At 43.0% G+C, this 1089916-nt stretch overlaps 21 protein-coding genes, 4 long non-coding RNA genes, 3 other non-coding genes and 2 pseudogenes across 121 annotated transcripts; 17 read left to right on the forward strand and 13 right to left on the reverse strand.

Moving 5' to 3' along the window:
• The first annotated feature begins 7278 nt into the window (after window positions 1–7278).
• RFLNB (refilin B) lies at window positions 7279–13634 on the forward strand. The gene is made up of 3 exons (XM_037880626.2): window positions 7279–7588; window positions 9799–9908; window positions 11512–13634. Exons 1-3 carry the CDS (start codon window positions 7400–7402, stop codon window positions 11840–11842), a joined length of 630 nt encoding a protein of 209 aa, XP_037736554.1. The 5' UTR covers window positions 7279–7399; the 3' UTR covers window positions 11843–13634.
• Window positions 13635–16314: 2680 nt separating this feature from the next.
• On the reverse strand, window positions 16315–46765 carry C17H17orf97 (chromosome 17 C17orf97 homolog). Of its 3 annotated transcripts, none has more exons than XM_043531326.1 (3): window positions 46433–46765; window positions 20263–20536; window positions 16315–17053 (listed from the first exon to the last, which is right to left on the reverse strand). In XM_043531326.1, the coding sequence occupies exons 2-3, from the start codon at window positions 20495–20497 to the stop codon at window positions 16524–16526; spliced, it is 765 nt and encodes a 254-aa protein (XP_043387261.1). In that variant the 5' UTR covers window positions 20498–20536; window positions 46433–46765; the 3' UTR covers window positions 16315–16523. The 3 variants fall into 3 exon arrangements, with proteins under 3 accessions (XP_043387261.1, XP_037736553.1, XP_037736550.1); XM_037880625.2 differs by lacking the exon at window positions 46433–46765 and adding an exon at window positions 21524–21659; XM_037880622.2 differs by lacking the exon at window positions 46433–46765 and adding an exon at window positions 21168–21222.
• Window positions 21664–148457, forward strand: RPH3AL (rabphilin 3A like (without C2 domains)). Of its 8 annotated transcripts, none has more exons than XM_043531322.1 (9): window positions 21664–21775; window positions 56354–56466; window positions 59662–59805; window positions 61891–62020; window positions 68356–68442; window positions 88251–88422; window positions 106936–107049; window positions 108046–108219; window positions 117846–121373. In XM_043531322.1, the coding sequence occupies exons 2-9, from the start codon at window positions 56390–56392 to the stop codon at window positions 117878–117880; spliced, it is 933 nt and encodes a 310-aa protein (XP_043387257.1). In that variant the 5' UTR covers window positions 21664–21775; window positions 56354–56389; the 3' UTR covers window positions 117881–121373. The 8 variants fall into 8 exon arrangements, with proteins under 8 accessions (XP_043387257.1, XP_043387254.1, XP_043387256.1 ...); XM_043531319.1 differs by lacking the exon at window positions 21664–21775 and adding an exon at window positions 21827–21952; XM_043531321.1 differs by lacking the exon at window positions 21664–21775 and adding an exon at window positions 22954–23049.
• LOC122463205 lies at window positions 124386–126347 on the forward strand. Its single transcript, XR_006286360.1, has 2 exons — window positions 124386–124791; window positions 125604–126347. It is a non-coding gene; the product is annotated as an uncharacterized LOC122463205 (long non-coding RNA).
• A 16959-nt stretch (window positions 148458–165416) lies between the features above and the next one.
• DOC2B (double C2 domain beta) lies at window positions 165417–291810 on the forward strand. Its single transcript, XM_037880618.2, has 9 exons — window positions 165417–165856; window positions 195013–195092; window positions 218363–218437; window positions 232358–232467; window positions 261549–261675; window positions 264209–264366; window positions 284228–284309; window positions 285536–285632; window positions 286820–291810. The coding sequence occupies exons 1-9, from the start codon at window positions 165541–165543 to the stop codon at window positions 286954–286956; spliced, it is 1182 nt and encodes a 393-aa protein (XP_037736546.1). The 5' UTR covers window positions 165417–165540; the 3' UTR covers window positions 286957–291810.
• Window positions 224458–224557, forward strand: LOC114018992 (annotated as a pseudogene).
• Window positions 278569–383163, reverse strand: TEX14 (testis expressed 14, intercellular bridge forming factor). Its single transcript, XM_043531309.1, has 41 exons — window positions 381665–383163; window positions 380575–380711; window positions 363072–363186; window positions 361370–361535; window positions 360287–360423; window positions 359280–359361; window positions 358535–358665; window positions 356864–356977; window positions 356270–356393; window positions 348742–348920; window positions 346383–346534; window positions 343627–343817; window positions 343274–343424; window positions 341123–342120; window positions 339317–339423; window positions 337201–337280; window positions 335469–335741; window positions 333893–333993; window positions 331683–331802; window positions 331040–331118; window positions 330046–330136; window positions 327902–327964; window positions 325799–325926; window positions 325159–325349; window positions 318245–318344; window positions 317733–317819; window positions 316531–316608; window positions 314801–314918; window positions 313488–313586; window positions 312244–312353; window positions 310039–310102; window positions 304140–309538; window positions 303530–303598; window positions 298698–298762; window positions 296565–296614; window positions 294460–294575; window positions 292702–292913; window positions 286780–291088; window positions 281965–282037; window positions 280911–281068; window positions 278569–279316 (listed from the first exon to the last, which is right to left on the reverse strand). The coding sequence occupies exons 2-32, from the start codon at window positions 380708–380710 to the stop codon at window positions 309502–309504; spliced, it is 4602 nt and encodes a 1533-aa protein (XP_043387244.1). The 5' UTR covers window position 380711; window positions 381665–383163; the 3' UTR covers window positions 278569–279316; window positions 280911–281068; window positions 281965–282037; window positions 286780–291088; window positions 292702–292913; window positions 294460–294575; window positions 296565–296614; window positions 298698–298762; window positions 303530–303598; window positions 304140–309501.
• LOC102932505 (pinopsin) lies at window positions 295892–301579 on the forward strand. Its single transcript, XM_007057737.3, has 5 exons — window positions 295892–296320; window positions 297753–297935; window positions 298619–298764; window positions 299064–299303; window positions 300408–301579. The coding sequence occupies exons 1-5, from the start codon at window positions 295972–295974 to the stop codon at window positions 300546–300548; spliced, it is 1059 nt and encodes a 352-aa protein (XP_007057799.2). The 5' UTR covers window positions 295892–295971; the 3' UTR covers window positions 300549–301579.
• LOC114018996 lies at window positions 366362–366578 on the reverse strand. The gene has a single exon (XR_003564163.2). It is a non-coding gene; the product is annotated as a small nucleolar RNA U3 (small nucleolar RNA).
• LOC114018997 lies at window positions 373104–373320 on the reverse strand. Its single transcript, XR_003564164.2, has one exon. It is a non-coding gene; the product is annotated as a small nucleolar RNA U3 (small nucleolar RNA).
• LOC114018998 lies at window positions 375971–376187 on the reverse strand. The gene has a single exon (XR_003564165.2). It is a non-coding gene; the product is annotated as a small nucleolar RNA U3 (small nucleolar RNA).
• LOC114018999 lies at window positions 377532–377733 on the reverse strand (annotated as a pseudogene).
• A 681-nt stretch (window positions 383164–383844) lies between the features above and the next one.
• Window positions 383845–404120, forward strand: RAD51C (RAD51 paralog C). 4 transcript variants are annotated; one of them, XM_037880611.2, is made up of 10 exons: window positions 383846–384046; window positions 386557–386815; window positions 387090–387256; window positions 387887–388020; window positions 390441–390572; window positions 392747–392813; window positions 396704–396764; window positions 399931–399991; window positions 403246–403374; window positions 403580–404120. In XM_037880611.2, exons 1-9 carry the CDS (start codon window positions 383929–383931, stop codon window positions 403348–403350), a joined length of 1104 nt encoding a protein of 367 aa, XP_037736539.1. In that variant the 5' UTR covers window positions 383846–383928; the 3' UTR covers window positions 403351–403374; window positions 403580–404120. The 4 variants fall into 4 exon arrangements, with proteins under 4 accessions (XP_037736541.1, XP_037736539.1, XP_037736537.1 ...); XM_037880609.2 differs by lacking the exon at window positions 403580–404120 and having other exon boundaries at window positions 383847–384046; window positions 403246–403575; XM_043531318.1 differs by lacking the exons at window positions 383846–384046; window positions 403580–404120 and adding an exon at window positions 386226–386381 and having other exon boundaries at window positions 403246–403575.
• Window positions 404121–408602: 4482 nt separating this feature from the next.
• LOC114018975 lies at window positions 408603–416251 on the reverse strand. The gene is made up of 2 exons (XR_003564151.3): window positions 416112–416251; window positions 408603–412685 (listed from the first exon to the last, which is right to left on the reverse strand). It is a non-coding gene; the product is annotated as an uncharacterized LOC114018975 (long non-coding RNA).
• A 232-nt stretch (window positions 416252–416483) lies between these two features.
• Window positions 416484–535445, forward strand: PPM1E (protein phosphatase, Mg2+/Mn2+ dependent 1E). Of its 4 annotated transcripts, XM_043531314.1 has the most exons (10): window positions 458395–458532; window positions 497641–497697; window positions 518175–518274; window positions 519181–519365; window positions 519470–519588; window positions 525769–525968; window positions 527921–528109; window positions 529802–529945; window positions 530335–530428; window positions 530731–535445. In XM_043531314.1, the coding sequence occupies exons 4-10, from the start codon at window positions 519307–519309 to the stop codon at window positions 531795–531797; spliced, it is 1872 nt and encodes a 623-aa protein (XP_043387249.1). In that variant the 5' UTR covers window positions 458395–458532; window positions 497641–497697; window positions 518175–518274; window positions 519181–519306; the 3' UTR covers window positions 531798–535445. The 4 variants fall into 4 exon arrangements, with proteins under 4 accessions (XP_037736535.1, XP_043387249.1, XP_043387251.1 ...); XM_037880607.2 differs by lacking the exons at window positions 458395–458532; window positions 497641–497697; window positions 518175–518274; window positions 519181–519365 and adding an exon at window positions 416484–416950; XM_043531316.1 differs by lacking the exons at window positions 458395–458532; window positions 497641–497697; window positions 518175–518274; window positions 519181–519365 and adding an exon at window positions 486127–486381.
• Window positions 535446–537662: 2217 nt separating this feature from the next.
• Window positions 537663–584989, reverse strand: TRIM37 (tripartite motif containing 37). 10 transcript variants are annotated; one of them, XR_006286355.1, is made up of 27 exons: window positions 584754–584868; window positions 584553–584650; window positions 582035–582136; window positions 579574–579614; window positions 578350–578466; window positions 575669–575756; window positions 575052–575174; window positions 573556–573679; window positions 570987–571054; window positions 568471–568595; window positions 566290–566340; window positions 564058–564139; window positions 560996–561072; window positions 558086–558265; window positions 557290–557404; window positions 556793–557005; window positions 556227–556363; window positions 555442–555533; window positions 553733–553933; window positions 549568–549879; window positions 545692–545823; window positions 544389–544575; window positions 543380–543498; window positions 540260–540513; window positions 539700–539927; window positions 538944–539028; window positions 537663–538416 (listed from the first exon to the last, which is right to left on the reverse strand). XR_006286355.1 is itself a non-coding variant. In XM_043531312.1 (26 exons), exons 2-26 carry the CDS (start codon window positions 584571–584573, stop codon window positions 538413–538415), a joined length of 2955 nt encoding a protein of 984 aa, XP_043387247.1. In that variant the 5' UTR covers window positions 584574–584650; window positions 584862–584989; the 3' UTR covers window positions 537663–538412. The 10 variants fall into 10 exon arrangements, 8 of the variants coding, with proteins under 8 accessions (XP_043387247.1, XP_043387246.1, XP_037736530.1 ...); XM_043531312.1 differs by lacking the exon at window positions 539700–539927 and having other exon boundaries at window positions 540260–540412; window positions 543374–543498; window positions 584862–584989; XM_043531311.1 differs by lacking the exon at window positions 539700–539927 and having other exon boundaries at window positions 540260–540412.
• A 7188-nt stretch (window positions 584990–592177) lies between these two features.
• Window positions 592178–614117, reverse strand: SKA2 (spindle and kinetochore associated complex subunit 2). 2 transcript variants are annotated; one of them, XM_027820148.3, is made up of 7 exons: window positions 613943–614117; window positions 600123–600212; window positions 599067–599243; window positions 597484–597570; window positions 595703–595742; window positions 593280–593412; window positions 592178–592489 (listed from the first exon to the last, which is right to left on the reverse strand). In XM_027820148.3, the coding sequence occupies exons 1-7, from the start codon at window positions 613973–613975 to the stop codon at window positions 592363–592365; spliced, it is 687 nt and encodes a 228-aa protein (XP_027675949.2). In that variant the 5' UTR covers window positions 613976–614117; the 3' UTR covers window positions 592178–592362. The 2 variants fall into 2 exon arrangements, with proteins under 2 accessions (XP_027675949.2, XP_043387263.1); XM_043531328.1 differs by lacking the exon at window positions 613943–614117 and adding an exon at window positions 600560–600921.
• A 220-nt stretch (window positions 614118–614337) lies between these two features.
• Window positions 614338–648684, forward strand: PRR11 (proline rich 11). 3 transcript variants are annotated; one of them, XR_006286363.1, is made up of 11 exons: window positions 614339–614751; window positions 617496–617610; window positions 618093–618240; window positions 618980–619102; window positions 620722–620964; window positions 621101–621196; window positions 623300–623412; window positions 623537–623596; window positions 623681–623777; window positions 624841–625762; window positions 648634–648684. XR_006286363.1 is itself a non-coding variant. In XM_037880889.2 (10 exons), the coding sequence occupies exons 2-10, from the start codon at window positions 617501–617503 to the stop codon at window positions 624907–624909; spliced, it is 972 nt and encodes a 323-aa protein (XP_037736817.1). In that variant the 5' UTR covers window positions 614338–614751; window positions 617496–617500; the 3' UTR covers window positions 624910–625941. The 3 variants fall into 3 exon arrangements, 2 of the variants coding, with proteins under 2 accessions (XP_037736817.1, XP_007057707.2); XM_037880889.2 differs by lacking the exon at window positions 648634–648684 and having other exon boundaries at window positions 614338–614751; window positions 620809–620964; window positions 624841–625941; XM_007057645.4 differs by lacking the exon at window positions 648634–648684 and having other exon boundaries at window positions 624841–626159.
• On the forward strand, window positions 626592–636731 carry SMG8 (SMG8 nonsense mediated mRNA decay factor). Its single transcript, XM_007057732.4, has 4 exons — window positions 626592–628362; window positions 630051–630196; window positions 631707–632582; window positions 634974–636731. Exons 1-4 carry the CDS (start codon window positions 626607–626609, stop codon window positions 635169–635171), a joined length of 2976 nt encoding a protein of 991 aa, XP_007057794.4. The 5' UTR covers window positions 626592–626606; the 3' UTR covers window positions 635172–636731.
• On the forward strand, window positions 637888–682998 carry GDPD1 (glycerophosphodiester phosphodiesterase domain containing 1). 11 transcript variants are annotated; one of them, XM_037880892.2, is made up of 11 exons: window positions 638347–638608; window positions 651233–651275; window positions 661383–661518; window positions 662039–662084; window positions 664234–664352; window positions 669021–669110; window positions 671198–671331; window positions 672539–672598; window positions 673633–673684; window positions 674840–675005; window positions 675424–679084. In XM_037880892.2, exons 1-10 carry the CDS (start codon window positions 638470–638472, stop codon window positions 674960–674962), a joined length of 942 nt encoding a protein of 313 aa, XP_037736820.1. In that variant the 5' UTR covers window positions 638347–638469; the 3' UTR covers window positions 674963–675005; window positions 675424–679084. The 11 variants fall into 11 exon arrangements, with proteins under 11 accessions (XP_043387280.1, XP_043387281.1, XP_043387277.1 ...); XM_043531345.1 differs by lacking the exon at window positions 638347–638608 and adding an exon at window positions 637888–638133 and having other exon boundaries at window positions 674840–679084; XM_043531346.1 differs by lacking the exon at window positions 638347–638608 and adding an exon at window positions 637888–638109 and having other exon boundaries at window positions 674840–679084.
• On the reverse strand, window positions 658416–672392 carry LOC122463206. Its single transcript, XR_006286365.1, has 3 exons — window positions 672166–672392; window positions 670533–670816; window positions 658416–658475 (listed from the first exon to the last, which is right to left on the reverse strand). It is a non-coding gene; the product is annotated as an uncharacterized LOC122463206 (long non-coding RNA).
• A 15387-nt stretch (window positions 682999–698385) lies between the features above and the next one.
• On the forward strand, window positions 698386–792173 carry YPEL2 (yippee like 2). Of its 20 annotated transcripts, XM_027820226.3 has the most exons (10): window positions 698396–698553; window positions 706907–707058; window positions 709365–709513; window positions 710339–710692; window positions 716129–716224; window positions 717906–718004; window positions 718215–718527; window positions 748605–748648; window positions 749496–749604; window positions 750529–755929. In XM_027820226.3, the coding sequence occupies exons 7-10, from the start codon at window positions 718411–718413 to the stop codon at window positions 750616–750618; spliced, it is 360 nt and encodes a 119-aa protein (XP_027676027.1). In that variant the 5' UTR covers window positions 698396–698553; window positions 706907–707058; window positions 709365–709513; window positions 710339–710692; window positions 716129–716224; window positions 717906–718004; window positions 718215–718410; the 3' UTR covers window positions 750619–755929. The 20 variants fall into 20 exon arrangements, 15 of the variants coding, with proteins under 15 accessions (XP_037736466.1, XP_043387285.1, XP_027676027.1 ...); XM_027820227.3 differs by lacking the exon at window positions 716129–716224; XR_005222652.2 differs by lacking the exons at window positions 706907–707058; window positions 709365–709513; window positions 710339–710692; window positions 716129–716224; window positions 717906–718004 and adding exons at window positions 755962–756012; window positions 792124–792173 and having other exon boundaries at window positions 698386–698553; window positions 750529–750645; window positions 752336–752374.
• An 8087-nt stretch (window positions 792174–800260) lies between these two features.
• DHX40 (DEAH-box helicase 40) lies at window positions 800261–858518 on the forward strand. Of its 8 annotated transcripts, XR_006286362.1 has the most exons (22): window positions 800261–800390; window positions 832413–832502; window positions 834306–834402; window positions 836612–836819; window positions 837168–837313; window positions 838210–838329; window positions 840184–840414; window positions 840665–840731; window positions 842036–842167; window positions 844406–844505; window positions 845139–845225; window positions 845743–845925; window positions 846501–846581; window positions 847346–847503; window positions 850590–850704; window positions 850984–851092; window positions 851434–851528; window positions 852141–852210; window positions 852994–853222; window positions 854629–854854; window positions 856416–856799; window positions 856980–858518. XR_006286362.1 is itself a non-coding variant. In XM_027820222.3 (20 exons), exons 2-20 carry the CDS (start codon window positions 832423–832425, stop codon window positions 854766–854768), a joined length of 2448 nt encoding a protein of 815 aa, XP_027676023.2. In that variant the 5' UTR covers window positions 800261–800390; window positions 832413–832422; the 3' UTR covers window positions 854769–858518. The 8 variants fall into 8 exon arrangements, 6 of the variants coding, with proteins under 6 accessions (XP_027676023.2, XP_037736455.1, XP_037736456.1 ...); XR_006286361.1 differs by lacking the exon at window positions 856416–856799; XM_027820222.3 differs by having other exon boundaries at window positions 854629–858518.
• Window positions 858519–864493: 5975 nt separating this feature from the next.
• On the forward strand, window positions 864494–917573 carry CLTC (clathrin heavy chain). 2 transcript variants are annotated; one of them, XM_043531329.1, is made up of 33 exons: window positions 864539–864912; window positions 883646–883853; window positions 886272–886540; window positions 887048–887209; window positions 888502–888615; window positions 889116–889289; window positions 891665–891862; window positions 893116–893316; window positions 894439–894591; window positions 895159–895281; window positions 895768–895905; window positions 896514–896678; window positions 896848–897028; window positions 898686–898849; window positions 900779–900904; window positions 901679–901821; window positions 902334–902568; window positions 903147–903269; window positions 903395–903540; window positions 903827–904010; window positions 904570–904762; window positions 905435–905592; window positions 905917–906081; window positions 906277–906384; window positions 906582–906749; window positions 907119–907268; window positions 907720–907851; window positions 908044–908154; window positions 908425–908595; window positions 908855–909076; window positions 910682–910702; window positions 914183–914258; window positions 916128–917573. In XM_043531329.1, exons 1-33 carry the CDS (start codon window positions 864871–864873, stop codon window positions 916250–916252), a joined length of 5049 nt encoding a protein of 1682 aa, XP_043387264.1. In that variant the 5' UTR covers window positions 864539–864870; the 3' UTR covers window positions 916253–917573. The 2 variants fall into 2 exon arrangements, with proteins under 2 accessions (XP_007072724.2, XP_043387264.1); XM_007072662.4 differs by lacking the exon at window positions 910682–910702 and having other exon boundaries at window positions 864494–864912.
• Window positions 907559–927735, reverse strand: PTRH2 (peptidyl-tRNA hydrolase 2). 7 transcript variants are annotated; one of them, XR_006286364.1, is made up of 3 exons: window positions 927472–927608; window positions 926767–926895; window positions 907559–909214 (listed from the first exon to the last, which is right to left on the reverse strand). XR_006286364.1 is itself a non-coding variant. In XM_037880252.2 (3 exons), the coding sequence occupies exon 3, from the start codon at window positions 925350–925352 to the stop codon at window positions 924834–924836; it is 519 nt and encodes a 172-aa protein (XP_037736180.1). In that variant the 5' UTR covers window positions 925353–925373; window positions 926767–926895; window positions 927600–927735; the 3' UTR covers window positions 924694–924833. The 7 variants fall into 7 exon arrangements, 6 of the variants coding, with proteins under 6 accessions (XP_037736180.1, XP_043387284.1, XP_037736181.1 ...); XM_037880252.2 differs by lacking the exon at window positions 907559–909214 and adding an exon at window positions 924694–925373 and having other exon boundaries at window positions 927600–927735; XM_043531349.1 differs by lacking the exon at window positions 907559–909214 and adding an exon at window positions 924694–925373 and having other exon boundaries at window positions 926756–926895; window positions 927600–927735.
• On the forward strand, window positions 927732–1017875 carry VMP1 (vacuole membrane protein 1). 18 transcript variants are annotated; one of them, XM_037880248.1, is made up of 16 exons: window positions 927878–927976; window positions 931329–931437; window positions 931604–931778; window positions 934123–934259; window positions 936388–936540; window positions 940648–940749; window positions 942030–942165; window positions 944906–944996; window positions 947217–947327; window positions 963306–963473; window positions 968023–968154; window positions 992322–992402; window positions 997485–997601; window positions 1000103–1000164; window positions 1013486–1013588; window positions 1014919–1017875. In XM_037880248.1, the coding sequence occupies exons 6-16, from the start codon at window positions 940674–940676 to the stop codon at window positions 1015060–1015062; spliced, it is 1221 nt and encodes a 406-aa protein (XP_037736176.1). In that variant the 5' UTR covers window positions 927878–927976; window positions 931329–931437; window positions 931604–931778; window positions 934123–934259; window positions 936388–936540; window positions 940648–940673; the 3' UTR covers window positions 1015063–1017875. The 18 variants fall into 18 exon arrangements, with proteins under 18 accessions (XP_043387270.1, XP_037736177.1, XP_037736173.1 ...); XM_037880243.2 differs by lacking the exon at window positions 936388–936540 and adding an exon at window positions 933161–933230 and having other exon boundaries at window positions 927885–927976; XM_037880240.2 differs by lacking the exon at window positions 936388–936540 and having other exon boundaries at window positions 927876–927976.
• A 2766-nt stretch (window positions 1017876–1020641) lies between these two features.
• Window positions 1020642–1033987, forward strand: LOC122463207. Its single transcript, XR_006286367.1, has 2 exons — window positions 1020642–1028373; window positions 1031267–1033987. It is a non-coding gene; the product is annotated as an uncharacterized LOC122463207 (long non-coding RNA).
• TUBD1 (tubulin delta 1) lies at window positions 1030156–1041819 on the reverse strand. Of its 2 annotated transcripts, XM_027820167.3 has the most exons (9): window positions 1041581–1041819; window positions 1039400–1039594; window positions 1038459–1038606; window positions 1037730–1037946; window positions 1036426–1036657; window positions 1034154–1034318; window positions 1033229–1033369; window positions 1032081–1032264; window positions 1030156–1030497 (listed from the first exon to the last, which is right to left on the reverse strand). In XM_027820167.3, the coding sequence occupies exons 2-9, from the start codon at window positions 1039569–1039571 to the stop codon at window positions 1030395–1030397; spliced, it is 1362 nt and encodes a 453-aa protein (XP_027675968.1). In that variant the 5' UTR covers window positions 1039572–1039594; window positions 1041581–1041819; the 3' UTR covers window positions 1030156–1030394. The 2 variants fall into 2 exon arrangements, with proteins under 2 accessions (XP_027675968.1, XP_037736785.1); XM_037880857.2 differs by lacking the exons at window positions 1038459–1038606; window positions 1039400–1039594; window positions 1041581–1041819 and having other exon boundaries at window positions 1037735–1037861.
• Window positions 1041820–1041875: 56 nt separating this feature from the next.
• Window positions 1041876–1066177, forward strand: RPS6KB1 (ribosomal protein S6 kinase B1). Of its 4 annotated transcripts, none has more exons than XM_037880853.2 (15): window positions 1041876–1042200; window positions 1046416–1046465; window positions 1047448–1047568; window positions 1047896–1047964; window positions 1048407–1048554; window positions 1049033–1049090; window positions 1050116–1050216; window positions 1051488–1051578; window positions 1051785–1051875; window positions 1052529–1052636; window positions 1053256–1053318; window positions 1054932–1055009; window positions 1056593–1056700; window positions 1058183–1058295; window positions 1062995–1066177. In XM_037880853.2, exons 1-15 carry the CDS (start codon window positions 1042129–1042131, stop codon window positions 1063032–1063034), a joined length of 1311 nt encoding a protein of 436 aa, XP_037736781.1. In that variant the 5' UTR covers window positions 1041876–1042128; the 3' UTR covers window positions 1063035–1066177. The 4 variants fall into 4 exon arrangements, 3 of the variants coding, with proteins under 3 accessions (XP_037736781.1, XP_007057696.1, XP_037736782.1); XM_007057634.4 differs by lacking the exon at window positions 1062995–1066177 and adding an exon at window positions 1058864–1062949; XM_037880854.2 differs by lacking the exons at window positions 1056593–1056700; window positions 1058183–1058295; window positions 1062995–1066177 and adding an exon at window positions 1056407–1056556.
• Window positions 1066178–1074656: 8479 nt separating this feature from the next.
• Window positions 1074657–1088664, reverse strand: RNFT1 (ring finger protein, transmembrane 1). 3 transcript variants are annotated; one of them, XM_007057633.3, is made up of 10 exons: window positions 1088544–1088642; window positions 1086673–1086713; window positions 1085408–1085838; window positions 1084986–1085062; window positions 1083949–1084049; window positions 1083151–1083304; window positions 1081830–1081988; window positions 1079786–1079851; window positions 1078747–1078848; window positions 1074657–1075684 (listed from the first exon to the last, which is right to left on the reverse strand). In XM_007057633.3, exons 2-10 carry the CDS (start codon window positions 1086711–1086713, stop codon window positions 1075550–1075552), a joined length of 1266 nt encoding a protein of 421 aa, XP_007057695.1. In that variant the 5' UTR covers window positions 1088544–1088642; the 3' UTR covers window positions 1074657–1075549. The 3 variants fall into 3 exon arrangements, with proteins under 3 accessions (XP_007057695.1, XP_027675885.1, XP_043387012.1); XM_027820084.3 differs by lacking the exon at window positions 1086673–1086713 and having other exon boundaries at window positions 1088544–1088664; XM_043531077.1 differs by lacking the exons at window positions 1086673–1086713; window positions 1088544–1088642 and adding an exon at window positions 1086035–1086640.
• Between the last annotated feature and the right edge of the window lie 1252 nt (window positions 1088665–1089916).

Raw genomic sequence — 1089916 nt, forward strand, 5'->3', positions numbered from 1 at the left:
TAAACTTTTACAAACCTTTCTGTATCTCATTTCTTCCCCTCTCTTAGCAGACGGAGTTTCCCTCTTATCTTTCCACCTCGCACATTTCTATGGCTCCAGCAAAGTGACCTTTCACAGACAGTATTTGTATTAGTAGCAGCAGAGCCAATGGGATGCTTCCCTGCCCAGCCCAGGTGGGAGGCAGTCCAGGAAAGTTAATCTTGTGTTTAGTCAATAATTAGATGATGATTTGTAACGTCTCTGCTGTTTACCTTCCAGAAAAGACTTCTCGGGGAACCTCCTGTTTCAATTATTAATAATGAAAAGTCGGTGACCTTTAGAATACAATAAATATTATTTTATTTTAGTCCACTTCTTTTGCTCTGAGAGTCAGTGGTTCATTTCTCTTTCCAGTATGTTTCCCTTTGCTCTTCCTCCATCAAGTGATCAGCCAGAAATGTGCACCTCTTTCACCAAATTTGCAGTGATGAATGCGACTCTCTGGGTTATATCATGTGAGTTATAGTGAGTTTCTCCTGATTGCAGGTTGGGAGGGGTGACAGAGGTGTTCCCGTCAACAGGCAATTTAAGACAGGTTGGCTCTTTAACATGCTGTACTTACATGAGCTGAAATGTTTTATTTCCAGCTATATGACAAGTTGTTTGAACAAAACACATTCCTCTGTGTGTGAGTTGGTATAGGTGGGGCTGGTAGCACCACCTATTGGCTATCATTAAGGTTGCCTGACATTTCCCATTATAAGACCCTGTTTTCTATTCCTTATACCTTTGCCAAATCCTAACTGTTTGGGCTGAAATTTTCTATGCCAGGTGTCTGTCTCATCATCGCTCTGCTGTAAGCAAATGTCTATGAAACCCAGCAAAGTGTCCTGTATCTCTCTAGAGCTGTTCCCAATAAAGGATGACAGCCTACCACTGCTAGTAGTTACTCCATTAGCTCTGTCAGGTGGATCTAAAGGTTCCAACCTTACTGACGACCCATGTGGTGTTGATATAATGCTTCATAATGGATTTTCTGTTTCTTAGTTAGTTTTTTGGTGTGTAACTTCCTAGATTTTTAAAAAAGCAATGTTAAAATAACATGAAGGTTGCAAAGTCAAGCTCTCAAAAGTTAGGAAATGCCAGGACTAATTCTTTTTCTGTGCAACCTTAATTCAGCACCCTCGTGTGTGTGTGTGCAATATGATACAATCTTTAATTCTGTGATCCCTTACTATTTTTTCCAGAGACAACCTTAATTCTGGCGTTTCCTAACTTTTGAGTTCTTGACTTCGCAACCTTAATAATGTTTTTTGTATGTAGTTGTATGTGCAATGTTGTGGTAGCCATTGGCTTTTATTAATGAAAGCATGCACTGCAGAACATCAGCCGCAATCCTCCCGGTATGGATATTATATATTTTCCAAGACAGGCTTGCCCGAATTCAGGTAGTACAAGGTGAACATGTTTTAGTGTTCTGTTGGTTGATTTGTTAGCTCATCAGGCTGCAGATAAAAAATCCCTTTCCTGTTTGTGTTGATTTTGTTCTGTCCAAACCACCATGAAACCCATTTTCTAACGCTGCAAAGTGATCTATGCTGACACTGATGAATATGTCACTGAGTTCAGTTACAGCACCAGAGGACGTGGACTGGTTCAATGTTCTGACTCTGTCTTGTCTTGTGTTGAGATGTTCTTTCACTGGGTCACCTCGTAGGCTCTCAGCAGGTTGTGCATCTCGTGACCTTGTTAAAAGGGCCACTTTCTTGGGGATCTTTTCTTCTGGAGTGCCCAGGAGGATACAGTTAATAAAAGAAGCAGTAATTATCATTCAGGGCAGGAAATAGTGAAATCGAAAATATAGCAAACATTTCTGTTAATCTCACCAAACCCTTTGCTTATTTTCAGCTTTATTGCCAACAGAGCTCACAGTTTTCTGCCTGCTGGTAACGCTTAGCACGTACAGAGCGCTTTACAAATGTTAACTGAGCTTCCCAAGCATCTCTTTGAGGTAGGTGAATGTTGTGTCAATTTTACAGAGGGGGAAGGAGAGGTACCAAAATCTTGTGACCTGTTCAAGACCACCCAGTGAGTCAGTATAACACAGAGGAGTTCGTGGCTCCTGGCTCCGTGCTGAGATGTCACTAGACCACAGTGCTTTCTTCATTTTGGTTAAAAAGGGGCCATATTAGGCAGCAAACAGAAGTGAACCTGTTGGGTGCCGTGAGGAACTAGATCCAATTGCTAAGGGGAAGAGTGAGCCACCTGCCAGAATCCCAGCTGCTACCAGCAACTGAGAGTGGAAGAGGAGTGCATCCTCCAACACTGGGTTTAACGTGTTTGGAAAGGTGCTCCACCCCAGCAATGACACAGCAATGATTCTGTGCTGTGCAGCAGAGGGGACTGCTGGAAACTGATCAGGACTTCTAATAACCAGAGTTACATGCAGTCGATGTTCATGAATTTAGTCTGCATCCCAGTGAAACAAACATTTATAGAGCACATGTTAAATCACCTGCCTTGAAGTTTAACTGAGTGTGATTCAAGCACCTTATGTTTTCACAGACCACCCTGGGGTGAGAAGCCTGGAATTTCCCATTGTTTGGAAATGATTTTTCCATCATTATCAAATAACTCAGATTGCTCCTGTTGTGTTTTCTCTCTCATTGATTTCTCCTCTGGACCAACATCATTGTAACTAGTGTGATGACTGATTAAGCTCAGAAAGCTGGGCCTGTGTGGAAAGTCCCCTGTGGAACAAGGGTCCTGATAAATTACTTGTATCCTGGATGCATGCAGGCATCAGTGGAGACAAATGAGATGGACAAACAAGCTGTTACTTACACACACTGGCAGAGATTTTCAAAAGACTAGTGATTTTGGGTCCCCACCCTGAGATGCCTTAAAGGGGCCAGGCTTTCAGGAGGGGCTGAGAGTGTGGGCTCCTTTAAGGGATCTCACAATGGGCATCTAAAATCACTAGTCACTTTTGAAAATAATTTCCCTCCCATCTTACATGGAGCGACAGGAGCATTTGTGACCCACACTGGAATTGCACACTGCACCCACGGTCTCACAAACCTCTTCCTCTTTGGTTGAAGTTGAGCAGTAACTTGGTGCTGTGTCCCATCAGCTCTCAGCGCTGGGCTGGGTCAGCCCTTGGATGGGAAACGTTCAAAGACAACTAAGGCACTTGATGAAGGAGGGGATAGTGATTCAGGAGATGTGCTCTGAGTCAGTCCTGAAGCCAGACCCCCATATAGCACTTTGGTGTCTTTCAGATGAGGGGTAAAACCTAGAACCTGGTGACTTGTAGTTATTAAAGTTCCCATGACACTTTTCATAAGAGAGGGTTCTTTAACTTGCATTATCAGTTGGGTTTGATGTTCTTTACCGTCTGTTCTAAGTTAGAACGTAACACTGCTGTGCACTGTCTAACAGTTGCCACATTGCAGTGGTAGGTGAATGGTCCCCAAATGCAGCTTGTAGAAGTGCTTTGGGATTCTTCAGGGTAAAAGGTGCAATATGAACATGAGAGACTCTTGCTCCAGGCTGTCAAATCAGGTTTAGCATTTGATTTAGTGGACTTCAATAAAGAGAAGGCAATAAACACAGGACACTGAACTCTTCGGCTTTCTGCAAGGAGTGGAGGCTCTTGGGACCATGACACTGGTGCTTTTACTACAGCTGTACAGAAAGGAGCAATCTGGTGTGTTCCTGCCTCATCTCCAGTTTAGCTCTTTATGGAAGTGTTGGCCTCTACTGAATGGACCAAAGTTCTAAATGAAATAAATCCATCATCTCTCGGCAGTTTTAGCATGTTGTAAATTCAGACTTCTTGATAGTGGAAATCTAGCTTCCCCCCACTCCACCCCCATTACATTTCTCTAACTACATTATCGGCTGAGTGGCCTCTGATCTGAGGAGCTTGGTGGCAACTCTGAAATAATAATCATGTTAGCTTGGACATGGCTCCTTGAGCCTCTCGGGGCCTCTCATTTCATAAAGGGTTTTTGATGGGAGATTTGGAAGTTAAAGGTGATCTGCTTTCCCAGTGTTAGAGAGACCAAAATGTCTGGCCTTGGGTGTATTTAAAACAAAAGCAACAAACCACCTGTCCAGCACTTTTGCTCTGATTTGATTCAGGTTTTTAATGTACTTTTTTTAAATCCACATTTTTCAGTGAAGACAAACAACCTAATAGCATTTCTTCAAAGGAATGTAAATTCCTTTAGGAATAAGTATCCGGAGTTCCCAGCAGTACATAGCTGCAAACCACAGACGCCTCTGGCTGAAGGCTCTGTTCTGGTTTTAATTTGGGGGTAGTGGAGGAATTCTTTTGAAGGGTTTGGGTTCACTTGTGCTAGGCCCATCAGGCTAGATTGTGTGTTACTGTACAGCAATGTGTTTGCTTTGGCTGCCAGCAAAGCTTTTCTTTCCCCTAGAGGAGTCTTCCCCATCAAATCTGATGATGCTGCATGATTATTTAATTAGGATTTTCCAAAAGCCATTCCATTAGCCTTCCTAGTACTACAGGAATCTGGAGACCTTTCCCTCCGATCCTCTGCCCCCCCCCCCCCCCCAACTCTGCCTCAGTAGCAGTGGCCATTCAGAAATTCAATTAACCAGACAAGTGCTATTTATATGGAGCAAAATCATACGTGGAAGTTTGCCTTGGAAAGGATTGTGGCCTATACACAAAGTTGCATCGCTTTAATAAAAAGTGTGCCTTTAAACTGAATTAGTGCAACTTTGGTGTGGACTCACTCATATCAGTTTAAACCTGGTTTATAGTGGTGTAGCCTGCCCTTGTAAATTTACAAGGGCAGGCTAAGCTGCTAGACAAAATGTATTTAAGACAATATAAGTGTGCCCACAAAGGGGTTTGCACCAGATTAACTAAATCATTTTTAAATAGCATCTTTAAGGCCTGGCCTACACCTAAAACTTTAGGTCAACCTAGTTGCATCACTCGGCTTGCAAAATTTTCACACCCTGAGCTCCATAGTTAGGTCGACCTAACGCCCTGCTGTACATGGAAGGATTCCATCGACCTAGCTACCTTCTCCCAGAGAGGTAAATTAACTACACTGAGAGAAAAAACCTTCTGTCAATGTAGGAAGTGTCTACACCATTGCGCTGGTGCAACTTCTGTGTGCAGGCAAAGCCCTACTGGGCCTTGGTCCCACAAACCCTTAACACAGGTGCCTAACATCATGTGTGTGACTCCAGTGGGACTACTCCCAGGAGTAAAGTTAAGCATGTTCAGAAGAGTTTGCAGGACAGAAGCCTGAATAAGGAGCTCAGGTTTTAGGCTCTGGGAATGCGCACTGCTGGCTGCTCTGAATAAACACAGGGACATTGCCAGAGGATCTCGGAGGTTGCTGAAATTAAAGGAAATCATATCCACTTGACTCCTTATAAATAAACACCCACCCACCCCCTGGGCTCTGATTGAATTATGTAGCCAGATCTTTTCCCCGGCAATTCTAGATGGAGTAACAGCACAGCCATATTTTCCCCCTCCCTCCCAAGCAGTGACAATCAGGTGCTCAGAAAGCTCTGACTTCGACCATGGCTTCTTTGAACTCCTCCCATGTGTGCTAGGGCAGGGGAAATGTAAATCTAGCTCAGGGTTTGCTGCTCTGAACTACCTTGGCAGGGCGGTTTCATGTTCCATGTGGCTGCGTTTTTCATGTTTCTTCTGTGGTCGTTGAGATTTTTCTCCAGGGTGTATATAAACAGTTTAAAGCTGGAAGGAGGGCCTAGGGCAGCAGCCTGTCTTCAGACCACCTCTGGAGTACAGTACACACGTGCCCTAGCTAGGTACCAAGCCTCTGTTTTATGATCTGCCTTTATGAGTTTAAAAAATGCAGTGACACCAAAGATAAATAATCCCTCAGCAGTTATATTTCACACTTGCACATGGTTTCAGTAAATAGGCTGCTCCCCTGGAGTCACAAGATCTGAAATATATAGCTAAATGAGTGCTCGGCTGTTTGCGTTAATAACTAAACCTACTTCCAAGCTGATAAAATCAGGGGAGTGACTTTGTACAGGGACAACGCAGAAGGGTGTCACTCCCGGGTTCAAAACTGTGACTCAGCCCTCTCTTGGGGTGTGCAGGATGTACAGTCATGCACCGTGGGACTGGACAGGAGTGAATTTGAGTTAAATGAGGGGATGTGAAGATGTTTACACCATAAATTATGCAGGTTGCATTTGGCCCAATTTGAAACTGTTGGAGGCAGGGAGTGCTGGCTGCTGGAATGTGACTACAGTGAAGTAGGGGCCACTAGCCCTTTGGGTCCCCAGTAGGCCAGTGTAGGAAAATCCATTTGTTTCCTCCTCTGAGGGAGACCATAGGCAGATAAGTAACGCCCTGGATTAACAGTACCTTCATTCAGGCAGGCAGAAGGGTTAGTGTCAAGCTCTGGAAGGACGGGCAGGGCTGTGACCCTGATGGCTGCCTGGCTTGTGTAGACAGGAACAGCACTAGATCTTACTCCTCTTCATAGCAAAAGCCAGGACAGACTCATGGAGTGGTACTGACAGGCAGCTGCATCAGCACAGGATCTCCACTTCCACTATTGTACGGATTTGCTGTCTCTCTCAGCTCAGCTCTCTAGAAGTACTGACCCAGTGACTGGTGGGTGGAGATGCTCTGGGTGAAATTCCGGCTCCGTTGAAGTCACTGGGAGCTTTGCCATTGACTTCGGTGGGGCCAGGGTTTCACCCCTTATTCCTAAAGTCCAGTCAAGCAGAATTCCTTGCAAATTTAATAACATATAACAACCTGAGAGTCACAGAGCAGAGTGGTGTCTTAGCTCAGCTGGAGTGGGACAGAGGAGAGCTGGGTGCTACAGAGTAGTATGCATGAGTCTCGACCACTGGTCTGCTGGGTAACCTAGGGCAAGTGACTCTGCCGGTCCGTGCCTCCGTTTCCCTACCTGTGAAAGGGTGGTAATGCTACTTCCCTGCTGTTGTGAGGCTTAAAGTAGGTGTGTGACCTGCTCTGAGAACCTTACCTGCAAGGCGCTAGAGAAGGGAGAGCGCTGTTTAGCCCATAATAGGGCCCCCTCAATAACTGGCATTTTTGTCTCCATGTGCTGCCCCGGAGACACGTAAAGCAGAGGCGAAGCAGGCTCGCTGTAGGACCGAAACAACCAGAACCTCAGGGCTGGGTGAGAACCCCCTGCCCCAGTGCTGGCATGTTCTGGAGGCGGCGCCTGGGGATTTCAGAGGGGCAGGGTCCCCCGCCCCCTTCCCAGGCTGGTGCCCCAGCCCTCTCCTTACAGCCGGACGGGGCGGAGGGGTGGGACTCCCGGCCCCGCCCGCTCCAATCCCCGCGCCCGGGGGCGGGCCCTGCTGCCCAGGAGCCGGCGAGCCGGGAGCGCGGCCAGTGCTGCCGGGCCGGGCCATGGTGGGGACGCTGGCGCTGCCCGAGGGGCCCGAGCCGCTGGACAGGAAGCGGCGCGGCGAGCGGGTGCTGGACAGCCCCGACTCCGGCCTGCCGCCCAGCCCCAGCCACTGGCTGCTGGCCGCCGGCTCCGAGCGCGCTGCGCCCCCCGGGCTGCCCGAGCCGGACGCCGCGGGCCAGGCGCCGCCGGTGAGTATTGCACGGTCCGGGGCAGTGCCGCTCGGGGCGCTGGGCGGGCACTGAGTTGGGGGTGCGTGCCCGGGGCTGCCAGGGGGCGCATGGCTGCGTGCACGGGGCAGGGACCCGGGGCTGCCGGGGGGCGTATGGCTGCATGCACGGGGCAGCGGGACTCGGGCTGCCCGGGCAGGCATCTTTGCTGGGGGTCGCCGAGGCGTATCGGTGCATGCCCGGGGGTGTGCTGGGGGTGCTAGGTTCGGGCTGTGAAAGTTTCCCTTCCGGATGATAGTGCATCCGCAGCAGGGCTCGTCCCTGCTTCACCCTTCGCAGTGGCTGCACCTCCCGGTGTGACCGAATGTGGGTGAGGGCAGCACAAAAAGTGGCTGGTTCTGGGGATCCCGGTGCGCACACCTTCCCCCTCCGCCTGTCCCCTCTCCGCAAAGATGCGGGTCCTACCTGCGGAGCGATGCAATTCTTTGGCTCTCCTGCTCGGCAGAGTAGACAGAAACACAGGCGAGCTCACAAATCCTCTTGTGTCTCGTCTGCTTGTGGTGTGCAGAGATGCCCTCGGCCAGTTCTCTCCCCTCTGGCTGGCGGCGCAGCAGCTGCTGGAAAGCGTGATCCCTTTGCTGACAGTCAGCGCCTCTCCGGAACGGTTTGCGCATCTTTTGGTAACGTCTCCCGAAGCCAGAGGGCAGGGGGCAGGTGTCTGCCATGAATAAATTGTAAAGGAAAGGCTGGGTTGTTTAGCTGGCTGTAGATTGTTTTTATTTAGATTTTCGTCTCAAATCACACAAAACGGCATCCATCCAAGCCCTGAGCCTACATTTAAAAACTCAGTCGCATCAGCGTTACAGTTAGAACTGGTACAGATTTTCACCTGGAAGAATGCACCTGGACAAGAGAGAGGTCGAAAACAACTGATCTGATTTCCCCTCCCCTTCACCCAGAACTGCTGCTGCTTTACTGTTTAATTTATCTGTGCAGGGGCTGTACCCACAAAGTGCCCAGCACACTCTTGGCATGATGGAAGTACAGACATCAATAACAGTGGCTGGTGGCGGAACTGTAGAATCATGAAACTGAGTTATTCATTTACAACACCTCCCAGCTTTCTGCCTGAGACAGGAATTCCATACGGCCTGTCACTCTTGCACTCAGACTGTCTAGAGTTGTTTTCCACCAGGCCTTTTTAAAGGTCTGTCACACGCTCGGGTCTTGCCGGAGTGAAAGCCGCAAAGTGGCATCAGCAGGATAGTGCCCTTAGAATACCAGCCTGGGCTCTGGGGGCTGACTTCTGGGGGCTGATTTTTTTTCAAAGGTGCTGAGTACCCGCATCTCACTAATTTCACTTGGAGTTTGGGGTGCTCAGTACCTCTGAAAATCAGGTCTTTTATTGTAGATAACGGATACCTCACTGGCTTACCTAGATCAAAGATGTGTTTGTTAAGATGGGAAAAGGGAGAACAGCTTAGACATGCCAAAGATCAAACAATAAGATTCTCGTAATGTCCAGGGGTCTTAAAGGAGCATTTCCAAAGCTGTATTAAAGAAAAGCAGAATTCGCCTGCTTGGAGGTGCTGTGCTAGCCTCAGCATGTGACCGTTCTCCTCCTTCCCAGCTGGGGGGCCTTGGCAGAAGGGAAAGCATCTCACAGTTCATATGGTCCCATAAGGGACCAGACGTGGGACTTCTTCACTCCTGAGAAACCCCAAGCTAGAAAGAGTTCCCCCTTTCCTGCAGTGCACGTACATACTGGATGCAGCTGAGCTTGGGAAATAGGAAGCTGGGAAGGCTCTTCGGAAGTTCATGCAATTTAATAACCCATGAAGGTTTCTGTTGCAATTTATGTACAGAATTGACGGATGAATCCAGTGCTGAGAGGTTTCATACACACTTTTCAAAATATTAATGATAAAAAAAACCCAAACATAAATCCCCGAAGCAGTGACACCATACTATCCATGGAGGATGTACTGACTCCAGCCCCTCATGGTGGGGAAGGACTTTCTCTGTATGAATGCCCCAGAAGTACCAGGCAAACCTATTGTGTAAATCTGTGGGTCTCCATGGAAGTCCATGGAACTGTCAGTCATTTACAGATATGTCTGTTTTGGGTAATGTTAACCTTGTCCTTGACTTAGGGGGTGACTAAATAAACATCCCCTCTTGGGATTGTACCGAATTGCTATATTAAAGGCGCTCTCTTTGCACTTTTGCAGAATGCTGTGTTCTCCCCCAACCCTCTGCTCTCCAGCTGCCCTGCGAGGTTATGCCCTTTATCCTTTGGCGAAGGAGTTGAGTTTGACCCTCTGCCACCAAAGGAAATAAGGTAAATACAGTGTTACAATCAGTTAGTGTTTAAACTTCCCCTTCCCAGGGGCATAGGAAGCAGTAAAGGTTTAACAGAGGTACTGTGCAAAGGAGCAATAGGATTTATCAATTTGTGCCCGAGATTCAAGCTCAGTTCCACCCCGCCAGTACATTCCTCCACTTCTGCCTTCAACCAGCCCTTTGCAAAGGAATGTTCTGTTTCCTTTAACCACCTCCTAGAAGAATTTTCAAGGGAAGGCTTCCCGTGTCTCTTTATTATGCTTCTTAGTTCATTGTACAGCTGCTAAATCTTGGGTTCTGTTTAATCACTTGAAAGGTAATCAGGAGCAAAGATCTTCAAAGGGAGTAGCTTTCTAAAGGGTTGTTTTATTAGCAGAAAGGAATTCCACTTTCTTAAGCTGATGGTTTTATAGCAGAAGGTTCTAACTTATCAGCAAGAGGTAATCCTGTGAACTGGAGGGAAAAACTAATATTTTGAGATGTGGAATTTTTTTAATACACTGCCTTAGTTCATAGCATGTGAATTGTTCCTTTGGACATAATTTTGCAGTAAAAAGGAACAAAGTTTCCCTTTCTATAGGCATAAGTAGAACAATTGTATCGCTCAAACAGCATGCTGATAGATAGAGGATTTAAAAAATTTTCACTAGTGTTGACAAAGGACCCAATCCTGAGGTTGGAATTGATGCTTGGTACCATGCAGGATCAGGCCTGGTGTGTAGCAGAGGGAAAAATCTTTTTCGGTACACACAGGCTTCAAGTCCCATCTCATATGACAAACCCAGACATTCCTGATATTAATTTCCACATCAGAAATGCTCAATACACTAATTGTATTATTTTCTGCCAGTCGAGTCCATGGTGGGTTTTCTCATGGAAACAAGTGGGTATAATTGCATTTGCCTTGGCTGATGACCCCAAGGATGGGGAAGGATAAAGAACTCCCACAAGATCCGTGATGGATAAGAATGCAGAAAACAGCATCTGCTTCCATGGAAGCTCCAAGGGGTCGACAATTATGAAAATCAGGCCACAGGGAGTCTAAATATGGATCTAGGTGCCTGGCTGTGCTGCCAGAGTCTGAAAATGGTTGTCTAGGCCCCACCAGGCTAAGAAGATGGTTAAACTGATGGCATTTCTGGAAATTCCAATAGAAAAGGAGATCCTGCCTAGAGATTGTGCTTGGACAAACAATGAAAACGCCAGGCGTGCTACAAACAGAAGGTGGTTTTCCTCTTCCCCTAAATGGAAAGAGATATCAGTGGGAAGATGTGTATATTTTAAATAAAAAAGCCTTTGGACTAGGAATCCTAGTGTTTATCCGGCACTTTTCATCCGTGGATCTCAAAGCACTTGACAAAGGAGATCAGGATTGTCAGCCCCATTTTACAGATGAGGAAACTGAGGCCCGGAGAGAGGAAGTGGCTAGCCTGAGGTCATATTGCAGAGCTGGGAATGGAACCCATCGAGTTCTAGTCCAGTGCCCTAGCTAGGAGATCACCCTGCCTCCCGTAGTGTCTTTGGCTAGCTACATCTCCCAGTGAGCACTGGCTGCTGGAGCAAAGTGAGATTCACACTAGGGTCTCTCTTCTGTGTTTCAGGTACACCTCCTCAGTGAAGTATGACTCAGACAAGCACTTCATCGATGATGTCTATATGCCGGTGGGGTTAGGCGTTTCCTCGTGCAGCCAAACGGTCGTCTGCATCCCTGATTGCACATGGCGCAGTTACAAAGTCGAGGTCCACTTTGAGCCTCGGAACAAGCCTCTGCGTTTCACCAGCACCACCATTGTCTACCCAAAGCACACCAAAACTGTGTACACCACCACTCTGGATTACAACTGCAGGAAGTCCATGCGGCGGTTCTTGTCCAGCATAGAGCTGGAGTCTGCAGAATACCCTGGGAACGATTACCTCCTGGATGGCTGCTGACTGACATCTGTCTCTCTTGCTATGATCCATCCTAGTCCCTTTCTACTGTACTGTACTAACTCTCCACTAGCTAAAGTGGGTAAAAAAAAACCCTAATTGCCCAGTCACTCTAAGGGAAACTTACCTGTCGCTACCTCTGTCCTAGCTCATAAATTCAAAATGGCCTGCATTTAATTTTCTAGGGGAATTTAGCTTTTCAAGATATCAGTTTATCCTCCTTTAGAGCTGCTGATTTCCTTCCCTGCTCCCACATTGCAGTATTCAGGTGAAAATAAGGGAAATGTTTCCAAAGAGGAAAAGTTAATTGCTCTTTCACAGATAAGGGAGAGTCTGGGACAGTGGAAAAATGTAAGATTCTTCATGCTGATGTGTAAAACCAATGACAATTCTCTTGCTGCAGAAAATTTAGCAGATAATTCAGCGATTTGTAAACAGAGAGCCATAATTAATGTCAGCTTTGGTCACAGGACCTTGGTAAAGCAGAAAGTGCTGACATCCTTTGGCATAGGCTAGCTGATGGGAAATCCAGAATTTTATATTTAAACAGATGTTTTTTAATCTAATTCATGCCTGTTTTTAAAGATGTTCCTTTAAGGCGGGGGGGGGGAGGAGTTTTGATTAGAGCAAGAGTTAAATTGCATTTGGGTAGGCATAGAAGGAACTGGGTTATCTTTCTTCAGGCTCCCCTAATCTTACAGAAGATCTTGTATACTTTTCAGTTAGTTAACCCAGCCTCAAACTTGTGCAACTATTTGTCAGTGCAGCAGATACTAGAATTTGCCCGCACTGTACTGTAACTTGTGAAGACTATTACGCAGAAAATTATCTCTGAGGGGTAATTAATTTTGGAAATCCAAGTGTAGACATCCGCTAGTTTCAAACCACTAGTATCTGTTATGTGCTAATGCTGGCACTGTTTCTCACTCAAGGGGAGCTGCAACAGTGGAAAAATGTTAGGAAATCCACAGGGTGGAAGTCATAAGGTGGAAGCAGAAACCTGGGAATCCAGCAGCATCACCTAGGGGTATGTGGGAGTGACTTGCCAAGGAAGGCACTGCGACAAAGGGAATGCAGAACTGTCAACTGGCTAGATCCACAGCTATGCCTGTGCTTTCCCTGTTGGACTTCACAAAGATCATTATTCTGTCTAAGTTTTCGATCTGATGGTGTTGATGATTCCACTGGGGCAAGGGAGGTCTTCCATACCCGGAGCTTCCTGAGTAGCCCTGCAGTAACAAACCAGAGTGCATTTCAACTGGAGATCACTGGGGGTTGGGGAGTGGGCAGGAGAGAGGTGGTGAGAATAATCACTTCAGAATAACCTGCACCTTAACATTGTCTTTGTCTATCATGCACTTTGACCAACCAGAACATGTGGCTTTCTAAATCTCCAGAATTGTTGTTTCTTTGTTGAAAGAGAGGAGAGCAGCATGGAAAGTGGGTGCTTTTGAAGATGTGGCTTATACTCTTTGTTGGTGTAGTACTGGTATTGTGGATGTTCCATAGAAGCTGGCTCTTGTCTGTTTTTATATATATCTCCCCAAACTCACATGGGACAAAATTCATCCCCTGTAGAGCAACAGCCCAAGACCACCTCTCAAAAGGGGACTTATGCAGGGCATAGGGACAAGGGAAAATGTCATCAGTGGAGAGCAAGGAATGTAGAATGTGTTCTAGCTGGAGATTATTATTGGGACTGCAGTAAAATAGATCCGGCAGGTGTCACAAATGGCCTGTGTAGAGGTATATTCTGCAATGTGGTACTAGTGTGAGCTGAAATGATTCAAGAGACTGAAAGTGTAATGGAAGAGGGGATTTTTTGGGTTTTTTTGTACCTGTTTATTCCCTTGAATCAGTAGTTTCTTTGTTTCCTGCCCACAAACCCAGATGTGCTAAAACATTTCCAAGGGAGACTTGGAATGCTGAGTTTAAATAGCTATCCCCATAAGAGACTATGGGTCCTGGAATTCTGACAAGACCTTTGACCCCACTGAAGCTATTGGAACTGCCTGGGATGTGAATCAGGGCCAGAACTACCAACATGAGTAGCATAGCCTAGTACCAATGCATTGAATCTAGTCTGTACTATTTAAGAAATGCTCATTACATTCCCACTAAGACCATTCCTTAACGTTTGCCAAAAGTGCACTTATGACAGGGCATAAGCCACCCTCTGTGTGTAGGGGTTTCAAACATAACTTCTCCGTTGGACAGGTTATTCCATTATTGCTAGTTTGTACTTTCCTCCTGCCACTGTAGGAGACACGATACTGGACTAGAATGGATGCCTGGTTTACTCCACTATCACTTTTCCCCTGAGTTTATTACAAGATTTTGGAGAGAAGTTTTATTTTAAAATTGTAACCATGACCTGTTCCGAGTTAACTCTTACACTATGGTCTAGGACACAACACATGCTTTAAAAACACAGATTTATTGATGTTCCTCTTTAAAAAGATGGTAACTGATAGAAGATGCTTTTTAAAAAATTCAGGTCACTATATTGCAACACCTTGGTTCTCACTGTGCAAGATCCAATATGTTCTGCTCTCTGTGACATGATTCCTCCCCAAAAAAAACAAAGTTTCAATTTGCTTTTTCTCATTTAACTAGTAATAAATTATATGAAAACCATAATTGTAGGGAAGTCTCTTTTTAATTCAAGCCTTATTGGTGGTTGTTTGGTCTTGAATGCAAACTAGAGTCACAAATGGCTGGTTCATCTCTACTGCGTTAACTCTGGCTGGCTGGGAGTTATTACTGAAATTAGTGGGTAAGTACTATGTGGAAGAGTTAGATATCATTTATTACATGATTTACTGAGAACTAAAGACTTAATATATTCAACTGATCTTAGATCTTCTGTTTCTTTTATCAGACTTGATTGTTGCTAAATTCTCTAATAAGCCATATCAAGTATAAAATTCCCTATAAAAATATAATACAAATGCTATGGCTTCATGAGTTTAGTAAGACACTTGAAGAAGTGCTTTTAAGACCATTGGAAATCCTCTCCACGGCATGTATTTCACATCTGGTACCATTTTATTCCTAATGAGCTAGTTCTGGTTTCTGATATGTATTTTGGCACATACTGCAAACAAAGCAGTTGTTGTTTTCAAATGAACTTAGTATTTAAACAGACAAAACTCTCTTTTGATTGTGGATTTACAAGTGGGGGGGAGAGTTCAGGTGCTCAGATGCCACAGTGATGGGCACGGTATATAAAAAGTTACTAGAATTTATTATATATTAAAAAAAAAAAAATTTTGATTTGTGACAAGCTGTTCTTGTCAGAGAACTTATGTGTCTGGATGCCTACTGTCTTGTTAAATGCTTCTGAATTTCCAGGCTTATGGATTTTATTTTTAATATCAATAGAAGGGTAGGAACTGATGCAACAAAATACCAATTCTTTAATTCCTAATAGAGTTTTTTGTTTACTTTTTTTGCTGCTCATTTGTCCACCCCTTTGCAAAAGCGCTTGGTTTTCAAATAATGACGTTGGAATCTAGTCTTGAAACGGAATATATTTATAAAGAACCAACCTGCCATTGCAAAAGTGCCAGTGGCATGCAGCCAATTAAAGGCAATAGGATTAGAAGATCATTCAGTGATAAAATATTACAGAAAACAGAGGAGTCCTATGCATATAAGACAATAGTTGTTAGAAAAGACCAATGCATGCAAACAGGGTTTAAGAAGTGTTTTAAAATCAAAGGAACATATTTCTGAGCAGGTGGAGGGAAGTTACGAGAACTTCTTGTCTCTCTCCTTTCAGATGCTTGGTCTTTTTTTCCCCAGAACATCTCCTTTTGTCTGCCCTTGGCTATTTTAAAATATTCTAATATTGTAAAAGTATTCTGAGGGAGTTTGTATGAAAGACATTACTGTGTGTGATGAAAAGCAAGGGCATCTGAGAGGCTGATGGATTGGGCAGGGAAGCCTATTAAGTGAAAGACTAATTTTTTTTTTTTAGTTCATTTTTGTCACCGATGCACGTTGCTGCAGCAATCACGATACTGACAAGGACAATCCTGTCACTTGAGAAAAGGGCACTTTTCAATTTAGTACACTTTGTTTCTGATTTAAATCTCCAAGTTCACGGAACAATACAATACGTTTTTGTAACAGAAGAAAGTAGTATTGTCTAGCAGTTAGAGAGCAAAGCAGGCACTGAGACCTGGATTTTAATCCTGATTCTGCACTGTATGTGACCTTAGGTAAGCCTATCTGCATGTCGGTTACCCTCTATGCACAGTATCAAATCACTTAGCTACTTACTGCCTCAGTTTCCCCATCTGCAACATGGGCTAACACCTGCCCACTTCACTGAGGTACTGTGAGGTTTAATGCATTCATGTTTGAAAAGCAATGAGATAATCCAGTAGGACACTACTATTTATGAATAACATATAAGCAGTAAGAGGGTACTTGAGGGCAGAGTTGTAGGATGTAGAGAACCTTTAATAAAACCATCAAAATAATTGTTTTATTGTCCACTTTCTATGTAGTGTTTTATAAAAGGTCTGGCAGAAGTAAACAGAATACCATGTTAGTATGGGGAATTAATCCCACTAACAACGTGGCCGTGAACAAAGGTATATACAAAGTTTAAAAGTAATGGTTTTGTTGCCGTTACTGTTTTAAATACAGATATAAAATAGAGAACAATACTGGTTTACACAACTTCCTGAGAAATATTTGGTAATGCTGCTGGTTGCAGTTCAGACACTTTTGTAGCTAGCTCAGCATTCATGACCTCTTCATCTTTATTTTCCTGAAAATAAGAACTGGAGCGATCCTTTTGACATGCTGTCTGACCACTATTTGTGTATGGATCTTTGTTTTGAAGTAATGGGAAATGCTTGAGAGTCAGACGTGGCTCTGTGGGTAGCTGTTGCTGGACATATAACCCATAGCGTTTCCTTCTGTTCAGTTTATAGATACGCAGTCTTTCTTCCTCAGCAGCAGGATCTTCAAGAATCCCATCCCATCGAAGGCTCTCATTGATCTGATCAGAAATGTCCTGCTCTGTTTGGGTAGAGCCTGAAGTAGTGGAAGCTGATAATAAAAGCTTATTAATTTCTGCATCAATGTGAATCCCCTTTACAGCACCTTGTGCTGGGTCACGATCGTTCCTGAGGCTTAGTATTTCAAGTAACTGAGCAGAGAGGGTCTGATGCTTCTTGCTTTTGCTGTGATGTTTATCTGTTGCAATGATAAATATTATATTAGCAGAGAGCTTATATGGCATCACTGTCACCTCTGGCTTTACTGTTCACATGGTAATGAGAAAGTTACAGATAAAAAAATCATTAAACATAGCACAGACTCACTGTCAAGAAACCAGATTTATTAACAAAATATCTATCACATAAAAGCTCATTGTTGAGGGGAAATATGTATTTAGCTCAATGACTGATGCCATTTATAGAACAACTGTACTCATATAAAATGTACTTAGGAATACGTACTCATAACACTTTGATACAAGCATCATGTCCATTGGACCAGTATGACTATTGCGTTTTTGTAAAGTAGTTGTGTGCACTTTAGTGTTGTATTTTTTCCAATGTGAATGTTAAACATTTGAGTTAAAAGAATGGCAGAAATTGAAATGAGAAATTCTGGCCATTATTTGAACACCACCTCAGGCTTTTAATGCTCTGCCAACCAGGGAAATGAGATGGTCCCTGTGCCAAAAAGTTTACAGTCCTAAACGAGAGACAGTTTTCATAAATCCTCCCTCAAAAAATCAGATTGAGAGTTTGTTACCTGCTACAACTAGGATTAATTTCAGTTTTAATTTGTCTCTCCAGTTAAAGAGCTAGTGAAATGATACCACTGAGAAAAATTTCTCTTGCAATCTGTGCTAGAGCTATTTTTTAAAGTCTTGCTCCATTTAGGCCTCAGCTTCCACCAATGGTTATAGTAACTAACTTTTGTCATTGTAATAAATTAATCCTGCTCCCTTCTAAAGTTTAACTTCACAAAACAGTCAGATTTTTTTTAAATCCCTGATGTTTTAATAGTGTGAGTAATGTTATTTTAATAAGATGCCTGACATAATTTTAACAGGCGTTCTACAATTGTACTGAACTGAATAGTTCTGTTTCTTTACATGATTGAAGAAAACCTCCCCAGTTAAGAAGTTTTGAAATTAACCCCCACTCTGTTGATGTACCAGCAAGCCAAATACTGTTCATTAGAGGTTAGATAAATTTTGACTTGCATCAATTAAATGTTGAACATTCAACCAACTGCAGTTCAGCTCTGTGAAAGAAAATCTAAAATATATCCAGCTACCTCAAATCTTGCTACAGTTTTGTGAAACTACCTACTCTCAGACAGATGTCCTATGCCTCCTACAGTCCACATGAGGGAGCTACATGTACTTCCAATAAACCAAAAAGAAAAGGAGTACTTGTGGCACCTTAGAGACTAACAAATTGATTTGAGCTCAAATAAATTTGTTAGTCTCTAAGGTGCCACAAGTACTCCTTTTCTTTTTGCAAATACAGATTAACATGGCTGCTACTCTGAAACCTTCCAATAAACCATTTGTTTAAAAAAAATAAAAGCAAAGGCTACAGCAAGAAGTACTAACAGTCTATAATTCTAGGTGGAGGTTCTAAAATGCACAAGATTCCTTCTCACCAAAAGCCCAGATTTATTTCCTGGGATCTACAGCAGCCAATCTCTTCTTTTTTTCCTATGATTGCACTGTAGAGAAAAAGGATGTCTAATTATCCCAGTATAATAGTAGTTTTCTACACTATGAACAGGTACGTAAATAGAGCCAATCTCAGCTCAAGACTGTGTGTGCTTCTGTATTTATAGCTACCCATTCCAAAAAGTACGCACCAAAAGTGGTGTTATCTGGACCGATGATCTGCTGGGTCACTCCAATCCTCGACTCTGGGAGCCAGCGTTACCCTACTCTGCTGTGAGAACCCCCACTCCTGGGCTGTTCACGCACAGCCTCTGGCACATAAACTGCTTGGATTATGCAACTGAATGACACTAACCAATATCTCCGGTCCCAGACACAACCCTAGGAATCTCCCTCTTGCAGTATCCAGTTATGCCTGCTGGACGCTGCAAACTTATATGAGTTCATCAATTTAACAAAGAAATTGATATGTACCAGGCTTGTTATCCCAAGGGGAGTTTCTGACATGCTTCAAACCAAACGCACTCTTTCAGGTAGAATAAACAAACACATTTATTAACTACAAAGAGAGATTTTCAGTGATTATAAGTTAAAGTACAAGAAGTCAGATTTGGTCAAATGAAATAAAAGCAGAATGCATTCTAAGCAGATCTTAACACTTTCAGTGCCCTTACAAACTTAGATGCTTCTCAGCACAGGCTGGCTGGTTGCTCTTCAGCCAGGCTTTCCACTTTGATCAGTGCTTCAGCGCTTGGTGGTGATGTCTGTAGATGGAGGAGGAAGAGCATGGCAAACATCTCCCTTTTATCATGTTCTTTCTTCCCTCTTGGCTTTGCCCCCTCCCTTCAGGGTCAGGAGAGCATTACCTCATCGTAGTCCCAAACTGACCAAGGGAAGCGGGGTTACGCACTCAAGAGTCCAACAGGTCCTTTGTTGTTTCCTAGGCCAGTGTCCTTTGTTCCTGTGAGGCTAGGCTGGGTTTGTCCCTTACATGCCATGATGAGGTGTGAACTGCCTCTCTGTTCCTGGAGAGTTTTGCCTGGGCTTGTTTTAAGCCATGAGGACACATTTTCAGCCTCATAACTATATACATGAAATTACAATCTATAACATTACTATAACAACAATGCTCAGTGCATCATAAGCCTTCCGAAGACACCCGACATGACAAACTTTGCATTGGATACCACACAATCATATTATAAGGATGAACATGGGGGTGTAGGGTGTTTCCCCGAGATTCAGAGCCTCACACCCTCCAACATACACACACGGGTATAGCAGGCAATCTGTACATATGCTGGCTGATAGGTAAGCACAGTCAGTAACTATACCCATAACTTCTAAAGGTGATAATGCACTTCCCTCACAAACAGCAGGGACAGCAAAGTGGAGACAGACTCGATTCTCCACTACCTTACCCTTTGTGTGGTCACGTGCACCGGGCAAAGAGGGCATAAATCTGCCATTCTCATTTGGTAGCATGTTCCATTCACTGTGCTGGTGTAAGTGATGGTCCAAGGCACTGGAGCACTAGGCCCACTGGAGCACTGGGCCCACTGGAGCTAGCAATATGTTATGCAAAAGCCAACCTGACCATAGCCAGAAGCAGTGTGGCCTTTGAGCAGTGACAGCTGCTTTCCACCATGCACACCTGCATCCCATCCACTTCTTGCAGGCTGTGCCCCCATCCCTCAGGTGCTGTGCCCACTGGCACCCATTGTTATGACACAGCTTTGCTAACCTGTCTCCTCAGAGGTGGAGGGGCTGCTGCCAGGTCCGCTGCTCCTGGAGTTACTGTCATCCTGGTCTGCTTTCTTTTTCTTCTTCTTTGGCTTCTTCTTGCCTGTGGCCTGTGGTGGGGATGAGGATAGCGTAGGGGTTAGGAACCCCTTAGCCAGCTTCTTGCTGCTGGCCTTGCCTCTCTTCTTGCCAGGCAGCAATTTCTGCACCCCTTTGCATCCTGGGCTCTTCTGCATGGGGCACACCCTGGCTGTCACACCGAGCTACTGCTGAGCCTGCAAATAGGGGGAAAGACTTGTTGAAGGGCCTTTCGGTGCCCCCTTCATCTGCTGCACAGTCCACCATCTTCCTAGCAGAGGGCCCACACAACCCCCCTCAGCCCCCCCACCCCCCATTGCTACAATTAGTCCCCCCTAGTCCACTCAGTTCATCTCCTCCCGCATCACCCTTCCCCCAAGTCTGTCCTCCCTGCATCTTACTCCCCAGAGCCCCCAGGACCTGATGCCAGAGGCCCCCCTGCACAGTCCTCAGTCCCTGCCCTGTGGACCCTATGCCCCAGAGCCCTCAGTCCCCCCAATCCCTGCCCCCTTGATCCTACTCTCTAGTGATCTCTCCTATATCTCTACCCCCCCCCCGTCCATGTCGCTCTGGCCTCTACCCCCCAGGCATCTGCCCCCAGAGACCCCTGTTCTCCCCAGGCCCTACCCCCTGGATTCAATTCCCCAGAGAGCCCCCAGCCCCCCACTCCCCAGAGTCCCTCCCCCCGACCCCTATTCTCCAGAGAGCCCCAGAGACCCTGCCCTCGACCCTACTCCCCCATAGCCCCCCGTCCCTGCTGGCCCCTGCTCCCCAGACCCCTAGTCCGGCCCTCACAGCGCTCCCCCCCCCCGGGGTGCCGGAGATCACCTTCCCCCCCGGAGCCACCGCCTCTCCCCAGGGCCCGGTCCGCGCCGCCGGCTCCCCCCCTCCCCTCCGGACGCGTCTCCATGGCAGCGACTCAGCGCCCGCCCCCTCCGCGAGAACAAATAGTCCGCGCGTCCCCGACCCCCGCCTCGAGCGCCGGGCCCCGCCCCGAGCCGGGCGCGGGCGGCAGCGGCTGGTCAAGGGGCTGTTCCGTCTCCAAGGCGACGGGCCTGCCGCCCTGCCCACCACAGCCCCCAGGGGCCCGGGTCGGGGCCCGCCAGCCCTGACGGGTGTGACCCGCGCCCGACCTCAGCGCCAGAGCCCATTGCACGGCCCAGGGCGAGCCTGGCCTTTGTTACCGAGCTTGTCCGAGCTGGCTGGTGACCGCTTCGTGTCACAGGCCACTTGCCATCCTTCTCTGTGGGCGCGGCGCCGAGCCCCGCAGGCCCCCAGCGGGGTCGAGAGCAGCGCGCGGGCCTGCTCCGAAGGCACGGAAGGGGCTCTCCGGTAACGCCCTGCCTTTGCTCGGGTCCCTGGTTAGCCCTCGCCGGAGCAGACAGGGCTGCGCTCTGCTGGCTAGTGTCCGTGACTCTCATGCTCCTGTGCAAACGGTACATGGGAGCAGTCGTGACATTGCTACAATTAGTCTCCCCGGGCTGAACGGCGGAATCCCGGTTTTCCTTTCCTTTCCTTTTAACAGATTTAATAATTGTATTGAGATGACGTTGAAGTGGAAAGAAAACGGGACAGAGTTAAAGCACAGAAGTTTCTGGTTATCAGGGAATAAGGTACAGATTATCAAGGGGTGCGAAATTCGGTTTAGGAACGGGTGGCCTACGGAATACATAATCTCCAATCTCCCCGATTGGGGGTAAAAGGTTAACGGGTCAAAGTACAGACACTGAGATATGGGGGTATGTTGTTCATATAATGGCTATGTTCAGGTGTGGAGTATAATGAGTGGATACCATGATGAGGATGGATTTGCCCCCATTTGGTGGGATTTAATGTTCAGGGAGTTTATGGTCAGTACTCCACAGGGATGACGCTCAAACACTGTAATTCCTCTTGCTAACTGGAGTTCATAGACTCTGGTGATGGGTGTGGTAGAAGAACCTGAATAGAGTCTCTGTTGGTGGCCCTGATCCTGCAGAGATTTGCACGTGGGCTTAATTTTATGCTCTGTGAGTGTGGAAAGGTCACCACATGCTCATACCGGGTGTAAATTGAAGCCTGTGCCTAAGTCTTTGTAGGATCAGGGACTAACTAACTCTGTTATTATAGTTTGCTGCCTGTCACCCTGCAGCTACCTGTCCCATTTGCAAAGATCTCCTGCAGCCTTTGCCCAATCGCCTGGTGTTTTAAACCTTTTATGCCTGTTACAAAATCATGATTCTATTTTCATATACCCGAGTTAGTTAAACCTCAGCCTCTCTTAACCACTGCCACACCCCCTTGCCCTGTAGTGACCCTGTAGCTCTGCTTCTCTACGCCCCATCATTCCCTTCACCTACTTGGACTTTTGCTACACAAATTCCCCTCCCGTCCAGGGCTCTTGGGCCAAGGTCCTCCTGGTCCATGTAGTCACAGTATCCAAACGCGAATGCTGGAGGCAATCCTAGCAGATGTATAGTGACCAGGGGCAAGCTTGGCAGGCTTTCAGGCACTCACTCTCTCCTACGTGTGGCCTGCCTGCTCCTCTGCTGCTAACAGGCGCTTTGGGAAGGCTGTTTTGTCTCCCCTCTGCTGAGTAATTGGTTGGATGGGAGGGAGGAGAAGAGCCTGTTTGCAGCAGCCTGTCAGCAAGAGGGATGATTTATGCAATGTGGAGAAGTCGGGAGGTGACACAAGTTGCCATGTGAGCCAGAAATTCATCTCCATAAAGGTCTGTAAATGATGCATAATTCCTGATGTCCTAAGAGAGTAAATGATCCTCCTGTCTATAACTCATTACCTAACATGGGTTTTCTCCCTGAGAATCTCGGGCTAAGCCACATGAATTTAGGTCTTACTCAGTTTTCTCTTCCCTTGCAAATACGAGTAGAATTGGACCAATAATCATGTGTTGCAATGATGTGTTTAGTGCACCGTGTTACTGTAGAGTATTATTTTGAACTAGTCTCTGTGCCTCAGTTTCTTCACCTGTCAAAAGAGGAGAATAAAGCCTTGCCTTCTGGGGGAAAGGAGAGTGATGAAGAGGCTTGTGGGGGGCTTAGCTAACTAGTGTGTATGCTGGCAGGCACTGAGTGTTGGTCCCTAGCATTTGGAAAGTGACAGAAGTGTTTACCAGTCACTCTTGGAGCTCTCAGCAGGAAGGGCTCAGGCATTGCTAGTGTTACAAGGGAGAGGTATTGTCAGTACTAAACAGAAGTGTGTTAGCAGGGTATTGTAGCCAGAGACAGAGGCCACTCAATGAGTCAGTGGCAGAGGTGGAAAGAGAAGTGCTGATGGCCAGCCAGCCCTGTGCTCAGTCCACTACTCCAACCTCACAGGAGTTAGCTGGAGAAAGGAAGTGGGGCCTGTTAGGGAATGACCCCTGTGCAGTATTGGCAGTTCTCACCAGGTTATCAAAAATCTTGCGACGTGGGTTTTTTTGGTCTTACCTGTCTCCTGAAAACCTGCTGAAAAGCGCCAGCCTACGAATGTTTGCTTTCTCCTGTTACTGTCAAGGGGGCTGACACCAGCAACGTGGCCGCTGTTTTCCTGCAGTCGAGCCATGTGTGGAAGTCAGGCTGCCCTTAGTAAAGCTGGCTGCTGCTTCCCCCTATTTTCAGTGAGACTAAAGCCAGCCTACAGGCGAAATGGGTGCCGCTCCATCATCTGTGGCTCAGGGGACTGGATGCAGGAGCTGGGAGGAGCAACAGGGACACTGTGAGAAGGGGCAGGGAGAGAGAGGGGGGAGCAGGAGACAGATTTATGGGGTGTAGAAGAATGGAGGGCAGGAGGGAGACTAAGGAGGGTGCTGAGTGTTCAGATGGCAGCTCTGCCAGCCAAGGGGGGGAAGCAGCCATTTTTGCTCTGTTGCCAACTCTTCTGGGCTGGCTGTGGGCCATGGGATTTTGTCGCCAGCAGGAGGAGCTGTTGTGATGAGTTTTTCCCTTCCTGCAGATTGCAGGGCTGGGTACGTGGGCAGAGCCCTTTGTGAGAGCTTGGGGGCCTAAGGTCGTAGACCAGCCTTGCCACTGATCACTCCCTTTATGTATGATCCTAGAGCAGAGAGAGGATCTGGGGCAATGGGAGCTGGGGACTTGGTGCTGCTGGGACCCAGGGATAGGTGAATTCCCAGGTGGGAGAGTCAGGGAAGTGCTGCTTCTGACTCCTACGTAGAGATGTCCCCCGGCAGCAGGACACAGAGACGTGTTGCTGCTCAGGCAAGAGAGTCACAGGGAATGGCTGGCAGTTCCCCTGCCTTAGAGCTGAGAAGGGTCAGTGGAGACTGTCTGAGCAGTCAGGGATAGGTAGGCATTTCTGTGTGCATTAAATGTTGACTTTTCAACAAGAAATTCTCATACACCCATTGGCAGGGGAGTTCAAGGTAAAAGACAGACTGAAAAACATGATTGAAAAAAAATCATATTTTGTGTTGAATGTTATTGTTTTGGGTGTCAGACTCACCCAATACTGCCTATTTCTCTTCTCCCCCCCTATCTCAAAGCAAAGGGTTTCAGTGATGGTTCGTGGAGTGAGGGAAGAAATGTGTAGCACACCTAAGCAAATAAATATGAGATGTTTTTGTGATGTGAATGCTTGTGCCTTAGGAACAGGACTGAGACCACGTTCCAAGCCATCCGCCAGTGATGGTCAAAACTCCGTCTGGTTCAGGGACTGCCAGCAGGCTCTGCATCCCTCCTTATTACTGAGCAAGCAGCAGCACCAATGCCATTGCATGGGGCTGGCAGAGCTGGGCTGAGTCTCCTTTGCAAGGAGATCCCTTCAGCGGCACTGGCATGTGAGGAGTGGGGGAAACGGGCAACACTGGTCCCAGTCTGACTCCTTGGGAAGGACTTAAAAGCAGATTTCCAGCAGATGAAGCACTTTGCAAAAGGTTCGAATTATCATGCAAAGTCTCCCATGTCCCTTCTTTTCAAGTGTCCCAACTTGAGAAAACCAAGCAAGTAAGGTAGACTATGACCAACTCAGCCAGCACTGGCGTTTCTCTGCAAGTGAGCCATGGCTCAACTCCGCATGCAATTTCCAGTGCTGACACTGCTGCATGCACCCTGCAAGCAGGTGAGGCTTTGCCCAGGGCTGCAATCTGCACCTCGTAATGCTCTCGCAGCAGTGTGTGACCCCTGGGCCCAACTCTGCACGCACGGTGACAGTTAACGCCTGGGCTCGTGCTCCCAACTCTGCACAGCCCTGGGGCTGCCTCCTGCTGGGATGCTCTGATTGGCTGGGCCGGAGCCGGGGCTGGCGTGATCTCGCTGCCTCCCGACTCCCGCTTCCTTGCAGTTGTCGCTAGAGGGCAACGAGGGTGCATGGGAAGGGAGCAGCAACCAACGTGTATGCACGGTAAGAGGGTCGGGGGACGTGGTTACTTGCAGCCTCCAGCCTTCAATTAAGCAATCAGTGAGCGCCAAACACAACAGCCACACTTGCAAAGAGCGTGCCTGGTGGTGAGGCTTAGCAGTAGCTCCTGTTAGATGTGGTCACGGGGTGCGGGCATTTTTCAAACAACCCCCTCTCCCCCACAAAAGAGGAGCTTGCTGAGGAGGGGGAATGTGGTTGTATTTAAATCTACCAGTGCAAAGTGCTCGTTGTTATGGGGTGACTGGGAGCGGCTCGGGCTCAAGCCGCTTTTGCAGGAAGTTTTTGTACTTCGCAATTCAGAAAAGAAAACAAAATAACCCTGGGCAATAATCGCTGAGGGTGTGCCAGCCTCCTGGGACAGTGTCACTGTCTGCAGCAAGCAGGGTGGGTGGGGTGGGACAGCGGTTTAGTTTAGGACGGTGGAGCAAAACCAGAGACAGGCTGCGGGGCGATTTTTATTTTTTTTTCATGGTCTGTGTGTATAAAAACATCTGTATTTTCCACAGTATGCATCCGATGAAGTGAGCTGTAACTCACGAAAGCTTATGCTCAAATAAATTGGTTAGTCTCTAAGGTCCCACAAGTACTCCTTTTCTTTTTATGCACCATGTTAACGTGGATATAAGCAAAAGGGTGAATCGACCTTTCCCACCCTGCTCCCAAAAAAGAATCAACAAGCAGTTCAGGATTAGAGGCGATGAGGATCCGTCTGTTAAAAGGCTTCTAACCCTGGTGATAAATCATTACATAGACTCTGGAGTTGGTTCAATGCTAGATCTCTCTGCATTTGGTTTTATGGCATATGAACTGTTTGCAGGGGGAGCGGGGGGTGGGGTTTTTTTGTAATTTTTTTTTGGTTTTTTTTTTTTTAAAGCTGAACTGATTGTGTCTCTAATCCAGACGTGAACCTGGGTGAAAAGCATTTACAATGTAGTTACTGAAGCAAAAGCAAAATGTTCTCTCACTTCCCTGACATGAAGGGGGATTGAGTTGCATTCTGCTGACTTCTCTCTCTTTCCCCCACTTCCGGAGATTGAGACGCTTCAATGCAGAGCTGATGCTAGCCCATTTGGGGGCCTTAAACAGGAATATTTTGCCCCACCATACTAATAGTTAATAGGGGGCCCCCCTGAGCTGCTCAGGGCTCTAAGCAATTATGCCTATTCCCAGCTCTGTTTAGATGCAAAGTTTGGCAACAAGCATTGTGCTCAGGCAAGTTGTTATGAAATCAGACTCCCAGGAGCTGTCTCCTAAAACAGACCTCGAGCTACAGGCAGCTGTTCTCTGACAACAGTTAATAGTTTTGTTCTAGTTTCAAAATGTCAGTAGCAGGGATTTCTTGATGATGGGTATTCCTGATGCTGCACAATAGCTAATAGTTCCCTGTGGGATCAGAAGGCGGGGGGGGAGAAGGGGAATGGAAAACAGGAGCAACTGCGGTGATCTGATATAAAATAACTCAGAATATAAGAGTTTTGTGGACTGTGTGGCCTACAGAGAACTGGCTATTGCTGTTATGCTTGATGTGCATTACAATAAGGTCTGGGGACTCCAACCAGGAGCAGGGCTCTGTTGTGCTTGGTGCTGTAGGCACACACAGCAAGATGACGGTTCATCTTTCTGACAACTTCTCTCCAGTGAGCTGTTTGTTCAGTCCATCTGTTCCCTGCCATCTTAGGGCTGGTCTATGTTAGAAAGTTAGGTCAACTGAGCTACATCACTCAGAGGTGTGAAAAATTTAAACCCCTGAGAGACATGGTTAAGCCGACCTAAGCCCTAGTGTAGACAGCAGTAGGTTGACAACAGAATTCTTCCATTGACCTAGCTACTGCCAGTCGGAGAGGTGGATTTACTACCGTGATGGAAGAAGCCCTTCCATTGCTGTAGGGAGTGTCTAAGCGACAGTAGTGCGTTTCTAGTGTAGACAAACCCTTGGTATGTATTTGCACTGTGCTATCAATATACACTCCTAAGGAGTGTGTGGGGGGGACATGGTTAAAATGTTTATTATTTTGGTTAAAGTTTGGGGGAGAAGCTTTCAGAGCTTATAATGATGATAAAGATTGTGGGGCGAATGGACTGTGGGAGATACAGAATGAAAGTTGGGGAGGCTGCTTTCAGTCATTTTGGGGGAAATGACTACAGTATTATTATACTGTACTTCTAGGCTTGCTAGGAATTACTTAAGCAAAGCAAGCAGTCATGGGATAAGAGTGAAGGTCCTCTCTTGGATTGGTAACTGGTTAAAAGATAGGAAACAAAGGTTTGGAATAAATGGTCAGTTTTCAGAATGGAGAGGTAAATAGTGGTGTTCTCCAGGGGTCTGTATGGGGACCAGTTCTGTTCAGCATATTCATAAATGATCTGGAAAAAGGGGTAAACAGTGATGTGGCTAAATTTGCAAATGACACAAAACTAGTCAACATAGTTAAGTCCCAAGCAGACTGCGAAGAGCTACAAAAGGATCTTTCAAAACTAGGTGACTGGGCAACAAAATGGCAGATGAAATTCAGTGTTGAATAATGCAGAGAAATGCACATTGGAAAACATCATCCCAACTATACATATAAAATGATTGGCTAAATTAGCTGTTACCACTCAAGAAAGAGATCTTGGAGTCGTGGATAGTTCTTTGAAAACATCCACTCAATGTGGAGTTGCAGTCCAAAAAAGCAAACAAAATGTTGGGCATCATTAAGAAAGGGATAGATAATAAGACTGAAAATATCATATTGCCTCTATATAAATCCATGGTACGCCCACATCTTGAAAACTGCATGCAGATGTGGTCGCCCCATCTCAAAAGAGAGACATTGGAATTGGAAAAGGTTCAGAAAAGGGCAACAAAAATGATTAGGGGTATGGAACAGCTTCCATATGAGGAGAGATTAATAAAATGGACTTTTCAGCTTGGAAAAGAGACGATATTAAGGGGGGATGTGTTTGAGGTCTGTAAAATCATGACTGGTGTGGAGAAAGTAAATAAGGAAGTGTTATTTACTATTTCTCATAACACAAGAACTAGGGGTCACCAAATTAAATTAATAGGCACCAGGTTTAAAACAAACAAAAGAAAGTATTTCTTCACACAATGAACCTGTGGAGCTCTGCCTGAGGATGTTGTGAAGGCCAAGACTATAACAGGGTTCAAAAAAGAGTTAGATAAATTCATGGAGGATAGGTCCATGAATGGCTTTTAGCCAGGATGGGCAGGGATAGTATCCCTAGCCTCTCTTAGCCAGAAGCTGGGAATGAGCAACAGGGAAAGGGGTCACTTGATGATTACCTGTTCTGTTCATTCCCTCTGGGGCACCTGGCATTGGCCACTGTTGGAAGACAGGATACTGGGCTAGATGGACCTTTGGTCTGACCCAGTGTGGCCGTTCTTATGTACTCTGCCTGCGGTTTCATCAGTCTCATAATAAATGTACATGTCATAGGATTGACTCATGAGTAAGGTAGTGGATTTTGACTCTGGAGAAATGGGCTCAGTTCCCATGCTGCCTTTGATACTTCTGTTGAATTCCTGCTTGTAAATGGGAATAATGGTACCCCTTTCCCCCATCTGTTGTCTGTCTTGTGTACTTCAGGCCCTGTTCCATTCGGTAGGGCTTCATGCAGGTGCAGTGATCGGCTTCAGCCTGGATGCTGGAATCATGCAGAATCAGGTCCTTTGATTGTAAACTGTGAGAGGCTCTGCCACTGAATTGCTGGGTGACCTTGGACAAGTCCTTTCTTCTCTCTATAGCTCTGTTTCCCTCCCACTCACTCTGAATCTTCCTTGCCTGTTTAAACTGTAAGCTCTTTGAAGCAGGCAATGTCTCTTAGTATGAGTATATACAGCGCCCTGCCCAGTGGGGCTCGATCTCAGTGGGCCTCTATGCACTGCAATAATACAGATAATAAATGTTTCTTAATCCTCGGAGGGTTTCAGCATGTATGGGTGCTCTTGAATACTCATTTCCCAGGGTAGATCTATAAAATGTTGCTGAGTACAGAAAGAATGCACCGCTGTAATATTTTTTTGACCACTCGGTATCCAAGACAGATATGAAGATAGTCTGGCAGATACAGTGTAAAACCCAGATTAATTAACCAACTGCTCATCCCATGTTTTCCATGTATTCATTGAGTGTTGGGTTGTTTAGCTAAAAGACAAACTAACATTTCTATAAATGGATGTTGATTATATTAATCAAAATGAAATATGAAAATAAAAAAAATACCAGTGATAGAAAAATAAAGTTGGTTCTATAAGAGAGTTTGCAGGGTTTAAGTGAATGCATTTAACAAAGGGTGTTAAAATTTACCAAGGTGTTATAAATCAAATCCCAGTAAATCCAAGTTTTATTGTAAACTCATTCTAATCTTCTGTTCTGGAGCAGTGCCAATATGGAATTATGGATCCTTAATACTGGTCCACTCCTTTATCAATATAAGGGTAATTTCACTGTAACTAATCTAACAGTACTATTTGTAATATGCTTATCGGTATATGTGTATGTAATAAATATTCAGGTTGTGTATATTTTACATGGAGGCATAAACGTTTTTAATAATATAAGATTTTAAAATACTACAATTTAAGATAAAGGCCCATTCCTTAAACCTTGCTCTCATGAGTAGAATCACTCAAATCAGTTGGAGGACTAATGGGAGTAAGCATTACTAGATCAAGCCTTAAATTTGCTTAACTGTTCCCACTGTCTCCTTTAATCTTAGCTGCCTGCATTATTAATGTAAAATGAAGTAAAGGTAGCAATGTACTTGTCCTCTTTGAAATAGGGTTGTCATGACGACCTACAGTTCAGTATGAAATCTGATGAATGCAACAGGCCGGCACCTCTGACTGTGGAGGTTTGTGATTAATTCCCATATCCTGATCATTCGTAAAATTACTAGTTTTTCTGCCCACTAGAATTGTTGCTACTAGGGAGAAAAAATTGCAGGCCCTTCATCCACGCAGAGTGGAAGTACAATCTGGCTTTGAAAAGTGACTCCTCACAGAGACCATGTATGTGTGTGTGGATGTTTTATTAGTCCATCTAATCAGTGACTTGGGCGAAGGCCCAACTATTTTAAGCAAGTTTCAGAGTAAGTGTGTAGAATATTTAATGTAAACTGGTGCGTGGATGGTGATGTTTGCTGAGATCTAAGTATAGTAGTATTTCTGCGACCAGTAAGGAAAAACCATTCCAATTACTCAGCAACAACAGCACAGTCTCTCATTGCCTTAGTTAGATCTGCTGCATTAGGGTTCCTGTGGTAGCTGAAGTCAGTGGCAAAATTCCCCGTGGCTTTAATGGGATGGGGATCAGCCCTTTAATATATTGTAGTAGCCAAATCAGACTTCATGGTTGTTGCTATGACCATTTGGTCCTTCACAGGAGCTGCAGGTCTTACTGCTCTAAAAACAAGGGTTCTGAACAAATGAGATCCAAGAGAATCTCTGCTCGCAGTACAGGGCATATGACACATTTGAGCAGTTCTTGTATCTGTCCTGTAGACGGCGGCTGGTAGGGTAGTGAAATGCAGCCTTGCAGAACTGGATGCTTGCTAAATGGCATCCCAGTTGATGTCCTGGTATTTGAATTGTGGTTGTGATCTGATGTATTAGTGTGTTTACTGAGCATCGCAATGCAGTGGGCCAAAGTGTGATCCAACGGGCAGAATTTCACCCTTTCTTAATGCAGGACGTCAATGTACTTCTCAGCTTTAGATACAGCCATGCAGAGAAGTCACTTTTGGATTTCTCCTAAGGGTCTAATTCATACCAAAATAGGTCTGACTTCTGTACTGCAAAAGTGTGGGAGCTGGACTTAGTGTTATCAAACTGAGCCCATAGAAAATCACCCTATGAAATGTTTAAAATGCCACTAGAGACCAATCCAGATTATGGAGGGGAACATGAAGACTACGATAGCTGGAACTGAAACACATGTAAAGAAAACAGTGGATCAGAGTGGGGAGTTGGTTTTTTCAGGTGGTGAAACGGGAGATTTGTTGGCCAGGAAACCTAATTGCTTTTTTAAAAATTGTTTTGGCGTTATTACATTTTCCGGTGGGCAGGATGAGTTAGTTCAGTCGCTAACCTGAAAGAATCTATCTCTTTATGAAAAAAAACAAAACACAGTTCTCGGGAAGAGTAAAAACTGACTGGCTGACAGCTGAAAGGATCAGAGTAACATTTTTGTAAAAGGGCTGTTTATGTGCTATAAAGCAATTAGCTTAGAAGGGATGGATCACATTAGGAAGGGGAATGGAAGTTCAGAATGACTGTGGCTTATAGCAGCATTCACCAGTTCTGACCCTCATGCTTTGTAGAAAGTTCCCAGTTTGTCCTTTGGTTGATGATCAGTGTAAATCAGGGAGAATTAATTGTCTCCCGTTATTATATGTGTTATAACAATTCCTTCTGAGTTCTCTGGTGCCACTGACTCCCTGTGTGACCTTGGGCAAGTCACTGCACCCTTCTGAGCACTAATTCATGTTTGTTTGGCGCTTTTGAATTGTAAAGCGAAGTGTGTGTGTTGCAATGACCTGCTAGGGAGTGGAGACAAAGCAACAGAAATAGATAATATAAAAGGAACCATTCTCAGCTTTTGCAGACCTGTGAAACAGACCAGCTGAGTTAATATTGGCCTGTCATGTACACGTACTTTGGGCATGAAACTTTACCTGGTTTACAGCCCTTCACACAGGCAAGGGCTCCTATTGACGTGGAAAAGCTGTAGGCCAGTCCTTTTATAGTATCAGTGGGATCCAAATATTCTTTTACTCTGTTGCCAACAATCCAGGACAGGAGGCAAATCTCCTCTGTGCTTTCATCTGTGTAGTAACTGCACTTTGAAAACTCCAACTGCTCCTGCATGGGAAGAATTCTGTTTTTTAGAATGGGGCCCTCTGTTGTTCAGTGGCTAATTTGCTGGTTGAAATATTTTTTTCTTGTTATCCAAGGATTTCCAAGTATTTTACAAATGTAACTGAGTTCTCACAGCCTACCAGTGGCTATTTGACAGAGATACAAAAATGACCTGTGCAGAGTCACGCAGGACGGCAGCAGCTGAGTTGGAAATAGAACCCAGGAGTCCTGAGTAGCAGTCCCCTGCTTTAAAATCTAGATCTCCCAGAGCTGGAACTAGAACTTATGGGTCATCCTGACTCCTCATGCTTTATTTAACTTCTAGATCAGGGTTTCTCAACCTTTTTCTTTCTGAGGCCCCCCTCAACATGCTGTAAAAACTCCAGGGTCCAGTGGTGGGCGGGGACTCAGGACCAGGCCCGGTGGTGGGCCCTCGGGCATAGAGATAGTTTGACTTCTATTTTGGGGGGGGCAGGGGCCAGTGCGTTTTGGACCAGCTCTTCACAGCAGTGTCCAGGAAGGCAGTGCCACCTCCACCCCCTGAATCACCTCAGCAGACCACCCAGTCTGTCTGGGTTGTGTGTGGTGGGGGTTCAGCTCAAAAAGTTTGAAAACTGCCCAGGATGTAGGGAGGGTTTAGCTAGGGGCTGTATGGGGGCAGGGGGCAGCTAGGGGCTGTGTGTGAGCAGGGGGTAGCTCAGGGTGCAGGGAGAAGGTAGCTGGGGCTGTGTGCGAGCAGGGGGGTAGATCTGCATTGTCTGCCTGCCAAGAAATATACTATGGATCCAAAGTATAGTCCTGTGCCACCTGTTGCTGCTGTTCCATAGAACGGTCATCTCTGATGTACTGTCTGAGGGTCTTAGCTATTTCAGAAAAGGGGCGTCTTGACTATAGCCCTAATTTTTTATGTGGCCTTAAGATGAAATCATGAAGTAAGCTGTACTGATGGTTGCCTGCATGCAGCAATGCAGTCGGGGCCCTGGCTTCACACCTGATCGCCTCGGGAGCAATGCCCGCTGGGACCGAAAGGTTGGAGGCTGGCATTGATTAGGTTGCACCGGTGATGATACGAAGGGCAGAGTCCGTCACTGAGTCCAGCTTGCCACACTGATGACTGGGTCCTATGCTGCCGCAAGGCAGGTGCAGAAATTAGGGCATTGGTAGATGTCCATAGAGTTGTGTGCTGGTGCCCCGTGAGTGGCCAGCAGTCTTGGAGAGGAGTCCAACTCTCGACTGGATTTTAGCATGGGTCTTCTTGATGTGTTGTCAGAAGGACAGAGTGCTCTCTGTCAAGTTTTATCCGCAAGTATGTAGAGGGCACAGTTAAGAAATGATTGGCTGTTGTAGTAACTTAATGTTATTAAAGGGTGGTTTTTGCTCTCGTTTCATTCTGTTGTTTTATTACAGTGGTGCCACGGGATCCCAACTAAGATCAGGGCCCCACTGTGCTAGGTGCTGTGTACACAGGTAATGAGAGACAGTCCCTGCCCTAAAGAGCTTAGCGTTGAAATGGACAAGACAGACAAAGGGGGGGGTCTTTCTTTCTCTCTGTAACCTTCTCCCCATTAAAGCAGAGTGTATGTAAACCAAGCCAGCTCACTCGCTCTCTGTATCGGAGCAGACTCTTGCCTTGCGTGTTTGTTTGACCACTGCCTTCTGTTCGTGGTTGATTCGTTAATATCAGTATCTGATGTTATGGAAGAATCTTTAAAATGACCAATCGAAAATGTCTGTGCTGTGTGTGTTTTCTCTGGTCACCTGGAAACCTGGGCTGCAGCGTATTAAATCTTCAGCTGTGTGCTTGGACCTTTACCCTGTGTGGTTGCTGGCTGGCCTTGGGTGATTGGCGGGACGACACAGAGCTGCAAAGTAATGGGATGCAGGGACTGCTAATAAAGGGCTGACGAGACCAACAGAATACATAGGATCCGGTCAGTCAGTACTGGGTACAGTGGGCCATTAGACCATGGGGGCGAGGGGGAGAGTAATTTTGGTCCCATCAGTGCCTCTTAGAGAATTGTCAGGTGTGACTGCCTGCCTTCTGATGAATGAAATCATCAGAGGAGAGGGGGTTCCCTCCGAGGGAGGGAGGGTCTCCCCGTGCCGAGCACTGGAGAGAAATGCCCCTCTGCTTTCTGCTCGACACGCAGTTCTTGTACCAGTATAACCATTTCAGTGAGGAGTGGGGTGGTTTTTTTTTTTTTTTAATGGATATCGTTATACCAGTGTAGATGCGGTTATACCAGTGTAAAGGTGCTTTAGCGGGGTAAAGCGATTCCTTTACTAGCTTTGAGATCAGCACCTCGATAGCAGTGCACTTGCGCCTATGCTTGGGGTTGGGGAGGAGGGGTTTGTACTGGTTTCAGTGTACTGGTGTAGTTAAAAGAAAAGGAGTACTTGTGGCACCTTAATGACAGGTTTCAGAGTAACAGCCGTGTTAGTCTGTATTCGCAAAAAGAAAAGGAGGACTTGTGGCACCTTAGAGACTAACCAACTCATTTGAGCATGAGCTTTCGTGAGCTACAGCTCACTTCATCGGATGCATACTGTGGAAATTGCAGAAGACATTATATACACAGACACCATGAAACAATACCTCCTCCCACCCCACTCTCCTGCTGGTAATAGCTTATCTAAAGTGATCATCAAGTTGGGCCATTTCCAGCACAATGGCCCAACTTGATGATCACTTTAGATAAGCTATTACCAGCAGGAGAGTGGGGTGGGAGGAGGTATTGTTTCATGGTGTCTGTGTATATAATGTCTTCTGCAATTTCCACAGTATGCATCCGATGAAGTGAGCTGTAGCTCACGAAAGCTCATGCTCAAATGAGTTGGTTAGTCTCTAAGGTGCCACAAGTCCTCCTTTTCTTTTTGTGGCACCTTAGAGACTAACCAATTTATTTGAGCATAAGCTTTCGTGGGCTACAGCTCACGAAAGCTTATGCTCAAATAAATTGGTTAGTCTCTAAGGTGCCACAAGTACTCCTTTTCTTTTTGCGAATACAGACTTACACGGCTGTAACTCTGAAACCTGGTATAGTTAAGGCGGTACAACTGCTGTATGTAGACAAGACCTTAATGACTCCTGATTAGTATCCGTAGTCCAGCTCCACCGTAGCTGCAAATCCAGGCCTTTGTTTAGCTCCAGCTGTACAGTTCACTGATTGCTGCCACATATTTATTTAAGGGCTGAGTAATGCAAGTTGTCTAGAATGCACCTCATGTTGCCCGGGAGTACACAACAGCTGCCTCCTCCGACAGATGAGGACGCTGTCCCTGCCTGCGGGAGCTGGCAGCTAAGGAGCCGTGTGACCATCTCGGTGGGCATGGTGAGTCTCACCGTGGGTCTTCTCATTCTGAGTTGGCCACTCTTTACTTGTGTGTGCAGAAAGAAGATCTTAGTTAGAATTCCAAACACCCTGCTTTGCTCTTTGTTGTTTCCCCGTGGGCTCTTCCGAAAGGCCTGTTGTTTCCTGTTGGCTCCCCTGAATACCTGAGCATGTTCCTTCTACACAGAAAAACACACAGTGTAGCCCTGTTACTAGTGGTAGTGTTAATGGGAAGCATACTGCTGTGCACAGTGAAATAGCACGGACCCCTTCAAAGCCCTGCTGACAGTGGGATAGAGCTGCACACTGGAGTAGCTCATTTCCTGGTGGGTTTTGATCCCTTGGCCATGCCTCCCATGTGAGCGTGAGAGTTTGTAATGGAGCAAAACAAGCAGAGATGGTCTGCGAAGCGTGTGGTAGGAAATGCAGTAGCAGAGGGAGAAGTCTGGAGCTGCTCACAACTTCCATGTTGCTCCACGGATTTTCCCGAGTGATTTATTATTCTTTGTCCCATATTTGTTCAAAATGTAAAGAAGCAAAGATCTGTCACCAACAATAAAATCCAAAGCAGTGCAGCAGAGCTTGGTGCTGCAGGGAGCTGAGCACTCTGGCCCTGATCCAGCAGAGCCCTTGAGCGTGTTCTTAACTTTAAACGCGTCATTAACTCCAATGGGTCTCGTGCTCAAGTCTTTTTGCTGAACTGGAGACGTAGGATCGACCCCTGAAAGAAGGAAAAATGGAACTTCTGATGGATCTTGTATATGTTGTTTTGTGTGTGTTCATATGGCTCAGGCCCGGAGCCTGCAGCCACTAGAGTGGCTTTGTTGAAGTTGCCTGTGTGAGTAAGATCTTCTCCCAGGAGCATGACTTACAGGATTGGGTCCTTGATCAGCGCCATCATCCAGGCTTCTTCTTCCAGCTTCTCTTGACATGAAGAGTAGAGTTTCTTGGCTCTGTAGTTCACCAAAGCAGGCGACCGGAGCTTGAAAGGTCATGTTACCTATTGTCGAATGAAAAGTTCTAGCCAAAGCTGGGAATTTCACTATCAGCTACAGACTTTGAATGTTTAAAACTAACTAGTTATCTTAGTCTGTCCACTTCCCTCCATCCTCAGGGCTGCTGATAATATAGCATTTCAGTGAGAGCATAGCAGGGAAATCCTAGAGCAGAAGCAGAGCCTGCTGCATGTACATTACACTGTAAGGTCCTGACTTCCAAAACTCAGCCAGGCAGGTCCCTCAGCTGTCGTAGGCTGTCGTTGCTCCATAATGGAGCAATGATGATTTACACTACTTGTGGATCTGGCCTGGGAGGCTAAGATCCCATGTAAAATGTGTGTAGTTAATTTGCACTGACAGCTATCATGGTTGAACACGAACTGGATATTTGCAGGCCAAAAGAACAATTTAATTATTTGTTTCAGTGTGTGCAAACACCTCATCTGCATGCACGGTCATAGCATCTGCAGTTGCATGCACATTTTTGACTTCTGCCTTGGACTCCTGGAGTTTAAATGTTTATTAATTAGACTTTTACCATTCACATCACATGCTCTAGGCTTGTAAACTGCGAGTCACATCAAAGCCAAGCAGATTGGTTACTTAGCAAAGCTCTTTTACCGTGTCTATGTGAACTTGGCAGCTTGGGCGTAATGATCACCAAGTGTGGAACTGGCCTGTAGTGAGATTTCCAGATCCTTGTGTTAAAGAAACAAATAGTCCTCAGTTCCAAAAGGAAGAAACAGGACCCAAAAAGCAGATCAGCCTGTGATCAACTTGGCTGTGATCACTTCATCAGTCCTACAGCTATTTTCCTCCATAGCTTATTCAGAATTAATTTAAAGTAGGCCAGGTGTGATGGCTGATCCCCATTAATGGGTTTGTATATTTGCTATATAAAGCTTCAACCCCTTTCCGTATGAATTCATCCTCTGCCCCCAGCAGTATTTCATGCAACCCTTTTGTGTCTTTGAGAGATACTTGTTTCCATTCCTGGTCCCATTCAACTGACACGCTTTGCATGGGGGCAGAGCATGCTGACTTTCTAAAATTCAGAGGACTCTTATTTGGTTTTGGAGTCTGATGTGTTCCCCCGCTGGTTACTTAAGGGGGGCTGCAGTATACAGCATGATGCTCAAGTGACCAAGACCTGTGACTAATTAAAACATTACTGAAAATGTTCCAGTAATGCTGCAAGGTGAATTGCATCAGGTTGAGCTTGTTTTCTGGCTGCTTAGATGGATCTTAGCTTAATTAAATTAACTGAACACAAGTGAGAGGATTTGGAACAACTGCATGAAAAATAATAAGTAAGGGGTCAAAAATGGCACCGGTAGTCTTAATGTTGGCGAATGTGGCATGTTCCCCAGGGCTCTTGTGCCCAGTCATCTGAGCCGTTTTAACACTCTATGGATGGGTGTGTATCATGGAGGAGCCATTTAGGGCACATCTGCACTGCACACTGAGCCCGAACTCTGACTCGGGTCTAAGGCCCACTTCTGTCCACACACAAATCGGTCTGAGTCGGGTCAGCAAGTATCCAGGTTCTAGGACCCTGTGGGGGCCTGGGTCAGAGCCTGAGTCTTGTGGTTACTCAGGTCCAAGCCCTGTCATTTTGCAGTGTGGATGCAACTCAAGCCACAGACCCAAGTCAGAAGGTCTGCATAGGGCAGTATGGCTGTGAGACCCAGGTCTAGCAATTGTAAACCCAGATTTATGATGCAGTGTGGATGCTCAAACATGGGGTTGGAAACACTGGGGGTACATCTGCACTGCAATAAAAATCTCCCCGCGAGAGGGGTGGGTCTTAAAGCCTGGGCTCCAGCCTGATCCCAAACATCTACTCTCCAATTGTATAGCCCCACAGCCTGAGCCCTGCGAGACTGAGTCAGCTAACCTAGGCCAGCCGCAACTGTGCTGTGGGACTTTTATTGCAGCCTAGACATACCCTGAGTCCACAAGCCTGGGTCCCACAGACCCAGGTTTATAGTGAAGTGTAGAGATAGCCTTAGAGCCAGTGGAGCCTTGCAAAGGGTTCCCAGAAACTGTAGTGATGGGCAGCTTTTAAATGTGTGGAGCAATAGCTTGCACTGCACTCAGCCACAGACTTTAGTCCAGGATAGCCCACGTTTCTCCATCAGCGCATGCTGCAAAGCTCTTGCCCATAAAGAGGGGGGTGATGGGTGATGTGTAGCCATGTGTGTGAGAATTAAATGTTGTTGCTGGGGTCTCAGGGTAACTGATGGATCTGTTGGTTTAGTGCATTTTTGAAAGATCACCAAGGGAGCCCCAAGGTTCTCATGTAGAGTAGAAATAATCCAAATCAGTAATTCATTCCCCAAATTGCCCATGTCTCATCAAAGACCTAACAGCCAAGTGGTGTTGTGAGGTCTAATTACAAACCCTAGGGTTCTGAAAGGTGCTCGAGATGGTTCATCCTTGGCTGGGCTTGAAGTTAAACTACTAGGTGCTGGTTCATGCGGGCCTGCTGTCAGTAATGGACATGCTCTTCCTGGTTTAGACAAGGCTCCAGGTGAAATAAAGACCCCGCGAGCGCTCCCAGCCAGCAGATTTCTGGACAAGGCCAGCCTATTGTGCACACTCCTGCACTGGTCCAACTCTTTCTCAGAAACTCGAAGCTAGTCTGCAGCCTGGTCAGTGGGTTCTGCTGACCTTCCACAACCCAAGAGACCCTTGGATTCATTAACATATCAAAACAGGGACAGGTATCTAACTGGAAGTTTATAGGCTAATTGGCATCTCCTGAGCCTTTCCCAGAGAAGCCTGTTCACCGGACATGTGACTGGGAAGAGCAGAGCGTGATGCATTTGTGAATGATTTACTTAGCACGAATACACCTGGCCACAGTGAAGCAGGGCCAAGGTCTGAGAGGTGAGCTTAGTAGGGACAAGTCCTGGGTAGGGTAGAACATCGCAGCAACTCTCCTTCTCCTTGAACCCCAGGGATGTCCTGTAAGGACCCTTCTGTTTGGCTAATGGAATGTTCTTTACAGCGTGACCTTGTTGGTACTAACAGAAAAGCCGTATGGACGTGTCTACTGCTTTCCCAGTGGAGCTCATTGCTCCTTGGCTCCGATGAGATCCTTGTGTGTGATTTTGCCCCTCTCCTTGGAAAGTCATGCTCAGTATGAGGACATCAATCAATGGCTTTGACCCTGTTGGCATGCTGTAGAGAGTGAAACCCCTGACACTCTCAAAGAGAGTGACCCTGGGCTCCATTTGACATCATGGGTGTTTCTGCTTCCTGTTGGACATGTGAAACTCTTTATTTTGAAGTGTGAATCAGCCCCAGGATAACAGATGCTGCAGGGATCATGTGGAAAAACGAACACCAATGCTGTGTAGCCAGAGAGTAGCATGAATTGTGTGTCTGTTAGGTGGCGCCTCACATCATCAGATTGAATCCATTTTGGGCATTTGGTTCTGAGCAGTTAGATTACTAAAGAACAATCCAGGTCTCCATTAATATTCAGATAATCTGGGTATCAATAGGGGACTAGACACCTTGGAATTCTTGGTACTTCTCTGTGTGTGGAAGTCCAGTAGTAAATCATTTGATAATGAAAATAGAATCCCACCCACCTAGCAATGGGTGATCCAGGTGGCTCCCTGTGGCAGCTCTGGTAAAGGGACATGCTAGAATTGAACCCGCTCATGATATGTGGTGTGTCCCAGGTGCTGCATTGCAGCTCTTTATCCTCCAGCTGGGACAGAGGATGCTGGGTTGTCAAATCCAGTCTTCAGTGTGGAGTGGTACCAACCTTTTTCCATCCAACTCACCTGGGTCTGGCAAATCCCAGTGCATTTAGCTCAGTTTTGTTTGATGTTCTTGGGTTCATTTTGAGCTTGGAATTAGAGCTGGACCCAACTCAGCCCCTGGATTCAAAGATCCTCTGAACTTTGCATGTATTTGCTGTGCAACCCAAACGTCATAGCTGGCCAGTAACTGCAGTGGGACAAACCAACCCACATGCGCCCCTCTCCTCTCCCAGATCCAAACTTGTCCAAAGTTTAGGGAAGTTTGCATCTGATCTCTGCAGTCTGGACCCATCTCAACTCAGAGCTAAAGGTCAAGCTCAGCTCTTGTGACCCCAAACCCATGGGCTCTGTGTATTTCTTAGGTGGTGTCCTGCACAACGCAGATCCTTTGATTTAAAACCCTCTTGAATGTCCTAGTGGCAAAATATCTCTGATCAGGAATGAAGTGTCGTGTAAGCTAGCAGATGATGATTGTCAGAATTTCCTCTGTGCACCTCCTGTGCCACTTATCTTCAGCCTGATATGCTTGGCCACCCACTTGGGTATTGCCTATATAAATGCACCGCCTCTACCAATGCAGCAGGTCTGAGGGAACCGAGACATAGTACTGTGGGTTTGTTTTCACAGCCTGGGGTTGGGAGTTCTTTGCAAAGCTGCTAGCTCGGAGATGAGTGATGGCAAAGAGGCCTGCTTTTATCATGCTGTGTCAGGTTCACTTAATATCTCTACTCTTTTTAGTGTACAGTTGAGGCCAGTTGTACAAACCGGCTCTTGGTGTTCAGACCATGGTGGCTGGCAAGTTTCTGAGCCAGCCCTAGCTGTACATTTTGACTCTGGATTCCCACCCCTCCCTTCTTTGTGGAAGTATTTGTAAAACTGAATTTAAAATAAAATAATTCTTGTTCATGTTGCACAGCTTCCGTGGATGGAGGAGCCAGAACAATCATATGCTATTCTTCATATTTAGTGCTTACCATCCATAGATCTCAAAGCAATGTGCAGAGGAAGGTGAGTATCATTATCTCTGTTTTACAGATGGGGAAACAGAGGCACAGACCAAGGCAGTAACTTAACCAAGGTTGCCCGGCAGTCCAGTGGCAGAAGCAGAAATAAACACAGGCCCCCAGTCTGGTGTACATTTGTCTGGCCCGTGCTGCCTCAGCTTGTTTTGCTGTTAAGACCAGGATCTTGTTTCCTGTGGAAGTGCTGCGGTTCTGAGTCAGGCCTGTAGAGTTAATTAGGTGAGTGCTTGGTTTATGGAGTTAATCATGCATGGAAGTAGAGGTCTGTAAAGCCTTCTTGTTATTAGGTTTTACAGATCTTGGCAGTGTGGGTTACTCCAAGCGTGTAACTTCCAAAGGGCACCAGCACTGCAGCCTCCTAGCTACATTTGAAACTTCTCAGAACCAGCGTGACACGTGAGGCGTTAGGGTAGCTGCGTGCTCGTATCTGGTTCTAAGTGTAACCCAAATGACAGCCGGTGCTAGGATGCAGTAGTATCGCACAGGGCTGTGAGTTACATTGAAGCAGCCGAGCTGTGGCACGTGCTGTGCCCTGCTGACGTGCGGGAGGGATTGCTCTGGAGATGTGAGGGCACAATGGTTATCTGGTTTGATCGCTTTGGAGACAGCTGCTAGCTGTGTTCTGTAAACCAACTTTTGCCTGCCAAGTAAGGTGGTGGGAGATGGGGCCTGCCCTTTTAATACGGTGATTGTCTCACAGCAGGCAAGGCATGGAAGAGTTGTTATGAGGCTCAGAGGAGCGATAATGAAAAATCAGCCCACTGCTGGAATAGCTGCAGCTGATGTTCAGAGAGATCCTGGTCATGTCGTTCTGTATGGATGCAAGGAGTGGGGTGACTTGTTGTCTGATGAAGGTTCATAACCATGTACACACACCCTGTGAGTGCAGGGAGGGGGCACAGGGGCTCAGCTTATAATGGGAAGGTTTGCAAGTAAATGAAAGAAAAACCTTAATTGGGGCTGCTTAAATCAAGTCATCATTGTGGGAGGGGCTTTGAGGAGTTTAATTTGACAGTGGTTTTCTAATGGGATTGACTCAAACTTGAAAGGCTTCCATGGAGGTTCATTGGTTCGGCGTCTGGCTGCACAGCTCTCATTCTCTGCTGACTGAAAAATGGAGCGTGAGTGTGTCCTAACCCAAAAGCACCTGCATAATGTTAGGGAGATGGTCAGTCCAGTCCTAACGGCTTGCACTAGCACTGGGGACTATTGTTGATAGGTACTTACCGTCATGGAGGCCAGCTGCATGGCCAGACAGAAGAGAGACAGGCCCATTTTAGCCAATCCTGCCTGCCCTGCTGCCCCTCACAATGGTGCATTCTGACATTATGGAACTTCATCTAATCTGACTGCTTGATCGGCTTGAATGTCCCTGGCTCTCCTGCGAGCTAAGAGGGCACTTCCTGCTGTTGTTGGGCTGTTCCGAACTCCTGTCAGCTTGTCGTGCGACTGCTTGCAAGCTGCTTAACCCCAGGCTGGCTTATTTGTAAAATATGGACACTTGCCTGTTTCCCTGGGGGGTGGGCTGAGATTGTGTGTGTGTCTCAAGTGAGATCCTGGGGTGTGAGTTGTTGTATTAGACCCTGGCTCAGTCAGGTACTTATGTACCTTGGGGCCTGGGATTTAAGCACGTCTTTAAAGATCAGCTTTGGTGGAGTGCACTGTCATTAGGCACACTTGCAATTTTAAGAATTTGGGATTAATCTATTGTTGCAAAGGCCCTGAATTTGGAAATACTGCTGCGACGCCAGGAGGGGAGAGACCCAGGTCTGCAATACATGCTGTCAGTGCTGGGAGAGAACAGGAGGCAAGGATGTGGTTTAACCTTTTCTTTCTTTACTAGTCATTTACTTTCTGTTATAGCAACTTAGTGAATGTTTGTTCTTTGTTGCTAAGGTTTCCTCGGGATAATGGGTGCTGGTGTGTGGCCTCAGAGACTAATTACACAGCATCACTGAGCAAGTGGCAGCTAAAGGAAAACCAGGGTAGAACTGCACGTGAGCTGAGCTGGTGGTCCTGGGGGAAGCAGGGCATCCCCCATAGGTAGCTTGCTGAGCAGGAGGCCTGTTAATTGCATTAGCAGGACAGATGCTCCAGACCAAGAACTTGGCTCAGGCTGGCCCCTCGTGTCTTTTAAAAAAATAAATTATGAATTGCCTAACTAATTCACAAATTTGATATAGGTGTGAGACTGGTTAGCTAAGCTGATTAGCAAATCAAAGCCCATCAGAGATCTCCTGCAGCTCGCTTGTATGGCCATATAGGACATTTCTATATGAACTGGCCTGCTAGGATTCATGCTGTGTTGGCCAAACTACATGTGAATGAGTTCCCCCTGAAGGCCGGCTCAGGCTGTGTCTTCACTGCAAAGGACGGTCTGTTTCTACATTAAGGTAGCTATCTCAATGTAAAGACCTAGTGGAAAGAAGGCCCAGGTAGGTTGGACCTCCATGTACTTAATTGAGGTCAACCTCAGATGTGGAGCAGTATGGGACTGACCTGGACCAGAGACTGAAAACTACAGTGTCTTGTCTCCAGTTGGGTTTACACTGAGCCAGCTGCCACCTTGTAAAAACACACCTTTCTTTGCAGTGAAGACACAGCCTTCACCCTTCTGTGAAGGGCCCGGTGTCCAAGGCTATATCATTGTACGTTGCCTATGGCTGCATTCCGCACGCTGAGGTATGAAGGTGGTGACACATCCCCCCTGCATTCCCAGCTTTCATTGGTAAGTAACACGTTGGTTCATCAGAACACATTTCAGGAGCTGTCTCCAAGTGCCTAACCCACGTAAGTGATTCCAAAGCCACAGTGTTATGCTGAATGAGGGACATATGCAATGCTTTAGAACAGCCTGGACTAATTGCCTGCATTTAGGAATAAAGAGGGCAAAAATCTCTCTCTGTAGAATAAACAGGCCGTGACAGAGGAGTGAAGTACTAAGCTGATTCCTCTTGAAGGCTAGAGGCCTGTGACACTTAACGTGATCACTATTAGTTGTAAACTGAGAGATGGCTTTGTTCTCTACCAGCACTGCCAGGAACAGAGAGAACTATTCTCTCCCCCCACATCCCGTCACAATATCTATCTGCAGCGGTGGCCTGAAATCCCGGTCGTAGAGCTTCCATCTGCCCTTTGTATTCTGGGCCAGCCTCTTTGCATTTAGCAGGTGAATTGCTTGGAGTAGAGGGGAAGCAACAGGCCAGTGTGTGCTGATGCTTAACGCCCAGAGGTTCACTGGCCAAGCTGATCGGAGTGGAGGGCGTCTGCGCACTGAGTCCTTTGTGCCCATTAGCCCTATCCACTAGCGATAGGACCTGCTTCTAACAGATGCTGCAGTGTTAGCGAGGATCATTAGCTCAAAGAAAGATTCCAAGCCAAACCCCTTGAATACAACATTCTCCTCCTTTGTTTCCTGAGCCTTGTGATTCTGCTTTTTCTCTAGTAGCATAGGCCCACATCCTTAAAGGTATTTAGGTGTCTAATTCCACACTGAAACCATTGGGAGTTAGGCACCTAAATACCTTTGTGGATCTGGGCCATAGTCCTTGCCAGGCTGGATCCAAGCCAAAGCCAATTTGGTTCGGTCTCCTGTCTTTCACAGTGGCCTCGGAGGAAAAGCGTATGAACCCAACGGTAGGCAGGTGTGGGTGTCATGGTTCCAGGGCTGACTGCACCATCCATTGTGGTCTCTTTGAATGCACCCCCTCTGGTGTCAGGCCTCATGCCTTCACCTCTTCTGGGGCAGACTGCCACCATTTTGCCACTCCTACACCAGGCCTTGGGTTCAGTGCCCTGGGTGTGTATCAGTTGTGCTTACGCAGCAGGTCTACCTGGATGCAACACCTGGCATTGCTCTCTTTGGCAGTCTGTGATCAGAAGATACAGCGACCAGGCAGCCTCCTTAAACCAAAGGATGGATTATTTCAACAGCAGAGGTGGAACATAGACAGAAAAAGGGTTTTAAACCCCTGTCCATCTCTCTTACCCAAAGGTTTACCATCCCCTGATGAGAGCCTTGGCCAGGCCTGGCTTTTCCAGATGTCCTACCAGGTCCTGGGGGGTCAGCTGTGTCCCCACAAACATCTCCTTTCCCTCTTGAGAGAGGGATCCCTTTGAATGTCAGTTTTTGGGCTTTTGCCATGCACAGCCAAACCAATTTGGTAAATTGGCTGGATCCAGGAGCTAGAATCTGCAGAGCTTATCGCTGGGGCAGGGTCTCTTAACAACCCTGAAGTGTTTACCAAGGCATGGCTTATTCTGAGCTATTGCTTTCATTCTTGCTTACAGCCCCCTAATACTAAGCCAATATGTTCATGCAGTAAACATCCCAGCAACCCGATCAACATACCGTATCCATATGACACTAGAGAGCAATTCCAGTTTTGTCACAGGGGGATAATCTGCCCTCTGCGCAGGTTTCTTCCCATTGCTCAGAGATTGGTCTGTGCCCTAAAGGCGGCCACTCTCTTCACAGACACAGCCGCTGCCCCACAGAGCTTACAGTTGAAACTAACAAGACAGACACAGGGTGGGAGACAGGTGATATTCCTGCTAGTTTCCTATTGAGGTTCTGCATAGGTAACTTCTCTTAATAGGTTTACATTGAGAGGGCCCAGGAGACATTTAATAGCCTCCCCCAGCCACCTTTCTCTAGTTGCTCCCCGCTTCCCGACAAGCAGCATGTTTTATGTTTACCTACAAAACCAAAAACCTTTTCCTCCCTGCCTGAGGTGAGATCCTACCTTCTGCCATGTCACATCTAGCTGCTCAGCGTGGCCCTGTGGTTTGTCTCGTCATACGCAGGCTTTCCCCAGGCTCTGCCTGCTCCTGCAGAGATGCATGTCACCTGCACAGCACCTCACCATGGTGCGTGAGATTTGTTTGCACCGTGACAGTCATCGGAAGGGTCTATGTGTTGCCGGGGATCCCTTCCTGTTGAAGGTCTGCTCTCTTCCCCTGTTTCCGATGGAGGCTTCTGTGGCTCATCTTTGGAGAGGCATGTGCAGAGTTACATAGAAGTCTCTTCTAATCTAGACTTGGTTGATTGAAGCGCTCTGTGCAGTCTCTCGCATGAGTGACTGCCTTAGCAGGGTGTTGTCTTCACGTGGCCTCCTGTATCTCTCTGCTTTGAGCTGTCCTTGAGAGGCTTGGCTAATTGAAAAGAATCTTTGGCTCTTTGCCATCTGATGGGTGTTCTGCAGGGAGTTCATCTGAAGTACAGATTTTTAGCACTGTGCGGTGTTGCTCACTGATGCATGTGACTCATCTGGAGCTGTTCCCCACTCCTACACACACGCACATGCACGCGCACCCTGGGTCCAGCCTGATTCATGCTCTCTAGGCATCTTATCCTGTTGCCAGCTGCGCCGGCCATGTCTGCTCACCGAGGAGCAGCATCTCGCTGGTGGCTCTGTAGGTGGAAAAGGGCTTGGATCATACATACATAGTGCATTCCCAAGAGATTCACAGAGAGGAACCAGATTTAAGGAAGTGAAATTGTACTATAGGCAGAATGAAGTTTCACCATGTAAGGAGCAGGGCCCATTTACACAATGCATGAGTTCTCTCCTGGCTCTCAGTGTGGTCTTACCTGACCGTGTTCCTGATGAGCAGGCTCTGTTGTACACCCTTTTGTGCTGAGATACTTGGGACACTACTCAGACCTAATTTCAGAGTAACAGCCGTGTTAGTCTGTATTCGTAAAAAGAAAAGGAGTACTTGTGGCACCTTAGAGACTAACCAGTTTATTTGAGCATGAGCTTTCGTGAGCTACAGCTCACTTCATCGAATGCATAGCATAGACCTAACACCTCATGGCTTCCCAGAGCTAATCCTGTCTCTATGGCAGCGTACAAACCTGAGGATGTGCAAGATACCAGACTAAGTTCTCTCCATGCTCCCTTGCTTCGCTGCTGGAAATAGCTGTGTCAAACCATGTGAGGTCCTTCGTGGATCTGATTTCTCAGAGGGAGAGATGTTGAGCCACCCACAACTCCAGGTGAAGTCAGTGGGAGGACTAGATCCTCGGTACCAGTGAAAAACCAGCAGAAATAATGAATCCACTGCAACTAGTGTATAGAATAATCCATCTAAAGACTAGTCCTGGGTCTTGGTGAGTCCCCTGAGCCATGTCCCTACTCCCTTCTCCCCTCCCCACCCCCCCGCCCTTTCTCTCTCTGCAGGCAGTGTTCAGAGAACTGTGGGGAGCCAGACAAGCGTTACGGGTAATGAGAAGCAAAAGAGCGTGATGCTATGTGTTTTGATCAGTCATGCTGGGAGAACATTCCTTATTTTCTCTGGTGTGTCTAGAGAACATGCTCAGATCTGTCCTGATGAAAGCCTTGATCGAATGCTGCTTTATTCCAACCTGTCATCATCAATACCAAAGGAGCTAAAGCTCCAAAGATAAGGGGCTTATGGGCCTCTCCACCCTATGGAAAATACAACTGCCAGCAAAGCAGGCTTCTCTGTCCCACCAGGAAGGACTGAATCCCAGGTCTGAAGGGCATTATGCTCTTATGGGCTCAAGAGTTGGTCACTGCATATCAGTGTTTCGTGAAATCAGTGGAATTACACCGGGGTGAAGTTGGTCCCCTGTGTCTAACAAAACTTGCCCCCTTAGATCTCTTATTCTGAGTGTGAGTATAAAAGGCCTGGGAAGCGAGATCCAATAGGCAGCTGCTGCGTGTATCCTCAATCTGCACCTCCGTGGTTGACCCAGCAGCCGGCATAGGGGAAATGTGGGTGAACTCCACCAGACGCCAGCGCTCTGCCTTTAAACCTGTCACAGCCCGAGGGTTGGCTCTAAAACAGGATGTTTTTCTGCTGAGAACAATTGTCATGTGAGCTGCAAAAGGACGTGGCCAGCTTTTAGAAGCAAGGGAGCAGCAGCTCTAGTCTCTGCAGCAGTGTCAAGTTCAGTAGGTTAATGCAACAGTGATGCAAGTTGCCCTGGTCTGTGTATTTACACAGAACTCCTGTGAATGCAGAAAGGGAAGTGACACTGGTTTGGATTTTAGAAGGAACCAGCTAAGGTGGTTTTCTCCCTTTGCTGCAATGTGCATGCTTGTTACTTCACTTGGTCTGCACAAGGCCTGATGGTGGGAGTGAAGTTGCTTTTAGACTTCCCGAATGTACGACAAACCCTTACGGAGTAATCACATTACTGACTTCTTCAGGCATCCCTGTCTGAAATCAATTGGCCAGCACAAAGTGGAATAATAAATCTCAGATTTAGTTTCTAATTCTTATCCCACAATACTTTAAATGTTCACTTCAAATTCTTAAATTTTATTGCACCGTCAGTTGCACACGTGGGAATAAAGAGGCAGGCTGAGGTTTTCAAAGCTGTCTAGGGAATTTGGACACCCCATTCCCACTTGTGTCTAAATCCCCTAGGCAGCTGCGGAAAACTCATGCTGGATTTGGAAGACTCAGTCGCTGCAGTTGGCTGGCCTGCGTTTGGATGATCTTATAACTATCTGATCTGCTGCCCTAGAGAATGTAGCAGGGGAGGAGGAGTTGACGCATTTCCTTACTTTCTGCTCCCTTTCACCATGCAGGGAGCATTTGACAGAGATAAGTTGTGTCACTGACCCAGTGCATATGCGGCATCTGATTTATGATCCAGCTAAGGGGCTGTAAGTTCCCTGAATGAGCCAAATCCAAGCTCTAGAGTCTAGTGTGTTGAATGGTATATTAATGAAGCCTCCTCTCACTCATCACGCTACTCAAGATGCTGCTGGCTCTGATATTTTTTTTCATGTGTTTCATGTAAGTGTAGCATATCAGGATACTGCGAGCAAATGGAAGATCATCTAGCTGTCGTTGCTGGGAGTTCAGGGACTAAGTCTGATCTCTGTTATGCTGGTGTTAATCTACTGTCTCCAGATTTGCACCAGCATAGCCCTGGTTCAAAGCTGGCATGCAGGCCCTGATTGAGCAAAGCATTCAGCAAAGCACGGAAGCAGGTGACTTCAGTGGGACTTAAGCGTGTGCTCTAAGTGTTTTGCTGAATTTGGACCGGAATGATTAGATCTGGAGCCAGTGATCTACAACAAAGCAATTCCTGGGGAGTTCTCTGGCTTGTCTGAGAGGGCTTCTTGGCTTTAGTTACCACCTTTTGGCTACGTGGGCACCCGTTTGTTCAGGGCCCCTCCTGCAGCTGTGGCCAGATGGATCAGCCCAGGGTCTGATACCCTTGATCTGAATAGAATAAGACAATGGTTTTGTCCCAGGCTCAATAGCATTGTTTTGGACCAGAGCATGCATACAAAATAACATCAGCCAATAAACATCTGCTGCAGCATCTGCCGACAAGGGCATGTGATGCCCTTCATAACATCACCATGGGACTGTCGCAAAACAGCTGGTTCTCAGACTGATTCCAGCTGTGACGTGCTGAAGTGGTTATTTTCTGATAAATGTAGATGCAAATCAGTCTTGACTATTCTAGACTTCTGCCTGGCTTGGGTGGCTTTGCATTACGTTGGGGCTATGGGAGCCGAATCCATGTATCTCGCATGTTGGGGTCAGTCTGGAGCCCTCAGTATTAGCCTAAAAATATTTGCATGTTTCTGTAGCACCTTGAACTGATCAGACTTACACCAGTGGGAATCGGATGTCTGGGCTGTGTTATCTTTCAGGTGTGTAGAAACGTAGGGAGTACATGTGGTGTGTCTGGAAAGCTGTTTAAAGTGTGTGCCTAAGTGAGACAAAGCATGCACACGATACCTCTCGGTGTATGTAATCCTTTAAAGATGTGTCCTAATCTTGGAAAACATCTCCACTCTTCAAAGCCAGGGGTTCTGTAACCCTGATTTAAAATTGCAGCTTCTGTTTGCTTCCCCACTCCAGGGATTCTAGGTGTAGAAGGTTTGACCGCCCCCTTTGCGTGAGCAGGCCAAGTATTAAAAGTATACAAGGCCCTGCTCACCAGGCCCTCCAGGGTCATTAAGAGCTGTAAAAGAAATGCAAGTGTTACAAAACAATCAGGGTAAGTGACCATGCAGGGAAAGTGCCCAGTGGTATGAACTTTAAGATTAGAGCGCTCATCTTTGTCCTATCATCTCAGATACCAGGATTTCATCTAGTAAATATCACCTATTTTTTTTTTAACTGGGTCATCTTTTTGATTAGTGTAATGTAATGAATAAAATCGCACAGCATTTCTCTCTGTCTTCCCTTCCTGGCTCGACTTCCTGAGGTCCAATCTCGCAGCTGAATAATTGTTGCAGTACCTCTCCCACTGCTGGCTGTGCCGTGGGATCAGACGCAGCTGATGAGCGTTATGCTGTGTTGGTATAGCCTTCACCCTGCTGTCCCACTCACTGAGCTTTTCCTAAACACCTCCTTTCTCCGGCACCAGCAAAAATCCATTCTTTTAATCTCTTCTTGTTCCTACACTTGTACTGTTGGGTAACGAGTCCCAGCTCAGCTCTGGCAAGGAGGAGAGAATCCACTGGTTGACTTCAGTCCTTATTGTTTAGGTTCGCAAAGCTCAAGGAGAGTTTGGAACAAAATAACTGTTCTGTTGCGTGGCTGGTATTCCTGTGCCTCGAGGTGGGAGTGCTGTGAAGTGCATGAAATACTCAGCCAGTGCTGCACTGGTGAGCTCAGTGCAGGGGAGTGATCTGTTTGCTCAAGCTGTGTGCTTTTCTGTGGAAAAGGGCCAAGGCCATGCTGCTTGTGGCGCATCTGCGCCTTGCATGGAAACAGCAAGCTGTGTGTATCAGCAGCAGAAAGGGAGCGTAGGCTCAGCCAACTGAACAGCAGCGTATCGGGGTAAGTGTGCTATTTATGGAGACTGGAACATGTGTTTTCTTGGGTTTGCTGCACTTTTTGTCGGTGATGTGACTTGTTTGGTATTAACAAATGGCAGATTAGTATTTGCCCATTGTTCATACATTTAAATAGCCAGGTTATCTCTGCCCAGCAGGTACAGTTTTAATGCTAGGAAATGTCGCCACCAGGGCAGGTAAATATTGATATGTGTGAATCTATATACTTAATATTAGTGCTTATGCAACAGCTGCTTTGCTGGAGAGACCTGACCACAGGCAGCTCAGTACAGCAGGTCTGACTTTGTGTCCGCCAAAGCTTTTTCTGCTGTTCAGTCCCTCTGTGCTTTCGGCTGAAGAGGCACAAGGTTGCTTAGCTGCAAAGAGGCCTCCAGAAGTGCGATGAAGTGGAGACCTTCTCTTCCTGTTGTGGTGGTGGCACATTGTGATCTGCGTACAGTCTTATTGTAACTGAACAGCAGGAGCCCCTGGCGTGGTCATACTGGTACAGGACAGGGGCACTAGAAGTTCTGTTGACAGATGCTATGGCATCAAACATCAGACATTGTAAACAAGATGATTTCCCTTGGTTGGGGGTGGTTAATATCATCTTAGATAATTAACATGGAGAGCGTTTTGCAGAACCAATAGTCTTGGTCCTGTTTATGCTGACGGTTTTAATTTTTGCATCTCAGGACTGTGAAAACCATCAATGTCTGTTTTATTTTTCTTTGTAGACAGTCAGCTTGGCAGGGCTGCAATGCTAGCATTGCAAACACGATAGGGCATTTTTGTTCAAAACTAACTGGATTAGAAGAAAAAGTCATGGTAAAAATTACTAGCATCTGTGGGGTTTTCTTAGTTTTTATAAAATCAAAACTTCAAGCCACATCTTAAAATGGAGGGTGTTTATTGAAGGGTTGAGTTTTGAAGTGGAGACCTGTAATGTTTTTATTGCCAGGTGCAACTGGAAATCTCACAGTGACACACACAATTTGTGGTATGTTTATTGTTGTGGAGATTAGCACACAGCGGGTGAAATCTGGGCCCCATTTCAGTCAGAGGTAAAACTCCCAGTGTGCTTTTCACGTCTCATCCCTATGTAGCTGAGGTAACTGGTGTGTTGGCAATGTGATTGCTCGTTAATGCAATTATTCCCCAAAGGGGAAGCAACCTGTAATACAGCTAGCAGTTGCTTGAAGTGCTACCACATTTTGTATCGTATTGAAGGTCATGTGCTTTGCACCATGTCCTGTATTAATCCAGGCAATAAAGTGTTAACTTGCACGCACATGAGTTCAACTGGAGTGAATCTGACTCCTGAGTTGCTGTCTGTTTAGAAGCCTGTGGCATTATTGCAAAGTGTAAGTGGTTTAATGCTCTTTGAGCCCTGCCCAGATTGTACAGGCAGCCTGACTACAAAGCTGCTAGTTTCTAGGCTGGTCAGACCTCAGAGCAGTAAGGTAATCCACAGGGGTACTTTGCAGTTCTTCAGTGTGAAGCATAAGTTGTGCTTTGTCCCATTGCTTACCTACACAACAGAGTGGGAATTCTGCAATTGATACAAAGAAGAAAAGGTCTACTGGATATGGATACTTACTTGTGATCTCTGAAACAGCTGGTGATTTGGGTGGATTTTTACTGTAGCCAACCTGGCTTGGTTCTCCTAGCCCTGGTCCTTCCTTGCTAGCATCTAGCTGAGGATAGGCAAGTCTGACTATCCCGCTGGAGACGTGTGTGGGGGAATGGAGATGGAGAGGGGTCACAGCTTCTTGCTCAGACATTTTTTGACTATAGAAAGGGCATATGTTCCTGGCTGCGTGAGATGAACTATGAGACAAGTGACGATGCAGTAATGACATGAAACACCTGACAGTGCTCCAGCTCGTTACCTTTGGGGTCTCTGTTTCCCATGCCATTCTACAGGGTGACGTGCAGCCTTCTGAGCTTGCTCTGAGTCACCCCGTGAATTATCTAGGTAGGTTGAGCAAGTGTGATTCCGTGCTTCTTCCTGTCCTTCCGCAGCCATTATGCTGCCTCTCATGTGGCATTGCTCTGTAGGAGCAGAAGACGACATACTCCCAGCTGCTGAACCAGGGACGATAAACGTGAAAGCTGTAGGTTTTGGCCAGTGGAAATGAGCGTGACTGCCCTGCTTACGTGCATCATTGTGAGTCTTCCCAGGTGATGAGGGTAGATGTACCCTCTGTGCCCACCTCTGAAAATGCAGGCTACAGACCTTGCAGACTACATTGGCTTCTCTATAGGCCTAGATGTCTGTCTTTCCATCCCTCTCATACGGGGCCTATCTAGGTTAGACGTGAGAAGCGGGCTGATTCCAATGCAGAGGGAAATATTCTCTCCCCACTTAAGCAATGGACATTCCACAAACTCTAGTGAAAGTTCCCACATGTAGCCTCCCTGCTTCCCTGGTGCGGGGTGCCTTCGGCTGTGCTGTGCACGGGGCATCGCTAGGCACACATGTCATGTTTACTTTGATTTACCACTTAGAGCAGTCTGTGGCTTTTCTGCCAGCCCTACTGGGATGCGAAGGTGAATTCCCTGTCAGTCACTGGCACCCAAAGCCGAGCATAAATGCTGAACCCAGAACTTGCTGCTATCAAGCAGCTAGCACAAGGAGCCCGCGCAGGCACTACTGCTTTGCAGTTCAACCTCAACTGTTAATATGCATAGCAGTGAAGACCCTGCCTTCCAGAGTGCTGGTGCGCTCTGCAGCATGCTTGGTCTGTGAGCAGATTCCACACCTGCTGTGCAGTTCTTCTTCCAAGGATTGCACCCCGGAATGCACTCGCCCCAAGATTTATATCTCGCTTTAAAACTCCTTTAGGGTTTAGAAGTTTACAGCAAATGATTGCAAACTCTCTTCCCATATTTAGTCCAAATAGTCCATATTTCCAGTGAGAACGTGGACCCATGAGACAGGACTCCTGATTGTTCAGTTCCCCTCTCTCTGCCTCAGCTTATGTGTCAGTAAAATGGGGTGATGATATTCACCTTCTTCACCAGGTGGGGGGAGTTGTGAAGCCTAACTAATATTTGCACAGAGCTTTGAGCTCACCTGATGGGAAGTGCCACTCTACGTACACTATATACTGTCCAGATAACACCTCCCTCCCCCCTTGGGTCTCTGCAGCAGCTGGGATCAAGCTAACCGTCCCCAGATGCAAACATCTGCACACACATTCTCAGGGGAAGCCCCTTGACTCTGCTGGTCTGATAGAGCAGGAGTATATTGCATTGAAGGTGTAGTGCAAAGTTGGGAGGATCCAGATGGAGTCAGAGAGTGGGGTTTTTTTGTTTGAACACTGTTTATAAAATCCAGTGCATTAAATGAAGCGTGCACTCCCTGAGCTACTGGCATCAGGCATATTTTGTAAATTAAAAAATAAATGGACCCGATAACTCTTAAGTGCCAAGTGGTTTTCGCTTCAGCAGGAACTGCAAAAACCTACCGGCACTTTTACAGCATTTTGCTGGGGATCCAGGAGAGCAAACAGCTACGCGCTCTCGCTCTGAAACTGCTGCTTGGGGAATGTCTCGTGTCGTCTGGCTGAGAGCACTTGGATGATAGACAAGCTTGGTGAAAAGACTTGGGAGCTTTTATTGACTGTAGACAATGTACTTTGATCAAGAGTCTTTCAATGTTTTTCTTTCTTGTCCCAGCTGGAATCAAAACTATATAGATCAAGCCAGGAGGGACATAGAGCCAGCAGCTGTTCACATTTCCTCCCCTCTCATTGATTACCCTGGTGTTCCTGAAATGTTAGAAAACCAGTTCAAGCTTAAATCACTTCTTATGAAAGAGTTTGTCTGTATGCTTCCCTGGGCCAAAGCAACAAGGTTTTGCAATATGATAAGCGAGCCCCTGTGTATAAAATCCTCAGCATCCACAAAGCACAGACTTCTGATGAGAGCTGTAGGTGAAAGCAAGTAAATTACAGCTGGAGAAAGCTGTTCAGTGCAGCATGTTCACCTGTTAGCCAACCTACCATCTTGATTAAATACATTTCCTTATGTAGATCAGCTTAAAGCCTCAATTGTTTTTTTGCCCAGAACATCTACAGGCCTATAGCAGCTGTTGAAGACAAATAATTTCCTCCCCTGGAGCAGCAGAGAGACTAGAGTTAACTAGTATTGTATCTGTGTGGATGCATTGGTCTGGAATTAAACAGTGATCACTGATTATGGAATGATCTGCAGTTCATCGCTGGCTATTCCATTGGAAGGCTGTAATGGGTACACAGAGATGGTCTGGCATGTACAGGGTTTGTGTCTAAAGCGATCACATGCTGGTGTTTTGAGCGGCAGCCAACGTTCATTTTGTGGAAGGACAAAGAGGCCATGATTCTTGCAGCACAGATCAGTGTGGCAAGAAAGTTTGGCGTAGATGGTTTTCCTGGCTTCATGCTTTTAGGACCATCAAAATGCAACTTACTCAGTCGTGCAGAATCTGTCACCAGCCCTTTACTGGCCTTGGGCAATAAGAGTCCAGGCACAAAAACAGAATGCATGTCTCCTGCATGGCAGGGCAGAGCATTAGCCTCCTGGGCCTGCCCATTTCCAGCTTCAGGTCCCGGCTCTCCAATGCGCTGCTCTGAGGAGTGAGTTTCTCCTGAGACCTTGAGTCTTGCTGTGCAAAGGTACATGAGCGCTGCCCTTGGTTAGTGCCCTGATGTGTTCAGACCACGAGCCAGGCTCTGCCCTTGGATCTGAATGCTGAAGCTCTGCTCCCATGTTCTGTCGTCTGCTGCTGAGAGCAGTACATGGAGCTGGGCTCTGAGCAGAGCCCTGGGCTGTGCTCACTCTAGGCAGGTGTTGGTTAATGACTGACTTAGTGTTTGGTGCTGTTTTCTTTTCTTACAGGTGTGATTCCTCCGGCCTTCTCTCCAGTTTCCTGCCATGGCTGATACTATCTTTGGCAACGGCAGTGATCAGTGGGTGTGTCCCAATGACCGGCAGCTGGCGCTGAGAGCCAAGTGAGTGCTTCCTGCTGTTCCCCCTCTCTCTGTTAACAGCAGTGGCCACAGAGCGTGATCTCTTACAGCGTTTACTCTTGCCCCCAGGCTGATTCTCAGGCTGTGGGTCTGGGGCAGAAGGGACGGTGCTAGTTGCCTGTGAGGCAAGGCCCCTGGATCTCAGAGCATCCAAACTGCAAAGACAAAGCCTGTAAGTGGGGAGGAAGGATTTCCCAGTGGTTAGAGCAGTGGTCTGGGGCTTGGGAGCCCTGGGTTCAATTCCTGGCTCTCCCACAAGCTTCCTGTGTATTCTGAGGCAAGCGAGAGGGGTGTTGTAAGGATACATACATTAAAGGCTATCCGGCACTCAGATGCTACGGTGCATATAAGTACCCACATAGATAGGCCAAAACCCAGTTTATTATTGGCCATGCGAGAGGAAACCAATGGAACACCCCCCCCCCCCCACACACACAATCCATCCATCCATCCATCCATCCAAACTGGCTTCCCTTGCCAGGCCTGCGAGGTTTTTCCTTCACCAGACTGACTTCCACCCTGCCCAGGCCTGGTCCACACACAAACTGGAACTGTTTTATGTTCTCCCCATGCAAGTCTGAGTGTGGGATTAGCACATGAAAACCAGAGCCATTCAGTGGACATAGGACACTTCCATTCTGAACAGCTGCTGCCCACGGACACACTTGCAGCCAAGTAGGTAATGGGGCGGATCAAAACCCAGTTAGTTACTTTCTTTCTGGTTTGTGGGTAGCCCAAGCCCTAGCTCTCATTCCAGACCTTGGAGGGGGTTCCCAGCCTGCTCTGCTCATGATAGGGTCATGCCCTGTCTCTTTGCCTGATCTAAAGACTAGGGGAGAGCTGGGTCTCTCCACACCCACGGCTGTGGCTGCTTTTCAGACCCGGCTTGGGCAGGAGTAGGAGGGGAGAGGTCTCTCCTGCTCCCCGTGAGACCTGAGCTTCCTCGGAGTTGGTGGCTTTGCTCCTGTGCTGAGGAGGGCAGGTGCATAATAACATCCTGCATCGCTGCTATCGCTCCTCCCTGCCTAAAGGGATTGAACATGCTCTAAAATCTGAAACTGATACACAAGCTGTGCAATGATCAGTGTGTCACTGCAGTGCAGCCCCCACCCCAACCCTTTGGGCCAAACGTGGACCAGCTGGTGGCTTGCCCGCCCCACTGAGAGCAGTACCTACCTGCCCCAGCCAGTCTCCCATCCAAGTAATGACCTGACCTTGCTTAGCTTGTGAAATCTGCCAGGACCCCTAGTGCTGCCCTGCTCCAGGTGTTATAGTGTCAATGCAGCTGCCTTGTGGAGGCCAGCTATGTCATTTGGCTTCCCTGAGGGCAGCCACAGGAATCGCTGCTCGGATGCCTCTTGAGGCGCAGCCCTGTGCTTGGATGCTGTCTGGAGTTTCCTTCCTGCGCAATAGCTTGCAACCCCCACCCTCCTTTGAGTTCCCACCACTGACCCTATATTTAATAAGCAAAGTTGGTGGATGCAAAAGCCAGTCCTAGCAGCGCCCCATCTATAATTCATGGCCTCCCCCAGCTGGTGCCTGCTCTTTTGTTTGGAGGCACATGTCATTTGATCTTGTTTTGTCCCTCAAGTCAGATTGCTGGTGGGGAGGTGGGATAAGTCAGTGGCTTGAATTGTATTTGTTCTAGCTGCTTTCCTCTGGCAGCAGCCTGCGCCTTGTTGCCCCCAGTCTTGCTCCCAGCTGAACCTCCTGAGGGTCAGCTTCAAATGGCTTAAAAATGTAACAGTGCCCAGCTGGACAGGACTGTGGCTGTAAGCGTTGTATGGGCGGGACAGAGCCTCCTGTAGTCTCTGCTGTGGAGCTCCCCTTAGGGTCGGCTATCTGGCACTGAGCCGCATGTTATCATGGGACTCTGTGCTGCTCGAGCATATCTAAGGTCATTTAGTGGTCTCAGAACCCTTTACTGAGATGCTGGTGAGTTAGGCCTGTAAGCCTGTGAGGGGTAGGAGAATTAAATCATTGGACAGAGAGGAGGGACAGTGACATCCCCCAGGTCACCCCGCAGGTCAGTGGCTGAGCTGGGGATGAACTCCCAGGCCTGTGGTTCCAAAAGTGCCTAATAATGTTGGATGCCCAGCATGAGATGCCTTAAAGGGGCCTGTCAGCGTGTGTGTGTGGCAGGGGCACTCAGCGCTTCTGGAAATCAGGATCCTCTAAGAAAGTGGCTCTCAACCTTTCCAGACTACTGTACCACTTTCAGGAGCCTGATTTGTCTTGTGTACCCCCAAGTTTCACCTCACGTAAAAACCACTTGCTTACAAAATCAGACATAAAAATACAAAAGTGTCACAGCACACTATTACTGAACAATTGCTGACTTTCTGATTTTTACCCTATAGTTATAAAATAAATCAATTGGAATATAAATATTGTACTTACATTTCAGTGAATAGTACAGGTTGAACCTCTCTAATCCGGCACTCCCTGCTACAGCATCCCCCACTCCTCCTTCCTGCACCTCTGGAGACCCGCTGGCACTCTGCATTGACCTCCTGTGGGTCGGCAAATTCTCTGGTTTGACACCAGTCAGGTCCCAAGGGTGCCAGACTAGAGAGGTTCAGCCTGTATATAGAGCAGTGTAAACAATCATTGTCTGTATGAAATTTTAGTTTGTACTGACTTCGCTAGGGCTTTTTCTGTAGCCTGTTGTAAAACTAGGCAAATATCTAGATGAGTTGATGTGCCCCCAGGAGACCTCTGTGTACCCCTAAGGTTACGCATACCCCTGGTTGAGAACCACTGCTCTAAGGTGTCTTGGGGCAGTGGAAAATGGAGGTATTTAAAATCACTGGTCATCTTGGAAAGTTCAGGCCCAGACCCCTGCTTTAACCACTAGACAATGCTTCCTTCTCCTGCTGACACCCCACCTGGGGTAATGACACTCAGGTGTAAAATAAAAACTAGACCTGCTCAAAAGAAGGGGAATCCAAGGGTGGGAGGAGTTAGGTTAGTGGCAGGAGATCGGTTCTCAGCCCTGTGGGGAAGGTGAAGTGCAGGACGTGAAACAGTCGTGTCAATAGATTCCTGCTTGGGACCCAGCATCTCTGCAGGCAAGTCGATGGCTGTGGTTTTCTAGGCTCCCAGACTCAGCACCTGGGCGTGGCAGAGGCTTTCTGTGCTGTTCCAGCCTTCAGTGTGACACTGCCCACCCTGCAGGCTCCAAACTGGCTGGTCGGTGCACACAAACCAGACTGACAAGCAGAGGAAAACGCAGGTGCTGAACCCGAAGGAGCTGGAGGTCATCCTGGAGGTCATCCGGAGGGCAGAGAAGCTGGACCTTGTTGAGCAGCAACGAATCGGGTACGGTCGCCCCTCCCAGCTAAGGACTTGCTGTTTATTTCTCCCTGGAGGAGGGCATAGGATCCATCCTAGGAGGGTGGCTCTCCGGTCCTGCTGTGGTCCAATCACCACACAGGCTGAGCATCAGTTCGGTCAGTGGCTCCCTCACCCAGTCTGTCTAGCTTTGGTTTGGGCTGGGCGAAAGGCAGGACAGGGGCTCTCTTCTCACTCCCATACTTGGGTATTGTCTAGACCAGTAGTTTGCTCTGACTACAGCCACTGGGGCAACACCTCGTGTAGCTGGGGGGTGAGCTTGGCCTGGCTACGTTAGCCACACGCATGGCTCTGGCCAAAGCCTTAGGAACCAGACTGAACTGCACAGCTGCCGTTGGGGCTGCAGTCAGAACTCCCGGGTGACCGTCTCTGGCTGCCCAGGAATTCTCTGGGGTTGTTTGCTCGGAGCAGTGAGTGTGGAGTGTTCTGGCTGGCTGACTCCTTGGGAACGGTTTGTTAGCCGGAGTCATTAATTCACTGGCACCATCCTCGTCTGTCGGTATCTTCGCCGCGCCATGTTTCATTTGACTTTTGGCTAAGCTGAAGGACTGGCCTGGCAGACGGGACAGTGTTAACCCTGCACCTGACTGTATCAAAGCATGCGAGTCGCCCAGCAGGAAGCCACTGGGGGCTTGTTGTTAAAGGGTGAGGAGAAAGGAAGACCCCTGGATTAGGCACAGCTTGTGCAAAATTCCCCCAACGCCCCAGAACCTTTCCCTGGAAACTGACGTGCCCGGACCTCGGGGAGGCTGCTATTTAGTGCTAGCCATGGTGGTGTTTTGTGAGAGTGTGGTGTAAGCCCCATCATATGTGAAAGCTACTGTGCAACCATCAGATGGTAACCACTCCCTCTTGGCTGGTGAGCTAAGGGTGGAAAGCCCTAGGTCCCTCTGAGCACCAGCCCCTTGCTTGTTAAAGCCCTCGCTGAAGTTCTTCTACTAACTCTTTAAAGTTCTGTTATGTGGAGGCCATGGGTCACAAAATCAGCAGCGATGGCTCCTTATGGCTCTGCTGTCTGGCCCAATCTCCTCACTATAAGGTGTGCACCCCTTCCAAACAGACCTTGCTTTCCCATCGGTGCCTAGCTTGCTTTATGAGGCTCTGGTCCTAATGAGAACGTAGGTGGGTAAAAAATGGCCTTGCCTTTTCTCCCTTAGTGCACCCACATGCGCGGCTGCTGCTGGTTTCTGCCTTTGATAAACTGCATTATTATTGTTTTGCTCCATGTATAAATAGAAGCAGTGCTGGTGAGCTAGCGCCATAATCCTAGCTCTGTACGCCATCCACGTTCTGTAGTCAAGTTGACAGCCCCTGCATTCCCACTCCAGCTGCTGTGGAACCCTCACAAGCAGACTTTTGCTTTTTTTGCATGGAAAGCAGCCTATTTATTAATGCAAAGGCTCGCTGGTGTTCTCCATCCCGCTTGGGGTCCTGTGGCCTCAGAGTTTGGGCTTCCCACCTCAGAGCCAAGCATAGGGTGGTGTCTCCATAGCTTGCACCCTGCACTGGCAGCCCATGGTAATGTCCTAGAACCTGAGCTGTTGCCACTGGGGATTACCCAGCTTCCTCTGTGCCCTTCATTTTGGGCTGGGTTGTTTTCCTGTAGGAGCCCTGCTTTCTGACATACGCATTTGAAGCCCATCTGGGTCCCAAAGGCGCGAAGCCTTTGCTCTGTGCTGCAAGCTGAAGGCCATACAACCCGTGTGAAGCTACCCTATTAGCCACCCTTCGTTAGAATGCTGAAACATCCCCTGCATGCACTGTGAACATAACTTCTCTGCTCTGCACTCACGGGTCGAGCCAGGGATATAACATGGCTGTCCCCGGTTTGATTATATTATGTTAGCTGGGTGTTGTTATTCCCATTTTGCAGGTGGGTAAACCGAGTCACGAGGATTAAATGATTTGCTCAAAGCCTCACGAAGAGTGGTGTGGGGCCAGGAACAGAACCCAGGTGTCCAGATCTAACCACTAGCCCATGCTCCTCCCTACAGAGTCTGCTTCACTGCAGTAATTCCAAAGTCGTCATCTCTAATCTCTGCTCCCCTACAGGCGCCTGGTGGAGCGGCTGGAAAACATGAGGAAGAACGTGATGGGGAATGGGCTGTCTCAGTGCTTACTCTGTGGTGAGCTGCTGGGGCTGCTGGGGACCACATCAGTCTTCTGTCAGGACTGCAAAAAGGTGAGCTTCCTGGCATCTTGTTTTCCGATAAATACCCAGGAGGCTAATCCAGCTCGGGTTCATCTTGCGGGGGTGAGGGTGGTAGTTGATTGAATAGCGTTTAACTGTGGGGTGCTTTGTCATAAAAACCCAAAGTATCTGGTCCCTGCCCAGTCCTTAATATCTCTCATTTCCCTCAAGATCCCAAAAGAGCTTTACAAGCCCTGTGTCTAGAACCCCAATGAACTGCAGCTACATCTGGGGTGGAAGATATCAGTTAGGTAAACAGTGGGGGGAGGGGGCAGCAATTATGCTCAATGGGGAACTCTCACAGCAAACTCCATGCGCCTCATTATCGAGGTCTCATCCGAACGTCCGCCCTGTAACTGCAAGGTGCTCAGTTTCTCTACTTCAAATCCATCCATTTTGGAACTACAGCTATTTCAGGGCTAATATGTAGTCCCCTGAGCCATCCCCCTGGCTGGTACATGGTTAAACCTTTGCTGCAAGCTTACAGCATGTTGCTGTCCCAGTGACATCCATGGTGTTGAAATAGATGGTGGGCTTCAGTTTGCAGGGTTTTTGCTGCAGTGCAATACTTGGATGGGAGACCACTGCTTGTCCGGACTCCAGCAACCAAGGGGTTAAGCCGGAGAGCTGTGGAGATGACGATCTCCAAGGCAACCACCACATCGTCTGAGAGCCTCTGCTGGGATGTTGCTTTTTTCATACACTTGAAACCCATCTTGCCCTGGGAGAAATCTCCCTTTTCCATAGTTCTGCTTCAGTGACATGCACAGGGAAGCATGAGCATAGGTACCTGGCTTGGAGCAGCTGTCTATTCAGGGCCCAGCTCAGCCTTGCAAGCAGGCTGAAGGGAGCCACCCATATTGGCAATATCCCCTCTAGGTAGCAGTGGCTAAAGTGAGGCCTGTGTGGCAGCTGGAGCTGCCCCATGGACCCCAGTCCCACCACAACAGGGGAGGTGGCCACATGGAGCCCACAGCATGCAACCCATCCAGCGGTCCTCTCGGTCTTCCTTTGGCCTGGGCAGGTTCCAGCGCTGTCTCTCTGGTCCCACTGGCGCACACCTGGGCACAGACTCTCTGTTACCCCTTCATGGAAGTGGGACCTCACGGTCCAGCTGCCTGAGGCCCCAGGACCAGTGCAGACCCCCTAAGACATCCCAATAGCTTAAGCAGATGCTGCTGCAGAGCTCCAGCCTTGTGGGTGCCCTGGGTTACTGTTCCTCTCTCCAGGGACATGTGATAATTGAAGCACAGGACACACAGGCTTTGCAAAGGCTTCCAGAACAGTTACTCTTTTCTTTAGACTGCACGCAGGCTATGCCAAGTTATACCGCATGCCCTTCCCTGCTTCAGTTTCCTCACCACTCCTAAGCATCCTTTGGGATTCGATCCCCCTCCCGCACATGCCTTCTCCTCCAAAAGTGCACCCAACAAAGTCCCCTGCTAGGCAAGCTGTTGCTTAGTTACCAGCCCAACTGGACAGAACTCCTTTTCTTATTTTGGCCATCTTCTTTAACATACCCATTGTATTGCACTGTTAGATCTAGGCCGAATGTCAATAGTCCACTCACCCAACCCAGGTGCCACTGCTCTGCCTCCTTAGCACAACAAGAACTCAGTGAAGTTCTAAGACGTAAGGAAGGATACAGAGAGTTAATAAAATCAAACTGGAATTCAGAAGGGGTATGTAGATTGATTTTCCAACTGTTCGCAGCAGTGCTGGGGTGAGTGTGTGCCAATATGTGAACCACAAGGCCCAGATTATTTCAGAGAGATCCTCAACTCGGAAGGCAGGCAGAAGGAAGGAGATAATCCCCCTAGAAGATGTAACGAAGGAGGCACCTGCACGGTGGAGGTGGTCCTTGAGCTGAGAAGGCCTGGTCACATAGATCCTGGGCACAGAGATGGGGCAAACTGGGTCATCTGAGCAACTGTCCTTGGTGGAGCAGAGGGCAAAGGTCACTCGGGTAGCTTGGGCACAAATCCTGCAACTCTCTGTTGCTCATAGGGAGATAAGGGCCAGTGGACGGGAGACTGCTATTTACTTCCTTCATTTCAAGTGAGGAGAATAACAGGACATGCCGGGCTCCCCACCCTCTTCCCCTGGAAAATCCTGCTTTCAGCACATCCACAACCAGCTAGCTTAGAACTGCAGGGAAACATCTATTTACTGGGGCATTTTCTGGTCCACCTTCCAGTGAGTCCCACGTGCTGAGGATGGGGCAGAGGGTTGCATGAACTGTCCCTCAGCTACCCCCTCTGTGAAACAGGGATAATAACTTTACCTTCACTGCAGGGCACATGGGTGTGTTGGGAACCCTAAAGCACCTTGAGATCCTTGCATGGTAGGCCTGTCCAAGGGCAAAGTTATTTGTTTTTTCCAGACGATTCCCCTTTAGTCAGGAATTCACGGGACACTGATCAGAAAAGGTCAGCTGGAATTCAGGGAGGAACTCTAGTGAATTTCACAGCAACTGTATGGTGATAGGAACCTCTTGCTGTGAGGACTCCTGAGGCTTTGAGCGCACTCGATGCCACGTGTTTGAGGGCTTATGGTTGGTTTCTTTTACTTCACTTTCAGCAGCGTGGTGGGGGTGGGTAGTGACCAGGCATAATGTACTGCAGACTCTTAAGCCTCAGCAGGTAGAAAGATGTAACATAACTTCATGCTCCCTCCCCTAAGGAGAGCTCTGTCACTTGTTCCATGTTTTGTGCAATAAGCAGTGACTTGTCAGGAGATTATGGATTTCTGAAGTTCATTAATTTCTTGCTAATGCTGCCATCTCATTGGAATCCCAACACCCTCCACATGTAGATCAATAACAGGAATTTTGGTAATGAATGCAACATAATGCATACGAAACAGAGCAATGAATACATCTTAAGTGAGTTGCCGCTGCAAAATATAGAGGCTTCCAGCCCTTTGAATCCTGTGGGTTTTCTCGGTCCTACCTTCTGGTTTAGAATTTGTTTCTTTTCAATATTAAAGAGTTTTTATTATTTCAGAAATAAATACAACACAACAAGTGTGAAATCAGCATAGCATTTAAATGCATAGTCTACATGCAGCAATAACAGCAATGACACCCAGTCTGATATTCCACGTACTGAGGGTGTGTCAATAATGACTATCGTAAACATATCATAAATATAAACCTGTAATAGATGAAGAAGAAGAAAGAGTCTGGCATTTCAGCTAATGAATGACAGGGTTTATTTTTAAGTGTCTGCAAATCCACATACCTATTTATTTGAGGCTTCTGCAGAACCTGACAGTGAGGTTTTTGGGTTAAGATTCCAGTTTTCCAGCAAGTCTGAGAAAAACAAAACACAAAAACAAAACCCCCAAACTCCTAGTGTGTTAAAATATGGAATTAAAATTGAATAAAAGTTCTGCAAATCTCCACTAGGGGGAGCATTTGAATGCATTATGCCAAGTGGCATTTTAAATTTGCCAGTGTACTAAAGGCTGAGTTTCTGAGTCAGTCTTCAGAGAGAGGAGGAGGTTGGGGTGCAGTGAAATGGGCGACGGGTAATGACTGCACCCTCTGCTGCTTAAATCTACTGTCCCTGTTAGTTTGTGCGGCAAGACATTGAGTCCTGACAGCCCCATTCCAAGTGGGGACAGCCAGTTGCTAGTTATTTCACAGCAGAGGGGAGGGATGAGAATTGGGGAGAAACAAAGAACAGTATCTCTGTGGAATTGTTTAGTGCTTCCTCCAGTTAATCTCCCCCCACCACCACCCCCAGCCGCCGCCATGTCGGCTGGCTGGCCGGCCATGCAGAGCACAGCGTACAGGGCACAGTTGTTTGTTCCCTCCATTGTGGGCGGCTCCGGTACCTTGTTCTGGAACCGTGGAGTGGAGTTTGGTCTCTCGGGCCTGTTTGTCCTCAGCTGACTCTGCCCACAAGGGGCTGCATTTGCATGCTGGTTGGGTGATGCTGCTGGAGCGATGCCGGCAGAGCTGCCTCCAGCCTGTATTATGAGCCATATAGTGAACAGAAGGGGGCTCAGAGAAGAGGGGGACGTGGCCATGCTGTTTTCATCCACCTGAAGTGTCGGAGATGCCCTGTCCCAAACTAGCTGGGAGCGAGTTCGGAGTCCTGGGCCAAGGGTAAGATAGGACCGTCAGCAATGTTCCCATCACCTGATGCTCTGCAGGGCTCTTCGTCAGCCTCTTGGATTATTTTTTACCACTCTGGTATCAATCGTGGAGTTGGGCCCCTTAGCTCCAGTGACAGAGGCTCATGTTCAAGCCCCACTTGTGGCTGGAATAAGGGTAAGTTACGTTATCGGCTCATTGCCAATTTAGACCCTGTCAAGGTTCCTTCCCACTCTGGACTCTAGGGTACAGATGTGGGGACCTGCATGAAAACCCCTAAGCTTATTTTTACCAGCTTAGGTTAAAACTTCCCCAAGGTACAAACTATTTTACCTTTTGCCCTTGGACTTCATTGCTGCCACCACCAAGTGTCTAACAGATATATAACCGGGAAAGAGCCCGCTTGGAAACGTCTTTCCCCCCCAAAATCCTCCCGAAACCCTACACCCCCTTTCCTGGGGAAGGCTTGATAAAAATCCTCACCAGTTTGCATAGGTGAACACAGACCCAAACCCTTGGATCTTAAGAACAATGAAAAAGCAATCAGGTTCTTAAAAGAAGAATTTTAATTGAAGAAAAAAAGTAAAAGAATCACCTCTGTAAAATCAGGATGGTAAATACCTTACAGGGTCATCAGATTCAAAACAGAGAGAGTCCCTCCAGGCAAAACCTTAAGTTACAAAAAGACACAAAAACGGGAATCTACATTCCATTCAGCACAGCTATTTTATCACCCAATTAAACAAAACAGAATCGAACGCATATCTAGCTAGATTACTTACTAAGTTCTAAGACTCCATTCCTTTTCTGTTCCTGGCAAAAGCATCACACAGATGGAGAGAACCTTTGTTTCTCCCCCCGCTCCAGCTTTAAAAGTATTTTGTCTCCTCATTGGTCATTTTGGTCAGGTGCCAGCGAGGTTATCCTAGCTTCTTAACCCTTTACAGGTGAAAGGGTTTTTCCTCTGGCCAGGAGGGATTTTAAAGGTGTTTACCCTTCCCTTTATATTTATGACAGACCCCAAGGTAAAAGATTCCATATCCCCATCCCTGGCCAGACTATCTGCTCTCCCCGTCAGTGGCTCGCACCTATGGCAGAAAGCTGTGGCTCTGCATGTTCTCCTTGAAATCCCAACTCGGGAAGGAAGAACCAGTTGGAGTTGTTTTGTGTAAACTAATAGAGTGGGTTTATTATCTCTATTACAGTAGCTGGGTCCCATTGTGTCAGGTGCTGTGCAGACACATAGTCAGAGTGCCTGCCCCAAAGAGCTTACGCGTATATGGACAACAGATGGGAAGGAAAACCAAGCCGCAGACCAGGGCTTGAGGCAGAGCAGAGGAATATGTAAAATCCCAACTGGGGGCTTTAATTTGCATGGCTGTAAACAAGATTTTGCTCTCCTAGGCCCTTGGGTGAGTGGCTTTTGCTGTGATGTCCAAAGAGGCTCAAAGGCTCCGTCCCATTCCTCATTTAAACTGTAGACCAAGACTGAGGTGCATCAGCTTTGTTAGAGAATATTAGATGATTCAAGCTATAAATGACTTGTTATGCCAGTGGAGACATGCAAGTTCCCTTGTGCAGAAACAAATTCCATAAAATGCTATTCAGGTGTTGTCTCCAGGAAATACACCTGTTTGTATGGTCTACTCCATTTCCAAATCAGCAGAGAATCAATAACTGCCCAGCCACTTTCTGAAAGGGAGACTGTCAGGTTAAAAATCACATAGGGAGGGGTGGGGTTCTTTTACCTGACTTACTCAAATTGAAAGAATTTTAAAACTCTAACAGTTTTTCCCTGTTTAACTTTTATATTGCAGTGAAAATGGATGAGATCATTTCATTTGTGTTTCTTGTCAGTTTCAGTGCTGCTATGTTTGGGTCTTAGAGTTTGTAGGGAAATGATTACTTCATTTGGGGATCATTTAAAAAAAAACCCAACTTGGGAAATATTTCTGAGGGTCTCAGGTTTTGTTTAAATGTTTAAATCAGGAGTAACGCAACTGGAGGCAGTGGGGCAGATTCTCCTCTCACTGATTCCAGTGTAGATCAGGAGTGACTCCCCTGGGATCACTAGTTACGCTGGTGTAAATGAAAGGAGAATCAAAATAATTGTTTAGGCAGAACCTAAATTCTGTGGGGAAACTTGCCTTCAGAGTGGCATTGTGAGGAGTTGGAGCTATTGACTTTGTTTTGTGTCCTTCTCTTTCTCTCTCCTTATTTTCAGAAAGTCTGCACCAAATGTGGAATTGAAAGTCTTGGGACCCAGAAACGCCCTCTGTGGCTGTGCAAAATCTGCAGTGAACAAAGAGAGGTAAAGAGCCACAAGGGAGAGCGGTGCCTTTCCCCAACATAAATCTGTGTAAGAAATAAATGCCTGGTGCCAGAACCTCATGTGCTGTACCTCCGAGAGAGAGGGAGGGAGGTGGGGTGGACTTGCGATACTAAGCTCATGGTCAGATTAGCCTGACGGAGGCACACTGAGGCAAGAGGTCTAGCTTCTGAGGGAGACGGGAGGAGTAGTGGTGGTGGATCTCTTAATGCTTCCTTTCTGGTGAGTCATTGGCCATAGGGGACACCTAGCAAGGTCTGGTGGGTAGGGCACCGGACTGGGAGTCCGGTGATATGGGTTCTGTTCCCTGCCCTTCCGCTGGTTTTCCGTAGGCAGTGTAAACAAGACTACCACTTTGCACAGTGCTGGCCCTTACATAGTGGTAGAGAAAACCTATCACATAGCTGCAGTGGTATTTGTCCTACTTGTTCCAGAGCAAAAGCACTGTAATTTCTTGGGGGCTTTTTGTTGCAGAGTCCTAGATTGCTTCCACGATTATTTAATGTCTGACATCCCCCAACCATGGGCCTCACCCAGAGCCCATTGAAGTTTATGGGACTCTTTCCATTGGCTTCAGATCTGACTCTCTGTCTATCAAGTGCCTTTCACTGTGGTATCTACGCGTCTGCACCTATGAAACCCACACACTGTCCCAGTCCCATTTGAACTCTAAAGCCCAGCCAGTGCTTCCCTTCTTGTCATCTGCTTAACACTCTGGGGTGTCTACACTGCAGTCAGAGGTGTGGTTGCAGAATGTGTAGACATACCCAAGCTAAGCTATGATCTAGCCAGTTCCAGTAATAGCAGTGAAGCTGCAGCAGGGTAGGATAGTCGCTCAAATACATACCCAGGGTCCCAGGTGGGCATGTACAGCCAACCCTGCCGCCCCTTGGCTGCTATGATTATTTGTGCTAGCTGAATTGAAGCTAGCTCAGCTGTGTCTATTCATGCTCCAGTCACACCTCTCTTTGCAGTGTAGATATCCCCTTAGTTGTATGGCAGTTTCAGAAGCATCAAACTGCATCTAGTTCTTGGGGGATCTTTGCCCCAGCCATCTCTAGAATCTGTTTGGCTCTGAGTGAGGCGTTTGGGGTGCAAAGTCTCTGCAGACAGCTCTTCCAGAGGTTGCTTTGGTTGCATAGATCAGAATAGGGCCTCTTAAACTGCAAAAACTAACCCCAAAAAGTGTAGATGAAATTTTGAAACATGGAACTGTGTCCGATAGGTGAAGATGCCCCAGTGTGGCAAATTGCAGAACTAACTTGGCCCAAGAAAACCCTTCTTGCAGTCGTTTGGCAGCTGCGTAACTCCGTGTACCTAGATTTTAAATGGAAAAGTTGTTTCTGTGCGGGTGTAATTGGCAAGCTCACATTTAGCTCTAGCTCAGTGTCCGTGGACACCTTGTGTGTATAATTCTGGGTTCACAACAGGAAGGCCATGCTGGGTGATGAGGCTCTAGTGATCTCCAGGGAGGTAATTCTCAAGCTAGTGAGCCATCCACATGTTCTGTTCCCCAGACTCAGGTCCAGGTTTATAACGTAAGTCAAGGCATGCTTTGTGCTCTACAGAGAGCCGGGTGCTGGAGCTGAACTGAAATCAGTCTCTGGCTTTACTCTCTCTCTTTCCCGTGCATTATCTTTTCCCATCTTGGTTTAACTGCCTTTTTAAAAAGTCTTTATATAAAAATAATAAAAGCCATGATCACTAGACAGAAAAGAACATTAAAATGTCCAGTAATAAGTGTTATATGTGCCCAGCATGCCAGGTGACGATAACCTTCAGAGCTTTCTCTGTAGCTGAAACCACAGCTCCAACCAAAGTGCTTCTCTGTCTAATGAAAACTGATGGAACCTTTCTTCTTAGACAAACAGTAAAATAGCCTTATCTCCTCCTCTCTCCCCCCTCCCCCCCCATTCTGTCTCTTCGGTTTCTTTTCGTGTTGCTCGCCAGTGAAAAGTAATGGCTTGGGCAACCTTGGACAGCAAAGTGCCAGAACAGATAGTGACACAGCAAAGAGCACTGGAGGGGGACTCGGGAGCTCTGGGTTCTATTCCCAATGCTGCTGCTGAGTGATCTCGGGCAAATCACATCACTGTTCTCTGCCTCAGTTTCCCTGTCTGTAAAATGGGGACGATGATACTGACCTTTGTAAAAGCGCTTTGAGATCTACTGATGAAAAGTGCTATGTAAGAGCTGGTGTTCTGTATTATACGATTCCTCTGCCCCTGGTGACGTGCCTTGGGCTACCAACCCATTTTGCGATGTTCCTCCCCTGCCTCAAAAAGCAAAGGAATTAGGGAAAAATCTAATGCCCAGAAAACAAGTCCTTCTTCCCTGCTTTATTGGTACTGCAGTGAGAGTGGCGCTGTGGCAAGCAGGCTCCTGCAGTTGGCAGTGCTGGGGTTGTGCCTAGTATGTGCCATGCTGGAGCCAGTCCTAGAAGGTGGCTCAGGGGCTGTGATATCATGGAGCTGAGAGCTACTGTAGCCTTTTGCAAACAGCAGTGAATTTCTACAGTCCCCTGGTGTGGGAGGGAACTATAGATCCCTGTTTGACAAGTTGGGAGCAGGCAAAGAACTTAAGGCAGCTTCAGCAATGCACTTAAGCATGTGCTTATCTCACTGAGTCAGCTGGATTTAAGCATGTATTTAACTTTAATGTCACGCTTAAGTGTTTGCTGCATTGGGACTTAGGTGACTTGCCGAAGGCCCTGGAGAGTTGGTCTCAGAACTGCAATCAAAACTCCTGGCTTCCAGTCCTGTGCTCAGACCACTCCCCATTCAATCCACGTCTTAGCAGACCCAAGGGTGGGTGGCCTGTAATTATTACACCACTCTGTGGCATTCAGGAGACGTGCCCCCAGCAGACACGCTCCATATGTGATGCCTCCAGCTGGCCAGCTCTCGGCACCTCATCAACACTCTGGTGTCAGCCAGAGCCATGGCTCAGAAAATTACTGGCTATCTGTGCATGATATTTATGGAGTTCTTAACCTCATTGTGCTATGCTGACAAGTGAGAGGGGGAAGGAATTTGGATCCACTGTGGGGAACCTTTATGGACTAAATAGCACAGAAGCCGATTTAGTAAATCTTATAAACCTGGGCTCTCTTCCCTGCCAAACAAAATTTTCCCTTCAGCAGCCTCTGTGTGCAGAGTGAGGGAGTCTCCGTTAATTGCCATGTGCTTCCATGCTCAGGATGCTGCCTGTGTCATCGTTGATGTCGCACAGGTGTCCATCACAACAGCACCTGAGTATGCCCTCCCCAGCCTCAGACAGAGCCACAGCCCAGCACTGGCCACGTAGGGAGAGATCTTGCACACACCCAGTGACTGGTAGGGCTGCAACTCAGCTGAGTCCCTTCCGCAGGCTTGGGCATCTGCTCCCTCCTTTCCAGTTCCCAGGAGTTCCTCGCTGGGGGCTGCTGGTTTCCACTTCCATGGCGGAGAGCCTATAGAGAGCCCATCTCTGAGATGGCCGGGGCCCTGCCAGGCAGCACCTTCAAGGTCCGCCCCGGGATTTAGAGCTGGGCCAGCTCTTAGACTGGCATGCAGAGCTCTGGTGCAGCACCTTATCTATCTGGATGCCTGGCCTGACTGGTGCTTACCCAACAGGGGTGTTACTGTGGCCTCCATGGAGGAATGCAAATTGAGTGAATTACAGTACTCTGTCTGTCTGAGCAGTGTAACGAGGAACAAGAGAGATACTGGACAGCGAGCTTTGTGTGTTGTTGAAAGGGCTCCATGGAGCTCATTTTGCTGCCTTTTGTTTTGTTTTGCTGACTCCCTGCTCCTTTGCTGGATTCTCTACGTATCCTTGCCCTCGTGTACTGGTGAGCTCTGATGGGGCCCTGCCCTACCACCTCTACTGAATACTGGCCCCCGTTTAGGCGTGGTGGGAGCATTAGCTCTGGTCTACACTCAACATAGCCCCCAGACAGCTGTTGGTGTAGCAGCACCAGCACTGGCCCCATGTGTAGACCATGGCAAGCCAGGGTTTGCATTAACTCAGTCAGTGCATGTCTTTGTCTACGCTGAAGGGACAGCTCCAGAATAGCTGCACTGATTGCTCAACTGGAGGTGTAGCATAACCTTGGAATAGACAAGGTGCCTTTGGCTGCCTGTGTTTTAGCACTGTGTTGTCTGGTGCTGCTATCAAAGCAGGACCAATCCCAACTAAATCATCCCAGCCAGGGCTTTAAGTTGGGCCTTAAAAACCTCTAAGGATGGAGATTCTACCACCTCCCTAGGTAACCCATCCAGCGCTTCACCACCCTCCTAGTGAATAGTGTTTCCTAATATCCAACCTACACCTCCCCCACTACAACTTGAGACCATTGCTCCTTGTCCTGTCATCTGCCACCACTGAGAACAGCCGAGCTCCATCCTCTTTGGAACCCCCCTTCAGGTAGTTGAAGGCTGCTATCAAATCCCCCCTCACTCTTCTCTTCTGCAGACTAGATAACCCCAGTTCCCTCAGCCTCTCCTTATACGTCATGTGCCCCAGCCCCCTAATCATTTTTGTTGACCTCCGCTGGACTCTCCCCAATTTGTCCACATCCTTTTTGTAGTGGGGGCCCCAAAACCGGATGCAGTACTTCAGATGTGGCCTCACCACTGCCGAATAGAGGGGAATAATCACTTCCCTTGATTTGCTGGCAGTGCTCCTAGTAATGCAGCCCAATGTGCCATTAGCTTTCTTGGCAACAAGGGCACACTGTTGACTCATATCCAGCTTCTCGTCCACTGTAATCCCCAGGTCCTTTTCTGCAGAACTGCCGCTTAGCCAGTCGGTCCCCAGCCTGTAGCAGTGCATGGGATTTTTCCGTCCTAAGTGCAGGACTCTGCACTTGTCCTTGTAGAACCTCATCAGATTTCTTTTAGCCCAATCCTCCAATTTGTGTCAGTCACTCTGGACCCTATCCCTACTCTCCAGCATATCTACCTCCCCACCACCCGCCCCAGCTAAGTGTCATCTGCAAACTTGCTGAGGGTGCAATCCATCCCATCATCGAGATCATTAATGAAGTGTTGAACAAAACTGGCCCCACGACAGACCCCTCGGGCACTCCGCTTGATACCGGCTGCCAACTAGACATCGAGCCGTGCATCACTATCCGTTGAGCCTGACGATCTAGCCAGCTTTCTGTCCACCTTATAGTCCATTCATCCAATCCATACTTTTTAAACTTGCTGGCAAGAATACTATGGGAGACCATATCAAAAGCTTTGCTAAAGTCAAGATATATCACATCCACCGCTTTCCCCATATCCACAGAGCCAGTTATCTCATCATAGAAGGCAATCAGGGTGGTCATGCATGACTTGCCCTTGGTGAATCCATGCTGACTGTTCCTCATCACCTTCTTCTCCTCCAAGTGCTTCAAAATGCATTCCTTGAGGACCTGCTCCATGATTTTTCCAGGGACTGACATGAGGCTATAGTTCCCCGGATTCTCCTTCTTCCCTTTTTTAAAGATGGGCACTATATTTGCCTTTTCCAATCTTCTGGGACTTCCCCCGATTGCCTTGACTTTTCAAAGATAATGGCCAATGGCTCTGCAGTCACATCAGCCAACTCCCTCAGCACCCTTGGATGCATTAGATCCGGCCCCATGGACTTGTGCATGTCCAACTTTTCTAAATAGTCCTTAAGCTGTTCTTTCACTATTGAGGGCTGTCACCTCCTCCCCATACTGTGCTGCCCAGTGCAGCAGTCTGGGAGCTGATCTTGTCTGTGAAGACAGAGGCAAAAAAAGTATTGAGTACTTCAGCTTTTTCCACATTGTCTCTCACTAGGTTGCCTCCCCCATTCAGTAAAATGTCCTGGTGGTAAAAACAGTGATGCCCTCTTGACGCTAGCTCTTCCACTGGTGGAGCTACTTTGATGCTAGTACAGTGGTGGGAAAATGCTGGCACAAGCAAAGCCTGTGGTTCAAACCAGGGCCGTTTTGAATCACGTGCTTAACTTGCAGCATGCCCAGAAATCCCAGTTTAATTACTTCCCCAAAGTGGGCGTGCTTTCCTGACTTGGGGCTGAGTTTGGGAGCAACCACATAGCCTTTTTATGTCGGTCTGACCCAGAAGCTGCATAAATCACCTTGATCTTGTATAAAGCACTCTACCCCCTCTTGCCCAGTCATGTGTTCTAAGTGACAGCAGGACAAAACCATAACTCCAGGCATCCCAAATGTTCCCCTTCCTGCTTTTCTCCCTCCACTGCCTTACCATTTAAAAGCCCGCTAGCGCATTAGGCTGGAGTGGTGGATTGCAGAGAAAATGAATTATTTTACCATTGTTCTCTTTTAGAAATGCACAATGGTTGCTGTGTGTATCTGTGCAGAGGAGGGGACTTTCAGTCATTCCTTGCTTAGCAGTGTTCTGTTCTTAAGGCGTTTTTGTGTGTTTTGCAGCTTGAGAGACGCACACCGTTTACCCGGAGTTCTGTTCTCTGAGCAATCGGTTATTTGTGTAGGTGGGATTGGGAGGTGCAATGGCATGTGCCTCTCTGCTGCTATGCTTGGGAGGACGATGTCTATCAGCCTGTGGTGACTGAAAATGTCCTTGTTTTAAATCCCTTGTGAAACGTCTTGGAGCATGAGATGTACAGAATGAACTGCAGCACAGCCCTCAAGGAATATGCTTCCTTGAGAAAACAACGAGCCTCTGTACTTTTATGCCAGTCTCTTCAGCCAGGCTCTTTCCCAGCATCGATCAGTGTCCACTCTGAACCCCCCACCGCCTGGCAAAGTGGGCAAGTTCTGTCACCCCATTTTACAGACTTATGTCCTCAGGAGACTAAACTGTTGTGTGTGCCACCGGCAGAGAACGAGAGAGACTGAGATGGCACGGATGCCCCTGCAATGGCAGGAAATCGATTAGGTGGGCTATGCCCGGTCGATGACCCGTGCCCCATTCTGCAGCAGAAAGGGCGCACACACACAAACTCACACACCATGTCTGTGCCAATCTGATCTAGGGGAATATTCCTTCCGAAGGGATCGGTAGCAAGGCTGGGACAGGAGCATGCTGCTGGGCAAGTGATGACACACTGTTCTTAGCCATCTGCCTAATAATTGAACAGCGAGAGATTGGAGGGCTCAGGGGACAAAGGGAGGTTTTTGCTTCCAGGTCATTCTAAAGCTGCTTCCTTTTCCTAAGGGCTAGTGCTCAACACAGCACATCTTCACACCTCCCTCCCTGCTTAGCCCATTGAGAATCCTACAGATTTTTTGACGTGTGCTTGGAAACGGGTTGCTTTTAAACAAAAGTCACTAGCCCAGTAAGGACATGAAGCTTAGTTTTGTTTATTAGCAGCATGTGGTGCTGTCATGTCAGCTGAGTGCTTGTTTTGGGGGTGTGGTGGTGTGTTAATTTAACGCATGTGGCATAGCAGTGCATTGCTTCCTATATGTACAACATCAGTGCTTTCACGCCCATTGCCTGTGTCACGGTTCACCAAGGCAGGTCTGTAAATCCTCCCTTAAGATTCAGTGGGTGAAGGAGAGCCAGGGGTCTGCACATTCAGCCCCACGTTTTGATCTGCCTTTGAACAGTGGCTCTGGAATAAGAGCATTAACATGGCCTTTCATGTACCCATGCTGGTTGAAGGCCAGAGCTATGGAATTAGCAGTGGGTCCAAAACTGAATTCCAAATGGATGCTTGCCGTGCACAGAGGTGGGTTCCACAGAAGGCTTTTTGCTGTAACTGAGCAGCAGGCATTGAGAAGCTAATGGGAATGGAAGCTTTGCTCTCTGCTGCTGATTGCTTCCAAGGTAATACACGGAAGTGTCCAAATTATCCATCCAGAAAGCCAACAGTGCCGCCTTGGGTGCACGTCCTCACTACACGTGTGGCATAACGCAGGCAAATAGTTTCCCGTAAACCATCACCTGGTCCCAGACATGCCATAGTAACACACAGGAGAATGGCTCTTGTGGCCCAGTGGTGGGCACGGTATTTCGGCAGTGGCGCAGCACTGCTTGCTCAGGGCAGGAGCATGACTGTGCAGCTCTGCACTTTGAGTCTGCCTCAGACTCGCGAGAAGTGGTACCGGGGCTTGTGTGCGCCCACTATGGTTTGCCTCGCTGCATGCTAGTACTGGGTACCTGCCCTTGAATTAGCAGCTAGGTGATATGGTGAGCCACTGGGAATGCACTTGCAGAAGGGCGTGGAGGCTGGGGAGGAGGGCGACACTTTGTCAGTCGGGACATCTGGGACGGACAGCAGCAGACTGGGAGTCGGTGCCCCTGGTTCTGTTTCTCGCCCTGCCACTGACTTGCTGGGTCACGTCACTTTGTCCTGGGCATTACTGGAATCACACTCAGAGGACAGTTTATCTCAAGTCAGATCTCCTGTACTAAGAAGACTGAGGCTCCCCTGGCTGCCTGGAAAACGTCCCTTTTCTATCAGAACCAGCCTGCTCTGGCTGGGTGCTGGAATGGAGAAGCAGAACAGGTTAATTCGGTCTCTGACTCTGATGATTTGGCCTAGAGAGCATCCTCCTGCTGCACTGAGGAGGCCGTGTAGTTCTGCAATGGTACCTGTTCTGTCTCACTATCTCCCTCCTTTCCTTCACGCACTGGAGCCATTCACAATGCAGGGGAGATGGTATCTGCACTGCCACGACTGCAGTTAGCTCCCCAATGGGCCTGGGCCAAAAACAAGGCCCAAATAACAAAGGCTGGTATTTACATTGACTTTTAATGGGAGTTAAGTGCCCAACTCCCCTAGGCCCCTTTGGAAATCTCAGACACAGTCATTCAGAGTCCTCATTGCTCTGTTTCCTTGAAGCATCTGCTGAGCAGGCTGCTTTGAATAGCAATAAGGAACAAGTTCCTCTGACACAGTGTCTTATTTCTGGAGAGCTGCGGTGATTAATGGATTCTGCCTGCGGCTGGTGCCCCAGCCATCCAGAAGCAAAACACCATGTTCAGCAGTGCTTATTTTACTAAGTGTTGTGTGCAGAAATAGCACGCATGCACGCACCCACCCATGAGCGAAAGTGGTGCTGAGCAATAACACGGGCAGGTAAACTGGATGGAGCCTGGATACAGTTCCTGATCAAAGATCAGCTGTGCAATCCGCATTCCCGCCCTGCCGTGGAAGGAGAGGGTTTGTGTCTCTTGCCGTGAAATGCGGTTGATCTGATCTGCCTTAGGCTACGACTGTTCTCTTGGTGACACACAAGCAGCCCCAGCTGTGCCACTGCCCCCCTCCCTGGTGGTGTTTACTGTAGCTTAGCACTTGTGATAAAGGCACTGTTCTTTCTGGGCAAGTTTTCCTAACAGATGCATCCAAGGCTACAGATGGATTTTAAATGGGACCTGGATGATGTGTACAGCCCACAGTGCCATCTGTAGCAATGCGGGCTCAGATAAAGGCAGGCCAATCTCATGTTCCAGAGGCCGAGCTCATCACTGTGGGGATCTGAAAGCAAGTCTTACCCTTCACCCCTGCACCATGTGCAGCATCACAGAACTGGCAAGGAGCATTAGCCGGAGTTACATCTAACCTGCTTCTGAGGAGTCCCCAGACAGGAGACTGGACAGGACAGGCCCATGGACTGATCCAGTCTAGCAAATTTCTCTCCGTAAACAAGCATGTAATCTAGCTATCTCCATCGCCTGGCTTGATAGGGCAGCTCTCCCTCTTCCATCCAGACTGGTGTCAGCAAGGGGGTTGTAACAAGGCCAATTGCTAACCTGGCTGAGGTTGGTAAAGCAGTAAGCCGCTCTCAAGGATGCCGGGGTAGTGCAGATGCACAGCCGGCACAGTTGGCTCACTGGCAGAGGCACAAGTGGAACTTGTTGTGACAGCTATCAGTGGAATAAGGCCCAGGTCTTGAGGGCTCTAATCAGGGCTTTTGTGGCAGCAGGTGTGGTTCCCAGAAGCCTGTGCTGTGACAACTCGAGTTGCCTGGAGGCCGTCCTCCATTGCTGGAAGACAGTTTGGTGTGAGAATGAGAATCTTCACCTTGTGATTCCTTGTACCCACAGTTCTGTGGGTCTCACGATTTCCCACCCAGGGCAGGGCCAGGGGCTGTCTATCAACTGGCATGAAATATCCATCTTGATGTGTGGGGGAGAGGCTGCCCCAGCTCAGCACGGTGCCTTTCCGTGCCTGTCCTGGTGGGCAAACGGCCTTCCTTCCTGTTATTTTTCTGAGTCCTGCATGGCCCATTAGCGCTGTACTTTGGCTGGCTTTGACTTATCCTGCCAGGTTCTACCAAGCGCCTTCCTGAATTACCACTTACTTTATATCTCTCTATATTTATATATCAATAATTAGTGATGCTATCATCATAATTAAAATCCTCTTGGAAGCGTTCATGCACATTTACATCTGAATTGACACAGCCATATTCGCAGTGATAACGAAAACAACTTAAGTGGGGGCAAAGGGGGAAATCTTTAAAAAAAAAAAAAAAAAAAAAAAAGCCCAGCCATTCAATCTCAAGGAGAATGAAACACCATCAGGAACCTAACAAAAGCTCCATCCTGCCTTCATCAACCCCCTCTGTTTTTTTACTTCTCTTTGCTAAATGACGTTTTCAAGGCTGGCTGCATCTCTTGGTTTATCACAGTAAAATCACACATAGGTGGAATTTTGCTGCTCTGGAAGAACATATTTCATCTCCTCCCAGGCTCATTATAAATGGCCATAGCTAAGGGTTATGCCTTTCCCGGGGTGGTTTTTGGCAAAATACCCCGCTGACAGAGGATCATTTATTTTGGGTTACTCTGGATCCAATCCAAGGACCACGCACCTGTTTGCTATTGGTGAACTCCTTTGAAATACAGAGATGCTATTTTGGGGGCTGAGAGTGAATGTATAGAATTAAAATAACATCCTCCATCACAGACCCATGACATAATGGAGACCTGATTGAGGGTTCAATGCAGAATAATTGAAGCCCAGCAGCCACTGCATTGTAGCAAATGCTTGGGTCAGAGATGCGATTGATTTTGCTATTCAGTAAGCAATGGCAGAATGGCGGTTTCGCTGCCCTTCAGTTTGCTTGTCCTCCAATGCCTAAAGGTAGGAGTAAAGACAGCTGGGTGTAAATAATGGAATTGGAAATCTCCGCGTTACGGAAGAGCAGATGAAGGCAAACAATGAAACTAAAGAGCACTCGCTTGTGTAGCTTATCCTCCTGGTGCCGGGCCGTAGGGTTGGATTGAAATGAGTGTTCAGGCACATCCCATACATGGGCATCAATAATAAATGTTATCCCAGTGCAGTGTAATACAAGAGCTCGCATTTACATAAGGCTTTGCATCTTCCGAGAGTACCACAGATGCTAATTAAGAAACCACTGCCATCTTTGTTTTACGCATAGGCATATTGAAGCCAGGAGGCCCAGAGATGCTCAAGGCCGGCAAAGGAATCTGCATAAGAGCTGGGACTAGAACGCAGGTGTTGCTGCCGTCCTTAGAGCAGAAGAATGTGTGCATTAGGTACAGATACACCCTCTTCTAGTGCAGCTTGGTCCCTCCTCTCTGTCCCCAGGGTAATTGTGCTCTACCAGGCAGTGCACTCTAACAAGAGATGGCCTGTCTAGAAACCTGGCTCTTTCTCTTCACCTCCTAACAAACCCCTGCACTGGCACTGGCGGGTAGGTGGCCTCTGGAAGGCTGCATCAGTGGGCTGCATCAGTGGGTTGCAGCTTGGCTGCCCCAGCAACTCTGTGCTCCTTGGTGGAGCAGCTGCTGAGACAGGAGCCAAGGATTCCTCCTTGTCCTTTCCCCACCCCATAGGAATCTAGTGCCAGTTGTTCTGTTCCAGAAGAGGAAGGGGGTGGTGCTGGCCTTGGGATACCAGGGTGGAGAGTCATTGCCCCCAGCTTTGAGTGGATCCCCACCACATGGTCCTGCTGTCGCAGCAGTCTAGGCAATCACACTCCATCTCTGGACAGTTCTGTGTAATGTGCCCAGGCTGGGCACACCTTAAGCATACCACATGGCTTCCCTTCTGCAGGCACAGCCTGACCCAATCACACCCTTCTCCCTCCTCTTGCTCTCTGGAAGCCCTTTGCAGGTCCAGGTGTAGCACCCCAGCACCCTTGAATTGGCTGGGTTGGGATCGCTTCTCCGCCTTGAGTCGCTTCCAAGTTTCCCAGCTGAAGCTAAATTGACTTGGATAAAATAGACATTTGTCTCCAAGTACCTGGTTGCAACTCTCCTCCTTGTAACGTGAACAAGTACTTGATGCAACTGCAATGGGAATAGCAACAGAGCTATAAAATCACAGTGAATGTTCTGGGCTTGTGGCAGACATGGCTGTTTAAATCGTTTTCCATAATGAACAGCTGAATCTGCTGTCCAGTATTTTAATTTGGTTAGGGTGAACAAAATCTCCCCAGAGGCAGGTCTACCTGAGCCCAAATAGGGCCAGTGTCATTGTTCAACATCAGCTTCATCCTTCGTGCGTCTGCCCACAGAAACACAAAGCCATTTCTCTTACAATACTGTGGCCCACAAGCAAAGCCTGAGAGTTCAGGGGCAGGGAGGTAGAGCAGCCCACAGGATAGTGAACTGGACTGTGGGAGGCAGGCAGCCTGGGTTCTCTTCCTGCTGGCTGGGTGATCTTGGGAAGTCCCATCCCATCTCTGTGCCTCTGTTTCCTTAGCTTTACAATGGTGATGAGATTTACCCTCCTTTTTAAGCGCTTTGAGAGCTGTGGATAAAAATAGCAATGTACCAGCTCAGTGCTATTAGATATTGAACAGTTTCGCTATCTTTCTCTCCTGGTAAGCAGCCCTATGGTGAAATCCAGATCCCACTGAAACTCTCATTGACGTCAGTGGGGCTAGGAGTTCCCTCCGAATGTTTGTGTAAGCAGCGAGAGTAAACACTGCTTTCCTTGGAAAGCATAAAGCTCAGTATTAAAAGACCCAAACTGAAGGATTATATGCTGTCTTTTATTTTTGAAGCATCACTGCAGGTGTATTTTATTTAAAGTTAATCAAGAGTCATGCTCTTTCATCTTCATCGATTGCACTGCTGGCCTGTTTGCTGTGTCCATGATTTTGATTCATGGCCACTAGAGCTAAACGTCATGTGTCCTGGCTCGAAAAGAATATAAAGCATAGACTATTTCAGACATTGTGCCTGCCAGTAACACAGCTGAATGTATGGAATTAATAGTGGATAAACTCTCTTGTCTTCATTCTGTGTTGGGATTGGTCTAAACACAGGTTTTTGTACTGCTATAACTAGGTAGGTGGGGGTGTGTGTGTAATCCATGGCGTGTTGTACCTATTCAGTTTCTAAGCCAGTCTAGTTATAACAGGACAAAAACCTATGCGTAGATCCACCTTTACTTACTATGATCCTTTCAGTGTGTACTTCAGTGGGGGTGCACTTGGGACTGTACGTTGCTTGAAGGTATTGGCTCCCCTTGCTGTTGGGTATTTTACAGAGACCTGGCATATTCAGAGCTGAATGAATAAAGAGAAAAGCGGAGTACTTCTGTCTCCCACAACAGATACATGGAAGCACTCTGTATCATCAATCCCAGCTGTTCGAAAATCATGAGATTGGCTTAGGAACCATCAGGTTTTTTTATTTAAAAGAAAATTGGGGCTCTGTATATTTGATCTCTGAGCCTGTAGGAGACACCCTAGAGTGAGCGCAGGTTCCATTTTCATACTTTTTTTTTTTTTTACAGCTATGAGAACTAGAAACTTCTTTTAAAAAAAGAAAGAGAGAAAGCTGGGATTGTTGTATAATCACCTGACTCCAGGAGCTGGGGCTTTAACTTAAACATCAGATGAAACTTGCGATAAAATCATGAGAGTTTAGGCTATGCCCACACTGCAATCAGAGGTGGGATCGCAGTATGTGTAGACATAATTGAGCTAGCTTTGATAACAATATCAGTGACCTCTTCAGCACGGACTGGAGTGTGGGCTAGCCACCAGAATAGTTATCCAGGATCCCTGGCTTCCCCTGAATCCCTTGCTGCCACGGCTTTGCTGCTCCTGGTGGTGTTGCTAGCTAGATTAAAGCTAGCTAGCTGTGGGTATGCCTGCAGTTGTAGTGTAGAGGCACCATGGAAAGAGAGTGTGGGCTGTTGCTTTATGTTAGGTCATAGCCCCTAATACAGGTGAGGGGCACATTCTTCGTAGGCTGGACCTCAGAGGCAGCTCTGCCCTTTTGCAGCCAGCTGGGGAGGCTTTCTGCAGACTCAGCTTCCGCTGCATGAAACTGTATCCACTCTGACTTTAGGCCCATGTCTGAGGCCAGGTCTACACGACAGACTTGCATCGCTATAACTGTGTCCCTTAGGGGTGTGAAAAATCCATACCCTTGAGCGACATAGTTCTATCAGCCTAACCTCCGGTGTGCACAGCACTATGTCAGCGGGAGAGCGTGCTCTCGATGCTGGCAGCCCAGATGCTACCTCCCTCAAAAAGTCTCCACTCCCTCTTATATTTATCAGCAGAGACAATGTTGTAGGAGCAATGTGAAATGACAAACATGTTCTTTATTAGCTAACAAGTGGGGGGCGGGTGTCAGAGATTTGGCTGTCTGGAGCATAACTCTGCTTAATTGCTATTGTTTTTGTCGCTATGCTGGGGAAGGAATTGGGAACCACAGTTCTTTAGCCCCTGCCCTCTCAGAATCCACCTCTTCTTATGGAGGTGCACAGTGGCTCAGCTCACGACTCAACCCAGGGTCAGTCACGCTTCAGAAGGGGGTTTCTGGTCCAGTCACTGGCGGCTGTTTGCTCTTGTGGTTCATGTTCAGCCCTCAAATCTTTTCACATTCAAGCATGTTAGAGGCCTGTGCAGCTAGCTTACTAAAAATAATCAGCACTACGCCGGGGCTGACCTGGTGCAGCAGCATGGATCAGCGCAGAGGACACTGGATTGAGAATCAATAAACTTGGGATTTGTTCCCCGCTTGGCCTCTAACCTACCATCAGACCGTGGGTAAATCACTTCACTTCTGTGCCTCAGTTTCCCCATCTGTGAAACAGGGATGATGCTGATTCTTCCCTGCATGTAAAAAGTCCTCTAGCAATGCTAAACACTGTTATCATCATCGAGCATTTCAAGCACCCCTTGATTATGCCCTGTTGTAAAAATGCAAGTTGCAGAATCCCTGGTGAAATTAAGTGTGCCCATTATTGCACCTCTGTTTGTATTGAGACCCACATTTGCAAAGTGTTTTGAGAACGCCAGCCGAAAAGTTCAATAAGAACCACCAAGCATGGCTATTTCCTCTGTCAGCTGCACCAGCTCCAAGCAGAACTGCAAGATTCACATTCTGCATGAAATATTTAAGTATTTGATCTGTACTTGATTTGAACAAGTACTTGATGCAACTGCAGTGGGAATATATCTGTAATATATTCACATTTTCTTGGACAGCGTGTCTCGTTAGTTCATTATTCTGTGTGCTGGGAGGCACAAATGAAATTGCATTTTCCGGTATTTATTCTTCTCCTCTGAATCCCCACACTTTATGTTAAATATGTTTAACATGGTTGCTTCATCACAATGTTGGTATTAAAAACTAAGTTGGAGAGAGATTACAGGTTACTGCCCTTTCCATGCCAGCAGCACATTTGAATTGTCTGAGCTTTCTCCTCTTTTAACACTACTGCGCCTGCAGTAAACCGATGCCAACGAGTGACCCCCATGACTCAAGTCTGAAGTGTGTATGGGGGAGGCACACCAGACAGAAAGGTGCAAGATCTGCACGGCTTTCCGCCCCAGGACAAAAAAGATTTCCGACGTAAGCAATTGCTCGTGGAATCTGCTCTTTGTCCCCAGTCTGCTGAGGACCACCAGGGCCCGGCACCGAGCGCGTCCATACGGATTGCCCCGGCATTGGTACTTGACACGGTGCCGAGAAAGGACTCTGGTATAAGAGACCCTCGGCACTAACGCGCTCTGGCACCGCACACTGAGGAGACAACCCGGCACCACTTGCACTCACTGATGCCATACAAGCAGCATAGAAAAGCCAAGAGGGGGCGCTCCCCGGTGCCGAAAACAGCGGGACCAGCAAGCACCGCACTAGTGCGTCCCTTGAAGGAGCACCCAAGCAGCAAGAGTCGGCACTGTCGACTTCGGTTCCCCCAAGAGGACCGTCGAGTCTGGTGCCCAGCAACTCACTGGAGGGGCAGTGCCAGGTGGAGGAGTTAGAGCTACCCTCCACCCCAGACACTTTTGAAGCTGCCAGAGATTTAATTGCCATGATGGCTCCTCAGCCCCCGGCGGTCAAAGATAAGCCTCGGCACCGTCGCAACTGGCGCCATCTAGAAGCAAGCCGAGCATGATGCAGCAGTCACCCTCCCCTGCCCGGCACCATTTGCCTGGGCACTGCTCCAGATCACCATCACCAAGACACCAGGCTCCGGCACCGGATTCCGTGCTGGGTTCCCGACACCAGTGGGACGTTGCTTCTCTTCCCTGGCACAGAGGACGGAGCGGCACCAATCCCTGGCTCTGAGAGAGGACCGGCACGGGCCCCTCGACACCAGTCCTCTGCATCATCAGCTCAGCACCGGTGCCTGGCACAGTACCCTTCGAGCACCAGTTGAGATCTGTCTCATCAGACTTGGATGGTGACTCCTTCTATTCCCATAGCAGCCGACACAGATCTGACAGGCGATGGAGGGAAGAACCAATGGCTTGGCACTTCCAGTGGCAGCCTCCGGCACAATGGCCCTTTTGGACCCCCTGGGCTTACCATCAGGCCCAGAGCTCCTTTTCCAGGGGCTCCCACTCGGTGGCCTCTGAGCACCAACCACTCCAGCCAGCCAAGGACTGACCTATGCCCTGGGGATCCGAGGTGACTTTGGCACAAGCCCCACCGCTGGCCCACGTCGCCACTGAGGTGACTCCAAGGCAAGACCCATTGCAAGGCTGGGCTACTGCCACCCTGGCTACGGTTGCCACAGAGGCCCCAGACTCTGTCCACGGGGAGGTCAGGGAGCCCAAGGGCCAGGAGAACCCCGTTCCACCTCTGGCCTCCTCATCTTCGTCCCCAGACAAGGCGGTGGCAGGAGCTTCAATCTCCAGTTGATCATAGGGCCCACCAGGACCTTCTCCAGAGGATTGCCCACAACATGGGGTTACAGGCAGAGGACCCGAGGACCCCATGGTCGACATCCTCGTGTCAGAGGGTCCATCCCATGTAGCTCTGCCACTAATAAAGACGATCCAGAACAATATTAAGACTCTGTGGCAGATCCCTGCTTCAATCCCACCTATAGCCGGGGGTTTTGAGTGCAAGTACTTTGTCCCCTCTAAGGGGTACGAGTATCTGTTCTCTCACACGCAACTATGCTCTTTGGTAGTGTTGGCAGTTAATGAGAAAGAGAGATGGGGGCAGCAGGGGCCAGCCCCTAAATCCAGAGAGTCGAAAAGGATGGACCTTTTTGGCAGGAAGGTGCACACAATTGGTGGCCTGCAGCTGAGGATCGCTAACCTGCAAGCCTCAGTAGATATAACTTCAACTTTTGGGACTTCATGTTGAAGTGTAAGGAACTAATTCCACCAGACTCCAGAGCCGAGTTCTCCGCTATTGTTGATGAGGGGAAGGCAGTGGCGTGGACCTCTTTGCAGGCTTTGTTAGACTCAGCCGACTCGGCCACCCACACTCTTTCCTCAGGAATAGCCATGAGGAGGAGCTCATGCCTACAGGTGTCCGGGTTGCCCCGGAGCTGCAGCAAACTCTGCAGGACCTACCATTTGACGGCACAGGGTTATTTTGGAGCAAACAGACTCCAAGCTGCACAGCTTAAAGGACTCCCGGGCAACTATGAGATTGTTGGGCATGCACACGCCGGCAACCCAGCGAAAACATTTCACGCTCCAACTGCAGCAGCAGCGCCCATATCCTCCTCAGCCGAGGCAAGATTTTTATAGACACAGGGGCAGAAACGGCAGACGTAAACCTTCCAATCCCCCTTCTGGGCAGGGCCGAGGTCCGACCAACCTTCATTGGGCTCTAAGCAGGCCTTTTGAAGGGGTGCCCGAAGACAGCGCACCTGCCACGACACCGGATCCTTTCCCGTTGTTTTATGAATCGTCTATTCCATTTCTTCTGTGCTTGATTCCAAATAACATTGGCCCGCTGGGTCCTTCACATGATAGAAGTGGGATATTCTCTCCAATTCTGCTCCTCCACTCCCTCCCACTCCCCCTTCCCGTCCCTCTTCAGGGACCCTTCTCACAAGCAACTCCTTATCCAGGAGGTGCAGGTGCTCCTTGCCATAGGAGCAGTGGAGGAGGTTCCTTAGGAGCTCAGGGGCAAGGGATTCTACTCCCATTATTTCCTAATCCCCAAGGCAAAGGGGGGTCTCAGTCCCATCCTAGACCTGCGAGGACTCAACGAATTCATGGTGAAGTTATCCCTTCCCTGGTTCCGGGAGACTGGTATGCTGCCCTTGACATGAAATACGCATACTTTCACATAGCCATTCAGCCTGCGCACAGATGATTCCTACGGTTTGTGGTCAACCACAAACATTATCAGTTCACGGTCCTCCCATTCGGTCTATCAACGGCCCCCAGAGTGTTCACCAAGTGCATGTCAGTTGTAGCAGCCTTCCTCCAGAGGAGGCAGGTGCAGGTATACCCTTGCCAAATGGTGTCAGCTGGAATCCCTCTTTAAGATGAACGTCAAGCCCCCACAGTGCAGCACCAAAAGCCAGTTGTTACTACTGCAGAAATATTGTTGCTCGCATCCATTTTATATTGGGGTTTGTTAGCATTGTCCCTTAGGACTCAAAAGCAAAGTGGTCCTGATGCAGCAACACTCTTTGGCCATTTATTACTTTAAGCGCATGAGTAGCTGTGTTGGAAGCTAATGGAACTTGCCCGTTTGAGCCGAGCATGCTCTTTCAGATCTATTTGTTGCAGGAGGTTTGTGTCTTGTCATAGATTTTTGAGGCCACAAGGGACCAGTAGACAATCTAGTGAGAGCATGTGTACAGATAGGGGATATCCCAGACTAGGTACTGGTAGGGGCTTCCATTTGTTATACTCAGCAGCAAGAAAGAGCGAGTGGAGATGGGGCAAAGGGATGGGAGGTTCGCTGGAAAGAAACGTGGCCCCACCTGACAGATAGCAGTTTGTCCTCCTCCTGGCCTGGTGGGAAGAGAGCTTGGGGTATAAATTTTGGGCATAGGATTTCATCCTGTTTATCCTGGAGTTTATTTGACTAAAGCACGTCCCAGGAAGGCATCCACCACGATTTGAAGACCTCAAGAGACAGAGTATCCACGGCTTCCCCTGCTAGCTGGTTGCAGTAGCTAATCAGCTAACCTGACCTCGCTGTTATAAAGTTGTGCCCTATTTCTAATGTGAATTTATTTGGTTTATTGAAATCTCTGATAATCTGTTGCTGCCATGTGGGGGAGGTTGTTCATTGCAGGGGGCGCCCCGGGGGTCACCGAGTTCTTGCAGTGGGTCTGACTGGCAATCCTTGCAAAGCGTGCTGAGTCTGCTCCAGATGAGCCTTTTGAAGTCTCCTTCCTCTGGTGTTTGTCTTGGGAGGAGAGAGATGGAGCTTCAGAGGAGGGCCGGGGGAGAGGAATGTTGTTCTAGCAGTGATAGGCGTTATCCCCACAGGGATGTCCTGATGGTCACACAATAACTTGCTCCAGGGAACTGGTGTTACTCTGTCACTACAGGTCTCAGTTGGGCGGGGGCTAGCCAGCCAAAGCCTGCTGGCCTAGCACAGTCGATGGGGCAGTCTCTGAGCCCACATGCTCCCGCTATGAACACACACTGGCCGATGGGTAAACGCGTCTCTGTCTCTGAACAGGTTTGGAAGAGGTCCGGTGCATGGTTCTACAAAGGGCTGCCTAAGTACATCTTGCCTTTGAAAACCACCAAAGCCAACGAACTGCACCTGCGGCCTCGACAAGCCGAGCCAGATGTGCAAGAAGTGAAGGGCGTCGGGACCAACCGCTCCTACACCTGGGCCAGAGGGAGAGGTCAGTCGTTAATTTCTTCCCTGTGTTTTCCTGTCTCGGGAGGACGGGGAGCGAATCAGTGGTGCAGTAGTGGGTGTTTCCTAGTGATTAGCATATGGAACTGGGAGCTCTTGGTTTCTGCCACTCGTGCAATGTGTGACTCAAATCCTTTCCCCAAACTCCATGCCTCAGTTTCCCCCCTGTAGCTAGGGGATAATGATACTGCCCCACCTCCCACAAGGGGTTATTAGTGTGTGCAAGGCAAAGCACTGCTCATCTCAGCCGCCTCCCCCCCCCTCCCCCCCGCAATCCTTGCTAATAATGATTGATGACAGGACTGAGAGAGAGGCCAGACGGGGCGTGGCTGCTCTGTACATGTGGTGTGCACATTGCATTTATTACAGGCAGGAGAGCTCGCTGTCGGAGGCAGATGAGTGGGATCATTCACTGATAAGAGATGCCTGCTTTTCCAAACGGGAAAGGCTGGCTTCTGTTGTCTGAGACCCTGTATGCTTCTCTCTTCCACGCCAAAGTGATCTAGATGAAGTTAAAGGCTGTTCTGCTAGGGGTTAGAGGGGTGTTCAAACCTCTGTGGTCTCTCCCAACGTTTCTCACCCTTTCTGATAACCAGGGACCGGCTTGCTGCCTTCATAAACTGCATCAGGAAAGTCTCAGGGACCGGCACCTGAGAACCGCTGGGCTATTCCATCCTTGAGCCCTCTGCCGAGGCTGCAAATAGAAGGATCGGTTGTGATGTAGCACCTATCTGCTGAGACCTAGGCTGCGGCATCCCATCCGTTCCACCAGCTCATTTAACCTTTCCCACTGATTAGCTGGTAGACGGTGACCATGTTCAGTGTCTGCTAATTTAGCCCCATGTCCAGAGGCAAAAGGCTCTGCGGATCCTCCCGAGCCATCTGCACCTGCTCATGTTTGGGCAGGATAGTAACTGCTGCTGGAGTGCGGCACGGGTTGACAAAGGTTTCCAGGCAGACGGCTCAGAGAGGAGTTGAACGAACTGTCTCAGGCTGGGTGAAATGAAGCTGTTGGCCTTCATTCCCCTGGAGCTCGTGTGCGTCGGTGGAGTGCAGAAGGGGTTCACAGCACAAACGGATAGGTATGAAAGTACACTCCTCCCCAGCCCTGGGATAGCAGCCTACAAAGAGCTTGGGATTTCTGCCATCCTCTGAAGCATTGGTCATTGCCAGAAGCAGATAAAGTAGACGGATCAATGTTCTTATCTGGCCTGGAGGCTCCTATGCTTTAGTGTGGGTGGCTCTAGCAAGGCCCACACAACAAAGAAAATAACAGAACGCCATTAGTTATCACCTTCAGCCCCCAACTAAAACCTCTCCAACGCATCATCAAGGATCTACAACCTATCCTGAAGGACGACCCATCACTCTCACAGATCTTGGGAGACAGGCCAGTCCTTGCTTACAGACAGCCCCCCAACCTGAAGCAAATATTCACCAGCAACCAGAACCACTAACCCAGGAACCTATCCTTGCAACAAAGCCTGTTGCCAACTGTGTCCACATATCTATTCAGGGGACACCATCATAGGGCCTAATCACATCAGCCACACTATCAGAGGCTCGTTCATCTGCACATCTACCAATGTGATATATGCCATCTTGTGCCAGCAATGCCCCCCCGCCATGTATGTTGGTCAAACTGGACAGTCTCTACGTAAAAGAATCAGTGGACACAAATCAGATGTCAAGAATTATAATATTCAAAAACCAGTCGGAGAACACTTCAGTCTCTTTGGCCACTCGATTACAGACCTAAAAGTTGCAATTCTTCAACAAAAAAAATTTCAAAAACAGACTCCAACGAGAGACTGCTGAATTGGAATTAATTTGCAAACTGGATACAATTGACTTAGGCCTGACTAGAGACTGGGAGTGGATGGGTCATTACACAAAGTAAAACTATTTCCCCATGTTTATTCTCCCCCCCCCCCACCCGCCACTGTTCCTCAGACGTTCTTGTCAACTGCTGGAAATGGCCCACCTTGATTATCACTACAAAAGGTTCCCCCCCGCCCCTCCCCCCGCTCTCCTGCTGGTAATAGCTCACCTTAAGTGATCACTCTCATTACAATGTGTATTATAACACCCATTGTTTCATGTTCTCTATGTATATAAATCTTCCCACTGTATTTTCCACTGAATGCATCCGATGAAGTGAGCTGTAGCTCACGAAAGCTTATGCTCAAATAAATTTGTTAGTCTCTAAGGTGCCACAAGTACTCCTTTTCTTTTTAGGTAAAATGAAAGACTCACTTTCTCTCTCCAGCAAAACTTAACAGGTACTGAATAAGGCCTTGTCCACATTGGGGAATTACTGATATAATTATACTGCTATAGTTATATAGGAATACCTTCCCTTGTGGAAGCTCATATTCCAGCAGAAGGGAGCATTTTTCCAAGTTTACCTTATATTGCCTTGGAAGTGGTATAAAACCCTCTTCTGAGGGAATAGGAGAGGAGCTGGAGTCACCGGTAGTCAAGGGGAATCCAGGTCCAGGCTGCCTATGCCAAGCTAATGAAAGGGCAATAAGCCCCTCTGGGTAGTTCATTGAATAACAAGCACCTGGGCCTGCTAAAAAGCCATCAGGGCTCAGTTTCAGGGTAGTCCTCAGAGAGAGAAGCTCCCACAGACCTCAGGTCTCAAAGAGGAGGGCTGGGCATCTCATCAGCCCAAGGGGTCAGACTTTATTTCATGTTTAGTTGGCTTTAATAAAGTGGAACCCCAACAGGGGGATAGTCTTACACCTCTTCGGATTGTGTGGAATTCTCAAAGGGCCCTGAGAGAAGAGAAACTGAGGCAGGAAGGGGCGTGCCTGCCCTGTCGCGGCCCCCCAGCACTGCCATCCCAGCATATTGGGGGCAGTGGGCCTTCTCATCTGGTGAGTGGCAAGGAGGTGTCAGGGCCTCAAGCGGTAGTCCTGCCCAGAAATGGGCCCCAGGCATGTCTCAGTCTGGCCCTGAGGCCATCAGCAAATAGGATGTGTTCTGTGCTGTTCCCCTCTGAACGAGTGTCTGGATGTGGTAGCTGTGGGGCAGAAGCGCCTCTTCCAAGGCTGCAGAACACACATTCCAGCACTATAACGCTTCCCCTGTCCCCCTCGCATCCTCCACGTACGCAGACGATCCCCAGTCACTGCCTTTGCTGTGTCGAGCCGCCGCTTTTGTTTGGTCACACCCAGCTCTGCTGTTAATCACAGCCACAGCGGAACTTGGTTTCCCTAGTGTCATTGGGGTGACAAACAATTGGGCGGCTTTGGAGAGCCAAGCTGCCGGGTTCGTTTGTGGACTGGCTGATCAATGCTGCAGAACTAAAGCACCACCATGTTGTGTTGGTTCCTCTCTGTTTGTTTCTTTCCAGTGCAGATGAGCAGAATTGCCTGCTCTCACTGTCCCTCTGTCTCTTACCATTAAGCCTTCCAAATCAGGGGAACTTTGAAGTGTTCTTAGTACTCTTTCTCTCATGCTTGGGGCTAAATCTCATCAGTGTTGATGCAGGAAATAGCGTTTTTAATAATGAGTCTTGGGAGTTTGATATTGCTAACATCATATTAAGGCCCAGGCTAAGGTAGCGCTCCCAGCCCCTACTGAAATTTTCCTAATTAAAGACAAAATTGATCAAGAGCGGCCGGTTGTGTTTTCTCCCAGGAGAGGGTTAGAGGAGGTTGTCTTGGCAAATGGACCAAGTGATGTATTTAAGGACGCCGAGTACCTCAACTAAAATGTTCTTCCTTGAAGAGGTTGGCTGATCCAAAGCTTATTGAATTTGGTGGGAGTCTTACCATTGGCTTTAGCAGGTTTTGGATTGAGCCCAGGGTGCCTAAAACCAGTACCCTGGAAGCTTATTCTTGTACCAGGTGTCTTGTCCTGGATTGTAGCAGATAGGATACGGGAACTAAAAAGGTTATATTTGTCCTAATGAAATAGTAAGCAGGCAGGGTTCTACCCTATTACACTAGTGTAAATCTGGAGGGGCTCTGTTGCTGCTAATGGGGCTACCATGGAATTATGCCAGAGTAACTGAGAGCAAAATTTGGCCCAGTGACTTTTCAAATGATCCCTTTGGGTACATCTACACTACACAACAAAACCAAACCCATGGCCACAAGTCTCTGGGTCAGCTGACTGGGACTCATGAGTCTTGTGCTACCGGACTAAAAATAGCTGTGTGGACATTCCTGCTGGAGCTGGAGCCCGGACTCCAAAATCCTCTCCATGTTTCAGAGCTTGGGCTCCAGCCCTCGCAGGAATTTCTACACTGTTCTCTTTGGTCCCATAGCACAAGCCCTGTGAGCCTGAGTCTGTTGACTCAGGTGGACAGGGTCCCCCCCCCCCCCCTTGCAGTATAGACATACCTGTAGGCTCTGGTCCTTCTCCCATTGGAGTCAGTGACAAAATCTCTCCTTGGTTTCAGTGCAAGGGAGATCAGACCTCTAATGAATTTAGGCTTCCCTCTTCTGAACGTTGTTCACAGTGAAGATATAGCTGGCTTCCTTGGGGGTACCCATCCTGTCTATCTCTGTGCCAAAGCCTTTGGCACGATCAGCATTGCTCTCTTTTTGAGGTGCGTAGAAGGTGCATGTGAAATGAGAGGTGGAAAGCCACCATTGGTGAAGTAGAGGAATCAGCCCAAATGAGCTACTCATCATTTATTTCTTTAAAGAGAGCTGTGATCTGAGCACAGGACTGTGAGTCAGTGGCACTGACTCTGTCTGCGAGCCAGTGGCTTAGTCATGATGCCTCAGTTTCCCCATCTGTTAAATGGAGGCAAAATGGTGTTGGGAGTCATTTTTCGCAAGGATGCTGGGTACAGTTATTGGCCTTTCTCCAGAAAAAATAATTGCAAGTGTAAAAAAATTACTAATATGTATTTGCTTACCGCTGTCATCGTCCGTGCATATTGTGCAGAAACCATTACAAAGACCCTACCCCAAAGAGTTTTCAGTCTAAGAGATGCAACCAGTGTAATAAAATCCTACCCAAACATACTCCATCCTTCCTACATTCAGACTGATTCTACAGACTGATACTTATTAGTACATTTCTGAAGCCCACTGCTGTCAGCGAAGGCCTTTCTGTTTCAAGTGCTGGTAGAAACGTCAGAAGAGAGGCAGGAATGCTCAAGTTGGACGTTGCTCTCAGAGGAGGCTGGCTAGTTTGTTTTAAATAAGGAGCTCCCACAAATACCATACAGGCACCAGCAGCAGTGAAGAAGCAGCCCAGGAATAACAAAGCCACTTTGATAAACCGGGCCCCTTCACTGATCCAAGCGGTGCTGTTCCTTTCTTGTGTGCTTACAGATCTATGGTTTGTTGTGATTTATGGGAGAAATAATCTCAAACTGGTCCTTACCGCATTTAATATCCTGTCACTTTCTTCCCTTGTTCTTCTCCGACATGCCTCTAGTGCTGTGGTTGCCACAAAATCACCATCTCCAGTGTGGGTACAACCTTCCTTTCCCTGATGCAGGCTGGGTCTTGCTGGGGATCTGCTTCCCCTGGCCCTCTTCCCATGTGTCGTAGGGTAGCTGCCCTCCCCAGCTGTAACAGACAGTCCCCCCACCCCTAGGATGCTAGCCGCTGTGCAAGCACACAGGGAGAGGGAGTCCCTGCCCCTAAGAGCTGCTAGTCTAATTAGACTAGGCAGACAAAAGGGATGAGCAAGGAAGGGTCATTACTCCTGTTTTACAGGTGAGGAGCTGAGGCCCAGGTAGAGGAAGTTCTCCAGGTCAATGAGTTGAGCCATAAATCATTTGCACTCTGATTTCCCGCCCCTCTGGTGCCCACATGTTAGCACTCTGTCCCTCTCTGCTCCTGTCGCCAGGCCCCTCTTGCTCAGATGTTTAACCCACTCCCTTCGGCTCTGCCTGCCTCTTTCAGTGCAGCCTTTTCAGATAATCAGGCTGCTAGGCCCTGTGCTGAGCTGGCATCCGCTAGGCACCCAGCCATGAGCTGCAGTTATGTCGCCAGCATGCATTGAAAGCCACACTTCGTCTGGGCTAGGGTATGGAAGGTGCTAGGTAACACATGTTAACAGCCTGCTTTAGACAAGACAATGCCATTGGCACATGTTCAGCTGGCAAACTTGACCAGTTTAACACGTTAGTGGCACATGTCTTACCGCTACCAGGCGGTTAACGTGTGTTAGCCAACACCTTCCAAAGCCTGGGCATACAAGACCAGTACGGCCACCATATAAAATCCCACCTCTATTGAGCAGATGTGCTCAGAAAGGAATCGTGGCATTAATGTACCTGCCTCTCTAGCAAAACCAGAGAGGTTAACTTCTGAGGCTGCTCCTAATGGGCTTTTTGTTCCCTTGGGCGACAGTAAGAGGAAGATCTTTGGCTTAAGGCAGACAAATGCCTCTTGTGAGGCTTTGCAGTGACCTCAGTCCTCCAGGCTTTTGAAGAGCTGAAGCAAAGCACAGGAGACACGGGATCAAGCCTTGGCATCAAGGTGAATTAAAGGAAAAACCTGGTTGGCAGCAGGAGCATAATTAACCTGCTCCCGTAGCTGGGTAGTTTGACAGCTCAGGTGTATGCAGCAGCAAGTCTGGAAGCTGAAATCTCTCATATCCCAGCAGAAGGGGCTCCTCATCCTGGCTGTCAGACTGAGGTGAACATTTGTCACATCATATTTTACATACCCCAGAGGAAGGTTTCTATTGGTGATTCTAGCTGTGTATGTTCCAATACTCGGGTAAAGGCCCCTGCAGCAGAGCACATCAGGCAGTTGCTGTGGCTGCTGAATAACGTCACATGGGGATTAGGTCGGTTGGCTGATTTTTGAGTCCCATGCGCTGATCCGAGGGGAAGGATGATCCAGTGGGTCTCTGGAAACCTGGGTTCAATTCCAGGCTCTTCCACAGACTCCCTGTGTTATGTGGAGCAAGTCACTCGGTCTCTCTGTATCTCAGCTCTCCATCTGTAAAACAGGGATAATAGTCTTGCCCTACCTCGCAGGGGCATTGAGGGAGATGCAGTAGAGGCCGAGCTGCTCAGATACTACAGCAGTGGGGCCACAGAAGGACCTAGGTAGAGCAAGCTCCCGCCTGTCAATGTGATCAATCCCCAAGCAATGACTTGTTCTTGCACTGTGACTGCTGAGGGGTGAGGGGATGGCTCAATGGTTTAAGCATCACGAATGAAATCCTTAGGCTTGGTGGAACCACTCGTGTGAATTCCAGCAACGTGGACCTGTTAGCTGTGCATGTGGCTTTTCAAGGAAGAGTTTAAAACCCCATGTCCAGCCTGCTCTACATGGGCATTATAGGCATGTTTCAGAAGATCAGGGGTTTGTCCAAGTATCCTTGGCCAACATCTGCATTCAGTGCCAGTCGGCTGCTGAGCCTCGGCCCAGAGCAGGCTGCATTTTGGCAGTGCTGGGTGTATGAACCTTGGGATAAAGGGCACTGTGTAAATGTGAAATATTGCAACATGTGACCCACGTTTACCAGCTCTGACGGCCCAGCTGAATTGTGAACAAGTCCGTCCAACACCCCAGGACTTGAAATGTTCCTTTTAACACAAAAATAATTCTAGCCTTCCTGGCTGTGAAGAAACTTTCCCTGCGTGTGACCCTTTGTCCTGCCCTCTGAAACAGGAGCTCAGACAGGAGCAAGCTACCCCCGTGCTCACACTTCAGTGACTCTGAAGCCACGTTAAAGCCTTTGCTTCCCCTAACAGACGCATGCAGCTTTTTTGGGACAGTGAGTGAAGCTTACTTCAGTGGGTGGAGTTCGGGATCATGGGCGGAGCGTAACTAAAATGCCATTCCTCATTTCCCCCCCCCCCCCCCCCCCAACTCTATAAGGGATCTGTGTAGGATCCTGGTAACTGTATATTGTGTCCTGTGCCCATCTATGAAGACCTGGGGTGAGAAGGAGAAAGCCAACCAGAAATGGACCTCTGTTTGGGGCATTAAGCTGAAGGGGGTGGTGGGGTGAGGGAGGTACAAAGCCATTGAAACGGGCTTGGTCACTGCTCACGGCCTGACACTTGCGAGTATGCTTAGTGGAAGAAAAGCAAGAGTTTGTGCACACCCATTCTCCCTCGCTGACACCAGGATTTGTTGTTGTTTTGTGCACACCCATTCTCCCTCGCTGACACCAGGATTTGCTGTTGCCTTTAGTCTTTCTGTAATAAACAAGCAGTTGGCGTGGGAACTCTGCTATTATTTAAGTCACAAATATGTATTGTCACCATGAGAATGGCAGGCACGTTTCCTGTCCTCGAGGACAGCTCTGCTAGCTATGATGAAGCGTTTGGGTGTTTGCAATGGGAAAGGAGGGGCCTGGGCAGTTAGGGGAGAGGTGCCAAATTAATAGCAGACGCTTTCTTCAGGCACCTTTGAAGCCTGCAGGAGAAAAATTAAAGGAGTCCAAAATAAGGGTCTGGTCCCTAAGCAGTGGCATCGTGTGTGGTATCAGAATTTCACACAGCCATGTTCTCCAGCTCTTGTCTCTTCTAACAATGGGCACAAGTCCTGTTGCCATGGGACGTGCTGATGTGTCAGTCACTCTGCAGGCAGCACAGAGCAGCTGTGGGCCCAGACAATGCAGCTTAGTGTCCTGCAGCGTCTTTGCGCAGGAATTATATCCCCAGGTTGTGGCACTCAATTAATGCGTGTTATGCTCAATTAAAGAGTGAAAAATCATTTATTATCAACAGGACTTAACTCCCCCAGAACATCCCTTTTCCCCTCACCCACCACACCACTCTTTTGCCATCCCCCCCGTCAAACCCTCTACCTGTCCCCTCCTTTCATTCCACCTCTTCCTGTCCCCTCTCCACCCAGGTACTGATATGGCCTCCATCACTGTAGTACCCACTGCCTGTGGCACACAGATCAAATGGCTTCCTAAGGCCCCATGCGGGAGTTGAGAGTTGAACACCAATCTCCAGAGGCCTGATTTGGTGATTAGGGCACTAGCCTGGGATGCTGGAGACCCAGGGTCAGTTCCCTGCTCTGGCAGAGATACGCTGTGTGACCTTGGGGAAGTCGCGTAGCCTCTCCGTGCCTAACAGCCCTGCCCTGCCTCACAGAGAAGCTGTGAGGAGAAATACATTAAAGATTGGGAGGGCCATGGAAGTGCCTTAGATTGACTTACCCCAAGATCAGCCTCCCTGCCTCCCTCTCCAGTGCCTGCCACCTTTGCCTCTTTCCATAGAAAACATCCCTCCTGTCCTTTGCAGTCGCAGCACCATAACTGCACTGGGCACAAAGGAACCTGGGGTCTAACAATGGCACAGGGCACCTTGCATGGCCCTGCACCCCTGAACGCGTCACTCGTCAGGGCTGCCCCCAATGGCACTTGCAGTTTGTAGTTGGTCTTTTCCTGTGAGTGTGAGCTGAGCAGGTGTTTTCTCTGCGCCTTTCCCCTGATATTTTATGGGGGTTTGTTGTTGTTAGACACTTCTCCTCCCCCACAGTACCTGGGGCTGATTGCTCCAGGAGAAAGAGCTCAGAAAGTGCTCTTTAAAAACATGATGTCAACACTCAGCTGCACTCGACTGGTAAACACAGCTCGAATGCATGGGACTTGGTGCCCACCTCCGCTGTGAAGGATTTGCTTGGTAAGACCATCCTGTTGCAGGCAAGAGGGTACAAAAGCAGTCAGGGATTTGTCTGATTTATCTCTCTGAGACTACAAAACCTTGTGCTGTCCTCCCAGGCCAAACAGGGTCTGCCGGGCCAGCACTTGTTTGAGAAAGCATCCGGGAATGGTGTGGTACTGGTGAATCAGCAGGAGGCATTCTGCTCTTCCCACTCAGTCAGATTTCACAGTGGGCTCAGAGGGCGCTGTGCCTCTGACAGCAGCCAGGAGACAGAAGGCCAAGCTCCTGATCACCTGTTGTCTGCTGCTTTTTCTTAAGAGTAATGGTGTTGACTCTGCTGTCTTTGCCAAATTTCAACTGGCTTCTGGTCTGTCTACCTAAAATCCTCCTGCAGTTTTAATTAGAGTATAGTATTCTTCTTCATTTCCTGACCTGTTGTGTAGTGTTGCTATGAGCTGTTAAAAGAGCCACTGTGTTCTGCTCCAGACGTGGCTGCAGGAGAAGTAATCCCTATATTTATCCCTTTTTAACAGTGTGTTGTCTTAGTTACTTAATGTTTGTAAAGCTCTCTAAGATCTTTCGGTGACAGGTGTTATCCAAGTGTCAGGTATTATCTTTAATAAGAGCTTATTCACAGGGCTATCGAAGGGAAGGAGCATGTTGACTTTTCATAAATGTCTATCTGGGTTCTCCAACCTCCCCAAAATCCCTCCTGATTTCTCTTCCTTCACCCCAGATTCAGATGTCCTGGTGCCCAGGAGAGTGTGGATAGGAGTCAGTCTTTCAGATCAGTAGACAGCAACAGAAACTGTTGGTTTATTATGTTGACACCTAGAGACCCCACACAGCTGAGATCCGGGCCCCATTCTGATAGGCTTACAGTCTAAACAAGACAAACACGGGGTTGGAGGGGAAACGGAACCAGAGAGAGCTCACCCAGGTAACTTGCCCAAGGTCACACAGCAGAGCTGGGAGTGGAACCAGAGTCCCTGTTCATTGCCTTATATGCTGGGCTGGGCTGCTGCTCCCTTTTAATTTGACTTCCAGATGCTGAGCATCTGTGCCTTGTGACGCCTCTTTGCTGTCTTGCTTGGCCCCAGCCCTCGCTCTTTACAGGCAATCTTGGAGTTCTAGCCCAGGGATTACCTCGGATGATTTATTGCTGTTTGCAGCATTTCTGAAGCCAGCAGTGACTCTCCTCTCCTGTCGTGCTGGGAAGGCTTCATTCAGGCCTTTTACATTTTGTCACGTTACAGCCAGATAGCTTAGCCTGCACTCATCTGTTTTCGTGCATCAACATGAGCCACAACCAGTTATCAAAGGAAAACCAGCTAGCAGCCCTCTGCATCTGCCAGGGCTCTACCCAGCACTCACGGGGAAGGCTCTCGGCTTCCTTGGGGGGGGATGTTTGTCATGGATCCCCACACAAGTACTTTTGGAAAATGGGACATGAAAAGCACTTAGTACAGGCCTTTGGTGGACCATAAATAGAAAGAATTGCCTTTGCCTCATTGAGACATAAAGCTAGTTTTGGCTTTGTGTTCAGTTACAAGTAAATCCTAGGGAAGGACGGATTTCAAACTCTCGTTCTCCTAAGTTTTCAAAATTCTGTCTCTCCGGGCAGACATGTACGTGCACTCACCGGACTCTGCACCTACTTTAGAACTGTGCAGAAAGAGCGAGGGCTAGTGTACGCTTGAAACTCTACAGTGCATCAGTGTAGACACTCACTACAGCGACAAGAGGGGTTCTTCCATCAGTGCAGGTAATCCATCTTCCATCAACCTTCCGCCCTGGGTGTAGACCAGTGGTTCTCAAAGTGTGGGTTGGGACCCCGTTTTAATGGGGTTGCCAGGGCTGGCATTAGACTTGCTGGGGTCCGGGGCTGAAGCCAAAGTCTGAGCCCCACCCCCAGGGCGGCGGAGCTTTGGTCCCCCTTCCTGGGGTCATGTAGTATTTTTTATTGTCAGAAGGACGTCATGGTTCAATGAAGTTCGAGAAACCCCTTGGTGTAGACAACGCTAGGTCAGCTTAACTACGTTACTCAGGGTGTGGATTTTTCAGACCCTTGAGCAACGTAGCTGGGTCAACTTAACTTTTGAGCATAGACTTGGCCTAAGACGTAATCTGGTCCTGAACTATTGGTATTCCTGCTACACCCTCAATACCTAAAACCAGCTTGGATGCTCTTGATAATGTAAAGACCGTCTGCTGGGATCAGGAGCAGCATCTGAACTCAGGACTATAAAACACCACAGCACACATCTCTATCACAGGAGTTAAAGGAGTAACTCCATGAGCTGGCAGCAGTAGTAGGCTCTTATCCTCCATGTAGACAACTCACTAGGAATGTATGGAACATCACACACTTCACAAGCGTGTTGAAGCAACAGTTCCTAGCTGTGGGGTATTATGTATTCTCTTCTGTATAGGTTCTTATATTGCTTTCCAGTGTCTGAGCGCTTCCAGTCAGGCATTCAGCAATGTAACCAACATCTGTCATGTGTTCGTTCTCTCATCCTCTCTCTGGGTGTCCGGTGCAGTAGGGTTTTAGGTTTTGTTTTCTGAAATATACATGTGTTAATGTCAGAGACGGCAGGTCAAAGAATTGTGCCTGGCAATTGGAGTGGGAGGTGGAGAGGTTTGGGATGGTCTTTAGTTCCCAGAGGAGTTAATTGCTCCATCCCAGGCTACCCCCTGAGAATGCCATGTCTCCCACGCAGATGAGCTTCACCCTTATTTGTAGAGAGTTCCATTGTGCCAGAGGAGTGAAGTTGTTTACTACGGCCTTCATCCCCAGAGCTTTTGGCATGGAGCACCTGCAAGATTTTACTGACACTTAGAACTTGATTGTCAGCGGAGGCGGCTCTGCTCTGCAGTACGGTTCTCCTGTTGGGGTGGTGAAGCCAGGATTTGTTGAGTTTCAGAGTAACAGCCGTGTTAGTCTGTATTCGCAAAAAGAAAAGGAGTACTTGTGGCACCTTAGAGACTAACCAATTTATTTGAGCATAAGCTTTCGTGAAAGCTTATGCTCAAATAAATTGGTTAGTCTCTAAGGTGCCACAAGTACTCCTTTTCTTTTTGAGGATTTGTTGCATTTCAGTGCATGCTACAAGGCCCTTTTGGGCTCTCTACTCAGGCTTCTGCATGGGAGGCATTTACTGAAGGGGGAAAAATTGGAGGTCCCAGAGTCTTTTTATTGCCAAAACTTTCCCTGCCAGCCAGAAGACAGCACCTGCCGATCAGAGGGCAGTAGGGGAGATGCTAGTTCTGGGGGCTACAGCTCTAGTGTTCACAGATTTCCTAAGCATCTGAAATGCATGCGGCTCTTGTTAGTTTCATGATTGGTCACAGGGTTTGAACAGGCTCAGTAAAACTGACCCAGGTCTGCTCAGGGGGGAGGCTACGAACCCGAAGATCCTGGAAGTGGAGCGGAGGGATAGAGGAGAGTGGAAGATGGCAGAGGCTGCTAGATGGGACACTGATGGAGATCTTTAATTACCAAAAGCAGATTAGGAGCTGGGTGTCCATTCTCATTCGAAAGGCAGCAGAGGCCAAATCTAAAGGATTGCTTAAAAACACAATCTCAGTCTGAACGAGATGATGAAGGACAAAGATAGCTATCACATGCTCTGAAAATACAGCCACCCCGAAGACTCCTAGTGATATATCAGCATCTGCTTGAGTGCCAGATTTATGTTGTCTGGGCACTGCAATGCTCCAGCAACAAGCCAAGCAGCCTTGGGAGAAAAATTACTTCTAAAAAGAAACATCAGCACTATGGGTAATATCTACACTAACAGCAGCAGTGGAAACTAGAGCAGAGTGGGCTGCTCCTGCCATCAGTGGTGTCTTGCAATCATTAATATCTGTCTCATCCCAAGCAATCCCTCTCTGGAGCATTTAAAGCCAAACAGGTTGGCAAGATAAAACCATCTCCCCTTGATTCATCAGTGGGCCCTCCTTAACAGTCACCTCTTCATCGTGCAAGACATAAAGGAGACCTCTCCCAAATAACCCCCCACCCGCTTTTCTTTTTAAGTGGCTGTAGGAGGCAGGAGCAGAGATGGAAGAATTTGTTAATCTAAACACCTTGTTAATAGACCTCAAAGGGTCCGCTTACTTTTCAGCATGGGGGAGGGGATTTAAGCTACGTATTAGGATAAGCTTCCTGACTTGAAGGGTATCTAAACTCTGGAACAGGCTTCCAGGAGAGGTTGAAGAATCCTGTCATTGGAGGTTTTAAAGAACAGGTTAGACTAACACCTGTCACAGGGATGCTGTTGGTTTATTTGGTTCTGCCTCAGTGCGGATGGCTGGACTAGGTGACCTCTCAAGGTCCCTTCCAGCCTGATATTTCTGTGATTATAAAAACCAAGCAGTAGAATCTGGAGAGTGGGGTGCCTGAGGGAGTTAGGTGACTGTCAGTGGGAACTGCATGCCTAAATCCCATGGGCTTCTGTGAAACTCCCCACCAGAGGCAATAGAATAGGAATGGACAATTAGCTGAGTTTATAGTGACTGACCTGTGATTTTTCATTCCTGGTTGATTCTTGGTAATGACTTTTCTTAACAAAATAAGCCCCCTTGTTTTAAGGCTCTTGGACAGAAGATCCATGCCTGCTGGTACATTCCCATTTGTAATGCAGTTGTGGTCTCTGCTGTGCATGGCTCCTTTCTCAGCAGAATTTATTAAAGCAGATGAGAGGTGCGACTGACTTCTGACAGCACGGTTAGACAGCTGAAGTCTGGGGCAGTCCGGGAGGGTGAATCGTAAACACAATAAGAGTTGCTGCAATTGAGGAACAAGCTGATTGGAGTGAGAAAATTGGCTGGCGGGCTGCACTCGCTCTTCAGCTCCGCAGAGACATTCCGATCAAGATTGCCCTGCGAAGATAGCTGGCAGCGAGGTCAATTTCTATAGCCTTCCAATAATGCCAGCAGCCAGGTTTAATATACTCAGAGATGATAACTCAAGAAATGCTTTATTTTAGATATTAAAATTTTTGTAGTAAAAAAAAAAAATTCATGTCCTACAGCGAGCTGCCTGTACGCGATAATGCTCGCAGAGGACCTTGGTGGAACAGTTCAACAGCCTGCCTGCATGCGGGGAAATATACTAGCCCTTGTCCTGCCTCTGTCCCATACAATGTAAATCAGTGTGTAGCTTTGCAAAGCACGTGTGTTAATCTGAGTGCTGGTGAAAGGTGACAACCCTGTTTTAGGTACTTTATATCATCCATTGCCATAATATCTGAGCATCTCACGGTCTCTGAAGCACTTATCTTTCCAATATCCCAGTGAGGCAGGGCATTTCCACTGTCTCCATTGTACAGGTGGGGAACTGTGGCCACGGACCAAGTGACTTGCCCAGCGTTATAGAGAGAGTCAGTGGCAGAGTAGGGAATTGAATCCCAGACTAGCACCCTGACCACTGGGCTCTTCTTCCTCTCTGCAATGGGCAAAAATGTCCTTTCCTGATCTGGAGAATAACTACAGTGCACAGTTTGGCAGCAAGGCAAGCTTCTTCCCCCAAAGACCTGGGGGAGGGGGAAGCTCCATTTACCCTCCATTATATATTTAGTCCTTTCTGTACCTTCCAGACAGCTGAACTTTTCCTTGTGCTGGGATGGGGCTTGGGGTGAAATTCCCCCCTGCGCAGAGGGTCAGGCCGTGGACCCATCCGTGGGATTGAACTGCTGCATAGATGTAGTGCTGGTTCTTGGCACAGGGCTGAAAGCCACCCACTGTATGCTTTGTTTTCTGGGCTCACTTGGGTTTCTGGTGAGGGGCAGGAGGCTCTGGAGGAACTTGCCCCCGCGAGGACCTGTCTGGGCGTTGCTCTTTCTCGCCCACGCTGTCCGAGCGTAGCTAGCTTACCAAGAGCCTGATCCAGCAAAGCACAGAGCACCCTTACCTCCCTTTGATTTCAAAGGCGCTTGGCCCGTTGTGAGGCCCCAGGCCCAAAACCTGTGGCTCATTAATATTCTTCCTTAGGCTGGACACATAACTTGTGTCCAGTTCCTTGTGCTGGAGTTCTGTAGTCACCTTGCTGGTACCGGGGTTGAGGGACTGGGACCCAGCAGCCCTGGATTCTGCCACTAACTTCTTGGGTGATCGTGGGCCAGTTACTTAATCTACGTGCCTCTGTTTTCCTGCCTCTCGCTGGGGATAATGATAATTTCTTACCTCGCAGGGGTGACTCCCTGCATGTTTGGCAAGATGTTCAGATATTATGGTGATAGAAAAGCTTATCAGAGAGTGTTTTCTTTATGGGGATGTTTCAGCTTGTCACTTTGACTCTCTTAAGGCTGAGATGAGCTAATTTCACACTTGCCACAAGGAATTTTGAACCATATTTGAGAATGAGACAATGGTTATTGGGCTGCAGATATACCTGCCTGAATCAAATGAGCAAAAGCCACCCAACCAGTCCAGGAGACAAATCCATCCCAAAGTCTCTGGGCTGGGGTGAGCCAGGAAGGCTGTCCTTTGCAACAGCTCCTTTCTCACTTGACATAAAGCAGCTGGCAGCTACAATGGATTTTCTTATGGGACTGAAGGAGCAGAAGTGCTTGCGTATTCCAGCTGGAAAGTGGGAACGCTTTACCCCTTCAACGAGCGCCCTTTACAAATAGAGGCTTTCTCAATGGAGCTTGCGAAACACTGGGGAATGAAAGCAGCCTTGAATGGAGCCCCATTCCACTCTGTCCCTCGGGTCAGGGATGCCCTTGCTGTCCAGCCTTGGATTAGCCTCTCACGGAAAGTGCGAGGAACCCCATTGGGTAGATGTCTAGAGGCAGGATAGGCAGAGGGCCAGAACAGACATTGCAGGGAGCACTCCTGCCCTGGGCAGGGGATGGGCAAACAGGTCTCGTCCAGCGACGATTTCTGTGAACCTGTCAGTAAGTTGAACCTGAGCAAGCACGACTGAGGTGATGCTGGCAGGCAGAGGGAAGCGTTCTGAAGAGCGTGCCACCATGGTTCAGTCTCCACTGGTTGAAGATACACACGCACAATTGATCCGTGCAGGCTGTAGTCTAGGAGTGCTCTTGGATTCCTCCCTGATGCTGAGCTCTCACATGATGGCATCCGTGAGTAATGCTTTGTGACATCTCTGCTTGCCTCAAAAATGCCATCCCGTCCCGGTGACCCAGACCTGGCCTCAGTGATTCACGTTGTTGTCACTACTTGGCTGGAGTACAGCCATGTGATATACCTGGCACAAAGTCAGCAGCACTTAGAAAACCCCAACTAGCGCAGAAAGCTGCGGCGTGTTTCCCCAGCAGCACGGGCTACTAGGAGCGTGCCAGTCCGTCGTTTGCTCTCTACACTGGCTTTCCACAGACTCAAATTAAGGTCAGGGTCTTGTGCCTTCTCTTCAAGGAGCTCCCTGGAGCGCTCAGGGCATCTAAAAGGTCATTAAAGCTCTGTGATGAAAACCACGGGCAACAGCTGTGGTCCTCTGGCCCAATGGAACTCTGAACAATAAGGGTGAAGCTCACCGGTGCAGGAGACAGAATCTGCTTTGGGGGTGGGCTGAGCCGATGGAACGAACGAACTCCCCCGGGAACGAAGGACCATCCCAAACCTCCCCACTTTCCACTCCAAGTCGCGTTTCTTTGATGTTGCCTTCTCTGATATAAATACACAGCAACAGGTTCAACCAACCAACCAACCACACCTGCCAAAACAAGACACTCCTCTGCACACAATTTTTCTTCTGGGGAGAGGATGAGAGAATAGACGGCATGTGATAGATTAAGGTGGCTGAATGCATGACTGGAATGTGCTCGGATCAGATACTACCATGATGAGCATGGGAAACCCTGTATAGAATAGAAGCGAATGTGATTGACATTGTAATACTGAGGATTTAACTGGCACTTTTCATCATAGATTCACAAAGGAGAGTTAGGGCTCGTCTACATGTGGAAGCTAACTCGAATGGAGGTAGGGTGTGAATTGAAAGCATTGCAGCTGTTCCAGAATAGTTCCCTATGTGGACGCTCCTATTCTGGAATAAGAGTGTCCACACCCAGAGTCATTCAGGAACAACTCCATGTGAAGACAAGTTCTTGGTATCATCGTCCCCACTTCACGCATGGGGAACTGGAGAACAGAGAGAGGAAGATTCTCACAGGAGCAAGTCAAATGGGACTAGAACCAGCTCTCCTGGCTCCCTAGCCTGGTCACCACTCTGCCTGCTAGACTGTGCCGCCTCCTCGGGTGCTTATGCAGCACGTCCATCGCTGTTCATGAGCAAAGCACTCCAGAAATAGTAACCGTGGCCCACACTATGATCCGCCGAGTGGCACGTCACTCCACTGAAACCAGGGCGGCTGCTTGTGTTGTCAGTGCGGGTCAGCATGAGGACAGGCTGTGGCTGCGTGGCCCTGTATGTAATCTGTGCAGCCGTGCTGCAAACCAGTGGCAGGGGGCGGGAGGAGTGCTAAGTGACTGGGCCAGTACTTGAACTGAGTCTGTAAAACCCCTACACTGCCCTGAATCGTAAAACCCCTGTAGAAAGGAAAGCCCAACCGAGTGTGAATAGCTGCGTGGGAGCTACAGGTGAATGGCACCTTGGAGAAGGACGCAGCTACTACTGCAGCTACGCCACTGTAAGGTCTCCTGTGTAGCCGCCCTATGCCAGGAGGAGAGAGCTCTCCCGCCAGCATAATTAAACCACCCCTAACGAGCGGCAGTAGCTGTGGCAGCAGGAGAGCATCTCCCGCTGACATACCACTGTCCACACCGGCGCTTTTGTGTTGTTTTCACACCCCTGACCAACAAAAACGTTATTGACAGACGTGCTAGTGTAGACAAAGCCTTCAAGTCATTAGGTTCCTGTGTTGTCTTTTGGCTCCATCTGGCCCTCTGCGGTAAGGACTGTGAACGTTGGGAATGGCTCTGACTCCCCTCCCTCTCTGTCTCTTGCAGTGGTTTCTAGTGACAGCGAGAGTGACTCAGAATTCAGCTCCTCTAGTCTGGATGACAAGTCCTTGCCTGGGGGGTCCAAAGGCTTGAAGATCAGGAAGCATCAGGCGGAATCAGGTGAGGAATCGGCTGTTACCCCTGAATGTGGGCACGGAAACGGGTGATGAAAATGTAGCGTAGGGTGACAATTGTTACTGTGCACCCTGGACCAACTCCTCAGCTGCTGTAAATTGGCATCATTCTGCTGGCTTCACTTTACGTCAGCTGAGGGTCTGGCTACCCCCAGAAATTATGGGCTAGTGCTGAAGTTGAGAGCCTGCTTGGGGAAGGACAGAGTCTCCATCATGTGTGTTTGCAGAGTGTATGGCACAGCCGTACCCTGAGCCCAGCTGGGGCCCTTGAGTGTGACTGGACTAGAGTGGTTAATTAATAATAATGGGAGACAGGATGGCTCGGCAGGACTGGCGATGGGAAGGGTCGTCCCACCGTGGTGAGGTTGCTGGTTTGCTAAAGGGACCAGCCTCCTGCCACTCCAATCCCTGCAGCCACGAAGCCTTTCAGCTCTCACTCCCCACCCATATGTGGGAGTGTGTTGCAAACCTGTGGTGTATGGTCTCACATCAAAACAGTGGCACTGCTTTGGTGTTGGCCTCTCCACCCCTGAAGCTGGGTGCGTGGCTGCCTGTTGGGTGGTGAGCTCCGTGGGGTAGCATATCACGCCGGACTAGGGCAGGCCTGGCGCCAGCCAATATGAAAGAGCGATTTGACCCAGGAGTCCCTCCCGCCCAGGCTGGCAGTGAGGGAATGTGAGTGGTTCCCATCTGAGGGTGGGTTGGGCACCTGCAGAGCTCAGTCTGGTTCCTCGTGCACATGACTCTACAGTAATCAGAATTACCACTGGAGCAGGGTGGCCAGGGAGACTGAGCTCCTGGCGATGGGCCCTGCCGGGGTCAGGAGGAGGCATGCTGGCAGGGTGGGTGTGGGAAGCTGGCCTCGTGTCTGCTCTGTGGATGTCTAGGGCCGGCAACACAGCCTCTTGCACACCCATAAACCCCAGCAGCTCCCCCAGATTGAGACAGCCCTGCAGCAAACCTCTCCCCTGTGTCTCTGCAGTGGCTGGCAGCGACTCCCCCAGGACTCCCAGCGGGAGTACCCACTCCAACGCCCTCTCGGAGAGCCGCAGCAGCCTGGGCAGCGAGCGCAGGGGAGGCCCAAGTGCTACCGAGAGCTGCCAGAATGACCTGCTGGCAGAGGAGTACGACAGCGATGCCAGCAGAAGTGCCCGCGGTGAGTGAAAGGCATCAGTGCCCCCAGGCTGGCTTCCTCTCTAGAAGCACATGGCACAGCACCCCTCCTGAACCCCCCAGGCAGGCAGCCCGGCCCACTGAGCTGAGAGAAGGCTGCTGAGAAAACCCCCATGCGCTTCTAATTGGAGTCCATGCCCAGCATTGTCAGAGAGGCGCGTGTGGCCCTTGCGTGAGGTCAGAGAAGCCCAGGGTTTAGTGGCCAGATGCTGGGTGGTGGTGGTGGCCTGTGATATAGAGGAAGTCAGACCGGATTATCCGGTGGTCACTTCTGGCCTTGAACTCTATGATTCTAAGCATCTTGTCCAAGGTCATGGCTGACTTTCAGGCTCTGTTCGTCACACTAGACCTTCCCCCAGTGATGGGACTTCCCCAAACACTCCTACATTTGCCCATTAAATCCCAGCGTTTGCACCTAACCTGCAGCAGCATGGATCTGAACTTTGTTGAAGCAAAGTGCAAATGCAGGTGTTTTCTGGGGGAATAAAATGCTTCGTATTTGTCCGGCTGGCTCGTAAATTAAAACATGTCACTTCCCAACCCTCTGCAGTGTAAACTCGACCTCCCCACTCCATCCCCAGCAAGCTCAGAGGAATTAGCTGAGTGTGACAGCAGATCTGCACGCTGCTTTCACTTCTGATCTGGAGCAGCTGGAAGCAACGCATATATTTTCTCTCTGCAGTTCACATTTATATACACAGTAACCCCGGAGGTTGTCATTTAACACCTTTCCCTCCCAGCTGTTCCTGTCGCCCTTCTGGCAACCGTTCCTTTTGGTTCTTGAGTCAGTTTCATGGCTTGTGTGTCAAGGTATAAATTAGGTTTGAGAGAATAGTGAAGAGGTTGATCACTCAGTGCAACAATAATTCCTATGCCACCTCCTTCCCGCACTTGGCCTGCTGGGGGTCATCAGCTTAAAAATCCTCCCTCCCTGCTGTATAAAATCGGACCCCGAAATGCGGGGGTTAACCTCTCGCGGTCAGGTCCTGCACTGCTGGCAAATGAATGTTCAGGGTGACATATGGCATGTATCTAGGACTGCGACTTTCTCTGGGCTACTAAAGCGTGTGCCCCTCTAAAATAGCCGCCTAAGGTGTAGGTGGGATCCTGGCTCAGAGGAGGGGCAGTCAGGTTTGCATGGCCAACTAGAAAACGTTTTCAGAGTACCTTCTTTTTGGCCTGGGGTCGTTCACCTCCCATTCCTGCCGCAGAACCGTGCGTGCTGGAATTCTTTCATTCAGACACTGGTTCTTTTGGTGGATGAGTTCTTTGCTGTGACTTGCATAACCCTGGCGATGGCAGGGCGGGGGAGGAGCAGTAGCCGTTTCTGCCCAAGTCTGTTTGATTTTTGTGCTTGATTTGATTGTGGACAGCTGACCTCAGGCTGGTGGCCCTGTTGGGAGCAGAATGCAGCATCTCATGCCAGTGTGGGAGCCTTGTGGGCCACAAAGCATCCACCTCGTCCCGTGCACTGGATTGTAGGGGTTAAATTAGACAGGCCATCTAAGCAGTGACCTGTGCCCCTCGGCATGGCATTTGGAGGACTACTTCCACCATCAGGGCTAATTATACCAGGGATCCCTGCTCACTCTGGCTCCACTGCAGTGTGTAGGGGCACAGCAGAGGCGCTGCCAGGTGTGCCCAAAGCAAGCCTAATCCAAACGGTATGTGCCCTTGGCAGCACTTGGGTGTGTAGACACATATTGTGTTACAGGCATGTTGGGGGATCCTGCCCCAACGAGCACATCAGCTGTGTCTAGAGCGAACGGGCTCGGGCTCCATTTCTGTCCTGCACTCATGCAGATACCTCAGTGATCCCAGCCATGTACTAAACTATTCAGCTGCTTCTGTTGATTGCAAGAGACAGTCGGTCTGGCATGTGTATGGTCTGTTTCCTTGGCTGAGTACTTTATCCTCACACCCCCTGCCGGGCCTCTCTCATTTGAAGGCATTATATAAAGCACAATCTGCAGGTTTGGGAAAGGGTTTTTGCTTTAATTTTTAAAGCTCTGTTTTCCTTCCAAAACAATTCTGGGCTCCAACCCTCCAAAAACAATTTTCTCCACTGTGCACAGATGACATGATCCTAAAATGAATGGCTCTGCAAGCCATTAACATGACGGTAGCATTCCCAAAACTAGGGAGATGCTGCAGCAATGTGGTGTGTGCAGAGTTTAATGGCAATCGTGGTACATTATGCATGAACACAGCTGTCAGTAATATACTGTCGTACACATATGATGTCCTTGTGTTCTGTACAACACCTTCATGAGTAGTTTAAATCATACATTCCATAGTCCACAATAATAAATGCACAAGCCCCACCACCTCGCCAACCATGTGGTGTAAGTCAGTGGTTCTCAACCTTTCCTGACTACTGTGGCCCTTTCATGAGTCTAAAGCCCAAGCCTCACCTCCCAGGGCTGAAGCATGTAACTTACCTTCATGGGACCCCCTGTGGCATGGTTCCCTGGGCAGTTGCCCTGCTTGCCACCTCCTAATGCTGGCCCTGCACTTCTGACCCACAACCCATCCTGTGACCCCCCTGCCCCTGAGGGTCACGACCTGCAAGTTGAGAAACAACACTGATCTAGATAAGTTGACCTACCCCCTGAAAGACCTCGGCATACCCCCAGGGGTACATGTAAGAGAACCACCGGTACCTGGTAAACAAAGAGAAAAGGAGAGAGACACCAATACAATGCTCTATAACACTCTAACGGTACCAACTTGTGTCTCATAGCAGTAGCTTAAGTGTTGTTCTTTTTTTATTTTATTTTTAATGCAGATCTCATTCTCGCCTCTTCTCTAATTCTGTACCAAAGTGCAACTCTCAGCTGCCTTTCGCATCCTAAGAACAAATCCTGAGTTGCTATCTTGCTGAAGAGTTCCTGTGATGATTCCAAAGCAATTTTACCCTGACAGTCTATAGCTCTCCCACTCCGGCTCTGGGAAGGGGGAGGCGAGAGGGCTGGGAAGGGGGCATGGCGAAGGGTCTGGTTGTAGGGGAAGACAAGGGACTGGTGAAAAAGGCCAGGAACTTCCAGTGTATTTGTAACATTTGTGGCTGAACTTTTCCAAGCCACATCATTTGACTGCCTGATTCCCATTAAAATGACTGAGTGTCCAGATCCCCTCCGCAGCTTTGAGAATCTGTGCCTAGATCTCTAAACACAGGGGTCTACATCTTCAGAAGCGATGAGTGAATTTGGACACTGCGGTTTTGGGGCATCCAATTTGAGATGCCATAAAGAGGCCTGGACTTCAGAGAATGGGTGCTCAGCACTTTGTGAAAACCAGGCTCCTTTGAGGCATCTCCAGTTGGCACCCCAAAACTTACAAGCAGCTCTTGAAAAGTGTGGCCATTACCTGTATTTCTCTCTACTCTATGGAGTGAGCGTGGTGACATCTGTGGAGGCTGCTGTTAACAGAACGAGGAGGGGATGGGCGCGTAAGACAAGTGTCGAAGAACTGCATGTAGGGGAGAAAGGAGGTGTTCTGTCTCTGTGGCCAATCCAGTCCTTGATTTCTCTGCTGGGAGTGGCAGCAAAGGATACATCTTAGCTGGGATTGTGAGCTGGACGCTAGCCCAGCAGGAAGTGATCTTGGACCTTAGGCTGCCTGGTGCCTGCTGGGTGGACCCTGCTGCCATTCCCAAAGGTCTCGCAGAGCCGCCTAAATCAGTGGGCTTTTGCTGCTGCAAGTGCGTCTTGAAGCGATTTATTCCAACAGGTTTGTTTAGCTAGCAGGAGGCTGAGCGAGCAACTGGCTCCACCAGCAGTCCTCCTGTGACAGCCATGGCAGACACTTCAGCGGGGCGGTGCTTGCTGCCAAAGCTTCACAGAGAGAGTGCCCCACTCTATTAGCCAGAGGCAGTTCTGTGCCATTCACGGCCAGCCAGTGGGAATGCATTACACCAGCCAATGCACGGGCTTCCTTAGTGCACCGGCTGCTGACCTTGGGACGCGCAAGCTAAAGAGGAGGGGCAGCTGTGAGGTAGTGCTGCTCCCCCAAGCCCAGGAGAGGAAGGGCAGCTGCCCTCTGCTTCTAGCAGGATGTGGGCTGCACTTTGCCCTGCTGCCCCTTCTTGCAGGGCTTCGGTTCTGGCTAGCAGGGTCAGTCTGTCTGTCTCTCTTCGTGATTTGCCATTCCAGTCAAGGTCACTGGGACAGTGGGCAGTAATGGAGTCTGATCCTGAGAACTGCCGAGACCCACAATCCCTCTGGGAGCTACAGGTGCTTTTCAGCCCATCTGGAAATCTGGCCCCTAGTGTCCTCTGGGGCTAGGGCTGGGTGTGGTCTGTGCTCAGAGGTTCGGGCGAGGGGAGCCCCATAAGTACATGGGGACAGAGGAGGCTCCAGTTCCCACTGCCCTGGCACAGTAGGTTGTGGGGGCTTGGGGCTCCTTTTCTCTAGGAAGTGTAACGGTGGTTTAACAATCAGGTTAGCTGGCCCCAGGCTGCCCACGGCTGTGGGGGCAGGGCAGACAGGACATGCCATGTTCAGCATCACCCAGCTCAGTGGGCTTGGGATAACTTTCCCCCAGGGATGGCTTCCTTCTAACACTGCCTGCTGCGGGGTTCATCTGGTGCAGGCTGCAGTCAGAGACAGGTTGCTGGGCTATAGGGACCTTGGTCCGACCCAGGCTGGCATTTCCTCTGATTCTAGTCCTGAGTGAACGCTGGCTGACCAACGACTTGGCGCTGAGTGTAACTTGTTTGCACTGACCAGGCAGCGGCGTGCTGCCTGGCTCAGGTTGCAAATGGTCAAGTTTAGATGTGATTAAATCTCGTGAGGATGCTGCCTGTTAGGGCCCAGTGCTAGGCCCTTTGTCTTCCCAGAGGAGGATCAGGGTGGCCTGAGTTCTGGGGAGCGATGACTGGGGTGGGGGGGGGTTAGGTTCTGCAGATGCACCCTGAGCCGTGGCATGTATTTTATAAATGAAGGGGAGGAAAAAAGCCGCAGTCCAAGCGCGGCCCATAGGGAATCTGGCTGTTCTGTGCCAGCCCTGGCTCTGTGGTGCCCTGGGGTTTGCTGATCACCAGAAGGAGGTTCCCCCTGCAGAGAGTGGGTTGTGCAGGGCTCCACTGGGTTTGTCTCATGATTCCCATTTTGTCCCCAGCCCTCCAGGAGGGCTAAATTCTATCTTGGCAGGATTCAGTGCATGGACGGCTCATATCATAGGGTGGGAGAGGCTGAGGCTCCCCAAGCACCCCGGCGTGGCCCCACCCATGCTCCACCCTGAGGCAACTCCTGCTTGCCCTTGGCCCCAGTCCAGGTGGGCTGCTCATCTTCCATGAAGCTGGCTTGGGGCTGGGGCTAGGGCTAGGGCAGCCACCACTGGCCTGCGGCTGGGACTTGCAGTGGCTGGGGCCGCCCACCGCTGGGGGGCCCCCGGGTGCTGGGGCCATGCCACCTGGCACTTGGCCGTGGGGGGCTGCCCACCCTGATATCTGCTGGGAGAACAATACAGCGGTGCACAGACAATCCAGGAAGTTTTTTGGAAAGTGTAGGGGACAATTTCCTGGTGCAAGTGCTAGAGGAACCAACTAGGGGCAGAGCTCTTCTTGACCTGCTGCTCACAAACTGGGAAGAATTAGTAGGGGAAGCAAAAGTGGATGGGAACCTGGGAGGCAGTGACCATGAGATGGTCGAGTTCAGGATCCTGATACAAGGAAGAAAGGAGAGCAGCAGAATACAGATCCTGGACTTCAGAAAAGCAGACTTTGACTCCCTCAGGGAACTGATGGGCAGGATCCCCTGGGAGAATAACATGAGGGGGAAAGGAGTCCAGGAGAGCTGGCTGTATTATAAAGAATCCTTATTGAGGTTACAGGGACAAATCATCCCGATGTGTAGAAAGAATAGTAAATATGGCAGGCAACCAGCTTGGCTTAACAATGAAATCCTTACTGATCTTAAACTCAAAAAAGAAGCTTACAGGAAGTGGAAGATTGGACAGATGGCCAGGGAAGAGTATAAAAATATTGCTCAGGCATGCAGGAGTGAAATCAGGAAGGCCAAATCACATTTGGAGTTGCAGCTAGCAAGAGATGTTAAGAGTAACAAGAAGAAAGTTTCTTCAGGTATGTTAGCAACAAGAAGAAAGTCAAGAAAGTGTCGGCCCCCATACTGAATGGGGGAGGCAACCTAGTGACAGAGGATGTGGAAAAAGCTAATGTACTCAATGCTTTTTTTGCCTCTGTCTTCGCGAATAAGGTCAGCTCCCAGACTGCTGCACTGGGCAGCACAGCATGGGGAGGAGGTGACCAGCCCTCTGTGGAGAAAGAAGTGGTTCAGGACTATTTAGAAAAGCTGGACGAGCACAAGTCCATGGGGCCGGATGCGCTCCATGCGAGAGTGCTAAAGGAGTTGGCGGATGTGATTGCAGAGCCATTGGCCATTATCTTTGAAAACTCATGGCAATTGGGGGAGGACCTGGACGACTGGAAAAAGGCTAATGTAGTGCCCATCTTTTAAAAAGGGAAGAAGGAGGATCCGGGGAACTACAGGCCAGTCAGCCTCACACCTCGGTCCCTGGAAAAATCATGGAGCAGGTCCTCAAGGAATCAATTCTGAAGCACTTAGAGGAGAGGAAAGTGATCAGGAACAGTCAGCATGGATTCACCAAGGGCAAGCCATGTCTGACTAATCTAATTGCCTTCTATGACGAGATAACTGGCTCTGTGGATGAGGGGAAAGCAGTGGACGTGTTATTCCTTGACTTTAGCAAAGCTTTTGACATGGTCTCCCACAGTATTCTTGCCAACAAGTTAAAGAAGTATGGGCTGGATGAATGGACTGTAAGGTGGATAGAAAGCTGGCTAGATTGTTGGGTAGTGATCAATGGCTCCATGTCTAGTTGGCAGCCGATATCAAGTGGAGTGCCCCAAGGGTCGGTCCTGGGGCCGGTTTTGTTCAATATCTTAATTAATGATCTGGAGGATGGCGAGGATTGCACCCTCAGCAAGTTTGCAGATGACACTAAACTGGGAGGAGAGGTAGATACGCTGGAGGGTAGGGATAGGATACAGAGGGACCTAGACAAATTAGAGGATTGGGCCAAAAGAAATTTGATGAGGTTCAACAAGGACAAGTGCAGAGTCCTGCATTTAGGATGAAAGAATCCCATGCACCACTACAGACTAGGGACCGAATGGCTCGGCAGCAGTTCTGCAGAAAAGGACCTAGGGGTGACAGTGGACGAGAAGCTGGATATGAGTCAACAGTGTGCCCTTGTTGCCAAGAAGGCCAATGGCATTTTGGGATGTATATGTAGGGGCATTGCCAGCAGATTGAGGGACATGATTGTTCCCTTCTATTCGACATTGGTGAGGCCTCATCTGGAGTACTATGTCCAGTTTTGAGCCCCACACTACAAGAAGGATGTGAAAAAATTGGAAAACGTCCAGCGGAGGTCAACAAAAATGATTAGGGGACTGGAACACATGACTTATGAGGAGAGGCTGAGGGAACTGGGATTGTTTAGTCTGCGGCAGAGAAGAATGAGGGGGGATTTGATAGCTGCTTTCAACTACCTGAACGGGGGTTCCAAAGAGGATGGCTCTAGACTGTTCTCAGTGGTAGCAGGTGACAGAACAAGGAGTAATGGTCTCAAGTTGCAGTGGGGGAGGTTTAGGTTGGATATTAGGAAAAACTTTTTCACTAGGAGGGTGGTGAAGCACTGGAATGCATTACCTAGAGAGATGGTGGAATCTCCTTCCTTAGAAGTTTTTAAGGTCAGGCTTGACAAAGCCCTGGCTGGGATGATTTAGTTGGGGATTGGTCCTGCTTCGAGCAGGGGGTTGGACTAGATGACCTCCTGAGGTCCCTTCCAACCCTGATATTCTATGATTCTATGCTCGGGAGGGACTGGGGGGGCCACATCTCTCACGCAGAGCTCGGGGACTAGGGGGGCCTTGTGCCGGCGGGGGGGGGGGGGGGGGGGGGGGGGGGGGGGGGGGCTTGGGCTTCGGGGTCCAGCAGGGGAAGGGGAAGCGCTCTCAGTGCTGTGGCTAACAGGGGTATTGTGGTCCTTGGATGTGTAAAAGGGACTATCAAGCAGAGTCAGGAAGTGATCTCCTTACACAGCATTGGTTAGGCTACTACTGGGATACTGTTCCCAGTCTGGGGCCTTGAAGTAGGATGTGGAAATACTGGAGAGAGTTCAGAGGAGTGCCACAAAGATGATCTGAGGGCTGGAAATCAAGCCGTATGACATGAAGTTTAAGGAGCTCAGTTTATTCAGTTTATCAAAGAGAAGGGTGAGAGGTGGTTTGCTGACCCTGTGAAGGTGCTTGCGCATGGAGAAGAGATCCGATCGTTGGGGCTTTTCAGCCTTGCTGACAAAGGCATAACAAGATTCAGTGGCTGGAAGCTGAAGTCAGAGGCATTCAACCTTGAAATAAGATGCAGTCTCCTAGCTGTGAGGATAATTAAACATTGGAACAGCTTACCAGGAGAGGGGGCGGACTCCCTATGGCTTGGAGTCTTTAAGATGGAGCTCTTTAATCCAACTTCTAGGAGAAGGTCTATGGCAGGGGGTGGTCGGGCTGGGTGGTTGCAGTGGTCCCTTCTGGCTGTGGAGTCTGTGAATCCCTCTGTTCATTCCCTTCATCCCTGCGCCTTAGAGAGAACCAAATTGACTGATTAAGACAGTAACTATAATCATGCTTCAGGGCTTGAGCCAGTTGCCTGTAAGGGTCAGGAAGGATTTTTTCCCCAGTGCACAATTAGCTAGATGTAATCTGCTGGAGGTATGGGCGGGTCGCTTTCCTCTGATGCATCAGGGTGCAGCCACAGCTGGAGATAGGACACTGCTGGCATGGGCCAATGTGAGGTGGTACAGAACGTCCTCTTTCTTAGATGTCAGGCTGATGTCTCTTGCTTACGTCCTCCGGGTCAAAATGATCACCAGATGTGGGGCCGGGAAGGAATCCCCCCCCCATCAGATTGGCAGGGATGTTGGCGTGGGGGTTCAACTTCCTCTGCAGTGTGGGGCAAGTCGCCTGCTAGCATCCTCTGGGTACATCTCATCTAATCAATTTCATGCCATCACAGGGGCCTGAGGGAACCTCAGTTTCTCCTGTGGCACACATAGTAGCTTACTCTCCTGAGGACTGAAATGCTTTAGTCTAACTGAAGTCACATGGCTCAATGTAATGGTATGTGGGTAAAATTTAATGGCCTGTGATATGCTGGAAATCAGACTACATGAGCTAATGATCCCTTCTGGCCATAAACGCTGTGAATCTATGAAAGTGCTGGACATCGTAAATTCCTTTTGAAACCTGGGAGTTGAGGCTCGGCACCTCCCAGGAGTTCAGTGAAGAAGGCAGCTCAACCAATTCTCCTGTTCCATGAGCAACCCTTCTGTTTTCTTTCTTTCTCACCCATTCTCTCCTTCCTCAGCTCTGCTTCCTTTAATAAAGTTTAATGGGGCTAGACTGCTGATGCAGCCCCCCGTAATGATCCACAGTCATTCTCATCACTGCTGTTCCTAGCGAGCTTTTCAAATGACGCCGAGGAGGTGAAAGCAACACAAAATAATTGTGTCAAGCTGCTCCCCCTCCCACAGCCTACCAAATCTTTGTCTTTATTTATTTCAAAGGCAAACGACGCATCCACCCGAGTCCCTGGTGTTGATGGGAGTCGATGTCTCACTGCTTCACCTGGATCCAGCACGATTGTCTGACACATCCAGTCTTGTACTCTCCACACGGATGGAGCGAACCCCAGCATTCTGTGGCTTCTGAGTCGCCATGATTCCACGCAGACCTTAATTTACTTGCCGTTGGCTGGAAGGAGACATTGCTGTCCACTCAGCGTAGTTTGTCCTGCTTTTGTTTTTGCCTCCTGCTGGCTGCAGGAGAATGGGAAATGTTTGTGTTGGAGGGATGCTCTTCTGAATGAGGAAGGGAGCAGGTGACACCATGGTAACCAGCCAGCTGTGTATTAGTATTTCTACTGAGATTCATTTCTCCAAACCTTCCCCCCCCGCCCCCCGTACAATGGAGAGCCCAACACTTACCCACCTTGGTAAGGACATCTCAGTGCAGCGTGGTTAGAGCACTGAACTAGGGTCAAGATGCTTGTGTTGTATTCCTGGGCCGCTGAGTGACCTTGAGCAAATCACGTTGTGCATCTCTGTGCCTGAGATTCCTCGCCTGTAAATGGTTTCTGTAAAAGAGTTCTGCCTGCTTTTTGAGAAGTGCTTTGAGATCCACAGGTGAACAGCGCTACGTGAGATTCACCCCCACACACAGGGCTGCACGTCACTGACCCGCAGGAAAGCCCTTGAAATAGAGCGTGTGAGTGACACGTAGCTTTGTGCTGCTTCTCTGCACGGGGTGAACTTCCCTAAGAGGGGAGAGTGAAATCCTGGCTCTCTTGAAGTCAATGAGAATTTTGCTACCAACTTCCGTGGGGCCAGGTTTCCATCCCGAATATTATCATCAGAGTTATTGCTGGGTTTATTACTGTTTTAATTGGGGATCCCCATTAGCTGGTGTGATGACACTCCATCCTCCTCCCTTCCAAGGGACCTTCTTAACATGGCTGCCTGCTGGGGATAGTTGTTTATTTAGAGAGGAAGGGAGCTGTGGAAGAGGATGGCTGGTGCGATTCCTTTAATCTGTCTCTGGTAGGATGTTTCCTCTCCTTTCCGGTCTCTGGTGTGTTGTGTTGTGAGCAGCCTCTCTCTGTGCTGCCAACTGTGTGTGTTTTACCTTTTAGTGGGAGACTCCTACTCATGCCCTGCTGGCACCTGGATGGCACTGGGCAGTCAGCTCAGCCATGTGTTCTAAAAAGAAAGCTACTTTCCCTTGTGAAGGTGGAAGGAGCCAGGTCTGTGTTTTCTCCTTGCTGTCCCCAGATCTCATACATCTGTCTGGCTGCAGTTTCTTACGCGCTAATATTTGGGTCTTTGGCATTGATCTAACCTGGAGAGAGCTGCTAGTCTGGTGCCATCCCCACCTCTTCTCTGAGCTATACACTCTTCCCCAATGTCTGGCAGATGCCTAGAGGCCAAGCCCATGACTCCTATAAAGTGATCAAGCATTTTAAGGCCTGAGCCAAAGCCCAGAGATGAATGGGAGTCCTTCAGTTGACTTCAGAGGGCTTTGTATGAGGCACATATTCTGCGAAGGGACCCAGAGACTCCAAAGAGTGCTGTCCAGGGACGACTGATCACTTCAAAAGCAATTCACTGTCACTAGTGAGTCACCTTCCCCTTTGTAAACTAGCCACTCTGATCAGTTTAAACAATTTCTCCCCCCCCTTCCCAGCTCACTAATTGATTGTAGAGTTATTTGAAAATATATATATATATATCAGTTTGTTTTTGTAGGGTTGCTCCTGCGGAGCAGACTTGCAGAAATTGGTTTATTTATATGAGGTTGGGGTGGTGGGGGAATATTTGTTTTTAATAGGAAAATACCCTGCAATGTGCATATACACGCATTGGATTTTACAAATGACTATAGTATAAAGATAAATGAGATCAGGTACTGGGGCTCCCAACCCCAAGTGGTTTTGCATCCAACCAAGCATCCTGCTGTTGCTGTTTGTGCTGCCTGTTGGGGTGATGTGCTACAGGACGGGCATTTTAACTTTTGGTCTGGGTTATGAGACTAAGACATGTAGGGCCAGATTTTCAAAGGTATTTAGGTACCTAAAGATGTAGATAGATGCCTAGGTGCCAAATGGGATTTTCAAAAGCGCCTATCTCCATCTTCTTGTGCCTAAATACCTTTGAAAATCTGGCCTTACGTGCCTACGTTACTTCTGAAAATGGGACTTAAGCATCTAAGTCTCTTGGGCACTTTTGAAACTGTTACCCCAGATTTTTAGAACCCAGTTTCCTTCTCTGTCTTATTTACCACCACTTTGCGTTAGTAAGGCAGAATCAAATTTTCCTTTTCACCATCCATCCTGTTTGTTTCCTTGTTATACTTCACTCAGCTTGGACAATGAAAACCGCCGAGTCAGTTTTGTTGTGTTTCACAGCCACTTTTGCTCTTTGGTTCTTGTTCACCAGCACATATAAATCGCCAGCACTACAGGGTGGATGTTTTACTCCTGACATACTCCTCACTGGTTTGTTGGGTTGCTTTAAATCCTGAAAATGCTTCAGTTAACATTGTTTTGTGAAACACTCTTGCTTAAGCACAGATGTGGGGCTGATACTGTCCCAAAACCCTATTCACCCCCCTTGCTCACACCTGTGTAATTCTGTTGACTTCAGCAGAGTTGTCCCTGATTCAGAGTCGGATCTGGAAACTGTTGAAGTGGATACTGGATCCAGGCCCCAAGTGAGAGAAGACCCAGGCCCAATCCATGTCGATTGTCGATATGTCTACACTTGGAGCTGGAAAGTGTAAATTTCAGCTCAAGGAGACATACCTGCACTAACTCTCATCAAGCTAGCATGCTAAAAATAGAGGATAGCTGCTGCAGCGCCAGTCTGCGATCCCACATACATACTCAGGGCAACTGTCCCACAACTGTGAGTATGCTCTATTTTTAGCATGCTCCTTGAACTGGAATTAACACCTTCAGCTTGAAGTGTAGACGTCCACCCATGCAAATGTGGTATGCAGACATGCACAACTCCGTGCTAATACTTTTCACGATCGAGATTTTTCATCTCAAAGGTGTACTTCACCCTAATGTGTGTTTACATGTCTTCAACGAGGTCTTTATCTTCTTTGTAACCTGTAACAGATGCCTGTGTTTTTAGTTGGGGGGTGGGGAGGGAAGGAAAGGGAATGTGAATGGGTCTCCATTTAATAGGATGTTGTGTGTGTCCCTCCCTTCCCTCATCGTGTTGTGTAACATTTCAGAATTGGAAATAATAAAGCTTTGACGCTGCACCAACTGCCTGGCCTTCCTGAAATAATACAAAATTTCTCTGTTCCCAAGTTGCAAATATTCTTCAAATCTTCAGGCTGCTTCCAGCAGGGAGCTAATTCCACCACCGGGCTCGTGAATCACAGGTAATTAACAAGAATGCTGAACCTCAAGGTCCTGTTTTCTGTATTCCCACCTCTTAGATATCTAAATGTGGCAATGGAAGCTGATCCACAGGTACATTTTTAGCCTTTTTGTAGAGTTTCTTTCTCTGCTGAAAGCACTAAGCATAATACAGCAGTAATTGCCAGTCTGCAAAGAGTCGTCATTCTTGGCCTTGTGAAGCTTGTCACTCGTCTGGCAATTAGGGTCTATTTAATATTCTCCACCAAGAAACATCTACAGTATTGTTCAATAAAGCTATATATCTAGATATACACGTGTGTTTTTGTCCCACCGTGCATTTAATTTCAAGGTTTCAAATGGCTTTTTAATACCTGTTTTGCTTTTCCGTTTTAAACTCATCTTGCAAATTGCTGTTGCGATTGTTCTGACGATGGTGCCTGGGCGCTGTCGTTGGCTTGAGGATGCAGCTTGTCAAGTACTATGCAGCTCCTACAATTCTCCCCTCCTCCCTCACCCTCCTCTCACCATGCGGTCAAGTATAGAGGGGTGTCAGTTCTGCCATCTTTGAGGTGGGAAAATGCTGGCCGTGAACTACCAAACTTAAGTGTTTCCCTCGTTGTTCATTTTAAAGCAGTGAAGCTTCAGGATCTAATCTGGTTGAAAAAAATCCCCACGTGTATATTATAGTTACTTAACATGCTGAAGCAAATGGGCTGCCAACTAGGATTGCTAATTTTGGTTGAATGTCTTTCTAGAGGTTTCATCACATGACATAATCTTTAATGAACGATTAATCTTTAATTCCTGGAGACTCCAGGATAATTCTGGAGGGTTGGCAACCCTAAAGCATATTTTGTGAGTGCTCATTAATAAATCAGGTACTGAAGACGACAGGCTGACAATCAGAGCTTTTTGACTATTCCATTTTAACACATACAGGTGGTGGTGATTACCATTATTGCCTTAAAATGGCAGATAGTCTCTGGGTAGCTTTTATAGTTCATTTGAAATTGAAGTCCCAGTATTAACTCTGCAAATGAGATCATTTCTCAATCACAGTAGCAGGGTGTGAAGTGTCGGTCACCATCCCAGGCCCTGGCATTTCTTGTAAGGTTCCTCTTCTCTTCCTTTACATGCAGCCTTTCCTTTCAGTTTCTATCCAATGCTTCCATCAGTTGCTTCGATTCCAGTATGGAAAACGTTCTTCTGATGACACTCCTCATCTCCACAGTACGTGTGGTAGAAAGCGTGCTAGGCAGTGGGTTTGACTGACTGGCTGCTGAGGACATTACTTACATTGCAGTTAGAGGCAAGGTGGGTGAGGTAATATCTTTTATGGGAGCAACTTCTACAGTTGAAAGAGAGTCTCTTGAGCTTACACAAAGCTCGTCTTCAGAGTGTTACAGCTAAATACAAGGTGGGACCAATAAGAAGTTAACACAAGAGTCCAGTCAAAGTGAAGTGGGCGGTTAACAGCTGTGACACTGAGTACCTTCCCCAGACCTGAAGATGAGCTCTGTGTAGCTAAGCTTGTCTCTTTCTCCAACAGAATTTAATCCACTGAAAGATATTACTCCACCTACCTGTGTGTCTAATATCCTGGGACTAAAGTGGCTACGCCAGCGCTGCAAACAAGAATTGCAGTTAAATGCAGGTAAAACAGCAGGGGCTGGCTGGCACGTGGTGTTAGTAATGGCTTATGTGGAACTCCTTGCTAGAGGATGTTGTGAAGGCCAAGACTATAACAGGGTTCAAAAAAGAACTAGATAAATTCATGGAGGATAGGTCTATTAATGGCTGTTAGCCAGGATGGGCTGGGATGGTGTCCCTCGCCTCTGCCAGAAGCTGGGAATGGGCGACAGGGGATGGATCACTTGATTATCTGTGGTGGTCATTCCCTCTGAAGCACCTGGCATTGGCCGCTGTTGGAAAACAGGATACTGGGCTAGATGGACCTTTGGTCTGACCCAGTGTGGCCGTTCTTACGTTATCTGCACTTGGTCACAGGTTCAAAGGCAGCCCAGATCATCATCATTGTTAGTAGCATTTAATATTTAAATCACACCATAAATGTTCATGGTGCTTTTGAGGAAAAAGATGCAGCCTTTACTCTGAAGATAGACTAACAAAGGGAATCTCCTACAGATTTCTATGGCCCCCATCATTCGAGTATCTGAGCACCTCACAACCTTTTAATGTATTTATCAGGGCACTGCTATTATCCCCATTGCACAAATGAGGAACTGAGGGACAGGGAAACCAAGGCCCAAATCCTCAGTGGGAGTTAGGCACCTGAATACCTTTGATTACAGTGGAACTCAGGGGCTTAAATGCCTTTGAGAAATTGAGCTGAAGTGACGTGCTTGGGCCAGCCAGCCCTGTGCAATTAGCCCTAGGTCACTGTACCTATGCACTGTGTGAGACTTAAAAGGAGGAAGAGGAAGCTTGGAGGCAGGGTCCCGGGCAGGGAAACCCTGTCAGAATCCCCAGCAGGGAAGAGGCAGGCTAGACTAGCTGGGGAAGAGCAGGAGGTTTCTTGTGGCTGTAGCTAGTCTGAGGAGAGAGGGCAGCCAGAGAGGAAAAAAGGATGAACAGCTGTGGGAGAGGGTGGACTAAGAGGAGGGAAGCCCAGGGGTTGGGGGTGAGTGCACAGGATCTTCTGAGGTGAGGCAAGAAGCCAGGTTGGAGCTCAGAAGTGGTTGAGAGCTGTGGCCTGACAGATGCCCTGAGGGGAAGGGTAGACCGGGCTCCATCCCAAATGGTTGGAACCCAGGCACCAGCGGTTAGGCTGTTGCCACTGGGAGCCTGCCTGTAAAGAAGGGTCTGAAAGCTGAGTCCTGCAGGGCCCAAGGTTTGCTTTGATGTTTGTAACAGATCACTGGCCTTCAGAGCAAGAGGCCCTTTAGCTGGCTTCATGGTTCCAGGGAGGCAGATTAAGGCTGGGAAATAACTGAAGCAGTTGTTGGAGCAGTCGGCCTCTGGGAGAGGGAAGCCATGGGGCAACCCCTTTCGCCCCCATTGTTGCTTTATGGGCCTGGGGCCTTGTAGGGTGGATGGGGCCCAGCCAGTGCACATAAGTGTAGGGGGGTAATTAGGCCCACCTGGGAAGGATTAAGAGACTGATTAGCTGACAGGGCAAGTGAATCAAAAGGAGGCTCCCAGCCCAGAGTTTCTGAGGGAGCCATCTTGCCAGCCTGGGAGGAAGAACTCAGCTGGGACACAGCCCCCAGGAGCAGAGCTGTGAAACTCTGAACTGAAGAGGGGCCAAAGGGCCTCTCTTGGGAGGCGGCTGCTGTTTAGAGTCCAGGAAAAGGGGGATGATATTTTAAAGACTGCAGCTGTGAGTTATTTTTGGAAATCGAGGCAAGGTGCCTGCAGGGCCACCCAAGCCCATGAGTGGGCACCCTGGGCCACACCTTTCCACAATACTGTGTTTGACTTGGACTAAGGGACTCTGTTACCCTGGAAGGGGTTGGATGCTTTAAGGTGATTTGACTGGCAGAGGCTGAAGATCAGAGTGGGGACACAGAGGCAGAAGTGCTGCAACACTGGGTCTGACCAGAAGGGGGTGCTCCAGAATGGTGAGTCATGTAACATGCTGGTATAAGTTCAGGTGTGAATTTAAACCTCTGTAGCCAAACTGATGCTAAAGGCAGTATGGACAGAGTTGTTCCAGTATGAGAGTGGCTTATTTTGCTTTTGCTGAAGCTGATTAGGACCAGGCTTAACTGAACCAAAATAAGCCATTCTTATACTGAAACAAGAGGGTCCACGTAACCCTTTGGCAATGGTTTAACTTCATAAAGTGTAAATTTAATCCCAAGTTCTGCCAGTCCCCCTGCCTTGTGTAGACACAATCTGGTGTTAGACTGTGTGTGAAATCTCCTCCTCCCTGTGCGTCTTAACTCTAATTTATCCAAGTAAGTCTTCTCCTAGTTTAGCACGCAGATCATTTCCAGCTGCCATTGGACTCTGCACTGTGTGAATAACCCAGTTGTCCTTGATTTGACCCAAAACTCATGGCTTTGAGGGGGAATCTGGGGTTGATAATAGGGGAACTGATTGTCACTTGGCTCAAGTTTCCCAGTTTGGACTTGTCCTCAACATGAGGCTCCACCTTTTGATTACATGGAGGGGCTATTAGGAATGTCATGGGGGAAACAGGAGGAGAACTTAGATCTTCCTGTTCCAAAAGCACAGGCTCCTCCTGCTTCAGCTAAGGGAGACTCTCCAGTATTAATTGCAGAGGCCATATGACACACAGTTGAGCAATTCCATCCATAGAAGGCAGGTGGGACTCTAGGACACACAGTGAGTTCCTTAGGGTGAATTTTCAGGAGGGTGACAGTTTTTTGGTTTCTTTTTTTTTTTTTTTTTTTTTTTTTTTTTAAAGGGTGAGTCTCGAATGATGCAGTTGCATAAACCCGAAATCCTGATTCCCATGGAGCCATGCTGCAGTTTAAAGATTAGAACACCAAGATGTGTGTCTGCCAGTGAAGCTTAGCATCAGAGACACGCGCACAAATATTTATACACATCCCACTCCGCCTCTTTCATGGGAGAAATATTTCTTCTTATCTTAATGGTAAAAATCCAAAGCTAATGTACTGTAATGCTGCTTTTTTAACATTTCCATCTCCTGAGCTGCTTTTCCATGTGTCCCTTGGAGAATATTATGTAGCATGAAAAGTTGGCGCTCTGCTCCAGTTTGACTGCAAGTTGCACCTTGGAGTAAATTAATTCAAATCCCCTGGAGAAGGAGGTTAGGTGCTCATGTGTTGGAGCTTTGCAGAGCTTCTGTGGATTTATTTGCATTCATCAATAGCATTTTTTTTCTTTGCCCTCTTTCTGTGTGACATATAAAGCTGTTCAGATAATCATGGATGGATAATGGTGCTTGCTTTTCACTCAGAAGTGGGTGGCGTTTTGTATTTATGTGGGGGGTTGGAAGAAGCAAGTTGCATTTGAAAGACATTTTGATTGTCGTTACGTTTATCTTGTGCACAATGAACAGCCTTCATTAATTCCACTTCTCTCTTCCCACACACCCTGCACCTGTAAGCATTTTGTGGCATTCTCTGTAGTCCCTTTAATCAATAGATCAATTTCTTTCTGATTAAAAATAGAAAGGCTAAGATCACTTGGTTTCCATCTTTGTGGCTCATCCTACCAGGTGCTGGGCATTGTGACCCCAGTCCAACAGAGCACTTAATACACACGCTTGTCTTTTGGCACTGATTTCGGTGGGGCTAGTCATGTTGTGCTTAAATGCTCTGCTGGTTTGGGGCTGGAGGGCTCAGCTCCATGCAGTATGCAGAAAGAAACTCTTGCTGAAAAACGACTGGCATCAGCACTATACGCTACCAGGTCTGAAGGGCCAAATTCTACTATTACAGCCGTGTAAATCTGAAGCAATTTACCTGAAATTAACAGACTCCAGTGAAATGGAGATGGGAATCTGGCCCTCTGGTACTTTATTGCTGGAAATATTTGTATTTTCGAAATCCTGAAGCTGTCTTAGTTCAGCAGGGCAGAGTTGATCCTGAACTAGCCAAGCCTAATATGCAAGTCACTCCTTGTATGCTCTGATTTTAGGCGAAATAATTAAGTTAATCTGGTCACATTCTCCATTGATAATGTAAAGGGATGAATAAATAAAGGCCTTAGTTGCTAAGTGTGGGGTTTGTACCCAGGGCCCAAATTCTGTTCTCTCAGATACTGGTGGAAATGCAGAATAATCCAGTGCATCTGAAGAAGTGGGGTTTTTACCCACGAAAGCTTATGCTCAAATAAATCTGTTAGTCTTTAAGGTGCCACCGGACTCCTTGTTGTTTTTGTGGAAACAGACTAACACGGGTACCCCCGATACTCAATAATGCCTTTGACTCCTATGGAGTCACGCCAGATCTACAGCAACCAAGAGCAGCAGGTGGCCCCTCTGTGTGCAAACCATTCTTAGCCGGTTTGTAACTTATTCTTGGAAATTGATTAAGCCTAATGTAAATGGTCTATTTAATACCATTTTATGACAGAACAGAATTTGGCTCTGTCTACATCTGCTGCAGCCCCTGATAACTTCAGTGGACTTTGTATCCTCTGTAACTGACAGCAGACTTCTTACTAAATCCATTTAAGTTCCAGAGAGGATGGATGTGTCTAGCATCCTTTTGCATCACAGGGCATTATGGACCTCTTACTAACAGGAGCATAGCTGAGAGGCAAGTATGGGGTGGATGCATAAGAGGAACTATTAACCCTTTAAGTAAAGGTTAGATTGTAAGTTAGTATGTGTTGTAGTAGTGGAAAGAGCAGGGGTCTGGGAATCTGGACTCCTGGGTTCTATTCCCTGATCTGCCCCCAATTTACAGTGTAATCTAGGTGCAGCCAATAAACCTCACTTGCCCAGTCTGGTAATGCCTAAGGCTAAGATTTTGTCATGGATATTTTTAGTAAAAGTCATGGACAGGTCAAGGGCAATAAAGAAAATATCCGTGACAAAACGGGGAGCTCAGCTCTGGGGTCTTTTCCCCCTGCCTGCCTGCTCAGAGCTCCAGGGGATCCTGCAGCTCCCAGCTGCTGCAGGCTGAAGTTACGGAGGTCTCAGGAGTCACGAATCCGTGCCTTCCGTGACCTCTGTGATAAGATCGTAGCCTTACTAATACCGTTTGTCTGGGTCTGTTCCTTAATACGGTGGTTCTCAGCCTTTAACAGATCTGGATCTCCCTCCTATATAGCAGGGCTCCAACTGGGGTGGAGGGTTTAGCAACACAGGATGGTCTAGCAGCTGGTCGAGACAGTCTGACTTAATGACTGTTTGCTCTCAAGGTATCCTCATTAGAATACCCTGTGCCTCTGCCCTGGAATAAAGCTGTGGAGGCAGATTAGCTTTTAGAAACACTGGCTGTGACTTGTTCCCCTCTGCCCCCCGAACCTGTTTTCCCTTTGCTGGTCCTTTGCTCCCCTGATATCTCTCTCCCATCTAGCCTGTGATGCTTCTCTCCTTCCCTTCCAGGGTTCCCCTGCCCCCCTTGTTCCCCTCCCCCCCCACACACACATTTCCGCTGCTGCAGAGTTGAGTGTAGCACACTGCAGCAGTTCAGCACACCTCTAGCAAACACCTGCAGCCTGGACCACGCAGTCCCCAAGCTGCTGGCGTCTGTGCCGAGGCTCCAGGGCGAAGAAGTGACAGTACGGAGGAGAAGTGGCGGCATCAAGTAGCAGGAAAGGGCTCTAGTTTATTGTCAGTGATAGCACAACATAAACGGGGGCTGGATTCGGTGCTGGTGGTGCTGGTGGCATGAAGCCAGTGGCGTTACCTGAGTAACTGGACAGCAGCTCCATTAACCCTCCCAGCCATGGGGCAGATTCTGTTCAATTGCCTTCAAAACGCAGAACTTAGGTTTGTGGCTGTGGAGAGTGTGGTTGGTGCTAGCTGGTGATGTCAGCTGAGCGGAGGCTCTTGCATCCAGCCCATGCGTGGAGGCAGCCTGTCACCCTACATCTTCCCTCAAGGTGTTTTACGGTTTGATAAGTGAGTGCTTCGATACTATGATGGGTGTGGCAGGCAGAAGGATGGTCCAGGGCTTAGGGCACTAGCCTGGGACCCAGGTTTTATTCCCTGCTCTGCAACAGACTTCCTGTGTGACCTTGGGTGAGTCACTTAGTCTCTGTGCCCGGTTCTGTAAATGGGGGTAATGCAGTGCTTCTGTTCCTTACGGGGATGTTGTGAGAATAAGTACAAAGACGGTGAAGTGCTCAGATATTACAGTGGTTGGGGGAGGGGTGCGATAAGCACCTGTGATAGCTAGGTCTGCAGAGATCTAATTGTAGAGGTCCCTACAGAGTCCCAAACTAGCCTGAACCCTCTGGCTCACAGGCTCATGTCCTCAGGGAAGTGGGGGGTTCTACGCTCAGTTGGGTGGATATCCAGGGCTCCAGACCACGATCCCTTTTCATGGCAATATTTTCTAACTGCCTTCCTCCCAAATGATGCACTGTACAGCTTTGTCAAGGTGCCAACACACTGCTCACCTCCGAAAGGCCTGCATCAGAGCTGTACAAACTGTACAGGGCTCTAGCCCGAGGCTCTGATCAGACTGATTCCCTGTGGGCTGAATGGTAGCAATGTTTTCTTTTGTATTCCTACTAGTCTCTTGCACATCGAGAGAACCATTATTGCAGATCCCTTCAGAAAGCAGCCTGCCCCTTCCGTACACGTAAGCAAGATCAGAGGGGCTGTCAGTGCCCAGCCTGCCCTTCTCTGCTCCTGCCTTTTATTCTCAGTGGTGTGGCCAATGGTAAAAATCCCACCCATAACTGAGATGGAAGAAGCTGATGCCATAGCAGCCATTTTACATTGCAGAATTTGTTTGCCATTTGACTTTGCCATTAAAGCGAAGCCTTTCATTCCAGACCCTAAAAGAAGAAAACCTGTCAACAGGGAGCTTCCTAGACCTGCTGAAAGATTTTGCTCAGACTTCCTGATCTTGAATCTCTGAAGCCCCCTACAAACATAGGTTTAAGAGAGCATGTTTGTCTCAGGGTTACAGCGTAGGACTGACAGGCAGGACTCCTGCATACTGTTCCTCGTTCTGCCACTGACTTGCTGTTTGACCTGGGGAGAGTCACTTGATTTCTCTGTGCTGCAGCTTCTCCATATGTGAAATGTTGGTACCCATCTTGCCAGAGTGTTTGAGACTTAATCAGTGTTTGTAAAGAGCAGGGAGATCAAGATCATTGGACAGTGCATAATATTAATTAGCTACCCCCAAACAATAGCTCAGTACCATTGGACTATAGGATGTGACCTTTTCTTGGCTTCAGGATTCCTAGAGCTGACTTCTGCCTTCACCTATAAAAGTCCAACTCCTGTTGGGAGCGGTGGTGTAGTTTAAAACTCCCTTCGTTGTATCTCAGCTGGTCCACTAGCTGCATCTCCAGCTGCCACAAACTATAGAGAGTTGTGGATGCTCAAGTTGTGCAGTGAGGCAGCCAGCTTGCCTGATGTGTGTGTGCAAAACACCGGGCTTGTTCACCTGCATGCGCAAATAACTGCATGGGTAGAAATGGGCTGTACAAAATCAGAAGCTGCTTGGGAAGGGAATTCTTTCACCCTGACCTTGAGAGGCTGGAAAATCTGTGCATGTGGGTCTGATCTTTCTACCTCTTGCAAAAAATATAACCAAGCCTGTACTTTAAGCTTGCCTATTAAATAGCAATGGCCCACGAAGAATGGCGAGTCACCTGGGGAAATGGGCTGCAAAGAGCTGTCATTCTCCTCTGCCTTTCAGACACTTTAACTAGCTTTAACATCTGGTTTGGGAAAATAAAATATTGATGCTCTTATGGAAACAGTTCTGCATCTGCAAGTCTTGGGTGCTGGGCGGAGGCCTAACCATTGCTAAGCTCGGTGCAGATTCTCCTAGTTGCCCATGTATGCAGAGGGCTGATCTCTGCTTTTAGCACCTGCTAACCCTGACAGTCAGATGCCCCCGCCCCAGCTCTCCGGCTCCATCATTTTTGCTGGAGTCTGGTTGCCCCAGGGGAGGAATGTGTTGTAAATATTCTAATACTAAAAGCCTTATAGCCAGAATGTTCCCTGAGACACAGAGACAGCCGAAGATCAGGATGGCTGCTTAATATTAGCCGCAAGGCTTAAAGACAAAAATCTGTCTCTGGTTTGTAGGGTAGAATGATAATGAGAGTCATCAGTTTGCATCAGCCTGGGCTGGAGAGTCTGCCTAGGAATTGCAGGTTAAAGCGCCATGGTCCACTCAAGTCAAATCTCTAGCATCACATGTTACCAGGCCAGCCTACCAATTTCCTACCTTCACCCGTGATCCCCTCCTTTCATGATGGCTGAACGCCATCTCACGCTGGTGAAAGGTGCCAGATTGATGGTCCTGGAGAAGGAAGCCCATGCTTGATGCCTGATTCTCTGCTCACGCTGGTTTAATACCGCTGCCATTCTGACTCCAGAGAGAAGGTTCAGGATCTTTCCCCAGAAAAGGACAGGCACCAGTGGTGCAAGCTGCTCCTGCTGCCGCCCAAGTGCTGCAGCCCCTCACCTGGAGGGATCACTGCTAAGGGCCATGGGTGGGGAGGAAGGAGAATCCATTGGCCTCCCTAATGAGACTTCCAAAAGGCATCTAGCTGGTGCCACTTGTAGCCACGTCCCAGATCCACTGCTACATGTGATGACCAGGAACTGGAATGAGAGCTGCCAAGCTTGTCTTGTAGGCCACAAAACAGCCCTCTGTGGTAACACGGTTCAGTCACCTCTGGCCAGGGCTCCCTTTGAACCGGTGGCCTGCAGGTGAGAGGCTGCGCTAACTCAGTGTGCTTTCATGTTGACCTGTAGCTTTTGCTCTACTGGGGGGTGGGGTGTCTTTCCTGTCAGGGCTCCAAGCTGTTTGTTAAGGTTAATCAGTGTAAATAGCTATTATGTTGTGTATGAGACTTTTTTCTATTAATTACATCCTCATTAGAGCTGTTTTTAGTGAAGGGGATGGGGGAGGAGGGGAGAGATGAGGTTTTGTGCTCTCAAGGCTCCGTTGACTGCTACTTATTGGGATAGTTCAGTGTAATTAGCCCAGTACTGCTGCCAGATGAAATTCCTTTTAATCATCAGTGGCTTCCCACTTCCCATCAGAGCAGCCTCGTTTCCCAGCAGGGGCTGCTCTCGGAACTGCCTTCTAGACGCTGAGATTCTTGCTGATTAAACTGGAAGCCGGGGAGGAAGGATGAGAATTAGCTGCTTTGTGGCTGGTGCCCGCCCCAAGGTGCTGCCTTGCTTTGTAATGACTTTACTAGCATTGCACAAGCAAGCGGTGGCACTGTTGAGTAGTCCCTGTGCCACGTCTCTAAAAACCCTTGTCTTTACCCTCCAGAATCCAGGCTAATATACAGGATACCCCCCTGATTTAAGCAGCTGTCGGACCATAGAGAGTCGAATCCCACCATTTACTTTGTGTTCTCCTGGTCAAGGAGCCAAGCTCATGAAGCCCAGCAGGGCCTATCTGAGCTCTAGTGAGGGGGAATTGAAACCACCTTTCCCAATGGGACGTCTGTGCTCCATAGACGGGTAGCTGCATCCTGGAGCCCAGCAGAGCCTGAGTGTGCATTTAAACACCATGGGTGGGTGGCCCTGCAGAACCTTTGAACCTTGGCACAATCTGCCATCTCACTTCGGCATTTCGAGGGGATGGAGCTAATATTGTGGGTGAAGCATGGAAGAGTACCACCACCTTTCCACCCCCACCCCCAGTGCGAGATAGTAAGGCAAAGGGACACTAGCTGCATACGCTAATGGACAAGCCCATTGCTTTGCCATCTCTGCATTCTCTCTCTCATCCACAAGATGGAATCTTCTCAGGGGCAGGTTCTGGAAAGTCCGCTTGCATTCGGGCCCTGGTTTAAATGCTCCTGAGGGCAGCAAGGGGACCAAGTGTCATTTCTAGATCGCTTTCAGGCAGCCAGTCTCGCCCAGAATGATGTGCTGCCAAGCAGTCATGAAACAGCCATTATGGCAGTGCCTTGGGGGAAGGAAAATAAGCTAAAAAGTGCAAATGAAGAGTATCCATCTTTCTAACTCCACCTGTGAGGGATCTGCATGATTCACATCACCGGGGAGCCTTGGCGTAAAAGGTACTAAATAGGAAACTTGGTTAGGCCTAGATTTTGACCCCAGATGGCTCCTATTTCAATTGGCTCCCCGCCACCTTGGCATTTTCCCTTATTCCTCACTATTGCAGGATTGCCTGGTCATGGGTGGCATGAAGAGTAAGCTGCTGAAGCTTGAGCTTGTTCGATGTTACTTCTTTATGTGGGAGCAGCCGGCTGGCTCAGGCTAGTCTGGGGTGGTGATTGCTCCTGCTGCAGTTTTCAGAATCTGGGATCCTGGGCCATCAGGAAGGGACTATTTGCTCTCCACAGCACGTTATAAGGTTGACACCCATCCAGGATTTGACTTCTGTGTCTGCGTACCATTTAGGGTTGCCAGGTGCCTGGTTTTTGACCAGAAAGTCCGGTTTAAAAGGAGACCAGGCAGTATCCTGTCAGATGTACTGGCCGGACACCGAAAGTCTGGTTACTGTGGGAGGCAGGAGGTGCCTGGTCATTAACCCATGCCAGCCCCTGCTCAGCAGGCTCTTTGTCAGGCTGCAGCAGCTCCCATCCCAGCCCCAGAGCAGAGGGAGCCTAGCTAGGGTGGGTGGGAGATGGACACTATCCAGCGTGGGGGGAGGAGTGAGCAATGGAGGCGGGGCCTTGGGGAAAGAGGCAGGGCAGGGGCAGGGTCTTGGGGGTCCAGTTACCAGCAAGCAGAGAGGTGGCAACCCTACCCAAGGACAGCCTGGGCAATGACACACACTGCTCCACCTATGGTATTACTGCTGAACCGAGCATCCCCAGTCATGGACCAACACTGGGCTAGGCACTGTACAAACACAGAACACAGTGCCTCAGCCCTGTTCTGTTGGCATCTCTTCTAAGACTAGGAGGGGTGTTTAGTCTGCCTTGTCCTCTTGGACAATTATAGTGGTGTGGGTCTACATGTTTTTAGTTTTTTTTGATGAGGGCATTCCTCCCGTAGGAAGCGAGCTGAGAATTATCCAAGTCATTAGATGAGGCAGGGATGGTCCTGTACTGTTTTGTACAGCACCTAGCGCTATGTGGGCACTGGCTGAGGCTTTCAAGCACTACTACAATATAAATATGTTAAATAATACATGTGGGTCACCAAACAATTGGCCAAAGCTGGATTTGAACTAGTAAGCTCGAGGCTCGGTCTCTCACTTACCAATTGTTGTACCATCGCAATGGTTTATAGGCTGTTTTATTATTCTGCAGGCAGTTGCACAATGATATTCATCTGATCGCTACTCCCAATCTGTCCCTGCTTGAGGCTGCGGGGTTGGAATGATGAGTGTTTTATAAAGAGAAACAACAACAGTGCTACACTGGTACAGCCTGAATGATGCCTTTTTTTGTTGGCTTGCCATTGAAGTGTAATAAGACCAGTGAAGATAATTTGTGTATTCTCACAAACAGTCTCCCCCCTCCCCCTCATGTTTTACCAGCTGCGGAGCAATTGAGAAGGCAGAGTTGCACACTCTCTTGCATGGCTGTGAACCCCGGCAGCTGTTTTGCTAAGATGGGAAGTGAGAGCAAAAGAGTTGGAGGGCGAGGAATCCTGCAATCTTGACTCCCACCCATTCAGCTTTAACTGCTAAATACTGCATCATTTCCTTCCACGTGCTCCCATGCAGAACCATCATGCTGTTTAACCCACACAGACCCGGTAACTTACACACAATGTAGTTAATACATCAGAGGGAGCCATTCAACAAATGAGCCAAGGAGTCCATGCAACAACATCCCATTCCATCCCTTCCCTCTGATGCCGAGGTTCTGTTCCTGGCTCTGCCATTGATTTCCCTGGGTGACCTAGAGGTTAAGTCACTTTCTTCTCTCTCTGTGTGCCTCAGTTTCTCCATGTGAAAAATGGCAGTTTCCAATGTGAAAAATGGGTTTGATAACAAACTTGCATACCTCCCAGAAGGAGCAAAGTGATTAGCACTCTTGGCTAAATGCAGTGTGCTGTTATAAACTCATCTCATGCTGTACCCTCTTTGATCCATTTACAGATCCCTCCTCAACACTGCCACAAGACACCCATCATGGCTACTTTATTCCCCCCGCAAATCTATCCACCAAACTCTGCTGCAGCTTGCACTGCTGGAAATAAAAATCCCCATCTGTGCTTGGCCTCCATTTCTAATGTGCATTACTGACCTTGGCCCATCCACATCCTGGGGTATTAATAGCCATAGGCTTTAATGACTTTCAGCTTCACTTTCAGCCAGCAGCCCTGCCAGCTGGTCATTAAACCCCAGAAAATGCCTTGGGCCTTCATTATTCAACCTTAATTACAGTAGATTCTGCTTAATAGCAACCGAGATATTGACAACTTCAGGTTAATAGCAACATTTTGCCAGGAACCAATCCCGTCCCATCCACTTTAATTTGAATGGAATTTAGATACTGGCATGCCCCTTCTTAACACCACTTTTTGGAAGGAAGGGCCTAGTTGCAGGCAGGTTTGTGAGGCTGCAGCCAAGGAAGGACGTGCTGGGACATCCTTCCCTAGATGCAGCTCTGCAAACCTCCCTGAGCCCAGGGACAGCACAGCAGGTCAGGGGCTGTGGGCTGGGCAGAGTGGGGCTGCAACCCAGAGGCCAGAGCTGCCCTCTTCAGGCTGCACCCAGGGAAGGAAGCACTGGGATGTGCTGAGGGAGAGGTCCTGTGCAATCCTACCGGGCCCCTGCTCCCCATAGAAAGCCCTGGCATCTGGGCTCCAGAGCCTTTCCCTGCTGCTGCCCTGCCTGCAGGCAAACGTGGGGCTGCAGCCAGGGAAGGCACATCCCAAAGATTCCTTCCCTGACTGCAGCCCCACAAACCTGCCTTCCACTTTTTAGCAACTGCTGGATAATGGCAACTTTTTGCTGGCATCTGAGGCATTATTAATAAGCAAAATCTACTGTATATGTTTATTTAACACTTAATCAAGGCTCCAACTGGCCGGCTTAGTGCTGAATGCTCCCCAGGTGGCATGTTGCCAGAATCAGATGCTCTGTCTGTATGGCTGTCAGGCTTACGAGTAATGCTGCTGATCAGTGCCTCTGTGCGCAATGAAAGACTGATGCGTTTACGAGGCTTGCTTTTTATTTGGGTGTGTTCTGCCTTTGAAAGCTGCAGTGCAGGACGAAAAGGAAAACAAACCCCGAGTGTGGGTGCTGCCTGTGGGAGACTGAAAGCCAGTGAGCATGGCGGGGGTGGGGGTGGGGGAAGGATGTGATCTCTTGGAAGAGATTCATGACTTACGCGAAGGGTCTGCCCTCCCAAGGCTAGACTGGGAAGACACAACAGCCAGTGTTGGGTGAGAGCACCAGAAAGGCCTGGGACTGGCAGACAGAGCTGCTCTGTTCAGACTAACCCATGCAACCCAGCAGATGCACCTAAAATGACAGAAGGGGGCAGCGGAGAGAGAGAGAGGCTACATGCACCCTCTGAAGGTCACTGGGGTTACTTGCACTGCGGGTGAAGCTGCTGTATTTCAATAATCTCTAGTGTGGAATAAACTGAGTGGGTCTCAGGTCCAATTCCCAATGGACGAGCGTTGCCTTGTTTCCAACGGCACTGTCTTGGCTCTGTTACTGTCTCCGTGGGACCTGCGTACTGAGCTACCTTTCTCTCACCCTCACAAACGGGACTGGGCGGCTAGTGTGGGGGAAGATTGCATAACCACACAAGGAGAGGATGGGCTCTTTGTCCTCGTAAGAGATCGAAGAGCACTGCAGTGGCTAGGGACTGAATCCTTCAGCGCCAGAGGCTCCTGCAGAGAGCACTGTGGGTCCCAAGTTCAAACCCTGCTGTTAGAAAGTCTGGGACCCTTCTGCTACTGCTGCCCTGTAGATAGATGGAGAGGTCAGAGGAAAGGGCTGGGGTAGCAGAGAAGAGCTGGCACAGGGGAATCCGGAGCTGCATCTGAATGGTAAGCTCAGGGGCTGGAGTCTCCAGGGAGGCAGGTTCTCCTGGTGTTAGCTAGTCACAAAGGCTGTTGTAGAAATCTGCATAAGGTTAATTACTTTGGCAGAGATGCTTGTATTTCGCCAGCCACGCTGTGTGCACTTTAATCTGCAAATGTATTTTGTCAATGCTTTCATTTCCCTTTTCTTGTTTGTAAAATAATTCAGCAAAATGGGATCAGCGTCTTCTGTCCTCCAGATAGTGCAGGGCGTTTGTCCCCATTCCTCACACTCCAGTTTGTTCTGAATGGCAAATGCAGCTTGTGTTTGAGTAGTAGAGCAGGCATTCAGAAGAACAGAGGCCAGTTGTTCGTCCAAGCGGCAGTCTAGTCGCTATGTGTGAAACATTTCCTAGTTTAAAAACCAAAAGCTGGCTGGCTTCCTACACCACAGGGCTTCACAGAGCCTTCTGTAGTCTGGACCACATCTTCACAGAGAGACCATCTCATGAACACTTCCCCTCCTATACACAATTCTGGGCACTAGCGCCCTCTTGAGGTTGGGTTTCTCTGACTTATCCTGTGCTTATTTTTTTGTTGTTTCTTTTGATTTGAAGGTCTGAAATGCAGCTAATGCGTGTATTACACAATAGTTTTATACTTTGTTACATTAAATATAAATATGTGAACCAATAAGTCACTGATGATTCATGGTGCTTCTCAGTCACTCTCTGTCCAAGGACCTCACCATGCTTTCCAACCACTACCATGCTATCCGCCTGTGGGGTAAGTAAATATTCTCCCCCATTTAACTGACTGGGAACAGGATAAGTGAATGGCTCTAAAGCCTCTCAGGGAGTCAGTGACCGAGATGGGAAAAGAACACAGCTCTCCTAACTCCTGTGTTTGTGCCTTTACTATAAGACTCTGTTCCTTGTCCCTCTGCTGAACTTCGTGCTGTGAGGTTTTGGGGGAGGGGGATGTTGATGTTGATCTTGCACATCCAACTGCTTGCATCTGTAAAATTGGGTATGTGGTCACTGGACTGGCTTGAGATTGGCTAGCTGAACGTGGGGGTTCTTTGTGTCCATTATGAAGAATAATCTCTCTGCTTTTCCTAGATCTAAGAGGTGGGAAAGGACCCAGTCAGCCACTCTGATCCTTGCCTAGGCAGACTTGGTCTCTACAGCATGCTTTGTGGTGGTTTGGGTTTGTTTTTGTTTTTTTTTAACTTCCCTAAACTTCGTAATGTGCAGGAAACAGATGCTGGTGGAGGGGTGGGGATGGAGAGGAATCAAGGACATGTCGGTTTAATTGGATGGACAGATGCTCAGGTGTCAGACTATCTGGTTTGAGCTCTGGCTTGCTTTCAATGGAAAAATCTTTTGTTTGCACTGATGAAGAGGCACATTCTGACAAACTTCCCTTTATGAGTCTCTTCTCCCTCTGCTGCTCCTGCTTATCTTGGGCATCTCTAAAGCATAGGGATAGTGCAGCATGGACAGCAGAGTAGCCATCTGGGTCACGCAGGCCAAGAGCTAGCAACAAGTCTCTACAATTTGCAGCAAAGCTTTCAGTGGCTTAAAAGATTTTCCTGGTCTGAATCTCTGGAGATAGTTGGGACTTCGGCATGATCCTTTGTCCGTCTTTTATGTCTGCATTTGCGAATAACATGTAAAGAAAATATGGGCCATTTATATAAGTGGAGATGTCTGGAGAATGAGTACAAACCTCCTGGGCACACCTGACACGATCGTTAGGGCCTGGCCTGCCAAAGGGCTCTGCAAATGGTCTGTGCAGTGTTCTATTAAAAAGCACTTAGGGACATTTAGTCAATCAGACAGCTGCTCTGTGGCTGGTTAAATGCTCCTAGCCGTGTAATTTTGCAGGTGGGCTGTAGGACTTTCTACTCTATTACCGTTGTTCCATTTTAATAGTGGAATGGCTTTATCTGAAGGTTACACTGTGAGTCAGGGGGAGAAGGAGCCCACTTAATTTTTATGGTAGCATAAATCTGATGCTGCCGCTGTATTACTCCAATGTGATTTCAGGGCTTTATTGTGCCCAATCCTGGTCCCATGGCAGGGATCCCGTCCGTGGGATGATGTCCTCAGTCAGGGGCTGTGGAGCATCATTTAAAATGTGGGGGGGCATAGATTTGCCTTCTGACCCCAGACCCATGAGCTCCCGTCCCCATCCCCTCCAAATCTGAGTGCATGGCACTGCAATTCAGCACACAAGGTTGCGGTGCCTCTCAGGTTTGGCCTAGCCAAAAATTAGTTGGGCCATGGCCTGGGTGATCCCCCTGGCTCCCCAGCCTGTGACCTCAGTATTGCCAAACCCATGTGTGAGGAATCAGGCCCCCAAAATCATGAGATTGGGATGAAAACTATGAGATTTAAAAAAAATCCGTGTTGGGTTCTCTTTGCTTGCTGGCTTCTGAGCCTTTGGGGAGCTCTTGAGTCCCATTTTCCAGCTTTTCTCCTCAACCACGCGTCCTTAATAATTGAGGAGATGGAGCTAGGAAGCTGATACCTGACTGAAGGGGAGGCTTGCTCACTGCCTCAGGACCTGCGGGACCCAGCTTTAAACCGTGCTGGGAAGTGCCAGCCGGGAGTTCTGTCTCGCCAAAAGGGCCTGACGAGCTTGACAGGATGAAAACAGCATCCCAGCCCGAGTTCTTTGCCCTCCCCGTCTGATATGCTCTTCTCATTTCTCTGCCTTCCTGCTTCCCCTCAGCGCGCTCTGCCCTCCAGACCACCCTCTGAGACGTTGAGTCTGGGAATAGGTTTTCATCTCTGCTTAAACTGGTGTGAATCTGGAGTCACTCCTTGTCTGCAGAGCAGCGGCTGGATTCCTTGGACTCCTCAGCATGTCAGGTGTTGTCTGGGGTTCTGTGTTGGGTGTCCCGTCACTAACCCTATGACCTGCACCCCATCCCTTTTTTGTTCATTTATTTTTGTCCCCCATACATATTTCCTGTAGCCCCTCCCTCCTCCTAAGGCATGACCTTCCTTTGCTTACTTTGGGCTCCACCTATCAGCCCCAGGACTTAATAGGCTGTGTTCATACAGCTGTGGCTAAGATCCAGGATCTGCCCTCTGCCCTTTCCCACTTGGCATGTGCTGACTGGTATCTTCCTGCAGCTGGAAAGCAGCAGAACCTGTCCCAGGCTGCTTTATGCGTGTCTTCACTTGGGTGGCTGGGAGAGTTGCTGAGAACACGCACAGCTCTGGGAGCTCTGCTTGTGTAGGAACTGCTTCATCTGGGGCAGTGATTTTTCAGTCTGTGGTCCGCAGACCCTGGGGGTCATGTCTAAGATTTCCAAAGGGGTCTGCATGGCCATTTTGAGATTTTGTAGGGGTCCTCAAAGGTGAAAAGGCTGAGAACCACTGGAGCATGCCCATTGCTTCCCGTGAGCTGAACCCACCTGGTAGCTGTTGTGTACATTAATATACTTAGTGGTGAGAATGGTAAGCAATCTGGGGAGATTTTGAAGGGATTTAGTAGCCCCGCCCTCAGGTGTTCTCTAGGACCTGTGCTCCCAAGGCCACTCAGTCAATGGAAAATGTCCCTGTGAAGTGGGCGTGGATGCAGAGGAAGTTAGAGCAATAGGCTGGGACTCAGCAGACCTTGGTTCAATTCCCTGCTCCACCCCAGGCTTCTTTGGTGACCTTAGCTGAGTCACTTAGTCTCTCTGGGCCTCAGCTCCCCATCTGTAAAACGGAGAAACTAGCCCTTGCCAGGGCAGTGGAGGATAAATGCATTAGAGCTGGAGGTGCTCAGATGTGATGTGATAGGGGTCATGTAGGTACAGGGAGATGTGTATCTACCTCCCTCGGTTGGGGGATTAGGGCAGGAGGCTTCCATTCCCTCCTGTTGTACAAGCCCCCTCCAAAGCATACCCCACATTCTGTGCCACCGTCGTCCGACCGCTTCTGTCCAGTTCCTGGGCTTTGGTCAGTTCCCTGAGTGCTCCCTTGAGCTAGGATTCGCAGATGATGATTTACATAGCATTGTACATTGAGCGTAACACGCAGAGGAATGTGCTGAACCCTCCGGTCCAGCTTTTCTTTATGGCTTGATAGAATGTGTCTTTCTGCGGTACCGGGGGGTTAGCACTGCATAGACGGGTTGAACGCTCAGTGGTTGGTTCGGATTTATCCTGTGGGAGGGCCTAGGAACCCCTCTCTGTGCCGGGCACTGTGTACGTGAATAATGGAGGAGACAGTCCCTGGCCCAGAGAACAGACACTCGGCAGGCAGGAGGCACCCGAGAATCAAAGCAGGCAAATGGAGAGGGGAGTAGCAGGATATGGTAACTAGCAGAGTTTAGCAGGAGTCCAGCTGGCCGCTTGCCTAGATGCTGCCACGCTGTCGTGATTTGTGTCCTTATTAGCTCTCAGTGCCACTGTGCACAGAACAGATAGGAAGAGGGAGGGTTCTTCCTACCCTGCACAAACACCCAAGCAGGGTTGCTCCAGCTCTGGGAGCATGTCTATTCCCTCTGCCTAGCCGTGACTGTGTTTGAGTAGGGAGTGGACATCACTGCTCGAGCTTCGATACCCAGTAGCCCATGGGCAGCACTCTGACTGGAGCCCTATTGTGTGACAATGTGTCGTGTGTCCCTGGTAGCAAAAGGTCTCTGAGTTCAGCAGTTTCCATAAAGAGTGGGGTTGGGAGGGTCTGTGCAGCACCATTTGGAAGAGAGAGGTGCCTTGTTTTGTGGAAACTCCTGGAGCTGCCACGTCACTCCTGATACCCACTTGAGCCCTTCAGTGAATGGCAGGTAGCTGGATTGATTTTCAGTTGTGAAGCAAGTGCCGACCTGCTGTGGGTGTCGTTGTGAGCCAGACCTCTGGTTGGGAGGAGGGGTAAAGCTCCACCAGGGACAGCTGGAGGCAGTATGCCAGCAGAGGTCAGGACTGGGCATAATGTCTCCAGGAATGCACCTCTCCTCCAGCCCGCCATGCCCCCCCACAACCCGACTGCTGCCCCATGGCTGCTATGCAATGGAGGATGCTAGGGTTAGCCACAGCCCATACCTAGTCAGCCATGGACCAGGTCCCCACTGGAGCCTACAGCATTGCTGGCTTTGCTAGCCTGTCTCCTCCAGTAGCCAGACACAGTGGAGGGGAGGGGTACCCAGGCACTGTTTCCCCTCTTATGTACCCTAGCCAGGATTGGGACCTCTGTCTGTACCATGCACAGCAGGACACTTTTGGACTCAACAGGGGCTGGATATAGGTGTGTTGGTGGCTTTCCATACATGTGAGTAAGGGAAATGGGTGCATGTGCGGGCAATCTGATCTCGTGCTTCAGGGCAGTAACCTTCACAGTGGGCTGGATTCTGCTCAGTCTCACAGGAGTCACTGGGGATCTACACCATTGACGTGCCTGGAGCAGTGGTTGCTACAGCAGCACTGCATTTCGCTTATGCTTAAGGATGCTGTCGTTCTGCCTGATGCCCACCCTGGACATAGAGTACCAGTCTCCAGCAGTTAAGCAGAACAGGACAATGGTAACCAGCTGAAAAAGACAAGAGCCCTTGTTTATTCCACCCTTATTGTGTCCTGATGCTAGCTATTGCATCAGTGGGCATGGGCAAGGCAAGAAGTAGGAAGGGGTAGCGGTCCGAGGGCTTGATCAGTCTTGGCAGACGCTCCGTCACATCCTGAATTCTAGCTCCAGGCAAGCAGCACACTTGGGAGTGGTGGTCGTGGAACCCCTATCCCTAGGACTAGGCATCCCATGCCTTCTGGTCAATGGTGTCTCCTTCTGATCCCTTCCCTCAGATGACTCTTCCAAACCATTCTCCACCATAGTACCTGTGCTGAGAGCCTGAAAACGGTTTCTTACCTCTATCTGCATTGGGGATACATGGGTTCTCCTCTTTCTTCCTTTTGGAGATCATATGCTGCCAATTTTCTTCCCCGTTCTGCACTGCCTTCTCTGATTCTTCAGCATGCTGTGCCTGCAGTACCAAACACTAACTTCTATCCAGAAAGTCTATAAGGTGGATAGAAAGCTGGCTAGATTGTCTGGCTCAACGGGTAGTGATCAATGGCTCAATGTCTAGTTGGCAGCCGGTATCAAGCAGAGTGCCCCAGGGATCTGTCGTGGGGCCAGTTTTGTTCAACACTTCATTAATGATCTGGATGATGGGATGGATTGCACCCTGAGCAAATTTGTGGATGACGCTAAGCTGGGGGGAGAGGTAGATACACTGGAGGGTACGGATAGGGTCCAGAGTGACCTAGACAAGTTGGAGGATTAGGCTAAAATAAATCTGATGAGGCTCAATGAAGACAAGTGCAGAGTCTTGCAGTTAGGACGGAAGAATCCCACGCACTGCTACAGGCTAGGGACCGATTGGCTAAGCGGTAGTTCTGCAGAAAAGGACCTAGGGATTACAGTGGATGAGAAGCTGGATATGGTCAACAGTGTGTCTGTTGCCAAGAAGGCTAACTGCATATTGGGCTGCATTAGTAGGCGCATTGCCAGCAGATCGAGGGAAGTGATTATTCCCCTCTATTCGGCACTGGTAAGGCCACATCTGGAGTATTGCATCCAGTTTTGGGCCCTCCACTACAGAAAGGATGTGGACAAATTGGAGAGAGTTCATTGGAGAGATGAAAACTATTAGGGGGCTGGGGCTCATGACTTATGAGGAGAGGCTGAAGGAACTGGGCTCGTTTAGTCTGCAGAAGAGAAGAATGAGGCGGGATTTGATAGCAGTCTTCAACTACCTGAAGGGGGGGTTCCAAAAAGGATGGAGCTCAGCTGTTCTCAGTGGTGGCAGATGATAGAACAAGAAGCAGTGGTCTCAAGTTGCAGTGGGGGAGGTCTAGGTTGGATTTGGGGCGGGGGAAAACTATTTCACTAGGAGGATGGTGAAGCGCTGGAATGGGTTACCCAGGGAGGTGGTGGAATCTCCATCCTTAGAGGTTTTTAAGGCTCGGCTTGACAAAGCCCTGGCTGGGATGATTTAGTTGGTGTTGGTCCTGCTTTGAGCGGGGGTTTGGATCAGATGACCTCCTGACATCCCTTCCAACCCTAATCTTCTATGATTCTAAGGCTAGCTCTTCTGGAGTCCATGCACTATGAGGTCCTGGGGTTGATTGTCTATCTGTAAAAGAGAACTGTCTGAGTGGGGACAAAGCTCTCTTTGTTGAGACTGAGAGCTGCTCTGTGCTGGGAACTTACATTGTCATAGCTGCATCTCTCGGGGTGTGATAAATCCTCACTCCTGGGGGATGTGGCTATGCCAACCTAACCCCCGGCATAGACAGCACTAAGGCAACAGAAGAATTCTTCTGTAAACCTAGCTACCGCCTCCTGGGCTTAGGTGATCCACCTCCCCCGTCAGCGTAGGTCGTCTCCACACTGAAGTGCTGTAGCATCACAGCTGTGCCACTGTAATGGTTTAAGTGAAGCCATAGCTTGAGGTTTGGTCTTTCATTAGTGACTCACACCAACTCGCCATTAGCGTTTTGTTTTCTTTAAAATAAAACGTTTATTGCAGATTCTTAAGGTTATTTGAGTTGTGCATGTTGGATTTTTTTTTTCCCCCCTTGAGTGAACACTAGCACCAAACCAAGCAGTGAAGGAAACCAAGCCCACAGCTCTGTTGCAATGCTGCCTGCCAATGCCAGTAATAAATAGCCAGATGAATGTTCAGGGTTGCCCTGTGGTGAGGGGTGCCCCTACCTACCGAGGGCATCCGTATTCCAGAGGTGGGTGCTCACATCTGCATGGACTTGTCTAAACACCCTCTCAATATCCGTGTAACCTCCAAGCTTGGCAACTCGGTGGGAGTTTCCATTGCTGCTTTTGGTGCTGCATGTGTTCTGTAGGATTTTGTGCCCACCCCAAGCTCATTCCACCAGCTTTCAGGTCCACTAAGGTACTAGCCACCTGTGAGGATGGGATCTGGATCAGAACTTTCCCCAGCTCGAGGTGGGTTTGGGCCTGCTCTGGCTCACAAATAATAAAGGAGAAGAACTTGCTACTTTTTTCTTTTTTTGAATAGAAAATGCATCATGGTGGTTGTTACGCTAAGCCCCATTGCTTAGCAGAGCAGCAGCCACAGTCTCTGGAAATAGCTTATTCCCTAATATCTCCACCTGCCGCTTGTTCTAAGAGCCTGTTTAGACGCAGCCACCAGGTGACTTGCATTCTCATTCACCTCCTCTTGAACTCGCTGGCCAACTGAATTCCCTGTTCTGCCCCTGAGCTATCTGGTTCACTGGCAGCAAGGAAGGTGTGCCCTGTTGTGTTAATAGCAGCCAGGTGGCAGCCGGAGCACTGGTTTACTGTGCCAGCCCAGTTCCCTTCCCCTGTAAATCTCTGTTCTGACAGTGGGTGCAGGGGATGGAGGGCTGCACATGCGGACACCAACGGGAGCAAAGAGCAATGACCCTGACCCTCCTGTGTCACCTTTGCAATCTAGGAGCTTTCAGATTGCCATCTGCCTGAGCTCGGTTACAATAACACTGTACAGCTTAGCCCACCCTAGCCCACAGCGTGAGTGAGACCCACAAGCAGCTATCAAGGTTAACCCTTTCATGTCCAGGGATTCCCTGAATGCAGGAAGGATGGTCGAGTGGTTAGGGTCCTGACCTGGGACTTGAGGCCTGGGTTAAATTCCCTGGTGTACCACAAAATGTTTGTGTCCTTGGCAAGTCATTTAATCTCTCTGTGCTTCCATTCCCTATTGGAACGGTGAGGGGCTTGGCTGCTACAATAGTGACTTATACCCAAGATAGACGTAGTGTGCCTTTAGCACTAACAGCTAGTGCACTAGCCCACAAAGCCCAGGAGTGAAATGATCTAACAGCATAAGGCTTTATGGACCCTCCAGTCCCTAGCACCTTAAGGTGCCACGCAGTGCTAAAGCCCACCAATTTAGGGCACAAAGCACTGTCCTGCAACTGGGATTGCCTTAAATTGCTTACTTCTGTTCTACTCCTAGCAAAGGTTTGTTCTTTGGCCCTCCCTGTGTAACGGCTCCTCTTGGGACCATCAGATCCAGCAGGTAACTGCTCCTTAGTTGAGTATTATCTTGCACACAGCAGAGTAACAAGCTGTTCGTCTGGGCCATCATCCCCATGCAAAGAAACCACTCTTAGATTAACTCTGTCCACCCTGGAGTAATTGTTCCTAACTGAGTCATCCCTTCCCACTCCCGCCCCCTGCGTAATTGTTCGTAGTAGATTTCTATCCACTCCTACTTGAGCCATCTCTTTCCCATCCCACTGCATCATTTCTACAAATGAGCCATGTCCCTCCATCTCCGCTCCATCCACAGCTTTCCTTGCAGCCCTGGCTGAATCAGGGCCTGTGACTTTGCCTGGCTTTGAAGAAGCACGAGGGTCCCTGCAGAATGCCTGTTTGGATTCCCGGTGGAAAAACTATGATAGAGATCATGACCCTCCAGCTTAACAGTAGTGGCCCAGGCAGTGGCATTTACAAGTGCTTGCGAAAAGCACATTCACCATTACTAGCCATGCCCTAATAGGAGAGCAGCTTTACCTAGTTAGTCCTGCTACGACTGAGCTGGAATTAAAACCACTCAGGACTTTGCAGCCTGTAAAAAGGGATGGTAAGTGTGCAGTGACGGGGAGATTAATCAGCCCTAGCTCAGCCTGTATTTCCGTAGCAATAATTTCTGATGAGGAAAGGCAGGAATCATTGGGGAAATTTCCAAGCGCTCAGCAGAGGAGGCGGGGGAAAAGGAGAAAGAAAATGTCCCTGGATTTGGCTGCCTCCACGTGAGTGCTGCTCAGTCTTGGAACAGATGCAGCCAGATGCTGTAGTGCTGTGTAAGTGGGGAGGGGAGAAAGCAATCAGGGCCTCCCCTGCTTAGCAGTCAGGGCCTTCCCCACTAGCCTATATATGCCCACGTCATTCCCACAGAAGTCGGTGGGAGTTTTGCTTGCTTAAACCTGCCAGATTGGGCGCTTTGGATGGTGTCTCATCCAGTGGCTGCCCTCACTGGTGAGCAAAATTCACCCCTGCACAGAGGCCTATGCACCACCTAAGTACTTGTGTTGAGAATGAAGGGGTGCTTGAGCCTTGCGCTGTTCCCGTGCATGGTGGGTTTCATCCTACATGTAGCTATGCTGCACGTGGGGACTGGCACCTCCAGGAGCGTCCGCGCTGGCTTTGTCGGGTGAACTGACAGAATGGAACATCTTGGAGCCACACTGAGCTAGCCTGAGCTGGGCAATCAGAGACCTGCCAACCTTGCGTGTTCCTTGTGTATCCCATCAAGGGAAACAAGGGGAAGGCGCTTCCGAGACTACTGATTAGGTTCTGCCCTTACTCAGGCCGAGTAGTGATGGATAGGTCTGAGCTAACCCCAAGTGAAATCCCTGGGTGAGGCTCTGCCTTGGAGTAGTTTGACTTGAATGGTGGTAATGTAGGTGGGCAAGGCAGGCAGGTTTGTGCCCCCAACAATTAAATGACTGAAGGGGAGTAAAGAGATGTGTAATGTCCCTTTTATCCTGGCACCCAGAGGGCTGTTCCTGGGCAATTTAGGATACTGACACTAGATGTCTACTCAGGCCTAACTTTGAAGCCTAGCCCAGACCCGAACGCAAGCCGAGCCTAGCTGACCCGAACCCAACCCACGAGTGTCAAGTCATCTTCAGACCCAACCTGAACCGGACACGTCCCCTAGAACCTGTCAGTGCTGCTGTCTTATCCTTAGGGCTCAGCCTGGTGGGGGCTTCTCGCTCCCCATGCCCATTGCCCATCTCTGTCGGCCTTCTCCTTTTTTTGTTTTGAGAGAGTGCAGCAAAGGGGGGATGGCCAGCAGAAGCAGTACATGCAGCTGCTGCCACTGGGTCGACCCCCTGGGTAGGAGGTGCTCAGAGACCAGCTCGGCCTGCGTGGCTCAGGCTCTTTTCAGATCCACCCTGGCCTGAATGTGACACTTATAGTTTGGTCCCGTCCAGTTCAGGATGGGTCTCGAGGCTGTAAGTGACAGCGTCCCACTCTGTCTGGTTAATGGCCCATATGTTGGCCTGGCTGGGCATAAGTACAAGCTTCTAAAATTGCACCCAGCCAGCCCAACATACAGGCCAGTCGCCATCCAGCTGGAGAAAACAGGGAAGGAGCTGCTGGATCCGCACTGGAGAGGCGATATGCTGCTGGGGCTGATGGTTTGTAGCAGACCATCCTGGCCGGTGACACAACAAGACCTGAGCTGCCTTCTCCGCTCCCAAACAAGTGGTTCTGGCTGGGTGCGTAGTCTTAGAGGCTGGCATGTGCCATGCTGGGCTAGTCACATTGACAACAGGACTGTGTGGAAAAACTGCAGGGCTGTAGTTCTGCAGACAGCATGTCACCAGGCAGCTGTCAGAGGGCCAGGGATATGTGCAGCTTCTGCTCTCTCCTCTCAGCTCAGACACTGAGAAATGAACTCTTCTTCCTTGCAGGCTCCTGATGGCCCCCACGCCATGTGCGGGAATTGCACGATCTTCAGACTAAGGATGATGCATGTGATTGGCACGTCGACCCCCAGGCTAGTCATGAAAACACTGGTCTCTGCTAACCGTGTGGCAAACAGCTGTGGCTCATTCTCCTTGCTGCCCCTGGAGAGGTGCCACTGGTGGATGATCTTATCGGCCAACACACCCCTGCAAGTGAGCCCATACATCCGTGACTGGTACCCAGGCTACAAAACGCCCCAATTTCAGCTCTCCCTGGGTAACAGGTATGGAAAGTTCTTGGGGGTGGGGTGCGGCTCCTGAGTCTGAGTGGATATTGTACCATGTTGACTCACTGTGGTTGACACAAGATAACAGATCTAAATATATTGTAGATCTAATCGGAAATGGAATGGGCTCAGTGCCCAGCCAGCATCGCTTCTGAGGGTGACTCACTGAACCTGGGAGGTAGGATAACTGGAGCATGACTTTAGGGCAGGGTAGAGAATTTCTCACCACTGGCTAAAATCCTCCAGCTTAGAGGTTCTCAAGCCCTGGTCTGTGGAGCAGGCAAGTCACGTGGTGCTGGCTCGTCATCCTTTCCGGCTGCTAAACTGCATTAAAAGAAACTACAAAGCCATTAGCCATTTTCCCATGGAAGCAATCCTGTGGCTGCTGCGTGATGATGGCCAATGGGAGGGGAGGTGGCTCAGAGCTTTTGTGAATGGGAGGGGGAGGTAGGTATGAGATGACCTCTCTGATGAGATGTGATCTATGCTCTGAGTTAGTCAGAGACCCCTCCTCTGGCTCACCCCCCTTCTGGGATAGAAACAGCAGAGCTAGAAAAAATGGAGTTTGTCATTTAAACTTAGGGTGACCAGATGTCCTGATTTTATAGGGACAGTCCCGATATTCAGGGCTTTGTCTTAAACAGGTGCCTATTACCCCCATCCCGATTTTTCTCACTTGCCATCTGGTCACCCTATTTAAAGTTACCCTTCCAGGTGGCTTGTCAATGACTGACTATGCAAGGCTGTGCTCTGAGGCAGGGGCTGGATTTGCAGTGCGGGAGGAGGTGGGCTTCTCCAGGGAGGGGAGCTGCCTATATTTTGGATGGAATTAAAGCTCTTAGGGTTGGCCTAACTGTTCTCCCATTGAAGTCCGTGATCAAATGCACATTCACTACACCAGGAGCAGAGTTAGACGCATGGTGAAAACCCTGCTCTTTGGGCAAGAGGGAGGTAAGATTGCTCCAGACACGGAGCATGTTCAGTGGCAGCACTTACAGCTGCTCTAGTCCACATGGACTGGGAGAGTGGGGGCATAGAGATGCCCCTCCCTGCCCAGCTGTACCCTCACAGGACCTGGAACTCTGCCAGTAACACAGGCCAGCCTCCCTAGCCCATGCTTCAGGGGCTGTGCTGGGGGTAGGGCTCACTCCAGTCTCCAGCTCCCTTGCCCAGGGCAGCTATAATAGTTGATGTAACAGAGTCAGGTAGTGAAACACGTTTGGTAGTGAAACCCACTCCATCCCTCCTCTTTAGCCCCCTTGTGATATGAAAACAAGGGGACCATGAGCTTGTCCCAAGTTAATTTACATGTATGTTCATCCTGTGAAACTCATGGCCACATGATACTAGCAGATGAAACGGTTTTAAACAGGGAGATGAGATTTTAAGCTACTAATATGGCCTGTTCTTATGCAAGGTGTAAGTGTAATCTTGGAGGCAGAAGGTGATAGTGTGCCGGGGTCAGGAAGGAATTGAGCTAAGTGTCTAAGGTGAGGGTTTCACTTTATACTGAAGCGTGCGGTACAGGCTACCACCAGAGTCAAGACCCCAGATGTGAGGGGCTAAGGATCCTATCCTGAAAGGCAAACCCTATGAAGGAAACCTCAGTCTGAATAATAATGTTTTGTCCTTATCCATTGATCTCAAAGCACTTTAGCAAGGAAGCCAGTTATCTTTTTACACATGGGGAAACTGAGGCACAGAGCACATGCACACAGCAGGTAAGTGGGAGAGCCTGCACTGGAACTCTGCTCTCCTGACTCCTAGCCTGGAGCCCTAGCCAGGGGCCTATACTGCCTCCCTTTTATAGTGCTTTGAAAAAAGCCAACTCACAGTGGGATTATTCCCAGCCACGTGCTAACTTCATGTCCGGGGCAGGTTACGATGTCAACTCTCAAGCGCAGCCACAGCTTGGTGTCTTTGCCATAGAATGCAATGAAGAATCGCTCTAACTCCCTTTCCTCATGAAGTCTAGGATGGCTGTTCCTGCTCGTTGTCTTTCCTCTTTCCGTGCTGTCGGGCTCCGCTCACCTTGGGCAAGGTCACTTCTTCAGGGCTTGCCTGTCTGCCTCCGACAGAAGCCATTTATCAGCGGGGTGTATTGGCAGCCTCATGCCGGTAGATAGCAGTGAAGAGTGCAGAGCTGTGGCCAAAGAAGGCAGGGAGGGGAAAAAGCCGAGGGCCAGCTCCCTGTGGTACATTTCCTATTCCTAGTGTTTATTTTCAGGCTAAGCAATGGGTCTTCCTCCTCCTGCTCCTTGGGGAGGACTCCCTCATCTATGGCCTAATGTAGTAGATCTTGCTGCCAGGAAGTTTCTGTTGTACCTTTTCTCTCCTCCTACTTACCGTCTCCAAAACCTACAACAGAGGGAGAAGTGTATCTCTGTCCTGCCCTTCTCTCTAATCACGAGGGGCCAGATCGAAAGCTGGTATCAATCAATTTACACCAGCTGAGGAGCCAGATTAGTGTATGAAAAGCATTCCAGATTTACACCACTGGATCTGGGAGCAGAATTTGGTCCCTTCTTCTTAGCAGCTCACAGGTTTTTAATATGGAGATACACCTATCTCATAGAGCTGGAAGGAGCCTTGAAAGGTCATCAAGTCCAGTCTCCTGCCTTCACAGGAGGACCAAGTACCATCCCTTATTTTTGCCCCAGATCCCTAAATGGCCCCTTCAAGGATTGAACTCACAACCTTGGGTTTAGCAGGCCAATGCTCAAACCACTGAGCTGTCCCTCCCAACAGGTGACATGGGGCATGAAAACGGTATTTTCAGAGTGGTTTTGCATGGAAAAAATCCAGTGTGAGGCGTTCCCTTGCCGTGCACCCCAACAGCTTCCAAACGGGAAGGGCTCACTCAAGCACAGCCAGGATTTGCTACCACTCAGCTAGTCGATGTGTGTTTACAGCTTCCTTGTGACGAAGGCAGCAGGACAATTACCCTCCTGCCTGGCAGGGCCTGGGGAGAAGTGGGTAGGGAAGCACTAAGGATGGAGGTGTGCAAACGTTTTCAAGGCAGTGACAAGCACTTCTACAGTAATAAGTAGCAGTTAGCACGTAAGCAAAGTTTTGCTTGGATTGCTTTTGACAGGACGTCATTAGTCTGATGTATATGTGGCTGAGGAGTATTTATAATGTGCTCTCAATGCAGCCAAATTGCTCTTTAATTTGGTGAAACCAATAAGTTGTTTTTATGAATCCCCATAGCTCAGCATGTGGCATTTTCATACTACAGGAGCATTGATGGTCTTTTCTCTGCAGCTGTGTCTATGCCCTGAAAACTCAGTGAGGAGTGTGCAGGACAGGCGTTTGTCTCCCTTGTAGTGTGTGTATTCTTAGTGCTTGTGTCTGCTAAGGGGGCTGATCCAAATCAGGAAAAAGATTCCCTTTGACTTCAGTGGGTTTTGGATCAAGCCTGGAATTGGTGCTAATGTGGCATGGCTCAGCTCTGGTTTTTACTCTGGGTTTCCATATGTCCTACTAGCAAGCTGTACCACAATCACGGACACAGAAGGGTCTGATGGAAGCTGTGTCCCCTGCCAGGACTTTCTGGTGGCACCAACAAATTCTGCACACTTTAAGCATATGTTTAAAAATGAAAATTGGACCAACACCTTCCAGAGTAGTCACTAGTTTGGGGTGCATCAGTTTTGGGGTGTCCAGCTTGAAACCAAGGGCCTGTTTTTTAGAAAGTGCTGAGCACCTGCAGCTGCCATGGATGGAGTTGTGGGTGTTCAGCATCTTGGCAAATCAGAGCCAAGAGACAGACTTTTCAATTGCTGAAACCTCCCAGCTGGGGCCAGATTTTGCAAGGAGCTCTTCTGAAAATCTGGTCTAGTGACTAGAGTGCTGATTGGCACCCAGGCTACATTGGTTCTGTTCCTGGCTCTGCCATGGATCTGCAGAGTGATCTTGGGCAAGGCGCTGCCTCTCCCTGTGCCTCAGTTTCCCTATCTGTAAAATGGGGATAATGACCTCTTTTGTAAAACACTTCGAAAAGTACTGATGAAAAGTGCAATATAAGAGCATGGTGGTAGTGTTGATTATTCTGGGGGAGGAGACTCAATCCAGTAAAGCATTTAAACATACATTTACGTTCCATTAAAGTCAATGATGCTTGAAGTTAAGCATACGGTTAAGCGCTGTGGTGAATGGAGGGGCATGATGCCTTCATGGGACTGGGCTTTTTGGGGAATCTGGTCCCAATTTGTGGAGCCAAGCACTTGAAAATGTGGCCCAAGAGTCTAATGTTCAGATCTCCCAAAACGTCAGGTTTCTAAAATCTGAGGCCATTATGGAAAATTTCAGCTTTCCTTTCCAGCCCTGCCAGAAGTGGTGGACACCCTTCTCAATGTGACCCAGGGCTGGTCAATTTGAGTCTGGAAACAAACAGAAAGAGCCCTCAGAGGGATACATTGACTTCATGCCCCCATTCAGCTCAATGGGTGTTGACTCTTGAAGTCTAATGATAATCACATAAGGCCCTGGTCTTCCATGGCTGCAGGGCCAAGCCCTAAATGTCATTGTTAACTCTTTGGTTGCTGGACATCCAGCAATTCTGAACATTTGGCCGTACCCACAATGCTATGCTATGTTTTATGGTACTACTGTATCGCTTCCCAATCTGACTCTGGGCCCTGTGCACCTGTATAAAGACCCTGCTCCTTCCAGAGTGCTGCTATTTATCTGACCCACACCCTGTGGGTGGTATTGATTCCAGAGTAAATGTGGGGTTTCTATCCCTCCTGCCAGCAAAAAAATGGAAAAATGGTGCTGTCATCCTCCTGGAGTGAGAGTGAGAGGGGAAGGCTGGAGGATACGAGGGAAATACAGGAAAAAAACTGCTCAGGGAAGTCAGCTGGATAATCTCACTGAATGCTGACTCGGGCTGGCTGATGCACTCAGAGCAGATGAAATTAGCCTAGCAGGAATTGATGCTATGCAGTACTCTCACCCCACCCTTGGACACACCAGGTTTACTCTGCAGTTTAGTTTACAGTTCCATAAGGAAAGGAGACACAGCAACTGAAAAGAGTGAAGCAGACAGACTCTGACAGCAGTTCTGGCCAGCAAAGCCATTGCTAAGGATCTAGGGTCAGGGTAGGGTATAACTGAGGGGGACACAATGAATTGAAATGGGAACAAGAGGATGGCTATTAGGAAAATATTCCTACCACTGAAGATCAATTATTAGACATGGAACAGTCTTCAATGGAAGACATTTCTTGGGCCATTTAAAATTGGGCTGGACAAAGGGAACCATTGTGCATTGACTGAGAGCTGGATTAGCTGATGAGAGGCAGTGTGGTCCAGTGGGTAGCCACTGGAGTGGGAGCTGCCAGGAATCCGAGTTCTATGCTTGGCTTTGCCACTGACCTGCTGAGTGACCTAAGACTTCCCTCTCTGTGCTTCTGTTTCCATTTCATCTGTCTTGTGCGTTTAGATTGTAAGCTGTGGGGCAGAGACTCTTCTACCTAGCGGAGTGAACCTTCTGGATACAAATAATAAGGTGGGGAGGAATGCTCTCTCTCATTCTTTTTAGAGATACACCTGAACAAAATCCCTGATCTGATCAGTCTCTTTTGGTCTCTAAACTGATTTAGCTACCATCAGTGCTGTAGTGGATAGGAATAGGGTAATGTCCCTTTAAATAGTTAGTGAGGCTTAGAGTAGCTCTCACTGTCTTCTACGTGTTAGAAACCTCCAGAATCCTGCCAGAGCAGCAGTGTGTACGTAACCAGCCTGGCATGTTTGTGTATAGATAGGTAACATGGGTACTTGGGACCTGGTTGTGCCGTTGGGGTCCTTCATGTTGTGTTTGTTGTGTAAAGAGCAAAAAATCCAACAGCTGCTCTCAGCAAACTTGGAGCCTTCCCAGACAGTTCCCTGGGCATCTTGGTATGAAGCTACTTTGAAGGTACCATCTTGATGTCCTCTTTGCCATGAGCTTCCTCCAGCCTGCCCTCATGATCGATTTCTCTTGGCTTTAACCTTCTCTGTGACAAGCAATGCATGCAAGCCCATAAGAATCAAGGGCCAGCACACACACTCCCCTCCTCTGTACTGCAAACCAGTGAGGCAGTGTTTAATTAAGACTTCATTGCCATTTCTCCTGAGCTCTTCAGCACTGATAATTTGTATGTCATAATCCAGCCTGTCTCAGACTGAAATGGCTGGGCAACTAAAATCTTAACAAGGAAACTTCTTCCTGAAACACTCTCTCAGACCTTCAGCTGCAGCAAAGCTTCCAGATCTTGTCGTCCACACACATGTAATAGTGCCACTGATGTCAGTGTAACGCACACAGGCTGGAGCCTGTCCTCTGAGAACCTTCCTTCCGCCTCCCGGCCCTGTATACGTGATAACCTGAGGCACCTTCTGACTATTGACAAATAAGCACTAAAATTCAATACATCCATCTCTTTCAAGCTCCCTGGCTGCATGCCTCCAGTCCAGAAAAGCAAGATAAGGATGTTTGTTGGCTTGTGGGAAAGGAACTCAGTGAGAACTGAGATGGTATCTAGCTGGGAGGTGATGGAGCACCCACTGTCACTAGGGGAGCTAGGGCATACGTGGTTGCCTATTCACATACTAACTAAACCCACCCCACTTAGTTTTTGAGCAATGCTGTGATCATATGCTCGGAGGGGGGACTTGAGTCAGGAGTTGGGTTTCATTGCAGAAGGATTTCTACATGAAGGAGGAGGTATTAAACTGGCAGAATATGTGCTGAGTATTGCCAGCTCTGAGCATTCAAAAATCAGGAGTGGCTTAAAAATTATTAGGTTTTACAGAATCTTTGGGTTCTTTATCATTGTCTTTTGGTTTTTGAGCCATGAGGGTAAAATTGGGTCACAGTTTCAAGCTTCTCTCTGTAATCAGGAGGGCTAAAAACTTAATTTTTAAATGGAGATCTGAGATTCTCATGTAATCACTGGATTCCAGATGCTCCCACTTTAAGAAAAGTACCAAATATTGCGAGATTCACAATAAAACTGCGAGAGTTGGCAACACTGCCATTAACCATATGGTCATAGTGAGTCACAGGCTAATCTGGGATCATCCCAAATTGCACTGAAAATGCAGAAACCAGCATGTCCTCATGCTTTTTCCCATGTCCTTGCTGATGGATCTGGTGGTAGGAAAGCAGAAAAAAATCCTCCATCCATTCCCATGTTTATGAATCTTAAGCAGTGATAAAGAGAGCAAAGAGGGCTCTTTCTTGCAGCAGTTTGCATTGTGACTGGCTTTTCAAAAGGGTTTTGTTTGTGTCTGTTTTGCAAAGGCGTGTGGGCTGTATTTTACCACAGTGTTCACAGCCAGTAATTACTGGTTAAATCTGATCAAATGATGGTGTTTAGCTGGACTTGCTTGAGAATGGATAACCTTGTGTATTACTTGCACAGAATAACAGCGGAGGCCAGGATGTGCCATGTATACAATGCTGCTGAGGAGCCTGAATCTGCCCAGCCTGTAGTAAGCCTCTTGGGATGATTTAACCAAGTTTCCTACTTGCTCTTACTGCTTTATTTAGCAAATGCACGGCACATATCCAACCTGGTTAAACACTCATTGCATGTAAGGGGCTCCGTCAAGATACCATTGTAGTGGATGGCCGAACTCTCATTGACTTCAGTGGAAGTAGGTTCATTCCCAACAGCTGAGCATCCACTAGGAAGTAGTGCACCATAGTCAGTCGTGGAGGAAGGTGCACACTGGCTTTCAGCTCACTGCACCCCCCACCCCCACACACTGTAGTGAAGCTCACTAGAAGGAAAAAACAAATATGCTCATGTCTAACAGCAGGGCTGGATTAAGGCAGGATTAAGGCACCTAGTCACACCACAGCACCCAGGGTCTCACCCCACCTTCCCCCAGGAGTGGCAGGGGTCCCCTCCCCCACACAGGGCTAGTGGGGTGCCTTCCCCAAACCCTGCAATGGCAGGAGGGGTCCCCCTCCCCTTGAGAGTAGTGGGGCAGCAGCTAGGGTGGATCTGATTGGGAGGGTGGGTCAGGCTCACTGCACTCTTCTCTTCTGTCCAATTGAATCCTCTTTTGGGTTGGCACCTCCAGAGCAGTGGATCTTGGTGTTAGTGCCCTCTGCAATACGCTGTGAAGTTCACACATTTCAGAGATATTATTTCAGGCTCTCTGCGGACTCAGGCAGACAATATTGCAGCAGGCATGCTTGGATCACATTTTCAAGATTTTTCTTTGCAACCACAAGAGCTAGACACTCTTTTAAGGAAAGATGAAATTCTAATGTTACCACCTGGCTTCAGGAGCCACTGGCCTAAAGTGCCTATGCCTTAATCCAGCCCTGGAAGTGGTTAGAGCAGGGGAGTGGGATATAGGATTTGCTAGGTTCTGTTCTCAAGTTCTGACACTGACTCACTGCATAATCTTGGGCAAGTCATGTCACCAGTCTGTGCATCAGTTTTCCCAGCTGTAAAATGAGGCGAATGCTACTTCCTTATCTCACAAGCGTGCAGTGAGCTCTCCTTGACAATTATGTTTCAATGTGCTTTTGAGATCCTTGGATGGAATGTAAATTATTATTTGTAGTGATGTCTTATGGTAAACTTTAACATGGGATCAGTTTTGAGCAAATCATTCTAACCATGTGTGACCTTGACTAGCCCTGTCAAGCACAGCAAGAAGGTGGTTTCTTGGTGTGTATGGTTTTGTTTTTCACCAGAGAAGCTGATACCCAGAGCTTATGTCTAATGCAACCATAAATAAAGATCCCTTAGAAATGCTACTACCTCTCATCTCCACTGTAAGTGGTAGGATCATTTGTAAATGCCATAACAAAGAAATTAGTGGACTAGATTCCACAATCAGTTTCACTGGTGTAAATCTGGAGTAACAGAGCAGAAATTGGCCCTACTTTTTGAATGAGAAGATTAGGTTGAAATTTGCCACAGAGATATTCTTCATTTAGGAAGCAGGCTTCAGATGAAGTTTGCTCCCTCTTTGGGGCAGGGATGGTCTCTTCGCTCTGTGTTTGTATAGAGCCTAGCACAGTATGGTCCCAGTCAATCACTGGGGCTCCCATGTGCTACAGCAATACAAATAAGAATAACAGCAGCCTTGTAAGGTATTTCCAATACTTTTCAGATGAGGAAACTCAGCTCTGGTCTACACTAGGAGTTGAGGTCTAATTTAGCAGCATTAAATCGATTTAACCCTGCACCCGTCCACACGACAAAGCCTTTTTTTTCGACTTAAAGGGCTCTTAAAATTGATTTCCTTACTCCACCCCCAACAAGGGGATTAGCGCTGAAATCGGCCTTGTTGGGTCGAATTTGGGGTACTGTGGACACAATTAGATGGTATTGGCCTCTGGGAGCTATCCCAGAGTGCTCCATTGTGACCGCTCTGGACAGCACTCTCAACTTGGATGCACTGGCCAGGTAGACAGGAAAAGGCCTGCGAACTTTTGAATTTCAATGTCCTGTTTGGCCAGCGTGGCAAGCTGTAGGTGACCATGCAGAGCTCATCAGCAGAGGTGACCATGCAGAGCTCATCAGCAGAGTGATGGAGTCCCATGATGGAGTCCCAGAATAGCAAAAGAGCTCCAGCATGGACTGAATGGGAGGTACGGGATCTGATCGCTGTATGGGGAGAGGAGTCCGTGCTATCAGAACTCCGTTCCAGTTTTCAAAATGCCAAAACCTTTGTCAAAATCTCCCAGGGCATGAAGGACAGAGGCCATAACAGGGACCCGAAGCAGTGCCGCGTGAAACTTAAGGAGCTGAGGCAAGCCTACCAGAAAACCAGAGAGGCAAACGGCCGCTCCGGGTCAGAGCCCAAAACGTGCTGCTTCTATGATGAGTTGCATGCCATTTTAGGGGGTTCAGCCACCACTACCCCAGCTGTGTTGTTTGACTCCTTCAGTGGAGATGGAGGCAACACGGAGGCAGGTTTTGGGGACGAGGAAGATGATAGCTCACAGCAAGCAAGGGGAGAAACCAATTTTCCCGGCAGCCAGGAACTGTTTCTCACCCTGGACCTGAAGCCAGTACCCCCCGAACCCACCCAAGGCTTTCTCCTGGACCCGCCAGGTGGAGAAGGGACCTCTGGTGAGTGTACCTTTTTAAAATACTATATATGGTTTAGAAGCAAGCATGTTTAATGATTAATTTGCCCTGGCATTCGTGGCTGTCCTGGATATACTCCCCAGAAACCTTTTGCAAAGGCTTTGGGAGGGCAGCCTTATTGCGTCCTCCATGATAGGACTCTTTACCACTCCAGGCCAGTAACACGTACTCGGGAATCATTGTAGAACAAAGCATTGCAGTGTATGTTTGCTGGCGTTCAAACAACATCCGTTCTTTATCTCTCTGATATCACTCTCCTGAGGATAACATTCATGGTCGCCTGGTTGAAATAGGGTGCTTTTCTTAAGGGGACATTCAGAGGTGCCCATTCCTGCTGGGCTGTTTGCCTGTGGCTGAACAGAAATGTTCCCCGCTGTTAGCCGCGGGGAGGGGGTAGCCACGCGGTGGGGGGAGGCAAAATGCAACCTTGGAACGAAAGCACATGTGCTATGTATGTAATGTTAACAGCAAGGTTTACCGTGAAAGAGTGTACCCATTGTTCTATAAAATGTGTCTTTTTAAATACCACTGTCCCTTTCTTTTTCTCCACCAGCTGCATGTGTTTCAAGGATCACAGGATCTTCTCCTTCCCAGAGGCTAGCGAAGATTAGAAGGCGAAAAAAATGCACTCGCGATGAAATGTTCTCTAAGCTCATGCTGTCCTCCCACTCTGACAGAGCACAGACGAATGCATGGAGGCAGACAATGTCAGAGTGCAGGAAAGCACAAAATGACCGGGAGGAGAGGTGGCGGGCTGAAGAGAGGGCTGAAGCTCAAATGTGGCGGCAGTGTGATGAGGGGAGGCAGGATTCAATGCTGAGGCTGCTGGAGGATCAAACTAATATGCTCCAGAGTATGGTTGAGCTGCAGGAAAGGCAGCAGGAGCACAGACTGCCGCTACAGCCCCTGTGTAACCAACCACCCTCCTCCCCAAGTTCCATAGCCTCCTCACCCAGATGCCCAAGAACGATTGCCCAAGCAACAGAAGGCTGGCATTCGATAAGTTTTAAAGTGCTGTGTGGCCTTGTCCTTCCCTCCTCCACCACCCCTCCTGGTGCTTCTCTCCTCCACCACCCCTCCTGGGCTACCTTGGTAGTTATCCCCCTATTTGTGTGATGAATTAATAAAGGATGCATGAATGTGAAGCAACAATGACTTTATTGCCTCTGCAAGCGGTGATCAAAGGGAGGAGGGGAGGGCGGTTAGCTTACAGGGAAGTAGAATGAACCAAGGGGCGGGGGGTTTCATCAAGGATAAACAAACAGAACTTTCACACCGTAGCCTGGCCAGTCATGAAACTGGTTTTCAGGGCTTCTCTGATGCACAACGTGCCCTCCTGTGCTCTTCTAACCGCCCTGGTGTCTGGCTGCGCGTAACCAGCAGCCAGGTGGTTTGCCTCAACCTCCCACCCCACCATAAACGTCTCCCCCTTACTCTCACAGATATTGTGGAGCGCACAGCAAGCAGTAATAACAGTGGGAATATTGGTTTCACTGAGGTCTAACCGAGTCAGTAAACTGTGCCAGCGCGCTTTTAAATGTCCAAATGCACATTCTACCACCATTCTGCACTTGCTCAGCCTGTAGTTGAACAGCTCCTGACTACTGTCCAGGCTGCCTGTGTACGGCTTCATGAGCCATGGCATTAAGGGGTAAGCTGGGTCCCCAAGGATAACTATAGGCATTTCAACATCCCCAACAGTTATTTTCTGGTCTGGGAATAAAGTCCCTTCTTGCAGCTTTTGAAACAGACCAGAGTTCCTGAAGATGCGAGCGTCATGTACCTTTCCTGGCCATCCCACATTGATGTTGGTGAAACGTCCCTTGTGATCCACCATAGCTTGCAGCACTATTGAAAAGTACCCCTTGCGGTTTATGTACTCGCCGGCTTAGTGCTCCGGTGCCAAGATAGGGATATGGGTTCCGTCTATGGCCCCACCATGGTTAGGGAATCCCATTGCAGCAAAGCCATCCACTATGACCTGCACATTTCCCAGGGTCATTACCCTTGATATCAGCAGATCTTTGATTGCGTTGGCTACTTGCATCACAGCAGCCCCCACAGTAGATTTGCCCACTCCAAATTGATTCCCGACTGACCGGTAGCTGTCTGGTGTTGCAAGCTTCCACAGGGCTATTGCCGCTCGCTTCTCAACTGTGAGGGTTGCTCTCATCTTGGTGTTCTTGTGCGTCAGGGCAGGGGAAAGCAAGTCACAAAGTTCCATGAAAGTTTCACAGCTACTGGGAATCGTCCCAGACCCGCAATACTATGTGGTCCCATCAATCTGTGCTTGTTTCCTGGGCCCAGAATCAGTGTTCCACCGCAAGAGCCTGCCCCATTAGCACCATGATGCCCACATTGCCAGGGCCCGTGCTTTGAGAGAAGTCTGTGTCCATGTCCTCATCACTCTCGTCACCGCGCTGACGTCGCCTACTCGCCCAGTTTTGCTTTGCCAGGTTCTGGTGCTGCATATACTGCTGGATAATGCGTGTGGTGTTTAATGGGCTCCTAATTGCCAAAGTGAGCTGAGCGGGCTCTATGCTTGCCATGGTATGGCGTCTGCACAGAAAAAAGGCGCAGAACGATTGTCTGCCGTTGCCCTGACGGAGGGAGGGGCAACTGACATGGCTTACAGGGAATTAAAATCAACAAAGGGGGTGGCTTTGTGAGAAAATGAATGGCCCCCTCAAGGATAGAACTCAAAACTGGGTTTAGCAGGCTGTTGATTTCACAGAGGGAGGGAGGGAGGGAGGAGAAAATGAATACAAAAGAAATCTGGTCTATTTCTTGTTTTGAGCCACTTCATCTATCTTTATACATCTTGTTGGCAGCAGACTGTGCAGTACGACCACTAGCCGTCGTCATCTCCTGGGTGCTCGGCAGAAGATGGTGCAGAATGACTACTGGCCATTGTCTTCTCCTAGCTGCAGACTAAAAGACAGTGCTCTGTCGGTAGGACTCAATCACCACGAGATGAAACAAGGGAAATGACCTGGCTGAGTCACTCCCATGTTTGCCCAGGCGCCCGGTTAAAAGAGCACCCAGGACTACGTCAATGATGGCTACCAGTCATACTGCACTGTCTGCTGCCAAAAGGCAATAAACTGCCGCTGTGTAGCAATGCAGTACCATGTCTGCCAGCACCCAGGAGACATACGGTGACGGTTAGCTGAGTGGGCTCCATGCTTGCCGTGGTATGGCGTCTGCACAGGTAACTCAAGAAAAAAGGCGCAAAACAATTGTCTGCCGTTGCTTTCACGGAGGGAGGGAAGGGGGGCCTGACGATATGTACCCAGAACCACCCGCGACAATGTTTTAGCCCCATCAGACATTGGGATTTCTACCCAGAATTCAGATGGGCGGTGGAGACTGTGGGATAGCTCCGGAAGTCGACGGTTGCCTCGGTACTGTGGACACACTCCGCCAACTACATGCACTTAGAGCATTTGTGTGGGGACACAAACAATCGAGTGTATAAAAACGCTTTCTACAAAACTGACTTCTATAAGTTCGACCTAATTTTGTAGTGTAGACATACCCTAAGGTACAGAGATGTTAAGAGACTTGTCCAAGATCACAGACTGAGCTAGTGGCAGAGGCTTTGATTTGGGATTTAAGCACATGTGCTTTCAATCTCCGTTCAGGATAACACTTCACTTTAACGTTAAGCATGTGCTGAATTGCTGTCCTGAATCAGTGCCAGAGATGGAGAGATGACTGACTCCCAGTCCTCTGCTTACTAGAGGACCTCTTTGCTTTGGATGTCAGCACATCGATCAATGCCTTGATCTGAAATTAGTTGCTGAACCTTGCTTTTGCTTAGTGTCACTCTGAGGAGCAACACAAGTTGCTGACCTGCAAGACCGTGTGTAGTGAGTTGGTGCTGTAATTGCCAACAATATACAGCTGTACATTAGGTTTGATGTACTTACTTGGCCATCATGGGGTTACAGCTTTGATGTCAGTTTAGCTTTGGTCAATTTCACCTTCTCAAAGGGATAAAGGTCCCCCTCCCCCACTCTTCCCAGGATAGGATCTCTCAGTGCAATAGCAGCAGGGAGGGTCTGTGCTGAGAGTCTCTTCCTTTCACTGTAGAGTTGTCGGGCTGCTGAAGACCGCTCTGTAATATTTAAATGATCACGTATCTTCCTCCCTTTCATTAGGAAGGGAACATTCACCCCTCTCAGTAAAGAGGGAACGTCCGTGCAGTACGGTAGCAGTGAATCATGCTGCTGGAGCTAGGGGTCAAATAATGTTACTTTCCAGGCATTAGACAGACGGTGGGAATTAAAAGCTTTACCTGGAAACTGGTTCTCTATCCCCAAGCCTGCTTTTGTCTCCTGGCCCAATTAATACCTCTCACTATTTTTGTGTCTCTACCTACTGTATTGTTGGCTTGTCAGCATATGTGTAGGTCAGGTCTGCTACCTGATTATGTAGCAAGCCTAATCCACACTCAAAGAAGCACATGGCAAATCTGGTTGAGTACAGTACTCCAGTATAATCCTGTATGCTGTGGCCTGGAGATTCCAGCCTGCGTAAGTGTGGGCAAGGGAGTGAAATGCTAGGGAATGAGTTGGTTGGTAGGAAGAGTTTATTGTAAATAATCCTATACTTTAGTTTCCAGGTCATAAGGTCTGATCCTAAGCACATTAAGATCAATGAAAAGACTCCCATTGACTTCAACAGGCTTTGGATCAGTCCCATAGACTATAAAGCTATTAGGTTATCTAGGCAGTTTCCAGCAAGAGATTTTTCTAATACTTTGTCCAGCCCAGTTCTAAAGGCCCCCAGGACAGGGCTCCCATCTCTTCCTTCTGGAAGATAATCCCATAATTTAGTAGAGCTGGGACTAGTTAACCTAAACTTCCCTTTTCTAAATTTGATCCCACTCCTACTTCCACCCCCTTTGTAGAACCCTATCCTGACCTTGGTGCTGTTCATACCCTTCCAATCATGGTGGGTAGTGACAGTCCTATCATGCCTTAGGGCCTGATGCTGACAACCTCCTCTGAGTTTCTGAGCACCTGCTGCTGCACCTGGGAGCTTGGGAGTCCCCCATTTAGCCCCTGATCCTGGCTTTGCCAAGTTGGTTAGATTTCCAAGAATCATAAATTTAGTACTCTAGGTTACATGGAGATACAGGATGGCCTCTTGGTTAAGGTTAAACCAGGTTGGGCCAGTCATTCACCTCTGTGTGTCTGTTCCCCATTTGTAAAATCCTCCCTTTCTTGTCTATTTGGAAGGTAAGCTCTGTGACGAATCACTGAGAATAAGGGGGCATTAGTAGTACAAATAATGATTATTTGGGCTATATATATAATGAATGAGAGAATAGCTGCATTTTCTGGACATCAGGCCTAATTCTGTCTGAAGTCCAAAAGCAGCCCCTATGTTGCACTCAGAAATGGGCACTGGATAAATGAATACATACTGCCAGAATCAAGCCTAGAAGCAACTCCCCTTCCTGCTGTTTGTAATGTTCCTGTAGTTTGACCTTGTCTGTTTGGCCCCTAACCATAGGGTCGCTCAGTCTAAATCCCCTAAACACAAAGTATATATCTGAGGCTTCCATGTGGACAGTGACCGAAATGAAAATATTCTGAGTCTCACAGCAGTGCAGAAACAGCAGTTGCAGCCCAGGCTGTTGGGTAGGGCCCAAAGGGCAGCACTAATTTCTTTACGCTGAAACCACAAACCATCTCTGTGCAGCAAGCCAGAACAGCCTTGAAGAGGAACCCCCCCCCCCCCCCCCGAGAGCAGGAGATGGGGGTAAGGAGAGGATCGCCTGTTTTCATGTTCTGATATTCATCCCCAAAGCATCAGCTAGGTGGGAACAAGGGCAAGTTTGGTTGTTGCAGGCGAGGAATATGCTCAAACGTGTAGCAGGTCAGTTAGGCTTCGTGGGCGTGGTGTTTGCCCTGTGACTCCAGGACACTCATGAACGCTTCTCAACAGCTGCCTGAAAGCTGAATTGTTCGTTAGGCAAAAAGGTCGAGTCGTTTCACTAGGTTTCCAGGGCACCTACCCTGCAAAGCTTCTCTGAAGGCGCGTCTAGGAGCCCAAAAGGCCACTAGTGATCCCAGCCCAGGACCGGGAGCTGAGTGCTAGGCCTGCCTGGACCACACTCCCTCTGGGGCTTTGGGGGCGAAAAAGGGCTTCTCTGTCTCAGCTTCCCTGGCTGGACCCTTGGGCTGATCTGCGGTTTCTCTGCAAGGAAACCTAGTTTCCCTTCGGGCCTCCCTACCTTGCCCAGGTGCTGGGGGGACGCTCAGGGCAGGCTGGGGGCAAGAGGAGCGCGAAGGGTCCTTGCTCTCTGCTGCGGTGCGCTGCCCAAGACCCGCTCCGGAGCGGGGCTCCGTGTGAACGCTCCCCCCCGTTGGGCGCTGCAGCCCACCTGGGCCGAAGTCCCCCTGCGTCTTCACAGCCCCGCTCCCCCAGGCTGCAGGGGAAGGCGAGGCAGGACTGCTCCAGCCCGGGCACCAGCGGGCGGGCGGCCCCACCCCCCACCGGAGGAAGCCGCGAGCTCCGCTCCGCGCGGGAAGGGGCGATCCTCGCCCCCGCGCTGAGGCTGGCGCGTGGCTGCCCGTGTGGGGCAGGGGAGCGGGAGCCGGTGCCCTGCCCCTGGGGGGCGGGGCGCGGGGCGGGAGCGGCCCCGCCCGGGCACGGCGATGGGGGGGCCCCGAGCCGCACACCTGCCCCGGCCGCATTCCGGTGCAGCGCTTGGCGGCGAGCCGGTGACATCACCCGCGTGCCGCCCCCCCTCCTCGCCGCCCCCCCCGCCGCTTCGGAGCCGGCCCCCTCTCCCCCCGCGCGCGCACTGTCTGCCAGGGCGGCCGGCGGCAGCGGCGGTGCGCGGCGAGGCTGGCAGGGGCGAGAGCGCCCGCCCGAGCTGCCCCCGGGAGCCCGCCCGCCTCGCCTCTCCTCAGCCGCCGCCGCCGCCGGGGGGGCGCGTCCCGCCCGCAGCCGCCTGCATGACACTCCGCAAGGGGGAGAGAGCGACCATCAGCATCCAGGAGCACATGGCCATCGACGTCTGCCCCGGCCCCATCAAGCCCATCAAGCAGATCTCCGACTACTTCCCCCGCTTCCCGCGCGGCCTGCCCGCCGCCGCCAGCCGCCCCGCCAGCCGCCCGCCCCTCAGCCCCGCCGAGCCACCCCGCGAGGAGGACGAGGACGTGGACCGGCTCTTCGGGGCGTACGGCGCCAGCGGCCCCGCCGAGCAGCCGGCCCCGCGCCCGGCCGAGGAGGAGGCGGCGGACGCCGAGGGCTACGAGTCCGACGACTGCAGTAAGTTGCCAAGTCCCCCCCCCGGTCCCTGGCCGGAGCTCCCCGCCCCACGGCCCGGGTCTCCGAGCCCGCCCGCGGCGCTCCCCGGCCGGCCGGGCCCTGGGCTCGAAGCTCGCCTGGAGAGCCCGCCCCCCGGCAGCGCACGTAGGGCTGGAGGGGGGACCGCGCCTCCGGTCCCCTGGTCCCCGGCTGCAAAGAGCCACCAGTTGCCGCGGCTCTGCCTGGTCGGGGCGGGGGCTCCGCGGCTCAGCTCGCTGGGGGGTGTCGGGCTCTCCAGGCTCGCGGACCGGGGCTCTTTAAGGGGCCGCTGCCCAGCAAGTCTCCGGCCAACCCCCCTCGGGCAACTCCGGAGCGGGAGCCGCACGGGCTGAGCATGTTAAGTGTTTCCCTTGCAGAAGGCACCGTTTCGTTACATGCGGGTGTTTGCGGCTAGATTTAACCCCTCCCCACCCGCAGTGTCCTTCCCGCCCGCTGTTAGAGCCGTGGATGTCTGGCTGCGTTGAACAGGGTGGCTGGATCAGCAGCTGCCTGTAGTTAATGGAGAGGGGCCCGATCCTGTCAGGCGTTGACGCCTATGGGAGTTGAGGGTGCTTGGCTCCTTTCAGGCTCAAAGTTTGAAACAAGGAGATGACTAGGGAAGGAGACCAGTTAAGAGCCGACATTGCCCGGAGGTGCTGAGCCTCACTTGGAGGAAAAGAGGACCCCCCCAGGAAGCTACAGATGCTCTTTAGGGTCCTGCATTGAGAAGGGTGTAGTCTTCTCTTTGAGAAATGTCAGCCGTCTATTGTTGCTTCTATGCTTCCTTGCCAGTAGCTGGCTAAACTCAGGCTGCAGACGTGAGCCAGATCCTGATCACCCTGGAGTAACTCCCTTAAAGGCACTGTAGTTACCCTGGAAATTGTACAGCGACCTCTGAGATCAGAATCTGCCTAGTATGAATCCAGTGGTCCAAACTGCTGGCAAAGTGGCAGAATTTGGCCTTTGGTGACTCTGAGCAAGTGTGAACCCCAAACTACTCTTTTCTGTGTTCATGGCCTTGTAACCCGGGTTTGGTGACACATGCCCTCTGCTTGGGAGCTGTCTTGCTGAACCATTCCGATCTGCAAGTGATGGAAGTGCAATATTAAGCTGAGTTCCCAGCCAAACTGTTAATAACAACTTTAGCCGGATTTGGGTTATTTGCTACTCTAATAATTGGATCATCTTTGTTCATCCTGACAATAGAAATTGGAGCATTTAGTGGTGGGGGCAGAGATGCATGCAGAAGCAAAGTGCTAAGGGGCTCTGCATCTCTTTTCTTGGCTACTGGAAGATCAGCTGCTAGGATTTCAGGATGTTCGGCTTTGGGCTCTAAAACCCACTTCCCACCCCCCACTAAGTAGTCATTTGGAAGGACTAAGGGCGTCCTGGTCCTTCTCATTGACACCATGGAATCAATTAAACTGGTTTCCAGTGGGCCAGCTGGTGTTTGTCTTGTTGCAGCTAAAGTTAAAAATATGTTTCTTACAGTATAACAGGTGGCAGCAAAACTGCTGATGCTGGTTTGCCAGATGTGGTTATTTTTCCACTAGTAAAGATGCAAGAACTAATAAGCTCTTCCTGCTGGTGACAGAGCAGTTAATGCTTGGTGGTTATTTGTATGACAGCAGCACCTAACCGTCCCAACCGAGTTCGGGGCCGCATTGTGCTAGGCACTCTATATACACATAGTAAGGAACACCTCCTCCTTCTCAGAGTTTACAATCTAAATAGAAAAGACAGGTGAAGGAAGGATTATTATCCCTATTTTAGGGATTGGAAACTGAGGCACAGTGAGGTTGAGGGACTGGCCCAAGGTCCCACAGGAAGTCAGTGTCAGAGCTGGGATTTGGACACAGATCTCCTAGGTCTAAGTCCAGTACCTTAACCTCACATCTTCACTGACTGATGCATGAATCTGGAATGCCCTTGAACACCTAGATTAATGTCTTGGCATAGAAATAACAGTGATGATTTAGAAGTGTTGGTGCCTTTACTCCTGGAGCAGTAAGTGCTGTGAGCAAAGTGTCTGTGCAAGATACAATACAGGGACCTTCTGGGGTTCCAAAGGTCAGAACACTTCCTAGCTGACTGGACTCTCTACAGGCTTTTCCAGGGAAATAACATTACCACTGAGACAGCATCTCGCCAAGCCCTGGATGATCTGAGTGAAGAGACGTCAGGCATCATCTGCTCAGCCCAGAGGAGCAAGGTCACTGCCCCACATGGGCCTCAGTGTCAAAAGCTTCCCTCCTGGCTTGTGAGATTCCTTGCTGACCATGACAAAGCAATGCTAGTGATGCATCAGGTAGATACAGGCTGCTGATCACATCTTGCACTCAGCCTCTCTTGTTGAAATGCAAGTCTTGCCCTGCAGGAATGCTGCAGGAACTCAGGGAAACGTCTATTACTAGATATTATCTCCCACAGAGAGGATTCACAGAGCTCTCCCTATGGCTGCACTTCTCGCCTAGCTCCAAGGAGACACTCCCAGTGATGGGTAACAGCATTCAGCCTTCACTGGGGATGAACTGTGGGTATTGGCACAGCCTGGAGGGGAAGGATGATGGTGTGGATAAAGTCTGGTCAGGTGATGTGGCTCCAATTCTTGGCTTGGCCAGTGATTCACTGAGTGATTTTAGGCAAGTCGCGTCACCAATCCGTGCCTCAGTTTCCCTACCTGTAAAATGGGAATAATGAAATTTACCCACCCTTCAGGGGGTAGTAACTCCCTTCTGTTTGGAAGGCCCTTTGGGATTATCAGGCAGCCTTGTTCTGGAGTAGCCCAGAGTCTCCTTTCCAGCTCGGTTTACTTCTCTAGCCTGATGTTATTTCATCATCACCTTTCTTTTTTGCTCTTCTCAGTTTGACCGTTCCCCTTTGACACTGGGGTGTTTCCCAACCCTGCCCCCCAATAGTTCCAGAGGTAGCAGGAGGGGGATTGGAGATGGCAGGAGGTGGCCAAATGGACCAGCAAGCTGCCGCCCCCCACTGAGATCTCTGTTGAAGAATCAGTTCAGACAGAAGAGAGAAATGGAACAGACCTGTTCAGCCTTCTGGCCTGCCCCCCAACCCTGTCACCCATATAGGAATGTCTCCAGTGTGATCATAGAAAGAGACATTCTAGAAGGACCTGCCAGGTCCCCTCTGGTCCATTCTCTAGACAGTATGGGTTTGCTCCTTACAGTGGAGGTTCCAGCCCTCAGTCCAATCCCATTTTAAAACGCCATCAGTAATCTACTCTAACCTATCTCCTAGACACCCCCTTCAAACCATCTGCTTCTCTAGCAAGCAACTCCCCTCCTACCAGAGGAGTGCAGCCCTCAGGCAAACTCTTACTGAGGTTGGGGGAGTTTTTTGCCTGAGCAAGAAGGGAAGAAAGACTGAGTAAGGACTCCACTGGGGTTTCACCCCAGGAGGCAGAAGCCTTCAGTTACATCTTGTCTCCTTCCTAGAGATTCTTCTAAATTTCCAAAGGCTTAGAGAATGCAGGGAGAAAACCCGCTGTCTGTATCATTGCTTTTAAGAGCAGAACTGTGTGTTTAATTCTGGTGCTTTGCTAAATCAAAATCATAAGGAGCAAAGAGGAACGAGGATTCCTTCAAGGGAGTGATGCAGACACAAGGCTTAGGGGTGCAGAGAGAAACCACTGGGACTGGAATTTCCAGCTGCCGGAGATGGTGCATACCGGACGGGACCTGCTGCACTGGGTCTTCTCCACCAGGAGAGAGGGGCCCAAGGCTCAGCCTGGGCTTTGCCCTGACTGGCAGAGAGCAAGGAGGAATAGACCAGGGAGAGAGCCCCCAGAGGAGGGAGCAGACGCAGATTGCAGTGAAGGGGAATAGAACAGTGGCCTGGTTACAGCAGCTCTTCAGGGAGCTGTGGAAGATTTCGGAGGAGCTGAGGAAAACAACTCCAGTCCCCACAGACCAGCGAAGGAGAGGCAATAATCAGCCTGTTGAATGCCGGCTGCGAGAGCTGCAGTGAGCGAGCAGGCCTGGAGGGGCCCAGTGGAGCGGATAATGAGGGGGAAATGTCAGGAAGGCTCCGGGAGAGATGGGAGTAGCATGGAGCCAGCCCTTACCATCACATACACAATGGACATGCTGGTCAGGGCAGGGGGCACTTGCAAGGTCCTTTATCATACTATAATGACACTTGGTCCTTCTGCAATACCAGTTATCCCTGGATCACCAAGTACTTTGCAAACTGGGGTGAAAGAAGCCTCACAAACCACTGACAGGCAAGTGGGCATGATCCCTGGCTTACAGGTGGGGATGCTGAGAAACAGAGAAGGGAACAGCAAAGCCCAGACCATGTCTCCTGCCCCCTTGCCCTGTACTCTGGCCACAGGGAAAGGTTGATGCAAAGGCAGGAGAAGCCAGTGAAGTAGCTATGACTGAGGAATAAAGTCCCTGATGGATCAAAGGGGTGAAGCTAGAAAGTTAAGGCCAAAGGAGAAATCTCTCCCAATGGGGTAGTTCGTGGCACACCAGGCAAGCTGGAGGGAGGAATAGCACTAGACAATTATACTCTGAGGGCCACAGAATTATTATTATTTATTATTAATTGCGTTATTATAGCCTGTAGGAGCCCCAGTCATGGACGGACCATGACCCCATTTTGCAATGCTAGGGGCTGTACAAACACAGAACACACAGACGGTCTCTGCCCCAGACAGCTTACAATCTAAGTATAAGACAAGAGATGGAAACAGACAGGGAAGCAAAGGAAAACATTGAGACAACGTTGGTCAGCATGCTCAGCAGTGGTCTCAGCACACCAACAGCCTAACATTGTCAAGAAGTGGGCTTTAAGCCTCAAGTGCAAATGCTGATTGTCATCAGTGGCCCTTGAAATGTCTGTCAGCCTAGGGGTGGAAGGGAGCCCTGAACTAGGACTCAGACAAATTCGTTGGTTTTATCACTGCTCTGAGTTTCCCTGAGACCTTGGATAAGTCACTCCCCCTCCCTGTGCCTAAAGTGTTTTGTAGAGATAATGACACTTCCCAGATGAGCTTGTGCATGTTTAGGAGGTGCTGTGTCCCTCTCTCTCTGTGGGGTCTCAGTGCCAATGGAATATGCCGGATTTTTATTCCTGTACTCAGGTTGCTTGCTATACATGATTCAAAATCTGGCTGAGACTTTGAGACGTACTACCCTTTGTTCCATTGAGTTTGTTTTCATCAGATGGTTTTCATTGTTCATAATTGAGCTGCTAATGAGGTGTCAAAGCACTTATACCAACTGAGGAGAAGAGAGCGTTAGGGGGTGGTGACTGGAGGGGAGAAAAAAAAGCAAACACCCAAAAAATCACAGTTTGGGGCATTTTATCAGATCAGAAGTAATTGTAACATAATGGCTTTTTGACAGTGGGGAAGGAACTCATTATAGATTTATTGGAACATCATAGTTCTCTCATCTACTTCCCAGTAGCCTGCAACCTTCCAGTGAAACAAGTCTGTGTATTGCACCCATTACCATGGTGTCTGGGCACCAACATAAGTACAGAAAGCAAAATAGATTGAAAAACTGTCTTCTATGGTGTTTCCTTTATAATACACTGCAAAGAGTGCATGTACATGGATTTTATTATCAGTTATTAATTATTGCTATAGTATTTGCTGTTCTTAGGGAAATTATGCCAGATCATCTTTCAGGGCTGCATTCACATTGTTACAGCTGTTGCTCATGTTTCCTTTTGCTGCACAATCAGCTCGCTAGTCCAGAGTAATTGGTTATTCCCAGACGGTCTGTCAAACACTAATGATATCTTTGTTTACATATAAAGTAAGCCAATCTTAGCAGCATGGCGTCGTGTTTGGGGCATAGGGCTGGGAGCCAGGGAAACTGGGTTCTGTTTGTGACACCATCACTGACTGACTGTGAATTCTGGCAAGTCCCTTATCCTCTGCTGCAGTTCCCCACCTGTAAAACAAGCATGATAATACCTAGCTACCTTAGTAAAGTGCTTTGGGATCCTCTGATGAAAAGTGCCATATGAATGCAATATAGGTAGGCATTATAGGAACACTGTAACTCTCAGAATTGTTAAGGCAGGAGTCACCGGAGGGCACTGTTACACATACTTTAATAATTCTTTTTCACAGTGTGTGAGTGAGCTTTTAGTTTTTGAAGAAGTGCTGCGTTGTTGTTCATGATACGCTGGTCTTTGCCAGAGAGAAGCTGTGGCAGATACCGCAGAGTTTGCTCAGTACTTTATTTTTGAAGGCAGTTCTTGCGACGAGGTAGTTTCTTGGGAACATGGGCATTGGCAGGTGGGTTGAGATTTCTGAAAGAGGAGGCTGCTGATGCTACTTGTGCCTGCCTCTGTCTCATGGTGAGTGTGTATGTGTAATCGAAGGAAATTACATTTAGAATATACCCAAACTCCTCCGACAGGAAGCTGACCTGCAAGGCCCTGCAGAAGAATTTTGCTTCCACGCAGCTCAGCCATGATAGTGTTATAAATATCAGCTGTAGAAAATATTATTTCTAGCCCAGATCGCAGGCCTATCCTGATGTATTGCATCTTGTGACATCTGCTACAAGTGATTCACTGAGAGAGGTTTCTTAGGAAGACACTTATTTTGGGTGAAGAAAATCATTAAGCAGCCAAGTCATAATGAAGATATTAACTACCAGCTGTTTAAAGGTGGTGATAAGAACAAAAGTAGCAAGGGATGCAGAATCTACAGATGACATGGCAATGTTAGCAGACAACACAGAGTTGCTAACAAAGATGCTGAGAATAAGCAAGGGGGAGAGAAAACAGTTTGGAAATGATCAGGATATTTACATCCTCAAAGCAGCTCCTTAGCATATGTTGCTGCTGCTATTAATAACCTTTCATTTGTCTTTGCGATCCAGATTATGCAAAAAGAATATTTTTACTACACAAATTGCCATTGATTTCAACAGGTGTCTGGATAATATTATAGTAATTTTATTGACACTGTATCAAGTCCAACTTGCCAGCAGCCCATAAAGGCAATGGAAGTGTTTTATACACACAAGTGAGATGTTAAATCCAAGGTTTAAGTGCATTAAAGAGCTTGTGACCCTTTTTGCAAGTAGAGAGGTGTTAAACCTAGGGGGTTGGCCAGCTTCCAGCTTGAGTAATGAACCAATCAGACCTGGAAGTCCTCTTGCAGTTTCACTTGAGATATTTTACTGATTGAAAGGCATTTATATGGGATAAATATATGTCTTCTTTACTACTTACCCTGAGACATAGTGCAGTGTTGCTGCATATTGTTGAAAAGCTGCCATGTTCCACACAAGTGGTGGCTGCATTTCAGTGGTGGGGAATGTGATCTGTGTACATGTATAATGACAGGTTTCAGAGTAGCAGCTGTGTTAGTCTGTATTCGCAAAAAGAAGAGGAGGACTTGTGGCACCTTAGAGACTAACACATCTATTTGAGCATAAGCTTTTGTGAGCTACAGCTAACTTCATCGGATGCCTTGTGGCACCTCAGAGACTAACAAATAGCTCACGAAAGCTTATGCTCAAATAAATGTGTTAGTCTCTAAGGTGCCACAAGTCCTCCTCTTCTTTTTGTGTACATGTAGTTCACCAAGAGCTCCGGTACCCTTTGGGCTCAGAGCTTTTCTTTGGGAGTAGGGCATCGTTCCTTTCTGAGGTGTTTTTGCTGCAGTTTTCAGGGGGCACTTGTTGGCACTGTAGCTACTGTGAGAGGCGTTCAACAAAACAGCTCAGAGGTGAATGGATTTTGTCTAAGCTAATCAGACTCTTTCCTGGTAGAGAACTGTTAGGCTGGGACCAGGCTGGAATTCCCATCTGTCTGAGGTGCTTATTTGGCCCCCATTATCTTTGTGTCTGAGCACCTCACAATCTTTAATTCATTTCTCCTCACAACACCCCATAAGGTAGGGCAGTATTATTATCTCCAGTGTATAGAAGGGAACTGAGGCAGAGAGAGACTTGAGCCTGGTCCACACCTAAAACTTAGGTCGACCTAGCAATATCAGTCAGGGCTGTGGAAAAATTTACACCCTTTGTGATGTAGTTAAGTCAACCTAAACTGCACTGTAGATGCAGGTAGGTTGTTGAAAGAATTATTCCGTCAGCCTAGTTACCCCCTCTCAGAGGAGAAAAACCCCTTCCGTCGACATAGACATACCCTTGCCAAAGGTTGCTCAGGAAGTTTGTGGTGGGCAAGGACTTGAACCTGGGTCTCCTAAGTCACAGGCTAGTGCTTTAATCACTAGACTGTTCTTCCTCTCTACATACCAGCTACATCTTCTGTCCTGACATGTCCCCAGCTGTTTTACAGTCCGTGAGCCAAACTCAGCCCCCAGAGAAACCAGGTGCTATTACCATGTAAGACTGTGGGAGTTGCCTCCACTTACACCAGGGTTGAATTTGCCCCAGGACATCTTCTGTGTGAGCTAAGGGTGGCATGTAGGAAAGCTTGATGTTATCTGCCTCCACAAAGCGGCAGGGGTCGGGGATCAATCTAGCTTGTGTTCTGTCTCCCCAGTCCTCCTCCTGAGACCCTAGGAGGGGAGACTCAGGTAGGATCTCCGGGGGCAGTCTGCACACAATGCTCACGTCTGTCCAGGTGTCCATCTTCGTCCTCCTTGCTGCAGTGAAGATCTGAGCACAGGCCTGCCACAGAAAGGAACCATTTTGCCAGTAGCCTCAAGCAGTTCAGGCTAATGAGTGGACCATGTGGAATCATCTTAATAATAGGCCTAATTTTGAGTGGGCTGGCACTTCCCACCCCCTGCAGTGTGCCATTTGTTAACCTTTTCATCCCATCTCCTTCAGAGCAGGCTGTGTAGGAGATCAACACTCCAGACAAGCTCCTTTCCAAGGCAATTGTTAGTAGCAAAATAGGCAGCCATGGATCAGAAGGGATTCTGTAACCAAACTTGCTGACTGGAGATAATCATCTCCCAAGCCATGGATTTTACTCCCATTGGCCATGAGCCAAAGCAGAGTGGATAAAAATCAATGATTTTTAAAAAAATCGAATTTTTTTATTTAAATCGGATTTTTTTGGTTAAAATGCTTTTTGAGGAAAAAACCTATCTAAAGATAGTTTTAATTAAGGTAAATTGTAGCTCAAAGATGTCTCATCATGGAATAGGGATTATAAATTCTAATTCTATAGTATGAGACAATATATTCATGTAATGTTTAAGAAAAGCTTTGTAAATGCGTTCCAATAGTTCATGGATTAGGGACCCAATCTTATGGGGTTCCAGGGGCTTCTGTATAGTTTATTTAGGTTAATCTTTCTATCTACCCAATGGAACTCAGTGCTAAGACTAGAAGATACCATCAGAGATGCTTAGTTTTGCAGTTCTCAAACTGTGGAGTTGTGTCTCCAGAGATAACATGCTTGTTAACAGCAAAAATGTTTTAAAATAAATAAATAAATATATAGCGGTGAGAAATAACAGACCACAACCTCAAAGTGTCCCTCTGCAAATTTGTGTACACAGAGTCCATCCCTTACCTCGCTCTAAAAGTGCAAAGTTTCAAAAAGTTCAATGAATAGAAGATTGTTGGGGGTGGAATAGATCTGGACAAGGAGAAGAAGTCTGGAGATAAATGTGAGACGGGAGGGACAGGCAGTAGAAACAAAAGTGAAACTGTTTGAGCAGCATATTCCAGAAGTCTTGAGGTCTTTCTGAGTGTAGCCTTCATTGATTTGAGATCTACCATACCATTCTCTCACTAGACCCCAGTTTGGGTCTCATCTATCTCTGAGTTGTGAAGAATATGTATTAAGGTTATAACAATCAACGAGAATGCACTTTTATGTAGAAATCCATAATTAAATAGTCTTCCTGACTAGTGATTTAAATCATGATTTAAATCAAATCCACCCTGAGCCAAAGGCTACTGGAGTCAATGGAAGATTCTTGCCAACTTCAAGAAGCTTTCAGGCAGGCCCAGGTAATGCAGCTTCCTCCTTTCCCCCTTCTCAGCTTTTTGCACGTGCTCCTGGGCACAGCATCTTCGTTAAGCATGCCTGCAGCGATGGCATGGGTGATCATTAAGGATAGTGCTGTATTTTATTAGTCCACCAAAAATAGCTATTAAATTGCATCTGTGTACAGTGAGACCACTACTGCGCTGCCAGCAAGAGACTTCCCAAGGATATGGTCTTCCAAAATGTGTCATAGGTCCAGTGCTGAAAAGCAAAATGCCCAGGGTAGCAGGATGTGCGCACAGGAAGGAGAGTCACAGTTGTGACTGCAGCTGCCTGTTGACCCTGAAGAGAGCTGGAGTTAATGGGAGTTGAGGGCACTGCAGGAACAGGCCCTATGGGCTGCCAGGTGCTGAGTGTCCTCAACTCTCATTTGGCTTGTAGAGACTGAATTTCCACAGGCAGCTCCTGGAAGACCAGTCACTTGGTTTTGGTTTGTATGAGCTTGTAGCTATCAAAGATTTCCTCCTCCCTACATTTCTGCAGGATAATTTTCTGTCCTTTGCAGTTATTCTCTTGTTGCTCAGCAGTCAAACGCCATGGAAGGTAGGGCTTTAAAAGCATCTCCTCTCAGTGTGGCTCTTAATGCTGAGAAGAGGTCAGTGACCCCTGTGCATGGTGGTGAGCCTCTCCTCTGGCCCCTTAGTACAACAGCAGTGCTGCTTCTGTGTTGGTGAGTCATATTGCATGTGTGCAGGGACCTCCTCTTACCAGCCGCTCCATGACTGATCTGTTCACTCATCGCTCAGATATTCCAAAGCCCAAGTGCTTGCTAAGTTCTTCATCTTTATATTTAACACTAAAGGCAATATTTTTGGTTGTTAATTGCAATGCTGAATTTCATTAAAAAAAGAGAGCGAGAGAGAGAGATTTGAAGGCCATTTCTAAATTGAAATTGCTGAAAGTGTAATTGCTCATGACATCAGGGACCATTTAGTACTGTAAAACATAATTGCATCTCTGAACTGTTCCGAGGAGATAAGTGAACGCTCCTAGTTTGAGAAGATAGAAGACCTATGAGCACTCCATCATCTGGCTACACAAAGAATGGGCTCAGCAGGCGGGAGCCCGTCAGAGGTTCGACACTATCTTGGTCCGTAACCTCTGGAAAATGGAGAAGTAGTCATTAAGCCTGTAGGCTTAAGCTTTTTGGGGGAAAACAAACAAACAAAAATCTTCTGAGAAGGTGGAAGCTTGAAGAGTTTTGTTACTTTCTCACTCCTGATTCCACTGAAGTCAACAGAAAAACGTCCTTTGTGGCTGAAAGGAGTAGAATCCGTTCCCACAGGCAGGAAAGGACCCCTGCCTTGTGCGGTAAATGCTGCTCTCTCCTGTTTGTTTGAAGGCATGCACTGTCTGAATTGAAATGTTTTCTCCTGTGTCCCAGAGAGCCTGTAGCCAGCCCACCTTGGGCTCTGACCTTACCAGAGCTCACCAGCTCAGTGGAGTAAACCAGGGGCAATCCAGGGATGGGAGACTTGCATGGAAAAATCAGGTGTTGCAGCAAGGGGAGGTTGGTAATCCAGTGGAGGGTCCTGTCCTCTGAATCCATGCTGAACCCATTCCCAAGGATAGTGCTAGCATGCCTCTTGGATAGTCTGAAGGGCAGGATTTTCAAAAGCAAGCAGTTTCAGCCTAACTCTTCCCCCCCTACTGCCCCCCATTTGGAGTCAATGCTAAAACTCACATTGACTTCAACAGGAGCAGTTAGACCAATGATAAGTCCCACCTTAAAGCCCTGACTGCTTATGGTCATCGAGGTCTAGAGGTGTTGTGGGCACACTCCACACCTTGCAGGATCTGTCCCCAGAAGTCCTTTGAAACTTTTCACCAAGGTAGACATGTTAGTTGCAGTGTCATATGCAAACTGTTCTCGCTCCCTAGTAGCTTCAGCTCCCTTACCCACCACGGACCCGCAGCAAGTGCTGTGAGACCATGCAGCGGTCACTTTTGGGCTGGAGAGATCTCCCTGTATACTTTAGTCTGGAAAGGGCCTGGGGTTCCTGTCTGGATGAGAAGCTCTATAGATGTAGAGGGTGTTACTGTTCTGACTGTAATCACAGCTGCTGTGGAGAAAGCAGTCAGCTCTTCCGTCATCCCTAGTAAACTGCTGGGCTGGATTACACAGTGTAACTCCATTAACTCCCATGGATTTATTCCTGATTTACACCAGTGCAAGCCGGGGCGAATCAGGCTTTGCAGCTATAAAAAAAACCCTGTGGATGTGCAACAGATACACGAATGCACCTACATGTCAGCTCGCAGCATGCAGTTGATTCAGAATGTAGCATTATCTCACCCCCCAAAAGCCCTTGACGAGCTGTAATTAGATTACAAACGGAGGCAAGAGCGCCTGAGCCTCTACCTGCTGAAGAGATCTTGGGTAATACTTGGCTGAAATTGCAGTAAATTATCTCCATTCCTTCTGAGGAGTCATGTACTGACATTTGCATGGGGCTCTAAATTCACAGCTTTACTTGTTGCTTTTCGGGGCCTTAAAAATTAGTTCCAATGCGGGGAGGAATTAAAGCAGCAGCAGAACAGGGACCTATCTTTTATAGTGCATTTTAAAAACCCAGTTTCTGAAGAAGGTTACTGAACCTGTGCTTTCTCTGAGGGTGAGCTAATCCAGCCAATCCCCTGGCAGTCTTTTCATGGCTCCTCTGATCTGCCTGGCACAAAATCCATGAGCAGATTATTTTGGGAGCAGTATTGCTGATAAGTATAGGGACTTAAAGCTTACAGACTCCCTTGTAATTAGTTCTATAGCATTTTTTGGTACACACCTCCCTTCTCTCCACCACACAACCTTGTGGGTTTTTTCCCCAATAATCGTTAGTCCCTGAAATGTAAAACTTAATAGGAATGGCAGGGGGGAACCCCTCTCAAGTCATAAATTCCTTCCCCTTTAGTTGGAGTAAGACTGTTCCTACAATTGCTTTGCTAAGTTTGGTCCAGTTATCCAAACAATAGGGCTTTGTCCGCATCCCACCAGGGAACTATTCCACAGCTGAATAGATCTCACCATCAGGAACGTTTCACCTTTGCTGAATAGCCTCCCATTTGAGGGGAGATATAGCTCAGTGGTTTGAGCATTGGCCTGCTAAACCCAGGGTTGTGAGTTCAATCCTTGAGGGGGCAATTTGGGGCAAAAAAACTGGGGATTGGTCCTGCTTTGAGCAGGGGGTTGGACTAGATGACCTCCTGAGGTCCCTTCCAACCCTGATATTCTATGACATAATGTCAGCACCTTGCACTGGGCTAAATAATTCTTCTTCCTTTGTGTCATGGACACCCTGCAGATAGTCTGAGATGGTTCTAATATCCTCCTGCTGGTTGCTGCTTAAGCCAAGTAACACCTGTGCAAGTTCTTTCCATCTTTCCTAGGCAGTCAAGCCCTGTAGCCCTTTAATTGTTTCATTTGCTCTTCTCTGAATTCCCTCGTCTCTCTGGTAATGAGATGCCCAGAACCAAACCCAGTATGATGCCTATCCATGTCCAGCTGCATGGCCAAGGTTAGCCAGTCAGTTCTGCCCTACGCGGTCCTGGTTAGCTGCTGTTTATCCTCGAGAAGGTTGAACCACGATGCCGCCAGTTGAGCATGTAAAACATTTTGTTTGCATTGTTGTTGTCGTGTTGGTCCCAGGGTATCAGAGACAGAAGGTGGTGGGTGAGGTAATACCTTTTATTGGACCAACTTCTGTTGGTGAAAGAGACAAGCTTTGGTGCTGCACTGAGTTCTTCTTTGGCATTATACAGCAAGAGGGCACCTGACTTATATTGCAAGGGAAGCATTTTGGTCCCAAGATGATAGAGGGCCTGTTTAATGTCTAGACTGAGGTGGGTCAGAATGGTTGTCCCTTTCCCTTGGGATGCTCAAGATCCAAATCTCAATTCTGTGGCAATCTCTAGCTTTAATTGATTCTGGCAATATTCCAGCGCCCTTGCACCTTTCTGACCTGTTGGTCAGTGAAAGCTGTCTGAAAGAGCCCATGCATTCTATCATCCCTTATAAACTGAGGCCCTAATAGTTTAGGAGACAAATAGAGATTTATCGTTGTACTTGCCTGTTATTCAGAGGGTATAAATAGAAGCCGCCTGCCTCAGCCTCTCAGTCACCCAGCGTGCTGATAGGAAATGCCAGCAGTAAACAGTTTATCTGGACTTTGCCAGTAATAGCCATACAAACTGCCACTCCTTGACACCTCATTGGCTGGTAGGTTCCAAAATAGATGAGAGGTATCTCAAGGCCAGGTTCCGAGATGCATCAGCATTTTATTCCACCCTGTAAATTATTTTGTGGCCTGTTGAATTAATCCTAATGTCCAAGGACTGGCAATAAAAGAGACCACGTTCCTGTACACATCAGATTTATCTCCCTTTTAAATCCTGTGTTAAATGCCAAACTTGGCTAGCACCTTCCCATCAATCTTTCATAGTTTATAGATGGAAAAAGGATCAAAACCTGCTAATGAGTTCAGGTCTCCTAATGGTTATTTTATCGTAGGAGCAGAATTATAATGTAATAATGTATCCTGGCTATTGTCTTGAGATTTCTATGTGCAGTTTTATAATTCCTTATGGAGGCCTGTTTTGTTTTATTTTAATTTTTTTTATTTGCAATCTGTATGATTAAAGGTCAGTGCCAGGAATAGCCCAGAACTTTTTCTAAAATATGTCTAGTAAGCAGTATTTCCGGTCTAATGCTGTCCTTTCATCTTTGAGAAACTTGCTTCTCAAAAGCACCATCCTAGTTTTCAACTCAAATGTGACGTTTGGTAAGAATCGGGGGGCGGAAAATAACAAAGCAAGCAAGAATTCTGCTTAGCTTCATTAACGGCCCCATTCAAAGCCTACATAGCCATTGGGAGTCTTTCCATTAGAGTTGATAAGCTTTGGACTCTAATTCTGTCCTCTAATAGAGGAATCCTGCTGCAGGTCCTGATATATGAAGGCCCATCACTTAAAGGTGACTTGAAAAAAAGGGGTGGAAGTACTGAGGTTGAGTGCACGTTGTGGATTACCTGCTGCTTGTCTGTGGTATAGGTATTTTGGCTGTGAATGTTTGCACCATCTGCTTCCATTGCTGGGTTGGGGATATTATATTCCCTCAAGTGCATTTGCGGTCTCTTGGCTTTGAATAGTTTGAATGCAGAGGCATCTCAATTGCATTCTCTCGCTTGAGATCTAAATTTGATGGCATCTTCTAAGTCCTTATCAGAAATGCCAGCTATGATTTTATCCCAAATGTGCTCACTTTTACTGGCCTCAAATTCCCAGTGTTCCTCTTACTCCTAATAGACTTCTAACACATGCTTTGACTGGTTCTCCGGGCTCTGTACTGCACTGGTGAAAGTCCTTTCCTGGATGACGGTATGTTTCGGCTGACAAAGCAACCATCAGACTTCCTAAGGACTGTGTCTCAGTCCCTCAGATGTGTTTGTTCCTCCAGCACATAAGTGCTGAAAACATACTCAGCTTCTCTATACAATGTATAAATGAGAGAGCTCACCTGGAAGCCACCTTTCTCTCTTCTGAGCTTGATGGTCACCTGAAAGCATGTGTCACGCTGCTTCCATTCTGGCCATTCTGCGAGTCTGGTAAAGTTTAGATGCTCCAGCTCAACAAATTTAGGCATCTTGTTTACAGTCATGAACACTCAGTCTTTCACAGGTTTACTTCTGGCACCAGGTCCTGATATATGGAATCCACATGTTTTCTGAAACAGTAGGTATTTATTAAAAAAAACAGCTACAGACACAATCAAACAGATACCCCCATAGCTTGAGTTCCAGCTTTTTCTCCTTTGTTTACCACACCCTGCTTGGAACTCTGTACAGCACACAGAGACCTCTAGTGGCTGAATAATATACTGCAAATAAACATATAGAACTGTCATCCTATCCACTATAAAGCTCTTTTCTCAGAAATATGCCATTATAATTTTCTGCCAGGTGGGTTGCTGAGGGTGGAGGCATTAGGGAGTCTTTCACAGAGTCCTTCTCATGTGCACCTTTTAGAGCTGTACAGTCAAACCCTTTCATGGGAATGGTCTGCATACAGGGGGTAGGGTCTGGATCCTCAGCGTCACGTTCTGACCTAGAGAGGGGAGTTTGACTTTTACCCCTCTGCACTCCCAAAATGTGGGGGCTGTGCTCCAGTCTGAGCCCCTCTCTAGATGAAGACTGATGTGTTATTCCAGACTTTGTGCTGTTACCCTCATAGAAACCCCAGTAAAAAGGGGAAAATAGCCATCCAAAGACTAAACACATGCCTCATGGAGGGTCCTTTAAATTAATTACTCCAAAATGCTTTGGGGTCAGGCATATAAAATTCAGTAATTTCCTGTGGGTATACTAGCTCTTTGTGTCTTGTCATGTGAGACAAGATGATAATGCATTTGCGCTCCTCTGTTAAGAGCCCAAAACAAATACAGCTGGATGTCACCCGATAGACCTATTGCCACAGCCAGTGAAACAGGATAACTATCTTTAATCTTCCAGGAACTTCTTTATGGTGGGTCCTTTTTTTTTCTCCCCTTCCAACAAAGAGGATGCTGTATACATGAGAGTTCTGGAAAGTGAGGCTGGCTGTGTGGACTGCTCCAGACCTTTAACTTTGAGTCGCTGGGTAAAGGAGGCTTTGCAGTGAGTGGAAAGGGCTGTGGGAACCCCAGAGGAAACAACTGATTCAGCACCTGATATCAGGGAAGCTGAGCTAGAGAAATTGGGTATGGATGGGGAAGGAACACACAGACAGCTGATGCTAATAAGGTGAGCGGTATCTTGTGAATGCTTAAATACGTTAGGTGGAGCAGGTGAGCTGGATCTGTCGGGATGAATGATTCTCACAGAAGGCAGAGAACTAGTGTAGTCCAGTGGGTGGCGTACTGGGTTGGCAGAGGGGAGACGTGGGTTCTATTCCCAGCTCCACCACTTACCTGCTGCATCCTGGGGCATGTCATTTCAACTCCCTTTGCCGCTGTTTCCCCTTCCACTCTTAGCCTGGCTTGTCTGTGTACGCTGTCAGCTCTTCCTGGGTGTCTGGGCAGCCCAATGGGATGCAGCTCTCAGCTGAGGCCTCTAATAGCTGTTCAATCTGAATGATAACATTTGTAGAGCAAAAGCTGTTTCTAGATTGGCATCTGTGCTCTGACATGGTGATTGTTAACAATGGGGGAGTCTTAAAGCCACTAAAGTCAATGGAAGGACTCCCAGTGACTCCAGTGAGAGCTAGATCAGGCCCTAAAAGGTTCAGAGTCTGAGGATGATCTGCAGGCCTGTTTGACCTGTAACAGAGGTGCCAATATGGACAGCTGCCTGCCAAGAACTGTGCGGAGACCTCTGACCAGCCTTGAGATAAAAGGTTCCCTATCCCATTGTCAATCACCACATAAGAGTTTGACTTTTAAGGCCAGTCGCTTAGCTTGAGGTTCCGCTCAAGCACATTAGTAAGGTGATAATACCTATCTCTCATCTTCACCCAGCTTTTCATCTGTAGCTCTCAGAGCCCTTTACAAAAGAGGCTAGTATTATTAGCCCCATTTTACAGATGGGGAAACTGAGAGGTGAAGTGACTTGCCCAAGATCTCGCAGCGGCAGAGCAGAATAGAACCCAAGTCTCTGATTCCCAGTCCAGTGCTCTGTCCACTAGGTCATGCTGCCGCCTCTTAGAACTAACTGTATGGTGCAAAGGTGCTATAGGATGTAGACTGCAACTTGTCTGCAGACAACCTTTATGGAACAGTAGTGCTGAATGGATACAAACAAAAGTTTCAGGCCCTCTCGGCAGAAAGTGCTGATCTCAGTAGTCATGATAAAGAGGAGGCCAGATTCTTCCACCAAGGAGATAGGCTGCAGTTCTCGGCATGCTTCACTTGTTCATTAAAAGAAACGCAGAAACATATGAGCATCTGCTTCAGTGTTTTGGTTCCTTTAAATTTTGTCTGCCTTGCTGGAACTAGGATTTCTGTGCTCCAGCAGCACCTGAGGGTGAAGAGTCATTTCTGGGAGGATGATTGGTTTGTTCATTTCCTGGCCAAATTCCGGTTTCAAGCCAAGCCTGTAATTTGTTTTTTAGATTACAGAATCAATCAGGCTAAAAGTTCCCTTCATGAGATTAAACTATTCTAGCTGAACTCAGGACAATTAGAATTCAGGGATCTCGGCAAATGAATGATTAAGGGGCCTTCTCAGCAAACACATGGAAATAAGCAAACTCCAATTCTGGGAGATTTCTTCAACACCTAAGGTGACCTGAAGACTTGTGAAGTTCGGCTGACTCAGCTTTAGCAGATGGGATAGTTGGCATTAGAAAATGGGAGCTATGTGTCTCAATCTGCTGCTGGGACGCGTGTTTGTCATGGAGGATTCAACTAATTATAGCCACAGCTTGGAGGGCTGTGCAAGACTTGGATGGAGCCCACCGTTTTCTGGCGTCTGAATAATAATGATCTTACGTCTCTATAACTCCTCATCTCCAGGATCCCAACATGCTTTACAAACTATAAGTAGAAATCGCTTACCTGCTCCTGAAGTGCAGCCACCAGTAGTTGGCAGCGTCGCAATGTATGATATAGGAAGTTAAACGCTCTAGATAATAACTAGACTCTGTGGGCCAAATTCAGAAATAATGTGCAAGGTGATGTAATCTAGCCCTCCTCCTGCTTTAATTTACATCTACGAGCTCTCTGTTGTATGTTATACTGATTTAGGGCTCTTCTGCAGTAACAGTTCCAGACTAACTCCCTGCATGGATACAGTATTCTGGAATAAAAGTGGATTTGGAAGCACACTAATTATTCTGCAATAAGTTGTGGCTATAATTAGCTGAATCCTTCATGGTAAACGGGCACCCCTGCAGCAAACTGAGAGACATAGCTCCCATTTTCCACTGCAAACTAGCCCAGTTGCTAATGCTGAGTCAGCAGAACTTGACAAGTTTTCATTTTAATGTAGGGGTCTGTCGTGGGCATGCTACTGTTCTATATTTTCATTAGGGACTTGGATAAAAGCATGGAGAGTATGCTTATAAAACTTGCAGGTGACACCAACCTGGGAGTGGTTGCTAGCATTTCGGAGGACAGGATTAGAACTCAAAATGACCGTAATAAATTGGAGAATTGGCCTGAAAGCAACAAGATTAAATTCAGTAAAGACAAGTACAAAGTACTACACTTAGGAAGGAAAAAATCAAACACACAGCTACAAAATGGGAAATAACTGGCTAGATGAAAAAGATCTGGGGGTCACAAATTAAATGAGAGTCAGCAATGTGATGCAGTTCCGAAAAAGGCTAATATCATTCCAGGGTGTATTATTATGGATGTCATATGTAAGACACAGGAAGTAATTGTCCCATTCTACTCAGCACAGGTAAGGCCTCAGTTGGAGAACTGTGTCTGGGCACTACTCTTTAAAAAAGATGTGGACAAATTAGAGAGAGTCCAGAGCAGAGCAGCAAAAATGGTAAAAGGTTTAGAAAACTTGACCTATGAGGAAAGTTTTAAAAACCTGGGCATGTTTAGTCTACAGAAAAGAAGACTGAGGAAGGGGACCTGTTAAGTCTTCAAGTATGTTAAGGGCTGTTATAAAGAGGACTGTGGTCAATTGGTCTCCATGTCCATTAAAGTAAGTAACGGATAAGAAGTAATGGTATTAATCCCCAGCAAGGGAGTTTTAGGTTAGATATTAGGAAAAACTTTCTAACTATAAGGATCATTAAGCTCTGGAATAGGCTTTCAGGGACGTGTGGAATCCCTGTCATTGAAGATTTTTAAAAACAGGTTATATAAATACCTGTCAGGATGGTTTAGGTATACTTGGTCCTGCCTCACTGCAAGGGGCTGGACGAGATGACCCCTTGAAGTCCCTTCTAGCTCAATATTTATATGGTTAGAATCATGTAACTGATTCTCTGAATAAAGTCACTTTTATTGCAGAATGGAGTGTCCACATAAAGAGCTATTCTGGAATCACTGTTGTGGAATATCTCATTTTGCAATAGCTATTCTGCTTGATTTCCTTGTGTAGACAAGCCCTCAGATTCCTTTGGATATCACTCGAATGGGTACAAGTAGGCCCGATTAAACTCCCTAAATTACACTGCTTTACTCACCACCTCTAAATTTGTGTGTATGTGAAAGTATACGCATGTGGAATATACGTGATGGTTGGGCCTGGATGACTGCTCGTGCCCTCAGTGGTCTGTGAGTGACAGAAGCATCCTAATTCGAGAGAGGGATACTGTGAGTTATGCAGTTCTTTCCTCAGCGGTCAGGTCCTCTCAGCACCTGTAATGTGCGCATTGCTTAGATTATCATTGTTTTAGCTATTCAGAATTCATAGATTTTAAAGCAGAAGGGATCATCTAGTCTGACCTCCTGACTAACACAGGCCACATAATTTCATCAAGTAAATCCTGCTTCGAGCCCATATCTTGTGGTTGAGCTAGAACACATCTTTTAGAAAGACATCTGATCTTGGTTTAAAGACTTCAAGTGATGGAGAATCTACCACCTCCCTCATTTAATTGCTCTCCAATGGTTAATTACTCTCACTTAATAATGTGTGCCTTATTTCTAGCATGAACTTGTCTAACTTCATCTTCTAGTCACTGAATCTTGTAATTTTATTGAAAATGCTTTGCATGTTGGTTTTGATTCTTTCCGTTATCTGAATCCTGTATGTGATGTCGAGGAGAGTGCTGTTACTTAGGAAACAGTCGTGGGATTCCATTTTTTGATTGGGTGTGGTGTTAGATCAGAGGGTGGAGTTCGAAAGGATAGATGTGCGTGTACAATGCACAAACAGAAAACATGCCTGCTGGTGAGTTCATGTCCCTTTGAGCTTGTGACCTGAAAGAAACTTTGTTGAACTTGAGGGACTGCTGGCAGGCTCTGCTGTACTTTGGAAAATATTGTTAGGGGATGAGTGAAAGTGCTAGAATCCAGGGCTTCATTTGGCTGGAGTAGGGGAGATGGTTCTGAGTGCTCTGAAGAAGGACTATATTAAAGGGACACCTTAGGATAACCATAGAATCCTAGAAATGCAGGATTGGAAGGGACCGTCACCTAGTCCAGCCTCCGCCCTGAGGCAAGACCAAGTAAACCTAGACCATTCCTGACAGATGTATAACCTGTTCATAAAAGCCTCCAATAACAGGGATTCCGCAACCTCCCTTGGAAGCCTGTTCCCGTGCGTCTATCCTTAGAGTTAGATATTAGGAAAAAAGCTTTCTAATTTAAATTTCCCCTGCTGCAGATTAAGCCAATTACTTCATATTATATAAGTATTGTAAAGGACAGACGTCCAGCTCTGGGTTAGTGACAATCCATCTGATCATCCGAAGAGAAAGGAATTTAAAAATCCAGTTTGCTTTTCACCAGTCGTGCTGTTTGTTTGCTGTATTTTGCATTCCACTCATCTGGGACCATGAAACTGGGCCACTCATTGTCACTTTGGTTTCCTGTCAGCTTTACTTTCTTATTCTTATGCACTTTACTGGTGCTGCAGTGTCTTGGTTGCATGTACTACAGGTGAATGTTGATTTGTTTAAAATATATTGTGTTTCTATTTATTTAACCCCAAAATATTTATCTCTTTCAAGTTAGTTTTACCTTTGGGGTCCAGCAGAATATGAGAATGGTGCCCATTGGTGGATCATTTGGCTAGAGGGGTTAATACACAAATGTGCATTCTGTTTATGCCAAGAATGGTGGAAATTACAGCAGGTGTGTGGAGCAGTTATTTCAGCCTACTGTGGAGTCGTTTCCAGCATGTGTATGTGGGAACAGATCTGATCCTACCTCCATGGACAGGCCATGTGGTCAGTGCATGGACAGGATCATATTTCAAGGCATGGTCTCTGGTGCAGAGCATTCTTTAACTCTTACCAAGATGGAAAATAATCAGTTTGGTTCTCTTAACAGAGCGGCTCGGCGGAATTTTGAGTCCATCTTAATATAGTGCTTTCCTCTCATGTAGGGAAATGCCAGACTCCTCCTGACTGAAAATTACTTATTGGAGCTCTGTTTGCTTGGAGCCTTGTGGTGTTTGCAAAGACTCCTGGCAGCAGGTGCACGTTTAAGACCGGGAGCGGCACATTTCAGCTTGAGGCAATGGACGCTGCTGCCCATAGTGCACCTGCCTCTGTCCGATTAAGAACAAGCACCACACGGAATGGCATGCACAGCAGTGCTAATTATTCTGCACCTGGGGCCATTAAAATCTGCAATAGCAAACGACACGACGGCACGGCCACGCGCTGTTTGCTTCCTTCAGGGCAAAAGGTATAATACTAAGAGCAGGAATGAATTCCTCTCTCCAGGCTCAGCAGCCATCTCTCTCTGTTTCTAATCTCTTGTCCGTGTTGTATCTCTCTGACGATTCAGGAGCAGTGTTGATGGTAATTTCCACTCCATTTACCCAAGGGAACGGTGCCTATAGCTGGAGTGTGGGTCACCTCCTCCTCCAGAGGATGTAAATCAGGGGGTAACGGGGTTGGGGCAGGGTATTCGGGGCTCCAACATGGGAGGCAGAACATCCTTGGAAAGGGAAAAGGTATTAGTTATCGTACAGTGCAGGTTCTGTTTTAAAATAACAGCCAGGGATGTATTGTTACCTGGTGCGTGGCAGGGATGGGGCAGGCCAGTGAGCCAAGTCTGTGGCAGTCTTCTCTAGCTTAAGGGGTAGAGACTTGTGTGTTTGGAGCAGAAGAAGCTGGGTTGTAATCCTGGCTCCCCAGGAGAGTGCGTGGCTTATTCAGTAGCTGCATCTGTTGCATGCAGCAGATGGATGCGCTGTGTGAAATTCTTTAGCTTACGTTCTGCAGTCTAGACAGTCGTAAAGATATTTGTGGCTTTGAAATCGATGAGGCTATCAGGTTAGCTGGAATTCTGTGGAGACACAAGCTCCGATTCCAGCAGCGCTGGCTCAGCCCTTCATCCTTCCACAAGAGATGAAGTGAGCACGCTGCAAACAGTGTGTGTGGTCTTTGGAGGGGACCTTGCAGAGTGAGGTCCTTTCATTCGAGATCCCCCCCCCTTCACCCCAGAGGTGGCTGCATTTCAATGTTAGTGACTCTGGGATGCCTTTGTGGGCACAGTAAGCTGTAATTACTATTACACCTGAACAGTTCTTAGGCTCAGTGGCCAGGCAGTGAACTGTACCAAGGGGATGGTGGTTGTGCAGTGGGCACGCACAATTACTTTGTTGTGCTAATTGCTCTCAGTTCTTGCTGTTTCGGCAAGCCGAACGACACACAAGCCCCCACTTCACCTTGCCCCAGTTGCATCAGGAAGGAGTAAAAGATACTGGTGTCCAGGAAGGATGTACATGAAACTTAGCAGCAGTTGTGAGGGAAAAGCCTCCATGTAGGAGACTCGTACTTAGCACACAAGGTACAGAGAGAAGTAGACTTTCCGTCTTAGCATGAGAGTCAGGAGTATGGGGAACAAGGAGGATCTTGGGGGTGACAGTGGATAGACTTTTTTTAAAGAATTTGGGACCAAATTCTTTGCTGGTGTAAACTGAAATCAATGGAGCTACATCAGCCAGCAGAGAGCTTGACCCATGAACTGTTACATTTGCTGATGAAGTTGGCTTGACAATCAAGTAAAGAAACAGAGAGGGGGACGGGTCAGCGTTCATGCTGGTAGCTGGAGGGTACAAAGCCTACAGCCTGCCTGAAAAAGGGCATGAGAATGCAACTGTTTCCAAAGAGAATGAACAAGAGCCAGACAAAATTGCTGGCCCTCCATAAACAACCATCTGGGTGACCCTGTGTAAACAAAACACGGGTGTTCTCTCAAGGATTACAGGCTCAGCTCCCCTGAAAAGCAGGCTGTGAGCAACCAGCTTGAGGGATCAAACCTGCATCTCCCATGTGGCACTACAGAGCAGTGCAGCTAAGCCAGGCCATCTGGCTCTGACTTGTTTTAAAGAAGCCGCGGTGTAAATAATACCAAGGCAAACACCCTCTACAATTTCCACAGGTGCTGAAATCCGGATGGCATCCTCCTGCTCATCCGGCTGGAGCTCTGAATGGAACGCAGATTTCCTTTGTGCCCTCAGACCCGCCTAGACTCCAAACCAAGGCACCACACAGAGTCAGAGTTTAAAAAGCAACAACAACACAGGATGTTATTCTGTTCCCATTAAAGCCTATTCACCATTTTCCCCATCTCATCATTATTATTGCTGGTGTTCAAATTATGCTAAAACCAGTTAAATTTAGCAAGTCAGTTCCCCCTTGTTTTTAATCTTTTCCCTGCATTCAGCTATGGCCCAATCCAAAGCTGCTTGAAGTCAATTAAGGTCTTTTCACTGATATCACAGAGAGAGCGCAACCCCTGTCGCAGAACATACTTGGTGCTGTGTCTGGAAAACCCACTCCTTAGCTAGTACGGCAGTCACAAGCTCTTTAACACGAGTCCTCTAAACTCCTGGGTGATCCCAGGCTAAGCTGATGGGACGGATAGTTAGGAAAAACATCTTGTAAACTGAGTCTGATCTGAGAGGCACTGAATATGGGACCTCATGGTGCTGTTTATTTGGTGATACTGTGCGCTGAACGTCTGTTTCCTCTTGGTGAGACGAGTCGATGGGTGGTGCTGTTAGGCTGAGTAGTAGAAGGTGGCAATGTGGTCTAGTGTTTACAGCCTGAGCCTGGGAGTCAGAACTGGGAGACTTGAGTTGTAATCCCAGCTCTGACACAGGCTCAACGTGCGACCTGGGACAAGTCATTTAACTTCTTGGTGCCTGTTCTGTAAAATGTGGATCGTAAGGTGTGAATTCTAATGTGCCTCTGTTTAAACCATCTGCGATGGCTTGATAGGTCAAAGGTAAGTACACAGCACAGTGTTTAAAACATACCTGTTCTTAGCCCCACATTGTGTGGCTCCTCCTCAGTGCTTACCTTGCTTGAAAGGGGACTGTCATGGGGCGCCTGCCCCTCTAAGGGCCAGGGTACCTGGGGCGAGCCAGCCCGGTTCAATTATCAGACCCAGAACTGGGAAGGGGTTAGGTCAGGCCAACGGGAGCTGCAGGGGCAGTGCTTGTGGTGGTCGCGGGCAGTGTATGGAGACTTGCTGCCCTCCTCCCCACAAGGGGTGTGCAGGACGTGCCAGCAGCAACTGGCCGCAGACGCTTCTGGGAGCGGCATGGGGCCACGGCATGCAGGCAGCCTGCCTGAGCCCTGCTACGCTGCTGGCCGGGAGCTGCCTGTGGTAAGCTCCTCCCAGCCAGAGCCTGCACCTCGCACCCCGTCCCGCACCCCAAGCTTCTGCCCCAGCCCAGAGCCCCCTCCTGCACCCAAACTCCCTCCCAGACCTCGTACCCCCCCATTAATATAGTAGAAATGTGTGGCCCGTGACGACTTACCAGAATTTGTGGAGTGGCTCCCCCTGCAAAAATTCTTGCCCACCCCTGGCTTAGGTGATCCCTATAAAGGGCTGAGGGAACTCAGTTGAAGGGGGAGCTGCTGGAGGTTTGCTTCTGTGGCTGGCCCTGGAGCAGATAGGGGTGCACAGGGCAAGGTCTCTGAGCCCCTGTAGCTTGTGGGGGAATGGGGATAGCTGTGTTGAGTGTTTTTAATTTATAGACCATGGTGTGAGGGAAGGGTCTGAAAGAGACTTGGGTTGAGGGAGGCAGGCCAGGAGGAGCTTTACAGGAACTAGAAGGGTACAGAGATTCAAGTGCATCTTATGCTATGCCTAGGAGGTTTGTATGGCAGGAGCGCTCTGAAAACTCACCCAGGGGTAGTTATTTATTCTAGTGATGGGCCAAAATCAGAACGGTTCATCCAAACCCTCACAGCTTGGAGATGTGGATAAATGACATGGAGATGTGGATAAATGATATCCAGATCCCAGGAACTCCAGTCTGGGTTTTGTGGAACAAAACTTGCTCTGAACAGATTTGGGGAGAAAATTACCCCCCACTCACTGTACCATAATTATCCATTTGCTGCCCAGAATGCTGTGGGACACTTTTTCCCATGACAAACCTCAGAAAGTGAGAGAAACTAGACTCGGGTGATGGGCGCACGAGGGGTTCATAGATAGCTAGACTGATGGAGGAGATTAGATTAAACTGGATGAAATAGAGCACAGAGCGTTTGGGAAACCTTGGGGAGCTTTGGCTGTTCTGAGCTCTCAGACTCTTGGATGCTTACCCAGGCCTCTTGGGTCTGCGGAATTAAACTGGAAACTGTGGTGTTTGGGTTGGAACCTGGGAGCTCGGCGGCACAGAAATGCTGAGCAATGTTACCTCTGATCTTGCTGTGTTCAGGGAAGCTTTCCCAGGTGCCTGGCTTCATTCAGACCTGGGCCCTCGTCTGCACAGTAGGACTACACTGGGGCTGGTGTGCCTGAGCAGCCTTAACCCCAGAGGATTGGCTACAGGTCGCCTCAGCCTCTGGGAATCCTCGAGTGGTGTGAAGCCACCATAGTTACTCTTAGGGCTCTCCCTCCCTTCCACTGACACAGAGTGGCTGGGAAACGGGGGTGAGACCAGGGCATCCTTATCCTCTGGCTGTCAGAACAGCTCCTTAGGGCTGTAAGCAACGTGGTTACCCACTGGCTGCTCTAATTTATGCTGGAAACTGGCCCAGCTCTCAGGTGGCCTCAGGACTGGGGGTAGGGGGATGTGCAAAGTGGGGTTTAGCTTACATGCACATATGTACACAGGTGCACAGGCATACATGGACTTGTGCTGAGAGCTGCTTGGCTGCATTAAGGGGCCTTACTGAAGTCCCTGGAGCTGCAGCTGCTCATGCCTGTTCTGGATTTTACCTATCACCTGCAATTATCGTTGCCCTTGGGAGCCAGTAATCGATGATCCAAGAGCCACACCCTGCAAACCTCAACACATGAAAGCTGCACGATATGTGCTGTCTAGAGACAGGCCTGGAACAGAACCTCTCCCTAAAGACTGGGAGATCTCGGACCTGCTGTGCCCCACTAGTACTTTAGAGAAGGAGAAGGCTTTGGATTGCATGACTGAGAAGCCAGGAGATTTTCCGTTTATCAGCACCGCTGGGCATTTGCTGCCCTTGCTGGTTCCTAATGCCACTTGTGGTTGATAAAATGGGGATCAGTGGTCAAACAGCACCCTTAATGCAGCTAAGGCCTCTTGTGCAGGCCTGATCCCTGAGGGTATGTCTACACTGCGTCTGGAGGTGAGTTTCCTGGCTCAGATCTACAGACTTGTGCTGGCAGAGTTTGCGTTAGCGTGCTAAAAATGGCTGTGTAAATGTTGCAGCTTGGGCTGGAGCCAAGCCTGGGGAGATGAGCCACAATGTCTACATAGCTATTTTTAGTATGCTACCGCGAGCCCTGCTAGCACAAGGCTATGGCCCCGAGCTGGGCGGCTTGCTCCCAGATGCAGTGTAGACAAACCCTTCATGATTTTCTTTTCATGGGCCCCAGCGATGGCAAACCCAGCTGGAAAAAGAGCAGCATTAGGAGGTGGCTGGCAAGAATGAGTTTGTTGGAGTAGATGAGGCCTGTGAGGTTGCAAGGGGAGGGGGAAGTGAGAGTAGGATCGGGCCCCCCTCAAAGGCAGCCGCTGTCATGGGTGTTAGTTTGCACCCATCTGCTACACCGACTGTTGAAGCTGCTGTGCAGCCAAGGTTATTCTGGGTTTCACTCGTTATTCTGGGTGATCGCAGATGGCAGCTCTGCGGTTCTATCAGCTGGTCTCCCATTTTCTCAGCTGCAAGGAATGCTTGGGGCCAAACAAGGCAAGCAGATTCCCATAGCTGTGGGTCAGTTGCAAACTGCCAGCCCTCGCGATGCAATGGTAAAGCACATCTTTCTTTCCCTGAGGGTGGAAGGGTGTGCGTGCTAGCCCACTGACTCCCAAAGGTCAGGAACGATTGTTTGTTGTTGTATTGTGTGTTCGCTACCTGCCCCGCACTGTAATATTCAGGCACCTTGACCTAAATTGAAAGTGCATCCAGTGTCCCGTCAAGGGCTGGAGCCAGTTCCCACAGCACTTGCTCAACGCTCGCGGGAACAGCAAGAGTTTCATGGTCTGGGAGGTGCCTGGCAATCAGCGGCCAGGGGGTTTTTGTCTGCAGTTCCCGCTTTGGCCACTAAAGTCTGCTTGTCGAGCAGAGGGCTGGGGTAGCTGCTGCCCGCAGTCTCTGTTTGCTCTGAGCAGGGCACCCTCCAGTAGTGAGAGCACGGCGGAGCTGCCCCCTGACACTGAGCTCAGCAGCAGCTGCCCTTTCTCTCCATTACACTGCAGTAAGTTGGGGGGATCCCAGCAGGGTGCCTCCCCTGTTTGCCTCCTGCACAGAAGCCTCCGCTTGGTGGGAGTGGGGCTGGGGTAAATCTGGAACATGGGATTTGGGGGGGCAGTGGAGCTGGCTCTTTGTTGGAATCTGGGAGGAAGGCAGGGTGGGGGGTACAGCTGAAGCCTGCCAAGGAGTGGGATTGTAGGGTGGCTGGACCCTGCCAAGGTTGGGTGTGAAGGAGGTGGGGGCTGTTGGGGCAGGGGAGTGAGGAGTAGGATCGGGGTGGCAGGAGCTGAAGGCTGCCAGGGGTGGGCGGAATCAAATGGGTGGAGAATTAGCAGTTACATTATGTTAGCCAAATTCAGCCATGGCACAGGTGGGCGGAGCTCCCATTACGATGGAGGGGTGCTATGCCCGCTTGGTGTGGGTTGAACTTGTGCCATAATACGCAGTGTTACAGGAGAGAAGGATTGGGACTTATTCCCAGTCCAGCAGGGGTGACCAGCCGTCCTGCAAGGGAGACGGCTTTATGAGAGTGGGAGCTCAGTTTCCTAGACCCAGCTGAGGATGTCCATGGCCTTAGGCGTGGGTGGCTGAAAGCATCAGTGTCTTAAGTGTGATTGTATGTGCTAGTGTCCGATCTGGTTCCAATGGGAGTTTCGTGAATTGCTCCTTGGAGTTGTACGTGTCTGGTCCGATTGTCAAAAGTGCTGAGCACCCACCGTGAGTTCAGTGGCACCTGGGATTGGTCAGCATCTCTGGCAATCAGGCCCTGAGTTTGCAGGGTATTTTACACCAGGCTTGTAGCAAAATCTTTTGCATCTCCCTGGGTCCCTTTCCCCAGCAGTCCTCCACTTTATTCCCCTTTAGTGAGAGTAAAAACAGCATTTGCTGGGCAGCTCACATTAACAAGGCTCTTTTGTCTTTTTCAGCTACGCTGGGAACACTAGATTTCAGTTTGCTGTACGACCAAGAAAACAATGCTCTCCACTGCACAATCAATAAAGCCAAGGTATGTCTCAATGCTAGTCTACAAGCAGCAAGAATTAAATATGCATAGATCTAATGACCTCTACTCTGGCTCCTATCTGTTACGGAGACAGTGACTCGTGGATCTGTAATAAGCAATAGGCTGCGATGCTCTGTGAATTTCCATTGCATGGGCTGCAGCTAAATCCCTGGAGTTCTAGGTTCTCTCTTTTGAAGTATTTGCTAAAATTAAAATGCAATGTGGGAGTGGTGCAGGGGCTGAACATGCTGTGGCATTCATGGGAGAGTGGGTGGTTAGATGGCTGGTCTCCCTCCAATCTCCAGGGCAGCACTGAGGGGTTTCAGATCCAAGTTGAAGGGAGAAAGGAGCGGGGAGGATGAGTAGCTATCCCTCGCCTTGATCTATCACTGTCTCTCTATCTTGCTTTCCTTTACCCTCATCTCCCTCTCTTTTTTCTTCTGGCCTCATCTCAACTCGTTCCTTTTCCTGCTTCCCTCCTCCTCTTTCTGTTTGTGTTTTTGATGCTCCTGTATATCTTTTCTTTCCTTTGCCCCCTGGTCTATGAAAGATTTCTATGGGTTTGACTCTCATCCCATAGCATTTGCTGATGTTAATCACCCCACTGGCCAATGGCCCTCTGCTGATTCAGCCCTTCAGGAGGTAGGACTCATTGACAAGCAGTGATATGTCCAATGGTCCTGACTTGGCAGAGAAAAAGATCAGTGGACTCCCGAAAGCTGATGCTCAGGTTGTTCCTGCTGGGACATGTGATGCCTTTGGCCAGGTATCCCATAGAACCCAGTTCACGGGTAGGTGCTCATTGACCCTTCCTGTACTGTACAGCACCTCAGTTGAGCTGAGAGGCATTGAGCTGCCATGATCCCACCGTGGCAGACACAAGCTATGCTACTGGCAAGCCCAGGGAATGTACAATTCAGAAGTAGGGGGGAGTAGGTGGAGATCTCATGGTAGATGGGATCTAGTGTATCCTATGCGAACAACAAATCCGGTTGCTTAAACTTTTGATTTGTCTGTTTTCAGAGGTAGGAAGTGCTGTTGGCATAGTCACTGGGCCTGTTCTTAGTCTGAATTTGCCTTCGCAATCCTATCTAACCCCTGGCCTCTTTCAAAAGATTCCTCATATGATGGAGTGGCTTGAGTTAAAACCTCTTAGCTCAAATCTTGAGACAGTTCATGGCCAACTGGAGTAGCTAGGCCATCGGTATTGACAGCAACATTGCCCTGCTTAGCATCATGCAAGCAGGCCCAGATTCTCAGCTGGTGTAAATTGATATCCATGGAGAGAGACCCAGTTAGGCCATCTGGTCCCTAGGCACCTGGATTTTCCTGTGGTGTGTAAAGAAGCTGTGAAATGGCAGTGTACAGATATGAGCAAGAGCAGGGATGGTTCGGTGATTAGGCCACTAGATGGGTTCAGTTCCATTGCAGTGAAACCCTTACCGTTCTCATGTGTAAGTAACTGGAGGAGGAGGGTAGGTGTCTTTGCAGGTTCAGAATTCCCACCCAAGGATCCTAACAGTGGCTCTGCTATTCCAGTCACCACTTGCGCCAGCCCATGCAGCCCTTCCCCAGCTCCCCGCCCTCTGGCTTTGTTGTTCTCATTGTGGCATTTTCAGAGAGAGATTGATGGCCATGTGCTTTTAATGGTTTTTAAACTAGCGCATCGAGGAGGTGGTTAGAGCTATTAATACCAAAAAAAAAAAAAAAAAAGAGAGAGAGAGAGAGAACTAGAGAGAGACCAATCCAACATTATGATTATTTACTTGACGCTGTGACCGGCTGTCAGTTTATAAACGGCTCTGTTAAATGCTGCTAATCATTGCCACAAAGCACTCTGCCTCAGCGCCTTTGCTGTCAGGGTAATTGAAGCGATTAGGTTTTTATGCTCATTTTTGGAGCAGAAACTGCCTACTTAGGGCCTGATTCTGTTCCTGCCGAAGTCGGTGAGAAAGGCGATCAGTAGGTTTTGTGAGAGGACTATGATAGCCAAGCCTAGAGCAGTGCAATAAATAATCCAGTAAAGACGACGGTGACAAGCTGGCTAGGGGTATGCCACCAAAGGTGGTGGCTGCGGTAAGTGAAATTGTTGCCTTCTCTCTACCATTCCATTTAACTCCTGGGGGTCAGTGTCTGCAGGCAAACTAGGGCTCAGTTGTGATCACAGTAGGGATGAATTTGGCCTCCTACGGGGTGCCATTGGTCAGTACATTGTCAGCATATTAGTTAAACTGCCTGCGCCCGAGCAGGGGGCCATTTCAAACAGCTGGCAGCCTAGAAAGAGCATCTCGAGAGAGGATAGATTTTCTCCGTATTGCAGCTGATTGCTGCTCTGTAGAGTGGAAGAGAATGTTGTTTATGATTTCCTGCCTGCCTCCTTTGATTGAAGGTGATGAGATTTTCACAGATGGAGGGAGTTACTCCCTGCTGTGAGGAGCACAAGGTCTGAAAGGGGACAGTGCCAGAGTGCTAACTTCCTAGTACAAGCAGCTCTTGGGCATCCATTGCAAGTTGAATCTGCCTCGTGGGTGCCAAAAGGAATGAGTTAGTCTCCCAGGAGTAAGTGGCGAAGTGGGACTGAAAATAATGGGAATTGTTTTATAATATTCTCCCCACCCAAGCCTGATAAGGTTTTTATTTATTTATTTGTACTTTATGGTCATGGGCCAGAACCTCATTGTTCTTGGAGCTGTACAGATGGAACAAAAAGATGGTCTCTGCCCGAAAGAGCTTACAGTCTTAAGCAGGATGTTTTCTGGCTGACAAGGATCTAGGATAGCAGGACCTCATTTAAGGTGTGAATCTGGCAGGATTGTCCCTTGTAATCTGGGCTATCCAGAGAACAGCCACCCTGCTATCTACCTATGGTATGCGTCCCATCCTTTGCTAGTCACCCAGCCTTACCTCTCAAACAGCTGCAGTGAAATCAAGTAGCTCCCGGTATTCCTAACAAGTTGCCTCCCAAATTTTGCTTGATCCATTGTATGTGGTGCAGTGCTACATTTGTTCTGTCAGCTTTAAGTCAAAATGACAAGAAAATACAGGTTTCAGAGTAACAGCCGTGTTAGTCTGTACTCGCAAAAAGAAAAGGAGTACTTGTGGCACCTTAAAGACTAACCAATTTATTTGAGCATGAGCTTTCGTGAGCTACAGCTCACTTCATCGGATGCAATCCGATGAAGTGAGCTGTAGCTCACGAAAGCTCATGCTCAAGAAAATACAGCTTCCTGAAGCCCTGAGGAGGTAGATTTTGACCCTAAGAAAAACACTGGGAAGGAAAAGGTCTTAATTTCATCCTGCAGGTGGATATTCTATGAACGTGTCATGATACGTGTTGCTTCAGCACTGTGCATAGTGGAGCAGTGCTGTGTCTTTCTGGACAAAGGCGACGATCCGCCCTGTGCACAGAACATGCCCAGATATTGTACCCGCTATGCCATCTCCAGCTCTAAAATCAGTTTTCCCCTCAGCGTGATAGGCATCAGAATTACTGCCTCCCTCCTTAAAAAAACCTCCTATGAAACTCTGGGTCGGAAGATGTCCTGTTGTCTAATCAATATCCCATTTTTGATCCTCCAACACCTTTTTTTTAATATGAATGTGTAACATACAAGATGTTATTTGTCCCCCCTCCCCCCACAGCGTAAATGCTTGAGGCAGGGAAAAAAGAGAATGTGGTTGAATGAATCTCTGTGCTGTGTGAGTCAGGTGGCTGAATGGAAAGCATGGAGCTGCATTCCTATAGCTATAGAGAGGTGTAGCTGTAGAGGCAGAGTTCGGGGTGGTATTATAGATCAATAAGAGAAATGAATGGTGGGATTTCTTTTCCTGTCCTCCTAGCCATAGTGAGTGAATTTAAAATGCTGACGCTCAAGCAGTCCTCATTGTCAGGCTGCTCCGTTGGTTTATTTAGAGAGCTGTGCTGAGGAGGATATTTATAATTGGGTTTGTGGTGGGAGGAAGACAAGGAGGAAGGAGACCTCAAGGCAGAGAGTGATATATACTGATGGTGAGACTGAAGGAGAAGTTGACACAATTTGCAGGTATGGGAGAGGGGAACCCATTCCTGTTCCAGAACGAAGCCATCTGGTAAGGCCAGAACTTATTACCTGCCTGCTCAGTCTCTTTCAGCTCGTTCTGACAGCAGCCATTGCACTCTTTTACTGTTTCCTTTAGTGGCCATGGTTGGGTTTTTTTAGTTTTTCCTCTTCTTGATGCTGCTGCCCAGGCCTTATTCACCTGATCAGTGCAAAATGAGGCAGACCCAGCACACAGCTGAGCGTTGAAGGGGTAAAGACAGACACACGTGAAGCCCGAAGTTACCAGCTATGAGGACTGATTTGTCTATAGAGCTCATCCCATATCCCCTGCTCGTGTCAATTGGCACAGGTTCATTGGAATCAGTGGGCTCAGATCCCCAACTTGTGTAAGTCAGCACTGCTCCATTGGAGCCAGTGAGCCAGATTCGCAGCTGGTGTGAACTGATGTCGCTCCCATGTGGCGTTTCAGCACAACCATAATACAGACAAAGAAGAATAAACCCTCAGGTGCGTCTGTGAAACAAGCCCAAACTCCAGGCCATTTGAGGTGCCCCCATTGTTAGGAAGTGCCAGAGCCATCCTGCCTGGCGAGGCAGCTGGAAGGGACCCACCTGCAAACTGCAAAAGGCAGGCCTTGTCTACAGGTGGAAATTGACTGGAATAGCCACTGCAGAGTCATGTCCTGTGTGAACACTCTCCTTCCTGAATAGCTGTAGCTATTTAGATTCACCCCCTGCCTTATTCTGGAATCAGTTCTCCATGTGGACAAATCCACAGCGAAAACAAAAGGTTTCATTGTCATTGGCCGCGGAGAAGAGCAGTTGTGTCTGTGACCAGCCAAGAGTGGCACAGCATAGGCCATTCCCCGCCTGCTGTCAAGTTGCCATGACCTTAGATGGGCTCTTTGATAACTGAACAGGGCCTGTTAAGTCTGGAAAGTGCTTTTGATCTTACCACCAGTCTCTCCACAGGACTCAACTCCCTGTACCAAATTAAGCCCATCCCAAATCACAGAGGGTTTGTTTTTCCTAGCCTGTCTTGGATCTGAAACAGAGGGGTTTGCTTCCCCCAACTGATCTTGTGGAACCGTTAGCTGGGCAAAAAAGGATTCAGAGCCTTTTTAATTTATGCTGAAGGCTGTATAAAAATATGGGCCCCCTTGAATTTTTCCTATTTCTCTGGCTCTTGGCAGCTCTTGAGTACCAGCAATGACCCTTGTTTACACACAAAGGGAGACGCGCACAAAGCTGCCCTTCCATTTTCCCTGCATTGAGCACTCTTCGGTTTGTGAGCTCATTGTACAATAATAAAGGAGAGTGAAACATGAGTGAACCTATTAAAATATGCTTCAGGAAAGGGGCAGTGTGCAGTGGGGCAAGACATAATGCACCCAACCAATCTCCTGTGGCTGGAACTTTCCTATCAAATGCATCAAATTACCTGCAGTCAGGGGCTCTCGGGAAGCCAAGTTTCAATAACTCTACTGGTCTGGAGCTGCTGCAGCTGCTCTTGGCATCCCACCTGAGGGGGGTGGGCCTGGGGTCTCACCTGAGGGAGCTCCCTTCGAGAGATGAAGCCTTGAAGCTGCCGTTTTGCCCCTCTGGTTGATCCTGTATGTTTGGGCTAGTGAGGGGCAAGAGGTTCACTCTGAATAAGCACCCCCATATCCGAATGCTGATTGACAGCTGATCCAAACTGCACAGAGTACCGTGGTCTGGGCTGACATTTTCTTGAGAACCAGTTGTCCAGGGACTTTGAAAAGCCCCAAGTGTCTGGGTGGGTTGGTCAGTGATCTCCTGGGAGGAGCCTTTCCTATGTAGCCTGATGCTTCTGTTTCCAGCCCCTTACTCCTGTGGCTGGGTCAGAAATAGCTTTGACTCATTTCCAGATAACTAGCCGTATCCTCCTGCTCCCTTAGAGTGGATTCATGCTTCCCCCTTCCACACCCTCCTTTGCTCTCTGCATGCACGACACTAGGTCCTTAGGAAGTGAGATTGAAGCAGTCATCAGAACACCAGGATTAACAGGAGGGTTGGGGGAGGTGCCATCCTTTGACCCCTGTGCAGGGAAGGCGTCTTGCTGTGGGTTGCCTGAAAGGATTCAGGTGTTGTGGGTGACGTGTAAGCTCTGTGGGGCAGGGATTGTCTCTTTGTTCTGTCTCCTTTAATACAGGAGGCCTAGTGCCATCCTGTGAAATTCAGGCTTGGGGCGGGGGGGTGCATTGGCAGGGAAGGCCCAGTAACTATACAGGCAGTGAAAGAGGCCAGATCCCCAGCCGTAGAAGGGCTCCCACTCTCAGTGCCTCCATTCATGGACCCAGGGAGGAATGATGGTCTTTCCCAATGGCTATAGCTGGGGAGATGTCCCAGCTGCCTGCTCAGTGAATTGCAGATACCCTGCTGGGCATCCTGGGACGACTCCCAGACATAAGCACTGCTCCACCAGAGTAAGGGTTGCAGATTCTCCTCTCCTATTATTCTCCTCCCTCCCTTGCTATGCTGTGGGGAGCTCCTGTTCTGATTAACATGAGGGATGCCCGTGCATCCTTATTTGTACTGCAGTCGCTGCTGGCAGCCTCAGTCAAGATTGGGGCCCTGTTGCGTTTGGTGCTGTACAGCACTGTGAATGGTGGGAACAGGCCTCTTGATCCTGGGAAATCACTTTAAAACTCAGCCTGTTTGTGCCATGACATTCAAACGTTACTGTTCTGTTTATTTCTATCCTTCTCTCACTCTCTCCACTTTTCTGTTTTATTTGTTGTGCCATCCATCCGCTCTCATTTCATCTCTTGGCTGGGGAAAGCTGCCAAAACTCACTCACAGAAAGGTAAGGATCAGGACCCCCATCTCCTAGATGTAGCTTTTATGTAGATGCAGAGATGTAAAACTAGATGTAGACTTAGAGCTGTAATTTAGTTGAGCTGCACCCAGAGCCTTGCTAATCCAGTTGAAAGGTGTGAGTGGTATTCGGTAATGAATTGCTCTGATAGCATTACAGATGCAGTTTGCTGGATTGACCCAGTGTGACTGTGTGTAGATATTGGGAGAACCTTCACGTTAAAGCTTGGCTTGGATAAAGCTAATGGAAAGGAGCATTCTCTTGACTGCCAAAGCTGCTGAAGCCTATTACAGGCTCCTGTCTGTGGCACTAATACGTATACGCTAGTCTTCCTGCACAGAGAGGGAGGGAGGCTGAGTATTAGCTGTGCTGAGATGTACAGGGTTAACAAACACATGCTGCACTTGGTAACAGTTAAGGCTTCAGCAGGACACACCCCATTCTTCCCAAGCCTTTAAGTCCTGGAAGTAAGTGGTTACGTGGCAAGACTCTTGCATTCTTGGCACCTTCCAAGAGCCTGCAGTGCTGTCAAGTATGAATTCCAGCATGCCCTCAGGCTTCCATTTCCATCTCCAGTGCATATCCAAAAGCAGTGTGTACCCCCAGCATCATTCAACTCACATCCCAGTGACCTCACTGCTTTTACATCTGCTATCTCAATACATCATCAGCACAGCTGACTGTCACATACTCCATGCATTTGGGAAGTGCTGTTAAAGGTTTTGCCTTCGAGTGTGATCAAATCTAGACAGATTGTGAGAGAATTGGGGGCAGGGGAGGAACGGGTAAGTCGATAAGGAGGGAACCATTCGGATGATTTGTGTTTGTACAGCGCCTGGCATCTGGGCACTACCGCAATACAAATGAATAGTAATACCACCTTTGGCCAGGGAGATTGTTGGGACAACTCCATGTATGTCCATTGGCTTCAATGGAGGCTCCACCAGGGACGAGTCTAGTTTGTTGTCTCTCCAGCACGACACATCCTTGAGGCTACATCTCTGCTTTTACAGTCAGCATTTAGAAGCCTTCAGTATTTCATCCGCTCTTGGAACATGTCCCACCCCCTCTTAGATAAAAACTCCTTCCCCTTTGATCTGCTCCTGCTATTGTCTATTTATTTTGATCTTCTGCTGTTTTATATCTGCTTATGAGTATCTCCTGTGTCCTGATAACCGCTCCTCGCTGGGGCTAGGAGGTCCTGGCCTGCATTTACTGCAGGTTGAATCAAATAACTTGAGATGTATTGAACCCTACTGCTGGCAGTTCTTTCCTCTGCAGCCTTTGTCCATTGAACTCATTGGAAGGTTAGGCCATTCAGCCAGCACAGTGCATGTGTTCTGTGGTACATTTCCTGGTACAGGTTAGGGGGCTTGCTTTGTTATTATTTATTGACAGCGGGACCATCAGGATGCTCGGTGCTTTCCAGGCATTCAAGAAAAGGCACTACTGATTTCCAGGGGTTCCCAATGTAAACGTGCCGTGAGTTAGATAAATGGGAGGTTTGGGCAAGTGGAGAGGTGGAGGAAGGGTTTTCTGGGAGTTAGGCAGGACTAGGGCATGCTTAGATGCTAAGAGTCCTGAAGCTGCTTAATTTACAGTGGAAGCTCGGCAGGGTCCTTCATGGGTCCTGAATTGTCGGAGTGCGCAGGTGGCTTAAAGTCCTCCCATTCCATCCCTTCCACCAGCTCAGGACGCGAGTAACTGTGAATCAGGCCTGTTGTGTTCTCAGTCATACAGAATGTGCCTCTCGGGAGGCAGCTCTGGCTGGACTAAGAGTCTCTCTTCCTCCATGCTCCACCCCTGCCTTCTGGCCTGTGTCTTGGGCAAGTCACTTCTTCTGCGGGCGGCTCAGTTTCTCCATCTGCAAAGTGAGATTCATAACGATACCAACTGGTCTTTGCAAAAGCGTCTTGAGACGGATGGCTGAAAAGTGCCGCTTGGTGGCCAAGCGTCATTGTTATTGGCAATTAGATGGTAAAAACGCTCAACTCTTACACAGAGCCTTCCAACTCGAGAGCTCCGCTTGTTTTGCATAGAACAGCCAAGTGTCACTGTCCCCATTATACAGGCAGGAGAAGTAAAGGACAGAGGGGGAAGTGACTCATCTGTAGGAGCTACTGGAAATGTGAATAGATAGATAGATACCCGGGCACTGCTTGAGCATTTTAAAAAACAAAATAAATAAAAAGCGCTTTTGAGTGGTATCGTTTCCCAAAATGGCCTGTGGGCTAGATGGAATTTACTAGAGCATGGGGCGGAGGGGTTGGGCAGAAAGTGAAATGAAAACCCGATAAACACTGCCGTTCCATCTGGCATTGCTCTCCCTGATGCCCCAATCCTGCAGGAAGCGCCACGCTGCCGCATGCAACCCCCACTGACTGAAGCGGGCCTCACGGGACCATACAAGCTTTCACCAAGCTCTTTTCCTCCAGAAGTTCCAGCTCAGGGAGCTGACCTCTGCACAGACCAGTCTCTCCTTAGTGTCTGGCAAAAAGTTGCCAGAATGAATTAGAGAGTTGACTTCAGCAGGTTGTGCTTTGTATTGAGAGCACAGTTATGAATAGTTTATAAAGGATTAATAAATGATTAATAGCTGTTTAATTAAATAGTTAATCAACTGACATAGAATCCAAGAGTCTAAACATCTAGAATACTTTCTACAGATGTCTTCCAGCCAGCTGGAATACAGACTGTTCAGGTCTGTAACATGCTTGTAATGTCTAGCAATTGTTTATTAACACTTTCTCAGCTCTTTATAGGTGTAACCTCAATATAAATTGTGAGCATTAAAGGAATTAGGCCATGATCCTGCAATTCTACTTAGATTGTTAGCTCTTTGAGCGAGTGTGTCTTTTTGTTCTGTGTGTGTCACCACCTAGCACAATGGGGTCCCTGTGTGGATCCCGTTGCATGATTGGGGCCCTAGAAAATTGTTTTTAAAAGGAGATAGAAAAATAAAACTAGCAGAAACATGAAGGTCCAATTCTCAGACAACAGTGGGTAGGAGTTGTCTGTCAGTCTGGAATATGGTCTTGGGACACAGTCATGATAAAAATCATAATTCCATTACCTTTGTCCTTGGTCGAGATGCGTTGCTCATGGCTGTTCCATTCTAAGTGTGTGCGCGCCCACGTGCACAGTCGTCAGTGTTTGTCTCAGCAGTGGCACCCTCTGGACTGCCACAATCATGCGTTGGTGGTATATTAGGAGCTGCCGGCCCTATGCGCTCTCCGTTCCTTCTTATCCCCTCCCATGACAGCTGGTCAGAGAGCCTTGTCTTGCATTGCAAGAACATTAGCAGTTCTTAACAGCCCATTGTTATTCTCTTTGTATATAGTTCTTAGGTACTTAGTTAGCCATTTAGTTCAATGTTTGTTGTTAGTTTAATTGTTACAGTCGGGGCTGGACTTTGCCCTGGAGGGGGCATGCCCCGTTCCCGGGCTTCAAACCATGTTCTTCATGCAACAGGCTGATGGCTGTTAGAGACTGCCTCTAACAGCAGCTGTTTGAAGTGCTTGGGGGAATCCCAAATAAAGGACAAGTACAGAATTTGCAAGAACTGTCCCAGAACTCAGAAGGAGCGGGATATCCTCTTGAAGGACCTCTTCATGGAGGCTGCACTCCACCCAGCGTCAGAGCCCTCTTGATTGGACTTCACTCCTAGCACCTTGGCGTTGGTGCAGCGCTCCCTGCCGGCACCAGGCTCTGTCTGGCACCGTTCCCCCTCACCAGTGCCCAAAAAGCTGGAAAAGAAGAGGCTCCCCAGTGGTGTTTTAGGAGGGGAAGGGGGCTCAAGGGCAAAGGACCTAGCTCAGGGCACCCACCTGCCCCGGAGCTACAAGGCGGTACTGCTACAGTCGGACCCCCTAGCCCAGTGAGGGATCCGACTCCTGGGAGTGGCAGGGGACCCTGGCTGCTATTGGGACCTTCAACACCCAAAGCTGCCCAGGCGGCCAACAACCTCATGGGCTTGCTGGTACCGCCAGCCATGGGACCCCTCCCCCAGAGAGCGGTGAAGCACCATCAGTTCCCGGATCACAGACATATGTCCCCATCCCCACAACCTTGGTCTCTGGCCAGAAGACCCAGGTGTCCGGCACCACGCTGTCCTTCCACGAGGCATGGAACACTGGAATTGAGGCACCAGTCTCCATATTCTCGGTACCAGCCAGCATCTTGACAGAGATCCCCCCGGTGTAGGTCCCTATCGCCTAGACAATCTCCCAGGTGTCGGTCTTGCTGTTGCGGCACTGGTCTCCACTGCTCCGGTACCACTTGTTGGACAGACGCCCCTCTCTGCCCCCTAGGCATTGGTCTCTGACAAAGGTCCTCCTGCAGACTCAGTCTTCCACAGCCCCGCCTTGGTCACCGGAAGGGGAATGGTTCGAGTCGGAGCCAGAGTTCAGCCCCTCGCTGAGAAGAGGATCCCCATTGGCCCCAGAAACCGGCCCAGCATCCACCACGGCATCAGTGTGGAAGCAGGGCCAGTGGCCTGCTCAATGGCCTTTTGGAACCTTGAGGTGTGCCCATGTTGCCTGTTCCATATTCCCACTACTCCTCCCTGGCCACCTCAGACAAACCATCTCCAGCATTTTGAGGTTACACTCCCATCACATTCCAGGATCCATCCTCCTGTTTTTTCCTCAATCAACTGCTCCCCTTTTGGTCGGCATATTCACAAGTAACTTTGGACCGATGGGTGCTTGACATAATATCTTCGAGTTGCACTCTACAGTTCTGGCCAGACCTGCTGTCTCAGAACCAGGGCAGCCTTCTGCACTCAAATCTGGCAGTGTTGCACCTGATGGCTTGGTTGCTGCATGGTTGAATGCGGAGGAACAGGAATGCTCGGCCCATGCCCAACAAGTCCTGTTGGGGAGCAAAAAGCCCTCCTCCAGGGCGACCTACATGGCCATGTGGAAGCAGTTTATGTGCTGGACCGTGGACCAAGATATTCAGCCTGTGCGGGCCTCACTGCAGTCAATCCTGGACTACCTTCTGCATTTCAAGCTCCAGGATCTGTCTCTATTAAGGTCCACTTGGCCACCATTTTGGCCTTCCATCTTCTGCTTCGGGGGAGGGGGGGTTGGCTTTCACTCAGGACATGGCAGTCAGGTTTCTCAAGGATCTGGCGCATCTTCACTCCCACGGCCAGGACACCATCCTTAAGGCAAAAATAGTCGCCGACCGTGCATGTGGGCGCGCACGCACCTAGAAGGGAATGGACATGAGCAATGCATCTCGAAGAACAGCAGTTACAAAAGGTAGGTCACCATTTTTTACTGCAGATGTTTTAGATTATTAGAACTGAAATGCGTTTTGCAGATTTGAATATTGAAGAAGCTCAAATAGCGCAGTGTTGCCATTAGGGTTACATGCATTATGGTAGCTGTTGGGGCCCAGCTCAGATCTTGGCCCCATTGTGCTAGATGCAGCATACACACATAGTATGAGACAGTTCCTGCCCCAAACTGCTAACAGGCTAAACAGACAAGAAGGGTGGGAGAAGGGAACCTATGGCAGTGGTGAATTAGGCCCTTTGATGCCATCTGGACAGCCTTGGTAGATGGATTTCCCCTTCTCTCCTGCATCGGGTCTGCCCCTTTGGCTCTCTGCAAGGATCCAAACTCTAGCACTTCCAGGCGGTGAAGAATGGGTGTCTAGTCAGGAGAAGCAGCATGTCTTGGATTCAGGAACTCCTCTCTTCCACTCCTGCTCTTGTCGCTGATTTGCAGTGTCACTTTAGGTGCCTAAAGTTGGGTTCCTAAATCCATAATGGGTGGCTTGATTTTTCAGAGCTGCTGTGTACTATGGGAAGCTGGGGGTCCTCAGTTCCTTTGGAAATTAGGCCTGTTCTTTACATGCCTAATTGTGGACTTGGGTCCCAAACAGTTGAGCCTTCCCATCTCCATGCCTCAGTTTCCCCAGCTATTGAATGGGGAGAACAGCACACACCCACCTCGCGCGGATTTTGTGCAAAGGAATTCCAGTTTGTAAAAGAGCTTTGAAAATGCAAAGCACTTTCTGAGAGCTGAGCATGATTCCGAATGTATTAGCAGAGGGCGTTGGAGGATGGAAGTAGTAAAAGATCTGGGTCGAGAGAGCAAGGAATGCTCTCAGTCCAGATCTGTCTGTCTGATTTTAGAGGATGAGTCACTCACCAGCACTCCAGGGGGCTCTGCATTCTAATTTAATTTTAAATGAAGCTGCTTAAACATTTTAAAAACCTTATTTACTTTACATACAACAATAGTTTAGTTATATAGTGTAGACTTATAGAAAGAGACCTTCTAAAAATGTTAAAATGTATTACTGGCACGCGAAACCTTAAATTAGAGTGAATAAATGAAGACCCGGCACATCACCTCTGAAAAGTTGCCAACCCCTGCTGTAGAATATAACAGAGAATTATACCCCTGCTATAGAAATTCTTTTGGGTGTCTCAGTAGAAAGGGTATAGTTCTATGTTAAATTCTATACAACCCTATTGGTTTCATTGCTATTAAATGCCATAGAATTTTTTCCTAAGTGTTGGCCTTTCTAGTCTTGTTTCTCCTCCAGGACAGTGGTCACTGTCTTGATGCTTCAGAGGGAGACCCATTCATCCCTATTGTGAACCTTGTTATTTCTGCCATGCTGGAGAAGAGATTGAATTCCTTCTGATCTTTGCAGCCCAGCAGCTCACACCCTGAAGCACGAGCTCTGATGATGAGCCTTATCTTAGCATGCATAGCCACAGATGTTCTTGATGGTTATAAAAATTATCCAGCTTTTTCTCAATGCTCAGTAGGGTTACTGTTGTTTGCTTAAGCCGATGGGACTGTTCCATTTGATGAGGCACCAAATGTTGTTCCTATATTTTCAGATAAGTTTATTTATGAAACACGTACATCAGCAGAAAAAGCGGATCCAAACAGCTGCACTTGCCTTAAATAGATGCCAAGGTTTGTGCCAGCAAAGGGTTTTTCATTCATTCACTTTTATCTCATTAGGATCCATCTTCTCATGGCTGCCTCCTCATCCGTTCCACTTTCAATTACCCCAGCGTAAATTCAGTGAGAGTCACTCTGAATTCACACTGGGTAAATGAGAGCAGAATGTGCTCCCCTGTGTACAGACTCCGGTCAGTGTTTGATGTGGAAAGGGTTAACGCACTCTCTCCTTGAATAGAGGAAAGACCATATGAGCCCAGCTGTAGTGAATCAGGCAATTGCCTTAGCACTAGCTTGTAGGGAAGAGGCAGTGTTAGCTGGAAAAATCCTTTTTTCAGCCAGCTCAGACTTTGGCTGTATAAAGTTGGCTCATTTCATTGAGCAAGAGGCTGCAGGGAGCCTTTTGAACTCAGAAGTGCAGAGACCTGAATTGTGAAATTCTGAGTCATTTTGAGCAGGCCTGTAAAAGTCTGGTAATATCATTTGGTTGGACGTCAAACTCCTGGGATATTGAAACTGCCCCCAGCCAAGGCTTGCCTAACTTGTCACATTATGGTGACTTCCCATCTTTGGAAGCTGCAGGCTCAGCATGCTCACTCCAGAATGACATGCAAGGGGCGACACTCACTACAAATGAAGAGAAATAGGCAGGAAAACAATTAGGGATGATTTCACCCCAAGGTAAGACTCTGGGGCTGGATGTTTCCTTTATTAAAATGCACAGTGCATCCTTGTGCAAAACTACATTTGGAACTGGGGTTGGTAGCACTGTAGAGCCCATGCTGGCTGTACAAAGGGAGTATGGTCTAATGATTAGAGCCTGGCAGCCTCTCATTTTCATGTTGTCAGGCGGTGGGGGTCCATGCAGGGGAAGCCCTATTATCTAGCAGCCAAAGCAGGGGACTAGGAATTGGGAGCGCTGTGTCCCATCCTCAGCTCTGCTGCTGACACTGGGCTTGCCCAGTGACCTTGGGCAAGCCCCCGAAGGCCTCCTCTGTGGAGCTGCTGGTCACCTCTAGCATCCATTGAATTATGTGGGAGGCCAGGACTTCTGGAAACCAGGCTCTTAATCCCTCTGAGCCTCCATTGTTAGTATGTCTTCCCTACCTATACGGGTGATAATTCATACCCCCGCCTTACACTGCTGTAAAATCCTGTGATGGGAAGGGCCAGGAGTATGGTTAGATCTCTAAGGCAGTCTAGGGAACTGTTGTGGTAACTTGACTAATGGCAGGAGCCCTCAGGCTCTGAGAGAGTGGTTGCTAGGCTGCCTCTTAACTGCCCAGAGTGCTCACCGGAAACCACCTTGTGTGCGTGTCAAGGGTGGTGGAATCGATCTGTCTCCTGTGATTTCTATACAGTTCTAACGTGCAGTTAATAGACTGGCTGATTAGCGCTGCTGGTAATTAAATGCTATTGATCTGCCGTGAGCTACGTGTTGCGGGTGCAGGGAGAAATTGGCAATGGCTAGAATGCAGCGAGGCCGTTGATCTCTGGAGAGTTGTGATGTGTTTTTTTGCAGTTGGAAAATGAATCTTTTTCAGGAGAATTCCTCGCAGCCTGGCAAGTAGCATGGTAGATCACATTGTTATATTCATCTGGGCTTGAATGGATTTGAGTTCTCATGAAAGTGGGGGTGGATCCAACTTCTGTTGAAGCCAATGGGAAACTACATTAAAGTCCATAGGAGTTTGTCCACTGATGTGTAAAAAGGAGATGGGTAAATAGGATCACCTAGATCCATGCAGAGTGTGATCAGCCAGCTTTGTGTATGCAGCTAAACTCTTCTGTCCTAGTATACTTTGGTCCTAGGCTCCCTCTACACAGCCCTGCTGATGCTGCTCAATTTCAACTCACAGCTCCCCACACGCAGCTCTGTTGATGGACATCCACCCGGACTTGGAGCCCCCAACCTCTGCCATTCCTGTCCTACGTCTTTTTCCTGAGTAGTCACGATAGTCACATCAAATAGTGCATTGACCTTGTGATGCATGACAAAGGGGCCTGGGAGGAGGTCAAACATGTTTTCACGTGTTGACCTTCTAAACCAGCATGGAGACTCAGATTCCGAGACGTGAAAGCTGCCTTGGTGACCCACTCTCCCAGTGAGGGCAGTCAGTATCCTTACCATCTAACTTTTTCTCAGCCTGTTTTGATACTGCAAACCCAAGTGACGTCACCCACCGTTTGCATTGGAAGGTATTATGCTGATCGGATTGTATCGCTTAAACACTGATCCGGCTGCAGCTGAGTCTGCACTTCTCTGTGGGGATGCAGGGCTGGGCAAGGCACATTCATGTTGGAGCGAAAGCACCTCTAGGGTATGCTTCACGTTAATTACTTTGGGGAACTGAGCAGCCCAGATTGCAAGCTGCATTTCAGCAGGAACTGACCCCAGATCTGCCGATCCCTGTCCAGAGCCCTAAGCTCCGGACTCAACCTGTACCTTGAGCTTTTCTAAGGCTTTGTTGCTCCAGAGGTGGGGCAGCGGGAGCTGGGATGTTACCCGAGAGCTTTCGTTGTGGCACTGCTTTGGGTGTCTCTGAGGGCAAGATTCTGCCGTGAGGATGCGGATGGGCTGGGTTCTCACCTAGCACAGCAGCCGGCCCTGCTGGGTGGTGTGTGCGCGATGGACATACCTCCACACAGGCCACTGGAGCATTTGCTGGGAGCAGGGCCTGTGCTCCCCAGTGGGGTTCTGGCCAGCCCTTGTGCCAGGCACAGGAAGGTGGGGGAACTCCTTGTGCTTTCTCCCCTGCCCCATGCATAGAGGCTGCCCAGAATCATCTAGCCTTGAATGGGGATGGAGCTAAGGCCTCTGGTGGGTGCTGCCTGATCCTAGTGCTGGATGCACATTAGCCCAAGCTTCGGAGCTGGGGGTGTTTGAGGCCAGCTGGAAGAGGACTCACAGCAGACATGAACTGCAGCTACTGGGCTGTAGCAAGGGCTTGTCTATTTCATGCTAAAATTAGCCATACCATGTGCCTAAATCACATCAAGCAGTTTGGGAGGGAGAGAGGAATGACATCAGGAGCTTCTGACCATTTTCCAAACCTCTGTCACTCAGCTTTCCTGGCTGCATCTGTTTAAAAAGCCCTTAATAGCCTGCTCTGAAGGTAATTTAATTGAAATGAATCAGTGGGTGAATTACAAAGTGGCTTGTCTTCCTCCATCTATCTTCATGAGGGATTCACTCATTTACTTCTTTATTTGCAGCCTGGCATGACGGGCAAGTGCAAAGCACCTTAGAGAGGGAGGCTATGAGCAAGGTTGGCCCCCAGGGCTGGGACTATCAGTACTAGGGATCCCCCTTGAGAGCAGGAAGGGCGTGTTGTCTAGTGATAAAAGGCAAGCAGCAGGAATCAAAGCTCCTGAACTTTGTGCTTGTCCAAAACCCAGTAATGTCTCTAGAAAAACTCTGACTGAATTCAGCAGGCTACAGCTCAGGTTCTCTGTTCTCGGCAATGCCTTCTTCCCTCTGTGCCTGCTGTTGGGGTTCCCCTAAGATCTCTTTCACTCGGTTCCCCAAGAGTTTGGTCCGACTTGAGTCTCGTCGCTCAGGTTCCTTTATTTGGCATACAACAAGGTAGGTGGAGTTGATCAGTGGGTATAGGGCATACCACACATTCAAAGTTACACAGCAGACCTCTTCCTTTATATACATTGACACAGTACATTGCATTTCCCATACATTGCATCACACGTTTTGGGATTGGCTTGATCACTTTGTAGGAACCAATCCTTGTACAGTATGCTCTGTCCATGCACGACTTACTCTTTACCTCATCTTTGCATTCCTGACTTCTCTTGTCCATTGTGAACAGTTCCCTGGGGATTCCTCCCTTATCTTCACTAGTACAGACATTCTGTTTCCAGCTTGCTGCTCCATTTACCTCCTTAATCCCATCTCCCAAGAAATGAGCCTCAGCCATGTGTCAAGCTAGGCCTACCCCTGCATTAGCCAGTCTGTGAAATAGGGATAATACTGTGCCCAGTCTCACAGGGGCTTTTAGTGTTTGGGAAAGGCTTTAGGATCCTTGATTGATGGGAACAATTTGTGCAAGGAGGGTGCTTACCCCTGTGTATTTTATTAGCTAGTATAAATGGGGGAGCAACTGCTGTCAGGTGATGAACACCAATGTTGCCTCCATCCCCAAGTTAACTCCATTGTCTTCAGCAGAGCAACTCCCGATTAACGGGGCAAGTGGGGGCAGAATCAGGCCATTCTCTTCATTAGCACAGTACTTCATGCATAAGTAGCGAACTTCTCTGGTTAAGACATGGGGTTAAGGAGAAGAGATTATGGCTTTCATTACCTGTTTTGCAGTAGCACCGGGAGGCCTTGGCCCCACTGAGCTACACTCATGCCATTTTCTATTTCAATCACCTTCATTCAAGAGGAATAGGGATAAAGCCATCATTTCTCTCTCCTCTTGCAGCTGGATTCTCAGCAAATTACCAGGATCCAAGTTGAAACCAGCATGGGGTAGCTATGGTATGTTGTTGTAGGTTGGTCTTCCAAATTGGCCTAGAAACTCCTGAATTTGGATTCCCTTTTCTGTGCTCCTGAGCAGCTGCTTCTAGGCTTTATATTGCAAATCCTTCAGGACCGAGATTGTCTCACACCGGTGTTTGTGCGTGCCCTGAGGCCCTGATCCCAACTGGAGTGTTCGGAAGCTCCCGCAAAATAAATATTTACTACTGCTGCTTCTATCTCCTGAAAGAGGGCAACCGAGCTGGGCAGGAATTATGGGTTTGAGAAGGAGGATTTTTTAATTTGATGGGGAAGAGAATGGGAATTGATGGAGTTAACGGTGGGTTGGGTTAATGCAAATGAGGTGATGCATATTCATAAAATATTCCTAAAATTGGATCATGGCATCATTTGCAAAAAGTATCTAGACCTGCGGCCTTTGGGTGTAACAGTAACAGCTTTGTGGGTTTGAGCTCACATGCATCACAAGCACTACTGGTTGCTCTCTAGTTCCCCCCAAGCTTTACTCTCTGTCAGTGAAAAAATACTGCAGAGAGAATGCTTCTGCACCCCCATCCCCAGCTCTGAATCTTGTCTGCTACAGTGTGTTGTCAATAAAGCTCAGTGCTGGCTCAAGGCTCTCTTGCAGCCATCTGCTTGGAATAAACAGTCTTATATACCTCCCTAATTATAACCCCATGAATTTGCTTGGTAATGTCAGAGGCTGAAGAAAACGGTGAGTTTGGTTTACGAGGTGGATTATGGCATCGTCTTGCTCTGCTGAGTTCACATTTGACAGGTGGAATGGTGACAAACTGGGAGAGGAAATACCTTTTATTGGACCAACTTCTGTAGGTGAAAGAGACAAGCTTTCAAGCTACACAGAGCTCTTCTTCAGGTGAACCAGTAACGCGTGCTGTCAGAGATTGGAGACTCCCCTATCTTATCCCACTCCAGCGTGGTCTCTCCCATCCTATTCTTTATTATTATCAGTGGAGATTGGGGCACCATGGTGCTAGGCGCTGCACAAACACACACGGCTTGTCTACACAGGAAAGTTGTTGCAGTGGTATAAGCGAAGATGTGAATTTAAACTTATTTTAGTTAAATTGGTTCAGCCTCTGTGTGGATGCTCTTATTTTGGTTTGAGTGGCTTTTCTCAGTTTAAAGGTTAAACCTGTTCCCAATTGACTTTTCCTTAAGTCGACAGAGAACAAGTTTAAACTAAATCAAAGTAGGCCACTCTTAAGCCAAAATTAAACTGATGCAAGTTTGTGTGTAGACAAAGCTATACAAAGAGACATTCCTTTCCCCAAAGCACTTACACTCTCTAAAGAGACATGACAGACATAGGGTGGGAGAGGAAACAGGGGAAGAAAACCCAGCTCTTCTAATTCCCAAGCCAGTGCCCTACCAACTAGACTATGCTGCCATCTGTTATTTTCTTCTTGAATCCATAGGCTCAGATCGTTGACTGGTATAAATTGGCATAGAGCCACTGACGCTAAGCCAGTTTGTACTAGCTGAAGATCTGGCCCCAGGTTTTACAATAGAGGAGATCTGCTGTTCTGTAGTGTATCATGAGCCTAACTCCGGAGCTGGGAAGCCTATCAGGCAGTGGCTCCATAACTAATGTAATCGCCTTTCTCCAGTGGTTCTCTTTCCTTTTGTTCCTCACTTGCTGGGTTGAGGAGATTAATTGAAATGCAACATTGTTAAAGCAAATCCATTTAGCCTGTGTTCACCAATGATATTTTCATCCCTTCAACTGGCGGTTATATGGCTCTGATTTAGAAGCAAAATTCACTTTTCTGCAGACCAGAATGCTGTTTCAACTTATTCCCTGTAGGGTAGAGAGAGGTCTGCATGCACCAAGCCCACAAGAAGCATCATACTCCTTGCAAGAACCCTCAAACCAGAGACAGCCAGAACTCTTGCTCTGCAAATCCAGGATATGTGAGAATAAAGGACCCCTCCACCCCGAGGTCATGCACAATGTATGGAGCTAGGTGGATTATTCTATTGTATCCCAGTGATTTAACCTAATGTTTCCGCTTTGAGTTATCCACAAGCAGGCTTTGATCTCCACAAACCTATTCATTGTGTGCAATCACTGGACCAGTAGTTGATGTGAATATGTTTCTGCTGGTGGTTTGCTCTGATTAAACTTGGACAATACATACTTTGTCATGCAGGGGGTTTGGTGGGTTACTGGGTCACATGGTATGGTTGCTGCTGCCTGACTGGATGATGGGAGGAGAGTGACCTGTTGAATACCTTGAGCTGTGTGCAGGTATAAAATAGTTCCTCCGAAGCTGTTAGTGTGTGGGCAGAAGCCATGCACTTCAATGTTCATGAAAAGTAACAAAGAAGGACTCACCATGCTCAGATGGTCCCTAGGGCTGTTGGCAGCATCCGCCTGGCTCCAGCCCCCACCCACATATTCAGCTTTCCAGCAAATGCCTGTTACAGGGTCCATGGGGTTTGCAGTATGGGAGGTGGTCAGGGGTTTTGCCCCATGTACATGATCTGCTTGCTCTGTACTTCCAAAGGTCACTGCTGACCTTTGCTGTTCTGTAGTTGTTTGGATGGCCAGGTGGCTTTTGGGAATACAGGACCATCTGGGCTGCACAGCCTAGCAAGGAGCCTGACTGGGGCAAGTGAGCAGAGTGGGGAAACCACATAAGAAAGTAATCTGAGAGCGGTGCTTCCATGGGGCCTTTCCATCTCAGGAGGGGAAGCTCCTTGGAATGTACGGGGATGGTTTATAAGGCCTGGAAGGGGACATGGTATCAGGGAAGGACCTAGGTAACCTGCGTGGGTAGCTGCGTTGCTGATGTCAGGACTAGTGAGGCTTCCGGCATGGGAGCATGCACCCATGCTCTCTCCTGGTCAGAGATAATGGGCTTTGTTCATCCCTCTGTTGGCACAGGGGCTGAAGGGAGGCCGATTGGTGCCTGTGCTCTTCGGCGGCTGCGGTGCCTGGTGTGACCATGAGCAAAGGGCCTGAAGGGTGGACATTGCAAATAGCCAGGAGAAGAGAGAGCGGACAGGAGGAAGTTCTGGCAGGAAAAGGAGAGGGAGATGCACCAGGACATAATAGGGCTTCTCCAGCAGCAAACACAGATGCTGCAGACTCTTGTGGTCCTGCAGGTTCAGCTATTGCAGGCTCGCCTCCCTTTGCAGTCCATGGAGAACTCCATTGTAGCACCTCTCAACTCCCCCTTCAACCTTCCACATGGCATCAGGGGCCACAATTCCTGCCCATCCCACTCCACCCGAGGGGACATTAAGGGGAACCACTGCTTCACATACACTGACCTGTGAGACCCACGGTTGCTAGATGTGTAGGTAAAATGGACAGGAATGTTCTTTCCCCTTGTTAAATTCTCTTCCATTAATTTACTAAGTTTTTAATGTATTTGCCTTTAAATTGCACAGATTTTTCTTTGTGCTGGTTTTGTTACTGAATAAAATTCTATTATTTGGAAAATAAGTCGTCTTTATTAGCTCCCAACGTACGCTGCGGAGTGCCTGGCAGTTCTGAAAGCACCCACTTATTTGTTACTGTACAGTGTGACACAACTCACAGGATCAGTAACAAACACAGTGTAATCGTCATCAATGCACAGTAAGCACCGGAAAATTAACAAGAGCACTGACAGTGTTATATTCACAGATGTACACCAAGCACCACAAAATCCCTAACAGGCTCCAGAACAGCAGGGCCAGGTAGAGCACAGTGCACCACAACGCATGACTGTGGCTCACTGCCCAAGTGTTCTTTCAAAGCCTCCCAGAGCTCTATAGCTCCGTGCTGAGTTCTTCTAATAGCCCTTGTGTCTAGCCGTTCAAGTTCAGCAGACAGTAGCTTGCCCTCCACCCCAGTGGCAGCTTCTCCCCATTTTGCTTCACGGGTGTTATGCAGGACACAGCAGGCAGCTGGAACCATTGGGATGTTTTTTCAGTGAGATCCAGCCTTGTGAGTAATAATACCAGCGTCCCTTCAGTCTTCCAAAAGTGCATCCAACTGTCATTCCTCTCCTGCTGAGTACATAGTTGAATCTTTCCTCCACGCTGTCAAGGTGGCCTGAGCAATTTGTTTCTGCCCCATCATACATTGCCAGACTTCCCAAAAGACAGCGCACTGGATGGCGGTGGGTTACACAGTGGGACACTTACCCATAGTGCACAGGACTGTACATTGACACGAGCACTCCTGGTGAGTCCTTGCATCGGTGCTGTGTAGCCGAGCATGCATGCACAGACGCGATGTGCTAACTGGCGGCTTCATGCCAACATCACTTGTGTCAACCCAGATTTGTAGTGTAGACCTGGCTTTTCTGATCACAATGGTCCCCTCTAGCCTTATAATCAGTGTAAGGGCTGTGAGAGGTTCATTACTTACATACTCTCTTGCCTCCGGGGTCTCACTGCAAATAAAGCATCAGGCGGTTGAAAGCAGCTTCCTGCTTGTTTGAAGGCTGTTCTTTCCTCACACGGTGCTTTAATAACGGGGATTAGATAGGTGCCATCAGCCCCTCATCGTGTGCACTGAAGTACCGCCACAACAGCAGAGGTGGGTTTGCACATAAGCAATTATGGAACAGCAGAACCCTGTTATTTTATCTCCAAAATTGCTGAGCTGAGTTACCTAACTCTTGAATTAATTGTGATTTGGGTGCCAGGATTGGCTACTAAAATAACAGCAGAGATGTGATACAACCAATGCTAAGTACTGGGAGTGAAGTCTTCCAGAGGCTCTTTCTTGCTCAGAATTGCACCCTGCATTCGACTTCCGAATGTCTGGCTTTTTGCTGCACAGCTTGGGTTCCCTGGCATTGATACATTTCTGTCAACCAGTTCTGGGGAAATGAGATAATTGTTAGGTGGGTATATTTCTTGATGTAGAAAATGGATTAGTAAAGAGTTGGCCTCTGTTGTAATTTTTGTAACCTTTCTTGCCTTTTTTTGTCTCCTCTTCAGGGCCTGAAGCCAATGGATCATAATGGTTTGGCTGATCCATATGTCAAATTGCACTTACTCCCGGGCGCTAGTAAGGTGAGTTGTTTTTTAAATTCCATCTGAAGTCTGTGTCGTGTGCACAGTTCAGCTATGCAATTCTGCCTGCCTTGTGAAATTATACCATATAGTGACTAGGTATAGCAATACATAATGCTGCTGTTGTGGGTTGGGATTTTCCAGTGCAAGTTGGCTATGTAAATAATGTGCTGTATTTTAGGGGGGAGATTTTCAGCAAGCCTCCTTTGAATATGGCATGCACAATTTGCAAGTACATCCATGTTCTAGTATTGCCAACGTGCTTGGAGCTGTACCGTACAACAAAAGAGAGAGTCCCCAAAGAGTCTCCCTCCTTAAAGAGAGAGGGGCTGAGCTAGCACACTGATGAATGACCGTGTAAGCAATGGTATCAGTAGAGAGACATAGGTGAAAGGGTGCACGGATTAAATTGTGTACACTCAAAATGTACATTGACCTTTTTCATTTACTATCTTAGCAAGCATCTCTGTCAGAAGCACAAAGGGTGATATCCTGGAACCATTGAAGTCAAAGCTACCCAATCAAACGCGTCCTCCTTTCCAAAAACCAGAGAGGCCTAGCAGACTGAGCATGGGAGTTTTTGCCATTGACTTCAATGGTTCCAGGATTTTCACCTTTGGGGCTTAGTATAGCATCCAGCAAAAACTACAGAGCTCGGATTTGAGTTTAGGGTATCCCTCCTAAATGTCTACTGGGCCTAAACTCTCCAATCAAAGAAAGAACCAGGCATAAGCAACAAGGTACAGTCAGGGCAAAAGTCTGCACAAAAATGTAGTGTGATCTGGAGTTCATGGGCAATCTGAGTAGCGAGTGGAGCTGGTCGAAACAGTTTTCTGTCTTAAAATGTCATTTTGACAAAAACCAATTTTTTTTGCAAAATTCTATAGATTTCAACAAAATCTTGTTTAGAGGAAAAAATTGGAAAAATTTCAGAAATGTCAGTGTCCCATGTTGATGTTTTCAGAACAAAGCTTTTTTATTTTTCATTTTGAAATTTACTTTATTTATGTATATCTATATGTCTGTTTTGATTCTGACCCTTTAAAACAATGTGTGTGAGTTGACCCCAAACAAACAAACAAAATTGCAAATTTGTTTTGTGAAAAAAATGGATGTGACTGTTTATTTAGAAAGTATTAACAGGTTTACAAATCCTTGCCATGTAAATATCTGAAAGAAAACAATAATCCAGTGAGCTTTTGTTTAGAGAGGTACTACACAGGAATATAGTCATCAGATCTGGTTTTCTTTCTCTAATGAGAGGCTATTAGTAGTCTAAAGTAACTAGAAATTTTGTCTTTCATCTTGATCCAGGATGAATTTTGTTTTCAAAATCTCTAAATTTGTCACAGAGAAAGAAAATCCAGTTTTTGACCAACTCTAGTAGCAAGTGCTAACAGGAGAGGGAGGCCTTTAAATGAGACTGTGCCACTACCACCATCGAAAAGCTCTTGGCTTTTGCAACAGACGCAGACACACTCTTTAATAACGGGGTCCCAGACATGCTGGGCTTTAAAGATGATCCCTAGTACACTGAATTTCACCCAGGTCTGGGATGGTCACCAGTGAGATGCATAGATGTTATACCTGCATAGTAACCCACTCCATGGAATCATTGTCCATGACTGACTTATCTTGAGTGATGGAAGTGCTCACAAGCTTCCTGGGCCCAGTAAGAAGCCTGTTGAAAACGAGCTGCTGAGTGACAGTAGAGCAAGCTGCCAGGGAAGTCACTAATACAGATGCTTATGTCTGTCATAGTTCACAACTCTGCAGAGACTCCCTTCCCTCAGCACGGAAAATCCTTCCCACAGTGAGCCTAGAGTTGCATGTTCACTCATGCAGTGCTGGCATGACCAGCAGAGCTCCTCTAGCTCACTACTGGGGCTGAGTGGATTGAGTTCAGGAGCTCGCTGGAAAGCAGCTGGGTGTGGAAGTGTTGTAAAGCCTATGCAAGCCAGGCAGAAGGGCGTTTCTGGAAAAACAGCTCCTTTCTCTTCTTCTTTTGCATTTTAAGCTCCGCAGTCCATAATAAAACAGATTACAGACTGGAAGGAAAATTTTCCATATATGTATGGTTTGAATTTGCTGGCGAGCGATGTAATTAATGATGCTGCAGTGTAGTGAGAAGTCAGTGTAACTGATGAGGTAGGTGAATTTAAATACTGTATGCATATATATAATGAATATTAATCTCGCTCTCCTTTTCCACCAAAATAGCCAGGCCTTTTTGGGGAGGTATATTTTTGTTGCAGTTCAGTTGAATTAATTCATAATTCCCAGGGCGTTAGAGGGAGTTTTTACCATGGCGCATTTCCAGTTTCATTAAAGATAAGGAAAGCCATGAGCACTTTCATTAGTATATATTATCTGTCCCTTTTATTTTTGCAAACCCACTGATGGAATTTCTGCTGTAGCTAGTGAAGAGCAAATGGAAGTCTCCATACTTTCCTATCCCATTTCCTACTCTTCAGTAGCAGGGGCAAAGTAGGAGCAATGGAGCGGTCTTGAGAATGGCTGAATTTAAAAACGACGCAGCTGCACCTAGAATAACTTGCATTCTGAGTGTCCCGTTTGCTGCAAAAAATTCATGTGCCAAAAATTTCTAGTTTTTATAAGGTGCAGTAGTACTGTGCACTTACTGTATGTAGGGCCATTCATCTACACAGCTCAAAGTGCTTTGCAAAGATGATTAAGCCTCATTATGGCTATTTACACATTGTGTAGCTGAAGCACACAGATGGTTTAGAAAGTTCAGCCCTAAAGCTCTGAGTGTTAGGCCTCTAAACTCTATTACCCGTCAATAGGACGTAGGCACTTAACTTCCTCCAGAGTCTTTTAAAACCCACCCCTAGTGACTGGCTCAAGGTCACCCAAGAAGTCAGCGGCAGAGCCGAGATAGAACCAGGAGTCCCTGCTCTGTAACTGTGTTTCTGCACTTGCGGGAGACTGAGTTGCTACGAAAGACACTGGGCAGAATTAAACTTGCTGTGTTTATATTTTGGAGGTGGGAGAAGCAAGTAGAAAAAGTGACCCAAATAGGAACTTGAAAGTGGGGGGAAAAGGGAAGTTGAGCCTCTTCCATTACCCTCACCCAACCACCCCTGGCATGTCTAAGTTAGATTCTACCTGTGCAGACAGGCAGGGTAACTGTCATGCTGCTAGGTGGGCTGGCTTGCCCCCTGAACCCCCCCTCTTCATAAAGCAAACCTCTTCCGAATCTTTTGTACAACCGCTGTGGGAAGTGAACCAGAAACCCCCGGCATGAACCAAACAAACCAGGATTAGTCATGGGCTGGGGCTTAACAGCGGGGCACCTTTTAGCTGCTGGGTGATGAGTGATGACTGGCAGATTTCCCCCGTCTCTTGCTGATCTTGGTTTCCTTGATGAATTAGTAATGTGTTGGCTCACAGCAGGTCAGGGGATGGTGGTGGCACCATGACAGCACTGGCTCTCAAGGGCTGGTCTGATGCTTAGCACACCGCCCATGCTGTTGTCACCCTGCCGCAGCTCTCCTGGTTACTGTGTTCTTTGCAGCTTCTTCCACATCTGTAGGAGGAAACGCTGCCATCCGTTGTCTAAGTATCACTGTGCTTCAGGGGCTAGTGATGTGTCCGTCACCACCTGATATCCAAAAAGCATCTCCTTAGCACCTGAGCCTGGGAAGGGATCACTGGAAACCCAGCTCATTACAAACAGATGCCCCCTCTAGCTGGTTCTGTCCCATCCTGTGTGCTTTTTCTTTTTCCCTTTCTCTTCTCTTCCTGCAGTGGGAGGGTGCAGGTAAATGCCTCCAGTGCAGCAGCTCTCAAAATGAGAGCCACAGGGCCACACTGGTGACGCACAGAGCTGGCTGGGCGTGAGGTGCTAGCTCCTCTTTGCCTCTGGCTGCTCCTTGCATTGAAAGAAGCTACACAAAGGCATGGGAAAGGTCTCCTGATGTTACTCTGCCATGCAAGCAGCTGCGCGGTGATGTGGGGTTGTAGCAGAGAGAGGCGTGGTCTGCGCAATGGAGAATGGGAGAAGAGGTGGGGCCAGGCCATTGTGGCTGGCACGCAAGAAAACTTCTCTGTTATGGTGTGCGGAGAGTCTGAGACAACTTGCTGTAGCAGATCAGACCTCCCAAGGCAAGCCAGCCAGCTAGCCGAGCGATCGCTAACTAAGCGTCGGAGGTGCCCTAGCAGGAGCCTGACTATAACTGTGGATGGTATAGTCTTTAGTAAGTGCTTGGGAGAGAAGGCACAGCATGTATTCACTGCCTTGCATGGTGACAGGTTTCAGGGTGGCAGCCGTGTTAGTCTGTATCAGCAAAAAAAACTAGGATGGCACTTTAGAGACTAACACATTTATTTGGGCGTAAGCTTTCGTAGGCTAAAACCCACTTCATCGGACACATGCAGTGGAAAATACAGAGAACATGAAAAAATGGGTGTTGCCATACCATAATTAGCATGGGGAAATAGTTTTTACTTTGTGTAATGACCCATCCACTCCCAGTCTTTATTCAAGCCTAATTTAATGGCGTCCAGTTCGCAAATTAATTCCAATTTTGCAGTTTCTCGTTGGAGTCTGTTTTTGATGTTTTTTTGTGGAGAATTGCGACACTTAGGTCTGAAATCGAGTGACAGGGAGATTGAAGTGTTCTCTGACTGGTCTTTGCATGTTATAATTCTTGATGTCTGATTTGTGTCCATTTATTCTTTTGCGTAGAGACTGTCCGGTTTGGCCATCTACATGGCAGAGGGGCATTGCTGGCACATGATGGCATATTTTTTCCCGTACCGTTACTCACACCTTCTTGTCAACTGTTGGAAATGGGACATCTTGATTATCACTACAAAAGTTTTTTTCTCCTGCTGATAATAGCCCACCTTAATTGATTGGTCTCATTACAGTTGGTATGGCAACACCCATTTCTTCATGTTCTCTGTGTGTATATATATCTTCCTGCTGTATTTTCCACTGCATGCATCCGATGAACTGGGTTTTAACCCACGAAAGCTTATGCCCAAATAAATGTGTTAGTCTCTAAGGTGCCACAAGTACTCCTCATTTATTCACTATATACTGACTCAGATCAGCTGGCTCTCCCCAGGTTTCTGGCAGTGCCCATTCCACTACGTGAAACAGCCAGCCTTTGATCACTGTCCGTCGGAAGATAGGCCCAAGTTTCAGGTTTATAATGAAACCCAAGCCTGGATGAGCATTGCCTGCTTTTGAATTTCCTCCTGTAAGCTTTACTCAGGTCCAGGATCACTGCCCAGGGAGAGCCTGGGTTTGTGAAGTATGTTGGAAGAGCCACAGTGCTACGGGATGGTGTGTGGGAGAAGGGTTCGCACCCTAGGACCTATTCCAACTCCCACTAAAGTCAATGGAAGGAGTCTCTTGGATTGCGGCTCTCATCACCAGGCACTAGTGTGGAGATGCTGTACAGTAAGTTACATACAAAGGCATCAGTTGCATTTCCCTCCCAGTCAGCTGATTGGTGCTGGAATATTGGCCCTAGCGGAGCTGCTGGTCAATCTGTGTGGCTAGAACGTGTCACGTTATTGACAGGAGAGGGAGGAGGAACCCCCAGAATGATCCACAAGATCAAGAAATAACCTTCTACCTCCCTCCCCCAGCCAGCAGGCATCCATGTGTTGGTGGGCCTGGTGAAGCAATAGGAGCCGCTTCTCTTGAACCCTCTGCCTGGAGGTTCAAGGGCCCTTCAGGAACGGTGCCTCAGTCCCAGCCTACCTACGTTTCAGGTGACGCTAGGAAAAACTGGCACAGCACCAGCAACCCCTTCCCCCCATGGGGCCCTCTACAGGTTGCTAGTGAAATGCCAGCCCTTTCCTCCACTGATGGATAGAAGCCCATGCATGTTTTAATAACCCCTTCAGTTTGCCTCTGAGAAATGAAATAAATACTGACATCTTCAGTGAGTGTGGCTGAGAGTGGGCCATCCCTCCCACTCCCGTCTTCCGCCCAGTGTTCCCACTGAATGGTGCTGCTCGTGCAAATAGGGGAGAGCAGGCTCAGGCAGGGGGATATCAAAAATCGGAACGATACAGAGAAGATTAGCATGGCCCCTGCACAAGGACGACACGCAAATTCGTGAAGTGTTCCATATTAAAACAAGAAAATTAACAAGCAGGCAGAGGAGTTTAAGTTTAATCCCAGGTGATCATTAATAGCCAGGAAAGCCCCAAACCGCAGGCCACTGTTGTTATTGTAAAGCAAATAAAATCTCCACAGCTGGTTTGTCTCCCTGTTGTGAGTGATGCAGTTTTCTTGAGTTGTCTGTTCTGTTCTCTTGCTAACGGTTAATGCTCTGTATGGGGAACCTTCGTGACCTCCTCCTGTAGTGGGTTATTGCAATGCGCTTCTCCTGGGAGTCTGATGGGAAGCTTCAGTTAGTGTTGCCAACTTACTTGGCTGTGTTTCATGCTTGGGTCCCCAGTCAATTGCTGGGTACAATTTAGGATGTTATGTTTGATCTACCATATAAAACACTGTGCGTTTTAGCTCCTTGGAGGCCACCCCTCCAGCTGACAGTCCCTCGACTCACTCCTCTCTGGACATTGGGAGCTGAACATGTCCTTGCTCCCCTCCCTTGCTCTGACTGAATCCTGACTTTCAGCGGATGCTGTCAGGCCTGTTAACCCAGGGCTTTCCTGAGGAAGTGTGTAGTTCCTTGCCTTGTCCGGGAGATTTTCTGTATCATTAGCTGATGAATGATCAGAGAGTTACTTTTCTTGTATCCACACCTTGAGGACATGGTAGATGCATTTTCCTATATATTGAAAATGATAAATAACCCCCCCAAGGGTTGGGGGAAGCAGAACTTCAGTATCACTGGCCTGTTAGGTGCATGATGCAAACTAGCAGCCAGAGATCAAAAATATTCCACACACACGAACTGTTTAGCATGCGTTTTCCTCCATGCTTGTTTGGCCGTTCTGTCCTAATGCAATTCCTGCCTGCGACTGAGTTACTCCATCTTTCAAAACACGCTGGTAATCGGCCTTAATAAACAGCTTATCTTGTGCCAAGCGAGCCTGGAGACTTACAGCCAGTCCTCCCCCTGGCCTGTGGCTCCCAGACATGCCTGGTGCCGTTGATAATGATACTAATAAAATGAAAGAGAGACGGTCTGAACTCTGCCAGGAAGACAAATGGCTGTCAGTGCCTCCTTAAATCTCTCTTGCGAGGACCTGTCTAATTTTGAAACTATTTTACACAGTTGGGAAACATTTAAGGTGAACAAGGCATACAATCGACCTCAGCTGAAGCTGGAAAAGATCATTCCTTTTTGCAGTCTTGTGGGGTTTCATTCCTCTCCTGCCCCCCATGGAAACATCTCCTGCAAGGCAGTGATTGTTTTCACTTGGGCTTCCTTTCGAAGAGCTAAGCTGCCTCCTGACCTGACAGCCATACTAGTTGATTCACTGATTTTATTTTATGCTGAAAGGGAGCTCTGCTTGAGTGACATGAAATACGATTGGTTTTGCAGGGTTCATATAAATCAATGTTCAGATGTTCATATAAATCAATTCCCTCCCTGTGTTCCAGGTGGAGCCGAAGGATCAAAAGAAGACCCTTGAAGGTGGGAGGGGATGGGAAGTGACTTAGCCAAAGTCACACAGCAAGTCTGTGGAAAAGGCAAGAACCAGAGCTCAGGTCTCTGGACTCCTCTCCTAGCCCCCTGCCTGTTGGATTTTGCTGCCTCTGGGTTCTGTCTGAATCATGGGTGAGGTTCTGTGCAGTATAGTCAGCAGTCTCATCCCACGATTGCTTAGGCCTGGTCTACGTAGAAAATTAGGTCATCTTAACAAGTGAGATATTTAAGTCCTCCTAACCCCCGGCATAGACAGCGCTAGGTGAAGGAAGAAGTCTTCCAGTGACCTAGCTACCATCTCTCAGGGAGGTGGGTTATCTGTGCCGGGAGAGAACCCCTCCTGTCAGTATAGGTAGTGTTTACGCTGCGGCCGTGCCCCTGGAGTGTTTCAAGTGTAGACAAGCCGTTAGCGTGTGCTGAGATTTAGGGGCACCTTGTTAGTGACACCAGACAACGAAAGATTGTATTTGGTTTGTCAGGTTGCTAGGAACCAGAGGGAACCACAGGGTCTGTCTATCTCTGTTCAGAGGTCTTGATAAAATATCCCTTTGTATATTAATTACAGTAGAGTCCTGTCTATTCTCTGCTGGGAGGGACATTCCAGTTTGGTTAGGAGACGATAAAGAAAGAATTTTGGTTGTTTTTAACCTATTTATCTACGCCAAGCTTAAAGCCAGATTACTTGATGAACGTTGGGTGTTTCTGGTCAGGAGGCCTTCTTTTAACCCTTGGATAAGATAATTGAAGGGTGATTTTTTTCTGTAGTTTCTTTGAAGGGAATGAAAAACTGCTCCGGAATCTGGAATGCCTTTTGTAAAGGAGCAAGTCCATCTGAGTAGCAAGACTGGTTCTTAAAGCATGAGAGAGACCCTTTACTTCCTTGTGTGCTAAGTGCCCTGCTTACCTCTAGCGTGGAGCTTGCAAAACAAAGATGATGAATGTAACAATGCATCCAAAATACTCTGCAGACAACTTTTACGTATTGATTTAATCAGAGCTGATTACGCTGAGAAATGGCCAGAGTGAGGATTGAACTCTCCCACTTTACACCCAATTACAGTGGAAATTGTTGCTTGCTCAGCCTGTCCCTCTGCCAGGGAATTAATGGAAAAGCCCTACCTGAAATCAGCAGGCCTCTTCTACAGAGTGATGTGTCATTCTCCTCCCCAACAGGGGGAGGAAAAAATGGTCTAAATTGTATTAAGCTCAATCCATCATTATCACTGTGGGGGGAGGAGGAGGAGGCAGACGGAGAGAGGGAACAGAGCCTGTCTTAAAATCGATTGTACTTTCAGCACGGGGATTCTGCTCTCTTCTTTCGCCCAGAAAGCATTCTGGGCTCCAAGATGAAAGCTGGTGATGGAATGAAACTGTTCAGGGAGCACTCATTCGGGCTACGTGAACTCAGCACTGGTGAGAGATGTTGGATCGGCAGCCTGGAGATGAGGCCCCTTCTCTCTAGCTCCTGAAGATGATTAAAATGGTAGGGAGTGGTGCTGCAAGGTGCCCCACACTTTTGCTGCCCCACCAGTAGGAAGAAAGGTGGCTTGTTCTCCAGGGCCTGATCCAATGGCCAGTTAAATCAAAGGGAATCTTTCCATTGACCTCAGCAAGTTCTGTCTCAGGCCCTCATTGAGTACTTAGCCCCTCTCCAAGGGGACTGTCAGCTTGTGCAGGTTGGGATGTGCAGCATCTATGACGTGGCCACCTATCCCCATGGATGTAGCCTGAGACCCAACAGACTCGTTTCATGCAGGTCCCTGGCGGGAACATCTTTCAGCTCAAGTTTAAAGCAGGCTGTAGAAAGGACCATGAAGGGTGGGGATAGGTGGGACAATTTGCCATCCAGTATTCCTCTGAAAGAGCCTCTTTTGCTCCCAAATGGGCTGTGCGCAGAGGTAATAAATTACCCCTAGAATAAGGGATGAAGCCGTCTTCCTCCCTCACTTGGAAAGTGCCGGCGTTTCTTTCATTTGTGGAGACAATTGGGCACAATTGTCACACCAGTTCTCTGCTGCTTGTGTTGCATGAGCCCGGCCTGGGAATGTATTAATAAACATCATCCCTCTGGATCCCCCTGCCAGCTGGAATTGCGGGGCTGCGACACCTCACTTTGTGCTGCCAGCAGAGGGGTACATCTGATGCCCAGTCAAGGAGGCTGTTCTATGTGGGAGATGTGGGTGATGAGGTGTGTGGCTTTCTTCCTAACCCTTGGGAGGTCATGAGTTTATGCCCCAATGCATGAGGTTTGGTTAGTCCATCTTACACCCAGCAGCAGTATTTGTGTCTGTGATCCCCGCTGGCTGACCACACGCTGGGCAAGGAAGTATTGCCTTGTATTTGTTTGAATTTACATTCTGTTCGTTCGCTGACATCCCTCTTCCCCTGTACCTCCCCCAAAAAAGCCTCTTTAGCCAACAGACCCAAAAGCTATGTCTAGCTTTTTCTAGGGTCTCACTGTACTCACAGGCTTGGCTTTCTTGCTTTTGCCTCTCTCTCGGGGTTTGTCTGTTCTCAGTTTCTGTGTGTTCTGCCTTTCTTCACACCCGCTTGGTCACCTTACCCATGCGGTGCTGGTTTCTGGGCAGAATCTATTAGGCCTTGTTTTAGGTGTTGCACCCTAAGTGTTTCTTACAAACTATCTTAAGCGAAGGGTGAGTTCACACATCAGTTTGAAGGTTTTACCTCAGCCCATAACAAGGTTTCACCCAGCTCTGAACATGTTTTCTCTGGTGTTGCGTCTTTCATTATTTGTTCCTGTTACTTTGTAAGTTAAAAAATAGAAATAAAAAGCAAGGCTTAATTTATGCCATCCTACAGCTTGATAATGCCTCTGCTTTTCCTGTCATCTGCTTTTATTTGCTACAGCAGCACTTCACATCAGCCTTTGCTTTGGCCATGTGCAGCCTTGCCAGGAGTGTGATAGGATATCCAAAATGAAGAACAACGGAAGTAACTAGTCCGTTAGTCTAGATGGCATTGTTTAAATCAGGCTTTGTTTGGCCTGTGCTGCCATTGCTGCATATTCTGGGCAGCTGAGAGCCTGCACCCAATTTATTCCTGCTCTGTATTTTCCTACCATAGCTAGAAATTGTTTTAAGTGACATGGATTATGTATCCATTCCCTTAATGCTTTATAGTTTTATTGCCTGTCTTCGTCGCATTTTTGTTTTATTCCGCTGGATAGTCTTCCTAACCATTCCATCTACTGTTACCAATGGTTATACAATGGCAGCATATGTATTTTCTTTTGGTTACCCTGGTATTGTCAATTCCAAGTGCTCAATAATTACAGGTCAGCTCCTCCTTTCCCGCCAATATCATGAGATTTTTTTTAAAAATGTTGGGTTTTGGGTGGGATTTTCCCTCCTACATTTTCAAGCTTTTCTATGCAACCAGAAGGGCTAGAAAGTTGCATGGAAAAAAAAAATCTGAGGTTCTAACATGATCACCTGACTCCAGGAGCTGGGACTTTGAGAAAAGCACCAACTATCGCAAGAGTTGTGAAACAATCATCTGAGTTTACAATAGTGCCCTGAAAGAGCAATTATAAGAGAGAATTGACAAGTCTCACTTTAAGATGATTTAAAAGGACTTCAGAGCTGGGGAAAGATGCAGGGTTGACCGTCCTAGAGTGTGAAGTCCCCTCTCTGGTCGTGATTCTAAGCAAGTGTTTGCGCTTTTAAAAAAATGCTGAGGTTCATCCTGTTACAGCATATGCACAAATCCCACTGAAGCCATTGGGGGTCAATCATTTGCTTGCAGATAGGTATGGACTTAGGCCCTGATCCAGCATTCTCCTTTTCTCCACAGAGCAGGTACAGCATGGGCAGTGGCAGGCCAGACTGCCCTTCAGTTGCCCCCGGCTTGTTCTGAAAAGGACTGCCATAACTTAGCAAAGCCAATGGAAAGAGTCCCTATCCAGGATGATGCTGGCCCTTTAAGAGGGAGCAGGGCCAGTGTACCTGTGCCGCATCAGCTGACCCAAATTATGCTTTAAAAGGGGGTGCCTGGGGTGTGTGGGGGGAGACCTATTAATGAGAGAGATCCAGTGAGTCAGAGTTAGGAAGCTATAGGCACAGGAGCAGCAGGACAGTGAGAGTCCTGGGAGGGGAGGCGGTGGGAGCCTGAAAGGTAAAGCCTAAGGGAACCATCCTCGGGTTTGTAGCCCACAGGAAACTGAGGATATGGCTTTGTTTTGTTTAGGTGGGACAGTAAAACTGCCTAAGAGAGCCTGTGGGTGTGGTAGTGGATCCTTTGCAAACTGGGGAGAAGCCCTTTTTACTGTCCCGTCCACCCACTGCAATGGGCTTTGGATCAGACCCGTAGTTAGGAGATCGGTGTCGTCTCCATTGCCTTTCTGTCCTGGGCACTGCTACGGAAAGTGCCGGTATTCAAGCCAGCTGGGGAAGTGGTTCATGATGTGGCTTTTCTCTGTTCTGCAACTTACAACCTGTAAACGTCCCGCTGCTCAGCAGGACTGGCCAGAAGCCAGTGCAGGGAAAGAGACAGACTCTGGTTGTTTCACTGTAGTGGTGTGGGGCTACTAAGTACAGATTTTCCACCATCTGGATTTGGACTCGGACACTTAATTTTGGCTTCTACATTGGCAACCACTGGGTTTATTCAAACTCTAGAGCAAACTGAATGATCTGGCAGCCTTTTCATCAAGTGGTTCAGCCAAGGGGTATGAAAATGAGATCCTAACAAGCCTGTTTTCTGGCAAGGCTCCATAGGACTTATATGCTGACGAGAGACCCTTAAACAAGCCAGGGCCTTGACTCATTTCATAGGCAGAAAGCAGCTGGGATGCTCTGGTTATCTCCACTGGGAGTGGAACACATTCCCAGTAAGCTTCCTAGTGCCTGTTCCAGGCTAACATTTAGGTATTGGGTAACTCTGTGCCCTAGGATGTGGCTAGTGCACGTAACAAGGTGGAGCAGACTTCCCACGAGGCCTTGCAAGGAATGAGCAATGATTTAATAATGTGCACTGAGAGAAGAACAAAAAAAGGAAAATAAATCCATCCAGACAATGGCTCTTGGAAGCATCTCAATAATGCATTAATAAAATATACTCATTGGGATGGTTACTTATTTTCAGAAATGGATCTGATGTACTGGTACAGCATTTTGCTTTTTAGTGACACTCAGTTATGGTGCCAGTGCCTTATGGAAAAGGCCCTGTGCTGTTTTAGAATTACATTCTAGTATCCTGCTGCACAAGGTGTTGTCCCTGGTTTGACACTGTTCTGCAGGAGCTGGACTGAGGGTTTCTAGCTGTTATGGCCTTTTCTGTGCTAGAAAATTGGACCACCACCATTGAAACTGGTGGGTTAGCATCCCTGTCTGCGTAGTCGTGCTGCTTTGGGTCCATTGTGTTTTTCCCCATGCCCACGTTAGTCCTGTGTGACATTTTAGCTGTCACAATGTCCCTTGGGTTCCTAGGTTGTGCTTTCCAGCGCAGTTTCTTGAAAGCAGTGTGCTAAGTGTAGTGAGTCGGTCAGGCCTGTGAGGAGTTGCTGTGAACCCTTCGCCAGCTGGTCCCAAAGGGGCTGTGTTACACTTGGGGACTCTGGAACTGAGTGTGGAACTTGGTAGAACACCATCACTGTCCCTCACAAGCTCCAACACCAAGCCTTGACATGTCTCTCTAGTTTCCTCTTGCCTTGTTAGGAAGGTAATTGCCCTCTGCTATGGCGCTGTGTCATGTCCCTCCATTACAACCTAGCACTGTATTAACAGGCCACGTTGCAATTTGGAGTTAAAACAAGCTGCCACATCTAATAAAATGTGCATCCAGGAAACGGTTCTGGGTCTGACAGGAACTGTAGCTGCACTAAACACAGGGATGCACATAAACATCCAGACTAGCAAACTGTTGGTTTTTTTTACATAAGCCTGAGTTAATTCTTCCCCCGTCACCCCCCAAAAAATGAAGTCCCTGGTCCCTTACTGCTCTCTTCCAGGCTGCCCGTGATCTTGCTGCTTATCGTACAGGGTGTTGGGTGGATAGTTGGATTGCTCTATAAATGACCCACAAGGCCACTGCCTTTATGCACCTCCAGATACCTGCTGCGCCAGCCTGGTTGAGGGGGATTTTCGCCATCCCGTGCAGGGGGGATCAGCAGTATAGTGCAAAGTGGCTAGATATGTATTGGAACTGAGGGCCAAAGGAGAGCTGCTCGGGTATGTTGTGTCATCGTTTCACGGACTGTGTTTCGTTTCCCAAGGGTTTATTCATTGCCTGCATCCTGAAACCAAAGCAGTTACCTGGGGCAGGCTAACTAACCAGGTGTATTATTTGCTTTTTCCAGGCAAATAAGCTAAGAACAAAAACTTTGCGGAACACTCTGAATCCCACCTGGAATGAGACCCTCACTTATTATGGCATCACAGACGAGGATATGGTTCGCAAGACGCTAAGGTAGGCGTAACCCTGGGGACATCTCGTGGAGATGCAGGCGGAGTGGGTTGTATGTCTCATTATTTGGAAAGAAAGCTTTCTTTGTATTCACTTGAGCTATGTGTGGGAAGGGAAAGAATGCATATTGCAGTGATGCGTTGAGAGGGGAAGCCAGTAAAATCCCCACTCCATACTCCTGCTGTCACCAATCTGCACTGGTGTGAATGGCCAGCCAAGGTGCAGAGCACCAGAAAACCAGGCCCATTGTATTTCAGCTAAATCTGAGCACCTTCAGTCAGCCACGTAGCGCATTGCACCCAGGTGCCCACCAGCTGAGAATAGACGTGACATTCTTTGAGATTACCGGGCATCCAGCTTCAGAGGTCTAAAACTTTCACTGCTAGCAGCCGTGGCTGGGATGCTCAAAGGAGCTGAAGGGAGGTAAGTGCCCAGTTCTCACTGAAAATAATTGGAAGCTAGACATCTTATCATCTTCAGACCTCTTTGAAAATGCCAGCCCATGTAGCTAGCAGATCTTTTAGGCTATGCCAGGCCTGGGATATGTTTATAATGGAATATCAATAATTAGGGTACAACACAGAACTCTCCCTTTGGCCTGTGTCAAGCTGTCACCTGTGCACGTGCTCTTCAGACGAAATCCTGATAGGACATTTATAGCTCCTTCTCTCCAGCGGATCGAGAGATAATTATTATTTCCCAAGGCCCCGCATTTGCACACTCCTCCTGCAGGGATCAGTCGCAGCCCTTTGGTGACAGACATTTGATTTATAAACTGCCTGGATTTGAATAGCTGGTGAAGAGCCCTGTAGCATTTCATCATTATAAGCTTCGTAATTGATCAACTTGGGGTCTGAGCTGCAATTTTTTTAACCTTATAATTCCCAAAGCTGCTAAACATACCTTATTTATTTATTGCTTCTTGCTGAGTTGCTGATCTCTATTTGAAGATGAGTTTTGGAGGAGGGCAGAAATGCATTTGTAAATTGCTGTAAAACTAAATGGAACTTGGTTTAACTTGGCAAAAATGAGGAATTTTATATCTTGCAAGCAAAGCAGCGTCCTGACTGGTCAAGGAGCGCAGGGAGTGGTGGCAGTGTGTTCAGTAGATGGTATTCCTTTTTCTGAACCTGGCATGGCACTGGCAGTGTGGAAATGCTGCCTTTACGATGGGATGCAACACTGAAGTCCCTTTAGCCACTCAGAGATGTTTGCCACAAAGTCTTGGCTAACTTCCAGTTTAACTCCCTGCTACCTAACTACATCCCCTCACTTCAACTGGCTCTGCTTAACTGGGACCCACTCATTTAACCCTTGCTCTTGCTATTAGGGCCTGATCCAAAGGCAGCTGAAATTAATGGAGAGACTTCTATTAACCTTTAGCTCTGGCCTTTTAAACCATTGCCGTGCTCAATCCCAGTGGTGGGTGTATTGACTCCTTATGTATATGATCTGTAAATCTCTTCGTTCTAGCAAGCTCCTCCATGTAGAAGGAAATCAATGTAAGATATATTAAAATAAAGAAGGATTTTGCATATCGCATCTAGGATTGACAGCTTTCTAGCTCCATGGCTGAATTCTGAACGTCGTTACTTAAAGTATATGCTGTAAATTTATTTTTGCATGGAAGCAATGAAAACATATCACTGTAACAAAGTTATTTACTAGTAGGTGAATTTGGATTCTGAGCTTGCCTGTCATCCATAACTCACTTACTGATGAGAAATTTATCTCCCTAGATTATTAGTTCACATGGAAAATATTAGTCATGCTGAAAGTGCTGTGGGTTTCTCAGGCTGGAAAGCCTGTGTTTCGTTATTTTTTTTCCTCCATGCCTTTGAAGTTTTCAGCTAGTTCAAGTGTGAAAATTGGTTTATAGAAAGATGCCTGGCTGAGTTGTTTGTTGAAATGCACTGGGAAGAAAAAGTGTTTTGGATCCAGACTTCACCTTTCCATCAGCTCTCTTAATTGTTTCTTGCCGAGGAAATGCCATCTGGCCAGCCCCACTGGGGTGGCGTGATCATCTCTTGGGATCAGACAGGTGCAGTGTAGGAATGGAGCCTCTGTGTTTGAAAGTTTTTAATCTCTCCGTTCTCCTCCTGGTGGAATTACGATTCCTAGCACATCCCTGATCTTGGGATCTGACACAGCTATCATCTTCCTCGTCAGCTGGCGATGTGTTCGTACAGCCTCTAGCACAAGGGAGTCCTGGTCCGTGATGGGAGCTCCTATGCACTATGGCAACACAAATAATTATTAGTAATAACTGGCAGAGAGGATTATCTTCCTCTTTCCTCCACTCTCTGGCTTTCCTCAGCAGGGGTCGAGAGCCCCAACTTCCACGTGTGAGAACGGGCTTTGTTACAGCTTCCTGCTGCCTTAAGCTGTGTTCTCCGTTCCAGGAGTCTGGTAGCAGGGATGCTATAAAGAATTTGAACCACAGAGGTGGGATGCTTAGGGGGGAAGACGTTAATAAAACGTGGGGAGTGGCACCGTCTCGATCTGATGGCAGGCCCAGTGGCTAGAGCATTGGAGTAGAGCATTGGAGACCTGGGTTCTGCCGCTGGCTCACAGTTGGACCTTGGGCAAGTCACTTTCCCTCTCTCAGTTCCCCCATCTGTAATGAAGATAATGATATTTACTAAAGTACTTTTGAGATCTATAGATTACAAAGTGCTGTGTAAGAGCTATGTGTATATGTTGACGATTTTCCTACATCACATCTCAGCACGTAATTTACTGCCCCAGGTGATACCAGATGCTCTATTACCCCCAGATCCTGCATTCAGCAGTAGCCGCCCTCTGATGCTTTGGAGCGCAGTTAGAATCACCGGAGAGTGCAGCTGGGTGTGCAAACCCCTCTGTGAATTCCTTCCCAATCCCTAAGGTGGTCAGCTGAAAACCTTAATCATGAGGCTCTGTTGCCCTGCTTGAACACGTGCAACCTCACATGTTGTTGGTTATTAAATTATCCAGGGTTGGTGAGTCCAGATATAGGATCTAACTATAACTTCCAGCAGCAGTGAATTCCACAGGCTTCTGAGCATGCATTAAGCAATGGTCTCCAAACTGTGGGGCCTCGGGGGGTGTGGAGGAATGTCTGGGGGTCACGGTGGGGCCCGGGTCAGCCTCCATGGGGGGCGGGGGGGAGGGTGCACCCTGGCCAGCCCTTTTCTGCCCCCTGCTCCGCTCCGGCCCTGGCAGCAGCTCCAGCCCCCGGCCCAGGGGGGCGCAGACACATTGCATTACTGGTAAGAGGGGGCATCCAAGGAAAAGTTTGGGCAGCACTGGCATAAAGGGCTGATGAGGGCTATCTTGATACTTACAACTAAGGCTGCGATTCTGTCACGGAGGTCGCAGAAGTGGCCGGTGCGGGTGACCCCAGAGCTGCCTGAGCTGCGGCTGGCCCTGGAGGTCATCGGGAAAGCAGTCCCTGGGGGCCTTGGAGCAACAGGCTGCCGAGGGTAGTTAGCCCCCACCACTGGAGCAGGGGTCCCCAGAGCAGCAGAGCCCCAGGGTCAGAGATTTAGTCATCATGGGTTTTTATAATAAAAGTCATGGACAGGTCACAGACAAAAAATAAAAATTCATGGCCCCTGACCTGTCCATGGGTATTTTTAGTAAAAGTCACGACTAAATCTTAGCCTTACTTATAACCACACCAATGAAATGACAAAGAGAGACAAAAGGAAATGACATGAGGAAGCAGAGGAGTGTCAGTGACTGGTGAGATGAGATATCTGGACCCCATGTAACAGCCTGAGAGGAGCAGAGCTGGGGTCTTGTTTTGTCACCGTCTCTTTGCTTAGGAGATTCTGGACCACGTCTGGGTTGGAGTCCCAGTGTCTGGCTGATGAGATTCCAAAGGCGATCTTTGGTTTATTTTACCACCACTTTGGTTCCTGTTTAACAGGCACCAGTCTTGGGCAACACACGCAACGCAAAGATTTTTTGTTTTTCCTCTCTTTTCCTGGGCAAAGTTTGACATTACTCCCTCTACGTAACATCTCCGACTCTAGCCTATGGCGTAAAACTTCTAATGCTGCTTGATTGCACCCTGCTAACGTTATGTAATAACAACTACAGTCTTTGCTAGCTGACTGGGAGACCTGTAACACCTCTTAGACAGCAAACCAGACCCTGTGGGGATGTGGTCAAGCAGCTGAGACCCCTCTGAGTACCATCTGCGCTAGGAACCTAGATAGGAATCACACCCTGCAGTTGCATATGGAGAAGAGGAGTCTCATGTCCCCCAGCGCATCCATGCAACATAGCTCAGGATTTGGCCACAGAAATTTGAGCCTCCTGAGCCTGATTCTGATCCATGTATACTGGTACAAATTGGGAGTAACTCCGCAGAAGTCAGGGAGTGACACAGGTGTCAGTGAGAGGAGAATCAGTTGTCTTGTCCATGCATGTGCCAGAGAAGGATCGTGAACAGTAGTGGCAGCAAGCACATCCGCGTCCTAGCCATTGTCACTGAGTGTTTTGTAGGTGTTACAGGAGAGGTGAATTTTCAGGGTTTTAGTGCTTTGTGGTGCACTTATGGCATTGCCCTCCACCAGGGCGAGGTTCCGGCTTTATCTGTGCATCAGTTTGCTTTCTAGGGATAGCTCATGAACAATTTGGATGCCCAGATGGAGGAAACCAAAGCAGATTAATTCTCGCTTTTTGTCACTATGGTAAACGGGGACCCCCTAGAATTCAGGCAGATGGAATCTGAATGTGAAACACAGTTATTCTCCATTTGTGTTAATTAAGTTTCCCTTCCCCCTCACTGCTGCAGGCAGAGAATCTCTTGTAGCTTGAGTGTTGTCTCATTGTGCCAGGCCCCTTTTCTACTCCATAGGATGTGGGAGAAGATTGCTCCACTACTGATACTTAACTGATCTAATTAGATATCACATCCCACAATTTGCTGCACTACTGGAGCTGTCCCTTTCATATACCAGGTAGAGGCAACTCCTCTGGGAGCTTCAGTGGTGAGTTTGAATTCCGGTAGCCGATTATGGAAATCTCATGTGTGCCATTAATGGGCAATTACACAGGGTGCATTCACATTGAGGCTATGTAGCCATAACCTATGCTACTGGGTCAAAGAAAAGACCCAAGTTTTGGACAGGGTGTGAAATTCAACTGTGTGTGCGTGCGCCCCTGCCTCTTGATAAGATATCCAGAGATGGATATAGTTGCTAACTATGCTAAGATGATGGTAAAGCTTTCTGAAAAGCTGCAGTGGATCCTCTAGTTAAAAGCAACCCTTCAGCTAGGAATAACATCTGCTTGGCTGAAAGCACTCTATACAATTCAGAATCTTAAGCCACTTGCTTATGTGACATTCTGAGCCGCCTCCTTTTAGGAAAAGTTAACAGCCAAACTTCTGAAAGTTTGTTCTTCTCTTCCCCGTTAGGTATTAAGATCACATCTTTGCAGCTGCAACTTCGTCAATTAATTAGGTGATAATTAAGGATTGAAATTGTGTCTCTTCTTAGCTCCACACTTCCTAGGAGCACCTGGAATACAGTTCTCACTTCTTGGTGTTTGCAGATAACTGACTGAAAACCTTTCTGGGCTCCTGCATCATGAGGAACCATAAAATATGCTCGGGGTAACGAATTGCCTACCGTCACTACTGTAAGGGTGTGCATTGAATGGTAAACTGGGCACACCATAATGGGGCCAAACTTCCCCCAACTTTCAGATTAGCTGCATGGCATACCATCCCTCTCGTTTTGGAGGGAGTGGAGTGTGCTTGGAGCGTGGGAATTGGGAATCATAGATACCAGTCCCAGCTCTGCCACTAGTGCAACATGGTGAGATCTTGGGCAAGTTCCTTGCACTTCCGTATCTGTAAAATGGGAGTAGGACTTCCCTATGCTAGTGCAGTGGTAGTGGAGAGACCCCCACATACGGGGCAGGGCTTCCTGAGTCCCCAGCACTGCTCCCAGGAGCACAGCTCATGCTGGGCTGTTTGGCTCAACACAGAGCCAGCAGGGAGAGTGCCCCACTGCTGAATCGCTTCTCTGGTGCTACAGAGTGTGACAAAGAATTTGGCTTTGGATGTTGTTGGTCCTGGAGAGCCTGGCTTCCTGCCAGAGAGTGATGGAAAATCCAGAGCAAGTGACCTTTATTCCACGTAGCCAGGCTGTCAGGAAACGGGGCCATTGCATTGGTGCCCAACCAAAGCTACCCAAAGGTTAGAAAATCTGCCTGTCTGTGGGGTATGTCCAAATCGATTAATAGAGTTTAAGGTCAGACAGGACCATTAGATCATCTGACCCCTCCGTATAACACAGGATTTCACCCAGCTACCCCTGCACTTAGCACCCTAGCCTGCTTGTGGACACAGAGAGCAGGGACAGCCACTCTCCAAAGGGTGTTAGTGGACTTGTGCAAACCGATGCCCCGTGTTCCTGAAGGTCTAATGCCACTGCCCTTCTTGCCCTCAGACCTTCTAGGAAGCAGAGTTGCATCCTGACGGCTGGAGAGGAGGAAACGTTACCCATAAAAGTCAAAGAGCTTGGCAGGGGAAGCTAATGACAGCAGCTTCCAGCTGGGGGGGATCAGCTGCAGCAAGCCCCATTCTGTAATTCTCTTTGATACTGGAGCACCACAGTACTGCAATTGGGGAAGCCGGGCGGGCGCTGGGTTACAGCTGGCATTGGGAGTATTGAGTCCCTTCCGCCAGGGAGCAGTTCTGCTTATTTTAACTGTGGTTACATCTGCACTTGGATTTGAGGGTGTAATTCCCAGCATGGGTAGATGTAGCTGCACTAGCTCCCATGCAGCTAGCAGGCTAACCACAGTGTAGCTGCGGTGACGCAAGTCGCAGGCCTGGCTCGCTGCCCCAAGTCCGTACCCATCGGAGATGCTAGGCAAGTGCATGGGGCAGCCAGCCTGTCCCTCCCCTGGCTGCACGCTAGCTCAATGAGAGCTAAGCGCAGGTACATCTCTCTGCAAGCTGGAAATTTCACCCCCAGATCCAAGTGAAGAGCAGCCTGTTATCTATTATGTAACCCCGCCCCCATCCTTTGCCCCTTTGGAGGTATTGTCTGTCCTTCCACCTCCATTTACTGAGGGTGGAGTTGTATGCATAGGAATTACCAGGGGTCCCTTCCAGTGTCCCATCACCTTCAGCGACAAGCACCATATGCCACAAGGGGAAGATATAAGACGGCCCGCGGGAAGTTCCTTCCCTTCCACCTTAGTTAGAGGGTGACTTATATACCTGCAGCTGGGAGTGTGTGTGTGAATCCACACAGCTGAATTCACTGCAAATCTATCCCCACCGAAAGCTGATGTGACAGCCTGCGTTGAGAGACTACAAGCCCACTTGCCATCGCCTGCATGCCTGGCATGAAAAATGCTCCCAGCGAAGCAGCCATTTGGAAAGGAGCAGCTGGCTAAATGTTGCCCATCCTGAGTCACTGAGGTGCCCATCCTACCATCATTATTCAAGGTTCAAAGTTTAGAAACCCTCACCGGCATCCCTCTTCCTCCCCCCCGCATGCACTTTAAGAGCTCTTTTCTGCATTGCTGCACCAGCAGTTGGGCTGATGGATTAGCATTTTATTGCATGGGATGGAAGGGGGAATTGCATTCTTGATATGTTACTATGGCGACTGGAGCCACAAAGATAACCTAAACCTCAGAATGAATATACCATGGTTTAAACAGGCTTAGATTCTCCACCGTGTCTGCCTGAAGATTTTGTGAACAAAAACTGGGAAAGTTTGACTAGCCGCGCTTTGTTTGTTTTCCGGAAGAGGCTCAAGGAAGGAATTAAAGAATTGCAGTCCCTGAAATCAGCAGGACAGCACTGCTCTTTACAGCCACAGCTCTTCACACCTGCAGTGAGCAGTCTTGTTGTCTGGCCTGAGGTTTGTTCTGGTGCCCCACTCTTTCCATCCCTCCTACCATGACACTAGTCTACAAGTCGTGCCAACATTAATTTATTCATTCATCTAGGGTCCGTTCACGAAAGCACTCATCATTCAAGACAAGCACGTGCTTAACTTTAAGCATAGGTTTAAATCCTATTGAAGTCAATGGGATTTATGCACCTGCCTAAAGTTAAGTATGTGCTGACATGCCTTGCTGAATTAATTTAGCAAAATTTCACATGGAAACGTTCACCGTTTTTGGTGGCCAACACATTAACATGGCAGAGTGAAGTTTTCCATCACAGTGATCCTGTTTATCACGTCCATGGGGGAGCCAAAAAAAAAAAAAAATTCAAGTAGCCCTCATTTTCCTTAAGAATATTTCCCAACTTGCTCATTCCTTTCCTATTGCCTTGTGAGTGGGGAATTCAGTCAATACGGTTTTTATTTAGTGAATTATCTTATTGTGAACCTGCAGATGAGATCAGACTTCTCACAGATTTGCTACAACATGGAAATTTTCCTTTTTCCCCTCCACAGCTTGAGTTTTCATGGAGGATGTAAAATAAGGTGAATGGGTGTAAGGTTGTGAAATATTGCACCTCTGCATGCAGCAAAGGTGTAAACTGCATCCTCAGGCCATATGCTTGAAAGATCATTTGCCTTTTCCGTGAAGAGGAAGGACAGCCGTGTGGTTAAGGCGCTGGATGGGGCCTCAGGAGAGCGGGATTCAATTTCAGGCCTTGCCATAGACTCCCTGCATGACTTTAGTTGTTACTTTTACCTCTCTGTGCCTCAGTATAACAGACATAAAGACACCTCTTTTGTCACGTCTACTTAGAAAGCACAGGCCAGGGAAGAGACTGCCTCTTACTATGTGTTCGTACCTAGTGCAATGGGATCCCAATAGGGCCTCTAGGCACGGCTATCATACAAATAAATAACACCAACTCAGCATGCAAAATAAGATGCTGGAGCTTACGCACCACCACACCACATACAGGGTGTGCGTGTGTGTGCAAATCTAATGTGAAAGTAGCACTTGCTGAATATTGCCTCTCTCCAGTTCTTTGTATGACCATAATCTAATGAAAAATGCCTGGCGCTCTGTGGGTAACCGTGCGCTTCAAAGCAGCAGGGACGGCGGATGTGCTCATGCTAATCAGCCCAGCTTCGTTGAAAGGCAGCTGTAACAAGTTGAAAGCACCTGGGCGACGCCCCTTTGGTTTGAGAGGGGATCGCTTGCCAGATGCCTCTTTGGTGCTGAAATTCACCACCTGGCAGGGAAATTGATGTTGGAGTCTCTTTAATGTAAAAAGAATGGACCCAATCAAAGCTGCCGCCAGTCCCCACCTCCCTGCCATTTGGGAAGCTGGGTGACTCAGCAGAGCAGGAATGGAACAGGAGCCAAAAATCTTCCTCCCCTCCCAAGGCAAGTCCTCCACGGGCTAGTGGACTCCACACTTGGCTTTAAAGGTTAATGGACTGGATCATGCCTTGGTCTAATGCAGCAGTGCAGGGGGTGAACATGCTTCCTTCATGGAGGCATTAATGCTGCCTGGATTGTCGCTCCAGACCCTCAGGGGGAGAGCAGGGGCTGTTTGCCTCATGCTTTCCCTCCCACATGCTCCCACCTCATGAGTGGGAGCATGTAGAGCCATGGCTAACCTGCCTCCTACACACCCCCAAATGATCAGAGTAGGGGCACCTCTGCAAAGGGCTGTACCAGATTACTCTCCCCCACACTTCACGCCCAATGCAGCAGAGACATTGTGTCTCCAGGGTGGCAGAGGAACATTGCCGCTTGCTGAAGGCTGGGCACCAGGAAAGTACAGGTCATTGTCAGCTCAGTGTGTCAAAATTCAGCAGCGCTTCTGGGGTGGCTCTGCTCTAACGAACTGAGTCACAGGAAGAGGCAACATTAAAAGAGAACAACGACGCTTTGAGGATGTGCTTTGGCTTCATCCAGCTCCGCAGGCCAGTGCAAGCCTCCACAAAAGAAATAAAATGAGGAAACAGCCTAGAAAATTCCCTTGGGAGGGAAGGTTTTATTAATGAATCAACCCCCTAAAATAACACTTCTACTTCATGGACTGCCTTAGCACTCAGGATTTTGAAGGGCCTGATCCAAAGCCTGTTCATTGAATTCAGTGGGCTTTGGATCAAGGCCAAAGTGCTTTGCTAACGGTTAACCCATCCACCAGCCTGGGATGATAGGGAAGTAAAATTCAGGCCTGTAACCAAAGGCACGGAGAGATTAGGTGACTCTTTCAAGGCTATGCAGAAAGTCAGTTGCAGAGCAAGAATAGAACCTAAGGAGTCCAGTTGTGTGCTCTAACCATTTGGACAGTGCCACAGACTGGTGCAGACAGTGTGCTGAAAGCTACCAGTCATGCAGTATCCAGCCCGGGCAGCTTTTTGCAGACAGTGGGTTGTTTCATGACTTGCATGACTCTCGTAAACCAGGTGACCACCCCCGCTGTCCTGGTGATGCCTGGGGTTGATCACCGCTCTGGGCTGGCTGGCTGCTTGCTGTTTTTAAAGTGCTTTTGAATAGTGTGTTCAGGGCGGGGCCTTGCTCCTGAGAACCTGGCACTGAATGGAATTGCCGCATCTGTAGCGATGTCGCTGCAGAGAAACCTTCCTTAATCAGCCCTGCTCCCCCGCCCCCCTTCTGTCTCTTCCCAAAGGACAGTGACATTGGAGGATGAGGAATGAGAGTGTCTCACTCACAGGGGGAATATCCCGTAATGAGCCAACTCTCGTCGCTTGCTCGTCAGTCTGATCACTTCCCATGGACCAAGGGAGGGGGGTCAGACTTGGAGGGGGGTGTAAGCACGAGGGGGGATTATAACCCTTTTTAAAGAACAACGCATGGGGCTAACAGGAGAAACTCACCACTTGCAGATGGGTCCAGTCCAGCTGACAGACCCACGGCAAGTATAGTAGGACAGGGATGTTCTTCGGCAGCCCAGTGGTGCATGGAGTGTGTACTTACCCTCCTAGAGATAAGGACACAGACACTAGTATTAAGGAATCAACCCTCCAAAATAAGACAGCCACTTCGGACTTCTCCTAACACCTTGGGTCTGAGGCTTTTGAAAGGTCCGATTCAAAGCCCCTTCGTTGAAGGCGTGGACACTGGTTCCTGTACCATTCGCAGTAGTGGGAGGTTTCCCCTCCCCTTGAATAGGATCAGGGTCAAGCCCCAAACTATTATTTCTATTTTTTTTAATTATATGTGTATTACCTGAGACTTCAGAGGTACTCACTTCAACAGGCACAATTATCCCTTGCCCTTACCCACCATTAAAAGTCAGCCCCCTCTGGGGTGTAATGCAGCAGCTTTTTACTGTTTTGAACAGTGTAAAGCAACACTACATGTCAGGAAGGACTACCAGTGAAGAATACTATACTCTGTTGAAGCAACAGCATAAATGTAGATAGGCAGACCACATTGCCTAAATTAAATCTGATATGCAATAAAATAAATCCTATACCCAATACATATTAGAACTGGTCAGATATTGGGTAGTAAAATTAATCTTCTAAAAATATATTGAAGAAATAATGCATTATTAATTGAATGTAATATTCAGCCACCTATAGTGCTGGTCTACTATGCCAATAATCTTTGTTTAATAATAAATTTGACAAGCAGCATTACTCATCAAAAGCATAATTTTACAAATGGGAGCAGTTCATAAGAACATACATAAGAATGGCTATACTGGGTCAGATCAAAGGCCTATCTAGCCCAATATCCTGTCCTCTGACAGTGGACAATGCCAGGTGCCCCAGAGGTAATGAACAGAACAGGTAATCATCAAGTGATCCATCCCGTCACCCAGTCCCAGATTCTGGCAAACAGAGGCTAGTGGCACCATCCCTGCCCATCCTGGCTAATAGCCATTGATAGACCGATCCTCGATGAAGTTATCTAATTTTTTAAAAATCTTTTTATAGTTTTGGCCTTCAAAACATCCTCTGGCAAAGAGTTCCACGGGTTGACTGTGTGTTGTGTGAAGAAATACTTCCTTTTGTTTGTTTTAAACCTGCTGCCTATTCATTGCATTTGGTGACCCCCCCCCCCCCCCAGTTCTTATATTATGAGAAGGAGTAAATAACACTTCCTTATTTACTTTCTCCACACCAGTCATGATTTTATAGACTTCTATCATATCCCACCTTAGTCATCTCTTTTCCAAGCTGAAAAGTTCCAGTTTTATTAATCTCGCCTCATATGGAAGCTGTTCCATACCCCCTAGTCATTTTTGTTGCCCCTTTCTGAACCTTTTCCAATTCCAATATATCTTTTTTGAGATGGGGCGACCAGATCTGCAGGCAGTATTCAAGATGTGGATTTATGTAGAGGCAATATGATATTTTCTGTTGGATTATCTATCCCTTTCCTAATGATTCCCAACATTCTGTTAGCTTTTTTGACTGCTGCTTCACGTTGAGTGACTGTTTTCAGAGCACTATCCACAATGACTCCAAGATCTCTTTCTTGAGTGGTAACAGCTAATTTGGACCCCATCATTTTATATGTATAGATGGGATTATGTTTTCCAAAATGCATTACTTTGCATTTATCAACAATGAATTTCACCTGCCATTTTATTGGCCAGTCGCCCAGTTTCGTGACATCCTTTTGTAACTCTTCGTAGTCTGCTTTGGACTTAACTATCTTGAGTACATCTAATAAATAACATACATTTTTAATGTTTTATTTGTTACTGTAGCATCCAGGAACCTTTGTTATGGCCCCTGACCCCACTGCTATTGTTAGGTGCTGCACATTACAATTGGTATTTATTAGGAGTATTACAGTAGTGCCCAGGAGCCCCAGTCATGGTCCAGGACTCCACTGTGCCAGGTGCTGTACAAATATCAGACAAAAATCAGACCCTGGCCCAAAGAACTTACAATCTAAATATAAGACGAGAAACAACAGATACAGATGGAGAGGGGGAGAAAGAGGGTATGTTTCTGGAGTATCTTTCACTTGAGGTTCCCAAAGTGCTTTACTGACTTTAATGGGGATATCCCTAAGCCTTGGTTAGTGGAGCCCTTGGTAGTGGCCCATGGAGTCACAACGACACCTTGCTGTTATATCACACACAGATCCCAAAGTGCTTCACAAGGCAAGTCCGTATCATTGTCCCCAGTTTACTGGCTGGTCACCTGACACTGGCTCCTCCTCCCTGTTTCTGGCTGGCAGATGTCCTTAAAGGACAGCTAGGCATAACCTGAACACCTACTTCTCCATTTAAGCACCTGCTGAAATTGCCACAGAGACACAGAGGGACTGCAGCTAGGAAGGGATGTGTCCATGAGAGGCACTATCTATAAGATGTGAATCACACTATGAATAAGTTTGAGAACCCCCATGGGAATGCACTAAGTGCCCAAGCCTATCCCCTCCTTCCCAAGCTTACGTAGGTTGTTACATCCATTATACAGTTGTGCGTTCTGATTTAGAGGTGGTGATGAGCCCGGGATCACATAGTAAGTCAGCGGTAGTCAGAAATAGAACCCAAAAGTCCTGATTCAGTGGGAGGGAGAATAAAGTTTAATGAGCAATGATTGTTCACTTGCTTCTTCGTTTTCTCCAGAGATACTTCTTACCGTTACTAAACCGAGGAGCCAAAGACAGGAACAAGTCCCTATTAAAAGCCATCAAACCAAAAGGGAGACTCGATGGAATATGATTAGGGTTAGGGGGCTGGAATTTTTTTTAAAGGACTCATAATGGCCAAGTCAAACTTTCTGACAGATGCTCTGCTACTGCGGTTTGTCATGGATCAGATTTTGTAACCCACAGTATACAAAAATCCATTACATTGATTTCTTGTAATAAAATTCAAACAAGTGTAATTGAATTACATCTGTTACCAAAGGGAAGGGCTAGGTGGGGAGCTGCAAACAGATCTGACACTCTCGCTGCAATGAAATACAAGACTCATACACTTCTAGCATAGCATGTTTAAAAAGCCCTGATAGGCAGAGAAGATGACATTAGCACACTTAACATGCACATCCCAACCTGCAAATAACTCGGGTGCACCGAGCGGGTCAAAGGGATGGTGGTTGCTGATGTGAATTAAAGAAAGATCCTGTTTCTACTGGCATTGGAGCTTTCTTGTAAACGTTAACATGTCTCCTGTGAAACCGTTAGCCTCTGTTCAAAGGCACAAACTCTCCTGATACTCCTTGATAGATGGCTGTATCCCAACGAGAATGTCGACGGGACCTCATCCTGTTACATCTGTGTCCATTTCCATTGCAGCCTCTGCTATCTTATTAACCCAGTTCTTACTGACGGGCTAATAACTGCATCCTTGGAGGGAATTGACTTTGCAGCACTTACGATGAATAGCTTTAATTCTCTTGGAACCCAGAGGGAATTCCCCACCCTGCCTCTGTTTTTTTACAAAAGCCTAGGTTTTTCTAGCTGTCAGCCAACAGGATCCCTTCTGCTTGGGTGAAGAGCGTACCTGGTCGGTAGCAATGTGATATGGCTTGCTTGTGGGCGGGTTGACTCTCTCCACCCGTGCTTGCTGTCTTTGTCCATCCTGATGAGTTGCTCAGGGTGAGAATTCAGCTTTAGTGGGACTTGAGTTTGAATAGTTTTAATGGTTTGGCATCATTCAACATTCGCAACACAAGGAAAGAGGGCTTTCTGTCTGTCCAGTGCAGATTCAAGTGCTGCCTCCTGGTGCTCGATGCTATCTCATGTCCAGTGCTCTGATAATGGAGTAACTAATGAACAGGTGGTTGGTCCAACTTTTCCCCTTTACTGGTTAATGGAGGGACTGGTTTTAACTTGGTTAATGGTAAATCTCTTAAGACGCTGTCCTCTTAATTTAAATAAATAGGTTACATATTTTCAGCCTCTTGGGGATTGGTTGAAGGTTCCTAAACTCAAAAACTTGACACACAGAATTTCAGTTTTCTAAAGGGTTTTTTGCCTCACACTGTGACTGTCAGAGCCTGGATTTGCCAACCTTCCTCAAAGTAAAGAGTTGGCTGCATTTTACTGGTGGATAAGGTGTTAACTGTCCTTGGGCATTTGAGAAAGGGACAGGCTGAGGACTGGATGGGGTTCTTGATTGGTCAGGGATAATTGGGTTTTGGCACTGAACGTGATGGCTGGATGGGCAGTGAATTTAAACAGGATTATGATTTGTTATATGCTTGCACTGTGCTTAGTGTTGGGAGCCTCCTGCCTCTGTCACAACGGTAGCTTCTATTATCTAACATATACTTGTACTAAGAAAGCTGAAAGCACTCTCATCTGTTAAATGCTTCCTTCCCTGCACTTCTAGTTCCCTTTCCCATCCTGGCATACACATAGTAAGGGACAGTCTCTGCCCTGGCCTGTGCTTGCTAAGTAGACAGGACAAAGGAGGTGTCATTATGCCTGTTATACTAAGGCACAGAGAGGTAAAGTAACTCAACTGCAGTCATGCAGGGAGTCTGGCAGAGCCCAAAATTGGTATGTGTTAACATTGTGCAGCTTAAAAGGTGTTCCAACACAGCATCCTTTCACAGCGGTGACAGGCCCTGATGCTGCATAGTGGACACAATTGTATACAACCTAAGACTAGTTGTGGCACCCTGCCAGTAGCCCTTGCTCCCATCCTCTTGCCCAGTGTCTGTGGACACACAATAACAGAACGAAGCATCCCATGTTCAGCCTGAGACGCTTCCTTCCCTCCAATGGATCCGAAACTCTTTGTTCAAAGCCGCTTTTGCTGAGAGCGCACAGTCTTGAGCTGTTTCTTTCCTACCCAAAAGGGCTCACGTTCCTTCTTATGTGTGCTTTGCCCTCTCCCCGCTCCTTGCCATTTTATCTCTGCACTCGCTCTCTTGCAAGGCTGCCTCTGTCACGCACTTCTGCAGGCTGCGGGCTCAACAGGGGGCTGAGACCATTGTAAAGCCTACTTCAGACCACGTGCCATCAGGCCAAGACATCCTGATATAAGCAAGCATGCACAGCCTTTGTCGGGAGCATTCAGCCCTCACAGCGTGAAGCATGGACCCATGGCCTTAAGTTGATTCAAGTAAACATCCATCAGTTTTGAGAGCATCACAGTTTAAGATGCAGCAAGGGAACATGATGCTCCACATGCAGTGAGCATTTATCGTTCCACTGGTTTCCTCCTGAAGCTCAGAGTGGTCTCTGCAAAGTAATGAAGACATGACTCATTAACTGCCAGTGCGGAAAAGGCATTTATAGATTTAGCATGGAGATGAAAATTCTCTGAGCACCACTGAAACTCTGTAAGCAAATTATTGCCATTATGTGCAATCAGCCAGCACCTCTGTTTGTTTGCTGTTAAGAGAGCCGTGTAACTGGAGATACCTAATTGGTGGAGGATCATCTGCAGGGTTGGAACATATTTGGGATGTGGTTGGCCATGTCCAACATTAAACTCACTCTGAACTCCAGACCCCGAGAGGAAACTCTCAGCTTGCTCCCCACAGAATTCTTGGAATACAAGAAGGTGGATTCATGGCTCAGCAGAAGGAAAAACTTAATCACTGTCAGTAAGGGCTTTTCCTGAAGGTCTGGTACAAAAGAGCAAAACCATAAGCAGAAAGAAAACTGATAGACTCCTCAGCTTGTGTGCAAGCTGGTCCTATGGGCCTGGCTGTGAAAGCCTGGTGTCCCAAAGACATTCCCCCTACCTTGTTTCTCGGGCAGCCCATGCCCTCTAAGGTGGGAGAGCCTGAGGCAGTGTGTATCTTTGCTCCTGTCCCGGTGTCCTCCTGGACAGCACCCTTGGCACCTCTCCGCCTGCTTTACCTCTGTTTCATGACTTGTTACAACTCACACTTGCAAAGCAGTTTAACTGCACTGTGATAATATTGGGGGCAAATCCTGTCCCCCTGCCCCAGGTTTGGAAAGCACTGATCACTGGGAGGCCTGTTGCTTCAGCGCCTGCAGTTTGAAATGAGCCATTTGTTAGTTAACTGGCTGGAGCCCTCTTAGGAGTTTATAGCTGGAAAGACATGCAGTCAGCAGACTCCTGGTATTAGCTGGATGAAAAGGAATTAATTTAAGGCAGTCTGCAGTCTCTGTTCAGCCGGGGTAACTTCATTAACGGCAGTGGGTTTACTCTGGATTAACACTGGTATAAGTGAGGTAGCCTGGGTGGCGAAGGTCTCTCCAAAGCAAGACATTAGGAGCTGCACTTGTGCAGACTTCATTAAAGTTTAATAAAATTCGATCTATTGCTGAATGAAATCATGGTTCTCCTGCCCCTGGCGTTTGAAGGCAATTTAATAAGAGCCCTCTCTGGCAGCATGGTCAGGCAGGAGAGGAAGCAGCCAGCCTGGCTCTTGGCTCAGAATAATTTTATTTTAGTCACAAATGACTTGGGTATTCCAATAGAGGAAAGGTAACAAGGCGACCAGCCCGGAGTTGCATGACTGCTGCTCGCTGTGCCAGGCTGCAGGCTGCTGGAGTCAGTTTGCTCTTAAGATATCTTGGGGGGCTGCCTCAGCTCATAGTGAGTCTTATCAAGTGCGCTGTGTATGTCAGGTGATTTGTCCCACTGACCACCCTGGTAGGTGTCCATTGCCAACTGCATTGTAGTGCTTTCCTGCTGCCTTGTCCGTTTTTCTTAATTAGAGCTCTTTTAATGAAGCCGCTTCTGCAAAGGTATTGTCGCTACTCAGTAAACTGCACTGTTGTCTGAGAAATCTCTCTCCACAGCTGAGGATTCTAGTGTCAGGAGCAGCTTAAACCTCTAACCAGCTAGGTACTAGTGTTTGATGTCACCTGGTAATAGCTGGGAAAGAAAGACCTTGCAGGCACTCGGGGCTCCCAAGTTGTGTTTTTTTTAGGGTTACCTTATAGAAGATGTTGGGGTAGAGGAGAAGCATCCTGTGGGTAGAAGTGGAGACTGGGAAGGAGGGTTTCTAGATTCTTTTATTATTTAGTGTTTGCATTGCGGTCACACTCAGGGCCCCCATCCTGGCCTGGGACCCTGTTGAGCTAGGCACTGTATGAACATATGCAAAGAGATCATCCCAGCTCAGCTCAGTTACTGACTCGCTGTGTGACCTTGGGCAAGTCACTCAAAGATCCCAGGAGGAGGAGGTCCAGAGTTGTCATGGTTAGTGGTGGTAACAATTCTGGAAGGGATATTAAACCTCATGCTTCAGGGGCTTAAGCCAATCTAGAACTATCAGAGACCAGGAAGAGACCTAATGGTGAGGGGGTAGATTATCCTACATCTATTATTGTGGGAGGCTTCCACTAGGGATGTAAATATCGTTTAAAAAGTTAACTGTTTAAACCATTAAAATTATATTGTTTAATTGGTTAACTGATGAAAGGGCGAGGGGCTGGGGTTGCTCCGGCCGGCCTGGGGTCGCGCCGGCTGCCTGGCCCAGGGCTCGGGTTGGTGGGTTGGCCCAGGGCTGGGGTTCACGGTTAGGGTGGGTTAACCAGACTCATGCTTACCGGTTAACCATTTAACTGTTTAATATTTTACATCCCTATCTTCCACCTCTCTCTGAAGCATCTGGTGCTGGCCTCGGTCAGAGACAGGGCACTGGACTAGATGGACCTGGGTTCTAATCCAGTCTGGCCATTCCTATGTTCTCTGTGGCTACATTGCCCATCTGTAATAAGCAGGCACTGAGTTATGGTTATCAACATATGTTGACCTGAGAGGTCGTTATTGACTGAGGCTTGGTCAATATTTTCTTCAAAGGGTGACAAACACTGATGTTCACTGAATCCTGAAGTCAGAGGATGGATTGTGACCTGCATTCTGCATGCCTGCAGCAGGAGTGTCTGAAAATCTCTCCAGTACAGCCATGAATTTCAGAGGCCTAACAGGGGGTTTTAGTTTAGAAAAAAAACATAAAGAAGCGTTAGTGGAACTTCTGAATCAACATTGTCAAAGGCAGGTCAGGTCCAAGGACCAGAGGGAGCATTACCTCTTATGAACTAATTAGGAAGTCGAGATTTACGTAGACTATTTAGCTCGTCGGAGGTAAATACTCATGTTCACATAGATTCATGCAGTGGTGTTGTAACCGTGTTGGTCCCAGGATATGAGAAAGACAAGGGGGTGAGGTAATATCTTTTATTGGACCAGCTTCTGTTGGTGAGAGACAAGCTTTCGAACCACACACAGCTCTTCTTCAGGTCTGGGTAAGCTTGAAAGTTTGCCTCTCTCGTCAACAGAAGTTGGTCCAATAAAAGATATCACCTCACCCACCTTGTCTCTCTGGTTTTCACATAAACAGTCCTACTCTGAATCTCTCCTGAGAAGATCTGAGGTTGGAAATAGCTACATCTCCTCCTTTTGGTAGTGGCTGCTTGTGGATTTCTAGCACCGAAACTAGGTTGGCTCAGTTGTGTATTGAGTGTGGGTGTTATGTGTCTTTCCTCATCCAAGCAATCTTTGATGCCTTGCGATTCAAGTGAATTGGCCTCGATGTCATTACCAGACAGGGCTGGCTAGGGAAGGGGGTTTCATTGGATTCTGTGGAGATGAAAGGCTTTTGGAAATGGTGCTAATGCAGCTCGATTGAGGTGGAAGGAGCTCTGCATTGATCTCCAGCATCCTCTGACAGCCACGGGCACCATGAAATAGAAAGGAGCCCGGCGATCACACTGCTAGAATTGCCTATAAAATATCGCACCCATCCCTGCTTGGGGATGGCTGGGTGGGGGCACCCCAGTTGGATGCACCTTTCCCTCCCCTTCGCCTTACCCCATCCACAGCTGTGATTAAAGTTAAGGAGAGTCGCCTACATAAACCCCTGTGCTTTTCATAACCAGGGGCTGGGCTCAGCACGTGAGCATTATGGGGGACAGCAGCGTGTGGGGTTGGATTTCTCTCCCCCTGGTGGAGTTTATCCCCTGTTTTGCACCTGTGTTCACACACAAGCCAATAGGGACTGACTTATAATGCTGCCTCCTGCGAGTCCTGGATGCATCAGTTGGGATGTATTGGGGAGGATGTCCCAGACCTTACCAACCCCCAGGTGTCAGTAGGGTGCAAAGTATCCAGGCTGGGATTTTCAGAGAGGCCTAAAGGAGCAAGGTACCCAAAGGCATGAGATTTGCATGCCCTAGCTGCCCTCTTCCCACTCCACACTGGCCCATGCTAGGTTCAGCTGTGGTGTAGCTGAGCCCTGTGTGGGTGTATCTGGAGGATTGGGGGAGGTGATTCGCAGGCCACCGCAGAGAATGCTCCGACAATTCCAGCTGGTGACAGATGGCCCAGCTGGGCTGTACCAGGGAACAGTCCTGTGCTGATGGCAAGAGGCTTAGGGAACCCAAATGGCTCTCTTCTGTCTTTCATATCTCTGGGTCCATGGTGGGAAGATAAACCCCTAGCTGGGAGGCTGCTGCGTTTGGGAGCTTAGCGCTAGCCTCTGGAGTGAGGACCAGCCTCACATGGATAGTAGTAACTGGTAAAAGGTTAGCATTTGTACAGGGCTTTGCAGCTCCAAAGCGCTCTGCAAACAGAAACTCATTACTGAAGTCTGCCACATTAATTCTTCAGAGGATGAAATAAGCAAACAAATAAGCCCACAGCAAGGTTAGATATGTAACAAATCCTGGCTTTCGTCTCAGGTATCGCTCCTCTGCACACCCGGACCACTCAGAATCCGAGGGCAGATTCTAGCGGGGCTAGAAGGCAGATCCAGAATTACAGTCCCCATCACTTGAGCGCAGGGAGATTCCTCGCTAGCAGTACAGGGCCTGTGACAGACAGCTGAGCAATTCTGTTTCCATCCAGTAGAGGGGGGTGATGCCCATACATGCTAGGCCAGTGGTTCTCAATCTGTGGGTTGGGACCCCAAAGTGGGTCAACCCAGAGCTGGCGTTACACTTGCTGGGGCCTGGGGCTGAACCCAAAAGTCCGAGCCCCACTGCCCAGGGCTGAGGGCTTCAAGCTTTGGCTTTCTGGTCCCCCCCCCCCGCCCCCGGCTTGGGCTTTGGCCCCTTGCCCAGGGCGGAGGGGCTTGGTCTTCAGTCCCCCTTCCCAGAGTCGTGTAGTAATTTTTGTTGTCAGAAGGGGGTTGCGATGCAATAAAGTTTGAGATACCCTGCGCTAGGCAGTTCAGACCCTTATTCTTTATGGGCACTTCTGGCTGCGCTTTCTGTTTTTACTCAGCAGCTGAGGGAAGTGACTTTTGCAAGAGGTCAGCTATAATAATTGCTTAAAGAAAGTACATGGTAATTAAGTTACTCTGTTAATTTGCTGCCGGGCAAAGCATGAGACAGGTCTGGGAAGCTCACTGGGCTCCTGCTTAATGGCAGAAGCAGCCAATTACCACAGGAAGAAGGGGAGGGTTAAAAGAAGGACCGTAGAATCCCGTGGCCCATTAAAGTAGCCACAGACTGCCTGCATAGCCCCTAGTTAGATGTGACTTTTCATCTTGCAATTGAAATGACTCCCCCGGCTGTTGTAGAGGGAATAACATCATGGCAGGCTGTGATTCTGTATTGCATCAAGGAGGGCTGATTTTGTTCTACCTGCCTGCTGTCCCAGAAAGGAGCAAAGAGGGACTGAGACATGCACCTTGGTGGCTTACATTGTCTGTATGTACATGTCTAGGCTCAAGGGAAGGACGGACCAGTGGTTAGGGAACAGGCCTAGGACTTAGGAGAGCTGGGTTCAATTCCCTGCTCTGCCACACACTTCCTGCGTGGCCTTGGGCAAGTCACTTACCCTGTTTGTGCCTTGGTTCCCATCTGTGCAATGGGAGTAAGAGCCCTGCCTCACGGGGCATTGAGCGGATAAATCCATTAAACATTGTGAGGTGCCCGGATGTCGGGGACAGATAAGTACCTTAGATGGAAGCAGCAGGGGAAGAGAAGGTGCAAGGAGCCACATGCAGGCAAAGCCGACCAGAATGTCAGAGATTGAGCAATCCCAATGCAGAGCAGGAGTGGGAAGATAGAGGCTGGTGAGCTAGCCTGGCATGAGTCAGAGCAGGAGGGCTTGGGGCGTGGCTTCCTCCCCACCTGCTAGCACCCAGAGGCATGTTCTAGGACAGCATCCTTGTAGGTGCTGTTTCTGCACATGCAGCCCTTGGAGATGAGCCGTCCCCTGGACCCATTCTCACACCAGAAGTTCCCCATCTCCTCCCTCCCCAACCCCTAGCCTGGCGAGTTGCAATGTTTTGTAGCTGCATCTGCACTTGTGGGTGCTTTGCTTTAAGTCCATCTCTTCTAAGAGGGTTCTCCCTCCCTGGGAGCAAAGCGGCCCTTGTTAACATGGGGACTTTCTTCAGGGTTCCCTTGGGGTCCTTTCCTTGGCATTAACCTCAAAAAATTCTATCCAAATTCAAGTTTATTCTAATGGGAAACAATAGAGGGGGTGAGGTGGGGGGAATCTGTCCCCTGCTGGATTTGTGCTGGATTCTGATAGTAATTTGCTCCCCAGCACGGAATGGAGAATAGACTCCAGTATGATAAACCAATCTCTGGTGATTTCATTAGCTGCTGATACAGGCTCTGGAATTGTTAGCATACACATTTATTAGCACTCTTGCTGCCTTGATCGTTTAGACTGGTCACGTTTTTTTTAATTGTTCTTCCCTGTACAAAAAAAAATTTATCCTCCATGCATGGAAGCACTCGTCGTAACATTTAAATTACTCCAATTATGTTGGTTTTGGCCCCAGTTCCTCATGGAAAAGAACACTGAGCCACTGTAATTAAAATAAATGTGACAACCTTATCACATCAACTATCTCCGCGACTTGGAAACGCGGGAGTTTGTTCTCATCTTGATCCACAGGGAGGGCTCTCATCCCTCTTCGCCTACACACAGAGTGAGAGCGTTCTCTGAAACCGGAGGGAGAGGAGCAGCAAGGTCCACGTGCATTGGCAGCCCAGGTGGGATGCCTTGGGTAGAGCGAGAAACCCAGCCACGTTGTCAGGATTTTGTGCATGCGCTTTGCAGACAGTCTGCATGGACTGCAAGGCAGCCAAGCTATGGGGATGAAAGCCCGGTGTTAATGGCAGGTGTCTTGGAACCAAAGTGGGTTGGAAACATTGTTAAAGCAAACAGGTGCCTGAAGCACTCACCTCCAAAGGAAAGGGCCGACACCCAGAGCCACGTGACCTGGCCACGTGGCCCAGAGGGGAGTGTACAGCTAATGGGGTTTACTGGATTTCAAACTAGGGGGCTGGGACCAAATTGGTGTGTGGGCAGTGAGCAACAGAGTGTGCGTGTTGCTGAGTGTCTGTTGCTTGATGATCTACACTTAAAAATTGCATTGCCTAGCCACATCAGTCGGGGATGTGGAAAAACCCGACTGACACGGCTCTGCTGGCAAATCCCCCAGTGTAGACACAGCTGTGTTGGCTGGAGAGAGCTTCTGTCCACATGGTGATGCTCCTACACTGAGAGACAAAATCCTGTTGTCATAGGCTGCCTCTCTGTTGAGGGGCCATGCCTGTGTGGATCCTTGGAGAGTGAGAGAGAGAGAGAGGAACAAGGCCGAAAGGCACCTGGCCTGAGACTCCGGCACAAGGGAGCTGTCTGCAGGCAGGCCTGTTCCCAGTACCATTCCAGGAAACAGGAGCTTGTATCAGCAGAGAATGTTCACAAATCACACAGAGGAGATTCCTCATCCAAACAGCAGTTGCCTTCCCAGGCCCTGAATTCCAGCCAGAGGCAGCGCTTCAGAGAGGCAGCGAGCCGCAGCAAAGGTGCCCGGCAGGTGTTGCAGCTCCCCTGCCTGGGTGCCTGAAGCCTTGCACACACAACACCGCAACTTCTGCACCTCGCTGGTCCAACGTTCCAGCCTAGCGCCAGCCACAGCACCCTGAGCCTCATCCCCCTGTGCCAGTGACTCACTTGGACCTTGGGCAGGTCACGGAGGGTCCGATCCAAATCCCGCTGAAGCCAATGGGAATTTTTCTGTTCACTTCAAAGGCGGCTGCATTGGGTCCTTGTCTGCTGACTTTCAAACCTGCAGCTGCCACTGATTTGCTGGGACTTGTGGATGCTCAGCATCTCTGACAGTGGGTCATTAACCTTGGCCTTTCGAAGTCTGCCGCTGTACAATGGGGGATCAGGCTCTGAGGCCGGCAGGCTAGGTGGTGGCTCATTGCCAAGGTCCCCAGGCCTCAGTTGAACACTGACAGTTACAGAGCTGGAATCAGTCTGGCTCAGCTGTGTGCTGGTGTTGTTAAAATAGGTATTAGAACTATAAGAATGTGTTTAGCGTTTAGACTTCATTGAATGCTTGTGAGTTGCTGCCATCTATATCCCATATTGTAAGGCATAAGGCATATTTGAGCATCTGCATTGTAAGCCACCAGACAGGAGAGACACATTAACTCCTGTGAAATGCTGGTCCCCAACCAAAGGTGTTGTGTCCTGCCTGACAAGGAAGGCCTATCAATGCCAGACAGGCTAGACTGGAACATTAAAGAGGACAAAAGACTTTGTTGTTACTCCCCCCCTCCACCCTGCTCCCTCCTCCATACACACATGAAGATGTGTCTTGCCAGTTAATTCCTCCCATCAGCTGAGTTTGCCGCTCAGAGCAGAAGGGGGAACAAGGAGGAACTGGACCTCATTGCTGCTTGACTCTGGGGGCAAGGGGTTTCTAGGCTTATGCAAGGGATCCTCAGTTGCTTAGCCTGCGTTAGCCCTAAAGGACATCTAGAGCTTGCTTCTATTACCTTCTGAAACTTATGACTTTAGCTCATTTGGGTGTGTACATTTACCTGCTTTAACCTTGTAAATAATTCTCTTATTTCCTTTTCCTACTAATAAATCAGTACATAGTTTATTATAGGATTGGCTACTAGCGTTGTTCTTGGTGTGAGATCTAAGATGCAATTGACCTGGGGTGAGTGACTGGTCCTTTGGGACTGGATATAACCAGAATATTGCTGTGATTCGTGGGGTAAGGGCCCATCACTCATAAAGACAGTCTTGTCTAGATGAAGAGACAGATGGGGATGCCCAAGGGGGCTGTCTGTGACTCCATGGTTTGGCTATTATACTGCCTGAGGAATATATCCTGGATACTTGGTTGATGAAATCTAAATATAGAACTCAGCCCACTTGGGGGTTGTGCCCTGGGTCTTAGCAGTCTGCCCTGAGGTTGGTACTCATGCTCTTGAGTCTGCAGGACAGCTTGATCCAGGCTACCCTGTTTATTGTTAGTTACCTGAATTGTGGTAGCCTTGGGGATGATATGGGGACTGTGAGCTCTCCTTTCAGGAACTATTTTTTATTTCTATGCATTCAGCACAATGGGGCCCTGATCCAAATTGGGGCTGCTGAGCACTAGTGTGATGCAAATAATTATGAACAGTGTGTTTGTGTTTTTAAAGCACTTTGGAAATGTAGGACCCAATCCCCACTCAAGTGAGGAGTCCCATTCACTTCAGGGGGCCAGGCTGCAGGATTGGGCCCATAAATTGTTTGTTTGTTTCTATTACCATAGTGGCTAGAGACCCACACAGAGGCTGGGGCCCCATTGTGCTAGGTGCTGTTCATACATATAGTAAGAGGCAATCCTGCAAAATTAAATAGTTTCCATAAGAAGAAATACCTGGAGATCAACGATTGGGAGCTGCACGTTGGCGGCTGGGAAAGTTTTTAATGTCAAATGTGAAACCTCTCTGAATGCATGAATTCTTTAATTAAAATTAATGTGGCCATTTCTGCTCCTGGGCTCTAAAATTCTAATAAAACCCACATGATAACTTCTCTCATACACAAAAATTAAAGTGTTCTGGATACAGATGGATTTTTCCCCTCAATATTTATTATTTCTTTCCACTCGGAGCCAAGGAAACCTTAAGAAATAGGAATTTATATGGCACCTTTTAAACTGCAGGATCTCTTCAAACACCAACTCAGATACAGGTACCACTGAGGTGCAGGACAGAACCAGTTTGCGACAGAAAGTGAAGCAGAATCCTTTACCCAAATGAAACGAGCAGAGGATTTAGCTAGGCAGAATGTAATGTTCCAGAGTTGAAATGTGAGTAGGCCACACCAATGTTGTTGTTTTATTATTTGGTCGGTGGTCATGCCTAGGAGCCGCCAGGACACCATTGCACGAGGTGCTGTGTGAACAGAGGTGGTCTCTGTACTGAGGAGCAAACAATCTGTTAGGGCCTTATTGTTGCCAATAGTGCTTTGCGATCTTTATGGCTCAGCCTCTCCCCAAGAGAAATCTTATCTGAAGGGGACCAAAATACGACTGGAAATAAAGCATACATTTTTTATAGTGAGGGTAATTAACCATTGGAACAACTTACCAAGGGTCATGGTGGATTCTCTATCGCTGACCATTGTTAAATCAAGATTGGACATTTTTCTAACAGATCTGCTCCAGGGATTTTCTTGGAATGCTGGTTCTCTGGCCTGTGCTAGACAGGGGGTCAGACTAGGTGATCACAGTGATCCCTTCTGGCCCAGGAATCTATGAGTCGGTGAAATGCTACTGCCAAAAATACAAACACAGCTACTTCTGGCTGAGTTGCTGGCTGGGATTCAGGCTGGCATGGCGCCATTCCAGCCCTGCCGCCGACTCGCGATTCTGGGCGAGTCACTTAGGGCCAGAGTTTTCCAACGCATTCATAGTTAGACCTACTTGGAGTGCTTTTGGAAATCCCACTCAGTCTCTGTGCCTCAGCTCCCCACCTGTCACATGGGGATAGTAACACATCTCCTCCCCCTCCCCTCTGTCCTTGGCTGCCTTGTTTATTTAGAGTAGACTGGCAGCTCTTTGGGGCAGGGACTGTCTCTCCCTATAGGTTTGTGCAGCTCCCAGCCTAGTGAGGCCCCGATCTCAGTTGGGTCCCTCTAGGTGCTACTGTAATGCAAATTGGTAAATATTAATAGGAATAAATTGGCACTTGATGGTGCGTCTCATCTGTAGGTCTCAGAGTACTCTATAAGCCTGGCCCCAAGCATTAGGTGAGCATGAAGTTAAAAGACTTGCCCAAGGTCATACAGCTAATCGGTAGCAGAGATGGGATTAGAATCCAGGAGCCCAAACTCCATTGTCCCTGCAGTGCTTCCTGCTGCTCTATGGCCTGATCCTGCAACTCCCGCTGACTTCAGTGGAAATGCTCAGGATCAGGCCGGTAATCTGCTGCGAACGAGCATGCCTCCTGCAGTAGCCCATGTGCCAGTGCAGAAGTAGGTAGTTTTCACCTGTCTGTCTCAGGCAATGGAAGAACCCCTCTGCTGTGCATCCCGCTCTGGGTATTGATAAGATGCCTCAGAATTGTAGGTGTGGATTTTCTGTCTCTCCGAGCCACCCATGACTCTGTCTGGCTTTGGCCTTGTAGGCTATATCAGAACAAGTTAATGTGTGTAATTTTAAACTTAGAGCAACCCTGACCAGAATGATGAATGCTCTGCAGCTGCCAGCAAATGAAAAGTGGATCGAATTGGCCAGGCATATTGAATGAGCCATCAAGGGGAGAGGCAGCGAGCCAGTGCCCTCTACCCTGAGGTAGGGCCATGCGAGTGTGTGTGTGTGTATGGGAGAGCTGGCCAGGCGGATTATATTGTTCTCTGCAAGCAGGAGTGTTGCATGCATTAGTGTTTCATTGCTCACAAGGGGGGCTGAGGATGGGAGAGCCTTATTCCAGTTCACGCTCTGGTGCCAACTGGCACACGCAAGAGCGAGCGTGAGTCCCACGCCTGCTTTGATCACCAGCCTGCCTCCGCCGGCACGTATTGTTTGAGCGCCGCAGGTGGTTCCCTTGACGCGGTGGTGGTGCTGTCACTCTCAGGAAATGAGCTATGAGCATAGTGTAACTCGGTCTGTCAGGTACGGGGCTTGGAGCTTTGAAGCCCCCACTTGGAGCTGTATCCGCAGCATCGCCCCTGGTCAGCCTGCTGAGTTATTCTAGCTACATTTTGGATCTCGTTAGCTGTTTAAAAGCAGCGCCGCAGAGGAACAACATGCAAGGTGACATTTCCAGCTGCTTTAACTTTCCAGCATTGAGAGCATGTGGCGGCGGAGTGAGATTCCAGCCTGGAGGTGCCTGTATTTGCTCCTTTTACTTGGCTGAGTTTAAAATTTGCAGTGAAAAGTTTGACTGGGCGGCAGTCAGCTAGTTCGGGCCTCGGCAGCAGGACTTGTGTTAAGCAGAGAAGAGGGGAAGGGAAGAGTTCATTACCGGAGGTTTTGTGTTCTGAACAGTGTTTAATGCAAACTATGCTCTCATTCCCTGGCACTCCTGAGCCAGCTCCCCCACCCCACCCCACCCCACGCTGTGCTCCTGTTCTCCCAGCGCTCTGTCCCCAACACCCATTAGGTTTGTTCTAGGCCACAGGAGCCGGATAATGAAACTGACCAGCCTTGTTTCACCATCCAAGCAGAGTGAAATTCCAAAAGTCAAGAACTGGCACAAAGCTGTCAGGGGTGGCTTCGCAGTGTAACCATCAGGGTCAACATAGCTGCAGCCAGGGTCCAGCGCAGAAGCATTGACTGCAGCCTTCCAGCCAAAGTGCATACGCTCAGTTCGCTGTGTGCGTGGAGGCTCACGTTTAAACCCTGAGGCCTTCCCGCTCTGTGAGGGAGTTACAGATCAGACAAGCTGGTGCAGGACTCGGTTTGCCCCAGGACTTCTGCTGACATTGTCTCACCCTTCCATGGCTGTACATCAGCTGATGCCCCCCAAACCAGAGGTGGCTCCATTTTAATGGTGGTACATGTATTCACTCTTTGTAAAGTGGTCTGGGATCCTTCAAGGAATGCACTTCAGTGATCCTGGAATGTGCACCTATGGCTGCTCTGCTTCCCCTCTCTTTCTGATGGGGAGGAGTCGAGTATGGGCCCCCTTCTTTGGAGCACTGAAGATAGCTTCCCTCACTGCACTGAGAAATGCTAAACCTCTCAGACATCCCGTTTCTGACAGTGCCCGCGTAGCCCTTAGTGAAGGATCTGGCTCATGTTGGGGTGGCGAGTCGCTCATTTCAGTCTCTGTCTGGGCCGTGCTTTGAAGGCTTAGCCCTGGAGAACTCTTTGCCCATTGGGAGGGCATCATGGAGGAAGATTGCTCTGAAGCTGACCCATGCCATACCGGGTCTGGGAGGAGCAGAGGGTTTGAATGTGGCACTCAGTTCACCCCCCAATTAGCAGGAAATACAGATTGGCCCCTCCTCTTTTGCCAGCCTGTCTCGGGACTGATTCCCCTGCCCCCGGTGTGTGTTTCAGAATTTCTGTCTGCGATGAAGACAAGTTCCGCCACAATGAGTTCATCGGGGAGACGAGAATCCCGCTGAAGAAGCTAAAGCCCAACCAAACCAAAACCTTCAGCATCTGCCTGGAAAAGCAGCTGCCGGTGAGTGAGGGCAAGGCTCTGGGATGGGTGACCGGGCAGTGGAGTAGAATGTAGCTTTGACTGATTAGCTCTGCTTTTGGCCTCGTCTCCTTTTTGCTTCTTCAGCCCTCCCTCAGCTGCTTAGGGGGCGCTTTGGGGGCCCCTCTCCCCAAACGGGTGTGGAGGGAGTGCCCCCTCGCCAGCCTGGCCATTGTGAGTTCTGCCTCTAAACAGCAGAGCTGCTGCTGAGCCTCAGGGCTGCAAAGGGGCCAGCAGCAACAGCCTGGTGGAGGACACCCTCCTCTCCCCCATGGCAGCTGACAGGCTAAGGCAGCCTAGAAGGACTTGGGCCAGCCAGAGGGGAAAGATGCAAAGCCAGCAGCCCTCCACAGCACCAGGAGGGAAGAGATTCCAGCTCACGTGTTAGTGCAGCGCAGCCTGGTTTGATGGGATGGGCTCCAGAGCATAGCTTATTTAGCCTTGGAGAACTTGTGTAAGTGTGGTCATGAGCAGGCTAGGGTGCGCCACCGCTGCCCCCTATTGAATAGAATCAGAACGACTTGACGATGTGCCATAAACCCCGCATTGCTAATGGAGATTCTCCTTTAGCTCACATGGCTGGGGTTTGTGCTTTTGGAGTGTGTGCATCTGAGGGGGGGTCTGTTCACCTGCAGTCCTGTGTTGCATGGTGTGCAATGGAAGTGAGGCTTGTTACAGTAGGATAAACAAACTGCTAAACTCTGATCACCTAGAAATGCTGGCTTTGCAGCTCATCCCACTCTTCACATTGGAAGAGTGTGGGAGGAGAGGTCATCCTGCCCGGTGTCCTGGCTAATTGCTCACACTAGCACCTTTGGATAAGAGGAGCAGAGCTGCAGGATGTTTCCCTCGGCAGCGACTCCTTTATCAGTGCAGATCACTTCTTGGGGATATTAAGCCATGTACTTGTGCAGGACACACAGATCACAGATGCTGTTGTCCTTTAAAACCATCCATCCTTTTCTTCCCCTTAAGCAGCCCTGACAGCCAGCCAATCTCTTTGTCCTGCCGATCAGCCCAGCAAGGCTTATTGGCTCCTGGGTCTCATGGCAGATGTCCTTTCTCGGGCCTGGGGGTCGGTTGCAGATGACTGCAGTCTCTAGTCCCGCTGGGGTGTCCAGGCAGGTGCACGCAGAGAGCTGTGTATTTCCTTGGCGTGTAGGCTCAGCAACGAGTGGTCCGTGAAGGATGTTGATACACTGAGGTGTGCAGCCACCTCGGTGTCCTACCCTCCCAATGGCAGCATTGGCTTCAACTGAGCGTCTCCTGCTACTCGCTGCAAGAGAGAGCGAGAGCCGTGTCAGACCCCTGGAGTGAAATCCAGGCCATTGAAGCCAGTTTGGCCATTGACTCTGATGGGGCCAGAGCAAGCAGGCTGCCTGCAGGCTGAGCCTTTCCAAACCACCCGCTTCTCATTAATTCTCCCAAGTCCTTAGGCAGCTGGAAACCTCAGCCTTCCACCTCCCAATCCGTCTGCTGATTGGATCATTAAACTCCCTGGGTCCAGTTCCCCGCGTGCCCCTGTCACACCCATTTAAAATGGGAGATGCTCCATTGAAGCCACTAGCTTATCCCAGGCTGAGCAAGAGCAAAGCCAGGCCCTGGTGGAGGGTTGCATTCAAACAGAGGGGTGGTGGCCCAGTTGCACCCACCCCATCCTTGGTCATCACAGAGTACCAGGCACATCCCCTTTGTGCTCCAGCAGCCTCATCATGCCCAGTCCACACATTGCTTGCCTTGGGGTGAGTCATCTCCAGATTCCCTACCCAGGAAATCCTTGCCCAAGAGTGCATGGGGGAGGCACCGTGACTGAATCTAAAACCTCCTTAGATGTGCCACTAGGTATCATTTGGGCTGCTTTTAATCCCGGCTTGCAAGCAGGGCCTGGCAATAACAAACAAGCCTGAACTGCCCTCATCGTAGCTAGGCAGTGATTTATCACCCCAGGCGAGCGCTGTCGGCCGAGTTTCATGCGCTTTGGCTCTGGGCCCAGGAGAGTTTCCCCTCCCATGCAGCACTCCTGAGCAGCCCCTGACTTCCAGCCCATGGAGCTATGGTATTAGTAGCTTTCGGACCCCAGGCTGTAGGCAAAGAGCCACTGGGATGGCTCCTCGCCAGAGCAGGGAACTGGCCCAAGATGGGCCCGTCTGCAGCGGGTGTAATTGGTGTAGCCGCATTTCCGGGTCCATCAGATGCAATGGGCAGCCCAGACAAGGTGGCTGAAGGCTAGAGCTGGGTTCCTGGTGAAAAATGTAGTTTTGGTGACCCCGAAACACTGTGTGAATCCGTGTCCATTTCGCCAGATTGCTTCAGTCGGAAAAAAATCTGAAAAAATCCAAGTGTTTCAATTGTCCCATTCAAAATGACTTTTTGTTTTGAAGTTTCCTTTCCTTTTAGTTTTTAAATTATTAAAAAAACATTTTAAAAATGCTCCAGGTGGCAATGGGATTTTCACTGTGGATGGAACAAACAGCTCACTGAGTTGTGCTTGTTTCTCTTCCCCCAACTCCCCCAGATAGATAAAACAGAAGACAAGTCCCTGGAGGAGCGCGGCCGGATCCTCATCTCCCTCAAGTACAGCTCCCAGAAGCAAGGTCTCTTGGTCGGCATCATCCGCTGCGCACACCTGGCTGCCATGGATGCCAACGGCTACTCTGACCCCTACGTGAAAACGTAAGTACGTGATGCGCGATTTGAAGATGGAGGTGGCCGATCCACTCCAGCGACCAGGCAGAAGGGCCAGGGCTTGCTTCTGGCTTCGTTTGTTGCAGGGGATTCCAGCCCCGGTCCTGTGCAGAGTTGGCTTGGAGAGAAGGGAGCCTTGAACTAGCCTGGCCATGGGCTTATGTGCTGGGACCAGAAGACGATGCCCCGTCTCCTGACTCGGTGCATGCCAACGAGGCTGGGGGAGTGGAGGGGGGTGTTAGCTGCCCCAGCCTGGATAGATAGCACACGAAGACTGGGAGTGTCACAGGAGCCAGAGGTGCCCAGCGCCTAATGATTCCTCAATTCCAGAAGGAGCCATTACAATCAGCTGGTCAGACCCCCTGTGTAGCACAGGCCTGGGAGCCCGCCCAGTGAGGAGGTGACCGCTGGACGTGTGTCCTGTCTGCTGTATCGCAGTCAGGCGAAATCTTGGCAACTGGACATGGTCCTGATTGTCCCTTCCATATCCCTGACCAGGACTTTGGAATAACCCGCTCCCCTCCCCCATCCTCAGCCGGAAAAGGCTTCCCATGTGTTACAGTGAGCCCAGCACCTGGTGGGTGCTAAGTCTTCTAAGGTCAGATTTTTAAAGGTATTTAGTAGCCTAAATATGCCCACGGGCACTGTGGGGGGGGTTTCCGAAACTCTTGTGGAATCCCAGCTGCCTGGCTATAGCTATAAGACGATGGGGCAACAGGGAAATAGCCACTTGAAAGGGCAGAGGCAGTTCGGTGCCGCCCGCAGCCGGCAACATCCTCTGGTTCTGGTGAGCCGGAACCGCCTCACTCTTTGAGTCGTAAAGACACAATAACAGATGGGGCGAGGCAGTGTCCCACATGTGATTTTAGTTGCCAGTGTGAGGACAGTGATCAGGCAATTGCTTCTGACATGATCCAGTGACTTTCCTTGCAAGCTAATGTAATGATTTAATTGTTCACAGTTAAGTCATTATTCAAGGCAGTCAGGAAACATTATGCAGGGCTGGTGCCCATATCATGAGACAGGAAGATTTAACCCCTTGAGAGGAGCCTGAGGAGCCTACAAGAGACTGTCCCCACCCATGCTCTGCCTTCTGATCCACCCACACTGATGAGCATTTGAGCGATCCAGTGGCGCACGTGTGGTCAGATCAGGCAACTTGGCACATGCTCTGGAGGCCTAGAGGGTTAGATCAGGGGACTGGGAGTCAAACGTTCCCGGGTTCTGTTCCCAGCTCTGCCTTTGACTCACCTGTGTGGCCTTGAAAAACAGTGGTGGCTTTGTTTGCCTCCCTCAGAGAGACAGTGTAAAGCTCTTTGAGATCCATGGGTCAAAGTTGCTATGGCAGAGAAAAGTGTTCTTAGTGCTGCCAGGTTCCTCATCCGGGAGAATAAGCAGGAGTATTCGTCTGTGCGCTACTTACCTGGCCAAGCATCTGCACTACGAGGGCGTGTTAGCAAAAACCTGCTAGGGCTGGTGCTTCCCAACCTACGGCATGGGCCATTAGCCACCAGTCTGCAGAGCAGAGTCCTTCCTGGTGGAACCTGGGAGATAGTATTTTGCGTACCAAGCACTGAGTGGGCTAGGGGAATTGGTGCAGGGATCTCGGAATGGGAATGCTGACTCACTGTGGTGCTGAAGGGTTTAGGGAGGCAGCAGAATCTTCTCAGTGAGTGGGATTGCGGGGGTCCATGCACTGTAAAAGCACCAGAGGAGCTGCTGGGTGCATGGAGCCTTGAACCATGGGGAGGATGGTTAGCAGAACAGCGTGCATGGAGTCCCCCATCCGCACTCCCAAACAGCACGTGGTGTAATGCACCATGCCTGGGAACGGTCGCGGTGGTTCTGGCTTTGCATTGCTCCAATCTGGCTCCCTCATTAATGCCCTGCAGATGAGTAATGAGTCGCAGCTTCCCTTTCATTTGTTCCTGTCCAATTCCTGGAGCAGCGGGGGGGCCTGGGAGTCTGATTGGGAAGCTGTGTGAGACTGTCAGCAAAGCTGGGGGTAATTATCTCTGGGGCAACAGATCCCCCACCCCAGGAGTCTGCCCGGCACTGCCATTTGGCTTGGAGGCTTCCCATCATCACCCCATGGTGGCTGACAGCTACAAGCAGCTGCAGCCATCCAGTGGCAGTGGGGGGCATGTGTGTGTTTGTGGAGCCCCAGCACGGAAATTTCCTCCCTCTCTTTCATATCAGGGGCCTCTGGCTGTTGAGAAGGGAGGGGAGAGTTTGGGGGAATAATTGAGATGTCTAATCTTGATTAGGGCCCTAATTAATTCAGCAAACCTGATAGTTTGCATAATACGAGTTCATTTCCCTGTGCTGGGGAAGCCTGGAAAGATTCAGTCCAAAGAATAACTCAGGCCAGTTCCCTCCCTTACATAGATTTTAAAGCATAGGACAGGGCTATGCAGCAGGCTGATTTTGAGTTGGGGGTGAAAGCCAGTGCCTGTGAAAGGGAGACAGCAGCCAATGGAGCAAGACACGATGCAGCAAACTTATCCCCCACATGTTCTCTGAAGGTTCTTCACTCCTGACCAGCAGCCCCCCTACTGTTCCAGCCCTTGGCTCCCCCCTGCACACGTAGTTTTTCCGATGCTCCTCAGTTGTGACCCACAGCCACTCCTGGGATCTCTGCCAAAGCACCTCCCTCCTAACCTCTACCCCATTGGTGTCTCAGCCCTGAGCTTCCCCTGAGGAGAAACTTCCCATGTGTCACCGGGGGGGTGGGGGGGGCGGGCTGTGTGATGTGCATAGGTATCTGCTAAGGACAAGGCTGAGGCCAGGACACACCCTGTTGTGGACTGGGAGCGAACTGGGCATGATATTGAAGCCCTGATGTAAGAGTGAATCTTATCTCGGAGCCTGGGCAGGAGTTAGGGGGACTGGGAGCCGGACATGGAGCCATTCACCTGCTGGTTCCAGGTAAGAACTCGGCCGTCCGGGGTCCCATCACAGACAGGTGCCTCCTTCCTGGTTTACGATTTTGGCTCCTGCTCAATTTCCCGCCTCCCTCCTCCAGGGCCCCAGGCCAGTAGCCTGCAGGGCTAAGAGAGCAGCTGGTGATTGTAAGTAATCAGGACAGTGCTGGCTAAAGGGAAGCTAGAGGAGGACGTGGTGATTTCTTTGCTTGCGACTCGGCATCTGTGAACTGTACACACGGCTGGTCTCTTCTACAGCCTCCGGTTTGTGCTGCTCCTTTGTCCTGTCTGCCCACAGCCCGATCCTCTCACCCGCCTTTTCTGTCTTCTCGCTGCCTCGGACACCTCCCAGGGCAGGGATGTGTTTGTGCAGCACCTGGCACGGGGGAGGCCTCTGTAGAAACAGGCTGAGATTTTCCGAGCCATTGGTAGTGTGACATCCGGTTCCTGTTAGATCTGGATGGGCATTGGGCATCCCCAGCCCCTTTGAAAGTCTCACCCATAGCAAACCAGGGAGTCCTGCGTGTTTCAGACTGCGCTGGCCGTGATGCAAGGAGCCCGCAGCCATTGGTGCGATAGTGTATGCTGAATTCCAGTTCAGGCTGGTTCATGTGCAGAGACAGGTCGGGGGTGAGAGGTGGCCTGAGATAATCAGCCAGGCTGAAAAAGCCAAAAGCCCTGTATCCCTATGATCTCCCCCCACCCCTCCCTGCCATAGTGCATGGGCAGGTAGCGTGTAGTGGACCAGTTCTGAATGATCCTCCCTGCCCCCCATTCAGCTCTGTCCCACCACTTAACAAACAATTGGATCAGCTGACCTGTAAACAGCAGGCAGCTGCTGCTGCTGTTCCAGCCCAGGATCTGCAGACATCAGAATTGTGTCTTGGCAGGGGCACGCGGCTGGCCGAGGAGATGGGCTAACGGAGCCTGTTGGAGAGGGTAGATTGCATTTGCTCATCTCAGAAATACAGCATTGCTGAGACATGAACTTCCTCCTAGCTTGCACTGTGCCTGTTGGATCCTTAATTCTACACCTGCCTGCGTTCCCCCCACTCCTGAGTCCTTGCCCTTTGGGGTGCATGTATACCCAAGAGGGCCCCAGGCGCACTGTGCTGTTGAACATGTGTTAGAGGCGTGGTCTAAAGAGCCTGTGGTATTTTTATTTTTGCAGAGCAGGTGTGCTCACGCCGGTATCTATGGCTCAGTCCCAAAGTGGGTAATTACATTCTGCCTACCCGCCCACCCCTTTCAGTTCAGTTAGACAGAGGCTTCCTGTCCTAATTGGAGGTGTTGCTGTGCACTACTTAGCAGCTGGTGTGTTTCACTCCAGAGGTGGCTGCAGTTCAGCCAGTGTATGAAGTGATTCCTGTCTATGCCAATGTTGAGGTTTGCAAAATGCTATATAAGGCATCCTTATTACTATTGCCTGACCCAGCCTGAGCCAATTGTATTGTTGATAGGCAGCTGGAGGGACTATTGGGAACTATTTCATGTGTGTGACTCTGTTGCAGAACTTACAAGCTCACCAGTTTCCTGAACAGAGAAGCAGGTGGTTGTAATCTATGGGAGGCCCTAGATGTACTTGCACCTCGCTCTTGGGCTGGCCTGTTGGCACATTTTGTCTTGCACCTTGAGAGCCTGTGATTGTTCACTGGGAAAGAATTGTTATTCAGCAAAGCCGGACCCAGCTTTTTGCCCTGTAAAAGACTGATGTCTAAAAGCTAGAATGTGGCCCCCGCCCCTGGAGAAATGGCCTGTTTGGGCAGAGTCGGAGTACACCCACATGAGCTCCCTGACCTCATTGCTATTCCACTCCATGCTTGTAGGGTGACAGAGCACCTGCAATAGCTTCTTATATGAATCCCCCAGTGGTCATTATTCTCCTAGGGGAATAGCTTTCAAAAAATAGGGAAACTAAAGGCTCTTGCCCAGGGAAACCACGCCGGTAACGTCTGGAGAAGGTCCAAACCATTTGTGCACCATAAACTCGATGTGGCTAAATTACAGAGATGTGAATTGAGATGCTTCTTTCTCTCTCGCTGTGTCAGAGAGCAGGTGCAGCATGCAGCGTTAGCACAGGATTGGCTTTTATTTCCTTCCTGCCAAAGGGATTCTGCAAACCATAATCACAACAAAAAATAAAAAGGCCCAGGCCAGGGTCGGGGGGAAAGGGTGCTGGCCATGGAGTGCTGCCCTGGGGTGGATGGTTCTGTGACAGCCACCATCTTGTCCCACACCAGGGACTGAGCGAGGGGCCAGTGCTAAACCCATGAGACTACAGCTTGAGCTAAAGAACCGGGCTAGCACTAGAGCTGCGCAGACCCTATGCTACAGTTAACACTAACCGGGCGTTACATCCGTATAGGTATATACAGTGAGCTGTGCAGGGCAGGGGCTGTCTCTAGCCTGTACATGTGCAGTGCTCAGAACAACAGGGCCCTGATCTCTAATCATGACCTTTAGTGCTACCATCATATTACTAACGGGAGCTGGGTAGTGCTGTGCAACCTAACACTCTGTAGCTCTCACCATACGTGATCAGCCCCGTCCAATGCACGGTACTCAGGTGTTATGACATGTTGTGGTTCCATACTGAGACACAATTATGTCAGTAGCAAAACCAATCTGCATAATGGTTCTGTACAGGCAGTGATGCCAACTGTGAGCAGCCTAACCACTTCTAATTACATGAGAATACCTCTTGGTCACCTCGCCATTTGTACTGCAAACACTTGCCCAGCGATCTCTCTCAGTGCGGCTACATCCTGATAGTCCCCTATCAATCCAGTGCCCCGGTTTATCCCTTAAGGAATGCATTCTGGGGCAGGTAAGCAGGATCACTTTCTAGCAATGACTGATGTTTCCACTTTGAAAGGGAGACTTCTAAAATAGGGGATGATGCTTGTCTGTCTCACATGGAGCTGTGTGGGTTAATTACTGAGAGAGTTTGGAATCACTGGGTTAGGGTCTCTGGCCTGTGTGATGCCCCTTTTGGCCTTAACATCTAAGGCTGAAATTTTTCAAATCCATCTGTCAGATTTGTGCAACCAGTTTTCATAGGAAATTAACAGGAACTGGGGGACCAAACGCTGTAGTTGTTTTGGAAATTTCAGTCTGAGTTTCTGCTCAGCACCTGGGGATCCCAGGCTCAGGGTGGAAGAGGCTAAAGGAATACAAAGAACATGTTGCCAGATTCTAAAGTTGTTTTAGAAATCTGCTACCCTATCGCTATGATATTGGTGCTGGATACCCCATAGCTACGGTCTAACAGAAACAGTAACTGTCTTAGGCTCTTCACTTCGGACAGTAGATGGCGCCCCTGTTCACCAGGGCACGAATACTCCTTCAAGAGGAGGAAGAAGGTAAAGCCTGTCAGCCAGAGAGAAACAGTAGCTCTACCTTTGCTGATGGCGTTTTGTGTGGGCTTGAGATGGACAATAACACCTATGGGTCTCCTTGACTACCTTTCTGTGGGATTGGTCGGCCTTGGCAGCTTTCATTCTGTGTGTGGTTCTGAGTGCTCTTGTGTCTAGCTGGAGACAACAGAAAGGGGAACTCTGTGCATAGGTTAGGTGCTGCTTGGACAAAGGCAACTGTGTCCAAGAGTGATGGGAAAACAGATGGAAAAGCAGGTACAAAGTGAGTGATTCATCCTAAGAGAGCATCGCAAGAGAATGGGAGCAGAGGGGGAGAAGGGTTTGTCAGATCACATGGAAGGCCTTGGACTGTGATGCAGGAGAGAGTTTATAAGTTTCATCTTTACACTCTGTAGATAGCCATTCACCTGGACAAGCACCGATACGCACATGGGAATTCCCAGACTGGATCAGACCAACGGTCCATGTATCCCAGCACCAAGAGAGGTCAGCACAAGCTGCTTCAGAGGAGGATGAAAGACACCCTGCAGTTCTGGGACAACCAGCCTCCAGGGAGTTTCTTCCTAGTGTTTGGATTTCCATTTCTCTGCCATTTGTTGCTTTTATTGCTGTTGATAATTCCCAAACCAGTGCTCACAAAGGTGAATCACAAATGGATCCCTGTCTGCTGAAAATCCTTGGCAAACAATGACAGCAAATGCAGAAATCAGGAAGGTTCAAAAGCTGTTACGACCAGACATAAAGTTTAAATTCACTGGGCTATTTATTTGCATCCCGATCTAGTTACCCTGTAAGATTTGTTCCCATACAAGGTTCTGGATGATGATGTTCCCCCCAAGAAATATTTTTTTTCTCTTGGAGAATGTAATGACGAAATCAGCAAAGTGGAACAGCTGAAGGGTCATTTGTAGGTGGGGTTCATTTATGCTGGTGCCAGCCCATGACCGTCGTTGACGGGCATCCCAGTCTTATCTCCTCCTCCCATCACCAGCAGTGGAAAAGGTGAGCTAAGATAGCTCAACATGGCCAATTTAGGAAAATGTTCCACATTGTCTTTACTATACAAAAAGCCGCGTAGCCCAGCTGGTGTGTGTGAAGTCAGTGTGGAGAATCCTGCTCCACTTCCCAGTGCCAGCGGGACACAACCACTGTCACAAACTGCACTAATTGGCCCCATTGCACAGTTTCCTCTGAAGCCAAGGACTGAATGAGCCAAGGGAGACTGAGCTCTCCCTTCTGTCAGCCATAGAGGGAGCCGTCTTCTAGATGGGCCTTGGGGAATGGTGGCAGGGCAGGGTTGTGAGTGGCTCCCACTGCCTCCGGCTACAGTTACACTGTGGGGGCTGGAGCAGCATAGCTATGGCACCAGCTGCACTGGCATAATCCCGTGATGTAGATGCATCCTATGGTGACAGACGGGGCGTTTCCATTTCTGTAGTGACTCCACCTCTGTGAAAGCATTCTTCCGTCAACCTACCTGTGTCTACGCCAGGGGCTAGGTTGGCGTAGCTTCAGTGCTCAAGGTTGTGACATTTAGTGAGTGATGTAGCTATGCTGATCTAGATCAGTGCTACTCAAAGTGGTGGTCCGTGGACCGGTGCCGGTCCGCGAGCCATCGGTTGCCGGTCTGCGCGCACATTGGAAAAAAAAAATTGCCAGTCCCCCACATCAGATAGCTTCAGAAGCACGGCTCTAGATTATAAGTGTAGGCCTCTGTCCTGTGACACAGTAAAATACTTTGGTTGCCAGGTCTGTCATTCCTTAAACTCACAGCAGAGCAATAAATGCTAATATGTTCTGGATGGGCTTTTTGTTTAAATGCAAAAGACAAAGGGGTTTGGAGAAGGAGACAAAGAAGTAAATGTTGGCAGAGCTGTTCAGATGTGACTGCGCTTTGTTTTACCAACACAGTTCCAGTGCCAGGTGTAAAGAGAACACACTCTCTGTGTCTGTGTCCCAGCCAGTGTTCCCATTATTCATGGCTTGGCTTTGCAGCAAACAGCCCTCAATGTTGTAGTGTTGTTTTTGGAAGTTTACGCAGTAGGAACATAGACATTTCTCATCTAGTCCAGCCCAGAGGAAGTGGGTGGATGAAGAGGGGTGAAATGTTTAGAGCAAAGTGGTGAAAAGCAGAGTTCTTTATAGAACAACTGAATGTGAGCCTTTATGTTGCGCTTGGATTCTAGCCACTACTGTGATAGGTGCATTAGAAATGCTTTGCCCTCTGTGCCCAAGCTGGGCACTTGTTCCCTCGATTCTTTCCCATTCACTCTGGGAATTCCATTGTCACTAGAGAGAACCTGTCCAAAACTACCTGTGATTGTTTCCCTGCTCTGTGGAACATCATCCACTTGAAGAAACAAATGCACTTTCTCTGCTCTCTTAACTGGTCACATATATTCTCAACCTCCTGTATTTCTTCTAGGTTTTGCATTTGTGATCCCAGCTGTTGTCTAGCTCCTTTCCTTCTAGCATAGCACAAGGCAGGTCAGCTGCTACCTGTGAATCTTGTGCCACTCTAGGTCTTGCAGGCAAGGCTCGCCATAGAATGATGCGTGTGCCTATGCTAACCTTGCAGACTGTGCCTTTACCCTATAGATCCTTTTCAACCTGCAGTATGTGGGCCCCAATTCAGATGCATGGCTGCTAGGTCTGTACAAAATGCCAACTAAGTTCAGTCTGGCCAGCCTATGTTTGGAAACTCCACCCCCACATAATTGAAATTAACGGATCTCATTAAGATATGCAAATGAGGACATCATGGTGGCAGATTGCATTTCTTTACAAGCATGTTATTCCCCAGTGATTATTTTACAGCGCATCAAAATAATTTACATGGAAACCTGCCTTGTGTAATTTAAACCTCTGTTTCTTGCTCTTTTTACCCTTCACATTTCATGGATGCTAATTTATTTAAAAAGGGGAGAGGGGAAAAACAAAATTTACCAGATTCCCTGGTCTTGGGATTTTTATTACAGATGGGAATTTCTAAGTAGCTACATGATTTAGGAGTCAAGTGCCAATGAAAGTCCACTGGGATTTATGCTCCTAATCCCCCGTAGCAAGATGAGAAGTGTTATCAAAATTATGCCAGAATCTGAACACATGCTTCTCTCCTTCTCCCCTAGTGGCTAATGTAGAAGGAGCTGATCAGATGTGCCCATAGTGGGTAAGTTTGCAGTCCCAGTCTATGGCCTTGCCTACACTGGAGTTCGTCAGGGTTACATCAGCTAATTATTATTTATTGATTTATTGCTGAAGCACCTAGGAAACCTAGTTATGGACCAGGACCCCGTTATGCTAGGGGCTGGATGAACCGGACAAAGAGGGGTTTCAGAGTAGCAGCTGTGTTAGTCTGTATGTGCAAAAAGAAAAGGAGTACTTGTGGCACTTTAGAGACTAACAAATTTATTTGAGCATCCAACGAAGTGAGCTGTAGCTCACGAAAGCTTACTATCAAAACCCCGTGTGTAGACAGGCAAAGCTGCTATTGCACTGGTGAGTGGAATCAAGGGTCAACTGCCATGGTACTAGTTGTGGTTTAGGAAGGGTTTTCCTGTAACTGGGGCAAATTCCCAGCGTGGGCAAGGCCTGTCTAATCCAGGTGCCTGTGAGTCCAGCTGTCGCTTAGCTACAGACCCAGCAGTTCATTATGTCTCCCAAATAGAGCTGTTCCTCTCCAAGGCAGGCAGAGGAGGATGGGACGCCCACTAACTATCCGGAACTCTTCCTGCAGCACGATTCCATTAGCTCATTAAATGGCTTTATTCTCCAGGCCAGCTGTGTGCAGGTCTGACAGTCCAGATGAAGCCAATACCTGCTGTTCCCGCTTTTCCAAATGACTGTCTTCTTGAGTGTGATTAATGCTGGACTTTAGTGAGGTGGGGTGGCTGTGTTTAGATAAGCAGAGTGTCGAGTATTGCTAATAAACGGGGTTGAGCATGTGCACTGCCTGCTTAATGCAATACTGCCTGCCCTGGTCCCTGGTGTGGCCAGGACTGTCTCTGTTGCTGTTGATATGTATTCGGGTGGTGTGTGTAGGCCCTCGTAAAGGTGGGGGACCTCCAAGGTGCCAGGCGCTTTACAAACAGACTAGAATGGATGACAGTTCTAGCAAAACAAGGCTGACAGATGTGGACAAGCAACAAAATAAACAACCCGCCAACATTTTCTTCTGGGTTAGTTTCCCCCATGGAGTGTGCATGTGAGAATTTAGCCAGACAAATAGCAGGGCTGGCTGGCAATAATTAGTGCTGGACATTCGGTCAGTAAAAAGCAGTACAGCAGCCATCCCTCAGGACCTGGCAGGCTCGGTCCAGAAAAGTGCTGCAGGTTAGGCCAAGCCTGTGGAAGCTTTCTAAGCACAGGTCTGCACAGTGCTTTATCAGTCGAGATGTAGACTTTTCCTTCCCACCCCACCCCAGAGCTCAGTGCTGCATGTGGAGGTGGGAGCTATGTTGTTATTTCTGACTTGTACTGCCCATCAGACTCCAGTCCCTGTTCCCAAGCAGGATCAGGGCCCCATTGTGCTAGGGGCAATACACACAGAAGGACAAGGCAGTCCCTGCCCCAATATAATTCCAGTTACCCCAATTCCCTTTATCTGAAAATCCTAGTAATCCGAATCCAGTGTGTCCCCCATGAAGCCCTATGTTACTTAATCACCTGCTAATAACTTCTCAATTAGCCTCTTAGCACCTGCTAGTGCTAATCAGTGGCTTTGTATTTGTACAGTAGATGTGAGCAGTCAGCTGCACTTACTGAGGCTTGGTCTACACTGCCAGAGCAACTAGTTCTATCAGCCTAACTCCCAGTGTAGACAGCCCTATGTCCACTGCAGGGCTTCTCCTGTCAACAGAGCTACCGTCGCTCCGGGAGGTGGAGTGCCTATGCCGACAGAAGATGCCCTCCCAGCGGTGTAGGTAATGTCTTCACTAAGTGCTACAGCAGTGCAGCTGCAGCGCTGCAAGTGCAGACCTATCCCATTTCAGCAACAACAGGACAACTGATAGCACAGCGTCAATAAAGTGAGTGTTTTACACTTTAATACAGTACAAGGTATTAAATAAATGTCAGCATTACTCCCTCTATTCCTCTGTCAGTGAAACTGCAGTTCAGCCTGTCCAATTCTTTCAGATACCTGGGCGTGGGATAAACGGATCTCCCACGCCATTTGGATAAACGGGGATGTACCGTAAATCCACTGGCTATCTGCTATCAAACCTCTTATCTCAGAGACATGGACCACACCACACCTTGATGGCACATTCTGTTGTTCTTTCTCATGGTCTGCAGTTCCCCACGGACAGAGACCTGTGGGCATCACCCTTCAGTTGCCACAGGGAGATCTTAGTGAAGATTTCAAACCCACCTCATTGGCGGAGGAGGCCACCCCATCCTTCAGGTGGTAGGGCTCACAGGGAATGGGGAGGTATTCAGATGCCTGTCACTCCTTGTGCCACTTCAGTGGGGCACAAGGATCCACACAGGGCCATCAACAGGCTCCACAATGGCTCCTAGGTTCCTGCCTTATCCCTTCTCCCTGTTCCTCTTCTCTCCTTTCCCTGTTCTGTTCTAGTACCCCACACACACACACACACACTGTAATTGTAGCTCTAACCCCTCCCCTCCGCTCACCTGGTTTCCCCCCTCGCCAGACCATGTGCTCCTGACATTCACAGTTTGCTCTGTTTCAGGAGGCAGCTGCTGCTGGACCAGTCAGCCCAGCTGCCTATTGGCAGATTGTGCAGTGGCCTCCGGGTCAAACATTTGAGCCAGGCTGGATCTTACCACAGTGGGTTGCCCATCCCTGATGCAGATCTTGTGGACAAAGGAGCCCAATTCTATTGCACAAGCTGTTCAAACCATCTCTCACCCCAGCCCTTTAATGCACCATTAACCATCAAGCCTATAGTCCCAAACTGGTTTCAGCAGCAATGAGCTGAACGGGCTCCCCCGTCCTGTTTTCACCCTGGATCTGATCAGATATTTTTTCCCAGTGCTCTGTTGCAGCTAAACTCAGTAACATATTGCAGCAGAGTGAGCAGGGCTTCAAGTGCCAGCTCTTTGCTGGAGATTTTGCCGCACTGTAACACACCACATACCCTTTGCAGGAGCATGCAAGTGCTTTGCTTGCTGACAGATGCCATCTGAATAGGAATTTTTTCCCATTCCAGAGATGTTGCTGTCTGGCTTCTGGCCCTGATCCCGCCAGCATCAGACTGGGTGCTTTGACATTGAATAAAAGCGAACGTGCCATGAACTAGCATGAATGAAATTTTTTTTTTATTTGCTCCCCTTAGCATGACTGCAGTTTATTGGAGGGTTGGGAGGATGGGGACAAAAAGCTCACCAGCTGTGAAGAGCAGAAAGCGAATGCAGTCTCCTCCAAACTCAGAGCCATTCCTCCAGGCCTACCATTGGAAGGACCACTGCATTAGCTGCCTTTGGTAGGATATTCAGTTTGGTTTATAAGGTGAGTGGCTTTCAGGCACAGCAGCATTCCTGTGACTCTCCTTGTCCTAAATGCACCAGTCCCTCTCCCTCTGAGACATCCACCGAATGCTCTCAACATGCTTCCTTGTGCCCCCTGCACAGTGATGTAATCGGGCCCCCAAAGACTGGGCAGCAGCAACAGCTGAACAAAGGTGGAAAAACTTCCACTATCAGACCAGTAGATACAGTGTATGGCATGTGCATGCGTCCAAGCACCCCTGCAAATAGCTGTGCCCACCAGTGGAGTCGTATTCAAGGACTGTTAGGAGATCTAGGAGTGGTTAATAGGCAGAGGCCATTGGAGCGGACCTGGCAAACCTGTAAGGAGTAGTGAGGGGCCTAATGAGGTTTTGCTTCTAAGTGATTTTCCCATGTTGGAAGTATGTGGGACCAAGTTGTGGGTCCCCTGATGAGTACGGGCTGTGGCAGCTCTCAGGGGGCCTGCAAGAGGCTGTCAGCGACATAACCAACCAGGACATCAGGGATCTGGCCAAACGAATGCACTTCCAGGGTGATAATACATGGACTCTGAGAGACAGTAGGCTTGTCAGGAGCAGCAGCCTTTTCAGATGCAGTGCAGTTTTTTCTCTGAGAGATAATAAAATCAGTGACTCCTTCATTTGCTGCAGGGGATGGTGGGTCGGGGTTAGCGATGCTCTTGGCTCCGTCAGGGAAGAGAACCAGGGCAGCATTTCAAGCAGACAGTTTTTAGTTTTAAGAGTTATGATTCTTCAGGACCAGACTTCTGGAAGAGTAAAGTGCTGGGTGTAGCCAGAGAAGTGCACATATAAAATGCCACCTCCTAACTGAGCAGATCCATGTTCCTTGTGGGGCTGAATCTATACCTGGCTCTGACAGGCTGCTGTGGAAATGTCTAGGAACATGGGAATTGCCAGACAGAGTCAGATCCAAGGCCCACCTAATCCAGTGTCCTGTCGCAGCCAGTGGCCAACACCAGATGCATCAGAAGAAGGTATAAGAATGCTGCAGACAGTGGGCACATGGGGGAATGTTCTCCCATGTAAATCTGTTCCCTCATAGTTAGAGATTCCTATTCAGATGACACCACCTGCCAATGAGCCTATGGCCCAAGGATCAGACTCATCAGTCACCAAAGGATCCATAAAAAATAAACACCTGTGAAAGAGGGATTGCCGCCACTGATAATATATTAGCCATTTGCTATCTAATCTGAGCTATTCTTGAAACATTTAATTATCTACATAACATTAATAGTTAAAATATAAATCAATTGTTTGTATTACACAATTTACAAACAAAATTTATCAAAATCTAATTAAAGAAAAATTATTAAGAGAAGATAGAAAATTAGATCTGGAATCTTTTGTGACGCAAACCAAGTCTTCTCTATGTTATAACTAAGAGAATTAAGACGTGTTGACTCAGCATTTATTTCAGCACTTTCTGGAGAGGAGGTAGGGTGGGTGTATTGTGTGTGTGCATCCACACCTCTCTCCTAACCCCCTGCAAAGAGCTTTCACATGTTTAGTGCATCATCAAGTCTACATCTCACTCCCTTCTAAGTGTGATCCCATCCAGGTAACAATGTGTCATTTCTTCACCAAAGGGAGATCAGTGCATTCCCTGCTCCCTACTTAATTGGTGTCTCACTGGCAGACTGTCTTGTTTTCCTTTGTAATAGCCATGCCATTCTCACAGTGGCTGTCCTTGCCAAGCCCTTTCCAGCTGTGACAACTACAAACAATTAAAGGAGAGCGTGTAGAGCAGAGATGCCAATTTCATAAGTCAGTGGCATGTGATTTAGCTGGCTTCCTCATTCCTCAGGACAGATTCCAGCAGGACAGAGTAGATTTATTTCCGTGAAGTTTTACCTTCCAGTCTCTAACTGATAAACACAGTAGGCTGCAGGATTTTGTTCCTCTGAAAATGTACTTTGATCCAGGATACCTGAAATGCCCTTTGGCTGACTTTTCACCTAGCTGTATCAGCAGGAGTGTTGTAAGCAAGAATGAGAAGTGATTCTTCCGCTCTACTCTGTGCTGGTAAGGCCTCACGTTATTGTGTCCAGTTCTGGGCACCACATTTCAGGAGAGACGTAGACAAATTGGTGAAAGTCCAGAGAAGAGCAAGAAAAATGATTAAAGGTCTAGAAAACATGACCTATGAGGAGAGGTTGAAAAAATTTGGTTTTAGTCTGGAGAAGACTAAGGGGGGACATGATAACAGTTTTCAAGTACATACAAGGTTGTTACAAGGAGGAGGGTGAAAAACTGTTCTTGTTAGCCTCTGAGAATAGCACAAGAAACAATGGGCTTAAATTGCAGCAAGGGACTTTTAAGTTGGACAATAGGAAAAACTTCCTAACTGTCAGGGTGGTTAAACACTGGAATAAATTGCCTAGGGAGGTTGTGGAATCTCCATCATTGGAGATTTTAAAGAACAGGTTAGACATTCACCTGTCAGGAATGGTCTAGCTATTACATAGTTCTGCCTTGATTGCAGGGGACTGGACGAGATGATCTACTGAGGTCTCTTCCAGTCCTACATTTTGTTTTAGACAAGCCCTTACTTCTAAATAACATGTACTCTTTTGAAAACTCTCCGCCCCCGCCTTAGCACTGTCTCTTGAAGTTGCCAGTCTTAGGCCTGATCTACACTTAAAAGTTTTGCCAGCATAGCCATGTCAGCTGGGAGTGTGAAAAAATCACTTCCCTAGCCAACATAGCTGCACAGCAAACCCCCCGTGTAGACTGTTATACCAGCAAAAATGGCCTTTTGCCAGCATATTTTATTTCATTTGGGGAACTGGTATAAGCGAAACCAGCAAAATAACTCTTTAGATGCTATAAGCTGTCTCTCCACTAGGAGAATTGGCCGATATAGCTGTATCAGTATATCTGTACTGTAAGCCCTTTCTTGTGTAGACCAGGCCTGAGAAAATGAGATTCCAAGGAGCTTCCTAAAATATAAAACTATTATACGAAGACTCAGATCCAGAGTTTCTAGCATCCAGAGAACCAGAGCTCTTTCCCTGCATAGTAAATGGAGCAGTGGAAATATGTGCATGGTACAGAGCAATCCAATATTAAAATATTGTCTGGGTTCCATGCAATATTTGTGTGCTACTGCTTACCCCTTTGGAATAGGAGTCAGGATACAAATACAGCACATGGGGAATACAGCCCTCAGCTTTGGTAGCCTTCCTAGTAAATCATGGGGGAAGTGGCAGCCTTTGCAGTCCAATCTGGGTTCTATTTGAGTTTTAAATCTGTATCTTTCTGAATGTGATTTGACCTCCCCTTTCAAAAACAACTTGATTAGTGCCTGACTGATCTATTGCCCTGCTGGGGCTCTTCAGATTGTATGTTGTCTCTTATCAGTTGGGCACAGGCTGTAAGGGTGTAGGGACTGGGGACCACTGATAACTTGGCTTAACTTTAGATTCCACTGTGGAGTTCTGTCACTGAATTTCTACTGACAAGTGCTGGCATAGCCATGCGTGCTGTGATAGCCATGCATGCTGTGCTGGCTAGCACCCATGTGCCGATCCCCATCAGAGGGTGGGCTCTCCCTCCCCGAAACACACTTCTGTTATTGGAAGACCCAAAGAGCTGTTTTAAAGTGATGCGACACCCAAAACAAGGCTCCTGTTGATAGAATTGTATCGCCTGAATATAAGGGGTCTGACAAAAATGCCCACGGCCCAGGGCTAAAGGTATATTTCTGCCATTTCCTATCCTTGTTGACTGCATACCTGTAGCAGCAAGCAGAGTGTGGACTGGAAACCAGATGAAGGCATTTGCACAGGAGGGGCCATACCCTGTTCCTTAGCTGGGATGCACACAACTCTTCTCTTGACGTCTGCTGTGGGTCACCTGTGCCAGTCGTGGGTGTGACTCCTGCTCCACGCCCCTGTAAAAGGTGCCATGGCATTAAAGGGGGCTGCTATACTCCTGTGTATTTTACTATCCGATGCAAATCTGGTTGTGGGGAAGCACCTGCTTGTCTCCTTGCAGTTCTGGGAGATGGTCCCTTCGAAAGTCAGGCCTTGAAAATCACACTGTTAGCTCTTAGCTGATTGGAATCCAGAAAGAGCCACTCACCTTTTGGACTGTTTTCATACAAAATATTCAAAAGGCTGCTGGCTGCCAATGCCCATGGTGATGTGAGAACACGCTGCAGGTATGGCCAGGGTCTCAGGACTATGTAATGACCCTCCTCCTTTTCAGCAGAGGATGATCATGGCATTAACCCTTTTTAGAGCAGGTTGGATATACTTAATTTCAAATGGCCTTTGGCTTCATTTAGGGTGATACTACTGATCTAACTGTGTGAGCTGAGTCTATTCTACCAGCCTGTATGCATTTTGGGCATTTAGGGGTAACCCATCAGCTAGAAACATTTCATAGCTAACATGTTAGATACCTATCTGATGGTCATCCCCAACGTGGATGGAGATGCTGCAAGTGGTGAAGTTTTTCTGTACCACTGGATGTTTAAATGTTATTGGGCATCCAATCAACCACAAAAAAATCATATAAAGGGGCAATAGCTTGTAGAAACTTAGTCTAATTTTGACCAAAATTGGCAGAGAGCTAAATACAACTGATGATGCAACTATGTAATCAAAACAGTACTGCTTTGGACTTAACTATCTTGAGTAATTTTGTATCATCTGCAAATTTTGCAACCTCATCGTTTAGCCTTTTTATAGATAATTTATTAATATGTTTAATAGCACTGGTCCGAGTACTCACCCACCTCCCACGCAACTTCAGAGCGGGACGTCCCTGTTCAAACAGTCTCACCTTCTCTGGGACAAACATCCTCCAAAGAAAGCCAGGAGATTCACACGGCGTTCCCACCTCACTGAGAAGTTCCCTGGAAGGCAGGGAATCCCACTGCAAATCCCTTTAACAGGCAGAACCAGGATTTGAACCAGAATCCCCTACCTCCTAAGCAAGTCCCCAGCTACTGGACTAGGGAGCGTTTCTAACTCTTTGGCTGGCCCAAACACTACTTAAGTAAAGTGGAACAGCTCCAACAGGCAAGAAGGGGGGCTCCCACCATCAGTCTCGCCCATCCTCCAATTAATTAATTAAAGCTTCAGCAAGAGAAGAGGAGCAACTCACACCACAACATCCCTTAGCTGATTAGGAAACCCACTCGAGAGATAGAAGTCTATTCAAATCCCACCTCAGGAAGCGACCTGGGGAACTGAACCACATCCTAGGCAAGTATCCAAACCACTGGGGTAGTTTACGTAGAAGGCCTCTGGCTCCTTCCCCCTCTCTCCTCAGTTGGTTGAGTGTGTTAGGCAGCTGCCTAACTCTCTCACAAGAAACAGTTTAGGCCCCAAAGTCCCCTGGCTCCAGGAGAGGGGATCCTGTGTGGCTCACAGGCACTAACCTCTGTGAAAGGCAGGACTTAGTACCCACCCCTCTCAGCATCTCCCAGTGGCTAGCTCAGGCAGTCCCCTGCCTAGAGCGCTGGCTTTTGTGGGTCCTGTTTTTAGGTCACTATCTTTCCCCCTTCAGTGAAGAGGGAGCCTAAGTGCCTAACTCAGTCTTTGGGGAGCCTGTTGTTGCTCTAGTGATTTTCTGGGCATCTAAAAGTTAGGTGTGGCAATATTCAGCGTAGCCATCCCTAAGTCCCTTTGTGGATCTGGGCCACAGTGCTGAGACCACTCTAGGCACTGGAATGAAGCTCTTCTTTTGGCCAACCCCAGTTTTGAAATAGAATTCATCTACCATGAGAATAGAGCATCTTCAAGTGTTGCTTTGGTAATGGTGTTAACACAGCAATCAATCACATTTCTGTGCAATATGTTTTCTGCTTTTTACTTAATTGCTTTTTATGAATGGAGTGTTTTTCATAAAAATAAATCCTTGCATTTTTTTTTTAAGTGCGCATCAGCTTTGGCTGCATATTCTCCAAAGTAACATAAGTCCCTGTTTATTACCACACAGTCATTTTGGCAGTTGCCTATTGTGCTAACACAAACAGTAGATTATGGCTTCAGGGCATGACTAAGAAGCAGGAGCCGTTAGAAAAGTATGCTGTTTTCATGCATAAATCCTAAATCTGAGTGAGATACAGAAAACATGAGAGGAAAACAGAACTGATTTTTAAAGGCGCAGTGTCAACTTTAACTACGTTTAACTCTTTGTGAATCTTAGAAGATTTCAGTCTCAACATCTTCTTCCCGTATGATTTTATTTTTCTTTGCTGTGTGAAACACGCACATAAACAGCAGAGCAAATTGGCTACATGCAAAGTGCTGTCCAGATATTTGTTCCTGCTGCCCTCTTTGAGTTGAGGGGATGCTTGTAACATTAGTAGGTAAAAAATGGTTCAGGCATAAATGTGGGTTTTTTTAAAGTGAGTATTTCTTTAGAAGGCACCGTGATCTTTAGAAGGCAGCAGGACAGAGCACTGAACTGGGACTCTGGGAACCCAACTCAAGATTTTTGAATGCTTGGGGATGGCAGTACTGATGTCTAATCTCTCTCATTCAAATGTTCTTTGTATCTCAGCAAGGATCTAGATTTGTGCCACTGGACGTGGACTGGTACTCTACTTTAGAGTCTTTGATGCATGGCTACCTAGGATTTAAGCCAGCATTTCTGGAGGCAGGAATTATTCAGAGCACACTTGTGCTGTGCATGCAGTTCTAGTGGCCTCTAGGGACTGGAGTGTGGTATAACCATTGCACTATGAGAAGGTGTATAGTAGAATCTGAACAGCTGCTCAGCTGAGTTGAAGCAGTGCCTCTTTTTAACGCCAGAGGCCAATGTACTACTTTCCACCGCTGCAATGACTTTCACGCAAGGATCTCAAAGAACGTTAACCACGGTAGGTAAAAAATAATACCACCGTTTTACAAAACAGGAAGGCATAGCTCAAGGCAGGCCAGTAGTTTACCTGTGGTCACACAGTGAGTCACCAGCAAAGCTGGGAATACAATTCAACTGATTGTGGGAACAACTTAGGTCAAACTTGTAAAAAAGAGATTCTGACTGTCAGCTAGATGGCTGTGTGTTCTGATCAAGGTCTTTATTATAATTACAGCTACTTGAAACCAGATGAGGACAAGAAATCAAAGCACAAGACTGCAGTGAAAAAGAAAACACTAAATCCTGAATTCAATGAGGTACTTTTGCACCACACTGTATTTGATAGCTGCTCTCTCTGATGAGCGCCTCACATATCAAGAGGATAGGTCTATAAATCACATCAGTTTCCCCTGCTGTGGGACATCCAATCATATTCTGCCTCTGCTTGCCTTACTAAATACTTCTATTGCAATCTGAGCAGTGAATAAACACCCTTCCTCTGGCACTCCTGGCTGGGATCCTTGTATCTGCCACCCCAGTGGGTCTGGTGTAGAGGCACCTTATCCCCATCTCAGTTGTGGAAGTGGACACAAGTCTGGTTTATGCAGTTGTATTTTTCACAAGAGCTCAGTGAGGATGAGGGTGGTTATCTAGCCTCGCTCATTCTGGTGCAGCAGGGTGCACAGGATTTGCTTTATCTGCTTTGGTACTTCTATGGCCCCACCTCCATCACCATCACCTCCGAGCACCTAACCATCTTTAATGGATTGATTCTCCTCACTTCTGTGAGGTAGAGAAGTGCTACTATCTTCATTTTACATGCTGGAAACTGAGCCCCAGATCCTCAGTGGTATTTAGGTGTTTAACAGCAGGGTCAGGGCCTAAGTGACTTGCCCATGATCATGCAGGAAGGCTATAGTAGAGCAGCAAATTGAACCCAGGTCTCCCAAGTCCCAGGCTTGTGCACTAACCACTGGATAATCCTTTCTCTCATTCACCTATTTCTGTTAATGCAGGTGAAAAAGAAACCTTGCTGTGCACCACTTGCTAGGTCTCTCCATGGTAGGACCACCTGGAATGGCCAATGAGTGTTAGTCATATACAATTAAAGCCCTCTCCTCCTCAATCGCCCGTGACACAGAGCATAAGCATTGGCTCATGATTCACCTCCCTTTGCATATGTTCAGTCGTTAAATGAGAATTTTCCTGGCCCAGAAAACAAATGACACCAAGGGACATATGCAGTGATCCCAGTAAGTAGATGCAATTCTTTATGCACTAGCTCCTCAGAGCCAACTGCTTCTATTCCTGGCCTACCGCTCCTCTGTTCCATCCAGCTGACATGCTCTGCAAGCCACTCAGTCAGTCCTATTAAATAGCACCTTCAAACCTTCCTTGTTGCTGTAGCTTACAAGCATTTCCTGTGAAACATTTTGATCCTGCATTGAGGATGCTCTGTAAAACCACACTGCACTGCGCTAGCATAGCTAGGGTTTTGGAGATGACATGTTGCCTCCTGAATTCGATCTCTTCTCCCCAACAGGAATTTTGTTATGAAATAAAGCATGGTGACCTGGCAAAGAAGACCTTAGAAGTCACTGTGTGGGATTATGACATTGGAAAATCAAATGATTTTATTGGTAAGTAAGATGCTCTTGAAGTAAGTTTAAAGCTGCTTTGGGCATGTGCCCTTTAACATAAATCAACTAAGGGCTTGTCTGTATGACCACTTAGCTTATGGCAAGCGGGGGTAGAAATCTGTCGCACACTAGCCTGCCCACATGGACCCTGCTGTCACACACATAAATTCTGTTGTGCACTTTGCTACCTTGCTTTGAAATGGGATTAGATTAAAGTACCACAGTGAACTTGTGTGGCAGGCGGGTGTAATTCCCATGCACTAAGCATTCATGTAGACAAGCCCTTACGCTCAGCTCTGGCTTCCCACTCTGCTGTAGGACGAGCCTGTCTCCATCCACCTTGACTTTCAAAGCCTTTTCTTCTGAAAGCCAGAGATGAGTGAAAGTGGAGGCTGAATATGTCTTTGTTGAATGCAAAGGCTTCAAACCACCTTTGCAGTATTTAGAGGTCATTTTGTTTGTGGCCATAATGATTTATGGCCAAGGAGAATTCATTACCTCCTTATGCCTTTGGAATGAGAGGGGCATTTGCAGTCCCGCTCTGGGCCATCCTTAAAAAAGGACAGGCTGTTCCAGCTTCCATGTTTGCTTCCCTGAGCATAGAATACTTTGGCATGTGATTTAACTGGCTTTCCATTTCTTGGTCAGATTCTAGCCCAACCCCTCCCCCCATGCTAAGAGACCTGTTAAATCAAGATGGATACTTCTAGGGCAACAAATTAGACAAACAAATCACTTGTAATTTGACATTGTCAAGAGTATTAAACTCAGAGGATGGGGGCAGCACCATAAAGGCAGTATGGGACAGAGCCAAGCCCATTAGCAGTGCTTGAAAGATGTACTCCTTCCTCCACGCCCAGCTCCAAGTGAGTGGGGCCAGGATAATCTAGCCAGGAAGCTTTCATCTACCGATGATTGTGCCCGCTAGCAGCCGCCACCCATCCACCCACACTAAAAGGAAGAAAATGTACTTGTGTGTGAGAGTGAGGACTCCCTTGCCACTTGCCCTTCTAAACAGCTGTTTCTAATAGTTACCAAGGAGCATGGAAAGCTTTGCAATGTCACACTGCATATATCTCACTGGATAGCTGAACAAATGTCAGTAACAGACTTCTCTGTCTGTCTTTACTGGCATAGCTTGGCTTACCTCTGTGGAATGAGCTGACTGTCTCTCTCTCTGTGCTAAGGTGGAGTAGTGTTAGGAATTAATGCCAAAGGTGAGCGGCTGAAGCACTGGTTTGATTGCCTGAAAAACAAGGACAAGAAAATAGAGCGCTGGCACACACTAACAAACGAGCTGCCAGGGGCCATCCTCAGCGATTGACCCTAAAGACAGGCCCGGGACCCTGAAGATAGCCCAGCTCTCTCTCTCACAACCAGAACCAGGAACAATTCATGCCTTTGGACTTCTAGTTTACTTACTACATTTAAAAGGATACTAAGTCAGCAAGAAAGAGTGGCTTGGTAAATTCCAACTGATGGTCAGACTGCAGGGAAATACCACTGAACAAGATACAACTGATTTTCTCTGTTCAGTGGGTGCGATCCCCTCGGGTTTTCTCCCAGGTGTCTCTGAGCACCCCCTCTCTCCAACACACACATACACACGGTCAATTGAGAGAAAAAATGGCCTGCATGCACTAGAATTGTGACTTATTTACTAACTATTTGATATACTGAATTATCTTCTTGCTGCCTTGCAAAATGAATGGATCACTTTTTGTTTGTGTAGCTACTATGGGCAAAAAGCATTATTAAATGGAACTGTTTTACTAAGGCGACTGTGCCACATTTCTGGTTGTCAGTTTCTGTGGTTTGGGCCCGAACAGTCGAAATGCACTTAAACATCACGGTTTGAAATGATCATCTTCTCCAATAATCGATGAGGACTGTTTGCTTTTCTTTCAGAAATGTAATGCTTGTCCTGTCTGATAATCTATATGAAGTATACCAGTATGCTAAAAGGGCTGTGCAGCTATATAAGGCTATATATAAATATATATATATACACATACTTCCTTATATACAGTAGGCACTTGCAGCCTCACCAGGAATAATATAAGGCTTCACATTTGCTAAGAGAAGTTTTGATATTTAAGAAAGATCAGAAAATCTACAGACCATTCCATTCCAGCACTTACTCTTGCTCTGTTACAGACAGTGGGACTTCACACTAGCACTTCAATGCAGCTGCTATTTTTAGGAAACCATGAATCTGCCTTTCTTCCTGTCAACTACACAGCTGGTTTGAACAGGACTGTTTTTCAATGAAACTTATCTTCAGATTTTACTTTTAGTGCAGACATTTCATTCAGGTTAGTGAGAATGAGCAGAACCCCCAAAGACTTGCCACCAGCTAGAAGGGCAAGAGGAGGCAGATTTGATGCTACAGTAAGTGCCATGGGTCAAATTCTGCCTTTGATTACATGCACACAACCTTCATGGACTCCAGTGGGCATTGCACACGTGTTAGGGACAGAGAATTTGGCTTTGTCTCTTCCTTTATTCGGCCTTCTTAACAGTGTATGTAACTCCATAACTCCCCAGGCAGGCCAATTATCCATTCCCCTCTACAAATCTGTTCTTTGCATCTGGGCTGGCTTCAGTCAGTGTCCAAAGACTTAGGCCCTGATTTTGCCCTACTGACATCATTGGTAGTTTTGTGGGAACATAATCAATCCCTGGTGGAATGTGCAAGGGACAACTGCAAGTCTGAGTTATTGAGAGTGATCCAATCTAATAAAAAGTTGGTTCTAGAATCTCTCCCGCTACCAAACACATAGCTCCCAAACCAAAATTCTCTACTCTGTCACAGTCACACCATACACTGGATCAAAGTTTCCTCTCTTCCTTTCATTAACCACACTGTTCTATTTTCCTAACCTTGTCCAAGACAGTTCACAGGTTTTTCTGCAAACACAAGAAGTCACAAATGAGCTAAACTAACTGCAAAATGCTGCATGTCAGAATTTTCAGAAGCCTTTAACCCATGCATTATTGAAAAGGTCCATAGTTACATTCAAGTCTTTACTCTCTACTACGTAGTAGTTAATAAACATGTATTTTGGGGCTGAAGGTCACTTTTTGGCAACAATCAGATCTGTTTAGACCTACATTTATTTTTCAAAGTTATAATAATAGTACACCTTGTTAGATATGGGAAAACCTTCTTAGGGTCTTTTTAACAATGTAATATTTGTAGTGAATTATGCAGATATGCATGAATTTTATTTGAATGCCAACAGTATGTCAAGTTAGATGATCTCACCAATTCTCTCTTGCCCATGTATGTTACTTTTCCAGCACTTTAAAATATAGCAGGATATTTAGGGCTTGATTTCAGAAGTGCTGAGCCCCCACAGCTCTCACTGGCGTCCATGGGAGCTGCATGTGTTCAAGGGCTCTGATAATGAGGCTCTTAGAATGGCCAGGAATAATAGGGACTCTCCCTTTTTGTCAGTTATTTTAAAAGTACCATTTGTTTAAGCATATATTTTGCCATAACACTGGTTTATGCCTAATGTGGAGTGGGACATAATGTGTGCATTTTTTCATTTTGTATTGAAGTCTTTTTTAACTGGGCTGTATATATAAATTGCATGCAAGATGGTTGTTGTCATGCAAGAACTTGTTAAATGTTTGATACCAATGTTTTGCTACAATGTGAAGGCTGCAGTAATTGTCCTTAACTGCATCCTACAACAATTTTGTATTTCAGTATTATCTATGTGTACTTTTTGTTGGATTTGTTAATATTTATAAATAGAACCCAAAATAAAAAGGAAAAAAAAGGTGAATTCTAAAGGTTCAGCTCTGAGTCTCCCCCTATTTGTACAGTTATCGCTCAGTCCACAATGCCGCATTTTAAACTCTCAGATGCTGGAATGACAACGAACATGACAGACTTTCACCTCCTTTGAGGTCGTCAGTTTTCACAGGCACTAGACGAATCGTTTAGGACTTTATGCACTTTTTTTTATGATCTTAACTTTTCAGAGCACTTCAGGGGCAAAAATTGCTCAGCAGCAGCTGATTCTACCTGGAAAAAAATGTTTCTTTTGCCAGTTGTAAAAACCAAGGGCCAAATCCTGCTTGTTTTACTCATGTGGTAATCCTACTGAAGTCAGCTGAGTGAAGAGCAGGATCTGGCTTCCAATTTGTATTGGGACAATGTTGGAATGTTACAAGTGCATCACGAAAAAATGCTATTGTTTTGCTTCCTTAGGATTGTTTTACAAGGCATACTGACCCCTGACAGAAACTCAGAGTAGATATTCTCTGTGACATTACAAGTACCTGCTGGGTTCAAAAAGGGTTATGAATCCACATGGGGGATAAGCAGCAGAAGCAGATGAACTAAGCAACAAAGAGGTATTTCCTAGTGGGGGAAATCAAAGGTGCAAAATTAAAACCCAGAGTAGAGCTAGCTAGTGGATTTATTTTTGGAGTTGGAACATCTGCATTTTAATCTCAGCTCTGCCTGTGGCTTGCTGTGTGGCCTTGGGCAAAGTCACTCAGCCACTCTGCCTCTGCTTCCCCATCTGTAAAACGGGGATATTTATCTACCTCACTGGGGCCTTGTGAGGTTTGTACATTGCTTTGAAAATTTAAAGCACTACAATTGTGTGGAAAAACCCTGAGTGGGGTTCAGAGGTTTCCAGTAGTGTCACTAAAAGAAGTTATTTAGTAACGTTACCAGGGAGGCATTTTAAAAGGAATATGGCTGCTCTGAGAGTGCTTCAGTGCATGGGGTTTTTTTAGCCAAATGGTACAACACGCTCTGTGGCTCTTAAGATGATTGATAAATAATATTTCCAATATGCATCAAGGAATGCAGTGACAAATTTGTGAATTTGCTGTTCAAATAAAAGCTACATAAAGGAGCAAGGAAATATTTCTAAAGTCATTTTATCCAAAAGATGAGATTACAGCTACCTGTGGAATTCCACTTTCAGCTGAGTTCTGTAGATTTGGAAGATTTAACTTTATTTGCCAAAGGTTTATATTCAGAGTTCAAGACGGTGAGTAGCTAAATTGGTACCAGAGGTGAAGATCCTATTTAAAGGGTGGCATCTAGCTTAGGGAGCACTGGCTCTTTAACAATACTAGCCTTTTTTATTCAGCATCTCAAAATGAAGGCAGTAGCTTTGGATTTCAAACCTCCTACTGAATATTCCCAAGAGTCCCTTCTCATGAGTCCTTCTTTGTTACCAAATATCAGACTGCATGTGTTTTCCCATCAGTGTACATAGGACCAACTTATCAACTGCCTAGCCTAATACAGGATATGCAACTAAATGTATACTAGATTTGGACACTTATCTCATCTTGGCTAGCTGTCCTCTGTTTGTTGCAAAGTGCGTGATTGTGTTCTTACAAAAAACAGCTCCAGTTGCAAATCAGAAGTTTATGTGGCAATGCTCAGCACTGTTAACTGCTTCCTGTATTCATGCTCTCTATAGACAAAGAAATAACTGAGCATTAAGTTTTTCCTGATATTGTTTAAAATGAGCTAAATGACGACAAAAAAATTCAGTGTCTATGTTTACACAGCTGCCCCAAATGCATTGCAGTTTCTAACAGTTAGTGATTTTCCAGCCAACCACAGCAGATTCTCAGCTATTCAATAGTCAGCTCCATAATGCAGATATTTACTGGATTTTGCAGTAAGTATGTTTTTAAAAACTGACAGACTGAATGGGCATTAACACTGCTCCAAACCTTGTTTCCGCTCCCATCTGCCCCGCCCAAAGTGTCTGCCTTTCAGCTTTTAATCCAAAACCTGTTTTGGTCTAAGGACAGCTTCATGTACTAGAATTCCCCAGCTAGTACCTTGGGACAAATTTACCACATACACCAGGAGAAGGTTGTTTTTTGTAATTTTCTTACTTGTGTCTAATACTCCTGCACCCTTATTCTCTGTGACCTCCATGTTTCTCCTGAGAATAGGGGAGATGCTTAGGTCTTGACTTGCATAGTAAAACTGGTTGGCTGGCGTTTTTATTGCAATCCTCTGTGTTTGTATCAATATTTGGTTGTAACTTCAAAGGTTTTTGGACTGAATTTATGAAGTAGGGAAGAGCATGCATTGTATTTAATGTACTAGGTTTGACTTGTCTTTTTAACAAAGTTAAAATAAAGAATGCTTATGCATTGGCTTTGGCATATACTATTCAAATCAAGATCTCCCCTCCTACAGTCCATTTTGGGTAATGCTCCCATATACCAAAGTTCCCAAACCTATTCCTGTTTCGTATTTGCTCATTCACACACGAGAATTAATATTTCCAGTACAGAACATGCGTGCCCAGGACCAGCACTACCTGCTGTATATCAGAGCCACTGAAAATATATTTCATATGTAAAAAATTACTGAGTGCCTGTTTCACAGTGTCATACCTGTCACGCTGGTGAATAAGATGCTACATATTAAATGTCACAAATAATTTGATAAAGTCACCTTAAAATATCAGATTATATTTAATTCCATTGCACAATCACAACTCCATCTGCCAGATCCTCAGTTTGTGTAAATCAAAGTAGCTTCACTCAAGGTAATTGCACTGTACCTATTTACACCTGCTGGGGATCTGGCTCCTGGGTAGACAGAACTTAAAAGGCTTAATTAATAATATTAATGATATTGTGGTAGCACATAGGAGCCCCAGTCCTGGATCCCACTGTACTAAGCGCTATATAAACACAGAACAAAAAGATGGTCCCCACCCCAAAGAGAAAACAATCTAAGTACACTGTACTGCATTCCCTGCCTACTCAGCCCCACCAGAGACTTTGAGGGTGCAAGGCAGTCAGAAGCTGACCTTTCAGCTATGTAAAATGTTGATTTGTGAACATACAGAGACTCAAGAAATAGACCCTACCTACCTTCCATATAGCTAATGCAGTTAGAGACACTGTTGCCTAGTGGATAAAGCACTGGAATGAGACTCAAGGGACCTTGGTTCTATTTCTGTCTCTGCTACCGACCTACAGGCTGATATTGGGAAAGTCACTTCCCCTATCTGTGCCTCAGGATCCCCAACTGTAAAGTAGGGACAATGATACTGACCTGTTGAGATCTATGGAGCTATTATTCATACAAAGCCATGTTTTCAAAGCAGCCTTTGGCACTGAATAATTTGCAGGCATTTTACAAGCCTGTTTGCAGAAGAAAGTCAGTAGAAGCACCAAGTGTGTGTGCGTGGCGGCGGGGGTTGCAATTTCAAATACAGGGTTTGTGACTCCGTGCAACGACTGGTTTGCAATTCAGGAGGGGAATCACTAGAAGAGAACATTTAGGCTCAATAGCAGAAAAAACACCCTAACATCAAGATCTCATTGACTGTGCAAAACTCTCCAAGGGGAAGTGGGAGAAGCCCCATCACTGAAATATTTAAAACTGTACTAGACAAGTAATAATAGCAGTGAACACGCCGTAATAGTGGGCGGGGAGCATTAATGTTGCAGATATCTTTTCACGTGCCCATTGACATTTTCACAGTACAGTAAGGAGGATGTTTTCAATAGTACCCAAGGGACTTAGGCGCACAAATCCCATTCAAAGTCAGTGAAGACGTTGCTTCTTTTGAAAACCTCCCCAACTAACGCTGCCACGTTGCATTTAGCTTGTATTCTGCTCTGTCTCTCTTTTCCTCCCCAGCAGGTTTAGACAATAAATCTCACTTTAATCAGATCATTAGAACAGCTCCCTAGATCTGTAGTACCCATGTCAGTGTAGGTAATGCATTTCATATATATTCTTTTCAATTCAGTTCTAACCTGTGACCTCTATTAAAAACATTGAAGGCCCAACCTTACCCACCTAAAAGTCCCATTTACATCATTTGGTAGCTTTGGGTGTAGAATTGGGCCCTCTGCTCTGTTCTTTCCTTGCTGTTTGTTAGGGCTCGTCCACACTGGCAAGTAGCAGCACGGAAACTTTCTCGCTCAGGGATGTGAAAAAACACCCCTCCGCCATGAGTGCAGCACGTTGCAGCGCTGTAAAACGCCAGTGTAAACAGTGCCCCAGTGCTGGGATCCGTGCTCCTCGTGGCAGCACTTTAGCATTGCCAGTGTAGACTAGCCCTTAATATACAGACAGGAAGAAACTGAAGGGCTTCAAAGGAAACTATACATTGCACAGTTGTGAGATACAAAGGAGAAGATGGTCTAATTAAGGCACTGAACTGGGACTCAGCAGAGGTGGATTGGCTGCCTGGTTCTGTCACGATCATTCCTGTGTGATCTTGGCCACATCACTTAAGCACAGTGTCTCAGTTACCTTCCCTGCCCTGTAAAATGGAGACAATTGTTCCTTTCTTCACAGGAATGCTGGGGGCTAAGATCAGTAACAGGTGTGAGATGCTCAGACACTACAGTGATGAGCATCAGAGAAACATCTAACAGTAAAGATAGACATCTACAGTTGCAACCAGAGCGCTAGTGGCCATTTAGAAACCTAACTAGGCCCCAAGTTTGAGCACTGGGTCCACCGAGACCAAAGGATTAGTGTGTGTTTCACTATCCATAGCTTCTTGAATAGCAAAACTGATTTACCCAACCTCATTTAGCTCTCTCATTAATCTTATACCTACACTGGTATTAAAAGACAAATACACAGTCAGCAAGAGCATATTTCCTGGCAAGCACTTGCGGACTACAGTAACTCGGCCAGAGGTTAGAAGTCTATTACAGGGATGAGTGGGTGAGGTTCTGAGGCCTGCAATGTGCAGGAGGTCTAGCTTATTATGATGGTCCCCACTGACCTTAGAGTGAGCAGGCCTGCTTTGGGCTCTCTCTCTCTCAGGCTGGACTCTCACACACATACCTCTTATTAACACTCCTCTCACTAGAGTAGGAACACTCCAATCCAAAACACACCAAGGTTGTTTGATTTAGCTGCAAACCCCTCAGCAGCTGAAGCAGGCTCTGTTCTCAAAAACCCTATTAAAAAAAAACACAAAAAGGAATCTGCATAAGCAATGGCACAAACCAAAGCACACACTATATGGGACAGCCTTGTGTGCCCAGCTAGTTTATTACCAAGCTATGAAGCCAGCCCTTCCCTGGTTTACAATTTTGGCCATTCTTATGAGCCATAAACTGCTCTCTGTGCCTGACCTTTCAGCCAGAGAAGAGCTGAAGGGCTTCTTTCCACAGTGGCCCCTGAAAAGAATTCACCCCAGTGTTAGTACATTTTGGGGCTTCCTGGCATCAATTCCCAAATGAGCCAAATGCAGTCACGGCCTCTGATTTTGGGATGGGGTGGCAAGTGGTAGGAAATGGAGAATCCAGGGCCTGCGTTAGAACATGATGCCCCCTTTAGAATCACAATTACCCTGTTGCAGTACAGGCAGGCCAGAGAGCCTCTCTGAGCCAAAACCACAGAAGCTCATTTGGGCCCACTGCAGGTCAATATATTGAAAGATGATGTGCTTTCATTTAGGAAACTCTGACCTTCTTGATGACCGTGTGTTCTGTGCAGTCATCAGGGTGCGCCAGCCTAACTTAACACCTAACAAAGGGTCACTGGTGCACAGTCAGCAAGACCATATTTCCTTGCGAGCACTTTAAGTAAAAAAACTCCACTGTCTTTCTCATTAGAGACCAACTGTATTTATTCACAGCCTTACAACAGCCAGGACGATTCTGCTCCCTGCACCCTTAGAGGGACCCTTAATGCTGATTGGTCTAATCTCACTGTTTCCTACTTCATTCCCCACAACTGTTGTTTTAGCCACCTGTTGTCTACAGTTTTATATGTAGATTGCAGACTCTTTGGGGCTGGTCCGCTCTTTGTGATATGTCTGTATTGCACCCAGCTCAATGTGGCCCTGGCCTATTAGGTGCTACTGTCAATACAAATTAACAATAATAATATTACCAGAATTCATGTATTTTAATCCCTGCATTCAGAGCCCAACCCCTGATTGAAATGCAAGTGAAATACAACACTGACCATAAGCACACAAGAGATTGTGATCATTTATATTCCAGGAAACTCAAACACAACATTGGTGGGGATTAGGCTCTAAAAAGGCTGTGTTTATAAAAATGTGTCTGCAGCCATTTAACTACATTACTAGAAAAAGCACAATCAAAATCTACTCATTTAAATGATGTAGCTTTCAGCCATCAGATTGTGAGTGACTCTCTATCCCCTTATGATTAAAGAGCTGATTATAAAAACTCTGTATTAAAACACCTTAAGCCTTTTTAATCTACAGATCCTCTTTGGGGTCCCTAAGCCCCTGGTTTTATAAAGAGGGTCCACTGTCCTTTCAGGTAGGTCACCTGCTTTGTCTTTGTGGGTGTAAGTTTTTCATCCCCTTGAAGAGAAATGTATGTTTCAAACACTTCTCAGGCTCCTCTGCAACATGGAACTCCCAGCGCCTTTGATGGTCCACAGTGGCCTCACCTAGCGCCCAGAAGCATCTACACGTCGGTGGCTGTGCTCATGGGCATCGTAGTGTTTTCTGCCTCCTTTGTGAACGGTTTGGTCATTGTGGTTTCCATCAAGTACAAGAAACTCAGATCCCCCCTGAACTACATCCTGGTGAATCTGGCTGTGGCTGATCTGCTGGTGACTTTCTTTGGAAGCACTATCAGTTTCTCGAATAACATCAATGGCTTCTTTGTGCTCGGCAAAAGGGTGTGCAAGTTTGAAGGCTTCATGGTCTCTTTAACAGGTAAGGACGTTTACAGAAATCAGCTGGCTAGTCTCTTTCTCTGTCTTCTGCTCGTGCAACTGCACTTGATCTAAAGCTGGTCTAAGACTAGAGACTATGACATAGCAACTATGGCTCATTAGCTGTCCTTGGCATCAAATGTCTCCTTGCCTCTTCTCAAACCATAGAACAAAGACAGGGCATCATTCATGTTATCATTCCACATGCTCTCAGGCATGGAATGGGAGAGCAAGTGCTTACTCACCTGGGGAGTTCAGAACACACTGGTTGAGCAGAGCCTCAGGTTTGGTCTTGCTTAAAACAGGAAAGGAAGAAATAGAACATTTTTATATCACATGTAATTTATCATAATGCTGTATGTCGTGATTGCATCACTTACTGCTGCCCAAGCTGCTAGGTTGGATGTTCATGGGCTAACAAGGCAGAATGGTCAGGTTTTTGGTGATGATATTGGTATAAAAATGAAGACACAAGCTCTCATACATTTTGCTGTGAACAATCAGTGGCCAGCAGAGGTGTGTCTGTGTAGGCAAGGGGCCCTGAAACAGGGTGCATGGCATTTGCCCTGATGCCATTCCACTCTGCAGCTCTTTTATATCAATTTTTAAAAATATTTCTATGAGCATCAGGAACATGATTCACCAATTCCAGTGTCATGATGGAAACACTCCAGTGGAGAAATTGCATTTCAGACACTCCTGCAGCTGGCAAATCAAACAGAGTACCATACATGGTATTGATATCTGTTAAGGCATCCTAGCTAAACTCCATTGAGAAATGTGAAAACAGCCTTTAAAAATGGAAACTGTAGGAAATACAGTGTATCCTTTCAGACACCCCCCAGATTAATTAATAGGGAGTTAAATAAACAAGAAACGCTGGGGGTACTGGGTGCAATCATAAAATAAATAAGAATAAGACTCTAGATAAAACTAGATAAATTCATGTAGGATAGGTCCATCAATGGCTATTAGCCAAGATGGGCATGGATGGTGCCACTAGCCTCTGTTTGCCAGAAGCTGGGAATGGGCGACAGGAGATAGATCACTAGATGATTACCTGTTTTGTTCATTCCCTCTGGGGCACCTGGCATTGGCCACTGTCGGAAGACCAGATACTGGGCTAGATGGACCTTTGGTCTGACCCAGTGTGGCCGTTCTTATGGTAATCAAAATACGATGTTATTGTGAAAGATTTTTTCCCTGCTGGTTTTGCCCGCTTGCTTGAAATCTCTATTTCAAGCACCTGCAAGACAGCTGCTTGGAATATAGCTCATTCTATGGAGCTGTCCTTACATGGACAAAGTAATATAGCTCAGGAAAACCTGGCACTTCAGATTTAGCAGTTAAGCACAGAAAGCTGCTAGATTATTTAATAGCACAGCAATTTGAAATTTATTCCACACATACTAACCATTAGTGATCTCTCTCAGGCATTGTGGGGCTTTGGTCCTTAGCGATCCTGGCCTTTGAAAGGTATATCGTCATCTGCAAACCCATGGGAGATTTCCGATTTCACCACAAACATGCAGTGATGGGCTGTGCGTTCACCTGGATTTGGTCACTTCTCTGGACAGCCCCACCAATGTTAGGCTGGAGCAGCTATGTGCCGGAAGGTATGAGTGTCACATTCTTCAAAGGAAGCATTCAAGTCTGTAGCTTCAGCAATGGCTGATGGGCACAGTTTTTTCTTCAGTCATTGGTGGAATTTTTTTTTTAAGTGTGACATATTTGGGGAGAGACCACAATGATTTTACAGCTGTCTTTGACTGTGTGGCTGTCTTTGTTCTCCAAGTGCTAAGATTCCTTGTTTTCTCATTAATTACAGGGTTTCCTTTCATATGTCACTCTTTAAAAGTTAGCTGCTTATTACAATAAACTGCAGAACATCTATTTTCTTATTATGCATATGCTTAACACAACATCTGATGAACAGAGGAGCAGCAGAGTGCTGTCGCTGACTACAGTCACTGCACCCAGAGTAGCTCAGCAAAATGGCTAAAACGCAGAACAAGCCTATTAAAAACCTGTTCATTTAGAAATTTACTTTAATTTTATTATTATGACTCATTGTGGTTTGTTTGTAAATTAATAATAATGGTGCTGCCAGCCAGAAATCATCATGGCTGATGCCAGCGTTGTTCGTGTGATTTGGCTGGAATTTGGAGAGCTGCTCTTGGAAAACAGGCACAATTCAGCAAGAACAGTAGATGGTATTTGCTCTCTGTGCCTTTCCCACTGAAGTCCCTGATCATGCTTCAGGATTGTCCTAGCATTGTTTAAAATCTCATTGTTCTAGGTCTGAGAACTTCCTGTGGTCCCAACTGGTACACCGGAGGCAGCAACAACAGCAGCTACATCATGACTTTGTTTATTACCTGTTTCATTATTCCTCTCAGTCTGATCCTCTTCTCCTATACAAATCTGCTGATGACACTACGAACTGTAAGTACAAAGACATTTCAGTCTGAACAGTCACATGTACTGCTGACACCATTGCAAGCGCAGGTTTTCAGTGTAATTTTTCATGGCTGTTTGTGTGATGTTAACATAGGTTGATCTCTACACTACAAACAGGCAACTAAACAGGAAAGGAGGATCATGTGGCTAACAAGTGTACCACATACCCATTTGTCCAGCAAATTTTCCCTCAGCCTATGCCATTTTATAGGACATCAGTATTTTCTATAGAATTAGGCAGTGACATATTAAAGAGCAGGCTGTTTCCCTTATATTGCCTGTAGGTTGCAGCACAACAAAAAGAATCTGAGACAAGTCAGCGAGCCGAAAGGAAGGTGACACGAATGGTGATTGCTATGGTGATGGCCTTTCTTATCTGCTGGCTGCCCTATTCCACCTTTGCCATGGTGGTTGCCACAAACAAAGACATTCCCATCCAACCAACTCTAGCATCACTGCCTTCATACTTCTCCAAAACAGCCACAGTTTACAACCCAATTATCTACATCTTCATGAACAAACAGGTGAGAGCATGAAGATTGTCAGAGAGCAATTGAAAACGAGCCTTCACAGAGCTAGGGGCTTATAGGAATGAAGTGGAATAGCAGTAATGGGGCATTCTAATATAGCATAGCATATCTATCCTATTGGGATTCCTGTCAAATGCTAGATCCCACTGATTGCTTCTTTACAATAGGCAAGGCTAAGGTATAAAATTGAGATGGAGCTTGATTTTCAACCTGGCCTTAACCAGCGATCCTTTTGCATACCCATTATCTTGTAGGGGCGACTAAATTTTGGATCATGAATTGCCTGATTGAGCTTGCACAACAAACAGACAGACATTTATCAATCAGTTGCCAGTGCCTGCAAAGAGCAGGATCAGGCACTAACCAGTCTGACCCCAACATTATTATTTGCATTCCACGCTAGGCTAGGTATTGTCCATATAGCCCCTGCCTTGGAGGTTTACTATCTACAATGTAATGCAGATTATAAAATCATGAATGGTGTGGAAAAAGTGAATAGAGAACTGTTATTTCCCCTTTCCCACAATTAAAAAACCAGGTGTCATCTGATGAAATTAAATTCAATACAAACAAGAGGAAGTATTTTTTCACACAATGCACAATTAACCTGTGGAACGCATTGCCATGGGATGTTGTGATGGCCAAAAATACAGCTGGGTTCAAAAAAGAACTAGATAAATTCATGGAAGGTAGATCCATCAATGGCTATTAGCCAGGATGGGCAGGGACACACAACCCCATTCTCAGGGCAACCCTGACTGCCTGAAGCTGGGTGAGGGGGAGATGAGGGTGGATCTCTCCAGCATTGCCCTGTTCTGTACATTCCCCCTGAAGCTCTGGTACTGGCCACCGTTGGACACAGAATACTGGGCTAAATGGGCCATTGGTCTGAGCCAATACAGCAGTTCTTATATGTGTGCCAAAAGCATCCAGGCTGCATCTCACAGGAGCACCACCAACTCACAGGTTACAGCATCTGGGTAAAGCAAAACCTGGTATAGTAGTTTGGCATAAAGGGACCCAGGAGAGGTGTGTTTAGCAGCCTGCCTTCTCTTATCTAGTGAATTTTCCTGTAACACATGTGCTTTCCCCAATTAGTTCCGGGACTGCCTGCTGAAAATGATGTGCTGCAATCGCAACCCGTCAGGGATGCAGGAAACCTCTCCTGCTATGCCTGGTGCCCCCAAAGGCATCTCATCAGCCTTGGAGGGATGTGGAAATAAGGTGACTCCATCGTAAACAGTGCAGATGCTTCAATTCCTGCATGGAGGAATGGCAGCTGCCGGCTCCATACATTCGTCTCAGTTTCATTTGGCATAAACACAAAGAGGAGCAAAGAGGCTGGCTATTTTCTAACAGCCCAAATATACACCAGAAAGTAATAAAAAATTTCTTCTTAGAGCTCCCAATAATATTCACTGTACTCTGCCCTGTCACTACAAACTTAGATAGAAGGTAAAACACATTCCCTTCAATGGCAGGAAAGCAACCATATTAGAGAGTAAACATCAGAGAGAACAGTTCACACTCCCAATGGGAATAGCCCCCATTCGTAGTTCCTTACCCCCTGGGGGAAGTGCTAAAGCATGATAATGGGGAACCTTTTACTAGGCCAAGGAATAATTAAACTACCAGCATTAAAGCCCAAAAGAGCACTTCTGCAGTAGTAATCCCATTAGGAAAAGCATAGGCTTCATTTCATTTAAATATATATTTCACTGCACAGAGCAAAACAGGAGAGAGCCCTGCACATTTTCAATACACATTATTTTATAGACACAGTAGGATTTGTGTTGGTTGATCCTTTTGTGTAACTTCAAGACAGACTGTGAACCAATGAAAATTTAACAGGTGTGTTCAAGTGGATTGGGTTAATAAACATCCAGACATTTAAACACCACTGTCTCCTTGTCATGGGCAGTCAATTAGCAAATAAGCAATTAGCAAAGGGCCCCAACAGACAGCAGGGTGTAACCTCCAGTGACCACAACTGGAGTTTTATTTCACATGAAAAATGCCACACTCACTGAGACAAAGGAGAAGATCAATAAGGCAAAAACAAGGGGCCTGAAGCCCAGCAAATTTGTATTTCATTTATAGCTGAGGCAATCAGGAAAGGCCTTAAAGTCATTGATTTTGCAATAAAGGTGAAACAAAGCCTGTAAAAGATTCTGTGTCACGTAACAAAAAAACACAATAAAGCCACCGGGGCCATAAAGGCTTAGACGATAGCAGAAAGCAAAAGATGCACAACATGAATAGGGAGAAATTCAACAACATTAAACGGATGCGATTTTTCCTCTAATAACCATTACTTGACCTCCTTCATTACATCTAGTGGCTCGAGAACATTGCAAGCACTAGTGTAACATTTTCCAACGTGCTTAAGTGACTTAGGATCCTAAGTCCCACTGAATAAGGGTCTGATTTTTAAAGGTATTTAGGCATCTAAAATGCAAGTAGGAATTTTCAAAAGCACCCAGGTGCCTAGCTCCCAAATACCACTAGACACCTATCTGCATCTTTAGCCACCTAAAAACCTCTGAAAATCTGGCCCAAGGTGCCTAAGATCACTTCTGAAAATAGGCCTTAGGCTCCTCAGTCACATTTGAAAAATGTTACCCCTGCTCTCAAAGGAATTTCCTTTCTGTGTCATGTCATTATGGTTTTTCCTGACAAGAAGATCACTGACCTTCTCTTCCATGACCTTCTATCTAAGGCCTTTGATGTTAGAACACATAAATGAAGGAGTCAGAGGGTAACTGCATTTATAGGTTCACACAATTAAATGGCTCTTACCCCATTATTAGTAATTCCAAATCTGCTGATAATAAGCAGCTACAATGGCAACTGCTAAGCCTTTCTCGAGGTGCACAGATTATTATGAAATGTGATTTTTTTTAACCTCTTTAAAAGCGTTAGGAAGGAAAAATTATTTCTATTGCCATGACGTATTATAATGAATGCCAACTGCACCCAAAGCTGTGTTTCCCTTCTCCTTAGTGAATACAGGTAGGGAACAAAGAGCAATGAGGTAACAAGTGCAAGCGGTAGTTGGGTTCATACCCTCTTTGATGCCACCATTAGATCATTTGCTTTTTCTTGCTTTGCTTCATTCTGGGGGACTCTGGTTATCACATGCCTTTTGCTTAACTGGAGACCTTCTACAATATTATGGCCATGCTAGCTAACCCTTGCAACAAAGCAAAAATGATGCTACTCCATGCATATACTAGATATGTATTTGTGATATTACGCGCTTGCACACACACACACAAATATATATCTGTATCCACACACATCCATATGCCCACATTTACCTATGCAGGTATGTCAAATTCAATCCAAATAACTCCTGAATGAAACACTGGGCCAGGTCCTCTGCTGGTGTAATTTATCATAGCTCCCGTGAAATCAAAGGACACTTTGAGTTACACCAAAGGTCTTAATGAAACACTTGACCCAGATGGAGCTATGCCAATTTACACCATCTGAGATCTGTCTCATTATAGTTCATCTTTCTTATGTTAATCTAATTGGGTGAGAGCTTGTGAACCCAGTTTAGTGCTGGCAAATATTTTATATGTTCTCAGACTGGTTCCAGAATCTGAAAAACATTGAGATAAATGCTGATCAGAATGTGCTAATTTAAACCATATCTCCTCTAGGAAATGGACTTTAGTCAGGGGGATTTTTCACAAAGGTTACATCCTTCATCCTTCTTCTGAAGATCCATCACAGTGCATTAACACATGGGTTCCAGATCCTCAGAGGTATTTAGGTCCCTAACTCCCATTGAAGTGAGGCACTCAGAAGGAAATTAGAATGCCTGGAGGGATAGTGTACAGGCAAATCCTTCTCTACACAGGGCTGGGCTTGGACTAGATGACCAAAGAGCTCTTTGTCAGTCCTGGCAACTAATGCTGTTCATACTGCACCATGAAAACAAAGGATCTTCTCAAAAAGGAATCCTGGAATTATTTTCCAGAAGCTGTGAACAATCCCAAGGATGCTAAAGAGTGCAGAGCCAGACAAATATGCAGCTCTTAGAAAGACTGGTTAAAGCTGCTGATTGTACCATATTGCCAGATTTTTAACTAAGATCTAGCAGGCAATCACAGCATTGGTTAAATCAGACCTCTCCCCCACCAAGAGGCTTCTAAATAGAAAACCGCAGATTGTGAAATCCCAACAGTTAAGCCAGGCTTGCAGTAACTTACCTTGGGTTTGCACCATTCTCTGACAGGACATTGACCATCTCTCATCTCTGGCAAGCTGGCACATGCAGCCTGTGAGAGAGAAAATCGATAGCACTGGGTAAAGGATAAAGATGAGTCCGAAACTAAAGCATCAGACAAAAACCCCACAGTTGCCTATTTATCAGCAGTAACCCTAAGCAGCAGCTTCCTACCAAACAAACAGTACACACCACAACCATTTGTACCGTCTTACAATGGGGCCTATTCTCCCATTCACAGACCCAGGTCTTCCCATTGATGTTTATATGAATTACAGGCACCCAAACTTCATCCAGTCATGGGCCACATTGGCCTTTTGCAAGAAGCCTGAGGGGGTGCAGCTTGTCTATGAGATGGAGCTACTCATCTATGAGATGAAGCTGCAGCCATGACAGATGACAGGACAGGTCCACACAGACAGTACTCATCTGCCAGGCTTCTTGAATCATGATAGAGCACAGCACGCTCAGACCAGTAGGTTATCTGCAGATTGCACTTAGGCACTGAAGAAAAAGGCAACAGGGGAACATGCTGTGGAACTCCATGAGCCACACTGCATTAGAAGGGCAGGTTCTCATGAGCAAGCTCTTACCACATGGAGAGGTTTGGCCATCATAATTGTGATGATTTAGATATACACCTCCAGCACACCAGGCCTCCATCTGTATAATGTCATTCATATATGCAGCACTGAAAAATAAATGGGTCAGATCACTAAATGGGGCCTGTCAGGTACTATGGACTTTCAGAAGCAAACAAGGAAGTTACTCATCACTGGGGCTACTTTATAAGTGCTCTCTCTGGAAGCAGAGTGAGAGATATTGTAAACTTAAAAAATCCTCAGGTCAAAGGAACAAAGAAGAATGGTTTAGAAACCTGCCATTTTCAGAAGAAAACACTTTTTTGCTTGTTAAAAGAGGCCATTATGCAACAAAATGCCTCTCTGATTCAGAATAACCACAGGATTGTACACTAATACCCTGCACCCCTTTAACCCTCTGCTATCAAGTTCTGGACCATTGCTATAGAATATTGCAGTGCTGTTGGGAGAGGAAAGCATGCAGTATTTTTAAATGCTTTATAGATAAATGTATTCCTATTAAACTGTCTTAAGCCAAACAATTATTTAGACTGCAAATGCTTTGGGGCAAACGCTGTCTCTTAGTATGTGCTCAATCTCAGTAGGAGCCCGGAGATGCTACTGTAATACAAATCATAAATAAGAATATCATCATTTTGTTTTAGGTGGCAGTTGAGACACAAAAGGAGCCAGCTTTTCCCATTAAAGTCAGTTTATGTGTGCACCTGAACCCCTACTGCTTGATATTAAGTGACAAGAGAGAGCAAGTTACATTGACAAGATCATGCGGGACATAATCATGTAACAGGAGTTATCTTGAATCAATTAATTATTTTGCAATTCAGCTGTAATTCTATGCAGCTCTAACATTCAGAAATGCCACCAGTCACTTATTTTTCTCCCATCTGATACGTTACCCATTTTTATTTACAGCTGTTGAACTTTAATCAATCAAATTAATTACATGTGAAATCTCTCAATTAGCAATAAATTGAGAATGAAATTGGCAAAAGTTGCAAAGTTAAATGAGACCCGCTGGTTTAATAATTAAGTAAACTTCTGAACAGCACTGCAGGTAAAATGAAAGGCTGGAACTAAAAGTAACTTAGGGCTGGTCTACACTGAAAAATCCACACCCATGGACGACATAGTTAAGCCCACGGTGTAGAAGGTGCTAGGCTGCCAGAAGAATTCTTCCATTGACCTAGCTACTGCCTCTTGGGGAGGTGGATTAACTACTGTGACGGAAGAATGCCTCCCATTGCTGCAGTGAATGTCTACACTGAAGCACTGCAGCTGTGCTGCTGTAGCATTTTAAGTATAGACACAGACTCAGTTACTCAGCATGCTGTTGTCTAGATATTGCAACCTACATGGTGATTTAAGATCAACCCACTGTTCTGATATTATCATCAGAGGGGATAGTATAAGCTGCTCTCTATAAACATGGCTCGTTTGAGTGGGCCACTGAGCAGTTAATATGAACTTAGACTATAACATCTTTGGAGCAAGGACTATCTTTTAGCTCTGTTTTGTACAGCCCCTAGCACAGTGGGGGTCTTGGTTCATGACTAGGGGCTCCTAGGCATTATGGTAAATCAAATAATAAATAAGGCTGCAGTCTGTCACAGAGATCACGGAAGTCACGGATTCCATGACTTTCTGGCAGCAGCAGGAGTTTGGGTGAATCAATGGAACAGCCTACTCCCCCACATACTTGACCTAATTCATCTTTTCTGTATAGCACAGAACAAGGAGCTACAATATTCCATCAACAAAACTCATTCCACTGTGTTTGAGAAAGTTCAGATACTGTCAGCTCCTGTCCCCATCACAGGCATTCCAGCTCATCAAGGATTTCTCTTAAACTACTCACACTGATGTACAGACAATGGTAATGTTTCTCTCTTGTTTATTTACCCTTCTGCTGAGATGCTGTTGCCTGACTGGATTGCTCCTTCTTGTCTCAGAGTCCAGCTGCAGCTACTGCCCAGTTCTAGAGTCCGTCTCTGAGCATGAGCTCGGCATCCATTCCTGGGTAACTCCATGAAAAGGTTGTGAGTTGAGAATCAAAGAGGGGGTTACCTCCCAGGATTTCTGCCTGATTCTAACTCATTCAGGAAATGGTTTCATGTCTACAGGTCTAATATTCAGGAATGCTGAGCTCCCACGACTCTCCCTGACTCACTCAACCCATATGTCAGTACCAACCTACAGGTAAGTCAGTAAGTACTCAGCCACTATGTGTCTATTCACCAGCATGCCTTTGCCAAGTCGCCAGGTACCTGTTTCAATAGATTTTTAAGGCCAGCAGCACCATTATGATCACCTAGTCTGACCTGCTACATAACACAGGCCAAAGAGCCCAGTCAATAATTTCTGCAACAAGCCCATAATTTCAGTTTGAGCTAGAGCATCTCTTTTAAAAAGATATCAAAACACATCTTAAAGACTGCCAGTGCATCTTACATTGTTAAAGAGTTGTGTGTTAACCAATCCTTCCCTCTCCCTAGTTAATTCCACCTTTCCCCTCTTGCTTTTTTAATATTGTGACCAATAGCTGAGTAGGCAGTGGGCCAAAACAGGGAGTGGCAGTCACGTAACTGAGAGCAGATTTTGACTTAATTCCTTCTGAATTTGCCGATAAAGCTCCTGCTGTTGGTCAGTAGCCAGGGGATCTATAGAAACAATGGGGCTTCATGTCTCTTTAGTCTCTCAGACAGAGAAGAAGCAAATAGATGATGGTCATATGCAGACCCATTCCCAAATAGCTAAGTCACCAGATATTATTTGCTTCATCAGGTGAAAACATAGGGAAAATAAGGAAATTCAGTACTTCACGCATTTTTAATATATACTGAAATAGAAGCCAGAAGCTATAATACTTGCCCTTCAAAGGTAAGATTATCCTGGATTTGCAATACTATGTCAGATAAGATAATGTTTATCTCTATAGTGTATGACCTACTCTTCAGAAAGGGAATGAAGCCTGAATAAAAAGGCTGGGAAGATGGAAAAATGCAGGCAAACATCAGCTCGTGGGATGGAATGCTCAGCCCCAATACAGCACTCTGGGACCCAGGGGTATATACAGCGAGTCCAGCAAGGCTACTGCTCAGCATTGGAGGAGGGTAATGGACATAAACTGCTGGTTCCAGGGTATTTGGGGCCATTGGATTCCTGCTGCATACAGATCTAGTAGCCAATTCTGGTTCACGCCCCCATTTTTTATTATTAATTATTATTATTATTATTATTTTTTGCCTTTCACAACTTCAGTTCAATTCAGTGAGGCTTTATTGGCATGGCAATTTATGCACGTGTTGTCAAAGAGTAAGAGAGACAAATACCCACTGGTATCTGTCAGGAGTGGGTACAACCCACCAACGACAGGATTTCACACTGCATTTAGGGTAGGAGCCTTTGTGTCCATTTGTCACTACTGTCCATTCGTGATACTGTGGCAGATTGCAACATATTATGATGCCTTCCACAGTCCCATGTAGACACATACCAAGTCTTGCACCAGCAACACTATCCCAAGTCCAGAGTCCCCCTGCCTGGGGCAAAGGCACAGAATGTAGACATAGAAAACTGCAGTGTTTGTAAAAAAGCTAATAAAATGAGCCCATCTGCAGAAAATAAAATCCTACCACAGAAAACTTTGATGAAAAAATAATTATGTAATGCACAAGAGTTCAAGTGAAATCTCCACCCCGCATGCAGTGCACTGAGCACCACCGAGTGAAACATGGAATTGTGCCTACAACAAACTTCAGGATGCAGATTTGGAAACCATGATCTCACTGTTGCTGGTTGTTCTGTCAGTATCATTACTATGAATGAGAAGAAAACCTCATGGTATCAGCTTGGATCAAGGACTTCATTTCCCCAAAAGAGCTCACTGAAAGAACACCAACAAAATCTGACAAAGTCTGGGTAAGGATTATCTGGTCGGTGGGGCACTAGCCTAGGATTTGGGAGACGTAGGTGCAATTTCCTGCTTCACTAGACTTCCTGTGTGATACTAGTTGAGTCACTTCACCTCTCTGCCACTCGGTTCTCCACCTGCACAATGGGATAACATCCGGGCCCTGCCTCCCAGGGGGATTATGCGGAGAAAGTCATTAAAAAAAGATTCTGAAGGCTTTGAAATCTACTAATGAAAAGCACTACATAAGAGGTAGGTAATTATTAATTATTATTTTCAGAAATAGCTCAGAACTGAAAAATTAGCCAAATGTATGATCTAAAATAGAAATACATTTATATAAGGCAGTAAATAGTAGCAAGAAATACCACATTGCAGCATGCTAAACTCAGAAGACTTTTATTAGTATTGTTAACATTCAGATAAGTAAACCCATGTAATGGCTACAGGCATGCATAATATCTCACCATAAAAAATTAGGGAAGAGAGAGAGAGACAGACTCATGAAGTGCACAATAACAGCATGTGCAGCTAAAAACCTAACACAAAGTGGCACAATATTTATGCCGAAGTGACCAGCAGCAGCTGTAAACTTCACAGGGTTACTGAACCAACACAGTGCTGTAGAACAGATATTCAATTCTAAAGTACTTGTGCCCATTTAGGACCTGGTTGGAAGTCTAATTAAATCAATGGGACTCTTCTTTTGGATAGGCTTTGGATCAGGCCCATCAGAGGCATGGTTTGATTAAATAAGAGAGGTCTTGACACTATCAACCAGTTAGTCACACATCGCTGCCTGAAGCTAGAAATGTATGTTATGCTGCCTTCATAGTACTCACTTTTTCTCATTCACTTTTGCACAAAGATAAATCCTCTAAATCATTTCAGTCAGTTCAATTTATGTCACAAGAATTCCACGAAATGAGAAAACAAGAAATTACCTTGTCATATCTAATGAGCAAACGAAGCAATGCACACGTGGGCTGTAACACCATGTTCCACTCCCTGGCACTGAAAAGCTAAGGAGAGCAAGAGCAGCAGCAGCAATTTAAAGAGACTCATTTTTGTCAATAACGAAAACTGCATAATGCAACAGAGCAAGAAATGCTTTAACTTATGAAAGTGAGTGTGCATGCTAAGGAGAAAACAAAGCTGTAGAAGGCTTAACAGGCACAGTTATATTTGGAAAACAATTCCATTTTACAGCATAATTCAGAGTGCTGCCTCTCATTTATAAGCGATTGCTAAATAAAAATGAACCAAAACTTAATATACCAGATGTACTTGGAGAGCAAACCATTCAGTCTCTTTGTATCGATTGTTACAATTAAAGGAAGTCCGAGAACTATAAGACTGCTTATTTGGTGAACAGCATTGCACATCACAGAAATAGGAAGATGTCAAACAACTTATTGAAGGTTTATATGCTATCGACTTTGATCACTTAGGTGCGCTGCTCTGATCCAGGACAATTACCCTGAAATAAAAAAATGAGATTAAACAAAAAATACATTTTTCTTGCATGAGCAAGTCATAAGTAGTGATGGGAATGGGATTCTAAAGCATTATTTCTGGCTCCAGAGTGCTGGAACAAAAGGTATACCTAGCACACGCAGTAAAAGGAGAATGCGCAACTTCTCTCACTTCAACCTGAGTGACAATTTGGTTTGCATAGGCACTACCTCAGGCCCAGATCCTCAGAGGTATTTAAGCACCTAACTCCTCCCAATGGGAGTTGAAATCAATGAGTTAGGCACCTAAATACTGTTGAGATTCTCGGCCTTAGGGCAGAATTTAACATAAACCCCCAAACTGTGCTAGGTTTTGATCCCATTTATTTTGCTCACTAGGCCAAACATCAGGTTGAGAAACTTCTTTGTCTTTCAACTGTATTAGCTGAAGTACAGTGGAGCACATATTTGTGGTATCACCAGAACAACTGACTTTCACACATACAAATATCTAATAAAGGTTTACCTGAATGGAGAAGGCCAAGGCAGCCGCTGCCATAAGCTGGATTTTGGATCCCCAGGATTTGTAGCTTGAAAGGAAGTACAGAAGCAATAAGAACACACGCATCCTACCACCACAATACTTCATTAGGAAAGCTTTGGGGTTTTTTGTCAGCATGTAAAAAAGCTGCAGAGATTGCTGCTAAAAATCCCCTCAATGGGCCCACTAAGCCGCAGTTATATTCAGAAACCAGTGGCTATCTGTTACTGTGCTTATAAAGGTAGATTGTACCATACCTTCTCTGCAGAACCTTTTGCTGGGGAAAACATTCCTGGCAGCACTGAACAAGTCAGGGGCTGATTCTGCCACCCTAACTCCTGCAGGAGTAGCCCCATTGAAATTGTCCTAGACTGTTAACACAGGTGTAAAGTTAGAATTTAACCCTTTCGTTTCCAGACTGTGTGTTTAAATATATTGCCAACATTTTCAAAAGTGACTAGTAATTTGGGAACTGCAACTTTTGGGCCCCCAACTTGAAAGCTCAGCATCCACTCTCTAAACATCAGGCTCTTTTAAGTCTTCTCATGCTAGGCACTCAGAATCACAAGTCACTTTTGAAAGTCAAGGACTACAACCTTAAGACTGCATTAGCCTGTTTTTGCAGCGAGACCCTAGATTCTACCATGTTTGTTTATACAATAACAAATCCAAACCTACGAACTTCCCCCATTTTAAATGAAGTTCTCTTAACAGGTAAAGAATGAAAACAACAGGAAAGTGTTACTGTCTAATTTGACATTACTCACTAGCTGTAAAATTCCAGGACATCTTTTTTAACTGTTTCCAATGAAGATCTAGACTTAGGGAGGATTATACTCAAGTGCAATTGCCTAAGACAGCCAGAGTACAGGGATGCTCTCCTGTCACTACCATCCCTACCCGCTTCTCTCATTTCTGCAGTTCCTTGTATCCGGGCTGGGGGTCAGCTGGCCTAATGATTATGTGGTTGCTTCTCAACAACCGAACTCAAGTCCAGGAACTTTGACTGGCTAAGGGAATATTATTAGTCACACTGTTTGACTAGGGGAAGCTCCACTGGAGTAAAACCCCATTGTTTGGATTTTATATTTTCAAATCAGCTCTTGAATTTTAGAACCTAATACATTCTTCCCAGTTTGCCCCACTGGCAGGCTGTTGGTTACTAGGGAAGGGTAACACCAACAGCTAAGTGCCTCAGCTGCCATGCTATCACCACGTGGTAAAAGGTAGCTCCTTCCTCCTAATCTAAAGAGCCTGCGTAAGACAGTGTGGATGATACAAGTCAGTCAGCTGCAGCAAGGTGCCACAAGCACCACTCAACGGAAGGTCACTACACCTTTAAGAGGCATATAAAGCAAAGGAAGCTCCTTTGATCTGAGTCCTTCGCCTGATGAAGAAAGTATGTCCTCCTCACCAACTCCTCTCCTCCGCCACCTCTAGCTAGTAGGAGAGGAGAAAGGGGAAGGATGACTTAGGGTATATCTACACTGTGATAAAACCCCATGGCACTGTGTCTTAGAGCATGGGTCAGCTGACTCAGGCTGCGGGGCTAAAAATGGCAGTGTAGATGTTGGGGTCTCGGAGCCAGGGCTCCAGCCCGAGTGTCTAGGCCAGAATTTTATAGCCCCTTGAGCCCGAGTCAGCTGACCTAGGCCAGCCAGAGGTGTTTTATTGCAGTGTAGTCAAACCCTCTGGGACGTGGTAGTGTTAGTGCGGAAGTCACGTGTTCAACCCCAACCCACACCAATAGTAGCTGAAAGCCTTTATAATGTGAAGGCCTTAATGTGCCTTAGCAGATTAAATGGGATATGGACACTGTGTGATCACAGTTCCTCCAAAGCGCATTGATAGCTCAGTGTGGGAAGCTGCACTCTCACTACCCACATGTAAGCAGTTCTTTAACTCAAGAGAGCAATGGGCTGTCAGGCTAACACCTTTGATCAACACTGGTAAAAATCAAAGTTTAATAATAAAACAGAATTTTACCCCAAAGCAGCTTCCTCTGTTCTAAAAGCTTGGGACAGAACTGGTATCAGTGTCTTCCAAAGGGCAAAGGAATCAGTAAGAGAACAATAGCTAACAGCCTTGCTCAGTGCAAGATATTTATTACTAATAAACTCATTGCTGCCAGGATAATAAACAAGTCATTGCCAAGCACAGTATATTATATCTTTACAAATTAAGAAAGACCTTCGGTATTCCCTGCACAGCTTTCGGTCTCTCTGCTTTCTGCCCTGGTGCCACCTTCCTCTATTCCATTCTTCATTTCATCATCTCCTTGATCTTTAAGGTTTGTTGCCCTTCAATGACAGAGATTTGTGTGTCAAGTCACAATTTTATATTTTATTTCAGGGAAGTTTAATAGAGACCATTAATATATAAGTCCCTAAAACAACTAAGCATCTGCTTTTTGCTCTTGTCCTCCGCTGTGTTGAGCCAGGAGATCAGTTTGCAGCTGTGCATTACATTTACAATCAGACTCCAGTGATCCTCCATCCCCCTCCGTTGAGAATCAGGAATTATCACTTAAGACAGATGTGTACTACAGCAGCAGGCAGCGGCAGGTAGACACCATACAGTATTTCACTTTGGTTTCTCTCAGCGGATGCCTGAAACCTTAGACATTATATGGGAGGAATCCAAAGCCCATGGGCTTTGGATCAGGCCCTCTATCTAACATGACTGTGCATATCTGAAGCAACCCTACTTGCACCTCCATCAATTTCCTTCCTTTCCATCAGGATATTTGGGCTGCGTGAGCAGAGAAATTTTGATGCCAAACAAATTAATGTGTATCCACATGGGACTGTGTGCATTCCTTTGACTCCAAAATGGAGTTGTATTGTAGGAGTGACTATTACACTTGACAGTTGGTACGGAAGGGGCAGAATCTTCTGAGAACTGCTCACAACTATCACAGCACGTGCTAGGCTCTGGTTGCTGGTGCTAACAAGGGGGAAAAGATTATTTGAGGCACACACAAAGTCTTTTTTAAACTATGTTTCTATGACATTTGCCATTTTCATAATTATTTCCCAAGTTTACTGACAAATGATTGCCCTCATCAGAACATTCTGTTTATAAGATCCCTTAATCTAAAGAACTTTCATGGCTCTTCTCTTTTTATATATATTCTTCTTTTCTATTTTTTCAAACTCTAGTAATATGGCAGGTCACCTCCAGCTTTTAGAAAGATGATCCATGCCCTTTCACAGCTACTTTTACTTTCCAACTACCAGAGACTACCTTAATAACACAGTCACTTCTCTCTAGGTCTAGTAGTGAGAGTCCCAAATCCTGATGTCTCCTGCTAAGTTCTCTAGAGCATTGCTGCCACCAGAATGACAATCTGCTTTCTAGAGGGCCCAGCATAGTCTCATGCACAAAATAAAAGTACAATATACTTATGAATGAAATATCCATTATCTCCTAACCTAACAAGGTGTCCACAAGGTTCTCCTTGGACTTCGTCATCCTCTGGAATTGGTTGGAGAATTTTTTCTAAGAGATCATCAAGAGTAGAATGAGCTCTACTGAATGAGAGATTAAAAAGGAGTCTGTAAAGTTAAATACTTTATGTTTTGAACAAACAATTTCTTTACCTGAATTACCCAAGATTACTAAAACTGAAAGAACATTTATTTTAAATATCTAATTTATTTTTCACCATTCAAGTTATTTACTTCTTGTTTCTCATATCTGGGGAAATAGGCCTGGCAGCTTTATTATCATTTATAGTCAGTTTCATTTGCAGGTTCTTATCCACCAGCACAGAGTTGCAGAGTTTCGGATGTTAAGCATTTATATCCCCCTTAAGGCCCAGTATAAAGGGCCCTTAATTTAAATGAGAATCAAGTCCTGAATGTTTGTTATCAAACATTACAATGGTGCAATCATACATGGAGCAGGAATTATCAGGTGTGTACTAGAGGAGTAAGCAGTGGTCAGAAGTAATGTTCAGGATAATGGAGGGGGACAACTTGCTATCTGCACGGAATCTCCTATAATCTAGTAGCATTCTCTGAAATGCTTCTAGTTTCAGATGCAGGGCCAGAAAGACAGGTAGAACTGCAGGGTCTCAATGCATGGATGAAACAACAGTGTAGGGAGGAGGGTTTTAGGTTTGTTAGGAACTGAGGAAACTTTTGGGAAAGGACGTGCCTATACACAAAGAATGGGTTCCACCTAAACCAAAACGGACCAGATTGCTGGCATGTAAAATGTAAAAGGCTATAGAGATTTTTTAAACTAAGGGCTAGGGGAAAGCCAACAGATGCAGAGGAGCACAAAATTTGGGCAGAGATATCCATTAGGGATTAATTTATTAAAGGGGGAACTCTATACCCTCATAAAGGGGATAGGAAAGAAGTTGGTAAAATACAGGTAGGTGGAAGTGAGGAATAGTCAAATGTAAAACAGTCCCATTTAAATATAACACATGAAGGCAAGCAACAGAAGATTGACTCAACCCCATGTTCCAGGTATCCCTGAACCTCAGACTGCCAGAAGATGGGATTAGACGACAGCATTGGATGAGAGGATCACTCAAAATTAACCTTTTCTGTTCATTCCCTCTGAAGCATCTGGCACTGCCCACTTGTCAGAGATGGGATACTGGGCTAGATGGACCATTAGTCTGACCCAGTATGACCATTCTTATGTAACATATTGAACTCTACTTTAATACTTTGCCTCCTGAGATCTAAAGTGCTTTGGAAACAGCCTCCTTACTCTTCTCTTTTAGTACCTTTCTGTTTCTTCTGCTAGATTCAGTATCTCTTTAGTCCATACGTTGTGATCTATCTCTCCCTTATTCTCAATTTCTTCTTCCTCCTCTTTGTCTTCTGGATTAATTTGAGTGAGAACTATTTGCATAAACAGAGTGACTTTTAATGTCAAAGATACAAGTGAAGTGGTTAAAGAAATTAAAATGCATTTGTACATCCTACTGTGCTTCAGAAACGTTCGCCTGCCCCAAATCATCTGATTTTCAATTAAACAAGTCCATTGTGGATCTACTTTTAGAAATGGCCAGTAGCAAGACCCAGATAAGTAGTGAAATCTACCACCTTTCTATATTCACAGAAGCAAACATATTGCTGCATGGTAAAATGGAAAATGCATGAGGAAATAAATCTTTAATCTTTCCCCCCTGCCCTTCTAGATATGGCAGAAAATCAAAAGGAAACCTGTAGATGTTGGCTTTGCTGCCCTATTTAGCAGAATCCAACACTATTTATTTTTCCCTAGACTTATCTTAGTAAATTTTGTTCCCTGTAGCATATGAATTAATTCACAGCAACCTTCTGCTAAGCTATGATAAGCAGGCAGCAGCAGGCTGTCACTAGAATGAAATCTGAAATAGCTATACTTTATGCAAATACAAAAACCCATGCTGACTGACCGGCAAGCAACACAGGATGCTGCATTCCTCATCATCTAAGAACAAGATACCCCTGTGAATGAACACTCACAGTGGCTTCTTTATCCCAGGTAACTATTTTAAATGGGTAAAGATCTCTCACAACTTGTAGGGCAACACAAACGCCAGTATCATACTCAAGTATCTTTTTAGCCTCTATTCAGAGTAACTCAAGTTTCTGACTTGCTTTCACCTGCTTTCCCCCTTTTCCTTCTGCCTTCCTAATAACAAATGCAGAGCTCATTCATTAAATTTTAGGTTTTCTATTCACCTGGTGACTTGAGCTGCGCATCTGAAACATGACTCCCATCTATTAACATTCTGGGTTTCAATGGCATGAGAAATTCAGTATTCTGTTCTTTGGTCTCTTAAAACAGAATGCGAACCACATGATATTGGAGCACTATGTGCTCTGTAATCTTGGCCAAACAGCTGCAATTTTCTTGGAGTATGAGATCAGAGAGTTATAAGAACTGTGAAAGGGTAATCTAAATACAAAATAAACTGCCACATCATTAGGATGCACCCTTGGAGAATGCAAGGAGCACTCTTTACTGATTTGCTCTCGGACTGACAACTTGAGCTCTCTTTTGCTGCAAAACCTGAGCCACCTGTTCATTATCCCTCTCTCTGGGTTATAGTGCCTATCTTAGATGAAAACTGTAGTGTCACGATACTAGTAAAGTTACACTAAAAGAGAACAATCCTGCAGCCTCTCTCCATGCAAGACTCTCTCAGACTTCAGTGAGAGCTCAGTGGACAGAAAGATTGCAACAATGGGAAAGAACCTCTGCTACTGATTTGAAGGGTTCTGATTTAGAAAGATGATACCCAAGTCCAGTCTGGAAATATTTTCAAGTTCTTCCAAACCTCTGTGTCAGGATGGCAACCACAGATCCAAAAAAGCCAGCAAATAAAAGTTTAGCACAACAGCTAAACATACCAGTAGTCATTATTTGTTATTCAATTTTAGAACAAGAACTGCTCTGCATCAACATAAAGTTTATTTGTATTTGCAATCTCAATCTCATTGCTCTCTATTACCGGCAACTAACCATTCATTGGCATGTTGTGGGTATGGGATCCTTTCTCCTCAAAGTCCTGATAGCGGGCATCTTGCCGCTTTAAATTTTCTGTTGAAAAAAAGTAGCACTTCTTTCTTTACTGCTTCAGATATTGTTTCAAAATCCATTCCATGTTATCTGGGGCAGTGTGTTACTTTTTCTATTTACATGCAAGATAAAGAATATGTAATCTGAAACTGATCCATAATTTAATCTTACAATTTGGCACAGGATCACAAGCTACCTTCTCTGTGCCAACCTCCCGTTTGCTTGCTTTAGGATATGAGGAAGCAAATGGACAAGGTATATATATAAAAATAAAATTCCAACTTTTACTAAGAAATTTAGATGGAGACATGACCAGAAGCAATAGGTGACTTCAAATCTGTTTGTCACCTTCAGTATCACATGTAAAAGCAGTGATTTCTCCATGGTGCTGCTGAACCGTGGTAACAAACTGTAAATGAAGCTAACCTGGCAGAACCATTTTTTGCCAAACACTGTGACCTAAAAAATACAGACTTCTTTGAGGATGTATTTGCCCTTTGTTTGGGAATACAAAAACATTCAGTTATAATCCTCAATTATCTGAATGTAAGAGTGAGGTGGGGGAGATGAAGGAAGTAATTTTGTACAACCAAGGGAATATTTGGGGGAAACAATGGAAAATTTTCCACTGTATTTTCTGTCTGGCGGTATGTCCAAATAGGAGAAGAAACTTAAATAATTTAGGATGAGCTCTTCAATAATGCCTGAGGGATTTGGATGCCCAGCTTCCATTAATCTTAATGGAGAATGGGTATCCAAATCCCTTAGGCATCTTTGAAGATTTTAGCCTTACTTCACTTGTGGAACTTGTTTCAATGTTAAATTACAACAATGCTCAGCAACTTGACTGCCATCACCTGGCAGGATTACTGGTCACAACTGTTCTGTGATATTTGTGAATCTGCCAAGTCAGGAGCCCCAAGGCCCAATTCATTATGAAGTTTGGTGCCAATTATTTAAGTTGTTGACATCTAATTTGTTACTCATCTCCTGGCAACAGCTGGGTCGAGATCTCCCATATGGTCACCCATGCATTTTGTATTAGTGCATCATGCTGGGAAATCCTGATCATTCATAGGAGGAGGACCCTGGATATAAAGTGTAACTGGCAAGCCCCAAAACATTTTGGTTTTAACGCTGCTTACCAATTTCATCTAGTAGCTCCTGGGCTGGTGGAGGCAGCTCATTAATAAAGTGGTCTGATGTCGGGGAGAAAGCTGGGCTCGAATCAGCTGGAAAAAAATGTCTAATCAACTAATAGTGATGACAATAATAATTATAATACAAGCTCTGATTACGACAACATCTAACAAACCTTCCCTGAGCTGGGCTCACTCACATTCTACCAAATACCCTTCAATAATTTCATAATTTAAAGCTAGACTTGCAGTTACAGGCCTCAATTTTGTGGATGCAATTTGGAGCCAACAATTATTTGTACCTATAATTTAGGTCTATCACAGTAGGTGTCCAAATTCTTAATCTGCAGGTGCGAACAGGAAATCTGGGATCTGAGTTACTTAATTCAATCATTTGCAAGTGAAAAACTGCCCACTGTTCTCTGCCCCTGCAAAAGTAGAGATCTGGTTAAGGCCAGGTTGGAAACGTGTTCCTTACAATAATGCAGCTGTGAGATTTCTTTAATAATCTGCTGTACCTTTCCGTAGGTCACTCTGCTGAGTGTCAGGAAATGGGTTACGAGATTCTTTCCTGGCCTTTCTCAAAAGTGAAGAAGCACTGAGTGCTGACAAACCACTCTGTAAAAGACCATGTATAAATGAAGCATAGGAGTATAAACTGTTTTTCTGTGTTCTTCTCCTCTGCTAAACCCAATATGAGAGGAGGCAATAATCAATTAGCATAAAGTTCAACTGTTCTATTCTTAGTGCTGGCCCATAACCCCAGAGGCAGATCATGCACTCAGTGTGCAGCACAGAACACAATAGGAAGACAAGGAGCAAATGCAGCAGCCACCCTTCAGACAAACATTGTTATGGGTCTCCTTAGGGTATGTCTACACTACGAAATTAGGTTGAATTTATAGAAGTCGGTTTTGTAGAAAGCGGTTTTATACAGTTGATTGTGTGTGTCCCCACACAAGTGCTCTAAGTGCATGTAGTCGGCGGAGTGCGTCCACAGTACCGAGGCTAGAGTCGACTTCCGGAGCGTCGCACTGTGGGTGGCTATCTCACAGTTCCCGCAGTCTCCGCTGCCCATCTGAATTCTGGGTAGAAATCCCAGTGCCTGATGGAGCTAAAACATTGTCGCGGGTGGTTCTGGGTACATATCGTCAGGGCCCCGTTCCCTCCCTCCCTCCCTCCGTGAAAGCAGGGGCAGACAATCGTTTTGCACCTTTTTTCTTGAGTTACCAGTGCAGACGCCATACCATGGAAAGCATGGAGCCCGCTCAGTTAACCGTCACCGTATGTCTCCTGGGTGCTGGCAGACGTGGTACTGCATTGCTACACAGCAGCAGTTAATTGCCTTTTGGCAGCAGACAGTGCAGTATGACTGGTAGCCATCATTGACGTAGTCCTGGGTGCTCTTTTAATCGGGCGTCTGGGCAAACATGGGAGTGACTGAGCCAGGTCATTTCCCTTTTAAGTTTCGTCTCGTGGCGATTCAGTCCTACCGGCAGTGCACTGTCTTTTAACCTCCAGCCAGCAGAAGATGATGGCTAGTCGTCATACAGCACCGTCTTCTGCCGAGCACCCAGGAGATGATGACGGCTAGCGGTCGTACTGCACAGTCTGGTGCCAGCAAGATGTATAAAGATAGATGAAGTGGCTCAAAACAAGAAGTAGACCAGATTTGTTTTGTATTCATTTTCTCCTCCTTCCCCCTGTGAAATCAAAGGCCTGCCAAACCCAGTTTTGAGTTCTATCCTTGAGGTTTTGAGTTCTATCCTTGAGGGGGCCATTCAGTTTCTTGCAAAGCCACCCCTTTTGTTGATTTTAATTCCCTGTAAGCCAACCCTGTAAGCCATGTCGTCAGTTGCCCCTCCCTCCGTCAGGGCAACGGCAGACAATCGTTCCGCGCCTTTTTTCTGTGCAGACACCATACCACAGCAAGCATGGAGTCCGCTCAGATCACTTTGGCAATTAGGAGCACATTAAACACCACACACATTATCCAGCAGTATATGCAGCACCGGAACCTGGCAAAGCGATACCAGGCGAGTAGGCGACGTCAGCGCAGTAACGTGAGTGATGAGGACATGGACACAGACTTCTCTCAAAGCAGGGGCCCTGGCAATGTGGGCATCATGGTGCTATTGGGCCAGGTTCATGCGGTGGAATGCCGATTCTGGGGTCGGGAAACAAGCACAGACTGGTGGGACCGCATAGTGTTGCAGGTTTGGGACAATTCCCAGTGGTTGCGAAACTTTCGCATGCGTAAGGGCACTTTCATGGAACTTTGTGACTTGCTTTCCCCTGCCCTGAAGCGCATGAATACCAAGATGAGAGGAGCCCTCACAGTTGAGAAGCGAGTGGCGATAGCCCTGTGGAAGCTTGCAACACCAGACAGCTACCGGTCAGTCGGGAATCAATTTGCAGTGGGCAAATCTACTGTGGGGGCTGCTGTGATGCAAGTAGCCAACGCAATCAAAGATCTGCTGATATCAAGGGTAGTGACGCTGGGAAATGTGCAGGTCACAGTGGATGGCTTTGCTGCAATGGGAGTCCCTAACTGTGGTGGGGCCATAGACGGAACCCATATCCCTATCTTGGCACTGGAGCACTAAGCCGGCGAGTACATAAACCGCAAGGGGTACTTTTCAATAGTGCTGCAAGCACTGGTGGATCACAAGAGACGTTTCACCAGCATCAACGTGGGATGGCCAGGAAAGGTACATGACACTCGCATCTTCAGGAACTCGGGTCTGTTTCAAAAGCTGCAAGAAGGGACTTTATTCCCAGACCAGAAAATAACCGTTGGGGACGTTGAAATGCCTATATGTATCTTTGGGGACCCAGCCTACCCCTTAATGCCATGGCTCATGTGCACAGGCAGCCTGGACAGTAGTCAGGAGCTGTTCAACTACAGGCTGAGCAAGTGCAGAATGGTGGTAGAATGTGCATTTGGACGTTTAAAAGTGTGCTGGCGCAGTTTACTGACTCGGTTAGACCTCAGTGAAACCAATATTCCCACTGTTATTACTGCTTGCTGTGCGCTCCATAATATCTGTGAGAGTAAGGGGGAGACGTTTATGGCGGGGTGGGAGGTTGAGGCAAATCGCCTGGCTGCTGGTTTTGCACAGCCAGACACCAGGGTGGTTAGAAGAGCACAGGAGGGTGCGATGCGCGTCAGAGAAGCTTTGAAAACCAGTTTCATGACTGGACAGGCTACGGTGTGAAAGTTCTGTTTGTTTCTACTTGATGAAACCCACCGCCCCTTGGTTCACTCTACTTCCCTGTAAGCTAACCACCCTCCGCTCCTCCCTTCGATCACCACTGTCAGAGGCAATAAAGTCATTGTTGCTTCACATTCATGCATTCTTTATTCATTCATCACACAAATAGGGGGATAACTACCAAGGTAGCCCAGGAGGGGTGGTGGAGGAGAGAAGCACCAGGAGGGGTGGTGGAGGAGGGAAGGACAAGGCCACACAGCACTTTAAAACTTATTGAATGCCAGCCTTCTGTTGCTTGGGCAATCCTCTGGGGTGGAATGGCCAGGTGGCTGAAGGCCCCCCCACCGCGTTCTTGGGCATCTGGGTGAGGAGGCTATGGAACTTGGGGAGGAGGGCGGTTGGTTACACAGGGGCTGTAGCGGCGGTCTGTGCTCCTGCTGCCTTTCCTGCAGCTCAACCATACGCTGAAGCATATTGGTTTGATCCTCCAGCAGCCTCAGCATTGAATCCTGCCTCCTCTCATCACGCTGCCTCCACATTTGAGCTTCAGCCCTCTCTTCAGCCCGCCACTTACTCTCTTCAGCCCGCCACCTCTCCTCCCGGTCATATTGTGCTTTCCTGCACTCTGACATTGTCTGCCTCCATGCAGTCGTCTGTGCTATGTCAGTGTGGGAGGACACCATGAGCTCAGAGAACATTTCATCATGAGGGCGTTTTTTTCGCCTTCTAATCTTCACTAGCCTCTGGGAAGGAGAAGATCCTGTGATCCTTGAAACACATGCAGCTGGTGGAGAAAAAAAAAGAGGCAGTGGTATTTGAAAAGACACATTTTCTAGAACAATGGCTACACTCTTTCACGTTAAACTTTGCTGTTAACATTACATACACAGCACATGTGCTTTCGTTCCAAGGTCGCATTTTGCCTCCCCCCACCACATGGCTAGCCCCTCACCCTCCCCCGTCCCCAGCTAACAGTGGGGAACATTTCTGTTCAGCCACAGGCAAACAGCCCAGCAGGAACGGGCACCTCTGCATGTCCCCTTAAGAAAAGCACCCTATTGCAACCAGGTGACCATGAATGATATCACTCTCCTGAGGATAAACACAGAGAGATAAAGAACGGATGTTGTTTGAATGCCAGCAAACATACACTGCAATGCTTTGTTCTACAATGATTCCCGAGTACGTGCTACTGGCCTGGTGTGGTAAAGTGTCCTACCATGGTGGGTGGAATAAGGCTGCCCTCCCCAGAAACCTTTTGCAAAGGCTTTGGGAGTACTTCCAGGAGAGCTGCAAATGCCAGGGCAAATTAATCATTAAACATGCTTGCTTTTAAACCATGTATAGTATTTTAAAAGGTACACTCACCAGAGGTCCCTTCTCCACCTGGCGGGTCCGGGAGGCAGCCTTGGGTGGGTCCGGGGGGGACTGCCTCCAAGTCCAGGGTGAGAAACAGTTCCTGGCTGTCGGGAAAACCGGTTTCTCTGCTTGCTTGCTGTGAGCTATCTACAACTTCATCATCATCATCTTCCTCGTCCCCAAAACCTGCTTCTGTGTTGCCTCCATCTCCACTGAAGGAGTCAAACAACACGGCTGGGGTAGTGGTGGCTGAACCCCCTAAAATGGCATGCAGCTCATCATAGAAGCGGCATGTTTGGGGCTCTGACATGGAGCGGCCGTTTGCCTCTCTGGTTTTCTGGTAGGCTTGCCTCAGCTCCTTAAGTTTCACGCGGCATTGCTTCGGGTCCATGTTATGGCCTCTGTCCTTCATGCCCTGGGAGATTTTGAAAAATGTTTTGGCATTTCGAAAACTGGAACGGAGTTCTGATAGCACGGATTCCTCTCCCCATACAGCGATCAGATCCCGTACCTCCTGTTCGGTCCATGCTGGAGCTCTTTTGTGATTCTGGGACTCCATCATGGTCACCTCTGCTGATGAGCTCTGCATGGTCACCTCTGCTGATGAGCTCTGGCCAGCGTGGCAAGCTGCAGGTGACCATGCAAACAGGAAACTAAAATTCAAAAGTTCGCGGGCCTTTTCCTGTCTACCTGGCCAGTGCATCTAAGTTGAGAGTGCTGTCCAGAGCGGTCACAATAGAGCACTCTGGGATAGCTCCCGGAGGCCAATACCGTCTAATTATGTCCACAGTACCCCAAATTCGACCAGGCAAGGCCGATTTAAGTGCTAATCCACTTGTCAGAGGTGGATTAAGGAAATCGATTTTAAGAGCCCTTTAAGTCTAAGAAAAGGGCTTCACTGTGTGGACGGGTGCAGGTTTACATTGATTTAATGCTGCTAAATTCAACCTAAACTCCTAGTGTAGACCAGGGCTAAGTGTTCTACCAGTCCTTAATGATACTATCAGATTATCCCATTTTCATCTGTTTTAACTCTTCATTGTAGCATGATCAACATCCTTCCAGCCACAGACAACTGGACAGGACTCCGTGAAGAGGCCAGTTTTGTCATCCTCTGAGAGGAGATGAACCCATTAGTTTCGCCTAAAGGATTTTGTGTGTGTGTGTGTGTGTGTGTGTGTGTGTGTGCGCGCGCGCGCGTGCGCGCATGCAAATCTATAATTATAAAAGCTAGTCGTGACTAGATACAAAAATGTCCCAGTAATATACACAACGAGGAAAGTGTGTAACCACAGACAAGGCCACGTTTTCAAAATGGAAATAGAGGCTTAGTACCAAAACTTCATTCCAGAGCGATTTTTCAGGAGAGTAAGTGACAGCAATGTAAATTTCTCTGCAGCGCAAGTCAAGGCATAATTGTGCTGTTAATGTATTTAATAAACTCCAGCTATCTGCCCTGCAAATCTAAAGATGCAGAGCTGACCTAAGGACAGTTAATGTGGCTGCCATTGTTCTGGATGAACAAACCATAATTTAATCTTTAAATGACAACCTCCCCAATGAATAACAATAAGAAAGGCATTAAGGCAACTGTTTATATATAATCCTCTTGAATAGCAGTCAAACTAATGTTCTGGCACCAGAATATTTTCAGCTCCAAAAAGATCAGTGGAAAACGCTAAGGTTTCCTTGGAAATCTGGTGTCTCTATACAGTGAGGTTTTTTTGACACAACAGAACTGACAATGTAACGCCAATCCTGTGCATGTAGTAAAAGGACAAATTAAACCCCTTAATATAATGGTTTTCTGAATGCTGTGAACATCCAAACTACCCTTATGCCCAGGATGCTTCAATTTGTAACTTGTTTATTAAGAAACCATTCTTCTTTGCCTGCGCATCCCTCCCCAACCCCATTTTAAGACACCCTTCCTAAGTGTAACTTGAAATTTACAAATTTGAAAACTGACACCTCTTTCTGAGCAGATGTAATTCTCACCCTCACCAAGACAAAAAGATCAAGGGGTTTATAAATCAGTTGCAAACACTACGGTACTGATATCTTCTGAGATACCACCTTCTACATGCACACAAGTCTTTTGGATTGAGAGCAGGAAGGGACTGATCTTAGTACCAAGAGTTCCCAGTTTCATTCTTTATCAAACAAACTGCTCAGTACACTCCAGATCAAGCAATATAACAGCTAACTTCTAGGAGAGCTCAGATTCAATGCAAGATTTTACTTTCCTCTTTGTATTTCTATATACTGAGCTGTGTGAGACATTGATGGGTGAGATGCACTGAGGAGTGCGAGATTTCCTGCCTACCAATAAGATGCCAAAAAATAAGACAGATGAAACAAATTACTTTCTCAATTTTATCATGTCCTTCATAGCATACCAAGCCTATCCTAGGTTCACAAATTGTTTGAAGATATTATCATACACAATTATACTCACAAAGCATATTCAAGTATCAGGGGGTAGCCGTGTTAGTTTGTATCCACCAAAACACCGAGGAGTCCGGTGGCACCTTAAAGACTAACAGATTTATGTGTTAAATAATAAATTAATTTGTTAACAAATAAATCTGTTAGTCTTCAAGGTACCACCGGACTCCACAAAGCATATTAACATTCTTATTAAAAACAGAAGTTGACTTCCTGAGCCCACTGAAGTCAATAAGTTTTGTCATTGACTCCAACAGAGATAGGATTTAACCCAGAATCTTTACAAAGCTATATGACTCCATATAAGTATCACTTCTTGCAGTTATATTAAGCCATTTTGAAAATATATGAGAGGGGACAGAGTTTAGGAATTTAGCTGGCATAAAGGAAGTACAATTTCCCACACTTACAGGCTCAGTCAATCCAGAGGAGTAGGTTTCTGAAGAAAGGAAGGGGGTTTTTGAGTTCTTTTCCTTTTCATGGGCTGTAAAGAAGCTACTAGACACTGTTAGGGAAGTCTCCTGAGTAGCCCAACAAGAGGTATCCAGGGGAATTTCATGGCAATCTCTGCATTTCTTGATGGTTGATGACACTTTTTTCCCTGTGAAGAAAAGGCGAGAGAAAAGCTAGCAAGTGGACTTTGCTTTTTATTTTGTTCTAACTACACTGCTGTTGCATTTTAATATACACAGAGTCAGATTTTTAAAGAAATCAGGCATGTAATTGCATGGTTAATTTACATACGTGGTTGCATACCAAACTTTGAAAAATCTTTGCCCACAATAGTTGCTCCCTACACAGAAATTCAGTGGTATTATTGCTGATTGTGACTGGGATCTCCAGTTCATCAATAACAAAGACGACACACATTCATGAATCTTTGACTACTCAACTGATAGAGATACTGAGTTAAGGAATATGGAGCACAGTAAAGCAACATGTTATTTTTTAAAATAATATTTAAGCTCAATAATCAAAATGTAGTGGAAATCTTGATTCCTAGCTCCAAAAGGTTGAGTAATTCTCTGATCATCTTCACTCTGCAGTTACCTGGGCTGAGTGGAGTGCTGACACAAGTTGGTGCATGACTCACTCTGGGTGTTTTACAAGTTATATCCTTACAAGAATTCTCTCGCTCACATGAAATACTGGACAAATCCTGAATATCTGTCAATGATCTAGAGGATTGACAGTGAAAGAGAGTCAGATGGTTAGAAGATCTATTTTTAACTGTTACTTCCTTACACATTTTGTGTTACTACATCATGCTACTCTCAGGTTCTAGAAGGTTGTTTAGAATTGTTTAATCTTGTTTGGTTTTCTAGAGGAAAGTGAAAAATTCCTTATGACTGCATGCGGAGTTCTCAGAAGGCTACAGCAGGGGTCAGCAACCTTTGAGAAGTGGTGTGTCAAGTCTTCATTAATTTAAGGTTTCACATGCCAGTAATAAATTTTACATTTACAGGGGCCCCCCGACGGAACCCCAGACTGGCAGCGGGCTGAGCAGCGTCAGCAGCCGGGACCCCAGTTGGCAGGGGCCGGCGGCCAGAACCCCAGACCGGCAACGCAGGCAGCAGACGGAACCCCAACCGGCAGTGGGCTGAGCAGCTCAGTGCGCTACCGGTCTGGAATTCTGTCTGCCGCCCGCGCTGCCAGTCTGGGGCCCCTGACGCCGGCCCCGCTCATCCTGCTGCTGGCCTGGATGGATGGAACCCCAGGCCGGCAGCAGGCTGAGCAGGGCCAGCAGCCGGGACCCCGGCTGGCAGGGGCCAGCGGACAGAACCCCAGACCGGCAGCGGTCTGGGGTTCCATCTGCCGCTGCCGGTCTGGGGTTCCATCTGCCACCTGCACTGCCGGTCTGGGGTCCCAGCCACCAGCCCCACTCATCCCACTGCTGGCCTGGATGGACAGAACCCTGGGCTGGCAACGGGCTGAGCCACTCAGCCCGCTGCCAGTCTGGGGTTCCATCCGCCGGTCCCTGCCAGCCCAGGTCCCAGCCGCCAGCCCTGCTCAGCCCACTGCCGGCCCGGGGTTCCGTCCATCCAGGCCAGCAGCAGGATGAGCGGGGCCAGCAGAGTGCCAATAAAAATCAGTTCGCGTGCCTTTGGCACGCATGCCACAGGTTGCTGACTCCTGGGCTATACAATACCTAGTCCAGAGATCCAGAAGAGCTTAGAAAGAGGAAGGATAACTGAGCTACCGACCTTGAGTTTCTTTTCAAAACCTCTTCCCTACAATAATTCTAATCCACAAGGTGCTCAGTGGTAGGTTACCCCTCTACAAGAGAATGCTAACAAAATGGTCTCCACAGCTCAGGAAAGGATCTCAAGACTGAACGAACAAAAGAGACTTCAGTGGAACACAGACTAGTTTAGCGTTCTTGGTTCTTACAGCTTTAGTTGTCCTCCAAGTGAATTACTTGGACTAAGTGGAATTTACACACATATACTCTAAAGAGACCTTGGTGTCTTCTTGAGGGCTTAAGAGCTTGCAGGACTGGGGCCAAACCGAGAAACCCAACGTCCCCACCAGCTATACTCTGAAGTTAAGACTGTGCTTTAATATGCTTTGTTGATCAGAAGGGAAATTTCAGCTGTGGACCATTGTCTCAGAAGTTTATATGTGACTTTCACCCATATTTTTTTTTAAAAGTTTGCTTTTCAATTTAAAATCACAGTCCACAAAGTCCATTCTGCCAAGTGCTCCTGTCCTACAAAATAATAGGTTAAAAACCTCCATCACGTTAGTTGGGATCTATATTTGTTTGCTGTGAAAGGTATTTAACTGGAAACTAATAATTTAAAGTTATTTTGTTTGTATCTTCAATTTAACATGTTCAGAGGGAACAGTGATTTCCTAATACTTTAACTTCGATGCACAACACCCAACTGACATTCTCTTTCATTAATTTAATTACTCACGGATATAAAAATACTGTGAAGTAAGCTAAGGTCAACTGTAGATGTTTGATTTTTTGTACCTACCCACCCTGCTGATCATGATGAAATAATATTTCTGCAATTTGCATGGCATCCTGTTTTTGAATTTCTGAATTTGAACATCACATTTTCTTACTTTATATAAACAGAAAACTCTTATAATGGTAATGATTGACTTGCTACAGTTTCACTATGAAACAGTGTGTGTCCTTACATATCTTTCTCTTTGATCTCTTTCAGTGTCTCCTTAGGTATCATTTCTTGTGATGCTTCAGCACTGGAAAGAGAAAAAATTAAGAGCTCACAGTCATCTATTCTCTTGAAAAATCATGAAAATAAAGGTTTCAGAGTAACAGCCGTGTTAGTCTGTATTCGCAAAAAGAAAAGGAGAACTTGTGGCACCTTAGAGACTAATGCTCAAATAAATTGGTTAGTCTCTAAGGTGCCACAAGTCTTCCTTTTCTTTTCATGAAAATAAACTTTTTTAAAGAGCATAAAGTAAACCGAAGAAACTTTAAAGACTAGCTCTGTTGGGATAGCATGAAGCTCATCAAAATCAGAACTTGCTTAAAGTCTTGAAGCACAGGTATAGAGGAGTAGGAAAAAAGATTATGTATATAGTAGATATGAATTTGTACTGTATCTTACACAATCAATGTATGCATTATAAATGCCAGTCGTTTCAAATAAAACTATTTGAAAATTAAATCAAAACTTGTTTAAGACTTTTCGTTACTTCCTTTTCCCCACCTTTTGTCTGTCTTTTCTATATTCTAAGCTCTTTAGGACTCTTTCTTATTAGGTGTATGTACAAGACCTAGTGCAGTGGGGCCTTGATCTTGGCTGATGCCTCTATGTATTATTGTAATACAAACAAATGAGAATAATGGAAACATAAACACCCCATCTGACAGTTAAACATGACTGCAAGTCTCCAAACTCTGAACTATTAACTGCAGACAGGGGTCATGGACAAGTCTACTTCAAATTCTGCCTCCTCCCATCCAGAGGAGGAGAAGTGGAACTCCACAGAGGAGGCAGGGAAACCATCCCTGTGGCATCTGTGCACATCTGCACTCTGCACCACACTCTTGATCTCCCTTCCCAAGGAAGCTGTGCTGCCACTGGCTGTAACATTCACTAGCTACACCCCATTCCTCCAGGAAGGTGCAGAAGGGGGTAGAAAGCTTCTTGAGTCACCCTTGAATAAGGCCCCTACTCAGCTTGAATCACTCCAAGTAACAGCCCAGCTGTGAGAAACGGTGCATACAAATGGGATACTGCATATGGACTTACCTCCCTGCACCCCACATACCCACACATTAACTCTCCCTTATTTTGCATAGCTTTGTGGATTTTATGGGGCGTACTATAGTACAATCCATTTGATCAGTGTGTCCTGTACAAGGCATGCTCTCTACTATGCAGCAAACTTGCCCAGCCAGTTACTTAAACAGCAAACTGGTGCAAAATGCAGTACTAATTCAGGTGGACTGAGTCTCTGCCCACTCTCCTCCCATAACCAACTCCATCCAGGGTGCAGATTAAAGCAAGGAATTGCCATCTGTGAATAGGGTCTGATTTGTTCATGGCAAATCCAGTAAGAGGTGAAGTCCAACAGGAGGCCCTCAGGCAGCAAAGCCTTGGGAGCCATTGCAATATTATTTGAAATGTAAATAAAAACACAGCAATACAGTTTCAATTAAAAGCCAAGCTCTGGCTGTGCCTCTGTTTGTAATGTATCAGGTGTTTACAGGTTGCAGAAGTTTCATATTTCAAATGCATTAAACCAAGCAAAAGAACATGAACCAACAAACCCCTGTCCATTGCGCTCATCTATTCCATCCTTCCCCTACCACACACACCTCCTTCTATTTCTTTTTTGTCTTTTTAAATGGTGATCTGTGGGTCAGGAGCCATGCCTCTCTTCAGGTTTCTACAGCATCTAGTATGACCACAATATAAACAACAACGAATAGTGCCACCTGAGCTGCAATACTAAGGCACAACACAAGGCAAGAGCTCTTGATCTTAATTACCTGGCATTAGTCTGTTTAAGATGGTGGCATTTCAGTATATGTACTACATCTAACACACATAAAATTATTTTTTCTCTTTTTATCATAACTCCCTCATTAAGCAAAGACAGGGATAGTAACACAGTAAAAGGTAAAACCTCATTCATCCAGCTTGTGAAAGCCCTTCCAATATTTCCTGGCTAGAAAATACATAGATCACCATTTAAAAAAAACACCATGGACAGTTTATTTGAGCATTAGGTATTTCAGCAGGATTAATAAAGAGAGAGCATGTTCTGTATAGCCTAATTTTTGTTTGAAGTGGCATAAGTCTTTCTACCTGGCTACAGGAGTATGGTTGACTTGATTCATTCCCACTTCGTTACTGCCAAGACCTTTTACTGCTGCGTTGCAGATAAATATTTTCTCTCCTGAATACAAATAGCAAATGTTCCCTGTTATTGGGTTTTCAAATAAAAAAGTGAGACATAACTTATTGAACAGGAAATTACAACTTTATTATATTTTCAGTTCTTGTGACCTCTGTCTTGGTTGTTCTAAGAGACAAATGCATTTTTAAAGATGCATTTTTATAAACATATTCCAGCTGCCAGCCATCCTGCCAATGGGGGACTGAGGATATTGAAACATTTACAAATCCTCATTGAATAAGGACTGACAAAAGAACAGATATACAATGCTGTTCTTTGCATTCCAGACATACTATTTCAGATCTAACAGGTCTCATACCCAAGAGAAGTCTGGCAATCAGAATATTAGCGTAGATATAAAACCTCTAATTCAATGTCCATGTCTCTTGCTAGTACATTATGCAAAGCTGCCAACTCAGCAATAGGTACAAAAGAAATTGGTCACAACAGATTTCTGGCTGCAGTACTACAAGTGTATGATCAAAACATCACAACTCCAATACTTCATTGATTACCATGTATGGGCCTGATCCTACAAGATACCATGCGCCCTCAATTCCCATTAAACTCACTGGGAATGGAGGCAACCAGGCCAAAATGAATCCAGTTTCAGCTTCCTACTGGGAAAGTTGCTGACTAAATATTAGGCCTGCCAACATTTGGCAGTCCTGCACCACAAAAGTAAGGGAGTATCCACTGCAAGGAGGAAACACAAATAACAAACATGTATTTAACAGTGTTGTTGTAGCTGTATTGGACCCAGGATATGAGAGAGACAAGGCAGGTGAGGTAGCATATTCTATTGGACCAACTTCTGTTGATGAAAGAGACAAGCTTTTGAGCTTCAGAGAGCTCTTCCTCAGGTCTGGAGAAGGTAATCAGAATGTCGAAGCTAAGTATTACCTGACCCTGTATCAGTAGAGGTTGGTTTCTGTACACAGGCTTCTTGGGTTACTTCTAACTTATCTTCAGAACTTGAGGTCTGAAGAGACACAATGCATCGAATTTAATTTCTCACAGGCAAGCTATAATAGGAGAACTCTTGTCCCTGTGCAATGTACACCCTAATCAGCGTGGAAAGAAGCAAATCTTTCACGAGTTTTTCATTTTTAGGTGCAATAATGAACAGCATGCATTATATCTGACATCCTTCACAAATAATTTCATCTTCTCTAGGAAATGAATAAAAACTGTCTCCCAAACATGCAACAGTAAATGAAGAGTGCTGGGAGGGAGAAACTTAGTGTAAGAGTGGCCAAAAAAAGTCTTAGCCTAACAGCAGAGTTTTTACTTTTAAGGTTACACAAAAGCCTTAATTTCCCTGTAAAAAATAAGCCAGGAGAACATGGGCTTTTTTTGCTTTTTTTTTAGGAATAGGGATAATTGTTGAGAGATTTATCAGAGGGTATGGAAAAGGAGTGCTTGCCAATAAAGATGTCACAATAAAGATAGTTCTTTTCCACACCAACATAAACAGAACCACAGGTGTTTTTATTTTCCCTTAAGCTTGAGATACATTTTACTCCTGGGAAGACTTTGCTTTTACCTCTCGTTCTGAGTTTTCCTGAGCAGCTGGAGAGAAAAAATAATCCGGATCAGGAGTGAAAAACTCATCTGATATATCAGGAGAGGAATTGGGGGAACAAGTTAATTCACTTGAATGCTCCTGTGAAAGATGTTATAAAATGTCATAGTTATGATGCCTTCACAACAATGTCCATATTGTATAATATATTCTTAGTCAACAACGTTAAATAATAACATTTGTTATTTTATTGTAATTTCAGACTGAAACCAATGAGCTTCCTTCACTCAGAAGTATAACTTTTATTCTGCTTACATTTTCAATAAGTCCACCTTTAGGATAGCTATTACGTTTACATTATTACTCTGGCATTATCCCTTCAGCTATTATGGGACTATTGTGCCAGCAGCTAGTGTACCACCTGGTGCAGTGGGCCCATCAGATCCCAGGTAAGCAGAGCTGGAGCTATGTTAGAGGAGTGCTCCAAAAGACCTCCCACCAGGACATTAAGGCCTGGTCTACCCTACAGGATTAGGTCAACGTAAGGTGCCTTGTATCGACCTAGCTGTGGAAGTGTAGTCACTTAAATTTGGCTCCTGCCAATGTAAGTGCCCCGCTATACTGATTTAGTAACACTACATCCTTGAGTGGCGCAGAGTCATGGTCAAGGTAATTAGGTTGTCAAAGCGTCAGTGTAGAAACTGCTTTGCTTATGTTGACTGTTACTGGCTTTCAGGAGCCGTCCCACAGTGCCCCACACTGACAATACAATCAATATACGTGCTCCTGATGAGGATGCACACTGCTGACACAAGGAGCCAACAGTGCACACACGCAAGCAATTTAATAACTGCAGTGGCTGTATGCCAACGTAAGTTAGGTCAACATAATTCTGTAGTGTACACGTGGCCCTAGTACCATGAGAAGTGGAACTGTCAATTCAGTATGTTGTATTCTTCCCTCTCAATCAGTCCAGATGCCTGAAGCAGTGTCAGAGAGTGCTGTGTTGCCAGAGGGACTATTTTTCTGATCTCTTAAGGTCATTAAAATAGCCAATGGCATTTTTTGTTGGAATAAGTGTCTACCCTGGCAACAGTCCAACTGGGATAATTACATACTGTTGACGGTACCTAAATGCCCTGGAGTTTTTATTCACTTCCTTCATTAAACTGTTCTAATGTGCTGTTAAATCTCCCAGACATGTTGTAAAACAGATCTTGTTGGCCTGCCAGATGTACGGTAAGGCCCATCTCTTTTCCCAAGAGTTTGGGGAGGAGGTGGGTTTAGGGGAGAAGTATTATTATTACCTGGGCAATTTAATCAATGAGGCCAGATTTTCAAAGGTATTTAGGCACCTGAAGTGACTAAGCATGTCAATCATCTAGCTCTCATTGATTTCAATGGGAGTTAGTCCCTAAACTGATAATCCCACTAATTATCTATCTGCATCTTTGGGTGCCTAAAGACATTGGGGTATATATAGACAGGTTTCAGAGTAGCAGCCGTGTTAGTCTGTATCCGCAAAAAGAAAAGGAGTACCTGTGGCACCTTAGAGACTAACAAGTTAGTCTCTAAGGTGCCACAAGTACTCCTTTTCTTTTTGGGGTATATATATATATTGTAATAACTGTCTATACAGCAGAAACTATTTTTATTTTATAAAAAGCCGCTCTTGGTGTTTCATAGTATTAAAAAACTTGTAATTCTGCGATATAAAATGTACATCACATATTGACTGAGCCGTACAATAATCGTACATATCGCAAACTTGAGGGGGCAAAATCTCATCTCTCTATGGGCTTTGCATGCAAAAAGGATTTCTGTAGGTGTTTTGGGGTGCATTCCTGCCTAGTTTTTCTACATTGCAGAGGCATACATGTGCTTTGCCACCACTCTGAAAATCACTTTTAAAAGCACAAATCAATTTCAGATTTGGACATACCTTTTCTTCTCCTATTCCCAGTTTCTTTAGATTCTCGATGCTAGATATTTCATTTGATTGCTGTATATTTCAGCCTACCCTCCCACTGCTCACATTGCCTAAGAGGTTTTACAGACCCAAACAACAAATGGAGGACTCCTAGGGAACTCATAGCTAAAAGATCAGCAATATCTGGCTGCCTTCATTTTTCAGTATGCAACGCACACAAAACAAATATACAACTACCTGTCACAAAACTGATCTCACAGATTACTAATAGTAATTATATTTCTTGGATTACTGTACGTACACAGCAGGGATTCTCAGCTTCTGTTGTACTGACTGAATTCTTAGGAAGGTTTGCTCCGCACTCTGCTTGCTCATCTTTTGCTAGAGACTGCCAACTTCTGCCTAACAAATTGAAGCATGTCAGAATGGAACACAATTTTATGTAAAGGATAATGTGGCTTGAATGGTTTGTGCAACTGATGGAATATAAATGTGAATAAATCTATGAACAGCCATAAAGCTACATGATCTATCGGGGAATGGAAAGATAATGACAATTAAATGCCCAATTCATAAAGCCAAACGTGAATCTTCACTGAGGATTGTCCTGAAAATGTTCTTCTTCAAAATGGCATCCATGTGCATGTCACTAATGATTCATTTTTGAACATCTCAATTAGCAATTTATTAGGATCTAAGCTAGCACCATGCAGCAACAATGCATTGTATAAGGAACAAATCTCAGGCTCCATGCACATAAAATGCAAACCATAGGACAAGTCAGTCAGAACTCTGTCCTATTGCTAGTGGCATTTGTCATTGTGTAGGGATCGGATCATTGGTCTCATGTGGGGTGTGACTATTTCACTGACAAAACACAGTTATTTTCATCTATGGTTCTGTGTATGTGTCTTTGCCGAGAGGCCTGTCCTTGGTCATTATCCAGTGTGGTTGTGAGGAACATGAGTTTACAGTGAGACATATAGCAGCTGGATTCCTCTTTTGCAAGCCATCAACCTGATTTCTTCATGAGATCTCAGGGACAGAGCCTCCAAGTGGGGGTCCACAGTCAATTAGATATTGATTGCTAAAACTTCCTTTGTGAACTTAGCAGTGGCCTTTCTGTGTGTGGGGTGGGGGGGGTATTTTTATGTCTTCACACCATATTTAGCAGTAGCTAAATCCACTTAGGAAGTGAAGATATAGCCCTGATTGTTACAAATTTTAAAATGGAGAGTATATTAGCAGTGTCTTTGGACCAATTCACAAGCCCTTTGGAGATCTGTTGGGGCCAATTCAGATACAATGCAGGGGCTGGGGAAATCCATATTTGGAGCACCTGATGAAGCCACATTAAACTATTTTGGCTGTAACATGGCAATGCATCTACTGGATTACCTCAGATTACCCCAGACTTGTAGGAGACCACAGCTCAGGAAGAGATAAAGTGAGTGTCATGTGACTTTTTTACAGCAATCAGATTAACCGTCTGCCATGACAGCTACCATATCACTGTCCAGTAGACTTCTATAGACATACACAGACATTAAAACTGGGGAAATATAGGCATGTGACCCTCTCTGTGGGCTCTAACATGACAAGGGCTTTGGTCCCTCAATTCCCATCAAAGCCCATGGGAGCCGAGGGAGCTCAGTACTCCCCTGGAGGGGACCCCTTATCTGCCCCTTAGTGTATACTTCTCAGTTCAGTGCATAGTCTATACTCTTCACTGACCTTCTTTAGGGGGCAACTTTAGAAGCAACAGTGGCCAATGATCACTCCAAAAGTCAAATAATCTCCAATCTCCCTGTGCCATGCCATCTGTGACCATAACAGTCTGACTGGAAAGGCAGGAAGACCAATTACATCAGCATTACCTGCAAAACTTCTGAATACAGACTCCAAGTCACTCTCCTCTGACTCATCCATCTCCTTCCTGCCCAGATCCTGGGTTTCAGTGCCATCGCCTGTGTGCCACCTATCATCCTTTCTCTGCCGGCCAGCACATTCTTGGCCCCTGAAGGTGATATGTGGAAAGGCTTCCTTCACACTTTCTGCCTCGCTTTCTGAGGTACATTCACTTGGCGGATATGGAGGGAGAAGTCCCAGCTGCCCAGACGCCACTCTTTTAGCCATTTGCTTCACTTCAGCTAGGCAAAAAGTATATACTCAAAGTTCACCTTCTCAGAACATTGGTCACAAACTAGGGTCTCTCGGTAACCTCCCGCAGAAGTTGCCTGCAATTTGGATGTTCAGTCCTTCCCCTCTGTTGCTTCAGGCTGACTGCAGACTGCCCCAGAGCCACAGCCAAAAGGTTTTACTTTACAATCATACTGGCTAGAAACCTATTTCTGTTTTAATGAAAGCTTAAATCCTGCAGACACTGATGGGGAAACCTCTATACATACACATTCACCAAGGAATGTTTGAATGGGTCAATCTCTGGTAATAGGAACTTTCTATTACTCATGTTATACTGCCATCTAGCAGCTGTTGCAATGACTCACAAGGGAGAAATCCCATTCATATACTTCACTGGATTCGTTCCAGGCTGTTCTTGTTACTCCTTCAAGAACAGTGGGCTAATGTTTCCTACAGCATCTTAACGTGGTTATACTGAACCCACACATGCTGGATGTACTGGGAACACAAGACTTCCCTTCAGAATGCACAGTGTTTCCTCAAGAGGAAGATGAATGATGCCCTACACTGAACATGCCCCTGTTGCATACACAGTATCTTTTTTTTTTTTTTTTTTTTTAAACCACAGAAAAAACAGAAAGGAAGACACCAATGGCCTGACAATTAACCGCCTGGACTATGGGCTCTATCTCGAGTACCCTATTCCATTTTTATTCAAAACTCCCAGTGAAGTAGATTGGAGCTGCAGGTGCTCAGCACCTGTGAAAATCAGGCTGCCTTTGTTTAGGTGCCTACAAAGACTTTACACTCAACTCAATGGCACTTATAAGTCTGTCTGTCTTGCTGTAAAGTGATAATTTTTGAACACCACATGTGATCAATTCCAAAATTTCAGGGAATGTTTTAAGTATCAATGGCCAAACCCCACTTACTGTGGGGGGAAATTAGAAAACTGAGAGGGAGAAAATGGAGGGTGTGTGAACTGGTGGCTAGCTGAAGCACCTCGAGCAATTGTTTACAGATCAAACAACTTGTCCATGGCATCCATTAACACTTTCCAGCATAACAATACTTCTATTTCCTCTCTGCCTCTCCTCCCAACTGGGTTGAGTAGGTTGACACCCTGAATGATTTATCTCCACTCAGAAAGAAGAATTATTGGAGGCGTGGGGAGAGAGAAAGGGAGACCCTGATATGGGAGGAGGAGGAATGGGGCACACAGAACCCCTGGCTGGGCGAAGTTGCAGGGAATACCTGTAACAGAAGGTGAGAGTGGCACAAAGGGAGCTTGTGGGGGTGGGGGGAATTAGGACTGTCTAAACACAGGATGATATGGGGGGATTCTAGGAGCCGTAACAGCAGCATAAAGCTCTTTCATGAGGGTCAAAACGTCATTGGAAGGTCTAATAATGTGTTTCCGACATGTTAGTTAACTCCAGTGTTTAATCAACATTGCTGTTTACTCACTCGTCCATTCTGACTGCACCATCCTTTGCTCCTCCCTTCTCCTTGTGTTATAAATTTCAGATGCTGATTTTGGAAAAAACCTACAGTAAATTGTTACGAGATGCATCAAACAAATCTCTGTTAATAAATACAGAAATGTATCATTAACCGTTCCCCATTTAGCAAAACACCAAGAGCTTTGGGATGCAAAGTAGACACTTTAAAATTATATCAGCATAGCTATGTTGTTTGGGGTGTGAAAAAATGATATAGCTATGCCAACAAAAACTCCAGAGTAGATGTTTCTGTCAACATAGGTAACATCATTTGGGGAGGTGGTGCTCCTATACTGTCAGAAAAACTTCTGTCGGGATAGGCTGCATCTAAACAAAGCAGTCACGCTGGTATAGGCTCCGCTGTGTAGACGTAGTCTAGGTCTCGCATCATACAGGTTCTAAAAGCCCCTCGGAACTAGCACATTGATTTCCCAATGGCCTAGATTGCAGTGGATGAGTTAAGCCCATTATGGATTAGCATGACACCATCAGTGCTTTAGAATCTGATCCCACAAGGCTCTGGGCATCTCCAAAGGACAAGCCAAAAAATCTTGTCATTATGCCTTCCTCATCACCAAGTCCTGCCTTGAGCAGGGAGTTGGGCTAGGTTGACCTGAGCTCTCTTCCAACCCTAATCTTCTACGATTCTATATGATTCTAAGTGTCATATAGATATATACTCTGTAGGTCAATCAGCTGATCAGTGGAGAGCTGAAAACACTTGGCACCTCCATTTTGGATACCAATGGTCCCATTATCAATTCCTTGGCTACCCAACTATTAACCTGTCTCCATTCTAAAGTGCAGTGACTGACATGACTATGTCACCTGTTTTTAACCCATGACAAATCTTTCCCATTTGTCGTTTGGTAATTTATTTCCTTAACAAGGGGATTTTAATCCATAGGGTTACCTTTACTTACTCTTTGATTAATTTTTTCCAAAAAAAACTAACAGGTTAGTGCAACATGATTTTTTCTAGCTGGTTTAACCTTATGAAGTCTTTCTAGGGTTAGAACACGTGTCTGGTTCTATTCCCATTCCCAGCTCTGCCATTGACTCAATTTTGTCATTTACTTTGATGTCTGTATGGAAATATCAGGTACAGAGAGATAAGAAGAACAAAATACAGCTTATCTCACCAGGTCAAGGGAACTGCATATAATGGAGTATAATGCTGAGGTTTGCACTAGCTGTTACTGAAGGGCTGCACAGGTTCTCTGTTCTTTGCCACCGGGTTTAGAGGAAGGATTCAGTTTCCACCACCCACATCACAAGGATTGATCCAAGACCCATGGAAGTCAATAGAAGTCTTTACTTTAAGCTTTGGATCAAAATATGCACAGGGACCAGGATTTGGCCCTTACTATCTACACAAACAAAAATATGCACATACACCAAAAATACACTTATTCTGTTGTACTTTAAAGGGGACAAGAAATAAAAATAACAATTAGAAAATCAATTCCTTTAACTGTGGTGCTAATGGCACCTCAGAATATTACAAGGGAACTTTAAACATCCTGCTTAGTTGCTGACAGACATGCTATTTGGAAATTTAAAAAAAAACCCTTCACTGAGCAGTGACAGTGAAACTAGACTGGTTTCCTTAGTCAGTTTCACAGTTTAAGACTAACTCACTTGGCACTCTCCCCTTCAGTATATTGATGTTTCCACATACACGTTATATATGCAAACAGATATTCGTGTATAAGTTACAGAAAAGAATTGAAAACTTCTAAAACCATTGTAAGATGCTGAGATATCATTTATCACGTCAATTCCTACCTGTTTCACCTCTTGGCTGGTGAGCACAGATCCCAGAGGGATAGGTATTCTGCACTGACAGATTCTGACTCCGTATTAAGCTCTCTTGGTTGATATCTTGTCAGCTCTGTAGCTGACAATGAGTCTGTTTCATGGAAGGCTCTTAATTGGATGGATGGCTTTTTGCTTGCTGAGAAAAACGCAATGCCAGTTTTAATCCTAGCGGTGTCTCCTTTTGACAGAGGTTTTAGTGGGAGGAATCTACAGAAATTTATTTCTTTGTGACTAGAACTGAAGTAACAGACAGAACTCACCATTTCTCTTCCTCAATTCCACTTCCTCCAGAACTTGAATCAGTTCCTCTATGGTGTTGCAAGTTGACATTTTTTTTCCGTCTTACAGCCAACCGTGGATGCAATCGCTGAAAAATCAGGCCATCACACCATGACTCAGAGTTTGCCTGGCACTATGTGCTTATTATTAGCTTAGTTTTCTCCAAATGCATACAAAGCACTGGATCCTGCACTCTTTATTAACTGGGCTCCATTTCAGTGGCACTACTGACATGAGTAAAAGTGGCAGGTTCAGACCCTGGAGTAGGAAAAAGTACACTCTAAAGCTCGTAACAGGTTCTTTATATACTAAAGGGCCCAATTCTGCAAGTGCCTCCTGGGAATTACTGGTGCTAGACAATTTACGGAAATGTACATAAATCGTAGAATTAGACGGCTGGAAGGGACCTCGAGAGATCTTCTAGTCCAGTCCCCTGCATTCAAGGCAGGACTAAGTATTATCTAGATCACCCCGGCAGGTGTTTGTCTAACCTGTTCTTAAAAATCTCCAATGACGGAGATTCCACAACTTCCCTAGGCAATTTATTCCAGTGTTTAACCACCCTGACAATTAGGAAGTTTTTCGTAACGGCCAACCAGAGGTTAAGGAGAACAATTTTTCTCCCTCCTCCTTGTAACAACCTTTTATGTACCTGAAAACTGTCATTTCCCCTCTCGGTCTTCTCTTCTCCAGACTAAACAAACCCAAATTCTTCTATCTTCCCTCATAGGTAATGTTTTCTAGACTTTTAATCATATTTGTTGCTCTTCTCTGGACTCTCCAATTTGTCCACATCTTTCCTGAATTGTGGCCCCAGAACTGGACATAATACTCCAGTGGAGGCCTAATCAGCGTGGAGTAGAGCAGAAGAATTACTTCTCGTGTCTTGCTTACAACACTCCTGCTAATACATCCCAGAATAATGTTTGCTTTTTTTGCAATAGTGTTACACTGTTGACTCATATCCATCCTTCAAACCCATTTTTTTTTAACTAACAGTCCACCATTTTCATGCTAAACATGTTAAATCATTCTTTCAACATCCAAAAACACCTATAAGTCCCCATGACACAACATCTCACATGTCTGTAACCCAAAAAACACCTCTCCCTTTCTGCTTGCTCTGACTCACGATATTCCTCCCTCCACCTTATGACAAAATGTTTTCTCTACTGTGCCACTGGATTGGTCTCAATTAAACTAAGCTACAGGAACCTTGTCTGATTGCTGTATCTGTGAAGCATCATGCATACCAGAAGGTTACTCAAATAAATAAAAAAGCAAAACAATTGTATGTGCAAATATAACTAAGGCCTCCCTATGCTTTTACACATGGGCATTTTCAGCCATCTTCAAAATCAGCCTTTAAAATTTGTATGTTGAAACAGATTTGCGCACACCAATGCAAAAATTATGAGCACAAAATTAGAGGCCAGTTTTTAAACATATGACCCAGATGATCTTGCTACATGTACTATCAATTACAAGACTCCATGGGATACAAGTTAGCAGAATGTGGCCATAAATAAAGATGAAATATATGTATGAAAAATTACTATTTTGATAAAGCAAAAAAAATCTGACATTACTGCACTCAGGACTAGACTGATCATTTTCTATTCAATGCACAACATGTATAGTACACAAACATTCAAATAAGCGATAACCAGTGTCGTCTTTTGAAAGAGCATCCAGACCTGTGCATCTTGTCAGTGCTACACTCCTGATATACAATATAGTTATATGATTAATAGCCATATGGCCAGTCATACGCCTCTCCCCTTTACCTGATAGTTTGGCACTACTTGAGCCTCAGTACTCTTCACCATGTTGGAGCTGAAATCATCCTGGCAGTCATTATCTTTATTCTTATGCCTTTGATCAAAGCACTCAATCTTCTCACTCTGAATTGCCCTTGGTTCCTTCACAGCTTTTGAGATAGCCTGGAAATCGTCAACCTCCAAAGCACTTTGCACCCCAGGCACTCGCAGCGGTGGTGGTATATAGTTCCTTGATGGAGGGCCTACTGCCTTCCACAAAAAAGCATCAGCTCCTGAAAAGGGGATCTTGATATTTTTGAGAATATCATCAATTTTATCTAAGTAGCTCTCTATGGACTTCTGCTTAGAAACTTGATCTGCTTGGATTTCCTTAAGCAGCTTGTGTTGGTTTTGAACAGTCTCTAATTTGTCTAATTTCACCTCCGTTCTGTAAAGGGAATCTGTTGCCTGCTGCAATAAAGTCTGAGAAATCTTGAGATTAAGGACACATTTGCTGATGTGCTGCTCAGTTTTGGATGGGCTACGCACACTTTCCTTGACATCTGCTCCCAACCAGGGCAGCATGCATGACTCAGATGCCTCACTTAGTCTCTCTACCTCCTCTATACTGTACTCTGTACCCATTTCTGAAGAGCTGACTTCCTCACTAGAATTTGGCTGCTCCACTAACTGTATTTTAGGAGGCAGAGGTAGGATTTGGGAGACAGTCCTGTTCTCGTCTACATTTTGCTGTTTTATTTGATCTTCCAAAGCACGATCTAATCCAGCTAGTTCTTCCAGAACATCTTCATGTAATTCTGGATAACATGTATAGATTTCATTGATTTCAAAACTACAGAGGCTGTCGTCCATATCACTAACACTGTAGGTCCTCTGGAGTTCAGAAGCTATATCTTGGCTCAGATCCTGTGTAACTGGCTGAATACAAGTTATACCCTCATGATCTATGATGGTTTCTTTTTCAGCAGGAGAAACTGAACATTTTGGTGCAGTAAAGCTGCCATCTGAAAAATCAGATGTTAATATTAAGCTACTCTTTTAGGCCTCCATTACACATACTGCTTAGACATTTTAAATCCCTTTTCGTTATTCAAGTAGCAGCATTCAACCCCTCTGTGTATAAACATTTCTATTATCATCACATACTGTCTTGAAAAGTAGACCCTGTTTAATGGGGTCTGTGAGGTAGGACACTAGGCTTATGCCTTATTCATTTCAAAATGCACCGCAAGATCTTTAGTGCTGACCTGGAAGAGTCACATTTTAACAATTAATGTCCATTTTCCTTCCTCTACATATGTAAATGACTTTAATCAGAGCTGACCAGAAAATGGAAATCATTTCCCACAAAAAAATTCACATTTTTGAAAATAATTTCCTCCCAGACCAGAACAAAAAAGTCAAGGGAAGGGATTTCCAGAAAGATTCCATTTCGGGAGAACCAAAAAGGATTTTTTCAGCTTGCTACCCATCTGGAATGCTCTTGTGAACTTCACTTGCCACCTCCCGGCTTCCCCGTCAACAAAGTTGCTGGACAGGCAGAAAGTCAGGGAGGCAGAGAACCATCATTTTGATTTTCCCAATGAAAACATCAAAAATTTTCAGCAAAACTGAAATGTTCCCATGGAAAATTTTGTATAAAAAAGGCATTTTCTGTCAGAAAATCATTCCGACAGAAAATTCCCAACCAGATCTAGCCTGGAACCTATGGTTCCACTACAGAAGCAAAAGGAGTATATGGGGACTTTGCATATGGGTCCATATTCCCTGCAGCCCATGGAGCTCTGAGAGCTGAGGTGGGTCCATAATTCTCTTCTGCAGAGAGAGTGTGGATACAGCAGGGATCTACTGCAGCCCTTCGCAATCTGTTTTGGAGTAAGGAAAGAAGGAGAAACATGTCTTGCCCCAAAGCCCTATGGGAATTCCTTCCAACAGCTGTGCTAGTTCCATGATTTGGCTCTAACTCAGTGGAATTACACCTTCCAAATGATAGGAAACACTTTACTAAATCTTCTACTGGCCTATGGCTACTGGCAGCACAAAACTGTTTGAGTACCGGTGGCCAAGTTGTTAAGATTGTTCCCCCCCATCCTGGGGGGATAAGAGAAAACACCAGAGTGAAGGCTCTTGACATGCCCTCCAGGAATAGAAACGTACCAGTCTTTATTATCTCCTCTCCTTGCAGCTCCAGCATTTCCCTCTTGTAATTAGATGAGGACCCCAAATAGATGTTTATATCTGGAAATATGTCATGCCTTTGTGCAGTTGAGCTTTCATCAGAGCGACCAATTCGAGACTCAATCAAATCCTGTAACATAAGGAAGGTTGTGAGGAGAAGTTTATTTAGTACTCCAATGTCTTCAACTTTTATTTTAAACTCATTTGCCCAAATAAACAAAAGAAAACTCAGACCCAGACTTAAACAGAACAACTTGTCCTCTAGGAGACAATTAACTCTGATTAACCAATTACGATTTTAAAAGCATAAAGGCTACAATCCTGAGAGTTACCTTTAAGTCATTCTTCAATATATAGCGAATATCCTGAAGACTCAGGGAGCGGTCCTTTTGTTTAGGCTCTAGACCTGTCTTTACAATGTCATAGTACGGGTTAGGAAGCCTGACATCAGTTTCCAAATGTTGCCCAGAAACTACGAGTTCTTTAATACCTGAGCTTTCAAGCCCATTCCAGGGAAGAGTTTCTGTAAAACATATAACAAATACAGTATGGTTTCCAGCATGGCCCTAACCAAAGAAGGGGAAGAATCACAGAAACAACTACCACTGTAAATCAGACCAGCAGTGCGTCTAGTCCAGTATCCTGTCTCTGACAGTAGCCAACACTGGATGCTTCAGAGGAAGTTGCCACAAATTTCCTAGTGGACAATTATGGAATAACCTGCCCAGAGGAAATTTCTTCCTAAACCCTCTCAGTAGTGGTTGGTTTATCCCTAAGATAATTTTTTTTCATCCCATCTGCTATAACTGTGGATGTTCTCATTATCAATATAAAAGTCTAATCCTTTTTAGAATTTTAATAAACCTCTTTGCCTCTATGATACCTTGTGGCAATGAGTTCCATAAGTTAATTGTGTGCTATGTAAAGAAGGATTCTCTTTTATCTGGTTTCATTTGTAACCTGACATTTTCATTGACTGTCCTCTTGTTTTAGCATTACGAGAAAAGGTAAATAGGAAGAAGTGCCTCATTTACCTTCTGTAAACCATTGTTTGCTCACCTCCTCCTCTAACCTCCTCTTTAAACAAAGCAATCCCAAGTGTTTCAGTTTCTTTTCATATGAAAATCTTTCCAAGCTACTGTCATTTTTGTTACCTTTCTCTGAGCCCTTTTTATTTCTGATATATAATTTTTCAGATAGGATTATCAGAACTGAACATAGTATTCCAAGTGCGTGCACCACACATTTGTATCATAGCATATTTTTAGTATAATGTTCTATTCTGTTCTTTACAGAGCCTAATATTTTGTTTACTTTCTGGACCAGCAGTGCATGTCGAGTTTTCATTTACTTCTCCACAATGATGCCTATGTCTTTATCCTGGGTTATTATAGTAAATTTAGATACCAGCAACATGTACCTTTAATTCCAATTATTCCTTCATTCAATGGTGATTGTCAGCCTGGAATTTTATCTGCCATGGTGCTGCCCATTCATTTAGCTAGGTAACAGCTTGAAAATTCCTCCCATTCTTCTCCAGTCTACACCAGCCTATCTAACTTTGTGCCATCTCCAATTTTGTCATCTCGCTTTCCCCCCATCATTGATTAATGGTACAAGTACAACCCCATAATGAAATTTTGATATATTGAAACAAACACTTCTAGGCAAATTATCTATTATTTCTTCACTGTCCCTCCAGAAACTTTGCTGAATCCAATGTTTATTTCACTAGTTAAAAAGGGTGCTCCTAGCTTCTCCCCAAAATATCAGCAGGTTATGCAGAAGGTTACAGGAGCACATATCACGCATGGAGGATTGGGCCAAAAGAAATCTGATGAGGTTCAACAAGGACAAGTGCAGAGTCCTGCACTTAGGACAGAAGAATCCCATGCACCGCTACAGACTAGGGACCGAATGGCTAGGCAGCAGTTCTGCAGAAAAGAACCTAGGGGTTACAGTGGACGAGAAGCTGGATATGAGTCAACAGTGTGCCCTTGCTGCCAAGAAGGCCAATGGCATTTTGGGATGTATAAGTAGGGGCACTGCCAGCAGATCAAGGGACGTGATCATTCCCCTCTATTCGACACTGGTGAGGCCTCATCTGGAGTACTGTGTCCAGTTTTGGACCCCACACTACAAGAAGGATGTGGAAAAATTGGAAAGAGTCCAGCGGAGGGCAACAAAAATGATTAGGGGACTGGAACATGAGTTATGAGGAGAGGCTGAGGGAACTGGGGATGTTTAGTCTATGAAAGAGAAGAATGAGGGGGGATTTGATAGCTGCTTTCAATTACCTGAAAGGGGGCTCCAAAGAGGATGGCTCTAGACTGTTCTCAGTGGTAGCAGATGACAGAACAAGGAGTAATGGTCTCAAGTTGCAATGGGGGAGATTTAGGTTGGATATTAGGAAAAACTTTTTCACTAGGAGGGTGGTGAAACACTGGAATGCGTTACCTAGGGAGGTGGTGGAATCTCCTTCCTTAGAAGTTTTTAAGGTCAGGCTTGACAAAGCCCTGGCTGGGATGATTTAGTTGGGGATCGGTCCTGCTTTGAGCAGGGGGTTGGACTAGATGACCTCCTGAGGTCCCTTCCAACCCTGATATTCTATGATCATACAAATAAGACATGTAATGTCTTCTTTTCTTTGCAACTTTCCTTCCCATAAAAAGAAAACTTTAATCACTAAAGGAGCTTTGCAGGGGGTATGCAATCACCTAAGGAGATTGCACTCACACTTCGTGTATTCAGGGTACTCCATGATAACTCAGGGTATGTCTACATTGCAATTAGACACCCACGGCTGGCCTATGCCAGCTGACTTGGCTCAGGCTGCTGAGCTGTTTAGTTGCTGTGTAGACATTTTGCCTCAGGCTGCAGGCTGAGCTCTGGGCAGCTGGGCTCCTCTCACCTCACAGGGTCCTAGAGCCCTGGCTCCAGCCCAAGCCTGGAAGTCTACACTGCAATTAAACAGCTCCACAGCCCAAGCCCCACGACCCTGAGTCAGCCAGCATGGGCCAGCCGCAGGTGTCTAATTGCAGTGTAGACATACTCTCCGTGACAGAAGTCTGAACGTCTTTAACTATACCTGTTAGGGCTTCCTGCATTACTATACAGAAGCTATAAATGTCTGATTTGACTGTGGTGGCCTTTTCGAGGATCACTTCAGGAGCACACCACTTATACAGCTGAGCTGGGACAGGAACACGTGTGAGATCACTGTGGTCCCCTCCATCCTTGCTGCCAGAAGAGAACACAAAACAGGGTCAAATTTGGGAAACCATAACATGTGATGAGTAGTCAGAGACAAAAGGATTTGATAAATCATGTTAAAACTGGGAAACAAACCAACCAATGTCAACTGAGTTGAATGTTTGATTCATTCTGTCCAGGATGTTAAGTTAAAAATAGACCTACAACTGCAATGCCTCCTTTGGAAGCTCTGACAGTATGGGATCCAGCAACTCGTTTCTTTATTTTCATATATGCATCTATTTTAAATGATCCATGCTATGCACAAAATTTACCAAAAAAGCTAAACCAGCTCAAAAACAGCTTGTATTGGCACATTATAGAAGAGACCTCTGTTGGTAAAAATGAGATATAGCAGTCTCTTTCAAACCTTTATCCTCAAATGACAAACCAGAGGTTAAAGATGTCCAAACTATGGAGTATTTTTACAACCACATCTTTCACTCCGGTCAGCATTCATAGCACAGGTGAAAGACTAGCGAGTTGTGCCATCTAGCTTGTTTATATTCATTTGGCAGTGTAATGCCAGTACTTCTAAATGACTAAAAGTTAACTTCCCTCTACTCACACAATAGTTAATCTCATTTTTCTTCACTTTAAACTGAGAATAAGTGTTCTTTAAAAATCATTGTCCAGGACAAAGGTTTTTTTCTCATTCTACAGATGCTCATTTTCCCTTAATTTAATATTGCTTAAGGGAACATGGTCAGATATTTTAGGTAGAGACCCCATGTTAGTGAAAAGCAGTGCTGCAGGCTACACTTCACGTATATTCAAGAGAAACAATTGACTTAAACCACATTTCTGTCAGAAAATATTGTACCTATCATTAATACAAGTAAGACCTAAGACTTATTTATAACTGAAAGAAGTTAACAGGAGTGGAGAGGAAATTTCTCTATTTCTGTCAGTTAATTTGCTTTGTACATTGGGCAATTTTTTTGGCTTATACTCAATTTCACTCTTTTCCTTTATAATCTTATCAGCCAGTTTCTCCTTCTCTCAGCAAACACCTATAATCACCACTTGGGAAGTGGAAAAACCTGTCTGCACTTTTAAAAATTTTAAATGGAACTGTAAAAAAACAACCAAAGACATACTATTTAGTACTTAAAACCATTTAAAAAAATAATTATTTTTTTAAAAGTTCAAATTAACAATATCCCTTCACATAGGAAATAAACGTGTAGAAAAGACAACAGGAAAGTGATAAAGCTATCACTATCTGCTGCTCTATCTCATTTTCACCAACAGAGGGCTCTGCTAATATATGGCAATAATAACTGGTTTCAGAGTAGCAGCCATGTTAGTCTGTATCCGCAAAAAGAAAAGGAGGACTTGTGGCACCTTAGAGACTAACAAATTTATCTGAGCATAAGCTTTCGTGAGCTGTTTTCTTTTTGCCAATAATAACTGTATTTCTACAGAAGTTGAAATATGATGCTTTTTCAAAGATAACTTGAGGTGTGTCTGTGAGCACATGCATATATATATATATATATATCTATTAGAACCCTCTTTCTGGGTCTGATTCAATTCCAATTTAGCCAATGACAGTCCTTCTATTAACAGTAATGGGAGACGACTGGATCTCGTAGTGAAATAATGTTATTCAGAGAGAAACTGCACCATGTGTGTATATATATGCAAGGGGCTGAGTATCCCTTATATCAGTGGGAGTTGTGGGGCTCCCAGGATCTTGTAGGATTAGATTTCATAAGCGGAGGTTTATTATAATCTGAATACATTGAAACTATTTACACTAGAGGAAGAGAATTAAAGTCTCCAATAGGATTTCTGTCTCTGTATGGTCACTAGATGCAGGTTCCATTTTCTGTTCTAAGTCTCTATTGCAGTGCCTTTACACTAGAGTGGAGCAAGACCTTTCTTCTATTGTTAACCACTATTTTCAGGTATTTATAGGGAAGCCATAAAAATTGAGATCACCTGAAACTTATGACACTGAATGAGCACTGACCATGTATCTGAGTAATGGAGATGTGAAAACCCCTCTCCCTACAGTCAAATCTGCAACGTTGTCAAAGAAAGATTAGGATGGATCTCTGTGCCCTTGCTCATGCACCGCAATCCACAAATAATCAGGAGAGCTGCAGGATCACCCTGACCACAGAATTCAGTCCTCAATTTGGCCTCACCCATCCACCTTTCCAAGTAACAATGTGATAATTCTTTACCTTTCTATCATGTACTCCAAGTTGGTTAACTTTGCCTCACCAGCAGAAACGATTTGTATAGCATAAGAGGTGAGTGAACGGTGGATAAATCCACGTGAGTGCAAAAACCTCAAAGCATCATTAACCTGAAGCAGTAGATGCACAATTGTCTCCATGTGCAATACTGGGAATTCTGAACGCTGCAAAAAACAAACAAACACACAACAGAAGAGTTAAGCATTCACATTGCTGATAACTGAAGATCAACGTAATGCAAAAGCTATGGTTAATGTAACATTAAAGGTGGAGAAATCAAAAAGTGAAGGTTTTGACTGTAAAGTTAACTCAATCTCGTTGCTCATGAAGAATATTATATGATCTATGTGAAACCAAACAGTAATACATTAAAAAGAACAGAAAATAATACATATGTGCAACATGCCAAAATTAACATTGTAAAAGAAAAACAGCTTTTGGAATTTCTCAACTTTGTGTTTATTTCTCTACCTCAGTGATAATATTTTGCATGTTTCCTCCTTTTGTTAAAGAAAAATAGGTAAGCAATCAGTCATGGGAAAGAGAGAGGGAAAACAATCAGCATCAATAACAGAATGTAAAACAGTTGATAAAACCTACTACTCAGTGTTGTAACTCAGCTCTAATCTGCCCTTTGATACATATAGAACCATAGAAATATAGGGTTGCGAGGGACCTCGAAAGGTCAGCTAGTCCAGCCCCCTAAGATGAGGCAGGACAAGTAAACCTAGACCATCCCTGACAGGCATTTGTCCAACCTATAGTTAAAATTTTCCAATCATGTGAATTCCAAAACCTTATCTGGAAACCTATTCTAAAGTTTAACTATATAGTTAGAAAGTTTTTCCTACTATCTAACCTAAATCTCCCATGACCGCCACGTACTTGGTGAATACTCGAGGCACCGCTGACAGACCAAATGGGAGGATGGTACACTGGTAGTGGTTGTTGCTCACCACAAACCTGAAGTATTTTCTGTGGGATGGAGTTATTGCTATATGAAAGTACGTGTTGTTCAAGTAGAGGGCAATAAAAGCCTCTGTCCCTGTAGCCCTGAGGAACCTCTTCCACTGCTCCTAGCAAGAGAAGCAATTGCACCTCCTGGATAATTTGTTGCTCGTGAGAAGCGTCCCTGAAGAGGGACAGGGAAGGGGGGTAGAAGGGTGGGAGGGACGAGAATTGGAGTGAATATCCCCTTTCTACCGTGAGGCGCACCCAACACCCTGATGTAATGCGGGCCCACACAGAGTAGAAAGGGGATAGACAGGACGAAAAGGTAAGGTGGGGAGGATCCAGTCTCTGCACTGGTGCATCGCCCCCTAGCGCACCTTCAAAAGGCCTGCCTCTGGCCTGAGGAAGGTTTAGACTGGCCAGAGCCCTGACCAAAGGAGGGGTGAGGTCTCTTTCTTGAGTTTCTGTTCCTCCTACGTGACCCTTTCTGTCTGCCCTAAGGCTGATAATTCTTTGGAGGTGGGGGAGGCCTGAAGTACCTCCTTTGGGTCTCAGGCATGTGGAGATCCAAGGACTCCAGGGTGGGCCAAGAGTCCTAGAGGCTGTGCAAATATGAGTCAGTCTTCTCTGAAAACAGTAACTGACCCTCAAAGGGGAGATCCTGAATCGTCTGCTGCACCTCAAATGGTAGGCCCAAAACCTGCAGCCAGGAACTCCTTCTAATGGCCACCCCAGTTGCCATCATGCAGGAGGCCGCATCTGCTGTGTCCAAGGCCACCTGCACGGACGTACTGGAGATCAATTTGCCCTCCACTACTAGTGCGGAGAACTCTGCACGAGAGTCAGAAGGCAGAAGTTCAGTGAAATTTTGCATAGCCCCACAGGTATTATAATTGTATCTGCTAACCACCGCCTCATAGTTAGCGATACGGAGCTGCAACCCCCCAGTCAAGTACATTTTTCTCCCAAAAAAGGTCCAATTTCTTGGCCTCATGGTTCTTGGGAGAGGGCCCCTGGTAGCCCTGTCGCTCATGCTGGTTAGCAGCATCCACTACCAGGGAGACCAGCTGGGAGTGGGTGTACAAATGTTCATATCCACACGAGGGAACAAAGTACCTCTGCTCGTATCTCTTGGTGGTAGGTGGCAGCGAGGTAGCCACAGTGTCTTGGTGGCATCACTAATCGTTTTGATCAGTGGCAGGGCGACACAGGATGGCAGTCGGCGCCGAGCGTGGTGCCTCAGTTGGGGCAGGGATCAGTTCTGGGATCGGGGCCATTAACCCCTCCGGGATTGGGGGCTTAGACACTGCCAAAATCGGTGTCGGGAGTGGTGCCGAGGACTGCGGGAGTCCTGTCGGAGTGCCCGAAACTGAGGCCACTGATGCCAATCTGGAACCCTGGCTTTGATGATAGTCCCAAGGTGTCCAGAAGGGCCACTGAGGAGATTGCCACTGGCCCTGCCAGGGCGCCAGGTAGGGATGACAATCATGGCAGGAGCAGGATCTTCTGCTCCTGCTAGAGCACAAGGACTCTGCCTCCAAGGTCTCTGACTGTGATGATCAAGGAGGAGTGGAGCCTCTTGGTGCCGGGGATCAGTGCCAGCTTGGGAACTGGAGCATCTCCCCTGTAGAAACCCCCGGTGCTGGCAGTCAATGCAACAGGGATGGCCTCATGGCAGACATCATTGCTGGCTTGCCCACAGAATGTATGGGGCCTGGGATTGGTACCAGCGACCTCTCCTTCCTGGCAGAAGAGGGCGGTGCTGAGTGTCAACAGGCCCGCTGCCGCCTTGAATGCCTCTGGCATGGAGGGGAGCTGTATGTCCTCACGGCGATGGCCCAGTGAGCAGCGCAGGTCCGAACTCGAGGCTACAACAGGGACACACAGCAGTACCGCGTGAAAGTCAAGGAGCTCAGTCAAGCCTACCAAAAGACAAAGGAGGCAAACGGTTGCTCTGGGTCAGAGCCCCATACATGCCGCTTCTATGATCAGCTGCATGGCATTCTAGGGTGCGACCCTACCACTACCCCACCACTGCCCGTGGACACGTGCAAAGGGGGAGTCTCACGCAACACGGAGGAGGATTTTGTGGATGAGGAAGAGGAAGAGGAGGAGGAGGAGAATGTACAGCATGCACTCGGTGAATCCATTCTCCCCGGCAGCCAGGACCTTTTCATCACCCTGGAGCCAATACCCTCCCAAGGCGGGATCCCCAACCCTGAAGGCGGAGAAGGCGCCTCTGGTGAGTGCACATTTGTAACTACAGTACAGGGTTTAAAAGCAATAGTGTTTAATGTTTTATTTGCCCTGAAGACTTGGGATGTATTCGCGGCCAGTACAGCTACTGGAAAAGTCTGTTAACGTGTCTGGGGATGGAGCGGGAATCCTCCAGGGACATCTCCATGAAGCTCTCCTGGAAGTACTCTGAAAGCCTTTCCAGAAGGTTTCTGGGGAAGGCTGCCTTATTTCGTCCTCCACGGTAGGACACTTTACCACGGCAAGCCAGTAGCAAGTAGTCTGGAATCATTGAAGCACAAAGCATGGCAGCGAATGGTCCTGGGTTTTGGTCGCATTCAAGCAACATTTGGTCTATATCTTTCTGTGTTAGCCTCAGGAGAGTGATATCATTCATGGTCACCTGGTTAAAATAGGGGAATTTTTGTAAGGGAACACTAAAAGGACACCGTTCATGACGGGCTGCTAAAAGGAATCATCCCTGAAAATAGCCATGTGGCAGGGGGAGGGGTGAAGGGATCATCCCAAATAGCCATGTGGAGGGGTGGGGTGAGATGTGTACTGCACATCCACCCAAAAACCGCAGCCCCTCCTTTTAAATGGCAACCCAACTGGCATTGCTTGCTATGGGAAAGGAGGGCACTGCAGTTTGAAAACATTCCCACATGTTATGAAGGCATTAGAAGCCAAACCCGCGTACCCTTTGGCTTAGCGTGGCTGCCTGGAAACCAAATTCTGTTGCCCAGCTGTGTGTGATGTGTCACCATACCGGCAGGTGCTCAATATAAAAGGCAAAATGCAACCTTATACCTAAAGCACATGTGCTGTCTGCTGTGAATTGCTTGATTCACTGTGAAAGAGTCTCCCTTTTGTTCTCAGAAATGTATCATCTTAAATTTTACTCTCCCTTTTTATCCCCCTGCAGGTGCAAATGTTTCTATGCTCCCCCTATCATCTGAGGTTATCGCAGATTAGAAGGTGAAAAAAACCACACTCGCAATGACATGTTTTCCAAGCTCATGCAGTCCTCCCGCACTGATAGGACGCAGCTGAATTCATGGAGGCGTTCAGTGGCAGAGTTAGGAAAGCATTAAGTGAGCGCGATGAGAGGAGGCAGGATGCAATGCTGAGGCTAATGGGGGAGCAAACGGACATGCTCAGGTGTCTGGTGGAGCTGCAGGAAAGCCAACAAGAGCACAGACCGCTGCTGCATCCACTGTACAACCGCCTGCCCTCCTCCACAAGTTCCATATCCTCCTCACCCAGACGCCCAAGAACGCGGGGTGGGGAGGTTCCAGGCACCCAGCCACTCCACACCAGAGGATGGCCTAAGCAACGGAAGGCTGTCATTCAAACAGTTTTGATTTGTAGTGTGGCTACAATAAGCAATGTGGCCCTGTCCTCCCCTTCTCCCCCACCCCACCCTACCCACCCCACTCAGGCTACCTTATCAGTTATCTCCCTTTTTTAAAAACTAATAAAGAAAGAATGCATGGTTTCAAAACAATAGTGACTTTATCTCCTTTGCCAGCTGTGATTGAAGGAGGAAGGGTGGTTGGCTTACAGGGAATTAAAATCAACAAAGGGGACGGGTTTGCATCAAGGAGAAACACACATAACTGTCACACCATAGCCTGGCCAGTCATGAAACTGGTTTTCAAAGCTTCTCTGATGCGCAGCAAGCCTACCTGTGCTCTTCTAATCGCCCTGGTGTCTGGCTGTTCCAAACTGGCAATCTCCCCCCCCACCATAAACGTCTCCCCCTTACTCTCACAGATATTATGGAGCACACAGCAAGCAGTAATAACAATGGGACTATTGGTTGCGCTGAGGTCTAACCTAGTCAGCAAACAGAGCCAGTGAGCTTTTAAATGTCCAAAGGCACATTCTACCACCATTCTGCACTTGCTCAGCCTATAGTTGAACTGCTCCTTACTACTGTCCAGGCTGCCTGTGTATGGCTTCATGAGCCATGAAAGCAAGGGGTAGGCTGGGTCTCCAAGGATAACTATTGGCATTCCAACATCCCCAACAGTAATTTTCTGGTCTGGAAAGTAAGTCCCTTCTTGCAGCTGCTCAAACAGTCCGGAGTTCCTAAAGATGCAAGCATCATGCACCTTTGCCGGCCATCCCACGCTGATGTTGGTGAAATGTCCCTTGTGATCCACCAGTGCTTGCAGCACCATTGAGAAGTACCCCTTGCACTTTATGTACTGGTTGGCAAGGTGGTCCAGTGCCAAGATAGAGATATGCATTCCGCCTATCGCCCCACCACAGTTAGGGAAACCCTTTGCAGCAAAGCTATCCACTATGACCTGCACATTTCCCAGAGTCACTACCCTTGATAGCAGAACGTCAGTGATTGCATTGGCTACTTGAATCACAGCAGTCCCCACAGCAGTTTTGCCCACTCCAATTGATTCCCGATTGACCGGAAGCAGTCGGGCGTTGCAAGCTTCCAAAGGGCTATCGCCACTCGCTTCTCAACTGTCAGGACAGCTCTCATCTTGGTATTCCTGTGCTTCAGGGCGGGGGAAAGCAACACACAGAGTTCCAGGAAAGTAGCCTTGCACATGCGTAAGTTTTGCAGCCACTGTGAATCATCCCATACCTGCAAGACTGTGCGGTCCCACCAGTCTGTGCTTGTTTGCCGGGCCCAGAATCGGCATTCCACTGTATCAACCAGCCCCACTGCTGCCATGATGTCCCAACTGCCACATCCCATGCTTTCAGGAATGTCTGTGTCCATGTCCTCCTCACAATTGTCCCTGTGCTGCTGTCTCTTAGCCAGGTTCTGCACATACTGCAGTATAAGGCGTGAGGTGTTTACAGTGCTCGCAATAGCAGCGGTGAGCTGAGTGGGCCCCATGCTTGCCGTGCTATGGCATCTGCATGGGTAACCCAGGAAAAAAGGCGCAAAATGATTGTCTGCAGTTGCTTTCACGGAGGGAGGAAGAGAGGGGAAACTGACAACATGTACCCACAACCACCTGTGATAATGATTTTGCCCCATCAGGCATTGGGAGCTTACCCCAGAATTCCAATGGGCAGCGGAGACTGTGGGAACTGTGGGATAGCTTCCCACAGTGCACCACTCTGTGAGTCGATGCTAGCCACGGTAGCGAGGATGCACTCAACCGACTTAATGCGCTTAGTGGGGACATACACAATCGACTGTATAAAATGGATTTCTAAAAATTGACTTCTATAAAATCGACCTAATTTTGTAGTGTAGACATACCCATAGACTTAGTGAATTATACTGGGTATGTGCAAACCAAAAGACAAAAAGCTAATCCAGTCAACAGTCTTTGGCAAAGACCAATATTGTTAGTTCATGATACCAGAACCCCTGAAACTTTATTAAGCAGACTTGTCATGGTTACTTCCCAGTCTGGATTGATTTCAGAATTCTCCCTGGTAGGCAACCAGCCAGAAGTGGCAGGATTCGGTGATTCCAGGTAAACTGTTATTGATGTTTCCAAATACAGAAAACAAGCACTTTGCCAACACACATGCACATATCCAACATCCTTATTTTGAACAATAATACAGACCTTGTCATGCTTCTATTAAAAATCAAACAAAACCATGCTCCTCTGTTTTTTGAGGCAATAATTCAGTCTCCAAGTCAATTACCACAATGTGGGAATACGGTAAATGGTGAGCAAAACACAAGAATAATGGCTTTACCGCTGTTACACAGCCATACAACCTTAATACCAAACTACTAAACCTTGAACTCCTACACTAACAGCCAATCCTGACATTTCCCTGGTATCTGCAATGGGAGGCAAGTCACTGTGAATGTTCAGGAAACAGAAACGGATTCATACCCATCACTGTGTGTATCAAAGAACAGAATATACTCCCTGTTATGGGGAGTGGGAACAGGTGCCTATCCTAGCCTGCTCTCAAACAGTCCACCCACTCTGTAGAGTCAAAACTCAACCCTTCCTGGAGCTTGGCTTTATTAAAAGAAATTACCAAGAAGCTAACATAGCCTAAACTTTTTCTCCACAACTAAGACCCAAGAGACCCACTCTTTTATTAATTTTCTCCAGCTGGCTCAATAGCTGCAGGATGGGGTGTAACAGGCAAACACTGGCAGCCTATTAGAGGGAGTGGCTATTGCTATGTGATGAGACAAGCCCCTAAGTACATAAAGCGAGTTAGGATTTCTCACATTTTGTTTCTAGGTAAAAGATACTTCTCTCAATGAGATGAATTTAGCTCAGAACACAGGGGATGCTGGTATCCAGTAAAATCTCTTAATTATGAGTAATTTTTATTTTAAAAATAAATAAAAAACAACCGTTCCATTTACCCTTTCATGAAGGATGCTGTATAGTGAACCAAAGTTAACTCTCTCATACACCAAACGGGTTTTTTCCAGATCATTGGACAGACAAACTGCCATCAATTGCAGCAAATGAGGATGATGAAGTTTACTGCAAAGGAGAAAAATCCCAATATTACCACACAAATAAGATATTATATTAAAAGAGAAATAAATGTCTGGCCTCTTGGATCTTTTCACCCACAATGTTTTTAATTTACTTTTAGAATAAGCAAAACAAGCTGGTAGGAAAACTGTTCATAGAGAGCCACTGATGTTTTTATTGTTGACACTATAAGAACCTGCAATTATGCTTTCCAGGATCTGTACAGGAAAGTACTTTTATGGGTCAGGAGGGGATCCTGCCTACTCCATATTACACCTCCCACTGCACATTTCCGAAAAGCTCAAAAGGGGAAAGAACAGTAGAACTGTAAATCCCATTTCCGGAAGAAGGAGTAACCCTGATTCGTTATTTTCTGAGTCAGTCATTAGCTAGGCTGAGGTGACCTGTACTTTCTCACAGGCTCCAGGGATGCACAAAGACCTGACACATTGTAGGCATTTTGCATTTTCTCTTACCTGCTATATTCCTGTTCTGCTATTAGAAGATCAGCTAAACGTAGCTTACTACAATTCTGATGTGGTTTAAGGCTGAGCTCCTTCACTGTGACTCTGCTGCTGCCCCACATTAAACTACAGGATGAGAAGAGGAAACTCTAGTCACTCCATGTGTCCAATAGGTTCTTTGGTTACAGCATCTCTTACAAATAGCAGCAAAGTTTCCCAGGATTACAAATCTGTCTCCTGGTGTTAGTAACATGCCAGCGCTTCGATAACCCTGGCAATAGGATCATAGCTTCCTAGACAAGCAATAAACTCTCAGCTTGCCAAAGACTAGCTGCAGTGAGAAAGAGACGTGTTTTGGGGAGAGAAAGAGGAGTGCAGCTTGACAAACCATATCGCCACAGACCTAGGCAAAAAGCCATGACTCTATGAAGCACTCCTCACGGAGGCAATATTAACTTACTGTGAGACAGGATAGATCCTCTGGGAAGGAATGGGTCACCAACCCAGCTGACCCACAGAATGCTCCTTTTCTGGCAGAATTACTTGCTTCAGCAGCAGAAAAGGCGAAGAAGGGCCTGATATGTACTTGCAGCTCTATAGTCAGCTCACTCTGGGTTTGAGCAATTGGGCTGCACCCAGGTATACCCTGGAGCTTGAACTCATCCTACCTAAATACAGTCTATGAGTCCCATCCAGAGGCCAATATTAGCCAGAACATTTATTACTATTAAAACATTAATAGCCCTAATTATGTGTAGGCTGGTTTAACCATGAATGGGTTATGATAATGGTCAATCAATATTAAAAGGAGGCAAGACAACACATTAGTCAATGTATAACAGAGGACAAACCTCCCATGGTAGGGAGATGGACTGGGTGAACTTAGAACTTTTCCATCTCCAACTTCTATGATTACTGGGTCTTTATGGGTATATCTACACTGAATTGTAAACCCAAGTCTGTGGGAATCAGGCTTATGAACCTGGGGTTTCCAAGCATGCGCTTGAGTGTCCAAGTTGCATTTTAAACCTGTGTTTACAATTGCTGGACCCAGGTCTCACAAATCATGCTAACGTGTCCATACTGCACTATGCAGACCTTCTGACTCAGGCCTGTGGTTTGACCTGTGTCAAAATGACAAGGCTTGGACCTAAGTTATAGCAGGACTCAGGTTCTGACACACACCCCTAGCAGTGTCCTAGGTCCTGAGTGCTTACTGACACAAGCAGACTCTATTTGTGTGTGGAAAGAAGGGGAGCTTGGGCTCAAACCTGAGTCAGAGCCCAGGCTTAGGACTTGTCTACACTGCCACATACAGCGTTGAAACTTTCCTCACTCAGGGGTGTGAAAAAACACCCCCCTGAGTGATGCAAGTTTCAATGCTGTAAAGTGGCAGTGTAGACAGTGCTACAGCGCTGGGAGTGGGAGCTATTCCCCTCACAGAGGTGGGCTTTTTACAGCACTGGGAGAGCTCTCTCCCAGCGCTGGAGCTGCGACTACACAGCCATGTTAAAAGCTGCCGCAGCAGCACTTTACGGTCGGCTGTGTAGACATACCCGTGTGCTGTGTAAACATACCGTATAAACACATGGAAAAAAATCCAGACAAGCCATCTGGTCCAGTAGTTTGCTGATGATGCTGCATATTAAACAACACCTGAAAACTGTTAAAGTGTCCACTCACTTTGTCATGATCATGTACGGTCCAGTGTGGAAAGAGAATGTTGGCTCATCATCTGCCTGAACCACTTCTTTATCCCAAATGATAGGGAGAGATGCCAGGTACCCTAGCTGCCTACTGCCTGTTAGATAAAACTGAGACAAAACCATACACTGTATAACAAGGAGAAATATTCAACAATTCCTGGGCTCTATGCCCAGCTCTATCGCAGAGCAGCTATGTAATCTTAGGGTGTTGTGAGAATCAGGTAGTGTTTGTCAAAAATGTTGTGAAGCTGAAAAATGTTGCCTCAGTGCTACGTATACACACAAACGACAACTGACCACAAGTAAACATTAGCCAAAAACCATAAAAATTGGGATCATTCCAAAAGGCTTTCAGTGGCTAAGGGCTTTATGGAAAAGGACCTTTCTACTGAATCTTAACTGAACACAGCAGAATCAGCCACCTCAGAGTCACACAGGTGGGATCCTTCAACCTACTTCTTGAAGCGTCTTTTCTTCATTTCAAAATAAATCCCTCTGTCAAGGACTCACTAATGACTATAGGCCAGGATTTCCACAGTCATTTAGGTCACTCCCCATTTATTTCCCACCATCCAGTGAATAGTAAGAAATATCTAACAGTGCCTGAAAACAACACAGATGGGACCATCTTTGGATTTAAATAAAAACATTGTGATTCCAATTGTGTTCAACAAACAAAAAGAAGTTACACAGTTTGGAGACCACTGTCTCTAGTGTCTTACCTTCCCAAAGCCAAAACTGTAGATGTTTCTTGATGAATTCGCTCCACCTTTTAGAAGTCTAGACAGAGGACTGCTGGCATTTCTAATGTCAAAACATACAAGCATAGCTACATGTAGATTAATAGTGAAGGCCAAGGTTTTGAGAAAGGTTACATTCCATCTCCCAAAGGAGATAATTTACAAAGACAGAGAGAGAGAGGAAGAAAGAAAGAAAATACAGAAGTCCTGCAGCAGCTGCCTTTCAAATACTTCATTTGATATTTGGCCTGGGTCAGAAATAGTGAGACTACTACTACTCTCACTTTCTTGGCTGCCACCACTCTCAACCCCTACTAGAGCTGAAAAGAAGTCTCGCAAGCACAGCAATGGTAACCTCATAGCCTGCTGAAACATGAAACATGGTTATTTTTTAAAAAAGGCAGGCATATTTTAACAACTTGATTTTAATGTGCAACTGTTATCTTGTATATGCTTTTGTTTAAAATCACTTAGTGCATAGCAATGCAAATATGCAGACATCTTGAATTCACCTTGAATCTTTTCACTTAAGTATTTTTCTTAACAGAAAGATATTTCCCACTAGACACATCAGACTTATCAATAAAAATTGTTAAACAGTTAGACACATCCTCTAAGGACTGGCAGTGACTTACAGATAAAGAAACTAGATTTATTTTATGGTACACAGTAACAGATATCTTAACACTAATAAAATACAGAATTGTATCTGGTTTATTCAGTGAAACATTTCCTTTTAAATAAAGAAGAATTTTGAAGTTACCACCAACCATTTGGCTCTACAGTAGCAAGAAAAATTTAGTACTAATGACCACATATGAAGGTGACCCATCCAAATACACTAGAATGTCTAAACAAGCAGCTTTGGTTTCAAAATAGATAGTCAAAAAGAAAGAGACAGACAACAAAAAGTAAAACACATGACAAGTTTCAGGATACTTAAGTATGGGATGGAACTTCCCTGAATCACTATGAAGTTAAGTTCTTACCCTTGAGTAATGCCACCAAATCTAGATGGATTGCAGACCAGTACTTTTGATGAACCAACCTTTCTAAGTAAATCCGAGGGGAAATTCTGAATTGCAGCCTGCATGTGTGATGCACAACGCCGTATAAATTCTAACATCTGAAAAACATTAAGCATTCAAGAACTACTAGGTTATAAATGTTCCTATTTTAAATTAATAGAGCAGGATCATGAAGAAAAGTTGTCACTTACTTCTTGTTGGCAATATTTGGCACCAGCAAGAATATTTGAGATATTAAAAATTTTATTAGAGAGTCTTTACTGTCCATAAATGGTCTAAAATTATAAGCAGATATCAACCAAAATTCAGCACATTCAAAAAGAAACTGTATCCATTGTGTACATGTAAATTTAGAGAAAAATCAATGGTGTGAATATGTAAATAAAACCAAACCTCAAGCCTTCTATATGACAGAGGCAATGCCAATAACTGACAATTCCCAAGGTGAAAATGATAAAACTACTGGATTCCAACACAATTAATAATAAAGGAATAATCTATTTTGAATTATTCTGACTAGGTCTCTCCGTAAAATATGCATACTGAAAGACATCAAAATTATCTCGTACCAAGACATGGGATAATTTTAAAACAACAGCTTTCTTGTAACATTTTGCTCCAGTATTAAATAAGCAATACTTATGCCAGAAATTTTATAGTTCTAGGCCTTGGTCTTGCAAACACTTACACACATGTATGCCATTACACACGTGAGTAACTGCAGCTCCAACAGAACTACTCATGAGTATGCAGGGGATTGCAGGATCAGGACCTATCACTGTAGTTCTCATCACTGCACATTTACACATTATGGCTCTGATCCTGCAAGCTTGTAAGTACAGGCAGACCTCTTCCCCCAGGTAGAGTCCCAATGAAATCATTTTGAGTTTGCATGATCAGGACCTCAGAATATAATCTGAACTGGAAAGTAACACAAGGCAAATCACTTCACATTATCTTAAAAAGCATCTGTTTCCTGGGTATGGAGTTTTTGTTCCCAGACAATATTTCCAAGATAAAGTTGTGAAGTTCACATGTGTGTACCTGAGCACTACTTTCCTTTCCAGCTGACATAGCCCAGCACTGCGGATTTCTTCCATTTTTATCATGTACTCGCAGATCACCTCCTGCATCCAACAATTTACTGAGAATCCATTGATTTCCTGAGAATGCTGCAGCATGTACTGGGGTGCTCCCATCATAACAGCGGCTGAGGAATATTAGAACAGAAACATTTCAAAGTACCTTCACTATGGTAAACCACAGATACCTCTTGAAAAAGAGCATACTTACAATTCCATTATATGCTAGAGCAAAAGAATCTACCCTGATTTTGCCAAAGAGGATTCCATGTATGAAGTGAGGACTGTGTAGCCTTTTATTGTCACCAGAGGCACTAGAAAACTGCAGGCATGAAAAACTCTCTTTTTTAACACGCTTATCTGCACTTTGCCTGTCTTCTGCAAAAACCAAGCTTTACCTTTTTACTCTCACTGGGGAGGTGCTTCTGAGGCTATGATTAATATTTTTAGTGTTTAAAAATTTCCAATTAGATTTTAAAGATTAATTCCTGACTGAAGTGAATGAGAGAAAGAAGTGGAGTTCACACCTTTGCTTGCCCTATTGTTTGGCTGGAGACAGCGCACTGATTATCTGTAAAGTGTGGTTATTGCTGGGGCTAATGTAGTGACTCTCCTTGCAAAAATAATCTTCTCACTACAATCAGTGCACTGCTATCCTGTTGATCCAGCCTAGTGAAAAAACTGCCTCCTGAGGGACAAACAATTGCATTAGAAAAAGTTGTGAACAGTATTCCCTTCTGCCATTCACTTCAATCATGCATTCATATCAACACCTAGTTGGAAACACAGAGCTCTGGGCTACACTTAAAATACAGACTGAACTAGCTATATCACCCTGGAGTTCTGTAGATGAGCATACCTAACCCTGCTCAGGGAGGTGGATTACCTACATTGATAGAAAAAAACCCTTCCATTGATGTAGGAAGCACCTGCATCTGAGAAGCACCTGCAGTATGGGACTATAGTGGCATACCTGCAGCTGTGCCACTGCACCATCTGTACTGTAGACATGCCCTTAAATGTTAACATATTCAAGCTCAGAATTCACAACCTTCCCCAAAGAGTTTCGTAGGTGGGGGCTCTTTGCCTGTTTTCTAAAACACTTTATTTGCCTAGGCTGGAAGGCACCAGGGCCCAAATTTGTATATGTATCTAGGCTTTGCTCTGCTCAGCATTGCAAGATCTAAATCACTTTGACCATAGTGTAGATGCTTCCTACAAGGATGGAAGGTGTTTTTCTGTTGCTGTATTTAATCCACCTCTCTGACAGACAGTAGCTTGGTTGACAGAAGAATTCTTCTGTCAACCAGGCCACATCTACACCTCATGTTAGGTCAGTATAGTTATGGCACTATTTTTCACATCTCTGAGCATCATACATATGTTGACCTAACTTTTAAGTATAGAACAGGCTTAAGGCCATGCACCACTGAGCAGAGCAAAGCCTAAATACTTTTTAAAAGTCAGGGCCCTGGGCTTTTTCTTTCCCCAACTATCAGCTCTGTAACAATTACAGTTTGGATGAAAGCTATGTCTCTCTTTTATCTGCACGTTGGCAACTAACTATTAAGGAAAATCTTGTGCATTACGATTAAGTTGATGCTATAACAAATTTAAGTTTGTTTCAATTTATTAAGGATGTAATTCCGACTCTTATACTTAACTGATTTGGGTCTGATCCATAATCCAAGAGCACACCTACTAGTTTACCAAGACCTAGCAATGCAGCAGTAAACAGAGCAGTCTGGCCCAAGGAGTTAATTGTGTCAACACAAATACCTGAAAAGTATAAATAAATAAGTAGTCATGCCTCTTATGACTATAAAATTTCAAACATCCCCCCCACTATCAGTCTTTAACTTTTTCAATTAAATGTTATATAAATAGGGCCCTACCAAATTCAGGGTCCATTTTGGTCAATTTCAAGGTCATAGGATTTTAAAAATTGTAAATTTTATTATTTCAGCTATTTAAATCTGAAATTTCATGATGTTGTAATTGTAGGGATCCTGACCCAAAAAAGAACTGTCGGGGGCAGGTCGCAAGGCGATTGTAGGGGGAGTTGCGGTACTGCTACCCTTACTTGTGCGCTGCTGCTGGCAGTGGTGCTGCCTTCAGAACTGGGCAGCTGGAGAGTGGCGGCTGCTGGCCGGGAGCCCCACTCTGAAGGCAGAGCCGCCGCCACCAGCAGCAGCGCAGAAGTAAGGATGGCATGGTATGCTACCGCCTCCCTTACTTCTGTGCTGCTGCCTGCAGAGCTTTACCCTCAGTCCACAGCCACCACTTTCTGGCCACCCAGCTCTGAAGGCAGCAGCACAGAAGCAAGGGTGGCCTGGTATGATATTGCCACCCTTATTTCTGCACTGCTTCTGGTGGGATGCTGCCTTCAGAGCTGGACACCTGGCCAACAGCCAGCGTTCTCCAGCCGCCCAGCTCTGAAGGCAGCACAGAAGTAAGGGTGGCAATACGGTGACCCCCCTAAAATAACCTTGCGACCCCCCTGCAACTCTCTTTTGGGTCAGGGCCCCCAGTTTGAGAAACACTGGTCTCCCCTGTGAAATCTGGTCTTTTGTGTGCTTTTACCCTATACGATACAGATTTCACAGGGGGAGACCAGATTCCATGGTCGGTGACGAGTCTTTCATGGCTGTGAATTTGGTAGGGCCCTATATATAAGGGTAACTAATACAGAAATAGTTAACCTAGATCTGTCTAATATGAACACAACACAACAAAACAAAAAGCTTTTTCCTAATTTAAAAGAATAAATAAGCTACTGTCTATGAAAAAGGAGCATTTGATACAAATGGTAAGCTATTTTAGCCTACTTGTTGAATTTAAACTTCTGATAGTCACACTCTGGACATGTCAGTACTTTCAGTTTCAAATGTATTATTTTAGAGAGACAAGGTGGGTTAGGTAATATCTTTACTGGGTAAAGACATGTTTAAATCTTTCCTGAACTCCCTCTTCTTGCCTTCAAACCCCCCAACTTTGCCAAATTCATAATCAGAAGTAAACTCCCCACAGGCCAGGACCCATCCATTCAAAGTGGCCCCAGACCATGCCATCACATGCAGACATATCTCACTGCTAAAATGATCAATACATACCTCTCACAACACACCTTTCAAGATCCATGGGTCCTACACATGCCTATCACAACATATGGTGTACCTCATTAAGGGTGCCTGGCAGAGCCTGCCCAAATGTGGGTCACCCCTCCTCTTCCGCCCGAGGCCCTGCCCCCAGCCAAGGTGGAGTGGGCCGGTAGCTGCCTGAGGACCCTCCACCTGCTGGGAGTCAGTGGGTGAGGGGGTTGAAAGCAGACCCCGCCCCATGTCCCCACCCCACAGCCCCCCCCTCCGCTCAGGGCAGGTGGAGGGTCCATGGCGCGACTCCCCACAACTGCTCACACAGCTCTTACCATAGCCGCGCTGCAGCCCCCCAGCCAGAGCCGGGTTCAGGTAAAAGCTGTGCATGGCACGCAGGCAGCTGTGGGGAGCCGTGGACTCTCCTGCCCTGGATGGGGCAGTGGGGTGCAGGACAGGGACATGGGCCGAGGACTGCTCTCGACCCCCCACCCCAGGCAGGTGGAGGGTCCACAGCACCCCGGGCTCCCTGCCTGGGCTCCAGGAGCCAGCCTGGCTGGGTGGGGGGGGTTGGGAGGATGAAGAGGGGCAGGGGAGGGGCCATGCCCCTTGAGCCCCCCCCATTCCCACACTCCAGTACCTCATTCAAAGTACTAAATTCCTCAGTAACAACTATATGGGTGAAATGAAACAATCAATCACTATGCTCTCGAATTAACTCACAGAAAAATTATAGAAGACAAAAACACCATACCACCAGTAGCAAACCACTTTGCGAACAATGACCACTCGATATCTGACCTCTCAGTCCTCATGGTGAAAGAAAACTGACACACCACCAGTAACACTAATAACAATTTATAACCCACTAACCAACCTTTGTCCTATGATTGCAGAGGTGTTAGTTGAGCACTTCACCTTGAAAGGTCTCTTACAATGTGTGATAACTCCTTACCAAACAAGTGTCCCACCTTGTATTTAGTTGTGACAGTCTGAAGAAGAGCTTTTTGTAAGCTTGTCTCTTTCACCAACTGAAGTTTGTCCAATAAGAGACTTAATAATTTTACTAAGATGATGTTGAAGTAAAAAGAAAAAACGGTACAGAGTTTAAGCACAGAAGTTTCTGGTTATCAGGGAATAAGGTACAGATTATCAAGGGGTGAGAAATTTGGTTTAGGAATGGGTGGCGTACGGAATACATAATCTGCAAATCCCTCATTGGGGGTAAAAGGTTAATGGGTCAAAGTACAGACATTGAGATATGGGGGTATGTTGTTCATATAATGGCTATGTTCAGGTGTGGAGTATAATGAGTGGATGGGGCGAGGGATAGCTCAGTGGTTTGAGCATTAGCCTGCTATAGCCAGGGTTGTGAGTTCAATCCTTGACGGGGCCATTTAGGGATCTGGGACAACTATGGGGGATTAGTCCTGCTTTGAGCAGGGGGTTGGACTAGATGACCTCCTGAGGTTCCTTCCAACCCTGATATTCTATGAGGATGGATTTACCCTCATTTGGCGAGATTTAATGTTCAGTGAGTTCATGGTTCCAGTTCATATGGTCCAATGGAAAAAGTCTCTCAGTCCCTTTCCCACAGTTGATGCACGATGTTGTTACAATCACCCACTTTGTCTCTCACATCCTGGGACCTATACAGCTACCACTATTGTTTTAGTAATTTTAATTAAAAATATAATATATAATATTTCTATTACACTTAATTCTACATATTATATAGATACATCTTAAAGAGCACTCAAACATTAACAGAATTCTATATTTTACCAAATTCCAACTGGGATAGGTTACAAAGTTAGGAGAAAAAAAAGCTTTTTCTTTTTTCCAACAACATAAAAGAGCTAACCACTCAGTCTGTGTTCTCTCCCTCCCAGCTTCCCAAAAGGAAAGAAGGAACGGTCATCAATAACAGACAGCAGCTGCATTAAAGCAACACTATCTGCTCGCTTCACGCTCAGAAGAGAACACTTTAACTCCTCCTCATGGTTAGCGAGGTCAGACACTTTCAGCCACACTTCTCTAGTTACAAACTATAGAAATGATCCCTGAAAGTATAGTCTTAACAAAACACTCCTCGGCTACACACCCAGGCTAATAAGCACAAGCTTTCTTCCCATGGTGAATGTTTTCATACAACAGCTTTCACCCTTAGCAAACTACAGGACAAAACTCTGAAACCAAGTGCCCGTTTCATTAAAGCACAATTCAGACAGCTTTAGAACGCTGAACATTAGAAGATTTTTATGTCGCTATTTACAGAAACACACCTCCTGATTAGCATGTGGAGCTCCTAGCACCCAATCAAACCCTCTTGCTTTTACTTCCTGAAACTGCGATACTACTCACAGGCTCCTCTGTACCACATGACAGCTTGTCAGGCACAGACAATGCCAACAGGTCCGCCCTTTCTAGCATACTCTACATCTGTTTCTCTCTGGCTTGCTCTCAAATTCATCTGCACTAAAAGCTTTTATATGGTTCCGTGTTACCAGTACCGGGTTTACCATGGCGCCGGGCCCAGAGTAAGAAGGGCCCCGGCCACCCCAATCCCCCAACCGGCTCTGCCGGCCAGGAAAGCTGCCCCCGCCCCTGCTCCACCCCAGCCCCGCCCCCACGCTGTCCCTTCCCCCCAAAGCCTCCTCTCCTGAGCTGTGCGTCCTGGAGAACTGCAGCAGGGGTTGGGCCCGCCCCCGCCCCCGCCCCCCACTCACCGAGCAGCGGGAAATGTAGCAACTTGGCCCCAACCCGCTCCGCCGGCTCCCAGCCGCGCCGCTGGTGAGTGCCGGGGGGCAGTTCTCCCCTTCCCCAAAGTCCGGGAGCCAGGGAAGCAGAGCGGAGCGGGCTAGGGCAGGATCTCTCCATTTCCTGCCACCCCATGAGTGCAGCGTCAGGCTCGGGGTCGGGCTCGCCCTGCAATCACCGGCGGCAGGAAGTGGAGCGACCCGGCCCCAACCCGCTCCACTCCACCGGCTCGTGTTGGGGGGGCAGTTTCCCCCCTGTCCCCGAAGCCTGGGGAGGAGATGAAGGGGTGTGGAAGGGGCATGGGATGGGGAAGCGAAGGGAGATCGGGAAGCGGGGGCGGGAGGGAAGCGGGGGCTGGGGGAAAGAGGCAGTGGGGAGGAAGGGGGTGGGATGAGGAGGAGATGGAGCAGTGGGGAAGGGGCATGAGAGGGGGAAGAGAAGGGGACAGGGGAAGTGGGGGCAGGGGAAAGAGGCAGTGGGGAACAAAGGGGGTGGGATGAGGAGGAGATGGAGTGGTGGGGAAGGGGCATGGGGTGGGGAAGAGAAGGGGATGGGGAAAGCTGGAGCCCAGCATGCGGCATCCCCTTGGCAGAAGTTGGGGCTCCCCTGTTAAGCAGGCCCATCGAACTGTCACCCTGACAAGCCCCACCTCCCCTGCATCTGTACCACCCTGATGAGCCCCCCCAGACACCCTCCCCACAGAGCCCCAACCACCTGCACCTGGACCCCCACCCAAATGAACCCCACCTCCCCTGCACCTAAACGCCCCTGCTGAGCCCCAAACACCTTCACCTGGATCCCCTGCAGAGTCTCACTGCCCCTGCAGCTGGAACCCCCCAATGAGCTTCTGTGCATCCAGATCTCCCACTGAGCCACGTGCACCCAGACTGCCCCACAGAGAACTCTCTTATCCCCACCTGGATCCCCCCACACTAAGTCCTTCTGCACTTGGATCCTGCTGCCGGGCTGAGCCTGCTCACCCACACCTGGTGCGCCTGGCACAGGGGAGCAGGGCCCCAGGGTGTTTCTGTGGCAGGCCTGGCCCTTGCACTGTGGCAGGGTCAGGTGCAGCCTCACTGCCGAGTTCCTATCCTGGGGTGGCGTGGTGGGAGGCTGCAGGGTAATCTCCCACCTCCATACAACCAGTGGCCTGTACTCCCCACTGCCATGTTGGAGCCTCCACCTTTATTTATTGATAAATAAAATTTGCAGAATTTTAAAATATTGTGCACAGAATTTTTAATTTTTTGGTGTAGAATCCCCTCAGAAATATGGGGTGCTATGCAGCTGTGATCGTGGGACTGTGTGGAAGGTGGTGGGCAGTGGCGAGGTCTACGGGCGGGGGGCGCTGAGTGAGCAGTGTGGTGTGCAGGGTGCTGTGCAGTTGTGGTGGGAGGCCAGTGGGGGAGGTCTCTGGGATGAGTGGCAGCTGGGCATAGAGATCTGTGGTGGAGGTCTCTGGGTGAGGGGGCGCTGGGCATAAGGGTGGGGGACTGGACGGGGGGGGGGGGGGTGCAGGCCCGCCATCAAAGGGAAGGGGCATGCTGGCAGCACCGGGGTGGGAAGGCCAGTGTGTGTCTGGCAGCTGCAGGTTTGTAAACGGTGCCCTCCTGCTGGGCTGTGCAGAGCAGGGCTGCTCCCACCACACTGTGCATCATTGCCCCCAGCCTGCCCTTCACTCTGGAGACTGACTATCTCGCCCCCCTGCACCTTCCCCATGGGAGCCCACAAGTATGTTTGGCGCTGGGCCCACAAAAAGTTAATCCACCCCTGCATATTACCGGTAGTACTGCACTAAATCAGTGTCTCTCAACCTGTACAGACAACTGTACCCCTTTCAGGAGTCTGATTTCTCTTGCATACCCCCAAGTTTCACCTCACTTAAAAACCTAGTTGCTTACAAAATAAAACATAGTACAAAAGTGTCACAACTCAGCACGAATAATAAAAATATAGCCGTAGGGATATATTACTGACCACCTGACCAGAATGCTGATAATAACTGCAAAATGCTCAGGTAGCTTAGAGAGACTACTAAATTTAAAAACTCAATAATAATGGGGGATTTCAACTATCCACATATTGACTGGATACATATCACCTCAGGACAGAATGCAAAGATAAAGTTTCTTGATACCTTAAATGACTGCTTCTTGGAGCAGCTAGTCCTGGAACGCACAAGGGGAGAGGCAATTCTTGATTTAATCCTAAATGGAACACAGGATCAGGTCCAAGAGGTGAATATAGCTGGACCGTTTGGTAATAGTGACCATAATATAATTAAATTTAACATCCCTGTAACGGGGAAAACACCACAGCGGCCCATACTGTACCATTTAATTTCAGAAAGGGTAACTACACAAAATCCTTTCATGGATTGAGAACTGGTTAAAAGACAGGGAACAAAGGGTAGGAATAAATGGTAAATTTTCAGAATGAAGAGGGGTAACTAGTGGTGTTCCCCAAGGGTCAGTCCTAGGACCAATCCTATTCAACTTATTCATAAATGATCTGGAGAAAGGGGTAAAAAGTGAGGTAGCAAAATTTGCAGACAATACTAAACTGCTCAAGATAGTTAAGACCAAAGCAGACTGTGAAGAACTTCAAAAAGATCTCACCAAACTAAGTGATTGGGCAACAAAATGGCAAATGAAATTTAAAGTGGATAAATGTAAAGTAATGCACAATGGAAAAAATAACCCCAACTATACATAAAATATGATGGGAGCTAATTTAGCTATAACTAATCAGGAGAAAGATCTTGGAGTCATTGTGGATAGTTCTCTGAAGACATTCACGCAGTGTGCAGGGGCAGTCAAAAAAGCAAACGGGATGTTAGGAATCATTAAAAAAGGGATAGAGAATAAGACGGAGAATATCTTATTGCCCTTATATAAATCCATGGTATGCCCACATCTTGAATACTGCGTACATAAGTGGTCTCCTCATCTCAAAAAACATATACTGGCATTAGAAAAGGTTCAGAAAAGGGCAACTAAAATGATTAGGGTTTGGAACACGTCTCATATGAGGAGAGGGAGGGAGTGAAGAAGAACTTCCTTTTATTTGTTTTAAACCTGCTACCCATTAATTTCATTTGGTGGCCCCTAGTTCTTATATTATGGGAACAAGTACATAACTTTTCCTTATTCACTTTCTCCACACCACTCATGATTTTATATACCTCTATCCTATCCCCCCTTATCCAAGCTGAAAAGACCTAGCCTCTTTACTCTCTCCTCATATGGGACCCGTTCCAAACCCCTAATCATTTTAGTTGCCCTTTTCTGAACCTTTTCTAATGCCAGTACATCTTTTTTGAGATGAGGAGACCACATCTGTACGCAGTATTCAAGATGTGGGCGTACCATGAATTTATACAAGGGCAGAAGATATTCTTCTCCATCTTATTCTCTATCTCTTTTTTAATGATTCCTAATATCCCATTTGCTTTTTTGACTGCCCCTGCAGACTGCATGAATGTCTTCAGAGAACTATCCACAATGACTCCAAGATCTTTCTCCTGATTAGTTGTAGCTAAATTAGCCCCCATTGTATTGTATGTATAGTTGAGGTTATTTTTTCCAATGTGCATTACTTTACATTTATCCACATTACATTTTTTTAAATGAATTTTTTGCATCGGTCTTCACAGTTGAGAATGTGAGGGAGATTCCCAAACCTGAGCCATTCTTTTTAGGTGACAAATGCGAGGAACTGTCCCAGATTGAGGTGTCATTAGAGGACGTTTTGGAACAAATTGATAAACTAAACAGTAATAAGTCACCAGGACCAGATGGTATTCACCCAAGAGTTCTGAAGGAACTCAAATGTGAAATTGCAGGACTACTAACTGTAGTCTGTAACTTAGCATTTAAATCAGCTTCTGTACCAAATGACTGGAGGATAGTTAAGGTGACACCCAATTTTTAAAAAGGACTCCAGAGGTGACCCCGGCAATTACAGGCCGGTAAGCCTGACTTCAGTACCGGGCAAACTGGTTGAAAAGAACAAAACCGTCAGACACATAGATGAATGTAATTTGTTGGAGAATAGTCAACACGGTTTTTGATAAGGGAAATCATGCCTCACCAATCTACTAGAATTCTTTGAGGGGGTCAACAAGCATGTGGACAAGGAGGATCCAGTGAATATAGTGTATTTAGATTTTCAGAAAGCCTTTGACAAGGTCCCTCACCAAAGGCTATTAAGCAAAGCAAGCAATCATGGGATAAGAGGGAACATCCTCGCACGGATTGGTAACTGGTTAAAAGATAGGAAACAAAGGGTAGGAATAAATGGTCAGTTTTCTGGATGGAGAAAGGTAAATAGCGGTGTTCCCCAGGAGTCTGTACTGGGTCCAGTCCTATTCAACATATTCATAGATGATCTGGAAAAAGGGGTAAACAGTGAGGTGGCAAAATTTGCTGATGATACAAAACTACTCAAGATAGTTAAGTCTCAGGCAGACTGAAGAGCTACAAAAGGATGTCTCAAAACTGGGTGACTGGGCAACAAAATGGCAGATGAAATTAAATGTTGATAAATGCAAAGTAATGCATATTGGAAAACATAATCCCTACTATATGTATAAAATGATGGCGTCTAAATTAGCTGTTACCACTCAAGAAAGAGATCTTGGAGTCATTATGGATAGTTCTCTGAAAACATCCACTCAATGTGCAGTGACAGTCAAAAAAGCGAATAGAATCTTGGGAATCATTAAGAAAGGGATAGATAAGACAGAAAATATCATATTGCCTCTATATAAATCCATGGTACGCCCACATCTTGAATACTGCGTGCAGATGTGGTCGCTCCATCTCAAAAAAGATATATTGGAATTGGAAAAGGTTCAGAAAAGGGTAACAAAAAATATTAGGGGTATGGAGCGTCTGCCATATTAGGAGAGATTAATAAAATTGGGACTTTTGAGCTTGGAAAAAAAGACAACTAAGGGGGGATATTTTAGAGGTCTAGAAAATCATGACTGCTGTGGAGAAAGTAAATAAGTGTTATTTATTCCTTCTCATAACACAAGAACTAAGGGGTCACCAAATAAATTAATAGGCAGCAGGTTTAAAACAAACAAAAGGAAGTATTTTTTCACACAATGCACAGTCAACCTGTGGAACTCCTTGCCAGAGGATGTTGTGAAGGCCAAGACTATACCAGGGTTCAAAAAACAACTAGATAAATTCATGGAGGATAAGTCTATCAATGGCTATTAGCCAGGGTGGGCAGGGATGGTGTCCGTCGCCTCTGTTTGCCAGAAGCTGGGAATGGTCGACAGTGGATGGATCACTTGATGATTACCTGTTCTGTTCATTCCCCCTGTGGCACCTGGTATTGGCCACTGTCGGACGACAGGATAATGGGCTAGATGGATATTTGGTATGACCCAGTATGGCTGTTCTTATGTTCAGTATAAACAAGTCATTGTATGAAATTTAATTTGTTACAACTTCACTAGTGCTTTTGATGTACCAACCAACTGCCAGAGCAGTAGAAATGAAAATAGAGACTTGCAGGAAAAAAAAAAGGGGGGGGGGGGAGGACAGAAGAGAAGAGCAGAGAAAAAAGTAGAAAAGGAAGAGAACTTGCAGAATCAGGCCCCTACCTAAATTCTGAAATAGATTACAACAAAAAAGAGATATAGCAGCATAAAAGAACTTTTAGAATTCTTTCAGTAACTACTGAATAAGAAAACCTTCTATAATAAAATTAAGATTTAAAAATACCCTAAGCCAGCATCATAAACACAAAACTAAAACCCACAAAACATCATATCACAAAAACTAAAAATTCTAAAGATCTAATTTTAAACTTGTTTTAGAAGAGCTAACCACTCAGTCTGTGTTCTCTCCCTCCCAGCTTCCCAAAAGGAAAGAAGGAACGGTCATCAATAACAGACAGCAGCTGCATTAAAGCAACACTGTCTGCTCGCTTCACGCTCAGAAGAGAACACTTTAACTCCTCCTCATGGTTAGCGAGGTCAGACACTTTCAGCCACACTTCTCTAGTTACAAACTATAGAAATGATCCCTGAAAGTATAGTCTTAACAAAACACTCCTCGGCTACACACCCAGGCTAATAAGCACAAGCTTTCTTCCCATGGTGAATGTTTTCATACAACAGCTTTCACCCTTAGCAAACTACAGGACAAAACTCTGAAACCAAGTGCCCGTTTCATTAAAGCACAATTCAGACAGCTTTAGAACGCTGAACATTAGAAGATTTTTATGTCGCTATTTACAGAAACACACCTCCTGATTAGCATGTGGAGCTCCTAGCACCCAATCAAACCCTCCTGCTTTTACTTCCTGAAACTGCGATACTACTCATAGGCTCCTCTGTACCACATGACAGCTTGTCAGGCACAGACAATGCCAACAGGTCCGCCCTTTCTAGCATACTCTACATCTGTTTCTCTCTGGCTTCCTCTCAAATTCATCTGCACTAAAAGCTTTTATATGGTTCCATGTTACTGATAGTACTGCACTAAATCAGTGTCTCTCAACCTTTACAGGTTTCAGAGTAACAGCCGTGTTAGTCTGTATTCGTAAAAAGAAAAGGAGTACTTGTGGCACCTTAGAGACTAACCAGTTTATTTGAGCATGAGCTTTCGTGAGCTACAGCTCACTTCATCGGATGCATAGCATATCGTGGAAACTGCAGAAGACATTATATACACACAGAGACCATGAAACAAAACTTCCTCCCACCTCACTCCCCCGCTGGCAACTGTACCCCTTTCAGGAGTCTGATTTCTCTTGCATACCCCCAAGTTTCACCTCACTTAAAAACTACTTGCTTACAAAATCAGACATAATACAAAAGTGTCACAACTCAGCACGCTATTACTGAAAAATTGTTTACGTTCTCATTTTTACCATGTAAAAATAAATCAATTGAAATATAAATATTGTACTTACATTTCAGTGTATAGCATAGAGAACAGTATAAACAAGTCACTGTATGAATTTTAATTTGTTACAAATTCACTAATGCTTTCTATGTAGCCTATTGTAAAACTAGGCAAGTATCTAGAAGAGATGATATACCCCCTGGAAGACCATTGCATACGCCTGGTTCAGAACAACTGCCCTAAATCACCCTTACTCTTAGAACTGGTGCCACTTGAACCAAGGCATTCTGAACCATTTCAATGCTAATAGACAGACACAACACAGCTGCACTAAGTCTGTGGTTCCTCCCTGCACAATCCCTGCTTGGAAAGAAGATATCTTCTGGGTCTCACCCTATTTACCATTATGGGCTTCATATGCAGCTTTCTCTGTGTTATGTGAGCCACATCCACAAAATATTTATACTACCTGTACGGCCCTGAGGATGCCACATGAGCCACAGCTGTATGCTGATTGGGCCACAAGTTGAGAACCACTAGTCTATAATTTTGCAAAGTCCATTGCCACAGGGTTTTTTTCCCCATGTCTGCCGTGAGACAAGAGCACATGAAAGTCACTGCAATATAAATATGAGTGAAACTACCCAAATATATTTACATAAAAACTAGATAGTCTCATTTTAAAACAAAGAAAAACACAGGCCACACAGGGAGTGGCGCAAGAGTCTCAAATGATTTATACACCCCCCGCCCCCCATTCAGCATAAGGATTAACCTAAATGGATCATGACTATTTAAATAGAGTATCTTTCTACTACAAAGCAGAGTAAGACAAAAGATTGAGGCTGTTCCCCTTCACATGGGGGACAGGGGGAGTAGAAGGATTTAGATCCTCAAGCCCCTTCAGATTATGAAAGAAACCAAGTAAACTAATGATTTACTCAACACCCACTCCAGCAAAAGGAAAACCAAACTACCAGCACCTAAGCGTTATACAAGCTTCTAAATAAAGCTATTATAGCTAAGCTTCCCCATAACTAGATTTCAGGAACACTAAAGAACCTCCTTTTATTCAGTATACAAAGCCTAACCACTCAGTCTGTGCTCTCCCCTCCCGCTTCTCCAACTAGCACAGTCTACACCAGGTTTTAGGTCAGCTCAGCTACGTCACTCAGGGGTGTGGATTTTTCATTTACCTCAGACAGAAAAAAAGGGAGTAATACCAAAGAGAAGAAATAAGGAAGGAAAACACCCAGGGGGTGAGGGAGATGTTGACATATGTAAATCCCTTCCCCCCATGCCCTTCATTGTCTCCTCCACCCAGGGTTCCCCAGTCTTTCTCCATTGCAGGGGTTCTGTGTCCTTGCTATCCACCCACAGCAGGATCCTCCATTCTCCCCAATGGCAGGGACTCTTTCTCCCCATTCCACACTCTACCGACTCCACGGAGACCAAACCACGCACCAACCAACTGCCAGAGCAGGAGAAGTGAAAATAGGTGCTTTCAGAAAAAAAAAAAAAGGGGGGGGGGGGGAAGAGAAGAAAGAAAAAGTGGAAAAAGAAGAGAACTTGCAGAATCAGGCCCCTACCTAAATTCTGAAATAGATTATAACAAAAAAGAGATATAGCAGCATAAAGAAATTTTAGAACTCTTTCAGTAACTACTGAATAAGAAACCTTTAAAACACAAGTTACTTCTGTTTCAAACCCTACCAGAAACCTTCCGAAATAACTCTTAAGATTTAGTATTAAAAATATCCTAGGCGAGCATCATAAACAATGCCATATCATAAAAACTAAAAGTTCTAAAGATCTAATTTTAAACTTGTTTTAGAAGAGCTAACCACTCAGTCTGTGTTCTCTCCCTCCCAGCTTCCCAAAAGGAAAGAAGGAACGGTCATCAATAACAGACAGCAGCTGCATTAAAGCAACACTGTCTGCTCGCTTCACGCTCAGAAGAGAACACTTTAACTCCTCCTCATGGTTAGCGAGGTCAGACACTTTCAGCCACACTTCTCTAGTTACAAACTATAGAAATGATCCCTGAAAGTATAGTCTTAACAAAACATTCCTCGGCTACACACCCAGGCTAATAAGCACAAGCTTTCTTCCCATGGTGAATGTTTTCATACAACAGCTTTCACCCTTAGCAAACTACAGGACAAAACTCTGAAACCAAGTGCCCGTTTCATTAAAGCACAATTCAGACAGCTTTAGAACGCTGAACATTAGAAGATTTTTATGTCGCTATTTACAGAAACGCACCTCCTGATTAGCATGTGGAGCTCCTAGCACCCAATCAAACCCTCCTGCTTTTACTTCCTGAAACTGCGATACTTCTCACAGGCTCTTCGCTACCACGTGACGTTACAGTGAACGTTTGTCTGCCAGGCAGAGCCCGACACAGACAGAGCTCTATCTACCGTGCTCTGCAGCTGTTTCTCTCGAGTTCGTCTGCCCTAAAGACTTCATGTTTCACGTTACCGGTGGGAGGCGCCGACTCTGAGGGTGCTCCAAGGCTGGAGCATCCAGGGGGGAAAAAAGTGGCTAATTAGCACCCACCAGCAGCCCCCTCCCCCCCATCAACCCCTCTCCCTCCCCCCAGCGCCTCCTGCCCGCTGGCTGGCCTCGCCAATCAGTGCCTTCCACCGCCCAGATCAGCGTCAGGAGGCGCTCCCAGGGGGTTAAGGTAGGGCGCAGCGCGCTCTGGGGAAGGCCAGAGGCGGGAGTGGGGCATTGGGGGCGGGGCCTCGGCGGACAGGGTGGGAGCACCCTACCAGCAGATTAGAAACTCGGCGCTGCTACGTCGTACTAGTGCAACCTCAGCCATTTAAGTGCTGCAAAGTGGAGACAGAGCGGCGGGATTTGGTTCAGTTGTTCCGCTCTGCACAATTCCTCAAGGTCGTGTACGGTATATCCAGAAGACAGCAAGTCTCTAGTTTTGCAAGTATATCGCCACAATTTTTCCTCTTGAAACAGCAGCACACATAATTCATAGCAATATAAATGTCAATAACTGTTAGCAAACCGATCCAAATGTTCTTAAATCAAATCTAGAGAGAGCTGAGAGTATTGTGTTAGAATTCATCTGTAGAGGGATCACAGGTATTTAACTGCAGTCTCTCTCCTGGAAAAAGGCAAAGACTTAAAGCTGCTTTGGGGAGAATTTTCAAAGCCATCCAAGTGATTTGGACACTCAATACCCACTAATTTCTAACTGGCTTTCAAAATGCCACACCACAAAAAAAAAAAGCGGGGGGATAAACAAACCCCTCACAACAACGCACAGAAAACTAAGTATTGTATAGATTTAGAAACAAACCCAGCTATTATAAACTTCCCAAAGCATAATTTTAAAAGTAATATTTTAAAGCTATTTCATTCATTCAGTTAATACAGACAAACCACCCAATCTGTGCTCTCTTCCTACCGCTTCTCCAGCGGGAAGAAGCAACGGGCATCAGCGACAGACAGCAGCTGTATTAAAGCAACCCCGCCTATTCACATCGCGCTTGGAAGAAAACAATTTAAAAGCCGTCCTCCTAGCAGTCCCTTTCGATAGCACTTCTCTAACTAAGCGCCGGCCCTTTCTCCTGCAAAGACATCCTCCCTACTTGCCAATCCCCGTCTACCCTGATTAACCTCTTAATTACTCATTTTTTTAAAACAAGTGGTCATGAAAGAAAATGAATAGTACCTTTTGCAAACAGAGCCTCTTTGTCAACAGATGTCCATATTCTTCACAGAAGTGGGGGGAACACACTTTGTAATTTGTGCAGGTCGAGTTTACTGCCCACCCCAGGGGCTCCTAGCACCCCTCCATTCCCTCCAACAAGCTCCCTATGTGCCCTGTCCCATCCCACTGTTTTTAGGGACTCCCTGAAATTCCCCCAAATTCATACCTTACCAGAGAATCTCTGTACCCTCATTCCCCCCATACCAAGTTCCCCACATTTCTTCCCACACCAAGAGCTCTGTTCTCACCCCCATTCCCACTTCCCCATGGCAGGGGCTCTGTGTACCCTCCATTTCCCCCATGCCAGGTTCCTCCAATCTCCATACCACTACGGGTTCTGTGTACTTCCACTTATCCCTTCGCTCCATTCCAGGGCCCCCATTCTCTCCACTACTGTAGAGACTGTGTGCACACCATTCGACTCTTCTTCCCCATTCCTCCCTCCTTCCCAAGTCAAGCTCTCCCAGTCCCCTTACCTGCCAGGGGTTTTGTAGGCCCCATTTTTCTCCTCCCTCACTTCCACCTGAGGGCCTGCACTAAGGGCTCCGAGAGGCTCCGAGAAAGTTGCATACCAACCAACTGGCAGAGCATTAGGAGTGGAAATAGGGGCTACTCCAAACGGGGAGAGGGTGGAGAAAAGAAGAAAAAGGGGAAAGGGGAGAGAATTTGCAGAATTAAAATAATCCATGCGCCTATAACTTTGAAATAGAATGGGAGGGAGGATAAAAGAGAGAGACACTGCATAAAAACGTGGAATAAGAGGTTCAAGAACTCTTAGCAATTACTAAATAAAAACTGTTGTATTTTTACACTGCATTTTCTTCTCTCAGGCTATTAGAAAACTCACTGAAAAACACCCCCATCCTCCCCCACTACAGAAATAATAATATTAGTTACAATCCCTACATCCCTTATCTAAATATACACATCAAAAATAAAGCTAAACACCAACTTCACAAAAACTGTTTTTTTAATTTAGTTTATACAGACTAACCAGTCTGTGTTCTATCCATCCTACTTCCCCAGAGAGAAGGAAAGATCATCAATAATAGAGAACAACTATGCCAAAGCAAATTAAAAAAAAATATTAAGATGTTTAAAAAAAGTTAATGGTACAGAGTGGAAGCATAGAAGTTACTTGTTATCAGGAAATAATATGCGAGGGGTGTGAAGTTTGTTTTAGGATCGGATGGTGTAAGGAATACATAATCTGTAATATTCCTGATTGGGGGTAAAAGGCTGATAGGTCATAGTACAGATATTGAGATACGAGAGTATGTTATTCATAGAATAGCTATATTCGGGTGCACAAAGTATACTTTAATACATCTTTAAGGTTAGCAACATCCATCACTTTCAAGTATACTTATCTACTATAGAAATGACCCCGATAGTATAGTCTAAAAACAACCTCCCAGGGCTACACACCCAGCCTTAAACGCCTATTTTTCGTGGTTACAGTGTGTAATTTAATACATCAAATCTCACTATGATCACAGACAGCGAGACTGACAAACAGTATAGTGTGTGCATGTCTCATTGTGGCACTTAACATCTGAAGAAACTTTTTAAAATGCCCTCTCTTTAGCTTCTATTACAAATAAACGTTTTCCCGAATTTCACCAATCACTTCTTCTAATTAACAGAGGAACGCCCCTTCAGGCAATCAGATATTTCTTCCATAGCTCGTACTCATAGAGGCGGAACTAACAAACTGGAACTGGCTACGTAGGAAGGACGCATTGGAACAGTTACGCACAAGAAGCACGCATTGCAAGAGCCCAAAGTGGTGACGTGCTTCAGAAGCGATGTAGGCAGTAAGCAATCCACTCTTAAAGCAATGACGTCTGTTCCCCAGAGATCCCTGTTAGTCTCTCCTCCCATTAGGTACTGTTTTCTTAACATTGGCCCAACTGCTTACCACCCCGCACTCCAAAGTCACTGGCAATAATGGACCATATATTATCAACTTGGTTGTTTGCTTTTCGAGCCTCTCTAGCTTTGCCGTTGAGGCTTACCTACACATGTCGCTCCCCTTGGTATTAATACAGTTATGTTTCTCAAGTTCACTGAAGCCACTAAAACTGGTTATGGGGTGAATAAACTCCCTGTTTTTCCCCTATGCATCTCTCTTTCTATTTCAATATCCGTACACTATTTGGATACGGTACGACTGTAAACATCCAGTATTAGGAACGTCAGATTTTGGATAGAAAATACAGAAGCAATGTTTTTTTTTAATAATAGCAAAATAAAGAGATGTCAAGTATTAGACCATCTGCAAAATATTTACATTCGAATATAGGGTATCACCAGACTGCCGAAAATTACAGAGAAATAAACTAGACATTAAATGCTTTTCAGTTTGAACCAATATGCTGTAAATTTATAGGCATATACCTATATTTCCTCCTAAAATGTGACTTCCACAATTCTTCAAAATTACAGCCTCAGCATTTTAATTAACTGGTTCTATATTCAACTACATAACTTTCTATTCCACTTATCACTTTTCAGTTCATACCTGTTTTGTGGCTGCAATAAATAACTAATGCCATGTGCCATACAGCCAAATATGTACATCAATCACAAAAATGGAGTAAGCTTTTCATATGGCATCCTAATTTCCTAACACAGAGAAAGCATCATCCATTGTCAAAAATACAAAAGATCATGATATTTGCAACACTTGTCTAAATTCGGCTCTTACCTTTTTTCAGGATTTTTTTCACTTTAACATAGTTTCCTTGTTTAACATATTCGTGCAGTTGAGCTTCCAATGAATCGTTTTTGATAGTACCAAGCTGGACTGGACAAGGTATGGGGAGAGGGACAGAATGAGCCATCCTGTTTCAGAGAAACAGACTAATAAATTATACTGAACCCAGGTCACAGCTAGAAAATGCAATGGTACAATCCACTTATTTTAGATTCAAATAGCTTAATAGCTATAATAATCACTACTAAGCGACTGCTTCTTCATCGCGAAATAGAGAAAGGGGGAAGGATAGAGCTCGGAAAGCTCACTCTAATGGGCTCATCTGCAGTTCAGCTGATAATAACAAACCCACATGAAAATATGGTCTACACAGAAGGTTCGAATGTACTCATTAGAGACTTTGCTTATTGGACCCCGTGGCATCATAATGGAAATAGACTGAACTGTGTGCGGGGGTAAACAATGGTAGTGAGACAGGATTTAAGAGGACCCCGCTGAAGCAATGGTCAGAGTCCATCTAAGGGAATGATCCTAGCCCTGAGAGGTGCACAGACCTACAGGATCACAGGGCTCTGGATAAGGACAGTACAGAGCGAGTAAAACAGGCTACAGTAACTGGGTGCCTTCTGCTCACAGCCAGAGCCCCCAAACGCTTCTAATCACAGGGCACTCAGCACCTTCCCTGCACCTGGTGCATCGCGTATTCAGCACTTCGTCCCCCTTTTATCCCCTACTCACCGCGGCCGCACGCAACAGACTCCCTTACACCCCACCATCCCGCGTGCCCTACCTTCACCACCGCCCTACACCCCACCACCCCGCGCGCCCCGCACTCAGCACCCCCGCCCTATACCCCACCACCCCATGCACCCCGCACTCCCGCCTTACACCCCCACCACCCCGTGGGCCCGCACTAAGCACTCCTTCCCTCACCCCTATTACCCGGCTTCAAGCCAGCAAACACCCGGCACGCCGCCCCCTTACCCCCGCACAACCGTTGACCGCTACAGGCCCCTCTTCGCCTCACTCCTCCATCCCGACCCCCTCTCCAATCCGCCCCCCACAATACCTCGGTCCCCACCTGGCAGCTCGTGGCCGCGGAGCCCTGGCCAACCGTCGAGGGAGGCGACCGTTACTGGCGAGGGACGGAGGCCCCCACAGGACATAGCTCCTGAGGGGTGGAAGCTCCACGAGCCCAAGGAGCTGCCGGAGGGCGGGGTGTCGGGGGGAGGTATGGAGGCTCCCCTGGGCCACAACTCCCTGGCATGAAGTGCGAAGCGGGGGCAACACGGGCTTTCATCTGAGGTTTGTCCACACCAGGCTTCTGCGGAGATTAACCTGCCCCATGGGCAGGGGAGCGGCCGGAGGGCTCGCTACGGGCTACGCCATCCACCCAAACTCCTGCCACGTGCACACCATGCCTACGACACGCTGCCCGGTCGGTGCACACCAGGCATTGAACGCCTGGCCAAGTGCCCCCTCCTGCATTTTACACGATGCCGGGTGTACAGTAGACATATAACACACACTGCTCTGTGCACAGAACGGGGGGCCAACTGAGGAAGGGGCGCAGCAGTACATTTTAGCCACATTTCTCTGGCAGCGTCATGATTTTCAAACTGGATCTTTCATTTTTAAAATATTAAGCGGAGCCACGCGAATCAGTTTGCAGAAGCACAGCCTAAGTTCCTAGTCGTCCTTCTGGCAAATATAATTATATAAATGTACCCCCCACCACGCAGCACTGCTTGCATGAGAATGCAGAGACACAAAAATAACCAAGAAATATGAGCTGCGTTCATTAATCTCAGTGGGGCTATTAACTTTGAAGCCTATGGTAATTTACACGTCTACATTGTTGAGATTTCAGCACGAACAATGAGCTCAATTAGGGCTGTGGGTCGAGACTGGGATATTATTCTGAGCAGAGGTTTCTCACACCACTACTTTTATTTTCCATTGTGATCCCTGTTCCCTGGAGATATGTCACCTCAAGTCCCCACTGTGTAATTGGCTGCTCACAATAGTCATGGCAGGATTAAACTAACATTTCTGCCTGATCAAATGGACTTCCCAGCCTGTGGGGGCAACTGTAGCATTATACTCAAACACAACCAAATTAAAGTATCTGCTTGTCTGTAGTCTCATGTCTCAGACAAATCCTGCAATTCCTAGGCTGTCCTTGTCTCTCTCAGAAGATGAAGGAGAATGGAGAAATGGAGAAGTAATTTACCTGTCAAGTCTTGTATTCTGATCACACTTCCTTGCCCTAAGGGCACAGAGATTATAAAGCGAGCTCTAAAGTCTGCTATACCAGCAAAATTTGTCTCTCTTTCAGCTATATGTGCCCTGACTCACAATGGAGTTTGGACTAATATTACAAATGCCAGTCTCTCACTCACAGAAGCAGCTACAAATTTTGTTGCTGATTGAAACACACATCTGAGGTGGACAAGGGTGCTGTGCCAGGGCCCAACATGTAGGTTCGAGTAGGGTAGATGACTATAACAATACTTCCAAGCATTGTGATCCCATGAGTCCACCCACTCTAAGAATGGCTTAAAATCATGCTTTTTTCAAAATAGCATGTTTGGGGTTCTTTTTGTTGATCGTTGCTTATACCAGAGCTGTGGAACTTTAAAATGTAGCTCTTCACCTCACCTCTTTTCTTCACTGCTGCACATCTAGCTACAAAAGATAGATGACAGGTTTCACAGTAGCCGCCCTGCTAGTCTGTATTCGCAAAAAGAAAAGGAGGACTTGTGTCACCTTAGCGACTAACCAATTTATTTGAGCATAAGCTTTCGTTACTATTTGCATTACAATGGTGCCCATGATTTGCTAGGTGCTGCAAAGACAGCCCTGGCTCCTAGAGATTATTATCTAAAAAGGACAGAGCAGAATACACAGGTTGTGGGGAAACGGATATGTCTCAAAAGCTGGGGGGCCGGAGGCAAGCAGCACCTAAGGCTGCCCCTCTTTCAGGGGTGCCCAACCTAATCTGTGACTAAGGCCACAGCCACCCACTGGCACCTGACCTGGGCCCCGCTATACGCACCCAGGCTGGGGGCCAGTATGAGTAGGCTGAGCGCCTCATGGCCCGCACCGTGCGCCCTCCCCCGGCAGTAGAGGCTCCCTGCTGCCCGGCCCGAGTCGCTAGCCGCGGGCCGAGCGCGGGAAAAGGATTTAGGGCCGCAGCTAAAACTAGACAGGGCAGCGCCAGCGTCATCCCGGGTCGGTGGGAGGGGACTGGCCGAGGCGGGAGCGGAGGCGGGCCGGGCCGGGGCGGAGCCGAGCCGAGCCTAGGCCTAGAGGTCTGGAGGCTTTGGGCGCAGCCTGGGGACCATGCAGCGGGATGTGGGCAGCTTTCCCCTAGCCCCCGGCCTCAGGGCTAAGCTCATCGGAGCCGGCTTCCAGACGGCCCAGGAGCTGCTGGAGATCGGGCCCTGCGAGCTCAGCAAAGGTACCGGACTGAGACCCATTGGGGGAGGGGTCTGGTTTCACCCCCGCCCCCCAAGGGCGCCGACCCCACGTCTCTAGCTCCAGCTCACCGGCGGTGCTTTCTCCCTTCGCACCCCTACTCTTCCCCAGCCCAGGCCTGCACACGCCCTGACTGCCCCTTCCCAGCAGACCCGGACCGTCTACTCACTCTGTAGCTTCTTCTAAAGTCCCATCTGCGCCCCCAACGAGCCTCTCTCACCCCCAGGCCGGCGTTCTCTCCCCAAGACCTCTAAATCCTTACCAGGGGTGCTGGCTGGAACAGTTTTTATAGTGGGGGTGCTGAGAGCCAAATTGTAAACCCTGTATATAATGGAAACCACTTCAATCCAGGGGGTACAGAAGCACCCCCAGCACCTCTAGTGCCATCACTTATGTTCCTTACCCTCTAGGCACATTTTCGTCCTCCCCAAGACCCTTCTCTACAGACCCAGTGTCACCCTGAGCCACCCCCAAGCACCCCTCCATCCAAGGACCTCCCCACTTCTCTCGTCTTGGGAGCTTCCTCTCTTAGGGCCCACAGGCTGGGATTCCCCTCATTGTTCCATCCCCCAACACCACAGCCCAGGTTTCATCTTCAGTCACCCTATCCTAGGGCTTTTCTTGGGGCTCCTTTCAATGTCCTCCCCCAATTCCCCCAGTCTGTTCTGTGATTTTGAGAATTGATTATTAACAGAGCTCCCCTGCCTACATGGGAAACCAGGCTAACACCTTGCTGGTAAGAATGGGGTTTTAACAACTGGCTAGTTTAATTAATTGGTTCATGTGTCTAAAGCACTTCACTTCAGCAGTGCTCAAGTATTGTGGTTGGACTCCCTGAGAGGATGGTCTTATCTCATCCAGTCTTCATACAAGTCTGAAGAAGTGAAAGCAAAACATTTTCCCATGTTTAATTTTTTTTACCTATATCTCAGTAAAAAGGATCTGACTCTGACAGAGGATCCTGCTTTTGCTGAGAACTAAATGGAAACGAGACACTGAGAAAGGAGAGCTGTAACAGGTTACCCCCACACATACACATCTCAGGTTCTAAACCAGGGGTTCTCAAACTGGGGGTTGGGACCCCTCAGGAAGTTGCAAGGTTATTACATGGGGGGTTGCAAGCTGTCAGCCTCCACCCCAAACCCCGCTTTGCCTCCAGCATTTATAATGGTGTTAAATATACAAAAACGTGTTTTTAATTTATTAGGGGGATCACATTCAGAGGCTTGCTATGTGAAAGGGGTCACCAGTACAAAAGTTTGAGAACCACTATTCTAAAGCAAGTAAAGGGGTGTGAAATTGGTTACAAAGGTAAAGATCACAAGAAACTAGAATAGATCTTCCAATCCACTAAGATAAATGTATGAAATATATTATCTCAGCTTTTATCTTTTCTCTGATCAAAGTGAAATAAATATACCTTTTAGTTGGTGGGCAGTTTATCAGAAATATTAATATATCTTGCATTGTTCCATTACTGTGTATAACTTCACTTGGATTTGAAATAGTCTTAGGCCCTTGAATATGCTTCTGTGTTATTTGCTGCTTATGACCACTAGGTGTCACTGTCATTTAGTTAAAACTACTTTATTACCTGTAAAAACAAAAGGAGGACTTGTGGCACCTTAGAGCATCCGATGAAGTGAGCTGTAGCTCACGAAAGCTTATGCTCAAATAAATTTGTTAGTCTCTAAGGTGCCACAAGTCCTCCTTTTCTTTTTGCGGATACAGACTAACACGGCTGCTACTCTGAAACCTGTCTTTATTACCTGTGATTCTGAACCCATTAACCAGAAGATGTGTTTTTTCAAGTGAGCAGTAACTTACTACATTAGTCCCTGATGATGTGACAACAGGAAATTTGTCCTCCCAGGTCCCATCGAAATCTATGACATAGGTCACTTCTCGTCTCTCATTTGGAGGTCCCTTCTTTGGCATGCACACTCCCACCTGAACTTGAACAAACCACATTAATTGCTGTTGGAGTCACTTCCTTTGTGTTTGGTTCAGCTCCTGCAGATCTTATTAGTGGTGTCATGTTGGTGTGATGAGCTTCTAGTGGGATAGAAACCAGTAGTCAGTCTCTTTTCTGGCCATGATATGAACATTTATCTTCTGAAAAAAAAAATCCTGTCATCACCAAAAGAGAATGAATATTAAAGAAAGCTGGTGTTAAATGATTGGAAGAAGAAATTTGTGATCTGATTTTTCAGAGGGGCTGAGTGCCTGCAGCTTCCATTGACTTCAGTGGGATTTGTGAGTCCTTGATACTTCTAAAAATCAGGCCACTAGTTTTTAATTCCAAAGAATGAAAATAGGTAAGCATGAGTAGTCTGTTTCCATCATTAATCCAAAAATATTAATGCTTTTTGGCAGGTCTTTTTAACTGGTCTAATTGCAGAGCCTATAAATCCAGCAGAAACTGTCTTCTCTATTTATACTGGGACCTGTTGTTTGTAAAAAATATACTGTCCCATGCTTTTATTTTTTCAGAAATTGGAATCTCTAAAGAGGAGGCACTAGAAACCTTGCAAATTGTAAGAAGAGAATGTCACAGTAATGCAACAAAGACTGCTGCTGAACCTGAAGCTGTTGGGAAGTGCACAGCACTAGAACTCTTGGAACAAGAACAATCACAGGGCTTCATAATCACCTTCTGTTCAGCGCTAGATGATATTCTGGGAGGTGGTGTGCAACTAACAAAAATCACGGAGATCTGTGGAGCACCAGGTGTTGGGAAAACCCAGTTATGGTATTTTTATATTACCTCTGTTCAACTAGGAATCTAATTATACTGAATGTAACTAGGACCAAAGTTCTTTTACTCTTGTTGTTATGGCTGCAACCGCAGATTCCATGGTGTATTACAGAAAGATCTTGGTATTGGTAATATCTCCTGCTCGGTTTACCCCTCACCAGAACTAACTGTCACTTTTGAGATAAATTGGGAGTGGGGGATTGTAGACAATAACATATTATTATTTAATTATCCTTCTATCTTTAACTCTTTTTGTTTCTTCTGACAGTATGCAGCTGGCAGTAGATGTGCAGATTCCAGAATGTTTTGGGGGGCTTGCTGGAGAAGCAGTTTTCATTGATACAGAGGGAAGCTTTATGGTAGACAGAGTGGTAGACATTGCAACTGCCTGTGTTCAGCACTGCCAGCTTATTGCTGAAACACATCAGGAAGAAGGTATATTACCAAGCTGTGTTCCTTTCAGTATGATAGGCTAACATTCTTATACTGGTGTATGTGCGAAACTAATTAAATGTAGGCAAGTTGTATTACATTTAAAAGCTTTATTTTGCATATAGAAAGCTAGGAGGACAAGGTGTCAGGTCCAGCAGCCTTGGCATATGAATATTAGGACCACATTGAGCAAAGAACTTGGTGATGTTTAACAGATCTGAGGGGACACCTATATCACATGAGTTAGTACCCACACATTAAATATTGTCTGGTTAATTTTGACTAGTGTCATTTTGGTCAGCTGGCTTGACAGTTACATTACTGAACAAATTTTTTTTTTTTTAAACTTAGTTTTCATTTTTGCAGCAGTCTTCTCTGCAGGTTTCAGTGAATGTGTGTGCATATCCTGAGACCGCTTCTGATACAATTTCTAGAAGGTGATTGTGCTGCCCACTTTCTAGCCAGCTGGAAAGGAAATTTCTTTCCACTCTTAATTGTTGACCGATAACTTCCTTTTTCTGTTTTACAAATTTTCAAATGTTGTTTTTGTTGTTAGGTGCTGGAGACAGGAGTTGGAGGAATGATGACAGTAATAATGTGTTGAGCACAGATTTTTTTTTCTCCCCCACCCAGACTTTCAAAAATCCCTGGAGACTTTCTCCCTTGAAAGTATTCTTTCTCATATCTATTACTTCCGTTGTCATGACTACACAGAGCTGCTAGCACAGGTCTACCTCCTCCCAGACTTCCTTTCAGAGCACTCAAAGGTAAGGATTACTGCAGACTTAGATGAAAGATGCCTTACGTATTTGGAGATGTATTGAAGACATTGAGGGTTTGTTCATTGGCATATCCATCTGAGGTTCCAAGCAGACCATGAACCTGGGAACTGAGATTTGGCTGCTGCCAAACCTCAGATGTAAAAATTTGTGCTGCTTTTTTCTCTCTCAACTCTTGCTACCAGTTTCCTCTTCCTAATAATTTCCTTCCTTTTAACCTGCTTAATCTCCATCCTAATGCTACAACTCTTGAGGCACCACACCACAAATACTACATATTCTTAGTGCAACAGATGCCCTTGGAAAATGTATCTCTAGGTCATGTTTGCACTTCATCAACACGGTGTAACGATGCCAGGATGACATAGTGCTAGTTTTCTCCTCCAAGGACAGAATCCATCACCAAAAGAACCCATCAGCATCTTGGCAGCCAGAGGCTGACTCTTTCCTGTTGCTATGAGCAACTTGAGCATGCAGCTTAATTGTATAGTGGACAACTGCTGAATAGTTGCCTAGGTTCTGAGTGTAGCAGTATTGTAATGCAGATTTCCTCCACCTCCTTTCAAGATTTTTAGATTCTTCAGGGCAAATCTCTCCCCAACAAGCTGCTCTGTGACTCCGTGTAACAGAGTACAAATGACTATTGTTTAGGAATGTTATCCAGGATACGGGTTGTGTCTAATACTTCATTTTCCATTTTTGGATGATCTTTTTAGTTTTAGTTGTGCTCAGAGTGTACTTGCCTCTGGTATTGCCCTCTCTTTGCCAGGTACTAAAGCTGCCTTGTTGTGCTGGCCACCCAGGAGAGCGCACAGCCTCATTAGCACAGTAGCAAAGGGCTGCCATTCTGTTGTGCCATCTGTGCAGATTAGTGATGCTTGGCTTTGAATCTGATATTCTGATGGTTGGGAACTACAAGACACTCTGGTGATTCTTTCTGCAGCCTAATATGTGACCTAACAGACAGTGGCAGTGCCATTTTGTGTTAAAACTGGCCCAATCTCTCCATGCAGCCTCAGAGCTAAGAGACAGTCTGGGAACTCCAGAACAGCTCCTAACTTTATTTTGTATTATGAATGACATGGATCCTTTTTTCAGATAGCCGTGGTGGGCAGCAGTGTAATTTACCTCCATAGGTACTGTTTACACTAAAGAGAAGACTATGATTTATAGTCATAAAAACAACTTCAGCTTGAATGGGTTTGCCGTGGTGTGGACAGGGCAACTGTTATCAAGATTAGGTTATTGTCTATTTTGAGTGCCTTAAACCCACAGTGCTGCTAATTTTGTAACAAATGCAATAGAAATAAATCTGGTAAATTACCGTCATACCTCAGTATCTATTAATCTGATAGGCATGTAGATGGGATAATACAATTCACCTTTCTAGTCTACTGGATTATTGTACTGTTAAACTGATTTGCTCATTCCTGTAAGGGCAGGAGTGAATTTTATAGCCAATATGAGGCAGCAGACAGACACTTAAAATCTTGTGAAAGAGAATCCCAGGGGAAAAATGAGAGAAAGCAAGAGGGTCTTGTTTTAATTCTGATGATTTCAGCTCCACCTCCCATTTCAAATTCTTCTTTCCTGTCGGATTCCCAGTGCCATTTCCCAAAGTGACATTTGCTGCAGGCTTGTACGTTCCAGCCCTAAAGCTATTTTCCAGTGATGTGTTAAATCAATAGTGCAACAACAAGGTTTTCCCATTGTCATTTTCAAGCTCTTGCCTTGCCCAGTAATGCAAGAATTTGCAGAATCCCATGATTGTGCAGTTTTAGCAACCAGGCACTTGAACAATACAAGACTACCAGGTCTCCCTCCTATACTTGAAGCAATTTTGACCATAACAGCTATTGCAAATGAAACTGGAATAAATCAAAATCCTCATCTGCTATGGATGGTGATGAGCCTGTAGCAGTGTTTGTTTTCTAGTTTTAGCTAATGCACGCTCCAAAAGAAACTGTTCAGCAAAGCAAACATCTACAGGGGAGACAGACACTGAACTCCATAGCGTAGTGCCTAGTATATCTGTAAATTTCTGTTAAAATTCATGTTTCCAAGCTTGATCTCTGCTTACAGCCTCAGTACCTTGATGAGTTACTTTAACAGTGAAGTTCATCCTGTTTTGTGAGGGTGAAATTAAAATAATAGGAGTTCAAGTTGAGTAGGCTGAAAAGTAACAACTGATGCTTAACTTTCTCTTCTCAGTTTCCATTCTCAATCACTACTTTTGTCCAGCTTTTTATCTTAGTGTGTTATTGGGCACATATAGATAGCAAATATAAGACTTTATTTATTTTATATGAAATGGATTCTGACACACTTGACATATTCTGTCAGGTGTCATCACTAGTTTATAGGATACAAGCTTAACACCATTTTTTTTTTTTGCTTTCTATGTTTAGGTCCGATTGGTTATTGTGGATGGAATTGCCTTTCCTTTTCGCCATGACTTTGAGGACCTCTCACTGCGAACGCGGCTTCTGAATGGCTTAGCACAACAGTTGATCAGCATAGCCAATGCCCATAAGTTAGCTGTGAGTTTGGGGGTGAGGTTGAGTCAAAGGAGATGCAGTTTTACAATATGCAAAGTACACAACAGGACACTACTAATGCGGTTATCTGCTGCCTGAAAACAGCAAAATAAAACTGCAGACATGCAACTAAAGCTTGTTTGCGCCTGTTAACAGATACAGTAGCTGGATATTAACAACCATCTGTTAATAGCAATATAGCTAACCTGTGGAGGGAAGGGGCAAAGACACACAAAGCTGACCATGCCCTCTCCATCTGAGAGGACCCAAGTGGTGCTTATACCTTGTAGAGATGGAGGGGGTGCAGAAGAGGGTCTACCACCATCAGTAAGGTCAAAAGGGAATGTTTTCCCATGGCAGCTGTTTTCTGTTACAGTGAAACATCACTTAAAGTGAAGTTCTTCTCACAGATGTTTAATTCCGCCCAGCTGAACTGGTCTTTTGTCACTGGTAGCTTCTCTTATTAAAAACACCTGGAAAAAGGAGAGCTAGAGCTTGTGCCTTCCTTCAGCTTCTCCCCACATGTGTGCGCACATTTAAATAAAGTAGGAATCCTTAATTTGTCTTAGATTGGGCCTACTGGTTTGGAAAAAACCACTGTTTTCATGAAAGGACCACATCGAGGGAGGAAAACCACTTTCTTTGCTGTGGTTTGGCTCATTGCTCTGGCATCCATGGAAACTCATAGTTTCCTGCCTGTAGATTGTTTCTGCATCATTTAGCTCAGTATGAAAGTCTGCAAATGTGCAGCCATCTAGCCAGCAGATGGCACTCAGGAGCTACAGCTAAATATAGGGCTGTTTTTTGAGACCTTACAACACAGGGAAGCATTGTTCAGGAATTAAAGCTTCCACAGTCTCAAAATGGTGCTTGTCCACACAATTTCCAGGTGACTTGATTCCTTGTCATCCAGAATGCTGTCATGCAATTGGCTTTTGTCTGTACTGCTAAAAATAAATCCTCCCCCTGTGTTTCCTTAGATAACCACAGGAAGGAAAAGAGCATAGCTGCATTCTGCCAGTGTAACACATTTGTGCCTGCTGATGACAGTAAGCCACACACATGAATTATGAAGGGCTTTCCTTCATATGTACGCACCAGGGGATACATGTATTATGTGACTGTATTTTGTAGAGTTTTCTCTCATATTCGCATCCAGCCCATACATTAGTTGTCTCGTGAACTTGAAAGAGAATAGCTTTAATCATATAGGTCTCTTTCCTTCACCCAAATGATACGTATATATTTTGTTTTATTGAACAGGGAAGCGGTACAGCACAAACATCCCTTCCTAAAGAAATGATAAATCACAATGTATAGGAAGTCGTGTAATTAATTAACTAGTCAGGCAAGAATTGCACAGCAGTAATAAAACCAAACACTGAAAAACCTTGGGTTTGGGATAGGTGCTGGTTTTTTCAGTAAACTGAAATGAACATTACAATGAAGAATATCTGCAAAATTACCAAATCTAGTGTATCAAGTCAGCTGTTACCTCCCTTGCTCCTTTTTTATCTCTTTCCCCACCACTACCTCCATTCTACCAGGAATCTAATCTAGACTGTCTGTGAGCCGCCTACAAAGATTCATGCTGTAACAACACTCCCCCACTCTGTCTGTTCTCCTGCGTATTGCTTTGTATTGTACCTACTTGCGCATTTTTAGACTAGGAGCTGCAGGGATTCTGCTAATTGCTGAGCACATGCACACTTTGTACATTTATGGTACACTGGGTGATGTCTGCCCCTGTGCCAAAGGGCCTATGCATGTGAATAGCAGAATTTGTGCTAACTACTGTTTGGATGTCTGTGTAACGTAACAGCTTGTATGATGTTTGTGCATCTAGGATGACAAGAAGGTTTAGCTTTAGAGTTGCAGTCCTGAATGAGAGCAATCCCCTCTCCCTAGGAGACTTAAAATATTTTTGCAGAGTTCTACTAATCTGCTTTGGATAGTGATACCATAAATGTTCCCAGCCTCTCTTTACTTGTGCAAAAGTCCCATTGCAGTCAGTGGGAGTCTTGCTTGAGTAATAATGGCAGCATTAGATTATTAATATAGCTTTTCTTGATGCAAACTTGGAAAATCAGTTTTTTATTTTCTTACATGACAGTTTCCCTGTATTTTTCTTTTTTTCCTTCTCTTTCCCCTGCTCCCCCCTCTCTTTTTTTTTTTAGGTAGTTTTGACAAATCAAATGACAACAAGGATTGGACAAAGTCAGTCAATGTTGGTACCTGCTTTAGGTAGGTGTTTAGCCAGCAAGTTGAAAATTACATTATCCTTTGAATGTTTGTTTTTCATGAACAAAAACCTGAAAATGTTGGCTGTAATTTCTGTGGCTGCAGGAAAATCCTGAGCATTGGCAGTAAAATTACCTGAACCTGAGATGATTTACTGCTGCTGCTAGAGAGACCTGAAATACAACAAGCCATGTTGTTTTCACTGCAGGCCTCAGTTGCTACTTTTAAAACAAATTATAAGATCAAATATGGCATCTGAGATCCCAGCCTAAAAAAGGATTTACTTCTTATTTGTTTACAATTTTGTTTTGAAAGTGATTTTTATAATATTTTAAGTTGCAGATTGTGAATGTTACTAGTTCGAGCCTTTTTCCCCTCTCCTTTTTTAACTCCAAGTAATGTTTTATACTAAAACCTGAAATTAGCTTTGTTAGGACTCCTGAATTTGACTGAATTGCTTCTTGAGGGGAGATAATAGAGCAGCAAATCTATACTAAATGGGTACAGTAGCTAGTTTCCAGAATCTGAAGCTAATATCTTGAAGCATGTCCCACAAAGACATAAGGGCTAATGGCCCCACCATGCTTTCATTTTCTTTCCCTACAATTGCCTGAGAACTTCCTATCCCCACCCCTAAATATATTCAAACACAGTGGCAAAGTAAACCTTTGAAACTGTACTCATTAATAGTTTCCAAAAGTGTTTCAGATTTGGTGCACACATTGGAACCATCCGATAACCTGTCCTTCACCCTGTGTAATCATGAAAAGGTGGTGAGATTTTGTATGGGACACACTACTTTGATTTATCCTATAAGCAGAGGAAAGATACCCATACAAATCACTCTGGTCTATCCCATAAGCAGAATGATCTGTATGGGACTGTCTACTGTGCTTATAGGGCAGACTGGAACAGTTTGCTGGAAGGATGGAGATTTGGCCTAATTAAGCTTTAAATTTCCTGTCTTTCTTGGTTTATGTTGTAACTTAATATTATATTTAATGTTGCAGTTAGAAGGGGGAACATTCTCTGCATACAGCTTCACCTTCTGTGAATCAAGTAATGATTCTCTTGATTATTCAAGGGGGCAGAGGGAGGCGGGAGGGAAAGATGTTCCCAATGTATTTTCAGCCCTTGAACTGTTTGGGACAGAAGTAAGATAAAATGAACAAATACAAGGCATCTCCCTGGACAACATTGGATTTTGAACTGTGCATGCAGATAAAGACCTTGCTTTCAGTATCTGACCCTTTGTCATCTTTACCTCCTGCTCTCAGCTGTAGTCATTATTTTTGGCAGCCTTTCTGCCTACAAAATGAATTAAAGCTAATAGATTTAACCTTGTTTTACAGCCAGTGTTTGGAAAACTGGTCTGTTTACTGGATCATAGGGACAGTGAAGAATGTGGAAGGAGTCCATTTAGGTGATATTCCCAAGGTGTGTCAAACTGTCTCGTGCACAGTTTGAAATTAAGGATCTTCTGATGTGACATAGCCTCCCCATTGCAGAAGACATAAACTGTATGTCTGCCCTAAATATGTGTGCAGCCATATAGATTTATTAAACTAAATTGCATCTTCTGCTACAGTGAAGGTTTGTCCTCAGCTGGTGAAATATTCAGGCTAAGAGGGCCTCTGCTCAGCCACATTTCAATTTTAAGCAACTGTAGCTCAGAGGCTGAGGGTTCTGAAGTGGCACAAGGCTGTGTGCAATTTGATTTGTATTTATTCTGTAGATCCACCTATTTTAAGTGTTGCAGTAGAGAATTAGGAGAGTGATTTGAAGGCCCTCTAGATCAGTCGTTCTCAACCTTTCCAGAGTACTGTACCCCTTTCAGGAGTTTGACTTGACTTGTGTACCCCAAGTTTCACCTCACTTAAAAACTACTTGCTTACTGAAAAAGTGCTTACTTTCTAATTTTTACCATATAATTATAAATTGATTGGAATATAAACATTGTACTTATATTTCAGTGTATTAGAGCAGTATAAACAAGTCATTGTCTGTATGAAATTTTAGTTTGTACTGACTTTGCTAGTGCTTTTTATGTAGCCTGTTGTAAAACTAGGCAAATACCTAGATGAGTTGATGTACCCCCTAGAAGACATCTGCGTACCCCCAGGGGTAGTTGTACCCCTGGTTGAGAACCATTGTGTAGATGGTACATCTATGGCAATGGTCTCACAATGAGGCTAAAGTAAACTTGTTCCTCAGATGTTGGTTACAGCCAAAGAGTGATGGCTTGGTAGAATATAATCTATTTGTATCTAAGTCAGTGATTTTCAGCCCTGCTGCCTCTGGTTGTCTGTCTTCTGTCTCCCACACTGAATGTTGTTTCATTGATTAGTAGGCCCTAGAAAATCTCAAGAGTTCACAAGAGCTTTAATCCCTAAAGTGTTGTTCAGTTTCCTAGTGGAAGGGAAGCCCTAAATTATGACTAAAACCCAGATGCTGCAAGATACTAGGTCAGGAGCATTCTGGGAAGGGGGCAGCTTTCTTTCCTACTGCTGAGAGCTAAGCTGGGTGTCCCTAGACATTTTTATGTGGTATACTTATCCTTTAGGTCCAATATTAATCTGCAGCCAGTTTAACTCAGAAGCATCTCATTTTGTCATTTTTAAATTAAATATGCATGGAAATGTTGTTAAAATGGAAATTGTACCCATTTGAAAAACTCCTGTTCTGACCTCCAGTTCAGAACCATGTCCAAGAAACACAACCTTAAATCTTGCTTTGGCATAGAGATGATGGAGTGGGGTCCGGCAAGGTGCCTTGAGGGCCTAGATGTATTAAGCTATTTAATTTGAGGATCTTTTTTCAGAGTTATATTGCTTTCCCCATTCTGTGTGCAGTAATGAAGATGTGATGGGGTGGGACTGGTGACAGGTCAGAGACAGACAAATATACTAGCTCGACTCAGAAGTGATGGGGTTGCGTTGGGATGAATAGGGGATGCTTGCAGTATTTAACCAGATGACTGTTTTAAAATCCAATCCATCTTCTGACTAAGAATGTTTCCTGGAACATATAAAGAAAAACATCTGCTGGTGCTATCTGTAAATTGATTCACATTTCAGCTTGTGGTTGGATGTAAACAGAAATAATGGGATTACTTCCCTTGAAATAAGAAAAGGAGTACTTGTGGCACCTTAGAGACTAACCAATTTATTTGAGCATAAGCTTTCGTGAGCTACAAGTTGGTTAGTCTCTAAGGTGCCACAAGTACTCCTTTTCTTTTTGCGAATACAGACTAACACGGCTGTTACTCTGAAACCTTCCCTTGAAATGAGGCAATTTCCCCAATTTCTCAAGTTTCTGAGCATTCTACTCCTTGAGTAAGTCAGAAGAGGGGTCAGAAATGGAGGATTTAGCATAACAGTCTTAAGCACTTTAATGGTCATAATATTCCCTTTTTATGATCCAAGATTTTGGGAGGAAAATAGCAAAGTTTGTGTGTTTACAAATAGAATTGAGAGCCAGATTATAGCTGCCCTGAACTTAGATGCTGCCATATAACCACTTTTTTCTCTAAAGATGGGAAAGCTCCTCTTAGTCATACTTTCATGCTATCACGAGTGTCTGTCTTCTTGCTAAATGTATATAAAACCTTTTTCTGAATATAAAGGTGTTGCTTCAATCTTAAAATCACACACAAAAATCCAGGGGAGTAGATTTTATTCCTTGACCCTATAAACTGGTAAAATAATTAAGAGATCCTTATACACTTATTTCTGGGGGTATTAAGTCAGATCACTTTTTGTTTGTGTGTTTAATCATCTTTGTGGAGGAATGACTTTTTTTTATTTGCTGTTAAATTTATTGATGCTAATGCATTGTAGGAAACAATAAAGCAGCATGTGGGATTTTTTTTTTTTTTTTTTTTTTTGTCTCAGGAGAAAGCTGGGGACATGCTGCTACCATCCGTTTAATCTTCCACTGGGAGAACAAACAGAGGTAAGTGAAAGTACAGGCTAGTAAATTTACCAAGTGTGCCTACTGCATCTTATATTTGAGAATCTATTTCAGGTTGAACCGAGTGGCCAAGTGGAATCTGAGTTTGGTAGGGCCCAGGAATACTACAACGGTTCTAGGTCAGCCGTCAGTAGGGTGGTCACCTTTCTGACAAACTCCTCCCTCCCCATGTGATCAGTATGCTGCAGCGCTACACTGTGTTTTTGACAGGATGTCATGTAGCATCAAAATGTCAGTCTGGTGACATCAGCCTCAAGAGCAATTTGGAGACTGATGGATAATAAAAGACTGTACTTGGCATTTACAGCTCTCTTCATCCATAGACCTCAAAAAGCTTCACTAAATAAGATAGTGGGGTGGGAACAGTGTTCTTGCACTTCTAAGCTCTTTTGACCTCATGCATGGTATGCCATATTCTATGAAATGCATAGTGGTGGTGTTTGATGCCAGCAGGGTGGGATCACACCAGGCTGGCGGGAGTAGAGTACCTGTATTTAAAAAAAAAAAAAAAAAAACAGGACAAACTTTGCAGGTGGGGAAACTGATGCATAAAGAAGTTTTGTGTGACTTTGGGCAAGCCAGTGTACAGCACTTAGCACAGGGGTTCTCAAACTTTATTGCACTGTGACCCCCTTCTGACAACAAAAATTACTCCATGACCCCAAGATGGGAGACTGAGGCCTGAGCCCACCTAAGCCCCACTGCCCCAGGTGAGGGGGCCAAAGCCAAAGCCTGGGCGGTGGAGCTTGGGCTTTGGCTTCAGCCCTGGGTGGTAGGGCTCAGGCTTTGGCCCTGGGTGGTGGGGTTCAGGCTTTGGCCCTGGGCCCAAGCAAATCTAACGACAGCCCTGGCGACCCTATTAAAACGGGTTCGTGACCCACTTTGGGGTCCCGACCCACAGTTTGAGAACCATTGACTTAGCACAATGGCGTTCTGGTCCATGACTAGGCATTACAGCAATAAAACTAATTAAGAATAAGATCTTCTGCCTCCCACTCCCTGGCCCCATCCATTGGACCATTCTGCCTCCTAAAGCAGGATCTCCCTACTAAAAACTGAAGCACCCCTTTCCTTTCTGAAGATCTCCCTTTAGCTCTCCTCCTGACAGATGGTGGGAAATTGAGGGGGAACCTTCAGGGCTCAAAACAAAAAGGATGACTTCCACCACCCACCCAGGGAGCAGTTCAACTTTCTTTCTGAATGCTGCAATGTGACTTCCACCACCACCACTTCTGTTATCTGCTCGCTTGACTTTGTCTTGCACATAATATCAGTGTGTAGATATAACTTTGGCAGCATGAAACCTCCCTTCTACTCCCTAATCCTCTGCAAACAATGAACAAACTAGACCAGCTGTTGGGATTTTGTTATTGATGTTTTTTTTAAACTGTGGAGAGAGAGCTGTGAATTTTTTTCCTGCATTTGTGAGAGACATGGAGTGATTACACCAGGCTGTTTTGTTTTGGAGTTAACTTGACATCCCTGATCAGCCAAAAAGCCCTTAGGAAGAGGGAAGCTGCATCAGCATGTGGACTCCTGATGGAACAAAAGTTCTTAATCATAAATACTCACTGAAAATAAAGTTTGCAGTGACATTTTGACTGTGAGGCCTGCCTCCTTCATGAATCCACTGGAACGACTGTGATATATTTAGCAGATAAAGAAAGCAGAAGGGGTCAGTATGCATAGAACAACATTCTTCTTTGCCTTTATATGTGGCATGCATCTCCTTATGAGTGACCTGCAAAGCCATCACAGTTTTGAGTGCTGTTGACTATTTTAGACATGCAACAAACTGCAATAAACAAATTCTGCTGTATCTGTAAATGATCCAGATATAGCTAACAATCCATGTAGGCTTTGCTATCCTTGTTTCTGTAGCTGTTGTTGTAGAGCTCATGTGACTCCTGCCTTGTCCATTATGCTTTGGTTAAACATGATACCTGCCTCTCTTTCCACCCTGCCAGTCCTGGAAATTTCAGTGCTTAATTACAGTGGGGCTTGTTGCTGTGAGAACAGACCCAGTTGACTCAGAGGCAGCTAGCAGAACTCCAACTGAATGCCATAAAAACATGGCTTATGCTGCTTGAGATTTAGGCTATTTTGTAAAGTACAGCCTACACTTAAATATTCTGAGGAATTCCCTATATAGTTAATATGAAGTGGCACTCTTCCTTAGGCTGTAATTACGTGCTCTTTAATAGAATGGCACCTAAGGGAGAAAAAAACCCTAAAAATAATTAACAGGATTCTTGGCAGGGTATCGCAGTGTGGAAGGTGACAAATTGTTGCAAGGGAGAACTTTTTCCTTATGTTTCTCAAGGGAGGGTGTAAGCTTTGGGGAGGTATGCATTCCCAGGGCTGGTGGGACAAAATCTCTTGCTGTTTAGATATTTTCTAGTTATTTTTTTGGTATTACAGTACTATATAGTGACCCCAGCCACGACTGGGGTTCCATTGTGCCAGGCACTGTACTAATACAGTACAGAGATAGTTGCTGTAGAGAGCTTACAGTCTAAATCGACAAGAATGACAAAGAGTGGGAGGGGGAAAAGGCACAGAAGGAGTAAGTGATATGCTCCAAGTTGCGTCGGTCAGTGGTATGGCTAGGAATAGAACAAATGTCTGCTGTGTTCTAATCCAGTGTCCTAGCCTCTACATTATATGTATAAACCTGAGAAACATCTGGGATAAAACTCCTTGTTTGTTTTCCAGCTTGTTGGAACATACTAGATACAGTTACACCTGTCTTTCAGCTGTTTTGCAAAGCCAAATCTATTGCTTAATGGAGTAGAGCAGAATTGTACTCAGTCTTTCCGAAGTGAAACACTTCCATTATTATCTGTATAGGGCCAACAGCACCTCACGTACATATAAGTAAGGAAGCAAGGTCTCCACCCTAAAGAGTTCACAGTCTAAATAGAAAATGTGCTTTGCACCCAGAATTCCCATTGAGAACAGTGGTGAAACTCTTGAAAATATAGCTGTTTTATTTAGATACCTAAATGGGAGCTGTTGAATGTGGTGCTCTTTTGAAAATCTGGCCCTAAAGGCCTAAAGTTTGCTTTATATTGCACTTTGAAACATTGCTAAATCTTTTAGCAGGGTATATTTGCTAATGCTAACAAAACCTGTTTTGTTTGACCAGGTTGGCAACATTGTACAAATCACCGAGTCAGAAGGAGTCGACTGTACCTTTCCACATTACAGTTAGTATTCATTTTGGGGTGGGGCTTCAGAGATGGGAGGAGGAGTTTATCCAAAAGGAAGCTTGCAGAAGGGGTGTATACAGCTCTGAGGGCGCAATTCGGTCCTTTAGAACATTGTGTTCAAGACAATACTGGAAGTAGCCACATTCATACAATACTGAGTGACAAATTACATGTTGTAATATTCACCTTTATGAAGTCCTATAAGATGTACAGATCCAAAGCACTATATAGGTACAAAGTAATAATAATATCTAAGTTCTGTTCAGATTAAATGAATTCCAAACTCATCTCTTCAGTTGTCATTTAGGTAGCTACATGTAATAATTGTTTGTCACAGGTGCTCATGGTAACGTGTTGCCATGGCATTTCTTGCAGATTTTTAATGGTGTCCATAATATCTGAGGTTTTCATAGTGAACAGAAATCAAAGTTTTTGTTCATTTCATTTACAAACCTTGGGAGAAAGTCATTTAAAACATATCTTAATCTTCTAGTCATATTTCTAGGTGCCTTTTCATGTCAGATTTATTTTGTAAAATAGACCAATTCCACTCCATCCCTCCATATGCATCCATACAATCTGAAAATGTGGCTCTCTGGCGTGCACTGTTATCAAAGATTGTTTGAAATTTTAGATTATCCAGACGTTGTCCTTTAGAATTGTTGAACTTCTTCAGCATAGACTTCAAAGGATAGATAAATTGCATGAGTGATAAATTCTGTATCTATTTCTTCCATTAAATTCAGGTTTGGTGGTAGCCATCTTATGTACCTATTCTTAAATATCATCTTAGTAGTTAGACATTCAATGCTGCAAAATATGTGATCAAACATATCTGCACCAAGATACAAAAAGCTGGTCTTATAGGGCAACGTTTCTCAACCTTTTCGATACCAGGGACCAGCTTCCTTAAATTGCTTGAGCGAGATCTCAGAGATCGGTGCTGGTCCACAGACTGGTCGTTGAGAAACACTGTTATAGGCACTTTCATGCCTGTAAACAGACAGGCAAAAAGGTGAGGTCTGAGGCACTGGCTAGTAACTAGGCACTCCTGGTTCTGATCTGGACAATGACACCCCTCCAGGTTATTGCCAAGTCAGTTCACATCTCTGTCCCCCACTTTTTCCACTTGTAAAATGGGGATAATACTTAGCTGTCTCACAGGGGTTTTGTGGATTCATTATTTAATGCTGAACATGTAAAGCATGCTAAGTGTTATGAATTTCAGCATGAAATTTCACTTAACTTTCCCAGATTTTGTCACTATGTAGCTTCGCAATGGGAGACTGACACACAACCTATAATTCTGAGTGGGCAATGAATGTTTAAGTTCTATGAACACAAGAGCTCCAGGTCTCCAGGACTGGTGATGACATTCCCTTTTAACTGGTTTATAAAGTTAACTATCCTTAGTGATTCTCCTGCCTGTAGAATAGAGATAAATTAAAGAATAACTCACCAAGGCCACGTTATCCCTGTCTAAAAGTACTAGAACACTTCATGAAGCTATACAAGAATGATATCTCTTCTCTGATGACTGAAAAGCACGAGGCTGAAAGCCAAGTACCTTCAACACATACACAAGGGATCCAAGAACTTCATACTTTGTCATGCCACTGCTTACATAACTAGTGGAATGCTTCACCTAGGAGTCTAGTGTGTTAGATTAAATGAATTCTTGGCTACAGGTCAATCTTTGGGCTGAGGGTAAATGGCAGAGATTAGATGCGAGCAGCAGTGAAACACTAAACTGTAAGGTTCCCCATTATACAGTTTAGAAGAACAGTTGAGATGCTAAAAATAGTAGATGGATGGTATAAGTTCTGCCCTTGTGGGATCTCTTATTATTTGTTCCTTTTTAATTTTTATTTTTTTAAAAATTTAAAAAGCCCCAGCAAACTGTATGTGATGAGACATTTAGAAATACACGAGAACTATAGAGATTGGAGTTCAATGAAATCCTTTTCACTGGCCTTTGTTTCATGGATTGAATTGGTCTTGTGCATAGGACCCACTGGGATTTTATAAAAGTCACATACTTGATAGTAATTCTACGTGATTTTTCACACTGCACCAACCTGAAATGTCAACTCTTCAGAAATGCTCTCTGCCTCTCTGTGTCTCCCTGAACATTCAGGATCCAGGCAGCAATATTTCCTCCTGATTAAACCCTTTCCTTCTCCAAGGCCCTGCACTGTAGTCACAATCCTTCCATAAGAGAACAACTGTGTGAGAGTCAGCACTGACCCTTAACTATCTGGAGAGGTCAGTGTGAGATGCTTCCTGCATAGCATTGTCCTGTCTGGAGACAGGAGGATAGAGCGCCAAATCAAGGGCTCCCACTTCATAGTGTATAATATCCTTTTTCCTCACATGCATGTGTCTGAAACGTCCTTTGATAGACACACACTTAACACTACAACTAATAGAGGTCCAGAAAATGAATGTTAACTTTTTAAATCCAGAAATTCTGAACCATAAGCTAATCCTAAAGCAAATGCCATTGATGCTAAACAATTAATCCTCAATCTAAGATCTCTATTTTTTTTCCTCTGTGTGTCTTTGGTCACTTCCACATTCTGACCCACATTTGGGCTTTGGCAGATGAGGTACATCCCATCATGCCCCATAAATCACATTTGTTGGCCACGAGTGCTCTTGTTCCTGCAGTGATGATCAGAGCAATTTGATAAAACAGATTCAGACATGCTTTTCTATAACAACGTAGTGTCTTGTTGCAATTTTCAGATTTAAAAAAAACAAACCTTTTGTCCTGGGGTTTAAAAGTTCCCGTTTTTGAGTGCAAGTGTGATTCGAGCACTGAATCCTTCAGTGCTTGTGTCTCACTTCCGAGGGAGTTTTGCTTGAGTAAGAACCAAAGGATTTGGCATTCAATAGGCAGTGTAAGTTAATTTACAAAGTAGCAGTGCTCCATAGCCATAGTGGAGATAGGTGACAAAAGGAAAATTATGGCCTGATTGGGGCTAGGAAAATATCTTTAAGCTCTCTCTCCTCATTTTACTTTTAGTTGGCCTGTAGATGAAAGAACTTTCTTATAATTCTGATCTTAGCCTGGATTAGGAACACTTTAAACAACTTCTCTAAAATAAATTACATTTTTCTGACCTGATTCTGATGTTGGGTTGCACTGGTGTCACTCCATTAACTTTGAGTTACTCCTGATTCTCACCACTGTAATTGAGATCACAGTCAGGTCCACTGTTTTTGTTGGTTTTGTTTGTATCTTACAGCCTCATGGCTTCCGGGATGTGCATCCTCCACCTCCAAGCCAGACCCCAGCAGAAGTTGAAATTAACCCTCGAAAACGGCCACGGATAGAAGGGGACAAACAGTGATACAAAGGATAAACTTCAACAAAGGTGTTACATATGAAAATGTCTGCACTATAAACATGGGTCCACCATCCAAGGGAGCCTGAGAGACTGTTTTTATCCAAAACTGCTGTGTCCCAAATTACTTTAATATTAAACCCAGAATATCCAAGTTTGCACAATGGCAGTGCCATTAAAATGTTTATTTTTATGACCTAATTTGGCTTTACTAATAAATGTTTTCTACAATCAGGGACTTCAGCTTCTTTAGTTGAAGAATATTATAGCTGCTGTTACTTGTATGTCTGAGCACGAGAGAGAGAGAGAGAGACACTTGCTCCATGGAACAATGGGATCCAATTCAGTACATCAGATGACATAAGTCTTGATCATGCATTCGCTTCTGTGTGCAGCTGAACTTCAGTAGGGCTCCGTGTAGTGGTCTGTCCATATGGAACAAGCTACAGGATAAGGGCCTCAGTCAATGGAACTGAATCACCTGCTTAAAGATAAGAATGTGTTTAAGTGCTGTGCTAAATCAGGGCTTTAGCCCTTAACTACTGTGATGTCCCTGTTGGAGACCAATCAAAGCTTTCTAACAGCTGAAGCATTTGTTACTGGCCACGGTCAGAGCATACTGGAGCAGAAGGACATAGGAACTGCTGTACTGGATAAGACCCAATCTTGGTGAATGGGAAACATTTGAGGTCTAATCTACATGGCTGGATAGTCTTCAGCCTCTGTTCTACCTTTCTTCTAATAAAGGATTTAGTATGGTGATCCTAATCACTAGAGCATATTTTGTTTGTGGTCCTAATTTAGAGAAGAGAGATGGTTTTCTTAAAAGCCAGCAATGTACTAGCAACTCCAAAATCTAAACCGGAGGGAAGAACACAAATGTACCCACTGAAAATGCAGCAAAGATTTGGTCTCTCTCACAGAAAATAAACCTAGAATGACTGCATGGCAATTCAAAATATTAATCATTGCAAGAAAATGGGGGTGCTGGTTACCATAATATCTGGGTGCATTATATAAGGTTTAGATACTCTCCTTGTGGTAAATATTTGCTTTTGTATGTATGTATGTATGACCTGACCCCCTTGAAGCACAGAACTTGCTAACATGATTACTGGGGAAACCTAGCCAGCAGTCTAAATAGGAGATTCAAGTAGTGGGAGACAGTAGCTATAATGTTTAATTTAGTAATTCATCCTAAAATTGCCTTAGCTTTGAAACAAAATTCAGTGCTGAATGTGAGTCACAAAACCTCCTTTATTTAAAATGCTGAAAAAGAGAGTGACAGTGATTTCTGGATCATTATAGTGTTTAGATGTAATTTGCATAATAAAATACTGAGGGAAAAATATTCAGGTGCCACCATGAGAATCAAGTATTGTCAAAATTAAAAATCCATGAATCAGGGAGAGTTACGTCGCAGAGGAAGAAAGACGGCGGGGCTTGTGATTCAGACAAACATTGCAATGCAGGAAACACAGGCAAACAAAAGGATTCTACCGCATCTGATGTCAGCAACCAAATGCTTCATTTGGGAATAATAGCTTCCTACGTCTTGCAGTGCTAGAGAAGGGGGAGTCTGACACAGTGCGCATGCCTGCTTAGCCACATGGAAAACTGCATTGATTAAAGGTCTTGTAGCAACACTTTAAAAAGTACTGTGGATTACTACTGATGTAGATACTGATGGTTGCTACTCTGTAAGGATACTTATGAAAAAGAAAACCCTCTGTTTCAGTTAATTTACCTTATTCTATCTTAAAGTGTGCAACAATTTCTCCATCTTCAAGGGGCGTATTTAAAGCTCTCTCATATTTCATGCTAAATTCAGCTTATTACTTATTTTTATTACAATTATTACAGTAGCACTTGGAGACCTCACCTGAGACCAGGGTTCAATTATGCTAGGCATTGTACATAGAATAGTCCTTCCTCTGAAGAGCTTACCATCTAAATAGACAAGACAGACAAAGCATGCCAGGGGAAACAGAAGCACAGAGAGGTAAAGTAATTTGCACAAGGTCATACTACAGATCAGTTGCAGAGTTGGGAATAGAATCCTAACTCCTAATGCAGTATGGTAGCCAATGGATCACATCATCCATAGCATTCTTCATCTAAAGATCTTAGTCATTTACAAATATTAATTAAGCCTTACAACTCCTAAACAACGTATTCCACCTTGTATTTAGGAGTGAAACTGAGTACATTTCCATGACTTAGAGAAGAGTTCTGTGTAAGCTTGAAAGCTAGTCTCTCTCACCAACTGAAGTTGGTCCAATACAAGATATTATCTCACCCACCTTGTCTCGCCAAACTCTAGGTGAGTCATGGAAGTATTATCATCCCCATTTTCAGATGGGAAAGTTGAGATGTAGAAAGATTAAAGTGTCTAAGGTCTCACAGTTTAACTAGCATAGCTGGGAATAGAACTTAAGCCTCTTGACTCCCAATCTCTTCCTCTAATCATTAAATACACTCCCTCTGATTTTACAAGTCTATGTATTTGCACTAATATTTTGATATGGTTTTGTTGCCTAAATATCAAGGGAGACCTATTTGGTGTAGAAGGGTTCAGAACATTAGCTTTTTGCAAGAAATTATAGCTTCTGGTGTCAGATTAATTTTTTCGGAAAGTGCATATTACATAAAGATAGCTTAAAGGAATTCATCTTTGTTTTCATAACTGATGGATTTTTGCATTGCTCTAGAAGGTGTCAGATGTGATAATTTAGTGGCTAACAAATCAGAACATCCCCTCAAGGCAACGTGGTCTTGTGAGTAGCTTCCGCTGTTTTGGGTTGTTGCTTTTTTGGGGGCCCAGGGGAGGAAGGAGGCAGGTTCCTGGAGAAAACCACACCGGTGTATGACTTACGCTGTTGTAGCTACACTAGTGAAAATGCCCAATATAAGCTAGCCCTAGAGAGGATTTAATGGCTGAGATAAAACTAGACTTAGTGGGCCTGATTCAATACTCATCTGCATCAGAAACTCCGCTGGAGTCCATTGAGTTATTCCAGATATACACATGCGTAAGTGAGAAAAATTTGCCCAGTGTCTCTCCCATGAACTCTCTGTTTATGGCAAGGTGTTTTCTTGTGAGTGTGGCTGGAATCTTTTGTTGCACTTTGTATATTACTTCAAAGCAGCAGTGTGCTTTAAAAAAAGAGGCATGGGAGAATTTTATGATTGCACAAATTAAGATCCTAACTAACCAAGTTTGCAGCATTGAATAAAACAAACATCAGCTTGTTTGGTTTGTTGCTTGAATGCTAGTCATCTCTAAATGCAGGAACTGTAAAGATGGGGCTGAGTTTACTATTATTCAGTTTGGCACTACCACATTAAACTTGCCTATGGGGTGAGGAGCTAGTGTGTTACCGCAACAAAATTCCAATCTCTGCCACAGGGTTTGGCAGTAAGAAAATGGTGTCTGTGATGTGCCTCATCTAGCAGCAGAATGCTGCTTTGAAATTCTTTATTCTAAGAAGAGAAAATTAACAATTTATTTCCTCCTGACTCTCTATGTTCTCTGCTTTGAAAACCATTTTCTTCATTAAGAAGCACTGAGAAACCAATTAACTTACAAGAAGAATAAACTTAAAATGCATGGGGGTGGAATAGTTTTGACTATAAGTGTGGATGTGGAGTCAGGGTTCAAGTTATGAGATCAAAATGTGCCTCCATTTAAGTCAATGGCAAAACTCTTATTGGGGCTCATCCTGTCCCTCCTGAGGTCAAAATTTGAAATACAGTGCCCCGGGGCAGAGGGGTGGTGGGGAGAAGAGGAATCTAAAATGTGAAACCAGCTCACTTACTGGTTAATTTAAAGTATTTTTTCCTTTGGCAGTGGATCCTGGAAGCTGGTTATGGTTGGAAAGCTTTATAAAAAGTTTGCAGCATGCACTGCAGGTGGTCAGATTCTGGACGCTCATTCCTCAGCTGAATCCTCTTATCCCAAAATGTCCTTTTCTCTGGCTTTCATGCTATAAGAAAGTGATGCTGCTGGAAAGTGGGTTCTGCTGTGCTGACTCACCAAGTCAAGTGTCTTATTACCCCATATAGCTATGAGGAAAGTGGGAGTGGTGCTATAAAAACTGATGAGCTAGGGTGACGGCTGACCAATCAAGACAGAGGAACCCAATAGGCAGCCAGGCCAGGGGAGAAGGTTTGAGCTGAACTTTCTCTTTTTGCAAAAAGAAAAGGAGTACTTTTGGCACTTTAGAGACTAACCAATTAGTCTCTAAGGTGCCACAAGTACTCCTTTTCTTTTTGCGAATACAGACTAACACGGCTGTTACTCTAAAACCTCTCTCTTTTTGGTGATCTCTCTGTTAACAAAGTCATCCCTAGGGAGATGTTAAAGTTTCCGACTCTAAACAGCATGTGGACATTTAGTGAGAGAGGTGCTGGGAAAAAAAAAAATCATGTCCAATGAGATTAGTCATTTATAATCATGGTTAGTTGACTAGTTTAACTTTTGTCACTCTCGACATTTACAAAATTAATGTACTTTTTTAGGACTAGGTTTAGAATGGGATTGTAAAACATTTCACTGATAGATTGTCCGCGGGAAAATCCTTCCCCCTTTCCTCCTAAGCTCATCTTTTTTATTTGGTATGAAATGTGTAAATAGAAATGGGAAATCACTGAGACCAAGGTTTTAGTAGACTGTTTATACTGTGTTCAGAATCATAATTAGGTAAAAAGACACATTAAACAGTATTATTCTGCCCTAATTTACAGTGATTATATTTATAACTTTTTTATGAGGTAATGAGGGTTGGTATGATGTTTTTCCTAAGGCAGTGGGGCTTAAGTGAATTTTATCCATGAATATATTCACTATTAAGCACCAAACGACAAACTTGTCTTCTGCAAGCAAGAAATATTTTTATTAACATCTATGCTACTGTATTATAGAAATACTAGTCTATATAGTCATGTAGAAATTATACAAATAGTGATCAGTGCTAAGAGCAAGAGATGAAAATTACTGTACAAGGAGTAGAAATGTTTTATCATGCTGGAAAGATTACTGTACTTTCAACAGGACAATATATTACGTCTTACCTGAGGGCGTTGTTTTCCAAGCAATATTTTATAGCTGATTCTTGCCTGCCGTTCATTTTATTAAGGCCCAGTTTCTATGTTCAGTGAAGTCCGTGAGAGTTTTGCCATTGACTTCAATGGGAACTGGATAAGTGTCAGATTACAGAAATCACATAATTTGGTTTCAACCAGTCAGAAAGCAAAGACATGTTTAAAAAATAAAGTTTTAATATAATAGTTCATATAAGAAAGGAAGGAAACTATGCAGAGGTGATGAAATGGCTCTTATTAGGTCTTGGCACTTCCCATGCAGCTTCTTTGCAGTTATGCTGTTGAAATTCTAGTTTAGTATGGTATCTCACATTAATTTTAAACCCCCCAAATCAATCAGTCACTGGAGTTTTACCAGCAAAAGTACCAAATACATTTGCTCAGTGTTTCTCAAAATAATTTTTTAAAAAAATAGCTTCAAATCTTTCTGGATAAAAGAACAAGTTGGTTTTTTACATGCAAATGGTGCCTCTTATAAAATACTGCATGTCAATATGAGATAATAACAGTAAGTTACAACCTTTACACCACCACAGGCCTCATCTTACATTTGCATGGTAAAAGATTTGGAACACATTACACAGCAGGTTGTATAAATCTCTCCAACGCAGTCACTCATTTTATACATTTCTGTATTTAAAGATATGCTCCTATGTAGAGAGGTGCCCAGTGAAATTTTCAAAAGCATCTTGGCACCTCGCTCCCACAGAAATCACTCTTGAAAATCCCACCAGGCACCTATCTGCATCTTTAGGTGCCTAAACACCTTTAACAATCTGATCCTTAACCTCTCTTTTACCTTAGGATGAAACTGGACCCTCTGCACTGGGGTGAATTTCACTCTTAGTGATTAAAATACTACTACTTTATCCCTCAAATGACAGGTGCTATAGAAAGGAAAAGTATGAAGGCAGGGCCTAGCACAGCAATGCTGTCAGTAAGCCTTGTTGTTTGCTGATAGCCCAGAGCTCTGCTCCACTCATTCCATTTAGCAGAGGGGAGAAAACGGATACTCTTATGAGTGACTGACTAGTGAAGTGGATCAGCCTGAGAGGGAACTTACTGGATTCTAGTATACTTGTGTGTGTTGTATGATCGCAGGCCTTGACAGCATCCAGCACACACAACCCATTGTGTGGTCATGAGTGTTTCCAAGAGACTGAAACCATCCCTTTGGCACTTATCTGCAACCACACTTCAATCACAGATGATTTTCTGGCATAAACATATTTGCCTTAGCTTAAAAGGAAACATCACAACACATTTGTCTCTGCTACTCTGGATTTTCTTATTCTGTTAGCAACTAGTTTCCAGGGGGAGGCCTTTTGGGGTGCTGCTTTTCATTCATTCTCCCTCCTGTGCATCCCTCTCTATTTTTTCAAATCTAAGTAGGGCTATGTCTACACTTAAAATGCTACAGCGGCACAGCTGTAGCACCTCAGCATTGCCACTCATTACAGCAATGGGAGGAGTTCTCCCATTGCCCTAGTTAATTCACCTCCCCGAGGTGCAGTACCTTGACTGACACAAGGGTTCTTCTGTTAACCTAGTGCCATCTACACTGAGGGTTGGGTCATCTTAACTACATTGCTCATGGGTGTGGATTTTTCACACCCCTAGGCAACATAGCTGGTCAATTTAACTTTTGAGTGTAAACCTGGCCTCAATAACAAATGGACTTTTTCTCACTTCTGCTATTCAAAAATAAGCTGAATGTTTTGTGTAATGCCTCTATAGGATGAGAAGGAATGGGAGATTAGAAACCCCTTGTTTTGGAATGCAGCTAGGTATTTGAGAATCATATATGGACCTGAATCCTTAAGAACAGACTTGGCCTGGGAGAAAAGGAACAAAGTTATAGACACAGATCCTTAGGAGTGTGCCAATACAATACTTACTGTAGTATAAGGACAGTAGTGACTTAGATTACTGTGTCTTTAAGACCTAGAAAATTCTGGATTCAGTGTTCAGAGACTTGTCACTTGAAAAGTTGTAGTTGTAGGTTATTGGAGACTGAACCTAAAAAATTAATTGGAGCTTGATGTTGCTTGTAAACAGAGTCCTTCTCACTGTATTAACTTGGTTCACTTTGTTGCTGCACTTGTTTGGATCCAATTACTCCCCAAACTATAATGATTTTAATTGGCTTATTGGATTTTGAGAGACATACGAATATAGAACATTTATGTCTTATGTGTCACTCCTTTCAGAGACATTTATTATACCATAGTGGTATATTTTTGTGAAAAAGTGAAAGTCGGTTTTGAATCACTGTCTTTCATCTCATGCTTGCAAGATGCACAAATAATGCAGTACAAGGATAGTAGTATCTTTCAACAGTATATTACAGAGTGTAATGCAATATATTCTCATGATACAAATGTGTACACAGTGCTGTTGTAAACTTAAGCTGATCAAACCCAACAGCAGTAGTCACTTAAAACTGAGAACATTACATTCTATGTGCAAAAGTTTTGGTAATGCCTGCTTGGACACAAAAGTTATCTTCCAAAATGCCTTCTTGTTTGTAGCAAAGACCTTTTAAAAGATCATGTCAAAATAATTTGTTTTTAGGCTTTTCTGTGATGGCGCACTATTGGAGCACATCACAATAAGTATATTGAAACACCTCCAAATATTTCTTGATGTTCCCAAGTAGATTCTACCTGCCAATATACTAAAGTTTCTTTCATGGTTAAAAAGAAGCATTTCATCATGCTCTTCCATACAATTCAGGTCACCTCCCTAAGGTCTGCTCAAATCCTGCTACACTGTTCACTTGTACTTCTGCTTTTTATTTAGGAAATCAATTGGGGATTTGACCATGAGATTAGGATGTGGGTACTATTAAAAGATGTTACCTATGACATGAAATTTCATTCTTGTTTTCGTGTTTTGAACATTTGGCTGCAAGTTGATAAAGAGTTAATGAGGTGTGTGGCATATTTAAGTATCAGATTATAAATGTCAGTTTTACTAACACTGTTTTCCACATAGGCCATAAAGAAAACTAATGTGTTATGTAAAGGAGGCCCTTGGGGTTAGATAGCATCTCTGCAGGAAGATATTAAAATAAGAATTTTTTTTTTAATAGGTACACTTTAAAGGTAACCGAGAGAGGATAAAAGTGTGTGCCATTTATTTATTGCTTCTATATGTTGGGTAAAGAAAGCTTGAAAAGTAGAGGGTTGATTTTTTGGGGGAGTGGAGTAGGCTGTATGTTTTTCCTTTCTGTATAGCTTTTTATATTTGCATTTCAGGTCTTGCCTACCCTGTTTTTCCTGGAAGACACTATGAACCATTGGACTCCTAGTAAGATTGTAATATCACATGTACAAAGAGTGAAACCCGAACAATTTAGAGGGTCAAGGAATTTGTAGTCAGACCATTTAAAACTTCTTGGGGTAGATTCTCTGATGAATTCTGGCCCCTTTGTGCTGCCCTGAAGAAAAAAAAGCAAATGGATCTGGCCTGGTGAGAATACCCCCAGCATAGGGTAGCTCTCAGCTGGTGCTTGCCTGGCACATCCAGTTCCTGAGCAGTTGTCGACCCTCTCTACCCAAGCATAAGAGGTAGGAAGCTGTCAGGATAGGGTGAGGCTGGAGCGCACTGCGCTACTGCTATCCCTTCTTGGAATAGTCCTTTGGGCACTCTTGACAACTCTTACCTACTCTGGGGCTGAGACAGATCCACAACAGGCTCCCTAGTACCTTTTCTCTCTTTTGCTGTGCTGAGCAGAAATTTTTGTCCTTGTTTTTAATTTTGGTAATGTCACTTTAATACATTAGGAAAATTCTTGACAAACAGGTAGTAGAAAATATTTCTTTGTGGAAGTCTCAATACCCTTCCCTTCTTCACTCATGAGCTGAGAAAACTCCTACTCCTGTTCTCTAGTTGTCCAGCAAAACTAGGAAGGACAACATGACATTCTTTATATTTCTAAAGCTAAAATAAAGGAGAATAAAAAACATTTTTGGGAACAAAACCTTTCTAACCTTTCATATACCATGATGAAGTCAAAAATCACACAAGCATCTTTGATTTTCTTTTGGCGGTCACCTTTAAAACTCATCTTCTATTTGACAATATGCTGCAATCCAAAGTCGTCTGCCCCAAACTGCCTTGATTTGTGAATCCATTTGCTTCAGCTATGCTTGGGGCACAGGAACCATTCATGATACTGTTATTCAGCAGTCTGGAGTTCATCAAAGCACTCTAGAATTTAGCTCCCAGGGTTGCTGGAAACAAAAAAAAAACATATAATGTAGGAGCCAATCATGTGACTTAGATGAGTCGTATACAAGACAGAAAACTATTTGGATTCTCCTTTCGGGACAGAAGCAAGATAACAGTCAAGCTACTTTGTGTGGTAATTGCACACCCACAGTGTCTTATTGTGAATTAATGGCAGACTCTTGGCTGCCTAATGTAGCCACACTACCCACGATTACCATATGGTCTGTACTGTAGGTTAATGAGAATCGTTCTTCATCTTCCCCCCCAGAAACAAATGTCACCCTGTCTTAGATCCATAACCTCTTAATTTAATACTAGAAACAAAATAATGCTAACTTGATGTGTAGTACCAAAATCTAACCAAGTATCCCAAGTACAAAGTTATATGCTATTTAATTTAAATTAGTGTCCTTTGCAATTACACGTATGACGGAAAATACATGGGGACTGCCAAGGTGATTCACAGACATCTGGCAACTTTAACATAATATGAAACAGAACTGCTGTTCTCAAATATTTTCATATGCTGTTAACACAGACTAAGAAATGCATTTTTTTTTTTAAGGAGTTAAGACAAAATGAAGCAAGAGTCAAAATAAATTTTTGTTTAAACCTTCCTTGGCAAGTCTTAATTGCTGTTTTGTAATGCCATATGAAGATGATCAGACAGCTTGTTGAATATGAAGTGCTTTCTTAGTAGTATTAGTGTAATGGTAATTTTTAGAATTGTGTATTTTGTATGAGACAGAAAATACATTGATTTCAGAGTAACAGCCGTGTTAGTCTGTATTTGCAAAAAGAAAAGGAGTACTTGTGGCACCTTAGAGACTAACCAATTTATTTGAGCATGAGCTTTCGTGAGCATGCATCCGATGAAGTGAACTGTAGCTCACGAAAGCTCGTGCTCAAATAAATTGGTTAGTCTCTAAGGTGCCACAAGTACTCCTTTTCTTTTTAGAAAATACATTAATATTTGCAGGAGCCTAACCCACTGGAAACCCTAATACCCCATGATTTACCAGTGGACAATAACCAATGATCAGTGGCTCACTTGCAGCCCATTTTTATATACTTATATTCTCTTCAGGCCTTTAACTCTTTCACTGATGTTGCAGTACTGTACACACATGGACTTAAAAAAAAAAAAATCAACTGCAGCTGTGGACTGTCATTAGCGAAAGCAGAACTATTATTTGGCTCTTCAAACCTTGCCTGACAGACCTATAGAAATGCATTATAAATTAGGAAGGATGTCAGTGATATATTGAAAATACATTCCTTTTCCCCCCCCTCCAGTATCAGCTACATCTATGTATAATTCATATATCACTTTAGTGATTTTTGGCTGTGAAAAATGAAAAACACATTTTGCTTTTTTACATCTGTGGTTTTCACATACAAGTTTGCCACATGATTAAGCAATAAGGTTGTCAGAGATATCATAAAATTAGTTTGGGCCCTGGAATAATATTCCCCAGAACAGGAGTCAGATTTACTGCAGCACCTGAAGTGAGCTGTAGCTCACGAAACCTTATGCTCAAATAAATTTTTTAGTCTCTAAGGTGCCACAAGTACTCCTTTTCTTTTTGAGATTCAATGATAATTGCTAGGGTACTGGTGCAGTAAGTTCTGCAAGCTATTGTCCTTATTATAACCAATTAAAATTTAGAATATTTTTTTTAATATTAGGCCTGTAATTTGTAATTCTACAAGGTACATACAATGTTAGGGATATCTGTCCCTTCCTTTGGGAACAGGATATTTTTAATCTCTGTGACAATTATACCTGCACATTGTGGATGTTTAGAGACCGGATAGCTCTGGTTTGCTTAGCAGCAATGAACAAAACAAATCAACATGCTTTTCATAAATGAAGGATATTTATTAGACTGCAGTAATTTATCAGCTTTCACCAACTTTTAAGAAGTTATATTCTATGTGGAGTCTGGTGGCACCTTAAAGACTAAACAATTTATTTGGGCATAAGCTTTTATGGGTAAAAAAAACCCTACTTCTTCAGATGCTTGGAGTGAAAATTACAGATGCAGGCATGAATACATTAACACATGAAGAGAAGGGAGTTACCTTACAAGTGGAGAACCAGTGTTAACAAGGCCAATTCAGTCAGGGTGGACGTGGTCCACTCCCAATAATTGATGAGGGGGTGTCATCCATGCTGACTGAATTGGCCTTGTTAACACTGGTTCTCCACTTGTAAGGTAACTCCCTTCTCTTCATGTGTCAGTATATTCACGCCTGCATCTGTAATTTTCACTCCATGCATCTGAAGAAGTAGGGTTTTTTACCCACGAAAGCTTATGCCCAAATAAATCGGTTAGTCTTTAAGGTGCCACCGGACTCCTCGTTGTTTTTGTAGACTAACACGCCTACCTCTGTGATATATTCTATGTGACATCTTTGACCACTGTGAATTCCCATTATCCAAACCATCTAATGTGAAAGCATAATTCATATATCACTTCAATCTTAAAAATAGTATCAGAACTACAACAATGGTCACATCATACTTCAGAAGATGAGAACCTGATTGCCTGAAATCACTCATTCCAATGTGAGGCCTGAAATTTGGTGACTGTTTCCATAAACTTCCACGTTCCTTTATTCCACAGAAGGCTGGATCTAATTCTCATTTAAATTAATTGGTCTCTTTCCATTGACTTCAATGGGCTTTAGATCAGGCGCAGAAACTAGGCCCATAAATCAGACAACTTCTGACTCTGCAGTAGTCTGGCTCCACATGCAACAGTTGACTGATTCCAGATGAGTCATTTTCTTTTGTAATGCCTTTCCAATGGCTATTAATTTGATGTTTCCACCATGCTAATTAATTTTGACTTGAAAAACTTTGAGACTGAACACAACAAAAAATATTGTATGCTCATGTGGGTAATTACACCTTTAATTACCGAAAAATTAAAGCTGGGTTGCGCTTTGCTCTTTACAGAATTTTGTTTACTGTCTTGATCTCCTAGAAGTGAAAGACTAGTGCAGTAACCTCTAAGATACTAGAATATATGATGATGGACATATAAGAAATTCCAAAACCGATTACACAGTAGGAATTTGTTCTCTAGTTTCTGTTGAAGTTATAATACAGACTACTGTGATAAATTTGCTTGTCTCTGTTATGTTCACAGCACACACAGAGAAGTTAGGTTAAAAAACAGAAATACTCTTAATGGAAGGTAGCAACAGAACACTATTTTATTTCTCAGAATCATAACACACCAGGAACCCAAAAACAGAGAGAGAGAAAACAGGCTGCTCCCACGGACAGTGAGGTATGAGTCTCACACACACACACCCCCCTGCTTTAAGCTGGTTCTTTTCAGGTGGCCTACTGCTGGGCCCCCATTGCCCACACGCAGCCCTGCAGCCAGGGCTAGGAAAAACTTCTGAGCACTTACCAGTTCAATATACCAGCAGAGTCTGTCTCTCATCTATCTGTTTGCAGTGTTGGCGCCAGGGTCCTAGAGAGAGAAAGTGGGAGCTCCCCGGCCGGCCTGGCTGGCTGGCAGCATGGGCATGACTGAGCATCCACCCCTCTCTCTAGGGCTCTCTCAGCGCTTGTGGGGGGCTTGTTGTCTGTCTGTCCGTCCGTCCATCTCTCTGCCTACTCCCCTTCCCTTTTTTCACTGGAGAGACCAGCTTCCGCTCTTCCCTCTCTGCTCCTCTTTCGACAGCCTCGCTCTCTCTACGTCCGTGCTCTCCCATGCCCTGTCTGGCTCTCCCCCACCTCGGTGTGGCGCTTTCTCCGTCAGCTCCCTCGACGCCAGCAGCTTTTCCCGCGCGGCGCGCGAGCCTCGATTCCCCCTCCGCTGCCCACCCCGCCCCCGCAGCGTGCGCGGTCCCGCGGGGCCGGCTCAGGAGCGCGCGCGCAGGGAGGCTGGCCGGCCGGCGGGCGGGGAGCTCTCTGCGGGCTCAGTGCTGATCCGCCGGCGGGCAGCCGGGAATGCGAAGCGATGGCCGCTGGCGGCTCTGAGGAGAAGACCTACCGCCGCTTCCTGGAGCTCTTCCTGGGCGAGTTCCGAGGGCCCTTCGGGGCAGAGCCGGCCCCCTCGCCCCCCGCTGCCGGGGCAGAAGGGGAAGGGGCAGCCGCCGGGGAGACGGAGGAGAGCGACGCCGCGGACCCCCAGCCTCCCACCCCTCCGCTGCCGCCGCTGCCCCGGCCGCTCTCCGAGCACATCATCGAGGAGGAGGTGGAGGGCGAGTGCCTGGACCTCTGCCTGCAGCAGCTCTACAAGTAGTGAGTGCCGGGCCGGGGGGGGCAGACCGGGCTGAGGGGGTCTGGGGGAGTTGCGGGGGGGGGGGCAGGGCAGACGGGGCAGGGGCTGAGGGGGACCTGGGCAGACCGGGTGGGGTCTGGAAGGGGCAGTGGGACCAGGGCGGAGTGGGTATGGCGTGGAAGGGACACTTTTGGGGGTAACGAGAGTAGGAAAGGGGGGACCAGGGAGGGCAGTGAGTGGCAGAGCTCCACAGGGGAAAGGGTTGGGGACAGGCCACTTTTGGTGTTGAGATGCCTAGGACAGGTCAGCAGTGAGAGACCCATGGCGGTTTCTTCCTGCCCTGTCTCTCCCCCATTCCTTGTGTCTCTTTCCTTCCATCATGCTGGGACAGGGAGCGAGTTGAAGCCGTGGGCATCAGTCTATAGAGCAGCTTGGGTAAGGGGATAATGTCTTATGATCCGGTGCCAGAGCAGGAAGGGATTCTGCCATGGCGTCTTGTTTGAGGTTTGAAACTGAATGTTCCCAACAGAAGGTTTGTAAATGTGGAATCAGCTGCCAAGAAGTTAGTTTCTAATGCAAGGGGAAAAAAGATGCAATGTATTTACAAACCAAGAGGCAAGCAACATCAGGAGAAATCCCCATGAGAAAGCTATTAGTGATCTTGGGGCTATTTGTACTGTCAGCCAGAGAGCTAGGAAAGCCACCTACTGTATACTGCGTTCTATGCAGGGCAGAGGCAGTTTCCAGATCTGTGCTTTGTAAAAGACTAGACCATAAAGGGAAAGCACATGGGACCTATTCTCAGTGTGAAAAAGTCGGTGGACTGAAACCTAAAGATCAGTTTCCAGTGCTGTGTATTGTGTTTGACTTTGTAGGGTTGAAATAGGCATGGTTGTTAATGGTATTTCTTTCAAAAAGAATCTTTTTAAAACTGATGCTATAGGAGGAGACAAATGAACCTGTGAAAATATGCACAGCACGCTGGGGAGCTGTCTGACATTGAGCTGATAATTTTAATGAAAGGTGTTACTCCATTGCGCGCACACACAAAAGGAGAGAGAGAGAAAAGCAAGTTTTACAACTACATGATCCGCTTCTCTTAAATTCTGATCTGCCTTCTGCATTTGTGGATGACAGGGCCAGCAGAATGAGGACCATAAAGGACAAAGCTTTTCCATTCACACACGTCGTAACTACCTCCCTGAGAGTCATTCCCTTCAGTACACTAGCAAATTCATAGGATGTGATAGAAAGGGTGTGAAAAGTCCTCTCTTCATTTTGGAAATATCTTTTTAAAAGCCAGACTTGTGTGGGGGAAAAAAGGAAAAGTAAATCTCAATAGGATGTGAGAAATAGGAACAGGTGATTTATTTGCCTTTTGGTAGAAATAAACAGAGTTTAACAAAATTATTATGGGCCCAATTCTGTAAGCTCCTCTACACTTGAATTCCTCCGTTAAGTCAGTGCTTGAAGAATTGGGTTCTATAGCACAATTTGTATGTCTCTCTTTTCAGCCTCAGCAGACAAGAGTTTTAAGCAAAAACATTCTGAAAGGATCTCTCGATCCTGGACTGGTCTTCCGTTCATTTTTCACCTTTGTGTATCTCTTTATGGGCTTCAGAATGAACTGCTTTATAGGTGTAGTTTTGTTTCTGGTGATGGCAGCACAAAATCTCTTTCTAGCTACCTGTTTCATGAAGCAGAAGGCAGCATCTGCCTCAAAACCAAGGGAGTACAGGGACTATGTTATTGCAATAGTCCTATATCTGAAGAGGTTTTACTCAGTTTTAATTGTTAAACCTCCAATTTTTGCAAATGGAATTTCTGTATTAGATTATGCAACCATAACTGTAGATTTATAGCTGTTGTATATCCGGCTATGTAAGACATCATTTAAAATAAATAAAAAAGCAATTTCTCAAAGTGTTCACTCAAGCTAAATATGATTTACATTAAATATTGAGCACTAAAATGACTGAAATAGCTTTTTCTTAAGTGATGATGGCATATGAAATAAGTGCAAGTAATACTCAATGGTCTTCAGATGTAGGTTGCACATTTTTAGTTTCTTAGCAAAAAAAAAAAAAACAACCCAAAGATTCTTTTCAACAAGCACATGTATATAAAACAACAAACCAAAGTAGAATGATTTCCACTTGCAAGCTAAGGGCTGAATTCTGCAATTGCTTACAGAGATGAGTAGCTGTATTCATTTGAGTAAAGTTACTCACAGGCACAAATGGTTATGATGGTCTTAAATTGAATGTGAAAATAAAAATTAAGTGATGTTTTACTGCTGTCTCACTGGCAAGGAAGTATATTTTGTCAAGGCATATTTTCTGTGACTATAACTGTATAGTAGTTAAATGACTGGCTTGCATAATATGCAGTCAAGACCCACTACTGTGCAAAATTCAGCAGCTGTTTTTCAGTTATTTCAAGCATCCTACTTTGCTCTTTTTTTAATTAGAGAGGGCATGGCTCAGAAATGAGATCATACCTCCAGTGATGACAAAGTCTAGCAATTTTACCTTACTATGTAGCTCAGCCTCAGAAGAGCTCCTGTTTCTTGATTTTCTGCTGTTTTTTACCTTTACATTTCTCCTTGAAATTTCCAGTTCACAGTTTCTTTCTAGACACACCACATATTTGGAAAATTAGATGTATGTAATCTTCATATGTGTGCTGTTCACTTTCTGAATGATGCACATCAAACTGAGCAGTAGAAGATAAGGTACAAGAGGGAGAGAATCTAATAGGAGTTACTCTTTCGAAGCATGCGTTGGAATGGTGGCTTTGAAAGCCTTCATCCATTTTCATATTCTGTTATGTAACTGCTTGCTGATTGTGTAAAATGTGTATTTTGAAAAGTTTCTGCATAGGAACAAATCGTAAACTTTAAGGTCCCAATCCTCCTCTCATTCAAATCAATGGCAACAGTGCAGTTGATTTCAGTGGGAGCAGGATCAGACCTTAAATCTGACCTTTTCTGGAAGTTTTTAGTAGAAAGAGTGGTTAAAATTAGATGTAACAATAAGTTGTGTATAGGAAAAAAATTAGCATTCACTATCTTAATACTACTTATTAAAATATACAACACATATTTGTAAAGCCATTTCCTGTCAAAACCTGCACAAATCATTAAAACAACAGAAAGTTTGTACTATAAAAGCAAATAAATGGATATTTGTAAAGTGGGTAGAGGGGTCGGGTGAGGAGAGAAAAATGAGAAACAGACTCTAGGACCTGATCCTGATCCTGACCCTGATGGCAAAGGTCCCATTGACTTCTGTGGTCCAGGATCAGGCCTCTGAAAATGATCTCATGCCCTTCTAAAACTTCCTGTGTCAAACTTTAAATACAAAATACTAGTCTGATTCTTGAATAAGGAACTAGAAACAACAGTAAGTAAAGGATTGGTTTTCTAACAGACAAAGAGATGTTGTCTGTTTAAAAGTCATATGATGTCATTGGAAAGAACAAATGTTGCTGTTATGCCTTTCAAAGTCAAAGAATTTAAAAAATCCAGTTGACCTGTCACTATGTGCTTTTGCATTTCTCTCAGCTTGGACAATAATAATCTTGGTAGTCACTTTCACTCCTGTTTATATTTTGTTTCACTTTCAAGTTCGTAATGGTATAATGCCCTGTTTCTAAATTTGTTTAAAAAACAGTGGTTTTATTGGAATTAAAAATATAGAAGCATTTATCTAGTCTTAACTTCTGTAAAAGCATGTTTTTACAAAATCTAAATTTTAGGCCCCATTTAACTTGAAAGTGACAATGACCAAACAGTTATTTTGAGGAATGCAGAACATTCCTTGCAATTTCTAGCTTGAAAAGGGAAACATGTAAGCATTATCTCTTTACTTTCCTTTGCAGAAGATAAAAGTATAAATGTGGCTAGTGAACATTAAAGGGATATTGTTGGGACAGTTTAGACCCCAAGTTTAGGATTGACAAAAACAAAGTTTTAGAAAACCTAAGATCAATAGAAACATTTAATTGAGTGCAATTTATTTGTCCAAAAGTAAATATTATGCAATATTTGCAACCAAGACATTGCAGCATGAGGTTAGTGCTCCAAGAACTAGAAAGTCAGTTTGACTTAGCTGTTTTTAATTGTTCAAGTTGGACTGAGTGAACGTGAACTGTAAACAAACAGCATAAACAGTGACCATTTTTACAGACATTTTAAAAATTTCAGTTTTAAAGATCTTGGGTCTTACTAAGTACACAGAAAAATACATTCTATAGTTTAATATTAGTTTACATCCAACTGTCTGTTTTGAAAATAAACTTCAAAGCAGCCATTTTGAAAATGTACCCCCATGGGAAGGGGTGATCTCCAGCTATCTTACCTCATAAATAAAGGTTCATCTCTCTTGTTGTAGAGGACAGATGTTGTTTTTTTTTCTGTCTGCTGTAATATTAACCAATATTTTATTATCCTTATATCTATTGTAGTCATCCTAGATAGTTAAATGGCAAGCTTATAGATATTTCAGCATTTCACGTTGTTCAGATGTTTGTGGTAAACTAAGACATTTTCCTCTGTTTTATGGCTTCCTGTTCTATACTATAGGTTCTATTGATGATATAAAAAGCCTCCACGCATTTGCAATAAAGTGTTTGAATACAGGTAATGTAGCAGAAAATACAACTATAGTACTTACCCATCTTGTTCAACAAAAAGAATGACACAAAAGGAACACTGTTCCTTTTTAAGGTGTGGTTTGTTTAATCCTTTGCCTGGTTTTAGAATAGAAATGATGATGATGTTGGCATGTGCTGACAGTAAATGGATTCTGTGGATATCAATTACGTCTGTGTTGTGAATTGTCTATTGATTGTAGAATGAGAGACTGAGTGTCAACACCATTTTGGATTCTGTTTCCAGCTCTGCCACCAATTTACTTTCTAACCTTGGTTGTTACTTAACTTCCCTCAGTTTACTGCACTGTTGGATGAGTGTGAAACACCGGAGGTTTGTGGCTATATCGACTCTTGATTAGAGCCCCTTTCAGGCTCAGGAATGGACTTTTAAGGAGAGTTGTGGGGGACAGCAGCTGCCAAGAAAAACTCTGTCAGAATGGTTGGATTTGGAACAATGACAGGGAGTCATGGGGAAGCAACAGTGAGGCCCCTGAACTGGTGTGGGGGACTAGGACCTCATGCACATACCTTTGGCCTCTACAGGATACCCTGAGATCTACATGATTTTAATACCAGAACTTCTGCTCTTTCTTGGAGTGAAATCACAATGTCTCAGACAGAAGAACTGGGAGGAAACTGAAACTTCAGTGTTCTCATTAACTGAGAACTGCTGCTTCTCTTTTATGAGAGGTTAATTTTATCTCCTAATGAAACTTTGTCCTTAGGTTTGACAGTAAGTGTTGTGGTTTCCCACAACATTTTAGAAACGGACACAATTTATTAATTTATTTTGAAAATTATTATTATTTGCAACTAGGTTGTATTTACAGTGATGGTTATAATTTTCAAAACAGAGCTAATGAAGCATGCATATAAGGATTGTAGAAAGTTATGTTTACTTTTTCAAAAAGAGGTTAGGAAGATTTCTGCTTAACATTTAGGCAATATTAGCGATTGCAACCTCAGTAGTTTTGGCATATCTGTGTCAAATCATTTTCATACAGGGAGATACAACACAGAATATCCTTCTAATGGCCATATGACACAGAGGGTACAGTATTGTATTTCTTTGATCTTGAAATTTGGGCTGAGTTTCCTCATTAAAACCCCAAATGTCCACATTCCTTAAATTCATACGCGGGGAGGGGGTTTGCCCTGTAAAATGAGATATTTTCTAGGGGTTGCTACCAAAATATCTCTAGATCAAACCTTCCCTCTTTCCTTTTTATAAAAATGTGAGATTTTTTTGTAAGAAGACTTGTTCTAATTTAATCAAAATTAGATATATTTTAACAAAAAGGAACATCAGCTCAAAGTGAGTTAAGTATTGGAAAGATAAACTTCCATTTTGTAAGGACTTAGTGATATGGGATGGGATTTTCAAAAGTTCTAAAAGTGATTTAGGAGCAGAAGTCCTGGACTCAGGTGCTTTTGATAATATCACCCATAAAAAACAGAGCATGGTCACAAATTGATTATAAGCCAATTACTCTACTGAAGGCTTCTGATAATACAGCAAACCTAGGGAGTGAACCTTATGCATCTTGTGGTGGAAGAATCATGATATGAAGTATCTGGTAGGTGTCTAACTCCTGTTACTCCCATTAAAGTTAATGGGATTTTGAATGTGTACTGACAGAAGAATCAAGCCTATAGCAAGCAATATATTTTCCTTTGATATCTCACATGAATATCATTAACTCAGAGGAGTTACCAAGAGGTAATGTGTGTGGATGTATCCTGTAGCTTATCAGTCACCCTTTGTCATATATAATTATAAACCACCTAAAAATCTTCAGCCAACTGAGTGCTCTCGTTGCCTCAAAAATAATACTTCTGTGGACTCTATCTTTTGAATGAAGGAAGACTGAGCCTTATTCCTTGTGGTCTTTAAAGATTCCTTAGCAAGATTTTATAAGTTTGGCATTTTTAACTCAGATGTCCAGGCCAAATCCCAAGTAATTGTATTCTTCCTACCTAAATTTACCCTGTAGTTTCACTTAGATATAGTACACTTCCTGTCTTGAACTGCTGTGTAGTGTTTCTCTGTACTGTTAAAAACAGATACTTCATATCAAATCACTAGTGGATGAATTGTTTATTTAGATAGCCCTTTTCTTATGGAAGTTATGAGGATTAATTTAAGAATTTAGAGCCTTTCACCTGAGAAGCTCAATAAAAGTGCATTGTATTATTACTAATTACTATTACTGTTAATTAGAAATAACTCCTCCAAAGGATTTGTGTTTCCAACTTTGTGCATAAAACACTTGTTTGCCCAGAATATTTTTACTTTAAAAGTCCTGATTATATTTGTCCTCTTCAGTGCTGCAGGTACTTCCCCACATATGCATAGAAGTAATAGACCATTCAGTTGTAATTCTGAGGAGGGATTTTAGGTGATTTTTTCTTGACCCTCCAGCTAAATCTCCAGAGCGCTTTTAATAAGTATTGTAATGACTGTCTGTTCTGAGTGTGCTTGTCTTCTTACTGTTTTTCTGCCAAACTGCTCACATGATTGCACTAAAAGCAAAAGTGGCTGTAGTATGTAGGAAAATTGTATTACCAATGTCACTGAGAAATTATCCTTGCTTTTCTAGGTCACTTTTTCCTCTGTGTTTTACTTTATGTTTTTCTCCTTTGTGATATTGTAGTTGTCCAGAAAAAAATGTTAAAAATTGGATGATATGGAATTAGGGTTCTAAAACATCTGATGCTCTTTGAGCCATGTTACAGACTGTCTTATGCAATACTATCATGATTATGTAATGTGAGAGGTTATAAAAATAACGTGTCCCAGGACAGTATAAGGTACATGTCTGCTTACAAGTTAGTAATCCATGACACATTACTAAAATATACCTGATTGTTGTCATAAACTATAATGTAGTAGTCTGCCTCTTGTTGTTTAACTGGAATATTACTATCCAAATATTTTAGTGTCTTTAACATTATAAGATATTCAGTGATCCTATAAAATGAATGCAGATTGCAAGCTAATTGTACAAAAATATTTCAGTTATGCCTTTTTTACTTCGCTAGGAAGAAAAAAATTACACCCGGTTCTAATAAGGCATTTTGTAGAGAAGTAAACACCAGAATCATAAATTAGAAATGGCAAGGAAAATAGCTGCCCTTGGGTACTTCAATAATTAATATTAAAATTGAAGAAGTTAACTAGATTTTGGTATTAGCTCTGCTCATGTTTCTACTGAATGGAAAACATAGCTGCAGGCAACTAATGACGGAACAACCCAAGGTTTTCAAGCTCTGGCACTGCTCATCAGTCCTGAACTTTGCATGGAAAGCTTCTAGATATCCAGTGATCCAGCAGGATTGAAAAGCTGGCTGGTAAACTTTGCCTGCTGTTACCCTCTGATCATAGGAAAAGCTTGCTTGAGTCTACGCAAGTCTGAATTGGGAAGCACTTAGACTTGTCTTTTTTTAGCAGATTTTATTACAGGAAGAGAAGTGTGCTATAGATTGGATACATTAGTGGTCAGCCCTCCACAAATAAAATTAGGAATATTAAGATCCAGACCCCATATAGCAAAATCTTTACAGTATTTTTGTTGGCCTTTTTCCTTTAAGGAGCAATCCAATAAATTCATTACTTCAAATTTGATGCAAGTTCAACTTCTCTTGCTGTGTAATTTACAGTAAAGAATTGGAACTCTTCATCTCCTTTGAGAACACCAGCTTGTATAGGCTCTCTATTTCCAAAGTGACGTGTTAACTAAAAAGAAAAGCAACATATCAGAATAAGAGTTGGCATCTTAATTCCTTAGCCAAACTCTAGGGCTCTGCTGTCCCCTCAGGCTAAGAGTTTCTTACGGAGGTACAAATCAACCCCTTAAAAAAGAGAGTGGCAGGTGACCCTTAACTATAGTTTTATGAATATTGAATAGTATGCTTTATAAGTGCTCCTCTCCAGGATGGATTTTCTTCCCCTACGGCCCCAACCTGAAGGGATAAATGGCCAGAAAGTGATCTAGTCTGGTAATTAATTAATAGTTACACTTTTCTTATTCCCAGTTCCCTACAGAGGAAGTAGTAGGAGACTATAATTAACCTGTCCAAGTGTATCATATTGGCATGGAAGAAGTTCTTGTTACATTACTCATTAGTGTGGGATTGAAGATCTTTAGTCCTTACAGTTTTATAATTATTTTAATGAGGTTGTATTAACATTATTATCCACTTTAATTCTCATTTTCTTTTTTTTAAAAAAGAGAAATTTAAAAAATCTTTTAGGTGACCTGAAAATTAGGGAGAAAGTAGGAACTGATGTTCGTTCCATTCAAAATGATTTGGAAATGCAACAAATTTGATGTAACTTTCCTAATTCCAAACTTTTTATTCAATTCTCTCCCACTGAAATCTTTAGAAATATTGTCATTGTCTTTAATGGAAGCAGGAATGAGCACATTGTTTCTCTCTGTCTAAGAAGTAAAAGTTCAAACCCAAATCCTGTGCATAGGAAGCACAGTATATCATCAGAATATTAAATATTATTATTGAACTATAGCTACCGTTAACCTTTTGTTTTCTTATTGCAGTAGTGCCTAAGGGCCCTGATCAGGGATCAGGGCTTCATTGGGCTTGCAACTGAATGAATATATGCCAAAACATAATTCCACCCCCAAAGAGCTTACAATATAAGTAATCTTTGTACTACTGTTACTTTCTTCTGTTGAGCATGAGATATCTAAGAATTATAATAAATCCTGTACATTGACCAAAGTAGAGGAGTCGAGAGTTCTACTTATCTCAAGATTGATAGAGAAATACTGGTATGTTCTGAGTAGATATGGCTTCTATTTATGGAGTAGTGGATTTTTCACTTGAGTTGTCCCATCCCACATTCCTGAACAGTTCAGCTAAATATTTTATTAAACTGTAATCCATTGCTGAGAGAGATAGAGAGAGAATAACTAAACAGACCTAGCCATTACAAGGTGAATTTAATGTTTTTCCAAAAGTATGTTGTTAAATCATAGAATTTGGGACGCTTAGAGATATTTACAATAGATTTTACAAGGAGGGTTCATCATCTCAAGCTTAAGTTGGAACACAGGATGTTTGGTGGATACCATTACAGTGCAGAAAGCCTATGAACTACTCTGGAAAACTATTATAAAGTTTCAGAAAGCAGAAGAAAGTTAAGCTGTGCTACCAATACATAGGAGGTATTTCAATGAGAGACAAAGGAGGAGTGGGGACAAATAGAAATAGTATTCACTTAAGATATGGTCTGCCAGAAAGGAGCTAAACTTGTGGTTTGGCCAGGTTCTGGAGGACTAAAGTAAAGATGAGACCTACTGTCACACTGCAACCTCTCTTGGGCCAGAAGAGAGAAGGAGCAGCCTTATATTGTTCTGCCTGATCACATAATGAACATTGGCACCAAGAAAAGCCTGTCATTCTCTTATCTTCCCTTAAACTCCCCTCTTCCCACCCCCCTCCCCCAATCCTTTGGACTGTGTGTGCTCCATAAAGATAATTCTGTAACTCTTCACCATCTGCACAGAAGTTCATATATTACCCAAAGTTACTGAACACCTGTGCAACTTCCATTGAAGTCTTTGGTGAAGAAAAGGTAATTTAGGAGAGAATTTGGCCCAGAGTATACCCCGGGCTGTTAGTTGAAAAGGAGAAGTGAACCTGCATTTACTAATCTGATCCTCTTCCCTGGTGCATTGTTCATTGGAGAATAAACTTGAAATGGTTTAAGCTTTTCTGATTGGTGTTAACCTTTCTTCAATTTCACTGATTACAAATGACCCAAATGATCACTTAAAATATTTAATATCTTGTTAATTAGTTGTATGTTAGTTTTAGAATAACAATTTTGGATATTGGTATGAACTGTATAGTCCCTCACAAAATGAAGTCATTTCAGATCACATGCATTTAATCTTAAATTCTGTAAAACAGGCATTCCACACTGATAGCTGTGCTGACATATGTTGCCTTTTTTAGTAAACAGAAATAGAAAACAGAGAGCAAACAACAAATTGAGTTCTAAATCTATCTCCTGGGATTAGAGAGAAAACTGTTTTCTCTGGATTAGGTATTGATCTCTAAAGGATTATTGAATGTCCTAAAATACTTTCCAACAACAAAACCCACCTCTGTGTTGTGGGGGAGGGGAGGAGTCCAAATAAGGAATTAAAAGACACTTTTACATGATGGGATACCAGCATTATACAGTAGTATGCATAAACACAAAACACGTTTCTGATTTGTTTTTTTGCATGTGACCTAAATATTATTTAAAATTTAGCACAGAATTCATTTATTTTAATTATTGTCTGATTTATCTGTTAAATGTTTTCTTATTAATAATCAAAATGAGCAGACTCAATATCCTTTCAATATTTTTGTTGCCTTGTTGGTTTCAGGATCTGAGAGACACAAGGTAGGTGAGGTAATATCTTTTATCGGAGCAACATCTGATGGATGCTAAAAGCTTTTGCTATGCAGAGGTGGTCTTCTGGTCTCTCTCCACCTTGTCTCTCTCAAACTCAGTATGTAAGTTTTTGTACAGATTTTATTTTAGACCTGGTTTTGTATTTGAAACTATAACTTTACATTAATATCTTCAGAAAACTGATGAAGCAACATACAGTAGAACCTCAGAGTTATGAGAATCTCGGGAATGGAGGTTGTTTGTAACTCTGAAATGTTCGTAATGCTGAACAAAATGTGGTTGTTCTTTCAAAAGTTTACAACTGAACATTGACTTAATACAGCTTTCAAACTTTACTATTCAGAAGAAAAATGCTGCTTTCTCTTTATTTTTTTAGTAGTTTACGTTTAACAGTACTGTACTGTATTTGTTTATATATATATTTTGTGTATGTGTGTGTATGTCTCTCCTGCAGCCTGATTGTGTATTTCTGGTTCCAAAGGAGGTGTGTGGTTGACCAGAGTTTGTAAATCTGGTGTTTGTAACTCTGAGGTTCTACTGTAGTTCCCACCTCTACACTGCTGCTGTGGCACTGGACGGCATGTTAGTAGTTATGAATGTGCTCATAGCTGAAGATATGTTATAGAGAAGATATTAAATTCATCCCTTACCTTGATTTTAGAGTCTTCTTTTTATTTTTTTGTTTTGGATTCCAAGCTCTGATCTTTTCCTTACTTACAACATTTCCATTTCAAATTCTATTCTGTTTAGTAATTCAAAAGTTCTGAAGATGGTGTCATCCTATTTACTACATAATGGCACAAGAAATTAAATCTGGAGCGCACACTTGCAAAAAGCCATTAAGTAGCAAAATTTGCCAGGGGAAAAGTTAAATATTTATATATTTTTTTCAGTTCTATGGTTTTATTCATAAAGCCTGACGCTTACAATTGTTGGATCTCTTTCCTGCAAATACTTTAAGTACTGAGCATATATTTTGTGTGTTTTATTTAGGTTTTTTAAAAAAATCCTTTTCTCTTTGTGTCATCCTTTTATTTATGACCTTGGAAAATAATGGGAAGTCAAGCATACATTAGTCAAAAAAGCACCCAGTGAAATGAAAAGCAGTGTCATCTGACACCTAGAAACTCCATTATTTAAAACACCGCAGTTACTTTGGAGATGATATACCAGTGCATACATAGATTTGGGCACAAGCAACAGCTTGTGTAGCCTTTTTTATTTATTTGTGGACCTGAAGGCTTGATCTAACAACCCCTTCATCACAAAATTTGTATACTGTTTTAAAAATGTGGTATTCCTTCAGAATGGAATACAGAGTTCAGAACATGCAGGTGACAAATGTTGTGTTTTTTCCAGGAATAAACCTATTTTTCCTTGCCAGAGGAGGCAGGCTGGAATATGGGGCACTGGTAGCAACAATTTTGTTTAAAAAAACAAAACAAAACGCCTCTCCCTCAGTTCATATCCCCTTCCTAGAATGTGTACTTTTTGAAACTAAATATTTACTCCATTGTGCACTTGAAATTATGCACGGGATAGTGCTACTCCTTGTTTCTGTTATATATTCAGTATGATCTCTAACTTGAAGTTTGACAAATGCATTTGGAAATAAATCAGCCACTAGGATTCCCTAAACTTAAGAGTTTGGCTTTGCCTACCAAAGTTTAAAATTGGACAGTTTGTTTAAAAATCAAGCAAATTCCTTTCAGAGGTAGATATCACAGAAAACATCTGTTGAGGATGCACAGAAAGGAAGATGAATGCATTAAGGAAGCAGTGCTCAGCATTCAAAGCCACTGTTTTTAAATAAGCTACCAAGAAGAGTTAGGATTAAAAAAGTAGAAAGGGGAAGAAAGAATAGGCTAATGCCACAACTCTAGATAAACATATGACACCCATAGTGTTCACAAATATAGTAAAATCCCCAAAGTACCAATAAATGGTAGAGGTTCCAAACCTTTAAGTTCCACAGAGCCCCAAAAAGGACATTGCCTGTTTTCCTTCCCTCCTGCCTTCATGGAGTGGTTGCCTGCCTGACAGTATAATGGACATAGGAAATGTGTAGAGACTTCTGGAAGCTAACCTTTTCTAATTCTTTCATAGTAGGCTCCCTCCACTCAGTCCAGGCATCAAATGTTGGTTCTGTCCTACTTTAGCTTCTATTTCTTTGACCTGTTACTAGGCTGAGGCAAGATCTCTGGGTTTCCCCATCACCATATTACTTTTGGGTCACATGTGGCTCTGATATTTCCCTATTCCTTTTATCCCCCTATTGATGCACTCTAACCACTGTCAGGGCTGTCTTCAGAGGGGCTCTTTATGCTGCACTGCAAGCTACTGGGGAACGATAAGAAACAGATTACAACCATCATTCTTTTTTCCCACCCTACAAATGTGTTCTTTTGTTTCCCACTGGGAAAAGTTTTTGCCTGCTGCACTGCCCAAGTAACCAAAATCAAGAGTTGTTGAATGCTTTCTGGAAGCTCTTTTCAACAGATTGATTAAACCAGAAATCAAGATCTTCAGTAGATTATTGTAGCACATAATTTAGAACTGTTCATTCAGATTCTTTTAGAACAGTGACTCTCAACCTTTCCAGACTACTCTGCTCCTTTCAGAAATCTGATTTGTCTTGTGTACCCACAACTTTCATCTCACTTAAAAACTATTTGCTTACAAAATCAGACATAAAAATACAAAAGGGTCACAGCAGACTATTACTGAAAAATTACTTATTTTCTTATCTTTACTATATAATTATAAAAAATCAATTGGAATATAAATATTGTACTTACATTTCAGAGTATAGTATATAGAGCAGTATAAACAAATCATTGTATGAAATTTTAGTTTGTCCTGACTTTGCTAGTGCTTTTTATGTAGCCTGTTGTAAAATTAGGGAAATATCTAGATTTGTTGATGTACCCCCGGAAGACCTCTGAGTACCCCCAGGGCTACACGTACCCCTGATTGAGAACCACTGTTTTAGAACACTTATAGGCCTCAGTCAAAGTACACAGTCCTTAGACTTAGAGGAGAGCAACAGCTTTGGCAGATTACCCTCTGGCACAGATAGCGTGAACAGTATGTCCCAAATGCCTTGCCAGCAATAAGAGCAAACACAAAGCCTGTCAGTGGTGTACACAGGAGCAATGTCATTTTGTCATGTCCATGCCCAGATAGCACATAGAGAAGACATCGTCTAAAAGGGGCTAAATCAGTTATCTGGATGTGCAGAATGAAACCTATTTTCTGAAAGGTTCCTATTAAAATGGGAATACGAATCTGCATTTTTATAGGCTGAAGAGGATGGAAACCAAGGTTGTTAAAATTAGGTAATTAACAATAAGATCACTTATGGGAAATAATAATTAAAAGTATATGTACATGTAAATACAGGCACCTTATGTACCCAGTAGCACAGATAGAACAATATGTGTGAGTTATCCTGATGGTTTCATGATGTGTTTTGTAGTTCAAGTCAGGGTCCTGAGAATTTAAGCATGGAAAGGTCTAGAATTGAGGAACTGATTAGCCACGAGGAAACTGTTAGGGAAATATAGTTCTTTAGAACTGTAAAATTGTTCTCATGAAGGTAGTCAAGAAGTCAGGAAAGGATAGCAAAACAGTAGGACATGTTGTTTTACCAGAAACAGTATCTTCATTTCGTACTTAGGAAAATATACCTACCTAAACTGACTATTAAAGTATGTAACTGGATTATAACTCACAAGTTGAATCAACACTTATTTTTCTTTAAATTTCCCACAGCTCCACCAACGAAAACACTAATGTATGGCAGCTGTTAGTGTTTTAATCACTATATCATGTAATATGATTTAGAGCTGATATAGGCAACGTGATGAAACAGTAATTGCAGAGGTCTGTCTAAATTAGCTCTCCCATGATTGCCGCCACCAGCATAACTACAACTCTGGGTAAGTTTAAGAAAAATGCTAATGTAGAGAAGGCCACATATGGATGTGTTCTGCATTCTTTGCACACCCAACCAAAGCCATAGTTTTGTGTGAGTAAGGAATGCAGGATCTAGAAATTTAATATTATATGTAAATGTGCTATTTGCTAGTCAGGGAATAAACTAGCATGTTCTGTGACTCAAACTCTTGGGCTGCAGCAGTACATTAATTCATTGCCATTCATTGCCACTGGAGGAAGCAGAATAGCTGGCTTTACTTTTCTGTTCTGTGAATAAGGCAGGCCAAGTGCATACAACAGGGCAGCAGGCCTGAGTAAATTTAAAGTCAAATAAAGAATGACTTAAGAAAATATCCAAAAGATACATTGAGGAAGAAAATGCATCAACATCAGTTTAAACAGCTGTATAGTTAGAGAAACTTACTTATCACATAACAAGTACAGGGTCAGTTACTCCCTTGTTTCAAAGATCTTACTGAATCCTGAGGAAATGGAGAAAGGTGGTAAAAGATGAGACCCCAGGCAAATTAGAAATAGAGAAGGTTTAGAATATCAAGACATGAATAGTAATCCCCAACAGATGAAAAGCTGAGTGTTTATGTTGACTTTGTGATAATGAATGTTTTGGCTAATGATTGAAGAACTGATTAAGAAACTAGGAACAGTCAAATTCATTTCTGTTTTGTGGGAAGACAGAAAGAAATTATCAGGTTTTACTAAAGTCCTGGTAAGGATAATAGATGTGCAGGAATAGAATTCAAATGGTAACTCAGGTAAATTTTGGTTGGTTGGTTTTTTAATAGTCTTTTAATAATTTTACTACTCAGGTTATGTGACGTTTCAATAACAGATAAGCAAAGTGTTAATGTCTTTATAGTGGCAATTTGCTTTGAGATTTTGCATTACAGAAATAACTTTTGCTGTGAAATATAAATACTTATGTAGTAACTTTGTGCTGTAGTCCAAAACTAAATATCCAGAATTGTTAGCCTTGTTTGGTTTGTGGGTCTCTTATGACTTTGCTATTACATAATTTTCAGAGGGAGGGAAAACTTTGGAGAGAAATATGTAGAATAAAAAGTAAAGTCGTATTGCCAGCCTTGAATGTAAAACACCATGTCAGCCCCCCAGAAATCATGAGATTGACTTAGAATTATGCAGTTTTTAAAAATATAACAAACTCTGGGTTCTTCTTATTTGTCTTCTAGTGTTTGAGCCAGCAGGGTGTACTGTGATCACATTTTCAAGCTTTACTCCTCAACGATGTAAACTAGAACCTTACTTTCTTTAAATGAAAACAGAGAATTTCAGGTAGTCACTTGTCTCCAGGAAAGGGGCTCTAAGTAAAACATCAAATATTGCTAGACTCATGACAAAATTATGAAAGCTGATGACAAACAAATCCTGGCCCCACTGAAGTCAATGGCAAAACTCCCACTGACTTCAGTGAGGCCAGAATTTCTGTGTAGATTTCTGTTAAGTAAAGCCAGGTGTGACAGGCTTCACTTAAAAATGGTTGATGCCCAAGACTGTGAGTCACCTTTGTTACCCTTGACCCTTGTAGCCCTTGACCTACTTCCCCTCTGCTTTAGAATGTAATCTCACAGGACTTTGGGGTAGAGAAGGAACTTAGCCCTGGTCTACACTAGGACTTTAGGTCAAATTTAGCAGCGTTAAATCGATGTAAACCTGCACCTGTCCACACGATGAAGCCCTTTATTTCGACTTAAAGGGCTCTTAAAATCGATTTCCTTACTCCACCCCTGACAAGTGGATTAGCGCTTAAATCGGCCTTGCCGGGTCGAATTTGGGGTACTGTGGACACAATTCGACGGTATTGGCCTCCGGGAGCTATCCCAGAGTGCTCCATTGTGACCGCTCTGGACAGCACTCTCAACTCAGATGCACTGGCCAGGTAGACAGGAAAAGAACCACGAACTTTTGAATCTCATTTCCTGTTTGGCCAGTGTGGCAAGCTGCAGGTGACCATGCAGAGCTCATCAGCAGAGGTGACCATGATGGAGTCCCAGAATCACAAAAGAGCTCCAGCATGGACTGAACGGGAGGTACGGGATCTGATTGCTGTATGGGGAGAGGAATCCGTGCTATCAGAACTCTGTTCCAGTTTTCGAAATGCCAAAACCTTTGTCAAAATCTCCCAGGGCATGAAGGACAGAGGCCATAACAGGGACCCGAAGCAGTGCCACATGAAACTTAAGGAGCTGAGGCAAGCCTACCAGAAAACCAGAGAGGCGAACGGCCGCTCCGTGTCAGAGCCCCAAACATGCCGCTTCTATGATGAGCTGCATGCCATTTTAGGGGGTTCAGCCACCACTACCCCAGCCGTGTTGTTTGACTCCTTCAATGGAGATGGAGGCAACACGGAAGCAGGTTTTGGGGACGAGGAAGATGATGATGAGGTTGTAGATAGCTGACAGCAAGCAAGCGGAGAAACCGGTTTTCCCAACAGCTAGGAACTGTTTCTCACCCTGGACCTGGAGCCAGTACCCCCCGAACCCACCCAAGGCTGCCTCCTGCACCCGGCAGGTGGAGAAGGGACCTCCGGTGAGTGTACCTTTTAAAATACTATACATGATTTAAAAGCAAGCATGTGAAAGGATTAATTTGCCCTGGCATTCGTAGCTCTCCTGGATGTACTCCCAAAGCCTTTGCTAAAGGTTTCTGGGGAGGGCAGCCTTATTGCGTCCTCCATGGTAGGACACTTTACCACTCCAGGCCAGTAACATGTACTCGGGAATCATTGTAGAACAAAGCATTGCTGTGTATGTTTGCTGGCGTTCAAACAACATCCGTTCTTTATCTCTGTGTTATCCTCAGGAGAGTGAGATATCATTCATGGTCACCTGGTTGAAATAGGGTGCTTTTCTAAAGGGGACACTCAGAGGTGCCCGTTCCCGCTGGGCTGTTTGCCTATGGCTGAACAGAAATGTTCCCCGCTGTTAGCCACGGGGAGGGGGAGGGTTGAGGGGGTAGCCACGCGGTGGGGGGAGGCAAAATGCGACCTTGTAACGAAAGCACATGTGCTATGTATGTAATGTTAACAGCAAGGTTTACCCTGAAAGAGTGTAGCCACTGTTTTATAAAATGTGTCTTTTTAAATACTGCTGTCCCTTTTTTTTTCTCCACCAGCTGCATGTGTTTCAATGATCACAGGATCTTCTCCTTCCCAGAGGCTAGTGAAGATTAGAAAGAAAAAAAAACGCACTCGTGATGAAATGTTCTCTGAGCTCATGCTGTCCTCCCACACTGACAGAGCATAGACGAATGCGTGGAGGCAAATAATGTCAGAGTGCAGGAAAGCACAAAATGACCGGGAGGAGAGGTGGCGGGCTGAAGAGAGTAAGTGGCGGGCTGAAAAGAGTAAGTGGCGGGCTGAAGACAGGGCTGAAGCTCAAATGTGGCGGCAGCGTGATGAGAGGAGGCAGGATTCAATGCTGAGGCTGATGGAGGATCAAACCAGGATGCTCCAGTGTATGGTTGAGCTGCAGCAAAGGCAGCTGGAGCACAGACTGCCACTACAGCCCCTGTGTAACCAACCACCCTCCTCCCCAAGTTCCATAGCCTCCACACCCAGATGCCCAAGAACGCGGTGGGGGGGCCTCCGGCCAACCAGCCACTCCATCACAGAGGATTGCCCAAAAAACAGAAGGCTGGCATTCAATAAATTTTAAAGTTGTAAACTTTTAAAGTGCTGTGTGGCATTTTCCTTCCCTCCTCCACCACCCCTCCTGGGCTACCTTGGTAGTCATCCCCCTATTTGTGTGATGAATGAATAAAGAATGCATGAATGTGAAGCAACAATAACTTTATTGCCTCTGCAAGCGGTGATCGAAGGGAGGAGGGGAGGGTGGTTAGCTTACAGGGAAGTAGAGTGAACCAAGGAGCGGGGGGTTTCATCAAGGAGAAACAAACAGAACTTTCACACCGTAGCCTGGCCAGTCATGAAACTGGTTTTCAAAGCTTCTCTGATGCGTACCGCGCCCTCCTGTGCTCTTCTAACCGCCCTGGTGTCTGGCTGCACGTAACCAGCAGCCAGGCGATTTGCCTCAACCTCCCACCCCGCCATAAACGTCTCCCCCTTACTCTCACAGATATTGTGGAGCGCACAGCAAGCAGTAATAACAGTGGGAATATTGGTTTCGCTGAGGTCTAAGCGAGTCAGTAAACTGCGCCAGCGCGCCTTTAAACATCCAAATGCATATTCTACCACCATTCTGCACTTGCTCAGCCTGTAGTTGAACAGCTCCTGACTACTGTCCAGGCTGCCTGTGTACGGCTTCATGACCCATGGCATTAAGGGGTAGGCTGGGTCCCCAAGGATAACTATAGGCATTTCAACATCCCCAACAGTTATTTTTCTGGTCTGGGAATAAAGTCCCTTCTTGCAGCTTTTGAAACAGACCAGAGTTCCTGAAGATGCGAGCGTCATGTACCTTTCCCGGCCATCCCACGTTGATGTTGGTGAAACGCCCCTTGTGATCCACCAGAGCTTGCAGCACTACTGAAAAGTACCCCTTGCGGTTTATGTACTCGCCGGCTTGGTGCTCTGGTGCCAAGATAGGGATATGGGTTCCGTCTATGGCCCCACCACAGTTAGGGAATCCCATTGCAGCAAAGCCATCCACTATGACCTGCACATTTCCCAGGATCACTACCCTTGATATCAGCAGATCTTTGATTGTGTTGGCTACTTGCATCACAGCAGCCCCCACAGTAGATTTGCCCACTCCAAATTGATTCCCAACTGACCGGTAGCTGTCTGGCGTTGCAAGCTTCCACAGGGCTATCGCCACTCGCTTCTCAACTGTGAGGGCTGCTCTCATCTTGGTATTCATGCGCTTCAGGGCAGGGGAAAGCAAGTCACAAAGTTCCATGAAAGTGCCCTTACGCATGCGAAAGTTTCGCAGCCACTGGGAATTGTCCCAGACCTGCAACACTATGCGGTCCCACCAGTCTGTGCTTGTTTCCCGAGCCCAGAATCGGCATTCCACAGCATGAACCTGCCCCATTAGCACCATGATGCATGCATTGGCAGGGCCCATGCTTTCAGAGAAATCTGTGTCCATGTCCTGATCACTCACATTACAGCGCTGACGTCGCCTCCTCACCCGGTATCGCTCTGCCAGGTTCTGGTGCTGCATATACTGCTGGATAATGCGTGTGGTGTTTAATGTGCTCCTACTTGCCAAAGTGAGCTGAGCGGCCTCCATGCTTGCCTTGGTATGGCATCCGCACAGAAAAAAGGCGCGAAACGATTGTCTGCCCTTGCTTTCACGGAGGGAGGGAGGGAGGGAGGGAACGGGGGCCTGACGATATATACCCAGAATCACCCGCGACAATGTTTTAGCCCCATCAGAGTGCTCCATTGTGACTGCTCTGGAGCACTCTCAACTCAGATGCACGATTGTTTGCCGTTGCTCTGACGCAGGGAGGGGCGACTGACGACACAGCTTACAGGGTTGGCTTCAGGGAGCTAAAATCAACAAAGGGGGTGGCTTTACATCAAGGAGTATTTCAGGCAGGACTTCACCGAGGGTTCCAATAAGAAATGGTGCACCTAAGTTATTGTTCTTATTGGAACAAGGAGGTTAGTCTGGCCTCTGATTGATACATGGCTAGATTTACCTCGCTGCACCTTCTCTGTGAGTGACTGCAGTGTGACCTAGAGGAATGAGTCCCCTAGACGGGGCGGGGGGGGGGAGCAAATGAGTACAAAACAAATCTGGTCTATTTCTTGTTTTGATCCACTCCATCTATCTTTTACATCTTTGGCTGGCAGCAGACCGTGCAGAAGGACTGCATGCCATCCACATCTCAGGGCTGCTCGGCAGAAGATGGTACAATACGACTGTTAGCCATCCTCATCTCTTGCCTGCCCGGCAGAAGATGATGCAATAGGACTGCTAGCAATCCATATCGCCTGCCTGCTCACCATAAGATGGTTCAATAGGACTGACTGCAGGACTAAAGAGAATGAGTTGATCAAGTCACTCCAAATTTAGTCCCTGCGCCCATGTCTGCCCAGGCGCTCCTGATCGACCTCACACAGGCGACCAGGAGCACCTCGGACATGACGATGACAGCTACCAGTCCTATTGCACCGTCTGCTGCCACAAGGCAATGGGTTGCTGCTACTGTGTAGCAATGCAGTACCATGTTTGCCAGCACCCAGGAGACATACGGTGACAGTAAGCTGAGCGGGCTCCGTGCTTGCTGTGGTATGGCGTCTGCACAGGTAACTCAGGAAAAAAGGCGCGAAACGATTGTCTGCCCTTGCTTTCACAGAGGGAGGGAGGGAACAGGGGCCTGACGATATGTACCCAGAACCACCCGCTACAATGTTTTAGCCCCATCAGGCATTGGGATCTCAACCCAGAATTCCAATGGGCAGCGGAGACTGCGGGAACTGTGGGATAGCTACCCACAGTGCAACGCTCCGGAAGTCGACTCTAGCCTCGGTACTGTGGAAGCACTCCGCCGAGTTAATGCACTTAATGCACTTAGAGCATTTTCTGTGGGGACACACACACTCGAATATATAAAACCAATTTCTAAAAAACCGACTTCTATAAATTCGACCTAATTTCGTAGTGTAGACATACCCTCTGTGCAGTTTGCCCGTGCAGCTCTATATATCCTTGGTACAGAGCAAGAGGATGTCTGGAATGCATGTGTGGGGTGAACAGGCACTGCTACGGAAAATCTCTGCTCAAAGGTGCATAAGGCGCATGTGTATCTGATGTGGAGCGCTCATAGGGACATATGTCTCAGAACTCTAGTTACTACACCAGATGAGTAACCTCTTCTTTGATTCAAGCCTTATTTATCACAATTAAGTATGAAAATTACAAATTCATTTTCATTAGCTGGTGTCAAGTCAACCTCAAGAGACAGGTGCTGTGGACTGTGCTCGTATTCTGTTAGTGGACCTGATAGGCAGATTAGATCAGGATTCAAAACTGGAGCAGAGGGGCTGGGTCCCAAAATCTTAATCTGACAGCTGACAAGAGAATTATTTTTCAAAGCAGCTGTCTGCAAAAGAAGGGAAATTTGAAACAGTGAATATAGACAGTCATGACAGGATTGTAGGAATCTGAGATTCCTGACTACATAGGTCTTTAGAGACCACCCACTGAGCTTTGGCAGGTGGTAATTTAATAAGCTATAATAACATAGAGGTTCTTAGTGAAATTTGAGAGCTGTTTTACTGAGATCTTCATTACAAATACAATAATCCTTTTGCTTGTGTTCTATTACCAAATCATATCAGAAATGGGCAGAAGAGACCCCAGAGATGGGACCACTAACTATGCAGAACTCAACTAGTTGAGGCTGTGTAAATGATCAAGTCCAGCTGTGGAATTTGACCACATAGTTTTCTGGCCCAGAGGCATGATGTTGTCGACTGAGCCCCTTTCATACTGAATGTGATCTCCCCATCCCATCTTCCCAATAACCACATTGTACAAATATAAACATGATGTGGGGTGTGGAAGGGACTCTGAGGCGGAGGATACTGGGGGAAACTGTTCCCATTAGAAAAAATGCCTTGTGATTTGTAATGGCCACATAGAAACTCATTTTCAAAGGACTCATCTGAAATGCCCGCACACATAGTAAATTGTTTAGAACTCTGTTTTTCTACCTTGGAAGGATGAATGGCAGAATTGACTCTGCTAGCATTTGAACTAGTACCTCCCGGGAATCTGTTTTCTGAAATAAACACTAAGCCACCTGCTTAGTAAGCACACATAGGTCTCAAATACTGCTGCTTGAAATAGGTGCAATAGGATGGGGGTTGAGTCACACGTTATATTCCCACACATAAGACTTCCTAACTCTTAATAAGTGTAATAAGAGCGCCTAACTACTTTTTGCCTTGATCAACACAATTTATAGCTGAGTGTTGTAAGGGGAAATCACTCTCAATTTTAAATGTATAATTCAATTTTCTAGTAGCAGTGGTTCCCTTTTTGTTGCAGTTTGTAGCTTAAGGAGACACAGCTCTTGTTTGGGGAGATATTTTAGGGATTACTGCTTAATTATAAACCAAGTTAACATGAAGAAAAAACTGTTTGCAGTGAACTGTATAACCTGATTCCCTTGGCACAAAGCCACCAGACAGATTTTCGTCTTAATGCTCACCAGATTAAGCATTCTAGATCGCAGAATGCTTTTATAACAACTTCCCACCCGCATTGCCCCATCACTTCTTTTGGATCTAGAGTATAATACATAGTGAGTATATTTCATCTGGGGGAGGCAGGAAAAGAGTTTTGTGTCTTTTGCTTTCATTGGGAGCATATGGCAATATGTAATAGGAGGTCCATAGTATATGAGTAATAGTTGCATTGTAAAAGAATTCATGTCAGAGACTGTGGTTCTGATAATACTTATCAAGTAATACATACTAAGGGAAGTGCCTAGAAAATGTAAAAGGAAACTTAGTTTGATAGCATCCTGTCTGGCAAGAACTCACTTATCAATAGCTGGGATGTGAAATCCTCACTTCTGTATTGTTTTGTCATTAGAGTTCCCACTTTGCTATTGTTCGTCTGTATAATCTCTGTCTGGTTCTGTGATTGTTTCTGTCTGCTGTATAATTAATTTTGCTGGGTGTAATCTAATTAAGGTGGTGGGATATAATTGGTTAGCTAATCATGTTACAATATGTTAGGATTGGTTAGTTACATTTCAGTAGAATGATTGGTTAAGGTATAGCTAAGAATATTACTATATAAATTAGGGGCAAACAGGAAGTAAGTTGGGATTCGAAAATAAGGAAAAAGGAACTTGTATTTAAGCTTGCTGGAAGTTCACCCCAATAAACATCGAATTGTTTGCACCTTCGGACTTCGGGTATTGTTGCTCTCTGTTCATGCGAGAAGGACCAGGGAAGTGGGAGAGTGAAGGAATAAGCTCTCTAACACATACTACTTATCTTTCTCTGGCATAGGATTCCAGCCCCATTTAACTGTCAATGTATGCCTTTATCTATAATCCTTCCAAGTCTGGAATTCTTGATAGAGTGCCAACTGTCTTGGCTTACATATTGTCAGAAGGGAAAAAGCCTATGATAGTGGTACCAAACAGGGCCAGTGTAGTTATTCAACCACCTAGTGACCTGCTTCTGATAATGATAATTATATAAATCCTGGCTGTCTTCATATCTTTGATAATGTGAGATAACATAAACTGCTTTATGAGCATCTGAACTAGCTGCATGTGAAATACATTACTGTTTTATCAAAGATTGATCTTGAATCATTTTGATGACAAAATGTTAGTGCTTTATTAATGATCAGAGTAATATACTGTTTTTCTTGAAAACTTTGTTGGTAGCTTTTACTATCAGGCTCAGTGCAGTAATAAGTTACCATGGTCATTCTATTTGCCCAATTTCCTCCCAAGCTCTTAAACAGTTTACTAACAAGCAATTTTTTCTTCCAAAATTTCAGTGGGACAGTATTTGGATTTGTAGAATAGGCACATTTATACTTTATTTAAAACAAGCATTACTGTTGTCATAAGGTTTAGATTTGTCACTAACTGGAATTTGAGATTTATTATTGTGCCTGTGGCTAAATATTAATCTGCATAAAGGGGTAGCTTATTTTAAAACTTCTTTGAATACTTGCAGATCCTAATATATGAACGAATGGTTCTACTGGAGGGATCAGTGGAGCTGATTCATTGAATCAACAAATAATAACAGTTGAAGTGTATGTACAAGATTCCTATCTTTCTGATAAGCAGTCAAGCATTGCTCTGCTGTTAAGTTTCATTAAAAGAATGCATGTTTCTGAAAGGTTGAGCTGATCATTTGAATGCATTATTTGTCCTTGATCTTTATCATTCAAAGTGAAGGAGTATTGTGGCACCTTAGAGACAAATTTATTTGAGCATAAGCTTTCGTGAGCTACAGCTCACTTCATCGGATGCATTCAGTGGAAAATACAGTGGGGAGATTTATGTTCACAGAGAACATGAAACAATGGGTGTTACCATACACACTGTAACAAGAGTGATCAGGTAAGGTGAGCTATTACCAGCAGGAGAGCAGGGGGAAAAAAACCTTTTGTAGTGATAATCAAGGTGGGCCATTTCCAGCAGTTGACAAGAACGTCTGAGGAACAGTGTGTGTGTGTGGGGGGATATAAACATGGGGAAATAGTTTTACTTTGCGTAATGACACATCCACTCCCAGTCTTTATTCAAGCCTAAGTTAATTGTATCCAGTTTGCAAATTAATTCCAATTCAGCAGTCTCTCGTTGGAGTCTGTTTTTGAAGTTTTATTGTTGAAGAATTGCCACTTTTAGGTCTGTAATCGAGTGACCAGAGAGATTGAAGTGTTCTCCAACTGGTTTTTGAATGTTATAATTCTTGATGTCTGATTTGTGTCGATTTATTCTTTTACGTAGAGACTGTCCAGTTTGACCAATGTACATGGCAGAGGGGCATTGCTGGCACATGATGGCATATATCACATTGGTGGATGTGCAGGTGAACGAGCCTCTGATAGTGTGGCTGATTTGATTAGGCCCTATGATGGTGTCCCCTGAATAGATAGTGGACACAGCTGGCAACGGGCTAGTACTAACGTACTAGTACATCAAATACTACTACAGGACCAGCTCAACAAAGAAAAGAACAGAACGCCACTAGCCATCACCTTCAGCCCCCAACTAAAATCTCTCCAACGCATCATCAAGGATTTACAACCTATCCTGAAGTATGACCCATCATTCCCACAGATCTTCGGAGACAGGCCAGTCCTTGCTTACAAACAGCCCCCCAACCTGAAGCAAATACTCACCAGCAACCACACACCACACAACAGAACCACTAACCCGGGAACCTATCCTTGCAACAAAGCCCGTTGCCAACTGTGTCCACATATCTATTCAGGGGATACCATCATAGGCCTAATCACATCAGCCACACTATCAAAGGCTCATTCACCTGCACATCTACCAATGTGATATATGCCATCATGTGCCAGCAATGCCCCTCTGCTATGTACATTGGTCAAACTGGACAGTCTCTACGTAAAAGAATAAATGGACACAAACAGCGGTATACCCTGATTAATACTCCCATTTCTCTTCAGATGACTATCCTTGGGTCATGAAACCATGAATGAGATTACTTTTGTAGCCTTGTAGCGCTCCTGCTTTATTCATCTGTATATGTTATTGAGATAGCCTCTGTCCCGGGGGGGGGAGTAATACACCTGTCAATCCTCTGCTGACAGACTAAATATGACCTTGCAAGGCCTCCTCACAGAAGTTGGTGGTAGGATTTTGGGTAGAATTTTGGGAATCTGTTTGTCAGAGCACAGGGGGCCTGGAAGACCCTTTGCAGCCAGGGAGTCCTAATCATGTAAGCTGTTTCATCACGTCTTGATCCAACATTTCCTCTTTCTGTCCAGAAGCACAAAACTAAGACCGAATCTGGATTAAAACAGGTCATTTAGTGTCCAGAATGTTACTTTTTGCTTCTACCTACCATCATACATGTCCCAAGATTTTTAGCTGAATAAGCAAATGTTCTATTGCTTTCACTATCAAGTGTTACTTACATGGAAAAGCTACATCAATGACAAATGATATTAACATTTACTTGCAAATATTGGACTTTACCATGATACATGTTTTGAATCAGTAAATTTTTTGTGATGTATTATAGCCTCTCACTATAATTTATAACATTTCAGTGGATAATGTTTTAACTTTATATTCTGTGGAAATTATCATGTTTATTTCAGTAACTTCACTAATTTTGTGATAATTCATCATAGTTTTTTAAATAGAAAAGTCACTTTTAAATTAATAATTTTTTATTCATAAGAATGGAAAGACTTGGTGTATTTACAGGGGTTGCAAAGGTCATTGCAGTGAAAAATGTCAGCATAATTTGTTCCTCTCATCGTGTACAGAAATTCTGAAGTCAGAGGTAAATGTTTTAACATGAAATTCTTCTGAATCTCTTTAATCACAGATATCAGAGTAACAGCCGTGTTAGTCTTTATTCGCAAAAAGAAAAGGAGTACTTGTGGCACCTTAGAGACTAACCAATTTATTTGAGCATGAGCAAGTGAGCTGTAGCTCACGAAAGCTCATGCTCAAATAAATTGGTTAGTCTCTAAGGTGCCACAAGTACTCCTTTTCTTTAATCACAGTAAATCTTCTCAGATCAGATTAGTGTCTGCAGGTTATCTATCTGATTTTGGGCCTCTGTTGTGAGAATTTGACAATAACATTTATATTGCACAGTAGAGCAAAGAACAATGCGAATGCAAATGACAGCCTCCTGACTTGCCAGAGATGGTTTTCTTGCTGTTCATCATCCACAGCCCAGTATTTAAATAATCACTCCTAATTCTTTCTGTGGGTGGTGTCTCCTAACCCAAACATGGTACTATCAACTTGGTGCAATTTACAAACTCCAATTTATGGAGACTGACTCAGACAATGGGTGCTTGTCTGGATTGAGGGGTTTTTCAGTTTGGTGCAGATCATCTCTTGGGAATGGGTAAGGGTTAAAATGAGGTTGTAGACATTAAACATAGTTTTCACCTGTGATGTTGTAAGTATGATTGTATCAAATTGTGTTATCTTATTTGAATATCTGCCAATATTTCCCACAATGTGGCCACATTAATTTGGACTTGGCCAAGGGTAACCTGTTATGCTGCACTCCCAACACCTACCCTAATATGACACCTCATTGCAGGATCATCACTGAGAATCATTAAGGCTGCAGTCTGGTGCTATCAGCTTTGATTGACCTTGAATTACTGGCCCCCTGTCGTAGAAAAGTGGTCGTTCTACATTAGGGTCATATTTGATTAAAAATGTGATTTTAGTATTTTTTCATAAAATATCTGCTCTGAACAAGGCATATTTTTCAGTTGTGAACAAATTCAGATGGTTTCAAAACTTTTCTGCAAAGATAGACATAATCTACAAGACAATCAACTAAGAATCCCTATCCTGAAGTACTTTTCTTTTAGAATACAAAATATGGTACAATGCTTCACAAACAATTAGAATCAGCACACTTTACAGCATTTGGAGAAAAGGGGAATGGAAATGGAGTAGAGGAAAACTAGATGAAACGTGGAAGTTGTAAAAAGGTAACTGAATCCACTGGTGGGCTAAGTGCAATGACAGGAGAATGGAAGGAAAAGGTCAGTGGGGTTTTGTGTTTCATCTTAATTTGTATAAATATGTACAATATTTGAAGACACAATTGTTGAATAAGGTGCTGCAACATTTGAGCATCTTTCTTTCAATGCCCAGTAGTTGAGATACTTTGTAGGAATCTGTTATCACTTTGAAAATGCTAAACAAAATATATTACTGAAATTTCTTTTGATTTAATGAGCTTGTCAAGGTTCCTTCCCCACTCTGAACTCTAGGGTACAGATGTGGGGACCTGCATGAAAACCTCCTTAGCTTACTTTTACCAGCTCAGGTTAAAACTTCCCCAAGGTACAAACTATTTTACCTTTTACCCTTGTACTTTATCGCTGCCACCACCAAACATCTAACCGGTATATTACTGGGAAAGAGTCCGTTTGGAAACGTCTTTCCCCCCAAAATCCTCCCAACCCTTACACCCCCTTTCCTGGGGAAGGCTTGATAAAAATCCTCACCAATTTGCATAGGTGAACACAGACCCAAACCCTTGGATCTTAAGAACAATGAAAAAGCCATCAGGTTCTTAAAAGAAGAATTTTGATAGAAGAAAAAGTAAAAAGCATCACCTCTGTAAAATCAGGATGGTAAATACTTACAGGGTAATTAGATTAAAAAAATAGAGAATCCCTCTAGGCAAAACCTTAAGTTACAAAAAGACACAAAAACAGGAATCTACATTCCATTCAGCACAGCTTATTTTCTCAGCCATGTAAAGAAATCAGAATCTAACGCATATCTAGCTAGATTACTTACTAAGGTCTAAGACTCCATTCCTGTTCTGTCCCCGGCAAAAGCATCACACAGACAGAGAGAGGCTTTGTTTCTCCTTCCCTCCAGCTTTTGAAAGTATCTTGTCTCCTCATTGGTCATTTTGGTCAGATGCCAGCGAGGTTATCCTAGCTTCTTAACCCCTTACAGGTGAAAGGGTTTTTCCTCTGGCCAGGAGGGATTTTAAAGGTGTTTACCCTTCCCTTTATATTTATGACAGAGCACTTAAAATATCTCTGATCATTTATTATATCCACTCAATTTTCTGAAACCAGGTCACATGGTGACAGGTTCTGGATTGGACTCCAACTCCTGAACTCTAAACCTGGCCCCGACACATTCCTACTGTTGCCTTGTCAGGTAATTTAATCTCTTTGTGTTTTAGTTTTCCTGTGTGTAAAATAGGGATAATACTTGCCAACTTCAGAGGAGTATTGTAAGGATTTATCAGTTCGTGTGTAAAGTGCTGTGGAAGTGGAAAAAGCAATACAGGTTGCTATGTAGTATTATTTTGAGAATGCAACTGCAACACAGCGCTATCTGTGGGGAGAGCTGCAAACTGCAGTTTAGAGAACTGAAACAGGCACTCCCACATAAAACCCCATTTGTCAACATGAACAGTTTAATTGTACAAGTGGGGAGAAGAGCCTTTGTTAGTAAAATATTGAAAAGAGGTTGAATTTTAGATTTATATTTTGAAGATGCATGAGCATAAAGCAGCCTATTCAATTTTTCTGTTTTATTGGCTCAATTTGACTTTTTGGTGGTACAAATTGGGAATCCTCTTTTGAGTATGAAGTGTTCATTACTAAATATCCAGGGAAAGATTTATCAAATCCTAAGCAAAACATAGGAAAAAACCTTCCGTTTTACATTTCCTTGGACTGGCTGATACCTTCCCTTTAAGAAATTGGATCTTCAGGGATAGGTTTAACCTCGCAGTTGAAGCACCGCTGCTTGCGAGGATGGAAATAGCATTTTTCTTTTTGCTAGTATTTTATCCCAGTTACCCCACCACTTTGCCAACAGCATTGGCCTTCATATCATTGTACTATGTATTTTCTCTCTCTTTTTTTTTTTTTTTAAGAAAACATTGAGAATTTTTATTTAAACTTCTTATGAAGACAGTGGGGCCACTCCCTTTGCTACTGAGAACTGCATTTTCTTCAACTTTAAAAGAAGGTGTGTGCATATACAGCTGTGTTTAAGTTGCTTTTTCACAGATTGAAGTGAAAACAAATAGTTGTTTTTAAGTATAAAAGAGTGCACATGAATTTTAAATAACTGGCCTGAATTATCCTTCCCACTGTGGAGCTTTCACAAAGATAAGCCTACAGCAATTTTCGCTTGAACTAAAGCTGTCTGTATTCTGTAGTTTCTCCATGGAAACACAGTCATCAGCCATAGAAAACAATTCAATTCAGAAAGGCTGAGTTTCCTTTCCAAATAGCCCCTAAAATACCTCTTGGTAGATTTAGTTCAGATTCACATGTGCTGACCACTTCTTAACTATGAAAAGACTGCACAATATCTTAAGAACCATTTTCAGTAGAAAGTTAGAGACATTGTGAGCTGTTCACCCCTAGGTCCATGGGAAATTTTGAGATGATTGCCAAAGCAATTGTGCAAATGAATTGGCCACACTCTGACAGAAGTGGAGACAGAAACCGTGGGATTGTCTTCCTTTTATCCTTACTGCTGTGCAGAAATAGAAAATATTTGCCCATTGAAGTGTAATCATTTAATCAGTGCTTCAATATCTAACATTGTCTCAAAGAGTGACTCATTAGTTTGCCACTGCACGTCCATCCTGTTGCCATTTCAGAATGCTGAACAGAGTGTTTTTTTACCGGGCTAACAGTACTGGCACTGACTCCTGCCATTACTGAACTATTAGTATTCTTTTCTTCCATCCTCTTCTTCCATACCTTGGGCTCAGAAGGTGCTGTTAAGATTCACTTATAGCTAATATTATGGCTTCTCTGTAGCTGTTTCATTGGCTAATGTTAGCACCCATACTCTTGCATGCTTCATGTTCTCTTCGCACTTCTGCATTTTAAGCCTTTCCTTCACATACTCATGTCACATGCTTCCTGAAATTGTTTTAACCTTTCTTTCACCCTCTGAGTGGACTTGAATCTTGCCATATGTTTACATCATATATAATGTAATTTGGGCCAAATTATGCTCTCAACTCAATGTACCCCTTCAGTCTTCTCTTCTCCAGACTAATCAAACCTTTTTTTAAATTCTTTCTTCATTTTTGTTGCTCTTCTCTGGACTTTCTCCAGTTTGTCTGCATCTTTCCTGAAGTGTGGTGACCAGAACTGGTCACACTACTGCAGCTGAGGCCTTATCAATGCTGAGTAGAGTGGAAGAATTACTTCTTGTGTCGTGCATACAATATGCCTGCTAATACATCCCAGAATGATATTCAGGTTTTTTTTACAACAGTATTACATTGTTGACTCATATTTAGTTTGTGATCCAGTATAACCCTCAGATCCTTTTGTGCGGTACTCCTTCCTAGGCAGTAATTTCCCATTTTTTACTTGTGCAATTGATTATTCCTTCAGCAGAGTGCAAGGTGAACTTTCAGCCACCTTTATACATACTCCTTAGCTTGCACTGTTTATAGTTTAGCCTCACTGTAAGGATATATCTGCACTGGAACTGGAGATGTAATTTGCAGCTCAGGTAAACATACCCATGCTATCTCTGATCAAGCTAGCGTACTAAAAATAGAAGGGTGGACCCAGTGGTGTGAGCAGTGGGATGAGCTACCTGCTGTGAATATGATCCCATCTGAAACCCTAAGTGCATTACTCAGGTGGCTAGCTCTCTAGCTTCTGTGTACACATCCCCTAATATCTGTCCCTATTTGTACATATTAGCAAGACAAATTAAAAAAATATTCAAGTTGTCCTGAATATAGAATATACTATGTCCAACTCTAATCTGTTCAAGAACAATGGCAATCACCTTAAATATTTTCCACCTAATTTTCTGCATCTTGCTATAAGATTTGGAAGAAAGCCATGATTCTGCAGATTATTTTAAATGGACTTGCTACAATTTGCCTGAATATCGAACCCAACAATTAGTTTTAACAGACATTAGAATGGTATTTATGCTGCAAGTTTCTTCTGCATGAAATATTGGCTTATTTCATGACCTTTTCCCGTCATCATTATAGTTCTTACATAGTAATTTCCCTTGAAAATAGATCATACAAAAGAAAAGAACTCAAGCTGCTTTGACAGAATATACCTTACTTGTCCCAGATGTTTTATCAATATGGCATCTTGATCCAAGAGGCCTTAGCAAGGTTCCTCCTGTTTACAGTGATCTTAGTTGGTGATTACTACAGTAAACAAATGAGATTCCTTCCTGTCAAACTAGAGAATCAGAATTAACAGGATTGGGAACTGGGACAAACAAAGTCAAGACTTTCCGAAATGAATGCCATGTGTTTTGTGACCACTTTCTGAAATGCCTTCAGCGTTGTTATTAGTTTGTATTTAGAATTTTTCCTTATTTAGGGAAACGGCAGATTGCCAGTCTGTTGCTCTAGTCATGTCATCATTGCTGTTGAATCCCTGCACTGGTTTATGATCTCCTTTGTGGCCAAATTCACCACCTTATTCTCATTTTCAATGCTGTACCTACCTTCGTTTTTTGGTTTCTGCCCTGCTATCCCCTGTGCTCTGCCAACTTGTCACAGCTTGATATTCCTCTGTTCAACTCTGAGCCTGCCTCCTCTGTTTGGAATATCCTTTCTGATCCTATGTGACAGGCAGTCTTGCTCTCCTCCTTCAATTCCCTCCTTGATTCATTTGTTTCCAGCAGCCTTCTGATGCGGCCTCATTCCTGCCCTGTCTTGACTGACTTTGCTCCTACAAACTATAAATTTTAGCCTATGAAAATAATTTCAATAACAATAAAAGTAACCAACAAGTTTTGCTCGTTTCTTTGGTGTGCTATGTCTTTTTTGTTTGTAAAGCACAATGCACTCTGATGTTGCTAAAGAAGTGGTAATTATAATTAATAATGAATATGTCAAATGCTGAATTTTGCTATGCTTTAGATCTCACTGTACTTAGTGTAAGTGTTTCAGCCATTGTTTCTGAACTATTTCAATAATTATTCTTGGCATTCCTCTAGTGCCATTTGTCCAAGCATCTGCAAGCTTTTTTGATATCAGCCTTATTAACCAACTCTATGGGGTACACAAGTTTTATTATTCCTATTTTCAGGTGGGGAAGCTGAGGCTTATATGTTAATTGATTAGCACAGAGTCAACCAGGAAGCCTGTACTAAATCCAGGAACAAAACTTAGATCTTCTGGTTCCCATTTCTGGCCCCTATCTACAAGACCATCCTTCTTTTAGGGTTTGTGTTTAGTAAAGTAAAGATATTTCATATACTTAGTTCTGCTAATCAGAAAATATTTTTTTCCGTTGTCCTGGAGATTTAGAAGCTAAAAAGGAGGTGGAGTCATGTGAGTATGTTTCTTGTCTCAACTCCTTCCATTTTTGTGTTAGTTTTGTAACTAGCTATTCAAAAAGAGATGCCCGGATAGTTCAGAAAATTGCCATATATCTAGGTTGCATGTTTTTGGATCTGGTCCAAAAGTCATTACTGTCTAATGGCTGGTTGTTTAGTGGGATAAGAGTTGGCATTTTCAGTTTTGTTCCCAGTGTACAGATGTCTATATAACGAAATTACTGTGATGGGCCATGATCCTGCAATTGGATCCACTTGGGTGGATCTTTGCACACATTTATAGTACTTTTCTCTTCAGTGGGACTCTATGGAGGCAGAAGAGTCTGCTCATGGGGATCCAATTGCAGTATTAGGGGTATGATTATCGTCAGTTAGACATCTCTCTTGCTGGTTAGCAGTCGAGAGGCAAAATAGACCAGTGAGTCTGAATTCCCATCTCATTCCTCCTGATGCTACTTCCTGGGTGGCCCATTGGATGGCAATGTAGAGAGAACTTGAACTGCTGTTATTCATTCTGTAGATATCCTTCTGATCAAGTCGAATACTTCATTCTCCAGGTCTGTCAATCCAAGATCTATCACAAGCACTAAAATTAAGGAAGAAAAATTGAAATATTTTAGAAATGTGAGTGCACACATTCTAATTGGTATAATTGCTCTCTGACAATTTGAAATCAGTTTTTAATGTATGCTGTTCAGTAAAATAATAATTACCATAGCAACACATGCTGCCTCTGAAACATAGTTCATCCTTTCAAAAGGATAGAAACATAAAGGCTGAACTCTTGGCACAGCTCAGAGCAATTAGTGTTTCTTCACCTTCTTTCAAATCATTATCTTTGAAAGATGCAAACAGAAGTCATAAGGGAAACAGCAATCAAGTTCCTGTTTAGTTAGGGTTGGAGCAGTGGTTTGTATATCTTGTGCTGAATTTAGCAAAGTAATAATACTAATATTATTAATATTATATATTATTTTATATATATATATATATATATACCAGAGTAAGAATTGCAGTTGATATAGGTGAGTATTATGGGAGTTTCCTTGGTGCCCCTTAACTCCTACCCTTATTATTTGTATTATCATAGTGCCTAGGAGCACTAGTCATGGATCAGGACCCCATTGTGTTATGTGCATCCGGGGTAGTGAGGCAGCTCACCATCACCTTCCCTTAGCATAAAGAAGTCTTGTCTGTGCCTGCTGTGGATCAGCACCCTGAAACTACCAGCCTCTGATAACACAAACACTGACTTCCAGGCCTCAACAGACTTTGCTTTCTCAGTACAGGTTAAGAAAAGGCGCAAGCCAGCCCTCAATCCTCTGAATGTTCCCTGTAATGTCCAGCCCCTTGTCCCCTGACCACTGACAGAATTACCAGGCCTGCTGTTCCCAAAGGAACAGTACATATCAGCTTGTCAGATTCAATTTAGGATCCCTACTTTGCTTAACACCACAGTACTTAGATAAACTTTTTCTAGTTTTCATTATAAATGTATTAGCAAAGAGTAGATATTCAAGTGATAGTGAATAAGACTATTGGAAACAAAATGGTTACATATAAAACAAAATCATAACACTGTTTCTAGAGACTAAACTTAACTAACAAGTTACTCTACTGTCTAAGTTTATCTCATCCAAAATTATCTCCAGAATTTTTAACCATGCCTGATCAAGACCACTCTCACTCTCCGGTTACTTCCTACGTGAAGGATGACAGGGTGTCATCTTTGTCCCCCAAATATACCAAAGCAAACCTCTGATGCGCACTTCCAGATAGGTTTCCCCTGAACACCTGAGTGTTCACTTCTTCCTGTTACTTGTGTCTGTCTGAAATTTTCTCAAACCTTCATTAGTAAGGCTGCAAGTTTGTGACGGAGGTCACAGAAGTCCCGGGTTCCGTGACTTTTCATGACTTCTGCAGCGACCAGCTGTACCGGCTGCTGCTGGAGCAGTCTCGAGCCACCGTCCCACCCTCAGCAGCAGCAGGAGTTTTGGTGGGGGGGTTCAGGGCTGGGTGTTGGGGTGCAGAAGGGGGTGAGGGCTCTGGGCAGCGCTTACCTTGGGGGGCTCCCTGGAAGTGGCGACATCCTTCGGCTCATAGGGCGAGGAATGGCCAGGGGACTCTGCGTGCTCCCTCTGCCTGCAGGTACCGCCCCCACAGCTTTTGTTGGCTGCGGTTCCTGGCCAATGGGAGCTGTGGAGCCAGCACTCGGGGAGGAGGCAGCGCACAACGCTGCGTGGCCATGCCTCCGCCTAGGAGCTAACGGATGTCGCCACCTCCGGGGAGGCGCAGAGCCGGGTAGGGAGCCTGCCAGACCCGCCAGTACCCCCCCCCCCCCCAACTCCAGCAGGGGTTCCATGTCCCTGCCAGCACCTATGGTGCCCTCTGGGCCACCCCCCCCCCAGCACCCACGGGCCACCCTATTCCCCAAGATTTAGTCAGGGGTATATAGTACAAGTCATGGACAAGTCACAGGCAGTGAATTTTTGTTTACTGCTCGTGACCTGTCCATAACTTTTAATAAAAATACCTGTGACTAAAACGTAGCCTTATTCATTAGCATTTGCTTTAGACTGGTGAGAGGAGACCTATTGTAAACTACACAATACATAATTTACATGTTAAGAGCGAGGTGACCAGTCCCTAGACACAAACTTTAAGAACGTAATTTCAGTGTATATACATAACTCCTTACCCAACATCCGTACCTGCATTTTGCGATGATATTGATGACCACTGTGATTCCGGCTTTTATTTGAAACCTAATATGACACTGTTTGGTAAACTAGAATGTGATTACCAGGCCTAGGAGATCACCGTAGCCCTCTACACCCTTTTCCAGTTTACATTAAGAGGTTCTTGGGTCTCAGTGCTGTACATACATGGAACAAGAAGACAGTCCCTGCCCCAAGAGCTTAAAACAGAGACAGCAGATGGAGACAGACAGATGGGGAAGGACGAGGAAACAATAAGACAGCATTGGTCAATATGACTGGCAGTGGCCTTAGCAGTCTAGCCATTGTCAAGGTTTTTTGTAGGCATCACAGAAAAAGAGAGTTTTTAAGGAGGTTCTGAAGAAGGATAATATGTTAATTTTGCAGATGTTTATGGGGATTGAGCATGAGGGCTATGCTGGGTGAAAGCACAAAGGTGTTTGTATGAAAATTTAATAAGAGGACGATGGAGGCTGGCATCGAGGGCTTATTTGGAGGCAAGAGTCAATATCTCAATAGTAAATGAGAGATAAGTAGTTGGGGTTCAATGGATTGAAGATTTTAGGATGGAATTGGAGGAGTGGAACTGCAGTGATGATAAACAATCATATTCAATGAGCTTGGAGACGAAAGGCAAAAGGGAGATGGGGCAGTAATTGGAGAGTCGTGTGGGATCAAAGGTGAGATTTTTAAATATGAGAGAGTCTAAATAAGCATGCTCACTCTTGCCGCAAAAAGGAAAATACACATTCTACTTCTACTGTCTTTAAGGCTCCACATTGTAATGATCTTACCTTCAGCTAAGAAGAACCAGCTATACTGCCCATCAGTCAGCTGCAGACACTTGCTAGAGTGACTTAGGAAGCTCCACTTGAGGCTGGGAAGCAAGGGACCAAACATGAGACCTGAATTTCATTTCTTGAATTATAATGAATAACATAGGTATATCACGGTATATTGTTGCTTCAGTTTTGTGATCATATTTATTTTCTTTGAGGGAAAAGAAAAGCGAGTTGCTCCTAAATATTGGAAAGAACCACATTTGTTGTTGTAATTTTGCTTATGAGTACTGGACTGCTGGCAGGGACTTTCTTTTAAAGAAAAAGCAATAAAAATGTTTGAAAAATAAGCATACAAAAATTACATGGATTTTGCAAAAAAGATATAAGGGAAATCAGGTAGTTGAAATGTTGTGACTTACAGTTCTTGACAACATCCTTGTTACTTTCCAGAAGACTTACTTGTCCATGAATGGTTTCAGAGTAGCAGCCGTGTTAGTCTGTATTCGCAAAAAGAAATGGAGTACTTGTGGCACCTTAGAGACTAACCAATTTATTTGAGCATGAGCTTTCGTGAACTACAGCTCACTTCATCGGATGCATTCAGTGGAAAATACAGTGGGGAGATTTATATACATAGAGAACATGAAACAATGGGTGTTACCATACACACTGTAAGGAGAATGATCACTTAAGATGAGCTATTACCAGCAGAAAAGCCGAGGCGGGGCGGCGGGGAGGGGGAGAGAGAAAACCTTTTGTAGTGATAATCAAGGTGGGCCATTTCCAGCAGTTGACAAGAACGTCTGAGGAACAGTGCGGGGTGTGGGGGAGAAATAAACATGGGGAAATAGTTTTACTTTGTGTAATGACCCATCCACTCCCAGTCTCTATTCAAGCCTAAGTTAATTGTATCCAGTTTGCAATTAATTCCAATTCAGCAGTCTCTTGTTGGAGTCTGTTTTTGAAGTTTTTTTGTTGAAGAATTGCCACTTTTAGGTCTGTAATCGAGTGACCAGAGAGATTGAAGTGTTCTCCAACTGGTTTTTGAATGTTATAATTCTTTACGTCTGATTTGTGTCCATTTATTCTTTTATGTAGAGACTGTCCAGTTTGACCAATGTACATGGCAGAGGGGCATTGCTGGCACATGATGGCATATATCACATTGGTAGATGTGCAGGTGAACGAGCCTCTGATAGTGTGGCTGATGTGATTAGGCCCTATGATGGTGTCCCCTGAATAGATAGTGGACACAGTTGGCAACGGGCTTTGTTGTAAGGATAGGTTCCTGGGTTAGTGGTTCTGTTGTGTGGTGTGTGGTTGCTGGTGAGTATTTGCTTCAGGTTGGGGGGCTGTCTGTAAGCAAGGACTGGCCTGTCTTCCAAGATCTGTGAGAGCGATGAGTCATCCCTCAGGATAGGTTGTAGATCCTTGATGATGAATTGGAGAAGTTTTAGTTGGGGGCTGAAGGTGATGGCTAGTGGCATTCTGTTATTTTCTTTGTTGGGCCTGTCCTGTAGTAGGTGACTTGAGGAATTTCATCATGATTTCAACAATTTCCATCCCACCATCAACCTCAGCCTGGACCAGTCCACACAAGAGATCCAGTTCCTGGACACTACGGTGCTAATAAGCGATGGTCACATAAACACCACGCTATACTGGAAACCTACTGACCGCTATTCCTACCTACATGCCTCCAGCTTTCACCCAGACCACACCACACGATCCATTGTCTACAGCCAAGCTCTACGATACAACCGCATTTGCTCCAACCCCTCAGACAGAGACAAACACCTTACAAGATCTCTATCAAGCATTCTTACAACTACAATACCCGCCTGCTGAAGTGAAGAAACAGATTGACAGAGCCAGGGGAGTACCCAGAAGTCACCTACTACAGGACAGGCCCAACAAAGAAAATAACAGAACGCCATTAGCCATCACCTTCAGCCCCCAACTAAAACCTCTCCAACGCATCATCAAGGATCTACAACCTATCCTGAAGGGCGACCCATCACACTCACAGATCTTGGGAGACAGGCCAGTCCTTGCTTACAGACAGCCCCCCAACCTGAAGCAAATACTCACCAGCAACCACCCACCACACAACAGAACCACTAAGCCAGGAACCTATCCTTACGACAAAGTCCGTTGCCAACTGTGTCCACATATCTATTCAGGGGACACCATCATAGGGCCTAATCACATCAGCCACACTATCAGAGGCTCGTTCACCTGCACATCTACCAATGTGATATATGCCATCATGTCCCAGGCATGTACATTGGTCAAACTGGACAGTCTCTACATAAAAGAATAAATGGACACAAATCAGACGTAAAGAATTATAACATTCAAAAACCAGTCGGAGAACACTTCAATCTGCTCTGGAAATGGCCCACCTTGATTATCACTACAAAAGGTTTTTTTCCCTCCCCCCCCCCCCCCCCCCCCCCCCCCGCTCTCCTGCTGGTAATAGCTCATCTTAAGTGATCACTCTCCTTACAGTGTGTATGGTAACACCCATTGTTTCATGTTCTCTATGTATATAAATCTCCCCACTGTATTTTCCACTGAATGCATCCGATGAAGTGAGCTGTAGCTCACGAAAGCTTATGCTCAAATAAATTTGTTAGTCTCTAAGGTGCCACAAGTACTCCTTTTCTTTTTGTCCATGAATAATAGCTAGGAGGGTTTCTGTATGACAGATTTCTTGTAGCTAAGACAGAACAGGTAGAGGGTGTGTGTGTGTGAGTTTATCATCATCAAGTTAGTGCATTTCTTTACCACTTTCTATAAAGGCAATGCTAACCTCCACATGAAGAAATGCTTGACTATGTACATGGTTTTTTGTTTATATCCTGAGAACTTGGAGTTTTTCTTTGCATTTATTACTTAAGAATTACTGCCAGCAAAGTTCAGAGTGTTCAGTCTGAGAGTCATTTTTAAAAAATAAAACTTTTTGAAAAACCTGTTTCAGCCAATTTTAAAGTATGAGTACAAAAATATCAGTGGTCCCAGATGTTTCATTTGTGCTCTTCTCTAGCCTAAAATGACAGGAGTACAGTTGAAGAGGAATTTGCCCTGCAGGAGCTAGAGAGCTACTGAACTGGGTGAATGATGGATGGCTAAACTTAAAATGGCTTTCTTTCCAAAATGAAATTTTGCAGGTCACTAATCCATAATGTAGGGCCTTTGGTCTATTGCCCTTTTTTGTGAGGGGGAGAAACTATGCCAGCTGATTCCTTTGTTTAGAGAAGTGGCTATTGCACATACACTGAATCTTTTCTTTCCAACAACAGTTTCATAAGGACTTTCTGTACATGCAGAGAGGACAGGTGTTTGAACCAAAAGAGGTGGTAAAACCTTTGAAGGTTTCACTTACCGTCTACCACTTTGGTTATGTAGGAATATTAAACCCTCCTTGCCCTAAACTCCCAATATTCATTTATGTAATAGAGTATCATTGCTTCATTACCATAGTGGAAAGGCCAAGTCAGAGTTGAACTTTACATTTAGAAGTGAAGGTGCTTAAATTTGTGGGCCTAATCAACTCCTCTGGAAGGGAGTTAGAGCTCTGCAAAGAAAGTTCTATCCCAAGTTCTTAATAGCCTCACCATTGTCATAGATCCATAATACCTGATGAATGTAGCTGTCATGGTAAATCTTTAAGGGACAGTCTATCTTTGTTCTTAAAATGACTTTTAATGGATTTACACTATAGATTAAAACTGTTCATTACACTTAAAACCACAAGAGGCCACAAATTTGCAGTTGTGGCTGAAACCTCATCTTTAATTTCCTTTATTGTGCCTTGTTGCAGCTCATATAGTACTTTGAGCATGTCAGAAGAGTAATACATTGAAATAATTAGACTCAATTTTTTCATGCTTCAGAGTCGGAATGAAAGTTTCTGCTATGCTAGAGTATTGCGCAATAAGTGTCCAACGAGGGTTTATGCTTTCTGCTGAGCCATCTGGCTGTGACCACTGTCTGAGATAGGATACTGAATTAGATGGATACTGAATTAGTACCTATCTGTCGAGGTACTTATACCACATTTATGGCTAGGATGACTGATTAGTGTATTCCATTATGGCACCATTGGTCTATTCTGGTGTGGCAATGTACATTCTAGGAGTAAGATAAAGATGGAGTGAGAACCTTAGGGCCAGATTCTGCCCTTAGTTACACCTGTATGACTTAATGTGCATAACTGAGAACAAAGTCCTCTGTACTAAATATCCTTGTCAAGGGGTTGCTGGCCCTGTTAAGGGGAGCTTGGGCCCAGATACCTGTAATGAGCTAATTTAAGGGGAAAAAGTTCACCTGGGTTAATTGAATGGTTGGTTAATTGAATAACAAACACCTGGGCCTGATAAAAGGCCATCAGGACTCACTTGCAGGGAGGTACTTACAGAGAGAGAAGCTCTTTTAAGGGAGAGGAGCTCCCAGAGACAACAGACCCCAGGAAGGCGAGCTGGGCAACCCCTCAATCCAAGGGAAAATACTAGGACACTGCAGGGCAAGCAAGCCCTGCAACACCTGAATTACCTTAATTTTGTGTTTGTGTGGGTGATTTGATATTTGTTACATTCTATTCAGCAAGTTTGTAGCGGTATTAGAGAGAGTAATTAAATTTGTGTTTTAGTGTTTCAAATAATTACTGTCCCAGTGACAGGTAACAGCTGCCGTGTTAGTCTGTATCCGCAAAAAGAAAAGGAGGACTTGTGGCACCTTAGAGACTAACAAATTTATTTGAGCAGATGCTTTTGTGAGCTACAGCTCACTTCATCAGATGTCCCAGTGAGTGGAATGATGCTTTTATCTTGATAACTATTGGCACAGTATGTGCACAGTGCAAATGCATAGGCAATGGGGAGAATAATAAGTCAAACACACACAACATTTTGCCTTTTTTCATCTGTTGATGCCCTGAATGGCTAAGGACATGAAAGTATTGCTTTCTTTGCCGTGGTGACTTAGCCAGTTTTCTAATACTGCACAATTTGTTCTTGATTTTTATGTTTAGGTTCTTTTGGCACAGTGAATTTCAAACTTTTTTCCTGGATGTTTCTAGGGGATAACATTTGTTATTTTCAGTGACTGATTTCAGCCCCAGAATTGATTACTGCTGCAGCAATGAAATCCTTATGCATGTGTCCATTACTGTGGATAGAAGCAAATTTGTTCATTTTCCTTTTTTCTTTGTCTTTGTTTTCAATGTTTCCATAACAACAGGAAGAACCATTATAAACTGCCTTGGTGTTTTTCAGTGAAATATTCAGTTTGGCTCCCCTATGTTTTCTCTTTGTTTTGTATTGATATTGAAAAGGGTACAAATTGAATCAAATAATGTGAAGAATGGTGTTCCCTCTTTCCTCCATATGAAATGCTGGTAAAGTATTGGTACATCAGGAATTATTTTTGACTTAATGAAATCAAATCAAAATTTTCTGGAGGCTCATCCATACTCTTCACATTTCTCAACTGTATTCCTCTCTTATTCTGTGCTGGCACATAACAGCCTTCAATCAGAGAACACTGGACAGAGCCTGCCAGCACTGCTCTGAGCTCTGGCCAGAGGTAATCAATTGGGAATGACATGACGTGCTCAGAGAGGACTTCCTGCACATTAAGCCACATTCTTAAGAATGAGATTGGCCAAGCACTGGAATACGTGACATGCTTTAGATGATGCACATTTCTAACAGTGTTTTCTGGTGAAAAGAGCTTTGTTTTATTTTTAACCAAAGTTGTCTGTCTGGAGGTGTACATTTTATCGTTTTTCTTTTCCCTGTTTATCTTTAGAGATAATTAATTGTTAGAGACATGGAGAAAGAAATGTCTACAGAGAAATTTAAGAGGTCTAACTGTTGTTCAAAGCTATCTTCTGCTGCAATTCCTCTTTTAATTTAATCCTTAGATGTGCTAAAAATAATTACTTTTATCTGATGGGCAGCTGTTTATTTCAGTTTTTAAGCTTTGAGCAGGGGGTTGGACTAGATGACCTCCTGAGGTCCCTTCCAGCCCTGATATTCTATGATTGGGTAACTGAGTGAAGTTGACAATATCATCTTGAAGATCCCTGGGTTGAGAGTCTTTTTAATAATAAAAATGGAGAAATAAAGGTTAGAAGGAGAATCCATAATGTAGTGTTGTTAATTTGGTCTTTTATGGATCAGTTTTTGTCTTTTTAAAGTTTAGACTCAGGTGGACATTGTCACATGCATATTTTGAAGTCTGATAGCCTTTAAGTGAGCAGGGTAGTATTCTGGTATGCTAGAAAACTCCTTTTCTGCAGCATGTGTTTATCATGCTGCATTTAGATTCAGGGTCAGAAGGAAGCGTGCTCTCTATTCAGTGTTGACATAAATACCATGTTTGCAGTCTCAAACCTTTTTATACAGCAACTACAAAAGCAGAAGAGAGTTGATAAATATCCCACTCAAAATATGAAAGTGATACTTAAACATTTATATTAGTTTGTCAAGAACAAATAATGTCAAACCAACTTAATTTCCTTCTTTAATGGGATTACTGACCTAGTGGATCCGGGGGGAAACGGTAGATGTTATATACCTTGATTTTTAGTAAGACTTTTGACAGTTCCACATGGCATTCTCATAAACAAACTAGAGAAATATGGGCTAAATGAAATTACTATAAGGTGAGTGCACAACTGATTGAAAGACTGTACTCAAAGAGTAGTTATTAATGGTTTGCTGTCAAACTGGGAGGGCATATATAGTGTGGTCCTGCCAGGATCAGTCCTGGGTTCGGTACTATTCAATATTTTCATTAATGACTTGGATAATGGAGTAGAGAGTATGCTTATAAAATTTGCAGATAACACCAAGCTGGGAGGGGTTGCAAGCACTTTGGATGACAGGTTTACGATTCAAAATGACCTTGACAAATTGGAGAATTGGTCTGAATTCAACAAGAATAAATTCAAAAAAGACAAATTCAAAGTACTTCACTTAGGAAGGAAAAATCAAATGCACAACTACAAAATGGGGAATAACTGACTAGGTGGTAGTACTGCTGAAAAGGATCTAGGGGTTATAGTGGACTACAGACTGTATATGGGTTGTCAAGATGACGCATCTAAAAAAGGCTGATATGATTCTGGGGTGTTTTACCAGGAGTGTTGTATGTAAAACACAGCAGGTAATTGTCTCACGCTACTTGGCACGAGTGAGGCCCTAGCGGGATACTGTGTCCCATTTTCATCACCATAATTTAGGAAAGAGTCCAGAGGAGAACAACAAAAATGATAAAAGGTTTAGAAAACCTGACCTATTAGGCAAGATTAAGAAAACTGGGCATGTTTAGTCTTGAGAACGGAAACTGAGGGGGGACCTGATAAGTCTTCCAATATTTTAAGGACTGTTATAGAGGACGGTGATCAATTGTTCTCCATGTTCACTGAAAGTAGGATAAGAAGTAATGGGCTTAATCTGCAGCAAGGGAGATTTAGGTTAGCTATTAGGAAAAAGCTTCTAACTGTAAAGATAGTGAAGCTCTGGAATAGATTTCCAAGGGAGGTCTTGGAGTCTCCATCATTGGAAGTTTTTTAAAAACAAGTTGCACAAACAGCTTTCAGGCATGGTCTAGGTTTACTTGGTCCTGCTACAGCACAGGGGGCTGGACTTGATGACTTTTTGAGGTCCTTTCCAGCCCTACATTTCTGTGATTCTATATCTACCCCATATTGTCTGCAATGAGTGCCACATCTTTTTTTAAAATGTGTAAGTATAAGACTTTCAGTCAAAAAAAACAGTTGGAAAGTCTGTGCCAACATGGACTGGTATCAAAGGGCAAAATTTATCCCTGGTATTTGTGCATGGCCCCTGTTTCTTTATTTTTTAAATATATTTCTTTATGACATGACTAAAGTTAATGACAAGTTGAAATATTAAAGATTTTGCACTGGAAAAACCTGTTTCTGCCAGTGGGTGAAAAGTTTTGTGGATGAAAATTCAAGTGTTAGAATTGTTCAAGTATATGCACAGATACATCTGCACTTTGCAGGTGAAAGTATGTCTTTGAATGTATAATGTTATGCTCATAGCAGTGGAGACTGGTGGTTGAAAATTTACTCTTGGAAAAAATTGTAGACAGTTGCCACAATAGTCTTTTCTATTTATCACCTTACTTGAGTTTAGTCCTTTTGGAAAGTTAACTGCGTGGATAAAGAGGTGTTTTACAACCTCCATGAAGGTTTGCTCCAGAGCCTCCTTCATGTACACTCCTCATCCATTTTCTGACTCCTACCCATTTTGCTTATTGTAGCCATAAATCTGATTATTGAATTGCAAGAATATCAAAGGCTTCTTGTTGAATGAAATACTCTGGAAAGTCGGCAGCGGCGGCAATCCCTCTAGGTCGAGGATGATCTCTTTCATGGGTCCTTTGGTGACTGAAGAATCTGATTCTTGAGCCACAGGCTTGTTGGCAGATATTACAGGTGGTGTTGGAAGACAGGGTTGGGTCATGATTGCTGCATGACTGTTGTCTTTCCTTTCTTTTCTGGCATTTTTCTGTGACCAGGGCAAGGCAATTTTCCTCAAAAGTGGAAGTTCCCTCTCAGACAAGTCTTCGCCAGTTATACCTATCCTGGACTGCCGTCTCCCATTGTGTAGTGTTGATGCCACATCTCTTGATGTTTATCTTGAGGGTGTCTTTCTTTTGGCCTCCTCCTAGTTTCCTTTCTCCTTTGGTGAGTTGGGCATACAACAGTTGTTTTGGTAAGCGTACATCAGGTATGCACGCACAGTGCCCGCTTCACCTTAGCTGGTGCTGGATAACAAGTGCCTCAACACAGAAGATGTTGGACTCTGTGAGGACACTGACATTAGCGTGATGATCCTGCCACTTTATGTTGAGGATCTTCTGAAGAAAATGCCGGTGCTGGCATTCCAGGTATTTCATGTGTTTTCTGTGGTTTACCCAAGTCTCACACCCATAGAGGAGAGTTGGGATTACCACTGCTTTATAAACTAAAAATTTAGTATGTGTTCTGATGTTGTGATTGTTGAATGCCCGGCGAGACAGTCTGCCAAAGGCAAGGCTGGTACAGTGAATTTTGTGCTAAATCTTGATGTCTATGTCTGCCCTCTGTGAGAGATGGCTGCCAAGATAGGCAAAGTATTCTACGCTTTCCAGGTTTTCTTTGTCGATATAGATCTTCCTTGCTGGGTCTGATGAGTGACTGGGAGCTGGAGGGTGGAGAACTTTTGTTTTGATGATGTTCGGAGAAGGTATTAAGGGCTGTTTGTAGATCCTCCTTTGAGTGTGCAAATACATCGCAATCATCTGCATACTTGAGTTCGGGTTATTGTTGCCGATATTACTTTGGTTCTGGCAAGGAGATGAGAAAGGTTGAAGAGGTTGCCATGAATCCGATATTGGAGGCCAATGACCTGTGGTAGACGGTCTTGGGTTGGTGATTTCATAGCTGCTAAGAAAATAGAGAAAAGGGTGGGTGCCAGTACACAACCTTGTTTTACACCAGTTCAGATGATAAAGGGCTCAGAAATAGAGCCACTGCACAGGATGGAGCCAGTCATCTGGTCATGGAGGAGTATTACAATGGTGATAAATTTGCTTGGGCAGCCAAACTTTGACATGATTTTCCGCGGAGCCTCATACTTGACAGAGTTGGAGGCTTTGGTCAGATTGATAAAGGCCATATAAAGCTCCTGGTATTGTTCTTGACATTTTTCCTGGATCTGCCTGCCTTCAAAAATCATGTCGGTTGTGCCTCGTGATGGTCTGAAGCCGCACTGGGACTCTGGAAGTACTTCCTCTGCAAGAGGGAGCAGGCGGTTCAGTAAGATTCTAGCAAGAATCTTCCTAGCAATGGAGAGGAGGGCAATGCCTCGATAGTTGCCAGAGTCGGCCCTGTCTCCCTTTTTGAAAATGGTGACGATGTTAGCATTATGTAAGTCGGCAGGGATTTCTTTGGTGTGCCAGATTTGAGGAGCAGCAAGTGAAGCTTGTTAGTCAGTGTTTCTCCCCCCACTTTCAGTACTTCAGCTGGTATGCCATCAGGACCTGGAGCTTTATTGTTCTTCGTTTGTCTAATTGCTTTGCAGACCTCCTCAGGTGTTGGTGGGTTGGCAAGACTTTCCCAAATTGGGTGCTGAGGGATTGAGTCAATGGGGTCGTCAGTCAGTCAATTCTTGATTTAGAAGCTTTTGGTAGTGTTCCTTCCAGCACTCTTTGATGGATTCATTACCTTTAAGAAGGGTACTACCATCTTCGGACTTCAGAGGTGTGAGGCCACATGAGCTTGGTCTATACAGGGTCTTTGTCTCACTGAAAAAGCTCTGCATACCATGTCTGTCAGCGAATGTTATGATTTCTTTTGCTTTGTCCTCCCACCATTTATTTTTGATTTCTCGGATCCGTCTTTGAACTTCAGCTTTGAGCTGATGGAAAGAGCTCAGCTTCTGACTGGATAGTGGTTGGTTTTGCCAGTCGCAGAAAGCTTTTCTCTTCTAGTCCAAAAGGGCTGTAATCTCAATGTCTGCAAAGTATCACTGTATGTAGATGACTTTTTTAAAATTTCATTTGGTATAAAAATGCCCCCTTTCCTGCACTTCCTAAAATGTCGGAGTACAGCTGCTGCTTGAGTTACCAAATTAATCTTACTGAGGCTTCCCCAATAGACCTTACCACTGATCGTCTCTCCTCACCGCCATTTTATTTGTCACTTTTTCTCTAGCTTCATTAAGTATTACTAAAATGAGAATTAATACATGAGGTGGTGGTCACACCATCCTTCACCAGCTTGTGATTCTCAAACTTTTGTACTGGTAACCCCTTTTACATAGCAAGCCTCTGAGTGCAATCCCCCCAATACATTAAAAACACTTTTTATAATATGTTTAACATCATTATAAATGCTGGAGGCAAAGTGGGGTTTGGGGTGGAGGCTGACAGCTCGCGACTCCCCATGTAATTACCTCACGACCCCCTGAGGGGTCCCGACCCCCAGTTTGAGAACCCCTGTTGTAATTACTCCCCCTATTATCTCTAAAGTCAAGACTGATCTTAGTAAGCAAGGTGATTTCCCTTCCAGCCTCTTGAGTATGTTAACCTGATTAGCATGGAAGTCATTCTCAAACTGTTTAATTTGCTTCAAGAGGTTGTATTTACCATACCACCCTAAATTTTTCCCTCACCCTACTGTGTAGTTAAGTAGGTTCCCCAAATATGCCACAGCATAAGACCTGTATTCTTTGGCATCTACTCTGGATTCCCATAATGTCACTCTCCATAATCCCTAGCTTTATTAGTAGCCTTTCAGTTTTGTCTTCATATGGGTGGACCAGAAGTGTTCTGCTTTGTCCTGGCTGCAGTCCAAGACAATTCTACTCTCCAGATGATTTGATTATTTACTAATTAATGTCAGCAATATAAACTATAGAACATTGTTAATCAGTCTTGCAAAATGGAGAGCTGCTTAGTTAACAAATAAAATCTCAGGGAGACTCCTGACGTTCTTCTGAGGTTTGTGTCAGGACACTGGATCGTTACAGAGCTAAGACATCACAGTGCAATTTCAAGACATTTTGCTTTGATTATTTTGTACCTCTCTGCATCTCCATGAGAATCTGGCATATCTAGGTCATCCATCCATGTCCTCTTTTTTCTGGGAAGGAGAGGCTGTCTCCTCTTTTGGCTGCTTTGAAGACTCGAAGAGAGATTCTGATAGCTTTGGGCCATTTGGTAACTGCTGCCTCATGTGCGGTATATCAAGCGGTGTGGGGAGACACTCTTGTGATCAGTGCTTTGCTGATCTTGAAACTGATGACTTGTAGGGTGCGCTACAATTGGGAGGTGTGATTGCACCATGTGTACGCACACCCGAACTAGCTAGCTCGAGTAACAATAGCAGAGTAGCTGTAGCAATATGGATGGCAGCTTATGCTATTGCTAGCTAGATCAAAGCTAGCTTGGGCGTTCCTATACAAGCTGGCATCATGCCTCTGACTGCATTGTAGACATACCTTGAGCCGTGGACTCAGGTAGGATGGCATGCAAATCTAGAACCAAAGTAAGGCTGCATTCAAGGTTATCTGACACATTCAAATTATAGGATTTCTCTCCCAAGAAAGGGTAGCAACACTGAACACTGTCTTTAAAAATTAATTAGGTAATAGAACATTTTTTCCTTCTGCTAGAGAGAGCTCTCCAGTAAATTCAGTCCAGAAGATACCACCAAACGTATAGCCTCAAAGTGGGTTATGAACTGCTGGTATGGGATCTGGAAATCCACCAGTAGCATGGTTGCAGAAAGAGAGTTATTAAACAAACCACCATAGGTTTAGATTAATAGATTCTAAGGCCAGAAGAGACCCTAATGATCATCTAGTCTGACTTCCTGTATGACACAGAACACAGAACTTCCCCAAAATAATTCCTAGCGCATATTTTTCAGAAAAACATCTACTCTTGATTTTTAAATGGTCAGTGATGGAGAACCCACCATGACCCTTGGTAAATTGTTCCAATGGTTAATTACTCTTACTGTTAAAAATTATGCCTTATTTCCAGTCTGAACTTGTCCAGCTTCACCTTCTAGTCATAGGATTGCATAATACTTTTCCCTACTAGATTGAAGAGCCCATTATTAAATATTTGTTCCCCATGTAGATACTTACAGACTGTAATCAACTCACCTCTGTACCTTCTCTTTGTTAAGCTAAATAGATTGAGCTCCCTGAAACTATCACTATTTAGCATGTTTTCTAATCCTTTAAGCATTTTCATATGTCTGCTCTGAACCCTCTCCAATTTATCAAGATCTTCCTTAAATTGTGAGCACCAGAACTGGACCCGGTATTCCAGTAGCAGTCACACTGGTGCCAAATACAGAGGTAAAATAACCTCTCCACTTCTACTTGAGATTCCCATGTTTGTGTGTCCCAGGATTGCATTAGCTCTCTTGGCCACAGCATCACAATGGGACAGCTGATTATCCACCATGACCCTCAAAACTTTTTCAGAGTCACTGCTTCCTGGGATAGAGTCTCTCATCCTATAAGTATGGCCTACAGTCTTTGTTCCTAAATGTATATATTTACAGTTAGCTGTATTAAAACTCATATTATTTATTTGCACCCAGTTTACCAAGCAATCCAGATCACTCTTAATCAGTGACCTATCCTCTTCATTATTTACCACTCCACTGATTTTTGTATCTTCTGCGCACTTTATCAGGGATGATTTTGTTTTCTCCCAGGTCATTGACAAAAAACATTAAATATCGTAGGCCCAAGAACTGATCCCTGGGCATCCCACCAGAAACAGACCTGCTCATTGACAATTCCCCGTTTGTAGTTACATTTTTGAGAGCTATTAGTTAGCCAGTTTTTAATCCATTTAGTGTGTGCCATGTTAATTTTATATTTTAATTTTTTAATCAAAATGTGCAGTATCAAGTCAAACAATTTACAGAAGTCTGAGTATATTATGACAACATTATTACCTTTATCAACCAAACTTGATATAAATTTAGTTTTTCAGGATTTATTTTTCATAAACCCATGTTGATTTACATTAGTTACATTACCCTCCTTTAATTCTATATTACTAAAGTCTTGTATCAGCTGCTCTCTTATCTTGCCCAGGATTATCATCAGGCTGACAGGTCTAAATTATCTGGATAATCTTGTTTACCCTTTTTTAAAATTGGCACATTAGCTTTCTTCCAGTCTTCTGGAACTTCCCCGGTGCTCCAAGACTTATTGAAAACCAACATTAACAGTCCAGCTCTTTTAAAACTCTTGGACCTGCTGATTTAAAAATGTCTGACTTTAGTAGTACTAGTGGAATGGAAAGAGTGTTATCACCATATGTTGAGACTATATAATCTGTTTTCACCACATACAGAACAGAAATATTTCTTGAACATTTCTGCATTTTTCTGCATCATTGATAATTCTACCATTTGCATCTATTAATGTACCAAAATCATTGTCAAGATTTGTTTGTTCCTAATAGAGTTTTAAAAAAACTTATCTGCTCATAGATTTCTTCTTGCGTCCCTTGGCTTCCCTTATCAATTTTCTACAATTCCTAACTTTTGATTTATATTCATTACTATCAACTTTTGAAAGCATCTGTCATTTCCATCTACAGTGAAACACGCCTGCTTCCATTATTGCAATTACTGGATCTCAGATTCTTGGGCTGCAATGTGCCCATTACTTTTAGGGATGATGTCATGTAGGGAGACCACTTGATTCATGTTACCGTGTACAGTACAGCCTGGGCGCCATTAAAAGTTGAGCACAAACAACACGATGAAAGGGTTGGCAAGCAACAGCATACCAGACTGTAGCGCACAGGCTCATTGATGAGGTGTGGGGAGAGGCCTAGGACAGCAGGTGTAAAAGTCTGATGCATCACTGTGGTACTAATTAGATAATGTTTATAAAGTATTTTGCACATGGAAAGGGATATAAATACCAAATACAATAGTAGCATCACAGCTGAATTCCTCCTGTGAATAATAGTTATTAATAAACCTAGAACAGGATGTACTCTTCCATTCTTATTTGAGTATATTTTCAGAACTAAATTCTCATATATTCATTTGTCATTTTTGGAACTTTGGGTAAAATTAATATCTAGTTTTGTAAAGAAAAATAGATTAATTATGGAAAGAAAAGAAATATATAGCAAATGGACTCTATTTTTATGGAACTTCCCACAGTTATCCCTTACATTAATAATCAACAGGTGCAATTTTCTTGACATCTGAGTTGCATCCATTAAGGTTTCTCAGTGTATAATTATTACATTTTAATGTGTTGTGGCATCAGAGCCAAATTATTGGGAAAAATAATCGAGACTGATTTTGCCTTTTGTATTGTTAGCTGTTGTCTTAAACTGTAGGCGTCTGTGTGACTATGAAATGTCCTATGTTAAAACACTGGCAATTTACCTGTCTCTGCACGACATTAGTAATTATTGATCACCAGACACAAAGTGGATGATTTTATGCTCTTTTAGAAGTGGTGTGGGTGTTGGATGCATTTACTGTAATTATGCCTAGACAATTAACACCAGAACCTGGAAAAGAAGACGCTATTCTCAATGTTTTTTCCCTCTTTGAACTTGAAAGATCAAATAATATCCTTTATGTAGTATAGTGGTTCTTAACCTTTTTTCATTTGCAGACCCCTAAAAAATTTCAAATGGGGGTGCGGATCCATTTGGAAATCTTAGACATAGTCTGCCGACCCCCAAGGGTCCATGGACCAGAGGTTGAAAATCACTGTGCTATGGTAACGACAACCTTTCGCTGACCCCTTAGACATAGTCTGCGGCCAACAGACTGAGAACCACTGATGAAGTGAGCTGTAGCTCACGGAAGCTTATGCTCAAATAAATTTGTTAGTCTCTAAGGTGCCACAAGTACTCCTTTTCTTTTTACTAATTTAGTATGTTCATCTAGAATGTGTATAGTTACTACTTCTAAAGTCATGGTGGAGTTTTGTTCCCTGTCCCTGATTGTAGTTTATGATTTTAGTTGACATGTTACTGGTATTTTTAAAGGGAGGAAGGAATAGCCTTTCCTATGCTTTATCCCACCCATGACAGGGAGGTGCTGGCTACTCATGAGCATTGGCACTAAATCATTCCTCACAGTGGCTGAGTAGGCTGCCTGAGTAACTTTATAATAACTATATTTTATTTTAAATTAGTGTGCAATGTTTTAAGCACCTAGATGCAGGGTATGAGAATGAGTATGAAATAAAATTACTCCTTCTGCTTTAGGTGCAAATACCTTTGTGTGGTCTAGTGGTTAGAGTACAGCACTACAGAATGTGGAGGTCTGTACTTCGAGCTCTATTCCCAGCTCTACAACAGACGTATGTGACCGTGGGCAAGTCACACATGCCTCAGTCCTGTAAGGTGCTTGGCTACTCATCTTCAGCCCCAAAGGAGGCGCCCCTTCCCCCTCACCCCAGCTCCGCAGGGTTATAGCCCAAGCTCTGAATGGGGGTGGGGGGAGGGAAGGTACTCCGGGAAATAATCTTTGAGAATTTAAGCCTTGATCCTATGCCTTAACTTAGCCCTGACTATGGACAGGTTATTCCATAGACGTCCACTGCATCTAGTGCTAGTCACTGTTGGAGGTAGGACAGTGGACTAAATGGACCACTGGTCTGATTATGGTGTGAAATTTCCAGGCACTTCTGAAGCCTTCTCAAACTTTATTTGGCTGTAGAAGTTCCCGAAATTTGTAACAGTAGCAGCTTGACCTGGTGCTTCAGCTCAAGTCAGTCTTTGAAGGTGCCTATTAAATATGCAGCTCTTGGAATGAAACAAAAATGTAGCTCTCCTATAATTCTATGTCCTATTCAGATTGCAGTCCTGTTCTTGTTATTGAAAGTGATGTATGTCAGTTACAAGGAGAACCACTAATAGAGGTGTCAGTATCCTGCCATGGCGAGTGTTAGCCAGGAAGCAAGACCTGACAGATAGGAGAAGGTGGGGGTGGTCTTTTTCTGACTAATGGAAAAATGAAGACTTGATATGTGAACTTTTCCCCACAGAACGCCACTACGAATTAGTCATTAATTGGTTGTGTTGCTTCCCATGCTCCAGCATCCATGTTAGGTGAGAGAGATTTTGGGCTCTCCACAAACCATCATGCTATCGTGAGCTATTGCTATGTATGATTTAGTTGGGGATTGGCCCTGCTTTGAGCAGGGGGTTGGACTAGATCAGGGGTCTCAAACTCAAATGACCACGACGGCCACATGAGGATTAGTGCATTGGTCCGAGGGCCGCATCACTGACACCACCCCCTTTCTGCACTTGGCCCTGCCCCCACTCCACCCCTTCTATGAGATCCCACCCCTTCCCTGATGACTGCTTTGGCTTTTGGTGAGTCTGCTTAAGCTCTCTCTGCCTCAGGGGAGATTTCTGCTGGAAATTGCCTTTACTGATTTGGGTAACTTCTTTACCTGATGCTATAAATTTGCCTATTAAGTAAGATCTATGTTAGTTTTGCCTAATCAGTTTCAGATGTAGTTCAAGTGTAGTCATCTTCTGTCTCCACCTTCTCTTGTATATTTGCTGCTCATGCTGTTAAGTGTGTAGTGTGGAGTACCAACTGCTTCATGCTGACTGAAAGCTTTGTAGTTGTAAGCGGGGGAATGGTCCTGCTCTTGTGAGGAACTTTCCTGGCTTCTGCACTACCCTGGTGAGGTGGGCTAGCAAAAGGATCTGAGTCCTCCCTCCCACTTCCTTTACCAGAGGCCTTTCTGCCCTTGAGGACTCCCCTTCCACCCTCCTGTCTGGCAGAGTCCTCGTAACCCCAACAAGGCTGGGCCCAGGATTCCTGGGGGGTTCTACCCCCAACCCTGCTGTGGTCACCTAGGACAGGGGCTAGGGTGTCCCCACTCCGGGGTACTTTCTCTGCACCGGGCACTTCCCGGACCCACTGATCATTTCATACAATTTAAAGTAAATACAAGTTGTTTGTTTAACAATTAATTTAAAAAAAAAAAATAAGGAAAAATGGTAAAGGTTAAAGGAAAACACATCACCCTGCCCTGTCAGTCTCAGGGTCCTAATTTCCCATCGACCATTCCCCTTTTCGTACTGGGAGCTAGCCAACCAAAACACCCCCACTGAATGTTAGTAAGGGGGCAACAGGCTGCTTACATAGTGATACACTGAGCTTCTGGGAATGAGAATATCGCCCCTTTACCTTGTCCTAGTCTGAGGCACATTGCATATTTCTCCTGCTATGGAACAGGGTACCTTATCACTATTCCCCTAGCTCCCACCACAAACATCACACAGTAGTTCAGGACATATTCCTTATTCTTTCAGACCCTGTGGGTCTGAACCCCTCCCTGCACATTGGGCTGGCATAGCAGTTTCAGGCAAGCAAGGTGGAGGAGATCACTCATGTTGGGGCTTGCATACAGGCGCCCAATTGACTGGCTTGCCCGGGGTTTTCAGATTTACTTGAACTGGCCTTTGCTTTCAGGGTGAAAGGGGCTATGGATATGTAAAATACTGTGACCTTTTAATAAATGTCCATGTTGAAGTATCCTAACCTGTTGCAAAGTAAAATTAACAAAATAATCTTTATTTTACAATAGGCACATCTTGTTTAGATTTAAAACTGTTTCAGCCAAATAAATTTCCTTTGTTTAAAATAATGTTCTAGAGAGAGATGTGGTGTGCAAATGTGTGATATTTAGAGAATACCAACAGTAGATGAGGGGAAGTTATTTTGGGGAAGTTCTATGGCCTGTGTTCAGGAGATCAGACTATATGACGATGGTCATCCCTTCTGGCCTTAAAATTTATGAATCTACAAAAACCAAGAATAAATCATGATGGAATCCAGAACTGAATAAAAAGTATTTTAACAAATATGTTGCTTGAATTAGGAAATTCACTGTATCCTTGACCTAACTGACCCAGCAATCGGTTACTGTGACTCTTGGTATCAACAGCTGTGTAGGAGACATTAATCACACCTATAATCCTGCTAATCAAACACTAGAAACTGTTGTTCAATTTTTCTGTTATTTCTGAGAGCCCACTGTACTGTCAAATATAAGTTTGGACAGCCATGCAAGCTAATTATTTTTGACTGCTGTGGACCCTGTGTGGTCAGTAAAGTAGCTTTCCAAGTGAAGGGAAATGGGATCAGCTATAAAATTGTAAATGCATTTAGTCTTCTCTGTTGAATTCCAGTAACTTTAGCTGCTTCACAGATTTTGCTTTATAGAAACTCTTGGATGTCTGCTTCTTGAAGTTGTTTTACATTAATTTTAGAGAGAAAATTTAAAACCTGGAGGTACTATCTGCTCAGATGAAAGATTTCACAATTTAAAAGGCTTGCAGTGCCATTGAAGTTTGGTGCAAAGCTTTGGAAGAAAATAATGTAAGATTTTCTCATCGCGCTCAGATTGCTCCTCATCATGCCAACCTGCGGCATCCTGCATGTTTTCAAACCAGAGATTATGGAGCTCTTTGAGTCTAATTGCCTCTGACATTTCTGTCATTATATTAAAAGCTTATTCAGAGGAAATTAAAAATACTTTGTCTTCTTTTATGAGTGAAATCCAGACACACATCCAGCTGTTGCATTTAAAAATAGCTACAGATGTCCTCAGCAATAAAGGGTTTTCACATGTTGTTATAGCAACTGAAATTCAGCAAAACTTCAAGATAAGCGATATTGTAATTTTTTATTGAATATACATTTGAACACATTATAACATTATAAAGAATGTGTTTTGATTAGAGAAGATGTGCTTGCAGATACTGTAAAAGCAATTACTTAGTGCACAATTAGTGCTCGATATATACGTTATTTCCACTCTTTTTTACATTAAGGGAAATGCTACCAGCTCCTCGTCTTTTTTTGTTTTGTTTTGTTTTTTAATTCACAGCCCAGTCCAGCTCTGCATGCTTGCTTTTCTACACATTTTTTTCAACAACCTGTGTATAGTGTATTTTTAGATTTTTGCAGGGAAGTGGTTGTGCTGATGCTGAACTTGTGGAGATGTGATGCAAGAACTAGTTGCTTCTGCTTTGTTTCTAATAGCTTAAAGTGTAATTTTAAAGCTGTAGTGTTCCTTCTCCTCTGTGTAATTCCTTTATTAATCAATATGCCAATATGTATTTGATGGCTACCAAGGCAGCGCCACCTTTGTTTTGGAGCTGCTCCTGGATTGAGGATGCTTTGTGCTCTGTTCTGTGTATGGACCCTCAGAATGTTGCAGCTTGACAAATATAGCAGCAGTGTTAATATTTCACTAGAAAAAATGGTTTTAGTGTTCTCATTTTCATGATTGTCAGCTCAGTTGGTCATTGCTCATCTCTTGCAGGCAAAACCACCACTGAGTTTAAATAGAGGTTTTGTCTGCGTAACATCATCAAGATTTGGCACCAGATGATTTAACTCTGCACAAGTGGATTTTTGTTTATCACTAACAAATAAGTCCTAGTTGTTTAGTTTGCCTCTCTGGCATCCATTGTTAAACTATCCAAAGTGCTCTGTCTTCCCCTATCATATCTTCCACAGCAGAGTGAGACCCTTATGCTGCATTAGGCCCAATGCACTCCTGAAAGTGGGAAAGCAGCATTTGCTTTTTCCCTTTCTCTTCTTGCACAGGGGTGTGGTGTTCCATGGTATTTCCTGCTGGTACTGACATGGAAGTGTTAAAAACCTCTGGGAGCCTGTTCGCGTAAGATTTCCATTCTAGTTCTGGAGTTTAAAGAGATATTGGTAGCTCAGATGGATAGCAACTTAATGTCTGGATGAATATCTAAACCAAATCCCAACTATATAGCAACTTTTATGTAAGTAATAAAAAATATTCACAAATGACCTTATACAATAGTTTCCCCAGGTTAGTAATGAAGTAGACCCTCTGGGAGGCTGAAGGAATTCTTATGTAAATACTGGGCTTTAGTCATTTTGAGAGGAATAAAACCATAATGCAGAATTTTTCTTGTATAGAAGATGTCCACGCTTTCAGGTGATTTAGAATAGTTCTTTAGTTCAGTGCTAATGATTGCATTTTTATTTTGGGAAAGGGTGTATAGTATACAAGTTTCATTTTAAATTGATATCAAGTAGTAACCAAAATATTTGAATGAACAAAATAGTATGTGTTATCAGTTAATGATTTCGGATTATAAATTGTGTGCATGTATGACTTATGTGTACATGTGTATTTTTTTTATATTGTGGAACTAACATGATACTGGTAAGTCATCACTCCATCCAATATATTAGTGTTACATCCCTTTCCCCACCCTATGTCTTTCTAGTCCATTTAAATTGCTGTCCGTGGCAGGGTCCATCTTCTACTCTGTACAGTGCTTTCCACAACGGGGCTCTCGGACCTGCAGGTGCTACTGGAATACAAATAATAATGATTAAATGCAGGATCCTTTAGTGCATTTCTGACTATTTATGCTGAGTGCATCCAAAGATGGCTAGAGCAAAAGTATCATGCAATTGAGTTTTAGGGTCATGCTTGGCAACCCCCAGGTTTTCCAGTTTGGCAGCTGCACTGTTGTTCCCATTGTCCTTCACATTGTGTTTTGCCTTTGCTGTCTTCTCTTCCCATCCAGTCTCTGTGTTGTGCTTCCCAGCTTTTCCTCTTGGTATGCGCTTGCCGTAGAGTTGAAGTGACTAGAATCCCAGCCTCTGAAGTGTTCTGTGATAGAGGTTACGTGATCAGGAGTCTAGTCAGTTTCACGAGGCAGCTAATACATACTGAGATGTAGAGAACAGTATAGGGACTGAAGAGGCATGGGAAGGGGCTGGCTGCAGAACACGGGGGAGAACAACATAGAAGGAAAGTGAAAAGACAACATAGTGGACAAGTATGGAGGTTGTTGTTTTTTTTTATAAACTGTGCTTTGCCCTGTTTGTTATAATGTCCCCAACTATACAGAGCCCTTGTATAAATCTGCAGTAATAGGATATGCATTGGCATTGAACAAAAAGGATGGGATATATTTGCATATAGGCAGTTTCAGATATATTTAAATAATAGCACTACAGAGAATTAAAGCATTTGTAAGAAGGAAGTGTCTTACAAGTGAGAGTGTGTATTCTTCAAAATCTAAACCAGTATGCAAATTAAAAAAATAATAGAGGAATGGAGGCAGGCACCACAATATCTGTGATATGTTCTATCTGTGGGAATGACCAAGACCTGTGGGAACCAAATAATAAAATTATACTAATGTGATATAAGCCATCATGTGCCAGCAGTGCCCCTCTGCCATGTACATTGGCCAAACTGGACAGTCTCTACTCAAAAGAATAAATGGATACAAATCTGACATCAGGAATCATAACATTCAAAAACCAATAAGAGAACACTTCAGTCTCTCTGGTCACTCAATAACAGATCTAAAAGTGGCAATTCTTCAATAAAAAAACTTCAAAAACAGACTCCAACATGAAACTGCAGAACTGGAATTAATTTGCAAACTGGACACCATCAGATTAGGCCTGAATAAAGACTGGGAGTGGTTGGGTCATTAGTATTGGGGAAATTAAGATTAGGTTTTGTAATTTCCCCCTACTGTTACTCATACCGTCTTGTTAACTGTCTGAAATGGGCCACTTTCATTACCACTTCAGAAGTTATTTTTTCCTCCCTTGGTATCCTGCTGTCAATTGAATAGTCTCATTAGACTAACGTCACACTTGGTAAGGCAATTCACATCTTTTCATGTATTTATACCTGCTCCTGTATTTTCCACTCCATGCATCTGATGAAGTGGGTTCTAATCCACAAAAGTTTGTGCCCAAATAAATTTGTTAGTCTCTGAGGTGCCACAAGGACTCCTCGTTGCCTTTTCTTGAGGAATTTATTTTTATTCAGATAAAGAACTCAAAAATGAAACACAAAATCCTGCCCAAATCTTCTTCCCAGGCCTGGCTGCTCCCACAGTTCCTCTCTGCTGACTGCTCAGCCCACATCCTAGATTCTCTGACAGCCAGTCCCATCAATATCTAGAGCATTGTGTCAGCAGAACACACCTAGCAAGTGGTGATGATGCTGGAAAATGCTAACTGGTGGGATGGGGGTTTCCAGGCAAACATGTCAGCCTGTTAATTGCTTATTCCAGTCTAGACTTCCTTGTGTCCTACTTACTTTGTCTGTTTGCAATTTCTTTTAAATAAGTTCTTAAGAATCAGGTCATAAGTACAATACAGTAATATATATATATATAGTGTGTGTGTGTGTGTATTGGAAGGAGGCAGTGTTGTGTAGTGGTTAGGGCAGGGGAATGAGAACTAGGATTCCGGGGTTCCAGGTGCTTAGCATGCTACAATATGTGCTATACAAATGCATAAAATAAAATAGATTCTTGGCTATTCTACGTACTCAGTAGGTGTTATTGGGCAAGTAACTATGAAATGTATTTAAGCCTCCCAAAAGCTCCAGCAGCATAAAATGAAATGAGATTTTGAAAAATGTTTGTACCACTGTTTATAGTTGTCATGAACTGTGTGATAGTGGCATTATTAGGACTTCAAAAATTACCAGATACCCTAGCCAGAGACCAGCGCAAAAGATTGTAACAGAAGTCCAGTTGTATGGAATTTTTTTGCATCAGCTTCTAGCTAGGAGGCATGTGATAAATGTGAAGCTTCTTTGTCTCTGCCTCTTTCCTTACTTGAAGGGAGAGAACTTTCTCACATTTCACACTCTAGAACTTCCTGAGTGAGTGGGGACTATTCTGTGTGTCCACCAGCTTTTGTTTTTGGGATCCTCTTCCCCACTCAACAGCTGCAGTACTCTGACTGCTTATAGCTTTCCACAGCTACAGCATAGTGAAATCAACATGATTTTTCTCAGTTTCACTGCACTGCTGCCTAGAGAGTTTTGAACAGTAGCACTGAAAATTACCAATTTGGCATTGTTGTTACTCAGGAAAGCTATGAGAAATGAAAGGTATTGGAGCTGTTTGTCTGTGGATGCAGGAGGACAGCACTGCATTGCTTTATATTGGAGTTCACGTCGGGAGAGTTTATTTTCAACTATAAGCAAGGTGGTCCAGTGGATAGGACACTGGTCTGGGAATTAAAAGACCTGGGAGGGTCCTATTCCTGGCTCTGTTGATGGCTTTCTGGATGATCTTGGCAAGTCATTTCAATACTCAGTGCCACGGTCTCCAATCTGTAAAATAGGAAGAATGATAACTTCTTTTGTAATGTGCTTTGGAATCTACAGATTAAAAATGCTATATAAATCTGCATGCAAATCTGCATGGCTGCAAACACACAAAACATGAAATCTTACGTTCACAAGAAATTGAAGAACTTTATGCTTTTGTCTTCTCCCGTACTAGGGGAAGTTTACTATTCATCACTAGCAAGTAGGGTTTTTTTAAGCCTGAATGATTTATCTTCAGATGAAATGCTGTGTGTGTGTGTGTGTGTGTGTGTGTGTGTATGTATGTGTGTATATATATATATATATATATATATATATATACACACACACACACACACACACACACACACACACACACACACACACACATAAAATATCTTAACGGAAACAGGTTCAAGCTGTAAAATGTGGATTTGCAACATCCCAAAATTCAGAGGTGTTTGGATACAGGATTTTCAATTTCAGCCTCTTTTAGTATTATTGTTATACAGTATATATTTAAAAATGTAATAAACTAAAAAAAGTGGGATTTGATAGCATCATTACTCAGGGTTAAAATATATATTTTGCAAATGAGAGTTCAGTTATTAAAAAGTTTGTACAAAACTTTTAGTAGATTCTGAGGTAGTTGTGGATACTTCATTTTTTCTGCCAGCACTGTAAAATTCTGGTTATTTCTGAAGAGTATTGTGGTAATTTTGTAATTGGATTTATGATAGAGAATATACTAATCATAAAAAGCATTAAGGTTGTTACGATGTAGTAAGACAGTCTTTCATCAACTCTCTCAGAAAACAATGCTTGCTGGCACCCCCTTGTCACAAGTCCATGAATCCTTTCAATTATGGAAGCACTAGAAGAGGAAGAAGACAATGGAAAAATGGCAAATGAATAATTGATTGTCCAGACCTAAAAATGTCAGCCTGGGAAAGGCAGATGATTTAAACAAAGCTCTGTCCTTCAAGTGAAGGGGAGAGAATTGGCTTTGCATGCAGAGTCCTTTTAGGTAAGAGTGATTAGGATAACCATTTTTGTCACAGCAGTTTGGTTCCCTTCCAGGTGTCATGAGAAAGTAAAGATGGTGATGCACTGTCTGTGGTTCAAGTCACCAAAAACATTGACTTGCACAATGATGAAGTGCAAGAGATAATCAGTCCATTGAAGAGGAAAGATCCAACTGATTCCCTTGATGCTGTTTCACACATACAATAAATGGTTAAAAGTAAAGATCCAATGGCAGAATGAAAGTTATTGGCATGACTTTTACTTACAAGAACAAGTTTCTCTATTATTAAACATTTTTTTTCATGAGAATTGGGGGGGAGTGCATAATTTACACATCACTCTGGTCAAGTTTGATAGATATATATGAAATCATACTAAGCATAGCAATATTATGCAAATTAAAAAAGCAAAAGTTGGACATTGAAAAGAGTCAATTGAAATTATCTTAAAATCAAATGATACTGTGTATCATTCAGAATAATGTAGGTTAGAGATGGTGAAAGTTTGTAGGAGCCTAGTCCATCCCTGTTGCCACTGCAAGTATATTTTTTTCTATAGTACATTACCCAGTGTTTTCTCTTGCTTTAAGATTCTGCATTGAGTCATTTAAGCTTTATAAATAGTGTGGAATTTCCTCTTTGAAGTTCCAGAGCTTCTTGAAACTTTTTTTTTTAAGAAGAAAAAGCAGCTACTGTTTTTCCGTCTAGATCTCAAAGCATTATTAGTTATCGTTGGCATAACTAACGCCAGAGGTTTTGACGAATGTGTATGTTCCATCTCACATCAGGGTTACCCTTCCAAGTCTTTCTGTATAATGTTTGACAAATCACTTAAACTATCTCTCATCTGAAAAATAGACCTGAGCATGCAAGAGTCAAGGAGTCATTTTACCAGATCCTGGAGTTTCGTTTCACTTTTGAAAAGTAGCTCTGGCAGGTTGAGAGAGAGAATAATATAGTCACTGTGGTTTTCTTCTCCGTCTGCTTCATTGGCAGATAATTGTCTAGTTTCCAAATAATGGTAAATATACCCTTGAAAACACTATTAGGCCACTGTTAAAGCCCACATACTGTATGTTTAAATATTTGTGATGTAATTCTAGCTGATCTGACTCTAGTTACGCTGTCATCTTCATGCATAAAGACCCTTCCTGAGTTCTAAGGGGAGAACTTCATTCTGGGATGGTTAACGACTGGTTATATTCATAATCAAGAAAATATTTTAAAATAACCTGATCTGTTTGTTGATGTAAATGCCCATGTGATAAAAGTCCCTGAGTATCATTAAAGTGAATTGTGTGTTTGAAGTGACCCTGTGATTCACGAGCATTTGTAGCGAAAAGAACAAAAATAAAATTAAAGCCTTACTTGAACGGTACAGTAAGTAACTCTTTCAGTTGTAATTGTTACTAGCTGTGAAGAGAACACAGAAAAGGCAACAGGATGTTGCTCAGTTAAGAGGCTAGCAGAGTAATGACTCTAAGGTCCTGTCTATGTTGAGGAAACTTCCTCAAAAATTCTCCCCTGTTTTAAAACCCTATTGGAGCCACACTCTGCCAAGTTTATGTGAATTGGTTACAGAACCACCTCATATACGCAGACTTGCATAAAGGATTGTAGAGTCCAGTTCTTCACTGCCTTGCATCTTTCATATATGTTCACCACACATGGGAAGTGAGTGTAAAATGCTACTACACTGCCAGTGTAAGTGACTGGTGAATTCTGATGTGGTAGTGTCTTACTTTCACTTTGCACAGGTGCGATTGCATTTTTCAATGCAAGGCAGTGGAGATTCATGCTCTAGGAATATGATGCAATGTCCAAAGATCCACATCATGTTACTTCAGGTTACCTTAATACGGTCATTAATAGGGGGACATGCTCTGGATATACTTGAAATAGCCTTTCTCCTTTGAAGAAGAGCTGGGTTTAATTGCACATGCTTCTTTATATAGTGGATATGCTAATTTTTATAATGCCTACCTCAGATTGAAAGACCTGGTTTGTTTTTTGATTACATTAAATAAATATTATATAAAATATCTGCTCCTTTCATCTCAAACAAATACATGCAGCTAGCACAGTAAAGGGCATATTAGAAATGCATAGATATATAGAATTCCCCTGTCAAGGTTGTTAAGTATAGTATTTTACAGATGGCATAGAGAATTTGTGACTTGATAGGAAGGATGGCCTAATGGATAGAGCACTGAAGTGGTACTCAGGAGACCTTGTTTCTATTTCCTGGCTGTACCGCTGGCCTGCTGGGTTACCTTGGGCAAATAATTTCACTTATCTGTGCCTCCGTTTCCCCACCTGTAAAATGGAGATTATTATACTTGCCTCCTTTGTAAAAGGCTTTGAGATTTACTGGTAAAAAGTGCTATATAAAAACTAGGTATTATTATTATTTACTATTACTGTTTGAGGACACACACAAATAGACCTCTGGAGTTCTGACTTCCAGTTCCATGTTTAATCATAATACATCTTCCTTATAAATGTTAGCTTTTGTTTTCCGCTAGAATGGTGGTGTGTGGGTTATGCCTCAGGCAAGCATTCAATATGCTAATCAGTTCAGCAGTCAGGGTATTTCCGACTAGACTACTCTAACACAGTACTGTTTACAAATTCAATTTCCATACTGTTTATTCTAATCTTTCTTTGAAATAAATTATTGTTACATTGTAAAAACATTCCTGTAGAATTCTTTTTTTTTTTTACCTTCACCCCTTCACCCTCCACCGCTCTTTAAGTTGAATTTTAGTATGGTGAAATATGCCAGATAGACAGCTCTTGACACTGAAGTCTTCTGTTTATTCACAGAACAGATATAGCATGAACAATAGTCAGTCAAGCTTTATTTACACCATCCTATCAAGGTGCCATGACCCAGACTTACTGGCACCATGGCTAAAAGTTCAGTCTAGAGATTCACTCAATCCAATCCTTAGCCTCTTTAATGATGGTACTGCCAGTACACCAGTAGGTAGAGAATTCCATGACCTTCAAAATACTCTTAATCATGACACTTTGATGTACCTCCAGACTTCCCACATGCTGTAGTGTGACAAACTGGGGATCAGTCATTGCATAGCAAATCTAAGCTTCAGGTATTTTCTGTTTTTATTTGCCAGTTGAAGCATTAAGACTCTTTCCATCACAGAGGCACCCTAGAACTTCTCTTTGTGCTGGTCAATGGCAATTCCAGAGAGGTACCACAGTAGTCAGTGCAAACACTGAGTCACATTTCTTTTGGGAAGGCTCTTGGTTCTGGAAATGTAGAGGGATCTAGGAACTAAGAGTATGTCTACAGAGCATTTTGAAGACTAGGGAGGAGGGTGGGCTTCAGAGCCCAAGGTCCAGCCTGAGCCACAATATCAAAGTACTGTCTGTACAGCTATTTTTATATCACTAGCATGAGCCCCACTAGCCTGAATCTGTTAACCTGGGCTGGGAAGCTCACTTCAGAATGCTGTGTAGACATATATTCTAGAAGGCCAGTGGAGGCAAGAGAGTGTCAGTCTACTGAGGCGGGAAGAAGGGAGCAAATAACTGCTCCAGAGAAAGGAGGCAGTAACAGACCTGCATATACTTTTCATCTCTCAATAACTTGAATCAGAGCAGCCCAGTGTGGGTCAAACACAGCTCCATATGAATGGAAAGCCTGATGTTACTTATTTTGGTAATGTCATATGTTCACATGATTTTTGAAAAAGGTGGAGATATGCTTCAGTCTGGCAGAAATTGTGAGAGTAGCATTTGTCTGACTACAGAAAATGCTGAAACAAGCCATTATTCTTGGAGCTTAGCTAGAATTAGAGGACATGCTGTATGCAGAATGGCTGCAGCTTGAGTGTAGTTTTGGTGTATAACAACTGCTGTTACAAGAGATCTCATATTCATAATATATAGAATAATAAATGGCCATGGGAGTGTAAACAATGTTGTGTTTACCTGAGGGGCTCTGCTGATGTCATTGGTTTATGAATGGTAGCAGAGGCTCAAGAGGGAAATGAGCTGTGTATTTGCTCTTTGGCCATCTGTTGTTATTTATCTCACAGACTTCAACTGTTTAATATGTTGCTCTTACATTTTTGTATTCAAACTTTTTAACATTTTTGTATAATTTAACTTTACTCTGAAGGGACTAAAGGAAATGCTGTATCCCTGTCTTGAATGGGACAGTATCTTTTGGTGATGGACAAATAGGCACTGTTAGAGTCCTTTCTTTATAGACTCTGCTGTATCACTGAATGTAGCAGTGCTCTTGACATAAGCATTATAGAATATGTTTGGGATTTTATCTGCTCCTTACATCTGTCCATTTAGTGATCCAGTTTGAACAAGCTTTATATTGGAGATACCCCTTGTCCTGAATCTCTTTTGAGCATAACATATAAGAGCGGCCATATTGGGTCAGAGCAATGGTCCATCTAGCCCAGCATTTTGTTTCTGACAATTGCCAGTGCTAGATGATTCAGAGGGAATGAACAGAACAGCAATTTAAAGCAATCCATCCCTTGTCATTGAAGGTTTAGGGACACCCGAAACAAGGGGTTGCATCCCTGACCATCTTGGCTAATAGCCATTGATGCTCCTACCCTCCATGAACTTACCTAATTTTTTTTTTAACCCAGTTATACTTTTGGGCTTCACAACATCCCATGGCAACAAATTCCACAGGTTCTTATATTCTTAAGTCTTTTATAAAGGAATTGTTAATGTTTCATCTTATTGGTTTATAATGAAAAAATTAAGTAGTCATCATTACCTGGTTTACAGTGTGATAATGCATTATACCAAGTTAGCTCCAGCAGAGCTTTAAAATAAAATACTTTCTTTATAAATTTCTTTATTTTTTTATTTAGATGTATATTGAATTGCATTAGTGTTTAACATCATCGTGACATGTACTCTTGAACTGTTTCTTCTTGAGAAGAGGAAAAATATCCTTGTTTATCTATTCAGAAATATTTTATAGACAGACCTCTGAGTACTTTCAACTTTTATAGAGTGTACTTTCTGTGAATCAGTTTTATTCATTTAAACCAGTTTATTTTAATCATTCACAAGCAGTGTATATTTTATGAATTAATAACATCAAAATGTTTGCTGCTGCTGCAATCAAGGATAGGTCACTGGAAAGGTTTTAAGAATGTTTGTTTTTTAGAAGATATATGATGGATCCTTCCCTGGGATCAGGTTTAGTATCATAACTGACACAACCTCTATTGGAGGTCTTTATCCTGACGTTGCAGAGTGATGAACTCAATCTATTAGGCAATTAGAATCATATTCATTTGAGATGGGAAAGGTCTGTGTCTCTGTGGATCCTCTTGCTTACTAAGGGATTAATCTAGAAATGAAATAGTAATAAATGTTCACTACCTAACGGGAAATCTGCATCTTCTTATATTCTTGTGAAAGTAGGCTGCTGCTCTGACTCTTAAAAAAAAAAAATTACAGTCCCATCTGCCATTGCAAATAAAATGTCTGTTAAACTATGAAGGCGGAATAGAGTGAACTAGTGGAACATCCAGAAGGAGTGCCAAGATTTAATGCTCTCATTGCCTCCACTTCCTTTCCATTCACACACCCCATTTCACCTCTCCCGGTATATTCTCTGCATCCTCATGTCACAGCAACTCCTGTTAGAGGGAGACAGAGGCTGTGTCAGTTATGATACATCCCAGCAGGGTGTCCTGAGATAATCCTGAAAGATCCTGTCTATTAGTAATCAACATCACAGGGCTCTGGCAGCACAGACCTAAAATGCCCCTAGATTAATTAATTTACTCTGTGGCTGGCTGGGTGGGTGGGTAGGGGAGATACATGAGAGAGAGAGAGAGTATGTTTGTGTTACTCTTTGCCATGTTGTGGTTACCTCGTCTGTAAAAGAAATCCACCATATTTAATTAAGGTGGATTTAGGTCCACACCTAAATTGCTCTGTGAAGAACTTGTGAAATTTTGATCATTCCTCACTCAAGAAACCAAAAAAGACTTAATCTTGTTTAAAACCCCTGGGTGGAGACCCTTGCGGTCCCTTCTAACCCTATGGTTCTATGATTCTATGAACCCCTTAGTGCCTGTGCTCCCTGAAGTCATCCAATTCAATGTCCATAGATCTAAACTTCTTAGTCTAAAGCGGAGCCCCCTTTTCTTTGAGTTCCAGACTGACTGTCTGCTGTGATGCATCTAGCTTAATATTTATAGAATTTCTGCAGTTTTCTTTATTAAAAATGTGAAAAAAATCATGAGACAATTGCCAAAAACTGTATAGGCTCAGCCCCACTGGATCAAAGACTTGAAAGAAATATATAATATTGTTGCCCCTTTTTGACCCAAGCAGCTTATCAAAGTTTTGTGGCTCTTTGGTGTTCCAGCTGGGTATATAAATTGGTGATATTCATGTATTTCTTTCATGCAGTTTTGTTTATTTACAAAGAATGTACAAAGTCCTGTGTCTCTGAATGCAGAAGGAATAAAAAAGCAGGAAATAGTTTCTTTTCTCACAGCACCAAGAACAAGAGCATTTTTTCCAACTTGCTCCCCTGACACAAAAACTTCTTCCCAGGTTTCTTCCAGGGTCAACCACTTGCTTTCAGCTGCTCCTTTAGGCTGTGCCTTTCCCTCATATGTCTACACTAGAAGCACTACAGTGGTGTGCCTGCACTCTCCCATTAGCTTAATTACTCCACCTCCCATGAGAAGCGGTAGCTATGGTAGCGGGAGAAGCTCTCCTGCCGACATAGTGCTGTCTACACCAGGGCTTAGGTCGGTATAATTTACATTGCTCGGGTGTGGATTATTCACACCCCTGAGCAACATAAATTATATCGACGTAAATTCTAGTGTAGACAAAGTTTCAGTCTGTTCTTGTCTGATGTCAGTTTCTGTGTGATCTCTCTTCTCACACACCTACCCAGAACAATACTCAACCAAAAGCTCCTGGGCAGGTTCACATATACCTTTTGTCTTAGGTGGAATTTATGCTTTCAGTTATGTTAATTGAAGGGTGAGTTCACATTTTCCAGTCTCAGTGAGGCTTTAATTCAACAATAACAAGGTTTTGCCCAGCCCATAACAATATGCTCCTCTGAGTCTTGTCTTCTAAATTAAGCTTACATTTTACTAATATAATGAATCGATGGTGACTCATAGCTACATGGCAGAAGATATGCATAAAGTGAAGTATTGCACTGTACATGACAAGCGTATGCTAAATATCATGAAATTAATATCTAGCTATAAACAAGGGGCTTAGACAGTTTTTCTGGATGAGATTTTTCAGAATTCCATGTCACAGTCTGTCCTTTGGGTAAGAAACTGCATCCTGTCTTGAATTTTAACAGCAGAGGAGGTTGGCTGGCGGGGGGGATTTGTGTTCTTATCAAATGTACATTGTTTTCCATCTCTGTATTGCATTGAGCATGTGAATCTGTTTCATTGTCATAGCCATCTTCCTTCCATTACCACCCAACCCATATGCAAGTATCTTGAGTGGGTTTCATACCCTGAAGCCCCAGCTTTATTTTTTGTTTAAGGACGAGCAGATCTTATAGCTGTTTTTGGCACTAAAAAAATGTAACACAAAAATGAGTCATTTGAGGAGCAGTCTGGCATGTCCTGATTATATAACCTAACTCTGATCAGAAGGAGCAGACTGATCATCAGAAAATGCAAACAGCTTTGCTAAAAGGGTAAGGTTTTATCATTAGTCTATTATTATTTTATAGCAAAGCCCTAAAACGTTATACTTGTTTAACTTCTCTGATCACTGAGGGAGTTCACATTCCTGCCTGTGCATTCCTCCTTATTTGACTTTGCTGTTGTTTATTAATCTAATTTAGGTTGCTTTTTTCTTCTTCATTGTTTGGTTTTGAAATTGAAAGTCAGCAGCTATTGAATATATGTACGACGTCAAAGATGATAGTGGGACCAATTATACCTTGTTACACTGGTGTAAATCTGGAACAACTCCATTTACAACGGTGGAGTTGCTCTGGATTTACTCTAGTGTAAAAGAGGGGAAAATCGAGTGTAGTGCTGCAAGGAGCTCAGTTCTCTTGCAAGGTTCTGAGCACCTTCAACTCTGCAAAATATTTTGCATGATCAAGCCCATGGTCTTTAATTTTCAGTGATCTAGATCCTGTTTTACTCTCCCATACCCCTTTGAGTTGCCAGCTACTTTCCTCAAAACCTTCTAGAATAATCTATGGGCTGGTCTATACTAGAAAGTTAGGTTGACCCAGTACATTGCTTAGGTGTGTGAAAAATTCCAACCCTGGAGAGATGTGGTTAAGCTGATCTAAGCCCCAGTGTAGACTGTGCTAGATCAATAAAAGAGTTCTGTCAACCTAGCACAGGGGTGGGCAAATTACAGCCTGCGGGCCAGATCCCTGCGGCCCCTGGGAGAGGGAGGGGGCAGAGGGCTCTGCACGCTGCCCTCGCCTGCGGGTACCTCCCTCGAAGCTCCCATTGGCCGCAGTTCCCCGTTCCCAGCCACTGGGAACTTCGGGGGAGGTACCCGCAGGCGAGGACAGCGTGCAGAGCCCTCTGCCCCCTCCCTCCCCCAGGGGCCACAGGGATGTGGTGCTGGCCACTTCCAGGAGCGGCACGGGGCAGGGCAGGCAGGGAGCCTGCCTTAGCCCCACTGAGTGCTGCTGCCACCCCGGAGCCACTCCAGGAAGGGTGGTGTGGGGTGCGGGAGGGGGCTCAGGGCAGAGCCCAAACCCCACCTGCCCCCCAACCCTCTGCCCTGAGCCCCCTCCCGCACCCCACACCCTTCCTGCACCCCAGCCTCCTGCCCTGAGCTGCCTCCTGCACCCCAGCCTCCTGCCCCAGCACTACATTCATGACCCTGCATGCAATTTCCACACACAGATGTGGCCCTCCGGGCAAAATGTTTGCCCACCCCTCACCTAGCAAGTACTGTCTCTCAGAAGTGGAATTACTACAGCGATGGAGGAACCCCTTCTGGTGCTGTAGGAAGTGTCTACACTGAAGCACTGCAGCTGTAGCTTATATCTTTGTCTCTCTGCCTGCCAGGATCTACGCAGTACCCACACTATTGGAGCAATTGCATTATTGTCTGTTCTACCTGGGGCTCAGATATTCCTGGTCCATGACAACAGCTGTCATTTACTGATGATATGAAACAAAGAAAAATGACAGTCCTGAGGTACTGTGGAATACAGGAATTGGGGTAGGAGGGGGAGGCCCAAATAGCTTAGTAAAATAAAAAGAAGCCTGAACATTCTTCTTGTTCAGAAGTTTTATCAGAAAACAAGGGAGGAAAACAAAATAAGCAATTCCTAATCTATATTTTGAAATATAATTTTAAGTGCTTTGGTTAGGCAGTATGTAATGCAAGATTTATGGCATGTAACCTGTAGCAATATGATGGTTAATTTTTATAAGCAAAGAACTATTCTGTTTTCTGTTTTGTATATTGTATTATTGGACTACATTCGGGCTGGCATTCTGCATAAGCACTCCCAGAAAACCTGTCTACATTAGCAAAAAGAAAAGGAGTACTTGTGGCATCTTAGAGACTAACACATTTATTTGAGCATAAGCTTTCGTGAGCTACAGCTCACTTCATCAGATGCATTCGCTGTATTTTCCACTGAATGCATCCGATGAAGTGAGCTGTAGCTCACGAAAGCTTATGCTCAAATAAATTTTTTAGTCTCTAAGGTGCCACAAGTCCTCCTTTTCTTTTTGCGAATACAGACTAACACGGCTGCTACTCTGAAACCTGTCTACCTTAGGGGACCTTGGGACTGAATTCTTTGACCCTGTTCTGCCTCCGGTCACAAAACTTGCAGGAAGACCGTTCTGTGGACCCTTTACAGAAGGAACTATGCGGGGTTTTTCACAGAAATGGGTGTCCAGTTTTCTGGGACGTCTGTATTGTAAATAATACTACTACTAAACCCATTCTAGGAATGTCCGAGGATCTGAAAGTGCTTTGCAGACATTTAATGAATTAAGCTTCACACACTCATTCAAAGCTTTTAACTATTATCACTATTTTACAGCTAGGCTGATTGAGGTACAGCGGTTAAACGACTTGACAAAAGATGCATAGTAGATCAGTTGCAGAGCTGGGAACAGACCTAGCTCTCCTATCGGTACATCTTTTGGTTTACTATTGCTGCAGTAGTATGATTCAAATCTTAGTTTGTGACAGAAACTTTTCCTCAGCTGTCTCTGAGCTCAGCATTTTATGTTTCCCAGCTTTCTTTTCTCGGCCCAGTAATATTTTCAGTTTAAACATTTACAACTGATCACTATTGTGTCCCTTTAGACTCTGATTCCGTGCATCATCTGAATGCTCACATGTGCACTGTTGCACACCAGTATTTTCTTTTGAAAGCGCCTGTCCCCAAGGCACTCTCGGGGCTGTCTGACTATTCTTCTGATCGACACAGTTGGATGATAGCATTTTCTGCAACAGAATGTAGCAAAAACAACATTGTTTCCAGTGCATGTTTTTTCTACATAACCTTGTGACTCAGGGAGTTATGGTAGTCAAAGTCTTAGGAACCTCATGGCTGTTTTTAAGGCTAAAGTCTAAATTCTCTCATAAAATTCCTTTTTCCATCTGAGGAAATATATCTATTCTATACCTTTATCTGGTTTCCTCTGCCTTTGTGACTCTGGGATGTGCTCAGATGGATTATTTCATTGCATTGCTGGTTTATTGTCAGACTTCATGTCATCCAGAACTGTGTTCCCATAGACCTCACTTACATTATTTGATTTTTCTGGTGTCGTTGTCTTTGGTGGAGTTTGCATTGGCTGTGTGTTTTGGAGGCAGGATTGATTGTAAAATGCTGCTGTTGATTTTAAAAATATTTCATGGCACAATTCCTTCATGGTGTGTGTGTTTTGTGTTTTTTTTTAGATCAATCAATTTTTATTTGTCTATATGCCCTTCAGTCTGCTGTCTTTTTTTTTTTTTTTAAATAACCTTCCTCAGTCTCCCATTTTCCATGGTGTCTTTTGGTCATCGTTCTTTTTTGTGTACATTATGCACATGAAACTGACCAGTGGCAGTGCACAATGGGAAGGGAAAATTTTTTCAAATCATCATGCAGGCTGGAGATATACACAAACAGTTACTGAAACATAATGAAACTCAGGCATTATCTTGGGTATGTGCTGGGTCTCAATGTAGCTCCAGGTTCTACCACTCTCAGTACTGGCACCATGACTGAATCTGTCGTGTTGAGCTGGCACTAGTCCTAACCCTGGTGGCTGTGTTTATCTGATTCTTCCATTGGGGTCATAGATCAGGAACGGTGAATTTATTCTGCTCAGAAAAATATAAACACTGAGTTTAGATCAACACTACCATTCACAGACTTTACTGATTACATGTGACACAGGCTAGATATTTCCCTGATTTCTTCTTCCTTTAAGCAGCACCTTATTTGAGTGGAACTTCATTTAGGGGTTATTTTGAAGAGGGGATGCTGGCATGGGTAATTCTTTATTGGTACATTCCCCCTCCATTAAGTGTTCCACCACTCCATCTATTCTCCCCTCCATGCTATATAAATAATGAGAGCGTATAGAGTGAGTTCTTTAGTTTGTGATGCTAGTTTTAATTAAATTATTGAGTGGGATACTGTATTCAGGCAAAATATTCTTGGAACTATAGATTAGCCTACAGTCTCTTCCGGGAAGTAACCATTTCTTCTTCTTTGTATAGTGAGGTGCCTAACACACTCTTGGGCACTGTATAATCAGTATAATAATGTGTGGAAGGTGTATGTCGGGAAACAGATTATAGAATTTCTGGATATCAATTTAATGTTTGGGTTTTTTAAATCATAAGAGAATAGGGAGATGCAAAGTCACATGCTTTCAAATAATTACAATAAAAAGAAAACTTGAGTTTTAATCAGTTAATGGATATTAGGGCGTAGATTACTTTTGTTCTTTAATTTAAATTAAAACGAAAATGTTGGTAATGCCCTCATAAAAAGACAGAAAATAAAATTTATTTTCCAACTAATTTTGTTTTTTCAGTGTTTTTTTTTATTCTCCTTCCTGTGTTACTAATAAAGCTTGATATTAACACCTCTCTTTGTTTACTTTCTTTATTGTTCACGAGATTGTCTGACTTTATTATTACTCTGAAAATAGCCAGAACAGAGAGTTCTCATCTTGGGTAGGTTTTCCTTGTATATTTTGCCAAAATAGTGTCTGTTTATTTTTTTTTATGGAATAAGTAAAAGATTTTTGTCAGAACCACTCAAATGTGTGCTTAAGTGAGGTAGGCCATATTATGTAGCTGAAGACAGTAATAATAAATTCAACACAGAAACTGAGGCCTTAGTAGCTGTAGTTTATTCTGGTTGCTTAATCATGCATGTGCATTTCCTTTACACTGGCTTACATTCTTAATTTCAAGTTGGAAATGTTAGGGTTAAAAATGTTAGTATCCTTTGCTTGTTCTCCCCTCTTCATAAGTTATGCTTTATACGAAAATGATCATCAATAACACCTGTAGTTTGACTTGACTTCTTCAGGGTCCGTTATTTTTTAAATAAAATGTATATTTGCTTGCCTGCATCTGAGGTTTTTGCGCACCTGGATTTGTGTGTATGTGGTACTGTAGTATGTACTTATCAACCACAGCGACTCCTCATCAGAATTATCCATGGCACTTCTTGTGGTGCAGAAGTTGAAACATATCACAGGATCTCTTTCTCCATGCTTCTCTGGCATTTCCTTCTGAAATTTGCCCCATTTCTTTTCTTGCCTGGGTTGAGTCTCCTAACTAGGAGAAGAGAATTAGCTATTGCATGGTAACAGGAAATTTGGCACTTTTAAGCACTTGACTTTACAAGCTAAATAACATTATTTTAACCTAAGTTTTTTGGATGTAATTATTCATAAATGCCTTTTGATTCCTCATGCCACTGATAATTGTTTAGTAGGATAAAATTAGTAATAAGATTTAGTTGACCTTTGCAGACATAACCTGTAAAAGACAGATGTGCTAATTAAGTGCACCAATTTAGAATCCAGGTTTTGGATGCTTATAATAAATTGCCTAGTGTGGGGACTCAACTTTTACACCTATCAGAGAACTAAATGCAGAGGCCTTCTGGTGACCATGGCTAATTTAGTTGTTATTTCTGACTGATAAGAAGCCCGTCAACCAATTGTCTAATAAATGAAATCCCGGCATGATGGAATTTCTTAACTTGGTACCCAGTTTTGACTCTGGCACACGATCTTATGGAATGGTGCAAGTCTGGCCACTTGCATTGGTGGTTCCCAGTGCTCCAAAATGATCGGGGCTGTCAGTGGATCTTTCTAGAGCAGGTTGAAAATTCATGTAAAAAGGAAAAGCATATTCTACTGAGTATAGTAAACAAATGTCCAATGCAAAGTATATCTGGAACTCCAAATGTCAGAACATGCAAGTTTGGGTCAGTATGTGGTGTGGGGGGCCCTCCAAGGAACACTTTGCTTCAAGCAGGAAGTATTAAATGTTGATTTAATAGGTCATACTGAATCAATGCCTCAGCATGGTTCTAGAGAGTGCTGTGAAGCTGGAAGTTCTGGCTACATGTGACCATTAAAAAGCCAGTGGTATTTGTGATTAGAGTCAGGGTGCTAGCCACAGTATTCTCAAAATATTCTAGGTTGATAATTGGAATTTGGATAGGAAATATCACCCTCTAGCGTCAGCTGAATAATAGCATTCTTCACTTCCAGCCCAAAATCATGTAATATTGTTGTCCATTGTTAATCAGTTGTTGCATTTCATCCAGAGGTGGCTACATTTCACTGCTGGTTGAAATGACCCCTGTGTTTAAATTCTAAGTAATTTTGGGATGTAAAGCACTATAGATATAAAAGATTATCATTAGTCCCCAAAGCCGCCTCCTTTAGCATTTTGATTTTGTGTTCCCTTTGTCTGCATATCAATTACTTCCTGCATAGGCATTACCCGTTGTAATTGATAGTGTGACTCCTAAATAACTCTTAAATGCTGATTATAATTGTGACATTACTCCATTTGAAGAAGCTTTGAACCTACTCATCAGTGTGGATGATTCAACCCCCAGTAGCATATTATTTTCAGCCCCCGTGCCTGAGGCTTCAGACAGATTCTGTTGTGTTTGCAGAAGAAGCCTTTTGATTTGAATATGTTGATTGTTCGAACCCAAATTAACCTCCTGATAATATTGTTTGTTTGTTTTCATTTATCCTACATACAAATCAAAAATAAAATTTTCACACATACACAATTGGATTCCCTTACCCAGGGAATGTTAAACTGTGGACTGGATGGACCCAAGGGAGAGAAGGGATAGATGCCTTTAATAATGTTTCCATTTTAATTTTTATTGACTTATAACCAGTTGCTTTCTCTCTGATCCTTGGGAGCATCAGGTTCAGTGGGCCCCACTGATTGCTGTCTGATCCCTTGAGACATTTTCTAATGCATTTTTGCTTATATTTGGAGTTTACCTCTTTTATATCTGTAGTATAAATAGTTTGTCGATAATCTTACAAGGTTTATTGTAGAGTAATATTACTGGCTATAAAAGGGTACAGCTCTTCCCGTCAGTTGACCTCAGAATAATCGATGGAGCACGTGTGTATAGATTGCTCTTTAAAAAATGTGTTCCAAAACATTTGCAACATGTTTCAAAATATTAGGTAATCCACTATAGCTTTAAACATAGAAGAGAAGCCACATTGTGTAACGCATACTGCAGACTTGTTTGAAATCCTCAGCTCATTCAGAATCAATCCATATAACCTTTGTGCGTAAAAGAGCTATATATAGATGCTCACTGCATGCAAGCTAAATGGTGCTGTGGGTCTTGAAGGCTCAAACCATGCTTAATAAACAAAACAAATCTCATTCTTTTTCTTTCAAATTATGTCATTCAGTGGCTGACATCTTATTTAATATTTGAGGCAACTGTCTGGATAAAATCAAAATTCAAATTATAACTAACTGAACAGAGAGAGGGTGGGGGAAGAACTACAAAGAGAACTGTGTCATTTTAGCTTGCTTGGCAACCAGGTCTCTCTATTATTGCTTGTTTTTGCAATCAAACACCTGATGGATGGGAATTCAGACTCATCACACCTGGATTTAACTATCATAAAGTGATTTTTTTTAAACCTACTCCTTATCCTTGGCTTTTTAACCTCTTTCTTCTCCTCAAAAATGGAAAATGCTTCTCCTTAAATAAATCATGGACATGGAAGGTGAAATATAAAAGGAAAATGTTTGGTTTGGGTTTATTTTGCGATAAACCTATCATTCTACTCTGTTTGGCATTCAAGCATGAATGCTTTCTAATCATTGCTGGGCACTATTCCCTTCACATCATGTTTGACCCTGTGTAGCAAATTTCACATTTGTGTACTCCCACAAGACAATAGGGTGATGTGAAGTGCCCCCCACGTTTCTGTCTATGGATAGACTGACAGGGGCATGCTTGCCCAACACTCAATCAAGTCCATCATCTCCATGATGCATCTGTTTTGAGGTCACAAAAAGCATCACTTCAAGTACTGCCGCACTGCAACAGAGTTGTGCCTTGGATCATCACACTTCCTCTTTCAGCATTACATGAAGCATCCTTTTTAAAGGCAAAGGCGCACACAAGTGCATAGTGATTAGAGAGGGAATTTGGAAGTTGAGATTCCTGGGTTCTGTTCCCATCTCTGCCACTGAATGTGCGCTGGGGTGAGTTGTTAGTGCATACCAATAATTCCTCACAGGAAATGAGGGTGGTGTCAGAGGGGGGAGAGCATTGCTGCTTAATACTATAAAGTGCTTTGAGATCTTTAGCTAGAAGATGCTGAAGGCATGCAAAGTATTATCTCAGAGCAGGAACTGGAGTACAGCATTCTGAAAATGTGTTGGTTCCTTATATCAACTTTTGTTTTTTTTTTTGTTTTTTTTTTTACAGTTATTCCCTTTCAAGCCTCCCTTTCAAACTGTGAATGTGGTTATTAATGAGGGGAGATTTGTATTCATTTTTCACATCTTTTGCCCTTGTCCCTCTAGGAAATCCTTTAGACTGAGATTGGAAACTGAACACTTACAGCTTCTGCCTGGTGGAAAAATGTCTAAGAGCTGACATCGTGTCTTCCAAACGAGAACATCTGAAAGCTCTTATGCATATTACCTACCTTTCTGTTCCTCAGCACTATAAATAATTCAGTTCAGTTAGCTTAACTACTACTGGCAACTTATTTATTAAGAATGACTGAAATAACCGTGTAGCTCAGTAGAACAGAATACATATAGGACTTAAATATGAAGAGCAGCTAAAACATTTTGATTATTATTTGAGGTAAATAATAAAACCTTACTACCAATATTCACTGCAAGTCTGCAATAGACTCTGGGAGTTAGCATGTGATCACTTGGAGTTAGTCAGGGTCTTATCCCAGTGCAATAGCGTATTCAATGAGTTTATACTCCCTCTACTGCCTTGTGTGTCATCAGTATTGCAATCAATAGACCACCCTAAATGTCAATCATTTGGGAAGTAAGACTGAGAAAATGCAACTTTAGTTCACCCTATTGTACAGTGTTAAAATTATTTGGATGGACTTATATGCTTGGTTGTAACATTTTGTGTAGATTGTAGAATTTTCAGTTCCACTCCAAACTCTGCTATCTTCTGTGTGATGCTTAGGAAAGTCAGTACAGTACAGAGAGGCAGTATTTTCTGGTGATTAGAGCAGGTCACTGAGTTGCTGTTCTTTAAGTTTTATTCCTGTCTTTGTACGGAACCAATATATGACCTTTGGTGAGCATCACTTAACCTCTCTGTATCTCAGCACTACTGATCTGTAAAATGGGGATAATAATTACTTACCTTACGAGGGTGTTATGTGGCTAAAATAATATCTGTAAGGGGCTTTTAGATCTTTCAATATACATCATTAGAAAGAGCTGTTATTACTACAAAGCTGTAGTATGCCTTTGCTGCTGCTGCTGATTCAAACTTTACGTTAGTTGTACATTGCCTTTGAAAGGCCATTTATTGAAAACAGAGATTGATTTCAAATAATCTATCAAACAGAATTTGGCATACTGGATCAGACTGCTGGTCATCTGGTCTACTATCCTACATCTGGCAGTAGTCAATATGCAGTACTTAAGAGAAAGAACCCCACCCTGTAATTCACTCAGACATTTGAACGGTGAAATATATTTTATGGGGGTAAGGAGGGAGAAAATATTGCTTCCCAGTCAAATGTTGTAAGTTAATACCATATAGCTGAGATGTCTTTCAATTGGAGTTGGTTTTTTAACTTCCTTAGCCCTTTGGAAAATGCCAGTCTACAGCTTTAAATTAGATTCCCGCCCCCCCTCTCCCCGCTACAACATTGTAAATATTATAATGCACAAAGAATTACTTGGAACAGTTCTGCAACCCTTGCTAATGTGTAACCCCTCTGAAGTCAGTGGACTGCTCGCTTGAGTGGGTGCTGCAGATTGGGGCTCTTAACCCTCTTTTAAATCCTTCTACAAGCATTTGTCTCGGTGACCTCCTAGAGCAGTGAATATCATGGTATGAACTCCACACCCTGTAAGAAAGCATTTAATTTTATTTGTTTGAAGTCAAGGTAGTTACATGACGTAGTACAATGCAGTTTTCTCTGTGCCTTTAGTAATCAGACAACTTGTGCTTGCTGATTAACCCTGAAATGTAATAAAGAAACTCAAATTAATGCTCCTTTTTAGTTAACTTTATTTGGATATTCTGAGTTTGTATAGTAGATCTCTCCAGATAGAAATATAAAGGAAAACAGTTTTGAGCAGATGGAACAAAATGAGTCCATCAGCAGAATGAGAGTTATTCCCCACCACCACCCAAATGATCAGGTAAAGCCTGCATGTGCTAATGAATTCTGCTGCAACATGAACTCTTCTAGAAAGTATTTCATTAGCACAATATGGTGAGAAGGGAAATCATCATATTCAGGAATCCTGAGCTGCTGTTTTTAAACTCTACCCCAGACATTATCTGGGTTGGTTGATTAGAACATTTGTAAATATCACCAGAACAGAAAGATGGTTTTCTCATCAGATTTAGAAGACATTTCAGGGTTCTGTATGGACAAAATCAATAATTTCAAAAGAAAACCTTATACACTGTAAATAAAATTTGTAGCTAGTGTTGGCTTCTATTCAGATTTAAAATTAAATTAGTTTTTTTCAATAAGGCAACAGAGACTGAAGGATGGATTCCTTTATTTGCTAATGGAACTATTATAAAGATATTGAATCATGCTGGGTTTCATATTGACAGAGAACCAAGTAAGAGGGAAATCAATAAGACACTCTTTAACTTCCTGGAGAGCTTTTAAGTAGTGCCCAGTCAAGTAGGGGAACTAGCCATGAGAAGATTGTTGTTGTTGGCATTAGTTTTCCATAGCGAAATATATCACTTGGGCAAGAGTGCATGAATATACATGGTTTTCATTATTCCTTTGGAATGGTGTGATACTAAATAGGGAAACATACATCTGATGAAGTGAGTTGTAGCTCACAAAAGCTTATGCTCAGATAAATTTGTTAGTCTCTAAGGTGCCACAAGTACTCCTTTTCTTTTTGCGGATACAGACTAACACGGCTGCTACTCTGAATCCTAACTAGGTAATGATAATTTTATATCTGCAATGTTGGTAAGAAGGTTTTTGTTACAGGACACAAAAATCATTCAGACATTAAAAAAATTGTGCAGAGAATGTGCTAGATACCAAGAGGGTAGGTGCCTTATGAAAAATAAAAATAGTGGTTTGTCAGACCTTTTGCCCTGTGGAATCAAAAATAGGGGTGGTTTGGATCCAGGTCCCCTATTAACTGAACTTTCAACATTTGGAGTTATTGGTGATTCATGGATATGATTCCAGTTTTGTCTGTCTCTCTCTCTTCTTAATTACAGCGTAACGAGCATTTAACTACATAGCAATTACCAATTCAGGAGTAGTGGATTTACAGGGTAAGCATCCCATAACTGCCAATCAAAGGAGTGGCTATTTCCGCATTCTGATACACATTGTACTTTGAAAACTGTTAGGTGTGCTTAATAAGTTGAATGAGTAATTACTGTCATAATATGGTATTTGCCCAATAAAACCTATATAATTAGAATGTTATAGTTTTCTAATTTGTAATAATACTGAAGACTTATTTTACAGAGCTAATTATTTAATGCCCCACAAACCATCTTTCCTCTCCCTCCTCCACTGTCCAATGAGAGAGGGAAGTGTGGGCCCAGTTTTACAAATGGGGAGACTGAGCTATAGTGAATTTGACATCCGCTGTAGCCTTTTAGAAATCTCGGTGTCAGACTCAAGAGTATTGGAACTCAAGAGTTTCTAGGTTCCATTCCTATGATCAGACAACTAGACTTCACCTTTCTCTGTATTGCAGAATTACCTTTGTTTTAATATGGGAATTTAAATTTGGATCCAAACAGTTCCAAACTTTGGTAAGTTTGGATTCAAATCTAAACTTTGCAGACAGGGCTTATTTATATAATGAAGGAAACTGTCATATAATTGGAGTTCATTCTGGGAATTTAACTTATCCCAGTGGTTCACTCTCAGCTCCTCAAAGGTGCATTTTGGGTTTTGAGACTTGTATCCTGCATGGTGGGCCTATTATGTAGCAGTTTATAAGCATGTATTAATGTAAATGGTATCATGTTTGGGAATCAGTAGAGATAAGTAATTTCATGTCTCTGAAATTATCCTACTCCCAGAATGATTTAGGGAGGATAAAGGAGAGAGAGGTTTCAGAGAAAATATACAGAAAACATTCTGTTGCATAAAACAGCCCTGGAGAAGCTGTTTTATGTACTTGTTTTCTTTGTGGTTCACATCCCTTTAGCATGAATCATTCATTAATGTCTGTAAAGGACTACAAATTGTTAAATTGAGATAAATGGTTTGTGATCACTAAAACAGCTTATTTTCATAATACACAAGAGTGTTTAGCAACCTTCCTCAATGTACTCCATGTTTCCACAACTTTACTAGGGAGCAGAGAAGTTGTTTTTCTGACTAAATCTGTTTGGATCTGCCTATCTGTACAGCCATCTGCTCTTGCCCTTCCCCATGGGAAGGAGGGACTTCTGTGTAAAGGTACAATTTATCTCCATCTGGATAGTGGTCTCTGATACTTTTTACTCTAATCTCAGCCTACCTACTTTGGTGTCCCATGTATGTCAAAAGATGTTACTCATGGATAAGATGTGAGTAAAGCTCCTGATCCAATAACAGGAAAAGGGATGGGTTTCAGAGACTCTCAGGAGAATTTCTACAGTTTCAGGGAATAAGGGAATTTAGATAGCATTGAACACAAATTTAGACTGTTTATGTACAGACATCATGATAATTTATCTTGAAACCATACACAGAGCATGGGGGATAGAACCCAGAACTGTCAACTGTGCACACAGGTCTTTGCCTCTTGACCTAAAGGTGAGTCTCTCCTAGCTGTACTTAGTAATAGGCGCATGGTATACACATACTAGCCAGTATGTTGCTGTTGTCTCCCTTGCTTAACTGAAAGGTTTGTGACTGTGATAACTCTGAGAACTCATTGGGACTTTTGGAGTTGATACTCAGCTGCCATAATTTTTATTTAGTCTGACCTTCCATAATGAGAAGTATCAGATGTTCTTCCTTGAATTTACTGGGGCTTATCCCTGGCAGCAGCTTGCATTATTTCAAGATCACTGAGGCCTCGTCCAAGACCTTCACTTGGGCAACTGTCTGAACACCCTGTGATAAGCACCCTAACTCAATCTGGCAGAGAAACAGAAGTAACAGTCCTCTGGGTCTTGGAGAGAGCTTATATTTGCCTGCACTATTTCTGGTAAATGATTTTTTTGGATGGTTAGAGGTCATTAATGGTTTATTTTCTTTCCTGAATTTACCATACAAAACTTCATCAAACATACTTGAGGAGTAGATTTTTATACTGAGGCACACAGATGATTAGGCTCTATTCCCTTACACTGCTCCACCAGTCTCTGCTGTTAATAAACATCTCAAAACCAGTGAACTTGCTCGGGTTAACATGGAAAAAAATTTCTTTTGAGCCACTGAAGCACTGCTAATGGTGTGGCTTAGCCTTTTGCCCCTTTATAAAGCAGTTCAGAAAAAAATATATAATCTGGCTCTTGGAATGTGTTTCTTATTTGGAACTTCATACATTTGGAGCAATTCTTCCCTAACCAACCCAACTATGATAAATCATGGTAGCAGGATTGTTTTTCACAGTATCTCAAAATCAACATTCTTTATGTAGTTTCTGTGCTGTGGTCTCTTTGTATTTTTGTTTTAAATCTATATAATTTTGCTTAATTATTACCAAATCACATTATTTAATCCCCTCTGTAATGCTTTTCTCCTAGTTCAAGTCTATAATCCACCTAGTAGCATTTCTGTAGTATTTTCCTGGGTTGTAAACTTTGGTTTGATCTGAAATTTATGCCCACCATTGTCCACTTAGTTCTTTTTGATTCAGGTTATGTACATTTTTTAGTTATGTTTTCTATTTCTCTTGCATTGTTACTTTGGCTTTCTATATTATACATATGTTATGTATGCAAAATTTTCAGTCAATGTGGAGTGAAAAAAAATTATATAAACAGCTAAGTTATTAATAGAGCTGTCTGGAAATTCAGTTCCTTCAAAATCTAAACATTTTCTTTGTTGATTTCACTGAAATTTCATTTGGGGTGAAAAAAAGGGGGGGAAAGTTCAGATGATACTGAAATGTCCCATTTTGATATTTTTGGAACAAAATGTTTTGATTTTCCCCTTCAAAACAACTTTTCTTCTCAATTTTATATTATATAAAATAAAACAATCAAAATGAATTGTTTATATCGATCCAAAATGAAATCTCCTGGAATTTTATTTCACGGAGCATTCTGAAATTTTTGGGTCTGTTCTGAATCAGAAATCTTCTGTGAAATGGAATTTCTGATCTCCACAAAGCTCTAATTATCCACAATAAGAAAAGAATACAGGTGTATTTGTATCCTATTTCTGCATAAAGAAAAGGAGTACTTGTGGCACCTTAGAGACTAACCAATTTATTTGAGCATAAGCCATCCGATGAAGTGAGCTGTAGCTCACGAAAGCTTATGCTCAAATAAATTGGTTAGTCTCTAAGGTGCCAAAAGTACTCCTTTTCTTTTTGCGAATACAGACTAACACGGCTGTTACTCTGAAACCTATTTCTGCATGTCACCTAAAGGACTGTGGATTAGTGTTAAATGCGTCAAAGGGAAATATTGCACACTTCAATGAGATAAAATTGTGTATCAGAATTTTGGGGTAATTATTAATTTAACTAAAATATTTTTAATAGATTCTAATATGTATATTTCTTCTCTGGACAGCCTTCCAAAATTTGATAGGAAGAGCAAAAATAAAATTTGGGGATTTCAGTTATTTACCAGAAAAATTAATTCATTTGGTCTCTCAAATATAAAGACCAGACAAATAGGAAAAACTGCACATAAATATGGAACACAGTGTTGTTAGTAGTGTAATTATTTTACAGTAGCACTCGGAGGCCCAGTTGGGATTGGGACTCCACTGTGCTGGGTGTTCTACCAACACAGAAGAGAGACCATCTCGGCCCTCAATACCTTGGCTTAGCCTAAAGACACAAACGGACAAAAGAGCTGGGGACATGTATATAAGATAGAAGCAAACAAATATGGTGAAGAATGGGCTTAGTTACATGTACTGTAGAATTTTATTAATAATTGGGGTTCAAGTTGGGGAGAAGGGAGTAGGAAATGGAAGAGCCACAGCTTGCTTTCTGTTCAGCCAGGATCTGGGCTGGGTTTTATAGCCATCGTAGCAGAGATGAGTCTTAGGGAGGATAAAGCAATGGCCATTTGGATTTTATCAGGTAGTTTTTCTCATGTATAAGGGTGACATGGGAGGCAGCATGAAGATGTGTAAAGGGGAGGCAGAACTGGTGATGGTACAGCCTGGAAAGACTGGTAGGGTGACAGTGGGGTGAATGTCACTATCAGCATATAGCTTTTCCTCATTCATACAGCCATATTTCCTGCAGCAATCCAGTTTGTCATGAGAGAGCATAGTCTAGTGGTTAAAGCACAGGACTGAGTGATGAGAAATTGTGTTCTGTTTCTGGCTTTGCCACATTCTTCTGTCTGTGTGACTTGCCCAAGATCACACAAAGACTACATTTGCAAAATGTCCACTAATTTTGGGTGTCTCCATTTTTAGGTGCCCAGTTTGACACGTCAGATGCTAAGTACCCACAACTGTTATACTGCAGTAATTTTAGGCTTCATCCTCTCTCTATAACACTTATCTACTTCACAAGGTGTTGTGAGGCTTAATGAGAGTCTGTAAAGCACTTTGCGATGGTTAGCTGGAAGGTGCTAACGTAGAAGGGAAAGTATTTCATATTGTTACCTTGGGTATCACTAGAAATGTGAATAGAACTTGTCACATATTTATATGAATTCTGCTGTATTAAACTCTTTCACAACTCTGAGAAGCCATGGCCCAGTCCCAGTTAAGTTTAGGAGCTGAGTCACATGTAGGTAAACGAGTCAGTATATCTGCATAAAATGAAGGCAGATAGCCATGAACATTTTTTGTCTCAGTTGAAGTTCTTTGTAGATAGTCTAGTGAGCCATATGCACACGCACACAGCACCAACCTTTATCAAAGTTTGTCTAGTCTTTCGGACAGATTCTCGCCTCAGAAGCTCCCACTGACTTCAGGTATACTGTAGCACTGTAGCTGTGTTTGTACCTATGGAGAGAGTTTGGTTTTTTGTCTGGGTGTGGGCAGCTTTAGTATTTATTAGATGTTGTTTGGGTGTATGTGAATTGACCTGGGATTTGCTGCAAGTCTTAATTTGATAAAAACAGTTTGGCAAAGGCAGTCTGAGCTGGAAATACAAGGAGCAGCTGGCTTGCTGATACAACGATATTAGACGTAGCTATAGCTAGATGTGAGAGACCTCACTAGAGGCAATGCACCATTTACTATAGAGTGTTTTATTCCCTTGAAGTTGAACAAAACAAAACTAAAGGGTTCTTCCCTCCAAGATAAAAGCTAACATAGGAGGTGACATGAAATTTCATCGTTACTACGTAAGCAAAATGTGGTCCTTCCAGGGATGTAAGCATCAGTTATGGGTAGTACTTTAACACTGCAATCCTTCCATTCTTCTCTGAATTTTTCATTACCTTTGTACACTATTTGTTATATAATTAAAACATAGGAGGTACAAACAGTGAATACAGTCACCACTGGGGGAATTCCATTAAGGTAAGGTCTGTTCACCAGGCAGCAAATGGAACAGACCAGGCAAAGGTCTTTATTACAATTTACAAGATAGTAACTTAATAAAGCCCCAATTATTGCACTTTGCATGTTTTACAATGGAAATTATTCTCTCCTCTAAAATAGGCTATCAAGCTACATAAACATAATGGTCAGAGTGCCCTGTATTTTCTTCCATTTTATCCTCATTTGACTTTATTAAATCTTAAACAAAATACATTTTCCAATATAACTTTTTTCTTTTATAAATAAAGATTTTTGTAGTTTATTTTACAGGTACAGGTGTTGTGACTGTTGCTATATATGAAGATTACATTGAACTGCACATCGTAGAAACAGGTCATCTGTATTAAAAATTATTTCCTAGGTACAATTTTATTACCAGATAGTTTGCAAAATCCTTACTTAAAATCAAAGCTGCTATAATAGTATTCTAGACTGTGATGTACAATGTGTTCATGGCATCAAATACTTGTATATAAAATCATTCCAATTTATCTGAATTAATAAACTAGATGACTGTATTGTACAGATACTATACTTACTTCATAGTTAAAGTAGCTTTGGGAATTGTGTGTTAAGTTGAAACTGTAATTTGTGAAGTTAAAGTCCTAGCTATTACAGCAGCTAAACCTCATATACCTCAGTTTCCCCAGCAGCTTTAAGCACAGCCAACTTGATTCAATTGAAGACAAGTGCAGAAGGTGCCTGTAATATATTTATGGGTTTGAAAGCAAATCTCCAGATGACAAGTTTGTTGGTGTTTGCTTCTGTGTAATAGTAAGTCTATTGTTTTCTGGATTCTGGCATCAGGAAAGCTTCTTACACAAGCAAACCCAAGGAATAGGAAAATGCCACTGGAGCCATTGTGCCTGCCACCTTTTCTTTGCTCCTTATTTTCTCTCTGTACTGCCTTAGTCAGGACTCCATTTATCATGGACTGATTGTCTGATTGGGTATGACCAATCTGTGTTCCTAGTGACTTAGTTCAAAACCTTTAGTCCTCTTGCCCAGTGAGGATGAGTCTTGCTGCTTCAGCATATGGAAGCATTTCCAGATACAGGGCCCAAAGCTCCATTGCAGCTGAGATGCACTTAGTGCAGGAATGGAGGAAAAGGGGCCCCAGGGCTGTTCTACCATAATCTTGAACTGTGCATGGCCCACTAGGGGTTATGAGCATCTTGACAATAGCTAGATCTCACTGATTATCCAACCCTGCTCCCTCCTCCGGCATGCCTCATTTCACCAGCTCTTTGCTGATTGGGGAACAACTTCTTTGCAATTCCATTATCAGAATGATGTAGGCAAATTAAGGGAATTCAAAAAAGAGCAACACTAGTAACTGAGGGAATAGAGGCCTGTTCTTGTACCTGTTTAAGTCAATGGAAAAACTCCCATTGATTTAAATGGATAAAGCACTGCATACAAAGTAATTAAGCATTGGAAGGGTATAATCACTAAAGAGTGAGAGGGAGTATTGGGAGAAGTTGAGCAAATGAAAGTTTTAGTCTGAACTTCAAGTGAAATTTCTTAACAGCAATTCTGTTAGGCAGTGGAATAGTCTCTCAAAAGAACTGTTGGAAACTCCATTATCTGGGTTATTTAAAACAAAACAGGATTATTTAAAACTAGATTGGATAAAGCATTAGGAATTATACTGTAGAAAACAATTCTGTATTGCATAGTGCCAAGGGCAGTGCCATCAAGTGAAGGGCTTTGAAGGTCTGCAGGACTTTCCATCTCTAATTTTGATTATCCTTCTGGTGATAAGATGATTCTTACAGACTGGAGCATGCTTACTGAGAGATCTCATGTGAGCCTAATGCAGCAGGAGCTTCACACCATCACTTGTGATTTACGTTATATTTCTTCAGCACCAGTAATTCAGTCTGCCTTCTATTCCTCTCCATTTACATGCTGCTCTGAAGGCTTTAGAGATTTTTCCATGTTACTTTTTCCAGTCAGTAAGCTGCAGTGTTTTTTCATTCAGCAAATATTTCCTCCTGTTATATTCTATGTTGCAGGACAGAGGGCCATTCTTAAATCTGCTTCTGGCAGAGCTACTATACATGAGACTGTTGAGGGCCCCAACCTGTCAGCCTAAAGCTGGGTGCAGAGGTTCAGTCCAAACACAATTTTTTTTAACCTGGGATGGAGGGAGTGTGTCTGCTAGAATAGTGGAAATCGTATTTGAGATGGGGTGGGGTGTATGTGTGATATTTTAGGTGGGCTTAGGGGTGTGTGTATGTGTTTGTAAAAGCGTGAGAGAGAAAGAAATCACACCTGGAAAATGGCTTCTTTTTAAATCGGATGGACTGAAGGTAAAAAATTCATTGCATTAGACATACTACATTGACTATGGTGAGAGATTGTGTCACACACACACAAAGAAACTGAGGAATCACCTGATCAGCATCCTGCACAGCAAACAGGAGAAGATCAAGAATGAGCTCTCAAAACTGGAGACTCTCATACAGAACCAACCTTCCACACAAATTTCCACATGGCTGGACTTTACAAAAAACAAGACAAGCCATTTACAATGCACACTTTACTTCTCTAAGGAGGAAAAAGGACAGTAAACTATCTAAACTCCTACTGCCACAGGGGGCTACAACAGTGGTACCCTTAACTCACCCAACGATATTGTTAATCTGCCCAACCACATACTTAGGACAGACTCTTCTGCCGGGCTATCTCGGGGACTCTTTCTGCCCCACCACCCCCATGCACATGATACAGTTCTGCGGTGATCTGGAAGCCTACTTTCGCTGTCTCCGACTCAAGGAATATTTTCAACACACCGCTGAACAGAGCACTGACCTATAGGAACCCTCCTACCAACACTACAAGAAGAAGAATTCTGCGTGGACTCCTCCTGATGGTCAAAATGACAGACTGCACTTCTACATAGAGTGCTTCCGCAGACATGCACGGGCTGAAATTGTGAACAAACAGCATCACTTGCCCCATAACCTCAAACGTACAGGACGCAACACCATCCACAGCCTCAGAAACAACTCTGACATTATAATTAAAGGGGCTGACAAAGGAAGTGCTGTAGTCATCATGAACAGGTCAGATTATGAACAGGATGCTGCCAGGCAACTCTCCAACACCACATTCTACAGTCCACTATCCTCCGATCCCACTGAGGAGTACCAAAAGAAATGACACCATCTGCTCAAGAAACTCCCTGCTAAAGCATAGGAACTAATCTACACAGACACACCCCCAGAGCCCCAACCAGGGGTATTCTGTCTGCTACCCAAGATCCATAAACCTGGATATCCTGGTCTCCCCATCATCTCAGGCGTTGGCATTCTTACAGAAGGATTATCTGGCTATTAGTGTACGCTACCAGCACTCCTAGCTATCTTCGAGACACCACCTATTTCCTGAGGAAACTACAATGCATTGGTGATCTTCCTGAAAACACCATCCTGCCACCATGGGTGTAGAAGCTCTTTACACCAATTTTCCACACGAAGATGGACTACAAGCTGTCAAGAACAGTATCCCTGATGGGACCACGGTACACCTGGTGACTGAGCTTTGTCCTCACCCACAACCATTTCAGATTTTGGGACAACTTATACCTTCAAGTCAGCAGCACTGCTATGGATACCCGAATGGCCCCACAGTATGCCAACATTTTTATGGCTGACTTAGAACAACGCTTCCTCAGCTCTCATCTCCTAGCGCCCCTCCTCTACTTACGCGACATTGATGACATCATATGACCCACAGGAAGGAGGGCCTTGAAGAATTCCTCCTGGATTTCAACAATTTCCACCCCACTATCAACCTCAGCCTGGACCAGTCCACACGAGATCCACTTCCTGGATGCTACAGTGCAAATAGGTGATGGTCACATAAACACCACCCTATACTGGAAACCTACTGACTGCTATACTTACCTGCATGCCTCTAGCTTCCATCCAGGACACATCACACGATCCATTGTCTATAGCCAAGCCCTATGATACAACCGCATTTGCTCTAATCCCTCAGAAAGAGACAAACACCTACAAGATCTCTATCAAGCATTCTTAAAACTTCAGTACCCACCTCGGGAAGTGAGGAAACAGATTGACAGAGCGAGACGGGTACCCAGAAGTCACCTACTACAGGCAGGCCCAACAAGGAAAATAACAGAACACCACTGGCCATCACATACAGCCCCCAGCTAAAACCTCTCCAGTGTATCATCAGTGATCTACAGCCTAGCCTGGAAAACGATCCCCCACTCTCACAGGCCTTGGTAAGTAGGCCAATCCTTACTTACAGACAGCCCCCTAACTTGAAGCAAATACTCACTAGCAACTACAAACCATGCCACAGAAACACTAACCCAGGAACCAATCCCTGTAACAAACCCCGTTGCTTTCTCTGTCCCCATATCTACTCTAGCGACACCATCATAGGACCAGCCACACCATTAGGGGCTCATTCACCTGCACATCTACTAATGTGATATATGCCATCATGTGCCAGCAGTGCCCCTCTGCCATGTACATTGGCCAAACCGGACAGTCTGTACATAAAAGGATAAATGGACACAAATCAGACATCAGGAATGGTAATATACAAAAGCCAATAGGAGAACACTTCAATCTCCCTAGACATTCTATAACAGATTTAAAAGTAGCCATTCTTCAACAAAAAAAACTTCAAAAACAGACTTCAGAGAGAAACTGCAGAGCTACAATTCATTTGTAAACTTAACACCATCAATTTGGGCTTGAATAGGGACTGCGAGTGGCTGGCTTACTACAAAAGCAATTTTCCTTCTCTTGGTATTGACATCTCCTCATCAATTATTGGGAGTGGACCACATCCACCCCGACTGAACTGGCCTTCAACATTCGTTCTCCACTTGTAAAGTAACTCCCTTCTCTTCAAAAAGAAAAGGAGTACTTGTGGCACCTTAGAGACTAACCAATTTATTTGAGCATAAGCTTTCGTGACCTACAGCTCACTTCATCTGATGTGCCAATATATATATTATGCCTCCATCCGTAATTTTCACTCCATGCATCTGAAGAAGTGGGTTTTTTACCCATGAAAGCTTATGCCCAAATAAATCTGTTAGTCTTTAAGGTGCCACCAGACTCTTCGTTGTTTTTGCCGGCGATGTTGAAGCCTTGTATTATTTCCCACCACCCACCTCCAAAATTCCTAGAATCCAAAAGCAGCTTGCAAAGCTTGATTCCTGTGAAAGCAATTCTATTCTGATTTGCTACATTTAACTGACTCATTAGAATGTTTTCCTAGATCACAGCCCTTGTGGATGCTTTGTGAAGTAAGAGATGCAAAAGGTATCAATGTTACAAAACAAACAGGTTTCCTACGGTGAGCCTGATACACACACTGGTGCATCTTACTGCAGTTACTTAATACGTTATTATCTAATGAGACATTTGGTGGTGCACCTCTTCACTTTTTGAGGATCTCATTGCTTCTTACAGCATTAAAATCCTCCCAATGTATAGATAGCATTTTTTCTACTGCATTTACATTTGACAACTCAGCATCTTAAATGTTCTAACTAGAGTTTAAGGAATGAGACCAGACCATACAGAAGGGGAAAGCAAGTTATAACAGGATTTCATGCATTTTCAGACCTGAAAGAACTCTTCATAAACTATAATCAGTTTCCCTTAATATTGCTAGAATGTGATGGTGTGATCTGAAATGTTAGGAAATACTGTTAACAGATGCTATTATGACATGTCTGCACATACGTTATGGGTATTAAAAAAACTAATCAGAAGTGGTGCAGTGTTTTGTGATGGTTGTATATTTTATCACTGTTTCCTACAACTGCCACTGCAAGGACAGATTCATCTTGAATTTTGAGTAGACAACTGTCTGTGAAGCCCACAGATAGCAGCTTCCTCATCTAGTACATTTTCAGCTCTCCCAAACAGATTTATCAAACATCTTTGCTATCTTAACACTGTCAGTTCAAATGACTTTGCACGGAGCTTTGGTTATGCAATCTTTCAAAAGATGCATTTGTTTTGCTTCTGCCTCACTGCGGTAGCTCAAATTTAGCTCAGCATTTCCTTGCATCAGAAAAATATACTCCATTTCTTCAGGATCCCTCAGCTTAAACTAAGCATCAGAGCTTTCACCTGCTGTGAAAAGCCACAAGCTGGCACAGATCAGATCAGTGTGCTAACAAGAGGAAGCTACTGCTTTGTGAGTAAAGAGAGGAGAATCTACAGTGACATGGAGGCTGGGAATTACATTCTATTATTATGCTTGCAGTACACCAATAATCCTTTCAGGTTCTACAGCCTGCTTATCAGGATGCTCCTCCCTCTTCCCTTCTCTGAATGCTGTCTGAACCACTGAACCTTGGAGAGAAACAGAAAATCCTTGGCTGGTGCAGTGCGCCTATAGATGGCCTTTAAAACATATATTGAAAGGTTGACTTCTGCAGCAGAGAGATGTGTAAATAGCAGGGGCTGTTCCCACACAAAAGAATTCCCTCTGCTCTGTCATTACTGCCATTTGTGACAGAGGAGCCTACAATGATACTGGTTTACATACTTTTCCAAAGAGCTCCCAGACTCTGCAAGAGGCTCTGTCTGGGAGATACTGACTGGACATTGGAATGTTTCGCAAATATGCTTTGGGGACCTGTATGAATTTTGTACCTGTCATGCAAAAATACAGTTCCTGCAAATATCTTGCAACAGGCTACACTAATGCTAGAATTTTCACCAAATTGCATCCATGGTGTTGCATTATCTGTTGGTTAGGGCGCAGTTAGTTTGTCATTCCGATAAAACTTTTCACAAATATAATTTCTATAAAACTTTTCACAGATACAATAAATCATTATAGTCCTCACAGGAGTGCTCTGTATTTAGTCCATTTCAGCTCCTGTCCTTAGTCTTAGATTCCTGTACTTAATTACATGCAATACTTTACGTTGCTTGGCCTGTGGTTTTATGGGTTCATTCTGTACCATAGCAGACAGAGACGTTTTCAGATAACTTATGGGAGAACTAAAGCACAGATGATATTTTCTAATATTTCTATTAGCTCTACAGTGTGTGGTGTGACTCACTGAGCATTGTGATCTCTGAAGGCCACAAGAGTACCTTATCCCATTTTCTGCTTTATTTGCATCAATAATGCCTAAGTCAGTTACGCTGGAAGATGATAGTACAAGGAGCCTCCTGAGACTGGTGTCACTTAATCTACATATTTTGACTGGTGGTGAGGAAGGAGGAGGAGAGGACCCCCTTTGCTTGTAATGTTGTTGTTCTTTCCTAGTCTTTTAATCAGCAATGCCATATCTGATGCTGTAGAAGCCACTTCCAGTTGGACTCAGCATTGCTGAGCTTAAAGTAAGAACTTGATCTTTTCTTACTCTCAAATGTTTTTCTTTGAGAAGCTTAAGCTTTCAGAAAACCTATTTATTTCAAACGTGATGGAAGGATGCAATTGGTTATGCCCATATGTTGGCTGTGCACATCAAAAAGGCAAAATGTGCCTTGTGTGGCTTTGCCACTTAAGTGTTTCTGGCGCGATGTTCAAGAGCAGGGAAGATAGAATAAAAAAGAAAATATGAAAGGTCCATAAATCTGGGCTAGATCGAAAATATCTTCCATTAGAATAACAATACTTTGCCCTTCAATAGTGTCTTTATCTAGAAATCTCAAATTGCTTTACAAACATTTAATTAATCCTCCCACAATGCCAAAGAGATATATTATCCTGCTCCTTTATGGATGAGGAAATTGAAGGAGTGAGAGTTGATGTGACTTGTCCAAGGTCACATGCTGAGTTATTGTCATGGCTAGGAATGAATAAACACAGGAATCCTAACTCCAGCCTTTGCTACACTGCTGGATCATATTCTCCCTGTTTCAATTTATTTGCCATAATTTGGTGATTGATAAAATTTGGCAAAACGTGTTTTTTGTTGTTGCTGCTGCTGTATTTTTTTCCAAACAGCCAGTGGATAATCCCCGGAGATGGAGGGAATCCTTTGGCACAGATGTGCAGTGCAAAGCAGCTGCACTGCAACCAAGAATCTAATGCATAATTTCTATTCCTGTTCTATGTACAGGGAGAGGTGAGGATAGACTAGGAGTATCTAGTGTGACGGAATGTTGTAATTCAAATACTAGTCTTTGTGGATGATGATCTTCCTCAGTTAAGTGGTCCTGCAAGTTCTCTATTGAATGTTCATTGTTTGTGATTAAAAGCAAAGATACTGAACTTGATTTTGAACTCAGTTACACTGGGATAAATCCAGAGTAACACCACTGAAGTAAATGGTGTTATTCTGGACTTAACTGCAGTATAACCGAGTTCAAAATCTATTCCAAACAGGCATCCCCACCTCCGGTTTATTCTGTTATTCTCGACATTGTAGGGGAGAAGCAATCCAACTAAGGTCCATTGCCAGAAGCAGCAGAAATGAAATTTCTGTTGTACTAATCAAGAACACACACACCTCCAACTGGTCACTTCACTGCTTGCAGTGCATAGTCCTAGGGTATGTCTACACTACGAAATTAGGTGGAATGTATAGAAGTCAGTTTTGTAGAAAGCGTTTTTATACAGTCGATTGTTTATGTCCCCACACAAATGCTCTAAGTGCATGTAGTCTACGGAGTGTGTCCACAGTACCGAGGCAACCGTCAACTTCTGGAGTGGTGCACTGTGGGTAGCTGTCCCACAGTTCCCGCAGTCTCTGCCGCCCATTTGAATTCCGGGTAGAAATCCCAGTGCCTGATGGGGCTAAAACATTGTCGTGGGTGGTTCTGGGTACATATTGTCAGGCCCCCGTTCCCTCCCTCCCTCCCTCCGTGAAAGCAACGGCAGACAATCGTTTTGCGCCTTTTTTTTTTTAGTTACCTGTGCAGACGCCATACCATGGCAAGCCTGGAGCCCGCTCAGCTAACTGTCACCGTATGTCTCCTGGGTGCTGGCAGACGTGGTACTGCATTGCTACACAGCAGCAGTTTATTGCCTTTTGGCAGCAGACAGTGCAGTATGACTGGAGCCGTCGTCGACTTAGTCCTGGGTGCTCTTTTAAGCGGGCGCCTGGGCAAACATGGGAGTGACTCAGCCAGGTCATTTCCCTTGTTTTGTCTCATGGCGAGTGAGTCCTACCGGCAGTGCACTGTCTTTTAATCTGCAGCTAGCAGAAGACGATGACCAGTAGTCATACTGCATCGTCTTCTGCCGAGCACCCAGGAGATGATGACGGCTAGCGGTCGTACTGCACAGTCTGCTGCCAGCAGGATGTATAAAGATAGATGAAGTGGCTCAAAACAAGAAATAGACCAGATTTGTTTTGTATTCATTTTCTCCTCCATCCCTCTGTGAAATCAACGGCCTGCTGAACCCAGTTTTGAGTTCTATCCTTGAGGTTTTGAGTTCTATCCTTGAGGGGGCCATTCAGTTTCTCGCAAAGCCACCCCCTTTGTTGATTTTAATTCCCTGTAAGCCAACCCTGTAAGCCATGTCGTCAGTCACCCCTCCCTCCGTCAGGGCAATGGCAGACAATCGTTCCGCGCCTTTTTTCTGTGCAGACGCCATACCACGGCAAGCATGGAGCCCGCTCAGATCACTTTGGCAATTAGGAGCACATTAAACACCACACGCATTATCCAGCAGCACCAGAACCTGGCAAAGCGAAACCGGGCGAGTAGGCAACGTCAGCGTGGTGATGAGGACATGGACACAGACTTCTCTCAAAGCACGGGCCCTGGCAATGTGGGCATCATGGTGCTAATGGGGCAGGCTCGTGGTGGAACGCCGATTCTGGGCCCGGGAAACAAGCACAGACTGGTGGGACCGTATAGTGTTGCAGGTCTGGGACGATTCCCAGTGGCTGCACTTTCATGGAACTTTGTGACTTGCTTTCCCCTGCCCTGTGGCACAAGAATACCAAGATGAGAGCAGCCCTCACAGTTGAGAAGCAAGTGGCAATAGCCCTGTGGAAGCTTGCAACGCCAGACAACTACCGGTCACTCGGGAATCAATTTGGAGTGGGCAAATCTACTGTGGGGGCTGCTGTGATGCAAGTAGCCAACGCAATCAAAGATCTGCTGATATCAAGGGTAATGACCCTGGGAAATGTGCAGGTCATAGTGGATGGCTTTGCTGCAATGGGATTCCCTAACTGTGGTGGGGCCATAGACGGAACCCATATCCCTATCTTGGCACCAGAGCACCAAGCCAGCGAGTATATAAACCGCAAGGGGTACTTTTCAATAGTGCTGCAAGCACTGGTGGATTACAAGGGACGTTTCACCAACATCAACCTGGGATGGCCGGGAAAGGTACATGACGCTCGCATCTTCAGGAACTCTAGTCTGTTTCAAAAGCTGCAGTAAGGGACTTTATTCCCAAACCAGAAAATAACCGTTGGGGATGCTGAAATGCCTATATGTATCTTTGGGGACCCAGCCTACCCCTTAATGCCATGGCTCATGAAGCCATACACTGGCAGCCTGGACAGTAGTCAGGAGCTGTTCAACTACAGGCTGAGCAAGTGCAGAATGGTGGTAGAATGTGCATTTGGACATTTGAAAGCGCGCTGGCGGAGTTTACTGACTCAGTTAGACCTCAGTGTAACCAATATTCCCACTGTTATTACTGCTTGCTGTGCGCTCCACAATATCTGTGAGAGTAAGGGGGAGACGTTTATGGCGGGGTGGGAGGTTGAGGCAAATCGCCTGGCTGCTGGTTATGCACAGCCAGACACCAGGGCGGTTAGAAGAGCACAGGAGGGCGCGGTGCGCATCAGAGAAGCTTTGAAAACCAGTTTCATGACTGTACAGGCTACGGTGTGAAAGTTCTGTTTGTTTCTCCTTGATGAAACCCCCTGCCCCATGGTTCATTCTACTTCCCTGTAAGCTAACCGCCCTCCCCTCCTCCCTTCGATCACCACTTGCAGAGGCAGTAAAGTCATTGTTGCTTCACATTCATGCATTCTTTATTAATTCATCACACAAATAGGGGGATAACTTCCAAGGTAGCCCAGGAGGGGTGGTGGAGGAGGAAAGGACAAGACCACACAGCACTTTAAAAGTTTAAAACTTATCGAATGCCAGCCTTCTTGCTTGGGCAATCGTTCTTGGGCGTCTGGGTGTGGAGGCTATGGAACTTGGGGAGGAGGGCAGTTGGTTACAGAGGGGCTGTAGCAGCAGTCCGTGCTCCTGCTGCCTTTCCTGCAGCTCAACGATACCCTGGAGCATATTAATTTGATCCTCCAGCAGCCTCAGCATTGAATCCTGCTTCCTCTCATCACACTGCTGCCACCTTTCATCTTCAGCCCGCCACCTCTCCTCCCGGTCATTTTGTGCTTTCCTGCACTCTGACATTGTCTGCCTCCACGCATTCATCTGTGCTCTGTCAGTGTGGGAGGACAGCATGAGCTCAGAGAACATTTCATCACGAGTGCGTTTTTTTCGCCTTCTGATCTTCGCTAGCCTCTGGGAAGGAGAAGATCCTGTGATCCTTGAAACACATGCAGCTGGTGGAGAAAAAAAAAGGGACAGTGGTATTTAAAAAGACACATTTTATAGAACAATGGGTACGCTCTTTCACGGTAAACCTTGCTGTTAACATTACATACATAGCACATGTGCTTTCGTTTCAAGGTCGCATTTTGCCTCCCCCCAGCACGTGGCTAGCTCCTTCCCCCTCCCCGTGGCTAACAGCGGGGAACATTTCTGTTCAGCCACAGGCAAACAGCCCAGCAGGAACGGGCACCTCTGAATGTCCCCTTAAGAAAAGCACCCTATTTCAACCAGGTGACCGTGAATGATATCACTCTCCTGAGGATAACACAGAGAGATAAAGAACGGATGTTGTTTGAACGCCAGCAAACATACACTGCAATGCTTTGTTCTTCAATGATTCCCGAGTATGTGCTACTGGCCTGGAGGGGTAAAGTGTCCTACCACGGTGGATGGAATAAGGCTGCCCTCCCCAGAAACCTTTTGCAAAGACTTTGGGAGTATATCCAGGACAGCCACAAATGCCAGGGCAAATTAATCATTAAACATGCTTGCTTTTAAACCATGTATAGTATTTTAAAAGGTACACTCACCAGAGGTCCCTTCTCCGCCTGGCGGGTCTGGGAGGCAGCTTTGGGTGGGTTCGGGGGGTACTGGCTCCAGGTCCAGGGTGAGAAACAGTTCCTGGCTGTCGGGAAAACCGGTTTCTCTGCTTGCTTGCTGTGAGCTATCTACAACCTCATCATCATCATCATCTTCCTCGTCCCCAAAACCTGCTTCTGTGTTGCTTCCATCTCCATTGAAGGAGTCAAACAACACAGCTGGGGTAGTGGTGGCTGAACCCCCTAAAATGGCATGCAGCTCATCATAGAAGTGGCATGTTTGGGGCTCTGACACGGAGCGGCCGTTCGCCTCTCTGGTTTTCTGGTAGGCTTGCCTCAGCTCCTTAAGTTTCATGTGGCACTGCTTCGGGTCCCTGTTATGGCCTCTGTCCTTCATGCCCTGGGAGATTTTGACAAAGGTTTTGGCATTTCGAAAACTGGAACGTAGTTCTTATAGCACGGATTCCTCTCCCCATACAGCGATCAGATCCCGTACCTCCCGTTCGGTCCATGCTGGAGCTCTTTTGCGATTCTGGGACTCCATCATGGTCACCTCTGCTGATGAGCTCTGCATGGTCACCTGCAGCTTGCCACGCTGGCCAAACAGGAAATTGAAATTCAAAAGTTCGCGGTTCTTTTCCTGTCTACCTGGCCAGTGCATCTGAGTTGAGAGTGCTGTCCAGAGCGGTCACAATGGAGCACTCTGGGATAACTCCCGGAGGCCAATACCGTCTAATTGTGTCCACAGTACCCCAAATTGGACCCAGCAAGGCCGATTTCAGCGCTAATTCCCTTGTCGGGGGTGGAGTAAGGAAATCGATTTTAAGAGCCCTTTAAGTCGAAAAAGGGCTTCGTCGTGTGGACGGGTGCAGGGTTAAATCGATTTTAATGCTGCTAAATTCGACCTCAACTCCTAGTGTAGACCAGGGCCTAGAAAGGCTCCATAAGAAGCTTTGTGATGTACAAATGTCAGTCAATTAATTCTGTGGTAGTCTGCTGTTACTTTTAGAACAGAGAATAACCAGCCGTACAAAGGAAAGCTGTTCTCAGATTGGTTTTCTCCATCTTGTCCATCAGACTTAATAAACAAGTCAGTCTAAGCTCTGTGATGCCTTTTATACAGTACAGTGTTAAATCTGCCTTACCCATTTTTAGGTGAGAATTTTATATTGGATTTAGAACACAGATAAATGAGGGGAAATGTTTGGAAATTCATCACTCCACTGCTATCGGCAAGGAGCAGAAGTGTGTGGTAAGCAAGTATCGTTATAGTATGTGGGCTGAGTTAAGTCTACTTCAGACTGTTTCTCTCAAACTTAATTGATGGAGGCTGCCCACATTCAAGCTTGCTTATTACCTTAGCAGAGTTATCCCAAGATTGTTGAAATGCAACTCTGGGTGTTGTACAGACACCCACGCTGCCAAAGAATCAGGAAGGATGTACTTAAAAAACCTCTAATTTGTCTAATAACACATTTAGTGGCTTTTGTGCAGGTTTGGCATTGTAATGGAATTGTATGCCTTGTTTAGATAAAGAGCTCCAGTTCGAGACTGCAGGTATCACATTTGTATTGTGCGGGGGACATGTAGCTAGCTACTGGCAAGCTGGCTGGTAAAGGCTCTGACCAGCCACTTATCTCTGTGCATTCTAATACACCTCACTTCTTATAACATGCCATTGCAGAGTAAAATAATAAAACCAATTATTTATGTGTGAATGCTAATGACAGGGTGTTTATTTTCCCCTTACATGGAGTCCCCATTGGAACAAGATTCCTACTGTATTTTTGCCCTAGCTTTTTATGTCCTTGAGGATCTTAATTGTACCTGCCATCTTCTTAGCAGGACCCTCCATCTGATGTCCATCAGTGCTGCTCCTTAACTGTCCAGAGGAATTGTTTGTGAGTGATGGGAAGCACACTCCTTTTGCAAGAAGTGTGCTTTCTCCATAGCTCTCCCAAATTGGTACTGCAGGGAGGAAGTTGGGAAACCAACTCATATTCCATGCATAGTACCATAGATTATTATGTTCCTCTGTAAAGTGAGCTCTGTCTGAGAAATTTGTTGTGTTTAGAAACACATGTACAACATAAGCTTTCCTGCTTTTGCTGAGGTTTGTGTAGGCTCTGCCTAGGCAAAATTATGTTTGAACATTTCTGCTGCATACTGTCTTCAGATAGAGATTCTAACATTGTTGCTGGCTCTGATTACATAATTATTTGTAATTCTTTTAGTTCAGGAGTCGTCATATTCTTGTTTCTCTTGTAACATGAAAACTGTATAAAATATGATTGGTAACCTACAAAGCTTTTCAGATGTGTAGGAATTAATAATAGAAATGACAAAAACCATCCCTCATGATCTAAAGACAAACAAGGCTATCTGGAGAATGAACTTCTACATGTACTGGAAATAAAGGAAGTTACAGAGCTTTTCCTTCTTGCTGATTACTGTACATTTCCAAAAGGTATTGCTGTATATAAATGGGATCAGAGTTCTTCTCTTGTGCTGGGAAGATCCAGCCCTAAGATAGTTAATGTTCCCATGTAGTCATGCTTCATTAGCGTACCTATTGCTGAGGTTTGGAGTAGAATGTATGGGTAGAATGCTCAACTGCTAATTCAAGGAGTGACTCTTATTGGTCTTGTAACTTCAGAATAGCTGGGGCTTTGAGTAACTTGGGAGACAGAACGTGCCTCATGACAAAGTATCTTTGGGAAAAACTGGTATTTATTTCTAATCCTATGTTTAAGTAACTTTATGTAAACATTAAATACTATTTATTAAAACAGATGGAAGATTTAGCTTTGTGCAAATCTCATATCTTATTCTAAATCTACCGTTTGTAATGGTGTTCATTGTCAAATATAGTATTGGAAAGCACTGTGCTAAAGTGGATTTTCAAAGAGACTGAGCAAAATGGGTTTGACTGAAGTCTTTTGTGGAATTCAGTCTACGTTAATTAAGCTACCATTGTGTCAATTTAGAACAGCATTGGTTTTCTTTGGTTGGCAGCAGTCCAAATGTGAGTACATCGGAGTACTGCTTTATGCGTCTCAGATCTCAAGAGACACGTCTATCAAAATCCATATTTGGTGCATAGGATAGAAACGAGGTATGGCCAGCTCATCCCTGAGTCCATCTTGTCCAATTTCGTGTCTCCGACAGTGGTCAGTATCAGATGCTTCAGAGAAAGGTGTAAGAAACTCTGTAGTAGACAATGATGGGATAGTTTGCCCATAGGAGAATTTTCTCTCTATCCCTTCACAGTTAAGAGGTTAGTTTTCTAATTCTCTGTGGTTCTATTTAGGTAGTTTCAGGCAATGGGCAATTATGATTTTGAAAAGAATATGTTTGCAAATCTGAATTTTATTTTAGTTGAAACTAGGAGATTATGCTCAAAATTAGAACCATGAGGAACGCCTCATGCTTGGATTTCTCAGGTCTGGGTGGGTGACATTTCTGGATTGACATTGCCCATCTGTCTGATTACTAGTCAGATAATTCCCTCAACCCTTTGACTGAACATACAGAAAATGTGTTTGATGAAAAGAGAAAAATCTCCATAGACAGAGGTTAAGGCTTTGTCCACACAGAACAAGGATTAAGGAATTGTACTTAAACATATGATGCCAGCTAAAACTGCTTCTAACATAGTTCAGCCAGTCATTTTGGATGAGACAAACTGTGGTAGAATCAGATTCAATAGCTATATTTTAACCTAGCCTATGTAGTGAGGAATCTAGACAACAACTCATTTTTAAACAAGTGAGGCCTGGTCCCCGCTGGCTATTAAAGATGTGTTTAAAAACTGATTTAGCTAGCAGTGCAAATGTTACCCCTACTGCTTAACAGGAGCAACTGGAGGTCTCCGTTTGCAGTTTCCAAACTCCCTGCCCTTTGAGAATTTGAATCAAGAGCAGAGACTGAGAAACTGGACAGCATGGGTTTCAGCTCAGGTTTGTAAATGCAAATAGAGTAAATTTAGTGTGTGATTTATAAACTCTGCATGTGTGCACAGAGCCCCAGTTTTGAAGAGTAAATTAAAGGTGCAAAATGAGGCACAAAGGCTTTTAAGAAGGGCCCTTGGAAGTGAAATTTAAGCCTACTAAAATCCACAGAAGGGTCCTTAGGCTGCAGAAGTGCAATGCTACCTATCAAAAAAGAATCTGCTGTACGCTCACAAATCTTGGACAACCTTCAAATGTAGGTGTTACTTTACAAATGTAAGCGTTGTTCTGCATTATGCTGTTGCCAGTTACCTTGTGAAATCAGTTTGAAAATATCTCTCTGGTGTTTTTCTTTTTCAGTAATTGCCCTTCATTTTTGGCTGCTGCTTTAGCCAGAGCAACATCAGATGAAGTCCTTCAGAGTGATCTTTCAGTGCACTACTTACCAAAGCATGTGGATGGTACAGAAGGCATCATACGTAAGTGCATATATGTGTTATAGCGTACTTTATTTTGATACAATCTTTTATGCAAACTGTGTCCCAGCAAACTTTGCAGAGCAAAACAGTACAATTTCAGAGAGAATTTGTAGATTTTTTTAAGGTCAGAAGGCAGAGACTACCCATACCAGCCACTAGTTGCGGGGCAGAGTGAGGGCAGTGGCTTCAGCAGATGTTACAGAGCATGCTCAATACAAGCCAAGCAGCAATTCTGGGGGGAGGGGGCATATGTCCTCAGTCAGAAGGGACCATTGTGATCCCCTGCATATTATAGGCCATAGGACTTTCCTGAATTAATTTCTACGTCAAGTCCAATAGCTGTGTTCACTAGAGCATATCTCATCTCACCAGAGAAACAACCAGTCTTGATGTAAAAATTTCCAGTAATGGAGAATCCACCACAGTCCCTTTCTAAGTTGTTCCAATGGTTAATTACCCTCACTGTTAAAAATTTGAACCTTATTTCCAGTCTGAATTTGTCTTGCTTCCAGCCACTAGATCATCTTAGACCTTTGTCTGCTAGATTGAGGAACTCTCTGTTATAAAATGTCTGTTCTCCAAGTAGGTACAGTATATATAGACTGTGATCAAGCTACTCCTTAATCTTCTCTTTGATAAGGAAATAAATTGAGCTCCTTGAGTCCCTTGCTATAAGGCATGTTTTCCAGTCCTTTAATGAGTCTTGTGGCTCTTCTCCGAATCCTCTCCGATTTTTCAACATCCTTCTTGAAGTGTGAATACCACAACTAGATACAATATTGCAGGAGCAGTCACACCAGTGCCGAACGCAGAGGTAATATAACCTCTCTACTCCTATTCAATATTCCCATAGCAGAGGGAGAAAACATTTAGGGGCATAAAAGGAGAAGAGAAATGTTTTTACATGAGATTTTAAGAGATGGAGTCCCTGAGACAGAGGAAAGTTGTCCCTGACACAAGGAGTTGTAGAAGAGAAGGCTCTCGCACCACCAGAGGTGAGATGATGGGAAGGGACAAAGGAGACCAGTTCTATACAAACAGACATATGGAGGGCAGTAGAGGGGAAGAGGTACATATTTAGCAACAGAATGTTCCTTTTTCTGTTTTCATGTTACCACAATCACAATTCTAAAAACAAAATGTGAGCAAAGGGTATTAAAAAGTGAATTGCAAAGCTTTAAATCAAACACTTTAAGATTGCAAATGAGTATCAGGATCTAATTACAGACTTTACAAATAAATTTTTAAACAACCTATCTGAAAAATCTACTGCCATCAGAAACAGCTCCTCTCTGTATGCTTCTAGATGGGGACGAAAAAGCTGAAATCAGGTGTTTGGCTGCTTTTCACGTACGTTGTTTTATCATATGAATTGTTAAGTCTTCACATATGCAAATAGACCCTACACATACTTAGACACATAATAGACACTGTATTATCTATATTGTGTTACCCCAGAAAATTTCACAGGCTGCTCAGACATTGGAGTGGCTACCACTGTATTTGCTTGAGGTGAAATTAGTTTGGATGCAGATCTCTCACACAGCATCTGTGTCACAACTTAAGTTCTGCAGTGAGAGGCTCTTGTCAGAAGAAGGAATTAGACTGAGTGGCCATGCAAGTGAGGGGTGTCTGTACCCTCCTGTGTGCCTCAGAAAAGGTCTTCATTACAGCCTCTAGTAGCCTAGGGTTGGATTCAGTGTCCCTGAATTTCTTGTCTGAGCACATATTAGCAGGGTGAAATCCATCTGCCTTAAGCCAGCTTTGTGTGGGAAGGAATGAATTTCACTCTGAATGATTTCAGCTGGTAATTATTTTTACAAAAACTTTGCAATGTCTTGGGTTTCAGTGACTCATGTAAAAAATGCTTGATGTTAAAAACAAAAGGAATTTTCCTTTTCTCTGTTTGTACTTATTGTGTAGCAAGACTTTCCCATCAGTCTGGTCAAGGCCACAAGTTCTAACTCACTCAGGATTCTGCTGAGTACATTTCCTTGGAGAGCTCTCTGGGATGCTGATTAAGATGGATAACATTCCACAGAATGAGTTGACCGGAGTCCTTCATTTGGTGTGGAAACCATATATTCAGCAACCCTTATTATTCCTCTCTCCCTCCTACTTTTGATAAAAAGCTATAAATAGCACTGTGGAAAAATAAAAGCTTTAGCATTCCGGCCTCTGAAGGGGAAGTTTCTGGTCTGATTCTTAGAGGCCTTCACAAACCTGAGGAACCTGGGCAATGGGCTCTGGGCTTTGCTGTTTGTAGGTGTTGCTGCGTCTCACCCTGAGCAGGCGACTGGCATAGATTTGTCATTGTTCTGGCTGAGCAGCCCTCATTATTTCCAAATTGAAATCTCTTAGACTCTCATAAATATTTGACAGTCTCCAAGGAAATTTTGACATTTTTCAAACTAAGCCTCCACACACAATATCTAAGGAAGCTGATGTTTTAAATGAAAACATCTGTAGGTGTGTGTTAAAATGTATTTAAACCTGTAATACAAAGAAGCAATCATACATTGTGATATGTACCTTGGTGTAGCAGTTAGCCAGATGAAACCAGGGACTCCACGCAGGACCATATCGGAATGATGTGGTCGTATGTAGATAAGTGAGGTTTAAATACATTTTAAATAATGCAAATTAAAGAATAAGAAATGTGAAGAAAGAGAAATATAAGCTGGTGTCCTGGACCACAGCAAAGTGATGAGCTGATTTATGGGTAATGTAAGATTAAGCAATTCCACCTCACATAATACACTAAAAATCATGGTTTTGCAAACACATGACTAAGTCAAGGAATGAGAGGTTGGTGTGTTGAATAAAAATATTAGTTGGAGCAAGACACAGAACTGAAAGAGCTTTCATTGCAAAGGATCAGATACTAATTTGTGACTAATATTCTTATACTTAGGAAACCTGGGATAGTTACTTAGAAGAATTTAGTGACTGACTGCTTTCCTGTGCCTGGTCCTAACTAGTGTTCATGTGGGGAGGCCATTACACTTTGGGAGAAACAGAGGAAGCCCTGAACGATCTATGACACAGTTGTTTGAGAATGGATTCCTGTTGTAACCTAAAGTTTTGACCTGAGTTTATATCATACTGCTGACTTTAAAGCTGCTCAGATTAGTTCAGGACTAAAGAACAAGATGGATTGTAACCTTGTGCTTCTGATGTCTACCTCTGTATCAGTCTATACTGGGAAGGCTTTTGTTTTAGAGGTCCACCAAGCTTGCTGCTCTATATAATGCAAAAAGTAGAAGGACCTGATATTTGCCCGAATTTGTCTCCTCACCTCAGTTTCTCCTCAAGAGGCACATTTGGTTCTGCTGGGTGACAGTGGATGATGGAATCTGTGAAGTCCTCTACTATTCAGGTTTTGTAAAAGGAGTCAGAGGGGTGCACGTGGAAGGCAACCTTTTGATCAGAGGTTTGATGCAGGGAGGATCCTTACCTTAAAAGAAAAAAGGTATAATTGAACCCACTGATGTATGAAAGTAAGAGTGTGGAATTAGCATATTCAAAGTCAAGTATCAGGGGGTAGCCATGTTAGTCTGTATCCACAAAAACAACAAGGAGTCTGGTGGCACCTTAAAGACTAACGGATATATCTGAGCATAAGCTTTCGTGGGTAAAAACCTCTCTTCTTCAGATCACATCAGTGTTTTGAGGATTAGATAATGGTGGTTCAGCACTTTGAAAATGTTCAATATTATATAAGTACCGTTTGCAGTGTTGTTGTAGCCATGTTGGTCACAGGATATTAGAGAGACTAGGTGGGTGAGGTGAGGTGATATCTTTTATTGGACCAACTTCTGTTGGTGAAAGAGACAAGCTTTTGATTTTACACAGAGCTCTCCTTCAGTTCAGAAGAGCTCTGTGTAAAGTTAATCTCTCACCCAACAGATGTAGGTGCAATAAAAGATATTAACTTATCTGTCTAATATAAGTGATGGGTATTACTAAAACTGCTGAACAAAGATAGAGACCTAGCTTAAAGCATTTATTAATAGAAGGACCTTTGAGACCCGTGGATGAAAAGTACTGTGGAAATGTAAATACCACTTCAGAAATTGTACTTTTCTTTCCATACACATTGATGAAGCACTGCCATTGATTATTTGGCTGTCACTAGAAATGATTTGTATGAAATAAATGGGAATCTCTCCTCCATCTGCTGCAGTGAGTCAGGCCTGATATCGACAGTGAGAGAGAGACTGGAGAATTTAGAAATTGACACAAATTTGCCTTTCCAACCCCCCAGTCTCCTTTGCAAAGATAACCAATCAACCAAGATTAGGGACAAAAATGTCTGACCTGGGTTTCCTCTAAGCAGTGGCGCAATTAAACTGTACTTCCAACACTGAAGATTCTTGGAGCAGCATTGAGGTAGCAGCAGGAGGGAGATGAAATTCCACATGATTCAGCCACGATGACAGCTGACGCAGCTCCAGCTCAGCACCACAACATTAACGATTGAGTAATTTACAGCTGTGAGGGGGTGGATTGGCCACTGTGGGCCTCTCTCCTTTTTTTAATCTCAAGCAGCAATTATTGATGCTGCTGCCACTGTGCACACACCTCACAGGGGGAGAGTATTTAATATCTCAGCACAGCGAATGGTTTCTCTCCATTCATCCTTCAGAAGCATTTCTGAATTGTAATGAACAGGTGACATTAAAATCAACAGGTTTTCTCTCTTAAACATGCCCATGGGAAAGAGTGGATGATGAAATCTGTGGATGAAGTTCCCTGACTGAAGATATGATTTGGATGGTTCAGGCAGTATTTGTATTCTTGTTTCACATGTTGCCCAGCAGTGACATTGCTGACAGCACTGAGAAGGATATTCCTTTGTCAGCCTTGCTATGGATTATTTAGCTGGACATGGGAGAACCAACTCTCATGGTCTAGTGGCTGGAGACTTGGAGGCATCCAGGGTCTTCCCTGATGCTCTGTCTTCTGTTTCTGCTTGAACGTATAACAATACTTACACAGAATAAAAAAAACTGAAAGATCTCTAAGTAATTAAACTTGGGGAAACTGAGGCTCAGTTTTCCATATATGAAATTAGAATAAATTACTTACCCATGGTGGCACAGTGAAAAATAAGCAGAGCTAGAAATAGATCCCCGGAGTCTTGCTTGCTACATTTTTCCTAACTCTACCAGTGACTGTTAATTAGGCCATCATTAGAAGGTGCTGCTTATTGATACTGACACTGTTTCTGTGAAATCAGATGTGGAATGGTTCCCATCCTTCCTTTTCCCCCTTTGGATATGGTACTTCTGCAGGGTGATTGGAACTAGACACAGACTTCTGCTGAAATTGGACCCTGGAGACTCAGACTGGTGAAACTGTAATATGAAAAGAGCCTTAGATGTGTTCAGTTCTCCCATGTTTACTTACTGCTTTTTCTTCCAGTAAAAGAAGCTAACTAGACTTTCATAACTGCAGAATGGTTTGCGAGTGCCTGACTCTGCACATATTAAGAATGATTTTACGAAGTGACAGCTCACCCACCCCTTAACTGAAGGCTGCTCTGGACTTTTCACCTGCTCACACAGATTTCTTTTGGGCTCAACCTACTTCGGGACCTGAAAACAAAATAACATTAAATTGTGAACATGTCTCAGTTAATATACCATTTGAATGAACACCCATGAACATGTGCTTAAAAGAAATGTTATAAACCCTTCTACGCCTTATTAATCGCTGCACTGCTCCAGTTCTATAGGGGTGTAACTCCACTGACCAAAACTAGAGCAAAAATGTGGAGAATCGTGCGCCTTGAGTTGCTTTTTAATGTTGTCGTTCATTTGCACCATGAAGTGTTTAAACCCAGACATTGTAGGAGCCATGGTTGCATCATCTTGTCTGGAACTGCAAATGGGTCTTATCAGGGGAAGCATATAATCTCATTCATTGCTTGCTGCTGAGTCCAGTAAAGGCACAGGAGTAGGTAGGATACAATCAATCAGCTGTTACGTGGCGAATGCTAATTATACTGTAGGTGGCTTTCTCTTTTCCTTTTAGAACCGGAATCCAGGGTTTCCGAATTGGAGGTGTATCTCAGTTGCCTGGCCAGCATGATTTTATTTCATCTTTATAATACACTTGAGTGACAAATTCTCATAGCATTTTTAGAAAGCCTTTTATTTCTTTTTGCCTCCTCAGAGATTGAGACAGTGAAGTTAGCCCGCTCAGTTTTCAGCAAACTCCATGAGATCTGCAGCAGCTGGGTGAAAGACTTTCCACTTCAAAGGAGGCCCTACCGCTATTATGAGACATCCATCCATGCCATCAAAAACATGCGCAGGAAGATGGAAGACAAGCATGTCTGCATTCCTGACTTCAACATGCTCTTCAACCTTGAGGTAAAGGGGGCTGATGTGGGTCAGTTAACATACTGAATATGGGTTTTGGGAAATTAGTAAGCATTTTACTGTGAAAACGAAAGACGTATATATGACCAGCCTTAGATAGTTGGGATCCAAGAGACACACGCCTCGTCTAAGTTAATTCAGGGAGTGTAGCGTAAATATTTATGGGTCTCACAGAACGCCCATGGCCTATATAGGATGAAGCAGAAGCTTTCATAGTACCTAGTGCCTATCCCATCCTACTGTAGCCACTTGTCTAGTTACTGGGTGGCTTCACCCCCGTCCAACTGGAATCTGCATTTTATTGTAAGATTTTCACCCTTCATTTGGACTAGTTTTGTCCTGTTTAGATGTTGTCATTTACAAGGCTGGTGGCCTTCTTATAATCTAGAAACTTGCATTCTGCTGGCAATAGAAGAGCAGAGAGAACAATATAGGATGCATTCACCTTCATGGAGATTGAGAGCAGTATGGGTTCTGCAATGCTCCCAGGATTTAGTGGCCTGAGACTCAACAGTAACATAGAGTTCCCCTTGTGGCAGCCAGTGCATTGTGTTACTAAGGAGTAAGCTAAGGCAGGATCCTCTATTTGACTGAGGATTGCCCAGATAGCAGGGAATCACAAACCGACAAAGAGGTAATGGTGCAACTCAGAGCTGTTTAGTTGCCTGCTGAGCCAGGCCTGTGCTGCTGAACTACCATGTTTCTTGGGAGAAACATCAAGAAGTCAAGAGCAGGAGAAGGAGAGGAGGTAAAAACCAGTCCTCCTGGGAGAACAGGTTCACAAAAAAGCGACCAGGACCAACTTTTTGGTAGATCCTGGCCCAGGGTTACTTTCATCCATCTCTTCATATCACTTATCAGCAAAACCCTAATGCAAGCTTTTCTTCAGATGTAAAATCTCAGACATTGTGAAATGGCAAGTATGTGAAGTAGCAAGAATGACATAACCTGGATCAGTATGATGGAAAAATTGATTTGTATTATGCTTTGTCAGTTTAATAAGCATTTTCTTGCACCCATAGTTCTTGCCTTTAAGATGTATTATGTTAATGCAAACTGAGGTAGGTTTGTTTCCTTTGCCTGTCAATTATCACCTTTCTTCACTCAAATTTGTGCTGGAGCCCATCACTTAAAAATTACAATGTATAAATATTTTAGTTCTTTAGATGGCTGTCAAGGTTGAGTGGGCACTGACAGTGGGTTGGTGAGTTGTGTGTATAAATTGGATGCAGACGCTGATGTCTCTTGCTACTGGAGCATTGTTTCCTCTGTGAGCAGTTTGGGCAAGACAAGAAGCCTGAGTTGAAGATGAAGGATTCTGCCTCTCTTGAGCTGAGAATGTGATCACACTTAACTACCTGATGAGACAGTACATATTAATGTATTAATTACAGACACCTGAACTGATGTGGATTGAATAAAAACCTTAGGGCTATGTGGCTTCATAGTTTAATGCCCTAGCATTTCACCTCTAAGAAACTGAGGTCAAATCTGGATTTATGCATTTTGCTTTCAGCACATGGTGGTTTCATCCAGCTGGCTGGCTGTTCAGCTCACAAAGTCTTGCCACACTTTGGTGTGAATGACAATTTTTATTCAAGAAAAGTTTAGGCATGAATAACTGAAGGTATAACAGAACAGATGTGAGGTGCATTAGCAGAGCTATGCAGATGATGCATGCATAATGCCTGCCCATGCTAAGCAAGTGCAATTGGTCAACTATATAATCTGACTGTGTATGCATATTCCCACATTATGATAAACAAAGAGTTTAGCTGAGTTCTCAAGTGGAGATTCTGCCTATCTAACTGCATTATACCACTAATGTGAAAGCACAGTGGGGACACCAGTAATCTCAAGTTAAATGGTTTTAATGATAGTCCAGTTAACCAACTGCACGGCTTATCTTCATCAGTTTTTGATTCAAGGTTGTCTCTTGGCAGGACCAAGAGGAGCAAGCGTATTTTGCAGTATTTGATGGTCATGGAGGGGTGGATGCTGCCATCTATGCCTCCATCCATCTCCATGTGAATTTGGTACACCAGGAGATGTTTCAACATGACCCAGCGGAGGCACTGTGTAGAGCATTCCGCGTGACAGATGAACGCTTTGTTCAGAAGGCAGCCAGAGAGGTGAGTTAGTATCATTTTGGGGTGGGGGGGGGAGGAGGGAATTTTTTTTGGACTCTGAAGATTTTTTTTTTTTAATAACTTCTATTTAAAAATGAAAGTAAATTATGTGAATTTCAAGCTGGGGAGAGATGAAGAGCAAACATCCTACACATCTGAGTTCAGCTTCTCTCTCAACAACCACTGCACGCCTGTTCCGGATGGGACTTGACAATCACTTTTCCCTTTTATTGCTGTACAACCACATCCCTTGCTTCCTCAGATCTGGTAGGCAGCTTTTTTTGCAGCGAATGCTTGACAGATAGCCTCATTGGCTCTTGTTCACTAGAGCTCATGCATGACACCTCTGTAATGAACCTGGAAAGCAGGAAACACACCACTATCCTTGAACCCAAGTCTTTAGGGTGGTAAATCACCAGATGGCCAGGGATTGCCATGAATCATTTCAGTGAGCCCTCACTGAAGGATTAGGAAATTACATTGATGGATTTGGAATGGGCAGTTGTCTAGCCTCTCTGAGTTGGAGTTAAAGTAGGGAGCAAAAGGCCCGGGGCTGTGCAAGAAATACACAATTTCACAAGGCCTCTTAGAGTCCATGGTACAGTGTATTTGCCAACTGATTATTAGTGAACCTGAAATCTTTACAAACATGGCCAGTAGGTACTGGGTTGAATCTATGCTGTCAAAGACACCCTTCTCCTTCTCTTGAAAATACTTTCCCTTACTACCTGTCCCCAGTACTTCAGTTCTGGCTCCAGGGGGAAGGCTTTGCACTAACTCAGCTCACAAACAGCCGTGAGTATACACATATTTTTAAATAGGACATCAGTATGGGAATGGGATAACAGATTCTTCCACTTATGGGGCACTGGTTCAAATCCAGCTCAGGCTGGCACTGGCCAGATACTCAATGACTGTGTTAAGTTGGGGAAAGGTGAGAGTCTATTGCCTAGTGGGTTTGTCTACAGCACAGAAACCACCATTACAGTTGGCACTAACTGCCCCCTTGTTGGCATTCTCACTACAGAGGCCAATGAATGAATGGGTCAGAGAGGTTTAACTATCACTCCAAGTCGGGTCAGCTGCCGTTCACAGCACAGTTGTCCACTGAATAAGCAGAGCTCTTCATTCTCCAGGACTGTCAATTCAGCACCTTTCACAACCACTAAAATACATTTATGAAAGGGGAGGAGAAGTTCTATTCTTTTGTTGTTATACTGATTGTGTTTGCTCTTTGATTACTTTTTTAAAAATTCTTTCATAGCGTCACAAAGACATCACATTCCTTAGCACTTTTCACGTAAGGTGGATCTCAAGATACTTTATAAGTGACTCACTCTCTGAGGTCGTTAAGTTAAACCAATTCATTTCACAGATGGGAAACTGGGTGCCCGAGAGGGTTACACAGTGAATCAGTGGCAAAGTGCAGGATTTGAACATTAGACTTTCACCAGACATACAGGACAGAATTGTGACTTCGATTACTCGCATTCAGCCATGTTGGCTTTGAGGGAGAGAATGGAAAGGTAGCAAATGTAGAACAAATGCAGCCCCATTTCTCTGCCATTAGAACAGCCTTATTTGCATGTCAGCACGTTCTGCTTTGAGGGAAGCTGTGAAAGTTGTTCCAAGGCATTTCAATTCCAGTTCATCTTCATTGGCCCATTTAAAACTAGTAGATGGTATTTTTTCCAGAGCCTGCGGTGTGGCACCACTGGTGTGGTCACATTCATCCGAGGAAATATGCTGCATGTAGCTTGGCTTGGTGACTCCCAGGTGATGCTTGTGAGACAGGGCCAAGCTGTGGAACTAATGAAGCCTCATAAACCGGACAGAGAGGTAAGAATGGTCTGTTTTAACTGAAGATGGAAAGCGTCTCACGTTTCATATTTATTTTCTGACTTCAAACAAAGATTTATGACTGCTGTCCGCATATAAAAGAGCTTTTGTACTATTGATCGCCTTGTCTATCTCCTTTGGAACAGCTGAGCAAGCACCTGTCCAGTTACTCCTATTGCTTTGGATAAGATTACTGACTTGTCAAAACCTTTTGTTCTGATCTGGTAGGGGTGCAGGATAAAACCCCTGCAGAAACTGAAGCGCTAAGCTTTGCAGTATGGGCTCAGGACTGCTGTGCATGTGAAAACACCAATACATTGCTGAAGGCACCCGGAGTCTGATGACGGCAACAGAGACCTGATCAACTCTTATATTGCCTTGCGGTTTAGGACGAGAAGAAGCGCATTGAGGCCCTCGGTGGCTGTGTAGTCTGGTTTGGGGCCTGGAGAGTGAATGGGAGTTTGTCCGTCTCCAGAGCTATTGGTAGGAAATGTACTTTAATTCTTGCATCCATTTCTCTTCCCTGTTTTAATTATCTTTTGATTTCTATTGATCACACTGTGTAATACAACAGATAAACAGAACCGGGAACAACTATCTCCATTTTTCTGGAAAACAGATGCTGGTCTAGCCTGTTATTCCAAGAGACTCATCTAAATTTAGGGAAAAGAATAACTGGTTCCTTGTCTGAGAATAAATAAAAGGGTTCCAGGATGCCACCTATCGCTCAACATGCCAATCAAAAACTTGAGATTTGAAATATCTTTGCTTTCCATTTTCCACAGGGGATGCTGAGCACAAGCCATATATCTGTGGAGATGCAGACTCCGCCTCCACTGTACTGGATGGGTCTGAAGACTACCTCATTTTAGCCTGCGATGGCTTCTATGACACAGTAAATCCTGATGAGGCAGTGAAGGTGGTGGCTGACCACCTGAAGGAGAACAATGGAGATAGCAGCATGGTAGCACACAAATTAGTGGCATCAGCACGAGATGCTGGCTCCAGTGACAACATCACTGTCATTGTAGTATTTCTCAGGGACATGAACACAGCAGTAAATGTTAGTGAGGACTCAGACTGGACAGAGAACTCTTTTCAAGGAGGACAAGAAGATAGTGGGGAAGATAAAGAAAACCATGGAGATTGCAAACGGCCATGGCCTCAACACCAGTGCTCAGCGCCTGCAGATCTAGGGTATGATGGGCGAGTGGATTCCTTCACCGATAGAACTAGCTTGAGCATAGGGTCCAAAATTAACCTGTTTGAAGACCAGCGCTATTTAGACCTGATGAAAACAGAAGCAAGCCAACCTCAGAATGCCAAACATTTGTTACCAGTTCAAGTGTTTAGTCCTAGCCTACCAAAGGGAGTCAATTTGGTTAATGGCTCAACAGTGAAGAATGAATCTCCAAAAAGCACGGCATCTTCAGTGTCTGAACCGACAGATCCAAGGGGATATTCTGCTTCTCTTAGTTTGAGGTCCATAGGGCAGCATATTTACAGAATGGGGGGTTTATCTCCACGCTTTTCTGGATTGGAAAAGGAACAATTCAGATCCTTGGGGAAAAGAGTCTCTGCTTTCTCTCGCTTCTACAATGCAAAGAGGGGACGTGGAGCCAGGCTCAAACCAAAGTTTCACACATATCTCTTTGCTCACAAACCTTCCCATATGGAAGGATTAGGTCCGTCCTTACCTGTCCAAAGTGGCAGTAAAATTAGGATGTTGGTAAGAAGTTCTCTGTGGTGGAGGATGAATAGTCACAAAGTTTATGGTGAGAATATGCTCTTGAGTCTAAGACAGAGTAATTATACACCAGATCCATACCTTTATCAGAGCTGCAAAATATAACCATCCTCCTTGTATCCCCCCTTCAGACAACTAGTTTAGTCAATCCCAGAATAAAAGGTGAGCATTTTAGATCTGTGTTAAGGTTCCCTGTAAAACTCAGCTCAGATGTAAATAGACGAAGGAATTAAAAAAAATAGTTTTGTCACAATAAAACTGCTGGTGATGCCACTCTATCTAAGTACACCCCCACAAACACATCCACGTAAGTATCTATATTCTCATTCACTAGACAAGCTGGTTAGTTGGCTCAGGTGAATAGACACAGTTAGAAACTGTTGAAAAAAAATGCAGCTGAAAATAAAGTTGAACCTGCCTGAGATATGTCTATGGAGCACTATTTTTTTAACGCTACCCTGTTTTAGAATGCCAAATGTTGTAAAGGGTGGGGTTAGAGTTTCCACAGAAGTCCAGGTGATGTTTTTTTCCTTTGTTTATTTAGACTAATATTGAGAGAAATCTATAGAAAACCATCCACTTTGCAGGTAAAAGACTAAAAGCCATACAGGGTATTAACAGGTAATTTAGGAACGGAGAGATTCATGCTGTAAACTCTACTCTGTTCTCAGACTAAGGTACATACAATTGATTTAGCTATTATTTCCTGTAACATATAATGTGGAATATGAAAAAAAGTATTTGTATTTTTTTAAAAAATTGTTCCCTATGGCTAGATACACAGTATGGGGGGATTTCATAACTTTTTGGTGCTTTTAGTGGCATTTTTATTAGTCAGTCAGTTTAGGAGGCTGTTGTCAACTGGCTTTAATCTAACAGGACTGTGGTTAATTGGTATGAGATCCTCATCACACCTTCATCTCAGATGTTGAAAGAAACTCAGTCTGAGACGATGTCCGGGTACAATATGCCGTCACTAAACTGATCATGCTGTAGAACTGCTTGTTAAAAATAAACAATTTGATCAGGATTTTGTTTTAGGTTAGTTTCTAGGCTGCAAGGGCATAATTTAAAATAAACTGGAAGTTTTTAGGGCTGATAAAATGCTGGAGTGAGTGTGACATCACTACTACTGAATTCTTGTTGTTCCCGATAGAGTCAGAAAATGGATGTGAGACTGCTGTAGTAACCCAAAGTGAATGGAAATGCGGGAGATGTAGATGAATGAGGGTGGTTGCTTTGTTTAGCTGAGATCGTAAAATGCACTGACAATCCAGAGCTCTGCTCCAACCAATTTAGATTTGCAGAGATAAAAAATGTGGGGTGCCCATTTGTTTATCCCAGTGAGCAACAGCATTATTTAAAAAACAACCACCCCCCACTAACCTATCCTTGAGGTGATGTCTTACACACTTAAAGGAATAGTTAATTAGAACATGAAAGTAATTTAAAACTGTTCCAGCTGAATGCATCAGACAACATATTAGGCATCCTGCCACTATTATTTGCCACAATAACTAACGATGAGAATACTCATTTGGCACTGGTATGAATATAAAATGTAATTCTCCCACAGCATTTAATTTTAGCAATGATTTAATATACCACTCAATCTTAGCAGTAACACTTTAAAAATCAGCTTTACTGTTAGCTAGAATTTGTTAAAATATTTAAATGTTAAGTAGTTAAGAGAGTCTAAATTATTTGAAACCATAAGACTTGAACTTTGCTGATCTCAGCTTGCTCTTTAAGTCTGTCTTTTAAAAGACATTTGATGAAATAGTGAAAAGCTATAAGCAAACAGGAGTTGAAGTGTGGTTTTAGATTCCTGTAATTATTTTGCAGTTTTTTAAAACCATAAATATAATTGAGTCATTGACTTGTACATTTGTCATCTTAAAAAGCCTTAGATGTTAACATTCTCTTCAGATGTATTGTATGTTTCTAATCAGATTTACTAAGGAAATTTGAGAAGCCACACAATACTAAAGTATGCAATTTTGGGGATCTTGCTGTTGCCTTTTCATTGTTTAAACTTCTCACACTAGTATAGAAGATGCATTGAAAGTCTCTTCTGTTTGATAGTTGTACTTTTATTGGAAGGTGATGTAAGTGCAATTCCTTGTTTAAGTAAATATGTCAAGATAAAGTTATGGATGATAGAACTTCCCAATGTGAAAGATTGGTTGAAAAGTACTGGAGTGAGTGTATGCTCTCTTGTCAAGGGTGTAGTTCTTTAGGTGTGGATTCACAAATGATCATTCTGCTTCTCAGACCATTTAGGAGGGAAATTGCCATCATAGTTCCTGTGTGGTCCGGTGCAAAATATTGTATAAATAGCAAGTATTCATTTCTTCACTATATTCATTTAGAGTAGATAGATTCATTTGTAAGGTAAGTCTTTTAAAATTCTATAATACATATAAAAGTAGTGGTTATTGGTCTGATATATGCTGCTCTTGATTCTACACACTAGACAAAAAAGCAGTGCTTTGTGAAACGTAATGTTTTCTCTTAATGCCACTGGTGATAGGAAGTAGTTCTCTTCAGTTCAAAATCTGGTGCCCTTATTTGCTGCTTGCTAACGTAAGCAATAAGTTCCCCTCTAACTAATGGTATTTAAATGTTCTGTATCTTGTATTTTGATCGTCTATCTGGTGATAATGTAAAAAAAAATAGACAAATATAAAAGTATCTATATAAATGTATTTATTAACTGTTAATTCTAAGATTCAGTCTGTGACTTGTGTTTTGTAATTTTATTGTGCATCTTAGTAGTGATAAAATTTGTATAACCTTTCCAATAAAGAGCTGAAGTATCCCTTTTTCAAGTTAACACAATCTGCATCAGTTTCAGTTTACCTATTAAACATGTTTTGCAGGAATAAAAGGTAGGTAGTAAAAATTGTGTTGGTTTTGAGAAATGGACTTCAGGCTTTTTGTCTGAAGCTGTTCAGAACTCACTGGTATGCTATTCACTGTGAGTTTTAAAGGGATTAATTTAATCCCCCCTCTAATAGTTTCCAGTGTACACTTTTTAAATGTACAACTCTTGAGGAATGTCTGCTGTTGCAGAGAGCAGTATAGCACCAGACCAGGGAGCTGTTAACCCATTTCGATTTGCACTAAAGGTGAGTGGAAATATGTAAATAACTTTTCTTTACCTAAAAGTGCCATCAGTTGTCCTTGCAAGTTAAAATAATTCACTATTTATTTAGTTTAGTCTGCAGTGTAACATTTAAGGACAATGTCAAAGCAGATTTTAACTTATACCACATTTATAGTGGTACATTGTCAAACTCTGCTCCATTTTTGGAACACAGTCAGTGAAAAATGCATTGTGTTATGGACAGATAAACATGAGGTACAAGAAATTCAGTGTTTACAGATGAGACTGCTGTAGTTCAAGTCCACAATGCTATCCTACCTGCCACAGAGTAAATCCTGTTGTAGCACTGAGAAAGATTGATCTAAATTAGTGGCTGTTTTAGCACAGTATATTCACTCATTCAACACTAGTCACATAGACAAAGCCATTAAAGGGGATACTACAGCTTTGTTCATGCCTACAATTTAGGGCAATCTTTCTTTGGATCATAACTCTGCAACAGCAAATAAAACTTTCTACCCTTATAGCATGCAATAAATAATAGTGAAACATAAATGCAACCTCTAACTTAAATGTTCATGTCCTTTTCCAGTCATTGTTAATCAGGCTTAAAAGACTAGCTGCCAGCATTAAAACATCAGAGAGAAAAAACCCTACAAAGATTTAGTTTAAGTATTTACACATTGACTGCATTTGTTTTCTTTTACTTACATCTTTCTTTGCTGCATTTCTTTACTTTCAAATTAGGAGAAACTGAAACGGACTAGGGCAGGTTGGCAGAGATTGAGCCTGTCTTCTTCTCAAAGTAGTAACTTGTTTTGAGAGCTCCAGGTGTGGTGCCAGCTCCTACACTAGGTGCTTCTGTTGAGAGATACTTGTGTTCTCTTGTTCATGAAAGTTCTAATATGTTCTTTATGAAGTGAGTAAATTAATCATTTTTATGCTACAGTGTTAGGATCTTTCCATTTGCAACCTTGTTCTACAGCTCATGAGGTCAGTTGTAATCCATGTAATAGTCATCCATATTTTATTTAATGTTTACGGATAAGGACTATGTTGAAATTTTATCAATATCTTAATAAAACAATTTAAAACATTTTTCAATGGTCTGCTTATTTAAAGGCAAATATCAAACTCACATTCCTTGTGCTAAGCTGCTTCTGTACAGTAGTCTAATGGGATTTTACTGTTTAGAATTCAAATTGATGCTCTCAGTCTAGGGTTAAGCTGCTTTTACTTTACTACTAAAAATGCATCTGAGTGTGACACGCAGACTAGGAAGCAGGGGCATCTGACCACTGTGCTTCAATTTAAGCAAATCTAGAATTTGGAGTAGGTTGTATAAATGCTTTAAGGTTGTAGCTCCCTAAACTGTACCTTAATTGGTATCTTATTACCTCTCTCTAGGGGAGCCACATATTGACTGTTCTCTTATCTATTTTATAACAAAGAAAGGGAGGTGCAGAATTTGAATGACCTTTAGTTGTAACAGCTGACTTTGTGCCATTTTCAGCAATAGCCCATTAGTGGAAGTGCAACAGTTGCATACTTCAAGCCTACATTTTTAGGTGCCCTGTATTTTTTAAACATCGCTGTTAGCATTAAATTTTCCACAGTGCTTCAAGGACTACAGGTGATTCTGGGCTCTGTAATGACCTGCAGACCTGGCACTAGTTGCTGTAGGATCATTTTTCACAAGCTGTCTTAACACTTCAACTAAAATGCACCAGTCCCTCACACTTAATTGTACTGAACAGTATGTAAGCAAAAGCTTCTAGGTGACAGTTTCACTATGAAACTGGAGTAAAGAATACTATCCACTCCTAGGAAACTATAAAAATCACAAGTGGAGAGGGAGTTATATAGCTGCTCAAATGGGTTAGTTTTTTTGCTGTTTAAAATTAAGATTTTTCCAGGAAATAAGTGTAGATACCTAGCTTTCATTTTTAATCCAAGAACAGGCTCTCTCCCCAGGACCCTTTTCCTAGTAAAGAGCTTCTAGTTGAAAGTGTAGCACCTAGGTCAACCTTTTAAATAATCAGCTTCTCCCATAGCCCCAGTGGTGGCTGTTGGTCCTCATTTCTAAATTATCATGGTTCTGGACTTGGCCGATGTTCACAAAGGACTCAGCTCTTTGATACTTCGATGCATGAGAATACAGACCAGTGATTTGGATCCATAAAAGCGGCAGCATAATTGCTAGTGAAGTTGGAGAAAGCTGGTATTAGCAAGACACATAGGGAACAAAGTGTATGGGTTTCTGGGGCCCTGTAACACTGGAATAACCGAAGACCTACATGAGACAGTCAACTTTTTCCCCCAAGTCTCACATGCTTAGAATCAACTTGGACTGCTCCTGAATCAGGATGGGAGGCAATGCCCAGTTAGCAAAACCAGTGAAAGAGGGTTAAATCAAATACACCTTAACATGAATTCAAAAGCACTTAAGCCAAGGCTAAAATTCAACAGAATGGGAGAGCTCAAACTACTCAAAATGAATGCTTCTACCTACATCATCTTCACACAGCCTACTATCTGATGAGTACTGTATTTGAGAGAGCCTAGAACGCTGATACACAAACTGATGATACAGTGAACAACACTGCAGTCAAGCTCCAGACAATGACTAAAGAAATCCACATTATAGTAGAGATTTGGTTCATGAGGGAGTGCCTAAGGACTACCGGTTGTGGAAGTCACAGTGTTTCATTTGGAGCAGATTGTGGCCTGAACATACTGGTTCAGCACCACTAGAATGTAGATTTAAAAAAACCCAGACTGAACTCTAATGAGGTAGCAGCATTTCTTTCCCATCAGCATCTGTAATCATACCTGTCCCTACAAAATAATTTCACACAGTATTTCAATGTTCATTTTATTAACAAAAAGTGCAAACAGTTTTAAACTAAACTATATGATTTGTACGCACTTAAACACTGGGAACATTACATACAAAACGAATGTTTCAGCAAGTACAGTCAGATGAGACAAGAACACAACTAACATTTATACACTTATTCATGCTTTTTCACTAGCCAGTTATTCAGCTTTCATTATAGCTTCACAAAACATTTTAGCTGCTCAAATGCAACGCACAGTGGTAAAAAGTTTGGCAACAATGTTCTCAGTTGGTCCAAATTAGAGACTGAAGAAAAAACACTAACTCTTGTGCAGGCCACTTTCACCCTACCTTTAAATAGCTTAAATCCCTATGAATACAACTACAATGTTTTCATACCATTAATAATAAAAAGGGAAGGCTATTCCCCAACATTCTCTGCTTCAATCGTATGATAAAGAGACAAATGTGAACAACGCTCTAGCACCTTTTGAACATTGTTCAGAATCTGCATTTGAACCTGCCAAAGCCATGAAGAATACAGTCTTGCTAAGTTTTTTCATAGGGCAACTTGCCCTATTAACAGGTTTAAAACAGCCATGGAAGAACTACATAATCTTTTATATTCAGTACAATGGAGTGCGTGCACACCCTACGAGAAAAATACAGATGGAATAAATAAGCATTATGAAGTGTGCCTCTTCTCAGGGACACAAGCAGGCTAGTGTTAATCCAACTCTTCAAAGTCTTCTGCAGTCAACAAGCCAATCCTCTACCTAGCCCAAAAGAGACAGTTCATATGCAATCTCAGTCATTAAAAAGAACCCATAGTAGTAGCGCTATTATAAATTTTATGGATTAGAAAGGATTTAGGGTACTTAAATCTAAAAATTCCCAAGTACATAAATACTAAATTAATGACCCCCCCGATCAGCCCTGCCTTGGTGCTATGTTACCTCTAGCAATTGCATTACGGACAAAGCAGATTAGTTAACAGGTCTTGACGTTTTAAGTAAATCAAGGAACTGAAGCAGGATCTCATCTACTTTCAGCAGCAATGGGAAAGTGGGATGTATTTACAAGTTGTAGGATATTAGTTATTACATAATGCCCTTCCATCTTTATATCCTTCATGTAAATGAGCACTGGCATCACACAGAGTATTTCAGATGGAGGTTTCAGTTTCTTGACACAGCAAAACTTTATCTGGATTTGACCTTTTTATATACTATCAAACCAAACTGCAATAAGACTTGGGTCAAGTTAACTGCCATTAAGTCAATGTTCTTATTTTAGCAATTACCTTGCATTGTCCTCTCCGGTACCAAAGCTGAGGTCTTCAGGGCCTATTGGATCACCTTCAGAAAAAACTGAACACAGCTCTAATACTGAAAAACAATTATATGGCATCCTTAAAGACTGAGCTGCCAAACCAGTTAAATTTAAAAATCTGTAATTTAATGAGATCTATAATCAGCAATTCTTTGAGAGATTAAGATTTGATTCTTAACAGATGAAAGACAGATACAAAGTTGGAACCTTTATTCTGAATTAGTCTGCTCTATAATTTTAAAACTATGATGGTGGAGTACAAATTGGTGGTGGTTTCAATTTTCTTGTGAGTCAGCAATGTAACATTCAATGTTATGCTGTGGAGTTCTGTAGTAAACTACTAAAATTCAGAATAAGACACTGATCTTCTACTGATTATTAATATTGTTGTTGGCATTTATTCCAAACCATTAACCAAAATTTATTTAGAATTAGCAATCATGTAAAGGTTTTACAAGTACCCTTTAAGAGGTTTTTGAACATTTTCACAGCACAAAATGGTAGACACTTTCAGTCCTTTTAAAATTGAGCTAAAGTATTCAAAAGCAGTTTACTGTCAGTTCAGATGCAAACTCATTACTAGGGGACATTTCGGCTACCACCACTCATTTACTATTATTTTCTGCAATGAAAATTGAGAAATTTTCATAACTGGGGCCAAATCCACTCTTCTGCCCGAAAGCCAGTCAGATTTTATGCAGAGGACAGAGTCAATCCTACAACCTACGTGCTGGCTGCTACTGTAGCCCCCAAAGCAGCTGTATCCTTTACTCACAACTGGGATGGTGAATCTGAAGCCACAGGTTCCCATGCCTCTTCCCCAGCTCTCCACTCTGATACCACAGCTTTGCAGTGACCGTAGGACCTGCTGTACTCAGCAGATGCTCTCTGCATCCTGCCCACAATGCCATAACATTACACCTGTTCTGTGGCTTTCAGCCTTGGGCAGGGGCAAGTAAGAGATGGAAGAAACCTGTTAGGTCATGTAGTCTACTCTCTGGTGCTTAATCAAGTCCACTTTGAAATAACTCAAGCAAGGGGACTTCTGCTGGGAGACTGGTCCTGTCTTAAATCTCAATGTTAGGAAAAATTCACTCCCGCTTTCTTTACCTCCATTTTAAAATGAGATCTCAAGCAACAACTGATATTTGGAAGCCTTCATTTGGCACTAAGACTTGTACAGTTTTGGGAATAACTTAGCCCCGAACAGTATCCTTTACCCACAAGAACCAGGTCAGGAGTAGCATTTGGAAAGCTGCTCCTGATTGAACAATATAATTGTTCTACCTTCACTTGAGGGCTGGACATCAAAGGCATGATTAAACGCATCTGAGGTGGATGAGGCATCCTCCTGCTCTTCATTTTCTGTGTCACATTCAATGTCACTATCGCTGCTCATGCCTGGCAGGAGGTGAAGGACGTGCTTCTGACATAGCCCAGCTGCAAAGAGCAAAGGAGAACCTGCTGCAATGAGATTCCTGTAGCCATAAAGTTCTCAGCTTCCTTTCTTTCCCAAGACACACCAATGTGAAATTCTCGGGCTTGGCAGGAGAACAAGATAAAGTGAGCAGTGTGTAAACTTCTTTACAAAAGCACTAAGAGATCAATAGCAGAACACATTCGGGGAACAGTTTTAAAGATGTTCTCAGTCTGGTTATCTTATTCAATGGAGACTTAATTCAAAGGAGCAACCCTATAAAAATCCAACTAAACGCTGTAAGTGTGAACTTGTATAACTGCATTTCTTTTCTGTTTTAGCTGCTTTCCTCATTCTTACCAATGCTTCAATAGACCACTGTGTACATGAACCGAAGGCCGAATGTTTCTTAGTAGTTTTAAGACATGTCACGGCCTTTTAAGCAGACTTACAGGCCAACTCCTCCAAGCAGCAGCACATTGCAATCGGGTTAACTTTCCTATTCAGAGGTCACAAACACACAACACGATTTTCCTACAAATATATCCCATCCTATTTTTCTCAAATGAAGACAGCCACTTGTCTTGCCACTACTTGAAACTAATGATTAGTAAGGCTCCGTGACCTCAGACTTTGGGCAGCCCCGGAGCCAGCCGCTGCAGAGCAGATCAGGCAGCCCCTAGGCCAGTCGCATCAGCTGCTGCTGGGGCAGTTTGGGTGTGGGACAGGGCTCAGGGCTGGGGGTGCAGGGCAGCGCTTACCTCGGGGGGGGTGGGGGGTGAGGGAGGCTCCCCAGAAGTGGCAGCATGTCCCTGCAGCTCCTTGGTGGAGGGACCAGGGGGCTCTGCACACTCCCTTGCCTGGAGGCACCGCCCCCGCAGCTCCCATTGGCTGCGGTTCCCGGGCAATGGGAGCTGCGGAGCAGGAGCTCATCATGGGGGCAGCACACAGGGCTGCCCTGGCCTTCTCTCCACCTAGGAGCTGCAGGGACATGCCAGCTGCTTTCAGGGAGCTGTGCGGAGCCCAGTAGGGAGCCTGCTAGCCCCACCAACCCTTCCGCCCCAGCACCAGCGGGGGTCCTGAACCACATGCCACCGCCCAGCCTTCCTCCCCAGCCCTGGTCCCGAGCTGCCCAGCCCCGCTCCCCTAGCGGGGATCCCGGGCCACATGCCAACACCACCCACACCATTTTTGTTTACTTCCCCTGACTTTTACTAAAAATATCTCTGACTAAAATGTAGCCTTAATGATTAGTGGTAGAAAGCTGCTGAGGACAGCTAATGGACTGAGTGGCAGTGCTGACTAACAAGATGCCAATGGTTTTGAAGCGCAGTCCCCCAGACAAAGATGTTCCACTCCTTGCCCATACACCCCAGGTCAACTAAGTGAGTAGTAAGATTTCCACAACTCTTCATATAACTTCACCCCCTGCCCAAACCCCTTCATTTCAAAAGATCTTATCACAAGACTTAATGCAAATGGTTCTGAGAAAACAGCAATTCCAGGTGCTCTTCCAGCTGCCTTGCCCACAAGTTGACTGGGCTCTTAAAATAGCATAATAAAGCTTCATTCCCACATTGTCAAATTCTAGGCACGGTCATCTTTGAGCAGAGCTAACTAAGAAAAATGTAAACATGAACCCTTCAACCACCCTTTTCTCTGAAGACGTTCTAGAATTACATCAGTATAAACGCACAAGCACAACATGTTGACCTGAGATTGAAGTCAGATGGAGAAACTGGGTTTGCTCTTAGGTATGAAACATGCTCCCAAAGAAAGATCTAGTTCCCAAAATTCACAGCTAATCATAGCTACCTGAAAACAAATGGTTATGCTTCTGCAATTTTTTCTCTCTGAAAGGAAATAAATTGTAATATTTGTTTCCTGGGGTTTTAACAATGAAATATTTTATTTAAAAAAAAAACAAAAAAAACATTTTCCTCTTAATGCTTCCTCCTGTAACAGGAGAACTGCAGGAACACATCATGATCACGCTGCAGTGACTAAGAGAAGAAATTCAGTTTTATGTCACTGAGAGACCTTCTGTAAATGCCAACACCTACACAATATTGCACACTGCAGATAGAGATGGATGCTGGCACCTTAATATAGGCTTTGAGCTACAATTCATCAGTCATTGAAATTCAAATTAGTGCAGGGGTGGAAGGCAGCAGAGTTTTAGCAAGATATGAAAAACACTTCTGCATGGAATATCAATAAGAAAGTCAACAATATTTTCTCCAACATGGAAAGACAAGGTGAAAGAGACAGGAATGTGTTTTCAACAACTGTGTGATTTCTTCTGATTTTCGGAGGAAGTAGTGGACCTTGCATACCGCAAAACCCTATTTAAACTAGACTTAAGAGGTGTCCAGTGCAGACATGGTCCCAGTCACCACCAGACTTACCCCTGCAAACAGAAGCCTTATACCCAATAAGGTCTCTTACTGTATTTTAATAGGAACACAAGTGCAATCCATCTTTTAAATTAGTAATTTTCCAAACCTCATCTCTAAAGTTAAGTTTTAAGATGAAAACAGCCTCCAGAGGTAGAAAAATAAACCAGAAATGTAAACTAAGAAAAAAGTCCTTGAAAGTTTCTCTGTGCTCTCTGAATTCCATCATAGCTCTCTGTCATACACGTGAGAAGTCATCCTTTTATTCATTAAAAATCTACCAAATGTTGCAACATAAGTTCAGCCCTCCAAGTAAACAGATTTTCACGTAGTTTACAGAAACACTCTTGTTTTAAAGGGGTAGTCAATAGGCAGACCCTGGGCCAAATCCAGACCAGTAGATGCTTTTGAACTGACCCCGAAACCTTTTTATTTATCATCATTATTGTTATTTTACTATTTTCTCTGGAGTCTGGATCTTGACTATACCTTGACCAAGAAATTTGGACCTTGACAAAAAATAATCAACTACCCCTGTTTTAAAAAGTGTCACTACAGTATCTGAGCATTTATTTTCTTTGATCTTACCTTTACCTTCCTCTGGCTCTACTGAGGTGCCTTCAGAGAGAATGGCCTGTAGCTCCCCAGTTTCCAAGTTGTTCTCTAGATCAGTTGGTTGTGTTCCTTCTGTATGACATCCTTTAGAATTTGACCTTAAAATGGGGTTGGGGGAAAAACAGCATCAGCACCTAAAGCATTAAGTCCAACCATGGTGGCAGCTTCTCCTCCTAGTGTTACATGCAGTTTAGCATCAGGGGAGCCTCTCCTATGCTCCTGGGAACTTCCAACTTTCAAGTTATTTGGAATATTTACAGGGTTCCATTTTGAGATCTGAAAGTACATAACTGATGCTCTCCAAAGAATGTATCCTCCCCTGACCCACAATGCTATGTCACATTCAGCATCTGGAGTTTATACCTTTGTACAGCATGTACATTTAAGTTTTCTTAAACCTACCCTGTCATACTATTGCCTCACATAAATGACAGAAAGCAAGCACAGAATGCAACATAACTGTCTGTTTGCACAAAAAAACCCCAAGACACAGCCCAGCCCACCCCATCATTCACTGGCCTGCTATTTAGAAAAACCAAAACTACTACTACACATGTTGTGTAACTATAAACTGTATTTGGAGAAGCACAGAAAAATCAGAAGTGAGGAAAAGAAAGGAATGGTGGATTCTCAGTGAAATATCCTCTCCTATATAAGGAAACTAGATGTAAAATCCTGTTGGATAGAACATTAATGTAGGAAATATTAGAAAAACGGACAAAAGTCTGACTTGCAAGTCTAAATGGGCAAATCTAAATGGGCAGTCTACAGCTACTGATGCTTCAGCTTTAGTTAAAATGAGCTGTTACGACCCTCAAAAGTTCTTTAAACAGAAAAATGAGGACATACAACTCACTTATGGGCCAAAGCTGAATGTCCAAAGGGAGCAGCAGAAAAATGTGAATGACTTCAAAGTAATTTACGTTCCTTGATATATAAGGCTTGATTTTGAATATTCCATTTATAACTCAGTGAGAAAAGCACTTACCCCAGAGCGACAGCTTTTCTTGTCTTCTCCACAGTTGTTAAGCCGTTTAAAGCAGAAATGCCCACATCAGAATCTGAGCCTTCGCACTCTTTTTCCTCTGGCTTAGGCAGTGCATCAGGAGTATTACCATTAGTCAAGGACCTGGGAGAGCTATGCCTACTGCCAGACTTTGAGCTTCCTATTGAACCTAAGAAGAGAAAAGGTGAAGATAATTGGCACTTATGAAACATTTCAAAATTTTTCAAGTCACCATCTGAGCAGCATTTGCCATTAGGATCACTTAATGCTTGCTTTCCAAAAACATATCATCTCATCTACAGCTTCCACTTCTGGTAGCACAGGTTCAGAAAAGCCACCTACAGCTTCCACTTCTGGTAGCACAGGTTCAAAAAAGCACTTACAAGATTTCCCAGTATAGATGAACTTTTTGGATTTGTGTGAACTATGAAAATTAGTTTCCCATATGTCAGCAATTCCACAGGTTCACTAATACAGAAAATTATCTGTTTTTTAATAGAGAGAGATGGATCTATGTGGCTGGTCTAAATAGGGAAAATATAGAGGTGTTTCTCTGCACTGGTGCAGCACCTCTGGGGATAGCAATGGTGAAAGCCACAGGGTACAGATGATTTAGCTCCCACATGCATACACGAGAGCAGCAGTTCTCAATCTCTTTCCATTCTGGGACCTCTCCCTGGGATCCCATTAGCATGAACTGTAACACCCCACACATAACACACCCATTTGCAATTCTCAATTTGAGAACTGCTGCATTACAGTTTTCACTGTTGCTACCACTGGTAGAGCTGCACTAAAAAGTGTAAGAGTTTTCCTGGTGGCCATAATGTCCAATTCCATTACCACATGGTGCAGGAGTAAGTCTCACAAGGACTTAAGCAGAATTTTCTTGTATTTCCTTTAGAGGAAACAGAACAAAGAATTTGAGCCCTGGCTGGTAAGTTTCAGCAGTAACTTGCTTGTAAATGTAGTAATTAAGTACAAGATATTACAAACACCAATTTAGGGTATTAAAACTATTTAAGATAGGCAGGTTACTGTTAGAAAATGGAAGTCCCAGGAACACTGAGCATGAACGCTAGACACAAAGGCTTAGTAAGATGGTGTAATGGGTGTAATGTTATTGGTGCAATAATGTTAATCATGTTTCGGGAAAATAGTATCTGGTTTATGTACAAAGTTTAATCAAAGACGGGAACTTTATGAGCAAGGATATGCTGTTAAAAAGCTTCTTCCCTGATGCATTCCAAAGCATATTTAAAGCACTCCCACATTTCAGATTTACCTTCAGAGGAAGTCTGGCAGTCTCCCTTTGAGCGAAGATTATTGTCCCCACAGTCCATTGCTCTTCGAAGAGACAGGCTTCCTGCTGCTCCAGAACGAGTAGCTTTGGGTGAATTACTTTTCTTACTCGTGACTGCAAAGATATTTAATCGAAAGGCGTGTGAATATACTGCCTAGGCATCCAGTCAATTCTCTGCATCATCCCATCTTTATTTTGGCCTGAAGTGGAACTAACTGATGCAAAGGCGCTAGACATTCTCTTCCCCTTTATTCTTGGAGCCACCACATTGTCCCCCTCCCTCAATCTCTCAAACTCCTTCAAGATTTTCATTACATATTATTCCTGTTGTGAAGGTATGTGGAGAAGAAGCCACTCGCTTAATAATAATCCTGAGACCAGATCAGGAATGGTTACCTTAACTTTTTGAGATGGGATTGTTAGTGTGAACCCACTGTATGTGCGCACAAGATCGGAGTCTTTTCAACAGCAGTGTCTGTTGAGGCCACACATGCAGCCCAAGTCTCCTTGTGTTCCAGGTGTGAGAGCGTAAAAGGCGGAGTAGTCCCCAACCCTCCCTCAGGTCCCTCACAATTTAAAGTAGATGCTAGCTGAGGAATCCAAAAGCAGAGACGGAGGGTAGGTCATGGGATTCACACTAACTACAGCATCTCAAAGAACCACAGTTACTACAGAGTGAGAAATTGTTCTCTCCAAGTATGTGTCAGTGCTGATCCCACTGTAGGTGACTGGCAAGCTGTACTCCTCTTCGATGGTGGGAGCAAGAAACATCAGCTGCATTAGTTAAAAGGATTGATGTACTGCTCTCCCAAACTTAGTACCAGACCTAGCTGCCATGTAAAGGGTGTAATCTTCATTGAAAGTCAGTGGGTTGGCTCTACATCACTACTTTACAAACTTCAGATTCAGGCACATTTCTGAAGCAGGCTGATGACACTGCCTGTGTCCTGGTGGAGCGCAACTTGACAACTGAAGGGAGAGGTGGACTAGTAGTTGATAATGGGTGGAGTTGCAGAGTGGGATCCACTCAAGAGAGCCTTTTGACAAGCCAGCTAGTCATGAAAAGGGGGAGAGAGCATCTGGAAAGCTTTAGTCTTATCAATGTAATGAGGTAATGCTCTGGAAAAATCCCAAAGTACCTGTCTTTCTCTCACCTGGTGCTGAATGATTTCAGGAAGAAAACTGGCGGGTTAATTGATTGATTTAGATGAAACTCCCCAACCACATTACAAATTTAGAATCACATTCTCTCTATAAAAGGATGCATAAGGAAGTCCAGGAGTAAGGGCTTGAAGTGCACTGACCCTCCATATTGAGATGATAGCTACCAAGAAAACCAGCTTAAGGGTAAAATGATGTATTGAACAATCTGATCGTGGCTCGAAGATAAAATCCCAATATAAATTAGATCTTCAACCAAGGAACCTGGATTGGGGTGGGCATAAAGAACTCAAAACCTGCTTAAGGAACCTAATACTGCTTCTCCATCTAGTACATGGGCCAGTGTCTGCCATAAGGCTTTAGCCAGGTCAAGCTGTCCCTCATTTATGGGAAGAGCAATTCTGAATGGACACTCAGTTGTCAAAAATATCAAATTTATGACATTTCTCCAATGCAGCCCTCCCTAGAGTGTCTGAAATTCTCAGAAGGAGCTTTTGGAAAACTTGAAGTTATGCTGAAGACACAACTTCAGCAGGCAACAAGGATGAGAAGTCTTTTGGTGGTAAAGCAGGACATTGGTGTTCCTCAGCCCCCAGATCTGCTTGTTCTTGATGCCCCTCCCTGTGGTCTGGCAGAAAGGTGATGGGGAAGCGAACACTTCTGCTCTCCAGTGTGCTCCTAGCACACTGACACGGCAAACCCCAGTGAGCCCAACAGGGTGGCATGTCATGGGGATATTGCTGGCTAGCTTGATATTGGCTAGTCCAATGCCGTTCCTTTTGGGATAGTGGTTAGGTCCTGTAGGGAGCGCAGGTAGGCCTCTTTGGGATATTGATCACAGATTGTAGAGGAGAGGGTTCTCTGCTTAAGGATGTTGGGAACGTATGCACCAGTGATGGAGAGGAGGAACAGACCACCTCTATGGGTAGTACAGAGAAATATGGATGGCGCTCTCAGTACCAGGGTCTCTATCAGTACCAGCAGTTAACCAGGTCAGTACCAGCAGTTAACCAATACAGGTTACAGACCTAGCTCATCCAGAGGCTCATCTGCTATGGGCATAATTGCTGAGCAGTGCGACACCCAATCTTGAGTTGGTGCTGCAGGAGTTTTCCTTTGTGCCACAGGCTGCTCCTCAACATCAGCCCTCAGACCCATGCAAGGCTTTGTGGATTTGTCTCCAGAAACTTTACATGGTCTATTCTTGTAGGAAGGCTCTGAGCACTGTGTGAAGTCTCTGCTCCTGTCTAAAGTGGCTCCTCTTGGTGCTGGACTTCAGTACCAGACTTCAGTATCACAGTCTGTGCTTTAGTGCCAACATCTGCAACATAGCTGGAGTCTGCTTCAGAGCTGGGGGCATTGGTGCTGATGCCAGGTCTTTTCTTGCAATGCCATCTTCTCCGCACTGGTCTTTGGAGTTGTCTGTCTGCTAGACGGCTGCTTGATGAAGTCTGTTTTGTCCGCTGTCAGGACTCTGGTGCCATCTCCTCAGGATCTGAAAAGGCCTTCACAGATTGCTCCAGGAGATGATGCTTCAACCCCAGGCCATGTGACTTACACATTCTTGTGATCAAAGATATGCACACCGAACATCTACTTAGTATATATGACTCTCCTAAACAGAAGAGGCACCTGCTATGTCCATCTTTCAAAGTAATTAGTCCATCACAGAATGTGCAAGCTTGAAGCCCACAAGTTTCAAATCCACCATGTTGAGAATCCCTGTACACCAAGGGAACATACAGAAGTGTCTGGCAATCAGTATTCAATCTAGATGGGTCAAAGGTGTTCACAGAGGTCGTATAAAGTAGATCAGAAGAGTTCTGAAGATTTGTGAAGAATTTTGAGAACTTTAGCCGGAGCTAAGAACTACCAGGTCAGACACTTGTTAGGTTCCATCTTGCTGCCATGAGCAATAAGAGGGGACTGAGGGAGAGTTGCAGCTGCCCTGGCCTTTAGGACTTTCATATGGGAGCATAAAGAGGCACAGGGGACACGTGTGTGACACTGCTATTCAAAAGACTCCGATCTCACACACAAGCACCTACTGTGGGATTCACACCGACACGTGAAGAAAAAGATTCTCATGCTATGAGAACAAATTACTCTCTGGAGCTCTATGAGATTTCTTGGATTTTTGCAAGGTCAGTCACATTTTAGTAACAAAACTGACAAAGTGTAGAGGTGATCTGCATATAGTCTGCAGGTAACCTTTGCCACCAAAAATTGTCTTTACAGAAGATTAAACTTCATGCTACCAGTCCATAAGGTCAACGTGAAATTAGGTAAATAACATCTGCAGTGGGCTTCAAAGATTCTTATCACATTCTGGAATATTATTAATAAACTACAATGCGCTTGCTGAAAACGTTAGAACCAGTTTCTAGAGAAGCCATTTAATTTCTATCAAACATAGAATCATAGAATATCAGGGTTGGAAGGGACCTCAGGAGATCATCTATTCCAACCCCCTGCTCAAAGCAGGGCCAATCCCCAATTTTTGCCCCAGATCCCTATGAGTTTCACGTTTCTGCCTCTCAAAAGATATTTACTATAAACAAATTCAGCTATAAAGTTTAAACTATAAAAAGGCTGAATATTTCTATTCCCAGACACCTAGATACAGTATCCGTCTACACAATGGCCATCTAGAGAAGTGACAGCTTTAACCCTTCCCCTCCCGCATCCCACACTTACAACTCTTTATGTAACAGCTTGTAATTGATGATTTTGTCAGCAATTCCATTCCTATTTCTTGTAACTTGCTGCAGCTTTCTGTTCCACAGGCAGCCAAAGGCCCCTGATCACCAGGGAGGAAGCTGGGTTGCCCCTCACAAGAGCCAGCATTGCTGCTTCTTACTTCTGACAGCTGGTTTTTTACATCAGACATTTTGCTTCGAACTTCAGCCATCTGAGTTTTGAGTCTCTTCAGCATCTTTAAGTCAGGTGGCACACGCCACATTGCCTGGTGCCTCCGCTGGTCTCGGTCTTTTAGAGAGTAGGATGATGCTTTACAAGGGAAAGGTTAAACGAACACGAAGGTTAAAAATGTTTGTAACCTCCATCAGTACTTCCTTTTTCTTTAAACTCTTTCATTAAGAAGACTGGAACGATTTGTAGAGGATGTGTCAGTTTCACATCCAAGCTCCCATGCACTAGCAAACTGCTGCAAGGACTGGGTTGCAAATACTACAAGATGTTTGTTAAACGGTTTCCATAAATATCTTTTAAAAATCCTGGAACATTTCTATTGGTTTCAGATTTTTAAATGCTTCATTTTTATTAGATTTGTCCCAAATTTGACCTGACAATCCCTTTAACATAGCACGAGACACAAGGCTGCCTATGTGATAAGAGCAAAGAATCAGTGATAGTACTGTTTCCCTTGAGGGCAGGGAGAAATCCATGTTACTTTTTATTGCCAGTGCAGATGGAAAAACAGGACAGTGTTAGGGAACAATTTTAGTGTTAATCAAGACTGCCTAAAAAATGGGAATAGCACCGTTTTTTCCTGTTCACACTGGCAAAAAAAGACAACATGCAACAACATGAATCAGGACCCTCACCCACTCCGTATAAGACTGCTAGCACCAATTTGTATAGTGCAGACACGCTCAAAGAAGTTTCAGACCAGTTGTGTACACAGTGCCCTCTGTAGTTACTCTAATGTGTGAAAGAGAAATGGGTGCCCAACACAGAATGATCCTATTTCATCTAACATAATCAAACTCCATCCCCTTCCTCTGGGCTCTAGTGACATAGGTCATCTGCTCTCAGCAGCTCTCTCAATGGGAACAGTGGGCAGAGGTTCTTTCATGCTGGGTGCTTTGCTTTCCCTTAGTGTGCCAGTCATGGCGACGGAGAGCCTTTCATATCTCTGGACAAGTTTGAGTTCACCTGCTCATCAGTTTGTTGGCAAGTGCATTTCTTGGATATAAGAATAAATTTTATAATCATTTCACATTAACTGACAATTCAGAGGAGAAATCTGAACTAAAGGAAGTCCCTTAGGTCCCTTGCTGCCCCAGGTCAGCTCTAAGAGATACTATCTACGTGAGTCTTTATGTTAATTAGCCAGAATTAGATCAACTTGGAAATCTTCTATATGTTACACTTTCAGAATTCTAAGTATCTCACTGCAAATTCAACTGGCTCAGAGTTATAACTCCAATGGCTTTTGAGTCCCTCAGAGACAAAACTAAGGAAGCCCTGGAAATAAAAGAAGCCTTGTTCCAACATGGTGATTGAACAAGCTACAGGAACAAAGTCAGGTATTTAAGGATCTCAGCAAAACAGAAAGACCACACCAAATGCAGTAAGTGGCTGAAGGAAGCAGAGACCCTACCCACCACAACACTATCGTGGAGGCCTCAGTCATACTGCCTCAGTCATACTGCCAACAGTGAAAGTTCATCCCATCTCTTCAGTAACTTCACCTGGTCTCTCTACTTCAGTCAAGGCAGAGTCTAGACAGCACCTGCAGAGTCTTGACAATACGCAACCTTGCATTACCTGTAGCTCATGCTCCGCTTCAAACTGCTTCTTTTGTCCAATCTTCAGGGTAGTGGGTTTTGTTTTTTTTTAAAAGCTGACTACACTGCATAGGACTTATTTACCCCTACACTGTCTTTATATCCTTTGCAGTCTGGAAGCTAGATCAAGCTCTGCATCATTATGCAAATTCATGCAGTGGCAAGCAGGGTTGTTCAATCAGTTGGTCTTGTGGCAGAAAGTCTCTCTTCTTAGATTAACAAGATAGACTTTCTGCCACAAGACCAACTGATTGAACAACCCTGCTTGCCACTGCATGAATTTTACTACAAGACTAAATTTGAAAGTTATCAAAACTCAGACCATTCACTTCCTATCTTTAGATTTAACAGTGCAAATGCCATCATCATGTCAAGAGAAAGAGCATGCATCTGTACCAGATGGACTATTATTTCTCTTCTGCTCTATTAAGCCAACAAATGGTCGTTTCAAAGTGACCTGAAACAAGATATTCTAGCTGTGGGCCAATTAGCCCCAAACAAACGTTAACTCTGCTAAATCTATTTATGAGGTTTGATTCATTTACTGATTCTTCACTAACAAAGGAGAGAAACATCTGACCTTCAACAACAATTAGCTGTGACAGAATTACATTTACAGCTTGCTATCTATCTTTCCTTTGGTTCACACAAAATTAAGGTTAGGGCACATCAGCCTAACACTATAACTCAAATACATTTTATGCAAAATACTAACCAAGTTACTAAATAAGTATCAGCACAAAAACTGACCACTATTTTCTTCCTTTCTGACATTCTGTACATGTTTCTTCCTCCATGAGTTTCTGCATCAGCCTCTACTATTTTTCAAGTGCCTTCTCACTTTTCAAGCCTTCCATCATGATCACTGCCCTCAACTTCTCTTACACTTCCTTCTTGGCTTTACAATCCACCTGATCTTGCCACTTGTGTCCTGTGCCTGCTTTCTCGAGTGCTTTCTTCCATGCCTCCTCAAATGTCTGAAATAGCTTCCCCACTAACTTATGTAATCCTTCCAATCGCTCCATTTTCAGCCAACAGCTAAAAGTTTAGAAGATGAAATAGCCATTCCGTACTCTGTGTATATTGTATTTTGTTCTGTTTATGTCTATAGCACCATAATCCTTTCCAGATGGAAATCCATTATTTATCTGGCACTGATCTACTACAGCAGAGTACTAAATAAGGATAAGGTATTACTCTCTTCATAGATACCAAGATAGCTACACAAGATGTGCATGGAGTTGGAACTACTCTTCAGGCACCGCCCCCCCCCAGAGTTATCTTTAAACAGACACTGTCCCTGTCCCCACACAGAAATTTTTTTGACTCAATACTCATCTGCAGTTCTAAGTCTGAAAGCAGCTATTAAACCAAAGAGTACTTTGTGGTTTGGTGCACACAGTGACTACTATGAAATTATGAAAATACATCAAGAGCTAATGACAGAATCCAGTGGCCTTTCCCCATTCCCTCTTCATGATGGGCAATGCAGACAAAGCTAATGGAATCTCTCTGAGTCATTGTGGATAGTTCTGTGAAAACATCCACACAATGAGCAGTGGCTGTCAAAAAAGCTAACAATGTTGAGAATCATTAGGAAAGGGATAGATAAGAACACAGAAAATATCACGTTGCCTCTATAAATCCATGGTACGCTCACATCTTGAATATTGCATGCAGATCTGGTTGCCCCATCTCAAAGAAGATATATTGAATTCGAAAAGGTACAGATTAATAAGACTGGGACTTTGCAGCTTGGAAAAGAAACGACTAAGGGGGGATATGATAGAGGTATAAAATCATGACCAATGTGGAGAACGTAAATAAGGAAGTGCTATTTACTCCTTCTCATAACACAAGAGCTAAGGGTCACCAAATGAAATTAATAGGCAGCAGATTTAAAACAAATAAAAGGAAGTATTTCTTCACACAACACATAGTCAATGTGTGGAACTCTTTGCCACAGGATGTTGTGAAGGCCAAGATTATAACATTGTTCAAAAAAGAACTAGATAAATTCATGGAGGATAGGTCCATCAATGGCTATTAGCCAGGATGGGCAGGGATGCAAAATGATAGTCTGAAGTGTCCCAAGCCTCGGTTTGCTAGAAGTTGGGAATGGGCAACAGGGGATGATTACCTGTTCATTCCCTCTGAAGCAGCTGGCACTGGCTAGACACAATACTGGGCTAGATGGACCATTTTTCTGAGCCAGGATGGTCGTTCTTATGTTTTAAAATAAATCTCTAACAAATTACTTAGATTTGATGTGCATCTAACTTCTTGTCAAGGGAACATATGGAAGAATTGTATTTAAATGCACCATTTACCTCTGTTCTGCAGAAGTGAGGCAGGAGGGCGTGGCTGTAGACCCCACAGATTTTCCATCCCATTCCTGTCTTTTAGGTCCAATAAATGGATTAAAATTAAGGGATCTATGTCTAGTAAACTGCTGCTGGCTGCTGAGCCTAAAGTACTTCCTCCCCGCCTTGAAGATCTGCCACTTGCATTGGCATAGCCATGGCTACTACCTGAAAGAGAGAGCATCATGGGAAAAGTAAATATACACCATTATGTCTGCATGTACTGGGGTTCTGTATTTCACAACAGAGCAGCTGAAAATCCTTGACACAGTTCAAGGATGGAAAAAGCACTCCAAAAAATCTCAGGAAAAGCAATCTTGTTACAAGGAAGTACGGATTCTAAAAGCACTGAAGAAAAACAAAGTACACTGATAAACTAACAGCCCAAAAAATGGAAAAATCAACAGAATTTGACTTCATCAAATACAAAGAACATTAACTGTTCCTACAGATTTAAAAACAAAAAAAAACCCCACTAACATAAAAATGAGGAGTTTCTTTATCTGATCTAGGGAGATCTTCAATTGAGCCTTACTTTGAGCTATGAAATGTTCTTATTACATAGTGTTTAGCAATCCCATAAGAGATCTGAGACCCAGTCACTGTGTCTGGAGTCCAATCTGGGAGATTAGACTAGACAGCCCAATAGGCTTCCTTCCAAAGCAGGTGACCAAAAACAGCATTATCAGTACTCAGAGTGAAAAAGCACTATAAGCAATTGAAAGTGAGAGGCTCCTTTTAAAGTGAATGGGTTACACACATTCTTTGCATCAAGATTTACAAATACCATTAAAATGACAGGTGAAGAGAACCTTAGATAACACTGTATTCTAAAGACATTACACCCCCATTTCCACTCCTGTTCTTAACTGATTAATGCCATACTTAAATAAATTAGTCAGGCTCCTCAAATGCCTGACAAGAAATGTTTTGAAGAGAGGCATAATTTGCCTGTGTTATGACAGAGACTGGATCTAAGGCACAACAGGTTTATACTGAAAGGGAAAAAAGAGAGAGCAAGGATATGAAGATCAGCATTCCTTAAAGACTGCCAACAGACCTATGCTGCAGTATTGCGGTGTGATCTGTGGGCACTGGCATCATGAGTGCATTTAAATGTAGATTCAGTCATTTTAGAAATCCTGGAAAAAACGTGTTGTTAGATTTTGAATTGCAGTCACCTTTATGCTGCAAGTGATCTTACGGAGTACCATTTAATTATTTTAATTTAATTCCGGCTCCACATTTAAAGATTCATACATTTCACACCCCTCACTTAATTAAAACGTAGCTAACAACAGTGTAGCAAAATCTAAAGGAATGTGTCAAGCGGTCAGAAACCATGGTGACAGCAGTAGAGTAGAAGCAAAGACATTTGCTGGTCTACTTTTGACTTGAATGGAAACATCTTAAAATCCAGGTTCCCAGAGAAACTTCAAACTGACATTTTTTCTTAAGGATGTTCAGTAGAAGGCCCCTCCACTTTTTCTCTAACCAGTGGGAAGCTGGCACTCTACTGCAATAATTAGTGTACAGCACATGACGCAGCATTTTCAAAAATAGAAAAGCCTCTAGAATATGCGGCTCAATATTGCCTCTGATTTGGCACTGAAAAGAACAGGGGAGGAAACCTGACAAATTACTGTTAGTTCGATTGTGAATGTTTCTTTCTGTACCTGATGCTCCACCAGCAGCAGCAGCATCATCCTGAAGATCTCCTTCTTCTAGCTCCATATTACTATTATATTCCACGTCATTTTCTCCAGACCTTGGTGCGAAGAAAAATCAGACTATCAGTTCCAATTAGGCATTGCAATGTTTGCCAACTCAATAGAAAAACGAAACATCCCACTACAATTTTGTAGCTTCCAAACTGCATGAACTAACAAGTCAAAATGCATCATCACTTGACTCTGAAACCGGAAACATGTCAGATTTGAAGACTTCTAAGAGGTGGAATTTTAGAACCTGATTCTGCAAGCCTTCCATATGCATTACAAGAATATGCATCTTTAACAGTATGTTAAATATGCGGATCTAACAGTGTCCTTCAACTTTTCACTATTTAAATAGTCTAAAGTCTAAGTGTTCCACTTCTAAACAGCACTTCTATTTGTGTAGGGTATCACAGTGGTAAATTATTGTAGGATCAGAGTTAACTAATCTCTTGAAAAGAGCCTTACATGGCATTGCTGGTCAAGGACAACATGTTAAACTGAATAAGCCAACATACTGGAAATAAATCAATAAATAAACCAGTAAAAAACTGCTTGCAGACCTGGCATCTTGCATTTCTACCACATTACTACATGTGTAATTTCCGGGCCAGCTTTTGACCTCTAATCTGTCACACATCAATCAAAGACACTGTGATATACAAAGTAAGTTGATTCTATTCTGATGGGAACTGACATTAGGCCAAGAGGACAACAATTCTGGGTAAGTTTTTGCAGTCACTCACATAGTCTCTTCATCAATATCATTCTCTTCAGTGTTACTAGTAGCTGTTGAACTAGCAGAGGAGCTGCTGCCATCTAGGTGGTTTACCTCATCTTCACCAGCAAGGTCTACATCCAGATCACCATCCGAGAGCTCATACTGGAGCAACAAAACATGAGAATTTCTGTACTGCAGAAATTTTATCTAAAGCATTTGGGTTTTTTATATTTTTATCTACAGTACATTCTAAACTGAGAAAGCAAAATCAGATGTCAGTAATATCACCCAGGAGCTGGGAAGGGTCTGAAAGTGCAATACAAGTAGATAAAATGCCTGCCTGACAGTACCATTTTAGGTAGCTAGATTCTCTGATTTGCTTACCAGATGGTCATGCCTTTGGAATCTCTCTCTCCTTAAACAATTTTTTGCTGCTCCCTAAAAGTCTCTATCCTTACCCCTCATTATCCACTAGTTCTGAACTTGTGGAGACTAGTTCATCTAACACAACACACATGCTTCTATAATTTTCCTGTAACAGTACAATGGATAGAAATAAAAACTGAAAATGGAACAGAAGATAATTCCTACATTGAAATCTTCATGCTGGATTTTCTCCTCTTCATCATCCTTGGCATCTCTTACTAATGCTGGAGTGGTGACACTCTCAAGTAGTACCTCAGGATTTGGTCCAGATTTCTTTGGTCTTGTTTCTGGACCATCATCATTCTGGGGGCTAAGATGAGTGTCTGGAGGTGACATTCCTCGTGATTTTTGGGTACGGGAAAGCTCAATTGCAAGTCTCTTAAATACATTTTAAAAAATAGACATAAGTATATGCCAAAGAAAATTTGTTAAAAACAAATTACAAGAAGCAACAGCATTTCACAGATTTAAACAGATTAACATGAAAGACATTGAAACTAACTGGAAACAAAATCCAGCACCATCAGTGCTCTAAAAATAGCAATTGATATCCAAATAAACCTGACAGTGAAACAAACTTACTGGTCAGTGGCCACTATAATCAAAGATTTAAATCCATGTTTGAATTTGGCATTAAAATACACATCCAACCTCACACTTACCTCTTTAAGGTTGTTTATTTGTTGGATGTAGCTTGTCTGAGCAGCTTCTAACTGAGTAATGTACCAGTGTTGATCCCGACACTTTTGGAAGAAGGTAGGTGAACGCACCTGGAACCTTGAGAATGCCACAAAAATGAAATTTTGTAAATGCTTGAGACGTCCCACCTAAAATAATGCAATGCTTAAAACCAGGTGATAAAATTAAGCTTAAGCCTGATGGGAAATTAATACAGAATTCTGAAATAACAGAATAGACAAATCACAAGCGATATTTTAAAAACCCAACTTGAAGTAGAAGTGTAGGATATCTATATTTAGCCATAATGCTGCAATTTCCACTAACAAAGTTAGCTTCAATTCCATTATAAACACCCTTCCACACCCTCCTCTCTCAAAGTTCCACTAATCTCAATGACAATACCCAAAGGGGGATGGGATGCATTATTAATCCCCTTTGAAAACACACGCAGAATTTTCCTGAAATAATTTTTAATTCTCTATCTATGCATGCCCAGTACAGGCATATTAGTGTCAAGTGTAGTTTTTGCAGATGACTGCTTCATCTCAAAGGAATTTATGCACTTAAATCTTTCCCACTTCCTCTCCTAAACACACACTCTCCTTTAAAGCTCATGAGAACTAAATATCCTTTCCTTTTATGACAAAGCATTCCATAATATTTTTTAAAGTAATCTAATTATTTTAATTATTTCCTACTTTGGTAATAACTGTAGTACTTTTATTAAAAAAAGCCACAGAAAACAGGTTTGTATATGCGACCAATTATCTCTCTTACCTAAGAATTACAGTGTCATTTTGTCTGTTCAAATACCCTTCATTGGCAAGCAAGTCCAATCGAAAGAATCTGTTATAACCCCAGCATTCTCCAACTTCAAAGTCAGAGGCAAACTCTCTAATTATATTTTTAGCAGGATCATTGGTGGACTGGTGAACCATCTCCACACGGTACTCATATCTAAACATGGACAAAATGAAATTAGTTGGAACAGTAACAAACATCACCAGATTTCAGTGTAAGAAAAATGCATATGGTATGTTTGTTTCAGGTCAAGTTAAGTTACTACGAGCATCACATTTTAAAAAGAAATAGGATTTCCAATTAAGAAGGTGATTTAGCAAGAAAAGAATCTAGAGTGGAAAGTGAACAGCATGTTGATGGTTTTTGGGTAATATACAACTTTTAAGAGGTAAAAGGTATAAGGCTGAGCTTACAGGCAAAAAATACTACATTTTAGGACAGGCTGAAGGACTACTGTGTATTTATAAACTAAAACAGTTTAATGACACAGATCAGGATTTCTCTCAATGCTAGGCCCTAATGATTCTGCATTACCGCTTCACAGCTGTCACTCTAGGCTGCTGGTGCCAAGGGCTAACTGTGTCAGGGCTGATAAAATCTGAAGTCAAAGCTCTGTGCATTTGCCAGTCTATTCTACATGAGAAATAAGTGCAATATGATTGACAGTAGCTGGGCTGTAAGATGAAGACAAACTTCTCAAATAGAATTGAACAAGTGAATTAAAAAGGGACAATTTGAAATCTAATCAATTAAAAAAAAAAAACTAGCTCCAGGATTCCCTGCCAGCTCTTAAATCCCTGTGTCGATTTTTAAGGTTTTACAATCATTTTCCTGTCTTTCAGACAGGAACAGAACAGAATTCTCCTATCCGCATGTGCACAGAGGAAACAGTCAAACCAACTACAGAAAATACTGTCAAATGCATAATCAAACTGAAAAGAGGAAAATATATATTTTCTCTCCTTAACTTCTTTCAATTATATGTAGCTTCAAGTTTGAAATATGATTTTCAAGTTCACTGTGTCCTTTAAACTTTCATTTAAGATTATTTTGGGGTCTGTTGAATACACTTTATAATAGTTGAAAGCGATTTTGGGACTATACGTGCACAAAATACATTTCTATCAAGTTCTTCCTATCCTTTGCAAGTATGTGAAAATGGCAGAAAGCAGTTGCACCTGAGCATTAGAAAATTACCATCATTACTTTCACAATTCTTAGAAAACACTCTTTAGTAAGGTGGATATTGTATTACTTTCTATGGGTGCCCTTAAGGCGCATCCTTCTCAGCCTAGCTGCACAGGTGCCATGACAACACAATAGTAAAACAAACCACTTAGGCCTGATCTACCCCTCAACCTTGGGTCGACCTAGTTATGTCACTCAGGGTTGTACAAATTCAGTTAAACCAACCTAAGTCCTGGTACAGACACCGTTAGGTGACAGAAGAATACTTCAGTGAACATAGCTAGTGCCTCTTGAGGGGGTAGATTAACTGCAGTGATGGAAAAACCCCTTCTGTCACTGTAGTAAGTGACTACAGAGCAGCGGTGTAGCCCCAGCACAGCAGCTGTGTCATTGTAATGCTTGTAGTGCAGCCATACCCTCAGACTGCCTCTGCAACAGTGCTGAAAGGGGAAGGCACATACAAATGATATGGTGCCAATGAAATACATATATGCAAAAAGACATGCAGGTTCTCCGCCATCCCACGCAACGCTAATTGTGAAATGGCAAGAGCACTGCAGATGGTGGAGTGTCTCTAGTACTAAGTGTTACCAAGCGGTCTGAATGCGAAGAGGCAAGCCCCACCCCATAATGCATCTTATTGCTCTGGATGTGTGGAAGACAAGGTTTTTAAAAGCTTGAATTATGTTTTGCTTATTAAAGTCTGCTAACATCGGCCAGTATCTCTTGTTTCAGTCTCATGGTGCTAGCATGAATGCTCGGCCATTTTATGAAAAGCCTCTCTCCAAATAGGCCTAGAATCCCTCTCCTTAGAACTCTTGCGGACCTCAAATCCAAAATTATGCCTGAACTCCTCTTCCTCACCTGAAAGGCTCCCCACTCAGTTGTCGGTCCCTTCAACATCACTATTAACATATCCCTCCATAGCAGGCTCAGCACATTACTTAGTTTCAATTCTTTCCTCTCCTCAATCAGAGCATGTCACTCAGCTATCAAATTGTGCTTTCTAAGCCTGGCAAGTCAGTCTTTCATAGGAAAAGGAATTTTAAGCAGAGATTCAGTCCCACAAGTTCCTGCTCCTCCAGCAGCTAAAACAGCCTCTACACCTCCAGTCAGCAGTTGCATTCTAAGTTTTAAACAGAACCAGAAAATGTTCTGAGAAGTTAAAAGCTGCAGAAAGTGTCCTATTAAACGAAAGAGAGTCTTGAGACATTTAGACATATTTTGGAGACAGGCACATAAAAAAATGTTATTTTTTGGAGCAACCGTGGACTTTAAAGGACAAGGTTATAATATTGGCAGTTATAACATGATTTTGATTTATCGGAGGGCTAAAGGACTGTACAATGGTCATTTTATAGCATCTCTCTCAGCTGAACTCTTTTCCTTAGAGTCAGAGTGGTCTAGCTGACCAAGCAAAGGACTGGAAGTTGAGATCTGGGTTCTGTTGACAGGTCTGTTGCTGACTTGTTTGTCCTTCTGCAGGCCTACTTAACCTCTGCGCCTCATCTTATCTACTTGTAAAATGGGACGAGGGGCCTGATCCAAAGCCTGGTGAAGTCAACAGGAATCTTCATCTGCTTCGGTAAGCTTTGGATCAGGTCCTAGCAGAGACATGAGGCTGAATATACTTTTGTAAAGCTCTTTAAACTCCTTGGATGAGAGACATAAAAGAAGTGTAAATAGACATTTCCTTACTTGGATGTTTCTGGCAATCCAGCTGAGAGCTCTAGAAACACAGACAAGTAGTAACCACGCACAACTCCATTTCCATCCTTAAAAAGAAGTTAGGAGGTACAATTATTAAAATCATCTGTTATTGTAGAAAATAAATTCAGAATCTCAACACACAATTTCCTACAGCCTCAGTCAGAACAGTAACATATGAAATGGACTTAAACCGTGTCCTGACTAAAAACAGCTACCATAGCCTGAATGGAGGTAGAAATCAACACACATCTAGAAAATGTGCATATGACTGTAGTATCTGGGTGGTAGGCTGTATCTCACGATAGAAAACTTGGAAGTTAAAATTCCTATTCTTCTTCTTGCATTTCAGTAGTTCAAACAAGTGTAAACAGAAATAGTTTGGCAAGTGCTTCTACATACTGTAGAATTGATTTTTCATATAAAATGTTGTATACGGAGGGCAATAAAAGTGACTGGCAGATTTTTAAGCTTGAGAGCATTACAACCCTTTTTCCTCTCACATCAAAATTTAATGAGGACTTTTAATATTAAATATCTAGTTATCTGAAATACTAGAGAGCAGAATTCCAAAACCCTTTTATTTTGGGGGCCGAAGCAAAATGAAGTTGTGTTTTCTAATCTGTATATTGAAAACTAACCAACCAAGATTTATTAAAGAGTTATGTTAAGCAGCACTCAGATTACAACAAAAATCAGCAAAGCCTTCTCCCTCACAATAGTGTAAGCCAAAGATTAAGTGTTAATCTTATCTTGAATTTCCTGGGTTTTGACAATGTGTCATAACATACCATTGTTTAAAAATAGCATTTTTATACCTTTTGACAATGGCACATACAGGGTTGATCCTGACTAAGATACAGCTGTTGCTGTATTCAAATCAGTAAACTATAAGAACATTTTTACTCCATGCACAATTTAAACAGCACCCAGAACTGCCTTAAAGAATTGACCAAACGGGAGGATTGGGGAAAGGCAAAACTCAGAGCTTCATGTTCCAACATTCATGCAGAGCCAATGCCACAGTGGTCTGAATGTTGCACTTCAATGAGATTTCGTAAGAAATGTCATTCACACTGGATATTTCTTCTATTTCAGCAATGGATATCAGACAATGTACAAGAGAAATTCCTCTCAGAAAACAAAATCCTCTCCCCTCCTCCCAACTTCCCAAAACGGTTTCAGGCACACACAGACCCAACTATGTATGGGTATAAGTACAACAAGTGGTAAACTAGTTTAGGCCCCAATCCTGCAAACAAGTAAGCATATATATTATAGGTGCAACAGGTAGCAACACCTATTAAGGCTGTACAATACTTGTCACTATAAAACCCTGTTTTCTGTTGCTTATTATAACTTTAACAATTTGGCTGAAGTTTTCCACTTGCCTCAGGCTGAGTTTTACTAGAAAATTTCAGTCATTTCTGAGAATGACGCTAAGGAAAAAACACGTTTTGCCCACATTAAATTGTGGAGACCTTTTCTTTGAACAGCTCTAGTGATCCATGCCATGACCAGAGACTTGAAATTTGGCAGGCATGGCTTGTGTCAGGGATACGCCTTTTCCCATTCCTGTGAAAATCTGCCCCTTTGAAAAAGTGGTTTGCACACATTCAGTAGAGACTTCTTTACTAAGCATGCTTGAGCCTCTCAGAGCTCCTAGTGCTCAGACCGCACGTGTGCCATCCTCACAGAGCAACTGAGCATGCTCCACCTCAGGGCTACAGAGGCTCAGAAGCACTTTCCCTACAATTGCTGATCCTGGATACTTTGAGCCAGGGAGGAGCTAGGCTCTAAGTGAGAGCAGGGAGCCGGTCTCCTCTCCTCTAAAATGACCCCTCTGCTGGACCAAGGTAGAGCAGAAGCAGAAGGCACCTGACTTGAATACAGAGAAGACAAGAGATGAACTGAGGGGCAGGGAAACCAGTAGACTGGGACAAGGAGCCTGGTGAGACTGGAAGGATGAGGAGGGAAGAGAGAAACTAACAGCTGGGGGGTGGGAAGGCTGGAATAAGCTGGGCAAGGAAACTGCGAAAAGAGCTGGAGAGACACTCTGACATGAAGTTGGGGTACAGAAAGAGACCTGGGACTCACTGGGCAAAGAGAGAACGGGAAGGAGCTGTGGATGGGAGACAGATTGGAAGAGGAGTCCAAGTATGGAGAATGAAGACACTGGGAAGAGACAGACTGGATGAAGAAGTGAGAGGGGGCAACTGGAACTGGTTAGGCAAGACGACTGGCACTTAGATGAGAAGCCTGAGTAACAGAGAGTGGATTGGGTACGCAAAAGGAGTGAGACAGAGCCAGGACTGGTACAGGGAAAGGTTAGAGGGGACAAGCTTGGGGGAGACTGGCAGAAGTCTTTACTCACTTCAGTACACTCCCCTTAGGAGCCTGGAATAGAACCCAAGATTCCTGAGTCTCCCCATTCCTCTTCTGTCAGCAAGCGTGTGTCATACCCCTCTAGTGTAGTCCACATAACAGTATCTAGTTCTTATACAGTATTTTTCATGAGTAGATCTCAATTTGTTTTACAAAAGGAGGTCAATATCATTATCCTCATTTTACAGATGGGGAGACTGAGATACAGAGAAGGGAAGTCACTTCTCAAAGTCACCCAGCAGGCCAATGGCAGAGCTGGTAGCAGAATCCAGATTTCCTAAGTCCCAGTGCTCTAGGCCACACTGCCTTCCATAGGGAATGGCAACTTACTATTATTATCAATCACTCCATTAGTGACCGCGGTCTACTGATAAGTCATATGGTATCTATATGACATCACTTGATGAAATTTGTTTTGTTTTGTTTTTTAAACTAGGAAATCACACATGCACACACAAAACTACCTTAAAAGAATATTAAACTTGCAGTCAAATACTCAAAAACTAGGAAATGCCTGAAGTAAGGTTACCTGTCTACATGAGCAGCGATACGTATGTGCTTAAGAGTTTGCACGATTGGGGTCTAAGCTAGCTCGCTATCTAGTGTATTTATACCCATGGATAAATTTTTGTTTGGAAAAATATTTTTAAAAGAGTATACAAACTCACTGGATAAACCTTTAGTCGCCAGCAAAGCCCTGACACTTGAAGAGGTGGACTGTACACAGGATCTGCCCGCTGGCGCAAAGTGCTGTTGAAAGAAGGGATGAATATTCAACAGTGAGATGGAGCAAAACCCTATCTGGGGAGGCGACAGAGAATAAATATCATTCCATTTACATGTTAGAACTATCCATTGTTGCACCACATAAAATGCAGTAGCATGTTTTGAAGCTATCACAGCAGTTAGAGATGGAAACGACCCATTACTTCATCTAATCTATTTCCATGCGACCAATTGTTCCCTATTATACTTTAAAAAAAAAAAAAAGTTTTATAATTTCCAAGCAGCCAGACTACCACAACATACCTTGGGGCTATTCCACTGCCTAATATATCTCATTATTGGCAAAGTTCTTCTGATACTTTTCCCAATTTTCTCTACATACCATCCCACTACTTAGTGTTATCATATCATACCACACTAATAATTCCACTCCAAATATATAAAGAGCATAAGCAGCAGAGAGGTAGACTTTTGTTCTTTCCCCACTACTCAGATATCTACTAACCAGGCTACATATAGTTAACTCTTAATCTTTCCTCTTAAGAAATCATCTCCTCCACCCATTCGCTTCCACCCCTTTATTTTGGTGCTTTTATCTGAACTCATTTGGCAATGCTGTTCTGGTGATGCAGTGCTCATAACCAGAACCCTAGTGCAGTCACACAGGAGCCATACAGAGAGGAATTTATCTCTCTGCTCCATGATGTGATGCCTCTGCATGTGCAGGACAAAAATGCACGATTATTTTTCCTTCCTATGGTACAGATCCACTATCACCCTTATATCTTTCTGCCATTATTGCTTCCCATCTTTTTCCCCTACATTTTCCCCAATGAACGTTTGTTTTAAGTTTGCCCTCCCACCCTACTTCCCCACAAATGTATTAGCAGCAACTGTCCTTAAATCTTCTACTAGCCATGTTTCCAACCAGTCTAGGTACCTTTGTATTATTTCTTTGTCCTCAATGGTTAATTATTTGTGTTACCGTAGCACCTAGGAACCCTAGTCAAAGATTAAGACCCCACTGTGCTAGGCACTGTAGCAACACAAAACAAAAAATGGTCCCTGCCACAAAGAGCTTATAATCTAAGTATAAGACAAGAGACGAACAGGTGGATACAGACAGACAGGGGAGAAGAAGGAAACAATGAGAACACTGGTCAGCATGATCGGCAGTGATCTCAGCACACCAATAATCTAGCCATTGTCAAATTTCTTGTAGGCATCACGGAAAATGAGTTTTGAAGGAAGATAATGCATTAGTTTTACAGATGCTTATGGACAGCTTCTCCCAAGCATGAGGAGCAGGATGGGAGACAGCACAAACAGGCTTGTTTGAAAATATAAACAAGTTGAGTGATGGAAGCTGGCTTTGTGGGCCAATACAGAGGCAGGAGCCAACCTTGATAGTGAATGAGAGATGACAGTAGGTAGGGATAAACTGGTATGAGAAGAGTCTAGGATGGAACTGGAGAAGAGGAACTGCAGACAGCAATTGTAAACAGAGCATACAGTGATCTTGGAGACAAAAGGGAGAGGCAAGTGGAGTAAGGGATGGGATTTTACAACAGGAGAGATTAAAGCATGCTTTTATTGTGAGGGGGGAAAAAGACAGGAGAGTGAGAAGTTAAGTAGTATAAGGGTGTTTGCAACTTTTCAATCTACTTTCAATTTTCACTACTCACTAAAATAAGTCATAATTCACAGGAAATTGCACTATAAAGTTCTAGCCTCAAATATTACTTCTAATTTAATCAAAAACAGAACATAAACTAAAAATTAATTCTTTAATGGCTGCATTACCAAAAAAAAAAAAAAAGTCAGATGATCTAGAAAGATGCAAAACTTGCAAGCTGAGCAGAATTTTAAGTGCCCATGTAGAGATCATATAAATGTTTCTTGCAGATTTTTTTAAAATTTGTGGGGTGATTAGAGAGAAGTAATTTTCCTTCAGCATGGAATTTTTTTTTAGCAGTCAGTTTACTGAACTGGTGGCTACTTTTTCTGTTCACTACTGGAGACAAAAGTCAAGAGATTTGATTCAGTTCCTCACACTTGCACACAGGTATCTTGTGGTTTTCAATAGGTCTATTCAGAGGTTTAAAACCTAATATAGAACAAACAAGAAACACACTCCTTGACATTCATGGTAATTTCTTAGGACACATTCCTACCTGAAGTTTTCCAAGACAAAGGTGGTTGAGTCATAGGCTGGTACTAATTCACTGGGGAGAAAACACAGTAGTAGAGTTGAAGAAAGTAGCATTAAATCAGAGAGTGGGATTTTCACAAGTGTTTAAGTAACTTATAAGCAAGCACAAGTCCCATCAGGGCATCAGTAGGACTTGGACTCCTAATCACTAAAGTACTTTTGAAAATCCCACTCAAGATCTTTAAAAGGACATAAAGGTTATTATGCTAATAGTCATACCACCACAACAGTGGTCATGTCTCTAGAAAACAGAACATAAGTACCACTGTAATTATTATTTTTTTTAATTGCAACTTCTGAAGACAGTAGTAGCTATACCAATGCATGTTAACATTCTACTATATTACATATGTCCTGGGTAGATATTACAATTTTAAGTATATCTTTGCAGCAGCAACTGATTTTGAAGGGTGTGAAAATGTTTTTATTTAAAATGAGTATCAGAATACATTAATGTATTATATGCATGTGCCATTAGTAACATCTGGGATTATTAACACTGACAAATTTTAAGACTCAATTTATTTTCCTCTTGTTAAATTGTATGTGGTTTGCATTTCCTTCAGCTTGGAAATGAAAACAGATTTGTACATTCCAGTTTACTCTAGGGTCCTGCTGAATTATATGACCTCTCACCTGGCAAGGAAGAAATACAGTTTACACAGTGGTAATAAGCTTTTAGAAAACACCAAGGAAATCAGCTACATTATGCGAACCACAAAGGCTTTGCACAAGTTTATATATAAACAAGAATTCAAATTAAAAAAAAAAAGATTGCTTTTGGAGGGTATTTTTAGAGCACACAGGACATCTGTGGGCTTCCAGTGTCAGATCCCCACCCACCCAGTGGCACTGCAAGCATACATATCCCTCCTGTCCCCTAAGCAAAATGAAACAGGAACAACTCAACTGTGGTCAGGGGGGAGGTGGACAAGAATGTCCGAAAATGATCAATTATTAACTTTATAAAACCTAACATGATTTGCCTTGTGACAGCAAGGGATGATGATTACTTAACTAAGGCAAATCTAAAACTACAGATTTTTAGTATTTAAAGAGAAGGAACTGCTTTGTGGCTGGAGAAACAAAACAACAGAAACATATCATGTTTCAGAGCAGACCTGTAGTAAAAGACCATCAGTTGCTACCACCTCCTTTAAAATAAAAATTTACTTTTAAAAGAACACACTTCAGGCTATATTTTAAAAGCCTGCAAACTGATGTTTGGTTGATATGGTTAGAAAGATTTGAGTAATTTTAAAATTACTCAAATGCAAAATTATCTCCAAATTTTATAGAAACGCTGCATGTTCGTTTTAAATGTAAAATGCTGCAGCCACCCATCCTAACAAGTGCACAGATTTCTGTATAAACCAGCACCAATGGCTCCTTTCTGAAAGTGAGTTGTTCCAGCAAATCATTTGGGCTTTATTATATACTAAAGGTGACTTGTACAGGCATCTCCTGAGACCCCTTCCACGTTTATTGTGCCACTTGAGCATTTGCCAATAAGAGAGCCCTACAATTATAGGCTGACTGCCCCCAATAGCAAGGGTTAGAAGGGTCATCAGTATACAAATGATTCAAAACCTATTCCTTCACACCAACTGGATCCCACTTCTAATGCTAGGATGTAACATCAATTACAAGTGGAGTCCTCATGGAGGATAAAAACAAGACTCTGAGGGAGGTGAGCAGAATTGGGTAAGTGATCGATTATTTTTAGCACATGGAAATAAATACAGACCCAGCATTCAGCCTGCGAAGCCAAGCCAAATACTGGAGAGAAATCTTCCCCCACTGGCTACCACTGCAGTAGCCCTAATGGTTAAAGGAGCTTTTCGGATGGATTTGGGGAGCTCTCCAGCAGCAAATCCTCCAGTTACTCCCTATTTCCCATCCCTCCAAAGCCGCAGCAGAATTTGCTCTTACACTGCAGTTTTTGAATATTTTATACATTAGGAGATTTTTTCTCCACACTAACCATTCCACAATGCTCAAAAGCATTCAGATGTTTGTGAAGTTAAATTTTTTGTTGTGGGTTTTTTTTGTTTGTTTTGTAAGACTAAACCAAACTGCTTTAATGCTTTAGCTTTCAAGGTCAAACAAAAACTTGCAAAATAAAGGAAATGCCAGGCTGTACCTTGTGAAGTCTGGAGGGACAGGAGTAGTGACAAAGGATGCCATAGGCTTCCGGTGAACCTGCTGAAACATCATCAGAATCTCCGAGCTTTTAGATATCAACTCACTCTTACTGCATGATCGTAGCTGCAGAGAAGAAAGCAGATAAATTACAATATCATTAAAGAAAACCCACAGATTTTGGCTTAATTTTTTAAATGAAGACGTGTCAATACAGGAGGTAACATCTACTGCAGGTTCAGAGAGAAAGACAATAGTGCTTTCCATATCAACAGAGAGTTATGTTTGTTAGAGCTTCCTTTGAATTTGTCTGTTTTCAAGGTTGTAAAAAAGTGGTGGTGGCAACAAATTTCCATATTGTTCCCATAATTGTTTTTACAAGAAATTAAATAAAATTAAGCCAGTGTTCTCTCTACTCACATGATTTTTAGGGCTCTTGAACCCTAATGTGAGAATTATAGTGCTGTAGTATTTAAACAATTTTAAAGTGTTTTAAAAATTTCATTAGCAGCTACTGTGTACTAAGGTGACTTTTCAGTCTGAAGATCATAATTATTTGTACTAGGTACAGGTGTGTTTGTTTTATCTTGTCACTGCCCAAGACAAAGTACTATACCCGCTGTGACCTCTGTTATTATGCAACGTATGAAACTTGACTAGGCTTTGACATGATTAAGTTTAATCTATTATATAACCCAGTACATTAAGGAGGGTGTTTTACACTTTCCCTCCTTAGTTTTCTATGGCACTCTCACTGTTAAACAGTTTTATATTCATTTTTAATTCAAATGAGCTTTAAGCCAATATTCAAACCAACTAATCAAAAAGTACATTATCTCACAAAAGAACAATCTGGAATATAAATGTAACCTCCCTTCCTTCAATTCAGCACACAAAACCAAAATGTTTTAAGCGTGTAATAAAGTGTACCTTTTCAACACTAGATGCTTCAAGTAATAACAACCACTTCTGAACAAAGAAAGAGGGGAAATAATCTAATCTTGTGTCCTTTGAACAGCTGGAAACAGACATTTTAAATAGTTAAGTAGTTGCAAAAATAACTAAATATACTCTACTTCTTCTGTATAATTGAAAGGTAGGAACAGTGTGCCTGAGCTGTAAATGTAAAACTTTCTACCACGCTCAGACAAGAACAATTATATGCATTTTTGATATTACATCAATAAAAAGAATATAAAATTTAAAGCCTCTTGATAACTGGTGCACGTATAATGTAACTTTTTAAAGAGTTCTAGTAAACCTCAGAAATTTGGGAGATACAGAGACATCTGTCTACTGCTTAAGAATCACGGCTACAGTAAATATTTGAAATATGACTTAAGTTACCTACCTTTTTTTGGGGTATGGTCTTATAGTTCCAGTTCACTGTATTTTAATGAGTTCTATACAATACAAAACTGCTCTGCAAAGATGCACATGGATTGAAATCCTTACCACATTAAAAGGGTGAAAAAAGTTAAAAAAAAAAAAAGTCCTCATCTACAGAGGTCACTCTATAGCAAAAAAGGGTTTTGAAATGTAGTGGAAACAGAAAGATAATAAAAAAAACAGGCCCACACACAACATATAGCAGGATTTGCTGAAGAACACTAGCTGGTGCATCAGACATGAAAATATGGTTCTGAAAAAAGCTGCCTCAAGTGCAAGGAGCGAAGGGCATTTCCAGAACAGGTGGTGAATTTAAGCTAATACCATTCACTGGAACACAGAAAAAAAGAATACAGAACAGAAGGTTAAGTGCATGCACAGAAAAGATTTCTTCTTCAGGAGCTCTGAAGATTTTTTTTTTTTGGAAATTTAAAGCACCAAGCAGTGTCATGGAGAGAATTATTACACACAAGGCTTGAAAAATCCATTTGGGAACATATTAACTCAGGGCAAGCAGAAACTCTTCCAGGATTAACATCAATTTCTGCAGAATTTAAGCTTTCACTTACAAAAAATTTCTAACCCTCTGACTGTGGGGGGAAAAAAAACCCCCCAACAACCTTCCAAAAGTGAACTCAGTGGAAAAAAAAACAATGCTGTGCCATCTTCCCACAGCTGCTGTCTGAGAGCTCCAGAGCCTTTGCTGCATCTCATAACTTTCCAGAACTGCAGAGTGAAAACTGGCCAGTTCTGCTTTTTTGTTTTAATTATTGCTATTCATAACCTGTGGGCAAAAATCAGTCTTGTGCTCCAAGCACTAAGCTATGCTAAATAAATGAATAAATAATAAATGTTGTCTTTTCATAACTGCTAATTACTTCTGTACTAGCTATTCAAAAGACAGAAGAGATTAAATCAAAGGTTGTTCCTGATTTAGAGATGGAAGCCACAGTTAGTTTTTTTTTAAAAGGAATTTTGGGTGACTTATCTAAACCCAGTTCAACCTTACTGATTAATGCATAATTCAGAGTAACAAAAGAGGCAAGTTCATCAAGCGTCTTCATGTAGCTTCCAACATTTTAACTGTGGGGTGGTGGTGGTGGTTTTTTGTTTTTTTTTTAAAATCACCTGGTGTTCTACTTCCTGCAGCAGGGACTCCAGAAGTTCAGTTTCTTGGGTGAGTGATGTCTTTTGACCTGTTTAAAAGAAATGAGATCATGTGTCTTGTGGTGATGGTGTTTTTTTGTTGTTGATTTTTGTTTTGTTTTTAAAGAAATGAACCTCCCTTTTGGAGATTGCTCTAAATTTAAGCTAAAGGATTTCTAAATATATCAAGGTTGATAGAGAACACATTTTAAAGGAAGCCTGTCTTTTTAATTAGAGCTGCAGTGAATGATTCACTTGAGGTTTAAGACATTAATGAAGCATTCTTGGTGTCCCAGAAATGACAGAAGCTTTTGAGAGAAGAGCAGATCTGGATTTCATTGAACTCACTCTGACCTGACCAAACCTCCTTTTATAACATCTGAAATCTAATTCAAAAATCACTTTTGTAGGCCTTAAACCTTTTAAGGAAAATATAATTAAACATTGTAATATAGAAACACTATATTTAAACATCAACTACCATTAAGGCTGTGACAAGACAAAGAAGAAAGAAAAATCAACTCTTATTTTGAGTCTATAACTAGATTTGCTTTTTCTCAATCACACATTAATTGTTGTAAAGGAATCTGAGATCCTTGAAGAAAAGGTGCTATATAAGTGCAAAATATTATTCTGTGTTAACCATATAAAGAGGATTATCTTTACCTTGATTATCACTACAAAAGGCTTTTCCCCCCCACTCTCCTGCTGGAAATAGCTCACCTTAAGTGATCACTCTTGTTACAACGTGTATGGTAACACCCATTGTTTCATGTTCTCTATGTATATAAATCTCCCCACTGTATTTTCCACTGAATGCATCCGATGAAGTGAGCTGTAGCTCACGAAAGCTTACGCTCAAATAAATTGGTTAGTCTCTAAGGTGCCACAAGTCCTCCTTTTCTTTTTGCGAATACAGACTAACACAGCTGCTACTCTGAAACCTGTCATATAAAGAGGGAATTTGTAAACAGTTTAATGACTGACCTTCAATCACTGAACCATTAAACAAATTTTGCAATTGATTACAGTATTCAGTATTAAGAGTAGCAACCATGTTAGTCTGTATTCGCAAAAATAAAAGGAGTACTTGTGGCACCTTAGAGACTAACAAATTTATTTGAGCATAAGTATTCAGTATGATATGGTAAAGTGCACTCATTGCAGATTTTAACTTAGAAATAGTTTAATTAGAAGAATTTAAGAGGTTTTTTTGCTAAAAATTAAGTGATTATGTTAAAAATCTAGATAGGGTATTACACTTGTTATCATGATTTAGTCTCTATACAATATAAAAAATGTGGTAGCTTTGAAAAGATGTATTTAATATGGTCTATCCTTTTCCAGTATGTAAAGTTCTGATTTTATATTTTCTTCTGAACAAAATTTCAAATGTCAAGAGTAAGTTTTCAGCATAGTTTATTATTTATGGTTTGTATTATAGTTGGGCTCAGAGACAGTCCGTATCTCCATGAGTTTCCAGTCTACAGATTTAGTTTTGTATATTGCATGACTAAATCCCTAAAAAAAGTGTTCTCATCTCCCCTATTTTCAAAGAGGCCGATATTCCAATTTAGGATAATTATAATATTTAGCTCTTACACAGTGGTTAACAATGGAATGCAAGTATGATTGGAGAAGCTAAGGCAAAGTGATTTGCAAAAAAGTCACACAAAGTCAATGGCAGAGTTGGGAATATAATCCAGGTCTCCTGATTTCTAGTCCAATGTTCTAGCCATTGAACCATGTCGTCTCCAAGAATGAACCTAAGAGTCAATTGTAGAGATGTTTCCAATCTGGGACAAAATATATTTAAAATACAAGTTTTATTTTAAAAAAAAAAAATTATTTACAGAGGGAAACCCAAAGACTGCACTACAAATTGCTTTACACATAAGTGGAGTCTTATATCCACGTATCTCATGGTTTTGTTTTTTTTTAAATAAGTGTTATACAAGCATAAGTTCCCCTGGGTATACTCTACCTACTTCCCATTTGTAAAAAGGCTAAATAGAGGGAGAGGTTAAATAGCTGGACCAAAGTCAGTGACAGAGTCAGTAACAAAACCTAGAAGTTCTGATTCCTCCCTGATACCCTGCTCTCACTACTGGACAATATTTATTTAATTACCAATCTGAAATGCTACTCAGCAGAAATATTCCATACAGAAATAATATTTTTTAAAGTTAGGTTTGGATAGTAGATATCAGAGGTGACAAATTACAGCAATCAGGAAATAATACTTGGCACTTTACATCTTCAAAGGGCTGTACGATCATTTATCCTAGCAAAGTGGTACATGTAATCTGAGTTACTATACAGTAGCTTTTCATGGAATCAGAACATAGTTACATCTAACAAAATGCATTATATCACAGTAACCACACAATTAACTAATGACACTGCTATATTTAGAAGTCTTCTGTCTTCAACTTGAAGCCAGGAAACTGCTGGAGGTGCAGTTTTATGACTCTAGAAAAAAAAAACTTGCCAGAAGATTTTCAACTTCAGTCTGTTTCTTCCACTTACATCAGATAAGGTGAATACCTACCCATTAGTGTTATAAGCTTGTTCTTCAGTTGAGTGTCTAATCGGGCAATCATCATCTCCACTGCATTCCTAATTTCCCGAACTCGCTCATCCTTTGCGCTGCGCACTGCCTCTACATTCCTCTCCTAAAGGACAGTTCAGAGGTAACGTACAAAAAGGAATAATCTTCTGTTTTTGTCCATATCTCTGCCTCTCATCACACCCTGTCCATTTCAATAGAATGCTTTTCCCTTGACAAGGATTAGGAAATACAGAGGATGGGGGAAATATATTTTAAGTAGAACAAAAATAGTTTATGTTTTATCTGTTTGGGAAAAGAGGCCTCTATGTAAACTAATGAGCAACTTAAAGGTCAGAAGAAGATTTCACTGTTGCCTATAATTCTCTTCCCCCTGAGGTTTGCTACTATGCAATTAGTGATATACATTTAGAAGTACTAATTAAAGTAGAGACATGCCAAAAGTGTTTTCTTTCTTTGGATAGCCTAGAAAAGTTAACAGACTATCAAAACGAAGACTATTGTACACATCCAAAACTGAGTTCTTAAGGTATATAGTAAGCCATTTTTGAAACATTGTAAAAGATACAGACGAACAGCGTGACTGGTAGTAAAATAGCAGAGAATGCAGTTGCCCTCTGGTGGCTGACGGAAGGTTAAACTAAAAGGAATATATTTTTCTCATCATAGACAAACACATAAGAGACTTGCTATGACAAATTAAACACTCTCTTGGAACTACTCGTTTCTTCTTCTGCACAGGGGTACTACATAGAACAAGTATTTTCTTGGGCATAGCATCCATAAGCAGAAAAGGAAAAACGAATGCACACACAGTTTACTTTACATTAGTGCCTTTCATCCTGGAATCATATACACATACCACAGCACCAAAAAACGTCAGACATCTCTGGGATGAAGAGTGGCTAACTAACCAGTATGTACACAGCACACCACAGCACAACAAAGAGAGAAAAGTATGACCAAGAGCAACAGGCAAACTCCTTCTCTTACAGTAGTGCAAAAGGGATAGTATATGTCCATGCAGAGCAAATGGGACCCTATTTTACTTTGGTTTCTATCTTATTCAAAAGGTTTGCACACTAAACTGCACAGAGATCAGCAAAGTCTCCCCCAGAACTGAGGGGCTGAAACACCCCAACAGAATTTCAGACCTTCAGCTTACCCCACTAAGGCCTGGTACTTTTTGTACATGTAACACTATACCAGTTACAGGTGTGTGGGGGCGCTTTTTTACTGACACAATCTTTAGCGTGGGCAGAGTTATACTGGTATAAAAGGCGCCATATACCAGTATTCCAAGGCACCCTTATACTCATATGATTGCACTCATGCTATGGGAATTGTACTGCTTTAACTATATCACCACCTACTTCTCTTATGCTATAGATAACCTGAATATAATCAAACACATTATACAGGTATAAGAGGGTGTGTGTGTATATAAAGGTATACATTTTGTTGGAACATTATCTTACCACTTCTTGCACTAGACTGATTAGCTCCATGAGTCTCCTCCGAAGTTTTGCTACCTCCTCATTCACTTTTGTGACATGTTGCTCATAAATTTCAGCTAATGGCTTAAAAGTATGTCCTCCATGCTATTAAAAGAAAGGATCGACAAAACATCATATTTTAGCTGTACTCCATCCCTGTTAAATTAGGAGTTTTTTCCCCTTCTGTGGTACCATTCAATTTGGGAAAGATCCAGAGCAGATTGTCTGTAGGAAGTCTGTGTCTTTCACTTCCCTTAGTAACAAGTCTTGGATCTGGTTTCTGCACCAGAAATGCTTCCTGTAGAGAGCTATTTGGAGATGGAGCACTCATCCAAAATGAGCCCCAGCATTTACTGTGCAATACTTGGGCTAATTAAGTTGGGGGGGGGGGAATGGTTTTATATTCAAAGGGGTATACGTATTTTGAGCTAACATTCCAGCAAAAAACTGAATTAGTGACACTCAACCACTTACATTCCCAAATATGAAGTGTGTCTGTCTCACTTGGGAATATTTAACTGGTACAGTATTAGATAGTTGGAGATCTGAGATAATTTCCTATTCTCCACGTGGACATAACATGCTATAAGCCTACTCACCATTCCTCCCCAGAGAGCACACTGGTGGCAGATACATTTCTTACATGTCCAGCAGAATACACTGAGTTTTTCATGATGGTTTTCACACCTTAAAAAAAACAAAAAACACAACAGTGATAGGAAATTACATAGTGGTGCGTGGAGACTGCAAAAGGTTCAGCAGCTTGATTTGTTTTGTTGACATGATTTTGAGAGCAAAGCACAAAATCTAGGAGTTACAAATGGTGTCCCAACAGCAAAATTAATTAGTTGTATTCTTCTTGCACTGCAAAGCATGCCATCGTTTTATTTCGTCTCCCATATATCATCTTCCCAGGAAGTTTCTCCTGGAGGTAAGAAAGCGTACTCTGAAAGCTGGTTTTAAGCACCATCTTATTTGCATGGTATACTTTGCTTTGGTATACAGGCTTTAAATTCACTGATTCTAGAAGCTAAAAATTTCAAATGATTGAAACGCCAACAATCTAGTAACTCAGAAAGATTGTGTAAACCTAAAGTATTCTGAGGTGTGGATCAATGTGGCACCTAGGTGCCAAAGTGATGAATCAATATTTTAACTAGAAGAAGAACTAGAAGAATATTTTAACTTGTTCATATGTAACAAGACTACTCTCTCAAAGTAAATGGCAAATGACGAGTTTCTTTAAACACAGGTTTCTCAGCTCCACTTAGCAATCTGGGTCCAAGATACTTGAGCAGCTTGATTTCCCTTTATGTTCCTTTCAAGTTATAAGAGGGCCATGGAGGCTTGGCTTTACTGTAAAATTTTTATCAGTGCCAGACCCAGATGACAGAACACACTGTTCAGGGACTCCCAAATAACAGTATGATACTTCCTGTCTATATGTGGCCACTGAATATAGAAAGCGGATTCATGTATCATAAGAAGTCCCAGCCTTCTTCTGCAGTAAAGGTGAAACTAGTCAGTTATAATACTGTCTCCAGGACACTCTGCAAGTTATACACATTCAGATGAATTCTTTGATGACTTTTTGTCAACCTAACTTTACTGGAAGAGTATAGAGAAACTAGAACAAATAATTAAAGAAAAAGGACTACTTACACAGAATGCAACAAATTAAATACACACAAATTCAGTATTTCAATGTCTTAGTTTGCATACATTTGACTATCAGATAGTTAAACTGGGAAATGTGACATCTGAAGGGTTGCTTTATACTAAACTTTAATTGTGGCTTCAACTAATGCTATCTTTTTCACCAGCTCAATTTTTTTCTTTTTCTGTACCTTTCTGCATGAAAATGGCTGATATCTGAACCGTTGGCAGTGGTTCTAAATATTGTTTTTTCACTACAGTGTCCCAGATTCTTCATAGTCTGTGAGCAGGCTTATAAAGCACCATCACAGCAGATCTCTGAATGATGTCAATGAGAAGTCTGCACAAAGATCAAGGATGGAATAATGTCTTTATGCAGTTCAGAACAGTCACTTACCTTACAGTAACTGTGGTTCTTAAAGACAGTTTCTCAGTGTGGACTGCCCTCAGGGTACACACGAGGCACACATGTATCTTGAATGGGATCCACACGGACAAAAACTTGAAGAACTACTATACTTTGTTATAATTATGAATTATTTAATTGCCTTATTCACCACTGCTCAGTGGGAAAATATTCTCACTTTGGGGGGGAAAAAACCAAACTGCTATTCCTATCCTTCCTTTTTTCCCTATCCCCTTTTTCCATCTTTGTACATCCTCCCTTATTTCCTGCTGTATTCCGACCATTCTTTGCAGCAACTCTCAATACTCTCTCAATGAGATTTACTCCAGCACCTTTCTCTATTCCATGAGCTATAATGATTAGCAATAAAACAAACTGCACAAATCAGCAATATTAAGAAATATTGCAATTTGCAGTTCTCCAAAGGGGGATGCCTTTTTGCTGTGATATTAGCACTGTATTCTTCATGCTATCCAAGTATCAGAGGATGCTGGTATCAGAAGATTTAAGAAGTTGGTTCACATAGTTCTTTCTCCACTGTAGGAAATCCAAGGAGAAATGGCATTTACAAGCAACAGTTGCACAATACATGACCAATAAGTCTTAGTCATCCACATCACTGCAAATCCTACATGGAGGGATTTTAGACAGTGCATGCCTTAGACCAAATGTCACAGGGGAAATAAATACATAAAGACTTGTCTAGGCTTATGTACTAGCACATCCAGGAGTCCCTTTAGGTTTCTGAATGCATTATCAGAGGAATCTGTACAATGTCCTCTTTGCTTTCATCATCTGGTGTCCATATGGTCACTGTGAATGGCTACGTGCAATATGAAAAAGGCCCTCCTCAATCTTCCCATGCCCTTCACTCAAAGTACATTAGGCCAGGCTAATCCAACTGTAACTTTCAAGGTAATAAAAACAGAAAGACCTGTAAAGTCTTATCTTTTAGTGCTACTTACAGAAACTGGTACCATTTCTAGAAATAAATAAATAAATAAAAAACCAACTGCCAACCTCTTACCACCTTTCAGCTGGACAGCTTAAAAGGAAGCATACTTACTGACTGCTTCTACAAGATGGTAGCACATTTCAGTTTTCCGTACTTAGGAACTACAATCCACTCCCTAATTTTAATAGAGTGCAATTAAAGATTTGCTGTTTTTGAGACAAACTACAAAATCCTCAAATTTTAGAAGAGTCTATTCTACATACTTGTCTTTTTCATTTTCTTCATGCTTAGTGAGATTGCATAGTTGAAGTGTGTCAAGCTGTTGCGTAACTTCTTCTGCCCAACGACAGTTTACAAGTTCCCGTAGCTGGAGTGGGGCGCTGAAAAAACAAAAAAAAGAACAGAAAAGAAAAAAGAAAAGAAAATGCTGAAGTTAGATTCATAGACTGTAAGGTTGGAAGGGACTATCGTGATCATCTAGTGTGACTCCCGCACATTGCAGGCCACAGAACCTTACTCACTCCAGAAACAGACTCCTAACCTCTGGCTGAGTTACTGAAGTCCTCAAATCATGGTTTAAAGACTTCAAGTTACAGAGAATTCACCATTTATATAGTTTAAACCTGCAAGTGACCCATGCCCCATGCTGCAGAGGAAGGCAAAAAAAGTCCCATATTCAAGAACTCAGTTTCAGGATTTCAAGGTTTTAAAGAACACTAATGAAACGGATTGGTTTTGTCAATTCCACTCTTTCGCTAGGAAACATATGAGTAGTAGCAGATACAATAAAGCTGTTTGTCTACAATGCATAAGTTCACATTTAAAAGGTTATTTTCAAAACCTATCAGGCTTAGAACTTTAAGGTTTTTGGTTTGTTTGCTTTTAATATAAAAGAGCTTACATTCTGAAGAAATTGGTTGCTCACCCACCTCACAAGAAAAAGTGCCTTACTTGCCATTAAAAAGTGGATTTTTTCAAACTCTGTACTTATGGGACACAAATGTTAAGAATGTGCATGCCGCTTGCCTCTTTGGGCATGCTGCAACATGTTTATTCCTGGAAATGTCTGTCTCTCAGATCTATAGAAAGAGGGTAAATTTCAGTCAGTCTAAAAGCTAGAAGCGTTGTTTGGTCCCTATGCTGGCCATTCAAGGAGTGACACTGAATAGTTCTGAGAGGAGTCCTGTCCACTTCTTCTGGCTAGATGTGGTTATATCCCTTAAATGGGTGCAATAACATGGTAGGGATCATCAAGATTTTACATAGGTCAGTCCTGGCCATACTAAAAAAAGATTAAAAATAATTACTTTGCCAGTTTAAATAAGGCTTCATATCACATTAAGTACAACCTTCAAAAGAGAAGCTTGTGATACACATGGTATACTTACCGAGACAAAAAAACCCAACAAAACCCCACACACCTAATAACCGTAAGAAAGCTGACTACAGAGTTACAATGTATTTCTAATTTATTAAAAATATCTTACCGACAGTGAGGGCACTGAGCTCTTTGTTCAGTCAGCCAACGCTATAGAAAAAGAGAATGGGCACATTTTGAGACACACAAGAGAGTTAAAGATACGGAACATTCACACACACTGGTTTCACTTTTGTCTCAATTATACTACAAGTCATTTTTTCTGTGCCAATCCTCCTGTATTTTTCCCTTATTTACACTCATGATTTAAATTCATGGGATTTAGCCAGTACAAGCAATCTCAGTTTAACATGTAACTATTTTAACCCCCACAAGAAACAGAAGGGGGTTTTTTCTGGGTGGGGAGTGTTGGTTTAACAGTTCTACTGTTACAGTAAAGGGAGTTTTGAGATGTCTGGCATATCACCAGAAGCCACAGAATCTATCACACAGTCATACACTAAGGGGTATATTCTAGTAAAAAGCCAAGATATTGCAGGTGTTTCGCTCTGCCTCTATACACTACTTTTCAAAGAACCACATATTCTGCTACTCAGCTAGTCATATAGCTTTCCTTCAGAAGATATTACAGTTAATTGATTTATTGACTAGCAATCCAATAGGTATTGAATGGCAGGGTCGGGAAGGCACATATAGCCCTGGTGAGAACTGGATCACCTTAATATAACCTGAAAATTCAAACTTTAGCGATAAAACTGCTTAACTTATTCAAACCACTACTATGTCTAAAGTCTCGGATTAAAAACTCCTCTCTGCCAGAGCAAGGTTTCTCAGCCCGTGGGCTACGACCCAAAATTGGGTCACCAGAAAGTGTCAAAGGGTCATGGGGCTGGCTGAACTCAGCTCTGTGCTCTGGATGTTGTGATGTGTTGAACAATGTAGCAGATTTGGCCCACCTTGGCCCTTTGACATGACAACAGAGGGATGGATGGACCAAATTTGAATGAGGGGCACTGTGACCCCATGCGCCAAGTAACAATTCCCAGAATGGGGACCTGAGCCCAGCTGGACCCCCAGGACAGGAGCTGGGAGGGTGCAGTTGGTGTCACAGTCTCCCGTAGATACTTCCCCCCTCCAATATAATTCACCACCCCACTGCCACATGACACCCCATTTGCCATACCTCATCCTGCTCTCCATCTCTTCCAGAATGGACCTCCCAATGTATCCTTCCCCCACAGCTGGGTGACTCTTCCCCATCATACCGACCATCCTAGCCCTTATCCCCCCAGATCTTCCCTCCCTGTACTCCCACCAGCCCTTTCTGCCTACGAACTTCTTCCCCCAGCCCACCCATTTTACCCCCAGACCTCAAATCCTCTTTACTGTCTGCCTCCCATGGGCCATGTGTGGGGGCTGTGTGTTTTCTGAGGAGGTGTTGGCTTGCTGTATCTCCCCCAGCCCCCTCCACTCCCACGTCCTTCCCCAGTCCCCCAACTCCTTCCTCATTATATCCCTAGGCTCCCCTGACCTCCCTTTATCCCCAGGACTCCAAATCCCTGCTTTATCCTCTGTGCCCCATGCACCATGTGGGGGGACTGGTTTTTTAGGTGAGTGTCTCATCTTACCACCTTTCCCCCAAGTTGCCAGTGGCGGATGGGTTGCCCAGCTGTTCACACCTGGCCAAAGCATCTGGAATCTGAACTCTAAGATCCCTCTCACCCAGGACAGACCACTGGGAGGAGAATTAGGTCTGGGGGCATATCTCAAGGCCATGACAGTCCATCAAGGTTTACAAATGAGTCCTGAGCCCAAATCAGTTAAGAACCACTTCCATAGAGCAACAGTAACCCAACTAGCATCCTTAATGCATGGTTAGAATCCTTAATATCTTGATCTATAATCATGTGCACAAGTTACAAGTCAAAAGATGGATTTTTTATTTGCCAGACCCATAAACACTACCCAAGATCTCAAAATTTTCCACCGCCATAAGTCCTACACTCAAAACCACATTGTAAGTGCTATTGTCAAATACAACAGTAGCGATCGGCTTGGTACTCCAGTGCTCATGATTTTGTGGCAGGCAACCACACTAGCCAAAACCATGCCCAAGACTACCCAACTACCCACTCAACAGGCTTCTAGCATTGTTTCTGAACATGGTGCCAGGCAAATAATTCAGCAGCCATGATTGAAGCCTGTTTTAATATGGACAGGGCCTCACAAATGACAAAGGTATCATGGCCTAGCAGAACTCTGTACTGCAGATCTAGGTCTCATTTCCCAAACAGGCACCACTGAAAAGGCCCCTGATGAGATGTTAGAGGAAGGGACTGTTGTATGCTTAATGCTCAAAAGTGACTCTTCCAGCCAATTAAGCAGTGTTGAGTGATCTAAAAGGGTTGGTCATGGTACAAGTCTAACTTTTATAGGGAGAAACAAGGAGCACAGAGTAAGGAAAGGAAACTCTCAGTGCTCCAACAAGGACACAAGGTAAGTTTGCCCTGTAGCTCTTTAGTTAATAATCTATACATATACAGAAATTAGAAAATAAAATGTGAACTTACCCGAATGCAACTGAAACAACATAGCTTGGAGCAATGTGGACACAGACGTGCATCACGCAACTTTTCCATACAAATAAAACATCGGAACACCTCAGCAATGCTCTGAAAAAAGTTTAGATTCACACCAGTGTTAAGATATACACTTGAAGCTGGTCAGATGGTTCAGCAGTCAGACCATCAGATTTAATAACAATGAGTCCTACTCTGCAAGGCTATGGATGACATGTTGAACTTGAATCACGATGGTGGTCCCAAGACAAACAACCATGGATCACACTTTCCCCATTTTCTCTTTTTCCACGAACATGCTGTTAGTTCACTTTGTTTTATCACTATTTGTTTCCATCTGTATATGTCTGTAGCCAAAAGACACTATTCCCACTTGTGACACTGAATGGCCTGAATGAACAAGCACTCTACATATACAGAATCAGATTCTTAAGCCAGGAGGGCCGATGTGATCATTTAGTCTGACCTTCTATCAACACAGGCCATAGAACTTCTCCACAATAATTCCTATTTCAACTAGAGCATATTTTTAGAGAAACATCCAATTACCCTAATTAATGTACACCTTATTTCCAGTCTGAAGTTGCCTAACTACTTACTGTCATTGGATCTTGTTATAATAGCCTGCTGGACCAAAGAGCACATCATCAAATATTTGTTCCCCATGTAGGTACTTATAGACTGTGATCTCACCCTTTAACCTTCTCTTTATTAAGTTAGAAAGCTCAAGCTCCTTAAATTTATCACTGTAAGACATGTTTTCCAATCCTTTAATCATACACACTGAACCATCTCCAATATATCAAAATTCAACTGAATATGAATTGCCAAAATGTGACGTGACTGCAAAAATGGCAAATATGATTCTGGGGAGTATTAACAGGAGTGTTGTATGCAAGACATGAGAGGTAATTGTCCCGCTCTACTCAGCACTGCTGAGGCCCCAGCTGGAGTACTGTGTCCAATTCTGGGCACCACAATTTAGAAAAGAGGTGGACAAATTGGAAAGAACCCAAAGGACAGCTCAAAAAATCGCTTATTCCAGAGTAACTATAGCTGAATAGTTAATTTGCTAGAGCTATGATGGTCAATTTCCCAGGGTACATAAGCCCTTATATCTCCTATCTAAACAGTCTCAGTCTTCTCATTCTCTCCTTTCATAAACCTTTCCATACCTCAAAAAACTTGTCTCCTATCTCTGAAATCCTACTGTTGCTATAATTTTTGAGAAAAGGTGACCATAACTGAATACAGTATTTCAGATGAGGGAAACCTTTTATTTATTTATACAAGTGGCATAACAACATTTTCTGTATTTCCTATACTGTACCATAATATTGTTTGTTTCCTATCACTGCACACGGAGCTGATGTTTTTTCACGAAAACCATCCACAATGGTGTTTGGATCTTTTCTTGTTTGGTTACAACAAATATAGCAGCAGAGTGTATGATGGGTTCCAATTACTCCTTACAATGTGCATTTTACCTTTCACATGTCAAAACTAAAATTAATCAGCCTCTCATGCTCTCCATTCCTCATGCTCATGTCATGCTCTCCATTCCTAGCTTTGTTATGTGTCTCTAAAGTTCTTCAAAAACTTCTCTAACCTAGACTAACCTAAATAATTTTGCGTCACCTGCATTTTTTGTCTCTTTCACTGCTCACTCCCTTTTCCGGATCATTAATGCATATGTTAAACAACAGTCTCAGTGCAGAACCTTGGGGCACCCAGCCATTAACTTGTGACATGTTGAAAAACACCCACTTATACCTATACTTTGTTTTCTGCCTCTTGGGCAATATCTAACTTACAGCACTGTTTGACCTCTCGCCCCACAACTACTCATGGTACATCTACATTACAAGCACGATAGTGACACAGCTGCAGTTACGCCCTAGTGTAGACACGTGCTACAGCGACAGAAGAGGTTTTTTCTGTTGCCGTAGCAAACCCATCTGCTCAAAAGACGGTAGCTGGGTCAATGAAAGAATTCTTCCGTCGAGCTAGCGGTGTTGACACCACAGCTTAGATCAGCCTCACTTCGCCTCGCAGGGGTGCGAAAAGGGAGGACAACCCCCCCCCCCCCGAGCCCCACAGCTAGGTCAACTTAAGTTTTTGGAAGAGACCGGGTCCTAGTTTCCTTATTCCCTCGCGAGCGGCTCTGCCGGAGGCTTTCTGAAAGCCCAAACACCACCCACCTGTCCTCCCTTCCCCAAGACAGAGGCACAGGCCATCCGAGCGGGTGGGCCAGGCCCAACTTCCCTGGGCAGCCGGCCGAGGCGGCCAGCACCGTTTCAACCAGCGAGCCTGGCAGCAGAGCGACGCTCACCTCGACCTGCCACAACCGGGGCCCCGACGGCCACAAGGAGCCGGGGCGAACCCAGGGCTGGAACCCAGGCGTCCTGGCACCCCCAGCTCGAGCGCAGGCGGCCTCCCGCCAGTGTCCGGCAGGGAGGGGAGCCGGGCCCGCCCCACCCCAGCAGGTGGAGGCTGCCCACTCCCTCACCTCCACGCTCTGCTCGTCCATGGCCTCGGCTCTCCCGGCGCCCGCCCGCAGCGGGGAGGCTCCCCAGCGCCCCGGGGAGCAGGTCCCGGCCGCAGCCCCTGCGGGAGAGAAAGGGGAGGAAAGAGCGTAAGGAGCCGCCGGGGGAGAGGCTGCTCCTCACCGGCCCGGCTCCCTCCGCAGCGCCCCGGCCCCGCTAGCTACCGGCCATGTTCGCCCCGGGGGGTCAGGGGCGCCGGCGGCTCCTCCCTCAGCGCGGCCTCCCGCCAGCCCGCCCTGCGGCTGAGGGAGCCGGGCCGACCCCTCCCTCACGTGATCCTCCCAGCCCCAGTGCGCAGGCGCCGCAGTGTCCCCTCCTGCCGCTGCCGCAGGGTCCTGCACGCTGCCTTGGGGCGGAGCATCCGCAAAGGGGGCAGTCCCCGCCCCCCTCCACCTGCAGCATCCGCAGAGCGCACAGCCCCCCCACCCAACTGCTGCTGCAGCATCTGCAGAGGGTGCAGCCTCCCACCACCTGCTGAGGATGCAGCGTCAGTAGAGGATACGGATTTCCCTCCCTCTCCCCGCCCGTTCTTCTCCCGCTGCTGCAGGTTGCAGCATCAGCAAAGGGTCCAGCCCCTGCTTAATGTTTGCCAGGGCGCGGTAGTTCATAGCCCCAGCACCTCTGGGCTTGCCGCATGGCTTAGTAATGTAAACGTTGCTTGACCCCGGCACCTCGTTCATTACAAATTAAGGACGGGATGCAGGCCCCTGCCGTTCTCCCAGGGCTGCAGGTTGCAGCATCCGCAGGGAGTGCAACCCCCCTCTCCCCACACTGCTGCAGCATGAGGTAGGAGGCTGTAACCGTGTCCCACTTTTGCAGGCTGGTAAATAAGCTTTAACTCTTCCCCCCTTATTCCGCAGGCAGCAGCGTCGGCAACATGCACCATCTTCAGCCCCAGCCTCCAATCTCACTGGAGCCAGGAAGAGGATACTGTCCTAGTTCGCAAGCGGTAGCATTAGCACTGGGGTGGCTGCCTCACATTTAGTCCATGCAAAAAGGGATTTTAAAAATGTTTCTCAGAAAGGCTTGAGTGCCTCACTACAGCGCCCATCAGGGAAAAAAAAAAATAAAAACCCAAGTAAAATTAGAGAGATCTCCCTGCAAGTCATTACTGGAGTTAATAGGTCAGAATCATTAGGAAGGATGACGTGGCCTCCATCATGTCTACTGTACCCTGCATCATGCTATAGAAAAATAGAAACTGAGATGGAAAACAACATGCTCGTACTTATACAGCAGGTTTCATCTTCAAAGCACTATGCTACCAGTAGGAAAGATTTGGCTTCTTTTTTCAAACCTCCTTCCCTCTATTGACCACTGCAAGATTGTTTGTTCCCTACAGTATTTGCGAATGCTCTATCCATTCCTGATTTTCAAAATGGCAACTGCAAGGGTTTCCTTAAGTACACTATTTTACATCCAGCACAATCTCACACTCCTGTAAGAGTGTCTTCCACATTAGCCAGAAGTGACACAGGTGGGCTAGATAGGGATACTGAGTTTCAAACCTACAGTGTGAGAGTTGATGGTGTTACAGACTGGGCATCTTCTTACATTCTTTGAAAGCATCAGGGGTGAGAGCAGAGGCTCCTTTGCCACATAAATTTGTCAGTAAAATAAGTTTGAAGTATAGTTTGTGAAAACCGGGTGGTTCCTTTGAACATTTTACTGTTATTTAATGTAAGCAGATTTTTTTTTTTTGTTTAAAGGGCTGCCATAATAATCAGTAAGGTAGAAATAACATGCTACAAATTTCTCACTATTCTAGGTCTATGATAAAAGTAAAACATTTAAAAAACACATCAGGCCCTGTAAATGTATTAAACATTTATATTACTCTAGCCCTCAAATGCCCTAACTGGAATTCCCTCCCACCCCCGACAGTATGCACACAGATTAAAGGGCACAATTTTCAGAGGTATTGAGCACAAGCTGCTCCCATTGATTTCTATTAGAGTTAAGGGTGCTCAGATCCTCTGAAAAATCCAGCCCATGACATCATCTCTGCTCCAACTAACTTAAAGTGTCAATATTGTCAACTCTTACAATAGTCATGGTTTTTGTAAAATCCCCAAATCTTGCAATCATGTGATTAAAAAAACAAAAACATGTGATTGTTACCTAGTTTCTAAGGCTCAAGATTGCAAAGAAAAGCTTTAAAAGCTAATAACCCACAGAAGGTAAATAAAAAACTCAGTATTATTTATTGAAATCATGATAGGTATGCCAATTTCATGTTTTTGGTGGCTCTGAAAATGATTTTTTTTAAATGCCTCTCATTGCCATTATCACCCCTCTCACCTACCTGCCAGATAGGCAGCTCAGTGTTCTGTTGCCCTGCTACAGTTGATGACATCACTAACTCCTAAACAAGTTTAAATACAGTTCCCTGTAGCTGTTGCAAATCCACACACATTTCTGAACATCTGTTTCTTCAAACTAGGGATTTGAGCTTAGTTTTAGACCTTTACTACCTGTACTATGTGCCAGCAATCCTACTGAGTTTTTGTTATTGTTAGGCCTTAGTTCTTCTAGTGCTATGAATCCTAAACTCTGTTGTCTTAAACTTTGGATTTCAGCAACAGTTGAAACCAAATCCCTACTAAACACAATTTAGCTGCAAGGACAGAGACAGACTTTCAGAATTTAACCAATTTCTAAAGTGGCCCTGCAGATGGTTTATCTTTGGCTACATTTGCCTTTAAATCACACTCAGCACTTTTTCAGATACAGTGTTGCCCACCCCCAAATCACTCATGTCACTTCATCCAAGTGGCAGAAGCAATTTAATCTTTACTATTCCAGAAGAAAGGGAAGAGCAAAGCAGCCTGACTCTAGAACAGAAAAGTGACTGACAGTTTTGATCTAACCAAGCATAATCTTTTATCAGTTTGTGAAGTGAGTTCAACTCAAATTAAAAAAAAAAGTGTGGAGTATTCTAATTGTTTGATTTCTGCCTGTAATCTAAACTAGGAAGGTTTATAAAAAGATAGCATAGCAATCACCAGACCGCTATGCCACAATAGCTTGAATCAGAAACCAAGTGATTGTTTTATTGAACAGTTTAACCATGTGGTTTGACTGTAATACAAAAAAACTGCATAGGTTAAAGGGAAATTTAGGAGTTGTGAACAGAAAAGCTTCCCCGCTGAGCAAACAGTTCATGTTCTGGTATTCTCTAAAAAAAGAGATTTAATGCATCAGTAGCTTCCCCTTCTGATGTTTATAGTTGTCCCTCAGGATGTTTGTTGTTATGGTTGTCCAGGCGACATAATTAAAAAGTCAACTTGAAGCAGACTAGAATTTGGTACAAGATTATTTTTTTCTTTTTATGTTTCATGAAAAAGCACATTCAATTGTACATTATGCTATGGGGACAACGATAAATTTGAAATAATTAGAATAAGGACATTTACTTTGAAATTCACAAGAGTTGCTCTGATATTTACACATTGTTTCTTATGTTAATTATTTCAGAGTGCAATAAATATTTATAGACTAACTGTAGTATACAACTAATATTTTATATAATACTATGTAAAATCTGCAGTACCTGTACTATGTGCCACTTAGTTTTCTGGATAGAGTTTAAGGAGCAAGTCCATAGAGAGTCTTTTTAATTGCTTTCCAAGACACCTAGAGTACAGGAGAGGTTTTTTTATTTTGTATTTTTTCAGTGCATATACTGAAATAAAATAACTGATCACTACCACCCAGTGAAACTGGCCATTGAAATTACTAAAATGATTGCAAGCTTGTGAAACAGCAAAATTTCCTATAATTTTAAAATACTTTTTTCATTTATCACTATTTGAACTCCTAGTATGTTCATGCATTTCCCTTAAAAAAAAATAAATAAAAAAAATAAAAAGGGACCATATATGAAAACAGATCATATTGCAATGGAGAGAGTGTGTGAACATATCTAAAGAAACTATTATCTTAAAAAAATCAAATCCTGTTGAAAGTTTTTGTACATACTATTCCAGGATGTGTTTTACCTTATTACAGAAGAGTCATGTGGCAGTAGCCACTTCATCTCAGCTGATGCTTTTGTCTTAGTCTGTTTGTAATCTGGTTGTCCAGAGATACATGTGGCTGCCAGCAACAAAACTTTACTCAGCGTTTTATGCGTCTCTCAGTACGTCAGGTTTGTGAGCTACACGAACACTAAAAAATGTCGTTACAGCTCGCTATTTATTCACAGTGCTAACTAAGATAAAACAGCTCCCCTCTGCCAGTTCAGTATGAAGACAAACATTTCATAGACCGTAATGTACAGTAACTTTATTGGAAACTATTCATTTATATTTAATTTGTACTTAAATTATGTCAATCCACATTCCTTACAAAAAATTCACAAGGAAATGTTAAGAAAATGAAAAGTCGAAATCATTCCACTTTCTGCAATATCAGTTCACAAGCTCAAAGGAAGCACATACTCTAGCATTTTCCAAATACTTAATTCAATAGTTCTTATTACACTCACTGATAAGTTATTCAGTGTGTTGATCTATAGAGTACTCAAAACAAAGGTGAATTCCACAGTTGCCTTTGGAGAGCTTTCCCCCAGCAGACCTAACTAAGATACTGGCCACCTACTGTACATAAATTGTTATTACAGTAGAACCTCAGAGTTATGAAAACCAGAGAGTTACGAACTGACCAGTCAATCACACACCTCGTTTTGAACCAGAAGTACAAAATCAGAGAGCAGCAGAGACCAAAGAAAAAAAGCAAAAAGCAAATGCAATACAGTACTGTGTTAAATGTAAACTGCTAAACAATAAAGGGAAAGCAGAATTTTTCTTTTGCACAGTAAAGTTTCAAAGCTGTATTAAGTCAATGTTCAGTTGTAAACTTTTGAAAGAACCACAACGTTTTGTTCAGTTATGAATATTTCAGAGTTACGAACAACCTTTATTCATGGGGTTCGTTACTCTGAGGTTCTACTGTAGTTTTAAACTGCACTGCATTTTTGCAAGATGCCTAAAAATACATTGGTGAACAATGTTCTTACAAAACAGACTAGCATTCCTCAGGAAGCTTTTTTTTAAAAAACAAAATCTACAAATTATGAACACTTGGTGTTCAAGTAATCCACTACATCTATTTAAAAACATTAAAATAAGTCTGAAGTTAAGACAGTAAAACTTGCCACAAGGACTTAGAGATGCACATGCTCTAAATGCTTCTAGAAATTATGCCTTGGTCCTGTGACTTTGATATACCAAACAAAACATGCCAAGAATTAATCATCTTTTAATAGTGACTATGGGGCCAATGCAACTTCCGTTAATGTCAAACTGAAAGATTCCCATTGACTTAACTGGGAGTTACTTATAGTCCTATGTCAAAGAGGAAACAAAGGGCCCAATCTTGCAAGCCCTCCACATGCAGAACTCACTGAAATCAATGGGAGGTCTGTACAGGAAGGATTTGTGGGACTGGGTCCAGAGCAAGGATGTGGAGAAAAAAGCAAACAGAAGCATTAAAATAGTTTACAAAACGACCAATACAAACATGAAAAAGTACAAATATGAGGGGAAAAGGTTTGATGGAAATTAATTACAAAAAAGATATGTACGGAGGACCGCAGTTCCAAGGTTGCCTTGGCCAGACAGAACAGTCCAGATATATATAGGCAAAAATACACACAAAGCAGCACATCTATCATCTTAGAATAGTATTCTTGTAATTTGTTTTCTATAGCATCATAGAATATGGACGTGGTATTATAATTTGGTCAGTGTTCAATCTCATTTCTTATTACTACATAAAACACTAGCCAGATAGCGTGCTGAGTAGACTATTCTTTGCTTGGTGTTGAAGTAGCAGCCATATTTTGAGTGGAGCTGATGGGAACAAATTTTAGATATTTTCATATGCACAAACACCAAACAAACCCACACAACCCACCATCTATTTGTTCAGTGCAAAAAAATATGCAATATTCCAAACTAGTTGTGGATTTGGCATTTCAGCTCTTATATCATACCAGGTATCTGAAAAGGGTAAAACAATTCCTTGGGCAGTGTATTTTTGCAACAGATTCTGAAGTTGTGGAACTCTGGACAGTTGATTTTACTGCAGCAGGAAGTGGTCCCTAGAGAATTTAATGGGCTCTGGATTTACTAAAACTGTCCTCAGTCCTCTGTTTAAAAATAAAACCTTAAGGAAAAACAAAAAAAATTACAGAATCTTGAGAAAGTCATGCTGCATTTCCTTGTCAATAGTTATGGAGCCAATAAGCCTAGATATCACCTGCAAAAGAGCAGCTTGAAGAGCTGGAATCAGTGGTTGGTGTACAAGAGATGTAGTTTGCATGATTGACTTGATATTATGGAGAGCTGCATGAGGTGGGCTGCAACACGCCTAGCAGTACCATGGCAGGCTTTATCTAGTTTTATCATCTTATTCGTATGAATGCTAAACGTTTCAAAAAGACATTCTGGAATGGTGACTAAGTCAGGCCATTGACTTATAAAATGGTTACGGAAATCAGTTATTGGAAGATTCAGATGGTAAGCTGTGATAGATAGGAAATTTCCTGCAATACCTGTACAAACTTTATTGAATTAAGTTTTAGTGATTTAGGAGTTCATTGTATTACAAATGTTTATATATTATTGTGAAATTGTATATAATGCTTCTAGGGAGGAGACCTGATTAATGTAAACCCTGGGAAATGCTATCAGCTTCAAAAGGGTGATTTGAAACAAAGTGAATTTATAAAAAGTTAAGTGGGTTTCCTTGAGAAACTTGTGGGGGAGTTGGAAAGAGAATGGAAATTCCCCACCTTTAGACCCAGCCTTTTGAAATTACACCTTGAGGAGAAACCCATTGTCTTACCGATTACCTATCCACTGTCTAAGATCGAAGAGCCAAGCAATATAAAGAAGAGACTCTCAGACTCATGTGTGCTTGTTCTGAACTACCATGGTTATGAACTTGTAACTAGAGAAAAACCCCATGGGGTGGGGTTTGAAGGACTAATCATCCGACAGAGCCATTGCTCGAGTAGGAGTATGCTCTGGTAAGCTTATTAGTATGTGTGTAGGTTCTTTTATTGTTTTAGTAAGTTCTCTCTGATGCTCTTACCTTAAGAAAAAATGTGCTTGCTTAGAAAGAGCTGTGTGGTAACTTAACCATGGGCAATCACACTGATTATAGTCTCTGAAAAGACGGCAAAGCAAACCTTCTTAGGCAGTCAGTCTTCTGGAGTAATTCATAGTGTCGGCAGGGAACTGTGCAGCCTGGAAATATTCTGGTCAGGAGGAAGTGAGATGCGTGTCTCCGCCCAGGACAGGTAACAGCTGAGGAACCAGAAGCCTGAAAGTGCATGCCCTTGCTGGGCCACTGATGGACTACAGGGCCAGTTGCCCTGAACTGTGACCTATAAAGTAGTAAAACTTTTATAGCCTACTTGGCTTTCATATCACTTACTCAGGAATCCAAGTACAAGTAAAAATGTTTGGTTAGAAGACATTAATCCCCATGCAGGAAAACAAGTACTGAAACATGGGGTTAAAAATGTGATTCTGTCCACTATGTCCTACAAATCTTAAAAGCAAAGTAGTTTACAAAATTTGATATATGCTTTTTAATTCACAATTGGGTATTACAAAGAGAATCCTAATACAGTCACATTAACAACAAATTTTCACAATGTGTATCATTTTTATAAACGGAGAACTATTTGCCTACCAATACGCCAGGAGCTGCACCCAAATTCCTTCTATCAAAATATGATTAGTTCATTTAGGCTTAAATTTACACAATTAACTTAGCATTTCCTTGTTTGTCAATTTCTACAATGGAAAGTTCTTTCAGGATTTGTAGCCGGGAATTGGTGGCTTTCATATTCATCTTGTTCATCTGTGCAACATTCAATGCTGCTCTGCAAGACAAGAGCAAACTATTCAACAAAGTATTTACTGAAATCTGAAAAGACAGAGCCCAAGTTCTTCTCATAAATAATTTCTCAAAAATGTTGCTCAACATCTTAAGCCAGGTCTACACTAGAAACTTTCCCTGATATAGCAATGTCAGTTAGAAGTATGTATGTATGTATGTATGTATGTATGGAGTGGGGGTAGAAGGTTTGTAATAATTTTGTACGGGCAAAAGCCTTAATGTAGACAGTTATCCCAGTGTAAAAGTATTTTTATAGGTATAGCTTATTTAGCTTGTCAGACTGGAATAAGGCATACTGGCAAAAGTATTTTTAACCAATATAAACGGCAACCACACTAAGAGGTTTTATTGGTATAGCTATACCTGCAAATCTCTTCTAGCATAGACATTTAAGTTTAATGTTGTAGACCTGGCCTAAGTTAAACAATTTATTTCTGTTGAACTTGCTGTTTAATGTTGCTAAAATATGAGTAAAGATAATTGATACTTTAATTTAACCCAACCCTACTCAAAAAAGGAGTATGGGGGCGAGGGGGAAAAGAGGTGTGATGCAGTGTCATCTTGGGACATTTACCCTAACAGAAATCGACAACAGGAGCCTAGATCAATTTTTGAAACCAGTTAACTGCTTGCTGCAATATGACGACTCCAGATTTAGTTGCTGTTTGGTTTCAAAAAAGCCTACATTAAGTTATGATTTATCAGTCACACCAATGAACTATTAAAAATGAAAGGCCTGAAAACCAATAATCATATACTCTTTCAATGCTTACCTGTTCCCATTTAGAACAAAGTAGTTAAATAGTTCCCTGTAAAAGCTGTTCAGGTCCACTAATTTAACAGTACTTCTGATAATCTTTGGTACAGCCATCAACATCTCCTTAGTCACTGGTTTGAACTGTGGTTCTAGCAATTTTAAAATAAAAAATTACTCAAAAATATACACAGATGAAGTTAGGGTTACTTTAATATTTAGAAGTGCTCATGTAATACTGCTTACATAGCATATTAAACTGCTGCAACACCTAATTTATATAAGTTTTGCTCAGCACTGACACTGGAAAACTGGAAGACTGGTGAAAGGCATATCTTCCCATGTACCAACTATAACAGTTACATGAATACTGTTCTGAACATATTGTTGGAAGCAGTCATCCCTGCTGAAAAGTGATATTTATTTACTGGCATGTTCATCATTATGCATATGCAATATCAAACATATAGAATATAACAGGCAGCATCACTTTCCATTTGGTTTTAATCTCAGCAACACAATGCTTGCCAGCAGTAGCTTCAACAGTATCAATTCTTTTTAACCACCAACCCCTCCAGTACATCACAATTTCTACGCAGTAATGTGCAGTTCTCACTATTACAGCTGTAGCATTCAGAGTGATGTGCTGAGCAAAATAGGTAATTTCTTTAATAAATCATGGAAGTGGGAGAATACAATTTTAAAAATACAAAATACAGATAAAATTAAAAAATAAATAAATAAATCAGTGAACATATCTTTCTAGCCTGGCAAGTTCCTGTAGGAACTTCAAAGGAGTCCTGAAGATTATAGTTTTTCCCACTTTAGATACTTCTGGTGGCCAGGCACCAAACAGCCTTCTCCCAGCCAAGAAAAAGTGTTTCTCTCAGAACCCTTAAAGGTTCCCTCCTTTAAATGGTCTTCCCTCCCCTCGGCTTGTGTAACACCTCCAGAGTGCTAAGGCTCTTACTGGCCTGGGGAGAAAGTAGGTATGTATGGAAACCTAATATGGGTCTGTCAATTTGGTATAACAAGACACTACCAATAGATCACTGGGAAAAACCCTGTTATAAAGATTCATGTCCGGACAAAGCAATGATTATTTCCATATTAAGACTAACACTGTCTTTTTAAACTATAAAGACAATTTCAGATTTAGGACCAGTTTCAGTCCTCGCATAACTCCCAATGAAATAAATAGGAGTTGTACCTGAGGTTGAAGTTGGCCCTCAGTTTCTTACATTTAAGTATATACTCTCCAGTGAATGTCAAAAACTAGTTACTAACATCTGTGTTCATTTATTTTATAACTACAGTAAATTAACTGTTTACTTAAAGCACTAAGTTCTACAGACATCTCAGACCAAAAACTTCATGGCCTGATCCTGTTTCCCCCACAAGTGAATGGAAGTTTTGCCATCAGTGGCAGTAGGAGCCTTCATTTCTCAGCTAAAATTATTTGCAAGGCCTTACTTTCAGAAAGCGAAGCAGATTTATCCAACCATTCCTTGGCAATGATTATTATAATTAAGGATAAGAGTTTGTCATGGAGGTCATGGAAGTCAGAGATTCCATGACTTTCAGAGACCTCTGACATTTTCTGCTGCAGTTTCAGCCCTGTGGCAGTGAGGCCAGAGCTTTCAGGGGCCCTGGAGCTTTGAGCTGCCACAGGTGATGGGACCCCAGAGCTGTCAGCTGCCATAGTGGTGAGTACTGGAGCCCCCTTTGCAGCGGAGCTCGGGCTCTCATCCCCCCCAGTGGGGCTTGGGCTTCAGTCATCCCCCATCAGTCCCCCTCCTCCACACCCATTATTTTTAGTAAAAAAAGTCAGGTCACAGGTTTCCATGAGTTTTTGTTTATTGGTTACAACCTGTCTGTGACTTTTACTAAAAATAACTGTGATAAAATCTTAACCTTAATTGTAATTTTAAGATATATTTGAAATATCAAGGTCAATATTTAGGACATCAATATGTATCTTAAGAGTATATTGACATTGTTAGTGTATTTCATTGTGGGCCTATATTATGAAATTTAAGGCTAGCATCCAAAAAACTCCAACTTTTTAATTATCTACACACACGCACAAAATGAAATATACATACACACACTTCATTGTGGGCATATTATATATCTATTAAAAAAAGTTGATTTTTTTTATGCTAACCTTGAATTTCACAATATATAGGTCCACAATGAAATACACTAACAATGTGAATATACTCTTAAGAAACATATCCTAAATATTGAACTTGGTGTGTTTGAATATCTTACAATTAAGGTTATGTGGGTGTGGATCTACCTACCTATCTACACACACACACACCCTCTGCAGAGGGCCATATATATACACTTTTAGCAACCAGAAAAAAAATAAATGTTAATGCTCAGAAAAGGAAGCTGATTTCTGCAAAGCAGTAGAAGGGGGTTGTCAGCACTTACCCTCATCTGGAATAGGAACTGCAGACACTGAACAAAGTGGCTAAAAATAAACAGAATGTGATGTCAAGTTTCATATATACTGTACTACAATTCTGAAGTAGTAGCTGTAGTTTTTAACATAGTTACCAATATAGAAATATGGCTGATTGTTGGCAATTAATTGCCAAGGAACTGATATGGTAGAATTCCTAAGCATTAAGTGAATGCTTCCTGGTGAGTTCCCACACTCGCTACTAGTCAGCATGCAGAAATCCTAGTGCCAAACAGATAAGATAGGTTTGGGAGAGGAGTGGGGGGGAAAATCAGCTGTCAAGTCAGGCCAGCCAGTTCTCCGATCTGGCAGTGGCTGAAAGCACTGCACACACAGCACAAGGAAGGGAAAGAGATGCTCAAGAGCTTTATAAAGCTGTTCTTGCAGGCCAACAGTTCTGATGGGCTCTAGAGGAAGCTGCATCCAGCTTTCCTCAGCCAGAAGAGAGGGTTAACAAAACACAGAGCCTTTAAGATGGGGTGATTTCTCTTCCTCTTTGAAAAACAACAAAAACATGCAATACCCATTTAGGGCCCAATCTTGATTTCCCCGACCTCAATTGGAGCAGGGCTAGGCCTAATTTTGTCTGGGGTATTTGAATACAAATTGTATCTTGACCACTCAAGATAAACAGGGGAAGGGAAAAGATGATGAGTTTTACTTAAACTGTAAACTCATTGGGTTAGGGATGGTCTTTGTTGCTTTTGTACATTGCCTGGCACAATGGGTCCTATTCCATGACTTGGGCTCCCACAGGCACTAAAGTAATACAAATGATATTATTATCATTGTGATTTAATTAGGATTATAATTATGTTAATGATGAAATTAGCAAAAATAGAGTTGAAGCAGAAAGATACTGGAAGACTGTCAAACAGTGGTGATGAAAGGATAGAAAGTGAGGTGGCATTGATAGATAAGCAGTGGAAAAAGGAGAGAGACAGACAAGGTCAAGAAGATACATTATAACAAGTATGATTTAAGTCTAGGTTTTATGTAACAAAGATCCTGACTAAATTTTTGCTGATATTTGTTGTTTAATACCATGAAAAATCTTTGTTATGATTGGTTTTATGGCAGAAATCCTGAGTTTCTGCCTAAAAGTGTTAGACTTCTTTAGTTTCATATTATATTGCAGCAGCATTGTAATGTGGTTAAGTTATTCTTAGCCAGTTTTCAATTTAATATTTAACAGGAAATTATAAATATTGAAAATCAGTCTAGGCATTTGACTGAAGTAATTATGCTCTTCACCCCCACCCCAAAGATTTAGTAGCTATTCTACTAATAGCTGAATGATCTGATAGAGCACTTGTGTCAAGAAACTGATCAACCAGAACAGAATGCTCTTCTGAATTCAAGGTACTGTTCATGTTTGTTTTGCATGCTATATGTGATCTAAAGCGGCATGATTTACCCTCCTCTTGTACTTTAAAATATATGCTACCATATAAATATAAAGATGTCACTGTTTTCTTAGTAAATGGTAAGAGATTAAAGTTGCTTTTCCAAAACAAAATTTTCTTAAACAAAACCATTCCCTGGGGGAGAAGAGGGAGAGGGGCACAACAAAACAAAACATTTGTGCAATAAACTGGAAAAGTAAAAAGTGAAACTATTTCAGGGCATGCTCCTGAAAACTGCTAGTCAAGGGAGCAGTCCTAATTCACACAAATAGTCCCACTGACTTCACAGAGATTACTTGGGAGTAAGGGGCTTGTAGAATCAAGCCATATAAAGCCACAATTACCTCTTCCACTGGTGGATCTGTTCCTTTAACCGTTTTACATGCTAAGCGTTGTGCTGCAGTCTGTTCTTCTTCAGACAGAGGTGAAAGCTAGGGGGAAAAAAAAACTGCTATTTTCACCATTTACGGTGGGATTTTCAGAAGCACTCAGTTTGCTTAAACCTTTTCCCATTTAAAACTATGGTAAACTCCCATTAACTTCAATGGGAGAAGAGTTAAGGCTGAGTGTTTCTGAAAATCCCACCATTAAACTCATGTTCAAACTCCAAATAAAAATCTACTCATAATATTCTAATGTTAGAACTATAGATTAACATCTGAAAAATAAATGTTCCATTTAAAAAAAATTCTAATCCTGCTTTTTAAATTGTTTCATCAGTCTCCGCTATAGTAAGTATAGAGACGGCTACAAACAAATATACAAACTATTGGCTGAAAATTTGTTGCCTAATCCTACTTGGCACAAGTAAGTGGCTCAGGACTTTACCACTTCACCCCAGGACAGAAACCTATAAAATTATTCTCAACATGCTACTTGGCAGCATAACATTGGCACAAATGGAGAGGAAAGGTCATTGTATTTTCTCTTCTGAGCTGTGAAGGAAAGTGCCATTTTTTAAATAATGAGAAAGCATAACTTTATTATATATAATATAAAAGTAGGAGTCACAATGTTTGGTTAGGGACACGGTCAGATTAAGTATAATATTTTGAGAGTGGCAGTGCCATCCAGTCAGTGTACTGAACACAGGGCTGGGACCCAGGAATATTCTAGTTTAACATTCTGTTTGATGTTGGGCTGATCACTTAACTTCTCTGGGTCTAACCTTCCCTGTCTACAAAAGTAACTATAAGAGGTTTTTGAAGGATTAAGTAGTCAGTGTTTGCACAACACTTAGAAACACAAGGAAACTTTTTAAAAATATGATAATGCTTACATAAAGCTTTAAATTTTCTATCATCTGAGATTATTCAAAATTCAAATAATTTTAGAATGTTCACAATTTTATATTTACCTCCACTCACAGTGAAAATACATTGATCATTTTGTTTTCTTTACAGTCAGTTTCACTTTCTACCTGGCAGCTTTCAAGATAATAGAGAACACTTCAAAGATCAGTTTAAAAATTGGGATTTAATTCAGTGTCTGAAACATCAATTTCCATCAAACTATTCAGAGACATGGGGTATGATTCACCATTGTGTTACTTCATCTTGAAATCAATGGAATTCCACCAGAATTATCTTGGATTACCACAATGGTGAATCAGACCTAGGAGTTCAACAATGGGCCCAGTCCCAGAAACCTTAATTAACGTGAGTAGCCCCACTTCAATAGGGCTGCTCAAATGCAAAAGCATTTTTAGGATTGAGTACAATATATTGAGCTGTTACTTCAGTAATGTGATCTCTCAACAGAAAATGTAAGAAGATTTTCCACCCAAAAAAGAAAATCTAACCCCTGTTCCAGTAACATTTTTGTACATACATGTTTAGTCTTGATTTCAAAGCAACTACTCCCATCCATAAGGTTACATGTGTGCATTTACAGGACTGGGGCCCATATTGTAAACTGAAAACATTACCTCAAGATCAGCATGTCGCTGTAGTGCCTGCACCATCTTCATAGTGTTTTCTAGAGTAGCATGAATACAGCTCATAGACTCTCTCTGCTCTATAGAAATTTCTTCCAGCTGCGTACATAACATTTTATAACGTGACTTCACCACTGAGAGTTCCTCTAAGAGAGTCACTGGATTTTCCTACATCAAGGTGAAAAGTACATTTAAACTATCAAGACATTAGAAAGATGATCAATTTGGCTACACAAGACTAAACAGATTAGATGTTCCCAAAGTATATGGCAACTAGAGCTGTTAAAAAGAGAATTGAAAGAGACACTTTATAGTGGAAGCGCTTAACTACAATCAGTAGCACATTACCCATAAAATGACATCTTTATTGTTTTGGAAACCTCTTGCTCCATCTACCCATGCCACGTGATAACTTTTCATAGGCAAACAAATAGTAATAAGCCACTAACTCTCTGGTTCCACAGAAGATACAATAGAATGAAGATACTGTGTTTTTGTGCTTTCTTAACTTTTCCTGAGTTAGAACGTGTAAGCCACCTCTTGTAAAAAAAAATAAATAAATAAAAAAAGTAAAAAAAATCAATATTCTTTTTCACTGCATCTGAACATGTGGGGTGGGTGAGGGAAGATTTACAAAAAATACTATAAATAATGTATTATACCCCCCCTTACCCTTTTTCTTTCTCCCACAAGCCCTGAGTCTAGTCATCATTTGTTGGCTGATCTATTGCTGATCAAGACACACAAGTAGAGGTGTGTCTTGAAGAGGGTGTTGAAGTTGACAGTGCCTGTTAACACTCCAGCTGATTTCTCAAAACACAAGTATGGAGCATTCCATTATACTAAGATGTGGCTATTTTGAAATAAATCTACATCAACTGTCTTGGTATGTTGCAAAAATAGAGTATAAAAACAAAAACATACAAAATGACCAGGAGTTTTTGATATATATCCAATAAAACATGTTTTATGATTAGAGAATTACCCATTTACAGTGAATTTGTGCAAGATACAACAAAATTTACAAATTTAATCTGAAAATAGTACCTCTGCTGATGGATTATCAGGAAGGTTTTTCATTATTTCAAACTCCAATTTGTGTTGAATGTAATCCAGATCAGATTCTGCCTTCTGGAACTAAAACATTGAAGATCAACCACAATATATTAAACAACAAAAATTCGGACAAAAAGCATAGTCATTTAATCACTCTTTCCTGCACTAACAAGCAAAAAAAACCCCAACCCCCACCCCCAGAAATCAAGATGTTTCAGTTTGAAAGACTGATGTACTATAAGCAAGGAGCTGTTCCCCCACTTACTAATGTTTGTGGGTTATTCCAACCTTATATACCGAAGAGTAAACTTGCAAACTCTTGATAGTCAACGTAATTAAAGGTAAGTAGCCTTAAAGCAATTAGCTAGATAAGAACTTGGCAGGCAATGAGAAGTAGTGGCCAAGAAGGTCCTTGAAGAAAAACTTACAGGAGCAGACAGCAGCATTTTCTTGCATTATCTGACAGTTGAGCTCACTGCTCTTCACAGTGCAAGTGTTGCATATTATGCAGTAAGTCCCTGTTGCCAGTATGCAGTTTCGACAAAGGAAAATAGTGATCCAGAATTGAGAGGGTAAATTAAAAAACTTTTATATCAGTCAAACCAGGGTAACATTCTAGGACCTGTCATAAGGACACGCATTCATCTGTGGCAATCTCTCTTTGGGTGCACTCTACTACATGTATAATACACCATGTAGCATGCTGTACCATTTAGAACAGGGGTTCTCAAACTGGGGGTCGTGAGGTAATTACATGGGGGGGGTCAGCCTCCACCCCAAACCCCGCTTTGCCGCCAGCATTTATAATGGTGTTAAATATATTTTTTTTAAAAAGTGTTTTTAATTGGGGGGGGGGGGGGGGGGGGGGAGGAAGAGTCACACTCAGAGGCTTGCTATGTGAAAGGGGTCACCAGTACAAAACTTTGAGAATCACTGATTTAGAACACATTGATTTAGAACTATAAACAAGCTCAAAACAGGTGATCCCAAACAGGCAGGAACGTTTCGTTATTCATCTATATCTATCAATAATACGTCTTCGGTTTTATTGTAATGCATGGAATTTAGAGCTAACTGAAAGGCTTTGCATTAAAAGAACTGAAAGCAGGGAAAGAACATCTCATAGTATTTGATCAACAAGAATACAGAGATCATCCTACTTATATCTTTCTGTTTACAAAGCCAGAGAACAGAATTTCCTTTCAGTTGCTCCTGATTAAGAAAATATGAAATCAGGAATGGTTAGATTTGTATTTAGTTTTGTTCAAAGTAGATTTTGAGAGTCCTGATTACAGCTGATATAGGACGTTATTCCAACCTGTTTGAGGACTCTGGAATATATCAATCAATCAATCAACAAACAAACCAGAAGGTGGTTTGACAATCACCTTGTCTGGAAGAAACTGCACGTAAAACCCTTTGATAAAGAGGGCTACCATATTAATATAACCCTCTTGGCAGACGCAATGGCCAGTGGGAAAGATTTGAGATTAAGAAAATATGGCAGTTTTTCCACTACAGGTTTAAAACATTCCTTTGTCAGAAATACCCCATTTAGGCTCCATTATATGACCTTAGATTTCTGAAAGGGGACTCCTCAGAAAATGCAAAATGGATACAAGACATAAGGATTCAAAAGAAAATAGAAGGAACTGGGTGCACTGTACTTTATGCAGACCATTTGGGGTGAAATCCTGACACTACTGACTCAAAGGAGTTTTGCCATTAACTTCAATGGGGCCAGGATAACACTCTTGGACTTTCAAAAAATTCAGGCTCAGCTCTTATGAAAGACTTCTTACTGAATAATTCTCATAACACACTTCTGAGATCAGTGGATGTGGGCTGAATACCCAGAAGCAGTGACCAGAGTTCCGGATACTGAAACAAATGGTATATATATACACACACACACACACGCAGGTATTCAGTCATACACTAGGCCTACCATAGTTTATTGTTGACTTTGTTTTTCTGATACAATAGGTTTTGAAGGATCTAAGGAGGATTTTTCTCTTAGAGAACTTACTTTATCTGATATCATAACTACTATCAAAGGAAAGAAGTTATCTTCCAAACAATGTCAGAGAAAATAGTTTTCAATTCTGACTGAAGTCATTGAGATGTTGGTGTTTATTCCAGGAATTTAAAATTAAAATACAGTGAATGTTCATGGGTTGGTAACTTCTCCCACAATAGTATTGTTTGTAAAAGCACACTTCCCTAGTTTCTTAGATTATTTTGGTGAAGTTAGAGGTTTAGATGTTATGACAGAACAAGGGCTTTCTATACTCTTCTAAAAATTGATATTTAATAATGAAATATGAAAGTAAGGCTGTTATTCCCTATCGCTTCCACTGAACCTTTCAAAGCTCCAAGAATTTCTTATAACTAAAAACTCATTGCAATTCTCCCATTAATTCAAGGAAACTGTTAGAAATTTCAGGTGAAGTTAATACTTTAACTGTTTGCATTATGTACTGACAAAATGCATTGTAAACTTCTTTTGATTCTTGAAACACATTTTGTATGTTATTGTCAGTTCAACAGCCTTTGTGGTGTTAGCATTCATTATATGTAGACAGCAATCACAAGAGCTTTTCTGCAACCTTTCTATTCTTTAAAGGAAATATAATGTACGAAGTGATCCACCTTTGACTGGCATCTTATTATGCAGAGCTTTCTTTGAATGACTGAATGGTATGACAAATTTAATAAATATTTTAAGTGTATAAAGGATAGGTTTTCATAGCGATGACTTATTTCATAGACTTATGCACAGTTCCCACAGATATTAGTGAAACTTGACAGCAGCTAAGTCCCCACATCTAGCTTGAAATGTTACCATATATTGTCTACAATTTAAAATGAGTCCAAATATTGTAGAAAAAGAAAATGACAATCAAAATATTGTATTAGTAGAAATAGGCAGGTAACACATCCAACACCTGATGCTTGGATAATTGTGTTGCCACAGTGAGTAACCACACTAGAAAAATTTTCTAGGCTACCATCAGATACCCTGATGAGTTAGAAACATTCTATTCAAGTAGAATCCCCACTTCTCCTTATTCTCCCTTACTCCCTTTGTCTAACCCACTCCACACACCTACTCTTTCCTTCCTCCCGCTCTTGTCTTTGTACGGTCTTTCACCATTGCCTGCATTGCCCACTGTGTGGAACCATCAATTTCTTACTACACCAAACACACACACACCTCCCTACCTTTTCTTAATTCACATCTCAAGGTGAAGTTCTTCTGTGGAGCTTTTAAATTATAATCTAAAGTGTGAAATTATTTCAAAAAAGCAAAGAAAACATCTTTCAAAAACTGGACCTTGCCTGATCCATTCATGTATTAGGCACCTGAGTTTTATTGTGTTATGTAAATGGAAAACCCTTTGTGAGAGACACTGTCTTCTACGCATGATACAGCCTGTTATTTGCACTTGTAAATTTGACATTTTTAAAGAAGTGATATTTTAATATTAAATGTGTATGGGACAGAAATGCCACAAGAGAACTAGCACATCCATACCTAGGGCTTGTCTACACTTACAGTGCTGCAGCAGCACAGCTGTGTCACAGTTGCACTTAGTGAAGACACTATCTACGCCAATGGGAGAGTTTCTCTACCTCCTTGAGAGGGGGTAGCAATGTTGACAGGAGTAGCCCTCCCGTTGATGTAACATGGTCTACACCAGGGGTTAGGTCGGTAAAACTACGTCACTCAGGAGTAAGATTTTCCGCACCCCCGAGCGACGTAGTTTATACCATCAAAAATTTGTAGTGTAGACCAGGACTTAATAACGTAACTGTATTTAAGAGTCAGTCACTGCTGCTGCAATTTTAAATCTGCTCTTACATGAGTTTGTTATTAGGACATTAAGGGCTGAATCCAGCTCTTCTATTACACTTTTTTTTTGGAAGGATTGTTATTTGAGTAAGCCAATACAAGAAGTATTTCATACAACAACATTGCTAGTTTTTATCATTTGCTTATAGAGTAAATATTTGGTATCTGACATTCAAATGTAAGACTTTACTAATGAAAAAAAATACTCTCCCCCCCCCGACCTTTCTAGTTAAAGGTGTTAAATCTTCTCCATCAATTTCTACAGCTCTCTCAGCCTGATCACTGTCCTTTCTCAATATAAAAAAAACTCTATTAGCAATAATGTGTAAACACAGCTGTGAGTAGAGACTATCAATGACAGTTCAGGATCTGGTTATATCCACAGATATTTTATTTAAGAATGTGTCCTCTTGTTTGATCAAAATACTCACAACAAATTTAATTGTTCCCTGATAAATCAGGCAGATAAGTGGACAATCAAACTGATGACATCACCAACACGTTTCACTCAATTCTTTTCTTGGGATAAATGAGTCACTAGGGAACTGGATAATTGCCCTGTGAAATAGGGGATAAGATTATTGCTTAATTAACTTTCATCTGCCATTTTAATGTCTATTAGGGATTTCTGGTTTATAGAAAGGCAGTGTGCCCAGTTCACAAAACTAACACTGAATTTCTTCATGTAATCATTTGAAATTATAGTTGAGAGAGGGACTGTGTTGAACATAAGCTAAATATTTACAGAATTAATTTAACTCAAAGTGGTTTTCACTGTTTCAACTGACTTCTCACTCTCTATAGCAATAATTACAGTTTAAGTTAAACTGTTTGAAATGACCAAAAAGAATTGTGATGCACTACTACAACTTAACTTCCTAAATATGGGCCTGATCCAAAACCCATTGAAGTCAATGGAAGTTAAGTATATCCAATTGTCTTCTCTTGTTAGAAGATTGCGTCACACAAAATAATGGAAATCACAAGATCTTTGCCCATTAAGACTTATGTCTATCTACACACACACACAATGTCTTGAAAATTAGAAATCTTTTAATAATACTCTTCTTAAATAGTTTAAAACTAAACAAATCATAATGCGTGACAAAGCTTCTCCATCTATCTCAGATTTATGTCACTATAAAAAAAGCCATTTTAACTTCTCTCTTCTGATTTACATCCATCAGACCCTTTTGGTGAATGATGCAGACTTGCAATGCAGAATTAGCCACCATGTGTAATAATACATAAGAACCACTCTCTCCTTTTGAGGCACCTCCTTTCCCCCGCACTCATTTATCCAAACATTTGCTGCTATTTAACATTTATCTTTATTTAGCTAATATTATTCCAGAAAGGACTATAGTATTGTACACATCACATGGAATATTATGATCTGTACCCATCAGGCTCAAATGTTTTCAAGGTCCTTTTCTACAAAAAGAATCAAAATTAATATTAAATATTTTCTAACCACCCAGCAACAGTAAGTGGGGGAAGACCATGGTGCGTGATCAGAGATCACTTAAGTTATTAAACTGTTTTGGGATTACTTTAATAAGAGAATCAAAAAAGTCTGATATTTAAAACTCAATCACCAATAGAAAAAATCCTCATTATTAGATTTACTATTAAACTTATTTTAAAAGAAAATAGAACAGCCAATAAACAAAAATATTAGAGGCTCAAGAAACACTAGAAGTTATGTATTCAAATTAACTTTCTTGAAGTTTCTTGAAAGGTTCCTTTTGCTCCATAAGGGAGATTCTGAGAAGACACAAAAATAAAACACTGAAACAATTCTATGAACCCATAACTTCACACCAACCTCCTCAAAATACAGTTTTCAATTTCAAAGTACACAAATAAATTGCTATGTAGCATACAAGTGCTGAACCTATCTGACAGCCACATCCTAAATTGATATAATGAGAAGGTGCTGGTTTGTACTAAGAAGAAACTTTAAAAAAAATATTCCAGTCTAACAATAAAACACCTGCTAAATATTTCAAAATATTAATGGGGGAAAAAAACCACAAGATTAAATTTTAAAAACCCACAATTTATTCTCCTGAGCAGAGTCAATTTTTAAAAAGTCAAATATATACAAATGGTAGGTCTAGGACAAAACTCACAAGAATCATAATACTTAGCTCTTGTTTCCATAACAAATATTAAAATTCATATTGATAGTAAAATACACCAGCTGATTAAACTGTAATGCATTTTAATTTTAAGTTACTTAAATAAAGAAAAACATGAAACAAATGTTCAAAGATAACACCTATTTTGTAACACACAGAACCGACTGAACTTTGATATTAGTTTTTCCAGTTGCTTCAACAAGCCAATACAGTTACATTATAATAATATTAGAACCTAGATTATTTGCACTTGCATTCCTTGTCACTATTTTTGCAATATTAAATTATAGTTCAAATTTCAAAAGGTATTTCCTTATTGATGTTGTCCTGTGTTTCTAAAAGAACTCAAAGTTAACATAACTCACATTATTTCTTTACAGCTTTAAAAATTCCACTAAGGACAATGATATCTTTACAGTGATATCCTTTAATTACAAATTAGCAACAAAGAGATTGTGTAATCAGGAATTTATGTGCATGTAACCCTGAAAACACAGATTATAGAAACATTAAATCATGAATAATATAGACTCATTTGTCATTTACAGTCAGTACTTTGGGTTTCTTAAATTGAACAAATGAAGATGACAGGAAAAATACAAACAAACACAGTGAATGGCTTTACTATCAGTAGATGCTGAAGTATTTTTGGTATGTGCTTTCAAAAGACTCCCATCAACATTAACGGGCTTTGGAGCGGGCGCCCCTAGCCCCCCCGCTCTCCTGCTGGTAATAGCTTATCTTAAGTGATCACTCTCCTTACAATGTGTATGATAACACCAATTTTTTCATGTTGTGTGTGTATATAAATCTCCTCACTGTATTTTCCACTGAATGCATCCAATGAAGTGAGCTGTAGCTCACGAAAGCTTATGCTCAAATAAATTGGTTAGTCTCTAAGGTGCCACAAGTACTCCTTTTCTTTTTGCGAAAACTTTTACTCCCTTCAACTGATTACGGTGACCAGATGTCCCGTTTTAAAAGGGACAGTCCTGTTTTGGGGGGCTTTTTCTTATATAGGCGCCTATTACCCCTCACCCCCTGTCCCGTTTTTTCACAGTTGCTATCTGGTAACCCCACAACTGATACTTCTTTTGGCAAACTTTAGCACAGTAGTTAAAACACAGGACAGATGTGGAAGAGTTTAACTAAGAAGTCCTCCAATTTTAGGAAGAAGAAGAAAATGCTTCTTTAACCTACTAATCCAATAATTTACCATTTGACTTTGACAAAACTGCTCCTGAGGTCCAATCCTAAAAGTTACATTAATCATAAAGATATACAGTAAACTACTTCTTAATTACACTCTTTATTGTTTAAAAACCTTCATAAGGATTTAAAAAAAAATCTGTCCTGGTAATTGTGTCATCCTCTGTGGGAGAAAGTTTATATTCTTTGTTTCTAATGACAGCCCATCAAAATAGTGTGTTTTTTGTTTATAACTTTGTTGTTTGTTTATAACTTCTTTATCTGCAGCTACATAATCTCAGAATGAAGACATCAGGAATATGGATTACTGTGACTGATGTCAAAAAGCATCTAGGAAGACTTAGTTTCCAAGATAATACAGTTTAAATATGTTTGAAGTAAGGAATAGATTACAATTATTCGTTCCTTTATAAAGTACGAAGCACAGCTCATAAGAATATAAAGCATGTTAAGCAAGGCAGAATCTGAGATTTATAGACTGATAGTCAACCATTAACTGCAGGTTACTTCTATAATTGAGGACATTTAATTTTGATGTGACTATTGCTTGTCTATCATGTAACTAATATTTTAAGATTTGCCGTTAATGAAAATAATATAATTAAATATCACAGCTTGTTTTGTAGAAATATACCTACACACATTTAAGAAATTATGCCCATTATAAAAAAAACTTCCCAGAACTGCTTAGATGCATCTGAGATACACCCCCCTTCTGCCACTTGTTTCTTATTTTGTGAAAATGTAATAAGTGTCTGTTTCAGCAAATGCATCTCTTTTAAACTTTTACAGTGATTTGATCTTTAATCCCCATTCAAGTTTTTTTTTTTTTAATCTACAGATACACCATTTTCTAAATCTAAGAATAGTAAAATACAATTTAAGTTCAGTGCTAAAAATCTCACCATATTGTTATAGATTTGGAACCTTTGCACAATGAATATTTTACAACAATGAGAAAATGTAAATTTATTAAATGCAGATTTACTCACAGGCTTTGAAGACACTGTTAGAAGCTGTAGAGCAAGAATCAAGGTATTGCGGGGTAGTCTGCTTTCAGATGCTTTGACAATACTATTGCACTGCTAGCTGTAAAGTACAGTAGTGCAATAAAGTCAGAGCATTCGTTAGCAGCAAGACGTAGGAAAGGTAAGAATAACCTATGTCAGCTATATTTTGAACAGAAGTAATGTTTCTATTTCGTAGGTTGACACTTTTTGAAACAAGGGAAACCAGAATCCTGAACATTTAGTCAACACCATCTATATATATGCTTTAAGTAAAAATAAGCTGATATCAGATGCTGGCGTCTTGTGGGTTATGGAAATCAGGCTAAGGTTAATGCTCATCAGGCCTACTAGACACATGCAAGGACATGGAAATTGTTAACACATTTTGGAATGTCTGGATTCTCTTGACCAAGAGAAAATGATTAAAAAAAAAAAAAACACCAAAAATCTGTTGTGAATTCAGTTAAGAACATTTTGCTGCTGCTGCTCTTGCCTGACAATCACATTTCCAAATATATCTCTTTCATGTGTGTTATACAGCTGAACAGAATAATGAGATGCCATAGGTTCTCCAGCTGTGGTCCATGGACTACTGGTAATCCAGGGATCACTTTCTGGCCACATGAAATTTGTTGTTCTTATTTCCAGCTGCTAAATTACCTTAAGTTTATTTTAACAATTAGTTTTCTAATATTTTTCTAGCAAATGCTGTGGTTACCACAGCAATGATACATGGTCACAAATAGGAGCAGGGGCAACACGATTGTGAATTAGGGGAGAGGTGTCTAAAAGACAGTTTCTTTATTAAAATCTGGTCTGCAATATGAGAACCTCTAGGGCTAGATAATTCCAATGGCCATCTCCACCTGTACATTCTAAGATTGTTTACAGCAAGACTCAGACAAATGGAGGAACTGAATGAAGGTGTATTAAATCACCATGGCTGCAACCTGAGCCAGCTCCACACCTATGACATCATCTACATTGTTTTCCTAGGGAAACCAGTACAATGTTCCCTTCCTTGCATGTGGAACATATTTCTTGGGCCATGATCCTAGTTTTGATAAAGACAGCATGTGTGAAAAATGTGTAAGTGGCAATCCTACTTTATGATTATTGTAGCATAGTCTTCCAGTCTGACTAAACACAAGTACTCTGACCCTTAAATTGTGATTCCATAAAAAAAAAAAAATTACTAACGTGGACAGTATCACTGGCCAATGCCCTTTTAACATTGCACTGCTTTTTGTGCATGATCACTAGTAGTACAACATAAAAAGGGCACTGGACAGACACCACTCACCAGGAAGTAAAAGGTAGGTCCAACATACTAAAAAATACAATGAAATAAATGGAACAAGAGTGCTCTCAAACAAGCATTTTAAGTTTAATGTAGCAATTGTGTTTTTACAGTAAGGAACACTGAAATGTTGCATACTTGAATGTATTTTCCTCAGACCTTTATGCTACCTCCAATGTTTGAAGGTCTGACTTAAAAGTAAATAATACTTACTATAGAACAACCATTTCTTTAATCATAATGCACCACCATATATTGTGCAGTACTCTCATTAGAGCCTGATCCAATGCCCACTGAAGTTCGTAGAAAGACTCCCATTGATACCAATGGGCATTGGATCAGAGCCTCGGCTTGGGTGCATATCTCCTTCCGAATGCAACAAGTCTTAAAAAAGCAAAACAAAAAAAAACTAACTTAGGTTTATGCTCTTTTTACATAATGAATTTTACCACATTATGGATCCTCTGATTCACTCTTTTCTTATTGTAATTTGGTCATTTGTCTTTCAAATGTATGCAGACTCGCTTTTAAGCCACATGGCTATTCAATATTATCATTCACATTCCTATTAATAAAATTAGTTTTTTAAATTTTCCTACAAAACAACTATAGTCTATCCTTGGTTCCTCTAGAGACTAAAAGCTTTTCATGAAGTACATACTGAAACTGGGGAAGTTAGAAGTACTATTTTAATCACACGTCTATGGAAAGAGCTAATGACTTCATAGAAAATACAGGAAGAACAAACAAGCCAAAAGGATAAACAAGACGCACAAAACTGCAATACCAGGGACAGTTACCAAGACACAAATTCCCATTAATTTTAATAATTTAATGCTTTCAGAGAGAGATAAGACACAAACACACACTCTTTTGAAAAGCTGGTTAAGCTTGCGTGCAAGAAATTAAAACAAAGTAAAACGGTACAACTTTGTGTAACATCTCGTGTAAAAAAAAAAAAAAGAGAGAAAGAGAGAATATACAACTAAATATTCAAGATGGCTCTGCATTGTGTCACTCATGGTCCTTCCTAATGGCAGAAGGCAGCTGGACATGTCTGCCCTTGGAACAAGTCAACAGTACCCCTAAAATCAAACAAAAGAATGTAAGATGGCCCTTGCCAATATAGGAGAAAATGAATAAACTATAGTAAAACACTGGTAGCATAAGGTAGTAGTGACAGAGTGCAAATTTTGTATTATATAAATAAATGATTTGGTCCAAACCAATCCTAATGCAAAAATCAAGACGTCTACTTGGAAAGTAGGTCATAAAAACATTGGTTGATATCCTGGCTCCAATTAAGTCAATGGCAAGACTCTAATTGACTTTAAAGGGGCTTTGATATCACTCACTATTCCTGAACAGTAATTTGCTTGATTATTTTTGTTGCAATTATTTTTGTGTCCTGAAGCAAAAATCATGACCCATCTGATTCTACAAAGTGTGGCTAAAATGTGAGTATTTGAAATAGTGACACAAAATTTGACATTCAGGATACTGATAATTTCTAGGCAGTTTTTCACAAGAAAAATAGTCTTAAAGAAGTAAATTTAAAAATAGGACAAGGTTAAAAAGAAAAAAAGCAATAGAAGAGACAGGTAGATTTCAAAACAAATTGACTGTATGGACATTACTACAAGTTCTACATTTAAAATCAAAATTGATCTTCTGAGATTTGAGAAGAATTTAAACATCATTCAAGTCAAACACAGTATAGTATTACCACTCCAAACATTATTTGAGTATGATGACACCACTTTAGTAGATACTGGATATGGGACGCTATAAAGGTATAATTTACCAGATTCCAAAGTATGGCTTGGGATTTAAAAAACAAAAAACAAACAAACAAACCCACACAAAACAGCTTAACACAAAGCATGCATCTTTCAAATATACTGTGAAATTCAGATTTACATAGTGTACATATTTAATGCCATGACCTTTTAACTCTGGAGCATTAGATTCAGATATTTTCTAATAATGTGATACAAATAATGTTATTTTTTTCCAAATTGTAATCTAGTGTTCTCATAAAACCACTACATATGTTACAGTGCTACTCAGAAGAGCCATTGGACTGGAATAAGGAAGGTAATGCAGGTCACTCAATGAGATGACAGAGGCACATTAGAAGAACAAGCTTAGAAGGCATTCAGCCAAAAGTACAAGTTGTTTATTTTCAGACAACAAATGCTTCATTTGCTCATTGCTGTTAACGTATTAAAGAAATAATTACATTGGAAGTGGAAGTTCAAAAACATGAATGGGAGGGACAGTTAGGTAACTGAAAAAAGTTATTAAATGAAATAGAAGGGGCTAGGAAGTGCTTTAATTTGGTGGTTATGAAAGTGAAGGTCTTAAAAGCACAGACTAGATTCAAGGATAGCGTGGACATAAAACATGAACACTTTCCCACAAAGCTCTGCCATTTTACCTCCTAGTTCTGAGTTTCTCTTGAGAAGCTTGTTATAGTGATTTTAAAATGTATAAATAAGGACCAGGAGAACACCAAACTCATTTTCACTTTCCACCTAATTAAAGTTTCAATCCCATGTTTCCATATATTAAAAACCAGAGTACTAACCTACTGCAATAGCTAACTCCCTGTATTCAATAACCTAGTGTGTTCTCTGTGAGGCTATTGATGGTCTATTAGATGGGTTACCAAAACTAGTAGCATTATTGAGATAATTTGCTGCAAATACCACAAGGAAACAATATAGAGATATTTTGCAGAATCACATTTTAGTGTGTGTAATTCTCATATAAAAGCCTACAAAATCTATGTTTATGGCACAATGTAAGAATTAATATTCATAATAAATTAGAATGCACAGACCATTCCCAAACATATCCAAGCATGTTAAACAAAATTATAAACAGACAAATATGTGCCTATAATAATCCCAATAAATACTGAAATAAATTAACATACGAACTCCAGAAACAAAAAAAGTAGGTTAACACGAACTACTTCCTGAAGGATGCCACAGAAGGACTCTGGTGCATATGAAGGGGGAATCCTTTCTCAGTCCTAATTGCACTATGAAAGTGATGTGTGTTAAAGCACAGCTATTTAACATGACTGGAGGTAAGAAAAAAGGAAACTACTTACACAGCATGACTTGGTCCTGCCTGAGGGGGACTCGATCAAACAGTGCTAAAATTAAGTTAAGAGACCTATGGCCTGGAAGGGCTGAAGTGAGCATCTTCCTTCCCCCACTAAGCGGGGCACACAATACCAGTCTAAGCAAGGAGCCTGACTTTTTGCCACACTAAAACGGCCCATGAAAGATCTCCATCAGCATGGTCAGTGGCGAATAGGCGAGCCAACAGGAGCTCTGCCTCCACAAGATTTTGGGGAAACAGAATGTCCCACACAAGTTTTGACCACTCATCCTTCAAAGTAAGTGGAAGCAGACCAGCCCAAGTGAGCTCTTCCCACCCTCAACCAGACGAGAGCATGGATCAGCTTCAGCACAGCTCTGCCCTCCTTCCCCCATACAAGAGGGGCCCTGTATGAGGGAAGAAGTGGCCTTGATGAGCTCTGCTCCAGTTTCCTCCCCATCCCACCGCCAGATAAAGAGAAGAATGGATCAGTTCTGGGGAGCTCTGCTCCATCACCACCCCACTGGGATGAGAGGCAAATGGGACCACCCAGAAAACTTCTATGCCCACCCCACTGCCTCCAAGGAGGGAGAAAAATGGACGGGCCCAAATGAACTCTTTCTGCTCCTCCACACCCACCTCCGCATGATGGAACAGCCCAGAGTAGCCAAGCTCAGCTCCACATGTACTGGGCTGGAATTTCCATGCCCTCTCCCTCCCTAGAGAATGGGCCAGTCCAGGCAACCTCTACTCTACACTCCCCAGCCAAAGAGGAAAATGGACCAGTCCACGCCACCTCTGACTCCCCAGCCTGAGAGGAAAATGGACCGACCCAGGCGAGCGCCCCCCACCCCCCCAGACGGGGAGAGGTGAATGGAGCGGCCCGCCAAGATCTACCTATTCCCCTCCCCAGGGCGAGGACAAAATGAACAGACCCAGACGAATCTGTCCTTCCCCCTGCCCCTCGAAAGAAGAATGGACCGGCCCGCCAGGAGGGAGGAACAGTCCTGTGCCTCCCGCTCCAATCCCCAGCTGCCCCCACGAGTCTGGATAGGGACGATCCCCTTGACCCCCCTAGCCCACAGCTTGCTCCAGCGCCCGCTTACCTCCAGCCTCGCCCCCACAACCTCTCACGCGCCGGCCCCGCTCTCGGCCTGGCCCCCGCCCCGTGAACTCACCATGGTCTCAAGCCTGGTAACCGCCGTCTCCATGTTGAATAGTTGACATTCCTCAGGCAGCGGCGGAGATATAGCCACCCCCTCTTTCTCAGGATGGGAAAGCCGGGAGTCGTCATTGGGCAGCTGTCACTCACTGCTTAATTGTGATTGGCCCGCTGCTGACACAGACCCTCGCCCATTGGGCGGGGAAGGACGTAAACCCTGCTTATGACACGGATGCGGCCGTTGGTTGGAAGAAAAACTGCACCATGTGATTGGTTAGGAAAGGAGAGCCGCGAATTATGACTGGCTGAGAGTGGACTCCAATTGTGATTGGCTGAGATTGGAGCTATACTAATAATTATGGATAATTGGATAGAAGCACTGTTTTCTGATTGGTCTATTGCGGGGGGGGCGGGGAAATTATGCCTCTTTTTCGTTTATCTTGTCCACTTCTCTCTTATTGGCTTCTCCCCTCCCACTTTTTAATCTGATTGGTCTTTTGTAAAACAAACAAGCTGGCAAACTGATTGGTTGAGCTGACACCCTTCTAACCAATCGTGGGACAGCTTTCCTTCGTGTGGCGCAGGATGTGCTGATGGCAGATGAGAGCTATGCTGGGATTGGTTCTTCTCCCCTCCCCCTCCTGATCACGTACACTCTTGGCGTCGACTGGCTGGACCTGAATTCGCTGTAACCAATCAGAGCTTGCATAGCTCTGGCGGGTGTCGGGCTCCGTGGGCGGCAGAAGAGAGCGGGGCTGCGATTGGCTTTGGGTGGCTGGTGTAGCGATTTTGAATTGCAGGGAGGTTGCTCGGGCCGATGAGCAGGTAAGTAAGGGAAGGAGGGGGCGAGCCGAGTGGCTGGGGTGACTGGTGACTCCCCACCCGGGGAGCACAGAGGGGCGGGTCGGCTGAGGCCAGGCCAGGCCACCCCACCCGAGGGGGGGCGTGCAGAGAGAGAGAGGGCGAGGCGGGGCATCTCCCCTCTGGGTGAGGGTGCAAGGGTGAGTCGCGAAGGAGGTCCGGGGTTCTGGGGAGGGGGCCTGCGGGGAAAGCGTGAGGGCTTTGGGGCGGCTCCCAGAGTGATGCATGCCCTGCTAGGCTGGGGGGTGTCCTGCCGCGGGGAGGCGGTGCAGTCTAGGGTCCTAGTCTCAGGGCCCTGCCCGGGGTCTATTGGGATCCAGGAAGTAGGCGGGCAAAGCTCGCCCACCGCTAAAGGATCCCCCCCAGCCTAAGGGGGAGATCCACAGGACCTGGAGGCCAAAAAATTACGGGGGACAACTAATGAAAAACAGGGACGGGAGTGCGGTCAAAGGGTCAAAAGAAGGGAACCGGACGGGGACACCGAGCAGAGAACCCCGGACAGCGCCCACCGCTCCTCAAAGGCGTCAAGGGAGCCGGTGGACGCCGCCCAGAGGAACTCTGCCCGGAGGCGTGAACTGACGGAGGATCGGAAATAGGCCCCGCAGTCGCAGGAGACTCCATCGGCCAACCTCCTCACCCTGGTGTTATAGATGGCCACTTTAGCCAGGGCCAGGAGGAGGTTGACCAGGAGGTCCCGCGACTTAGTGGGGCCACGGACAGGGAGTGCCTGCCCGGGGTACTGGGCACGTACACAGGAGAACGGCAGAGTTACGAGCTGACCAGTCAACCACACACACCTCATTGGGAACCAGAAGTACACAACCAGGCAGCAGCAGAGACCCCTCCCCCTCCAAAAAAAAAAAAAAAAAAAAGCAGCAGCAAATACAGTACTGTACTGTGCTAATCATAAACTACTAAAAAGTAAAGGGAAAGCAGCATTTTTCTTCTGCATTGTAAAGTTTGAAAGCTGCATTAAGTCAACAGTCAGCTTTAAACATTTGAAAGAATCACCATAACGTTTTGTTCAGGGTTACGAACAAGCTCCATTCCCGAGGTGTTCATCGCTCTGAGGTTCTACTGTACATAGTAAGACACGGAGCTTGCCTCTAACTAGGCAAGACGGACAAAGGATGGGAGAAAAGAAGGATTTTGTTCCCATTTTACAGCTGGAAAAATTGAACCCAGTGCAAGCACCAGTCTGGCATCTTAACCACAATAAAATTCTTCTCTAATGAAGTTGAGAGGAGAATGGCTGCCACGTGAATAGAGTCAAACTAGCTGTAATAGTAGCCATGGTACTGTGGGACTTCTTACTGCAAAGGGTCCCAAAATTACTTTGCGGATTCCCATGCATACACTAGACCCATATCCATTTCACTCTAATGATGAGAATGCAAATTAGTGAATAGCAAATGAGTGAACAAACATTATTTTTTTAAATGAGAGACAATGCTTCACTGAATACCTACTGTTCATTTGAGATTGTGATTTAATTTTAACTCTGATACAACCTAAAAATGCATCCGATGAAGTGAGCTGTAGCTCACGTAAGCTTATGCTCAAATAAATTTGTTAGTGTCTAAGGTGCCACAAGTACTCCTTTTTGCAAATACAGACTAACACGGCTGCTACTTTGAAACCTAAAAATAATTACAGTGCATTTTGTAAAGGGAATAGATTCTTTGTTATGAGGCCTGACTACAGCTCTCTACTCTTAAACTGATCAGTGTGGAGAGATGGTTGTTTGCATAGGGATTATTGGATATGCAAATTACTAAGGTTTTTCTTTGAGTGCTTGCTCATGTCCATTCCATATTAGGTGTGTGTGCTCAACACATGCATTGGTTCTGGAAGTTTTTCCCTCAGCAGTATCCGTAGGGGGCCAGCTCTGGCGCCCCCTGGAGTGGCGTCCACATGGTGCGGTATAAGGGGTGCCGCCAGCTCCCCCCACCCTCAGTTCCTTCGTGCTGCCAGTCACGGTGCTGGAACTTCTGCTGCTTCGGCGAGCGTTGTTTCGTTCTCTGTTCTTGCAAGCTTTGAAAACCTGTAATATAGTTAGTAGTTTTCTTAGTTACCTTTAGTAGCAGTTCTCGAACTCTTCGTTAGTCCTGGACAGGACCAAGCCAGGGTTCAGGGCATGCCAACCCAGGCCCAATGCCTTCCTACTGTCATGGTCAGGGAGCCTGATGTACGTGTTCCCTCCGATTCCACTCATCACCAGGGTCCTGGCAAAGATCAAAAGAGACAAAGCGGAGCCTTGGAGCAAGCGGTACATTTTACATAGGTCCTGGATGTATTATTTTTCCATATCTTGTGCAGAATTATATGATGATTTCCTCTACCAAATCTATGATTTTGTCCTCTCTTCCCAATATCCCTTATCAAAAATTCCACCATATTCACTCACATGGGGTGGGTTAAAATGGGAGAATTTAAAATGTCAGTTTCACCGTCATTCTATCAGCTGTCTTAACATGTACAAACTCTGTCCAGGTGACCACAGGAATACTTTAAAGGAAGTATTAATTTTTTCATGCGTCTAAGCATTACTTCTATTCAAACAAGACAACTCCAAATATCTTGAAGTGGGATTATTCACATGCATCCCTTCTTTTTTTCACCTTTTTGCGGCAGCTCTGCTCTTTAATAAAAGCAGGATTATACCCTCTTGTAGAGTGATTTAACTGCTCTTGAACTTGGCTCCCTAGAAATAATGGCAAAGTATAAGCAACGCCGGCGGAAGCTGCGGGCCCGTGCAAAACTTCTAATGAACAGGAAGGGAGATGTCAGTAAACTGCAGTGCTTGAATCCTCTCCCTCAAAGGTGAGCTCACATTACATTGAGTTTTCTCATTAACCCAATTCTCATAGGTCCGTTGCTAGTTCCAAAAAGTACACTGAATCACAGAAATTGGAGATGGAGGAGACTTGTTGAGTCCCATCTACTTCATGGCCTGGCTGCTGCAGAATTGTTCCCTCTTGTACATCTTCCAGTGTCCTTCCTATCCAATCTAATTTTAAATGCCTCAGAAAATTGGGCTTGGAAAAGAGTTATCACAAAATCTCAGTAGTTGGAGCCTGAAAAAACCTGTTGAGAAGATCTTATTCTTTTGTCAGGACAGGAATGTTCCCTACAGTGTAACACAAATTTTCCTACCATCCCCTTCCCTTGCACTGATGTTTATTCCAAACTCATCTGTTACATTGACACTTCTAAATGACCAACAGACTGACCACAGTTACATTTTTGTATGGCTAAAATGATTTACTTACTTGTAAAGATAAATTTGAAATTTCCTTCCACAGGTTATTGGATGGTCTTCCTCCAAATCCCCCCCACAGCCAAAGTAGCACTTTCTGGCCATTAGCCCTCCCAAGTGTAAAGGATGCAGTGAGGCCCTTGGCAATGACAGCATCGTCTTTGTACTGGTGGTGCCAGAACAGTGTTGCACAGGTATGTTTTCTAAATCTCTATTTCTGCCTGTCTGAGATTACCATAGCACTCTGTGCATGTGTACTGCACCTAACTCCAAAATTAAGGTGAAAATTCAATTGTAGCTATTGGAGAATCTATGTCTAGTGAAAGGTTTGGAAGGAATTATTAAGGTTCAAATGGGAGGTATCTGCTAGGGGAATAGGTATGGTAAAAATGCCCAAAATTAAGGTGACATTGAGATTGTATGTGAAGTTGGAGACTTTATTGCAATATCTGGAGGATTTGCAATGACCTAGGACCCAGCTTGCAACTCTTAATAGCCTAGGAGATGTGAGTGCATGATCCTGATGGGTCGGACAAAAAACATACTGTAGAATTCAAAGTTAAAATGGGAAACTTTATTGAGAATCTGCAGGACCACACCTTTCCAAAGAAATGTGGTCCATCCTTCAGTTTCTCGTGGTCTACCCGTTTGCAGCCACCTGCAACATTCAAAATTAGCAAATAATAAGATGAGATCTTCTGAATGTAGAAGGTCTGCTTTTCTGGTGTACTCTGACCAAAGGATGGAAAGGGAAAAAATTAGACCAGATTTGAAATGGCCTATCCATGTTGTTTCATGCCACTGAATACAATCAGAAGAGTTTCCACTGACTTTCAGTGTGAGTTGTGCTCCCAAGTCCCTTAGGTGCTTTTGATATTTCACCCATTGTGTTTAACTCAGAAAATAGTCCTCTGGTTTCTTTGTGATGCTTAGAGTTTTGAAGTAATCAAAGACACCATATTTCCTTCACGACTCTACCTGCGGCAACTGAACATGCTGAAGCAACAGGTGGAAAAGCTGGAAATTGAATTTTCCAGACTACAAGGAGTGATCCAGGTCAGTCACGTGTTAGTCCCATTAGCAGTGTGATTTTTCTCATATTTGCTAAGCTGGTGGTTTTCAATCTGGGGGTCCACAGACTATTTCTAAGATTTCCAAAGGGGTTCACATCTCCATTCAAAACTTCTTACGGCTCCACAAAAAGGTTGAATAACACTGGCTTAAGCATTTAAAGATCTGTGGTCAGTGATGGAGACTAAAAGACCCGCTCAAACAGGTTGAATAAGGCCCTGATCTGGCAGTGGGACTCTGCGTGCCAAATGATTATACACAGAGCAAAGCATTGTTAACTACACAAAGTGCCCAAACTGGAAAAAATAGAGTAATGTTTTGCTCCATCTCTCCATCTTCCAATGACTGAAGATGGTGTTTGCGACAATGGTAGGTAAAATATTTTTAGAAATAAATTTTTTTTGTTAAAGATCTTCACTGTTTTGGTTATAATGGTTGTTAGTAATTTTCCATAGTAAAAGGTGCTGTTGAAATGAAAGCTGCAGCCTTGCAACTTGCTCCATTCAGAAACCACTATGTCTATATAGAGCCCCTCTCCCCCAAATTTAGGGGGCTTCAGGGAACTGCTGAAATGGAAGAAGTTGCAGGAGTGGGGTCTGAATCACTGGTCAAACTTTTCTGCCTTTTAAAAAATTCTCCAGCCCATAACATTCCCTAACAACAGAGGAACTATTATTATTATGGCCTAAATATGTCCTCCGGTGATGTTTAGTAGAATATAATGGGGTCAGACACTACATATAAACAAAAGTAGGGAATGCTCTCTAAGTTTTGATGATCAAATTAATTTAGACAATGAAGCTTGTGCCCGCAAGTCACAGAGGTTTTGAAAATCCCACCCCTAATATAGAATAGAATTGCTAGAGAAATGTATAAATTCAGGTTTGGAAATTATAGGGCCCATCTTTTATTTCTTTAGCTCAGTGGATCTCAAACTTATTTGATCAGGCCCCCCTTTTTTTGTATTTGTAGTCATTTCCCCTCCCCTTCCCCCCAAAGTACATATACCACCACCCAGCTCTGCAGGCAGAGCAGAGAGCAGTGGCTGAGTGCCCAGCTCTGAAGCACAATAGCAGCAGACTTAATGCCCCATTGCCACCCTTAGTTCTGCGCTGCTGCTGCTACCCTGGGGTTCCCCACCACCACTAGGTGAGGAACTGGGGGGGGAGTTGAGCACGGGCTGCCTCCCAGTGAGATATTGAGCGGGGAGGGGAAAGAGACCCCGGGTGGCAGTGCTCTGGCTGTCGCCTTTATCCCCGCCTCCTGGGTGTACACAGCCCCTCTGCACGAGCACCTGCCACCTGGGGCTGACACCAGAGCTCTTCAAAAAAAGAAAAGCACGCTGGTTTGAGAACCACTGCTTTAGCTCCTTTCATTGCAAATCACTTCACGTTCCCTACGCATACAGCATCACTGAAATGCTGCCACCCTGAGGCTGGAAGGCAGGACTTAGCCGGCTGGATGATCACTCCAATAGCAGGCACATCATGGGCCTGGCATCCTGGATCACTAAAAGTTATGAATTCCATTCCCTAAACATTCCTATTCTTTAAACAGTTAATTTAATATTCTATATTTTGTCTTTTTTTTCTTCTTCTTCTCAGATGAGTGGGACTGTTGTTAGTTCCTCAGAAAACTCTCCTTGTCAAAGGTGTAATAAACCATTACTAGCTGTTCCTGTCTGTGCACAGATCGGCTTGGCAGACCCGGTATCCCTGCCTTCCGCAGGAGTGCTGCAACCTGCATCTGCCCCCCCTCCTCCACCTCCACCACCTCCGCTTCCTCCACGACCACCACCACCTGCACCTATACTGCTCAAAAGGGGCAATAGCACAAAAGCACTTCAGGTAGGGAGTAAAAGAATTATTGTATTTCTTCAGTTGGTCTTTGATGGATTTTGGTATATAGTGAGGGAAATGTGTCTTACGAGAACCATTCAATTTGCTGATTTTACCCTTCGTTCCAACTTCCCCTTGTTTTCAGGCTACATCAGTAAAAGATGGGCCCATACAAATAACTCTCAAGGATCTCCTGAATGTGAAACTAAAGAACACACAGAATTACACAAAAACAAACCAGGTAAACCAAAGGACATGTATAACTGGATAGTGCTGTTCTGGGGCAAATCCTGCCAGCTATCAAACCAATGTCTTCCAATGTGTATTGGTGGGAGCTTCATGCAGCAGTTGTAGAAACCCTCTATGCTGGGTAGCCCAGCACCGTAGGGGCTCTGTGCACACTGGGGATCTGAGGGCAGGATTAATGGTTCTGCAGAGCAGATACAGCAACTCCTTTGCTTTGGTGTGGAGAAAGATTGCTCTCAGTGCATAGTCCAATTGGTTGGACTGTGCACTATACCCAGGATTTGTGTCTTGAAGTTCTGTTCTAACAAAATAATTCCTGGTTTCCCAGGACCATATCAAAAACGCTTGCCACTAATGGCTAGGGCCCTACCAAATTCTCGGCCATGAAAAACACATCACGGACCGTGAAGTCTGGTCTTTTGTGTGCTTTTACCCTGTACTATATAGATTTCATGGGGGAGACCAGTGTTGCTCAAATTTGAAGTCCTGACCCAAAAGGGTGTTGCAGGGGGGTCACAAGATTATTTCTGGGGGGTTGTGGTATTGCCACCCTTACTTCTGCACTGCCTTCAGAGCTAGGCAGCCAGAGAGCGGTGGCTGTTGCCCGGGTGCCCAGCTCTGAAGGCAGCACCCCGCCAGCAGCAGCACAGAGGTAAGGGTGGCAATACCCTACCATGTCACTCTTACTTCTGCGCTGCTGCTGGTGGCCGCGCTGCCTTCAGAGCTGGGCTCCCAGCCGGCAGCCGCCGCTCTCCAGCTGCCCAGCTCTGAAGGCAGCGCTGCTGCCAGCAGCAACGTAGAAGTAAAGGTAGCAGTACGGCAACCCCCCCTACAATAACCTTACAGCCTCCCACACACTCCTTTTCGGATCAGGACCCCTACAATTACAACACTGTGTGAAATTTCAGATTTAAATAGCTGAAATCATGAAAGTTATGATTTTTAAAATCCTATGACCATGAAATTGACCAAAATGGATTGTGAATTTGGTATGGCCCTACTAATGGCTTACTAAACAAACATTTGGTAAGTCAAGAAATCTGTATTGTTGTTCAGCCTCAGGTGGTGTACAGCTGTAGATCTAATGAAATCAGTGGCGGTTAGGTGCCTAAATACCTTTGAGAATCTGGGTTTTAGAGACCAGAATCATATTCCTGATCTTTCTTGACTTCTGCAAAACTTCTCTTATTCTCATTTAGAGCCATGCATTGAATTTTTCAGGCCACAGTTTTAACCAAGGCTAGTACCTGGACTCTGGTTAGCTGAAAAATTGCATTTGACAGTTAAACTCTCAAACAATCTCCTAAAAATAAACTTAAGCACCACCTATTATTCCTGCCTCAAGGAATATTCCATTGAAGTGCTGAATATATGCTATGCCCTTTGATCTTTTCCAGCTCATGTCTGTGATGTTTGTTTTAAATCATTTATGCATTCATATTCTTTCTTTGCGTATATAGTTTAGTTCTAGACAACACATTTTGGGGTAATGATGATAAATCCAATTCATAAAGTAGTTCAATGACTATATTACGAGAGATTTTAGATTTCAGCTAATAATCATAGTTATCCAATCTATATAAACCTTCAATGCTGTCTGCAAACATTGGAGGAAATCCATCCCTTATGTAGAGTTCATTCAGAAACTTCAGTGGGCTCACACCAAAATTGAATTTGGGCTCATCAACTGATTAATCCTATCTCCAAATCCGCAGTAAGATCTATGAGTAAATATTGTTATCCTAACTTTGCAGAGGGGAATTTGAGGCAGAGTGGTTAAGTGATTTGCCCCATGGCCACAGAGAGAGCCACGGTCAATGCATGGTGTGTTCCTTTTTAGTTTAGGGTAATAGCATCCAGCATTCCTGTAGCTTTATGAATTTTAACCATGTATGGATATTTTTGCTTGTACAATGTGTGCATAGGAGTCTTCTATAAAATGGCTATTTTTGTCCACGGTACGTTAAATCTTAATGACTCAAAACAGTTGATGAGCCACAGTGCACTAAAAACATGCAGGGTATAAATATTAAATAGATTGTATGTTCTGTGGGCTGTTTTAAAATGTATTTTTGATATTTTTATTTTTTAATTTTAGGCAGGATCACCAGTGAAGAAGCACAGGGCATTAATTACAGTCTCAGATTTACAAAGCATTAATCTCAGACCTAAATCCAAGCTCCTACAAGCTCCCAGTACAAACCTCCTAATGTAAGGAACTTTCTACATTCTTTGATGTCAAACAGGGAAAAGATGGTATATGTTCAGAATAATCATCATCATTGATAGTACTTCAAAAATATGTTGGTTTTAACATTTTGTTGTTTTTTATCAGCACTCCCAGCAAAAATCAAATAGACCTTCGAAAACATCTTAAGAAAGTCAATATTCAGAGGTAACTTCGTTTCTGTTTTCTTTTGTTTTTTAACTAATCAGAAATCTAAGAATAATCCCCTTTCAATTTTTATGATCTCTTCAGGAGTCCTGGTGGAACTCCATTAACTAACAAAGAGAACATGGAAACTGGCACAGGATTGACTCCAATAATGACACAGGCACTGAGGCGCAAATTTCAGGTAAGACTTTGAGTTTAAGTCGGTTTCTTGTTGCATAAAGTTTGGTCGGAGTTTTAAAAGCCCAGGATAAGATATTGCTCCAAAATATTATTTATCTAGGTCTAGAGCTTGGCAGTGGGAAGTGAAAGCTCTTGGTGTGCCTCATGCAGCTGAGCCCATAATTACTACTACTTATAATAGTGACACTTATCTCTAATAAAACTTTCCCCCATAGATCTTAGTGGTTTATAAAGGAGGGTCATTATTCCCATTTTACAGATGAGAAAACAGCCATAGAAAGGTGATGTGACTTGACCAAAATCAACCAACAGGCCATGGGCAGAGCTGGGAGTAGAAGCCAGCTGATACCCAGACCACAGAAGACTGATACCCAGTCTACTGCCTTGTGCTACCTACCACTTAGTTAATATATGTTCAGTACTTTGAGAATGTAAAGAATGCTAGAAGTGCTAAATATTATTTGTAACGTACAAAACAAACTTGAATCTTGGAATTTAATTCAAAGCAAAACCTCGTGCTCAATTAGATGCACAGCAGCAGCATTACAGAATTCTTCATAAATATGGCCTCTGCATCCTCCTACATGTGGGGAAAACTCTTGCAGAGTCTCCCCCTGTGTTCCCTTCTCCCTTAGAGTTCTTTTCTCATAGGATTTTAAAATTTAGGAGGAGGAACTGAGGTGATAAGGGTTGGATGGCACTTTTATAACTTTGATTCCAAACATTTGGGGCTCACGTGAAGTGGAGCTCATTTAAAGTGCTGCTTTCCAGATGTCTCTGAGGCTCAGTGGTTGCAGGAGTACACCCCACAAGTGGGAATACGCAGAGGTTCTCAAAGACTATGACTATCATGGTGGTAAGCAGCTTTTTGGGCACCAAAAACAAATAAGCTAAAAATACGACTGCTGCTGACACTGGAAAAAAACCTGATTAAAAATGTTAGACATGTTAGGAATCCTCTTAGGCTAGAGGTTCATTTACACTTAGGATGCAATGAATAAGAATTACCCACTATGTAATTTGTTACTGAAATCTAAATTCTAACTTGGTTCTTATTTTAACAGATGGCTCACCCAAAGACTCCCTCTCCAGTTCGGTTACATACTGCAAGCAGCTTTGAAGAACAGAACTAGACCTGTGCTGCTATATTTTTATGTCAGTTGAGGGTCAGGTTGCTACTTGTCTAACCCCAATTTTATATCACTGGAGGGTAAAGAATTTGTTATTTTAAGTAAGTTTAGCACACATAAAAAGTGCCATTTTGATGGTCCTCAAGAGGGAAGTCTTCTATCCACAGAAGGTATAGCCTTCCCCAGAATGTCCTACTGTGCCTCGGTCTTCACACTGGGGTACCTCTTCAAAGGATGAGAAGAGAATGAGGTCTTCTTGGTCCTTTTGAACATTGACTTCTGAAATTTCCAAAAAGTGTTGTCTTTTTGTGATAGAGATGCATATGTACTTGGAAGTAATTTAAATTTAATGTTGTTTGTCTTACATTTTTTTTAAAGATGATTTTGGCAATATTTGTAATGTTAGAGGGAAAAAATTCAAAAGAGGGAAGTAATTCAAGACTCCAATGTTTCAAGTAACAAATAGGTTTGCAAAAGTTTTATAAACAATAGTTATGTGGCTCAATAAGAAAGTATTATTACTGTTTTCCAGCATGTACCGTTTTGGCTTGTCTTTACATTAACATACCCAATTTGAGACAACACTGTTTAGCGCCAGGGGACTGGAAGTGAGGAACTCCTAAGTTCCTGACTCTCCCACTGACTTGCTGTGTGACCTTGGGCATAGTCACTAAATGTGTTTCAATTTCCCCATCTGCAAAATTTGGCTTATGATACTGACCTAACAGGAAAGTTGTGATAATTAACTAATAATATTAATGAAATGCTTCAAAATGGAAAGCTCAGAGGTCCTAACTGGTGTTATAGGAATGGAATGAACATGCTTGGTTCCTAAACAAATACATAGTTAGTATAAGTCACCTTAAACTCCTACTGCCAGTATCCAGTCTTGTTTATTATAATTATTACATGTTTACACTGCATATTTTCCACCAGTGATTACACATTTCCTATTGTACTAACTTGAAACTACACCACTAAAATAGCCCCGATCATTCTTTTTATATATAAAAATAAACATGAATGTTGACAGGCTGGAGTTTATTTCCTGTTAATTGAATATGCAAACATAGGTGCTAGAACTAGGGGTGCTGCAGCACCCCCTGGCTTGAAGTGGTTTCCATTATATGCAGGGTTTACAGTTTGGTTTAATGGCTCTCAGCACTCTCACTATAAAAACTGTTCCAGCACCCTTGTATGCAAAGTTTCAAGGGGGAAGGAGCTGGAACAAGTGGAAATGCCCCTAGAATTCCACTTGATGTGGCTTCTGCAAGCTGCAGTAGAAAGATCCATCAGATCCCTTGCTCAGTTCCATAGCCTAGAAAGGTCACCCCACTTTTCCTTGGAAGGGCTACAATACTAATCATTTGTTTGCAGGATGGTTTTAGAAGTTGGGCTCCTGCGGGTACATATTTCCTCTGGGTTGTGGGTGATTTGAAGGAGAGTTGCTGGGTGCAAATCTCCTGGCATAGTCTCTCTCCTCGTGGTGTTGCTGTTTGATTGGGGATAACCAATCGGCTCCCTGAACGACGTCTTCCCTAGTTTCCCCCATCTTTTTCCCTTCCCTTGGCACCCACCCAACCTAGCAACCCACGTGGCTCAGGAAGCAGAGTCTGAGGGCAGCTGCGCTCCGCCTGCTCAGCAGCGCCCAGAGTTGTGAGCGTGCGCAGGAGCACCATCGGCGTCTCGACTTACCGCGCATGCCCCGCTGTGGCGCATGCCCAGTAGCTCCGAAGGCAGTGTGGCCTGCTGCGGCGGCGATGACCGTGCCGGTGAGCCTGCGGGAGCTGCTGCTGGCTGGGGGGGGCGGCGGCGGCGGCGGTGGGGCGGGCGCCCCGGTCCCCGCCCCCGCGGAGGAGGAGGTGGTGTGCGTGGTGGGCATCTTCGGCAAGACGGCCCTGCAGCTGAGCTCCGAGAAGGCGGCGCTGGTGAGCACCGTGTGCGACCGGCAGGTCTTCCCCCTCTTCCAGCGGGAGGGCGGGGGGCCGGGCGGGGCCGAGCCCGGGGCCGGCGGGGAGCCGGGGGCTGGCGAGGAGGAGGCCGCCGCCGCCCAGGACTACAACCTGCTGCAGGCCTATTACAGCCAGGAGAGCAAGGTGCTGTACCTGGTGCTCACCTCCATCTGCGACACCCCCCAGCTGCTGCAGGCCTGCAGGGACCTCAGCGCCGGGGACGCCAGGGTGCCGGGGCTCGGCCACCCCCCTGGCGCCCCGCTGCCCCACGCCGAGGCCCATGAGTTCTGGAAGCACCAGGAGAAGCTGCACTGCCTGAGCCTCCTCTACCTCTTCTCCGTCTGCCACATCCTGCTGATGGTGCACCCCACCTGCTCCTTTGACATCACCTATGACCGTGTCTTCAGGGCCCTGGATGGGCTGAGGCAGAAGGTGCTGCCCTCCCTCAAGGCTGCCATCAAGGACTGCCCGGTTGGCAAGGAGTGGAAGCTCAACTGCAGACCGTGCCCACCCCGCCTCCTCTTCCTCTTCCAGCTTAATGGGGCCCTGAAGGTGGATCCCCCACCGGGCAGGGGGCAAGATCTCTGTGGCCAGCTGGAGAAGCCCCCACCCAAGAAGCATTCACCCAAGAGGAGGTTGCAGCATGCCCTGGAGGACCAGATCTACCGCATCTTCCGTAAGAGTCGGGTGCTGACCAACCAGAGCATCAACTGCCTTTTCACTGTGCCTGCTAACCAGGCCTTTGTCTACATTGTGGCTGGTGGGGCCCAGGATGGAGAGGACCCAGTGGCTATGCTGCTGGAGCAGCTCAGGGGCAACTGCACAATGAAAGAGACAGATTCCTTGCTGGCACCCACGTTGGCGGGGCCCAGGAGATATCAGATGATGAGACATGGCAGGCAGCAGCTGTCCTTCCATGTTGAGAGTAGCAGTAGCAGCTCCAGCTCCTCTGGGCAGTTGGTGGACTGCACCCTCAAGGAGTTCCTGTGGCAGCATGTGGAGCTGGTGCTAAGTAAGAAAGGCTTTGATGATAGTGTGGGGAGAAACCCTCAGCCCTCTCACTTTGAGCTTCCCACATATCAAAAGTGGGTTGCTGCAGCTCAGAAATTGTATGAAGTTGCTATTGAGGGGAAAGATGATGACCCAGCTTCCCCCACTGGGGAACTGACCTCCAAAATCATGGGAAGCATCAAAGTCTTGGAGGGGTACCTAGATATAGACACCAAGTTTTCTGAAAACCGTTGCCAAAAGGCTCTCCCCATGGCCCACAGTGCCTACCAGTCCAACCTGCCCCACAACTACACTATGACAGTTCATAAGAATCAGCTAGCCCAAGCCTTGCGTGTGTACAGCCAGCATGCCCGGGGACCAGCCTTTCACAAGTATGCCATGCAACTTCATGAAGACTGTTACAAGTTCTGGAGCAACGGGCATCAGCTGTGTGAGGAGCGAAGTTTAACTGATCAGCACTGTGTGCACAAATTTCACTTACTCCCCAAATCAGGTAACTAAGCTCAGTTGTGTTAGGATCCTTTTGTAGTTTACAAGTTTTAAGCCATAGGAAAACATTTTATCTGACTGGCCACTGAATTTTAAAACTGGCTTTATTTTAAAATAAATACTATTAAGCACAGTAAATCATAGACTCTAAAAATAGGTCTTGTGACTAATGTTAATGTTATGAAAAGTGAAGGAATGAGGGGTTTAGATTTCATTTCTCTGTTTATTGAAGGAATAGTTATAGCAAAGGCCGTGTTGCCTAATCCTGATTGGGAGTTACCACTCCCAGGAATTGAAAATAGTTGAGTTTCCATGGTCTGTTCAGTCCTTGCTGTCTGTGCAGAGACTGCCAGTTGTGGTGGTGGTGTATGCAATATGTATTCGTGGGATGGGACCACCAAACTCATTTCATAGAGGACAAAAAACAGTAATCAGATGGTGGTAACAGGTGTATTAGAACTAGTAATCTAGAGGTTAAAGGCTCCATACCCTATTCTCAGTCATCACTTTCCCCCCAAATGTAACTTTGATTTAGAACCTCCCCCCAAACTAATTGCTACTTGGTGTGAATAAGGGTTGCAGGATTGGACTCATTAATTACTTGGGTTCTCTCCATGCTAGTTGGACATATGTTTCCTGCTAGGAAGGATGTAAGAAAGATGGCTTCCTAGGGAGGTGCAAACACTATTTTAAAGTAGAGCCATACTGTGCCAGGAATAGAACTTTCAAGGAATATATATAAATAGCCAGAGGAACCATTTGTCCTTTCAAGCAAGATCTGGTAAGTGTCATAGTTAAGGCCTAGCTGCACCTTTGAACCTGTCTGAGTGCATCCCCTCATGTGTTAATTCTCTTGCCTTCACCTGGTGAAAGGACAACATAATTCTCACACTCTGAGATCTGGTCACTGGGCTACAGCATCCTGTGTGCCACCCAGGATTACTCTGCAGTCCTGACTGGTAAACACAGTGACCCAAAACAGCCATTCAAAACAATGTATTGTTTTATCTTAACAGTAGGACAAGGCATATCGAGAAAAAAGGATTTCAACACAATAAAAGGCCTATATGCATATTTGCCTTACCTAAAGGCTTAGGTAGTCCTAGTTTATTCCTGAGCCCTTTGCCTTTAGGGATTGGGGTTCAGTCTACTCCCCAGCAGTCTTTGCCTCATTTTTTCCTGTCCTTCAGAGACCATCTTCTTATCCATCCAAACTTCATTGTTCGAGTTTCCTCTGCTTGGATCCCCCTATGGGGACTCACAAGCCAGATTGTTGAAATCAGCTTGGTCAGAGGTAAAATTTAAACTAAATGATAGTTGCATTGTCTTTTAAGTATTGATAAATGGGGAACTATCTATCCTCTGCTTGAATTAACCCCTTGCAGTCATATAGCAAACACAATATCAATCAAATGGGTGGGACATAAATTATTACATAGCAGCTCCACATCCTGCACAATAATCAATTGGCAAGAAAGGCAGCTCAGTGTGTACAAAGGGCCTTTGTAACTAGTTGTATAACAAACACAGGGAAGGGGAAGTTGCGTGGTAAATTGGCAATTTTGGAAAGTAATCGGGGTGGGGAGGAAGTGTGAGGGATCATTGCAGAAGAGGGTTGAAGATAGCTAAATTATACAAGTAGCTCTCCAGATGGGGTGAAGCAAACTCCAATTAATCTTGTTACTTTTTCAGGGGAAAAACCAGAGCCAGATAGAAACCCTCCAGTGTTGTATCACAACAGCCGGGCTCGCTCCACTGGTGCCTGTAACTGTGGGAGGAAACAAGCACCCCGGGATGATCCCTTTGATATCAAAGCAGCCAATTATGACTTCTATCAGGTAATCATTAGCTTTCCATTTTTGCTTCAAAAGGAAATATTATTTATTAAGCCATAGCTATGCTTGTGCTCTACAGACAAGGCACAGCTTATCCTAAAGAGTCCAAAGAAAAAGTTAAGAGGTGACTTGATTGTGGTCTATAAGTGTCTATGCGGGGGGAAGAGAAAAAGTGATTGAATGCGGAAGCTAGCCAAATTCAGACTAGAAATAAGGTGCACATTTTTAATAGCAAGAGTAATTAACCATTGGAGTAATTTGCCTGGAGATGTGGTGGATCCTCTGTCACTTGACGTTTGTAAATCAAGACTGGATATCTTTCTAAATACATGTTTTATAGTTTTAACAGAAGTTATGGGCTTGATGCAGGAATTACTGGGTAAGATTCTGTGGCCTGTGTTATGCGGGAGGTGATGCTAGATGATCATAACGGGTCCCTTCAAAATCGGAGCCTAGGTCTGAGACAGACAAAACAGTGCAGACACAACTAGTACTTAGTGTTCCAATAAGAGTTAGAGCTGGCATGGGAGTACCGCACTGCCTTTTTTAAAATGGTCTTTGCGTTAGTTTGTTTTAAGGAGGGATTTGATGGAAGAAAAGTGAGTCCTCTGACCCCAAGGAGAGAGAGACCTAAGTGAAAAGGGGGCATAGGAGAGAGCCTAAAACTCCCTTCTATGTAAATATTACCTTTTTCTTATCCTGCTCCTGTAAGACCCAAACAGCTTACTCCTATTGCCTTAACAGCAGTTGAGTACTCAGTACCTTGCAGGATCAGACCCAAGCCATCTGAATAGCTTGGTGAACAACCTATTCATTTTCCATGAAAGCAGGAAAGTATGGGCTTTTCTACAATTACAAATTTGTACCACTTTGACTATACTAGGATAGTTAAAGCAGTACAATTCCCTACCTTCTAGTTAGGGGTTCAGCAATAATAGTATTGGTTTTGTTTTTTTGCCAGAAGCTGGGAATGAGCGACAGGGGTTGCATCACTTAATGATTACCTGTTCTGTTCATTCCCTCTGGGGCATCTGGCACTGGCCACTGTCGGAAGACCAGATACTGGGCTGGATGGACCTTTGGTCTGACCCAGTAGGGCCATTGATATGTTCTTACAGTATCAAGGTGCTTATATTGGTGTAGCTTATTAGGGAAGGTGTAAGGCACCTTTATACCAATATAACTTTATCCTCACTAGGGAGTGCGCTGATTTTTAACTGGTTGTGTAGAAAATCATACCCCTAACCAAAATAGTTATAGTAGTACAAAAACAGTGTGCAGACGAGGCCTAAGCATAACAGTTATGTGCATAGTGTCTGTAGTTCATTCAGAAGTGCACTGGTTCCCACTTCACCAAAAGAGAGCCTCTAAATATTTGCTTGAGGCTAAGTTGCATTGATTTGTTAATTCTATAGCTTATTATATTAAACTGCATTCAGTTAGTTTTGTGATTCAGAGCTATGTGAACATTGAGACTACAGATGACAAGTTAACTGTGTTCCATCTTTCACAGCTGCTGGAAGAGAAATGTTGTGGGAAACTGGATCACATCAACTTCCCAATATTTCAGCCGAGTACACCTGATCCAGCACCAGCCAAGAATGAGACCTCACCTGCCCCTCCAGAAGGAGAAGCTGAGAAACTTAAAGAAAAAGAGCCTCAAACCCAGGGAGAAAGCACCAGCCTGAGCTTAGCCCTTAGTTTGGGTCAATCGACGGATAGCCTGGGCACCTACCCAGCTGATCCTCAAGGTGGAGGAGACAATGCAGAGACTCACGGGCAAGCATCAGAGTCTAAAAGCGAGAAGAGGCCAAGCTTGGTAGATCGGCAGGCATCTACTGTTGAGTATCTTCCTGGCATGCTCCATTCTAATTGCCCTAAGGGGCTTCTTCCCAAATTCTCTAGCTGGTCACTGGTCAAACTTGGCCCTGCTAAGGCTTATAACTTTCACACAGGCTTAGACCAACAGGGCTTCATACCAGGAACAAACTACTTAATGCCTTGGGACATTGTCATCAGGACAAGAGCTGAAGATGAGGGAGATCTGGACACTAATTCCTGGCCTGCTCCTAATAAAGCTGTTCCTGGCAAACGAAGTGCAGTTGTAATGGGAAGAGGAAGGCGGAGAGATGACATAGCTCGAGCCTTCGTTGGATTTGAATATGAAGACGCCCGTGGTCGGAGGTTCATGTGTTCAGGGCCGGAGAAAGTCATGAAGGTGATGGGAAGTGGGCCAAAAGAATCAGCTATAAAAGCCCTTAATTCTGATATGCCCTTATACATCCTCTCATCAACTCAAGGACGAGGACTTAAACCATATTATGCTCAGTTTATAAGACTCTTTGTTGTGGTGCCAGATGCTCCACTGCAGATAATACTGACACCTCAGGTAAGAAATTAAAAATAGAATCTAGCTATTTGTAAGTGACTGTAGGAACTGCAAAATGTAACTCTAAAAAGTGTATTAAGAACACTTATTGTGGGACAAAAAGACACACAAAGGAATGTAGGATCCTTCATTGTTGCAGAGGGTAAGAGTAGATAATCCAAGAATTTCCTTTCAACCTGAACCAGGATTTAATTAATGTTTTTTAGGTCAATCCAAATTGGTACTGGCCAAAAGTTGTTGGATTGTTGCCACCAAACCCATTTCACATAGGCCAGTTTTAGTTCAGAAATTGTCAGCAGACAGACGACATATAAACCACCACCTCATTGGGAATGCTCCTTGATATGTTCAGCGAAGGACTGAATGGGGCATGCCATGTCTCTTCTCATTCTTTAGGGAGAGTCCTCACAGATCAGGTTTGAGTACAGTGGTGGTGTGGGGAAGTTTGCTGTGTAGTTGCAAATGCTGTACATGTTCTGTAAACAAATATTTCTTGAGCCTCCAAGGCTGTTGTGACTTTAGCATTTGTCAGCCTAACTTTCTTCTTAATACACATTTTATCACAGATGACCTAGTAGGGTTCCAATAGGTTGAAAAGACATTTTAAATAATATGCCACAGAAAATGCACCAGAATAATCTTTTTTTAAAAAGAACTGCTGAGCATTGGGAATATAAGAATTAAAAATTAAAATGTCTTCACAGAAAAATGGTAATTCATGGCTAAGATGGATTTTTATCTTCAATTCTTCTCTGAACTCGGGACAGAGAATCTGTAGAATGAAAAAGATGTAATTTTCATCTATTTCTAGATGCTGAGAAAAGGAGATTGATATTTGAAATTGATATGTGTGCCACTTACTTTTTTTTAAAAGTAATGAAATATGAACACGATGTGTTTTCCAGTAGTACGCTGTCCTGGAATAATATTACCATTTATATAGCACTTTGTAAAATACGACAAAAAAATTTCATTTGTTGGTATCTAAAGTAAATAATACAGCACCACTGAAATGCAGCCAGCACACAGTATGTTTATATCAGTTGTGGGGAGAAACCATCTACTTCCCTAAAGTGCCCTGGGATCATTCATATACCCATGTTGAAAAGAGATGAAATCGAACTGGAACAGAAAAGTGCTACCAGAATGCTCTTGGGAATGGGAAGCCTATCTTATATGAGGAGACGAAAAGGTGTCTTGTTCAACCTAGCAAAATTAAGGCTGAGAGGAAATATGATTTCTCTCGAAAATGCATTGGGCGTGGGCATCGGCGATGGAGAAGAGCTATTTGAGGGCTGTAGTTTGGAAACTTACAAGGTGTCTGATCAGAGGAGCGAGGTCCTAGAACAGCCTTCCAATAGGAGTAATGGGGGCAAACAACCTATCTAATTTTAAGATGGAACTTGATAAGTTTAAGAATGGGATTGTATGACTGATTTGCCTGTGATAGCAAGGGACTGGACTCAGTGTCTCCAGACGTCCCTTCCAGTGCTGTATTCCTACAAAGCAAACCTGTTTTAGAGAAGACCTTAAAGACCCACATACTAAATTGTTTTTTGATTTGCAAGTTCAAGCAACAGGAGCAATGATTAAAGCTACACACAGCGGTGAAAAGGCACCAATTATATACACAAAATGCAGTAACTTCACTTCAGTGGTTAAGATACAGTTTTGCAGCCTAACCTTTCAGACTCGCATTTAACTTTCATGTATTTTGCCTGTGTATGAACTGCACGATCAGGCCCTAATGGTGGTATTTCAAAATTCCCCTTTAGGGGTAAATGTGGATGAAATGGCAAGGAAAAAGCTAAAATCAAGTAGTGATACTGATACCCATAAGTGATATGATTTCTAAGGCCCTTGTCCACCATGTGAAAATCTAATATGCTGAAGGAAACAATTACACCACATCAGTTCTTGACCTGGTTAAGACACCGCTCAGTCTTCTAGTGCAGTTGATACCAAACAATATTGTAAGTGCTCTTGAATCGTGCTACAGTCCTGACAAATCCAAGGTGGAAGAACAATTTGAGTCACAGTTGAAACAGTTTAATCTTGTCTGCACTACACAGATGCAACTGGATACCTAAATGTAGATTTTTTTTCAATTTTTTTTTGTAGTGCGAGACAGGACCTTAGTGATCTGATGCCAAATCTGCTATCTTAAATTCAGCATCTTGGTCACACTGGGGTTTGAGACTTTTCCTTTCTGGAAAGAACAGCATTTAAATGCTGTCTTCTAGAAATGCGCTAAAGAGGCTTCAAACCTCATTTTAGTAGAGGCTTATTAGACCAGTGTGGATTTAGTTATTTGAGAGGGTTTTATTCCAATAGTTTGATGATTTTATCTTTTAAAGCACTTAACGTATTTCCTACTCTATTGTTTTTCAGGTTCAACCAGGACGTCCGCCTTGCCCTACATTTTACCCTGAGAAACAGGAAATAACCCTCCCGCCTGACGGACTGTGGGTGCTGCGATTCCCTTACGCTTATGTGACAGAACGTGGACCCTGTTTTCCTCCTAAAGAAAACCAGCAGTTAATGAGTTATAAGGTTGTTCGAGGAATACTAAAAGCCATTACACAATAAGAATTATTCTGGTACATTGGTCCTGGTTTAAGGTGACATGTTTTCTCAATCCAAATTATGGATTTTGATTCCTAACTGTTGATACTTAAACAGTAATCACTGCTTGGTATAGTGAAACCACTGCATGTAAAGTGAATAGGGTCCAGATTCAGAATAAAGATCTGAGAATCAAAGTGGAGAAAGGAACATGGCAACTTACTCTGTTTACCTATTCAGTTTTCATATGTAGAAACCAGCGACTTTTAATTTATCTTTATATGTCTGAGCCTGTGTCCCTACATGTTTTGATGAGTCAGCTGTGTGTCCCTAATTACATATTTAGGAATTTACATTAAAATTACCCCTGCTTGGAATCAAGCTGTTTACTTGTCAGATGAAGACAGTGAGAAGAGAACCTTTTTCTGTCTCTATAACCTGGCTTTTTAAATCAAAAATATGGACTCTTATTGTGTTATCAGAAACTTTGTATTTGAGTTTTTAAAATGTAATTACAGATATCTTTTGTCATTTTTGGATTTGTCCTCTCAATTCCATCAGAGCCAGGAACCCTGTTCATTCAGGTCAAAAATATTTTTAAAAAAGCAAATTAAAAATATGTCTACATTCGTGGATCATACAACCAGATCTTGTTTTTGAAAATTATCTATCCAGTGCCATAGCTGTGGCTATAAGAAATTGGCTCCTACAACTAAGTCAAGGTTAGGTGTGCTTTAAAAAAACAAAAAAAAGACAAAATACTGACAACTGAAACCCACTCTAAAACAAGTTTAAAAATTAAACAAACAAACAAAAAAGCTCTAGTAGCATATATCAAAGGGTTAGAATTTCTCCCAGTTTGCACTACTAGGCAGTTAAAGCACAGTATTGGAATTGTGATAAGTGAGTTCTTTTCCCTTCCAATTATTTGTCATGTTAAGTAAATTACTCAAATGTCTGCCTCATTTTCTGAACTATAAGATGCGGATAATACCTCCCTCGCTCCGTGAGGGCTGCTGTGTGACTTAATGCATGAAAATTTAGAAAGTGCTTTGAGATCCTGGAGCAGAAGACTTAAGAAGGAGTCAGATTACTAAATTGTTCGTGCTTCTTCATATGGTGATTGAATAGAGAAACATCAGTGAGAGGAGAAGAATTTGCATACACAAACTGAAATGTTTAGACTGTTACTGGAAGAAGAGGAAAATTCAGCTGGAACTCAAAACAGCTGGAAACAATTGACGGTGTTTGTAAAATGCCTGTACAAATATCATATGTGAAAGGCGCTTGTGGAGTATAACACTTAGGTACAAGAATACAGTTGTAGAGAGATTAGAGCAGCTGGCCCACTAGAAGGCTCTTCTGCCTCAAATAACTGTGAAATGAATGGCTTGGTTTTCAGAGTGTCAATCTCATATTCAGATTGTGTATATGCTGTCATTGATCATAAATTACTGAATGTTAAAGAAAGGTAATCTGTTTCATTTGAGGAAAAAAGTGGAGTGGAAATACCTTATCAAGGATAAAATGGTGCAGATTATGTTGTCTCTGTGGAATAACTGTTTACTGAGATTTTGACATAATTGATAAATTCATAAATGATCAGTAGGGGAAGACTGGGTTTAATGCAGTTTTACGCACATTAAATGGCCAAATGAAGCTTGCTTCCAAATCAAGCAAAAGAACAATAGATTTTTCCTTAATACTAAACTCTTAATTTCCTATCCCGTCTCCATTAATTTTAAATGTCTAATTGTCTGAAGTCTATCAGACTTTTGGATCTTTATCCCAGTTTTGGCCTCAGTATGTGGGAAAGTTTGCCTCTAACCTCTTTTAGGTGGTGTGAGAGCTGGTGCACTTAAACTCCAGGCTCAATTGAAGATTATGATAATGTAATAGGCACTGTAGGTCTCCCTCTATAAAACAAGCAAAACATTACACAAATTCCTGAGTTTATGGTGTTTATTGATCACACCTGAACTATCAGTCACATTGGTACTGTCCTTCAAAAAGGAAAGTTTGACAGATTATTTTTGTTGATCCCAGAAACCATTCTTGCAATAATCTTTTAAGTATGATTTTGTTTTAGAGGGGGTTTTATAGTGCTGGTTACTAAACATCCCTAGTGCTTTCCATAAGAAGAGGGGTTCTCAGGCACACTCAGTCAATTTACTTCAGTCACTTGTTTTACACCAGTTGAATCACAAGCAATTGGCTGTTTCCAGGCTAGCCACCCTCTGTTGAATTACCCGGTGTCCATATTAGGGCTGCATTAAACCCAGTGATGTGCAGGTGCCTGGCATATTTATTCAAAATATTCTCAATCATCTACATTTCTGTGCAGGTGCTACCCCTTCCATCCCAAGTAGGTAGAAAGGGTAGCACCTGTGGCTGCCTGTGACAGAGGGGTGGGGGTAGGGTGCGGAATGTAGGGATGCCCCTAGGCAGAGGTTAAAGGGCTGTGGGGTGAAAAGTTATAAAACTTGATGCAAATGCTTGTATGCTGGGTGGGGGAAAGAGTTGATAAAACTTGACAAATGCTTCTATGCTGGGTGGGGGAAAGAGTTGATTCAAAGATATGCTCTTGCCTAAACCACTGGAGAAAGCAGGAGGGGGTTTGAGGTTCCCCTCAGATGCTGGGGGGGGAAGCCTAGAGGTGCACCACCTGCTGAGGTGAAATGGAGGCAAGCCCCTCACCTGTGGGGGATGGGAGGGGGAATTCCTTCCATGGCATAAGGTTCCCTGATGCTGGGTGGCAGGGTTTAATCTCATTATGGGAAAGAAAGAAGTCTAACTACTCTGATGAAGGGAGGAAGTAAAGGAGAAATTAATTTGTCCTTGGGGGAAGAGCCCTCCCAGGGAAGACAGAGGTTGGGGAGTTAACCCCATGCGTGTGATAGAGCGATACAATCTGTGGGAAGGTGTTTAATCCACCTCCTGGGATTGTGGGGGGTCCACGCAGGTGTGTGGTTAATTTCCCTCCTCTGTGAGTATGGCAGGGAATGATCTCAGGGAAGGTGAGACCCTGCCGGGGAACCCTTCCCGGGTGTATATGGCAGGGGGAGGGGTTAATCCCCCCTCGGAGTGGGGGGGACATTAGTCCCCTGGGGGCTAGAAGGGGGGGGGATGAGCCCTCAGGTGTTAGAACTGAGTCAGTTTCCCTCAAGGGAGGGCCGAGCCCCCTCCTCGCGCGTGCGGCTGCGCGCCTGCGCTCTCCGTTCCCTCGCTCGGGTTGACCGGCGGGAGAGGCTGCGGCTGCGCGGGGTGGGGCGGGCTTGTGCGCGGCTGCCGGAGGCCGGCCGGCTCGGGGGGAGCGGGCAGGATGGCCGGCGTCGCCCTGTGTCTGGTCTCTACGCTGGGCGGTTACCTCCTCACCTCGGCGCTGCTGCTCAAGTGCCCGGGACTGCTGCACCGGCCCAAGCGGCAGCGCTTCCGCTGCCGGCACATCTCCCACCGCGGCGGTGAGACCCGGCACCGGGGCCCGCGCGGCTCCTGCGGGAGCGGGGTCGTTTCCCGCCGTAACCGTGAGGGGTCCGTGGGTCATCTCTCGTCTCAAGGCTTGGGGGAGGGGGCACCGTGAAGGGCAGGGAGGCGAGGGGTTACCCCTCTCCCCGGCTTTCCCCCATTCCTCCCCGGCACGATGGTGGGGGATTCACCTCAAACCCCTCTCGCCAGGGCCCGGTCCTTGTTCTTGCGGGAGTCGGGGTCAGCAGCCCCCAGCCGCGCTGCGCCGCAAAGGGCTGGTCGTTCCCGACGCGGCCGCGGTATGTGTGTGACGCTGATCTGCCCGTTACCTGGGCGGCTTGGCTCTGCTAGGCTGGTAATAGCCGACACTGGGTGTTCTGGCTGCCTGCAACGCAGCGATTTCCGTTCGCACTGAGTGTGTCTCCTCCCATCTTCTCCCCGGCACCCCATTTTTATCCCCCCCCCCTCCCCACCGCCCAATTGTCCTTGGTTTCAGGGCTGAACAAATTCTCCAACTCCAAGCAAATCTCACATGGAGCCCCCTGGCTTTCCGTGGAATCCACATTTTGGTGGTTTCTACCCCATATTCAAAGCGGGCCCACATTCACTATAATTTTTTTCTCACACACACGAACAAAAGCGTGCTCTAGTGGTGAGAGCAGGGTATTGGGAGTCAGACTTCTGGGTCCTATTAAAATAACAAAAACATTTTCTAAAACCTAACTTTTACAAAATCTACGTTTCTGATTAGTGATTGACCTAAGTAATTTTGCACATAGTGTGTTTTCTAGGGTATGTTAGCATATAACCAGCCTATTGATTTACCTTCTCCATAGTTGCACCAATCAGCAGCTTTAAAAGTTAATTCTTATTCAGTAGGATGGTTATCTGTTAGGCACTTCTATGCAAACAACCTTTAACCGAATGAAGGACAGTGTATATGCTGTGTAGTACAACTAGGGCAGTAATACTAACCTCAGGATACTGAAACAGCTAGTTCACCATGTAAGACTGATACTGTGAGAAGTTGGATGTATATATAACATAGTAAGAAAAGGAGTACTTGTGGCACTTTAGAGACTAACATTTATTTGAGCATAAGCTTTCGTGAGCTACAGCTCACTTCATCGGATGCATACAGTGGAATGCATTCAGCTTATGCTCAAATAAATTCGTTAGTCTCTAAGGTGCCACAAGTACTCCTTTTCGCAGATACAGACTAACACATATAACATAGTGTTTGCTAAATAAAACTTCTTCAATCTACTGCTTTGGATATATTGTCAGGACCTTGCTGTGTTATCACTATGAAATTCAGAAATCAAGATATCTCTTAACCTGTCTGAGTTTCTCTTTGTACTGAGAGGGCGGATCAAACTCTAACCCTTCTATCTCAGTTTACAGCACCTGCATAGAAGTCCTCATCCATTATTTGTAGATAATCTTCCATTGGTCTAAATTTTGAAATGGTAAATCTGAAAGATCAGTAACCTAAGCCCTGATATTCTATGCTAGAATCCATGCAGGCTGTGCAGATTGAGTTGCAGCCTGTTTTGAAAGCATTGCGTACCAGCCACACTCATTGCAAATAGGCTTCCACTTTGTATGTTTTTAATTGATAATGAACTATATTTTCTTGTGGTCATTGGGGGTTTGTACCGAGACTATTATATGTACGAAGTTGAGGGAGGAGAGCCTTCTTATTTCATATGTGTTTTTGTAGAGTTCTGTCATCTTATAACTCATCTGCTCCTCTGTCCATGGCTCTTGTCTGCCCCACATTGATATTCTCTGAAGTAGAATGTGAAATGAAACTCTCTAGAGGTGGCCACTTTGGCTCAGTGCCAAGTATGCCGGGGAAGGAGGTCTGCAATTGTTTGTACCTTTGGCTATATATCTGACATACCAAGTAAGAAATAAATCACTGTGGAGAGGTACCTAAACATATAATATGTCAGAACACATGTAAACCCAGCCTTTGCGTTTCGAAGGAAGGAAGATGATTCATTGCAGTAGTTAATTTTCTTATTTCAGTTCCTCTGTCACAAGTTAGTTCGTGGAAATTGCAGAACTAGTTGCAGAACTAGGGCTCCTTTTTCAAAACATTACAACAGACATTTCCAGGGAATCTGACAGGGTGGATTTAATTTAAATCACTAGTCAGAAAGACTCCATTTAGTCATGGATTTCTACATAAAAGTGCATTCTTTTTGGTTGCTATAACCTTAATACATATTCTTCACAACTCAGAGATAGATGTAGGTTTCATTTTTAGAAGGTACACACTATACATTTTTTAAGTGATTTATTTTGAAAACTTTTCAGATTAGTTTTACAGTTTTATCAGAAAATGAATATTGTTTGGTTATTTCATTTACCAAAGTCATTGAGAGGTGAACTATCTCCAGTTCAACAGGTTAATCATTAATATTTGGAGGATTTTCTTGCCATGCTGCATTAGGAGGAGAACATCACCAGACAGATACTTAAATTGTTTTATTTAACTAAAACAACAATGTTATGTATTCCACATTTTTTTTCTTCAACAGCAAACATATAATATTTTAACAAAATAAGCATATGAATTTTTGATTTTAAACATTCAAGTTTTTTAAAATCAGGTTTGTTTTTGTTAATTGTTTTTAACTAAAATAGTTACATGAAATATTTAAAAAAAACACCACAAAAATTAAATCGACTATGGCAGCCAAGTCAACATAAGAAATTTAAAATATTGGCTTCTGCAGCTAACTCAGTCGTCTTCACCTTCATTTTCCTGTTTGTTCATAATCTGGAAAAGAAGAACAAGCTTTCTTGCTTTTTCAGGTCCCAAACGATTTCTCAATTTAGAATGAATTAGTTCAAAGGAAGAAATTATTCTTTCTACACTGACAGAAGCAGCTGCTATTATTAAAAGTGAGATTATCACTTAAACAGTCTTTGAATCCAAGTACTTAAGTGACTTCCAGCAGTTAACTGGTGTGACTTTCTTTAAAATATCATCAGCAAACGTATGTTTCTCGAATGGCTCTTATTCCCAAACTGCGTCTCTTTTACGGCCTGCTGCCATTATAGGCTTTCCCTTCTAGTGAGAGAATGGTATGGTAGATCTCAAATCAATGAAGGCTACACTCAGAAAGACCTCGAGACTTCTGGAATATGCTGCTCAAACAGTTTCACTTTTGTTTCTACTGCCTGTCCCTCCCTTCTCACATTTATCTCCAGACTTTTTCTCCTTGTCCAGATTTATTCCACCCCCAACAATCTTCTATTCCAGGGGTGGCCAACCTATGGCTCCGGAGCCACATGCGGCTCTTCAGAGGTTAATATGCTGCTCTTGGCGTAGGCGCTGACTCTGGGGCTGGAGCTACAAGTTTCCAATATGCTGTGGGGTGCTCACTGCTCAACCCCCTGCTCTGCCCCCACTCCACCCTTTCCCCCAAGGCCCCTGCTCCTTCCCCCGAGCCTACCATGCCATCAGTCCTCCCACCCCCAGAGCCTCCTGCGCACACGAAACAGCTGATTGCGGAAGGCAGGCAGGAGGGGGGAGACACTGATTGGTGGGGCTGCTGCCAGGCAGGAGGTGCTGGGGGCTGGACGAGGGTACAAGCTGATGGGAGGCTGCTGATGTATTACTGTGGCTCTTTGGCAATGTACATTAGTAAATTCTGGCTCCTTCTCAGGCTCAGGTTGGCCACCCCGTTTGATTCATTGAACTTTTTGAAACCTTGCACTTTTAGAGAGAGGTAAGGGATTGACTTTGTGTACACAAATTTGCAGAGGGATGATAGGGTTGAGGTCTGTTATTTCTCACCTCTCTATATTATTTATTTTAAAGCATTTTTGCTGTTAACAAGCTTGTTATCTCTGGAGACACAAATCCACAGTTTGAGAACTGCAAAACTAAGTATCTCTAATGATATATTCTAGACTGAGCATTGAGTCCCATTGGGTAGATAGAAAGCTTATGCTCAAATAAATTGGTTAGTCTCTTAGGTGCCACAAGTACTCCTTTTCTTTTTGCGAATACAGACTAACACGGCTGCTACTCTGAAACCTAAATAATCTATACAGAAACCACTAGAACCCCATAAGATTGGGTCCCTAATCCATGAACTATTGGAACTCATTTACAAAACTTTTCATAAACATTATATGAATATATTGTCTCATACTATAGAATTAGAATTTATAATCCCTATTCCATGATAAGATGTCTTTGAGCTATAATGTATCTTAATTAAAACTATCTTTAGATAGGTTTTTTCCTCAAAAAGCATTTTATCCAAAAAATCTGATTTAAATAAAAAAAATAGTTTAAAAAAAATCATTGATTTTTATCCACCCTGGAATCTGAAAGATGACATGGTAATTCTATAGAAAGGACTTAATTAGTCCTCTGGTACTCTCCCAGATTTTCTCCCTACAAATTCAAAAAGCTTTGTCTCAACCATTAACTGTAGCTTTTTATATTTCTGAGATTGGGCACTTAGCACAAGAGAAAATTGTTGATCTGATGAGGAACATAAAAATACAGCAGGTAGGTTTTAAACATTTTCCCTGGTGTTAGCTGTGTAATTTATCATTAGTCCTAAATTTCTTAGGTAATATTGAAAAACAAAATGGTTAAATGAGTACTTGAACAATTACCCGTATTAGTTAATGAGTGAGATGAGTACTTTAGTTGAAAGACTGCAGGACAAATATTTTGTAAGGGTAAAATTTCTTTTGACTCTGCTAAAGGTAACTTTTAAAAAAAAAAAAAAAAAAAGCCAGTGATTTTTGTCAGGGTGATTAGTGGCTGGAGTCAGTGATTAAGCTTATTTTTTTTCTGAGAACTACTGGTACAGAGCACTTGGTAACTATGTGTGTCCTAGATGTCACACAGGACTTTCTTCTCATTAAACTGTACATGCTTGCACTGGGTAATATAACCTGTCAGCGTGGTCTTAAATTTCATTCTTACATTCATGAGATGCACACATTTTTTAATCTTCCTTCTGCTGTCTAAGTTCTTGCACCACGTCCTTTACTTTGGCCTTTGAGTACCTTTGTCTTGCTTGCTTACCATATTATAAGGCTTGGAGTATAAATGTATCTTAAAAAGAAATTCAAACAAAATAGATAATACCAGGAGGATCTAGGCAACAGTTTGAATTTTTTATCCATCATGACTTTTCTGTGTAGCCTGCTTCCATGCTTGAAACTTTAGGAGGAATCATCTCCTGAGCTGACATCTGACTCCTGTTTCTGCTGTGGAAAATTCCTGGTCACTTCATATATTCATAGATACTAAGATCAGAAGGGACCATTATGATCTTCTAGTCTAACCTCCTGCACAATGCAGGCCACAGAATTTCACACACCCACTCCTGCGAAAAACCTCTCACCTTCAGATATGTTGCCAGAGTGCAACTCCCATTTTTCTTGCTGATTTTGTTAGTTGCTAATGGGTTTGTTTAATCCCATTTAGACTGTTGTAATATTCTCTTTTCTCACTGCATAACCAGCTGAAGTCAGCTGATAAAAACCCCTATTCTAGGAATCTGGCTAGCAGCAGGCCAGGCAATAAAACTCCAGTTCTAGCTCAGCTACCTCCTTTGGCTGTCGGGTTCTGTGTTCACTCCACTGCCTTTGGAATCTTCAACCAACTTTCTGTTCTGGCTGCTCTTTAAACTATTCTTTCTGCTCCCCCAAAACACCCACAAGCATGACTGTCTTGCCGATCTATTTGTCTCACTGCTACCTGTGCCATGTGGCCGGCCACACCCATCATTTAAAGCCTGATTTGTGGACTTCCATGCTGCTGCTGAAGATTAACTTGATTTTTGCTTTTGTTTTTTCTTCACATTTTGGACTTATGGACTGTGTTACTACAGTGAAGTCAAAGTTTAAGATAGTTTAAGCTTCTTGTCCTCATCACTAAGGCGCTATGTGGCTTTGCCTTATCTAAGGAATTGAGTTAAGATACATTGATATAAGCCATGTTTCAATTAAATTAAATGTGTTCACACACAGTCTTGCTGTAGTATAACTAAATCAGTTTAAAATCGTACATTTAAATTAAACTGGTGCAACTTTGAATGTAGGCAAGACTTTAGATTCTAAACGCCCTTTTGTTACTTCTCTTCTGAGTCTCTTGAATTAGCTCTGTGTACATTTTCTGAACAACTCTGCTATAAAAGGTTTAGAAAACCTAACCTGTGAGGAAAGGTTAAAAACCTGGGCATGTTATGCTCTTGAGAAAAGAAGACTGATGGGGAACTTGACAACAGTCTTCAAATATGTTAAGGGCTATTTTAAAGAGGACTATGATAAATTGTTCTCCCTGTTCACTGAAAGTAGGAAAAGACATAATTGGCTTTGTCTTTAGCAAGGGAGATTTAGATTAGGTATTAGGAGAAACTTTCCAACTGTAAGGTTAGTTACACTCTGGAATAGGTTTCCAAGACGGATGGAATTCCCATCCCTGGAGATTTTTCAGAACAGACGGATAGAGAGACAGCTAAGAAATAAAAAAAAATAAAGCAGTTTGTATCATGCCATCAGTCTCTCATGTTCTATCAGTCTAACCATAGTACACTTTTCAGAGTAGCAGCCGTGTTAGTCTGTATTCGCAAAAAGAAAAGGAGTACTTGTGGCACCTTAGAGACTAACAAATTTATTTGAGCATAAGCTTTCATGAGCTACAGCTCACTTCATCGGATGCATTCAGTGGAAAATACAGTGGGGAGATTTATATACATAGAGAACATGAAACAATGGGTGTTACCATACACACTGTAACCAGAGTGATCACTTAAGGTGAGCTATTACCAGCAAGGGGGCACCTTTTGTAGTGATAATCAAGGTGGGCCATTTCCAGCAGCTGACAAGAACGTCTGAGGAACAGTGCGGGGTGGGGGGATAAACATGGGGAAATAGTTTTACTTTGTGTAATGACCCCTCCACTCCCAGTCTCTATTCAAGCCTAAGTTAATTGTATCCAGTTTGCAAATTAATTCCAATTCAGCAGTCTCTTTGGAGTCTGTTTTTGAAGTTTTTTTGTTGAAGTATTGCCACTTTTAGGTCTGTAATCGAGTGACCAAAGAGGTTGAAGTGTTCTCCAACTGGTTTTTGAATGTTATAGTTCTTGACGTCTGATTTGTGTCCATGTATTCTTTTACGTAGAGACTGTCCAGTTTGACCAATGTACATGACAGAGGGGCATTGCTGGCACCTGATGGCATATATCACATTGGTAGATGTGCAGGTGAACGAGCCTCTGATATTGTGGCTGATGTCATTAGGCCCTCTGATGGTGTCCCCTGAATAGATAGTGGACACAGTTGGCAATGGGCTTTGTTGCAAGGATAGGTTCCTGGGTAAGTGGTTCTGTTGTATGGTGTGTGGTTGCTGGTGAGTATTTGTTTCAGGTTGGGGGGCTGTCTGTAAGCAAGGACTGGCATGTCTCCCAAGATCTGTGAGAGTGATGGGTCGTCCTTCAGGATAGGTTGTAGATCCTTGATGATGCGTTGGAGAGGTTTTAGTTGGGGGCTGAAGGTGATGGCTAGTGGCGTTCTGTTATTTTCTTTGTTGGGCCTGTCCTGTAGTAGGTGACTTCTGGCTACTCTCCTGGCTCTGTCAGTCTGTTTCTTCACTTCAGCAGTGGGTATTGTAGTTGTAAGAATGCTTGATAGAGATCTTGTAGGTGTTTGTCTCTGTCTGAGGGGTTGGAGCAAATGCAGTTGTATTGTGGAGCTTGGCTGTAGACAATGGATCGTGTGGTGTGATCTGGATGAAAGCTGGAGGCATGTAGGTAAGTATAGCGGTCAGTAGGTTTCCAGTATAGGGTGGTGTTTATGTGGCCATCGCTTATTAGCATCGTAGTGTCCAGGAAGTGGGATCTCTTGTGTGGACTGGTCCAGGCTGAGGTTGATGGTGGGATGGAAATTGTTAAAATCATGGTGGAATTCCTCAAGGGCTTCTTTTCCATGGGTCCAGATGATGAAGATGTCCTCAATGTAGCGCAAGTAGAGTAGAGGCATTAGGGGACGAGAGCTGAGGAAGCGTTGTTCTAAGTCGGCCATAAAAATGTTGGCGTACTGTGGGGCCATGCTGGTACCCATAGCAGTGCCGCTGATTTGAAGGTATACGTTGTCCCCAAATGTGAAATAGTTATGGGTGAGGACAAAGTCACAAAGTTCAGCCACCAGGTTTGCCGTGACATTATTGGGGATACTGTTCCTGATGGCTTGTAGTCCATCTTTGTGTGGAATGTTGGTGTAGAGGGCTTCTACATCCATAGTGGCCAGGATGAAGTTGCCATTCAACCTGTCAGTCTGAGAGTCCCACAGCCAGTGACCTCTGCAGTTAAATTCTATGAACTAGTGGAAATGAGTGGGGCCTTGTCTAAACACAGAAGCTGCACCAGTTAACTTAAAATGGTGTCATGCAGTTTTTGTATCTGGAGTCTTACATCAGTTTAAAAGTATTTCAGTTTAACTTGCACCTGTAAATTTACCAAGCTAAACAGATGTAAGCAGAGTCAGGATGAGCTCCACCCTGACATCTGGTGGTGAAGTGTGGCAAGTTGTGGAAAAGAACTTCAGGGGCTGATCTCATAGGCACACCCACCCCGCCTAGAATGAGGCCATAGCTGCCCAAGTGGTCACTTTGGCTGCTGTGGGATCCCCAGTGTCTCTGTTATTGGGGCAGGAAGAATAAATTGTTATTACCCTGATTATGGGAATCAAGGATAGTGGAACTGTACTTGGCCTTTTGTTATGATGGAGGGAGTCGCCATCAACTAAGTAGCATTCGCTAGGCAAGGGACATGGGTTCCAAAACTCTGTGAATTGAGAGAGGCTGGGGACAGGTATTCATACTTGGTGGCATGGGCCCCCTGGTGAGGGCCTTACATGCTAATTGCACTTCCTCCTCTCTCCACTGTGGAATATCAGAGCTAATTTTGATTCCATTAGGAGTCTAGTTATAGGCTGCTGAGCTGAATTCACTTTGGGCTAATGGTGCACCAGTACTGAGGCTCCCCTACTACAAGCTGAAATCACAAAAGAGCTAAACTTACTAAGAGCTGAAATCACTGAGTGTTGTGTTAAGTAGTGGGGGAGCCTGAAGATATATGGCGGAGCAGTTTGCGGGACGGCGAGCAGAGCGGCTTGTGGAGCGGAGCAGTTTGTCAGATGCCTAGAGCAGCTCATGGGGCGGCTGGCAGAGCGGAGCCCCATGGAGAGGTGGGGCCATCAGCTTTGGACCACGTAAGGTGCTCCTTAACTCCCCCCCGAATCTCCACCCAGGTTGGGAGGTAAACTTCTGCAGATCAACTTCCAAACTCTGGGGCTGCCCTGACCAGGGACAGAGACTTTTGGGTCGTTGGACTTTTGGGACTTTGGGTGGTTTTGGGTTGCTGGACTCAAGAACCAAAGGGAAAGGACATGCCCCAATTTGCTTGGGGTGGGTTTTTTTGCTCATGGGTTGTGTTATGAATCCTGTTGGTGGTGTTTCCCCAACATAATGCCACATTGTTCCTCTCTGTTATTAAAAGGCTTTTTGCTACACTCAGTCTATGTGCTTGCGAAAGGGGAAGTATTGCCTCTTGGAAGCGCCCAGCGGGAGTGGTATATATTTGTCCCAGGTCACTGGGTGGGGGTCGAGCCAGTTTTGCATTGTGTTATTGGAATGGAACCCCTCGATACTGAACCCGGCCCTTGTTGCTGCCAACTCTGACAGGCAGAAGGGTTACACATACATAAGTTTAAATTGACATGAGTATCCACACGTACAATTGTATGGGTTTATTTTATTCTGATTTAGTTAATCTCTAGTTAAACTATTACAGCTTTGTGGACCCGATTTCGTTATCAATTTGTACCATATTCTTTATGAACTCTCTTCCACTTCCCCCACCCCTTTGTCACAGCTAAGGGGTAGCAAATATTTGCATAGGTGCCTTCTCCAACAGACATTACTTCCAGATACTGACAGGTTTCAGAGTAGCAGCCGTGTTAGTCTGTATTCGCAGAAAGAAAAGGAGTGCTTGTGGCACCTTAGAGACTAACAAATTTATTTGAGCATAAGCTTTCGTGAGCTACAGCACACTTCATTGGATGCAATGCATCCGATGAAGTGAGCTGTAGCTCACGAAAGCTTATGCTCAATACAGCTCACTTCATCGGATGCAATGCATCCGATGAAGTGAGCTATAGCCCACGAAAGCTTATGCTCAAATTTGTTAGTCTCTAAGGTGCCACAAGTACTCCTTTTCTTCTTCCAGATACTGTAGCTCTTGTATGTTTCCAGGTTTTTTTTTGTATTTTATGGACTATGATCCTTGTTTAAAAACAAGTGTATCTACATGCTAGGCTAATTTCAAAGGCTTGTTCAGCATTAGGGAAGGGTCATCTTAATCTTGCAAATCTCTTTTTAGCTTACTCCTGGCTCAGAGTAAAATAGTTTTGTATATGTGCCCTCTTCCCAGCTGAAACTAATGTCCTTTTCACTACCCCCTGCCAGGCCCCTCTATCTTGGCAAAAATCCTTTTGGATGCTAATTAGGCTTCTATTTATTTTACTCAAATTGATTCAGGGAGTATCCTAAATGTAAAGGTACAGGCTTCTGTTTTCTAATAATTCCAACTTTGTATCAAATATGAATTTTTGGCAAGTAGAATTAAATTTGTCATAATTCTACAGTAACCTTACTCTTGTCATTCAGGGCATTTTGTGGCTGTTTCCTGTCTATTTAGGTCATAAACTGCATGGGGCAGGAATGTAATCTTCCTGTGTTTTGTACAGTCCTAAACATGCTGCACTTAACAAATAATAGCATGAAAGTGGCCAGGCCCGCTTTAAAATTTATAATATTTTAATCTCATCTACAGTATTGCAGAAAATGGAACGTGTCACACAGATGATATAAGACATAGACCACAAGTAGTTAAAAAATTATCATGTCCTGTAGACAAGGAGTTTTCTAACTTTTTCACAGCATGGACCACTTCTTTAGAGAGTGTCACGTGGACTATCTTCCGTCCCGTTTACAATAACATAATATCACAGTGTGGCAACTACAGCAACTAGTTGAATGAGAAAGTAATAAGAATTTTTTTTTGTTTTTAATTTACCTTCTTTTAGTGCGATGATGTATTCTGAAACAAGTAGAATCCAAGACTATGTAACCAAATAGGCCTGTGGACCACCAAATGCTTTGCTGACTGCAGTTTGCGAACCTCTGATGTGGAGTCATTGCCGAAATTTGTTCATAAAAATAAATAAGTCTTGACTTCTCATTCTGAAGCCATATTTGGTTTTTTTGTGTCTTCCCCATGCAATATCAACATGGAACACATTTAGAGCAAAATTTTTAGTGTCTCTAGTGGAAGCTATAGTAGTGAAGAGGAGTATTTTGAACACTGGCTGGGCTGTATTGTTAGGGAGAGTAGGCTTCAAGAGCATGGTCAGTACACTCTTTCTTTCACAGTGTTCATTCTCCCCCTGTCCCTGAAATAGATCTCCTGTGTGTTCTACTGCTATATCATGGAACCCATTCCCATGAACGAAGATACTCGAGACAAACTGCTCCAGTAGTGGGGTGTTACTATTGGCCTGCCATCTCTTGGGATGATGTTTGTTCAACTCAGTTTCTAAAGGATGCAGTTTGCACCATCTCTGTCTGGAAGCTGAAATTATCTTCTCCACAGCACATACTGCCCTCATTTGAAAGGGCCTTAGGCTAATCTTAAATCCCGCAGCTGGCTTTGTGTTCGCATGTTCAATAAGTTTAGCAATGTTTTAGTTAATCTGCAGAATTTGTCAGGAAGTCATACAGGATTCATTATTCTTAGTACTAGCAGTGGGAGTCAACCCAAGTCTCTTGACTGATACCAATCAAAGTTCTCTTGTCTGAAGCAGACTTGTTTTGTGGCAAGTGTCTTATTATAGATAATTGTTAAGTGTCTGGTTCATTTCACCTGTGCTATTGACCTAGCACTTTAATGCAAATTGAAAAATAGTCTGAAGTATGTAGTATTCTAAATGTCTTGTTGGTGATTTGCAGATGATATATAATGAGGATAAAATGCAGTTTAGGGAGTTCTACAAAACAGCCGTCAGTTGCTTTTTTTGATATAGAGGTTCAGGGCGGGGCACTATGTCTTTCTTTGTGGACCACACATCTGTATTCTGTACTCTGTATATTGAGTAGTCTGCTCTACTTTATGCCAGTTATGTGGGGACCCCTGGCAAGTTCCCCGTATGGCCCTTTGGGGAAAGTCTGAGTCTCTAATTTATATAATACTCAAGAATAACTTCAGTGCTTTCTGTGTTCAAAGTGCTATACTAACGCTAAAACTTAAAACACTTCTATGAGATTAAGTATTAGCCCCATTTTACAGAATGGAAAGCTGAGGCACAAAGAGGTGACATGACTTGTTTAAAATGATAGTCAGTTAGTCAGTGTCAGGTAGGATTAGAACTCAGGATTCCTGGCTCATTCCTCCAGACCATATTCCCTCATAAACTGACATTTTTACCCACTGAATTATTTACGTTCAGTGGTGTATTTTCCCTCAGAGTATCATAAAAAGATGTCTTTTATGAAATTTGTTCTTGATGTTTTCACAGGTGCTGGAGAGAACCTGGAAAACACAATGGCAGCTTTTCGCCAGTAAGTACAAAAGGAACAAATACCTAAAATAGTCTTATTTAATAATTTTGTCTATATGCGACTCATTAAAGAATTGTATTTTGCACATAGCAACTGTTTAAGATACAGTATTCCATTTCTATAATAATACTTTACGTTTCTATAACTAACATCTGTCATCCAGGTGCTTTACACACAGTAAGTATCATCCTCATTTACAGATGGGGAAACTGAGGCACAGATGTTGCGACTTCCCCATGATCATATGTTAAGACAGTGGCAGTTGGGAACAGAACCCAGGCGAGCTGATTACTATCTCCCTGCTTGAACTATGAAAACATACAGCATGTTTCTTTAATACTGCCTTTGAAAAGCTACATATTTAGATGCATGAGACTTGTGTTATAAAGATGGCAGTTAGTACTGACATCAGTGTATTTGAAAATCAGAGTAGCCTGGTGTCAGTTCTTTGCACTGCATTTGGGCCACTATATGGAGATTCATTTTGTTCTTTCAATAAATTACAAAGCTTTTTGCATAGTTCATGTGTTGCACAGATGTCTCTTGAAGAGGTTTACCACAGAGGACAAAGAGGGGAGACCAAAGTGGGCTAGGGGATTCTACTCATGGCATTGTCTGGTGACTTCTGTATTTAAATGAATAGTGTATGGGAGAAAAAGGAAATGTTAAACCTGGTGGTTTTTTCCCTTGGCTTCAGAAATTAAACACAGCAAGTTAGTAAAGTTCTGCATGCATGTCTCTGTGAAAAGCATTCCTGGAACTGAGTGTCTCTCTCTTTTTGGATTAGATCTCTTATTTTAAGACTCCCATTTATTTTCAAATCTCTTCTTAAAACTCTTCTCTCTCTTCCTCTCGTAACTACAGTATCTTTACACCATTGCTTTCTGTAATTTTTATCATTTGCTGTTACTAGTGGGATATAATTCGAAAGACTCTAGTGTATTTCAAATAACAGTGCACATTCATATGCTAATTAAGACCCTGGACTGGGATTCAGGAGACTTGGGTTCTTTGTTCAATTCCTTGGTGTGGAAGCCTGAGGCAAGTCACTCCTTTTGCTGTACCTCTCTTTCCTCATTGTAAAAGGGGATAATAATCCCTTCTTCACACGATTGTTGAGGCTTAAATTGTTAATGTGTGCAGACTGCTTTGAGATAATTGATGGAAGGTTCATTAGAAGTGCATATTATGGTTTTTTTCATACCTGCTGTGTACCTGGCTTGTATGAAAGTCTCTTACCTGTGGGTTTTTAAACTGAGTTGATATTGGGAAGTCTTTTCTAAAGCCTCTCAAACTACAGCCTTCGAAAATGGTGAATTACAACAAAGTACTCAGCAGTATTCCAGAAAAAAACAAATCCAACATTCCTCACAGTCACCTAAGAGTAGAGAGGCAGAAATGGTTTGTTGTTTTTTTTTAAACTTTATTTGTATTTAACAGCTTCATCACAGTTAGTACATTTTCTTCCAGAGTATGCAGCAGTGCCAATGTTCCTAACCAAACAGCACTATTGAAAAGCGCCACAGGGCTTCTAATCTCCTTAGCATAGTGGGTGTTTTTTGTTGTTTTTTTAAACTGCCTCTCTTTTTTTTTTCTTCAACTCTGCTAACACACACTCCTTAAAGCAAGCTGTTACCAATTCTCAGCTTTCTCTTAAAACCTATGTAGTAGGTTGTCTTAAATCTGTCATTTTGACTATTTGTTTTAACTTTAGATAAAGTTTTCTTAACTTAAATACAACTAACTGGGGCAAAATTTTGCATGTTTCCTCATCTGCATTTAAGTGTATTTATATATCAGTAATGTGTGTTGCATAATTCTTACCTGGTTAACTTGATTTTACCATTTTAAGTTCCTACAATGCTCAGAGGTGTACAGGGTCATGGTTCCTGCCCTAAGGAATACAGTAAGAGTACAATAGTACTTTGAGGTATTGTTTGAATTCATTGCTATCAATCCCTGTCAGATTCACAGTTAATATCAGTTAGATTGTAAGCTCTTCAGACCAAGGACCACATTTTCCTTATTTGTAATTCAAAGCACCCAACATATTTGTGGACTCTGTAAAATCTATATATATATAATATAAATTATATATATATAAGCACGCACACTGATTTTAGGTTTAAAATTATTTCTAAACACAGCGTGATTTAAAAAAAAAATCTTTCAAATTATGTTGGGACGTTGCATGCAAGGTGCTATAAGAATCACAATAGAAATCTTAATTGCATCTAGAATACAAAATTAACTTTAGCATCATGTCCCTGGGATTTTGGCAGGAGTCAGATAAAGAAGCTATCAAGAGATTGCCACGTCTTTTCACTGGGTTTTAGTTTCTTCTTCTAAAACTATATTGTTGATGTGAGAGAGTTCATTAGCGAGTTCGCTGGGCTTCAGGAAATAAAAGAGAGCTTTGTCAGTCTGGTGTTTATAAACTACAGGCATTGCCAAATGGGAATGCATCTTTAAGCCTTCTGTTCTGATATCTTTCACTACTTGGAACAAGTGGGGGCTTTACGAAAACAAACAGCTGTATTTTTGAGAGTTTATCCCTAAAGCTAAAAAAGTCTTGCTTGGTCGGGGTTTTATCGTTAGGTTGTGAATGAGTCTGTTTGACATCTCAAGTACTGAAGTGAATGTCCAGCAATACCAAGAATACTTTTTATTTTTGAGTCAGGGAATGTCTTGTCTTTTTTAGGGCAATGTGAGTTTGAGAAGTTCTGACTGTGCTGTAGAGCAGACTGCCATTTCCAGCTGAAACCACTAAGTAGTAAGAAGAGCCACAAGTACTCCTGTTCTTTTTGCGGATACAGACTAACACGGCTGATACTCTGAAACACTTCTAGCTGTAGCTACTAGTTAGAGGCTGGCAAACACTTAGGATCATTGACAATAGGAGCCGTTGTTTTCCTGCTTCCATTCAACAATAGCTCTGTGTTTTTAAGCAATAGTATCATTTGATAAAAAGTTTGGGTATTTAATGGTAGTATATGATACTGGACTGTCACTCATGAACTTGGCCACTGTCCTGTAGTATAGCTAGAAATGCTGTTTTTTCCAGAGACCTAGTCAACTGAAACCAGGCTGAATATCAGAATATTCTTGATATTGTATTTTCTTCTCTTCTCGCACTCAATTATTCAGACTGAATGGTAGCTAACAGCAGGCAGGTTTTAACCTGACAGATTCCTGATTCTTGATCATCATCACAGCTAGGTCAGAAGTCATGTTAAGCAGCCTTATGGTAATATGCTACAATGTTTGTTTTGTAGTGTTGCGTGTATGTTATGCTTAAATCATAAAATTCCAAACTGAAATCAATGAAAAGTCTCCCATTGACTTGAATGAACATTGGATCCGGCTGAAATGCTGAAATCAAACCACACTGGTAAAATGTTTAAGATTCATTGTCAAACAGCTAAGAAAAATATTTAATGGTTTTAACCGAAAGGCTTTCAGACTTTGGCTTGTATTTCTTAACTATCTGGTGTAACTTAATCTCCTGGGTCTCTATTATGTTGATAGATGATGAATTCAGTTTTCATTGGAGACTGGAGCCCAGTTTGAGTTTAATATTTTTAATTTATTTATATCCAGCAGTTTTTAAAAAAGAATACTTCTCTGCCTTACCTGCACTGTATTGAGAGTTCATAGAAGTTTTGATACTAGGGTTGTGATAATCTAAATAATAGAATGGAAAATATGTGGCAAAGTCCTCTGCACTGCTCTGAAAATCTAAACCTGGATTTTTGTTAGTGATCATTTTCAATTATTTAATGAGTTGGAGAATGCTTAGATAGGAGGTTTGAATGCTTACTTTTAAAAAAGACAGATGGGGTCAATAAGGTAATATTTTAGTGTGTATGTGTAATATGCCAAGCAATGTACCATCCTTGTCAGTCTTAGAGTATGTCTACACTACGGAATTAGGTCAAATTTATAGAAGTCGTTTTTTTAGAAATCGGTTTTATATATTCGAGTGTGTGTGTCCCCACAGAAAATGCTCTAAGTGCATTAAGTGCATTAACTCGGCGGAGTGCTTCCACAGTACCGAGGCAAGCGTCGAATTCCGGAGCGTTGCACTGTGGGTAGCTATCCCACAGTTCCCACAGTCTCCGCTGCCCATTGGAATTCTGGGCTGAGATCCCAATGCCTGATGGAGCTAAAACATTGTCGCGGGTGGTTCTGGGTACATATCATCAGGCCCCCGTTCCCTCCCTCCCTCCGTGAAAGCAAGGGCAGACAATCGTTTCGCGCCTTTTTTCCTGAGTTACCTGTGCAGACGCCATGCCACGGCAAGCATGGAGCCCGCTCAGGTAACCGTCACCGTATGTCTCCTGGGTGCTGGCAGATGTGGTACTGCATTGCTACACAGTAGTAGCAACCCATTGCCTTGCGGCAGCAGACGGTACAATAGGACTGGTAGCTGTCATCGTCATGTCCGAGGTGCTCCTGGCCACATCGGCCGGGAGTGCCTGGGCAGACATGGGCGCAGGAGCTAAATTTGGAGTGACTCGACCAGGTCATTTTCTTTAGTCCTGCAGTCAGTCCTATTGAACCGTCTTATGTTGAGCAGGCAGGCGATATGGATTGCTAGCAGTCGTATTGTACCATCTTCTGCCGGGCAGGCAAGAGATGAGGATGGCTAGCAGTCGTACTGTACCATCTTCTGCCGAGCAGCCATGAGATGTGGATGGCATGCAGTCCTTCTGCACCGTCTGCTGCCAGCCAAAGATGTAAAAGATAGATGGAGTGTATCAAAACAAGAAATAGACCAGATTTGTTTTGTACTCATTTGCTTCCCCCCCTCCCCTGTCTAGGGGACTCATTCCTCTAGGTCACACTGCAGTCACTCACAGAGAAGGTGCAGCGAGGTAAATCTAGCCATGTATCAATCAGAGGCCAGACTAACCTCCTTGTTCCAATAAGAACAATAACTTAGGTGCACCATTTCTTATTGGAACCCTCCGTGAAGTCCTGCCTGAAATACTCCTTGATGTAAAGCCACCCCCTTTGTTGATTTTAGCTCCATGAAGCCAACCCTGTAAGCCGTGTCGTCAGTCGCCCCTCTCTCCGTCAGAGCAACGGCAGACAATCATTCCGCGCCTTTTTTATGTGCGGATGCCATACCAAGGCAAGCATGGAGGCCGCTCAGCTCACTTTGGCAATTAGGAGCACATTAAACACCACACGCATTATCCCGCAGTATATGCAGCACCGGAACCTGGCAGAGCGATACCGGGTGAGGAGGCGACGTCAGCGCGGTCACGTGAGTGATCAGGACATGGACACAGATTTCTCTGAAAGCATGGGCCCTGCCAATGCATGCATCATGGTGCTAATGGGGCAGGTTCATGCTGTGGAACGCCGATTCTGGGCTCGGGAAACAAGCACAGACTGGTGGGACCGCATAGTGTTGCAGGTCTGGGACGATTCCCAGTGGCTGCAAAACTTTCGCATGCGTAAGGGCACTTTCATGGAACTTTGTGACTTGCTTTCCCCTGCCCTGAAGCACATGAATACCAAGATGAGAGCAGCCCTCACAGTTGAGAAGCGAGTGGCAATAGCCCTGTGGAAGCTTGCAACGCCAGACAGCTACCGGTCAGTTGGGAATGAATTTGGAGTGGGCAAATCTACTGTGGGGGCTGCTGTGATGCAAGTAGCCAACGCAATCAAAGATCTGCTGATATCAAGGGTAGTGACCCTGGGAAATGTGCAGGTCATAGTGGATGGCTTTGCTGCAATGGGATTCCCTAACTGTGATGGGGCCATAGACGGAACCCATATCCCTATCTTGGCACCGGAGCACCAAGCCGGCGAGTACATAAACCGCAAGGGGTACTTTTCAATGGTGCTGCAAGCGCTGGTGGATCACAAGGGACGTTTCACCAACATCAGCATGGGATGGCCGGGAAAGGTACATGACGCTCGCATCTTCAGGAACTCTGGTCTGTTTCAAAAGCTGCAGGAAGGGACTTTATTCCCAGATCAGAAAATAACTGTTGGGGACGTTGAAATGCCTACAGTTATCCTTGTGGACCCAGCCTACCCCTTAATGCCATGGCTCATGAAGCCATACCCAGGCAGCCTGGACAGTAGTCAGGAGCTGTTCAGCTACAGGCTGAACAAGTGCAGAATGGTGGTAGAATGTGCATTTGGACGTTTAAAGGCGCGCTGGCGCAGTTTACTGACTCGCTTAGACCTCAGCGAAACCAATATTCCCACTGTTATTACTGCTTGCTGTGTGCTCCACAATATCTGTGGGAGTAAGGGGGAGACGTTTATGGCGGGGTGGGAGGTTGAGGCAAATTGCCTGGCTGCTGATGACGCGCAGCCAGACACCAGGGCGGTTAGAAGAGCACAGGAGGGCGCAGTACGCATCAGAGAAGCTTTGAAAACCAGTTTCATGACTGACCAGACTACGGTGTGAAAGTTCTTTGTTTCTCCTTGATGAAACCCCCCGCCCCTTAGTTCACTCTACTTGCCTGTAAGCTAACCACCCTCCCCTCCTCCCTTCGATCACCGCTTGCAGAGGCAATAAAGTCATTGTTGCTTCACATTCATGCATTCCTTATTCATTCATCACACAGATAGGGGGATGACTACCAAGGTAGCCCAGGAGGGGTGGTGGAGGAGGGAAGGAAAATGCCACACAGCACTTTAAAAGTTTACAACTTTAAAATTTATTGAATGCCAGCCTTCTTTTTTTTGGGCAATCCTCTGTGGCGGAGTGGCTGGTTGGCTGGTGGCCCCCCCACCGCGTTCTTGGGCGTCTGGGTGTGGAGGCTATGGAACTTGGGGAGGAGGTCGGTTGGTTACACAGGGGCTGTAGTGGCAGTCTGTGCTCCAGCTGCCTTTGCTGCAGTTCAACCATACACTGGAGCATACTGGTTTGGTCCTCCAGCAGCCTCAGCATTGAATCCTGCCTCCTCTCATCACGCTGCCTCCACATTTGAGCTTCAGCCCTGTCTTCAGCCCACCACTTACTCTCTTCAGCCCGCCACCTCTCCTCCCGGTCATATTGTGCTTTCCTGCACTCTGACATTATTTGCCTCCACGCATTCGTCTGTGCTCTGTCAGTGTGGGAGGACAGCATGAGCTCAGAGAACATTTCATCACGAGTGCATTTTTTTTTCTTTCTAATCTTCACTAGCCTCTGGGAAGGAGAAGATTCTGTGATCATTGAAACACATGCAGCTGGTGGAGGGAAAAAAAAGGGACAGTGGTATTTAAAAAGACACATTTTATAAAACAGTGGCTACAGTCTTTCAGGGTAAATCTTGCTGTTAACATTACATACGTAGCACATGTGCTTTCATTACAAGGTCGCATTTTGCCTTCCCCCACCACGTGGCTACCCCCTCAACCCTCCCCCCTCCCCGTGGCTAACAGCGGGGAACATTTCTGTTCAGCCACAGGCAAACAGCCCAGCAGGAATGGGCTCCTCTGAGTGTCCCCTGAAGAAAAGCACCCTATTTCAACCAGGTGACCATGAATGATATCTCACTCTCCTGAGGATAACACAGAGAGATAAAGAACAGATGTTGTTTGAACGCCAGCAAACATACACTGCAATGCTTTGTTGTACAATGATTCCTGAGTACGTGTTACTGGCCTGGAGAGGTAAAGTGTCCTACCATGAAGGACGCAATAAGGCTGCCCTCCCCAGAAACCTTTTGCAAAGGCTTTGGGAGTACATCCAGGAGAGCCGCGAATGCCAGGGCAAAGTAATCCTTTCACATGCTTGCTTTTAAACCATGTATAGTATTTTAAAAGGTACACTCACCGGAGGTCCCTTCTCTGCCTGCCGGGTCCAGGAAGCAGCCTTGGGTGGGTTTGGGGGGTACTGGCTCCAGGTCCAGGGTGAGAAACAGTTCCTGGCTGTCGGGAAAACCGGTTTCTCCGTTTGCTTGCTGTGAGCTATCTACAACCTCATCATCATCATCTTCTTCTTCGTCCCCAAAACCTGCTTCTGTGTTGCCTCCATCTCCATTGAAGGAGTCAAACAACACGGCTGGGGTAGTGGTGGCTGAACCCCCTAAAATGGCATGCAGCTAATCATAGAAGCGGCCTGTTTGGGGCTCTGACCCGGAGCGGCCGTTCGCCTCTCTGGTTTTCTGGTAGGCTTGCCTCAGCTCCTTAAGCTTCACGCGGCACTGTTTCGGGTCCCTGTTATGGCCTCTGTCCTTCATGCCCTGGGAGATTTTGACAAAGGTTTTGGCATTTCGAAAACTGGAACGGAGTTCTGATAGCACGGATTCCTCTCCCAATACAGCGATCAGATCCCGTACCTCCCGTTCAGTCCATGCTGGAGCTCTTTTGCGATTCTGCGACTCCATCATGGTCACCTCTGCTGATGAGCTCTGCATGGTCACCTGCAGCTTACCACGCTGGCCAAACAGGAAATGAGATTCAAAAGTTCGCGGTTCTCTTTCTGTCTACCTGGCCAGTGCATCTGAGTTGAGAGTGCTGTCCAGAGCGGTCACAATGGAGCACTCTGGGATAGCTCCCGGAGGCCAATACCGTCAAATTGTGTCCACAGTACCCCAAATTCGACCCGGCAAGGCTGATTTAAGCGCTAATCCACTTGTCAGGGGTGGAGTAAGGAAATCGATTTTAAGAGCCCTTTAAGTCGAAATAAAGGGCTTCATCGTGTGGATGGGTGCAGGTTTACATCGATTTAACGCTGCTAAATTCAACCTAAAGTCCTAGTGTAGACCAGGGCTTTCTCACAAAGCAGGAAACAAACAGATTAGAGTCCTTACTGTATCCACATCCCTAGTAATTTTAGATCCTTGAAGAGGCATTACGTAATGTGTGTACTTGTCACTACTTAACATTTGACTTCTTGTTGATGGTGGTAAAATGAGGTCATATCTTCCCAGGAAGTGATATTCACAGCTTTAAAAGTTAGTGATTGACCTTTTTTACAAACTGGTTTCAGAGGCTTAATTTATAAATCTTAATAATATACTGCAAATTATTCCTGACCAATCTGCTCTAATTGATTTTACATGTAGAATTTAGACTCTCGAATCTAATTCTGGATTTTTTTTTTCAATTTAAGTGAAATAAAACTGTAAACATAAACGGATGTATCAAGTTAAACTAACTTAAATTTTGTGGTTTTTTGTTTTAAATTAATACTCATCAGGCTTCTCCATTCTTCCACCTTTCCCTTCACAAAGAAAATGTCCATCAACCATTTCCTACAGGCACCCACTATAGGCATACAGGGGAAATTTAATCTCCTGGGTTTGTTTAGTCCTTTGCCTCTCAACTGAGACTATCAAATGTCAGTTATGGAATTGGTTTCTGTGGTGTGGGCTCCTGTGCACTAGTGACTTGATTGTGGAGTTTGGTGATCTCATAGGTCACCTGGGACTTCTCAGATGGTAACAGCTTTTGTTCAGTACTAACCTGAGCTGCATTTGGGCCAGTATCCAAAAGGTGCAAGGCTGTATGTCCCTTTGCTAATTCCCTGAGCCATCCAGTCCCTGCTAACTTAAATCAGACAAGCTTTTTAAAAAGAAAAGAATCACAGTACTGAAGTGTTCAATATTTTTTTAGCTGTCTCTTGTATGTCATTTAAAGACATTTTTTAACACTTTAAAAAAATCTTTAAAAGAAAATTGTATGCCGTTCAAATAATTTTCATTAAAGAGAGTTTAAATTTATAATTTTCCTAACAGTAAATATGCTGAGGCTAGAAGGTATCAAATGCCAAAATTATTAAACTGTGACCATGGAGAGTGAAGTACCCTATCACCCTTATAATTGGTACCTCTGGGTTGAGAGAGATTAGCAAGCCTGTGTGTTGAGGCTTAGACAGTACAGGGGGAAAAAATACGTGATCTGCACAGAGGCCAGGGAGTCAGGCACTTCCAAGTTCAAATCCCAGCTTTGCACTGATTTTGACACTGTTCTTATGCCAGTTGTTAACTTTGCTGTTCCCCAGCTTCAAATATATGTAAGTAATTTAAAGTCTCTTGGTTTCACCAGGACCAAGTTCACTGAATAAAAGTTTATGTGTTTATAAATTAGTTGTGTATGGCACACAACTATGTGGTATGTGGTTCAAGACTGTTTTCTGGCTTGCTGCAGTGCAGTTAATGTGGGGACAGATATGTTGGAGCTAGATTGCCATCTGACGAAAGACGAACAAGTAGTGGTATCACATGATGAGAATCTGAAGAGAGCAACTGGAGTTGACGTCAGTATATCTGACCTCAAGTACGCGGTAAGTTTAAGAAAATTTAAAAAACTAATGGTTAAAAAATAGACAACAGATATATATTGCTTTAAGACATCAGGCTAGGGAAGGAAGCAAAGGACACTGCACTTGTGATTTCCAAAGTGTGTGTCTTAGATTTGTAGTGTGTCCTTCAATATCTAAGTACTGAGCCATTGTTTTAAAAACACATCTCTTGCAAAAAGCATTTTTCAATAACATTTTAATTGAATTACCAAAGTCTTAAATAAAAATTTCAAAATCATGCTTTGGTTTATTCAGTCTCTGCTAGGGTAGCTCTAAGAATATTCGTTCTGCTTTGTGTCATTGTGCAAACAACTCGCAAAACCATTTTTAATACAGCGGCAAAGAGACCTTATAAATATATACAAAATGTTAGTTATCTTTTCAAGATAATCAATGTTTATATGATTTATGCCTTGAAATTTGTTATGCACCATGTGTTTCAAGAAAAACAGTGACGGTATTTGTGTATTTATGCTAATTTTCATTTTTGTTTTTTTTAAAGGAACTCCCACCATATCTCTGCAAATTGGATGTCACCTTTCAGAAAGGTAATCTTTTTGTTTCTTTGTAGGTAAACCTATCATTTTAAATTGCAACAGCATTTATAATATTTTTCCATGAATTAACAATAGCATAGTTCTTATTCTGGAAAATGGAATAGAAGATTATTTGTTTTAATCATCTGCCTTGATTAAAAAAAAATTGTTTTTTAAAGCTCTTTTGGTTACTAAGGTCAGATTGATATGTTCCACATCAGTGGGTAGTGGTTTAATTTAAGATGTTTACTCGGGAGAGAGATTTTCCTGTTCAGTTACTTGCATGCAGTAAGTACATCCACTTTCCAATTCCCCTGTGATTTCTTTTAAGATTGTTGATTCATGATCCCTGATACGGCGGGGGGGATGGTTTTTCTCTTTCCAACTCATGGCATTTGGCTAGTGTGCTATCTGCTTGTGACTTCAAGAGACTTTTTGGATCTACTACGCTGTTCTGGTAGAGACTTCTGCAATATTCTGGCTGACACAAATGCATTTTTAGCAGAAGGAATGGAGAGAGTGAGTTGTTCTGTTAATGGGTTTAAAAGAAGCACCAATATAGCTGTGAGAGGAGGAAAGCATATAAAATGGTGAACATATTCCTCATGAAAACAAGCTGCTCGTTCTCAGGCTGCTACTTAAATAGATCATGTTCACCATGTTGACATATTCAAATTAAAAGTAATTACCCCACCTCAAAGCCTCTGAAGACTTTATCAAATGGGCTAAATTGAAAGACTTAGTAGTATCTGTATTTAGTATTAATGGTCCTCAACGTTGTTTTGAATAACCTTGGGCATATTTGAAACTTCCATCAAGAATCTTAAAGCATTTAAAAAACACTAAGTGAAACGTCACAATTATCCTATTTTACAAATGAGGAAATAAGGGTACAAAGGTCAACTGACTTGCCCAAGGTAACACAGCATCTGTGGGACTGAAACCTGGATTTCCTGGCTCCTGTTCCCTTCTCCAACCACTAGATAATGCTTCCCCAGTAAATAAAAGTTTAAGAAGAGAATACACTTTCTTAACTAGATGATACCTGTCTATTCTTCTTTCTATCAGTCCCAACTTCTGTTTAACATTATCTATTAACCATTAAATTTAGCAGGTTGGAGCTGTTGGAAGTTGAGGGTATGTTGGCCATGACCATTAACTTAGGATTTGAACAGGGTGGGCATTGAAATTTTGATGATGATGACCATTATTTTTTGTTCTAAGTTATTTTGAATTTCATGTGTTGGAGGTCTGCTAATTGACAACCAATTCATAATAGCTTTTGGGATAGGATGTGTCATCCAAACCACACTCTGGCATCATGGCAGAGTTGGTGTGAACTGTATGTAAACCATTCTTGATAGAGGAGGAGACTGGAGATAGAAGTTCTATTCTAATTTTTAATATCTTGGATCAAAGAAAGCATTGCAGTGGAAGGGATTCCACATTGCCCCTCCTACAAGAACAGTGTGCCAGGGTGCCTGCTGGGGAAGTCTCCCCCATTCCCGTGCACATAGGTAGTTTGAGGAACAACTTCCAGAGGTAAGACATAGGTATAGTAGACACTGATTCTAGCAATGAGAACTGATGTCATAGTCACTATCATGATACTACACAGTTGGACAGCAAAATACAAAAATGCATTCTAGTTCCACTTAATAAAAATATTTCTCATTCAGTGACCTTAAATGTGAAATTTAAAATGGCCTCTTACCATTACTGGGCAGAATAGCACTACAAATTATCATCCTGTGATACAAAACTGCTACACCATTTTCATGGGATGGATTTTTATACTTGCCATGTGCCACCTGACATATCTAGATTAAAAATTAGAACTAAATTTGTATATGCTTGCCAGATTCCTATACAAGTATGCTGGTCCAAGAGGGTTTACTATAGTTCCCCCAAGTATGAGCATCCAAGGGTAGCATATTGCACTGTAAGCTGGACCATAGGATTGACCTTGATAATGATTTTGATTCACCTAGATAGTTTGCAGGGTTTTTTTCCCCTCAGTACAAGGAGTATGCTAGCTTTTCAGAACTATTTTTCTTTTAGGTCCTTGATCAAAATGTTGAGTGCTCTATAGATTTGCTTTTAACTGCAAAATATTGAGAGGCAAATCACAGCACTGACACAACTCCATTTGCTTTCCCAGAATGCCACTGTGAGGGTGAAGACAATCGCATTCCACTGCTGAAGGAGGTGTTTGAGGCATTTCCAAATACTCCAGTCAACATTGACATCAAAGTGAACAACAATGTGCTGATTAAAAAGGTGCACGACACAGTACCTACTGCCCAAAACTAGCACCTTGAGTTGTAATTGAATCAAATTGCGCAAAGGTCACATCTTATCTGTACTTGGATAAGAGACTACAGGAAGTAGAACTGATGATTCAGTAGAAGGTGGTGTTCTTCAAGTACTTGTTCATGTCAGTTCCAATTAGGTGTGTGCGTAATTGTCGGAAAGTTATCCCGGAGCAGCTCCTGTCGGGTTGGCTGTGGAGCCCCCTGGAGTGGCGCGTTCATGGCGCTCAATATGTGACCCTGCTGACCCGGCCCCTCCTCAGTTCCGTCTTACTTCCAGTGATGGTCGTTGGAACTGCGATCTCTTGCTTTGCAAGTGCTTCTCTTACCGTTCTTTCATATAGTTAGTTTAGCTTAGTTTATTTGTGGTTAGTTTTAATTGTTAGTATATATAGTGAGGTTTGGGAGCGGGGTTCCCAAATCCCACCCTCCCTTGGGCTCGGGGGCATGCCGTGAGCCTAAGGCTTTTAAACCCTGCGGAACCTGCAGCCAAGCCTATGCCAGTGAGCAACCCCCACGACTCATGTCTGTGGGAGGCGCACCAGATAGAAAGATGCAAGATCTGCAGGGCTCTCTACACCAGAACTAAAGGAGCAAGATTTCCTATTGAAGCAGTTGCTTGTGGAATCTGCCCTTCGTTCACAGTCTGCTGCGGACCACCAGGACCCCGTCCCTCTTCAGGGACCCTTCTCACGAGCAACTCCTTATCCAGGAGGTGCAGGCGCTCCTCGCAGCAGGGTCAGTGGAGGAGGTTCTTCAGGAGCTATGGGGCAAGGGATTCTATTCCATTATTTCCTAATCCCCAAAGCCAAGGTGGTGTCTCAGACCCATCCTAGACTTGCAAGGGCTCAACAAATTCATGATAAAGTTGAAGTTCTGCATAGTCTCCCTAAGTACAATTATCCCTTCTCTGGATCCAGGCAACTGGTAAGCCGCTCTCGACATGAAAGATGCATACTTTCACATAGCTATTCTACCTGCACACAGATAATTTCTACGGTTTGTGGTCGACCAAAAACATTATCAGTTCATGGTCCTCCCCTTCGGCTGGTCAGCAGCTCCCCAAGTGTTCACCAAGTGCATGTCTGTCGTAGGAGCCTTCCGCCGGAGGATTAATTCCTACCTCGACAACTGGCTACTACGGGGGGTACTCCAGGGAGCAGGTATTCTCAAGTCCGATTAGTCAGATCCATTTTCAAGAGACTGGGACTCCTCCTTAATTTGAACAAGTCAACCTTATCACTGACCCAAAGAATAGAATTCATCGGGGAGGTGCTGGACTCGGTACAGGCAAGGGTGTTCCTTCCAGAGACCCGATCCCAAGCCATAACAGACATTATTCAAAACCTCAGGCGATATCTGACCACTACAGCAAGGGGATGCCTGAGTCTCCTTGGCCATGTGGCAGCCTGCACTTACGTGGTCCGCCATGCCAGACTGAAGCTTGGGCCACTCCAGGCCTGGTTCGATTGGGCCTACCGCCCGGGGCACAACAGCCTGTACTCATTGGTCACGGTACCAGAGCAAGTACTTGAGTCCCTCCAATGGTGGCTCGACCCTCGGACAGTGTGCGAAGGAGTCCCATTCAACAGCCCCAGCCCTCCGTGTCCCTGGTAATGGATGCGTCAGCTCTGGGTTGGGGTGCGCATTTGGGAGATCTCCAAATATAGGGCCTATGGTCACAGGACAAGCTCCCCCTTCATATCAATATCAAGGAGCCCAGGGTAGTACAGTTAGCATGCCAAACCTTTCAGGCCTGACTACGAGGTCAGTGCGTGGCAGGGATGATGGACAACGCCGCTGCCATGTTTTATATCAGCAAGCAGGGTGGAGCCTGTTTCTTCCCCATATGCCGGGAAGCCGACCAGCTGTGGGAGTTCTGCATAGCCCATTCCTTTCACCTGGAGGTGTCCTATCTCTCAGGAGCTCAGAATGAACTAGCAGTCCACCTCAGCAGGTCATTCTGCAATCACGAGTGGTCCATCCGTCCGGACGTCATACACTCCATCTTCCAAAGGTGGGGGTTTCCCCAGGTTGACCTGTTCGTCACCAGGAGCAACAGGAAGTGTCCAGTACTCTGCTCCTTCCAGAAGCACAGCCCAGGCTTGATCACAGATGCGTTTCTGCTACCCTGGGGAGGCCACCTGCTGTATGCCTTTCCCCTGATCCCTCTCGTGCACAAGGTACTTCTCAAGGTCCGCAGGGTCAGAGTGGAAGTAAATCTGGTGGCCCTAGCGTGGCCCCGACAACACTGGTACACCACGCTCCTGGAACTGTCAGTGGACACTCCAGTCGACTTACCACTGCCCTCCGATCTGATCACTCAGGATCATGGTCTCCTTTACCCCCCAGACCTCCAGTCCCTCCATCTCATGGCCTGGAAGCTTCATGGTTAAACCCCATGGAGCTTCTGTGCTCAGAACCAGTAAGGGAGGTCCTACTTGGCAGTAGGAAACCATCCACTAGGATCACATATCTAGCTAAGTGGAAAAGGTTCACTTGCTGGTGTGCCCAGCAACATATACTTCCACTACAGGGGTCTATAGCACTCATTCTAGAGTACCTTCTGTGCCTGAAACAACACAGATTGGCAGCGTCATCCATCAAGTTACATCTTGCTGCTATCTCAGCCTTCCAGCCTGGAGCATCTGGCAGATCTGTATTTTCTAACCCCACGGTAGGCCATTTCTTCATGGGTCTGGAACACCTACATCCTCAGACTAGACAGCCTGTCCCACCATGGGACCTCAGTCTGGTCCTCTTCAAATTAATGGAGCCCACTTTTGAACCATTAGCGGCTTGCTCCCTTCTCTGTCATGGAAGGTAGCCTTCCCAGTTGCCATCACATCAGCCAGGACAGCGTCAGAGCTAACGGCCCTTACCTCCAATCCACCCTACGCAGTCTTCCACAAAGATAAGGTGCGACTCGGGCCTCACGCAGCTTTTCTTCCCGAGGTAGTGTGTCACTTCCATACTAGCAAAGACATTTTTCTACGTGTCTTCTATCCTAATCCTCATGCCAGTAATTGAGAACAGAGGCTACGTTCATTGGCTGTTCAGCGGGCACTAGCATTCTACATCGAGCGCACTAAGCCATTCAGGCAGTCAAACCAGGTGTTTGTAGCAGTAGCAGACCGGATGAAAGGACTCCTGGTCTCATCTCAAAAATATCTTCATGGATCACGTCCTGCATCCGCACGTGCTATAAGCTGGCCAAGATCCCAGCCCTGGCACTTACGGCACATTCCACGAGGACACAGGCCTCGTCAATGGAGTTCCTGGCCCAAGTCCCGATGCAAGAAATTTGCAGGGCAGCAACGTGGTCCTTGGGGCATACGTTCACCTCTCATTATGCTATTATCCAGCACGCCAGAGATGATGCAGCATTCCACAGAGCAGTGCTCCAATCAGGGGTTCCTTAACTCCAACCCCACCTCCGGGGTGGAGCTTGGGAGTCACCTAATTGGAATTGATGTGAACAAGCACTTGAAGAAGAAAAAATAGTTGCTCACCTTCTTGTAACTGTTGTTCAAGGTGTGTTGTTCGTGTCCATTCCAATACCCACCCCCCTATCCCTCTGTCAGAGTAGCCGGCGAGAAGCAACTGAGCAGGGGCCGGCTCATATATTTAGCTCCATGAAGGTGCCCCTCCAGGGAACTCCGCAGCTGACCTGATGGGAGCTGCGAAGGGAAAACTTTCTGACAACTGTGCACGCGGCGCACACACACCTAATTGGAATGGATGTGAACAACACATCTTGAAGAACAACAGTTAAGAAAAAAGTTAATCGTTTTTTCCCCTGAGTCAGGACTGAACCTGTGCCTCATCATGGCAATAGGAAGGGGTTGCTATGTTGCTAGAGGCATCTCTAAAATGAGATGCAATGTGGAGGTCCTGACTGTTGTGGACACTGGCATCTAGATATTGTGTACTGTATGTTTTTTAGGTAAAGATAACAGCACTTCATAGAAGAGAGGAAACCCCTAATATGGCTGGCTGGTAAAGCCCTCCTGGTTTTTAAACAGCATATGTGCTCCACCAGGGTACCTTCATCAAGAGTTTTTATTATTATTTCTTGCTTATGCTCCAGGTACAACATAATGTAGCAGCAGATAGAAGGGGCTTCCCTCCTGCTCCCTGGCTCAGCCTTTTCTACTGCTTGCTTCCCTCTCTGAGCTGTCCAGCTCATGAGCTAATTACTTCATTAGTTCATCAGACTCCCTACAGGGGCAAGTGATCTCCATTAAGCTTCCAAACACAATCAAACTACCTAACTCCCTCTTACCCTAACTACACCAAGTGCCCTTGCATGTCCTAAGTGACCAGGATGCTGGTTCCTAGAAGGGGCTCTATTTACAGTCACTAACAACAACACCATGTCTCAGTATTCTTTATCTCTTGTCCTGAAATGCTGTGCTGAACAGCTGCTGTATCCCATCCTAGAAGTGACTGTGTTAAAGTGGTGGGAGAGAATATGAAGAGTTGTTTTTTTCTGAAGGAACTCTTTGTTATAATAAATTGCAGTATATTGAGCTCCCGATGAATAATTCTTCAAGTGATGAAGAATAAACATATCTCAAATGGGTGGTATCAGTGAATTAATGTCAGGATTCTGCTTTTTGATCACTGATTACAGGTTTCAGAGTTGGTGAGCCAGTACAAACGAGAACATTTGACAGTGTGGGGCAATGTCAATTATGAGATTGTGGAGAAGTGTCATAAAGAGGTAAGCACCAAGAAATAACTATGACCTAGTAAAGGGTCAGTGTCTTTACACTCTCCTGTCTGTTACTGTGTGGTGATTGAGTGATTCAGCATTTACAGAAAAATACTGTGTATTTAGCCATTTACCCAGGTTTTTCACCTGTGGTCAGAACTGTGGTAGCAATATGGTATTAACTCTTCCACACATTAAAATATAAATTAAATTAAATATTGACACTTCCTTTTTTGTCCTAACTTTTTAAAATAACAACTTATGTTAATTTTCGTACATATGAATGTATTTAATTGATGCTTGAGAGTAAGACCCAAACATTCTTCTTCCACATCTTTCTCTGACCTCTTTCCTGGCTTCGGCTGTCTTTCTCCATCAAGTTGAATATTCTCCTCCTCGCTTTCAAGTCTCTTTACTGCTACATCTCTTCCCACTCCCCATCCTATTCTTAAAATCTTACTGAAGTTCTCTCCTGACTCCATGCTGTCCTATTACACTCTTTAATTTGTGCTGCTAGTCTCAACAATGGCCTTCCAGCTTGGTGTACCAAGGGCACTCACTCTCCTTCAAAGGTTTTGTGAAGACTCACTTGCTCTGTGAAAAAACATTCAAGTAATAAAGCCTACCCACAACTGTCTCTGCGCTATTCGGTTCTTTACTGTAATGTCCTGGGTATTATGCCTTTAGGCTGTAAGCTGTTTGTGGGAGGAATTCTTAGGCTTGATCGACACAGTCTTTACACCAATTTAACTACTTTGTTGGCAGTATAATTTTTCTACCGAAAGTAGCTCAAGTTGAACAACACCCCTAGTGTGGGTCCAGTTAGGGTTTGTGTGTACAAACAGTGCCTGGCAAGCTGGGGTGTTAATCTACATTGCGCTAGCCTGCTGTGCACTAACTGTCCATGTGAACCCTAATGATGTGCCCTAAAAGTTCTCTAGTGTGCTTTAATCTACTCCTTTTTCAAAGTGGGGTAACTTATAGTGCACTACAGAACACGGCAACAGGGTCCACAGTGACACTTAGTGTGCAGCAGGCTACTGCGAGTTTGATTTACACCCCAGCTTGCCAAGCACTAAGTTTTCATATAGACAGTCACTTATACTGGTGTAAAGATGCCTTATACCAATAGGGCTTATTCCTTTCCCTGTACAGGAATAAGCTATATCAGTTACAAGCACCTTTACTACTGGTATGATTGTGTCTGCAATAGGAGAGTTGTACCACTTTATAGTTAAAGCAGTATAACTTTTGGGTGTAGATAGCCCCTGGCCTGCTTGCTTGTTTTTTAGCAAGATTTACCCACTGCACAGTACTATTGCATACATCTGTGATACAGGATCAATAATACTGGAGGAAAACAAAATTGGTGGGGCGGGCAGAGAAATCAATCTACGCAGTAGATTGTGGGGAAGGAGTAAGGACACTTACCTTTCTCACTTCTGTCCTCTGAATCCTGCTGTCTCTTGTTCCTCAGTGTCTTTTATTTTCTGATTGTCTTTGTTTCCCAGTCACAGCTGAGCTGGATATTGCTAGAATGGCAGCTGGTTTCTCTTGTCCAAAGCCCTCTTCCCCAGGCTGGTAACTGCTTTGGAGTCCGTCAAAACCACACTCAGTAGGCAGCCAGTGGTGCCTGGATTCTGCCCTTTTGGTTTTCTGGAAGGGTGCTCAGCTCATCTGAAGCTCAACAGCGCCCCTTTGTGCATGAACAGCTTCTGTGGTAATGGAAATATGAGACACAGGAAGTGCTTAGTGCCAGAATGTAGTCGTAGTTTTCACCAGAATTTTACCAGATTACAGAAGCAGGGGATGGAGATCATAGGCAATGGCTGGCTCTCTTGAAACCCTCCCCTTGACCCAGCTTGAAATTCCGGCAGCTACTGCCTCTTCCAATTGCTTGCAACTTTAGCTGGGACTACACAAATCAAGGCTAGACCCAGCGAACTTGGACAGTTGGCAACTCTGCTGGATGTTTTATGTCTTTAAGCACAAATGCTAAACTTTATAACACATTCATTCACTGAAGATTGTTTTGATACAAAAGTTTCAGCAACCTGATAAATAACTTTCATTATTTTCCTACATGTTTTTTACAGAATGCTGATATTCCTATCCTTTTCTGTTTGAAACGTGTCCTGCTTCTTGTTGGCTTGTTTTACACTGGTCTGCTGCCATTCATTCCCATCAGGGAGGAATTCTTAGAAATTCCTATGCCCTCAATCATCCTGAAGTAAGTGATTTACACACTCATCAGGCTGTCATTCCAGTGAAATAACAGCAAGGCAATAAAATGTCCGAGCAATCTTGGACACTGATCTAGTTACATTTCTCCAGCTATATAGGGTCAATTTGGGGGCATTATTTGTATGGGAAACTTCCATGAAATAAGTGGTGTTAGTGATCTGGTATGTGGCACTGTTCCTTTTAGTCTGTATTTAATCAGTGCATTTAAACATCTAAAGATTCCAGCCCATGTCTAGCAAGAGTAGAGGGGATTGACTACAGTGTCCAGGCCTGTTTGGGTAATTGTTTTCAGGTGTGCTTTTCCCCTGTTGTCCTAAATGTTTGTGTAGTGTTGCTCTGTGCTATTAAAACTGAGAGGTATCTGCCTTTCAGAGGTGAGAGAAATAATTACTGTATATAATTATTGGGTAAAGTGCTTTTGGTAAAAGGCACCATATAAATGTAAGATAATATCTTTGTTCAGAGAGAGTATTTCTACCAGAACAGGTGAAGATTCATGTATTCTCTGATGTGGGTTTTTTTTGTGTATGTCTAAGCAAAAATCTTGCTAAATTTCTATTCTTTAGTTAAGAAACGTGTACGTGACATCCTTGAATTTTTTTTAGTGGTTAGCGGTGGGATGTGTTTATGTTCAACTATGTGCACCCAGCACATTTCCTGTTTACAGCAGTGTCCCTAATCTGTCATCCCACAGAGAAAAGCAGCTGTCTTTGCAGACACCACTTATGCTGAGGTTAGCTAAAGAGTAATATCTAGCATTTATATAGTAATACATTCTTCAGTGCTGCAAAAAGAAATTATTCTGACACCATCTACCTACCTTTTATCAGATGTGGAAACTGACATGGGGAGGAAGTGAGCCAATGAAGGCCAGAAAGCATGATGATATCAGAGCTTGTGTTATATCTCAGGATCTCTTGATTTCTCATTCCTTTGCCCAAACCATTAGTTGAAATTGCCTCTAGGTCTCCATCTCTCCTGCCTTCCACCTAAAGTAATACATTTCTCCTATGTGGCACAATCCAAGTAATTGGTCTCAGAGCCAGAGGAAGATTCTTCTTCCCATACTCTTGTGCAGAGAAACTGCTTCTGAAATCACAAGACTGATCCAGCACACTTCCTTTGCTTGAACATAGTTTGAAATGGCACTTTTCTGTGCTGAGGTAAATTTAAGATCCTTTTTCTTTTCTTAGGCTGAAAGAACCAGAGAAGATGACGAGAAGCCAAAAATTTGTTATCTGGCTTGCTGATGTGTAAGACTTTAATATTTTCCTGGCACACTTCATTTTCTATATACATTGTGATTATTGCCTCAAGTGACTAGGACAGAGTTACTATTATGAAATTAACCATATTTTGTATATTGCCAAATTTGGGTATTTTGTATGTTTGAGGCAGTGCCAGTATGCATCTCCTGCAGCACATGGGGAATATCTTTTGTAGGTTTATACAGTGAAATATGCATGAAGGAGCACTGCCACTTGGCAGATTCTTATCTCACTTATACCCATAAGATAATCTTGAATTACTCTATTTACTTTAGTGGAGTTACTCTCAATTTACATGGGTGTGAGTGGGTTCAAAATCTGGCCTCTTACTTCATGTGGCCATTTCATGGTATTCACAAGATATCCTATACAGCTTTGCTGGACCTTGAAAGATACTGTTTAATGTATGTCTTCTGCAGGGTCACTAAATCCAAAAGTTGCAGAAGTTGGACTTGATCTAATAAGTCTTTTTTGTCTCTCACTTCTTCTGTAACCCAAATAAAGATCTCTGATAGGCAATCTGGTCTAATGGGAGGTCACTTCAGAAAAGTTTCATGTTTATTAGCATCAAGGATGAAGTTCTTCTTGAGACTAAAGAGGGTTATTCTATGGGTATAAATCAGATAAGAATCCTGCCTAATGGTGGTGCTCCTTAATTCATATTTCACTGACACTGATGTAGAGTGGTGCTGCTATAAAGGAAAAAAAGACCCTTTTTTAAAAAGAGGATGCCTACCTGGAGTTGAGCTTGTTTGTGGAGAGAAGAGTTAATGAATCACAAAAATACACTCCTAATGCAAATAGTTTGGAATGCTGTTTTCTGTGCTTCCTAGCTGTAGCTAGGCTGGAAGTTTTCATTACTTGGGCTTTTAAGCAGAGTTCCTCATTGCAGGGCCATGAAACTGTGTGACATGGAGCAGTTGCCACAGAACATACAGATGTTGAGAATTCGCCATGGTCTAAGATGCCTAGCATGCTTTGGGTCCTGTAAAAATAATAGTTTTTTCTCCCTGCTGCAGATTGTTAATGAGGAAAGCATTGTTTGATCACCTTACTGCTCGAGGCATTCAGGTACAGTGTGATAAAACGAGAAGTCAAGCTGGTTTATAGTTACATGGTATTTTGTTAATATTCTTAAAAGTTTGACTCCATCTTCTCACTACCACTCCCCTTGTTCCTAAAATTAGACCTGAAGATAGGAACTGAAGGCAGTTAGAATTTATATCAGCCAGATCTTCCTAATAACTGAAGGGGTTCTCAGTGTGTACAATTTCAAAGTAGGCATCCTCTTTAGTCCAGTCCTTACGGTATTTATAAAAGTTGCAGTGGATTAAGTGAAGCCTTGCATCTGATTACTAATTAATATTTGTAGTTTACTTTTCTCTGTCTACTTGTTTGACGTTTTAATATGAAAAGGCTTTTAACAGATTTCCAGAAGAAATGACATTTTAATAAGGGAGTGCAGGGAGTGGAGGTGGGGGAAAGATACTCTTGCCCCCCAAAGTATTTATTTAAAGGGACTTTATCAAAATAAAAGCATTTTAAATAAATTCCTTACCTTTGTTACTAATAACACTAGAGATTATCCAAATTGAACAGATTTTTAAAATCTAACTAGTTTTTCACCACTGATGTGCACTTTTTGTACCTTGTTTATCACAGGCAGTCAAGATAGATTATAAAATACTATTCTGTTCATAGTCAGGTTTATAGGTTTCACATTCAATTCTGTAGTCGCTTTCTGTTACTCAGACACTAACACCTGCACTTTAAAGAAATATTTAGATGCTTGGGAAAAGCCCTTTTAACTGAAAACCCTTTTTTGATTTTATTAAAACATTTCTTTTCATATTTGATTTTTTTAAAATCTCTACAAAACCCATTAAACGACTTGTCCCTTATCAGCTTTGCATTAGCTAATACTAGTTTTACTAATTGGGAATGTCTGAACAGAGAGACTCACATTCTTCTATAGCCAGTTAGAGGTTGAAGTTTGTATCATTTGTCATTAGAGAACTTATTTTCCTAGATTTGCAGTCAGGTACCTGTTTTTATGTATGATGTTGATGTCATGATGATGTGAGCATCTTGGATACACCTGGCTTCCCCTTTCACTAATATGAAACTATTTAGATCATAATTTTCCTTATTTAATTTTTGTGTACATTTTCTTTTAATTTTGATGACTTCCTAGATGATCTGTCCATTCTGTACTTTTGTCTTTAGGTGTATATTTGGGTACTGAATGAAGAACAAGAATATAAGAGAGCATTTGATTTGGGAGCAACTGGAGTGATGACAGACTATCCAACAAAGCTTAAGGAGTTTTTACACAATTATTCAGCATAAAGGGGAACAAAAAAATCAAGCAAGACCCTACAAAGTGGACAGAGTGAGCCAAGGATTTCATTCCTTCATCAGAATTTTTTAGCACTACATGGATAAATCACTTGCCCAATGGTGAAAGATGTAATCAGCTGGGTTATATTACCTCACTCTTAAATCATTACATGATGTAGAGATTGTATACAGTTTTATTTATTTAAAATTTTAATACCATAGTTTACATTTGTAAATAGATTGTTTAGCAAGCGTACACTATACTGATGGTGATGTATAGAAAGAAGGCTGTGGATAAGGGTACTTGTAAATAATATGCAGTATTTTATCTATTACAAGTTCCCATACCCAGACATCAAGAAATAGCATTTGGAAACTATTCCTGTCAAATGCTGTTGGATAGAGATTAATAACTGGCACTGCGTCATTGTATTTACATCTCATTGATTGAACTGGCTGTTGATTTCCAGGTGATCTGCATTGAGGAAAAGAAACTAGCACATACGAAAAGTAAGAAGTTGGATCTGTGGATATCTGGACAGATTACCCTGCAAAGTGTAGTCAGTAAAGGTAGTAACTTACAGTAATGTATTTTGACTAAAACTAAATCCTTAGACCAACATAGCTTTACTTAATTGCTTTTATTAATGAGAATGTTGGGGTTAGTCTCCAGCTATAATTTGGACCCCTTTTTGGTGTAATAATATCCAGTTTAGTCAATAAATCATAGTACAGTATTTTTAGAATCTAGCCCTGCCTTCTGGAATTATCATATTGTTATGTTACTCTTTTTTTTTTAATTATTATTGACAAGGGATGACTTTTTTTTGCCTAAATCTGAATTTATAAACCAATTTTACTGCTGTAATATTGAAAAGGTAGTTGTTTCCAGACTTGTAGTATAAATTGCATATATTTGTATATCTTCATTAATTAGTTTAGGTTAAACTTGAAAGGTGCTAAAGATGAAAAATCCACAAAAGGATTCATTTCTCAGTTTTCTTTCAGATATTTTTTTAATAATCTTTACCACAATCAGACCCCTGTAGTTCTGGCTTGAGGTACAGTAGGGCTAATCTGGAATGAGTAACAGAGCAAGTGTAGCTCATTTGGTAGATAATACCCACAATGCTACCTGGGCAATTCATTAGCCAATTTTCCAGAAAAGGAGGGTTGCACTTACCATTGACTGAGGAAAACAGAATTCAGTACTGTGTGTAAAATCTTTACAAAAGAAAAATAAATGTTTTTTAGATTCCCCCCCCCCCCCCCCCCCCCCCCACCACCGTAGTTCCAAAAGGATTTGGAGATATTTTTAAAACTGAATTCTGGCATTCTGTTGATGCCTAATTTGAGGGCCTCTTGGGGAGTAATATTGATAGCAGAGGAATTCTGAGATACGTTAATCTCACTCTCTGCACCAATTTTGTTGAATATATCTGCATAAAGATTTAGCACAGGAATTAATTGCTTGACTGAGATGTTAACACACAATCTCCATTGGGTTGATGGATTGGAAATCATATTTAATGTGAGGAACCAAAGATGAGACCTTTGGGAACAACGAAGGAAACTGCCATTAAAATAATTCACTAAGACAAATATACGTTTAATGTGTATTATGAACCACTGGTTAGTACTTGTGTAAAAGTACCTTAAACAGATTTACTTAATTATCCTGCCTCTTCAAAAACAAAACAACCCTCCACTGCCACCACTTTGCAATATATATCTTGACAATCAGAGTGGCAGTGGTTTGTATTAGCTCTGTCTCATCTTTAAGGGAATTTTTTTTCCTAACCAAAAATAATAAATTCAATATGCATGAAATTTAGATATGCACACCGATGAAGTAATGTTACTAAGAAAAGCCAGGAAATCCAGAGTATCGAGGGAAGAAGGTTGCCCTAGAAATGCACACTCTCTGTTCCCGTTATCACCAGCAGGAGTTGCATGTGCATGTCAAATAAAGAATGGAGCTGGTGATTTCTTCTTGTGTGTTTTGGCATTACTACTTTAACACTGTTGTTTTCATGTATTTTTGGATGATGTGGTCTGTATGTACGGAATGAGCTGTAAAAGGCTCAGTAACTTAGTCCTTAGACATGACTGGAACTAAACTACAATAATATCTGCTCCTGACCTCTTTTGAGGGACTTCAGCTTTGAGAATGTGACCTCACTCAATAATAAAACCTAGTCAGATGTCGGAATAATATACGTACAAATATTTTCATTAAGGAATGACTTAAAATAAGAATTTTCTCTCTGCCTCCTTAAACTTTTAAGGGATATCTTGATTCCCTCCTTAGCTTCCCACCCCACATCTTGTGTCCCAGAGCAACAATCGTGCAGCCTGTTAGCTGTTCTAGGGCGCAAGCAGGCCTGCTTTCTAAAGTAAAGTGTTTGAATGTTAAGCTTGTCTGGATGGATGAACATTCACAGGTGCACTATAGTCACCCTGTGTAACAGCTACTAAATGTCATCTGTATTCTGAGGAATATTTTCCCTGAGTAGATTATATGGAAGAAACCTCTTCTGAAGAAGTTTTAAGTGAACCCACATTAGGGATTTTGGCAAATATGTAGCTAGGTTTAAATAGATGTGAATCTAATTTTGTCTTAATACAATCAATGTTCTGGCATCTCAGTGAAAGAGAACAAAATAGAAGTAAGGTTCTAACAATTCAGATGAAAAATATGCATTTTCAAGTAACTTGTTATATGCTAAGCTTCTAGATCTTTGTCCAGACCAGTTAAGCTTCAGCCAGATAATTGCATGTAACCAGTATAGTTACTAGCTGCCTTGCTTTTTAGCAGAAAGGGAGAGCTGTAGAATACTGTTTTGTTGCATATGGGAAATGAGCAACACTCCCCCTCCTTCTTCTGAGCCTATGCACCTGCTGCCTGCTACAGTTTAATTTCTGGCCACGCCTGTATTCACAGAAAAGTTGCCCCATCATTATTTTGCTAGATCAGCCCAGTGTTTGGACCTGAATGATTTATTTTTCCTTCTCTGGATGCATTGCTTCCATGTTTCAAACATGCATGCTGTATTTTAAAAAAAAATCTCAGTTGTTGGAGAATAATGACATTTATCACCTTCGCTTTAAAGCCAAAAGTTGTTTGAAATTGGGGAAAGCTCTAAGCTTTGTAAATGTAGTATTCATGGCTTTTAGACTTCTCAGCTATTTTTTCATACCATGAGACTCAGATTTCCCAAATCCCAACATGGATGAACAGTTCTGCTTTATTATTCTATATTGAATTCAGAAGTGTTGTAATTAAAGTGAAATGATAGGAAATTTCATTTGTTAACAAAATGTAGGTTCTATCATTTCAGGTCATCTTCAGCACTCTTGTGACAATGGAACTCTTTTCAGGGGCTCAGCACACACTATGACCACTAAACTTCCCACATTTAAATGCCACTTGTGACTGCAATGTTTGTAAATGGCCTGTGTCTTGATAATCCATAAATCTGTTATTGGGTATCTGAAAGTTGTTGGAGATGAGGATTAATGGAGGTCAGTTCTGGAAAATATATGTAATTCATTCACTTCCACTTACCTCTGCTAAGAGCCAAAGTTTGATTACTCTTAGCACACAGAGGACACCAGAAGACATTGGCTGAATGAGATTTTGAACTGCTGTTGCACAGTACTTGTAAGGCTGTGATATCCTGTTTATGGATATAACAAATCAGTTACTGATCTAGCTAACTATACAAGAATACAGAAATGTTTGTTCTATTAAACCATTGTTTTGAATACCCCGGAAATCAGTGTAGCGGTTTAAATGCCAGATACTTGTACAGAAGAACATGTGGTCAAGCCTTGCACTGTTGTCCAAGAGAATGTGCTATGTATCAGTCCCTCTGTCGAGGCAGAGGGAGGGGATATTTTCAGGTACTTGTCATTCTAAACATTTGTTCAGTGCATTCTCTTTCTTCTGACAGAGGTATCTTATGTATGAAGGATGTGGCAAAATACTCCATGCACTTTTAACTTGAAAACATTGTCACATGCTTCTCCTGCTGCTGGTGCAGAACTATGAAGCAATGTCTTTAGTTCTTTTTAAAGATAGGTTAAGACTTATGAAATGACACATTAAAACACTTTTGCTCAAAAAGATCTAATCTGAATAATCATTCATTTTAATTTCCTTGCCTTTAATAAAGACTGATTTCTGGGATCATGTTACTATACTCTTGAAATGCAATGAACATTAGTGATCTAGTGCTGCTCCTTGTCTGTTGGAGGGTTGTTCAGACTGGGAGATGATTCCTGTTGTGAACTTCGTAGAAATCCGTGGGGAAACTGCATCGGTTCCTTCGTATAGCGGTGATAGGTCTTGGAATAGGTCCAGCAATGCACTGTGTGCTCCTAATTGAAGGACCTGGGTTTGAACATATTCTCTGAAGTGGCCACTGCATGCTTGCATTCAGACAGATGAAGATGCAGTATAGCAGGTCACTGATGCTAACCAAACTGGGGAAAGTCCATCTGCAAATATTGAACGTGGCTGAGTAGTAATGTTTCACCCACTAAGCGCTGCCTTATATGCTCATCGGACTGACTGTGCTTGACAGTGACTTCTTCAAAACTCTGCTTCAGAATCGAGTTAGTGGTGCTTCATGAATGTTTAAAGAAGGCTCTTCTGCAGAAGAGGCAGCAGATGCTCCTAAAATGACAGACTGGTTTGAATGTTGGTTATTTAAAATTCTTCAGACACACATTGGCGGAAGGAGAGAGATGAATCTACAAATATGTAATAAACTCTTAAAATGTTACTACAGATATTAAACTTAATGTAGATGGGGTTGTGTGAAAGTGTTAAGGCAAGAGAGGCCAAGTGTGAAGATCCCTAGCATCTAACCACAAGTAGCAGACATTCCAAAACTTAAGGATTGCAAATATGGCCCAGTTGGAGTGCCTTTTTTAATCATTATTTTTCCAAGATGGAGGAACTGTTTGTGCGAGAATTCTCTCTGCTGGTCTTGAATTGTAATATTTGTTAGCATCATCCATCCAAGGGTATTCAGCACCTTGCACAATTAGGGCTAAAACATGCACACTCCTTGACTCTAGGTTTGAAGAGTAAGGAGTTAGAATTATCATAGTCTGCTACAGTGAAGGCTGCTGGCCTAATGCAGGAAGACATTAGATCAAAGTTTGAGTCTTCATCATAAACTCATTCAGATTTTGTAACCACACAGAACTGGCACATGATTTGCAAGCAGAAAAAGTACCAAGGAAACAAACCATGTAACTGGGGAGGTGACAAGTTGAAGGTAGTGAGAGGATTTTGGGTAGGGGAGGGAGAAGTAGTGAAGGGAAGTAGTGAAAACTATATTGGTCAGTTCTTAAGGTGGTCATAATCTGGGAGCAGCAGCTTTGGTAAAACAGTGCTTAAAGTGTACTCCTCAGCAACAGAGCTAGATGTAATAAATAAATTGGTAGGTCTGTGACCCTCTCCCCTCCCCCCCCCCCCGCCTCTTTAAGCACTGGTTTTGCTTTTGAGTATGTATCTAACAATTCAAGTGCAAGTTGGGATGTCATGAGGAATGCATCAGTGGCTACATAGATTCTAAAATGTTCCTAGTCTGTCCATCTCAAATTGGCCAAGTATAGCTTCTCTGACCTCCACTGTGCTTCAGGTACACATGGAAGCAAAACAAATGGATTCAGGACATGTTACAGCACTTCGTAAAGTGACATGTTACAGAGGAACATAAGAATATCCATATTGGCTTAGACCTATGGTCCACCTAGTTCAGTATTCTGTCTCCAACAGCAGCCGTATCAAATTGAGTTAGGCATCAAGAGGCACTGGCATTTCCATTTGCCAAACTAGATTATGCCCTTTCATATAGAAGACCTCCCGCACATGCTAACTCAGACTATTCTGATGTGTGCAAGCATTGCACTGTAGTGTTGCACTGTGTTTAAGGTAGGTAAAACTGTTTTTTGGAATGTCATTGAGCAAGAGGAATAAGAGTGAGAGTCTGAGACAGTCACTGCCCCTAGATAAGAATCTAACCTGTTAGCCCAGTGGAATATGCCCGGCAAGGGGCTATTTATCCAAGACACTGAAATACATGGAGTATTAACTATGGATTAAGCATTTTAATGTTAACCATAGTGGTAGTGCATATTAAGTGGGCTTAGTAAATGGCTACATCTGTGAACATATTGGACCTGAATCTGAGATGCACTAGGCAACTCCCATTTAAGTTCGGCTGGTGCTCAGAACTTCAGCGTGAGACCTATTGTTTGTATAACAGCCCCTTAAAAGCTCTTAGTAAATACATTGTTGTAGAAATTATGGGTTTTAGTTTTTAAACGACAGTAACACACCAATTTGCCTCCCTAGTGGCTATAAGAAGTATTTGTTCCGTTTTTGTATAAATGTGTCACACTATGGCTGGTGATTGATCTGGAGCAATGATTAATAGGTTTATCAGAATTAGGCCATAATTAAGGTCACACATTTGTAAAGTGACATGCAGTAATATAATAGGACAGGCTTTCAAAACAGCAACAGGATGATCTCGTGTGTCATGGCTGTTTGAGCATCTGCTCTGACCTATTTATATATATTAGGCTCATTAATATAAATCATAGAATGTAGCAGTTTTGCAGATGTGGAGGATTTTGTATGCAACCTTCTGGGGAAAAAATGCAGTTTTCCCATCCTCTGTGCACATAAACTGCTGTCTCTGAGGATTTGGGTCCAACAGGCTGAAAACTAGAGCAGCTACTTGTACAAGTGACATGACTGCCTTTAAAAAAAAAATTGGTTTCATCTTAACTTTCTTCATTTACCATTTTCCATTTGACTTGCACTTAAATGAGAAGTTGAAGGTAACTTGATAGTTTGAAACATGATCTTACAATGTAGCTTCTGTAAATTGCTTTTAATGTATCCTCTGCAGAGATGCCTTTTTGTAACCTCTTTAGGATACTTGGTCCATTGCAACAGATTTCCCTACAGGTGATGAATACTTCTCACTCTAGTAATAAAGAACTGTCCCAAAATTATGATAAACAATGTATTGATACTCTCAAAGATCTGCACTTAAAGTATGAACCTACCAAGTAATACGTTGAAATGATGCTCCTGATGACAGCTAACCAATTTGCAGGCATAATTTAGTCTATTCTATATATTTTGAGCATAGCTCTAAATTTGACTGAAGAAGGTCTTCATTGGAGCATGCTCATGACCATGCACTTTTACCCGCCTGGGGCAGCAAGTTGATAGTTCTATAGGCCTGGAGCATCACAATTCCACCTGTTCTGCAGGGTGAAATCCTTTGAATAACACTTGAGCTGTGGATTTTAAGTTTTAAATCTTCTTTCACTTCAGCTGAAATCTTAAAAGTTCCAGGGCAGTATGGGTGGCTATTTGAGGGATCAAAGCATTTAGTAGATTTTATGTGGCAGGCTGATGGGAAGGATATTTACCCACATGCTTTGGGGCAGCACTTTTTTTTTTCAATTTGATTTCTTGCTGGAAAATCTAACTGAAATTGCTGGGGTATGAGAGACGGATGCAAGACATATCTGGAGTGGAGGTGGAGTGTATGGTCTTCCTAATATGGAAACCTTGAGGTTGAATTTACCATTTACCCCTTTTAGAAGGGGTAACAAATCCCAGATTTGTAACATAAACCTGCTCCTGAAAAGGCTAAAGAGTATTCTAAGATGTTTAGGGTATAGTGCACACCTCCTTTTGTGTAATGCAATACAGCTTGGCCTGCAGCTATTTTTTTGCATTCCCACACTATTCCCTTCTGTCAGCACCACTGTTGATTACAACCTATGGTACACGAAAAACTTTTTGAAGCCATTTCAGATGAATGGTATTGAGTAATGGAAAATGTTGTTACAAATGTATATTTGTGTGCTTAAAGGTAGCATTTACTAAGATAGATATTGTGCTGCAGTGTTGTATCTGCTTATTTTCATGTAATGTCATGAGTTAATTTTTATAAAGTAATGATTGTGGTAGGCCAATAAACATATAGGCCATTTTTAAAGCAGGTTGGTGGTGTTTTTGTTTAAATTCCCATGGAAAAGATGATTGCTCAATCTCTGGCTAGCAGGAAAAGCTGTCTGACACTTTAATTTGGTAAAGTATAATTTCTTCTAAAAAGCTGGTTTTGGGGAATAGCCAGGTTGTATATTGAAATTTAAGAAGCTATAGTTTCTATGGGTCCTATATTTAAAATATTTGCTCTGTTTTACTTTCCAGTTGAAGTAGTTCTTAAACTGCCAGGAAAAAGAGTGTCAGATGAAGTCTTACTAAAATATGAATAAACCTTTCCATTTTATACTGAGTTGTGATGCTTTCCATTCCCAAGAACACCTACTTACCGCTCCACTACTTGTGTTTGGGATAGAAATATCTTAATTCCCAGGTATAAAGCTAATATAACTTCTAACATATGGCTTTCTTTGCTTCTGTATCAGTCAAATGTTCAGGACACCAGACGCAGCAGTACTGGAGATATCTGTTGTAAATAATTTGCAATAGGTTAATGTTCAAGGCTATTACAGATAAGTTGAAGCAATAAAATGGTTGCATGTAGCATTTTGTAATGAGCAACTTAAATAATTTGGTTACTTTTTACTCTATTATTATTTTACAGTACCCAAGGGTGTGCTGGATACCTGACAATAGAAAGCAAACTGATTCTTGACCCGAAGAACTTTCAGGTTAGTTTGGACAAAATACAATAAAAGGGCATTTAAAATAACAAGGTACAGAGGAGTTGAGGGAGGAAGGACAGAGCTGCATTCGTAATATTATATGTTGAACAAAGTCTAGTGCTATAATTGGTAAAGTGACCCTATAACAATGGCACCTTCTTAGGGTATGTCTGCACTTTGAGTGGGACATGTAATTCCCAGCTTGAAGGAACATACTTGTGCTAGCTCTGATCAAGATCGCATGCTAAAAATAGTGTAGCCACAAGGGCATGAGCAAAAGGAGGTGCTAGCCGCCCCAAGTATGTACTCATCCAAGACACTAGGCACATACTTGGTTGTGTTAGGCAGTGTTACTCTATTGATTTTGCCCTGTAAGGTCTTGTATATGTAACAAAATTGTACCAGTTTAATTAAATGATTTTAGAAACCAATTTAATTAAAATAGTCCAACCCCTAGTCTACTCAAGCTAAATGGATATGACACTCTTCCACTGAAATAAGTGTGTCAACACAAAGGGATTGCACTAATTGAACTACATTAATTTCTAAACAGATGTAGTTAAATTGGACAATAGTCTCATGTAGACAAGGAAGCCTCATAACCCTCCTTTGAGAGAGGTTTTCTCTTTTTGCAAATAGGAAAACTGAGACTAGAAAAGTTAAGCAACTGCCTAAAACCACACAGCAAACTGGTGTCAGAGCCAGAATTAATCCTTGGGGTTTCAGTGCTCAGTCCACTGTGCCACATTGTTTTGAGACATGGTTCTCTATATAGTTGTGGAAAAGTGAACTGGTTTGTATTCTACAGAATGGAAAAGGTAGCAGGACAAAGTCTTCGAACAGCCTACCCTTCCAAAAAAGTCAATACTCTTTGTTCTGTACTTGCAAAATCAACCTGTTTACAAATCTTCAATGAAACTCACTCTTTCACTGATGTTTAAGGAACTGGTCCTCAGAACCAGTTTAAGGCATCCGCATACTCAAGTGCTGATATGGTGAATGGCATACAAGACTCTCCATTTCATCCTCCCCAGCAGGGTTCTGCAACATGACTGTAGCCTGCTTTAAAAGCCGCAAGCAGTACTATTGTGTACGCTTGGATTCCTAACAAAAGGAGTTAATATTATATTAAAAACAAATATGGGTATGGAATAAAATGTTGCATTCTATTAACATTCCAAGGGTCACAGAACTCTAGGTAAGTGGAGAATGAATTTGTACATAGGCCACATTTTAATGTTAACTATAGGGTACAAACGCTTAATATTGTTAATACAACTTACTAAGATGGGGGAAAGGAGAAGGAGAATATAGCCCCTTAATTGGCCAGCAGTGTTCAAATTAAAAAAAACCTGATAGATGAAAAAATCTTGCAATTTTTTTTAAATGTGGGAAGACAGAGACTAACATTTCAAGGAGGGATAATTAGCCATCCTAGGGGCCCCTCATAATAAAGTAGAAAATTGCCTATTGCCTACCAACCTAAGACATGACACTGACATCTGACAAAAGGTGGTTGATACATGAGCATAGATGAGATTTGATGAACAGACACCTCTAATAGAACAGGGGCCTACACTATAGAGGGCTTTAACAACCAGCAAATGACCGTGTAACATCAACCCACCATTTTATTGACAGAAAAGAGCAAAAGGCAGGTATGCAATCTCAGTTGCTCAAATCCGTTAGCAAATATACTGCATTCCAAACAAGTGAGTGGTTGAGAAGTCCTGTAAAGAGGGAATTACAATGACCCAGCTTTGTGGTCCCAAGGGGATGTTTTACTGCTACAGGGTCCCCAAAGGATCACTAAGGGAGCAATTTGTGTGACTTGTGCACCTGAAAAAATGTATGAACAACCTCCAACACATAGAGACTTTTTACCTCTAGTGCAATTGAAACTCTATAGTGATAAGCAGTCATCTTTTTTTTTTTTTTTTTTTTTTTTTTTTAAATAGAAACTCCACACTGGGTGGACTTTAGCCACTACATGCATTAATGGGTGGGAAGGAGACAGACTGTAAGTAACTAAATCATATTCCATTGACTTGACTCACATACAGTCCCTTCTTTAAGAGGCTGTACATCTTATTTGTAGTCATGTAGGCTCAATATTTGTGTTACTTTTCTGTACATCCAAAGGCAGCAAACTGCAGATGGAAAATGCGTGCAGTACAGCCTGCATTAACTGTTGCCCTGTCTGACCATTTTACAGATGGAGAAAGTGAGTGCCTTGCCCAGGGTGTTAGTGAATCAGTAGCACAGCTGAACTTGAATATATATTACCTGAGTATTTTATAGTAAAATTATATTAAAATTACAATCCCAAATCACTGAGTGTAACAAATGTAATATTTAGGATTTTGGACCATTACTGTAGCATTATTTTTAAGGTAAAAGCCAGGAGTCCTGACTGCCACCTCTAACCTTTGGACCCAGCATCCTAGTTGATCTTGTAAGAAGAATGTGCTCTGTTAGAGACATCGTAAGTTAATTTAAATGCATTTATCTCCAATATGCAAACTTAAACACCTCAGTAATTTATTTTACTTTTTAAAAAGCTGGTACACAGGCGCATTTGATTGGCTGTGTATGAATAATTTTTCTGAACTGCTTTAAGGCTGATCTACAAACAGGTTTTTTGCACAACTCTAGATTTTGTTTCACTGATGCAACCAAAATAGATCTAGCTACACTGATGAGCACTCCTAACATAAATGCACTTAAACTATTTTAACTTAATTTGGTAATTTACTGAGTTAAACTACATCAGTGTAAACTCTTATTAAACCTGTCTAAGGCCTTGTCTACACTACGAAAGTCGGTTTTGTAGAAAGCGTTTTTATACAGTTGAGTATGTCCACAGTACCAAGGCAACCGTCGACTTCCGGAGCATTGCACTGTGGGTAGCTATTCCACAGTTCCCGCAGTCTCTGCGCCCATTTGAATTCTGGGTAGAAATCCCAGTGCCTGATGGGGTTAAAACATTGTCGCGGGTGGTTCTGGGTACATATCGTCAGGCCCCCCTTCCCTCCCTCCCTCCCTCCGTGAAAGCAACTGCAGACAATCGTTTTGCGCCTTTTTTCTTGAGTTACCTGTGCAGACGCCATACCACGGCAAGCATGGAGCCCGCTCAGCTAACCGTCACCGTGTGTCTCCTGGGTGCTGGCAGATGTGGTACTGCATTGCTACACAGCAGCAGTTTATTGCCTTTTGGCAGCAGATAGTGCAGTATGACTGGTAGCCGTCGTTGACATAGTCCAGGGTGCTCTTTTAACCAACCTCGATGAGGTCAGGGGTGCCTGGGCAAACATGGGAGTGACTCAGCCAGGTCATTTCCCTTTTAAGTTTCGTCTCATGGTGATTCAGTCCTACCGGCAGTGCACTGTTTTTTAATCTGCAGCCAGCAGAAGATGATGGCCAGCTGTCATACTGCACCATCTTCTGCCGAGCACCCAGGAGATGACTATGGCTAGTGGTTATACTGCACAGTCTGCTGCCAGCAAGATGTATAAAGATAGATGAAGTGGCTCAAAACAAGAAATAAACCAGATTTGTTTTGTATTCATTTTCTCCTCCCTCCCTCCGTGAAATCAACGGCCTGCTAAACCCAGTTTTGAGTTCTATCCTTGAGGTTTTGAGTTCTGTCCTTGAGGGGGCCATTCAGTTTCTCACAAAGCCACCCCCTTTGTTGATTTTAATTCCCTGTAAGCCAATCCTGTGAGCCATGTTGTAAGTCGCCCCTCCCTCCGCCAGAGCAACGGCAAACAATCGTTTCGCGCCCTTTTCCCTGGATTGCCCGAGCAGGAAAAGACGCCATAGCACAGCAAGCATGGAGCCCGTTCAGCTCACCACAGCAGTTATGACCATTGTAAACACCTCGTGCATTATTGTGCGGTGTATGCAGAACCAGCACCTGAAAAACCAGGCGAGGAGGCGACAGCAGCACGGTGATGAGGACATGAACACACTTTTCTCTAAAACCACGTTCCCCCACAATTTGGAGATCATGGTGTTAATGGGGCAGGCTCATGCTGGGGAACGCTGATTCTGGGCCCGGGAAACAAGCACAGAGTGGTGGGACCGCATAGTGTGGCAGGTCTGGGATGATTCCCAGTGGCTCCGAAACTTTCGCATGCATAAGGGCACTTTCATGGAACTTTGTGACTTGCTTTCCCCTGCCCTGAAGCGCAAGAATACCAAGATGAGAGCAGCCCTCACAGTTCACAAGCGAGTGGCAATAGCCCTGTGGAAGCTTGCAATGCCAGACAACTACCGGTCAGTCGGTAATCAATTTGGAGTGGGCAAATCTACTGTGGGGGTTGCTGTGATGCAAGTAGCCAACACAATCACTGAGCTGCTGCTATCAAAGGTAGTGACTCTGGGAAATGTGCAGGTCATACTAGATGGCTTTGCTGCAATGGGATTCACTAACTGTGATGGGGCTATAGACGGAATGCATGTCCCTATCTTGGGACCGGACCACCAGGGCAGCCAGTACATAAACCTCAAGGGTATTTTTCAATGGTGCTGCAAGCACTGGTGGATCACAAGGGACGTTTCACCAACATCAATATGGGATGGCCGGGAAAGGTTCATGAGGCTCGCGTCTTCAGGAACTCTGGTCTGTTTAAACAGCTGCAGGAAGGGATTTACTTCCCAGACCAGAAAATAACTGTTGGGGATGTTGAAATGTCTATAGTTATCCTTGGGGACCCAGCCTACCCCTTAATGCCCTGGCTCATGAGGCACCCTGGACAGTAGTTAAGAACTGTTCAACTATAGGCTGAGCAAGTACAGACTGGTGGTAGAGTGTGCATTTGGACGTTTAAAGGGTCGCTGGCGCAGTTTACTGACTCACTCAGACCTCAGCGAAACCAGTATTCCCATTGTTATTGCTGCTTGTTGTGTGCTCCACAATCTCTGTGAGAGTAAGGGGGAGACGTTTATGGCAGGGTGGGAGGTTGATGCAAATCGCCTGGCCGCTGAATATGCGCAGCCAGACACCAAGGCAGTTAGAAGAGCACAGCAGGAAGCAGTGAGCATCAGAGAAGCTTTGAAAACCAGTTTCATGACTGGCCAGGGTACTGTGTGACACTTCTGTTTGTTTCTCCTTGATGAAAACCCACCCCCCTGGTTGACTCTAATTCCCTGTAGCCACCCGCCCTCCCGCCTTTGATCACAGCTTGCTTGCAAAGGAAATAAAATCACTATCATTTAAAAAACATGTATTCTTTACTAATTTATTATAAAAATAGGGAGATAACTCATAAGGTAGCCTAGGTGGCATGTGGGAGGAGGATAGGAGGAAAGGAAAAGGCCACTTTAAAACTCGTTGAATGCCAGCCTTCTGTTGCTTGAGCTGTCCACTGGGGTGGAGTGGTTGGGTGCCCAGAGACTTCCCGCCCCTGTGTTCTTGGGCATCTGGGTGAGGAGGCTATGGAACTTGGGGAGGATGGAGAGCGGTTAAGCAGGGGCTGCAGTGGCAGTCTGTGATCCTGCTGCCGTTCATGAACCTCCAGCAGACACCGGAGCATGTCAGTTTGATCCCGCAGTAGCCCCAGCATTTCCTCATGCCTCCTCTGATCTTCCTGCCACCACCTCTCCTCACATTCATCGGCCACCGTCCTGTACTCTGCTATTGTGTCCCTCCACACAGCTCTGTCAGTGCCGGACGACTGCATGAGCTCAGAGAACATTTCATCGCGCGTGCGTTTTTTTCGCCGCCTTATCTGAGATAGCCTTTGGGATGGAGGAGGGAGGCTTGAAACATTTGCAGCTGCTGGAGGAAAAAAAGGGAGTGAAATATTTAAAAAGATACATTTTACAGAACAATGTCTATACTCTTTCATGGTGAACAACACTATTCACATTACATAACGTGATTTTGGTACAAGGTCGCATTTTGCATCTTATATTGAGTGCCTGTGGCTTTGGTGTTAGAGATCACACATGCAGGGCCGGGCAACAGAATTTGGCTTGCAGGCAGCCATGGTAAGCCATAGTCTTTCGGCTTCTGCAACCTTCATAACAGCAGCCCCCTCCTTTCCCATACTGAGCAAAGCCCGTTGAGTTGGCCATTTAGTGCTGCAGTTTTCCTGTTAACATGCAGCAGCAGAAACCAAACTAACCCCCTCCCCCCATCCAGTTCTTTGGGATGATCGCTTTTCCCCTCCCCCCACCGCCTGGCTGGTATCAGGGAAGATCCCTGCTGGCCAAATGCTAACAGCTCAGCGCCAATGGCCTCCCCTCCCACCATGTGGCTAATTGCTGGGAGGATTTCTTTTCAGCCACAGGCAAACAGACCAGTAGGAACGGGCACCTCTGAATATCCCGTTAATCAAATTCCCCTATTTCAACCAGGTTACCATGAACAATATCACTCCCCTGAGGATAACAGAGAGATAAAGAATGGATGTTGCTTGAATGCCAGCAAACACCAGGACCATATGCTGTAAGGCTTTGTCATGCAGTGATACCAGATTACTTGCTACTAGCATGGCGTGGTAAAGTGTCCTACCATGGAGGACAGAATAAGGCTGCTCTCCCCAGAAACCTTCTGCAAAGGCTTTTAGAGTACCTCCAGGAGAGCTTCATGGAGATGTCCCTGGAGGATTTCCGCTCCCTCCCCAGGCACGTTAACAGACTTTTCCAGTAGCAGTTCTGGCCACGAATGCATCCCAAGTCCTCAGGGCTACTTAATCATTAAAAAATTCTTGCTTTTATAACATGTATTGTATTTTAAAAGGTACACTCACCAGAGGTCCCTTCTCTGGCTTCGTTGAGTTGGGAGGGTATTTCAGTCAGGGTGATAAAAAGATCCTGGCTGTCAGGGAGAACGGTGTGCTGTATGCTCTCCCCAAGCTCGTCGTCGTCGTCCTCCTCATCTTCCCCATCTGCAAAATCCTCAGCCATGGTGGAGAGTACTCCATCATTGGAGTCCACAGACAGGGGTGGGGTAGTGGTGGCGGGCCCCCCCAGAATTGCATGCAGCTCAGTGTAGAAGCGGCATGTCTGGGGCTCTGTCCCGGAGTGTCCGTTTGATTCTTTGGTTTTCTGGTACGCTTGTCTGAGCTCCTTAAGTTTCACGCGGCACTGTGTTGCGTCCCTGATGTAGCCTCTGTCCCTCATGGCCTCTGAGATTTTTTTGAAATGTTTTGGCATTTCGTCTTTTGGAACGTAGTTCTGATAGCACGGATTCCTCTCCCCATACAGCGATCGGATCCCGTACCTCCCGTTCTGTCCATGCTGGAGCTCTTTTTCGATTCTGGGACTGCATGGTCACCTGTGCTGATGAGCTCGCCTGGCCAAACAGGAAATGAGATTCAAAAGTTCCCGGGGCTTTTCCTGTACACCTGGCCAGTGCATCCGAGTTCAGAGTGCTGTCCAGAGCGGTCACAATGGTGCACCGTGGGATAGCTCTCGGAGGCCAATACCTTCGAATTGCGTCCACGCTAACCCTAATTCGAAACGGTGATGTCGATTTCAGCGCTAATCCCCTCGTTGGGGAGGAGTACAGAAATCGGTTTTAAGAGCCCTTTATGTCGAAAAAATGGCTTCGTTGTGTGGATGGGTGCAGGGTTAATTCAGATTTAATGCTGCTAAATCCAACATAAACTCCTAGTGTAGATCAGGCCTAAGTACATTTACATTATCACCTTAGATAAGCTATTACCAACAGGAGAGTGGGTTTGTTGTGGGGGGGGCGGAGAAAACCTGGATTTGTGCTGGAAATGGCCCACCTTGTTTATCATACACATTGTAAGGAGAGGTTTCAGAGTAACAGCCGTGTTAGTCTGTATTCGTAAAAAGAAAAGGAGTACTTGTGGCACCTTAGAGACTAACCAGTTTATTTGAGCATGAGCTTTCGTGAGCTACAGCTCACTTCATCGGATGCACCAGCAGGAGAGTAGGGTGGGGGGAGAAAAAACCTTTTGTAGTGATAAACACCCATTTTTTCATGGTTTGTGCGTATAAAAACATTTTCTGTATTTTCCACAGTATGCATCCGATGAAGTGAGCTGTAGCTCACGAAAGCTTATGCTCAAATAAATTGGTTAGTCTCTAAGGTGCCACAAGTACTCCTTTTCTTTTTACATTAAGGTATAACTAAACTCTTTAAATAGATTTAAGTGAAAGATGTAAGTTTTCTAATTTAGATAAGCTTTACTTTTGGATATTGGTGGCTATCAGTTTGTAGCCTAGAACTAAATAAGTGTCACCAGCCTGTACGATCTGCTAATAAGAGAAAAAACATGTTGTTCTAACCAAACAGCTGCAGACTTCCCTGGCTTTATTCTCATCTTATTAAGATAAAGAAACTTGAGATCCATTGAAGGAATGGATGACTTTTAAACTACAACATGTTCCATTAAGAAACATATGAATGGCATTTTGATTAGATATAGCTCAGTAATGCATGTCACTGCATTATACCAGAAATGCATTCTGCTAGCAGTCTGTCCACAAGTGGAGCCTGGGTTTTTATCTACGTGTCCTTGCCCAACTTGCCACAAGAGGTCACCAGAGCCCTTTTATAGTTTTCATGCATCTTTAAGTATAGCTCCAGGCTTCCCCAGCATGTGAGCTGATTCTGGGGAGATGATACAGAAACTGCAATGCAGGGATAGAAGATGTTCCTCCAGGTTTCAGATCCTGAGCTCTATGCTTTGCCAACTTTCTATGGCCACTTAGGCTGGATGATGGTTTTAATGTGATTGACTGCAGTTCTTCTAGTTCTTAATTGTAAAAGGCAGAATGCTGCTACACAAAATAAGAAGCAAAACACTTAAAGGGGAAACCATTGAGGTTCTTAGTATCAAACAATCAAATAATTTAAAACCTTTAGAAGAATGGGAAGTTATGTTGTGGAACCAAAAATGGTGATGCTATGACTGGGAAGAAGGAGGGGAGGGGGACTAAATCATTATTAACTTATAAAGCACCTTTCATTTGATTATCTTAATGTGATTTAAAAAGGGTTGTGCCTTACAATGCCTCTGAGAAAGATAAGGAGTACTTGTGGCACCTTAGAGACTAACCAGTTTATTTGAGCATGAGCTTTCGTGAGCTACAGCTCACTTCATCGGATGCATAGCATATCGTGGAAACTGCAGAAGACATTATATACACACAGAGACCATGAAACAAAACTTCCTCCCACCTCACTCCCCCGCTGGCAACAGCTTATCTAAAGTGATCCTCAAGTAGAGCCATTTCCAGCACAAATCCAGGTTTTCTCACCCTTCCCCCCCCCCCACCACACACACCTGTCTCCCCTTGTTTTTTTCCTGCAAAACCCCCCCCAAGACGTTCTGGTTAAACTTGGATTATTGCTGTGCACATTGTAAGATGAGCTGTTGCCAGCAGGAGAATGAGTTTGTGTGTGTGGTTTTTGGAGGGGGGAGTGTGGGGGGGGTGAGAAAACCTGGATTAGTGCTGGAGGTGACCCACCTTGATTATCATGCGCATTATAAAGAGGGGTTTCAAAGGGAGATGGGCTGTTGCCAGCAGGAGAGTGAGTTTGTATGTGTGTGTGGTGGGGGGGGGGGGGGAAAGGGTGAGAAAACCTGGATTTGTGCTGGAAATGGCTCTACTTGAGGATCACTTTAGATAAGCTGTTGCCAGCGGGGGAGTGAGGTGGGAGGAAGTTTTGTTTCATGGTCTCTGTGTGTATATAATGTCTTCTGCAGTTTCCACGATATGCTATGCATCCGATGAAGTGAGCTGTAGCTCACGAAAGCTCATGCTCAAATAAACTGGTTAGTCTCTAAGGTGCCACAAGTACTCCTTTTCTTTTTACGAATACAGACTAACACGGCTGTTACTCTGAAATCTGAGAAAGATGGTATCATCCATACTTTTTACAGATGAGAAAACTGAGGCAAAGGCCAGTTAAATGACTTGCCTCCATTGTCACATTACAAATCAGTTACAAGTACAATCCAGGAGTCCTGAGAAACTGGGATGTTAAGGAGTTCTCTAGGCAAAGTCCTCCAGAATTTAAATCTGCTTTTCATTCTAATACATCATTAAGAAATTCAGAAACAATAAGGTTTCCTACAATAGTTTCCTTTTCCCTTCTCTCTGCAGCAACAGTGAAGTGGGAAATATTATCCCCAGAATCGCCTTTGCTGACATCGGTAAGTGATGCTTTGTCAACAAGGAAAGCTTTTTATTTTACATTGAAATTGACATTAGACACTGGCTATATCAATTTAAGATCCACTCAGAACAGAGAGGAAAAGAAAACTGATGTTTGCCACATTTTCAGGCTCCTAAGAGAGAATCTGCAAAGAATAGGCTGTCTCAAACTGAAAGAGACACTGTCAGGTAGGTTGGACCCAAAATTCTGGTTTTCTTTAAAGAAAATAAATTTCCCACAACCTAATATCAGTGGAAATGCATTCATGACATTTAAAAATCAGTAAAAATGTTATTTTGCCTGGTTTCCAATCCAAATTTTGTAGTAGAGACCCAAGAATCTGAAAGTGACTAAAACAAAATGAACCTGACTGGTCAATTTTCATTGTCCAAGATGGGTGAAATTCCAAAAGTAAAACAGCATTAATGATAAAAATTAAATGACATTTTACAAATTTTTTAGTTTTAATAATCACAGCTGGTGGTAGGTCACCCAGAGAAGCAATTTGTGTTTTGAATATATGGGGACCAGCTTTTCCTTGACTTTAAACCCTATGCATTAAACCCATTGATTTTCATGGCACTGTTCTGAATTCACACTAGTGTAACTCATATTAACCACTGTTCCAGCCCCACCTTTGTTACAACAGTGAGCTTCTCAAGATACACCTTTCTTACTCTTTTTGCCCTACTGACAAACCCATATTTTCTGATGAGCAGACTCCATAAATTCTGATATGCAACTTGCTGACACCTTAAATTAAAAAAAATCTTTAACATGAGGTCCTCCGTTACAAACCAGCCTCTCTTCATGATGTGTCTATTTAAATTCTCTTCGGCAATTTCAACTCTGGATGTTTTGTAGTTACTCATTTAGGAGACATTGGTGATTTGAAATTCAGACAGATGCTCTTACTACTTCCTGCACATTAGCACTGGCTAGCTCTGTTGTCACTTGTGGTACACTTAACACTAATCTGTTTACAATAAATTGCACTGAAAGTCTGATATTTTGGTTTTTTGTCTCTTGCTGATGAATTTTAAGAAGTCAAAAATCACTTTTTTTTTTGGTTGCATGGTTGTATTTTTGTTGTTGTTGTTAAAGTCAGCTTTTCCCCAAAGAGAGTCACACTCATGGCAGACCTGCCTTGGGACCTAACATGACTATGTCCCTTTTAATCTGCAACATGTGGTTTTGATGCAAGTGTGTCAGAATAAGTCACTGTTAACTAGTGTAAGATTTGCATCTTTTTATTAATTTATTTAACAAACAGGATATTTAAATCATACTTTGTAGCAATAGCCACAACCTAGAAAAATGCCTTCTTGAGAAATTCATGTTACAGAATCCCTCTGTTAGCTAGCACAATAATCCTTCTCCAGTGGTGTTATTGCGGGGGGTTATATTTCACTGTTGTGAAATGAGACTGTCTGAGAATAACCCACGGTAACTTTAATAACTCTAACCAAGAGGAGTACAGTATGCAAAATAACTTAGTTTATTTCCTTTAAAGTTTCTGTTATTTAACCTGTATTATCCTCTGTGTAGCTAATGCATGATGTAAAGGATCATATATTTTAAGGCTAAGATCAGATGGTTGTTTCAATGCTACTGGGAGTCCAAGCCATGGAATCACCTGAAATATTTTTATGAACTGTCTAAGACAATAGCACAGAATATATTTGTAAAGTGATAAGCACTAACTTCAATAAAACGTAAAGAAAAATACATTCCAATTTAATACATCTACTGTGTAACTTGATCCATTCGCTGTAGAAGATAAGGGCTCATACTACATTGAGTCAGTGTTGTATCCAGTGCTGCATCTTCCTCTATCAGCATTCCAAAAGTGTCCTATCTATAAGCTTTCTTTAACTGAAGTTACATGAAAAATATGTAGTGCAGGAAGCATTATTCTGATCACACAACTTGTTTTTAAGTTATGGATAGGTCCTACTTTTTTAACTCATAACAGTGCTTTGTGTGGATTTTATTTAATTTTTGCCCTGGCACTTTTTTCTGGTTTAGACACTCATGTACTTTTATTAAAAAAAAAAAACAACAACCCCCCCACCCTCCCCCAGGGACATGCCACCTTGTGCTGTGATCTTGCAAGATCTCAAGCAAAACCAGATCGGGCCTGGTCAGTACCTGGGAGAAAGATTGCCAAGGAACACCTTCAGGAAATGAGACTGGTGGTAAGTAGGAGCAATGTGCTACTGGAGATTGTCTTTCAGATTAAATGTAAACCCAAAATCCTGACTGTAGATGGTAATTTACAATCCAGTAGGACTTTTCATAGAAGTTGAGTTGTTAACTGGTGTCCTTGCCAAACTTCACCTTAGATAAATATATTCTGTCTACCCAAATTCCCTCTGTAATTTTAAATGTCGCCCCTTTCACTTCCTGCCTTAAATTATGTTGTTTTGCTATGGTTATTTAGGCAGCTGCTCCATTTAACCTCAGAGGTGAAGGTTAAAGTGAACTTAGTGTAAAGTACTTCTATAAATGTAAGATCATTATTACTGATGTTGACTAATTGCTTCAGTATTTAAAAACTCAATATTGTATACTAAAAAGTGACTATAACCATCCATTGCTGTAATTCTTCAGGGTTTGTCTGTAAATCCTTGGCAGAGCCCTAGATTTTCAAAAGTAATTAGTGATTCTGGGTGCCTCAATTTTGGGAGATCCAAATTGAGAGACCTTAAAGGGGCCTGATTTTCAGAAAGTGCTGATTTCCTGCTTTTTGGAAAATCAGACCCCTTTTAAGTTGTTTCAAGTTAGGCAGTCAAAAATTGTGGCAGACAAAATCCCTATTGAAATCCTGGCCATAAATTTTTGGGGGTGGGTTTTTCAAAGGAGCCTGAGATAGTTGAGTGCCCAAATCCCATTGAAATTCAAGGGAAAACACTGAATGCCACATCCTAGCCAGCATTGGTGTGTATATACTGTGTACCTATGCTGTCGTTTTCTGCATATACACAACATATTTAATCCTTTGTCACTGCTACCAGTTATTGTTGCCAAAATATTATGGAGACGATGAACAATAGACAGTGTAGTTACTAAGGTACTCTGTAGTTATCAGTCTTTCCTGTAATAATACACTAACTCTTTGCTAGTCTTACCTGTAATAATACACAGGAAAGTGTCACCCCTTAACTTTCCCAACCTTTAGTACTTTCAGAAAATAAATCTCATAAAATCTTTGGTGAGACCAGGCACCCAGGACTAGGGACTTGCTTCTCCAGCTTGGAAAGAGAAGCACTAGAGTAAAGATGTCCCAAAAATGCAAGCACATTGGATATCAAGAGAGATTTTAATAGAAATTCAGGTGGACTTTTTATAGAAATTATAATGATCATACATTTAACATTTCGCTGACTAGCATCATTTTGCAGTGTAACTGCTACATCTATTTTCCTATTTAAGTTGAAAAGCTGGAGGAAACTTTCTAACGACAAGGGAGATTAGCTGGTGGAATAGTTTCTCCCAGGGAATTGCTGGATGCCTTATCCCTTGGGTTAGGAGAGTATGACTTTATGGCTAAAATGTTTAGGTATGGGAACATCGCTTCCTGGCTCTGCAATAAATTTGCTGTGTGACTTGCATTCTCAGTGCTTCCATTTCCCCATCTATGTAATGGGGATAATTATGTGCACCCATCTTTGGAAAGTGCTTTGCAATTTGTGGATGAAAAGTGCCATATAAATGATAATGGTTATTGTTGCTGTTGTAGTATTACTGGTAAAGTCTCTTTTGAGAAGCTCTGATGGAAGGTGCTATAGCAATGCAAAGTATGGTGATTAAAACTAGTCTGAATAATAATCTATTGCATATATTTTAGAGAACAGACTGATGGTGATGCACTGAATCTTCCAGTTTGCGGGGTGGCATAACCCTAGGTGAAAGGAGATTGCTCCATACAGCCTTGGCATCAATCTACCACCCACTTGAAAATTAGACCATAGTGCCAACTAGACATGGACGATTACACAGTACGAAGCTTAGTCCTTGGCAGGTTCTTCATGTCATCTCTACCAGAGGGAGGTCCCCTCTGTCCCTTATGTTCTGTTATTCCTCTCATGGGCCTACCTTCCCAATGTCCCCAAGGAACCCTAGTACTGAGCCGCCTTCTCTTCTAAACCTGCTGGCAGATCCTTTCTTGTCCCTAGTCCTATAGCTTTGGTTGGGAGGAAGAGGGGCAGTGCGTTATTTCCTTGTCTTAGAGGTGATTACCTCTGCTGTCCTTTGGGTGCCCTGATGCACCGGGCAAGCAGGTGCCCCTTGCAAGATGACGGTGCTGCTCCTGCAGCCCTGTAGCTTTAAGAGAAAACGCCACTGTTTATCTTCCCTCCCAGCTCCCATGCTGGCAGGGCCAGCGTCTTTCCCATTGGCTGTCTGCTCCCCAGCTGTTGTCTGCTCCCTGCAACCTACTACACCAGGACAGTACAGGGGAGGGGAAATGGGCCTGGCCCTGCTGCTTCATTGGTCTCCCCCAAAAGGGTTGGGCTTAGCCCCAACCAACCGTCTGGATGTTGCTATGTGCTTGCTGGTGAGTATAGGCACAGCCAGATGGCAGTCAGGGCTAGCAGGCTCCACTGAGCCGCTATAAGCGGGAGGGAGCCTGCGGGAAGTGGGAGGGAGCTGCAGAGCTGCCTGGAGAGGAGGATCCTGGTTCTCTCCAGCCGCCCCGCTCCGCCTGCACTGGGGACGCTCGGCTGCTGCGCTGGGGCTGGTGAGTGACTGGGGGCGCTCGGGGGAGCGCAGGAGGGTTTGCGTCAGAGACACGGGGGAGTCGGAAGGCTGGGGGAGGGGACGGAGGCGGCGCAGGGGCACTGAGGCAGCGAGCTCCTGAGGACGCTCTGAAAATCTGTCACCTAACCACAGGAACCTGCGCAACAAAAAGATCGGCTCCCCGGACGGTCTGTATGGGGGTGTGTCGGGGCAAGGGGCGCTCTCTGCCAGGGGCTGGATCTGTGCCCAGAGGCCGAGGCAGCCTGGGCGTGGGGAGGGAGGGTCGTGACAAACCCAGCTGCTGCGACTGGAGAATGTAGCATTGGGATAGATGCGTTTAGTTCTCTCCCTTCACTTTAATCGGATGCTCTTTGTCCCCTGGAATGAGGGGCTCCCGGTAAAAGCATCTCTGTAGGAGGCTGTTGCACTGATTTTCGGGGGATGGTGGTGGAGGAGGGAGACGTCTTGCATCCGTTCAGCATTCATCCCCTCTTCATAATTTGGAGGAGAGGTAGCTCTCTATGTCCTTTTTTCTCAAGGGATCCCAGATTTGGAAACTGCACCTTCCCCATTCTGAGCCACTCTCTCACAAGTGCTCCTACCAAACACCCTGTGCCTGCTGCATTTCACTGGTGGGGTTGATGGCAGGCAATCCAGGCTCTGCAAAGCAGGGACCGTTCCTAGGGGGCCATTGGAAGGATTGGGGATGTGAAGACAACAGGTATGAGAGCTTGAAAGGGGCAGAAAGTGCACAAATTAGCTTGCCTTTTTAAAACACGGTTAAGGTGGGGGTGTCTTCACCTTTTCCCTATTCTAATGATTTAATTTTGGAAAAACCCACTTGTCTGAATATGATGCAGTTACAGGCGTTGCTGTTGTGTATATGCGGTGGTCAGACACTGATGATACGTTGATATAAATACTTAGGTAGAGAAGAGTAGTTCTGAATTCAGCTGATGGCTGTAGCAATTGAATGCATAGCAGAAGGCTGAGGAATCTGAAATCCTGAGACTCATTAGAGCTAAGCCTGAAATAGAGAAATGATTTTTTTTTGCGGGGGGACGTAAGAAACATGATTCCAGGAGCAGACACAGCAGCTCCTCTGGGGAGGATTCTAGACTAGGGCTATTCACCCTGCGTGGCTGCTAGGACAGCCAAGAGGGTGAGCTGCTGACCAGCTCTAAATGCCATGTGACTGGGTCTATTTACTAACACTGCCAGTGGGCCCCTGGAGACTGGGCCTTTCCCAGCTCAGGCTGGAGGCTGCGGTTCTGTCTGCTTTGGAGGAGATGAAATCACTGCCTTGTTTGTGGTGCAAAGGAGAAATCACAAGGCGGGAGGGGGCGACTGTCATCTCCACACATGCAGTTTTGTGCACAGGGGAGGTAGTTCTCTATGGCTTGTGGCACAATAGCACTTAAAACCAACCCCCTCAGGTAACTTGGATCAATGGTACAGTCCTTGCAACAGCTGTCAACCCTGTTTAGGTGTGGAGCAGATCTTCCCCCCCACCCCCAAGTGTGTTGATGGGGGGTCCTGGGGCATGATGCATTGAAGCTAGGGCTCCCCTGCTGTGTGGTGCTCTGGACAAGCTTCAGTTTTTGATCCAGCAAGACAGAGCGGTTTGAGATGATAGGAGAAGCTATGGACCAAGCTGGGCATCCGTAATACAGTACAGGATTGTAACCATTGCATTTATGTTTGTTTGGAGCCACAAAGGATTTCAAATGTTCTGGTTTAAAAGATGGTATTGCAGGACAGAGGTGAGCAAAGCAGATTGGAGCAAAAACCAGAAATCTGCTACTTGTGTTTGTGTGTTTGCCCTTTGTCCTCAAGTACAGAAAGCATATTTAGTGTTCCCAACCAGTGGAGAGTAGGTAAATGGGGAATGGTGGTGGTAATATCACTAGTCTCCTGCTTTTGCACTCTTCAGTCACCTGGCAGTTTCTCCAAATGGTAGCTTTCTGCCAGTGCATTTTCATGGTTATTGTATATAACATTTATATTGCAGTAATGCCTAGAGGCCTCAAACAGGTTGCAGCCTGACTGTGCTAGACACCCTGAAAACAGTAGATACCAAAGAACTAATGATCTGAAAGAGGCTTCCACTTACAAGGGGCATCCTAATTTCCCCTTGGCGTAGGGTTTTGCTGGGATTGGCAGGGCCAAGATCTCTGATTTCCTTAATATAAGGGCCTAGCAACCAAGATATTTGGAGGTAAGTTCAGAGGAGAGCTTAGGCTCCTTTTCCATTCCCATTGGATTAGCTAAAGCATTCCTGTCCCAACAACACAGACCAATAAAGCAGACCTCTAAGTAGTTTGGAAGACCAGACTAAGCTCTGGGGAAACCAGGCATAAAATAAAAGTGAAGTGTTCCACTCCTATCCCTCAATGAAGATGTCTTGGACACTAGAGTGTGATTCTATACTATTTTTGGTTTATCTGTTAGGGCTCACTTCCAGGGGCTAGACTTCAACTACAGGGTGTCAAAGTCTGAGTAGCAGTGGCATAATTAGATGTGTAGTTGTATTGCCTCTTGGATCTTTTGGGTCTACAGTTTTGTATCATTGGGTTTCTGTGTGTGTGTGTGTGAGAGAGAGAGAGAGAGAGGTGGGAATAATGGGCGGGACAGGGAACTGAGATGGTGGGTCTCTTATTGACAAAAGCAGCATCACTACCTGTAAACCTACATTGTTTCAAAGGTGTTACATCTCACTGAATAACTGAGTACGTGGTACTAAGAGTGTTTCATAAGTTAATTCGTCACATGGATGAAGACCCTGGCAAGCGTTTTGGAAAGTGGCCTCTTCTGGTTCTCTACAAAGGTTGGGGAAGAAGAAAAAGGCATTTCTCCCTTGCTGTCGCCCTGGACACTGCCTTCCATCATACTCATGGATGCTTCTCTATTCACAAAGGAAGCGGTAGAAAATCCATCTGCAATGAAGAGATGGCTGCATTGGACATCAGTCACCATCTAAACCACCCATGTGGCATGGAAGATGAATACCAGGCCTTGATGACTTGAGCTTAAGCGAGATCTCCATTAGCTGTCAGCAGTGAGGCTCTACAGGCTTTATCTAGGCCAATGAAGTTTTGGCTAGGGTTGAGGGCTCACCCATTGCCCAAAAGCAGTATCAAGATATTCTTTAAATTATTTTCTTCCTCATTTTGGAGCCCTGCAGATTTGTCCCCTCAGATTTCCCCTTTTTCCCCCCCTTATCTTTTTTTCTGAGATCCCACAATCTTAAAGGCTCAGGGTAAAAGTTACCTCTTCCTTCCAAAATCCTCTCTTCTGCCAAGGCTATTCCTTAGCACAGTTGAAGAAACTGGAGCACAAAGATGAGATTCTTCTGGCTCTCTTGCATTCATAAGGCTTTTCACCTCTTTGGGCCAGAGCCTCAGCTGATGTAAATCAGCATATCTCCATTGACTTCAGTGGAGCTACGACTTTTTCACCGGTTGAGGGTCTGGCGCCTTCTCTGTCTTACTAATGGAATTAAAACTGTAGTCTGCTCTCCTGGGGGATTAGAGATGTTTCCCTGGTGAACTGCTAGATATGACATCTGGGTCTGAAAACAGCTGATGTCTTGGTCCTAAGTCATGCTTACCATTGCACTCCTCAGCCCCTGCCCTTGTTCATTGTGGGATGAGTGAGTCTGGCAACTTTCTTCTCTTCTCTCTGTGGTGTCTTGCTTGCCTTTGTGTTCCACGCTTGCTGGAGTATGGATCATAGCCCAAGATATCTGCCTCACAATATATCCAGGCTTTTTGCTTTGAGACGTCACCCAATGTCAACATCAGTCAGTCTAGTTTGAGAGCTTTTTCACTTGTTGGCACTATATATAGGCCTCTTCCTGAAACTGGGGGTGACTTCACTTCAGGAAGTTCAAGTGTCACCAGACTGGCTGTGCCACTTACAGCTGCAGGAAATACCATAATTAATAATACTTAGCCCTCCCACATCTTCCACACACCAATCCTGAGGCACTTCGCAAACATTAATTATGTCTTATTGCACTACTGTGATGTAGATAAATAATAATATCCCCATTGACTCATGAATAAACTAGTGCACAGAGCAATTATTTGTCCAAAGCCGTGCTGCACAAGTCACTGGCATATATAGGTGTGGAACCCAGGAGTCCTGGCTTCCAATCTCCTTTCGTAACTGGACTGCACTCTGTACCAGTGGTGGTCTTTTTATAAAATGTCCAGTTTTGTGATAGCAGCACTTGGAGAGGTAGAGGCAGGTCAGCAAAGCTTCCCAAAAATATGTGCAGTTTTTCGATTCTCTTGTGCTGCAATATTAATAATTTCTCTAGGTCCAGCTAGTCTGGTCAAATCAAACACAGATGATTGAAAATACAGAAGCTACGGATGTCTGCTTTTGCCCTTCAAGAAGTTTTGACCAGCTGTATACAAAGGGGATAATAATTCTTATGTCAGAGGAGTGTTTGTGAGACTTAATCTATTAATGCTCTTCAGTTAAAGGATTTCGAGAGAAGTGGCAAAGTATACATGCTATTGGATTTATTATGCTGGTATCCAAACAGTTCTTTAATGTGAACACTCCCTTTGACTTAATGAAAAGCTTTTTTTCTCTTAGCAATCGCCTGAGAGTACAATTTTCGGCAAACATTTTATCTTATTAAAGGTGTAGCTTACAAAACATTAACAGATATGAGATCAGTTCAGTAAGTTTTTAATAAATGTAAGATTGACTAGTTTGTCCTGGTAATCTCCAAATATTCCAATTTAGGAGGCAGATGACTTACTAGGTAGGATAATGCAGTTTCTTGAAGTGCTATAGCAGGGGTCAGCAACCTTTCAGAAGTGGTGTGCCGAGTCTTCATTTATTCACTGGTTTCAGAGTAACAGCCGTGTTAGTCTGTATTCGCAAAAAGAAAAGGAGGACTTGTGGCACCTTAGAGACTAACCAATTTATTTGAGCATGAGCTTTCGTGAGCTACAGCTCACTTCATGCTGTAGCTCATGAAAGCTCATGCTCAAATAAATTGGTTAGTCTCTAAGGTGCCACAAGTCCTCCTTTTCTTTTTGCATTTATTCACTCTAATTTAAGGTTTCGTGTGCCGGTAATACATTTTAACATTTTTAGAAGGTCTCTCTCTGTAAGTCTATATTATATAACAAAACTATTGTATGTAAAATAAGCAAGGTATTTAAAATGTTTAAGAAGCATCATTTAAAATTACATTAAAATGCAGATCTTATCAGTTTAGTGCAGTGGTTCTTAACCTGGGGTGCATGCACCCCCTGGGAGTGCGAGATGCCCTTTCTGGGGGTGCGAGACATGCAAGATTTTTTTAGAAGGTAAATCATCAAAAACACAAATTAAGCACAGGCACAGAGGTACAACTGCTTAGTTTCATCAAACCTATATATTTATTAACATTATACATTTTTTAACAATTACTGTAATATACAAAGTTTTCAAGTTTTTAAGCTAATTGTAGTGTAATTTTTGATAAGGGCTGCAGAGCACTGGGCCCAGGCCAGAAGCAGAGCCCTGGGCTGGCTGCCGGTACCCCAAGCCAGCAGGAGGGCTGAACAGGGCTGGAGGCCCGACCCCGACTGGCAGGGGGCTGGGCAGCTGGAACCCCAGACCAGCAGCGAGGTGAGCAGGGCCGGCGGCTGGTATACCAGGCCAGCTGCAGGCTGAGTGGGGCCAATGGCCGGGACCCTGGCTGGCAAGGGGCCGGCAGCCAGAACCCCGGGCTGGCAGTGGCCTGAGCTGGGTGGCATACAGAATCCCAGTCCGGCAGTGGCTCAGCCCGCTGCCGGTCTGGGGTTCCGTCTGCCGGCTCTTGCCAGCCGGGGTCCTGGCTGCCGGCCCTGCTCAGCCGCTGCTGGCCTGGGGTTCCGTTCACTCAGGCCGGCAGCAGGCTGAGCGGGGCCGGCGGCTGAGACCCCGGCTGGCAAGGGGCCAGCGGACGGAACTCTAGACCGGCAGCGGATGGAGCGGGGCCAGCGGCCGGGACCCCAGACCGGCAGCAGGCTGCGTGGCTCAGCCTGCCGCTGGTCTGGGGTTCCGTCCGCCGGCTCCTGACAGCCGGGGTCTTGGCCACCGGCCCTGCTCAGCTGACTGCCGGCCTGGGGTTCCATTCTGGCCTCGGGTTCCATTCACCCAGGCCGGCAGCGGGCTGAGCGGGGCTGGCAGCCGGGACCCTGGCTGGCAGTAGTATGCCAGTAAAAATCGGCTTGCGTGCCACAGGTTGCCGACCCCTGTGCTATAGTATGCCAACAAAAGTAATTAACATAAGCAAGCTCTATATTAATGTGCAAATTGTTCTGTTAAAATAAATGCACACTTGAGTGAATGGTTTAACATAGACACTAGTATGAAATAAGGATGCATTCTCACCTCTCCTGTTTGATATTGCCATTAATTCATGATGAGAAAAAGTGTAGATGGATACAAAATGGGCATTGCATGACTTAACAACAGTACTCCTACAAGATGTAGATTTTGTTATGTAGCTCTTCTAAGCAACAGCTCAACAAACATGCAAGCAAAGACCAAAAGACTGTCCGCCATTGTTTAAAAGTAAAGACAGGGTTAATAATTAGTTATGAAAAAAAACTAATCTAATGAGAACTCCAGCAACTCCCAACTCAGGCATTACCTAAGAAGGCAAAGGCATACAAGAGTTGAGTCAATTCACATACCTTGGCAGCAAGATGCGAGCCAATGGGGATATTCAGAAGGAAATAATCTCAAGAATTGGCAAAGTGGCAGTTTAAACAAGATTTGATCATCAAAAATCTACAATTTAAAGACCAAACTACAAATCTTCAACTCAAATGTTATTTCTACCGTAATCTATGGATGTGAAAGCTGGAAATCCACCAAAGGTACAGGTGGACATCTAAATGTCTTTGAAAGCAAATGCCTCAGGAAAATACTAGATATTCAGTGGAATGAATTTATAATAAATGCTGAGATTCATCAATATTTTCAACAACTCCTTATCTCTAAAGTTACCGAGAAAAGAAGATGGAACTATTTGGGACGTGTGTTAAGAATGAAGCCACAGTATCTGCCATGGCAGGAAAGCCATTGGGTAGTTGGAGGAACATGCAAAAGGGGATGATCAAAAGAATCCCTCCATCAGACAATACTTAGAGAGGAAAAACAGGACTGGAAAGAGTGGTCCAGGATAGACCGGGATGGTGGAGCTGCATTTATGCCCTAAACAAAATTTGATGGCATGAGAAGGATTCACATTCAGATAACAGAGTAATGTAAGGAACACAGAAGAAGCATAATAGGGTAAGACCATTTGAAAAGTGAGGATATTTCACTATTAAAAGGGAAAGAGGAACGGGGACTACAAATAGAAAAAAATTTTGTGTCTGCAGCAAATGGTCAGTTGTATTGGATGGGAAGAACTCATCCTTGGTGTCCTTATTTCAAATCATAACCTAGATTGTAAGATCATTCAGGGAGGGCCTGTGTCTTTGTTCGCTGTTTTGAATGCCATTTACACCCTATGATGCTACATAACTTTAAATAATAATTTGAGAATGTTACCATGTCCTGATATTGTGACTCCTGTTTAATTACAGGTTTGACTTGTAGTTTACCTGGGATAGGAATATAGCTGAGGGATGAAGAATTGCATCTTATTACTATACCTTTTGAGTGATTGCTTATTATCTCACTTTAGTCTACTGAAGTTTTGTCAAGTTTAGCCAATTCAGGGTAAGGGCTAATATCACGTTACACAAACTGTTCGGTTGTAAGTAAGTGTGTGTGTATTAGTTCTTCCTGCAGTTCTTATTTATTTATAGCCCAAGCAGGTTTTGCTGGTAGGAGCAAAAGCAAATGCTGATTTGTTTCAAATCCCTTCTCCCAGCCAGCCATGCACCTTCTCTGCATGTTCGGTTTTCTCCTGTAGTTTGGCAGTCCACACTGTTGTCTGTCTTAACTGGTTATTGAATTCTAGGCTCAGCTGTAATGATGCTGACATGAAAAACAAAGGTGGGTACCCTGCAGCTATAATGCTTGCTCTCCCTGCCATGCGTTAGCAGTAGCACTGACTTCTCTGCATTGCAAGGATGCTGCTGTCTGACAGCTCCTCAAAGACTGAAAAGAAGAGATTTAGCTGTTCATTGGCCTTTTGGTAAAGGGATGGGTCTTGCAATCTTTACTCGCATGAGTAAGGCTGCAGAATCAGGCACCAGGAAGGCAACTAGGTTCTAGGCAGTCCTGTAAGATGACTTCTGTTTTCAATGTCATGTGTCCTTTGTATTGAGCTCAACTTGCGAAAGGGGAATTGAACATAACCAAAGTAACATTTTGTTTGTTTGTTTTTTGTTCTTTCAATTCAGTGGCCATGTGAAAATCAAACTGGATATTTTTTAAACAGTGCATGAGTTGTAGAATACAGAGAGGCAGGGAAGGATGGGCTTGTGATAAGGCACTGGACTGGGACATGGGGGTTCAGCTGCTGCTCCTCTCCAGGCTTCCTGTGTGATGGAGGGTAAGTCACTTTCTCTCTCTGTGCCTTAGGTTCCCCATATATAAAATGGGGGATAACACTGTCACATAAAAATGTTTTGAAGATAAAATAATGTCTGTGAGGCATTCAAGTGCTACATTGATCAGAGGCCATATAAGCACCTAGTTTTTAAAATGAAGATGTTCCATCAATCAGATTTTGAGGTAACACTGTTAAGTAGGTCAGGCCTAAAATATAGATCTTGTTAAATAATCTGTATAAAGTGTGTATATGTATATACACACACACACACACACACACAGATGCATAGTGTGAATAATAAAGTGTACATCCATAGAGAGATAATTAATAATTTACTAAAACAACTATTTCTCATTTTATCAATTGTTATAAAATCCAAAGGTTTGTTATAACCGTCTGTAACACCTGCTCAAGGGGTTTTAAAATTTAACCAAAAATTACACCTGCTTCTCATGTCTGTTAACATGCATATAATGTATACTAATTCTTTATAACTACTTACAAATGTTCCCTCAATATAAATTATGAATTGAATTGAAAGGGTTTTTTTATGTAGAGAATGCCTAAACTCAACCCAAACATTGTGCTAATGCTTGAGAACCTGAAAGTGAAATGGAGTGGAAGTTGTCTATAAACAAAAGTGACACTGACTAATCCATTTTAATCTTCCAAGCTGGTTGAAATATAGAAAGTAAAGCAAGTACATAAATTGATGGAAAAATAAATTAGATTTGTATCAATTATTTGTTTTAACAATCTAAGGAGTTAATAACTGAAGTAACAACTGTAACAAAACAATATTTCTAATATGTCAGTATCCCTTTAAATTCCCATCTCAGTTTTTAAATACAACTTCTGAACTGTCTTCACAGAAGTCTCCTCCTTAGAGAGGATCTGAATGGTTGTAGCATGCACCTAGTCTTGTTTTGATGGGAAGACTTGTAATACATCACAGACTGGCATACTTCCCTGTAAAAGATACTTTAAAATATGATTAATATCATTGCAATGACTGATTTAGTATTGATGGCTCTTCAGCAGAGCAATAAACTCTGCTGCTTTTCTGGATAAGCTGGCTATGGTATGTGGAGTGTGGCAGGTGCAGCACACTTGGCATTTTGCCTTTCCCTGATTCACTAGTCTTTAATTGTTGCTTTCCAAAGCCTTTTATAGTACCATCTAGTAGTTGCTGAGCAAAGCTGGTAATTGCTGTAAATAATCTTGTGCATTTATACAGCACCTTTGCTCAGGGGATCTTGAAGAAGTTTACAAATGGGGATGGTAATATCCCCATTATACAGATGGGAGAACTGAGGCCCAGAGAAGTGAAATGGCTTCGTAAGGTGAATCCAGAGAACTAAAGCGGATGCAGTTTGTCTCACAGCAGAAGAGGGGCTGATGCTTATCTGCTGCATGTTTTGACTTTATCATTTGTGTTGAGGTTGTGACCTTGGAGCTGAGGAGAGAGAAATGAACAGAAGAAAATGCAAACTACTCTTGCTGCCATTCTGTCATGATTTCCATTGTTAGTGTTTCGCTGTCTCTTTGGGTCAGAAGGCCCAGGAGTGCCATACAGAGCTTATACGCAAGGAAGTACATGTCTACTTCACATAGCAGAGATTACTCTGTTTGATTAAGAAACAGTATTGACAGACTGCATGGAACATCCATCCCATCATCTAGTGTTTAACTGGAATCTTGGTGGAATTAAACGGTTTGTTGTCTCTGCCTCGATCCTCATTAAACCCCTTTTCTGGATTACCCTGATTGTTCGTGTCCAAATTTGGGTTAATTACGCTTGATTTCAGGGCCTCCCACAACTTAGCTCTTATCCTCATCTCTCTGAGCATGAGAGAGGCCATTCTAGTTCTGTCTGACACTGCAGAATCGTCTCTCCCCCAGAATTTCTGGTTTCCAGTGCTACATCAATAGGATAGACTATCCTTGCGGGACTGTTTCTAGCAAGTGGTCAGACTGAGAAGGGTGGGGGGAAACACCAGCAGATGGTGATATTCTAAGGTTCCACCCAAAAACTATGAGATGCCAGAATTAAACACCATTCGCAGCAGATTGTGCAGACCTTCATAGGAGCATCCCTCCTCTTTCCTGCATTCTTGGATCAGCAGTGAAATAAAAAGGTTGACGTTTAACTGATCATAACTGAGGCAGTTCCCCTCTCTTAGAACTGTTATGTCAGTCATCTGCAGACTTAGGCAGATACTGCTGTGTCCAGTTTAAATCTAGTTTGTATTTTAAAGGTTTTCTTTGCATCCATAAGACTTAAACCTTAATTTTTTTAAATAAAGATTCAGATTCTTGAGCAAAAGATGGCAGCCTTCAGATAAAACTACCCGTTCATAGAGATGCGGAGATTCAGTCCCATGATTCAGGCAGAATCGAAAATTACAACTTTCACAGGAATACCGTAAAATGTGACTGTCTGGCATTGTTACAGGTTGGTGTTAAATCAGAAGGGTATAGTATTGCTGTGCATGGGGTGGGTGGTGGTGGCTTACACTAACTAATGTGAAAGAGCTTTGAAATAGAAAGTGCCAGATAATTAAGTTTTATTACAAGAATAGCCTTAAAATTGACCAATTACTGCAGCACGTTCCCAAAAAGAATACAGATCTAGGTAGGGACCCATCCTTGACTAAACTGCATGCCTGCAAAAAAAACACCCCACCTGATTTAGATGCTGGAGATAACAAATCTTCTAACTATCCACCCTCAGAATAAAATGAGACCACAGTGCTGTACAGTTTCATGTACATCCTGCTTTGTCAATGACAGAACTGTCACTGTACAATCTTTTCCATCACAGGTGGGCACTGGAGAAATATGAATTACAAGCCTCTTGTTGGCTGGATTCTCATCATGCTACATTGCCTTGATGGGTGAAATAAACCCAAATATTAGAATCAAGTGGGGGGGAAAACACTCAAGTTGTATGCACAGTGCAGACAATTTGACTGATAGTCATGTACAAGACACCGTCTTTCCAAAACAATCATTTGCTACCAAATGTTCTTTGAAGTTCTTTATATTACAGTGGTCTTGACATTGGGACCCTTTGGGTTAGGTGCTGTACATACACATGGTGAGACATGATCCAAGCTCCAAAGAGCATCTGACTAGACAAGATATGAAAAAAATAGTATTTTATCCCTGTATACCCAGCCCAGGCAGATCCATGGCCTGATTCTTTGAACCTTGGGTACTGAACATCTCTTATTCCCACTGCCTTTTTTTTTTTTTTTTTTTTTTTTTTCGGTTACAGTGCTGGGTGCTAAGAGCCTTTGATAATCTGTGTGTTAAGTGACTCGCCCAAGGTCACAAAGAAGGACAATGGCACAACTGGGAATTAAACCTAGATTTTCTGAGTCCCAGACGAGTGCATTCACGAGAAGACATCCTTCCTCTTTTAAGCAGCAGTGCGCAAATCAGCACCCAAAATAGCTTCCATCCTGTGGCTACCCAACCTAAAGATCTATCCATGACAAGTGAATGAGTGACGTCAAGGAGTTGAATAGAACCATAAGTGAGAGCCTGGTGGCTACAGTCCATGACCTTGATGAAACAAAGAGCTCTTCAAAGTTGGATTCCCTGCACTGGAATTACACCCTGGGAGCAGGTACATCAGTATCTCCTTGATATATTCATGACTGGAGATACCCAAGAAGGGAGTCTCTGGTTTCCAAATAGACAGTTTTTTTTAAATACTCTGTATCTAAGCGTTCCCTGTCCTATACTGTATTTAACTGATTAGCATTTCTCATCATCTTCATCCTCTCAAAAAAGTTTCCATGCTGTGTTTTCTTTCTGAAAATGAAATGAAAAAGGCCAGACCCCTTAACTGCAATATGTGTGAGAAAAACTAGACTTACTTATGTTTTCAGCCATTGTGTGTGGACTGCTGCAGGCAGCAGCATTATCTGGCATGCATCTATAAGGATGCCAGTGCTTGGGATGGACTAAATGTTGCTTATTTTCCTGTCCCAACCATGACTGTATTTCCTTCATGGTGAGCACCCTCATGAGAAAAGCTGCCATGGGGTCTGGGTGTGTGCGTGGAGGCGTGAGTGAATACTTGCCCAAGAAGCTCTTGGATAAACATCAAAGTCTGCTCAGCAAAACACCTGTCATGTTTTAGTTCCTATAGAGAGATGTCATTAACCGATTATTCCTGGAATATTATACAGTATGCCCTTAAAAAAGGGACACATGCCTGTAAAACACACACACACACACACACCCCCATGTTCTAGCAATTATCTCATTGATGGTTAGCTGTGAGAAAGGGGTGCTGCAGGATTTCATTCCAGGACACCGCCCGCCCTAGTTTTTCTTAACATGTTTTTTCCCTGATTATTTAAATGCCAGGCTCAAACTCCAGCTCCACTAACTTCAATAGGCCTATCCTAGCAATGAATTTGGCTCGAAGTGTTGACTTATTGGAAGGATGTAGACTCCTGTTGCTATGGTCTCAGTCTGGTAGAGTGGACAGTGAGTTGGCTGGTGGTGACCATCGTGTGTGCACCTCTCTGCCTGTATTTGTGCTTTTATTGTTAAAATAATAAAGGCTTTTTCTTACAAAAAAGTGTTAATGTAATGGAGATCAGCCAATAGCAGAGAGAGCAAATGCCACCAGCACAGAAGATGAGTAATGCTAGATTGTGTGGCTACCAGCATGGCCTAGGATCATAACTTTGTTGTTGTCCGTATTTGACTGAGTGAGATTGCCATGATGCACTGTTAACTGTATTTGACTCATTACCACCCAGCTGTGCTTGTGTCTACTGCAGAAGAAAAGAATATGAACCATTGGTGATGGTGGGAGTGGTATATTGAGAACATAATCTACCATTCCACACGTTTTTGAGGTGACATTTTATCAGGACTTAGAGTATGTATTTGTTGCAAAGAAAAACCTGCAGCACTGAGTCTCAAGAGCTCGGCCAGTTGACTTGGGCTCACGGGGTTTGGGCTGTGGGGCTAGATATAGCGGTGTAGATAGTCCAACTCTTGTTGGAGCCCAGTCTGCAAGACCCTCCACTCCCTCACTAGATTTCAGAGCCCAGGCTCCAGCCTGAATGGAACATCTACACTGATATTTTTAGCCTCACAAACCCAAAATCAATTGAGCTGGGGTCTGAGATGCAGCACCAGGCGTTTTTATTGGCAGTGTAGATGTACCCTCAGGCTCCTAGAACTTTGTGACAGTGCTCTCCTGGGCTGAAAAGACACAGACTCTGTTGGTTGCACTCCCCTCCGTTGTAATGATGATAGCACTGGGCCATTGCTTGGTAGCAGTGTTGTATTCTGAGCCTGTGTGTATGTGTGTGTGTAAAAATAAATAACATATAAAATATACATTTAAAGTTAGCCACACTTACTGGCATATTCAGGGTCGACTGAGGCTTTTTAAAGCCATTTTACCATCTTTGCAGATGACCAGGATCTTTGCTCATAAATAGTAAATTTTCTCTTTAATATTCAGCAGAGATAGTGATCTAGTCATGAGAGCATAAGTGGAACCAGGAATTTCTGCCCCTTGCTCAGATATAATCTCACTTAAACTCTCTTTGTTCCTATTTCCCCATCTGTGAAATGGAGACTGTACTTATCCACCTCAGGCATGTTGTGAAAGCTGATAAGTTATAAACATTAACATGCTTTGACGGTGGAAAGGGCTGTATAAGTGCGAAGTATTTTTATTCCTTTCCCTCCCCAATTAGACTAACTCCATTTCAGTGTCTCCTCCTCTCATAGGTCTTGGCTGCTGATAGCACCCCTAGCTGGTCAACCATGGCACTGTTGGCGCTCCCTGCCTCAGTTTCCTTCCCTGAGGTGGGTCCCCTCAGCTCTCCACATACTGGTCTATGCTGGAGATGTGGTTTAGCCTTCTGGCCAATTGATTAAAAAAACAAAACGTAATCCCTTTTGGAGTAGCAGAAGTCAAAGCTCTTGTTTTGTTTTTTGTTCTGCCTGGGGGCTTCTCTTCAGCCCACCCTCTGGGTCTTATTCCCAGGGCCTCTTTCTGGGGTAGAGCGCTTAGCTCCCAGGCTGGTTCTCCTAGAGTACCATCCTCAGGGCCTTCCCTGGGAACCTACCTGCTCCCCATGGCTCCGTTCTCCAAACTGAGCTTTCTCAGCCCTCTTGTAAGGCCCAGGTATACATTAACTATCACCTGACCCTCTTTAATCCAGCCCCTCTCAGGGTAGGAAGCAACTAATTAATTATGGCACAGGTGTGTCTGGGCCAATCTTCCCCTTAAAGGTGCCTGTGATACCTCCCCATTCTAATTGTGGTTCCTATGTGCCATTGCTCAATGACCCTGGGTAAGAAGAGTAAGCAACTAACAGAGGAGATCATCGTGACTGTTTCCTCTAGATTTTGTCTAGACATCGTTTATGCATCCCTTTTGGTTGAGACACTCCACTGGCTGCTTTTTTTCTGACTAATGGTGCAGTACAGAGCCAGTGCTGCTGTCTTAGGGTCAGTCAGAAATGAGATCTGAATTGGCTTTATGGTATGGGAGGGAGAGGGACAAAACAGCCTATTAGTATATTCTCCACCATTCCTGCAGAAGGGAAGTAAGAGATAAAGTTACACTGTCTCTTTTACATGCATGATTTTAAAAGCAATCGGGATGAGAAGCCAGACGGCTGCTGTATAAACCTTGGAAATAAGGTAAAGCACTTGCCAGTCTTTTACTCTGTTGCTTTCCTCCAGCTGGTCTTTTTACTAATGTTTCTTTCTGACAGGGTTTGGTTCTTTGCCTTGGAATCCAACTGCATTTGGCCCAAGTAAGAGCACATTTCGTCTCCTACTTTCTTGCTCTTGGATGGCAAAGTGCATGGCTCACGCATTCTGGGCTCCAAGATCTGTTAGTTAGGATTTAGTATCAAATACTGAATCAGAAGTTTGGAATTTTGGGGTGGTTCTGTTGTCTTATGGCCATCAATGCTGGTGCTCAGTTAATTCAGGACAGTTGGGAACTTGTTGCACTTGCCTACATCAAAGGAATAGGGAGCAAAGAACAGATTTCCCTATATGTTTACCTGTCTTGCTCCTGTCATCATGTAATCTTAATCCTGAATTCAGGTCTGAGCATATAACCCCCTAAGCACTTTTCACCATAGAGGGAAACCAGTGCTCTCTAATCCAACAGAGCTGACTCTGCTTATAGCACTGCGAAAGCCCGCTGAGAAAGCACTGAGGAAGTATATAGTTTGCAGAGTCACTATCGCTAGAGCCCTGTGCGGATATAAAATGTGGATCCACATCCATCCATGATCCGCAAACATGCCCCATGGATATGATGTGGATGCCCTGCAGATATGATGTAGATATCCATGGATTTGCAGGGCTCTAGCTATCGCCTGATCCCACTCCCAATGTAGCCAAAGGAAAGACTCCCATTGAATTCAGTGAGAGCTGGATCAGATCTTACGGGATATCAAAGCTGCGTCTCTGGGTTAGAACAATTCTCACCAGGTTCCCTTTATTTTTAATGTGAAAGGACTAATCTGATTAGTCCGTTTTTGCTGAGTAGTATGATGATGATAGATCTGCCTCATTGGCAGTTTTCAGAGTGAATAAAAGAATCCTGTCACGCCTGCACTCACTCAGGGCAGCTCTGTGTGAGAGGCCTGGCAGGGAAGAGAAAAAATGTTTCAGGGAGCATAAGAGGAAGTGACACTATCCAAAGAGACCACATTTCTGGTTAATTTTCTAACTGATTTCTTGTCAATAAATATCTACCTCTGGGCACTCCCCAGTCCTATAAAATTATCATTCTTGGGCCCTGCCATGTGTTGCATTTAGCATACATTGGTGAGCTTCTTAGAACTTTCCTTGCATAGTTATTAGATGCAGGTGGTATTTATTTACTATAAGGGTTGCAAGTAAAATGCTTTGCTTTTAGGTGTTGGCAATGGCAGGGAAGATATGGTGGATACATTTTTCAGACAAGCCTAAGTGACTTAGGTACTTAAGGTCTGTTTTCGGCAGTTACTTATGAGCCTAAGTACTTTGAAAATAGATGTCTAAATTGTGTAGGCACTTTTGCAGATTTTACCCATTGTCCTGAATGTTGGCCCGGGCAGGGCTCTCTAGCAATCAGTGATTATGGTGATTAGGTTTGTGGGTTGTAAACATTTAACTGGCTTCTCCATTCCCCCTCTAAGGGAATTGCCCCATTGCATGGACCTGCTTTAACTTATTGTCAGCAGTAAGCAGAGTTATAGGGAGCGTCAGGGACCTCCCACGCTGGATGCCCCCATCTGTTTTATATCATTCCTACTGAAGCCTCTACCTCTGCTTTCTGAATAGCTTCATGATTTCTCTACGTGCTGTTCAGACAATTCAGCGTTTTTGCAAGTGTGAGAGAAAGATGCAGTTGCCTAGAATAGTCCAGATCCAGCAACTCTCTATCCCTCTCACCCCTGCCGTGTTTTTGGTCATTGATGTAGTACAGCACATCCATCTGAGCAGGAGCAAAACTGGCTTAGTATACGGCGGTACTGAGCCATTTTAAATAAATAAATCCAGCCTAGGTCACCCAGCTGACCTGGAAGATAATCAGTTATCCTTCAGGCAAGTTACTATTGCCAGTGTAGAGACCATCTCTTGTGCTGCTTTGTTTGGTTCACTCAGGAATTTCCATTATAAATCAGCTTATTGTGAGAAATAAATAAATAAATCTTGCTGTATTTGTCTGACCCATAAAGTGCAAATTCAGGAGCAGAACAACAAAATCACATGTTTTATGAAAAGGAAAAATCCTCTTGGGAGGAGCAGTCCGAGTTCACAATTAATTTCTAGAACACACACGTCTCTTTGGGGCGGGGGGGGGGGGGCGTGGAGAGGGCTGCTCCCTTCGTACCCTATGTTCTTTCCACCATCTGAAGATGCAAAGAAACCATTTTTATATACTGTGTAACATAGTGATGTAGGAGTTGCTGAAAGATCTTGTGCTCTGAGCTGGTTACATTAAATAGATTGGATAGTAAAAAGTGTTTTCATTGTGATTGGTGACATGCCTAACAATTCCCCTTTCACCTAGGCGTAGCCACTACTTGATGTTATGGGGCAAGGCACTAGAATGGTATCTTGCACTTATATAGTGGCTTCCCTCTTTGGAACTTACAATATGTACAAGGTAGGTACATTTTGTTAATTCTCCATTTATACATGGGGAAACTGGGGTAGGAAGAGAAGAAAGATGATCTAGTGCATAGAGCACTTGCCTGGGACTTGGGAAACTTAGGTTTAATTCCGCACTCTCCCACAGGCTTCTGTGTGACTTTAAGCAAGTCATTTGGTCTCTTGGTGTCTCAGTACCCCATCTATAAAACATGTATAATAACACTTCCATGCCTCAGAGAGGTGTTAAACACATAAGAACGGCCATACTGGGTCACACCAAAGGTCAGTTTGGCCCAGTATCCTGTCTTCCGACAGTGGTTGATGCCAGATGCCCCAGAGGGAATGAACAGAACAGGTAATCATCAAGTGATCCATCCCCTGTCACCCATTTCCCAGCTTCTGGCAAACAGAGGCTAGGGACACCATCCCTCTTCATCCTGGCTAATAGCCATTGATAGACCTATCCTCCATGAATTTATCTATTTCTTTTTTGAACCCTGTTATAGTCTTGGCCTTCACAACATCCTCTGGCAAGGAGTTCCACATGGTGTCTGTGCATTGTGTGATAAAATACCTCCTTTTGTTTGTTTTAAACCTGCTGACTATTAATTTCATTTGGTGACCCCCTAGTTCTTGTGTTATGAGAAGGAGTAAATAACACTTCCTTATTTACTTTCTCCACAGCAGTCATGATTTAATAGACCTCTATCATATCCTCCCTTAGTCGTCTCTTTTCCAAGCTGAAAAGTCCCAGTCTTATTAATCTCTCCTCATATGGCAGCCGTTCCATACTCCTAATAATTTTTATTGCCCTTTTCTGAATCTTTTCCAATTCCAATATCTTTTTTTTTTTTTTTTTTGAGATGGGGCGATCACATCTGCACGCAGTATTCAAGATGTGGGTGTACCATGGATTTATATAGAGGCAATATGATATTTTCTGTCATCTTATCTATCCCTTTCTTAATGATTCCTAACATTCTGTTCAAATTTTTGACTGCCACTGCACATTGAGTGGATGTTTTCAGCGAACTATTCACAATGACTCCAAGATCTTCCTTGAGTGGTAACAGTTAATTTAGACCCCATCATTTTATATGTATAGTTGGGATTATGTTTTCCGATGTGCATTACTTTGCATTTATCAACATTGGATTTCATCTGCCATTTTGTTGCCCAGTCACCCCATTTCAAGAGATCCTTTTGTAGCTCTTTGCAGTCTGCCTGGGACTCAACTGTCTTGAGTAATTTTGTATCATCAGCAAATTTTGCCACCTCACTGTTTAACCCTTTTTCCAGATCGTTTATGAATATGTTGAATAGGACTGGTCCCAGTACAGACTCCTGGGGGACACCACTATTTACCGTTCTCCATTCTGAACACTGGCCATTTATTCCTACCCTTTGTTTCCTATCTTTTAACCAGTTACCAATCCATGATGGGACCTTCCCTTTTATCCCATGATTGCTTGCTTTGCTTAAGAGACTTTGGTGACGGGTCTTATCAAAGGCTTTCTGAAAATCTAAGTACACTCTATCCACTGGGTCCCCCTTGTCCGTATGCTTGTTGACCCCCTCAAAGAATTCTAGTAGATTGGTGAAGCAAGATTTCCCTTTACAAAAAACATGTTGACTCTTCCCCAACAAATTATGTTCATCAATGTGTCTGACAATTTTGTTCTTCACTACATTAGACCGTGAGCTGATCAGATACTGTGGTAAAGAGGACCAGATAAGTACCTCAGATAGGAATAAATGCAGAGAGAAGCGAGTTGACCAAGATCTGACAACAGGTCAGTGGCCAGGAATAGAACTGAGTCCCTCTTACTGTATCCTTCTTCTAACTCCTCCATGGACCCTATGCTCTAACAATAGATGATTATCCGAACTCTACCATTGTTGGAAGTCATCATCCCTGGTAGTGTATGCGTGTCAAATCTGTTTGTCTGGTGTGAATTTGAAGCTATTAGCTATATTATTTATTCTTTTGTTTCTAAATTTAGGTCCATGTGAATCCACCCTTTGCCTCTACCAGAATCTCTTCCTCTGAAGCCATCACCAGTGTGTGGAGCCTGCCGCACACCCATCACCTACCAAACCACGGCCTTTACCTGTGTCTTCCGTTGTTTCCCGTGTGACCCTTCTTGTGGGAGCGCCTCCTGGGCTACCCCAGAGTTCACGCAGCATTCAGTGGCTCCAATGGTGAAGATGACGAGGTCCAAGACTTTCCAGGCATATCTGCCTTCATGCCACAGAACCTATAGCTGCATTCACTGCAGGGCTCATCTTGCCAATCATGATGAACTCATTTCCAAGGTACGTGCAAGAACCTCACCCTGCAGATAGTCAGGTTGAATCTCCCCAGGGAGGAGACATCCCTAATGTAATCTGAGATGTGTACTAGGATTGCAGCCTGATTAAACTCCTTTCTCGTTGTTTGTGGAGATGTCTGGATTATTGGCATTGCAATTTGGGCTTTGAAAATGGATATCACTCTGATGGCTCTTGCAACTTGATCAGTCTTTTTGTTTTCATTTGATCAATAAACTAGCTTCAGGGCGCAGGTTCCTAAACTCTGGCCTGTGGAGCACTTGCTGGTGATCTGTGGAGAGCTCATATCTCATCCCGTGACACTGGCTCTCTTCCCCTTTGTTTCTTGTTGCAAAACTGGAGTAATAGATGGCTAGAAATATATCAAAACTCTTATTGATATTGCTTTTCCCTGTAAGCACTTGCTAAAGTAGCCACAGGGATGTTGTGAATTGACAGGGAGGTATCCACAAGACACACTATTAAAATGTGATCCACACCGTGGAAATTTTGGGTGGCCCCTGCTTTAAGGGAATTCCACTCTAGCTTGTTTTGAAATATAAGGTAGCATCTCAAAGACTTGCTGAATTTGTGCTCAAATTGCTGTAGCTTTGTAGGCCTGTTAGCAAGACACCAAGGGAGTGTGGCCATTAGAAGCAGAAGTGGAAAAGCAATGGGATGACAGGATGGCTCTAAGCCACTGTTTCTCATACTCTGGTCTGTGAATCACCCTGGGGAAGGGTCCTCATGGTCAGCCGAATTTAAAAATAAATATCTTAAGAGCCAAGCAATAGGAAATCCGAATGATGGGGTGGTGGAAATGGGCCCATGAGAGATCTCTTTCTAAAGTGTAGAAACTGCTGATAGCCCTTCACAGAGTGGCTGTCAGCTCATTGTGCATTGCTGGGGTCAAGCGTCAAGTTTCCAGGTCTTGGCTGCCTTGGCAGCCAGGCATTCCATAAAGTTTATTCAGCTCGTAAAGTCTGGGTTCAGAAAAAGCAGACACGCCACAAGATTTATTAGCTGAGACAGGAGAGGAAATTGCAGCATAGGTTCTTGACAGGACGTTAAACGAGTTCTCAGCCACTTGGAACAGTGCAGCCTTGAGATGGGCAAACTTAGATCTCATAGTATGTGGGTGCTTTGCATACAGTGTTTAGAGTGCCGGAAAATGCATGGTGCCCTCTCTTTACCCATGTGCACAGAAAGGCTTAGGATGCATTACCTTGTACGGTGGGAGTCAGTCCCTGGCTTGTTAAAATGCTTGATAGCTGGGGGGGGTCTGTCTGGGTTCTTGTTGATGCTCAAATAGGGCATGGCTGTGAAAAATGCCTCCTTCCACCTGAGACTGGCTAGATGAGAGTTCCCCTCCCGCATCCTGCTGGATGCTCAGTGGGCCATGGTGCTCCATGCCTTTGTGACATGACCTCCCTGCTTGACAACTGTAACACAAAGGACATGTGAGCACTCCAGCACTGACAAAAAGTCTTCCTAATCCAGAACAGCCAATCTCACCTGCAGCACCAGCCAGCACATGACCCCTGTGCTCTGCTTACTGTACAGGCTCCCTGTAGAATACCAGCTCTAATTCAAACTCTCTGTCCTAATTCTCAAGGCCTTCCCCAGGTAGTTTGGAGGGTTTCTCTCACTCCATGACCATAATGACCTTCCTCAGCAGTGATAAAGCTGTCAGCCTCCAGTGCAGGAGACTGGGCTTCACAGCCAGCCCCGCTAGAGCATCTCAGCAGAGGGAATTAGAATGGCCACAAACCTGTTGGCCCACAGAGAAAAGTCTAAAACTTACTTCATTGCCTTAGCCTTCCCAAAGGCACACACAAACACAGCAAAGAGGAGGAAAGGTGGGTGAAGGCTAGATGCAAAAGTGAAGGGGTAAAATACAAAGCCCCTGTAGCTGCAGGGGAAATGGGGAGGAAACTGTTGGCCCGGCAGCCTGTTGTGATCTGTTTAATCTTGAGGAGAATATTGGATGCTGCAGCAGTGGGCACTGTTATAAAGTAAAAGGATAGACCCTGGGTGTCCATGGGGAACCCTGACAACTCACTTCTGAGAGCCATCTTCAAGGCTTTTGAAATAGAAATACGTGCAACTTTCTCTAATGGTTAGAGCACAGGACTTGGAATCAGGAATTCTAGGTTCAAACCCCGACTCTATTGCTGTGTGACCTGAGGCAAGTCACTTATTTTCTTTGTGCTTCAGTTTCTGTAAGATGGGGTTGGTAACTTCATACGACATACGGCTGCTGTGAGGATAAATCAGTGTGTAAAGCTCATTAGAAATGCTAAGTATTGTGAATAAACTTGCTGCTATAAATGTAACTCTGGATTAGCTTTCTTTTTCTTGTAAATCCCACCCCACACGCCTGTCCAACATGTCCTTTTTTTTTTTCTTAAAGTAGTGCAGGGTTTCTGTCCTCCCCATTTACACTTTCTCTCTCTCTCTCTCTCTCTCTGCCCAACTACTTGAGTTTATCTTCACTTCTTAAGGCAGCATTTTAAGGCTGTTTGGAAGATGTAAAATGCATCTCTCAGGAGCCCATCTCTGGACTCATCCTTTTGAAACAAAGAGAGGAAACCCATTGTACGTGAATTACCTATTCCCAGAATCAAAGACCCAAGGCACTCACTCTTTCATGAGGGTGCTTGTTCTGAGCGAACAGCTGTTACTGATTTGTGACCACAGGAAAAAAACAACCCTTGGTAGAGTTTGAAGGACTGCTCACCTGACACGATCCTTTTGGAGTTGGAGTGACCTCTGGTAGTAAGCTTATTGGCAAGTCTGTTTAAGGGTTTTTCATTGTATTTAATGTTTTCTGTGTAATGCTTTTACCTTAAGAATAAATATGCTTGCTTAGAAAGAGCTGTGTTGTAACTTAACTGTAGGTAATCGTGCTGCTTATCGCCTCTGAGGAAGGAAAGCAAATCAGGCCTGCTGAGGCAATCTGCATTGCTGGGGATATCACAGTGTAGACAGGGAACTGTGCAGCCTGAAAAAACTCAAGAAGGGGAGAGATGCATGTCTCCACCCAAGAGAGATGGTGGCTGGGGAACTGGAAGCCTGAGAATTGGTGCCCTTACTGAACCATGGAGGGGGAATACATATGTAGTTGCCCTGAATAGTGACATAAATCAACTTTTTTTGTTTGTTTGGATTTAAACATACTTCTTTGCAGCCCTACCATCATTGCATGTGAGAAGCTGATTGTGAAAATGTCCTGCTTGTCTTCCTCATGCAAATTCAGTATAGTGTAAGAAAGAAGCAGCAAAATGAAAAATAAGTGTCACTTACATACCCTTTCAGTTCTAAATAATCCGCAACGTTACGGTCATGGAAGATATGTTTCAGAGTGGTAGCCGTGTTAGTCTGTATCGGCAAAAAAAACGAGGAGTACTTGTGGCACCTTAGACACTAACAAATTTATTTGGGCATAAGCTTTTGTGGGCTAAAACCCACTTCATCGGATGCATGCAGTGGAAAATACAGTAGGAAGATATAGATATATATACACATACCATACCAACTGTAACAAGGCTAATTAATTAAGGTGGGCTGTTATCAGTAGGAGGAAAAAAAAGCCTTTTGTAGTGATAATCAGGATGGCCCATTTCAAACAGTTGACAAGAAGGTGTGAGTAAGAGTAGGGTGGAAAAATTAGCATGAGGAAATAGTTTTTACTTTGTGTAATGACCCATCCACTCCCAGTCGTTATTCTAGCCTAATTTAATGGTGTCCAGTTTGCAAATTAATTCCAATTCTGCAGTTTCTCGTTGGAGTCTGGTTTTGAAGATTTTTTTTATTGGAGAATTGTGACTTTTAGGTCTGAAATTGAGTGACCAGGGAGGTTGAAGTGTTCTTTGACTGGTTTTTGAATGTTATAATTCTTGATGTCTGATTTGTGTCCATTTATTCTTTTGCGTAGAGATTGTCCGGTTTGGCCAATGTACATGGCAGAGGGGCATTGTTGGCACATGCTGGCATATATCACATTGGTAGATGTACAGGTGAACGAGCCTCTTATGGTGTGGCTGATGTGATTAGGTCCTATGATGGTGTCCCCTGAATAGATATGTGGACAGAGTTGGCAACAGGCTTTGTTGCAAGGATAGGTTCCTGGGTTAGTGTTTTTGTTGTGTGGTGTGTGGTTGCTGGGGAGTATTTGCTTCAGGTTGGGCGGGCTGTTTGTAAGCGAGGACTGGCCTGTCTCCCAAGATCTGTGAGAGTGAGGGATCGTCCTTCAGGATAGGTTGTAGATCATTGGTGATGCTCTGGAGAGGTTTAAGTTGGGGGGTGAAGGTGACGGCTAGTGGCATTCTGTTACTTTCTTTGTTGGGCCTGTCCTGGAGTAGGTGACTTCTGGGTATTCTTCTGGCTCTGTCAATCAGTTTCTTCACTTCAGCAGGTGGGTATTGTTGTTTTAAGAACGCTTGATAGAGATCTTGTAGGTGTTTGTCTCTGTCTGAGGGATTGGAGCAAATGCGGTTGTATCTTAGAGCTTGGCTGTAGACAATGGATCGTGTGATGTGGTCTGGATGAAAGCTGGGGGCATGTAGGTAAGTATAGCAGTCAGTCGGTTTCTGGTATAGGGTGGTGTTTATGTGGCCATCGCTTATTAGCACTGTAGTGTCCAAAAAGTTGATCTCTTGTGTGGATTGGTCCAGGCTGAGGTTGATGGTGGGGTGGAAATTGTTGAAATCGTGGTGGAATTCCTCAAGGGCTTCTTTTCCATGGGTCCAGATGATGATGATGTCATCAATGTAGCGTAGGTAGAGGAGGGGCGCTAGGGGATGAGAGCTGAGGAAGCGTTGTTCTACGTCAGCCATAAAAATATTGGCGTACTGTGCGGCCATGCGGGTACCCATAGCAGTGCCTCTCACTTGAAGGTATACATTGTCCCCAAATGTGAAATACTTGTGGGTGAGGACAAAGTCACAAAGTTCAGCCACCAGGTTTGCCGTGACGTTATCGGGGATACTGTTCTTGACGGCTTGTAGTCCATCTTTGTGTGGAATGTTGGTGTAGAGGGCTTCTACATCCATAGTGGCCAGGATTGTGTTTTCTGGAAGATCACCAATTGATTGTAGTTTTCCTCAGGAAGTCAGTGGTGTCTCGTAGATAGCTAGGAGTGCTGGTAGCATAGGGCCTGAGGAGGGAGTCTACATAGCTAGACAATCCTGCTGACAGGGTGCCAATGCCTGACATGATGGGGCGTCCAGGATTTCTAGGTTTATGGATCTTGGGTAGCAGATAGAATACCCCTGGTCATGGTTCTAGGGGTGAGTCTGTGCAGATTTGTTCCTGTGCTTTTTCAGGGAGTTTCTTAGCAAATGGTGTAGTTTCTTTTGGTAACCCTCAGTGGGATCAGAGAGTAATGGCCTGCAGAATGTGTTGTTAGAGAGCTGCCTAGCAGCCTCTTGTTCATATTCCAACCTATTCATGACGACGACAGCACCTCCTTTGTCAGCCTTTTTGATTATGATGTCAGAATTGTTCCTGAGGCTGTGGATGGCATTGTGCTCTACACGGCTGAGGTTATGGGGCAAGTGATGCTGCTTTTCCACAATTGGAAAAGATATGGGTGATTTTGAACCTGATTGTACCACTTTAACCAAAATGACCCAAATGCTCCATCACTGGTAATCTTCCTTACAAAAAGGGGTTTTATGTAATGTCTGGGTGCCATTTTTTTGGCTCAGTGGAATTAATTCTTCTGTTCCTCTTTCCCCAAATTACACAGAGATCACATGAGAGCTGTGCTGCTTTGAATGCCACAGGCTTTCAGCTCTTTTGGATATATAAAATTGCAGCATTGGCTGATGCTTTTTGACTGAAGCTCAAAGTGGAGTTGAATCTCAGTATTTGTTTCAGTCCCCAGTTTCCCCTCTTACTCCTGCATCACCAGTGTTGACTTAATCTGGTTTTACAGGGTTTTGCCAAAACTGAGGATTGCAAGCACTTTGACAAGTAGGTTTTGGCATGGCTGATTATAAAAAGGGAAACCTTGTAAGCTTCGGATGGGCTGACGGCTTCTTAATCACAGTTGTTATTTAAAGAAAAAGAATCAATGCAGATGCTTTAACAAACTCCAGAGCTGTTCCATGAACTAAGTTACCAAAATGTTGCCTGCTTACTTGGCCTTTTCTTCCATAGTCAGATGGAGAAAGTGGTTTAATAAAATATCTGTTTTATAATAACATCCAAAAAGTGGATTTGAATGTCTGGCCAAGAAAGTTCTTGGTGACTAAGGAAATATAAGGTAATCAGATGGGTTGGGTGGAGGGAGTAACTAGTTTCCTTTGCATGTTCTTTGGGTGACTCAGTTAACATGAATGGAGGTTCTGCATGTCTAATTTTTCTCATTTTCTCATAGCAATGCTTCATTTAAAAACAAGCCACATTAGCACATGCTTTAGTTTCATTGCCCTTTCCAATGCTAAGAGTGTGGTTAAGGCAATGGACTGGGACTCAGGAGAGCTGGGTCCAACGCCTGGCTCTGCAACAGATTCCATGTGTGGCTGTGGGGAAGTCCATTGATCTCTGTACGTGGTTTCCCCACCTCTAAAGGGAGATCATAATACTTCCTTTGTCTGTCTTGTCTGCTTAGATTCTAAGCTTTCTCAGGGCTGGGATTTGTACAGTGGGGCCTCAATCTCAGCTGAGGCCTCTGAGTGCAATTGTAATACAGTACAAATAATAATTGTGGCATAGAACTGCAGTTTAGCAACTGCCAGACATTCAACTAGACTTTCTAAAGAGTGAGAAAAATGTATATGGTATTACCCAGAGGTTTCTTAATTTTTTTTCCTTCTCCCAAGACACACAATCTTTATAAAGTTTTCAGATCTTTTTATGGAAAATATGATCTGTAATTGACAACCAGACATTAGGGAAATCTCTCTAGTCTCATTGATTGAGGGGAAATTCATTGAAGAGGGTGGCTTCTGCATCATACTTGAGTGAGCTGTGGTTTACAAGCTATGGAATGGACTTTAACAGTGTAAATAATATAACTTTTTCTGCTTCTCTAGCATGCAGCAGTGGTGCTGCTTTCTATTTTCTTTTCAGCACCACCAGTGACGTGGGTGAAATCCCAGTGTATCTTGTGTGCCTTTTCTATTGGAATTAATTTGTACCTGTTGTCCGGTGTAGTGCCAATCAAAACCAAGAGCCAAAAAATCTCAGCCAAGCATAGCAATTCTTGTGTCTGCTATCGCTACCTTTTTTTTTTTTTTTTTTTTTTTTTTTTTTGGTTGTTGTAGAGACATAATCCAACAGAAATGTGCTTGATTATGGAAGTATTTAGGGAATGTCTTATGGGCTTCCTACAGCTTCCTTTTCATGGAGTTTTGTGATCCAAGTGCTAAATACTATACAGTGAAATATTCTTTGAAATTGGCTTTAGGATTGCTTAAGAAGTTTAGTTTCCTCCTTGATATTTACACTGGACTCCTCATGAAGGATTCCTTTTTGGTATAGGCAGCTGCATCTGGAGCAGTGAATTACCCCAAGTAAAGGACTTAAGAAAAAGTAGAGAGGTGCAATATGTGCTGCCTGTTTTTCACACATGTGATTGGGCTGCAGAAGGGAGCTTTAGTACCAGAATGTACTTGGGACTCTGTATCTCGTTCATCTGTGCAAATGCCTGACTGCTGTCATCACTGTAAGGAAGAAGTTTTGGCCTCGACCACTGATGGCTGCAGCCCTGAGATTGCTGATTGAATGGCCCCTTTAATGACCCCTCTCACATGCTGTAGAGGTCAGAGTTTGTTCCATGTTGCACCTGAAGGATCACAGACATTTGAAACGTGGTGCCTGTTTCCAGACAAGACTTGGATAAATTCAGACATCTCAGAGATGCCAGATTTGTGTATGAATCGAATATAAATAACATTCAGCCAGTCCCTGTCTTCACAGGACTGTCCACTCCCAAGTAGGATTGAGGGAAACCTAAATACACAAGTCTGAAGTACAAGTAGCATTCTCTGTACCAGTGGTTGGAATGTATTGCTTCAGGGTTAGGACCTCTGCTGTTTACCAGTGGGCCCCATGTTCCCATACATTTCCTGTCATGGGTACAGGCAGGGCATCTGCAAATCAGAAGAGCTGGGCAGGAAACCGTTTTCCCATCTTGTTTCCTAGATTTCCACCCCCCATCCCAAATCAGGATGAAATAGTCAAAATGTTGCGGGAGGGCAGTGGAATTCAGTTCCGATTAATCAGACCATTTTGTTTCAATTTTAACCATTTAAATTTTAATCTTTTTTTAGTATAAATTAACTGAAATTTTGAATCGGAAATCAAAACTTTTTTGTTTCAAAAATGTCAAAATGAGATGTTTCAACAATTTCAGAACTTTTTTCAAAACATTTTCAAATACCTGCAAACAGTTTCAGTTTTGACAAATCTGCATTTTTCGGATTGAAGAAATATTTCCTTAGAAAATTCCTGACCAGCTGTAGATTGCCATCTTCTTGCTGGATCCCCTTTTTGCTCAACCAACCAGGATATTTTTCTCACTACTACAGGAAAATCAAGATGTGGGGTGGGGATACCTGACCAGGCAACAAATGATTTCTCTTCCAAATCTGTTGTGCAATATCTTTAATGATGGAGGTGGAGCTCTCAGTGGACCGGAAACATGGATTTAAAATTACTCACCTCATTCTCTTGTTTTGGGATGGGGAGACCAGTTTCAGAACATCACATAGAAATCCACAAATATCAGTTACAGAATTCAGACACACAAAGAAAGGCAGATACTGTTAAGGCCGAGTGCACTGTACTAATGCTGCTTAGTGCTACGTATGAAATAATAAAGTTGGTGTGTACTCTCAAAAGCTTGAGAGGGAAGTGGGTGTATAAGAGCATGAGGGAAGGTTATGAACATGATGTGCTGTTCAATGTATATTGCAGCCTGCAAGATGGAGTTAGCAGCCCCTTGTGCACTGGAAGAAGTTTATAATGTTGCGTGTAAGTGCTGGAGTGCGTGAGTTCTGGTCCCAAGTGCAGTGATTTGCATGAGAAGCTCTGTTACTGATTTTTATTTTTTTCCTTTGGTGGGTTTTTATACTCTGTATCTCTTGAGTTCTGTCTTTCCTTTTTAAATATTCAGTAACGTGTTGGAGAGTGCTCTGCATCTTAGTAGTAGCGTAAGTGCTATATGTGACAGGTGTTATGTTAAATGAGTATGTGTTTATTTTGTCAGTGCATACCTGACTCAGCATGCATGTAACACTCCAACTACTTTGCCTCCCTGGAAATTAGCAGCACCTGCCAAATGTGTGTATCAGTGTGAGAAATATTGTAGTGGAGGATTGACAGTCCTGGTGAATCAAGTCCTCCATTTATCACCAGAATGGGTGCCTCACAAGCTGCACTAAGGCATGCTTCCGCGCCCTGCAAACATCCCTAGAGGTGACTTACTCCTGATCAGGCAAGTTTAGCCTTCAAGATCCAATCAGTCCTTGGTATCTCTGAGATTACCATGGATGCAATTAATGCCAGCTGTGGCTTTTGTGATACAGTGACACCAGTGAGCTGGAATCTGCTTTGAGATCAAGGGCTACCCAAATGGCCATCAACATTCTTCTGGTTAACTTCTGACACTGGCTGGGTGAGAGCTGGTGTCCTCGAGCCATCCAGTCCAACAGCACAGAGAGAACTTATTTTACCAAAAATGCAGAGCTTACCTAGAGGAGAGCATTACACAGGAATTGCCACACTGGATCAGACACAAGGTATATCTAGTCTAATACCCTGTCTCTGACCATGGCCGGCACCAGATGATTCAGAGGGAGGTGCAAGAAACCCCAGTGTTTACTTTGTGGATAAAGTAACCAATGTTTCACCTTTATTATAATGGGACCTGTTCCAATGGCCATTGGAGTGAGTGGGAGTCTTTCTATTGGTTTCAGTGGGCTTTGGTTCAAGCCCATAATGTCTGTATCATCTTAGTTTAAAACAACAATCAATCCTAAAAGCATTAGGGAATTAAAATGGCATCTTTGATAGTAACAAAAGGTTTAATCTGAACCACTCTGTCTTCCCTTTCGGTCTGTGGGAATGGAGCCCGCACTTCTGATCTCGCTGTACTTGACCATAAGAACATAAGAATGCCCATACTGGGTCAGATCAAAGGTCCATCCAGCCCAGTATCCTGTCTACCGACAGTGGCCAATGCCAGGTGTCCCAGAGAGAGTGAACCTAACAGGTAATGATCAAGTGATCTCTCTCCCACCATCCATCTCCACCCTCTGACAAACAGAGGCTAGGGACACCATTCCTTACCTATCCTGGCTAATAGCCATTAATGGACTTAACCTCCATGAATTTATCCAGTTCTCTTTTAAACCCTGTTATAGTCCTAGCCTTCACAACCTCCTCAGGCAAGGAGTTCCATAGGTTGACTGTGCGCTGAGTGAAGAATAACATCCTTCTCTTTGTTTTAAACCTGCTGCCCATTAATTTCATTTGTTGGCCCCTAGTTCTTATATTATGGGAACAAGTAAATAACTTTTCTTTATTCACTTTCTCCATACTGCTCATGATTTTATATATCTCTATCATATCCCCCCTTAGTCTCCTCTTTTCCAAGCTGAAAAGTCCTAGCTTCTTTACTTTACATTTATCCACATTAAATTTATCCAAATTAAATTGGACTCTTCCCTTCATGATGTAGCCCCCTGCATCAAAACACTTTTGATCCAGGTAGCAGAGGGCATCTAGGAAGTGCCTATGGGTTGCCATGGTATGAGGAAACTGAAAAAATATATTCTTCCTTTTTACCAGGGAAATTCAGATTGTTCAATTGTCATTTTTTTATTTTTTATTTCGAAGAAAACTAGTTATTTCTTCGTGGACTCCAGCTTTTATAGATACCTGGTGCAATGTTAGTATCTGAACAGCCGTGTTCGTGTAAGGATGTCAACGCGTGTAGCAGGTGCTTAGCACCTGGAAGATCCGACAACCTAATTTAGGTGTCTAATGAATTCAAGTACTCTTGTTTTAGAGTCATAGATTTTAAAGCCAGAAGAGGCCATCAGGTTATCTAGTCCGACCACCTGTAGGGCCGGAGAATTTCATCATAACTAAAATATGTCTTCCAGAAAGGCATCCGGTCTTGATTCGAAGACTTCTGGAGATGGAGAAGTCTCCATTTCCCTTGGTAGTTTGTTGCAGTGGTTAATTACCTGCAGTGCTTACAAATGTTTCCGTTTGTATCATAGACTTTGAATTTGTCAGGCTTTAATTCCAGTCATTGGTATTTGTTATGCCTCTTCTGCCAGATTTAAAGAGCCCTTTAATACCTTCTATTTTTTCTCCAAAACAGTACTCCGACTGTAATCAAGTCACCTCTTGATCTTTTTTGGTAAGTTAAAACAGTGTGAGCCTTCTGAGTCTCTCACTGTGATGAATTATTTTCCATACTACAAATCATATTTGTAGCTCTTCTTTGTTCCCTCTCCAGTTGTTTAACATCCTTTTCATAATGTGCATGCAGAACTGCACACAGAATTCCAGGATCTGTCTCACCACCAGTAAAATTACCTCCCTGTTCCTCCTCGCTCTTCCCCTCTTTATACATCCAGAGATTGCATTTGCCACAGCATCACTCTGGGAACTCATGTTCACTTATTTTTCCACTTTGACCCTGTTAGACACCCACGTGTGACAATTTTGGTAGCAGTTCTCAGTTGCCCTCCAGTTAATGTTGTCTCCTTAATTTCATTCAGTTCCTAGCCGTTATTTTCATCATGTGTCTAGCGCTTTGCACTTATTTGGTAGTCTTACAAGAGCCCAGACTATGTAAGCAACGAACAAGGAAACAGTTCTCTAGAAAGTAATCCTTTTTGGAGCCTACGTTTGCAGTGAAATTAACTAAAAGCTTGTATATTTAAATACACAGTATTTAGTATTTCTTTACTTCATTTTATATGAAATGCAATTGGTGGATCTCACTTGGATTCCTAGCAGAACAGATGTCCCCATCACAGCTGCCATTAATTTGGACCCCCTTTATTCATCATCTTGACAGAGAGCCCAAAGACTGAATGAGCCACAGAGATGGATGTTACCCTCTTAACTCCTTCCCCAAGGCATCCCTCTAGGGCAGAGTGGAGTTGTGCTGTTGCGTGATGCCTGTGCTGTAGTTGTTCTGCACCTCAGCAGAGGACATCGGTCTCCAGGTCTGTCATTCTGGCATCTCTTGCCTGCACAAAGAATTCTTTATTTAAAAAATGAAGAAAACAAAATGCCTATTCCTGGAAGAGTCAGAATGTGAAATCTGAGCAGTGTAATAAATGTGAGTAATAAGACATATAACCATGTCAGGGTTCCCTCCCCACTCTGAACTCTAGGGTACAGACATGGGGACCCACATGAGAGACGCCCTACGCTTATTTCTACCAGCTTAGGTTGAAAACTCCCCAAGGCACAAATTCTCCCTTGTACCTTGGATTAAGTGTTATGCTGCACAGCCCCCTAAATTAGGTGTTCAGGTCCCATGGTGTGCTGTGCTGTAATTGCTGCTTTGGGGGCTGATCCTGCATGTTGCTAAGCTCCTTCAACTTTCAAGGACCTTACTGGATGTTGATGGTGCTCAGGCCTGTTATTTACTCAGCTCTTGGATGTTTAATAGGAAGATCCAAGCGTCGTTCATATCTCCCAGTGTAATTCTGTTTATATAGCAATTCTTGGTGATTTAAAATGTTTTGTGCTATTCTTAAAAAAAAGTAATAAATAAAACTCAACATAGTTTAAAATTCTCTGGATGGGGACGGGATGAGCATGGACTTTCTGACCGGTCGCTTTCTTTGCAGAAATAACTCTTCCATGATCTGCAGCTTCCTCCACCTTAGTATTAATGATTTGGGCATAAATACAATATCATACCCATTTATTATCCAGGGAGCCTCCAGGGCTGCAGGGTGGTGAATCATCTCTGTGTTTTTTTTGCTGCAAACTCCTGAAGACTGAAGTTCCTCAGCTCTGAGACTGGTGTTTTTCGCTTCATCTAATACCAAGAGGAGGAATTGCTGACTGGTTTGAGGAGTGTGCTAGCAGGGAGAACTTTTCCTCCAAATTGATCATGCAGAGTTTTTAAAAATCACATAGCTTTTAGACCTCAGCTAGAACGTGGGGCCACTTCTCCTGGCCTCATAAGGAGGCACTGATAGTAGATTGTTGTTGTGTTAAGGAAGTGCAATGAAGGGCCAATCCTCCCTCTACCATAAATGTGCCCTCAAGTGGAGATGATCCTGACCCACCAAGAGGAGACTTTTTCACTGCATTCTCCTTTTCGAGAACAGGAAATGCTATAAGGAGAGGGAGTTGCATCTGCTTAGGACTGCTCGTTACTTCTGGCCTGGAGTGTGCAAATCTGCTCAGCAGCCTGGCTTCTGTTGTCCTGCATATTGTTGATTGGGCATGGGAATGAGTCCATCTGCTGCAGGCTATGTGAGGACTATCAACTGCTACAGCTCTGAACTAGAAGATCATGTCAAACCCCTTAGCCCATGGAGTTGAAACAGGCAGAATTGAAACACAACCACAGGGGGAAACCCATTCTGTGTCCCCACTCTTAAAATGAGCTGTGGCTTTGCTGCTAAAGCACAACTGGTAGGCTAGAATACTCAGTTATAGAGGGAGGTTGAGGCAGAGTCCATCTTTCCCTGAAAACTGGAATTTCAGATGATCAGTGAGCTCTCCACATAACTAACTGGCATGAAAGAAGCCATAATAAACCAATTAACAGAGATCTGTTCGATATTAGGAAAAACTTTTTCACTAGGAGGGTGGTGAAACACTGGAATGCGTTACCTAGGGAGGTGGTAGAATCTCCTTCCTTAGAAGTTTTTAAGGTCAGGCTTGACAAAGCCCTGGCTGGGATGATTTAATTGGGGATTGGTCCTGCTTTGAGCAGGGGGTTGGACTAGATGACCTCCTGAGGTTCCTTCCAACCCTGATATTCTATGATTCTCTGAAGTCAGGATTCCTGGGTTCCAATCCCAGTTATAGAGTGCTATTTAGGGGTTAGAGTGTGAGGACTCCTCTACACAAAAAAGTTACTCCAGAATAAGGTAGGGTGTAAATTCGTAAGTAGAAAAACTGTTCTGTAATAACTCCATGTGTGGACACTCTCATTTTGGAAGAGCCATTCAGCTCTAAATTCTCACTCTGCCTTATTCTGGAATAATTTTCATGTATTGACAAAGTCAGAGTCAAGACTCCTCCATTTTAATCCTAGCTCTACTGCTGTCATGCTGTGGTACCTTGGAGAAGCCTGGTGACTTCAGGGTCTCAGTTTACCCATCTATATGATGGGGATATTACTTCCCTTCTTTATAGGGCTGCTGAGTTTCATTTAATCTGTGCAGCATGCTCTTTGAGCCTCATGCAAGAGTGTAATAGTGATATTAAAATGAGGTCCAATACCCTACCCCTGCTTTTGAAAGGGCAGGAACACACAAATCTAGGCATCATGACAGATTGAGTAGGGGGAAATACATTTTGTTTTTCTTCTTCCCTGCATTAGGATGAGGTTTCTAATGCCTTAGTTTACTGTCATGATTCTTGTCAGAGGGTCAATCCCCTACTTTACTCCATCCGTTGAACAGCTCATTTTTTTGCAGAAGACTGTCTCCACTTTATATACTAGATACTGCCACGCTGTTGCTGTTATGAACCTCCTGGCTGCCTTAACAGAATGCAATGTTCCACTAATACCATATGGACAGTTACTATTAAGGCAGTAATTATATAACTGTGTTGCATTAGTAGGTTCCATCTATCATTCCAGCTCTGTTCTGTGTTTATCTTTAAAATCTATAATGGAGCAGTAATTAAAATGGAGAGAAGAAAAAAGGGCCCTGCCCTCACTACCAGTCCCTTTTCAAGAGACTCAGTTGTTGAACACAATAAGCTAGCACTAACCTACAGGAAAACAGCATTCAAAATGGGAGGGGGGGAAGGAGAATCAGCAGCTGCTGCAGCAATTGCAGACTTGCCAGAACAAAAGGCATTTTTCATTACTTTTTGTGTCCAGCTAGAAACAGCTGGGCCTTCTGTTGTATTTTATTTTTCCAGATCCTTCACAATAAATAGTAGTAAAGTGGAAGTGGATCTTTTCAAAATGCCCTTATGTCCTGAGGCTTCTGTCATTGCATTTTAGTTCTGACATTGATGGCTTGATTGTCAGAGGTCCCGAGCAACTGCAGCTCTCATCAACTGCATGGAGAGCTGAGGATACTCAGCACCTGTAGAACCTCAGGTCATGGAGGGGGAGGATTAAATGGCTGAATTCTGCCATCTGACTTAATGGAGGAGGCATTGGGAGATACGGGTTCTGTTCCTAGCTGTCACCTTGTGGGGAGATCACTTCACCCCTCTGTCTCTTTCCCCTCTCACCCTTTGTTTGTCTTGTCTGTTCGAACTGTAAGCTCTTTGGGGCAGGGACTGTCTCTCACTGTACTTATACAGCACCCACCACATCCAGGCCTAATAATAATGCTTCTCAACTGTTCGTAATGAGGCAGAGGATTAACATAAACCTTGTACTGTAATTTTAAGAAGTGAAGCTAGGCAGTAATAAAGTCCCTTTTCAATACAGCGCTTCCTATGTGAGTATCCCAATGTGCTTTACAAACATGAAGGGATTGTCTCATAACAGTTGTTCCCATTTCATTGATGGATAAATTGAAGCACAGGACAGTCAACTCATTTGGCCAACTCATTACAGAGTTGGGTAAAGAGCTGAGTACTAGGTTACACTCTGTCCCATTATCTGTGCTTTGAAACAGATTAACCTTCAGCCTTCCCAGCAGAGCCATGCAGCCTGATCTGAACCAAACTGGATGCAAGGCTACAAATGGCTGGGATGGGTCAGGTCTGAAAACAACCTGATCCTCTACGGCTCTGCTCTGGTTGTCTCTGCCCACCACCTACTGCCCATGGAGTTGACACAGCATGGCTGCATGCCCCGCTCCTGCCGACTGCTGCCACTCTGCTGCACTCTCTATGCTATGGAGGGAGTGTGCCCATAAGTTGCAGCGCCTTTCACTCTGGAGCATGCAAGTGGAGCGTGCAATTGCTGCCACACTGAGCCCATGGGCAGGAGGTGGTCAGAGCCAGAGCACAGGCATGAGACATGGGGAAGAAGAAGCCCAAGAACAAGGCAGGGGCATTGACACAGTTTGGGAGAAAGTTTTGGGTCAAGTTGGAAAATGAGTTGACGCTCTTGTGCTCAGGTAGGGTTTGGGTGGGTTGCGGTCTAATTGTGTTTAGGTCAGGATTTAAAAGCAGGCCTCTACTTCCCAGTGTACAAGGGTATGTGGTGCCCGCACAAAAGACAGAGCTGCTGGTGTGGCATCGCTTGGCTAATATAACTTAGAACATTGGTATGGAAAGTGAAGCAAGGATTCTAAGCCACATGTCAACTGCCCTGCTCTCACATGATCATAAATAGCCTTTGTGCTGCTCTTTTATTTGTTGTTTAACTGATTTGTGCCTACACATGAATACTGCCCAGATGATTGATGGAGCTTGGTAGAAAAACCTGGATTTCCTTTGACTTGCCAAAAAGGATAATTACTATTGAGACAGCAGTAACCATACAACACTCTGTTCTCCCCCCAGCAGAAGTGAAGGGAAAAGGTGCATCTGTCTGCATAATAAGAACATATTCAACAGGAATAGAATTGAATCCATTGATAGGTCTCAGGTGACTTAGTGCTAAATTCCCATCCCACCTACAAAACCTGAGTATGTGTAGCAAGCACAGCTAACATCTTCAAAGGCAGCTCTCTCCTCTGTTTGTGTGTGAGCCATGTGTGAATTGTTATCTCAAAGCAGCTCTGGTGTCATGCCCCTAAGCAACTTGGCTGTATCATTTTTAAAAATTGCATCTGCTTAATTTCCTTGAGTATTTTCATCCCTTTGGCAGATAAAGCCAGGTTTTGATTACAGTAGTGCCAGCTCCAAGCATTCAAACCTCATGAGTCAGGCTGAGAAAAATCAGGAAAGTTTTATAGAATAATAAATCTGGGGTGTTTTTTTATCTGCTTGCTGTTTTTGAGCCTATATAATTTGTGTTTTCAAGCTTTTCTCTGCAAGTGTGAGGGCTAGAATCTTACTTTTCTGTTAAAAAACAAAACAAAAACACCCCCCTGAGTTTTTAACACATCACATGACTCCAGGAGTTTGAGCTTTAATAACAACATGAGAGAGCCAAGTCTCATGATAAAATCATGAGAGTTAGCAACACTGCATTTGAGTTAACTTTAAGGCTTCTGGGGGGTGGGGAGGTTGGGAACAGGTTGATTTGTATCTACTTTTGTGTTTTGAAACATTGCACTGAGACTTCCCCAGCCTTCAGCTCTGCAGAGTAGTGTTAAATGGCTATTAGGAATGTGTATGCATGGAAAACTGACTGACCTTTGGTATTTCCCCAATTACTGACATTCACTAATCCCATCGACTCTAAAGTGCTCTCCCCTTACCTCTCTAAAAATTGCTTGGACACTATTTAAAAAAAACCTTTGAAAAAGTCACGCCTCTCCTGACATGAAGGGGTGATCAGACTGACATATGAACTGATTTGGTAATGGTGAAATTGTTTCTGGACACTGACCTATTTAAATCCATTGTATAGCCTGGCTGCCTGAAAGCAAAGCAGCCCAAGTGTGGCATTGGTGTCACCTCCTCGTTATGCTGATATGTCTTTCAGACTCTACCATCCCAATAAACAGCATAGGGCAGCATTTCATGGCTGCTTTCTGATCTGATCAGTACCTGCATGAACCCATTTATTTTCCATCTTTCTTGGAAACAACTGTATACCTCTGGTATGGAAGTTGCACTGAGTATGGTGTCTTAAGGCTATTTTCTCTTCGTTAAGGCTACATTTCCCTTGGTGCTCCTGAATATGTATTTCCAGCCATTGTTGCCAGCTCCCATTATTTAATTATGAGTCTTGCGATATTTGGTGTGTTGTTTTTTTTTGTTTGTTTGTTTTTTTTTGAAGGCCCAGCTCCTTGAAAGAGTGGAATACAAAAAAAAAATCTTGATCTCCTTTTTTTAAAGTATGTTTCTAGCCTTCATAATTGCCAATTCAAGGTGGAAAACATTAACGCTGAAAGCTCAAATACCAGGAGGCAAGTTTAAAAAAAAAATCAAAATTTAGGGGTTCTGTTTTTTTGTTTTTTTTAATGCCATGATTTTTAAAGCCAGTCTGATGTTTTTTGAGGCCAGAACCAGGATTCTTGAATGCTTGGGTTTGGCATAAGTGCAAAGCCTGAAGACAAAGGCTGGCTGAGTCCTAGTAGTTCCTTAGACTGTGATTTACAAAGAGGCCTAAAATGGTTAGGAGCCTGACTTTGATTGCCTTTCAGGGTGAACTGAGGAACTAATGTCCTTAGACCCCTTTGGGAATCCCACTCTTAAGTTTTTAGGTTTCTTCCATTATGTGACAGAATGAGACGAGGAATAGAGAGCCGGCTGGTGCAAAATTATTCCTCCAGTGAAAGAGAGGCTGTGGATGTGAAGTTATCAATACGTTGTTAATGAAGTGGCTACTCTATGTGTGTGCACTGGTGCCCCCTATTGCACAGTATCAGATGCAGCATAGTCACTACCACAAAGTTTTTAGGGGGCCATCGATTTGTTATGATGTGCTGGGTAGTGTGCTGTAGCAGTCTCCATTTCAGCATACCTGGCTGAGAGACCTGTCTAAATATTCCACTTGCTGGTAGTGAACTTTTTCTCTGTCAAAAGTGACATCCCATGAGGCTTTGGCTGACATAGGAGAATTTAGCTCCCTCTGGATGGTGGTAGTGGCACTAATATAGCCTGGTGGTAGTTTAGTATGTGTGTGGCTAGACCTTTTGTACCGTTGTTGCCCTCAGTCTCTCCCCACCTATCCTGTGCACGGAAAGTGCTGAGATGTTTCCTGTTTGGACAAAAGGTGTTTATCAACAGCATGACTCTAGCCAGCTGAGCTTCTAAAGCAAGCCCAGTGCCATTTGGGTGTGGATGGAACTGAGGGGTTTAACGGGCACTTGCAGCTGCTGGCTAATGGAATAATAACCAAATAAAGTCTCAATTTCTCTACTGCCTATTGCCTTTCATTACAAAGAATAACAGAGCAGCACATTGCAAACTGAGATACCAGCACCACATAAGGATCACTTACTCCATACGTGAAATGCGGCTCTTTCTGAGGTGAAAGCTGTTTAATGTTGCACAGTAGCAATAAGAGAGGAAACTGAAGAGAATATTGCATCCAATTGAGACTGACAGAGGAACAATTTACATAGGTCAAACTGAAATAATTTAATTAACCCAGAGATGAGTTTGGCCAACTCACTGTAATTCCACTTCTACTTTGGGGCTCAAATATCATTAAGGATCAATGCTAAATCTCAGGAACACAGTTAAAATTGAGTTAGGTCACATCTACACTACAAGGTGGAATAGTAGTGTAACCAGTTCCCCTGATCTGGTTTTGTATGTAACGTAGAATAGAATTGGCTCAAAGTTTCATTTGACCATTCATGATCCCTAGTGTGCTGGAGGACAGGTGGAATTAATGGAATCTGGAGAAGATTCTGCAGTCAGTCATGATTTAGGGACTAGCTCATTAAACTTGTACTTACTTGAGAGCAGCTAGCACAGATTGGAGAAAGGCAAGCCATTTAATTCCACAGCACAGAATTCCAGAGCCCACAGCACATTTTAGAGTTACATTTTCCCATCTTTCTTTCCATTAAAGTTCAAGTTGTTAACTCACAAATAAACTTGTAAATCGTAATGAACCTAGCACTATGGCCGAGCATACTGGTTGCTATAAATGTATGGAAAGATTGTTTCTTGCCCTCAGACCATTTTTGCCTATTCAGTCAATGGGCCTGAAAGATGCCCTTCAAGCTGAGCTTTCTGGTGATGTTGCTTAGTAAGTGCATTACCAGCAGATAAGAGTTGGGGCTTGAAGAAGAGGGAGGGGGTAAGGAAAGTAAATAAGTCCTTCTGACAGATAGGACTACATTGCTGATGGAGTGTCCCTTTGCTGCATACACTAGTGTTGTAATGACACCAACAAGCCAGAGCTCTGTCCTGCTGCTGATCAGCGAGTTGGCTCTGTTTGTTTTTTCAGTACAGGAATCCAATTTGGAACAGGTGCACATAAAATGCCTAATGCTTCTGCTTTAGGATAGAAGTGGGGAGATGGAAATACTAATGTTTAGAAACAAGGAGCTACTGTGTTGTGGGAGACCGGGGGGCGGGGGAAATAGGGAATACCAGCAGGACTGGAGTCAGTCTGTATTCTCTTATATTCTAATCCAGCAAGCTAGGCCTGGCCATAGGTTAAACTGCATGAAGATTTTACTCAGTAACTCTTTATCAACTCCAGCACTAGATTGGAGTCAAATCTAGGAATGAGCACTATTGTTTGCTCACTGAAAATAAGGTGGCCAAAGGTGTTTTTGAAGCCCACATTTGCAAACAATCTGTGCCTAATATAAAGATTAAAGGTCCTTTGCATGTGCCTCTTCGATCTTGGTCTTTATTTAACCAGGATATTGCCACAGATCCTTGTTTAGACTGGTGACTTGACCAAGGTTGTTACCAAACTGCAGCCCAGATTCGTAAAAATACAAATCAGTGTGAGTTCGGCATCTAAATACCTTTAAAAATCTGGTCCTTAGGCTGAACTGAAATAATTAGAAAGACTTCCATTGAATTCAAGATGATCGGGCCTCTCTCTTAACCATCTGCAAAATGGGGATGTTAATACTTTCTTTCTCCTTGTTGTACTACGTGTCCATCAGCACTCAGCACAATGGGGCCCTGATCTTAGTTATGGCTTCTAGGTGTTACCATTAAGAGTGTTGCCAATTCTTGCAAAACTCATGATGTTTGGTGTTTTTCCTTAATGCCCTAAACCAGGGGTGGGCAAACTTTTTGGCCCGAAGGTCACATCGGGGTGTGAAACTGTATGGAGGGCCAGGTAGGGAAGGCTGTGCACATGTCCCCAAACAGCGTGGCCCCTGACTGCCCCCCTCACAACCTCCCACCTATCCAAACCCGCCCCCCCGCCGTTCCTTGTCCCCTGACCATCCCCTCCCATCCCAGAACCTCTGCCCTATTCAACTGCTCCCTGACCACCGCCCCCCGAACCTCCACCCCATCCAACCACCCCCTGTCTCCTGACTGCCCCCCAGCCCCACCTGCCCCTTATCCAACCCCCCGGCCCCAGCCCCCTTACCATGCCGCTCAGAGCAGCATGTCTGGCAGCCGTGCCACCCGGCCAGAGCTAGACATGCTGCCGCACTGCCCTGCATGAGCGCGCAGCCCCGCCCCCCAGAGTGCTGCCCACATGTGGCGTGGCTGTGGGGGAGGGGGAACAGTGAGGGAGTGGCTGGGACTAGCCTCCCTGCCCGGGAGCTTGGGGGCCGAGCAAGACAGTTCCGCGGGCTGTAGTATGCCCACCTCTGCCCTAAACTGCTAGGATCAAAAGACTGAGGGAGATCCTAGCTTAAAAATAAATAAAATAGTAAGTGTTAGCCCTGGTGGTTGGAGAGAGAAGCTCCAACACATGAAGCGAATGTAGCACCCTGAAAGCAAAGACCCTGGAAGGCAAATATAAAGTAGCCCAAATTTTGTTGTTTTAAAAAATCTCATGGTTTTAAAGCCAATCTCGTTGTTTGATGTGTTCCCCCTCCCCCCCCACGACTCACGATTTTTGAACACTTTGGCTTGACAGTAGTGTAAATAAAAATATTAGAGCTCATTAAAGCCTATCAGTGGTCCAAATTTGGCTCTGATAGACCACCCCTGGCAACCCCTTGGCCATGGTGAGTGAGATTGCATATAGTCCACGCTTGCATGTAAGTCAGGATGATAAAACTTATCAGACAGGTGTAAGAGAACTGAACTGAGCTGTATAGCATTTACAAAACAGGTTGTGAAAAGAAAACTGATGCGATCAACAGTATTAGAAAAGCAATCTCTGAATGCCTATTGGGAGTCAGAATTGGGGGCTGTGACTAAAAATAGATCTGAATCATTCTCTGTGCCCTGACGGGATCAAATCCTTCAGCTGAGTTGTCCTTTCCTATCTGAATTCAGCTAAATGTTTCGATGGTAATTGAGTTCCTCTCTGGGGCTAATCAAAGGCTTTGTCAGCTGCAAACACCCATTGCTGCCAGGGTTAACAGGGTAATGTGAAAAGCACTGGGAATGAATTTACATTGGAACTCACATTTAGACCCATCTTCTGTGCAGCTAATAACTGGAAACACTCAGGATTGTCTAACAGCTTCAGTCAGGTTTGCGGCAAAGAGAACTGGCTGGAGTTCTCCATTAAAGAGCCTTCAGCTGGGATAGATATTAAGGTCATGTGGATGTGGAAAAGAAAATGTCTCTGCAGTGATATAGATATGTGTGTGTGGGGGGGCAAACAAATTCTGCTCCCCGTTTATATAACAGAGTCCCCAAAATCAAATATTAAAATTGGAAACCAAAGCATGCTGTTTGCTGTCGAGTTTGTTCAGCCTTTGACTGTGATGGGAATAGTTTTACTTTGTTTTTTAACAAGTCCACGTCTTTGCCGAAGAAACCCCTAAATACAATGTTTCAAGAACAAGCTGGTGCCTGGTGGGAAACTTGGAACCACACTGTGGTCAGAAAGTTTAAATCAGCAAAGCTGTATTTGTAAAAGCCCCTTGAAGAAGGAAAGTATCACCTAAATGCTGAGTATTAGCCTAGTTTATTGTGTGGGTATGGATGATGAGTGCAATATATAAACCTAAATAGATTCTTCCTTCATGGGGGGGCGGGTGTTGAACAAGTGGATAGAGCATTGGAATAAGCCTCAGAAAACCTGGATTCTCTACCTGGCCCCCCTGCTGGCTTGCTGGTTGACTTAGTGCAAGCCACTTCATCTCTCTCTCTTTCTCCATCTGTAATGGGGATAATGATACTTACCCCTTTGGTAGATTGCTTTCAGATCTGTGGGAGAAAAGAGCTAGGTGTTATTAGCTACTTGCACCTGGAAACTATAATCAAGATAGGGACCCCATTGTAAGGCACTATACATACACATAGTAACAAACAGTCCCTGCCCCAAAGAGCTTATAGTCTCAATAAACAAGACAGACAAAGGGAGGGAGAAAGGAAGTAATAAAAGCACAGAAAGATTGTGACTTGCCCCAGGTCACAGAGGATGTCTCTGGCATTGAGTCCAGTGACTTCTAGTGACCATTTTTTCTACTCCTCCTCTTCTTTATCACTGGCAGGGCATATAGTGCTCTTACAGAGATGATGGGTCAGTCACGCTCAAAAATACCACGGTGGTGAGCACAGCCTAAGAGCCTCAGTAGAACGGAATAAGACAGCAGTGTTCATTAGTTCAAAAGGAAATGTTACTACTCAGATGGCTTAACATGTAACAACGCCCCCCTCATCTGCAAGGACTTGCATGCAACCCAGTTGGTTCCGCATTAAGCCTCGATCATACTTTTGCTCCCTTGAGGGACATTACCATGAAAACAGACTCTCTGCTTAAGAGTTTAAATGCAGAGTCAGCAGCAGGAGCAGAGACAGTCTTCATGCAAATGTCCTTAGTAATTTAAAAAATAAAAGGAGTGTGCATAGGGCCGAGGGAGAGAGATAACGAAGCTCTCTCTGAATAGAATAATTGGATGATTTTTTCACCATTGAATATAAGGGACCCTTTAAATCCAGGAGCTCCCAATATTCCTTTTCCTCTCTGTTCTTTTCATCAGTCTGTCTTGACAGGAAAATAACAGGGCACTATAAAACTGTCCTCCATATAAGTATCTGATCAGCTGGCGCTTCCCTTCACTGTCCCCTCCCATCACACTCAGACCATGTAGACTTTCCTAGAGCTCCAGCACAAACATTGGTCCTTCTACTCCTGAACTTGTTCTTGCAATGAGAATTAACTGTAGCTTTCACAGAGTTAACCAACAGGATCAGGCTGCATATTCGTCTCTCCTCTTGGATTTCAGTGGAATCAGTTACCTTTTCATCTTTGTTTCATTGAGTTGTATAGAGGTTGCCTGCTTGGCCTAGGTACATGTGTTCTTTTCCTGATCTGGTCTGCAGGGATCATGGTGCCGTGTCTGGTAGCTGCTTCTTGGTCTTCCAGCGGGCGCTAGTCACATTTTGCGCTATTGTCTAACTCCATCACAAAGACTTTGGGAAATTAATCCTGTCATCTGTTCAATGCATGGGACTGCTGAGTGAGTGTAAGGGAAATCCTTGCTACTAGGAAAGTGGGGGGGGGGGGTGTTTGGTTCACATTCAGATTTCATAGGTTTCTGCTGCAGTGCTGACTACAAATGAAAGATTCCCCCCATGCATCCAGTGTTCATTGACAGTAAAGGACTGGGTAGGTACCAGCAGGTGATTGAGGTGGTAAGCAAGTGGAGCTTTGGACAAGATGGTAGGAAAAGGAAATGAATAGCCTTGTCCCTATTTTAAGCTATACTTCTCCCATGCGCTATTGCTCCGCTCAGGAAAATCCTGGAAGAGCAGCACCTGTTTTTCAGAGGATAGAACATAAGTTTAATCAGAATGGCAGAAATTCAGACATTTTAAATCCAGATCAGAATTTAGCCAATGGACCAGAACCAAACTAAACCACTGACTGAAATACTCCCAAGCTTGTGGCTGTTTGAAATGTGGATTCAGCTGTTGACTCCATTTCTTGTGGCAGGATGATGAGGAATTGAGCACTTCTTAGTGAGAGAAGGGCTGCAGGATAGAGTATTTTGGCATGATCGGAACTTTGCTCTTGATAGTGCCTGAATGCCTATCTCATTGGCTCATGCTTCTCCACTGGATATTCAAATCACTTCTCCACTGGATATTCAAATTTAAGGCATTACCTGGATACACATTTTAGATGTCTTCGTGCTGAATGGAACTCCCAGATACAGAAGAGGATTTGAATACTGATAGTCAAGATGAAGATCATGTATATTTTTTTCATCTTTCCCTCCTAACCAAAAAGTCTAGACATTGAGGGGGCGGGAAGTGGGGAAAGAAGGGAGGGAGAATAAATTCTGTTGCAAGCGTGGCGGGTTGTGTTTCTAGCCAAACTTCCTAAATTAGCAACAGAGAGAAAAAATGGCTTGGCCTTTTAATGGGAAACAAAAAATCCTTTCCATTTCTTTGAGTTGGATCGGAAAGTATGTCCCGGGAGCTGTTATTTTAGAGGGGAAGAAGTCTGGATTTTGTGTGTGTGTATATAATATAAATAAATGTTTTTAATTTTAATTCACATCACAAAATCTGCTTTGAAAAAATGCGTGACATGGAAACTAGCCACATTACTGGCTGTCATTACTTGATGCAAAGCAAGTGTATTTGCAAAACAGTTCGGAGGGGACTGTGCAGGGAATGCCTGCTTAGGTTAGGATATGATAGTTTTCCTGTGACTTCATCATGATCACTGCAGCACATCAGTCCTTCTAGAGATGGAACAGAAAGAGGAGGTTCTGGCCACCCCACTAGGTTTTATTTAATTGTAAACTAAAGGGAATATGTTGAGGATACAAGCCCAAAATATGACATACCTGTTCCCTTTCAATCACTTCCCCTTTATCTGCATTTGCTAAATTCCCCTGGGGTAGGAGGATGTTTCTTGAAACACCGCATCAGTAGCACCAAATGCTGAGCGCTGGGATGTGGGAAAGCATCAGCTTGGCATCCCTGAAGGTGACAGGATTGTGCAGTGGCCACAGACTGATGGTAAAGAGAGTGCTCTTTGGTGACAGCAACATCCTTAGGCAACAGGTACTGACTAATATTAGTGTCTGTAGGTGGGCAATAAAGGCAGCACACTCAGGTGTGAGTTGCAAGCTTGTGGCTGGAAATGAAGTAGGAAAACCACGGCTGATAGTTGGTGAAGTTGATCATCCTTTGGTGACCTCTTCAAGCTGGTGGAGACCCTTTGTGTAGGTGCACTATGGTGACCATCTGGAGCATTATTGGCTATACTTCAAACCAGGGGATGAGTGCTTCATTTGGGGCACTCCTTAAGGTAGAGTTGCCATTGAGAGAAAATAGTGGTTCTCCAGAACAAAAAGCCCAGAGATCTTCAGGATTCTATCTAGATCATGCCTTGACCTAAAGTGGAAGGAGGACGCCCACCAGGAGTACACCACAATCCTCTAGCAATTGGCTTCAGTAATGTTCAGGAAGCCTCTGATGCAAAGCTTAAGGGCTTGGTTTTGTTCTTTATTAAAGACTGACTGATAGCCAGCAATAATGGAAACTGCTGTTTCTGTTCCAGTAAAGCTCTGCTCCCATAGCTGCTGTTATTGGCAAACTAAGTCACTTTGGTGTTTATGGAAAACTGTTTACTGGGAGGGAGTGGAAGGTTAGTGCGTTTTAGCTGCTCTCATCCTGCTTTGATTAGTGGCAAGGGCCTGTGTCCCTTGAGGATCCCTCCTGCTTGATACACGTCACCCACCCAGGATCCATGCATCCAAACTCATAGAACCTATATGCAGCCTTTGCAGCCTGGAGAATAAATGCCTTTTGCACATGTCATTGTAGACAACACAGAGCCAGCCCCAGTTTATTCCTTCCAAAGGGGAGAGACAGCCTTGGCATGAAGGCCATTAGCTTACAGAATCCCATCTTTATTTACCCTACAGAGGCATAGAGTTCAGTGCACCAAGTATTCTGTCGCAGTCAGCTCAGATACAGTTAGATTGTGCCGTATCATACAGATGAGAATAACAATAATACACGACTTCAGTGCTGAGGAGAGATTTAAGGAAGCTGCTCTAATAAATACAATTTCACAAACATGCTTGAGCCACGTGTCCTAGTTAATTTGCTTCCTGGGGAACAAGGCATTTCTCACTGCACAGGATCCAGGGCTTATGCCAAGAGAGTGCAGAGGTGCCTCAGGCATCTCCTCCGAGCCCACAAACTTCTTTTCCCCAACATTGGCAGCTAATCTTGGGCTTCTGTCTGAATCATCTTGGCAGGCAACTCTTCCGTAGCTGGCAGAGCCATCACTGCCATCTGAGCCTCTCAGGCAGCTCTAGTGCTGGATATGGTGTTGGGTAGCTTGCCCCACAGCATTGGTTTTACCCACATGCTCTCCTTCAGTCAGTGACTGGGAAGCTCTTGCTGCATGCATGGAGGCACAGATCTTTCCACAGGCTCCATGGTGCTGTGACTTAAAAGTAGCTCAGTGCCAAGAAATACACTGAGTTGCAGCCAGAGGGGGTGGAATGTGTTCTCTTGTCGAGGGGGGTTTAAACCCAGACTTTAATGAATTTTAATCTTGGACATTGTTCAGTAAATTTCTCCTTCATGTATTTGAAATGAATAGAATGTGTGATGCAGGGGTTCTCTCTGGATAAGATCATTAAGGAGCTGTGTGCCACCAACACTTACAGCTACACTTGTGCAGAGAAGAAATACCTCTTGGATTAATCTGACATTTCCAATCACTCTGTATTTTCAAACATTATACCATGTGCTACATTCTCTATGGGAAGGTGGATCCTTCACTAAACTGAGCATAGTGACCTTCGTTGTTGGGGGTCATCTGTAGGGATTGAATTTGGTAACCCTGGATCTGAAAGCATCTGCTGCTAGTGCCTAAGCTAAAGGACTGGAACTGTTAGCTTGGATGCATCAACACTTGTAAATCTTTATGTGTGGTTTATTCACTAGAAGGAGAGAGAGAGATGCATTGTGTTAGCATAAATTACATGGCATGAAGAGTACAGTGTGGAACAAGGCACTGCAGCTGGATTGTGGCCTTGCTGTCTGGGGAACGATGGGAACTTCGGCATTTGCCATGCCCTGTCGCAAATCTCACTGAGTGAATTCCTGGGAACAGCTTCACGGAAGAACAGGACCTTGTGTATGGAAGTCTCTCCATAGAGACTTCCCAAGTGATCCCTTCTGTGTCAGTAGGAGCCAGCCCCTCTGCTGCCAGCTGTTCACATCCCCCCGAATGAAACAAACTGCCAAGGGGATAAAATTCATTTAAACCTTGAAAGCTGCCCTCCTGGTAAAGTAGCCTTTACCCATTCTGACCTAATAGCTCTCTCTTTGTATTGGCTCCACTCACCTGAGCCTGCCTTTTCTCTTTGACCTGCAAATAGAGCAGTCATAACCAAAAAACATACTAATGCCTCTAGAGGGCACGGTTATGGATGCCACACCTTTATCACTGGGTGTGCATGTCATCTATAAACAGCGTAATTTTACCTTGTCATTACCTAGTCCACACCACCTTCCTCACATTAACAGTTGTGAGGAGGGAGAACTATGGGTAAGTTAAAAATCTTTAATTCAATGGGCATTTGTCAAAGCACATTAAAAACGCAGGTTGTATTGCTCCACTATTAGCTGCTCCTGTCAGCAAGGCATTGTTGCAGGTAATATTACAGGCCAGATACAAATGGAGCTTATAGGTGCTTGGAAGCAGTGTTATTGAAAAAAGAAAAGGAGTACTTGTGGCACCTTAGAGACTAACCAATTTATCTGAGCATAAGCTTTCGTGAGCTACAGCTCACTTCATCGGATGCATAGTCCACAGTATGCATCCGATGAAGTGAGCTGTAGCTCACGAAAGCTTATGCTCAAATAAATTGGTTAATCTCTAAGGTGCCACAAGTACTCCTTTTCTTTTTGCGAATACAGACTAACACGGCTGTTACTCTGAAAAGTGTTATTGAAGTGTCCCAGTCAGAGGTCGCTGGTGCTGCCCAACCTTTCATTGCAAAATACTGTTTTATCATTGTGAATGTTATATGGCCAGGCATTGGGAATGCCACGATTGTTGCTAACGCTACAAAATGTGACAGTTTCACTGTTCCCTTATCCTTCCCTTTCCTTGTTTGTTTATCTCTGCTCAGCTGTCTCTTGTTATATGTTTAGGCCCTGATCCTGAAAAGACTCAGGGCAGGTTTACGCTTCAAAAGCTGCAGCGGCACAGCTGCACCACTGTAACGCTTTAGTGAAGATGTTACTACACCAACGGGAGAGTTTCTCCTGTCAGTATAGTTAATCCACCTCCGCAAGAGGTGGTAGCTAAATCAGTGGGAGAATCTCGGGGGTTAGACTGGTATAACTGCATTGCTTGGGGCTGTGGATTTTTCACACCCCTGAGCAATGTAATTTTACTGATGTAAATTTGTAGTGTAAACCTGGCCTTACAAAGGCGCTTAACTATGCATTATAAGTAATCCCACTGGCATCTATGGGGCTGCTTAGAGTGCATACATTTAAGTATCTGCATAAAGCTTTGCAAGACTGGGGTCTTAGATGGTCAGCATATTGGGCCAGAGATTGTCTTTTTCAATATATATGTGTACAGCACATAGCACAATGTGGCCCTGATGGGGATACAAATAAATAATAGTAATAACGTGTATTTCTGCACCTCCTTCATGGATGGAGGCACTTCAGACTGTCAGAGCCGTGTTCGAAATATTGAAGCAATGCTGTCAGGTAGCTTAGGTCCAAATTTTACTTTTTTTAAGAAACAGAATTTAAAATAATAATTTGGGGTTAAGGTTTGTTTGAGATTGTAAATCCATGAGCAATGGCATTGAACTAGTGCACGAGAACCAGGAAGTGAAATTGACCAACTTTTAGTTTTTACCGGAATGCAGAAACTAAACAAGCATAGAGTTTAATTTGTGAAAAGTACATTGGATTTTCACAGTGCTGTGAGGGCTGATAATCTCAAGTGATAATTAAGAAGGTAAGGTTCCAAGTCGGCTGCCAGTGTCCCTTTTAAAATGTGCATGCATCAGAATTTGAGACAGGCTGGTTCACTTTCCATTTCCATCTCCAGGACAGACCTTTATTAATCAACTCTCATCTTCCATAAATGTTTCAATCTCTGCCTTCTCCATCTCGCATACTGTAATAATGTGCATTTCTCAGAACTCCACTATCAGTTGCTCTAACTACCCTTTGAAGTCAATAACGTTGGTATCTGGGTACTGTTCATGCACAGGATGGCTTCCTATCAACCGACTGATTTCTGTTTTCTTGCCTTTTAGTCCTTTCAAGGAAGCCAAGGGCGAGCATACCTCTTCAATTCAGTGTGAGTGTTACTTCATAAATGTCATTGCTCCACCTTTTGCGAGACAAATATATATCACCCTGAGGTTAAAATAAGGAGGAAGAGTTGCCTTTTTTGTGACAGAAAGGCACTTACTTACGAGCTTGCATCATTGCTTTAGAGTGACTGAAGGGAAACAGCACTAATTCAGACTTGACTTTGCCTTTAGGTTTCAGAAAAGGGGCTGGAATAAGAGTATTTTTGTCATGGGATTGAGAAATAACACCTAACAGAAGTAGTTTTGAGTCACTCGCTTCTCAGGGGATGTAGTGAGGACCAATAAGTCAAAGCTTTGTAAATATAAAGAAGTATATAAGTGCTAAATATTAGTGGCTATTTTTAGAGCTGGGCTATAATTTTAACTGAAAAGAATTTCCTTTAGACAAATATGGTTTTCTGGAAATCAGCATTTGCCTTGGGAATACATGGATTTCAACAAGAATGTCCCGTTTTCCATTCGTGAAAATCAAAATGAAAAATTTCATTTCAAATTCAAAGTGAAAATTTCACTCTGAAATGTCAAATTATTTCATTTCAGTAGAAAACATTGAAATTCTCCTTCTCAGTGTTTTTAGGAATTTTTCATTGAGTGAAAATATTCACTATTTCATCTCTTCATTGTGATATGGAACAGAACATAATTTTGAAGTATCAACATTTCTTATGAAAGGAAAGTTCTATTTTTAGAATAGCGGTAGTATTTATTATTAGAGATTCCAGTTTATATTTTCCAGTACTGCAACAAAATTGCTGCAAAGGTTCTTGCAGTGTGCAAAAAGGAAGCAATACTTTGATAGGAACCATATCTTTCTCTTCCCTTCCCTCCCAGAGTTAATGTGGGTTGCGGCCCTGCAGAGGAGCGGGTGTTACTAACAGGATTACACGCAGTTGCAGACATTTATTGTGAAAACTGCAAAACCACACTGGGCTGGAAATATGTGAGTATCGTTTATTGTTCCTGTGGATGCATTTGTCTCTATCCCTTTTTGAAGGTGTGTGTATAATGAGGCAGAGCGCTGAAGTGGGAGTCAGAAACCTGAGTTCTATTCCTGGTCTTAAACTGATCTCCTGGGTCCCCTCGCTATGCCTCTGTTTTTCCTGACACCTTTTGTGTGTCTTGAATATTTAGACAGTAAGCTCTTTGTGGCAGAGGCCATATGTTACTATGCATAGTCACTGCTCATGTCACAATGTCCACACTGTTGTTTTTAACACTCTAGCTGAAGTGGAGCTAGTATATGTCTGTCTGTTTGGGCTGGGAGGTACACTCCCAACTGCAGTGAAGCTATACTCTAGTTGCCTAACTTAATGGTTCCCAAACTGTGATCCGTGGAGCACTCGCTGGTGGCCTGCAGAGAGGTGGCTGGTCACATGATCCTGATTTCTTCTCCTTGTTTCCACTGGTAAATCACATTAAAGACAGCTGAAAAGGAATTAGATGCATTCCTAATGTTACTTTTTCTTATAAGCAATTATTAGAGCTGCTCTAGGGATGTTATGCATTTGGGACGAGAGGTGTCCACAAGGTAATCTCTTTATAAAGATGTAGTAGAGACTATGGAAATAGTTTGAGAGCCCTGGTCTAACAGGAGGCAGTGAGAGGTTAAGGGACTTACTGAAGTACAGATACCAGTGAGCCAGTGGTATGAGTGGGACCAGAGTCTAGGATTCCTGAAAACAAACAGTTTCCTGAAAGTCAACAGGGTCCCATATTCCTGCCCCTCTGTGCCCCAGAGCTGAGAGTGGAATGCATGACTCCTGTCTCCCAGACCTCTGCTCGAATCACTAGATTGCATTTTCTTTTCCTTACCTCTCGAGTCTCCCGCTAACTCCACCTTCTCTGTGGTTTTTTATTTTTTTAGGAACACGCTTTCGAGAGCAGTCAGAAGTATAAAGAAGGCAAATACATCATCGAACTAGCTCACATGATCAAGGATAATGGCTGGGATTGAATGGGAAGAGCCCAGCTAAACCAGCGTGTAAGAGAATGCCATCCAACAGAACATTATATCCAAGAGTGAGAGAGTGACCGAACGCTTGGTTCCATGCATTTAGAGGCTCTGCCATTTGGGAGCATCTTCACACCCTTCTCCATCTTTATTGGTGACTGGCCTCTAAATTTCTGTCTCTCCGTCTCTTTGCTTTTTATCTGTTTGTGAGTTGACCCTGGCTGCTTCTCTCTGTGTTCTGGTGTTGGCTAAGAGAATGCACCAAATGCCTGACAGCATTCCATGTTTATGAATGTCTAAGTACAAACTGAAGTTGGCTCTTTGGTGGCATTTTATCAGAAGGTATCAGTGCGGGAGGGAGACCAGAGTTTTGGGCAGGAGGAGAGAAAAAGGGGACAGGGGCAGGAGGGGAAGTAAGCAGGAATGAAACTGCTTTTCCTTTAAGTCCTGGTAACCGAGGCTTGAAACTATGGACAGAAATATACCTCATGACTGCGTTATCTCTGAATCTCGAAACTGCTGTTCCAGAGGCAGAGCTCCAGATTAAGCTGGCTGAGCACAAGTCGTAACCAAAAGCCCCTTGCTAGCTAATTCCTGAAACTGATGTGCAGTTCCATCTTTTGATAGGTTGTTTCGTACTATTCACACAGTCGCCTTTTGTGAACTTCTTGTTGTGGAGCTTGATTGCTAGAGAGATTCCCCAAGCTCTTTCCTTCTGCTTCTCCCTCCTCCTGTTTCATAGCAGATGGGCAAACCATCCCATCAGAGCATGGCTACAACCTCAGCACTGCTGGGGAAACAAAATTCTGATTTTGGGCAACTGAGAGAGGAGGAGTCAAATCATGTAATGTAGAGGGAGGGGCTGGTGCTGCAGTTTTTTTAGAAGATATGACAGATATGCAAGAACACGGGCATGTGCTAGGAAAATATGTAGGGGGAGAGGGCTGTAGATAAACTCAGAAACATATGATGCCATCTTTAATTTTCCAGTCCTTACTGTGTGCCGTTAGGGCAAATCTCTTTACCATTGGCAATGTAATAGCTTGGGATCCAGTCATCCTAATGTGTAATGGGAAAATGGCTTTAATAGGATCTCTGAAATTTCAGACTCCAGCCATCAGGTCCACTCTTTGAATCCATCAGAGATGTGATGGAACAGTAAGTGGCTCTGGTGGCTGTTAATATCATGTTTCACAGACGGCTATTTCAAGCCCTGAGGTATCCCCCAAACCTTGACTCCTGGTGTTTTAAAAAAAACCTGTTTCATATTCTGGAAGACTGAAACTTAGCATCCCCCAAATGGCATAGGCCTTGGAGTTGTAGGGGTAGAAGAGGTTTCGACACCTAACTGCAACGGACAAGTCCTACTTTAATTTTTGTAAATTAATTTTTATGGACCATCTTTATGTTGTTGGTGTGGGAGAGGGGGAGAATGTGTATGAAAGAAGATAGTGTAGACCTAAATGACCGTGTGAAGCTTCCTCTACAACAGTCCAGTCAGTATCTCGTGCAGAACACAAGACTATTTAACTGAATTAGTATTCTCCATCCGAGTGAATTCTTTTTGTTTGTGGAGTTATTTCAAAGTAGGTTAATTCTCTGGGGGAAATCCCTCTCAATCCAGAGAGTGAAAAATAATGTGCAGGGATTCGTAGCTCCTTATGAAATTGAACCTTCTGATGATTAGAGCCTAATGCCGCCTTTTTTTTCCAATATTCAGGTTAGCAGAGTTGAGAGGATTTCAAAATCACATTTGCTGGTAAGTGGGGGTGGGGATGTGTGTGCAGAGAGAGAGGCTTTAGAAGTGGGATTAGACTTGTATGTTGAGTACCACTGAGTAAAATCTGAATAGCTCATGTGAAAAGTGGGTGTTTTCTCTCCTCACTAGATGAGTGATGTGTCCATGGCATCACTGATAACATGTGGTTATTACCCAGAAGTAGGTGACAAGATGGAGACTGAGTGTTACTTCTGGAAAGGATGTATTGAATGCCTTCTTTGGCCATTGTGTTAGGAGGTGGCTTCTGCCTTCACCCTATCTGATGTGAATTACAAGACCACTTCATCTTTGACTTCTGCTAGACTCTACTTCCATCATCCTCATTCCCCTCCATCACCGCTACCTTCAACAAAAAGAATTCCTCAGTACCCATTAGCTTGTTGACTCTGGCATTGGCCTTCTCTTCATTGCCCTTTCCACTCAATGTTTTGTTGGTTTTGGCCAGTAAGGAGTCATTTGCTTTCTTTGAAAAGCTCTTCTCCTTCCCTGAAAACAGTCTTTAAAGGGATCTGATCTGAAATGGGAGAAATAAGGGATAACCCACAACAGTTTGTGTGCAGATGGGATGGGATACAGAGCCATGCCTAGACTCTGGTAATCTTCCCTGAATGAGTATAATTTTATGCACTACAGTGATCGCCAATAAAAAGCCAACATGCCTATAATAATCCCCCAGTATTCAGTCTCAAATACTGCAGCATTACCCCTGTAAACTGTAATTTTTGCACCATTAGTGTAGGATATGCTGTACCTCTTAAAAAATAAGGGCAGTTACCACAGAGTGGTGTCAGATGCAACAGTTTTTATTCTTTGTGTACTAAGAACAAGAAGTAATATCTCAGATGGCAACACGCAGTAAGAATTTACATAAATTGCATTTTTTATGGCGACCACTGTAAATTTGAATATTTGTGGCCAGATCCTCAGTTAATGTAAATTGGCTTAGTTTCCTTGACTTCTATGGTACTACACCGGTTTAAATCAGTTGAGGATCTGGGCCCAGATCCTCAAATCCTGGTATGGAAAATGCGCGAGCACACACACACACAGAGGCACTTGATTGTACGTTGATTTTTATACACTGTATAGAGAGATAAGTAAAAATGGCCTGCTAGGCTCATTTAATATTTGTTCTCCCTTATGTGTCGGCTAAACCTAAAGTGCTTCTTATGATGTAAGGTCCGCTGTTAACTCATCTGTGACTTGCTGTATTAAGACATATGATAGTATTGGGAGTTGAAAACAAAACAGAGTGATGAAATTTATAGGCTAGTGGATGGGTATAACTATCTATCTGGGCATTCTCAGTTGATTAGTTGCAAAAGAATATATTCAGAACATAGCCAAAGAACTGCACCACTTGCATCTCATTGGTCGAGTCAGTTAACTGTAGCCAGTTAGTTACATCGAAGGGTGGGTAATGCCTGGACTTCATTTCCAAGATGGAGGTGCAGTCCAGAGAGCCAGCATGTCCCGGTCTCCATGGGCGGCAGCCTCAGCGAAGATGAAAACTGCAAGTTTTGCTCCATTTTCTGTCCCCCCCACCCCCTCCAGTTTCTAGCAAGCTGCCACCAAGGGCCTTGAGCAATGCAAATTCTGGGCACCCCTGAGTTTACATCACAGTGTACCCCAAAGCTAAACTTTGGTAGATTTGAAATGTTTTGCTCAGGCGGATTATCTTGTGTGGCATCGTGACCCTGTAATAAATATTCAGATGATAATATATACAGAACATAATAAGCATTATCTTATGAAATATACTTTTGTAAATAATATTTTAATTTTTTTTAAAAAATAATATATTTGGTGCTGTTTTCTCAGAATCCACCTCTGAGAGCACTTTTATTGTTTTGTTTTTAAATTATACTGTTTCCTCTGTCTTAGTTGGAAAATATGCTTAAAGGGAAACAACAATCATAAATATATGCTGTTTTCTTAAGTTGCTACACTTTTCACCTGGACAAGGCAGAAAAAGGGCAAATAACCTCTAATTCCATCCAGCAGAAATTACCTCTTATACAGGCCATTGCCAGGTTACAAACAGAGGCCCCCAATTCAGGAAGGTACTGAAGCATGTGTGTAACTTTAAGCACATGGGAATGCACACGTGTTTAAAGGTATGCACATGCTTCAGTACCTTCCTCAGTGCCTGAGGCCCCTGACTTGCAATTAGATCCAGATAGGAAGATCTTAATTCCTACATGGAGTCTCTTTAACATCAGTGGGGCTCCATGTAAGTGCATAGATCTGCCTAAGTAGATCTGATTGCAGGATCAGGGCCTGAAATATTCTCTTGCACCAGTATTGGCTAGAATAAAATAAATAATGAAGATTTAGAATGTGGAAGTGAATTTAAGTTGCAACCTCAGAATCTTTATTTCCCGTTGCTTGGGGCAATAGGGCCAGAGGATGGAGAATTCTAACTAATCAGGAATTCTTATTCGCTTTGCAAATATTTTTGGATGTGGATCCTGGTTTTAATTTTGCTTTTAATATAAATAAACCAGGCTGCTACATAGTGAATTAAAGTAAAAGTTTACATCTCTGGCAGTAAAGTTCTTTCCCCTCTCCTCTTTGTCTTTTTTCCCCTCCCCTCTCCCCCTTAGTTTTTATTTCATTGGTCTTCTTGTTTATCTCAAAGTGGACCAACAGCACAAATCATTAGACTGTGTTTTGCTGAGTAAGGAGCTATTTGCAGTGCTGAGTAACTGTTGCACATTCTTTTATTTTCTCTTTTTGGTGCACACATTTTAAAGGCAACAAAACCTGCACATGGAATCTGTGGTTCTTGTGAGGATCAGCTAAGAATTTTCTCTTTATGCGTTTTCCTAATTGATATGTGAGTGTATTAATCATGCATTTCATTGCACTTCCTCACTTCAGAAGAAGCATCACGTTTTTATATGAACCAGTTCTTGGACAAGCATCCTGTTGGGTAAACAGATTTGAAATGCAGAGCTCAGCTAGGTAGTAAGAGCTCTCCTTGCCAGATGAGAGGCCTGAGAAATGGAACGTTCAGAAACAAAAATGTTACGCATTGAGTTGGAAGAATCCTGTTTGTTCTTTTAAAACAGGAAGGGAAAATAAAATCACACTTAATATAAAAAAAAGTTGACATTTAAATGCAAGCAGAATGATGTTGTGTAAGGTACAATCACAAATAAGCTATTCTCGTAGTTACAAACTGTACACATCCTTTGTTTTGTTTTTCATAAGGAAATGGGAATGCTTTCTCACTGACAAAATGAAGACAATATTTCCAGTACCAGCCTGTCTATTGATGCTCTTGTGTTTACAAACTGTGTATACTTTTATTTCTTTGATTTGATTTAACTATATTTTTGGCATATTCTTTCAGGTCATATTGCTTCGGTAATAAATGCAATTGTTTGTTTTTAGATAATTTGTCTTCACCTCTTTGTGTCTTTGTACATTGTACATAGTTCTTCAGTATTAGAGGGAGGCATACTGTTTGTCAGATTTACAATATGTGTTGGTGCTCATTTGAGAAAATAAAGTTTTCAAATATTAAAAGCGTGGATCTACTTTTCTGTTTTCGTCCCTAGGACCACGAACAAAGTGGATACTGACCAAAGGGGACGGAATTCAGTTGACCTGTAAGTTTGAAAATACCCAAATCACATTGTTGTTGTTTGTATTAAAATCGGACCAGTTAAGGTCAGGGCCCTATTGTCCCAGGGGCTGGACAAACATAGTCCCTGCCCCAAAGAGTTTACAATCCGATGTGATGTGACAGACAAAGGGTGGGAGGTTTAAAAGGCACAGATGAAGTGATTTACCCAGGGTCACACAGCTGGTTACTGGCAGAGCCAGGATTAGAACCTAGGTCTCCTGACTCCCACTGCCTGTCCACTACACCACTCTGCCTCCCATCATCATTATTAATTATTATTTTTATTCTGTTGTGGTGATGGAAATTTACAGGCCCTAAACAGGATCAAGGCCTCTCTACTTGGATTGTACAAACACAGAGGTAGATATAATCCCTGTCTCAAAGAGTGTAGGCTGCGGAGCCAGAGAGTGGTCTCTCAGGCCATGGCCAAACCACTTTTTGGCTGGGCCAAACCTGAGCAGCACTGCAACCCTAAGCGCCAGGTCATAATGCCACTCACTCAGATATGGGGGGTTGGGTGAAGGGGCTCATGGGTCAGTGGGATCAATCTGCTTCTGGGTCAGGGGGAACACCTGAGAGGGGAAGAGGAAGGTGCAGGGGGCAAAACTGTGGCCCCTTCACTTTAAACAGTGCTCCACAGCCCCTGCTGAATAGTTTACATTTTAAGGCCCTGATCCTGGAATCAACACAGACTTCCAGGGGCTCTATACAGGTTGAGAGGTTGCTTCTGTGAATCCGATTCCAGGGTCAAGGCCCAAGATTGAAGCTCTCCTTAACTTTTCCTTATTTTGTCTCCCACATGCTGTGAGGGAAGGGTTTTAACATCCTCCTCTTATGCTTTCCAATTCAAGGCATCTTTCCCTCTCAGGAGGCCTGATCCTCCAGTTCTTCTTCACCCCAAACTCCCCTTGAGAGCTGGTCACTTTTCAAATCTGGCTGGTGACACCAAGCTGGCCAGCCTCATTTGGTGATTCTCAGTTGCTCGCGGATGGCTGTTTTCTTTGTTCCTTTCGTTGAAATTAAAAGGAAGAAAAATACTCTTGAAAGGTTTCTGCTCACACGAGGTTTGTAAAATCCCTCCCTACCCTTCATTTTGATTAAAAAAATACCTGCATTTCAAGCCTGAACAACTTGGTTGTGTCCCTATCATATACTCAGGTGCAGCTGATTTTAAGTTGTAAGAGCAAATATTTAACAGGTACACAAAGTACACTTAATTGCAGCGTGTCCTGCCTTTCCCTTTCCACACAGTTAAATGTCAGAAGTTTGTCATAGTCGTTTCTCCTGTCACTCATCCAGCATTAGTGTAGTTAATGGGATTTGGTCAAACAAATGCTGAGCTTTCAAACAAATGCTGAGCTTTCAAACACCAGGAGGCAAATTCACTTGGGCAGATGCTTAGCCAGTGGTTCTCAACTAGAGGTACATGTCCCCCTGGGGTACACAGAGTTCTTCCAGGGGGTTCATCAACTCATCTAGATACTTGCATAGTTTTACAATGGGCTACATAAAAAGCACTAGCAGGAAGTCAGTACAAACTAAAAATTCATACAGATGACTTGTTTATACTGTTTTATATACTATACACTGAAAGATAAGTACAATATTTATATTCCAATTGATTTATTATATAATTATATGTTAAAAATGAGAAAGGAAACGATTTTTCAGTAATAGTGTGCTGTGATACTTTTGTATTTTTATGTCTGATTTTGTAAGCAAGTAGTTTTTAAGTGAGGTGTAACATGGGGGTACTCAAGACAATTCAGACTCCTGAAAGGGGTACAGTAGTCTGGAAAGGTTGAGAGCCCACTGGCTTAGAGTGTCACAAATCTCTCTCTTTTTAAACAAAAGTATTTTGGCTGAATTGTACGTGAAGGAGGCCCCAATCTGACTTAAATGGGAATTTTGCCTGAGTAAGACTGCAGAATTGGCATTTCAGAATGATCTGTAATTGGAATTAATTAATTTGATGTCCCCCTACTCCCCCCCCCCCCCCCCCCCCCCCCAGAAGTGTAGTGTCCTATAGATTAATTCCTCAGTCTGTGTAAACTCTTGTCGTTCCATTGAAGTCAATAGAGGGATGACAGTTCACCCCAGCTGCGGCTCTGGCCGCTCGAGATGACGTTCCTGGCTCCTGGAACTACAGACAGTCCTCAGACAGTCCTTCCCCAGTTCTGCACTGTGCTACAGAGTTTAGGGACAGATATTTGAAAGAGCTCAAGGGTGAATTTTCTAATGCTCAGCACCCACAACTAGTGGCCAGATTTTCTGCATCCAGCAGCAAACCAGTTGTGGGTCCTGAGCCCTTCAGAAAATTCCAGACAGTGTGGCTGTCAGTGCAGTGCTGACATGGTTAAGAAAGCTCTTATGGGACCAATTCTACTGTTTCTAAGGGCAAAAGCTTCGGTTATAAAGTCACTGATTAATTCCCAAATCATTTATTTCATTAGGAGTTAGGTGCTTAGGTACTTTGGAAAATCTCACCAGGTGGCTGCATCTTTAGGCCCTTAGGTGACTTGCCCAGTGTCACACAGGAAGCTTGTGGCAAGGTGGGCACTTGAACCCAGGTTTCCTGAGTCCTAAGGCTGGTGCCCTAACCACTGGACAATCCTTCCTCTCCTAAAGCGATTTCATGTGGAGCACATTTACTCATCTGTAGGATCTGCGATGCTCTGTAACTGCAAAATATGCTGGTGCTGCTCCTTAGAGCAGGATTCAAGAAACGCAGTTCTCCTTTGAATGCATGACCAAAAGGAGGCTGACAGTTTGGTAAGTTGCATTCACCGTTAGTGAGATCATGAGTCACTAAATTATATTTATCCTAAATGCACTTTTTGCAAATTAATCTTGTTATATGAATTCTTTAATGGGGGGCCCAGATCCCATTGCCTCCAGGTTCTGGTGAAACTCAGATCTGGAGCCAATCTTTGCAGCTTGGACCCGTTTCTAATGTTCTCAACTAGGTCAGGATTGTGACCACACCCTTACCACAATGTGCACAGAAGTAAGAGGACTAGTTGTACTGCAGATCACAGCAAGGGGAAAGAGCAGCCTCCACGATGCTGCTGCTACTCACCCCGGGCCGGGAGACAAGATACGAGCTGGCAGCATGGTCTCTGAGCTTGTCTACACATTTAAAGCATGCTAAGGAACTTTTAGTGCACAGCAGCGGAGTTGACATGGACCAAATAATGCACCACACATTAGTATGCTTTAGAAATCACACCCCCATGGTGTGCATTGCTGCATCATGTAGCCCTACAGTTGGAATAAGGGGGGAACCAGGGAGGGAATTGTGATGTGCTCTTGAAGTGGTGCAGCTAAGTGCCTGGCTCAGGACAGATTATAATGTGTCAGTCTAGCCCTAAGTAAATATTTGATCATGTTAGAGCTAGGTCTTGTGAGGTGCTGCGTTCCCTCAGCTCATAATGATTTCAGCAGGTGCAATTCAATGGGAACAGCAGCCCTTGGAGGCAGAGGCCTTTGGAGGGGCCAGGCTGAAGGGCCTGGTTTGCCCGACTTGTGTCTCTTTCAATGCATCTCTCAGAAGAGAGAGAGACATGCTGGCGCTAGTGGGAACTTAATTGACACTCTGGCTGGTGAGTTTGCTTGCTGGCTTACAGGATGGTGGGTGAACTGAGGCAGGATTTGGGGAGACCCTGTTACAAGCAGGTTCTCAGATACTATAATATATATCTCTTGCGTGTCCCACTAAACACTTTTTTCCCCCCAGTTGCACTGATTGTCTTTTTTTCCATAAAAAATGACCTTGTGCAATGCTTTGTGTATTAGCCCTCCAGAGACAGAAAGCTGTGGGGAAAACTGCCAACTAGCAAAAATCATCTAGCACAAGAATGAGAAAGGAATAGCCCTAGGTTTTGGGGCTGTTGTTTTCTTCCCAGATGCACTTAAGCTATTAAACTGAAGGGCAGTTCCCTAATGGATATAACTGGTTAGAGAGCTTGTCATTCCTATCTGGCTCTGAGAGCAGAAGCAGCTATAAAAACTATTCCAAACACTGTACCATTCTCACACCTTATAGGCAGGGAGGGGATAGGATATCTGCTGCTTGTAACAGCTCATTAATTTTCAAGTGTTATTTTAATGGCTCCATAATAACTGTACACAAACACACAGAGTTAAAATAAAGTTAATGGTTTATCTTAAATTGACAAGAGCCAGAAAATTCAGACTTGAGGCTGACGTTACCCTTAAATTGCTGTGTTTTGTAAGATCACCTGTTGCAGCGGGAGGAGAGCATCTGTATTTCTGCCTTGGTACGTTTGCAGCAGAGGCTGAATTACGGAAGGGGTTACATCCCTTCATGCCTACATCCTTTCCAAAATACTTGTGCTCTGTATAAAGTTTTTTTCACCAATGAAGCCACAGTGATGCAAGTTCCTACTGCAGACATGTTGTACCGCAGTGTACCAGACTTAACCCAGGCTAAGTTAAAAAATCCAAGTCCTATTTTGCACAGGGGCTGTGTGTGGGTTAGGGGTTTGCACTGATACAACTGCATCAATGTTTTTACACCAGGGCAAATTTCTGTAGTCTACCACATGCCCAGATGCAGCACCTTTGCACTCACTCTCTCCTTCCATCTGCAAAGAACCTATATTTTTACTAGGCTGCTTGTAGCTTTGCATTTCCCTGGCACCAGGGTGAAAAAACCCTCCCCAGGCACCCAGGCTTAAAGCTGTTTCCATGGAGACAGAAGACACCTGTGCGCTGGTTCTGGTCTCCTGCCAGCCAGAGAATGTAGGATACTGAGACCCTATGTCATCCCCCATGGCTGAAAAACGAAAGGGTGGGAACATTAGACCTCGCACCATCTCCTAACAGGCCCTTCCAGTGGCAACTACGATCAGGCAGGGAGTAAACAGTCCCTTCAGCCTGATGAGAATGAGGCCATGTGTCTGGCTTAACCAGTCTCTGCCTCAGCTGGTACAGGGATGCTCTGAGGAGGTCACAGTGGAGATGGGAGAAGCACAGTGGCAACAAGGAAGGAGGTGGGCTAGTCTGGAGGGTTGCCAGGGAAGGGAGGCTGCTGAGGGGGTTCAAGGAATCATAAAGGAAGGAAAAGATGGAATGGGTGGGGGAGGGATACTGGGCTAGGTCAGGATGTGGTTTATATATCCTGGGGTAGAGGGGGCTGGGACACCCAAAGGAGCCATGGAGGAAGCCACAGAGTTGTCCAGGGAGGCAGGTAGGAAAGACTGTTCTAACATGTTGGGGAGACATTGGCAAAAGGAGAAGGGAGGGCACTGGAATACCAGTGGGGAAGGGAGAAGGGAGTCAATCCTTTGAACACAGCAGGAAGCCCTCAGCAAAGGAAGAGAAGCTGCAGGAAGGCTGGGGAAAGGGAAGAAGGTGATGGGGTACCTCATAGAACCATCAGGTTGCAGAGGTTTTGGGGAGGATGAAAGGCACCGAGGACAAAGAGAAGTAAAGGAGGACCCATTCTCTATGTGTCTTACACAGTTACCATTGTTGGTATTATCGTAGCGCCTAGGAGCCCAGTAGTGCACCAAGACCCCATGGTATTAGGCACTGTACAAATACAGAACAAAAAGACAGTCCCTTCCCCGAAGAGCTTAGTGCAGGGATGTGACTGCAGTCAAGAAAGCTTGGGTTAGGAGAAATGTCTCTTGTCCAGCTTGATAACCAACATCCATCTTAAGCAGAAGTGGATTAAAGTCCAAACACCATCAAACTCTGGGAAGGCTCAGATAATGTCTGGCCTTTGTAGTTCAGACCCCATCCCTCCCTAACCTTAAGCAGAGCCCCTTGTACCTGTGAATTCCACCTCCTGGAAGAGCTAGACTGGAAGTCAAATGGCACTCTTTACAAGCCGACCCCTTTCCACATCTCCCCATGAGTTCCTTGGGGGCAGACTTTCCTCAAGGCCGCTTGTGTTCCTGATTAACATAACTGGGACCAGACCAGCTGTGAGAATGAACTATCAGAGTAGCAGAATAAAGAGATGTCCACCAGGAAAGTTGAGGTCAGATGATGAGAGAGAGAGAGAGAAATGAAAAGAGAGGGATTTCCCTGCTGTCAGCTCACATGGACGAGAAGCAGAGGTGACAGTGAAAGGAAACTGGCTGAGATCAGCACCCGTGGCTGAATACACCAGGCTTGTAATTTAGAGAAAAAATAGGCACACTGTGAGTTTTTAAAATATTATAAAATATAATTTAGAGCAATTACTTTGAAGGACCATGTTCATCTCAAACACACGTAGCATTTTTATGAGTCATCCGTCTCACTAGGTGATACCACAACCTGCCAACTTTCTCAGCTGATTTAGTGCTGCTAACTTAAAGGCCAAAATTGCTTCTGTGGCGCTAGATGAGCATTATAAAATGTATCTGATTCTTGCTGACCTCAGTACTAAAATCCATTTGAAACTGTATCTGATTAGATTTAGACCAGCACTTTATTTTAGCTTGTTTTGAAAGTGCTGATGCAACTGTTCCACACCCACCACTGAACATGACCTGGGATTCTCTCTTGCCCTCTATATAGAGGTCTTACTGGGCCAATAGACGGCCCTAGATGTGCTATCCTGTCACTTTAACTGGACTCTCCATCTGAATGCGTAGGGGCCCCCCTCTAAGTCCTTAGACTTTAGCATGAGATCAAGGGGCCCTCTACGCAGTTTGTCTGATACTTGGGAGAGCAGGGTTCAGTGGAGGAGGGCTGAAGAATCTGCTCTGAAAGGCCTGGCCTAGATTGGAAATTCTGCTGCAGCAGGAGGGAGCTGGTGTAGAGACAGCCACACACACCCAGCAGTTATTGTTCAGCCTCGGCAAATGGGCTTATCTAGCAGAGAGGTCAATATGACGTGTCTGCCCAACAAACCCAATGTCATCCAAGTTCTGATTCTGACCAAGCCATGCATTTGACTCAATAGGACCATCATGAGGGATGCAGTGTAGGTATAAATCCCTGAAACCAGATCCATGAGAACAACGTGTTTGTGACCTCAGTGTACCTCTTAGTCCTTTGCCATACAGACTGAGGCCTGCAAAGCCTTCAAAAACGTGATATCTTCAATTAATATAATGTTAATCCTTTGGGTGTCAAGCACTAACCTGTGAACCAACAGTGAACGTGTATTAGAAGCTCTATTTCTCAGCCCTGATCTACAGTGAAAGTTTAGGTTGACAAAGCTACAGCACTCAGGGCAGGGGTGTAAAAAAAACAAACATGCTGTTGCTACGTTGACCTAACCCCTGGTGTAGACACAGCTAAGTTGACAGAAGAATGATTCTATCAACCTAGCTACCACTGCTTTGGAAGATGGTGTTCCTAGAGCAACAGAAAAACCTCTTTTGGGGTTTTGCTGCCATAGCCATGGCACCATAGTTATGCCACTGTCATCCCCATAGCATAGACCTGGCCTCTGCCTCCATTTTGTAATTAGATTTGTTGCTACAAACTGCTAAAGCCGACTTGTACGCACGGCTGCTGCTGAGTTACTCCAGAAGCTGAAAAACTCTGTTTGCTTTATCTGTGTTTCCATCTCCTGTTGTCAAGGCAAGTAATTACTGCATCAGAAGGCCAACTGGACAACAGTGCCTCTCTCCCATTGATAGTGAGAGTGTATATGTATATATATCTATCTGTCTATATATATATATGGGGGAAGACAGACTGGGTTTCCCCTATACAATCAGCTGGTACTATTCGGTTATGGTTAGCAGGCAATGAATTAGGGTTACAAATGAAAGGCTGATGCATCCCACCACACTTGGCAGAAGCCATCTGGTCACACGTCCCTAAGACACCCAATATGATAGAAGACTATAAAGCCTGGAGCGTCACAAGGAGTCTGATCAGGAATGTTCAGCCTGTAAAATTTATGGGATATTATTAACCCAGCTCTGCCACTGACCTGCAGTGTGACCTTGGGAAAATCACTTCACTTCTCTATGCCTGTCTCCCACTGTCTACTTGTCTCATCTATCTAGATTATAATCTCGTTGGAGCAGGGACCATCTTGTATGTTTCTGTACAGTTCCTAGCACAATGGGGCCTTGACCTCATTTGCGGCCTCTGGCATTACCACAGAATTAATTAATTAATTAAAGGGGACCTTGTTTAAGTGTGAGAGCTAGCAGGATTTTATGTGTTGCTGCTAATACTGAACATACCACAGTCAAAGAACATAGAAGAGAGACACCAGCAGCAGCCTAGATGGTGACTTAACTTTCATAGTGAAAAGCTACATTCCCATAATCCCTGGTTTCAAAAAGGTCCAGTCTTATTTCACTCACTTCAATTTTAAAGAAGCTGTAAGAGGGAACAAAAATATCAAGTTTATTATCCAAAAAGCTTTCTTTTTGAAGTTCCCAGAAGCCAAAAATAACCTGTTATAAATGTACAAACACTATCACACCACCAAGAAAGCCTTCGGGGGGGAAAGGGGGAGACACTGCGCTAAACAGCACCCCACACGCAAACACTCCAGATCCCATGTTCTCACTGCATTAATATATCTGCCTGCAGTATACAAAGGGCAGAGACTTGGGGTCTGTCGTCGCTGCAGAATTAACTCAGGCTCTTATGCAGACACTATCCCAACCCTTCTACCCTCTACACATGGCACAAATCCTCCCACCTGATGGGTGGTGTTTTAAACCCAGAATGGCTGGCTGTGCCAGGGGTAGGGGTAGGAGTTGGGGCGGGGGGGGCTGCTTTCACCAAGCTGGAACCCACCTCTTTTGCAGTGAGGATGTAAGCTAATCCCCTCCAGTGCTGATAGTCCTCCACTGCCTTCCCACAATTCCCCCTATGCACCCAGAAGGACAGACAAGTTTTCCCACAATCCTCAGGAATGAATCATAGAGCAGCTCAGCACAAAGACCCCTGGGATATCCCCACTCCACCCCAGCAGCACACACACAGGGAGTAGCGCAGCAGTGAGGATATGATAATTCGGGTAGGGGTTTGAGTTAGGCTAACCCAGGTGCCAGTCACCCAAGTTAACTCTCCAGTGAAGACGTACCCTTGGTCGTCTTTGCTTCTACAGAGTCAAAAGGAGCTGACTCACCTCAGAGAGAATCCACGTTTCAGGTGAGTTCAGAGTTTGTTTTCACTCTGTTCCTCCTGGTAGCGTTTTCCTTCTTCCAGTAGTTCCTCTGAAGGGGTTTCCCTTCCTGTTTTTCACTAACAAAGCTGTCAGACTTTCCATGCCTTATGTGCTGGTTTCAGACCATGTCCCAAAGTATTCTCATGTTATTAATGCAGACCTTTCTTCTTAGCCCCTCAGGTATCTGAAAAGTAGGGTAAGGTGCCTAGTAGCAAATAAGGGTAGAGCAACAAATGTTCATTTATATCAAGGGGGAAATGAAGTATTTCTTCCTCTCTGTGGCAGCATTTTCCAGAGAGAAGGATTTACCAAAACTATTCCCCTCCCCCCTCCAGTTTCTCTATCATAAAAGCCTTTGTTTTTAGCATTCCCAAAAGCCATCAGTAAAATCAGATCAGAATGTGTATCTGTGCTTCCAAAATGCCTCTAAGCCTCTTCTGGGTGGTTTAAAGCAATGGGGTATCCACTGCAAACTTTGCTTCATCCCTGAAATGAAGGCATGAGGTCTTAGTTTCTGCAAATCTCCCTGTTGTTGTTCTCTGTCTATTAAATTGAGGGGTCAGAGGGAAGGGATTTCAATTCACTCCTCTTCAGAGATTCCCCTCCCCCTTCATTCTTATTTTATGTATATAATAATAGCACCCAGAGGCCCCAACTGAGATTGTGCTAGGCATAATCACATAGGAAGAGACAGTCCCTGCCCCAAGGAGCTTGCAGTCTAAATAGACAAGACAGACAAAGGAAGGATTATTGTCATAGGCGTCGACTCTGTGGGTGCTCTAGGGCTGGAGATCCCATGGTAAAAAAATGGTGGATGCTCAACACCTCTATCAATTCCTCTCCCTCCCCCCAGTGCCTCCTGCCCCCCAACAGGCCCTGCCGATCAGCGCGGTTTTGCGGCATCAGGAGGCGCTTGGGGTGGGTGGAGGGCGAAGCAAGGGCACAGTGCACTCAGGGGAGGGGGCGGAGCAGGGGTGGGAAGAAGCAGGGCGATGGAGTTGGGGGAAGGGGTGGAGTGGGGGTGGGGACTGGGGAGAGCCGGCTCCCCCTCCTAGCAGATTAGAAACTCAGCGCCTAAGAGGCTACAATTATGTCACGGAAGTCACGGAATCGGTGACTTTCATTGACCTCTGTGACATTTTCTGCCCTGGGGCTGGAGCTCCCAGCCAGCCCTGCCCTTGCAGCTGCCCAGCCCGGCAGGGGGACCTTGTGTAGCTGCCTAGCTGTGGCGGGCAGCAGGGACCCCCCGCAGCTGCTCAGCTGCAGCCACGGCCAGTGGTTGCGGGGGGCGGGGACTCTGCAGCTACCAGCTGCCCAGGGGTAGAGGGACTCTGCAGCAGCCCAGCCCCAGGGTTAGGGGGAACCCAGAGCTCCCATGCACTGCAGCGGTGCGGGGCCTGGAGCCCCAGCAGCAGTGGGTGCTGAACGCACCTTCCCCTTTTGTTAGGGATATTTTTAGTGAAATTCAGGGACAGGTCATGGGCTGCTGTGAACTTTTGTTTATTTCCCATGACCTGTCCCTGACTTTTACTAAAAATATTGGTGACAAAAACTTAGCCTCACCTGTGATTACTGCCTCTATTTTACAGGGAGCTGGGGCACAGAAAGGTTAAGTGACAACCCCAAGGTCACACAGGGACCTGTGGCAGAGCCAGAAATTAAACCCAGATCTCTTCAATCTCCCCATCTGTAAAATGGGGATAACACTTCTCTTCTTCATAAGAGGGTTGTGAGGATAAATCTGTTTGTGTTTCTGAGGTGCTCAGATACTACAATGATGGATGCCACAGGAAAGCCCATAAATAATTGGGCTTTTTAAATGCCTATAAATAAAATAGAAATGGGCAATGAAATTATTAATTTTTTTTTGCTTTGGTTGAGTCTGTCTTATAAGCACACTCTAAATAACCTGCTCTTAAGTGCTACACCAAAACTTGGATTCTCAGTTGGAGAACAAAGGGCCTGAGGTCTGGGAGCCCTGGCAGATCTTCCCTGGCTTTGCCATGGTTACGGTGCCACAGACAGGATTTACCGAAACACACCAGTGTTAAACCCACTGATGCACATTCACCCGAGGAGTCAGGCTAGACGGAAAGTCCCACTGTGGGAGGCAGATGAATGCATGAATGTTTGTTCAGCAAATAAGAATAAACTGCTTAATGAACTTCTGACACTCATGGAATGTTCATCATGCAGTCTTGTTATGGTGCACAGTGGAGCACAAGCTACTCCCTGGGACTGCAAATTTACAGGCCCCGGTTTTCAGAAGTGATTAGTGATTTTTTTGGGGAGCACAACTTGAGACACATTATAGGGCCCTGATTTTCAGACAGCGATGTAGTATGATGAGTGGGACTGAAGAAAGAGAGGAGGTTTCTGGAGGGATCTACTCCAGTGTAAAACCTAGAACACAGACCTGCTTCTTTCATTAGCAATAAGTGATGCAGTGGCCCGGCTCTTACTGGACAAACACAGGCCTCTTAGCATGTAACGCTGGCTTCTGTGCGTGTTCAATAATGATCTTTCTTACAACTCTGCCTGCCTGCCACATCACTTACTGCTAATGAAGCAGTCGGGTCTTAGCACTTCCTGAAAATCAAGCCTCTTTTCAAGTTGGGCATTGTAACAGGGTAACTGGCTCCATAAATGAAGTCAGGCTGAGCACTCCTGTTCCAGTCTGGGTGCACCCTAATTTGGTGTAGTGAGGAGGGTGGGGCTGCCCTCAGGAGTGATAAATGAGAGACAGTCCAAAGGCAAGAGGTCAGAACCCAGAGTTGAGAGAGCTCAGACGAAAAGCAGAGCTTCAGGGAGGGTATGTCCCTGAAGGAGGGAGAGGTAAGAGTTCCCTAGCAGAGCCAGATCAGGCTGGTGAAACGAAAGGGAGAAAGGCCATCATGGGGTCACTTACAGACTTCCCTAAGCCATAGAGCCAGGGCTAAAGGCTCGGGAATTCAGGGTGGGGGAGCCCAATGATGGCTTCAGGCAAGAGTGGACCTATACCTGGGAAGGAAACAGGCTGCAGAATCACCCCAACTAGAGGGGCTCGGATAGAGGGGGGTGAGAGATGCCAGAGCTATACCAGGCAGCTGAGACATGGTGAGATGCTGGAGCCATTCCAGGCAGCTGGTGTGCAGCGAGAGATGCTGGGCTCTACTTCATGTGTTGATAGACTATTGGGACTTGAACGTATGGTTTGGATTGTGCTGGGGGCATCCGATTTATGGCTGTGAGGCTTTTTGTAATAAATTAACCTTGAGCAAAAGGCTATTTACTCTTGGAAAGCTTTCCTGGAATTTCTGGGGACTCTACCAAGACAGGGGGAAATAATGCAGGTGCACTGGTCAGCTGCAGGAGGGTGCCCCAGGAAGGAGCTGCCCTATCACAGGCACCCAAAATAACTTGTGGAAAATCTTGGCCAGAGTGTTTTGCACAGTACTGATCTCGGGGTGGGGGTGGGGGGAGCCTTGCTGGCTGTCGTTGTCTTGTGCCTCTGACAGCCTGAGAGGAACACCAGATTCCAGCGTAGCTAGCACACAGCTAGTCTCCCCACCCTCGACCTACTGCTGCTTTAGCATTTGATGTTGGAAAGGAATGATAGCCTAAACAGGAGACTAGACATCAGGAGATCTGGGTTCTGTTCCCAACTCATTTCTAAACATAATATCTGACCACAGGAATGTAAGTTAAAGTCTCTGCCTTAGTTTCCCCCAGTGATACTGACTTTCCAGGAGACTGGTGCTTAATTCATTTATGTTTGCAGAGCACACTGAGATCTTCCAGTGAAAGCTGCCAAGGAAGCGCAAATTATTATGGCTGTGCAGGCAAAACATTTTATGGCAAAGAATGTGGGCTCTGCTAACCTCCAGTAACTGCGGCAGACTGTGTTCCTCGTTGCTTTGGCTTTTCCCTAAGACTTAGATACTGGCCAGTGGTGCAGATGTTCACAGTGGAAATGTAGCTTCTGGAATGTCCCAAAGTCCAACCCCAGGGTGGCTAATCTCATCGTCTGTAGAGTTCTCAGGATGGCTTGTGACTATGCTTGTCCTTAATATGGCCAGTGAAGAGCAGGCTGCTCAGATGCTGGGAGGGTGCTGGGTTACGATAGGGATGGGTGGCAGTACAGAACCCCAAGACAGAGAGGCACCTCTGCGTTCAAGATAGGAGCAGCTGTTGTCTGCAAAGTAAATGCTGTACCTTGGCTATGGGCAAGTTGCCAGTGCAGCCCCTGGCTAGGCAAAGCCTAGACATGCTTTCTTCCGTCCTTTCTATTTTCCTATAGTGAGAGTGTGAGCTGCTCAGTATTAGCCCTCATGTGCAATGAAATTGGCAATCTGGCATCTGGATCTAATTCTCATCGCAGCCTGGCTGTGTGCAGAAAAGCAGGAGAGGTTCCTAAGGATGCAGCTTACAAACTAGTCCCAGAGGGGAGGTGGGAGAACCAGAAATCCTGTGTCAGCCTTTTGATTCCATTTAGGTGAGAGTGGAAAAGCCCCGGAGCCAAGAAATAGCCTTGAGATACAGTTGATGCTAAATGAAAAGTGAACCCTTTAGCTTGTAATGCCTTTTGTATTACCTGTCTGCAGCTCCGAAGGCCTGGAGCTTAAGAGCAAGAGCTCCTTGAAACCTACATCAGACTCTGTCTGCTCCTGGTTCCTCAGGGTGGGAGATCAGGGAGGGAGACGTGCTGCACACTGCAGGGCATATTGTACTGTATTTGCAGTACAGTGGGGTTATCTCTCTCTCTCACATTAGATATATTATTAAACTGCAATTATACTGGGAGTGCAGCAGGCTGAAGCAGTCTATTAATAGTGAAATGCAGATAAGCTGACTCAAACAGAGACAGATCAGGCTTTGGAGAGAGGCTGCAGCCCTTGCCAAGTTGGTCTAGAGTCCAGGAACAGGAGATGGGAGGTGGGGGCTGGTGAGTGGAGACTGAGGTGGTGGGGGAGAAGCTTCTACCCCCCCCCCCCCCTTTGAGGAGGATGTAGTTGGGTTGGTTTCTTGATAGCCTTGCTGTAACACCTGTGTGGCGATGAGCATGCTCAACAGAAATCCCTTCCTCTGGAACCTTTTATCAGTAACCAAGGGGCTGGTAACAGAGAGGAACAGGGCTCAGCAGCAAGGCAGCTCTTCTCTCTGAGCCACAAATGACAATTTTGTTTTAAAAAAAAAAAAAAAAAAAAAGGCAATCCCAGGCTATAAATATAGCGGTGCCTGTGGCCTTTAATCCTAGTTTGGTAAGAAGCTCATCAACCACAGGCCCCTAGTGAGGACTGGCTCTTGCCCTGAGGTTGGGATGTCTTCTTTTGCATCGACATGTGTGTTTAAAATAGAGAGGGATCCAAGCTGCTATGCTGAGACCCAGATTGGACCTTTCCTGGAGCTGGGTGATATTCACATCTGACTCTTTGATCCCGTCTCCGGTTTTGAGACTTCAGGAGTTTGATTCTTCCCTCTCCAACACTGCTTCTCAGTTATTAATAATCATAATCCTGTGTCATCCTCTAGCTCCTTCCATCCATGATCTCAAAGTGCTTTATAAACATTCAGGAGCTAAGCCTGACAACCCCACCCCCACAGCAGGCATTATTGGTTTTGCCCCCATTTTACAGCTGGATAAGCTGAGGCACAGGGTGGTTGTAATGTACCCGATGTGTCACCAACTGATAGCAGAGCTAGAAACAGAACCCAAGAGGCCTGGCTCTCAACCCTCTGTTCATACCACTAGGCAACAGTTCCTGCCCATTTTCTATAGTCCTTTGTTCTATAGTGTTTATTAACAAAGCAGGTGGGATTTCTTCTTTTCTCCTTCAACAGTCTCTGTGGGGCTGGATATCTGGGGTAGGGGATGGTGGGAATATCTATGTGGGTTGGGCATCAGCCTTCAGCTGAACCATTTCACAAATGGAATCGGCTTGTAAAGATTCGGAGGGCAGGGGAGTAGCTGCAGAGGTCCAGGTATCTTAAGGCAGAGAAAGAAATCTGCTTTGTGAAAGGCCCATTTGGAGGGCTGCAATTTGGGTGAGAGAGTCTATTTATTTGCAATTGATCTTACTGCCCCTTCTTGTTAATCACTTTTTTTTTTACACTATCTTGGAAAACAAAGAGTGTAATAGCATTAACTTCCGAGGAGATTTCCAAGCCATGCAGCAAGCTGACATCTGTCCCCTTTGTCAGAGTTCATTAACTCTCACTGGACTTTTAATCAGGTCATGCAAAGAGCACGGAGGGGTTGGGGTGGGCTTGACGCTGGTTTTGTGGCTATGGGAACTTGGCTGTCTCAGCTCACCTCCACTTGTGTTTCTCATCTCCTCTACAGGGAAGGAAGAATATGTTTAGGCAGAGATGGGAGATTTTCTTACAAAAGGTTTTACAATGGAATTTTAAGACTGAAAAAATGCCAGAGCTATTTTTACCCAGGTTTCAGCTCAGGGTATAAATAGCAGGCAGGGCTGTTCTTCCCACAGCTGACTGGCATAGTTAGATAAACATCCTGTAGAAAGAGGCTTGTGCACAGAGGATATATAACTTACAGGGCAGTTTGCCATGCAGCTCATGGGGGGATAATTCCCATGTCCACTGGGTCAGCAGGCAACTTTGATGATGTCTTTACAGATCAGGGTATCTTGGCCACCTTGGCAAATGCTGGTCGCAGGAGAGGGACTCAGGAGTGGAGATGGCTTTTAATAAAGGAGATTTAAAAAAAAAAAAAAAAGTGTGTCTGTAAACATCTCGTTGAAGCGCCTAAGAAAATCCTAAAACTAGATCCCCAGTGATGGAATCTCCTTTCAAAAGGCTGAGGGCTGACACAGGGCTGACCCGATTGCCAGGCAGTTTCCTGCACCTGTTCTGGTCACATGGAAATAGTTCTCCTGTCATTATACAGTTTCCATGCTCACCCAGCCTGGCACAGTTCAAGCCATGCATGTATTTCCCAGAGCAAAGCTCCAGATTCAATTGCATCCTGTCCCCACGTGGGACTTCTGTGACATTCCCATATGGCTCTACGCTTCTTGGCCGGTCTAGTGGATCTGTATCCAAACTCCTCAGTTCTGGCCCATCCCTAATTTTACATATTGGATTTAAAACCACCCCTCGTGGCCACACCCTAGAGATGATTTAGCTGGTCGGGACCAATGCACTCAGGGGAAGCTGGGCCTGTCCTGTGAGTACATGCGGCACGTGGCTGCAGCCGAGACTGGAAGGAATTTGAAACCCAAAACCCAACCAAACATCCTTCAGTTTTGTTACCATCCCAAGATTGTGGTCAGAGTGTTGGAAAAACTTGCACAGGGATTTTACACAAAGCAAGATCAAGCTTCAGAGGTTCATTTGTATTATAGTAGCACCTGGAGGCCCCAGCTGGCATCACTCAGGGCCCCACTGTGCTCTGAACTGTGTATACCATAAGACATAGTCCTTGTCTACTTAGATCATAAGCTCTTTGGGCAAGATAGAGGAAGGGTGAGAGATGAAGTGACCTCCCCAAGATCCATGCCCCAGGTCATTGGAATAGAATCCAGATCTTCTGATTGCCAGTTTAGTGGCCCTAGCCATGAGACTGTGTTGCAACATGCTTCCAGAAAGGGAGAGGATAAATACACCCGCAGAAGTGTTTTGCTGAGACTCCTGTGGGTTCAATCACAAAACCAAGCCCCAAGAGGTTGGGGGAGGGAAAAAATTGTATGACCCCTTCCCAAGTGAATTGAAACCACAGAAAATCCTAGTGAGCCAACCGGGCTGCAGCAGGAATCTGGTAGAGTTGTGAGCTCTCCCGGGTGAAGGAGACAGCTGATCAGCCTTGGGAAGGAGGGATGGAGCTTTGGGGATGGGGAGGGAGGGAAACAGATGGAAATGATTCCTGACACTTTCTGCTGAGCAGATGCTGTTTGTCAGGGGGAGGCGAGGTGGTGGAAGAGACCTGGAGGATATTTATGGCATGTGTCCCCTCTGAACAGCTCTCTGGGTTATTGGTGCATAAAATAACACTTGCGAGGTTAATGGCAAAAGTAGGAGAAGGCAATGAAAAGGGGAATGGCTTTGTACTTGGCAGGGTAAAACAAGTAGAACCCCATCTTTAGTCTTCTGAGTCCCAGCCCTAAAATATCAGCTGCCCATGAGCAGCAGTCCCCAATCGGAAGCCAACCAACTGCTCCCAACTCCTGCAGTAAGAACTAGTCTGCTCATGTGCTAAACACACACCAGTGAAACTCTGTGTTTAACTGTCTAGCCATCAGGGCAGGCAGATGAATGCAACACATAAGGCAGCTGCCTTGCTCGCCTTAGGCACGTTAATGAAACATTCAGTATTTACAAAAAGAGACATTAGTGAAGAGGCGTCTCCCCATGTCTCTTACATTCAGTGAATTGGAGCTGTCTGGGACGGGGACTGTTTACATACACTGCATTGGCTCATAGCTCTCCTTTAAACATCATGTCAACATCGGTTTCCCCCCACATGCCCCCAAAGCGGGGAACTGTGTGTGGTAGTTTCTCAGTGAAAGGTAGTGTTTGGACCCTGGCAGTCTGCCAGCAACCTCCGTCACGTTTCAGCCATCTCTTTCATTTGGTGGGGGGTAGGTGGCACCTAAAGATTTTGTGACCACAGGAGAATGCTTTTAAAATGCAACATGAAAGGGACACAACTTAATTTAACCATGGGTGTGAAACTGCATAATAGATGCAAATATTTTACTGATGTTTATAACCATATCTTCTCATCCCCTCCACCCCAACTTGCAGTTAATGTTGCTTGTTGTCTCTATATGGGTAGGGTGACCAGATGTCCCGATTTTATAGGGACAGTCCTGATTTTTTGGTCTTTTTCTTGTATAGGCTCCAATTCCTGTCCCGATTTTTCACATTTGCTGTCTGGTCACACTATATGTGGGGGAAAGTATGGTCTAGTTCTTGGAGAACAGGAGGTGGGAGTTTGGGTTCCATTGTCAACTCCCACTGTGAGTCTTTCAGTCATTGAGGAAGTTGCTTAATATTTTTCTGCCTCAGTTTCCCAAGCTGTAAAATGAGGGCGCTAATATGTTCCTCTAGGGGCATTGTTGAGATGTTGGCTGAAAAGTGCTCTAGAAATGTCATGTATTTTTCACCTTTATCTATTAGAACTGGTTGGAAAATGGGTTGGGGCAGTGTTCTCATTTTTTCCTGTTCTCTGTAGAAAATTGTGACTCTTTATCAAAAAACTGAAAATGAAAATGAAAAATTTTCCAATGAAAACTACCAAAAACTGAATTTTGTTTGTTTTGTGTTTTAGCCCCTCTTTCCCCCCCCCCCAAAAAAAAAAAAAAAAAGTGTAGAGGAAAGTGGACACTTTCTGTGAAAACTTTCAGTTAGTCTAAAATCCAATTTTCCACTGGAAAACTTTCCATCAACACTTTTTTCCAATCTGCCCTATTATTTATGATTAAACATCACTGAAATAAGCTATTGTGTTCTGACTGCAGCAGCCTATTGCAGGGCAAATGGTTTTTCATGGATGCTTTATTCTCCCTGTAAAGGAATCGCTGATTGTGGGAAGTAAAATGCTTGTCAGAATAAAATTGTTAGAAATCTTGGCCACATTACAGAAATAACAAAAAGTATAGGAGTGCTCTTTTATATAACTCTGTGTTTGCTTGTTAAACTCAAATGGGTGTTTTCTTGTCCATATGAAAGGCGATTTTCCCATAATTGTGCTGGTTTTATGAGGCTTTAAGTAGAAGGCAAAATGTGTCCACCAGTGAGGGCACTGTCTAGACACTAAAGTATACAACTTGGTATTGGAAGATCTGAATTCTGTTCTAGCCTCTGCTACAGATTTATTGTGGGACCTGGGCAAGTTACTTCACCTTTCAGTTTTCCCTGTCTCTTAAAATGGGGATAGTGATACTGCCTCACCACAAAGGGTCTTTGTGAAGGTTAATTCCTTGATGTGTGAAGCATGTAGGGAGCCTTTGATGGAAGCACTTTGAAATCATTAGATGGAAGATACCAGCTGGTTTGTAATGCCTGGTTATCTAATACTTGGGAAGGAGAGTCATTATACAGAAAGAATAATACCAAGGCCCAACTAAAGGTACATTTATTCCTGATGTACAGAATTAATGTAATTAGAATTCATGCTTGGAAGGCAAGATAATGAACACTTCATTAAGTAAATGTACGTTTTAACTGAAGGCTAAGGTGCTTTTATGCATGACTATTCAACTTATTAATATACACCAAATTGTCACTGTTGGGAAAGTCATAGTGCTATATAACTGTTGGTAACACGGGTACAGATGAGAATTACTAAAGCCTCTGGCTGCTGAAGACTAGAAATTATTGACTTTCCAGGGGAAGCATCGATAGTGCTCATCAAACAGGTACTGTTTTATTTTTTTTCACAATCGCCTTCCTCTGAAGCCTTCATCAAAACAATGGTGCCCGATATTCTTTCCATGTACTAGACTAGTAATTCTCAAGGCAGCTTTTCAATGTTGTTTTACTCTTGGAAGGAGCCTTTTCCAGAATGATACTGCTGCTCAGATAGTGCCTTCACTTCACTTTTTTAAGAAAATCTATGGAGGAGCTGCCACCTTCCTAATAACGGCCTAACATAGCTAAGCTTTGATACTGAAGTCTGTGTAACTCAACACGGGCCCAGGAGTGCATGCCAGGAGATCCTGATGCAGGATTTGGAAACTAGAAGGCATAAATCTTTATCAGGAAAGGTAATCAACTACTGAACAACTTACCAAGGGATGCGGTGAATTCTTCATCACATGGTATCTTTACATTGAGATTGGATGTCTGACTAAGAGAGATGCTTTAGTTCATCCACAAGTTACTGAGTAAAAGTCTATGGCCTGTGTTGTTCAGGAAGTCAGACTAGACACTCCCAATAGTCCCTTCTATCTGTAAAATGTATTCATTATAGATTATATGCTCCTTCAGTTCACATCTTGGGGGCTCCAGGGTAAATCTCATTGAGGTACTCTTGGATTTACACTGGCGACCCTGATGTCAGAATCTGAGCTTGTGCCTCGTTTTCTCTGTAAAGCACCTTGTATATGTACAATACTCTGATTTATGCACATATTATTAAGATGATCTGATCTGGAAGCCAATATTCCTCCTCCATAACTTATGAACATGTAATTTAAGTTTGGATTGTGCATTTTTAAGTCCTGATGGTTAGGCTTTTCAAGCTGTGAATTCCTATCTAGACAGTATGTTAACATATGCTAGTAAATGGCACTGTCATGCTGTGCAAATGCATGATAGAAATCTCTCTCTCTCTCTCTCTCTCAGTTGTAGGGTGCATGGGTTTTCCACTTCTGTGTTTTACTTCACTGGAGTTTAGGATTTTGTTTTGAGAAGTTGGGATGTTGAAATCATTGACCTAGAAACCAAAGAGTCAGGATTGTCATTCTTTTCAATGTTCATAGGCCAGAATAGACCATCTAATCTGACCTCCAGCATAACACAGGCCGTAGAATTTCACCCAGTGACTTCAGCAGTGCAGAGAGTTATTCCTCAGCATGCAACCTGTTAAAAAATTGTCTATGGATTCATCTTACTCTTCTTTGTCTCCTCTTGCTAAGGAGCTTCGTTTCCCTTGGCTTCCAAAAACTCCTGACCCACTTCCCCTATACATAATGTACTTGGTACATTGAAGCTAATAAGGGTTGGAAAAGCTTTCCAAGTGGGAGGTGCGTGAGAACAAGCGGTTAGCAGCTCCAGCAGAGGAGAGATTTTAGTTATACTTGCTGCTGTTTTGATGGTTGCAGAGTCTGTAAAAAGCTTTGATTCCCAGATCCCTAGATTGCATGGCCAATTAATTTTCTCTTGTATCAGTGACTGCTCCTGTGCTACAAATGACTTTTATATTGTGTTACTTCAAATGATTCTCTTTCTAATGTACTGGGGACATGGATAATATTACATAATGGGGCTATTAAGAAAAGAATCTCATATGTTAAGCATTGCAGAAATGAACATCTATAGCTTTAAGTGATAGGCTGTGTCCATTCTGGCTCAGCTCCCACGATCTGTGAAATAAACAGCAAGGATGTCCTCTTCTTAACATTTGTTTATATTTATTGGTGACCAGTAGTATATACAGAGATGAGATATCTCGCTATTTTAATCTGAAATTATAGATGTCCACTCTCAAGTAGTTTAGGGCCAAAATTGCAACTATTTTGTTTTGATGGAGAACATACCTTTGTGGATTTGGGCCATAGGTTTATGGGGGTTTTCGTACACAATCACTTCGGTGATTTTTAAAAACATCAACAGTAGCTATTGTTTACGTAGGACCTACAGTTCTTTTCCTCAGTGGATCATTATGACATCAAATCCACCAGCCTTCAATGTATGGGGACACACCAGCTGCACTGCATTTATGGTTCTAGAGAATGGGGGCCTGTGTGTGTGTGTGTCTGTGTGTGTGTGTATTATGGAGTCACCGGTTGACACTCCATAGTTAAGTTTGAGTTCTGTTTTTCACGTAAGGGATTCAGCCTCTTTTGTTGTTGCCATATCCTCTCTAAATTTACAGCATTTACTCTGTGGGCACAGAATTATTTTCTGAAAATTTACAAGTAAATCGGTTAATTAGTTTCACTTAAAATTAATTATAAACTGGATCCTTTAAGAAATTGAACATCTGTGTCAGTCTTTTTTCTTTATCTAGAATTATCTTAATAACAAAATGAAGCACACTCTTCAAACTTCTCATGTACTACAGTTAAAACTCATTGTGCATAAAATCTTGTGCTTAGGCTACATTTGAAGAAATTAGGTTGTAATTATGTTTTTTGGATGCATTTCCATACCTTAACATGTTTGGATTTCTTTTAAATGTAATCTCAACTCTGAATTTCTTGGGTTTCTAATATTTGGCTTTGGAATAATGCAATATCCTTGTAATGTGTTTCACCCTTAAATTACTGATAGGTACTCTCAATCTCAACATAGTTATTTTTTGTCTGTGTGTGAGCGTGCACATGTATACACACACACTTTCCCACAAATGTTGCTAGCCTTCAGGATTGATTGAGTCCACTGCTTGTTCCTCCATTAGTCTTTGGCAAGAATACAGGAGCGGAGACATTTATTATATTTTTCATTCTACCCATCAGCAATCAAGTAGATGGCCCATTGAAAGTATGTCTATGCAGTCAGACTCAAGTAACAAGTTTACATAGTGTCTGCTTAACCCTAATGCATCTAAAGAAGGAGCACTTGGAGTGATAGAACCAGCATCTGTCACCAAGAGACAAGGCTCATCTAATTAACTGTGAATCAGAGCTTCCCTTTTTGTTTTGTTATTTCAGCATGAGAGATGTCTGAAAGGGGAGAGTGAACAAGGCCTATTAGGTCTGGGTACACTAGGCTCAAGCAGCACTGGGGTCAGTTGACCATTATGCTAAGATTTGTATTGTCTTCAGTGATGAATAGAGTGCAGTGTCACCAGAGTGCTGCCCTAGCATGATGGTCTCCCACTGACAGACAGTGAGGCAGAGACCAGCACTGAGGTGGAGCTGTCTTAGAGACGTTTCTCCAATGACCATACACTCTTCCAGTGGCTTTATTGCTATTGAACGAGTGTGATTAACACTGACAAACAGTGCAAGAAGTTCCTGGTCCAGACCCACTGAACTCAATGCGAGTCCTTTGACTGACTTCACTGGGCTGTGGATCAAATGAATACTCACATCCATTACACTTATTTAATAGCACAGAAACCTTATGATGCCCCCAAATTCGGTACAAAACTGACACACAGGAAGACACGGGAGGTAAACGTGTGAAATTTTAGAAATGGTGGTTATTAAGCATCTCCAGGACTGGATGCTCTGTACCTCTTGTAGTAGGATTACAAGAGTTACATTTTGATGGTAAAAAGAAAAGGAGTACTAGTGGCACCTTAGAGACTAACCAATTTATTTGAGCATAAGCTTTCTGAAACTTGTCATTTTGATGGTATTATCATGTAACACAATCAAAAGAGTTAGAATGTGCCTAGATTCCTGGTGGTAACTTTTTAAAAATTTTCTTGGTGTGTGTTTGCTCCTCCTGTGCAGCGTACAATGTCTTGAATTAAGAAATCCATGTAGCTGCCACGGATGGGATGGGTGAAATCAAGCAATTTGAATCATGTTTGATCTTTTATGTGCGTCACCTTGCAGGAAAATTAATTTGACCTTTTAAAAATGTATAATTGCGAGTCTCTGCGTGGCGTTGGGAAGACTAATAGACATCGACTTTGGTAGTCAGATAAGCTAGTTCTGTCTTCAGTGTAACGTCTTTGTTGTCAATAGAATTACCACTGCAGAAGGCTTCAGAACTATTACTGAGCCAGCAGTGATCTAGTTACTGATTTCATCATAACTATCTCACACATAGCAGGTTTCAGAGTAGCAGCCATGTTAGTCTGTATTCGCAAAAAGAAAAGGAGTACTTGTGACACCTTAGAGACTAACCAATTTATTTGAGCATAAGCTTTCGTGAGCTACAGCTCACTTCATCGGATGCATTCAGTGGAAAATACAGTGGGGAGATTTATATACATAGAGAACATGAAACAATGGGTGTTACCATACACACTGTAACCAGAGGGATCACTGAAGGTGAGCTATTACCAGCAGGAGAGCGGGGGCGGGAGGGGGAGCTTTTGTAGTGATAATCAAAGTGGGTCATTTCCAGCAGTTGACTCATGACTAAAACACCCTATGAATCTGACTTCGCCTTTTGGCCTTTATTTCAGTGTTTAATAAGAGTTGGCTGAATTAACTAACCCCACACAGGCAGAATTCAGTTCTATGATCCTAAGACTCCAAGGGTCCTGCTGTAAAGCCATGGTGCTGGAGCTAGGGCTGCTGGGGGTGCTGCCGAAACCCCTGGCTTGAAGTGGTTTCTTTCACATGCAGGGTTTACAGTTTGGTTCGATGACTCTCAGCACTTCCCCTATACAACTTGTTCCAGCACCCCTGGTACAGCCTCTCCATGTAGCATCCTTATAGGCTGTGCTCTGTTCTCTCACTGATGTACTGGAGTTTCATCTCAGTAATGTACACTGATGCTAATGACGGTTACACATGTAATGAATCCCCCTGTGTGACAAAGGAAGAATGGGATCCCACTGTCCAAGCCTCCTACACAGAGTGTACGTGTCGGTTTCACAGTTTATTTGTGTTAAGTCAGAATGAATAGCTTGAGGATCTGGCCTAATGATCTTCTAGTTTTCTCAGGCAGCTTACATGCTAATTCTATAGTCTGCTGCTCTTCAGAAACAAAGTGTTGTTTCCCTATTTTGATCCAGCCCTTACTTCCTCTCTTACACTTATGAACTGGGGTGTGAGCTAATAGTTAACCTTTCATTTCACTTACAGTATCTTATCACACAGTAATGATCCCCTGCTGATAGCTACACAACAAAGCAAAGCCAGAGACATTAAGGAGCCAGATTCTCATTTCATTTATGCTGGTTTTACACCACTGTCTTAATTGGCATTACTCCTCATTCTCACTAGAATAAGTAAGAGGAGACTCAAGCCCAATGATCCTGTAACACCACCCTGTCCTATTGATCTAATTTCATTTATAACAAATGATTAATATGGACTGAATCCTTTTGCCTGGTGGATAGAGGAGAAACTGCTGTTCACTGTACCATTACTGAATGGCTGCCTTTGAATTGGCTCAGTGATCATTTTTTGTAATGTACCTAAATCAGCAGCTTGTCTTCTATACCAATACCTAGATCTAATGGACGTCCCTTAATTGTTGCTGGCATGCTCCATTGTGCCTAGGTACTGAAGGGCAAGTGGCTCACTGGTTCCACTAATTATGCATTTTGTTGCTCTTGTTGATGTGTTATAGACTTAAACTCCCATTGAAAAAGGTTCCTAACTCACTTAAGCACATTTGAAAATCCCTCTTTAGTCACTTTTTGAAAATAGGACTTAGGGGCTTTTGGAAAATTTCAGCTTCAGAGCCTGAATTTGAAAGAAGCTGAGCCCCCTTAGCTCACACTAACTTCAGTGGAAGCACAGACAGCCCAGTATGTCGTGGGCAGAACTCAGTGTCTGACAGGACTGGGCCCATCAAATGCCTTCAGGGCAGTTATTTCCTAGGTGTCTGTGCAGTAGACACATCTCTAATCTCATTTCTTGAGATGAGACTCAATTGTAAAGTATGACTCTAGATCCCAGTTTCCTCCAAGTCAGGAATGTTCAGCTGCAGGGTTTTGGTCAGATCTTGTTGTGAAGTTTGGATCTGAATTTCCCCCAAAGTTGAGGGATGGTTCTGATCCCAGAGCTTTAGTTAGGACCCATCTATTGAATCATAGATATCAGGCCCTCAGAATCCCCTCCCCTCTCTCTGGGAAAGACGCCCTTAAGAACTTGCCGTATGTGCAATCAGTTAACATTAATTTTCACTTTTGGCCAATTACTGCATGTGTTCCACATCCTGCTTTCTTAATGTAAAATAAATCCAGGAACTATATCAGGTTAAATTCTTTAGAAAAACCCTTGCTGGAAGATATTGGCTGGTGGAACATTTAAAGCATTTATGTTAATATATTACTTGTCTTCTAGCAAGAAAAGCTATTTTGAATCAGAGGCTGAAAATGTATTTGAGCTAATCACGTGAAATCTGATTAACAGATTTATGATGGAGATTTGGACCAGTGTTACTGCAGCAAATGGAATCTGGCAACCTCGGGGGATATGATTGAAAGGGATTCCTACCTGCCCAGATGACTCAGAAAGATTAGTAAATGGGCCTTGAAAAATGGTAACATCTTTTGACTATAGCTGCGGGCTTTGGAGGGGTCAGGACTAGTCATTGCTTCAGCCTATATGTGGAGGAATAGCTATGAGGATGATAAGTCACCCACAGGAGTTGTGCTGTTTTAATGTCAGCTCCCTGTGACTCCACAGTGAGGCCATTGGTGGTGGTACTGGGGCCAAGGTGATCTCCAGCTCGGCAAGGCCCTTGCTAAGGCCACACATGCATTGTATCTGCTAAACTACCCCCCATTCAGTAGTTTCAGCAGCCCTGTCCTCTAAGTTATTTCACTGCCCATTATGAGTTAGCATTCAGGGCTATATTTCTTAGATTGCGCCATAAGGGCCTAATTGCTTAACCCAGTGTGTTGTGTATTTGCTTTCCTCCTGTGAGTTAGCACTGTCCTGTTGGAGAGAGAAGTTTAAATGCTCCTTAAAAGGAAATAATGCATAAGCAAAAGCAAAATTGTTAACACTTAGTTGACCCTCTAATCCCTGATCAACTGCCTGATCGTATTAAAAGGGAACTCTCAAGGCGAATTTAGGCTGTGTGTGAAGAAGCCTGATTCTACAGATTCTTACTCCCACGTGCAGTCCTTATGCAGCTGAGGTGACCAATAAGGAAAAGACCTACAACAAACCATCTTCCACTTACGAGAATTAGGCCCTGAATTTTACAAAACCCAAAGACAGGCAGACAACAAAAAACTTTCCATGTTTTTTTTTTTTTTTAAATGTCCTGAGAAAATAAACGTTCCCCCTCCCTCCTTTCAAGGTGCTTGCACTCCAAACTTTACAGCATTGTGCGTAGAGTCTGAAAATTATAGGAGGGAAATGATTGCTGAGATCAAAGAAGTCAAGCAGCCCCAGCACGAGGCACAATAGAGTCCATGCTGTTATATTCGCTGTGGTAACCTGCAGATTAATGTTGTTTCACTGTGTCCTTGACAAGTATTATATCTGAGGAAAAAATGAAAAAGATAACATTTAAAACAAAGTTTTCATAATTATTTGCAAGGGGTTTTGGTCCCACAATGAGGCTTTGCGGTGAGTGTAGGGCATGGTGACTGTAGAGCTTATTCTCCATTGCCCTGCACCTTGTCTGCTCAGTTACACCTGTACAAAAGGAGTATAAAATGCTACCAGATCAGAAAGATCGTGTCTTACACTCACTGTGCACTGGCAAATGACTGCTGCAGGGCAAAAGAGAACCAGGCCCTCTGTAGATTCATGCAAGGGAAGCAGATGACGTTAATAATTGAGGCAGCATAGTGTGGTGGTTAGAGCATGGGCATGCAAGTCAGCAGACTTATGTTCTAATCCTAGCTTTGCTACAGTATCACTCTATGACCTTGGGCAAGTCACTTCACCACTCTGTGCCTCGGTTTCCCTATGGGGACAATACATCTCTGCCTCACAGGCACAGAAGGTGTTTTAGAAGAGCAAAGTATTAATATAACCATAGAGGATTTTAATGAAAGTTTGCATTCTAAACTCAAGACAAGGCTTTGTCTGTTGCAAGGGAAACCAGATGCAGTAAACCCTTCTAAACTGTCCTTTCTGACAAAAGAATTGGGCCTGATTCTCACTTACACTAAAGCCCTTCACACTCTTTGGCAGAGTAAAAGGGGCCTTAAAGTAGATGTAAATGTAATGTATTCATTTTAAGACCCCCTTTTTGCTCCCAAAGAAGTGTAAAGGGGCTATACTGTAAATGAGAATCAGGCCCATCATTATCAAAGTGCAATGCACAGAAATATCTGTCAAACTAAATGTTTACATTCCTAATAAACAAATATTCTGTGCCATGTGGCTGCTTTTTCCTTAGAGTTTAATTGTGGAAGGAAGTTTCCAACTGGGAGCTAATGTTTTCTCAGGTTAGGATTGGGAATACTGAGCTAGATTGGTTCTCCTTTCATTAATGAACGGGTGGAACCCAAGTATCTATTCTGCTGTTGAAAGTCTCTCTCCATAGCCAGGTTCCTACTCAGAGCTCTGACAGCTGAGCCAGCTTCAGAAAAAGGGATTTTCAAGACCAAGATGACTATCCCTTCCTTAGGCAAAATCAATTTGGTACAGGAAATAGTAGCAGTCACAGTGACTACCTTTTAATGATCTGGCTGCAGGATGAAGAAGCGTTTTAATGTTTTTCCTTAAAGGAAACCTCTTACATGAGTTCATAATCTAGGAAGGTATTCTTGAGCTTTTTTCTCTCCAAATGCAAATGGATGCAAGTCGCCTAAGAATTGCAATAGTCTGATATAAAGCTATACTCTGATTCAGTTGAGGAAACTGCTCTTCATCTTGATGTGTATTCTTTCCTCAAACAGAGCAGCTAATACAATACCTGATATCTCACCCAGCTCAGTTATCATGCCAGGATGTTGCAACATTGCTGTGACCTTGTGGACATCAGATTTTTTTCTTAGCTGGACTCTTCTGGTCATTCAGAATTTCATGGCAAGAGCAGGGATAGAGCACAGATCATCATGCTCCAAAAGGACTGGCTCTTACCACTTGTGCTGCAGGAGACTCTCCTTTACCTGTCAGTAGTAGAGGGGCTATGACATTCAATTGAACTGTTCTGATTCCATCGAGTGGAGGGCAGTGCTACATAACACAGGCCAGTTCATTACAGTATTACTCTTCAGCTAGTCGTTCTACTGATTTGTCAGTGCTTTTATATTCTCCAGTGTTTAGAGGAGGTGTATTATAACTCAGTTACCTTGATAATGATACCTTGTGTCTATGGGATCTGTTTCATAAAAGTGCTTAATGGGTGTTAAAATTAAGTCCTTTGAAAGAAGGTAGTTTCCAAAGGTCTTAATAAATAAGGCACGAAGAGGAGAAGTGACCAGCTCAAGGGCAGTTGCAGACTGAGGAATAGAACCTAGGAGCACTAACTCCTAGTCTCTTGTTCTGACAAGTAGACGATATTCCCATTCTGTGATTAAACTAGGTACATACAACTTGGAATTAAATCAATTCGTTCCTTTTTGATATGGAGTTAGAGGGGGATGTGCCCACTGCATTGTGTGGTGGTGGGGAGTTGATATTATCTTTGCTAGTTTCACAGCAGAACTAGCTGCATTTTGAACCATAAAAATGCTCCTTCCCAAGATTTCAGGTAATCTTTTTCCTGTGCAATGCATAGTAATATCAGTGTACAAAACCCGGACTAAAGGTCTGTAGTCTTTATGGGGCCTTGGGAAGCCGAAATGGTTCCACTCAGATCACATCAAGATTGAGGAACTTAGTTTTCACATGAAGCAGAAACTCAGCTTGAGAAAAACCACAGAAGAAAATTCAAGTGGAAGCAAGAAGTATAGCTAGCAATTTAAAATTGCTATACACACATGCCAGCTGACCTATTGCCTCTCCTCCCTGTTCACAGTGCAGCATACGCCTGGTCTCCTGAGGCATTGTGCACAACCTGACTGCTAACACAGAAGGGGCAGCTAGAGATCTAGCAGCTAGCTGCCATAAGAAATGTCGTCCCTCTACCACTACACGCACATCAGAAGGCTACATGCTACTTGAGGGTCATGCATTAAAACTTCTGACAGCTGAGCAGAGGAGAGAAGTGTGAGCAGGCTCCAAATCTGAGCTGGCTACATTAGGGAGCAGGATGGTGGGTGGTTTTCAAGGAGCCAACGGCTACTTTACCTGTAGCCACGGCATCATATTGAGTGGCGCTCTGCCCCTTCTTTGCCCTGACCACCACAGGACTGGTCTGTCTGTCCCACCCCTCTCCCAGTTGGGAAATACTGGATTATAGTGTGACAATTAATTAGGTATCTGGACATCTTCTGTTGCTTAAGTGTCAATTTCAGACCATGTATTATATACACTTGTGGTTGTGTGAAACATATCAATGTCATCCCTGCTCTTTCTCCTCTTTGATTCAGTCTGTGTTGGTAAAGGGCTCAGAATTGCTGTACGTGTTGATTTTTTTTTTTTTTAAAGCTTTTCTGACTCCACTTGCTCTAGAGCCTGAATTTAAGTGAGGGTGGGAGGGGAACCTTGTGGCACCATTTTAAATAACGTGTAATGATGCAATTAATGCCTTATAAGGAATGAATGCTGCAGGGATCAGAAGGCTCCAGCTGCGCTGTCTGTTACCCCTCTAAAATTGATGGACTGTATCATTGTAAGAAGCCTGTTGCAATAAAGCCACAAATAACATCTGAGAAAATCAAAGATGCTTTCAACAAACTTCAACCTTCTGAGCTTTTAATGAGGGGATGGGGGGAATATTTTCAAAGCATGCAGTTTGCACAAAGAGCTAGAAACATTTTTCTGGATGGTAGGTTTATAAATTGTTAGGATAGGAAACCAGCAGCATGGTGTCTGTACAAAGGGTAGACTTCTACTGGTGCTATTAAATTCTGGGATTTGGAGCTGGTGGCTCCAAGATTGCAGAGTTAAATAAGTTCAGCATCAATATCTTGTTTCCGTTAGAATGGACTCTGTTAAAATTAAAGTGCATTGGTAAAGATGTTGATGCCCAGTGACATCCTTGAACAAATTAATAACAAACATTACTTATTCCTAAATTTTTGAAGATTTTGCAGAGGATTTTGCTGCACAAACCCCCTTAGTCAATGGAAGTTATAACTTAATTCCATGAATCTCTGAAAATTTAGGAGCCAGGATAAGCAAAACATCGGGCCTATTCCCAGACTGAAGAGCAGAGACATTACATGACTCCACTAATACTAACAGGAACTGCCCACCGAAATCTGCTGTGCAGCACTCCATGGATTTGACTCATCTGTGTCAACAGTCCAAGAAAATTATTTAGATTAAGGACACTCTTTTCCTGGTTCACCAAAGGAAATTGAGCCAGGATCTGATTTTAGTTGCTCTTTGTGATGCAAATATCCGATCTGAATGGTGACCTTTCTCCATATAGTATAATTGCTCCATTGCATTGACATCTGTGATTAAAGAGACTGTACCTAACGTTAAGTTAACAGAGCCCCCAGTGCATTCCTTCATATTCACCTGTGCATGCTACTTGGCTGAAAAATGGAAAATGATCCTGAGACTATTTAATATACATTCCTTCTGGGATCCTAAGTATCCAATCCATGAGTAATTAAACATACTGTAAATATGCACCATCTCCCATAAGAGGGCTTTTTGTAGCATAGTCTTACTGGTCCCCTTCCTATGCTTTACAGAAGCTGAATGTAACAAACAGTAGAGGTGTTCATTGGGAGCTTCTACACCAAAAACACAAACCTCTTCCTCTTGAACTAAAGGAGAACTTTTTAGCTGTAAGAAGCAGACTGTTTATAGATGCTGAAGCCAAAAACTGGAGGAAAGCAAGGCTACATGTGGGAATCCAATGTACTACTGCTGTGTGTTATGAAGGGGTGATCAGCAAGAGGCTTATTGGGCCAGTAGTCTGCAAACATTTGGACCGGTGGGTGTCCATGAAAGCTTGCATTTTGTTACCCAGGAAAGCCTGCATCATGCTTCAAGGTGATGTTTTGTTATAAGAGACACAACCTGACCAGCTTTATTGCTTATACAATGCATGGAGATGTTTTATGGCATTGTAAAGCTTAGGAGTGTATACATTGTCTGGCTGTGATTTTTTTTTTTTCCCCTCAGGCTTCTGTCTTCTCTCTCAGGGTTTATCTACGTCACTAGAATCCCTAAGTAAAGCTGCAGGCTGGTCATGTACTGTCAGTAGGCAGCAGTGAGCAATATATTAGCATGTACCCCTCGGTAAACAACTTGATTAAGTTCACTTGGTGGGAACATTTAGACTTTGTTCCGAACACAGATATGGAGCATATTGAGCACTGTGTATTAAATGTGTATAATCTGAACTGAGAGTGGTGGGGTGAAGACCCTGTCAGAGGGGTCAGGTGCAATAGTATTTTGAAAATGTTTGACGATGACGCATTCTCAAGGCAAAGCTTTTCTCTTCAGAGCAGTGACTGGCACAAATGACTCAGCAGAATCAAGAGGGAATAGGGGGTGATGCCACCAGAGGTAGGAACATTATCCCAAATCTCCCTTCGGTTTGGGCCAAGAACTTTTTAACAAGGTGCTCCTGTGAGTTGCCTCTCCAGCCAGTCACTGGTAGGCAGCCTGGATGGCAGAGGGGCCTGGCAATAGGGCCTTTCACAGTTAGATATTCAAATCTAGCCCAGTTCTGAAGTGACCAAAAGTTATTACAAGCTGTTGTGTGATTGATGTGAAGTGAGTGAATCAGCTCAAGTCTGGTTCTCGTGGACAGAATTGTCACCATCACAAATGACACTAATGCGGAGTAGCAGCAGAGAAGTGAGGCCTCGAGGACTGAAGAAGGATAGCAGACTGAACAGCCCTAGATGTGATCCCTTCCAGATCAGGGTGATGCAAAGTCTTTTGGTGACACAACACTGGGGAAACTTGCACTGCTGCTGCCTATGTTGCAGCTGAAGAGTTGACTTCAATCTCCAGGGCTCTCAGTCTGTACAGACTTTAATTGGGACTCACTTTACGTGAAAAATATATAAAGGTTTTTTGTAGTGTCTATTTGATATGGTTTCTTTTGTGTTTTAATTCACACATCTGCTAGACTTTGGGCAACACAATACAATGTATTCACTCTGAGCTGCACCAGACTACATGCTAGAAATGGAAAGATAGACGACCTAACGGAAAGCATCGCTCATCTGGTGCAGGATTGTTTCCCTGCAGAATATTTTCTAGTGCCTTGTCCCGTCCAGTTTTAAATATCTGACATAAATAAACTATCTCACACACATGATTTGCAAGAATGTGTTCGCTCATTAAATCCTAAGTCTGTCATCACAGTGTAATGATTCTGGGTCCCCCCCCCCCCTCCATCCCATAGCTCCATTTTTAATTTGTGTTACCTATGTACTGTGGCAATCCTAGAAAGAGCAAGTTTAGACAATGTAGTTTCTCCATTTGACTCTTCCTGTTTGCTCAGAAACTGCAACAGAAATCTTGAATTATCAGTCAGAATACCCCGGAAGAAACTATTGAATGGGTAACAGAATAAACCCTAGCGATGGGTGACAGGGTCCCAACACAGGGCAATAGCCTCTTTCGCTCACATCAGTGATAGCATTCAATACTTTCCCTGTGTTGTTTCTGCACTGCATTTTGACCCTAATGCAGCAGTCCATGCCTATTCAGAAAAATGCTTGAGTGCATGCTCAATTCTAGGCAAGTGCTTAAAGTTAAATATGTGGCTGAGGACTTTGCAGAACATTATTAGTATGGTGATTTATTGTTTGTATTGTAGTAGCGCCTAGGAGCCCCAGTCATAGACCAGGACCCCATTGTGCTAGGTGCTGTACAAACACAGACCAAAAAGACAATATCGGTTCCAAGAAAATGGATTTAAGCACTTTGGGTCTGATCCTGCTCGTTTCAACTAACGGGAGCTCTTCCACTGAGTCCAGTGGCAGCTTGAGCAGGCCCTTGATTAAATGCTTTGCTGAATTTGGGCTCTTATGCCTTATTAGGCAGGATTACATAGTGTCACAGAGAGTAAAAAGCTTCTTTTTCTCTACATGTTTTTCTTTTTTATGAGGTTTCTGAGCCAAGATGAACCATTGAATCCTAGAAGGCCCATCAGGGAAATCTGCAAAAAAAAAAAAAAGATCATACTACTAAAGATGTCGGCAACAAAATAATTATTTTATAAAGAGACATTTCAGTTTAAGCATAATCGGAGGGCAGTTTTCTCCTCCTTCTGTCACTGGTTCAGATCTGAATATTGCTTGACCTGTATTTTAGACAAGTGTCATTTTTGGGAGGGGATTTCACAGCTGGGAGAAGGAAAGAAGGAATTATTTCTCCTTGGTATTAGTTTAAAAATAAAATGCATGGTAGCTGGGTTTAAGTTGCTCAGGGTTGACTATGTCCCAGTGGAGACAAACTAGTAAGCAGAGTGCAGGTGAAGTGGTCAAAAATGAAGTATAAATTCAATTTATTATAGGGGTATCACCATGTGGTGTGTAGGTATGGGGGTGTGTCTGTTATGGTGGCAGTGTGGATCAGTTTGATTAAAGTGATGCACACCGCTACCCTAATGCAATAACTAACTCTCTCTCTCAAGATCCAGCTGATCTGCACTGTTACCATAGTACGATAATAGTCATACCCCACTCTGAAGAGTTTGCAGCTTAATGAAAACAATAAATAAATAAATGTCTAACTCCTAGGCCCCACTTCTGCCTTCTCACAGAGGAATTATTGCGAGCTCCAAGTGTTCAAAAATCATGAGTTTGGACCACTTAAATGATACTGACTTTAAAAAATACTGTTTGTTCTTTGTATTTGCCTTCTGGGTGTACTTGGGTCATGTTTTCAACCTTTCTTCCACAACCATGAGAACTAGAGACTTATTTTTGTTCTTTAGGTGAGAAACTCCGGTTTCATTTAATCACATGACTCTAGGAGCTGCACCATTAAGCAAAATGCTAAATGTGGGGGGAGACTTAGTAAAGTCACGAGAGCTGGGAACTCTACAAAGGTGCAACTCCCATTGATTTCATCTGCATAAGTGAGGGTACCAGTATGTTTCTGGAATATAGATATTTTGAGTAAAATTCAAAAGTGAGTCTGATTGTAAAAGGAGTTTGTTCTGGTGTAACTTACATCCTCTTCCAGCCCCTACCTTGCCCATTTCTGCCCTCACTTACACATGTATGGTCTCACGTATGTGAGGGCAGAATTGAGCCCAGTTACATGAGAATATTATAATACCTGGCTCGCATGTAGTGCTTTTTCATCTGTAGATCTCCAAACATTTCATAAAAGAGGTTAGTTATACCCATTTTATAGATGGAGAAACTAAGGCACAAAGCAACATGTCTTATCCAAGGTCACCAGGCATTCCAGTGGCAGAGACAGAAATAGAACCCAGGTCTCATGAGTCACACTCACATGATTTATTCACTGGGCCACCCTATTTTTTTGAGCTACAACTTAATCATGCATTGATAAACACCACTGAACCTTGTTCCCCAGCTGGGTAAATATTAGGTAGGGTGGAACTGGATTCCAGTCTGTTACTTAGCAAATGGCATTAGATGTAAACACAATATATCTGTCGTCTTATAAAAATATTTGCTTACCTCTCTGGTCACTCTTGGTATTAAAAGCACATTTAAAGCAGATTGGTTCAAAAATTGGTAGTACATTTTTTTTAGGGTAGAGCTCTAACGAGGGAGATGCATGTTGGATTGATATATAACCATTATAGTTCCACAGAAGCAGCATTGTAGTGAAGGCAGATTTGACTTGGCTAAGGGGTATAAATAGCTGAGCAGCAAGACCAAGAGAAGTGGCAATAGATATGATTGCAATCCATACAGTTATTACAATCTCACCCTAACAGGAATTAGGCTCTCTACATTTTATATATAGAGAGAGAGTTCCTATTAAGGTGAGATTGTAATCACATCTATTGCCACTTCTCTTGGTCTCGCTGCTCAGTTGTTTATGCCCTTTTAACCAAGTCAGATCTGCACTCCATCCTTTTCCTTACTGGGAATTGCAAATTAACTTCAGCTTTATATACACTATTTCTTTAGCAAACTAACATAAACCTGGGTACAATTTACTGTGTTACTATTTTCATGCTTTAGGGGAGGAAAAAAGCCTCAGCTTTCAGGGCAAATTGTTGTAAAAATGTTACCCAGTGCTTTTTTAACATTTATTTTTATGAAAGAACCTGGGTTGTTGGGTTTTTTTTGTAGTCTTCAATAAATGCCTTTAAGTTCCTGGGGCAGGTAAGGAGTCACTGTTGCTTTAACAAGGGCTTCTTTGCCCTGGCTGAAGACCGAAATCTAAATTTAGAAAACAGAATGTTGTTGCAGATCTCCTTATTAAGACCCCTACTGTTTCAGCAAAGCCTGAACCCAGCAACCCTGGATAATATGAAACAGGAGTCACTTATATGGAAGCAGGCAACAGGAAAGGGAAATGACTTACCTGTGACTAAGGTTCTCTGAAGATGGCATCCTTTGTAGGTCCCTTGGGCCTCACGCTTTCATGTGTGAGATTCCGGAGCATGTTGAGATGGCAGTTTTTTGAATCCTTCCACTGTGGAGGTTGGTGCACGTTCCTCTATCATAGAGTTGGGGCAAATATCTGAAAAGCAACTTTGGGCAAATATCCACACAGATTCATTTCTGCAGCATTCACTCCCTTTTTGTGTTGGCTTTCTCAGGTGTTCTGCCCAGCAAATAGGAAGAAGGAGAGACAATGCATCAAGTGGACTGGATTGGGAATCAGAAGATGTGGATTGTGTTCCTGGCTCTGTGACTGTCCTGGTGTGTGAGTAAGTCACTTCTCTCTGTGCTTCTGATTTCCCCTCCCACCTTTTGTCTGTCTTGTCTATTTAGACTGTCAGTGCTTCGGGTGGGGAGTGGAGGCTGTCTCTTACTGTATGTCTGTGCACAGTTGGGGGGCCGTGATCTCAGTTGTGGCCTCTAGGTCCTACAGTAATAAAAATAACCATTGACTATAGAGTAAATGCTTAGTCATCTTAGTATGATGGAGGCTACCTTCACTAAACTTGTAAGAAGATACTGTGTAGGTAACAACATGGACAAAATGAAATAGTGTGGGGACTGGTGGTTTTAATGGTAGTGTTTATGCCTAACCTCATAACCTTGGTCCTCTAGAGCTCAGGGAGAATGATCTCTGTATAGGGAGTAAACACTGAAAGGGGAGGAAAATACCTTTTGGTTGCAACCTCCTCTATGCAATGAAGGAACAGCATTCTCTAAGCGAAAACACTTCATCCAGTCCTCCTTGGGTGTTAGGATGCTGCTGCTGAGGCCCCTTGTGAGTGAGTTGAAGGGGCAATCAGCAGGGTTTCGGCAAAAGCTCTGAGAATAATTTAGGAATGAAAAATAAAAGAATGAGTTTAGATGCAAAATGTGCCCCTTCTATAGCCTGGGGACAGGGATGTAGGAAGAAGTGGAAAAAAGATACTATAACTTTGACCTCAGTCTTGTTTCATGGACTTCAGGTCAGGCCTAATGCAGCAAAATGCTAGATGTCTGGTGTGCTATCCAGTATCCCAAAGAAATGCCACAAGGTTTAAGAATTCTACTGAATAAAACAAAATCACAAAGCAGAACTGTGTAATTGGTGCTTTTATCAACTTTCATGCAAAGGGCCTGATCCCAAGCCCATTGAAGTCCGTGGAAGGACTCCCATTGATTACATTGGGCTTTAGATCAGGGCTGAAATACAAATGCCAAAAATGGTGTGCCCAATTCTCCTCTCATTGCTGTAAATCATGGGCTTCAGTGGAGTTGCACTGGCTTAGGGAAAGGAGAATCAGGGAATGTGATTCTCCTACAGGCTAAGGATTCTCAATAGATTTTTCTCTCACTTCTGATATTTGTTTTTGCTGTGACTCTCGGGCATCACATATGGTCACCAAACACACATAGTCTCCTAAGGACCGTTGCACCAACCAGAGTGACCATGGTTGATGGCCTTGCATCGAGCATTGTGTAACGAAGTTCCCAGATCTGGTTCAATCCTGCAAATCCATGAATCTTGGTAGGTGGGGCCCATGGGTGGTGGCAGGTAGGGTCTCGAAGGAGAGTTTGAGAGCACGGTGTGCTGGACTATTTATGTCCATCCTGGTGACATGGCCAAAGAGAATGCAACACTGCTTTTGAATGTAATTATAACATTTTGCACAAAGTCAAACCACTTTGTGCTCAGGATTTGGCACTGACCACATATGGAATACCTCTAGCTTCTTCAAGTCTGCGTGTAAGAGGGTCCAGGTTTCTGACCCATACAGAAAATACAGGTAGTACACAGGTGTGATAGATGCCGAACTTTTTCTTAGCACAGAGATATTTTTGCATCCATAAGCAAATGCATTCATGCAGGAGGCAACGAGACCTATTCGTCAAAGAACATCTGGTTTGCTGCAACCATTTGAACTCTGCTTGCAGTGTAGGTCGATGAACTCATCAGTGCTCTCCAGGGTACTTGACCCCACCTGCACCAGTGGTTCTGGTGGCCCAGCTCCAAGGTTCTGGACCTTAGTCTTCTGCCATGAGATGTTCAACCCCATAGTGAGGACACAGTTTTGGAGACCTTGGAGGGTGGGGCTGAAATTCTCTGACTTTTCCATATACATAAGGTAAAAGCAGCAAGGAGACTGCTACAGCACTGGGAACTAGCTAGGTCAGGTAGATGGGTGTTTCACTGGTGAGAGAACTAATTGGCTAGCTCTGCAATCTGCTATTATATGTTCTGGTTCTTTCCCAAAGATGGCAGGCAACTAGTCAATGCCTGTATTAAGATGTTTAGGACCATAAATTTATATTGACCCTATGGGAACAAAGCAGTAGGAGAATAGGTGTACTTACAGAACCCTTCTAAAGTCTGGCTTAGGAAAACATAGCATTGTACTACATGACCCCTGTTGCTTTTTCTTTGAACAACAGGATTTCCCCAGAGGTTAATGGTGGCTATGCTATACTGGATGGATGAAGATATAAAGACTGCAATATCATCAATGCCCTGAGATACTGATGCCTCTCCCTAAGAGGTCATCAGTAGGACTTGAACTCAGGCCTTTTAGCACCAAAACATACATCTCTCCTGCTTCGGCTAATAGAGTTAGTGTCAGTGGATAGTAGTAGTAGGCTGTTATACACTATGTGAACCAGTCACTATACAGGGGCATACTTCAGAATAGTGCTCCCATTAGTAGGGCCCTACCAAATTCACAGCCGTGAAAAACACACCATGGACTGTGAAATCTGGTCTCCCCCGTGAAATGTGGTCTTTGTGTACTTTTACCCTATACTATACGGATTTCACAGGGGAGACCAGTGTTTCTCAAACTGGGGGTTCTGACCCAAAAGGGGGATGGAGGCGGGGTTGCAAGGTTATTATAAGGGGGTTGTGATATTGCCACCTTTCCTTCTGTGCTGCTACCATCAGAGCTGGTGGCTGCTGGCCAACGGCCCAGCTCTGAAGGCAGCAGCACAGAAGTAAGGATGGCAATGCCATACCGTGCATTCCTCACTTCTGCGCTGCTGCTGGCAGCATAGAAGTAAGGGTGGCAATACCATACCCCCCCCCCACACACACACAGTTACAACAATGAAAATTTTCAGATTTAAATATCTGAAATCATGAAATTGACTATTTTTAAAATCCAGTGACCGTGAAATTTGCCAAAATGGACTGTGAATTTGGTAGGGCCCTACACAGAAAATAGTTTCATTACAGTTTACTGGATCTCAGAAGTACACAGTTGCATATGACTGATGATTATGAACACATAGAAGTAATTGTTGGGTTTTTTTATACTGCCCAATACAGTACACCTAGAGAACATCTTCTGCACCCAAAAAAAAAAAAGTGTGGGCAGAGGGGAGGAAGTGATATTGTCACTGAGGGCTTGGGTTTTTAATCTCTGTTCCTCTCTCCTTAATGTTTCTCCATGCTCTCAACATAAAGAGGAAAAACAGGACTAGAAATATTTGTTTCCCTGTGATCATTTCCAGAAGCACTTCTGTAGATCTTATTACTGCTCTGTATGTGACAGGTACAGACAGCAATAACTGAGCTGTATCATGCATCATGTGGGCTTTAGACACTGGTAACTTCTTTGCATTCACCACTAGGTCCCCACTTTGTGTTCTGATGCCTTCTGAGTGATGGGTCTGAGCTGAGCATTGTCATCCTACTGAGTGCACCAGAACATTATCCTTAATGCGCCAAACAACAGTAAGAGAATTGCCAAATTATTCATTAGAAATTAGATTTCCCCCCCCCCTCCCCCGGATCATTCTTTTGCACAGTAGCATGTTATTGCAATATCAGTTACATAAAGCAACTAGTGACTGTTAGTGTCAGTTACTCTGTCCCCATGATCTCCTCTGCATGTGAGATTTCTGTGCCACATGCTATAGGAACTCCAGCTCCAGGCAAATAACATAGTTTGTTCCTTTAAATAAATTTGCAGGGATTCGTTTTAACTCTTAGATGATTGTGAACTAAGAGTAACTCATTCTAATCAGGTTTCAGAGTAGCAGCCGTGTTAGTCTGTATTCGCAAAAAGAAAAGGAGTACTTGTGGCACCTTAGAGACTAACCAATTTGTTAGTCTCTAAGGTGCCACAAGTACTCCTTTTCATTCTAATCAGTTGTTTTCTTCCCTGTAAAGGTAAAGGGTAATGTTGTTAAGTCTTATTAAAAAATGTCCAACTCATAATCTCAGAGACATCTGGTCACCTTTTCCATCCCCAACCTGAGGATGTTGTATGCAACAAGATAGTAGCCTCTCTAGGCTGGAAACATCATGATACAGAACAGGGGCCTGACGACACAACTCTTACTCACAAATAATCGTGTCAAAATCAAAGGAAATATTGCAGTAAGAATTACTATCAAGAAACCTGTTATGGGTTTCGAGGCTTGATCCTGTGAGGTACTCCAACGGGACTACTCATGCTTAAAATTAAGCATGTGTTTAACCGTTCTGCTGGATGGGGGCAGGTTGCTTGACAGCTTGCAGGAACAAGTCCCTCATGGCTGTTTATATGAGTGTTCCAATCACCTGGATTGTACTTGTACATGGAACATAATAGTAAATTATGACGATCATAAGCTGTAGCTTTGCTCTTATTTTTAAGTGAATTCAGTTCCTATGGAAATACTGGACAGAGACCCCTGGGAATTGCAGTCCCTGATTTATCGCATCAGGTACAGTGAAGGTAGAAACAGTGCAAGCTTTCCCCCAGGCCAACATGCATTGACCTGGATAATGGAATTACACCAATGATAGATTTGGTCCAATAACTGGAAGTATGGAGTTGGAGGCTATTGTGCTGCAAAAGTCTTTTTTTTTTTTTTCCTGTGCTAAGTGGTGAAATTCAAACCTTTGTAGAGGAGCAAGCCAGAATCCTGTACACCTCTTAAATCCCAATTAATGCCATCGTGCTTTAGTAGGACATAACTAGTGCGTAGGCCTTGTGGGCTTAAATTGCACTTCAGTGATGTATTTCACCCATGCTGAATCAGATTATGGAATACAAATCAGCAGTGCCACCCCCAATCATTGAAAATCATCAGACCCCAAAAAATCATGGGGCTGGCTTAAAAATCATTAAATTAAAAAAACTCATACCTTTGGAGTTCTTTGCTTTCTGGTTTCTGAGACTTTTGGGCTCACTTGCATCGTGTTTTCAAGCTTTTCTCTGCAACCATGGAGGTTAGGAACGTACATTTTAAAAATGAAAGCTGATATTCTCAGGAATTCACATGGCTCCAGGAGTTGGGGCTTTAAGAAAAACACGTATAACATGAAACTTTCACTTAGATCAAAGGAGTTGGCAACATAGAAAAGCTGACTGCAGCAGCAAACTTTAGATTCCATTCCAGTACAGCTTGGTAACAGAACATTGGTCCTTGGGCATGTGCATGTGTCCCAGTGCCCAGGCCACAGCTGAGGTTTGGATTTGGGCCCATCTCGAGTACCAACTGGGCTCTTTTGCATATATTGACAGAGGATTCACTGATCACTTCGATGCAGGATTGTGCCAGATAGTCTCCATGGAGCTCATGATTCAACTGCTATATCAGAGGAATTATCTGACCAAAGAGAGATGCACCATTCTTCTGTCAGTCTTTAGTCTTGAACATACCCAAGAAGCTTATTGCTCTGCCTCTGAAAACCCACATGGGGAGGGGGGTGCAAGTCTGTGTGAAAGGGGTCTGTAGGGGATGTTTGTCACCCTGTGTAGGGAAGCAGAACTATTATCTCTATTCGTAAAGACCAGCTACACCTTTTGGCAATGAGAAGGCTATTTTTGTCTGGATTAAAGTGAGATGAAAGCTAATCCTCAGGATTTCAGGAAGATCCCTGAGATTTAGCATTTTACGATCATACTTTATTTTTAGCTGTAGCTTATTTTTAGCTGCTCCTTGTAAAAATTCAGCACCTACCCAAAGTCTCCTCCCCCTTCAGCTCCTCTTACCCTTTGTAGGCTGCATAAAGAAATGGTGGATGCTTGCCTGGTGTCTAGTAACATACCCAGATGCAGCATACATGTGAAGAACAGGAGGACAGACTGTAGGGTGCTATGTTGCACTGGCTGAAAGATGGTCAAAATGAATTCTGCTTTGGCAGATGGGGAGGTAATAGGGCTTTCCCATCTCTAATGTCTAGGGTTCTTTCATTTGGTGGCTCTCTCCATTAGCACGGGGAGGTCCCAGTTGTGATGTGAGCCCCATTGTGCTGTGTACTATTGTCATAAATATAAAGGGAAGGGTAACCATCTTTTTGTGTACAGTGCTATAAAATCCCTCCTGGCCAAAGGCAAAACCCTTTCACCTGTAAAGAGTTAAGAAGCTAAGGTAACCTCTCTGGCACCTGACCCAAAATGACCAATGCGGGGACAAATCTGGAGGGGGGGAGGGGGACAAAGGATTCTGTCTGTCTGTGTGATGCTTTTTCTGGGAACAGATCAGAAATGCAAGCCTTGCAACTCCTGTTAAGTTAGTAAGTAATCTAGCTAGAAAATGCATTAGATTTTCTCTTGTTTAATGGCTGGTAAAATAAGCTGTGCTGGAGGGAATGTATATTCTTATTTTGTGTCTTTTTTGTAACTTAAGGTTTTGCCTAGAGGGATTCTCTATGTTTTGAATCTGATTACCCTGTAAAGTATTTACCATCCTGATTTTACAGAGGTGATTCTTTTACTTTTTCTTTAATTAAAATTCTTCTTTTAAGAACCTGATTGACTTTTCATTGTTTTTAAGATCCAAGGGTTTGGGTCTGTGTTCACCCATACCAATTGGTGAGGACTATTTTCAAGCCTTCCCCAGGAAAGGGGGTGTAGGGCTTGGGGGGATATTTTGGGAAAGACGTCTCCAAGTGGTCTCTTTCCCTGTTCTTTGTTTAAAACGCTTGGTGGTAGCAGCATGCTGTTCAAGGACAAGGCAGAGTTTGTACCTTGGGGAAGTTTTTAACCTAAGCTGGTAAAAATAAGCTTAGGGGGTCTTTCATGCAGGTCCCCACATCTGTACCCTACAGTTCAGAGTTGGGAAGGAACCTTCACAACTATATAAACACAAAGTAAGAGACTGACCCTAACCCAAAGCACTTACAATCTAAACAGACAAAAGATGGGAGAAAGGAAGTGGTATTATCCCTGTGTTACAGGTGGGGAATTGAGGCACAGAGAAATGAAGTAACTGACTTAGTCAAGTGGGACATCTATGGCAGAGCTGGGAATTTAACCCAGATGTGCTGAACTGCAAACCAGTGCCATAATCCTAAAACTGTCCTCCCTCTCTAGCCTCAAATGACTATGTGCGGTATCTGTATAACTCCAAAAGGTAAGACAGCATAGCGTTTATTTTCAATCACCCCTAAGAGCATCCTCTTTCAATCCCTGTGGAATGCAAAGAAGAGATATGGACAAAATTCTGTTCTCTGGTACCCCAGTTTAAAGCCAGAGTAATTCCACTGAATTCAGTTGTCATTTTGCATTTACACTGGTATAACGGAGATCCGAGGCTGGCCCATTGTTCTTTCTTTCTGGTGTTGGAATGCATAAGCCTAGTGGTCCTATAAGTTACATCTTTAAAAGAAATAATTTTGCTGTATCACGTCTTTGCCTCCCTTATTTGCATTTAATTAGAGAGAGAAAAGCTTTCTATAAACACAAAGGGCTTAATTCTCTCCCCATTGCTGGTTTTGCTTTATTGAACTTAATGAGAGTTGAACTGATGTAAAGAGAATTAGACTCAAGAGAGTCATAGGTTTGTTGGCCAGACAAACCTATACATGTAGCTGAAATAGTAACTTGCTTTGAAGAATTAGCACCTGGTCCCTTGAAGCTACCCACTAAAAGGTTCACACTGATATCATGGAAAGTCAAGTTCACATCTACCATATGGATCAGCTGTAGAGCACACACAAATTGGAGAAATTAATTGAATAAACTGAGAATTGTCCACAAACAAAATGGGGGGGGGGGGGAGTCAAATGTGTTTATGGCTCAACATTATTTGTGAATTTCCTCACTGAATACTTCATACCCTGCAGATCAGTGCAGATATTCAGAGTTCACACTGGTCCCACAAGAAGTCTGTGGCAGAGATAGTGCTAGAACCAGGCATTCTGTGCGGTAGCCACTACATACAATTCCTTTAGTTATGTTGTAGTTTGGGGAGAATAGCATTTAGGAGCCCAGAGGTTAAGTTGAAAAATAACATCTTATGCAAACTACACAAGCAGGATAAAGTTAATTCAAGGTCTCAGTGAGTTCCCTTTTTTCATTGCATTTCACCAGCAGGATATTGAGTGACAGCTCAGCCAATGAAACACAAGGCAGAAGTATTGCATCATGGGCTGATCAGACCCCCCTGAGGGCAGCACAGCGTTCACTGGACCTCTGCTCAGGAACTCAGCCATGTTTGTTGCAAATAGCCCCTGTTGGTAAGTATCACTCTTGCTGCTGACTATCACCATCTTGCTGTCTGCATTTTATCATCCTGCCTCCTTAAAGACATTCCATTTCATCACTGAAAACAAAGTACTCCCTTACCACTGTCAGGTTTGTGCTACCCACAGTATTATCTTTATATTTGTTGTTTAATACTTATACTGCAACAGCATCTAGAGGCCCCAGCCAAGACTGGGACCTCAAAAGGCCACAGAAGGTCGGTAGCAGAAGAAGGAATAAAACCCAGGTCTCCTGATTCAGTGCAGTGGCATGCCCACTAGATCATGCTACAGTCCCATGGCAAATCTATAAAGCAGAATCAAACAAACAGTTTCTGGTATCCAAAGCTCTGAGTTATTGATAAGCAATATACCCTACTATACGCCTGGGTTTTATATATTCAATTAATTATAAAATAATAACTTAGCATAGGGTTAAGATACATGAAGCCTGAGTCTTGCTGCTCTGTTTAATTTTTGGATAACAAGTCAATGTTTAAATTCTATGGGCCAGAGTCTGTTTTCAGCTACACCAGTGTAAATGGTGGCAACTCCACTGATTTCAGTGGATTTACTTTGATTTTTTCCCCCAATGTAACTGAGAGCAGACTCTGTCCCTGCTGCCTCACACACACTCTGTTTGGAAATGAAGAGTCAGAAAAACAAAAGGGAAAACATGTTTTTCTTTTTAAAAATCAATAGTCAATCAAGGCAACACAGGCTCATTCGTCAAAATAACCCGAGCCAGGAGGTGAGGTCTTCTAGCTGAAATCCTTCTCGCTAGCTCATTAACGTTGCTGTCACTAGCGCATTCATGTCAGTTTCAGAATTCTGTAGCTGTTTCAGACAGTAGTGGTTGGTATGATACTGTCTCCTGCCTTTTCCTGCTTTACCCAGGTGGTTAAATGGTTTTATGTGGTTATGTTCAGAATATCCTTTCCCTCCTTTCTAACCCTCCTTTGATCCGCATACCAAAGCTTAGACGGGCCTACAAGCACGGATACAACACCCTGATCTGAGTGTTCCGACCCTCTGTGTGCCAGAAGCTGGGAATGGATGACAGGAGATGGATCATTCCATGATTGCCTGTTCCGTTCACTCCCTCTGAAGTATCTGGTACTGGCCGCTTTTGGAAGACGGGATACTGGGCTAGATGGACCATTGGACTGACCCAGTGTGGCCGTTCTTAGGTCCGAGTGACACCAGCTGGTCCTTTTGCACCTTCTTTTCAGGAGTTCCGCTGCACTTTCTAAATCACTAGTGAGACAAACCTCACTTCCTGCCATGCGTCAGGGAAATAATAATATCCCCATTGGACAGTTGGGGAAACATTGTACAGTTGAGGTGCAGAGAGGTGAAGCACTTTCCAAGTCCAAAGAACAGCATGCAGAGCTTCTGCCTCTCACTCCTGTCCTTAAGCCCAAGACCACTCTTCCTCCCTGGTCTGGTTGCACACAGGGTCTAAGGACATGATAAAGGGATTCTCCTTCCTTCATCCACGAGCATGGCGGGACTGAATTCCCACCCATTCTATCTAGTTTGCCCTGACCACCATAGTATCCAAGCACCTCTCAATCCCCCTGTGAAATAGGAGAGCACTACCCCATTTTGCAGATGGGGAATTGAGGTACAGGGTAGATTAACTGAGATATCCAAGGTCACACAGGAAATGTTTGGCAGCGCCAGGAGTAGAACGCAGGTCTCTTGAGTCCCAGTCCAGTGCCTCTGTTAGATAATCCTTCCTACCCCTGCCCTATTAAGGTCTTTAGGTGGTAGTAGCAGCTAACCCTCCACACTCTCTATGTTGGGAAAGTTAGGCCTATGGCACTAATTTAGCAACAGATCCAGTGGCTGCTCCCCTAACTCTTCCCTAGCCCATGGAGCTCTGGGGAAAGGCACCATGAAGCAGAGCTCTGGTGCTCAGGAGGGGTAGTGTCTCCTCTGCATGGTATAGCCCCTTTGCTATGTTCCTCTGAACAGCGGAAGTGCAATTAGGGACTTTCACACCTCCAGTAGTGGGGTAAAAAAGCCAGCATAGGGTCCATAGGAAATAGGGGCTAAAACCGAGTTAACACCAGGACACATGATGAATCCCAACCACAAAATGCCAGCGGAAGGAAGGAATGGCCATTAGTTTTCATGAAACTAGATTCTTGGGGTTGGATTTTCATTTACACTAAGGCCCCCTTTACACTGTTCTGGGTTTTATGTCCACTTTAAGGCCCCTTTACACAGCCAGAGCAGCCTAAATGGGCTTTGATATGAACGAGAACCGGGCCCTTGTTCTTAAACTCAGTTTTTGTTTCAGGGTGTAAAGGAGGGGGTGCAGATAAGGCACCCTCCCTTTATCTTTACTCTTCAAACACTCCATTCACTGTGGCCCAGAGGAAATGTGACCTTGTCCATCTTGCATGTACTTAGTAGAACATGGATTATGTGAACTCTGCAAACAGATGGTGGTGATCAGCAGGAGAGTTCTGTGCCAGGAATGAATTTTTCACACAAAGAGGGCATTAGCAGTGTAATAATAACTTCTAGGTACAGTTTCTATTAAATTACTTTATATGGAAACTCTATATGTCCCTGGCACAGAAATTAATAGGTGCTCAGGCATACCCTGTTGACTTGTTAATTGAAACCCTGTTTATTTTACAGGTAATATATAGGAGTTAAATCAAATTTTAAGTCTAAGGATTTATGACTGGAACAATTTAATGCTGAATTAGCCCCTGTTGAATATACCTTCCTAAAATAATAGCGTTGGTTCCAAGAACCCACATTTTTAGCCTATGCTGATCGCCCCTTGAATGAAAGGAATAGTCTGGCAGTAGCGTAAAACGCCCCAGGCCAATTCAGCCCTGGTGTAATGCCACAGAGTTAAGTGATGATCTTGGCTGAGTATTTTATGTCCTGTGGCTGGGCTGTGCCATGTGGTCAGTGCAGCGCAGCCATAAAGCTGGTGTGTTCGGACACAGGAGGATAAGCCCTGTGCAATGAGATCTCTCAGCAGCATAGAACTGACACTGTGGTTCTTGTATCACCACGGCCGCTGCTGCTCTAATAGGAGACGTGGCCAGGAGGAAAGGAGCATGTGTGTTGCTTCCTTATGCCCTCAGCAATCAGCAGCACAGGAGAGCTGTGTTCTACTCTCAGCTCTTCTGCCTTGCAGCATGGCCTTGGTCAGTCACTTCCCCTGTTTATGCCTCTGATTCTGTTCCTGCCTTGTGTTTGCATTGCTTATTTCAATCATTAGCTCTCTGGGACAGAGACTGTCTCTCTATGTGCTTGTGTAATGCCCAGCACATTAGACCCCAGTGTGGATCAGGAGCTATTGGAATACCACTACTGAGGTCAGCCCTTTAGGGCTGTAGACAGCTGGCAAAAGAGACACGAGGGGACTGACACAGCTGGCCTCGAATTAGGGGAGCACAAATGCTGCTTTTGTGCCCCCATCCTGCGCTGCATTGTATTCTCCTTAACAGACACCAAGGATCTGGGCCAAAGTATCGATACTATTTTTTTCCTGAATACCAGTCAAGCAGGAAATGCATCACCGCTTCTACCTCTTCTCGCACATAGGAGTGGGTTGCTATAAAATACACATTATTTACATACAAAAACACAAGTCAGCTTAGCCCTTTAAGTTGTTGGTATAGCTCTGTTTTCCAGTTATTGTATTTATTCCCCTGTTAAGTCTTTCTGTGGTTCTGTGTGATTTTGACAATGGACCTAAACTTTAATAAGATTCCTGAGCACGGATAGCTTATTAAATTAAACCAGTAAATGCAATGACAGTTACAAAAAATATTAATACAGAAGGGAAAATCCATTCAAGACAACTCTCCCAGAGATGAGAACATGATTCCAGCTTTGGAAGATCAAAAGAATGGTTAATAAAATGTGAATTTCACACTCTGAGATGGAAGAATTGAGAACGTTTAGCCTATTTACCTTTTTAATTACAACACATGCAGTCACATAAATAGCAATGTGCTTGTGTGACCTACATGCATCCTGTCCATGACAGGGCCTCATCCAGAGCTCACTGACGTTGATTGAAAGGCTCTCTATTGACTTCAGCAGGCTTTGTATCAGTCCCACAGGTAGCATCAGCCTATACTGTAAGTTTAAAGATGTTATGCAGTAGGAGAGTTTACGCAGATGGAGGTTAAAGGGTATTCATCTGAATTCTAGTCCCAAATCTGTCACTGACTGTTGTGTGACTGGGCAAGTCACTATATCTGTCCCTGAGTTTCTCCACCTGTAAAATGGGGGTGATGATACTCACCCACCTTCTGTAAAGCACTCAAGCCCTGATTTTTAATGGTATTTAGGTATTGCTGTGAAACACCTAAGTGATTGGGGATTTAGGCTCCCAAGTGCCTAAATCACTCTTAAAAAATGAGATTTAGGCTCCCAAGCAATGCTGAGCACAGCAATGACTAAATACCTTCAAAAATCTGGGCCCCAGAGACTTCCAGAGGAGAATCACTATTTAGTGCTAAGTACTGTAAGAAGTGGAGGAGGGATTATGGATGTTGCAGAGGTTCCTTTTCTAAAATCTGGGACAAAATGTATATCTACCCCCATCTGGGCGCAAACTGTTGAGCTGGCAAATTCAGAGAACATCATGTGCACTCACTGGAGGTACCGATCAGAGAACATCCTCTGAGCCCATTGCACATAGTGGGGTAGAGTCTTGTAGTGTCATCTACATCCATTTAGAGTGGGGCCCAATGTTACCAGATGTACAGTCATAAACTTCTTTGTGCTCCCTTTGCACTGAGGTAAATGATGCACAAGGTAATGGTGAATCAGGCCTAGGTCTTGGAGTTGAGAGCACCCAATGGACCTACTGAGCACTGCATCCCAGGATTCACAGTGAAACATACAGCAGTGATCATGCAGATATCTGTTATAGCAGTACTTTTAATTTCTGAACACAGTAGCTTCTTGAAGGAGTCTCTCCTGATCAAGAAAAGAAAGAAAGGTTTCTTTTCTGATACGGAGGAAGCAGGGAACATTACTGGATGGCTCTTCACAAACACAAGCAGACTGGTTAAAGCATCAAGAAATGTTTACATGAGCCAGCACCCATAGTCAAGGTTCAGTCCCTCCACCTTTTAATATTTTTAAACAGCTGATACTGCATCTCGATCAGTCTTTCTAATACAGAGGGAGAATTTCATGCTAGACACATGCAATTCCCGCCTGTCTTGCAATGTTTGGCCATGGAGCAGTGATATTTCTCTGGGAGCAGGAAAGGCTGTGTACAAACACAAGCAACAGGATTTGTTTGTCGCGTTTTCTTCTTTGTAAAAATGCTGCAGATCAACAGTGAGCTGACATCTCCTTTCATCCGCCTTTGGTGTAATGGTTGTTATAGCTCTCCATAAACTGGGAACAAACAAGAAAGGTTAATATTTAATTAGATATTTTATTCTCACTCTGCTCTTTCTTTTGGTTGACAGAAACCTTGCAAGGTGCTTGTTCTAAAAGCAAATGACAGGAAACCAGTGATTTATATTTTCGCGCGCGCGAAATGCAGGTTTGAGTAATGAAATGTACACAGAGCTGCTTTTGTCTATACACAACATTGTCAGTAGGTGAAGTCTCTGTAAGGCTTTGTTGTAGCTGCAACAGCTAGCCTGCAAATGCAAATACTTTCCTTGCATCATAAGATTCTACACAAAGGAACTAAGATTACATATGAGCACTGAATGTTGCCTGGTGTAATAGATCAGACAAGTAACAAAATTAAGATGTAAGTGCTCAATTGGCTTGGAGCACAGGCACAGAGTTGTAGAGAGATCTTAATTAAATCACAGACTAGATTCAGTAATGAGCTCTGCATAGGTATTTATAGTTTCCAAATTCCATTTAATTAATTCAATATTGCTCCTTTTTTTAAAAAAAAAAGAAACAAACAAACAAACATGGCCTAGTCAATGTCAACCACAGCCCAGATTCTGTCCTAAATTATATTGATTCCATGGAGTTGCACAGATGCCAGTGAAGGCAGAATTTCGCCCTAGGTATGTTTTGTGCTGCAGTATAAATCCAAAGAGCCGTGCTTGAAAGAATATTCTTCGGGGCCTAAATTAAACAGGATTCCATTTACACACGGGATTAATATCAATCTTCAATTCAAGAATAAGGAAGAGACCAATCCATTTTTTTTGAGTATTTGAGTAAATGCCAAATACTGTCTATCAGTGTTTGTTGAATGCAGAGATTTAAGGTGGAGGGATAGGGGTGAGGAGAGATTTTGCAAAATGTTGTCCGATTTATTTTAGCTGTGCTCTACAATCAGTTTTGTGTTAAAACAATACTTCATAGTATCCCTTTGGCAACTATTAGTTGTCTAGGTAGAGATCTGTTTTAGAGAAATAAACTCTTAGGTTTAAGCAGAGTTTAAATAGTTGCAGCCAACTAAATGGGCCCCATTTCAGTGGAATCCACAGAAGTGTGGGTGGATTCGTACATCTCCATTTATACATGCCTTTCCCAGGTTTGCTCATACACCTGCCACATGTGTAAATGTGTATCCTGGTACAAAAAGCCCTCCTCCAGCAAAGCACTTAAGCATGTGCTGAACTTGAAATATGTGAGTTGTCCCATTGACTTCTCAACCTTCAGTTGCTCTCTGCCCCAAATGGGAATAGGAGCTAGATCTATTAAGAAAGACTTTTCTATCTCTAACATCAGTCTATGATTTTAGGTACATGGTTCACTTTTTCAACCCCCGCTATCCATACAAATTCGAATACCTGAACACTGGACCTATCCATAACCCATTAAAATAATTCTCCAGTTCAGATATTTGCTGCACTGTGGCTTACGGTTCCACTGTCACTTCGCATTTCTACGCCACCAAGAGAGGCATGATGGAATAAGGTCCTAGTTCAGCAAAGCACTTAAGCATGTGCTTAAACTCCATTGACGTCAAGGGGGACTTAAAGTTAAGCACACGCTTAAATTCTTTGCCGAATCAGAGCCACAGGGGTTAAATTCCAGCCAGCATTGTATTTTTTTCTGCCAAAGTAAGAAAGACTCCTTTGATGTGTCAATGTGTGTATGTTAAATATAAATCTTCTTTCCTTTGTATTAGTGAGAGGGCAAAGTGGGAGGAGATGCAATGGGATAAGAGGAAGGGACAGCCCCCAGGGATGAAAGGCTGGGCAGCCATCCCACTCTGCCACCTGTTCTTTCTCTTTCCTTTTTCAGGTTTTTGCTCTGGGGTAGGCTATAAAGGGAAGGAAGGTTACTCTTAGTACAAGGGTCTGAGGTTGGCAAGGCCAATACATTCTCCTGCCACCTCCCACACTTTAAATCCCACAAATTATTAGCACTTCTCAGGATCCATGTCTGTTCACTCCCAGCTGTGGAGTCACGTTGTGGCTCCAGTCCTCACTGCTGCTACCACTAAATACTAATCCTCTGCACTTCACTAATGCCTTCTGTGTAAGGATCCCAAAGTGTCCTGAGAACAAAAGCTCATGACAATCCTGTGCAATAAATAAGCATGATCCCCATTTCACAGAAGGAAGAATTAAAATAGAAATTGAATGACTTGTGCAAGTTTGCACAGCTAGTCGGTGGGAGAGGTAGAACCCAGCTAGAAATTATCTGCTGCACTAACCACGTGACCGCACACCCTTCTTCTGGTGTAACTTCCTGCCCACATCCATGACCACTTTACCAAGTTCTCATACAGCTCATGTGAACACACCAAGTGCAGAACTTGCTGTAACTCTGGAGAGACTAAAGTGGAGAAGTGTCTCTCTGTATAGTTTGTCACGTGGCCCTAGTCCCCTCTCCTTGGGGAAGGACTAGCAAGGTTAGCTCAGCTGTTGGAGGCAGGCTCTGCAGGGAAATCAGAACACATAATTCACAAACCATAATACCGATTGTCTTGTCTGTGATGTCCTTTGTCTCATGACCATTGCATAACACAGGAACAACGCTGTCGTCAATATTCGAGATGAGTGGATGCATATTGATCTTTAAACCCAAATAAATCTAGTCCAGCTGATTAATGTAGCAATATATTTGGCACAAATGGAACTTCCCCTACCTGCACACAGTGTGAAAATGTCTCCCCCCATGCCCATGTAAAAGACTGTGGTGAGGCTTACCAATGAGCCTCTATAGACTGAAGGGAACAGGGCAAAGATGTGCAGTTGAATTGACAGCAATTGATCATTGATTGGCGTCATCCATGCAAGTCATTTAACCTTTCAGGGGTACGGCTCACTCACTGTTTGGAATCCACATATGTTCAACTGATATAAATCAAAATTCATTTTCCAGCCTTTGCCATGTGGAGCTCTCTCCTGAACCATAAGGTGCACCCTGAGGCAGCCCTTTTTGTACAGACTGCTCACAATGCAGCCTTTGCAGTGAATTTTTAACATGAGACCAGGTGCGTGTTGCTAAATGCAACATGGGTGAAACATGTTGAATGCCTGAAGCAAAATCTAAAGAACAAGAGGAGGGTAGGGCAACAGGTTCTGGACATGTGAGCAGTGGGAATGATGGGCATGGTAGGTTAGGCTAGAAGAGGGTACAGACTTTTTTCTGTACTGAAGGGGGAGAAGGCAATACTGCAGGGAGAGAAGGGAGAAGTGGATTCTGTACTGAAGGGGAAGAAGGGGGAAGTAGATTCCATCTTGAAGATACTTTGGGGGAATGAGGGGAGTTGATGGGATTAAGCAAAGGCATGACTCTGGCTTCCACAGAAGAAATGGTAATAATATTTTGCCCCTTAATAGAACCTTCCAGGATCTGAAAGCGCCTTTCAAACAGTAATTAGTGAAAGCCTGGAACCCATACTTTGATGAGATAGCAAAGAACTATCAACATTTTGCAGGTATCTCCAATTTGGCTTATCTCTATTTTGTATTGTTTTCAAATACCTAATTATGATGGATCTGGTTCGAGGGTGAAATCTCCACACTTTTGAACTTGCAGTTTTTAATTTATATGGCAGTTGTTGGAGCTGCCTTCAGAGACATATAAGTGGGTTAGTAAGCCCACTAACCACCACCCAATTAATCTCTCAGTTGCTCTGTGTGGATTGTTAGTTTGCTTCCTGTGCATCCTGGTAAATGTGTATTTCTCCCCCTACGTAACAAGGGGTTGTGACCTGCCTCTGGGCCCTAACCCAATAATGTTATAGTGTTCCAACTAACAGGGCTGCCAGAGCAGGGCGCAGTCTCTGGAAATAAATAGGAGTCATGTGCTGAGAAGGTTTAGAATGTACAACCACTTCCGTGGCAGTTATTTCTTCTGTTCTCTATAGGTAGCAGGGGGGGGGGGGGGGGGCGCGGCAGGAGATGAGAAGCATTGAGGTGTGTGTGTGTGTGTGTGGAATGGCAGGACTGCTGAGTTAAAAGAATTGGATAATCCTGAAAAAGCAGTGATGCAATGGACATTGCTGGGTCATTCAATCAATTCTCTATGTGAGTGTAATGAAAGAGAAAGAGCTTGAGTCTCAAAATCAGGCAAGGCCTTTCATACTGGGAATCTGTGAGTTAAGAAGGAGGTTTCGTAATGCGTTTGTGAGGAACCTACAACACTAGCACGCCGTACCTTAATAAAACCAGTACACTTTAGGGTACTGTCTGGTTGGATTGGTAATAGGTTATAGTGTCATTTTTGGATCACCAATTTGGTCCAGGGCAAGTTAGCAATAACTAAAAGTTGTTACCATCTGAAGGCTATTTGATAGCCTACCTGAAATGAGTTGCTGGTTTAAGTTAGTTATGTCACTAGTGGGCAAGTGTCTGCGTCATAAAGACCATCACTGTAATTGCTACCTTTGTTGGCAGTCTCAGCAGAAGTGCAGACTAGATTCCCCTTTCTCCCCTGTGGATGGTCCTGAGACACACTGAGAGGGTGATCTGTTGAGAAGCTTGAACTGCTACTGCTCATGTTATACTATGGGTAGGGGCCTCCAATCATCAGGGCTCTCAATCCATCACCTCTCACCAGCGTGGATTTCACTGTAAACGAAGGGATGAGGACAATACAATAACTAATTCTTATTTTGAACCTTTAATTTATAGATCTCCATCTGTTTTCCAGAGCTCATTAAATATCAAAATTGGAGAGGGTTCAGAGAACAGCTCTGTGAATGATTAAAGGATTGGAAAACATCCTTTCTAGTGATAGACTCAAGGAGCTCAGTCAATTTCGTTTATCAAAGAGAAGGTTAAGGGGTGACTTGATCACAGCCTATAAGTAACTACGTGGGGAAAAGAAGTCTGTTAACTGAGGTTTTTCATCTAGCAGACAAAATTATAACAAGATCCGGTGCTAGAAGATGAAGCTAGACAAATTCAAAGTAGAAATAAGATACAAATTTTTAACAGTGAGGGTAGTTAACCAGAAAAACAACGTACCAAGGGTTGTGGTGGCTTTCTCCATCACTAGAATTTCTTAAATCAAGGTTGCCTGCTTTTCTAAAAGACACACACTCTAGTTCAGGGGTTCTCAAACTGGGGGTCAGGACCCCTCAGGGGGTCATGAGGTTATTACGTGGGGGGTCGCAAGCTGTCAGCCTCCACCCCAAACCCCGCTTTGCAGCCAGCATTTATAATGGTGTTAAATATATAAAAAAGTGTTTTTAATTTATGAAGGGGAGTCACACTCAGAGGCTTACTATGTGAAAGGGGTCACCAATGCAAAAGTGAGAACCACTGCTCTAGTTCAACCACAGCTTTTGGACTTGAAGCAGGAATTAATTCAGGGATGTCCTATGGCCTGTGTTATGGAGGAGGTTGGACTAGCTGGTCATAACAGTCCCTTCTGACCACGTTCTACAGGTGGAAAACTGAGGCATGGAGTGATGCAGTGACTTGGCTAAAGCCACATAGTGTGTTTGTAATGGTACTGGGAATAGAGTATTGAGCCCCAGAGGGTATGTCTACACCGTACACTATGCTCAGGCTTTAACTCAGGTTTGAGCCCAAGCCCTTCTTCCATCCACGCACAAATCAGTCTGACTTGGGTCAGCAAGCACTCATGACCCAGGTCCTAGAACCCTGCTAGGGGGGTGGGTCAGAGCCTGAGCCCCACTGTAATTCGGACCCAAGCTCTGTCGTTTTGCAGTGTGGATGCAGCTCAAACCACAGACCTGAGTCAGAAAGGCTGCGAGACCCGGGTCCAGCATTGTAAGCCAAGCTTACACAAAGCAGTGCTGCTTCAATAGAAAAAGTCCCTTTGTTGTGTTGTTTTTGCTTCCCTTCCATGAGACGTTCCACTTGTCTGCAGTATTCCACTGGCATCTCAATGTCATGTAGAGTTTAATATTTTTATTTAAAAGCCCCCAATAACTTTTCCCTTGATCAAACGAATTGTTCCATTATTCTTACAAGCTTACAATGCAGCGTGTACGTTAAAGTGCAGGCTTGGAAACACCAGATCCACGTGCCCCAGTCCCACTGACCCAGGATTACAATGCAGTGTAGGCATATCCAAGGCAACCCAGAACACAAACAGCTTTAAAACAGAGTGAATCATGTTCTGCAGCCTTGTTAGATGGATGCTCAGCACCCTTGGGTTTGTAGTGGTATAAAGATTGATTTCTTGATTAAACTGTAACTTGTGGTATAATTAAGGAAATCGTTCAAGTTCAGAAAGTCATTTAGATACTCTTAATTGGATTGGGGGAAGGCGCTTTCTCACAGTGAGAAACGAGCACAGTGGCTGTTGCATAGAATTAGGAACCTTCTTTCGCTCTCAGACCACACATGCAGTTGCTGCTGATGTCAGAGAGAGATGCAGGTGCAGATCACCACCAGCATATGGCCCCTTGAGCACATCGCAGTTCACACTGTAGGCATCTCATTCTTAACCTCACTGCAGGCCTAAACAGATCTGACTCCATTGATGCCGATGGAATTTATTATTATTTGTATTACGATAGCGCCTAGAAACTCCAACTGAGATCAAAACTGTGTTATAATAGGTGTTGTACTAACACACCGTGAGAGACAGTCCATGCCCCACAGAGAGTCCAGTCTTTAGACAAGACTGACAAAGGTCAGGAGGGGAAACAGAAGTATAGAGAGGTGAAGGGGCTAGCCCAAGGTCATTGGCAGTGCCAGGAACAAAACCAAGGTCCCCTGAGTCCCAGTCCAGTATCCTTCTTCTTTAACCATTTACTAGCTCTTTTCGTAATGAAAGATTTTCAGTTTAAAGCATTTCCATTACACAAAGCAGTGCTGCTTCAATAGAAAAAGGCCCTTTGTTGTGTTGTTTTTGCGTCCCTTCCATGAGATGTTCCAGTTGTCTGCAGTATTCCACTGGCATCTCAATGTCATGTAGAGTTTAATATTTTTATTTAAAAGCCCCCAACAACTTTTCCCTTAATCAAATGAATTGTTCCTTTATTCTTGTTCTCGGCAAAAAGCTCCATTTTCTGCATTTGTTTTGTTGTTTGTGACATTAAAAGACAAGATGCCAGGCTGCCTAGAGGATTTTCTTTTGTTTGGCAAGGAAATGTCAGAGTGAATATGGAAATCTGAAGTTCACTCCTGGAATTAGTGTCTGCATCGCAAACTGTTTTTATTCAAGAAACGTTAATTACACAGTAAATTGTAGGGCTGTCAAATAAGATTTGGTGAAAAGATCAATTCACATTAGATAGAGGAAATCACATTTCTAGACAGAAGGAATTAATTTCTGGAAAATCAGTAAGTCAGGCCGAGGCTGTGCTAGTTTGAATCATTAACAAGTTTATCTGAGCTGCATGGTGGTAGTGTTTCTTTAAAGGTTAAGCCAGGTAAATGAAATTGCTGCTGCATAGGTACTTCAGTGCATGTATTTTTAAAGGGACATTGCCCCATATTTAGGTTTTGAGAGGGGGAAAAAGTTTTACAAAACCTAATAATTTTGTATGCAAAGAGTAAGTGTTGTAATTTTGGGGAAGATACACTATATTCATCCTTGGTGTTACAAAACCATGAGTCAGTCCTGCCCATAAATGAGATTTTAAACAATAATTATGTTTTAGTTCTTTTTATTTGCCTTCTGGTTTTGAGCTTTTAGGTTTACATTTTCAAGCTTTCCTCTGAAACATGAGGGTTAGAAACTGTTTCTAAAATAAAAGCTGAGATTTTCATGTAATCACATGACTCTGGGAGCTGGAGCTTTAAGAAATACACCAAATATAGTATGACTCATGATCAAATTGGGAGTTGGCAACCTTTTTTGTTATGTTTGAAAAATCACTGAATCCCTGCTTTAATTGCAAAACTGAACTCAACCTTAACTATGTAACAGCGACTGGTTGCTTACATTATAGAAATGTTTCCATGATATTAAAAAAAATTAAAAACAGATGCTTTTTTGTTGCTGTGGGATTCCAACCCAAATATTGAAATATTTTCCTACGATGGATTCACCTCTTTGCAGAGCAGCCAGCTCATGGCCTATGCACACTTAGGTAGCACTTAAGCCCTCAAAAAAAGGCTTACGTGCAAGTTAAATAGCGTGTAGGACTTGTGCAGACCTTTTGCTTTATGTGGAATTCACCTCAATGCATTAAAACCAGAAAATGAAACTGACCAGTTTGTTTTTGAGTGAAGTTCAAACACTAAACTAACAGCATAAATGGCAAAGAGCTGTTTAGTTTTATAATCAAAGGTGGTATTAGTGAAGGAAGTAAAGAATGTTTTTCTTTGAAGTGCATGAGTGTTTTAAGCTTACAGCATTTGTGTAACTGCAAAACAATCTCGGCTCAGGCCTCCTAAATTTACAGTGCAAAGCAACAATTCCTTCCCTTGAAGTCCCCTGGTTAGATCTCTATAGTCTTCCACTGGACCTCCTAGGTCATTGTTAATTTGCTACCTTTCTAAAGGGTTGTGTTGAGCAAAACTTTAAACTTCCATGGATTTGGCCACTAGTTGTCTGTCTAGTCTTGATTCATGAACCAAAATTATCCCATTGCATCACCTGTAGGGTACAAGATACAGATACCAGCTAAATTTCCCAGGCTGCTGCACAATGTAGACAAACTTGTCTTCACTGTTTGGCTAAGATCAAATGTCACTTTAACATCTAATATGCTCTCTGTTGGGGGACTGTATCCTGTCCATGCAGCAGAGAGATTGCAACTCATGGCTTAACAGGTCTCCTCCTTATCTAGCCACTATGATCTTTTAATTCTCTCTTTCACAGTCATAATCACCTCCATTTATATAGCACTTTCCATTCAGAAGGATCCCAGAGTGTAGGACAAATCCTGCTAAGATTTATATCCTGTACAAGCTGAATGATTTTAACAGTTGCTTTAACAGGATTAGGAACAGAGATAATTTATGCCACCATTGAAATGCCACTGCCTCTTGAGCGCAGCACGGAAGCCATGGCTATGCACTTTTCACAATGTGCATGTGTTTTGTTTTGTTTTTTAAAGCAGAAATGGAGACTAATTTAGCCAACTGAATCTGGAGAGCTAACTTTTACATAGAGTTCATGGGAAAGTGGCATTGAAGTTGTATCTAGTTCGGTCAGGCTTAATTTGATTTTTTTTTTTTTTTTTTAGATCAGTATGGAATGATAGGCCTTGTCAGTGGCCTATCAAATGAAAGGCTGTTACTGCCTGTAATGGGGGACACTCACCTCTTGAGCGCCTCCTGCTGTTGTATTTGGTACTGAAGGATTTTTCCTGCTCCTGGTGCCCCCTGCAGGTTGTTGACGTTGCTTGGCAGGTCTTCAATGGCTTAGCCCTCTGGCCAAGTCACACTGTCAAAAATGGATTGACCCCTTCCAGGATCACAAAAGTCCAGCAAACTATCTGCCCTCACCAGGGTCTTCAGCCCTGTCTCTAGACCCTTTAAATCCAGCCCTTTGCTCAGGCATCTTGTCCCTTTCTTGAGGCTTAGGCCACTCAGCCAGTGAAGGAACCTGGACCTACCCACTACTCTGGGTTCCAACCCAAGAACTCTATAAACAGCAGCCACATACTGCTTCCTTCAGTTAGTTGCTGCTTCATTCCCTGGGACTCTTCCCACATGATCCTTTTCCTTTCACTTAGGGTTAAAGTTCTCAGGTCCTTTAACCTTAGGGTTAAAGTTCTCAGCTCCTCTTGTTCCCAGGTCCAGTAAATGCAGCCTGTGGATTGTCTGTGGGCAGAGAGGAGCACCCTTCCTCACCCATCTGGTCCCAGCAAAGAACTGACCTGCCCAGGCCCTGCAGCTCCTTTACTTCTAAATGAATTAATCTTAGGTGGGCAGGATGTAAGTATCAGAACCGGGGTTTTAGTGGGAAACTGGATGTCACAGGGTAACTGGCCCTTTAACAGAAGTTGATCCCAGCCCTGCCTGTAGCTAATCAGCTGCCTTCCAGCTGATCTTGTGAGGCCAGGGATCCTGTGATAGCTTGAAGATCACCTCGTCCTCATAAAAGCCAGCAGGTAGCTCACTTGAGGGTTAGACTGGCAGGAAAAAGAACCCAGTTTATATGTGACTCTTGGAGGGATGGCTGATCAAGTGTAATCCTGGATGGAGAAGGGAACAGAGAGGTTCACTTTGACTCCCAGGCAGAGGGTCTGTGGAGTGTAATCCTATAGGTAGTAGCTAGGCCCCTGCAGAGGACCCGAGTTAGGAGGAAAAAGGCTTGAGTTACCTGTTCGAGTTGTGGTAAACAGTTTTGTTTTAAAGAAATTAAACTGAGTCAAATGGAGACTGGAATTGCATGGCTGGAGGGTGGTCTTTGGTGAGTTAAATCACAGGCTCACACTGGGATTGAGTTAACAGCCTGACTCTTGCAGAAGTTCTTTAATAAACTCAAATGGTTGGTTTAATGGACGTCACAGCGTACACCCAAGATCTCTGCCAATAGATCCTCTTTCCTTCCACTGACACAAATAGCATCCTAATGACAGACCTGTGGAAGTCCTCTGCAGCCAATATACCTTAAAGGGAAGGCTGCAAGCTGACTGTAAGTGCTAATATCCCCAGAGTGATGGTTGCATCTTGCTCTATTGATTTACCTCTCCTCACTGTCTGACTGGCTTGGAGCAAGGTGACCTGCCTTCTAGGCCCTTTTCCTTGCTTCTGATGATGATGGTAATTCTTTAGTGTCAGTGAGGAGGAAGAAAGCATTTAATTGTTTAAAGTGCCCCAGAGTAAAATTTAACCTACCATGCTAATGCTTTAGTGGCTAACAAACTGTAATTGCAATGAGGTCCTTAGGTTTGTTCTATCCAAAGGCCAATAAATTCCAGAAGCTGCTGGCTAAGCCAGTTTACATACTCATTGGGAGTTAGGCACCTAAATGCTTTGAGGATCTGGGCCTAAATGCCTATTAATGGATCAAACTCTTCCCTCAGTGACACCTGAATACCCCAACTAGTCAGAATCTGACTGGAATATAGAGGAGAGGGAAAAACTGATAGTGTGGGGCTTCTTTCTATTCTACATAATTTTTTATAATGCGCTCCTCCTGTTGTATCTGAGCGCCTTCCAGCGGTGCATTCAGCAACGTGACTATACATCTGGCCTGTGTTGTTTGTTCATCCTATCCCCAGAGGGGGGGAAGTGTGTGCATTGGAATGTCGTGTTTTGGTAGTTTGTTATTTAATATACCTGTTGCTATGTGTTTATATTATGAAAGGCAAGGTCAAAGAAAGGTGTTTTGCACTTGGAGTGGAAAGTGGTGGTGAGGTTTGTAGGCAGTTCATTCCACAGTCTTGGTCCTCGCGCAGAGGAGCTTCTTCAGAGCAGGGGCTCAATTCCAAACTCCTTATTCAGGTCCTGATTCTGATCTTATTTACACTGATGTAAATCAGGAGTAGCTCCACTAATGTCAGAGGAGTTGCACTGGTGTAAAAGTGATGTGAGTCAAGAATTGAGCCCTTGGTGTTTTTCATTACTATTTAAGTTAGGATTCTGTGTGTAGAGACAATAGTCATGAGTGCTGAACAAGGTGGGTGCTGAGCACCAAGGCCCTGGTATAAGTAAAGCACTCAAGTAAATGCCTACCTTTTAAGTTGGAACTACTTGTGTGCTTAAAGTTAAGCTAGTGCTTAAGTGCTGTACTCGTGGGGCTGGAACAATTTGTATAGTGGGGGTACTGAGAGCCATTGAACCAAACTGTAAACCTTGTATATGATGGAAACCACTTCAAGACGGGGTGCGGCAGCACCCCTAGTTCCAGCACCTAGGGCCGTACTGGATCAGAGTCTTGGTGCTCAACCCCTTGCAAGACTGGGCTTTAAACACCGACTATAAATAGGCAGATCCTTGCTTAACCATCCTGATTTCTCTTCTCACATCCTAGCAAATTAAGGTTCAGGTCATTCATTATTAAAAGATATCGCCCTGAGCTTAAATAAAGAGGGTTAAAATGGTTGTGAATAAGGGCAGGAAGAATTAGCAGTGAATGGAGTTTTAAAAGTTGGAAGGGTTAACGATTCAGAGTGGTGCTGGGAAGGCCTGGGCACAGATCCCATCCTTTGTTAGTGAGATCTGTGTGTGTGCAACACCCACATATTGCTTTTGGAAAATTTACCCCCAAGAGCGCTGGGTTTTACAACTTAGCAAAAAAATGTGCCTGAAGAAACATCTGTTTCCCAGATCAAACCCTAAGGTACACAGAGCTATGTCTGAGCCTTGGCACAGTGACCCTCACGCTCTTTGGGATGCAGTCTTATTACCTGACATGTGTATAATTGCAATGGATTCTCAGGGTTCTGCTTGGAGGATTTTTCGTCCCCCCCAGCAGGATCTAATTGATTGATTGATTGCGTGTGTGTTGGACTCAGCATGTAAAAATATCCATTTATAAAATAAAACCGTCCTTGCATTCCCGAATGTTGAGAACATGTTTTAAGTCATGTGTTGAGGCTTTATCCCTCAGCCATGCAACCACCATGGCAGACTGACTTTAGACAATACAATGGTAGAGGGCGTAATGATGGAACATGCTTAGAGAGGAACATGCACATTCTAGATCTTGTACCCAATGAGTGAAAATGTGTCTTGTATAGCGGGACTAGCTAAACTGTGTCTGCAGATGGAAGGGACTCCATTAAAATGCATACTGCAGCATATGGCACGTTGCCTACTGAACCGGGCTACATAGAGTCTCAGAAGTTCTTTGATTATCTACTTAAGTCCAGTGTGCTTTGAGCTTTGTAAAGTGAGAGCTAATACACTGTATGTGGGTGACTGACAAATGGGTTAATCCTAAAACATGATGGGACAGATTCTGTGGGAAAGCTCCACTTGATTCAGTGGAGTTCCCCCAATTTTCACACCCACAGAGAACTGGGTCCATTGTTTCCGGAGACACAGGGATGCAGGATGGGGAAGGGAGGGGAGGAAAAGAGAGGATTTGGAGAACTGCAGTGAAATTGCCTTAAAGCAGTGAATAAAGATTACCTGGAATTCCTTTTCTTTATTAGAGCAGCTTCTCTAATTGTGAATGCCACAAGCATTCAAATTAACGGTGCATATCCTCTGACATGATGCTAGCAGCCAAATTGCTGGGTCCCAAGAAAGGAAATCATCCTGTACATATATATATATATGAAACTAATGTACTGCAAATAAAGACTGGGGTAAATTATGCTCTACTTTCATATGAGTGCGAAGGCAGAGTGACTTCTTTGGCTTCACTGGAGTTAGTGTGGATTTACGCTGGTATAACTGTCAGCAGAATTTGACCCATTGGGCCTGATTTTCCTCTCACACCAGGTAGAACTCAATGGACTTTGATGAAATTACTCCTGATTTGCACCTGTATAAGTGAGAAGAGTTTTGGACCCATTGTCTTTGCAACAGACGAAATACATTAGGAGATCATGGATCAGATAGTGGGCTTGATTCTGATCTCACTTATACTGGTGTAAATCAGGAGCAACTTCATTTAAGTTGATGGAGTTACACTGGTTTTACACCAGCGGAAGTGGGATCAGAATCAGACCCACTGGTTTTGTGCCTGTAATTACATATTATGCATTGGGAACGAAATACTGAATATGTGCTTCTCCTTCCTTCCACTTCTCTCCATTCTAACACCCTGTCTCTGTCTGATATCGTATTACTGTATCTAAGATCTGAACTGTGTTTGGGAACGTAGTCAGGGGCCCGATCCTTCAACCTTTACTCATGGAGAAGGATTAGGCCTTATCATTTTTAGTACATCAAATTAATGTCATCTCAAGATCAGTGTTCTAGGCCCTCCCCTGCTCCCAACTAAATCTCCCATTGATTGCAGTGGTGCAGCATTAAGCCCCAGGGTCTTGATCCAAAGTGCATTGAAGTCAATGGGAATCTTTCCATTGTTTTCAATGGGCTTTGGATCAGGCTGCTAATAAGGCAGGAATGCACTTTGATCAGACCGATCACAGCGATGAGAGAAGGGGGAGAGGGCACTTTTGAAAGAGCTCTGATGTGTAAAGAGTAAAAGGAAAAGTACATAGATCAGGTAGAGGAATTGAATTATTCCATCTGATTGTTTCCATCAACAAGAATTTATAGACTTTTAGTGGCTGTAAAGGTATAATTATGCCTTTCCAAATTGGAATGAGAGGTATTTTATTGTTTGAGACACGTTGTTTTGTTTGTTTGAGACACACTGTTTTATTTGTTTTTAGAAAGCCATAGGCCAAAAAGCTCCTAGCACAGTGCTCAGACACTGCTGACATTTATTATTGGCAGCACTGCTTCACTGAGTCTGCAAACAGCCTGAAACAACAGTTTTGAGAGGCCTGAATTGCCCCCACCTTATCTCAGCAGAGTGTTTAACTCTGAAGACTAACGATGACAATAGAATATTAATATTTGCTCCTTCACATTAGAAACATCCAGACCTCCAAAACCTTCAATAGTGGATTTCAATAGATATTTATTTTAGAGAAGAAGGGTTAAATGGATACTTTACATCAATATCACTTAACTAGAAGCCAGTTAGAGAAGTTAAACCAGTGAAGGGTCTTCCCATACTGCCTGCCATTAGAGTGTAACAGGGACAGATGGCGAACGATACATATGGCCATTGGTGATCGACGGGATTATGAAGGGGAAATATTCTCATTTTGATGAAAGTGGCGGCAAGTGGGCAGAGGTATATAGGAGGTCAGACTAAGCAATTATAATAGTCCCTTCCAGCCTTTTGTTGTTTGCAGTGTTTATTGTAGCCGTGTTGGTCATAGGATAGGAGAGAGACAAGGTGGGTGAGGTAATATCTTTTATTGGACTTACTGTTGGTGGAAACTTCTGTTGGTGGAAGCACAAACGCTTGTCCTTTCCATCAGCAGAATTTGGCCCAATAAATGATATTACCTCACCCACTTTGTCTCCTTTTAGCCTTTACACCTATTAATCTGAATGGTTACAAACGCAGGGAAAAAATTGTAGTGTAGACAGGCCTAGCTCCAATGGCCCTGAATTCAGGGGAAATTGGGATCTTTGCAGCTTTGCGCCTTCTCTAGTCTCTTCACCGTTACCAGATGCAGAGCTATGTGGGCCTGGTGAGATGCAGTGTAATCCTTCCAGCAGTTCTTTCTATGAGGTTTTTTTTTGTAGGAGCCAAGGAGTCTGCATGCTATCTCCAATTATAAAGGAACCATTTAGGTTAATGTGTAATGGACTTGAAAGGATCTGAGTGGAAACCAGAGTGAAATCAGCTTGGAACAGCAGCAAAATCATAACACGGGGGAGAAAGCCCTGCACTTTCCCAATCTCTCATCATAATGTATGCAGACTTGTTGGCTCCTACTGTATAAGGTTTGTAAACTACTCAACTCTGCTAGTGAAACGTACAAGAGTGACAGGCTCCTCGCTTGATTCACACACAAGATACAGCACAGGCAGGTGCAATGCAAGCTTCTCTTATGACACACCTGTAGCACTGATCCCTTGGTGTGATCTGGAGGGACTAGGCCTAGTGGAGAGAGGGGAGTTAATTCCTTGGCCTTTTTCCTGAGCCTGCTAGTGAAGGTGACAATTACAATGGAGGTTTTAGTGATGAGGACACTTATCCACTGGGAACGTAACTGACATCCTTCATCATTCCTCCCTCCCTCCCCCAAACCTCTACTCATTTCACATCTGCTATTGAAGAGCTGTGAGATGGTAACAACTGCCATTCCCACCAACTAGAGCCCCAATCAAACCAGTGTCTGAGAAGCGAAAGGCACTGTATCCTGTTAGCAACAATCCCCTCAACCATCCAACTTCCTCCCCTTGCCCTCCCAAGCTGCTATGCCTAAAGCATTTCAGATCGTCTGCGGCAAGCATCTACTACTCAAGTCCTTGGTATGTTAGAGAGAAATGTGAAAAACACATTAAAAGTGTCATGCTTTATCAATCGCTAAATTGTATGGGCGTTGCATTATACATTTCAAGGGTCATTGTAGAAAACAAGAGATTAAATTAATTTAGTACTCTGGCTTCAATCATCTGGATTTAAAATATAAAAGAGAGTCAAATCTGTTTGTAAATAAATATGCTGCCTGCCTGGTTATAAACTACCAGTACCACAGATTGGATACCTGTCACAGAGATGTGGGTTGAAACCCAGAGGTTTTTTGCTCCTGTTACTAGGATCATCCTGCTGTCATATGGATGTTGTAGCTCACTACTCCCACATTGTATTTCATCACTGAGTACAAAACTTCATGGACAATATGATCTGCAGTGCCAAACTAGTTATAGAAACAAAGAACATTATCAGTAAGGCCTCGATTCTGCAAGGAGGTGAGCACCATCACTTGGAGACACTCCTGATTTATATTGCTTTAAGTGAGAACCTAGTAGGACTTTCTGGCTACTGTGCTTCTCAGCCTAATTAAGAAAGGGATGAAATCCTGATAATCACAGGTCAGTATTTTCAGACACAAAGTAGGCATGCAAATTCCTTGAGGGGAGGGACTGTCACTTTTTATTATCTGTGTATGTGTGTATTGTGACCAGCACAACAGGGCCCTGATCTCTGATGGGAGCCTGTGGTCGCTATCACAGTCCAAAAAGTAATCCGCAAAATAGCACTCAAGTGTAATAAATGTGATGGATGGATTTGTATGATGACCTGTGATGGAAAGATAAAAGTAACTGGCTGCAGGATAGGACTAGCTGGCTCAAGGGGTTGCTAATTGTTGTGATTTATACTGCAGTAGCACCAAGGGGCCCCTATCATAGATCAGGGTTCTGGTGTGCTAGGTGCTGCAGAAATGCAGAACAATAAGAAAGTCCCTGCCTCGAGGAGCTTACAATCTAAGTATTTAGATATGAAGTCCCTCACTTATGGATCATTCTTCAATTCCTAATGGACAAACATCTGCACCCCAAAAACCACCATCACAAGTGACAACCACATGGTAGTGTTGGCAGAGAGCCATGGAAACTGAACTCCTGTCTCAATAGCTAGCTGTGGACCCTTTAGCTCAGGGTTGAGCGTTCCTTGGCAAGGCACCGTGGAGGGATGCTGGCACTGCTCTTGGCTGTGCTCTCTCTGTTCTGAGGACTTCACGTTAAACTTACTTTTTAACTAATAAAGTCTAATCCAAATTGAAATGGGATACCTTTTTTCTTTGGACAGACGAGGACCCAAGAAGCTGCATTTTGACCTAGTATTGTGACTAAAGTATAGGTTGGAAGGAGAGACCGGAAAGTAATTAGAGTAATCACTGTGAGAAATGATGAAAGGAGGGCTCTGCTGCAAAAAGCCTGGTTAAAAATCCCATGAATTGTCCACAGGCCAGTGGTAGCTGAAGAAAAGAAAATCTGATGATAAATGTTTTGTTATGCTTTTGAACAGACTATAAAACAGAATGCTATTGAATCCCTAGTGTGTGGGCTAGTGTTTTAAAAAACTCTGCACACCCTGTACTGAACAAAAGGAAAAGTACCTCTCCAAGAGGGATGGAATACCAGCAATCAATAACTTAATTTTAATCAATGAATCAATTTACTGGAGCGTATCCACTACTTCATCTAAATTAAACATTCCCCTCAAAGTGCAGGGAAAGTGGGGGGAAAGGTTTCAGACAATTGTCAACAAAGCAATTCATCTTGGTGTTGTCTCCATATCAGAGATATTTAAAGCCCATATTGAGTGGTGATATTAGGCAAAGATAGAAAACACCCAAATACCCAGTCTTGGAGGATATCTGCTATACCAGAGGAGGAGGACTTGAAGGAGAATTTCTTATAGTAAATGGCATTGTCACAGTTGGGAGAAAATATGATTTGAACCTATGCATTTCAAAGAGACCTACATCGGGGCATTTGATCTTTGTCTGAAGGAGGGCTTTGTTTGCAGTTTGCTGGGAACCCAAGGGTCACACTGAGGACCTGACCTTGACAGGCTTTAGGTGCCTCCTGTAGGACCCTATAGGCTCTTAGATATAATAGTGAGGAGGCAAATATCAGAACTACGTACACTTTGTTTCATTTCCTACAGTCATGGTTTGTGTTAATCAATAGCGCTGTTATCTTGTGATAGTTTTAACCATGTGTCAGTGGGTTCAAGGTGCCTTGTGCCAAACACAGAACAGGCTACTTAGTTATTCTCTAACTTGGATTGACACAGAAATTATTCTAACAAAGGCTAATGTTATCCCCAGTACACTTGTCTTGGTGGTGAAAGACCAGAGTCATGTCCGGTTATTCAAACACTCAGCAAGCGCACTTTAACTTCAATCAGCACCTCTCAGGATTGGATACCTGGTTTGCATCAAATAGAGCAGACTACAGTCACTGTCATTTGAATATGGAAGTTCAGTCATTGGGCCCTGATTCACCAGTGTGTTTAAATGCTTTGCTGAACTTGGGCTTTGGAACATTGGATGCTAGGGCCTGTAGTTTCTATGTTAATCCCTTATGAAACCTGTGGGCTGCATCTCAGTTCTAAAAATTTGGCTCATCACAACCTGCATTGTAGAGCACAGGTCTCTGTCAGATCAAATGCAATGCCTCGGAGGCTACCTTGGTTTAAATAAAGACATGAACCTCTTGAATAATACTCATTCATCAGACACAACATTGGAAAGCCAAGGAAATATCTTGTACCTACTACAGAAAAGTGCATTTGTCAGAATAACTCAAAAATATTGTTCACAGTACAAGAGAACCAGACCATGGCCTTCTGAATCCAGACTGGGATGTCAAGAGACAAAAGTTCTGTCAATAGTAAACTATGGGAGAGAATGTAAGGGCCTAAGACTCCAGCAGGAAATTAAATATATGCAACAATCACCAAACTGGGAAAACTAATGTAATTTTAAAAAGACTCATTATTAACAATCAGCTCAGATTCTGCCATATGGAATAGGATAATTAAACTGCACATGATCAATTACCTTAATGCACTTTACCACTGGTATAATACTCTCTACTGGATCACTCTCTGATTAATGTTGCTGTAATTTTGGTCCCCAATTACTTTAGGCTACCTTCTAGAAAAAGGGACTGATCCTGCTGCCCTTACTGAGGTGATCAGTCTCTAGAGGCAAAGATTTCAATGTGGCTGTTTAACTGGGGAGATCTAGGTGTGCATGTGGGAGCCCCAAAGAGCCACAACTCAAACAAATGGCTAGTGTTCATCCAACCACTAACTTAATATGTAGGGCGAAAAAGGAGCACCCACTGTTGGATCAAGACACTTCCTACAAGAATACCTGGACTATTTAAAAAAATTAAAATAGCCAGATATTAAAAGCGGGGAAGTGTTCTTCAAATACTTAAAAGCTCTCTTCAAATATTGGCAATTTTACAGGCCTATCGTGTGCAAAATCCCAAAGCAATTTAGGATCTAGCCTGAAATCCTTATCTCCCTTGGGAGCCATTGCAAAACATGCAAGACACAAAGCCTCAAGACAATGATAATTGATAAGGAAATAATAATTACTTATTATTATGGGATATGTGTACATGGAGCTGTGCATTAGCTCACTTGTGCCACATACCAGGATTCTGACCTGAAAGAGCCTCCAGTCTAAGGACTCAATCCATGATGTGAAAAGCACCTCCCAGCTCCTATACACTTGAGAGTGAGATAGGCACAGAGTACCATGTGAGAGTGGATGCTATACAGACCAAACACAATGTGACAGATGGTCCTTATAGTGGGAATAATGAAATCTGTGGCTAAGCTAAAGAGTTGGAGCTGAGTGAATAATGTGTTTTTAATATAGTCAGGAGATTATCCACACTGAAAGACCATAAGAGCCCTTAAGAATGAATGGAAGGCAACTCCTCTCTAAACAAAGGCAGCACATTAACTAAATGCAGTTATAACAGGTTCCATTAAAAAAAATCGTTAGCTTATGTGGGATCTGGGGAAACATTGTAAACTTACTTTTTAACATAAAGGCTTTGGGTGGGGACCTTTACAGTTCCCCACTTAATTTTCTATTCCACATTGCACAAAATGTATTAAATAGTTAATAGGTATGTTCTGTGTTAAGGGGAACTGTCCTGCCAAATCCCAGTCACACTAAGTGGAAGAGAATAGATCTGCCTCTACCCTCTTTATGGTCTTTCAAGTTAAAGGATAGGTACAACGTTTTTCTGATAACACCAACTTTTGTTTCCCAGGGAAGTTTAAAAATCTGCTCAGTTTACCGTTGCGATATTTTGTTTTACTTGGAATTCCGATTCTTCTAGAACCCTCCCCTGGAGTAAGATCGGTGGCTTTGTATAATTGTTTGCATATAAGGATATTTCAGACTTATGTGTAGTTCCTTGCACTGGAGGATCTTAAAGTGCTTCCCAAACATTAGTTAACCTTTCGTTCTTGGCATGCATTCTCAGTAAACATCCACAAAGCTAATTCATTAGCCACCTTCAAAACCCTCCTCAAACCTCCTTTGCCATGCTGCTCACTAAAAACTTGACAACAGCTAGGCTGCTTGGGAGCTGCCTCTCATGCTGACCAATATTCTCTCATTGTTTACTTATATTCCCCCATCTGTCTGTATCCATCTATTACCTCTTCTTTTTATACTAAGATTGTAAACTCCTTGGGACAGGGACCATCTTTTTGGTTCTGTGTTTGTGCAGCACCTAACACAATGGGGTCTTGGTCCATGACAAGGGCTCCTAGGTATACAGTAATACAAATAGTAAATAATAATGAAACTCAAATCATCCTTGTGTATTGTATCCATTTTATTGATGGGGAAACTGAGGTATAAAGCAGTGGATTGATTTGTCCAGGGCAGGGGTAGCTAATTATTTTTTGTCAAGGTACAAATGTCTTGATCAATGTATAATCAAGGATACACTCCAGAGAACATAATAATAACAAAACAACAACAACAATAATAAGTAAAAAGATTGTGGGGTCTGTTCAAAAGTGTCTGGCTTGCGGTCCACTTATTAACTACCCCTGGTCTAGGGCCTCACAGTGAGTGGCAGAGCTGGGAATAGAACCCAGGAGTCTTCCTTGCTCTAGTCATTAGACAACTAGCACTATGTGTCCTATTAATTGAGCATTGTACTATAAATCTCAGGATTCATCATGTATAAGGCTGGCATCTTAAGAAACAAGGGTGTGTTGGTCTGAATTCTCTAGCAGAATGGCTTTGGTAGAGATGGGCCTCAGGGTAGAGATGGGTGATTAACCACTGGAATAAACTACCAAGGGAAGTGGTGGATTCTCCATCTCTTGATATTTGCAAATCAAGTCTGGATGCCTTTTGGGGACATATGCTCTCGTCAAACAAAAGTTATTGGCTCAATACAGGGATAACTGGGCGACATTCTCTGGCCTGTGATATACAGGAGGTCAGACTAGATGACAGAATAATCCTTCTGGCCTTAAACTTTAAGAATGTATCATATAAAATATTTGGCCGTAGAGCACCGAGCACACCTATGTAACTGTACAAATAACAGCAGTACTTTGTTTGCATACAGAACTTCTCATTTATTAAATAATAGTAGTAATAATAATGTGGAAAATTCCACAAGCTCAGTCTAAGGGGAATTATTTGAAGGGCTTCTGCCTCTGTGACAAGACCTAATCTTTTCTGTGGATCCCTTTAAATGGTAAACGAAACTTGTAAAGCTATAGGATTATATTACAGACCCACTGGCAAGTACCGTACCAAACATTATGCTGCTTATCCCCAGGGATGCTGAAGGGGTCGTGCACAAGGAAAAGAAGGAACGAGATACAACTGTTTGTTTGGCAAATCATGGACAAAATGAATGAGCGGTTATTCAGAGGGGACCCACTAGACAGGCCTGCTTCTTTTTACAAGGATGCACAAAGCCACCAGTCTCTAGTGACAAAGTCCCTTAAAGCACTTTAATCTCAGCTGTCTAGCTGCCAGACCAGCTTTGAACACAGAGGACAACATCTCAAAACACAGTAGCTTGAGGGACAGCAGCTAAGATGCTGAAGGAAAGAAAGAGCTTAAGAGGGTAATCAGTATGTGAAGGTTCCCAGCGTAATGCAGGATTAGTAGAAAGAAAATGGACTGCCCATTAAAATTCATGAAGACACACAATTTAAGCCTCATGAATAACAGGACTGCAATTATGTAGGGTCAGGGTTTTTTTCAGGGCCACAGAGGGAAATTAAGTCATTAACATGATGTGTGTGTGGCTGCCATGTGCTCCCCTTTTGTTGCTGGATGCTCAGACAGACCTATTAAGTGTTCTGGGTAACCCTGGGGAATTGGTCATAATGGCAGTAAAGGGGGAGGGGCTTTGTGACCTGACTACACAGTGTGTCTGATGGAAAGTTGAAAATTAAGAGCAAAAATGTTGCTGCGAGTGAGGATTTATTTTAAATGTATTTTATTGGGAGAAAAAGCCAAGTCCATAATATTATTGTCAGTCACTGACAATACTGGCTGTCCAGAGTATAGTGTACTACTGATACCTTCCTCTTAAGAGGCTGCAGGTATGACTTGTGATTAAGACCCTGGACTGGGACTCAGGAAATCTTGGTTCAGTTCCCCACTCTGCCAAAATTTTTCTCTGTGACCTTGGGAAAGTCACTTAATTGCTCTGTGCCTCAGTTCCCCATCTGTAAAATGTAGGTAACAACTAAATATTTCACAAGGGTGATGAGGATGCAATAATTAATGGCCTTGAGGTGCTCACAGATTATGGTGATAGGTGACGCATGTATTCTTATATTAGATTAACAGATCCCATATTAGCTCTCTTCTTAATTAAGATACATCTAACAATCCCGTCAAAACGAAGGCAAGGGAGGGAGGTGGTGGAAAAGAGGTAAGTGATCCTTTAATCACAATGTGTAACGAGGGCTGTGGGATCCGCAGAATTTTGAGCACCCATTCAGGTCTGTTGAAAAAAAGTTGCAATGTCTGTCATGCTGTCCTTTCCCAAAGTGATTCTGAATCTCCTCTTGCATCTGTTGAATGAAAGGATGCCAGGGTTCTGACTTATACTTTTTGCTGCCAAAAAGGTTACTGTGTGAAGTGGATAGCCTACTTTATAGGCTGCAGAGATGCTCACATCAAAATGTCCAGCGCAGGGAATTGGACAGTCCATTTCTAGTTTGGCTGTCACAGGGGTATATCTCAGGGAGAATCACTGATTTTTTTCATCTCAGACTGACTGACTCATTTAGAAGAGATCATGTACTAAAGGCAGACTATCAACCTTATTATAAAGTATGAATGGGTCAGTACAGATTTTTGTCAAAAACTTGGCAACATCTAGACTGTTCTAAACACAATGATAGAGTACGTGTCAGGCAGTCTTGAAGCATTTGCGGGGAGTTCTATTTAGCAATATGTAGTGGGTCTGATAAGATGGGAAGACAGGGACCAAGGAACTCAGATACCATAGTGACAAGGGAGGTATAAATGTCTAATGAGAAATGTTGCTGTCATTTACACTGGTGTGAATCTACAATGATTCCACAGACTTCAATGGACTTTCATCAGATTTACATCAATGTAACTGAAAGTAGAATGTACCCCACTTTTCATGAGGCAAGTGTGTCCTGCTGGTTTTCTACAGAGATTTCTTTACCAGTGTCTTGCTGCCAGATACTCTTAAGTTCTTCCCACTGTGGGGTGGTAGGTGTAGCAGAAAGGGGCCCAATTTATGCCACTCAGGCAAACTAAATAAGCCTAAAAGGGGCATAAGTAGCCTCTTGAATAAATCCATGCTCAGGCAGTCTCCCTGGCTCATGTGTAGCCAACATAAAGGCTCATGCCAGCCCTGCTCCATGTGCCCAGCTAACTGTGTGTGGCCAGACCACTCTGCTCTACAACTGTTCATTGCTTTTCAGAGTGCACAGGGGGCAGTGGGAAATACCATGTAAGTTTTATAAGAGACTTGAGGGTCCTCTGATTTGCACCAGTGACCAAGCAGGCCTCTGGCTCCCCAGAATATTGGCATCACAAAGATTGATTAGGGCCACTTTTTTGCCTCCCCTTGTCCCTGCAGCAACTGCAGGACTGGAGTAACTGAGACTTGGGCCCAAGGATTTTGTATAGGCCAAAAATAAGAGCTCTTTTGTGAGGAGCGTTTCTTATCTAGTTATTTTCCTGTTAGCGGGTATATGGTTAAGTCACAGCTCTGGTGCAGTCTATTGGGAATTGGAAGCCTAGGTAAATTATTGATTCTTTTGCTCATTTGATAAGGAAATCAGAAAAGGGATAAGATCTGATATGCAAGGATATCTTCAAAGCTTATGACTAGTTGAGGTGCAGGCCTGAAAAGTACCTAATACCTTTCATTACTGCAGGTATAGAAAAACTAGGATTTGAAGAGAACATAACATGCAGTGCTTACGGTGGACTTCCTGAAGGATGGTACAGTTCTGAAATTATGTAGCTAGGGTCTCTGTGGCTGGGCAAGCACTGTAGTGGAGAGAAAGGAACAGTCTATCTCGCTCCTCTTTCCAGGAATACTATAGAGGAGCTGTGGCTACTGATATTAAGAAAGGCTTTAGGTTTTGAATGAACTGTACAAAATGTGTCCCTAATCTAAACATATGCAAGTTATGAGGGTTTAAAAAAACAGTAGACCCTATTAAATGCCTTTTCAGCATCTAAAAAGGCTAATACTTTGAATTTTTCTGCCCAGACAGCCTCCAGTACTCTGTGTACATTTATATACTAAGCACCCATTTCTAATTAACCCTGCCTGATCTTTTGAGAGGAGACTGGGAAGGTAATGTTTTAATCTTAAGGACAGAATCTTTGGTAAGATTTTAAGATCTAGACTGTTCTAAAGTCTACACTGCTGTAAGAACACTGCTTTGGACCCTGGCCTTATGTAGCTGTATATAAAATGTTACAGAGAACAAGAATGTTTTAAGGGTTGCCGGAAACTTTTTTTTTTTTTTTTTTTTTTTGGCCACGAAGACTGCATGATACATCTTAGGCAGTGGCTTCAAAAGAGTGTCGTAGAGTTGTTTATAATACTTAGCACCCAAACCATCTGTGCATTACTAGATTTCTGCAATTGAGAGATTGCAAACAGCTGAGTCCAAGTATTAACCCCAGTGATCTTTTTATTCATAACTTGCACCTGACATCTCCAACAAGCACAGTAATCGTTTGTGTATGCTGTGTGTCTGAGTCTGTAGTTAAAATTAAAAAGGGTGATCTGGCTAGGCATGTAAGGGTGGTATAGTACCATAGTGAAATGATAACCTGGGCAGAAATGTCACAGCCAAGGTTTAATATGCAAAGGAATAACTTACAGTTTGATTAAAAACAACTTAGCCCTATCATTATTGATATATATGGGACTATGCAATTGCATAAAGTTAAAGACGTGCATAAGTCTTTGCAGGATTGGGACAGGAGGGCCTGGTTCTATAACCATTACTCATTGTGAGAAGCACTCATAGATTCTAAGGCCAGAAGGAACCATTGTGATCATCTCGTCTGACCTCCTGACTACTGACTCAGTCTCTGCCTTCCATGGGTCTCAACACATGAACACAGTCTACTCAATGCGAAAACTGAAGAAAAAGCCCCATGTCCCCATCTGTAAAAGGAGACAATATTTAGTAACTTCATAATGGGGTTTGGAGGCAAAAATTGTCTGTTTGTAAAGCACTTTGAGTTCCTCATTTGAAAGTGCTATAGAACTGCAAAGTATTATAAGATAAACTCAGTGAAAAATTAGAGTATAGGAGGCATCTTCTTCCAACTGTGATGCTCTTGGAAAAATTCTACAAATAATATTGTGTCTGGAGCAACCATCCTCCATTAGGGATACAGATCTTTTTGGGTAATGTTGCTGACTCATAGCTAGTGACACAAAGGATGGGCATTAACATAATAGACTTGAAATTAGACGAAGGTTTCTAACCATCAGAGGAGTGAAGTTTTGGAATAGCCTTCCAAGGGAAGCAGTGGGGGCAAAAGATCTATCTGGCTTTAAGATTAAACTCGATAAGTTTATGGAGGAGATAGTGTGATGGGATACCATGGTTTTGGTAATTAAATATTCATGGTAAATAGGCCTAATGTCCTGTGATGGGATGTTAGATGGGGTGGGATCTGAGTTACCCAAGAAAGAATTTTCTGTAGTACCTGGCTGGTGAATCTTGCCCATATGCTCAGGGTTTAGCTGATCGCCATATTTGGGGTCGGGAAGGAATTTTCCTCCAGGGCAGATTGGAAGAGGCCCTGGAGGTTTTTCGCCTTCCTCTGTAGCATGGGGCACGGGTCACTTGCTGGAGGATTCTCTGCTACTTGAAGTCTTTAAACCACGATTTGAGGACTTCAGTAGCTCAGACATAGGTGAGAGGTTTTTCGCAGGAGTGGGTGGGTGAAATTCTGTGGCCTGCATTGTGCAGGAGGTCAGACTAGATGATCATAATGGTCCCTTCTGACCTTAGGAGCTATGAATCAGAAAAAGGAAAACTATTGACTATCTGAAATGAGGTTGGGTTATGTAAAACACGGGCTTATGTTACGTTTGTCTGCAACCAAATTAAAGCTCAGGGATCTCTCTTCTTGTCAGCTCCCATATATGGAGATTCCGGGCTCATGATTATCCGTCTCTACTTGTTCAGTGTAATTAATAGATGTGGTTTTCTCTTCAGCCATTAGGGGATGCTATGTTCATCATGGAACAGACCATCTCTTCCAGAACAGGGACAGAGAAATTCCCCAGAGAGTTCACCTCTTGGAAGGTTGGTGATAAAACAGGTTTGTCCAACTAAGGACTGAAATGTTTCCTGTATTCAACTATTTCTCTACTCAGCAGAAAGCAAAACACATTCACTGCTGTGTGTCCAGCACAATTCAGCTAGGGTAGGTGGCAGAGTAGCACTGTCCTCTTTCAGTGAGCAAATGTGCAGTGGTGTCTAAACCTAATCCTAGACCAAGAGCATTTTTTTCTAGCAAACCTGAAAACAAAAGTGCAACCCCACATAGCACATTTATTAGCATAGCAGCTATAAGGATGCGGATGCCATTTATTAGTGGTTGGGGCAGGGAATTGTAGCTAGGATTCCTGGATTTTTTTTCCCCAGCTCTGCCAAATTGCTGTTAGTACAGACCTCTTAATCTGTGTCTGTTTTCCCCATCTGCAAAACTGAAATAATATCTCAAGGCGTGTAATTCATTAATGTTTAAGCAGCATGAGATTCTTGGTTGAAAGGCACGATATACTGCAAGGACATAGTTCAACACTGCCAAAGAGCTTGATTAAAACCAAACATGCCATCCCTAAGAGGGGGGAAAAAAATCACCTCACCTGGTTCCATAAACTGTTACAGTGTAAAACTGCCTACACACACAGTGCGAGTTATGTGTGATTAAAATAAAACCTGGAAGAAAAAACATATACAGATGAATATCACTTAATAAATTACCATCTCTAAAAATGTGCCAAGAAAATGCAATGATGGGATATTTGCAGTCCTCACTGGGGAATAGTAAAACAGTTAATTTGAATGCTATTAGCAGAGTGAGTTACTAGTAGCAACATAACACTACCACATTAAGGTAATAAATTAGGTACATATGCATAAAATGAAGTCATAGCATATTGTGTATTGCCACATCCCATACTGTATCCTGAGTGAAGAGAACGATATATTGATTATACTAATTTAGATTTAAAACTGAATGTTTTTCATGCTCCCAGATGAACATTAAAGTCATTTTGGGTAATTTCTGTAGAAGTTTTCAGGTAGATATGGAAGATTTATGGCTACTGAGTATCTGAATATCTTGTAATCAAACATGGGAATATGAAAGCTGCAAGACAGAATGGTATGTGAACAATTTGTCAAAAGGTGATGAGCAATTTGTGTGCTACTGGCTAATAGATGAGTTTTTGTCATTGGATACAAATGGTTCACTGCACTGATGAACTGATCATAACAAGTGTGTATATGTTTGGAGGTGTCTAATGATGATGATATTTGGCAGCGATATAGCTTCAAAGTGCTTTGCAAACATTAACTAATCAGTCTTTGAAACTTTCTGTGAGCTACGTAGGTAATCTATGTAAATATTATCCCGATTTTTTCAGTTGGAGATACTGAAGTATAGAGGTTAAATGCCTTGCCCATGATGGCAAGGGGAGTCATTGGTGAGTGTAGGATTAGAACCTAGGAGTTTCTTGCTCCTAGTTCTGTGCTTATGCAATAAGAGACATCTACAATGTGGTACTCATCACTTATTTATCCCAGTGAGAGGTGAAACATTCTTAATGCACATAAACAGGGTTCTTAAAGACAGACTAAATCTTAGGATGTACATATAATTTCTGCATATCCTTTCTAACAGTAGTGGATATACTGATGACTACCTTGATGAACGGAAGTGCCGTCCAAACCCTTCTCTTCACCATGTTTAATCTTTTGATTGCTGATTTTACTGTTTAAATAACACAGAAATCTTACTTTCAGTGGAAGCAATAATACTGCATTTACCTTTTACTTGGGGATTTGTGTTTTTTCCCTATAATCTTTAAATATAACTAGCTTGCCACCTTCTGGGCATATTGGGATTTACACACCAGAGTATCAAAACCAGAAAACATTCAGAAGAGGTTCTTCAATCAAAATGAAAACATCACAGGTGTGTATTAAATTGTATTAAGCTGAAGGAGGCTTTTGATTTTGTTCAAATGGTCTTTGTTTCATCATATATTTAATGACAGGTTTCAGAATAGCAGCCATGTTAGTCTGTATTCGCAAAAAGAAAAGGAGTACTTGTGGCACCTTAGAGACTAACCAATTTATTTGAGCATAAGCTTTCGTGAGCTACAGCTTATGCTAAAATAAATTGGTTAGTCTCTAAGGTGCCACAAGTACTCCTCTTCTTTTTGCATATATTTAATGTCACTTTACAATATAGTTAAGTTTGGAACTGTATTGTAATATTTCCAATTATGTTGTGACAATTTATTGTTTTTAGGGAAAGATTTTCCAATTAATGGGTCACTTGCAGGTAGTTTAAACACTCCCTGAACCTTTTTTATTTAATCAACAAGTGTTTCTTGTTATGATTTCAATTGTTCCATATTGGATTTACAGCAAACATTGCAGCCTTTGGGCTAGTGGATGAGAACCAGAAAATGAAACCAGTTAGGAAGCATGTATAAACAAACTAAAACAGGTTGCTGTATTCACATTCTCCACGCTAAGTGAAATGCAAAAACCAGCGTCAACAGTGACAATGACAGTCTTTTGGTTTGAATAACCAACTCTGTTGTTATTTAGGGACAGAGGTAAGGGTTTAAGCAAAAGGGGGGACCTTATTCCCCCCAACCTTGCACCCTCCTTTTCACCTGTTACAAGTAGGGGTAAAGTGTTACTCTCTCAGCCCAGTGGGGTCTCACATTCACTTGGCCTTGGGGTGGACGACTGGGGCAGGGCCCGGGTGGGTCAGGGCCCTACTACATTTAATGGGGCAGCCTCGCGGCCTGTGCCCCTCTCCATGCTTTATGGCACCTATTCCCATACTGCCAGGGTGAGCTGTGGGGAGTCCTGAGCCGAAGCCGCCCCCCTAGGCTGCGAGAGAGCAGAGCCCTGGGGCGGCGGAGCCCCCCGGGGCAGGGACTGTGTCCCCCAGCTCGTAGGGAGTGGAGACACTGGTGGGGGAAGAACGGGGCTCAGGGCAGGCCTGGGGCACTAAACTGACCCTCAGCAGGGCGCAGGGGTTGTGTGGAGACCAGTGCAGGGGGAGGGGCGGGGCTAGGAGATGAGGATGGGCACGGCCTGGGTAGGAGGGGGCGGGGTCACAACTTCCCCGAGCCTGCCCCATCTCCCCGGCGGCTGCAGCGCCCCCTAGTACGCACAAACGTCATCAGAGCGCGCCGGGTTCCTACCCCGGAGGCGGGAGCGGCTGGAGTTAGGTGGTAGGTACCTGTGGCCAGGGTAGAGGGAGCCTCGCCCACTGCGGGCGGGGGGACCCACTCCTCATGGATACGGCGGCGTTGGGGGGCCTCTCCTAGCTCTGCTGTGGGCCTTGTGGGGAGTAACGGGGCCCCGCCCCGCGTTACTGGGGCTTGGAGGGGGGTGTGTGTGTGTGTGTCATGGTTTCTGTCCGCCCCCCTTCTCTCCCCTGGGGGTGGGGGGTTGGTGTTGTGTGTGTCATGGCTGCTGCCCGGCCCCCTCCCTCCCTCTCTCTGAGTGGTGGTGGTGGGGGTTTAATGGTTCCTGCCCGGCCCCCTCCCTCCCTTCCCTGGTTACTGGGGTGGGGGGGGTGTCATGGCTCCTGCCCCGACCCCTTCCCCTCCCTAGTTACTGGGGCTGGAGGGGGTGTCATGGATCCTGCCCAGCTCGCTCCTTTCCCGGGTTACTGTTTGTGTTTTGGGGATGAGTGAAATGGCACCTGCCCGCCCCCACCCCTCCCCTGGTTAATGGGGAATGTGGGATGGTGGGTTACATGTAGGCAGTGTACAAGCGTAGCTATGTTCTCCAGTACACCGCTAGGTTTGGGCAGGGGCCATTTCATCCCACCAAACCCAGTGTTGTGGAGTTCAGTATTTGCACTAGTCATCCTAACTGAAGAGTTGTGTTGCCTCTCATGTGAGACTCCAAGGTTTGTGCTTTAGTGGGGTTGAATTCTGCTGTTAGGAAGCTGTCTGGAAAATGTCTTGAGCTGACTCCACCTTCTGCTAGCTCCCGAATTTCATCTCATTAGGATTAGTCTGAAAGAGGGCCTGTTTTTCTCTGTTTAATGTAATGTGAAATACAGAACACTTACTGTATACTGTGATACAAATATCAAACATGCATGTAATTATAACATTGGGAGGTGTATTTATCTATCTGCACCACAGGAGAGCTCTCAAATTGTCGCCCCAATGGAGAGAAAATGCAGTTGCCGAAAGGAAAAAGACAAAGGAAACTCAGACTTCAGAGCCCTCCCTATTCACAGATACAGGCAGAAACTAGTTGACGCTGTCAGAGACAATTCATTTCTTATTGTGACTGGGGAGACGGGGAGTGGCAAAACTACCCAGCTCCCTAAGTATCTATTTGAAGAAGGTAACTATTTATTTTCTCCTTAATATGCTGTTGGTGAAGTGTAAAACCCTTCAGTTAGACGATACTCTTAATATACTCTTTAAAATTTAAGTAATTTTCTTGTTTCTTGCTCTCCTTTTTCCAGGAGGCCCACAAATGCTAGTCACTCTCCTCTCCAAAAATTGTTAGCAAAATTGATCAGGGAAAATATTTTAAAAATCTTTGAACAAAGATGATGTGTGTTGAACTTCACTGGTGAGTGAGAGGAGAGGGAGGTACTAGTCAGTGAAGACTTTAAAAATATATTAGCAACAGTTAACCTACCACGAAGGTAATTCATTGATGAAGCAATTTCTTTGCATTTTGTAGGCTTTCTAAAGCATGGAGTGATTGGTGTGACTCAGCCACGCCGAGTAGCTACCATGTCTGTGGCTCAGAGAGTGGCTGAGGAGATGAACTCTTCACTGGGAAGCATAGTGGGATATCAGGTTCGCTTTGATGACTGCACCTCTGAGGTACGAGTTGAAGATTATTTTTTTAAAATAACGTTAATAAATCTCTCTTAATGGAGCAAGATAAATCATTGCATTCTGGGCCCTATAGTCTCTGTGAGGCACATCTCCATTTTAAAAGAGGTGACTGCAAGTGGTTCCATTTAATACAAATCAGGTGCAGCCCTTGAGTTCCTGGCAAGTTGTCAATATGACCTATGTAAAATAAAGCTATGTGTCAATACCTTTCAGTTAGGTTGTCCTTGAGCTACATGCACATTTACATAAAGGTGCTTGTACAAAGTTTGGACGCTCATCATGATCTGTTTTGTGGGTTAGTTTAAATCTAAAATTGCTTTCTGCCATCCAGGATGTCTGTTTTAATTGCATTCTGTATGTGCATCTGTATCTGTGGTGGAGATGCAACCTTAGCAGTCTGAAATATGGCTCAAATCGATTTTATATGCTGTTCGTGATTTCATAGCATATTACAACTGAAGGATAGCCACAGAACCCACAAATTCTCATCAAGAAGGTTGTTTTTTAAACAGTCTGAATGTGCGTGGGGTAGGTGAATACTTAACTGTGATTTTGTAATTAGAATTATTGGATTGTCATTAGGAGGTGATGATGAGATCCCTCAATTTAGAAAAGAAGAAAGGGACAGCACAGATTAGAAATATAGCACATTACAAATACACACAGTCCAGTATTTAAAACATTTCTTAAGTATTTCAGAAAACCTAGTAAGTGTCTTTTGTGGCTGTGGCTTAGTACGTTAATTATAGCATGTAAAGTCTCTCACTAACCTTGAAAAGTCTAAATCATCAACTTCAGTCTGTAGTCGCTCCTGATATGTGACTGTATGTAATGAAATCCATATCCAGGGCAATAACTGAATGGATGGTTAAACTATTCAGGGTACTGCAATCAAGTATATGACTGATGGCTGCTTACTGAGACAGATACTGGCAGACCTCCATCTTACCAAATACAGCGTCATTATACTGGATGAAGCCCATGAGCGGAGCTTAAGCACAGTGAGTGTTTCTTTATTTGACACACGTCATTCAGTATAACTAAAAAGAAACTTGCAGATCTGTTCTCTATAGGTTCTTATGCTGCACTCATCCCCTTAGTGTGTGAAGTGATGTGACTAACATCTGTCATTAATTTGTTCTCCCATTCCTTCTCCAAGGGGAGAAGTGTTTGCAGTGGAGTGTCTTGTTTTGGTCGGCTGGCTTTTTTTTATGAAAGTACATGTTGCTATGTATTTGTGAGAGAAGGCCAGGTCAAAGAAACGCACCTCAGAATGGAAAGTGGTGAGGGTTGTGATGGTCCTTAGTTCTTGGAGGAGTTAATTCTGTTTAGTTCAGTTATAAGAGACTAAAAAGCTGGTCCTCTGCCCCTTGATAGCATCTTTCATTTAAGGATCTCAAAGTGCTTTACATGCTAACTAAACCTCCTGACCTTCCTGTGTGACTTACCATCATTTTACAGAAGTAATTGAAAGCTTTTAACTGAGTCATAGAATGGTTAAGTGATTTATCTAGAATCTCATACAGTGAATTGTTGTCAGAGGTTAGACTAGAACCCAGGGGTCCTGACTCCTTTGCCCACTCTTCTAATAATTAAACGTGTTGTCCCCCTTATCTGCACCATCCAGATAGAGAAGGTCCATGTAGCATAGGCTGTCTTTTTTTCTTCTCTTTGAATGCCTTGAGGTTTACAGTTTATCTATGGGAGGTCGTAGTGCTTCTGTGTTTGCCTGTTCAGTTGGGGGACTGTCTCCACTGCTGTAATCTACTTATTCCTTCCTTTGGCTGTTGGACAATCCCCAAGGCCTTCTGGCTGGGAGTGAGGCTCTTCTCTGAAACCAATGGTCTTCTCTACTTCTGGTGTATTCTTATGACTTCACTACAGCATGAACTGGCTTCTTATTTACTGAATTTGCAACATCTGACAGTTTAAAGTCCCGTCAACACTCTTCCTGGTACTATTAGCTGTTCTGTTCAAAAACAGCAGTCAAGCTGTCAGTTTTTCCAGCATGAAAGTTACTAGCAAGGTTCCACTGCACAAAGTGGATGGGAATTTTTTTTTAAACAAACATGCTAGGTGAAACCATGAGATTGGCTACTACCCACCGTAGTTTGTAGCACACATGGTTTTGACATTTTTCTGTAATCATGTTACAAGCATATTTTCATTGATACAGCTGCGGTTATCAATGTTGCAAAAAATATAACTGTGTTCTGTCACTGTAAGTCCCAGTATTCTATTAAACTTTGGCATTAAATCAAAGGGATTAAACCAAAGCACATTTACACTTTACAAGTTTCTCCTGAGATGGGAGTGTGAGGGGGAAAGGGTTGCACTCTTCTGACAGTTAGCCTGTGGATCTGATTTTTCCCCACACCTCTCCCTACTTCAGTTTTTTGCATTTTTTTATTTTTTGCATAATAACTGAGGAAAGAGACCACCTCTGAGTGCAGCACAAACACAAGGAAGTGCCATTTTCCTGTGGGGGAACTACTAACAAAAAGTATTGGCACTGCTTTAAAAACAGTTGTCTTTTTGCAACTGAGGGGAGAATTAGGAATGAGAAGCAAGGTATTTTAGCTGTGTTGATTCAGCTTGATGTTACAGAGCTGTGGAAAAAAACTTGGGTTTCTTTAAGCCTACTAAGCATTTTGTTGCTAAGCTTTAGAGAGCAACCAGAATATTTACAAGAAGGAAAAAACCTTTTAAAGCACTTGTGCCCCCAAAGCACATTGCTTAATTTTGTCCCATTTACCAGTAGCTCTGGGATAAAATCAACCCCTCCCCATGTATTTCAGTGGGCATTTGTGTTCCAAAGAGTTGACTTGCGAAGGTAAGGTGACTCTTTCTTTCAGGACATTTTATTTGGCTTGCTGAAGAAACTATTCCAACAAAAGAAGCCTCCCAAGAGAAGGAAAGCCTTGAAGGTGGTGGTGATGTCAGCCACCCTGGAGGTAGACAAGCTCTCAGAGTTCTTTGGAGGCTGCACAGTGGTGGACATTCCAGGAAGGAATTATCCCATCAAGGAGATATTCTGCAGCCTGCTTGGCCCAAAGGATGCAGAAAGCTCTGCTTATGTTACAGAGGTATTGCTTATTTTCCTTTGCCTGTTTGCCATGTTCTCTCTGTTAGCTGTATGGTGATGAGCTCTTAAAGAGCATTGGAGCTCATCTCTGCATGAAGAATTAAACACTTCATGCAAGGCTGGTTTCTCAAGCTTCCTAGTTTTTGTGGTGGAAAGTGGGAGGAGGGAGTTGATTTACACTTTCAGTTACAACCAGTCGTGAGAAAAGCTCTAATTCCAGCAGATAATCCTGTTAGTGGTGCTTGTTTCAGGCTGTAAAAGTGACCCTGGATATCCACTTGAATGAGTCAGCGGGAGACATCTTGGTTTTTCTGACTGGTGAGAATTCCTTTTTACTTGAAAAACTCTATCCTGTGCCAAATGGTGGCCTTGCCAACAGAAAGAATTGTCTTACTGCTGAATGCCCAGATCATTCTAGAACAGTGGGCACTGGGGGCATTAGAGCTGTGTCTAGATGCATCACTGCAGCAATGCACAACTGAGCTAGGGTAGGGAAGGCAAATGTAGAGAAAGTGGCTGTGGCAAACATGTAATGATTTTAAAGATTGTGAGTGGGATTTTCAAAAGGCTTAGGACCATAAGTCCCATTGAAAGATAATAGAACTTTGTTTCTAAGTCACTTAGGCACTTCCAAAAATCCTACCCTAAAGCTGTTCGGATAGCTTTTCCAACTGTGGTTATTATATACCTCTAACATTGCCTCGAGTCCTGATGTTTCTGTCCTATCCTAATGTGTCAGGAGAAAGATGCCCTAACTACCTCCCTATTTCTTTATAAGTCCAGCCAAGAGTCTTTCAGGATTTGGATTGTGTGATGGCAGTAGTCACTAGTGGTTATAGAAGTACAGAACAACAAGATCAGAGTCCAGCCCCCTACCAGGGCAGGATATAGTCCCTTGAGAGAGGTGTTATTAGATAATAAAGACTAAGCCAAAAAGTTGAAAATAAACCACATCTAGTTATATATCCACTCTTCTGCCCTTTGGAAAAGAAAGATTCTATACAGAAAGTTACACAGCTTGCCTCACTAGGAAGCAGGAGCATGAAATCTTGTTTTATGGGATGTGAAAAGAGGAAAGAAAATGACTGGTGTGTCACTTTTCTTCTATGGACCTGTTCTTACATTCCTTGCACACCAGAACCTCTCCCTGATTTCATAGGGGGCTTTAAACAAACAAAATAATCAAGTTGATCAACTCTTTCCAATATGGGAGAGAAGATAAACTCCAGATTGGTTTTTCTATATTCATGTAGAAGAATGAAGCAATGCATTGTATATTTGTACAGTATAAGTTTTCCCTGCTGTCTTCTAGAAAAGAGAAGCTCCTTAAATAATCCTCCTGGCAAAAACTCAGTTAATTTATAATTCAGGTTGCTGAAATAGTTAATAAAACCTGATACAAAATACATATCTAAACCATCACTGTTGCACAGAAACCCTAAGCATAAATCCCAGTTTGAAAAGACTGCAAGTGACCAGTTAATTTTCCTTTACCCTCGCAGTTGTACTGACATCTCCATAGTATGTATAAAAGACTAGATTGTGTAGAGTTGATGCAAACTAACAAGGTAAAGTCCTCACTAAATAGTTTATATTTTAAGTACTTCTGTATTTTGCTTTAGGACAATCTGAGATAGAAAGAACATGCGACTTACTTTTCCAAAAAGCAGAATCTATTGATTACCGCTATGATGTGCAAGATGGTTCTGTTGAAGGTTTGCTTATCTTACCATTGTATGGGTCAATGCCAACAGGTAAGGCTTACTGAATTAAACATAATGTTATGTTTAGTTCATGCAGATTTTAGCTGCAGTTAATGGTTATATGGGACATCGTGGACAAATACTTTTATTTTCAATGGAAACAACCCAGATATTTGCTTACCTGTTTGAGAGATTAATAAAGCAGTATTGTCACAAGCTAATCATAATCTGGCCAAGTCAATTCTTGCTCGGGAACCATGAATTAAAATCCATATGCTGCTGGAAGTGGCAGTGTTGGATTAGAAGGCAGTGCCCTTCTCTCCAGATCAGTCCTGAGTGACCGTCCTAGCATGGAAAAAGTGAATGCCGTGTTGTCGGAAGTTCAGTCTGTACCAGACCCCAAAGTTCTGACTACTTGTGGTTATTAAAAATGTCATAGTGGTGTTCACAAGAATTTGCTGGCTCTGATGTCCTGGCCAAACTTCAGCACTGATGATGACATTCTGCCTCTCTGAAATTCCCCTTGCAGCCTCAATAGGAAAAGGTATTATTTTCTGTAACAAAAAAGAATTGTATTGTGTGCTGGTTCATAATGGCAGTTGGCAAAAATCCATTAAATAGTCAGATCCTGTCAATACCTTTTCATAATGACATGTTGTCTTTCCTGTACTGAAAACGCACATAACTTTTCTTGTAAAGCTGTTGCATTCTTCTGCTTCTATCAAGGAAAATTCTTGTATCGTAACGAGAAGCCTGAGGATTCCCTAGCTATGAGTGGATCGTCATACTTGCCCTCCGGATTCCTGTTATAGCTACTGTCCTTCCACCTGAGGAATGGATGGAATTATTATTGTTAAAGCTCATTAACTTTGCTCTTTAACTGGCTAATGGGGGTGTTGAGTGCCAGGAAGTCTTTCTCCTTTTCAGTCCAGGGTTTGCTTTTAAAATAAAGTATAGTTTCAAAAGCTTCACATTCAATTTGTGGATAATGTCTGTTATGGGGAGATATGATACCCATTTTCAATTAAAATATGTTTGGTAGCTGTTACAAAAGGGATTTGACATAATTGCTCCGTTGTGTTGCTCCAATTAATCTTCATCAACAGTTACCTTTTAAAAAAAAAAAAAAAAAAAAGATAAAAGTATTGCCAATAAGATATGTGGCAATAGGATTATACATACAAGAGAAGATACAAAGAATGTGGTGTTACACCTATATAGAAGGTGTAAATTACTGAACGAAGTCAGTCTGCGGTGTCACTGCCTAATTTTGAAGGGTTCAGAAACGCAGGCTTCATGATCCTTATAAAAACAGGTGTGTTTTCACTTCAGATCTTGAATGTGGTATTTAATTGTGTGGGTGCAATGTGTAGAATGCTGAAAGGCAGAATAAATATACATGAGAAGAATAGGTCAGCAATTTTAGAGCCTGGAAACCTTTGTAGGGAGTATATTGGTTGATGACATGTGGGGAGGGTGCAGACCTTGTTCCCTCCCAAAAGGATTTGCTGAGGGTTGAATGAGAGAGGAGTTACTTATTTTTACAACACCAAAGGTACCAGGATAGTGCTTGAAAGCCATCATTATTTTATTATTGTGCTAGTGCCTAGGACCCCCCCTTGAACATGGCAGTATATAAACACACAACAAAAAGATGGGCCATGCCCCAAAGAGCTTGCAATCTAAGTATAAACATATGACTTTAGGGGGGGATTTTCAAAGGCACAGAGGAAAGTTAGATGCCCAATTCTCATCTGTGCCTTAGGAGACTTTCAAAATAAGACCGAGGGAAATGTGTTGTTACCCAAAAAATCCATCTTATCTTAACCTACAGTAAGGTATGTTAAGGTTTTAACTAATTTTGATGGGAAACTTATTCTATTGATCTCCAGTTGCTTTGGTTTCTTAGACCTCAGGTTGTTTCTTAACATGCTTTAAATCCTTCTTAAACATTCCATTTTTTTGAGCTGGCATTTTGCTTGGTTCCCTACGTCTGTATTTCTCTTGCACAAGAGCTATTCAAAAGGGCTGCACTTAAAAGCACTTAAGCTAGAGACTTTCTTAAGGAACAACAGAGAAGAGGTGATGTTGTTCCCAACAAGTATATTAAAGACTATTGTAAAGCAGTTCTTGTTTTGAAATTCATCTCCTGGCTCACCTTTAGTTTCAACCCAGGGACCTCCATTAATTTTCTGTCTTTAGTGGGTAATCTTGTCCTTTTCTAGAGTAGGAATTTGACTTTTGTGCATCCTGACCTAAAGGATTAATTGATGGACTCTTTCTCTTTAGATCAGCAGAGAAGAATATTTTTGCCACCTCCTCCAGGCATTAGAAAATGTGTTGTATCCACAAACGTTGCTGCAACTTCTCTGACAGTTGATGGAATCAGGTATCTATTTCCTATCCTTGGTAAAAGCTGTAACCAAGGGTCTGACTCAAAGTTGCATTAGAATTGGAAAAACCTCATCCAGTTCTCCCCTTCCTGTTTCTGTTGTTCTGATCCTGCTGAGTAATTACATGCCCTTTTGCAGTAAGTGACTCTTCTCTTTATGTAGACCAGAAATGTTTCTTAATCAGTTTAATAAATTGATGCATCGCTTTTGCTCTGGCACTCTTAAATAGGCTTAAAGAGTTCTTAATATCAGTTTATCTTATTTTGAAACCAAACCCAGTACTTTGATTCCACTAAATCACGAAAGCTTATGCTCTAATAAATTTGTTAGTCTCTAAGGTGCCACAAATACTCCTGTTCTTTTTGCGGATACAGACTAACACGGCTGCTGCTCTGAAACTAAATCAGTGTAATTTCTGTGTAGACAAGCCCTACATGAAGAATTTCCTCAAGGTCCATCCCATTGTAGTTCAGTAATTGGCCAGCAGAGTGAAACTATCTTCTTCCACATTTACAGACCAACTGTGTTCCATCTGACATGTTACTAATTGACTAAGGATAAGGAACCTAAGCCATTGCCTGATCTAGGTCCTTTTTCCTGTATCTTACGATATTTTAAATTTTTTTTAGGTATGTAGTTGATAGTGGATTTGTGAAGCAGTTAAATCATAACCCCAGGGTTGGCTTGGACATACTGGAGGTGGTTCCCATTTCAAAGTAAGTTAGAAGAAAGGTAGTTTACTTTCTGGTTTGAGAAAAGTCCTCCGATTGCCTTTGAAAGTTGCTCTGAATGTACTGTGTGACTGCCAATTTTCCCAATATAAAGAAGAGCAGAGAGATCTTGGAGACACTGCAGCACATTTAGCTTTAATTTGCAGCTCTATCAGGTCAATATTTAGAAAACATCAGGGATAGTAAATAAAACATTTTAGTAGAGCATGGTACTTTAATTTTAATCATGAACAGTGAGGAAGAACTCACCATGTATTATCTGTACTCTGAAAATGATTTACACATCATCTTTCCGGTACTGAGCACAACTAATTGAAAGAAGTTCAGGAAGTTTTGCCCAATATCACTTCTTCATGCTGTTACATTTTGTATAGCAGGGTTCCTGTACAATATATTAAATCCTTCATCCAGAGACACACAAATTGCTATCGTTGATCATAATTATAGGGTGCTTGGCTACTTTGACATGCACAGCATTATTTTTCTTTGCTTATTTTTGGAGGAGTGAAGCAATGCAACGAGCTGGCCGAGCTGGCAGGACATCACCTGGAAAATGCTACAGGGTGTACAGCAAGGAATTCTGGGATCAGTGTATGCCTGATCACATGATCCCAGAGATAAAGAGAACTAGTCTTACATCTGTGATCTTGACCTTGAAGTGCCTTGCTATACATGATGTCATAAGGTAACCCATGGTGGAGGCAATTGTAATCTCCCTCCTGAGTCTTGGCAATGCGTATTAGAGGGGGTTGGCACACTATGTCGTGTTGGTACCAAGAACACAGTTAGGTATCAGGACAAATGGGACAATTCCACAACATCAACTCTTCTGTTGTTCTCCTAAAAATCTCCAGTGTTAGGCTGTGTCTTAGGCTTTAGATCTCTTTGGGGATCTGTCAAAACTAGCTCCTGAAATAGCAGTAATCTTTGTTAGTGTTTTAAAGGAACATTGCTGAGGTTTGTATGCCTAAAACTTGACCCTGGTGGAATAATTAACTTGAGGGTCCCATGTGCAGGGTGTGTGTGTAAATATAGATATATTTGTGTGTGCAGACAGAGCTCTTTTGGGATATGGAAGCTATTTCCTTCATTAAAGAGAAATGTGTAACTATTATATATACACGTGCACACACACTTTCCCCTTGGTTGTTGACCTGTATTGAAGGATTCCAGGAGTATTGTAGTATATAAAACACTTACAGCTTTAACCAACTATCTTGAGCCCAAGCTGTGGAATTTATCCAGCCTTTCTGTTTGTAGGTTCCCTTATTTGGACCGCCCTGAAGAGAGGCATATTTTAGAGGCTCTTAAGCAACTTTACCAGTGTGATGCTATTGACAGGTAAAAAGGCAAAAACAAACTTTTTACCTTTTCAACCTTAGTACTTACAAAAAGTTTTTTGTGACTTAATTTTGTACTGTTGTTAACGAGTTGCAACATAAAGTAGATTACTTTCCTCAGCAGTAGAGCACATATATTAGTTTGCGCATGAACTTAAATATTTTTCAGTCTGAAAAGAATGTTCTGATCCAAGAGGAAGGATGGGCCACTGGTTGGGGCACTAACCTGGGACTCAGGAGACCTGGATTCAGTTCCTTGCTCTGTTCCAGATTTTCCTGTGTGACGTTGGGCAAGTCACTTAGTCTTTCTGTGCTTTATTTCCCCATCTGTAAAATGGGGAAAATAGCACCTCACAGGGCTGTTGTGAGGCTAAATATGCTAAAGTGTGTGAGATACCCAGACATAACAGTAATGGGGCCTATATGATACTTAAGAGAGTAGCGCACACACATCTTATCCTAAGCTTCTAAGAATTCTTCACAATAAAGAATTCTTTACACTAATCCTGCACTCAAAACCCCCACTGACAGTGCAGATGGGGCAGGACGTGGGCAAGCTGTGGGAGAGTTTAGGCTAGAGGATCATCTGCTGTCTGGATTTGCTAGGCCTCTGTCTCTCCTAGGCCTCTGGGGAGTGTGTGTTTATATAAGAGCCAATGAAGGCTCTGTTGGAGATGTCCTGGCTACTTGGGTCTTGTACCTATGTTCTGACCTTACAGATTGAGTCTGTTCAGTCTGATGTTTGAATCTTTTCCTCCCAATAAGGAGAGGCCACGTGACAAGACTGGGAGAGTTTTTGGTGCAATTTCCTCTCCCTCCAAACCTGACCTGTGCTGTCATAAAGGCAGCTTCTCTTGACTGCGAAGATCTGTTGCTTCCCATAGCTGCGATGTTGTCTGTGGAAAATGTCTTCATACGGCCTGGTAAGAAGCCCCGTTCTCCAGAAGCAGGTCCTCTTAGGTTACGAATTGTATCCTGAGCAGAATGTGTGCTGGGAGGTGGTTGGTCAACACCCAGTGCTCAGTCTGGAGAACTTTGTCCTTAATGTCTTTTTGCATTTTGTCTGTCACTTCTTCACTAGTTTTCCATTCCTAATGTCATTAGTTATGTGAAGCCACAGCTCATTACATACACACACTTCAGTCATCAATAGGAATCATCATCTGGGAATCTCCAGCAAAAGAAACACAAGCTCCTATCATTTGAGCTAAAAGAATGACTCCCATGAGCTCTCAGTAAGGAGCAAGCTTGTATTCTCAATTAGCCCAGTCACTAGAGGGAGACATGGCTGCATACCCTAAGCCAGTGTATTTCATAAACGCTGTCTGTAGCAGCTTGGGGAGCGTCACTGTTGAAAGATGCCGTTGCAATTGGCAGGCGCAGATCTAGTATTATAACAAAAAATAACACCTCATCAGATGCTACCTGGATCCACTTTTGGTCAATCTGCAGTGAGAGACCAAGAGCTGACTAGATTAAAAGAATGAACTCACCCTAGAAGTGTTCCCTCTGGGGCAGGATTATTAGTCCGTGTGGGGGGAGCATGAACTGCTGCTGCTGGTCCTATGCCAATTCTGCGACTAACCAGAAGATTTAATTCTGCTGGGCTTTCAGATCAGAACCTTTCACTAGCACTGAGCTCACTTGCTTTTTAAAAAAGTGTGTGTAGCAAAGTCTTGGGGAGAACTTTGTCCTTTCTGCTCGTGTTCATTGTCAGTGTCTGGTTATCTCTGTAATGTATTAACTCGTTTTTGTTGATACAGCGGCAAAAGCCAGTTCAGACATTCAGCACCTTGAAAGTGAGCTATCAGAGGATTTTTGCTGTTGGATGGTACTCTGCAGTTCCTCACACTCCCATAGACTTGATTTTTGCTTCCCCATTCTCCCTCTGGCTCCTTTTGCAGCTTGTTCACATTTCCTTTTCAGCCAGCTAACAAACTAGTGCAGGGACTCCAGTCCCTGTTAAACAGTGTACCTGTCAATCTGGAAACAAGGGATCATGGCATAGGCTCACATCCTGCAAATACTTACTCATGTGCTTAAAGCTAAGTGCATGAGTACTCTTGTTGACTTCAGTGGAGCCACATGTGTTTGAAATTAAATACCTGAAAGTATGTGTGGTCAGGGCCTGGGGAAGTGCAGCAGCATACTGCATTGGCCTAAAGTAGCCCATATCTATCTATACTTGGGGTTGGGTAGTCCTTTGGGGCTCAAAGTTCTGAGATTTCTTTGGCATGACACATTCTTTTCAGTTACATGAAAGTTTCTGTAGACTCATGGGTTGAGTTTTATGTCAAACTTGATTTATTTTATCTATCCATCGCCATGTTATCTGGACTTCATGACATAAGTTAGGTTCAACAGGGTAAATGAAACTGCCCACAAATAGCAGCAGCAGGCCCTGTTTTTTTGGTCTCATCTGAAATGTGAGGGCCTGCTGCTCAGATGATGAAATCTTCCACTCGCTTGATTTCTAGAAACTCTTTAAACTCTGGTTTCAGAGTAGCAGCCGTGTTAGTCTGTATTCGCAAAAAGAACAGGAGTACTTGTGGCACCTTAGAGACTAACCAATTTATTTGAGCATGAGCTTTCATGAGCTACAGCTCACTTCATCGGATGCATTCAGTGGAAAATACAGTGGGGAGATTTATATACATAGAGAACATGAAACAATGGGTGTTACCATACACACTGTAACCAGAGTGATCACTTAAGGTGCGCTATTACCAGCAGGAGAGCGGGGGGGGGGGGAACGGGACCTTTTGTAGTGATAATCAAGGTGGGCCATTTCCAGCAGTTGACAAGAACGTCTGAGGAACGGTGGGGAGTGGCGGATAAACATGGGGAAGTAGTTTTACTTTGTGTAGTGACCCACCCACTCCCAGTCTCTATTCAAGCCTAAGTTAATTGTATCCAGTTTGCAAATTAATTCCAATTCAGCAGTCTCTCGTTGGAGTCTGTTTCTGAAGTTTTTTTGTTGAAGAATTGCAACTTTTAGGTCTGTAATTGAGTGACCAGACAGATTGAAGGGTTCTCCAACTGGTTTGTGTCCATTTATTCTTTTACATACATTGGTCAAACTGGACAGTCTCTACGTAAAACACTACATGGACACAAATCAGACGTCAAGAATTATAACATTCAAAAACCAGTCGGAGAACACTTCAGTCTCTCTGGTCACTTGATTACAGACCTAAAAGTGGCAATTCTTCAACAAAAAACTTCAAAAACAGACTCCAACGAGAGACTGCTGAATTGGAATTAATTTGCAAACTGGATACAGTTAACTTAAGTTTGAATAGAGACTGGGAGTGCATGGGTCATTACACAAAGTAAAACTACTTCCCCATGTTTATCTCCCACCCCCCACCATTCCTCATATGTTCTTGTCAACTGCTGGAAATGGCCCACCTTGATTATCACTACGAAAGGTCCCCCCCCACTCCCCTCCTGCTGGTAATAGCTCACCTTAAGTGATCCCTCTGGTTACAGTGTGTATGGTAACACCCATTGTTTCATGTTCCCTATGTATATAAATCTCCCCATTGTATTTTCCACTGAATGCATCCGATGAAGTGAGCTGTAGCTCACGAAAGCTTATGCTCAAAATAAATTTGTTAGTCTCTAAAGTACCACAAGTACTCCTTTTCTTTCTTTAAACTCTGTTGCTTCTGTATATTTTCATGTCGTCGTTCTACATGACAACTCAGAATTGATCATGAAAGAGAACAATACTCACTTACCTTTCCCAAGGAGAGAGTTTAGCACTTGCATCAAAGCTACATCTCTAGTGCTGGCTGACAGTTTTAATCACAGCCTTATTAGCAGCTTCATGTTCTCAGAAGTGGGAGAGACAAAACTGAGGCCGGGGTGGGAGGGAAAGAAATGAGTCTTAAAATAATCTAAATAAAGAGCCAAGACTTTCAGCTTGGATTATAGAAAACTAAGGTAGGAGTGACAAATGAAAATTGAATTTGTTAAAGTGAAATATAACTTAGTATTTCCTCAGGTGACCTTCTGAAACAAAAGGAAGCAGAACTCCGCCACCAGGAGCTGTCATTAGAGGCAGGAGGATGCAATGATTTTGCAACCCTTTTAAACATCTTTGAACAGTGCAAATCAAGGTACTTATGAATAGGTATTTATTCAATACACAGAAGATATCAACTGGGAGTTCTATTGTACATTCATTGTCTAAAGCCCATCTATATGTACATGTGCTCATACCCAGATGCAGATTTTTGCATACTGTAATATATGTACAGTACAAGGAATCTGCTATCTGAATTTACAAAATATCTGAATGTTTGTCTTCTTTGTACAACCATAATAAAAAATAGCAGCAACTTTCTGCCTTCCACTTACGAAAGGCCTCGTTATAACACCAGTATCTCTATTCCTAGCAAGTCTCCTGTAGCTTGGTGCCAGAAACACTGGGTCCACTTCAGAGCTTTAAAATCCGCTTTTAGTGTGGAAGCACAACTTCAGGAAATAACCAGTAAGCTTAAACAGGTGAACAAACTTCCTTCTAATGTAAATTAATGGTATTTGTCTTTGCACAAGTGCCTATGTTAGATGTGTACTGCAGTATGGAGTCTTCACTAAATGGCCACCATCTTTGTCGTAATCTAAACTAATTTTCTTAGATTTTTTTTTTTTTAAATAAGTACACACCTCATTGTAGCCTAATCCTAAATTTGTGGTGTAATGGTAGGAACGGACAAAAGGAAGGCCATATAAAATAGCTGACTATGAAGTGTGAAACACAAGGTTTAAGCTCCTGAGTGGGGAAAAGTGTGACCAATTTTCCTTTAACAAAGACACTAATCCATTTTGTGCTGCTCTTTATACAGCTGTCAGACTTCCCAAGAGAGCGTTTTGATGGCTCCAAAAATGAGATACTCCAAAGATGTCTGTGCACGGGGTACTTCACCAATGTAGCCAGAAGGTAAGGAGTGGAGTTTTGGGAATTGCATGGAAAAGATTTGCCACATTCGTTAGTATGTGATTATAAATCAAAACAAATAGTCGCAAGACTGTACCACAGCTTATTAAAAGGGTCAACTTCACTGGTTACAGCAGGAGAGGAGCTGTCGGAGTGCAGGACTGGGAGCCAGGAGTCTTAATTTCCAGGGCCAGCTCTGCCACTGACTCTCATTGTAATTTTGGACAAATTATTTAACTTCTTGGTATCTCAGTCTCCATATCTGTGAAATGTGGGGGGATAATACTTAATTACTCACCTTGCAGGGGGCTTTGGGAAGCCTAGATAATATTTGTAAAGGGCTTTGTGGATGTCAGCATGATCATCTGTCAGCAAGATGGAAATCTAAAACCATATTTGTCACAGAATCAAAAGTTTGGACTGAAAAGAGAGTTAATATGATGTATAAAGAGATGTTTTAATCCGTATCTAGTTTTTACACTTATTTCTGGAAAGTTTATTTTTTCTATGCTAAACCATTTTCTCCTATCCTGCTGCTGCTCTTTTTAGATTATGTTGCTGTCTAAGCACAGCTAAGCATGTCACTGGATATAAAAATATTCCCCATGCTTTTAGGTCCGCAGGCAGGACATTCTGCACGATGGACGGACATGGTAGCATAGTCCATCTTCATCCTTCATCAGCAGTAAGTTACTTACTTCTGCCAATAGTTGTCTGGGTGTTTTTTTCAGGTAAATGGGAAAACAAAGCAGGCTATGCAAATTGTTTCCCTGATCTTTGGCTTGCTTGTTCCTGGTGTAAGATTGAAGCTGGCTTCTGGCCATATGGAATATTGTACACAGCCTCCATACTGTAAGACACTAGCCTATACCACATCTTTCCTTAGGGAGTCGCACAGAATCAGAATCCATACAAATGTTTGGTTTGTGAAGGGAATGTAATCTAGTGGCTATAACCCAGAACTGAAAAAGTTAGTAGATCTGAATTCTGGCTCTGACTCTCACTGACTTTCTGTGCAATTTTGGGCAAGTCACTAACTTCTATACCTCAGTTTTCCCATCTGCAACAAGGAGATAATTATTAAGTTACCTCACAGGCTTTTTTAAGAAGATTAATCCATTCATGTGCCTGAAGTACTTGGAGATCCTCCTCTGGAAGATGCTCTAGAAATGAAAACCATTATTGATAAATGTTACTGAAGGCAACTGTAGGTTCTGAATTAGTCTGGTTAAAAATTGGATGTTTCAGCTTTCCAAAGTAAAAGCCATAGGAAGGCATGAAGGATTAAATATAACTTCTCAAAAGGGAATGTGGAGGAGAGCAAGACAAAAGGGTTTAGCTGTTAACCAGTTTGTGGCAAGAATCTGAATTAGGACCCGTGTTTTTTCTGCTGTCAATCTGCAGAGCACATTTATTGAAAGAAAATCAAGATAGTAATCTGAAAAAATGTGAATAACTTTACCTTTAGCTCCATGACCAGGAACTTCAACCTGAATGGATCATCTTCCATGATGTCCTGGTCACATCTAAAATTTATGTGCGGATGGTGTGTCCTATTCGCTATGAGTGGGTCAAAGACTTGTTGCCCAAGTTACATGAAATTGATGTGTATGAACTGAGCAGTGTGGCACGGGAAGAGGTGACCGAGGAGGAAATAACCAAGTGGAAAAACAAGGAAGACCTCAAACGACAGTATGGTGAGCAAACTGGATTTAGCGTCCCATAAACCTGAATCAGAAATTGACGACTGGCTATTTTAGCCATATTAGGGGGCTGTGAATGAGAGAGATGGCATAATGCATACTGAGTATTGCAGCATCTAGGCTAATGACTTCATACTTGTTAACCTGGCCACACCTCTTTTGATTTTTGTCTTCTGTCAGTAACATTAGCTGTGCACACTCCTGTAACTGGAAGAAAAGCATTTTGAACATGAACACCTATTTTCACAAGTTACTTGAGGTTTGGAAAGGGTATTTCCCCTACTGTAGAGAGTATAATTATTTGTTAACCTGATATTGTCAGAGAAAAATTCCAATAGCTATAATATTACAGATGGGAAAGAAAAAGGGGTAGGGTGAGGGGGGAGAGCATCAGAAATTCATTGTCAGCAAAATAACGTCCACAAAGTTTAACACCTGATTTAAAAATAATGGTCTGTGTTTAGTTAAACTGGTGCATATTAACTGATTCAGCAGCTTGACATTCTCTGAATTCTTTTGTCAGCGGGTTCAGTAGAGAAGCCAAGTACTGAAAGGGCCCTTTCACCCCTGAGCTGCCTTTTCCAGACACGGATTTGAGAGACGCTGGCAGGGCCTTGTGAGGGAATCATGAACTGTCACAGCCTGTGCTGTACCTGACCTGTGGATAAATAGGGAACTTCAGGCTTCAAGATAGCATGTTTTACCATCAGTACTTCCCTTAATTAAAAGAGTAATTGGAAAAAAAAGAAAAAAAGAAAAGAAAATATAAATCAAAATCATTTTAATGTTATGACAAATAATTCATGTTTCTCCAATACAATCAGGCAGGTGAAGTCATCCACTGCCATGATCTGAGACAGCTCAGTGGGAGCAGGAGAGAGTTTTCATTTCTAAGAGAGAAGTCCTGGAAGAGGGATCTACCTCTATTTTTATTTTCTTCTCCTTTCAAGAAAATCCAGAAAGGCATTTTTCCCAAGCCTTTTGTATTTTTTTTCAAAATGGAAGAGGTAGCAGAGAAAAGTAACAAATGCATAGAACTTGAGACCCAAAGGCTCAGTTACAGTAAAACCAACATGGTCCAGATATATACTAGGGGTGATCGCACGTGCAAATATTGACAAGAGGGTTGAGGGTATGATTTTTCTATAACTTAAGTGTAGCTGGATATACAGTATATTTGTCTTTGAGACTTTAGTTTTTCCATAGAAAGGACGTCCTAGTTACTTTGCCGTTTGTCTCTTCTGGAGGTCGTTGGATCATCCATTGGCATGACTGAGAGCAGCACTTGAAAAATTTGAGCTTCTGTTGGTTTTAGTTGATCAGCTAACCCTATGAGTGCGAAGTCGGGGGGTGGAAGTGGCATTTATGACACACAATTGTACTGTTTTGTTTTTCTGTAGAAAAAATAAAAGATGACTCTGCAAAGAAGATGGAGAAAAGGAATGATGATAAATCAATACAGGATGCCCGAGTGCGCTACCTCCAGAGAAAACAGCAAAGGGCACAGTGTATAAATGCCACGCTAAAGGCGATAGGCTAGTACAGCAATGAGTGCTCTTGCAAAGGCACTCCGTGCAATTGCTTGTTGATAAGCTTGCCGCATAAACACACCAAAAAAAAAAAAAGGTGAGAACTGATGGAAGTTGCCAGTTCACATGGAGTCTGCTCAGGGGCACAAACCTGATACTCCTTGCTGTTTTTGTGACAGACAGTGAGGAAAGGTTAATGAGCTGAACTTTCATTGCCATGTGTCCTAGGCAGTAACTTATTCACCGCAAATGTGGCTGAAGAAGCAGTATTTACAGCCTGTTCTGTGTCACTCAGTTGGAATTGGAGTTGGCCTCTAAAAACGGGCATTGTGTCAATGCAATCTTTAGTAACATTTTCTTGAAAACCTTGTGAAATAGAGTATAACTGTCCAGTGTTACATTTTTAAAAAAATATATATTTATTTCCTTCTGTAAATTGTTGGCTTATAGGACCTGTGTGGTGTGATTGTTTCACTAAATTATGTATAATAACCATTTTTACGTTGTATAGTACTTCATGTGCTCTTTTAACGAGGGAATAATAAGAATCCAAATTAGAAAGGTTTATGTCATTTACCTATGTTCTGCCTTATGCAGGATCATTACTTGCTCTGTATTTAGCTGTACCATACACAGTGATTGCTTTGGCATTAAAATGTCTCATTTGGATGAAATTTTTTTGGTAAATGGATCTTTGCGTTCTTGCCATCAAGGCATGGCCTGTTTGTCATAGGGAAGTTGCCCCGCATTGCTATCATCTAGTTGGCAAAGAAGCAGCAGTCTGTCCATTTCTCCTCTCCAGATGGTTACATCCCACAGTCCACCAACAGGCCACCGCCTCCTCAGAGCTGTCTGATTTAATGTTAGAATGTTTATTAAATGATGGTTTCTGAGAAGCATTTATGGGGTAAAAAAGATGGTGTCTACATCCTTGTATTAAGGGTAACTGTGGAAAGATGCTTCTTTTCTTGATGTTTGTTTACTTTCTAATATTTGTCATGAGTCTGTGGTTAGGCTTGGTGTAGGGCATTAGGAAGGGGTGTAATGTTTTCCTGCTGCTGATAAAGTTGCTTAGAGAAGAAAGCTATTGTGTGTGGATGCCCCCTTTCTTCAAGAGCACTCTTGGGCTGGACTAAAAATCAAAACAGTCATTTGAAAATATATGCAGATTGGTTAGATATTGAGAAGCATGCATCTGGCTGCCACCTTTTTGCACCAGTTCATAATATGACCAAACCACACTGCCTGAGGTCAGGACCGAGTGAATGTCACTAGCAGCCATCTCTTTATAGACAATGAAAAAAATGTGGTGGACAAGTTTTCACAAAACAGATGGTTTCCTCCTCTTACGATAATCCTATAACGTATCATTAAGGTGAAGTCGTTTAGATAGTAAGCGCCAGAAGGAAGGGACCATGTCTTACTTTCTGTTATAGGAGCTGAGCTTACATTTGATTCTCAGTAAAATAATGAACTTTGTATAAAACCACTATTGCAGGTAATCAGCTCCAAAAAGGATAGTGTAACATTCCTACGTCTGAGCTCACGTTTCTTGTGGCTTTCATTTGTGGGTAGTGTCCAGCTGTGCTCTCTTCTGCCCGCCCTCTTTGCTAATTGGTTGAGACATTTTTCATTATTATTTATTTCTATTATTGTAGTGCCTGGAAGCCTCGTCTGCTAGGTGCTGTTCTGCCAGAGAATAAAAAGACAGCCCCTATCCCAAAGAGCTTACATGAAACCCAGGCTGCTTCTTCACAAAGAGTCTCCATTCTACTCCAATAGAAATCAACAGCAAAACTCCTGTTGGCTTCACAGGGTGGTACTGAGCACCTACATTTCCGGCTCCCTTTAATGGGAGATGCAGCTGCTTAGCTCCTCTCGCAGGTGTTTCTATTCGTGTCAATACAGCACCACTCAGTTACAAGACAGTGACACTGTGTTGGAACAGTGCAGCATGCAAAGCCTTAGAACAAAGAGGCTTCCCTGGTGCTATATTCTGAAGGGGTAGACTTGATGGCGTTTGTGGAAATGAATGCTTACATGTGAGTTGTGTAATATTTTTAGGCCTCTAGACTAACATTAGGAAGTAAGGTCTCAAAAGCCTACAGGATACTAATTTGGATGAGACTGCAGGAAAACTCTGTCTTGCATAAAAAGCAGTGTATCTAGTATACATTGTACTGCAATTTGTGATCAATATTAAAATTCTGTATTTCTGGCAGGGTCCATCATGTCTGGTGTGTTTTCCAAACAGAGAAGGAAGCATGATCCCTTCATCAAGGAGCTTACAAGCTATAGAGGCTACAGAGTACTCCCTATGCTGCTCTGCAAAGGACAGTGTTAACTCGCTGGATTGTAAGAGGCTTAGCTAAGGCTATATTACAGATATTAACAGTAATAACAGGAGCAAGAGCTAATGCCTACAGATTGTGTAAGTTGCAGCCATATTGCCCTTAACAATGTGAAATTCAGTGCTGCCCACGACTTCTCTAATTCCCTTTGTGTATACCAAATGCAGAGGTAGCTGCAAAATGAATGCCTTTCTAGTTCCTACGGGGATGAGTGAATCAATATATTCTTGGGTGAGATCAGTGTAAGTAGTAGTATGTCTAAGGCTCTTGGTTTGTTGTGTTTTACAGTGTATTCAAATGGAAGAGCTTTTTGTTCTTTCACAGTCATTACTTCAGTGTGTGCTCTTTAGCAGCCAGCACTCTGTTCCTCGCTAATTTGATATGTTCCTCCTTGCTTTTGCAAGGGGCCTGCAACCCAGTATCGTACTGTTTGAAAGTTAATGCACTTGCAGTGTCCTTTCAGATGATGTCTGTACCACGTACTGAGTCTGACATTTGTAAGCATAACACACACACCTACTCAGGGCCCATGTCCCTCCTGACATATAGTTATGCAGAGATTTCCTTTGACTTCCTTAGTAGCAATGAAGCATCCTTTTTTTAACTTGAAAAATGACATCAGTATCCCTGATTTTGCAAGCACAAAGTCCTAAACAAATAGGAACCAATTGGTTTCTTGCTATGGCAGAAGTGTTTGCTTAAAAAATAAAGTTACTGAGGAGCGATATTACATTTAATTTTTTCTCTTTCTAACTGAACACATCTGAGCCTCATCTCTTGCTTGTTAAGCCTTTTTAATCTATTACATTGTTTTGCAGTTCTGGCAAACAGACTTGAAAATGTGAATTTAAGATCCAACTATACAAGAAAGTAGCACTGCAACATAAGCCCACAGCATAAGGAAAATATGAATTTAGTTTGACGTGGTGTCCTTAACTTACCCTCTTTAATTTACTCTATTTGGCTACAGCAGTACATATGGTATGTAAGATCCTCTGATAAAGGACCACATGTGTTGTAATGCATTGGTTAAAGAGGCTATGACAGCTTTAACTCAACATATCTTATGGGGTTAGGTTACAAGAGGATTTTTTTCTTATTTTTTTAAAAGTTACTGTACGGGTAAAGTTTGAAAATTTTCATTATTGCCACTGCACACAGCAATAATGTTTTTATTAAAAATCCCTCTGACAAGACCTGGAATTGTAGGGGACACCTGAAACCTTGGAATACTTTTCATTTTTGTATAATTTTCTATAATTTAAAAAAGATCCTGGCATGTGTTTCTGTGGAGGAAAGAGATGAATGTTGATTTGCTATATGGTCAAAATTGTATTTTGACCCTTTTCCTGCTTGTTATGAGGAACTGCTAATCCATGCACTGTAAATTAAAACTTTATATTCCATGAAGTGCAACAGGTTTATTTTCTAATCCAAAGTGGAAAGCAGAACGTGGTCAGACTCAAGCAAGCAAATCTGGATGGCGCACACAGTGGTGAACTTGGAGAAATCTCTCTCTCAGAAGGAAAAATATTGATTGGGCTCTGACATCTTTAGCAGCTTGTGGATGGGGATGCAATTTATTGAATAAGCTTCTGAAACACATTAGAAATTGCTGGTTTGTGCTCTCATGCAATGACCAGGGGAGACACTTGATATATAAAGAAAATGGGCTAGAAAACATGTATGCCCTACAGGGGTTGAGATTGGCTTATGGAAGCAAATCTTCAGATTGCTGGCAGGCAAGCTAATGTCATTAAAAGGTCTTGAGAAGTTAAATAGCAGCCAGTCCTGCTTGAAGTAGAAAAGAAAAATGCCATAGACAAAGAATCCTCTTTAGGTAGGGAGTGCCCCTCATGGGACTTTTTTCTATGGGTTTTTTTTGTTTTGTTTTTTAAATAAGGACTTTTTTATCCAAACACATTGCAGGAGGTGAGCAGAGCAAAAGTCAAATGGAAGCTGGTGCTGGCCTGTCAAACTGTTACTGTATCATAGCAGCTGTGGAGAGAATAAAATCTGGCCATTTATTTTGTGCAGAATTACAATGTGCGGAACAGGTCCCATGATGAGTGTTGTTTGTGTGTGATCTGTGTGACGCACTGTGGCTATCCCTGAACTAGACAATGTGGACACTTTTTTTTTCTTTTTCTTCTTCTTTACATTCTGTCTCATAGGTTCATAGATAGAAAAGGCCGAAGATGTAATTGAGGCCATCTCTTGCAAGTATAATGGTCTGGTTCCCTGATAGACCATGTAACAATTTTCTTTTTAATGTTTACATTTTCGTCTGTAGCAGAGACAGAAGTGGCCTTTAAGGGGCTACTCCTCGTTGTCTTCTTCAAAGACTGACCTTTGCATTCAGTCTCTCCTGAATGTGGACACCAGTCGCCTAGTGTAGTTTCAGAGTGACAAAAGCCAGTGTGCTCAGTCTGTGTACAGCTGTCATCCACTCTTTGGCATGAAGATGTTGATCAGTGTTGTCAGCCTGAGAGCTTTTAAGCATTCCACTAAAGCTGATGATGTTCATTCTGTCTGTTACACACAGTAGAGCAGGGTAGCATTGCCCCTTTTCAGCCTGCAGGACTAGTCAAAGTTCAGAGCAGGAGCGATGTTCCAGTTGGATGTAGAAATTGATGGAGTCTGATATTTTATTCGATGCCATCTTGTTCATTTACAAGGAATGCAACCTCCTGCTTCTCTGCAGGAGGAACTAAGACCACGAAGACCAGTTTCTTAGCTTACAGCCCTAGTCTCTTTACCAAACAGACTCAAACATGCTCTCTGATATTTTTTTTTTCCCCCTCTCTCCTCTTCAGGGACACATTGCTCAGAGACTACTGCTTGGCTTCCTTGCATTTTGCTTCGGCCCCTGGTTCTCAGTTTCTATGAGTTCTACTTTCTATACCTCCCTATAGCCTTACTCAGGAAAAGCCCTCCGGGCTTGCCCAGCCAGTCCTAGCCAACTCCCTTTTGCCTGAGGTGGGGGGCTTCTGATTAACTCAGCTTGACAGATTTATTGAATGTTGTGTTCTCACCCAATTTCAATCAGGTTTTAACTCAACCTCTAACAATGTTTCATGCAGCTCATAACAGTAGTGTTCTGTACCTATTTCTGTAAGGTGCTCCGTACTTCCTGGGGCTTGATGAGTGCTGTCAATCTCCATTGACCTCACAGGGAGTTGATGACATGCTCAACAACTCTTAATTTTTTAGACTAAGATCATTACATACTGATGTCCATAGGCTCGTGCCACCTATGCAGTCCCATAGATTCATGAAGGTATTGAAGTCCAACATTTAGGCACCACTTAGATTCTTAAAACCACTGTACAACTGCTGTCTAACCCCCTAGGTACCAAAGTCTCTACTGGTGGGCAGTTTTAAAGCTGACTGAGTCCTGACACTGCTCCATAACTACCTAGCTGCTTAGAGCCCTAGCACAAGCTAAAGACCCTGTGGCCACAAAGTAGGATTCTCAAACTGATTGTTCCCCTACCTCTCTTGGCAGCAGGTCCCAAACTCATAGGCATGCTCAAAGCACACCTACAGGGTTGGGTCCTGCACAAAAGGCAGTTGGTGTGAGAGTGTTCAGGAAATACCCAAAAGCCTGTTAGGGCACTCACCTGGTGTGTGGCATATGTAGGTTTGAATCCCTACTCTGCCTGCGTAGGCACGGGGCTTTGATCTCCAGTCTTCCACATCCCTAATGGGACTCGGCCACTGGGTAACAGTATCAGTCTCTTTTTCTGGCCCAGTGAATATTTAATTATTTATACAAAGTGGAACAACTTTAAGCACAGAAAAAAGGAGTACTTGTGGCACCTTAGAGACTAACCAATTTATTTGAGCATAAGCTTTCGAGAGCTACAGCTCACTTCATCTGATGAAGTGAGCTGTAGCTCTCGAAAGCTTATGCTCAAATAAATTGGTTAGTCTCTAAGGTGCCACAAGTACTCCTTTTCTTTTTGCGAATACAGACTAACACAGCTGTTACTCTGAGACCTGTCTTTAAGCACAAAGTTGCCATAGTCCAGGGGTTCTCAAACTGGGATCCTCAGGGGCTCATGAGGTTGTTATGTGGGGGGTCATGAGCTGTCAGCCTCCACCCCAAACCCTGATTTGCCTCCAGCATTTATAATGGTGTTAAATATATAAAAAAGTGTTTTTAATTTATAAGGGGGGGTTGCACTCAGAGGCGTGCTATGTGAAAGGGGTCACCAGTACAAAAGTTTGAGAATCACTGCCATAGTCTGAGGAGTTTGCAGGAGATAGAAAAAAGTGGTTGTGAATTACCATGTGTACATGGTAAATAGTGGTGTCCCTTAGGTGTCTGTACTGGGACCAGTCCTATTCAACATATTCATAAATTATCTAGAAAAATGGGTAAACAGTGAGGTGGCAAAATTGCAGATGATACAAAACTACTCAAGATAGTTAAGTCCCAGGCAGACTGTGAAGAGCTACACAAGGATCTCACAAAACTGGATGACTGACCAATAAAATGATAGATGACATTCAATGTTGATAAAGGCAAAGTAATGCATATTAGAAAACATAATCCTAACTGTATGTATAAAATGATGGGGTCTAAATTAGCTGTTACCCCTCAAGAAAGATCTTGGAGTCATTGTGAATAGTTCTCTGAAAACATCCACTGAATGTGCAGTGGCAGTCAAAGAAACAAGCAGAATGTTGGGAATCATTAGGAAAGGGATAGATAATAAGACAGAAAACATCATACTGCCTCTATATAAATCTATGGTACACCCACATCTTGAATACTGTGTGCAGATGTGGTTGTCCCATCTTAATAAAAGATATATTGGAATTGGACAAGGTTCAGAAAAGGGCAACAAAAATGATTAGGGGTATGGAATGGCTTCTATATGAGGAGCGATTAATAAGATTGGGACTTTTCAGCTTGGAAAAGAGATGACTAAGGGGGGATATGATGGAGGTCTATAAAATCATCACTCGTGTGGAGAAAGTAAATAAGGAAGTGTTATTCACTCCTCATGACACAAGAACTAGAGGTCACCAAATGAACAGGCAGCAGGTTTAAAACAAAAAAGTATTTTTTCACACAACACAGTCAATCTGTGGAACTCCTTGCTAGAGGATGTTGTGAAGGCCAAGACTATAACAGGGTTGAAAAAAGAACTAGATAAGTTCACGGAGGATAGGTCCATCAATGAATGGGCGACAGGGGATGGATCCCTTGATGATTACCTGTTCTATTCATTCCCTCTGGGGCACCTGGCATTGGCCACTGTTGGAAGACAGGATACTGGGCTAGATGGACCTTTGGTCTGACCCAGTATGGCCATTCTTATGAAGGATGCTAGTTGGTACCTGACATGTTTTCTTTCGTGTAGGGCTGCACAAGGGCTAGAACTAACTCTGATTTTTGGACAAGGAAGCTGCTATTGGGTCAGTACAACGTACCCAGTGTCCAATTATTCATATTGGTAAGGCTTTCAGGAAACAAATAATACTAACACTTTGTGTATGTGTAGCACTGGCAGTCGCCCAAGGATCTTAAAGTGCTTTACTCTCATTCATTAGCTAAAGCTCAAAACAATGCAGGGTTCATTATTACCAACTCCAAATGTTCAAAAATTATGAGCCAGCCCTCCTTAAAAAATAGGAGATTGATTTAAAATAAGATTTTAAAAAGTGTTTTTCTTTTAAATTTGCCTTCTGGATTTGAGCCTCAAGATTCTTTTCTGCAACCATGAGGTCTGGAAATTTAAATTAAAAAAGAAAAAGAAAACCCTGAGATTCTCATGTAATTACGTGACTCCGTGAGCTGTAACTTTAGTAAAAATATTTAATATTGCAAGTCTCATGATAAAATCACAATAGTTGGTTACATTGAAGGGTCTGGCCGCCTAACTATCTGGGCCTAGTTCCTCCTTGCTATCACCACTGGCTGCATTAGAGTTACATCAGGACTGCATTTGCTCTTTTATGTTTCCTAATATTTTTAAAGGACGCCAAACTCAGGCAGTTTGTTGACCTGAAGAACGTGATGTATAATCTCACTTTTAAATCCTGATTGACGTTTGCCTGAAGAGTCAGGATGGGAAGGGTTGAATTCTGGACTGATATGGGAAAAACTACAGAGGAAAGGCAACAAAGATGATCAAGGGTATAGAACAGTTTCTACATTAGGAGAGACTAAAAAGAGTAGGGCTATTCATCTTAGAAAAAAGATGACTGGGGGATATGATAAAGTCTATAAAATCATGAATGATGTGGACAGAATGAACAGGGAAGTCTTTGTTCATCCTTTCTCACAATACAAAAAGCAGAGGGTTGCCCAATGAAATTAATAGGCAGCAGGTTTAATACAAACAAGAGGAAGTACTTTTTCACATAATGCACAATTAACCTCTGGAACTCATTGCCATGTGATGTGCAAAAGAATAATTGGATTCAAAGAAGAACTAGGTAAGTTCATGGAGCATAGATTCACCAATGACTATTAGCCAAGATGGTCAGGTATGGATCGCCATGCCTAGGGTGACCTTAAACCTCTGACTGTGAGAAGTCGGGAAGGGCAAACCGGTGGATCTCTCAAAAATTGCACTGTTTTGTACACTCCCTGGAAATTCTGCTACTTGTCACTGTTTGAGACAGATACGGGGCTAGCCAGTATGGTAACTCTTCCATCACTATTGCCAATTTGTGTGACATTTGGTGTTTTTTATGGAGATGTGTAATTATATGAGAATGTGTTTCCATTTTTTAAAAAAGGTGAATTACTAACTCTCATGACCGATAAAAAGCTTTAAAAATATGAATCCCAAATGTTAAAAATCAGCAAATAAAAAGAATCCCAATTGGATTATTTTTTTTAAAAAATAATTCAGCCTCTCATGATTTGGGGCCTGACTCAGGAGTTTCGAATAATAGTTGCAACAAGAACAGGAGGACTTGTGGCACCTTAGAGACTAACAAATTTATTTGAGCATAAGCTTTCGTGAGCTACAGCTCACTTCATTGGATTCAAGGCAGCTGATGGTTGACAATAGTACAGGGTTTTGCACCATGTTTTGGGGACCCTCGTATGGGCTTTTAAGGGTAGCTTTGCCAAAGATCAGAGAGGCCCGACTCATCAAAGCCCCCTTCTAGGGAATCGTCCAAGGTCACCGACGTAGCAGAACTGGGATTCGAACCCGGCTCTCTAAGTCCCCGGCCCACTACGCTAACCCCTGGACCACGGCGTTTCCAAAGGGTAGATGCTCATGGGGAAGGGTGGCTTGTGGCGGAGCTACGGTCCCTGAGGGCTGAGATGTGACGGCGGCACCCTAGCAGAATGGTCACCTTGCCCAGCGGATCCCCCACCACATGACCACGGAACCTGCCTTGGAGCGCGGAACGGAAATGACGTAGCCGCACCCCGGTCGCATGATGTGGCAGAAAAAAAAGGCCGAGGGAGGGAAGTGTGACAAGTCCTAAAATAGTCCCTTCCGGTAGGGGATCCCTCCGCCGTTCCAATTGGATACTCCGAGTTTTGTTCACCACCGTCCTCAGGATTCTTCCGCCCGGCCGGCGCTGTTAATGCGGGGTCCCGGCAGGTGAGGAGGTGGCTGCTCCTTCAGAGCGTGTATCGCTCCGCCAGCAGGGGCCGTTTCCGGATCGAACGGCTCTCTCTCCCTTCCCGGCCCATTCCGCCATTGCGGTTCTGTGCCCCGGAGCCCCTGAGGAGACTCCCCGGTCCGGTCTCGGGCTGGAGCCCCCACCAGCCGCCGCCGCCATGGCCCAAATTCTGCCCATCCGTTTCCAGGAGCATCTCCAGGTACGGGGAAGGGGTTTGGGGCGCTGAGGGGCCGCTCGAGGGGAGCCCGCCTGTGGGGGTTACGGGCACCCCCGTGGCTCAGATCTCACCTGGGGGGCGCCGGGAGCTGCCCTAGGGAGCTTGGCCTTCCGCTCCGCTCCTGTCAGGGGAGGGGTGCGCCGCAGGGCTGCGGCCCCTGCCTGGTGGCTCCGGCGCACCTGCAGCGGGAGGAGCGTGGGCGGGCTGCCGCTGCCCAGGGCCACTGCTCGGCCAGCCGCCGAATGGCAGAGCGAGCCTGCCTGCCTCTCTCCACCCTCCTTCTGCACCAGCGACCCTGGTGCCCCAGCGGGCGCCTTTCCCTGGAGCGGGTGCGGGGTGCCTCACGGCTACACCGCTGCCTTGGCGCCCCGCTGGCCCGGGGACTGGCTTTATGGGCACACAGGGATGCTGCGTCTTCCCTAGGACGTCGTTAGTTTGTTCCTTCCTCGAAACAGTCTGTTAGCTGCCGGTGGTCAAACCTCCCTCTCAAATAGGGTGTTTCTCTCGGGCCCTTACTGCCTTTTATTTTCTTAATGTGGCACATGTTTTAGTGCCATAAAAATATAAATGCCCGATTAGAGTCCAAGGTCCAGCATGTGCTTAAAGACCCCATGGAAACGGAGCAGTCGGTTTTCTCCTTACTGTGATTCTGTTCCAGTGTCTCATTTTCTCTGTGTGAAGTAGTGCACTTCAACCTGTTGTGTGGGCGAGGCTGGGCCTGGGCCTAGGCCTACAGCAGCACCTACTGGGCGGTGCAGTGTCGTGGGAGGGGTAAACTGAGAAGATCCGTCTGTGCCTTAGTTCCTCTTTCCATATTAAGAGCAAGTCTCTCTCTGGGTTAAAACCAAGTGAAACTGCTAAACTTCGTTTTGAAGGAGCTTTACAAAATGGATGACCTAATAGGAATTAACTTTAGCATCCGTGTCTCACATCTAAATAGACAATACCACAAAGTTATCTTTATGTAGTGGTGATGTTAATGGTTTTGTAAGGTGTAGATCTCACTCATTGCAGTAGTGCGTTAATCTCACTTCCTTGCAGAGAATTAGCTTCTAACCTTGTGCCAGGAGGAACCATGCAATTAGCAGTAACATGGAAGTTACAGCAGTGTATAGCTGTGGCAGTGTAGGCCAATAAATGCATAAGCTCCAGAGTTTTTCTTCCCTGTTAGTGTCAAATGGTCTCTAATCAAAGTAACTTTACCTGTAGATTTCTGTCAATAAGCAATTACTTTATTAGTACACTTGGAAGTTACCTCTCTAGGTTAAGCGGTCTCTTAAAGAACCGAATAATCTCTGAAGAATATTAAGGCTGTGCGCTACAGATAGCACATTATGTATCCTAATGAACTGAAGTCTAGCATGTGGCCTAGTACTGAAACACTAAGATCTAACAATTAAAAAATAAAACACCACTCCAAAAAACATGTTTTGGAGTAACAAATGTAGGGAGGGGCCTAGGGGGAATCCTGTTATGTAAGACTGACTGCACCCCCAACCTTTGTCATGCAGTGATTTGTCTTCATGCCAAAACTTGTGAAGGAGACTGCACAAAATTATACTATTCAACAAAATATTTCTTGGAGATTTGCCTTGTATGGTGGTCTTTGCAATGACTGAGCTGGCACCCTGGCACTACTACTAGCTTTCTGAAGCCTTGTGATTTTTTTTGTGTGTGTGTGGGGGGGGTCTTTCTCATAATTTGGCTGTTCCTTAAATGGAAGGAAACTACTTCTATGTGTTGGCTTAGTTGGGGATACGGGGAGATCCATACTATTTCTTTTTAAGCAACTGACTCAGTCAAATGTAGAATTTACTGCATTTGTTTCATTTCTAGTTACCTTTTCAAAGGAACACTGGTAACTGAAGCCCTATCAGTTTAAGAATTGTCCCCAGGTCCCTCTAATCTGAGGTTTTACAGTCAGTTTCATGATCTGAAAGTGATTTCTTACACAGCAGGAAACACAATGAGGAAACAAAGTGCACTCAAATTCCAAGTGAACCAGCTGGGAACTACTTTTTCTGATTTTTTTTTTTTTTAATAGTCTATGGAAAAATAACTTCATGCCCTGTGCAACCTCATGAACTAAGTCAGATTAGCACTTAAATCCTTGAGTGTGCAAGTTAGTTTTACACTATAATTTTAAAATACTCTTTGACCAGTAGAATCGCCTTTCTAATTAGAGGCAAAAATGTCACTGTAAATGACTGGATTGGTTCAAACTTGATATGTAGGAAAGACTGAAAAAACAAGTTGGAGTAACTTCTCTTATGTGCCAGGTAGATCAGCCTGTATTAGGCTTTTGTGGAAAATGGATCTATAATATATTATTTAAGATGCAAACTATGCACGTGACCCACTGTCACACTTTCGTGACAAATGAAACCTACCTGCTCATGTTAAGAACTCTTAGCTGGGTTTCATGTCAGTATGTTACTCTTGAGCTGAACTGTTCAGTCAAAAATTTATCCCCATCCTTAAATATATTACCTCTGGTCTGACAGATTGCAAGTACAAGTGTAGAAGCTAACTGCATTTGTGCACTTAGTTGAATAGCTAGCCATAGTATCTGGGTACACAAGGCTTCTTGCGTATCTATCCTCAGAGATATTATTAAATGGTTGCCTGTAGCTGTTTAACTTCCTCATTCCCAAACTTCAAATGTTATTGATCAGTCTAAAATCCTTCCCAAAATTTACAGTTGAGTTGCTCTGTATTGTGCTTATATTGGGGGTTTCTTATTCTACACTTAACCCATAAACTTCGCAACAGGAGCCAAAACATCAGAGGGAGCTCCTGAAACCTGTCTACTTTTTTTTTAGTGTTGAATTGTTTGCAAATAGTGTTAGCAAACTCTAGAAACAAAACTTCTTGAATTAAGTAAAGTTGCTCCACACATTCCCAGGTATGACTTTCAAGCAATTTTGGTGGGATACAGTTTCTAAGCATCATATTTCACATACTAAAATACTTTGAAAAATCAACTTGATGAATCCAAAACGTTATATTCAAAAGCCACTTGATCTAAAAATATTTGGGGGAGGGGAGGAGGGAGAGATCTGTCTGGTTAGGATACAGTAGGAAAGCATTTACCTGGCGGCAACCTTTGGTAATGTGGCTCTGGTAAGACTTGCAAAATGCAAGTGTAAAGCTTTAAAGTGTATAGCATGCTTGCCTTTATGGTGGCTGGCACCATGGATCTGGATAGAACAACCACCACCCAATTCAGAAGTAGCAAAATAGTTTCAGACATGTATAAAAATCAGTATGATAAACTTTCAGATGCAACCTAATCACCTTTTAGTCAGTATCCAGTATCCCCATACACTGAGATTTTGATTCTCATTAGAGAATGGGCATTTTCTGAAAATTAAGATGGCTGCCTCAGCTAGCATATCTGACTAGCTGGTGTGGATGGGACAAGGCCATTGATTCCTTCTGAGGCAGTCCATTGTGAAAGGAGTAAATATTTATTTATTTTTTTCTTACACAAGCCAAAAGCCACTTGGAGGACACTATATGCAAATTGTGATTAATGCATTATAACTTTGACTTTCTGGGAGTACATATTATAGTTCAAATTGAAGCCTTCATTATGGATGCAAAAATTGATTGGCTTAACATTCTTCCTTGAGAGATTGGATGTACAGATAGCAAGCATTAACTTAATGTCATGGGTCTCCTAATGCATAGGAGTTCTTTCACTAGCCTATATCTTAAATGCAGAAAATGTTCAAGTGTAGAAACCAACACAGTGAAACCTTCTGAGTTCTGTATGCATCAGGACTCCTCTTAGCTGTCCACGAGCGCTCCAGGAACACGGCTATCAAATGGCCCCCCACAGTAGTGGATGTAAAGAACATACTATAAATTTCTTTACAATGAACTAATGCACTGTGTATATAGGTTATATCTTATGGTATACTCATTGAATCTCTTCAGATATGTAATACTAAAGTCAGTAGAAATCCTAAAGGCTTTCAATTGAACAGGTTAAAATCCTGTATTCCTGCCCTGTTGAAGCTATTCAAATCCTCTTTCCTCCCCATCAAGCTGTCTGTTACTGATTTTTAGATGATTAAAATCTTTTAGAGAAGATTTTTAAAATTGCATTTGCTGTTAGAACTTCTGTGAATGAGCAATCTGATAGACATCTAGGGCCAAATCTTTCAAAAGAGTTCAGCACTCAAAATACTGAGTGCTCCTGAAAATCTGGGTGCTAGTACTATCCTAATGTGGAATGAATAATATTAATGCCGCCCTTCCCTAGCCTGGCTATGTAGTAGTAATCTCGTGAACTCCACAGTGGTAGGTGTACTCAAAGCATTGCTTTAATACTTCTTCTAAAGGCTTGTGGTATTGGGGGGGGGGGGGGTCATTTCCTCCCAGAGAAGACTGTCAGAATAAGAGCTCATTGTGAATTAACAAATGTTCACATCAGTGGTTACTTATATTACCAGGGGCGATTTTTGTTGCAGTCTTCTTTAGGGCTACAGTGCTGTGACATAAGAGCCGAAATAAATGGCTTCATGAGCATTTGAAGTGCACAGCCTAATATCTTATGTGCTCTTTACAGAATTTTAGATAAAAATAGTTGTCAGAAATACTTCTGTGCAAGGGACTTATACCTTTGTCTTCTGGTAGAACTTTATTATCTGACAACACTTGACTCCTGAACTCTTGGGGGGGGGGGAGGGACAAAAAATTAAGTAACAGAATGCTGAGGTCATTAGTCTAGACACTTCTATACTGTCAAACACCTGCACACTGGTCGTGTCTGGCGATTCATTGAAGCATGTTCTGAAAGTGTAATTTTGTTTTCTAGCTATGCCAATGGATTAGCAACCAGTGACAATTAAATAGGAGTTGGTCTTTAAATGTCCCTGAGATTTATTCACAATAAAACCAATGATCAAATTGCAGTATGATTTAAGTGTAAATTATTTGTACACAATATTAAAATAAGCTTCTTGCAGTATTACTTCTGACCGTTAGTGATTATGTAGATGAGCATGACTCTACTATATACAAACAGGCTGCCTCTCCCAGTGTCTCAAGATGAATAGCTGTAAGAGCAAGGCTCTATATTTCTAAGACTTTATTACAGAATATACTGTGCACCTCATTCGATAATTAATCTAAAATTTAACTGTCACCTAATCTCATTTGCAGACTAAAAACAAGTGAAGTGTAGTGGGCCTCCAGTGAGGTTTGTAACTGATTTAGCAGAAATTAGAAAATAGGGTGGGTGCGAGGAGGGACACGAATATGTAACTGTGAATCTATCAAAGCTTGCTTAAATGACGTGCCCTTGTTACCATTTATAGAGGAACTGTGATTGGTTTCAGTTATTTATTGATGTGCTACAAAGGAAGTGAAATAATTAGACCTTTCTTAATGAATGTTTTCCTACTAGATATTGGGTTAGTAATGTAAAGGACATGCTGGGATAATAGTACTCAACATTTTAACCTTAATACTACTATTAATAACAGTCAAATGTCTTGAAGGACGATTGACATCTTTATATATTTAAATGAATCATTCAGAGCTACTGGCCCCAAGAGAATTAGTTAACAAACATACTATTTTAACATACTATTTTAACAAGTTTACTTTTCATCTTTATTTATTGAGTCTTTAAGCTAATTAGTCCAACTATATAGCATTATTTTCAAGTAATGCAACTGACTAGTTAAATGAAGACACTATATTGTATATTACTGCTGTCAGGTGGTTTGCAACAAAACTGAAGATTGAGGCTGAAACTCTAAGGTTGTGGGGTTTATTTTTAATTTAAGCATAATTAGAACTCATAAAGGTCTCTCCCCAGATGTGAACTTGTTCTTCACTTTTAAGCACCATAATACTTTGGTCTCAATCACTCCAAAGCTTTGTAGGCCACCTCTAAGTAACACTGGACCAGTATGAATATTGACTTATTTGGGAAAAGCATTTTAAACCACTACATATTGAACATGGGTGTGATTCTCCCCCCCCCCCTCCCCCCCATGCTTTCATTACTGTAGCAGGTGGATTTATAAGTAGATGTACTAAGTACCGAAAACTAGAGCCTAAGTGCTTGCATGTTTCTGATGTAGTGCAATAGCTTTACCCATTAATGTCAATTGAATAGACATTTTGAAAGTTGCCGAAACTCTTGTATAACTTAGTCTCCAAAATATTGTAAACTGCCTTATAATAATGTAGCATAACTGTGCCTGATCTAAATGGGTGAATGTCTAGCAGTGCAGCTGGGAAGGAAGCCTACAGTTCAGTGTGGAGTTGTTCAGATGGAAAGTTGAGCAATAGAGGCAGAGGACTAAACTTGTTCTGTCTGTGTGCTTATGTGAATTTCAAATGACCTACACCTGCTGTATGTACTAAAACAAGCTGGATGAGCTCTGGCTGAAATGCCATCTTCTGTTCTCACTGTTTGTTGCCTTGCATGCTGCAGATACAGTGCTTTAGGAGTGGAGCAATAACAATTGCTATAGTAGCATGAGCTAGATCCTGACTTTGAATTTCCTGTTTTGCCATCTTATTTGGGATCTCAAGCTTGTACTGTAGCTGTATGAACTTAGGGGAGCCTTGAAAGTGACAAGGATAGAGCTGAGCCATGTTAATGGTTATTTCACAGCTGTCTCTACACTGTTGGAATCTAGGAAATAACACTTGAAAAATTTAGCTTTTTAGCTAATACAGCTTACCAACATATTAACTTAGAATTTGGATGAGTTACTTGAGTCCTGATACATAATTAAATTAGTTTTGCAGTCTGATAAGTCCTTTCTGACTTGCTGAGGCAGCTCCATAGATATCCTAGCACAAGGAAGCTTCAGCTGTTAGCAAGTTTTCTGTGAGTGCTCTTAAGACTTCTAAAATTCTGTGACTTTTTTTCTGATTGACTTGCCCAAATGCGGTTTCTAGTGGAGAAGCAGCAAATGCAACACAGGAATGTGCATTCTGTATGAGTAAAACTTAGTGTGTAAGTCACACTGGTGTGTTTGAAAAATGACATGCTTTATGCAACTCCAAAACAGTTTCTAACTGTACTGGTAACAGACAACAGTGTAGCACCTAACTCTCAAATCAAGAATTGCTCCAAAGCTACATTCTGGCAAATGCCACCACAGACAGTTAAACATTCTGTAACATAAGGGAGTAAAGACAAAACTCTCAATTCAAGCTGCACAAGATAAACTAGTGCCAGCAAGGCTTCCTTAAGCCTGTCCTATGTGTTTTCAGTGCACTGGTCTAATCAACAGTGTGAATTGGCTATATGAAATTTACAATAATTAGTCAGGGTAACACTGTTTCCTTAAAAAGAAAAGGAGTACTTGTGACACCTTAGAGACTGTGCCACAAGTACTCTTCTTTTTGCAGATACAGACTAACACGGCTGCTACTCTGAACTTTTTCCTTAGAAAATTTAAATTAACCTCTAAAACAAAAATTGTTACAAATCTTTCAGTTCCCAGGGTGGTTTAGCTTCCTAGTCCTGTAGATAAATCAGTTTTTTGGGAGGTGAGGGGGTTTTCTCTTAGCTGTAAGAACAATGGCTTATATCCTGTTGTTCAATGTTGAAGCTAGGAAATGCTGCATTCTCAGCATTTTTATGCCCTAGGGGAGTGGGGAAAGCTTGATAAAAGCTCAGCAGATTCTGTCATAAGAAAGCAGACTTTTCAGGAAGGATGCAACAGTTACTGCTGTCAACATATTTTCATCAGGTTTCATACATTTGTTATACTAACAAAAATGAGGGGTACTTTTTTGTGGCAAACGATTCAAGATACTTGTTTTGTACATCACAGTAAAGGCTGTCATACTTATTACTACTGAATACTTTTCTCTTACCGTGGCTGTTGCTCTTACAATAGTGCATTCAGATGAAGCCATAATCTAAAGGTACATCATGCAATTTAGCTGAACTGTCCAACCTTCAGTTCTGTTTTTAAAACTTGAACTCTGCTTCAGACTGGATGCAGAACAGCAGTTGCTCTTTCCAGAACTTTGTGAAGCAGCATTATGATAACTTTGTGATGTTTTGTTTTTTATAACTACTTTATGAAATACCAGCAACATTGGAGATACTCATTTTTTGGTTATACTTTCAGAGTTGGCAAGATGTCCTGTAAAACTTAAGCTGTGATGTAATTTTTCACATCCTATATTTAGTTTCTGAAGTGACTATCTAATGACTAAATTAGGCTAACCTTCATTCTTTTCCTAATTCTTCCCCTGGAAGCCACAAAACAAATGCAACAGATTTGAGTTTTCCAGTGTAGTGTAATAGCACTTAAAAATTCTCCTTCCCTCTGGTGGGATATTACCTTCACATTAAGGTTATTATTTTTCAAGTTAACTTCAAATACTGTCTCAGCCTCTAGATTTACCTGCTTACAAATGGGAAATGACTCTGAATCTGCACAAAGTAAACTTTTTTTATTTGATAACAGTAATATCCAGAGTTGACTGTAACAAGAGTGGGTTAAGTTTAGATTGACAGGTATTTTTAAAAACCAAGAAAATTACTTCTAGGTAATTTATATAATTGAACAAGTGTATCTTGTTGCAGGTTATAGTTAAATGTTCGTCATCAGCAGGGGTCTAACTTCATGGAAAGTAGGACTGAAATGTACTTTCCCTACTGAAAGCATAGCGATAAACACCATGTGTATACCTGAAGAAGAGCTCTAGACAAGCTTAAAAGCTTGTCTTTCACCAACAGAGGCTGGTCCCATAAAAGATATTACCCCAACCATCTTGTCTCGTGTGTACCTTGTAATTTGGGTAGGCACTTAGCACCCACAAGCCTGGACATCCATGTTAAGTTCCAAGGTAGACTGAGTTGGAAACTTCCTTGAGGTAAGACAAGTTCTGACTTCTGTCACTTTAATAGTGAAGTTGATACTCGTAATCCTACTCTGCATTTTCACTAAGATTGCAGCTTCTGTCATAAATAACTTTGAAGATGCTTGTGACTGGTCTGTCGTTATATACTCTGTCCTGGAGGTACCTTTTTTAAAATGGGGACTAGAGGAGACTCTCAGGTGTCTTACTGCAAACTAAGGCCAGGTCTACACTACAGACCTATATCAGTATAACTGACACTTTCTATTCCTTCTCCCCCTCCCCCTGGTGTAGAGATTCTTTTGTCAACATGGCTACCACCTCTTGGATGGATTAACTAGGATGACGGGAGAAGCTCTCTCCTTGGTGTAGCATCCTCATCTACAGCAACCCAGCTGCAGTGCTGTATGTGAAGACAGACCCAGAGAGCCATTAACTCTTTGTCTACCTCCTTTTCACATTGTGTTAATAACTTGCATTGTGCTGAACTAAAGTGTGAAGAAAAGGTTCCTGATCTGCCCCTAAATTAAATTTAAAATCAACCACCAGACCCAGGCTAGTGTAATCATTTTTGCATTATAGTTCCTTTTTAAAATAGGATTTTTCTCTTGGGTCATCCTGTAGTGATGATTAAAACTTGTCCCAGCCCACATAAGATAAAAAGCTGCTGGACAAGTCATTTTATACACTAATCTGAGGGGGTGTGAATGTGTGGTGTTTTTAAATCTTAATGACTCCATGGAGGCAGTAACATGCTCTGTGTGTATGAGAAGTTGTGTGTCCATGTTTGAAGAGGTTTAGCAGATTAGAGACAAGGTGGGTGAAGTGTAATCTTATTGGACCAACTTCTGTTGGTGAGAGACAAGCTTTTGAGTGTCTCAGAGCTCTTCAAGTCTGTGAAGAGCTCTGTGTGCCTTGAAAGCTTCTCTCATCCACTTTGTCTCTGAGCTTAGAGAGCAGAAGTTGGAGGAAGTTTCAGACTGGCACTGCCAAGCAATGTATTGGTCTGTTGTGCTAACTGGGATCAGCTTATGAAGGCTTTTAATGTGGTGAGCTCACTTGGTGCCTGATTAGCCTAAAAAATCTTTTAAATCTAGAAAGCAGGCCTACCTGTATGGGGTTGATAGGTGTGTTGGTCCAGCTAAGAATAGTCTGCCCACACACAATGTACTAGGGAAGCTTGTAGTCTGCTTAATCAGTCCATTTCCTCAGTTTGCTAGGTGTCATGAACTTCTGGCTCTTCCTGTTCACTGGTTGCAAGCTGGTCTCTCTCTCGCCCCCATTACTAAGGGCTTGTCTCCACTTACTGGGGGATCAATGCCTTGTGATTGATCCACTGGGGGTTGATTTAGCAGGTCTTGTGAAGATCCACTAAATAGATTGTGGATCGCTCTCCTGTCAACTCCAGTACTCCATTGGAATGAGAAGCATAAGGTAAGTTGACAGGAGAGAGACTCTCTCGTCGACCCAGTGCAGTGTAGACAGAAGATCAACCCTTAAGCTACGTTATTCACATAGCCGGAGTTGCATAATTTGATGAGATGCTAGAAAACAATTCTGCAGCAAATTTCACCATTGCAGAATAAATGAGGCCCTGCTTAAAGGTGATATAGAGCAAGGGTGGAAGAGAAAAATAGTTTGTATATCTTTCTGTCCTCTCTCGGCTTCATAAAGGCTGAAAGGCAAAAGCACTGGTTTTGTTTAAAACTTCACACTTTTTATTTATGAATAAAAAGTCCTGCTTTGCCAGAGATCTCTTTATGTAGTTGAATTTCCTGGGATATTAGGTTTAATTTTTCTTAATAAAACAAGAACCTCCTTTAAGATAACACAACTTTCCCTCTCAGGTTTCACTTGCAGGTATGTTTATGGTCCCTGCTCCCCAGTTTTTATTGTCTCTTAGGAAAAAATGTAGGTGACCTGAATTCCCCATATAAAACCAGGGAGGAAAATCCTTAGGAAAGGAGCAGAGCCAAGCAAGTCTAACTTCTTCCCATCTTCAAATTCATCCTGCTGCACTGTTTTTAATTGTAGAATAGTTGTCTTCTGCCTAGACAAGTACACTGGTGCTTAATAAATTTAAGGGAGGTTGTTGGGTGTAGACTGTCACAATAGCATGCAGTTAGCAGATTTCAATTTTTAGTTTGTACTTAAAGCATTTGAAAGGGTGCTTTTGGCTTTGTCATCTACCAATAGGTTCTACTGCCAAGTAGCAATATAAAGATCTCTAACATTTACTATTCCACTTACAATTCTTATGAGAATAAGTGTCCTGTCTGGCCTACATGAGTTTGTTGATACTAGGACATATAGGAATGTTCTGAAGGCTATAAAGTTAGTCCCTAACTACTATTGGTTAGGTAGACCTAGGCAAAGCTGGCTTTTCTTCCTCTCATATTCCATCACTTCTAGAATTAGACTAGCTAGAACTCCATGTTGACTGTACAGAAGTATGGCATAGGCTGAAAGCTGGCTAGGGATGAACCTAACACACTAGTCTGTCAATGAACTTTCATTGTTTAGATGCGTTCACCATCAGAGCTTGGAAGGTAATGTTCCTTGTCATGATCTATAGGCAAATGCCAATAAAACCAAACTAGTTACTCTCTGAACTGCCACAGTGAACTTCTAAAGCTTGAACAAGTTTTGTGTAATAGCTGAACTTCAAAGATTCCAGTTCTAAATCAATGTAATTAGGATCCAGCTTGACAAAGTTAAATTGCTACTTATGCCTGCTGTTAACCAAACTAAATGCAATCTGGTAACACTCATATCTTGTGGCATCAGCATAGAAAACACGAGTACATGAAGCACTACTTTTGGCAGATGGTACAGTTTGGCCATGATTATTTGAGGGAAATCTGCCTCAAGTGGAAGTTGCCTGGATATTATGGTGCTATAGCCCTGACTTCATTGGGATGACTGTCTGTAATGGTTAAGTCTTGACAGATGGTAGAGTAACTCAGAATTTAAAAACAAGTAAACTTTTGAGTTTATGGCCATAGTTTATCCAGATATGAGTAACCTTAAGGCCAGTTCAGAAAAGGACACATCAGACTTTAATTGATTTAAATGCAGTGAAGTTTAAAATCTACATTTGGTAGACGTGAACAGCTGTGCATTTGTCTAATACCAGATTTCAATTAACCTGAAAATATTCCTGTTCATCTTCTCTCTTCAATCCTATTGAAGTAAAGGTGCATCTCTTCAGGCAGAGGTGAAATACAGGTCAAGTTCCCAAAATAATAGCTCATCTTAAGTGATCCCTCCTCCTTACATTGTGCATGATAAACACCCATTTTTTCATGTTCTGTGTGTATATAAATCTCCTTACGGTATTTTCCACTGAATGCATCCAATGAAGTGAGCTGTAGCTCACGAAAGCTCATGCTCGAATAAATTGGTTAGTCTCTAAGGTGCCACAAGTCCTCCTTTTCTTTTTGCGAATACAGACTAACACAGCTGCCACTCTGGGGAAAAAAGTAATCCTGTTCACTACAGGGAAGTGCTCTAGGCAAGTACCAGTAACAAAGTTCTTGTTCAAGTTGCAAGCAATTGCAGTGCTTAATTAGAGTATGAGTGCTGCTGTTCTACTGATCATAACACCATAGTTGTGGTAGCCTAGCTCAGGAGTAGTGTGGAGTGCATGGGAGGAAACATCCTGTAATCTTCACTTAAGAGAAGATTTTTTTCAAATAAAAGCTCTGCAGACAATTGAAGATAACAAATGAATTGCAACTTTAGCACATACCTGTAGTAAGGGAGTGGTATCTTAGTGTGTGGGGTGTGTAAATGTGAATGGCTACTTAAGAAGGTGTGGCTTTTACAGTACTATCTGTGCTTGGTCATGTGTCTAAAGTAAATCAGGTAGGGAGTATGACACTCCCTCTTCAGGTGGAGTGTTTCAACTTGAGCAAGGAGTCTATGATTATGTAGACCACTTCAGGTCCAAGACACTATATCATGCCCTAATGTAGGGAGGAGGGGGAAGCCTTGGGAATGAACTCTTGTGTGTTAGCCCAAAAGCAAACATCCTTGGTGATCTGAAAAGCTTGACTAGTTGACTTGCATCACCTGGATAGGAAAAAGTGATATAACTCTGTAAACGTGTTTATATAGACAACTCCGGCTGTCTAACAGTTCTTGCTTCTGTTGCCAAAGAAGACTATTGACTTGGAAAATCAATCCATATAAGCAATTGAAGTTTTGTGTGTGCAGTCTCCTACAGAATGTACACTCTCCCACTGAGGGACAAAAGGTTATGAAACTAAAATGCTGGAAAAATATTCAGAAGGAACTGTTATACTTTGAGTTAAATACACAGACACAAACTTGCTTAGGCTTTCATTTTAACTCTCCAGTTACTCTAGATAAAAATAACTACTGAATTTCCTTATGCAGGCTTATTTCATCTGCCAGGTTGTTCAGACTACTGTAACTCAAATAGATTGTCCTTTCCAAGAAAGTCAAGGGAAAAGTTCAATTTCTAACAATCTGAAATTGAACAGAAAAAGTTACTCAGTGCATAGATTCAGGCAATTCCTAGTTTGGATCCCACAGCAATGTAACCACCATACTAGGGTGGAATTGTACATCTGCTTGAGGTCTGCCTTATAGTTCCTACAGTAAATTTAACTTTGACACTTTTGCACACAGTTCAGTTCATACAGCCATTTTGAACCTTGCTATATAATTTAGCAGCAAGGAGGGCTGGACTCTTGAGGAAATCATGCAACTAAAAAGAAGTGGGATTCTAAATAAGACTCTACTTTATTTAGTGCCTCTGCCAGACTCTGAGAAACATTTGCTCAAGGTTTTAAAATGATCAGGTCGTGATCTGCTATCTCAGTTCTTGGGCAGGACTTTCTCTTTGCAGAGTGAATGGGGAGAAAAGTGATTGAGCAGACCCAAACTTCTATGGGAGCATGATTTGGGGTCAGGAATTGTACCAATTTTTGCCTCCATGTCAGAGCTGAGAAGATAAATGACATGTTACACAGTTCAGGGAAACTGCACCTGTGTTCCTCCTCATTGGTCCACCAAGGGTGCACACTCTAGGCTCCAGGCTCCTTAATCATCACCTTTCTCTTGGGCAGAGACCTGCATCTCTCTTGGCCAGGAGTTTTTTTTTCAGGCTGCAGTTTCATGTCTACAGTGGTATCCCCAGCAAGCTAGACTGCCAAAACAGGCCAGTGCTTGCACTTTGCTTTCTCTTTGAAGGCTATGAAATAATGTAATTGCCAATAGTGTTAAGTTACCACACAGCTCTTGATAAGCATGCACACGTAAAGTGAAAACACTTCAAAACCAAAAGAAAATACATGCATGCTAATAAGCTTATCAGAGGTCAGTCCCCAGCTCCAGCATGGGCTCTGGTAGGAGTGAGCCCTTCAAACCTCAAAGGGGTTTTCCTGTGGTAACAAGTTGATAGGTGTGCTAGATCTGAGTTAAAGCTGTTATGAAGAGGTTAGTCACTCTCCTTTATATAGCCTGAGCCTTTGATCTTGAGACTCCAGGAACAGGTAATCGACAGACAGTGGTGCTCTCCTCAGGCCATAGGGTCAAAAGGTTCATGGGTTTTTTGTTGTGTAACTGGAGGTCCAGAATTTGCGTTCACTTCCCCCTAGAGATTCTCCAGGCAACCACCTGACATTGTCCCAGAAGTGTATTCTTGTCTGCCACACTTTTTTCAATGAAATCCTTTAAAGTTCATTGTACTTCCCATCTCCCCCTCCCTGAGAAGTTACATGCAATTCCAGCCCACAATAAGACTTGAACTTTGCATTTAATCTAAAAATACTTAAACTAAATACAAGAAAATTTTTCAAGGATATTGCAGGAAATTTCCATATTTGTCATAACATTCCCAATTTCCCATCCTATAAAGTGGGTATTGATATCTTAGCTAAGTATTGAAAAACATGAAGTGTCCAACATGTTCTGTCCCAAATGTTGCTTGGTTTTGTGGCCTGCATGCATAAACAGAAGTCTCTAATGACTGTAGTAAGCCAAATTGCAATGTGGTCTCTCCATGCTGAGTACAACGTGGCTTGCAATGTGAAATACAGCAATAACTTCATTTACTGTTACCAGCTCAAGCATTCAGGAGAAGTTTATGGGATGCTTAAGCAGAGGAGTAGGGTTCACTGAGCTACAGTATTGTAGTAAGAAAAGGAATACTTGTGGCACCTTAGACTAACCAATTTATTTGAGCATAAGCTTTCATGATGCATCCGATGAAGTGAGCTGTAGCTCACAAAAGCTTATGCTCAAATAAATTGGTTAGTCTCTAAGGTGCCACAAGTCCTCCTTTTTCTTTTTGCAAATACAGACTAACACGGCTGTTACTCTGAAACCTGTCAGTATTGTAGTAGTGGCTAGTCTCCTGTTGCTTGGATTAGCTGTGGCTGCCTAGTGTAAACATAAGGCACTTAACTCTTTGGAGAGGAAGAGTGGCTTGCATTGTCAACACTGATTTAAAGGATAATGGGTGGAACTTAAATAGAATTAAAATGAGTTTAAATGGATTAAATGACTTACTAACATTAAGTTGTACAGAGGAACACCATTTCTGTCCCCAAGGAGCCCCGTTTAAACTAGACATGGCACAGTCAACACAAGTGAAAGTTTGCTTAACCTGCCAGTTGGTGCCTTTTTGGTAATTTTTATAAATAGACCTAGACTTTCAAATGGTATACAAACGCTGATGCAGGTGTGACTACATGCATATGGGAAAGCTGACGTGCACACTTTTGCTTATGTAAGTTTGAAAATCTGGGCCATAGCAGATGGATCATCCATTGAAGAGCTTCACAGGAGAATCTGAATCTTTTGGGGAAAAAAACCTGTTCAACATGGAACATCTGTCTTTTAGATCAGAAGATTAAACCTACTTCTGCCACAGAGTGAACAGATATATCTAAATATTTGGGACAGGCTAACCTAGACAGAATAAAACTAATATTTAAAGTGCTGTGAAAACCATGAAGCTCATAATGCCTCTGAGCTAAGAAGGAAATTTCCTCATTTGGGAAATATGGAGGAAGTAGTAAGCCTTTGTGACTTAAGTGACTCTGCCTTGAGTAAGTCATTCGTGGTTTGGGGTAAGCCTTAGGTTTCTGACTCCAATCATGATCCACTAGATTAGTGGCTCTCCACCTTTCCAGACTACTGGATCCCTTGCAGGAGTCTGATTTTGTCTTTCATACCCCTCCCCTCCCCCCCAAGTTTCACCTCATTTAAACTATTTGCTTACAAAATCAGAACTCAAGACAAGTGTCACAGCACACTATGATTGAAAAATTGCTTACATTCTCATTTGTACAAGATAATATCAATTGGAATATAAATATTGTACTTTTCAGTGTATAGTACATAGAGCAGTTTAAACCAGTCATTGTCTGTATGAAATTAGTTTGTACTGACTTCACTAGTGATTTTTATGTAGCCTGTTGTAAAACTAGGCAAATCTAGCTGAGTTGATGTACCCCTGGGGGTACACAGAGGTCTTCTGGGGGTACATTACCCCTGGTTGAGAACCACTGCACTAGATCATACGGATTCTTTCTAAAAGTAGCTTTTAAGGCATCCTCCATTCTAATCTGGCACCCTATAGGTTGGTTGCTTCTATAAACTCCTTTCACAGTGCTGTGGGAAAACAAAGGTTGAGTAGAATAGCACAGTATGACACACACCCTCTTTATCAGAGCATGCAAGTGAAGACTAATGGAATTGCTAAGGTGGAGCCTTTCATAAGGCCTGCACCATGTAAACTGATAAGAGACTGTTAGAACACCAACATTTTACTCAAATGTAACGTGGTTTCCAGAACACTGTTCTTCAAAAGTAGCTTTGTTTAAAGACCAAACTCCTTCAAGGAGCAGTGTGTTTTGATCTCTTCACTTTCTCATTCACTTTAGAACTAAATATGCTTTGGTTACTAAGCATTGTCTAATCTTAAATGAACACAGAGTTCTGAACTTAAGTGGTAGAATAAGACCACTCATCTTGCTACAACTTCATTGTGATACTAATGTAAATTAATTGCAATCCTATAGTTTCATCCAAAGACCTAAGCTTTACAAAAATAAGTCTCACTCCTGTTAGGTAGCTACTTCTATTCCACTCTACCAGTGAAGAAACTGAAGCACAAAAGTTGTCACTTGTCCTAAAAGTCAGTGTGTTAGAAACAGGAGCTGAACTTGGGTTTCAATACCATTATTCCAGTACCTTGACCTCTAGAAAAATATTTATACTACCAAGCTTCACTGGCTAAACTTTTACTTTAAACAAAGCATACTCCCTTCAAACACTTGAACTGAACATTTTTTTTTTTTTCCCCTCTGCTCCTACTTCTAAAGTAAGCTTTTAATCGACAAATTTCTCAAGAGAGGCAGATCAGGTCTAAGCAGGAAGGGGTGGCTGCCTGGCTCAGTAAATTCTTCATGCAGTAGTAGGCAGTGTTATGTGCTCCACCCTTGCACTTCTGGGAAGTGTTATCTGCACTACTTGATCCACTATCCTGACTGGGTTTTTAATGCAGCCCTTGTTCACTTAATATTGTAAGAATTGCTAAGTGTAAACTTCTAATCTAACCAGTACAGAAGTAGTTAAGACAAATGAGAGAACTGCATCTAACAAGTTTATAGTTGATGGTCTAAAATTCAAAGTGTTGTTGAGGTAGCTAAGTGCAGAAATTTAAATCCTTAGCCTGTTATCTAGAAACTAGATTAGTAAGGCTTGAATAATAAATCTTAATCCATTTCAGTCAAAACTGCACTCTAATATCAGAACAAAAATGGCTCAGATGCAGTCGAGTTGTCCAATGCACTGCTCTCAATTCCTAAATTAAGCCATTCACTCTGGCTTCAGTGTATACCTTTTTGGAAGGAGAGAATGACCAGAAACTTACATGGAAGACCCAAATTCCAGTTTGAGGGGAGATATGAGAGCACAGTGTATTTGAGCTAGTGCACTAAAAATAGAAGTGTAGCCATGGCAACATGAACAACCAGAGGGGCTGACCACTCTAAGTACCTACCTATAATCTCGGATGGAATTGTACTTGAGCAGCTAGCGCCTCCTAACACCATGGCTAAGCCACTCCTATTTTTAGTGCACTCTCTCTCAAAGAGTGCAGGTATGTCGTCTCCAACCTGCAATCTGCACCTTCCAGCTCTTGTGTGGACCTACCATAAGTTACTTTGTTCTTCTAGAACAGCAGTTCTCAAACTGGGTCAGGATCCCGTTTTAATGGGGTTACCAGGGCTAGCTTAGACTTGCTGGGGCCTGGGGCAGGGCTGAAGTCTAAGGACTTCAGCCCTGGGAGGTGGGGCTCAGGCTTTGGCTTCAGCCCTGGGTGGCAGGGCCTAGGTTACAGGCCCCTGGCCTAGGGCTGAAGCCCTTGAGCTTAGGCCCCTCCACCAGGGGTGGTGGGCTCAGCTTCAGTCCCCACTCCTGGGGTCATGTAGTAATTTTTGTTGTCAGAAAGGGGTCGTGGTGAAACAAAGTTTGAGAACTCCTGTTCGAGAGCTATCATACCCCACATACTCAAAATCAGACTAAAATTTTGAACCTTTTAAATGTTAGAAAAATGTTCTTGAACCCATCTTGGACTAAAGTGCACCAGGGTTTCCTCCAGTTGTGCTCAAACACACCTTCCAGGTGGTGTACCTCTGTATCTCATGCCTTTCTTAGCAATAAAAGATACATCCTAGGGAAAAGCTTGCAAAAGAATACTTTCTGACAAGGCTTCATGATTGTTTACTTTATAGAGTAAATTTCATGAACCAGACTTCAGCTGATAATCCTCCTGTGTAATACACTTAGTGTGCCTAACTTTTTATTGTTTTTTGTCTTCTAGCTCCAAAATCTGGGGATCAACCCAGCTAACATTGGCTTTAGTACTCTGACTATGGAGTCAGACAAATTCATCTGCATAAGAGAGAAGGTAGGAGAACAAGCACAGGTGGTGATCATTGACATGAATGATCCCAGCAATCCCATTCGCAGACCAATTTCAGCTGACAGTGCTATCATGAATCCTGCTAGCAAAGTCATTGCACTAAAAGGTATGAAAAGAACATCTTGTGTTTAAGATCTGACTATATATTGTGTAACTCTCTGTATAAACTACCAGTTCAGGGCAAATCCATTGTTTTTGAAGACTGAAGAATTCATATTCAAAGGTTAAACCAGATGTTGGGCGGACATTCTAAAAGAGCATGCTGGTTGTTGCCCTTAAGATGTTCAAGTCTCCCTTTCCCAAAATTCACCATGGAAAATCTGTATCCTTGTAGCTATCCTCAGTTAAACTGTCATCCTAGACTAGTTGAATGGAATGCTGCTGATTTGCAGCAAGTTCCGATAATGACTTGCTGCCTGCTCTTTTATATTCTAGTATTGGTCCTCCTACAGCTGAGATCAGGATTTTGCTTGGTCAAATGTGCACTAACTCTTCCTTTGACAGTTATGCTTAAAAGAGTATTGCATATTTGCCCCCTTTTTTTTAGGGAGGATAAACTATTTGGAAATTCAAATGATTAGCTTAACTTTTGAAGTTAAGTAGAATATGCAACTTTTGTTTTAGATCAAGCTAATCTATTAGATCTGATTAAAATAAGAGCTTTCTCCTAATTTCTCATCTATTGTCCTGTATTGCTTTGAACTCAAACATTAAATAGTTACATTAACTTAATCTTTCTGATGGTTTTAATATTGTACTATTTTTGTTGCATCTCTAATGCTTTCTTGTGTATGCAGATGGTGAGTTCTCAATTTAGATTGTATTAGTTTTTGTCCTGTTCTATGAAAAGAGAATACCGAAGTCCAAAGGCTTACAGTGCACATTACTGAATAATTCAGGTGTAAGAGCAGACAAAGGCCTACATGCTGATCCCTAGGTATTCTTTAGAGTAGCACTGAAGAGGCTAAGGAAACAGGGTACTCCAAATTTAGGAAATTACTTTGAAAAATACCAGTTTGACAGCTCTACAGTTGCACTTGGCCTAAAGCAGTAAACTTAGGACCCTTCAGACTTTTTATAAACAGGATTATGACTCTTACAACTCAAGTTTGGTGGTTTTCCCCTGGTGTGCATTGCATATTGTACAGGATGGAAATAAAACTGGACTGTACTCTCATTCCCTTACATTATCCCATGTGTTAACTTTAATGCCCCATACTTGAAAAATAGCATTATGAAATGGTGCGAAACAAGAGACATTGAGATTAGATGAACTGTAGTATTTCTAGCACATAACACCAAACTTCTCATTTGCATTTTAGATGCAGCATTCCTTAACCTCTATTTCCATCCTTGTATGCCTTGGAACAGGGCTATCTTCTTAGCAGAGTGTCAACCAGACCAAAATCTGTAGTAGACTGACATCCTGACCCATATGGGACTCCTTAACATTTAACTCTAAGACCTAGTTTTAAAAATACGCAACATAAACTTTTGACAGCTAGCTTTTAATAGCAAGCAGTGCAAATAGAATAGCCTGGTTTTTTTGCATCTCTTGCGTAAAGATAATATAAATGTGACTCTAGCTATTCCTTTACTGATGCATGTGTCTCTTAACAGGAATAGCTTGAACTTTCTGCTCTCTACATTCCCCTAATACTAGCAACTAGCTGAGCCAGAATTTGTTTTTTGACATGCCACTCCAAACTTTTGTTTCCCCTTTAAAAGTAGCAGTGATTCCTCAGCATATGCTAATATAATGTAGAATGAATCTAAGCATTATTCTGGTGGCAGAAGGAATACAATGGGTGGCAGCATCGTTATTTTGGACATGTATATTTCAAAACATTTGCCTTTCCCTATCTGGAGCTTGCATTAGTCCCTTGTTCTGGTTCTCCCCTCTACCCTCCCTGTCTGCTATGTATTTTATACTCGTCTCTGGTCTGTTGCAGCCAAAGATACTTTGTTTGTTAACCTGTTAGCTTATCTACATATAAGCATTTTAGTTAATGAAACAGAATTGCAAACAAAGCTGACAAAGAGCCCACTTTGACCCTTCCATCCTTGTGGTTTGTACTTGAAACAGATGTGGACAGGTTTTTTGACAGCTAACAAGTTTAGTGCACCTTTATATTTTCAAGAGAAATTCAACTGAATGTGTTCTTAAATACATACATTTAAAAATTTGGTTACCTGTAACTGATAAAACTGAAATTCTTCAGATGCTTTGTCACTTAATTAAAGCTGTTTCCATCATCTGTTCAAAATTGGTTAAGCAACAGACAAGTGAGAGGTCAGGATTTTTTTTTTTTGTACAGCCATGTGCAGTAATAACATAGCTTTAGAAATGTCTGGCTAAGAGTTTAGCTGATCACTATGGATGTCATAGGCAAGTGCAGTGCATAATGGGCATCCTCCTATGAGGAAGGCTAGATGCTAAGTCTAACTTCATAGTGCAGCTTTCATGGTACTTGAAGGAGAGAACTGATAACGCAGCTTATTGAGTTGAACTTGTGTTTTTTAGCTGGGAAAACGCTTCAAATCTTTAACATTGAAATGAAGAGTAAAATGAAGGCTCATACTATGACTGATGATGTTACCTTCTGGAAATGGATTTCTCTGAACACTGTTGCTCTTGTAACGGACAACGCAGTCTACCATTGGAGCATGGAGGGAGAATCTCAGCCTGTGAAAATGTTTGACCGACACTCTAGTCTTGCAGGTTGCCAGATCATCAACTATCGTACAGATGCTAAGCAGAAATGGTTACTTCTGACTGGCATATCTGCACAGGTACCTAATAGTAATTGATGACACCAGTCTGGAAGGCCAAAACTTGACTGACACCTTCTTTTTTTTTTTTTTTTTTGTAATCTACATAACTTCCCTCAGTGTGTAAATCGTATTCTGGTTCCTCTTACTTGTTACAAAGACAATTAATACTTGATTCTAGATGCAACAAATTCTATGCTAAGGCCCAAAACAGTCTTAAGGTACCCCAAGTCTCTGTTTAACTCTGAACAAATTTTATTTGGAGACTCTATTTTTCCTCTACATCCAGTGTTTTTAGCTGGCCATTTAAGCTTTTTGTCACTTTATCATTCTGATACAGTGGATTTACCATACAACTCAAAACCGGTTAGCAAAAAAAATTAACCAGTTTACAGAATCAAGATGCTGACTTAAGAACTCAAGCTAAGCAAGAACTGTTTTTCACACAACAGTCTGCCAATACTTAAGGTAGTATTGTGGGGGAGGGAAATACCTTCTGTCACTAACTTCTCTCTACATTTTGTTTAGCAAAATCGTGTTGTGGGAGCCATGCAGCTTTATTCTGTAGATAGAAAAGTGTCCCAGCCTATCGAGGGGCATGCAGCTAGTTTTGCTCAGTTCAAGATGGAAGGTAATGCTGAGGAATCAACTCTCTTCTGTTTTGCAGTAAGAGGTCAAGCTGGAGGCAAGGTAAGCTCTGATTCTGAATGCTATCTACCTGATTTTGTTTTAGAATATTTAGCCTGGGAGTAAACAAAGGGGATTACAAAAATCAACCCTAGAGAGGAAAGGCTGTATAGTGCATACATCTACATATGCTTTCACGGAGCGTGTTAGTGTTTGCCTTTTCCCCTCCGTTTTGGAAGAAAGTACTTGATTGATGTAGGAATCTTGTGGCTTTAAATGATCACTACCCTCAAATGGCTCTTTATATAACACAACCTGAAATGTGAAGTTCCTACTGGCTCCTATCATAGAATATCAGGGTTGGAAGGGACCTCAGGAGGTCATCTAGTCCAACCCCTTGCTCCAAGCAGGGCCAATCCCCAATTTTTGCCCCAAATCGCCCCCTCAAGGATTGAACTCACAACCCTATATGCATGTGTGTAAATCTTAAAACACTGCTCCTAGCAGAATCACTACCAGAACCCTTAGGTAATTGCGAATTCTCCAAATGAGTTATTAATGTATAATGAATAAACCTAATATTAGGGACATGGAAAACTTTAGTGATATGACTTGTTCAGATGTCCAAGCACCCAAAATTCAAACCTGAAATAAGTAAAAGCTCTAGTCATTGACTTTGAAAATGGACCTCAAACTTTTTTAGGTGACAGCTCTTCCTACTTCTCCTCCTGATACTAGAAACTGTGCACTTTAATTCTTAAATTCAGAGGATTCCATTAGGAGCCAAATTTGGGTTCTTAAAACTATTTGGAACAGCAAATGAGTTCATGACTGGAACAGACTAAAGTGGAAAAGAAAACATTGTCTGAATGTTTGGCTTCTGGCTAACAAGTATATAATCTGCATGGTCTGTGTTTTATTAACTACTTTGCAAGTGATCATTGAACTTGAATTTCTCTGTGGAATGCTGTCAGATTGGAGGTATGTGTGGAAATACACAAACTAACAGTTAAGTGGCAGCAAAACTGAGTAGCCAATAATGGCTTTTCATAACAATATTGGGGAAGACTTACACGCAGAGTGATAGAAGAACTTCTTCTGATGGCCTTGTGTATGGGAAGACCTGTAGCTTAATGTGGTCTGTGACTTAACTAGATCACAGAAGCTTTTCCTTCTAGTAAGATCAGATGACTCAACATAGCATTCTTGCTCACATTGCAGCAAACAAAGCACTTATGTTTGTTACCACTTTCTAATCTGACTACAGTGCCCAGAACATTTGAGCAACCATGTAGCTATGCAATATTTCAGGGAATATATATGGGATTAATCAATCAATCTCATCTGTTGTACAGTTGCATATCATTGAAGTTGGCACACCACCAACAGGGAACCAACCATTTCCCAAGAAAGCAGTGGATGTCTTCTTTCCTCCTGAAGCACAGAATGACTTTCCTGTAGCAATGCAGGTATGGTAGATGGACTGACTGTCTCGGGGATATGGTAATATAGCAGGATGGTAAATATATACATGCTCCTGTGCTGCTACAGAACCTGAGGCTTTGCAAAGAAAAATGTCCTAAAATCCAATAAATTGTTTGTTCAGCAGAGTTTATACTTTAAGTATAATATTCCCCCTTCAAGTCTTAAACTTAACTTTGTAAGCTGTTTTTTAATTGTTGATCATCCTTCCCCCTTATAGAACAAGTATCCAGCTATTTTGGTATATGTATGCCCAAAGTATGATAGAAGTAGATATTCTGCTGCTGTGCTGTCAAGTGCATGCACACTCTCTCTCTCTCTCCCTCTCTCTCTCTCAAGCACAATTCAGTAAGAAACAACACAATTGCTTTGTGCAATCAAAAACAATTGTGCCCCTTCATGCTAACCATTGTAACATTACAACAAATTTGACTTTAAAGCAAGGTTTTAAGTACACTGATTATTCAACCTTACTCTTGTCTTGCAGATTAGTGAAAAACATGATGTGGTGTTTCTGATAACAAAATACGGTTACATCCATTTGTATGACCTTGAAACTGGCACCTGCATCTACATGAATAGAATCAGTGGAGAAACCATATTTGTCACTGCACCGCATGAAGCAACCGCTGGAATTATAGGCGTTAACAGAAAAGGACAAGTAAGGAAATGCTGTTCCTAGAGCACTTGGCTAGGCTGTCCCAGCAAGATTAGAATGGGAACAAGTGTCAAGCATCATGACTGTCAAGTATCCTCTTCATGTTTCTGTTCAAACACTCAGTCTTCTAGGAGAAACTTGCAATGTGTATATTGACTTAGTCATTTGAAGTGAAAGTGCCCATTTCCTTCACGGAACAGTTTACAGGCTGGCCTCTAAATGAGATACTAGGTGATAACTGATCAGAGTCCATGGATGTTTGACTAGAATCGGTGTGTCCAAAAAAACCCAATGTTTGACATTACTGATATTCAAGTGCTCTACTTATCACTATCATGTCTAGATCTGCCTCTCACTCTTGTCCACCCTCACCTACCCAAAAGGTATGCTGCTGAAGTTCATAGTGGTGTTGCAGCACAGAAATCTGCTTTCATTTTTTTGAATGGAAAGCGGTGGAACTAGATGCCTGAACAGTGATCATGGGTGGCTCAAATCTTGAGTTCTGGTGCATAAAACAGGAAAGGCAGAAAATAGTTGCAATGTCTTAATTGGGAAGAATTGTCTAAAATAGACTTGAGTTTACCTGTACAGAAATTTGTCTAACTTGCACATAAAACTTGTGGAAGGGCTACTTGCTGGTATAAGAATCCTTTTATTCCACCTAGCTGAACTCTTAAATATTCTACTTATTTTTTTTAAGTAGAAAGGTGACCTGTGTCAATAGTTAACATGAGCGGCTGCCAGTGCTGTCCTCGAGAGTCCAGATCTTCTATAAGGGTGGTAAAAATCTTACTACAAAACAAGGAAGTTCTCTGAGATAGATCAGGCTCTTTAGGAAAAACTTGTATAAATGCTTTCAGTTCAAAAGGGTAGTGCTGCATTCCTGCTATATGGTGCTAAAATGCAGAGACTCTTAAGAACGCACTGTTTAAACAAAAACCATCAACATGGTAGAATAGGATCTCATCCTAGAATTCCTCAAACTTGATACCAGTGTTTGTAGAATTACTTTGGGAGAATCTGTTTAATCCCACAATCATATTTGGTATTCATAACTTCTCCCTCAGATTGTCTAATGTTCCTGTAAGATACAAGAAAAATTCTCCTGGCAACAATGAGTGGGGAACTTTGGTCATTACAACATCTGAATCACAAATTGCTTTTTGTCCTTGTACATACTAGCACATGATCTGCAGTGCTAGATGAAGCTGAGTGCATTCTAGTGAGTGGGAGGAGCTTGTATCTCTGTAACTAGCAAAATCTAGTCTCTGTTCATCTGTAAATGTTCAATATTGGCACTATTTCCAATTAGGAGTAGGTATAGAATGCAGATGGTGAACACTGTTGCATGTAGGAAGTGAAATTGATACTGATTTTGGTTTTGTGCCATAGCGGTGGTCTGTGCAACCTTAGATATAGGTTCAACTCTTCTCAGGCTTTTGTGTTAAGAATACTGTTTTTAGGTGGCTTTCTGAACCCTTGAAAGGAACAGACAGTATGTCAGGTCAGTGACTCTTGCAGATGAATGGAAGCAGTCAAGTCTCTGCCAGAATGATTAGTTGAGTCTCTGAAAAGAGACGTGTGATGGAGAATTTGAAGTCTCCTGCAAATATAAAAGTGCAGAGGGGAAGAACTATGTGGGGTGGGCTGGCTTCTAAACTCTCGTGGATAAAGACTGAGGATGTTCCCTTCAGGGTTTCTTATAGCAGCTAATATCCAATAGAATTTTGGAAGGAGAGACTTGCTAACTAAGCAGTAATTCCGCAATTTTTCAATGCTATTCAATATTCCAGTGCTGTGCATAAAGTAAACTACTGGTTCTGAAAGGTAGGCTCTGTCTGGAAACCTGAGATCTTAATGTTTGGATAGGGAAACATCTTGTGAACTTGACATAGCAGGCAGCCAATATATTCAACCTTGCAATTTCAGGAGAAAACTCAGTCAACATTTGGAAAGTTATTAAACCCTAATTCATGTGTTGGTTACTCTATAGAATTCTTTTGGGAATAAAAATTAATGAAAAGAGATGGTAGGGACTTAATGTGTAACTTAGTGTCCAACCCTTTTGGCAGTGAAGGAATTGTTCCGTGGTGGTGAATTCAACTGTAAGACCAAGCTTCAGAGCTTGTCCTGCAGAAATAGCTTACCACAGTGGCAAATACTTCCTGATATTCAGCCTAAATATTTCTCTGCTTAATCTAACCTGTTACTCCTACCTTCACCCTAAACACTTAATTTTGTTGTTGTTGTGGCACTATTGAAAATGTTTGCAGAATGCATCTACTCTGAGCACCTGGTATGCCTTATCTTTCTTGCAGCCTGAAGATGCACAGATTGTAAATGTCCTTTTTTTTTCCTCCTCTTTAAATCCAATTCAGGTGCTCTCAGTATGTGTAGAGGAAGAGAACATAATTCCTTACATCACTAACGTGCTGCAAAATCCTGACCTGGCTTTGCGAATGGCTGTCCGCAACAATCTGGCAGGAGCGGAGGAACTCTTTGCGCGAAAATTCAATGCACTGTTTGCCCAGGGAAACTACTCAGAGGCAGCAAAAGTGGCAGCAAACGCACCAAAGGTATAAAGTGTTGCTAAACAATGTTTATCAAAGCTAGAAATAAACAGTTAATCACATTCTTAACCTTTGTAAGGTTAGGTCCTCATCTGAGATGTGCACTCAAGTGTTAGCAGGATCAGTATTTTACTCTTGGAAGTAGCACTACTGAAATGGCTTAAACAGGTGTGTTCACCAAAGCAATGTGCTAGGATAGAACTCTTCAATGGAACTGTTCTTACTGCAGCAGTGCACACAAATATAAGGTCAGGCCTTCAGACAGACAAAATTGAAGGAACAAAGATAGGTGGGGAGAATAGTTCAGGATGCAAGCATTATAATTCAGATGAAATTTGATATTGTAACTACGTGGGGTTTTTTATTAAACAATCTTGCAGGATTAGAGGGGCACTAGTGGGGCTTAAAGAAAGGGATTATGGGAGTAAAAGGAGCCTGGGTGTAAAATGAGATTGAGCTTGGGCATCTGAACCTTTACAGTGGTAAGAGAGATGGGATAAGGGAGAAAACCAGCAGCAGAAGAGAATATCCACAGTCCACATGAAATTTGAAAAGTCAAAGGCTGTGAAGGCTAGGACTATAACAGGGTTTAAAAGAGAACTGGATAAATTCATGGAGGTTAAGTCTATTAATGGCTATTAGCCAGGATGGGTAAGGAATGGTGTCCCTAGTCTCTGTTTGTCAGAAGGTGGAGACAGATGGCAGGAGAGAAATCACTTGATCATTACCTGTTTAGGTTCACTCCCTCTGGGGCACCTGGCATTGGCCACTGTCAGCAGACAGGATACTGAGCTGGATGGACCTTTGGTCTGACCCAGTATGACCATTCTTATGCTCTTATGTTTGAACTACCTCTCCCATGGTGTTAATCATTCCTTTGAAGCCCAGTTGTGCCTGCCCTGCATACAGAACAGCTGCATTGCTTCTAGAATTTGGGTTCTTACTGTCCATTATCAGGACAATAAATTTCCAACTAGATGTTAATGGGATGTGTACAAAACTGTCGCAAACTAAGGTTGAAACTTTAACGCTAATGTATTTTATACCAGTGCTGGGCTGGTACCAGAGCGTACACAGGGTCACAACTGAAGAGTTAAGTAGCACTCGTTAGTGTAGCTGCTAACCAGAGTAGGTGAAGAAATAGTTCTTACATATGCAAAGAATTGTCTGATCAGACAACATACAGTCCTGAGTGACTTTTAAAATTAGTTTTCAGTAATGGAGCTGGTGAATAAAATGCATCCTCTAACCTTTTTAAGGGAATTCTGCGTACTCCAGACACCATACGCCGGTTCCAGAGCGTTCAAGCACAGCCAGGTCAGACTTCTCCCTTACTCCAGTACTTTGGAATTCTACTAGACCAAGGTCAGCTGAACAAATATGAATCCTTGGAACTCTGCAGGCCAGTGCTTCAGCAGGGACGCAAACAGCTTCTGGAGAAATGGTTAAAAGAGGATAAGGTAAAGCTGCAATGCATGTCGTTTTTTAATATAATTTTGGGTAATCTCTACTAGTAGCAGCCATGTCATGGGCACTGCAAGGACTAAGACCTATATCCTGTACAAAAATCAGTAATTGTGCATTGTCATCTTTGTGGGATAGATGTCTTGTAGTGGAATCAAGTGGGTTTTTTTGTTTTCCCCTTGAATATAGACCTAGCAAGTGCTTCAGTGTAACCGTACATCTCCATGATGCTTTTACGTTAATCTACTACCCACTGACTGATGCACTGACAACTGTTTTAACTTCCCAAGACACTGTGCTAAGTCAAGGCAGGAGTGTATGTGTGAAAAATATAATTTGTTAGGAGTGTCCCTTCAGAGATTTCAGTCTTCCCTGTTTCTGAAGAAACCTTTTTTATTCAAGTCCCTTGTCATGCTTACTGTGACTCATCCCATGCTGTGGGCAGGGACACTTTTTTTTTTGAGCCACTCCTTAATTAGCTGGAGGGGGATGACACTAGCAAATGATGATGTAAGCCAGTCCTTCTCACAATGCTGAACGAGTATATTCTTGCCCCAATTTAGAAGAATCAGAACAAGAATTTTAATGCAGACATAGTGGATCATTGCCAGTTGGTCTCTAGTCTGACTCTATCAACTGGGATTTTTTATGTAAATCTCACAAGGTGCTGTTAACCAAACCTGGAGGATAGAGGGAATAAAATCCAAACAAAGGCAAACTGAAAAATGATCCAATTTACACTGAAGAAATAAAACAAGGATACACAAGTGTCCCTTAATCTTATCATAGTTTAAGGAATGTAGCCCTTTGTATTGCTGCCACCACAGATGTAGGGTACAACCTGAAATATTTTTGTAAAGCTAAATCTCGTAATAACTTTGGCCCATGAACAATGACAAACTAGGATGCATCTTTCATAAAGCGATTTAGACTGTTAAGTCCACAGTTACTGGAAAATACTTTGACATCTTCTCAACCTGGTATATGTGTATATATATGAAGATTGTTATCCCAGCACTGTACCATGAATACTCTTTAAACCTAGAATATGTAATCTACCTTCATCCAGTCTATATTTATTAAAATGAGTTGTTCTTAACTATATTCTTTCTAAACAGTTGGAGTGTTCAGAGGAATTAGGAGATCTAGTGAAGTCTGTGGACCCTACTCTGGCACTTAGTGTCTATCTAAGAGCTAATGTTCCTAACAAGGTCATCCAATGTTTTGCTGAAACAGGACAAGTCCAGAAGATTGTTCTGTATGCTAAGAAGGTGAGGCTGTGCTAACTACATATAGATAACATTTGCTTTGAAATTGTAAACCTTACTGAATTCAGGAGCATAAATTAAGGGGAACTACTTTGGATTTAAGAGACTACTTTTAGCATATTTCAGAACTTTTGTTTTATTAGTCACAATTTTTTTTAAACAATTGTATCATAGTGGCACAAATGTGTTAATCTCGTAGGATACCTATTTTTCTAGAACGTTTAGCTAAATATGAATATTGCATTCAAGACTATCCTTTTAATTAATTTAAAAACTTGCACTTTGGCATACTACTTAAAGGGGGTGTGTGATACTCCTGAGTTAAAATCTTGACTGAGCCACTGACTCATCTTGGGCAGCAGCTCTATGCTTGTCTACCCATTTAGCTTTTTTACATTCCCCACACAGATGGGAAAAGTGCTTTGAGATACCCAAATGAGCGCAGATTCTTCATGTACAAGAACTGATTCCTGATGCTTTCATGTAGCTGCTCCTTGGCTCTGTATCTGTTGAGACTTTATTTAGCTTCTCTTGAAGCACTAACACTTTTTATTATGGCTACTCTTACAGGTTGGGTATACTCCAGATTGGATTTTCCTGCTGAGGAATGTAATGCGAATCAGCCCTGACCAAGGACAGCAGTTTGCTCAAATGCTAGTTCAGGATGAAGAACCTCTTGCAGATATCACACAAGTAATAACTTTCAATACCTTGCAAATCTTAAGACTGTTAAGCAAATGAGTTGGGATTCATGCCTACCACTTAAAGCTGCCAGTGGAGAAAGGGTATTAAATTGTCTCCTGAAGACGTGGCTTTTCAGAATTAATTTTTTCTAACACTGAAAAGCAATTTAAATTAAATAGGTAAGCTAAGCTTGTTTCAGCAGTGTTTCCAAGGAAGTGATAGCTCAGGCACTTGGCTCTGCTTTGTGAGGTTTCAAGCATAACCTGTTAATTGAACTTCCTCATCCTCATGAGGAGGCAATCCTACTATTACAAGAACACGAAACAAGTGCTCTCATTGATGGACTGGGAAAATGCTAGTAAAATCAAACTAGATCTTGTGACTGCATCTAAACTTTCATATTTAAAAGTAAACTTGTTAACGTCTTGAAATGGAACCTTTTCACTGAAACTAGTACTGCAGTTCCAAAATAGTACACTACTTCTTCTTTTGCAGATAGTGGATGTGTTTATGGAGTACAACCTAATTCAGCAGTGTACTGCCTTCTTGCTGGATGCATTGAAGAATAACCGCCCTTCTGAGGGTCCCCTGCAAACACGTTTACTCGAGATGAATCTCATGCATGCACCTCAGGTATGTCTTATAGATGTCCTCAAACTGACAGTTGATCAGGTTTTTGTATCTTGTAACCAAACTTCCATCAGCATAGGTATGAAAAATTTTAGAAGATATTATAGTAGTTTATGGGTTTCAGCTTAGCTTAATATCTGACTAGATATACCTTAAAGTCAATAAAAATGAGTATAACTTTGCCTAGAACTAATTATTTCAAAAGCGGTTTTTGTTCCCAGTCAGATGTTAAGCTAGGATCTACATATTTCAGGTCTAACAACTTCCCTGTTTATACTGTGCCATAATATTAAATATCAAGTTAAGCCAACAACCCTTTGTCCTCTTCACCCCCTCCCCCCCCCCCCCCCCCCCCAAAAAAAAAAAAAAAGATCTGGATCTGGATCTGGCTCCAAAGTTCATGCCTAGGAACCTACCATTAACCCTGGCTCTAATTCTAGTATCTTAAGTGACCTCTTTAAAATAGTCATGGGATCTTCTGTAGTTCAAGATTTCATTCTGATTTGGATTAGTAATTTATTGTAGTTTTCCTGATGAGTCATATGCAGAATTTAATGTACAAACTCCAGAACTAGAATAAACCCAGTCTTGTTCCAACTGTCCCTTTATAGGTTGCAGATGCTATCTTGGGAAACCAGATGTTTACTCACTATGACCGGGCTCACATTGCACAGCTGTGTGAAAAAGCTGGCCTGCTGCAGAGAGCATTAGAACACTTCACTGACTTGTATGATATCAAGCGTGCAGTAGTTCACACTCATCTTCTCAACCCTGAGGTACAGAATCCAAAATCTTGTAGAGGTTTGGCTAGCTTACCTTCCAGGATCTTAATTATCACACTTCAAGCAGTGTATCTTTCAAATTACAGTATTTATGCACCTTTAAAATTGGTGCTTAACATTTTTATATGGAGAATCTTTTGTAATGATCTTCCTATCTCTCTAGTGGCTGGTGAACTATTTTGGCTCCCTATCAGTGGAAGACTCTCTGGAGTGTCTGCGTGCCATGCTTTCTGCTAACATTCGTCAAAACCTGCAGATTTGTGTTCAGGTAGCTTCAAAATATCATGAACAGCTGTCAACACAGTCACTTATTGAGCTGTTTGAGTCTTTTAAGAGCTTTGAAGGTAAGATGCAATAGGAATACTTTGTTTAGCATTACTTCACTTTCTTAAACATAATCTATTCTATTGCAGATGTAATAGTCTGTATGCTAGTGTGCATAGGAGTGCTGAGTCCATTTGACAACCTGATAGACATTAGGAAGTTTCACTTTATAGGGCTTGTCTGACCCTCCAAAAGCAACAGTTTGAGAAGTTGGTCTAAATCCTACCATTTTGACTACTTCACTGTTCAATTGCACTCCTGCCAGGAAACTTCTTGGGTAAACTATTAAGTTTTTAGTAGATTCTTGGTGGAGGCCTTTTAGAACAGACTGGTAAAAGGATCTCCATGGGGGAAAAGGGCAATGTGTGTGTCTGCATCAGAAACTTGTATACTTAGGAAAGCTGGCAGCTACTTCTCACCTTTTTTATGCTTTTCTAAACTCTGCTGGTGGCTACTCATATTTAGAGCTTAGTTCTGTATACTTGTATCTCCTCTACACCCACCCTCTTGTTGGCTAGTTTAGCCATTCCCCATTCATTTGTCAGTCCTTTCTTACTGAACTCTATCTACTTTCAGCATCTGTACAGGAAAAAAGATATCCTAAATTGCTTAAGTGGTACTGCAGATTTTGAACAGGCCAACAGGCCAATGGACAATGGGATCTGGAGTTGGGATAGGAATAGATGGAGACAATAGCCCTTGGAAAGCTTTTCTTTCCAACTTTTTGTATAAGGGAACATCTTGCCTTTGTCATAGGTGAACAGGGTCCCCTTTCAAAGCTGCTTTCTGTATAAAAAGCCTGTAGCTAAACAACATTGCCCAAAACTCACTATCAAGCATTAGCCTTTTGGCCATTTATTTCAGTGAGACTTCAGGAAAGTGATTGTTCAAGAATGCTTCTCTGACATGGCAGTTGCTTTACGCATGTAATTACTTGACCTTAATCCTATTTTTGTGTGGCCTGTAGCAAGCTATCACCGCTCTGCATTTGCGGGCAGTGAAGTAAGGAGTGTTAACAGTTGGCATAGCAGGATCAAACTTTGTGCAAGAGACATTAGATACATGGAAAACTGAGCTAGCTGAATGCTGCACACTTATTTATGTGTACCTACCAGGGAGCATCTTAGAAGCAGAGCTGCTGAATACTTTTCCAAAGTATGCCATGTATTCCATCCTCTCAACCATATGGGGAAATTAGAAATGGAAGTGAATGGCAGTTTCAGTTGGCCTGCTTGCACCATGATTCAGATACAGCTTGAGTGTACAGGACCACTGACTGCCCAAAATGAAGGAAGGAGTGAGTTTACCTAGCCAGACTGGACTATAAATCTTCAGTTACTTGCCCAGAGCAGATGGACTTGTGTAACATATGCAGAGGGAGAGGGATGATTTGTGACTTTGCTATTGCTTGCATTGCTCCAAAGAACCTTAAACTATCTTTAGTGCATGCTTTCTCTGTCACTGAAGAGATTACAGTACTGCACGTCAGCTACAATTCCACTTCTGTGTGGTGGTCCACTGTTTAGTTCTCCAGTTCAAATATGTCTTAGGCATCCTATGGCTACTTTGTTGCAGTCTGAGACTTATGAGAAGTCCTTTGAGCAAGCTGTCACATAATCAACTTGATTTTTTATTTGGTATGAAGACTATTCATATTGAGTCTTTGTTTCCCTTAAGGTCTATTTTATTTCTTGGGCTCAATTGTAAACTTCAGCCAGGACCCAGATGTGCACTTCAAATATATCCAAGCTGCATGCAAGACAGGGCAAATTAAAGAAGTGGAAAGAATCTGCAGAGAAAGCAATTGCTATGATCCAGAACGTGTTAAAAACTTCCTCAAGGTAAAGAGTTGACTAGCATTGCAGTATTTTCTATTTTGCAGCAGGATTGCTTGTTACTTATCACTACTTAGTGGTGTACCCTAGTGGGAGTGGATGTCTTGAGAACAGGCGCTCTGGATTGCACGTAGACCTATGAAAGTCCAAAACAGTTCTTAATCTCTTTAAGCAGTTTCTAATATGGAGACTGTCTGGAATATAGGAAAGATGAATGCTGTTCCTCAGGCCACGTGTGCATCCGTAAGTCAGCAGAAATTACCTGTATTGGAGGATACTGCTGAGCCAGTCTGTTCCCTAGCATCTTAGAGTTGGACACCATTGAATAAACAAACAGTCATAACTGGAACATATGATGCCAGTTGGATTTAATTACGTGAGCTATGAATGGAAAAAGTTCTAGAAGTCACCTGTTAAGTCTTTTTCTTTTTCCCACACTAATAAATGCCGTAATCTCAAACCCCACTTCAGTTTCTTACTACTACAGGATAGCTGTTCTGTGAAAATAACTATTAGAGAAGTAGTGGTATCCATAACATGCTCTATTGATGTCAGATCTTCAGGTTTGAGGCTGGAAAGATACCATGTATGAAGTTGAAAATCAGTAGCCAGTTGGCATTGTTACACTGTCTATGGCCATGTCAGTCAATACAACTACCTAAGGTTGTTTGTAAACACACTTGCCAGAGAATCAGCCTTTATCTGGGAACATTTCCTGCCTTCACACTTTGTCCTGGTTGTATAGCCATTTCATGGTGTGTGACAGCAAAATCTGTTAAATAGCATAATACACCTATTGCTGCTTAACACTTCTCTCATCTGTCATGTAGAAAACTTTGTTTTAATGTCCCAGAAAATAAACTCTAAGGAAAAAAGTTGCTGCTATTGGGGGAAGATTTTTGTGTGTATAACTCAGCAGGTCTTTCTGTTTACAACAAATTATCCTCAATGAATGGTTACTGTCAACAAATTCCTGATGGAAGCTGTTATTTTTTGTGCTGTTCCTTGTGTCTGTGGAATGTGCAGGACATGTACCAGGTAAATCCCCCGGATTAGGTCTCCCAGTCTAACTCCTTCAGTGTCAATTTGTATGTAGAATTACATTCTGGGATGTGCATGTTAAACAACTTTCAGTAGCTGGGTCTGACAAGGTTGATTCTTCAGGGTACTCTAAATGTATAGTATTTGGCTGCACTTTAGTTTATTTAGAAATGTTGCCTTTTTGCCAGATTTTGGGGCATTCATTCCCAAAGGTCTTTGGACATGCAGACTACTGATGCACGCTCTGATTTTTTTGACCTCTGCAGTCACAAGTCAGTGATTCAACAGTGCAGTGGTTGGTAGGTTCTTAAGATAGATGTGACCCTGCATGGGTATCCTAGTTAAATTCAGAAACAGTGGGTTCCTTGGGGATACCAGAAATGCTTCAGATTAAGGTGTGAGGTGAGAAGCTAGCTCAAATCATGCATATCTGGTCATCTCACACATGACTGAGACCACATCATCCTTAAAATGGTTTTGTTAGATTCCTGTTGCGATCCCAGAGTGTTAATCCTGCACACTGAACACCAGTGGCAGTTCACAAATGCTGAAGTATAGCTTAGGTTTGTAATACTCGTTGTCCTGTGTTGTAAAATTGTTTTTTGTAGATGTGGGTGTGCCAAGGACCAGTGACTGACATTTCAGATGGTTTTTTGCTCTAGGTATTATAAACAGGTGTAAACCTTGACAATTCACTATATGTGCATGGCTTCAAAGAAGTGGGAACAACAGTAACATGCTGTCAGGTAAATTAGTTTAGGAAACCAAAACAGCTGAGATTTAAAAACAGTAAACTATCTCTGATCAGACTGGTCTCCTCAAACTTGCCTCATTTATCAACTTTCTCCAGTTTTAAAGTAGTAATTCATATTTCTGCTTTTTTTTCCTTTGCAGGAAGCAAAACTGACTGACCAGTTACCACTGATCATTGTATGTGATCGCTTTGACTTTGTCCATGACCTTGTGCTGTACCTGTATAGAAATAACCTCCAAAAATATATTGAGATTTACGTACAAAAGGTAAGAGTCAGATGTCCAGGGGGACTTTAAAGCCTTCTGTCCAAATGGCTTAATATGGTCTCATCCAGTTTCTTTTCACAAGGATGGTCATGGCTACCAATGCATGCAGTACCAACACCACAAAATTCATAATCTAAATCACTTCAAACAAACCAACTTTGAAGCTTGCTATCCATCTTGGAGAGGATGTTAACCATGTAACTTTCTTTGTGCTCTCAACAAATAGCTATATAATTTTCAGAACACAAGTGGTCCTTCTCCTAAGTGATTGGTTCTGCTTCTGGCCACCTTATTAGTGAAAACAGACCCTTTTCTGGGAAGAAGGGTTCAACCTCCAAAACATTTTTACTTGATTCTTCATTATTAATTCCTTCTGTTTGTACAACAAACCATTCCCTCTCCATGAAAGCTAGTACAGCTGCTGCGTTTGAGGGGAATGCCACAATGGCCTAAAACACCTTTTCTTTCCCCATAAGAATGAGAATAGCACATTACATAGTTCACCTATTTATCCCTGTTGCGGAAGTCTGAGGAAGGTGTAAGTTCTTGTCAATCTTCACATGATTGAGAAATCCATAGTATTTGCCTCAACCGGTCATGGTCTTCAGGAGCTTGTCTGAGCCCAGGTAGGGAAAAGAAGCAGGCCCACTTGAAGTTGAACAATATTCTAGCAATTCTCATACATGCAAATGGATTCTCAGGGAAGGAACATACAGTCTCTCCATGGTTGGTACTCCAATTTGTCACTTTACTAAAGTGTTCTTGTTGCCCTAGGTGAATCCAAGCCGTCTGCCTGTTGTCATTGGGGGACTGCTTGATGTGGATTGTTCTGAAGATGTGATAAAGAACTTGATCCTTGTTGTGAGAGGTCAATTCTCCACTGATGAGCTTGTTGCAGAAGTAGAAAAGAGAAACAGGTATCCAACTCCACAAATAACCATCTCTGTACATGCTTCTGATTAGAGCTAATGTTTCTAACTTTAGTAATTTCTGATTGTTAGTTTGTGGTTAAAGCTTAGGGTCTGTCTGTAAAGGAAAAAGGGTGTAGACCTTCATTAGGCTATGGTTTTATTACAGTGATTTAAATGATAAAAGACAAATTTATAGCCTTGTGACAAGTTTCTCCCTTAGTTCCCAGTAGTGTCCTGTATGGAACACTGGGGGGGGGGGCTAATGGAAAAGAATAGAGCTTTAATTGTAGACTCTTGAGGTGCATCTGGATGCTTTGATGGCATTGCAACTAAGACTTAATGGAGGTGGCTTTTGGTTTTTGGCATTCAACTAACTTGATAGCTTTCAATAAAGAAATTTTGAGAGAAATACACACAATGGTAGGAGGATGAGTAATGCCTTCAGGAAGAAACTGGGGAGGTCTCTGGGTTGGGTAGATCCTGCAGGCTTGTTAATAAAACTAATATATTTGTTCTAGGCTAAAACTGCTCCTTCCATGGTTAGAAGCAAGAATTCATGAGGGTTGTGAGGAACCTGCTACTCATAATGCACTGGCCAAAATCTACATAGACAGCAACAACAACCCAGAAAGATTTCTGCGTGAGAATCCCTACTATGACAGTCGTGTTGTGGGGAAGTACTGTGAGAAGAGAGACCCTCATTTGGCATGTGTGGCTTATGAGCGTGGGCAGTGTGACTTGGAGCTTATTAATGTGCGTATATCCAGTGAGTTCAGGGAAAATGGGGTGGAATCACCCACAAATTAAAAAAAAAAAAAAAAATCTATTTGATCTTGGGGAAGAGATTTATGCACTACTGCAACAAACAGCTGCTTTTGCAGCAGAAGTTAAGTGGGAATTAACTGGCATAAGTATAGCACCTTGACTTTTTTTTTTTAAAGGCATGTCCCTGTTAGATTACTCTTTCATCTAAATGAAACTCCTCTTCCAAGGATCTGGTCCAAATTTGAAAGCAGTGAGATTACTTTGAATTTCCACAGTGACTGTGTTGTGGAAAGTCCTCCAATTTCTGATATAAATCTTGAAATGAGCTTTACTTACTGTCAAATTCACACCACATAATTAGAAGTTAACTTGTTGGTCTTCCCAGTCCCAAGATTGAGATTTAGAAAAATCAGTGTCTCCTTGGTATGTTTCACCCTGGCTTAGCACAGGGGGCTGGACTAGATGACCTCTTGAGGTCCCTTCCATCCTCACATTTCTATGAATCTGTTAAGATTTGCTTTAAGTAATTTCAGATGACTTCACTTATCTACCTTTTTGTCACTTAGGTATGCAATGAAAACTCCCTCTTCAAGAGCCTCTCACGTTACTTAGTTCGCCGTAAGGATCCTGAATTGTGGGGGAGTGTACTGCTGGAAAGCAATCCTTACAGAAGACCACTTATTGACCAGGTATAGTCTCCCTCAAACTTCCTATTACTTTTAACATAATGACAGAACTAGCTATAATGGAAGGTGAAGTATTTGCAATTTGCTGACTATATAGCTTATCCATGGCTTGACTCTTCTGTCTCTAGGTTGTGCAGACTGCACTGTCTGAGACGCAGGACCCTGAAGAAGTGTCTGTTACTGTAAAAGCTTTCATGACTGCTGATCTTCCCAATGAGCTCATTGAACTGCTGGAGAAAATAGTTCTTGATAACTCTGTGTTCAGTGAACACAGGTGGGTAAAAAGTTCTAAACCATATATAGGCAGCTACAACAGACTTCACTGAAGCAGTCTAGCTCTGGGCTAGGGCTTGCTGTAGTAAAAATTCCAGCTGCTTTGGGGAGTAAACATAATTTTGGGTAGCTGCTAAAAGTTCACTCTTTGGTTTGGGGATGAGAGTTTAGGATGAGGGCCTTGGATTTGAGTTTCATACAGTATTCACCTCTAACAATAGCCAGTGATTTTTAATCTGAAGTAACTGACTCAGCACTCACTAATAGCTTTGTCTGTTTCTTACTAGGAACCTGCAAAACCTCCTTATTCTCACAGCTATTAAAGCTGACCGTACTCGTGTCATGGAATATATCAACCGTCTGGATAATTATGATGCTCCAGATATTGCTAACATTGCTATCAGTAATGAGCTTTTTGAGGAGGCTTTTGCCATCTTCAGGAAATTTGATGTCAACACCTCAGCCGTGCAGGTATCATAAATTCTAGTCTGATTCTACAATTAAGAAATCTTTAAGCTTTTGAGACAGCATAAAAGCCTGAATAGCGGAGTGTGGTCTTGGCTCTGCTGATGTGTGGTTTTTTTTTTTTAAAGTGGACTACCAGCAGTAGCATCTCCTTCCAAAGATGACAGGACAGTCACCTTCCTATTGCTTCCTGGCTTATCTAATTTCTCTCTCAACTGCTGAAATTTTGCCTCTATTTTGATCATACAAACCTTAAGTGTTTGAAGTAAAAGCTACACAGCTGAGTTTAGACTTTAACCATATTCTACGTAAGCATTCTTAGGCTTGCCCCTTCAGACTTTCATGCAGAAAGTGGAAGAGAAGTAAGCAGTTCTTGGAAGAGTCATGCTGAGCATTTGCAAGACTGGCTCTCAAAGAACCAACAACAAACCTTGATTACTTCCTGGTCTAAAGAAGAAAACAGAACTAATGGGTTGAGTGCAACTCATTAGTTCTCTGGAAACTTAAGACTAATGTTTTTTTTTTTTCTGTACTGATGGTGACTGACATGCTACCATTTCCTCAGGTATTGATTGAACACATTGGAAACCTGGATCGTGCCTACGAATTTGCTGAACGCTGCAATGAGCCTGCTGTGTGGAGTCAGCTTGCTAAAGCCCAGCTTCAGAAAGGGATGGTAAAAGAAGCAATTGACTCCTACATTAAAGCAGATGATCCTTCCTCCTACATGGAAGTTGTTCAAGCTGCCAATGCTAGCGGTAGGATTTTCAGTTTTTGTTTAACTGAATCTTCTGTGCTGTTCCGGTATGTTCGGATATCTGAAGTTTAACCAAAGCATGTCATTTAAATGACTACAACAGCTGATGCTACAATCTGAAACTCTTACCTGCTAGTGTTATGGGTAGCACTAAATTCTGCTGAACTAGAAAATGTTCAGTCTTGTATCTCATAATACTAATGATCAAAGGTCAAAACTCAGGTTGACAGCATTCCTCAAATATGGTTGATCAAATGAATATATATCACTGCTAGCTCCTCTGTAGTTCTTGCTGCCCTCTCTTCGTCAGCTGTTCTAGCTGCAGAGTTAAATTTTCACTAGGCTTCTGAATTCCACGTAGTGAGAACTGCTTTTCAACAAATCTAACGATAGTAAAGTAAAATGCAAGTTAAGTGATAGAGCTTTAAATGTTTCCTGTAGTAAAGGGGCAACAATTAACTCAGATCATTATAGTCTCTAGCATGAGAGGCTGGCCACTCATAATGGCAAACTCTCTTGCCTTGGTCCTGGATAAAGTAATGTTTGCTACCTACAGAAATTATCATTGTAAAACTAACTTAACAGAGCAAACTTCTAGTCCTGTTCACTCTCAAACTATAGGTGATTCAATCATGAAAAGTTACCATTTTTAATGTGAAGTTGCTTCACCTAGGGAACTGGGAAGAGCTGGTGAAATACCTACAGATGGCACGCAAAAAAGCACGAGAGTCCTATGTGGAGACAGAACTCATTTTTGCTCTTGCTAAAACAAATCGTCTAGCTGAGCTGGAAGAATTCATAAATGGACCTAATAATGCTCATATACAGCAAGTGAGTTTCTGCTCTTGGTTCCCTAGCTGTCATAGTAATAGGATTTTGGGGTTCAGCCAGTAAGAATGCCAAGCTTTGGCCTGCCAAGAATTTATTGGGTTTAATGTAATGTAGTTCTTCAAGAAGTCTAATAAAATACAAAAAACTTGAGGCAGAGTTCACTTTTGTCTAATAGCTTTAGACATACTAGCTAGTGGCTAGAACTTCCTCAGACTTCAGAATGGATCTAATTTTAGAAATCCTTTTAAAATAAAATCAGTTTCACTATAAAACTCTAACTTCTTGTGGCTAGTCTAGAAGACTAATATTCCAACTTAATCTTAGGTTGGTGATCGCTGCTATGATGAGAAGATGTATGATGCTGCTAAGCTATTGTATAACAACGTGTCAAATTTCGGCCGTTTGGCATCCACATTGGTTCACCTAGGTGAATACCAAGCAGCTGTTGACGGTGCTCGGAAAGCAAACAGCACTCGAACATGGAAAGAGGTAAATTACCCTGTCTTAAGAGTTCAGCTCAGTAAAATATCAAGAGGTTGCCTTGGAGATTATATTTAATCTTACCAACAGTGTTTCTTAAATCCTAATATACCTATGTTGACAGGATTCTTCGGTATACAATTGGATAGAGCTGTGCTTTTTCATAAACTGGACAAAACTTAATTGTTATCACCTGAATTTCAGGTTTGCTTTGCATGTGTTGATGGGAAAGAGTTCCGTCTAGCCCAGATGTGTGGACTTCATATCGTAGTGCATGCAGATGAATTGGAAGAGCTCATCAACTATTACCAGGTAATGACGAGGACATGTACTAGATACTCCGAATTCTAATGCTACTGAAAGCATCAACCAAAATATGCCTGCACAGATGCTACTGTAACTCGGTGTTACAGGATCACCTTTGCTTCAAACTTGGCATGCTGTCTCTTTATCCATTTAGTACCTGACTTCTTGCTTCAGCTGGTCTTTAACTGTACCTGTCTCTTAAGGATCGTGGATACTTTGAAGAGCTGATAACTATGTTGGAAGCAGCACTGGGACTTGAGCGTGCCCACATGGGAATGTTTACAGAGCTAGCAATTCTCTACTCCAAATTCAAACCCCAGAAGATGAGGGAGCACTTGGAACTATTCTGGTCCAGAGTCAACATTCCCAAGGTAACAGTCTCAAAACCTATGTGAGGTGTATTTTTAAACCGTTCTGGATAGCATGTAGAACAGTTTGTTGCATAAACTAAATTTTAATGAAATTACAAGATTTTCACACTTAATAAAACCACCTGATCTATTAAGCTTCAACACTAACGAAATACCAAGATAAAAGTAAATCAGTGCTCTGAAGTTAACTGATGGATTTCAAAGCTGAAAGAGTGCTGAAAGCTATTGATGACCAACCACTGGTTGAAAACCACTAACCTGTGTTATGCAGGAGGTCAGACTAGATTAGATTATCATAATGGCCCCTTGTGGCCTTAATTTTTTTTTCTCTATTAAACTTGTATTTAAACACTTACATTCTGTGTATAGGTGCTAAGAGCTGCAGAACAAGCCCATCTTTGGGCAGAGCTGGTGTTCTTGTATGATAAATATGAAGAGTATGATAATGCCATCATCACAATGATGAATCACCCAACAGATGCATGGAAAGAAGGACAATTCAAAGATATCATCACTAAGGTACTGCCTGATCTGGTGTGAGAGATGCCTCTTTAAAGGCAACACTGTTCTGCATGTTTGATTTGTATTCTAGCTAATGGCCTCCTGATTAGAAGCTATCCTAGCTTAAACTGGTACTAGTTTCAGCATAATGTTTTTCTCCTCTACATCACTATCTTAAGCTTATGGCAGGGATCCTGGATATATGGTAAAATACCAAGTAGACTTACAATGCCACAAATGATTGGATTATCCTTTGAAGGTTTATATTTAATCAGATACCACAAAATAAACTGAGCAAATCTGAAATCTTTAAAGCAAAATTTCTTTATGCTGGCAGACATGCTTCAGGTAACTTAAGGGTCTTATTTTCATTAGAGGTAATGAACCAGAAAAATCCATGCAGAAATACATAAACACCATGAAACAAGTATGTAAAGATCTATTAAATGATCCTCTGTGCTGTCTCTAGGTGGCCAATGTGGAGCTGTATTATAAAGCAATCCAGTTTTATTTGGAATTTAAACCCCTGTTGCTCAATGATCTGTTGATGGTGCTGTCTCCCCGGCTGGATCATACTCGTGCTGTAAACTTCTTCAGTAAGGTAACTGGTTTTTATTTTCCTATAATTATGAAAGACTTTACAAGTGGAGATGAAGCATTTGGCTACATCTAAAGGTTTACAACTCCAGTTGAGTAAATGACAGTGAATGTATCTGCGATGGACATCTATAAGCTTATGGTGTGCTATATTGTTATATTCAGGATTCTCATGTCAAAACTTCTTCTCTTAAAGGCTAAACAGCTTCCACTTGTTAAACCCTACTTGCGCTCAGTTCAAAACCACAACAACAAATCCGTGAATGAGTCTCTGAATAATCTCTTCATTATAGAAGAAGACTATCAGGTAGGCTTTAAAAAAAAAAAAAAAATTGCCCTTGTTTAAAACACCTTTCTTTTGTGCATGCTAATTGGTAGAGATAGCTAATTGGTATAAATGTGCATCCATTAACTGCAGTAACAAACTGCAGGATTACTTAAGATCTGAAAATAGACTCAAAAGTTTGAGCAAAGGAACTCTGCAAACAGCTCAAGTGGTATCTAAAACGTAAATTGGTTGACCCTTTCTGGAACACGAGCACTGAGGTTTGAATGACTCCATTCTATTCCAATTCAGGCTCTTAGGACATCTATAGATGCCTATGACAACTTTGACAACATCTCCCTTGCTCAGCGTTTGGAGAAGCACGAGCTGATTGAGTTCAGAAGAATTGCTGCATATCTCTTTAAAGGCAACAATCGCTGGAAACAGAGTGTAGAACTTTGCAAGAAAGACAGACTATACAAGGTAACAGACTGGAATATAGAACATTAAAGCTATGCAGACCTATGTTCACATGGCTTTAATACTAGTATCAGTGATCCTACCCCCTTTGATAATATTGCTATAATGTACTTGAAAAGCTGTTTTTGTGCATCTTGGAAGCCTAAATCCCCAAGATAGCTTTTTTGGAATGGCTCATTACTGCTTTGACCAGTTCCTGCTCCAGCATATTAGATGTGGCTCTTTTAATGAGAGGTTTTGTTCTTCTTGTTCTTTTTTGTAGGATGCAATGCAATATGCTTCAGAATCCAAAGATACAGAGTTAGCAGAAGAATTGCTGCAGTGGTTCTTGCAGGAAGAAAAGAGAGAATGTTTTGGAGCTTGTCTCTTCACCTGTTATGACCTTCTAAGGCCAGATGTTGTCTTGGAAACTGCATGGAGGCACAACATCATGGACTTTGCCATGCCCTATTTTATTCAGGTCATGAAGGAGTACTTGACCAAGGTAAAAGCTATTTCTGTTGGTTGAGACTTTCACCTGCCACTAATCTTGATATTGGCTTTGTCAAATGTCTGCCTTGACTTATGTTCTCTTATTTTCAGTTCATCGGAGGAGAAAGGCTTCGCTTTTAAGTGATACCTGCTAGGAAAAATGAAACACCCACAGATTAGTTCCCTAGCTACTAGTTAGAAGAACCTGCATCTGTAATAGTTCTCTGCTGAACCCATAGATAATGTGATTCTAGTGCCAAAATTTTCTCCTTGTCAAAGAACTGTTCTCTCCCTCCCCCTCCCCCTCCCCCGCCAGACTATAGGGAAGTCTGGAAACTACCCATGCATTATGGGTTAGCATTCCCAGATAACCTTTTGTTTAGTGAACAGGAATATTGGAACAGATGCTTTATAAATACTCTTAAATCTACATGTCTGCCATGCTCTTAAGTGGAAAAACTTAGTGTTTTGCATAGCTCAGCAATTACTTGAATAGTCAAAGGATACAGTGAATTGAAATATGACTAATTGTAATCCTCTCAATCTAGACTCATTTTGGGGTGGAATCTCTGAAATGTACGTGTTATGAAGCAGACTACTTGAACATATGTTCAAGGACATAAGACACACAACTCTCTAGTTTTAACTAGCCTCTTTTCACTCTTGCTTGCTCTTTTTGTTTGAAGAAACTCCTTTATTTTTAGGATGCTTTCCTTCCAGCAAGACTGTCCAGATAAATCTGACCGACTATAGAGGAATTTTTCCTCTGGCGCTTTAAACTTTCCGTTGTGGGTATGCTTTATGTATGTGTAAACCTCCAGGAAAAAGCCACAAGCTATTTAACTGTAGCACCTGTTAGTTTTTAATAGTGTTTTCAATTCCAGTGTCACAAGACTTTTTTTTTTTTCTTGGACAACTTCAGCTACACTGACTTTGAGCATTTTTTGTCAATCGCTTTCGATACGACTTATTCTTTGGATTCTCTAACTTTTATGATAAAGCTTCTACAGCTAGGGGCTACTAGGTAACCTTATTTTGAGTGATAAAACAAGTAATGCACATTTGGTTGCACAGAAGGAGGATTTGCCTGTTGATGTTCAAAGGGTGTGTGTGGTGTGGGTTTTTTTTTTTGCTTTTTTATGGCAGTTTTAGAGCCACTTGTTGCAGAGTCAAACTAGTGCAGAAAAATTTTTGGTTGAAAGCAACTGGTGTTAGTGCTTCAGAAAACTTTTTCAAGTGTGTATCCTGTTGGTGATCATGGGATACTTTGACATCAGTCCCAACTAATATAACGTTACCTTTGAGTGTGCACTCTAGTCTTGAATTAGAACTTTAGTGCATATATATTAAACCTCGAGTATAAGTGCTGCAAAAGGATTTACCTTATTGTATTCGTAGTTTGACTTATTAGTCAATAAAATCTAATGACCAATACAAACTACAGCTGGCTTTCTGAAGCAGATACTTCTGGTGTTTCCTTTGTTTTTACTCTTTTTTTTCTTGTATCTTATCAATTGTTTCTTCCCTGATTCTTATGTTGCTAATTCTACCATTATATGCTACACACGGAATTTGATTTTTTTTTTTTTCTAAGCTGCACTTCTGAATTCCTTTGCAGGTTGATGCAATAAAGGAAAAGGTGAAAGTTGATTCTTTCCATCTTTAAGTCTGGAGGACTAAGTCTAAAGAAACTGCATGAGTTTTCTTTCCTACCTTTACTACACTGCTGCTACTGCTTTTTTCCCAACAATATCTCACTAAAGCCTCTGCAAATTGTTTAAAACTACAATAGTTAGAACTGTAGGACAAAAGTAGATACACTTGCTACTAATCGGCTAATAGACTCTTCAGGAAGGGCAGAAGGCTGATCAGTTGGATCACAGTCCAAGTACTAATGTAAAGATACTAATGTTGACCAATACTGTTCAGAAGAAATTGACTGTACAAACAGCAGGAATTGACAATAACCACTTTCTCTGCAAGAAGCAGTAATTAAAGCAATTCCAGCTCCAGCCAGAAACTCTAGTTTAACAAGGAAGTTGTTCTTTGTACATTCTTTAGCAGCAATTTTTGTAAATTTATAAGGACTGTGATCCAGTCTGATTTATTGATTCTTACTAATGTGTGTGCTGACAGTAGGCAGAATAGATACTAGCTGCTTCAGAAGAGACTTTTCCTCATGTTTCTTCAGGTTTCCAGTTCTTATGGTGCTAGTCTGTTTCGATGCAGTAACTTAAAACTTAAGCTATTGTATCAAGTCTTGTGTTTTACCCTCCCCCTCTTCATGACATCCCTCATAGCTGAGCAAAAGAGAAGACTGCCTTCAGGGCTCTTCAGCTTCTTAAACAAAACAACAAAAAACCAACCTCTTGCTACCTTTCCAAAAAACGCTTGTAACATGTGGTAATGCTAAAACTTGAACTCTTTTGATGCCTGTCTGGCACTTGCCTATTGTTGCTCAATTATGCCCAGACTGCAGGCAGATTCCAAAGCTTCTGTCCATCTGTTTTCTGTACCCTATACCCACTCCCAATTTTCCTTGGAACATGAGCCATGCTGGCATAATTTGTAACATTTGTCTGTTAAATGTGGTTGGGCAAAGGGCAGGCAAGCTTATGTAAAGGGCTTGAAGACTAAATCAGTGCAAACTACCATCTGCTGTTTATACATCCATCTTGGTCACCACTGGAACTCAAGGCTAACCTGAGTAAAACGCATCACGTAAGGTCCTTCAGCAGCTAGTAAGTGAGGCAGTAAGAAAGCGTGTGTGTGGAAAAAAGGTAATTGAACTGCAGTGTCTGCATTATTAAACTGAGCATGTACAACAGTCATTGCAATTACATCCCACTATTCCTGAAGCTACGAAGCATTGCTGTGGGCTGCGTGTGGTTTTTGGGGGGAGCCTGTATGGCAATCATCTTCAGATCTCACTACTTGCTTCAGTACTCTTGCCTCTTTTTCATGCACACATAACACCAAAATAACATTGAACGCATGTTACTACTTTTCCTCTGCAGCTTATTGCAGTCTTTGTGGAAAAGCCTTTTTAATGCAGTTTACTTTACTAAAGCAGTGTAAGAGGGCACTGAACCCAGTGATGCTTAATCAAGTGGTGTATAAGGATCACTGTCTTCAGACTTTTAACAAGCTTGTTTTCATATGTGTGGTGTTTTTTAAAGAGGCCTCTAAACCAGGTCAGATAAAGGAAAGGCAAACATTAGAGACTTCAAACAGAATATTCTGGGCTAGGGGTTAGCCAAATATATGGAAACCTGAAACTTTCTGCTTAGCTGTTGCTGCTACTCCAATATTCCACTATCCTATGCAGAGCCTATCTGGATCTATGCTTCAGCATTTCAATACTCCCAGCTAGTCTAGTTAATCCCATTTTATTTTTGAAACAGACTTTAATGTTGAATGCAATTTTTTTAATAAGATTTTTAATGGCATTCTTTCTCTTGTGACTCTAACTTGACAATTGACTTTCTTCAGTGCAGTGTCTAACTTCTCAGAAACAAGATTCTGCTACTCATCCCTGATTGAGCAAAAGATACGACAACTCTCAAATGCCAATACTTGTATTTCGTGCATGAACTGTGGCCTGGTAACTGGGGTCACAAGTGAATATATGGATTCATAAAACCATTAGACTCCATAATGTAGTTCATTTTCTGACTGAAGGACGGCTTGCTTCAGAATGTTTACAACCAGTGCTAGTTCTTGTGTCTTCAGTTTGGCAATCTTTTTTTTTTTTTTTAAATGCTCTTATGGACATCTGGCATAGTTCAAACAAAGATACATCAAAGTTCTGGGGTACCAACTAGGGAAGTGACCTCAGAGCTCTGTTTAGTATCTGTGGATTGTGTTTCCTTTTGAGTTGTCAATACTTAAGGAGGAAACTACTGGCACAATGACACTACCTTAGTGCAACTCCAAATAGAGAACATCTTCGGTATCATAAGATGTAGAACACTTGAGTCTGTCTCTGTGGTAGCTATGACTATAACTGTATAGCAGCTAGATGAATCCTCATAAGTGGTGTGGAATGGTCAAATAAGCAACTTCCCAAAACAAAGCTATAGTTTCTATTCAGGGGTGGGGGGAAGAGAAGGAAGACTAGCCAACTAATAGCAAAAATACACTAAGATCTAACATGCACCTAACCAGTTTTCAATAGCCCTAATGTGATTAGGGTGAAAACACTGATAGGTGTCGTGTCCCGTCTCCCCCCCCCCCCCCCCCCCCCCCAAATGTATCTTTGATCCACATAGCTGACTTACTCTGGCCTCCTGTGCAAATACAGTGGGAGCTGGGCATTTATGCACCTATGCTCTGATACTGCTCTCTGTGCAGTGTGGCTCTGAAGAACTTGCCCCATAGTTTGACTTTGCTTTTTAAGTCTATGCATTCCCTATACAAAGTTAGAAATTGCATGAGTGAACAGACTGACTTTTCCCTAGGGCTGTTAGTTTCACTAACTTCTTGATGCTCAAGTGAAATGTCAGATGCTGTTGACTGATACTGTTAAGTATTCATAACTATTCTGTGCCCTTGTAAGAATTTTCTCTTAAATAGAAGTTCTAGACTGGAGACATTTGTCTAGTTCAAGGGTTTCTTATTTATTGTGAATGAGAACAGATAATCTTCCAGTTGCTGCACACTTGTTGAAGTGTGGTGCCAAGTGTATGTGTACCAACTTCGTACAATCTTATGTTGTCTTCACACTAGATTGACAAACTTTCTCTCTCTATTCTAAAGCTGCTGGAGTGCTAAAATGACTCCAGTGAACTTTCCTTACAGTATTTTAAATATGGTCAGGGATTTTAAAAACAACACAGTTGGTTGCCCCTGGCTGGGACCTTGCATACCAAATTTCAGCCTGGTGTGAGCTTTTTACAGCTGTCCTGTAAATCTTTCCAGGGGGCTTTCTCATGGAAAAATGCTGAGACAAAATTGACTGCAGCAATATCAATGTTGCTACTTGAATTTGTAAGCAGTGGTCTTCTCTTGAGGGTGGTTAATGTACACGAAGGCTTTTCCACGTCTCTGCCAGAAAAATAAGTAACATGTTTCTATAGAGAGGGGTGGTAGTTTAATTATTGCGCCTTCGTATTTCCAGGTGGATAAACTGGATGCCTCAGAGTCGCTGAGAAAGGAAGAGGAGCAAGCTACAGAAACACAACCTATTGTTTATGGTAACCTTTCTTTTGATTCACTTATCACTAATCAGTGCATTAATGTCCAGATACACAATTATGCACTAAATATTGGTATTGATATTGCTTCCAGAGTTCAATGCATAACACTGTCAAGCCACCTCTCCCTACCCATATCCAAAGCAATAGCCCTGAAAGTGGGAAGTTTCTGCTAATTAAGCAGGGTGGTGTTGGTTTGAGACTAGTCTGACAAGCAGTATCTAAATTCTACATTAACTCTGCCAAGTCTGCTTTGAAAGTAATCCATACAGTTTGTGGTGCTTCACTGCCCTTGTAGGAGACTGGCTGACGATTGCACAGCCCTCTTAAATCGCACATACCGCAACATGTTCAAGGAACTCTTACCAAAGGTAAATATTAACCATACTTCAGAGGGCTAGAAATCTGGAGAAATACATGCTGCTTCAGCTTCATTCCTCACCTCTCTTCCCCCTTTAGTCCCGCACCCCACTCTTCCACACTTCAGCTAATCCCCTCCTAACTGAATCCACCCAAACTAACCATTGCTGTCATAACTTTGTTCACTTTGTATTATAGCATAGCATCCTCCCACATAAGTATTTTTAATTATAAGCCCTTTGGGCAAGGGAATGTTTGCTCCTCTGTACAATGCCTTGCACAACAGGGTCCTATTTTTGCTTGGTCCTTGGGCACACCATACAATTAAACTTTTGTGAAGCAAAATAGAACACAAGTATCAAGAAAAACACGTTCTCTGTGGGAAGGTTGGCAATTCAGACTGATCTGTGGCAATACCTATAGACACACATACCATTCATACCTAAACTTGCAATAAAATGCAGAAAGCCATGGAGGTAGGTGAAGGGCAAATGTGCAAAATCACTGGCACAGTGCATAAATTATGTAACTCTTTGTGATGGAACATGACTGTTCCAAGTAAATTTCTCAAGTGTGTGAAAATGAGAAAGGGATAAACAGAATAGCTTTAATATACTTCCCTCATAGTAGAAAATCATGTTGCATAAACTTAAATGTTTGCCAATTTATTCCAATTGGCATAATTTTTTTAAATTGGAACATAAATGACTTTGAGCAAATCTGGGCAGGAACAGTTCTGTGACCAGAATACTGAGCTACTATGAGTATCTAGAAAATACCTCAAAGTCCCTATACAGTATTGCCTTCCTCACTATTTAGTTGGTTTTGCAGTAAAATTACACTAGGGTGTGGCAGCTGGTCCAATAAATACGAGAAAGCAGTGACAAAGTGGGAGTAAACAGAAGGTTGTTACAGCACTTGGGTATTGGATGTAAATTTGAGGGTGGGGCCTGATTGTGGTGAGCCACTATATTAAACTGTCCATGACCTAAAATGCATAATCAAGACTAATCCAAACTGATCAGGGATTAGAGGGACTGGGCTAGGACATTGTATAGGTTAAGGTGGATAAACATCTCACTGCATCATAGGGAAGTAAACTTATTTGCCATTCTATCTTCTACAATATATGCTACAAGTAGCTTCTAGAAACTAAAGCAAAGCATCTAAATCCATGTACTTCCTTAGATCTCTCAAGGAAAGATCCTTTAAACATGGCTGCTTCTAGAAAAGATGCTGATAGCTCCTTTCAATAAGCTAGGCAGAACAGAAAACTCAAAGGCAGTGGAAGGTAGATTACTAAGGACTCAGTAAAATGTTTGAGGTGGTCACAAATAGCCTGATCTCCATAGGTAATCTCATTCCCTAAATGTATTTTATCAGCATTATTGTAAAAACTAATTATTGTACATCTTTTCTACAGTTCCTGGGAAAGAAAGTAGAAATAGGCAAACTGCAGTAGCTAGAACAGACTGAAATAGTTAATCATTTTACTCTTCCCATTTTCAGGTCAGCCACAGCTAATGTTGACAGCAGGACCCAGTGTTGCAGTTCCCCCACAAGCACCTTTTGGCTATGGCTACACCGCACCTCCATATGGGCAACCTCAGCCTGGTTTCGGGTACACCATGTAAGGTGCAGTGCAAGTCAATCCGGAGCTAGCAAATTTTCTTACTGAAACTCCACCGTCCCTCCCAGCTTCAACTCAAACAGGGAAAAGCAAGCATTTTGCCTTGTGTTCTTGTAACCTTTATTTCATGAAGGACTATGGTTTTCTAGCGCAAACTGTTTGGATCACACCTATGTTCAATCTTTTTTCACATTCCATGTCATTTAGATTTTACTTTGAAAGGGGAATAGCTTAAATGTTTTTGTTCAAGTGGGCTCTTTTTTGCAGGACTGCTTCTTAACATTAAAACAGGCTGTTGTGGAGATTCCAATTTGCACTCTGTAGTGTTAAGAAACTCTAATATTGAATCTTGCGTTCAGTGTATGTGAGCAGCTGACAATATGTACTGTCTATCTAAATGCATTTAAGTCTCATTGTATATTCAAAGAAAATGCTAAAGCAAAGATATTTCTATTTGAACTTGCAAGACGGCCGATGACAGACAACACTAATCAGCATATCCTACTCTGGATTGCATAGCTCTTAAAATGATTTAAAAATGCGTATGGACAACCTTGCCTGATTTTTAAAAATGAGTAAAATTTCCCTTAACCTATGCAGGTTTTGCTTATAGAAAATGCTAGTGTTTTGCTCATTCCATATGTAACAGATGACCTTATGTTTTTGTGCTGTATCCTGTGCTTTTTTGTGGGATCATTCCATTTGGGAACAGAGCACCATGATTCCAATCTGTGTATTTACTAACCCTGCCCTGAGGTTTGTGTATGTTGGATATTGTGGTGTTTTAGATCACTGTTTTGAGTGTACAGAAGAGAGAATTCAAACAATATTGCTGTTCAGTTTTGTCTGTGCAATTTGAAATTACTCAAATTCAAAAATAAATTACTGGACTGTGGACATCCTGTATAGTGGTAGTTTGACTTATGTATCTTTCTCTTCAAAACTAACCTAACCATTGAGACCAACTATTCCTGTCGATTCACTTGGTGTCGGGGGCCCAAGTTCAGACAGCATTCCTAGGTTAAGGGAGGGGCCATCATCTTAGCAAAACAAATTGAGAATGGAGACTATTGGAAAGTGTCTTGCACTGATGGATTATGCAGTAAATATGTATTAATGCTTTTCCTATAGCGAGGACTATACCAGACAGTTGAAAATAGCACTTTTCAAAAGTTGGCTATATGTGGTCAGCTACAGCATCTTAACTGGGAGATACTTTAAGGTTGTAGTCTGTTTCAGTTAAATTGACAAAGATCATGTTTTAGGTATGTTAAGTTGCCTTAATATATTTAGCTTCAAATAAAATTGACTTAAATGTTTGACAATGCTGAATACTGTCATATTTGAGTATGCAATTTTAATGCATCTGTTGCTAGAGGCACTGATACCCATACCAAATCAATTCATGAAAACTTAGCATTTCTGTTTCAGCCATAGCACAATCTTAATATCATAGTGGCTGGTTATGAATTTTGTTAAAACCAACTTCTGCTGAAATGAACTTTAAATCTAAGTGTGCTCCACTCCCTGGGTTTTTCCTGATCACTTTCAGTTTGATGAATCAGGTCTGTCACCTTGCCAGGAAGTTATGCTCTACAGGGGGCTGCCTCTTGAGTCAAGATGAAAACTTAGGCTGCTGCATTTTGCACCAGTTTATCTATTAAGGAGCGGTTCAGTGGTGGCACATGTCAGCAGTACTCCAAAATCTGCATCTACTACTTTGGTTTCTAAATTGCATTTAAGGTGTTGTGATGTATAAGCCCTGCATGCATTGGGTCTTGCTGCTTGAGACAACTTCTTTCCAACGCCATACTACCACAGTTCCGTCTGCTTATCATGGATGAGCACCCTCTGTTTGGAGTAGAGGAGCTGGCAGTGCAGCATTCTCTGAAAGCGACCCTCTGCTCTGGAATTGGCTTGTCTTGTCCCAAATGGCTCAAATCTTGACCTGTGGAGTGCTGAGACATTTACACGGGCTGATGTGGAGGCAGGGGCACCAAGAGGCTTGTTTGGGTCCCCTTTTTATCTAAAATGTACAGATGAGCTAATTTGCCAAAGCTGGAAGCTTGCCCAACTAATGTACATCTGTGCTCAAATACATAACCCTAAATGATCAGACTTCATTACTGGAGCCATAAAGCTAGACTGCTTCAAATTGTCATGACAAATCAGACCATGTCCCAAGGGTTTGGGTAGCCCTTAACTCTCTAGGTGATCATGAAAAAGAGTCATGAAAGAGTAAACTTATTTCCATTTTTGGTGTAGATAGGCTTATCCTAAAACCTAGTGAAGTAAACACAAATCTGACTGGGAGGGGAACTAACACTCTTCCTGTTTCAGGCCTTGTGGTGAGGGCATGATATTAAAGCTTGGTTCTACTACTTTAATCTGATTGAAACTCTACCTTACTATGTAAATCTAAGGCTAGATAAACTTACTCTTGAGCTACCAACAGGGGATACTTTTTTATTTTTAAAACAATTTCTCATGTGCTTCAGCCTGGGGGTTTCCAGGAAGAGGAAAACCACCACCCAGAACACAGTTTATAAACTTAGTTGTAATCTTTAAGTGGAAGGAAAAACTGTTAGGGAATTAGTTTAAGATTACTAATGCATGTTAAAACTAGCCACTTGTAACTGGGGAACATAAGTATGGTACTTCATAACCATGGCCCACATTCCAGCATTGGGAACTACAGGCTCTTCCCTAAACTGTCCCACTGTTATACATGTATTTACAGATTCTTTGTTCCATTGGCTTGTATCTCTTGTAGATGTCCTATGGGAGTAGGGTTACCAGATAGCAACTGTGGGAGGGAGGGGAGAACAGGACAGGGGGTGGGGGTGGTAATAGGCACCTAAGAAAAAGTCCCAAAGAAGGACTGTCCCTTTAAAAACAGGTCACAGAATATCAGGGTTGGAAGAGACCTCAGGAGGTAATCTAGTCCAATCCCCAATTTTTGTCCCAGATCCCTAAATAGCCCCCTCAAGGACGGAACTCAGAACCCTGAGTTTAGCAGGCCAATGCTCAAACCACTGAGCTATCTCTGAGCCCCCCCCCCCGCCCCCCCCCCAATCTGGTGGCATCTAGTCACCCCATATGGGAGTCCACTCCACCAGGTACCTTATTACTGTTGTGGTAATACCACTAAGCCAGGTGCTTGTACATTCTGCTGTGAACAAGGTTACATCTGAACACCACAACTAACACCTCCCTTCCACTGGTCTCTAATGCACTGCTGCAGAACCATACAGTAAGTCTATCCAGCTTAACCTTGTCAAATGGATATGCAACTATGGAAATCATGATTAAACTAGCTGATCTAGTTCCTATTCACTAGCAATAGGTATGTAGAGCTTTCAGAGGAAAGCTTCAGTTTCTAAACTGCTGTTAACATCAACTCACTCAAATGTAGCTAAAAATAACCACCACAATCTTTTGTGCCAAGCCAGGTTCAGGGATAAAGCACAGGTGCCTGTAAACCATGAACTGAAAAGACAATTATGCCATGGGTGAGGGAGTGGAGAGACCACCCTCTAACAAGAATGGATGTGCCTGTACAAGAGAAACTTACCTTAGTACCTTCCATGTAAGGTACAGCTCAATCTCCAACTCAACAGTTTTTTAAAAAATATGTTTAACTTTATTGGTAAGCAAACTAAAACCTGCACATCACAAGATTAAACTCAACTTACTTGCAGTTTTCATGTTTTTCTGGTTTCCGGCCTCTAACAGCTACTGAAACTCTACTGAAATTAGACAATTGGAAGAATTCAGATTGTCTCATAGCTCTCTCAAAACTGTGCAAGTTCTTTACCAGCTGTAGGGTCAGTTACGCTTGAGGGGCTGGGTGTCTTTCTGCTTTGATGTTTGAAATAAGCATTTATTGGCTCTGAAGTACTGATAATCAAAGAATATGTAAGAAGAAAAGGAGGACTTGTGGCACCTTAGAGACTAACCAATTTATTTGAGCATGAGCTTTCGTGAGCTACAGCTCACTTCATCAGATGCATACTGTGGAAATTGCAGAAGACATTATATACACAGACACCATGAAACAATACCTCCTCCCACCCCACTCTCCTGCTGGTAATAGCTTATCTAATAATATCTTAATAAGCTATTACCAGCAGGAGAGTGGGGTGGGAGGAGGTATTGTTTCATGGTGTCTGTGTATATAATAATGTCTTCTGCAATTTCCACAGTATGCATCCGATGAAGTGAGCTGTAGCTCACGAAAGCTCATGCTCAAATGAGTTGGTTAGTCTCTAAGGTGCCACAAGTCCTCCTTTTCTTTTTGCGAATACAGACTAACACGGCTGTTACTCTGAAACCTGTCAAAAAGAATATGTAACCATTCCTGCCTCTGGGAGTAGGCACATCTACATAGCTTTAACTGTCACTTCTGAACCAGACTTGAGCTTTACCTGAACAAGGCAGTCTACTAGTGTCTTTTTAAACTTTGTATCCACACCAGGTGCTCTTCAGCCATAACTTAGTTGCAGATTTAGAGTTGAAATGACAGACGAGCAGCTGATATTGGTCAAAATATACACACACGCCTTCCTGTTAAGTGCATCTTCCAACAGCTTGTTTTGGGGGCTTCTTTAAAGTGTCCCCTTTCTACATTTTTAGCAGGGATGATTGGTTATAAAACTAGCAATCATAACAGCAGGCTAGACAGACTATATTCAATAAGGGGATCCAGGCCCCCTTTAGAGCTGAAATTTATTCACAAGCTGACTCAAACAGGTAGTTAGGTATTTTTCTTCCTCTCTTTAGCTATGAGTGAATACTGCTTCAACCAAATTAACTCAGGGTAAAAGGATGCTGTAACTTCTTCGCTCCTACAATGCTTTAATAAAACTATTAGCTCTATGAACTACTAAGCAACTCATTAGGCACTGCTGCTCTGTGAAAGAGCACATGCAAACTTATGTTCTGGCCCTTTGGGTTCAACATAAAGGAACATTCCAGCAAGTTATGCTAATCTAACTAGGGAAGGCTTCTGTGACCACACCAGGGAGTCTCCCTGTGGCACAAAGCAGTGGCTTCCAAGTAATACCTAGTTCTTATAGTACTTTTTAGATCTCAAAGCACTTTACACAGGTCAGTATTGCTTTCCCCATTTTACAAATAGGAAACAACTTCAGCAGAAGTGACTTTGCCCAAGCTCACCTACCTGAGCTGGGACTAGAACCTAGGTCTCCTGAGGTCTAGTGGTCTATTCAGTATGCCATACTGCTCTGACTGGTTAACTCTTCCCAGCTATTCTAGCTACTTATGACCCCTGTTGTAATAGTTGAGCACCTCAAATAATTCTCACCATCCCTATAAGTTAAGTAAGTAGCTCTGAGGCTTAGATCAGTGTCTTAACCACAGGTTTATCTACCTTTGCAATATAGCCTTGTGTTCAATGCCTCCTTAAGTTTTGTGCTTACCGAATAGTAGCCTTATCTTCTGAATATCAGGACCCTAACGTCCACCTGTAAGTCACTTACTGTTTTCCTTAAACCTACACAAATTACCTTTTGTGGTGGCTAGATTGAATTTAAGCCATGCGTTTCCCCATCCAGAGCAACCTTCTAAGAGCCCCTTTGTGACATACTGCAGGGGATATGATGATGGGTACTCAGAAGACAGCACCTATTCTCACCTCTGCCCCTAATTTAGAAAGATGAAGTGATTGGCCTAAACTCACCCACTGTCTCATTTCCCCCTCATACTCTTTTGTTTAGATTACTTTTAGAAAGCACTGCTGTGCTTCCCCCAAGAGGCTTTTAAACAATGAGCAATTACCTTAGCTCTCCCCCAAGACCTCACTTTCAAGAATTAATTTAACCACTAAAGGGCAGTTTTCCCAGTGACTACAGCCTTGTCATCAAAACTATGATCAATTACAACACAGGCTGCTGCTCAAGTACTAGCAGCATGGACACCTCACCAAAAATTCAATCTACACCAGAGAAAAGGTTCAGCAGAACACCTTTTGCTCCATTTTGCATCTGTGTTCTACCCTATGCTACAACTTGACCAGCTAAAATTGAGCTAAAGGTGTTACCCTTAACCTACACCAGGAAAAAGTCAAACGGATTGATTTTAGTTAGCTAAATCCAGCCTACACATGACCACTTTTCCTAGTAAAAACAAACCCAAAGGAATGAAACCAGTCAAAAAATAATCCTTAAAGAGGAAAATGGGGTGCAAGATACATCCACCCGCCACCCAATTATTTTCATGTTAATTACTGGTTAGCACTGATACATGATACAAGGAATGGTGGAGAGAGGCTTATCCTAGTTGGCATTGTTCCAATTTCTTTTAAATCACAGTACTGTTACACAAGCCAACCAGCAGGGGGTAGTGCAATAACATAGCTACATCAAGGGCCACCTGTTGCTTTTCACTACTTTTTCTTAAAGGCAAGGATAGAACACTGCAGTTGGAGTTGAGCTTCAGTCTCCTTTGATTACATGATGTTGCATCAGTTGATTTATTGCATAAATGTTTCATGTAGACTTGCTAATGTGGTAACAGTTATGGTTTCAGAGCTCTGCTGTTATTTTATCTCCCCAAGTGCATGCCTCAAACTATTAAGGGAGCTATTTTTTTTCCCTACTTGCAGACTTTCCAGATATTTTTTCCAAAACATTTAATTTGCAGTTAGCCCTAGTGACACAGGGCAAGCTAAAACACAACACAGATACTGGATTGAAAAAAAAAAAAATGACATCCTACCTGTACTAACATGCTAGTCTACAAGGAAATTAGAAAAGGAGTACTTGTGGCACCTTAGAGACTAACCAATTTATTTGAGCATAAGCTTTCGTGAGCTACAGCTCACTTCATCGGATGCATACTGTGGAAAGTGTAGAAGATCTTTTTATATACACACAAAGCATGAAAAAATACCTCCTCCCACCCCACTCTCCTGCTGGTAATAGCTTATCTAAAGTGATCACTCTCCTTACAACGTGTATGATAATCAAGTTGGGCCATTTCCAGCACAAATCCAGGTTTTCTCACCCCCCCCCCCCCACACACACAAACCCACTCTCCTGCTGGTAATAGCTTATCTAAAGTGACCACTCTCCTTATAATGTGTATGATAATCAAGGTGGGCCATTTCCAGCACAAATCCAGGGTTTAACAAGAACGTCTGGGGGGGGGGGGGGGGGGGGGGTAGGAAAAAACAAGGGGAAATAGGTTACCTTGCATAATGACTTAGCCACTCCCAGTCTCTCTTCAAGCCTAAGTTAATTGTATCCAATTTGCAAATGAATTCCAATTCAACAGTTTCTCACTGGAGTCTGGATTTGAAGTTTTTTGTTGTTGTTGTAATATAGCAACTTTCATGTCTGTAATCGCGTGACCAGAGAGATTGAAGTGTTCTCCAACTAGTTTATGAATGTTATAATTCTTGACATCTGATTTATGTCCATTTATTCTTTTACATAGAGACTGTCCAGTTTGACCAATGGACATGGCAAAGGGGCATTGCTGGCACATGATGGCATATATCACATTGGTGGATGTGCAGGTGAACGAGCCCACCTTGATTATCATACACATTGTAAGGAGAGTCGTCACTTTAGATAAGCTATTACCAGCAGGAGAGTGGGGTGGGAGGAGGTATTTTTTCATGCTTTGTGTGTATATAAAAAGATCTTCTACACTTTCCACAGTATGCATCCGATGAAGTGAGCTGTAGCTCACGAAAGCTTATGCTCAAATAAATTGGTTAGTCTCTAAGGTGCCACAAGTACTCCTTTTCTTTTTGCGAATACAGACTAACACGGCTGTTACTCTGAAAGGAAATTAGAACCTCTCCTTTTTTCAGCTGCCTTGTATGTGGAACTGGGAAGAGAACCTGACTGTTTAAGTACCATAGTAGCATAGGAAACAAACTCTGCTGAGTTGGTCTCAGAACCTTTGTTCATTCTGTTTTACTGAGCTTAAAGTCAAGCTCCTGATGCGTTACCACCACCCAACATTGCTTGGCCCACTTCCAAAGAAAAGTGGGATTAGGCTTGCTCTTTCAGCTTGGGTAGTGACATCTTATCCACCTACCATTTCCCCTGCAAATTCTGTTGGATACTGGATTCTTCCCTTCCTGTCTTAAAGTTGGTGAAGCTATTTAACAGTTGCTGTATTTCAAACTAGAGATGGTTGAAATGGTTGCTGTACATAGGTGGTATTTTAGGTTGCAAAAGTAAGCTAACAGTGTTACATACATTACAGTTCCAGAGTTTACTGCACATCTGCAGTCTCCTCAAAGGCACCATTTTAAGTCTCAGGCCTTTAGCTGCCATCTGTCTGGTTCAGGACTTGTGTTCCTCTCCCTCCAAAGGAGAATTTTAGGGTTGCTCTTCCTTTGCAATTCATTGTGCTTATCCCAGCAGCTAAATATTTTTTTAAAAAGTGACCACACTAGGCAAGGAAAGGTCTAATGAAGATAGACATGCTTTTTATTTATACTAAAGCAGAACCATGGAAATGAAAACATAGCTTGGATTTTATCCCCATTACTACTTTGGTGCTGAAGTATACAATTGCTCCAATAAAACTCAGGCTTGTTCTCCATCTTAGAAGAGTTTGAGATGGCCAGAAACTTTATCCACTATATCAGCTGGTCCTGGTCCAATACCTAGTACAGTCCGGGAGCCTGGTGCTATCTGAGTACGACCTGCATCTTGGATTATACTCACAGTCAGTCCCAGCTGTTGAGCATCAACAAGGAGTTGAACTAGCGACTCTTCATTAGGGGCTTTGAGAACCACTTTTGGCTGTCCACAATACTCCCACTGTTTAAGCAGCTCAGGATTTCTTCGTTGAACTTGCTTGTAGGCAGAAACTGCAGCATGAGAACACTGTGCTGCTACTTTACCCTTTCCCATCTTTAAGTCATTACGGACTATCAGCACCATCTTGTATTCTCCAGACTCTCCCATGATACTGGCTTCATTCCCCAGCTCATTTACAAACACAGGCATTTTGGGTTTGGATGGTCTAAAGAATCGCCCACGAATGCCCCAGCCCAGGCACACTCCACATGCGACTCCTGCAATTATGCTGAGGACACCCGGTTTAGAGAGAGAATCCATAGTAGCGGATTGGAAGATTGACTAAAACGAGAGATGTTAAGATTATCTTAATAAAACATATCCTTTAACATTATATTATGCCTTTCATTGGAGCACCACCATACAGCATGGGACAGTGTAGTTATCAGAACGCAGGACACCTGAATCCCAGTCCCCATTGCTTCCTATTAGAGAGTACTCATCTAGGTGAGAAAGTGTAACTCACGTTAACATTTTATAATATCTTAAGGGGTTTTTTTGGCTTTCTGGAATCATGATCAATTCTTTATCATTGAGAAACAAAGGGACATTCATAAAATGGAGAAACTGTTTTATTTTCATGTACTATGAGACAGGGAGAACAAAAGTTCCCAATCTGCCTTCTCTAGTGCATCAGATTATTCTTACACATCAACAAAAGTATTGAGTTCTGATTGCAAAATCTTCATTGCTGATGAGGCACAAGCCAGAAGGAACTCAGATCAACTTCTGGATTCCATCTGGCATTTATAGAGCTTGGAGTTAAAAAAAAAAGTTTACTTGCATATATTCAGTAAATATTTACAGAACAGATTGGAGCTGGCGCTAGTGAGATAAACATGAAACCATCTTATGCCTCTTTTCTGATCTCTGGAGATGCCCAGCACCCACAACCATAATTTAAATTAACAAGAGCTGCTATGCTCAGCACCTCTGAAAGTTAGGTCATTGTGGGCCGGCTCTTGGGAGCGTAGGGAAGCCTCAGAGTAGTATTTTTCTACTGCATGCATCCGATGAAGTGAGCTGTAGCTCACGAAAGCTTATGCTCAAATAAATTTGTTAGTCTCAAAGGTGCCACAAGTACTCCTCTTCTTTTTTCACAGTAGTATGATGCTACATGGTTCATATACAGCAAATTCTAGTGTCTCAGTTCAGTGGACGACAGACATGAACTATGTTTTGCTTTTTTCTCAGAATTTGCTTTGTGGCAACAATGATGGGTGGAACAGTACTCCCCAGGAAATGCATTGTTAGAAAGAAATTCTGCAGCCAGAATCTTGCTCTACTTGAGCAAATGTGAAAAAAACACCCAAATCAATGGTATCTGAGGCTTCGTGGCCAGAAAGCAATATTTGCTTTAGTAGCCAGTGGGGAAAAGCTGCTATAAAGATCTGGTAAGTAGGAACAACAAGTGCTAACTGTAGTACAGAAAATTTTATAATGAGGTCATGTTTCTTGCTCCATGGAGCATTCAATATAAGCGGAATCGCTCTCAGCACTTTATGATCCAGTGTTACACTTTGAGATTTTTTGTTCCCCTTCAATATAAGGAAAGTTTCTCTCTATCCAAGTTCCAGTGTGTTATGTGCTTTACATGTACAGTTTCCCCACAGTCCACACCATGCTATATAACCAGATCTAGTGATTAGAGGAAGAACAGCTACCTAGTCCCTACCTGTCCTGGGGCACCGCACTGCACCCCAGAAGCGGCCAGCAGGTCCGGCTCCAAGGCAGGAGGCCACAGGGGTCCACGCACTGCCCGAGCACCAGCTCCGTGGCAAATGTGAGCTGGGGTGGTCAGTACCTGTGGGCGAGAGCAGAGCATGCTGCAAAGCCTCCTGGACCTGTCTGGAGCCCCCTCTTGCACCCAAAATCTCTCATCCTCCCAGAGCCTGCATTCCCACCAGAGCCCTCACCCCCACCCCAACTCCCTGCCCCAGCCAGGAACCCCCTTCCTGCACCTTGATACCCTCATTTCTGGCCCCACCCCAGAACCTACAGCCCCATTTGGGGCTCTCACCCCCTCCCGCACTCCAAGCCCCTGCCCCAGCCCCAGCCCCAGCCCAGTGAAAATGAGTGAGGGTGGGGAAGAGTGAGGCAGGGGCAATGCAGTAAGCGGGGGTCGGGGCCTCAGCAAAGGGGCGTGACTAGGGTTTTCGGTTTTGTTTGTACCAATAGAAGTTGGCAACCCTACTCCCATCTCTCGGCGTCTCCCAGGCCCCTGCGTACCAGGGTCCCCAGCCCACTCAGGCCCAATGTCCCGTAGCCCCCCCACGTACCAGGGTCCCCAGCCTACACGGCCCCCCGGGCACAGCCTGTCAGTGTCTCATGCCCCCCGGCTGGGGAGATCCCAGGGCCGCCCCCCAGAAACGGGCCTTACCTGGAGGGGAGGCGGCTCTGCTCCACTTCCCGCCCAGGCCCAGCGCCCCGGGGCGAGGGAACAGGAAGCCGAGTCACCTCACCTGAGACTCGCCTCCCGTTCGTACCAACGAGGCCGCTGCTACCTACCCACCACGCGCGAGCCTCAGCCGCTTCCGGCCACTTTCCCTCAGCAATCGTCGCCCGCCTATGACGTCACGCCCTCACGTATTAATCGCAAATTATTTAGTCCGGGACGTGGCACATCTTAGAAACGTCATCGACTGCCAACGGGAAAGAAAATGAAAAACAAAAGGAAAAAAAAATCGAACACGAATTTTCTGGCCTGAGCGGAAGTGACGTGACGGCAACTTCCGGGAGGCGCGCAGGAAGTAATGGAATCAGCGGTCACTTCCGGTAGGTGGAGTGGGCGAGATTTGCCCGCCCCCCCCACCCCCCAGTTCTGGGTTGGCTCGCGCCCAGCGGCAGCAGGAGCCGGAGACGCCGGGTGGAGAAGCCGCAGCTGGGTGAGTGCGGCTCCCGGGTCGATCCGGGTCCCCGGCCCGCTGCGCTGTGAGGCCCCTGGAGCAGAGACCCCCCCCCCCGTGTATCCTGCCTCAGCCCCCCTTCAGCTGCGGGCCTCCCTGGCGCGGCGTCCCCCGGTTCTGAGCCTGCAGCGGGGACCCCTCAAGCCCTACCCCGTCCCTGAGGCAGGAGGATCCGCCCCCTCTCCTCAGGGCCAGCCCTTCTTCCTACGGGGGTCACCCTGGGGCAGGGAGCCTTCCTCGGCTCCTCTCCTTCCTCCCCCATCACTGAGCATCTCCGGGAGGGAGCCTCATGGGCGGGAAGCGGGGGGGCAGGGAACCCTGCCAGGCGAGCCCATGTGCTGTTTTCCCAGCAGAATCCCATGTGATCCTGTGACACTTTATCTGCAAGCCAAGTCCTGTCAGCCCGGCAGGCGGCTACGGTGAGGACTGGAAACTGGCTCATAGCCCGTGAACAGAGAGTGATGCTCAACGGCAGTCTGTGGAGCCAGGGCAGGTGTCCGGGTGTGTGTGTGTGTGCTGTATTAGGTCTATCCTTCACTAACGTCTTCATTGATAACTTGGCAGGAGCGAAGTGTCCACTAATGAAATTTGTAGCTAATACTACGTTGAGAGGATAGAAAAGTGTTAAAGAGGATCTGGATACATAGGCAAGAAATAACAGCAAAATAGGCTTCCTCTTGGAGTTGAGGGGAAGGAAAGTAACTGTCAGCGTGCACGTTCAATGGGAGGCAGAAACCTGAAGAGAGACTAAGGGGGAGAGTGACCTGCAAACTAGACATCCATTTGGAGTGACATATGGCAGTCAAAACAGGACATCATAGTACTAGGCTGCACGGGCATAATATCATAGTGCAGTCAGCTGGGAGGCTCCATATGGCTCTTGCATGATGGTTGCTGTGTTAATGGCTGGTTACGTTACCAGAGAGAGTGGAAGATTTCAGGGAGCTCTAAGAAGAGGAACAAAAATGATTGAGGCTGTAGGGATTGACTCATAAGGAAAAAATTAAGAGCTAATTGTTCATAGCTTGACTAAGAGATGACTAAGGTTAGGGATGTAGCCCATGAATATTTAAAGCTTGCCACATTGGGAATATGACTAGAAGCAATGGGAGAAAAAAATAGGCTGAATTATGGTGAAAAGTCCGTGCTAGTGAGCTGTGTTGCTACAGAACAGTCCCCCAACAGACACACGAGTCCCATTGCTTGTGACATTTCAAATCAGATTGGACAGAACTCTGGAAATTGTAGAAAAAGGAATCCTTGTACTGGCCCCAGGGGGAATGACTGATGACACAATAAGTAATTTCTCTTTCTCACTGTTAAAATTCTCTATTCCCTAATTACCCCATCACTGGGGATTTGCGTTCCTCACCCTCCAGCAGCAGGATTACCCATAACTCCATCTTCAGCAGTAAATGCCACCCTATCTATTATACCCAGGTAATAGTCTATTCCCTTTGGCTAGTGATCAGTGTTGGGCTTGTATTGTGGACCCAGAATCTTAGCTCTTATTCTCTCTCACCAGAGCCAGTGTCATTTCGTGATTATGGCAGGTACTGGGCATTAGGACTCCTGCATTATCTTCCAGCTCTGCCGCTGACAGTTTGTGTGACTTTAGACAAGTTGCCTGATCTTGACAAAAAGTTATCTGTATGATTACTTTGGCAGCGACTACTGTTTGCACATGAAACGGAGTAATTCTGAGCACAAACTGCCAGTTATCTGATTTGTACTATCCTTGATTTACAGACAGGGGAAACTGAGCTTCAGTAAGAGGTGTCACAGTGGGAGAACTGGAAATACCACTGACATATATATTGTACATGCAGTTCTTTTTCAGAATCTAGTTCTCTTCCGTGCCTCAGTAGGCTAATCTATAATCTAGGAAAATAACACTTGCCTATCAATTGGGTTTGCTGGTTTAATTAACTTTAGTAATGTGCTCTGAGCACCTTGGAGGGAAGATAGTGCAGACGAACAAAATAATGTTGCTTAAATTGTATTAAGCCCATCTAGGCATTTGCTCTTTGCCTTTACTTTCTCCTTTGGGCTTTTGATCATCTAAAATTATTACAGTCTTGATGGTGTGATTCCACACTCTGCAAGACTGTGAAATGTTAATAAGTCCTGTTAGGGGTTGCAAACCTTCGTCCTGTCACAATGCTCACAAAGTAAATGTCAGATCTTTTTGATGCATGAATTTGCCCCACTGGAAAAATGCACATTAATGGCAACCCTGTCCGTCTCAACATCATATTGCTTTTGCGGTTTGGGAATATTTTTTTTTATTCCATGATAATCATTGTAACTGTTGGTTATGTGATTACTTCAGCTAACTTTTATAGGATACAAAGTTTGGAAAAACATGTTGTGCAATAGGAAATGTCATCTTCTCTCAGCACCATCTCTTAATTTGGACTGAGCTTTGTGTCCTCCGTTTAGCAGTTGAAATTGGCAGTTCTGTGCATTGTCTGTGAGCAGGGTTAGGAGCAGGAGAGTCAGTCTCTAGTTCTTAAATGGGGAATGGCTGTGGGAAAGGAGAGCAGATGGAAAGAAAGTGCTGACCTCTTAACTTCTGACATGTCCATGTTTAAATCCTGTACTGAGAAACTTTTTTTCTACTTCCTGTATTTTAGTCCATCTTAATCACAGTTTTTAATCAGATCTCCCAAACACTTTATACTGCTGAAAAAGAGTAACATCTAATTATTGAATATTTATGTCTCAGTTTACATGGCTTAATGTGTATAGGAAAAATAGCACATTGTGGAAAGTGCTTGTACAATATATATACTGGTGTGTTTTAGAGACTTACATCTGTTTACTAGGTGCAGCAAGATATTTATTTTGCTTTCTGGGTTAACCCATTGTCTACTTCAATTCTGACCAAACCTGCCATTTGGCTTTGTTTCAGACCTGTGGTAATAGCAGTGCTGGACTGGAAGAAGCCAACCTTGGTGTTACTGCCCCTGTTGACCTGGAAAATGGTTGCCATTTCTCTTCTGTCATTCAGGGAACTGAGATTTTGAATTGGCTTCTCAGTTCTTGTCCCCAGGTTGTCAGCCTCCCAGTGAGTGTGGTATGAGTGACCATACCTTTTGGTATATGGATGTGACAGGAGACAACTTGTTACCTGGGAGGTAAAATTCTATTTTTTTCTGCAACCTGAGGATAAATACTTCTGCTCAGCCAGATCCCAGTGTTAGCTGGCTAGACTTTGGGTGTTTCAGGGACGTGAAAGGCATGCCCTTCAAGTTGGCTGACTCGTTCTTCAGTAGCAGCAGTTCTAGTATAACTATAATTTTTTTTCCTAATTAAATTAATTTCTTAGCATTCCCTGCTGAAGAACCCTCTTCAAAGGAACCTGTTCCGCTTCTAGGAGGTCCAGAATTCACCTGTGTGACACAACTGGTGTTGCTGGGGTGCTGCCATCCAGTCAAGTATGTCCTAGTTGCAGAGTCTCATGTTTTGAAAGATGTAGTTTGGGGTGTGGGAATCATGCAGAGCAGGTGAATGGGGAGACAAAGTCCCCAGTGGCAGCTGTAGAGTATTGCAGTGAGTGTTTCCCATTAAGTCCACTAGGAACCTCTCTTTTCTCCCTTTCAGATTTTGAATAACCAGGGTATGTGGTTCCACATACAGAAGAGGCACTTCCTAATGTTAATGACCAGGCAGGCTTGGGCATCTGCTTCCTGGGACCAAGTGTCATCCTCTGATTAGAAAACAGGGTAGAGTCAAATCAACTGTAAAACCCTTCTGCTCCACCAGCCAGTGGTTGGGGGTAAGAGGTTGTGAAGCTACAGGCTGCTATTGTGCCAGGACTACAGTGTTTCCCATTCATTCTAACTGTAGCCTTGCTGTCTCTTTGCTCACCCACAGTTAATTCCCACTGACATTACCTTTTGGCACTAAACTTATTTCTACCTTGTGACCATGTCATTTCCTGCCTCTGTTTGTATTATAAGTCTGTGGAAGCTGGTGATAGTCTGCTTGGCTGCTGTACTCTAAACTTTTCTAATGCATTGTTGAGTACTGTGTTGGAGCTGTATTAAAAGCACTAACGTTTGCAGGTTGCCCTGCATGAACTGCTTTGTGCTTCTTAACATTGGGTTTAGGTAAAGCTATGTACCTGTCTAACCACTTAAAAATGTGGTTATGTTCTTTTTTGAAGATTTCTCTCTAATCTGTCATGTCTTGCTCAGAATCCATTATTTGTCCTCATATCAGGCTTTTCAAACCATTAATTCTGCCGAAGGGACTGTTCAAACCTTGCCCCAGTTGCTCTGTATGGATGGACAAAATTGTGACCCTTAGTCCCGTCTGTCCTCCCGAGCCACAGAGCATTGATTGGGTGTTGTGTGTAATACTTACCACTTAGTCTCTGTTTATAAGGTACAGTAGTATCTCACAATGCTTTCCAGACACCAGCTTAATGTGGTAGAGGAAGAGCTTGTTGTCTTCGTGTGTTCTGGTTCAAAATAAGCCAGGGGGTAACAGTTTTTCCAGTGATGATTTGATATGTAACAGGCTTAATGTCTTATGTCACACTGTTAAAGTACAGGGTACTGGAGTTTTATAGTAACTTGGCTGCAGTACTTATTATGAGGTCTTTGAGGACCCCCTCACATCTCCCTTCCTAGGGGCATGCATCATCCTCTCTCTTTGGAGAGTTAGAAGTGGTTTCGTCTGCAACCTATCAATGCCATTCAGAGCACTGTCTGTTTCAGCCCAGAGGAGTTCATTAAAAAGCAATTCAGGGAACTGGCACCCTGCTTCATGATCCACCCCTAGGTTAGGCATGTTGTGTCCTGTCAGCTAACAGAGTGAGGACTCTGACCTGTGATCCCTGTCGTGGCAGCTCTAGACTGCTGGGCCAGCCAATTCACTGCTGTGTGGAAAAAACATGAATGGCAAAAACTCAACCTGAAACACTTTGAAAGGGAGTAAGAATTCATTCTTTTGTGAGGAGGAAGTGAGCCTAGCTATAAAAATGCAACTTTTAAAATCTCTACTAAAAAAGGTGAATAAAATGGGATTATTTTCTGAGTGTGTTGAGTTCCTGTCTGCTCCTTAACATGGAGTAAAGCCAAATTCTTGCTTTTCTAATGGAAGAATTAAATTAAGCCTCCTTATTTACATTTTTTCCATTCTAAAATTCACTAGGAAAATGTGAAATTACAGAACTGTGGGGATACTGGTTCTGAAGTGATGTCCGTCCTCAGTTTGGATAATGGTACAGAATACTAACATTCCCTATAATTATTCTAAATAGATTACTTCTTAAGTTGTTTTTAAAGGAAATAACTTTTAAAAATGACTTCTGGGTATTTTAGAGGAGGACAGGCAGAGTTTGCACAAATAAGCACCACTGAAGATAACTTGTACAGCCTCAGTGGCTTGCTATTTGGCTATTAATATTTATACAATATAGATAAAAAGGACTAATGCAAATATGCATCACTCAGGTACTCAGATTGTTCCTGATCCTCCAATTGGAGCTGCACAGATAGACCATTTTAAACTATGCAGAGCCCTTGTTGAAGTCAGTGAGGCTCCTCACAGGCACAAATGTTCAGTTCATGTGGATCTGATTGTAGGATCCGAGCTTTTAATAACTGAAGTGGCATCACTTATATTGGAGGGCTACGAGCACTATGGATTAATTCTTTTTAAAAGGCATCCCAAAGTCTTGTTGAAAAGATGAAAAAGTTAGCCATCGGGGGTTTTTTCAGATGACTTTTCTCAAGCTATATTTGACTAAAAATTGGAAAGTAGGTCTGGTGAACAGAGGCATGACCCATTAAATGGAAGCCTGTGGTCTTTAAATTACTTGTCCTTTCCTTTGTGGGATTAAACAGTTTTAGCTAGAAGAGCGTTTTAGTACTGGAATATATGCACTCATATCAAAGTAACCCATTATAGATAGATCTATGGAGATTTTGAATGCCTTTAAGATGTGTCCTAATTTTTTAATTGAATGCTCCCCTTGAGTTTTCAAAGTATTAAAACATCTCAAGCTGTTACTTTTTATATTTTCTATGGGCTTTTGGGGGAGTTATTAACTGTCAAATTATGAATTGTCAGTTTTATATCATGTGATGAGCAGGCAATATCTTCCTCTATAGGGGGCAGAAGATCTGGGAGAAGAGCACTTACTTTGGTCTTGAATGTCTACAGAGCTGACAAGCGAGTAGACTGTCCTGTTGGCTTAATACACAGAAGAGGAGAAAAAGATCTGAAATACTGAACAGGAAGCTAAAAGGTATATTAATGTTTCATTTGCAGGCTGGTTTTTGTTCTTTACTGGCAGAAATTCATTCGTGAACAGATAATCCATGACTATCTAGTGGAGGAAAGTGTTTTTATTTTGATAAGAACAAGGCATTGTCAATCTAGCCTTCATTAAGGGCTTGTCCACACCCATAATGGGGCAGCAGTGCATCTGCCCTGCTCAGTGAAGACACTACCTACACTGATAGGAGAGTTCTCTTGTCAGTGTAGGCACTCCATCTCCCCGAGAGGTGGTAGCTGTGTGTATGGGAGAAGCCCTCTTGTCGACACAGCGCTGTATATACTAGGAATTAGGTCGGTAAAACGATGTTGCTCCGGGGTGTGGATTTTCTCCACCCCAGAGCGACATGGTTATACGGACCTGAGTTGGTAGTGTAGACCAAGCCAACATTGTTGCCTTTGGATTAGTAATGAGTGTGGGTGTGGTAGAGGGAGGCAATTAAATCTAAAGTAAAAAGAAACCTTTGTTTTAGATCACTGTCTCTGCTCTCTGCGTGTCTCTGCATCCTGGACCCTGTTGTATTTACTGTGGAAAGAATGGACTTTCATGTTTAATTGGTCATTTGGTGTTGTAAAAAGGGAAATGTTAGCTCTCAGTGGACAGAAAAACTCACAACTGGTCATTTGTTCAGTGCCTTCCTACTATTTTGTGTTCTGTGAGCAGGGTTTTAGTGGCCTGTCATGCTTGAGAACTGCAGCGAGTTATGTTAGGCAGTGTTATGAATGTGAGTCAGAACTGGATGGCTACCTTTTAGTGAAGATGTTTCTTTCAAGGCGCCTTGTCATGTTGATGCTAATAGCATTTTCCATTAGGGTTGAACATCTGTTCCAAAACAGTGTTAAATATCTGTAGACTTCTAGTGACTACAGTCTAGTTCACTTGTGATAAATCACATGGTTCATGTTTAAGGCTGCGATTCTTTCACAGAGATCGCAGAACTCACAGATTTTGTGACCTCCGTGACTTCCGCAGTGGCTTGTGCGGCTGACTTCAGGGCTGCCAGAGCAGCTGGGCAGTCTGCTCAGGTGCCCCATGGCTAGCCACACTGGCTGCTGCTGGAGCAACCCCAGGGCCAGCTGCTCTAGCAGTCCCCGGGACCAGCTGCACCAGCCACTGCTTGGGAGGCCCCAGGCAGCTGGTCCCAGGGACCGCGGAAACAGTGTCTGGTGTGGCTGGCTCTGGGGAGTGCCTGAACAGCATCCTGGGGGTGCCCTGGGGACTGCCTGAGCAGCAACAGTCCCAGGGCGGCTGGAGCAGCGGTCCCAGGGTGCTTGGAGGCTGTCCGGAAAGTGATCCCTGGGAGCAGCAGCTGGGGGGCAGTCAACCCCCAGCACTTGCGCAGAGCCCCCCAGAGCAGCGGGGCACCAGAAATAGAGATTTAATCGCTGGTATTTTTGGTACAAATCATGGACAGGTCATGGGTGGTGAATTTTTATTTATTGCCCGTGACCTGTCAATGACTTTCACCAAAAATACCCGTGACTAAATCTTAGCCTTATTCATGTTTTGTCACTTCTGTAGAGTTGTTGTTTCTGTTAGAAGTGGAAGAGCAGGGGACTTTTTGTGTCTTGTAAAAACGTGTCTAAAATTGTAGTTTTACATCATGTAGCTTTTCTCACATTGGTCTGTAGTTACTTGCAGTTTAAATTTAAATGGTAACGCCCGCTGTACATACATCCTACAGTGACAGAAGGGGTTTTTCCATTGCTGTAGTAAATTCATCTTCTCGAGAGGCAGCAGCTAAGTCAACAAAGAATTCTTTACAGGGGTTAGGTCGACTTAACCAACCCTGAGTGAGGTAGCTAGGTTGACCTAAGTTTTAGGTGTAGACCAGGCCTAAGAGTAGCACTTTTAAAGACCTGTGTGCTGCCCAGCACTGGGATAAGGATTCATGTGCTAATTTTGGGTTATTTGTCCTAATGAGGTCTTGGCCTTGGACTTACCCTGTATTGTCTTTGAAAACCATGAAGTTGTTAAAACCGTTTACTTGTTTCCCTGATGTTTAAATATAACGGGGAAGGTCTCCTCCAAAAATCTTAGGTGCAGTGATTAAGGGGAAATAAGGGATTCTCAAGAAGCACTTGTTTACCTCTTACAGACTGGAGTGCACTGTTCGCTCCTCCAGACTGGAGTGCAAAGTACGTCTCCTGCATGACTTTCAGTCACTGTGAGTTGGAAGATGAAGATACCTTAGTGAGTTCCTGAGTGAATGGAACGTCTCCAGGCTGGTGTTTTTGGAGATTAGCTTTGGGTAAGCTCCAGAGTAGGGCGTTCCAGCAAGCCCCTCACAATACTGAAAGGAAAGATTTTATACACCAGGCTGACTATGCTTTAAGTACAGTTGACTGGAATTCTAAATCAGGAGTTTTAATTTGGTTTTATTTTGACACTACAATAGTTTGTTGTTACGAATTGTTTGTAATTTTACTCCATAGTAACAGCCACAGTTTTTATGAGCCTTTTGTTGTTGTTGACAAAGTAACACTTTGACTACCAGTAATTGTCTTTGTGATGAAAAATGTTATGAATCACACTACAGCTGAATAGAGTATTGTGGGGCTGGTGGGCAGTTCGCCAAGAACCTTTTGTGAGTGAATCCTGGGATCGCTCTAACACACAAACAGTGTAAATAGCTCAGATGCAAAATGAAGGGAAAGTTGCCTTCTTTAACCCCCTATTTTGAATGATTTATTCCGCTGTTTGCTGGTCACTGCATTATATTAGGCTGCTTTCTGTCTACATACGGAATGCATTTCCTTTTCAGTGCTCATAAGAGGTGAGGGTCTGATTCAGTGCTGGGGCTTAACTTGCTCATCGCGCACGCACCTGCACCCCTTTTATAGATAGATTTGAGCAGACTGTCCTCAGGTATCTTTTTCTCTTTGATCTGGGTGAGGCATCTCGGCATTATTCATTAAATACTTGGCAAAAGATCATAGAGGATGCTCAGCAACATATGAAGGGTCTTACGTGGACACCAGTAAATCAGGAGCTACTGTCCCTCTCTGGCCCCAATCATATAGGTAATACAGTAGTCAATTTCCTTGACAGGATCAGTGTGTCTGTTAGGCCTCAAACAGATTAAAATGTCTAAAAGCTAAACTTGCTTTACTTTCTGCATGTGCATCCTTCCACTTCTTAATTGCAGCGAGATGTTTGTATATTTGAGTGTGTTTGAATTAAGTAAAACAAAAATAACTTTTGAATTAAACAAAAACCTGGGCAAAGTTTGTCAACTGCACCACACTCAGACCTGCAGCGTGAAAAGCACTAAATGCCCTACTTCTGAACCCAAGTGCTTAAACTTGCTGCATAGGCCCTTACAGTTTTGCCATAGAGTAAATGTACTTGGGACCTTCTTAATGATTATGTAACTTACAGAAGTTTGCTAGGAGATTATATACGTGCTTTACTGTAAACACTAATTTGTGTATTTGATGTAACATTACACAAAGCTAAGCCCTTTCCAAGCAGACAAGGTAAGATTTGCTCTCTGTTAGCTGGATTTATATAGTACAGAGCCTCTATGCTCCTGGGAGCTGTAGATTTTTCCTGCCTTTAAAGTGTTTAATGGACAGCGGTGGAATTCAGCTCATTAAGCATTGGAGAATTGCATGGAAACTAGATTGTAGCATCAAACCATCAGAGCACTTTGAATTATATTGCACTAGCTCCATTTTATTGAAACATAATTAAGCAGAGTGTACAGACACAATCTTTCCCCACTGCTTAAAACTCTCCTAGCTTGGAGGCTAAAACTGTGCAAAAAAAGAATTAAACTAAAATAAAGAATAAATAGATCTTATTTATGCAGTTTTGAAATGCATGTTGGCTACATTTGTCATGCATAATGCCTGTTGTATTTTGCTGACTTCAGAGATGAGCAGTCTTTCAACTTGGCTCTCAAAAACCACTTCCCTAAGAAAATGGTACCTGTATAATCATCAGTAAATGCAACTATGGTCTTCCAGTTTCACTCTTTCCCTTTGCAGCCCCAAGCCTAGTAAACCTCTCTTGCATAGCCAGTTAATAAATGTGGTCACTAGAAGTGATACAGTCTGCCACTTGGTGGAATTGCTGCCCTGCTGAAATCAAGAGATGGTCAAACATTTGTCCCTGTGTCACATAGCCACACCCATGCTATGTTCTGATTTGTACTGGTGCAATTCCACTGCAGACAATGGGGTTATGCTAGTGTAAAACTGGTGTGGGTGACAAATCGGGAGAGTCTCTGTCTGCCCTGGTAGCAGTTCTGAGAACATCCTTGAACTAAGGATTCTCATGTGACAGCATAGCTATGTTGTAAAGCTGCTGTTGTCCCATTTCAGCACTGTGTGATCCTTAAGGCATGGCAGGTTTTTGCAGCCTCTCAGGTATCTATCATTCTACAAAAGGAAGCTTTTGCAAGGTCACATTGCTTTGTCTGCTATTGGTTTAGTCCTTTTGGAACCCTTTAGCATTTGACTAAACAGTTTCTATTTGCAAAATAACTAGTTCAAACACTAATTTGTTTAAACACTATGTTGCTCTTGCTCATTTGTTAATTATGGGGAAATATTTCTTGGCGGAAAGACTGCATGAGTGATTACTGACATTTGGCTGATTTTGTTCATAAAGCTTACATCTTTGGGCAGAGAAATAGGGTATTTAGTTAAAGGGATAATAACTTAAAATCACACTTCCACCTGAAAATGTTTTGCCAGTTAGTGTTACAAGTAACACATGAGACTCCTACAACTGAAAGAGATTAAACTATAGTATTGATAAAAAGGGAAAAAAGAATAACTTGGTGCATTTGCCATAGTCAGTTTCTTCTGTTTATGTGGGATTTCTTACACAGCAACAGTGTTGTGAAAAACATTTGTTAAAATAGTAAACTGAGATATGTAACCCAATAAAAGTCAGGAAGGGACATTTGGGGCAAGTCCTCGTATCTGAAACATATTTCAACTTATTTTTTAAATTGATTAGATTTAAAGTTTCTGCTTCCCCTTAAACTGAAGGGAGAGCCTCTCATTCCTGCACAGCTGAGTGTCCACTTGGTTCTTTTTTCATATTTGTCTTGAAAACTATTTTCATTTCCTACCAATGTGCAGTTTATATAACTATCATTTTAATAGGCTTCTCATGTCAGAAGGAAAAGGAGACTATCAAAAACTGTAAATCTTATTTTGTAAACCAAGAGAAACTTAACACAAAGAAGATGTTTTAGCTTCCTAGAGTATTTCTTCCAAAACAATTTTCGAGAGGCTATTTTAAGATGCAAGAGTTAAATTTTAAAGTAGGGGACCTCACTGGGTTGTGGAGGGAGTTTGTTTGTTTTATTGCATAAGAACTGTCAGCTGGTCAGTAGAAAATATCTGTTGCAACATTCTATTTCAGGCTGTCCTCCCACATGTTGCAGCACTTATACTCATGAATAAGGAAGAACGTAGTTGGTTGTTAAAATTCTTTAAGGATGAAAAGATGTAGACAGAAGAAAAGAGCAAATAATGGGGGAAATGTATAATTTTCAGATCACTTTAGAAGGAGGCAGATTTAGAGCATGTTTTTACTGTTTTTTTTTTTCTTTTTTTTTTTTTTTTAGATTGTGCTTTAGCAAACAAGGGACATATCTATATCCTAGTTCTTGAACTAGGTTATTTTTATTAAGGATGTGAATTATTTTGGTGGATTGTTGCATGCATGATTAGCTGGTGGGCATGTGCCATCGTGCAGTCTGATCTAGTTTCTAGTGTGAAGAACATCGAGAATATGGAAATATGGTTTCAGTAAGTATTTCAGAATTAATTTAGGTAGGGTTTTTCGATTTACATCTTGGCTTTGTAATTTGGTCAACTGCAAAGCCAGCTGGTAGCATACTATTATTTGTCCAGCAGCTGTAGTGGTATGTGTTCTTTCTGTGTTCACCACACTTCAGTTTTGAACTCACATGTGTCACATTAAAGGTACCTAGTGCTTAAATTAACTGAAACTTGTCTTCAGTGGCAACTCATGGAACCAGGAAAAATGGGTTGCCTAGTAGAAGTGATAGTTAAAAGTTGAGCAGAGTTGTACTTTGGGGAACGTTGTAAATAATGCAGGGATCACATCAGAGTTTGGTTCTGCAGTTTAGGTTTCTGTGTATGTGAGATATGTGGTTTAAGATTGCCTTTGCCATATTGGCAGTTCATTCACTTCCAACATTTCTATAATGTTGCATTGCAAGAAAGGTAAGCATGCTATGTGGGTGGCTTGGACGTTGGCATACTGATGCAGGATCTCTCCTTTTCATCCTCAGAATAAGTAATAAATGGAATCTTATCTGTTATGGGTAATCATTATACTTACACTTTTTTTTTTTTTTGGTTGCTGTTAGATCCTCATAAGTGACTGATCTATGAAATGGCAGAGAATGGAACAGATTGTGACCAGAGACGCATAGGAATGATCAAAGAACAGCACAATGGGAACTTTACAGGTAGGCTGAAAATGGCTGTTCCTTCTCTAGTCTAGTCAATCTGGTACCTGCAATTACCCTCAACAGACTCTGAGGGAATATGTGGGTTGGGAAACTTAGCCCAAGTAGAACTGAGGGGGAGACTGACATAGAAATATACTGCCTAAACCATTTCCGTATCCTTACCATGCACAAATCCTATTGACTTGAATGAGTGTATGCTTAAGAGCTGCAGCATCAGGTGCTACATTGAAAGAAAAAAAAAAAATCTTTTGGCAGGTATTTAGGTTTAGAAAGCATTCCAAGCAACTCAGCCCTTTGACACCAGAGATTGTACTCGGACAATGAAAAATCTACCCTACTTTGGGAGAAACCCAAATTTTAATTTTTGAATTAGCCCTTCTGTAAACTATAGTTTGCCATTTGCTAAAGAAGAATTACTGACAAAACAAAGTAGTTAGTTTTTATTAGTGTTTATGGTACTCTCAAAAACTGCACTAAATACTGCCCATAAAAATCCTTCCATTCTTGTTCTCTAACTTTTAATGTGTAACACCAGGGATTTTTAAACCATGTGCAGTGTTTAGTCTTATAACTGAATTACTGGAATGAAACGTCTCTTCACATTTATAATGTCTAAGTTGGTTAAAGACAGCAGGTCAAACAAAAAAGTGCGCTCTCTAGATGGGATCCCTATTTTTCGGTGGATTCACTTTGTCTGGGTGATACAGTGGATGGGCCTTTATAAGTAACCATTCAAGCATGGCCTGAGGTTCTGTGCACAGTGAATGATGTTCTTCTCCAGTTACACAGTGGCCAGCAGACAAAACTGTGTAAAGAGCACATGCAATTTAATCCAATTTGATTGGAAATAGTTTTGGAAGGGCACCAAATTAAAAAGTTCAAGATAAAATTTGTCTCCTGCAATGGGGAGTGGATATTGGCTGAATATAGCCGTTTATGGAGGCAAGTAGTGTAGCCTCTTGCATAAAGACTTACAAATCCTAAGTTCCTTGCAGCCCAGGTCGGCACATTTCTTGTTTAAATACTTTCATGGCCATCAGTCTCTGGAGCAATTGGTCAGCTGAGTGGGGGAACCATGAGCCTTCCTTTTCTGTAGGTCACTTCACATGCATAGAGCCCCTGGAGGATCTCTCTACAAGGGGAGGAGGAGACACTGCTGTGAGCACAAGTGTTAATTTCCCAGAGAAGTTAAAAATATCATGGAACTTTTGGTTGGGGTGGAATGTGAACTGTCAGCTTGTCGATGTATTAACTCTTCCATCCATCTTCATTTCCAGACCCCTCTTTGCCATGTGAACGGAAGCGAAGGGACCGAGAAGAGAGGCAAAATATTGTGCTCTGGAGACAACCACTCATTACCTTGCAGTATTTTTTCCTGGAAACCCTAATAAACTTGAAGGAATGGACCATAAAGTAAAGATCACCTTTAATTTCCATCTCTAAGCTCTGTGGGGTGCTTTGATTCAGTAGATCATTGTGGCATCTCACATTCCGTGATGGTTCATGGTTATAAATCTGTTTCAAAGAAAAATACTCTTTTTTTTTTAAATTTATTTTAAACAAACCATGTTCTCAACTGCTCACCAAAACATGTGTGTAAATTGCATTGATATCAAACTCCAAATTGCCTTGATAAATAGAAAAGAATCAGAGTCTTTATTTCTGAATAATTGAATATCCTTCTTTGAAATGACAAGATAGTGCTTAGGGAGCCTGACAGCATGAACTATTGTATTAATGACTGCATCTAGACGGGAGCTCAGATTTTTATTATTATATGCCTTTGAAACTCATTAAGGGATATTAGTAACTCCCTATCAGGGCAAAGTTCAAGATTGCCTGGCACTTGTATTGATGTTTATGAAATATAGAGAGGACTTTGCTTTTAACCGACGTGTTCCCTTCCACAGTAGGAAATAATCTATAGTGGTGCTGTCTCTCAACCATTATTTGCAAACGGTATATTGAATAGGCTCTCACCATGATTAGGATTGTGACCCCCAACCTGCCTAACATTCCTTCCTAATGGGGAAGGGTAGAGTTAAGTTTCTTACTGTACTAAACATGAAAAGCTTTGTATTGGAGAAGGATAAATATGAATACAATTATCAAGGGAGAACAGCATTAATAACAAGCCATCCTAGCATGTTGATAATTAATGGACTTGTGTTCAGAATGAGCCTATGATGTAGGTATGGTCTGATGTGGTCTTGGGTAATGTTAGTAGTGCCGTTGTTAGAATGCCCTTTACTGAGGGCTTGTCTATATGGAGACTTAGTGCATGGCAGGCTTGGATGTGAATCTGCTGTGTACGTCAAAGCACGCTGAACTTCTAGTGCACAGCTGCAGGGTCTACAGCCCTGGCCACAGCACGGCAGGCTGGTGTGGATAGATTCACATCCGACTTGCCATGCATCAAGTCTCTGAATAGACAAGCCCTTTAGTCAGTTGAGAATGCTGATGATAAGCTGCATTCACCCACTTTCCAGGCCAGAAGGAGAGTGCTGATATATGGGGCCCATTCAGAGGAGTGGGTAACTTAAATGCTGATCTTCTGAAATGACCCATGTGAAAAATAATTTATGGCTTATGTAGTGTATTCCTAAAAAATATTCTCTTGCACTTTTTGCTTTCTTTCAGTGTTCTTGGGCTTGTTTCTTTTGAGAACTGTTTTTCCATGTCCCATATACATTTGTGACACTGTTTATTTAAAATTCTCTAACAATTTACTAAAGTACACCCTAGAAAATAACACTGGAGTTGATATTTTATCCAATTTGATTGGTACCTGGCTTTCTATATTTTAAACTTGTGTATCTGTCTTACATCTTATATTGTAACACAGCAATATTTTGGACACTAACATTATGCAGTATTCACAGAAAATAATTTAACTGATTCTGTTTTAACATATTAACAGACACAAATTCAGATTGTCCTATGCTGGGTTATACTATATTGTTATTAAATGGTGCTTTAAAGGGTGACTGTCAATCTAAGAATTGCACTTCCTGTCTGAATTCTTAGCCTACTGTTACAAGTAACACCAAATATTTCTATAATTGAAAGAGATTAGGGAGTTTTCACCTTGTTTAATTATGCATTTGAGTGATTTGTGTTTAGTCAGTTTCACTGTTTCCCCTATATGGCAATTCCTCCCTGTTGATTATGTGGGATTTGCACAGCGCAGCAGGGGAGAAAAACCCCATATAAGGGCAGATGTGGTTGTAAAAAGACAAAAATTGGCAGGGGACTAGTGTGGTACCTGAAACTTTAACTAACTATTTTAAAATTTACTCAATTGCAGTTGATAGTGTTATTTTAAAAACACGATTAAACAGCAAATTAAAATTTCTGTAATATGGCATTAGGTGAGAGTGTAATTGTGTTAGATTGCCAAGAAAAGGATAAAATAAATGATCTAGCCTAAACCAGCTGTGCACAACTAAGCAAAAGGAACAGTTTTATTGCAGCCTTGTAAAGCTAGATAGACACAAAATCCAAAGTAGCTGGATCTCAAATTACATAAAGAAATACTTCTCCCCTTCCGCCCCCACTGATAATTTCCTTACACTTGATAATTAACTGGAAGGTTTTCACATTACATTTTTCTGAGCTGAAACCAGAGACCTTTTCAAGGTTTAATTTCAACAGATTAAGAGAGAACCCAAATAGTTATAAGACTACCCTTTCTAATGCCACTTTGCCCTACTGGTCAGAGCATATGACTCAGAGTTAGGACTTTTAGGTTCTATTCCCAGCTCTCCCACTGACTTACTGTGACCTTGGCTAAGTTACTTAACTACTTTGTACCTTGCTTTACCCCTCAGTAAAATTGATAATATGGCAGTACCAGTTATCTTGGGTGTCAAGGCTTAATGTTTGTAGAACATGGAGTTAATTGGATGAAAAATACTTTGTATAACAGAACTCTCTTATTCCAGTTCCAAGTGAAATCAGATTCCCATTAAAGAGTCAAGACTCCTCAGTTCTTTTAAGAGAGCTTTGACCTATATCTTAAAATAACAAATTTGTCAGGCTGTCTTTTTACTCTTTTGATGCACCCCAATAAAGCTGTTCTACAGTGACACAGAGGTGGCTTTGCAATGCATGGAAAAATATGAATGACCCTAATTGTAATTTGTCTTTTAAGATTGTGGCATCGCCGAAGTATCGTGGTGTCTTTTTTGCTGCTGCTTGCAGTGCTTACAGCTGCGTATTATATAGAAGGAACACATCAACAGGTATGCAGTTCATCCAAGTTATTTTCTTTTATGGCTGGCACTTCCTGTCCTTGTCCTATCAAAACGTACACTGAGGGGATTGAATAATGTCATACAGGAATGGTAATGCATCTACCTGAGCGTTCATTTTATGCAGCTGTTAATTCCCCCTGTCGTGCACTCCCTTCTGCTGCATAGCAAATGAATCATAGATGGTAAAGATAGGGAAGACCTATCCGATCATTCAGTCCACCTCTCTGCAGCCACATGTATTCTACTTGTCATCCATCTCTGAATAAGTGCCACTCCACATCTGCTTTTCAGAGTGTTCAGCACTGGGCTCTGCTGTCAGGAAAACTAAGGCTAAATGGGACCATAATCTACCAAAATGTCAGGGCTCCCAGGTAGATTGTTTCTTCCTCCTTGCAGAGGATTCTTCAAACCATCTGGGATGGTCTTTCTCTCCGGACATAGAATAGTCTAATGGACTGAGCATGGGGGTGGGAGTCAGGAGCTCCTGAGTTCAAATCCTAGTGCTGTTACTCCCAATTCCTTTAAAATGGATTTTATACCTACCTCCTTCTCAGGTGATATGAAGATTGATTGATACTTTTTGCATCGGTGCAAAAATGTAAACCATTATAGAAATGTAAGTCAGGGAGGAAGGCAATACCAAGTCTCTGATCTTGTCCTGTGGGAGACAGCCCTGTCAGCCCAGCCCTGCAAAGGAGATGGCTGGCTGGAAGCCATCAGCTATCCCTTCTTGTTGCTCTGACTCTCTTTTCCATGCACCCCTTTCAGATTCCAAAAATCTTGCCTAAATCCAACTCCACCTGCTTCCCCATTCAGAGATTTGACTGCCCACCTGCGGTGCTTGCAACATGTGCAGCAAGAGTCTTAACTCCCACACCAGATCTTTTATGTAGTAACTTAGCACAATAACTTTTCTGATTGTAATTGAATCCCTTGGTATAATTTTGTGAGACCTAAGAATAGGTCAGCCCAATGAGTCATGTACCTGGGGAAGAATCTTATGCAGTTTTGAAGCATTAAAGTACATTTCATTCTGCCAAACTATTAGGCTAACTGCCTTTTAGGTGCTTTTACAGGCATAGCAAGAGCCTCCCTGTTGCTATGCAAATGTTTGTTGGTGCTAGAGAAATGACCCTTTGCATTTCAGCAGGGCTTTGATTCCCAACCTCAGCCAGGAGATCCAGGTGCTGCCATTTTCGGATTGGTGTCGGTCCCTTTCACTGACTAGCATTCAATATTGAAAATAGCCTCTAGTGCTCGTTTTCTCCATCCTCTGATGTGACTCATCTTGTTCTTATCCTTGACCTGGAAAATCAAGAGCCTGTAACATTGCAGGACTCCTACACTTGGTGTTCTGTTTTTAACACAGGCCACCTTTATTTAAATCCAGAGGCTAATAATCACTTAGAAGTCCCCTTCCAAGTGTTCTCTTACCATTGCTTTTATTAAGAAAATATAGAAACACTCAAACTCACTCCATGTAGATAGTGACTAAGTCCACTAAGTGTAGATAGTGACTAACTGACTACCATCTGGCTGTTTGGCCTCTGAAATGAGTTGGTGGCTCAGTCCTGTTCTCGGTGGATAAATATCTGCTTCACAAGAACTGCCCTCACATTTGGCAGTAGCTGGCAATTTTGTCAGTTTAGAGTTCAACTGAACTCCCATTTGACCACTAGATGGCTCTGACAGATTAGGATTGAGATAGCTTGGCAGATCATGGTGAGGAAGTTTACACTACTTCCGTACCTGTTCTGTGGATAACTATGGAAGCTTAGTCTCCTGGTTATCCATCCCATAACCTTTCACAGGCACTGTGTTCCCGACAGGTCTTTTGCTTTATCATGCAGACATTAATGGTGGCTAGAATTGAATTACAACTATACCATTTCAGAGTAGCCGCCGTGTTAGTCTGTATTCGCAAAAAGAAAAGGAGTACTAGTGGCACCTTAGAGACTAACCAATTTACCATTGAGTACACTCATTAGTATCCTCTTTGGATCATTGCCGTTTACATATAATATCTTTAACACTAGCTATACCTTACATAGATCAGCCTGTTTTGAGAACTGTCTAGAATTCAAGTTCGGTCATTTTGACACTGATAAATTATCTTAAGCACTTCGGAAGAGCAACTGCACCTTTCTTTCCTCCTCCATGACAATTCACTCATCCTGTTTTTCTTTTGTGATTTTTCTTGTTTTTCAGTATGTGCAGTATATGGAGAAAAAATTCTTGTGGTGTGCCTACTGGGTAGGCTTAGGCATTCTGTCCTCTGTTGGACTCGGAACAGGTCTTCATACTTTTCTACTATATTTGGTAAGAAACCTACAACTACACTTCCTTTCCAATCACATTATTCCTTTTTATAAGGTGCTTTGAGATCTGTGGATGAAAAGTGCTATATATGAGCTCGGTGTTATATACTTGTGGACTTTAAAAAAAAAAATCATCCATGCTGTTGGGTCTTTGTGATGTCATCTTTGCTAAGTGGTATTTTGTAACCTTGTTTTGTTGTCTCTATGCTATATATCATATTGAACTCTTGGTGAGATCCTGCAGTTGGAGATTGTCTTTACCTTGCAGAATTGGACCCATAATTTGTAATGATAATTTTCAGTGCTATCTGCACTAATTAATGCACTTAAATAAGCAAGGAAGTTTTCTAGTATGAAGTAGCTGTAACAGATGGAAAATGGGGTCTGGACTAGGCTTTTTAGGATGCTTGGGTTTTTTGGTAGATCAAAATGTTAATTTTCCTAGCTGAAGCTTCTGAAACATGTAGTAAATTATTCTTATAGCTCAGTCCACAGTAATTCTGTTTTATAAATAATAACACTAAATTAACCTCTAAATCTCTCTGAAGACAACCACATTGTGTTGTTTATCTCAACTTCAAATTACCTCGAAAAGTCAGGAAAATTTTGTTTTCCATTGGGCCAGTTCTTTGATTACAAAACAACTATCGTGGTTTTAAAAAAGGCTTCATGGCTGCAAAAAATAATTAAAACCGTTTTGTGCAACCAATCCCATGTTGTATTTGGAACAGTTACTGATGGTTTAATTTTAGGATTGCTTTAATCATGACCAATAACACATAAAGCATTTCGGGGAAAAAGGAGAACTCTTGTTGTTTTCCATGCAATAGAGCAATGCTGCTCAGACTGAATGACAACTGTGAAGGATGCATTCACGTGAGCACTAGGGATGTGTATGCACCATAACTGCTTTCTTAAAGTCTTTGTCGGGAGCAGAAAAGGGGAGACGTAACTATCATCTTCACTCTGAATTAAGGTGAAAAAAGGTTGTGAAGGTTACTCAGTTGTTAATTTGAGTTATATGGAATGTTTTAATACACTCTGGCTTTGGTTTACTTTATTTTTCCCCTCTGTAAAATGGAGAGATTAGTAAAGGGGAATGTGTGTGCAAATGTAAATAAAAAAGAGGTTATATTTTTATCAGCAGGTGCAGGATAATTGTCCATCCCACACTTAAAAACCAACACACGTTTCCATTGTTTGCAGGGGGAAGTTTAAAGCATAGGCTTACATGTGCAGTCTGTTGTTGACAGTAGAAGAGAGTGCATGGAAAATGGCAAAGCTCTCAGGATTCCTGTTGAGAACCCTGCCTAGATTTTTCTACTGTCAAAATCCTTTGCTCTAACTAGAAAATAGTAGCTTCTTTCTGCTTGCAGACTGGAAGAGAGTGGAATGTTTTTTGTATTGTGATAGCACCCAAAAGCCCTATGCAGTATCAGGGCTGCATTGGAAGACATGGCTCTTTGCTCCAGTGAGCTGACAGCATATTGGTAAAACTGTAACTGAATAGGACAGTTGGGAAAACTGGACATTGTGGACATTTACCCCACTGTGCATCAGAGCATTAATCCTAGGCTATATATATTGTTAGTTCAGTGAAGTGTGAAAAGTCACATAGCAGCCAAGCATGCCTGAAATCTGAGAGATTCATTTCATCAACTTGTTGTAACACAGTGGAGAGTTTATAGGCACTGGAAAGAAACATTGGAGATGCAGCATCACTGAAGAACTCCACCATAAGGTATAGTGAATAGCCTTTTTAGCTCTATAGTAAAGAAGAGTTCAAATGTTAAGTATTTTAAATCCTTTAAAATAGAAAAGCAAATGAAACAGGGCAGTGTTCTACTTACATTTGGCTGTTTGTAGCAGGATACATGAACTGACAGATGTGTAGTTCGCTTAATTTTTGTCTAGTCATTAACCTGGCTTAACTGCGTCTGCAGAGTGAATGAGTGAACAGCTATTGTAACACAACATAAAATAGCATCATGTAGGCAGAGAAGCTTGGATTAGTGAAAGTACTTATTGTGGGACTTGTAAAATCCTTCTGCCAATAAAGCTGCCTTCAAGGGCACATCATCTGCCTGCCTAAGTTTAAATCAGACATTCATACTAAGCGGGCACAAATCTATGGTTGTCAAACTCTCAACTCCATTGGCAATTGATAAAGAAAAATAGGCTTTATCTTTTGTCTGAAGCGTCTTACTGTGGAGGCAAACGTAGAAATGGCAAATGAGGGGCTATTTGCTGTGTGAACTTCAAGATACAGTGTGGGCAGATGTTAAGTTTTTCCTATGAAGTTCTCACCATGTTTCATTTGTGATTCTCTTCCTCTTGTCTTAGCCTTGCGTTTCTCTTGAGCAGATAATGCCAAATGTGGTGGATTTTGTATTGCAAATGTGAATGCTAGGATGAGACCCACCAAACATTTACATTTGTGCCCCTAATTCAAAATCTTAACCCCTGTCTTTATTATCTGCACCTCCTAGTTGCCATTCAAACTCTGGCCAGCTTCTGATCATCTGTCTACGATAGTGAGTCCATTTAGCACAGGAATTCTCAGACTGGCGGTCGGGACCCCTTAGGGGGTCGCGAGGTTATTACATGGGGGGTTGTGAGCTGTCAGCCTCTACCCCAAACCCCGCTTTGCCTCCAGCATTTATAATGACATTAAATATATAATAAAGTGTTTTTAATTTATAAGGGGGAGATTGCACTCTGAGGCTTGCTATGTGAAAGGGGTCACCAGTACAAAAGTTTGAGAACCACTGATTTAACATAACTCAAAGCACTGACTTGTTGAAAATTTACACATTAGTATGGAATTAAATAACTCAGATGTTGACTCCAGTTTGAGACATTACTTGAGAGAAGCAGAAAGTTGGACTAGCATAGTGGAAGACTCCATGATTGGGGACTAAGTTCTCTCTGAAAATGCATTTCCACAGTACAGTTAAACACTTGGGAGAACTGGAGACATCCACATAGTGGGGTTGTGTGCCAACATATGAACCTGTGTGGATTGAGAGTCAGATGACCTTAACGTAAATTCAATAGTCATTCCAGAAAACAGCAACATCTAAACACTGATCTTTCAATGTAAAAGAACAGACAAAATAGACTTCTCTGAATAACTAGAGGGAATTTATTATAGGCCTTAAAATTCAATAGGTGTGTAACACAATTAACGTAAGTGCATTAATACAGGAAAAATGTGTGTGCTGTTTACATACTATTTGGATAAATTGAGCAGAGAATCAATTTCCCACTATATGCAGGGCCGGCTCTAGGTTTTTTGCCGCCCGAAGCCAAAAAAAAAAAAAAAAAAAAACCCACCCAGAATGCTGCCCCAAGCATGTGCTTGGTTTGCTGGTGCCTGGAGCTGGTCCTGATTATATGGAGAGAATGCTACAAGTTGTCCTAGGCCTGGTCTACGCTGCTGCTTAAGTCGATGTAAATTACATCACTCAGGAGTGTGAAAAATATCCCCTCCCTCCGAGCAACATAGCTTTCATTGGCTTAACATGGTGTCTACACTGCGCTATGTTTGGAGGAGACGCTGTTCTGCCGACTTACCTTCTGTCTCTTGAGGAGATGAAGTACTGAAGTTGACAGGAAAGCACTTTGCCATCGACTTAACGCATCTTCACCAGACTCACTAAATCAAGGTCATTGCGTCGATCACAGCAGTGCTGATTTTGTGTGCCGGTGTAAACAAGCCCCTAGTGGTAAATAGGTAGAGCAGTGGTCCCCTATGTGGTGCCCGCCGGCGCCAAGCAACGAAGAGGAGAGGAGCGCATCCGCCAGAGAACATGCCGCCAATGAGCGCTTCCGGCGGAGACACTGCCGCCAAAATGCCGCCGAGGAGTGCGGCCACCAGAGAAGCGTTGCCACCGAAATGCCGCCGAGAAGCGTCATTGCCCGCCACACTCTTCTGAAGGCATCAATGTGCTCTTGGCCACAGAAAGGTTGGAGACCACTGAGGTAGAGGAACATAGATGCTGTTTCTTTCCTCCTTCCATATACACTTATAGAAAATATTGTGCAAACACAAGCGGTCCAAATGATGACATTTCTGTGGACGTTAACTTGAGATTTTCTCAATTCTCAGTGTTCTCAACCATGGTGTCACTTAGCTGCGTTAACTCAGTTATGTGCAGTAGTGCAGGTCCTGCAGTCACTAGGTGGCACTACAAATGTAAAAACACAAATCTGCAACGTATCTAGGCTTGGCAGAAATTGATTTTTAGTTTTATAATTTTGACAGATAATATTGATGTCAATTTAAATGTTCACAGTTGCACAAAATTATGGTGGGTGGTGAGACCATAATTATTTAATGACAGTAAATGTTGAGATTCAAAAAGTTAAAGCTTTATACCATTAAAACACTGTCAACATCACAAGTCAAAAAATACTAATTAAATATCCTTAAATCAAACTCTAATAAATTCTCAAGCAGCATTTTTCTTTTTTGGGTATCTGTACATTTCTGATATAAAATCTATGGAAATATTTGTCATCTGTTTGTGTGTATGGTGAAATGGACATTTACAGACATTTACCAATAAAAATATAATCCTTCTAAACGTAAATATATGGAGCTCTTACTGACTTTCCAGAATGCTACCGATTTAAGGATCAAAGGTTTTATTTTTTAAAAAAATTTTTTCATCTCTATTGCTGAGTTAAGCGTATGTGTAGTATAATATCAGTTCTGTATCTGATAGCTCCTGAATCTGAGAATTTATACCCTGCATCAAAGGAAACACAAAATACTAACTTGTGACTGCTAGGTGCAACTGCAGAGTGTAATTGAAGAGCAGTATAAATGATTAGTCCGGGTGGAAATAGGTGTATTCAGAAGTTCTCCAACTTATCATACAGGTATATTAGGTGTCTCAAACTGGTTCATTTAGCTGTCCAATATACCAGATTTTTAAAAATAATTCACAAGCTCTCTAGGTAAAAGATTTTGTGTTCATTGCACATTATACATGCTCCTTGTTAATATATATTCACCTCCCATTTTTAACATACTCATTTAAACCAGATCTAACAATAAATTACTTGTGTACACTTCATTAGCAGGTAAAAGGATTTCTGCTTTGATACTGTTGATGAAAACACTTCAAAATGATGTAAAAATCAAATCAGGCCTCAGCGACTTGATCTGTTGGGAGTAGAGAGTAGAACAGCAGTAAAGTGTTTTTAAATTACTCATAATTAATTGCTCATACCAAATCTGAATGCACAGTGAGATTGTTGAAAATGCAATTACATGATTAGACAACAGTGCTGTCAGGCTGACCCATGTGCTTCTGAGCGTTTGTTGCTGCTTGCAATAACGTCTTTGCTATTCTGGGAAGTGCTAGCATATATCATATATGATACAGGTGCATCTTTTAAAAATACATAGCCCTATATTTGACATGTACAACTATAGTAATATCAGAACAACTATGCACAAGCAAGCTGTTAGCTTGGCAAATAATTCAGTAGAATTATGTGTGCAGTAGATCCAATATGTGAATGACCCTGGATGTTTGCTCTCTCTAGCCTAGTTGGTTATTTTCCAAGTGTTAAAACAATGATTTGTCTGGATCCTTCAGAGGATCTCAATCCAGCTACTTGTCCTGCCATCCACAGAGAGGTAGATCATAATATCAGAAGGTAAAAGAGCATTGGAGGGTGGCATGAAGGGGTAGGTATTAAAATCTAAAGCAATCTCTACTTTAGGGGAGGTTTACTGTCAGTAAGGGACTGTGATTAGTATCAATTCAAATCTGATTGCTTGTATTTAGGTTTTGTTGCTCTTTGACTACTAGAGAGATCTTCTTGAGTGTGCCTGAGTGTCAGTGTGTGATATTTAACGGTTATTCTTACACTTAATTGCCATTTACTAGTTATCATGAGGAACTTCCTTGATGTTAGACTGTATCTAAAATTGCTGTTCTGGATTGGTTTCTAGTTTCATGCTGCTTCTCTGTTTTTTATCCAGTGAAAAATGCAACATTTTAACTGGACTTTTGGGAAACAATGCTCACCATTGCCTCTAAGTGTCACTCTGAACACAAGGCTGGAATGTAATATGGCTTTAAAATATAGTGTGGAAGAAGACTACATGATTCTTCCGATAAATCTTCATTCTGACACCTTTCAAAACATGTCTGCTGGCTTAATTTCCTTAAGACATTGTTTTTCTTACATCTCTTTTGAAAATAACGTTTTAAAAATAGAAATTGACATGTAGCTCTGTAGGGATACAAAATCTATTTGGCCACTAATTCAGACATTTTTTCCATCGGCCCACTGCTTCTTTCTACTGTCAAAAATAACTTCTCACATATTGCTGGCATTTTCAAACAGAAACAGCATGAATCACCTAGTTACCAGAAGAGCAGATGACCAAAGGTAGCTAGTCATATGCAAGGAATTCATATCACTAAGGGAGGTCTCTTTGCTGTTACAAAAAGTAATGAATGAGCTGCCAGTTGAACTTGTGACCATATGATTGGTTTGCAGTGCATTCTTTAATAATGATTGACACTAGATGGAGCACTTGTTTGAAGTATTGCTTGCAAATGCTGTGTAGTATTCATCAAATCCCCTTGCCTCGTGACTTAATTTCAGTTCATCTCTGGCACAGAAATTGCAAAAGTAGATGAAACTGAGACAAACAGAAAACAATTTCAGAATTATTGCTCATTTAAAAAAAAAAAAAAACACCTTTGCAGAAACAAAAGGTCAGTGGCCTCGTGGAGCTGATAATTTGTTTTCTGTCCTAACATTGATGGCTAAGTGGAAGTGAATCCCTTATGGATCAGATATGTGAGGGGGAAAACCAGTTTCAGCTGTTGGAGTTGTGTGATATTTTTAAAAATGAATTTGTATGTCTAATTACCACTAGAGGCAAGTGGAGCAACTGTTGAATATGTTTTCATTGATAGTCCTGGTATGAAATAGAACAAACAGGAAATGTAAGAGTGTAACAAGAACCTCCAGGCCTCACCCACAGTGGCAGAATACAGGAATGCATTGTGTGTGGATGATGGAAGGGACGTTAAAGTCTTCAAAGCTTTCATATGTGGGGTTAGTCTCTGTAACGAAACCTCAGTGAAAAATCTTGTAATAAAAGAAAGGAAGTGACATTGCAGTAACTGCCGTCCACTATAAGTGATAAAAACAGTCTTATGAAGACAGAAGATGAAATAAATATGTTGCATCCTCCTTACAACTAAGTGGGCACAGAAGGAGTGTGTTTGGATTCCTTCTAGGTTGGAGATTAGTGTGCTTTGGGCTTGAATCAGTTCTGGGGTTTGTTTGATTGATTGGGCCAGGAGCTCACAAGCTGGTCTTCCATGAGTTCAGCAGCTTGGAACTGAAAAAAGACCCACTTGGTCTGACCTAAATGTCAGGTAATTCAGTTTGTGATCTGCTGACTTAAAATCCAAACATCTTGTGCAATAATCACTGGTTAATTAACTTGTACAAATACTGTTGCGAACCCCAATCATTCAAAAACCACGTCAGGCCCTCTGAAATCATGAGATTGCCTTTAAATCATGAAATTTTAAACAAACAAATATGCGGGGGGAGTTTTCTTATTTTGCCTCTGGGTTTTGAGCCTTTAGAGTACAGTCAGGTCGTGGGTTTTTTTAGTCTACATGGCAGGAAAATCTTATTTTTCTTAAATGAAATCTGCAATTCCTATGTAATCATCTGACTCCAGGAGCTGGGCTTTTAAGAACACCGAATATCCCAAGACTCATGGTAAAATTGCAAGAGTTGGTAACACTGGAGATGGGTTTTGTCCAGTTGTGTGGTAATTTTGTGAAGTGGTCATACTATTTCTGAGAATCAGCAAACTTGTTTTCATTTCCACCCTGTGCTGGGATTGGAACCAAGTTACCATTTGGATAATTTTGCAAACCCCATGCACTCACCTGCCTTTCCAGCTTTTGATTGTAAGAACCATTTTTAAAAGCTGCCAGAATGGCAGCCTCCATTTTGTTGTTCATGTATAAAATGTTGCTGTTAAATTATTGGCTGGAAGACTCTGCCTTTTACTGATTCTCCACTATTTTGCAAGGAGTCTTACCCTTCTCATGTGGATCCTTCAAAATTAATGTTAGTAATTGGAAGATTGATGGGTTCCATGTGTGTAGAAAAATGTGAGAAACAAAAAAAGAACTTGCTTCTTTAGCAAGATGGGAAATGTTTTCTCTTTCCCCCCTGCATGCAATTCTTCTACTTGAAGAAAGTGTCCATTTCCAGTTTGCATCATTCTTCAGTTTGCATGTCGGCTTACAAGCCTAGGACAAACTAAACAAGTGTCAATTCTGTCCTGTGCAATAGCTGGGATCAGATTACTGTTGTTGACCAGGAAAGGTAGTTGAAAGAAAAATGTGTTGAACACAGAACGTGATTCAAAAATATTTTGAAATGGAGCCTGTTTGTATGAGGATTGTTCATGACTCTGTTTCTGTCTCATTTGTTTCCTTCATGCCAACTTCCTTTAGCTGTCCTAAGCTATTTACAGTGAACTGAAACATCCTGGAACACATGGATCAACATGGAGCTTAGAAAATTAATTCTGTCTATCACTGTTTGATGGGAACACCTCATTAATTCTCACATGAGCTCTATTCTGCTTGATTCTGGAAGCATTTAGACTAAATACGCAACTATGCATTGCAAGAGTCCTAGTGGATTAAACTGTGCAGAGCTACCAATTTAGTTGGGTAAATTTCTTATGCTAGTTTTCTTAAGTCTTCTCTCCATGTGAAATCTTATTTATTTTTAAGGGTGCCTATCATAAAATGTGAGTCCTGTGGGACAAACCATGCTAATGTTTATCTGTCCATATCAATCGTAAATATATACAGAGCAGGGAACTGAATTCTGAGATCACAGAAGTGTTGTGTGTGTCTTCCCAATGGTATTTAAAGTGGTCAGACATCAGAATCTAGACATCTTTTCTGAAGCCTGAATCATTATAATGAACCTCTTGCATGAGGTGAATCAATATGCTAGGGGATGGCTTCCTGGCACTTAGTCTTTAAATGTCTATAAGATGTTAGTGTAATGGTGGCACTTAAACAATATTGAACGTTTTAGCCAGCAGCGGTGACTTGGAGTTATATCCATCAAGGGAGTAGAGTAGATGCTTGGCATGATATTTTGATCTTTCAAAGATTTACAAGCTGAATATTTCAAACTCTCTTATGAAAACAAGTTTTGTTTTTATTTACTCAGTTCTCTTCTGCACTGTGCCTGCAATTCAAGCTGCTTTGCTGGGAGACCCTACAATACCCTTGTGTATTGTGTTTTCCCAGTCATGCACACATCCTGTTATTTCCTCTGTTCTGTTCCCATATGCAGATCTGAATTTTGTATGTTTCATGTTGCTCTTTGCTCACAAGAACAGGGCAGAGATAAGGCACAACATAACCCAGCAAACCAAGATACAGCTGGAAAGGCTAAGAGTAGGCTTTACCACCATGTCAGTTTGAATTGATATTATAATGTGCTCTTCACTGATCATAAAAATATATCACTGGTTAAAGGAGGAAAGTGGGAGAATGCAGACCTCAGGACAGATGGGTGTTGAGGGAGGACAGGAGCAGCGTATAAACCCTCACACTTCCTACCTTGCCTCGCATTCGAGTTCTGCCCATAGGCAACCAGAAATCTGCTTGTAACTGCTACTGAGGAGGGGAGGGGGGTGTTCTGGGTAGCATCTTTCATTTACCGTAAGTATTCTTGTAAAATAGCTGTATTTTGTTTTAATATCATGCCAAAGCCCGAGCTTCTCCTGGAAGTAACACCGTGGCTATGCTGCACGTTTAACGGCACCACGTGCATCATCCCCTGGTGACTCTTGTTCGGTTGTATTTGGAGCTGCTTGTTCATCATTTGGGATTTCCATTAGCCATGCTCTGAGAGGAAAGACTTAACTGAGGTGGGAATAGAAAAGAGCTAAATTAAATGTATAGGTTCCTGATGTAAAATTAGTGCAAATATGGGAATACAAAATTAGTACATCAAAGCTAGCCCAAATGATTTGGAAAGCTAAAGAAGCTCCAAGCTGAGAAAACTTCTTTGTTCTTAACTCCCGCTTTACAGCTTTCATTGCAACTCAGATAATATGTGAAATCATTCGGCCTTCTTGGGCCCTCGTGATATGTGGACAGACTGGGTTGATTTCAGAAGAGGGAGGAAAAACAACTTCCCAGAGTCAGAAATCTACACATGCTCATAGTCTGTACTTAGATGAATATGGACTAGCAACCTCTCTGATTCCAAGCTGTTGCAGTTGGGGTGAAAATGCTTTGGCTTATTAGCCAACTATTTCCATGCCAATTTTCCCTTTTAGTCACATCTGAAATGAACAGTTTTCTGTGTGTTTAGCTGCCCGCCAGTCCTGAAGATAAAAGGTGCTGTAACTTAGCCTTGCTTTCCTGAGAGGTGTAATGACTTAGTAGATAAGTATGAGATGAGTCGCAGGCTGTGGCAAAGCTAGCAGGCTGTTTCCCATGAGAAACTAGCTCTTGTTTTTCTTATTTATCTTAAATCAAACATAGAATGACACATTTTCCCCTTTTAGTGTAAGGGGTGAGTCTTGTACCAAGTACTAAAAATTCCATGTGCAAGGAAGAAAACAAGTTTATAGCCCACCAGAATACGTTCAAGATAATCCCCCATATCTGTGGAAGTTGTATCACTTCTCCTCGTCATAAAATGTTTTTAAATTAGAGCTAGTCTAAAATTATATCTTCCTAAATATAAAATGTTAAAATTAGATCTAGATGTACTTGTGGGGCTAGCATCATTTCAACAATATGAATGATCTGTAAAGGGAGAGCTGAGAACCACATTTGATATACAGTTTGATGCTCCATAATTTTGTTCATTGCATAGATACCAAAGTAATAAGTAACGTAGAAATACCATAGATATTTCTTTTGATACTTACTTCCCCTTATCTTAAAGACTTTCTAATATAGTTTACATGCTGACATTTTTGAGGATGTGATTTGACTTTTTTATCTTGAAATACATATCCTTAATTTTTATCTCCCCCCCCCCCCTTTCTTTTTTTTCTTTGAGTGAGAAGGTAGTAAAAAATCTGTACTAATTGCTTCTACTTAAATATGTTTTGTACCTGTTTGGAAATCTGTGCTTTCTGGAGACTTTAAATGCTGCCTTCCAGAATAACTTCCTACCCCAGAATAACAATGGGTAGATTCTAACTTTGGTGATTGATCAAAGCATTGAACGAAAAATAAATCTAGGGCTCCAAATGTATCCATAGGTTCAAATAAAGCTCCCTTTTATAACAAATCAGGGCTTTTTAGTTAGTGATTCCCCTAAATTACTTTTGCCAAAAATAGATTTGCATCAAGTCCTTACTGGTGACCACCCCTTGTCTCATTTGATTTATAAATTGCACAAATATTTCTAACAAATCACATTCCAGTCTAACCACAGGCTCCTGTTGGTCATTGTAAGAGTGTGGAGAGCAAATGTTTCTCCCCCGAATCAGCAGAAGATTACAGACTCCAGTATTTTTTGCCCCTGTCAGTGCTTGCCCCTGCAATTAAAAAGAAGAAAATAGGGTTGGGGGGAAGAGGAGAAAATTGGTGATTAGATATTACTTAACTTGACATTTTAATGATTCTTCTGGCTTCTTTGACAAACAATACCTCTACTAAGCCTACCAGTTTTGCTGCCGTTTATTTAGTGTAACGGGGATTGGAGTGATTTTAAAATGTATGTCCATTTAAAGATGGACCTAAAGTTAGACTTAAGCAGCAGGTATTTCTTAACAGGTTACGTAAATTGACCCACCATAAAAATTAACTCAAACTTTGGAAAAGCCATTAATGCCTTTTTTAAAAAAAAGAAAATTTGGTAAGCAAACATGGGTACATGGGTGAGATAAAGGTCAAAAACTGTGACTGAGGATTAATATTTAGACTCAAAGAGCAAAAAGAAAACACTTGAAGAAAATAGGCAGGTATTTTCAAAGGACCTGGAGGGGCTGGGCATTCTAATTGCATTGAAAGCCAATGAGAATTGGGTACCAACGCCCATTTGTGTCTTTGAAAATCACCCCACCCACATAGTTTGACTATCATTATTGCTAGATATAAAATAAAATGGCACCTGTCTTTGTTGCAACATTTATGATATGACCTTACAACAGCTCTTGCCCTGTCAGGACCACATTTCTAGTTGAGTGGATTGCCCTCCCGGGCCGCAGATTGCCCACCACTGAGTTAGACCAACCCCAGTCTTTTGAGATTCAAGGGGAAATTATGGACTTGTGGACCAAAGCATTGTACATTCATAATGGAGGCTCGGTTCTTGAGACTAGATACTGTATGTGGGCTTTGCAGGTCTGAACTGGAACAAAAACACATATCCGAAATATCACATGCAGTCTGCCAAACCATGGTATGTTGTCCAGTTGACTTTACTCAAAGCAGCAGAGCTCAGCTGCTTTAAGTAAGGGGCACAAGATTGTTTTGCCTCTCTTACATGGCTAGTTCTGAATTTGAGTACTCCACACTTGATCATCATTCTAAATGAACCTTTTACATTTTATTTCTTATTCCAGTTAAAATGTGGTTTCTGTGGGATCCATAATTTCAACTTTTTTCCATTATAGAATTGTTTGCATTTCAGCAGAAGAGTTGTGCTAAATTGATTTAGTCGTCAGGTGGTTAGAGGGATGTTTTCAGCTCTATTCTGAAATGTATTTTTCCATTTACTGCTTCTTGCTTTAGGATTTTTCCTTTTGCAGACTTCAGTTGTTGAAACAGTTAGAGCTGGGTTAATAGGAAGATGTGTATTTGAGACAATTAAGGCATTCAAGAGATGGCAACACTTGTTAGAAGATCTGAGGGAACCTAGGCTATTAATTGTGGCAAGTTGTTAAACAGTGAATAGGGGTTATGTGTGTGTGTGTGTGGTTTGCTTTTATAACAATTATCCTTAGCAGACCCCCCTGTTACATTTTCTTTGTCTTCACTTGTTGTGCTCAAAGTTAAAATGTAGGCTTCTCCAGGCAGGGACCTATCGTAAATTGTCCGCAAGCCTTCATTTCAAAATCTTGGCCTTCAAGATAGTGGTAATTTCACTTATTGAAGTAAAGCAGAGGGCATTACTGTGCTGCCAATTGTACTTTTTTTCTTATGCTGCTATAAGATTGAAACTAACCGGTTCTGCACTTGCAGTCTTTCATCACAGCTGGCCACAGTTACATTATACTGTGGTATGTCTTCCAAATTTTGTGGAACTGAAAATCGTACTTCTTGATTCACACCCCATGTCTCTGACAACCTTGGCAATGAACTTGCCCTTACCCTCAAGAGACCATGAGCAATGGCACTTGACTTTGGGGTTTTCCTCCATGCAAATTTTCAGCTGAGGAGAATTATGTTGCAGATTTGAATAGTTTACAGCTTGAGGCACAAGGCCTTAAAAGATCTTTTAATGCATGAAGCTATCTGGGTATAGGAGGGAAAAAAATCAAGATTCCTTGAAATTTTAGGGCCTATCAAGGAAGGATGATCTTATGATCTGGTTTCAGTTCCCAGCTCTGCAACTGACTTGCTGTTTGACCTTGGACAAGTCACTTAATCTTTTCTGGTGTTGGTTCTCCATGTATAAAAAGGGGATACTTTCTTTGTCGTGCCCTTTGTCTGTCTTGTCTGTTTAGATTGTAAACTCTTTGGGGCAGGGACTGCCTCTTACTATGAATACATACAGGGTCCAGCCTCTAGACAGTACTGCAGTACAGATAATTAGTAATTTTTCACCCGTCTGCAGTGTCTTTGCCCTACAGAATCAGAACAATTATTTGGTATTTAACACGTCTGAATCTGCTCTCATATCGTCTTTACTTCAGTGCAGTTCCTTTGACGGAATTGCTCCTAATTTACCATGAGATCAGAACTATAACTTTATTTAAATAATTACAGAAAGTAGTTCAAGTTAATGCCTATTGAGCATTAGATCAGTCTCCCAACAAAAGAACAAGGAGAGAGGTACAGGTAAAAGAATTGGCTTGACAGCAAAGTGGAAATTTTCTTTCTTGTTTCAGTGGTTTAGAATTGAATAGCCTATAACTGATAGCCAAAGTTACCACGTGAAAATTAAAATAGACTAGGTATTTTCTCAGTAGGACTTTTCCACTATTTTGTATACCTAAAATAACTTGCTACATATACTAAATTTTGTAATTCTGTTGTTCCAGTCGGTTCAGAGAAACTGCTAATATTGACAAGAGTGAACCCAATGAAAAACCACCTCCCAATGTCTAGATAAGAACTCAGTAAGCTGTTCATTCTCACAGATATTTAAGGTCAGAGTGATTTTCTACTCTGACTTCTGTGGGCCTAACACAGCCCATAAAATTTCACCCAGTATTTCCTGCAACAAGCCCATAAACTCTCCCAAATAGTCCCTGGTCTCTATATTAAAATAATTTTTTAAAATACCGTATAAAGGGAAATAGAGCTGTCCAAGCAATAGGTGTTGTGCATCAAGTGCCCTCTCTTCCCATTATCATTACATTCACAATTTATTCGCTGTATAATAAATATAATTTCGATTTGCTTTTTGTATTGTGATTCCCTGCTGATCTAATAGACTGAGAGTCACTTAAGAAAAAAAACAGAGGAAAATTGTTGACATAATATCTCCCAAAATGATGACAAAAACCCACCATGTAATTAATAGCAGAAGCTAAAGACTGAGCAATACTTGCTGTGTATGTAAACACAATTGATTATTAATTTATTCTGCTAAGGTTAAGACTGTGGGTGAAATTAAGTTTGCAAAAAATCTGTTTTAATAAAAATTTCGAAACAGTTTATACAGTTTGAGCATGTTGCTGAAACACAGATGTTGGAAGGTGATTTTTAAGCCGATTCTTTGTTTTTGAAACTCTTGATGTCTAGCATAAGGATAAATTTGAACTATTTGCACAGATTTATAGTAATTTTACTATTTTATAGTCCTACAATGGCAGTTTGTTCCATTATTTAACTGTATTGCATTTTGGTTCTTGTACACATTTGAAGCCATCTGTACCTAAGATCTGGCCTCAATAAAATGCGTTGGTAACCTTTAATAGAAGGCAGAGTCCGTGAGTCAACTTAATTTCATTAATAATGATACTTGGCACTTGCACAAAAGTTGAGCTTTAAAGCGCTTTACAGACAATTTTCTGAGCACCTTACACATTGGAAACTGAAGCAGAAAGACTGATTTGCACAAGAGTTTGCTGACATACTAACTGATGTTTTAAGAAAAGAGTGGAGAGAAGGGGAGGAACACTTCAAAATACTGTCAGGTCCAACTAGGCTCAAAAGCTAGGTTTTGTAAAACCTGTTTTTGCAAAACTGAAATCAGTAGAAATACTTTTATGGGATCTTTTTAAAAAATATTTGAAATAATTGCATTTTGTTGTTGTTAGGATGTAAAGATTCCTTTGCAGTATTTGCATCTCAGACATTGCTGCTCTGTGCCAATGCATGAGAAACTGAAAGACTATTCAGCTTCTTTATTAATTGCTTGTGTGGAATAATATGGGAAAAAACCATTGGTTAAAAGTATACTTTGATTATTTTTTAAAGTTCTTCAAGTTTTAAGTCTACAGTGTTACTACTAATATAGGCAAGGAAACATGTATTTTAACTTCATAGTCCCTTAAAACTGAAACAGGAGCACTTTAGATTTTCTTATATTTGGAGTTGGATGTTTATTTACTTACATGCATCGGAAGGCTAAGACCATTGTATATAACATTATATACTATATCTAATGTCAAGTGTGGAAGTACATTTCCTGGATGCATTTTGTGTCCTGATAGGTTTCCTATTAGCACTATTATTTAAGGTAAAGCTAACTCTTGTTTAATGCACACAAAATGTACTGAAAAGTTCTTGTCTGATATATTTTTCAGGGTCCACACATAGCATCAGTTACACTTGCTGCGTATGAATGTAACTCAGTTAATTTTCCTGAACCACCGTACCCTGATCAAATTATCTGCCCTGATGAGGAGGGGATTGAAGGATCCATCTCTTTATGGACCATAATCTCAAAAGTCAGGCTAGAGGCCTGCATGTGGGTAAGGTTTAACTTACACAATTTTACCTAAAATAAACAAAGCAATGCTGGCTTTTGCAGACAGCAGTAACATATAACTCTTCATGTTGGAGGCATGATTTGCTGATTCACTTTAGATGTCTGTATTAGATCTGAACATCTTCAAAATGTATTAAACAGAAGCAGTTGAAAATGGTTGGGTCAATTTTTATCAGCTCCAGGATTGGAGTAAGGTTGGGGGAAAAAAAGAAATCTTCTACTTTGTTATAGGAATTTCTTCTGTAGAGTCCTATAAAAATCACCTGTGTTTCCAAAGCGTAACTGTTTTTTCTAGGCACTTTAGCAGAGAATGCATGACATGTACGAGCAACTAAGTGCAAAAGACAAGTTTTTGAAAGGAGATTCTTTGCCCCAGCTGTGCTTGCAGATTAAGGGCTGAATCCTGCAAGCAGTGAGGCAAGTGAGTGACTTCACTCTCATGAATACTCCCTTCGAAGTCCATGGGCATATTCAAGTGAATGAAGTTATTCATATGTGTTGAAAGTATCAGGTCCTAATGTTGTAGCAGATGCCTTGATCTTGGGGCTGCATCCGTTTTCTGTTGCGTTGCATGTAGCCTGTTCACATGCTACGCGTTGAAATTAAAAATCCATGTTTTCCTGATGAAAACATTCACTTATAAAGCAAAAAAAGAAAAAAAAAAAGTTATCTGCTAAACACTGAAGCACACTCTTAGGGCAGGTATTTAGTGAGGTGGATGTGGGTGCTTGTCCTTGGAAATGCACTCTAATTTTAGTTTAGTGTTCACTTCTTTGGCTTTTTAAAATTTGTTTATTGAAGAATATTGGTCAGCTAAGATGTCTTTTTCCCATAAAATGTAAACTATTTTGAACTGAAACTTACACAGACATATCTGTTTTGAAGTGCTTTTATGCCAAAAGGTTACCACTGATGACTTCCTGTTCTGACCATTGGTTTAATTATTAAATACTTGGTTCTCCAATTCAGATGTTGGGGATGGAATGGGATCACTATAGTATATCTTTTCTAACTTGTTTCTGGAAGCCTTAAAGGTTTGAAAATAACCCATAATAGACTTTATATTTTGGTTATTACAGTTTTAAAACTTGTCAGTGACCCTATCTCCAACAAAGAAGTTAAATGTAGATCATACACATTACAGGTTTATAAGTACAGTGTACAAATACTTACAAAAAAAAATCTTCAAGGATAGAAGTGCAAACCCCGAGCCCTCTCAAAAACACAATATACGTTTTTAATGTTTCCTTTTGCTAACTAGAGAGCAAAATTGCATAAATGTTTCCATATTTGAAAAATAAGTAGAGTTAACTGAAAATCTCCCACAAACAAGCGTCTATAAGACAGTAAGTTCGGGATCTCTTTCATTCTTTCTTTCTTTTTTCCTACTGCTCCACATCATAGTCTTCATGAAGTTGGAGCAATAAGAATATCATTTAAAATTAAGTTCTAGGGTTGCAAGGAAAATGTAGCTCAGGATGAATGTGCTTGCTGCACATCTTTGTTAATGTATAAAATTACTGACCTAAACTGAAAATTAAGTAGCTTAGACCGAAATGAACACACAGTTGCATGCCTTGCAACTGATTGTACCCTATCTTGAGAGGAGAGAGAGAACAAGAGGTACCTTCTAAGGCCTTCCTTTGTGCTGCTTGCTGGTTCAGACCAGGGGAATTACAAGACTATCTGAGCAAGCCAAAATGTTTTGTGTAATCTCCTCTTTCTTCCTACCCTCCTCCAAATATATTGTCAGCTACCTTTTTATTGAACTTTGGCTGTGGTAGATTTCCCCATGAGTGCATCTTCAATTTGCCACTGGTGTCTACTATAAAGTTATGCTTTCTTGGACTCTTTCATGAGTACCTAAACATTTCTTAAAAAGAAAAGGTGTACTTGTGGCACCTTAGAGACTAACAAATTTATTTGAGCATAAGCTTTCGTGAGCTACAGCTCACTTCATCGGATGCATCCAATGAAGTGAGCTGTAGCTCACGAAAGCTTATGCTCAAATAAATTTGTTAGTCTCTAAGGTGCCACAAGTACACCTTTTCTTTTTGCGAATACAGACTAACACGGCTGCTACTCTGAAACCTAAACATTTCTTGTTAACTTCCTGTAGGTCAAATCAAATTGGCAGCTGTGCTGCTACTTCCATTGTTTTTCTTTTGTCTTTACTCCAGTTTGCTTTTATAGAAACCACTGAAGAATTCTTGGTCCTATCACTGTTAAATCCAAAATCCTTTTATGTGGAACACAATACTAAATTCCTGAAAAGGAAGTAAATGGACCAACAGTTTTAGTAACTCAAAATCTGACAAATAAATAGCAATATTAATTTTTCTCCTTGCAAACTGAAACCAAGAACAGTAGGTTGAATTTTTTATTAGTGTCTGATTATGGGAAACTAACTCATGAAAACTAAAAAGTTATGAACTATCAATTTCTAGTAATCTCTACAATCTGAAACTGTCAATACAGCTGTTTAAAATTCAGACACAAAGGGGTATTAGACAGAGCCTTTTGCATTGTCTAATTCTCCGGTTCCCTGGCTCATTGAGTCAGCAGGGACCGGAAGTGTTGCTGACAGCATCCTGGTGCCCAGTGAGGGAGTGAAGTAACATTACTAAACACTAATTGCTTTTAGACAATTAGTGTGTGACCATGTGGAGTGGCTCCAAAGTGGATCCTGGCCCTTTCTCCTTGATCAAAAGGTGACAGTCAGTATAAAACGGGCCTCAACGGTCCTGGCTTGCAGAAGGTGTTTTTAAAGGGCTTTCAGCCTGCTGGGGGTAGGCCAGTTTTCAGAGCCTTCCACCCCACAGAAGCTATGAATTGAATAGCACCCTAAATGTGTTGCAGCTCTTTTGTGTTTTTATTAGAAATTATCTGAAAAGGTAAAAATGTATAATCTCTCAGGATTGGCAGGACAGGCAGTCTGTGTCTTGACCAGGATAAAGTTTAAAAGAAGCTTTCTAGATGAGTAGTTTCCCATTTTAACTGTATGCATTTGTGCAAAAGAATGTTGATTAGCACTTGCCTTTCTAATTCCTTGTTGATGTAGGGAAACTCTAAGCAAATATCAGATGGAAATTTTAACAGTAAGAGTAAACAGCAATGTTTGCAAAAGATAGTATATAGTTGTTGGTTTGGATCACTTAAATGCTTCCTTTTTTACATATTAAGGCAATCTGTCTTGAGTAGACATGGAATCATATGATCTCATTGTACTTTCGAGATGTTTTGTAACAAAGACCTTGTGATTTAACCAATTTAAGGAAAGTTCACTTCTAGTACACACATGGGAACCTTTCCCTTCATGAATAAAATGAAGCCAAGCAAATTGGCACATTGTTGTGAAGCAAACATTACTTCTGTTCTTGCATCACCTTGAGAACATAATCCCAAATTATTTTTTCTGAAAAATAGCTATAACTGTTCCCAAGCTTAACTTTCCATGTATCAGAAATAGGCTAATGATATTTTGGTGGTGGTGTATTCATGCAGATTTGTTACACATGTGGACAATAGGAAGACAAACACATCAGGGGGGTGTATTTATACAGTACACAAACAGGGAGTTTGGATAATAGTACAACTGATGTATTTTTATAGTGTTTAAAATCAACCTGTTGATTTAGAATATACAAAGCAGCTGGGATTCTCCCCTACATACAGCTGCATACAGAATATGAACAAAGGAAACTGAAGGGCTTTATGCTGCTTTAAAGGAATATAAAAGCATTTGTCATTTGCTAATGGTTCTTAGTAAGAAGGGACATCTGCGTGTGGCTAAGGGTTAGCACTTTTCCAACAAAGCGCCCACCTATTGTGCTATTACGTATCCTATATTTAAACCATTTGCATTTAATCCAAGTTCCTGTTTCATTAACCTCTGTTTATCCGTATGTCTAATACTGATTTTTTTAAAAAAAAAAAACAACAAAAACTAAAGCTCTATCTACCCACAAGGCTGAAATGAGTCATTTGATGTCCCAAGAAAACCAATCATTTTCCTGCAGTGAAAAGGCAACCCTACTCTGATTCTTATTTCTCTTGGCTTTCTTGACCCCATTTTGTGGACAGATAAAATACTAGATAAGTTACAGCCTGCTCAACATATTTTCATTTGCTCAAACTGTAGTAGAACTTGAGGCAATGTTTTCCAGTAAACAAGTGCGCCAAGTCTCAGGACAGACAATTCAACTGTATTACAACTCTACAGACTTATAGTTTGGGTTGGGGGGAGAATGCATGTGGCTAAACTAAGAGAGGGGAAAAATATAGTTTCTCAGGGTAACTTGGATAACATTTGAAGCTGGGAGAACTTTGTGTAGCTGGTAACAATAATTAGCCTCCATTGGAAACAACTGACCCCTGCAGTTCTGGTGGGATAAACCTTATATGTATTTGTGACTCTTCTTATGAGTATTTTTTTTTTAAACTTTCCAAGGAAAATTGTGAACATCAGTTGAGCTTTTTTTAAAGAGCTCTAATCAAGAAAAATAAAATTAAAATAATTATTCTCTTCCCAGGGTGCTGGCACAGCTATTGGAGAGCTGCCTCCTTATTTCATGGCCAGAGCAGCCCGACTCTCTGGTGCTGAACCTGATGATGAAGAGTATCAGGAATTTGAGGAGATGCTGGAACACGCAGAGGCTGCACAAGTAAGAACACTGCAAAATATTAGAATGCGTTTAATTATCACAAAACACAGCAAGATTAAGATGCAGCAGAAAACAGTTCCACTGAAACAAACATGCAAGAAAGCAGCCAATGTGACTTTGTGAGGGGCTGCTCATAGGTTAGAAAAGAACCTGCACTGGATACAGAGATGTAGAGAAAACCAAACAATTATTTATAGTTCGTTAAGGCAGGGATATGTTAATGTAGACAAAAAAATTAAGGCAAACAATAACTTTTACAAATACAAAAAAGTTCTACAAATATGGCAAAAGAAGTATTAGAGGGAAGGTGAGGCCCACTAATAAATGATGTAGGAGTCATTAAACTAACTGTGATTATTAAATAGCTGAACTGCCAAACTGTTTCTTAAAACTCTCTTAACGAGGAGATAATCGCCAGCCAACTTATTTTCACTGGATAATACTCACCTGCCTTGCCACTAGCTGTTTGTGCTGCCAGTGTCTTGGCCGATTTAACAACCTGAGGAAACGTATTCTTCCTGATGTTGAAAAGCAACCAAGCTGCTTTGAATCTTTTTATTCTTAGCCTTTTTCAATTCAGTTTTATTGATTAGATATAATACAACTTGCGTTGCCCCATATTAGATCTTAATCGAGTATATGACTGTTAATAGCTTTCTGTTCAGGTCAGCAGTCTGTGTGCACCTTGGTTCAGAAATTATTTAGTTTCTAAATGTACAATTCTGGGGGGAAAGGGAGGGGCGGAATTTTCAGAAATGTCTTGCTGCTGAATTCCTACTCTGTATTCTGCTTCCTTTTTATTCCTGTTTGTTTGTCTACTAAACCACGAGGTGGAAGTGGGTCACGATAGCATCAGCTTGATTCCTTCATATAAAAATCTATCTACTATGCACAGCAAAAGAGTTTACATTGTTTTCTCTTTGACCAGCCCTTCACTGTAGCAAAGAAACTACTGAGTCTTGACTTTTAAGAAGTATAAATGTTTCTTACCCTCTCTTTTGGGAAGTTATTGCATGCAGGAAAAAATAATCCGAAGAGAGAGAGCATTTGGATAAACCCAAGAATCTCTGAAAATATTCTTCCAAAAACAGCCTTAGGTTTCCTTGGACTTGTCTGCAAACATTCATTCTAGTCTAATAATGTTAATCATAGTATTTAATGCTGTCTGGCTTGCCAGCACTTCAGGACAAGAAGCTCATCTTAATACCTATTCAGGAAAATGCCTAACACATTGGCACTAGATAAATAATAATAGTAAATTAAGAGATCCATCTTTTTAAAGGCATACGACCAAAAATTCACCTACTTTGACTTTTGCTCCATTGCCAGATATTTATTTTACAAAACAATCCTTGATCCATATACATATTTAAAAAATCCCAGCAAACCACAAAACCAATCAAATACATGACTCAGAATTGAACTACTATCCATATTTATTTACGGTGACTCTCCCAGTAAGTTATGTGAGATTTTTAAAGTTCTAGGTGCAGCCAAGATTGGTTTCTAAAATGCATGGTAGGATTCTTGGATATAAAACCTTTGCTAGTGAGGAATCTTGTCAAGATAGACCAAAAATACCCTTAACTACAATGATTGTGTGATTGGTGAACAAATGAAATGGTGTCGTTTGTTGAGGAAAAAATAACATTGTATTTATCAGCGCTTTGATTTCATTTTCTCAACAGTTGAGTTTGGATTGAAGCACATTGTTTTGAGGATGGATGACCAGATGAAATTTCCTAAAACTTTACTTGCAGTTTGATTCCTATAAGACACTCCAGCGTGAGGCTATGACAATCTGATTAAATTGTAGTACCGTTACAAAACTAATTGGACGGTATTTTCCACACGCTAATATGACTTCCTTTGTGCTTTTGGCTTTCTGTTGTGTTTTTGCTAGATGTCTGAGAGAGGCACGCATGAATGTCTCTTCCTATGGCCTTGAGCAAATCCTGGCATCGTTCGCAAAAGTGAAGCTTTGTCGCTGTTTGCACTGCATAATCACTACTGTGTGTGCAGTTTAAAGTTTCCTTATAATTGCTGAATAGCAAAGTTTCTGTTACCTAAATCAGCTTGCCTCACTATCAGATTCTGATCCTCAGTGCCCAATAGTATAGAGAATTTGGCAATCTGATGCCAATGGAAAACTACAAATGTTTGACGCCATTTAACAGTGAAAGGAATCCTTTCAATATAAAGGCCTCTCTCCTCCCCATTCATTTGGGAGGTGTGAAAATAGGTGTGTTAGTATTCGAAAATATCTTCCTCCTTTAGTTCTAATGAGCTGTTATAGCTACCTACAAAGCAGAGCCAAATTGCTTGGCATTTTGCATGTTTTGTATGTTTTTTTTAATTAAGAAAATTTGTCAATAGTATTTCTGAGAAATACTATCGTTTTTGCAAAACAGATGAGGATACTTGTGGCATTCTGTCAAGTAATATCCAGTCTGTGTGATTGACAGAAGAGAAAAATGTTCTCTGTGGATTTTTTAAAAGGACTAAAGAGAAATAAAATGATTTAAAATGGGTTATACAGTGTGATGGGTTAGACCAATCATTCTGTTAAAATTTGCATAGGGGAAGAATATTGTCTCCCTAAAGTTCAAGAACGTATTTGAGCAGGTTTTCTTTCATAAACTGTCAATCCAAGTGACCTGGGTTCTGGAGTCACTTTTTGAGAGAAACCATGAGCTGGCTGATGTGTAACTTTCTGTTTTTGTATTTTTCCATTAATATATTTAGAAAAAGCCCCATATCTTAATGGAACACCACTTCTTCTTTTTTGTTTGTCAGTTACAGTTACTGTAAGTTAACTAAAGAGAGCTTCACATCTTCTATTGCTTCATATATCACCTTTTATTCTGCTTGGTTGTCCTGCTGGCAGTACTGTAATTCTGCCTTGCTTAGTCAGGATTGCTTTTTCACAAACACTACAGTAAATGCAAAGCACGGTTGGCTGTATCACTACACTAAACTAACTTGGCCTGTGATATGGGAAATATTTCCTCTATATATTATGAATTTTATTTTTTATGGAATTTTAATAGTGATTTTTCCAATGGCTGTCACTTCGGTTCTGTCCAGTTAAGTGCCAGTGTTCTGAAATTTTCTATCAGAGCTCCCCACTCTAAATATGAGGAATATCACTGGTGAAACCTTTCAAACCAACCTCTCAATTAGGGGAAGTTGAATCTACTACTCAGTGCTGGAGCAGCGCATTGGCAATAACACAGTGCAAATGTAACTGTGCAGTTTCCTATATACGCTTTTTGTCTCTGTTTTTGCCAGTATGATAGTTACTGATTGTAGAGTATTTTCTGACGTCTAAATCTCTTTCTGTATCATACTGAACAACTTAAAAGCTGATGAAGTTTGTGGTGAAAACAAAGCTTAATTCAACTTAATACAACTCTATGAAAGTACCGAATGCGTGGGCCCTTGCTGTATCATGCTGCTCTCTACTAAGAGGAGAACGTAACTAAAGGGCCCTGATAACTAATTAAATCTTCTTTGTACATCTGAGTGTTAGTGACTTTCTGTGTTTTGGATTCATATTTAAGTGGCTTATTCTTTACGGACTAATGATTTACACTTTGAGTGCTTGGGCTTTGCTTCTGTGCACTGCTGTGGGAGCCAAGTTTCCCTGTAAAAAAATATTTGCTAGTTGCCTGTGTTACTATCGGTTACTTGCTGTTTGTTTACTTTCCAAATTATGTTCTGGCTTCCTTTAAAGAATACAAACTTGAAAAAGGGTTAATACCATATAAACCCTGAGATAAAACAGGACTCGTTGTAAATGATTGAGTGCCATCTGTGCACTGAGCATCAGCCGTTGCTGGGACCTGTTTTTGACTCCACTGAACCTTTACTGGTTGTGGTTTGTCTGGCCATCACATGACTTCTCTGAAAATTCCCCCTCCCCTCCATTTCCAGTAAACTGTTTGAACAGGAGTGACTCAGAGTGAAACCAGCTTCCCTGTAACCACAGGGCCTGTTAAAGAATTTGTCAACGTGGACTCTAGAGGGTTTGTATTAAACTTCACTGTAACTGCTTTGGTTTGTATTGCGTCAGGAGTTCCATAGAACAACTTCCTGCCTGAAGAGTATGTTGCTTGTCGGCAATGAGTTAAACTGATGAACTCTGAGCTTAAACCTATCTTTCTAGCATTTCTTAAAGGCTTTGTGCCTTGAGTAGGATTGCTTTTCCACACCTTAATGTAGAGTTTCTCGTTTCAGAAATAAGAGTGCAAAGTACACCACCACACCCAACCGTGGTTGCTTTGAGGACTGGAGCACTGTATGTTCTGACAGGGCACTGTGACTTCACACACCTGGCATGAATAAGTCGAAATGTTATGTAATTACCAAAGTAGAGCCGGTCTGTGGTTAAATTAAATATTGATCTGTTCCTTGGTTAAAACAATGTTAACCATCGTGTTCAGGTATGACTTCTCTAAAAGGCTTCCTTGGTTGCCAGCTTGTTGGATCGAAAGGTTATTTTGTTGCCTTGGTTTTTTACAAGAAAATTTTGTGCTTAAAATAGTGCATGGGGAGTTGTCAAGATTTCCACTGTACTGTTCTTGTTGCACTTCCATTTTCTTTACATTTTTCCTTCCCGGAAAGTATTTGTTTGGATCCAATTCCAAATGCCATTCTTCATGTTTCCTTTAGTCTTCCATTCGCCCCCTTCCCTCATCAGCGTCCTCTCTTTATTAATTGTGCTGTACAAGAAAGAGATTCTTTCTCAGCGTTTGGTCTAGGCTGCCTAATGGGTGGCCACCAGGAGGCTTGTCTGCACATTGTGCATTCCTGAAGTTTGATGCATGCATTTGTTAATACATGTATGGGAGTTCTTTTTTAACCCTTTCACCAGAGCCAGAATTAAAAATATAAGTTCACACTGGTCTAACTCTGGTGAAGCTTCCCCTTGAAAATAGAACTTTCTGTGAAATACAGGGCTGTATAGTGAGCTAAGAATGAAATTATTTTTCACTGGAGAAAGAACCTACTAAATAGCAGTATCATCTTTAGTATCAGTATAGTCTTTGAGATGAATGGTAGATTGTTCTGGGCTTTGTAGAGGATCAGTGAAAACTTTCCTGAGTTCGGAAACCATATTAAAGAGGACTTCCCAAGAAAAGGGGGCAATGAAGGGTTAATATAGCCAGACTGTTGACAATAGAAGCTATGAGTAATAACATAAGCCTTTTTTCTTGCTTGAATTTCTTTGGTTATAGGCAATAAATACAGCAGTCTTGTGCCTGCATTGTTCTATTCATTTGCACACCTGTTTACAGATAAGGAAAAAATAACCAGTAGGAATCATTAGGTTACCTTTGTTTAAACTAATTTAAAGATGTCTTTTCAGTTTTCTCTTTGAAATGCCCTTTGCAAAATGCAGTAGAGGCTTTATTCACTAAAACTTATTTACATGCTTCCATGTTTTTTAAATCTGGAACGTGCAAATGAATAACTTCCTAATACAAAGTCACCAAGTTAGAAGTTTTGATCACACTGAAATGGCCTGGCCCACTATCAGCACTGAAAGCAGAAATTAGTCCAGTTACAAATCTCATGTTATTTTGCAATAAAAGCCCATCATGCCAAAAAGAGTACAATGTGAGTTTCTGATCTCGCTAGCTGCTATTGTATAGCAATTGTGAACAAGCAGTTAGTTTGAACTCGCCCTTGGATGTTCATGGGGAATTCATGTTGCTGTCACTGAGCGTTCCATGTACATATCTAAGGACACAATTTGTCCTTAACACTTGATGTATAGTACCGCAGTCTCAGATGAGATTAATTCTCTTTATGTTCTCTGCAGAATAATCAGTAACTTCTGTATAAATTTCCAAATCTTCGTTTGCATTTTCTGGGAAGCTGGTATCCAGTCAGAAATTTCTAATCATGATCTCTGTTCCTTAAATTCAGATGTATAAACTCCCTTACCCTGTCTCCCTTACCCAGGATTTTGTTAGCTCCCGTACTTCATCCCTTATCTTATCTTCCTTTAGGACTCCCCTCTAATTTCAATCAGGTTCATCCCAAAGCTTTCGTTACCATTTCGTATGTGGATTGTATTTGAGTTTTTGGCCTCATGTGATTTGGAGGAGACAAGTCACTGGGAAAACATGCTGCATGTCAGAAAAGGAGCTTCTAAAAGATGGTTTGGAATATAAAGCTTCAAGCAAGTTCATTTTTCTACTCCTCTCCATACTAGGGTCTCTTCTGTCAAACAAAAGAACACCCCAATGTATAGGATAGAGATCAAAAGGAGATGCTTGAAGTACCACCCACCCCTTCCCCCCAGTAGGAGCCTGCAATAAATAATAGAGATTAATTCTTGTGTCATCAAGAAAATGGCTACATTTTTTCTTGTTCCAAACACTGTTTAAATCCTTACCCTTGTAGGAGAGTGGTATGCAGACCACTTCTCTTTAAGTCATCTGGCAGCCCTGTCTGCTTCCCATGAATAATAAGTGGCAAGATATGCTGAGCTCTGTACATCATCTGCCGATTAGGTTTATTAGGGGAGCCCTTGCATGTAGGGAGGCTGGTCAACTGTGTAATAGGTTATTTGCCTGTTTTTAATAATTTAAGTATCTTTGTTGCTTGTGTTTTTGTTTTGAGTTTTTTGTTGTTTGTTTGGTTTTTTTTCCTGATTTCAAGTTCCTTGTGAAGGGACAAAATATATATATTTAATGCTGGTGACTTTTTTTTATTTGGATTTGTCTGGGGATGAAATAGCATTGCATACTATGCTCATCCGGTTATCCAAAATTGCTTCCTTCCTTATTGTGGGCCTACAGGGGTAGGTAATCAATCTCACTGCATTCCAGACACAAAGAGCCTTTGTTACAATAACTAGATCTTGCTCAAATCCTAGATTTAAAATATATATTTTTTAAATTTGGATAGGCCAGGACTTTCAGGATGTCCTGCTGCTGCTAGTTACACCAGCTTGCTAGATCAGCTGCCTGTGGCCATGGGAATCTGATTGTAGCCTCAGTATGGATGAACCCTTAATTTGATGCTATATAATGGTGGTTGAGCAGCCACCCCTTGTCAGATGCAGTATCAATAGACCATATTGATGTTAGACCATTCAGAGAGGATGGGGACAGAATGGGGTTTGGGGGTCACTGCCTAATGTATGGGAATGAGTCTGGCAGGTTTTCTATACTTCCTTGTTCTTCACTAGTAGAGCAGTGGTGACTAACTTAACACTGGTCTGACTCCTCCTTGTCCAGAACAGTGGCCTGGCTGCCTTCTGTACCATGTGACAAATACAGAAAAAATGCTTAGTTGTCTTCCATGGAACAAATTGCAGGATCTACACACTGCCAGATCTCTTGCAAGAAGTGAACCTCTGGAATAACTGGGTATAGACCCCATGTACCCTTAATTCTGTGATGAGTGAAATAATATTAAATTGTATGTAATGTCTGTATAGCCCTTTGAAAATGTAAAGTGCTAGGTGCTGAAATGGGTAAGTCATGTAATGCTCCAGCGCCGGTCTGAGATGAGGAGCAGAGCACAGTGGGGGCTGGGGATGTGGTAGAACATTGCTAGTGTACTAGAGGACAGATCTGATAAGACTCTGAAACGACATGCTTCTTCCTCTTCCCTCAAACTGTTTCCTTTAATTGTGTTTCATTCTTTGCATAATTTCTTTCTGGTTAAAATGAAACAGTAGAACTTTACTTTTTTTTTTTTTTTTTTTAATTCACAAGTGAAAGAGCTTCAGATCCAGCTGGAGAGAAGTGCCAGAGCTCAGTTTGTGGGAGTTCCCACTCGCTTTGAGCTCTGACCTAAACGCATTCAGCCCCGTGGATCATTGCCATAGAACTGGTGCTGGATTGCTGTTATCTTGAGACTTGTAAGGCAGGAGATACTATGGATTTTGGTGTTGTAAGAATTTGTTCTGGCTGTTCACAAGTACATTTTGTAGTCCTTATCCCAAGATGCTTGGTGGATGGGGGAAATTATTCCAAGCCTTTCCTACTCCAGGATGGACAGAGTAATGAAGAAAATTGGATAGCCTCTTATTTATTCCAAAGAGTCTAATTAAAACAGAACTCTTTATTCTCTTGCTACTATGCTCAGGCAGTTAACAGTAAATTGTGTACTGTGCATTTCACTGATCAACCTAGATCCGCAGATTTTAGTGAGAGCTCTTATTTTTCACACAAGGGGTTACTGTTGGCAAGGGTCCTATTTCTGCTCAAATGCAGGTTTAAAGTATCAAATATATTGTCATGGCCATTACAAGGAAAACCTCCTTTCATTATGTTCTGGCCTTTTCTACCTAGGTACCTATCTATCTAGTTATATATGGCCTTCATCACTAGAGTGTCTTGAGAGCCTGCACCGGAACAGCATTAGTATCCTATGCGGTACTCTCCGCCCCTTTTCTTTTTAATAGTCCCCTTCAAAACTCCTGTGCTGTAAGGGCAATAAGTTTAATTGTGTTTCTCATCAGAGAACTCCCCCCCTCCTTTTTCCGCCCTTTCTTTCTTTTTTTTTTTTTAAGGGGTGGGAACTGAGTTTAGTTACTTTCTCTCTTAATATGTGACGCACCAAAATTAGGCCTTGTTCCATCATCCTGAGTGAATTGGCAGTATCTTCAGATAATGTGGAAGCTGCATGAAAGGCATTAATGTGAGCAGATTTGGTGGTGGAAATGCATTGATATATTTCTTAAGACACACAGCCAGTTCATGTGTTCCTCCAAACCTTTGTTGCATTTTGACATAGATAATTTTATATGTTAGCCATTTATTACTGTTTTATTACTTAATTGTTTGTTTCATCTCCTTCAACATCATGTAGTGAGTGTCCTTTTCCTGATCAGTAGGCTGATAGTGTAATTTAGTTGCCATATGTATATTCTTATTAGTTGGGATTTGCATCGATACCAGGGGTGGGCAAACTTTTTGGCCCAAGGGCCACATCTGGGTGGGGAAATTGCATGCAGGGCCATGAATGTAGGGCTGGGGCAGGGGGTTGGAGTGCAGGAGGGAGTGCGGGGGGGATACGATGTGCAGGAAGGGGCTCAGGGCAAGGGGTTGGGGCAGAGGAGGGGTGCAGGGTGTACGAGAGGGCTCAGGGGGTTGGGGTTCAGGAGGGGGTGCAGAATGTGGGAGAGGGCTCAAGGCTGGGGGTTGAGGTGCAGGAGGGGTGCAGTTGGGGGCTCAGGGCAGGGGGTTGGGGTGAAGGAGGGGTTTGGGGTGCAGCAGGGGCTCAGGGCAGGGGGTTGTGGTTCAGGAGGGGTTCGGGGTGCAGGCTCCGGGAAGAGGAGGCAGAGGGCTCTGCACGCTGCCCTCGCCTGCGGGTACCTCCCCCAAAGCTCCCATTGGCCGGGAACAGGGAACCGTGGCCAATGGGAGCTTTGGGGGAAGTACCCGCAGGTGAGGGCAGCGCATGTAGCCCTCTGCCTCCCCCTCTCCAAGGGGCCGCAGGGACGTGGTGCCGGCCGCTTCCGGGAGAGGTGCGGGGCCCGCGGCACCATGTGGGTGGCAATCCCGCGGGCCAGATCTGGGCCGTAGTTTGCCCACCCCTGTTCTATACAGTATCTACTGCATGGTCACCCTCTTCTAAAAAATATTCTCAGTAAATTCTATGAAATCTTTTAGGTATTGTGTAACTACCCACTTCCACGACCAAATCCGTCCTTTCATTATAGCTTGTAACCAAGGGTTGTAGTATGCCTATTTCAGTTAGGCCAAAGTCATTACCAGTCATTCTAGTTTACCTAGTAGCTTCTTACATTGGTGTATAGAAATTGATCATTTTTATTTTGTCTTTATGCCCATTTTTATTTGGGCTCCTTAATATGATTACTCTGTTATTTTTCTAGAATTTACCTCTGATCTAAACCTGTACTCTTCTCTAGGTACTTATACGGCTTTCATCACCTTAGTACCTGAGAGACTCCAGTTCAGCCAGCAGTTCTGTTCTCTCCACGGTACCATTGTATTAGGGCATCCCTGGCAGGTGTCTTTGTCCAGCTTCAGTGCTTTTTGCACCCGTCAGCTTTCCCTTAATTTATAGTTTAAATAATCGTCCAAAACCTTGTTAATTTTCTGTTCCATCAGTCTGGCTCCATGTCCGTTAAATGGATCCCATCCCTCTTGTACAGGTTCCCCCTTTCCGTAAAGAGTTCCTTTTGTGATAATTAAGTTTTAGCCTCCTCTTTTCACCATCTTCTCACCCAGATTCTGAACGTTCCCCCCTCTCGTTGGCCCTTTGCACAGAACTGGAAGTATTTCAGAGAAGCCTACAATAGAGGACCTGGACAAAAGCTGCCTTCCTAGTATAGAATCATAGAATATCAGGGTTGGAAGGGACCTCAGGAGGTCATCTAGTCCAACCCCCTGCTCAAAGCAGGACCAATCTCCAATCAAATCATCCCAGCCAGGGCTTTGTCAAGCCTGACCTTAAAAACTTCTAAGGAAGGAGATTCTACCACCTCCCTAGGTAACGCATTCCAGTGTTTCACCACCCTCCTAGTGAAAAAGTTTTTCCTAATATCCAACCTAAACCTCCCCCACTGCAACTTGAGACCATTACTCCTTGTCCTGTCCTCTTCTACCACTGAGAATAGTCTAGAACCATCCTCTCTGGAACCACCTCTCAGGTAGTTGAAAGCAGCTATCAAATCCCCCCTCATTCTTCTCTTCTGCAGACTAAACAATCCCAGTTCCCTCAGCCTCTCCTCATAAGTCATGTGTTCCAGACCCCTAATCATTTTTGTTGCCCTTCGCTGGACTCTCTCCATTTTATCCACATCCTTCTTGTAGTGTGGGGCCCAAAACTGGACACAGTACTCCAGATGAGGCCTCACCAATGTTGAATAGAGGGGAACGATCATGTCCCTCGATCTGCTCGCTATGCCCCTACTTATACATCCCAAAATGCCATTGGCCTTCTTGGCAACAAGGGCACACTGCTGACTCATATCCAGCTTCTTGTCCACTGTCACCCCTAGGTCCTTTTCCGCAGAACTGCTGCCTAGCCATTCGGTCCCTAGCCTGTAGCTGTGCATTGGGTTCTTCCATCCTAAGTGCAGGACCCTGCACTTATCCTTATTGAACCTCATCAGATTTCTTTTGGCCCAATCCTCCAATTTGTCTAGGTCCCTCTGTATCCTATCCCTGCCCTCCAGCGTATCTACCACTCCTCCCAGTTTAGTATCATCCGCAAATTTGCTGAGAGTGCAATCCACACCATCCTCCAGATCATTTATGAAGATATTGAACAAAACCGGCCCCAGGACCGACCCCTGGGGCACTCCACTTGACACCGGCTGCCAACTAGACATGGAGCCATTGATCACTACCCGTTGAGCCCGACAATCTAGCCAACTTTCTACCCACCTTATAGTGCATTCATCCAGCCCATACTTCTTTAACTTGCTGACAAGAATACTGTGGGAGACTGTGTCAAAAGCTTTGCTAAAGTCAAGAAACAATACATCCACTGCTTTCCCTTCATCCACAGAACCAGTAATCTCATCATAGAAGGTGATTAGATTAGTCAGGCATGACCTACCCTTGGTGAATCCATGCTGACTGTTCCTGATCACTTTCCTCTCGTGCTTCAGGTGCTTCAGGATTGATTCCAGGACCTGCTCCATGATTTTTCCGGGGACTGAGGTGAGGCTGACTGGCCTGTAGTTCCCAGGATCCTCCTTATTCCCTTTTTTAAAGATTGGCACTACATTAGCCTTTTTCCAGTCATCTGGGACTTCCCCCGTTCGCCACGAGTTTTCGAAGATAATGGCCAATGGCTCTGCAATCACATCCGCCAATTCCTTTAGCACTCTCGGATGCAACTCGTCCGGCCCCATGGACTTGTGCACATCCAGCTTTTCTAAATAGTCCCTAACCACCTCTTTCTCCACAGAGGGCTGGCCATCTACTCCCCATGTTGTGATGCCCAGCGCAGCAGTCTGGGAGCTGTCCTTGTTAGTGAAGACAGAGGCAAAAAAAGTATTGAGCACATTAGCTTTTTCCACATGCTCTGTCACTAGGTTGCCTCCCTCATTCAGTAAGGGGCCCACACTTTCCTTGGCTTTCTTCTTGTTGCCAACATACCTGAAGAAACCCTTCTTGTTACTTTTGACATCTCTTGCTAGCTGCAGCTCCAGGTGCGATTTGGCCCTCCTGATTTCATTCCTACATGCCCGAGCAATATTTTTATACTCTTCCCTGGTCATATGTCCAACCTTCCACTTCTTGTGAGCTTCTTTTTTATGTTTAAGATCCGCTAGAATTTCACCGTTAAGCCAAGCTGGTCGCCTGCCATATTTACTATTCTTTCGACTCATCGGGATGGTTTGTCCCTGTAACCTCAACAGGGATTCCTTGAAATACAGCCAGCTCTCCTGGACTCCTTTCCCCTTCATGTTAGTCCCCCAGGGGATCCTACCCATTTGCTCCCTGAGGGAGTCGAAGTCTGCTTTCCTGAAGTCCAGGGTCCGTATCCTGCTGCTTACCTTTCTTCCCTGTGTCAGGATCCTGAACTCAACCAACTCATGGTCACTGCCTCCCAGATTTCCATCCACTTTTGCTTCCCCCACTAATTCTTCCCTGTTTGTGAGCAGCAGGTCAAGAAAAGCTCCCCCTCTAGTTGGCTCGTCTAGCACTTGCACCAGGAAATTGTCCCCTACGCTTTCCAAAAACTTCCTGGATTGTCTATGCACCGCTGTATTGCTCTCCCAGCAAATATCAGGAAAATTAAAGTCACCCATGAGAACCAGGGCGTGCGATCTAGTAGCTTCTGCAAGTTGCCAGAAGAAAGCCTCATCCACCTCATCCCCCTGGTCCGGTGGTCTATAGCAGACTCCCACCACTACATCACTCTTGTTGCTCACACTTCTAAACTTAATCCAGAGACACTCAGGTTTTTCTGCAGTTTCGTACCGGAGCTCTGAGCAGTCATACTGCTCTTTTACATACAGTGCTACTCCCCCACCTTTTCTGCCCTGCCTGTCCTTCCTGAACAGTTTATACCCATCCATGACAGTACTCCAGTCATGCGAGTTATCCCACCAAGTCTCTGTCATTCCAATTACGTCATAATTCCTTGACATCACCAGGACCTCCAGTTCTCCCTGTGATGTAGTAATGTAAATGTAGCTTCCAGGATCATTCTCTTGTGCTTTACTGCATCATTGATACCATGTGTGTAAGGACTAGAATTCTCTTTCCTCTGCCCTTCCCCCCCCCCCCCCCCCCCCCCCAAGCACTTACTGGAATTTTTTTTTTAAATGGGTCATGAGATCTGCCACCTTCATACCTGGCAAGTGAGTCATAAACTGTTTTTATGGTCACCAGAAAACCAGCTTTTGATATTTCTGATGATAGGTCATTCATTCACTGGGGCCTGTGCATCTCACAACAGTATTCTGAAATCCTGGAGTCAAGTCCTTGGCGTGTGAGGAAGAATCAGCTGCCTCTATCTCTATTGGAAGCTGAGTCCCAGATGAGGACTTTGACCTTCCATTCCATTTTAGCTCTCTCCCACTGGGAGACTCACTTGGAGGATTGGGGCAAGCAGCTTGGAGTTGGTCCCACTCCACAGTGTGCCTATTTGCTGTCTTTTTAATAAATCTCTCCCTCTCTTACTCCAGTTTAGCAACTCTGGCTTCAAGCAGCTGCTCATGGAGTCTGGAAACTATGAACACTCTTCATCAGATGCATTACATACCCAATTTGGCCATGAGATGAGTAGTTCTATATCAGGGATCGGCAACCTTTCAGAAGTGGTGTGCCGAGTCTTCATTTAGTCACTCTAATTTAAGGTTTCACATGCCAGTAATACATTTTAACGTTTTTTAGAAGGTCTCTTTCTATAAGTCTATAATATATAACTAACCTATTGTTTTATGTGAAGTAAATTAAGGTTTTTAAAATGTTTAAGAAGCTTCATTTAAAATTAAATTGAAATGCAGAGCCCCCCCCAGACTGGTGGCCAGGACCTGGGCAGTGTGAGTGCCACTGAAAATCGGCACGTGTGCCGCAGGTTGCCTACCCCTGTTCTATATTCTTCAGTCAGTACAGTACATGGGGCAGGCAGTCTGTACACTGATATACTCTGCTGCTGATCTTCTATTTCCATAGTTCAGTGGGGTTTTCAGTTTGCCACCATGTATTGGGTTGAACAGAATCTTTATTAGAAGCTCCGTATCTTGGTTAATTTAACAGATTTCCTTTGCAATAGTCCATTAACTAATTAAGCTGCCTGTTCCCACTCAATATAAACTCCCTACTCCTCATCGGTGCCTCTCCTCCCTCTTTGGCCCTCTTAGGAAGTCCATAGTGTGTACACATGAATTGCCAATGCGGAAGTTTGATACCATGTGGGATAGATCTATTTTTGTCACTTTAAATCACCTTTATAACTTCCCTCCCAAAATGCAAAAGAATGGTGCAAGTGTTACATAGATTATTTACCTGCTACTGGCTGAATTCTGTAATCATTACACAAGCAAAATTTCCATTGAAGGTAGTGAGACTCTTGCCTGCCTCAGAACTGTAATACTAGACTCTAGTTTACATAGGTCATTGTAAAGGAGCAGACTCACCCCTGCGGCGCCTCCTGCTGGTCATTGGGAATTAGCTCTTTTCCAAAGTGGAGCGCCCTCTGCAGGCCAGTGAGCTGCCACAGCTCTGGCCCCCGTGTCCTTCACAGACCCTGGTGCCCCTTTCTCTGGGGTTCTGCCCCCTGGCAGCACCCCCACACTCTGCCTCTGGGTCTCCCCTTCCTGGGGAACCCACTATCCCCACCTTGCCTCAGTCTGGGCTATTGCCAGTCATCACCAACCCCCCGCTCCCTGTAGCAGACTGCAGTGTAAAAGCCACTCATCATAGGCAAGGGGGTTCGGACCTGTTGCCTTCCTCTGCCTCCCAATACCTCTATGGGCCTTACAGCCTGGGGAGTTGCCAGCCTGGAGCGCCCCCACTCAGCCTGCTCCTTCCCCAGCACTGCACCACCCTCAGTACCCTGTCAGGCAGGCAGCTAGACCCTGCTCTCTCCCAGCCTGGAGAGAGACTCCTTGGGCCTTTGGCTCACAGCCTTTTTATACAGGCCAGCTGGGGCCTGATTGGGGCGTGGTCCCGCTGTGGCTGATTCCCCAGTTAGCCAGCCACAGCCCTCTCCAGGGCTGCTTTTAACCCCTTCTATTTTAGGAGTGCGGTAGCCACCCTGCTACAGTCATCCTTTTATTCTTATAAATTTCCAATATTAATATTCTACTCTGTTCCCTAATACCTGGTGTTCTTGTGTGTATTTGCACACTTATCTTCTTAATTTTGGGTTTGTAATGTGCACCATTGGCTGCCTTTGGGAGTTCATCACTTTGCAGATAAAAACAGCGACCAGTTTCAACATTTTGGGTCTAGATTATGATGTACTAATCAGTAGACATGGTAGCTGCTGTGCTGCATTCTTGGCTTGTATATGCTGTAATATATGAACCTATAACTAGCACTTTGAATGCTCTTGCATTTAGGAACATCTTATTCCAATGAGTTGTTAATCCCTCCCTGTCCACTGAAATTTTAGAATTCACTGCCTAACCACAAATGGTCTTTATTCCATAAATTCTGTTTGATTCCATTGTGTTAGAATAGAAAGCCTGAAGAAACACAATATTGTGAAGCTAATTTTTAACATACCTCAGATTTTTAAATGAAAAAGGAGCTCTGTCTTTGTAGGCAGCACTTAAGACGTCAAGAATTTTTAATTTTAATAATCCATAACTAATTTCATATGTTGGCTTTTTAGGAAGAATGTACTCCTTCTTTAGATGATTTTTATCCTATCTTGTACAATGTAAATTAATTTTAAACTTCTGGCAAGTAATGAACATTACAACCCAATTAGAAATCAAACTTTGGAGCTCTATGCACTCCTGCGTAGAACTGCCCTTTATGTGAGTTACACACTCATACTGAGAGGTGAGGCAGCTGGTCAACACTAGGATAGGTCATGACTATGTAGATGTCTTTATCACGCGATGGGAATGCCAAAGGTCCTGATCTTAGAAGAGGCTGGGTGCCCTCAACAGTTACTGAATTCAGACCCCAAATTACTCCTGTTTTAATATCAGCCGTTAAACTTCCACCAACAATCCTAGCTTTCGTTGTTAAATACAGCAAAGCCTGCACTTAATAAAATACCCCCAAGTATTTTTGTTTAAAGACCCTCTTTTGCTAAGCTGCTCTGCTGGGCAGTTGCTTAAGGCAAACCTTCTGTCATTGACTTCCTCCCAAGCCTTCATTCCAGGCACTGTTTCCAAAATCACCTAATGACTTAGGCATGATGGCAAAACCCCTAAGTGCTGGTAGAATGCGAATGCAAAAATCCATCAGGTGGAAGCTCCAGGAGGAAGTCTTGAGTATAATCAGGGCCAGTCCATTCAGATCTTTATAAAGCAGTAATGCTAATTGAGACCGAATTGGTCGCACAATGGTTCCCTTTGCCTTAAAACTGCTGAATAAATCTACAAATGAACCTACAAACAAACCATTTTAAAAACCATTATATTTAAAATATTTAGATCCTCATAATTTGGTATTTTCTGTGTTGTAGCAAGGCTCATAAACTTCACAAGCCTAAGGAAAACTGTACATATATTTCCCACTTGATAAAACTTCTTTATGCTTGTGCCCCTGGATATCACAATGATGGGCGTATTAGGGGGTGTCTACAAAGTGCAGCACTGCACTAATGTGTTGCACATTAATTGGTCTGTGTAAACACTTCAGAAATCACACCCCTGTAGTGTACCTGGCCGCACCATGTGGACATGTGCTTAGAATGCTTAGATGGGCAAATAGATGCACTTGTGCTTGGTCAAAATGGGAGCGCCAACCTAAGTAATTGTTTTCAAAAAGCAATCTTCCTTATAGATGTCTGTGGATCTCTTGTGTATGTATTAGATACTATATTCAAATATTAATGAACCAACCTCTGGTCCTGCTATTCTTTCCGGCTCTTTTTAATTGACTTGTCTTGTGGAAGCCATAACTCCAAAACAGAGCCTACAGTGACTGACTGCTAGCACTACAGTGGCAGTTTTTCTGCTGGACACAAGTGAATGGCAAGTAGTGCACAAATTTGTGAAAGGGAGACATATTCACCTTATCTCAATACTCTGCACAACTCATTGCAACTCTCAGTATGTTGGAAGATCTAATTCTCTGCAGTGTTACACGATTACCATAGGCCCAGTCTTGTAGTCCCTTGAGGGACTATGCCTTATTCCCATGAATAGTCCCATTGAAGCTTTAGGGACTGCCCATGTAAGAGTTACCGGCTGCAGCCCCATATTATTAATGTTCAGAGCTCTTTAGTAACTTTCTGTTAGCTATGTGCTGTGACCCACTGACCACATGCCTCCAGCTTTCATCCAAACCACACCACATAATCCATTGTCTACAGCCAAGCTCTAAGATACAACCGCGTTTTCTCCAGCCCCTCAGACAGAGACAAACACCTCCAAGATCTCTATCAAGCTTTCTTACAACTACAATACCCACCTGCTGAAGTGAAGAAACAGATTGACAGAGCCAGAAGAGTACCCAGAAGTCACCTACTCCAGCACAGGCCCAACAAAGAAAGTAACAGAACGCCACTAGCCGTCAAATTCAGCCCCCAACTAAAACCTCTCCAGCGCATCATCAAGGATCTACAACCTATCCTGAAGGATGATCCCTCACTCTCACAGATCTTGGGGACGGGCCAGTCCTTGCTTACAGACAGCCTCCCAATCTGAAGCAAATACTCACTAGCAACCACACAACAAAAACACTAAGCCAGGAACCTATCCTTGCAACAAAGCCCGTTGGCAACTCTGCCCACATATCTATTCAGGGGACACCATCATAGGACCTAATCACGTCAGCCACATTATCAGAGGCTCATTCACCTGCACATCTACCAATGTAATATATGCAAGCAGTGACCCTCTGCTAAGGACATTGGCCAAACCAGACAGTCTGTACGTAAAAGAATAAATGGACACAAATCAGACGTCAAGAATTATAGCATTCAAAAACGAGTTGGAGAACACTTCAATCTCCCTGGTCACTTGATTACAGACCTAAAAGTCGCAATATTACAACAAAAAACTTCAAAAACAGACTCCAGTGAGAGACTGCTGAATTGGAATTAATTTGCAAACTGGACACCATTAAATTAGGCTTGAATAAAGACTGGCAGTGGATGGGTCATTACACAAAGTAAAACTATTTCCCCATGCTTATTTTCCCCCCTACTGTTACTCTGACCTTCTTGTCAACTGTTGGAAATGAACCATCCTGATTATCACTACAAAAGGTTTTTTTCTCCTGCTGATAATAACTCACCTTAATTGGTCACTCTCGTTATAGTGTGTATGGCAACACCCATTTTTTCATGTACTCTGTGTGTGTGTGTGTGTGTGTGTGTGTGTGTGTGTGTATCTTCCTACTGTATTTTCCACTGCATGCATCTGATGAAGTGGGTTTTAACCCACAGAAAGCTTGTGCTCAAATAAATTTGTTACTCTAAGGTGCCACAAGTACTCCTCGTTGATACAGACTAACACGGCTACCGCTCTGAAACCTGAACTAGATGAGTCTCACTCTGTTTTAAAGATTAAGAAAGCATAGAGTTGCCTGAATTTTGGCCATTTCACATTCTGAAACCCAAACCAATCTGTCCTTTAAGATTCACCAGTTACTATTTTGTGTACACATTTGTATATTCAAAATCTGAATCAATAACAGGAAGTGATTTATGCTGCTGGAAATGCATCTACTTAGCTAATACATTGAAGAGAATCCTTTAAAGTCCAGTATAATTTTGTCCTTCTCGTAAAAGCAAGGAAACACTCATATTTTAAAATGAAGGAAGGAAGAAAGGAAATGTGACTACAAATTTTGTAAAAATGGAAACAAACAAACAAGCCATGGGAATGAAGAGAGACCTTGCAGATGAGGCACAGAATTATTTTATGTACAATTTGATGAACAGTGATTTTTATAGTGGCAAATGGTCTGTTAAGATATACACAAAGCAGTGCCATAGGGTTGTGAGCTGGATCCTCTTGGTAAAGCTTGCTGAGAAGCAAAAGGTTTGGTTGTTTTTTAATTTCCCCTTGATTTTGTTTGCCTGCAACTTGTAATAACAAAATGTTAGCATCAATAAATTGTACTTTAGGAAGTCACTTTTTCACAAAAGGCAGATCTGAAGCAGAACTTCTAAAACCGCCAGTTGAGACCTGTGATTCAGTATTTCAACATTGCCTATTTTTTGATGATGCTTATTTCCATTCCAGTTCTTGTGATCTGATGATTAACCCAGTGAAGTAATATATAATCTTTTAACCTTCCCTGGCCTGTCTTGCAGTAGTCACAGGAAATCTATTCCCAAACCAAAAACAAATCTTCTTTGATATCAACATAGTGAGTAAAAAACAGTACTGTAATGTTAGGGTGAATGAATCATAGTAGCGGAGAGGAGAGGAGAGGAAAGTCTAGATTCTTTAATTTTGGGGGAATATGTTTTGCCTGTAAGTAGTTGAACTTTATGCATTTCTTTATTTTAAAGTAAGAAATAGATTAATTATATGAGAGTTAATTGTTTTATTAAACACTGAAGAATGTATTGGAAAAGAAACTGTTCCCAACATCAGTCTTTTCTCTTGTGCGCTTGTATTGTGAAATAGGTAAAAGTTGTGAAACTGATGATTGTAGTGTCTGAGAAATGAAACTTATGAGGGTTTTTTTTATTATTGCAGATGTTCTAAAGAATTGACGAATTAAATTTGAGGAAGCAATAAAGTTTTCTGCATTTGTTTTCATTAAAATAAACTGCTAAACCCTGCAACTGCATAACTTTATAGTGATTCTAACCTGTATATTGCTATCCAGTATACTTACGTAGCTGTGATTTTATTTTAGTTTGGAGTAAAGCATAAAATGTACAGACCACAGACACAGATAAAATTTGTTTAATTTTTTTCATCTTAAAATAGTGCTGTATTTTTAAGGTTTATTTTAAACATAGTGAAAAAAACAGGAGAAAGAAAGAGAATCTTAAACTGAAAATTGTTGACATGAAAAGTAAATAACTAAAGTTGTCTATAACATGGAATATTTTACAGTTACTATTGAAAAAAGGCTTTAAAAGAAGAATAAAATGAGCTTTTTACAATTGTCCTTAATTTTTGTAAATCACGCTTTCTGAAATGGAAAATGTTTGTTCTTCTCTGGAAGAAAATATTTTAATTTAAGTCAGACTGTTCACTTTTTGATTGTAGGTGATTGTATTAGATTACAAACATCATTAAAGCATAAGCATTTACTTTTTAAAAGAAAAATTAAAGTAAAATGTTAATTTATTTTTATGCTACTTAACAGAGACTCAAAATCTATCTGTAATTCAGTTGTATTATAATTATGTTCTTTAAATGTTTTGCTAAATGTTACCTCATAGCTTTTTTGCGAGAGGGTTTGTTTCAAATTCTAACTCATAAACATATAATAGTAAAAATTACATGCAATCTACTTCTGTTGTAATATAGCACATACCTGTTTGAGTAACTGGATTTTAATGTCTTATAAAATTATTTTAAAGATATATTAAATCTAGTGTAATACAATACTTTGTAAAAATTTTAATAGGTTTAAAGTGCAAATGTCACTTTAATTCCATGAACACTGTGAAACAGTTGGCAAAATAGGAACTGAAAGTGTCATGATCATATCCAATATTGTTAAAAAATACCTAGAGCAGCATCTTATGAAATTCCTATGCAGAAGGCAGCATTTTCTTTAGTTTATCCTTTCAACAAAGATGTAAATTCTGCTTTTTTAACAATACTTTAATAAGCTTTTTCCAACATAAATAAAATTGACAGCAGGTACGCTTTTAAAACAGTATTTCCACGTTGTTCTTCATTAGGCCATTGGAGTGGCTGTTTTTTCCTTAATTTGTGTTGCACTTAATGACTTTTATTGGTGGCTGTGTGATCATAGTGAAATTTTAACAGGGTCTCACTTCCTCTCTGCTCACGCCTAACTCACATTAACCTTAGTGGAAATTGTGTGTGTACTGAGCAGATGAGATCCTTACATGTGTCACTTCTCTTACAAGTGCTTATACATTAAACTGTTTCATACTTGTTTTCAATTCAGAAATAATTTTGAAGAAATTTTAGTATGAGAAGCAGCCACCCAGACTAATCAAGAGCAGCGTGTTTGACATATGAAAAGTTTTGGTCTATCCTACTCCATAGATCAGTTGTTATTTACAGCCACAACTTTTAACTGGTGACTAAAATGTAGGTATATTTTTGTAATTATTTCATAACAAGCTGCTTTCTTTAATGCCTAGAATTTCCCTGGTTGCTTTATCCAGAAAGTCTGGCAACACAAAACCCCTTAACATAATTTCTTATAAATGCAAAAATAGAAGATAAAATGGTGGAAAGCATTGATAATCCTTCAGTAGTTTCTCTATTTATCTAAAAGGGAAGATGGTACCATGAAATGTTTCAAATATGCGTTTCCATATCATTTAGTATAATAAACTGCTTCTTCTCAGACTCTTTTTTGCTTGGGAAGAGAGTTCAAAGCATAAAGATGAGAAAAAGTAAAAATATGCAATATTTATAGATACTTTCCCAAATTTAAATTTTTAGTCCCAGTGAAGTCACTGGGAGTCTTAAGATTTAAATAGGAGCAGGAACGGGCACTTGTTTGTAACCTACTTGTGGTTTCAATAGCCTGTAAACTTAAAGTAGAAAACAAATTGGAAGGAGTTTTAAATATAACTATTTTATCATATTTTATTTGTCAATAGACTCTGTAGATAGTGGGTTATGAGATGCTATATAAGAGATGTTATTACTATTGATATAGCAAAATTTCCCACTAAAGTATCATAAAATAGAGTATCGGGTGGGCACATTTAAAAAAAAAATCCACATAAACAGTAGATGCCCCATTATGAGAGGTATAAAAATCCCACTTCTTTGTTTTTCTATTTTCTTTAATTTATAGTATTTATTTTAATTTTTGCTAGTCTTAATTTGGAAGTGTTCTAAAAACAGTAGTTTAAAACAGAAAATTTCAATGATCGCTCTTTCTACAAGAATAGAATTTATAAATGGAGAACTTTTCTCAAAGTATAAAACCCACATTAAGTACAGTTGTTGTACGGATTTTAAAGGTGTCATAATAGTGTTTAAACAGAAAAACACTTATGTTAGAACAGTAAGCTTTTCACAGTCAGGCAGGTATCTTTAAACCTAAAATTACCATTCCAACCCAAAGAATTCAGTAAATTACTAAGGATCCTCCAAATTTGTTGGTTAAAAAGTGCCATAATGAATGGGTTTTATTTTACTGTAATTTGGAGTAAAGACGCAATGTTATAGAAAAGGTCTTTATAACAAAGGTGACCAATACGTGGAATAAATATTAAGTTGCTTAAATATTTAATATTTTTACTTCAAAAATGTGCGCACACGTGAATCGCATCCATTTGCTTGCTATTATTCATGAAAAATATTTTCTGTTCATATGTGTTAGCTTGCCGTTCCGAAGGTTCTGTTATAATAATGAGAATAAGGTTGAATTATATTAGCATATCTAGCCATGAAAAGGGGTAAGGGGTATGTTTAATAATCAGATCGTTAGGCAAGATGCTTGCTATGAAAGGAGGTTGTGTCTAACAATCTTTGTAACAGAATATAAAAACATATGTAATATCTTACTTTTGACAGAATCAAATTATTTTATTAATGAGAACTCCCCCAATTTTAAGCACCCTAATATCAAAGTATTCCCATTTTATATTGTACAGTTTGTTCTAAGCCTGAATAGATGTCTTTGAACATGGATCCACTTAAACAGACCCGTTTTAATTTGAACAACAATTGTATATTCCAGCAGGTTTCTGTTTTACTTCCTAAATTTAAATGGAATTAATTTACCTCTGTGGGATTACATTTTATAGTACCTTTGATTTTAAAATAGCCATTTTATTGTCTATTTGATAAAGCGACAGACACTCTAAGGTTTTTTATGTCAAATGTTTCTCTGACTTTAAAAATCAGAAAGTAAACAGCACATTAAATAACAAAGCTATTGTGTTTTAAGTGACTGAAATCAGTATTTCACAGTCTTATTAGTGATAATTGTAGCCATGTTGGTCCCAGGATATTAGAGAGAGGATGGGTGAGGTAGCGTAGCTCAAAAGCTTGTCTCTTTCATCAACAGAAGTTGGTCTGATAAGATATTACCTCACCCACCTTGTCTTTTTATTAATGATAAAGCATTTAGATTAAGGCATTTGTGGGAGACAGAACAGAACTGTTCATCACTGTCATTTTTATAGACTTTAGTCATTTAAATGCATTATGGCATTGTTCACAGAAATACATTTTGCGTGTAGGCTACATGCAGTTAGAATGGCTCTGATGCAGAGGGAATATAGGCTTAACATTGACATGATCACCTTCTTCATTGCTTTTTAAATCTCAGGGGTGAAATCCTAGCTCCAGTAACATCAGTAAGAGTGTTGCCATTAACTTTGATGGAGCCCCAGAATCTCAATTGTTGTAGCAACCAGGAGCATATGTTGTTGGAGACCCTGGTTTGAGAGTGTCTTTCCACAGTGGTAGAAATGTGAGGTATTATGGAAATACTGTGTGCTAACCTCACCTTCTAAAAGTACCCCCTACCCTTTGTGAGAGATTGATGATAAGCCTTGCAGGGATTAACCTCTTCTGTGTGTATGAGGAGTAGTGCAGGAGTGGCAGCAGCAACTCAAGGGTGTGGAAGGGAAAATATACTAGGAGGGATTATTCTGTAATGGAGTAATCTTTACCCATGTTACATAGTTTGGAAGAGTCATGTCTGCAGGAAAAGCTAAAAACAGGTAACTGTAAATGTTCAGAATTTCAACTTGGCTAAACATGATGAATGTTTGGTTCACTGACATGTCAGATTTGCTTTCTTGTCTTAACAGCTCTCTAATTACTCATTTGTAAAATACAAACCCTAGAGGACAGGTTTGAGAATATGAAATATATGCTGTATGGTGCTTAGAGATGCTTTCATTTAATTTCCATCCTTATTAATGCCCTGCTTCCTTGTTTACAGGACTTTGCCTCCCGAGCTAAACTGGCCGTCCAGAACCTGGTGCAGAAGGTTGGATTCTTTGGCATTTTGGCCTGTGCTTCAGTAAGTTCATTCCAATAACAAAGTTTGTGGGCGGGGAAGTGTCACAGAAATGTGAATAATGTGTCTGGAATTTATTATTTACCTGCAGTGAAATAATACTAAATTGTCCGTGGCTTGGTCTGGTTTTTAGAAACCCAATTTTAATCTTCACGTTCATCAAACAAGAGCTGTCCTCCATGGTGGGGGAATGGAGTGTTGGCGGTGGTAATTATTATTTGTGGTAGCACATAGAAGCCGCAGTCATGGACCAGAACCCATTGTGCTAGGCAGTGTATAAACACAGAACAAAGATGGCTCCTGCCCCAAAGAGCTTAATGTTTTGTTTCCTTGATGTCTCAGCTCTCATCAAAAACTAAAAACTGAGCTGGATTAATGAGGCAGTGAGAACAAAACAAGGGAGATGCATTCTTTCAAGGAAGATTTTTAATAAATTTAAGAAAGCCCAAACAACCCACAACTCAGGGCTTTCCTATGAGTTTCAGGATAGCTTGTTGCTATCCACAAGATGCAGTGATTAGTTATATGGTAAAGCTTGTTACAGTGAAACCTGATGCATATTGTGATGATGCTGCTTCCTAAGAATTGGAAAGATTTATGGTCTAGTGTGCCTCATATTGAAGTTTTCAGCAGAAGAAACACAGGTATTCTTAAAAGCAAGTTAAATGCCCATAAACTTCTACTTCATAACAGGCAGCAGACTCTGTATTAATCTGTATAGGTCTTGTCTAATGCAAGCATGTGCCATGTTGCCCACTATCCTGTGATTAGGGAGTTAGCAGGCCTGCTGCTCCTATCCTGGTTCCCTAGAGTGAACCAGTTCTGATTTCTGGGGGTTTAGCCATAAAGAACCTGTATCCTGGTTTGTTATGGCTGGTTCAGGCACTACCCACAGGTCCTGTTAAAGCCTTGTTTTCATTTCTGAAGATGTCCCTGTGCTAATAGTTCTCTGCACTTCTACGTGATGTACAAGAAGCAGGAATAGAAACATCCCCCAAATACATAAAACTGCCTATACAAAACACAACCAGATTAAAATAGTCACCCACAGTGATTCCCCAAAATGTGTCCACAAGACATTCCTTCAGCTCACCCTATCCTAAGGAGCCTGAGAGAGCAAAAGGACTAAGGAATGGGAGTGAATTGTAAAGTCACAGCCCTCTAGCAGCCTCCTGTTTTCTAAACCAGGGGGCTGTTGGTTCAAGCACCTCCGCTAATGGTTCTGGTGGTGCCCTTACACAGGGGAAGCAAAAGTAGCAATGTCTCACACCTTGTAGGGTTTTAATCCAGCACCTTAAAATTCACTCTGAAAGCAAACTAGAAGCTGGATTTTTTTTTTTTTCTCCCTGCTGTTGCTGACAGATGTGATTATTGTTGGGGGTGCATTGCATATTCCAGTTGAGACCTGTTGCCATCCTTCTGCATCCCCTGTGATCCTAGCTTCTTTATTAGCTTCCAGAACTTTAGAGGTGGTGAATAATAATAATAATAATTTGTAAAAGTTAGGGCCCTTACGTTTACTTGCAAAGATCAATCTGATTACAGTTCCTGGCATGACCCTTATTACCTTGTAGCTGGCAAACTCCTTCCCATTTGTTAAGCTTTTGAACTCTATAGTGTTCAGAGTGTAGGTCAGGGGAGTCAATTATTGTTTGTCAAGGTCCACATTTCTTCATCCAGGTATAGTCAAGGGCCAGACTCCAGAGAAAATAATACAAAAAAAAAAAAAATAACAATCATAAGTAAATAGAAAGATTTAGGGGTCCATTCAAGGGGATCTGGCTGTCCAGATTTTTCGTGCAGTCCACCTATTTACTATCCCTGGTGTAGCTCTAGATCACCGAGCTGAATTATACTCTTCAAATCTCTCAAATTAGTACGCCTTTAGACTGCACCATTGTCAGGTCTGACTCATCATTCTGCAGTCACTATCTCGTAAGACGTTACTGAATAGACTAATTTGTCTGTTTTTCTCATTAAACAAAGCAATTTCAAAATGGTAGAGATGACTTATCAGAGCAGCTGGACTGGGTGAAATGTGGATATCTGGAAAGCAGGAGAATGTTACTTAGTAATGCTTTTGCTTAATGTTCAGTCATTTTCTTAGTGTAATGCAGTAATACCAACTCAGGTGCATTGTATCTTAAATGTGAGTTAGCCTACCAGCTCAGTCTGCTTCTGCTGAATAGTATGCGATTTGTTTTCATGCATGTGGACGTTCTGGATGACTCTAGTGTACACTAAGGGATGAATTCCTTTTTAAAATGTAATTTTTGAATTTTGCTTATGAAAACATTACGAAGACAGCATGCTATAAACTTCTCATGGGCAATGCTTCAAGGAAGACATTGGACAGTTCAAGGGAGGCATGCTTTGTTGACCAAATCATTGTGCACAGCAGAGACTCCTTGCATTCTTTCATTCCCTCCACAGGCTCCCTGTGTGCCCTCTTCTCATCCTTCTCTATTTCAGGGGCTCCCTGAATCTCCCCATGCCAGGGGCTCTGTCTCTCCTCCCTCGCCTCACCTTGCCACATGCAAGGGGCTCTGTGTGCATCTCCTTTTCTCCCCATCATTCTTACTACTTTTGTTTTCTGGCTGGGAGATAAGTCATTCAGGGTCTCGACATTGTAAACTGTATTGGGAAGATATGCAGAGTTGAGATGGGGGTGGGGGGCATTGTGCAGGGTTCCAAAATTATCACATTAGAGACACACTCAACTCCATATTTGTGTCAAAAGCCTCACAAGCTCAGCCAACAGGGCTCATTGGCCACAGTTTTATTCAATGGCAATTTGGGATGAATCGTTGCTACTATCCTGAAGATAATTCCTGCAGCTCTTATTTTGAGGAAGCTGCTGCCACTTGGCCATAAATAGTATTTGCCCAGTGTTCCCAAGTTATTCTGTTGTTGGACAGGACTGTGCTCACAGTTGGGCAAACCCTGGGGAGTCTGACAGTCTTCACTAGGGGAAAAAAGCATGTTTTTAACTTGTTTGTTAACTTGTAACCCTAGTATGGACAATGCAATCTGTAGCTTTAACCCATAGAATAAACCTCAACCAGCTAACACGTGTTAAAACTATAAATTACCTTGTCTGTATTAGAATGTTAACACGTTAGTTAACACATGTTAAAAACACACACATTTTCCTAGTGAAGACAAGGCTATATAGCAGGATTAACCTAGCTTGTGATATCCGCTATCCCTACCTAACCTCCAAGGACTACCCACCATTGGATTCCATTAATAGCAATTTATTTGGCATCCTATCAACTAACTAGCCCTTTACCACTACTTTGAGCCCAGATAGCTTGTCTAGATCTTCAAGGGCTCTCCAGTTTATGAACTGAATAGCAAAAGCAGCCCTAAGAGATCCCTACATTAGGCCAGTGAGAATTTCACATCCTGTGGTTTGCTTTTTCTGCCATCCCGTGTTAAGACAGCACATGTTAGCTAACACATTTTAACTAACCTGTTTTAACACCCTAACGTAGACAGGTCAACTTGTATTTTAACAGTTGTTAGCTGGTTGAGAGGAACCCCAGGTTCCCCCTAGCTAACGCATGTTCAGGTACAACTTGCCCCATCTATGCTATGGTTTTCATGTAGGGCTGTCAAACGATTAAAAGAAATAATCGCAATTAATTGCAGTTCTAATCTACAAATGTAAAATTTGTTTTTGTTACATAACTGCATGCAAAAACAAAACCATGTAAAACTTTAGAGCTGACAAGTCCACTCAGTCCTACTTCTTGTTCAGCCAATCACTAAGGTCTGGTCTACGCTGGGGGGGGAATCGATCTAAGGTACGCAACTTCAGCTATGAGAATAGCAGTACTTGTGACACCTTAGATTTGAAAATGTAGAAAAACATCCAAAAATATTTATTATAAATTTAAATTGGTATTCTATTATTAACAGTGTGATTAAAACTGCAATTAATTGTGACTTTTTTAATCTAGTTAATTTGTTTTGCGTTAATCGCTTGTGTTAACTGCGATTGACAGCCCTGTTTTCATGTAATAGTTACAATGTATTAGCTAATGTAATTTAAAAAAAAAAAACCCACCTTATAAACTAGCGTAGGCTTGTTTTGTGAGAGCAATACATCTCTAGACTAGGTAAATCCAGTTAGTAGCCTTCTATAAGTAAGATGGTCATTAGTGTGGTCAAGATGCAGCTTAAGCAAAGATGGGCATGAGTGGATACCATCTGATGTGTCTTGCCTTCCTAGGAAAGTGGTGGGTGCTCATAGAAACTTCTAATTAAACTTGGAATTACTAGTCTGTAACAACCTGTTAAATGTTAACCATATAAATTAAAACTTGAAATCTTAAATGTCACTTTTATAGCTCTCTCAGTATCTACTTTGCCTATATTTATTTGTTCTCGTAACAAAACAGGGAAAGCGCAAATACTGTGGGGAAAATAGCAGTGTGATTCACTGCTACTGTAAGCAAAACATCCTTGTGTGTTTACTTGTATCTGACAGATGCAGTATGGTGTGCACTGTATGTTAAGTATCAAGTCTGGGAATCGGTTGGTCTTTTCTTGGTATTATGATCCCTTCTCTAAAATGTTCTTGAAAGTAAATAAAAATTCAAGAAATCCTTTAATTTTTAATGAAATGCTTTTGTTCTTTAAAGCAATATCTGCTTTTTAACAGAGTACATATGACTATAAATACCAGGGTTTTTATGCCTTTCAGATAGAAATCATTGCAGATCATTTTGAGCACTGACTCACATGAGCAACGTGCTTGTCAGGGAGAGAATTTGATATATCACTCAAGCTTCTCACTGTGTTTTCTGTGCTTTTCATATGGAAAACGTCTGTTACTCTTTTATCCTCAGATTAAAAGAATAGCTATCAGGGTGGAATTGTCTGGGACATTGTCTAGCTGAAGCTTAACGATTTAAGTTATGGGCTATAATATTAACATTTTTGTGTGTATTAAGGCATGATTTGGGGATGGTTTTGAGAAAGGGGGAGGAGTTCATTTTTCAAAGTTTGAGATATTATTAATTAAAGTGAATTTAATGTTGAGTTCTGGTTCTTTTTTCTTTCCCTTGTACTTCATAGATTCCAAATCCTCTGTTTGACCTGGCAGGGATAACATGTGGCCACTTTCTGGTTCCCTTTTGGACCTTCTTTGGTGCAACCCTAATTGGGAAAGCAATCATTAAAATGCACATCCAGGCAAGTACATGTTACACCTCTTATAAAACACCGGGGAGGATTTGTTTTAAGTAAGAATTGCACCATTATCTCTGCAGTATTTCAGTGAGCTGTGATTGGAAATTCGTTTGGTGCAACAGATTTAAAATAAAGGTTCTGTTAGGGTTACTGAACTCAAAACTTGGGCAACTAAATAATCTATGGCTATAAACTAATAAACTCACCGCCTACACCACTCAGGAAATTGGTGGTTAGCCAAATTATTTACCTAGGGTTTTTATCAGACGGAAAAGGCTTCATACTCATAATGAACTTGCCTTTTTGGTAACACACACATGTTCATTTTCAGAGAGCGCTGGAATGAGCGTTTGTCAGTCAGGAAGTATTTTTAAATGTTCACTTTCACTTGAGTTAAAGTTTTAAAGAAGATCCCAATCCTTTCATCCCATTGATGCCTGGTCTCTGCTGAAGCCAACCTGGGGGCATGTGTTGGGACACACTGGCCATGATTTTCAAAAGTCACTGGTTATTGAGACACTTCAAAGAGGTCTGATTTAATATTTTCTGAAAATGAAGTCCTTTCATTGTGCATTAAATTGAGCACCCAAAATCACTAGTCGCTTCTGAAAATTTTGAAGTAACTGGAGGAGCTACTCACCATTCTGTTCAATGCAAGATAAATTGGTATGGTATTCAGTTACATTGTAGTTATTGATGATGCTACAGTTGAATATATGATGTGTCCCTAACTATGTCATCTGCTTTGTAATCACTAGAACAAATGTCTTTTGATTCAGCATCCCCAGTAATAATGCAGTGGCCACAGTTGTATAGCTTGAAAATCTTTGTCACTTCATTAAAGTAGTGATAGTGGGTGGCTGCATGAGATTACTTCTTCAATACACCCAACCAAAAGGATCTCATCCCAGACCAGGACTCTGTTAAAGGGGTGTTCCTTCCACCTTATTTTTTTCTGCCTTTTTTTATCCTACTTTGCATAGTCTTAAAATGGAGGCCTATTCATGGGTCAGAAATCATGATGTTGAGTTTATTGAGAAAAGACTTGCATTGGTCAATGCCATTTTTACTTGCTCAATGCCGTTTTTGCCTTCCCTGGAATTTTTTTATTTAACTAAGATTTAAGATTTATTTATGCTGACTTGGAAAAGACTAAAAATAAAATAGTATCTGTGTGAAGTAATTCCCAAGATTTTTTTTAAATCTGTACAGTGAAATTAATTTGGAGAGAGTTGGCTATTCTCCATTGCTTTGCAGTGTTATTGCCAGTTATCTATTCTGGATAGTGAAAGCAACAAATATTCCCAGTGCCTTGTGCACTTACTCGGTAAACCCTTTTACATCATAAATGTGTTTGGCTATTAGAACTACATTTTGTGTACTGTTTTCTTTCAAGCAAGTTGTTGTGCAATAATCTGGACTTTATAGTGATCTTGCTGTAAATTGGAATTTTAGGAAATGCAGTGGTTATGGAAAAGAGTTATAATAAAATTGGAGAGAAAGCCAATGGGTCCATAAGCATTGCCATTTTATAGTTGCAGTTAATTGGCCCTTTTAATCTGGACCATCGAATCAATTCACACAGTTCTATTAATTTCCTTATTCAGAGTCCAGTTAATTCACTTCTCATTAGATCATACATACAGTGATTTAGTGGAGACTGTATAAACACTATATATCATCTCACCTACACTCTGTAAAAGGGCAAGCTATCAAATCTGACAAAAATGGGATTAACAATGGCTACATTAACAGAACTTTAACTGTAGCAAGTAGAGTGATACAATTATCATGAGGCTTTGGGTTTATCGTGTAGGGCATTTTATCTACTTAAGGTCACCTTTCTGTCACTGAAATACATTCTTATTTTAAATTTTTAACTTTCAATATCTAGAACAATTGTCTCAACCAGGTCACTGCCTCTAAAGGGAGAAATAGTCTAATTTTCAAAGGCAAATTTGGATACCCATCATCTCATTTATTTTGTCCCTAAATTGGTAGGTCTTTGTTCCTTACACTGCCCTTCTAGGGGATAAGGACTTGGGACCAAAAAGATTTACTATCTTTCACTTCCATGCAATTTTGAAATTTTACCTACCCAAATGTATGTTTGTAATGGGGACATAAATTTGTCTTTCTGCACAGAGATGAGTGTTTTTTTTCCATGAAAACACTGATGGAGTTGAGTGACTTTGAGCTTCTGGGAATATAGGTTTAGGGAGGATGTGAAATGGTTAGCACACAGGCTGGAAAAACATTGCAAGAAATTAAATGTATGAGGAAATAGAATAACAGTCTAAAAGTAACTAGCACTTCTCTGTTCTGCCTTTTATTGAAAAGGGTGATATTGAAAAACAATGACACTGAAAGAAAAGTTAAGAGAAAATTATCTGTAAGTGCAGAAGAAGTCATTTAATTGGAAAGGAACATAAATTGTCGTACTCCATTGTCCTTGCTTCCCTTCTGATTAAACATTTCTCTAACTGATGTTTTCCTTCCTACAGAAACTTTTCGTTATTATAACATTCAGCAAACATATAGTGGAGCAGATGGTGTCCCTAATTGGGTGAGTAATTCTATAACTGACTAATACCTTCAGAGTTTGAGTGGAAAAATACTAAGGAGTCCAGTCTAGTATGCTGAAAGTCAACTTTCTGCTAAAGGAGGCAGTGCTTTACTCTCAAGAAGTGCAAATTTTGGCCTGCAAAGCTGTTTTAGATTTTATCTGAGCTGTCATTTCTTATCCCAAAGGTTTCAACTACCTCAAGCGATACCATAACAGTTTGGATAGATGTAGTATGTACATACCACGTTCTTATTATGAATTAGTGACACTGCTAGCTGAAATTCTGCAGTATAATCTGGTGGCTTTCTGTGATGATATATTGTGACTCCCTATCAGAAAATGAATGAACTGTCACTACTTACAATACATAGTGTTCACATGTAGCTAAAGGTGGAGGCCCTTAGAAGAGACATTCCATATATTTTATTATATGAAATACCTTCTAAAATGTTAGGATGAAAACCTGGGCATAGAATTGTAATCTTCTCTATTACAAACATATTTTTTTCATTACAGAAAGTTGCAAGCTGTTCAGGGATAAACTGTTCCTATTTTGAGAAAATACCTGTCTTTTTCCAGACTAGTGTGTTTCTTAGGAAATGATTCAGACTTGTTTTAAGCTAAGATTTCATTTAAATGTCAGGGGAAGTAGAGCAAGAACACATGTAATACCCAGATTAAAAAAAAAAAAAGATAATTTAAAATACAATGTAAGAATGTATTGGCATGATGGGATTTAATACTGATTGAAAAGTATATTTAATCAAGCATTGAATTTCACCATGTCACTTGGGAGATTTACCCATTCAGACAAAAATGCTGTATGATTTCAAGAGCCCAAGTCAATCTGAACATCCCTTATCGGCAGTCTAACAAATACGTTCCCAACACAGCCTCTCCCAATACACAGCATTAAGCAGTGTATAAAACTACTTGAATACAAACAAAATATGCAGTTTGTTTGTCTCGGTATACATGACTTAGTGCAAATCATCCAGTATTGCATCACTAAATTGTGCTTAACTGTTCACAAGAAACATTTGTGTGCTCAAAGACAAATGTTGCAGACTTTTTTTAATAAATTGTTCAGACTGCTCTGACATTAGAAGAGGTGGTTTTCATTTTTATCAAACAGTGGTTTAAATACAGTATTTCATCTGAAGTCTGATATACATTAGGTGTTAACAATCTGATTTCAAAATCAATTCTAAAGATGTGTTTTTACTTGCTCCTTAAGGACTTTCACTCATTTTTGAGGACACATGATGATAGCCAGGACTCTTTTTGCTGTCTTATAGTTGAATACTTTTTTGGTGTTTTAAAAAAAAAAAAGTCTCAAGAAGAGTTTCTGGATAGGAGTGTCTGGAAATAATTGCTATTTAAATATGTAAACTTGAAGTAGTAATGTTATACAAAGAAATAGGAGTGTCTGATGCAACATTCTTGGGCACTTCACTGATGGAACAGATCTGATTTTATTGCTTCCTGAGTTTTTCATTGGGAGTCTGGATTGTAACAAACTTCAAAATGAATGTTTTGTTTTTAATATTCCTTTAAAAAAAATGCTACTGGTTAGAAATCATTGTCTTTTTGACATTAGCCACTCCAAGCTGATTTGCTTTTTATCTTTGATCAACACTACTGCTGAGTAAGGTATATTTCCAAAGACTTCCTCAAATGCAATCTTTGGGCCAAAGCTAGTTTTTTTCCTACTTCATCTGTCTTGGAGATAGTTTTTCATCAAATTACTTTTGAACATATTCACAAGATTTCTGCTGGATTCAGATTTTTATTAGACAGTTGATGTCAGAATTCAAAAATGTTCTTGGGAGACAGTAAGTTTTTTGGAATGTCCCAGTATCCTTGACTTTTCTCAAACACAGTCTGCTAGCATTACCTCATCAATTTCTCTCTAGAGTAGTATATAAAACACTTAAGCAACAGCTTGCATTAGAAGTTCTTAATCATTATTAAGTACAAAGAGAATACTCAATGATGAGTAACATTAACCTTTTAAAACACATTTATTCCATTAGTTTGACTTGAGATAGTTTGAAGTTCGGAGATGTTGCCTTTTGCAAAACAGTGTCTAACCAGAAAGATTTTTTTAAAAGAAAATTGATGTACAGGATTATCAACGCCTAGATGGAAGATTAAGTTGAATTGTAAGGAGAGAATTATTAACGTCCTTGAAATTGTTGTGATTTTATGCACTAGACCATATTCTCTCTGATAAATAGATGAGTCTTAATCTTTAATGAAAAACAGAGCTGCGTGCAACTCTTTTTTCCTTAGGATTGCAGTTGTTTACTGATATTACCAGAGTCTGTGTTCATTGTATCCTGAACTTGCAAAACCATCCCTTTAATACAGTTCAGGGTGATTTGGTTTCACAATTTTATTATGTAGAAAGTTTTTCTACAACCCACCCAAACACTTCAGGATTAAAAACAATTACATAAATCAAAAGCTGAAAGCTATGGAGAGATTTAGCAAGGGAAAATGTTGTCAACCAAGTTTTGAAATAAAATGGAGAAGTCTGAGGCACGAAGACCTAAGGGCTAGTCTACACTTAAGGGTTATTTTGGATTAAGATAGGGTGTGAATTCAAAGTGCAATAGCTATTCCCCATGTGGACACTTGTATTTTGGAAGAAGAATGTGTTTTTCCAGTTTAGCTTAATCTACTTCCAAAGTGATATTAATTTAAATCAGAAAAAGGTGCTCTTATTCTGAAATAAGAGCATCCACATGGAGAGCTGTTCTGGAATAGCTCTTGTGGAACAGCTGTTCTGCTCAGCGTCCCCATATAGGCAAGTCTAACTGGCAGCAACAACAGAGAAAATGGCTGTCACACCAACTGAGCCCCAGGTTGTGTGGAGGAGCACCCAGGAAAGGAGAATGGTGCTAGCTGAAGAGGATAGAGCACAGAGAATAAGAGAGAGCCCTAAAAAGTTGGAGCAAGATCACAGAGGATTTTAAGCACAAGGAGGCTAGTTTTCAACAAAATCAATGAGTTAGATTATTTATTTGTATTATTGTAGAAGCCCCAGTCATGGCCTAGGATCTCATTGTGCTAGGTGCTGTACAAAGAAAATGGCAGTCATTTCCCCAGAAAGATTCCAGTCTAAATGAATGGGGAGCCAGTGAAGTTGTTTTAGAATGGGGGATAGTGTACTTGTACTTGGTTGTATGTGCAAGATACAAGGTGGGCACCAGTATTCTGCACGTGCTGGAGTCTGGGTTGCTGCTGAAATTCAAAGTGAGGTCTGAGGTGTGAGAAACGCAGAAGGCTGTTGAAAGATTGACAGGGGGAGCCTCAGATCACTCAACTACAAATGCTATCAGCTAATGATCTGGAGGTTGCAATGTTGCTGTTTAGAGAGGGCATGTTTTTTGCTGGGGTCTTACAGATACAAAGTGAGGAATGGAGGATGCTGTCAAGGGGGCAAGATGATGCATTAACTATTACTTTTGTATTCTCTGACTTAAAGAGGAGGTTAGCTTACTAAGCAGCCATGTTACATACTTTTTGTACTAGTTTTAGGCCACAATTAACCAATTTTAAAATTGTTTAATTAGTAGCTATATTGTGGGTTTTCTTTTGTTTTTTTTAATGTTTAGATTTAATTGTTTTACCTACAGCTGCATGAATGTTTACGAAGTCACCGAGCATATTGCTTTTAAACATGATCACATTTGACTTTGAAGTGGTGATTTCAAATGGGCACTAGGAATTCCCAGAAAGCTATTAAAGAAATATTACTCAAAACCAACCATATAAAGAACTTTGGCAAGCTGTAACATTGCTGAACGATTTATCAGAAAGAAAAGTCCACCCTTTGGTTTTATCCGGCTGTTTAGGAGTTGCCATTTCTTAGTGATCAAAAGAGAGGACAGAAGGAAAAACTTTATATGTGTTCTAGGTTCCTGCTGGGAGTTCTGAGCTCTAGCATAGTGCTGTGTAATGTTAAATGCCTGCCAAGGTTCACCCCAGAAGTAGCTGCACTTTCATAATAAGTGAAGTTTTTATTACATATATAGATCGTAAAACCTGTTGTTAAAACACTTCAGCATCCTTCAGGAACCCTACGCAAATGATCCTCATTGGACCTTGCCAGTAGGAAGCTCATTCTAAACTCAAGCAGCAAATGCTGTCCTCATAGTCCGGCTGCCTAAACAGTACGAGAGACGTGGCCTGTCTTCTTTTCACAGGAAAAGGGTTTTTTGTATGTACAGTATATGTTCCTATGATGATCAGGATAAGGTATGGACAACATTTGAGCTGGGGAAATCCGTACACCTGCTCCATTTGACAGTCACATCTAAAAATAGTGCCAGAGGAAAGTAACTGTTAATTAGTTGCAAAAGACAAACACAAAGTGAGGTCTGTTCAGTCGGTGATATTTATGCAAAAATGTAGCCTGTAGTACGCCTTAGCAGTTTAAGGGCTAAACTGTCAGTGCCCTGTCCTGCAGATTAGACTTGTGACTCCCATTAATGCAACAGCGAAGTCTGAGTCTGAAGGTATAGGTCTGAAAATCTAACCCAAAGTACCAAATACTTCTTCTGAGCAATTTCTCAATCTAGGGTTTCACCTGGGCCAATTTTTGATGCTTTAAAGCCACATAGGCCAGTTGGAATTTGACTAGTTTGCGCTAGTAATTAAACAGCTTACATGAAACCAGCCTCTATTCATACTTGAATCACTGACTTTGTGAACTAATGGTGTGCTGCTCCTTGTTATGTTACAATTCACAACGCAACCCACTGACTCAGTAGCAAATTAGTCGTAATTGACTCTTCTGACTTTATCTGTAAAGGGCATTGTGTTTTCCTCTTGACACAATTTTTTCTCAAAAAATGTGTCAGAAAACTTCAGCCACCCAAAAGGTTTTAATTTTTTCCTTTTAAGTTTTCCCAAAAAACAATCTTTTTTTCTTTTTTTTAAAAGATTAGCAATGGGGACAATGATAGAAAAGGCCACACTATAGATTAACTAGCTTTTCATGCAGAATAGTTTAGCTTTGTGGTTTATTCTCCTTAATGTGCAAAGCAAAGCTCTTTAGCAGCTTGGGGACCCGGAACAGTGAGCATCAAACTGGCAGAATCCACATCACTTTGATTTTAACAGAACACCATCCGAAGAGCAAGATCTGATTTACAAATGAAAGGTCCTGTCTTTATATGGACCTTTGTTTTACATAAATACCTCAGCACTAATATGGTGCAAGAAGTCCTGTTGAATTGGCACCAGAATTAAAGTATATATTAAAAAATGGCTTCTAATTTGTGTTTAGACTAAGACTTTTTATTAAAATTCTGTTGAAAATAATCCAAAATGGCTGAGAATGTAGATAATTTAGCAGTGACTTTAAATAAAGTCTCCTGAGGTAGAATTGCTTTTGGATGCTTATGCTCAAATAAATTTGTTAGTCTCTAAGGTGCCACAAGTACTCCTCGTTCTTTTTGTTGATACAGACTAACACGGCTATCACCCTGAAACATTACACCTGACATTTCTTGGTGCAGTAAATCAATGGCTCTCCTCCCACAAGTATATCAGAAACCTGTGGGATTGTGCCTTTATAATACGGTTGTGTACACAATGGGGAAACTGGCACAAAAAAGATTTTAATAGCTTGAAAGGGACACAGATGTGAATGAAATTTGAGATGTTTTGATGTTAAAACCTTTAGATGGATCACAATAGAATTAAGAGTTTATTTGAAAAGGGCTTGTAGGATTTAAATGTGAACTAGCAAGTGAATGTTTGAAAGCTGTAGTTTTGCTTTTTAAAGATATAACACTGATTTTTCTTGCCCTCACATAGAAGAAATATTTCTTTACAAATAACGATATCCAACAGATTTGAAGTCTAATACAAACTGCAATGACAACTCTGTTAAAGTTAGTGTTTAACATACCAAAAATAAAAATCTCTCAAGGTGAAGTATTGTTCATGACATTTAGATCACTTGTGTATTTGAGGACATCCCAGATAAATTAGATCACATTTAAGGCAACTTCAATTTCATGGTGTCACAAGTATTTTATTTGAAGATTATTCCGAATAATGTTTCAGATGAAATCAAAATGAAAACACAAAACAGCTTCTTAACCCCAGCTTTGCTCCCCTTGACCTTGAGCATAAACCCGATTTATTTAATTAAATATCATCAGTTTCATTTTCCAATTTTAAAATAATACAGATGACTTATCTTTGTTTCCCCAAATGTTTTAAAAACCAAGGCGGCATTGATATAAATTAAAGCCAGTGGCTCTGCCCTCAGTTTTAGAAGTCAGGTCTCTTTAAGCTGTAGGCACCTTGGGAGTAAGTCCAGATTTGCTGCAGTGTAATCTATCATGGTTGAGTCAGGCAAGAAGTCTGAGGTCCATTCTGACTCACCATGAATTGTGTCCTGGTATTGGTTGAGCCTCAGGGAAATGGATGGTTTAAATACTGTGAGAATCTTTATCAGCACAGGAAATGACAGCTCATTAAAATACTAACCGTTAAGCCTGTTTAGATCACTGTCTGGAAAAAAAAATTAACCATTTGAAGGTTCAGATAACTTGCCAGAAGAAGGTGTACTTTTTGGATGGTGAGGGAAGCATGCAAATCGGTCAGCTTTACTTACTAGTCCAGCGGCACTTTCAAACCTGTTTGTTGGGGGTTTATAACCACGGCATAAAACTCTTGTTGAGAAAATTTAGGCCATACAAAACCATAACATCTTGAGCCCTTTTAAGGAAGGGACAACATAAAATGTCTAATTGTGGCTATTTTAGTGAGTGCCTCATTCCTCTTGTGCAGCAATATGAAGAGTAAAACATACAGCTTCCTACATATCTCTTGTGTCCTTTGGGGAAAAACTAGAAAGAAATGTGAAAATTAGAACAGAGCAACTCTAAGCCTGGTATATTAGGAGTTTTACTTGAGATACAGTAAAACTTTTCTCTAGCTTTCCACAATTGTGTGGAAGTTGAAGGCCATTGCTCTGTCTGCCATTGCAAGTTTGATCAACAAGCAGAACCAGTCTTCCTCAGAGCCACAGATAATGGAGGAGAGCCCAGAGCTGTGAATTCCCTTCATTACATTAAATTTTTGACTCTTCTTCACCACTGAACACTTTATTTTTTGTAGATCCAGAGAATCAATCTGGTTTTCGACTAAGTTTACTTTATTAGTGAAATCAGAATATGTTCATGGCTCATGCTGACAAAAAGCAAATAGATTTTTTTTCCCTTTCGGCACCAAAAATAATTTTTAAAAAGCCCCCCGATGTGATTAGGACATGATCTTCTATCTCTTTGGTGTTTCAGGTAGCCCAAAAGGGTAGGGAGAGAGTGGCCAGTTGAAAAACTCTTCCCACAGCTATGGTGAACATATGCTTCCTGACTCAGAATTGGGCTCTGCAGGTGATAATCTGGTCTCTACAGTTTATCACCCACAAAGGCAACATATGGTTGAATAGAGCCAAAGGGCCAGGTTAGTAAGACATGTGTTCACAAACTTGCACGCAGACATTCTCTCTCACTGGTAAACCCTGTAGAAAACTGATCTGAAGGAAAGTCTGACATGGGCAATCCATTGTGATGAAGCTGGGCAGGTATTTACTTGGCTCTGGCTCTAGATTTATTTAAAACAGTACTTTACTATAGCTGTGCTACTTCTGGCCTCTGACATGTTAACCAGAATGTGATGTAGGGTCCTTTTTCCTACGAACTGTTACTTTTATGAACACTGTCTCTTGAACAAGCACAGTGCCTGTGTGTTCAGTAGCCATGTAGTCTGGACAAGCCCAGTCCTTATATTAGCAGTGAGTCTTTCCAGCTTTATGGAAAGGATGTATTTTTAAAGAGAACATTCACAAAATGTGACTTCTGACTCGAGCTTACATCACTTTTAAAATAGAGGTTTTGATCTGTTTAAGTCTGGAGGCCTGGCTGATAGTTTGTATAGTGTATTTAGCATTCTGGTTTACACTATTTTTCCCCTTCAAACTATTTCCATGATAAAACTGACCTGCGTATATTCAGACTTTGAGCGCGTGTCATTTCTTACTGAGCACAGCCCAGAATTTAATTCGTGTTCTTCAGTTCATTTCTCCAATGGGGTATGAAATTTAATGTACGTTGCTAATGTCCTGATTCAGCAAAGCATGTAAGTACATGCTTAAAGTTAAGCAATTTCTTCTTAAGTGATTTGCTTTTGAGTTCTGTTGAAAATTGGTTATCATTAATTCTTCCAGTGCTACATAATGTAACAGGTGTGGTGTGCTAAAATTACACCTTCAGTGCTACCCAGTGTCCCTATTTACATTGAGACTCCTATTCTGCTGAAACTTATAAATTTGAGTAAATTTACACATGTGCCTAAGTGTTAGTAGAATTAAGCCCATAGATTCTAAACTCTCTGGTGGCCTTTTCTGTAAAGTACTAGTACAATGTTAGCACAATAGAAGTACAGAAAAGGATTACCCAGTTACCGCAAACACTGACCAAATTAAATAGTTATTTTTGATGTTCAAAGACTATTTTTAAAGAAAATTTTAATGAAATTTCAGTAAATACAATCATAAAACAGTAAAGGGTACCTACAGTACAAGAGGTATAATCAGTAAAAGCTAGTAAAATTAAAGTATACAATGAATAATGAAGCTTATCTTAAAAAAACCCTGAATTTTAATATTGCTGAAAGTTCTGATGAAGTGAGTTTTAGCCCACGAAAGCTTATGCCCAAATAAATGTATTAGTCTCTAAGGTGCCACAAGGACTCCTTATTGTTTTTGCTGATACAGACTAACAGGGTTACCACTCTGAAACCTTTAATTATGTTGTAACTTTGGGGGTGGCAAGATTTTATATTGTGTGTGTTCTTAAATACCTGCGAAAAAGTACTGTTAACACTTTTCAAATGGTATTCCTAGATTCTAAGGCAAGAGGGAGCATGGTTGCCATCTAGTTTGGCCTTCTGCAGAACTGAGGCCACAGAACTTCCCCAAAATAATTCCTGTTTGAACTACAGTGTATCTTTTTAGAAAAACATTGTCTTGATTTAAAAATTCCCAGTGATGGAGAATCCATCACAACCCTTGATAAATTGTTCCAATCATTAATTTTTTTGGTGCATCTCTTCCGAGCAGTTAATTTTTTGTGAGAAAAATCTACTTCTAACCCAAAGAGATTCAGGCTAAGATTTCTGCTGAAATCATAAGCACCATTTCATTATCACCATCATACATTTGATATGTGGAGTTTTGTAGAGACAGTCAGTGATTTTTGTTTTAAGCAAAATAAATAAATATATAGATAGATAGATACGTACATAGAAAGATGCAGTGTGTAGTGACTGACACATCGGTTTTGATTACTATGATGTGCAAATAAATTATCAGTGAATTCCAGGTGTGTTGGTAACTAGAGCAGAAATGTGTGTTCCAAACTGTTCAACCAAAGTAACCAATTTTTCACAATTCTTTAAGAGAAATTTTAACTCCATTCAGCTGCTACTGACAAATTCTCTTCAATCAGTAATATTTTTCTAAAAAAGGCTAAGCTCTTTAATGTAGGATCACCCAAAGTGTATCATGAAGCTTCCAAGATTTGTAAAGTTTTGTTCCATTGAAAAATTTGCAAATCAGTTTTTCAGATGAATAGCTGAAAACATGATATTTAACACAGGTAAATGAAAATAAGAAATCTTTTAAAGCTAATTGTAGCTTCCAGTTAAACAGAAGTGATTCAAAGTTCCTCAAGAAACAGTCAGATTTAGTATAAGATGGTTGCAAAGTAAAATAAAAAGTACAATTTCAGGTTATGCAAATGGTACATATTTTATTCTGAAATCTTTCATTCTGAATCCAAATTGAGAGAGATTATTTTTGCAAGCAAGATAAAATCTAAAAATATTTTCTAAAGCTTAATATAAAAATAAAGCCAACCTCACTGACTTGCATCAGTATCAGGGATGCAATGCAAATTAATGAATTCTGCAAATTCATGAATAAATATAATAAAGGAGAATACTTCATGGAATGTCCTTTGTTCACTTATTATGACAGTTATCACTGTTTTTGATGTTTCATAATGTCTTTGTGAATGATCTTTCTATTTAAACAAAAATTGAGGTCATACATCAGTTCGCTACCTGTGTTGCTAAAGCTTTGAAAGGTAGGGAGCTTTTTGTATGTGTGCAGATTGTAAAGTATATTGATGAACAAAGTTCTATTGTACATTTAGGGCCTTGATTTCTTATCTCACTGACTTTTATTATTATTATTACTCTTATTTCTTTTAAAAGACCACAGGCTTTCCTCTGTTAACAATGGAAGCTGAGAGAATCTGAACAGAATGGTAGATAGGAGGGATAGAAGCCATTTTACTGTTGGAGGGGATATCTTCCACCACCTTCCTTTATTCAGCCAGTTGTGCAGTGATGTATGCGGTTTGCATGTAGAAAGCTGGAACCACAGTACTCTTCTGAAGCTACATCTTAAACCCATTGCTGAGCGGCGCAGAACTGTGATGCAAAATGCTGTCGCTTCTGCAGTCGCAACTGCACCCAGCAAATGGGTAGAATTCTTGAAACTGATGCTGAAATCCAGGCTGTGGCTGTTGAGTTAATGGGTTGACATACGTTCCTAAAGAGCCATTAGGAATGGGAGAGCTGTGGCTTGTAATTAAAATGCATTTGATCAATTGCTAGCCTTAAAAATGTATATACCCTGCAACTGGAATTGGGCTCAGTACATTGAGTGACATGTTAGCTCTTCAGAATAGTGTGTGAGGAAATGGTCAGAGAATTAGTAGTATTGCTTAAATGGCTGCATTTTACTGGAAGATTATAGAAATAATCAAAACTAGAAGTTTTTAACCACTAAGGTTAAGAAGAATTTTATTTCTAGTATTGCGAATCTATGTGTATAAGCTTGCTACTTTCTAAATTTTACTCTAGCAAAAATGTGGACAACACACATTTCTTTGGCAACTGAGTGTATAAGTATAAATATGCCATAAAATATAGTCAATTGTTCAATTATGCAGGACCTAATATAGGGTTCCCACAGTCCTTGTATGGATGGCCCAAAGGTCCATAAAATAGCTTAATGAAGTTCTGTCATAAAGCGAACTTCAGTCATCATTCACCATTATAAAAAGTTGTGCAGAATGCTTTAAATGAAAGAATTGTTTTAAAATATACTCTTGGTGTATCAGGAGGAAATGCCCTAATCTCAACCCTGTGAACTTCTTAATTTTCATTTCACTGCTGCGATAATCATTATAATTTGGAGACTAAGTAGATGAGGGTTTTTTTTAAACAAAGGGCTTGGACAACTACTTAGTTCAACTCTCATCATTTAAACATTTCTATTTTAAAATTCATATAAAGTTTTAAAAGTAAAATATTACCTTTCAGTAGCTTTTTCCTTTTGTCGTGTGTCATTTATTTAAAAAAAAAAAAAAAAAGTACCCAAGAGATAGTTTTAAAACAGTGACTCGTACTGACCAACGAGTCATTCGGGAGAACTTCTGCCGCAAACTAACAGCTGGGCCCTTACTGGGGTTTTCTGAAGAATTGGAAATAGCTTGTAAAAGCTGCTATACCCTTACATAAAATACATGGATATATATTTACAGTCGCCTTGCAAAAATTTTAGGAAAATTTACCAGCCCAGCCACAAAATATATTCACCAGTTTATCCATGTTGATGAGGAAATATCTCACTGAAGATATTTTTTAAACTTGGCATTCAGTAAAATTGCTTGCCCCAAGCTAGTAGAGCAAATCTAATTAACAAGGCCAATAGTGAGCTATTTGCAAAAAGAAAAGGAGGACTTGCGGCACCATAGAGACTAACAAAAAGTGAGCTATTTGTACTTCTGGGATTCTGTGGATTTACTAAAATTTTAAATGTTAGAAAGCCATTGTCCTCCATTTTAACTTGTTTTATTTACCCAGGAAAATGTAATCTGTCTAGTGAAAAGGAGTGAATTGTAATGCAGTGTGATAAATACATGTAATTTAATATGGGAAGTACTTCTCCCCCTTTTTAAAGCACACTAAATGATTTTGAAAATCAGATGGGGCATGTCTTCATTGGGGAAATTTTATGGAAAAAACAAAAAAAACCTACTGGTTTTCACAGAGATCCCTAGTGTAGAGAAGGGACCAGCCATAGGAACTTCGTCAGCACTGATGAGAAGTTGCCATAGTGTAACAAAGGCTTAAAGCATCTCTCATGGGTAATTCTAAAGCACCCAGAACCATGTATTTAGGAGCAAGTAGGTCCCAATGGGAGAGAGGATACAGCTCCTGAGTTATATTACTGTTGACTGGTACGGTCTGCAACGCTTAGATAGTGGATACAAAAAATGATACTGATTCATTTGAGTAGCCTCAAGTTACAATTTTAAAAATGCTCTGGCATCTGCAGAATGGAATTTGGTAGCTACTTTGCTAAGCCTGTCCAGCTTAGTATTTCCAGCTCTTTATAGATGGGAGAAGGCACTGAGTACATAAACTTATCAGTGATCCTTATTACAGTCATCTGAGAACAAGGTGTTTAGTAACATACTGTAGTTTCTATGCAAGTCATCTGCCATAAAACATGGAGTGAATCAGAACAAGGTTCATAGTTCCTTCTTTGTTCCTTTGTTAATCATTGGTTAGTGGGAGGCGTCTTTAGAATTTGCTAATGCATTCTTTTTGGATAAGGATGACGCACAGATTGTCCTAATAAGGACTTAGTTTGAGAAAGGAGCCGCCTTCTTTGAGAAGATAGGAGCAAGTCATAGGGCGGGCAGTTTCTTTTTTAACTGAGGGATGACACAAGCACAAGTCATTTCCTTATTAATCGGTTCAAACCAGTTCTTACAGGAACTGCTGATGATAAATGTGGGACTTCTGAGAAGTCATTCATTTTATTCTCAGCCGTGCATCATTGCACAGGCTTAGCTGAGCTTCTCCCTGGCTTTGAGGAAGTAGTGGAGCATATAGCTCTCTGTGTTACCTCTGAGTTCATTATCAATCTGCTGTGAAATCCTTTTCTTTTCTTTTTTTTTACTCTTTTTTTTTTTTTCTTTTTGAGAGTCTGGGGGACCCACTTGTCCCTCTTCTTCAGATGAACTGATAACACACACTGTATTGTTTGGGTCTCCCAGTTATCCCATGCGGGGGTGATGCCTTCTGATCTATGGCTCTGATCTGAACTTTGTTCCTTTTGAGCCAAAGTGGTAAGTTTAAAAAATAAATAAATTGTTTTCTTGTTTTTTCTCCCCAAATTTTGTCTTGTTCTCTGGAATGAAATTTGCACCAGTGCTGTCCCAAGTATAGGTCCCTCTCTTCAGAAGCCGTTCCAAGAGTACTTGGAAGCTCAGCGAATTAAACTTCACCACAAGTCTGACAATGGAGTGCCACAGGTAAGAATTCCACCCACTACCTCTTTTCCTTTCTTCTTCTTTGCTACTCCTTGACTCCTTACCCATTGTTTCTGATTAAGTTTTGATTCTAGTTTTTAAAGACCTGCAAATCTCAAAGGAGATAAGGCTTTGAATCGATTTTAAAAACAAGCTGAGAAGTTCAGAGGAAAAACTGTATTTGTACTACATACAACTGGGTTAGACATTCTATCCATTTGGGAGTAAGCTTGGCAGCTAAGCAAAGCTGTGGTTTGTCCTGACTTTCTATTCATTTCTTTTGGTACAAGAGACAAGCTATTAAAGACAGGGAAAAGTTCACTTTACATGTACAATTATGTGTAAAGAATTCCCCACACCATCAAATATTACTAAAGTATATAGGATTTGAATTTCCTTTTCTTGTTAGCTCCTTAACCCTACCCCCCCCCCCCAAAAAAAAAAAAAAACCAACCAACCAAAACACATCTTGATGGGCAAACAGAAAATATTAAGAAAATACAGTGTTTAAGTAGGGGCCTTTTCATGCAAAAATCTTTAAATATATGTCCCACGGGTTTAGATATAAAAGGATTAATTAACACCGAAATTTTAGATGTGATATTTTTAGGACAACTAAGATATTGATATACACAAATTATTAACCTTACATTTTAAGTCCTAAACCCTTTGCTTCTATAAACATTTGCTTTCCTAGTTCTTAACAGAAAAAGGGGGGTAATTAAGGGAAGATCAGTCTGGAATAACTAGGCGGAAGCATGTTCTGCCCTTTGAAGTAATCTCTGTGCAGTGCATTGCTGCCCTCCTTTGACTGAAATAGAAAGTAGAAAAAAGCACAGGACTGGAGAACACTGCAGAAACATGATTTTTTAGTCCATCACATTAACTTCCAGCTACACAACTTGAAATTGATATTCATTGGAAGCTAACATGCTGTAGGCAATTCAGTAAAAACTGACTGTTAACCAGCGACCGTATTGTACCTTCTGGAAATGACTAGGAATCACATCAGGCTTTCCTAATCCTGAACTTTGAGATACCAACAAAAAGAAACAAAATCATGGATAATAAATCACTTATCAACTCACCCACCTGAAATGATAAGTTGCCCTGCAGTGATTTGGCAGCACCTTTCATGCTGGCTTTAAAAGACCAAAGTTAGCTTTACACAGAAGCCTGCAGGGATCCTGTTGTTCCTGGTGTAGTTTGATAAATTATACAGACTCCTGAGATGATCAGATTCTTTCCCTTCAGCTAGGAGGAGGAGGAGAATTCTTTTGTATTCTGCTAATCTGAATTTTTTCCCTTGTTCTGCTGTTTTTTGTTTTTGCAGGGGGAGAACTGGTTATCATGGATGTTTGAAAAACTTGTGATCGTCATGGTTTGCTATTTCATCTTGTCTATAATAAACTCCATGGCCCAAAGCTATGCCAAACGACTGCAGCAGAAGACGTACTCTGAGGAAAAGACAAAATAAGCTGGGTAAAACCCATTGAAATGGGCTTTAGCAGACATGCAAGTGACAGGTCTTATTATATGTTAAAAATCGGCATTATTCAAAACAGGGAAACGCTTTTTAAAATCATCAGTTTTCCAGCTGTAACAAGTTTTTAATTATTTTCTTTTGAAAGTAATTCACTATTAGAGAATAACTTTCATTTACAAACGTATGTATGTTAAGGTAATGTATATACTCTTTAATTCAGTCTGAGTTGTACTTTCTCGGGTGGCACGTGGGATGCTAAACTAATGCTGAACATAAATGCTTTCCATTCAAGTTAATTCCAAACTTGATGATTTAATACTTAGCACAACTCCAGATTTCCTGATTAACTTGCAGCCTGGCCTAAACGTAACAATTTTCTTTGGAAGGATGGCTGTCATGCCTCATAATTTCAAGGTCATTGAAATGTGTGTAAACGATAGTAGACTGGGTAACATTCTTGCATGTCCCTCATGGTAATACGAGTCCATCTGAGTTCTCAGAAATGCCGTCACATCGCACATGCTCTCAGTTGGAAAAGCCGCCCTTGCCAACTTCATAATGGTGTAAGCAGAGACGGCTGATGTCAAACTGGTGCAGTTCACTTTTTTTATTCTGTATATTTAGAATGAAGTCAAGATAAAACTTTATAAAGTCATCTTTGATCATTCCAGAATTTCTTGTCAGTCTTTTTAAGCTGTTTCTTCCTCTCAATACCTTTGGTATACTCAGTTTCTCTTTAGTTTCTTTATTAAGCCTGTGTCCATTTTATTGCATGCTTACTAATCCTTCCTGTATAGTAAGCACAGAAACCTTTTGTTAATTTTTCTTGAACTTCTTGCTCAGCAGAAGGAAGTAGAAAGCATGTATTTGGCACCTTGCAGTATGGTATGATTTATTCATTTAAGGAGGCTCGTTGAATGACGTTACTAATTTTTTTTTATCGTATCACTCTAGGTGTGTGCTTAATGTCAGGAATACAGATTTATAGCACTCTGAGTGCTGCAGGAAAAAAGTTGGGGAAGCGTAGAAATCAGAAATTAAGACAGGTTTGATGTAAAACACAGGAATGGTAATTAATAACCATAATAAAGAACATTAAAGTATACTTTAAAAATATCCCAATATTTATTCTCTTTTAAATACTGTTACAAATCAGTGTGTGTGAAATTAATTTGCATTGAAGGGGCAGACTTTTTCTTTTCTTAGTAAATAGGTGACCATTCCAATGCTACTGTGTATATACAACGCTTCTCTAATAGTCCCTGAACTAGTAGGAATGTAGTTTTGTTTTATCCATCAGAATATTAAAATAAGTTGACTTGTTTAATCAGACATTCTTAAATGGCGGTACATGGATCCTATTTAGGATAGAACTGGCTCAACACCGATTAAATTAGATGTCTGCCCATTAGAGTAGGGCAGCTCTCGAGCAAGACGCAATAAACGTGCATTTTGTTCTGCCTGAATGTTCACTTGTGTTGCCTACCGTCGTGACATCTCCATGGCTGTACCATCCTGTCGGATAGCTTATCAGACTGATGTTGACTGTTGGATCTCATGGCAACAACAGTCGGTAGGCTGTCTGACATTTTGGTATCTTTCATCTGACCGTTTGCTCATCCATCTCAAATTCTGTTTTTCATTGAACATCAACAGGCATTTAAGTGTTTAAAGTTTAGAACACAAATGATTTTAAATGTAAATGTGTCATAACTATTTTTCTTAAAATATAGCACTCTGCATAAGAAACACCTTAAATTACATTGCAAGGTGTGTGAGATTTGTAATGTTTTTGCTTTTGTGTGCATCATACATAACTTTAAACAAACTGTAACAGTGTTACTTGAATGCATGAAGAGAATTTTATATAGACTTCTCTAAATATTGCTTCTGATCTAAAAATCTCAGTGGGACATTTTCAAAGGCACACAAAGGGCAGTTAGTTGCCCAGCTCCCATTGAAATCCAATGGGTGTTGGAGGCCCCACTCCTGTTTGTGCCTGGAAATTTAACAAAGAACAAAATGTAGCAACAAATTCATATGACTAATTATACATGTATAAAATCACGACTATTTGCTATTTCACAGCAATGGTTTAAATCAGCCAAAACTTAAATTATGCAATTTTTGGTTAGTCATGTGTTATATTTAACAGCTTTGAGGCATTTATTTTATTTTTCCCACAACATGTTTTGACTTAGGAAAACACTGTGGTTTGCCATTTGTCCCACTTTATTTAATAGCAGCTTTGTTTTGTTCAGATATAACATCTGTCAAATATATGGGGCACTATTCTCATTTACACCAAAGCCGTTTTACACCACTCTGGCAGTGGAAAGGGCCCAAAAGAGTACATTTAATTTAGGCCTACTTTAAGGTCCCTTCATGCTACCAGAGTGAGATGAAAGGATCTTGTGTAACTAAGATTCTGGCCCTAGATCTTTCTGTCTCATAGCATGTCTTCAGATAATTTCTCAAATACGCTTTTAGTTGCATCTTTTATCCAAAGTCTTTACAGTGACTCTGCCTAACAACCAAACAAATTGCAAGCTTTCCCCCACATATATATAGATGATTCTGCAAGCCACATTTATATGTGTCCGTTCTGGTGAACTGTGCTGTAATTCTGAAAGCTTTCTAAAGTTCATCTTTTATCTGATATTTAGAGAATGGACTGAACAGTATACCTGCTTCTTTCTTATCAGACACTGGATGGTGATCCTTTAATACTTAATACAAGGTAAAAAATAAAGATTTCCAAATTGATGTCTTCATGTTTGCTCAAATAAAAATAATATATCTAAGTGGTATAGTGTTTCCTTTTGTTTCATTTCAGCTGAATAGAGTCCATTGTTTTATATTTAGCCTTTTCATGTTATCCTGTAAGTATGTGCTGTCCCAACAAAGGCATTCAGTGATAAACATGATTCAAGAAGATACTTCTCAACTGCATTTGACAAATTCAAAGGAAATTCCAAAGCCTTTAACACTGTACGTGGAAATGGGGTTTGGTTTTCCAAAAAGCAAGATTCCCATTGTTTCTATGGTTTTCAAATGACACACGGATGGAGAAAATTATCCATTTAGAGCTTATCTGAATTACATTTAATGAAGAAATACTGATAGGTATTGTCAGACACGTATGTGCTTTGTTACAGTACTAACGGTGTACTGTGTGCATATACTATTATCCTTCTTGCAGTGACCAGTGAAGTTTCCTTATTTTCCCTGCACTCTCATTGTTCTTATGTGCCTTGATACTTATTTTTAATGCACATATTTTCCTTGTACCTTTGAGGAACATACAGAAATGAGCTATTAGCAGCCCTAGCAGTGGCAATTAATGTTTTGGTTTAACTGGGCTTTGAAAGGGAAAACTGCAAGATGAAACAGTTACCAATCACAAGTGTAAAACGTGGCTAAATCACTAAATAACAAAGCAATTAGTCGACCTAATTATTATCAAGTCAGGTAGATCAGAGCTGAAATCACAGAAAGGATTTCAACAGATTCTCTTCTTTGATCCTCAAGGCCATGCCAAATGTCTAGACTGGCCGAGAGGATCTCAAAGAAAACCATCTGTGATAGGAATTTTCCCCATGATGGGTAGAGTGACCATCTGTCCCGTTTTTAAAGGGACAGTCCCATTTTTGGGGACTTTTTCTTATATAGGCACCTATGACCTCCCCACCTCTCTGCCCCATTTTTTCACAGTTGCTATCTGGTAACCCTAATTATAGGCAAGTTCTGTACTTCCCCCTTCACCCATAAAAATAGCTGTGGAAATTGCCTGTTCCCTGTCTCACTGACTGTAGCTCTGAACCACCTGTCTTGATATGTTGCACTGTTCCTTGTTGGAATTATCATTAAAATGGCTGCCCTAGGGATTATGCAGCTGCCTAGTTCATATTAATGGACATGTTTAACCAACATCAGACATTCCTGAATATTATTCTATAATATCATTTCTTAATGTCCATATTGGACCTAATTTTTAAATTGGTCTCAGTCCAGCCTGAGTCTCTTTGCAAGTACAATTCATTGCAGGCACAAATAGCAGTTAGACATCTCCCTGATTAACAGGCACAATTGAAAGTATAAATACTTGTGTCCATAATTGACTACAGGTGCAAAAATAAAGGACGGTGATTATGTGTATTCCTCAGAGGCAAACAATAAAAATTGCAGGTTTCCTTGAAGCACAGAGTTAAAACTACCTTTTAATAGCAGCAATATGCTAAAAGGTTGAAATTATTCATATGCATGAGAGTAACTACTCCCAGCTCCCACAGGGATGCAGTAATAAGCAGTGTGTGAAAAGTGAAAGAGAACAATAACCAGTGTTACCTGGTAGGCTCTGATCCTCCTCACTGACAACAGACTAGCCTAGGTGGTAAGGGTTTTAATTGCTGGGACTTTGGTGGGGGGTTCCTGATAGCTTCTTCAGTAAGCTTTGAATGGGATAAACACTTTCCCTGTGATAAGACATGCTAGCACATTCAGAACCATGTAACAGGCAAAGTTTGCATATGTTCTTGCAGGCTCATTTTAAATGCGATTATGCAAAATGTATTTGAGCCTGCTGCAGCACTCTCTTCTAATGGACGAGCTGGAGGGCACAGCATTCCAACAACGCATTCCTTCCTCTTTCACCCACTTCACTTTTTACTGTACCACACGGTTGGTGAAAATGCCCATGAAAAAAAGCTTTATTAAAGGCAACAAAACAATGCGTTTTGCTAGACTTGTTTTGGGGGACGAAGGAAGAGGATGTAATGTAGGCTGGAGTTTTCAAAGGAGCCTAAGGGAGTTAGCTGCCCAACTGCCGACCTAATGTTTAGGATGCTGCCCAAACACACACACTGCTTAAAAGCTACAGTCATAAAGTGGGTCTAGCTTCATCCTGGTGCTTGTATTGTATTTCAGGTACCAATGTATGTAGTATGAAGTCAAGAGTCTGGAATAGTCTTATTGCTACATAGTCAGCAAAATGCTATTGTGTGCATTTATCTCTGTTCATTCAGACTAAACAGGCTTTTCAGCTGTGAAGTCATTCAGCCCGCTCACTGTTCGTGCTGTGCAGCTGGAGAACTGTTGAAAAAAGAAAGCGCTCCGAAGTTTTAATGCTCTAAAATGAATCTAAACATGTAAATAGATTTTTTTTATAGGGAGTTAATTGGGCTGAACTTTATTTTAGTCTGTTTTAAGCTAACGTTGGTCTTTACTACGCATGATTCTTATCATTTACTGAATGACTAAGAGAACCTTGAACATGTTAACGTGAAAACCAAAGGTCAGTGTTCTCTAAACATCACTTAACAAGTTGTTTATATTTAATATCTTGTGTATTACAAATGAATCAGCATTTCATGGGAGTGACACTCTGGTTTAATTGGTTTCAGAGTAGCAGCCGTGTTAGTCTGTATCTGCAAAAAGAAAAGGAGGACTTGTGGCACCTTAGAGACTAACCAATTTATTTGAGCGTAAGCTTTCGTGAGCTACAGCTCACTTCATCAGATGCATCGGAGCTGTAGTTCACGAAAGCTTCTGCTCAAATAAATTTATTAGTCTCTAAGGTGCCACAAGCCCTCCTTTTCTTTTTTCTGGTTTAATTGTTGTTCCTGTAACTTCCTGAGAAATCTGAATTAGGTTGCCCAAGCAGTTCTTAACGAGCATGTTACCTGCCATTTCCAACTGAAAGGAAAGAGGCAGGTCTTGTCATTTCAGTGTATTGTTCCCTGTTTTGATAAACTTGCCTACAGCCGCGCCCTTCTCATAATGGCCCCAAAACCTGCCCTCAGTGTATGCAGGACATGTTAGTTCCGATCTTTGGGCCAGTGGTATTGAGGTGTTTCACCTAGACAGTCATACTAAAAATCCCCCTGTTAGTTAAACCATTTGTCCCCTTCCCTTTGCCTTGACAAAGTGTGTTGCTTTTAGACACTGTTACTGCCTGGAGCTTTATACCAGTCTGTAAACTGCCTTATTTAGAAAGAGGAAGTAACTGTGGATCTAAGCAAAGTTTTTTGAGATCCCAGTTATAAACACTTTTTGGTGGCGATTTGTCTGTTAGATTGGTTTTAAGACAGCCTAGAAGCCTGTGCTGTAAGCAGCACTATACTGTAGATGACCATCTGTCAAATTGCCAGGGGCCTTGCTGCTCTACGGTGATAGGGACTTAAGTGCTTTTCCCAAGCTCTGGCCCTGGGCTGTCCCAGGACTCCTTGCCACGTTCTGTGTAGGCCCCTGCCTCCACTGTGGAATGGGGTAACTACTAATTATGCTATTGCCTCTTCAGGTGTCTTCCCTGAGCAGTTAATTGGGCTTCAACAATTGCTCTAGAGAATAAGTGACAATAGTCAAATTCTTGCAAATGTGGACAACGTAATAGGTGTATCTGAGCAGCCCTGATCCTATGGAGGTGTCTGTATAGAATTAGCATTTCCCACAGTCAGTAATCAAAACCTGCCCACTCACATGGTATTACAAACAAAGCAACTAGGGCTGGAAAAAGGCTACTAGATCACCTACTACATTTCCCCTATTAATGCAGCATTGCCCAAATAACCTCCCCCCAGTGAAATGCTCCCCTAGAACTAACCAGTACAGCTATGGTGCCGTGCTGGGAACCTGGGTCATACTCCCATCTCTGCCACTGACTCTGCCCTGAGTTAAGTTGCTCTCTCTGTGCCAAAAACCATTCCGTCTGTCATTCTCAGCCTTTCCCTTCCTCTGGGTCCTATTACTGAAGATATTTGCATAAAAACAGCCTCTTGGTTTCAGAGGATTGTTTCCTGCTGCTTATTCCTCATCTAAGTCCTACTGACCTCTGCTTGCGACATCACCACTGGTTGCTATGGAACTTATTTTATATGTTGCATAAGAGGGACTCCAGGTGGGGAAATGAGCAACAGGAAGAGATGAATTCTAAAGAAATCCAGAGCCAGTGTATTACTCGGAGCTTCACCTAAAAAGGTCAATGGGGGCGGGGTGGGGGAGCAAGGGGGGGCGCTTTTCTAAACAGCCTTGCTTAGAATCAGCATTCGTTGGCGCAGCAGGTGATCTTTAATCTGGTACCTCCCTTAAGCATTTTATATAGGGCTGAACTGCCTGTGTAATTACCGTATATACACACACTACATTGACTATTGACCAACAGAGTTGCTGTGCTCGGGAGTTAGAAGACGGCGACTATTGCCCACAAATGGCTGCAGCATTTTTAAGGGAAACCATAGTGTGAAAATTTCCCAGGCCCTTTTATGGAGGCCCACTTTAGTTCTGGTTCTGGGAAGGGTGTTAGCCGCAGGTGAAGCTTCAAGAGCGGCTACATGAAAACTGGAATTGCTTAGCTTTCAGTCATTGTTCAATGGGCCAAATCCCTGCAGTTCATACTTGAGCAAAACTCTCAGTGACCTACAGTGGCAGTTTTGCCTGGAGTAAGGACTTCAGGATTTGACTCAAGATTGATAAAAGCCCCTGGCTTTCTTGGTGGAGGGAGATCTTACAATCTGTATCTCAGCACTTATTTTTGTTGTGCGGAAGTCCATAATGCTTTGCACTTGCCAGGTGTTTGCTCAGTAATGACCAAGTGCTCTGCAAAGGTGAGTATTACTCCCTGCTTTACAAATAGGGAAATTAAGACACAATGAGGGTCAGTGAGTTGTCCAACTTTATACACCAGGAACAGGTCTACAACCCGGGCCTCCCAAGTCACAGTCTTGTGCTGCTTCTCTTCTTTCCCGCTCCCCCCAGTCACTTCTTTCGGTAAGATGGTGATAGAGATACTGACCTCCTTTGTAAAGTGCTTGGAGATCTACAGATGAGAAGAGCTAGGTATTATGTTACATGAACCATAATTTCAGTTTTTTCCCTGGGATTATAACTCTTTTTTTCTTTGGTTTTCCTGGCATTATTATTTTCTGTTGTGTACTTCGCTCTCCTAGGCCCCAATCCTGTCTGAGCAGACCCTTGGCTCAGTGACCTCTGCCTGGATGGAGCCCTTTTGATCTCAGCATGGCTCAGCTCAGGCCCAGGAGTCTACCTGTGTGGAAGTAAGATTGGGGCCATCATTTGTAATGTCATCAGAATATCACCAGACCATTCAAAATACAGCAGTAGACCTTGGATCAAATTCTTTTTATATACAACAATGCTCTGAAATGAAAATACTGGATTGGTGGAGGGAAATACCAAGCATTGTATGTGACAGAACTCAGTGGAAATATTCAGACTTAGTAGGTGCAGAAGAATCAGATATTTCCTCTTAGGATAAGGGTGTTTAGTTAAATTTACATTCATCAATTGCATATATTAGCATTCTGGTTTTTCACCTAAAATCCAGTAAAGAAACGAGAAGTTGTTACCTTACGCTGTTGAACTAATGAGTAATATAGTCACTTTCTAGATAATGTAGCAGTTACAACATAGGCAGAACTACAAACTTGAACTCCTCAGAGAGTGGGAAAAACCCACTGGTTTTTCCCTTGCAAGTTGCAAGATACAAATGACAATGACAGTCCAGCAATGAGTGATGTTACGTGCAACTTGGCTGTGTATTCTTGAGCTCAGATACTGTACTGACCGGTTTGGAGAGCAGTGGCTCTGAACTATTGCCCAAGTCTCACCATGCTTACTGAGAGTGTTATAACAATTCTGCAGCTGCCTTTGCCATACACAAAATACAAAGAGTCAGTATTTTATTACACCTTTTGCGGTGTGTGGGAGAAGGGCTGCTTTCCACTTGGCTCCTTGGCGGTGTTCTGCTTACATGCTCCACAAAACGATCTATTACGTATTGAAGTTTACTGGGCAAAAGATCAAATTAAATCATGCCATCTGACCACAATTACACCATTCTCAAGCAGATGAAGTGTGTTTTTCTGAATCTGTGTATAAACACTAAGCTGTGCATGTAATCTAATATGTATAAAGAAATATTCAGAGGAGACCACAAAATAGAATTTACATCTTTAAATGCACAAATAATACACCAATAGAATAGAGTTTGTGTTTCCTGTTGCATGTAAATATGGAACAAAAACTCTTGAAGAGTAAGTGAGGTTTAAACAAGAAACTATCAGTGTCTGGTGTGTGATGATTTAAAACAGCTTTCTGCTGTATTTTGTATTTTTGAATCATTAACTTGTTTGTTCTTCTAGTTAATTCTACCACTCATCCAAGTCAGTATCTTATATACAACGAATTTTAGGTTAGAGGAGGGCCAAGAAACCTTTATTACTTTCTTTCCTGCTGTCTGTTTATATCTTGTGATACAACTTAACTTTCCTTTTTTTTTTTTTTTTTTGAACAGACCTATTCTTGCAACCCTAACTCACATGAATGGTCCCATTGACTTAAATGGAACTCCTCCTGTGAATAAGCCCCACTTGAATAAGGTTTAGAAGATCAAGCAGCATTTTGAACTAGGTGTACATACAACCGCCTGTGGTTTTGTTTTACGTTAATTACTCTCTCTGAGGGAGGAATCGCTGTCTAGAATCCCTCAGCTTTGACAGGACTATGGAGTTAAGTTCAGGCTACCTCTTCCATTTGTTCTACGTGACACTGGGGTCACGCTGGAGCATCTGCGATATCTATTGCCATCACAAGGTTGCCTGTGTCTCCTGTTCCATTAAACTGGGTCAGAGTTTCTGCAAACTCTGACTATCTCAGATCCTATTTTCATCATTTACCCTTTCCTCCATGTAACAGGCTGACAGTGCTTGCTTGAAACACCACACCCTTTTGCAGCTATTTAGCCTGCTGGGGAAGGGTTAAATGGGCTGTGCTGACTCACTAAACGGGGTGACTCATTACCCCGCCCAGATATAGAGGAAATGGCTGTCTAGAGAGAGAAGATTATAAAACCACAAGGGGCTATTGTGATAATCTAATCTGATCTACAGCTGCAGTGCTGGACTGAGCCATGGGGGGCATGTAGGCAGAGCGAACCTGGAATAGGAATCTGAGGGGCAGCCAAATCCAGAAAGGAGCCTTACACTGAACTTTGTTGTATGGCTAAGGCTGGGTGTGGACTGTGCTTTGAGAGCAGTTTGGGAAAGGCACCAGCTCATGCTCAATTTCTTTAATATATTTATATGTCAAAAATCAGTTCCATGTATTATTTCAAATCTGGCTTTTACGCTGTATTGCAATAACTAGCTGATTTTTACATCCAGACCTTGACTTACGGATTCCAGATGATTTGTTGTTAACTTTGGACAGAAAGTTTTTAAAGTGGTATCCAAAACTCACGGACCTCTCTAGAACACAGACTTGTGAGTGCGCTTTCTTTCATGGATTTGATGCCTGGTTTCATAAGACTTCTTCCATCTACACTGGATTTTATAAAAACGAATACTCAAGCTCCTTGTATCAGAGTTTCATTAGCTGATTGTAGCACATCACTTCCTTCTTCCTGGTTAACTAATTGCTCTCCTTAATCCTGAACTGCTTTCACTAAATAATCCTCTGCATTCAAGACCCAACACAATCAAGTAGTGCAGACTACACCTTCTGCAATACTCAACTATGTAGGTTCTCTTGTGGATGAATGTATACCAATATCCAGGTAGATTACGTCCATAGGCTTCAATGGTTTGTCACTCCCTCAAACAATTTCATTCTTTCATCTCTGCTTTTAACAGGTGAACTTTTGGTGCTGCTGAAAAGCACCAGACTGGTGGGACCAAAGTAAAGTTCCCTTATTCACCAAACAGGTCAGCAACATTCAACCTCAGCAGAAGCTACCTTCTGCCAACCAATCAGTCTGCCTTAACATTCATGTGGAGGGACACTGGGCAAACGAGTAGTGCAGACATTATGCTCCACTCCTTGGCCTCTTTCCATCAGACCTATAGTAACAGTGTTATCTCTGGTAGTTTCTGCATTGTGGATATTTGTCCATGACTCCTAGAGTGAGGCCTTCAGTTAATCAGCTTGTGGGACTGCTGAATCAAGCCACTTATTTTATTACGTTAAGGTTAAAGGCCCCCATCCAAGACTCTGGCTTACCCTACATAATTTTCACAGTAAAATAAAAAAGGGGACTGCTGAGGCTGCTTGACTAATATAATTTCAAACAATAAACAAATCACAAGTCATCCAGCTCCTCTAACTCTCAGCCCACCCTTCCCCAAGGCCCTGGGAAAATAGAGGGACCATGAAGCATGCCAGGAAAGTAGGTCCACTTTGGAATGGGACGAGGCACCATCCCTGCTAAAGAACAGCCTGAGAGGAAGTAGCCTAGAGATGAAACAGGATCCCAACCAATTAATCTCTTGTGCTAAGCAATGAAAATAATCGTGACTGCTGGTGCAAAAGCTGACACTTCCATTCTCCCCTCAAATTTTTCTCACGGCCTCAAGGCCATTTTTGCTGGCATGAAACTTGTTTTCTGAACATTCATTATTTTGGTCACTGGGTGCCATCCCATCATGTTACTGCAAAGAGCTGGGTTCCTTACTGGAACGGGCAATATTTTGCCCTGAATCCTATTTGTGAGCAAGTTTTTGCAGACATCCTCATAAAGCAAAGATTAATAGGTGGGTTCTGCTCTGCCTTTGAGCTACTGAATCTGTCCTCTTTGTTTTTCAATCATCGCTGATTCGCTGTAATGGCAGCTCTACCTTTCTACCTCTATTTGGAATTGCCTGCTTTTTTCCCAGCACTGAAATCAGACCTTAGATGGCTGTTAAACTTCCTGATTCTAGCAACAATCTCTTAATTTTGAAACTGAAAAATGGTCATGTCAAATACACCATTCCACAGACAAAATGGATCAGTGATGTCCAGGCTCGGAATAATAAGCATGCAGAAGAGACGCAAAGGGAGGACAGTCATGCCGTAAGGAATATCTGCTTACTTGTTGATGTAGCAGTAACAGACCTCTCTCCGATTCCAAGGAGGTTTATCTTGTAAAGTTTTTATCTTGTTTCGCCATGTTCTCTAGAACTGTAGGTTGATTCATGTGTTCCTGGAGCTTTCAGTCTTCAGACATCAAATTTCTTGGTTACCTATTGTCAGCTCTGACAGGGGAACTGCTACTTTTCCTGATACTTCAGCAGTGCTCTTTTAAAATACTGAGGCAAAAGAATTCCTACTATGTTGCTAACAACAAGAGGGGAAAAAATTCCCCTCTCTGTATTGTCTTTTCCTGACCCTTTGTTCCTTGAATAGTTTGTGGTGTTTATCTTAACCTCTTGTGCAATCTTGCCTTCTGAAAAAGTTCCAGTCTCTTGAGTAAAAATAAGCAAGTGAGACTTTCAAGAAGGGTTTAAAAACAAAACAAACCCACCAAACAAACCTTCTTATTCAAGTTATTAACCCAGCAGCTAGGAAAGAACAAAGTCATTTTTACAGAGAAGTATTTTTCTTTATCAAGAAATTCTAATTTAAAAATCCCCAAAACAACTTAGAAAAAATCAGTGTAAAACAAATATTGGCCTCTAAACTTGTTTCAGGAACATGCTTGGCTATTAGAATGATTGGTGTCTTTTCATTGACATCAGGGGGAGTTGAATGGGCCTTAATGCAGGAACCAGAATGGCTGAAGACTGGCTAAGAAAAGGCAAGTGAGAGAGGATGAGTTAGATTGGATTCCTTGCTAGGTCTCTGGAGGAAAGATGCTATGATGCAATGTTGTGACATCTCTTGGACAGAAAAAAATGTAAGTGCATTAGTGTGAGAACAGGAGCAGTAGGTTTACTATGCAACAATAAATCCCTGGGCTGCCGTCCCATGAAATTAGCTATAAAATTCTCTAAATCCAGATATGAAACTCTAGCATGAATATTGTTTTCAGAGCTAGTTTTAGTGCATAACAGAAAGGTATTAAGATCAGTCTCCGAATTCTCTCCTAGTTCACACAAAATAAGGGGTGAGCCTCATAGGCTTTATGTTGTCAACAGTCAGCAGAATTTTCTCCTTTACTGGGAAGGGGCCCGGGAAAGACGTGACTGTCTTCCCATGTTTGCCAGAATCATTTGGAGCTTGCCCTGAAACTGCTAACATTGGTTCAACAATTAGCTGTCGTGATACACTCAAACAGTAGTGAATTTAGCCCCAGTACTGGTTCAATCTCATAACAATCAGTTACACTTATTCAATCCTCAGCAAGAAGAATCATGAGCTCTACCAGTTCCTCCTTCCTGATAGGCCAGAACTACCAGAACAGCTGCTCCCAGGGGACCTCAGTGCTACTGTTCCCAGCCTAAACTGAAGACTGCAGAGGTGTAAACCAGCAAAGGCAGTAAGGGGAAATAGGATGACAGCAGGCACTTTGCAAGTTAATCTATGGCCCAGGTGAGTCACAAGATCACGTCTGCATCTGGGACTGCCCTTAAATTAGACTTCATTTGAAAGATATTTTCTGGACCTAAAATAACTTTGTAACTATGCTGACAAACCAAAAACTCTCCCTAGGGAGTGAGGGAAGAGAGTTCAAGGGTGTATCTAAAACAGGTCAACCTTTCTATATTTAAACTCAATAGTCAGCTAGTTAGTCACTGTGTGTGTGTGTGTGTGTGTGTGTGTGTGTGTGTGTGTGTAAAAATGAGCTGTAACACATTTACCACCACAGTATGTGCTTGCTCACATTTTAATTGGACTACATGGCAATCCGGACCTAAGGGAAAGTTTACTGTATGTATCTACTGAACTAACTTAAGGGAAGAGTCCTCGAGATTGAATTTTATGGTGTGACCATTGAAAGGGGGGCTATTTGTAACGAAGAACTTGGTATATGTAGGTAGAAAAACAAAAACTAGAGGATAAGAAATACAAAGGAAACAACAAAATGAAACTGGCTCCAGTCAGCAAAGGAGGAGGACGTCTATGTGATTTAGTATAAAATAAATACATTTATCTTTCCCAGGGTATTATTTTACCATATGAAAACCTTCCACATCCTATCTTGTGCAACAAGGAAAACAAAAAACAAAACAAGGAACAACCAGGGCTGAAAGGTCATAAATCTGCCTATTTCCAGTGTGTGTGCTGATGCTGTACCCTGCACGCGATTGCAGCAGTTTTCCTATTGAATTAGTTCACAGGGTGAACATTTGGAGTCTATAGCTTGACAATAGCACCACCTTGTGGTTGTGGAAAAATCAGTCTAAAGTCCAACACATTTCTAAGGTTTCAGAGTAGCAGCCGTGTTAGTCTGTATCCGCAAAAAGAACAGGAGTTCTTGTGGCACCTTCGAGACTAAGGTGAACAGGAGTACTTGTGGCTTTTTACATTTCTAAGGGGGATTTTTGACGTTACCCAACATTCAGGGAGGGCCCTGCGTCTGTGGAACCTGCAGTCGGATCTTGCTCTAGAAACTTTCATTTATCAAAGCTACTTCTGCCCTCAGTGCGGGCGGAAAAAAAAACAACCCCTTATAAACACAGCCCAAATATAAATGGTTGCAGTGAATCCCTGAATCTGCAGGACAATCTGCAACAGTAGTTGAGATAGCTGAACTGCTCGGTTCTTCTCAAGGGATTGTTAATTCTGAACCATAAAGACCGACAATCTAAATGTGGCACATTGGACAATATAGAGACAGCAGAAACTAAACTGAATTTATCATCAGCAAAGTCTCCTTAGTGTAACTTTACCATTCACTTTTCATATGAATTAAGAACCTCAATTTTTAAAAAAAAATTTAAATAAAGATGCTGCAGAATCTCCAATCTGTCATACTGGAGTGCCACAGAGATCAGGGGTCTTGCCACAGAATTTAACACCAGCTTGCTGCACAGCAAATGGGGTCTTAGTGAATATTAGCAAATAAGTTAATGGAAAATTATATTTATCTATTTTTATTAGTACTACTTTGATAACGGGTATTTTGGTGGCTATTGGTAAAACGCTTTCAGGCTAATAGAGTTTAAAGTGAAAGATCAAATTGTATCAGTACTGTAACTAACAGCATTGTTCAGTCCTCCTATACCATGACAGTTAATATTAGTTCAGACGCTAGATTTCAACCTGAAAAAAACTTCAGGCTATGGAAATTCTTCAGGAAAAATATGCACATCCAGGGGGAGGAGGAGTAGAAGTTAGGGGGCTTCAAATTAGAGTAAATTAAGGAGAATGTACTGAAAAATAAAACTTTTATTAAATATTCAATGTATAAATTCATATACAAAATACACTTGTCTGTGTGGGAGACAAGGAATATATTCAGTCCTGATGTAGATTACTATTCCATCAACAACAACAAAGCATTTACACTCCAGTACCTCCCTTAGCCACTTTAACTTGGGGAAGCTGACTCAGAAAGCCTTTCAGTGTGTACTCCCTCTGACGAAGCCCTGTTTGTAAGTAGTTGAAAATCAAAGGCTAGCATAACTAGAAATAACCTGTTCCAGAGTTGTGAAGCAGTCCAGAAAGTCCTCTTCTTCGATCCCAAACTTAGTGTACTGGTGAACATAGGCTCTGAGGGGGCAAAGAGTTTGGGTAAACAACCGAGAACTAGACAGCAAAACATTACAAATCATCGGTCCCTAAAAATCTGACACCTGGTACAGCATCAGACTGAGCTGGTTGTAATGAGCATTTTCCACCCCTGTAAACCAGAACTGAATTTGTAGTACATTGTTTGGACTCTTATTGTGTAATTCATACTGGATAGTACAACATAATCCAGTTCTAATAGTGTTTATAGGCTCAGGTATGCTGCTTTAAAGGAACAATACAATTTCAGGGTCAGTGGCTGGCTTTTGGGGAATTGCAAAGGGCATTTTCTGGCTTGCTTCTCAATCTCAGCAGAGCCACTAAAAGCAATTATTGTACTTAGAGGCAGCAGTTTACTCATTTATGGTGGGCAAAATGTCAAGTAGTCTTTGTGGGACAAACTTAAAACTGCTGTTTGTTGCATGATTTTAACAGATGATAAATTTAAGAACAAAACTATTCAGCTCTTATTCCCACAGATTGTGTGGCTAATTCCCACGTTTACTGGACACATGCCCTCTGGCGCCCAATAATCTTGGCCTCATGGGATGGAAGAAAAGAGGCAATTATTCTTTGAGTTAAAGTCTGGTTTTAAGGAAAAGTAAACCTCAGGGGTCAGAGCCTTTATAAACAGCAACTCCCAAAATGTTTCTGAATCAAGCCACTTACTGTTTCCTGGAATGAGCAGCAAGTTTGTGTACAACCTAGAAACTGTGTGATCAGTAAAAGAGTTTGTATGTATTCTTTTTAGAATGGATATTCTGCAATGGACAAGTAACTTTGGGGTTTTTTTAGTGCTGGTGAAAGTGCCAACTTGACTGCACTGGAAACTGGTCCTATTTACCGAACAGATATAACATCGGTAGTGCAAGCTGCCCCACACTGCTCTGCCACGATCCTCAACCCTAGAGTTGGTTCCTCCAGAATCAAGGTTACAGCCTCCATGATCATTCAAGTTCCTCTGCAGTGACTGCAGGGGGGGAAAAAAGCAATTGTGCCATGGAGAAATGGTTCAAGGCCACCCACGATTTGATAAAGGTAAGGGAATAGCAACTGGCCTGACTTAGTTTTACTGTCTTTGAGTGCTCTGCAAAAAAAAATTTGTTCTGGCAAGTTTTCTCTGAAATGAATTTGGTTCAATGTTCTAGGAAATCAGCCACGCAGCACCAGTTCCTCTTAAGTCGTTTTGATCTGTGGGAACTTTGTTCCTCCTCTTTGCAGGAATGGATGTACTCCTATATGTATGTATTGCACTCATATTTCACAGCAGGGCTGATCAGCAACTTGCACTCACTACAGCCTGGCTTGGATTTGAACCTGTGACACAGAGGCTTCTATACCCAAATCCCCCGAGAACATTATTTGGAAAATTACCACCATATTCACACACATTCTGTAACGAAGTTGGTATCACTGTTTCTTTTACTGTTAAGGGACACCTTTTTATCCCAAATCAGAATGATCTGTGAAGCATTTTAAACTGGGGTGTGTGTTTGCAACTATTTACTTCCAATGAAAATACTGAAAAGTCTAAATGAAAAACTAAGAGTCTTATTTTCACTTACTTGGAAGCAAACATATTCCAAGCTTTCCCCACAATGTTGTCCATAAGTTTCAGCAAGAACTGGCTGTTGCTGACCAAAGAAGCAGATTTTTCATACTTGTTAAAGGCTCTTGGTGTTTTCCATATATGAAAAGCCTCTTGAGGGTTTAGCCAGGATGTATACAATGCTGGATCTCGGAAACCTCCTGCAATGGGAATAAGGCAGTTTTTTCTGACTAATGAAGTTTTACCAAGTTTATATGTCTTTATATGTTCAACTAGAATTTTCCAATCAGCATGTTACACTGAGCGTTGTACGCCAGAACTCAACCTCTACTGCATGAATACACAGACTAAAAAAGTGACCCTGGAAAAGGATAGTTTATGACTGGTTCTGTGCCTGTCAAGGCAACAAGGAGCTGCTGCAGACACTGCCCATTCAACTTCACAAACCAACATAAGTGGAAAGGAAAACTGTAATTTGTTCTCATGGCCGCTGTGTCCCAGCTAATAATTAGAAGCTGGGGCTTTGGGAGTGGTGTAGAATGAGATGGGTGATCTCACAAGACCCTGCTGTGAAAGAAAAAACAGCTGCAGTAAGTCATCCATGTATCTCTGTTCCACCAGTTCTCTAAAGCCTCAGCTGCTGCTTGGCAGATCAAGTCAGACTTCCAAACAGTATTTCCACCTGATGGGCCTAGTAAAGGTGTAACTGTACAAACTGGTTCTTTCCCACACAGTGTGGTGAGGGCAGGATATAAAAGTACCCCAGCACTGCTTCAGTGCTGTGTGATGATAAGCAAGCTCTGATGTCGCCCACTCCTGCAGCAGCTCTATATCTTTCCAGGTAGCAGTATATTATCACAACGAATCCTATCACACAAATAGAATTTAGTTTTACAGTATGATGATACCTCTCCTTTCCCCCAAGTTGCTTTAGGAAGCCCTGATAGATACTGCCAGTGTAGCGTCTACGTATGTAAATACAGCAGTCCTTCATAACTGCATAACATGGCCTTGGACTTCAGAATGTGTTTGCAGAGAGAATGCTGACCTTATTCTTTAAAGTCTGTAGCCTTCAGGTTTTTTCACTTTCACCAGTGACTGCCACAATGAAAACACTGGGAGATGGAAGAAGGAATAACTAATGTGCTGTGTATTTTTTCTCACCTAGATCAACGCTTTGCACATCTTTTCCTCGCAGGACAACCAGGTTGGCAACGGAGGTGTTAAAATGTAGTGCCTGATTTGGAGAGGCTTTTGGGGGGACAGGATGCCCTGGCAATGGTGGTCGCACCTGCCAATCGATACCTAGAAACAGAAGTTTTTGAAACAAACTAAAATCCATATTTCAATCATAAGATGTGCTTAATTAATTTACGTTTTTCAGTTCCTATCTTCCTGATGTGAAATATGGCTGCATTCAGAAAGAGGTCTACTTGGAGACCGTCTAGTGCTAGTGATGTTCAGCACCTGGCACTGGCTGTCTGGCCGAGGGTGTGCCACGGCACGTAGGCTCCACTCACTGATCAAGCAGCAGTTGCATGACTCTTAGATAATGGAGCTCAACCTGCTGTTCGTAGGGAGGGAAATCTCCGACTGCAGTTGCTATTCCTACCGCATAGGAAATGTCCACACTAAACAGTTCGCCATCCTTGTGCTTTGCTGGTACCTAAACTGTGTAATTGGAAGCCATATTACAGTTCACCACCTGTCTAGGTAAAAGTGGAAGGATTAAAGTGTAAAAAACAAAGCAGCCCTGGGAATCCAAAAGCTGTTCCAAGTGAATCATGGAAGTAAATCCCAAAATGTTTTGTTTTACATATGCTTAATATTTATAGTTAGTTGAGAGGTCTGGGCGCTAAACCAGGATAAAGCAGGGATGAACTGGAAGGTCTTATGGCAGCAGTGTTATTAGTGGAAGGAGCTGCTGGGTATGGGGGAAAAAATCCCTGCTGTCAGATGAAGGGGGCTACTTCTTTCTGAATTGGTTAAAGCCATCCAATGCGTTCCCAAAGGCAATAAACCTTATTCCATGTGTAGAAACTTATGTTGAAAGAGTAACTGATTTCCAGGGTGTGCGCACACCTCTTACCTTCTTCCATCTTAGCATGAGCAATAAGCATCTGTCTTAGATGTTTGATGAGCCCAGGCCAAGTAAATGTGCTGTATGCCAGGGAGTTCTCTGACATCTGCGGTATGTTACGAAGACCCAACATCTTGAGTTCAGGATGGGGAACTAACGACTCCATTAAGTCTCCTGAGAATCAAAAAAACAGCTGCCATGACTGCCCAAATAATATTTAGGCTAGTCTATGAGAGAAGATAGTGAGGAATTTCATGGAACCTAATGACACAAGATGAAGGGGCAACATACAGAGTTGACAAGTGCAAGTCATACACATCACAGTGAACAATATCAACAACTCATACGCTTTGCTGGGGTCTATATTGGCATGTTAGCTCTCTCGGGAGGTCACAGATAACTCCCTGGAAAAAAATCTGCTCCTTGTTTAGTGGTGGTCAAAAAAAGCAAATATGCTGGAATATATAAAGAATGGGATGGAAAACAGTGATAGTATCATAATGCTCTTGTTAGGTCAAAGTATAAATCAGTTCCAATGAATGTATCTCAGCGAGAGAGCTAAAATCAAAGGAGTTTAAAGAAAAACAAAGAGACTGATTAGAGGCAGAAAGCCCATTCTGTATGCAATTGGGACTATTTAGAGAGGAGACATGGTAGAACTATACAAAATACAAACAGCATAGACAAGGTAAACTAAATGCTCCTATTTACTCTCTCATAATACAAGACCATGAGGATATGACATGACACTGAAATGGACAAAACTGAAACTAAAAAAGTAGTGCTTATATATGACATTTCTTAATAAGATTTTTAAAAATTGAAAATACACACACACACACACACACACACACACAAAATAAGTAACTCAGTTACATCAAATAGGATAATTATTCAGAGGGAATATAAATGTTCATGAGTCAGGGCAAAAACCTGCTACTAACTGAGGTGGGTTAGGAAGAAATTTCCCCGAGGGGCAGGTTATTCCATAGTTGTCCACTAGAACAGCGGTTCTCAAACTGTGAGTCGGGACTCCAAAGTGGGTCATGACCCCATTTTAATGGGATCGCCAAGGCTGGTGTTGGCCCTGGGCACCAGCAAGTCTGAAGTCCAAGCCCCACCGCCAGAGGCTGAAGCCGAAGGCAGAGCCCCACCACCCAGGGCTAAGGTTACATGCTCCCCCGCCCAGGCTGAAGCCCATGGGCTTCAGCTTTGGTCCCCCGGCCCGGGCCAGTGGGGCTGAGGCAGACTCGGTCTTCGGTTTCCCACTCCTGGGGTCGTGTAGTAATTTTTGTTGTCATGGTGCAATGAAGTTTGAGAACCGCTGCACTAGGGTGTTTCTTACACCTCCCTCTAAAAGCATCTGGTAATGACCACTGGTTGTGAAAAAATACTGGATGAGGCAGACCACTATGGTGAACCAATATGGCAATTCTAATGGTCTTATGACATTTAATAGCTTTAATCATGTTTCATTAGACCACTGAAATTTGCTTTCCCCTTCCTCATAGTAAAAGTTGTATAGCAAAAGGGTAAAACAATGAAGACGCACCATAAATACACAGAAACAGGAACAAAAGAGGGAATGACCCTGTGTTCCTGATCACCCATAAGGATGTAGAAACAAACGGCCCGCTCCCCCTACCCCGCATTTCCGTCTGACATGGGAGTATAGCAAATAATAAATCCTTTTCTGCATTTGTCTGGCTGTACTCTGAGTCTATTGTTGCAGGGATCAATGGGCAAATGCCAAAGTGGAAATTCTGGGTAGCAACCACAAATCTTGGCACTATAGATAAATTAATTCTCTCATTCCAGGATGACACACACCACAGACCTGTCTTATCACTAACAAGAGCGACATAATACTCTAATTTTGGTTTCCAGCTTTTTATGCAAGCCTTTTTATCTGGTTTCAGTTTGCATATAGTTCTAAACTAACTCCAAAACTTGAAACAAAACCACTGACTTGCACATGGTTTCACCTAAAATGTACATTAGTCCCAGGCTGACACCAGCCACTTGGAAAGAGGAAGCATCACTTTGTGGTAAAGCATGAGACTGGGTGTCAGAAGCTCTACTCTTAACTCTGCTGCAAAACTGACGTATGACCAATGGCAAGCCACTTAATCTCTTTCTGCCTCAGTTTCATCCTCTTTAAAAGAGGAGATAATACCCAACTCACAGAGGGGGCTGATGTTTAGCTCGCTGTTTGAAGAGTGCTCTGAGATCCTTGAAATGAAACCACTAGATGGCAGAAAGTGTTATTATAATTAAATACCTAGTGGGCTTCTGCTATACTGTGAGGCCCCTTCTGAGGAATAAGTGGGCTGGAACACACTTCCCAGCTGATGTGCAATTACTTGATTTACATCCCTGAAGGAGATCTTTTTAATATTCATTAGCTGAGCACAGATCTTGTGGATGGCATCATTTTCGTGAACAAGGAGAGCATCTGATGACTGGTACAGGTGTGAGAGTGTCAGAACTGAGTTGTAGTTTTGAACAATAACCTGGAAGCAGAAACGCACATCAACAAGGATGAATTAACAAATTAAGAATTTTTGTCTATGTAAAGTATGTCACCTCTTTTGATATTCTTCATGGAGTGACTGATTCCCCCCTTTACCAAGATCTTGCACCCAATTCAGCAACCACTTTAGCTTCCACTTGGATAGTGAACAAGGCCTGCCTTGATCTTAGCATCCATAGCTGCATTCATAGCAAGACACTGAGAATGAATCTGTAGGATCATTCTGTATTTATTATACTTGCCATGTAATAAACTGGAGCCTTGTTTCAATTCCCTGCTCTACCACAGACTCCCTGTGTGACCTTGGGCAAGGCACTTAAGCCAGATCTACATTGCAAAGTTTTGCTGGCATAGCTATGTCAGTACAGGATGTGGGGAAAAATTCACACCCCTGTCCAACATAGCTATACCAGCATCTGCCTCCCTGCCCCCAGGTCCTTTTGTCTGCATAGCTCATGTTGCTTGGGGGAGGTGGTTTAACTATACTGGCAAAAGTTCTCCTTATGCTGGTTATAAATTGTGTCTCTATTACAGCTGTATGGACAAAGCCTTTCTTGTGTACACTAGCCCACAATCTCTCTGTGCCTCAGTTCTCATCTGTAAAATAGGGATAACGGTACTTCTGTGTTGTAACGATAAATACACGGAGAAAAATTGTGATGTACTCACCTACTCTGGCAACGGGGGCCTAAAACATACTAAGATAGCCTCAGGCACAAGTGAAATAAGTCTCATAGTTGGGACTTGCAGTTTTACAATCACATTTTAAAAATTGTTTTGTTTTCACTTTTGAAAGACCCACAGCAACTGACTACAGGCAAACAACGAAATTGACTATACATAAGGTGATATCAAATACACAAAGTAAATAAACTGTAAAGAGACAATTCTCTCCCTTTCTCCAATATCTTTCAATTATAGGCATTTTAGATGTTGTTTATAACACTAGAAGGTAAAGCAAGTGGAGAGGTTTTTTTTTTTGTTATCAGTAGACTGGCCTTTTAATACCGATTAAAAATTTTGCAGAACCTTCATGGAGCTTTAACATTCACCTCACCGGTTCCATAGGGCCAGATAACCTGGTTGAGTATAAATGAGGTCGGAAAAGCATCCCTTAAGCACTGGGTCACATAGGCTCCCATGCCTGATCCTGTGCCACCAGCCATGCTCATTACTGTGAAAAATCCACTGAGTCGATCACATTTCTCTGCTTCCTTCTGTACCAGGTTCATGATAACGTCTCTGTACCTGGGCCCATGAACAGAGTAACTGCAGTATAAGAGAGAAAGCGAAGAGAGCAAGAACTCTTATAGCAAAACAAAAGCAATAAAGTCAACCAAGCAAACATATGAAGTAGCTTTTCCTTCTTTTAAAAACGCTGATCCATTTATCTAACTCTTTGTTATCACCAATGCTGCCTGCAGTGAACGATCCTCAATTCTTCTGTTGTGCCATTTACTTTGCTTTAAAAGCCTGATCTTTAAAATTGGCCTCCCATTCTGCACCCGCAAATCAAGTAGTTAGATGTCTAAGTGACATTTTGTTCACTTTTCTGTAACTGAGTAGTAGGTCTTCACTGTAAATACCAATCTCAGTTCCTTGCAAAAAGAGCACAAGCAGTCTACAGTAGCAATAAAATCAGGGTAATGTTATGCATGCAGTATATTACTTCACAGCAGCAACAGTTCTGCTTCTAAGAGAGGATGTCTGTGAATCTAGGCAGTTGTTTAGTATTCACATGCTGTATTATTATTAGCAAAGCTTGCGGTGATCATTTATACCCATTTGCCCAGTTGTTTCCAGACCCTTGTTTCTGACAGAAGTGTGACCGGTGGTCATATTTCCAGTGGCCAGACTTAGCAGCCATTGAGAGGGTCTGACTGATTACTTTAGGTTCCATGTCAACAAGTACAGCCCGGGCAACAGGTACTGGAGAGAGAGAGAAAAAATGCAAAATCAAAAAGACTGCGTCATACTTAAACCTTTTAACAAGAGAACAATGTTCACATAATGGGCATAACAACATACTAAAGGCCGGATCATACTTCTCTTATTCATGCAAGTCATCCCATTAACTTCAGGGGGACAGTACATGAGAATAAGGTGAGCGGAATTTGACCCTCAAAGTTTTACATTCACATAGAACCTTTCATTATCCCAAAGTGTTTTGCAAATTCTACAGAGACAGGAGTCCGTCTCAGTAGGGAAACCATTCATGTCAGCTAGCATTTGAAATGGACGGGCTTCATGCCCCAGTACTTAATCTGATCTACCTAACGTGTAATAAACAGAAACCTGGAAAGAAAAAAAACATGTTTCTCATCTAGAAAAGCTCTTTGTTAGTTCTCATGAATGTATGATGGCAATCAAAGGCAAAAAACAAGAAAAACAAAGCTCACTGCAATAGTTCTATTACTGTAAGAAAAAGAAACGTGGTCTTGGGACTAAGGCACAGATTCAGGGTTCAGGACAGCAGGGGTCTGTTCCAGCTCTGCCACTGACTTGGTATGTGACCTTGGGCAAGTCACTTCACCTCTCAGTGTCTGCTTTGCCATTTGTTAAATGCTGATGCTAACGCACAGGAGGTACAGAGCTGAGATGGTAAATTCATGAATATACCTAAAGCACATCCTTAAATAAAAATGCAAACTATTATTTATTACTACATATATTTCTAACAGACAAAGTATGCTATGAAAAAAAAAATCCTTAAAAATTGTACCTCCAGTTTTCTCCTCACTGAAGAAACGTTCCTTGCAAGCTTCCTGATAGGATTCATTCTCCTTCTTGGAGCACAGTCCATGTGTGCTGTGGAAGTCACTGCAGATAGCATTAAACACCTCGTAACCAATCTGGTTACCACACTGACCAAGCTGTACTGTGACTATTGACATGCTCCTTCACTTTGTATTTAATCCTAAAAAGAAAAATATAGAATTGTGCTTTTTACTGTAGTTGATTAAGCTCTAGAGTGGAAGACTTTGGACCAGTTTCGTAACCCATGAAAAGCAGAGTTGGGCAGTGAAATTTCTCTTGTACAGAGGGCAGCTGTGCGGTTTTCCAGACTTCTTAAACCCTGAAGCTATGTGGATTTAGTGGCTGAAACTCCTCTGAAGGGGCTGCAGCCATCATCCAGTGTTGACAGCGGCCACAGTGGGGCTGTGATGTGTTTGAGTGGGGGTCAGGGTGTTGAATTTTGTCTCCATCAGTTGCTGCTCAGGACAACCAGAAAAAAATAGAACAATTGGGTTTTCCATGGTACTTATATCTCTCTCTTATGTCACAAAAAGCATGCCTATATTTAACTGCCTCAAACACTGCAGGTTTAAGGCTAAGGTGCCTAATATGGACCACAATGACTAATGCTCAGACACAACTGTGCTACCCCATCTGTCCATATGTGCAAGTCTCTGCTGACACATGAAGACTCTATTGTCATTTCTTAGACATTACTGACATTCAGTGTTGTTGCAGGCTCATCTACTTCTTTTTCTGAAGCTTCAGTGGTTCAGATCTACTGTTGTTAGCCATGGTAGAAGCTCTAATATAGACCAGACACTGGTATTTTAAAGGTTTCAGAGTAGCAGCCGTGTTAGTCTGTATTCGCAAAAAAAAAAGGAGGACTTGTGGCACCTTTGAGACTAACAAATTTATTTGAGCATAAGCTTTCGTGAGCAACAGTTCACTTCATCGGTGCATCTGATGAAGTGAGCTGTAGCTCATGAAAGCTTATGCTCAAATAAATTGGTTAGTCTCAAAGGTGCCACAAGTCCTCCTTTTCTTTTTGGTATTTTAAACTAGCAGGTTGCCTTGACCACCAGATTTAAATGACACTGGAGTTAAAATGCTGGTTTATATTAATGCTCCCACTGATGGATCTGCATTGGTGGTAGCAACAGTGGGAAATCTTAGAGATAAAAGGCTAGTTCAGGATACAACCATGGACTGATTAGAGCCTCACGTTCTCCTTTGGGTGAAACAAAATCTGTTCTGACATTGCCTACATGACCTACTGGGGGATTACTCTGCCAATAGTCCCTTCCTTGCAGATGCAAAGAGGCACCTGCTGCTGATTGCTGAAAAATCTACAGGATCCCATTTCAAATGTGAGAATTTAGATTCTTGCACGCATAATGGGAGTGGATGAAACCAAGCTAGATTAATGAGAAGAATTACTCTGGGAAGCTAAACTGACAGGTAGAAGCCATTCACATTTACATAATCCAGTTGAAAATATAATAATTGGTATTTATCATTCTGTTAAAGCAGCCAACCACGGACCACTCATTACACTCCCACAGTTGTAAATTCTAGTTTAACACCCAATCCATCTATCAAGAATCCCAGACCCCCCTCATCCAGCCACGTACCTGGCACCCCCCGATCCCAGGCCCCCTCATCCAGCCACGTACCTGGCGCCCCCCGATCCCGGCCCCCTCTCATCCAGCCACGTACCTGGCGCCCCCCGATCCCGGCCCCCTCTCATCCAGCCACGTACCTGGCGCCCCCCGATCCCGGCCCCCCCTCATCCAGCCACGTACCTGGCGCCCCCCGATCCCGGCCCCCCCTCATCCAGCCACGTACCTGGCGCCCCCCGATCCCGGCCCCCCCTCATCCAGCCACGTACCTGGCGCCCCCCGGTCCCGGGCCCCCCTCATCCAGCCACGTACCTGGCGCCCCCCGGTCCCGGGCCCCCCTCATCCAGCCACGTACCTGGCGCCCCCCGGTCCCGGGCCCCCATTCCGCTCCCACGTGGAGAGCGACGCCTCTCTGTCCCGCTCCTGCACCCCCCCCCTTCCCATGTCGCTCTCATACCCCCCCGGCACAGGGCGCGCACCTCAGCCCCAAGCGCCTCCCCGCCAGGCCCAGCTCGGTACCTGAGTCTCGCCCCTCACGGTCTCACCTCAGGATTCTGCCCCAGCAGCTCAAGGCTCCTTCCCTCGGGGAGCGGGCGCAGCGTTACCATCACAACAAGCCCTCCGGGCCCCTCCGCCTTTCAACAGACCGTTTGCGCATGCTCTGAGCCAGCAGGAGGCGGTGTAGGGAGCTTCGGAGTGGGCAGGTACAGTACAGTATCAGTGTTGGGGGCTTCAGTGAACCTCATACGCATGCACCGAGCCGAGAAGCGTCAGTCTGCAGTCTGCGCATGCTCAGTGCCAGTACATCTCGCGGCCGGGTGAGTTCTGCGTATGCTCAGCACGAGCCCCAACTGAGGTCGCACGCCGTGGTGCGTTCTGCGCATGTTCAGTGTGGTCCCTTGCGGTCACCAGGTTGGGTCAGGCGCCTGCGCCGTAGACGGAGTCAGGGCGGGGGCGCAGCCGCGCTGAAGCCTGGCAGCCGGCGATGGCGGCCGTGGCGGCGTTAGGGGCTGCGGGCCCATGAGGCGGCCCAGGCCCCGCGGACTCAGCACAGCGAGGAAGGGGCGGCGGAGGCGCTGCTCGCATCCAGGCCATGGCGGGCGTGTTCGACATTGACCTGGACCAGCCCGAAGACGCGGGTTCGGACGAGGAGTTGGAGGAGGGGGTGAGCGGGGGGAGCCTGAGCCGGCGAGGGGCTGAGAGGGAGCGGGCCTCGCCAGGGGCAGGGCGGGGGGACCCGGCCCAGTCCGGTGCGCGGCCCGACCTGGGATCCGAGGGGGATCCGGTCGGGCGACGGGCTTGGAGGAGGGGTCCGCTCCGGTGAGGGGCCCGATGCGCGGAGGCGGGTGACGGGGGCCGGCCTAGCGAGCGGGAGAGGAGGGGCGGCCTGTTGAGGGAGCGAGGTGTCCTGCCCGGGTGAAATGCTCCCTGCTTCTCTGGCAGTTGCTGCGCCACCCATGGCGGGTGGCACCGCTCTGGGGGTGCAGTCGGAGGGGCTGGTAGGCGACGCGTCCCCCGACCTTAGCCCTAGGCAGCTGCTGCCCGGGTGGCGCCTTGTTTTAACGCCGATGTGCCCCACTCAGGTGACACGTTCCGTTCCCCCTTCATATTTGGTGGCTTCCTCCCCGCCCGGCTTTTGAGGTGACGGCTGAGACCTGCACACTGCTGCTGCGGGACGTTTATGTCAGGAGACATGTCTGCACCGTGCCTGGCATTTGTAGTTATAACGCTTTCCCATAGTGGAGAACTCAGTCTTGTACTCAAGATAATACGTTTGAATGGGATCAAATCTTAAGTAACCGAGACTTCTTTTTCTAAGAATGATTTCTTGATCTAAGAATTGTCAGTGATTGCATACTAGCTGGCTTACCGCAATATGCCAGGCTAAATTTCAGGATGCTTTTATGTGTGAATGAGTGGGTGGTTTTACCTTTTCTAGTATATAATTTAAAAAAACCAAACCCAGGACTACTTATTTTCAGATCAAAATAGTTTGATGTAAGTGTCCCACACATTAGATTAGCGCAGAAATGCTAATCTATATTGGAAAACTTGTAATCATCACTTCTGTGCTAACATCTAAAGTCAGAGATGGCATGGTATTTACCAGAGGTGGTTTTTACTACCCTGGGAAAAACTAATTAGTCCCAGTTTAAGGCATTTTCTGCTTTAAGAACTATTTTGTTAATGCATACCATATTGCACTTATTGTTAGGTATTCAAATTGTGGTTATATAAGGCAGTATATTCATAGATTAATTTAGAGTTTTACAAATAAAAAATAGAACTGCAGTGGTTGTAATAGTAAATATGTAATTATAACACTGAACATCTGAATGTCTGTATACATTTTGGTTCAGTATTTTCTCAAGGAAGTCATACATGTCATGACTTATTTCAGTTTTCAGTATTATATAGACAAAAGTCAAAGACATTTGGTTGTATGAAAACTGCAATAGTGCAGAGTTGTAGGCTTGAAGCATTAAGTAGTCAGAAGCATTCAGCATTTCGGACTACCCATCCAGGTCCATTTGGCAATTTAGCATTCTGTAGCAGAAGACCAACTATGATATAGTGGATAGACTGAGACTATTCCTCTACTGTGAATGGATGTATCCAGAGTTTGACAAGATTTGTTCCTGTCCTTGCTGGACACTTATGCAATTAGTTTTACCAGTTTTCTGGTTTAAACTAGGTTTAAGATGGTATTTATCAGTGCTGTGGCCAAACTACTTTTTTCCCCAGGGAATTGTCAGTCCTGTGTAAAGTGTACAGACATTGAACTGCAAGAAGTTTATAGTGAGTACCAGGTACAGAAGAGTGATGAACGCTACAGCATCTCCAAAATAGACTGAGCGCCTCACCTTATGTCAAGCTCCTATTACCTTGTCAATCTGATGTTGCTCTTGATCTTGTGTCTTTAGGGTTGTACCATTACAGTCTGAAACCAGCCATTGCTTTCAGTATTTTTACACAGATTATTTGGTGTCGGTCAGTGTCAATAGTTTAAAAACAGTAAAGGCATTATTTTGCTGGCGCACTGTAGCCACTATAATTTCTCAACTTTAAAGAAAAGACCGTGGGAGCAACATCAGTAACCAACAAAATAAAATGCCTGGCTAAAAATGCCCCTCACATCGCATCTTGAAGGCTGCCAACAGTCTCAGATGGTCCATGGAAGTGAGCAAATTGCGGTACTAGAGTTCCCCAGAGTTTAATCATAAGGACTGAGAGTCCGAGAATCCTAGTTCATCAGTTATGATTGTCCTTTCCCATAAATGTGGGTAATATTTGCAGCACAATTTCCATTAGAGTTAATGCCCATTCACAAGCAAACTTGGCTCTCAGGCAGGATGAACAAACTAGTAGTGCTGTGGGACAATCAAATTCAGTTCATGACTACTCTCACGTTCAGTGTTAGTAACACTGGAAGGGGGAAAAAAACAATAAAATAAGGCTTTTGAAAAACAAATAAGAGTAGAGTTACTGTAGACTTAGTATAGTTAAAGCAAAACATAGAACCAAAGAGGCGAACACAAAAGCAAATAATTTGATGGGGGAGGATCAACGGGAAAGCATGCGCTTTACTGAAAGCTACCTCCAGGTGGCATAGTGCGTAACTTTGAGGAACAGAAAGACATCTCTGAACTGAGAGTTTGAAATCATCAAACGGAATGTGAGCTAGGGTGACCAGATGTCCCTTTTTTATAGGGACAGTCCCGTTTTTTGGGACTTTTTCTTATATAGGTGCCTATTACCCCCCACCCACTGTCCTGTTTTTTCACATTTGCTATCTGGTCACCCTAATGTGAGCTGGATGTGAAGCTACATTAGACTAGGTAATCCTGCAGCTGGAAAGTTTTTCACTCCAAAAAGCTATCATAGCAGCAACAGGAACAAGTGCTGTTACAGGTGTGCCTACAGATATGGCTAACCTAGGAAATGAAATTGCCACAAGACTTCTTCTGACTAGGGAGAGTGCACTTAAGTCATAGTTCGTGGTTGCCACAGAGTTTTATTGAATGTAACAGCAGCTTTAACATTTCTCTCATCTGTAAGAAAGTCAAATGACAGTAAATGCAAACCAAAGTGAGACTGTCCAGCTAGAACAACACTAGTCTTCAAATGCTTGGTTGTCTGAGATGACAAGAAGGAAGACCCATGGCTTCTTGAATGAAAAGCGGATTTTTAAAAAAAAAACGTTTAAAAAACAAATTTAATGCTGATGAAAATGAGACTTGGAAAATGAAAGCCTCTGTTTACATAACAAGACCAATGTGACTGGCAGTAGTGCAAGCTGTAACATGCTTTCCTAACCAGTATAAGTTAAGCCTACTTGAATCACGGTATGATTGTCAAATAATTGTGACTGAGTTGCCGACAAGACTTGGAAAATCATGGAAAAGTAATAATGGACCATTATTATTTGCGGTAATTTGGAAAAGCCAGAGAAGACCTATTTGCTTAAGAAAAATTTGCTGGTGCAATATAAACACTTAAGTATTATGTTATGCTTGCTAATTTTTTTGATAACCAGACATTTTGCTGCCACTATATTACAGTAATTAATGCATGGGGCTGACAGCGGGAGCCCCACTGCCGTCAGCTTGGATAAATGGGGTTGTACTGTACTAATGGGGAAAAAAGTGTGTTGCAAACCTCAAAATGTATGCAAAATTGTGGACTGTGCAAAGTAAGCTAATTAAAATCAGAATTGCAGTGGAAGCCTAACATTGCAGGATCCACAATATCGTGAATATTATTGAATATTTTACAATGTAAAAATGAAAACTGCAGCTTTCAGACCTTTGTATGGCTTCCCTCCCTTAATTTTTTAGGAATTTCACAGTTAATTCACTATATCTGTTTCCAGTTCCCTTAGTTATCTGGTTCCACATAAACTCAGATCCTTTAGAGGAAACCTTTGTACAGGATAGCCATTATATGTATGAGTCCTGTTCACCAAAATTCTTACATGAACACAGGTGTAAAAATACAAATTACAACACCATTGCATTTTTACAAGGTTTATCTGGAGTTGGATTCATTGCTGCATGTACAAACATAATCAGATAACTGCAGTTAGCTAAAAAAGTAATGGGTCCCCCTGCTGTGATTGTGGGATCCTTGGAAATTTTGCAACTTTTCTGCAGAACTCTTTAAATGTTTTGTGAAAGCCTATCGTACAAAGTGCTTTCTTCTGATAATTTATTGCATATTACTTCTTGGCCGGTTTAACAAATTTTAGAGCAAAATCAGTCAGACCGTGACATGTTTTCATTTTTTTTAAACAAAGCTTACTGTTTGTACTCACTATTTTTGTTTACAGTTATGGTATTATTGTAGTAACTTTTTAAAACATTCTCTCCCTCCATCCCAGGGTCAGTTAAGTGAAAGCATGGACCATGGAGGAGTTGGCCAATATGAAATGTAAGTTCCTATTAGAAAACATTTCTATAATATTCATGATATCTACAGTTCTTCTCGACTTTAATAGAAAAATTCAAGTTTTATAGGCATATCTTGTAACAAAAAAATTCTATGGAGAAATTGGTAACAATCTGCAGTGCCTTACATTTTGTATCTTACTTGTCCCTACACTTTTACTTTATATGAATGCTATTTGTAATCAGGCTCATTCTGATATATTAAATATTAATAATATAGTGCACTTTTATAAAACCCAATTTATCAAGAGATCGCAGAGGACTTTACGCTCCTTAAGTTCCTGAATACTCATTCATTAAAACTATTTTGGTTGCTTCAGGGCTAAGTCTGAAAATGCATCATGTTGGAAGACTCAGTGAGAACATGGTAGCGACAGCTAAAACACAATTCAGTCTTGTCAGCATAGACAAGACAAAACTGTGTTACTGACTTATATTTTGCAGGGCTTAGCATAATTTAGAAACATTATTAAGTTTTGGGGTAATCCTCTACTTTGGCAAGATTGAACCATATTTTAGTTTAACATTACTATTTTTGCAAGGTAGTAAGACTTTCATTGTGTAAATATGACCCTACAAATCACACCTGGGAGTCCCATAACTTTTAATGGAATTTATAAACCTAATTTTTTTTTCAGGGTAACAGCAGTGCTCCTCAATTAATTAAATTGCCAAGAATGCCTGTTTCAGTCTTCAGAACATGTACGCTTATATAAAATGTCATTTCAGGAAATGCATGACTCTGTGAATCCTAGGAACTTTCCAAATTTCTGCATTATGCAAGCTGCCACTCATTGCTATACATATACATTAATAGAATTCCTGGTGTTACAATTCTGGACATCTCCTAAGCAGACAGTCAGTTGTGCCAGTGAATATAATGTGCTTTCTGCAGAGAAGTTTGCATGATTATTGTTTCTTTAACTTGATTTAATTTTGTAATACACTGTTTTGTCTTTATTCAGTGGCATGGAACATTGTGAAAAATTTGAGATTTCGGAAACTAGTGTAAACAGAGGTCCAGAAAAGATCCGACCAGAATGCTTTGAGTTACTACGTGTACTTGGCAAAGGAGGTTATGGAAAGGTACAAAATCTTCACCTTGGAAAGTCCATTATCCATCACAGTGGAGGCAGTCAAAGAATTTTCTTGTTGGCTGCCTGGTATATGTCCCACCACTTACATTCTGTTTCCAGAAAAATTCTGCCTTTCCAGAGGCAGTAATGAGCTGATGCAGACCAGTGTCCAGTATGAAGTCACCATTCTTTTTTATTGGCAATGCATTTGATCAAAATTGACTTTAGTGATTGTACAACTTTACCACCAATTGGGAATAAAAGAATTTAAAGTATATATTTGAATTCTAACTGCCACTGTGACTTATAAGGAATTTATTTACTTTTTGTTCCATAGGTTTTTCAAGTACGAAAAGTAACAGGAGCAAATACTGGAAAAATTTTTGCCATGAAAGTTCTTAAAAAGGTAACTTGAGCTTCACTTTCGGCTGCTTTCCAATCCAAAAAAGGGGTTTTTGTCCCTTTTAGAATGTAATTACTATATAATAATTGGTCTAATGTGCCAAGATTGAACATTAGTCATTCATGTATTAAAATTAATCTTTACATCCATTTAAAATTGAAATATGTATTTTTATCACATTTTCTATTACATCTATTGTGTGGTTCTAGGCAGTCCGTCTCTCTATTTTTAATTAATTTAAAAACATGAGTGTGATTTCATATTTAACAATAACGCAAGAAACTAAGCAGTTTTTTATTATGTTGCTGACTCAGAATGTTATTGTGACAATTATGTGGAGAATGTGGAGACTTCTGTAAATTGGGAATAGAACCCTATGTAGAATTCTGCCTCATTTAGGAATCCCATGTTCTTCGCGCTCATGTAATTTTTCTTTGTTCTGTAGGCGATGATTGTAAGGAATGCAAAAGATACAGCACACACAAAAGCTGAGCGTAATATCCTGGAGGAAGTGAAGCATCCCTTCATTGTAGATTTAATTTATGCCTTTCAGACTGGTGGAAAACTCTACCTCATCCTTGAGTATCTCAGTGGTCAGTATATTTAATTCTGCTACACAGGAGCTTTTCAGTATCCCTTATTTAATCTGAAAAGTTCTTATTTTTTCCCTTTATAAAATCCCAGCTAAGTGCTCATAGTTGACTTAAATTATTCTGCACACTTTCATAATTAATGTGAAACCCATAACTCAATCTATATAAACTGCATAACAAAACTGATGTTAAGAATATCTTACAGGGAAGTAAAGGAGGGGAAATTTCTAATTATCAGATACCAGGAATTCTGTCTCCAGGGTCTTGCTCTGATTCCTGATTGACACTTCCTGTATTAAGTGAATATTCACCCACTTTTCACACATTAACAACCCTGGATTAAAATAGTCTTCTGCAGAGCATAATTCCATCATCTGTCCTTTGATAAGGGAATGTGTAGTAGTTTAATTATGATTAAAAATGAAAAAAGTACAGAAATATGGATTCTTGCTTCTAACATCTTATTTTCCTCTTGTAGGAGGAGAACTATTTATGCAGTTAGAGAGAGAGGGAATTTTTATGGAAGACACAGCCTGGTACGTGAAATAACATTGGCACTTTTGTGGCTTAGTAGAATTCAAGAGAGAAACATACAACTGTATTTTAATAATCTAATTTAATGAGCTACACAGTTCAATGAGCCTTTTGTGGAGGTGGTGGCTGTTCTGTATATCTTACTCTGCTGCATCTCTGACCAGCTAGTGTTGGAATGGCATTACAGTCTGTGAGAAGATTCACTGCCCTCCCAATTGAAGGTTGTCACTATGTTGTACTGGAACTTAGGCATGTGCTTGCAGAGGGGGTACACTTGAGTTGGTGGGGAATGGCAGCCTACACCAGAATTTCTAGGAATCTTCTGCATGAAAGAAATGTTCAAAACCTTGCTTTGGGTACATTGTGTAAAAGTTTGTAGCTTCTAGTGGCTGCAGTTCACTTTTTTAGAAGTGGTGTAATTACTGTATTCATCCTACTCTTTCTGAGCACATACGTGAAGAAAGAACTGAACTTCTGTGTAAATGATCATTTTGCTTAGAGAGCCTTTTCTGTAGCTACATTTCACACATGACCTAGGTCAATGAAGTACACCTTCTTGATTAGGCTTTACACGGCACACAGGAGGGGATGATAGCTCCATCTTCCCACAACATACGCTGTGAGTGTTTTGGAACAGCTCAGATGTACATATAGGATTGCAGCTTTATGCTACAGAGAGCACTGCAGTGCAGAGCTTTCCTCTTCCTTTCTCAGAACAGGGAATCAGTTTAGAGCCAGACTTAATGACTAGCAAATTCAGATCGCAACAAAATTATTCAAGACAGAGTAACTACTAAGCAAATTAACCTAATGCTGATGGTGTAATGTTGCTGTTCCATTGTGTCCCTATGCCCTTTGGCAAATAAACCTCAATAACATAATTATTCTACTAATTTAGTCTATGATGTACATTTAACCATACTTTCAAGGAATCATTGCTATGTACTAGGAAGTATAATTGTTTTAGTGCTTAAGATGCTTTGTGTGGCTGAAAGAGTTTAATTGTATCAAATCCCTTTTGTTTCAGCTTTTACTTGGCAGAGATCTCAATGGCTTTGGGGCACTTACATCAAAAAGGAATCATCTATCGAGATCTGAAGCCGGAAAATATCATGCTTAATCATCAAGGTGGAAATATAGTAAACAATTGTGTAGCCAATAATCCTCTCAAAATCCTTTCTCACAGGTCACAGCATAATATAAAATTACCTCAGAAAACTGTTACTACTGTTATCTTTCTTTTTTCCTGATACACCCATACAAGTAGCTGCCATTTGCTAACCTCTAGTCATGGCATGGAGTTCGTTGTAGTAGTTACAGTACTTTAGTACTGGAAGTGGCAGAACAAATTGGTCAGGAAGGGGCAAGAGACTTTTAGGGTAAACCCACTGAAGACTTTTCTATTCACTAGTAGGATATTCTCATGCTGCTGAGTCATCTATGCATGATATCTGAATTCAAACCTGCTCTGTAACTTTCATGTTTACAAATAACTATGCTAATACTGATGTTCTAGCTTTTTAAAAAGAAACAGTTAAAAAAAACCTGTCACTTTACTTGATCGTAGCAGCAAGTTCAAAGCTCTGTGTGTGTTGAGCACTAATGCCTGCAGCACTATTGATTAGTGCCAGCAAACCCTAGCATTAAAGAGCTAAAAGACTACTTTTAAGCAAGGTGTTCACTGAGTGTGAATGTTTACTCGTGCTTAGTGGTTCTGGAGAGTGAAAGTTATAAATTAGAAATGAATTGTGACACTGATTTTGGTTTCTAAATTACGGAGTAAGCATAAGACTAGGTGACTTGATTGTACTGCTGCCCAGATGAAGTCTTTTATAGATATGTTTGCTTATATTTAAAAAATGTTATATATGATTAATTAAAAAAACCTTACTGCATTGTGCAAATCAACAACTTGATTCTATATGAAGGGGAATAAGTTCATGTAAAAACACAGTCAGCTACTTAGATCTATCTGTTTCTTTGTGCCTAACTAGTAGAAGGGTTGCAATAGGATGTGAACAATTAGTTTATTGTGAGTTTCTACAGGTCTAAGTAATGAGAACAGAATATGAAGAAACAATTTTTTTCATGGCTTTGAGAGTCTGTTGGTGGCTTTGCTGTGTTTTTGTTCCTCTCCACTGAGTGACAACCCTTTTTCATGCAAAAATAAGCCTGTATCTTCATTGAGTGTAGTTCTAAGATTTTTTTTTAAATGACTAAAGTCATTTTTCACTCTGATGCCTGCTGGGAAGAGTCCTGTTTTGTTACTGTAGACAGGAATAGACATATTTGCACTGTCCATTTTATAAATTACATTTATGTTGACTTGCAGATATGCATGTAATTCTGTTGTCAGAATTCTGAGTGATTTTAGAATTAGATGTTTTCTTTTATTTCAGGTCATGTAAAGCTAACAGACTTCGGACTGTGTAAAGAATCTATTCATGACGGAACAGTCACACACACTTTCTGTGGAACAATAGAATACATGTGAGCTGCATGATGAAACAGAAAAGTATTACTCTGGTCTGGGGGTAATGGCTAAATTTTACCTTTTTTAACTGATGGTTCAATACGTTCAGTTATTTATGGAACTTTCAGATTATAAATGTGGTTTATGTTTAAAAACTTGAAACCTGAGCCGTAATTGAGTGTTTAATAAAATACTTTCATATTTCTAATTTTTTTCATTCTAGGGCCCCTGAAATCTTGATGAGAAGTGGGCATAATCGTGCTGTGGACTGGTGGAGTTTGGGGGCATTGATGTATGACATGCTGACTGGAGCAGTAGGTGCACAGTTAAAAACTGCATGCATTTTATTTTACATCACTAGTCACTGAAGTTTGTTGGATCATTCAGGTGTAGGAATAGATAGATATGTATGTACTTATATCAGCTGCTGGTAGGAAACCTAACTAAAAAATGGCTAAACATTTTTAACCATGGTCTTGTGCTGTTCTGTAATAGCCCAAGCAAATATTTGGAAGTCACATTTGAAGCAATTATATGCCTGTTTCACTGAAACTAGCCCTGTTCCATGTATGCAAATGAAGAGAGCTGAACAGGTATCAGTTAGTTCCAGTGGTTCTCAAACTGTGGGTCACAAGTTAATTTCAGTGGGGTTGCCTAGGGCTGGCATTAGACTCGCAGGGGCCGAGGGCAGAAAGCTGAAGCCTGAACCCCGCTATGCAGGGCTGAAACCAAAGCCCGAGCAACTTAGTTTCACAGGGCCCCCTATGGCATGGGGCCCGATGCAATTGCCCTGCTTGCAAAGCATTTTTTATTTAAAATATTAACTATTCTGGAGTAACACAGGGCACTGGGGTCGTGTGGTAATTTTTGTAGTCACGAGCGGGGTTGCAGTGCCGTAAAGTTTGAGAATGACTGTGCTAGAGTTTTTCACGTGTGTTGTTCTTCACACTGCAATGATGTTTTTCAGCCCCCATTCACTGGGGAGAACCGAAAGAAAACCATTGACAAGATTCTCAAATGTAAACTCAACTTGCCTCCCTACCTCACGCAAGAAGCCAGAGATCTGCTTAAAAAGGTAAAGTTTTAATTAATGTTAAACCTATATGTATATGCAGATATTAGAAACCTACTGATCAATATTGCTGTGCTGCTTTTTCCCAGGTGAATCGTAGTGCTACTATATTTCAATCAACTTAATCTTTTAATGGAGCTCAGTTCAGTCTTCAAGTTGCATGAGGCAGAAAATAATGCTTTGTTTGAAAACACAATTCTGAAGTTTCTTTTTTTTTGAGAACTGCCTTAAGATTGTTAACAGAGACAATGTGGATGTGATAGTATCTTTTATTGGACCAACTTTTGTTGAAGAGAGAGACAAACTTTCGAGCTTACACAGAGCTCTTCTGTGTAAGCTCAAAAGCTTCTCTCTCTCTCTCAAACAGAAGTGGTCCAATAAGAGATATTATCTCACCCACCTTGTCTCTAGTATCCTGGGACAAGCATGGCTACAACAGCACACATACAATAATGGAAGATATTAAAATTGTTTGTAATTTCATTGTATGGTAACTACTACGTGGTTAGTCCAAATAATATTTAACACAGATGTAAAATATTTCTCTTAATGACCCTTAATATAAATACTCTTTAAAAATTGTTTAACCATTTCAATAAATTGTTTCCTTTTCTCCTCTAAGCTGCTAAAAAGAAATGCTGCCTCACGTCTAGGAGCTGGTTCTGGAGATGCTGGAGAAGTTCAGGTAGATCAAGAGAAATTAAACAAGATTATCATATTGAGAAACAAGATTCAAGGGTAGTCTAAGAAGAATAGATATGGGAGAACATGTCATTCTCTGAAGCATAGTGAGAGCAGAGGCCGGGATTTAGACAAATAGTCAATTGTTTCCTCTGAGGAATTTAAGGAAGGGTTAGATAGATATCTAAGTAATAGAGGGCTCAAGGAAACAGTTAGTGGGGTAAAGGATGCGGTCCTGAGGATTTATTTGCTCTCCTCCCCCTAAAATTTTTTTAGCTTTCCTATATCCCATTTCCCCCTTTCTTTATTAGTTACTCCGTGAACAAATTGATACATTGTGGTATTCTAGTGGGTTGGTGAATAACGCACACATTATCGCATTTGGGGTTGAGAGTCTTTCAGGAAAGATGTTGTTACACTTTGCACTCATAATGCGAAACAGATCTAACTCAATTATTCCGTCTACTACAAAATTATTTAAACTTGTCCCCAGCCTGCACAGTTTGGGTTTTGTGGCTATATGTAAACCTCTCCTGTACAACTCGCATCATTCCATATTTTAATAGTTTTATGGTTAATTGTGTCAGTTTTTATGACATTGCTAGTAGAAATTCATCTGAAATATTTTCAAGAGATGTAGATATGCGTGGCACATCACCTAGATTGGTAACATGGAGTTAATTTCTTTTGTAACTTGAACAGATCAGAAACTAAAAGAAAAATAAGCAGAACAAAAGCTTACCTATGCATAAAAGTGACAATAAGCATAATGTGCAGAATGGCAATATTTCACTATTCCCAGCAAGTTTATAGCAGAAGATAAGATATTAGGTACTGAGAAGCTCTCACAAATCATTGTCAGTCATCCTTATGTTCTAAAGGATGGCAAATTTCCCCAAATTTCTCTATTTAGAAAGTGTCACTTTCTAAAAAGCCAATACATCTGCCATACATACAGACCAGTCTTTGATTGGTGGTGGTGGTAGATTTTTGCATCTATGAAGTTAAATACATTTGGCATGTAATATCCCTAAGAAGCTTGTATGTACTATCACACTGAAATCATAAACAATCGAGTGACTGTGGTATTACTGCATCTCACACATTTTCAGTCAGTATCAGATTTGATGTGTCGGCAAATGAAATTCCCAGTCTACATTTCATTAAACCTCCAACTGTCATTTTCTTTTAATCCACTATTTCACTGCTGGTGACAAATAAATATACATAGTGAAGAACTGTGAATTTAGAACTTAATTTTGCTAGCTTGAGGTAGTCTCATGAGGAAATCCTGATACAATCACACATTTTTCTGAAAGTTTATATTTAAGAATTTTTTAATGACAATTTTAAGCTATTTGTGACTATTCTAATAGAGCACTGTAGGACAAATAATAGATGCTGCACTTGAAGTACACACAGTTTTGGAAGGAAAGGAGCCAAAAGTTGAGGTCTAAAGAGACCTAGCTTATTATTCCTCAGACATTCTCATCTTAGCTAGCTTTATGAACATTAGAAAATATAGTTCATTTTCCTATGTACAAGGTCAACAAGTATCCATTCTTAATTTATTCCAGGAAGACCAATTATGCTTTTCATTCTTCTGAATTTTCTTAGGCTCACCCTTTCTTCAGACACATTAACTGGGAAGAGCTGCTAGCTCGGAAGGTGGAACCTCCCTTTAAACCATTATTGGTACGTACCGGGAGTACAGTAAATTGTTTGTTCCTTGTATGTCTTTTAGCAGCAGTTCTCAAACTTTGACTTACTATATTGGATCTAAAACTCAAAAGTACTTGTTATGCTACCCTTGTAACTACTCAGTTATAATGGATTTATACTCTGATAAACTGACCCGTATATTACAGTTTGAGAACCACTGTTCATAGTACTGTAAAAGCAGCACACTTAATTGAAATAACTTCAGTTACTGGTACTCAGAGGTAGCATTGCTATCAGAGCTAGGTTAGAAGAAACCACCCATCTCAGAACTTTCCATAGGGCCCTTTTGAGAACTGATGCCAGTAAAAACACTCAATTAAAAGGCCTTGTCATAACTGCTCGTCCACAGACATTTGCCATTGTACTAAGGACACTGGATAGCATTACTGTGTTCCTCCCACCTCAACTACTGTATCCTGTCCACAGGGGGGGAAATTGCTTTTTTTTGAGTGGATGGGGTCGGGAAACCCAGTACAGAGCCAGTGGAGACTCTTCCTTCTTAGTTTTACTGATTATTTTCCTTTAATCCCAGATTGTGGAAGAAGTGGAGCAGTTCCATTTCAATTTTACATTCTCTTATTTGTAACCTTCTGGCTATACAGGCTCAGAGGTGTGATTCTTACTTCTGAATTTGTTTCCAAGCATCAAACATGCAGCCAATACTTGGGTGAAACTAAAATTTTAAATAGTCACTCAGTAAAATGTGAATCAAGTCACTTTATTGAACATCTTGAGTGTTACCTCCCTAATATTTATCCTGCACATAGTTGTACAAGCATCATTTAACTTCAATCTTAAAATGGCAATATTGTTAATAAGGCCCAAGCCCCTAATCTATTGGACTGCAGTTCAAAAAAGAGGCTAATATTTATGAAAATGTCACCGGTACAAGATGACTGAACTTGCATTTTATAACTTCAGCAAATTCTGTAGTTTGCTAATCAGTTGTACAAACCAGATTGTTAGAAATTTTAGCTTCACAATTGTACAGAGTTCTTGCCTTACTTTAGCAATGATTCAGGGATCTATGAGAAGACATAAATTGGGAGAACTGCCATTGGCAAAATCTGTTCAATTCCTCAGCTGAACGATAGACAGTTATTTGGTAGTCATTTATTCAATTAATGCTTTCTGTGCTTAGCAAGACAAGCATTTTGCTTCTATGAAAATGTGCTGGATTATTTAGTGTGTGAAATTCCAGTAGACTAACTGATGTAACTTCCATACTGGGAGTGACTCAGTGTTTAGCTCTCACAAGAAACTGCCATTTGTTTCTATTGTAATTTGAGATTATTTTAAAGGCATCTTTTTAATTTGTGTTCCTTTTTGATCCATAATTCTCGCCCCTCCCCCTTGCCTTTATTTCTCAGTGTCAGTGCCCATAGTGACCTCCCACTGGCAACGGCAGGATTCCGACTCCTCTCCAAGGTTTTACTACAGCAGAGCTCTGCCAAAAACCTATGGAATGAACTCCATCCAGAGGCTTCACTGATCACCGCTAAGCCATTTGGTTGATATCTGTATTATAAACCCTTAATCATTTTGTTTTTGCAAAGCAATCCGAAGAGGATGTGAGCCAGTTTGATTCAAAGTTTACACGTCAGACACCTGTTGATAGTCCAGATGACTCAACTCTCAGTGAAAGTGCCAACCGGGTCTTCCTGGTAAGTGAGCCAGGGATCTGTGCGCGTTGACTTTGGAGAGGTACATTGTGTTCTTCTTTGGAAATGGTATAGCGCATTTCAGGTGAATTCCTTCCATCTCTGGAAAGAAAAGGTTGAATCTTACCACTTGTAAGAGTGACAACTATTTGTGTCAGACAAGTTCTAATACATCAAAATTTTAAATTATATTACTCCTTGCAGAAGGGTAGCTTCTTCTTGGCCATTTTGGCTTGTAGCCTTTGATATTTATTTAGGCTGGGTTACACCCTCATTTTTACACAGGACAATAAGATTCTAGATTTTAAAGGGAATCTTGTTCACATTTTATAGTAAAATGGACGCTAATTCTAAATTGTGGTAGGAGCGGAATTGCTTATTACTTCAATAGGAACGCAGAGAGAACTATGTCCAAAGTGGTTACCTTGTAGATCAAAATTATGTAGTCTTTGAGCATTGCTTATATGGATCTATAATCTGAACAGCAATATCTGGGCTGCCCAAGCACCCTGCCTATATCCGTGGAGAGGAATTACACTTGCATTCCTCACCTAAGGAATTAAGGAGTCATAGTACCAGCCATCCCTTAGGTCGTTCTGCTAGCACTTTAGAGGATAGGATTAGAATTCAAAATGACTTTGACAAATTGGAGAATTGATCTGAATTCAACAAGTTGAAATTCAGTAAAGACAAGTCCAAAGTATTACATTTAGGAAGGAAAAATCAAATGCACAACTACAAAATGGGGAATAACTGGCTAGGCAGAAGACAGCTGGAAAAGATCTGGGGGTTCTAGTGGATTGCAAATTCAGTATGAATGATGCAGTTCTGAAAAAGGCTAATAGCATTCTTGTGTATATTAACAGGAGTGTTGTATGTAAGACTCTGGAGGTTATTGTCCCGGTTCATTGCTCAGCACTGGTGAGGCCTCAGGTGGAGTAGTGTGTCCAGATCTGGGTGCCACACTTTAAGAAAGATGTGGACAAATTGGAGCGAGTCATGAAGAAAGTAACAAAAATGATAAAAGGTTTAGAAAACCTGACCTATGAGGCAAGGTTGAAACTGGCCACATTTGGTCTTCAGAAAAGAAGATTGAGGGGAAATGTGATAAGACTTCAAATATGTCAAGAGCTGTCACAAAGAGGATAGTGATCAATTGTTCTTCATGTCTATGTTCTTAATCTGCAGCAAAGGACACTTAGGTTAGGACGTCAGGGTTAGGAAAATTTTTCTAGCTATAAGGATAGTTAAGCCTGGGAATAGGATTCCAAGGGAGGTTGTGACATCCCCATTATTGGAGGTTTTTAAGAAGAGGTTGGAGAAACATCTGTCAGGGATGGTCTGGGTGTACTTGGTCTACCTCAGCACAGAGGGCTGGACTAGCAGACTTCTTGAGGTCCCTTCTGGCCCTACATTTCTGTGATTGTGTGGTCATAAAAATAAACCTTCCCTATCAATCACAATGAAGTTATTCTTGTCTTTCAGGGGTTTACGTATGTGGCTCCATCCGTACTTGAAAGCGTAAAAGAGAAGTTTTCTTTTGAACCAAAAATTCGATCACCTCGCAGATTCATTGGCAGTCCTAGGACACCAGTCAGGTATTTTTTTAACAATTTACTTTTCAGTGAGCAATTGTAAATTATCTCCATTAAAAACATTAATAATTTGACCCTTTTTTCTGGAAGAACTAGGGTGCTCATTTTTAAACACAACATGCTTTCTGCACATTTTACAAGCATCTTCCCTGCAGGCAAGCTTATGTTTGGCAGCACAGGAAACTCTGATCTGCCTGATACACGTTATTGGTACATCCTGTCATTCTGGTGACTTCAATACACCATCCTCTAAAACTGCTGCTGGATCCTCTATATGTTTCTGTGCTGCTCATGATGAGAGTAATGTTAGCACAAAATTTCCCTTCTTCCACACACCTACAAGCGTGTTACATGGTGAATGCCAAATGAGAAAAGTCTAGTATCGGTGTGTCTAGTTTATAGTGAGTTTTGGTAGGAACTAGCCCAGATACATGCTTCTCTCAAACCAAGGAAGTGGAAGCAAACACTTCAGAGAACAGGCATTTATGCTCCACTTCTTGCAGTGTGAAGGAAATGTCTGAGCTTCGCATGTATCCTCAATGCTAAGTGATTTATATTTTTTGTCTTAAAGCCCTGTAAAGTTCTCCCCTGGGGATTTCTGGGGAAGAGGTGCTTCAGCCAGTGCACCAAATACGCAGACACCTGTGGAATATCCAATGGAGACAAGTGGAATAGAACAAATGGATGTGACAGTTTGTGGAGAGGCCTCAGCACCACTTCCAATACGACAACCAAACTCTGGGCCATATAAAAAACAAGCCTTTCCCATGATTTCCAAACGGCCAGAGCACTTGCGCATGAATCTATGACAACACAACCTTTTTTTTTTTCTTTTTTTAAACCCATAAAGGTGGAAAAACAAAGAATGGACATAAGCCCCCTGCCAGTTTAAATGTGAGGGCTCATATGGTTTACTTTTTAAAAGTGACAGTATCAGAGTCATTGCACAGAACGACTTGGAAAGAAAAAAACAAACACATGGATTTTTTTCTATTAATCAATGGTGCATAAAAAAAACTTAAGCAAAATGGTATTGCAGAACTTTAGGCACATCAGCTAACTGATTCCCAGTGACATCATCTCGCCTTATCAAGGATTTTTCAGGTTGATAGCTTGAAACTGACAGTATTAAGGGTAGGATGTTGCTCCAGAATCACTGTCTAGTCATGATTGTGTCAAGAAGGGTTAGCCCTTTCACTAGGCAGAGTGTGAAATGCCTATAATTCTTGCGTCTGAGGATTAATTAGCATGCAAGCTTGATCCAACTGTTTCCTACAATGGTGTGGAATCAAAGATGAAAGATAAACTTAACAATTGATGTTTCACGTGCAAACAACTTAATGAATTTTTTTTATATAAATATATATTTTTCAAATAGATTTTTTGATTCAGCTCATTATGGAAAGTATCCCAAAATTTAAAACAATTATTTGTTGGTGTGAAGAAAAGGTAGACTGACTGACTTCTTTTTCTTCTCCTGGTGAAACAGTACATTGGTAAAGGAATCATTGTTAATTACGTACATGGCTATTGGGGGTAAGAGGAGGGAGAGAATTGTCTTATTTGCTTACCCAGCTAAAATATCTATATCTGTATCGCTAAGAAAAACAAATCCTAATCAAATGGCAATGCTGCTATGTTCTAGGCTTAACTGGAAGCCATGGGCTGCCCACACATCCTGCATATTTCATCATTGTCTTTGGCAGACATTTCACTGGAAAAAATTGTCTTTCATTTGTATGCCAGTCATTTGGTTCAAGACAGCTGAACATGTTCAGATTCTTATCCATCTAAACAGGTCAGGATAAAATCCATCAGAAGGCAAGGGTCAGGGAATGCATTGCCACAGTGAACATCTACAAGTTCAACAAGTCATAAGTGACTAAAAGCTTTTCAACTAATGGGTAAGAATTAGAGGGATTTTTGTATGGTTTTTATCTCGCAGTTCCACAAAAATTAAAGTAACTTTTCTCCTGTGCTGGGGCAACAAGTTTGCTGATTGTATTTTAAAAAAAAAGAAAAGAGAGAGAGAGAAAAGTATTAGATGGCCTTTCAATGAATGTCTTCCACAGTGGGTCAGAACTTTAGCAACTTAATTTAGGAAACATGTTCTAAAGATACTATTTATGTTCTTGAAATTGTCATTAAATCTGTACAAATGATTTACAGGTACAAAGAATAAAATAAAGGTCACTGTACCTTACTTAAATACTTCCTGCCTTAAAGAAAGCATTTCCATGAACATAGCTGGTGAAAGGGTTAATATCTGCAGAGCTTTACCCTAGTTAGAGTGAGTGTATGATGTGCATGTGCGTGTAAATGATCATGCAACTGCATACAAGTCCTGTCACTTTTCGCTTGTCTCACGTTGCATTATCTTCAGTCTGACTGTGCAAAGTCTAGTTCTGGTGTTCATAACAGTAGGGATCTCTATAAATTCTGCTTGCTCTGTGTATAGTGAATCTTCTTGAGCCATAGGATCCAAGCCATAAAACTCTCTAAGCACGTTGAATCCAGTCAGAGAGGCACCACCTTCTACAACTTGCAAGTCAGTAGGGTTGAATGAAATCTTATTAATCCCCCTATAAAATACAAATGTCAGTACTTGACTTTTTAATTTTCTTATGATTAACAAAATTACTATTAGCAGTTTTCTTTCTGAGGAGCCTTTGTGGTGGCCTGTTTTTCATTTTTGTAAGGAAAATCAAGTTATGGTAACATTAAAGCTCCACGAGTTTGCCAGCACCATTGGCACAAAAATTGTACTGGAAGAGAGTGCCATTTTTCATTCTTTTACGGGGCCATTGGTGACGTGTTGTGGAACTGAGATCATAACCCTCATACTCCATACATCTAAAGCACATTTGCAACAGGCATCACTGCAAGCAGTATCTGCTTTGTGCCACTTGTTATAGAGTTTCCAAACATGTTTACTAAATATAGCAGAAGTGATATGAAAGACCAAAATCCAATGATTTTTTTTTAAAGCCAACCAATTATCTCTTGCTCCTATTTACAAGTAACAGTTGTACTCTGGCTGGCTGGATATAATCATCCAATAGAGTTGATTAGTATGGCTGGCAAGAATGGCAAGAGTTGTTTGTCAGAGTTCATTGCTTAATTACATATCCAGTTTATTATTTTAGAAGTAAATTTCATGTACTATTAAAAATGTTTCGTTGCCTGGACATAAGTCTAATACCCTACCATAACTGTGAAACTTTTGGAGTGTGACTCAGACAGCAAGCACACACTATGCAATATGGTTTATCCTGTATTTATTTGTAAAAATATCAGACATAGATCTTCTTTATATATATATACATATATATATATTAGTGTCAATATTAATAGTCATGAACTTTTAAGGGGAGTGGAGTTCAAACTCCTGTATAGCTACTTCAGACAAATGCTAGTATACAGAGTGCATTGAATATTGGAGAGCTTAACAAGTGCTTTTTTTGTTCATTTCAAAAATTGTCTTAAATTTTTCTTTAGAGTATAGAATCTTATTTTTATTTTTTACAAACTGTGCTTTTTTAATTATAATCACTGAACATTTTGCTATCATTTGACTTTTATAGGATTTTTGTAGCATTACAAAAAATATAGTAAAACTGAGGTTAATATCTGCTGTGGGTAACCATGTAAAAGTATTAAATCTTAAACTTGAACCAGATTCAATTTTTTTTTTACTAGCTGTTAAATTAGAGGGCTATTTTGTTCTGCAGTTCATTCTAGAAACTCTAAAGACTTATAGGTTGGCTGTGTTACCAGCATTTTTTTCTTTCCCATTTGATGTGGAACACTTTCAACACTTTCTCTATAGAAGGAGTGATACATACATACATTTGATTCCATTAATGTACTGAACTTTGTAATTTTGGGAATGCTGGAATAATTCCTACCGAGACTGTCTTAATTGTGCCATCTGACATTTGAATGTCATCCTGGTATTAGCTGGTAATAAAAGATAAAAATGCGTCACTTGTTCTCTTGAATACCCCCCCCCCTTTTTTTTTTTTAAGTGTGTATTCCTATAAGAAAAGCTAAACTTCTGGAGAACAGATATTAATGTTTGTGTCCACTCTAATTCTGGAGATATTGGTTTACTTGGGTTTATTGTCTCCTTAATAAATGAGTAACTCCTGGTCTGTTAACAGTCATGGAAGAGTGCATATTCAGATCAAGAAGGAGACTGCAACTCTTTAATATCAGAAAACCCAAGCATTTGTTGCCCTGTCTCTACAGCAATAGTCTCAAGTAATCTGTGTTCACAAAGCAAGATACTGTGTGTTCCATTGTTCCAGGTACTGCTACACTTAATCTACTGGGGGGGAAATTCCTGTTAATCAAGAGTCTGTCCTTATCATGAACAGCACAAGTATTGTCTCAAGGAAATAAGACATTTCTATGCTACATGTGTAGATTCTTGGGGGTTGGGGGTGTGTGGTTCATTGTGTATTTTTACAAACTGTTCTTTTCTGCTATATCAAATTGACTTTGTATCTATCTGTAAAACTCTTCAGCTGCCTTATTAGGAGTGGTATGAGGGTAATCCCCGTTCTGCTTTTCATTTTGTATTTAGTTTACTGTAATAAAATATACTTGATTTCTGAATGGATGTAAATAGCAATTAAATGCAAATTTGAATGAACATATGCTAGTAGAAGTGACTTATTTTTTTTCTTCTCTTAAATAGGGTAACCCCTAAATTTGACAGTTTGGACCTTCATCCATAATTTATACTTCATGAAATGGAGAAAAACCTTAGCGAGTTTTAAGAAGTGGCCCGACTGAAGCTAGATACAACCAAGTAACCTGGTTTATGAAGTGTGGTACTTCAGCTAGGTCCTCAAGCCTTTGAAAAGTGGCTGTGAATTGCAATTAGTTATCCAGTCATCAGTGGTCTGCCTCCTGCAGGGTGAGACATGGATCTCTCTGTGTATGTCTAGTTGAGGGCAGAGATTTGGGGGTTGATAGGGAAGCTTCTCTCCCTAGACAGCAGCATGATGTTGACAGGCAGATGAGAGGGAGGATGGCATTCAAGTTATGTAAGTTACTCACTTTTTTTCTTCGACATCTAAGCTGAAATGCGTTCTCACTTCTGAGAAGTGTCAAGCTTTTGTTTTAGTTCCTTATTTTGTAATCAACTTATTTTTATTAAGATTACTGGGTTTGGATAACTTCAATCAGTTCTCCCCAAATAAAAGAGAACCCCAGGGAGAGGTGGTGAGGTGGTATAGAGTTTCTGGAACCTACTGTCTGACGTGTCCTCTCCCTGTGTTGCGTAAACACCAAAAGACCAAGCTAGAGATGAGTTGGCAGCCAAGTTAGGCATGCTATTATTTTTTTTCCAATTCAAGTTGAGCATAGTCCACTGGTTGTCTCACAGGAAAATTCTTAAGTAATCTCTGTGGGTCAGAGGACATTATCAGGTAAACTTGCTGGATTTTCTTAACCAAATGTCTAATACCTTAAATATTTTAAAATACAATTTGTCTACTTTTATTATTTGCAAATAAACTAAGCAGGAAGGTTTAACTTTCTGGTTCTCATGCACTAACGTGTTGCTGGGTTATATATGCTGTGATGTAACAAACTCCTCTTCACTGAATTTTATTAATCTTGAAGAGTTTATCTTCTTGAAAACCTTTTTTTTAAATGCTGTTGCCTACATTACTTAACTTTTCCTTACTAAACTTTCCAAAGACACATTTTTGTGCTTTATTTGATTAGCAAGAAGTCTGTTCTCTTAGTGTCATTGCTCCCAACCTCCCTGTGGGTAAATCTCAAAGCAGCGTGATTGTTTAGATCTGCACACACTCTTTGAATCTTATTGATTCCAATTTCTTTAAAATGCTATTTGATAGGTGGTCTCCCCCAAAAGATTTAAATTCTTCCATGTTGGCTGATACCCTTTGTGTAGATGTGAACGGACTGCTGAGGGACAATGTAAGCAGTCTGTACCCTGCCTATCTGAATGACTAACGGGGCTAGTTCACCATAATTCATATTCTGCAGCATCAACAAATAGAAGTTGCAGGTTTGTGGTCCCACAGACACTAAATGCACCTGTTTTCAGTTAATCTTCATGGGGCTCTGCTATTGTGAAACCAGTTGCTTTGGAGAACCTGTTCTTTTTATCTTATGCATCTGTGACTGTTCAAAATACAAGATTCTAATTAGAAATGCTAGCTTCCAAATTATTCTCCCATTGTGTTCTCCATGAACAGGTGAAAAAGTAGTTCACACCCAAAAAATGAAGGTTTGGTTAAAATCTTTTCAAACCATATCAATTAAAATATGCCTCTGCAGCGTTAACACAATGGGACTGAGGGAAGCCAGCAAGAAACAAGGTGAACTGAGTGAAGAATGGTGTTTAAAAAATATTTTGGCATTGTCTCTAAAATTCCACTTTTTCCTCTGTCCTCATTAAGGATCTAGGTTTAATTTTTAATGGTACCTTCATACAGGAGTGTGAATAGCTCATTTTAAGTGTCTACCAGTAGGCACTTTGTGCTGCTATCAGAATACCTAGCCTAAACTGCAAGTAGTGTGTACTGTGGTTCACTAGAACATAATAGGAGGTGGATAGAGAAACAACATTGTTATGCAGCTCCTTGCCTCTATGCCAGAACTTGAGTTGGTGGGGTGGCTGGGTACTAATAGAGGAAGTGAACACTTATTGTAAAACTTTTCCTGTGGTTCAACAACTTACCACTTAGCATTTGTTCTAATAAGCGACTTACAGTTCAAGTGATATCTCCCACCAAACCTTGACTAAACAATTATTTTTTTCATCAGCAAGCAGCTGCTTGCTCTGGTTCTACTCTGACAATATTTGTGTGTGCTTGCTGTATCAACTGTACTCAGTTTTGATTAACTGCCACACTTACACCCTTCAGTAGTCTTTCCTCCAATAAAAGGTTGCATAGGCTAAATTAGACCCATTGCCACTTTTGCAACCCTATCTTTTTAAATAAGTTTGCACAAATAAAATTAACCAACTTAATTCTGAAGCACCAAAAAAAAAAAAATTTAAAACTCTCTCCCTTAGATTAGTTACTAAGTAGAGCTAACAGAAGTAAAACACTTGTCAAAGAAGGCAAACAAAAATACAGGGAATTGAGGTACTAAGTACAATTTTACATGCATTTCTCAGTAAAATTACTTTCTGCTGAAAGCTACCTTTAAAAAAAAAAAAAGTGTTCCACTTAATTATCGTGTAAGGAATTCCCAAACAAATGTTTGTATGTAGTGGCCCTTCACTCTGATATTGCAGGCATAGCTAACTTGTAACTCAACTGCTGTTCCATCTATATTACCAAACATCCTTACCTAAAACCCACACTCCAGTCAGAATAACCGTCCAGAAGTGTGCCTAGATATTTCATCTGTGGTGTTGTCATAGAGTCTCTCTTAGCAGCTCCAGGTTTTTATTGCACAGTGTCTGATTTCTCAGGCATTATGTTGGATAGTAGAGTTTGTCAGGACACTGTTTCAAATAAATATTGATGCTGGAACTTTAGGAGACATAGTCAGCTACTCTACCCCAATGACCAAAACATGACTTTCAGACTACAGGAGAAACATTACAGTCCTTAATTAACTTCATATTTTTCTGGGGACTGGGGGGGAGCGTGTGTGCCATGAATTCAGTTCAAAATGAATTTGTCACTTAGCATCAGTTCTTTGAGAAGGATAAATAACCCTAGAGTAAGTTGTATTTTCCCATCCAATGTTCTAGAAAAAGTACAGTAATTATTTTTAGCTGGCCATTGCAACTCAAACAAGTAATTAATTTGCCCTTCAATTGCTTCATGATGTATGCCTTATTCACATGTATTTCACTTAATCATAAAATAAAGCTTTGCTGCTGGGCTCTTGCTTGTTGATAGATTGACTCTCTGCTATAGTTAGCCCAAATTAAACATCTTTTACATGATTGCATACCGCTCTTTTCAAGATATGACTTTCAGTAGAAAGAAAACTGGACCACTTTTAAAATAATTAATCCATCCCAATCGTAACGGGGGGAAATGAAATTATAACATGTTACAGTCAGCATACAAGGCTGAAAACTCATCTCATTGCTTCAGGGTGTGTCTTTACAGCAGTTAGGTCAAGGTTTGCTCCTATTCCCATCCCCAGCCTGATTCCCTGGTGATGGATGCCGCTAACCAGCGGGAGAGCCAAGGATTTCAAGGCCCTTTGCCCAAGAATAGGGATGCCAAAAAATTAGACCTTTTCAGGTGAAAGGTTTACTCCACAGGGGGACTGCAACTCTGTATATCCAATCAACAGGCTATCATCAGCAGATACTCCTATAATGCCTGCTCGGCGATGGCCAAATTTATGGAGTTGCTCCCCTTGGACTCCTGTGCCGAATTTTCGGCTTTGGTTGAGGAAGGGAGACTGATCTCCAGAGCCTCACTTCAGGCAGCACTGGATGGGGCAGATGTGGCAACCAGGGTCAGGGCTACAGGTGTGGCCATGAAAAGGGGCTCATGGCTCCAGGTTCTGGCCTCCCCTATGAAGTACGGCAAATGATTCAAGACCTGCTGTTTGAGGGTGAGACTCTTCTGAGGAGGAAAAAAAAAAAAAAGATGGACAAAAGGCTGAACAGCCTTAAAGATTCCAGAGCCACCCTTAGGTCCGTGGGCCTCTGTATTCCCTCAACGCAGCAGAGATGTTTCCGCCCAAAGCCCCAGCAGCAGTTCGGTCAGCAAAACCGCCAAGATGGATCCAGAAGGAGGAATTGTAACAGCAGGAGGAGGCTGCTCCAATCTTCTGGACAGGGCTCAGGACGACCCAAGCCATCCTCAGGGCCCAAGCCGGCCTTTTGAAGGCACAGTTGAGGACTGTGTACCACAACGGATCCACCCTGCCTTACCTTCTCATCCTGACTATCCCCTTTCTACCAGGCATGGTCCAATATCACCTTGGACCGATGGGTGCTCCGCATGGTAGAGAGGGGGATACTCCATCCAATTCTGTGCCCGCCCTCCCTCCCACACTTCCACCCCCCTTCCCCGTCCCTCTTCAGGGACCCTTCTCACAAGCAGCTCCTTATCCAGGAGGTGCAGTTGCTCCTATATTTAGGGGCAGTGGAGGAGGTTCCTCAGGAGCACAGGGGCGGGGGCTTCTATTCCTGATATTTCCTAATAGCGAAAGCCAAAGGCAGCCTCAGACACATCCTGGACCTGTGAGACCGAAAAAAGTTTGTAAAGAAACTCAAGGTCCACATGATCTCCGTCATTCCCTCATTGGATCCAGTGGACTGGTATGCCACCCTCTACTTGAAGGACGCATACTTTCATATCGCGATCGCCCAACCCCACACGAAGCACCTCAAGGTTGTGGTGTACAATATCCACTACCAATTTACAGTCCTGTTCGGTCTGTCAGCAGGACCTCGTGTCTTCACCAAGTGCATGGCAGTCGTCGCTGCGTTTCTGCGCAGGCACCGGGTACAGGTGTATCCTTAACTCGAAGACTGGCTGATCTAGGGCCACTCCACGACCCAAGTGGAAACTCAGGTCAGACTCATTAGAACCACCTTTGACAGCCTGGGTCGTCTTCTAAACTAATCAAAATCCACTCTGTCCCCAGTCCAGAGGATAGAATTGATGGGGCAATATTGGACTCGACCCAGGCCAGGGCATACCTACCGCAAGTGAGGTTTCAGGCCCTGACCGATATCATTCGAGGCCTCAGACAGTTTCCCACTACCACAGCCTGTACCTGTGTGGTGCAGCATGCCAGGCTCAGGCTTCGATCTTTTCAGTCATGGCTTGCGTCAGTGTACCTCCTGGCCAGGGACAGCATGGACAGGATATTGACCCTGCCTCACCTAATCCTTGACTCCCTCCTGTGGTGGCTCAACCCTCAGGAGGTATGTTCAGGCATCCTCTTCTCCAGTCCACATCCATCTCTGACGCTAGTGACAGATGCATCAGACTTGGGCTGGGGAGCACATCTGGGAGACTTCAGGACTCAAGACATCTGGTCTCAGGCAGATCTAGCTCTCCATATTAACATCATAGAGCTGAGAGCGGTGCACCTGGCGTGCTAGACCTTCCGAGCACACTTAACAGGACAGTGTGTTAGTCACAACTGACAACACCCAGCAGTGTTCTATATCAAGAAACGGGGATGCACACTCCCCTCCCCTGTGCCAGGAAGCCCTCATGCTGTGGGACTTCTGTGTAGAACATTCAATACATGTTCATGTGTTGTACCTCCCTGGGGTACAGAATGAGCTGGCGGACCACCGCAGCAGGTCATTTCACTGCCACGAGTGGTCCCTTCGCCCGGATGTTGTGATTTCGATCTTCCAGATGTGGGGCTCTCTCCAGATAGACGTATTCGCCACGCAATGCAACCGGAAGTGTCAGCAATTCTGCTCCTTCCAAAATCACAACCCGGGCTTCAGCATGGACGCGTTCCTCCTCCAATGGGGAGGTTCTCTCCTATATGTCTTTCCGCCCATACCGCTGGTTCACAAGGCGCTTCTCAAGATCCGGAGGGAATGAGCTCAGGTTATATTGATAGCTCCAGCATGGCTCCAACATCACTGGTACACATCTCTCCTAGACACATCTGTAGAAGCCCCGATCACCCTGCCACTCTGCCTGGACCTTCTGTCACAAGATCACGGCCGTCTTCAACATCCGAACCTTGAGTTGCTTCACCTCACAGTGTGGAAGCTCCATGGTTGAACCCGATGGAGTTTTTCTGTTCAGGTCAGGTTAGACAAGTCCTCCTTGGTAGCAGATAACCTTCTACGAAAGCCACATACCTTGCCAAGTGGAAGAGATTTTCAGTCTGGTCAGCTCAGCACCATTCACCCACGACGCTAGCCTCATTGCCACTTATTCAGGACTACCTCCTACATCTGAAGCAGCAGGAGTTTTTGTTATTATCTAAGGGTGCACTTAGCTGCCATCTTGGCCTTCCACCCAGGCAAGGAGGGCCGCTCTGTTTTTGCTAACCCCATGGTAAGCCAGTTCTTAAAAGGGCTCGACAGGCTATACCCTAATGTCGATCAGCTTGTCCCTGGCTGGGACCTCAGCCTGGTCCTCTCTAGGCTCATGGGACCCCCATTTGAACCATTAGTGACTTGCTCCCTGCTCTACCTCTCTTACAAGGTGGCGTTCCTGGTAGCAATAACCTCAGCCAGCAGGGTGTTTGAGCTCAGGGCTCTAACATCGGAGCCCCCTTATACCGTGTTCTGTAAGGGAAAAGGTTCAGCTCAGGCCCCATCCTGCTTTCCTCACGAAGGTTGTGTCGCAGTTCCACATCAACTAGGACATCTTTCTCCCCGTATTCTACCCTAAACTGCATTCTAGCAGCAGGGAGCAGAGACTCCACTCACTAGATGTTTGTAGGGCACTAGCTTTCTACATCGAAAGAACAAAGCCGTTGAGAAAATCAGTCCAGCTATTTGTAGGGGTGGCAGACAGAATGAAGGGCCTACCTGTGTCCTCACAACACATCTCATCATGGATCATGTCTTGCATATGTGAGTGCTACAGCCTGGTGGGGGTTCCTGCACGCCTGATCACTGCACACTCCACCAGGGTGCAGGCCTCATCAACAGCACTCCTGACTCAGATCCCTACTCAGGAAATCTACAGGGCGGCGACGTGGTCCTCCATTCATGGTTTTACCACGCATTATACGATTACGCAACAGGTCAGAGACAATTCGGCCTTCAGATGAACAGTGCTCCAATCAGTGGACGACTCCACCCCCACCTCCTGAACTTGGGCTTGTGAGTCACCTGATTGGAATTGACGTGAACAAGCCCTCGAAGAAGAAAAAACGGTTACTCACCTTCTCATAACTAGAAAAGGAGTACTTGTGGCACCTTAGAGACTAACAAATTTATTTGAGCATAAGCTTTCGTGAGCTACAGCTCACTTCATCGGATGCATTCAGTGGAAAATACAGTGGGGAGATTCTTTTTGCGAATACAGACTAACACGGCTGCTACTCTGAAATCTGTCATTATGCAAGGCACTGAATTTAGCTGTATGGAGTGGAAATCTATCAACTTCATGAAAAAACGCATACAAATACAGACAGACATAATCTTCCTTTCCAAATGCAAACAGATGGACATCATACCAAAAGGACTGAAGGTAAAAAAATCCATTACAATCTACATACCACACAGACAATGCTGACAGCTTGTGCCACACGCTCTCAAAGAAACTGTGGAACCACCTGCTCAACATCCTCTACAACAAACAGGGAAAGATTAAGAATGAGCTCTCAAAAATGGATACTCTCATAAAAAACCAACCTTCCACACAAACTTCCTTGTGGCTGGACTTTACAAAAACTAGCCAAGGCATTTACAACACACACTTTGCTTCTCTACAAAAGAAAAAGAACACTAAACTGTCTAAACTACTACATGCCACAAGGGGCCACAACAGTGGTTCTGTTAACCCACCCAGCAATATTGTTAATCTATCCAACTATACTCTTAGCCCAGCAGAAGAATCTGTCCTATCTTGGGGCCTCTCCTTCTGCCTCTCCATCCCCACGAACGTGATAGTTCTGTGGTGACCGAGAATCCTATTTTCGACGTCTCCGACTCAAGGAATATTTCCAACACACCTCTGAACAATCTACTAACCCACAGATATCTTCCTACCAAGACTACAAAAAGAAGGATTCTGGGTGGACTCCTCCTGAAGGTCGAAACAACAGACTGGACTTCTACATAGAGTGCTTCCGCCGACGTGCATGAGCTGAAATTGTGGAAAAGCAGCATCACTTGCCCCATAACCTCAGTCGTGCAGAACACGATGCCATCCACAGCCTCAGAAACAACTCTGACAACATAATCAAAAAGGCTGACAAAGGAGGTGCTGTCATCATCATGAATAGATCGGAATATGAACAAGAGGCTGCTAGGCAGCTCTCCAACACCACTTTCTAAAAGCCATTACCCTCTGATCCCACTGAGGGTTACCAAAAGACACTACACCATTTGCTCAAGAAACTCCCTGAAAAAGCACAAGAACAAATCCGCACAGACACACATCCCTGGAACCCCGACCTGGGGTATTCTATCTGCTACCCAAGATCCATAAACCTGGAAATCCTGGACGCCTCATCATCTCGGGCATTGGCACCCTGACAGCAGGATTGTCTGGCTATGTAGACTCCCTCCTCAGGCCGTACGCTACCAGCACTCCCAGCTATCTTCGAGACACCACTGACTTCCTGAGGAAACTATAATCCATCAGTGATCTTCCTGAAAACACCATCCTGGCCACTATGGATGTAGAAGCCCTCTACACCAACATTCCACACAAAGGTGGACTACAAGCCGTCAGGAACAGTATCCCCGATAATGTCACGGCAAACCTTGTAGCTGAACTTGGTGACTTTGTCCTCACCCATAACTATTTCACATTTGGGGACAATGTATACCTTCAAATCAGTGGCACTGCTATGGGTACCCGCATGGCCCCACAGTATGCCAACATTTTTATGGCCGACTTAGAACAACGCGTCCTCAGCTCTCGTCCCCTAATGCCCCACTCTACTTGCGCTACATTAATCATAGAATCATAGAATATCAGGGTTGGAAGGGACCTCAGGAGGTCATCTAGTCCAACCCCCTGCTCAAAGCAGGACCAATCCCCAATTTTTGCCCCAGATCCCTAAATGGCCCCCTCAAGGATTGAACTCACAACCCTGGGTTTAGCAGGCCAATGCTCAAACCACCGAGCTATCCACTGAGCTATCCCTCCCTCCCCGCATATTGATGACATCTTCATCATCTTGACCCATGGAAAAGAAGCCCTTGAGGAATTCCACCATGATTTCAACAATTTCCATCCCACCATCAACCTCAGCCTGGTCCAGTCCACGCAAGAGATCCACTTCCTGGACACTATGATGCTAATAAGCGATGGTCACATAAACACCACCCTATACCGGAAACCTACTGACCGCTATTCCTACCTACATGCCTCCAGCTTTCATCCAGACCACACAACATGATCCATCATCTACAGCCAAGCTCTACGATACAACCGCATTTGCTCCAACCCCTCAGACAGAGACAAACACCTACAAGAGCTCTATCAAGCATTCTTACAACTAAAATACCCACCTGCTGAAGTGAAGAAACAGATTGACAGAGCCAGAAGAGTACCCAGAAGTCACCTACACCAGGACAGGCCCAACAAAGAAAATAACAGAACGCCACTAGCCTTCACCTTCAGCCCCCAACTAAAACCTCTCCAATGCATCATCAAGGATCTACAACCTATCCTGAAGGACGACCCATCACTCTCACAGATCTTGGGAGACAGGCCAGTCCTTGCTTACAGACAGCCCCCCAACCTGAAGCAAATACTCACCAGCAACCACCCACCACACAACAGAACCACTAACCCAGGAACCTATCCTTGCAACAAAGCCCGTTGCCAACTGTGTCCACATATCTATTCAGGGGACACCATCATCGGGCCTAATCACATCAGCCACACTATCAGAGGCTCGTTCACCTGCACATCTACCAATGTGATATATGCCATCATGTGCCGGCAATGCCCCTCTGCCATGTACATTGGTCAAACTGGACAGTCTCTACGTAAAAGAATAAATGGACACAAATCAGACGTCAAGAATTATAACATTCAAAAACCAGTTGGAGAACATTTCAATCTCTTTGGTCACTCGATTACAGACCTAAAAGTTGCAATTCTTCAACAAGAAAACTTCAAAAACAGACTCCAACAAGAGACTGCTGAATGGGAATTAATTTGCAAACTGGATACAATTAACTTAGGCTTGACTAGAGACTGGGAGTGGATGGGTCATTACACAAAGTAAAACCATTTCCTCATGTTTATTCCCGCCCTCCACCCCCCACTGTTCCTCAGACGTTCTTGTCAACTGCTGGAAATGGCCCACCTTGATTATCACTACAAAAGGTTTTTTTTCCCACTCTCCTGCTGGTAATAGCTCACCTTAAGTGATAACTCTCTTGTTACAATGTGTATGGTAACACCCATTGTTTCATGTTCTCTATGTATATAAATCTCCCCACTGTATTTTCCACTGAATGCATCTGATGGAGTGAGCTGTAGCTCATGAAAGCTTATGGTCAAATAAATTTGTTAGTCTCTAAGGTGCCACAAGTACTCCTTTTCTTTTTGCGAATACAGATTAACACGGCTGCTACTCTGAAACTTCTCATAACTGTTCTTTGACGTGTTGTTCATGTCCAATACCCACCCTCCTACCCCTCTGTCGGAGTAGCTGGCAAGAAGGAACTGAGGGGGTATAGGGTCGGCAGGGCTCTATATTGGACGCCATGAAGGTGTCACTCCAGGGGGTGCCCTGGCTGACCCTACGGTTGCTGCTAGGGGGAAAAACCTTCCGGCTACTGTGCACGCGCACACACCTGATTGAAATGGACATGAACAACACATTTCGAAGAACAACAGTTACGAGAAGGTGAGTAACCATTTTTTTCTATGTGGTGGCTCCTGCTTTGGCTGAGCAAATACTGCAGAATAAGGCGTGAGGAGTTTGCAATTCTCACAACAACAGTGTGCAGCTGAGCGGGGTCCCTGCTTGCCGTGCTATGGCATCTGGATGGGTAACCCAGGCTTAGGAAAAAAGGCACGAAAAAGGCTTGGTTTCTTTGCCGTTGATTTCAGGGAGGGAGGGAAGTGCATCAGGAGAGGCAAATGCCGTGTTTCCATAACCACCTGTGCAAATGTTTTGGTCCCATGAGGCATTGCAAGCCTAACCCAACGTTCCCTTTGGCTCCATACACTGTGGGATAGCTACCCAGAGTGCACCGCTGTGAGTGTCGATGCAAGCCCTGCTAGTGAGGCTATGCATAGTGGGGACATGCAGAATCAAGTTGCTTAAATCAGAGCCTCAATGTCGATTTAATTAAAATTGACCTAATTTTGTAGTGTAGTCATACCCTAAGATAGGAGCACATTCTCTTGCAAACAAAGAAACCAAGCACTTCTCAAAGTGGCAGTTTCTTTAAGTGTTCAATTGAGTAAGTTCCAAAACAGCCAAAAACTAAGTTAGGCTAAATTCAGCCCTGCAGTAATTCACTGACAAGATAGTTTTTGCCTATTTTGTCTGAATGGAAGAGGTGAGGAGAGACTAGTAAGCAGAGGGAAGAGAATGATTTGGTTGCACAGATAGCATAGAGATTAATCACCAGTACATTTGACTTTGAAAAAGTTATCTAGTTTTATGGGGCAAATGGTAATCTTCCATGCGTTGCACATATTTAAAAGTTGCTGTTATCAGTGGAACAGTAACAAATCCTGTATGCTTACAGAACATGCACCAGCCAAAAGAATTTAAACTGCATTTATTCTCTATATTCTATGCACACTACAAATCGTATATATAATATAAAATAGATTCTCCCCTTTAAGAAAATTTGGTTACCTGATATTTGACAAAAATATAGTATTAAGATTTGCTTTGAAAATACAAACGTTATAAAATATTAAGTAAAAAACTTCCAGCGGTGGTTGGGTAATTTATATGGTAAGCATAAGATGGAGAAAAATTCCTATAGATCTGCAATGGACCTAAGTGGGGAAATTCTTATATGATATTCCTCAAAATGTAGTGAAAAACAGTTAATGACATAGGTCTAACATGGGAAAAAAAGAAGGCTCATTTCTCTGAACTATCAGGTTCAGCATTAAAAGGCTTACTCTTTGAGTGTGATGAGTAGCTCTGCAACTCCCACTCAAGTCCATAGGAGTTGTCAGTGCTCAGCATCCCAAGATCATAGCCCACATCTCTAGCTGCTGTGTTTGGTAAAGTCATACAAGAATAAATGCAATTTGGAACACTACAAACTATTGTAGATGTTCATGTAAAACAATGAGTGAAGCAGTTGCTCTAAGTAACAGTGCAGCATTTTCAAATATTTGACCATTTCTCTGAAATATTATGAAATATCAATATAGTGTTGGATTTTGAACATTAATTCTAAAATTTAAGATTTTTTTAATCTATGAAAAGGCAGTTTTCAATTTATGCTATGTTTTAGTAAACTCAAATTTTAGAACATTTGATAGAAGTACTTGAGGATCTTAGATAGTCCTTTGCTAATCTTAAACACACACCCTTTACCAACCACAGTAGTATCCACATTAAACTGCAAAACATTTATTCAAATGAATGTACACTGTAAAAAAAAAAAAAAAAAAAGTAAAAGTTATGACATGTTTTAATAAATCTGTAGATGCATAGAAGTGGCTCCATCCTTCCATTTGTTAACGTGGTCTGAAATAACAGTTCTGCAGAGTGGACATGTTTTCTCTCTATTGAACCATAAAGAGATGCATTCTTCACAAAATATGTGCTGTAATGAAAAGAATGACAAGTACTTGATGTTTTTTTAACTGCAAGAGCACAAAAGATCTAATATTTATTACAACCTGTTTTTCAAATCAATTTAGAATATTAAAAATCTAGTTACTCTACTCTTCTAATTAATGGGTCTGCTAAACTATTCTACTTACATAATTGCATATAAAACCAAGCTAAAAAAATTAAAATTGCAAACTCAAGCATTCAGATCTTAGGAAATGCCAGAAGTAAGGTTACCTGTGCAACGCTGATCAGCCCCTTTATGCATAAGTATTATGATAGTATTTAATTACTTGATCACATACTATTTTTTGCAGAGGACCCTTGCCTCATTCAGTGCACGGAACAGATGGTGCGCACTTCATAAGCAGCCATTCAATATTTTGTTTTCTTGTTTGATGTGTGGCCCTATGCCTTATTTCTGCACACTATTTGAACCGGGCTCTGAAAACAGAATTATTAACTTTCTCATGGGCTTTTCTACATCACAGAGGGATTAAAGTATGAGGTATCCACTAATCTAGGGTGCCCAATTTGAGACACGCAGGAGCTGATTTTTAAGAGTCCTTCGCATGATACAGCACTTTGTATATTCAAAGCAAAGCTCTGTAGTACAGAATTTAACTGTTTTACCCATGAGCCCATTGTTTCTATTCCTGCAATCCCCTGCCTCAGTCGCTACACATCTTCTAACTTCTGCAACAAGTGACGCAGAATCCTACAGACAAGTTTTGTTGTTTTTTTTTAAATACACCCTAATTCATCCCCAAAGCAGGTGCATCCTGTGCGCCGAATGAGGCAGAGATCCTGTGGAAAAAAATAGTATGTGATTGCATAATTAAACAGTACCACAATGCTTACACACAACGGGCGGGGGGGCCACATCATGGTTGCACAGATGTTGCACAGATGGCATTTCTGAGCAGTGAACCTTTGACTTTGCAACATTAATAGTGTGCTTTAATGTAGTATTTTTCTGGTGTGTTACTTAAAAAAGCAATCTGAAAAAAACCCAAGTTTCCTCATGTAGCATCATAATGACACCTCCATGGTTCATCAGCAGTTCTAAAACCTTTAGGGTCCACCTCACAGACCTCTGCAAATTAGAGTTAAAGGAGTAAATGATAGCAATACTAGCTTGTCTTCCTCGAGATGAACCAGCACTGGAGGCGATCAAACACACCCTGACACAAAAGGAATGGTGACTCCTGGGTTCCATTCCTGGCTTTGGAGGAGTGCCTAGTGGGCACAAACTTCTGCCCATTCTCCCACCACGTGTGGCCCCTTCTGACCTATCTGCTCCTCTTGGTCCCAGTGCCTGTCTACTCCTCAATACTGGCTCCTCACCCAGTTCTGGTCTGGCTACCTAGCCCCAGACTCCTTTTCTCAGGCTTTTCACTCTAGGCCCACTCTCCTTGTCCAGCCATTCCCAGCTCCTTCTTACCCTAGTTCCTAATCTAATCTGTGTCTCCCTGCATACACATTGCTCATCTGCACTACCTTCCAGTCCCAATCTTAGTGTCCCTCCACTCTTTGGCTCAAACTGTCCCAGTTCTGACTCCCACACTCTGGATCCTCAGATTTGTCTCCCGCTCTCCTCTTTTTCCTGGCCCCACTGGTTCAGTTCCAGTCTCCCCCTACCCCAGCTCCCAGTCCCAGTTTCGCTGTCCCCCTGCCAACCTCCAGTCCCAATCTATCCTCCCATTCTAACTCCATTCTCCTCTCTTCCCCACCCCTATGCTCCTTGTGCCAATCTACGCCTCTTGCAGGTCAAGCTCTTATCCCACCCCCCTGCTTTCAAAGTAGGTGGTTTCATCCTTCCTCTTGCCTGGACCCAGAAGGGGGGTCACTGAGAGCACAGGAAAGACAGGCTCCCTGCACTCAGTTCAGGTGGCCAGACCCAGACACAGCCCTGGCTGCAGCAGCCCCGAGTTGCAATTGCAGGAAAAAGTCCTCCTGAGCCCTGGGCAGATTTTCACAGGGAGAGCAACAGGTACATCCCTGTCACAAAGGCAACCCCCTGACAAATTTAGAGTTTCTGCTCCAAAGCACAAGGGAGCTAGACAGCCGCTAAAAGAAAAGTTCACCAGAATTTTTTTTAACAAATATATTTTTCCCTAGCCTCATTCTCAGAAGGGGCTAGACTGTTTTGGCTGAAATTTTCAAAAAGAAACGAACAAACAAAAATCAGCCTGAAGCAGACACCTAACATGGAAAATTTCATCACAAATGGTTAAAGTTTTGCAAGTTAAAAGCAACTGAAAACAGGGTCGTATAATGGGAAATGTTGGGCAATCTTAACAATAGACTGTGATACCAACCCTACCTGTAGCAACAGCAATTAGTTTTAAATAAATAAATAAATAAATAAAAACTTTGCCAAGCGTCAGCAGTATGAAGACTTGCAAGGATTCTAGAAGTAAATGGACAGGAGTGAAGTACTGCATAGACAATCAAGTGAAAACAAGTTGATATGCTTTTTCTACCCCAAGTGTATAGTGTCTTCAAATCTCCTCAGAAACATAGGAATTGCCATATTAAATCAGACTCATGGGCCAGTTAGTCCAGTATGTTGTTTCTGACTACAGTCAGCACTATATGCTTTAGGGAAAGGTGAAAAAAAACCCTCCTAATCCATAGTAGTTAGGTATTTCTTTAGTCTTTGAGGCATGAAATTTAAACTCTTCCAAAATTTGTTCACATCAACACTGTATATTCTTTTATCCATATAAGTGTCCAATCCCTTGTTGAATACTTGCTAGTATTAAACTGTTCCCATACAATATAATACTGAAAGCTGCTGTCTTTAGCATATAATATAAAATTTCAAACATTTAAAAAAAAGTTGCAGGCAAATATACACAAGCTAGCGAGACTTACAATACTCTTCCATCAAAAGGGAGTTTCCCATTCACAAGCATCTACAAGTTTTTTCCATAAATCTGTTGCTACTTTCCAACTGACACTGTCAACATCAGTTTGATTCACAAAGTTTCAGAACAGAAGCCTCCTCCCACATTGTGATTCTCGAATTCAAAATCTCTTTAGAATTACCTGGCAGATTAGAAGAATAGGCTTTTGAAATTCAGCTTGGCATATTGAACAAATATCATCTGCTTCAGAACACTGTCTCTTGCTAGCTGTCACCCCATAGTGCTGTTAAAAAAAAAAAAGATTTTTGCACCAGATGTTAAGATCCAGAAAAGAATAAGGAAGACTGAAAGGATGTGGTTAGAGAGGAAACTAGAAAATCCCTGGGGCAACAGGATGTTAAGTGTTTCAATCCTTAGGATGCTATATTGACACATACGTGCTCCAGGGGAAGGTGGTATTTGGGTATAATCTACTGAGGACGCTATGTGGGGACTTTGAAAGTAATTTGCTACAATGGTGGCCTTCCTGCAGCAAAGTTCTGTCATGAGCTGATACACATTGAGCAGAATGAAAACACATCACTTACTGTTAAGAGAGTATTGCTTACACAGACTGTGTAAGGTATTTTAGCATTAATCTAATTAAATGTCAAAAATCCTCCTATATATTCTGGTACATGCACAGCAGGCTCTAGATTAAATTACAGTACATTTTACCAACCACCCACTATTCTAGAAAAAGAATAATTTTTTATTCTGAATGGAATATCTATTTACTCTTCAGTTATTTTGCCAAGATCTGGGTCTTACTCTTGTATATTTCAGTTAGTTGCTAATGGGTAAAGGTTTGCTACTTTGCTCTTGCAGATGTGAGTCAAACAAATATTTTGCCCAGTTTTAAAATATATTCTTTACATCATACTTTATTTACATGGTATTCAAATAGTTTACCTCAAGATGCTGCTTACAATAAAAAAACTGATCACTTTTAAAGTGACTTCAGGTCAGCCCATAATCGTGAAGCTGAGAAATTAAATTTTACAGTGCAAGTAACTGTAAGAAGGGAACAAACAGTGGGATTACTTTGAAAGTTGAACTCCATGTAACTAAAAGAACATAATGTGATCAACTAGTACACAGGAAAAAGCTATCTTCAAGAAGAATTATTTTTGTGGAAGCCACATTTGTCACTTTGTTGTTACAGAGAATCCAATACTCACTGGTCGTGTACAAAATATACGCAAAACCTGTCTAAAGTTTCTCAGATGTCCAAAAAGGCTCAAAAGCTGAAATTGAGAAAAGAAAAACAAAATTATGCTTAATATTTATTTCCAAGAGCTAGATTTTCAAACTTTGTGCAGGTTTTGAAGTGAGGAGCCTCAGTGCTAAAATTCCATGCAACGCTTTGCACATTTGGCCTTCAATGTTTTACTTTTAGTCTGGTAATGAAACAATTATAGGTGGGACTGGTAGCTCTACTTATTACTGAGTTGCCCAACACTTCCCCTTTTTAAAGCCATGCTTTCGGTTGCTTATAAACTTTGCCAAATTTTAACTGTTAAGTCTGAAATTTTCCATGCTGGGTGTCTGCCTCTCGTGCAAAATTTCAACCAAAAATGGTTCAGCTGTTCCAAAAATTAGACTAGGGTAAAATATATTGTTTTGCCCATGTTACAAAAATTCTGGTAACCTTTTCTTTGAGATTCTCTCGGACCCCCATGTTTTGGAGGAGGAACTTGCAATTTGGCCGCGAAATGTCTTTGTGTCAGGGATGTGCCTTCTGCCATCCCCATGAAAATTTATTCATATTTGGCCAAATTATATGCCTTTAAAAATTATAGTTCATGTATGCTCAGTAGAGACTTCTTAGATTTCAGCAGCTAATATCTCAGAAGAGTCTGTCCTCACTGGAAAAAAATAGTAAGAGATCATGTAATTAAAGACTGTACCACAGTGAATATACACGAGGGGGCCAAATTAAGGTGGCACAGGCAACTTTATATCTAGCATTGCCTACCTTGTAAGTACTTGATTTTGCAATCTTAATAATGTTCTTTTAACATAATGATCTTTTAATTTTGCATGTGTATAGTAAACAACAGAATACAGCTGCTGTGTTATATATAAACTGTACCAAACCAAGATAGTTTTGGATATGCCTAGTATAAGCACAGAGTGGGATAGTGTCAAAGGGACTAAAGGGAGTTGGGTACCCGACTACACTGAAAGTCAATGGGAGTTGATACCCAACTTCCCTTTGTGACGGGGGAGATTTTAAGCCATGTTAAGGAAAAACAGATTAAGCTGACAAGTTAAAATAGTGGAATGGCAACCCAAAGCAACAATTTTACATAATGCAAGATTTTCCAAAAGGAGATGGTTTTGTTGACTGGAATTCTGCCCATCTCCCATGGCAATTTGTTTACATACTGCCTACAAGAAGTCTACAAGTAACAGTTAAGACTATTATTTGGTGCATTACTCCACATTCTGTCCACAAGTTCTTAATATTTTTTTTTCTACCCTAGTTCAAGTTTGGTCTTACTTTGGAAGGCATTTATGAGTTTGACAAAAGCTACCTCAATTTGATGTAAAATTTCTCTTTAGAAATTTATATTGACGGTACCAAGGCACATGGGCACTCTACAGCAAAATTACAACAAACAAACAGAATAACAGAAGTCTCTAATTAACAAAAAACAAGAACAAAAAACCCCCCATCAACCTGATTCCCTATTATTACAAAGGCCACTCAAAAGCACAATAGTGCCATGAAGTTTGCCAAACTCAGGCTCCGGCAGACCTCCCAGACACTGCAGGTACCAGAGGCTCAGGCCCTCCACCCTCAGAATGCCCTAGTGCTTGCTGTGTTAAAGTGAAATTCAGAACTTGAACTCTCCAACAGTGAGAGCAACCCAGTGGATCTTAGCTTGAAGGACACAAAACATATTAGCCATCCTGGCATTAACAACTAGTTCAGACAGAATTCCTACTTTCACACTCAGTTGTGGCAAGCAATTTTTGGACTGTGTAAAACATCATTAGTTTTCTAATCATCCTTCAAAGGGAGGGTGAATAGATCTAGTGCCTGACCTAGCAAAACTTTATATTGATTTTGGAAGGCTGTATTAAACCAGCAAGTCAGCTCAAACTCTGGGGAATATTTCAGAATACATTCATTTTTATGTCTACATCTCTTCTATGGTAATTACTGCAGTATCATTTTATACATTAAAATACAGAGGAAGGATAACATTTACATACTTTTAGGATGAAGTAGATCAGACCTAGCAATACTCCAAGACTCCACCCCAGTACATTGTCCAGCTCCCTATAGCCAATAAGATAACGAAACCAAATTGGTATGGGGACGAATGTACGGTAATACTGGCAGAATTCTTCTAACAGCATATACCAGTAGCCCTACGAACAACAAGAGGAATATTTAAAAATACATTTAAAATACAGATAATTTAAAGTTAATGCATCTTTTCTATATATTTACTCTTTTTAATATTTATCCCTCATTATATCTTAACTAGTGACTCGACAGATCTGAAATATTGTTTGGAAACGTGAGTCATTAAAATCGCATACATGTAAGAGTTACAAAACTGCATGGTATTACATTAAACTCCTAAAAAATGGGGCCAAGATCATGATTTTTAAAAAGGAGTTAAAAAGAAGTTTTATCATGGGTTAATTCACTAACACTTCACCAATTAGAGTCAGGTGTCATGACAAACAAAACAAAACTGATGATCTTTGGCAAGTCCTTAGTTGACATTTGTCAGCTATCATAAAACAGCTGCACGATTGGCAGGCTCTGCTCACGAGAAGGCCAGAAAAACCAAGGTACAAAAGATCAGAATAGGGGTGCCTTTGCAGAGTGCCTACCTACTTACCACTGTTATCAGTCTTGCTTTCATAAGCATTAAAAAAGGGGAAAAGTTACAAGAAAAATGCAAACAGAAAAATTAATTTTAGATCAATTTTCTGTTAAAAATTGTCTGCATGTATAATGCTGAGAAAAACGGGGGTTAAGAAAAGGCCTTTTCTTTTACAACCACATGTAAATCAAAACTCCATTTACCTCCCCCACAAGTTACTTTGTGTTCTTTAAAAGCTCCATGCCCTCCCTTTTAAAACAGTTTTGCAATCGGTTTATAAGCACCTAGAGGACAATACAATAAGGAATAACCATCATGGATTTGTCAAGAACAAATCATGCCAAACCAACCTAATTTCTTTCTTTAAAAGAGTTGCTGGGCCTGGTGGATAGGGGAAAGCAGTAGCAGTCACATATCTTGATTTTAGTAAGGCTTTTGACACAATCTCACATGACATTCTCATAACCAAACTAGGGAAATGTGGTCTAGATTAAATTACTATAAAATGGGTGCACAACTGTCTGAAAGACCATACTCAAAAAATTGTTGAGAATGGTTTTCCCCTTCCCCTGCATCGACAGATAATGTGCAGAACTTTAATTAAGAAAAATGTTCCTCTAGGTGGAATTCATGACTGGCTGATTGTACTGTAAAAGGATGTTCATGCTAAAGCTAAGTATAGATTATTTTCTTACCTTGGATTTAAAAGACATCATAAAAGAAGGCACCAAGAGAATAAAGCATTTGAAGCCCATGAAGAGGAATTTCAGAATAAAGTCTGTGATTCCCACGATCCAAAGTACCTCCCAGAAGTTCATAAAATCCACAGTAGGTTTTAAAAAGATTAAGCTACAAAAAGAAATATCTAAAATTACAAGGGTACAAGCTCCAGAGGTACACACCATGAATGGATATTAGCGTACGGTTTCATTTAAAAGGGTACTTTTTTTTTTAAAAAAAGCATGTTTAGATAGTGTAATGTTTTCCTCTAGAAGGAGTGGGAAAGAGAGAGCTTTTGTCATCCATGAAGAGCTCCCCATTTCGAATCCACTTTACATCTACATTGTAACCGTCATCCTGCCATACAAGTACTTGCTCCCTTTCCCATTCTGCCAATGTTGCCCCTTAATCAGTTAGCAGGGTTGTTGTAAACTAGTGACAGAAGAAACTTAAGACACATGCCCTGCTAGAGACTTATGGCACTGTATCCCCAGTACTCCCACACCAAGGGGTGACGGGGCTGAGAATCAAACCCAAGTTGTGCCAGTGAACCCCAGACATAGGGCCTAATCTTGCAAACCCTTCTTCACATGAGTGTTCTGCAGTAAGGCTTTGCAGAACTGGGCCCATCATTTATTTATTTATCTGCGTTAAGTGAAGCCAACTTCTTGATTCTCTTAAAAAAAAAAATGCCAGGAGCAAAGATGAGATTTTCACAAGAAATGACATTTCATTTAAAGTGACTAATATAACATAGATGTTCTGCTAATTACCTGTAATAAAGTGACTGAGAGTGAAAGGTATAATACAAGAGGAGAGATGACCCGGTTAGGAATATCAGTACCCAAGCACATTGCAACTTGGAGCACCTTTCCTGTAAGATACACATTAAAAATGTAATAGTTTTCTGTTACTTTGATTTTTTTTTAAGTCTCAAGTTAATTTCTTTCACACTCAATAAAACTAGGACGACAATATTTGAACACAGTCACTAGTACAAGATACTGCTATGTTACTTTACACCATGAAGAAGTAGTTCAAGGGCAGATCATTGTGCTCACACAGATCTCCATGCACTTTAATGGGATGAAAAGAAAAGGACTTGTGGCACCTTAGAGACTAACAAATTTATTTAAGCATAAGCTTTTGTGATCTACTTTCCACTGAATGCATCCAATGAAGTGAACTGTAGCTCACGAAAGCTTATGCTCAAATAAATTTGTTAGTCTCTAAGGTGCCACAAGTCCTCCTTTTCTTTTTGTGGATACAGACTAACACGGCTGCTACTCTGAAAACTTTAATGGGGTGAACGCCCAAGCAGAAGTGTTACTGCTTGGGCGTTCATTTCATTTTGTTACTTAGAAAAGCGGTTGAGGAGATAATATATCTCCTCAACCACTTTTCTAAGTAACAAAATTCTCAATAACCCCTGTGCCCTCATAACAGATACTCTGCATATGAAACAGTAGTTTTAACCATTCTTAAAATACGGTTAAGCATTTCTGTCTCATTACGGCAGAAGCATTGTCAGGCATTTTGATATGCAAAGTCAAAAAAAGAGATTGTACCAATATTTTATTTTAAATTTGCAAAGTATGCTTCTCTGACAAATGCTAAGTCAGGTTTAGAAGTGTGTAAATTTTATTGATAGCTAAAACATTTACATTTCAAAAATCCTATGATATTTATCTGTTTTGTTTACTAAATTAATATAAGATCATTTCACATTTCTCTCAAAAACTGATGCATGAAAGTCTTGGGTAATAGTTAACGTAAAAACACAAACTTCATTGCAATGGGCAATACTTACTCTTAGAAAAACCTGATTTACAATGCTTTTGTTTGCATACATAAAAGTTGTTAGCAGCCCAATTCCAAGAGAAATGCCTATTAGGAAAAATGGGTCAGTTATATGGAGGAAAATAAGAAACTGGATTAAAATAAAATAAGAGCAAAATAAGTGCACTTCTCACAAGTACTTGCAATAACAGAATACAATTTTAACAGTTCAGGCAATCAAGCTAAAATAATTAAGCTACATGTATACGCTAACAAAAGAAAAACAGATTAAGTGATTGAAATCTCTTATAGGAAATTTCTCCTTCCAGTGAAGAAATGAAATTAAAATAAAGCTAAAAGTAAATCAAATTATACTTCAGGCATGCTCATAAGCAGGATTGAATGCAGGAAAAAAGGGCTAGTTCCCTCATACCATACTCTGTTATACTCTACCGATTATATGTTGCATGGTCAGTTTGATACACAGAATCAAGATGTATGGAAGACTTTTGTGCAGCCACTGGAGGAGATATCTGAGTTCAGAGATGGAGCTGCCACTGTGTTCCTCTGAATCTAAGGTGGAATCTTCAGACCCCCTCGCTTCATTGTGGGAGTGGCCATGTGAACGGCCCTGGGAACCTGATCGTATGTGCCTGAAACTGGGGTTTTCCCCAGATTCTCCCAAGGCAGAACTTAGCTGGATGTGAACATCTCCAGTACGGTGGCAAGAGCCTTCTCCTGGCAGCCCTGCTGTATGAGCACTCTGAGAAGACGAGGGAACATCACCACTTCCTGGGGCATTGTGGAGATGAGTGCAATTTGATTGCATGGCGTTGAATTGATCTTTCTCTGGTCCAGATTCTTTTGTCTCACTGCTATGTCTCCTAAAGGGGGGGGGGAAAGCCATGTTTAAAGGAGCAGTGTTCCAGTCAGTTAGGAAAAGAGAATTGTCTCTCTGAAATACACAGCCTTTTGGCCATCCTGATGATCTAGATACACAGACCACTGGTACAGTGATAGATATACAAATACTGGTTTCTTTAGCTCTGGAGGTTTGCATTTTAGGCTCCCACCCCTTACCTTAATGAGAAGCCTCTGTGTGAATTGCTCACAGCATCCACTGACTTACTCTCTTTCAATGATGTATACTGTAACCTTCAATGGGCTGCCACACATACAGTCTGGAAAAGCCAAAGCTACACTGAAAATTAGAAAGCACCCAGCTGAATAGGAGGAGACAGGCACTAGCTTGTATAGCAGAAGTTTTAACATGATATATATGTTTATAGAAAAAGGTTGGGAACCATCATGAGATTAAGAAGGAAATAATAAAGGTGGGGGATGGGACCTGCACATTTAAGCATCCATAAAATGGCATGTATTTAGACACAGACGAGTCTAATCAAAATCCAGTGAGTACTGAAAACAGAGTGCCATTATGGGATTACCAGAAGAGATTATCCTGTCGGGGAAGTGAGTGGAACCAGGTTAATCCACTTTTTAAAAGGCACTGGGAAGAGCCTGGACCATATGGGGGCTTTGCATAGGCAATGTAATCCTGGGAGGGAGAAGAAAGCAGGAAATAAAGAGCAAACGTGTGGGACTGGGTTAGGGTTGGTAGAGAATCTAGGTCCAAAGGCAATTGCAGACAATAAAGAGTGGTCTAATGGTTAGAGCAAGAGATCTGGGTTTTATTCCAAGTACTGTAATTTACTCACTGTGTCCAATTCATTTCATTTCTGTGCCTCAGTCTCCCCATCTGTCAAATGGGTATAATAGTTCTTATATACTTCCCAGGAATGGTATAATGTTTCATTAGATATCCTTTGGAATGTGTTTTGACATTACTGGATAGCACAGAAGGGCAAAGTATTTTTACAATATTTATATGTAGCAAACACTACAATTGTGGTTTAGTTGGGATTTTCATTATAAATCTTTTTCAGTTGCTCACCATTTTCTCAAAAATGCTTTTTTTTGTTGGACATGTAGGAAAGTTTGAGTAAAATCTATTGACCTGTTTTTCAGTTATGCAAGCATGAAAAACATACAGTCTGAATTGCAAGAAAATCTCAATATGCTATTTGTGCACATATCTACATTAGCAAAGACTTAACATTTGAAACAAAACTAGATTCTGCTAATTTGTAAAAAAAAAAAAAAAAAAATTGAGTTATTAGCATTTAAGAAAAACTGCATGCACAGTAAAACTTCTCACTAACATTCAGAGCTATTACGGATACATTATCTGTTGTCCTACGTTCATATCGTAGGCCTCAGTCTTGCAAAAACTCATGTACTGTACTTAGTGTGTGTGAGTAATCCGATAAGCTGAAGTCAACAGGACCACTTTAGTGTATGAATAAAGTTTCTCATGCACGGGTTTGGAGGATCAGGCCCTTAACATTTATGTTGCAAAAATTGATTAATTTAATTAGCACTCTTGATTTGGTGGTTTATGACCTGCTCCTACAAAAACTACCAGGACAAAGTAGTTCCTATACTGTAAGTAATTCCATTGTTTTAATAGAGCGCTATGCTTAGTAGTATGGCTTTGCAGAATCAGCCCATGGCAGTTTACCTGTTTAGAGAACTTTAAAAATAACTGCATTTATTATTAAATCATACTATAAAACACATAGAATGCACAATATGGCTGAGTTAATGTCACTATGAGAATTCTTTTCACTTCCTAATTTAAATATTTAATAGGCACCCTAATATTAAATATATATTAACAAACATTTTGTATTTTAATTAATGGATCTCAAATCTACTCTCTGAACACTGACCAAAACATATTTTTTTAAAAATTCTCTTTAATTTTACTTTTTCAGCATGTCAGATCCTCCTACCCAGGCCTGAGTTTATGGGATGCTCCCAGGTGTATCAGAAATGGTGTCCTGCAAACAGAGGTTCTGAAGCCACCTGTCTAGCCTGCAAAACATCTATCTGTCACAGTGTGGAGGGAGGAGCCAACACGGCATCCTGGCCTGACATCATCACATCAGAATGTCACCCTGTTGCACTGCTGAGTTCCTCCCAAGGCAAAGACACCTATCCCAGGTAAATATCGTTATGAACAAAAGAGCACCCAGAGGAGTGCCAATCCCCGCTTTCCCTTCCCAGCAGGGACACAGCGGGGGTGACATGCACACCCTCCTGTGCCAACTACGTGAGCGTGGGTGGGCAGCACCAGTGGGTGAGAGGTAAATGCCCCCTTTCATCTCCACCCAGGGGTGGGAGTGGGGCAGACAGTAAGGGGCTAATTCCCCTTCCACCTTCCTCCCCTAACAAGGGGGCAGGGGGAGAGAGGGCAGACAATGAGGGGCAAATGCCCCCCTTCCATCTGCACAGAGGATGGGGGACAAATCCCCCCCCTTTCATCTGAACCCCAGATAAGGCGGCGGGGGTGGGGATAAACTGTGAGAGGTAGCCCTCCTCCCCTTTCCATTTCCACCCTGGCACGAGACAGCGAGGGCTCAATCCCCGTTTACACGGCCCGAGGTCAGAGCCGGGGGCAGATCCGCCGCAGCACAGGTAAGGGGCGGAGCCAGAGGGGCAAATCACCCCGGTCCCGCAACCTTACCTCTCATAACGCGGCCGGGCCTCCGTGCCCAGCCCTGCTGCCCGGGCCGCGGCCTCCCAGGGCCTCCATCACTGACGCCTGGGCTAGATTGGGGGCGGGGGCAGAAGCAGCAGCAACTACCGGCTGGGGGAAGAGGAGGAGCTGGGAGGAGGAGGAAGGCCCGGCGCTGTTTGTCGCCATAGCAACTAGGCTCAGGCCCTGCGTCCAGCGAGCCGCCGAGCCCGCGGGGGAGGGGGAGGCAGATGGTGAGGAGGGGGTAAGGGGGAGTTGTGGGGCGGAGGCCGGGGTGGGAAGGGCCGGGAGGGGTCGGGGGGAGGAAGGAGAGGAGCTGGGGCGTGAGTGGTTGGAGCGGCGGCAGTCAGGGTGGGAGGAAGAGGAGAGGCGTGAGGAAGAGTGGGTGGGGGTCAGGGATTGAGAAGGAAGGGAAGGGGGCCGGCAGTGGCCTGAGGGCAGAGAGGGAGGAGCAGGGATTTGGAGGGTGCTGTCTGCAGGTGCTAGTGAGTTGAAGGTGCTGGGGAATGGCTTTTGATGAAGCTAGTAGGCGCCATATGAGGGTGAACGTGGCAGTGGCAGGCCACGGACGAGGGGGTGGATGGTAGGAGTGAAGATGGGGAGTTATGACTAAAATTACCTGGGGACCGGGAGTGAGGTGTGGGCTAAGAGCACAGCTGAGAAGCAGGAGTCATGATTTCTCATCCAGGCTCTGCCACTGACCTGAATTTGGGCAAGTCACTTAACCCTGACTTGCTTCAGTTTTCTCTGTAAAATGTGGCAATACCCACGGACAGGGGTAAATTAATGTTTGTCCCGTGCTTTGAGTCAGAGCACTATATGTGCAAAGTATTATGATTTTTTATTATTAAGGTTAAACTCTCATTTGAAACTCTGTAAAGGTTTAAATATTTATTGGGATTTTTACTGTGGTGATGGGGTTCAGATTTTTGTGATTTGGATCTTTGAAGGATGGTCCAGTGGTTAGGGTGCTAGCCTGGGACTCAGCAGATTTAGGTTCAATTGCCAGCTCTGCCACGGATTCCCTATATGGTCTTGGGCAGGTCATTTAGTGCTTGTGTACACAGGGAGTTATTCTGGAATAGCTCTTCCTGATTAACTCCATGTGTGGATGTTCTTATTTCAGAATAAAAACATCTGCACGTGGAGTTAATCAGGAATCGGCTTTAAATTCACATCCTATCTTATTACAAATTTATTTTCATGTGTAAAGACTAACTCTTAGTCTCTCTTTCTGTGCCTCAGTTCCCCATCTGTAAATTGAGTGATAAAAGTACTTCCCTGTCTCACAGGGGTGTTGTGAGGATAAAAACATTAAAGATTGTAAGATGCTTAGATACTATGGTAATAGAGGCCACAGA

This window comes from Chelonia mydas, chromosome 17 (assembly GCF_015237465.2).
Source record: "Chelonia mydas isolate rCheMyd1 chromosome 17, rCheMyd1.pri.v2, whole genome shotgun sequence".
NCBI lineage: Eukaryota > Metazoa > Chordata > Testudines > Cheloniidae > Chelonia > Chelonia mydas.

What these genes read in the sequence shown, in the direction of transcription:
- GDPD1 (XM_043531341.1), top strand. Translation starts at nt 638,274, where the DNA reads ATGAGCCCTCAGGTGTTAGAACTGAGTCAGTTTCCCTCAAGGGAGGGC. An exon ending in ACAATGGCAGCTTTTCGCCA is followed by an intron (nt 651,276 to 662,038) that starts GTAAGTACAAAA and finishes TTTTTTTTAAAG; the next exon opens with GAACTCCCACCATATCTCTG. An exon ending in ACAATGTGCTGATTAAAAAG is followed by an intron (nt 664,353 to 669,020) that starts GTGCACGACACA and finishes CACTGATTACAG; the next exon opens with GTTTCAGAGTTGGTGAGCCA.
- RNFT1 (XM_007057633.3), bottom strand. Translation starts at nt 1,086,713, where the DNA reads ATGGGGAGACTGAGGCACAGAAATGAAATGAATTGGACACA. An exon ending in TGATCTACTTCATCCTAAAA is followed by an intron (nt 1,079,852 to 1,081,829) that starts GTATGTAAATGT and finishes TCTCAATTTCAG; the next exon opens with CTTTTGAGCCTTTTTGGACA. An exon ending in GTATATTTTGTACACGACCA is followed by an intron (nt 1,078,849 to 1,079,785) that starts GTGAGTATTGGA and finishes TTTTTTTAACAG; the next exon opens with CACTATGGGGTGACAGCTAG.
- RPS6KB1 (XM_007057634.4), top strand. Translation starts at nt 1,042,129, where the DNA reads ATGGCGGGCGTGTTCGACATTGACCTGGACCAGCCCGAAGACGCGGGT. An exon ending in TGTGGAACAATAGAATACAT is followed by an intron (nt 1,051,579 to 1,051,784) that starts GTGAGCTGCATG and finishes TTTTCATTCTAG; the next exon opens with GGCCCCTGAAATCTTGATGA. An exon ending in ATGACATGCTGACTGGAGCA is followed by an intron (nt 1,051,876 to 1,052,528) that starts GTAGGTGCACAG and finishes GATGTTTTTCAG; the next exon opens with CCCCCATTCACTGGGGAGAA.
- RPH3AL (XM_043531322.1), top strand. Translation starts at nt 56,390, where the DNA reads ATGGCTGATACTATCTTTGGCAACGGCAGTGATCAGTGGGTGTGTCCC. An exon ending in GTTGAGCAGCAACGAATCGG is followed by an intron (nt 59,806 to 61,890) that starts GTACGGTCGCCC and finishes GCTCCCCTACAG; the next exon opens with GCGCCTGGTGGAGCGGCTGG. An exon ending in GAAGCATCAGGCGGAATCAG is followed by an intron (nt 107,050 to 108,045) that starts GTGAGGAATCGG and finishes GTGTCTCTGCAG; the next exon opens with TGGCTGGCAGCGACTCCCCC.
- VMP1 (XM_043531335.1), top strand. Translation starts at nt 940,674, where the DNA reads ATGGCAGAGAATGGAACAGATTGTGACCAGAGACGCATAGGAATGATC. An exon ending in AACACGCAGAGGCTGCACAA is followed by an intron (nt 968,155 to 992,321) that starts GTAAGAACACTG and finishes CCTTGTTTACAG; the next exon opens with GACTTTGCCTCCCGAGCTAA. An exon ending in TCATTAAAATGCACATCCAG is followed by an intron (nt 997,602 to 1,000,102) that starts GCAAGTACATGT and finishes TCCTTCCTACAG; the next exon opens with AAACTTTTCGTTATTATAAC.
- DHX40 (XM_027820222.3), top strand. Translation starts at nt 832,423, where the DNA reads ATGCTATGTTCATCATGGAACAGACCATCTCTTCCAGAACAGGGACAG. An exon ending in TAAGTATCTATTTGAAGAAG is followed by an intron (nt 836,820 to 837,167) that starts GTAACTATTTAT and finishes TGCATTTTGTAG; the next exon opens with GCTTTCTAAAGCATGGAGTG. An exon ending in TTGATGACTGCACCTCTGAG is followed by an intron (nt 837,314 to 838,209) that starts GTACGAGTTGAA and finishes TAAACTATTCAG; the next exon opens with GGTACTGCAATCAAGTATAT.
- RFLNB (XM_037880626.2), top strand. Translation starts at nt 7,400, where the DNA reads ATGGTGGGGACGCTGGCGCTGCCCGAGGGGCCCGAGCCGCTGGACAGG. An exon ending in CCGCGGGCCAGGCGCCGCCG is followed by an intron (nt 7,589 to 9,798) that starts GTGAGTATTGCA and finishes GCACTTTTGCAG; the next exon opens with AATGCTGTGTTCTCCCCCAA. An exon ending in CTGCCACCAAAGGAAATAAG is followed by an intron (nt 9,909 to 11,511) that starts GTAAATACAGTG and finishes TCTGTGTTTCAG; the next exon opens with GTACACCTCCTCAGTGAAGT.
- SMG8 (XM_007057732.4), top strand. Translation starts at nt 626,607, where the DNA reads ATGCCCCGCTGTGGCGCATGCCCAGTAGCTCCGAAGGCAGTGTGGCCT. An exon ending in TCACTTACTCCCCAAATCAG is followed by an intron (nt 628,363 to 630,050) that starts GTAACTAAGCTC and finishes TTACTTTTTCAG; the next exon opens with GGGAAAAACCAGAGCCAGAT. An exon ending in CCAATTATGACTTCTATCAG is followed by an intron (nt 630,197 to 631,706) that starts GTAATCATTAGC and finishes CATCTTTCACAG; the next exon opens with CTGCTGGAAGAGAAATGTTG.
- CLTC (XM_043531329.1), top strand. Translation starts at nt 864,871, where the DNA reads ATGGCCCAAATTCTGCCCATCCGTTTCCAGGAGCATCTCCAG. An exon ending in TCAACACCTCAGCCGTGCAG is followed by an intron (nt 904,011 to 904,569) that starts GTATCATAAATT and finishes CCATTTCCTCAG; the next exon opens with GTATTGATTGAACACATTGG. An exon ending in TTGATGCAATAAAGGAAAAG is followed by an intron (nt 910,703 to 914,182) that starts GTGAAAGTTGAT and finishes TCGTATTTCCAG; the next exon opens with GTGGATAAACTGGATGCCTC.
- PRR11 (XM_007057645.4), top strand. Translation starts at nt 617,501, where the DNA reads ATGGCAAAGTATAAGCAACGCCGGCGGAAGCTGCGGGCCCGTGCAAAA. An exon ending in CCCAGTACAAACCTCCTAAT is followed by an intron (nt 623,413 to 623,536) that starts GTAAGGAACTTT and finishes GTTTTTTATCAG; the next exon opens with CACTCCCAGCAAAAATCAAA. An exon ending in AAGAAAGTCAATATTCAGAG is followed by an intron (nt 623,597 to 623,680) that starts GTAACTTCGTTT and finishes TGATCTCTTCAG; the next exon opens with GAGTCCTGGTGGAACTCCAT.
- LOC102932505 (XM_007057737.3), top strand. Translation starts at nt 295,972, where the DNA reads ATGTATGTTTCAAACACTTCTCAGGCTCCTCTGCAACATGGAACTCCC. An exon ending in CTTCATGGTCTCTTTAACAG is followed by an intron (nt 296,321 to 297,752) that starts GTAAGGACGTTT and finishes GATCTCTCTCAG; the next exon opens with GCATTGTGGGGCTTTGGTCC. An exon ending in TGCTGATGACACTACGAACT is followed by an intron (nt 298,765 to 299,063) that starts GTAAGTACAAAG and finishes TATTGCCTGTAG; the next exon opens with GTTGCAGCACAACAAAAAGA.
- C17H17orf97 (XM_043531326.1), bottom strand. Translation starts at nt 20,497, where the DNA reads ATGCAGAAGAGCCCAGGATGCAAAGGGGTGCAGAAATTGCTGCCTGGC. An exon ending in CTCCACCTCTGAGGAGACAG is followed by an intron (nt 17,054 to 20,262) that starts GTTAGCAAAGCT and finishes TCATTGCAACAG; the next exon opens with ATAAACATCACAGCAAAAGC.
- TRIM37 (XM_037880600.2), bottom strand. An exon ending in GCTCAGTGCCCTCACTGTCG is followed by an intron (nt 578,467 to 579,573) that starts GTAAGATATTTT and finishes TTGTTTTTTCAG; the next exon opens with CGCCCCACTCCAGCTACGGG. An exon ending in AGAGCCAGAGGAAGGTAAAG is followed by an intron (nt 540,434 to 543,373) that starts GTAAGATCAAAG and finishes TCATTGCAGCAG; the next exon opens with GTTCTCCTTTGCTCTTTGCA.
- PPM1E (XM_037880607.2), top strand. Translation starts at nt 416,667, where the DNA reads ATGGCCGCTGGCGGCTCTGAGGAGAAGACCTACCGCCGCTTCCTGGAG. An exon ending in CTGCAGCAGCTCTACAAGTA is followed by an intron (nt 416,951 to 519,469) that starts GTGAGTGCCGGG and finishes TTTCTTTTTCAG; the next exon opens with TAATTGCCCTTCATTTTTGG. An exon ending in TTCAGAAGGCAGCCAGAGAG is followed by an intron (nt 528,110 to 529,801) that starts GTGAGTTAGTAT and finishes TATTTTTTCCAG; the next exon opens with AGCCTGCGGTGTGGCACCAC.
- YPEL2 (XM_043531350.1), top strand. Translation starts at nt 718,411, where the DNA reads ATGGTGAAGATGACGAGGTCCAAGACTTTCCAGGCATATCTGCCTTCA. An exon ending in ATGATGAACTCATTTCCAAG is followed by an intron (nt 718,528 to 748,604) that starts GTACGTGCAAGA and finishes CTTGCCTTTTAG; the next exon opens with TCCTTTCAAGGAAGCCAAGG. An exon ending in GCATACCTCTTCAATTCAGT is followed by an intron (nt 748,649 to 749,495) that starts GTGAGTGTTACT and finishes CTTCCCTCCCAG; the next exon opens with AGTTAATGTGGGTTGCGGCC.
- DOC2B (XM_037880618.2), top strand. Translation starts at nt 165,541, where the DNA reads ATGACACTCCGCAAGGGGGAGAGAGCGACCATCAGCATCCAGGAGCAC. An exon ending in ATGGTTCGCAAGACGCTAAG is followed by an intron (nt 232,468 to 261,548) that starts GTAGGCGTAACC and finishes TGTGTGTTTCAG; the next exon opens with AATTTCTGTCTGCGATGAAG. An exon ending in TAAATCCTGAATTCAATGAG is followed by an intron (nt 284,310 to 285,535) that starts GTACTTTTGCAC and finishes TCTCCCCAACAG; the next exon opens with GAATTTTGTTATGAAATAAA.
- TEX14 (XM_043531309.1), bottom strand. Translation starts at nt 380,710, where the DNA reads ATGGCTCATTCTGTCCCTCTCCCCATACCTTGTCCAGTCCAGCTTGGT. An exon ending in CAGCACTCCACTCAGCCCAG is followed by an intron (nt 325,350 to 325,798) that starts GTAACTGCAGAG and finishes TTTTCTTCACAG; the next exon opens with GGAAAAAAGTGTCATCAACC. An exon ending in GCAGAGTGACCTACGGAAAG is followed by an intron (nt 317,820 to 318,244) that starts GTACAGCAGATT and finishes ATTTTTTTCCAG; the next exon opens with CTGATTCGAGCCCAGCTTTC.
- TUBD1 (XM_027820167.3), bottom strand. Translation starts at nt 1,039,571, where the DNA reads ATGTCAATAGTCACAGTACAGCTTGGTCAGTGTGGTAACCAGATTGGT. An exon ending in GGCCCTATGGAACCGGTGAG is followed by an intron (nt 1,036,658 to 1,037,729) that starts GTGAATGTTAAA and finishes TTCTGCTTCCAG; the next exon opens with GTTATTGTTCAAAACTACAA. An exon ending in TGTGCAAAGCGTTGATCTAG is followed by an intron (nt 1,032,265 to 1,033,228) that starts GTGAGAAAAAAT and finishes TTCCCATTGCAG; the next exon opens with GAGGTTTCCGAGATCCAGCA.
- PTRH2 (XM_037880252.2), bottom strand. Translation starts at nt 925,352, where the DNA reads ATGGATTCTCTCTCTAAACCGGGTGTCCTCAGCATAATTGCAGGAGTC.
- RAD51C (XM_037880611.2), top strand. Translation starts at nt 383,929, where the DNA reads ATGCAGCGGGATGTGGGCAGCTTTCCCCTAGCCCCCGGCCTCAGGGCT. An exon ending in GCCCTGCGAGCTCAGCAAAG is followed by an intron (nt 384,047 to 386,556) that starts GTACCGGACTGA and finishes TTATTTTTTCAG; the next exon opens with AAATTGGAATCTCTAAAGAG. An exon ending in CACTGGGAGAACAAACAGAG is followed by an intron (nt 396,765 to 399,930) that starts GTAAGTGAAAGT and finishes TTGTTTGACCAG; the next exon opens with GTTGGCAACATTGTACAAAT.
- SKA2 (XM_027820148.3), bottom strand. Translation starts at nt 613,975, where the DNA reads ATGGAGACGGCGGTTACCAGGCTTGAGACCATG. An exon ending in TTACCAGGCTTGAGACCATG is followed by an intron (nt 600,213 to 613,942) that starts GTGAGTTCACGG and finishes TCAATGTTTTAG; the next exon opens with TTCCAGAAGGCAGAATCTGA. An exon ending in CAGATCCACCAGTGGAAGAG is followed by an intron (nt 595,743 to 597,483) that starts GTAATTGTGGCT and finishes GTTTATTTTTAG; the next exon opens with CCACTTTGTTCAGTGTCTGC.